Source organism: Periplaneta americana, chromosome 4 (genome assembly GCF_040183065.1).
Source record: "Periplaneta americana isolate PAMFEO1 chromosome 4, P.americana_PAMFEO1_priV1, whole genome shotgun sequence".
NCBI lineage: Eukaryota > Metazoa > Arthropoda > Insecta > Blattodea > Blattidae > Periplaneta > Periplaneta americana.
Window position 1 is genome coordinate 159,935,362 of NC_091120.1, and position 1,153,433 is coordinate 161,088,794.

The following is a 1,153,433-nucleotide window of genomic DNA, read 5'->3' on the forward strand; positions in this document are numbered from 1 at the left end:
TACGATTCCATCCAGATCTTCTATTTCCCTGGTCTTCTGCATTTTCTTCCTCATTTCTTCAGCCTTTTCTGCACTCAATCTGGATCTGTATTTTCTCATTCTTTCTGCAGGTGTCATTGGTTTCTTTTTAGTATTTTCTAAAGGCATGTGGTCCATCTGGGGGAAAGGAAGCTTATTTTGCATTTATAGGTTATGGGGCATATGTTGTTAGTGCTACAAATACAACATAAACTATGTTACGTCTGTTACATTAAGTATGTTACGTCTGTTACAGTTCGTAACTACCAAAGTAAATGAGTTACGAACAAATGACATACCATTCCATAATCATTACATAATCCATTAGAAATCTGGTAATTATCATACATATATCTAATCTTGAATGTTGAAATATAAAAAAAATTATCGAAAATCGTAACTGACGTAACATCAAATATGTGTTATTTTAATGCTTTCATAAATCCATAAACCACATGCCACACTACTTATTGACATAGAAATTCTGAAAGTACATTTCCTCAGCTTGACTTTAGTACCACATTAGTTTCAGTTCCGTACCTTTGTTTCCAGAAAAGAACAGAAGATATTCAGTGATAATAGTCAGTGTCCAACTGAAGCTTTGTTGTCATTAATGAAATGAAGCAATATGGCAGCATGTCATGTGACACATTATTGTCAACTCTTGTTTTAGAAACTACAGATCATCCCTTAATTGGAGGGTAATTTTTTGTTTTAATAACAGAACTTTTTTTTTTTCATCGATCATGTCCACTTTTCATTGGAATTGCCCATATACGAAACTGACACAGGTTAGGTTAGGATAGTTTAGGCTTTTGTTATGCCTTGTATAGGCGAATCTGTGACAAGTTAGGTTAGTTTAGGATTTTACTGACAGGTTAGGTTAGTTTAGTTTAGGTTAGGCTTTTATTATCGTCAAGATGAAGGTGAAAGTGATTGAGTGTGACGCTCTTGAACAGGTAGTGATTTTTTGTTTACTATGTTGGCAGTTCAAGTCAGTTGGTGTCTATTCCAAATTCGGCGGAAGTCACCCAGATTTCCTCAAAGAAGAAATAGGGTTCATTTTGTGAGCATATCTGTTGACACAAGTAATCATGATGCCACAGAAATGCACCATGTAATTGTATGTCACTACTGTACATTTGCAATTCAATTATAGGCCTAAATGTGAAAGTGCTGCATTTCGATTTTGTTATCCCTGAAACAGCAGAGGCACTTTGCATGAATTGCAACAAGTACTCAAGAAACATTACATAGTATAACGTAATTTGTTTATATGCTGATAGTAAATATCAACTCTGTGTTTGGAGTTGTTAAGTGAGGAGATTCAAACAATCTCTTTCGTAAACTTGAAGAAAAGTTAAACATCTCTTTGATAGGAATTGGCTACATGTCGCACATTATTCATAACACTGAGGAAATAGCTTGCAATCAACTTCCCTTGGATGTAGAAACACTTATTATCATGGTATTAAAATATTTTCGTATTTTGTCTGCACAGAACATCTCAAAGAAATGTGTGAATTTGTTAACATTCAGTATGAAAAAGTTCTTGGTTGCAGTAGCACTTACTGGCTAGAATTGAGAGAATTACAAAATTGTTTCCTGCATTAAAGGCATTTTTCTTATATGATGGACAAGTATAGTGGACAGTATCAACCCCTCAACGGTCCTATTTGTGGCTGGTAATTTCATTGAATGAATTTGAGAATTTGTGATAAGAGCTTTTATCAATACGCTAAAAGAGTTTTTTTTCTTCACTGGGACATTTTAACCTTTTTAAATCACAGCAGCTTCTTCCTTTGTGGAAGATGAACATTTTGACAAATGTTGGAAAACTATGTAAATATTTTCAGAATAAAGGTGACTCAGAGAAATCTCTACAAATACGGATGGTAGTTCGACCCATGTTTGCTTATCCTGCAAGCAATGCTTTTGTGGAGCGTGTATTCAATATCATGGAATGATGAGAAGATCGTTTGAGTGAAAATAGTAAAAGCTGAAATTTGTATCAGGGAAAACCTTGAATTTATTTGTGCAGAATTTTATTGCTTCATAACATAAGAAAAAGAAGTTCTTAAAGCTGCAGCATCAAGCTCCAAATACAAATTTAAAACGTGAATTTGGAACACTGAAGTAAGATTGTTGTGTCTCATTATTTTTTTTGGCTAATATCAGATATCATCAGTTCAATAAAAAGAAACTATTTCTTAGCAGATTCTATATTTTATTATATATATTCATCCAAACTTTATGTAAAATGTCCTGTAATTACATTTATCAGAGTTAGGAAAACTACAACCTAAGCATTTCAAGTTATAAGCTGCTGCAAACATAGCTTAGAAACTGAAAAGAAGCTAATTTTCTAACTTCTTTCTGTGAAATCTCTAAAAAAAAAAAAAAAAAATGTTTCAAGGAAATGGAAGTGGAACGAAACGATTTCGTTCATTTGTGTATACATTTTATGACTCTCTTTCACAGCTTTCATACTCGGATAGCCTATGTGGGATGTACAGTGTGAAAAATACGAAAATATCTGCTGGATTATGTTGAAAATTGCATTCTTGTGGCCCAACAGTTTTATAAGAAACCTGTAAGCTCTGAAGATGTTTTTGATAAATTTTGTATTGTGAAAGTGTAATGTTCTTGAGAATAGTGGGAAAACGGAATGACAAAAAAAAAAAAGTGAAATATATTAAACATGTATAGGCCTAATGTTAGTAGCAAGTCAAGCTGTAACTTACAAGTCTTTCCTTTCTTCACCGAATTTTCATTTTTGTTCCTATAGTTTAATGCAAATATAGAAAGGGTGTGTCAAATACCATATGGATCAATATTGGACGTCACTAAAGAGTAGGCTACCGTAACGTGAGGTGACTTTGAACGCCGAGGTGACTTTGAACAGTAATTTAGCGCCTTTCTAAATTAAATGCTGTACCCAATTGCGAAAAAACTGAACTAATTTATTGGCAAATTAAACAGTTTTTTCGCAATTGGGTACAGCATTTAATTTAGAAAGGCGCTAAGTTACTGTTCAAAGTCACCAGTAATATGTCAGCATCAACTGTTGCCAATGAACTAAGTGTGAAATGCAATGTAAACTATTCTTGCATAAAATGTATAAGCTTCATCAAGGAAACAGTTATTGAAAGGAAACCATAGCAGTGAAAAATATTTCTGAAAAGTAAAAAACTGAAACTATTTTTTAATATACCAGATGTCATTCATTCATAGTTTTCTAGGTCTTTCACTGCAAACACATCATTCCCCAATCATTCCTATTTTCTGCCTTCATCTTAGTTGCTGCATGTAATCCATATATCTTAATGTCGTCTATCATCTGATATCTTCTTCTGCCCTGAACTCTTCTCCCATTCACCATTCCTTCCAGTACATTCTTCAGTAGGCAGTTTCTCTTCCTTGCCAGTTTCAGCATCATTCTTTCTTCACCCACTCTTTCCAGCCAGCTTCATTTCTTATTCTATGTGTTACCGCAGACGGACTCACCATGACATGTTTGTAATTTTTCTTGGGAAAGATAAATGAGATAGCTTCCCTTTGCTTTCCGTACACCACTCTCTCTTTCGCAACTTAAAAGATATCAGGGGGCCCTACAGTGGAGATGAGGACAGTGGATTTGACTAATTAGACCCTCCAGACTTCATCAAAATTCACTGCAAGAGTTGAGTATCAATTCTGTAAGGGTTTTTGACTGGTCAGAGACCGAACTCATAATATTAGAGTTGCTTGGAAGGATAAAGAATACCTAAAGTGGTGGAAATCTGCCAAAAGCATGAGGCATGTTATATGAGTATCATTAATGGTAATGTCACAGTCTAGTATATACAGCCATGAAGCTTGAGTTGTGTCTGCAATGAGGCGACATTAGCGATCCTAGTGGTCAGCAACTAACCATGGATGCATATTTACTGTGTATTGAGCTTCGTGACTGTATACAGAGTGTTTCAAAAATACGGCGCATAATTTCAGGTATGCATTTCCCACATGTAGACAATCAAAATAGTTCATTGCAACATGTGTCCGGAAATGCTTCATTTCCGAGTTATGGCCTTCACAACATTGAAATTCACCGGAACGTTTTTCTTTCCGCAGGTCGTTGTCATTACAGATGATGTTCAAAATGTCCACCTCCTGCTTGAATACAGACCTCACATCGATGTCTCATTGACCTGCGAACACGATCCCAAACTCCAGGAGTATTGCGTATGCCCTCAGAACATGCCACAATTCGATTCCGAAGGGATTCCAAATCTGGCACCGGAGACGAATAGGCTAAACCAATGATTTTAAATGGCCCCACAAGTAGAAATCGAGAGGGTTCAGATCAGGTGAGTGTGGAGGCCAAGCAATTGGGCCACCTCTACCTATCCATCGATCAGGAAACCTTCGATCCAAGTACCGGCGAGCCGTACGACTGAAGTGTGCAGGAGCACCATCATGCAAGAAGTGAATGTGTTGACGATTGATCAGTGGAGTGTCTTCTAAAACATGAGCTATGGTGTTTTGTGTACGCCTGGCCCGTAAGTCTGTTTACAAGTACATGGGGTCCAACTAATCGATCACCAATGATACCAGCCAACATGTTGAGGGAGAACCGCACCTGGTGATGAGATGGAACAGTTGCACGTGGGTTTTCATACGCCCATACATGCTGCTGATTGTGGAAATTTGTTATGCCATCTCGTGTGAACTGTGCTTCATCTGTAAATAATACTAAGGCAGGAAAGTTCGGATTTACACCACACTGCTGCAAGAACCACTGACAGAACCTAACTCGTGCAGGGTAATCTGCTGGTGACAGGGCCTGTACACGCTGCAAATGATAAGGATACAATTGATATTCTTTCAACAGTCTCCAGACAGTCGTATGAGGAACAATGACTTTCAACGCTACCCTTCGTGTGCTGATAGGAGGAGTCATGTTCACAGCTGCCTCCAGAATCTCCTCCTGTACTTCTGGAGTTGTAGATCTTGGTCGTCCCCTTCCCAAACCAGGAGAGTTAAATTTTCCATACTCGCACAGACAGTAGGCCTAATGGAGACGTACAAATGTCTTCCGATCTGGACATTGTCGCTGTGGGTACCTCTCCTGGTACAAACGACGAGCCAGCGCAGCATTGCCATCCGCCTTACCGTACATGAAGTGTATCTCTGCCAGCTCTTGATTTGAATACATGTCGCACAGTCTAACGCCTACACAACACTGAATGTAACCTTCGCCTCGGAATGAACTGTCAGAGTGCCCTCTTGCCTTTGACGGCAACGACCTGCGGAAAGAAAAACGTTACGGTGAATTTCAATGTTGTGAAGGCCATAACTCGGAAATAAAGCATTTCCGGACACTGTTGTAATGAACTATTTTGATTGTCTACATGTGGGAAATACATACCTGAAATTATGCCCCGTATTTTTGAAACACTCTGTATAATAGACTGTGGCAACGTTTTGTTGGAAAATTAATCCATTTTGTTCTTGTCTTTTTGCATTTATAAATCATTGGCGAAAGTACGCTATATTCAGAATTTTTTTGCTAGCCTATATTTGTTATAATAGGTACCGGTACATATTCACAAAATACAGCAATTTGAACGTATTATTTACTAGCAAACGGCCCATGCCACTGTCTCTTAGATGTTAATATTGATCAATGATCAGTATCTGTCATGCCATTGGAATTCGGAAGCTCGCCATGGAAATCTCTACAGAAGATTTTATTTAAAGTATGTGCGAAGTAAAGTTGGGTAGAAATGTGATCCCCAATATCGTTATTTGTACGCTTAGCTCTTTTTTTTTTTTTCTAGATTGTAAAAAAATGGAACAAATCAAAGTAACAGCCTGAGTTTGGTAATGAATAACCTACAAATTATTATTTACTCAGTTATATCCAGTCAAAATATACAATCGCTTGCTTATGCATTTATGTTACTTTAGGGTATTAGGATTCACTGATGTAAAAGTTTTGTTTTTATTTTAGGAACCGCGAAAGGAGACTGACTTTCACTTGTATCAGTTTTGCGCGAAGTGACATTGAAGTTTGAACCTGTGATCTCACTGGCGGTGCACGAATGCTTCCGAAGTAACACGAACATTGAAGCCCGACCAAATCCAAACTGCTGCGAATGGTGCTGCTATCTAGACGACAGGGCGTGGCGAAAGCCGCAAAGCAAGTTGTAATGAGCTGTGTTGTATTTGTTGCTGGGGTTGTGAATACAGTTTTATTAATTACGTGTGAGTTAAAATGTCAGGATGTATATGTGCTGTTTATAACTGCTACAATTACAGCATTACAAATTGCTCCAAATCGTATTTTCGATTTCCGAGGGATCATGAAATGTGAGTCAACAAAATTCTTTAGTACGATAGTTATACTTAATGTCTTAGTCTTCGTGTTGCTAGAATAATAAAGTACTGGCTAAACTAGCGCTGAGGTAGTGCCCTTCGTACTAATACTAATTCTCTTTTAATATAATAAATGAATAAAAGTGAAAATGTATTGGAAATGTGGGGTGAGTTATGGTTAGTATATCTCACTTCATCTCGCCAAAAAATTGTGATCTTGTAAAATTTTGACTAGTCCCACGTCTTAAAGCTTCAATGCTAATGTAAGGTCTATGGAATACAATAAATAAATAAATAAATAAATAAATAAAAAACTGTGAAACGAGCGGCCCGCGTTCAAATCCTGGTAGGAACAAGTTACCTGGTAGGAGTTTCGGCTTCCTCCAACTAATTGAAGCAGAATTGCTGGGTAACTTTCGGCATTGGACTTCGGATTCATTTCGCCATCATTTATTTACATAATACGTCATTGTTACCATAGCCTGGGTTAAGTTCACTGTGCAGTGTGCTGTATAAGAGTGCGACCGTTGGCGACAAATATTCACAGAACAGGAATGACAAGCAGAATAAGCCTCTGGCTGCGATGCAAGCCTTTGGACCTCTCCTCCCGTAAAAGAAAAAAAAACATGTTTTATCAAATTAACCCAGATTTTCCCACCGTCCTTTTTTAAGGACAGTTGCAGAGCCTTCGGATATTATGTCATTGTTGGTGTTAGGGACATTTTATAAGTTGTGCGATAATGTTGGTAGTATTTGTTAGCTTTAGAAAATATACGTTCCTTGTTTCAGTTTATTTCAACATCATTTAACCGATTTTTGAGAGTAACTAATGTGCTACTGTTTTTTATCACAAAAAATGTTTGGGCTTATCTGGGTTAAGTTTTATTGTTGTCAACATGCCAAGTGTCACAAAATTGTTTTGTTTACTTATTATTCTTTATGAATTGATTAGTAGGCCGATCTTTCGAACCCTTATTTAGGGCGGCTTTTGTTTCTACAAATTATCTCATGCATCAGATTACTAACAGTTTTATCTTTGCAGCTGTCAGGAGTGGATACACAAATGTAAGCGACAGGATTTGGATGCATTATTTAAAACTCTTGGTGCCGAATACCTGAATAAAAACTATCGAGTATGTTCAGATCATTTTCTCAGAACAAATTTTAAAAACCAAAACTTACCAAGTCAGGGGTAAGTGTGATATAAATAATAATTATTTTATTGACGCACTTTAAATTTCCTGTATAAAAATAGTCATGATTTTATGAAATTATTTTTTTTTTCTTTCGTGCCAGGTTGAAGAAGGGAAGTGTACCAAGTCAAAATCTGTATAATGAAAAGGAAAGTTCTTATCGGCGCACTCCCAAAAAAAAGTTTCGTATTGAACAGATTTCTCAACAATGTGATGATTCTGAAAGAACTGATACTGAAAGTGAGTATAGAAATAGATTCCAACAGCCTAAATAACAATAATGGTATGTTATATACAGGGTGTTTCAAAAATACGGGGCATAATTTCAGGTATGTATTTCCCACATGTAGACAATCAAAATAGTTCATTACAACATGTGTCCGGAAATGCTTTATTTCCGAGTTATGGCCTTCACAACATTGAAATTCACCGGAACGTTTTTCTTTCCGCAGGTCGTTGTCATTACAGAAGATGTTCAAAATGTCCACCTCCTGCTTGAATACAGACCTCACATCAATGTTTCATTGACCTGCGAACACGATCCCAAACTCCAGGAGTATTGCGTATGTCCTCAGAACATGCCACAATTCGATTCCAAAGGGATTCCAAATCAGGCACCGAAGACGAATAAACCAATGATTTTAAATGGCCCCACAAGTAGAAATCAGATCAGGTGAGCGTGGAGGCCAATCAATTGGTCCACCTCTACCTATCCATCGATCAGGAAACCTTCGATCCAAGTACCTACACAACATTGAATGTAACCTTCGCCTCAGAATGAACTGTCAGAGCGCCCTCTTAATACCTCCTTTGACGGCAATGACCTGCGGAAAGAAAAACGTTCCGGTGAATTTCAATGTTGTGAAGGCCATAACTCGGAAATAAAGCATTTCCGGACACATGTTGTAATGAACTATTTTGATTGTCTACATGTGGGAAATACATACCTGAAATTATGCCCCGTATTTTTAAACACCCTGTATAATTTCTTCAGTCTCTCATATTAGTACCACACATTTTAAACAATAGTCCCATATTTACTTTGTTTGTATTTGTGGGCGTAATGCCATGCCACTTTGCTAATATCAACTCCACGAGATTTTGCACTCACTCGATGCTGCTAATATAGGCTACAGCTGACTGTTATTATTATAGTAAGTATTTGGCCCGAATTTGATTTTAGGCAGTTATTACTGTAAGACACGTACTGCGATAACATAAAAAATTCCACCATTTGATATCCTTTCATCTGAGAAGAGATGTAATGTATTGACTTTCTCATAAAATTTCACTGAAATAACCTATTGTGCTGTTAACTGTCCAAAAATAAAACTCTTTCTTTCATTTTCTTCAGTACAAAATAATCTAGAACTAATTTCCATTCCTTGCTTCAAAAGAGTATTTTGGAAACGGTACCATACAGGAGCACAAATGAATGTCATTCTAATTCTGTAGGCTACCACATTCAAGTATATATTTGCTATACAAAATGAGTGATATTGAAACGCAAGTTTGAGAATATCACTCGTAGGTATAGGATGTATGATAGAAACTTATATGATAGCGTTTGCACATTGCACTGAATGTATACTTTTCATGTTTACAGCAAAATTTCACACTCATATATTACGATTACAGCCAAAAAAAAAAAACTTTGTAATATATTAAATAATTCGTTCAAATGTTCTATTTATTTAAGTTAAATTGGTTATGTAGTTGAAATAAGTATAAAATCATAGAGATAAAATTATGTCGCCCTTTTGCAAATCATTTTGTAAAACTTCCATCAAATATTTATGCTGAAGTATTTCCTCAGTAAGTACCTTTCAGATGGTTGTCAGCAATAATATTCTTATGTAGGCTAACTGTTGTTATATTTCTGTGGCTATTTTCGTCGTATTTAATGTTGGTTTATTATTTATGTTTCATTTCTCGGAAGTAAAGTTGAACAATTGCTTGACTTCTCTGAATGAATTTGACAGTTTTTATATGTTCTTCCACTGTTGGTTGAGTATCCATTGCAATATTTGAGACAACAATTGGCCTCATCTAAATATGTCTAAAGACTTTAGACTACTACAGTTCAAGAAATATTTTTACAGAGGTACGAAAGTAAACAGACTTTTCACTATGTCATTTTGGCTCTGAAGTACCTGATGTTGAAGTAGGGTTACAGTGTGTTGCTTATGAGGTTGGAAACTGCTGCAAAAACAAACCTAAAATATATTTATTTTTTATTTCATTTTATTTTGTTCTAGTGGAGTTTCTCATATAGGCCTATTAATGTAAAATATACATAAATGAAGGGAGGAAATTTATGAAGAGCATATATTAGATAATCTTTTGTTTACGTAAGATATCTAGTTAATTGTGCAGTGTAATACAGAATAATGCAAATGAAATGGAATAATGTATAAATATAAGGAAATATTGAATGTTTCGTCATTCGGAAATATTCCAGAGAACATAATGACTGCAATAAAAGAAGAACAGGAATTGTTAGTTGACAGAGCTACAAAAGTGTGTGATGCTGACATTGAGATCAAACAGAGAGATGACGAGATGAAGCACGAGGTTAAGGTAAGTTGTATTCTGCAAAATTATGATATTTAATGTTATTTCTTATTACACCACAAATTGGAGCAAGAGAAATGTGTAGATAAAATTGCACAATATTTGTTCTACTTCTGGTTTTCCTTTTTATTTTTAGTAGGCTACCGGTAATAAAATTGTCTTGAAGTTGAGATCTTTTGTCCACACCTGTGGAGTAACTGTCAGCGCATCTGACTGCGAAATCAGGTGGCCCAGATTCGAATCCCGATTGCTGGCACGTTACTTGGTTGAGATTTTTTCCAGGGTGTTTTCACAACCCAATATGAGCAAATGCTGGGTAACTCGGTGCTGGACACCAGACTCATTTCACTGGTATTATCACCTTAATTTCATTAAAACGGTAAATAACCTGAGATGTTGATATAGTGTCATAAAATAACCCACTAAAAAACTAAGTATCATTTTCCTCCTAATTTCTTTGTGCAGGTTACAGATGAGATTTTGTTTTTTCGAGAGGAGGACATTTTGGACAGTTATTTTGATTGAAAAAAGAAATACTGTGTTGTTATTTTTAAATAATTTTCTCATTCATATCAAAAACCATATTCAGAAATTATTAGTCAAGTTATAGATGAAGTAGTTGAGTCTAAATAGGAAAGTGTGAAATTCTCTGATCCTAGAGTGCGCAAAAATTTCATTCGAGTGATAGATAGTATCATGGGTATTACCGCTAAGCGCTGCTGTTGCACAATGGATTTCGCAAAATGCAATCGAAATGTTCTTATGCTCAAATCATCGAGCGCTACCTCATCATCTTCATAGTTGCGACATTGGCTACACTGCTCTTCACGTCACATGACTCACATTTAAAATTGTAATAAGATTACGAAAACTTTTAGTATTTTTATGCTATTGTGTATTACTGTATTACTATAATTATGAACAGATGAATGTACATTACCGTATTCAGTACTAAAAATAAACACTGTACATATTTCAAAACTTTATTTTTAAATATATATGTGAAAATTACTAAATTTTTTTAACATGAAAAAAAATGTTTGTGTAGTACAGTGTTTTTTTTCTTAACCTGTAATAGTACATTATGCAACGAGCCTATAATGGTAATAATTAAGATGCGAGTATGTTTATGAAACGAGCGCGAGTTTCATAATTTTCATACGAGCGTCTTAATTACCATTATAGGTAAGTTTCATACGACTTTTTATGCTCGACCACATTTCTAACTTGAAATTATCCATAAGTATTCATGTTATTCTTATCTGACTGAAGAGCGGAACTGACCTTGTGCAATACCTCGTAAATTGTGAGATGTGCGCAGACGCGAAAGTATTGATTTTTTCCGAGAAACACATGTCGACATTGACCTTGATATAATTTAGAGAGTAAAATAAACATTAATCTTGATATACCTTGAAATTCGATTAGACATTGAAAAACGAGATCACAAATTGAATTTATTTGAATATTATTTACAATTAATGCTGACTTTATTGCAAATATAGGTGATTTATTGTGCAATTGGTGAAATGAATTTGCGGGAATGTACTTTGTGAAAGGCTGGAAGATGACGGTGAATTGATGTTAATTTGTGTGTTGTTTTCTTCGACTGAGTTTAATATTGTATTTGAGATTTCAATTTTATTTTGGATCGATTCTTCAACATAACCTTCTGCGACAGTATTGGATTTCTGCCTCTGTGACGTTTCGCTATTTGTCTTTCGATTGTATATCCGAGAATAATCGATACTTGCGCTTTCATATTGCTACAATGGCATTTTCTGATTGGTGGAACACCTGAACTTTAATGAATAGGTGTACTTTAATGAGGTCCATTAAAGGGCTGCTACCAGATGTATAATTACTACATTTCGGCATGGTCGAGCATAAACGTATTTTCCAATTATCTGGCACTGCCTTTGTCCCACAATTGCCGGATACAAGGAATTCTACTGTACTAAGTTTTACTGATATGACCCTGTGTGATTTTTATGTAGCCTGTTATGATACTGAACAGGTTTTACAATAGTATAGCTCACATATTTTTGAATGAGATATTATTGAAAGAGAGAGAGCACCAATCTCTGAAGATGAACTTTGCTATGTGAAGAACAACTTTTTTTTTATAAAAGTATCAAGAATGTATACGTCCAAGTGGCCAGCATTTGTGTCTGTATTTGTAGGCAAGTGTCGATGTTACATGTTATGTTTCCTCTATTAGTTTGACTGTAGTTAGCACTCTTAGGAGTGCTGTTCAACAGCTTTTGGTTGCAGGACACTAAGAAAATAACATAACTGCATTTACTTCACATGAAATTATTTCTTTTAAAGGTGGAGCCATGGGAAATTACAATAAAGGAGGAACCTGAGGACGAGATTACACTGGAAGACTACAAGATGTTAACACCCAGGTGGGAAAAAAAAAGCAATTGTGTATGATATAGTAGAACCTCACAATTTTTTTTTTTATTTATTGTGAAGTGACTAAACATAGTACAAAGTTGTTATTGGTTTGGTTTACTGAACTATGGCATGTGGACCAGTGGGCTCTAGTTCACCGTCTCTGCTTCCTGATTACCCTTCACGTTGGATGCTTCTTTGCATGTTGTGCATTTGTGGGATTGGTATGAGTGCAGTTTCATATAAGATAGAATGGCTCTAGAAGAAAGAGTGTTTGTGTGCAAGACATATTATAAGTATGAAAGTATGAATCGGCTTGCCAGGTCTATATGGAGTTCACTGCAAAATTTCCTAATATTTGGCCGCCGATGAGGCAGGTAGTACATAAGTTAATGAAGAAATTTGAGAATACTGGGGTCGGTGTTAAACAAAAAAAACGCCCTAGAAACAGAGGCCAGATTAGATGACATTGGCGCTATTCTCGAACATTCACCACAAAAAAAAAAATAAGCTCAGCAGACAGGTGTGTATGTATCAACTACAACAGGGTAGTCCAGCCTTTCATTACTTGAGGGCCAATTGGAACATTTTACGAGTGGAAGATGGCCATCACGTCAAAATTATCTATCTGAATGATACAGAAAGTAAAAAAAAAAGGAATATCACGTAGGTGTAACTTTACTGGAGGGGGCATTTAAAATTGTACCTGCCTATCATTTACTTTACATTTTCACCAGAAGTCATTCATGGAAACTTAAAAATAATGAATTATGTCTTATTTAACGATGCTCACAACTGCCGAGGTTATATCAGTGTCACTGGTGTGCCGGAATTTTGTCCCGCAAGAGTTCTTTTACATGCCAATAAATATACTGACATGATCCTGTCGCATTTAAGGACACTTAAATGCCATCGACCTGGGCTGGAATCGAACCCGTAACTCCTGGGGTAGAAAGTAGTACTTTACTGACTAGGCCACCCAGGCCGACTGGAAACTTAGATTTACCCATTTTACACACCTTACAAATTGTTAAAAAATAGATTAGAATTAGGTGTAAATACAGGTTACTTGTTTAATAAGCAAATAGGCAATTTAACAAAAAAACGTTAATTGAAATTTCATCTAATATACTACGTAAAGATTATTATTTTTTGGTCCTACAGAATACATCTGTTATGGTAACAATTAATATTAGAGAAGAAAAATTCGCACTGATGCTGGGGATCGAACCCGGGTCCTTGGTTCTACGTACCAAGCATTCTCACCATTGAGCTACACCAAAGTTCAATCCACAGCACTGGATCCACTGGAGGAGAAGGATTCGGTCCAGTGCTGTGGATTGAACTTTGGCGTAGCTCAATAGTGAGACCACTTGGTATGTAGAACCAAGGACCCGAGTTCGATCCCCAGCGTCGGAGCGAATTTTTCTCCTCTAATATTAATTTATCTAATATACTCAATTGACACACTTCAAAATTAGGAAAGTTAATGTGAAGATTGGGACTGCTTTTTTGACAAAAGTTTCTCAATGTCCACTTTAAGCTCTGTGAGGGAAAGTCCTAGGCTTGATTCCAGTGCAGCACTTTGAATGTAATCTCTAGTTTTTTATTTAGTTACTTTAGGACCCGAAAAAGTTCCTTCACACATATACATACTCCCAAATAAAGATAACATATTTTCAAGTTGGAAGTTGTACATTTTAGAAACACGTTCTGTTGATACAAGCTTCCAGAAATTCTGAATAACACATTTTTTTTTTCTGGAAGAATAGATAAGCTTGAAAATCTCAAAACTCCACTTGAAGGTTAGAGGGCACCTGGCTCACATAAGATTCCATGGGATTGTTGAAAAATGCAAGTGTTGGCTTTAGGCCATCAAGGTCTTGGAATCTGTTCTTGAACTACTTCTTGACGTCACTTATGATTTCCTGAAACTCGCTGAAATTTAGTTTCTTCTTCTTTCAACTGTTGGAAAGATGGGAAGTGTGCTGTATCATCTGCTTTTACATTACATTAAGTTTACTGCAGAACCCTTCAAATGTCTGTAGAACTGGGAGATATTTTGTTTCTACCTTCCAGTTTCAAATTTAAAGTATTTAGATGGGATTTTAAATCAATATGTATGAATTGATTATATTTCATATTATCTTGATATTCATACCCAGTATTTTAATTTTTCAGAAAGATAATTTTATTCCGTAACTCAAAAATTGTTTCAGACTTAACAATACAATGAAATGTCGTCATATTCAGTTTCCAAACTGTTTTAGAATGCAACAAATGTTCTGTGTCTTTCAGCTTTTTTGCTTCCTCTTATTAGGTTTACAATACATATTTACAACCGTTTTCACAGTGTTACTGAAAAATTGTAAGACTCAATAATGGTTCTATCATTTTCAACAACGTTACCACACGGCATGGATTACCAAGCTTGAAGAGTGAAGTTCTGTATCGGATGGCCGTGATTCAAGAACAGAAACATGGCAGTCATAGAATGTTGTCATCTCTAGAAGAGAAACAAATTGTTTTGACCATGTCCGCTTTTGACATAATTGAATAAACTGTCATCTAATGGAAACTACAAAACTTCAGTATAAAATTTCGTATTGAAATCAAACTTACAATTTCTCTTGTTGGTTTATACATAATGATTATAATTGTACTTAAAAAAAAAGTATAAAAGAATCGAGGGCCAACAAAATCAATATGAGGGCTGTGGGTTGGACACGCTGATCTACAAGAAACTCAACTCGTGTATTACATCTTAAATCTTATCAGTATACCCCAGTGCATGCTCTGAAAGAATGTGATCCACGTTTGCGAGTGAATTGTTGCAATTGGTTTCAGGAACTGAAAGATTGCATTGAGTTAGACTGGGGAGAGTGAACAAGAACATATTTACTCATTATTCCGCTTATGTGGGACAAGAGGATCGACTTTTTCAGCATTTATTATAAGGTAAGTGTATTCTAGTTTGATTGCACTTTTAAGGTACTAATTTTTGTGGCCTAAACTGCAATCCTTGCTGAAGACCTGCACACCAATATATCAGTATACCAAACCAATAACAACTCTGTATGAAAATATGTGCACTTAAACTTAAGAGTAATAATAATATAGAAATAATACACATAAGAAATTGTTTTGTGGTAGGAAAAGCAACAAAGTAATTTAAAAATCATGTTGGATCCGATAAGCTGTATGAATTAACAAAATTTTATTAATAAGGCCGTCAAACTTATCTAATTGTATTGCAATAACATAAATGTTCTATTTTAACATGTTGATGAACGTTTTCAGTTCAAGGAGCCATCATCAGGTCTCCAATTAACCTACAATATCTTATGAGTTATGAAATAGATTCGAATGCGTAATGAATTGTGATGATACATATAGAGTCACAAGTAAATGGATAAAATTTATAATCAGTAAGAATTGTACAGGGTGCGGCATTTAACGTTTCCCATTTTAAGTTGGCGATTCTGTTCACATTGTTGGTAAAACATGTTTGCAAACACAGGGATTCGGTGTAGTAAAGCCTTGGATTTAGTTAGCCACATCCCAACACAGGGATTCGGTGTAGCAAAGCCTTTAGTTAACCATGGAACGTTGGCCGGTGCAACAGCGCATTTTCTGTGTTGAACAGTTTGTTTCAACCAAGTCAATTGTTGCTGTCCAGCGCGAGTTTAGGCGGATTTTTGGTTATAATCAACGTGGAGTTGCACCATCACGAAAAATAATCAGTGTGTGGGTGCGTCAGTGGCGTGAAACGGGATCGGTTCAAAACAAAGCTCGAGTTCGTCAGAAAACAGCGCGGACTCCTGATAATGTCGAACATGTGAGAATGGCTCTGCAGAGAAGTCCGTATCGTTCCATGCAGCGTCATTCCTGGATCATGAATTTGTCAGAAAGAAGTGTGCGAAGAATATTACACAATGATTTGCACTTCCATCCATACAAACTCCAGGTCGCACAAAAATTAACAGTAGTAAACAAAGCCCTGCGCATCCAATGTTGTCAGAGAATGCTGCAATTGTTTAACACTCACAATGACTTTCACAGCTGCCTGATAATGAGTGACGAAGCAAATTTCTGTCTCAATGGTTATGTAAACAAGCAGAACTTTCGTTATTGGGCCCCACAAAATCCACGTGAAATCTTTGAACGACTACTACACAGTCCTAAGGTTGTAGTCTGGTGTGCAGTTGCAGCAGAGGGTATCATTGGTCCTTACTTTTTCGAGGACGATAATGGTGCTGCGGTGACTGTGAACTCAGAGCGTTACAACATAATGTTGACAACTTCTATCTTGCCTGAGTTGAGACGCCGTAACTGGAACATTCAGCGCCTGTGGTTTCAACAGGATGGAGCCACATCCCATACAGCACGTGTTTCAATGAACCCACTTCGTGCTGCTTTCCCTGGGCGACTTATCTCCAGATTAGGTGATATTCAGTGGCCCTCTGTTTCCCCTGAGCTCACTGCACCAGACCTCTTTTTGTGGGGGTATCTTAAGAGTAAGGTCTATGGTCGTATCTTCATGACATCGAGGACCTTAAAACCGCGATTCGTGAAGAAATTGCAGATGTTACACCTGAAACATTGCGGCGAGTAATGGCCGATGTGCAGGGAAGATTGCAACAATGCATTGACGCCAATGGAGGACATCTTAAAGACATTATTTTCAAAACATAAGATGTACTGTAATTCCAAGATTATAATGGTTGTAAACTGATTAATTTCTTGTAATTTATTTGTAAACTAAATAAGTTATGGGGTTTGAAAATAGGAAACGTTAAATGCCGCACCCTGTATATACAAGGATAAAAATTGTTAAAAAGTAAATGATGAATTCAGTTTTATGAGTATAAGATTAAGCTATATAAATAGCATAAGCACCATTCCATGTGGTTGTGTAACAGAATTAACATGAAGTCTGCATTTACAAATGTCAGATCGATGTGCTGATACAAATTGGCAGAGTAGTGAAGAGAGATTAATATGCAGCTTCATGCGTAGTAAAAATTTGACATATACCGAAAACATACCTCCACCAATCATTCTATATACAGCTTTTCTAACCACCCAGAAACTCATAAAATCAATAAATTTCGTTTCCTCATTGATAGGTATTAACCATCCCACTAAGTAAATATAATTAAAATAAAGAATATAATTATATTATCTCTTTAGCCCTAGATAATGGTTTTCAAAAACATATAATACACAACCTCCTCAAAAAACGTAAGAAAATTATTTAAAACTCAACACACCATTCTTGAACCGTTAACTCCAAAACCCAAAAAAACATGGACAAGCATGACCTACTTTGGACCACTGTCTAATCAGTTCAACAACATCTTCAAAAAACACAATATAAACATTGCCTTCTGCACTAATATTAAATTAAATAACGTCATACCTAATAAACATCATAATAGAGATCGATTTAAAAATAGTGGCACATATATGCTAAAATGTAAAAATTGTCCTAGAAAATACATAGGTCAAACTCGCAGAAATTACAGAACCCTGTTTAATGAGCATGTTTCTGATTTCAAATACAATAGACGAAAATCAAAATTTGCAACACATCTGATAGAACGAGGTCTTGAATTAACCAATATAATGATACACTACAGGTCATTCACCCTATGATTGACAATCCCCGTATACATATTGCTGAACAATTTTACATTTCACAAACATTAAAATATAATGGTTTATCACTTTTAAAGGAGCCACTCCCGAATATACACAGTCCATTTTATAATTTAAATTCTCCTTGCACACGTAATTTTCAGTACTCCTATATGCCTCCTTCCTCCCCCTCTACCTTTCAATTTGATATCACTTAATCATTTTATAAACGTAACGCACCTCAACATTTGTGGCTGAACTTTCTACAACAATGGATGTATATTCTTCTGCTCGTCAATTTCATTGGCACTTCTTCATGCCCAAAATATGAAAACACTTCTTTATCGGATATATTGTACACTGTGAAATTTTATAACAATAGCTTTGTTTTATAATATAAAAATATGTTATCTCCATACAGTATAGATAGACAATACAGATTGTGGATAAAAAAAATGCTACAGTGCTGTCTTGCGTGTCATGTGCCTGGTGTACATCACTCGTCTTCTACTGTCTTGAAAGGTGTTTTTTATTTAAATATTTCTGATATTTTGACTCCAGTTGGAGAATGCTGGGTTTGCGTTGAAGGACCTGCTCATGAGCAGAAAACTATGAATGTATAATTTTCTGAAAATATTTCGATACAAATATTGTTTTCCTTCTTGCATACATTTGATATATTGTTGCTATATTGAGACTATATATTGATAGTAAGTTAACATGGAGCAACCATTTGAAATATATTTCTGAAAAAGCTCGTAAAAGATTCTCCCTTCTAAAAAGACTAGCAGGAAAGAAATGAGGATGCTCTAGGAATACTTTGAACACTACATACAAAATGTTTATACAGCCAGTGCTGACATACTGCGGAGAAATTTTAATTACTTCACCTTTCATAAACGACATAGCATATGTTCAAAACCAAGCTCTCAGACTCATTACTGGTGGAATCAAAACAACTCCAATAGATTCTATGAGATTCCTCACTAATATTAACAGCATCAAAATGACAATAGAAGAAAAAGCACTGATTCAATATGAAAAACTTATCAGATTACCAGGAAACAATTGGCATTCATACAGTCCTCTCTGTAGATTGAAAACTCAAAAAAGTTTCATATCCATTTTTCAAGAATTAAAACAGAAAATCAATATCCCGAATTTAAAAGATAACTTACAAATTAAACCAAACCCTTTAACTCTATTAAATATAGAATATAATCTAAATTTAACAGAAGAAATACTGAAATCAGAAGTAAACACTGAAATACTGAAACAATTGTCTTTAGAGACAATTAATATTAGGTACCCTCCACAAAACTGGCTTCATTTATACACCGACGGATCCTTGATCTCCAGAGAACAAGGTGCCGGTGCAGGTGTTATGTGCTGTCTCTTCTCACTTTATAGATCTCTTGGATATGGAACAACAAGCTTTGATGGTGAAATCATTGCAATAAGGGAAAGTCTCAGGAATCTTCTATGCCACATCAATAAATTTAGGAATGCAGTTATATTGTCAGACTCCAAAGCAGCTATTCTATCAATAGTCTCTAAACACACACCTTCATCTCAAACAGCAGAAATAACTAAAATGCTCTCTCAATTAATATCACTCAATAAAAGAATTGTATTCCAACGGATACCATCCCTTTGTGGAATCCTGGGAAACGAGAATGCGGATGCTTTAGCAAAGAAGGGCAGCACTGCTACTTAAAGACCTGTTACTAAATCTACGTATTACTCTGTGAAAAGATTTATTAAATCTACATACTTAGACTTCAACAAACAAAATTTGATAACACAATCCCAAGGGAAAAAATGGATCTCTCGGCATCAAAATCCACAGTTAATTCCCGATTTACCACGAAAATCGTCTGTAGCTGCATTTAGATTGGCAACAGGCCATGATTGTTTGGCCAAACACCTGCATAGAATTGGAATATATCAGTCCCCTAACTGTCCATTGTGCAACTCAAACCAAGAAATGGATTCGGAACACCTCAAAATCTGTGCTTCAGTGGCTGGTCATGATAACATCTTTGAAAAATATTGGAGTGCAAGAGGTCAAATGACTTTATTGTCAGACGCCTGGCATTAGAAAATAACAACAACATATTGAGACTACCATCTTTGTAGAAGGCCAATGATAGGTAGGTAGGTAGATCGGTAGGTAGGTAGGTAGATAGGTAGGTAGATAGGTAGATAGATAGATAGATAGATAGATAGATAGATAGATAGATAGATAGATAGATAGATAGATAGATAGATAGATAGATAGATTTATTTTAATTAACTGTAAGAATGACAAGCATTCATGTGTCGTCAGTATACAGAAAATTGACATAATATAATATAATATAATACATCTAGTGCTAAATATGCTAGGATATAGAATTACAAATGTTTTATTTTATACACTGAAGGTGAGAACATTTTCGGCGACACAAGCAAATATATACAGTATTATACATAGAGCTTAATACTAATTTACATGTAAAAGCCAATCTTAATTGTACCAGGTATGGTAAAATTTAACACGAGAAAGTCATATAATACATATTCCGAAGTGATATAGTGTTAAAAGTTGTGTAATAAAGATGTATATGTAATTATTTGCTATTTTTTAAATTGGAGTACTGTTCTTCCTGATTATTTATCTTCTGATTCAGCAAATACCACTTGATCATTAGCAAACAAATGTATGTTTAAAATTAATTAATTTAAAATGTAGTCCTCAATTTAAATTCCCAGTCATCTTACAGTGACTTCTTTAGTATAATAATGAAACAGTAGGCTAGAGGTGAAAGTATCGTCTCTTTTTCATTCTCTTGTTGATAGTTTTGCTTTTAACACTTACAAGCCAGAAAACTTATGCTACAATTGCACGCGAATGTTTAACTCTTAACCTGGGGTTCGTATATCTGCATAATCGGGTAAATTCGTGTTGGGTTCATTAGATGTGCGGTTTTTAAGACGCACAAGATATATCTGGCCAGCACATTGCTTAAGATCGCAGGTTCGCATCCTGGCCACTGCAGTCAATTGAGCCTGTGGTAAAGGATGGGGAGGGCCCATGTAAAGCAATCGGTATAATGGTTTGCATGGAAACTGATGGGGTTTCAGTTGACTGCAGTTGAAATGATTTCACTCCTTTTGAAGAAAAGAAAAACATTACAAAAAATCAATCAAGTGCAGTGTCCTTAATGTTATATAAAATTAAAGAATATCAACATATTTTATATTATATGACATACAATTTATAACATATTATAACACGTCATGACAATAATATTAGCTGGCATGGCTCCTAAAGGTTAATACTATTTAATTTCATTTTAATTTGTATTTTTGTAAATGGACTTTGAATTGCTTTTACTGTATATTTAAGTATCCCTATCTTCAGTATCAGAAGGTAATATGTATCCGACAAAAGTTTTCTACTAACATTGTCAAACACCTTTATAATATCTATAAAAGCTATTTTAATAATGAAGATATTAAATTTTACACGTTTTTCTGTTAGCTTGTTCCATGTAAAATAGCACTTTATGCAATATCTTCCTTTGTAGAACTCTTTCTTTTCTAATATAATTGTTTTTTCCTAGTGATTTCAATCTTTTGGAGATTAACTTAGAAAAAATCTTACATCCACACTTTTAGAAGTCATCAGGCTTACATTTTTCATATTCTGTAGATTGACTATACTTTTTAACTCTGTGATTTCTCTTGACTTTTTCATATTGCAGTGATCTCATAGCAGATGTAACACCTCATATTAGTGAAGGATCATTTGAGTATGAAGTTGGTGGAACTATCTTCCCTCATTCAGAACACCTTGAAAATGACCGCAACAACCACACCAATGATGACTGTGGTGAGGAATGCTCAACAAATTCACCGTTGCATAGTCCAGCTGACACGTCGGATAAATCATTCAAATGCATCGAATGTTTTAAAGGATTTAGCACTCGAACAACCCTCTCGGTGCACATGCGTACCCACACCGGAGAGAAACCTTTTAAATGCATGGAATGTTGGAAAGCCTTTGGTAATCGTGCAAACCTTAGTATTCATATGCGAACTCATACTGGCGAGAAACCGTTTAAATGTGTGGAATGTTCAAAGGAATTCCGCAATAGTACAAATTTTGGTGCACATCGTCGAGTGCACACTGGTGAAAAGCCATACAAGTGTGAATTGTGTACAAAAGGATTTTCACAATCCTCTCATCTCGTCAGACATCTTCGTACTCACACAGGGGAAAAACCATTTAAATGTGATGTTTGTGAAAAAGGATTCTCACAGTCTACGAGTCTTGCAGTTCATCGTCGTATTCACACTGGTGAAAAACCGTTCGAATGCGATATCTGTTCGAAATCGTTTGCTCATCGTGAATCCCTTGTAGTTCATTGCCGTACCCATGCTGGGAAGAAGCTTTTTTATTGTGAACATTGTGGTAAACGTTTTGCTAAGCGCCAGACACTTCTGAAACATTGTGAGAGTCGAAAATATCTACAAAATGTCTGTGATACTACATGCTGTGGTCAGAATAATTAAGAGAGTTGGAAAGTCGTTTATTTCTAGTTATAAAACTTAAGATGAAATTTATAAAGTATAGATAAAGTGTTTCTAGTCTATCTTTAACTTTGTGAAACTAAGGCCCGTAACACACTTGAAGAGTTTTCGCTAGCGAGAAATGTGTTGCGAGAAAGAGGCGAAGAGCCTTCTCCACACACTTGGCGAGTTCTCGCTATCACAGATCACACCTCCCTATGATCATCTATGCACTGCCTTCGTGCAGAAAGTATTTTTCTGATTATAGTAACGACTCGTTGGGGGAAATATTATAGGTTATGTATTTACGTATATTGTCGTACTACTTTACAAATTACGTACGAACGCTATGTTGAATCTGAGTATTCAGATGATGAGGAAATGGAGTTACAGGAACATATTTTGTTAATGAAAAGAAAAAGTAGGCCTAAAATTAAAGCCAGAAATATCTGAAAATCACATTGTATCTTACGAAAATAAGAGCGAGTTTTGGACACTGGTTTCGATTTGAATGATGATACGTTTTAGGCGTTATTTCAGGTTGAATGGACCTCAGTTTTTTGCTATTCATGATATGATAGAGGATTCTTAGCTATGTTCTGATTAAAATTATGTAAACTGTTCAGACATATAGATACATTATTTCAAATGTTTAATTAATACTATTAAATCTCGTCAAAATAAAATATAACCCTATTTATTTTCAGATAATCTGATATTTATCTCCAGATTTCTTCTTTAAGTTCCGTGTTTTTATAGTTTTCATCCCCTGTATCATATAAATAGACCTATGGGTGACATCATTCAAGTTCGATAAGTTTCTGACTGCAATTATCAGCCATCTTTCTCATTTTCAAATAAAAACAATACAATTCATCGGCACCTGTGATATGTTTTTCTACATTCAATCGTCATAAAGAGTATAAATGTCAAACATCTTTGATAAATGTGTCAAGAAAATTCGCTGAGCTACCGATTCCAGCGAGAAACTCGCGCGAGGTTTTTGCCTCGAGCGAGAATCTCTTCCAGTGTGTGGACATCCATTTGAATCCATGTTATCAATTTTTTTAATTTTCTCGCAACACATTTCTCGCTGGTGAAAACTCTGCAAGTGTGTTACAGGCCTAACGTAGTGAATGGAGACCTGTGTGGAAGTTAGCACATTGCAGACGACAGTAGAGTTGTTCCAGGAAGCACTTCAGAACGCATTCCGAACTAATACCGAACTTCTTTCGACGCATGCGCCAGTTGCGAACAGTCTTTGAACTAATAGGGGTTTTGCGTTGTTGGAATGCTTCTTGAACTGTTCTTTCACGGCCTTCAGAGTTTCTTCTCATATCAAAATTATATTTATCTTCCGAACTTAATTTGTCGTAAAATATCACTATCACCTTTCAAATCACTCATGATGGACTTCTTTTTTTTTTATCTTAACCTGCCAAGTCTCGAAGCATTTTAACCATAACTTCAGATAAAACTATCTGCACATGCGTAAACAGTACAGAATTCCCAGTCAAGAACCAATTTCATTCATTCTGAACGAGTTCTAAAGGATATTGGAACAGGTAACTGGGAGTTCAGTATCAGTTCGAAATCAGTTCTAATCTTGCTGGAACACATATCGAACCACTGCGCATGAGCCAGCAGTTCAGAATCGATTCTGGACGTGCTGGAACAAACCTTGTACATATGTGCATGGAACTATGTTAATATCACTAGCGAATAGAAATTATAAAGAATGGACACTGAACAAACTTTCCTGGTCTGTTTTTCTGCAAACATGCGTTTCGTTAGTCTATAATTCTACTTTCAAACACTAAAGGTCATTGTAATCGAGCACCTGCTACAGTGACTCTATATTCATTAGAGTCACTATAGCACCCGCGAATGGTGGAACAGCAATCCTGATTTGCTGGCTAGTCTGCTGAAAAGTATTTCTGCTGTCGACTGCTGGTGCAATAAATTCCCTATTCTCTGGTGTCACTCTTGCTTACATTATTGCACTATAGCATGAAACCAACACTTCCATGTCGTTGACTATTCTCTTTTATACCAGGTAAAAGCCTTAACAATGTGACTATAATATGTAATTTTGCACTCTCCAACATAATAGATATAAATCTTTTAAAATTTGTACCTTTAAAAAAATTTAATAAGATTATTCATATAATTTATGCACTCTTATTTACGATATACGTTATTAGGGGGAAGCAGGTTAAGCATACTTAATTATAAAAGTGCAACCAGTTCGTGTATTGAAAAATACTTTCCGGTAATATTCACGCACATAACATATCTAATTAGTGACGAAAGTATAAGTTTGTTTGTTTGTTTTTTTCCCTAAATAAAGAGATTAATTTAATTGCTCATGTCTTTGTTATTTTCTCTACAATCTTAAAAATTCTAAAACTGACTTATTACACAAGAAATGGGACTTTTGGTGACACTTCGATACTTTGTCACAAAACACACTGATGAAAAAATTTACTTAAATCGTTGAAAATAACTTGTAAATTGTAGCAAACCACTCTAGATACACGATGTAATTACTCGAAAGATAGGCTATAAAGTCACCCAACGCGCCCTAAATCAAGGAGGCTTTACATATCTTTAATTTTTTATATTGTACTTCTCTTTCAATGATGTATTACTGTTCGAATTAATCCTTTGAAAATAGTTACTTCTAATGCAGAGGAGGGGTGTGTACTATAGTTTTGGCCTAAATACAAATAATACTATAGGTTTGAGCTGCTAGTACGATACTTTTGGCTGTGGGAGTCTGATAACACTGGTATTTTTTGAGCTATATCTAGCAGGTCCCTATAACGTGCAGATGTCACTGTACACCTAACAGGCCCCCAAAGTGTTCATGTGTTTGATCTTTTCTATCTTTTTTCTGCGCTTATACAATGTTTGCTGCTGATTGAGGTTCTGATTGATCCTACATCTATTATCAGGCAGTACATCTCACTTGACAATATGTATCAGAGGAAGAACAATATTGTTTGTATGCATCTGATTGAAGTGTATAATATGTAGCTAATCGGCGATGGACTGGAATTTGATCGCAATTACCCGTCGTGTTTTCTTTTCAATGTTCTTACTATTCATGAAATGTTTACACTACAATGTTTTCATTCCGTTAGTACAATGAACTGAATGCGTACTGCCCGTCCATTTTAAATTGACCGGTGTTGATTCCACGAAATAGCAGAGTACCTACGTCATTCCCCTCCACGAATGGTTTGATTTCCTAAATGCCCCGTGCTCCTTAATCGCCAACAATGTGTTGTATACGGTGACATCAGCGGTCATAATTCATGATTGAACGCGTATAGTACAGTTATCCACAGACTGCGCACGGAATCCAGTCGGACTCCGATTCCAAGTCCACTGCGCAGTGCGCATTGTGGTGACATTGTGTTTATCGTGCACAGACTGTTTGCATCCCAGATCACATATATGAGGGGTTCACAACCAGAGTGGACCAAGTCCATCTGGAGTAGTTCTGAGATATTGAGTCTTGAAGTTCCTGGCTCACTCTTAGCAACCTTCACCTTACATAAGAAATGCTGCCCTCTGTGGAGTAACAACTGAGCTGTGGACTTTATTTGTTATGGCAATGAATAAATCTAAGTTTTCTTCATCTGAAATTGTATTAATCCACAAACTGATCACTGGTGGACTTGATCCAGTCTTGTGAGCCCCTCATAATATGATAGGGTTTGTAAGTTTGGTATATTTCATGCAAAGTTTTAGCGCTTGTTCATTTTAGAGTTGGCGACACTGTTGTAAGACTAAAGGTGGCCGTGACAGACGTTTCATTTACTGCTTATCACGTTATTGCTATATAATTTTATTTTCAGTACGAGAGGCACTAGTTAAAATTCACTGATTTAAGACGTGTGTGTACTCCTTACAATTCAGTGGTGCCGATATATAAATACACTGTAGAGCAAAGAGTTTTTATCCTACGAGTCCTATGTAAAACTTGAGTATGCAGAGGAAGTTCCAAGACTGTTTTCATTGAAGTATCCAAGAGAATGTGCCCCTCATAGAGACCATAGATAAATAGAATAGAGATATTGTAAGAAAATTAGTTAATAAAGTTAGAGAAATTGAATCCATATTGAGCAAAAAGCCCAAGAAGAAGCGACGTGTTCACCGAGGAGAAACTCGATTAAATAGGTGTTAGGTTATGACAACCCTGACGAATGTTTCAGTTTTGCACAGTACGCAGACATTTCGTTTTCTTCTGTACGCACTGCAACGAAGTTTCTGAGTTTTCTATGCGTCCTCGGTGCAGCAACTGTTAATTGTAACTGTGTTTCAGCTAATCAAATGAAGTGCGTTGAAAATTCATGTGTGTTCGTATCAGTGGTTTATTTGGACCGGAACGCCGTTCCAATAAATAAACATGACAATGCCGAACTTGACATCCAGTACGAGTTCATTTGGTAATTGATAAGGTGAGTTCCTGTAAATATTTTTTCCAACTAAATCACTGTATTGAAGCAACATTGGATTAAACTAGCCCAGAATTTGTTCCAATGATTTCGGAAACACGTCTTCAGCTGTTTCGTATATAATACCAACATAACTTTGGTGACATTACGAGAGTTTCACGCAAGTGTACACTCACGCTATGCCTTGCATATATTTACTTATGACTTTTAAGGAACCTGGTGGTTCGTTGCCGTCCTCACATAAGCCTGCCATCGTCCTTATTCTGTGTAAGAGTAATCCAGTCTCTATCATCATATCCCACCTCCCTCAAATCCATTTTAATATTATTCTCCCATTTACGTCCCAACAGTCTTTTTTTCCCTCCGGCCTCCCAACTAACACACTATAAGTATGCATTTATGGATTCGTCCATACGTGCTACATGCCCTGCCCATCTCAAATGTCTGGATTTAATGTTCCTAATTATGTCAGGTGAAGAATACAATGCGTGCATTTCTACGTTGTGTAACTTTCTCAATTCTCCTGTAACTTCATCCCTCTTAGCCCCAATATTTTCCTAAGAACCTTATTCTCAAATACACCTTAATTTCTGTTCCTCTCTCAAAGTGAGAGTCCAAGTTTCACAATCATACAGAACTACCGCTAATATAACTGTTTTATAAATTCTAACTTCTAGATTTTTTGACAGCAGACTAGATGACAAAAGCTTCTCAACCGAATAATAACAGGCATATCCCATATTTATCCTGCGTTTAATTTTTCTCCCAAGTGTCATTTGTATTTGTTACTGTTGCTCCAAGATAAGCCTATTCGAATCTTTTCACCTCTTTGAAGGATAAATTTCCAATTTGTATATTTCCATTTCGTACAATATTCTCGTCACGACATAATCATGTACTTTGTCTTTCGGGATTTACTTCCAAACCTATCTCTTTACTTACTTCAAGTATGCCTTGCATATACCCGTACGAATCTGTGATAGCTTAGATTAGTTTAGGCTTTTATTATGCCCTGCCCATACGAATCTGTGAGGGTTAGATTAGGTTAGTTTAGGCTTTTATAATGCATTGCATATTGATATTTATTTGTCAGCTAACTTTACAATTCGTAGTTATGGTGGACCTTTACATTTCTGCTTTTCGATCTACTATCCCTTTAATATAATATACCACCTGCTGTTCGGTTCATTGCGATTTTCCCAAGGTATATATTAACATAAAAGAGTGTTATAGGCCTATATTAAACTTTTTTGGGCATGGTAATGTGTCGTGCTTCCACTGCATGCTGTGTCGCTTGCTCTACGGTTCAGAGTGCTTGCACCATGTTTCATCCACTGTCACAATATGTTCTAAGAAAGCCTCCCCCTCCTGTTCATAACACATCAGATGTTGCAAAGTTAGTCCCATTTGGTGTTGTTTCTGCTCACGTGTGAGACATTTTGGCACCCACTTTGCGCACACTTTTACATTAGGCCTACTTCATATACTCGAGTGCGCGACATGCAGTTATCCACATACACCTTCATACGGCGATGAATTTCAATTGGTAAAATGCCTTTGGCAGCTAGAAACTGCACCATACTACCACAGTCTAGTATATACAGTCGCGAAGCTCAATACGTAGTAAATATGCAAACATTAGATAGTTGCTCACCACTAGGATCGCTAATATCGCCTTATTACAGGCAATGCAAAATAGAATCGTCACAGTCTATTGTTTCTTACTTACTTACAAATGGCTTTTAAGGAACCCGAAGATTCATTGCCGCCCTTACATAAGCCCGCCAGCGGTCCCTATCCTGTGCAAGATTAATCCAGTCTCTATCATCATACCCCACCTCCCTCAGATCCATTTTAATATTATCCTCCCATCTACGTCTCGGCCTCCCTAAAGGTCTTTTTCCCTCCGGTCTCCCAACTAACACTCTATATGCATTTCTGGATTCGCCCATACGTGCTACATGTCCTGCCCATCTCAAACGTCTGGATTTAATGTTCCTAATTATGTCAGGTGAAGAATACAATGCGTGCAGTTCTGTGTTGTGTAACTTTCTCCATTCTCCTGTAACTTCATCCCGCTTAGCCCCAAATATTTTCCTTAGCACCTTATTCTCAAACACCCTGAACCTATGTTCCTCTCTCAGAGTGAGAGTCCAAGTTTCACAACCATACAAAAGAACCGGTAATATAACTGTTTTATAAATTCTAACTTTCAGATTTTTCGACAGCAGACTGGATAAGAGCTTCTCAACCGAATAATAACACGCATTTCCCATATTTATTCTGCGTTTAATTTCCTCCCGAGTGTCATTTATATTTGTTACTGTTGCTCCAAGATATTTGAATTTTTCCACCTCTTCGAAGGATAAATCTCCAATTTTTATATTTCCATTTCGTACAATATTCTGGTCACGAGACATAATCATATACTTTGTCTTTTCGGGATTTACTTCCAAACCGATCGCTCTACTTGCTTCAAGTAAAATTTCCGTGTTTTCCCTAATCGTTTGTGTATTTTCTCCTAACATATTCACGTCATCCGCATAGACAAGAAGCTGATGTAACCCGTTCAATTCCAAACCCTGCCTGTTATCCTGAACTTTCCTAATGGCATATTCTAGCGCGAAGTTAAAAAGTAAAGTGATAGTGCATCTCCCTGCTTTAGCCCGCTGTGAATTGGAAAAGCATCAGATAGAAACTGACCTATACGGACTCTGCTATATGTTTCACTGAGACACATTTTAATTAATCGAACTAGTTTCTTGGGAATACCAAATTCAATAAGAATATCATATAATACTTCCCTCTTAACCGAGTCATAAGCCTTTTTGAAATCTATGAATAACTGATGTACTGTACCCTTATACTCCCATTTTTTCTCCATTATCTGTCGAATACAAAAAATCTGATCAATAGTCGATCTATTACGCCGAAAACCGCACTGATGATCCCCAATAATTTCATCTACGTACGGAGTTAATCTTCTCAAAAGAATATTGGACAAAATTTTGTACGACGTCAACAAAAGTGATATTCCTCGAAAGTTACCACAGTTGGTTTTGTCCCCCTTTTTAAAAATAGGTACAATTATGGACTCCTTCCATTGTTCTGGTACAATTTCCTTTTCCCAAATAGCAAGTACAAGTTTATAAATTTCGCTATATAATGCACTCCCACCCTCTTGTATTAATTCTGCTGGAATTTGATCGATACCTGGAGACTTGTACTTTTTCAGATTTTCTATCGCAATTTCGACTTCTGAAAGCGTGGGTTGGGGTATAAATGGCTCAGCAGTTTGTATTTCAATTTCGTCCCGATCATTTCTATTTGGCCTATGTACATTTAGTAGTTGCGCAAAATAGTTTTTCCATCTGTTTAGGATTGATGGAGAGTCTGCAAGCAAGTCACCATTCTCATCCTTGATCACGTTTACCCTTGGCTGATATCCGTTCTTAAATTCCTTTATACCCTTATATAAATCTCGAATGTTTTTATTCTTACTATTTGTATCTACCTCAGTCAGTTTTCCCTTCAAGTAACCTCTCTTTTTATTCCTAAGTGTACGACTTGCTTCCCGTCTTTCATTGAAATAATTATCTCTCTTCTCCTCAACTGGATCCTGTAAGAATTTCAATCTTGCCTGTTTCCTTCTTTCTACTACCATGCAACAATCTTCATCAAACCACGGTTTCTTCTTCTTAGTTTCATAATAACCAGGGAACGGATTTATATGGACTAAAAATATATGAAATATGTAAATATATATGTAGTTATTTTTACCAAAATATGGAATTAAATATGGATTTTTACCAAAATATGGAATTAAATATGGACTTAAAATTATAAAAAAATGACTATGTACGTTAAATATTGGTACATTTTAATCAAACTAAACAAAAAATATAATGGACGTACCTTATCTTCCAATGTAGTTTCAACAAAACACAATTTTTATTGTCTGTTACCATAACAATAGGTTACAAACATTTCTTTCAAGTGCTGAAAAGTGAATCTTCTTCTATTGTCTCTGAGGATAGATTTATACTGACTAAAAGAGCGTTCGACGTCACAAGAAGTAACTGGTACATAATTCAATTTCACAATGTCTGCTGGGGATAAGTCCAAGTTAATCTTCACTGTTGATTCACCACTCATCACAGCAACAACCTTTTGTAGTTCTTCATATCCAGGGTTTTTTGAAAGTACAGTGTCCACCTTAGCTCTTACTGCATCTGCAACTTTACCTCTACCACGATTCAGTTGTTCCACAGTACTATTTATAATTTCAAAACTTTCAGATAGTGAAAGGTGCCTATTTTGGAGACTTTTGAGCGTTTTTATGATGCATGAAAATGTGTGCTGAATGTGAGCTAAGTCATTCTTCACACTTATGTCACAGGTAACTGTTTTCGCAGTATCAATTGAGACTGCATCTTCAGAGTCCAATGCAAGGAGAACATTGTTAATAGAGTCTATATGTTCGGCATAATATTCAACTGCTTCTAGCCATGTACCCCATCTAGTTAAAATTGGCTTTGGTGGCAATGGAATTTCAGGGTACATTTCTTTCAACACGTTAACTCTACTGGGAGCTTTGAGAAATACTTTTTTCACTGATGAAATCAACAAATCTACTTTAGGGAAATTGTCTCTGACCACTTCTGCCACACGATGAAATGCATGCGCCACACAAGTAAAATGAGTCAATTTAGGATATACAACAGATAATGCTTGTCCAGCTTTGACCATATAAGGGGCAGCATCGCTAATAAAGAATAACACATTATCGTACATAATACCCTTTGGCCACAGGATACCCATAGCTTCGTTGAACAGTTTAACTATAGTTTTGTTATTGCACTTTTCTAGAACATCACAATGTAAAAGAATTCGTTCAGAATATTGTTCACTTAACAAACCGATAACTACATTACCAACAAGTCTACCTTCTTTGTCGGGAGTCTCATCAATGGAAACCCAAATTGAACTATCTTTAATTTCATCTCTTATCTTCTGTATTGTCTCATCGTAGATGGATGGAGCATACGTCTTCCTAAGTGTTGACTCATCCGGGATTGTATGTTGAGTATATTTTTCAAGGAATTCCCTGAAGACCTTATTCTTTAGTTTGTAGAGAGGAATATCAGCAGAGATGAGAGAACGGCACAGGTCGATGTTAAACTCAGATCTTACATTCGATGTTGTTGGTTGTGTTAAAAACAATTGTCTCTGCTTGGAATTTAGTTGTTTGTTGGCCTGATGTTTACTAGTTGTAATGTGTTGTTGCACCAGGAACTTTTGTGTAGATGATACTGCACACTGACACAAATTACAAAATAATATTTTATTGTCAGTTGATAAACCATCTTCTTTAAATTCTGAAATGTAACTTGTTAGTTTTGATTTTAAATTGACTGAATGACGTACTTTTGGCATATTTACCGTCTTTATAGTATGATTTACAAAACTGAACCTATGTGTACTCTGACTGGCATTTAACTGTTGAGCTGCACAACTGAAGTCTGTTAAAAATTTTAAATTAAATTAATACAGTTTTGTAACTTACTTTCCCATTGTTGATAGGACTGCTAATTTTCAAATAACTCTGATGTTAAAGGGATTACTGAACATGTGTTTAAATCTCTATTGTTGAAATGTATTTTTAAAAGTTAATGGAATTTTGTTTTGTTTTATTGTTAAACCAAATATAATATGGACTGTTTTATATGAAATATGGAAAATATATGGAAATTAACGAAAATATGTACTAAACTCTAAAATATGGAAAAATATGGAAAATAAAAGTAGGATTTTTCAACCCTACACATTGTGAAACATAAAGATAATGCAAAATATAAATTATATTAGCTTTATAAGTAAATATGTATTTACATATAAATCCTTTCCCTGATAATAACCTATGCTCTGCTCAGCTGCAATTTTGATACTATCTCTGATATTTTCCCACACGCTATTAACATCTAATTCTTTCTCAACTTCGTCGGAACTTTCTAAAGTGGCAAACCTATTCGAAAGTTCGACCTGATAATTTTGCTTAGCTTCCTCGTCCTTTAATTTCAAAATATTGAATTTAGTAATATTAACTTGTTGCTCTACTCGCTTGGCTACTGATAATCTTTCTCTTAATTCTCCAATCACCAAATAATGGTCAGAATTACAGTCTGCACCCCTGAAAGTTCGAATATCTACTATACTAGTATGTCTCCGTTTATCTATCAAGATGTGATCTATTTGGTTGTGTGTCAATCCATCTGGAGAAGTCCAAGTATATTTATGTATATCCTTATGGGGGAATGTTGTACTTTTGACAATTAAATTTTTCGATGTGGCAAAGTTGACTAATCTAACTCCATTGTCACTACTAATTGCGTGTAGGCTCTCTTTTCCAATAGTTGGTCTAAAAATACCCTCCCGTCCTACTTTAGCATTGAAATCCCCCAATAAAATTTTCATGTGATATCTAGGGAACTGATCAAAAGTATGTTCCAATTCCTCATAGAAGCTATTCTTTATATGGTCGTCTTTCTCTTCTGTAGGGGCGTGAGCATTTATAACTATGATGTCGCACCATCTACCCTTAAGTACTAAATATGATAACCTGTCACTGATAAATTCGACCTTTTTTACTGCTGATTTTATTCTTTTATGAACAAAGAATCCTGTTCCTAATTGGTGATTATTGTTTCCTTCCCCATAATATAACAAGTAATCTCCTATTTGTGATATGCCATTCCCATCTAACCTAACCTCTTGTACTCCTACGAAGTCTATTCTATATCTAGCTAGTTCTTTTGCTACTAATGTTACCCCTCCTGTTCTATAAAGACTAGTTACATTCCAAGTGCCAAATCTCAAATCCTTATTCCTTTGCTGTGGTCGTGCCAGAGAATCAGTTCTATTCCGAGGCTTATTATAGGGATACGTAACAAGCTGTTTTTTTACGGTGATGGGTTGTTAGCCCTTCGCCCAACCCCCAAGCTGGAGGACCACCCCTTATCGGCTGTCCACGACTGCTTATTCAATATATTCGCAGCTACCCTCCATATCTGGAGGCCGTCTCCTCTATCCGCAACCTGAGGACGCGCCATGCCGTGGTGATAGGGACCCACAATACATGGGTCTATTGTTTCTAGCACCCTCAAAACTCAAGCTTCGTGACTGTATATAGTAGGCTGTGATACTACACTGCGAGAACTTGGATGCTCCATTACTGTGAACGTCATCTTTGTCTTGCTGCTGTGCATCACTCCCTGCTCATGCAGGTTGGCCAACCTCGGACAATACAGCTCTCAATCATTAGTATCAACGCCAAAACTTTCCTCCATTGCAGCACATAACCTAATTGTTGGTAGCCGATTTCTCGTTTTCATTTGACTGACTCTCATAGAAAGAGTGGGAGGATGTCTTCTAAGAAGACGCCTATAAATCCCCAATGGTATTTTCTGAACTCCAAACTTCTAGCATCATGATCAATTTGAATCAGTCGGAGCTAAAAGGAACTAAGTCAAAATATGCAGTTTTGGGTTATGCAACAATTTGAACAAATGATGTCATGTGCATCGAACGGTGGAAGAAGGAACTAAGACTTTTAAATATTCTTTTGTCTCCTATAACATGTTGTTGTTGTTGTCTAGTGCCTTGCATTTGGCAATGAAGCCATTAGCAGTCGTGCTTTCCAATACTTTGTCTTCTATAACATAAAATATATACATTTGTGTTATTAGTGGAAAGTTTTTTTGCTCCTCCTGAAAAGTTGTGAAAAATGACTTAGTTCCTTTTAGCTCCGACTGATTCATTTTTATGAGCTACAATAAGTGGAGAAATTTGGTTTCGTAAGTCAGCTGTATCAGCTGGGAGAATCATCATGCTGACTATATTTGACTCCCATACTGGTTGAATGACCATTCACTTCTTCTGAGGCGTTTGGAAGTGATGCTAAATATTTACTCTTAACTATGTATATGGCATAGGCTACATACATACAAGCATAGACACTTGTATGAAGCTTATTGTTTTTCCAGACAGCAGTTTCTGAATACTGGAGTTGCCGCCATGAATGTTTTTCATTATAGAGTTGCTAAGAGCTTGTTTGGATAAGTGATTCAGTGTAGTTTGTTCTACTAAAATTTGTCAGCCTGTGCATTTTACTACAGTTATGCGCATATGAATGAAATTCATAATGGTATTGTATTTTGTGTTTTCACAGGTAACATGAGTGTTATCAAGGTGGAACCGAACTTCACAGATGATATGAACGTCATTAAAGAAGACTCAAATTGCACAAGTGAAATGGATGTCATCAAGGTGGAACCAAACTCCACAGATGATATGAACTTCGTCAGAGTGGAACCAAACTCCACAGATGACATGAACTTCGTCAAAGTGGAACCAAACTCCACAGATGATATGAACTTCGTCAGAGTGGAACCAAATGCCACAGACGACATGAACTACTTCAAAGTGGAACCAAACTCCACAGGTGACATGGACGTCACGAAGATGAAACCAAACTCCACATTTGATGTGAACATCGTTAAGATGGAACCAAACTTTTGTGATGAAAATGAGGTCGAGTCAGTCTTCATCAAGGAGGAGGTACATGTAGCAGCTCCTCTGTCTGAATTAAAATCTGATACAGAGGTGAGTTCTGTGTTAATTTCAAATTTATACTTTTGAATAATTTATTTCTAAAACCCCATATGTGCAGAAAATAAAACTTTTGAAATACGTTAAAAAAAACCTATAATGTTGCTATACTGTTATTTTCTTAGACATTTATGTTTTCATTGTTTCTTGGCTTATGAAATACACACGTTACAATTTCTAATTTTATTTTTTATGCCAACATGATTGTCTAAAATAAAGAGTAGGAGTGTGCTTGTGGGGATTTAACAATAGACATACAATATTTTTCCAGTAAGGCTCAACTCACACAGCCAACAACTTTGCGATTATTTTGCAGTTTGTGTGTGGTTGTGCTGTTGGCAAAACTGACCACACATGGACTTCTTTTTTGTGATCGCTTGAAGTCCATATCGACCACAGACAACCACATCGCAAGCTTGCAATTTACCTAGAAAGTGTCTATCGTTTCCAAGGATACGGTGTAAAAGCGTCTGTCGTTTCCAAGTATATGGTGTCGGTGGCAAGTGGTTGTCATGTGGTCAGCATGTCGCATGTGTGAGTTGCGCTCGACCACCGACAGTGACAATTCTGCAGTTGTGCTGTGGGTGATACCAACGTCTCACGACCACAAACGTCTACAATGACTTCAGTTTGTGGTTCGTATGAATTAGCATCATCTGTTTCCATATAACTTACTTACTTACTTACTGGCTTTAAGGAACCCGGAGGTTCATTGCCACCCTCACATAAGCCCGCCATAGGTCCCTATCCTGAGCAAGATTAATCCAGTCTCTATCATCATATCCCACCTCCCTCAAATCCATTTTAATATTATCTTCCCATCTACGTCTCGGCTCCCCAAAGGTCTTTTTCTCTCCGGCCTCCCAACTAACACTCTATATGCATTTCTAGATTCGCCCATATGTGCTACATGTCTGGATTTAATGTTCCTAATTATGTCAGGTGAAGAATACAATGCGTGCAGTTGTGTTGTGTAACTTTCTCCATTCTCCTGTAACTTCATCCCTCTTAGCCCCAAATATTTTCCTAAACTCCTTATTCTCAAACACCCTTAACATATATTCCTCTCTTCCATAAAGAACAACCGGTAATATAACTGCTTTATAAATTCTAACTTTCAGATTTTTTGACAGCAGGCTGGATGATAAAAGCTTCTCAATCGAATAATAACAGGCTTTTCCCATATTTATTCTGTGTTTAATTTCCTGTGTATTGTTACTGTTGCTCTCAGGTATTTGAATTTTTTCACCTCTTCTTAAGATAAATTTCCAATTTTTATATTTCCATTTCGTACAATATTCTCATCATGAGACATAATCATATACTTTGTTTTTTCGGGATTTACTTCCAAACCTATCTCTTTACTTGCTTCAAGTAAAATTCCCATGTTTTCCCTAATCGTTTGTGGATTTTCTCCTAACATATTCACATCATCCACATAGACAAGCAGCTGATGTAACCCGTTCAATTCCAAACCCTCTCTGTTATCCTGGGCTTTCCTTAATGGCTTACTCTAGAGCAAAGTTAAAAAGTAAAGATGATAGTGCATCTCCTTGCTTTAGCCCACAGTGAATTGGAAACGCATCTGACAGAAATTGACCTATACGGACTCTGCTGTACATTTCACTGAGTCACATTTTAATTAATTGAACTAGTTTCTTGGGAATACCAAGTTCAATAAGAATATCATATAAAACTTCTCTCTTAACTGAGTCATATGCCTTTTTGAAATCTATGAATAACTTATGTACTGTACCCTTATAGTCCCATTTTTTCTCCATTATATGTCGAATACAAAATATCTGATCAATAGTTGATCTATTACGCCTAGTTTCCATATGATTCAATACTAATTCCTGACCACCCACAGCACAATCACACATAAATGCAAAATAATCACATAGTTGTCAGCCATGTGAGTTGAGCCTAAATAAAGGCCAATATGAGTACAAAATAATAAAGATAAAATGATAATTTAAACTTTTTCACATAGTCTTGTTTACTTTTCAAGTTAGCACCTCATATGTAACGAAAATTAATTTATACATAGCACATTTTTGTGTTCAGTTGTCAGCCATGAGTAAATATCTGTGGAGATGTATTGTACTCATCAGGAATATAGTGAATAATATTAATTTTCTTGATGTTGATGGGAATATGTCCACAATAAACTGAATCAGATGGCAGTGTTAGTGGTCTGAAATTTACAACACTTCATTGTGGTATGCATATTGTGAAAGTACCAGGTGGTACCAATTCTCCGATGATCTCGTTGCAAATAACTTTCCCTTTGTATGCACCACTGTGACAAAATTCATTGTATTGTAAAATTTTAAATTGTATTTTAGCGTTTTTTGGTATGTTTTGTCCATATGAACTGTTAGACATGAAACTTACTTTGCAAATCTATGCCATCAGTTTTTCACATTGATATCCTCTCTGTGAACCAGCTTGACTGCGAATTTTGGAGTTCATTTAATACAGTGGCATAGTCAGATTAATTATTTTGGGTGGGCCAGATATGCAGGGTTTAGAAAGTACCTGACCCATCTCCTGATAATGCTGCTGCCGTCAATTCTCTTGAAACTCATTCTCGGAAGTCTTATTCAATAACATGCAAAATTATGATAAACAATCATGCAAGGTATGCCTATAAAAACGCTTCATAAGGTGAACTAAGCAACAAATCTATCGCTGATGATGGGTCCTCTAACAAATCCCAACTTTTCTCCTTCTCAATGGATAGAATTGCTAGATTACAAAACCTTGTGCTTGACATGATTATCGAATTTTTCTTCGTTTCAGAGCTTTGAAAATTTTTACATCATTGCCTTAATGAAGGACGAACATTTACTAATATCCATTTTTGGAGACTGAGATGCTTCCGATAATGAATTTGCAAGAGCAAGAATATCGTCTAAACATACCGAACAAAATAAGGTGTCAAATTTTTCTAGTTGATGTAACAATCCAGTAGCCTCCACAGCTTCCTTCTTTTTATCGTTACCAGACAATTTTTTAGGTCCAGCCCAACACAGTTAAATTGACTCTTGAAGAAATGAACGTATTTTTTACTTCTTACCTTAATGCTATCGACTGTAACTATTGCTCTGGATCCATGGTTTAGTTGTAATGTTGAGTATTTTCCATAAAAAACGCAAATTTCGCATATTTTTTGAGTGGGCCTGGGCCAATTTTATTTTTTCCTCTTTTGTTAGTATCAATGACATGGTCACATGACCAAGAGCAGATAGAGGAGGAGATGTGTATTAAATGATCGTTGACAGTTACATGTAAAGTTGGTTTTTCAGAGGGTTGGCTGCTTAATAGGGTGATGCTTTTTTTTTACACAAATAAGTTAAATTAAATTAACCTACTGGACATACATAAAATATAAAATAACTAGGAATGTGTTCTTAGTTACAATAAGTTGTGTATAGAACTCTTTTAGAATTTTATCCTGAAATTCTTAACTTCCACTTTAGAAAATCGTAAATTGAACTCTACGTCACAATGTTTTTTTTTACATTATTAAATTCTCTAAACTAATTCATTTATATGCTCTTCAGTTCCACAGTCTTTAGTCTTTCAATGGAATTCCACTGGATTATAAATTTTTTCCTTCAATTTTGAAACTGAATCAATCAGGGTTTTGCCACATTTAAATTTTTCCGCTAATTTTCTTTGAGATAAACCACTTTCATTTTCGCTAATCACTTTCACTCGATCCTCCGATAATATGCTTCTTATTTTACTGAACATTACATTTTATTACTCCTAACAACTTTACACAATGCCAGAAGAAATGAAATCACTAAACAACAGAGAAAATACCGTACAGGTAATCCTGAAAGTCGTGTGTAGAAGTCACAACCCTTCACAACAATATCTTTCTCGCTAGAAATTCCCATATCCCTTTGAGGATTGAAGGATGGGATATTCAGTATGAATAGTTAAGAATGTTGTCAAATTAAATTTTCATCTTGGAAGATACAGTAAATTACTCTTATGAAGTTCTTAGAATTTATTTAATGCATTAAACTACTGTTTTATAAAATTATATACTATATTTAAATTTTGAAATTTGGTCTCTTAAAAGAGGTAAAATAAAAAAAAACTAGTGTTCAATGGTTGGTTGGTGGTCAGGGAGGGGGTGTTCCTTAAAGTAGAAGTAAAAATTAATTACATTTATTTTATGTGTTTTTCCATTGGTTCTAAGAGGGATGATCTCTGAATAGAAGTGATCTTTCATAGAGGTTTCATTCTAGAAAGAGACAAAACAATGGATAAACACTTGTTCTCGGAACAAACCCAAGAAATTCAAACACTTTCAAACTGAAAAAAATGATATTCAGCATGCTGCGACCACAAGGGAATTTTGATCACAGAATTATTGGCACCAGGTTCCACTGTAACATCAGAAGTCTATTATAAAATGCTGAAGAAGCTTCGAAGGTTAATCGAAAATAGTGGAGTGCTCACCATGGCCATCATTCTTTTGTATGGCAATGCATGGCATGGCTCACGCAAAGGTTTTTCTCAAGAAGTCCAACTGGGGGAGTTTGACCACTTTCCTTACAGACCACATTCTGTGCTAATGTCACTTTGAAACAAACAAGCAGTTCATAGATGAAGTTACCATTCTTTGGCAAAGGACTACAAAAGCTTTTGCTGTGGTGGCTCAATTTGTATAGAGAAGTAATGTCTATATGTAGGTAACTTTTGCTTGTAATAAATTATTTTCTTTTTTATTTTTGGTGTTTTCGACAAGCCTATGAGAGGTTCATTTCTGAATAGAGTCATAGTTTTAATCCTGAGTTATTAAGCCTTACTTTGTGAAGTTATTGGTCAATGAACCTGTGAAATATGTGCAAAATTGGGAATTCCCTGCTTTGAAACTATTTACCTTTCACTGTAATTATGACTGTAAGTTTGACATACTGGTAGATATTTAACTGTATGAAATTTGAGAGAATTGTATGTTGTTTTTGTTGAAAAGGACGAAGAATACTGGAATTTTCCTGAAGTAAAGGTAGAGCTGAAAGAAGAAGTAACAACAGAGGATAACGAAATTCCGCCTTCCAAGTAAGATTTTGAGATAGTCATTAATCATAATAGTGTAATATGTTTGCACGAAGCCAGTTCCGTTGTCACCTTAATTTTTTTTATTGTAGATCATACAATAAGTAAAGAGACGTCAGAATAATTAATGGGCATTTATTTTAGAAATGTGCAACTTCTTCACTTTTCACAAACATAGGTACATTTATTCTATTCTTCAACAAGCTTTTCAATTCCTGCAGAGAAGAATTCTTTATTCCAATGTCATAGCCGGTCATGGACTTTCGTTTTTGTTTCGGCAGAATCTCCCTCTACATCCTATGACATCTTTACAATAACACTGAAGTCAGTAGGTTTGTTCCAGCATGTTTCAGAATTGATTCTGAACTTCCAGTTTCCTGTTCCAACGTGGTTTGGAACTCATCCGGAACAAGTAAAATTGGTTCTCAATTAAGAGCGGAAACTGGGAATTCTGAACTGCTGACTCATGCGCAGATGGCTTAATCTGAAGTTGAGGTTAAAATGCTTTGAGACTGGGCAGGTTAAAATTGAAAAATAGTCATTATGAGTGATTTTGAAAGTGATAGTGGTATATTTTATGACGAATTAAGTTCGGAAGATGAATATAATTTTAATATGAGAAGAAACTATCAAGGCCATGAAAGAACAGTTCAAGAAGCATTCCAACAATATAAAATTCCGAACTAGTTCTAAGAATGTACTCAACTAGTGCATGTGTCGAAAGATGTTCGGAATTAGTTCGTAATGCATTCTGAATTGTGTGGTGGAACAAACCTAGTGTAATATTCGCTGTTCCGAGTATAGTGATCTTCTAATATGGGTCATATTAATAATAGTGAGATGCATCTCATAAAAAATCTATCTTCATAGTGTATCCAGCTATTTGCTGACAACACGTGTTACACTATATTTCACTATGAATTTCCTCTTCTTACAAATGATGGGTAAAAAGCACGATGCTGGTTCTCATAAAAATATGAAATGTGCAAAGTCAAAAGGCACAACTCATATGTTTGATGTTAATAATTTCCCCTTATCGTTGAGCCACATCAATTTGGAGACGTCGAACTTGGATCTTCAATTTAATGCATTTTTAATGTTGATTTAATATATTTTATGTCTACTATTAAGATAAATAATGGATATTGTGCAACAATGACCAGAGTTCCCAGTGTATATATACACTGGTATGATACACAGCCAACCATATTATTTTATGTTATAGCCTATTTACTTTTTGAATGGTCTGCATATAGGCTATTCCATATGAAATCGATCAGTAAAAAGCCTCGCATTTTTTTTATACTCAAATGTTTTCCCTATTTATACAAGGTGCTGAGGAGAGTGCATTTGCAAAAATATACCATCGAAAGTCAAATGGTTTTCATAATGTTGAGCGACAAATTTGGCGTATTTTAGAAAAACAAGTCTCTTTCAGAGCTCAGAACTCTGGAGCCATTTACTACAGAAATTGAACTGGAGCTCATTTTGAAGCTGACTTTTGGTAGGTTATATTAAGAAGTAATCCTTATTTTTATTGTATATAGAGAGACAGATAATCTGATTTTACTTACTTTTAGCTTTTTGCCCATTTGTAAAAATGTAAAAAAAATATTTAGAAGAAACCTTCCATTATTAAGAGGGATTCGGCATTGTTTGCTTAGTGGTACAGCTTTCGAGGGTATTAAATAAATTATTTTCACACGCCTAGACTTGAACGGCGCAGTACCACACGCACTGGCCAAGAGATGAAGATAAGCGAGCATTGGGAGGAGGAGTCATGCCACTCTCTGAGACAGTGGTGTGACATGTTTAGTCTCCAGTATGCGAGCAAAAGTAGCCAAGTTGCGTGTGCATTTTGTAAGTGCAAGTGTTTTGACCCGATATTTTTCAGGTTTATATTTATTATTATAAGTTGTTTGTTAAGGCATATTTGTGAACCATTACAGTAAGATAGAGTATTTCAAAACAATGTCGATCAAATTATTGAGTTAAATGCGTGTCTTTCGTGGGTGCCTCCATAATATAAACATTTTCTACATTGTAACAAAATTTATTTCACAGGTTGCTTAAAATGAAGGACAGATCTTACTCAGGTGACCGCTGCTTCAATCCCCTTCAACGTACGCCTCACAAAAGGGTCAATGTTAGAGGGCTTCGAAAAGTATCCCGTTTAATTGCAGAAAAATTTGGCATACCCAAAAAGTACCAAAATATAATTCGATTATGTACTTATTGCAGATTTAAAGTAAATAACATTCTTTATATAACGCATTCAACCAAGAGAAGTCATAGAAGGAAATGTTCAGCCAACTTGTAGTGTTCAAAGTGTTCAAGTTGAGAGTAGTGGTAATAACAGCAACAGTAGTGTTGGCAAGGCAACCCTCACTACTTTAAACGAAACTCTCACTGTGATTGGAGTGAGTCCGGTGAAAAAGAAGAAAATATATCAGAAGAAGTATCCCCAAACTAAACTAAAACAGATAGAGACGTCACTGAAAGAAAGGTTTTCCATCAGTGTGATACAAGTAGTGATTCTACAGATGAACCAGATAATGAAATCCTGGAGAACCTTAAAACAGCGTTCTGCCTGGTTGAGGACAGAAAAACCAAAATTAAAGTCCTCACCATTCTCCCTTCTTCGTGATCCATTAGGAAGATCCAGAGTAACTTAACAGCAACCAGGCTTATGATTTCCATCGCAAAGGACTTTAATACAAGAGGTCTAATTATGTGTACTCCAGGAAGCAAAAAAAGATCTTTCGGTTATGACAACAAAAATTAGTTCAAAAGTTTTACGAATCAGAAGAATTTAGTAGAACTATGCCTGGAAAAAGGGATTTTGTAACAGTTGGAGAACATGGCAAAAAGAAGCAGGTACAAAAACAATTGGTGTTTTGTAATCTTTCGGATCTCTACAGAAACTTCAAGGACAGACATTCTGGTGTTAAAATTGGATTTTCTAAATTCGCTGAATTAAGGACACAGCATTGTATTTTAGCCAGTTCGTGTGGTACACATACTGTTTGCATTTGCGTGCTGCATCAGAATGTAAAGTTAATGATAGATGGTGCAAAACTCCCAGAACTAACTAAAAGTGGAGAATTGGGCCTACCTATAAAATCCTACCAAGATTGAATTGCAAGAACCATTTGCAATCCACCACAACCATCATGTTATTTTGATAAGTGTGCTGAGTGTTCCGGAACATTGAATTTACAAACACAATTACAATCTGTTTTTGATGAAGCTTTGATAGACTCAATTTCATGTAGACAGTGGGTAGCTTATAGACAAAACAACATTAGAAAATCTGGAAAAGTCTACAGATGAATTTATAAATGTATTAATTGAAAAGTTAGAGGCACTCAAGAAACATTCATTTATTGTGAGGCAACAAAGAATGTTTTATGAAGAAACAAAAATTAATCTAAAGCATTGGGAATTCCTAGTGACACTAGACTTCTCTGAAAATTATGCTTTCATTATTCAAGATGAAGTACCTGGTTTCCATTGGAACAACAATCAGGCAACAGTACATTGATTTGTTGTTTATCATAGAAACAATGACACTGAGAAATGTGACTCTTTTGTAGTTATATCCGATTGCCTGACACATGATGCTGTTGCAGTCCACCTCTTTCAAAAACAATTAATTTTTTTAAATAAAAGTGTGACAAGGGGGAGAAAATATTCTATTTCAGTCATGGTGCTCCTTCTCAATATAAAAACAGAAAGTGTTACCATGAAGAGTTTGGCACTTTTTTGCTATTTCTCATGGAAAGGGATCATGTGACGGAATTGGAGGAACAATAAAACGGCTGAATTATTTCAGTGAACAGCAGTGAATTTGACCACAATAACATTCTGCTATGTTAGCAAAGAGGATTATGCAAGGGAGGCTAAGGAGTTGGTGCCCAGATTCGAACGCACATGCACAGTACAAGGGATTTTGTCAACACATGCCTGCATTCCTGTCTCCAAGTCAAAACTTGTGACGAAAACATATTCTTCTGCAGAAGGGGTAGTGGAAGTCCTCTGTAAAAAATAGCAACATTTGGTGAGTAAATGTTTGGATGCAGTCTTCTTTCTTTTGTCATTTTACTCCTGTGTTTATGGAAACCTGTGATAAAGCTAGCATACTCATGCGCTGCTAGACACTTCTTGTGTTTATGTCTCCTGGCCTTGCTTGCCTTGGCTAGCTCCCACCTCACAGTCAGCTGGTTAGTTCACGTGCATACTATTTATTTTCTTTATTTGATATTTTCAATACTTTCTTATCAACGTACCACCAGCAAAAAATATGTGTTTATTTTTACTTTCAATGCGGAATCTAACCATATATTTTAAAAATATTTTTTCATGGGCAAAGGCGTCTAAATGAGGAAAAAATCTAAATTTCTCCATTTCCGTAAAAAGTAAGAAAATCTGTTTATATGTCAATATAAACTTTAATTTCTCAGCATCAAAATAAACAATGATTTTGATCATTGGGTGAAAGGGTTTCAGAGCTACAACAGTTCCAATTTGCTAATTTTATGAAAATACGATGAATTTAAATATTTTTAATTTAAACACTATGAAGTTCTGATGCCACAAACTTTGCACAAAGCATTGTATCACAGTTGTCTACGGACAGACAAAGTTTCATTGTGTTTGAAAAGTGCAAGGTCAATTTTCTCTATATTTCAGTCGATTTGAGATGGAATAGCTCCTATATAGTGGGATTCACATAAGATTACTTCCTAAAAAGCTAATATTGCAGTCTTTTCAATGTTGTCAAAATATGTTACCAGATATCACCATCGTATTATATTTTTAATAAGAATTTTTCTTGTTACAGATTGTTTGGGAAGACTTATTATAAATGTGAAGTGTGTAATAAACAATTTTCTCACCGTTCAAGCCTTATAATACATCGTCGAAACCATACTGGCGACAAACCGTACAAGTGTGACCAATGTGGGAAAGAATTCACACATCGCGCAAATCTAGTGATTCACGGTCGTACTCACACCGGTTACAGACCTTTCAAATGTGATATTTGTGGAAAGGAATTTTCTCATCGCTCCAACCTCGTTAGGCATGGACTTACTCACACGGGAGGAAAACCTTTTAAATGTGAAGTTTGTGGTAAAGACTTCTCTGACCATTCAAATCTTTCAAAACATGATCTTACCCATACTGGAGAGAAGCCTTTCAAGTGCGATCACTGTGGCAGAATGTTTGCGAAGCGTGCGGTGCTTGCGAAACATTTTCGAACGCACACTGGTGAGAAACCTTTCACATGTAAAATATGTGGAAAAGAATTTTCACAGAGCTTCAATCTCGTGAGACATTCATATACTCACACGAGAGGCAAACTTTGATGTGTGAAATTTCATAGATTTATTTAGTTTACAGTATAAAAATGCTATTCTCATAGCATGTATGTGATTGAAGTTTTCAATGCATTATAGGAGCAAATAATGTGATGTAAATTCGTGTGTTTCAGTGATGAAATGAGCAAACATATTATCAAAATGCGATATATCGATTTTTGTAGACATTTTCAAAGCATTATACCTGAATAAATGATACTATGAAGTAATGTTTGTAAAATTATAATTAAACTACAATGCAGCTTAGGTTATGACCGTTAATTAGATCTAAAAAACTGATCGTTATCGAAACAACGATAATAGAATAATTTGAACTCTTGTTACAGTGGAAATTCACTTCGAAAATTAACCCTAGCTACATTTAAATACATTTCTTTTGAATTGTGACTTTAGTTGAGTTACGTATTAAAAGAAATTCTGCAGAAATATTATATGTATGCTGCACATACCCCCACTGCAAGTATTCGAACCGATGGGAGGAGGTGTATAGAGGAGAATGATACCAGCGAATAGGGGTTATAAAGAATGGACACTGAGCGAATTTTCCTGTGTTTTGTTTCTCTGTGCGCCAGCAGTTAGTTCCACTTTCAAGCACTAGAGGTAGTGTAATCGAGCATACGCTAAGATAATAATTGAGAATAGAGTTGAGGCACAGGATCCAAACATCGCCTACCTTATTGCATAATCCAGTAACGCTTTGCTTCAAATAAATTCAAGTTAACAGCTTTTCCTTATTTCTCAGTGACAAACTAGTTGTAATAATAATATTTTATATTTCAGATATAATACATTATATTATAAAATAATATAATACATTATAAAATGAAGTATCGAATTCGTTTAATATTTGTATAATAATATAATATAGGTATATGGTTTTACTTCTCGTAAGAGTTTTGTTTTTCCATTTTCAGTGCTGTCAAATCATTACATATTTTAATTGTTGTTGGGGTCAACGTCTCAACTCTCATTATAAAGGAACTCTAGAGTCTAGACATTGCAGTTAATGAAGGATTTATTATTTTATGGATCCAATTTATTTTATTTGAGTACATAATGTACCTAGATGTATTAATTATGTGTGTTATATTTCCGCTGTGTCGACTGCTATTTGGTGTGATGTCAGCGCCAACTCTAGGGAGAAAGCAGAATCTGACGCTTTAGCTGGCTTGAAGGTCATTGAATTCAGTCCGGCTACATCAAAGGTACCGACGCGAAGTGTCCATTCTTTATAATCCCTATTCGCTGATGATACGTTGTAGATAGAATGTTAGTTGTTGATTTAAGTAACAGTAAATGAAGCAGTATAACCCGTTAAAATTTTACCTCAAAGATGGCTCTTGAATCTTCTCCCACCCCTACCTCTCTCTCTCTCTCTCTGCTCTTCTCTTCTCTCGTCCCTCCACTGGCCTTACTCCTCTTCTTTTCTTGTCCTTACTCTTCTTCACGCCTCTCATGTCTATTTCTTCTGTATGACGTCATACACTTATAATATGTTATTAATGTTCAGCTTACCTTGTTAGTGGAATGGAGTTTTAATTTGGTGAGAAATGAGTATGTGAAAGGCCAACTAGTTTAACATGCTGTATAGTCCAGTGATATCCTATAATAAAAGAATTCCAGTTTCTTCGCGTACATTACTATGCTGCACATACTCCCACTGCAAGCATTCGAGCTGATGGAAGGAGGTGTATAGAGTGGGGAGAGTGATACCTTGTAGATAGCGAGAACGTTAGTGGTTGAGTTAAGTAACAGTAAATAGAGCAATATAACCTTTCAACAGCCGAACATGATGGTAGCCAATCAGAACACTTCAACCACCAGTGTGAACCTCAATGATAATGCCAAGCCACGATCCATCCAGTCCTTAAATACCGTCATGTAACCAGTTAGTCCCAGTCATTCTTGGCACTGTAAGGAGATCTTTGCGCTCCTGTGTGCCACATCCCTGAAGTCTACTGGAGTAGTAGACGATACATATGGTATCAACAGTTCCAACAAACCACGGCCCTTGAGCCTGGATAACACCAATCCCATTGATGCTGCCCATGAAAGGCCTACATTCTAAGATTAATGAACTAAGTTTGTTACAAACTTAGGAATCGAATTACAATGATGTATTGCCATTTTGACTATAGCATATGCATAGGCTATTTGAAGGGTTCAGAGCCATAATAGGCCAAGTGCCATTTATTAAAAACAGAGAAAGCAAGGATTAAAGTTAAGTGAATACCATAGTTTAATGAAGATTGACATATCATTTAGTTTGAATGGGTATACTTTATATTACTTGCTATATGTTTCCATTGAATTATGGTAATAACTTCATTTTAACCCTTTTTTTGTACGGTATTAGTAAATGGCGCTACCTACTATGGTTCTGAACCAGTGGCGGCTCCTGCGTATTTCTTAAAAGGAGGAAAGAAGTTAACAGCATGAAATGACACCTTCTTGAATGAAACATGCTACAAATTAGCCTACATGCATACATGTAAGACAAGGTAGTGCTGGGTTTGGCCTTCCATTCTGTATAGCAATAATCTGTTCTTGTAAACTGAGTTACCTAAATATTCCAAAATATATTATGTTTTCACTTCCATTCATTGTTGAATAATTGCACAAATTAACAATTACAAGGAAATTCACAACCTCGCAGCATGTTTCGAGCACACTACAGCATCACACATACTGGAAGGGATTATAGCTACTAACACGTAATCTGAACCGTTTTACGGAAATGGGAATGGGAAATAATCTGAGGAAAGCGAGAACACTGCACCCACCCACATGATCTGGGTTGCCACATGTACATTTTACAAGTTCAGTATCACATGCTTTTGAAGAATGTCAGTTCTTGTAAAGTCATACTACCATTATTGTTCAAAGCTGCCGGTGGCTGATTAATTCTTTATGTTAAAAATAATGCAGTTTGGAGTACCTACTTTCAATTTCAAATATATTTGTACAAAACAGACAATTTGGCTGTTGCCCTGTCTAGTAGACAATGAATGGAAGTGAATTTCAGGGGCCAAAAAGATGAACTAACTACTTCCTCTTAGTTTTATATAAACCCAACTTTAACTTTCAAATATTCTTGAAAGTTTCAAACCATGAATAGTAGCCTATATAAAGTGCAATGAATAATATTTTTGATTTATAATTTAAAAAAAAAAAGTTTATATGGTGTCTTTCATAGCTTTGCGTTAAAATTGTTTTTATTCTGCCTCCTCCTAGATGTGTTATAGTCTGGTTGAATGCAACATCGTTAGATGGCAGCGGTAGCGAGCTTGCTGAACGACCAGTCGGTTTCTATTTCCCGCCCATGTGCTGATTCAGAGGAGGATCTCCTCCCTCTCCGTTCATTTACTTGCTTTAAAACTCTGCTTCTTTCTCTGGCCGCTAGTGCGCTGTTGTCTATGTGTGTTAACTGCAGTAAAGGAGGAATGGATTGGCTTTCCTCCACACAAACAATCTCGCATCTTTCTCACAGTTTTCTAGCAGCACACGAGCGCACGTCGTTTAAAACTCGTTCAACCGAGGTTTTCTTATAGTTGTGAACTTAAAAATGATCGAATCTTCCTCGAATTTCAAGGCACATAGTTTATTTGGTATTTACTTTCAAAAGAAGAAAAATGTGAGGAGGACGTTCCTCCCTTCCCTCCCCCGAGAAACCACCACTCTTCTGAACCATTTATGAAATGTTTCTATTATAAGTACTGGGTCCTTAATATATATGGCTGCTGTAGCACAGAGTGACAGATTAAGCATCATCCTGTAAAATGCTGCCTATAGTAGCGGAAGCAGAGATGGATTATGAAATCTAACTTGCAGTAGGTATTGAAAGTGTTGTCCTACCATTCGTGTACAAACTTGATATCACGAGAATATGCTGTCAGTCATCAACTGAAATTCTTCTTATATAATGCTTAATATTAGCCTGGAATTTCTTTAATGTGTGTGTATTCATGCGAAACATTTTGTCCTTCCTTCATTAAAACTATTCGTGCTGAGGAATGTTTTTTGTCCAACATTGAACTTGTGGCTTCAGATATCGTAATTAGCCTTTGTATAGCACTTCTTAAAGAGAGAATGCATTGGGATAAGTTTTAATAAACTCTCTTCGAGCAGAACTAGTTTTAAAGGAACTTTTTACAAAGAAAAACACGGAACAGTTTTAATGGAAGAAAAAAATGTTTTGTCTCTGGAAATATAAAAATTTATGAAAAATTATGGAAATCATACATTCAGTTTTTAAACATTCTAGTCAGTACCACACTCAGCTCAAAATTTATGAAAGGCCATTACTAGTACATGGAAATGAGGCCTGAGCTGTAAAGAAACTGGATCAGCATCAACTCAAAACAGCAGAGCTGTGATATGAGAAAAATATTTGGTTATTCACTTTTGAGTCATAAAAGAAACTTAAATACATTGAAAGAATTACATACGTAGCAACTTTGGAATTATTTAGACTACCGATTGAATTTGATATAGCATGTGAAGAGTATAGGTAATGGCAGAATACTCAAAGAACTCCTACTCTACCAGTCTAAAAAGAAAAGAAGTTTGGGACGACTGATTGAGACTGAAAAAGGCCACGAGGCATAACATTGGAAAGGATGATGATGCTGATTACAAGAGAGTACATTAAATAAAGTCGTTGAAATTGTTACCTAACTCTATCACTGAATGAGTTAATTTGTTGTATATAACTGAATATATTTTAATACATTTTTGTTTTGACTGTGTGGACGTACCGGTATTTTCTGTAGTAATGTATGGACAGAAATTGTACTGGTTAATAGTAACTTGCAGTTCTATGCAGATTTATTCTTATTAGTTTGAGTGAATTTCTATTTGGTTAGTGTTTATTAAAGTTGTTTAAACAATATAAGGATTTAATTTACTTACCAACCATAAACTATTTGATTGAACGCGTTTAATGTTCAATGTTTGTATGCATTTCTCATTTTAAGTGTGATACCGGTATAGGTTCTTGAATTTATTTCTACAGACTGAAAATAAACTATGCTAATTTTTTTGATATATAATTTATATTAATGCAAAAAGTTCTCTTCTTTCTTTAATAAATGTTTCATATTAAACTGTTTATGAACTGGTAAACAGAAAATATAGTTTTATAAACCATTTTGTTATTTAATCAATTTAGTATTTCTGGCTATGAAGAATGGATGAAAAAGTACATTTGAAGGAGAGTTAAATTCTGTGTTATGGAGTAAAAATATTTTACATGAAATAAATTGATACATCAGGTTTCAGTTCAAAGTATTTTATTACAGTACATGGTGTAGAAACACGACTAGAGCTTTAGTAAAAAATCTATTTACAACAGAAATGTATCTATAGCAAAGATTGAGATTGTTTGAAAATGAAGAGTATGCGGGAAAAACGATGAATGTCACATTTCTGTTAAGGATTAGATAATGATCTAATTTAGTCTGTAACTGCAAGATGTAGTGCTGTTTCTATAGAAAATAAAGGAAAGGATTACTGTATTCCTGGTGATAATTCTCCTTTTTACCATTTTTCGTAAGAACAACATTAAATTTCGCAGTGATCCATTGAATTAGATAATGACATCAACCTTAAGAAAACTGTGACATTCATCGTTTTTCCTGCGAACTCTTCAAATGTTAAAACAGTGGTTCCCAATTTTTTCTAGCTGGCATCCCCTTTGTAAGCTCTGCAAATCGCAAATCCCATGCTCTGTTCCCCCCCTCCTCCACCTTTTCTTCTCAGAAACACTTATATTAGAGAATAATGTAGAATAAATGAAAGGGTTTCAAAGTTCACAATAGTACAGTAACTAATTTTAATAAAAAGGAGAGTATGGACGTGTAGCTGAAACAAGAATGTCTTCCTGTAATTAAATTATTTCCACTAACGTTAATTTACCTGAAAATATTATGCTGCATTGCACGACAGACAACTTAGGAATCACTGTGTTAAAAATTGTCGAATTAGAGGTTACCAAAGAATATTTTTGAATGGTGGTAGAGGAAGAAGGATTGACTGATGTGACAGAAGAGGATACAGTAGATAGAAATTAATGGAAAAATAAAATTCGTTTTGGGTGAAGAGAAACTATTACATAAATCATAAAATAGAACCCCATTTACTGTCCTTGAAGTCTGGTCACATAACATTTGGTGCTATAGTCACTTTTTTAGAACAATTGAAAACAATTCAGTTCTTACACAGAAAGTGTGTAAATGTCAGCATATGTCGACATGACTATTGTTATTCAAAATCTGTTCAAAGGCGCCCAGGGAATAGTGACTCAAATCTTAACAGCAGAAGGCTGCTTAAAGCTCTGATTTATCACATGAAACTTTCATTTGTTCAGACATGTAATAAAGAGCTCTAAAGAGGCACAGATTCCACACAGTTGAAGTAGAGGCTATAGTGCTGAAACAATTCAAGGAGCAGCCAAGGATTTTTGGTGATAATATTCCCACATAATGGGGCTGTGAATGCCTATGGAGACTTCTAAGGAAACCTATACAACATTCATGTATCTTGGCTCGTCTTTACGAGAGCTGAACGTGGGATGGATCTCTACACTTAGGCATGCTTTGTCCTATTATGCACTCTATATACGGGTATATGTGATTATTGTCCAAGTACAATAGGTGGCCTTGGTGAATCCGACGCTGACAGATGGGCATCCCGCCTCAGCCCCTGATAAAGCCAGTCCCATTTTTTCAGACGAGTAGCCTGATAAGTACCAAGCCCGGTTTTTTTATCAGCATCAGAAGTCCATACTATCCCCAAGACTTCACCCCAGCTCATTTGTACTATTGTAGACTATAGATGAAATGAGGGGGAGTTGGAGTGTGTTGGTGGAATGATAAAGAGAAACAGAAGTATCCCTAATAAAACCATCTGCACTGTTTGCTTTGTCCATCACAGCCTGGCTGGGGATCGAACCCGGGCCATCTACATGAAAAAAAAACAGTGTCTTAAGGTAAGCGTTCACTACATCGTATCACACGGATCGGAAAAAGACTATCTTTGCTGTAATTGTTATGTAACCGCGTTCACTACATCGTATCGGACGCATCGCCTGTCGGCAAATCCGTCCACGTTTCTCGGATGGGCAACTTTTCCGATGCGTGCGATCATGGCCTTCTTTAATAAATCAATTTTAATTGGTCAACTGTTACTATTATGTTGTGCCATGTTCAGTGTCGCGCCAAAATGGCAGACGGAAAACTTATTTCGAGTGTAGAAAATGGCGAAGAATTATATAATTTGAGGCATTCCCATTACAGTAATCTAGTCGTTTCTTGCAAATATATTATGTAACCAATATTTCTTTCGTTTCTTCCTCTTCAATTAAGACGCATGAAGCAATTACAAATTCTTATTCGCTAACAGACATAATTAATAGACCTAACCTCAATTCCTCTGCTTTCGGTAATGTCAATATCGTACGACGTCATGTTTTAAACAGCTGATAGGGGAATCCGATGAGGCGATGCCGTTACAGTGAACCAGAACCTTCTTTAGTTACAAGCCGGGGCCATACGTCGGCAACACTGTAATTATCTGTCACCCGGAGGCTGACCGTACAGTACACGTGTGTGTGCTAATGCCGATTTCCAATGTAAATTAATGTTACAATATAAGTGTGTGTCGATGGAATTATGTTTGCGGTCGTACCAAACGTTAATTGTTGATGTATTATAAACTAAATGCGTGTTGGTGATAAAAAAAAAACAAAATAATAAATGAAAATAAAATGGTTGCAGTCTTTGGGAATTTTTATGGTTATGGATGACAAAGTAATTGACTATTCTATTAAATATTGTATAACCACATTTTTATATTCTTATTTGTGATTTGTGTGTATCAGAATTCTAGTCAAATTGTTGGGTCTCGCCTGCTATATCAATAAAGTTACGCCGTTGGTTTTCAAAGTCATTGTAAACAGCTGTTTTGTGATCCCATAAATGTTGCAGTTTTGTTGAAGATTCGGAATGCCTGCTATACGTCAGAACTATCTATAATTTGTACATGCATATAATCACTTTGTTGGCTTGGTCAATGTTACTTATGTCCCGCCCACTATAGAGACATAGGCCAATTTTACACATATTTAGTATAACTTGTTGTTTCTTTGACAGGTTAGGTTTGGTTAGTTTAGGTTTTTGTTATAGCCTACCTTGCATATACGATTATAGCGCAACATGGGCAGTGATAAAAGTGAAATATTCGTTCAGTGGGCGTTGGATACTCTACATTCATCCACTTGGTATTTACAGGATTTAAAGTCCACTGAGTTTACGCTAATTGATACATGTACTTAATAGATAATGTTGCGTTTTGTTACGTATTATGTTGAAGGGATGTGTTTTCATTTTTTCATAGATTGTTTTACTTGGCTTAACTGTATTTACATCCTCATACTTTTATTATAATAGGAATGTCAATAGTTTCTTCTGTTTACATTTTATTTTAGGCCTATTTGCATAATTCACATTCTTAGCTTGTTTTCTGTAATTATATTTATTTAAAATTATATTTTAAAAAGTTTATAACAAATAATTTAGGATAACAGTATTGTTATGGTGACTGGCCAGGTTCAAACTAAAACTGGCTTCCTGGACATCTGAAATATTTATAGAAAAGCACGACATAATCACATGAAATTAAAATGCATATGATATCCTATCCTACACCTTTCATGTCAGAGGTGAAACAACATTAAGCGGCAAAATATTGTCAATTTACTAGCCACATAATGGTTAATTGATTGGAATAGGGTATTGCGAAAGTACGTCATTATTTTATTTATTTTTGGTACAAGTAACATTTCTTTAAGTGTTTATTTATTTTCCCTTGTACCATCAATAAAAAAACAAGTATGTTTTTATTTTTTTTTTTAATTATAAGTGTAGTTGCTACGACACATAGGCACACAGCACTTTCTAGGCATCTGAAATATTTGTAGATAAACACGATAGATAATCGCATAAGATAATATTAAAATATATCCTAAACCTTTCACAGATGAAACACCATTAAGTCTCAAAACATTGTCAATTTGCTAGCCACAAATTTGTTAACTGAATGGAACTTAAGAATTAGTGATGGGCCGCTCATGAGCGAGTCGTTTCGAATGAACGACTCCCGCTCTGGAGCGGCTCTCCGCTCCCTCCTTACAAAAGAGCGAGTCGTTCATTGCATTTCGCTCCCTACTCTTGGGAGAGCAAGGCAACTTCACCTCTCTCTCTTGCTTATGGCTCACTCCCAACGCTCCGCTCCCTCCACAACAGCACAGCGCTCCACAGCTCCTTTACAGCTGTATACAATCCCTGATCACAACGATACGCAGCACGTCTGTCAGTGTGGTCATGCGCTTCAATGCAGACACGTTTAAACGTTGCCTATTGTCGTGTTTCTGTTCTCCTTATTGCTAAATAGATCGTGTTTGCACATTAGCCGTTTTTATGTACCATTGTACACTTTCATAATTACTATTTATACTACTTTACCAACAGTAACGTCGCCAGGATCAGAGCAAGGGAGGTGCGGATGGGGTGCGAGATTTAAAAATGGGGTGCGAGCTGTAAAAATGTGGTACATAAAAAATTCAAAATGTTCTTTCATGCACTTGCGCGAATACTATATATCTGTTTATTATTATTATTATTATTATTATTATTATTATTATTATTATTATTATTATTATTCAATCCATTACGATACACTATGGGACGCAGTTTTTTCACATCCAAGAAATTGTTTGTTTGTTTTTGTTCTTCAAAATAATTTATGCCTAGTATTTTGTTAATAAGTTGCCCTTTGGAGTGTGGAAAGGGGTGCTCCGATTTTTATGGGGTGCTTGCGCACCCTTTCGCACCCCCCTAGCGACGTCCCCGTTTACCAACACTTTCATAACCGTTTTTAATTGATCTGTTTATACTACATACCGATACTTCACGATTGTTACTGGTTCGTAAAATAGCGTAAGTAATGTAAATGGGCTCTCTCCCTCTGGGATAACATGGAAACTTACCTTGTACACGTACAGTAGTACGTGTACAAGAAGCTTTTCTCCGCATTCACAGACCGATGCAAACCGATTCGAATGTCTATTGCAATGGCATCTATTGAGAAGCATGTGTATTATGTCATACAGTTAACAACCCGCTCAGCAGTTATAGTAGAAGAGTCGGAGCGGTGCGGTGGTGGAGCGTGGGATGAGTGATCACTAGGAGCGAGCTGGTTGAGAAAGAGGGAGGGCACTGTACCGCTCCGCTCTTTTGAACGACTCTCAATGAACGACTCCTCAAAAGAAGCGGGAGTCAAAGAGCTAGCTCGCATCAATGAACGACTCCGACCCATCTCTATTAAGAATACTGCGTAGGAACTTACGTCTTTATTGCATTATTGATTTTATTATTTTCGGTGCAAGGAATATCTTTTTTATTTATTTATTTACCTTCGTACTATCAATAAAAACATGTCTTTTTGTAATTATTTTAAGTGGCAGCCTTTGTATGTAAGTAGCCTAGTAGCCTACTTACGTCGTATTCTGAAGTATAGCTAATTGATTGCAATAAAACATTATTTTCGAACCCGTAATAATTTACATCACTACTCTGAATCTTGATCTTACCTTTGTGCATGAAGTAATATTGAAAAAATACGCGTTACGTATAACGAAAGCAATGAGCAAACACAATATCACTCTAAAATCTCCCGCCTCCACTCTGCGTTGCCAAACCTACCCATGCCCCGGCTTGTGTAACTAAAGAAGGCTTTGCAGTGAACGCATTGCACTTAAAATATACGTTGCATGCGATTCGTACGAGGAGTGCGATACGATGTAGTGAACGCTTACCTTTAGACGTTTGTTTGAACACTGTTACGTGAACTCGGCTCCCTTTTCAACCTGTCGTACAAATATACTCTCGTTAAAATACATATTTAAAATAGCATTTAAACCTCCCTCTTCTTCGTCCAGATGTGCCAATACCCCTGCAGTCCTGCCCTCCCTATTCATAAAGATTTTTCGCGATGTTTTCTGACAAAATCGCCGGATTTCTTATCCAATGTACGGATCAAGAGGTCTATATAGTAGGTATTCCTCCCTTCTGGTACGAATGTAAGGAAGTTTTAGCCTCATATGATCGGGTGTTTCTTTTAATAGGCACCTACGAATCTTTAGAGCCGTCTGGTTGGCTACTCTGTGATAGAAATACATGAAATATGAAATACAGCTCTGCCGGCGACGATGCATCACTGAGGTGCAGAAGGTTGAATGAACTCGCTGAACGTTGTTCAGAAGTACTGTGTCTAGTGTGATCTGCGTCTAATATTAAAGTACGATTTCAAATTCATTTCCTTTGAGACTTGTGCATTTCAGACAATTTAGTGATGTCGCAACATAAATACACTATAGAGCAAAGAGTTTTTATGTACGACTCTTATGTAAAAACGGAGTCTGCTAGGGAAGTAGTAAGGTTGTTTTCATTAAAGTATTCAGGTGAAACGGTTCCTCATAGAAACACAGTAAGGAAATTAGTCAATAAAGTTAAAGAAACAGGATCCTTATTGGACAAAAAGCCTAAGAAGAAGCGCCGTGTGCTCACCGAAGAGAAACTCAATGAAATAGGTGCTAGGTTACGCCAGAGCCCCAATGAATCCCTGCGCCGTCTTGCACAGCAGGCAGATGTTTCGTTGTCTTCTGCACGAACTGCAACGAAGCTTCTGGGGCTCCTAGGCGTCCGTGCTGCAGCAACTGTCAATCGCAACTGTACTTCAAATATTCGAAATTCGAGTCGAACTTAAGTTGAAAATAATGTCTGTTGGTATTGGAGCAGTGACAGCAGTATCGTCTGACGAGGTGGAACTCTTGCTCTTCTTCCGTGATTCTGTCTGCAGCCCCGGAAAGGATGATGGCACCATAAACTCAAGCACTATAGTGAGGGAAGGACAGCTATTACCATTCTGCTATTAGTGGGATAATGAAAACAGGTACTGCACTACTCTTGGACCTAAGATTCGCATCTCCAGTAACCCACTCCGAAGACTGACTTTTTACCACTAAAATTCCTCAAACCGCCAGGGCCGCAGAACGAGTCATGGGCAGTGGGCCTACATGTTCTTGAAGGGAAAGAAATGAAAGCGCAGAAAATGCTAGGTTCATACCAAGAGGGCTAGATAGAAGAGAGAGTATCAAACTTATATTTTCCCTGTTTGTCAATCTCTAGTAACTCTGAGCAGCCTCTACTGAGAGCGCGCCGCTAACATCGTTTCTTGCCAACATTCCATCACTGAATTTAGACTCATAGAAATTGAGAATTTACTTGCGTACTCTTGGTTTAAGTTAGACCTGAAAACACATTTTTTTTAAGAAGACGTTTTGAATTTTAGTTACAGAATTCTTGTTTAGTTCGGAATTAGCCCGTATTAAATGCGAGTACCCAGAATGCATAAAACAAAGGAAGTAGCCACCCTACAAAATGTTTCTTTAAAATACCGGGAGATAGTGAAAGATGAGTCTTCATCATTTATAAATAGGCTATATAGGAATATTATTACACAAAATTAATTTGATATATTTGTAAATTTTCGTAGACGACACGTGCATCATTTTAAGTCATAAAGGTTAGGTTACCAGATACACATACATAGCTATACAGTATAGGTCAAGCTTCATTTTCTTCTTGCCACTTCCAGCGGACTCCTAACGAATATTCACACGTTTATCACTGGGATTGTGGCGCTGGAAATCAATTTTGAACACTTTTATCACAGCCACGACACATTTCAATTTTTATTGTACAATATAGGCCTATATGCAATTATCACAATTGGGTGGGACCACAGCTCTCCCAGTGCTCATATCGAGTTTCTACTACTCCACACTACAAAACTAAGGTATTTTCAGTGTTTGTTTTTAATTCCCTATACTGGCAATACCAAAGTGAAGCTTCACCAATACAGTAATAGATCCTTTCCTTGAATATTCCCCACGTTGTATTGTTACTTGAGGCATTTACATATTATAATAAATTTCAGTAACAATAACAGCCTGTTTAAGATGTAATTAAATGTTATAGGCCTACTGTTTATGTATGAAATTTACCGTTAATGATAAGCACAGGAACGCCTCTTCGTGTTACTTTATAAAATGACTCGGATAGCCTATTAAATGAAAGGGAACTCTGCAGTGAGCCTTGATGATGTAGCTTATACTTAAACCATTTTACTACAAATTTTATCCACCTACATTTTATTTTATGTTTCGTCCACATAGGCCTATTTTTTTACAAATCTTGTATTAAAATACTAGTGTTTTTCCTGGACCACATCTGTGGAGTTACGATTAGTGTGTCTGACCGCGAAACCAGGTGGCCCGGGTTCGAATCCCGGTTGAAGGTTTTTTCCGGGGTTTTCCCTCAGTCCAATATGAACAAATGCTGGGTAACTATCGGTGCTGGACCCCGGACTCATTTCACCGGCATTATCACATTCATTTAATTCATACGCTAAATACTGAGATGTTGTTACAGCGTCGTAAAATAACCAATTAAAGAAAAAAATCCTGGACCAAAATTACAAAAGAAATTGAGAAATAATTAGTATTCTACCGTGAAGCCCACTGGAACAGTTTCTTTTAATTTTTCTAGGTTATCAGAGTGATTTTATTAAGTGCCATGAAATGGTGCTCCTGTCTCATCATTATATTTATTTTATATTTTATTTCCCTTTTTGATTTCAGATGCAAGGCATGGCTAGAAGCACTGGGCAGATACGACCTCATGGTAAAACTGCACAACAAACTGCATAGTCAGTTTCGGGTGTGTGTGGACCATTTTAAAGAAAAGTACTTCACAAGTACCCTCCGCACACGCCTGAATAAGGGAGCCATACCTTGCAAAGCTCAAGCTATCTCCATTGGTCAAGGTAACTTACTTACGTAACTGCATGCCTTTTATATTATGCAATTTCAGTGCTTCAGAACTATACCCATAAATTCTGTCGTAATTGATTTTTTTTTAAGTAGGTTATTTTCCGACGTTTTATCAACATCTTAGGTTATTTAGCGTCTGAATGAGATGAAGGTGATAATGCCGGTGAAATGAGTCCGGGGTCCAACACCGAAAGTTACCCTGCATTTGCTCATATTGGGTTGAGGGAAAACCCCAGAAAAAACCTCAACCAGGTAACTTGCCCCGACCGGAAATCGAACCCGGGCCACCTGGTTTCGCGGCTAGACATGCTAACCATTACTCCATGAATAGAAGGCAAACATGATTTTATAATGTAAACAAGTGGGATAAAATAAAACAACCAGGAAATGAGAGAACTTGTATGGAAGGAACATGTTTTGATTATATAGTTTTAAACATTGTTTATTATGAACAGAAAAATAAATAATAAACATTAAAAATCTTATATTTTTAAACGTGGTTAAAATGTTTTAATCAATTGATATTGTTCTAAACAATTTTGAACACTTTGTTTAAAATGTTTTGTTTTAAACATGCCAATCCTTCATGCCTTTCAATAAAATGAGTTAGCACTCTGCTAACAGTAAATTTTAGAGGGTCTACTTGTAAAGAATTTGATTTCCTAAGTGCTTTCCATGTTTGGAGTCCTCGCATCAGTAGACATATTTTAATGTGATATAAATCCAGCAGTTGTGGACAGCCGATAAGGGATTGTCCTCCAGCTTGGAGGTTGGACGAAGGGCTAACAACCCACCACCTTAAAACAGCTTGTTACGAAACCATGCAATAAGCCTCGGACTATCACTTTGAGAGAGAAAAACAGAGATTAAGGGTGTTTGAGAATAAGGTTCTTAGGAAAATATTTGGGGCTAAGAGGGATGAAGTTACAGGAGAATGGAGAAAGTCACACATGCATCATGGACAGCTGATAAAGGGGTGGTCCTCCATCTTGGGGGTTGGGCGAAGGGCTAACAACCCATCACCATAAAGCAGCTTGTTATGAAACCATACAATAAGCCTCGGACTCTCACTTTGAGAGAGAAACAGAGATTAAGTGTGTTTGAGAATAAGGTTCTTAGGAAAACATTTGGGGCTAAGAGGAATGAAGTGACAGGAGAATGGAGAAAGTTACACAAAGCAGAACTGCACGCATTGTATTCTTCACCTGACATAATTAGGAACATTAAATCCAGACATTTGAGATGGACAGGGCATGTAGCACATATGGGTGAATCCAGAAATCCATATAGATTGTTAGTTGAGAGGCCGGAGGGAAAAAGACTTTGGGGAAGGCTGAGACATAGATGGGAAGATAATGTTAAAATGGATTTGAGGGAGGTGGGATATGATGATACAGATTGGATTAATCTTGCACAGGATAGGGACCAATGGCAGGCTTATGTGAGGGCAGCAACGAACCTGCGGGTTCCTTAAAAGCCATTTGTAAGTAAGTAAGTATAAATTCAGCAGTAGTTAATTGATTCTAAACATAGGTCTAATGATTTACTTCTGGTAAGAATATGATAATGTGAGTTCAAAGTAAGAAATTACATCATTTGCACAAATATAATTTTTCATTTGTGCATTTTTGCGATAATTGTTTATTTCCTAATTTATATTGGTGCCCATGAATGTTTTTCATTATAGAGTTGAAGTGATTTAGTGTAGCCTTATCCTGTACTAGATCCTTAAATTTGTCAGTATGTGTGCTTTACTGTAGTGAGTGTTTATGTTTTATTACCAGGGCTTGGATTCAAATGCACTATAAACTAAAAATGACACAAACTGTATTTGGGTAGATGTAGTATACAATATGGTTGAGAGTGCGTGGTTCACAATATTTCGAAGTTTAAATCTTTCAGTCATATATTTAATAATATACAAATAAGGAAAGTAATCATCTGTTTGAACACATGCCAGTGGCGGTTCCTCGGGGGAGGGAAGGGAGGAACGTTCTCCTCACATTTTTCTTCTTTTGAAAGTAAATACCAAATGAAATATGTGCCTTGAAATTCGAGGAAGATCCGATAATTTTTAAGTTCACAGCCATAAGAAAACCTCGGTTGATCGAGTTTTAAACGACGCGCACTCATGTGCTGCTAGAAAACTATGAGAAAGATGTGAGGTTGTTTGTGTGGAGGAAAGTCAATCCATTCCTCCTTTACTGCAGTTAACACACATAGACAACAGCACACTAGTGGCCAGAGAAAGAAACAGAGTTTTAAGGCAAGTAAATGAAAGGATATGGAGGAGATCCTCCTCTGAATCAGTCATGGGCGGGAAATAGAAACCGACTGGTCTTGCAGCAAGCTCGCTACTGCTGCCATCTAACGATGGTGCATTCAACCAGATTATAACACATCTAGGAGGAAGCACAATAAAAACAGTTTTAACGCAAAGCTATGAAAGCACCATATAAACTTTTTAAAATTATAAATCAAAAATATTATTCATTGCACTTTATATAGGCTACTATTCATTGTTTGAAACTTTCAAGAATATTTGAAAGTTAAGTTGGGTTTATATAAAACAAAGAGGAAGTAGTTCTACATTAGTATCGCAGATCTTTTTGGCCCCTGAAATTCACTTCCATTCATTGTGTACTAGACAGGGCAACAGCCAAGTTGTCAGTTTTGTACAAATATATTTGAAATTAAAAGTAGATACGCCAAACTACATTATTTTTAACATAAATTAATCGGCCACCGGCAGCTTTGAACAATAATGGTAGTATGACTTTACAAGAACTGACATTCTTCAAAAGCATGTGATACTGAACTTGTAAAATGTACATGTGGCAACACAGACCACGTGGGTGGGTGCAGTGTTCTCGCTTTCTTCAGATTATTTCCCATTCCCATTTCCTAAAACAGTTCCGATTACATGTTAGTAGCTATAATCTCTTCCAACACATGTGATGCTGTAGTGTGCGCGAAAAATGCTGCGCGGTTGTGAATTTCCTTGTAATTGTTAATTTGTGCAATTATTCAACAATGAATGGAATTGAAAACATAATATATTTTTGAAAATTTAGAAAACTGAGTTTACAAGAACATATTATTGCTATACAGAAGGGAAGGCCAAACCCAACACTACCTGGTCTTACATATATGCATGTAGGCTAATTTGTAGCATGTTTCATTCAAGAAGGTGTTATTTCGTGCTGTTAACTTCTTTCCTCTTAAGAAATACGCAGGAGCCGCCACTGACACATGCCGAATGTATTGCATGTGGAAATTACCACTACAGTGGTTATTAAAAGATGCTGCTGTTTTGTCTCCTTAACGTTTGTACAGTATGTGCATTGCTTCTCATACCATGGTTAGATATCCAGAAGTAGCTGATATCAGATCTGTATGAGCACATGGTTAAATAAATACAAAGTGGCATTACTAATTAATAGTGCATTTAAGTCTGGGCTCTGCTTATTACGTTCTTAAGAATGAATGTCATGATGGCATTGTATATTCTATTGCCACAGGTGACATGAACGTCAAGATGGAACCGAACTCCTGTGGTGAAACTGAGATGGAGTCTGCCTCCATCAAGGTGGAGGAGGGAGTTGTAGCATCTCCTGTCTCAGAATTGATGTCTGTTACAGATGTGAGTTTCATGTATATTTCAAATTTACACTCTGATGATTTTGATATGTGAGTAGTTTAATATCAAAGACTGACATCTGTCGTCTCCATAGTTTTGATCTAGAGACAATTTTTTAATTCACAGTGTTCTTTGTAATATTTAACACAATTTATTTTATAAATGTAGTGTTAGAGTTTGCATATGGTTTCACTATAATTGGAAAGAGCATGAAAAACTGTATAAAAAACCACAGCTATCTAAATTTCGATTGAGGTCAGATGTCCGTCTTTGATATTAAGCTACTCTGCGTGGGTGGAGGAGGGTGGGATTGAAATAGTGGCATGGTTGCTGAATGGGTTTTATAAGGGTTTGGATATATTTTTCTTAAGGTAATGCTCGGGTATTATTATTATTATTATTATTATTATTATTATTATTATTATTATTATTATTAACGAAATTTATACAGGATGAAAGTGAAATAACCCTGCAGGTTTGCAGAGTGATTTGGTCATACTGAGTGTAACAAAAAAGTCTAATACCATGTCAGTGAGGATTTTATAGTTTTCGAAATAAAAAATATTTTGTCCAAAAACTTTGACATTGTCGTTATGGATAATTACTATCCATAGGATCTTAATTTCTGTCAATACCAATAGAGAATGTAATAAAGAATATTTTTTTCCTTTGTCGTATTTCAATAGAATGGACGGTTTTCGTATAAATTAAGTAAAAAGTACTGCATATTTGTTGTCTGACTAACATTTCTAGATGTGGCAACACTAATCAACTGCTCTTGACTCGATAGTAAAGGTCGTCTTGTCCCAGTATTATGTGGTCTCCGATTTTAAGTGAAGTTAGCATATTGTAAATTGGTGTGCTCTTCTACACGCGTATGCAGTGAGGTTTGTGGTAGGATATTAAATATTGTAAATAGTGAACTCGCGATCTTCAAAGTATTAGTTGAAAATAGCAAACATATATGTCAAAATTATTGTAAGTAGTAAAGTCATTGTTTGTGAAAGTGCTAGTTAAAATATTGTAAATAATAGTAAAGTCAATGTTCATGGAAGTGCTGTTAAAATATTGTAAATAGTAATCTTAGTGTTTGTCAAAGTACTAGTGTTAGTATTAGTAATACGTGGACAGTGCATAAAAGGAGCAAAGAACGAAGTGCTGAGCCACCCCTCTGGAGCTCCTACCCCAGCACAGGAGACCTTTGTCCAACACGGGACATTAAGGCTATATCATTCATTCATTACCCAGTGCAGAGATATTCATCGCTGTCTGTTAGCTGGTTTGTGACACAGGCAGCGTAATTCCAATGTTTCACAATCAGAGTTAATAACGACCTGATGAAATTGTTGACAGGGAAGAGGAGATTTTAAATTTGGTTGAGCAAAACATGGACCGAAGCGGTTGCTTGATTTTGCAATATGAAGCCTTTTGTTTATATCTCATGTCGGATGAGTTCAATGCCTCCATGTGGAATCTTTGGCCTGCGACATTGCCGAGTTTAAACTTTCGATGCAATTATTTAATTAACCATATACTTAATCTCAAAATGTATAATAGATTTTTTGTTTATTTTCATGTAATCTATCCCTCCTTTCAGTACGCAGGGTTATATCGCTTCCACCCTGTATATACTTTTTTAAACTAATGGTGGATACTTGATTGTTCGTCATTCACTCATATGAAGCCAGTTGTATAGACCAATTTTCCGACAGAATCATTGCTCAGAGTGTGCCATAGGAGAATGTTCTACGCTACAACTGCAGTGAGATGAGATGATGATTTGTTGAGATACCACAGGGGAACATGAAGTGCGAAATCTGTTAATGGACTTAATTACAAAATTAGGAATATCTCCCCCCTCCCCCAGATATTTTGTCTTTTTAAACTTTAATCATTACTGAATATTTTAAATAGGCACTAGAGTCGACAGCAATTCGGAAGGCGGTAGTCTGCTAGTGTTTGCGTCGAGAGAGACAGAGAGAGCAAGGCAGAGTGCAACATTGCCACATCGTACTTAATGCGCACGTGCAACACAAATAGTACAGGAGAGAATTTAAATTATCAAAAGACAATAATGACCTTAGCCGTTGATTACTGTAAGCATGACATCAAACAAGCCCTCTTTCCTTCACTAACAATATTCTTTGCACAGTTCTCAATCCCACACCACACGCTTCTACAGTTGTTTCTTGCACGTTGGCAATGTTGCAGCCAGCATCAAGATGGCCGGCAGCGTCCTGCTCGTCAACGTTTTTAAAATAATACACCTTAAACTATTTTCCGCGCCTACCTGTGCAATACTTGTCTTTTTACAGTCTTTTCTTCCATTTATTTATCTTAAACACACACAATAAATGTTAGTTTTACTTATTCAATGTATTGAAACACTCATACGTGAACAAACGAACTAGGGAAGTACTTGTTATAGACTGATTCCAATTGGTTCTACTGTACAAGCTTGTGATGTCACATGCCAGAAATGCTACGGCGCATATAGCAGCCGACCGCCTTCTGAACTGCCGTCTAGTCTAGTAGATTTTTATTTTATTTTATTGGGTTATTTTACGACGCTGTATCAACATCTAGGTTATAGTCTAGTAGATATTTAAATAAGACTCACATTATGTAATTTCATATTGAAAATTCTGTGCTTGTTGTTTTTGTTAAAAAGGCTGAGGAACACTGGAATTTTCTGAAGTGAAGGAGGTGGAGCTAAAGGAAGAACTAACAATAGAGGATCTCGAGGTCCTACCTTCCAAGTAAGACTATAAGATATTCACATACATATTGTAAGATCCTGTTTACACTGACTTGATTGTGGCCACAAAACCAGTTCTGCAGCAACATTAATTTAGGAGTTATTTTATTATAGGTCATTTAATAAATAAAGAGACTTGAAATTAATACAGTATACTGTACATTTATTTTAGAAACTTGTAACTTTTTTTCACTTTACGCTATATTACCCCAGCAACTAAAACTTACCCTAGTACAAACCCTAGTAATGCCGCACTTCGATTATTGTGACGTTTTGTTAAGTGACCTAAGTTCTGAACTGTCAGTCAAGTTACAGCGAGCTCAGAATATGTGCGTCAGATACGTATGCAACATCCGACGATATGATCACATATCACCATCCTTCGCAAGTCTCTCGTGGCTCCGACTTAAAGAATGCAGAACTTTACACTCTTTGTCTTTACTCTTTCGAATTCTGCACACCTCAACACCAAATTACCTTTCGTCTCGTTTCTCTTATCTATACTCTAACCACGACGTAAATACTAGATCACTTATCTGTGGCACGCTAAGTATACCTCTTCATAGAACATCTTGTTATTCATCATCTTTTACAATATCCACCTCGCGTCAATGGAATTCCTTGTCACAAATTATTAGGGGCTGCAAGACAACAAACACCTTTAAGAACAGCTTAAAAGATAACCTTATTAGCATTTCACGCCAATCATACTGATTTAAACTATCACTGACTACATTGTTACTTTTTTCTTTAGACATCATCCTCATTGTGCTGTATTTTCAAAATTGTCTCATAATAATCTCTTTCTATTATCTAATATTATTTGAAATATATTAACATTCTGTGTATTTTAGCTTAATTCTGCTACACAGTTTATTTGAGTGTTTAATTAATAGTTCATAGTATTTTGTTGTTTAATTCGTAAATAACTCTTGTATACATGTAACTCTCATCTAAATGAAATTGTTGAATTCTTTGTAAGTTCATGCATATGTATATACACTTTTTGCTGGTTGAATGGAAGAGAAGGCCTTACGACCTTAACTCTGCCAGCTAATGTAAATCATTATTATTATTATTATTATTATTATTATTATTATTATTATTATTATTATTATTATATTCTTCCCATCCCCACAAGCTTTGTTATTCGTGTAGAGAAGGAATCTTTATCTTGATGTAATAACCAGTTTTGCACTTTATTTTCACTTGATCATTAACATTGAATTTTATTTCTTTGAGAGCATCTCTATGTCATAGTCTGATGGTGCGAGATCTGGATTAGAAGGGGGTGTGTAGAATCTCCCAGCATAGTTGTACAATGCATTAGGCACAGCTGTATGAGCACAGTGAAGATGAACTTTATCCTGAAGGAAGGAATTCTCCCTTCTTTGTATTCTGTGACTTAAAAGTAACACTGGCTTCATTCTATTTTTCGCTTTTCATAGTATGTTATCTTCCAAAAAGTCGTAGTAAATTATTCTTTTAATATCCGAAATGGCTAATGGCTTCATTGTCAAATGCAAGGCGCTAGACAACAACATATCCGAACGAAAACAGTCATCAGTACTTCACCTGCAGACAGGGTGCAAATTAAGATTTCTGATAAGGGGGGGATAGAATTCTAGATAGAGAATACCATACATAAAATTATTATTATCCTCATTAGATACGGCTCAATGCTTGGTCGTACTGAGTTTCTTGTCTTGCATCTTGATCATATCATTTTATCCCTGAGCAGGCTTAAGATAAGATGTGTAACTCCTAAGTTATTGATTGTTGCCAGCTTGCTGGTGATGATAATACAGAAATTTTATTTCCTTTGCTTACTTTGTACTTTATAAAGTACATATACAGTAAAACCCAGATAGGATGCTGTTCAAGGGACCGGGTGTAAAACACATATTAACCGGGACCGCGTATTAGGCGGGTATACTAATTTTGACTTATATACAGTATCTATTAGCATTTTTCTTTATTGAAATACATTGTTTGAAATACATTATTGAAATAATAATTTTTTTCTCTCTCTCTCTCTTTGTTTCTTGTGTAGCTTTACTTTGTATATAGTGTATTTTTTTTCTGTTTATTTCTTTTATTGTATTTGTATTCTTGGTGTTGTGGAAGAGAAGGCCTGATGGCCTTAACTACACCAGAATAAATAAATAAATAAATAAATTATTCATGAAAGGTAATACAGTATTACTCCACTATGTAATTACTGTACTGTACGTCAAAGACATTTACAATATGTACTGTACTTAATTCTTTCGAAAAAAAAAAAGTCCTGTATAGTTGTTTGCCATGTGTGTGTTTTCCAAGTCCTCATGTTTACTACACTTCAGTTTCTTGCGATTACATCCTCCCGACATTGCAGCAGTAGTTATTGAGCCGCAATTTTTTATTATCATTCTTAATGTCTATGATGGGATTCCTAATGCATGAGGGAGTTGTTTCTGAGTAAGAGTACTGTTGTCGTCATACTTTCGTAAGATTTCCAATTTTTCTGACACAGAAAAGGCTTTTCGTTTAACACTCATTGTAATCACATTCACAGGCACTTCAATACACTAAAGGACAACAAACTGCCCAGCAAAAATTTCCAGAAATTTATTATGGCCGAGTGAGGAATGCTGTTTGAGAGAGAGGGTTAGCAAGAGGGTGGGGTATTGTAACTGTATGTAGGCTTTAACCACGCAGATAAGGAGTCAAATAAGAGAGCGTAACAAGAGGGTGGGGTATACTAAGGTATGAAGTATGAAAGTTTAAATGCGCAGATAAAGGGTCGAATACCAATACTTTTCAGGTTAATAACACCAGTGTGTTGAATGACCAGGATGTTTCATTGCTGTTACAGTACATTGCTGAAAATTACATCGAAAATATTCCACAAAAACAGCGTATTATGCGGGACTTGAGTGCAACAAACGGGATATTTTATAAAGGCGTTATATATGAAATGTGCAGGGACAGAACAAAAATAGCGTATTACACAGGATAGCATAATAACCTCTTATCGAGGTTTTTACTGTACTTGTATTGAAACAATTATATTTCGTGAGGGGGGGGATAGAAGTTATCCCTGGCAGGGATGTTAATTATGAATTTATGAGAGGGGGATAACTTTCCAATAGGAGGGGAAGTCTCCTCATCCCCCCATTAATTCGCACCCTGCCTGCAGATACAACAAAACTTCGTTAATACGCTCCCGCTTATAGCGCTATACCATTCATTACACTCTTTTTATATGGTCCCTGGACATTTCATATATAATCCTGCATCATTTTATTCTCTTACAATGCTTTGATACCCTGCTTGTAGCACTTTTTCCGGATCACAAAGGAGTAAAATTTTTGTATAAATTGCAAAAATGTTTTAAAAGCATGGTGAAGAATTATATTGCTGTTACTGTACTGATGGTCATTGCACCACGAGAACAAGTAAGAAATTTTACCCTCTACCTGAAAAATCCTTCCTGTCAGCACTGTTGGAAGTTGCACTTAATAGTACTTTCCTTTATATGATAGGATTTTAACATTCAACAGCCTCTCTGTCAATACATTCCTGTCCTTTCTATATAATTTAGTCATCCTTTGAATTCTGTAGTGTGTGCTTTAAGTTTTATAGTGCAAAATGACAGAGCAGAAATCTCTGTCTATAAGCGAGAAATTACAAATTCTCTGTAAGTATTATGACGAAAATTCTATGCTAAATCAAAAGAATTCTGCAGAATCTGTAAGAATCCCTTCATCCAGTCTAAGAACAATAATAAAAAAATAGGGCTGCTATTACTGATGCAGTGAATGGTGGTCGCAAATGTAAGAAAGTGAGATGCGGAAAATTTGAAGACAGCAAGGAAATTCTTATTTAATGGTTTCATCAATTCCGTGATGTGTCAATTCTGATAAGTGGCCCAATCATACAAGGTAATAGTAGGCAAGTTGAATACAAACTTTTCTGCTTCCAATGGTTGGCTTGATAGATTCAAGCAAAAGCATGGCTTGGTGTATCGGCAAATCAGCGGTGAATCAGAATCAGGTAGTGAGAGTGATGTAAATGACTTGCAGAGTGAAATGTTTCCTAGTCTTATTGTTGATTATGCTCCACGCGATGTTTTTAATGCAGATGAATTTGGCTTATTCTTTAAACAAATGCCTGACAAGTCATGTATTGTTGGACCATCGGATCTGTGCCCCCATAAGATATGCGAACTGAACCTTAATTCCTTCTCAACCTCGGTAATTCATTTCTCTCCCTGCATTCCTATCTCACTCTTTTCTATCTCTCTCCCTTTCTGTCTCCCACTACTCACAATTTGGGGCCTTCTTGCGGGACAGTTTATTTGCACTTGCAGTCCAGTGTTGTCAACTCAACATGAACACTGTAGCACGAGTGGCGAAAGAAATATTATTAAGCAAATAAGTAATAGCATTTTGCGATGAAGAGAAACTAACAGGTCAATATTTGTTTCTATAAATCAGGCAACGAAAAGAGCAGTTGCAATTACAGGTGATGCTTATTTTATTTCAATTGATTACGTATTAAAATTACTTACTTAACAAATACTAATAATACAACATTTTTATGTAGTTTATATAGGCAGGTCAGAGTGCCTAATAAAGAAAATCAGGTGAGAGGGAGTCTGTGCAGCAGATGAAAAGCTAGAATCACCAGGGAAAAACAGACTGAGGGAACCTTTAATTCTTGTAGATATGAGCTGATGTATTTTAAGAAGAAAGATACAAGAATTTTATACCATGCAGAAAAAGTTCCAACATTGAAGAAATTACTGAAGGTTGCGAGAGAAGCAATAATTTCCAAGGTTGGAGAGAAACAGTACGGAAAGTGATTCGAAACATGGGATTCAGGTTTAAAAATGTAGTAATACAAGATGTATTTTGATTGAAAGAAATGATATTGTAGCATGAAGGACCAGTTATTTATGACACCGTTTGACGGAAGTTTGGCAACATCCCTATTCAGCAAGGTTCGTGGCCTGCTGTTTGACGTGGTGGGAGGAAAGCGGGTGGAATGGAGTGAGTACAAGTGTTAACTTTTCCAAGAACGACGACAGCGCTGAAGGGGCATAGATCCGATGGTCCAACAGTATTGAAAGGGGAGAAATTTCACAGTGGCAAATTAGACATTTGCTGGATCTGAGAAACTGCCATTGTTAATGTTGGGTAAATCATCTAGACCACGATGTTTTAAACATATTAAAAAACTTCCTTGTGAATACAGGAATCACGCACGTGCCTGGTTGACTGGTGATTTGTTTGTTACTTTAGCTCCTGTCAAGAAACTTTTGCAACACTGGGAGTAGGAGATCTTGGAAGATCCTCCGTATTCACCTGATCTCAGTCCTTGTGACTTAGATCTCATTCCAGAATTGAAGAAGCTGCTGCGTGGGAAGCGGTTTACAAACAGGGAGGACATCTTAACAGCGTTTTGATGAGAGTTGGTACACATAGACGAATCACACACAGCCGATGGTGTTCAACGCCTGCATCATTGTTGGCAAATATGTCTGGAAGCCTTGGGGGATTATTTTGAAGTGTGTTAGTTGTGAGTAATGTACTTTGTATTTTGTGCATAATAAAATAATGATTTCCATTTACGCATCTTTCAATTTCTCTTACTCATGCCTCCTGTACCTGGACCAGATTTGGTAGACATTCCAATGACCTTCATTTGCATATACAGTAGTGAATTTCTATTTCTGCAGCTTTATTGGCTGATATAATATAGTTGTCATGACTTATGAAATGATACTCGTATGTTGCTTTATTATTTTAATGTACGTATTTTCTGTTACAGATTCTGCGAGAAATCTTATAAGTGTGAATTGTGTAATAAACTATTTTCTCATCGTTCAAATCTTATAATACATCGTACAAGTGTAACGAATGTGAGAAGGAATTCACAAACCGCACAGTTCTAGTGATACATAGTCGTATTGAAGTCTATCATTTGTGGGAAGGAATTTTCACATCGCTCTACCATTGTTAGGCATGGACACATTCACACTGGAAGAAAACCTTTTAAATGTAAGATCTGGGATAAAGAATTCTCAGGTAATACCAATCTTTCAATGCATCATCGAACTCACACTGGAGAAAAGCCTTTCACCTATAAGAGTTGTGGCAGTGTGTTTGGAAAGCGCTCTGCACTCGTAATATTTTCGCATGCACACAGGAGAAGCTCTTTGTGTAATATCTGTGGAAAAGAATTTTCACATAGCTATCGTCTCTTGAGACATTAATTTATACAAGTAAGAGACAAACTTTGATGTGAAAATTTTCATGTTTTTATTTTCTAGTCCAGGGCCGGGCATGAGAGCGGCTCAGTCTAGCTGGCCAGAGCTGCTCTCGCTCCGCAAGGTACTTCAATTCCAAGCAGGAGCAGAACGCTCACGCAGTGGCGGACTTGCATTACAGCTACCTTCCCTGCATTAATGTAACAAGAACCATGGTTGTTCTAGTCATTCAGTCTGTCAGTACATAATAGTTTATAAGGATATTACATCAATCCATTGTACATTACAGAATTTACATCAATCCATTGTACATTACAGAATTTATAACACTCTTATTAATTTAATGAAATAAACTTCGCTCTATCCACACACACAAATCATTAGGCTTATTTACATAACCCATACGCACATACTGCAACCTCCTCACCAAGGTTCTATGAGACAGGCGTATGGCTTCCACTTCCCCTACTTGCTGTGGACAGAGTTCATCTGCTAATATAATTAAACATCGCTTGATGAATTCACCTTCGTTGAATGTTTTCAATTCCTTTGCAATTTCGTGGCAAATTTTGTAGCTAATTCTCATAGCCGATTCACTATGTACATTATTGTCATCCTGTTAATATATAATATAATGTAATGTAATATAATATGATATAATATATGATGATATGATATGATACGATATAAGATATGATATGACCATAAATTAATACAACTTAAAGAAAATGTTTCTCAGCTACAATATATTAGAGTATCTATTCAATATTTATATTGCATTATAAGTTATTATAGTACATTTAGTAATATATAATTTTAAATTATACAAATATTATGATATATCATAGTATAGTATATTATAGTTCATGATATATAATATGATATATGATATATCATAATACTTGTATAATTTAAAATTAATTATTACTAAATGTATAATAACCTATAATGCAATGTAAATATCAAATAGATACTCTAATATAATGTACCTGAGAAACATTTTCTTTAAGTTATTGTATTAATTTGTGACGTTCATTACCAACATATTTGTCATATTCAGTAGCATGTTGAAAGAATAATGTCGTTGGATATTGAACTTCTTAATCAGTGGGAGTGTTTTATGACAAATTAAACACTTTGCTAATCCACTACTCTCTACGAAAAAGAACTCCTCCTCCCATGATCCATTAAAAGCATTGGGAATAGCGGGATGCTTTAGTGTATGAGCGGAAGCCATACAGCAGAGTCACCACTGCACCGACACTGAATGACGTAAAGTATGCATACGTCAGAGCGCTTGTAAGATCCGCACTTTAAAGCACACAGCGCTCATTTCTCAGAATCACGTAATGTGCCCAGCCCTGTTCTAGTCTCATAAAAATTTCATTCTCAATGCTTGGATGTGAACCAAGGATAATTCTCCATAAAAGCTACACTTTAGTGTAGGACGCACAATTTTTTTTTTCTGTTACTCTGGCTTTTGTGAAATGTGTACAGTAGTGGCAAAAAAACCGGACCGATCCTTGTAGCTGATTTCAGAGCCTTGTTCACTCCAGAGCACGATAGACTGGCAACTAACACATTCGTGGTTCGAATCTTGTCTGGGAAGGAAACTTTTTTTTGCTCCTTTTCAAATTTATTCCCAATACTTTTCGATTGCTGGTAAAATTCATATTCTGGGAATAATAAGTTAATTAAGTAGTAAAATATCGCTGCAATAGAAAAGTATTGGGAATACCGATTATGCATTTCCTGAAATTCTTTGAGCTGTTTTTTCTAATGACACCAATATGAATTTCATAAAACATATAGTGACAGAATTATAGCAGTTTATAACCCTGGAATGTTTCTGTGGACATACTGTATATCCAAAAGCACATGTAATGAAGAATAAATGATAAACGTAAATCATTTTTAGGCCAATTTCGAAAATCGAAATTTGTCATGAGAAACAATATGAACATTTCGAAATACTATACAACAGCGAAAGAAATACTTGCACGTTCTCTCCATCACATGCTGCTTCTCAGAAATGGTGCTTTGCAGGATACAAACTATGTAACAAATTTATTTTGATAGAAATGTATTTAAAAATAAAGTATACCAGATTTAACAATTATTAGTATACTGGTACAAATTTTGATCCATCTACCTATCCTTTCCATATTCATATCTTGATTCAGAAGAGCTTAGATAGAACATCAAGAAAGGAAAAATAATACACGTACAGTATTATAAACAAGAATTCTAATTCTGAAAAACTGTTACAAAAATATATTTTCTCATGAATATGTACGAATATATTAATTCAATTACAGTAACTATTCGTATAATTATACCACAGTCTAGTATATACAGTCACGAAGCTCAATACATAGTAGATATGCATCCATACATAATTGCTGATCACTAGGATCGCTACTATCGCCTCATTACAGACAATGCAAAATAGTACCTGTACAGTCTAGTGTTCCCAGTACCCTCATAAACTCAAGCTTCGTGAATGTATATACTAGACTGTGATTATACTGTAATTTTAATAATTAGATACTTTATAAAATATATACAGGAATTCAGTATAAACTGGTAAAATTTTGCAGACCGAACCCTGTGAATAGCTACAATGTTGGAGCAAGGAGGAAAATGCAGTCATTATAATATATTTGTTTTATACAAAAATGCAAACAAAATCTGTCCTGAACACAGTTCTATGAGATAATGATTTATTTTGATTTTTTTTTTTTTCGGGCATTTCTGTGCGACAATTGAGAGGTGCTCTGCAATAAGTTATGATTGGTGATATAAAATATTCCTTCGTAAAGTGACCAAATCAATGTGAAGAAAACGTTTTGGAAGCAATACTATAACAATACCCATAAGGTAATGCCATTGTTTTGGATTTATTTTGAGAAGTCACATTCCCCCCCCCCCCCCCCCCACTACCTAAAAGTACTGGGATGTACAGGAAAATACACAAATTCTATTTTCATATGTCATGTATTGTATATTATATTGTGAAAATAAAGTTCAACTCTTAAATTATTATATGTTCGTGTATTACATTTTAATCCTTATAACATTTAGCAACCTTAGAAAGAATCTGCAGTGTTCTCATGCATATGAGATAACAAGGCAAGTTGTATCATATGAATGCAATAACAAGACAAGTTGTATCGTATGAGTGTAATAAGTTAAGTTGTATCATATGACAGCAATAACAAGGCAAGTTGTATCATATGACTGCAATAACAAAGCAAGTTGTATTGTATGAATGCCATAACAAGACAAGTTGTATCGTATGACTGCAATAACAAGGCAAGTTGTATCATATGACTGCAATAACAAGGCAAGTTGTATCGTATGACTGCAATAACAAGGCAAGTTGTATCATATGACTGCAATAACAAGGCAAGTTGTATCGTATGACTGCAATAACAAGGCAAGTTGTATTGTATGAATGCAATAACAAGACAAGTTGTATCGTATGACTGCAAGAACAAGGCAAGTTGTATCGTATGACTGCAATAACAAGGCAAGTTGTATTGTATGACTGCAATAACAAGGCAAATTGTATCGTATGACTGCAATAACAAGGCAAGTTGTATTTATGAAAGCAATAACAGGACAAGTTGTATCGTATGACTGCAATAACAAGGCAAGTTGTATTGTATGACTGCAATAACAAGGCAAGTTGTACTGTATGAATGCAATAACAAGACAAGTTGTATCGTATGACTGCAATAACAAGGCAAGTTGTATTGTATGACTGCAGTAACAAGGCAAGTTGTATTGTATGAATGCAATAACAAGACAAGTTGTATCGTATGACTGCAATAACAAGGCAAGTTGTATTGTATGACTGCAGTAACAAGGCAAGTTGTATTGTATGAATGCAATAACAAGACAAGTTGTATCGTATGACTGCAATAACAAGGCAAGTTGTATCGTATGACTGCAATAACAAGGCAAGTTGTATCGTATGACTGCAATAACAAGGCAAGTTGTATTGTATGAATGCAATAACAAGACAAGTTGTATCGTATGACTGCAATAACAAGGCAAGTTGTATCGTATGACTGCAGTAACAAGGCAAGTTGTATTGTATGACTGCAATAACAAGGCAAGTTGTATCGTATGACTGCAATAACAAGACAAGTTGTATCATATGACTGCAATAACAAGGCAAGTTGTATCATATGAATGCAATAACAAGACAAGTTGTATCGTATGAGTGTAATAAGTTAAGTTGTATCGTATGACTTCAATAACAAGGCAAGTTGTATCATATGACTGCAATAACAAAGCAAGTTGTATTATATGAATGCCATAACAAGACAAGTTGTATCGTATGACTGCAATAACAAGGCAAATTGTGTCTTATGACTGCAATAACAAGACAAGTTGTATCATATGACTGCAATAACAAGGCAAGTTGTATCGTATGACTGCAATAACAAGGCAAGTTGTATTGTATGACTGCAGTAACAAGGCAAGTTGTATTGTATGACTGCAATAACAAGGCAAATTGTATCTTATGACTGCAATAACAAGACAAGTTGTATCATATGACTGCAATAACAAGGCAAGTTGTATCGTATGACTGCAATAACAAGGCAAGTTGTATCGTATGACTGCAATAACAAGGCAAGTTGTATTGTATGAGTGCAATAACAAGGCAAGTTGTATTGTATGACTGCAATAACAAGGCAAGTTGTATTGTATGAATGCAATAACAAGGCAAGTTGTATCGTATGACTGCAATAACAAGGCAAGTTGTATTGTATGAGTGCAATAACAAGGCAAGTTGTATCGTATGACTGCAATAACAAGGCAAGTTGTATTGTATGAATGCAATAACAAGACAAGTTGTATCGTATGACTGCAATAACAAGGCGAGTTGTATTGTATGACTGCAGTAACAAGGCAAGTTGTATTATATGACTGCAATAACAAGGCAAGTTGTATCGTATGACTGCAGTAACAAGGCAAGTTGTATTGTATGACTGCAATAACAAGGCAAGTTGTATCGTATGACTGCAGTAACAAGGCAAGTTCTATTGTATGACTGCAATAACAAGGCAAGTTGTATCGTATGACTGCAGTAACAAGGCAAGTTGTATTGTATGACTGCAATAACAAGGCAAGTTGTATTGTATGACTGCAGTAACAAGGCAAGTTGTATTGTATGAATGCAATAACAAGACAAGTTGTATCGTATGACTGCAATAACAAGGCAAGTTGTATTGTATGACTGCAATAACAAGGCAAGTTGTATTGTATGACTGCAATAACAAGGCAAGTTGTATTGTATGACTGCAATAACAAGGCAAGTTGTATCGTATGACTGCAATAACAAGACAAATTGTATTGTATGACTGCAATAACAAGGCAAGTTGTATTGTATGACTGCAATAACAAGGCAAGTTGTATTGTATGACTGCAATAACAAGGCAAGTTGTATTGTATGACTGCAATAACAAGGCAAGTTGTATTGTATGACTGCAATAACAAGGCAAGTTGTATTGTATGACTGCAATAACAAGGCAAATTGTATCTTATGACTGCAATAACAAGACAAGTTGTATTGTATGAGTATAATAACAAGTTAAGTTGTATCATATGACTGCAATAACAAGGCAAGTTGTATCGTATGACTGCAATAACAAAGCAAGTTGTATCATATGACTGCAATAACAAGGCAAATTGTATTGTATGACTGCAATAACAAAGCAAGTTGTATCATATGACTGCAATAACAAGGCAAGTTGTATCGTATGACTGCAATAACAAGGCAAGTTGTATCTTATGACTGCAATAACAAGGTAAGTTGGAGTACTTTACTGTTAATGTATTAAAATAACAAATTCAGTAACGAGATTTTGACAAATAATACATGAAACTTATCCATATAAATTACTGTATCGATAATAATAATTAAAAAACGCAGATTTGCAAAGGCTATTCTTTGTTAATGAAAACAATATCACTTTCAGTTACTGCCAAAACCCACTTCTTACACATACCTTGTTATTGCAGAGCACGCCTCAATTATCACTTGCACTGTTAGAATCTAACAGTTCTTATTTTTCTGTTATTACTTCATTATTGTTGCAAATGTGGAGCTGTTGCTCCAGCAATGCCATCTTTCAGAACTCTGTTTAATTATAGCGATTAATCGTATCCTGTTGGCAACATTATTATTAAAATGGCGCACTAAGTTTGATAGATATTGTCCGTGTATTGTCTAATGCTGGAATTATTGCGTTAGTCTTTCGTTATTGCGTTATTGAAGTTTAGTTTAGTACTGGTTATTGATTACTATTTGTATCTGTCACGACTTGAATACCAATTATTGGTGTTTTTTTCCTTCCTTCTGTTGAAAATAAGTATACCGGGATCAAGCATATTATTGCAGCTTTTGTAATACAACTGATTTTATTCGTTTTATGTATTTCAGCTAAATATGTAGGATGCCTTTTATCACCTACACTGTTTAACATCTAGTGAAGAATTGCTTTCAGAACATGGAGGAATGAAAGTAGTAGGAGGAAGAGGAATAAAATGCATAAGATTTGCTGATGATATGGCATTAGCAGAAGAGGAGATGATACTAAGGGATATGCTAGTGGACCTAGATGACAGTTGTGAGCAGTATGTAATGAAGATAAATGCCAACAAGACGAAAAGTAAAGAAGGTAAACTTGCGAATTCTAAATGTAGCAGTAGAGCAAGTGGGCAGCTTCAAATACTTGGGGTGCACTATAAACAGTAACATGAGCTGCTGCCAAGAAGTCAAAAGGAGAATAACAATGGCAAAGGAAGCTTTTAATAGAAAAAGGAGCATCTTCTGCGGACCTCTGGAGAAAGAACTAAGGAAGAGACTAGTGAAGTACTTTGTATGGAGTGTAGCATTGTATAGGGGCAGAAACATGGACATTTCGATGAAGTGAAGAGAAGTGGCTAGAAGCATTTGAAATGTGGTTATGAAGAAGAAGCGTGTGAAATGGACAGACAGAATAAGAAACTAAGCTGTATTGGAAAGAGTAGGTGAAGAAAGAATGATGCTGAAATTGATCAGGAAGAGGAAAAGGAATTGGCTGGGTCACTGGTTGAGAAGAAACTGCCTTCGAAAGGATGCATTGGAAGGAATGGTGAACGGAAGAAGAGTTTGGGGCAGAAGATGACGTTGAACATAGGTTGGACAAGGTCTTGAAAAAATTAATAAGGAATTTTAAAAATAATGCTTAGTAGTTAATAGACTATAACCCTCATCATCAACATCTTAGATGAGCTGTCTGAGCAAACCATTGCAGTTAAATACGTTATGAATTAGTAATAATTAATAAAGTTATACTGTTTTATGAATAATCTATTTTAAATTGTTAAATTATGATCCTTTCAGGCACTGAAATATTTTATTGCAGCAAGTTTATGGTGTATGGCATATAAGTAAAGTGTGATAAGTAGGCTATTATGTCATTGTCACATGATTGTCTACCACTGTGACCACTTTGGAAAATAGAGAAGCCACGTGGGCAATAGACTTAATAGTTGAGTCTTTAGTAGAATCTAATACTAAACTTCTAACGATCTGATACAATAATCTAAACATCAAGAGGAAAACGGGCTATTATCTGGCTCACTGACTATAACTTGAGGCAACGTAATTTAATAATTGTAACATGTTGCCCTGGGAAATCGATTTTGACAAAGATAGTGGATCCTTGCACCAAAATACATATTTTCTACAGGAAGCAAAACCTATGGCTCCTGGTACCAGTACTCGAATTTTTCGATCTCTGGTTACCTTAAATGTTCGGGTTTAACATACCTAACAAGTGAGGATAGTTAGCAAGGCAGAAACAACACTGGCTCTCATATTATGAATTTGGGGTTTTTCTCTTTGTTTATTGTGTGTTCCAGAACATTGAAAATGAGTAAAACAAACCCAAGGTATAACTTAGAGTGTAGGCTATTTTAATTTTGGATGCTAACAGTTTGTCTTGTGAGGCAGAGTGGGTGAAGAAAAAAGTGAGGGCATTATATTATACTGATACATTGTTCTAAATCCGAGTTTTCAGAGTACAGTTATTGCCACAATGTCTGTTGTGAAAATTTGAATCTTGGAAATTTAATGGAGAAAGCATTTCCAACGAAGTGATAATTCAAGAATAATTCTGCACGTTTTATGGTACCTGCTGCGAAAAAACAAGAAACAAGAGATTTGTTTAATTTTCCGATTTTCAGAAGTAGATCAGTAGCTCAATGGTATTTGTTCTAAGGTCTCAAACGTGGGATTGGAACTTACTTCCTGGATGAACCTCATTAACATGCCCTACTTGGCTGAATATTGTTGCAACCTACAGCAGCACAGCCAGGCATATTTACCTAAGAATATGAGTAAATAAACAATGTTTTTCACTACAACAATATGAACTATAGGAAGAATAAATCTTTTAAGTTCAAACAGCATAAGGAACAGCAGGAAATACTACGGTTTTATATCAGAAAAATAATCATAACAGCGCAGGAAAGGTAACTAATATCATGTATAGAAACTAGTGAACTCTACTGTAAGATCCGAAAGTCTTGTCCCCCCCCAACCCCTTCTTAGTATGTTGATGTGAATCAATTTTGAACATGTCATAGCAGATATGTGACAATGGTTGATACTTTACATTCCAGCTTGTTTAGTGATCCAGAACATCAGTATGGAACCATCGTAGCGACATAAAATGATGCAGCGCCATGTTCTGTGTGAAATTTTCCACAGCAAAGGCAGTGTGATTTCCCTAAATGCCTCCCTAACAGCTTGCTTCAAATCTTCATTTGGTATCGATGTTTCCGAGATATGATGCTTAATTATTCCCCAAAGGGAAATCACACCACCTTTGCTGCGGAAAATTTCACACAGGACATGGCGCCACATCATTTTGTGTCGCGACAATGATGGCCCCATACTGATGTTCTGGATCATTAAACAAGCTGGAACGTAAAGTATCAACCATTGTCACACATCTGCTATGACATGTTCAAAATGGATGCACATCAACATAGAAACACAGTCTAGTATATACAGTCGCAAAGTTCAATATGTAGTAAATATGCAAACATTAGATAGTTGCTCACCACTAGGATCGCTAATATCGCCTCATTACAGGCAATGCAAAATAGAACCGTCACAGTTTATTGTTTCTAGCACCCTCAAAACTCAAGCTTCGTGACTGTATATAGTAGACTGTGATACAAACAAGGAGGGTGACAAGACTTGCGGACCTTACTGTATCATAGAAACCAGTGAGCTGAATAGAGCTCACTGATAGAAACGCACTTTCCGTGGCGCTAAGCTCGTGAAGGGCCTAGATCGACCAGCCGGTTGCTGGCCTCACACCCACATGCCGAAGCAGAGGTGGACGATCATCTAACCAGAATGGAGGTATCGTGTGGTTAGCACGATGATCCCCCAGCCATTATAGCTGATATTCGCAACCGGATTTCGCTACCTATCGTAGCTCCCCAGGTGCATCACGATGCTGGGTGGACACTGGTCCCATACACTGGCCGAAATTTCATGAGAAAATTTCTTCCCCCCTTGAGGACTCGAACCAGCGCGCATTCCGCAACGCGAGTCCTAGGCAGGATGCCTTAGACCACAACGCCACGGCGCGGGACAAACGCACTGTAAGCAGCAAAATGGCCGCCGGTACCACGTGACCTCAACCAATAAAAATGATTGCACTCACTTGTCATTGTCATTCATGAATATTCTGTGACAGCAGCGTAGGCGTGGAGTACAGTACAAATTTGAAATGTAGCATTTTCAATTTGCGAAGAATGGACGAAGAAGTACGTGAACATGTGAAATATTTTAGTAAGTTGATGAATTACTCAGACGTGTGCTATGGAATAAGTTATGAAATTGTAATGTTACGTACTGTTATAGCTGTAATGCATGTTTTAACTTATTACTTTATCATGCATGATAGGCCTATGGCGGTTTATTTAAATTGTTTTCAGTTAAAGCTAATGTCAGGAGGATACAGATTGCGTTAGCACTTATTATAATTAAAACAAAACCAGAGGGTGTTACAAGTGTTCAACATGCTGCTAATATTCAAGCTCGTTGCAGACTTAAATACTCGGATTCTGTAAGTTTCGTAAGTAATTAATTGTATTAATATGAACCGGTAATAGGTTATTAATATTGGATATAGGCTATTTGATTAACGAACACTATTTTGTTTTAGGTTGCAGAACAACCAACAAGAAACACAATTTACTACAATCATAAGATTCTTCCTTTACAACAAAACCAGCTTGTATCGAATTTGTTGGGGGCCTTACCTCAATTGACAGTAAATCCGATTAATTATCAGTTTTATGCTTCAAAGAACAGTCCAGGTAAGATATTGAATAACGGTAATGTTATAAATTTGTAACACCAATATAAGGTTAGGTTCCTATTCGAATTAGCTGCTATACAAACTGTTCACAATATTTAAATGGAATATTATATTTTGTTTAGAAAGGCCCTGTTTCACAGTATAAATTACCATTGCTTTATATTAGATTGTGTTAGAGCTAAGGGTCAGTCCGTAACATAATGGTGCCACCAGCGTAGCTCAGTCGGCTAAGGCGCTTACCTGCCGATCCGGAGTTGCGTTCGGGCGCGGGTTCGATTCCCGCTTGGTCTGATTACCTGGTCGGGTTTTTTCCGAGGTTTTCCCTAACTATAAGGCAAATGTCAAGTAATCTATGGCGAATCCTGGGTCTCATCTCGCTATCACCAATCCCATCGACGTTAAATAACCTCGTAGTTGATACAGTGTCGTTAAATAACCAAGTAAAATAAAATAAAACATAATGGTGACACATACAAATGTCACGTACACATTAGGTTAGAAGTTAGATCATTGTCTTGTCCGTGTTATTGTAGTGAGTAAATATTTTCAGAACAGGTTAGATTAATGTTTGAATGTACGACACTTCATCCTCGTTGCGCATTTCAGTGTTTCTCTTTCCTACTACCAAGGAACGTTTTGATGTCATTCTCTTTTTGAGCAAGAAGTGCTCACCGTAGGCAAAAGAGCGAAATTTTTTAAATGTTGGTGATTATTTTGTCTTAGTACGGTGTCGATTTAAGTGTTGATTAATTTTTACAATTTTGTATTTTTAGTGCAAGGAAAATACTTGTTTAACCCTTCTCCGGGCAACCAGGGTCCATCAGGCCCTGGCACTACTATTTTTGTGACTAAAATTAAAGCTATAGTTTCTATCTACTTGAAATTTCATGACTTCGTTAATTTCTATGTTTTTATATGTAGGGAGAAGGAAAATAATGTAGTATTTTACATAAATGTTCTAGATCACATTACTTGTTTAAAGTCTCAACCAGGAATGCAGGGGCCATAGTATATTTTATTGGTTTTTCTCACTTTGTAACGAGGTTTCACTCTTTCAAGCCATTCAGTGAAAATCTGACGACAATGGAATGTTGGCTATTTATTTCCGAACCTCGACATCAATGACAGTTTTGAAATAATGGACCAATTATGCGTTATAATAAATAGAAGTGAGTCAGTGTAAGAAAGAGTGACTGACTCTCTTACCTTCACATTATTTTTATAAGGGAGTAATTATTATGGAAAAGCCAAAGGAAGCCAACTCACTCTCGTCGGCAACTCATGGTGTTATTTATTTACCACGAACATCTAGAATGTTCTGTGTCGCGAAGCTTCTGGACCTCCACAACAATCGGTCTTCAGATGCTTCCTTACTTCCGCCCAGTCACAATCGCTTTTTCTTCCGCCCCACTCCGCACCGCAGCTAGCATCAGGGGTTCGTGTTTCCATTTCCCCGCGCCTTCCCTCTCACTAGATGCATGCGCAACTCCCTGACGCTACCAGAATCTTCAGACATGGCGCCACATTATGTGTCAGAGAAAGAACTATTTTATTGTTTGTATACATATGAAGTCTGACTAGTGTAATATGTAGCTAGCTGGCGATGTATGCAATGGCGGAAGAAAGGAACTGGCCATCTACCCATCTTCTGGCTTATTTGTCTCATAAGTGGTGCTTGTTGGTATCACTTGTGAGGTTCAGACCTTTCTTCTGATACCTAGAACACATCCAGAAACAATACATTCAACTGTTAATTACGGTATGAACTATGTGTTTAGTGGAAAACGACTTGAGACTACAAACTAATAACTAAGGACTAGTTATTTGTTCTCTGTATAACGCCTTTTAATAATATTTGTAATATAACCTCTTGTTTTCAGACTATTCACAAGATATGTTTGATAGTCAAAATAAAATGAAAAGTAACTCAGTGATAGATGAGGATGGAAGCATTGATGATGAAGATACGCGCATGGAGCTGAATGAAAAGAACCTACAGTTTATTCAGGCAATGGTGCAGCTGAAATCTATTGTGAATTCTTGCTCCTATGTACCAGCTGCTGAGTTAGAGAATATTCTCTCATCTGTGTCTCCAAGTACAGAAGAACATTTTCCAGAATCCAGAAGCAACTTCCAGCTTCCGGACACATTGGGATCAGTGATCCCAAACAGTTCAACAAGCCAATGGAATACGTCAGACCCTGGGTCCAGTGGTATGGGCCTTAACTCAAAAAGAGACGGCAATGCCATTGTTTCTAGTGGAATACTGAGATATATAATTCATTCATCAGATGCAAATCGCCTTCTGGTTCATTCAGTAGAAGCTGTGCTTGATTATTTAGGTCATAGTATATCAATCAATGACGGTGATAAATTGGATTCCATTGTTAGGAACTGGAAAGGTTCCGTTTTGGAATATTCTCTGAATGTCATGCTTGAATTAGTAGAAAATATTGCTTGTCAAGGGAAAGAGCGAAATGAATGTCGAGATGCTTGCATTAAGTTTATTTCCAATTTTATCAAAGGAATTCTCTACAGTGATGCAATGAATATGGTAATTATGCTTATTAAAAGGAATTATATAAGGAAAATAGAAATAGTAATAATAATAATAATAATAATAATAATAATAATAATAATGATAGAACCAATCGTAAAAAATTAATTCTGCTTCGCTTCTTCTTCTTCTTCAATATAATCTAAGGCCTCATGCTTTGAACTAGGTAACGATATGGAATGAGTGTCGATTCGAATCCTCATGAGGAAAAGTAACTTCCTCATGAAATTTCAGCACCCAGCATCATGATGAATTTGGAGAGCTGTAGTGAGTAGAAAAATCTCATATCGTACTCCACTTGTACAGCTCATGTCAAGACACTCGTGATGTGCAGTACGGGAACAATGTTTCGGTGGAGGGGGTAGGAGTAGAAAGGTCGGGCGTGTGTCTACCAAGTTCAAGGCAAAGAGTAACCCATTCCCCTATAGTTCGTAAGTAGACTCATCCGATCTCGTGTGCAGCTCTGTAGGAAGAGTGGGGAGTGTCTTGACAAAATGCATGAGCTGTAACGATTGAGATGGGGGGGAGGAGAATTGTGCTGATCACATGTTACTCCCATACTTGTTGGATGATCTTTGACTTCTGCTGGAGCTTGTGGACGTAAGGTCTGTCACGCCACTGATTATTATTATTAGGCCTGTTATATTATTATTATTATTATTATTATTATTATTATTATTATTATTAGGCCTATTATTATGTCGTATGGTGAATATATCATGCTTCGCTAAGAACAGATAATATCATTATTACTTTTAAACTAAACTAAGAGACTAAAAAGTACTATGGTACAAGGAGGGTTGCCAACTTTTTTTTTTGAAGAAAATACGGGAGATTAAGGAATCGACAAAATTTCACATAGAAAATTGACAAATTGCTCCATTCAGTTACTAAAAAAAAAAAAAAAAACACAACTTTATTCTACACTTCGACAGCTAGGTTTAAATTAAGACTATTTTGAGACAGATTTTGTCTCGTGTAATAGTTGAAGTCGATTGCAGTTTGCAGCTCTGATTTCATTAGATGTGTCATGTTCCTGTTTCGAACATCTGTCATTATTCATGAGATAAAACATCCTCTTGGATTGAGCATTACTACTTGGTATGCTTAGAACAAAACTAGACAGTTTTTCTAAATTTATAATATTTATATTGTTTGATTTTAAACGAATGAGCACTAAAAGCCATTTCTGGCAAGCATTACTTTCTGCAAAGACTGCACATTTCAATGCATCTCTTTAACAACAAAATTCATCATATAAACAATCATCATTCACGGCAAAATCAAATGTTTAAAATAATGATTTTTACATTATGCATGAAAAGGGAGAAAAATGCTCGAAGAGAAGAAAAATACAGGAGCCGGGAGACTGTTAAAAATTAGGGGCAAATGTGGGAGATCCCAGAAAGTACAGGAGGATTGGCAACCCTAGGTACAAGTACTTATTTCTTTCTAACGGGGTTAAATCTGTGTTGAATAGTTTGAAGGCCGTATTCAGAATGTAACATTTATACATATAAGTTAGCTGAACCCACCTTATAAATTATACCAGAACCAATGCTGCTATAATGGCTACTGCGTTAAAATAACAGTATCGGAACTTTAGCAGTCAAGAACAAATTATTACAGCACTAACAAAATGAATACATATGCTATTATGTTGTAAGCAATATTAATGTTTGGGCTGTAAGTCTCCATATTAGCACTACATATAGGAGCACAGTCCACTTATTTGTCCACGTAGATCATGTAAAATGAAACATTTGGGAAATAGTGAACTGGAAAGAGAAAAATAGTAAGAAGAAGAAGAAGAAGAAGGGAAATGTTATGCACGATGAAAGGAAACTAACACACACGTTTTACTAACGTAAATTTATGTACAGGGATAAGAGAAATTGTAAAGTGATCTTAAAAGCTGGATGTAACAAAATAATGGGTAAATTTGTCTTGTAAATAATCTGAAACAAGTTTTACGTCTATTTTGAAAATGTGTGTGGAATGGAGGTAGATCAGAAGTGTGGATGCCAACCACTGAAGTCTCTCCCATTTCCCCTACTTTCTACCAGCGCCGTGCCAGCTAGTAAGTAAATATCTTAAAATTCTTTGCTAAATTAATTAATTAAAATGTAATATTAACACAGCAGCAATAGAGGAATTAAGCCGATGAATTTATGAATAATTATTCATAATTTAAGACATAGGCTTACCAAAAAAATTTTCTAACCACAGTTTTGTATTGTTTTTGTCACTGTATACCGAAATGCTTAATACTCATTAATTAACTGCTTTTTATGGTTATTGTAGTCTGATTGGATAGGACACATTTTAGATACACATAATCGTTATTTTTAGCTACCAGTACCTGGAATTGTATTTTTAGATGTCTAAAACTCTATTGTTAGTGCAAATTTTGATAATTTAAAAGTACTGACCACCCCTACACAGAACAAATCAATAATTGTCAAAAAATACTTGCAACTTTAAAAGGACATGCCAAACAGTTGTGTTACAGTGGATCCCAGGACATTGTAATCTACATGGGAATGAACAGGCTGACACATTAGCTAAGAAGGGTGCCAATCTCAAAATAAACCCACGGAAACCTTTGTCATTTAGCTCAGTAAAACAATATATCAAGCAACTACAAAAAAATAATCACCAACAAGAATTGGACATAAACATTTCGCAACAACGTAGGAAATTACTGAAGGATATACCTCCTGAACTCAGAAGACTAGCAGTTGCAAGCTTTCTCTTAACACTGAACATGGCATCCTGGGTAAACACCTCAATCGTCTTGGCATCCTTCCATCAGCATCTTGCATTTTGTGCCATCAACAGGAAGACATGGATAGACAACTTCTTGCAAAATGCCCTGCTCTGAAATCGTTCCAAGGAAGTCGACCGTTACTGGGAAGCCAGAGCCCGAATGTTTTTGATTACTTAATTCGTTGTTTTGTTCACCACTTTCTTGTTTTTCCCTCGGTCAGTATATTAAATATCATGTACTAGCCATTAGACAAACAAATAATTTAAAAGTCGACTTTTAAGGACCTAAAAATCTGAGATCTAGTGATGACAGACTACTGAAGCAAATCCTACCTAATTTGAATACGTCAAGGGAAAAGGTGCAGCAGAGTAAGTCCAAAGGAAGAGTTGGCAGAAGGGAATATAGGAGGAGGTGAGAGAGGAAGAGAGACAGAGAAAGATATACTGAAAGAACTGTGGAGCAACAGTGAGCAGTGATGTTTAGTAATTGGCATAGAACGTTATAAATAGAGCATAATGATTATTTTCATTTTATGCAGTGTGTGATCGTTTGTTTTCACTACAAAAGCGAAATGAAGTATTTTCAGAAAAAGTCCTCTCTCTCCAACAGCGAGTAGCTGCTTAACTTAATCATTCAGCTGGGTGACTTTCGGTGTTGGATCCCGGACTCATTTCACCGGCATTATCACCTTCATCTCATTCAGACGCTAAATAACCTAAGGTATTTATAAAGCGTCGTAAAATAACCTACTAAAATAAAAAAAAATAAATAAATAAATACATCATTCACCCAAGTATCTCCCTTTAGGGTGTATGTATGGTAATTGTAGACTATTTGCTGCCAGAATATTTCCCTTCGTGATGATTAATGGTCCAATGTTGGTAGGAGAAACAGGAATACTCGGTGAAAGCTAACCACTGAACATTTTATCCACCACAGATTCCACTTAGATCCAACAGGATGGAAATCTGTGGTAGCATGGAAAGGCACACACTGTCCTTTCTGCTAATGCACTTCCCAGAAAATAGGAATCACAGCATAGGTGGACCACTCAAATGTACCTAATTTCAATTGTATGTGACTGGTGAACAGTTGAAGAACCTTAGGGTAACGTTTATATGAAAGGAAAACTCAACAAGTTTCGAATCCTGTTGGTGGATGGTGCGCAGACACGGTTTCTTTTCGTAGATTGTATCGATTGTCAAAATGGCGACACTGCAGATGAAAGCACAAACTGTGTTGTGGTATGCAGAGTTTAAATCAATTGTTAGAGTTCAAAGGGCGTTTCGGTGGATGTTTAACCATGATGCTCCAACTGCTAAAAGCACTAAGAAGTGGCACGATACATTTTTAGCTACAGGATCGATGTTGAAGAAGCATTGTGGTGGTCATAGAACATCCGACGAAATGGTTGCAAATGTTCAAGCCACATATGAGCGAAGCCCGCGGAAGTCATCAAGAAGAGCTTCGTGGGAACTTCAAGTACCAAAATCAACATTGCAACAAATTGTCCACAAACCTCTCAAACTGTACGCATACAAAGTGCAGTTAATGCAACGTCTGGAACCAGATGACAACCCACACAAGTGGAATTCGACAATACGATACTAGACCGTCCGGATGTAACACCACTTGATTTCTTTCTCTGGGGCTATGTCAAAAATAAAGTGTACGCCATCCCAGTCAGAGACCTTCGTGATCTTTGGGAGCGCATCATAGAGGCTATTGAGAGCGTTCCAGAAGACATGCTCCAACGTGCTTGGCAAGAAATCATTCATCGCCTCGATATCGTCACAGTGACAGCTGGAGCTCACGTAGAGATATGGTGATGTGCATATCGAAACCTGTTGAGTTTTCCTTTCATATAAACGTTACTGTAGGTTTCTATCTTCAACCTTTTACCAGTCACATACAATTGAAATTAGGTACATTCGAGCGGTCCACCCTGTACATTAATCTTATTTTGATCATTATTGCATCACATTCCATACATTTTTATGTATGTATTGAACATCCAATATAACTGAGCAAGCCTTCATAGTAAACTCTAATTTCGTTGTTGTTATTTTGTGTATCATATTAATACATTATTTTATTTTTACAGCATCCAATATGGAGTCAACAATGCTGCATTTTATTGGAATTTGGAAACAGTAAATGCTTATGTATAGATTTTCTCAACTTTTTGATTGATAGCATACAGATTATATCCAAAAATCTGAAGTCAAACGTGACCAGAACTGGTACAGAAAACAAAGAAGAAGCTCTTGACTACAAACCAGGAGAGATAGAAAGGTGTTATTATTTATTCTACTTGACAGAAAATCTTTTAAAGAAATGGAAAAAATTTAATTTGACAGTAAAGAAGAATAAAGTGGCCAGTGCAACTTCATCACATTCTCGAAGAACAACTGTACTGGACCTGTGGAGACAGAACTTGTCAACGTCAATAAATTACACACATCCTGAAAAAGCTGCTGAAATAGAAGAGAATCCAGAATCCAGGTGGAAGGACGTTTTGGAAGAGCTGGTAACGAATTTTACGGATGAATATGTTCTTATTACGTTCTATGCCTTTGAGTGTCTCACATTACTTCAATCCCAAGCTTAAAATTGCAACTTAAAGAAGTTTATTGGTGAAATAGAAGAGAATCGAAATTATTTATAATTGTGACTAGTTGCAGGAAATGGGACCTAAAGTCGGATTTTTCATTTTTTTGTTTTTTGTTTTTTTTTTTTGTGGTTCCAAAAAGAGGATGAAATACTGAGCATTTAAAAAAAAAATCATGGTTCTACGTGCTATAGTTTTTAATATGTTACTTATTGAATGTTGATATTACATTATGTACTGTCTTCCTCTGACGAGTTTAGCACTGGGACGTGAGGTATTCTTGCCATCGGTGCGGGAGGGTTGCAGGTAGATTCTTTTGTTGCTACAGACAAGCCGAGCCTAGTGGAGTGGAGTGGGAAGTATTAATCGTCCAAAAATATGCAGTCTTCAGTTTGTAGTAGTGTGTGAATATTTCATATACATATTGTTTACCTAGGCCAATATGGTTTTGTTATTAATATATTAAATATATTTTTTCAATTTTTGCTCAAACATCTCCCTGATGTTAGCTACGAATTACTCATATTAAATATTTCACCGTTACAAGTCATTTTTAAGGAAACATGCTGTGGAAAAGTTTTTGGTTTTATTCTATTGGAATTTTAGAATATGTGTGACTGGTATCGTGAAAAACAGATTCCTAAAATGTCATGCGAAAATCATTTGTTGGTGATATCTTAAAATACAAATCAAGTAGTTTTACTTCTCAAGTGAGTTCAGCAGTACAGTATATTTAAATTGATTACTTTACACATTTAATTCAATTCTACTATTCACTAAATTTTATAGTATGATTCTTCTTTTCATTTATATTATTGTAGTTTTATTATGATTTTTATTTTTATTTATTTTATTGTATTTGTATTTCTGGTGGTGTGATGGCCTTAACTTCGCCAGAATAAATAATAAATAAATAAAATTTTCTACAATAATTTCCTTCTCTGAACACGTAAGTACGAATGGTTGTATCTCTATCTCGCCAAAAATACGTTAGAAAACTAATAGGCATACTGCTCTCGTAAATTGGGCGAATTTTTTCAGTATGATTGTACTTCCTTCCAGACTGGCGATGTCACTGTTCCCTCCCACTCCAGTACAGACTAGTCGGAACCGCATTCGTCTCAGCACTAAACTCCTCAGAGGATGACAGTACCTTTCAAGAAAAATGCAATTAAAGTTTTCACTTGTTTTCTTAGCAACTACTGTATAAGAAAGATTTAGGTATTTAAGAAGCACTGTGTAAAACTACGTCCTAGTTTAGTATGTAAAAATAACCTGTAGGTAGTGCAAGATGTCAAAACATAGAAATACAGTTTTTACACCGCAAATTCGTTACTTTGTTCTCCTGTAAAATTTCCTTTCACGACTTTAGGTCCCTTTTTGTGCAACGGGTCACAATTTATAACTTTATATACACTTTTCACCAGCAACTACTTTATAAATTTTGCAGTGGAAACTAGTGACAGATTTCACAGATGAATATATTCTGTTACATTTTGTGCTTTTGAATGTCTCACTTTGGTTCGATGCAGAGCTTGAAAATTAAATTTTATGTGAACTTTATACGAATGTAAAATAAAACACTTGAATTCCGAATTTCAATAATTATTGTTCTCTTACTTCCTACCCTGTATCATTTTGTTTCGGCCTAGCCATAGATCTTACGACTAGTGATATCTGACTAAAGGAATCAGAATTACAGTTTCAAAAGATTTGTGGAATTGTAATATTATTTATTTTACATCCATTTTAAACTAGAGGCTATTCAGAGACAGTGATTCGGTGACAGAGTGGTGGTAAAATGAAAATTATAGGAGCAAATACTTCGAGGAAGCCTGCTAAAAATCTCGCAATATCTGCTAGGAATCAAATTTTTTATTCATTCAGGAAGAAAGACAGCCAACTAAATTAATGTGACTGAGTCAATAATAATGGTGGTAGTGGTAGTAGTGGTGGTGGTAGTAGTTAGAGTAGCAGCAGCAGTAGCAGTATCCGTTGACAACATCTTAATCATGGACGTAAACACAGCTGATCAATATTCTGTTCAGAGTTCTATGAATTGTCACAGATCACAACTGTACATATATAAGTATTAAGGTAAGTGTGTGTATCGTAATTATTTTAATAAAGTAAAAGTTACCTTCAATTTGTAAATTATTATTATTATAATCGTCATCATCACTATCATTGTTGCTGTTATGTTATTTCAACTACCGGTATCTTTTTTTCCCCTTGTATTAGCTTAATAAGTGTTCTGTAGTGTTCTTTGACCCTGTTGACCCTCAATAGAGCTTTAATTTAATTTGTTTTATTTTTGTCACTGTGTTTTTTGTATTTACATGTTCTATTCGGTAGGATGGAAGACAAGATCCAATGACCTTAATCCTATCAGATTAAATAAATAATAAAATTAAAATTCCGCCATTTTTGGTACTACTGCATTAAGCTTACATAATGTTTTAGCAACTTCTTTGATTATTGAATAATTTCAAGGGAAAAATTGTTCCGGGGCCAGGTATCGAACCCGGGACCTTTGGCTAAAGGCATCAGGGCTCTACGAACTGAGCTACCCAGGAACTCTACCAGACTCCGAATCAATTTCTGCCTTATATCCACAGATCTCATAGTGGGCTGACAACCGTCAAGCAACCAATATTGAGTGCACACAAACTCTGTGTGACTTAGATCGTGAAACCAAATGCATTCGTGTGCTGTAGCATAAGAACCTTATGGTGGGGGTAAGCGAGCTAGCTAGCTTCCAAGTCTAAGTGTAGCTAGGGTCCCTCCCTTCTCAGTCCAATTTTTTCGTCCCCTCATGCGCAGGTAAGTTTCATGAGGTACTGAATGGCCTGTACATTAATTTCCTAAGGAAATTAGTAGTAGACTATACATTAGATAGGCCCAACTAAGATCAAGTAAAACAGTGGGGTTAAGTTTAACTAAATACATTAAATGGATTTATTATTGAGATTTTATGATTTCACTATACTTAGTGTTTTAAATAAATTATGTATAGTTATAAAATAAAATAACCATAATAATAAATGATAGTAATTTATTATTACTAATCTTATTTTTATTTTACTTGACTGTTCGTCATTACCCATGTAAAGGCAGTATTGTAGACCACACAGAGTTGTTGCCCAGACTCAAAATGAGATGACATTATGATGGAAATTTGCTGGGATGCTACAGAGGTCCCGGAGAAAACTTCTGCATTACCGGTACCTGGACTATGAGTTTGTTCAACAGAAGTCATTATTGGAGATACTTCTGGGATCAAACCCAAGTACACAGGATTATTAGTTCAGCGCTCCAGCTACAAAAATATCAATATTTCTTCTTAAACACTTATATCACATTAAAATGGAATAATAAAAATAGAATTTTCTTGTACGACAATAAACAAATTGTGACTGACAATAAATTATTGTATATGCATCGTGTTGCTCAATGCTTTAGTTTGAAAACATATGTGGGGGAAGTCACCTTTATTTCAATAGTGCCCTGTTGGTTGATATTGCAAGTCTTCCAAGATCTCCTCCCTCTGTTAATGGCTGTCATTTCTTTAACTCATGTACCCAACATTACTCTGGGTCCCAAGAAAGTTGGTTTATAAAAATAGTAAATAAAATTTAATATTTCCTGGAATGCAGCAGCAGTGACCTTTGGCCCAACTAAAGCATTGGTGTTGCCTCAATTTAGCAATAATCTTATTGCATGAAACTGAAGTATATTATATTTCACTAAACTTTAATAGTATTTCAGTTTGTGTACGTAAAGTGAACCCCATGACTGGCCAAATCGGCCCAGAGGGTGGCAAGAGGTTAAGGCTCCCAATAGGCAATTAATGCAGTAGGGATATCAGTCCTACGTGCCCGCCACCTTTACCACAAAGAAATGCCCCTGGTACTCATTTCTGTTAGAGGCTGAGTAGACCCCAAGGCCATAATGCTGCTGGAAGGATTACATCAATGGAAAAAAATCCATGATCCTCTCGGGAATCGAACCTGTGACCTTCCGGATCGCAGTGTTACATCTTAACTGTGATGCTACCACAAGCACCTCAGTTTTTGTACATAACTAGTACCGGTAAATTTAAATCTACAGCATTGATATAGGTTTCTGTATTTCCTCTTTTATTTTTTTCAAATTACATGTTTCTTATTTATATCTACAGTATACACGTTCGTAAGTATCTAATAATACATTTTGTCAGTCTTGGCAGCCTTTTAATAAAGAAAGTTTATAAAATTAAATGAATTATTTAATAATAAGTTATTTTAATTTACTCAAATTAACTCCACTTCTGACAGGGATCTGGGGACGTGCAAATGTTGGTATGTTTTGCAAATAATTTCTGCATAACAAACAGTCCATCTTATTTGACTCGCTATTTTCTATAAACATTTCTTCCTTCATTCCTCTTCACATAGAAGTCTGTACTGCTGTGCGCCATTGTGTATTTGTAATAACTATAATTAAATTTCCTCTCTCCTCCCTAATTGTCTTATATGTCTATTTGAGAAGGGACACTACGGCCTAGAAGATTTATTACGCTCGTCTTCTAGCCGGCGCAGTCCCAACCCACACTGGCTGACTACACTAAGATTCGAAGAATATCCAGGTTTTGAGCAGACAACACTTGTCTCTAGATATGCCCCCTCTATGTGTTGCCAACTGGCGTTTGGGGAATGTTACAGAATGCTAATAGAATAGATATTGGTTGGAATGATGTGGATGCCTAATATAGGGAACTGAGAGAACCTCGAGAAAAATTCCAGCTGCAACCTTCTCCGCCGTAAGTGTCACTATGGATTTTTCAAATTAAAAATCCTAGCCCTGACTGGAATCCAGGCCAAAAATCTGATCACTCAGCCACAGTAAGACACCCCTTACCACCAATTAATAGCCAGTAGCTGGTGTCCAAACCCAATACCTTTGACTTTGACATGTCTAGTTTATTTGAATAGTTACTTTACGATGCTTTATGAGCTGCTATGGTTATCCAGTGTTTGAATGAGATGAAGGCAGTAGCGGATGGTGGGTTTGAAAGTTGAGGAGGCCAAGACGTGATTGATGAGAATATAAAAATATAAGGCCTGTGACGTACCTCATTACCAAGCGCAGAATTTATAGATTTTAAGAAATTAAAATTAGGTTTTCCAATTTATGTTTCAGGATTTTAAATCTTATGTTTAGGAATTTATGTGATTTTACGGGAAAAAAATAAAAATAAACACACTGTTAATATATTACAACGGCTTGGTAAAGATTGGCTCTCTTTAGGACACTCTAAGTCCTAACCTACGAATTAGGTATTTTTAGGTCTTATTACATTTAAGAATGTTAATCTTTGCTACATAAAACGAACAAGAAAAACAATAGGCTATTTCGAGAGTAACGAGATAGCAACAAAATTGATTCGTACCTAATAATCCGGGGCTTGCTCATTATTATTACATAATCTAATTTTACAACAAATTAACTGGACGTTCCTCTTTCTTTGCAAACCGATCAAATAGGTCACAACATACTGAATAACTGCTACTAGAAGAAGCTAGAGACAAATCTGTATTTGTTTCTAAACTCTCGATATATTTAAAATACTGTATAAGTAAATACATCTCGTAACACAAAAGAATAAAATAACAAGAACACCCGCAAATAAGAGAAAATCTAACAACATAAATGAAAACTTTTACGCAGGGAGAGAAAACTAACACGTGACTCAAGTTTCTAAAACCAAGAAGAGAGAAAGAGAGAGACCTTCCCAATACAGCCGAAACCGGCCTTGACTACTAAGCAGTACAGTTGTCAGTGGTGGGTAGGACGTCTCCAAATCAGCTCCCCTCGCGCGTTCTAGTCAAGTTTAAACACTCTTCTAACCAACTATCTTATTGGTTGAATTGCTGTTGTCATGGTTACCGGGGAGTAGCGTCATGTAGCCGACTCCTCTCTCCTGCTCTCGCATAGACACTGCAGGCTGCTAGATGTCGACTATACAGATTACAGCGCTATCTGTTATTTTTCGGTGCGAATTATTTGTACTATCTACAGTATAGTGAGCGGGCACCACCAACTGAATGTGGTCAACTTTACATAACTTACATCTTAGTCGTAGTGAATAGTAAAATTAATATGAAAGGAAAACTGTTCGTTATTTGCTGTAACTTGTCTGTGATCTTAATTCAGCTGAAATTATTACTGCCATATTGTGTTCTGGTAAAATATTAGGGGAGGCTCGGCCTCCCTTGCCGCCCCTGAAAATCCGCCGCTGGTCATGAAGGTAATAATGCTAGCGAAAGTTATCCAGCATTTGCTCTTAATGGGTTGAGGGAAAACCTCGGAAAAAACCTCAACCAGGTAACTTGTCCCAACCAGGATTTGAATCTGGGCCCGCCTGTTTCACAGTCTGGCAGGCTAACCGTTAATCTACAGTGGTGGACCACATTCCTGTTCTAGGTAGATCTTAATATTGATATGTTATGTATATTCAGTCGGCAGTCTGAAGACTGCTTGGAATGTCATGAGTAAAACCATTAAGACCGGCATCACAAGGCAACTAGCTGAAAGCCTGGAGATAAGTCCTGGGAATAAGAGGGGAACTGAAAGGGACGGAGAAACCCCCGCCCATGTCCTTTTTGCTTATGCTGCCTTATAAACAAATGCGGAGTAAGACTGTGTGCATCAGTGATGGATTTTAGGTGGCCAGCGAAAGCTGAAAGTTCGTATAGCTTGATTCATGGAATTTGGCCCTTGCAAAAAGTAAGTAGATAGACTAAGAGCGAGTTACTCATCATTACTGGTGGGCTGGGTTGCACAGGTCAGGCCGCACAGTTATAACACCAAACAGTTCCTTCTTATCATGTCACTGTACACTCCATCTTAAAAAAAAAAAAAAAACAATGTTCTTCCACATGTCCCATTACTAACCACTTATCATCTGTTGACTAAACGATGTCATGATGACATTTTCTTGACATGGAGTGTCCCGTAGCTACGAGCATAGATATTATTTTCATTCTTCCTCTTCCCTTTTTCCCTCCTATGCACGTTTGTGATTAAATTTCTTTGTTATGACGCAACACATAGCTCGCTCAAGCAACGACAAGAGTCAAGATCGTTGAATCGAGCTGTAAAAGCTATATTGCCTGCCTTATACAACCCGTCACTGACCTTCCTGCCTGCTCATACCACACCAAAACATTAGTCTCAGCTGGGAAAGATGGAATGAGTTAAGGAGTGGTCTGCAGTGACTCAATCGAGTTAATAACGCCCAGGGCAAATAGCCATAGATGCTGACGCGCCCTTTTTAAACCCCACTAACCTAACCTAACGCCCAGGCCTGCTGCAGGTAATGGGGTAGAGTGGCCAGTTGCTTTCTCCCTCCTTTGCATACATCACTGACTACGAACATAGGTAACTAAACAGCAGTGAGATGTATCTAACAGTTGTTCTTCCTCTGATACATATTGTCAAATGAGATGTACTGTTTGGTAATAGCTGTATCAGCCAGGACCTCAACAATGTATGTTTAGTCAGCATCACTAATGAGGCAACTAAGTCAAGAGATAATATGATTGGTTGGTCAATTCCTCTCCTCCATTATAAATGTATATCACTGATAAGTAGCATACTGTAAGTTCACTAATCAGACGAGATGTGTGTAACAATAATTATTGTTTTTCCTCTGACACATCGTCAAAATCCGAAGTTGCGCTCGGGCGCGGGTTCGATTCCCGCTCTGATTACCTAGTTTGGTTTTCCGAGGTTTTTCTCAACCGTAAGGCGAATGTCAGGTAATCTATAGCGAGTCCTTTGCCTCACCTCGCCAAATACCTTTCGCTATCACCAATTCCATCGATGCTAAATAACCTAGTAGTCGATACAGCGTCATTGAATAACTCACTAAAAAAACATCGTCAATTGATATGTACCGTACTATCTGATAATGTATCAGCCAGAACTTCAATCATAGGTATTATATTATACGAGTATATTAAAATAATACATGTGTGAAAGATTGCCATCATAGTCTGGGGCCAGCGAGCGTGATTTGTGATCCGAGATTGATCTAGGACGTGAGTTGGAATCCTGCTTTGGTCAATTATCCGGTTGAATTTTTTCCGATGTTTTCCTTAACTGTCAGGTAATTCCATGGCGTAATCCTTGGACTAATCTCGCCAAATACAATTTTCTTCTCACCAATCCCACTGACAATAGATCCTGCGTAGTTAAATAACCGAGTCAAAATTAAAAAAGAAGAATTGTGAAATCACTAGTTTTCACTCCCAAATTGCGTAGGTATCGGTACGTTATGTAATCTGTATTCAGAAACGAGTCACGTGACGTCATCCAGACGACGTATCAGTGAACTATAGTGTGTCAGCTTCAAATTAGTTCACCTGTCAAACTGCTGTTTGAAACCAAATATTTTATCTATAGGAATGTGATTTTAAATCTGTAATTCGTTTGTACTTTATTTAGGAGTCTGTTGAAAAAAACTGACTTAGTTTAGAACACGTAAGACAAGTTAGTTCTGCTAAATAACATATTGTACATAGAACCCTTTTTTATATTTTGGGTTAAGTTGATGAGGGGCGTTGCACTACTATCAGAGAATTACTTCGATATAAAATATCGATCAAAGTTTAGTTGGCTAAATCTGTAATGCTATTACTTTGCTATAGTTTGATCTTGTACAGTGCAAAGCAAGCAAGACTCTTTTATTTTAATCTGTGCTGTTTGTGAAACCCTGAAGTTACGAAAGAACTAACTTGCATATTTCAAAACATTACATCTACATTCTGTGTTTATTGTGGTCACCAATCTTTATTTTGTGCTACAAGAATGTCGACTTTTTCAATGGGTGCAACAGGTGTCCGATTCAAATTTTACTCGACTACAAGCATCGATAAAGGTAAATGAAAAATGCTATATTTATTAATGATCGAATCAAAATTTTTGTTTGTGCTTGTGCTTTATCATCTTGATAATCGTGTTATATTTAATTTATATGGAATTTATTCATAATCTTTCTCGAACTATGTATTTACCATTTACCATATATACCCAATTTTGCATTGCGTAACAGTAATATACGAAATTAGATTGTACAGAGTGTAAAAAAAAAAAAATATATATGAATCATTCATTACCCGTACCAGTGACTTTATAATTTTTAGTTTTACCGCAAATTGTTACATACAACAATTATTGGGAATTAATTGAAAAATATTCTGGATCCGGTACCTACTGGTGTTTATACTGGTACCACAGTCTACTATATACAGTCACGAAGCTTGAGTTTTGAGGGTGCTATAAACAATAGACTGTGACGGTACTATTTTGCATTGCCTGTAATGAGGCGATATTAGCGATCCTAGTGGTGAGCAACTATCTAATGTTTGCATATTTACTACGTATTGAGCTTCGCGACTGTATATACTAGACTGTGCTGGTACTGTGACAAAAATGTATGGTCAGTGTTACTTATGTCCCGCCTACTATAGAGACATAGGCCAATTTTACACATATTTAGTATAACTTGTTGCTTCTTTGACAGGTTAGGTTTGGTTAGTTTAGGTTTTTGTTATAGCCTACCTTGCATATACGATTATAGCGCAACATTGGCAGTGATAAAAGTGAAATATTCGTTCAGTGGGCGTTGGATACTCTACATTCACCCCGACCACTATAGGAACTTGCTAAAATACCTTGGATTTATAGTATTCATTATTAGAAATTGTTGTGATCATTGGGAGAGCTGTAAGCCCACCCAACCTGCCACCCTAAATATGTACCTTACTTAGGCTATAAAAGAAATAGCAAAAAATAATGTGTCCATTAAAGTAATCACATTTGGTTTACAAGAGTATCTTCCAACTCCAAATTTAACAACAAATGTTTCCTTCCACAAGGGAACTTTGGACGTTTAATTTTTGACCCTACATGGTTTACCACCAAACAAAGTTCTGTTACCGGTTTGTGTGGCATAAGAGAATCTTTGGAAGCAGTGCAGAGATGTGATAGTAGGATATATCAGTAGGCCTAATCTTCCATCTCACATAAAATGTGAATTTATTTTTCAGTGATGCATGTGGTAGTCAAAATAGGAATAACCAAATGCTATGTTCACCATAACAATGCAAAAGTTTCAACACCTGGAAGCCATAGCCCATCTGAGTGTGACAATAATTCTGTAATAGAACGAAAAAAAGAACAGTACAAACCTAAACGTTTTCCACCCAAGAGATTGGTTCCAACTTGTGCATACTGCTCTTATTAAAAATTATTTTCAAATCATTTAAATGCAACAGATGGATTTACTGGACTTTGCTATAGTTTTAAAACAATCAATTGTGGCGAGAAAAGTACCGTAATTAAAAAAAGTCTTATGGATTAGTGCAAGATGTCTAAGATACACAAAGAGGTATGGAATATTCTTTACAAGCATTCTTATGAAGAAAATTATGTTTGCCCTGAGCTGAATTTAAAGTGTCGTCATGTTACATTTAGCGATAAATTAAGCTCTGTTTATAATAAGTCTAACTCTGCAATGAAAGCTCTACTTGCAGTAACTTGATTCAAAATTCCTCCATTTATACCAGAAATTGACTGCTACTGGCCCCTTAGTGTTCAGGATGTCGATTCAGATTTAGTTTCATCTGATGAAAATTAATACCACTGCATTATATGTCACCGGTATTCTATTCTGTTAAGGGGAGGCAGAGGTGAAATTTTCGAACAAAACTGAAGAAAAAATGAAAATTTGGTTTTTTCCATTTTTATTATCTTTATTTTCATATTCCGATGTTAGTTTTTGATTTTGTGCCCTTAAAAGTATGAAATTAAAACCAAGATAACTGTATTACTATATTATTCCCATAATAAACTAATACTTATCATTATTTATATACCTTCTCTGAACATACAAGTAAAAAGAAATATTGAAAATTTCTTACAATATGGTGCATGGAGCATTTTATATCAAACGATATAAAGTTTTATAAAATGATTAATATTTACAGAACTATTGTACTTAGAAAGTTGAAACTTGGTATGTCCATTACTAATAACATACTTAGTATCCATGATCAATTTCAAACAAATCAGATAAATTTTGTGGATTTTGAAATATTCACCTCTGCCTCCCCTTAAACTCAAATAATGAGTAACATTGTAACAAATATTTTTAAGCTGTCCACTGATGGATTTGTTCAAAACTCTACTAATATTTTATTTAAACTTACAACTATATTTTTGTACTTACCGGTACTGTACCTGTTCTACTGTAAGTAACCTGTTATGAGAATACTATGCTTTCATATTGAACATAGCAAAATAAAACACATTAAAAATTTTAAGTAAAAATCTCCTTTATTTTGTCAGTTAATATGAAATGCTACGGTATCTGCTTTAATGGTAATAGTATTTCTTGCAATAGTAATAATTCTGCAATATTTATTGAAAAGTTAACAGCAAATACAGTTAATATGATTCACAATTTTTTAAATGCTGGTTATGGTGCTTCCGAAGTGACTTAACGAAAGAAATGAATAAATAAACATGGAAAAATTAAAGAGTTTATGATATAGCTGATAACTAAATATAAATTACATATTAAACTCAGAATGGGGGAAACAAATTTATAAAGAATTCAATTAATTAGTCAATAAAACAAATAAATACAGATATCTATACAGAAAAATAATTTGATAAATCAAAATAGAATTAATTTAAATGGATAGAATATATGAACAAATAAAAATTCATAAGAAATGAATGACATAAGGTTCGCTGAAAGTCAAGTAAGCAGTTTCGTTTTTACAACCTCCATTTATTTATTGTAGGTTGTCTTTCTTCTTAAAAGCCAACAAAAATTCTTTGTGTAGATACAATAACAGAAACAATCTTGTATTTTCTTTGAGGAGATACATTTAAAATACCTTTTTATTTACATTTTCTTTTTTTTTCATTCAACTGCTGCAGGCTAAATGTTCCATCTCTAAATCCAATGCATGTCTCAGTGATATATTAGGCCGTGCAATGCTAGTCTTTTCACCTGTACCAGTTTTTACACAGTTAGCAGCACTGATTTTACAGGCAGCTCTCATTTACATGACAACAGGTGAAGCACAATTTTTTTATGTAGTATGTTTCATTAACAATTGATCTTGACCTTACATGACCTGTTTTCTTACCAGAAGCTGACTAGGAGCTTGCTAGCAACACTATATATCTGGTCATAGTGAAACTCATTCTCGATAAAACACTTTATATACCGGTACCGATACTGTAAATTAATTGCTTTAATTTTGCTCCAATTACATTAGTTAACAAATTTCAACTTCGAAAATTGTTCAGAAATGAAATATTGTGATTATCCATATATCTACAATGCTAAATCCGAAAATATAACCCATTTTTCATCAGCATCCTCTGATCTTTAGTTACCGATATCATACTTCAGAAAATTTTGATACGGCACTAAGTAGTTTCACATTATTAATGTCTAATGCAGAATGATTCAGCATTATAATTGTGTTAATACTGGAGATAAAGTATTCTTCATACTATATTATGTACCCAATGGTTACTTGCATTTAAGTAGTATAAAGCAGGAATTGCTTTAAAATTCTTTGTCTCTTACGCGTTGTATCCTCTCTTTGTACGAAACAGCAGTAATCATTCATCATAAATGGATTCCATCTCCCTTTATAGTGCTGTTCCACCTGCAAAACGTCTTGATGAAAGCATTTCCCATTTTGGTCAATCATTACTCATTTTTTCAGGAAAAAAATCGAATGAGAGTGCAGGAAGTGAATTTTGAGAGATATTCTACATTCAGAATTCTTGTAGCCTAATTTTGAAGGAGCGTCTGAACTAGTTCTTCACAAAGACACAGAATGATTGGATGAAAAATACTGTTCAATTTTCAGAACATTTTATGAGAATTGAGTTGAGGTTAGGGTTCTTCCGGATATTTTAATTTTCACTATACATCACGTTTTAAAATTGATTAATTTAACGAAATTATTTTTATTTACAGAAGTGCTTCTTATGAATCACCGAAATTAAAATTAATACAATTTCTTCAGAGAGAGAGAGAGAGAGACATCAGATGATATTTTTATTTTTACTGTTTACTGTGGGAAAGTCAAATCAAGAATCGATATATTTTATCTACTTATGCTCCTGTTTAATATAAAATATAGTCCATGCATAGTTATGAAAATCGTACTCTCAGATATACCGGTAATATAAACTTTTGTTGGAATGTTCCAAGTTTATGCTCTTCGAAACTGACGATTTTTACGGAAATACGCAAATGTAACGCATTAAAACAAGAAAACTAACGGACTTAAACAAGAACAGAGTCTACACAGTAAAGTTTCACTTATGCCCCCTACCTATATATATATATATATATATATATATATATATATATATATATATATATTTTCCGAGGAATTACACGTTTGTAAAGTTTTTTGATGTCCGATTTAACATATGTCCCATACATTAAATAATCTCTACATCCATTTTCATCTTGTCTTCATGTTCAGATTCTTCTAGTTCTCTGTTCGTCCTATTATTCCTTCATGGCATATTTCAAAATTACTGTCGGAACACTACTGGTAAACTTTCATAGTAACATTATTTTTAGAGTAGGTCTACTAGATTAGAATTGGTTTATTTATGAGTATTGAAATTAAATTTCGTCGTACCGGTAGAAAGGATGTTATAGATTAGAGGCATTCATTTGTCTAGAAACGACATGGTATTATTTATTCCTTCAGTTCTTGCGACCATGTGGCAGCCTTCTGATTTGGTGGGTTACTCATGTTTTGTCACCACTTACTGTGTATGTTAGGGAGCTTAGTAAGTTTATTAGCCCATTACAAATGGCAGTGGGTTTGATAAACGACAGTAGGCCCTATTGGTAAATGTTCAGCACATCACTGCCCCTTCATAGCAACATCATTTTGTATTTTTTGTCCAGAAAACGTACCCGTCTTTTACGAAAACACTAAACCTTGCTACTTTATAGCAATGCTGTTTTATATTTTGGTCCAGGGAAAATACTACGAAGACACTCATTTTTTACGAGTGTTTTTGTAAAGCATTCAGTGTAAGCCTGAAGCCCATAATCTTCGACTGTGCTGTTATTTTATACATTGTCACACATTTTCGAGGAAAATTGTTAAATTTAGATAGAGTTGTGAAATATTACAAATAACCTAATACCAGTACAAGGACTTGAACAGCTTTTCTTATGACATATTTAAAAAGAGCTAATTTTTGTAATTTTCGGGAAAACTGAATTATCACCAAATACGAAGTGATACAGGTACATTAATTTCAATAATTCTTTAAGGAATGTATTTAACTAATGAAATGGTTAATTGTTAAATTATGGTACCGGTACTACATTCATAGCAGAACTGTATTGTCACCAAAATATGTTGTTGTTTTCTAATGCCTAGCATTTGACAATAAAGTCATTTGGCCTCTTGTACTCCAATATTTTTCAAAGATATTATCATGGTCAGCCACTGAAGCACAGATTTTGAGATGTTCCGAATCCATTTCTTGATTTGAATTGCACAGTGGGCAGTTAGGGGACTGATATATTCCAATTCTATTAGTCATCAAAATATCGAGTACCATCAATGTGAAAAAGTATCATTTTTAAATAATTTATAATCCAAAAAGTTATGTAGTTTTTCAAATAAAATATTTTTCTAATAAAATTACTAATTCATTATAATTCATTGCTAGAACATGTAAAAGAAATTTTTTTCTCATCACCATCACCATAATGTAATGAAGAGTAATGAATTTATCTTTGTACTGAGGAGATATAGAGTGACTGTTGCACGTTGAGGGCTGCCTGTATACTGGTATTAAGTTTCTTATAGCGCCCTTTTTCCAGACTTAACGAGTTTCTGAGTACAGAATTATATCCTTAAGGAACAATCACATCTCTTCACTCCTGCTAATACTTGCAGATTTTTCAACACACCAAAATTCTTCTATGTCTTCCACGAATAACAGCTTCAGTAGAATCCAACTAAGAAGTGGAAAAATTGTTACAAATTGTAGTTCTTCATTCACGTTCAATATAAGCTAGTAAAATCTTTTTTCTCTTTTTAATAACACATTCTATGAAGCAATTTCTAGATATATATCTTCCTGCATTGTTGTACAATGCTGTTCACAAACATGCAACACCAGCTTTTCTTAAATCATTCTTATATAACTATAACTTTTTTTAAAAAAACCCGTTTATAACGTCCATATTTTACAGGTAAACGTCTGCATTATGCATCTGTATTTCATCGCTTTCATTATCACAGTAAAATCGTTCCAAGTTTTTCAAATTTGAGTCCTCCTTTGATTTGATTCTCATGGTGTAGTTCAAGGCTTCACAGCTAGTTGATTGCAACCGTCACTAGGTGTCAGGGTCGTAACTCAGGGATGATTTCTTCATCTCGATCATTGGAAGAATTCCCGTCTCCTAGAAAAGAGAAGTTGGGTCCAAGATAACTTTAAGCCTTGTCAAGTAGATTGTCAATTTTCATACAGTCATTATTGAGTAACTGCGTGCATGGATATATTAGAAAGAAAAAATTTGTTTGGAGAGCCGAGGATACTAACAACAAGTTGAGGTCAACTAAGGGCATTGGACGTTTTATATTAATATAGGTTACCATTGGATTTTGACGGACCATTAAAGTGCGTACATTTTCGACTTTGTATCAGCGGTGCAGCCAGAAATTTAAGATAGTGGGGACTAAGTTTTGATAACATCACTTGTCAACTCTACCCGTAACTTACGTGCAAGTATAATCATTGCTTAATACTATGAAATTTAAAATGAATTTAGGGTCCTCAAAACTTGTCTCTAGGGAAGTCTCCACTTAAAATCGTGAAACATTTCCAAAACAATTTTATTGGCTATTTCACTTCTTTAGAATGTATATTTTCATACCTCAATTGGATTTAGTTCAATTCTGATTACAAATATGTCCATTTTTTAAATTAAGGCTGTAAGGGTGTGTGACATTTAAGGAGCTGTGAAAATTATTTTTCCTTCAAAGAATTCTTTCTTACAAATTTCTGATTACAAATTTAGTAACTTTCTGTTTTAAAGTTGGCTCCCTGAAGTTACTAGATGAATGTAGCGGAGGAGAATTTTAATAGGTATGTGTTGCATAAATATTCATTTTGCTTTCAGATCCATTTTTCCTTAAGTTTCTTTTTCTTGATTCAACACCAACTTTTTGATGTCAAATATTAATTAATCTGGATGACAATGCTGCAAGTATTTATGAGGTAGCTTCATGTTGGAAGCTGAACGAAAAGCAGAGGAGAGTTGAAGGTTGCACGTTAAGATTGGAAATTCGCTCCAGTGTTTAGTGGAAAGAGATCTACTGTAAATATAGTTTGGCCCAGAATAATGTATACCGAAACTAAAGAACATGAAATTTAATTGAGAAACATACAATTGTTGTTTAGTCAACTGTCCGAAAACAGGTTTGAACCTCATAATTAACACCAATAAGGCAACTAGGCCAGAAGATAATGATGTAGGGTGGCCAGTTCCTTTCCCCCTCCAATGCATACTTCGCCGATTAGCTACATATTCCACTAATAAGACTTCAGATGCATACAAACAATTGTTCTTCCTCTGACGCATATCGTCAAGTGAGATGTACTGGCCTGATAATATATGTATCGGCCAGAACCTCAGTTAGAGGTAAAACACACAGTATCAACCAGTAATGTATACAGGTTGTAAAAATTCTCCATTATTCCTTAGACATGTTTCAAAACGCTCCTGAAGATTACTGAATATATATATTTTTTGTTACTGTTATAGAGTGAAGGACATGTCTGATGTTTTGTTTCAGCTCAGTGATGCTTGTGGGTATCGATCTTTCAGGATACCCCACAGTTATGCATCAGGGGGGTAAGGTCAGGAGAATTTACTCACAAAGAGTAGTAATTTGTCCACTTTGATGGGGGATCTTTATGAAACTCTTCTTCGTAAAGTTCACATATTGGTACCTACCTGAAGTTTCTCCTTCCATTCCCCCCTTCATTGTTCAGTAGTTCTACATATAAAAGCTTGTAGCATACCGTGCTATGCTCCGGAGTGTTTTTTTTAATCATATTCGTTGCATTAATGCTCCATCATTGTCATACCTTAGCGACTATGAATAGGCTAGCTTGCGTAATTTAAAGGAAGCATGGTAAAGGTCTCTTGAGGCAATACAAGGCAACAATACAATACTGTACTCCAACCACGAGAAAGTCTCCAGGGAATGAGACGGAGCTGGGTGATGCTGTGAATGAATGTTGATATCATAAGGTCACACACGTGGGTACTCGTATCTCTATTGGCTATCTCTCAAAGCACAAACAATAACACTGATATACACATTTTTATACTACCCTAGTTACAACCTAACGTGGAGTAGCTCATCGCGTTAGTGAAACAGAGCTACCCTCTAGCAGGAGGCCTTTGCCCTTCAAGGGACACATTAGGCTATTATTATTACTATTATTATTATTATTATTATTATTATTATTATTATTATTATTATTACTAGTTACAAAATTAGATTACGGCTAATTTCTGGTCTTTTAATCCCTCCATACAGGAAATAACATATGCTGGAGAGCGCATGATTTTTAAACTGACGTTATAACTCTAATATTTTCTATCTACTTCGCTCCGATAGATGACGCAATAGTAAGCACATTCCTTTCACGGTTTATCTCCTGGTTGAAGAACAGTACACAATGTCTGTATCATAAGGAAATGGAATTTTAGGTATTGCCGGGAAACAAACCTAGGACTGCTTTATTTGTGAGCACATGCGCTACCACTGTTTCACAGCGGCGGATCATCCCTACAGAGAGAGAGAGAGTAGGAGAGGGAGGGGAGTACTCACTGACCCCATTGATGTGCGGCATCTCCAGGGCGGCGGGCACGTATGTGGTGCCAGGAGAGCAGCGTGTACAAGAGCGCTTGAGAGCCGGCCTCTGCCGCGATCCGTGGCAGCGCACTGCGAACCGCAGCTCCTCCGCCATCTCTGAGCACAGCGATTGCTGCAACATATCACACAAAATCCGTGCTTGTGTTATACGCAGTGCTGTAGTTGGAAACAAATTTTAGGGGGTACTGTTGAAATCTCCTTGGTCAGACTAGATTCTGTATGGACTCGTACTGTACTTCTTTTCCAAAGTTAATGCATAAATCGATTCTCCGTAGTTTCTTTGTTATACCCACAAAGTTTCGTTGAGAAATGTTGAACAGTAATGCTAATAAACCTGTTTATTTTAATATGTTATAGGCCCTGCACTGTTTTTAAAAATTTCAACTCTATATATCTCAGAACAGCATTTTGGAGTATGGGCCCTTATTGCAGCTACGTCCTCAATTGCATATAAGGCAAGAAATTAAACACTGACTGGTGGCCCAACACTTTTTAGGAACAAACGCCTAAGAACTCTTTTACTGGAAGAGTACTGGGTGTTCATTTCAAAGTGTGTCATGACGTCACTGTTGTTGGGTCACCGATTTGAAGCGAGTTTCAGCTTATATGTCAGAGAAGTTGCCTATTATTTAAGGCGTTCTTCAATCTGAACTTGAGAACGTGTACGGACGGTATAACTTGAACGTCGTAGCAACATATGGCGGTCTGTATGGTCTGTGTGCTACCATAACCTCTTTCGAACTGTGTTTTGCGCCGGCAAGTCGTACGCAGGGTATTTGTTATCATCGGTTGCGTACGGTAACATTCCACAACACAAATCAAATGCTCCGTGTCCATGTTGACCGTCGAAGTTAATGTCAACAAATATGTAAGTAATCGTCTTAACCCTCTCCCCATATCCCGACAGTACGTATTTCCAAACAGTTCACATTCCTGCCACTACCGGCGTTACCGTACGTATCGGTACGTACTCTTCAGAATGAACGCCGTACTTGCTAGGCAACTTCTCTGCCTCATAGGTTATACACCTCTGCGGAAGTGTAGGAAGATTGAATTCTCTAGGCTCATCAGCTAGCCACATGACGGCATACAGCGAGCCAAGACACACTTTGAACTGAACACCCAGTATTACTTTTCTTAGTGCAGATATCGTTCATTACAGTAATGCTCATTCACATTCTTTAGTTGAAATTGGAATAGAATCTATAACATGTAACTGGACTCAAGATTCATGAACGCACGAAAAGTAACAATATTTCCCTCCTCTAGTAAACATTATGTCTGAGCGAGTTTTAAAATTAGTGAATCAGTGCAGTGGAATTATTGAGGCGCCACATTTATGCAAATTTTGAAATTAGCGAATCAGTGTAGCAGATTTCTTGAGGCGCTATGCCTTGAAGTTAGTGTTAATTACTTACGTATATAAATACGACGGCGGTATGCAAACTTGAAATTATTAACAAATCACAACTACTCCCGAAATGCCAGATCATGTTTTCCGATAAAACAACGAATGGACAAGCGTTTAAGAAAAGAATATGAGATGCCAGCCGCTAGTTTTATGCCATACCTACAGTATACTAGGCCTATATCAAAATCAAAATGTTTTTCAAATAGTTAACATCCTCCATTTAAAAGTCTATTAAAGATTATTTAAACATCTAGGGTTCTATTCATAGATATTTCGCTAGCCCGCGCTACGACAGTGCTAAACTAACCCAGGCTATCGACTGGTTACTTGTACAGGATTCATAGCATATCATATCGCTAACACTGATTTATGGATATGAAAAACGTTAGTTCGCTGATCATCCACCGGAAGCCCGGGTTAAGAATGTCTATGAATACGGTCCAATATGTTTTCAGTCTATTTTTTTCCGGTACGATAACAGCGAGTTTTTATTTTAGACGGTACGGCGTACCGGCCCAACTACAGCACTGGTTATACAAACGTATTTCACAAATTCTGTAATTAAAATGTATTAAAGATGATGATGATAATAATAATAATAATAGTAATAATAATAATAATAATAATAATAATAATAATAATAAGTGGCGCTATAGCCTATGAAGGGCCCAGACCGACCAGCCGGCTGTTGGCCTCACGCCCACATGCCGAAGCAGAGGCGGACCATCATCCAACCAGAATGGAGGTATCATGTGGTTAGCACGATGATCCACCCAGCCGTTATAGGTGGCTTTCGCAACCGGATTTCGCTACCTCCCGTACCTCCCCAAGTGCATCACGATGCTGGGTGGGCACCGGTCCCATACACTGGCCGAAATTTCATGAGAATTCGAACCAGCGCGCAATCCGTAACGCGAGTCCTAGGCAGGATGCCTTAGACCACGACGCCACGGTGCGGGACGTATTAGAGACAATCGGCCAATATAAGCACTGGTTCGCAAGTTTCATAGAGGCTAAAACTAATCTGAAAACTAATAAGAGGACCCAACCACTGGCGTGGTTCAGAGATTAGCCAGCGGGAATCATGCAGCGAAGTTGTGCTTGTGGATTCCAATATCAGGTAAACCATGTCGAATCCCAAGTCTTATCTCGCTAAAATGCAGAGGCATCGTTTAGACAGTAATGCCCCCCCCCTCCTCCGAGTTGAAGATTGAATGTTGAGTCTAGGGTATTCATCCGTCGCTTATACGCCCGCTCCCATTTGCGCTGCATACCTGTAGGTCTATGCCTCGACATTGTGAATTTTCCCTTCACTCAATTTCACTGTTGAATTTTTCCAATTTAACTTGTCGACTGATTGTTGTTCAATTGAGATTGTAGCCTGGTTCGTTACGAATCGTTTTACACCACTGCGAACGTTCTATCGCGTCGCATTCTCGAGTTACACTGTCTCCACTGCCACGCGACCCGCCAATTCGTGCCTAAACTTCCCCTCTAATGCGTATTTCTAGATGACATTACCCACTCAGAATCAAGGCCACATTAGTTACGTTGATCCTTTTCATTGGAATATGTCGTTTTAGATTAAAAATTATAGATATGAAAAAACTCTGTTGTGTTGTTAGATGTTCCTTTGAACATTCGTCAGAGCTTATAGTTTCAATATGAAAGAGCTTCGTCACATTTCAGCTTGCGAGTGCATCATCATCTGAACAACAGATACGGCGAGAAATAAATTGGTAATAGTGGCCCTATGCAATGGCCTCCGCGTTACCCAGATTTAAATCCGTTAGATTTCTTTGGGATTATCTGAAATCTGAAAATCGGATGGACCGTGTGGAACATCTCTTCCCACGAATTCAGACAGAATGTGACGTAATCAGTGCTATACTTGTCATCTGGTAGCGCTTGCGTAACTCAATGAGGCGTATGGATTCGATTCCGGCCCAGATCGATGTCATTTAAGTGTGCTTAAATGCGACAGGCTCATGTCAGTAGATTTAGTGGCATGTAAAAGAACTCCTGCGGGACAAAATTCCGGCACACCGGCGACGCTGATATAACCTCGGCAGTTGCGAGCGTCGTTAAATAAAACATAATATAAATTTAAATTTTCAATGAGGCGTCGTCGATGTGAAATGCGCTGCGAGGTCGGAGAAAGGCACCAATACGCTGACTCGTCACAAATAATGTTTATTTTATAACTGAAGAACTACTTGAGATAGAAATTGAAAACTATTGATTTTTTTTTTTTTTTTTGGAGTAAAGAACAGTCCAGGAAATTTTATTGGATTTCTTTTTTAAATTTCCTACAAATGTCAACAAGATCACTATCAAGTGTGTAATATGCTGGGTAACTTTCGGTATTGGACCCATTTCACCGGCATTATCACCTTCATCTCATTCAGACGCTAAATAACCTAAACTGTTGAGAAAGCATCGTAAAATAACCTACTAAAAAAAGTGTGTAGTCTAATATAACTTCATAAAATTAAATAAAACGATTTTTTTTATAGCTTTTAATATCCCATATTTTTAAATTACATCAGATTCCAAATTCAAATTCATTTTACTCTGTGTTTTTATACAGAAATAAATTTCTCGCCGCGCGCCTTTGGGTTTATATAGGTAGGGCGAACTTTGCTAACTATTAGTAACAAGAGAAACTGGGTATTTGCTACTTACCGCCGTATAAGCGTACATGTTCGACAGATGTTCCTACAGGACGTTAACGTTCTTTGTTGTCTACATTATTCTAGGTCTGCTTGTAACGTAGTTAAGTTCAATTTTTAAATACCTACATCATTTACAATTACTTTTCATTCAAGATGATGGATATAGTGATTGGTGTATTTTTGATGTTGGTGTATTTCTTGTTGTCCTCGTTTGTGCTGTAGCTTACTGGAATCCTAATAGCTTTTAGTCATTCAGTGCTTTCCGCAATGAAGAACGTGAAATTTTAATTTTAGTGTTTCGTATTTTCCGACCTTCCGACAAAATACCGTCTACACTTGTTATAAAGCCTACTTTATAATACATTATAGTATACAAATATTTAATTTCAAAATTTCCCAGTCCATATAACTATACAGGCTATACTGTATTTAAATACAAAAATATAGGGGTGCCATTTAAAATTTCAAAGTGGAGTGGCTGGGGGTGGGGGTGAAATCTAAAATGCAATTGAGCCTGATTTCAGACTTCCCCCTCAATATCTAAATTGACGTGTTTTTTGTTTAAATTGAATTCAATTTAAATAATTTGTTATTTAGACTGGAAAGTTTTGAAATCAAAGCCCTGTATAATTTAAATTGAATTTAATTAAACAAAATACACCTAAATATTTTAGATATTGAGGAAAAAGTTTAAAACCAGTCTTAATTGCATATTATATTTCAACCTCAGCCCCAGCCACCCCACTTTGAAATTTCATATGGCACCCCTATCTTATGATAAGTTACTTAAATTTGAAAGAGTATTCAATTGTTTATACTTCCGACTTATTTGAGGGGGTCAGAAGCAAAGAGGTAGGTTATAAGTGCACTTAAATTGTTGTGAGAAAATGTGGTTGAAAGTACTTAAGATTTCGTAAATTCAGTGAAATTTTTTATTTCAAATTTTAGTGTGTGATGTGGTTACCTTTGCCACTAAAATTTAAAAGTTTTAGCTTGCCTTAGATGCATTTAATTCATGTTCTTAGAAATGTCACTTGTACCCCTTTGCTTCTAACCCCCTCATTTGTTTTCGCGTCTTTTGTTTTATTTCGTCGTCTGGCAACCTGGATTATTATTGCACAGTATTATTGTGGTTATTGTCGATTAGAGCTGAAGAGAATAAAGCTACAAAGACTATTGAGACTCTATAGCAATTTTTTGACGTAATATGTATAGTCAAGTATAAATAGTTTATTTCAAGTGGTTTTCAAATTTTTGTTATAGATTTCTGCATGATTGTTTTGTAATTGTTAGTTTATTCTTTCTCAGCACTTAAGTCAGATAATCATTTTATTATTTTTTTTGCACCTTTGTCAGAATTACAGTGTTGCCGACGTATGGCTCCGGCTTGTAACTGAAGATGGCTCTGCCTTTGTCCATTATTCATTGTGTTTGCGGTAACTTCTCCTTTTAGAAGAAGAAAAAGAATATCAAATAAATATTTTGCACTTCATCTGTTTTTTACAAATCAGCAGTAGACGTTTATGTTGGTTAAATGTGATACTTTTAATTTCTATATTGATCTGCGGGAATAATTATTATTGACTTACCGTACTGGACACAGTTATTTATCTTTCTTTCTTTTTATACAAATGTAATTAATTAACGAAAGAATGAATATTCTTTCATATATACTTACCCTATCTGTCTGTGCATTTTTCTTAGAATTCCAACAGAATTCCAAAATGGCAACGATAATTGCAAGCGCAAGGCCACAGAGTAATACGACGAACACGCCTCCTGAAACATGGACGATATATTATGCAACAATGCAAATTACGAAGTTATCTACAATGTGTCTACTGAGGGATGATGAGTTGCGATGTCAGTAATTCAATTACAACAACTAAACCATTATAATCCTGCTTGTGACAAGAACTCTCGAATAAAATTATTCACATCCTTCATCGTGATATTCCTCGGTACCGATTCGAAGACATCAGTTACATTGGCGGTACCACTGTAACTTCTTGGAAAAAGTCAGTCATTCGTCTTTTATAGTTTGATACACTATTTCATTTACATTCCTCGTTACAATAGGCTACATGGGAGAGGACTTTTTTATCGCTCGCTGATTAACCCACCTACTTAGTCAATTTATCACAGTCAGTCAATTGGTCTCTATGAGCAAATTATCTCCCGGCCGGGAAGCGGCAACTTCGGCTATCGATGAGCGTGTTCCCATACGCTGATGACGAGACAGCACAATATATGTGATTAGACGGACCGCATACCTAGTCTTAAAGTGAAATATGATTAAATATAAGCAGTTAAAACGTCATTTACTCGCCAAAATTAAGAAAGAAGATTCTCAAATTATTTGCCTTCTAGTTGCAAATATGTACTTTTGTTTCTATATGAGAAATTATGCATCATTCAAGTTTTCTTTCAGAAATGGGCGCAATTTTGTTTCCGGATGCTATTTTTCAATTCTTACAGGATATATGGGTTGTTATTGTATATTTATGCTTTCAAAGTCACAAAAGGTTAGGTCGGATGATCCATGGGGTTACATGTTCTTAATGATCCTAATTCTACGGTACGAAGTTCACTCATATAATAGTCGACTGTATGTGCTGTCGCAGAATCCTGTTGGAGAAAGGCAAAAGTACGCTCACTGCCTGTTTGAACAAAAAGACTGAAAATGTTGCCGGTTTTCCGTCGGGAGATAACTTGTTCACCGGTACATTATAATATCCTACCTATATCTCTGGTTCTCTGCTACTCTATGTCATAAAAGTTGTATCACAACTTCATAAAATATTAAACATGAGAAGGAGTACAGTATTTTCAAGCATTAATAAAGTTTATTAATTCTACTTTGGGTTTAGTTTTGTTGTTTCAGCTTCAATTATTCTGTGTACTTACGGCTTTCAAGGAACCCGGAGGTTCATTGCCTCTCTAACATAAGCCCGCCATCGGTCCCTCTCCTGAGCAAGATTAATCCAGTCTCTTCTATCATATCCCACCTCCCTCAAGTCCAATTTAATATTATCCTCCCATCTATGTCTCGGCTTCCCCAAAGGTTTTATTCCCTCCGGCCTCTCAACTAACACTCTATATGCATTTCTGTATTCGCCCATACGTGCTACATGCCCTACCCATCCCAAACGTCTGGATTTAATATTCCTAATTATGTCAGGTGAAGAATAAAATGTAGGTCTATGCAGTTCTATGTTGTGTAACTTTCTCCATTCCCCTGTAACTTGATCCCTCTTAGCCCCAAATATTTTCCTAAGCACTTTATTCTCAAACACCCTCAACCTCTGTTCCTCTCTCAAAGTGAGGGTCCAAGTTTAACAACCATATAGAACAGGTAATATAATTATTTTTTAAATTCCAACTTTCAGGTTTTTTGGGAGTAGACTGGATGATAAAAGCATCTCAACCGAATAATAACACGCATTTCCCATGTTTATTCTGCGTTTAATTTCCTCCCGAGTATAATTTATATTTGTTACTGTTGCTCCAAGATGTATGAATTTTTCCACCTTTTCAAAGGATAAATTTCCAATTTCTATATTTCCATTTCGTACAATATTCTGGTCACGAGACATAATCATATACTTTGTCTTTTCTGGATTTACTTCGAAACCTATCTCTTTACTTGCTTTAAGTAAAATTCCCGTGTTTTCCCTAATAGTTTGTGGATTTTTTCCCAACATATTCACGTCATCCGCATAAACAAGCAGCTGATGTAACCCGTTCAATTTCAAACCCTCTCTGTTATCCTGGACTTTCCTAATGGCATATTTTAGAGCAAAGTTAAAAAGTAAAGGTGACAGTGCATCTTCTCGTTTTAGTCCGCAGTGAATTGGAAAAGCATTGACAGAAACTGGCCTATACGGACTCTGCTGTATGTTTTCTATGTACCCACCAATATTTTCGACTCCCAGAGCGTTGGCTTTGGACTCCTTGCTCTTGTCGTCCCTGTTGCACACGTCACCCGTGTTCTTCCACCACTTGTCATACAGAATCTGGATTACACCCTTTTCCTGCAGCTCCAGAATCGCTAGTGAGATCTTATCTCTCCACGGCGAACCTGCAAGAATTGTGTCTTGATTTAACTTAAAAGTTGCAATACTTCACTTAGCAGTTTCTTAAATTAACTGCAGATACTATAAATGATCTGACTGTCTAGGATTTATCTGTCCCTAGCGAGGTCTACAATAAACTTATACGTGAAATTTCTTCGACATATAAAATCGGATTCTAATTATGTAGTGTCGAATTGTCGATATCACTAGGAGCTACACTATCTACCAAAATGTAATTGGGCACTGCTTTGCCTCTTTAGAACCTCGTGGTACCATCTCTTGTTGCTATAACAGCAGCCACCCTGTCAGACATCCTCTCCACTAGTTTATGTAGGATATCCACTGGAATGCGTCGCCATTCCTGTTGCAACATGGCACTCAGTTGGACAATGGAAGTTGGCCGCATTTCCCGAGACCTCAATCGCCGGTCCAATTCGTCCCAAAGATGCTCAATGGGATTGAGATCAGGACTCTGTGAAGGCTAGTCCAACCGGTGAACATCATTGTCTGCATACCACTGCATAGTAGCCGCCGAAACATGGGGCCAACTTCCATTGTCCAACTGAGTGCCATGTTGCAAGAGGAATGGCGACGCATTCCAGTGAATATCCTACACAAAGTAGTGGAGAGCATGCCTGAAGGGTGGCTGCTGTTATAGCAACAAGAGATGGTACCACGAGGTTCTAAAGGGGCAAAAATAGTGCCCAATTATTTTTTGTAGAGAGTGTACTTCTAAGAAAACGGTGCATAATAGGCCTATATACATAGTTTTTCAAAAGATAATATCAACCTGCTTTTCCACCACTGTGGAGTAATGGTTAACAGGAACGAGTGGACCCGGGTTCAAATTATGGTTGGGACAAGTCACTCGGTTGAGGTTTTTCCGGGGTTTTCCCTCAACCTATTAAGATCAAATGCTGGGTAACGTTCGGCGCTGGATCATGGACTCATTTCGCCGGCATTATCACCTTCATCTCACTCAGACGCTAAATAACCATAGTAGCAGTTGATAAAGCGTCGTAAAATAACTAATTAAAAAACAAGAGCTTGAGTGGAACATGTAAAACTTTTCTTGTAGTCACTACGATGTGGTAATTACCGAAGACATGATAAGGTCACTTTATTGGGCAAGGAAAGATTTGAAGGATTCAGAGCCATAGTGGGTCAAGCGCCATATATTAAAAACAGAGAAACCGAGGGTTAAAATGAAGTGTGTACCATAATTCAGTGAAACATATAGCAAGTAGTATAAAGTATGCATATTAAAACTAAATGATATGTAAATCTTCATTAAACTGTGGTATTCACTTTAAGTCTTGCTTTCTCCGTTTTTAATACCGGTAAATGGGGCTTGGCCCACCATGGCTCTGAACCCTTCATTTATAACTTTCATTTGAATTAGTTGCGCATTCTATTGTATCTTATCTACATGCCAACGAAAGTGATGTAGTCGCCTCGTTCATTTATTAGACAAACGGCTTCCATTGCTATTTGAAAAGTATTTTTTGCATTGATAGTTATTCAGGTAAAGGTGACAAATACATGCCATTTGGAAATGCTGAAAGATTATTGGCGGACAACTAACGCCGCTTCCTTTTGATTGGAGCGATAAAGCAATTAGCAACACTGTTAGTTATCCACGTAGAGACAAATATATCCCATTTGGAAACGCCGAAATATTATTGACAGAGAAATGGTGCCGCTTTCTTTTGATTGAAGCGGTAAAAAATAGACAGCGTAGTATCACCTAACACAGCCTCAACAATGTCGTAATTGGTATTTCATAGATTGAATCAAATTTGTAAAGAATATAAGTTAAGTATCTCTATAGAAAAAAACAAAGTATGTTTTTTTTTTTAGGAAATAGTCCTCTAAGAACTAAAATTGCTCTAAATAAGAAGACAATAGAACAGGTACAACGTTTCAACTATTTAGGATGCGCTGCCAGTTTCAAATATGATCAGAATTTAGAGATAAAATTACAGTGATACCAATAATGATATGTGGAACAGTAACAGGAACTCTGAAAACTACACGAAGACACAATAACATTTTGTAAAGTAATGGTTCTACCAACTCTCTTGTGTGAAAGTGAATCATGGATTCACAGAAAAAGAGATGAAGACCGTATCCAAGCAGCAGAAATGAAATTCTTAGAAAGGGCCGTTAGAGGATGCACCGAAAGAGATCAAATACCAGATACATAAGAGATGAACCGAATATACAAGTGAACCGTAAGTAATGTCATTAATTTCAAGGGTTTATTCTTAGAGATATTTTAAACAAAAAATCTAATATAATGTTTCTCGTTTTTGCTTCATTTTCAATAAAATAGTAATATACGTTACAAGAGCGGTATGTTGACGTTTTCATGTTCCAGGAAAAGATTGAAAAAGCGAAATGTAGTTGAGCTTTTTTAATTTCCGAGAACATGAAAACAAACATACCGCTCGCGTATCGTACATTGTTTTGTGCGAAGATCGTTTATTACATACCTGAAAGACAAATTTCTAATTAGTTGCAATGAAATCTCCATGTTGGTTTCTGTTTAATGACGCCAACTTCGGAACACCAAAATATCTTTCTTCAACATTGTTGCTGTAAAATGTTTTCTGTGTTTACTATACTCCAGCAGGCCAGTCTATAAATGCGAACTTAAAACAAACGGTAAGGTTATATAATGATTTATTTTTCATTTTAATATTTTAACAATATTATTTATATAACATATTGCAGTAATAACATCGGCATCTGGAATCTCGTTTATTTTTTCACGGCTTCCTTAATGTTACTTGTATCAGGAATGCAATAAGTTTCGTGGAGTAGTAGACTTTACTTAATTTTTGCAAATATTTAAAAACAATAATTAACATTGCAATTTAGGTGAAATTGCAGTGGTAAGTTTCCAATTTATAATTATTACTATGTTAAACGTCTCTAAAAATAATATGTTAAAAGCCTAAAGCAGTAAAATGAATGTCGCGCTTAAGCGGTAAGAAGAGGGAAATTGTTATGTGTGTTACGTTGGGAATACTGAATGTGGTATTTCACACTTACCGCGTATTGGTTCTGTGCGGAAAACAAGCAAATACGCACGATCTCGCACAAAATTATTTTATGTTAAACATTTCATAGCGTGTTTTGGAAAAACTACTGAATTAACTCAATTTAAGAGAACAGTGTTTTATGATAATAAATGATTTAAAGAATTTTAGTTTTATCCTTTAAATTTTCAGAAATTGATCTGAACAAATGAAGACATTATTACAAAAACAACCCTAATCAAAATTGCTATTTTTCAGGAGAACAATAAAAATAAATAGAAACAACACATGTCAGCTGTTTCCGTACAACTGGTGTTTATCCTTGTGGCTATTGCACCTGACATATTATATCATTTTTGGAGTCTATAAACATTTGAAATAGTAGCAAATGTGTCCTTAACTCAATTTCATTAAAAATGACTAGGGCTGTTTTTTTTAACAATGTCTTCAAATGTAACTTTTCGTTCCGAAAAGGAATTTTAAAATGTTACATTTACTTGGATCAAATTTCTACGCTTTTAAAGGACAAAACTAAAATCTTTTCAATCATTCATAATACTCCTTTTAAATTAACTGAAAATACTGGAAATTAAATTAATGACTTTCCCAAAATACGCTACGAAATGTTTAATATTATAAAACAATTTTTACCTCTTAAAGGAAGCAAAAACGAGCAAAATTGTATGAAACTTTTTTGTTCGAAATATCTCAAAGAATAACCCCCGAAGTTAACGACATTACTTGCGGTTCACTCTGTATATGCAGTGAATGATAACATTTTACAATATTAACAAAATTGGAGACAACATTAGCATGGAATGGAAGAAACCCTTATCTCGACCTTCAGGTCAGCCATTTTCAACCTGAGTGCCGCGAGAAAATGAAAAGAATAAAGGTTGTAGCAAAAATTGGAAAAAATAAAAGTGAAAAGAGTAGTAAAAAAAGTGAGTCTACAAGAGTCAACACTCAGCAAACGCGGCAGAAGTCTCAAAATCCTCCCCATCAATTGGGAACCATTGGTTTAGGTTATATGAGTGTGCCGCAGGATTTTAAATTGCATGTATAGTGTGCTACATGTTGAAAACAGTTGAAAAACGCTGCTTTGGGTAGAAGTGACTTGGGAAAACGTAGAAGAATATGGCAATAGATGACAATGAGACCGTAACAGACCGTGGGGCTTAATACTTGACAGGATGATATTCTTTCATATAATCCAGCTTGCGTCTTTTCCCAAGGGTCTCCGATCTAAAAACATCAAACAAAACCTCTGAGCAATCTCATGAAGTTTGTAGGTAGAGTTCGGAAACTATAATAGGCTATGATTACTGTCGATCAGTGCCGTAAAAAACTAAAGCTTTAAACTAAACATTTCTTCCATCTTAGCCGATGCGTTAATTACCTTTTGGGGTGGCAATGCCATAACCCTTGGAGTCCAGTAGCCCACCGATTTGTGTGAGATTGCAGTCCCTCTGCACGGCGTAATCCAACATAGTGGACTCCATAAGGAAGGCATAGTTTCCTTCCAGGACTCTCTTCACTCCTTCTTCGTAGGTAGAGACGAACACAGACGGCCTCTTGCTCTCCATAAAGCGCCACATCTTTTGGTAGATTCCAATCTTTGAGTCCTGACAAATGACAAACACAGATACTAGATACGGGTCCATAATACACTTTCTTGATACCTATTTTTGAGCTTCCATACATATAATATAATATAATATAATATAATATAATATAATATAATATAATATAATATCTATACTAATAATAAATGTGTAGCCGAAATTTTTCTGGTAATTTTCTATTTTCCAAAAATAATTGGTCCTAACATATATAATTAACCACCCTGAAACCGAAAATCGCTTTTTTGAAATTTTTGTTTGTATGTCTGTCTGTCTGTCTGTATGTTTGTTACTTTTTCACGCGATAATGGATGAACGGATTTCGATGGAAATTGGAATATAAATTATGTTCGTTGTAACTTAGATTTTAGTCTATGTGGCATTCAAAATACATTATTTAAAAGGGGGGTTGTAAGGGGGTCTGAATTAAATAAATCGAAATATCTCGCTTATTATTGATTTTTGTGAAAAATGTTACATAACAAAAGTTTCTTTAAACATAATTTGCGATAAGTTTTATTCCTTGAAAAATGTTGATAGGACTGATATTTAATGAGATAAATGAGTTTTAAAATTAAAATAACTGCCATCTAAGGCCGTATAATGAAATAAAAAAACAAATGACTTCGTCTATAAGGGGCCTTGGACAGCAACAATCGAAAGCTATGAAAGATAGCCTACAGAGAATGTTTCTGTGTTTGTATGAAGTAATATCGGAAGTTAAATTAACCGATTTGTGTAATTAATTATTACCATTGGAAAGTGTAGTTTCTCTAGATGGACATAATGCTATAATGTTATTACAGTAACTTCTGATATAATATAATATAATATAATATAATATAATATAATATAATATAATATAATATAATATAATATAATATAATATAATATAATAAACAGTTATATTACCGGTTCTTCTGTATGGTTGTGAAACTTGGACTCTCACTCTGAGAGAGGAACATAGGTTCAGGGTGTTTGAGAATAAGGTGCTAAGGAAAATATTTGGGGCTAAGCGGGATGAAGTTACAGGAGAATGGAGAAAGTTACACAACACAGAACTGCACGCATTGTATTCTTCACCTGACATAATTAGGAACATTAAATCCAGACGTTTGAGATGGGCAGGGCATGTAGCACGTATGGGCGAATCCAGAAATGCATATAGAGTGTTAGTTGGGAGACCGGAGGGAAAAAGACCTTTAGGGAGGCCGAGACGTAGATGGGAGGATAATATTAAAATGGATCTGAGGGAGGTGGGGTATGATGATAGAGACTGGATTAATCTTGCACAGGATAGGGACCGCTGGCGGGCTTATGTGAGGGCGGCAATGAACCTTCGGGTTCCTTAAAAGCCATTTGTAAGTAAGTAAATATAATATAATATAATATAATATAACATATCATAACATAACATAACATAACATAACATAACATAACATAACATAACATAACATAACATTACATTACATTACATTACATTATATTATATTATATTATATTATATTATATTATATTATATTATATAATTATGTAATGTAATATTATATAATATAATTTAAGTTATTTGAAGGGTTCAGAACCATAGTGGGCCAAACGCCATTTACTGAATACGTAGAAAACAAGGGTTAAAATTAAGTTATTACCATAATTCAATGGAAACCTATAACAAGTAAAATAAAGTATATACATTAAATCTAAATGATGTCAATGTTCATTAAACTATGGTTGCATGTAATAAAAATTAGAAACATGTTAAAAGAATTGTCATTACACCAATGAGTGGTCTCTGGACCAAAATGATCGCATTTTAATTATTTGGATGCAATTTAAATTAAGTAACATATTAAACGATTTATCCTTCTATCAAACACGAATGTTCCCTGGATCAAATGTCCTATTTTAATTATGTAATTACTTTATATGTATTTCTAACGGTTGCAGCGGAGCGCACGGGTACGGCTAGTAACATAATATAATATAATACTTTATTGCCAGAACAAAGATACATACTGATTTTTTTTACATTTTGAATCTTGGGTACACTACTTTAAACACTTGAATATAATTAATTGATTAACTAGTGGACTTACTAGTATAATTATGTAAGATTTGTCCGGCTTACAGCTGTTTCAGTGCTTCACGCACCATCCTCAGAGCCTACTCAAAGCCTACTGCTCTGAGAATGGTGCGTGAAGCACTGAAACAGCTGTAAGCCGGACAAATCTTACATAATTAACACTAGTAAGTCCACTAGTTAATCAATTAATGATTTTTTTATATAAAAACACTGTAGCACCCCCAGGAAGAGTAAGTTACATACTCGTGCTCAGGGGGCATTCCACATAATGTTAAGACATTTTATTAAATAACAGAGTAAAAAAAAAGGAAGAAGAAAAAACACATATCACAATAATTGAACTGTAAATTTTCTCTGTTAACAGTAATTTTTTAATTGATTTTTTGAAATAAGGAGCATTAGCAAATTGTATGTTTGGGAATTTATCTATTATCATGTTATAAAGCCTTGGACCGAAGTTGCTACAATGATTATATGCTACATAAAAATACAACTTCGAGTTGACCACAAATGTTCTGCAGAAATGAACATTTAAATGTCTTAAGAAAAGTAAACTAGACTTTTATAGACATTTTAAGTATCTACAGATTTTTATTTTATTTCTCATTGCTGCGTTATTAAGTAATTCAGAGTGTTTTCATCTGTTGATTCCAAGGTCTTGCCTACATTAAATGTTGATACTTTTATTTATAAATACTTTTATTATTATGAATTGCTATTTAAAAATAAATACTATTAAACTATTGGGAATAAATATTGTATATAACTAATCCTCATTCCATACAAGAAGATTCCGCATATCAACAAACATTCTTCAAAATCCTTCTCACCCACCGTGATTGGCCCTATGTTCAAGCCGGAAATTGAGGCATTCATCGACACATGAGAAGCAATGACAGATGACGTGACATAACAGACAATTATTTTAAGCTGACAACCTAACATAAAGCTTTGAATGTATGCGGGATTTTTTACAAGAATATACTCATATTATGAAGCGTTCGTTTCAGGTAATGAATTGTTTGTAAAGTGTTTCTCCTTATCACCTTATGATGATTTAAGTCTGAATTATCGGCAACTGGCTAGTCATTATAGCTTGCACCATTACTGTAGGCCTACATATGTCGCAGGACGCAACAATATGCTGTTAGTAACACAGCACAACACAGACACAGTATTATAATGCAGCACAAGGAACGAACAGTAACAGAAACTGATTGACTGAGCACCGTTCCTTATCTATTTTTTTTGGATTAGAGTTTTAATTGATGAAGCACCATTACAGAATCTCAATACTTTTTGCAACGATTCGCAGTCGACCCCGCCCTACAAATCGCATTCTTTCGTGACAGCCGTAATTCGATTTCCAACTGCTACGAATATCGTATTTTCTTCTCGTGTTTAGAAAAACAGCAAGTTTGTCATTAATACTTAAATATAGCAGGTGTGTTTTCAAACACGGCACTAATTAAATTGCAGCCAGTACGAAGGGCTTCAGATACGTGCATTCGTTTACATGCGGAGTCTTCTTGTATAGCATGAAGATTAGGATGTGCATTATTATTGCCCGATGTGTTTTTGAAGAACAGTTGCATAACTTGATCTAAAGTGAATGAGGATATAGCTATGGATGAACGTAAATTAACATTACTGACATTACTTGACTTCAGTAACCCATTTGATACAGTGGACACGGACCTTCTATTATGCAAATTAAGACTTCTGAATCTTTCTGGAAGTTCCGTTACTTGGTTTGAATCCTACCTACGCGAACGTCAACAATGTGTCATTGCAAGCGATTATTCTTCAAAATGGCGTGTCGTGAAATCTGGAATTCAACAAGGATCGGTGCTCGGACCTTTACTCTTCATGATCTATATTAATGACGTGACTAAAACGATAAATCACTGCAGATATCATATGTATGCTGACGACTTGCAAATTTATTTGCATTTCTATCTGACGAGGCTAGTGACGCAGTAAATAAAATAAACGAAGACTTAAATTCGATTTCACTATGGCCACACAAATTTGGATTAAGGTTAAATCCAGAGAAATCGCAGACAATTGTAATGGGACATAATCGTCTACGTAGCACTCTTGACAGTAGTATTATACCACATATAATATTAAATGGGATTATTTTTAAATACAGTGAAACAGTTAAAAATCTTGACTTTTTATGGATAGCGATCTAAATTGGAACATTCAAGTAACACACACTTGCAAAAAAAAATATTTTCTCAACTTCACTCCTTGTTTCATATGAAAGAATTTCTACCACTTAGTCTAAAAATAATCTTATTCAGACGTTTGTAATGCCCCATTTTGATTATTGCGATTCCTTACTAACTAATGTAAGTTCACTCTTAGCTGAGAGACTACAACGTGTTCATAATGTATGCATACGATTCATCTGCAATACTCGTAAATTTGACCATATAACACCTTGCCTCCAGTTACTTTGATGGGTGCGTCTGAAGGAACGAAGAACAATACATTCACTGTCTCTTCTGTTTAGAATCATTCATACTTCTACTCCGAATTATCTGTTATCGCGCTTTCAATTTCTTACAACTCTTCGAAACCGGCATCAAACACTTCTTTCTATCCCTCATCACAGAATGTCTTTATACTCATCTTCCTATACTGTGGAAATACCTCGCCTCTGGAATTCGTCACCTAACCATGTCAGGGACTGCCGGTCTTTATCACAATTCAGAATTAAATTGGAAAATTTTGTCTTATTTAATGTTTTTTAGGTATTACTAGAAGTGTTGATTTGTGTTTTTTACTAAAAAAATTAAAATTGCAAATTTCTTATTTATGTTAGTTAATTAATTGGGATTATAATAAAATTGAGGAGCATAGCGTCAAAGTTAGACAATTACATTTTTTGCGATTGCGAGATATTGTTTCTCATAGAATTTTGTGTGCTGAATGCGATTCTGGAACTGTTTAGGTTCAAAAACTGACAGAACAAAGCGAAAATAACACTTAATTGTGCGTTTTAGAATCAAAATGTAGACAACTCCACTGTGGCTTGGTTTCAAATTAAGACAATTCCTTCAGTAGCCAATGAGAAGTCCACATTCGTACCATCTTTTCCCAACACGCATCTCGAATCCAACATGGCTGATTGTTTATATAATCGGTTTGTGCATAAGTAAGTACTGTTTTACGTAAATTTTCTTTGAAACCAAGTTAGAAGAGACTTAGATTCAAAAGCAGACAATTTCACTTTAAATATGGCTTCATTTGGTTTCAGACACAGACAACTCCGTGACTTAGTTTCAGATATGGTCTACTCTGCGTTTTAAACTTAAATTTCGACCTGAATATTAATTTTAATCAATTTTTGAGACTGAAAAAAATATTTCTGTGACCCATGAGAATGTTTAAAAAAATGTACGTATAACGGTGACATTGGTTTCCAAGGATCTAGTTCTAGTTTTTCGCCCCTCCTGTAAAAAAGAGCAAAAGTGGCATTGTCCAACTTTGATACCAAGCTCCTCAATTAATTATGATACTTGATGACTTATCTAAAGTTTGTGTGACTGAAATCTGTGTACATTTTTGTGTGGCTTTACTTTGTTTATAGTGCGATTTTTCTATTTATTTCTATTATTGTAGCCTATTAATTGTATTTGTGGTGGTGTGGAAGAGAAGGCATGGTAGCCTTAACTACACCAGAATAAATAAATAATTTTTTGTTATTTAACGACGCTGTATCAACTACTAGGTTATTTAGCGTCGATGAGATTGGTGATAGTGAAATGATATTTGGCGAGATGAGGCTGAGGATTCGCCATAGATTACCTGGCATTATGTTTAAAGAAACTTTTGTTATGTAACATTTTTCACAAAAATCAATAATAAGCGAGATATTTCGATTTATTTAATTCAGACCCCCTTACAACCCCCCAACGAAAACGGTTCGAGCCCAAGCGGGGATCGAACCCGCTCCCGAGCGCAACTTCAGACCGGCAGACAAGTGCCTTAACCGACTGAGCCACGCCGGTGGCTAATAAATATTAAATAAATAGATAAATAAATAAATAAATAAATAAACAAATAAATAAATAAACAAACTACTATACTTTCAATTTTAATACACATTATTGAGGGAAAAAATGTGTAAAACAGAAAATGTTTCGTTATTTTCACCAAAGAAATGCATATCCGTAAATTTTCCTTGAGAATATGTATTTTACTGTATAAGTATTACTTGAACTTATGCAACGGCTGAAAAGTAGGCCCTTATAGCAGAGCACTGCATTGATTTCAGAGGTCACTTGAGTCTTAAATTCGATGTAACTACGGTTCAACTATAGTCAAGGAAAAGCCCTTATCCTGCTTGAGAAAGCGTTACCGATTTTTTAAATTATGTTGCATAGCAACGGGAACACAGTTGTAAATTACACCTCCCGCACAACGCAGCGCCTCTAACGTTAAACTTGCTAACTACTTTCTGCCACTTCAAAAGGAACTCTGGAGTTAACCTTAATTAATTAACAATAATTGTTGCTGCAGGAGATGAGATAGATGTCTTTGTCTGGAGAGACGAAATCACGCAGACGAGTTAATGTTCTTTATGCAATTATTTTTGCGTCTTTTGTCTTTGAGCTCTGCCAGCGGAAAGAGGTGGAGGGAATGAAGGATAAGGCGTGCTGTGCTGCATAATCGGATTATTTGAGCGACGTCACAGAATCCGGCTGTGTTCTACATGTGTAGACACAACACACACTCTCAAACAGAACATGTAGGGAAGCAGACTGGCTTGGATCCATAAAATGTACAGATATTTTTTCTCGTATACGTGAAGTTACATAACAGTGTCGGTAAATCGACTCTAATCGAGCGAAGTGGCTCAATGAAAAAGCAATAGATTGGCATACGAGTGGTACCGGATTCAAGTCCCGACGAATCTGATCGTGGTTTTTAATAGTGCCTGCGATCATAAAAATCTAGAAATCTAGTTATTTCAAAGACAAGTGCCGGATTGGTTCTTATTTCCACCACAAAACCCGAATCCATGGTTGTACACAGTGGACATGTTTGCAGACTACTCGGACATGACCACTACATGAAAACATATGAAAAGGAGCTCGTGATACGTGCCGGTAGACTGCAACACATTGGAAGCACAGTTATCTGCGGGTTGGTCGGTACATGGCAACGAACATAGAAATCAAAGTAAGAGTTAACTTTGTTTCGTAATATTTTTCTAATTTTGTACACAATCTTAAAAATATTGTAACTAGCTTATTACACTAGCAATTAAATTTTTTGCATCACCATGACGAGTTTCTATCTTTGTTTCTAATTGTCCTTTTTTAATTGATTCATTTTACGACTCTTTATCAACTGCGATGTTTATCTAGCGTCTGAGTGAAATGAAGGTGATAGTACCAGTCAAATGATACGGGAAGCAAGTAAAGAGATAGGTTTGGAAGTAAATCCCGAAAAGACAAGGTATATTATTATGTCTCGTGACGAGAATATTGTACGAAATGGAAATATTAAAATTGGAAATTTATCCTTTGAAGAGGTGGAAAAATTCAAATACCTGGGCGCAACAGTAACAAATATAAATGACACTCGGGAGGAAATTAACACCGAATAAATATGGGAAATGCGTGTTATTATTCGGTTGAGAAGCTTTTATCATCCAGTCTGCTGTCAAAAAATCTGAAAGTTAGAATTTATAAAACAGTTATATTACCGGTTGTTCTTTATGGTTGTGAAACTTGGACTTTCACTTTGAGAAACATAGGTTAAGGGTGTTTGAGAATAAGGTGCTTAGGAAAATATTTGAGGCTAAGAGAGATGAAGTTACACAATACAGAACTGAACGCATTATATTCTTCACCTGGCATAATTAAGAACATTAAATCCAGACGTTTGAGATGGGCAGGGCATGTAGCAGATATGGGCAAATCCAGAAATGCATATAGAGTGTTAGTTGGGAGGCCGGAGGGAAAAAATCTTTTGGGGAGGCCGAGACATAGATGGGAAGATAATATTAAAATGGATTTGAGGGAGGTGGGATATGATGATAGAGACTGGATTAATCTTGCTCAGGATAGGGACCAATGGCGGGCTTATGTAAGGACGGCAATGAACCTCCGGGTTCCTTGAAAGCCAGTCAGTAAGTAAGTACTAGTCAAATGAGTCCAGGGTACAGTGCTGAAAGTTTCCCAGTATTTGCTCTTAATTGGCTGGGGGAAAACTCCGGAAAAATAATACTTTGACCTGTTACCCCGTATTATTTAGTTGATCGTTCACCTCTTCTAAGGCCATACAGCACTCCAATGGTTCTCATTCCACGGATTTAATTTAATTTTCAAATTTTAATTTTGAACTTTGCATTCAGTATGTATGTTGTTTAATTAACTATTTTTTTCTAATTTACGCTTTTTAAGTGGTTTGCTTTTTCATATTCTAAATTCTTAGACCTAGCTGTTTTCTGATAAGTTGAAGTTGAATAAAAATATTTATTTTATAATGCGTTGTTCGGAGATAAAATCTGCTTTCATACATTTACTACCTTTTGAGATTGAAAAGCAGTAGGTATTTAAAAGTAATATGCTTACTAGTATATCTCTTAATACGTATGGGCAAGGTGTGTAAGGCAGTAGGGCCACACGCTCGTAACTATTCCCGTTGGCGGTTATTGCCCTTGTATCGCCCTGGCTGAGAACACCCCATTAACACAGCTCGTAAAAGTTGGGTTCGGGGATGGGGCAGCAAGAAGCAGTGCAACGCCACTACTTGTCCTTTTTCTTCGTAAACTTAACTTCTTTTTGTTTTTTTTTTTAGTATATAAATTTTTATAATATAAACGCGAAAAAAATGTTTAAAGTTTATTATGCGAATCTCTTGGAGTCCTTCCGCATTGTTTATCCCTCGAGAGCAGCGCGTAAATCCTCGACACAGATTCAAGACAAAAGTTCCATCGCAGTATGAAAATTTAACTGCGCAGAACGAAACATAACATTTTATCTTGTGCGGTTAACAGGACTTTAGCAAGGACATTATTTCTTATATTTTTGTTTCTTTTTCTCTGTTTTATTCTTTCTTTTTTCCTTTTATTCTCTATCATCATTCTTCTCTTTTTCTTTCGTTCTCTCTCATCTTTTTTCCCTCTCTATTTCCATTCCTTTTGCATTTGTCTTTCCTTTTCCGTACGTCCGCCAGTCTGTCGGTACATTAATTATTGTTCTTCCTCCATTTTTTATTTCTAATACCTTTGTTTCTATTTTTTTCTTCCTTAATATGTTTCATATTATTTGTCTTTGTTTCTCATACATACGCCTATAGGCCTACGATGCGCACGCACACACACCACTATCACTTTCTCCTTCCTCTGTTTGTACCTTATTGTACAGACCAGAAACAAAATTTGGGCCGCCTGAATTTACTTACTGAGAATGTGCGGTATGTTATAACAGGAACTTGAAAAATTCAGGTGGCCCAAATTTTGTTTCTGGCCTGCATATTGCTTAAAAATTATTGGACCACAGTATCTTGGAATGGAATTGGAATTTTCAGGAGGGGGCACCATGACCCAGTACTGCGATCTTTTACGATCTATAGAGTGTCCAGAAATTAAGTATCGATTTTGTAGAAATAGGACTTTTACGAGTAAGATGTGTGTGTTAATGAATTGCAGGTACACTGTGTAGTTGCTGTTGGAGTCCGAGCATTGAGTTTGTGACAACAATGATTTTATTAGAGGAGAAAAATTCGCTCCGCCGTCGGGGATTGAACCCGGGTCCTTGGTTCTACATACCAAGTGTTCTAACCACTGAGCTACGGCAGAGCGAATTTTTCTCCTTTAATAATCATTGTTACCATAACAGATATATTCCATAGGGCCAAAAATTAATCTTTACGTAGATTCTTCGCCCAACAGTGCATATTACTGTGGAATCCCGGTCACCAAGTCACTCAATTGAGTGCACTTCTTGTATAATGGCAGTTGAATTATTATTAATATATATATATATATATATATATATATAATTACTATTTAATGTACCGAAGTACATATGATGTTTCCACGCAGATATTCTGCGTCATCGTACGATGAAAGAGTAGTGGAACGGAGAAAATTCTCTCCGGCACCGGGATTTGAACCCGGGTTTTCAGCTCTACGTGCTGATGCTTTATCCACTAAGCCACACCGGATTCTCATCCCGGTGTCGGATCGAATCGTCTGTTTACGTTCCACCTCTTGGGTTCCCTCTAGTGGCCTGCCCTCTGCACTACGTCATAGATACGTGTATCTATGAACGTAGGACAATGTCCACATATGTGCGGAGGTGCACTCGTTATGAGTGACTGATTGCCCGGGATCCGACGGAATAAGCGCCGTCTTAAATCACAAAGTGATTTACGCATATCATGCATATTATTTAATGTACCGAAATACATATATGATGTTTCCATGCAGATATATGTCGAACTTGGAGTCAGGCCACAAAGGGAAAAAAACACTAGAGGAGAGGGATTCGATCCGGTGCTATGGATTGAACTTCGGCGTAGCTCAGTGGTTAGAGCACTTGGTATGTAGAACCAAGGACTCGGGTTCGACCCCCGGTGCTGGAGCGAATTTTTCTTCTCTAATAATCATTGTTACCATAACAGATATATTCTGTAGGACCAAAAATTAATCTTTACGTAGATTTGTGACAACAGCTAAACTTGTGTTCTATCGTTACAAGTAATTGAACCTGCACGATCTTCAGCATACCAGAGACAGTTGCTCTGGTGATGAGGCTAGAAGGGTCGTCGTATGATGACATTTGAACGAAATTTCATAGTTGATTCCGTAAAGCTGGACCCATAGACAAAACACTTCAACGCTGGTGAAGAAGTTCAAGCTTGTGTACTCGGACAGTCACAAAGAAGCCCGTAAGAGGACGTCCATCATCCTCTGAAGCGCCATGAGGTTGTCCATCGAACTTAGTCCAAAATCAGTGCCACGCGGCGTTTGTTACGGGAATTGAACATTCCGCATTCGACGGTGCCATAGGTGTTGCTTTTCACGCTGAAGAAGAAGCCGTACCACCTGCATGAAGAGGACTTTGCACAGCGTGTGACTTCTTTGTGTGTGGATTTATCAAAGGACCTGTGCTCCCCCAATCCATTACAACACTCGTGGAGTGAGTGATGGCGATATACATGATAAATGTTTAAGCGCATATCTTCTTAAACTGACTTTGCAGACCCCTAGTTCCTTATCTTAAAATGATCTGTAGACAGTGCTGTAGTTGGGCCGGTACGCCGTACCGTTTAAAATAAAAACTCGCTGTTACCGTACCGGAAAAAAATATAGACTAAAAATATATTAACTATATTTAAATAGTCTTTAATATAGACCTACTTTGAAATGGAGGATGTCAGCTATTTGTAAACCATTTTTGATTTTGATATCTGGCATAAAAATAGCAGCTGATATCTCATATCCTTTGCTTAAACGCTTGCCCATTCATTGTTTTATCGAAAGGCATGGTCTGGCACTTCAGCAGTTGTGATTTGTTAGTTTAAAGCTTACATAACGCTGTGGTATTTCTATAAGTAATTAACACTAACTTTATTGCATGGCGCCCCAAGAAATCTGCTACACTGATTCGCTAATTTCAAAACTTGCGTAGATGCCTTTGCGTAACACTAATTTTATGATGTGGCGCCTCAAGAATTCTGCTGATTCACTAATTTTAAAACGCTCTCAGGCGTAATGCTAGCAGTTTGCTGGAGGAGAGAAATATTGTTACTTTTCGTGCGTTCATGAATGTTGAGTCCAGTTACATGTTATAGATTCTATTCCAATTCAACTGAATGTGAATGAGCATTACTGCAATGAACAATATTTGCACTCAGAAAGTAAGAGAGTTCCCAGGCTTTTGTTCCTAAAGAATGTTGGGCCACCAGTGGCACGTTAAATTTTTTACCTTGTATGCATTTGTGGCTGCGATCTGGAAGGAGGTCTGAAGAGGCGGATGCATGACGAAGAAGTAACTTTGGAAAAGAAGTGCAGTAAGAGTCCATACAGAGTCTAGTCTGACCAAGGAGATTTCAATAGTACCCTCAAAAATTTGTTTCCAACTACAGCACTGTCTGTAGAACATTCCCCAATTTCTTGTATAATTTTTGCACATTTTTACTGAATCACTCAGTTTTTTTTCTTAATTTTTATCTTCTCGTTAGCTTGCTTTCCTTCTCTTTTCCTTTTGTTTTCTTTCTATTTCTCTGTAAATTATCTTATATTCTCTCTTTCTTTTCTTTCTTTAGCCTATTTTGTCTTTTTTTCTCTTTTACATTCTATCTTCTATACTTCGCGTACTCTTTGCCTTCCTTACAGTTTTTTTTTTGCTATTTCTCGTTGTCCCTACGTGTTGTTTACCCCTCATACTCACCCTGAAGAAGGTCATGGTAGAGCCGCCCTCGAGAGTTCCGTACGAGATCTCCGTCTGCTCTGCCAGGTCAGCTGCGTTCTCGATGGGCGTGATCATGCGCTCCACCGTGAGGAAGGCGGCCAAGTTGGCCGTGTACGACGAGATGATGATGAGCGTGAAGAACCACCAGATACCGCCTACGATTCGCGTCGACGTTGCCTGCAACCAAGAGAGTTGAATATTGAAGCGTTTTAAACGAGATTTAGGCAGGAGGAGAACCTGTATTAGGAAGAAGAAACAGTGTGTGGTGATGAAGAGAAAAAAGAGTGAAGAGGAGAAATGGAAGGTCATACAGATGGGAAAGAGGAACAATATGAAGATAAATTATAAAGATAAGAGACGGAGAAATAGTCGGGGGTTTTGTACGTTAGACAACCGCAATGAATCCACGTAGAATACGTCTGAGATAGAGGCTCGGTGTTCACTTTTTACTAATTTTACTTTTCATTGCCAACAAGTATATAAGGAACCTAATATAGTAACTTCGATAAAAATTAGAAGACTTGACTGGGTAGGTCACTTAATTAGAATGGAGGACGAAAGATTGGCGAAGATAATCTTCACTGGAACACTGGAGGGGAAGAAAGATGGAGGTCGTCCCAGATTGAGATGGTTGGACTGTATTGAGGAATATTTGAGGAAAGTGGGAATAAGGAGATGGAGGAAGAGGGCAGAGGAGAGAAGTGATTGGGCTATTGTTTTAAAGGAGGCTTTAGCTGAACTACAAGAGCTGTATGCCAGAAGAAGAAGAAGAAGAAGAAGAAGATTTATCATTGCCATTAGAGATGAACAAAACTAACTGCCACTCTCGCTCGCTGTGTCCGTTGCATTTGTCTTTCGTCATTCTTGTGCGCTTCGAGTCTCGCTCATTATTCTCGAAATAGCATTTGGTCGGCGTGGAAAGATTTCGTAACTTTGAATAACATACATCATTGAAATAAATAACATTATAAATGTTTAAATCAGACAAAAAGACAAAACAGAACAGTATCTTAGTTATCAAAATGTTCTGGTTCTATTATATGATATTACCTATGATTATATAAATAGAAAAAAAAAACAATTCTCAAATAAATTTGCATTTCTAAGAAACATAAAACATAACTTTAATATCTTTTACTTGAGATTCCACAATTGATCTCAAACATATGAAAAGAAAATTCCTAGCCTTTTAATAAGGGCCTAGTAATTAAATAAAGAATGGGGAACGAATTATTAGGCCTATACACTGAAAGATAGAGATGATGTTTCAAATAAGCTACTTGATTGTTCATACAGCTGCCAAAATAGATAAAAGTTCAGTCAGATGTAAACAATTGTGGCGATTCAAGGTTGCTTGAAGTTCAGGACTTCGGGAGTGATCAATCTCGACATCTCGAAACACTCACAAGCAGTCTTTACGTCAACGACGCGACGTATACAACATTGTCGTGCGGGTTTTCGGCTTTGCGGGCGCTGTTAGTCTTGCTTTCTCGATCGTTGTTCATATCTAGTTACCGTTCTTTTTCTCTGTTAGGGAGGAGGGCCCGAAGACTTGTACTGCAGTCTGAGGCATTTTGTGCTGATCTCCTTACACAAGGATCATTGATTGAAGTCCGCAAGACTGGATTCCTGTAAATATCGTGATTCACTGTTTGGCGCCACCTATCGATTCAGCCACACAATTTCCGATCAAGCAGAGTCCACAATGAATACCCCTCCGTCTCTCTGAATGTTCTGCAACCTCCTCAGATCGGTGCCATCTGCATGCAAATCACTTTACTGCATTCCGCTGCATCCTATATTGACCTGAAGATCGCGTTACTGTAGGTATCGTGATTCACTATTTGGTGGCATCCATCGATTGAGCCACACAATACCCGGTCCGACAGAGTCTGCGATGAACGCCTCCTGGTATGGTAAAATTATTTTGTTTTTATTTTAACTTTTACTTAATTTATTAGTTTAAATGTGAAATGGCATTTGTTAACAAACTTCGTTATGCCTGCCTTGTAAAAATATTATTGCCCATCACCTGTGGGCTATTAATAGGTGAGACCTGGTCTGTATAAACAAAAATACTTGTTTCACATCCTAAAAAAACGGACGCATATCAAACACAAATAAATAATTAAATTAACAAAACCAAACAATTTGTTAATATATTAACAAAACAAGGCTGTGGTGGGGACTAGTATCTCGTCTACAAACCACCTGCGTCAACATCTGCCCTCATTCTGCGCGGCATGGAGTCCACAAGATTATGGAACAGGTCTAAATTCTTGGCCATCTTTTCCCACGCATTTAGAACTCTGTCCCACAATTCCTCAGGTGTCCGAACGGGTGGTTGTTCTGCCCAATTAGAGCGTAGGATCCTTTCGACTGCAGCCCACAAATTTTGAAACGGATTCATATCTGGTGAATTTGGAGGCTAGTCGACTGGGTCGACATCACGCCTCCTCGTAAACCATCTTTGAATCCCGTTGGCGGTGTGTACCGGATGATTATCCTGCTGGAAGAAAAGTGTTCCTTCTGTATATCGTTTTCGGGCGGAAGGGATCATTACATTTGCCAAAATGTGTTCGTAGACTTCTGCCGTTAACAGACCGTGGATGCGTTCCAGAAGTCCTGCCCCATCGTATGACATCCACACCCAACACGCGACCCTCACTCGAAGCGTATCGGTGGTCATTCATACAATAAACTAGGGCAGTACTATCATTGCTATTGGAGACAATTACCTCGTCGGAGAAAATTACATTTCTCCAATCAAAGTCCTGTTGGAGAGTAGCATACGCAGAATAACCTATGCGAACCAGGGCAATGAGTTATTGTTTCTGTGCCATTTTCAAGCGTAATGACGAGACAGAACGTTATATTAACAGATAGCAGTATTGCTTGAAAGAGAAAGGGAGGTTTATTATTTATTAGAGTTTGGGCATATTCTAAGAGATATCGCCACATAATTATAGCTTTGCGAGACACATATGATGGCAAATTTGTAATAAAAAAAAAGGAAGATTGGGGGAGATTCGAACCTTGAGCTAGTACTACTAACTTGTTCAACACACCAATGCCGTAACAACTTACGCTACTGTAACTGTTTATATCTGTTCGGCATAATACATGGTTTTCCTATTCATATTCGCTCCGGTTGATTTTGTATTTATCAATTTTATTATTATTTCACTCTTCAAGGGTCCTGGTGTATCTAGAATCAACCCGCCATTCGATTTTATTACATATTTTAGTCTCTTAAACAAAATACAGCAAATTTAAATGGTTTAATTATGTGTTACCTAGTGAACTACAGCGTTGACGAGACGAGCATGCGCAATGTAACTTATGTCTCTGGAACTTAGAAATTGTCGGCCGGCCCATTCTTTTTGCCGCTAAGTGTACGATAGGCCTAAATAATAATTTATACGCTTATAATTTGTATAAGTTGTAACCATTGCGTAATTTGAAAGACAGACACTGAAAGTTTCGCATACGGTAAAGATGTTGAATGTGAGCTCCATTTATGACCCGACAAAATGTACAGTCTGTAATCCAGCTGATCGCATAGCTTTTCTAACAAGTTCCTGTCACTTACATCTATAACTGCGGTAATTCTCAACTTTACTTCATCAATATCCAGTGGTAGAATGTGACATAAATAATTTGTCCTTCACTTAACCCAATTAAAAAATCAAATGGAATGAGTTGAGGGGAGCGAAGATACCACATCATCTACTGTTCATCTGAATCTCTTGGTCTCCTAATTCAACAGTTTGGTGGCGTGGCAGTCAGAAATTCATAAACTTCTGTTCAAAGATAAAAGTGTTGTCATGTTCTGTAAACTATGGCATTAATCAGTTCTCCGACATATCCAGGTATTTAATCTTATTGATTGTGTTATTATTGACAAAGAAAAATATCTTTGAGTCTCGAAAGAATGAACCCTCAAAGTGACGGAGCTTGGCGATATACAGGGTGTTAAAAAGTATCCAATATTTTAGGAGGTAATAGTATGCATCAAAACAAGAAAATAATGTCTAATAAACGTGAGTCCTACAACGAATACTTTCTGAGATCTGAACACTTGTTCATAGGAGGTGCTCAGTGTGACGTCCATTCATGGCAATGCATTTTTGTGCCCTACAATACAGTAGACTACCAGATAATCATATCGTAGTTGACACCCCTGGCATGGAATACTGAAAACAAAAGTCTGGTTCCGGATATGAGCGGGGTTCAGCAGAGATGGTGTTGTGAATTTTGGTAATCAGCATGTGTAGGCTGATGAAAATTCCCATGCAGTTGAAGAAACAAGGCATCAGCACCGATTCTCCGTCAACTTATGGACAGGTGTTCTTGGTGATAGATTAATAGGGCCATACGTGCTACCACAGAGGTTAACTCGGGATCGTTCTCAGGACTTTATTATTAACGTATTAAAATAAAGTTCAAAGGGTGCGTGAATGCATTGCCATGAATGGACGGGACATTGAGCACCTCCTATGAACAAGTATTCAGATCTCAGAAAGTATGTGTAGTAGGACTCATGTTTATTAGATCATTGTTTTCTTGTTTTGATGCATACTAGCACATCCTAAAATACTGAATGCTTTTTTTTAACACTCTGTATACAGGTAATGTGGGGATATACTATCAATTTTGAAATCTTTGAAAGCTTGACTTCCACTGCTAGTGGTTATTTGTAGTTGCCATCAGATGAAAGGAGACCTTTGGGAAGACCCAGATTCCTCTGAAATGAACAGGTGCAAAGGTATCTGGAACGAATAGGAAGAAATAAGACCTGGGCGGAAGATGGAAAAGTTAGAAGGAAAATTGTAATTGAGCCCAAAAACCTTCTGAGGTTTGATGCGCCACGGTGTTTGGTTGATCATATTTTATCCTCGAAAGTACGAGTATATCAATCATTTACGGACATGGTGTAGAAACAAATGATGAGACGAAGAAGAAAACTGAGAGATGATGATGATGTTGTATTGTAATAGTGTAGAAGAGGAAAGAAGCAGAAAAGCCGTAGTAGTAGTAGCAAAGGAGAAGATTACAGAAAAAAATGAAACAGAAAAGACAATTAAAAAAAAGAAAGAATGACAAAAAAGTTGGGTGGTGGTGGTGGTAGTGATGGTAATGAACATTTCTAAGAAGAAGAAGATTGAAGAGAAAATTTTATTCAGAAATGAGAAATACTCATAAAGGCACGGATATAATCTGAAATGAAAACCACACAAATACTGAAGTAAGTATCAACGTGAAATGAAAGTTGCGACTGTATTTTTTCCTGGAATATGAGAAAAAAGCTGACAACTTCACAGAAATTAAAACAATATTACATCAAGAAAGTCATAAAATTGGAAGAAAACTACATTTAATGAAAAGGAGCAATATATACAGTTTCTTCTTAACTTATTTTAAGAGAGGAAGTAATTTTTTAAAACTTGAAATGAACGTACAAAAAAAAATTAATAATAAAATAAAGTTATTTAATTTCCACTGAGAGAGGAACATGCAAGAAAAGGTAAGATGTAATATTCGTGGAGTAGAAACAGGCACAATGTTATGATAACAGCAAAAGAAATATACAGAAGTGTAGTATATATTCCATGAAACTCCAATGTAATTCATTAAAGAATTACAGTTTCGTCCTGAAAAGAAATATGCATAAACCAGTAGAAATATCAACTGTGCGTACACCTAGTATTTTTTTACCTTTAACATTTTATATTATAATATAAAGTTTTCTATAATTAAATTAATTTAATAAATAAATCAAAACTTATTTCTTACCTTTGTGTGATATAATATTTTAAGGTAAATAATGTTACAAACTTTAGGAATTAATTTAGACACTGAAGCTTTCAAAGCTCGGACAAATTTTGTAGACTTCTGTAATTACAGACCTATCCAGTTGCTAATATGACAGTGCAATTTCCAGTTTAATACTTGGGGGCATGACGTCTCTCATCAGTGTATCTTATCTCTACATATCATTTGTTATTGAATCATAGGCACCGGCGTGGCTCAGTCGGTTAAGGCGCTTATCTGCCGGTCTGAAGTTGCGTTCGGGCGCGGGTTCGATTCCCACTTGGGCTGATTACCTGGTTGGTTTTTTCCGAGGTTTTCCCCAACCGTAATGTGAATACAAGGTAATATATGGCGAATCCTCGGCCTTATCTCGCCAAATATCATCTCGCTATCACCAATCTCATCGACGCTAAATAACCTAGTAGTTGATACAGCGTCGTTAAATAACCAAGTAAAATTAAAAAAAATATTGAATCATGTAAAGTATGAAAACATTCAGGAGAAATTCTTAAACAAGTTCTGTATTCAGGCGGAACTACTGCATGCGTTCTTTTTAAGCCATTGCTGAACACCCATGTGTACTTCTTCCTGCCAACCATTTTTTCGCCGATAAATTCTTATCCCTCCCAGGATCTTTGTAAATTGTACAAGCAATAATTTTGACATTTGGACTCCTACTTGAATCTCCACTTGTTTGTAGTGTAAATGCTACTTGACGATATAAAGCAAGCTACTTGTTTTTAATTGGTTATTTTACGACACTTTATCAACTGCGATGGTTATCTAGCGTCTGAGTGAGATAAAAGTGATAATGCCAGGGTCGAGCGCCGAAAGTTACCCAGCATTTGCTCTTAATGGGTTGAGGGAAAATCCCGGAAAAATCAGAACCAATAACTTCTCCCAACCAGGATTTGAACCAGGGCCCGCTCGTTCACGGTTAGGCATGCTAACCGCTACTCTACAGCGTGGACTATTGCTTGTTTACTTGCCTTGCCTCTATACTTGACGCTTATAAACTAACCTTAGGGGAGAGTTGGGTAGTATCGGACAGTGAGTTTCTTTCATCTACCACCAGATGATAGTACCTGAATGACATGGTTACGTTTCTGTGATGTCGCATACAGAAACGTACAGATGCCTCAAACTAGCAAGCTCTCTCGTTCGCGCAGGCGCATAGAGCACTTCTCCCCTACCACTGTCCGCTTACTGCTGTGCACTGTGGACAGCTCAGTTCTAATAACAGTTGAGAAGGCTGCATAGGGAGGGTACATCTTGAATACATTGTCAAGAGGTCAACTTTTCAGATAATATGACTATACCTGGGTATCGGAGCCTAGGTGGGCCCCCTCCGTTAGCTCTACTACTTCCCCTATCCAGGCAGCTTCCTAGTTTGAGGCCTCTGTAACCATGTCATTCAGGTACTATCATCTGGTGGTAGATGAAAGAAACGCACTGTCCGATATTACCCGATGTCCGATACTACCCAACTCTCCCCTAATAGATATTTGCTATTTAGTGCCTTATCTGTAGACATGTCCCCCATGTACAAGCCTTACGGATTCAGATCTTGTATCTGTGTATTTATTTGTAGTGGAAATAGTAATAGTCGTTTAACTTTTTATATACGACATTCCTCGTTGGTTTATAATCGAAGGAGCCACTAGAAATCCCGATCAGTTGCGATACCCTGCGTTTTACCACTGACACATCTCGATCGGTTTCTCAGACTTCTTATTCACTTGAAGGTGAAGGTAGATGTAATTTCCGAAACATTGTGATTTTTATGTTCTTCACCAAAAATGAAAAAAATTCAAGTTACATATTTTCTGAATCATCGAATGCTGTCACTCTCATTTCGAAGATTAAAAAGAAATAAACCTTTTGTTTGTTTAAAAAAGAGATACCTTTCTCTTCAGGATTTCGAAAAATTTCTTACATTCTAGTAACTAGAAATGGTCATTTCTTCCATCGGACCAAAAGATTTATCTCTGTCTGCGGAATAATTAACACCATTAAAATACTTCCCTATAATCTCGAGTGGCGTGGGAAATGTTTTTACGATTCAAAAGCGTCTGGAGGAACAACAGACGCAGTTTCTCATTAGAAAACCTCAGCTACGCTTTGGTCGTGAACTGCAACTCCTCGCTAATTTTAGACAACGGAATCGTCTCTGCTTCAACCTCAGCATTAGTACTGTTACAGGAAACTTACTTCTCTTCATTTATTAGTGCATATTTATTAATATATTTGCATTCTTAAGGGCATATTTGTGTACATATTTAGTAGTTTTTAGGGCATGAACTTCCGAGCTCTACACAAAACATAATTTGGTATCAGAAGGATCATCTGAGGCCAATAGTTGCACTTCATGTCCACTAGGCACTGTCTTATATTTCAACAAGTTCTTCCAATTCTATTAGGTTTCCTTCAGCCTTCGCTTGGCATTCCAGCGTTGAATTTCTGCCATCAAGTATTGCTCGCTTGTTTGATATTAATTTAAGTTTCTTTGAAGTTAAGTTGTGTATGTTTATTTTGCATGTTATAAGAGAAGAAAATTAGAAAAAAATCACTTGTAAGTACGAAATAAAATGCCAATAATAATAATAATAATAATAATAATAATAATAATAATAATGTCCTAAGTATTACTACAAGTATAATTCAGTTCTGGCTCAAATTCACGACGATCGGTAGAGTTACTGCAAAGCTAAATAGAATGAAGCAAGCGACTGAATTGTAGAGAATCTCGCTAGAAATTCCATTCGGCGTAAGAGAACGAATTCTACTTGACAGGAAATGTGTTTTAGCAGAATTCATTCTCATTGTTACTTTAATGGAACTGCTTGTAAGGTTCAGGTCTTCAACCCAATTAAAAGATTTTGTACCACAGAGTCTTGTAAAAATAAGCACCTATAACCCCTTCTTTGGCATAGGTTAAATGGATCTTCTTGTGGCACCAGGAACAAAATATTTTCTAATAAAACAAACTACAAACACATAGACAACACAGATGTGGCAACAAATAGCACAAATGATCCATGCTTACGATACTGTCTCCAAGCCATGGCTACACGGACAACAAAAGCAAAAGCACGACAACATGAGTTAACCATTATATAACTTACTACTTTTCAGTTGCTAACACTACATTACGGCTTTTGATTGGTGTTCGCATGTCAATAAATTGAGACTGAATTCCACATAAATAAGAATTGGTCTTTTATGTACCCGTATGTTGAGGAGATGATTTTTGGATCACCGATTTTGATGATTTTACTCTAGGCTGAGTACAATGATGTAAAACGAAGTAGAGTAAATTACACAACACTGAAAGGCTCATGAGCTATTAGCAACGAAATATATGATTTCTCTCTCTCTTTTTTTTTACGAATACTAACCTTAATTCATATTCCGTTAGGTAGTTGCCGTATATAAGTTACTCGATAGGTTTTATAAGGGAGAGGTTTCAAGTTTGTCGAAATATTTCCCATTGTATATGATAGCCTATACAGTAGGGTGTTTTGAACCATCATAGAAATTTATGTATGAACGATTTCAAAATTTACACGGATATGTAAGTTTTGGGCATCACTGAAAAAAGAAATGGTTTAGATATGTCGTCTGTGTGCCTGCTGCTTCGTCATGTCTGTCAATGTTTTTCTATGTTTCTGTCTGTTTATATATACAGTGTAGGTCCTATTAACATATATCTTTTTTAAGAATACACATGTTTTTAGAATTCACTGGAATTAAAAAATTGGCTTTTGGGGTACTATCTGCTCAACATGTTTACCGTTCCGTCTGGCCCCTCCATCTGTCTGCACATAACTCGCCCGTTTTCGTCTCTTCGTTAATTTGTTATCTGTCCGTCCGAGTTTAGTGTGTTCCTTCACCCGATTTTTCGTCTATCCTTCCACCAGCCCGTCTGCCTCTTCGTCTGTCTGCTCGTTTGTATTATTGTCTGTCTTCTCGTTCCTATTTTCGTCTCTTTGCTTTGGTATTTTTGTGTGATCCCGTTGGTATTTTTGTCTGTCTTCCCGTTGGTATTTTTCTCTGTCTTCCCGTTGGTATTTCTGTCTATCTTCCCGTTGGTGTTTTTGTATGTCTTCCCGGTGGTATTTTTGTCTGTATTTCCGTTGGTAGCCCTATTTTTGTCTGTCTTCCCGTTAGTATTTTTGTCTGTCTTCCCGTTGGTATTTTTCTCTGTCTTCCCGTTGGTATTTCTTTTTATCTTCCCGTTGGTGTTTCTGTCTGTCTTCCCGTTGGTATTTTTGTCTGTATTTCCGTTGATATTTTTGTGTGTCTTCCCGTTGGTATTTTTGTCTGTCTTCCCGTTGGTATTTTTCTCTGTCTTCCCGTTGGTATTTCTGTCGATCTTCCCGTTGGTATTTCTGTCGATCTTCCCGTTGGTATTTCTGTCGATCTTCCCGTTGGTGTTTTTGTATGTCTTCCCGTTGGTATTTTTGTATGTCTTCCCGTTGGTATTTTTGTCTGGCTTCCCGTTGGTATTTTTGTATGTCTTCCCGTTGGTATTTTTGTCTGTCTTCCCGTTGGTATTTTTGTCTGTCTTCCCGTTGGTATTTTTCTCTTTCTTCCCGTTGGTATTTCTGTCTATCTTCCCGTTGGTATTTCTGTCTGTCTTCCCGTTGGTATTTTTGTCTGTATTTCCGTTGATATTTTTGATGTCTTCCCGTTGGTATTTTTCTCTGTCTTCCCGTTGGTATTTTTGTCTGTATTTCCGTTGATATTTTTGTATTTCTTCCCGTCGGTAATTTTGTCTGTCTTCCCGTAGGTATTTTTCTCTGTCTTCCCGTTGGTATTTCTGTCTATCTTCCCGTTGGTGTTTCTGTCTGTCTTCCCGTTGGTATTTTTGTCTATCTTTCCGTTGGTATTTTTTGTCTGTCTTTCCGTTGGTATTTCTATCTATCTTTCCGTTGGTATTTCTATCTATCTTTCCGTTGGTATTTCTGTCTGTCTTCCCGTTGGTATTTTTGTCTGTCTTCCCGTTGGTATTTTTGTCTGTCTTTCCGTTGGTATTTTTGTCTGTCTTTCCGTTGGTATTTTTGTCTGTCTTTCCGTTGGTATTTTTTGTCTGTCTTCCCGTTGTTATTCTTGTGTGTCTTCCCGTTGTTATTCTTGTCTGTCTTCCCGTTGGTATTTTTGTCTGTCTTCCCGTTGGTATTTTTGTCTGTCTTCCCGTTGGTATTTTTGTCTGTCTTCCCGTTGGTATTTTTGTCTGTCTTCCCGTTGTTATTCTTGTGTGTCTTCCCGTTGTTATTCTTGTGTGTCTTCCCGTTGTTATTCCTGTGTGTCTTCCCGTAGGTATTCTTGTGTGTCTTCCCGTTGTTATTCTTGTGTGTCTTCCCGTTGTTATTCTTGTGTGTCTTCCCGTTGTTATTCTTGTGTGTCTTCCCGTTGGTATTCTTGTGCGTCTTCTCGTTGGTATTCTTGTGTGTCTTTCCGTTGGTATTTTTGTCTGTCTTTCCGTTAGTATTTTTGTCTGTCTTCCCGTTGGTATTTTTTGTCTGTCTTCCCGTTGTTATTCTTGTGTGTCTTCCCGTTGTTATTCTTGTGTGTCTTCCCGTTGGTATTTTTGTCTGTCTTCCCGTTGGTATTCTTGTGTGTCTTCCCGTTGGTATTTTTGTCTGTCTTTCATTTGGTATTCTTGTCTGTCTTCCCGTTGTTATTCTTGTGTGTCTTCCCGTTGGTATTCTTGTGTGTCTTCCCGTTGGTATTTTGTCTGTCTTTCCGTTGGTATTTTTGTCTGTCTTTCCGTTGGTATTTTTTGTCTCTCTTCCCGTTGTTATTCTTGTGTGTCTTCCCGTTGGTATTTTTGTCTGTCTTTCATTTGGTATTCTTGTCTGTCTTCCCGTTGTTATTCTTGTGTGTCTTCCCGTTGGTATTCTTGTGTGTCTTCCCGTTGGTATTCTTGTGTGTCTTCCCGTTGGTATTTTTGTCTGTCTTTCCGTTGGTATTTTTGTCTGTCTTTCCGTTGGTATTTTTTGTCTCTCTTCCCGTTGGTATTTTTGTCTCTCTTCCCGTTGGTATTTTTGTCTGTCTTCCCGTTAGTATTTTTTCTGTGTTTCCGTTGGTATTTTTGTCTGTGTTTCCTTTGGTATTTTTGTCCGTTTTTCCCATTGGTATTTTTGTCCGTTGGTATTTATTTTTGTCTGTCTTCCCGTTCGTATTCTGGTCTATCATTTCGTTCGCATGCTTGTCTGTCTTCCCGTTCGTATTCTTCTCCATCTTCCCGTCCGGGTTTACCGTCCCCTCTTGCCGTCTGTCTTTCTGTCCCGATTATATACGAGTAGTTATGCACAGTTTTTTCTCCTGCACAATTACACTATTTTATTCATATTACTTTAATTGTTATCGACAAGTAAAAAAAACTGGAAATTTATGGAATAAAATGGAATGCAGAGCATGGCTAACGTATTATTGGTTTTCCAATTGCAATAATTTCAAAGGGATGTTGTGTACACTTAACGTATTTGAAGTGGAGGACGATGCTGAATAGATGTAAAGGGAACAGACAGCACTTCGGTTTTTGCTATGAAACAACAGTTTGGTTTAGACACACAAAACAGAATCGGTGCTTATTTCGTGCAAAACTCCATAGTACATACATGCTTACAAACATTGACAAAACAGTGTGCCAATTTAACAGTAGTCGGTCCCTGGGGTTTCAAGGGTGCTTATTTCCTTAACACTTAAAAACTATCCCCTTCACTCCTTCATTTGCTGTAAAGTACGATATCCACTTAGCGATCGCGTGAATTATGTAAAAAAGACACTAAAGGTTGGTTCACAATAATCCGAGAACGGAAACGACGAGAACGACAACGGTTATAATGTTAAAATATATGTATTTGAACAATATTTCCGTTCTCGTTGTCGTTTCCGTTCCCGGTTTATTGTGAACCAGCCTTAACTCAGTTATTTGTTTAGTTAATAAGTGACATATTTTTTAAGTTCTTTGTGAAGGAATATAATTATATCTTATCAGTTATATATTCGAGTGAAGGAAATACTTCTTTGCTCGATACCCATGCCTGCTTCTGGATGATGAATAAACAAATAAAATAAACAATGTTGAACGAAATGTTATTTCATCCATTACTGGCATCTAAACTGGTCTTTATTTCACCATTCTTAGCAACCTAAACAATGGCTTTATTCACAGCAGTGAATTAATAGTACATTATGCAACGAGCCTATAATGATAGTAATTAAGAAGCGAGTATGGATGTTTATGAAACGAGCGCAAGCGAGTTTCATAATTTTCATACGAGCTTCTTAATTACCATTATAGGCGAGTTTCATACGACTTTTTATGCTCGACCATGTTTCTAACTTGAAATTATTCAGATGTATACATTTTATTTGTATCTGACAAGATCGGAAGTGACCTTGTTCTAGGTCGTGAATTGTGAGATGTGCGCAGACGCGAAAGTATTGATTTTTTCCGAGGAACAATAATGTCATTGACCTTGTGTAATCCCGTTAAACTTGGTATAACTTTGATTATTGAATTCGACATTGAAAAACGAGATGACAAGTTGAATTTATTTGAATACTATTTACAATTAACGCTAATTATTATTGTAACAGAACATAATCTTCTGCGACAGTATTGGATTTCCAGCCTCCGTGACTTTTCGCTAATTCTCTTTCGATTGCATATCCGAGAATAATCGATACTTGCGGTTTTATAACGGTACAAAGCTGACTTGTCATTGGCTGAACACCTGTAAGCTGAGTTGTGATTGGCTGAAAACACCTGTACTTTAATGAGTAGGTGTACTTTAATGATATGCATTAAAGGACTGCTACCAGGTGTATAATTACTACATTTCGGCATGGTCGAGCATAAACAATTTTAACTCACGGCAGCACCAACACATTACAAAGAAAAGGTCTGAAATTTAAAATTAAATTTAGATACCAGTAATGCATAAAAATTGTGTATGTAACACACGAGAGTAAACAGATTTTATGCGCTCGTAGAAATTATAAATGTCTTCGCCTCGGGCGCTAAACTTCTACTGCGGATAAAATCTAATTTTACTCTCTTGTACTATGAATTACTATTATATTCATACGAAGAATTAAATCTCAGCTGATACTTAGTTGAAAATTAGGTGTGGAAAACACTAAAAATATGTCATTATACAGATATTGTTGATCATAATTGTCTGCCAAAACAAATATTATATTTGATAATGTATGTCATATTTTTAGGAGAGTTGTACGTGAATGCGTGGAAAAATATAAGTATGTTAGTATTTAAACTGCAGATGCAGAAGGAGGTATAATTCAACATAATTTTTACAGTGCTGATCAGTTAGTAATATTTTAAACAGGGACATCATTTTATTTTTACTAACATTTTTAATACTAACCTGGCTATATCTTTGGATTAAAGGTCTAGAACAGGAAACACCGCTTGCTCCCCCTTCCAAGACTGGAGTTCGATGATACTGGTGTAAAATACAAATCACTTTACTAGGTATAGGAGGGAAGAAAAGTAGTTCATCCATTTATGTAAACTAGGAAATATCGCAATTTTGAGTTCGATCATTTTCATTAGGTTTTTGTTTAATCAAATTACAGTACTGTATTAACAACAAGTGTTTTTACTCACGAATTGAGCTATCCATTCGGACGTATTAATTATGCAGTGTATATTGTACTGTTACAGCACATTAGCGTACATTATAGAGATTTAAGTTAAATTGAAAAATAATCATAATATGGATATTTAAGCACATTTTTGAAAAGTGACTTTTCATTTCGATACAGGCTTCAGTTCTTTTGTGCATATTATCGCACTATAGACTATTGTACCTAATTCCAATTACCAGTTTCGTCCTTCGTACTAGTAACTCATGTTGAAATAATTCTGTACCTACTCTATAAAAGAGCACCTTACGTACTGTAAATTTAATCTTCACTTCTGCCCGATCCGAAAAGATAAAATTACTCAGAAATGCTATCTACTGTCCGATGAAGTGGTTTTGTCGCAGGGTCGTAGAAGGGGGGGATCACGTAACAGTTAATTACTTAACGAGGCCCTTTTATTTAAGTTACGGTATATTAAACAGTTGTATAATATTACGTAGACGTCCAATTCCTAACAGAAATTGTTTCCTGAAAAGAGCTAAGACAGCCCAGCTACTAGACTTTACAGAGGGGCGAACAGAAGCAGGTGGGAGAAACCGGGATGCGACGTAGGGAAACGGATGACAGTACCTGTGCGAAAATATGATTCAATATTGAAAGCTTTTTCGTCACTGGAAAACGCGAACATATTTCTGGAACGTACTATACTCACTCAGTACTGCATACGCGGCCTTGGTTCTGTGTGGAGAACGGTTGGAAGTTTACTAGTAGAGGGGGTGGGAGTGAAGTACATTCGAAAACTCAGGTACAATAAAAATTGAAGTAAAAATAAAATGATGTCCCTGTACTTTTAAGTTTGCATACATGAGTACGAGTGCACACACTCAAAAACGAATTGCGTAAGGAACTTTATTTTATTCTAGTATTTGTGTGAGGATAATGACGGGGGATGTACTGGGCCTTCTGACACTTAGAACACATAGTGTGAAGTGGATGTATGTCTGCATTATGACCGGAATTATATTAATAATGTGTGTATTTGAGGTTATTTATAGGAGGTAACGGAACTTTGTGCCTACTCTGTAGAGAAGGATGCAAATGAGCACAAATATAATAATGTTAATAATGATAGTAATAATAATTGATAGATGAATACAATAAAAAAAATCACATAATTTTTATGCCGGCATTGGGTATCGTGCTTGCGACTCTGTGGCACTACCTTGGGGTTGAGGTCTGAGCCCTGCTGCATGAGCGTGCCGATGGTGAACCAGAAGCTGTTGGCCAACGTGAAGTCGTTCTCGACTACCAGCAGGGCCGCCGCCGCTGCCGCGTTAGAATGGGGGCAGTCGCATCCCCCGCCAGCGTCCACGCCCGCGCCCCCTTTACATGGGTTGGGCTCACACCACTCGTAAGGGGAGAAGCGTGCCACTACCCAAATAGTGAAGGACACCATGATGTAAGCCCCGAACATGTACAGCCAGATCTCCACAGCCAGCGGGTTCAGAAAGGAGAAGAGGCGGCTAGGCATGCTCTCCGAAACCTGCAACAAGGGAGGGGTTCAGGAGAAGGCTGGAAAACAGCTTCGTGCGGAGGGGTTCAGGAGAAGGCTGGAAAACAGCTTCGTGCGGAAGGATTCAGAAGGCTGAACATATAACCTTGAATGGAAGTTCAGAGAGAGATTAAATTTTGTATGGTAAAGGATAAGGAAGGGGAATAAAAAAAGCTCACGTAGGAAGTAAAAGTGGAGAAGGCTAAAATAACTACAGTATATGGACAAGTTCAGGAAAGGCTAAAATTAGTTCGTGTACAGATTGATTATGGAAAAAGGTGAACCAAGTTACATCTACGGATTGATTGAGAAAAGGGCTGAAGTATTAACAGTGCATGGGTTGATTCAGAAGAAGCGTGTACGGATTGATTCAGAAGAAGGGTGAAGCAAGATCCGTATACCGATTGATTTTGGAGAAGAGTGAAGCAAGTTCCGAGTACAAGTTACATGTGTGGATTGATTCAAAGGAAGGCTAAAATGAGTTCCATGTACAAATTGGTTGAAAAGGAAGCTGAAGTAAGTTCAGTGTACATATTGTTTAACAAGAAGGCTAAACATATTTTGTGTACTGTCCAGGTGTATTTGTAGATGTTGGCTAAAATAATATACTCCATACAGAGTGAAACGTGTAAGTAATGTCATTAATTTCAGGAGGTTATTCTTTGAGATATTTAAAAAATAGTAGAATTTTGCTCGGTTTTACTTCTTTTTCGAGATATTTTTTTGTGATGAAATATTTCATAACGTGTTTTGGAAAAACTATTGATTTATTCTTAATTCAGTCTATTTAAGAGAGCAGTGTATTATGATAAAGAATTACTGAAAGATTTTTAGTTTTCTCCTTCAAATGTACAGGAATTTGATCTGAACAAGTGTGACTTTTCATTCTGCAAATGAATTTTACAATGTTACATTCTTTCGGACCAAATTTCTGCACATTTAAAAGGCAAAACTAAAATTTTTTCAATCATTTATTATCGTACTACACTGTTCTCTTAAATAGACTGAAAATACTGAAAATTAAATAAATGGCTTTCCCAAAACAAGTTATGAAATGTGAAATGTTTAATATAAAACAGTTTTTATCTCGAAAAGGAAGGAAAAAACGAGCAAAATTGTATTAAACCCTTTTGTTTGAAATATCTCAAAGAATAATTCCTTGAAATCAATGACATTATTTACGATTCACTCTGGATATTAACTGATTAAAAAGAAAGCAACAGTAAGTTCGGCGTACTGATTGAAAAGGCTAAATAAGTTAATTAAAAATAGGGTAAAATAATGTTTATATGCAATTTTATTAAAATCAAGACTAATACGTTCGGCGTATGGATTGTTTGGGAAGAAGGCAAAATAATTTCAGTGCATAGATAAAGAATTAGGTTAAAATATTTTTCAAAATACGAATTGATTTTGAAGAAAGTTAAAACAAGTTCTGTCCCGCGCCGTAGAGTCGTGTAAGGCATCATGCCTGAACTTGTGTTACGGAATTCGCTCTAATTCGATACCTTATGGGGGAAAGAGATTTTCTCATGAAATTTCAGCGAATGTATTAAACCAGTGCCCACCCAACATAGTGATGAATTTAGGAAGCTGCGATAGATAGCGAAATCCGGTTTCAGAAACTCACAAAACGACTGGAGGAATCATTGTTCTAACAACACGTTACCCTCACCCCAGTACTGCTAGGATGATTGTTAACCTTCGCTGAGGCATTTGGACTTGAGGCTAGCAATCGGCCGGTCGGTTTTGGTCCTCTACGAGCTGTCGAGCCCAGGATTAAAAGCAGTTCGTGTGCGAATTGATTGAAACGTAGGAGTAACATTTCATGTATTTATTTATTGAAGAAACTGTTAAAATAAATTCAGTGTAAGAATTTATTGAAAGGAGACTGATAATGGTTCTGTATATGGATTGATTTTGGAGAATAAAACAAATTCCACGCAGGAATTGATTAAATAGAAGGTTAAAAGAAGTTCCGCATATGGCATAATTCATAAGAAGGCCGAAAGTTCCATGTGTGGATTGATACAGGAAAAGGCTGAAATGAATTCCATGTACGAATTGATTCAAAATAAGGCTAAAATAAGTTCGGTGTATTAATTGCATAAAAGGCTAAACAAGTTCCGTTTATAGGTTCATTAGGAGGAAGGCTAAAATGAGTTCCGTATGCGAACAGACTAAAACGAAAGGTAACGAACGGAAGATAAAGAAGTTCGTATACGGATTCATTCATAAGTTAGGATCAAATGTGCCTTGTGTACGAATTGATAAAAAGAAACACTAAATCAGTTCTGTCAATTGGTTGGTTGAAATGGAGGCCAAAGAAGCTCCGTGTACAGATTGATTCAGAAGAAAGCTATAATATGCTCCGTGTACTAAGTCCAAGCCAAGTTCCGCGTGCGGATTTTTGTGTATAAAATGATTTGAGAAGATTGAAATATTGCATTCTCTTTGTTCGAAACCTAAAACAAATTTCGTGTATAGATTGAAGAAGGCTAAATCAATTTCATGATGAATTTATTCAGGAAAGGTTAAATTCGTACATGGAACCTATTTTATCAAAAAGGAAATTTCAGGGTATGGATTGAATCGGAAGAAGGATAAAATAAGTTTCGTAAATTGAACAAAGTTAAAATAAGTTTATGTGCGGGTTGATTCAAAGAAAGACTAAAACAAGTTATTCGTGCAGATGAGTTAAGAGAAGGCTAAACTGAGTTCAGTGTAGTTACTGATTCGGAAGGAGGCAGAAACAAATTTCGTACACGGATGCGCCGAATAATTCAAGAGAAGTTTAAAAATAACTTCGGTATATGGATTGATTCAAGAGGAGGTTACAAATATCTTCAATGTGTGGGTTGATTGGGTAGAAGTTTGAAACGTGTTCTGGTAGGTTCGGGATAATTCTAAAACAAGCGCCACATATGGTAGGGTTGGAGGGGTTCAGAATGAAGCTGAAACAAGCGACAGTTCAGAAAAGTAAACAATCACATCGAAAGCGATTCAGGGGAAGACTCCCCGACACCTGCAACAAATACACAGATACTGTTTACACCCTGTGGCAAGGCTACCTTGGGGTTGAGGCCCGAGCCCTGCCTGAGGAAGGTACCGGTGATAAACCAGAAACTATTGGACACGGAGAACTGGTTCTCGACGACATCCGACTCGGCGAGGCAGGGGTGAGGGTTGTTCCACTCGTAGGGTGAGAAGCGCGCCATGACGAAGAGGGTGAAGCTGACGAGTAGGTACGCAGCCAGCACGTAGATCCATATCTCCGCGGCCAGCGGGTTCATGAAGCTGAACAGCCGCGTGGGTTGACTCGTCGGCATCTAAACAAGTGGCTGAACGTGTTAGACAGCCCGTCTTCAGTCTAATCTACAGCAGGGCTGGGCACCAAGAGCGGATTCTACTCCCTCACGGGGAGCCATATGATTCTCTTCAACCCCTTTCTTCCCCGCCGAACACCGCTCAGCGTTGATGTCATGCCCGATGAATATTAAGCTTCCCCGTTTAGAGTATGGATTTGCTCCCGGTGTCCAGCCCTGCTCTATAGTCACATTTTTAATAAACACAAACTTCAGTTATCAAATAATTGTAACCATTTATTCAGTGGCGGTGCGTCCTATGCGTTCAATGGTTCAGAGAACTCCAGGAAAAACAAAGAACAATTTAATTGTTTAAATAAATTTATTTATAATTTATACAGGGACATCATTTTATTTTTACTTAAATTTTTATTGTACCTGAGTTTTAGAATGTACTTCACTCCCACCCCTTCTACTAGTAAACTTCCACGACACAGCCGAGGGCGCGTAAGCAGTACTGAGTTACTGAGTATAGTACGTTTCAGAAATATGTTCGCGTTTTCCAGTGACGAAAAAGCTTTCAATATTGAATCATATTTTCGTACGGGTACTGTCGTCCGTTTCCCTATGTCGCATCCCGGTTTCCCCACCTGCTTCTGTTCGCCCCTTTGTAAAGTCTAGTAGCTGGGCTAGCTTAGCTCTTTTCTGAAAACATTAATTTCTGTTAGGAATTGGACGTTTACGTAATATTATACAACTGTTTAAAATAACTTACATAAAAGGGCCTCCTTAAGTAATTAACTATCACGTGATTTCCCCCCCCCTTTCTACAACCCTGCGACAAAACCACTTGAACGGACAGTAGATAGCATTTCTGAGTGATTTTATCTTTTCGGATCGGGCAGAAGTGAAGATTGAATTTACAGTACGTAAGGTACTCTTTTATAGAGTAGGTACAGAATTATTTCAATATGAGTTACTCGTACGAAGGTCGAAACTGGTAATTGGAATTAGGTACAATAGTCTATAGTGCGATAATATGGACAAAAGAACTGAAGCCTGTATCGAAATGAACGGCCACCATTTTCTAAAATGTGTTTAAAGATCCATATTATAATTATTTTTCAATTTAACTTAATTCTCTATATAGTACGCTAATGTGCTGTAACAGTACAATATACACTGCATAATTAATACTTCCGAATGGATAGCTCAATTCGTGTGTAAAACACTAAGTGTTAATACAGTACTGTATTTTGATTAAACAAAAACCTAATGAAAATTATCAAACTCAAAATTGCGATATTTCCTAGTTTACATAAATGGATGAACTACTTTTCTTCCCTCCTATACCTAGTAAAGTGATTTGTATTTTACGCCAGTATCATCGAACTCCGTCGTGGAAAGGGTAGCAAACGGTGTTTCCTGTTTCAATCGTTAATAGAAAGGTATAGCCAGGTTAATATTAAAAATGTTAGTAAAAATAAAATTATGTCCCTGTACTATCATCTTTGTTTCTTGCTCATCTTTAGTAAGTTTACTTGCGGCTCTGATGTATTTTTGTCGTATGAAAACCTTTGAACCGCAGAGATCGAATACATACATGATTGTAAGCTTTCGAGGTTCAATTTCTCCTCTGAACCTTGCCAAGCCAACTTCTGGACTTGCGTGCGGGGCGAGAGGCAAGGGGAAATGCTGCATGGAAAACTTGTGGTTGCGCTGGTGTCACGTGATCGTGAGACAGCCAACACGCGAAAGACTTCGTGATGCAAACCGGAAGTTAGCTCCAATCTGTAGCTGAGATCACGCTTTTAGCACGTGTGCGTGTGTGTTATTGATTGTTGTATTTATTAAATTATTGTTTCTTACAATTCTTTAAATGTCAATTTAGTTTTTCTTGGTGTTTTAGTCTTCATATAGCCTATTCATCTATGAATGTGACCAGTGTTCATTTCCAAAGAAAATTAATAGTGTTCAATATTTTTTACAAACAAATTCTTTAGTCACATATTCATTTTGTATGAGGTCTCGCCCACCTCATTGAATACTACACGGCTATTATGAAATAGCCAATTTTATTTTTCTCGTATTAAATAGTAATAATACATATTGGCTATTTCATCATAGCCGTGTAGTTTTCAATTAAGTGAACGAGACCTCATACAAAATGAATATGTAAAGCATTACGAGAGGGGTTCGGCCGGCGCCGTGGATCGTGTCCCGGCATAGCTCAGTTGAAAAGAGCGCTCAGCGCGCAGAGCTGAGAGGTCCTGGGTTCGATTCCGGTATGAATTTTTCTCGTATTAAATAGCAAAAATTCTTTAGTTTTAATCTTGGAAGATAAGCGTAAAATAAAGAACCTTGGAAGGCCGTTACCTCAACTAGATCTAAAGCAAGCACAAACAAGCCGAGGTAAAACATTTTGCAGGGCTTTTAATGTAAAAAATATGAAAGAAACATCTGGATTTGCGGTTGTGAATCTACGAATAAATTATTTTGTTTCCCGTGCCTGCTTATTTGCTAAGGGTAAGGATACGAGCTTGACATGCACTGGTGTGTCAGATTTAAGCCATTTGATACAGAAAATTAAGGAGGAGGAATCTATTGCTCATAAAAATGCTGGCCTAGATTTATCAGTCCTTGAAAAAGCAGAAATTAGGCAACAGCTTAGCTCAGCTTTCAGGCAGAATATTGAAAGAAGAATTATAATGTAAGGAAAAATCGCTATGTTCTTTCAAAGATATTTCATCATCATCATCAAGCTCATTTTAAGGCAATTGTCTAGTTTAAAGTACTGTAGTATTTATTATTATTTTTTTTCAGAGATGATATATTGTTTAAATCGTTGGAAAACTATGTAATATCATAAAAGTTGTGAACCTCTTGTCATTTTAGGCACGAACCGCCACTGCATTTATTTTATTGAACATGCATTTATTTATAGACTGAATCAAACCTAAGGTACTGGCACTGTTCCGTCTATCTCAGGCTTGCAGAACTGGGCGCCAATTGCGGCGTACGTCACAAGCCGAAATACGTCGCTCATCCCTTCCTTTTACCCCACGCGTCATTGCAACTTAACTTACACTTTAGTCGTAACTTAGTGGAAAGCTAGTAAGATTTAAGTTACGTGAAGACCAACATTATACTTCACTTAGCGCTATAATTTGCCTGAACAACAATTAATGAGACATTTATTTACTAAGATAAAGTTATATTTAAAAACTGAAATGGATTTACAAGAGGGTGATTTCTAAGAATTCTTGAATTATACGTTCTGTGTCTTGTTATTTGCTTCTTTATTCTGAAGTTACGCATATGTAATCATAACTTCAATTTTATCTCCAGTTTTATCACTTTATTCCGAAGTCATATAGGCTAGCCATAAAGAATATGTTACATTTCATTTTATTATTATTATTATTATTATTATTATTATTACTTCCATCTCAAAATCAATGAAGAAGGAAGGTCTCATTTTTTAAAATGGTTAAGCTTAACCTGTAAATATTAATAACATAGTAGAGTTTGTAAAATATTATCTACAATGGACTATGATTTTTTCTTAGAATAAAAATGACTTTTAATCTTATATTAATGTACCGATGCTGTTTAGGTAAGAGGGCTTATCCCACAAATGAAAGAGTTTTTTAGAAACAACACAAATTAAATTTTCACATTATTATTATTATTATTATTATTATTATTATTATTATTATTATTATTATTATTATTATAACTTTGACAGTAAAACTCTACAGCTTTTAAAATTATCAGGAACTATTAATATTTTCACACCCAACAAAGTGCGAAAGAACACAATAATACAATTATGTAACACTCTAGTCCTTAAATTGGGATTTCTCGGTCTCTGATCGAATTAAAAATCCTGATAGAACTGATATTTAACCCCTGCGGTGAATTTAGGTTAAGTCAAGAGAGCCTAATTAGTCAAACCCTCTCTCCTCACCTCCACTCTTGGGCCTCTTGGGATCTTTTAAGATACGAAGGAGAGAGTTGGTGTGCGGAAAGCAACGGGAAGTTACCTCTTTCTATCTTTTCCAAGTAAAATTGCAAACATGGGATGATGCACAGGAAGGAATGGTGAAGGTAGAAGAGTTGGGAGCAGAAGAAGAAGATGATAGACGACATTAAGATATATGTGCATTATGGATCTTATGTGGAGACAGAGGAAGGCAGAAAATAGAAAATATTGGAGAATGCTGAGTTTGCAATGAAAGAACTGCCCTTGGGCAGAAAACTATGAATAAGTGAATGAAATCTAGCCCTTCCTGTGCTGCATACTGTACAGTGTTTGTATTTAGACCTGAACCTGCTCTGCACAACTATTCCCTGGTATTACATTTTGATTCCATAAACTTCATATTTTCACTCCACCCTATTACGGGACCGCTGTTGTAGGATATTGAAAGCCATCCTAATTTTCTCAGAATTTTTAATCGGCCAGCTGAGATAATATTGTTCTGAGTCTAAATTTGTGAGTATTTCGTCTATCAGGGACGTATAACAACTTCAAAAAATCCAGGGGTTGCGGGCTGTGGTAAATGTAAAGAATTACTGCACCAGACATTCGGTTTATTGACGCTGCTATATGTAATCGGATACTCTTATTTTGCACTACCCTGTACCGAGTGACGTAATACAATTTCTCTTCTATATCAAAGCTTCATTTCTGCCCGACAGTTCGTTGTTTGTTGTAATTATCCACCTTTCTTTTATATAATTTCTGTTTACATGGAACTGTGAAACTGTGATGTTTACACCCACCCAGACTGGAATGATTCCGAGAACTGAATTTTTGATGTCTGTTCAATTGGCTACACCCGACATAGACAAAAGCCGTGTGATTCTCTTACTTTTTTATTTTATCCAGTTATGTTTCTGTAGAAGAGAAACCAGATGGCTCTGCAAGCAACTCAGAGAGTATAGACTACATTACCACAACCAGATTCAATTGCAAACTGATTATTATTATTATTTCCGCTTCGATGATGAAACCAATAGACTGTCTGAATGCTAGGGAAATTAGAAAGCGTGTATGTTTTTAACAAAGCAGTAAATGTTCCTACTTGGAACTCTGTGTGTTGGAAATTCAGACTGTTTAATCAACTGTCCCAAACCTCGTTTCCATGGTTTCCGTACTAGACAGTGAAATGGCAATGTTGCGTTTCTAAGAATGGTTTATTTCCTGAAGCAAAACAAAGCAATCTTCATTAATATTATAGATGTATAATTTTTTTTTTTTTTACATTTCGGAGTGGAGGCTTCAATTTTTTCGTAAAGTTTATACAGAAGCACACTTAATTTGAACATTAGTAACGTAAAGGTATCCCCTTTACACGCCATGGAGGTATATAAGGGACTTGGAGATGGCGTTACTTGCTGTTGTAACTATACTGCGTTTCATATTATTATCTGACAGGCGACGTAAACATTGCCGGCAGAAAAAGGGAGTAATAATAGCTACTGCTGATTCTAGAAATAATGGTGCAATTTGGGTTATAATTAATAGTCTTAATTTTATATAGCTTAAAAATGGGCCTGTATTCCCTAATAAAGTTAATAGGAAATGCAATTATATTAGCAGCTAATCGTACTGTCAATAATGTAGTGTTATTCAACCAATGGCAGAGGTCAATTGCAGGCTTATCTTGAAATTATAACACTTCAGACCGCTCAACTTCAAGATAAGCCTCGGAAGTGACCTCTGCCATTAGTTGAATAGCAATTAATTTTCTCCCTTCCTCTGCTGGCAATGTTTATGTCGCCTGTCAGACATTACGAAACGCAGTAATTTATAGAGACAAGCAATATACAAAATTTCTTATTCTAAAGCATTCCCGCAAGCAGTATGAGAACAAGGATTTTCACAATTCACGATGATTACAATGTAATTAAGGTCAATTAGTTTTATATTTCGTAATGTCCTGGTAAATTTTCGTATATAATAAAAATATTAATATTTTTTCCTTCATATTTTAAACGATCCCCCCCCCTTGTTTATACACACTGGGATATGAAATAATGATACATTTTTATTAACGTTCTTCTACAATACGGTAGTTATCCTTCACCCAAAGAAATTGTACTCCTCCACACTTCTGTCTCCTCAGCATCTTCTTCAGTAAGCTCTCTTCTAGTCATACTCCTTCTGACGTCATCGAACCATTGTTCTCTTGGTTTTTCTCTTCTTCTCCTTCCCTCCGCAGTCCACTCCATCGTCATCTTCGGTATTCTTTCATTTTTCACCCTCTTCATGTGTCCAAACCATTTTAATCTCCTTTTTTCAATTATTTCAATAATGTCCTTTTCTACTTCCATAATTTCTCTATTTATTTGATTTCCAAATTTCTTCTCTTCTTGATTTTCTCGCTGCTCTTCGCCTAAACTCCATTCGAGTAGCCAATAATTTCTTTTAATTTATTCTGTCTAATGTCCAAGATTGTGCCCCGTATAACATAACACTTTGCACCATTGACTTTTAAATAAGGGTTTTTGTTTTATTTAAAATATTTCTATTCCAAAGAACTGAGTTCAACATGCCAATTATACTCCTTCCTTCACTTATTCTTTTTCAATTTCAAGTGCATTATTCTTATTCTACCTCCGGATGGTTGCGTAAGATCATGGATGGGCAACTCGTGCTCACAAAGCACTAAAAAAAATCTTGAAAGAGAGAAAAACAGACGGAGCCAGCCGCAGCAGTTACAACCAACGAGTTAGATACTATAGAGAGGACAAAGATCTCAGAAAGTTGAAGACAATTGAACATTGGTCCGCCATGTTTCGGTTAGTCAAAACAAAGGGGCGTGGCTCGGATGTTGTAGGAAATGACTGTGATGAAGTTAGTATTATTGTGAATTGAGTTACATATTAAGACTATGTTAATAAGTAAAAAGTAAAATACACACAAAACTTTACGTTTTATAACAGCTGTAGGCCTATGTTTTATTAGTTTCACTAAATGTAGCCCAGATATTAAATTACAAGCTATACTCGATGCAACCAAAGCAAAGCACCTAAAGACGGATGAATTTAATCGGCAGAAGAAAAATAAATAATTTTTTGACTTCGTCACAAATTTAATTACCTTACAGCTAGTCTAACCTAATATGAAATCATGTAATTCAGTGCTCACCAGGTGATTTCAAGAGAGACGACGTATGTAACTAATAGGAGTAAAATATAGGAAAGGTAGTGGCGAAAATTTAAAAAAATATCCAGTAATTAAGTTATTGAGAAAAATTCATTTGAAATTGGAATTAACACAGAGAACTTTTGAAAACTGAAATTATTAAAACTACAAATAATCTCTTAGCATGCAACATAATAATTAAAGAATGACACTAATAGAAAGTTACTCATGATCATAACTCACCACATTTATTGAAACGATAAGATACTTACGATTAACATTGTTATCAGAAACAACAGGAGCCACAGCTAGGTACACTTCTTTTCGCGTGATGGAGACATCATGTAGTCTAATATAGTTTGAAACAAATATTGTCGCGTGATGGAGACATCGTGTAGTCTAATATAATTTGAAACAAGCATTGATCTCACACGTGTCTCGCAACTAAGGAGAGGCTTTTGCAGAATAAAACTGTTCTTACATTATTTTGAACAATAATGACAAATTGTGTGTGATGCAAGTGCTATCTTTCCTCTTTGGTAACAAAAAGAGCCCTAACGCATTAATAAAAAGAAAGTTGGAGTAGGCCCTATAAACACAATAAATACTAAACTCTTCATGGTACAAACTTATTAATACAGATATTTCGCTTATGCTCAGTCCGTCTTATCTTATAATTCTCTGCGGCAATGGTACCTGTATTGAGAGGGTTTAATTATCCAGCAACGAATATTATGATTTACGGTACATTTCATTTAAATCCGAGGGAATGAGACATTTTTGGAAATCTTAAAGTCTTAATTATTACTTTTTCATTTATAAATCAGCTTTTTACAAAACCTATAGCGAAATGTTTAAATTAAATATTGATGTATCTGAAAAATATAATACATGTACCAACTCGTTACAGTGTGCCTTTGATAAGCACTCCTTGCGGAGGCTGGCGGTACTATAGACGCCATGTTTTTTAGGGAACGATCCATAGTACTGATGTCCTCCGCAGGGAGCGCTTATCAGAGGTCTTTAGCCTCTCTATAGTATCTAACTCGTTGGTTACAACTTGTTCGTAGTTTCGCTGCAAAAGCAATTCACTGCCATGGTGCGCTCTGGCGGCTCGTGGAGGTGATCGTGATATATCTGCTCCATGATTTGAATTTCAGAATGACGCATGTTACAATAATTATTGTAATTTTAGACAGACTGCACCTAAACACGCACAACAAAATTATATTATTTAATAACTTTGTAAATTAGTTTAGTACTGGAAAAACAAACTGAATACAACAGCTTCAAGACACAACAAATATAGCTGCAACACTTACTATATTTATTATTACACTATTTGTTAATATTTATTATTATATGTCTTATTTGAAACATTGAACGCGAGAATTTACAAGTCTTCATACATTAAATAGTATTCCTCTGTTCTCAGAAAGGTAATAGACTGTATTCGCAAACAATCACAAATTCAAGGAACTAATTTTTACATGTCACGGCAGATGAAATACACTTCTAAGCTCTTTCTGTACATTGAGAGCTTTTACACTTATTTCTTGTATTAAACTCTGACTCAAGCACATACAGTATATATGGAAGCAAAGGGTATATTTCGAAATAATGACTTAGGCAGAATTACGAACATTTCGATTCCTGATTTCGCTGGAATCTGAGCGGTGCCGGCGTGCTGTTCTGTAGATTTATCAATTCAAGCTATAAACTTTCAGGATCTTCTATCGGCTGTAAGCCAAAAGGATTTCAAAAAAATCTCGATTCCTTGTCAATTGTCACTGTTTCTCCAACTTATCAGAGAATTCTGCGTAGGTCTTGAAGTAGTGTGTTATATTTGATACGATTTTCTTATCACTCTTCAAGATAGTTTATTGTCAAAGAAAGTGAAGTTGTCTATGTTCTACATGATACTGCCACATTTAAAATTTATCCAGAAATGCTCTTAGCTAGTCGATCATATGTCGTGCAATTCTGTAACTCGCACGCACAACGTGCTAACGATATTTGATATCAGTCTCATCTTGTTGATATTCAATTTTTATCTTTAGCTGTTCTAAAGCAGATGTAGACAGTATTTCTTTACTAAAACCTTCATTGTGTTTATTTGTAACAAAATGTCATGCGTGAGAAAGTGTAATAGAACATAATACAAGCTTTACTTCCCTTTTTAATAAAAAAATATTTCTCTTTCGACTTATCACTAAAGAGAAATGATCTGGGGATTATATTGTTTTTCACTTAAAACGAGCAGCCACTTACTGCAGACGCGAGCAAACTTGCGTCTTGCAAGAACCGCATACAGACACTACAGCTAGTACAGAGTCCGTTCTACCTGCACTGAGGTTGTGTTGACACTGAGAGCACGAGTTGCCCACCCATGGTAAGATGAACTTCGGTGAAGGGAAAGTATTGGTTTTGTAAAGGTGTTTGATTTGATATCATTGAATGGTAAGAACGTGGAAAAACAAATTACCTGTGAGAAGTTAAACCATAACTTTTATATGTAAATATTAAAAAGTTTAACACATAATTAATTATTATACAATGCATTTCTTGCTCATGTCACCCGCTTTACGGCGGCTGGCGAACGGACCAGTTACAGCGGTAACTTTCTGCGAAACGGATATAATATCCCCGCAACTGATTCAAATTCTCACAATCACAGCTAAAATTACAATGAAAATAAGCAAGCATCTTATGACAGGAGATGTTGAATATATTATTCTGCTACGTTAACATATTTCTGGCATCATCTTAGGAAATTGTCAATCACACGCATGAATTCATCTACCAAAATTGAGTCACTTTCTCGCCTGGTATTGTTTTCAGTTCTAATGTTCGGGGGTTTGCTCCAAACACTTCATTTTTCAAGTTCCCCAAAAATAAAAATCAAATACTGTGAAATCAGGGGACCGTGCGGGCCATAATCCCCTACTAATTACTCTATCTTCAAAATTTTCCTGAATTTAATGACCCATTAGCTATATGCGCAGTGGCAGAGCCTTGCTGGAAATATCCAGATCGACATTGTGTCAGTCAGTTGTTAAAAAAATGGCGCGGCTATGCCTTCCTGTACCGTTTTGCATTTGTAATATTCTAAAAAAATACAGGCCTTATTACTCTATATGCATTTATTGCGGATCATACTCCAATTTTCTCGTAATGCAAGGGAGTTTCGTGTATAAAATCGGGCTTATATGTATGTGCGACCATGTAAATGGAACCATGATTCGTTAGAAAAGATTATTAAGTGTGGATCAATTTATTACTCTATCATTAACGTTCAGCAACATCCAATTACAGAAATTTAACCGAATATCATAACCTGGCTGCAGTTTGTGGACAATAGTGATGTATGGTTTCAATTTTAAGAGTTTGGTAGCTCGCCGTGATGGGCTGTGTTACCTGTGCAAGCCGTCCCATTGAGTTCCCCCTGCCAATGCAAGAACGATACGCAGGAAAGTTACGTCGGGGTTCTGCTGCAATCTACTCGTAGTTTGCTCGTAAAATTAGAGCACTATATTATTGTATAATATAATTTATTGTAGCCTATATTAGTTTGCTTCTTCTCTTGTTTGCTTGTATTACAACTGGTCATATTACCTGGAAAGGTTGGAAGACGATCGGATTCCAAAAATAATGTTAAGCTACAAACCGATAGGACGAAGAAACGTGAGAAGGCCGAAACCTTCGATAGACAGATCAAGACTAGGACCACATAAGCTATTTCAAATTTCTATGGGAGCGGAACGGGTCGACCGTCCCACACCGTGATGATTTTGATGATGATAATGATGATGATGATGATAGGCCTATAATTTATTATATATAAATTACATATAATTTTTATTTTTATAGCTACTTTATCTTTTGCTCAGAATAGGGACCGATGGTGGGCTTATGTGAGGGCGGCAATGAACCTCCGGATTCTCTAAAAGCCATTGCAAGTATAACTACTTTATCACCGAGGAATAAGGAAAACCTATTACATTCTACTTACTAGAAGCAAAACCATTGTAAGTGCTTACTAGATACTATGCATTAAGACAGGTCCATCTCTGACGCCATTGTCTCAAGTCTTCTCTTAGATATTATACAGGGCGGGCCATGAGTCGCCGTACACTTTGATATATACAATGTAATGTGCTGTAGAATTACTAAACCTGGTGAAAAAAGGGTGTGCCAACAATGAAAAACAGTTGATAACAAATGACAAAAACATTTGGTAGCAGTGATAATAACAGTTGAATAACGATAGTGGAATTGTTGAGTAAGATGGCAGATACTAGTAATTATTCGCTTTAAGAGTTGTTGGTTGTGAGTGTTTGGGTCCACGAAAGGCAGCACACGGGGCAGATAATGCAACAAATTATGACACAGTTTGAAAGGAGGTTTGTAAGGCCACCCCCAAGGAAAGCAACATTGTTAGCTTGGGAAAAAAAGAGCTTTCATTGTTGGCAGCGTCAAAGACAGTCCCCGAAGTGGTCGACCAGTCGTGAGACTGGACACGTGATACAGTTGCTGGATCAATTGAACTGACTACCAGTACTATTACCATGGCTTCCACGAAGTCCTGATTTGACAACACCGGAAAACAGCCTGTGGGGGGTAAATAAAAGAAAAAAGGTTGCCAGACGGTATCAAACGACGAAATGAAAGACGCTGTGATAGCTGTCTTTAAGGACCTGGAGACGTATCCAGCTCTGCATAGAGAATGATGGAGCTCACACAGACCGATTAGATTAGATTAGATAAGGAAATAAGAAATATCTATGGATACGGTGACTTATGACCCGCCCTGTAGAGTATAGGAACTCTACACAATACAAAAGCGTGGCTAACGAGAAAGACAGGCTTCGGCGCGACGTCACATTCTTTCTTAGTCATAACATGGCCAACATTGAACAAGTTTATATATAAATGCACGTTTAACATGAGTTTAATATAGCAGTTCCTTTGTTTTTTAGAACTTTGAACATGTATTTATATTAGGCGATTGTCAAGATGGCCATGACTAGACCACGATAACCACGTGACTCCTAATCGTGCCGCAACTTGTCTTTCTCGTAGCCACGATACAAAAGTTTGTGACGTATGAAATCGACAATATTGCATCGGTAGATGTCTCTGCTTGAAATTCAAGGTATTCTTATTCTCAGCTGATGGATTGGTACATGAGTGAAATAGTCAAACGATTGTGATGGTTATTATTGTTATTATTATTATTATTATTATTATTATTATTATTATTATTATTATTATTATGTTACATGTTCAAAATAACTCTGGAGGCTCGTGGGTCAAAGACCATTGCTCTAACCAAATCTGTGTGACTGATAAACAGGCAGTGCATTTCTGTTCCCAAACGTACAGCGGATCGAGTAGTTTCTTCTGGTACATCTATTACGTCACGTGGATGCATAAGCAGGATAGAATTGCAAGCAGGTACTTGTGGGGTCATTAAATAAAAATGCTGTAATGTATTATAAATAAGCGCCTGGAACGTCATATGACGTAGAATGAACATTCTCTTAGTTTAAACAAATTTTATGTGATGTTCGTAAAAGATTTGCATTTCATAACTTCAGAATATATGTTTTCGTTCACTGCAACGGGATAAGTTTTGATACATGAATTATTTGTATATATTGTGAAAAATATAAATATTACTAATTTGTAGCCTATATTCACTTTTGTTAAATTATTATTATTTGTCCCTGTAACGTCATGTGACGTAGGAAGATCATTAAGCTTAAAGAAATTTTTACTGGCAGTTGTAGTAAAATATATGAATTTCATAAGCTCAGAATATATGTATTTGTTCACCGTAACGGAGTTGATTTTAGTAAATGAATTAGTTGTGTATATTATATATATATATATATATATATATATATATATATATATATATAATATTTACAGTTAATGTGTATCACGTTTACTATTATGTTCTATAATATATATTCTGGATACAGTGCGTTCGTAGCTCGGTCGGATTACTAAAACATTCAAATTTGAAAATTGTACTTTAAAAATGGTTACTTTTAAAATTATTCATGTTTATTTTTTATTTCATCAGCCTTAATTAATAGTTCTCTTGTTTATTTCATCATCCCTAATTAAAACTTTTCTAACACTTGCTTAGGCCTATATTATTTAGGTTATGTTATAACGGTCCGACCGAGCTTCGAACGCATTGTATTAGTTCAATATTATTATCGATCTAATTATATTTTCTTCATATGTAGCACTAATTTTTTGTACAGAGCTAGTTTCGCAGTGTTAGTGCATTTATATGGTTAAAAAGTAGCTGGACAAACCATTTCGATTTATGAGCAATCACACGTAAGGCTGGTTCACAATAAACCGGGAACGGAAACGACAACGAGAACGGAAATATTGTTAAAATAAATATATTTAAATGTGAGAATTCACAATTAACTATTGTGAAATACATTTATTTTAACTTTATTTCCGTTCTCGTTGTCGTTTCCGTTCCCGGTTTATTGTGATCCAGCCTTTACAGTTTTTATGCTCCATTATTATTATTATTATTATTATTATTATTATTATTATTATTATTATTATTTAACGAACTAGGTTATGCCTCTCGTAGCGTCCTGACGTAAGCATTTAGGGTCAGAGTTTGAACCCTAAAATTCCAGGATATATTAACCTAGCCGTGGCGAAAATGTGACTCGCGAGCACATTGTGGCTCGCAATGATAGCTATGCTTTTCTCTTGCTTCCTACCTCCCCCAACCCCCACCCTCTCACTCACTGGAGTCAAACTCCGTTCCATTTGTATTTGTCTTTGACCTGCGAGTGGCGTATCATCACAATGTCTCTCTCGAAATCATGTACCTCTTCAAAAACGAAAGTTTCAAGTAGGATGGGAGGACGCAATTTTTTTACTGCAAATATGATGAGAATATTAAATGTATGATTGTTCACAAGTATTACGAGGAAAACGGTTGTATAACATATAACACATGTTATTGTTGTTATTATTATTATTATTGCTATTATTATTATCGTTATCATTATCATTATCATCTCTGCACGTCGATCCTTTCTCATCATATGTACGAATAGTGCGGTTAGATCTTCAATTTAAACTCACAGATTTACAATGTGATGTTAAATGAAAGCTAGATGTAAGGACTTGACAAAATAATGTTGAACTTTTCAAATCTTTGCCAAAAAACAAATATCCGAAGCTTCGTTCTTTCGCTTGCTCTGTTGAAGCCATGTTTGCTACAACTTACGTTTGTGAAAAAATATTTTCAACAATGAAAATACTAAAAACCAAATTTAGATCACGACTGACAGATAAATATCTTCGTGATCAACTACGACTTGCAGTAAGTGACATAATTTCTGATTTTGAAACTCTGTCGTAGTGACATTCTGAAGACAGTTAATTTTAGGTTGTGATAATGTGTCCTATGTTTTCTTGTTCATTTCTTTCTTCGTTACACGTACTAAACATTAGTTTGTAGCCTTGTACTGTATAAAATTATATTTAAGTGCTTGACGTAAGGAAAATGAAAATCCGTTAATAAGTCAGACAGTTGCTTCACTTTCCCTTCGGGTGTCCGCCTCCCTCCATAGGTGCTATGCACGTTGCAGGTTACACAGTGGCTCGGCGCACGATCACATTTTCGCCACGGCTGTATTAACCGATAACTTTCCTAACTTGCTTGGGAACGAAAATGCTCTGCCTGCTGATAAAGAATGAGATTTCTGCGATTTCCGATATTCACGCAAGAACACACTGCGTTATCTGCAGCTACCTTGAACAAGATGCCAATGCCGAGGTTCATGAACGGCTTGGTGAAGTCGATGACGCTCTCCCGTGCGTAGTTGATGGTCATCGACGCCACAGCGAGGTCCGCTCTCTGCAAGAAAGACAGATCCAAGTAGTGCCACGTCCTGTTATTCGGGTATGATAGTACAATAAATATTATTGCTGCAAACATGTTTTAGTGGTACTTAAAATATTATCCAGTTGTGATCTAACATGGGAGCAAAACAGACAAGTTTACAATAAATTCGTAATTATAGAAAGTTTCATACAAGGTTGGCATTACTCACATACAGATGGATAAATAACAATAACATTTACGGAATATTCTCATGTCAGTGTATGTTAATAGGAGTAACTAAATTTTATAAATTATCATGCACAAGGGTAAGTGTAAAATAAAATAATGCGTTAACTGCAAATAAGTGCACAAAGTACAGAGTTCTTGATATATTTCATTGTTCTGCGTAGGCTTGTATTGTTGGGGACCGAAAGGGTGCGTTACGGTTGTTTCAAATTTACTATTCGTTCACCAGTCAGCATCTACTGTAGCATGCGTAAACAGTGTGTTGTACTCGCCAAACTTAGACGACCCCAGCTCAGGGGAAAGAAGTCGCATCAACATGCTCTCGATGTTTATGTTATGCAGTTGGCCTCGTCCGAGAACTGAATTGCTTTATATTGTCGGACCATCGGATCTGTGCCCCTTCAGCGCTGTCGTCGTTCTTGGAAAAGTTAATGCCTGTACTCACTCCATTCCACCCGCTTTCCTCCCACCACGTTAAACAGCAAGCCACGAACCTTGCCGAATAGGGATGTTGCCAAACTTCCGTCAAACGTTGCCATAAATAACTGGTCCTCCATGCTACAATATCATTTCTTTCAATCAAAATACATCTTGTATTTCTACATTTTTTAAACAAAATCGCATGTCTCGAATCACTTTCCGTAGCGTTTCTCTCCTACCTTGGAAATTATTGCTTCTCTCACAACCTTCAGTAATTTGAGTAATTTATTGAATGTCGGAACTTCTTTCTGCAAGGTATTACATTCTTGTGTGTTTTTTTTTTTTCTTAAAATATACATCGGTTCATATGATCTACAAGAATTAAAGGTTTCCTTGGTCTGTTCTTCCCTGGTGATTCTAACTTTTCATCTCCTGCACAGACTCCCTCTCTCCTGATTTTCTTTATTAGGCGCTATGACCTGCCTATATAAATTATATAACATATTGTATTAGTATTAGTGAAGTAAGTAATTTTAATACGTAATCAATTGAAATAAAATAAGCCTCACCAGTGATCGCAGCTGCTTTTATCGTTGCCTTATTTATGGGAAAGAGATGACCTGTTTCTCTTCATCGCAAAATGCTATTACTTGCTTAATAATATTTTTTTCACCACGCCGTCACAGTCTAATACATATTAGACTGTGATTCCATGCTGCAGTATTCATGTTGAGTTGACAACACTGGACTGTAAGTGCAAATAAACTGTCCCGCAAGAAGGCTCAAAATTGTGAGTAGTGGGGAAGAGAAAGGGGGAGAGATAGAAAAGAGAGAGATAGGAATGCAGGGAGAGAAATTAATTACCGAGGCTGAGAAGGAATTAGGGTTCAGTTCGCATATCTTACGGGGGCACAGATCCGATGGTCCCACAATAACAGCGTTGCCAAACGTAGACGGCCTCAGTCCTAGTAGAGAGGTCAGCTTATCTTCCCGCAAGAGATAAATAGCCACTGGCGTAGCTCGGTCGGTTAAGGCGCTTGCCTGCCGATCCGGAGTTGCGCTCGGCGCGGGTTCGATTTCCGCTTGAGCTGATTACCTGGTTGGGTTTTCCGAGGTTTTCCCAACCGTAAGGCAAATGTCAGGTAGTCTATGGCTAATCCTCGGCCTCATCTCGCCAAGTATCATCTCGCTACCACCAATCCCTTCGACGCTAAATAACCTTGTAGTTGATACAGCGTAGTTGATACAGCGTCGTTAATTAACGAAGTAAAAAAAAAGAGATAACTACTAACTTCTCTGTTAAAAAAAACATCGTACTTGCCTCAACCCAGTGGCTGGGGTAATTCAGAGTCATAATGTGACAACGCTGCATAACTAACAGGCATGCACCGTATGATTTATTATGTTTTGGGTAAGGCACGAGTCAGCAGAGTGGTGTGAGTGAGGTCGTCTAAGCTTCGCGAGAACAATACCTGCTGAATACTCCGTTCGCCAGTCACTACTGCAGCATGTGTAAACAGTGTACCTGCTGAATAATAATGTCGAAGGTTAAAGGCTCTCAGGCGCATATTTTTGCAGCGGAATTTGGTGAGTGTTTTGAAGTGAATGATGGGAACATTACGTGTAAATGATCAAATACAAACATATGAGGTGACAAGCGATATTATATACAGAGACAATGTAGCACAAGAAAAGAAAGGAGGAAACTCAAACCCACGAATAATGCTATGGTAATTCTTCTGCACAGAACGAAAGATACATAAAAATATATATTTGTAATGCTATGTAGCGTATATTTACTTTTAAAGTTGTTTATGTTCCGTAATTGATCGCAGAACTAAGTCAATGTCGGCGTGACCATGAAACTGTAATCTCAGTTGATTGGCGGTGTTGCCATACGCATTTCTTGTGAACTTATATCGGCTCTGAACCTAGATCACTTGATCGTAGGTAGTATTATACAACAGAATGTGTGTCTGAATTCGGTTAATTTTACGATCTTAGATCAAAGTTAATCTCTAGTCAGAGTTTTATACACTCGGGCCAAAATGAACATAGAATATGTTAAGATTTTTCGGATTGAAATTTGATTTAATCCACCAATAGATCCGATAATAACTGAAAATTGTTAGAAAATGGACATAAATACAACCTGAGCATTGTCAATAAGGACGTAGCATTTCGAAAGCCTGCTATAAAGAAAATTAAACGTGTTTTCAAGGTTTTAACATTTTAAATGTAAATAAAATATATTATTAGATAGTCTTGTTCAACGTTGAGAATTATTCATATCAACATGATCCTCCTCAAAAGGAGAAAATCATTTTCGTCCCATGCTTTCACCGATGACGTTCTCCTCGTAAACGGCACAATTGGTCCTAGCGTTCTCTGATGCCTTTAGTCCTCGGTTAAACTGGAGTAAAAGGACATGTCGTCCACACGTCCTGTGAAGTAACAGCACGTCTGGCCGCGAAACCAGGTGACCCGGGTTCGAATCCCGGTCGGGAGAGGTTACCTGATTGAGGTTTTTCCGAGGTTTTCCTTCAACCCAAAGTGAGCAAATGCTGGATAACTTTCGGTGCTGGACTCCGGACTCATTTCACCGACATTATCACCTTCATCGCATTCAGACGCTAAATAACCTAAGATGTTGATATGGCGTCGTAAAATAACCTAGTAAAAAAAAAAGAACATGTCAGAAATGTCCGTATTTTTCTACTCGACATTCCATTTTCTTTAGCCCATAATTAACATAAACGTTCTTAAAAATTGAAAAACTCAAGACGTATTCAGCAACATAATATTGAGACATTAAAATATTGCCACCACAGTGGTCTAGTGGCTAGAGTGCTGGACTTATAATCCTGCGGACCCGGGTTCGATCCTCGTTGTACCCCCGATTTGTAACTCTTTTGGGAAAGCCCGTGGTCAAGGTAACAGGAGTTTTTTTTCGAGAGCTCCGGTTCCCTTCTGGCATCCCATCAAAAATCTCCATCGCGCGTGGATGACGTACCCTGGGCACCGCCTCTGTCGGTAAATTGGTCTACAGAACTGTTTTCATATGGGTGAATGACGAAAAGTCAAGTACCCGCCATTAAAAAAAATACATTAAAATAACAAGTGACAAATCCGAAACAAAGCAGAAACGCTAGGAACTTACGCATCAACCTGTTAACACTAAATTACTTAAACCTACTTAGCTTTACTTTTACTATACAGAAATTAATAAAAATTCCTACTCTCAAAACAAAATGCTAATTTTAACATTTTTGTTTTGTAAATAACGATTAGACTATGTATGCAATGTGTTTGAGATAGGTGATTTTGTAGTCGTGGAAGAAATTAAAAGTTATGTAAATAATTATTTGGTTCAAATGCAAGGAAAAATAATCAAATTTCAATGAAGTAAACAGCAGTCGACAGAGTAAGGTATTTGGTGATATCTTAAAATACAGTTTTAACGATTTCATATGTAGATCATTATTTATCTCAACATTTTGTTGTTGGGAAAAGTTAAATAGTGTTCAGCATAAAGGAAAAAGAGTATCAGTTTTCCAAGATGAACCAAAAGTGAATTCTTGGATGAGTGATAGAAAAGGATTATCGTAATCAGAATGGACCATTGCCATTAAAATGTCATGCAATACTGCAGAAGTAAGATCAATACCAGAGCGATCAACGACTTCACGACAGTGTAGAACTCCAGGATGTGAGGCGACTGAGACTCTTGGTCATGTGCTAGGATTATGTCCTAAAGGAGATTTATTGCGCAATGTACGTCATCATAGTGTTCGCTCTTATATTGCCTCACATTTAAGGAAAAATAAAAATCTTGAAGTACATGAAGAAGTACATTGTATATATCTGATGATGGCAGTAACAGACGAGCGGATATATTTGACCTTAATAGACAGACGAAAAAGGCAGTAATATTGGACCCAACTGTACGGTTCAAAAATGATGTATCCCAGGCCTTAGCAGTTGATCAAGAAAAACAAGTCATTTACCACCCATGTGTTCCTCACTTGAGTGAGAGGTATAATGCAATTGATTACACATGGGAGGTGAGGGGTTTGCTTTTGGTGCCGGGGATCTGCGTATAAATATACTACTGACATTTTAACACAATATGATATGACATCCCAACATATTAAACATATTTGTTTAAATATCTTAAAGAAATCCATAGGCATTTTACATATACATTTATATAATGTTTACTTTTTATAACTTCCTAAATTGCACATTGAACTATGATTGCTACCTCTTGCATTGATTTTTCTCTCTATTCCATATATGCATATTTTTGAAATTGTTTTCCGGACCTATATGGTCATGTGTTATGACAGACGGATGTTATTTCTTCGTTGCGTGATAAAAATGAGCGTATCCGATATCTCGGAATATTTCACAGACAAAAATCTTCTTCAATAAAAACAAGGCTATCAAAAACCTATCTTCTGACTTAGATGGACTCGTCCAAACAAAATTATTAAAATCGGACCAAAAATTAAAAATCATAAACGAATATATGTGGCCAGGTTTGATTTACCCTCTGCTATGTGCTCCATTACCTCAGTTATCTGATACATTCTTACGAGATCTTGACAAAATTATTAGAAGTGCTGTGAAGGAAATTATGATGCTGCCCGACGATATGCCAAATTCAATATTATACGCAAGTAAAAAAGTCCGAGGTTTGGAAATTCTTTGTATAAAGTGGGAGGCCAGCATTCAACATTATAACATCTGTAATCGTCTTCACAGTATTAATGATATGCATCCTAACTTTGTAAAGAACCTGCACCTTGAACAGCAACTGAGTCTACGTAGACTAAACATCAATAAGTCTTCTATTGCTCCCAACACTAAAGGTCGACAATTGAGGGAGATCTTGCGGATCAGAAGTTTTGAATCATGGTGTAAATTACCCCATACGGGCAAAGGTGTTATCCTGTATTCTGAGTGCCCCAAGGCAAATTCCTGGATGTCATAAAACGCAAATGTATCAATATCAGAATACATTAATGTAATTGAAATGTCCAGCAGTCTATCTTGCGGTTAGATCTGTGCCCGTCAGACGTTTCAACACAACCCGCTGTCGCCATCCTGGCTGTAACGAGACGGAAACTCTTGGTCATGTATTGGGCTTCTGTCGAAAAAAGGAGCTGCTGCGCAACAATCGACACCATAAGACCGGGACCTGCATTGTTGATGTCCTCAAGCGTCGTGGATGGGAGGTACATGAGGAGATCCACTGCGTTTCATCCTTAGATTCGAAAGATGAGCGGATATTGTAGCCATCCACAGGACTCAATCTAAGGGAATAGTTCTTAATCCTACAATCCGGTTTGAGAGGGATGTCCTGCAGGCACAACACACTGATGAGGAAAAGAAATCCATATATGAGTTCTGCATCCCATACCAAAGTGAGAAATATAACATTCCCACTAGTCAGTGGAGTGTTTCTGGTCTTTTGTTTGGTGCACGTGGCACACTTCCTAAATTCACATGTAATATTTTAAAAGCACTCGGTCTCCGATTTTTTGAAATTCAAAAAATTTGATTGAATATTCTTAAGGATTTAATCCAAATATTACATTACCTTATATATTTTGGCCATTGATGATTCTATTGGGTTTGCATTTCTCTGGATTTTTTACTAAACAATAGGCCTACCTGTATTTAATATTTTTGTCTTTCTAAATTATTCTGTCGTGCTTTTATTCTGGATCTTTATGGTCACCCTCATTGAAGGCAGATTATTTTGTTAAAAATTAATATATAATAAAGAATTATGTTTAGATATTAGATAATCGTCTATGGGCGGGCCTATTTCGTAGTTGTGTTCCGGACCGTAAAGAAATCAACCAGCTCGTTGGGTTGGTGAAGATTTAATTACACACGTGTGGTTGGGTGCCCCACCATCTTCAATTTTACCAGAGTATTTTAATATCGAGACACTGGCAGTCTTGGGGGTGTGGGGTGAAGGGAGGAGTTGATACCACTCTTAGTTCCTGCATAAATGAACTATGGCATACGAACATGCATGATATGTTCTGTTGGACCTCATTGAGTAAGAAGTAATATTGGGATGAAATGCCTTGCAATTTTATATGCTCTTTCACATATGTAAAATTAAAACCTGTATTTCATTGTTTAATTAATAGTTCATAGTATTTTGCTGTTTAATTCATAAATAACTCTTGTATACATGTAACTCTTATCTAAATCAAATTGTTGAATTCTTCGTAGCTTGTAAGTTCATACATATGTATGTATACTTTTTGCTGGTTGAGTGGAAGAGAAGGCCTTACGGCCTTAACTCTGCCAGCTAAAATAAATAATTATTATTTCTGTCGACACAATCAAAAGCTTTTTCGAAGTCAACACTATGTACGTTTCTAAATTGACGTCTCGCTTTTTTTTTTCTAAAGTTATTTTAATGCTAAAAATGTTGTCACTGCATGAGCGACATTTAGAAAAAAAATGCAGTAAAATTTCAGAAGAGGCAACCCTGCTCAAGAGGATCGTATATTAGCAAACAAGTCTGGAGGCTTTGAGGAGGCAGCCCCTCCACCAGAATACTCAATGTTGGGTTAGTGTTCTTACTTGAAGAATTTTATCCTAGGTACTCAATTTCTTCACAATGTTGGGCTGGTTGGATTAGCAAGACGAAAAACATTTGTTTAAATATAAAATTGCATACAGATTTCAAGCCTGAATTACAAGTTTACAACCATTTTTCTATTAAGTAATTCGACACAATACTACGGAACTTTGTGTGAATTACGGATGTACCGATAGTTACGAGTATTAACTTCAAGAATTTTTTGAGAATATAATTATATAACTAGGCTACTATTAAAATGAGAGACGATAAATATTTTACTTTAATGTTATTTTACAAAAGTTATCATATAGGCCTACCTACCACAACAAACTACGAAGGAATAGGCTATCAGAGCCTACGTGTAGCTTTTCGGAGACCATCTGAGGGCAGTACTGTGAATATCATAAATGTACATCAAATCATTTTCAGTATTTTGAAATCGCACCTTTCAAATCCATTAAAAGAAACCTTTTAACGAGTTATTTTACAGAGTGTCACAAAGTATACAAGAAAATATGAAATAAATAATGTATTCCTCGTAGCAAATAACCTAAAATATAGAGATCCACAAATTTTCAACACTTAAATGGGTAGTGATTCACACTTAAATAGGCCAACACTAACTTCAAAATTTCTCCTTGTTCACCATCGTATTCAACACATCCTTTTCCATGTGCTGTGCAGAGTTTGGTTGCACATTTATTGTGGAATTGCTGCAATTACATCCATTATTCCAGGCGTCGGCAATATGTTCCCGCACGGGCACTGTATACACCACTCCTTTATTATATCTCTCTGCGTGTACGTACAGCAAGTAGACTTGGAATTCGGTACCATAGCGTTCTAATCAGGGGTCTGTAAAGTGGTGAAATATGGCAAATGAATTGAGGGGGGTCAGCGCAACAGTGGTCTAACCCTCTCCAATGCGAAAAATTAAATATTGACGCAATCTGTTGATTCTGACGTAAACTATCTTCCTACGAAGACCAATTCACCATTATATTGCTTGTTACGAAGCATTTAATCTTTCCCGTAAAAGAAGTTCCTCTGTGTTTAAGTGCAATGTTGGTCCAACTCCAAACAGCCAATGAGAAGTCAGTATCAAGTCACATGAATAGTTATGTAAATATTGTTAAAGGACTAAAGATAAAAGACAAACACACTCTTGATCTACAACATGGGAACTTGATACAAAAATATTGCAAACGAAGGCCAATAAATCCAAATAAAGCTAAGGGTATTTGTGACCTTTCGGAATATGTTTTGCTGTTCATCATCCATTATATAATAGTGTGATTTCTGAAAGTAGGACTGAGGAAGGTCAAATAGAAAATGTGGAGAATGAAGAAGACCTCTTTGGCTTACATGATTATGTATAGGATAATAATAATAATAATAATAATAATAATAATAATAATAATAATGAGCCTACTGTCAAAAGGCCTACTGTATCCCACAAGTGACAAAATCTGAGAAACATAATTTCACCCTACAGAAATGAATTTCTATAACTTCACTGAATGTAGATGACAGGTGGGATACTCCCCCTTATTTTTTTTTTTAGAAATTTTTAAAGCAGATAAAAATATAGCACGAGCTGCCTAAAAGCCACAAAAATTATGCAATGCATTTGGGATTAATCTCTCTGGTACTGAGCTCCTCAATAATTGAAAATTATTGTGAAAATCTCATTGTAAAACTTATACGAAACTATTAGAATTAAACAGTGTTTCATTATATGTAAAAAGCCAACATTTATTCCTACAAATTTATTATGCTTTCTTACACGCGAACAAATTTCAGAGTAACAGTGGTCGAACCGAGAAAAAGTGTTGTAGGATCATAATAAAATATATAATGTAGAATAATTCTTCTCGGGTTCTCAGTCAGGGAATGAAGTGATGTGGGAAGACATCACTTCATTCCCTGAAGAAGATGGCAGAGCTAGCCGTCGAAAGCTTGGAAGCAAATCTCCAACTCACCTGACTGAGAACCCGAGAAGAATTATTCTACATCAAAGCCTCAAGCCATACAAAATCTATAATATATCTAAAACTTCTTAATAAAAGGTTATGTAACATAGTAGTTAAGTTGACTAAGCATCACACAGTACACCACCACCAACAAAATTTGATTTTTCGAATTCTAGGAAAAACCAGAATTATATAATTTTAACTTCATTTTTCTACTTTTTTTTAAAAGTGGCTTAGACCACTGTTGCGTTGACCCCCTCAGTTGTTGGAAATAAAGATTTTTTTTTAGAATACAGTTTTAGTATGCCGAAAATGTATATGGCGTACAATTTTTCTTTCCCTATATATAACTGTTTCATTAATTTGTTTATCACATCAATTTCGTACCTTACTTTTCTTGCATGTTGTTTGCCTAGTTTCGGTTCCTGCTGGAATAAGCAACAACATTCATTTTCAAAGTTTCAAATGAAAATGACCGCAGAGTGTCGGAAAGTATAACCCTATATGCAGAAAAACTGCGTCCAACATCGACTGAAACCAAGGGCGCATGTAAAATATTTCACATCATCCATTTCTACATCAAGTTGATAACAATCGCACTTGTCATCTAGCAAAACTCTTGCAATTTTGCATAATGAATTGAAACCACCGGTTTTTTTGTATTACTGTGTTCATTTTCGCACACACCTTTCTGATTATATTATCACCTTGCAGACCATTCATTTTGGAGATGAGATTATTTACTATCGAAATTTGCTCCACCAATTTCACACCAGTCTTTTAGAGACATTCGATTGTAGAGGGGATAAATCCAAAATTAGATGAAATATATTCACACTGTTTTTTAATATTTGGGTTACCAAGAAGAGTTTAAGCATTACTTACGGAAACTGCATCGTTTCCGTGAAATATTTGTATGACTCCTTTTACGCTGGAAAATTATTTCGAAGAATTAATTCTGGTAGAAGAGCTATTTTTGGCGGCCGCTCTTTATGTACTGCAGCACCACACAGTTAATTTTCTGTCCCTAGCGTAAACTTATTTTGATCTTTCATTCGTTTTACACGCTCCAATATACGAAGAATCGGGAACTGCTATTATCTATATTCTATAGCTTGTGCGTCGTCTGCAAGTCCCAGTCGGTAATGTGTGCTGACTTCCTTATCGCAGTGAACAGCAGTGAAATGCAGCGAACCTTGCACATGCGCAAAGAGCTTACATTCTCTTGACGTATGACATAATCTATGATTTCCCATTATAAACAATGTGAGCTGCAAGAGCAAGCAGCGATTTGAAATGACTCGTTTTATAATATCTACAACTAATCAGGAGTGAGTGACTACTTGTAGATGAGTTACAATCTACAAACAACGCGGACGTCACGACATCTCTGAGGAGCAGTAGTGTACCATTTGAGAGTTTGTGTCTATTTTACAAGTCCTGATCACAGAATGTAGGGATGACTATTTTATTCTTATGTTAATTTTCCTGCTTATTTATATGTACTATATTTAATAAAATTTAATTAAATGATGCTGTACTCCTATTCTACTCCTTCAACTTCCGACAGATGGCCTGAATGCATCAGAATGCTATTCGAATTTAAAGTTTTGGTTGCCGACATGGAAGGGTTCAACTCCAAAGTAATTGGCAGCTTCTGTAGCAATAAAGAGCGCAGCATGGACTTCGCATTACACCACTAATGAGTAGATCAAGCAAATTTTAACGATTTCTTTTTAAGTGAATTTCCTATATTGTAGCACTCTTTCATTTTCAGCCACGAACCGCCACTGGTGATATCCAATGCACTAATTCATGTTGTTCCATTATTAATATTCCATTTCACTTTTACGACTTTAAGTACTACCTGCCTTCAAAACCCATACATCATGCAAACACGTCAGGTTCATGAGGAGAGCATTAGATGTGCCCAGTCTCTGAACATTGTTCCAGAAGATGCCTAATTTCATAAGAATGAACATTTCTTAAATGCTACAAAGAAGAGAACAGAGAGGAACAGAGAATTTGATATTTGGTGTCGTCATCCACAGAAAGGGAAAGGCGTAGTTTTATTTAAACAATATCCTAGTGCCAACAAATGGATTTGTAAACACGAAGGACTCTCCAACAGCGAATGGCGCGATGGCATTAAAATGGCTTGAAATGTTACTGCAGTACGTGCTGTGCCGGGAAGATCTCAGGACAACCGTTGTAGGCATTGCCACAACGAGGTTGAAACTCTTGCACACGTCCTGGGATCCTGTCCGCACGGCGAAGGTCTGCGAAACGCAAGACACCACCAGGTACGATCAATTATAGCCACTGCCCTTAAAGATTCCGATTACAACACCTTTGAAGAAGTACATGGTCTCTCCGTCACTGGCCGTACACGGCGCATAGATATAATAGCTTTCAAGGAATCTACAAGATCTGGATTCATAATTGATCCCACTGTGCGTTTCGAAACGAATGAGGAACAGCCAGCAGAAGTGGATAAGAAAAAAAAATAATATCTACAATCCTACCATTCCATATTAGCTCCAAAAGTACCAGCTAGAAGAGCTTGAAGTAATCGGAGCAAGAGGTACTGCTACTCACTTCATGAAAGATGTGTTTAAGAGGCTTGGAATACCTACATCTATTATTCCGATTGTAACTTTAGCTGCAATGAAAGGATCAATTGCTCTCCTGAAGCATCACCTATATTCGAAATGAAACCAAGTTCATTAGCATTCTTTACTTTTTTGTAACACTTGCCTCTCTAAAACTAGGTATATTTCCACCAATCACAAAATGTATTTGCAGCTATGTTCTTGTAGGAGTTTCATTGTCAAAACAAAATTAATGGTTCACTGAACTTGTAAACATTTATATGGTTAAGTACTCTTTGTCCCTTGTGGCAGCTCACGAATAGTGAGAAGATTTCTAAATTTCCACACGCACTTTCCACCCAATTGTCATCAAAAACAAGATTTATTCCACCAATAGTTTGTCTGAATCAAACAAAATTGCATTAGCGAAAAATTCGCAAATCTTTATTGATACAACCCGCCATATCTCAACAATAAAATATCATACCAACTTCATTTCTTTGCGTAAACAGGAAAATTTGCTTTATTCAGCTGTATACTAACAATGGATTCTCTGGACAAAACTAAAGCTTCAATAATCACTCAAACATGGTAGGGCGATGAGGAGATTCCGCCCAGCCTTTAGGACGCTGAAGAATTAATCTTTAAAGCGATGCGCTACTGAAAAAAAGTAGAATTTTTATAAATGTTACTATTTTTTTATTTTCACACTAAGAAGTGAACGGTTTCGTGAAAATTTAATCTCAGTATCTTAAGTATAAGTACACGTAACTTTCATATTTTAATGTACAAGTTATGTGTAATCAAAACTCTAAATTCAATTATCTAAAAAAATATATATATATTGTTTATGTTTTCAACGACAAGTATTCATTTTATTTCTCAGTAGTTAAAGGTAGAGTGATAAAACTTGGCATACTTATTCATTAATATTTCTGTTGTGAAATGGAGCATTTGATTGGTTGTATTCAGCATAGTTTTATTGCTAGAGAATTATACGTAAAATAATATTATTTTTATTAATGTTTGATCAATGAAGAAATAGTCTTTTTTTTTTTTTTTTTTTTACAAATTAGAGTAGTACGGCTCCATTGCACAATATGCAGTGTTATCTTCAAAAAGAAATTATATTAATATATATATATTTTTTTGGAAATAGGATTTTCAGTAAAAAATGAAAAAAAAAAAATAAATTTTTTGAAAAGTGTTCATGAGGTAATATTGAAATTTACAATGTGTGATTATGATATTGATATGCATATTCAGTAAAAATTTCAATTCTATAGCTAAAAAATTGTGTAATTTAGAAATTTGAGTAGCGCATCGCCTTAACGTCTGATACGCTGTATGTTTCTTATCTGTTGCGTCCTTCTATCTCTGTCGCTCACAGAAAGTAGATGGAAGTTGTCCTGATATATATGCGTCAATCGAAAATCGATATGTAACAGATTGCTTCTTTATTGGTCAGCCGATGTGTATCCGGCCAATATGCCGATTTCTAATTTCCTCTCTCTCTTTGCCTTTCTTCGGATCTCATCGATTTGCGTAACGCTGTTCACACAGTTTAAGGCCTTTTAGCCGGTAATGATATACAGGACCGGGGAATTGGATATCAATTCCGTAGCCTACTGAAACTTTCGTAACTTGTTGCTAGAAACTGAGTGATTTTTAATTCTATGGTGAAACTTTTATTTGATAGCTACCGAGTATGTTTAAGAATGATGAAAACTCACTGAAAATTAGTTTTATTGGGAAGGGTAGATCCGAATACCATGTTATATTCAGCTCAACAGTGTTTTATTCCACCATTTCAAATAGCTGTATGAACTATACAGTTATCTAGATTGTCTTTGAAATTGGTGATAACTACTTCGTATTTTAGGTTGATGAGTCCGAGGATTCGTCATAGAATTGCCCGACATTTGGCTTACAGTTGGTTAAAACTTAGAAAACAAAAGCGCGAGTGATGCGATAAGTCAACACACCCCAAATGTTACATAGAATTATGTGTGCTCAAAGTGATGGGATTGCGGTGTGCGGTATGTAGGCGTATGTATGTATGTATGTATGTATGTATGTATGTATGTATGTATGTAATCGGTCCTAAGATAGATTTTTTGGTAATTTAACGACGCTGTATCAACTACGAGGTTATTTAGCGTCGATGAGATTGGTAATAGCGAGATGGTATTTGGCGAGATGAGGCCGAGGATTCGCCATAGATTACCTGGCATTCACCTTATTGTTGGGGAAAATCTCGGAAAAAACCCAACCAGGTAATCAGCCCAAGCGGGGATCAAACCCGCGCCTGAGCGCAACTTCAGACCGGAAGACAAGCGCCTTAACCGACTGAGCCACGCCGGTGCTCCTAAGATAGATGTACGTAGTATATATAAATATATATACATTCTTATCGAAATGATCTGAGCCAACGGAAAATAAATAATACTAACTTACGGCTTTTACGGAACCCGGAGGTTCATTGCCGCCCTCACATAAGCCCGCCATCGGTCCCTATCCTGTGCAAGATTAATCCAGTCTCATGCAAATCAAGCTTTTAAGTATAACTCCCTGTAAAGTTGATTTGAATAATTTCGAGGGAAAAATTGTTCCCGGGACCTTTGGTCAAACGTACCAACGCTCTACCAACTGAGTTACCCGGGAACTCTACCAGACACCGATCCAATTTTTCCCTCTATATCCACAGACCTCAAAGTGGGCTGACAACCGTCAAGCAACCAACATTGAGTGCACACTAACTCTGTGTGACTTAAATTGTGGTTTTCTGTTAACGAACAGAGACATGTATTATGCAAATCAAGCTTTCAGGTATAACTTCCTGTAAAGTTGATTTGAATAACTTCGAGGGAAAAAATTGTTCCGGGGCCGGGCATCGAACCCGGGACCTTTGGTTAAACGTACCAACACTCTACCAACTCAGCTATTCGGGAACTCTACCGGAAACCGATCCAATTTTTCCCTCTATATCCACAGACCTCAAAGTTAGAGTGCACTCAATGTTGGTTGCTTGACGGTTGTCAGCCCACTTTGTGGGATATATAGGTCAGGTCTGTGGATATATAGGGAAAAATTGGATCGACGTCTGGTATATTTCCCGGATAGCTCAGTTGGTAGAGCGTTGGTACGTTTAATCAAGGGTCCCGGGTTCGATGCTCGGCCCCGGAACAATTTTTCCCTTGAAATTAATCTAATCCAGTCTCTATCATCATATCCCACCTCCCTCAAATCCATTTTAATATTATCCTCCTATCTACGTCTCGGCCTCCAAAGGTCTTTTTCCCTCTGGCCTTCCAACTAACACTCTATATGCATTTCTGGATTCGTCCATACGTGCTAAATGCCCTGCCCATCTCAAACGTCTGGATTTAATGTTCTTAATTATGTCAGGTAAAGAATACAATGTATGCAGTTCTGAATTGTGTACATTTCTTCTTTCTACTGTAACTTCATCCCTCTTAGCCCCAAATATTTTTCTGAGAACCTTATTCTCAAATACCCTTAATCTCTGTTTCTCTCAACATTTCATCACTGTAAAAAACAGCTTGTTACGAAACCACACAATAAGCTTCGGAATGGGATTGATTCTCTGGAAAATAAATAATAATAATAACAATAATAATAATAATTATTATTATTATTATCATCATCATTATCACCATTATCATCAACCAACATTTACTCTGTACATTCGGTATCTGTTAATTAGTTTTAGTAAAAAGAATTAAGTTGACGTTAAAATAATCTATTTAAATAAGGATGAATAGTTACGGAAGTATAGATAAATAAGCACCAGAATATGAATGGATAAAAGGCAAATCGTGTACACACACTCCATTGTTGCGCGAAGGAGCTATGAGCCAATTACAATATTATGTCACTTTGGTGACGCAGCAATATCCGGCGTCCCAGATGGCGCCCCAGCGCGCTCGCATCCATTAAAACAAAAGAGAGTCATCTCCCGCACTCCATTTTAATTCGCGGCCATTGTATTAGATTCATGTCGGCGAACACTTATGAATAATATTATTATACACGCTGGTTTAATGGCGTGTTTGAATTTTAAATACAAGGATAACTCCGAGCTGGTCCAAGTAATTTTCCCTCCGAGATTTCAGGTCCCTGGCTTCGTACAAGTCCACTTTATATTACAGTGCCTTTTCATACCTTAACAACAGAATAACGGTACCAAGACTTCCAATAAAATGTTGCTTTCATATGAATTGCAATGTTGTAGTTACGTGAATTACTTCAGTAAATATACATCTTATTTTCAGTGCAGTTTATCCTTTTAAAAGCAACGGCTGTCGGTATATAGCATCCCGAACTTCACTTTATTAGAACAAACACAGGTGCCAACTTTATAAAAAAAATAATGGGGAATGGGGAAGAGGCAACCGCCATCTAAATTCGGAAAATATGGGTATCGAAGCGACCTCTCAACATAAAGCTAACGATTTTATTGAGCGTTATATCATTTAAAAGAAAATTTTGTTGAAATTAATTAGGCCTACATTTTTGTGTAAATTAAATTTAAAAACTATGGTAAGGTAAAAAGTAGAAATTGACACAACATAAATGAAAAAACAACGTTCAAATATTTGACTGCAAACTCTACCCCTAGATTTTATTATAGAACCATAAGTCCCAAACGGGGGGAAAAGGCTTAATTGGGATTTCTCTGTCTCTGATCGAGTCAGAAACCCTAATAGAACTGGTATTTAATCCTTGCGGTGAATTTCGGTGAAGTCCGGAGGGCCCAATTAGTCAAATCCACTCTCCTCATTTCCACGCTGGGGCTCCCTGGGATCTATTAAGACGCGAAAGAGAGAGTGGTGCGCGGAAGGCAATGGGAAGGTACCGCATTTAACCTTCCCAAGAAAAACTGCAAACATTAAGATATGTGGATCATATGCGGAGACTAAGAAAAAGGTAGAAAATAGGAATGATTGGAGAATGCTGGGTTTGCAGTGAAAGACCTACTCATGGGCAGAACATGTATGTATGTATGTATGTACGTATGCATGTATGTATGTATGTATGTATGTCCCAAACTTGCAGATCAGTACATAGTAATTTAAGAAATAATAATTAAAAAACTGCCTATTTCGATGTGTTGTGTCAGTATCCTGAATAACTAGATACTGCAAAGAAAACAGTATTTCAATAATATCACCCTAGATTATTTCATCAGAAGTTCTTTTGCACCAGAATTCTGGTCAGACAAGTACCTCATTAGTAAATAAAAATATATAAGAATAATCATACAACATCTACGCCCTACGGAATGTCAATATACTGTAAGACTTCTGCTTCAAATCTGAAGAGATTCTAGACAGGCCTACTTTTTTGTTTCATAATATATTTTATGCTCGACCATGCCGAAATGTAGTAATTATACACCTGGTAGCAGCCCTTTAATGGACCTCATTAAAGTACACCTATTCATTAAAGTTCAGGTTTTCCACCAATCAGAAAGCACCATTGTAGGAATATGAAGGCGCAAGTATCGATTATTCTCGGATATGCAATCGAAAGACAACTAGAGAAACGTCACGGAGGCTGGAAATCAAATACTGTCGCAGAAGGTTATGTTCTGTTACTATAATAATTAGCGTTAATTGTAAATAATATTCAAATAAATTCAATTTGTCATCTCGTTTTTCAATGTCTAAATCAATTTCCAGGTTATATCAAGATTAATGTTCATTTTATTCTCTAGATTATATCAAGATCAATGACATTTGTTCCTCGGAAAAAATCAATACTTTCGCGTCTGCGCACATCTCACAATTTAGGAGATATTGCACAAGGTCACTTCCGCTCCCCAGTCAGATAAGAATAATATGAATACTTGCTGGGGCTCGTTTCATAAATATACTCGCGTCTTAATTACTACCATTATAGGCTCGTTGCATAATGTACTATTTCATCCAAAATGTAAAAACCAATGCTCATTACTTTTCTCCTATTAAAGAGTTTTGAATATTTAAATTGCGTTTTTTAAATAAGTATGTATATTTTATCTAAGTGAAAATTAGTTTAGAAGTAAATGGTATAAGTTATTGAAAGGTTTGAAATCTGAATATTCACAATTGAAGATGAGTTAATATCGAGATATATAAAATATATTTCGGACCGAATGCTTCCACTTTTGTTCATTTAGAAAGGTTTTCAGATTTTTTTGCCTTCATGTCTTTAATTCCTTTTCCTCTTCCTGATAATTTTCAGCATTATTCTTTCTTCGCCCATTCTTTTCAACACAGCTTAATTTCTTATTCTGTCTGTCCACTTCACACTTTTCATTCTTCTCCATATACACATTTCAAATGCTTCTAGTTGCTTCTCTTCACTTCGTCTTAATGTCTATGTTTCTGCCGCATACAATGCCACACTCATACAAAGCACTTCACTAGTCTCTTCCTTAGTTATTTTTCCAGAGGACCGCAGAAGATGCTCCTTTTTCTGTGAAAAGCTTCCTTTGCGATTGTTATCCTTCATTTGACTTCCTGGCAGCAGCTCATGTTAATGCTTATGGTTACATCCCACGTACATGAATTAACATTTTAAAATTCATCAATTGAATAAAAATAATGCTTTACCAACCATGTGTACATCAAGTTTTAAAAGCTTTATTATGTAATTATTTTAAATTTTGAGGTAACATAAAATTTAAGTCCAAGATACTTGCATCTTGTAACTTCTATGGCTCTTGTTTAATCTAAAATAAGGCACATTTGCATTTGATTTCGACCTGGCATTGTAATAGTGTATGTCATATTTTAAATAAAAGTTTGCTGAGGAATCGTGCACAAAAACTAAGAGATCTAGGTCTATGTAAATATTACAAATAGTGAAAATACGTAAATTGACAAACAAAGGTCTAGGGCTTTCGTGGGGTTTTATAATAGGCTAATTACGTTTTTTGATTGATTTGATTTTTATTTTGCATTAAACTTGCTAATATCTCCCCAGAGAATTAATCCATATCTTATAACCGATGCAAAAGAACTTTAGGAACTTGATTCTTTACAGTTTAACTATCCATCCTAATGTACAATCTTAAAGAATTTACAAGAGTGGCGTGATTTGTAACAATTCTTGTGATAAATGCGTAAGAAAAATGTAATTTTGTAGTTAAAAATCGAAAAAAAAAATTCTGTACGAAGTAACTATGGAGTTCACAACACATTTTTAGCTTCAGAATACTAGCTAATTAAAGAAATTATACTCCTGAATAGTTCATTCTTTATCTGTAATGTTCTTTTACTCATAAAACTAAAGAAAAATGTATTTTACAAACAACTTCGAATTAGTAAGTCTGAAAATATTCAGATTAGGACACATATTTATATGATATTTCTTGCTCAGAATGTCTTCGGAAATAAGCTCCGTATGTGGCGGTAAATTCTCATGAATCTCCCTGTATAAGCTTACGTTGTCGAAGAAAATTCCTTTTTCCTTACACTATGAGCTCTTCCCATTTCTCATATTCCACGCACTACTAATGGAGCCGAGTTTTTCATAAACATCTTGAAGATAATTTTTATAAGTCACATCCATTAATCCACTTAACCGTATCAAGTAGAAATATACTTAAAAATTCGAGGTGCCAGCAAAAAAGCAGCACAAAAGGAAGCGGGAAAAAAGATGCATAAGTTACATTAAACATGACATGTCAGGAAGAGTAGTATACGAGAAGAGAGATTAATAGACTGCAGTTTTTAAAAAGAAGTCGTTTCGCTTAACTTGCCAACAAATTAACGAGATTAATAATGTATTTGGAACTAATTTCAAGTAACTCCATTACAAGAGCTCTTACAATTTTCTTTTTAAACTAACCTTTACTGCTGTACGTACGGACGTAAGGTAGCGGTAGACAGTTTGAAGTCTGTATAAATAGGACGGAAAATTCGTGTACCTTTTGATATTATCTGAGGTGCGCTTATGATGTATTTTTTGTTTAGATTTTGTTGTTTTAGTTGAAATAAGGGTGTAATGCACTCTTTTGATGAATACTGCTAACGCCATGTGGAAGCAGGCGTTTGCCAGATTAATAAAACTATTGTTGCTAATGATTATTAGAGGCGAAAAATTCGCTCTGATGCCGAGGATCGAACCCGGGTCCTTGGTTCTATGTACGAACTTCGGTCTAGCTCAGTACTTGGTACGTAGAAGATGAAGATGTCATGAATGACTATGTGACAATAATAATTGCAGTAATATCCAAAGAAACATGTTGATATTACATGCTCCGTTAACTCTACCTAGGCGTTCATTGTTCTCGGAAATGTCTCACGACCTACCAGGGCCGCGATAACTGTTGGCTGCGAGACAGCAAGGAAATAACCTCACTGTGGGAGAAATTGGAAGGAACGTGGTAAATACATAGGAAATTCAAGAGATGCTAAAATATCTATGTATTATAATTCTGATCAAACAAATATGGCTAAGTCGACAAAAAAAAAATAACGAAAAGAATCTCGAGAAGTCGGAATTGTCAATGGCATTCAGATCGCGAAGATGATGTTTATGATGACGACGATGTTGATTATAAATAAATGAATCAATCAATTAAACAATGAATAAATCAATGAAAGAATTAATGTATTAATGAACGAATAGATCACTGGATCAATGAACGAATGACTCAATCAATGAACGAAAGAATCAATGTATGAACGAACGAATCAATATATGAACGAACAAATAATGAATGAACTAATGAATGAATCAATGATTGAACGAAGGAAGAAATGAAGGAATCAATGAATGAATCAACGAATGACTCAATGAATGAATCGATTAATAAGTGAACGAGAGAATTGGTTAATGAATGAATCAATGGATGTATGATCGAACGAATCATTGAACGAATGAACGAACAAACGAATCAATGAAGGGACGAACGTATGAATGAGCAAACAAACGAACTTATGAATGAGCAAACGAACGGATGAGTGAGCAAACAAACGAACGGATAAATGAGCAAACAAACGAACGTATGAATGAGCAAACAAACGAACGGATGAATGAGCAAACAAACGAACGTATGAATGAGCAAACAAACGAACTTACGAATGAGCAAACGAACGGATAAATGAGGAAACAAAGAAACGAGCGGATGAGTGAGCAAACAAACGAACGGATGAATGAGCAAGGAAACGAACGGATGAATGAGCAAGCAAACGAATGGATGAATGAGCAAACAAACGAACGGATGAATGAGCAAACAAAGAAACGAACGGATGAACGAGCAAACAAACGAACGGATGAATGAATTAATTAAAGAACGGAAGAATGAATGAACGCATGAACGGGTGAATGATGAATGAACGAACGGAAAAATGAATTGTTGAATGAACGAAAGAATGTATGCATGAGCAAATGAATGAACGAATGAATCAGTGGAATCAACGAATGAGTCAATGAAAAAATGAATAAATAAATATATATATATATATATATATATATATAGTCTGGTGAGTATTGATTAGAAATAAATAAAGATATAAGAGAATTATTAGTCTCAGTATTGAGTTTTAATGTAACTATTTTCCCAAGATACAAATTTTTAATGTGCTTTTCGTTTAAATATTCCTCTCCCCTGTATAACATTTGTGCCTACCTTTTCCATAAGCTCCCTGACAATGCCGTTCCATTCTTTGGTCTCTGGGTCGAAGACGCCGTACATGTGATCCGGCACGAGACGGATGGCGTAGCGGAAGCCCACCTGGTTGGCGATCCATTTGAGGAGGTCGATGCAGAAGCCCTCATAGCGCGCGTTGCCAGTCAGGTTGCTGTCCTCTTTCACCATCACGTACGGCTTCTCCTGTGGAAAAATGTTGTAGCAACTTCTGAACTCATAATTAAGGCCACAATTCCAACGTTCGAGTGTATTCTACTTGTATTGTTAATCTTGAAAATGTAATTTTTATTCAAGTTCACGTGGAACTTGGGTATGCCCTACTTGGAACTTGCAAGATCACAATTCTACGTTTCTATGTTCTTTATTTCTTACTCTTTTATAATGGGTTTGTGTAAATGGAAGAAACAATGATTACCTTGGTAGATTAAAAAGGACACCTCACTACGTCGTTATTAATAGAAGTAAATATAGTCTAACTCTCCCTCTCCTAACCTTAAATGACGGAAATGAATGAAATTGTGAACAAGAAAATAAAATATTTCATTTTTGTGGAATGGATTACACTGTATACTGTTACTCACAGTTGATTTACTTAAACTATGCTGTCGACCCACGTCCGCTTGCGAAAGACCACGTTCAGTGTCACTTAAAATATTCGCCTTATCTTACAAAGAAAACGCTTTACGCTTCGACATTTTTATGCGGTACATTCACTGTTGAAACACTGGATCATGTAGAAATGACAAACGCTGTTATGGTGTGGCTGCGTACTCAGCCTTGGAATTTCCCGGTCACTTCGTGGAAACTGGGAGAGGGTTGATGGAGTTTGGAAGTCATCGAAATCTTACTTTCATTTATGCTCTGGACATAATTCCGTCTCCTTTTAATAAAAGATGGCAATTTCATTTTCCGTTGTTTCGATGCTATCCGTCTTAATAGAAATGTTTCTGAGAACAAAAGGCAACCCTTTGACGGTGGAGGATTAGAAATAACAGTAGAGTAGTGTGCCTGAGAACAGAATGTCAACCCTTCGACGGTGGAGTGAGGCAAGTTCATCACGGGTTGCTTGGATTTACAGTACAGCTCATTGTCTAGGAATCACTAATCCTATCTTTGTCCTTTGACTAAAGGAGTAAGAAATTTAGAATGTTGTTCTCAAAACATTCTATCAATTTTATACAAGAAGATCTGACTTCAAATAGGAATTTGTCAGGATACAAGGTTCACTATAACCGAAGCGAGGGTTCACTATAAACGGAAATATTAATGTACTTTTTAATGTATGCGGTTCGGAACCAACGATTTAGGTTCACTATAGCCGAATGTTCACTATAACCGAGTTCACTATATCCAGAGTTGACTGTATTTCAAGATGAATTCGTGCTCTGAAGTTTTAAAATGTGTTTTTCGTGGCGCCTCTGTTTCTGAGCACCATACCAGTTGCCTCAGTCCGAAAGGCACTGCAGGCAAGCGAAATGATGATACTTCCTATTTCCCTACTTCAGACACATTCATATCATCCAACAATTTCGTTATTTTGAAGTAAGCAGCTTCCGTCTTGCAATGAACTTGCATTTCAGAAGTTCGAAACACCATATTGGCAATTTATTCTCGAATACATAAAACTTGTGTAAAGAGTTTTATGTCATACGAAGTGTTATTTAGTCTTGTAGCAGACAGTTGGATATTAGTTTCAGTTAATTAATCCTGATTATGAGAAGGTATAGTGTTTCTTTTTTCGAAAGTAGAATAAAAATAATGAAGAAACACATCAGAAAGTTTCCTCCGTCCCTCTGTGCTCATTTGCAGCTGTAATTTAAGAGAGACTGTAATTGCGATATACATCATCCGCTCCCGCTTTTAATAAGACATCAGACTGCGAGCTAGCTCCAGATTACAAACAATGAATTAAAGACGTCTTCATAATAAGGTAACGACATTTTTATGTCTTCTTTTACTGTTGAGGAAAATGCCTCATCTAACTTAACGCCCAGACAAGTGTTATTTTCAATCTTTGAAATCTTCGAGTGGATCAACTGTAATATAATCTGACGATTTCTTTCCAAGAGATCGAGATTCGATTTCGAAAGGATTCTGTGACGTAATAGAGCAAAGATGTAATGGCTGTGTCAGAGGAAAGACAACTGCTCGAAGAATGGCATTGATATTTCTTTATTTAATCATAATTTGATACTTGAAACACTACTAAAAGACGAGAAGTGAAAATATGTTGCTAATGAAACAACAATTAAATGGGAATTTCAGGGAAGGTGATGTACTCGGATCTGTTTTGTTCACCACAATTCTCACAGGATTTCTTCGGTATAGAATCATAGTCCACTTTTCTGATGAGAACTTTCTCAGCTACGGTTGGACTTAATGTTAATTAAGTTAAGTCCAACTTAATTAACATATTGATTTAGGTGTCATATTAATTAAACCTTCATTTTTTTCAAGTCTGTAATCTAGGCTATTATTATGAAATTATTTTATGTATGTATGTATTTATTTGCACTGCAAGTGGACAAGCACCCGGTGGCAGTGGTGTACACAATAAAATTACAATACACAATACAATAAGAATACACAATACAATTATACATAATAATTACAATTAATAATAATAATACATAAAATAACCTAATTAATAAGTGAACCTAATTTTACATTACAACCTACATATGTATAGGCCCTACATAAGTTTCACATTGGTACTGATAATAATCTTTCACTTTACTCTCATCTCACTCATTGTAGTGGCAATATGACACATTTCATTGACACTAAATAACATATTTCACTGACACTATAGAACATATTTCATTGACACTATAAATTATCACTGATCGGAACTATTCACTGCACTGTAAAACCATAACTTCACTGACTCACCTCGCTTCACTGATACAACAGTTTCAGTAAGAGAAATAATTACACCCTTATCCATACTTATAAACAGAACTACATTTAAACTAAACATAAAGGGTGCTATTCATAGACATTTCGCTAGCCCGCGCTACGAGCGTGCTAAACAGGATTCATATCATATCATATCGCTAACACTGGTTTATGAATACGAAAAACGTTAGTTCGCTGATCATCCACCGAAAGCCCGCGCTAAGAATGTGTATGAATAGGGCCCTTATAGTCTAAGACTCTCTTACACGCTATTTCTAAATAATTTACAATTAAAACCAAGGGAGTAACTCGTCAGGCTAAATAAATACATGCCACCTTAAAAAATAAATGTCACCTTAATTTTAATTTACACTTTATACACAATTTTCAAGTTATTCTTGAATCTCCTTAAGGAAGGACAGCCCTCAAAGACCGCTGCACGTAGGTCATTCCAATCATTTATAGTTCTATTTAAAAATGAGAATTTACCTACATCCGTTTCCTGTTTCCTACATTTGATTTTAAAATCATGATCGTTCCTACCATAATACGTTGGCTTCTCTAACCGAGCCGTTATGTCTACCCATGCTTTTTTTTATCTAGATGTGCTCTATACAATGATGTTATTCTAGTTTTTCTACGTCTGTTTTCCAATGTATGTTCTTTTATCGTATCATTTCCGTCTTCTCTTTTACCTTTAACAAATTTAGCTGCCCTATACTGGATTCTTTCTAAGAAATTTATCTGATATATTCTATAAGGATTCCAACATGTAGTTCCGTATTCCATTAACGGTCGCACTAACGTTAAATATGCTATTTCCCTCGATTTGGGGCTAGCCTTTTTCATAATAAAGTGAAGTGCCCTCCATGCTTTTACCCGTAATGATTGATAATTTTATTACACATGAGTAATTTATAAGTATGGCTATCTGACGTATATGCTACTCCAGTGATGTCAACTGATGCCCATAGGAGCAAGCGCGCGCTTTAGAGCCTAGGAGAGCCTGAGCGCTTTACAGAAGAAAGGAAAGAGACAGACGAAAGAGGTAGTATATGCCGCTTGGTCGAGCTATATACAGGGAGTTATAATGGATAAAGGGAAGAGAACTTATTAAAACTGTATCCATGTTAATTTTTAGATTTGCCTGAGAAGTTTAAGTACATTATAAGAATGTACGTTTTAATTTTAATGTTCATTTTTAACAAGTTTGCTTTTTTTTTATTGAAAAGGAATATTTTCTGAACTTTTTTACAGAAAAGTAAAATTTTCAGATGTTTGTTTAGTAGCCCTACAGGAACTAAAAAAATGCTTTCGTAAATCTAATATATCGTAAATACGTATTACTGAAGATAGTGTATTAAAATGTTTGAAAATATTAGCATGGAAAATGTTTGTAAGGAAATGAATTAACAAAGCAAATACTATTACATCACAAACAAAAGATATGTGCCTATATGTTGGTAAAACGTCAGCTCTATAGCTTGAACAGATTTCGAGATAATTTAATATTCTGATAACAGACAGTTGCGCACCAATATCACCTAAACGCATAATGCGATAAGAGTTTTATTATATAATATTAATTACAGTTAAAACATATACCTAGGCAACTTTGCTTTGTACTATAATATTGTTTTGATTACTTTTATAAGGCTAAAGATACCATCAATATCAATTTCAACTTATGTCATATTCAATGTCTTTCTTTGGGATAACACTTTCTTTATGAATGATATGTTTAATTCAATTAGTACAGTATAGTTGTAGTTATTATGGAATTTGTGTGAATATTCCTTCTTTACTCTTTATTATGTTATTAACGTTTAAAATACAACTCCAATATTAGGCTAAGAAATAGGTGTTAGTACTTTTGTTTTACAGACAATATAGAAAATAACAAACAGAAAGAAGCCATATAAAAATAACGACATAAAATTTCACGTTCAGTTTGAAGTTTGTGCATGACTGTTTTCTTAATCCAACAGGCTGCTTATTCCTCCTAGCATACCTAGCGCTTAATGCCCGCGCACGACGTCAAGGTCAGAAAAATGCGCTTGCTTTGACATCATTGTGCTACTCTATAGTATTTATATGCTTCATTCCGAAATTAATGCCTCCAATTTTTTGTGCTGACTTATAACGTCAAGCAGGATGTTAGTAATGTAGGCCTAATGAAGTTTGAACCTTCACGCTAATGTCCTATTAATTTGGTTGTCATGCGACAAATAGCGGCAGGAGGACAATCTACCAAAATGGTATCTGACATAGAGGTCCGTAAGAAACAGAGATGTGTTATTGAATTCCTCACTGCCGAATAAATTGCATCCATTGGCATCCAACGACGCTTGCTGAAGGTGTACGGAGACCATACAGTGGATGAGAGCACTGTGAGGCGGTGGGTAATGCGTTTCAACAGTGGCGAAAATGACAGTCCTTTGGGATAGGCGAGGTGTGATTCTTTTGGATGTCCTGGAGCCCGGAGAAACTGTCAAAACTGAGCGTTAAAAGAAGATGCTGGCTAAGCTGTAAGACCGAATTTCCAGAGTCAGGCCAGTGAAGAAAACCTTTCGCTTGCAATGAAAAAACGTGAGACCCTCTGCCAGTTTCGCGACAATTGAGCACGTTGCAAAATTTGGCTGGACTGTCCTACCACATCCACCGTTTAGTCCGGATTTAGAGCCTTTAGACTTCCATCTCTTTGAGCATATGAAGGATGGACTATGTGACTACGTGGACAACATTTTCCAGACAAGGAAGCTATAAGAAATTGGCTTGCCTCTGCTGATTCAAATTTTTACGAGCGCAGCATGCAGGCTGTTGTTCATCGCTGGCAAAAATGTGTAATGAATGGTGATGATTAGGCCTATGTGGAAAAATAACTGTATGTAGTTGAAACCTTGTTCTATTTAACTGTGTTACTATGCTCTCTCTATCTGTTGTAGTTTCCATGAAAATAAATAGGAGACATTACTTTCGGAATGACCCTATGCGAGTATCTGTCCACCACTATGGAGTAACGGTTAGCATGTCTAATTGCGAAAAAATCGGGTCCGAGTTCAAAACCTTATTGGGGGTTTTCCAACCAATTGAAGCAGAATTGCTGGATAAGTTTCGTCGTTGGACCTCGGATTCATTTCGCCATCATTTCTTCACGTGCCATTGTCATTATTACCATAGCCCGGATATAACGTAAAAGAGCGCGACCTTCCGGCGACAAACATCATTCACAGAACAGGAGTGATAAAGCACAATAAATCCTAGGATACCGTGCTAGCCTTTGGACCCCTCCTCTGGAAAGAAAAATGCGAGTGCATGATGTGAATTTTCAGCATGATACGATTCTCGGCGGATTCCAGTCAACTGTAATTACAATTAACTAATACCGTGAAATATTATTTAGGAAAGATGTCGCATATATATCTTGCATCTGCTGAATATGAATGTCTATCGTATGCACACTATTTAAAGGGTGTAATTGGTATTTTGTTATTTGAAGTGTTGTATCAGTGAGGAAGTGTGTTGTGTCAGTGAAGTGTGTAGTGTGAGTGAAGTGTGTTTGTGTCAATGAAGTTCTATAGTTCATAATGGCTGTGCAAAGTATTTGAACAGTGAAATGGTTTTGAAGTGTTAGTGAAATCAGGATAGAATCAATGCAATGAGTGAGTTGACAGCGAAATAAGTGTAGTGCCGAAATGTACTTGTGCAGGTGTGAACTTAGGGTTAAGATAGAAATTAGATTTACTTTAAATGTTATTTTAAGTGATCGTGATTCATTTTATTTAGGATGCTTATTATTATTATTATTATTAATATCATTATTATTATTTATCATTATTATTAATTATTAATGTTTTTTATTAATTGTGTTTATTATTAATTGTCATTATTGAGTGTAATTAGTTATTACTGCCACCGGGTATATACCCATATGCAGTGTGAATAAATACACATAGGGCTATATTATGTGAGTTTACTCTGTTCATAGTCGTATGTGTGATTTTCATTCATGATTTTTTATTATATTCGTATATATGAGGCTATTGCGTGTCTTCGAGCCTGTCGAGTGTGTTTCAGCCTGTCGAGTGTGCTCCAGAATATGACGTGTATTCGAGACTGTCAAATCTGCTCCAGACTGTCGCGTCTGTTCGATACTATTGCGTGTGCTGAAGACTGTGAAATGTGTTAGAAACAAACGTGTGTGCTCGAAACTATTGTGTATGCTCGAGACTGTTGTATGTGCTCGAGTCTGTCGCGTGTGCTTGAGACTGTCGCGTGTGCTCGAGACCGTCGCTTGTGTTCGAGACTGTCGATTATATTCGAGTTTACCGCTTGTGCTGTAGACTGTAGTGTGTGCTAGAGCTGTCACGTGTGCTCCAGACTGCCTTTAAGACTGTTGCGTGTTTTTCAGACTGTCGCGTGTGCTAGAGCCTGTTGCGTATGCTGGAATCTGTCGAGTGTTCTCGAGACCGTTGTCTGTGAGGAAGCCTACCAAATATGCGTGTCTGTCGAATGCGAGTCTGTCGTGCATGGGAACCGTTTGTATAGACGAATTTGTCGTACACATAAGTATGTCGTGACAAAGAATGCTCTTGTGGCACTGACCTCTCGCGTCATGACGACTAGCGTGATGTTGGTGACGCTGGTCTCGTAGAAGGCTGTGGAGTCAGTGATGTTGATACCAGAGGTTGGGCTCCACTGCCCCACCTTCCGCAGCTCCTCACGTTTCAGTTTCAGCAGGTCCAGTTTGAAGTTGCTTCGTTTACCCTCGTTGAACTCTATGTGGCCCGTGAGTCCGTGCAGACCCGCCTGCAACATCAATTCAATTGGTTTCATGAATTTGTGTATAATGTAGGCCTAATTCGAGTTCAAAACCTGGTAACACCAAATCAGTGACCTAGAAAAGTAAGCTGAAACTTTAGCCAATTTCTTTCACCATAGTTTTATTCTGGAAAATGATGAAATTCTAGACAGCTAGTCTCTTGTATTTTTAGACTGAGTAGATTGATGGATAATGAAGCAATGCTGGAATTCTGATGGAGAAATCCGAGTAATCCGTGAAATCCTACCACCAAACACCATATTTGTCGATCACAAATTCACCTACACCCACTTGAATTTTAATATAGGTCACCATGAATTATCTATGGGATTCAAAAGCGCAAGTAATCCTTTGAATCATATGGAAGTTTCAAAGATCTGAAAGGAACGTGAACGGGGAAAGTCGTGCTCGATAATTTTCACTAAGCTAAAGGTATCTTCAAGTTTCTCTGAATCTGATACGGTAAGGACGAGGACACACTATTCTGTGGCTGAACATGGTCCTGAAAATGCTCATTTTAAGAGTTAGTAAGGAGTTTCTCCTTACATTGTCTCCTGAAGAGTAGTCAACTCTATTTCTTTCATGTTGTAACTTTTTCTTTACAATAGGGCATGAGATTTGTTTTCCTTTGGTTATTTACATAGTAAGAAAAATGTGTTCAATGAGTGAAGTGACAGATATCGGTAGTTTCGCAGAAATTAATTGCATAATTTAATGGATGATGTATCTCTGGACATGATTCGCAGAATATGGTACCTGCGTGATGTCACTCCAGTTCACTTTAATTTTAGAGTTCGTCGTCATCTGAATCACAGTTTTTCGTAAAGATGGATTGGTCGAGGAGGATCTATTAAGTGGCCTGCCCGATCACCAGATTTAAGTCGAATGAATATTTGTGTCTGGGGACATTTAAAATCCATAGTTTGTGCAACTTTTGTACCTAATGTTGACGTTCTGAGAGAGCGATCCTAAATGAATGTGAACGACTACTAAACATTCCAAGCGTTTTCGACAGTGTACGCCAAAACATGAAATATAGGATCATAGGATGCGTCGATGTAGAAGGAGGGTATTTTAACAATGTTTATAACAAATTGTACTATTGCATTCCGTTTTAGCTATTCCCAAATTATATAGGAGGGCTAGGAAAATTTTTAAAACCTAGTAAGTGAATTTTTCGTTCAAAATCAAAGAATTTGTTTATTGACTGAAATATTAGTTGTATCTGTGTAAAATTTAATAACACTGTTATAATAGATTTTAAAATGTCAAATGCTGAAATAGATATCACTATTTTATGTGTACTAAAATTAAAAATGTTTTCATAAAAATATTATTTTGAAGATATAAGGTTTGACGTATCCCAGAGTCTTCTAAAAATATTCTGAGTTGCATCTCACTTAAAATAAATGCGTTATTTATTAAAGATCATAGTTACTTACTTACAAATGGCTTTTAGAGAACCTGCAGGTTCATTTCCGCCCTCACATAAGCCCGCTATCAGTCCCTATCCTGAGCAAGATTAATCCAGTCTCTGCAATTATATCCCACCTCCCTCAAATCCACTTTAATATTATCCTCCCATCTACGTCTCGGTCTTCCCAAATATATTTTCTCTCAGGTCTCCCAACTAACATTCTATACTCATTTATGGGTTCATCCATACGTACTACATGCCTTTCCCATCTCAAACGTCTGAATTTAATGTTCCTAATTATGTTTGGTGAAGAATACAATGCGTTCAGTTCTGCATTGTGTAACTTTCTCCATTCTTCTGTAACTACATCCCTCTTAACCCCAAATATTTTCTTAAGAACTTCATTCTCGAAGACTCTTAACCTCTGTTCTTTTCTCAAAGTGAGAGTCCATAAAGAACAACTGGTAATATAATTGTTTTATAAATTCTAAGTTTCAATTTTTTTGAAAGCAGACTCGATATTTTATTTAAATACCCATGCATTAAATTAGCAGTTTTACTTCCATTTCTATTATTGATGAGTATTGACAGCAATTTTTAACCTTAGTAAATAGTATTACTATTTACTATCCTTGTCTATGGGGTAGTCTCTGTGTTCTGGCGTCCAACCAAACGATCATCGTTGGCACACTTTGACACATTTGCCTCAAATCCTCAGGACCGTCGCAGCAATGATGAGATTGTCGAATGTTAGCGAATATGTCAATCTTAATATTTAATAGAAACAATTTAATCAGTCTGGGGGTGACGTGTGCGATAAACGAAATAATGAATGCATTTGGAATAATAAATATAAATTGGATTTAGGTCCGATGCATAAGTCGGAAATAAAATGAAAAGTATAGCTCTATTTTGCTTTTTCGACATTTATATGTCTTTCAAGTCATTATAAATGAAAATATTGATTTTTACCATAGAATTAATCAACCAGACACACGCCAGAATGAAATAGTAAATTGAGTATGTTAATTAAATTAGTTATAATAATTAGACCATATTAGTTCTTTCCTTAAATTTAATTTATTATTATTATTATTATTATTATTACTACTACTACTATTTTGCTGTTCAGGTGGATTAGCAAACGTTTAATTTGTATATAGTAATTAAATTATTTTGTTTTGCTGAGGCATTGATTCTTATTAGCATTCATTTTGTTATGATTATTAAATTATATATCAAATTAAAAATGTAATTTCATTAAAGAAATTCAATGAAATCAGATCGAATATTTTGTAGCCGTGCTAAATTACATTGTCACAGAGTTACAAGCTCGAAATCATTTCACACCATTCATAGAGGCACAGCGTGTAGATAATTAATGCGAAGGACACGCGAAATGAAAAATTATATTTATAAACTTATCAACCCTAACATATGTAAAAATTCGTTGTGGGTTTGACTTGAGGGTACAGTAACGAATAGAACTAAACAAAAGCACAAGTTCGTGTGCACTCTGCATCGTGCTCTAGCGCTATGTTCAGTTCAAGTTTGCCGAGATCGAAATTCGCTTTGCGGAAGTAGATATGTCACTACAAATACAGTAGAGCGTCTCGTTTAGGCACAGTGAAAACGTAAACATAGTGCAGGTAACATGTGGGGATGCACAAGGTTTTAGTTACAACATTTATGACGAAGCATTAATTGAAATCATATTTTAAAAATACACACAAAACAAAGAACACAAATTGCACAACGTTATCAAATACACATTTTAACGAAAAAGCCATTGTAACGTTGAAGTTAATGAATATAACCAGGGGCAGGTATTTATGAAGATGAATTTTATCATTTGTGTTTTTTTAATATTGGGGTCGGCGGAGATTGTTGGAGATAGATTTGTACTCTTGGCGAAGATTAATGGAAATTTTGGAAAATGCAATAATTATTTTGGATTTAGAGTATTAACTCAGTATGAATATTACTTCCCAAATAATTAGCATTAAAGATTCGTTGGATTCTGGTAAAGGTGCAGTATGGCCAATTGAGAATATTTGGATTTGGATTGAGACTGTATTTAACACATTCATTAAAAAAAAAAAAAAAAAAAAAAACCTGCAGCCCTCAAATTAAGGGAAGACTCCACTGAAAATCATGAAAATTTTTCCAAATTTTTTTAGCTATTTCACTTATTCAGAATTTATATTTTCATACGCCAAATGGATTCAGCTCAATTCTGATTAAAATACTCGTATGTTTACACTTTTTAAATTAAGGCTGGAAGGGGGCGTGGAATTTAAAGAGCTTTCAAAATTGTTTTTCATCGAAGAATTCTTTTTTAAAATTTCTGATTACAAATCTAGTAACTTTTTGTTGGCTTCCTGAAGTTACTAGATGAATGTAGCGGAGGAGAATATTAATTTACTTAAACATTCATTTTATTTTCAAATCTATTTTTCTGTGTTCATTTTTGTTGATTCAACACCAACTTTCTTATGCCAAATATTAATCAATCTGGATGAAATTTTTACTGCAAGTATTTATGAGGTAGCTGCATGTTTCTATGCATTTATTTTGTGAGAAATGCTGCTAGTTTATTTTATTAAGAAAATATTAATAAAATAAACTAGCAGCATTAAGAATAATATTAATAAAATAAACTAGCAGCATTTCTCACAAAATAAATGCATAGAAACATGCAGCTACCTCATAAATACTTGCAGTAAAAATTTCATCCAGATTGATTAATATTTGGCATAAGAAAGTTGGTGTTGAATCAACAAAAATGAACACAGAAAAATAGATTTGAAAATAAAATGAATATTTATGTAAATTAATATTCTCCTCCGCTACATTCATCTAGTAACTTCAGGGAGCCAATAAAAAGTTACTAGATTTGTAATCAGAAATTTTAAAAAAGAATTCTTCGATGAAAAACAATTTTGACAGCTCTTTAAATTCCATGCCCCCTTCCAGCTTTAATTTAAAAAGTGTAAACATACGAGTATTTTTAATCAGAATTGAGCTGAATCCATTTGGGGTATGAAAATATAAATTCTGAATAAGTGAAATAGCTAAAAAAAGTTGGAAAAATTTTCATGATTTTCAGTGGAGTCTTCCCTTAACACTTTCAATATTTCGCTATTAGAACTCTCTTTGGCGATTTTTTGTGATTGTTTTATCCGCATATTATTAATCAGAATCACTTAATTCGCAAAGATTAGTAAAAATCTATTGTATATTTATTATGTAGTGATTTTCGCGATCTCCATAAATACCCGGCCCTGAATATAACAAATCAAATTTTGCTACTTATATGATATTGCTTTCAAACAGCATTTTATACGGTCATGAATTTCATTCTCTGCATTACTAACAAAATATCACCCATTGGCTTATTGAGAAGGGACAATTATGTTTAGGAAATAGTGTTGTCATATCAGACCAATATACTGTAGTTTTGTTAATTCGGCCACGAAGACGGTGATATTATGTTAATCAATACAGAGAATGAAATTCATGACCGTAAAAAAATTCTGCTTGAAAGCAACATCATATAAGTAGCAAAATTTGATTTGTTATATTGAATTATTTCAATGTTATAATCGCTTGTTTGTTAAAATGTGTATATGATAACGTTATGAAATTTGTGTTCTTTTGTTTTGCGTGTTTTCGGAAAATATTATAATTTCAATTAATGCTCCGCTATAAATGTTGTAATTAAAACCTTGTGCATCCCTCGTGTTTATCGTACGGCTCGTCCTCCCCCCACACGTTACCTGAACTTTGTTTATGTTTTAACTGTGCCTAAACGAGACGCTCTACTGTACACATGATTGAATAATAGCTACTGCTGATTCCGTTCGTTGAAACTTCCCCCTTCAAGTTCGTTGACTTCTCCCTTCCTCTCCTTCCTCTCCCTCCATGCTTTATCTGCGTAAATATTTGGAACAAATCTTATGATGTTTTATATAGTTCCACTGTGGATTATTAATGAAGGCTTAAGTAGAATTGGTATAGGGTGGTTGCACCAATGAATGACCGGATCCAGTAAATGACCATCTTGTAAAAAAATCTGTTTAAAATAGGAGTCAGGGCTGCAAAAAACAATCTGAAACTCCGAATTACAGAAGATCAACTATGTTTTGAAATATTCTCTCTCAGTGGTCACTCAGAATCACGTAACTGTGTATAAAATATGACAGTTTTCTTCAGGTGTGCATCAAATGTGCAATCCTGCTTGCACTCCTAATAAGGTAATACTAATGACAACGATTCATATAGCAGCCTTTTAATGCAATTATTTGTTATTTTTCTTAGATATTAAGCAAGGAATTAATTATATATGTATTTAAATAATGATTTCAGTAAAAAGGTTAATTCTAACAACAAAGCTGTATAAATAACGTGGGTGGTTATTCACTGGATCTGAATAATGAATGACTACTTTGGTCATTTACTGGTGATATCGTCATATGCGTTATTTTTATTTCTAAGCACGAAATTCAAAATCTGTGACTGTTGTTTCATATGTATGTGGTAGTGAATGATCGAAAAACGAACTCGTACCAGTAAATGACCATGGTCCAAAGTTGGGTGGTCATTCACTGGAGGCTAGAGACATTTACTGGTTCGTATTCAAATGAGTTTAAATTAACAATTTAAATCCTTTAAATTTACTTTTCTGCAAATCAGCTCAAAATGCGCATGAAGGAAATAAAAAGAATAAAACATACAGATATTTTCAATATAGCGAAGGAGATCTCTATGCAGCTGTAGAATTAACACGTAGAAATCAAATCAGTAACAATACGGCTACCAAAGAATTTAACAATTCCAAAAGCTACTTTAATAAATAAATTACATGGAAAAGTACCATTGGAGCGAAAAATGGGTCCCACAGCTACATTAACGAAAGAAGAGGAAGGCCGGTTCGAAAACTGAAGCCAAATTGGGATTGCCATGCATCCCGACGAAGTTAAAGACTCAGTTCAGAAGGTTATGAAAGACATTAAACGAAATAACCCATTTAATGGTGGTCGCCCAGGGCAAAAATGGCAGGAATTTTTTCTAAAAAGACATCCTTTTGTGAAAATAAAGAACACAAAAGTTATATTCAGAGCTTTGGATATCATCCAGAGCAATCCTCTGGTTCCAAATAATCATAGATTTGTAAATATTCAGAGAAATGTTGCAATAGTAGAAGATACTCATGTCAATTTTTTGGTTCCTAATAATAGTGAATCTGTAGATTCTTATAGAAATGCTGCAATGGATTTTGAAGAATGTTGCGATGGAAATAATGTGGAGAATGGATGTGTTGAAACTAATAGAATTACTGTAAATGGAATCCAAAGTATTATTCCAAGTGATGACCTCGACTAAGAAGTATTATTAATGATATGATTGTTGCAGAACCATCTGAGATTGGAAGTGTTGAAAGTAATATGGAGATTGGAAATGGTATCCAAAGTATCAGTCCAAGCAATAATGTTGATGGAAGTTGTATTAATGAACTAAATACTACAGGACCATCAAATAATGTGACATCAGAAACTGTCTGAAAAAGTGATTTGCATTGGCCAAAAGTAGAAGATGATAATAATAATAATAATAATAATAATAATAATAATAATAATAATGAAATAATATAAAAAGAACCCTTCCTGATATTCCATTTGCAGTAACTTCTAAAGAGTGGAAAGAGTATCATGATAAAAGAAAAATAAAGGAAGAGAAGTAAAACGTGAAGAAACAGCGTAAAGAAGATGTATACGCAAAGAAAAAAAAAGAGAAAGAAACTACAAAGAAGAGAACTCTGAGACAAACAAAAAATAAAAGAAAAACTATCTGAGAGCGAAACAGAAATTGACTCAGGTGTAATGTCACTTGTATCTGACACTGATTCAGGAAACATAGACTGTTTGAAAGTAATGTATGGGCCTAGTTCTTAACCTAGTGCTATCACTACATTAGAAGAAGATATCTATCGCAAAAAGTAGTACGTTATTGTGAAATATAAAGAAACTTATTTTTCAGGGGTAGTGAAGAAAAACGGATAAAACAGAATCAGAAGTGAAAGTTATGGAAAGATGTGCACTGGATACTTGGAAGTGGCCAAATGAAATTGACCAAATATAGTAGAAACATCATAACATTGTCGCAAAAATTACTACGCTTAAATTAGCATAAAATATATATTATTTATTCAGTGCTAGAAATAAGTTTCTAAATTAAAACTAGGACTAACTGAACAGTTTAATTTTGAGCAATTACTTGCATACATTTTACTACATTATTCTTACAATGTAGCCCCTTGCGAGTAATTATAAAACAAATTTGTACCGATAATGAAAAATCAAACCGTTAACAAGACCTAGTTATACATTTATATAAAATATTCTTGAATATTAAAAAATTTCTCAAGAAATTTATATTTTTATTCCAGTTCTTAAATTTAATATTATTGGACCGAAAACCATAATAGTAACCACATAATATATAGTACACAATGCTATATCATTGCATAGAGCCCCAAAACATAGTCTGTTCCAATTATTCATCATTTGCCATTTGCGGTTATTCACTAGTGCTCATCTGGTCAACTACTGGAACAATATGGTCATTAACTAGTGATTTTTAAATCATAAAAATATGATGCCCATAAATTTAACCAATATGAGAGAAAAATTAAAATTCACTCATTGAATGAGTAGTGCGAGTCTTCAGGAACCAGCGAAACCTATTACTTATGTCGAATGCCTATTTTTATAAGTGGTTATATTCAAATATTCTTATCAAGGTGTTTAACTGGTCATTCACTAGTGCAACTACCCTAACACTCTGTGGCTTGTTGTCACTCGCGCAGTTCACAACAATGCAGTTCTTAAGAAAAAATCAAGACATTTCATTATTGATAAAGTAGTAGTGACTTGGGGTAAATATTTTATTTATAAATGGAAATTTGTTTTAGTAATTTTTATTTATACAGTTAAAATTTTAGGCATGTAATGAACTATTGACACAATTTTGATATTTCTATGACTTTTGAAGTAATATTTCATAAACCTAAAATAAATTAAAAATCATGGAACAGATGTGTCATAGGCGCCGCCCTTATAGTATGAATTTTACTGTCGATATACCCTGGAGTTGCAATCGACATAAAATACGTTGTCAATCTATAAATGTACAGTTTTCGTAGAAATACGGTACCATATTTTATTTGGTCGAGGAAAATTACAATACCTGTCTGAAGACAGGTCTGGACCCTACAAGTGATACCAATAAGCCATCACTCATGAGGCAACTAGGCCAGTGGATAATTGGGTAGGGTAGCCAGTTCCTTTCCCCCTGCATTGCTTACATAGCTGGCTAGATACATATTAGGCACACACTAATCAGACTTTAGAAATACAATACGAGGAATGAAAAAAATATATAATAGGGCCTATATATTATTATTTAATTTATTTATTTTTGGTATCATTTACAACCTATCGATAGTCGATTACAGCTTATCGAATATCGATTACTAGAAACGCTAATCAACCGTCACTTCCGCTGATTTTTTTGCGCAGTTCTGGCTCCTGCAATACATCTTTCAAACAGAATAAACAAACACGTTAACCACTTACGAAATTCATACACTGCAAAGACAGTTTAACGAATGATTCCAATTTTAGAAGAATCTAAATTCCTACTGGTACTGGAAAAGGGAGAGAATATTTACAACCTCCCTGAAAAAGGGTGTTTTTGTCCTAAATTATTTGTTGGCAGTTTTCTTGAACCATCCATTTTTCCTTTCTACTATTCTCCTCAAGTTCATCGTACTGGAGGGAACACTCAGCAAGAAACTCAGAGTAGAAATATTGGAGACCTGCGTAACTCCTGTACTGTTATATGGGTGCCAGACGTGGTCTCTTACTGCCAAACTTCGTAACAGTCTCCAAATATGCCAAAGAAAGATGCTGAGAAAGATACTAGGCTTATCACTGAGGGACAGAGTTCCAAACGAAGTGCTACAAAAGATGGCAGTAATTAAAGATCCAGCACTGCAAGCCACCAACACCAAATGGAAGTGGGGAGGCCATGTTGCACGACTTAGAGACGAAAGATGGACGCAGAAAGTCACACTATGGGATCCCCGCATTGGCAAGAGATCACCCGGAAGACCAAGACGAAGATGGGCCGACCTCTTCAGTGAACGAGTAGGAAGCCATTGATCAAGCAGAGCAAGACATAGGGAAGATTGGAAAAACATAAGAAGACAAGTGAACAGCGACTGAAACCAGTGCGACAGAAACAAGCGAACAATACCAAAGTGTGCAGAATGTGAACCAAGTGAACAATTCCACTCTTACGCGGAGTAGCTCACCGCGTGAGACAAATAGAGCTCTCCCTCTATAGGAGGAGGCCTTTGCCCTTAACGGGACATTTTTAGGCTAATCATTTCATTTCATTTCATTTCATCATTTCACTATTTTCAAGACATCCAACGTAATAAATCCATTTATGACACGCAGACTGTAGTGGGTCTTTGGTAAAGTGTTGTAAAAGTGAACTTCCGTCCTCGGTAAAGTGTTGAACTTCCGTCCATGGAAAGGTCCTCTAACATCTTTCTGTGCAAATCTTAACATTGTATTTCATTTTTCTGTTATTTAGCTTCTTTTTTTTCTTTTCCTTCGTCAATCCTGATTCATGAAACTAAAATAAGGGACATAAAAATAAAGAAACTGAGGTGTCCACTCAAAACCATTAAAACTTGCATTTAAAGTGAATATGTATATTATAGGAATTCGCTTGCATGTCTTGACCTCACGGGGAATAGAGAATGGGAACAAGACTGGATTGTTCCTCTTGAAGGCGAGACAGATTAGAACTCCAGCTGTTGAAGGTTGTGATGCGGACTAACGAAGGGATACTCAATTATACACTTTTATGCCTGTTTAGGTTAAGATATATTATATAATGTGTTTTGTTTATCCCATTTCTATTTTAATCTGTGTGTTCTTTTGGAGAGTGGTTGGATCTAACTATAGGTGAGGGGGTGAAACCTACAAAGTAGGACTTGTTTTAGGTACAAAGCACGTACAGTCAGAAGACACGTGCATTGGATTTAAGAGAAAATTATGATAATATAACATCTGTATTTTTTTTTCTAATTCAAATTCAAATTAAAATTTATTCACAATTTAGGCCTACATTTGAAATGAATACATATGAATAGATACCCGAAATGAGCACATGCTCGTGCTCGGGCACAGTCTAGTAGTCTACATAAATTTTACAGAGATTGAATAATAATGCTGATGATAGAAATAATAATAATAATAATAATAATAATAATAATAATAATAATAATAATAATAATCTTAGACTAATAATAATAGAATAATCGTGACGGAGATGATACAAAGATAGTAATACAAAATAATTCATTAATAATAATAATAATAATAATAATAATAATGATAAAAACAAAAATATTTACAATAATAAAATAAATACTAAGACGGATAAAATAAAATGTAAAACCACTAGCGAGAGTTAACACGACTTAAATAAGCATATAAATAACCCGAAAAAATGACGAACTCGAAAATCAACAGAAAAGTTCGTTGTATCGCAGACGACAGCAACCGCCGTATTGACATTGTGTTATGCATTAATATTAGTAGGGGGAAGCCGAAAGTCTACGTAACTGCCGTTCTCTTCGAATCTTCTCGTACAATCATGGGAAGTTAATGCTGCAAAAACAAAATGTCTACGAGTCAAACTGTTCATTATTACCAGGATAAATACAAATAATACTGAAATATATAATCAATAATATATAATATATAATATGTATAATATTACTCAATAAAACTAATATTATATGCATGATTAAGCTAAAAAATTGCTTAAATATGCATTATGCATGTTTTTATCCTCAAAAAGGCCAAAACATGCAAATATGCACGGAAAAAGTACACATGTTTGGAACCGGAAAGTAATGAAATGGATAAGTGCTAAGTTTGAGCTATGTCCTATGTTCCTATAAAAACATGTATTTGCATGGAATTCTCGTCTCTATTTATAACGATACAATAATAGTAAAGAGAACAGCAAAATGATTAAAAAATGTTGTGTAACATTCATTACAGATTGAAAGCAGTAGATATAAGAAATTAAAGAGTGTATTTTACATGCGATATCTTTATTTTATAAAACTAATATTGGTGTTCTTGTTGGCTTTGAATAAGAGGTACAAAAAGTTTCTCGACCTTTTCGAACTGTGTAAGTTTATCTTGGCGGATAAATAGGAAGTGAGCGAGAACGGATAAAAGCTTCTACTACTAGCAGTTGTTGCAAAACTCAATCAAAATTTTAATTGATGTAATTTTCACTCCTCTGGAATGAAGTGCGGAAATTGTATTAAGAAACAGATATAAAGTGCAGCACCGGAGGGAACTGAGAGAAAAAGTTGCGAAACGACAAAAAAAGGAGAAGAAGAACTGAAAAGAGAAAACAAATGAATAATGACAAGAAAATGATAAAAGGAACCCAAGTACGTTTCTGTCACTTTCTCTCTTTTTTTCTCCAACTTAGAACTAAGTTTAAAGCGATAGGATTCTTAGTCAACAAGTCTGAGCAAATATTTCTACATCCTTCAAAGCGAAGATTGCATTTCTTTCTTCCTCATTTTATATCTCTCTCCTCGTCTAGAGATTTAATGTAATATAAACACCCTTATCAAAAACTATTAATCCTTGTATCAGAGCACTTGTAACTGCTCTCTAACTTCTGTGTCAATTGTATGGAGTGACAGACTTCAAGTAATATTAAAATTTTATCTGTTTTAAACGTCGTGCGAGTTTCAACATGCTGGAGGGTAAAATGAATAAAATAAATAGGATGTTAGGGACGTTTCAACATCTGACTTTACTTGCTTAGCAACGGATCAGACTCTTGAATTGATAATATGGTGTTTGCTAGAACGACAGACTTACCTATTTTCTTGCATGAATTACGTACATTTCTTCTTTCTCTTATCATAGAAAAATGCATTGTAGAAAAAATGCTATTGTCAACAGTTAGGAACTCTCACATTTTTCAAACTTTTCCCCATGTAAAGACATTATTTGAGAAAATCAGTGGAATAGAATTAGCATTTTTTATTACCCAAACACGATGTGACAAATCCCCATACGTTTATTTTGTCACATAAAAATATGACGTCTCTCCACATTTTCACTTACTTACTTACTTACTTACTTACAAATGGCTTTTAAGGAACCCGAAGGTTCATTGCCGCCCTCACATAAGCCCGCCATCGGTCCCTATCCTGTGCAAGATTAAGCCAGTCTCTATCATCATACCCCACCTCCCTCAAATCCATTTTAATATTATCCTCCCATCTACGTCTCGGCCTCCCTAAAGGTCTTTTTCCCTCCGGTCTCCCAACTAACACTCTATATGCATTTCTGGATTCGCCCATATGTGCTACATGCCCTGCCCATCTCAAACGTCTGGATTTCAAGTTCCTAATTATGTCAGGTGAAGAATACAATGCGTGCAGTTCTGTGTTGTGTAACTTTCTCCATTCTCCTGTAACTTCATCCCGCTTAGCCCCAAATATTTTCCTAAGCACCTTATTCTCAAACACCCTTAACCTATGTTCCTCTCTCAGAGTGAGAGTCCAAGTTTCACAGCCATATAGAAGAACCGGTAATATAACTGTTTTATAAATTCTAACTACTCGAATTAAATATTTTAAAATAGTAATCCATTCATTTTGGAGAACTATATAGGTCTACTTGTAGTTTACATTAGGATACAAAATTTCATCCCTTTATCTTAAGTAGTTTCTGAGTAAATGGTTCCTGAATTTAGAAAAATAAAAATTATGTTTTTCAATACTCTTTCTTTCCGCCATTTCTAAATTAAAACAATGAAAGATAATTATTTGTTTCTGTGGCCAGCTCACAACTCATTAACATTTTTTATCACACGGTGCAAAGGACATTAGTATGTGTTTGATTTTTATATATTCATAATTATACGCGAATATACTCTTAACAGCTCTAACCAGTGCCCTTCGGCTATCCAACAAACAAATTCAGATGAGCCGCAATACTTAAATACATACATACATACATACATACATACATACATACATACATACATACATACATACATACATACATACATACATACATACATAGTGTTCTGTCCAATGGGAGGTCTTTGACTGCAATCTTTCCTATTTTCTGCTTTTCTCTTTTTTCCCCGCATATGATCCACATATCTTGATGTCGTCTATCATCCGATATCTTCTTCTGCCTCGAACTCTTCTCCCGTTCACCATTCTTTCCAGTGCATCCTTTAGTAGGCAATTTCTTCTCAGCCAGTGAACCAACCAATATTCCTTTTTCTCTTTCTGATCAGTTTCAGCGTCATTCTTTCTTCATCCACTCTCTCCAACACAATTTCATTTCTTATTCTGTCTGTGCACTTCACACGTTCCATTCTTCCCTATATCCACATTTCAAATGCTTCTAATCGCTTCTCTTCTTTTGTCGTATAATGACCATGTTTCTGCGCCATACAATACCACATCCACACAAAGCACTTCACTAGTCTCTTCCTTTTTTCCAGAAGTCCGCAAAAGATGCTCCTTGTTCTATTAAAAGCTTCCGTTGCCATTGCTATCCTCCTCCAACTGTGAGGCGAATGTCAGATCATTCTATGGCGAATCCTCGACTTAACTCTCCGAGTTCTATTTCGCTATTATCAATTTCACATCGACGCTGAGTAACTTAGTAGTATATACACTATGTCAGCAGTCATCGAAACACTGCACGCTCGGGCTTGCGTTTCTTACCCGCGTACAAGACACAGCCTAGCATGCAATCGTCGCTGCTGGCGAGTATGCTATCTCTCTATCCCTTTTGCACGACGGAGCAGAGTTCCTTACCCTCCATGCACTGTAGGCCTACCCATTTCAGCGAGTGCTAACGACAACTGCACTATGTGATCAAAAGCGTGGTGGGAATATAATGGTGTAGCAGACTGTTGACTCAAACTCGTTTTCTATTGCGCATGTCGTCACTTGGGAAGCAGCAGCGGCGCGCTAATTCGCACCGCAGTGCTCGAGGAACAAAACAAACAGCTGTTGTGTGTACGTGCACGGTGTTAATTCTTTGTTTATATATATATATATATATATATATATAATATATTATATTGAATGTTATTCTTGTATTAGTAATGCTATTAATGTGGCACATGCTATTAGTATACCTGGATGTGCAGTATCTGGTTGTTTTGAGTTATAATCGAAAAACAAAAGGAACTGACGTAAAATATTATAGGTTTCCGAAGAATGAAGACTTGGCAAGACAATGGTTGCAGGCTTGTAGAAGGGAGGATGAAGTCAATTTACAGTACGATGACTTTTCTCTCATGTTACTAAATTTTATTTGCTTCGCAACTCATTTGCAAAATATATTTTCATGTTAATCTTATTGTTTGACTTATTCCATAGATTGCTTTGAGGGAAAAGAAAGGGGGTAAAAATCCTAAGACTTAATGTTGTTTCAGCTCGAATATGTTCACTTCATTTTGAGGAGTCAAGTTACGAAGTACCTTTAAAGCAGAAACTCCTAAATTATGAACCAAAAAGCAGTCGCAATCTGAAAGTAGACGCTGTACCCACAAAAACTCTGGCGCAGTCTTGCTTGAAACGAAAATCAACAGATAATCTGAGATTGAACAGATGTGAAAAACGGAGAAGGAGAAAAGAAATTCATGACATCATTGCCAATAGTTCATGTACTCTTCAGGCCACTTCAAAACCAATTCAGACGAACATGTATCAGAGGATAGTGCATTAGACCTAAATAACGAAACGTGAGTAATTACAACATTATAATAACTATTAACTGGTATGTTCCTGTGTATCATATTGTTAACATTTTTCACATACGAGTCGCTCCGCAGAAGGGAATAATTTTCTCATAGTTCTTCAAAACTTTCTAAGCTAAAAGGACTTAATTACATGCCTCATAAAATGTTAAAGCTTTAGTATCTTTTAACAACTTCCAGACAGAAAAGGCTTCATTAAATGGAAGGATTCAATTGTCTCGAATGTCAATAGAGGAGCAAAAAAGGCGTCAATCAATGGGCATAAACTAATTATTTTCTCGCTTAACCCTAGCATTATCACGGTTGGGAAAAATTTGCCCGCCCTTTTTATTTTCTAATTTTTTTTTAATTAATGAAATCTGACAGCTTTCACCTTTACTCTATTTATCTCTAACATGATAAGTATGCACACATGTGTACTGTTTTAGATTTAAAATATAGCAGACTAATAATTTGAAGTATTTGTTAGTGGACAGATTTTACCCACCCTTGGCATTTCATATGACTTACACTTTTATAAACATTTTCTAGTTTGAATTCTGTGATTTTTGTCCATTGTTTGTAATGCCGTTAAAGTCGTTTACTGTTTCAATTCTCCACTTTACCATTTACTTGCAGTGTAGAAACTTGAGTTGGTAAATTTGTTCTTTCTTTATTGGTGTTTATTCAAATCTAGTTGTATTCAGGGATACAGAACATAGGCATGAGTTGTTTTGTGGATAATAGCAGTCTTAATATTTTGGGTGAAAGTGATATAATAATAATAATAATAATAATAATAATAATAATAATAATAATAATAATAGGTAATAATGTTTTATTTTCGCTTGCAGATTTAAGGCCATAAGGCCTTCTCTTCCACTCAACCAGCTTAATCAATACATACATATTTAAATTACAAATATTTACACTACATTTAAAAATCTTCTCCAGCAATATTCTTCAGTTTTAACGACTAGTAGACTTATAGTGCTATTGGAAATTGATTTACCGGCGGGGTTGAAGAAAGAAAGTGGTAGTGAGGAAGATAATACAGAAGTGGTTGGTGAGGGTGAATCAAGGTCTATTTCAAGTACTAGCTGCTAACAGGAAAGCCGTTCACATTACGAAAATTAATGTCAGATGTGGAAATTGTGGACTTAATTTGTGTAAAAAATATTCAGATATTAAAATTGTGTGCAGGAGCATTTTACTAAAAGAAATATGCAGAATCACTGGAATGAAAAACTGATGTGTGTTTTTTTAAGTAATGTAAAACTGTTGACGATGAAACTATTGAACGTATTTGAGGAGCTCGGAATCAAAACGCGTTAAGTCCACATTTTATCGAGAATGCGTTTTTTTTTTTTTTTTTTTTTTTTTTCGAATTTGCCTTCTTTTAGGGACACTTGACATTTGTTGCAATTCACATTTTCAGCCTCTTTAAAGCCAGCCTGAAATCGAAGGTCTGATTCAAAACGTATTCTGTCCATCACCCTGAATGGATCAAACCGAGTTGAGTCCATGAACTTAAGATATCTTCTAACGAAAGCAGTACACCAGAATAAACGTAATTAATTCGATATCTGCCTTTAACAAATGTTCATTATTGACTCTTTTCTAAAGTTTGCTTGTTGCTACCTTTAAGTTCATTGCAGTAAGATTTAAAAGGACGGGTTTATTGCCTGGAATCTCTATTTAAATCTCCACGCGCAGACAGTGAATTGGTGGTGTGCGGTAAGTGGCATTTAAAGGCAGGTGGAGGTCGTTTGCAATAAACATGGGTCTTTTACTACAAATTGTGATATTATACTCATAATTTGGTAACAGTTTGAACAGTATGTTAAGTTTCGAAAGACTCCAGTACAAAACATTGTTTGCACTCCCACTTTGTTTCGCTTCTTTCTTGTGAGATTTACAAACTTTGCAGGTTCTCCCTGGCTTCTTTTTCTGTGGGTGGTAGGTATATGACGGGAGGGGGGGGGGAAATAAGCCCAACAGCTTGTTTGTAATATTGTCGTTGTAACTCCAGCATCCCCTCCCCTTTCACTAACACTTCAGTTAGACAAGGTTAACCCTCTATAAAATGCCTGCTTCCAGGTCAAGTGTCCACACCTGTGGAGTAACGGTCAGCGCGTCTGGCTGCGAACCAGGTGGCCCGGGTTCGAATCCCGGTTGGAGCAAGTTACCTGGTTGAGGTTTTTTCCGGGGTTTTCCCTCAACCCAATAGGAGCAAATGCCGGGTAACTTTCGGTGCTGGACCCCGGACTCATTTCACCGGCATTATCACCTTCATATCATTCAGACGCTAAATAACCTAGATGTTGATACAGCGTCGTAAAATAACCCAATAAAATAAATCCAGGTCAAGTCGAAGATTTGTACAGATCTTTTCCTTCCTGGGCTTGTTCCCTTCACGGTCTTACATGCAATTACGCAGACATTGAAAAGCTCAAAAGTACCATAAACATTATATTGAAGAAACATTTCTGTAGTTTTTTTTACGTATTTCCCCATAATGGAGAAGGGATATAAGACCATTCTGACGCTGACCTGACAGTCAACCCACAGCATAACGTTATTGTACTCTATTACGCCCCTCAGTTTCACCACTGTTTATTCCCCTTCATTGTTACCCTTTTTCCTTTATGTTCACCATGTGAATGTTGTGCTTCGTAGACAGACCTTTTCTGTCATGTCACTATACTGCCAATAACTCTTACAAGACCTCGATTCTGACTCCCTTTCTTAAACTTTGTTCATTCCACTTGGAATGCAGGGCAGAACTTCAATGCACTTTTATTCAAACAGAATTCTGGAAAACATTTCGCGTATATTTAGAGGAAAATAACTCCTCTTCTTCATGATAGATCGTTTTACAACATACAACAACCCTCTATTTAGACCGCTTGAAAAAACTGCATTTGACATCTTGAATGAAAACTGTCAATAAAAGTCGCAGGGTCACAAAGACGTCATGTCTAGACGGCTATGCTTTGGGAGCGCATCACGTTCCTGACAAGACGTTAGTAGGGAAGGGATTAGTTAATACAGCTTCTTGGTATTTATAATCAATTAACCTGCCCCACTTCCAAACCTTACGGAGCTGAGCTGAGCTAAGCTAGCAAGCTGCGAGAGAGTCTGCAATGCTTCCCGCGTGACGTCATCACGTAGTAGGAGAACGGGCGAGGCTGCGCACTGCTTCACCATTATATTCCCACCACGATCAAAAGTATTCGGACACCCATCTCAAAATGAAGTACAAGTTTGGGCAGCCCTTCATTGGGGACACTCGCAGCCAATACGATGTTGGCCCAACCTTAGCTTTCGTGGCAGCCTTCACTCTCGCACTCGCAGACATACTCTCAATCAGGCAGCGAAAGATTTCCTGGGGGATGGCAGCCCATTCGTCTCAAGCGCCGAAATGAGAAGAGGTATCGATGTGGGTCGGTGTGGTCTAGCACGATGTTGGCGTTCCAAAACATTCCAGAGATGTTCTGTCGGATATAAATCAGGACTCTGCGCAGGTCAGTTCATTAGTGCGACGTTGTTGTCGTCAAACCACTCCCCGACAAGCCCTACAGTATGGACGGGTGCTCGGTTGAGTTGAAAAACACTAATATTATTATTATTATTATTATTATTATTATTATTATTATTATTATTATTATTATTATTATTATTATTATTATTAATAGTTTCACCGTAGCCAATCACTCATAGAGACTGGGCAAAAACTCTCTCGTTCTACATACTGCTAATGTAGTCACCGTATTCTGTTAAGGCTGGTTGACAATTAACCGGGAACGGAAACTACAACGAGAACGGAAATAATGTAAAAAAAAAAAGTATTTACATGTGAGAATTCACAATAGTTAATTGTGAATGCTCACATTTCAATACATTTATTTTAACAATATTTCCGTTCTCGTTGTCGTTTCCGTTTCCGGTTTATTGTGGTTAGCTACGTAACCGTTCGCAGTCGACCGGTTAGTATATTATCATGGATAGTGGTTTCGCTCGTAACCGAGCTTGGTGCCACAGTAAAACAACATAATATGTGGTTAACTAATAGCTATTACTTAAACGTTCCTAACCGAGATTGGTGCACTCGGCCATGATACTAGAAAGTAATTCGATTGCGCGATTACCCGAAGTTTATTTCATGCATTGGCGAAGAGTTTCTACAATGGAACAACTTGCGCGGTCTAACGGTCTAAAAGGTAATATCTCTGTATATAGGTTCCATACTCCCACGTGATCATATTTCAACAGTAAATAATCGAAGTAAGTATGTAGGGATTTCTGCATACCCCGATAAAGGCCCATCGGACGGTCCATAGCTACTGCAACACGTATTCAATTGTTAGTACACGTGTTTATGTGATCGCACTCTCTCCCCGAAGAGCCAGTTCTATCAGGTCTGTTTGTTCTAAGCCAGACGCCCCATTGTTCTTTACTGCCGTACGTGCAGTGGAATCCCTTTTCCTCGGGGAGCCCTTAGATCGCACCCAACAAGCCTCCCTCCCTTGTAACTCTTCGCGGCTTCTAATCATCCCAGCTGTAGCTCCGATAAATGACGGCTTCTCAGCAAGAGAGGAGTTCGATCCTCTTCAGATTTTGTGATGTGGATGGTGAAAAATTTACTGCGAAAAATAGATTTTCTTCATATGCCTATATATCGAAATGCTATGTCATTCCCAGTTGGGACATTCCATGCAAAAAGTATGTTTTTGAACCATGATGTCTCAAAAGTTAAAAATATTGTAGTAGGTTATTTTGTATGTTCTAAATATGAATTTCAAGCAATACTATATTTATATCTTTCACAGTTTGGCAACAATCAGCATTTAAAATATTGGTTTAACAAAGAACACGGTTTCATTCATTGAAGTTTTCTTACTATGTAAAAGAAGATGGAAAGTGATTTCAGCGCAATTCGAAAAGGGAGAGCTTTGTTTGTAAATGCCCTTAAAATGAAAAATATGTTGCAAATTATTGATCTATTTAGAATAACCTTCCAACACAAAGGAAAAGTACGGTAAGTAAATAAGTCATTCAGTACGTAGGATCGTGATTTTACTTCATATGGTGATATCTGGTAACAGTTGGCAACACTGACAAGACCGCAATATTTGCTGTTTAGGAACTGTTGTTACGTGACCCTCACTATACCAGTTGTACCAACTATACAATCTTCATTGAACTCTATGGACGATTACTGATCAAAAAGGTTTTGTTGGCTCAGTTTCATTTTTATTACAACAGTTACATTCCACTTCAATTATCAATATATATTAACAATTTCTGATACGCGACTATCTATAATCTCATACAGCAGAAGCTATAACATAACCTAAATGAGGGGCTCAGAACAAAAATCAGGTAAGTGACGGAAACCTAGTTTTGAGGAAATTACAGTTAAAGTTCTACATGCAATAGAATATTATACACTAGTTTGGTGAAATGATGCCCATATAGCAGCACTGCACAGTGTGATCACTTACCTGATTTTATCCCAAAGAAACATCCTTTTGGGCTATCACAACACGCACTTACCTCATTTTTTTAATAATGTCACTTACCTGCTTTTTGTTCTAAGCCCCTCAAATAATATACAAGATAAATGATAGGAAAGTTTTAATTAAGGATGATGGAATAAAAATAAATCATTTTAAAAGGTACAAAGAAACAAATGCTGGGAAAGTCATAAAAACAAATAAATGCAAGGGACGTGATAAAAATTACATGATAAACTGCTATAATTGGTTGAAACACGTCGTTCCATACCGTTTTATTTTATTGGCCAAAATTAGTACGACGTAGTAAAAGTGTAATATTCAATGGAAAAATCCCAACTTGACCGGGTCTCAAACCCGGAAAGCTTGCGTTACAGGCTAAATGTCTAACGACTCAGCCACCGCTGAGGGCAATGGATGTCAAAATGTTTTGATAACATCCATAGTAAAGCCGCGATATGACCTTTGAAGTTAAAGCCACCATAAATTTAGTACAAAAAATAATAGCCTAAAGTTGTTGTGAACTGCGTCTTAGTTTCTGTGTTGCTAGGTAACCTTTATAGCACGCGTGCCAAGAAGAGCCTGTTATTCACGGTTTTGGTCGTCATAACAACTTATCTACAATGGCAGTATTGCATAAAGATTACGCATATAACGTGTGCACCGTGCTTTTGAACTTCCTGTAAGCGGATGTCGATGTCCATGTAAAACAAAACTCAGGAATACAATTTTACAGAACATAATCCTTAGTTAGTAGAGGAAGGCGATATTATCCGTTAAATTTAATCCCTCTGCCGTATTTATTAGGCTCTTGCGACTGGAAATTCATTTCCGCTCTTCGTTGATAAAGCCGAATCAATTTCAATTTTCCATGAAATGAAATTGAAAAAAGAAAGATCCTTTAAATATTACTAATGGAAAAATGTAACCAATTATTTGTAAGATAGGTTCATGGCGTCTGATAAGAGAATGTTGACTTCTAAATATAGAATTGAGCCACATCCCTTCACCCTTTCGGTAATTCCAAGAACGTCTTCACGTTACTTTTCATACTATTAAGTGCTCGGTTGATAAAAACGCGTACCTATTCATGCAGAAAGTATTTCGGCGTCCTGTGATTTTCATCTTAATTATTCCATTATCATCCACTAGCGCTTCGATAAAAATGTATATGGGGGTAGAAGGGGCTAATAGTAATGACCGTCGGAATGAGTAACATTTGGGATAAAATTTTATAAGAATCCGTCTGATGGATTGAGATGAGGGTTGGAAGTTGTAGTAGCAACGAGGCAAAGTTTTTTTTAAGGGAGGGAGAGGGGGGTTGGTTCCTGGCTGAGGACCAAGTCTCTTTTGCATTTTGAGGGGGGTTGTTTGGGATGAGAAGGGGTAGGTTATCCAGGACTCTGCTCACAAGTTTGGCGAGAATTGCACATTCATGACCAATAGTCCACCCCGTCGCTTGAACGCATAGAAAGTGCGTGTGAAATGTTCCGGCGACAAGCGGAGTTCCACAAAAAAAGTATCCAGTGTCTATCGTCATGCTATAGCAGCGTGCTTCTAGACCGTATTTTTGCCTAAATTTCTGCGCGCGAATCAGTATTTAAGGATATAGTCTACATATAAAGGTAGCGTCGCAGTAATGGTGTGAAGCTGCAGAGTCGGAAGATAGCTGGTTCGAGTCTTGATTGGGTCATGGATTTTCTCAATTGATCTAATGCTTCCGGCCGCACTATAGCCCTGAGGTTTACTCAGTCTCTATCAGAAATGGTGATAAATGTGGCGGGCACATAGGACTGACATCGCTACCGCCATTAAAGACAATTTATCTGTGAAAGTGGGATCCTTAAACTCCCGCAATCTCTTAACCGGTTTGGCCTGTAATGGAGTTGATTTTACCTTTACGTATAATCTCATTTTGAAGTAGAAGTACGGGGAGTTCATCAGTTGAGCGCAAGAGAAAATTTTACTTGCACTGAAAGCATCAGTTGAGAGCGGCGATCTGTTTAACACGAGCCGCAGCAATTTCCCTTTTGTAGAGACGTAGGACTCTCTGTACATTGATAGGTATGGTTCAAAATGCTGCTGTCATAAAAATGCTCGTACCGATAAATTGGTACTTGTTAGAATTTAAAATGCTCTTACCGATAACTTGGTACTTGTCAGAGTTTAAAATATTTGTTTCAGTGCCAGTAATGGATTCTTTAATATCTGTCCTTTTCTTGGATAATACTGCGTGTTCAGTTCAAAGTGTGTCATCGCTCGCCGTATGCCGTTATGTGGCTAGCCGATGAGCCTAGAGAATTCAATCTTCCTACACTTCCGCAAAGGCCTATTACCTATGTACCAGAGAAGTTGCCTAGCAAGTACGGCGTTCATTCTGAAGAGTACGTACCCTTTACGTACGGTAACGCCGGTAGTGGCAGGAATGTGAACTGTTTGGAAACACGTATTGAGGTGAGTTTTTTTCTTACTGTCGGGATATGGCGAGAGGATTAAGACGATTACTTACGTATTTGTTGACATTAACTTAGACGGTCAACATGGACACGGAACATTTGATTTGTGTTGTGGAATGTTGCGGTACGCAACCAATGATAACAAATACCTTGCGTACGACTTGCCCGCGCAAAACAGTTCGAAAGAGGTTATGGTAGCACACAGACCGTACAGACCGCCATCTGTTGCTACGACGTTCAAGTTATACCGTACGCGTTCTCAAGTTCAGATTGAACGCCTTGAATAATAGGCAACTTCTCTGACATAAAAGCTGAAACTCGCTTCAAATCGCTGACTCACAACAGTGACGTCATGACACGCTTTGAAATGAACAGCTAGTAGTAGGCCACATTCTGTAAGAAACCAATTCTAGTAACATTTTCGAGTCTATATCTACAATAATTCTTCTATATACTGTTTCCTAATTTTATATGAAGATTTGCTCTAACAGTATTCTCGTTGTCATTAATTTTAATATATGTGCTAGTTTGTGTCACAATAATGATATATATATATATATATATATATATATGAGGAAACGCACTATTAAAATTCAGAGAGAACGCTTTGTGGAACGCCTCACACGCATTATTACTTCTGTCTGATGTAACAGTGTCCCTTATTTCAGCCCATATTTCAGGGCTCCGAAATATGAGGAAGCCCATATTTCAGGGGTAAATAACGAATCCGGTTTTATGAAATTTGATACCAAATAATCAGAAAAGGCTGTGATACTTTCATTAACAGCTTGGTTGCTAACTAAATCTTCAAGAAATGCATGTCTGACTTAATTTGGAGGCACAAATGAAAGACCGAATGCCCAGTGCAACCATTTACCGTTGTCAGTATTGTTATGTTTATACTCATTAGAAAGCCCCAAGGACTGAATTTTTCTCCACCAAGCCTCAACCTACATTGCACACAAATTTTCTCACACGCTACGTATCATCACTAAGCCTAAGGAAAACTAACCTTTACGCTCAACTGATGTATACCCAAAATTGACCCCGCGCTCAACTGATGCATTTTTAATCTTTTCGAGTTCCTTAAGAAGTGACATCTGTCCTCTATCCAACTGTAATAAATCATTAAAGTAGTTCTTATAGTTTCCGCGTAGCACGCGTTTCAAATTTCACACATTTTCCCCTTACATTTGGGAAGGACGTACGCAGTTCGAGCAGTTTTTCACATGTAAATATTATATCTTTTCACAAATTTGCCTTTCTCTCGAAACTAAGATTTTTTATGGCACAAAATACTCTATGTGCATGCAGTTTTCACCAAAACCAAATAAAAATATTCGTAGGTGTCCATGTAGCCTATATATTATCTGATATCTAACGTTGAGACATTTTAAGTATCTTGAAAATTGGGAGCTAAAAAATTATTATGTAAACAAAAAGTGTGAATAGATAAATGTCTGATTTTTTTAAATTTATTGTGCCCAAACTAGGCAGTTTCTTTTCAGCCAGCGATCCAATCAATTCCTTTTCCTCTTCCTGATCAGTTTCAGCATCATTCTTTCTTTACCCACTCTTTCCAACACACCATTTCTTATTCTATCTGTCCACTTCACACGTCCATTCTTCTCCATATCCACATTTCAAATGCTTCTCTTCACTTCGTCGTAATGTTCACGTGTCTGCCCCATACAAAGCATACTTCCTACAAAGCACTTCACTAGTCTCTTCCTTAGTTCTTTTCCAGATGTCCATAGAAGATGCTCCTTTTTCTATTAAAATCTTTCTTGGCCATTGCTATCCTCCATAATCAAAGTTATACAGGGTGATTCACGAGGATTTACCGTCCTTTACGGAGCTTATTTCTGAAGACATTTTGAGCAAAAAAGTCATATAAACATAGTTCCTATTCTCAATATTTTCAGAGTTACACTAATTTAAAGTTGTTTGTAAAATATGTTTTTTTCTTTAGTTTGAAGGTAAAAGAATAATGCAAATAGAGAATGAACCATTCAGAAGTATCATTTCTTTAATTGGCAAGTATTATGAAGCTAAAAATGTTCTGTGAACACCTTAGTTGCTTCGTACAGACATCTTTTTCTGTTTTAACTAGAAAATTAAATTATTCTTTCGCACTTATCACAACAATTATTACAAATCACACCACTTCCATCGACTTAATTATTTGCAGTTCAATTTTGTATCCTAATTTACAGTCTTAGAGAGTTTACAACACATTTTTAAAAATGTCGCCGTCCTCTTGATTACACTTGGCCGCACGCTTGTGAACGGCACTCGTTGCTCTACGTAACTGCATACGGCTATCTTTGATTTCCGTAGCGCTCGCGCTGGCTGCTGACTGCACGCTGACCAAGATCACGCGTTCACAGCAATGCGTTCCAATAACGAAACTACTCAGTAAATATTGAGAATAGGACCTATGTTTATATGACATTTTTGCTCGGAATGTCTTCGGAAATAAGCTCCGTAAAGGACGGTAAATTCTCGTGAATCACCCTTTATAAGTAAAAATACGCGGAAGGTTTCGATCGATAATGACGCAGTCTACACCGACCATGCAAGCATGTGTGATGTGCATGTTCCCGTTCGAGAGTGGAGGTGAACGCTGTGTATTTATTGATAAAATCCGTAATCATTTCCCTTTCATTATTAATACTGAGACGAGTTAGACATTGAGTTAGTGAGATGTAATTTCGTATAAATATTGAAGCTTTGGTATAGGCAAAAAATATATTTTACATCGTTTCTTGTAATAATAAAATGATGTAAATGTAGTTATTTCAAGTTAATTTTAACGTAAGGCAGAAATATATAAAATATTGAATTAATGGCGTTGACCTACTTACTGGGTAGTTTTAGCATGGACACTCAAACTAGAGAGTTGGAGGTGTTAAGAGGGTGTTTGTTTCCAGTAAACCATCCCTATTCCGGTGGTGGATGACTGTGGAAGGGTGCATACCAGGATGTAACTAGAGATCAGGGTGGGTGTGTTGCTCTCTCGAGAGATGTCGGAAATATGTCCTCCACAATATTCTTCTCACCCCCTACAAAGTTAGTTGTGAACTCCGCTTTAGGGATGAAAACTTCTGCGACAGGAAGGAAACAGGCTGTAAAAATTTACAAGATTTTTCTCCCCCTTTTTCCTCCTGCCTTTTCTTATTTTGGCTGTAGGAAAACATGTCATCTCGTCATGAATAGAAAACGAGGTCAACGAACTCTTCATGCCAGCTCCAAACCTATGGCCAGGGTTTCAGCAGCAACCGTCTACAGTCATGTAAACGACGTCAAACCACGGGCTTAAAATATCCGATTTGATAGCATAACATAAAATGAGGTTACCAGCTATTTATGTCGCTTTTAGTGTTAGGACTTCGTATCCTGGCAACCGCGTATGGCTAACTCATATTGTGCTAAAGTGACATAAGATTAACAGAATGAATTTTATTATACTTACTAATAGAGCATAATTCGTCGTTGATTTTATGAAACCTCCTATGTGACAGTACCGAGCATTACAGGGCATATCGAAAGTCCGGTAACACTTTCAATATTTTATTACACAAAAACTACTAATGATAGCACTTTCAACCACACGTCAGTTTAAAGTCAAACGCTCAAAGTTCGTTTTACACCTTAAAGAGATTCAATGTGTGAGCCACGAGTGACTCGGCAGATGCCCAAACGATAATCAAACTCTATCCACACACTTTTCAACATATCCTCTGTGACCGTTGCGGCAGCTTCTCGAATTCTGGTTTTTAGTTCCTCTAAATCACGTGGCTAAGGCGATATAAACACACGGTCCTTTAAATACCCCCATAGAAAAAAGTCACATGCAGTCATATCGGGTGACCTTGGTGGCCATGTCATGAAACATCTGTCCCTTACTCCAGCACGTCCTATCCAACGCTCAGACATCTCCGTATTCAGGTAAGCACGAACTGCATTGTGGAAATGTGGCGGAGCCCCATCTTGCTGAAAGATGAAATCGTCATCGAGATCTTGTCTAAGTTGAGGCACCAACCATTGCTCCAACATGTCCAGATATGAATGTCCAGTCACAGTAACCTCAATGAAGAAGAAAGGTGCGTACAGTTTTCGTTGTGACAACGAGCAGAAAACATTCACCTTTGGTGAATCACGCTCATGTTCAATGATTCTGTGAGGTTTCTGTGTACCCCAAACACGACAGTTGTGCTTGTTAATTTTCCCACTCGTATGGAATGTCTCTTTGTCGCTGAAAATTAAGCGGCTGAATAAGTCATCGTCGTCTGCTACGAGTTTTCTTGCCAGCTACAACAGGCAGCAAAGGTGAATGTTGGATAGGACAATTTATAATGCTAAGATTCCATGAAGTGTTGTATCCAACTCGTGGATAAGCTTATAACACTCGTGAAAATTGCTCATGACTATAATCATAAAGATAATCTACTTGTTGCATAAAGAACTATTATATGCGCTATTATGAGGCAGTGTTACCAACTAGGAAAATAGTGTTATCACAACTAAACTTTTTGAGTTTCTCTTTTCATTGGTGCTATTTTCATGCACCTCAGATTACATGTAAATTACATGTGCTCGAAACCGGAAAGGTTTTTTGTAGGAGCCCTGTATGTAAAATGTAATAATTATCAACAAGTATAATAAAATACATATATGTCAGCATTTTTACACACCTAAGTCGTTGGGATGTGTACCTCTCGAGACAACCCTTGGGGTTACGCGTATCATTCATTGAATACGACTGATTTAAAAAAGAGGCAGGTGTTTGCGTCTGTTTGCGCTGTTGTTCTTTATGTATTAAATCATGACGCATTTCGTTTAAGACAATGTGAAATTAATTCTTTTAGTTCGGATTGCAGTCCACAAATTCAATTAATGTAGCCTATCTAAATCGGGACTAGGAGAGATTGCGGTGCACAACTTCTAATCACTAGATTGTGTACCAATATGCCTGGAAGTGCATATGATGAGAAGGCATAATTATGTCACTGTTGATAGTGATTCGTCCGTCGGATGCGGACGTTAATTCTGGTGGCCCCCTTGGTGCTATTGGACAGGAGTAGGTTACGTGCCGGCACGGGTTTCCCCTTCTCTCTTCCTCACCATCATCATCCTCACCCATTCCCTACATTACACTTACACGAACACTTACACGAACACTTACACATACACTCACCTAGTACACGACGTAACTCTTCACAGATACACATCATGCATAACGTGGCCCGCTGAAGTGGTGTGCAACTTGAAAAATGGATCACAGTACTGGCATCTATCCGCATTATGTGGAACCCGAATCATTTTAAGTGAAGTGGGTAGGCATTAAATGCAAACACACACTAAATGAATATTACTTGAATTTATTGCCACATTTTTCACTCTTTGCAGCCACGTGTACCTCCTGTGTGTGGAGTATTAATGTCAAATTCTCTTGTGTAAAAAAAGAAGAAAAAAAGAGGATCTGTTCGAATTACTGTGACTTCACTACAGTATTTCCCTATTGCATTTGTGTTGAAAGAATTAGTTACAATTGTATACAGATGTAGACATTTTAAGGGCTTACAAATACTCCTATCTGTGGAGCGAAACTAACCCGAGAAGTGAATGATAATAATCTTCGCTTGTAGAGAAACGAACCCAGAAAAAAAGTTAATAAATTGGAGGAGGGCACAATTAAAGGAATTTAAGGAAGTGCGTGGAGAGAAGAGAGGAAGGGAATTGAGAACAAATTAGAACGAGGGAAGCATTGATAGAGTGGGGGCAGTAAACGAGAAGGATAATACGGGAGTAAGAATGGGAGAAATAAAGCGAACCCAAGAAAAATGACTCAATAAATTGGCAAAAGATATAATTAAGGAAAATAAAGAAAAGACCAAAAGGGGAAGCTGATATCGAGGGGAAATCAATTTTTCTGGAGGAGGGAATGAACCCAACCTTTCGCACGCAGCCAATCAGAATTGTTTTCTTTCTCTTTCTTCTTGTTTCCTTCATTTCTTGTGATGGATTCTGTCCTATGAGAACATGAATTATGCTGTAATGTGAAACAAAGTTGAAGAAATTTGATTGAGATCAGAAACTCTTAGTTAAAGGGGGTGGAAAGAGGGAGGGAAGTTGGAACTTTTCCGGCATTTCCATTTTTCAGTCTCCTATAAGAGAAGAAATAAGAAGAAGACAGGTCAATTAGAAGACCCTGCAACCCCTCCCGCGTGAACTAATTTATTCTTTGAATATACCCCAACTCCCAATCTCTTGCTCTGAGGGTGGTATGGGGAAAAGAAGACGTTTATGTATGAGGCGGCCGAATACTCGAGACGTTCTTTTTTTTCAGTTCTTCCGACACTAATAAAACCTGCTTGCATATTTTTATGAAACACGATTTTAAAATTTGAAAACTTTCTATTAAAAGTGTTATTACTCAAGCTGTAATGATCGTGATTTGTCATCGCAGTGTGAGATGAAAACACCGGCCGAGTTTACAGAAAAACAGGAGTAAACCGTTCCTCAGCTGAAAGCTTCTCACCAGGTGAACTGGTGTTTGAGGCCCGAAATATCCTATGATGCTTTCAGAGAAAATGTTCTGATGCAGCTTTTGTCCTACCACTTCTTTCTATAGGCTTATATAAGGTCATAAAAAAGTCGCTCCAAGCTTCAGAGAATTATACAAATTAAAATTTGATGTAAAAAAGACATCACTCTTTTGATGAAAGAGTGGGGTTTGATTTTTGCAAAATATTGGGAAAATGTCTCGTTGAAAACATATTCTTTCTGTGACACCATGCACGGTATTTTGCAGAAAATGTCTTGGAATAGCTATTCCGAGCTTCTTGCGAGATAGTATTTTTAAGCTGTTTTAGGTTTGTTGGGTGTGCCAAGAAAACTAGTTCTTTTAGGCAATGGTTCCCAACTTTTTTCTTGACTGACGACACACTTCACTGAACGCCCACGATATCGCGACACACTTATTTGATTTTATTAATAGTAATAATAATAATAATAATAATAATAATAATAATAATAATAATATAATAACTAGTACTCTGTGTAGAATATTTTATAACGGACGGGGAGATGATTACTGTTCACTGCACGAGAATTTTGTCGTTTTTAACCTCCTTTTCGTCCAACAAAGATTTTCAATGTTTAAGCGGAATTCAAAGAAAAATTATTTTAAAAACATAGTTATTCGGTTACATGATGAAAAATGAAACAAAAATGTGCCGGAACGCCGTTTCAGCGTGTTTCGCCAGAAAAAAGCATCGATAACAACTTCTATGTAGTGTTGTAGATAGGTAGATGTTAACACGCAATCAAAAATTCTAAAAGAACAAGCAGCAACTTGAATGGCATTAGAAAAAAAAAGTATGTGTTAAAAATCCAAACTTGTCTATGCTGGATGTCCGATCAAAGATTATAGTTTTTGAAAACTCGTTTATTTAAATTAATGTGAAGTCTGCGCTTGGTGGGTTGCACAGAGTTTCTGTATACGTGGTCTTATGGTTGAAAAACTGAACTGAGCATTGTTGCAGGTGTTCACGTTTAATTAGTAAAGTCTGTCTCAAAATAAAATGTTCCATATCAAAGACTTCGTTGCAAATAAAAAATGCGTTGTAAAGAGACTTTCTGAATGGCATAAAATTTATTTTTCAAATACAAAATTTCGCGACACGCTCCTTGGAACTGCGCGACACACCGGTTGGGAACCCCTGCATTAAGGTAACCCCACAACAAAAACTCGGTCGGATTGACTTCTAGAGATTGTGGAGGCCATATTGCTTGACAGTATTCATTGATGACACGATCGCCAAAATTTCGTGGAACTATTTGGAACACAACGCTGGAAGACAGAAGACAAGGTGGGCAGACTAACTTAGATCAAGATTCGACCATCTATGGTCAAGAACAGCGAAAGACCGGCAACAATGGAACCTCATCACAAAGTGACTAGCAACCCAAACAGTGACTAGTGAATAGTGGATCCTTCAGTGTTAACCCGGACAGCATCTTAAAATTATTACATTACAAAAGTGACAATCGTTCCCGGAGTGGCTAACCGGGAACTGCTTGACAAGCGACCCTGCATAGTCAGGAGGCCCTTGCCCTTCACGGAATTTCGTGGCTAATTCTTAATAATTCTTAATTTGTTTTTCATAGATGTGGGTGTAGGGTGGTGCACCATCTTGCATGAAGGTTATGTTTTCCAGGTCGTGATTCCTCAGGCTAGGGATGTCGAAGTTCTGTATCATATTGTATTAATGCTCCCTGTTTATTGCGACAGTCTATTATTTCATTGTTGTCATCTTGGAATAAATATTGACCAATGATGAATTGCGAAGTGAAGCCACACCATACAGTGACTTTAAAATCATGAAGACTTTATTGAATTAAAACCTGAGGGCCACTGCAATGTAGTGTGTTTACTTCTTTAAGAAAGAACAGAACGATCCTTTGCCTGTTCAGAAAACTTTTTTTCAGTAAATGAATATTAAGTTGAGTCTCTGCTAGCACAAATAAAGGAAAATAGTATAATTTCTGTTTGTCACTTCCTTTTAGTGCGAGCATTGGTTTTAGTTTATATGAATACAAAGATTTTTTTCTTTTAACTCCCCAGTAAGCCTATGTATTCTAACTCATTTGAAGAGACCTAGACACTTGACTGAAACTATAATTCCATATTATTATTTATCCTTATTTCATTACATATCTGAAGCAGCTCGAGGCTGGTCAACAATAAACCGGGAACGGAAACAACGAGAACGAGAACGGAAATATTGTTAAAATAAATGTATTTAAATGTGAGCATTCACAATTAACTCTTGTGAATGCTCACATATAAATATATTTGTTAACATTATTTTCGTTCTCGTTCTCGTTTCCGTTCCCGGTTTATTGTGAACCAGCCTTCAGCGGCATTGACATCGTTGATTATTTCTGATCTTTAGGACGGTAAGAAGACCATTTTCTCCAAATTTCGTGATTAAATTTCCATAATTATAACATGGGCTTTCTCTTAAATTGCTAAGAATTCAAAATTTTTTTCAGACCTTGAGAAAGACTCCTATTGCTTTCATAACAGCATTCGACCAGCTGTATCCTAAACATTCAATGATAGAACCATGACTGAAACTCCAACATTCTCCTACAGTAACTAATAAAATCATTGTTTTAATCAACAAAATAATAAATAGGGACATGCAAAAAGTAAGAAATAAGACAACCCATTGTTCACCCAAAACAGTGATGTTTTTCTACCTCAAATATTAACGATTTTATGTTTGAAGTGACGTTTGAATGATCTTACACTTTGTTTAATATTTTGCATTGTGCAACATGCTATGGGATCTTTGGGATTTTGCACTGTGCCATAGAATAATAATAATAATAATAATAATAATAATAATAATAATAATAATAATAATAATACCTGGCAGAGTTAAGTCCGTAGGGCCTTCTCTTATACTCTACCAGGATTAAAACTAGCTTACATAGTTGAACATACATCTGTATCCGATTTAAGTAATTACCTCTCCCCCATTAGTCTTAAAGCTAGACGGATACAATTTACAAAATGAAACCAAAAGAGGCAGTTAAATAAAATTTTACGTACTAAAATAAAGACAAACACAGTGGAAAGAAAATAAAACATTCAAACCAACACAACTGTAATTTCATTCCCGAAACTGAATGACGTATTTTACGTGCCGTTATATCTGTTAAACAGCGCAGAATATTTTTAGTTCGTTATTTGCCGATGCTGTATCATCGACTAGGTTATTTTGAGTCGATGGAATTTGTTATAGTGACATGGTATTTGGTGAGATGAGGCCAGGAATTCCCCATGGCTTATACGACATTCACAGCATAGTTGAAAAAACCTCGGATAAGCTCAACAAGGAATTAAACTCACGCCCGAGCGCAGCTCCGGATCAGCAGACAAATACGCTGTTGCCTGAGCTACTTTTAGAGCTTTATTGCAATACAGATTTGAGCATGACTGCATTTCTCTGAAGCTGATAAGTCCGAAAATGTTCACCATGCATTCATTTTTATGTTTATGTTTTTAATAATAATAATAATTATTATTATTATTGTTATTATTATTATTTATTTATTTATTTATTTATTTATTTATTTTTTCTGGCAGAGCTAAGGCCAGTAGGCCTTCTCTTCCGCCCAGCCAGACTCTAATTCTAATTGAATACAATTGCTTACATAGTTATTACATTAATATCTAGATCAGGCCTGCACAAACAGCGCTCAACGAGTGCTCGCGCTCCTTCGGAGCGGGAGAGCGGCGTTTACCGCTCGCCGAAACGGAGAGGAAGATACGTCAGAATGACATAGACTTGCTGAGGGTAAAGGAAAGGGAAACGACCACTCAGTTATCTAGTGGAGTGCAGTGTGTAGGCCTATTCTCAGTAACTGTTTCACTTTGCTTATCTACTGCTACAGTACAGTATGGTGGAATCTAAAAGACGGAACATAAAAGACGATTTTCAGCTCGAACTTATTGATCTTCAATGTGACCTAAGAGCTAAAGATCGTTTGAATAATACTACTTGCCTGGTTGAGTTTTACAAGACTAAACATTAGCAATAATATCCACGACTACACATGCTGGCTGTAAAAATGATTGTTATGTTTGGCTCAACATTTATATTTGTGAGCAACTGTTTTCTATAATTAACTTTAATAAAGGCAGACATCGAACATCTGTAACTGATGTTTCATTATGATCAGTAGGCTACTGTTCCTTTCAGCTGCCAACAGCATAAAACCTCGTTTTGATGTACTGATAAATGAAAATATAACTACAGTAAATGATATTGTACATTTAAGTAGCTATAGAATTTCTATTACTTCTGTAAAATAAATATTTCTTTATAAATTAATAATGGTCCAAGATAGTTTTGCAAACACTGTACGGGAATTCATTTCATAAACACTCGTACTAGTACTTCCTTTTGTGTTTATTTTGTACGAGATCACCCCTTCTTCCAGTCCACCCTATACTGAGCGCAGCTAATATCTGCATTCCGCTCATGAGTTGTGAGCCGGCTCGGAGAGCGCAAACCTTGTGCAGGCCTGATCTAGATCATAAAACAACATGCAAGTAAATAATGAAAGTTGGATAACTAATGTTAGTGCGACAATAATAATCATTGGTAAGAAATAGCTGAGTATGCTTCCGGATAGAAATATTATTCATGTTTTCTTCTTATTAATAAAAACCGATAGGTGTAAAAAAAGTAAAATGTTATACTTTCGTCAATATTAGCTTCCATTATGTCGAAGTTAATGTTTAAAAGAAAATTACGGTTTATTATTTTAGTAATGAATCGTCAATAAAATCATTATTATGATTACGGAAGGTAAAGAAATAGTTGTATAAATAAACTGAAAGCAGAAACTAGTAAAATTAGTGGACCGAGAAAAGTGACAACACCGAGAGAAAATAAGTAAAACATAGACTAATCAATAAATAATCCAGCATAAGATTTAAGACTTTCCGAAAAGATCATCACACTTCTGCAGATTCCTCCCGGAACCACGGAAAAATCCAACTATTAGACAAATTCTTCTTCCGACAATGGAAAACTCTTCACCGTTGACTTGTATTCCATCACGTATTGTACCTTAACATCTTTAACATTTCGGTAGAATACACAAAAGTCTGCTTCTGAAATAGTCCTGGGTAATTCTCCAGAAGAACTACACAAATGGAGGTACATTTCCCTTCCTCCTCTATTAATTCCTCCTAGCATAACTGCCAGAGGTCCAGGACGAATTACTAGGGAAATTACCCGTTTCCCTAGTAGGCTTATTGCGTCCTGAACCTCCCGCGTGTTAAGTTAATAAGAAGTGGTGAGGGTGGGAAAATGTCCTTCCTTTGGTGTAGTTCTTCTGGAGAATTATCTAGTCCAATTATCTTTAGAAATATTCTTGCAGTTACTCACCGCGTTGATATAGTTGTAGAGACTCAGACCGTCGTCCCAGGGTTGCTCCAATTCACAGGAGAGGTTAGCAGGTTTGAGGACGTGGCCTCGGTCTAGGGCTGCCAACCCTTTAGCAAATACATGTACGGAGTCGTACATTAGCGCTGGCTCGGCCTGCAATGAAATAAGATTACAAATAGCGATGAAGAGGTGCTATGTGAACGTTTGATTAAAATATTGCAAAAGCAACTTAATATTACTTGAACATTTGACTAATTATTATCAAACATTTTCCCTAAATAGGGATTGCCTAGAAGACAATATACCATTTACAAAACAAAATTTTGAATAGTACATATTACATGGATAATTTGTTATGCATTTAAAACCGATGCAAGAAAGAGAAAAAAATAAATTACAGTGAAATATCTTATCTGAGGTGATTTCTTAACAATGCAACCGAACCTTTCAACGCAAGTAAACAAACATTGGTAATTATAGATGAAGGCAAATGAAAAACCTTGCAAAAATTAACAAACTGCTTCGGGATGGATCCTCTTGCTCCGACCATCATGCCTATTACTTCTATCTGTTGTAATTGATATTTCTCTTGATAATACAGGATTGTTAGTTCATAGATGAATTGTTTCTCCTTATGGACATCTTGCGGTTGGCTCTTGCAAGTTTAGAAACGAACAGTAGAGTCAATTAAAAAATCTCTCTGATGGTCCCGGGAAGCGATCATATCTATCCTGCCGGTGGTTGATAGACCATGAACCTCTTCGAAAACAGTAAACCTCCTATTACGTATTGCTTGAGCAATGGCGCTTCTTACTTTGTGGTGTCTGATATTGCGCAAAGTCTCGCCATGCGGGCAAGAACCGAGGACGTGTGGGAGAGTTTCTATCTCGCTGCTGCAATGACGGCAGCGGTTGTTCATGATCCTTCCAGGTATGGCACGAACTGCTGCTACGCTACCAGCCATCTTCAGAGCGTCACCCCACTCGCTGCATGTTAGGCCTTTATGATGAGTTATCCAGCGATTAGCATGGGGATGTTCCGCGAAGAGTTCAACGCCCTTTCCTTTGTGGGGTAGTTCACACCATTTCTTGAATTCGAGATCTCGTAATCTTGATCTAACTTTCCGTACAGCGAGGAAACCCTCTTTAAGATTAAATAAGGTGTTGTCCGGTAGAAGGTGGAGTCTACTCAGGCAGTCTGCACTCTCTTGAATAAGATCTCTGTTAGTTATTATACTTTTGGAGAGTGCGTAGGAAATTGAGGTGTTGTAGTACAGATTCCCATCGAGCTCGGAAGAGTCCGAGACTGTTCGTTCACTGATGTTTCAGCCAGTGGGAAGGGATCGTATCTGTCGAGGTTGGAGCCAGAGAATAGTATCGGCACGAGAGCTACAAGAACACAAGCGCGGTTGCAACACATTACTAGAAGAAGAGACTAGTTAGTAGGCCTATCCTTTGCTTACGAGTTGAAACTAAGTTTTGTGTTGAGATTAGTTAAAGAGTAAACCATTCGTTATCTTTAGCGTCCTTGGGAGTCTCTGTCTCGAAATAATGATAGTGATGATGAAAATGGACGCAGTAAAATAATACATACACAGTAAGCTAAAATCATTCAAAATGTGTAAACATATTTTAAGAAGAGAGGACAATGCTTTGACCGACTTCTAACACTGCAAAATTTTTCTGAAATTCTACGTATACTCATCACAAGTTCTCTTTCATGATCATCTCCGTTTCGAAAAATAAGGCCTCAACTATGTTTACATGACGCCGAATCGATCGTCTGCCATGGTGGGTGGTCCTTGCGATTTGTCAAAAGATTGGTAGATGTCAGTGGTGATGGATTTTAGATGAGTCGTAGATCTGCATAAGAAGCACCAGAGCCCCCCCCCCTCCCCTCCAGGTTCTTACTTGCCGGGGACATGACTTTTCATGTAGATATGTGAGGTATGAGAAACCACCACGAAATGTATGGTATACTGGATTTTATAGTTTGGGAAGAAAGGGTAATATAGCGGATGGTGTGACCACCCGGATAGCACAGTTTGTACGCAACGCATTCCGTATCACGGGTTCACAGAAACCAATCTTACCTGGAATGCTTAAGGATACTACATGTCCACCCCAGTAAGTAAGTCATATACCTCCATATAAATTGCCTTTACTATGAATTATGTTCTTGTGTTACAGAAATCGGTGGTACGGACAACATCATTATAATACGAGATGAGGTATGTAAAACATAAAATTCAAGTACATAGTACTTTTTAGTACTAAGTAGTAAATTTTTGGACTGGAAGAGGTAACTTATAATTATGGTAGGCTATTCTACATGAGTTTTTAGAAATTTGGTAACTTTTTAGTAAGTCTCCTAAGAGTATTTACGGTACCTTAGAAAGAATATCTGAAAATGCTTAAGTTCCAGAATACGGGAAAATATTGGTGTTCTGTGAATAAATTAATTACATTTCTTTTAAATACAGGATTTTTCTTTAAAGTTTGGAACAACTAGAAATCCTTCCCTATTCACAATTTATTAAAAGCCTTGGTTTTCACGCTACATAAAGTTGCAATATATAGGTGCATTAAATCCAAAGTAGAATTTATCACATGTACCAAGAGTGTTGTTGAACTTATTGATGTTCACGAGTCGGTGAAGTTAGTGACGAGCTGATTTACCTTAAAAACTACGAGTTGTATTTGCTAGGGCTATTTCTCGAATAAAACGAACTAATAGAACTAATAAAAATCAATAAAATGAGATAGTATTTCAAATATTTAAAATAAATATCATGTTAACTTCACAAAATGATCACTGCAGCTTTGATCATTATGGCTTGCCAAATAGACAGTGGACCAAAAAAAGAAAAAAAGGCACAACATTTAAATGGTTATATTCCAGTAGCTAGTGATTTCACTTGAAAGTTTATTTCACAGTCCTTTTAGACCGGGAAAGTACTGTAATATTTTATTTTTTACCATTTATTAAACATTATTTTTTATTTTTTTGTAAGGCAGTGCAAAATCGATCGTTTATGCCGAACTAAGCATTATGGCCTTACGAGTTCAGCAGGCCAAGCCGTTTGTTGTGCTATCATCATTTGTTTTCTTCCGTTTTGAGTTCTCATTTTGTGAATAATGGGTCTCTTAACGAACGAAGACGAGATTTTCATTAAACATTTGCACCAATATAATAATTCATCTGCCCGTCAAATTGTAAGGAACTACGCTCAGCGAGAATGGTCTGTTTCAAGTGTACAACGATTGATTAGCAAGATACGGACATGATATCCCTCCTGAGAGATTATTGCGTGAAAGATCGCATTTCTCAGATTCTCTGATGATTTCCGCTAGAGTTTCAAACGAGATCTTAATCCTATCGACTATTTTGTATGGAGTCAAAAAAAAAAACACCAAGAATTCGTAATATTTAACATTTAAGACAACGCCTTCTTGTTGGGATCGGCTTGATCAAAGACATATCCAATGCTATTGGACGATGGAGAAGACGCCTACAAATGGTTGTGCGGGTGGCGGTCACATAGAGCATCATTTTTAATTTTGATTATTTGAAAAGTTATTAATTATTATTAATTTTGCCAACATTCAGTTTCTGCATTTTGAAGTAGCCTAATACAGTTTCTTCAAAAACCACATTTTTCGCATCATTGTGTATTGACCTCCATAAAATTTTAATTGAGCCTCAAAAAACATAATAAAAAGTCCTGCTCTTCTTTAAGTCTACTCTTCCCAACAGTGCATTCATTATGAATTAATGTTATCTATTTCCGAAAATAAAGTATTTCTAATTTTGTGCCTTTTTTTTTTTTTTTTTTTTTTTGCCCCCTGTGTACAAAATTAAAAATGGAGCTGGAGATTGTAATACATAAATAAATCATATATTAATGTATACTCTTTCTATTCATTTCGATGTTTTGAGGCTTAACCTGTCCAATTAATTTATTTCCTCGTTTGTTGTTGCTTGGCCATATATTTCAGACGCTATATTGTTTGTTTTCGCTGCACACTTGTTTGCTATATCTGACCTATGGAGAACATGAAATAAATAATTTCTGAACGATTGTGTAGTATGATCCACAATTATTATCGATGTAGAACAGAGATTTCAAGAAAAGAGCACTTGAATGATTTTGTGTGCTGCAACGTTCGGTATATGTTGTCTGGCTAGAGTGATCTGCTTCTGTCGGCCACATACAAAGCAAAACAGGGGTGAGCAAATTACGGTTTAATTTTCACGCTTGTAGTAAAACAGGTTTGACAGTATTTGAATTTTATTTTATTTATCGCATGGTCATACGTTGTGGTATAAAGAATGGAAAATTATATTTTCTAGAATAAAAAATTCATTTCACAATACGCAGTTAACATTTTTATAGAAGAATGCAATTTACAGAACTGCATATATAAAACTTGCGCTCTCTAATCCAGCAATGCACTGTCTGAAAATCACTTGTACTTAACGAACCCTCATCGAATTCAAAACGACATATTCCATTGGGCTCTGAAACGAACCTTGTTATGTCTGGTTTCCCCTTCTTCCTTCCTCACCTTCATCATCCTCCTCCTCACCCATCCCTACACGAACATTTAACATACACTCACCCTAGTACACGACATAACTCTTCACAGATGCACATCATACATACTGTACTCCAACCACGAGAAAGTCTCAGGGGAATGAGACTGAGCGGGGTGATGCTATGAATGAATGTTGATGTCGTAAGATGTCATAAGATCACACACATGGGTAGACGCATCTCCATTGGTTATCTCTCAGAGCACAAACAGTAACACTGATACATACTTATACTACCCATGTTACAAAATTAGATCACGGTTAATCTCCTGGTCTTTTAATCCCTCCATACAGGAAATAACATATTCAGGAAAGCGCATGTTTTTTAAACTGACGTTATAACGGTAATATTATCTATCTACTTCGCTTCAATAGATGACGCAATAGTACGCACATTCCTTTCACGGTTGATCTCCTGGTTGGAGAACAGTAACGTGATCCGCCGAAGTGGTATGCAATTTGAAAATGGGTCACTGTCCTGCCATCTATCCGCAGTATGCGGAACCCGAACTACGCAAAGTGAAATGGATAGACATTAGACACACACACATACACACATGTCTGGGAATACATTATTTCCAGCGGAAAAACGAAATATAGCCTACATATCATCGGATAATCTTGATCTTAAACGTGGTTTTGTGAGTTTCATTAATGAAAAGAACGGATCACTTACATATTGCCCAACAAAAATAAAGTCTAGCTGCAATTTTTGAAGTTCTGGATGCTTTGTAGGTTGTTTTTCTCGACTTCTCTATGTTTATAGGAATGAAATATTTCGTACTGTCGTTTGATACTAAGTTACTTCTATTAAAATGTTTTTGGCTCATTAAGTACATAACCTCTCCCCAGTATTCTATGCATCAGAAATCAACAGTTCATTCGGACTGGCACTTGTTGTACGAATTCTTGCTTGTCTCTGTCCTGACTCTATGTTTTACACAATTATGTCGCAACTTAGACTGTCTGTCTTCTGAATTTCTCTACCCACTACTGTAGTTTCGTACTTGTTTTAGGCACCTTTATTTCAACTAGTAGGTCTAGTGCATAATATCATAAACACTGCTAACCTGAAGTATACTGTACTTGTTTAGGAGTAAGGAACCTATTTAGAATGGCCCTGTAGTGTGCGTTACTTGTGTTAGTGAACAGGATCCCTTCCTTTTCTCGCTCTCCACTATAAACGGCGTGCTCCGTGTGCGAGGCGCGACATGAGGTCGGGCACGAATGCGAAGTTATAATAGGTGCACAAGATAAATGGGACACCCTGTATAGCAGGCGAAATTCTACAACTTGGTTGGAACAACATTTCTGCTGGGCCACAAGCCTCAATTAAAACTATAAAAATGTAATTAATATTTAAGAAGAAAAATAAATCCATAATAATATAAGCATGTAGTTTGTAAAATATTTAATATCTTAATAAATCAAAGAATTAACATTCACTTTGTCATCAATAACCTTAAAATTATTCAAAGACTACAGCCATTTTATTTCCATTTATTCTCTTGTTTTTATTGCCAATAGGCACATAATTAGTAATACATAATCAATGAACATTTGCTACGATTTTTTTTTCGTTGTTGGTAACTGTATAGCATCTATTAGATGCTTTATGGTTGTGCTAACAGATGGAGTTACTAGTCAACAATGTGCCTCTGAAACGTGTGTTCAGTTTTTCTGCCCAGCGACAGTCCTGATGTATTTTTATATTTGTGATGATTGGTTAATTAATATTAACCCGGCACACTCACAATCACACTCACATTCATACAAATTTCCAGACTCTAGACCAGGCTCCGCCAGGTCGAGTCAAGATCGCGAGAGGGCATACAGGCCTGCTTAGGGCTTCCACTGCGGGCAGTACAGTTGTACACTGCAGCCTATCAGTGGTGGAGTCTATAGAGGTCGCTTGGGGGCACCTGTGCACTGCATTTTGCACCAGGAAAATTGATGTGCTAAAAACATGAACCTTAGCAATGTAATGGATGTTGTTGTGCGAACAAATAATTTCATAAGGTCTAAAGGACTTCATCACATGGAGTTCAGGGCACTGCTGGATGATATTAACAGTGAGTATGGGGATTTACTGTGCCATACCGAGGTAAGGTGGTTAAGTCGAGGAAAAGTTCTGAAACGTTTTCTTGCACTTAGAAATGAAATTGCTTATGTGTGGATGTACATGGGAAACCTGTTAGAAGCCTTGGACATGAAAGGATATAGACTAGAAGAATAATGCAACAATTATGCGAAGACTTCGAACGTAGATTTCAGGATATTAGAAAACTTGAACAACAATTTAAGATATTTGCAACACCTTTTTCAGTGAGTGTCCTGGATATTTCTGCTGAACTAAAATTAGAAATACTTGATTTATAAAGCAATATTGAGCTAAAGGATATGTATCAAAACAGAAAATGTATTAATCATTTGTATACTTCTCGCTGCAAGAACGTTGAGCATGTTCGGGACAACCTACGTATGCGAAACACTGTTTTCTTTAACGAAATTTACAAAGTCACGTCACAGAAGCCAATTAAGTGATGAACACTTGAAAGCATGTTTGCGATTGGGTGGTACTAAAACAATAGCTCTGCGAATTGAAAAACTGTTTACTAACAGAAAACTGCAAAAATCGCCGCGGATCTCTGATGTATAAGAAAAAGTATTGTTATTAGAGAATTGTATTTGAATAATAACGGCTGTACTGTTGTTTTACTTTGTTAATTGAACTGTATAGCAATGAGAAGAAGACAAACAGCGAACAGTTTTATTTCGTAGTATGTTAATCTGTATAAAAGTGTATATTTTGTTTTGTTTCATTATTGTGCAAACATGCAAATATAGCTAATTGTACCAAATTGTGTAGAGTACTGTTTTCAGTACAGTGCAATTAACACTGAAGTGTACTTCAATTAAAAGTTGAAAGTAATGTATATTCTTATCACAAATTCGGTTCACATACAAGTTCTCAGCTCCGCCGCTGTGGAAGCAGCTACCCTTGCCCGCAGCCGTACGTCAGGGCTTGAGGGCTTGTACGTATGCACGAGAGTGTAGTCACTTGACGCTCCCTGCTCTAGACACCCAGATAATTCCTCTTCTTCAAGAAAAATTCACCTAGAGCCGAGCCCGGGAATCGAACCCGGGACCTCCTGATCTGGAAGCCAGCATGCTGACCAACAGACCACGGAGGCAGTCTTTGCTACGACTGCGAACGTAATTTCATCGACACACACGTATGTTATAAAATTCATTACATTGAACATCGACATTAATAGCTACAAACGCTTGATTTTGTATCATAGACTTCCGTTTGACAGTTCTTTACAGTGTTGTCGACCCAAGGCTCCGACTTTCTATGTAGGTGGCTCTGAATTGCAATTATTGTTATTTAGTTTTCATTCTTGTTCCGGTGGAACTGGCATAATGGAGTCAAACCTGGAAGACTTTCGCGCAGTCTTATCATGCGGCTACCGCTGTTGCTAGGGAACGAAGTTGACAGAGAATTGACCTACGAAGAAGATACATACGTCGCTCTGCTTCCGAGGATACGGGCCATTGTCTGGGGAACTGGCAGAACGCCAGAAGCAATCAATGGAAGTGAGAGCAGAAAACTATTTACGCCTCCACGGAATCGAACTGCGGTCAATTAATTTCATTCACTATTGTGTTTCTAGGAATCATTTCTTTTATTGAATTTACTTTTGAAGTTATGTCTGTTCGTGCCATAAAGCAGTGTGACAAATTAGAGCAAATCACAGAGTGAATTGTAACCATTTATTATATATATAAACGTGCTTACAGCCAATGACAGCTGAGAACTCAGTATTGAGTAATAGGCACATAAATTAATACATAAATACATCGAACATACCTACTGTACATGCTATTGTTACACAAGTAATTCGGAATAATTATACAGGATGGAAGTGAAATAACCCTGCAGATTTTCAGAGCGAATAGCTCATGTTGTGTATATTACGAAAAAAGTGTAATACTATGTTGGTGGAAAGTTGATAGTTTTTTTTAAGAAAAAAATGTTTTCCCCTAAATGTTTAACACCCTCTTGTTCAGTAACTGTTTCGAGTAGGATCGTGATTTTTGTCCATATCGATTGAAAATCTAATAAAGAATAATTTGGAAAACGTATATATATATATGTTTCACATGTTAAATTTTGTGCGAGATCGTGCGTATTTGCTTGGTTTCCGCACAAAACCAATCCGCGGAAAGTCTAAAATTCCACATTCAGTATTCCCAACCTAACACACATAACAATTTCCCTCTTCTTACCGCTTAAGTGACATATTGATTTTACTCCTTTAGGCTTTTAACATATTATTTTTAGAGACGTTCAATATAGTAATAATTATAAATTGGAAACTTCCCACTGCAATTTCACCTAAATTGCACTGTTAATTATTGTTTTTAAATATTTGCAAAAATTAAGTAAACTCTACAACTCCACTAAAGTTACTGCATTCGTGATGCATGTAACATTAAGGAAGCCGTGAAAAAATCAACAAGATTCCAGACTCATCATAGACTGGGTGAAAAAAAAGACAGACGTATATCACGGTCTGCTGGAGTATAGTAAACACAGAAAACATTTTAAAGCAACAATGTTGAAGATAGATATTTTTGTTTTGCAAATTTGCCGTCATTGAACAGAAACCAAGATGGAGATTTCATTGCAACTAATTAGAAATTCATCTTTCAGGTATGTACTCGTAATAAACGATCTTCGCACAACATAATGTACGATACACGAGCGGTATGTTTTCTTTCAATTCTCGGAAATTAAAAAAGCTCAACTACGTTTCGCTTTTTCAAACTTTTCCTCGAACATGAAAACTTCAACATACCGCTCTTGTAACGCATATTACTATTATGTTACTACGCGACCAAGGCGAGACTCGTCGTGGCTGAATGAGGAACTTGGTGCTCGCTGCGTATGTTTACTGCAGGAGTCGTCACATCCAATACCTAGCTTTTCGATCTGGTCCCAATAGTCTCTACAGAGAGCTTTCAACATTAGGAAAGTTGCATAAATTTTGTAAGAGAGAGATAGGTTTTAAAGGGTGCAAGGAAACTTTACGAAAACTCATACTATCAATAGGGTTTGCATTAAAAAACTGTACAGATAAAAGGAAATATCTAATAGAACGCTCTGATAAAGTAGCCCGTTATTTACCTGGACGAAATATGATTCCATACTCGTTACACTGTCCACAAATGTTGGCAAGACGTAAATATGTCAGGTGTTCATACAAATATCAGTGCAGGTCAACGACTTATAGTAGCCCATGCTGGTGGTAGTGATGGTTTTATACCGGGTGCTTTCCTCATATATGATGTCCGGAGTCCGACCACTTTAAAATGCTGAGGTAAGAAATGCGTATCAAATACAATATTGTATGAAATACAATACCTACTTTAGTTTACGTTACTTTCGATTCATGTTCCCTCCTTTACGAACACCGATGTTGTGGTGTGTTTTCTGAATAGATTCCTATGTGTAGGCTATAAATGTGATAAAATAAAACTAAACAATAAAGTTAACTATATATACGAACATATAACATATAAAGCGTGTTAATAATAATGAAACAAGAGCGCAGTTCAGCATGTGCTTCATTTTGCATCTGATGCGGACTTTACAACACGGCCTGTGTTATGAAGCGAATCGCAGCGCCACCAAAGAAAACGGTTCCCGCCTTGGTCGCGTAGTACCTTGTTGACATGTTTCGGCCTGCTATTGGCCATCATCAGAACTAGCTGTTGCTGGTCTTGGCGCCTTTTGTTTTGTTTCCTGTGGGGGTATGTTTATGTAGGTTAGGTTACACACTCACACAGGAAACAAAACAAAGGGCCCAAGACCAGCAACAACCAGTTCTGATGATGGCCAATAGCAGGTCGAAACATGTTAACAAGGTAACATAAAATTTAACACGTGAAAGATATATAATATGTTTTCCAAAGTGAAATAGTGTTAAAAGTTGTGTAATCAAGATGTATAAAGAATAATTTATTCCTCTGGCGTACTTCAATAGCGTGGACGGTTTTCGTGTAAATTTAATTTAAAACCACGAATTTGAAGCCACTGACCGATATGACCAGCTTGCAACATTGTAGCCAGAAAGAAAGATGGGAGGTAGTTCAGTAAGACAGACAGACCACAGTATAAGAAGAATCAGTAGGGACAATTCTTGTCGGCTCCTTTGATGTTGTTGGTACTAAATTCAAGCTCAGTAAGGTCTAGTTCTCAATGAATCCAACTATGTCGCTAGTATCAAATCACTATCAAAATATTAGTAAAATATTTATTTATTTATTTATTTATTTTATTGGTCAGTAATACGAATAATCTTGTATGTATATTATCTATCATTAATATGATGTCGCTAGGAAGTCAAAATACTTATATCCATTGTTGATGTTCTTGTTCGCACTTCACAGCAACGGACGCCATGATGTATTATGTTGTACTTGGATCAATTTTACCAACATAAGCCTCAAACAGTGACTTGAACGTTAGCGTCAATTATTGAATATTTTCATGATGATTGCATACGGAAGTAATTATTATCATGGTTATATTGTCATTCCTTTACCTCATGTCTTTAAAATTGTTAAATGATGAGTAATGAATATTTTCATTTAATATTAAATTATGCCAGCCTGTTGCAGATGGAGAGCCATCTGGTGGAGGTTCCAGATAATACACCCGGTTTCGTGACATGCGCACTCAGAATTTGTTCCCACGAAATGGCTTAGGTGTCCTTACTGTATGTTCTCTATACTGTGGACAGATCTGAGTTCGTTGACCTCTTACACCTGTATTACGAGAAGAAAGAGACGGCCACCTGTTCAATTTCATTACTTTTTCATGACTTTCATGACCAGTAGACACCCTGCTATAATGTTGCATTGTACTTGACGGTGTAATTTTAACTATTTTCCATTTTTACATTTACTATGAAAACTGACAGATAAAATATACAAACACTTTTACCTGTATCAATGCTATAGCTGGGCAAGAAAAGTTTCGAAGTGCGTAGAAATTAAGTTCTTCTAACGGTCAGACTGGAATGGGGAATAACATTTAGCTTGAATCTCTTGAAGAGTACGGATCTACTCAGTGAAGTATAGTTTACTCTATCTAATAGCATTTTTATGCCTGCTTCTGTTGGTGGTGGATTTAAATAAATCAATTATATTTCAATTACTTACAAATGGTTTTTAAAGAACCCGGAGGTTCATTGCCGCCATCACATAAGTCTGCCATCGGTCACTATCCTGATTAATCCAGTTTCTAGCATCATATCCCACATTCCTCAAATTCATTTTAATATTATCCTTCCATCTACGTCTCGACCTCCCCAAAGTCTTTTTCCTCTCAGGTCTTCCAACTGGCACTCTTTATGCATTTCTGGATTCACCCATACGTGCTACATGCCCTGCCCATCTCAAACGTCTGTCATTAAAGCAATGAAAAAGTAATGAAATTGAGTGGGTGGTTACGATTCTTTTTTGTTTCAGCACTGAATGAAGACACGTTAAACTCTGGTAACTAAATAATGATTTATTGATAGTTTTACTATATTTTATGCCATACTGTAATTGTTTCCAATGATGATAAATACTCGTACATTTTGACTGAGGAGACTGTTCGATGTTTCATGCTAAGTGGTGAAGAAATCTGATGAAGATGAAGCGTCCAATCATAAAAGGAGAACAGTTCAAGAAATTAGAGAACTCAAATATAAGGGAAGTAAGCTTATGCTTATAGAAAAGACAAAAGAAGAAGCTGAAATTTTAGATGTTGAGATTTCAAGTTTAGTTAAGATACTTAAACACTGAGGACCATATTCATAGACATTTTTAGCGCGGGCTTCCGGTGGATGATCAGCGAACTAACGTTTTTCGTATTCATAAACCAGTGTTGCGATATGATATATGAATCCTGTACAAGTAATCGCTCGATAGCCGGGGCTAGTTTAGCACGCTCGTAGCGCGGACTAGCGAAATGTCTATGCATAGAACCCTGAGTCTTTTACTGTGAAATTTAAAATTCTTCATACATTTGTACTTTCATAGTTTTTATATTGCCTTAATGAAACTTGTAAGATTTTGCAGCTTTGCCATGTTAAAATAATTTGTATCTTAACAGATATAATGATGATTATATAAAAATAATTACACCCCATCCTAGATGAGAATTGAACGTTTTTATTTCTTTAAACACATAGAATTTGATGAATGGCATAGTGCAAGTCATACACAATTACATTATTCATGTTGACAAGCAATTTTAGTGACATAAGAATTACATTTGAAGAGTCCACTGCAAGAATGATGGATGTCATTTGGAATACATTTTACAGGAGAAACAATTGAAAGTTTGAAATGTTTAGCACTCAAAGCTTAACTGTGATTTTCCGATCATTACTGGATAATGACTATTAGTGTTAATGCCATATAACTCTGTATGTACATTCTATATGGCTTAAGCTATGCATTGATAGTCTTGGTTCATTTTCGACAAGAAAGTGACATCCATCATTCTTGCAGTGGACTCTTCATTTAGTTTTAATCTCAACTGGCTTTCAGATAGGGATTCATTAAAAAAAGATCTTTGTCATTTTACCATGCACATTTCCAAGAGGTCTTGCATTTGACTAAAGAGGTAATGGAAAAGTCATGAGAAAGTTATGAATTTGATCCATTGGAAATCGGTAGACACCCTGTATAGGAAGTAGTAGGGCTACAATTTATATTTTGGATTGTAGAGGCCCTGTGAAATTTACCTCAGACGGTATCAATTGTTACAAGGTTGTTTATCTTTGTGCAAAATAGGTTATACGATGACATTCGCTTTACAGTTTGGGAAAGTCTTAGAAATCTCAGGAACTCCAAGAGAGATTCAAACCCATTCCCGAACGCAGCCCTGATTCGGAAGTCTATATTGATGACATAATTTAATATTCCTGTCAGAGTTACTACAATTCTGATAAACCTATAGAGGAAGAAAAAGAATTCTCAGAAATAAATCGAAATAAGTTTTTTTCCTTGAAATCTTCGTTATTTCCAAGTCTTATGCAATAACGCATGCTACGTTGAGGAGTCCTGTTTCCTACAGTCTTTTCCTCTTTACCTATCTTTTATTATTATTTTTGTCCTCTTCAAGCATCCTTCAGTTTTTTTTATTTCATCTGACTTCCATTTTATTATTTTTCTTCAACTTATCTCTGCCAGTAATTGCATGTCTTATGTGCCTTCCATTTCAAATCTCAATCCTCGGATATCTTCATTACTTTTCTCTGTTTTATAATCGTTTATAACTCGACTTAGCAGCAGCGCTCAATAAAACGGCTATACATGGCGTAACAACCGTCATTTGTTAAATTGACAATCGCCTTATCACAGATGCTATAAAGGTCAAAACAAAAGAACGACTCGCTTAACAAAATTAACAAATAAAACGCTCTTTGGAAGCGATAAACTTCCATTTTAGTTCAAAAAGGGGATCGTTAAAATGTAGGGAATGAGATATAAATCTACATGAATATTTCGCGAGAGGTGGCTTTCAGCAAAATAATATCAAGCTGGCGTTTATGCACATAGAAAATGTGTGCCCCAGCTGGCCATTATATCTAGACTTTGCATCGCTTCTGAAACATGTCGGACGTATTGTTACGGTAGCACAGCTTTGCGTCGAATGTTGACGTTACTCTGGCGTGATAACTATCTCTTATTTGTTTACTGACCTATTTTGAAAGAGTATCGGTAATTTATAAACAGGATGCATTGTGTCCCACACCGCAGATTTACGTGAAGAAAGAGAAGAATTTTTTCCCTGAATTAAAGGGTTCAAGGAAAGATCTTATTATTAGTGTTGTGGGATTTAATCGATTAATCAATCAGTTTCTGTTATAAGATTAATCGATCAAAAATATTTAATTGAATAATCGAATCAATTAAAATTAATCGGTTGTAGTTGATATTAATTATTATTTTGTTAATACAAATTCATACTAAAATTCCGACAATATTTCTCTCTCGGAAATTACTTGCTTAAAAGCACAATAGTACTGTTATTTTCTAACTGTAAACCAGGTAGCGTAGGGAAAATCTTTGCACAAACACTTCAGAAAAAGATGGAGATATGAGGACAGTGACCTAGTCTACCTCCATTGAAAGTTGAAACTCAATATGAAACCCTTATTAAGTTTTATGGTTTTACAAGAAAACTTCCACCTTGTTATCAGCTCATCTTCGTGGCATATGAAATACATACTTTTCTGGAATTCGACCCCCTCATCACTTATAAAATAGCCATGTCTACACTGTGAGAGCGTAACTATCTTATTCTCTTTCTAAAATCTGGTAATTCGATTACAATAGTGGCCAGTCTTCTGTTTCAACTGCTGTACTTTTGCAGTTGCAGTTTTTGTACTGAGTTTGTATATGAAAGTTGTGTGTTTAGTTTCATAAAGAAAAAAAAATAGTTTTCTGTGGTTTGTGAAACGTGTAAACTCCATTATGTCCTATGAAAATTTGAGAGATAAACTCGGTGAAACGTTTGGACTTAAATTGAACGATCGTGGAGAAGTGCTTCACAGAAAAAAAGTTTTTTCGTGTTTAGTGATGCGGGGAACATTGTTACTAAACGTAGAGCGGCACTTAATTCGGAGCATGCGAATGCACTCACATGTTTAAAATCATGGATGAAGCAGTATTAACTAGGTGAGTCTTCATATTTTTTGTTATTTATGTTTGTCTCAAAAATTCCTGGAGAAATTGACACCATAAATTATAAGCCTTATAATCAGGGAACGGATTTATATGGACTAAAAATATATGAAATATGTAAATATATATGTAGTTATTTTTACCAAAATATGGAATTAAATATGGATTTTTACCAAAATATGGAATTAAATATGGACTTAAAATTATAAAAAAATGACTATGTACGTTAAATATTGGTACATTTTAATCAAACTAAACAAAAAATATAATGGACGTACCTTATCTTCCAATGTAGTTTCAACAAAACACAATTTTTATTGTCTGTTACCATAACAATAGGTTACAAACATTTCTTTCAAGTGCTGAAAAGTGAATCTTCTTCTATTGTCTCTGAGGATAGATTTATACTGACTAAAAGAGCGTTCGACGTCACAAGAAGTAACTGGTACATAATTCAATTTCACAATGTCTGCTGGGGATAAGTCCAAGTTAATCTTCACTGTTGATTCACCACTCATCACAGCAACAACCTTTTGTAGTTCTTCATATCCAGGGTTTTTTGAAAGTACAGTGTCCACCTTAGCTCTTACTGCATCTGCAACTTTACCTCTACCACGATTCAGTTGTTCCACAGTACTATTTATAATTTCAAAACTTTCAGATAGTGAAAGGTGCCTATTTTGGAGACTTTTGAGCGTTTTTATGATGCATGAAAATGTATGCTGAATGTGAGCTAAGTCATTCTTCACACTTATGTCACAGGTAACTGTTTTCGCAGTATCAATTGAGACTGCATCTTCAGAGTCCAATGCAAGGAGAACATTGTTAATAGAGTCTATATGTTCGGCATAATATTCAACTGCTTCTAGCCATGTACCCCATCTAGTTAAAATTGGCTTTGGTGGCAATGGAATTTCAGGGTACATTTCTTTCAACACGTTAACTCTACTGGGAGCTTTGAGAAATACTTTTTTCACTGATGAAATCAACAAATCTACTTTAGGGAAATTGTCTCTGACCACTTCTGCCACACGATGAAATGCATGCGCCACACAAGTAAAATGAGTCAATTTAGGATATACAACAGATAATGCTTGTCCAGCTTTGACCATATAAGGGGCAGCATCGCTAATAAAGAATAACACATTATCGTACATAATACCCTTTGGCCACAGGATACCCATAGCTTCGTTGAACAGTTTAACTATAGTTTTGTTATTGCACTTTTCTAGAACATCACAATGTAAAAGAATTCGTTCAGAATATTGTTCACTTAACAAACCGATAACTACATTACCAACAAGTCTACCTTCTTTGTCGGGAGTCTCATCAATGGAAACCCAAATTGAACTATCTTTAATTTCATCTCTTATCTTCTGTATTGTCTCATCGTAGATGGATGGAGCATACGTCTTCCTAAGTGTTGACTCATCCGGGATTGTATGTTGAGTATATTTTTCAAGGAATTCCCTGAAGACCTTATTCTTTAGTTTGTAGAGAGGAATATCAGCAGAGATGAGAGAACGGCACAGGTCGATGTTAAACTCAGATCTTACATTCGATGTTGTTGGTTGTGTTAAAAACAATTGTCTCTGCTTGGAATTTAGTTGTTTGTTGGCCTGATGTTTACTAGTTGTAATGTGTTGTTGCACCAGGAACTTTTGTGTAGATGATACTGCACACTGACACAAATTACAAAATAATATTTTATTGTCAGTTGATAAACCATCTTCTTTAAATTCTGAAATGTAACTTGTTAGTTTTGATTTTAAATTGACTGAATGACGTACTTTTGGCATATTTACCGTCTTTATAGTATGATTTACAAAACTGAACCTATGTGTACTCTGACTGGCATTTAACTGTTGAGCTGCACAACTGAAGTCTGTTAAAAATTTTAAATTAAATTAATACAGTTTTGTAACTTACTTTCCCATTGTTGATAGGACTGCTAATTTTCAAATAACTCTGATGTTAAAGGGATTACTGAACATGTGTTTAAATCTCTATTGTTGAAATGTATTTTTAAAAGTTAATGGAATTTTGTTTTGTTTTATTGTTAAACCTAATATAATATGGACTGTTTTATATGAAATATGGAAAATATATGGAAATTAACGAAAATATGTACTAAACTCTAAAATATGGAAAAATATGGAAAATAAAAGTAGGATTTTTCAACCCTACACATTGTGAAACATAAAGATAATGCAAAATATAAATTATATTAGCTTTATAAGTAAATATGTATTTACATATAAATCCTTTCCCTGCTTATAATAAATATGTTACTAAGTAATTAAAAATAGTTTTGTAATATGATATAATATACACAGATATACAACATTTAATACTTATGCTTATCACCGAACACAAGTTAAATTTAACAATAATTGTGTATTACAGTATATTAAAACATTTTTTCAACTCGATCAAAACTCGAAGTTAATCGATTAAATATTTTGATCGATCAACAGCACTGCTGATTATGTTCATTTGTCTAGAGAACAAAGAATATTGTTCAGCGGTATTCCTTGATGTTAGACAGTTATTTGATGAAGTTTGGCACACCAAATAAAAAAGTCCTTGCCATATTCATTTTATAGTCTACTGAAATCATAATATAGAAGATAAATTCTTTCAAATGAAATTCCAAGTTCATGTTACAACATTCCATCCATAAAATCAGGAATTCCACAAGATAGTGTTCTTAGTCCAATATTGTATATCTTATACAGGGTGTATCTAAATTCAATTTTCAAGCTTCTAGGGATGATACAAGAGACCAAAACAAACGTTTTTTTGTTAAATGACCATGTGTCCGAAACTAATTATTGAATTACAAAACCAGAAACTGTACTAACTGTAAGGAATAAGTGGATATGCCACGGTGTATCCACTGGATGGCCTGCTCGTTCTCCCGACCTCACCCCACTTGACTTTTATGTGTGGGGATACTTGAAGAGCCTTGTGTACGAGACTAAAAGTCTGAATTGAAGGAAGAGCTCGTCGCCCAGGTTCTTGCAGCTCCTGAGGCTCTATAGCACATGCCTAGAGTCTTTGAACGTGTACGACAGACAATGACACGTCGTTGCAGAGTTTGTATTAATGCAGGAGGCACCACTTCTCTTGTATCATTTCTACGAGTTTGAGTATTGAATTTGTATATTGGTGAGCTGGTGGTCTAACCCTTACTCTTGTCCCTTCCGCCATCCAATTCAGTATCAATAATAATAATAATAATAATAATAATGATAATAATAATAATGATAATGATAATAATAATAATAATAATAATAATAATATTTAAGTTCCGTAATGATGGGAGTGTACAGTAGTGGTAAAAAAACCGGACCTGCCCTTATAGCTGTTTTCAGAGCCTTGTTCACTCCAGCGCACGATAGACTGGTAACTAAGACCTTCGTGGTTCGAATCCTGCCAGGGAAAGAAACTTTTTTTTCTTCCTTATTCAAATTTATTCCCAATACTTTTCGATTGCTGGTAAAATTCATGTTCTGGGAATAATAAGTTAATTAAGTAGTAAAATATCGCTGCAATCGAAAAGTGTTGGGAATAAATTTGAATAAGGAACAAAAAAAAAGTTTCCTTCCCAGGCAGGATTCGAACCACGAAAGTCTTAGTTACCAGTCTATCGTGCTCTGGAGTGAACAAGGCTCTGAAATCAGTTACAAGGATCGGTCCGGATTTTTTTGCCTCTACTGTACGTTATTTTAGTAAATGTTTGCTGTACAGCGGTAGTTACATGACATTTACTTCACTACCCTAATAACTGAGGTTATATTAATCAGATTTAATGCAGTATTTATTTTCTTCACTTTTGTTAAATTTAATTTAATTTCTACTAGTTCCACCGAAACTCTCAGTAGTCTTCAACATGTCCATAAATGCTTAGAGTACAAACTGACCCAGTACCAATGAATTACAATTAAGTCATATTATTCATGTTCATACAAAATTTCCACCCATTTTTTTTTTTCGATTTTCCTGAAGTCGTGTTTAGAGTCAACAACCTTTTTTTAACCCATCGAAATAATGTAACATCACAGACGTTTATTGATTAAAAAGTCAGATGGATATACCTAACGATGAAATAATAAAGGACCCCGCTCATATTGCAGCCTATATAACAATGCTATTTAACGATTATTATGGTTACAACAAATAGAAAAATTCTGTACTATACAGCATATACAACAGCAGTAACCTTATATTATATTTTATTCCAATAACGATTTGAGATGTTACAGTTATACAGGGAGATCCAATTACAAATTTCGAGTGAGTGATTTAGGATAAGTATTTGACAAAAAATCTCAAATGTTATTTTAACGCGCTCTAATAACAATAATAATAATAATAATAATAATAATAGAATCCTTAATCTCTTGTACAGGAGCATGCTACCTTGACGACAGACCATCTTGTTGCTTCATAAATGTGTGTCTTCTGCACGTCCATTTCCTTTCCTTATTTTCATTTGGGATTATTTGTTGTCTTGTAGCCTATAGTTCTGAACTAGTTATTGCCTTAGGCCAGTAGCCTATGCTTTGAATATTTTTCTTCGCCAGCGATTACAAATGCTTCTATCCTACGTGATACTGTTTCAGTCACTAGCCAGCTTTTAGCCTACATAGTTTTCATTCTCAAAGTAAGTTTTCACTAGAAAAGTTCTGTGCCTAATACTGTACCGAACCATTGCCGTAATGATGCCCTCTATCACCTACGCTGTTCAACATCTATTTGGAGGATTTAGTGAAAAACTGTTTTCAGAACATTGGAGGAGTGATAGTAGGAGGAAGAAGAATAAAGGGTATAAGATTTGCTGATATGGCGTTGTTAGCAGAAGAGGAGGTAATACTAAGGGATATGCTACTAGAGCTAAATAACCGCTGTGAGCAGTCTAGAATAGAGATAAATGCCAACAAGACGAAGACCATGGTCATAGGAAGAAAAGTAAGGAAGGTAAATTTGCGAATTCTAAATGAGGCAGTAGAGCAAGTGGACAGCTTCAGATACTTGGGATGTACTATAAGTAGCAATATGAACTGCTACCAAGAAGTCAAGAAGCAATGGCAAAGGAAGCTTTTAATAGAAAAAGGAGCATCTTCTGCGGCCCGCTGGAGAAAGAACTAAGGAGTAGACTAGTGAAGTGCTTTGTGTGGAGTGTGGCATTGTATGCGGCAAAAACATGGACATTACGACGAAGTGAGGAGAAACGTCTAGAAGCATTTGAAATGTGGATTTGGAAAAGGATGGAACGTGTGAAATGAACAGACAGAATAAGAAACGAAGCTGTGTTGGAAAGAGTTGGTGAAGAAAGAATGATGCTGAAACTGATCAGAAAGAAAAGGAATTGGTTGGATCACTGGTTGAGAAGAAACTGCCTTCTGAAGAATGCACTGGAAGGGAGGTGAATGGGAGAAGAGTTCGGGACAGAAGAAGATATCAGATGATAGACGACATTAAGATATATGGATCATTTGAGGAGACAAAGAGAAAGGCAGAAAATAGGAAAGACTGGAGAATGCTGGGTTTGCAGTGAGAGACCTGCCCTTGGGCAGAACACTATGAATGAATGATATAGTGCTTAAAAGTTGACTTAAACTAATCGAACTGTTAAGATAGTTTTAGCTAAGAACAGGGAGTAGTTTAATTGTGAAGAGTGCAGTAACTTCCTCGGAAAATGTGTTAAATACAACAAGACCTTGTGAATCACCAGTATCTTGTTCTGAGTTGACGCCTGGTTCCAGCAGAGGAATGTGCTAGAAACTGTTTGAGAAGAGCAGCAAGAAATCTAAGAGACGAAAAGTGGAGGCGTTATTAACAAGTACGCTTAGACACTAACTTACGCTGGTCAGATTGTTTAGGCTATGATCGGAATAACGTTAAAATGAAGTTTTGAAAAACGTTGTTTCTGTTTTCCTTTTTTAGAATTGAAAAAAGTGGATTCTAAACTGGCTTAAGTCCAAATGACAAGTTATAAGTACAATGACCAAAACTGATGAAATAAATTTGACATTATTAGTATCTGCATGTGTTTTATCAAACTGATCTACTACAAGACTTAGCAGAGTCTGTGAAATAAACTTACACAGTTATATATAGGCTTGAAAAAGCTAAATAATTAAAACTTGAATAAAAGAAGTTAAAATCATAGAAAAAGGACTTATGACACTTTGAAATTCACCTCTTCAATAGTGTTTGTTAATTCTCATTTTATTTGAGGAAGACGAACTATCTTCCAATTAGCTTAATATGTTTTTTTTTTTTTTTTTTTTTTTTTTTGGCCAGAGCAAACCAAATAATAAATGATAGGAATTGGCCGTAATTATTCCACTTTTTGTTAAACAAACCGAAACATCGGTCTCAAGACTGTAAAACTCTATTTTAAAGTTATTCAGGAAATAATAATTGCTTTCGGTCGAGTTTTAACTTTGAATTCGACGTTTTCTTAAAAGGATTGGGAAGATTTTGTGATAGCTCGTAAAGAAGATAATACGTTCCTTTATTAAAATGTTAAAATACTGTGATATTTTTTGTGGACAGTGTATACTTTTAACAATATTTTTTCGTAATATATCGGACGTCCTTTTTTTAATTAATTAACTTACTTGTATAATTCCGCTGCGGTTGAGGATGGCGTGGCCAATGGGCTGGAACCTCTCCATTTGTTCCAGCGTCTCCAAAACGCGCGAGTCCTCTACGTCAACCAGGCGAAACGCAGTGATGTTCACAGAATTGTACTTGAAGTCCTCCAGGTCGAATGTCTCTATGTCCTGTAAAACATGCAATGGAGTTACTATTAGTCAGAGGGTTAATTGCATGAAGAAACATAATAAAAATCTTTGGGGTTTTCCATTATTGCGAGAATTATGAATTGATGTTTGCTCGTAGATTAACCTAAAGTAGCGGATTTCTCGGTCATTTAGTCACCATCAAATGTCAGTGAAGATAGGCCTAGAAGAAACTTGAAAGGAAAAAGAAGTATTATTCGTGTAATGTGATAGATCTTCATTTCATTCTTAGAGGAAGATGGCTGCTGAAAGAATTATTTATAAGATTTTATAAATTTACTTCCATATGGTATGTAAAATATTTAAACTACAGAATCCGCTAAAAAAAATGTATACATTATTTAAGGAACGAAAACTACGGTATGAGCCAAAATATACAGTACTAGATTTCGCGCAGCCCGCATGCGCATGCCTGTGTGTCTGCGTGTTGTTGCATCAACGTTATGTATTGCTAGTTGTGTAACGAACGTTGTGTTGTGTGATTGGAATTGACAGTGGGTCTCGCGACGGAGGAAAAAGTGTTCATAGTGGAGTATTATTTTCGCTCGTACGGAAATGGTTATCAAGGCGGGCCGAGTTTAAAGTTAGTGGCGCAACAATATCGTGAACACTTTAATCAGCCGGCATCAAGCAACACAGTTATGCTGTCTATCGTTACAAAATTTCGTCGTACGGGTAGTGTATTGTGTCAACGGAAGTGAAGGTCTGGTAGGCCAGTAACTGTGTCCACAAATGACAATCATGGACGTGTTGTCAATCAGGTGTTGCAGTCACCAAAGCGAAGTCTTCGACGAACATCCCTGAAATTAAACATCAGCAATACCGTCACTTCGACGATTGTTTAAAGGAGAACATTTTCAACTGTAATGATCCACCCACAACTGCGCCTGCATTACATCAGAAGATCGTCTCGTTTTTCAGGACTCTGCAGCGACCTATGTTCCAGAATATGTTTCAAAATCTGTCTACAGTGCAATGGAGCACATTTTGAACATTTATATTATCATACTGATAACCAAAGGACGGATCAGAGTGACTGTTCTTACAAGTTTACTCACCATTTACTAAAGTCTGTTTATGTTGAAGCAGAGACGGTGACTGCAGAAGTACACAACGGGCGCGTACCTGCAATGTCCGTACAGTTGTATCAAAAGAATGCGTACACTATGCTGTACATGACGGCTGTGAATTTGTACTCCGTTATAAAACAGTAGATTGTACTTACGTGTAAAGTGAATACTACGTAGTCTGTGCATTGCAGTGGACAATAATGTACATGCGGAGATTATCGAAAGTGAACGTTTCTGCGTATCTTACTTAAACAAAAATTATATCGTGATAAACTCCCTTCGACATCGCAAGACGTAATAAGTGAATACGAATAATATACTAACTTATATCAATATCTGATATATTTCTTTCACGTTTCGATCTGCAGGGCTCTGTTTGTTTTTGCAGCAACACATCTCGCACACCACACATGACTGAAAAATCGTTATTATTATTATTTTTTTTTTTGCTAACACATTCTAAAGTTTCTCGTTCTCTTTTTTTCGTAACTTATCCGGCTTTGGTTTCCTTAAGCTTTACAGATACTTCTTCCACTGTTTATAGTCTTTGGCATGTGTAAATCATATGTTTGTAACAACGTTATGGCTTTCGGTAAGTGACAAAAGTTCTTCTGTATGAAATCTACACTAAAGATCGACTGAAATGAGGGATTTTGCTATTTCAATTGCATGTGCCTCTGTAGAATCTAAACTATTGATCACTTTCACAATTTGAACATAATATGTGGCATAATAGAAGACAGCGTCCAGCCAACTACCCCATCTTGTTATTATTGGGTTTGGTGCAAGGGGAACCCCGGGAGCGATTTCCTTGAATTTTTGTATTCGGGAAGGTGTTTTCAGAAACATTTTCTTAACATTACCTATAAAGCTATCGACGTCACTGTAAGAATAGTGAATTACTTCCGCCACCCTATGGAGTCCATGTGCTAATCAAGCTAGGTGAACCAACTTAGAATAAATTATTTTTGTGACCTTGGCCGTTTTTATCATGTAGGGATCAGCATCTGTGCTTAAAGAAATAGGCTACATTATTATACCTGATACCATTAGGCCACAAAATATCCATGGCATTAGAAAATACGGTTGCCATTGTTGTGTGGTTCACCTTTTCTATCGTCTCACACGTTAGTAAATATTTCTTTCCAGTAGGCCACTACTATGAGTAGTTCATCGGATAGTCGTATTCTCACATAATAACTTCGCATTTACTTTTACTAGCAGTAGCATACGCCACCTGTTTGCGAAGAGGAACATGATGTTCCTACTACGTACTGTATAATTCTTTACCCACTGTCTGTACCTAGGGAACACGTGCCGATACATTCTGCTCTCTGCATCAGTAACGTGAAGTCACGGAACCTGGTCACTCTGATCCGCCCTCTGCTGATAACTAACAACAACAAATAACAGTAACATATTGTTCCAGTATTGTATATTTTGGCGCATAATGTATTTACTATGTGTTTGTTTTATATTTAAATACTGATCACATATGTAGTACTGTCTTCAGTTAAGCACATGGTTACTTTAGATGTCCAAAATGTTCGCCGTTGGCAGCCAGACACACAACGCAACGACGAGCGGTCGCCGTAGCTACGTCGGTCAATGTTTCAATGTAGATCGCTGCGCATGCCGCTGTAATCTCCTGGCGAAGGTCCTCCAGCGTGCGCGGCTTACGTCGATAGACTTGATCTTTCACAGTTGCCCACAAGTAAAAATCCATAAGTGTTAGATCTGGCGACCGTGGGGGAACTCAAATGGGCCCTCGTCGTCCAATCCAATGTCCCTGCAGATTGTCATCAAGAAAAGCTCGTACGGCTAGGTGGTAGTGTGGTGGCGTTTAATTGTTAGTCGGGTTTGGGGTTCAGTTTCGTATTCGTGCCTCCACTGACGCTGCACTTCAACGGCATTATCAAACCTCATAAACCACTTCAGAATGGATTTTCGCTGCTCGAACGTCAAGCGTACTCCAGCCATTTTGTGTTCTCACTATCGTGAAGAAAGTACCGACATCTGTCGAGCGAAAGATCATACTACAACATACTCGTAATTCAAATCAATTGACGACATCAATATCCTGATACAGTCTGACAAAGAGTGTAGGCCTATACATTTTTTTTTGGCGGATTCTGTATAATAATACTAATCTTGGAACGTATATTTAAAAATTAGTGTCAAAAAGGTGGTGCATACTTTCTCATTACGTCTTTTATGAGTTTCCTTAATCATATTGCTAATGGTATCACTGTTTCTAGTTCTCTTTTTAATATTACACAAAAGACATATAGCCTACATCAGCGTTTCTCAAACTTTTTTGGAGTGGGGACCATTTTTTAAAGTTAGAACAGTTCCACGGACCATCTTACTCTTGTTCCCTTCGAAAGCAAATTTATCATTTTTGTAGCATATTTTAATACCAGTAGGCCTATAATATTTTGAAACAGAATTATGATTCGGTACTTTGGTCCTCTGTTATGAATTGAAGGGCTCAGAGCCAAAGGCGACTAACCCACAACTACAAGATGAATAAATAAGAGTTGATATTAAGAGGATCCTGACAAAAATGATTGGTTTCACAATTTATTTTAATTCGTCTACATTGAATAAATACAAAAAAATGTCATGAATCTATAACAACAATGTATATATTTAAAGATAAAACACACATGTTAGGTCAATTATACAGTGTTTATAGATTTGATAAGATACATTAAATATTATATATTACAGTTAATAGTGTTCATATAACTGTAATATATAATATTTAATGTGTCTCAACAATGTATAGTTTTGAAAAAAGGCCTAATAATGAACAATACAAAATTGTGGGTTGGTCGCCTTTGGCTCTGAGCCCTTCAATTAGGGTGGTCGCTGACTGGGTTACAAGCGCGGCGCCAGATGTGCAGGGAAAAGATGACGTGAAACACCACGTTCATAGTGCTTTAAATCCCTCTTTCGTTACTGAGAGTAGAGTGGGAAGTCGGTAGAGTAATAAATTTCATAAAATGTCAGTACTGGGAGAAAAAGTGAAATTGGATTGCCATGTGTCATTTCCAAACTCTGAGATTTTAAGCTATAGTGCGTTTCGCAGTTCGTATGAATTTTATTTTTTCTTCTGTCTTTTTTGAAGTACCACAAGGGCAGACCTAGAGGACCACAGGTGGTCCGCGGACCATAGTTTGAGAAACGCTGGCCTACATCGATGTAATTATTTACCATGCAGAAAAATAATATGAACTTTCATTTTTAGTATTACCTGCAAAAATGATCTTTTACTTCATTTGTATATTTTAGTACTTGAGTAGAGATACATACAGGATTTTCATTTCGAAACTTCCCAATCTAAATAATAATTTATTTCAATTAAATTTATTAATTTAAACAAAAAAAAGTCAATTTTCATATTGGAGGCAAAGTTAAAAAACTTAATCTTTTCATGCAGTGGTTATCACATGTTATGATACATCCTGCACATGTAGAAATATTTTGTTTTGCTTAGAAATACATTTCAAGAGTTGAGAACTTGAGATTGGTAGCTCTTTTCCGGTCTTGTTTGTATGCCCCTCTCGTCTTTTAACTTCCTGGAAACGAGCGCCTTTTCAGCAACTAATAATTCCGGGCCATTACGCTGGTACTTCAAGTATTAAAGACCAACGCCGAAGGGCGAAACAATAATTGTAACGGACCTTAACACCAGGAGCCAATGGCATTTAATGGCTCTTCTTCGTATAAAAGAGTCCATCTTGCTTGCATGGCCAGTCGGGATAAAAGTTTACATCGGCTGTCGGACGGAAGCTAGCTATAACTTTATATTTTGTTAAAACCACCCCTTCTAATAAACAGGGAAATAGTAATTTAGATTTATATCTCATCCACTACATTTTAACGGCCCCCTTTTCAGCTATAATGAAGTTTATCGGTTTCAAAGAACTTTTTTTTGTTAGTTTTGTCGAACGCATCGTTCTTTTGTTTCGACGTTTATAGCATCCGTGATAAGGCGATTGTCAATTTAACAAATGACGCTTGTAATGCGATGATTGCAATTTTATTCAGTCTGATATGAGGCATTGTTGTCATGAACCTCGTAGGATAATAAATTATAATGAATATAAATAAAAATGTAGTCGAATAGATAGTGGATGAAAGCGAAATTAGCAGGAAGAGGACAAAAAATTGATTGAAGAAGTCAGAAATAAAAGAAAAATACGAAAATGAATTAAAGTTGGGAATATTGTTACAGGCCGCCTGGTAAAAGAAGATACAATATAGTAATATACGTTACAAGAGCGGTATGTTGACGTTTTCATGTTCGAGGAAAAGATTGAAAAAGCGAAACGTAGTTGAGCATTTTTAATTTCCGAGAACAAGAAAACAAACATACCGCTCGTGTATCGTAGATTATTTTGTGCGAAGATCGTTTATTACATACCTGAAAGATGAATTTCTAATTAGTTGCAATGAAATCTCCATGTTGGCTTCTGTTTAATGACGGCAACTTCGGAAGACCAAATATCTTTCTTCAACATTGTTGTTATAAAATGTTCTCTGTATTTACTATACTCCAGCAGGCCGTGATATAAGTCTGTCTTCCCCCCCCCCCCGGTCTATAAATGCGAACTTAAAACAAACGGTAAGGTTATGTAATGATTTATTTTTCATTTTAATATTTTAACAATATTATTTATATAACATTTTGCAGTAATAACTTCGGCATCTGGAATCTTGTTGATTTTTTCACGGCTTCCTTAATGTTACTTGTATCAGGAATGCAATACGTTTCGTGGAGTAGTAGACTTTACTTAATTTTTGCAAATATTTAAAAACAATAATTAACATTGCAATTTAGGTGAAATTGCAGTGGTAAATTTCCAATTTATAATTATTACCATGTTAAACGTCTTTAAAAATAATATGTTAAAAGCCTAAAGCAGTAAAATGAATGTCGCGCTTAAGCGGTATGAAGAGAGAAATTGTTATGTGTGTTACGTTGGGAATACTGAATGTGGTATTTCACACTTACCGCGTATTGGTTCTGTGCGGAAAACAAGCAAATACGCACGATCTCGCACAAAATAATATGCAGACAAACATACTTTCACATATGTTATTTACGTTAAACATAAAAAATGAATACACATAATTTTAGTGCGAATGTCGTTTTGCTAGGCAAGTTACAGAAAAAAGAACACTCCAGAACGAAACAGAAAGTGACTTGCATGTCATGGAAATTAACTCGCAGTTTAAAAAATAATTCCGCATTGAATCTGGTTTAAAATAAATTAATGCAAACGAAAAGCCGGTAGTTTGTGTAACAATATACCAATCCTCATAACATTATCATACTAATGCAAATAATATTAATTGAACACACGGTTCTAAATTTTATTTCATGCATACAAATGGCACAGGACAAAGTTCATGCCGGTCTCAAAATTCGAGGGTTTCGTTAAATTCGAAACCAGTGTCATCTCCACTTCATTACTTTGTAACTTTGAGGACTGTAGGAAATTAATATTGAAAATCTTCTCTATAAGGAACTTAGCAGATCGCCGAGGGTATCCAGAATATTTTACAGAGGCCTTTTTTTTCTCATAACACCGAATAATTTTTTCTTTATACAAAGAGGCAGCACTAATTTACATTATTCCATACCTGTCTCCGAACAAAATCACATACAAGTGAGATTGGTTATACGGGCGATACAGCATAATTGTGAAACCGCTTCATTCCTATACTGCATATTTTTTGATCTGGCATAACATTTGAGGACTGGGCATGACTATAATATACAGTGCGTATACTACCTGGATCCGCAGGAGAAGTGTTAAGGAAAAACGCGGGAACTCGAGGAGTTGTGTTGGTATCGTGCAGGTAGAGTCAATGACCTTGGCCGCATTGTATGGTGGAGGGTGGGAGGAAACGAGAGACGAGATGTAATATTCCCACAGTTTAGTATATATAGTCACGAAGCTTGAGTTTATGAGGGTACTAGGAAAAATAGACTGTGCAGGTACTATTTCACATTATCTGTAATGAGGCGGTAGTAGCGATCCTAGTGGTTAGCAACTATATATGGATGCATATTTACAACCTATTGAGCTTCGTGACTGAATATACTAGACTGTGATATTCCTACGTGTTCAAACCATGCGCTACACAGTACCAACTTTACATCGCTGCCGGGTCGAATACTGCTGCTTGCTTCACTGCGGAGCCAGTTAGTATACGCATTGTAGTAGGCCTACGTTTCATATTTAAGGCAACCGCTCTAACAATAAAACATTCTCATGGGGGCAGATAAAAAAGTTATATTTTTTCTTCTATCATGTTAATATCAAAACAAGTGCTTATAAAAATTTTGGCTATTTGAACGCAATTACGAGGGCCGTCCAAGAAGTAAGTTTCCCTAGGGCCGTTTATAGAAAGAAAACACAGTTTTATGGAAAGATTTATTGGAATAGATGCAGCAATTGTTGAGCTATTTTTCAACATATTTCCCAACGGAATTGAGACATTTGCCATACCGAAGGACCAATTTTTGTATCCCTGTGTTGTAGAATTCTGCCGCCTGGAATCGGGATCAGTATTTGACAGCCGTCTGCACCTCTCTGTTGATTAGCCCTTGCAAGGACGCGCAATCGTGTACCTTTTAGCTTAGGCGTATTATTCATCCTTTATCCCTTACAGATTCATATTGATTGAGGTTTCTCACACCATTAATTAATTAATTAATTAATTAATTAATTCATTCATTCATTCATTCATTCATTCATTCATTCATTCATTCATTCATTCATTCATTCATTCATTCATTCATTCATTCCTTTCTGCTCACCCCAAACCCAATATTCTTCAGTCTTCTCTCTTTTCTGTCTTCCTCTTAGTCTCAGCATATGATCCATCTATCTTAATGTTGTTTATGCTCGACCATGCCGAAATATAGTAATTATACACCTGGTAGCAGACCTTTAATGCATGTCATTAAAGTACACCTACTCATTAAAGGTCAGGTCTTTCAGCCAATGACGACTCAGGTTACAACTGTTCAGCCAATGACAGGTCAGCTTTCTACCGTTATAAAACCGCAAGTATCGATTATTCTCGGATATGCAATCGAAAGAGAATTAGCGAAAAGTCACGGAGGCTGGAAATCCAATACTGTCGCAGAAGGTTATGTTCTGTTACTATAATAATTAGCGTTAATTGTAAATAATATTCAAATAAATTCAATTTGTCATCTCGTTTTTCAATGTCTAATTTAACTTTGATGTTATCTCTGTAGGTTCTTATGGCCTAGCAAGTTCAATGTGAACATCTGTTCCTCGGAAAAAATCAATACTTTCGCGTCTGCGCACATCTCACAACATACGGGACATTGGCCAAAGTCAGATACAAAGAAAATTAATAATATCAAGTTAGAAATATGGTCGAGCATAAAAAGTCGTATGAAACTCGCCTATAATGGTAATTAAGAAGCTCGTATGAAAATTATGAAACTCGCTTGCGCTCGTTTCATAAATATCCATACTCGCTTCTTAATTACCTTCATTATAGGCTCGTTGCATAATGTACTATTATCATTGATATTTTCTTCTGCCCCGAACTTTTCTCCCGTTGACCATTCCTTCCAGTGCATCCTTCAGGAGGCAGTTTATTCTTAGCTAGTGACCAAGCCAAATTATTTTTTTTCCTTTTGATCACCATTGAGCATTATTATTTTTTCATCTACTCTTGTTTACGCAACTTCAATTCTTTTTCTTTTTCTGTCGATTTCACACTATCATTCTTCCCCATATCCACGTTTCAAATGCTTTCAATCGTTTCTCTTCATTTCCTTGTAATGTCCATGTTTATGCCCCATACAATGCCACACTCCATAGAAAGCATTTTTCCACCGCTGTGGAGTAACGGTTAGCATGCTTGAATGTGATAGGCCCAAGTTCAAATCCTGGTTGGGGTAAGTTACCTGGTTGAAGTTTTTTTCCGGGGTTTTTCCTCAACCCATGAAGAGGAAATGCTGGGTAACTTTCGGCACCGAACCCTGGACTCATTTCGCTGTCATCACTTTCATATCATTCAGACACTAGATAACTGTAGATGTTGATAAAAGGTCGTAAAATAAACCCCTAAAAAACACTTCGCTAGTCTCTTCCTTACATATTTTTGAAAAAGTCCGCAGAAATTTCTCCTATTGTTTTCTTGTCAGAAAATCGTTGCTACTTATACTGCACCCCAAGCATTTGAAGCTATTCACTTGTTCTACTGCCTCATTTCGAATTCGCATGTTTTCCTTTATTTTTCTTCTGATAACATGGTCTTCGTATTGTTTGCACTCGTCTTCATCCCTTACTGCTAATAGCTCTCATTAAGCTCCAGTAGCATACCTCTTAGTGCCATCTCCTCTTCTGCTAACAACGCCGTATCATCAGAAAATCTTATGCACTTTATTCTTCCTAGTACAATCAACCCTTCCATGTTATGAAAACAGTTCTTCACTAAATCCTCCAAGGATTTCCACAGAATAGTCATGGAAATATTTTGTAGGCCATACGGGTTATGTATATACATGAATATAAAATGAAATAAACTACAGTGGCAAAGAAAGTGCATACAGGGATTGCATAAGTAGGTACACTGTTGTATAATAGGTATATTAGGTGGATTGAGATGAGTATTTTGATCAAGAATGGTGCATGGTTTAGCCTATTAGAGGATGAACCAGATCATCGTTTACAATTCTGCAAAATGATGTTGAAAGAATACCTGAAAGTAATGAAATTGTTCCAAAAATTGTGTGGTCCGACGAAACACACTTTAAACTGTCGGGTGCTGTAAATAGCTATAACTATGTCTACTACTCAATAGTAAACCCCCACTTAACAATTGAGGGAACAGCTGAATCAAACCAGCATTACAGTTTGGGCTGCCCTGTCGTGTAAAGGAGTCATTGGACCTATCATTATGAACACAAGTGTAGACCAACACATATCTCAACGGGTTGCAGTACCACAAATACGACTGCAACACGATTATGACTGTTCTTTCCAACAACATAGGACTCCTGTACACTATGCACTAATTGTGTGAGGCTTTCTAGACGAAGAATTTCCAAATAAGTGGATAGGACGACGAGAGTCATTTGACTGGCCTCCAAGATCTCCAGATCTTACTCCTATCGACTTCTTTTTCTGGGGTGTTGTTAAAGATAAGGTATTTGCAAGAAGTCCACGTACTTTAGATGATACGATTCTGTTCATAAGAGAGGCATGCCAAGAAATTGATGAAATTAAAGAAATGTGTCGTAAAGTGTGCTTGAGTGTCATATCTAGACTACAAGTGTGTGTAAATGCCGAAGGACAACAATTTGAACATTCAAGATATAGTTCAGGTCAGCTTACTTAATACTGTAAGGGTGGAACCTAACCATTTCCCCCCCTATTACTACATATGTTAGTGGATTATAGTGATTTTCTAGCTCTCTGGTTGAATTTTCTTTTACCAACTCCGTTTCGAATTTCGGATACTGACAAATACTATATCTGGCAATTATTTTCTGTTATATTGGTATCAATAACTTCGGTTTGCAGTAAAGTAAACAGATGAAAATGCAAGTACCTAGGCTTTTGAATTAATAATTAATTAGTAATACCGGTATTAATATTAATATCAATACACGATTCAGTTCTGTTTCGTTGTGATTCCAATTCAACTCTATATTCAGGTAAGTGTAATTAAATAAGAAATAACTTACAGACCTACTTCCTATGAAACATGCATGTAAATATATTGAAATTTTAATGAAATTCTTTCGTGTTTAGATTTTTATTAAAATATCCAAGAGAGGAAATAGCATTGTAGCGACTTCTACAAGAAAGAAAGTGCTTGAAAGTATTTTAAGCTATACATTTTAAAGTGGTGTTCTGTTTTCGGAATTCGTACTAATCATATGAAGTGATCAAACTACATTTTTAGGTTAGGTCTCGTGAATCGTAAACTGTTTAGTTAAAGCAATGTATTTCATGTTGCCAGACAAAATAAATTTTAATATTAGATCATACTAATCCTAATTACCAACATAATATGCGAGAATTCCAAAAGGAAAATATACTATTTCATAAATTATTGAATCACGTAGAAAACATAAAGATGATATATGGTAAATAAGTAAGATACGTAGTTATTGTTAATTACTGTATATTATTATTATTATTATTATTATTATTATTATTATTATTATTATTATTATTATTATTATAGGTCTCACAAGTACGGATTACCGACGGAAGGAATGCGAATCAAACACTGCTATAAGGAAGAGCGGGCGAGAGGAAAGGTCACGAGATAACTTGAATGATATTGAAGAGTACAGTCGGAAGAGAAATAACATCGATAGAATCAGTCTTGCGTTGTGTTAGTTACATTACGACTTTAGTTTGTTCCATTGCATGTGAATACGTGTCTTGTATCGCACGGTATTATTATTTCATTCGTAAACATATGTTGCGCGTTTAATTAGCTTCGAATGTTTCTTTTGCTACGTTCTTTATTTCCACAGCGATATCCCCATTTGTTCTTCTTCTTGGAAGAGACAGTACTTCCATCGGCTCGCACCTCTCCCCCCTCGGCGTGCCTACATACACACGTCAAAACAGACAGCAACGCCACCATTTGTTTTCGGTAATCGTTTCTTGCGCGAGGTATATTATTATTATTATTATTATTACTATTATTATTAGTATTATTATTATTATTATTATTATTATTATTATTATTATTATTATTATTATTATTATTATTTCAGTACGTAGCATTGTGATTTTTCCCTCTTTGGTGATAACTGGTATTAGCTGGCAACACTGAAGAGACGGCCAAATTAGTCTTTTAGGAACTACTCTTACGTGATCCTCAGTATAGTAACAGTAATATTCAGTGTTACGTGTTTCTTCATAAAACTAAACTAGAGTGGAATTTAATTCAGTTTTTCTTTGTCTCAATACTGTATACCTACATACGTGGTGTGTCTAAAAAGTTCGGTGAATGGTGTCATATCTGAACGGCAACTTGGCGCATGTGCTTGAGCATGCGCATGGTTCTTCAGAGACTTGGTGAGAATAGATATACAGCATGCAATGCATGTGACTGGCAGTGTAAACAGACTGCGACCAGTTGAACATAGTCAGTGTGAGAGGAAGTGTCACAGCGCAATGGAGCAAATTGTAAACATCAAGTTCTGCTACAAATTGGGGAAGAGTGCAACGGAGACACATGGAATGTTGGTACAGGTGTACGGGAGGAAAGCCGTGAGCAGAAAATGTGTTTACGAATGGTTTAAACGCTTCCGTGAAGGGAAGGAAACAATTGAGGATGAGCCACGTTCAGGTCGGTCATCGACAAGCAGAACCCCAGAAATGATTGAGAAAGTGCGACAAATGCTGGCACAAGATCGGCGACTGACTCTAAGATCGATTGCGGAGGAATTGGACATTAGCAAGGACACGGTGTACACCATCGTCCGCGATGATTTGGTTAAGCGGAAGATCTGCTCCCGATTTGTGCCGCACAAGCTCACAGACGAGCAGAAAGCAAAACGGATGGAAACTTCTGGTGATTTCATTTCCATGTGTGACCAGGATCCATTGCTTCTGAAAACCATGGTCACGGGAGATGAGACCTGGTGCTACCAGTTCGATCCGGAATCAAAACGGCAATCGATGTCATGGTGTTCACCGACTTCCCCGTGACCAAAGAAAAAGCCGTCTGCAAAAATCCAAGTTGAAAACACTGTTGATCGCCTTCTTCGACAACAACGGCATCATCCACAAGGAATTTGTTTCTGTAGGTCAAACCATTAATGCTGCACTTTACCAGTCCGTTTTGAACCGATTGCTACAGCGTATCCGGCGGGTTCGGCCTGACTTGCACAGAACTGGTAAATGGATGCTGCTCCATGACAATGCCCCTGCACACTGTGCGATCCGTGTGCGCCAATTTCTGGCTCAGAAGATGGTAACTGTTCTTGAACACCCTTCGTACTCCCTTGATCTGTCTCCTGCGGCCTTCTTCCTGTTTCCCCGCTTGAAAGGGGCCATGAAAGATGAACGTTTTGCGGACGTGAATGCCATCAAAGTTCGTGTGACAGCCGTTCTGCGATTGATTCCACAGGAGGCCTTTGCTGATAGTTTCCAGAAGCTGTACGAATGTTGTAAAAAGCGTGTTGTAGCGGGTGGCGACTATTTTTCTTGAAGGGCAATAAAGAAAATTTGTTTGTATCTTTGTTTTGTTTGTTTTCTGATAGCATTCACCGACCTTTTCCAATTCCTGGCTCAGAAGATGATAACTATTCTTGAACAACCTCCGTACTCCCCTGATCTGGCTCCTGCGGACTTCTTCCTGTTTCCCCGCTTGAAGGCTGCCATGAGAGGTGAACGTTTTGCGGACGTGAATGCCATCAAAGATCGTGTGACAGCCGTTCTGCGATCGATTCCACAGGAGGCCTTTGGTGATTGTTTCCAGAAGCTGTACGAACGTTGTCAAAAGTGTGTTGTAGCGGGTGGCGACTATTTTTTTTGAAGGGCAATAAAGAAAATTTGTTTGTATCTTTGTTTTCTGATAGTATTCACTGAACGTTTCCAATTCCTGGCTCAGAAGATGGTAACTGTTCTCCGTACTCCCCTGATCTGGCTCCTGCGGACTTCTTCCTGTTTCCTTGCTTGAAGGCGGCCATGAAAGGTAAACGTTTTGCGGACGTGAATGCCATCAAAGATCGTGTGACAGCCGTTCTGCGATCGATTCCACAGGAGGCCTTTGCTGATAGTTTCCAGAAGCTGAACGAACGTTGTCAAAAGTGTGTTTTAGCGGGTGGCGACTATTTTGAAGGACAATAAAGAAAATTTGTTTGTATCTTTATTTTGTTTGTTTTCTGACAGCATTCACCGAACTTTTAGTCAGGAATTGGCGCACACGGATCGATCATTTCTGGGGTTCTGCTTGTCGATGGCCGATCAGAACGTGCTCATCCTCAATTGTTTCCTTCCCTTCACGGAAGCGTTTAAACCATTCGTAAACACATTTTCTGCTCACGGCTTCCCTCCCGTACACCTGTACCAACATTCCATGTGTCTCCTTTGCACTCTTCCCCAATTTGTAGCAGAACCTGATGTTTACAATTTGCTCCATTGCGCTGTGACACTTCCTCTCACACTGACTACGTTCAACTGGTCGCAGTCTATTTACACTGTCAGTCACATGCATTGCATGCTGTGTGTCGATTCTCCCCAAGTCTCTGTAGAACCATGTGCATGCGCAAGCACATGCGCCAAGTTGCCGTTCAGATATGACACCATTCACCGAACTTTTTAGACACACCACGTATGCCCACCCATGTATAGAATGAACCGCTCGAATGTACCTAATTTCAAAATTGTATGTGACTGGTGAACGGTTGAAGATAATACCTTACGGTAACGTTTTTTATGAAAGGAAAACTCAACAAGTTTAGAATCCTGTCGATAGATGGTGCGCAGACACGGTTTCTTTTCGTAGATTGTATCGATTGTCAAAATGGGGACACCGCAGATGAAAGCGCAAACTGTGTTGTGGTATGCGTAGTTTAAATCAATTGTTAGAGTTCAAAGGGAGTATCGGCGAGTGTTTAATCATGATGCTCCAACTGCTAAAAGCATTAAGAAGTGGCATGATACATTTTTAGCTACAGGTGTTGAAGAAGCATGGTGGTGGTCGTAAAACATCCGACGAAATGGTTGCAAATGTTCAAGCCGCGTATGAGCGAAGCTCGCAAAAGTCATTACGAAGAGCTTCGCTAGAACTCCAAGTTCCAAAATCAACATTGCAACGAATTGGCCACAAACTGTACACATACAAAGTGCAATTAATGCAACATCTGGAGCCGGATGACAAACCAAAACGAGTGAAATTCGCCACTACGATGCTAGACCGTCTCGACGCTGATCCTGATTTTATGTCCGTTGGATTGGTAGCGGAGGACCGATCGTTTGGCCCCCGAGATCTCCGGATTTAACACCGCTCGATTTCTTTCTCTGGGGCTACGTCAAAGATAGAGTGTACGCCACCCAAGTCAGAGACCTTCGTGATCTTCGTGAGAGCATTCCAGAAGATATGCTCCAACGTGCTTGGCAAGAAATTGTTCATTGCCTCGATATCGTCACAGTGACAGCTGGAGCTCACGTAGATATATGGTGATGTGCATACCGAAACTTGTTGAGTTTTGCTTTCATATAAACGTTACTATAGGTTTCTATCTTCAACCTTTTACCAGTCACATACAATTGAAATTAGGTACAATCGAGCGGTCCACTCTGTATTATAATTTGGTTATTTAATTCGAGTATAGACGTTGAATTGAATCATTGGGATTTAAATTTGATTCATTTAGTATAATGGAAACGTAAAGTGCATGAAATAGAGAGAAAGACAGTTAATAAAAATAGAACATATAATTAATTTCTAACGAACAAAAATAAAGGAAATGCGAAAGGGAAGTATTTTATGTACATTTTGTTTTATTCCTTTTGCAAGGAACAACAGACGTCAATATATCTTTTTTTTTTAACTGGAAAAAATTGTCCCTACAGTGAAAAGAACTAAAATAAATTGAATCAATAACGGAGTCGGACAGTGGGGTTGACCATTTGAAAAAAGAAAAGAATATGAGTAGAATCACTTTACTCGTCTCTCCAGTTGTCCACTTTCGTCAATTGGTCGTTATTCTGATAGTAAATTACATGCGAGAGTCGCGACCTTGAACCCTCTCAAAGACAAAGAATTTTAAGGCCGTTATTTTTTTATGAGTATGCGAGCGGAGTTCGTATTCTGAAACTGCTGTTCACCGTGAGTCCGAATCCAGTCTGGGTAAGTTACTTTATTCGTGGATTTTCCCGGGCTGAATTTTTCCTTAGTCCGCATTAGTGAACTTCTATTGTAAGTTGGTAAGAAAGGAAATATATAATTTGAACTGGTTATGGAAATTACGGGAAAACGACTGAACGGATTTTAATAAATGACTCCTCATTTTGAAACTTGGAACCCAAAGTTTTTCAGAAAAATAGTAGTTTTCAGTGAAATGTCAATTTTCCTATTTTCCAAAATCCATCTGTCGTCAGTTTTGAGAAATGTAGCTTTTCAGAATAAAACAAAACACACACTACAATAAACAATATTACACGAAGGCCGTGATCTGCAGGATTGGTGTAGAGTTCAGATGGCATATAAAAATAATTTACAGGTCTGATTCTCTGGTGTGTATTGGATATTAAGAATTACAAAACTTAAGAATGTTTGATGAGATTATTACCATTAAAAATGAAATATTATTATAGTTAATGCCACTAATTACACACATTAATGCTATATTGATGATATGAAAGTGAAACCTTTTGAGGTTTTATATAAGTAGACGCAGAGAAAGAATATTTTAAATTAGATCTTTATTTCCATAATTTACTGAGTAACAGCTATATATATTGTTACTGAAAACTATAAAACTTACGTAAGGTAACAATATTGTTATTAAAAATGAAATATTTTTATAGTTATTAGTCAAGTGATGTGGGTTTTTTCATATATTTAATGGCAATGTGATGTAGATATTTATATGTGTGATTCTCTAATTTTCCTATGTAGTAATGAGTCATGCTTCCTATTTTATTGCGTCTTAAAACTAAATCAAAATTAATTTCATATTTCTTTGGTTTAATCGAACCTGACATTTTCTTAACTCTCACCTATAATCCGCAATGACCTGAAATAACTACTGCATTACTCCCACATGGAAAATTCCCTGATCGTCCTAACAAAGTTACTTGCGTTTTCGCATTGAAACTCAAGAACTGAAGATGGATAGGTTCAAGGAAATGTATTTGGCATAAAAAGCATTCAGAGGGAGTATGTTTCACTATTATGAAAGCAAATAACTTTCAAAATGTCTGCTATTCTTCATTGGAAATAAATTTGAAAAATTTTAATTTGAACTTCTAATGAATTTAGTTCGCAGCATTTGCTGCACAAACCACTAGTTTTACTTGAAATCGTGAAAGAAACTAAGAAAATGAAGTAAATATGATATTTAGAATCGAAGAAGTAGAGACTTGGCACGGAGTGAGATAGCTAGAAAGATGGAGAAACTTAGGAAGGCTAGATTAGAGAAATAGCACAATGGGGTAGATAGAACAAAAATATAAGAAATAATATAGAATGAGGTTGAGACACGTAAAATAAGAGTAAAAGAATTGAGAGAAACACAAGAGGAAAAGATGTAAGGGAATGAAACTTGAATGATGTTCATATGTGGTTATGAAGTGACGCAGATGTTGGTAAGACAGATGAAGGAACAGCCTTTGTAATGAAATGTTCGGGTGACAACACTCTTTCATAAAGGACAAAAATCGAAAACGTCACGAGAGAGAATTGTCTCACATGGAAACGCGATGTTCTGTTGTCACTGATCTACTGAAACAGTTGAAGTCACTTGATTAGAAGTGTGCCAAAATGCCATTTAAGATCCGAGACTGATATGGGAGCTGATTTTCTTGTGAAATGTGATTCTTTAATAAGATTATTTATCGACCAGCATTTTCAGTGTCACATCTCGGCAGTTCATCCGAGTTTCTAATTTAAATCTTTTGCCAGTTAAAATGTCAGAGTAAAGGAGGCATTTCAGTTTAATATCGCACCACAGTCTAGTATATATAGTCACGAAGGTCAATACGTAGTAAATATGCATCCATAGAGAGTTGCCGACCACTAGGATCGCTACTATCGCCTCATTACAGACAATGCGAAGTAGTACCGGCACAGTCTATTGTTGCTAGTACCCTCACAAACTCAAGCTTCGTGACTGCATATACTAGATTGTGATCGCATTGTGAGCGTTCCGTGAATTTGTCATACAAGGTCTGGCGATTTACGGGGAGTTGGTTATCAACAAGGTTTGAAATGGAAATGTTTGTATGCTTGTAATAGCGTTTTTTCTGAACAATTTTATATATAATTTATATATTCTAAGGCTATTTGCATTAAATGCACGTACTTATTCATATGTCCCGCGCCGTGGCGTCGCGGTCTAAAGCATTCCGCCTAGGACGCGCGTTACGGAATGCGCGCTGGTTCGAATCCTCGTGGGGGAAGAAATTTTCTCATGAAAATTCGGCCAGTGTATGGGACCGGTGCCCACCCAGCACTTGGGGAGCTACGATATGTAGCTACGATATGTAGCGAAATCCGGTTACGAATACCAGCTATAACGGCTGGGGGGATCATCGTGCTAACCACACGATACCTCCATTCTGGTTGGATGATCGTCCAACTCTGCTTCGGCATGTGGACGTGAGGCCAGCAGCCGGATGGTCGGTCTAGGCCCTTCACGGGCTGTAGCGCCACGGATTATTATTATTATTATTATTATTATTATTATTATTATTATCATCATAATCATCATCATCATCATCATTACTTATTCATATCGTGGCGCCATAATGATCAATAACATATATTTAAGGGGAGTTGGTCATTATCGCATGAAAAATAATGGTAAAAATAGCCTCTCTTCAAGCAGTCATAAATATAATACTATTTATCACAGCTCTTTCATTTTTTTAGTGATATATGTATACACATTAAGCTTTGAAATGAAAAAGAATGGTTACTCTAGAGTAAATCTTTATCCTTAAATTAATTTTTTTAATTAAGCACAATTTTTTTTATAAATCCACTACATGTCTGTGATTAGGTACATTCTATTCACTTATTATAGCACATATTGAATTGAAAATTTGACCACTTACTGCTAATAGATACTAAAACATACCGTACTAAAATTATTCATGTATCTATAATATTATGGGCATAGGGCTTATAGCAATCATCACCGTCAATAAATTAAAAAGGAATTGAAGATTAGTATAAGCCGTATGCCCATAATATTACAGATATTTTAATAATTTTAGTAGGGTATGTTTTAGTATCTATTAGCAGTAAGTGGCCAAAATTTTAATTCAATGTGTGCTATGATAAGTGAATAGTGTGTACCTAATCACAGGTATGTAGTGAATTTAAATAAACAATATGATTAAATTCAAAAATTAATTTAAGGGTACGATTTACACTAGATTAACCATTCCTTTTTCATTTTAAAGCTTAATATGTATACATATATCACTAAAAGAAATGAAAGAGCTGTGATAAATAGTATTACAATTCTGACCGCTTGAAGATAGGCTACTTTTACCATTACTTTGAATGCGATAACGTCCATTTCCCCTTAAGCGCTTTTTCCGAAATCTACATTTTTCAAAGCCATTAGCACACTTCGTAGAAAAACTGTTTGAGCTAGACTTAAGGAATTTTCAGGCTGTCTTACCAAATGTGTAGCAATGCGACCCTTTCAGATTTATTTAAATATATTAAAATTATTCTGATCTACAATTAAATTATTGACAAATCAAATGTGCCTCCAAACCATAATATTTAAAGGAACCCTATTTTTTTTTCAAGTAAGAGTGCCTTCTACTACTTCTAAGTGTATGCGATTAAAATGTATTTAAAATCTGAAATGTAGGAAAAGAGGGAATTGTACCACTGCATGTGCATGTACTGTAATCATTAATGAAAACTCACTAATACTTTCTTTTTTTTTCTCTTTTTTTTTTTCAAGAAGTATAAAGCAATGTATCAGAAATTCTAGTACATATTTGAAGAAAGATGATGTAATAAGCAACAAATCATGGAGTTGGAAGCTAAGCTATGTTAAAATAAAATGTAGTTATACTTTCACAATTTTCGCATGGCTTAACAAACAGCTCCTTTCGGAATATGTATTATATGTCTTTCTCGTGTTAGATTTTACCGTACCTGTTAACATGTTTCGGCCTGTTATTGGCCTTCTTCAGAACTGGTTGTTGCTGGTCTTGGCGTCTTTTGCTTCCTGTGGGGGTATGTTTGTGTAGTGTAATGTGGAGTCAAAGAATGTATTTGTTCTAAAATTGAGTTGTGTGTTGAGAATTTCATTCCCAAATCAAGTCTTCACAGAAAATCAAAATTTGGGGACAATTTTGACCCCTGTGGCCCCAAAAGTTTAAATTTGATTTTTAATTCAGGTACAGAAAAGTTTCAAAAATAATATTCTCCATTTCTATCACACTGAATTTTTCAAAATATTTAAAAATATCGAAGCCATTCCAAAAAAGAAAAAAAGAAACAATGTACACTATAATGTACACCATGCCTGAAGGGGTTAATTTAAGTTTGTGCTGACATTTATATTAATTCCAAATCTTAATTAAACCTAAAGTATATTAATGCGTCTTGCTAATTGTAAAAATTAGGGATAAATTCCGGGCAGCATGTAGCCAAAGCGACTAAACATTTTTATGTGGTGCCTGAATTGTATATCGAGTTAAACATTTTTTAAAACTTTGATTTCTTTCATGTCACTACTACTGATACATAATGTTAACAAAGGCGGTTGTAGGAAGAAATTATTATGTGCTTTTCAGATTAATGTTTTTACGTTTCGTCGTTGATTTTACGAAACCCACTATGTGACAACACAGAGCATAATGTTTGAGGAGGAAGAAAAAATTAATTAAACAACGATAGATCTACACTGATCCTCGATGATGTCATTGTTGTCCATCATATTCAGCAACGTTTCCTACCGAATTATATAACATTTTTATCTATGTCTATTGACATTTAATTACTTTTTTCTTTCTCTTAAAAAATTATGTTATGTACTGTCACATGGGAGGTTCCATAAAATCAACGACGATTTGTTGTGCAGCTCAAGATTTTCGCACTACATAGCTTCAGTGAAGAGCACAGAGCGTCTCTGAGAACGTGTGTTTGCATTGGATATACAGGGACATCATTTTATTTTTACTAACATTTTTAATATTAACCTGGCTATACCTTTGGTTTAATGGTTGAGACCCGGAAACACCATTTGCTACCCCCTTCCACGACTGGAGTTCGGTGATACTGGCGTAAAATACAAACAAATAACTTTACTAGGTATAGAAGGGAAGAAAAGTAGTTCATCCATTTACGTAAAGTAGGAAATATCGCAATTTTGAGTTTGATAATTTTCATTAGGTTTTTGTTTAATCAAAATAGTTATAGTACAGTGTTAACAATAAGTGTTTTTACTCACGAACTGAGTTATCCATGCGAACGTATTCATTATGCAGTGTATATTATACTGTCTACAGCACATTAGCGTACAATATGGAGAATTAAGTTAAAATGAAAATAATCATAATATGGATATTTAAACACATTTTTGAAAATGGTGACCGTTCATTTCGATACAGGCTTAAGTTCTTTTGTGCATATTATCGCACTATAGACCATTGTACCTAATTCCAATTACCAGTATCTCCTTCGTACTCATGTTGAAATAATTCTATACCTCCTCTATAAAAGAGTACCTTACGTACTGTAAATTTAATCTTCATTTATGCCCGATCCGAAAAGATAAAATTACTCAAACATGCTATCTACTGTCCGTCCAAGTGGTTATGTCTCAGGATCGTAGAAAGGGGGGAAATCACGTGACAGTTAATTACTTAACGAGGCCCTTTTAAGTTATTTTAAAGAGTTGCATGACCTGAGATGTTGATAGAGCATCGTAAAATAACCCAATAAAAAATAAATAAATAAAAGAGTTGCATAATATTACGTAGACGTCCAATTAACTCCTAACAGAAATTAATGTTTTCAGAAAACAGCTAAGAAAGCCCAGTCACTAGTCTTTACAATGGAGCGAGCAGAAGCAGGTGGGGGAAATCGGGATGCGACGTGGACAAACGGACGACGGTACCTGTGCGAAAATATGATTCAGTATTGGAAGTTTTCGTCACTAGAAAACACGAACATATTTCTGAAACGTACTATACTCACTAACTCAGTACTGCTTACTCGTATATGCGGCCTTGGTTCTGTGTGGAGGACAGTTGGAACTTCGTTAGTAGAAGGGGTGGGAGTGAAGTACATTCAACAACTCAGATACAATAAAAATTGAAGTAAAAATAAAATGATGTTCCTGTATATTTCATATTGCTTAGTATACTTCAGTAAATGTATCTTCATCTTAGCTCGAATGGTCTTCTCATTGCGTGTGTGGGCTAAATGTGCTGGCTCCCGAAAATAAAGGGGCTGGCTCTTGAAAATGTTTAGCTTTGTCTAACCGTGGTCAAAAAATATCTTTTATTGCATATAAGCCGCTTTTAAATATCGTCGTTGTTCCTGCAATAACTCCTATCTGCAAAATATAACATTTTTCAGGAGGAAGAAAAAACACATTTATTCATCCTATGACAGCCGTACATAGGAGACTGTGAATTCTTACATTTTCGAAACAAATATAATTGTATAACTTATAGGAGATTTTATTATTTGCTGTATCACTATTTAAGTTATTTAATAGAGCAAAAATCTGAAAATCTATATGTCACATAGGAGTTAGCCTATTGCAGGAACGATAACGATGTCTATAATGAAATAAAAACAAATGACTCCGTCTATTTGAGGCGGCCGTGACGTTTATCAATATTAATATATTAATTTGTAGTTTCTCTAGATGGATGTAATGTTACATATGAGGACTGAGGTAAGATGAAAATAGATCTTTACGTACAGAAAATTTGATATTGTCGAAATATTTTATAACTTGATTATTGCAACTTTATTTGGTCCACATAAAATACTCTAATTTTATACACTTAAGTTTCTTTTTGTTCACAGAACATAATAATTAAGAGTTTTGTCGTTAAGATGAGTATTTTTATTTGACCAAAAATACAGCTCATAACAAATAAGCATTTTACCATAGAGCTCACTGGAGCTGAGTTATTTTAAAAGGTGTCACGAAATGGCGTTCCTGCGCTCAAAATTTACCCATACGGTAGCGTTTAAGACAAGTCCCGGGTTCAAACCCCGTGGCCGACCAATCTGACTGAGGTTTTTCATGATTTCCCTTAGTCATAAAGGCAAATGCCGGGTTGGAAAAATACATGTCATGATTCATCACCGCCTCAATTACCAATACCAAAAACATTAATCAAAGTCTGTAATCAGTTACATGAACACAAGCCATCTACAACACACAATAGGAACAGGAACTCAACTAGAATAAAAACGGCCTAAATAAACTTAACAAAAAAAAAAGATGCTCAATAAGGTTAACATAAAAAATTATCTTCGTACACAATCAACTCTATTAATTTTGAGTGATTTATTAAAGGATGCATTCAAAACTAATTTAGAAAAATGTTAAACGAATTATCCTTGCACCAAATACGGGTGTTCTCTGAACCAAATGACCATATTTTAATTATTTGCATGTAATAACAATTAAGAAACATGTTAAAGGAATTATCATTGCACTAAATGAGTGGTCTCTGGACCAGAATGATCGCATTTTAATTATTTAAATACAATTTAAATTAAGTGACATATTAAATGATTTATCCTTCTATCAAACATGAATGTTCGCTGGACCAGATGTCCTATTTTAATAATGTAATTACTTTATATTTATTTCTAACAAGTACAACAGAGCGCAAGGGTACGGCTAGTCAGAAATAAGGAGATCACGGAACAAATTGTGGAAGGAATTTGAAGAAGACGCAGTTCGGTCCATTAGTTCAATAATATTCTGTACCTTATGGTAGAGTGCAAACTCTACATCAGTTATGAAACCATTATTCCGAACAAATTTTCTATTCATTATTTACTGAATTCCAGCCACAGAACGAAGGTAATGTGTTTTTAAACACCGCCCATTACCGCTGTGTGCATATAAGATATTCCAAGAATTTTTTTTTAATATTATGGTATCATTAAAAATGGAGTTGGAAATTATCGTATACCCCGAGAAACCTCTCGAGCTTTGAGAGGGAAAGAGAGCAGTGTATGTTTGGTCTGTGATCTCGTTATCAGCGAGGTACACCAATTAGCGAGTTGCATTGAAGTTAGATCGCGCGACGGCCATATTTCAAGCTGAAATAACATGGAAATTAAATACTGTAAATAAAATTATACAATCTCTGAACAACACAACTTGTAATATAACAAATAAAAACAATATGAATTCTAGAAAAAGTAAATACTGTTTATTGCTAGAAAATAAACAATATGTTGTTTTTCTAGAAATCATGAATAGAAGAACTAGGACGAATATAGGCCTATTCAACATAGAAAGAGAAAAAGACGTAGTATTGAACCATAACAGGACTTAGAGCAAATATTATAAAACATAATATACAATAACAAATAAATAATTAATAATAATAATAATAATTAATAATAATATTGTTATTATTATTACTGTTATTATGACTATTATTATTATTATTATTATTATTATTATTATTATTATTATTATTATAAAATATGCCAATTTGGATGGGAACAATTAAGATCCTTTTAAAGAATAGGTTCGTTTATTAGTATTTACTGTCCTTGTTCTCAATTTTATTTATGTATGTTTTGTTGGTTTTTATAATAATCCGAGCCACCGGCGTGGCTCAGTCGGTTGAGGCGCTTGCCTGCCGGTCTGAAGTTGCGCTCGGGCGCGGGTTCGATCTCCGCTTGGGCTGATTACCTGGTTGGGTTCTTTCTGAGGTTTTCCCCAACCGTAAGGTGAATGCCAGGTAATCTATGGCGAATCCTCGACCTCATCTCGCCAAATACCATCTCGCTATCACCAACCTCATCGACGCTAAATAACCTCGTGGTTGATACAGCGTCGTTAAACAAACTAACTAAAAAAAACTATAATAATCCGTGGCGCTACAGCCCATGAAGGGCTGACCAGCCGGCTGCTGGCCTCACGTCCATATGCCGAAGCAGAGGTAGACGATCATCCAACCAGAATGTAGGTACCGTGTGGTTAGCACTATGATCCTCCCAGCCGTTATAGCTGGCTTTCGCAACCGGATTTCGTTACCTATCGTAGTTCCCCAAGGTGCGGCGAGGGGAAAGACTGCTGTCCTGGCGCAGAGTTGGCGACGGAAGTAAGGAAACGTCTGGAGACCGATTGTTGCGGGTTCCAGAGGCTTCGCGACACAGTACATTCGAGAACGTGTAATTAAATGAATAAAAGCGCGAGCAGCCTTCGAGTGAGTCAGATTATCAGCTGTGAGAGAGCTAGCTAATCTTCAAGCAAGGTGAACCTGAGTTCGATGTGTAGTGAACTTGAGTAGGTCCGCAACTGTGGCAGCGTCCGGGCGAGTGCGGCGTATCCGGAAGTCTTGGGTTCGAAGTGCAGTGAACTGTAACTGGAAGTCTTTGGTTCGAGGTGCAGTGAACTGTATCTGGAAGGCTTGGGGTTCGATGTACCGTGAACCTGAGTGGGTGAGCTAGAAGAACTAGCCAAGGCGAATGAACTATGGACTGAGAACTGACAGTTCTGTTTTGTACATAGTGCTTTGTGAACATTAGTTGAGATTAGGAGTACATTGTTGTTCTTCTCAACAATTCACATGAGTTGTCATTGTCGTTCTGTAGAGTGCAATAGCGACTACTGTGTTCCTGTGTTGAGTGGAATACCCATTGTTGACGGGTGTGTGATTAAAGTCAGGAATAAAAACCACATTATTGTTGAAAATTAATGTTACAATATTATTGTATTTATTCTCGCACCTTTGTATCTTCTGTCTGTGTATTGTGCTGAACAATAATTAGCCTCTGGCTGTTGATCAGGACACAAATATAAATAAATAAATTACTATTATTATTATTTTATTATTATTATTATTATTATTATTATTATTATTATTATTTAATATCATTCGCAACCTGAAGATTAAATAAAATGTTATCTACAACTGGATAGTTTAGGAAACTTACATGCTTCATGGTGCCACATTTTTCTTGCATCAAATATTCGGGCAAATTGCAATATAGCGAACGGAGAAGCTCCCCTCACGACCCCTTCCACTTTTCCCCTACTACTGATCTCCAACCAGGAGATTAACCGTGAAAAAATGTTCTTACTATTGCGTCATCTTTTGGAGCGAAGTAGATAGATAATAATACCGTTATAACGTCAGTTTAAAAACCATGCGCTCTCCTGCATATGTTATTTCCTGTATGGAGAGATTAAAAGACCAGGAGATTAACTGTGATCTAATTTTTTAACTAGGGTAGTATAAATATGTGTGTATCAGTGTTATCGTTTGTGCTGTGAGAGCTAGCCAATAGAGATACGAGTACCCACGTGTGTGACCTTATGACATCTTATGACATCATTCATTCATAGCATTACCCCGCTCCGTCTCATTCCGCAGAGACGTTCTCGTGGTTGGAGTACAGTAGCTCATCAGACACTTTGCATGATAGGCGAGTGTTGTGTCGAATGCACATTCCATGTGGGTGGGGATAACTTCCCCTACTGGCGTTCGCTATATTGCGATTTATCCAAATATTCTTATATCCTCAGAGAGTTAATTAAAAAGGTCATTAAATAACACACACACGTGCACGCACGTACACGCACGACAGAAATGTTGAGGAACGAATATAACTTGTTGTGAGAAAGTGTCATCCTCGTTGCACTCATTATGTACTTCACTGCACAGGATTTTGCTATAAATATTGAATAAAATTTACATCTTATATGTTCGGAAAAGAATTTCGTTTAAGGAAGTTATGTCTTCCCCAGACTCGATTTCAACTGGGATTTTATTACTTTCTTTATTGCTCCATTTCCTGCGAATAATCACAAAATTAAGTCTTAATGCTCTCAGTGCTTGAAGAAGAGTCGTTAAATAAATATTATGAAATACCATAAATGTTCGTTGGTTGATGTGTTGCTATTCTTATTGCCAGGCCTGTACTCTTGTTGGGAAATTTTGAAGCTGCTGAGTCTGCCGAATATTGACGTAGACAAAATGATACCTCGAAACAAAACAACATCGAACTTCATAGCGACCCGCAGCCATGGAAACCTGAATGACCCACTGATCCATATTATACGAAGAGGGTCTTCTGTTGTGAAATAGATTTTATGAGATAATAAAATTAATGAGCGATTATTGTTTCATTATCTTCATTTTATCTTTAACTAAAGTTGCCCTAAATCCTTTCCCCCGAGCTTCTTTTAATATTGGAATTAACTTCTTTCGTTTCTCTCTAATTTCTTTTGCAAAGTCATTTTGTATGAATATATTTGTGCCTTTGAGTTGATGCGTATTGGCAATGATGTGTTCTTTGATAAAGTAACTGTTCAATTTCACAATAATTGGTCTTTTATTTCCCTTACCTACTCTATACGCGTTATTTATCGCACTTATGTCCAAGTTTAGACTGAAATACTTAGTTAATAATTCTAACACCACGTAACCAGTATCAGTTCCTTTTTCATGATTGCACTCTTCAACACCATAAATTACAATGTTATTAATTCTACTATCATCTTCCCATTTTTTAACTATCGATTTTAACACCACCTGCTCTTGGATAACCTCCTTTAACTTCTTTTCCACTTCAGTGTACCTGTTTACTAATGTATCTATATCACTTGCTACTTTGTTTAGTAGAACACTTGCCTTTAGTCTGTCTTCTCTCGTTTCTTTCATATAGTCTATCCATTCTCTTTGAAACACTTCATCACTGAAGACTCTTCCTTCTGTATCTCCAGGACCAGGGTTTAACTCCACATTTCCAATAATCAGTAGAACTGATAAAACAGCCGCGGCCACAAATGTGTTGATTCTATCCGACACTATAGCATATTCACCTTTTGAACATCTGCAACACTGCCCTGCATTGAAGCACCCGATTCGCGCCCTGTAAGAATTTAGGTCGTCGCCCATACCTTCTTCACACGCTAACCTACTTGCATATGCTGCTTACTACACAACCGTTCTCTATGACTGCACTTTGTGAACTGATGATTATTGTTTCATTAAATGAACATTTACGTGCATAACGATGGTTATTCAAATCTCAATTGAATTTTGAAGTTTTTATAACTTCTATTTTAAAACGTGTACATAAAATAAAAAATATAATATATTCAAACACTGTAAATTATCTCAGTTTAAATTCTAAGCATATCTCGCCGAGTTTATGGTTACAGTGATAGCGCGCTGGCCTTCTATCTAGGTGACCCGGGTTCTATCTACGGTCAGGTCTGGATGGAAATGTGTGGTGGAGAAAACAGACGTTGTAAAGGATTTTTCTCGGGGTATTCCCATTTTCTTCTTTCATTATACGAACACACTCCATTTTCCTTTCATTTCATCTATCATCTGTAATAGTAAATATTGGCTGGAGTGACGTGTACGGGTTTCCGATGCTGATATAGTTCTAAGGGTTTGGAGATATCATTCGGACCATTTGTCGGAATTAGACAGTCATCGAATATAGACGATAGGCTTAAACCTAAGTGGACGGATACATCTTGGATCCAGCCCGTGAAATCAGTCAATCATATCTTCCATGTTAAATTAAAATGTTTAATTAAGGCTCATTCACAATGAAAATCAAACATAACGTAAGCGTTAACTTAAGAATATAAACGTTACGGTAAAATCAAGAAGTCATACCATCATTCACGATGGGAACATAAACATAACAGTAAACGTACTTGGTAAACCATGGAAACATAACAACGACGCCATTTCCTCATATTCTGTCGTATACTTCAGCGCTCCACGATTGTGTTCTGTTTGAAAATCACGTAAGTATAAGCATGAAAGTTTGGAGTTTGTAAACTTTCATGTTAACGTCTTACGGTAATGTTTATGTCAATGCTTATGTGAATCATTGTGAATGATCCCATTTGGTAGCCTTGGCGCAAACTTCTGTGTTTATAATACGGTTGTGTTTAATTTTCATTGTGAATGGGCCTTTACACTGCAATTGAAATGAGACGTTAGCACCACAATAAAAGGAATGACATATAAGTTATGCCAGCGGTCACCAACCTATAGAGTGATTTTGAAGGGGTCCGTGGAACCAAGGTGTGTTTTCAAACGGTATTTTAACCAAGCTTCACTTTGTCACGTTATCTAATCTTTATCACTTTGCTAGAATATTTTTTTCTTTCCTTATCTTAAGATTTTTGAGACAGAGTTTAACAGGAATGAGTTCGCCTGAGGAACTTTTCTGGGCTTGCAAGTCTTGCGTACATATCCGATATTACTATTAACTTGTGGTTTCGCTGAGTTATCAGTCGTGAATTCAGTGACTTTTTAGCATTACATGGTGATGAAATCTCGTCCGTTATCTTTGGAAATATAAAAAAACATCAATGATTGACATTATAATGAAGAGAATATTACCCATTGTGTAACGGAAAAAATAATTGTATGATAAATCTCTTCTTGATGACAAATAATAGATTGACTATCGAAAAAGAATAGGGACTGTTAGAATTATTATTAGAATAATTATCTTCTGATTTGAGTTTAAAATACGTTTTTCCTACTACGTATCTGTTGCAGTCATGATGTTTCGAAAATTGTAGTAAAACAAACACAGTAGAACCTCGTTAATCCGGACTGATTGGGGGATAAGTTGACCGGTTTCAGTGGCTGTACTGGAATTGGTTCCCAAATCTGTGAATTAGTTCCCAGTTCGTCCCAGAGCTATACTCGAGTTGGTTCCAGGTTGATTTCTCCTGTGTACTGCAATTGGTTTCCGCGCTAGATCAAGACAGGAAACATTTCCCTTCCCGTTTTATACAGACCTAGGATTGTCAACTATTGTCTACAGTAGTAGGTAGTTTAAAAATTTTTGTGGTTGGCGGACACACTGCGTCGAATAACTTCACAGTTTTATTTCTGTACTGGTAAAAATTTGAAACAAACGTGTCGCAGGAATGCATATCTACTTACACTGCCATCAGAAAGCTTTTCCATCCAATCTTTCACAAAAGTTTCCTTTTGTTGCATTATCTTAGGCCTAGATTTACTTTTATTCCTAAGCTTAATGTAAGTATCGCACTGAACCTCCTTCAGAGCATCTGCAAGTGCAAATATATTTGGGCGTGGAGCACAAAAGTGCGCATTAAGTTTACTGTGAAAAGATTCACAACAGTTGGTTGTTCGCTCTAAGGAAAAAGTAAACTCAGCCCATACAAAATCACAGCCTTGGATATTTGAACATGGGGAACTAACTCACGTTGTTGATATTTTGTTTGGGAACCAACTGCAGAACAGCGGTTTCAGTACATACGTGATTACCATAATCATGATGATGTGTCAGACGGACCTGACTCTGCATCACTCAAAACTCATGCTTCAGAAATTCGTTTGAAGTAGTACATGCCCATATTTTTTGGGGGCAGTTTGGAATGTATTTTCTTCACTAATAATTCGCGGAGGTGTCTCAAGTGGACAAATATTCTTAGCCATTACGGAGCTACTGTTTGTGAAAAGTGCAACACCCAGAAAGAACGGCCCGAACGACTCCAAACTCGAGAGATGTGTAGAACAGTACCACCAATAATTGATTACGTTTCCAGAGAGATGACTACACATAGGCCCAACAGTGACATCTCTTCTTGGTCACCAGCAAGGTCAGTGTTATGCCTTGCTCAGTCAGTGCAGAGCTTCCAAACGAAGTGGAAACGTGAAAGCTAGTGCAGGTATGCCTCGTCGACGCGAAAGGGCGCAATATCAGCACGTGAGTGAGTTCGAACGGGGCAGAATGGTTGGTCTCCGGGAAGCAGGTTTGTCACACCGTGACATTTCGGCTCGTACAGGGCATGCTGCTACGACAGTGATGCGTGTGTGGAACCAGTGGATAGAAGAGGGTCGTACGCAGAGACGAGCGGGTACTGGACCACGTAATGTGACCACAGCACGGGATGACCGTCATCTTGTCCCCATGGACGTGGCGGACCGTACCAGCTTCATCCACAGTGTTTAGTCGACGTTGGAGTACGGGTGTGGACCTGTCTGCGTCGCCATCTTTTGAGGGCTGTACTAGTGGCTCGCATGCCGTTGCGTCGCTTCCATTGACAAGAAACCACCACGCCTCAGACTGCAATGGGCACATGAACGCCGTCACTGGCGTGCTGAGTGGCAAAATGTAGGCCCAATTGTATAAAACTCCCTGACTAAAGATCAACTTTGATCGAAGATCGAAAAGTGAACCGAGTTCAGACACTTCTTCTATTGTATAAAACTTTTCTGCGATCAAATTACCTCGGTTCAAATGCAATCTAGTTCACGTGAAAAGGATTTGGCAACATCGCATAAACAGGCGAAATACGTGATGCGCGGACAGGTTTGTTCAGTGTTGCCAATCTAGCGACTTTAACTCTTTTTCAACAACAATTTCTTTTAACTTTTATATTGCTTAAATATGGATTTAGTGACCTTTTTAGCACCCCATAGTGACAAAATTTAATCTTTCTTTGTTGAAAATGAGAAATCTAGCGACTTTACAACTACTTTTTGGCGACTTTCCGTACACTCTGTTGGAGACACTAGTTTTTTGTGCAATGTAAATAATGGCGGACAATAAGAAGAAGGTTGACTGTTCTCCGAGTTTTCATGTTATGGTGTTTGATACTGCTAAACATAATAAAGCTTTATAAAACGACCATTTTCGTTTAGTGATACAGTTAATTGAAAATTTATGAATGTACCTATCATATCCATTAATAATTAATGGTTGTTATAAACATAATATAATTATAGGTTATGTTATTTGATACTGCTGAACACGATAGAGCCTTATAAAATATAAGAATGTTTGTGTATTAAGGCAAGAAATTGAAAGAAATATATATATAAATGTACCTATCATATCTATTAATATTAATAATAATGGATATTTTATTTGCACAATCTGTCACTCGTATATTTCAAACAGAAAAGAAATAACTGAACTTGGATCATCTAACTTAATCGGAGAAATTTCTTCAGTCAAAGTTGACTTTAGTTTGAGACAAATTAATCTCAGATTAGACTTTATACAACACAAAATTCCAAGATCAGCAGAAACAAGGATCAATTTAACCTCTAATCTAAGATTAAATGGTTTATACAATCGGGCCGTAGTGTTTTCGGTCGAGTCCCGCTTCAACTTGTCCTTCAGTGATGGCCGCATACGTGTTAGACGCTACCGTGGTGAACGCAATCTAAGAGCCTGCATTGTTGAGCGGCATAGCGGACAAACGCCTAGTGTGATGGTTTGGGGCGCCATTGGATAGAATATGCGATCTCGCCTCCTAAGTATCCAGAGCAATCTGAACAACAGCTGATGAGATGTTCTCTTGTTACCAGTTGTGCCAACTTTATAATCTTCATTGAACTCTATGGACGATTACTGGTCAAGAAGGCTTTGTTGATTCAGCTTAATTTTTATTAAAACAGTTGCATTCCATTCCAATTATCAATATATGTTACACAATTTCTGATACGTAACTATCCATAATCTCATACAGCAGACGCTATAATATAACCTAAATAATATAAACAACATAAAGGATAAAAAAAGTTTTAATTAAGGATGATGAAATAAACATGAATCATTTTAAAATATAATTATTGAAAGTACAATGTTGGCAAACAAAGAAAGAAATGCTAGGGAGGTGATACAAATTGTAGGATAAGCATCCACGATGGGTTGAAACATCGTTCCATACCGTTTTATTGGTCAAAAGTACAGGGACATCATTTTATTTTTACTTCAATTTTTATTGTACCTGAGTTTTTGAATGTACTTCACTCCCACCCCTTCTACTAATGAAGTTCCAACTCCACACAGAGACAAGACAGCAGATAGTAAGCAGTACTGAGTTACTGTGTATAGTACATTCCAGAAATATGTTCGCGTTTTCCAGTGACGAAAGATATTTCAATATTGAATCATATTTTCGCACAGGTATTGTCCGTTTGCCTAAGTCGCATCCCGATTTCCCCCACCTGCTTCTGCTCGCCCCTCTTTAAAAGCTGGGCTGTCTTAGCTCTTTTCTGAAAACATTAATTTCTCTTAGGAATTGGGCGTTTACGTAATATTATATAGCTGTTTAATTTAACTTAAATAAAAGGGCCTCGTTAAGTAATTAACTGTCACGTGATTTCCTCCCTTTCTACAATCCTGCGGCATAACCACTTGGACGGACAGTAGATAGCATGTCTGAGTAATTTTATCTGTGCGGGTCGGGCAGAAGTGAAGACTGAATTTACAGTACCTAAGGTACTCTTTTATAGAGTAGGTACAGAATTATTTCAACATGAGTTACTAATACGAAGGACGAAACTGGCAATTGGAATTAGATGCAATAGTCTATAGTGCGATAATATGCACAAAAGAACTGAAGCCTGTATCGAAATGAACGGCCACCATTTTCAAAATTGTGTTTAAATATTCATATTATGATTATTTTTCAATTTAACTTCTTTCTCTGTATTGTACGCTAATGTGCTGTAGACAGTATAATATACACTGCATAATGAATACGTTCGCATGGATAACTTACTTCGTGAGTAAAAACACTTATTCTTAATACAGTACTGTACTTTCATTAAAGAAAAACCTAATGAAAATTATCGAACTCAAAATCGCGATATTTCCTAGTTTACGTAAATGGATGAACTACTTTTCTTCCTTCCTATACCTAGTAGAGTGATTTGTGTTTTACGCCAGTATCATCGAACTCCAGTCTTGGAGGGGGGAGCAAGCGGTGTTTCCGGTTCTTTAAAGGTATAGACAGGTTAATATTAAAAATGTTAGTAAAAATAAAATGATGTCCCTGTAGTATGAGGTAGTAAAATTATAATAGTCGTTATAATATACGTCGTAGTCGACCGGGATGAAGTTCACTATAATGCAAAATATGACAACTACAAACCAACCGAGGATCATTCCTCAAAAAAGGTTCTGATAAGAAAATTGTCTTAAATCTGGAATTGAACTCTGGAATTCTGTAGGCTCTCATTGTACTTTACTGAGTTATCTCTAGGCTGTCGGATATTTTAAATATAGGGTTGCAATGCAGAGGGTGGTACTGACCATGTGGGCAGCTATTTTGTTCTCCTATGCAGGCTTTTATTGATTTTTAGAGGAAACGTGTATGTGACACAAAGCTATGTCCTACTTCTTTCCATAAGTTGTATGCGATTCCCTTCCCCCCCCTTTTTCCCATTTTGTCTGCGGGAACCAATTCACAACTAACTGAGTTATGTCTATCGGACGGCTTTATAGCAGGCGCTATGTACACTCTTTTCAAACGACTTAATCCTTTTGTTCGATTCCCTTTTTGAAAACAATTTTATATTTCTCTTTGGTAATATCCGACTATAGCCCTGTCAGCTGACGGCTTCCCACTAAACGTTGATCCTATGAAATTTATGGTGGACAATGTGGTTGTAGTGCAGAGTTTTCCTAGTCTTTCGAATTTTACTGTGTTTATTATTCTATCCTTGCCACATTTTAGCTACGGCTGCACAATTATCCGAAAGGCTACAACATCACCTTCCTATGTCATCCTCAATCCTGCCAGGACTCTGGAATTCGCTGCCTGTTAGCATCAGGGACTTCGATATAAAATTGAATTCAAACGCAAACTTACTTGGCACTCGGTCAGTAACTTAGACTCGTTCAGACATTGCTTTTTGTAAATTATTATGTTATTCTAGCATAAAATATTTAAATATCCCATAATTTAATCACTATATAACTTTATCCTAGATTTAATTTGTACATCAGTAAAAAAAATCTTCCTTTGTTCTTAAGTTGTGTAATAAATTGTCTAGCTTTTATTAATCAGGTAATCTTTTAGTGTTTTGACTTTTATAATAATTGTAAATTAATATTAATTGTAATTATAATGTAATTGTATTCTTAATATTGTAGTTGTAATCCCCTGGTAGAGGGAAAGAGAAGGCCTGATGGCCTTATCTCTACCAAGTTGAATAAATATACAGGTTGTTAAGAAAAAAAAATCCAATATTTTAAGATGTTATAGTATGCATCAAAACAAGAAAAAAATGTCTAACATGGGTCCTACAACACATACTTTCTGAAATCTGAACACTTGTTCATAGGAGGTGCTGAATGTGACATCCATTTATGGCAATGCATTTTTCTGCCCTACAATACAGCAAGCTACCAGATAATCATACCGTAGTTGACACCTCTGCCACGTAATACTGATACGTATACTGAAAAGAAAAGTTTTTTTGCGGATATGAGCGGGGTTCAACAGAGATGGTGTTGTGAATTTTCGTAATCAGCATATGTGAGCTGATGAAAATTCCCATGCACTTGAAGAAATAAGGCATCAGCACCGATTCTCAATCAACGTATGGGCAGGCATTCTTGGCGATAGATTAAGGGCCATACGTGCTACCACAGAGATTAACTGGGGCTCGTTATCAGGACTTTCTTATTAACGTATTGCCTACCTAGCTGGATTATGTGCCATGTCAGCAAAGACTACAGATGTGGTTCATGCTTGATGGCACACCAGCACATTTTCTCCGCAATGTGCGTGAATACCTGATGCTGACATTTCAGGACCGCTGGATTGATCGCGGAGGCCCCACACCTTGGCCTGCTCGTTGCTCAAATCTAAATCCCCTAGACTTTTGGTTATCAAGAACAACCAGGTCAACTTCAAAGAGTGCGTGATTTCTTACACCGAAGGCAGAGGAATGTATTGCTATGAATGGACGTCACATTGAGTACCTCCTATGAACAAGTGTTCAGATCTCAGAAAGTATGTATTGTAGGACCTATGTTTATTGGATATTTTTTTCTTGTTTTGATGCATACTAGCACCTCCTAAAATATTGGATACTTACTTTTTAACTCCCTGTATACTATACTATACCATTATAGGCTACTATGTCAACGTTTCGGGTTCTAATCACGGACAATCGTGTGAAAAGTACGGTACAAGGCGCACAATTTTATTGGATACTCCCCTTTCTGCTGCCAATGCCATGTTTCCAAATAATGACATGTTTAATCACAATAATCAAATAATAATCATAGTAAAATTCTCAGTCGTTAATAATAATAATAATAATAATAATAATAATAATAATAATAATAATAATAATAATAATAATAATAAATCATTTTTACTTCATGGTTTAATCTTTAAAGCCTATTCGTCTTCAAATTGAATTCAACTCCATCTCTTCCTAGGACGTCCCACTATTTATTATTATTACATATTATTATTATTATTATTATTATTATTATTATTATTATTATTATTATCATTATTATTATTATTATTACTACTACTACTCGTATTATATGAAATTTTTAATAATCTGTGTAACTTTACAATCATTAGAGGGAACGTAATTATCTAATCGTATAAATTACACTAATTTGTTGTACTAATAGCAGTCATAACTGTCAAACTAAATCAAAATAGGTAATCGCAACAATCAGAATCATCGTAATAGCCAAAATCTTCATGATGAGTTGCCATCGTTACAGCAAATTAGCATAATCATAATCGACATAAGAGTACTAATTTGTGTAATAATAATAATAATAATAATAATAATAATAATAATAATAATAATAGTTATAGTTATGAGCATCATAATATTACTCGTAATATATCCATGACCGTCATAACATATCGTTGGTGTTTAGGTAAAAGGGCTTAACCCTCATTCTTTAATAATCTTTACGTAGATCTAAAGAAGGTTACGAAATTTTCTGCGGGTATACTGACCACCATATACCTGCTGTACTGTGGAGTAACTGAAATATCTCAGTGTATATTTAACACTAACCACAACTAAAAATAATTTTTCGCGTTTATCGCTAATACTAGAAGAAGAAAAGAAGAACATGGCTCTGGGTAGCAGGGATCGTAAAAATATGTTACCTCTATGAAAATCTTGAAATCGATATCTTGAAGTATCACAATATTTCCTCAATGTTAAAGTGAAAAATTTATATTAAAACATTTAATACAATGTAAGGACAAACGGATGGAAAGAAAAACAAATTTCTTTAAAAATCATATGGACAAATTAATTCAAAGAGAGTCTATTCAAGTAAAAAGCAAATCCTCCACTGCTATAAGCTTACTGCCTGGAAAGAAGAAGTGAGGAAGTCCATGACCAACTTGCAAGTATGGAATAAGGGACAGTTTGCAGAAAAAGAAGATGGAAGACCTCTGAAGAAACAAGAGTGTATATTTTGGTTGAGGAAACCTGTGAAGAGCACAAGAATATTCGTACCAGAGGTCTGCATCGGACGTTTTCGCTCGAGCGCCAAGTAGTTCATAGCATAATCCGATAGATAGCGCACATGCATGATGGGTAAAATTGTCGCGAGCGATAAATCCTCGAACGGTATAAGCCGAGCGTTAGATATTCGTTCTTGCTACAATGATGAACTGTGTAGTAACATCATAGATGTTTATCATTTCAAAACTTGGCAGTGTTTAACTAACCTCTCCATAGCACAACTACAAAACTTGCTTTAAAATGTAATATAAATGGTGTAGTTAAATGTTTTTTTTTTTTTTCCCACACAGGAGTGATTTTGTTTTTGCCACATCTGATAGATGTTATTGGATGTAAATGTAATTATTATAAACGGAGAACTCAATTACGATAATGCAAGAACCGTATCAAGTTTTCTAGTAATAATAATAATAATAATAATAATAATAATAATAATAATAATAATAATAATCTCTAATAATTAGTGAATCGATCTTTGCGTCTGTAACAGTTGTGCAGCATGATTATTCGTTTTATTGTATTTTCTGTGACGTTATCTCTGTACTAATATTGTTATTAACCTAGGCTACTGCTATATCAATAATATTTTGTAAAACGTTTCTACATTGTCGCAGTATATAGGCGGAACACTATGTATGGACCTAACACATATTGTATATGTGGTAAATCAAACATTGAATAATTATTAATTAGCAATAATAACGGTATATCGAAGTTTTTCATACTATTTTATTTATAACTTCATGTTACTGTTTTGGTACGTTCCATTAAACGTTTGTCATAAACGCAGAAAATAAAGCCTTATTTTTACCGTGTGAGCAAAACATATGTGTATCTTATCTGTCGCCTTCCATGCAAGATAAGATATGTCGGTGAGATGACCTTGTACTGTGCTTCTATTTATTACGAGCGTATCACGACCGATCTTATTTCACTCGAGGGTGCGACACTCGACCGAGTTCAAGCGAGCGATTTAACTCCAATGCAGCACTCTGATTCCTACGAAATGAAATTAAATATTCCAAGAAAAATGTTTAACTGTAGTTATTATTAGAATTCTGTGAACTGTTTATTAGTGACTTTCTTACAGAATGTGACCACAAAATAAACTGTATTGTATTAAATATCGTGTCGCAATTTGAACTTCGACCTGCGGCTTGGAAACGGCGACACATTTGTCACACAATAACATGTACAGTTTGAGGTGGAAAGTTGTGTTGTCTTGTCTGGTGCCACATGAGAGTTTCTCACACGGATTCCCCAGTGCCGTGTTTTCACAAGACAGTCTTGTTTGTTTCTCCGGTCTGTTGCTCCGCTTTTAAGGGCGGGAGTTGGGGGACGTCAGCTCTCTTCCAGGCAAGCGCCGAGGCCCGGCTGTAAGGTGTCACGGGCATCTGCCTGGAAGAGCACCTCTAGACTATTCTTCTTCATTATTGTCATCACGCATTAGGCCAGTTGTTTCTGAATATTTAGTTGTCCGATAGCCATAGGATGGCGTAGGTCAGCGGTGACCAAAGCAAGTGTCGTGATTACATCGTGTAATCATAGACATTCAAACGGGTAAGAGGAGTTTCCTGTACATTGCTGTGTGTTTCATTCACGTACTGAAGGCAAGCAGTGGCGGTGTCATGTCGCTCTACAAACACTTCTCTACAAGCAGTAAGAGGTGGTTTCGTAAAGAATGAGAAGGAGAACTTTTTTTTTTTTGTTGTTCTGTCGGACAAAATGTAATACTGTATGTTTGCTTTGCTCAACGGTTCAATTAGGAGTATATATAGAAACATTAATTGCCACGCTGAATAATGTATTATTATTATTATTATTATTATTATTATTATTATTATTGATCACTAAGTATGTGTTTCTATAATTCTTCTGTACGTGTATGAATATTGATATTTTTAGATCTTCTCCCTAGAACAGGTATGCTCAAAATTGTAGAAGCGCCGATTACACGGATGATGCTGCACTGCATAACACACACAGTGTACGGACTGGGCTCCGCAACTACATTGCAACTCCGCCCGTGCCATAGCTCTCACACTGTTACAAATACGGATAATAAACTGAATTTGGAAAAGGAAAGAGTACACATTGTAATATTAAGTTATTACATTATTTATTATATTTAATATAGTTATGATATTATTATATCATAAGTAATGTTATTTTCATATTCCACCATACATTGCGGTCTATTCAACATGTGCATTCTTTTCTGCAAGTAATCGGAAATCTATTTTCAACGAATTTAGTGAAATTTACAGCTGGCTCAGAAGGTGCTCATCTGTTAATCGGGACCTATGTTTGGATTTAGCAATCTTAATTTTCGAAAATAGTTCGCACACGTAATGTCGAGGCAAAGATAGTTAACATAGTGGCAGCGAATAAGCTCATCTTGCGATATTTCGTTTTGTTCATTTTTTAAATACTTCTATGCTTGTCAAGTCATACTCTCTGCATTTAGTTATGAATTCTACGTCGTCTTGGAACTAAACTCTCACGGATTGTACTAAATTTACTATGAAGGGATTAAAAAAAAAATATTAATATCACTCTCCATACGTCTAAAATCACTAAATCTATGTTTTGTGAATTCACATTTGAATCATTCCAGTACAGAGGTATAATTAACTATATTTTGTTCAGGCTCCATACATCTCTCTACAAGTTTACCATCCGTGAAGGGTTTTAGTGCCTTTGCCAATTCCAAACATATTACATAACTTACTCCTAAACTTAGACTCTGAATTGTTTGACTCTCTTCAATGTTCGGTCTTTCATGAAGTGCTTTCAATTCTTGAAACTGTAGTGCCTCTGAAAAGTTATTTTATCATAACATGTATTTCTGTTGGAATAAAATCACAACAATAACACTAATAATAATAATAATAATAATAATAATAATAATAATAATAATAATAATTGTAATAGACCTAATAATAGTAGTAGTAATAATAATAATAATAATAATAATAATAACAACAGCATTGGTATAAGAATACATATTACAGAAAACAGCTTCCCTGTCACTTCGCCATGTTCTGGATGGCAGAGTTTATAATGTCGTTTAATGTTGCTCAGTAGTATTCCTGACAGTACCTTACAACATAGTAAACATTTTACGTTTTTACCGAACGCACAACAAAAATAGTCTTCCTCCCACTGTACGGAATGATCGTTTGCTTACAGAAGGTTTTGACTTGTCATTGTCCCGCACTGTTCGTACGTTACTAAGTACTTGAACTGCCTTCCGCAGTGATCCGTCGAGCTTCGAACGAGGAACAGCACGCTCTACATTCGAAGGTTGTGATTACAGAACGTAATCGGGAGTCAGAGAATGAGCATACCTGCCCTAAAAGGATAAAATTATTAGGTTTTATCTCAATTTTAATCTTCTTAATCTTTAGATGAGGGTAACTATTTATTAGATATTCATTTAATAATAATAATAATAATAATAATAATAATAATAATAATAATAATAATAATAATAATATTGTAGAAAACTGATTCAATATTATGTGCCAACGAACTGTTAAACGCGATGAATTGACATGTGTATTAAATTATAGCCAGGAAGAGAAAGATGAGATAAATAAATGTTTGGGGTTTGAAATATCTCGTGCTCTAAAGCCTTTTTTTTAACAGAACAGTATTTCTCAAAAGAGTAATGATTAAAATAGTTTAAATAACTTGTCATAACAAGTTTTTAATTTTGAAAAACTACGAATTTCTCGACCAGATATCGAGAGAAGAATTTAGAAAATTCCTGATTATATTCAAGAGGAAGGTTAAAAAAGAAGCAATAAAAAATTGTATATTATTCACTGGCTCTTGATGACAGCAGTGAAGCCACCGGCGTGTCTCAGTCGGTTAAGACGCTTGCCTGCCGGTTTGAAGTTGCGTTCGGGCGCGGGTTCGATCCCCACTTGGGCTGATTATCTGATTGGGTTTTTTCCGAGGTTTTCCCCAACCGTAATGTGAATGCAAGGTAATCTATGGCGAATCCTCGGCCTCATTTCGCCAGATATCATCTCGCTATCACCAATCTCATCGACGCTAAATAACCTAGTAGTTGATACAGCGTCGTTAAATAACCAACTAAAGTAAAAAAAAATGACAGCAGTGACATTACTGATACAGCAAAGCTTGAGACTTTTATCCGCGGGATTGATCAAGATGTTAGTACAGGAACCACCATTGGTTGTAGTTTTCACGCCAAGTACCTTTCCTCCGTCTCCTTACTTAATAGGCTGTCTGTCGCATGTAATCGCTGCAGCTCGAGTTTTGGTCACCGCTGCCGTAAGTTGATCCGGTTGTGAAACAGTGGTTTGTAAGCTCTTTCAAATTATTATACCTAGGAAGACAACCTTCGAAAATTATTATTGCAAAATTTACTTGAAAAATCCCAGATATTACCGTTAACGGGTGTATAATGTGTTCCTCAGTAACTATTGCTCAAAATTTGGGATTAAAGAAGTCGGGTAGGTAGTAGTGAATATAGTGAAAAAGCAGTCGCAGACAAGCGACAGCTTGGGGATTGGGCGAAGGGCTAATAACCCATCAATGTAAAAAAAAAAACAGCTTGTTACGAAACCACAACATAAACCTCGGAGCGGATGACGTGAATATGTTAGGGGAAAATCCACAAACTATTAGGGAAAACAAGGGAATTTTACTTGAAGCAAGTAAAGAGATAGGTTTGGAAGTAAATCCAGGAAAGACAAAGTATATGATTATGTCTCGTGACCAGAACATAGTAAGAAATGAAAATATAAAAGTTGGAAATTTATCCTTCGAAAAGGTGGAAAAGTTCAGTCGACCTCGGTAGCGTACTTGGTATAGCGCTGGCCTTCTATGCTCGAGGTTGCGGGTTCGATCCCGGGACAAAATTCTGGCACACCGGCAACGCTGATATAACCTCTGCAGTTGCGAGCGTCGTTAAAAAAACATAATTTAATTTCAAGTGTTCACCCTCAAATCCAATTTAATATTATCCTCCGACCTATGTCTCGGCCTCTCAACTAACACCCTATATGCAGTTCTGAATTCGTCCATACGTGCTACATGCCCTGCCCATTTCAAACGTCTGGATTTAATGTTCCTAATTATGTCAGGTGGAGAATACAATGCGTGCAGTTCTGCGTTTTGTAATTTTCCCCATTTTCTCCTGTAACTTCATCCCTCCTTTTTTTTTTTACTTGGTTATTTAACGACGCTGTATGAACTACGGGGCTATTTAGCGTAGATTGGATTGGTGATCGCCAGATGGTATTTGGCGAGGTGAGGCCGAGGATTCGCCATAGATTACCTGACATTTGCCTTACGATTGGGGAAAACCTCGGAAAAACCCAAGCTGGAATCGAAGCCGCGCCCGAACGCAACTCCGGATCGGCATTCATCCCTCTTAGACCCAAATATTTTCCTAAGCACTTATTCTCAAATACCGTTAACCTCTGTTCCTCTCTCAAAGTGAGAGTTCAAGTTTCATAACCACACAAAACAACTTGTAATACGAAGGGTTCAGAGCCATAGTGGGCCAAGCGCCATTTATTAAAAGCGGAGAAAGCAAGGGTTAAAGTTAAGTGAATACCATAGTTTAATGAAGATTGACATATCATTTAGTTTGAATGTGTACACCTTATATTACTTGCTATAAGCTATGTTTCCATTGAATTACGGTGATAACTTCATTTTAACCCTTGTTTTCTACGGTTCTGTAAATGGCACTTGGCCCACTATGATTCTGAACCCTTCATATAACTGTTTTATAAATTCTTACTTTCAGCTTTTTAGAGAGCAGATTGGATGACAAAAGTTTCTGAACTGAATAATAACAGGCATTTCTCATATTTATTCTGCGTTTAATTTCCTACCGAGTGTAATTTCTGTTTTTTAGTGTTGCTCGAAGATTTGAATTTTTCCACCTCTTCAAAGGATAAATTTACAATTTTTATATTTCCATTTCGCACAATGTTCTGATCACGACACGTAATCATATATTTTGTTTTGTTTTTTTTTTCAGGATTTACTTCCAAACCTATCTCTTTCTTTGTTTCAAGTAAAATTTCTGTGTTTTCCCTAATCGTTTGTGGATTTTTTCCTAACATATTCACGTCATCTGCATAAACAAGCATCTAACGTAACCCGTTCATTTCCAAACCCTTTGTTGTCACCTACACTCCAAGAAATGATATTTTCTGCTTTTTTTGAATCACTCTGTTTATGAATATGTAGATGTGAAGGTAGGCTTTTGTAGCCATGCCGATTGACATTTGGAACAGGGAGATATACGGAGACATAGACAGTGAGGTATTCAGAATTCATTGTTTTTCTTGAAGCAACTGTTTCGATGTTTGTCACTCAGGAATTAACGCACTCGCTCACTCGTTACCATAACGGTTCCCGCTTTGGCGTGACGCTTAGAGTTATGTATGTATAGGAGGGAATATTGAACGCAGGGAAATTGCTTGTTTACTTTGCGAGATCGTTAATTTCTCTGGGAAATTTGCATGTTATTAAAAAGTGGAGTGAATAGTTGGTTCGAGAGAGAAAAATCCCCCATCCCTTCCCGACACTACGATCTCCCTCCCACCTTTTCACTTGCCCATGTACGTGCATAGGGATGGCCCAAGTACTATGACGGTGAAATTATTTGACTTCGAAACGTTGACGGCCGGATAGGTTTCATGCGCCGCTGAAGCGGGAAACTTTTGTTGAATTGCTGGCTGTCGTCCCTCTCTATACGGCCGTCTATCTCTTCATCACTGTAATATACAGGGCACTAAAATGCTAGAATTCAGATATTTGTAACAGAAAATTGATTCGCCTTGTCTTCATTATACATCTTGATTACAGAAATTTTAACACTATATCACTTCGGAAAACGTATTATGTCTCTTTCTTGTGTTAAATTTTACATTACCTTGTTAACAGGTTGAAACATGTTAACGAGGTAATGTAAAATTTAACACAAGAAAGACACATAATACGTTTTCCGAAGAAAATTTATATTTATTCTACTGTGAAAAATTTTAATAACAACGTTTTTTTTTTTTAATTATGTATTTTGAATTACAGTTAAGTGCATTCTTAGAGGAATTATGGTATATATTTTATTCGTTTGGGGTTTATAAATTTTTATGCTCGACCATGCCGAAATGTAGTAATTATACACCTGGTAGCAGTCCTTTAATGCATGTCATTAAAGTATACCTACTCATTAAAGTACAGATGTTTTCAGCCAATGACAACTCAGCTTACAGGTGTTCAGCCAATGACAAGTCAGCTTTGTACCGTTATAAAACCGCAAGTATCGATTATTCTCGGATATGCAATCGAAAGACAATTAGCGAAAAGTCACGGAGGCTGGAAATCCAATACTGTCGCAGAAGATTATGTTCTGTTACTATGATAATTAGCTAATTAGCGTTAATTGTAAATAATATTCAAATAAATTCAATTTGTCATCTCGTTTTTCAATGTCGAACTCAATAATCAAGGTTATACCAAGTTTAACGGGATTACACAAGGTCAATGACATTATTGTTCCTCGGAAAAAATCAATACTTTCGCGTCTGCGCACATCTCACAATTCACGACCTAGAACAAGGTCATTTCCGATCTTGTCAGATACAAATAAAATGTATACATATGAATAATTTCAAGTTAGAAATATGGTCGAGCATAAAAAGTCGTATGAAACTCGCCTATAATGGTAATTAAGAAGCTCGTATTAAAATTATGAAACTCGCTTGCGCTCGTTTCATAAACATCCATACTCGCTTCTTAATTACTATCATTATAGGCTCGTTGCATAATGTACTATTAAACTGTATATTTTGAATTACAGATAAATGCTAAGGTGGAGAAATTTGGAAGTAGATTATTTTGTTTGATGAGAATTACATATTTTGTAAGTTGTGTCAACACAAAAAAAATTATACTCATTGTAGAACACTAACATAAAAAAGCATCGTAAATATACAAGGTAATTCTCGAGAATTTACTGTCCTTTATGGAACTTATTTCTGAAGACATTTTGAGCAAAAATCTAAACAACATTCTTCATTTTCCAATAACATTTCAGTATCCACTTACGTTCATCGAACGATAATTAATTGCACTTCCATGTTTGTTTTTAAACAGATGAATATGTTCCTATGCTTTCCACTGCGTTCTGAATCATAAATCACAATAAATGTATTTCTATCTCATTTCTTTGCTGCAAAATAGTATTTCAAAGAGTGTATATATCAATTTGGGACACTTACTGTATTTAGTAAACTGTCCTTGTAAATTTTATGTTATATTATTGGCTAAGACCACACCGTACACGAACCTGGCTCTTACGGTAGTGGCTAGGAACATTTTTGTTTTATAATTTTAATTTGTACTCGCTAGCTAGCTAGTTAAATAAAATAAAAATTAATAAAACAAAATAAAAAACTCTGTATAATAAAATTAATGATGATGTTAGTGGTAATAGTAGAATTTTTTTGTAGACGTAAAAGCAGAAAAGATACAAAGCTGTTGTCTTAATGTTTCGTTTATCTTGTTGTTGATGATAAAATATTATCGGAGACTGATAACTAAAACTATGACTTCCGTGTATTGTACTGCAATTTTCCTGAACATTACAGATTTTCTATATGCACTACATCCAACATAATTATGTTCACCCCATAACTAGCAGAGTCTATTAAGAATAATTACATGAACAGAGGGACGCTCTGTTTTTACTGACACTGCCCCAGTATTTCTACCAGCGCTGCGGCCGAGTGTGACGCAACAATTAAATCTACCCGTCTTTGTCACTTGTTTGCGTGGGCGTATAGCTCTTGTGTCTCTTGGCGACGCTGGAACTGCAATTGACAGGTTCGTTTGACAAGACCCTGCAGTCTCGTCCCTCTCTCTCTCTCGTTCTCTCTCTCTTTTTGTGTCCCACATCTGCCACCACTTTGTGGAGCGCGGTTGTCATAATCGCCAGGGGTTTTTAATTCTTTGCTGTATAATAACAGTGATAGGTGAATTGTTTTCTACTCTTTGTACTTCACGCTATGAAAACGCTGCAGATGTTTTTCTCATAAATCATTCGAACTCGAGTTCGTCTTTATCTACAGAGCGCAAACTGTCTGCTGGGGTTGTATACGACTTAATTGAGCCCTCAGTGGCAGAGTGAACTGACTACAATATTATAAGATTTTCTTTTTCATTCCTGCATTATAGTGAAACGTGTTAAAGTAAACTCCAGTAATTACAATATTTTTAATTGTTTATTTTACGACGTTTTTTTTCAACTGCTATTGTTATATAGCTTCTGAATGAAATGAAGGTGATAATATGAGGGAAATGAGCCCAGAGTGCAGCGCCGAAAGTTAGCTAGCATTTGCTCATAATGGGTCGAGGGAAAATTCCGGGAAATTCTCGACCAGGTAACTTGTCCCAACCAAGTATGTTCCGTGAAAAAACATTGAGCGTATTCCGAATCTCACCAGTGAGCAATCCGATGGCATCACGGTGTTCCGATTTCCGCCGATGACGTCATTGATGCTCCACCGGTGTCGCACCGGTGCCATCAACTTGCAGAGGTGATGGCAGTCTCCATTAGCCGCCATCAGTGAATCTGATTGGTTCTTGTATAGGAACGGGAATTAGCAGACGAATAACATCGTGCACTGCAGTAGCGGCTGATGGTCAAAGTAATGAGTGTGCTACAATCTCTATATCGGCCTACTTTAGAGGCCTACACTTATGTATTTATCTTAATTTGGAGTCTCCTTTAGTGATGAAATATGAAGTCCATACGACGTTCTTTCGTACTGCAGAACTTGTCATTTGGTGTTAAACCCCTCCATCTTGGACATCATACACTTTTCTATTGACAATATTGCAAGAGCAGTGAGACGATCCTGGGACATAGTGTTCCTTAAAAACGTCTTTACGCGTTTCAAGGAAGAAAAACATATTTCTGGCTCAGCAGTGGTCATTGGTGTTGTAACCAAAATATTTAACAACTTCGATACTTCACAGAATGGATCCTGTAAATTGTTGGATACTATGTATTGTGACAATTGAACAGCCATCTATATTTTGGAAGTCAGATTTTCCGTATAGAAATCCAACTTTTATCTGGAACACTCTTTTGTTCAGTATAGTATAGCTGTTGACAGCAACTTTAACTGGTAGATGGCAGCAGCAGTCGGACACTTGAATTACCAAATACATTGTACATAGTTCCGAATTCTTCCACAAACAAGCATTCTTTCGTTACGCTTTACTTTTGCAATCTCCAAGCTGTGTTGTGCTGAAGCTGACTACAGCACTTTCCCGCGTAAAAATAGCCAATCAGAGCAGTGATTTCAGCTTCGCACATGCGCATAACTGTCTACATTTTTCATGTGGAGCTTTGAGTAGCATAACGAACCCCCTGAGGCACCAAAGAAGGCACGAAGACTAAACACTTTATAACGCGTCATGAACATAACCACGGGAAATTGTCAAATGACAGATCAAATACTATGGTGGTATTACAAATACATTATTTGAGCCAAAATTATCATTGTACTGTAGCACTGTAGCACATAAGGACGGGCCGCCCCTGGTGCACTGTTGTGTCATGGCGGTGTGTTCTGCTTTAGTTCTACTGTATTGTTTGTAATGAGCACAACGTAAAAACAATATGTTAATGGCTTATGAGCGAACATGTCAACGGACCCGTATTACTACCGGTTCAAGAAATAAATTGTTTATGCTATCTTTTCTTTGAACGAGATGGGAGTACGAAAATTTCGCAAAATTTTGCTAGCGCAGCATAGACAACAACTTGTACAGTCGCCGTGACAGCCATCGATCCTTCCAGCAGTTTCGTTCCTTATTTAGCTGCAACGTGACGTCATTGATGCCACCGGACCGGTGAGATTCGGAATACGCTGATTGACTGAACTCACCGCACTGACCGCCGTCATGCAAATAGCGGCACCGTTTCTTTTGCCTGAGAATGACGGTCAACGCTTTCTAGGAAACAACGTTCTTTTACTTCGTTTTAGTGACCGTCATTTACCGTCCGCTAGATTACGGTACCGCAGTTAGAGGAAACTCTAACTTAACCGTTACTAGAGGTGGAACTACGATATTATAAGTAGACATAGGATTTTTTAGGAAAATGCCTATTTTATTTGAATGTTCATATTTAAAGGCTTTTAGTAAATCTGCATGAATCATTAGAAATGAAGCATTCCGACGAAGTTTCATCTTGCCTTTTTTTTCATTTACGCCTTTTTTACTTTAATATTTACTTTTTTGCCCTTTTCTTGCTTTCATAATGGTCCTTTTTTGCCTTATTTCTTTATATGACTACTCACTGAACAATAATGCATTTATTTCTGCGTTCGAAACTAAGTAAATTGCAGTTCTTATAGTAGCCATAGATATGGGACACCCTGTTGCAATGCAGTGTTGTTTCGCTTACTCCAGAATGCACCTTGTCCTTATCTAGCACTGCTACCTGACTCCAGCACTGACCTACCCTATTAATTTCTGGCTTAGTTGCCTCATAAGTGATGCTTTATTGGTTTCACTTGTGAGGTTCAAACCTGTCCTTATTCAGTTGACTAAACAACAAACATCAATTATTAGTCGAATACATGAAGCGTTGGATTTCCACGCTGATAACCCAGTTTAGAATCCCGGTGAGTCCAACTATTATTTTTGGTGGACAAAGACGGTGCTTGCTGGTAGGACTTCGCGGCTGTACCGACGTTTCATTATTGTTACATTAATCATCGTCACTGACGTTGTCCAATAAACGTGACAGAAAGTTGTGCGTTAATCTTGAAAAGTTGCTTGTTGTTTATTGTAACTCAAATTATGGACGTGAAGTTATGGATGAATAAGTACAAGTGAAACAAGTCTATAGAACAGACAAACTACTTTTCCATTGTACTTTGTTAAGTTACATAAGGTCTTATAGATGTTTACTTTAAGAATTATGGGTGATTCCATATAATTTCAATGCCTTTTATTGCCCAATTTTTGTTGTTTTTAGAGCATTTTAGGCGCCTAGAATATCTATTTTCAGTTTCTTAACTTTCGATGTCTAATTATAAGATATTTTTTCATTATGTCTTACGCTCTTCGCAAAAATTCGACCGTTAGCATTCATGACCAAGCATTACTAGCATACATTACTTATTTAAAAATCGCTTTTAGAGAACCCGGAGGTTCATTGCCGTCCTCACATGAGCCCGCCATCAGTCCCTGTCCTGAGCAAGATTAATCGAGTCCCTAGCATCATATTTCACCTTCCTCAAATCCATTTTAATATTACCCTTCCATCTACGTCTCCGCCTCCTCAAAGGTATTCCTTCTCCAGGCCTCCCAACTAACAATCTATGCGCATTTCTTGATTCACCCACACGTGCTATAGGCTATGCCCTGCCCATCTCAAACGTCTATATTTAATGTTCCTAATTATGTTAGTTGAAGAATACAATGGGTACAGTTCTGCGTTGTGAAACTTTCTCCATTCTCCTGTAACTTCATCTCTCTTAGCCCCAAATATTTTCCTAAGCACCTTATTCTCGAATACCCTTAACCTCCGTTCCTCTCTCAAAGTGAGAGTCCGAGTTTCACAACCATAACAACCGGTAATATAACTGTTTTATAAATTATAACTTCCAGTTGTTTTTAAAGGAGACTGGTTGACAAAAGCTTCTCAACCGAATAATAGCAGACATTTCCATAATTGAATCGCCCCATGCAGAAAGAGCTTCAGTCACAAATGTTGAAAAAACGAGATATCGATGGACATAATATCTTTATGAGTGGCTCCATCGGCCTGTGCAGAAAGGTATTCAGTCCAATGCTAGGAAAGATAGAAACTGAAGCGTCAGGCTCAGAGTTCTATGCAGAAAGGAATATAGTGTACAGAATGTTTTTTTTATAGTCTTTTCAAAACTAGATCTAATGGACTGAAGCCCTTTGTGCGATTCATTTATTCTGCGTTTAGTTTCCTCTCGAGTGTCGTTTCAATTTGTTACTGTTGCTCCAAGGTATTTGAATTTTCGTACCTCTTCAAAGAATAAATTTCCAATTTTTATATTTCCATTTCGTACCATGTTCTGGTTACGAGACTTTTTCTTCGGAACCTTTTTAAAATAATGTAAACATCTCTCTATATTAATAGACTCGTCCACGTAGCTTGTACATAATATGCTTGCAATCCTGTGGTTCTTCCGAGCAATTGCACTTTGTGTGACGTAACTACTTCCTGTGAGTGTAAGCGATCTCGTGCATAACGAGAAAAGCAGGTTACGGCGCGACGTCACATTCTTAGTAATAACATGGCCAACATTGAACAAGTTTATATATAAATGCACGTTTAACATGAGTTTAATATAGCAATTCCTTTGTTTTTTAGAACTTTGAACATGTATTTACATTAGGCGATTGTCAAGATGACCATGACTAGACCATGATAACCACGTGACTCCGATCCGTGCCGCAGCCTGTCTTCCTCGTTAGCCATGAAGCGACCCTCGTGTACTTCAAAGTTAACTGCTAATATTATGCTATGTATTAAGTACGAAGATGACAGTAGTCTTTTGTTTCCATGTTGTGGCAAGTTACGTAAGCGTCTACAGGAAAAAGTTCCCTGTCAAAACGTTACAATTTTTCTTTCCTTGTATGTTGAGTATATACTTTTCACTTCTAAAAGAATGAATCTAAAGATAACCTACTATATAAACATTCGCTCTACAGTTTTACCCGAGCAAAACCAAAGAAACCTACTAAAAGATCGTCTTTAACATCGACAGCTCACAAAACCTGAAGACGGAACACACCTAATGGTGTAATAAATGACTATGCTAATTAGAGATGAACAACGATCGAGAAAGCAAGACTAACAGCGCCCGCAAAGTCGAAAACCCGCACGACAATGTTTTATACGTCGCGTCGTTAACATAAAGACTGCTTTTGAGTGTTTCGAGACTTCGAGATTGATCACTTCCGAAGTCCCGAACGTCAAGCAGCCTTGAATCGCCACATAAGTTTATACCTGACTGAACTTTTATCTGCTTTGGCAACTGTTGCACTAAAACAATCAAGTAGCCTATTTGAAACATTATGTCTACCTTTCAGCGTATAATAATCCGTTCTCCAGTCTTTATTTAATTACTAGGCCCTTATTAAAAGGCTAGGAATTTTGTTTTCGTATGTTTGAGGTCAAGTGTGCAATCTGAAGTAAAATGAAATTAACGTTATGTTTTATGTTTCTTAGAAATGCAAATTTATTTCAGAATTATTTTTTCTATTTATATTACCATAGGTAATATCATATAATAGAACTATAACATTTTGATAACTAAGATTTGTCTTGTTTTGTCTTTTTGTCTCATTTAAACATTTATAATGTTATTTATTTCGGTGATGTATGTTATTCAAAGTTACGAAATCTTTCCACGCCGACCAAATGGTATTTCGAGAATGATGAGCGAGACTCGAAGCGCACGAAAATAACGGGACAGACTCAAAAGACAAATGCAACGAACACAGCGAGCGAGAACGGCAGTTAGCTTTGTTCATCTCTAATGTTAATGTTTAAATTTTTGTGGAAACTAAATACAGCATCTCCATTTTTTTTTTCGAAATCTAGTTTGAGAGCTTCATTGCTTATTGAACTAGTCGGAACATTTTCAACATATTGTAAGTCAAGATAATTAATTATTTCTATACAGGGAGTTTAAATTATTGGTCCTTTTAACATGACGCTAAATTATATACTATAGAACAATTTCTACGGCTGTATCAATCTTCGTCTTCAGCTGAAGAAAGTAAGAAAAGAAAATACACCAATTTTGTAGTACAATTTTGTAACCACTTGAATCATTTCACTTGTCGGAATTGTAGACGTATACAATTATAATGATCCAGAATGCTGGAACCATTTATTTCTCTCCATGTTTCACTGAGACGAAGGTAGATCCGTTCTTCAAGCGTCTCAGAAGCAGAGAAAGTTCTAGTTAAATATTTTATAGCTTATTTATTCACAAGGTAGCAGAAATTACAATAGTTCTACTATTGATACTTACAAATGTGGTGAACATGTAGTGGTATCTGTAGTCGTTCATCTGAAGCTGTAGGATCTGAAACAAATGAAAGTAGACTGTTAGAAAGGTTTCATTATACAATATTTTACTTGCTGTAATAGAATTATTGTGAATGGGATCGAAGTTATTAGACTGGTATATTATTTTTCATGTACTGAAATATATTTTCAAATTTAGAGTAAAAATAGATCTCCTATTTCTTGTGCAATGCCAGGAACCTTAACTTGTCGTCATTCGCCTCAGCACTATGAGCGGCTCATAGATGTCGCTAGTACCGAGAGACTTAGATCACTTAGTTCTTCAGAGACTGTTCAGAGTGCACCACAATCGGAGTATCCCGAGAAAGCCGCTGTGTCACCTACATCACGGGCTTAAATGTAGACCAAGATTTGAACCCTGGCCTCCTGACTTATACATTCAGCGCTCTAGGACTGAACCACCGTGACGGGACGGTGTAAAATATACTATTGGTCGTGAAAAATAAGAGGACTACAAATATTTACACGAATAATTTTTAAAACTTGTAAATGTCAGATGTTTATATGGGACAGCTTATTTAAAATGATTTGAAATTTTGAAACATACAGTGTGATTACTTTCTAGAAAAAAAAAAAAACATAATAAAATTTCTTCTTAAGTCATAAGTCATAATTATTTCGTCAGTTTGATAGAATGAAATATTTCTGGCATTTTTTAGGACTTTGTTACTTTCATTGTCAAGAACTTATTATTAACCGAAATGGAATACTTAAAACTGCAGTTTGATTTAGCAATCAAGGAAGGTTAAGAAATAATAATTACAATAAATTTTATTCACTTCAATTTCCTATGTGCTTCTGAAAATGAAAGAGTTCATGAACGTTGAATATATTAGGGTTATTCAAAGATCACCAATGACTTCAACATCCTACAAAAAACATTAATACAGTTTTTTTTTAAAGAAAAGTGGTTTATTAAGGTATAAACCAATCCATGAGAAACACCACAGTCTAAAACTGAATCCAAAAAAGCATTTTACGAACAATTTCAAATTAGTGTTACTCTGAAAATATTGAGAGTAGGTCCCATGACTGTTTATATGATATTTTTTGCTCAGAATGTCTTCGGAAATAAGCTCCGTAAATGACGGTAATTCCTCGTGACTCACCTTATACAGGGACATCATTTTATTTTAACTAACATTTCTAATATTAACCTGGCTATACCTTTGGATTAACGGTTGAGGACCAGAAATACTGTTTGTTACTCCCTTCCATGACCGGAGTTTGATGATACTGGCGTAAAATAAAAACAAATCATTTTACTAGGTATAGGAGGGAAGAAAAGTAGTTCATCCATTTACGTAAACTAGGAAATATCATGATTTTGAGTTTGATAATTTTCTTTAGATTGTTCTTTAATCAAAATACAGTACAGTATTAACAATAAGTGTTTTTACTCACGAACAGAGGTATCCATGCGGACGTATTCATTATACAGTCTACAGTACATTAGGTTAGCCTACAATATACAGAGTTAATTTAAATTGAAAAATAATCATAATATGAATATTTAAACACATTTTTGAAAATGGTGGCCGTTTATTTCGATACAGGGTTCAGTTTTTTTGTGCGTATTATCGCACTGTAGCCTATTGTACCTAATTCCAATTACCAGTTTAGTCCTTGGTACCAGTAACTCATGTTGAAATATTTCTGAACCTACTCTATAAAAGAGTACGTTACGTACTGTAAATTCAATCTTCACTTCTGCCCGATCGGAAAAGATAAAATTACTCAGACATGCTACCTGCTGTCCACTCAAGTGGTTATGTTTCAGCATCGTAGAAAGGGGAGAAATCACGTGACCATTAATTAACGAGGCCCTTTTATTTAAGTTATTTTAAATAGTTGTATAATATTACGTAGACGTCCAATTCCTAACAGAAAATGTTTTCAGAAAAGTGCTAAGACATCCCACCCATTAGCCTTTACAGAGGGGCGAGCAGAAGCGGGTGGGGGAAACCGGGATTCGACATAAGCAAACGAACGCACAGTATCTGTGCGAAAAATATGATTCACTATTGAAAGCTCTTTCTTCACTGCAAAACGCAACCATATTTCTGGAACGTACTATATTCACTAACTCAATATTGTTTACTATGACCGTAAGGCGATTTTGACTGCATATGCGACCTTGGTTCTGTGTGGAGGATGGTTGGAACTTCATTAGTAGAAGGGGTGGGAGTGAAGTACATTAAAAAACTGAGGTACCGGTACAATAAAAATTGAAGTAAAAATAAAATTATATACCTGTATATGTATAAACAGAAAATAACTACGTGTATCTACATATGATCTTACTAATAAAAACCCTATATATAGACGTTTAACTGTCTTATACTTATACAATGAGTAGCTCGTTTATAAGTCGTGTGTAAATTCCTTACTAATAATCACTACATACGTCGTGTATAACAGTACAACTGTTACACAGCTACGTCATAGTTTCGTCATTACTTCGTTACGAAAGGTAATAGAATATCTGAGGTTCTCTATTGCATCCGGTAGAGCGCTCTAGTGTGGCGTGTTAAATATCGATAGTACAACTGGCTCTAATCGATTACCACACTACATTTTGATCAAAGAGTACAAGCTAAAGCAATATTATTCTAATAATTCTATGATCTTTGGTTTGTGCTTCTGTGGTTACACGGTAACCATCATCATAAAATGACAGTCGATACGAACAGCTGTTACAGGGGCGGCCATTTTTTCTCTATATACAACGCTTAAACAAGGGATTTCGTGTATATAACTACTGCAAAGCAATTACCATTGTATAGTTAGAGCCTGTTTATACGTCCATAGCTTATTCACGGTTTATTAGTAACGTTTTCTGTCTTAACTCTGCATAAGTCTCGTATAAAAACTATACACTGTTTATTAGTAAGACTGATAATGTATAGAAATTGTTTGTGTAAAGGGTTATATTAAGATAAATATAGATACACACAGGTATGCAGGTAACAAGGCTCATTACTTATTGCGTATGTATTGATAAATGAATAGCTGGGTAAATGTATAATGTCGCTAATATATAAAACTCTGGATATTTATAGTTTTTTATTCAACCGCTATGGATGAAACATAAATGTTATCACTTCACTTCACAACTATTCACACTTGAGCATAGTGTACTTTTTGTTTCATAATGCCTAAGAAGGAATCGGACTTCCTTTCTGACTGGATACACAATGTGAGTTTTTGCTCTGTACTTATTGAAAGTCTCCGCACTGGAATAACAGCAATCCATTAACTTCGAAATGAGCCATTTCTGTCTCTTTCTTCCTGACGATTTCTTACATTGCTGTATCCTTTCATTCTTCAGATAGGAACTTCGTGTAAATGTATGCAGTGTGTTTCATATTTAATGTTCAGGAATTAATTAATTACTTTTCGATTGCAGCGATATTTTACTACTTAATTAACTTATTCTTCCCAGAACATGAATTTTACCAGCAATCGAAAAGTATTGGGAATAAATTTGAATAAGGAACAAAAAAAAAGTTTCCTTCACAGGCAGGATTCGAACCACGAAAGTCTTAGTTACCAGTCTATCGTGCTCTGGAGTGAACAAGGCTCTGAAATCAGCTACAAGGGTCGGTCCGGTTTTTTTGCCACTACTGTACACATTTAACAAATTTTTACTTTATGTTCGGAATTGAAATAAATTAGAGCAAAAACCATAAAAAGGATTAAAATATGTATTTATAAAGAAAATTCCGAAAATATTCATTTTACCTAATTTTTTCTAAAATTATGTTTTTTATTTTTAGTATTTAGTATTTATTTATTTAACCTGGTAGAGATAAGGCCGTCAGGCCTTCTCTGCCCCTCTACCAGGAGATTCCAACTACAATATGAACAACATGTGAAATAAGATTTCATATTTATGATCAGGCTTCGCATTATGATACATACACTTTATTTACCCATAGATTAAATTTTTAATAATTTGTTCGAACGGCTTGAAGCTAAAACCAGAATGGAAAAGGACTATTTATAGACAACTGTGCAGTCAGTGACATTGGTTTTAATTTAGACTTGACTATCTTGTAAAGAATTTTATCCATTTCGAACTAGAAATGCAATTAAAATATTTTTAACTGCGGTTTCAACGTTTCGAGCATCCTGACAGCTGTATTTTTCCGGGTACGGGCTGTGACTTCTGTGTGACTTTTTTCAATTACAAGAATTTAGTGTAAAATTTTTACTTTCTTCTGGTTAGTATTTTATTTTCTTGGACTACATTATACAAAGTGAAAGGTGTTCAGTGACAGCAATTTCACAGAGTAAATTCTTAAGATAAAAGGAACAGAAATTTACTTTTAAATTTTGCGTTATTTCTTTTTATTTAATGGGAAATCGACTTTATTTCCATTTTAAAATGACAAAATCGCAGTAAATTCTGTAGTTCTTAACAACACATGGAAATACCACCTCTCCCCAGGAGTAAGGGCGCTTATATAGCCAAAGTCAACATCAGAGCTGTTTAACCAGGAGATTGCCCTTGATAAGTAGACATTACGACTAACGAAATGTATCCAATTTTTACGTGGTTTTTAGTGACTTATTTTATGCTCGACCATGCCGAAATGTAGTAATTATACACCTGGTAGTAGCCCTTTAATGCACCTCATTAAAGTACACCTATTCATTATAGTTCAGTTGTTCAGCCAATGAGAAATCACCATTGTACCATTATAAAAGCGCAAGTATAGATTATTCTCGGATATGCAATCGAAAGACAACTAGCGAAAAGTCACGGAGGCTGGAAATCCAATACTGTCGCAGAAGATTATGTTCTGTTACTATAATAATTAGCGTTAATTGTAAATAATATTCAAATCAATTCAATTTGTCATCTCGTTTTTCAATTCTAAATCAATTTCCAGGTTATATCAAGACTAATGTTCATGTTATTCTCTAGATTATATTAAGGTCAATGATATTCGTTCCTCGGAAAAAATCAATACTTTCACGTCTGCGCACATCTCACAATTTAGAAGATCAGTTCCGCTCCTCACATAATCATAACATGAATACTCATGAATAATTTTAAGTTAGACATACGGTCGAGCATAAAAAGTCGTATGAAACTTGCCTATAATGGTAATTAAGACGCTCGTATGAAAATTATGAAACTCGCGCGCGTCTTAATTACTACCATTATAGGCTCGTTGCATAATGTACTATTACAGTTGCATATAAAGTAATAACGTAATTATGTTGACAGTTCAGAAACAAGGTTAGTTCTCAATTTAGTTCATGCAAAGCGCGCGTTCTTTTATTTTATTTTTTTAATTTAAAGTAATCCCTAAATTTTGTAACTCAGAAGTTTAGAATATAAATTGAAATTTTCATTTAAAATGTGAAGGTAAATAAAGAAAGTTCTCTTCATGACATTTTATATTCGTGTCTTTTTATTAACTAGAAAAAAAATTCAGATTGTTTCATCAAACAGTTTTCATAAAATAATGGCCTATAATAATAATAATAATAATAATAATAATAATAATAATAATAATAATAATAATAATAATAATAATGTATTATTAAAAAGAACAAAACAAATAGATGCATATAAATCTAAAAAAATCACAAAGTATTGTCATGCAACATGCAAAATTACATAGTTCTAGACGAAGTACTTCAGGAGAAATTAATAATTTTCTGAAACATTGCGTTTCGAACTATATCTATGCTAAGTGGAATTGAAATGTATCTACGAATAGAAATAACCTAGTCTAATATTAAGAACTCGGTCAGCAGAAATTTTAAACTTTCTAATTGTGCTAATTAGAAACTGGCAAAATATGAAGAACATTTCTACCAACATATTACATTTTTATTTTCGACAAATATGACAATATGAAATGAATATTTATATGCTAAAATATTTTCGTTCCTTAGTCATTTTCAGCAGGTATACATCATTATTTATAAAATAAGTCTTTATAGGTTCATAGTTTTGTCTGTGTGGCAATATGCTACCAATTAAATAACACTAAATCTGCATTATTAAAAGATTTTCAGCATCACCAAACTCTTATTGAATGCAAGAATTATGTAAGCCTATCTCAAGAAGAGAGAGAGAGAGAGAGAGAGAGAGAGAGAGAGAGAGAGAGAGAGAGAAAATGTTCTTGCATTGGCTGGACTCAACACTGGTTACAATATAACACAAGTAACTTTTCTATATTTTCTGACAAAAATTGTCTCTTCTGTCAATCAATAATTTTGTACGATGAAAAATCCATAATGGTGCAAAAAAAGAGGAGAAATTATCCAGACAACAAAATTTATGGTTAAAACCAGTTTAAAGCGTCATTTAACATGCATATAAGTAGACATTGCAACACTGAAAACACTGTTACCGGATTCGAGAGAAGGAGTGGAGGTAGAATAGAAAACACTTTTTTATATATCGACGCTAAGAGTTCATTGGCTTTAAAGGCGAATTTGGAGGTTTTATTTCCCCTTCGAAATCCTGGAATGTTAGTGGAATGAGTGGTTTGCGGTGGATTACATTTGCGCCAAGCATTGTCTTATCATGGTTACAAAAGCGCCAAATGGCCACATAACGAAAGCGCCATTTCCAACGCAGCAAAAGCGCCACCATCGGTGTACCTTCATACTTTGGTAACGCTGATTAACGGTTTATTAATATATGCTCAGTTGTATCTCAGTGTATCAGTCTTGTGCTTACCGCGAACTTCACTGTGATTACCACTAATAAAGGCGTGCCTTGTATAATACGTGGTGCTTTTAAGTGTAGAAAAATACGAGTGATGAGCTGTGAAGAAATATCAAGGAGGTGTACTTTTAAAGCTTGTTCAAGTAGAATTGTAACCAACGATACAAGGATCTATATTTTAAGTGAATCTGAAAACCATTCACATGAAACATCTACCTCTTACATATTGGACAGCCATGTTTTAAGAAAATATAGTTGTAAGCGTAAAGCAGGGGAGCAGTTATATGAGAAATTCAGCAAAATAATACGACGGGAGTTATGTGCAGTAGAAAATACTTCATTGAACTCGATAGCCATTTTGAATGTTCGAATGGCTATGTATAAAAAAGGGAGAAAATCATTCCCTGTTGCTTCTAAAGACTTTATTACAATTGAAAACTAATAAAAATGAACAATTTGTTTATGTCGATATTGAAAGAGATATTGAAGGGTTCAGAGCCATAGTGGGCCAAGCGCCATTTATTAAAAACGGAGAAAGCAAGGGTTAAAGTTAAGTAAATACCATAGTTTAATGAGGATTGATGTACCATTTAGTTTTAATGTGTATACTTTATATTACTTGCTATATGTTTCCATTGAATTATGGTAATAACTTCATTCTAACCCTTGTTTTCTACGGTTTCAGTAAGTGGCGCTTGGCCCACTATTGTTCTAAACCCTTCAATTATTATGTTAAGAACTCAAATTAATTTACAATTTTTATGCACTGATGAAGCCAATATTTTAGCCGATGGAACTTTATATGTATGTCCCAAATTTCTTTCGCAATTGTACACAGTGCACGGAATAAGAAATGGTGTCTACTTTCAGTTAGTATTTTGCTTCCTACCCTGTAAGTCAGCGCAGTGCTATGAAGCGATGTGGACTCTAATACGTAGAACATGCAATACGTTCGGTTTGCACTTTCCACCTGTGACAGTAATACTTGACTTTGAAAAATTTGCACATGTAGACTTATTAGAGATGAAATATATTCTTGTGACGCGAAATCAGACGAAACCAATTCATGGACGATGACGAAGATGACGAGCGCCAGATGAAATATATTCTTGTAACGTGAAATCAGACGAAATCAAGTCATGGACATTTTGGTAAGAATTTCTGGTGTGGGCGCTTTTGTTACACAGTGATTTGTGCATATACTGTATAATACGTCTGCGATTTCTTCCAATGGCGTTGATGCCATCTTTCCCCCCAAAAATTGGCGCTTATGATCGCCAGCCAAGTCTGGACTTTTCAAGCGTTTTCTGGAAAACAGCTTCGTTGTCTCCTTATAATATCTGGAAGAACCGGTTCAGTTTTATTTATGTATAGAAATATTAACGAAGGGAAAAATCGTACAAAACATTAAGATTTGTATGAAATAAGACAACTTACCAAAAGGATTATAAGATATGAAATTTGTTTGCGTTAATTGCTTTCTACATATCTTGAATCCTAAAAATCCTTGTTCCCATACCGCTAACAGGCATGCTTTAGAGTACAAAAAATTTCATATTTTACCTATCACTAGCCTTTACATGAAACTATTACCACTCTCTAACATTTACTATGACAGATGTTCGGAAAAGTCCTCAGTACATTTACTATCAGATCTCATGCTTAACTGGGGGAGGTGTGGCTACATAAATTCTTGTAACAAAGACAGCAGAGCAGGTTCAGCGTGGGTAAGGTTGGGGGCATGGAAGGGTAATAAAATTGTGAACGAAGGAGAGCGCCTTTGTCCCCTGTGCGGAGAAAAGGACTCCTGGACACATATTTTATTACAGTGTGTCGAATTGGAAAATATCCGGGAAAAATATCTACCACCCTCGATGCTAAGTCAGAAAAGGAGTTCGCTTGCATGTCTTGACCTCATGGACAATAGAGAATGGGAACAAAAGACTGGATTGCTCCTCTTGAAGGCGAGACAGATTAGAACTCCACAAGTTTGTGATGCGAACTGACGAAGGAATACTCAATTATACACTTTTATGCCTGTTTAGATTAGGATATATTATATAATGTGTTTTGTTTGTGCCATTTTCATTTTAATCTGTGTGTTCTTTTGGAGAGTGGTTGGATATAATCATAGGTGAGGGGGTGAAACCTACAAAGTAGGACTTGTTTTAGGTACAAAGCACGTACGGTCAGAAGATCCGTGCATTGGATTTAAGAGAAAATTATGATAATATAACATCCGTATGTATAATATTACTCAATAAATCCATCTATCTACTATGACAGCCAGTGGCGGAATATCACCAGTGTTGAAAGAAATACTCAATTTAAATAAAATTGAAATGCATGAACAAAAAGTAGTAGTCTAATATTAAGAACAACTTCAGTCAGCTTTAAATCTGCAACATTCTGCAAAACATAAAGCGTATTGATACGAATATGATGACCTTATATTCATAGTATTTTCTATAAACACCCATTGTTTAACATACGGAAATATTACAAAGCGACGCGATATTTTAAAATGCAAACATTTTTTCATACGTTGCTCCTATATGAATAACTTTGGTGTTATGCAACGTCATAGACATGGAAATTTTTTGTGTAGATTGTAACTTTAGCGAAGTATTCAAAAGTTTTGATAAACAAAATGGCGTACACTGTCGAACAGAGGGAGTTTTATGTGAAACGTTTTTTATCAATCTGATAGTATTGTCATAGTGCGACGTGAGTTAAAAGTTCAGTTTCAGTAAAAGGAAGTTTCACGACAATTTTATTGAAAGATTGTCCGCCTTAAGCAAAATAATAATAATAATAATAATAATAATAATAATAATAATAATAATAATAATAGGCCTACAGGTATTCATAGAATCCCAATGATTGCGCGAAAAGTCTGCACTAGAAATTTTTTTAAGTTGGTTATTAAACGACGCTGTATCAACTACTTGGCTATTCAGTATCGATGAGATTGATGATAGGAGATGGTGAAAAATCACGTAGCACACCCCGGAATTTTTCTCTGTTCTGTAATTCTTGCACGGAAATATCATATGTACTTCGATACATCATAACAATATGATATGCGTAAGTAATCACTTAGAGATTCAAGACGGCTCTCATCCCGTCGGATGCCGGCCACTTAGTAATTCGTAATGAGTGCATCTCTGCACATAGTACGTTGGACATTGTGTCACTGCACTGTCACATATTCTGTGACACAGTACATGAGGGTAGGCTACCAGAGGGAAAATTGAGAGGTAGAACTTAAACTGAGGGGATTCGATCCGGCATCGGAACTGGAATCCGGTGTGGCTTAGTGGATAAAGCATCAGCACGTAGAGCTGAAAACCCGGTTTCGCATCCCGGTGCCGGAAAAATTTTTTCTCTGTTCTATCCATCCTTCATCATATGGTAACGCAGAATTCCTGCACGGAAATATATTATGTACTTCGGTACATCATAATAATCTGTATATATTGCATATACGATATCCGACGATATGATCACATATCACCGTCCTTCGCAAGTCTTTCGTACCTCCGACTTAAAGAACGTAGAACTTTACACTCTTTGTCTTTACTCTTTCGAATTCTGCACACTTCAACACCAAATTACCTTTCGTCTCGTTTCTCTTATCTATACTCTAATCACGACGTAAATAACAGAGCACTTATCTGTGGGCGCGTTAAGTATACCTCTTCATAGAACATCTCGTTATTCATCATCTTTTACAGTATCCATCTCGCGACAATGGAATTTCCTGTCACAAAGTATTAGGGGCTGCAAGACAATAAACACTATTAAAAATAGCTTAAAAGATAACCTTCTTAGCATTTCACTCCAATCATAGTGACTTAAACTATCACTGTCTACATTGTTACTCCTTCCTTTAGACATCATCCTGCTAGTTCTGTATTTTCAAAATTGTCTCATAATAATTTCTTTCTATTATCTAATATTATTTGAAATATATTAACATTCTATATATTTTAGCTTAATTCTGCTACATAGTTTGTATTTCAGTGTTTAATTAATAGTTCGTAGTATTTTGTTGTTTAATTCGTAAATAACTCTTGTATACATGTAGCTCTTATCTAAATCAAATTGTTGAATTCTTTGTAAGTTGATACATATGTATGTATACTTTTTGCTGGTTGAGTGGGAGAGAAGGCCTTACGGCCTTAACTCTGCCAGCTAAAATAAATCATTATTATTGATATTGTTATTATTATTATTATTATTATTATTATTATTATTATTATTATTATTATTATACCGAGTACGCTTCTTTCAAGGGGTAAATTTAGCGATAAGTGAATAAAATTCCTCTTATCACTATTCTGCTGTACAAAGAACCGTTTAATTGCAAAATAAAACTTTAAGGCCCAATTGTATAAAACTCCCTGACTAAAGATCAACTTTGATCGAAGATCGAAAAGTGAACCGAGTTCAGACACTTCTTCTATTGTATAAAACTTTTCTGCGATCAAATTACCTTGGTTCAAATGCAATCTAAGTTCACGTGAAAAGGATTTGGCAACATCGCATAAACACGTGAAATACGTGATGCGCGGACAGGTTTGTTCAGTGTTGCCAATCCAGCGACTTTAACTCTTTTTCAACAACAATTTCTTTTAACTTTTATATTGCTTAAATAGGGATTTAGTGACCTTTTTAGCACCCCATAGTGACAAAATTTAATCTTTCTTTGTTGATAATGAGAAATCTAGCGACTTTACAACTACTTTTTGGCGACTTTCCGTACACTCTGTTGGAGACACTAGTTTTTTGTGCAATGTAAATAATGGAGGACAATAAGAAGAAGGTTGACTGTTCTCCGAGTTATCATGTTATGGTGTTTGATACTGCTAAACATAATAAAGCTTTATAAAACGACAATTTTCGTTTAGTAATACAGTTAATTGAAAATTTATGAATGTACCTATCATATCCATTAATAATTAATGGTTGTTATAAACATAATATAATTATAGGTTATGTTATTTGATACTGTTGAACACGATAGAGCCTTATAACATATAAGAATGTTTGTGTATTAAGGCAAGAAATTGAAAGAAATATATATAAATGTACCTATCATATCTATTAATATTAATAATAATGGATATTTTATTTGCACAATCTGTCACTCGTATATTTCAAACAGAAAAGAAATAACTGAACTTGGATCATCTAACTTAATCGGAGAAATTTCTTCAGTCAAAGTTGACTTTAGTTTGAGACAAATTAATCTCAGATTACACATATATAAACACTAAATATAAACATTTACATAGAGATAAGATTAAATGGTTTATACAATCGGGCCTAAGTCTGAGATATTTAACTTACATTCATAGTACAGAAACGCGCAGTACAAACGCATGGAGTACTGTCTTTACATTAGTTTACAGTAGGCTTAACAAATTCATAGTAACTCATTTGTTCACCTATTTTTACTATTACTTGACAAATTTACATCAAAGAGCACAGTAATTGTGACATGATGCAGTAATGTACGAATGGCAAAACTGTGTGTGACAAGAGGTTGAATTCATTCCATCATACCTGCCTGCAGGAGGTAGTATTCGTGTAGAGCCACAACACATACAACCTCCTGGCGCGTGGAAAATCAGTGGCGGTTAATTATTATCATGGGAATCTTCACAATTCGTGGTTATCTAGATATAATTTAGCTTTATGGGAAGTGTCAACACAACGACAATGAAGCTGCTCGCCAATATGAAATACATTTTCCCATCAGAAGAGTTCCTAATCCCCGCGCAATAGTAAATACAGTTCAGCGCTTTGCTGAAACGGGAAAGGTAATGCCCGACATGAAGGAGAGGAGCGAATTGTTGAATGTGTGAAGAACATCCAGAAAGCAGTAGTTGCGCAGTAGAGAGAATAATAGTTGCCTCAGTATTAAATACCGTTTTCTTAGTCCAACAACATTGGAATGAGTATGAGTGTGCATGGGATATACTGTACATTACGTCACGTGTCCTTCAGTAGACACCCTACTCACAAACGCAAGTAACGCGCAATACAGAGTCACTCTGCAACATATTAATTCCTCTTAAACAGTACAGCATTCTTCAGTTTAGCAATGCTTATAAAATTAACTTTACAATTCATTTTTATATTTCAATATGCCTAGTGAATTATTAAATAAGTATATAATAAATTTTCAATCTTAAGACATATCAACTTGCAAATGTTTATTTGCTATTTAATAAGATATATGAACGTTTTCGCCGTTTGGGGCATCTTCAGATATAACAAAAACATATAATCTGAACCTATAATAATATTAAATTATGCAAATAACAAGAATAAAGAACAATGTATGTATGCAATGCATGAGATTCATGAGCAAAGCCCGGGACTCAGCAGGTAAACAATACGTACAGGTTAAGTATGAAAGGAGGTTTATTGAACCCTGACGCTCTTTACACAGTGAGCATATGATACGTACGGGTGTTCCAGTACAGACTACGACAAAAGTATTTCTCGCCCAAACTTTAGCGTAATAATAAAAAGATTACGTTACGTTCGACAAAGTGAACTGCAAAATAGTACAGAAATATAATATTAATTGCAAAAACAAATCTTACACATTCATATGTTAGAAATTAGTTATTCCTCATACTATTTTGTTTACAAACACGAACCATATGATTTGTTGCAATGAAGCACAACATAAATTCTTAAATTATCAAATGAAAAGCTTCTATTTTCTGACAAACAGTTTTTTAACTGAGAAAAGGTTCTTTCAACATCACATGATGTGGTGGTGGCAAACTTTAACCATGCACCACACACTATCACAGTGACTGTTAATACTGTTCAAAGCTTTGTGTATTCGATTTGTTGTTTTATTTCGAATTTCACAAAGTTTGGAAAATCCAACGTTTTTCTTGAGAATGTTTTTAAACTTGTGTTGCACCGACACTCTTTTTTCATCTTCATTTTGAGGGATTATCTACTACAAACAATCAAAGTAACATGACATTAAATATTCTTTACGTAGAGTTGTTTCAGACGGGGCAATTCTGCCCGTATACATCTCTATAAAATTCTTGAAGTGGGGGTTTTCCAACTTGTTAAAGGGAATGTTGGAGCTCACCATCATTTCACACAAATCCCGGAAAAAATCATTGTGTCTATCAGAATTTGAAACAGAAGGCTTCCTTCTCGTTACGTATGAATAACTTTAAATGAGCTTCATGTCTCTGAGTTTTGATATGCTATTCTATGTATTTGGGACTCTCGCCCTTTATTACAGTGTGGCACGCATTACATGTGATATTAATGTTATCTGTACAAAAGTACTTACTTTCGTGTACTTCCACAAGTTTCTTTAATTTATCCTCTTTTTTTCAGTGAAACTTCCGGCATAGTAATTGAGCACGTAGATTTTAGTCGCCTCTACTCTTGGAATGCTAGCTATCAACTATCAGACAACCGATCACTAGTATGAAGTCGAATGGGCAGTCTTTCGGGACTAGGCGAAGGAAGTTTCTTTACAAACACAACCAGCAATGTATACTTTGTGTATCATTAACCTGTTTTTAAACTGCTGAACTCCCTAGGCTTGTTCATGAGCTTTATGTAAAATGTGAAATAATACAGGATAATTGTTGATATAATCTTTAGATTTGAAATTGAATTGGACGGATATTTTATACATATAGCTCATGTTACAAATAAAATATACAATTATGATTAAAATTTGTCAATAATGTTAAAATTTATAATGATGATTGATAAAATAGATTTTAAGAATAGTCATTAATTGAGGATTGTCGTAGGGTATACGATAATTTGCGTAGATGATGTTCGTGTGTTATGTAGGCTATGTATTTCATCTGAAAATTGAGATGGAGAAATAATAATAATACATTTTAACATTATTGACAAATTTTAATCATAAATGTATATTTTATTTGTAACATGAGCTATATGTTTAAAATATCCGTCCAATTCAATTTCAAATCTAAAGATTATATCAACAATTATCCTGTATTATTTCACATTTTACATAAAGCTCATGAATCTCATGCATTGCATACATACATTGTTCTTTATTCTTGTTATTTGCATAATTTAATATTATTATAGGTTCAGATTATACGTTTTTGTTATATCTGAAGATGCCCCAAACGGCGAAAACGTTCATATATCTTATTAAATAGCAAATAAACATTTGCAAGTTGATATGTCTTGAGATTGAAAATTTATTATATAAGTTACTTATTTAATATTTATAAAATTAAATTTTACAGCAAAGGTTACTGTAATATGGTTTAAGGCCCGCAACACACTATACCGAGAACTATGAACTATGTAATATGTGTGGAGACAGCTAGCAATGCTTAAGTCTTCACGCTACAGTACAGGGCTACTACAAAAGAACCATTCGTATTCAAACTGCTATATTTTCCAAAGTATTACTCGTACAACAATGAGTGATACATCAAAAGAACCGTACACGCAACACATTTATTCACACTCTACAAATGTTCTATGTGTGCCCCTCGGGTGACACGACATACGTCCAGGCGGTAGTCCAGTTCGTTCCACACTTTGTGTAGTGTTGTCCTGTCAATGGCCATTACTGCATTATTGATGCGCTCCCTCAGCTGTACCAGTGTTTGTGGGAGTGGAGGTACGTAGATGCGGTCCTTAATGTACTCCCAAAGGTAGAAGTCACATGGCGTTAGGTCTGGTGACCTGGGAGGCCAAAGGAACAGAGCTTGGTCATCTGCACCAACACGCCCAATCCAGCGATTCGGCAGTTCATGGTTCAGGTATTCACGAACATCAAGCATCCAATGAGGGGGTGCTCCTTCTTGTTGGAAAAAAAAAATTGTCTCGCATATTGCAACACACAAAAACACTTTTCTTGTTTTGTCACCATTTTGTGCAGGCACTACACTCGTGCTGCCAACTGGTATACATAATGCAAACCAGGTGCGTTTCCGGTTCTTTTGCTGTATCACTCATTGTCGTACGAGTAATACTTTGGAGAATATAGCAGTTTGAAAACGAATTATTCTTTTGTAGTAGCCCTGTATATTGCTACATAGTGGAGCCATCTCTGTATAGGTAATTAAAACACGAACTTTATTACTCCGCGCCGTAAGGAAGATAGTTTGACCAAAGACCTTATAATATAATATTATACAATGTCTTTGGGTTTGATATGCGCTGTTAGAAATAAGGTTACATAAATTTGAGCAGAAGTCAGGATAGGAGGGAAGAAATGTCTGAAAGAAGTGAAATAAGGAGAGGAGTACGACAAGGATGCCCTTTATCATCTATCCTGTTCAACATCTACTTGGAGAATTTGGTGAAGAACTGTTTTCAGAAGGTGGGAGGGGTAAAAATAGGAGGAAGAAGAACAAAGTGCATGAGATTTGCTGATGATATGGCGATATTAGCAGAAGAGGAGATAATACTAAGGGATATGGTACTGGAGCTAAATGACAGCTGTGAGCAGTATGGAATGAAGATAAATGTCAACAAGACGAAGACCATGGCCATAGGAAGAAAACCAAAGGAAGCTAAACTTGCGAATTGTAAATGAGGCACTAGAGCAAGTGGACAGCTTCAAATACTTGGGGTATATTATAAGCAGAAACATGAGCTCCTGCCAAAAAGTCAAGAGGAGAATAGCACTGGCAAAGGAAGCTTTTAATAGAAAAATGAGCATCTTCTGCGGACGTCTGGAGAAAGAACTAAGAAAGAGACTAGTGGAGTGCTTTGTGTAGAGTGTAGCATTGTATGGGGGCAGAAACATGGAAATTACGACGAAGTGAAGAGAAACGACTAGAAGCATTTGAAATGTGGATATCGAGAAGGATGGAGTGTGTGAAATGGACAGATAGAATAAGAAACGAAGCTTTGTTGAGTTGTTGCTTCTTGGCGAATTCTGCCTCAATAAATCGTAGGTACTGTAAGTCGTAAGTCTACCTAAAAATTAAGTTTGTTCTTCAAGAAGACCAGACCAGAATATGTACTCTCAAACAAGAATGCTGAAGCAAATGGCATTGAATGTTGTATAGCAATTTAGGAAACAAGGTATGGCACACATAACCAATATTACAACAATGTCATTGTAGGAAATACTATTTTTAAGCTCGAATCAGAAGGTTATTGTAACAGCTCTTCTTTTTTGACCAGAAAACTATTATTTGTCACCAAAACGGGATTTTTCAGAAATTGCTTTTTCTGGTGTAGAAAGCGTAACATTATCTTAATTTTTGAAGTTAATAAATGAAGTTTTTTTTATATTTCCAAAGTTATCGGACGAGAGTTCATCATCATATGTTGCTAGAAAGCCACTGAGAGTCGGAAATGAATCGAACTTTAGATTGATAATTCAGCGAGAGTTAAAATCGGACAGATACGCAAGACTTGAAAGCCAAAAGAAGTCCTTCGGGGGAACACATCCTTTTTAAACTGTGTGTCTCAAAAGTCTAAGATAAAAATATTCCAATAAGTTTATAAAAATCAGAGAACGTGATAAAGTTAAGTTTAGTTGAAATACCATTTGAAAACACACCTGTCCAGTAACTGTTAGCGCGTCTGGCCGCGAAACCAGGTGGCCCGGGTTCGATTCCCGATCGGGACAAGTTACCTGGTTGAGTTTTTTTTCGGGGTTTTCCCTCAACCCAAATGCTGGGTAACTTTCGGTGCTGGACCTCCGACTCATTTCATCGGCATTATCAACTTCATCTCATTCAGATGCTAAATGACCTAAGTTGTTGATAAAGCGTCGTAAAAAAAACCTACTAAAAACACACCTTGATTCAGCGAACCCCTTTCTAATTAATCACGGGTCACCTGGGGTTCACGGACCACAGGTTAGGAACCGCCAGCCTACAGTATTAATTATTTCTTCTGAGGTACACATCTAATTTGTTTGATTTGAAAATTTACTTTTAGAGCTTGGTAAACAGTTATTATCTCAAAATTTCTGATGTTCTCTGAGACTCAATTGACAGCAAAATAAATAGGCACTATTAGTTAAGACAGCCACCTTTCAGGCCAACTCGCCGTGCCCGCCCGAGTGAAGTGATGGAGACACAAAGCAACTTGCACGACTTCCTTCCTCGGCGAGTCACTTCATTGATTTCACTTAACTGACTTTCCTTTCTTATTTTAGACGGGTAGGCTGGGAAGGGAAGCATTTCTACTCAGGCGTGAGACATGACGAGTCAATGGGGTGGACCGAGGGTAAGACATCATCGCCGTTGTGAAAAGTACTGGCAGATAAAGGAACGACGATAAAAAATGTCACCAGTCCATCCTACCGCCCAAAACGTGGCAGTGCTGACATCTACAGTTATTTGCGTTCGCCTGTCTGCAGGAAAGCATAGAAGTAGTGCGAATTTAAAATGTTTTATGACTCAGTCGCAGTTAATGTCAAATATGTGTACAGCAGTTGTTATGGTATGAAAATATCACAACATACAGAATGAAAAGTGTTCAATGAGAGTAATTTCACAGAGTAAATCCTTAATGTGAAAAGAACAGAATTTGTCCACACGTGTGGAGTAACGGTTAGCGCGTCTGGCCGTGAAACCAGCGTATAGGTAATTAAGTATGGACACTTCGCGTCGGTACCTTTGATGTAGCCGGACTGATTTCAATGACCTTCAAGCCAGCTAGAGCGTGAGATTCTGCTTTCTCCCTAGAGTTGGCGCTGACATCACACCAGCTAGCAGTCGACACAGCGGAAATATAACACATATAATTAATACATCTAGGCACATTATGTACTCAAATAAAATAAATTGGATCCATAAAATAATAAATCCGTCATTAACTGTAATGTCTAGACTCTAGAAATCCTTTATAATGAGAGTTGAGACGTTGACCCCAACAACAATTAAAATATGTAATGATTTGATTGCACTGAAAATGGAAAAACAAAACTCTTACGAGAAGTAAAACCATATACCTATATTATATTATATACAAATATTAAACGAATTTGATACATAATTTTATAATGTATTATATTATTTTATAATATAATTTATTATATCTGATATATAAAAAATTATTATTACAATTAGTTTGTCACTGAGAAATAAGGAAAAGCTATTAACTTGAATTTATTTTAAGCAAAGCGTTACTGGATTATGCAATAAGGTAGGCAATGTTTGGATCCTGTGTCTCAACTCTATAGTCAGTTATTATCTTAGCGTATGCTCAATTACACTAGCCTCTAGCGCTTGAAAGTGGAACTAAACGCCGGCGCACAGAGAAACAAAACACAGGAAAATTCGCTGTGTCCATTCTTTATAATCCCTATTCGCTGGTGAAACCAGGTGGCCCGGGTTCGAATTCCGGTCGGGACAAGTTACCTGGTTGAGTTCCGGGGTTTTCCCTCAACCCAATATGAGGAAATATTGGGTAACTATCGCTGCTGGACCCCGGACTCCTTTCACCGGCATTATCACCTTCATCTTATTCAGACGCTAAATAACCAAAGATTTTGATACAGCGTCTTAAAATAACCTATTAAAAAAAAAAGAATAGAATTTTCCTTTGACATTTTGAGTTAACTTACTTCTTTATATAAGGTTATTCAAAAGTATGTTCCCATTTTGAAATAGTAATAAGTTCGTCAAATTTTTAGATTCCAGAAAAATAAAAACACCTATTTATTCGTAAAGAAATGAGATTTTATTAAAATATTAATCAATTAAATATGAGCATCACCGTGTTGTGTAATAAGAAATACCGTCATTTCCCATAACTATGGCCCTGGAATACAACTATGGTCCACGATACAACCATTCAAATTTTGTACTCCATAACGTAGTACCTCGTTTATCTATATTTTTGCTGTTCTATAGTTTGAAGTAAAAGTCACTGCAGCTATCTACGAACGGTCTATGTTACTTCTACGATGTAATAGCCTATTGTTTATTGTAGTGTGTTTTTTGTTTTATTCTGAAATTCAATTAGTTCTCAAAACTGACGAAAGATGAATTTTGAAAAATAGGAAAATTATGTAGGAAAATTAACGCTTCACTAAAAGTTACTATTTCTCTGAAAATCCTTGGATGCCAAGCTTCAAAATGACGGGTCATTCATTAAATCCGTTCAGCCGTTTTCCCGTAATTACCATTATCGTTTCAAATGACATATATAGATAGTTATGCTACATTTAATAATAATAATAATAATAATAATAATAATAATAATAATAATAATAATAATAATTCTTCATTTATACTGGCAGAGTTAAGGCCACAGGGCCTTCTCTTACACTCTACCAGGTCACAAAGTATACAAGCAATTAAAATTTAACAAAAAAAATAAAGAACAGAATATTAACATATTACAAAAAAATAATAACATAATAAAATCGACACTGAACAACATGAAAATAATATCATAATAGAAAAAAGAAAGTAAAATACATTGTAATATAGTAAAAGCAACTGATTTAGTACAAATGGTTAATATGGAAAACATAAGGAAGAATATAATGGAATGTAATAAAATAATAATAAAAAAGAAAAGAAATATGAATATTAAATAAAATTCACAATAAAAAGGCTATGATAATAAATTCATTGGCTGATAAAGAGAACAAAAAAGGGGAAAGGAAGGAAAGAAATACCTATATAGCCTATATTTTTACAAAACTATCGCAGAGAAAAGGGCTTAGGGTAGGGGGCCCAATTTTCGGACAGTCCCTGTTTCCGGACACTCGTAACTTTTTTACATTTTATGTTTAAACTATGCTCGCTGAGTAGTTTCCGAATAAGCCAACAGATAGCAGCAGCAGTAAGGAGTTGAAGCCACTTATTAGACGAAAGACAGTGTGTGAAACTTGAGCTCCAGACAGCAACAATCTATTAGAGGTAATGTGAGATCTGTTAATTTTTCCTCTGTTATAAAATACATACTTATTTGAGACCTTGTTAATAGGATAGTAAACAACCTAAAATCCTGATTACATTTGCTCAATAAAGTACATTTCTTTGCCAGTGTTACTAGTGCGGAGGAATGTCTCCATGTTGTCGCCAAGACATTCTCGCGAAATTCAAACAGTAATACGAATTTTTCATATTTCCGGACACGTAAATGTTCCCGATTCCGGACACATATTTTGTGTAATGAAGCTTGTCATTGTTTAAATGAATTAAATAACCTTAAACAATCGTTCATACGAATTGTAATTGCGTTTATAAAAGCATCAATTTTATTTTATCAACAAAAAAATAACCAGAATTAACTTTAATTATTCCAATGAATCATGTTCTCAAGTAAATTGAAACGTAGGCTTGGTATTATATTTGAAGCTGTAAACTTACCGATAATAATATTTTCCCGAGTTTTTAAATATATTAATTTCTTAATAAATTATCCTGTACTGTAGCAACAATCAAACTTTAATTTAGCTAAACTCGTTTTAGGTATATGAGGGTCATTGTTGTTACACATGCCAAGGAAACAGATGAGCAAGTCTTTCAAATCATTTTCATGGGATGAGGACGATTTAAATCACGCAATAGCAGATTACAGGAATGTAATGTCCGTCAGAGCTACGGCACAAAAACATGGCGTTCCAAAATCTACTCTATATGAACATATCACGGGGGCTGCCAAATCTTGTAAAAGGGGACCGAAAAAACAATGTTTTCAGAATACGAGGAAGACGAGCTGACCTTCCTTCTCATAAATGCATCTAGAAAAGGATTCCCTGTAACTACATCCGATGCAAGGAAGGCAGAATTTGACTATCCAGGGATGTGTGGGAGCCCGGGGAAGTCTCCTTATTCTAGAATAAACCTACACGAATTAGACATCCCCTATTTAAAACTGCTAACAATGGTGTCAATGCAAAAGTACCAGACACTGTAAAAGTATCCATGTGCTGGACTTCTGCGAGAAGAATATTATTCTTCTCTGTTTACCGGCACATTGTACTCGCAAACTGCAGCCGCTTGACAGGAGTTTTTCAAGCCATTAAAGGCAAATTATTTTCTGAAGGCACGAAATGGTTAATAAATAATCTTAGTCGCAATTTCAACAAAATACAACTTCCAAAAGTGTTTTCAGGTGCATGGTCCAAGAAAGCTACGGTTTGTGTTGCAGTTAATGGGTTCCGGTCATGTGGGATTTTTCCTTGGAATCCACTTGTCATTCCCGATCATGTTTTTGCACCATCAGAAGTTCTTGGTGCTAAACGCAAAATGTCCCCGCCAACACACTCTTCTCAGATAACAGGAACATGTACAGGTAGTCAACCAATTACCAGTCTGTCACCATCTACATCATTTCAAAGTAGTGAAACTCCCCAACAGCACAAACACATCCACAGTTCTACACCAAAAAAGAGAACCTTTTCGACAGTGATTCCCATCCCTCAGCTGGATACACCTCCCAAGAAACAAAGACTAACTCAGAATGCTGCTGTGTTGACCACAGCACAGTACAGAAATAATTTAGTAGCAAGAAAAATGGGAACAAACCCAACTCGAGACAGTACAAGGCACTTCAGCAGGCACCAGAAAAGACCTTGTGTACGAAATATACGCCAACAATGCTCAGAAAAAGACTGTGTGTAGTTTCTGTGGTGTTGGCTACTACAGCGAAGCATCTGGAAGATTGGGAGAATGGATTCAATGCGGAGTATGTTCGGCACGGTTTCGTGAAGTTTGTGTTGGATCTGCTGGTAAAAAACAGTTCACATGCGGGAACTTTTTGGCAAAAAAGTACCAAATTTGATATAAATATCTTTGCAATATCTGTTGTTAATTTCTTGTTAATTCTATCTATAAGAATAAACAATTAAAATATTAGAAACTCAATGTCCGGAAATAGGAGCCACGGTCAAGAATGTATGTCCGGAAACAGGAACGATGGTTCCTATTTCCGGACAAAAGTACTGGAGTTTTCAAATATTTATCTTTGGTGTAATTTATAAAATGCAGTCATTTTAGCGTATGAGTAATGATACTTAAACTATAAGGTACGTAATCATCATTTTAGTCGCTACCAAAAGCTTACCTAGTATGAGAAATATCAAGAAATATTTGAAACGTCCGGAATTAGGGCCCCCTACCCTATAACTGAAAGGAATCTGAATTGAAAAATTGCAATTTTAATTTATTTTTGAAACTAGACAATGTCCGACAGTCTGGTTCTGTCAAGCAAATGTTGTCTGATCTTTTGGTTTTATATTTATGTGAATATAAATTAAATATTATATTTCAGTTTTTATGTACGAAATTCAATAAGACATTGCTATAAATTTGACGGAAGTCAGATACTTTAAATTCTGAGTACAACAGTTCTGAAGGATAATCAAGAGGTTCATTAAGACATATTTTTATTATTTTTTTCTGTAGCACAGTTATTGGCATGAGGGATGTACTATGCGTTTGAATAGCAAAGCAAAATTTATAACATCCTGCATAAGACCACTCATGATGTATGCAAGGTAGAAAATAGACGAGACATCTCCGACACAATATATATATATATATATATATATATATATATATAATTTGAAATGGTAATGGAAATTATGGGAAAACGGCTGAACGGATTTTAATAAATGACCCCTCATTTTCAAGCTTGAAACCCAAGGTTTTTCAGAAAAATAGTAGTTTTCAGTGAAATGTTAATTTTCCTACATAATTTTCCTATTTTCCAAAATCCATCTTTCGTCAGTTTGAGAACTAATTGCATTTCAGAAAAAAACAAAACACACTACAATAATCAATACGCTATTACACGAAGGCCATGACCTGCAGGATTGCCGACATATTTAGAGCTCAAATTCAATGGGTTATTAAAAACTTTAAGACTTACTAAAAATAATTCACAGGTCTGATTCTGCGGTTTGTAATTTTCTGAGTACAGCTGTGTATTAGACATTAAAATCTACAAAACTTGAGGTGGTTTGATGACATTATTACCATTAGATATGAAATAATATTATTGTTAATGCCATGATGTGACTATTTTTCATTAATTATACATATTAATGCTATATTGATGATATGAAAGTGAAACGTTTTAGGGTTATATAGGCCTAAGTAGATGTAGAGAATATCTTAAATTAGATCTTCATTTCTAGAATTTACTGAGTGTCGGCTGTATAGTATATACATCTACAAAACTTACGTAAGATAATAATATTGTTATTAAAATTAAAATATTTTTATAGTTATTAATCAAGTGGGGTTGGGTCTTTTTCATATAGGCCTACTTAATGGCGGTGTGGTGTAAATATTTATATGCGTCATTCTCTTCAGTATTGGGTCGAGCGAGCGCAAAAATTTCAGTTCCTAAGGAAAGACCAAAAGGTATTACTTACTGATAAAATAAGAGGCCTACAAAATTTTGTAGTCTCCCGATCATTTCAGAAAGATCTCTTAGCAGGATAAAATAACTTTACCTTCTACATTTCAAGCTCTACATGCAGCAGCTATACCAAAATGCTATGTCTATTGTTCGAAAGCATAGTAAACCTGTCATTTTTTTTAACTTTCGCCTACAATCCACAATGACCTAAAATGGCTATTGCTTTACACCCACATGAAAAACCCACTGATAGTCCTATCATTGTTACTTGCGTTTTTGCGTTGAAACTCAAAAAGTGAAGGTGGATAGGTTCAAGAAAAAGTATTTGGCATAAAGAAAACATTCAGAGAGTATGTTTCATTATTATGGAAGCAAATAACTTTCAAAATGTCTGGTATTCTTCGTTGAAAATAAATATGCAAAATTTTTATTTGAACATCTAATGAACTTAGTTTGCAGCATTTGCTGTACAAGCCACTAGTATATATATTAAGAAGAGCAAAAATGAAAAACGGGTAAATCATTAAAAGATAGCTCATGTAGGTACTCACCGCTCGGAAGAACTGGTACATATGTCGTGGGTTCGTGTCCACGATGAGCTTGTAGATCTCCTTCTGTCGGATCTCTCTGAGGACTTGGCGGTAGGTTCCTGGAGTGGCCTGTCTGATGTACATCTCAGTACGCATTGCGGGCGGCACTTTTACTAGGTCCTGCAGTTTGAACAAGCCTGCAATGTCCCCAGACAAGTGAGTCAGTTGCTGCTATAGCAACAGTAAAATGCTTGCAATATTAGCAAACTAGAGACATTAGCGATCACTTTTAATTTATGAAAGTTTAGTAATTAATGTATTTATATAGGTCTATTTATTTATTTTAAATGCAGTAGCAATATTATTTAAGGTGATAGAGTTAAACGCCGATATATATATCTAAAATTAATATTGAATCTCAAATGATGTGAAATTCAAAACGATTAGTGCTTCAGAATATACTACAGACTGTGGTATTAAATTAAAAAGTTTTTATTTTTTTATTTTGGACAGAATTATAAAACCTTACTACAGAAAGAATGATAAATATTTCATTATTGTGGGCCTGGATAGCGCAGTTGGTATAGCGCTGGTCTTCTGTGCTGGAGGTTGCGGGTTCGATCCCAGCCCAAGTCGATGGCATTTAAGTGTACTTAAATGGGATAGGCTCATGTCAGTAGATTTACTGGCATGTAAACGAACTACGGGACAAAATTCCGGCACACCGGTGACGCTGATATGACCTCGGCAGTTGCAACCGTCGTTAAATAAACCATTTTTATTTATTTACTTCGTTATTAATCTGAAATTTATAGTCATAATTCTATATGCCTGACATAAGTATAATAAAAGAATATTGGAAGGATTGTGTATAGATTTCGTTGTTTCTTCAAAAGATACTATTATGTGTGTCGTCTTATCCTGTCTTTTGACTAACCAATATTTTAAGTAGGAATTCGATGGTGTTTGGGTAAAGGGGGAGAACGCATAAAAACGAGTTTCGAGTTAAATGAAAATTAAACATCGGAGCCTTATTGCAAATAATTTTCTACATTAATTTTTAGTAGATTATTTTATGACACTTTATCAACATCTTAGATTATTTAGCGTCTGAATAAGATGAAGGTGATAATGACGGTGAAATGAGTCCGGGATCCAGCATTTGCTCATATTGGGTTGAGGGAAAACCCTGGAAAAAACCTCAACCAGGTAACTTGCCTCTACCGGGAGTCGAACCCGGGGTATCTGGTTTCGCGGCCAGACGCGCTAACCGTTACTCCACACACTGTGGACTTCTGCACAGATAAAACACATTAAAAGCTACAATTCTTTTGTTTTTTTTGCACATCCACTTGTAGAATTTAACTTGTGTATTCCCCTGGAGAATAAAACTCCATACAAAAAATTACTTAACCCCCTTTACCCGAACACCATCGGATTACTGCATATCTCTTTGATGAAAGGGTATAAGTTAGGTTGCAAAGAAGTTATAATATTGAGTCTGTTTTCAATAAAACATAAGAATTTCAGTTCAATGTGAAAATGACAAAATAAATACATAAGTGAATAAAAATAAATAAATAAATAAATAAAATATATTCGGTTCAAAGATACATCTACATATAAAATATAATAACACAAATTCACAGTTAGTACATAAAACAAAAATATATGACTGCACTAATATTAGATATTTCGAGATCGCTCTCTTTCAGGATAGTACTAGAATTTTTGTGTATTTACAATTACGTAAATATTTAAAATAATAATGTAAGTATTATGGCTGGATGGCGAGCTTATATGAGAACCTCCGGGTTCTCTAAAAACCATTTGTAAGTAAGTATATAATTTTTAAAATTACTTGAACAAATTATCAAGTCTGTAAGCAAATAAATTAGAGACAAGTTTATAGGCTGCTATGGGAACAGTGCAAATATTTATTTGAACTATAGAGGCCAATAAAATGAATAAAATATATTTAATTTAATTTGACATATTCGGAGTACTTTTATCAATTACAAAAATTCGATCATTTTCTTAGCTTAATTATGTTATTTTGCAGGTAAAACAACTCACAGTTTTGACGTGTTTATTGGAGGTACAAAAATGGGAAAAATGCCACATTTTATGTGAAATAGTAATGTCGAGCAGTAATGGGATGACAGCGTATCCATATCGGATTATGTAACAGGAGACAGTGACGTCATGTACTGAACAAACAGAGCATAAGACGAGTCCATATCGTATAAGGGGAGTACCGTCAAAACAAATGAAAACATGACGAGTACGATGAGCGAAGTCTCAAGTCAGCTAATAACGAAAGTATAAACTAACCAACACAGTCCATGCACACCGATCAACTACCAAATTCGGCTATAAATGCCCATGCACATGGATCGACCGAGCTAGCAGTTCATATAATATACTGTACAGTGAGGTTAGTTGAGGACGCTCTGGTTTTGCAGGATGGCATTATCACCGGGAATAATGCGTCCGTAATTTCGGATTCTCGGCGCGCAAGCAACGAGTGACACTGCAGTTTCGCTTTAGTTGGGTTGTGTTGTGAGTTGGCGGTGAAAGTTGTAATCTTAAAGATTTAAATTAAGTTTAAAATGCTCCGTGTAGGCTATTGTTGTAATGACTTACTCATTACGTGAACGTACTTATCTATACAATACATATGTACATACGGAAACGAAAATCTTGTGCGTCTCCAGAGAGACCTGTTCTAGCTGCCAGTACAATAAAAAGACTTTATATAAAGTTCATACGAACAGGTTCGGTAAACGATGAAAAACCGAAAAGAGAACGCCATGTTCTGTCGGAAGAGAAATGAGACGAGATTGGTGAAAGAGTGAAGAACTTGCGAGAGTGACTGAAAATTTCATGAACAGATGTCATATGAGGGTTGCAGTAAATGGAGGACATTTTGAGCAACGAATGTGAGCTTGGCAAGTTCTGTAACATTTAAGCATTGTAAGATTGTAGGCCTAAAAGTGCCGGAGACGCGTGTATGTATCTGGCGGAAACCAACACATTGATAGCGGGGTCGGCTCCGGACAAAATCCCGAGCGTCCCCAACTAATCTCACTGTACTATATATTCACTGCAACTTTAAATACGGTAGGCCTATTGTAAATTTAGGAAGTCATACTTGCTAAAACGTATAAGACGTATTGTAATACATAACTGTTTTCATCATTAGTTATTAACTCATGTGTTGCATATAAGATTAAACATCTGTTTATAATTGTATATTGTTGACAATGCTAAGAATTTTAATCAGTTGTTAATTTTAACTAAATTTAATTTTCAATTTAAACCATTAACGTTTCTTGACAGCAAATATGTCAAAATATCTCAGGAATTGCGTTCACTATGTAACTATGTAACCTGCTTAGACTTGATGATGACTACTATGTGGTCAAAAAGATTAGTCAGAGTTTGATCAACCAAATAATGGCCTCTAAGTCCATTAATAAGAAATAAAAGATAAGTTCATAGACTGGTGTTATCCAATTATTTACTTATTGTAGTACGTACAAAGAATCACAACTTATCTCAAAAATGTCATTAACCACACTTAAATGCCATCGACCTGGACAGAACCCGCAACCAGGGTTGCCAGATTGATTTTACCTAAAGTCTCCAAATCTTGGTGCTATGTAGCCCAATGTCGCCATTTTTCTACTTTAAAAATAAGCAATCTCAATGTATGTGTTTTTATACTTTATGTCATGTTTATGTAATAGATTCTATAAATTTAGTATTTATGGCATATGCTTTGCATTGGTTTTTGTGCCGATCTTCTCAAATTTTCCTCACTTCTGCAATTTTGCACAGCACACGTTACTGTTATATCTCCCTACAAATTAAACCAATCTCAGTATTAACACCTTTGAAAGAATAATTAAATATTTATGGAGCTGGATTAGAAACTACGGTTAGATTTGTATTTTTCACGTTGTTAAAAGATTCTACAATGCTTCGTTTGTAAGTTTCAGTATTGATCAACTTACTGGTCCTCAGATTAAGAAAAAATAGCCCAGTAGGCCTACTTCATGGGGCGAGGAAGATACGTTTTTTTAAACAAGTGTCAAAGAGCGGTGACAAGTTCCGGCCCTCAACTAAAATGTTGAGAATAAACAACTATAATAAAGTTTTCTTGGCGTGTCAACAATGATAAGTCTAATATTTCATGTCAGTCATTGAATTGGATTAGCGATGTATCACGATGTATCAGCAATGGACTACTCAATAAAATAAAATTAATAAACGATTAAGTGATTTTTCCTATGTCTACTACTCAATAATAGTACATTATGCAACGAGCCTATAATGAAGGTAATTAAGAAGTGAGTATGGATATTTATGAAACGAGCGCAAGCGAGTTTCATAATTTTCATACGAGCTTCTTAATTACCATTATAGGCGAGTTTCATACGACTTTTTATGCTCGACCATATTTCTAACTTGATATTATTTTTTTAGCAATGTCCCGTATGTTGTGAGATGTGCGCAGACGCGAAAGTATTGATTTTTTCCGAGGAACAGATGTCCACATTGACCTTGCTAGGTCATAAGAACCTACAGAGATAACATTGAAATTAAATTAGACATTGAAAAACGAGATGACAAATTGAATTTATTTGAATATTATTTACAATTAACGCTAATTATTATAGTAACAGAACATAACCTTCTGCGACAGTATTGGATTTCCAGCCTACGTGACTTTTCGCTAATTCTCTTTCGATTGCATATCCGAGAATAATCGATACTTGCGGTTTTATAACGGTAGAAAGCTGACCTGTCATTGGCTGAACAGTTGTAACCTAAGTCGCCATTGGCTGAAAGACCTGACCTTTAATGAGTAGGTGTACTTTAATGACATGCATTAAAGGTCTGCTACCAGGTGTATAATTACTACATGTCGGCATGGTAGAGCATAAAATTAATAAACGATTAAGTGATTTTTCTTATGTCGACTACTCAATAAATTAAAATTAATAAACTATTAAGTGATTTTTCCTATGTAGCCCAAATTTCGCAAGATTTCGGGCGAAAGTCGCCCAAATGACGTTAGTCTCAATTCTTTAAAAATAGGTCGCAAAATTTCTGTTTATGTAGCTCAAACAGCGAAATATCGCCCAATCTGACAATCCTGCTCGCAACCTCAGGCATAGAAGGCCAGGACTGCTGCCGACTGTATGGTGCATATACATAATCTGAATAGTAATATACATATGAAGAGTCCACTGCAAGAAAAAAAATGTTATGTTTTATTTAACGACGCTCGCAACTGCAGAGGTTATATCAGCGTCGCCGGATGTGCCGGAATTTTGTCCCGCAGGAGTTCTTTTACATGCCAGTAAATCTACTGACATGAGCCTGTCGCATTTAAGCACACTTAAATGCCATCGACCTGGCCCGGGATCGAACCCGCAACCTTGGGCATAGAAGGCCAGCGCTATACCAACCAGGTCGACCACTGCAAGAATGATGGATGTCATTTGGAATACATTTTGCAGGAGAAGCAATTGAAAGTTTGAAATGCTTAGCGCTCAAAGCTTAACTGTGATTTTCCGATCATTACTGGACAATGACTATCATTGTTAATGCCATATAACTCTCTATGTACATTCTATATGTCTTAAGCTATGCATTGACAGTATTGGTTCATTTTCGACAAGAAAGTGACATCCACCGTTCTAAAAAGAATTACATCACTTTACTTGAATACCGAACTTTGCGTTTCCCTTCGCTTTAAACAAATCTGTACATTTCTTTGTAAGTGAGATATATTACTTTAAAGTTCGATAATAATTCAAAGTAATTTATCGGCGTTCAACTCTGTATAAAATATTGATGCATGTTTTATTAGTTAAGTATTAAAGAAGCGTTTATACAGTACGAAAGCTTTCATATTACAGCAAAAGCAAAGGTAGTGAAATAAGCTTTGCAAGTTAATAAGGACAGGTTACCAAGGTGATGGGTTATATAATTTGGAATACAGAAGGGAAATTTAATTAGGTGAAAACAAAGGGAAGAACGGCGCTAGAATTCACTTCTCTAAACCGAACGACGTTTGAATTGCAATTATCAAATGGTGCTGCTCTCTGGTGCTGAGCATTTTGTTTGGTTTTGGATAATCATGGCCGACTCTAATAGTATGTAGATGATGATGATGATCTGTGGTAATGCAGCAGGCTTTGCTAATTACTCGCTGGTGCCGCTGATCGATGGAGTGTTTACACAGCACGCAAGATTAACTGAACGAAGCGACACGGATCCACGTTGTTGTGGTGACGTAATGCGCTTGTCTATTGTCAAATCGGATCTGTTCAGAAACTAATCCTTGCGCCGTTAAGGGACGATTTCCAAAAACGTATCGCTTACGCCAATTTATATCGATGTTCTGCGTGGTACGTGGGACATTACAAAACAGTATTTAGACATAGCATCTGTTTCAGTCCTTTAGAAACGTCTTTTTAGAGAGAAAAAAATACGTTCGTGAGGTCCTAAAGTGGGGCAATGGGAACTAAATTTGATTAAAAGGAATTTTAGCAATTAGTGAAATTCAAGTGTAACCTGAAACACTTTCTAAGTGCTTTCATCTAGCTATATCAGTGATTTAGAAGGAAAAATATTTACAAGAACTCGCTCTATCAATTTAGCAATCGCCAAATTGACAAGTACCGGGTGTCAAGTTTGGCATCCTAATGTTTCCGACATGCATAAATTGTAATTTTCAGGAACGACATTACGTTCCAACTAAACCACTGACATACAGAATGTAAATGATATTAGGTTCCAAATTTTATCAGGTGCCGCAGAAGAGTCAAATGAACGAAAAAAACGTCAGAAGCTTTGTATGTTGACATAAAGCAATGTTTCCACGTAGAATACGTCTGAGGAGATAGCTGATATACTCGTAGATATTCATTGTTCGTATTTATAGGATTTTATTCATCTTTAACAAGCTTCAAATTATTCATCTGATTGAGGTTTTGGCTGATATGTACATATATTATCAGGCAGTACATCTCACTTGACGATTGTGTCAGAAGAACAATTGTTTGTATACATCTGAAGCAGGGTTTAATCTAGAAAATAAATAATTGTCGCAAAAATGCACAAATGAAAAATTATATATGTGCAAATTGCAAGAAGCTTGTGCAGTATTCTAAACAACTGCACACAAAAGATAAAATTAACAAGTTTTGCAGAAACAAAAAGTTATGTAATTTTTTTCTTGGAGTTTTATTACTTTCAGTTCATCTTACCACGCTCTAGATAAAACTTATGTAACTAAATCATTAGACGTAGGTATGTTTATAATCAATTACTGCTGAATTTATACCACATTAAAATATGTTATTCTTTGGGCACCCTAAACACTGAAATAATTTACGAGCAAGCCCTTCAAGATTTATTGTTAGCAGAGTGCTAACCCTTTTTACTGAAAGGCGGTTTGTAATTACAGTTTTTACAAGATTCATGCAGCTAAATCCTAGCTCACAATTTGCAATATGCGATGGAATTGTATAAATCAATTATAATAAATTGTTCACTTAGCTTGTTAACTTCCATGAATTGTACCAACTCTTTGAAATCCATTCCTGAACATCTATTGCTCATTATCTTCTTGAACACTGCCTATGCCATTAGCATTCCATTTAAATTCAGATTCTCCAGAACTGATTAGTTCATATGCATCTTTGGTTTCAGTTTCTCCATTACCATCTTCGTTTCTGAAGTTCAATGTGGTTGTCGCATTTTTGCACATTTACATTGAAAGTTTGTTGCATTCTAAGCAGTCGAGTAGCAAAATGCGACTGTGGCTTAAACCCTGGTCTGAAGTCTGATTAGTCTAACATGTAGCTAGTCAGCGATGTATGCAATGGAGGGGGAAAGGAAATGGCCATCCTACCCCATTATCTTCTGACTTTGTCTCATGAGTGATACCTTATGATGTCACTTATGAGGTTCAGACCTGTCTTCGGACAGTTGACTAAACAATTGCTTATAAACGTAAAAAGAAATGGGGAAAATCTTAACAGGAGGTAAGAGTAGGTCGAAAACGAATCGAATAAGCGCTAAATCACCAGCACTGAGCTGTTTAAACGGTTTTAACAACGCATGAAAGAAGAGCCTCCGAATAATCCTTTGGACTCAGCTATCGAATGTTTTTCTTTCGGAATTTTATGTATTTTGTGTAATAAAATAAGCTGACTGCGGGCACTGCGGCTGCAGTATTTGTTCTGTTGAGTTTAATGGGGCGAAGCATGTAACATAAGTGATCAGAAATCAAGGCAGATGCAAACGAAAATCCTTGTAAGACGCAATCGAATTGCGTAAGCAATCTGCAGTAGGTCTCGAATATAGACGAGTTATACAGTAAAAAGAAAATGTCCGTTCGTAAGCAGAAAAGGGCAAAAATGCAACAAAAAGTAGAATATTTCCTAAAATATGAACAATAGACAATGAAATATCGAGAAATGCAAAATTAAAGTAGGCTATAGGCTATATTCGTGTTGAAGTGAAACGAGTTTATATTGCGTTCTGCATTGTCTGTGATGTCTCAGAAAAAAGATGATATTTCATCAACATAAGTGAAATAGACTCTGGCAATTCGAATAAAATTATCGACCAGAAGATATGCAGGAGACAGCAAGCGACTCTGTGGTGAATCGAAGTATTGTGCTGTATTTACATGGTTTCGCGTACTGTTAGAAGTTTCGCTCTGTTATTGTCAGATATTCGCCGTTGACCCTATGGCAGCGTTGGGGAAAAAGGGGCGAAACGAACATAATCAGCAACTTACTCCACATCTAAAACAGCAAGTTCAGGCGTATTTCGTAGTTTCCGGGTTTGATTGTTTACAAGGCGCGTCCAAAGCTGTGCAGTGGCGTAACCCAGTAGAAACGCGATGTAATAGTTGTGTTGTTATACTCCTGACCTAAACTAATAGGGTGCTGGTAAATGTTAATAGAATGAAACAAGCGTTTACGTAATTAAAATGTATTTACATAAATAGAACAAAAATAATAATTGTGTTAATTCATTCGGTAAATAGATTGAGTAATGAACAAAGTAAATAGAATGCAAATACTTTTCTTGCAACAAATGAACTGATAGCACGAATAATTAACAAATTTATAAATAATGTTACAAAAGAAATAATATAATAATAATAATAATAATAATAATAATAATAATAATAATAATAATAATAATTTATTTGCTAGAACAAAGATACATATAAAACTTCTCTAGCACCTCCAGAATTGATTATCTAGTTAGATTTTTCCGAAGTACCTCAAATTGTAAGGCGAATGTCTCGTAATCTATGGAGAATCCTACACCCCTTCTCTCCAAATACCATCTCATTATCACCAATTCCAATCACGCTAACGTAATAGTTGATACAGCATCGGTAAATAATCTATTAAAAGTAATCACGTCTATAAGTTTTATTTAGTAAGCCTGCAGTAAGTTTTTATTTTTTGCTTAATGTAGGCCCTATTTATGGGGAAGTGACTGTCGTTTAACGCTGTCTTTTATTTTATTACCTTGCAACATGTAATTCTTGGCATGATATTGTCTATAGTATGGTGGCTGTTTCCAAAGAGAAGTGAGCAAGTTGTGTGAATGTAAATGATTGATAGAATTTCCTTCAAATGAATAATTTTAGTAATTAAAATAAATGATAATACTATTTTTAATTCCTATGGATTCACTTTTATTAATTAACTCTTTTAACATTCGATCACAGATGAACGTCAGTTTTAGAATATCATGCAAATTTAATGATGAGATTTTCTGAGCAGATACTGAAAATTTCTAGCGCGTACATTTTATCAGTATTGGCAATTGCTGTTTAGAATTTACACTATTGGGTTTAAAAATTGATAGCGTGGGTGGTTACTGTAGGCTACCACACAAAATTCAGTTTGTAGAGAGAGGGATGTGATCGCTGTTAATATAAATAATTATTGAATTTAAAACTGTTGAAGTGTGGAATTTAGCCACAAAGTTTGCTATTTGCCTATACTGTTTGAACATTTTTCCCGAACTGAAACATTCCTTTTTTAAATATATGATTTACACATTTACTCCCACTCTCTCTCTCTCTCTCTTTTTTTTTTTTTTTTTTTTTTTTTTTGCATTCGGTTACCCTCATGAGTATGTACGCATAAACTCTCTGATTTCCGACGTAATGGGTAATGACAATAAAAAAAACTATTCGGAGATTATTGATGGGTGTAGTGTCAGTGTTGTTTTGATTAATTAAACATGGTCCAAGTTTTAATAGACAGACATTAGTATGTAGATTATAGCGGGAAATGTTATGAAACTGTGCAGATTTAGTAACATTATCATGTTGACTAGCTAATTCAACAAGTATTTGAAAGCTGTCAAAATGTTTCACATGATTTGAAAGCATTTTGATGTTTGTTAAGTTGATGACGAATTATATCGAAAGCAGAGAATTAGAGAAAATGTTTGGGTCTCTACACCAGTCCATAATTAACAGTTTAATGGACGAATAAACGAGTAAAGGGACGCATAAATAAATGAATGAGAATAGGAAGATGGATTGGAATGTGCAAAGCATGAGCGATATACTGATAGTGACTGTTGTCACCAATGTGAACTAACGCCAAACTGCATTGTAGACCAGTCATTTCCAACTGGATGCTCTGTGACGTCATAGCAGGTTTCTCTCGTTCTCCGTAGCAATCCAGGTAGATACTACAGAGCAAATCACAACGCAAAGCAGTGTCGTATGGCAAACCAGTACAACGTAGTGTTAACAGTGATAATATCGCAGTAGATACATGCTATTATAGTTGAACAAATTCTGGTATCCTTCTGCGAGATTTAATGCACACCGAGATCATGTGGGACCTACAAATCATGTTAAAACGATAAATAATCAGTAAACTACTCACTCGTACAGAAATGAAAATTGATAAATTACGACTTTCTTGCTAATAACAAATAGAAATAGCTTGAAAATATGAAAAGCAACAATTTAAAACAATGTATCAATGAACTTCTTGTATAGAAGTGAAAAACAACTTATGTTATTGTGATGTACTGAATTATATATGATACAATAGAACCCCGATTATCCGTCACCTTATTAACCGATCGGCGGATTATCCCATTGTTTTACGGTTTCTCCTTTCTTTCTTTCTTTCTTTCTTTCTTTCTTTCTTTCTTTCTTTCTTTCTTTCTTTCTTTCTTTCTTTCTTTCTTCTTTCTTCTTTCTTTCTTTCTTTCTTCCTTTCTTTCTTTCTTTCTTTCTTCTTTGTTTCTTTCTTCTTTCTTTCCTCCTTTCTTTCTTTCTTTCTTTCTTTCTTTCTTTCTTTCTTTCTTTCTTTCTTTCCTCCTTTCTTTCTTCCTTTCTTTCTTTCCTCCTTTCTTTCTTTCTTTCTTTCCTCCTTTCTTCCTTTCTTTATTTCCTCCTTTCTTTTCTCCTTTCTTTATTTCCTCCTTTCTTTCTTTCTTTATTTCCTCCTTTCTTTCTTTCTTTCCTACTTTCTTTCTTTCTTCTTTCTTTCCTCCTTTCTTTCTTTCTTTCTTCCTCCTTTCTTTCTTTCTTCCTCCTTTCTTTCTTTCCTCCTTTCTTCTTTCTTTCTTCTTTCCTTTCTCATTTCTTTCCTCCTTTCTTTCTTTCTTTCCTCCTTTCTTTCTTTCTTTCCTCCTTTCTTTCTTTCTTTCTTTCCTCCTTTCTTTCTTTCTTTCCTCCTTTCTTTCTTTTTTCTTTCTTTCTTTTTTCTTTCCTCCTTTCTTTCTTTTTCTTTCTTTCTTTTTCTTTCTTTCTTTCTTTCTTTCTTTCTTTCTTTCTTTCTTTCTTTCTTTCTTTACTACGAAAATAAACATGTAAGAAACTTAGTACTATATCTTATATTATAATCCTTTTTTTTCTAGAGTGTTTCATTAAAAGCTTTTACCTTTACATAGTACTAATGCAAGCAATAAGAACGTTACTTGAAGGTGTTTTCCTAACTTGTAAAATAGTCCCAAGAACTTCCGCACAATATATAGCAAAGTTGTGCAGCATTCAGTCCTTGTCCTACTGCTCGAATGCCCGTACTTCATAACTTCTATGCAAAATATATTCCACTGGTGTGGTGTCAAAAGTGTCGTGCTAAGTATTGAAATAAAAATGCAAATAATTGAGAGGTTTGGGAAAAGAAAAACCGCGGCTCATTTCGCATCAGAATACGTGATTGACGTTACAACTGTGCGCCATTTAATGAAAAATAAGAGTAAGGTGTATAACGTCGATCTACAACAGGAGTCCTCTACTATTCCTATCCTTCCGCAAACAACCATCATAAGGAAATTCCTTGACCCTTATAAACCCGTCGTTGACAACCAGAATTAAATTAGTGAACTTCTGATTCACTATCTAGCATGCTAAACACAGCACTACGGAGGAATATTATGAGACTGTAGTATAGACTTATGCAAATATTTTATGTACGGATTACGGATTATCCGATTTTTTCGATTAACCATCCAGTCCACTCCCTTCATAGAGGTTGTACTGTATTTCCATGCAGGAATTTTGCATTAACATGTTATGAAGGATGGGTTGAGCGTAATGAGTGCACCTCTGCACATAGTGTGTTGGACATTGTGCCACTGTCACACATCTGTGACACAGTGCATGAGGGTTGGCCACTAAAGGGGAACTAAGAGGTGGAACTTAAACTGAGATGATTCAATCCGGCATCGGAAGTCGAATCGGGCGTGGCTTAGTGGATAGAGCGTCAGCACGTAGAGCTGAAAACCAGGGTTCGAGTTCCGGTGCCGAAGATAATTTTTCTCCTCACCACTCATCCTTCATGCTATGAAATGTTTCATATAAAATAATTTTTATCTCGGAAAGGAAGCAAAAAATGGGCAAACGTTTTGTTTGAAATATCTCGAAGAATAACCCCTGAAATTAATGGCATTCCTTATTGTTCACTTGAAATGGTATACTATTACTAGTCGGCCTTGATGTGTGTAAAGGCTCGTCTCCGCTATTAAACATTTAAGAACAACATGTTAAATATAACATGTTGAATTTAACATGTAAATGGATATTTCAAGTCTCAATTGACTTAACATGTTAACTGAGTATGTTGAAGCTAACACTTTTAACATGTTGGCGTGTTTTCCAGCAGCAATGGAAAACATGTCAAGTCAATTCACTTGCTCGTGCAATGTAGGTACAGTTCGGCAAAGTTCGTACAGTTTACATAGCAACTAACATTTTTGATTTTGTGGCGCCTTCTTTGTGGGATGTGGCTGCAAAATAATACAGAGACAAACCAAAGAAGGCCGACTGTTTTAGAGAACTGAAATTATTCTTATTTAACTGTTCTCGAGAATACAATACAGAGTTTTCGCAACCTCGTCATACGCTAAACGTTAATGCTACGTTGACGTCAGTAATGGTCGTATTATTTGGTGATGTATGTTAACATTCGTAAAACTTCTGAAAGAATCACACGATATTAGCTTCCTTTAACATTTATCATATCGTAGCTCCTATGATCAATCAATCAATCAATCAATCGCGCTGTAATTTTTTTAATTGAGGTGAAATGACTGCTCTTAATTATTGTGTGTCTTCCTTTGATATGACAGGAAGTATGTTTTGCAGCACTGCATCATTAAAATCGTGTTCTGGCATTTTCAGAAAGTTTTTGATTCCAAATCGATTTTGAACTTTAAGCTCGTTTAGAATGTCTTCTGCATTGTGTCTTGTACTAAGATATTGCCGCATCCACATTCTCATTTTCTTCCTTTTCAAGGCCTTCTAACAAGCTATAGAGACAATTACAAAAGCCAAACCATCTTCATCTGAGTCCATTGTCCAAGGTTTGAAAATAAGACACTATCTACATTCAAATCTCATGAACTGTTTGTGGTGAACTGCGCAAAGAAAGTAAAGTTTAACATGTTTAACAGTGTGGACAAAGTGTTAAATGAAATTAGCATTAAATGAAATTAGCATTAACATGTTCAATCAATAAGTTGTGATGTTAACAGTAAACAGTTTAACATTTAACATGTTGTTGCTAAGTGTTTATTAGTGGAGACGAGCCTTAACGATTAAGCGCGATCTGGAGTTCAAATCTCGCAATGTTTTGTTTTATGTTAAACGAAAACCCGGTGTCGTATCGTCCTCACGTTACGGGAGTCCACCGTGTGTAAAATTCCTTATACTGATAGGCGGAGGCAAGTATAGCGAATTTCGAGGTTCTTTAAGGACTGTGAATGCCAAGGTGCTGTATAAAGTGTAAGGAAAAGAGTTGTTATTTTTTGGAGAAAGAGGTTGGATGATGGGTGTTATGCCATTATAGAGAAGGTATACAGGGTGCATAGGAGCTACTTAAACATACAGAAGAATATTTACATGTAAACAAGCCTGTTGAGAGAAACAACATATGAAAATGTGACAGCTTCCATAGGCAAATGGTGAGGTTAGAGAATACGCCAGTGTGTTGGCATCCTCGTCATGCTCTTAGGGAAAGATACGAAGTATCAGCCAAGCTACGAGATGGAACATAAATATCCCGTTTATAACGTTCTTATAATATGCATATCACATTCAGACAAACGCGAAATAAATGTCGGAGTTTAATATTTAAACATTAGTCATGACTCAAGAAAAAGTTTACCATATTTTTGATATGGAAGGTATTTTTGTACATCCTGACATCACTCGTGGTACCATAAAAACCATATATACAGGGTGATTTCATTCAAAGTGTACAAACTGCAGGAGATGATTCCTGAAAGGATAAGGAACAAAAATTGTATAATGAACATACGTCCTGAAATGCATAGGTTCTGTGCTATAAGCTTTTATTTATTCATTCCTTCAACAATACTACAATGCAATGCACGACGCAGTGTCATGAGGCCACAGTTAGAGGGGGTGTTCGAAGGTCTCCCACGGGCCTCAAGGCATGCGTGTACGTGCCGTAGCAGAGACTGTCGCACACGTTCAAATATTCCAGGCTGCATCCGGATGGCGTCACAGGCAGCGCGAATGTGTTGCTTCAGTGTACTGTACACGACTGCTTTGAGATGCCCCACAGGTAGAAATCTAACGGGTTGAGGTCAGGTGACCGAGGAGGTCATGGAATTGGCTCTCCTCGACCGATCCATCGAGCGGAGAAGATGTTGTTGAGATGCCTCCGCACGGTAATACGGAAATGGGGGTAGTTTTCCCGATACAGCCGTGCAGCCGCCCGCCCATTGCCATGTGCTTGTCCGTATGTAAATACCATATCAGCCTGTTCGCGATTGGTGTATCTGACCATCGTAACTTAGCGCTGCACTACCTACACAAACACGTCCACGTTAGGTTTAGTCGGCACTACCACTGAAGCGGATGTCTACGTAATTTACCGATACAAATGCTCGTTACAGTCATGGGGAACAGTACCGCTCTCTAGTGAGGAAAGCATGCATTCCCCGACCTACGTTCATTATACAACTTTTGTTCCTTATCCTTTCAGGAATCATCTCCTGCAGTTTGTACACTTTGAACAAAATCACTCTGTATGTATATGGATGTAAACTAAAGTAGTCTAAATTTTCAAACAAAGTACATTTTGTATTTTCGTTTTACTTTAATGGGAATATTTATTTTTCACCCAATAATTGAAATTTTCTTAAAGTCCCTGTCTATTTTTCTTTATATTTTGTAGAGCATACAACATAAAACTTTCTTTCAAAGATATTCTACGTCAGTTAAGAGTTTAGTGAATATTATGCGCGGAAATTTACACTTGAATATTTTTTGTAAGGTATAAGGTATATAAAGTTACCAACTGTATTGGGATTTTAACTAAGTATCAAAAAATATATATTCTTGTTTTATTTTTTCGTACATTTATATATTGCATTCTTCGGTCAAATTATTACATTCATCCATACATCCATCCATCCACACACACTTCTACTCATTAACAAATTGTTTGTTTCTTCTCATTCACTCACTGACTTACTAACTGAAGGAATGACTCAGTCATTGATTCATTCACACAGTCATTCACTGCCTCAATTACTCAGTGATTTATTGTCACTCACACACTCACTCACTCATTCACTGACTGTTACACAGTCACCACTCACTGATTCACTCAGTCACTCACTGACTCAGTCATTCATTGACTCGGTCACTCACTGACTGAGCCACACAGCCACTCACTGACTCACTCAGCCACACAGCCACTCATTGACTCACTCAGTCACTCTCTGACTCACTCGTTCACTTACTGACTCATACACTCACTCACTCACTCACTCACTCAAAGTTTGACTTTTCGAGGACCGGACCTGGGATACACTTAAGTTTGCTTTAGCTCATTGTGTGCTCTACACAGTATATCCGAAGATTGAAGCCTGGTGACAGGAAGGCCGTTCTGCATCAACCCTGACAGAGCCAGGTCCAATCCTGAGACAAGTATTTGACAAACCTCAGGGTCCGAAGTCCCAAGTCCTTAAATTTTATATCGGCATCGGAAACCCGTACCACCCCCAAGACTTCATCCCAGCCTATTTTAAACTATTGCAGATGATAGATGAAATGAGAGAGAAGGCGGAGAATATTGGCGGAATATTCAAACATCTATTTGTCATTATTATTAATTAATTCATCCCTTCAATTAACAGTTCATTGTTCATTTATAATTTCAGTTTTTTTCCTTTATTTACTTTTATTTATCTTCATTTTCTTTTTTTTTTGTCCATAACTCTCATTTTTTTTATTCCATTTTTTCTTTCGTTCCTTCTAAACCTGTTTATTAATTACTTTTCCCGTTCTTTCATTCTACCTATCTCTTTATGTTAAATCTTTCTATCTCTTCATGTAATAATTTTGTTGAATTTTATTTTTATTATACACCGCGATTCTAAAAGATGGACCCAATTTCATATGACTATATTTCCTGAACTATACGTTGTATTTGAATCACCTACAGAATATTTGAAACAGGATGTCCTAAAGTTTCGAATACTACCGTTACATCTCTTCTAAGCGCAGAGAAGCGTCAGTTGTAAGCAAGATAGATCGCATGGGGAATGAAGACCTGGTGCTTCAGTTCTGGCCACCGAGGTCTCCCGACTTTTTGATGTGATATTTTACTGAGAGGCTTCGTGAAAGATACAGTTTATGTCCACCTCTTCCCACAAATCTGAATGACCTAAGAAACCGTATCACAGCTGTGGTGAATTCAGTGATGCAAGACATTCTTCATAGATTGTAGGATGAATTCAGCTACCGTCTAGATGTTATCCGTGAAGCCAGAAGGAGGCACATTGAACATCTATAAACTTGAATTTGTGTACAATCAAATATGATTTACATAATTAAAATACAATATATTGTTAAGGAAATATAGCCATATGAAATTGAATCCATCTTTTAGAATCACGCTATATGTTGTTCACAGAAAATTATACTGTTATTCCTTCACTTTATATCGAGCCTTTTCCCACTTGGGTATTGGGTGAATTTGAAAATTAATTGTAAAACCGTGTATAATAGTACCTGTACTTAAATATGTCAGTTTAACGTGTTTTATTAAATTTTATCCTCTTAAATGTTGATACTGCCATGGAGGTAATTTTTCAGATCGTGACGGATGTTGTCTCAATCAAGTAAAACAATACCCGTCGCTTGCCGCGGAATTAAATTGCAGGCCTCAAAGTCTAACCCCCACATTTCCGTGAACCGATATTTCCAATTAATTTACTTTCCGTCAAAGTCGTTAGCGCCATGCGTGAGTTATTGTTGCTCACACGGTGCCAAGTATAATATAAACATTAATTTAGCTTAAGCGATAAAGCCATGCCACATGATCGTTGTGGCAAGGGTACGGTTATGTTCGGAAGCGTTATAAACGGGCTGTCATTGTTTGCTGCTAATGAGAGAGACTCGCCAGGCAAAAGAGGAAACTCTATTAGGCTTAGAGTGATAAATACCAACATCTACAAATAGAAAATTAATTGGCTTCTATGTTAGAAGAATTTCTATTGCATCAACTTCCAATTTGCGTTTTGGAACTGAAAGAAAAACTCTAACCTTTAGCACCCACAAGTTCCGCTGTAAAAGAAGAACATAGTTAATAGAATATATGTAAAAAAAGAAAACTCAGTATGTGTGTGATGGAATGACCATGTGTGTTTTATGACCTAAAAGCTTCAGTCTCTTAGAAGGACGTGGAATGGGGAACTGACATCATCCACGTCTCTAGTAACAATCCACCTGAATAACGTAGTGAAATTGACCGGAGATCTCGGTGTTTACTACACTGCCTTTGAACAAATGAAGCTAGTGCATCCTTCAACATTGCCATGTCCATTATCTATCTCTTTCTCTCTCAAAAGAGGTTCCATTAAGCCTTGCCACAAAGAGCGAGCGTCGCTTAGCAACAGACAACTAAATACGTAGCCTGTTTCTGGTTGGTTAGGATAAAATGCAACTATGTTGCTATTTTGAAAAATTCTTTCAACTTTTTGTATACAACAGCAGCTTACGAACTCACGGGCGAACACACATTCTTATAAAATAATGAAATAGTACTTCAATTCTCGTAAAAGCCATGAACTATTTTTCATTGAATATTCATATTTCATATTTCTCATGATTGGTAGCCTACATTTAAGTGAAAAAATAACATCTTTCTTTCTTTCTTTCTTTCTTTCTTTCTTTCTTTCTTTCTTTCTTTCTTTCTTTCGTTTCAAATGTCAAAGAGTCGCGTAGGCTATTCAAAACGTTACAAATTATATGGCTGTGATTTTTTTAGTCCATTATTAGGTATTTAAACTTGCTCAGAACTAGTGAGACCAGATTCACACCGATAAAAGAACAGGACACAAAGCTTCAAAAAGGAGGACATTGTTCGAAAAAAGAGGACAAAAAAATATGTATTTAGATTTAGGCTTATTATGCTTTAAATTACGTCAATATCTATTTTATTACAAAATATTTACAGTACAGGTTTAGGCTTATATCATATTTAAAAGTATATTAATATCTATTTTATTACAAAATAATTATGAAAAAACGTAATAATAATAATAATAATAATAATAATAATAATAATAATAATAATAATGATGATTTTACAGTTAGCTACATACATGATAGTTAAGGGAACTATAATTGAATTATTTCGAAAACGTAACTTGGGACATTTTCGCGCATGTTACTTTTTTTAAGCAAAGTGCTCTTTACTCTTTCCTATAACATATTAGCCTATTGTTAAAAATCACGAAATAAATCACATATTTCATCTATAGAAATGAATAAGGAATGGACTTTTAGTTTGGTTAATGTAATAAATGCTACTGAAGTAGTTTGCGCAGAACAGTACATGTTTTGTTTTCGAAATAACAGATTCAATTATTTAAGAGGACAGATAATATCTATTTAGAATTAGGCTTAGGCCTATATTATACTTAAAATTATGTCAATATCTATTTTATTACAGGATACTTTTAACAAAATTTAATAATATAAAATGATTCTACAGTTAGCTAAATATCAAAGCAACGACCATAACAAATAGAAGCAAAGAGAGTTATGATCGTTGACAAAGAGTTATATTCCGTCGTTGCTGGTGCCACCTATAGAGAAATTACTTGAGAAAGGCATCAAATCAGATAATTTTGAAATGTCAGGCATACAAGTTACGAAAAGGAGGACATTTCTTTATTTTTTTTAATTCGTCCGGACCCCGGACAAAGACCTAAAAGGAGGATATTTCCGGACAGAAGAGGACGTCTGGTCACCCTACTCTGAACACAAGCAGTATATGAGCCGTTCAGAGTAAAAGTGGTGTAAGTCAGAATTGGGTAATGATGTTTAAAGCAAAAAATTTTGTAAAATACAGCGCAAAGTAGCAGTTAATATGTCCTCCTTGCTATCCACTGACTACTAATAATTTAAATAAATTGAATATTAATTGCTATTTTGCGCTGTATTTTACAGAATGTTTACTTTAACCCTCATTACCCATTTTTGACTTACACCACTTCTGCTCTCAACGGCTCATATATTCTTACTCGTAAAGCAGTGCTTTTTTGTAGTTTAAACATTTTAATTTTGGTTACCATGCTGATAATGTGGTTAATGCATGTTTAAAAGTCAGTACTCTGTATGAGAACACAATTTGTTACTCTATAAAAGTGATTTTAACTTTCAGAATTCAAATAAAAATTTAGTCCCCGTAAACAGGGTGGAAGTGATGTAACTGCGCAGATTGAAGGGGACAATAGGACACACTAAAATGAAAAAAAATATATATGCTTTGCAATTAAGTCCATGATTAATTAGAAAATTAGATCGAAAGTGCCAACAGCGCATCGTCGGCTCATCTACGAATACATACATGAACTGAGGTCTTAATAGGAGCATTCCGTCACTTAGCCACTGCATCAGGGTTGCCAGGTTTCCTAATGGCAGGAAATAAAGATGCGTGTTAATCTTTTTATTTACTATGACGAAAGCCGTCCATTTTATTGAAATATTATAAAGGGCTAAAATTCAGTGGTCAACACTCGCTGAAATGTGTAAAGGGTAAGCGAAGCCGTCCCGTGTGCCCCGTCGTGCAGCAGGAAGAGGTAGAGAGCATACTCACTAGCAGCTACGAGTGCACCATGGTGCAGTGTGTTCTCCGCGGGTAAGAGACGCTAGCCACAGGGTGCTCTGTGCTGACGACCGCTGGGCTAAATCATTATTTATCAGTTTTCCCAATGATAAGAGCAAAAACCAGAATCGTACGGACAGTGTTTATCGAGTAACACAGTGTTAACTTTTAAAGGAAATTTACATTTTTCTGAGGAAATTATTCATTTGAGATTTATTTGGTATTATAATTTTTTGTTGTATTGTATCGAATATAACTATATCAGGCCTACATGTTCGCTATTTACAAATGCCATTTCCTAGTTCTTTCCATAAAACTCTGTCCTTTGCTTTCCTCAACAATTGTTTGCCTGCCTCTTTCGCAAACATGTCAGACCATCTGAACCGTGATATTTCCTGTCCTCTCTTCCCGTCGTGGGGGTCCCACATGGTGACCTACTACTACTACTACCCTATTATTATTATTATTATTATTATTATTATTATTATTATTATTATTATTATTATTATTATTATTATTATTATTATTATTATTATTTTCTACGTTTTAAATCGACTTGAATTTGTATTCGTTTTTATGCATTTCTTTCCTTTCTTAACGATATATAGCATAAAACTACTTTAACCGCCATAGTGACTCAGTGATAGCGCGTTGGCCTTATAAACAAGGAGGTCCGCGTTCAAATCCCGTTGCACTCTCAATTTATAATTTTTTTTGGCACGCCCGTGGTCCAGGCAACACAGGAGTTTTCTCCGGGTACTCCAGTTCTTCTAAAACATCCCAACAATTTATTTTACATCATTATCATCATCATTCATTACCAGTGCAATGTAGATCCATCACCTATCGTGCACTCTTGATAATTTCTGGCGAACTATGTGGTCTTTGCTTCTCGGCACTAGCGATATCATTGAGTCCGTTCGTAGAATAGGCAAGTTAAGGGCATGGCATTGAACATGAACATGTATCGTTACGCTTTACTATTTGGGAAATTGTGTTGAACTTTATTTTAATTTATTGAATTCAGGTATTTTAAGTTTCTGAATTACGTTTTCTTGATCCTTTTTCTGAAACGCCTGATAAATTTCATTCACTACAGTGTACAGTAGAGCAGGCAAGACCTGTCCTGTGACCTTATGCCATGGCTATATCACCAATGAGTATGGAGTGGGAAGAACGGTTTTAGTCTGATATGAGTCGGTACCGGTAGAGTCGTATAATATTAATCATGAAACAAACTCTCTTTCTAATGGCTCATTCTTTCCCCTCTCGCGCACTTCACATGCCAGGTCTCGCCTCCTCATCTATACTTTAATTTTGCCTTTTGAAATTTCTTCGCGATTAATTAATGTAAAAAGATGAAGTAACACTGAAAGGCCTAAATAATTTATGTAATTTTCTTTTGTATTTAAGGCGCATTATTATGATAATTATTTATGTTGTCTTTTAATGAAAGTAAACATTTATTTTCATACATTACGAAGCAAAATGAAACTTCATGTGATTTTCCTACCATTTTGTGGCAGCTGATAGACAACGGGATGGAGAGGGTGTTAAATTCATCTCTCTCTCACTTGTGATGTAATTTCGACGCTGGTTCAACATGGTCATTCCATAATCCTCCAAGTATATGAAGCTACAGAGTTATTAGTACACACAGTGATAATCAAGTTTACATTGTCATGTCGTTACAAATTATAAAACTCTAGAATCGAAACAGTTCTCACAGGATGCTTAGAAAATAGCTCACGAAACCAGAGATATTATGAGTGTGCCACTTCTGTTGGTTACTGTGTCATATCACTACCGTATACCACGTTTATATTCATTGCCAATTTTATTATCATTGTTTATGTAAATTTTGTTAACCTCGTCTTTACTTTCTTTCACTTTATTGTATTTTCTAAGTCATTAAACCTGTACAAATTATGCCTCTGTTTGCCCATTTTGTGTCAGTGCATATCAGATATCTTTTTGTGTATAAAGTTATTGTTAGGCCTATATTGTTTCAGCCAATATCTTGTTGCTGTGTGTCAAATCCTTATCATAACTGACTGTAGATTTCTGTAAGCATTTGCAGTCTTCGTTATTCTAATCGAAACATTTGTTACTGTCTGTCAAATAATTATTACTTTATCATAAGATTTTGTTATTGAATGCGAAGATAGTTTTATTTTATATAACTCATATTTTATGCATCTTGATTACACATCTTCTAACACTATATTAAATAGAATATGTATTATATATATTTCTCGTGTTAAATTTTACAGTATCTGGTTAATAAGTTTCAGCCTGTTGTGGGCCTTCTTCAGAACTGATTGGTGCTGGTCTTGGCGCCTTTTGTTTGTCTTTCCTGTGGGGGTGTGTTTGTGTAGTGTAATGTGGAGTCAAAGAGCGTGTGTGTTCTGAAATTGAGTTGTGTGTTGAGAATTTCATTAGGATGTGTTTCGTATTGTTCTAGTGTGTTTAGTTTCTGTCTTTCTGGTTGAATAATTAGAATTTCCATGTCTGTGTTGATGTCTATGTAGATGTGGTTAGCATTTGTGATGTGTTCTGCATATGTGAAAGTGTTTTGACTCCACATTACACTACACAAACACACCCCCACAGGAAACATAAACAAAGGCGCTAAGGCCAGCAGAAATCAGTTCTGAAACATGTTAACCAAGTACGGTAAAATTTAACACGAGAAAGACATATAATACATATTCCGTGTCACATATTTTATTAATTTATGTACATTTTTCGTTATTTTGTGCAAATATTGCGCTATTTTGTGATAAGTTTATTTTATTCTGTAGGAATTTTCTTGTCCCCGTACATCTCTACCTTTTCAATCTCAGCTTCGAAAAATTTTCAGTTATATTCGAAAGAAGTGTATACAATTTCGGAGAAAGTAATTTCAATTTCGAAAATAGTAATATAAAGTTCGAAGGTAAAGTTAATTTCAGAAAAAGGAAATTATATTTCGGAAATGATAATTCTAATTTCGGAAAGCTTGAGTATTATTTAAATTATATCATTTAATTGTTATTTTGAATAATATTATGTTAAATTAGTTGTAGTTGCACTGAATTAATATGAATTGTGAATATTGTCAATAAACGTTTGGCTGTATAGCTACAATATTTCTGTACTCTTTAGAAAATATGAACAGTCAATTTTATTTTAACATGTATTTATATTGTTACTATATAGCTGAACAAATGAGAAAAACCTTAAAATCCTAAATTGACTTCATTATTTTCTGAGTTTGATATGATTTTCGATATTGAATTTATATTTTCCAAAATTGAGGATAGTTTTTTTTCTAAATTGTTACTTTTTCTGAATATGAATGTCCATTTCCGAAACTGATGTTAGTTTTCCCAAAATTAAACAGGCTTTCTAAAATTGAGATTAGTTTTCCCGAAATTTAGGGGTTACTCAGTGACAAGTTCATTATGTATCCCTATATCTATATATCTGTATGAGAAGCTCATTATTAGAGGAAGTGTTACAAATATGAAATAGAGTGATATGCGACCTGAGACGTGTTTTATTCTAGCGGAAGCCTTCTCAATTACTACGCACTGATACTCTCTTTCGTGGGAATGTGTTAGTTTGCAGTTAGAAGCTAAACTATTGAAACGTTTATCATTATTGCGTGTTCGAGGAAAGTGAAAATTTTGGCGCCAAGTTACTTTTTGAATATACATTAGTATTCCTCAGTGTTAGAAATATTAATGATATCTATATTCTTAAAGAGAAATAATCTACATTTATAGCAATGTTTGTTTAATTCATTTCGTTTTTAAATTATGATATGTTTTGAGGTTATGACTTACAACATCAGTGTGCCACAAATATGAAATACTAGTGTTATTAGTATTCCATCTTTATACCCTCGTTTTTTGCTTCGTTGCTAGTGTTGCCACATGTAGGAGGAGGGAAAACCTCACCTTCCAACAAACTTAGAAAAACAATGGAATGAAAACAAGTTCGAGAAAAGACGTGAGAGACGATTCATTTGTATTCAGTATTACGGTTAACAAAACACCTAATGGAGATACTGAATGTTTGTTCTATGCTTTTCTTAGTAGAGATCATTTTGACTTTCAATTTTGTTAATCTTGTAACTTGTTAATCGTATTCCATATTTGTACCTCCATCTTTATGAAGAAAATATTTTAGATTTTGAGGAAATTATTTTTCTTTAAACATTTTATAACATCTTACGAACTTCTAAGTCCGGTGTACAATTCACAGGGATATTCAGCAATAAACAGGACGATACTTTACGTTCAATATTCAAAACATGTAGGATACAAAACGAAAAAAAATGGTATTCCATATTTGTAACACTTCCTCTATTATATTTAAAATTTATTATTTTGTGACAAAATTACTATACCGTGAGTGAAGTTCTTTCTTTAAGTCATTTTTTTATTATTTGCAATTTTGTTTCATGGCAACATTTTTTAATGTGTGTATTTTTCTATAACTGTGTTATCCCTTAATAACAAGTACAGTCTTGTTAATGTATGTCAATTCTAAATTACGGCAAACACAGTAATGAATTCAAGATTCTGATAGCATAATAGATCTGTTAGTGGCTACTTTCGTTAAGGGGAAGGACATATACGAAATATATTTCATCATATTATTTTAAGTAGAGCTTCTGTTCCCTAACATAGTAGTTTCATATCAATGTATGAAGCCTTTTAAATACAACATTTTAACTTTTACTCTTTATTTTACAGTTACAGACATAAAAAATGAAAAAAATGCAGTATTATATAGAGAATTATATTTTTGCTCTCGAGTATCACAGAATCATAAATCTCATCTTAAATGAAAGCTAATAGACAGCTGCTAATCAATTTTGTTTGATGATTTTTTAGAAATTTTAATTTTTATATTTTTATTTTGCAGTTTTATGAACAGAAATATAAATTGGATGTATATTTTTAACTTATTCTTTAAATTGCAATTTGAAAATTTCCTCTTATAGAATTATTCATATATAATGTGACAATATGCCCTGAAAATGTTATTAAATTACCTCTGTTATTGTCTGAGATATTACTATTAAATGTTGAAAAATGTACAATTAACAAATTCCGGATATTCAACGGAGTTTGAAGACATATTTTAAAATGACGTAAAAGCAATTGTTTTCTTCCTAACGACTTTGAAATTTCGCTCAAATGAAGTCAATACTATGAAGTATTTTTAGGTTAAAATAAAAATATATATACATATATAATAATAATATATTTATTTAATCTGGCAGAGCTAAGGCCAGTAGGCCTTCTCTTCCGCCCAGCCAGACTCTAATTCTAATTGAATACAATATATATATATATATATATATATATATATATATATATATATATATATATATATATTAATTTTGGCACACATTTATTCATTCCTGTAGGTCCTTCCCCTAAAAATATACAGATATTCTGTAGCGTGATTCGTATCGCATCCAATGACTTACTCTTTCAATTCCTAAAAAAAATAATTACATTTCAAAATAATTAACCTGAAAAAAATGGTTATGCAGTAATACACAATATTTAGAACTAAAGATTATACCTCAGTTAAGCTTAGTTTAATAATAATGAACAATATACACGTGATTCCTGGTACCGAATCATTGGTTGTTGTTTCAGCACATTAGCTTCCGAATGACATACGACAAATTTCTCCACTTTATTCAAGATTAAAAGAGAGTGGGATCAAACGAAGGCCAATCATATGATCCCATCATCACGTGCATTTGTTCACGTTAGAAGCAGGTTGACATGGGAATATAAAATCCTTTATTCTGATAGATGTACAGGTTGGCTTTAAAGTCTGAAACTATAAGGCTATATATTGGAAGAAAGAGCCTTATGGAATGGACTGCACGATCAATCGACCTGAATCCCATGCACTTCGTCATATTGGGGATTTTGAAAGCTTTGATATATGCTGTAAAAATTATGAATGTTGATCATATCCGAGAAAGTGTACCGCAACGGATTCTCTTGATCCTCGCATTTTGTAGAGACTCCAAGGAAACATAGTAAAACGTTCAAGAAAATGAGTTGAAATTATTGATGAACATGAGAAGCACGTTGAAATGCGCTGTTTATTATTTCTGTTATGGTTTCAGACTTTATAGCTACTTTGTAGTAAAATCTGATAGCATTTTGTAATAGAAAATTAGTCACAAGCTGACATATTGAGTTCCTCAGGGTAAAGATTTCAAAATTTAGTAGTTACAATTATGAACCTGGTTCAACCAAACTTGAATGATATTTTACTCTTGAGTAAAACTGCGCTTAATCTGAAAACATTGTGATCTCAGACTCAACACCTCTGTCAACGAAATTGTGTTATTTTTATGTAAATCTGTATTTAACAAAGTGGTAACAACTTAAAAAAATCTGATTTGCAAGACTGTATGCACATACAGCCATATTTCTGATTGAAATGCTCCTTCTGGTACTTAAGCTAGTGACGAAAGTGAAATCACATTATTACCACAACAAGATATCTATATACTGTAGTATGATTTTAAAGCTGAATTTCTCAGTGAATATTATTCGACAGTTACAGTAGATCAGTGCTAAATTATGAAACGTAAGTGATCATAGTTGCAGGGGTGTTGCCTTGCAAACATATAAAATAGGTGGCATTTGAAAACATTTTATGTAGTTCAAAAGATGCACCGATTGAGATACATTATTTTGAGCCTCTTTAACACTGTCCACGAAAGTACTTTTAAGAAAACACTTAACACAATGCCATTGTCTGAAATATTCAGTTACTGTTACTATAACAGACCATTGGATTTGTAATTTAAACACTACGTTTAAAAACATGAACTATACATTTAATTTTAAAATAAATTCTACGTTCATGAATTTAAATTTATTTTACACATACATATTCAGTTTTTGGGAATAATAACTTTGAAAGCAAATGAACATATACATATTGATGAGCTTCGGAGTTTGCAGTGGTCATTTACCGCACTTCTGGATGTCATTTCTGTATTAAGATTGACAAACACTACCACGAACTGACTTACCTCTATGTTCAGTTTCGCAGCGTGGTTTTCTAAGTGTAAATGTGTAATTGTTAGTACACTTGTCACTATATTTATTGAACTGAGTTTCATTACAAATTGTAATTCATTATTTCATCTTCACTTTCAACTATAAAGTATATTAATATGAATTGCGTAGGCCCTAATAATGACCAACATTGGAATAAAAATAACAGACGTATTGAAATAAAGCCTGCTATGGCGTCAGCTTAAACATTACTAATTGGTAGTATTACTGAACATCTATTTCTCGTTCATTTGACGGGAAATCTGATTACAACAGTTCCATACTCAGTCCTTGAGACAGCTTGTAGTATTAAAGTACGGTACATCTGTTTCTAGTTTATTTGACGGGAAATCTCAATGGAATAACTCTGGAGTTAGTGATGGTAAGTCTATCAGACAACTCGCAGTGTTAAAGTACAGGAACATCATTTTATTTTTATTTCAATTTTTATTGTACCTGAGGTTTTTAATGTCCACCCCTTCTACTAGTGAACTTCCACCCATCTTCCGCATAGAACCAAGGCCGTATATGCAAAGTAAACAGTACTGAGTGAGTATAGTACGTTCCAGAAATATAGTCGCGTTTTCCAGTGAAAAAAGAGGATTAATTATTTAATCATATTTTCGTACAGGTACTGTGTGTCCTTTTGGTTACGTTTCATCCCGATTTTCCTCACTCGCTTCTGCTGGGCTGTCCTAGCCCTGTTTTGAAAATATTTGCTGTTAGGAATTGGACGTCTACGTAATATTATACAACCTGTTTAAAATAACATAAATAAAAGGGTCTCGTAAGTAATTAACTGTCACGTCATTTCCCCCTTTTTACAATCCTGCGACATAACCACTTGGATCCACACCTATGGAGTAACGGTTAGCGCGTCTGGCCGCGAAACCAGGTGGCCCGGGTTCGATTCCCGGTTGGGGCAAGTTACCTGGTTGAGGTTTTTTCCGGGGTTTTCCCTCAACCCAATATGAGCAAATGCTGGGTAACTTTCGGTGTTGGACCCCGGACTCATTTCACCGGAATTATCACCTTAATCTCATTCGGACGCTAAATAACCTAAGATGTTGATAAAGCGTCGTAGAATAACCTACTAAAATAAAATAAAAAATAACCACTTGAACGGACAGCAAATAGTATGTCTGAGTAAATTTATCTGTGCGGATCGGGCAGAAGTGAAGACTGAATTTACTGTACGTAAGGTACTTTGTTACAGAGTACGTACATGTTTAAATATCCAGATTTTGATTATTTTTAAATTTTAATGCACTCTCTATAATGTATTGTAATGTTCTACAAGACAGTATAATATACACTGCATAATTAATACGTCCGCATGGATAGCTCAGTTCGTGAGTAAAAACACGTATTGTTAATACTGTATTGTATTTTTATTATATAAAAACCTAACGAAAATTATCAAACACAAAAACGTAATATTTCCAAGTTTAGGTACGTAAATGGATGCAATGATTTTCTTCCCTCCCATACCTAGTAAAGTGATTTGTTTTTGTTTTACACCGTATCATCAAACTCCGGTCGTGGGAGGGGGTAATAAACAGCGTTTCCGGTTCTCAGCCGTTAATCCAAAGGTATAGTCAGGTTAATATTAGAAATGTTAGTAAAAACAAAATGATGTCCCTGTACTTGTATATCTCTTTGTGGTTCCATTGACGGGAAATTTCAATAGAACAGTTCCATACTCAGTCTTTGAGACAGCACGTAGTATTAAAGTACATCTATTTCTGGTTTATTTGACGGGAAATCTCAATATTTGTACATCTATTTCTGGTTCTTTGACGAGACATCTCAATAAAATAATCCTGGAGTTATTGACGGTAAGTCTTTCAGACAGCTCGCAGTTTTGAAGCACTTATATTTGTGATTTCTTTGGTGGGAAATCAGAGTGGAATAATTTTGTACTTAGCGATGGTACGTCTTTCATACAAATCGCAGTATTAAAGTTCAATGACGGACATAATACTTGAGCGGCTCGAGTATTTCCTAAATCAAAGAATGCCACATTGTGCATGCTCGGTACCGAAGGTTTTGGTTTATATGATGGAGAGATATTTGCTTCGCTTTTCTGTTAAAGTATTACAGTCTATGCTGAGAAGGAATTAAAACTGTAACCTCTTTTGAACCGCGCTACAGATCTTGAAACATTTTCGCCCGCTCAAAAATTACGTTCCTTACCGTATCAGTGGCGGTTCCTCGGGGGAGGGAAGGAGGATCGTTCTCCTCACATTTTTCTTCTTTTGAAAGTAAATACCAAATAAAATAAGTGCCTTGAAATTCGAGGAAGATTCGATAATTTTTAAGTTCACAGCTATAAGAAAACCTTAGTTGATCGAATTTTAAACAACGCGCGCTCATATGCTGCTAGAAAACTGTGAGAAAGATGGGAGATTGTTTGTGTGGAGGAAAGTCAATCCATTCCTCCTTTACTGCAGTTAACAGACATAGACAACAGCGCACTAACGGCCAGAGAAAGAAGCAGAGTTTTAAAGCAAGTAAATGAAGGGCTAGGGAGGAGATCCTCCTCTGAATTAGCGCAAGGGCGGGAAATAGAAACCGACTGGTCGTGCAGCAAGCTTGCTACCGCTGCCATCGAACGATGTTGCATTCAACCAGACTATAACACATCTAGGAGGAGGCACAATAAAAATAGTTTTAACGCAAAGCTATGAAAGACACCATATAAACTTTTTTTAAAATTATAAATCAAAATATATTATTCATTCCACTTTCTATAGGCTACTATTCATGGTTTGAAACTTTCGCGGATGTCTGAGAGTTGAAGTTTGATCTATATAAAACAAAGAGGAAGTAGTTCTACATTAGTATCGCAGATTTGTTTGCCTCCTAAAATTCACTTCCATTCATTGTCTACTAGACAGGGTAACAGCCAAGTTGTCAGTTTTGTACTAATATATTTGAAATTGAAAGTACTCGAAACTACATTATTTGCAACATAAAAAAATTAATCGGCCACCGACAGCTTTGAACAATAATGGTAGTATGACTTTACAAGAACTGACATTCTTCAAAAGCATGTGATACTGAACTTGTAAAATATACATTTGATAATGTACATGTGGCAACAAAGACCACGTGGGTGGGTGCAGTGTTCTCGCCTTCCTAACAGATTATTTCCCGTTTCCATTTCCGTAAAACGGTTCCGGTTACGTGTTAGTAGCTGGTCTCTTCCAACACGTGTGATGTTGTAGTGTGCGCGAAAAATGTTGCGAGGTTGTGAATTTCCTTGTAATTGTTAATTTGTGCAATTATTCAACAATGAATGGAAGTGAAAACATATTATATTTTGGACAATTTAGAGGACTCAGTTTACAAGAACAGATTATTGCTATACAAAAGGGAAGGCCAACCCCAACACTACCTGGTCTTACATACATGCATGTAGGCCAATATGTAGCATGTTTCATTCAAGAAGGTGTCATTTTATGTCATAACTTCTTTCCTCCTCTTAAGAAATATGCAGGAGCCGCCACTATTTCTAGTACATTTCACGGGAAATGTCAGTAGAATAATATCTGTATTCAGAGAGAGAAGAATCCATAAAGGATAGATGCCCTTGAAAAAGGAGTACCGAGCGGTAACAGCACCTAAATTAACTGTAGATCAACAATATTCTATTTTTATTTTTATTTCATTTTTATTTATTTGGGGGGGGGGCAGCTATCCTCGACAGGAATAATTTATTTTTTATATATAGAACAGTACAGATGGTTATTTACAATTAACAAGGAATGTCTTAAAACATTAATGGCTGAGCTCTATATCTTGAAGTTCCAAAAGATCAATATGGAAACGATGAAAGAAACTGGTACAAAATCTTGAGATAATGCCCCTTGTACCAAAGAGCAAGCCAATTATTTCCCAGCGAAATGGCAAATCTTTGACACACTTTGCAGTACTATAGTCCCGTCGCTCTAATTTCCGGCAGCCAATCGCGTTGAAGGTCTGCTACATTTAAACGTGTGCGTCTTGTGATTCGCTGAGGAAGACGTTATTAATTTCTTAAGGCTCGAAGAATACTTAATATAATCGCCCGCTATTTTGGCTCTTTCGTTGGCGTTCGCAGAAAGCAGTCGAAGACATTATTTGCCGCGCAATTATTTGGTGAATTACAGTGCGTTTGATTTATTATCATAGGAGCTACGACATGATAATGTTTAACGGTGTGGCAAATAGATTCCTCGTATGGTAGCTCGGCAACGAAAGAACAAAAATGGCGAACGATACTACCTACTTAGACTTTATAGAGCCTTCACTTCCTAAGACGTAAGCAAAGAGGAGGAGTCACGCCGGGAATAACAGCGTCGCGACTATAAAACATGTCTATTTATATTTTCCATGGCGAGAAATCTCAGTGGAATAATCTGTTTTCAGTTGGTTAAGTCTTTGAGACAACTTGCAGTACTGAACACATTTATTTCAATTTATTTTGACGGGAAACATAAGTACAAAAATTATGTACTCAGTGATGGTCTTCGGGACAACTTGCAATATTAATGGACGTCTATCTCACAAGTTTCTAGTTACCTGGAGAGAATATGACGACCCGTACATAGCCTACATAGATAAATGAAGAAAGCAGATCGCCAACAGAATCGTAATATACGGATTATAAGAATGGAGAGGAATGCTTAGTGTGGTGCGGCCGGCTTAGCCAGGCAGCACAGTCTGTCGTCACGCAACTCATTCCATCATGGGTGCACTAAAAGGCTCTTAAGACTGTAATGCATAGAGATACACCACTTCCCACCAGATAAATATATTTATACGTTCCTTTTTTACTTTTATGGACCTAAGAAGCAAGACGTTTGGAGTTGCAATGTCTATGATTGATGCCGTATTACGACCAAATTTACTTAAAATCTGTTAACGTTTAAATAATATGTTGCTAGGAGGAACCGCCCTATACAAGATGTGATGTCATAACATATGTTTCTTTTAATAAAACTAGAGATAGTAGAAAAACATGTAAAGGAAAAATAAGGAATAGGAGTCAGCAGACTTGATTTATTGTTGTGTTACATTCTGTAAGGCAACCGTAATTTATAGAGTACACAGACTGTACTCCTTTCAGGGTCGGGAACAGGACTAACACATGTGTCTACGTCAGCAGAACAGTTTTACTTACAATGAGACAAAACTACATCATTCATGCGGAAAATATGTTCGCTAGCTTCGATCCAGTTTTTGACTTTTTGCGTTGTGTTTCGTTATTGTAAACTTACTGTTCCAAGACAGGGCTATCCAACTTGATATGAGAGTTGATGGAATTGTAAATATAACTCAATGTAGCGGTGATACACATGTAAGGTTTTATTATTATTATTATTATTATTATTATTATTATTATTATTATTATTATTAATTGGAAAATAAATTATATTCATTTACAAAGAACCTATTAATGATTCATGTCAAATTCTACCACAAACTGCGCGGTTGAAATATTGCCTGCCCATAATAACTGTAAGGCTGTAAAACTTACTTCGACGATTGTATTTTACTTCGGCTTATGTTCTCGAGGAATGTATTGGGTTCTCTCACTCGTGTTGTAACTATTAGATTACATCCATTTTTAGCTTTCCCTCTTCAAGATTTCCTGAAGTTCCTTGAAACGAATGATGAAAAACTGAGTGACACAAGTGGTTAATGGGCTTAGAGCTCACGTAGAGGCGTCCTCCAAACTGCAAATTCTCTTTCAAGGACGCGTTATTGCGTATCTTAAATTATTTCTCCTCCAATTTCCCTTCTTTCATTGATTAATTTCACACGGTCCATTCCGCTTCATTATCTAATTTTGGGATAGGGTATACTCATCCTGCCTGTGGTAGCATTTATTTTATTCTTTTATTAAGCCTTACCTAACCCAAAATTTACGTATCAAGAACCAAAACGTTTCACGCAATCTAAAGAATTTCATAAATCTCCCGTCACTTTTCTTCTGTTTATTGTGGGTAATACAAAAACCAGGGAGAAAAGTGATAGCATTGCTTTAGTTTGGAGTTTATGTTTTTAATTTGAAATAAAGAAATATTTATATTTTTCTGTCTTATCTTAGGTTAGTTTAGGTCACGATGCTACGGGCAGGTTAGAACGACCTTTGCACGTCGGCCATACTGAGTCCTATTGTACACCGTAGAGTGTATGGGATGAATGAGGATGAGGGTGTACCAGCCCACCGGCCGCATGTGACCCCCTCATCCGCTCACCCATTGGGGGCCTTCTACCCTCCCCCGCTCTAAGTTCATACCGCCAAGGTGACTAAGCAGCACAGAATTCACTCCAAGGTGTCGAAGCGACCTTGAAAGTGCTCTTAAGGAATGAATCCTGGCAGAGATATTGCGGAAGGCTTGGAACTCAGGAACGGTTGTAGAGAGGTTGCCTTCTCCCGTAAGCGGATGAAGACATGCGTATTGAACTAAATATGGCTATTGAATGAGATGAGAAAGATGAATGATCTGATATGAAAATCTAAATTCTTTTTCTACACGGGAGGAAGGGAAGGGTTTTTTTTTTCAAATTCAAATTCAAATTTATTCATAATTTACATTTGAAATGGTAAATTTGAATAGATACCCGAAATGAGCATATGCTCGTGTTCGGGTACAGTCCAGTAGAGTCTACATAAATTTTAGAGACATCAATAATAATGTTGATGGTAGAAATAATAGTAACAATAATAATAATAATAATAATAATAATAATAATAATAATAATAGAATAAGTGACGGAGATAATACAAAGATAGTAATACAAATTAATAAATAATAATAATAATAATAATAATAATAATAATAATAATAATACATAAATATTATTGAACGGGTTACATCAGCTGCTTGTCTATGCGGATGACATGAATATGTTAGGAGAAAATGCACAAACAATTAGGGAAAACGCGGAAATTCTACTTGAAGCAAGTAAAGAGATAGGGTTGGAAGTAAATCCCGAAAAGACTAGGTATATGATTATGTCTCGTGATCAGAATATTGTATGAAATGGAACTACAAAAGTTGGAGATATATCCTTCGAAGAGGTAGAAAAATTCAAATATCTTGGAGCAACAGTAACAAATATAAATGACACTCGGGAGGAAATTAAACGCAGAATAAATATGGGAAATGCCTGTTATTATTCGGTTGAGAAGCTTTTGTCATCTAGTCTGCTGTCAAAAAATCTGAAAGTTAGAATTTATAAAACAGTTATATTACCTGTTGTTCTGTATAGTTGTGAAACTTGGACTCTCACTTTGAGAGAGGAACAGAGATTGAGGGTTTTTGAGAATAAGGTTCTTAGGAAAATATTTGGGGCTAAAAGGGATGAAGTTACAGGAGAATGGAGAAAGTTACACAACACAGAGCTGCAAGCATTGTATCCTTCACCTGACATAATTAGGAACATTAAATCCAGACGTTTGAGATGAGCAGGGCATGTAGCACGTATGGGCGAATCCAGAAATGCATACAGAGTGTTAGTTGGGAGGCCAGAGGGGAAAAGACCTTTGGGGAGGCCGAGACGTAGATGGGAAGATAATATTAAAATGGATTTGAGGGAGGTGGGATATGATGGTAGAGACTGGATTAATCTTGCTCAGGATAGGGACCAATGGCGGGCTTATGGGAGGGCGGCAATGAACCTCCGGGTTCCTTAAAAGCCAGTAAATAATTAAGTAATACATAAATATTAACAATAATAAAAATAATAACTAAGACTGATAAGATAAAATATAAAACCACTTAGCGAGAGTTAACATAACTTATGTAAGCATGTAATAATCAGGAAAAAAATAAATAAATAACGAACTCGAAAATCAACAAAAAAGTTCGTTGTATCGCAGACGACAGCAATCGCCGTATTGATGTTGTGTTATGCATTATTGGTAGGAGGGGGAGCCGAAGGTCTACATCCTGCCGTTCTCTTCGAATCTTCTCATATAATCATGGGAAGTTAATGCTGAAAAACAAAGTGTCTACGAGTCAAACTGTACATTATTACCAGGATAAATACAAATAATACTGAAATATATTAATCATGTTTCAGTTGTAGATCTCCTCAAACGTGGCAATGAAAATTCCAACCCGGCATTCGTCTAAGTAAATGTGGAAAACCGTGGAAAACCATAGTCAGATTGGTCGGTCCGGGAATCGAACCACAGACCACCTGAATGCGAGTCTTATGCCATACGATATGAGAAAAATCCGAGAGGAGAAATCGCAGTACACAGATGGGCATACAGACAGACTGACATACGTCATGACCAAAATCAGTTTTTAGTATCCGGAATACTAAAGAGTGTATTTGGAGAAAATATCGACATAGATCTTTTGCAGCATCAGGGTACTCTTTAATGTGAAAGTAAAAGAAGAAAATGAAAGATGATGATGATTATGATAATTAAGAACTTGAATTATTTTACCGTACAACAGAAATGAACACCATGTAACCGCAAAGATTCCCGTATTAAGCCTATTGGATAACCCTGTTCTAAGATCTTGAATTCTGTTCCTTTCTAAAGGATGACTTTTTTATATCTACAAGGCAATATATTAAGGACCACCCACAACATGCAAGTTATTGTGTTTTTAAGAAAGGAAAGTTTCTTGGCAGCTTTTCGTACTGTGATAAAACAAAGTTAGACCTTGCATTTGTTGTATGATGTAATTAAAAAAAACAGATGAAAATTACTTCCAAGAATAATTGAACTCTTAGCTGTGAGATGTATTGGATTAAAGAAGCAGAAGATGCGATGAAATGTTGCCAATTCCTGTAGTCTGTCGACGGTATGTTGGCGAAAACAATTCCATTAATTGTGCACAGTGTAAGATTTGCCTGTCCATTATTAAGAGAGATGACATATTCGTTCCAACTTGTAATAAGTAAACAGCGTCACGTAAACGACATATTCATTTATATATGTAAGGGAAACATAGGTACTCCCTTGAACATACGATATAACCGAATTTTTAGAAAAATATTTGGCAGATAACTGTTAAAATGAGGGCTTATTGTTTCGAAACACATTACATCTCTAGATAGTTTTCCCTTCAAATTTTTTTCTCAGAAACTGTAAAAGGTTGTTTCATGGAATTTAAGTGAAGTATTTCTATATCTTTTATAAATATCCTCTAATTTTTCTGTGAAATCGCCGTCATTTTCAACACACGTAGTCCACACCTGTGAAGTAATGGAGTAATGGCCAGCGCGTCTGGCCGCGAAACCAGGTGGCCCGGATTCGAATCCCGGTCGAGGCAAGTTGCCTGGTTGAGGTTTTTTCCGGGGTTTTCCCTCAACCCAATACGAGCAAATGATGGGTAACTTTCGGTGCTGGACCCCGAACTCATTTCACCGGCTTTATCACCTTCATTTCATTCAGACGCTAAATAACCTAGATGTTGATACAGCGTTGTAAAATAACCTAATAAAAAAATAAATCAATACACGTGTGCCATCTGTGAACAAGACTCTGTATTCTATCACTGTTAAAATCCTTACTGGGATTCCGGAGATCAGCAGGAACACTGTGTTTCAACTTATAATGATGGCCCCGGGTTTCATCTCCTGTGACAGAAAAGTAGCCCCCTTGCTTGCATAACGCTTCAGAAGCGCCGAAAAAATGTCTTTTCAGGATTGTTTTTTCTTGTGTCAACATTTTCGGTACCACTTGAAGCAGATTTTACTGTAACAGAGCTCCATTATGATGGCTGTCAAAGCTGGTTTTCCGATGCTTACTGTAGTACATAATTCATGTGTTGTGGTGCTGCTGTTTTCTTTGATGAATGCGTAGGTTCGATCCTTGTTGCATTCTGTCATTGCCATTGCTGGCCGGCCGCTTCTACATTTGTCAATGATGTTCGTTTCTCCGCTCTCGTTTCTCCGCTCTCGAAGTTTTTCAACGAGGGTCTAGCTGTACTGATGTCTACAGTACTGTCACGATACACATTTCTTAGACGACTTTGGATTTTAGTTGGACTAATTTTCTCCACAGTGAGGAATTCAATTACAGTCCTTTGTTTTATACGGATAGCGCAAACATTAGTTTTATTATTTAATATCGCATTGACATAGTGGGGATGTTTTTATTTTATTTTATTGGGTTATTTTACGACGCTGTATCAACATCTAGGTCATTTAGCGTCTGAATGAAATGAAGGTGATAATGCCGGTGAAATGAGTCCGGGGTCCAGCACCTAAAGTTACCCAGCATTTGCTCGTATTGGGTTGAGGGAAAACCCCGGAAAAAACCTCAACCAGGCAACTTGCCCCGACCGGGATTCGAACCCGGGCCACCTGGTTTCGCAGCCAGACGCACTGACCGTTACTCCAAGGTGTGGACAGGGGGGTGTATAATATCAGATTCGAGTATTTTAAACTTCCCGCATCTTGCATAAATTTCTTACGTAAACTTGACAACATGCGTTCACGTACAAACCGTGCTCTTTTCAAGAATGTTACAGGAATTTCACGCATACGCGGGAAATAATTGTCTTTCGCTGGACGCTTATGACTCGTCAAGAGCACAAAGCCTTAAGTGAACAGTGAATCTATCCTACAGATGTTGGGTGCATCGATGTCTGTCGTTCAAGTGTTATATCTCCAGGAGCAAATTTAATAGTCTGTGTTTTAGCCTGTAGGTGTCAGCATTTCTCACTGTCGGAACGTTTACTTTATGTGGGTGTGTGTGTACAGTGCTGCTACGGGAGTATAGTTTGTGAATTACTATACTTTAGTGTTAGCATAATAGCATAGTTTGATAAATATTTATCCATGGTTTGGCTTTCAAACACGTGCTGGCCAAATGTGATTGTGATATGAATTTAAGTATCTGTATGGTAGTGTATATTATTTAAGAATAATATTTACTGGCATGTATTTATAGTAATCAATCTATGCGAATGGGGTTACATACTGGTATAGGCTATAGTGTATCAGTGTGTTGTGAACCAAAATATTACTGAACGCACGCTTTTGTAAATAATGGCACTGTGGTAGCCTATGTATTAATTTTTAACAAACGTAAACAATGAATTCTGTTCAAGCAATTTTGAACAGTGAAGAACTGGGTAAACTGACTTACCAAGAAAAATTGGACATAAAAAGACTGGGTTTCATTATTAGCCTATTATTATTATTATTATTATTATTATTATTATTATTATTATTATTATTATTATTATTATTATTACATGTTTTGAATTTGTATTTTCGATAGTGGAACACTGGAATCATTACATTTCATATTAGGCTAAACGTACGATTTCAAATTCTTTTCGGTTTTGGAAGACAAAATTGTGAACAAACGTTAATATTTTATCACGAGCCGCCACTGCTTATGGTCACTAAATGAAATTCGCAACATTATGGGACGCCAGGTTTGAAAGAAAAAGCATTACTTTCGTACCAACTTGACGTGTGAATTATTATACTTTTATTGTGATTTTAATCTTAAGTAGAATTTCGGGTATCGTGTCCTCGAAATTAATATTTCCAACGTCTCGTAGCTATATACAGATTCCATCATCAGGACAAATTCGTACGATCACTTACTATCTTTGGTGTTCATGTTGTACCATTTTGTCCTACTGATGGAAATTATAAGCAGTTCTGAAACGTTCGAAATATTAATTTCCAATACACAATAAAATGCTCAAAAGTCTACTTCTGAATATTAGACATTAGTCTAGCGGAAATCGCAAATTCCTTCGAAAACTAGGAAATGATAAGTGGCAATAGCCATAATTAAATAAAAGATTGGAAGTTGCAGCGATGCTAATATGAATACAAGCACTCAAATGAAGTACGAGATAGTAAATTAGTTAACCTCAGACCTTTGTAATAAACAAGAATGAAAGCGATTGCAATGTAATTCAGCATGCTTTTTTTTTATAAATAATTACTGCGTATTTTGGTGACAGCGTACTATTCTTTATTATCAACTAAACTTCTGGTAAAGACTGTTGAAAAACTTAGAGGTAAAATTTCCGAAGTTGTGCTGTTCTTGCAAGACAAATGCACGTGCTCGCAAATATCTGATTGCGTTGTAGAACATTATGAAGTTCGCTTTGATTTGAACATCCCTCATATTTTCCAGATTTATCACCCTCGTTCATCAAATTAGGCAGTAAAACATTGTGGAGACCAATAAAATAGTACATTATGCAACGAGCCTATAATTGTAGTAATTAAGACGCGAGTATGTTTGTTTATGAAACGAGCGCAAGCGAGTTTCATAATTTTCATATAGGCAAGTTTCATACGACTTTTTATGCTCGACCATATTTCTAACTTGAAATTATTCATAAGTATTCATGTTATGGTTATCTAAGTGAAGACCGGAACTGACCTTCTAAATTGTGAGATGTGCGCAGACGGGAAAGTATTGATTTTTTCCGAGGGACGAATGTCATTGACCTTGATATTATCTAGGGAATAACATGAACATTAATATTGATATAACCTGGAAATTGATATAGAATTGAAAAACGAGATGACAAATTGAATTTATTTGAATATTATTTACAATTAACGCTAATTATTACAGTAAGAGAATATAATCTTCTGCGAAAGTATTGGATTTACAGCCTCCGTGACGTTTCGCTAATTGTCTTTCGATTGCATATCCGTGAATAATCGATACTTGCGGTTTTATAATGGTACAATGGTGATTTCACATTGGCTGAACAACTGAACTATAATGAGTAGATGTACTTTAATGAGGTGCATTAAAGGGCTACTACCAGGTGTATAATTACTACATTTCGGCATGGTCGAGCATAAATATATTTTAAGGCTTACAATTGCTTCATAACCGTTGCGATAAATGTATAGAGTTGAAACGTGTTAAAGAAATATAATAATTTGAGATACAGTAACTTGTTCCATATTAGGCTAAACATTATCAGTAGCGCCTTTTACTTCGATGATAAGTACGATGTGGTAGTGAAGTATATTTATTTAAAAGTAGAATGCATTGCAAGCACTGTTGGGGAAAGTAACAGACGGCGCAGACGGTTTTGCAGAAACAGAACGATATGCTGAAGGGTCAGTTATCCCAGAAAACGTTCATGGTGAGGCCACTTTCTGCTGTAGACATGCCTTATCCCGACATGCAACATCTTGCGTTTGCTAATGGGTTCAACGACATACTGCAGTCTAGCGTCCGGTTTTCAAATCTTGGTGCGCGACCGATATTTTCTACGTTGTGTATGCTAGTTGGAATGACAAGAAAGTAATGTGAAAGAGTTGACGATAATTTGCGAAAAGTATTTTAAAATTATGCAAACAGTAGTGCTATTCGCAGAATTATAGTTCTCATATTTAACTCGCAACAAAAACTTCCCGCGTTCCAGGATGTAGAATTTGTTTGTTGAAGCGATGCTGTGGCGTTCGCAGGTATAATAAGTATAAATGCATTATAAGAATGTAAGTTTTAATTTTAATGCTCATTTTTCACAAGTTTGCTTTTTTATTCAAAATGAATATTTTCTGAACATTTTTTACAAAAATGTAAAATTTTCAGATATGTTTATTTAGTAGCCTTACAGGTACTGAAACAATGTTTTCTTAAATCTGATATATCGTAAATATTGTGAATTTTATTAGTAACAACAATGTAATTTATTCGCCACAACAATAATTCCTTTCTACAATTCGCCTTAAACGCTCTCGTCAACAATTGGATTTTCACTCAACACAGTATTCGTTATAGCACTCCACTGATGACAATGACAATTTACTTGGACTAGTACGAACAACAATGAACTGTTAATCTTAACTAATATTTACAAAGCACTATTTACAAATCAGAACTATCAGTTCTCAGTTCACAGTTCTTCTATCTCAGTCACTCGAGTTCACAGTATCTCGAACCACAGACCTTCAGAGACAGTTCACTGTACTCGAACTCAGGTCCCTCCAACTGCGGTCCACTGCACTCGAACTCAGGTCCCTCCAACTGCGGTCCACTGCACTCGAACTCAGGCCTTCGGATGCTGACGCAGATGCGGACGCACACTCGAGTCGAACTCCGGTACACAAGACTGGCTTGCTTGCTCTGGCTTTCTCACTGACTGGCTGACTAATCAACTGAAAACTGCTGTCGTTCCTTCGCGTCCTTAATTTATAACCACAGCGACGTAGCCTCGAAAGTTCCACGCGTCTCTAGAGATGGCACTCCAGAAAAATCCAGAGCCCTCTCCTCTCTACCAGTACCAGATGCGCGCGCACTCTCTCTCCACTCTCTCGCCGCGTTGGCCCTTTCCCCTCTCCGCCGCGCGCCATCCCAAAGTGCTCCGCGCGATCTTCTCTCTTGCTGGTCGTGAGTTCGAATCTCACGTCGCTGTCACAATATGATTGAAATTTTTAAAAATATTCGCATGGAAATTGTTTGAAAGGAAATGAATTAACAAAGCAACTACTGTTACATCATAAGCAAAAGATATGTGCCTATGTGTTATAAAAACGTCAGCTGTATAGCTTCAGCAGATTTCTAGAAAATAATTTAATATTTTGATAATAGGAAGTTGCGCACCAATATCACCTTAAAAACATAATCCGATAAGAGTTTTGTTATGTAATATTAGTTACAGTTAAAACATATACCTAGGTAACTTTGCTTTGTACTGTAATATTGTTTTGATTAGTTTATTGATTATTTTTATCAGGTTAAAGATATCATCAATGTCAATTCCAACTTACCATGTCATACTCAATCTCTTTCTTTGGAATATCAGTTTCATTATGAATGATGTGTTTCATTCGCTTAGTATAGTATAATTGTACTACTATGGAATTTTTGTGAATATTCCTTCTTAACTCTTTATTAAAACACAACTGCAATATTAAGAAATTGGTGTTATTACTTTGTTTTACAGACAATATAGAAAATATTAAACAGAAAGAAGCCATATAAAAGTAACGACATAAAATTACATATTCCGTTTGAAGTTTGTGCACCACTGTTTTCTTAATCCAACAGGCTGCTTATTCATATATGTTTGTACGTAATTCTTCCTCCTTCCATACCTAGCGCTTGATGCCCGCAAACGACGTCAAAGTCAGAAAAATGTGCTTGCTTTGACATCACTGCCATAGTATGACAAATGTCTCAATTCCAGTGGGGAATGTGTTGAAAAATAGCTCAAAAATTATCTGTTGCAATAAATCTTTCCATGAAATTGTGGTTTGTTTCAGTAAACGGCCCTGGTAAAACTTACTTTCAGGGCGGCCCTCGTAATTGCGATCAAGTGGGGAATTTGTTTAACCTCTTGTCTTGACATTATTAACATGGTGGAAGAAAAGAGAACTTTTTCTGCCCCATGAGAATGTTTGCTTGTAAGCCAAGCCAACCTACTAAACTTACTCTTCGTACAGCGGACTATTGACACACCCACCACTTCACATGTTTTGTTACGTTTCAACTGTCTGGGCCGAGAAAAAAGTGAATGTCGAATGAAGAATTGTAATTGCAATTGGATCCATTCCTTCGGTACGGAAAGCACATTTTGTAATGGGTACGCTTTTGACTATATAACGTTACACAAAAGACTCCGTTGAGGTACAGTGACCCGAAATAAAGGGAAAGGATTGCGATCTCAGGCATCTGACACTATTTTTGCTGGGTTATGGTATGAGCATACCCGTTGCCCGGGCAACACATGTATCACTCATCAGTAGCGCAGCTATGTAAAGCCCTGCTCTTTGAAACCGCGCTACCAGACTCCCTAATCTCATATCTTTCGTGATAGATTACTAAAAACGATTGAATTGGTGACCTAACTTTGAGGAATCTGCATTTATTTCTATCCTGACTTCTCTGTTTTTATACACTACTCTTTGTGAAAAGTGCAACACTCAGAAAGAATGGCCCGAACGATTCCAAACGGGGAGATCTGTAGAACAGTGTACTTACTTATTTACTGGCTTTTAAGGAACCCGGAGGTTCATTGCCGCCCTCACGTAAGCCCGCCATTGCTCCCTATCCTGAGCAAGATTAATCCAGTCTCTATCATCATATCCCACCTCCCTCAAATCCATTTTAATATTATCTTCCCATCTACGTCTCGGCCTCCCCAAAGGTCTTTTTCCCTCTGGCCTCCCAACTAACATTCTATATGCATTTCTGGATTCGCCCATATGTGCTACATACCCTGCCCATCTCAAACGTCTGCATTTAATGTTCCTAATTATGTCAGGTGAAGAATACAATGCGTGTAGTTCTGTGTTGTGTAACTTTCTCCATTTTCCTGTAACTTCATCCCTCTTAGCCCCAAATATTTTCCTAAGCACCTTATTCTCAAACACCCTTATCCTATGTTCCTCTCTCAAATTGAGAGTCCAAGTTTCACAACCATTAAAAACAACCGGTAATATAACTGTTTTATGAATTCTTTCAGATTTTTTCACAGCAGACTGGATGATAAAAGCTTCTCAACCGAATAATAACAGGCATTTCCCATATTTATTCTATGTTTAAGTTCCTCCCGAGTATCATATATTTGTTACTGTTGCTCCCAGGTATTTGAATTTTTCCACCTCTGCAAAAGAAAAATCTCCCATTTTTATATTTCCATGTTGTACAATATTCTCGTCACGAAACATAATCATATACTTCGTCTTTTCGGGATTTACTTCCAACCCTATCTCTTTACTTGCTTCAAGTAAAATTCTGTGTTTTCCCTAATCGTTTGTAACCCGTTCAATTCCAAACCTTCTCTGTTATCCTGGACTTTCCCAATGACATACTCTAGAGCAAAGTTAAAAAGTAAAGGTGATAGTGCATCTTCTTGCTTTAGCCCCCAGTAAATCGGAAACTCATGTGACAGAAATTGACCTATACGGACTTTGCTGTACGTTTCACTGAGACACATTTTAATTAATCGAACTAGTTACTTGGGAATACCAAATTCAATAAGAATGTCATATAAAGCTTCTCTCTTAACCGAATCATATATCTTTTTGAAATCTATTAATAACTGATGCACTGTACCCTTATACTCCCATTTTTTCTCCATTGTGTAGAACAGTGTACCACCAATAATTGATTACGTTTCCAGAGAGATGGCGTACACATAGGCTTAGCAGTGAAGTCTCTTGTGTCATCAGCAAGGTCAGTGTTGTGCTTTGCTCAGTCAGTGCAGAGCTTCCAAACGAAGTGGAAACGTGAAAGCAGGTATGCCTCGTCGACGTGGAAGGACGCAATATCAGCACGTGAGTGAGTTCGAACGGGGCAGAATGGTTGGTCTCCGGGAAGCAGGTTTGTCATACCGTGACATTTCGGCTCGTACAGGGCATGCTGCTACGACAGTGATGCGTGTGTGGAACCAGTGGATAGAAGAGGGTCATACGCAGAGACGAACGGGTACTGGACCACGTAATGTGACCACAGCACGGGAACATACTTAGGAACATTAAATCCAGACGTTTGAGATGGGCAAGGCACGTAGCACATATGGGCGAATCCAGAAATGCATATAGAGTGTTAGTTGGGAGGCCGGAGGGAAAAGACCTTTGGAGATGTCGAGACGTAGATGGGAGGATAGTATAAAATGGATTTGAGAGAGGTGGGATATTATGATAGATATTGGATTAATCTTGCACAGGATAGGGACCGATGGCGGGGTAATGTTAGGGCGGCAATGAACCTGAGGGTTCCTTGAAAGACATTTGTAAATAAGTAAGTAATGTTTTTATTCTTACTATTTGTTTCTACCACATTCAGTTTTTCTTTCAAGTTTTATTATCATAGTTGTATGTATGTGTAGCATGTATTTATTCACACTGTAAATGGGTATATACCCGGTGGTAGTGGTAACTAATTACACTCAATAATGACAATTAATAATAAACACAACTAATAAAAATACAATTAAATATAAATAATAATAATATAATAATAATCATCATCATCATATCCTTGCATGTATTGGGACTAGTGGCCCGTTACGGTCTCTTGTCAACGCTTGAACGATCTGCCCAAGGATCTCTTGCCCACAGGATGGCAATTTAAAATTTGGCGTGGAATTCTAGAACGAGGCATTCTGATGTCATGTGATCTCCAGTTTTGTCTGTATTTCTGTAGGTATTCCGTAATAGGTTCAATCTGCAGTTCTTTTATAATGTCAAAATTTCTAATGTGATCCATTCTCGTGTATCCCGCTGTACGACGCATAAATCTCATTTCTGCCGCCGTTAGTATTTGTAAATCAATATTACGAATCGTCCAAGCTTCACTACCAAAACAGAGTATAGGTCTGGCCAATGTTTTATAAATTCTGGTGAGTGTGTGTTTTTGTACAGGGACATCATTTTATTTTTACTAACATTTTTAATATTAACTTGCCTATACCTCTGGATAAACGCCGTTTGCTATCCCCTTCCACGACTGGAGTTCGATGATACTGACGTAATATACAAACAAATCACTTCACTAGGTACAGGAGGGAAGAAAAGTAGTTCATCCATTTACGTAAACTAGGAAATATTGCGCTTTTGAGTTTAATCATTTTCATTAGGTTTTTGTTTAATCAAAATACAGTACAGTATTAACAATGAGTGTTTTTACTCACGAACTGAGCTGTCCATGTGGACGTATTCATTATGCAGTGTATATTATACTGTCTACAACACATTAGCGTACAATATAGAGAATGAAGTTAAATTGAAAAATAATCACAATATGGATATTTAAACAAATTTCGATACAGGCTTCAGTTCTAATGTGCATATTGTCGCACTATAGCATATTGTACTTAATTCCAATTACCAGTTCTTCGTAATCCCCGGCCTCATCTCGCCAAATATCATCTCGCTATCACCAATTCCATCGACGCTAAATAACCTCGTAGTTGGTACAGCGTCATTAAATAAGCAAATAAAAAATAAAAAAAAACAGTTCTTCGTACTAGTAACTCATGTTGAAATAATTCTATACCTAGCCTATAAAAGAGCACCTTACGTACTGTAAATTCAATCTTCACTTCTGCCAGAAAAGATAAAATTACTCAGACATACTATCTACTGTCCGTCCAAGTGGTTATGTCGTAGGGTCGTAGAAAGGAGGGAAATCACTTGACAGTTAATTACTTAACGAGGCCCTTTTGTTTAATTTATTTTAAACAGTTGTATAATATTACGTAGACGTCCAATTCCTAACAGAAATTAATGTTCCCAGAAAAGAGCTAAGACAGCCCAGCCACTAGCTGGCGAATAAAAGCTGGTTGGGGAAACCGGGATACGACGTAGGCAAATGGACGACAGTACCTGTGCGAAAATGATTCAATATTGAAAGCTCTTTCGTCACTGGAAAATGCGAACATATTTTTGGAACGTACTGTGGCTACTATGAGTGTATATGCGGTCTTGGATCTGTGTGGAAGACGGTTGAAGGGGTGGGAGTGAAGTACATTCAAAAACTCAGGTACAATAAAAATTGAAGTAAAAATAAAATGATGTCCCTGTACTATGGATGGTTTGAATATCTGGTTAATTATCCCTATTGCTCTGTTGAATTTAATAATTTTCTCATTCAAATCTGTTCCTTCTTCATATGAAATTTGGTAACCGAGATAACTAAAATTTTTAACTTGTTCGATGATATTATTGATGCAAATTTTGCTACGGACTGGTTCCTTTCTTAAAAAAGCCATCACTCTAGATTTGTCAGTTGAAATTTCCATAGACCTATTGAAACTTTCTGCCATTTGATTAAAGTTGTAAACCAAACGTTGTAAATTATCTTCTGAAGTTGCCATAAACACAATATCATCAGCAAATAATAAGGTATCTATCTGGGACAAATGACTTATTGGTATACTTCCATGTGGTTTCAATCTCCATTCCTTAATAATGTGACTCATGTATATTATAAATAATAGAGGAGATAAACTACAACCCTGTCTCACTCCTAGAATAATAATAATAATAATAATAATAATAATAATAATAATAATAATAATAATAATTAGGAGCATCCTAAATTAAATGAAGCACTATCACTTCAAATAACATTTAAAGTAAATCTAATTTGTACCTTAACCCTAAGTTCGAACTAAAACCCATGAGTATGATAAGTTCATACCTGCACAAGTACCTTTCAGCACTACACTTATTTCGCTGTCAACTCAATCACTGCACTGGAACTACGACACATTTCACTGATTCTATCCTGATTTCACTAACACTTCAAAAACGTGTCACTGTTCAAATACTTTACACTTCACTTACACAACACACTTCACACTTCACTGATAAAGCACACTTCTTCACTGGTACAATACTTCAAATAACAAAATAACAGTTACACCCTTTAAATATTATTATTATTATTATTATTATTATTATTATTATTATTATTATTATTATTATTATTATTATTATTATTATTAAAGAGTGGAAGCAAACTAGCCATAAATACATACAAATTAACAGATACCTTAAATTGGATTCAATTCTCTTTGCAGATGATTTGGTATTATTAGCACTTTCAGAAGACGACCTCCAAAGGTCAATATATAATTTGCAGCAAGTAGCAGCCACATACAATATGGACATTTCAACAGATAAAACAAAAATTATGGCATTCTGTGGGAAATACCTAATACAAAGTAAAATTTGGCTCGATAATAAAATATTAGAAAGATGTAATAGTTTCCCATATTTAGGTTACAATCTTTCCATTTTTTAAGAATTGGACATATCACAGAAAATTAATAAATACACAAGAGCTATGGGCATTATAAATAGTTTGATGAAACCATCCTTGGTTCAGAAACACACCCGCATACGTCTCTACAACACATTGGCACGACCGATGCTCAGCTATGGCAGCGAAGCATGGACACTGAGGAAAGCAGATAAAAGCAGAATAACGGCTTGTGAAATGCGATTCATGCGAAGAACAGCGGGCTATACTAAATGGGATCAGAAAATAAATTGTGAAATTTTAAAGGAACTAAAAACTCAACCAGTTTTAGATTACATTGTTCAATATCAGTCTAATTGGAAACATCATTTGGAAAGAATGAGTAATAGTAGACTCCCAAAGGCAATTTATGATTATGTAGGCTACCACATGGCCAAAGATCTGTGGGTCGTCCTGCTAAGAGATGGCGTGAAAATTTTATGTGAGACCGTAACAGGCCTTGTGGCCTAACACTTGTCAGGCAGAATTATTATTATTATTATTATTATTATTATTATTATTATTATCATTATTATTATTATTATTATTATTATTAAATAAATAATTGTGACTCCAGAGCCTATGTGATCGGTACTTCGAGCATACTTACTTACTTACTGGCTTTTAAGGAACCCGGAGGTTCATTGCCGCCCTCACATAAGCCCGCCATTGGTCCCTATCCTGAGCAAGATTAATCCAGTCTCTATCATCATATCCCACCTCCCTCAAATCTATTTTAATATTATTCTCCCATCTACGTCTCGGCCTCCCCAAAGGTCTTTTCCCCTCTGGCCTCCAACTAACACCATTCCCAGGCTTATTGTTAGGTTTCGTAACAAGCTGTTTTTTACGGTGATGGGTTGTTAGCCCTTCGCCCAACCCCCAAGCTGGAGGACCACCCCTTATCGGCTGTCCACGACTGCTTATTCAATATATTCGCAGCTACCCTCCATATCTGGAGGCCGTCTCCTCTATCCGCAAACTTCGAGCATAGCGGATCAAATAGCTTGTGATTAGGCAGTGCGAGCGAACTCGAGTATAAAGCAGGTCAGGGCTCTGTAGTGTCTGATTTAACCTGCCTTTATTGGGTTACTGGCGACAACCACCCACGCTCCCTTTATTGCATTAAATAAATTTAGGACCGTGCTTTGTAATACAGCGCCCCGGCCATTAACCCGCCGTGTGTATGCTCTCGAGTGTAAGATGCCTCTTGTTTCTGCGGCTGCGTGATGGATGAGACTAATGGACCATCGACGCGCCTTGGCCAGCCCGTTATCTTTCATCAGAACAAATCAGGCACGTTCAGAGGGTTAAAGTGTTGCTGTCTTTGAAGACAGGTTTTCTTCCATCATCTCATTCTGTTTTGGCTGTCAATATACATTTCTGCTACTTCCCTTGCTTCTTTGCAGTTGTCTTTCTTCTGAATCTTCATTTTATAATTACCTTGCTCTACTTCATCGTCCTTGCCATTCTTCTTCTTTACGCTTCGTAATCATCTCCTTTTTTGCTTCATCATGCACCTTTTTCACCCACCATTTCTCATTATTAACATTATTACCAGCGGCAGATATTTATAGAGATTAATTTAATCATTTGTGTTTTTTAATTGGTGTCATCGGAAACTGTTGGACATTGATTTATACTCTTGGCAGAGATTAATGGAAATTTTGGAAAATAACCTACAATTATTTTGGAATTGGAATGCTAACTCAGTATGAATATTACTTTCCAAATAATTCACATTAAAAGTTCGTTGGATTCTGGTAAAGGTACGGTATGACAATATTTGTTGGATTGAGACTGTATTTAACACACATTTATTAAAAAAGGAAAAAATTTGCAGCCCTCAAATTAACACTTTCAAATTATTAGTGAAATGTTGAATTCTCCGACTCGGTCATTTCCGGACCAGGGTTCCTTATCTCAAATTGATACATGTGCCCTTCGCCATCATCCCTGAAAGTTTGTAACATCACCTCGGAAACACCCTGGAGATGTAAATAGTAAATGTTGGTGGTAGTCAATTCGAGGACTTGCTGTGAGGTAAAAATGGTAAGTTACGCTGTTGACTCAGATTTGTGAATTAAATGTAAATTATTTTAAAATGTATATAATAATTGTAAATAAATGTAATTAAAAAGTGTCACCGTTGTAGCTGAGCGGTTAGCGAGTCTGACTCCGAACTCAGCGGCCCCGAGTTCGATTTCCGGTCAGGAAGAGTTGCCTGGGTTGCGTTTTTTCGGGGTTTTTCCCTCACTCCTATGGATGAATATCAGGTAACTTTATCAGGCGATTGGAACCCCACTCAACTTCGCCACTTTCTTTCCTCCCCCATTATCCTTTCCTCTCCCATAATCCTTTCCTAATCATCCCGTTTCTGGTTTTTCAGATCACTCTACCGGCGGCCTCCCGAAGCTGCTGACTTTCCCGACCGGCCTCCGTGGAATGTAGTTCAGCGACGTTGATGGCTTCTGCAATGGCACCCGAGGCGGACCTACTCGGGGGAAGAGTTTCGCCTCGGACCGACAGGGGGGCCATGGGGGAATTTTCCGAAGCAGGAATGGTATATGGATTCTATCGGCTGTAGGGACCGGTCGTTAAGGGAGTCATGTGGTTAGGGCGGTGTGTGTACGGGATCTGTGGCATGCAACTCATTCCATATCGAGGGTTAGCGCAATATATCTCAATAGGTCGCACTGCTGGGCCATCCGTATCCCCCTCAGTTAATTTAAAAAAAAAATTAAAACTGTAAATGTAGGTAATGCGAAATACAGTAAGTGATACTTAATTACTGGCTTTTAAGGAACCCGGAGGTTCATTGCCGCCCCCACATAAGCCCGCCATTGCTCCCTATCCTGAGCAAGATTAATCCAGTCTCTACCATCATATCCCACCTCCCTCAAATCCATTTTAATATTATCTTCCCATCTACGTCTCGGCCTCCCCAAAGATCTTTTTCCCTCCGGCCTCCCGACTAACACTCTATATGCATTTCTGGAATCGGTCATACGTGCTACATGCCTTGCCCATCTCAAACGTCTGGATTCTATGTTCCTAATTATGTCAGGTGAAGTATACAATGCGTGCAGCTTTGCTTTGTGTAACTTTCTCCATTCTCCTGTAACTTCATCCCTCTAAGCCCCAAATATTCTCCTGAGAACCTTATTCTCAAACACCCTTAATGTCTGTTCCTCTCATAAAGTGAGAGTCCAAGTTTCACAACCATACAGAACAACCGGTAATATAACTGTTTTATAAATTCTAACTTTCAGATTTTTTGACAGCAGACTAGATGACAAAAGCTTCTCAACCGAACAATAACAGGCATTTCCCATATTTATTCTGCGTTTAATTTACTCCCGAGTGTCATTTATATTTGTTACTGTTGCTCCAAGATAATACAGTAAGTGATAGCGGTAAATATGTTTAAGTTCATATTGATGGGCTAGTTCAAAAGGGAAACAACTCAAAATCTAAAATTTTGTGTAAGTTTTATTTATTTCATGTTGCTGTGAAAAATCCAATTAACATCACTGTCGTTGAAACGTGTGTGTGTGTGCGTGTGCGTGTGCGTGCGCGTGTGCGTGCGTAACAAAGTTAACAGAATTTGGAGTTATGTCCATGACTCTTTAACTTTTCACAGCAACATAAAGCTTCAAAATGCAAGTTTCTCACAACTTTAAATTTTGAGTTGTTTCCCTTTTGAACTCGATATCTCCTTAATCTGATTTCGCGGACACCAAGTTCCCGACCTCAAAATGTTTTGTAGCATCCCCTATTTCCTGTTCAATTTTTGCACGCTTTTACTGAATCACCCTGTAGACGTTTCAGTCAAAAATTACCCGGCCGTACTAACTGCAAGAGTGTGAACACCTACTATGAATATTGCATTAAGAAACAGTGGCGCGTACACACAGAGAGGGTAGCTGAATTACCATCCTCTGTGAACGAAAACCCACCCGGTTACGTGACGTGTCACATAAAGCCGTACTCTCAACATATCTCGATAGCTGAGTGACCACTACCTACTCAACACATGGGGCTAATCAATCTTTAATAGTCTTTTATTCATGCTTTAATTTTACGATCTTAAAGTTGATATGAGGAGCTTTTTTTATATTTGCACATATGATATGGCGATCTTAATGACGTATGAAATTTGACGGGAGCTTTCGACATAACTTCATTAACAGTTATCAGTGCTAGTTTCATTATTTGTCATTCATTCATTCATTCATTCATTCATTCATTCATTCATTCATTCATTCATTCATTCATTCATTCATTCATTCATTCGTAGTGTTACCACAGTGTAGTATATACAGTCACGAAACTTGAGTTGTGAGGGTGCTAAGAACAATTGACTGTGCCGGTACTATTTCGCATTGTCTGTAATGAGGCGATATTAGCGATCATAGTGGTTAGCAACTATCTATGGATGCATATTTAATACGTATTGAGCTTCGTGACTGTATATACTCGACTGTGGTGCTACGTCCAAAGACAGACCTTTCATTGCAAATCCAGCATTCTTCAATCTTTCCTATTTTCCGCCTTCCTCGTAGTCTCCGCATATGATCTATGTATTTTAGTCCCAATTGTACGAATACGGAAAGAAGTGCTATTAAAATTAATTCCAAGGTTACGAGAGAAATGTGTTGTACGAACTCGGAATAGTTTATTATTCTTCCGAATAAGCTATTCCATGCTTTCAGTCGCTGTTAAATTATTATCTATAGAATAAATTATAAAATGGCAACAGCATTAGACATGAATCTCTGATACTGATTAAGAATTACTATATAGGCCTAATAATGATTTTTGAGAACGTGGAAACAAAATAAAATAAGGCATAATAGACCTGATATATGAAATGTGTATGACGATGAAGAATTCTGGCAAGATTTAGACTAAAAAAGGACACAGTTTTAAGCGTGCTGGAATTAATCAATGATGATTTGGACACATGACAGACAGGTAAAAATAGTTCACGTTATCACCATTGTAAATAAATGCTATTTTTTTTAAATTCATTAATTCATATTGTTCTGCCCAAAGGCAAGTCTTTCACTACAAACCCAGCATTCTCTAGTCTTTCCAATTTTCTGCCTTCCTCATTGTCTCCTCATATTATCCATATATCTTAATGTCGTCTATCATCTGATATCTTCTTCTGCCCCGAACTCTTCTCCCGTTCACCATTCCTTCCAGTGCATCCTTCAGAAGGCAGTTTCTTCTCAACAGTTTACGTCCGGAATCTTTTACCATGGAAAGATTCTTCATGCCATGTTTTCAGTTTTTCTTAGAAAAGGTAAATGCTGTAGCTTCCCGTTCACCACTCTCTCTTTCGAATCGTAAAAGATCCCAGGGGGCTCCAGCGTGGAGGTGAGGAGAGTAATTAGGCCCTCCGGACTTCACCGAAATTCACCGCAAGGGTTAAATATCAGTTCCAACAGGGTTTTTGACCCGATCAGAGACCGGGAAATCCCAATTAGCATTTGCTCCCCAGTTTTTTAATTAAAATTAAATTTTAAACAAATTCATAAGACAATATTGTAATATATAACATCAATATTATGTTCTACATTCCTATAGTTATTAGTCTGAGCATTAAATAACCTAGTTACAGACTCCCTTGCTCTTGCAATTTAATAGACGTTATAACTTATGACATTAGTTTTTTTTTCTAGCACAATATTATAGTCATTCACTTCTCAATTAGCTTAAATGTATCTTTTGATTATATTGATGTTTTTATAATAAACTTCGCAGACAAAATATATTATACTAAGTTGAGAATTATTAAAAAAAATAATAGTATTGCGAATGCACTTTATAAAGAAAACAATATAAAATATTTCCAACCTCTGTTCCAATTCTGCTAACTATGGAATAGATAACGAACGCCATACAACACGGAGCTCCATCTGTTCTGTAGTTAGGCTATCCCAAGATTTATTCCGCAATGGTACAACCGGGCCTTACTCTTATTCATCATCTGATATCTTCTTCTGCCCCGAACTTTTCTCCCGTTCATCATTCCTTCTGGTACTTCCTTCAGTAGGCAGTCTCTTCTGAGTTAGTGACCCCGCCAATTTCTTTTCTCTTCCCGATCAGTCTGACTATTATTCTTTCTTCACCCACTTTTACTAGCACAGATTCATTTCTTATTCTGCCTGTCCATTTCACACACTCCATTCTTCTCCATATCCATATTTCAAATGCTTCTAGTCATTTTATTTGTCATAATAATAATAATAATAATAATAATAATTCTCAATTATCGTTTTTATATTTTCCATTCATAATCTCCTTATTTTCTGCTACTGTGCTTCTTCTGTTGCTTCGTTTCCCGTTTTTCTTCTATTTTATCTATCAGTATCCAAATCAGGAAATTTAAGCTATGTCATTTTCATATTTAAGTAGAAAAGTGTAATTGTGTGAAGTGTCCAGCATCATTCAAGCTTTGACGCTAATTTTGTCACTTCCGTTTATTATTTCACAATGCATTTCACGGTAGAATAGACTGGTGGCGATATGTGTTAGAGTTAATATTATTTATTTATTTATTTATTTAATCTGACAGGATTAAGGCCATAACGTCTTCGCTTCCATCTTACCAGAAAGCACGTATAAATACAAAAAAGAAATACAAACACTAATGAAAATAATACAAATTAAGGGTCAACAGGATCAAAAGAACACTATAGAGCTCTCATCGAGCTAATACAAGAAAAAAGGAAAGAAAAACAGAGATAGCAATGATGATAGTCATAACTGATAATAATAGTAATAATAATAATAATAATAATCATAATCATAATAATAGTAATAATAATAATCATAAATACATTACATATTGTGACTCACAAAGAAATTTTTATCCTCTGATTGAGATTCTGGCTGATATGTACATCTATTATCAGACAGTATATCTCACTTGACGATATGTGTCAGAGGAAGAACAATTGTTTGTATGCGTCTGAAGTCTCACTAGTGTAATATGTAGCTAGTCAGCGATGAGTCATCAGACGACTGAAATCAAGTAATGGTCTCTTAAACCAAATTATAGTAATTTAGCAATTACTTCTGATGATGTATGTAATGGAGGGGGGAAAGGAACTGGCCATCCTACCCAATTATCTCCTGGCCTAGTTGCCTCATAAGTGGTGACTTGTTGGTATCATTTATGAGGTTCAGACCTGTCTTGGGACAGTTGACTAAACAACGACAAAGAAATTTTGAGATGGCTGCAGAAGAAGCCGTATCCAGAGTTACTTTATTCCAAAATATTATTTATGCTCCATTTTTATTATCCAAAACAGTGAATTAAATCAGAGTCCAAAAGAGTCTAAGAGTCACTCTTTTATCTCCATTCTGCTAATGTTTCAGAAGGTAAGATCATTATTAAAGTTACTCTTAAGAAATTTAACATACTGTACATACTTTAGCAGAACTGTATTAATGCCCTGAAATTCAGAAAGAAATATTTCGTATTGTTGGTATCACGAAACCTATTTTTCCATTGAAATTTGTGGTGCGTCCACGTCGACTTCGCCCCGGATTTTACAATAAAAATGCCTACTGCGAAGGTATGGAAGGAAAATACTAGAACCCGGACGGGAGGAACGGAACAGTGTGGAAGGTTATGGAGCGTGACAGGAATCCAAGCTCGATGCCTCCTCCGCCCACCGGGACTTCTCGTGACCTCTTAATACTCCAGCGCCCCAATTCCGATCTCCTGCAGACCACATCACATAGACTGACATAGCAGAATGCAGTTCCATGACACTCTATGGCAACAGTAGCCAAACTTTATTTCGGTGTCCTAGTAATGACTTTCAGATCTGAAAGTTGTGTGCCAGTGACGACTCTCCACGACAGTGAAAACTAGGTTGAATATCGTGTGCTAATGGCGACTCTCGACTACATTGATAACTAGGTTGAGTATCTTGTGCTAATAGCGACTCTCCACTACATTGATAACTAGGTTGAGTGTCGTGTGCTAATGGCGACTCTCGACGACATTGATAACTAGGTTGAGTATCTTGTGCTAATAGCGACTCTCCACTACATTGATAACTAGGTTGAGTGTCGTAGTTACTACCGACTCTTCACGATTGAGTGTCGTGTGTTAATAGTGGCTCTCCACGACAATGGTAACTAAGTTGAATTTTGTGTTCAATAGGCACTCCTCACGAGAGAGGCGACTAGATTGAGTGTCATGTATTATTAGCGACACTCCACGACAATGATAATTACGTTGAGTGTCGTGGTTAATACCGACTCGTCACGATTGAGTGTCGTGTGTTATTAACGACTCTCCACGACAGTAATTGCCTGAGTGTCGTATTTAAGCAGAGAGACTTTACCACAATAGTAACTAGGTTGAGAATCGTGTTTAATAGCGACTCTTTACGACAATGGTAACCAGGTTGAGTGTCAGTTTAAAAGCGACTTTTCATGACAATGACAACCAGGTTCAATGTCGTGTTTAATAGTGACTCTTCAGGACAATGGTAACTGAGTTACGTGTCGTTGTTTAATACCGAGTATTCACGACAATAATAATGAGGTTGAGTGTCGTAGTTAATAGCGACTCGTTACGATTTAGTTTCGTGTGTTAATAGCGACTTTATGCGACAGTGATAATTGGTTGAGTGTCTTGTTTAATAACGACTCCACGACAATGGTAACCAGATTGAGTGTCGTGTATAATAGTGACTCTTCATGGCAATGGTAACCAGGTTGTGTCGTGTTTAATAGTGACTCTTCAGGACAATGATAATGAGGTTGAGTGTCGTAGTTAATAGCGACTCGTCACGATTTAGTTTCGTGTGTTAATAGCGACTTTACGCGACAGTGATAATTGGTTGAGTGTCTTGTTTAATAACGACTCTACGACAATGGTAACCAGGTTGAGTGTCGTGTATAATAGTGACTCTTCATGGCAATAGTAACCAGGTTGTGTCGTGTTTAATAGTGACTCTTCAGGACAATGGTAACTGAGTTACGTGTCGTTGTTTAATACCGAGTATTCACGACAATGATAATGAGGTTGAGTGTCGTAGTCAATAGCGACTCGTCACGATTTAGTGTCGTGTGTTAATAGCGACTTTCCGCGACAGTGATAACTGGTTGAGTGTCTTGTTTAATAACGACTCCACGACAATGGTAACCAGATTGAGTGTCGTGTATAATAGTGACTCTTCATGGCAATGGTAACCAGGTTGTGTCGTGTTTAATAGTGACTCTTCAGGACAATGATAATGAGGTTGAGTGCCGTAGTTAATAGCGACTCGTCACGATTTAGTTTCGTGTGTTAATAGCGACTTTACGCGACAGTGATAATTGGTTGAGTGTCTTGTTTAATAACGACTCTACGACAATGGTAACCAGGTTGAGTGTCGTGTATAATAGTGACTCTTCATGGCAATAGTAACCAGGTTGTGTCGTGTTTAATAGTGACTCTTCAGGACAATGGTAACTGAGTTACGTGTCGTTGTTTAATACCGAGTATTCACGACAATGATAATGAGGTTGAGTGTCGTAGTCAATAGCGACTCGTCACGATTTAGTGTCGTGTGTTAATAGCGACTTTCCGCGACAGTGATAACTGGTTGAGTGTCTTGTTTAATAACGACTCCACGACAATGGTAACCAGATTGAGTGTCGTGTATAATAGTGACTCTTCATGGCAATGGTAACCAGGTTGTGTCGTGTTTAATAGTGACTCTTCAGGACAATGATAATGAGGTTGAGTGTCGTAGTTAATAGCGACTCGTCACGATTTAGTTTCGTGTGTTAATAGCGACTTTACGCGACAGTGATAATTGGTTGAGTGTCTTGTTTAATAACGACTCTACGACAATGGTAACCAGGTTGAGTGTCGTGTATAATAGTGACTCTTCATGGCAATAGTAACCAGGTTGTGTCGTGTTTAATAGTGACTCTTCAGGACAATGGTAACTGAGTTACGTGTCGTTGTTTAATACCGAGTATTCACGACAATGATAATGAGGTTGAGTGTCGTAGTCAATAGCGACTCGTCACGATTTAGTGTCGTGTGTTAATAGCGACTTTCCGCGACAGTGATAACTGGTTGAGTGTCTTGTTTAATAACGACTCCACGACAATGGTAACCAGATTGAGTGTCGTGTATAATAGTGACTCTTCATGGCAATGGTAACCAGGTTGTGTCGTGTTTAATAGTGACTCTTCAGGACAATGGTAACTGAGTTACGTGTCGTGTTTAATACCGAGTATTCACGACAATGATAATGAGGTTGAGTGTCGTAGTTAATAGCGACTCGTCACGATTTAGTGTCGGGTGTTAATAGCGACTTTCCGCGACAGTGATAACTGGTTGAGTGTCTTGTTTAATAACGACTCCACGACAATGGTAACCAGATTGAGTGTCGTGTATAATAGTGACTCTTCATGGCAAAGTAACCAGGTTGTGTCGTGTTTAATAGTGACTCTTCATGACAATGGTAACTGGGTTAAGTGTCGGTTTAATAGCGACTATCCACGGCAATGATAACTTACTATGTAGATTGAGTATATTATGCTAATAACGATTCTCAAACGCCAATGGTAAACAGACTTGAGTTGCATATCTTAATAATAGCTCTTATGCAATAAATAATACAATAGCAACTATACTTGGATATTGTTTCCTAATAGTGACTGATATTTGTTAATATTTGATACCAATTTAGGAGCATTTGGCAATGATTGGTACCGAAGATGCCACTGTTCAAACTCTGCTCATCAATATGTGCTCAACTTGTGCAAGATAAATACATCTCATCTGGAAACTCAGGCTACGAACTCATGTTGTATATCAGGCACAACTCACCGTAGTCTTCCTCGTAGACGATAGCAACCTTCGTCCAGTTGAGGAAGGTCATGAGGTCCTTGAAGGCGTGGTTCATATGCTCCTGCGAAGGATGTAGGTTGATAGAGAACTCCTTAAAGGCGGGTTCAAAATCGATGCGAGCCTCCACGTGGGGGACGTCCAGCGCCTCACAGATGGACTGGATGTGCGCCCCTAGCAGCGGGTCCGAGGGGCCGAAGATCGCTTGGATGCCGAACTCCATCTGGCGACAAGCTGCAACACACGAAGAATGGGATTCAGAGTAGAACGCTTTACATGTGAACATGATAAAGGGATAGAAGCCAGATACAGTGAGGAAGAAAAAAAAATAGGACAGAAGGTAAGTAGTGAGACAGAAGGGTGTGAAAGGCCAGGAAGATAGAAGAAAAATATAAATAAAAGAAAGAGGCAATAAAACAGGAAATTTAAGAGTGAAGCGGAGAGAAAGAGATAAATACGTAAATAAATAGAGGACAGAATAGTACTTACTTACTTACTTACTTACTTACTGGCTTTTAAGGAACCCGAAGGTTCATTGCCGCCCTCAAATAAGCCCGCCATCGGTCCCTATCCTGAGCAAGATTAATCCATTCTCTATCATATCTCACCTCCCTCAATATTATACTCCCATCTACGTCTCGGCCTCCCCAAAGGTCTTTTTCCCTCCGGCCTCCCAACTAACACTCTATATGCATTTGTGGATTCGCTCATACGTGCTACATGTCCTGCCCATCTCAAACGTCTAGATTTATTGTTCCTAATTATGTCAGGCGAAGAATACAATGCGTGCAGTTCTGTGTTGTGTAACTTTCCCCATTCTCCTGTGACTTCATCCCTCTTAGCCTCAAATATTTTCCTAAGCACCTTATTCTCAAACACCCTTAACCTATGTTCCTCTCTCAAAGTGAGAGTCCAAGTTTCACAAACATAAAGAACAACTGGTAATATAACTGTTTTATAAATTCTAACTTTCAGATTTTTTGACAGCAGACTAGATGACAAAATCTTCTCAACCGAATAATAACAGACATTTCCCATTTTTATTCTGTGTTTAATTTCCTCCCGAGTATCATTGATATTTGTTACCGTTGCTCCAAGATATTTGAACTTCTCCACCCCTTCAAAAGATAAATTTCCAATTTTTATATTTCCATTTCGTACAATATTCTCGTCACGAGACATAATCATATACTTTGTCTTTTCGGGATTTACTTCCAAACCTATCTCTTTACTTGCTTCCAGTAAAATTCCCGTTTTTTTTCCTAATCGTTTGTGGATTTTCTCCTAACATATTCACGTCATCCGCATAGACAAGCAGCTGATGTAACCCGTTCAATTCCAAACCCTCACTGTTATCCTGGACTTTCCTAATGGCATACTCTAGAGCAAAGTTAAAAGTAAAGGTGATAGTGCATCTCCTTGCTTTAGCCCACAGTGAATTGGAAACGCATCTGACAGAAACTGACCTATACGAACTCTGCTGTACGTTTTACTGAGACACATTTTAATTAATCGAACTAGTTTCTTGGGAATACCAAATTCAATTAGAATATCATATAAAACTTCTCTCTTAACCGAGTCACATGCCTTTTTGAAACCTATGAATAACCGATGCACTGTACCCTTATACTCCCACTTTTTCTCCATTATCTGTCGAATACATAATATCTGGTCAATAGCTGATCTATTATGCCTAAAACCACACTGATGATCCCCAATGATTTCATCTACATATGGAGTTAATCTTCTCAAAAGAATATTGGACAAAATTTTGTACGACGTCAACAAAAGTGATATTCCTCGAAAGTTACTAAAAATAAATGTGAGTGTTGTAAAATAGAGATAAGGGAAATGTAAGCAATTAATTCATGAGAAAATAGCTGGAAAAGAATGACTGAAAGTACTGTAGGTTGATTTGAGAGTAGAGAAGAAAATGAATAAATAATGTGAATTATTAAGTGGAGTGAGAATGATCTGGAAAGGATGGGAGTAAAGAGATGGAGAAGCCAATAAAGGACAGAAGTAGCTGGAAGAACAATATGTAGGGTGGCCAAGATTCTACAAGAACTGTAACGCCACAGAGTGTGAGTTTGTGAGATCAAAAATAATTAATCACTTAAAGTAACTATATTTGGGAAATTTACGCGTAAAGGAATAAAATAGTACCGGACATTTCATACTACGCTAAGGATTCGTCCCATAAAGGGATTGTCATTAAACACCTTCGAACCTGTATAATATGAAGTGTTCAGAGCCATAGTGGACCAAGCGCCATTTATTAAAAACGGAGAAAGCAAGGCTTAAAGTTACGTGAATACCATAGTTTAATGAAGATTTACATATCATTTAGTTTTAATGTCTACAATTTATATTACTTGCTATATGTTTCCTTTGAATTATAGTAATAACTTCATTTTAACCCTTGTTTTCTACGGTTTTAGTAAATGGCGCTTGGCCCACTATGGTTCTGAACCCTTCATATATTCAGTGGTCATGTTATTTTGGTGTTTCATTTGACTCCAATAGTCAATAATTTTAGTGCTCTCATTTTATGCTGTATGATACTGAGAAAAATATAACCCAAAATTGGTCAAATAAGTAGATAAGTACCTAATAAATTAAAACAAAAATGTCACTTAAAACTCTAAGGTTTATTAAATGGATTTATTTTGCACTGATTCTGATGTTAAAAGCGAGAAACACTTGTTCTTGTGAGACATATTTATTGTCACACTTTTGTGACGCCTATTAATTGAAATATTTGTTTTTGTCAATTTCGCTTATACAGTAAAATATATCTCGTTGGAATTTGTAATGGCAAAAAGTTTACCGGAACGCGTTCCCGCCCGTTCCGGCTGAAAAAAGCGCTGGATATATCTATAGGTATGCAAAAAAAAAAAAAAAAAAAAAAGAAGAACAACAACCCCATGCGCAGAACGTGGAACGAACGAGAACAGAATGAACAGGACAAAAATGAACAATAAAACTGACCTTCATGGACATTTTATTACATCAGTATTGTCGGATTCTTTTTTGGAGGCACAATTCATAATGATATACAGAATGTTTTCGAGGTGGTATTACAAACTTTCAGGGATGATGGCGAAGGGTACACGTATCAATTTGAGATAAGGAACCATGGTCCGGAAATTGCCGAGTCGAAAGTTATAAGCAAAAATAGTTGTGTGGAAATGGAATTGTAATTTGGCACCACGTGCCCTCCTTCCCTTAACCTTTGGAACAGTCGTGGAAAAATAGTTTGGGCCGGATGTCTCCTACGTGGTTATGTGCCCCAATATAATCTGTGAGCTTGTCTACTGTTCCCATTGGCTCATTCGTATTCGAAAATCAGGTCTGCTTATTCCGCTCTCGTGTACTCCTCCATTTCACTAGGACTGGTCGACTGGACACTGCAACTTGTACACATACACTGCTGCCTACAGACGCGCCTATAGGACCTACCATGTCCGTTACACATTATATAGCTGCACTGCCTTAGTGTAGTTTCCTGTCCCCATCCCTCAGACAGTGCACTGAATGGAATACTGTAAGTAGACAACGTAAACAACGTCAGATGAATACAATATGTGTAAGATGTACAGATAAATACACATAAATAAGGTGTACAGAGGAATAAAATTATTTCATTTCCACACAACTATTTTTGTTTGTAACTTTCGACTCGGTCATTTCCGGACCATGGTTCCTTATCTCAAATTGATACACGTGCCCTTCCCCATCATGCCTGAAAGTTTGTAACACCACTTCGGAAACACCCTGTATATATTTAAGTAGCAATATAGTAACTCTAACGTGGCACCCACCATTTGCAATTTGGTTTTGATTCTTACAAAAAAAGAACATTATTTACAGCTAGGCCTAGTATGGTGCTAACCTTTGGAGTCTAGCTCCGTACAAAAAACTCTGTATATCACGCAGGTGGTTAGAGAGGAATAATGAATTATAAAAAATGTCGGGAAAAAATCATACAAATTATGATTATAGGGAAGAATAGGGAATGAACATAAATGAATGTAGCTACGTGAAGAAAAGGTAAGAAAAAAAATAGGACAGAAGAAAACAAAACGTACATAAGAAGCATAAAAGAATACGATATACTGCTCCGTCGATTTATGAGAAAGCCAATGTTTACCTACTTAGATAAAATACGAGGAGCAAGTCCCCTGCAATCGACAAGCATCATGTTTAGGTAGAACACGAAAGTGAAGGAATATTACGGATAGTAAAAAATCGATCATACGGGAATGGGTATTTAAGAATTCATTAAAAAACTGAATCTGATACAATGTTAATAAAATTTAATTTTATTTCCTAGAATACATCTATCTATAAAGTACAATAATAAATAAATATATACTATTATCTTAAATTCTCCAGCAATATCCTTAATATTTGAGCCGTTTTCATAATACTTGAGCCGTTTTCAAGGCGTTGAATAATATTTACTTTGTCAGAAATACTCTGACATGAACATGTCACATGGATAATGATCTCAACTGGGACATGCAAATCACAGAAACCTGCAGAAAAGTATATTATATTATCCATGTGCTAAAAAGGGTAAATGTTCATCTTTCCTCTTGCTTAAAAAAGTCCCTTGTGCAGACGCTTGTATTTCCCTATTTTGACTATGCTGACATTTTACTGACTGACCTTTCCAGCGACAACAAAACGAAACTTCAACGTGCTCATAATTTGTGTGTACGTTTTGTAAGCAATTTTCGTAAATATGATCATATTGCTCCATCCCTGCAAACAATAGGTTGGCTTAAACTAGATAGGAAAAGAAATTTACATTCACTTCTCCTTCTCTTCGAAATCTTGAACTCTTCTATTCCTTCGTACCTGTCGTCTCGCTTCACTTACCTTTCTTCCCACCACAATCTGAACACACGCTCTCGCCATGAAACAATACTAACAATACCATCCCATCGCACCTCCTCATACTCATCCTCTTTCACAATACCTTGCCAAGACTCTGGAATTCGTTACCTGCTAGCATCAGGGACTGTCGAAATAAAATTGAATTCAAATGCAAACTTACTAGGCACTTGGTCAGTAATTGAGACTCGTTCAGACATGGTTTCTTGTAAATAGTTCCCTTAATCTATCACAAAATATCTCAATATATGGTAATTTCATCACTATAGAATTTAGTTCTCTTAATCTATCACAAAATATCTGAATATATAGTAATTTCATCACTATAGAGTTTAATTTATAATTCAGTAAATACAAAAATATTCTTTGTTCTTAACTTCTATGATAAATTGTCTAGCTTTCATTAATCAGGTAATTTTGTCGTACTTTAATTTTTATTGTAATTGTAATTGTAAATTTAATATTAATTGTAATTTTATTCTTCATATTATAGTTGTAATCCCCTGGCAGAGGGGCAGAGAAGGCCTGATGGCCTTATATCTACCAGGTTAAATAAATAAATAAATACTAAATACTATCTGTGACATGATGCCTTACCGGTATGCGGGGGCTTAGATTTACGTTACAACAGACAACATTGTACTGTTTTGCTGCTTTCTTTAGACTCAAACGCATTATACTAAATCGGCGGAGAAATGTAGTAAGAAATAAATATGTAGGAAAGAATGGAAAGGTAAGATCAATGAAAAAGGTTGGACTATCAAATGGAGGAAGCAAGAAAAGGAAGAAAGATTATGGAGGAAGATAAGAGTGGAGAAATAAATGTGAAAGGACATCTGATGTTGTAAGTACTGCTTATCTCCAACACACGTGCTACCAGAAAAACGGTCTGCCCTCTACATCCCCTGCTGATTTTATTGTATCATCCCCTACAACCTCCTTATTAAAAAGGCTCACCCCAGCCACTGGGTTGTGTTCCATGAACGAATTTGTGGGTTCTTGAATAAATATGGTATCAGCCCTTGCGTCCGACCACTGCAAATTTGCGTTTTATATTTTCGTTAAGCAAGACAGGAAAGAGGGTGAAGAGGGGAGTAGTTGAGACAAGAAGAGTGGGGAAAACTAAGAAGCTTTTCGTTTAAATTTTACCTCAGGGAAAGCTTGTTATCCTATTTGCTAAAACATGCTTCTTGAATGCACTATTATTTTCTTTGGGATGGCTTCCATTGTGTCTAACCCACCTGTTTTTCAGTCTGTTATAAAATAGTAGATCATTTTCATACGGAATAATTTTAAAACATAATGTTTTTTTACCTGTACTGTATCGACTGCACTGTTACCTCGCGTCGATGGAATTGGTAATAGCGTAATGTTATTTTGATGAGATTGGTCCAAGGATTCCCTATAAGATTACATGACGTTCGGTTTAAGGTTGAGAAAAACCTCGGAATAATCTACAAAGTAATCAACCCATCCTCGATTTGATCTTTCGTCATAATTAGTTTTATATTTTTAATTAACATATTTCTTTCATAAATAAATAATATATAATTACAGAAATAAATGCCGGTACTTAATAAATTTAGGGGAAGAAAACCCCAACAGAAAATAACCTGGTCCTTCAGGTTGAGGGTTGTAGCGACGGACCTGCACTCCGTCCTTCGTAAAAAAATTTTTTCTTGCAAAAGTTCTCAAATTAGCCTCGGAAACGGATGGTCCAAATCGAAGACGGAATGATTACTGGCGCCGTAGTTGTCAAATTTCGAGGATGGACCACATTAGGAATCAGGATGTCCGTAATATAATGCAGGTATCAGGAGATATCTTACAATCAGTGGAAATTAAACGCCTGATATGGTATGGGCATCTCCAGAAAATGTCAGCCGACCGCTGGCCTAATAAGGTCTTCAACTGGACTCCCCCGGAAAAAAAAGAGAAGAGGAAGGCCAATGAAAAAATGGAGCAAGGAGGTTCAGGAGGATATGGTCTGCAGGGGTCTACAAATGGGCGATTGGCAAAACCGGAGTACCTGGAAGTTGAGAAGCGGGAGACGGCGACAGCCGTAAAATTACTCGCAACACATACATACATAAATAAATAAAAATATAATTAAAAAAATAAGTAAATCTAAAGTAAGTAAATGAGTGAGTAAATAAATAAATAAACGAGTAAATGAATAAATGAGTACGTTAGAAAATAAATAAATGAGTACGTTAGAAAATAAATAAATGAGATAGTAAATAAATAAATAAATGAGAAAATGAATAATAAATGAATATGATGTGATATTTATTATATTATAGATCACAGACAAAGTACATACAAGTAATCAATTGAACCCTTACATTACACACTTTATAATATTTTTTTACACAAAGATATACTATTATTTAAATACAATTTATACAATTTACATATTTAATAAACACTTTTTTTTGTTTTATCTTGCACTTGCTTTTAGTTTTGTGCAAGACTCAACTCATTCTAGTATGTAGTTACAATCAGTATTTGTTCACCTTCCTATTTATTTATTTATTTATTTATTTATTTATTTATTTTCTTTTTTTTCATTCAATTCTATTTCATTTATTTTTTCCATTCTAATTTTTTTTAGTCAAAAAAATATATAAACCTAATAGCTTTTGCAATTTTGTGTTATTATTATTCATCAGTTTTTTATAGCTATTTCTTTATTTATTTGTAGGAAGTTTTCATTCATAAATTTCATCCGTATATCTTTTGTATTTTGTCATTCAAGAACGATGTGAATGTCATCTTCTCTCTGTCCACATAATGAGCATGTGCCTTGAGGTATATTGCCTCTATTACTTCTTAATTTCCAAATCCCCAGTCTGAACCAGGCTAGTCCAAATCTTTCTTTCATATTCATATTTTCTATATATGTACTCCTTCCCAATATTTTTTTATATTCATTAAAAAATATTATGGATCGCATTAGTTACTACTAAAATCATTTTTTCTAGTTATAATTATACATCTTGATTTAATTAGATTTAGGCTTGCTGACATATTTCTTGTAGCTAAGCTATTCCATAACCACCCTAGCCCAATATTAAAGATGTTATTTTTAATATTCACGATTGCTTTATTTGTCGTATAGCAATTTGATTTAATAAATATTGTTTCATAAACTTAGTTTGGTCACTTGGATTCTTTAATAAATGAATAAATAAATAAGTACATAAGTGAGTAAATAAGTAAATAAGAAAAAAATGAATAAACAGTTACGTTGATTTCTTATTCTACTTGACCTTGTATTTGATATGACTTGCACGTTACTGCTGGTCTTGCATCGGAAGGCAAAAGGAAGTAAGTGCCAAAGGATAAAGTTTCAGGTTGTGGTTGATTCATATGGGATTTTATGCTTGTTTTCATGTTGGTACTCCCGAATTGCATGAGCAGTTACGTTCTGTATATTTTTCGATATTCAAAGGAAGTAAGTCATAAAGCTGTATGCAAAGTGGAACATTCATCCAACCATATCTCAAAATGGAGGCTCTTGACTTCTTTCTTCAAGCTTGTGGTCGACCTGGTTGGCGAGTTGGTATAGCGCTGGCCTTCTATGCCCAAGGTTGCGGGTTCGATCCCGGGCCAGGTCGATGGCATTTAAGTGTGCTTAAATGCGACAGGCTCATGTCAGTAGATTTACTGGCATGTAAAAGAACTCCTGCGGGACAAAATTCCGGCACATCCGGCGACGCTGATATAACCTCTGCAGTTGCGAGCGTCGTTAAATAAAACATAACATTTTTAACATTCAAGCTTGTGAAGTAAGTGGTTCCTAGGAAAGGGAAATCCATTAGATTGTACAGGATGTGGTATCATATTCTATTTCGAAAAGATGATTGATGATGCTTCTTGAAATATAGAAAATTTGAAAACTACTTTTGAATAATTTCAGTTTAATTTTTCTGATTTTTACTTACTGGATACCAAATTATACAAGTATATATTCAAATTAACTGCGTACAAAACATTTATTGTGAAGTATGGTCAATAAGAAATATTTTTCAAACGTTTAGAACTACGAATTATAAATCCAAAATTTCTATAAGCTTTTTATTGTGTTTAAAATATGTTCAGTACACGTTCTTTCCTGTCTTAGTTACTACTGCTTTTATTTTCTTTCCATTCCTGTATCTTCCTTTCCTTAACTTCAATTTATTAGGTTATTTTTGCCTTTTAATTAATGTCACATTATTTCATGCTTTAGTTTCTTACATACATCTTTGTTCGAGGTAGGCCTACTTATTGATGAGGAAATCTAACATTTTTAGTGTAATACGAAGTTGAGCCAATCTCCGCTAGATGTTGCATGTGCCAAACCGTACGCGCTGTCATCTGTCGAGTATTACGTAATACGTAAAAAGTATGTATTTATTTTCACTGCAAGTGGGCAAGCACCCGGTGGCAGTGGTATACACAATATAAACAATACACAATAAAATGATAAACAATACACAATAAAATTATATACACAATACAATAAGAATACACAATACAATTTAACACAATAATTACAATTAATAATACAACATAAAACACCTAATTTTATAACATAACCTACATATGTATAGGCCCTACATAAGTTTCAATAGTCTTTCACTTTACTCTCATCTCACTCACTGTAGTGGCACTATGACGCATTTCACTGACACTTTAGAACACATTTCACTGACACTCTATAACACATTTCACTGACACTATAAATTATCACTGATCGGAACTATTCACTGCACTGTAAAACCGTAACTTCACTGACTCACCTCGCTTCACTGATACAACAGTTCAAATAAGTCAAATAATTACACCCTTATGCATACTTTACTACATTTAAGCTAAACATTTCTAGTATAAGGCCCTCTTACACGCTATTTTTAAATAATTTACAATTCAAAACAAGGGAGTAACTCGTCAGGCTAAATAAATACATGTCACCTTAAAAAAATTAAATGTTAAATGTCACCTTAATTTTAATTTGCACTTTATACACAAATTTTTAAGTTATTCTTGAATCTCCTTAAGGAAGGACAGCCCTCAAAGACCGCTGCAAAGTATAAGTGAATAAAAGACAAGCATTATCGAAAAAATCAAGTAGTGGTAATCTGCATATTATAATCGGACACTCTCGAGAAAATTGTGTCACAGGAGGAATCCAGGTAATAAAGGAGTATTTATTATTCACCTGCAAAGGGATAGGTTGAAAATACATTAGTTTCATTAGTTAGTATTGCCTTTTCATGGACACAAAACAGTCAAGAGCAACGTACATGCGTGAGTATCGTAAAGACGTATTCACTCAATCACCAAAATTCTGTGAATCCCGTGTTACTTTCTATCCATTCTTTTAACTCTGTAAGTGCTCGCTTTACGCCACTCTTCCACCACACGTCGCGGTTGCCGATCTGGAATACGTCAAGTGTTGAACTCTGGCTGTTGGTTATTGTGTGGTTGTACATGCGAAGTCTGTTCATTTTAAATCCGTCTGTGAATGGAAGCGCTTTGCATAATAGAGGAATGTCCAGCCTGCAGAAACTAAAGTTCCAGGATGCCAGGATTACGCTAAAAAGGTTGTGCTCCACCCTCGAACCCCTATCATGGCTCTCAACTGATTCTCTCCACGAGGAAAAGAAACAAACAGCAAAAAAATGCAAAACATAAAATCCTTTCAGAAGTGAAAGTCTTGTAGAAGCAAGCAAGGCCTGAAATATCAGGCCACATCCCGTCCTCATATATAGCTCTAGTCAAGAGCCCACTTCCCGCCCTCCCCATTCCCCACGTGCCCCTGTTTTCCACGGCTCTTACATAAACACATATTACAAAACTACCGTGTGCAAGAACGGCTCATATTACCCTTCCAGACGAGTGTAACTTAAAGGGTTAAAGCAACTAACACTTCATAATAACTGTCGTCATCATTTGCCCATTACAGTAGAACCCCTATTATCCGTGGTAATGAAGGCGGTTGACTGAACGGTTAATCGAAAAAATCGGATAATCCGTACCATAAAATATTTTATGCTCGACCATGCCGAAATATAGTAATTATACACCTGGTAGCAGCCCTTTAATGCATGTCATTAAAGTACACCTACTCATTAAAGTACAGGTGTTTTCAGCCAATGACAACTCAGCTTACAGGTGTTCAGCCAATGACAAGTCAGCTTTGTACCGTTATAAAACCGCAAGTATCGATTATTCTCGGATATGCACTCGAAAGAGAATTAGTGAAAAGTCACGGAGGCTGGAAATCCAATACTGTCGCAGAAGGTTATGTTCTGTTACTATAATAATTAGTGTTAATTGTAAATAATATTCAAATAAATTCAATTTGTCATCTTGTTTTTCAATGTCGAATTCAATAATCAAGGTTATACCAAGTTTAACGGGATTATATTAAGGTCAATGACATTATTGTTCCTCGGAAAAAATCAATATTTTCGCGTCTGCGCACATCTCACAATTCACGACCTAGAACAAGGTCACTTCCGATCTTGTCAGATACAAATAAAATGTATACATCTGAATAATTTCAAGTTAGAAATATGGTCGAGCATAAAAAGTCGTATGAAACTCGCCTATAATGGTAATTAAGAAGCTCGTATGAAAATTATGATATTCATAAATATCCATACTCGCTTCTTAATTACTATCATTATAGGCTCGTTGCATAATGTACTATTCGTAAATTAAGTGAATAATACTGAACTTTCGCCATTTTCTCCGTTGTCTTGTGTTTAATACGTTTGGTTGTGAATCAGAAGTTCATTAATTTAAGTTCGGTTGTCAACGACGTGTTTTTAAGGGATAAGAAAATTTCTTTTAATGGCTGTCAGCAGAAAGATAGGAATAGTAAAGGTCTCATGTTGTAGATTTACATACTGTACACACTTTATCCTTGATTTTTATTAAGTCGCGCACAGTTGTAACATCAGTCTCGTATTGTGATGCGAGATGACCCACAATTTCTCTTTCCCCAAACCATTTAATTATTTGCATTTTACGATGAAAGAGTAATGGAACGGAGAAAAATTCTCTCCGGCGCCGGGATTTGAACCCGGGTTTTCAGCTCTACGTGCTGATGCTTTATCCACTAAGCCACACCGGATACCCACCCCGGCGTCGGACAGAATCGTCTCGGTTTAAGTTCCAACTCTTGGGTTCCCTCTAGTGGACGCCCTCTGCACTACGTCATAGATGTCTATGAACGTAGGACTGAAGTCCACACATGTACTGAGGTGCACTCGTTATGAGTGACTAGTTGACCGGGATCCGACGGAATAAGCGCCGTCTTAAATCACGAAGTGATTTACGCATATCAAATATATTATTTTAATGTACCGAAGTACATATGATATTTCCATGCAGATATTCTGCGTCATCATACGATGAAAGAGTAATGGAACGGAGAAAAATTCTCTCCGGCGCCGGGATTTGAACCCGGGTTTTCAGCTCTACGTGCTGATGCGTTATCCACTAAGCCACACCGGATATCCACCCCGGCGTGGGACAGAATCGTCTCAGTTTAAGTTCCAAATCTTGGGTTCCCTCTAGTGGCCGCCCTCTGCACTACATCATAGATGTCTATGAACGTAGGACTGAAGTCCACACATGTGCTGAGGTGCACTCGTTATGAGTGACTAGTTGGCCGGGATCCGACGGAATAAGCGCCGTCTTAAATCACGAAGGGTGCTATTCATAGACATTTCGCTAGCCCGCGCTACGAGCGTGCTAAACAGGATTCATATCATATCATATTGCTAACACTGTTTTATGAATACGAAAAATGTTAGTTCGCTGATCATCCACCGAAAGCCCGCGCTAAGTATATCTATGAATAGGGCCCGAAGTGATTAACGCATATCATATATATTATTTTAATGTACCGAAGTACATATGATATTTCCATGCAGATATTCTGCGTCATCATATGATTAAAAAGAGTAATGGAACGGAGAAAAATTCTCTCCGGCGCCGGGATTTGAACCCGGGTTTTCATCGTATGATGACGCAGAATATCTGCATGGAAATATCATATGTACTTCGGTACATTAAAATAATATATATTTGCATTTTGTTCGATACTTAGCACAACACTTTTTCTTTTGATACTCATGGAATACATCATTTTATATAGAAGTTATAGAGTACGGCAACACGAACAGTAGACCAAAACTGTGTAAGTGTAATTTTTATTTTATTTTAGTAGGTTATTTTACGACGCTTTATCAACATCTCTGGTTATTTAGCGTCTGAATGAGATGAAGATGATAATGCCAGTGAAATGAGTCCGGGGTCCAACACCGAAAGTTACCCAGCATTTGCTCATATTGGGTTGAGGGAAAACCCCGGAAAAAACCTCAACCATGTAACTTGCCCCGACCGGGAATCGAACCCGGGACACCTGGTTTCGCGACCAGACGCTAACCGTTACTCCACAGGTGTGGACTGTAAATGTAAATGATTTAAATGCTTGTAATAACACTCTCTAGAAAAAATACGTATACTAATATAATGTACAATAGTATCTACTTCACATGTTTATGTAGCAAAAAAAAAAAAAAAGGAGTGAGAGAAAGACAGTCGGATAATCCGCCAATCGGTTAATAGGGTGACGGGATTCTACTGTACTTAGCCTACTCAATTTAGGTGTCCACCGCAGCAAAGATCGAAGATTTCGTATAGCCTTCTGAGTTCTGGGAGTATAGTCTACTATACTATACTTCATACATGATTATGATATAAGATGTATGTGCAGAGACCCGAAGTATAGTATAATATACCTGTATTTATGTTTAATTGGTTATTTAACGACGCTGTACCAACTACGAAGTTATTTAGCGTCGATGAAATTGGTGATAGCGAGATGAGGCAGAGGATTCGCCATAGATTACCTGGCATTCATCTTACGGTTGGGGAAAACCTCTGAAAAAACCCAACCAGATAATCAGCCCAAGCGGGGATCGAACCCACGCGCGAGCGCAACTTTAACCGGCAGGCAAGCGCCTTAACCGACTGAGCCACGCCGGTGGCACCTGTATTTATGTTCTAACTATAACCCGCAGAGTTTTTTATAGCATTTTCCTCATATCAGTGACTTTTTTTGTTGAAGTTTAGAATTATATTGAACTTTAAAAATAAAACAACAAAAATATTGTAAGACTCAGGAGGACAGGTCACTGGATGTAGGTATTCACTTTCACTGGCATTTGCATTTCATTAACTCTCAGTTATATGTGTATCTTTGTGTTATTGTGTAACTTTTATTCTTAAAATGGCCACTAAATTAAACTGGCAACCAACCAATGTACCTACCTACCAATACACTAACTTACCAATCTACGTCCCTACCTAACAACCCAAAAAACGTTCCAACCTACATACCTATTACATATCATACAACGTACCTATATATGTGGAGGTTGTGAACAAAAACGGTCATGTCCACCGAAAACAAAAATGAGTTTTTTTTTTTTACGGTTTCGATAAGTTTAGAGAAGCATATCTCTGAATATGTCACTGTTTTTATTCTAATTCGATCATTTCCATAAGAAACAGTATTGTGAAATCAGTATTTTCAATCAAAACCAGATAATTCCATATCATACTAATGCCAATATTTTCATAGTCTTTTTTTGTATCAAAAACGGACATTTTTCCAACTCTCTGTATGTGTTGTTATTACCAATCCATTCAAAATCGGCCATTTTCACTTCTATGTGCAAGAGTGGTAATATCGTATTGCTAATTGAAATTATTCTAAAAGTGTTATAATCACGCCTGAGAAATATAGGTCTATGCCGTTATACTACCAGCGCGCTTCGTGCGCCTGTAACTTTGGGTACGTCTCAGAGTTGGGGAGAGTTAACGCAGTGTCTTTCGTTCGTTTGAACTCATGCTTATCATCACGGTAAGTTAGTCCTCAGCATTTGGGTGGTTAAAAGCCACTCCTTTGACTTCGAAACACAACTATCTGCTAAAGAAAAATTTAAAACATCATTTTCTTTGTTAAAGAAAAATTTCACTATTTTAAAGACATTTTCTTTTCTGTCTGTAGAAAATACACATAATATAACATTGATAAGTATCAGCCTTATTATTTCACTATGTTAATATGATGGTGTATTACGTTTTTGTTTTACATAATTTTTCATTTTATATATTGTTGCAGTGAAGAACAAACCACAACTTAAAATTTTCAAAGGAGAATGATTGCCTGTTACTAGGAAAAACTTTGATATATAACCAGGCTTCGAGACTTTGGACCCGATACAATAAGTTTACTGTGCATGCACTATAGGTTTCTGACTCGCTGCAGGTAGATAGAGATGTGTTGAGGTAATAATGTTGCTATTTAGAGTAGAGTACGGTAGTATGGGGCAACACACACATATGTACATTCTGAAAGTACAGTAAATATACATTACACAATGATAATGTCAAAAGAATGTGAAAAGCATTTATTTTCCTGTCTTTTATAAGCATTTGTGTTTAATTGTACACAGTGTTAATGGTGGAAATAAGCATGTAGCAATCTTAATTTTTTCATTTATCCTATTGGTCGTCTTTAAGAAGTGCAGTTACAGTACCGAATTGCAATGTACCTACTACAAAATACATTCTCAATGTCTCAAACGTAAATCTTTTTCCGTTATCTGCCAACGTTTGTACTGTAGAAAGCTGCGCTCTACGTCGCAAGATGTGATAGGAGCAAAACGAAAAAACCTAACATCATTGCATAAGAGACAGTCTTTCATTCTCGGGTGACTCTATGTCCACTAATTTGCTGTTTATGTTACACAATGTTCCATATCCGTTATTTTTACATAAACTTGATTTACACTCCTGTTTTACACGTTCAGTACCGGTGTACTTGATGTCTCATTAATTCTCTGCATCATTTTCTAAATTAATTTGGGGGCTTCCGAGATCTCTTGCTCTGACTTTTCTAACCGTGTAATAGTTTCAGACACAGTTTGTATGAAAACCAAATTATTCGTCAGAACCTTCAAATCCAGAGCGTTTTCCTTTGTGTATTTGTTGGCATCCATTCTACAGTAGTACCCCAACCCACTGTACGCTTTACCACTATACTCAGTACGCCGTTATGCGGATTTCCCACTGAACTGCTCTATTGGGTCCGAAGTCTCGAAGCCTGTATATAACATTAGAAAAACTTCGTTCCACTTCTGCAGAAACAATGACATATTTTAAATATTTTATACAAGCATTATCTATCTCAAAATCTGTATATCATGATTATAAATTTCCTCATTTGAAATTGTCACAAATTTTACATAGAGCTAAATATCCATAATGTTTATCCAGTATTTTTTCATCTTGTTCGCTACATTTTTTCTTATTTCGTGTTCCAACTATTCGGTTCGTCACAATATCATTGACTACATGCCATTTTCTGTCTGTAGAAAATACACCTAATACGACACTGACAAGTATCAGCCTTATTATTTCACTATGTTAATATGATGGTGTATTACGTTTTTGTTTCACATAATTTTTCATTTCATATATTGTTGCAGTGAATAACAAATCACAGTTTCAAATTTTCAAAGGAGGAGATTGCTGTTGCTAGAAAACAGAGCCTTATAGCTAGAGAAACTTCGTTCCACTTCTGCAGATATAATGGGGATATATTTGAAATATTTTGCACAAGCATTATTTATCTCAAAATGTGTATCATTATTACAAATTCCCTCATTTGAAATTAAGTCACAAATTTCGTCCTCGGCATCTTGCTGTTATTCTTCTTTACAAGACGTCGAATGTTGCCTGTTCAGTATTCGGTCGTAATGTAACCGATCAACTAAAGTTCACTGCTGAACGAAACACACTGAAATCCCCCACCCCAACGCAATTACGTACCGGTACCTGAAGTCAGAGGCGCATGAAGCGCTATGTAACGGCATACAGTTCTTAGCCCTGCTCATATATATATATATATATATATATATATATATATACACACAGACACACACATATATATATATATATATATATATATATATATATATATACCCATTTTCCCATAATACAGTAGAATGAAAGTGAAGAATATCTAGAGAGATAAGCTATTCAATTCATATTTTTATTTTCATGTAACGTGCATTCACATAGTTGAGCTAAATGTATTTTAATTGAAATTATTGTAAAAATTTTACGATACGGGTGATTATGTAGTAAGATTATTCATTAAATTATATTATATTATACATAACATATTCATTATATGAGATCTCGCCATCCTCATTCAATATTATCACGACTACTATGAAGTAGTCAATGTGTATTATCACCATTAAATCGAGAAAAATTACAATGAGAAGAGTTCGACCGGCACCGTGAATCGTGTCCCGGCATAGCTCAGTTGGAAAGAGCGCTCAGCGCGCAGAGCTGAGAGGTCCCGGGTTCGATTCCCGGTGCCGGAACGAATTTTTCTCGAATTAATGGGTCGACCTGGTTGGCGAGTTGGTATAGCGCTGGCCTTCTATGCCCAAGGTTGCGGGTTCGATCCCGGGCCAGGTCGATGGCATTTAAGTGTGCTTAAATGAGACAGGCTTATGTCAGTAGATTTACTGGCATGTAAAAGAACTCCTGCGGGACAAAATTCCGGCACATCCGGCGACAACCTCTGCAGTTGCGAGCGTCGTTAAATAAAACATAACATTTTCGAATTAATGGTGATAATATATTATATTATATTATATTATATTATATTATATTATATTATATTATACTATATTATATTATATTATATTTATTTTAAATTTCTGAATGTATAAGAATTTCTAAACCTCATTTGAGGAATGGGAGTACTGTATTTTTTTAACAGCTTGTACTCATGTGTTAGAAGTCTGCAGGTGTTCAGGCCGCCACTTGGAGAAATATGAATAACAATGCAGAAAAATAAAAGTGATCGCAGTATAATGGGTGAACTTAAAGGCGAGATTAAATAAAATGATGTAGGGCCATTGTATAAACCATTTAATCTTAGATCAGAGATTAAATTGATCCTCGTTCTAGCTGAACTTGGAATTTTGTGTTGTATAAAGTCTAATCTGACATTAATTTGTCTCAAACTAAAGTCAACTTTGACTGAAGAAATTTCTCCGATTAAGTTACATGATCCAAGTTCAGTTAGGCCTATTTCTTTTCTGTTTGAAATATACGAATGGCAGACTGTGCAAATAGAATAACCATTGTTATTAATATTAATAGAGATGGCAGTTACACATATATATTTTTTTCAATTTCTTGCCTTAATACACAAACAATCTTATATTTTATAAGGCTCTATCGTGTTCAGCAGTATCAAATAACATAACCTATAATTACACTATGTTTATAACAACCATGAATTATTAATGGATGTGATAGGTACATTCATAAATTTTCAATTTGTCGTTTTATAAAGCGTTATTAGCCTATGTTTAGCAGTATCAAACACCGTAACATGATAACAATTTGGAGAACAGTCAACCTTCTTCTTATTGTCCGCCATTATTTACATTACACAAATAAACCAGTGTCTCCAACAGTGTGTACGGAAAGTCGCCGAAAAGTAGTTGTAAAGTCGCTAGATTTCTCATTATCAACAAAGAAAGATTAAATTTCGTCACTATGGGGTGCTGAAAAGTTCGCTAAACCCCTATGTAAGCCATACAAAAGTTAAAAGAAATTGTTATTGAAAATGAGTTAAAGTCGCTAGATTGGCAACACTGAACAAACCTATATCACGTATTTCACCTGTTCATGCGATGTTGCCAAATCCTTTTCACGTGAACTTAGATTGCATTTGAAACTAGGTAATTTGATCGCAGAAAAGTTTCATACAATAGAAGAAGTGTCTGAACTCGGTTCACTTTTCGATCTTCGATCAAAGTTGATCTTTAATCAGGGAGTTTTATACAATTGGGCCGTAGAGTTTACATTTCGTATGATACCTCCAGGAAGGTAAACTTCATATAAAAAAATTTCTGTAGTACTGTTACGTAGTTTTATTGATGTAGGTATGCTTGTGTTTCTGCACGAGAGAGAAAAAGACTGAGATTGTTTTAAGTTATGCCCTATTATAATTTGTAGTAGACCTACAGGTCAAGCCCTATACAACTCGGTCCGAAACATCGCGGATGTGGATGTAACACTGAAGAAACATGTCCTCGACAATACCTTTATTAAATAATCATATTCCGATATACTGTACCACGGTCAAGCTATAACGGGGGGAGGAGGTAAATGATTTCCCCCATACCCCGTTATATGGGGATTCTATGGTTTTGCATTACCCCCTCCCCCAAGGAAACGGTTCTCTCTCCGCCTATGTAATGCACCCTCGAGTTGTAAATACCAGTAATAGTAATATACGTTACAAGAGCGGTATATTGACGTTTTCATGTTCGAGGAAAAGATTGAAAAAGCGAAACGTAGTTGAGCTTTTTTAATTTCCGAGAACATGAAAACAAACATACCGCTCGTGTATCGTGCATTATTTTGTGCGAAGATCGTTTATTACGTACCTGAAAGACGAATTTCTAATTAGTTGCAATGAAATCTCCATGTTGGTTTCTGTTTAATGACGGCAACTTTAGAAAACAAAAATATCTATACTGCAGCAGGCCGTGATATACGTCTGTCTCTTTTTTCCCCCAGTCTATAAATGCGAACTTAAAACAAACGGTAAGGTTATGTAATGATTTATTTTTCATTTTAATATTTTAACAATATTATTTATATAACATATTGCAGTAATAACATCGGCATCTGGAATCTCGTTGATTTTTTCACGGCTTCCTTAATGTTACTTGCATCAGGAATGCAATAAGTTTCGTGGAGTAGTAGACTTTACTTAATTTTTGCAAATATTTAAAAACAATAATTAACATTGCAATTTAGGTGAAATTGCAGTGGTAAGTTTCCAATTTATAATTATTACTATGTTAAACGCCTTTAAAAATAATACGTTAAAAGCCTAAAGCAGTAAAATGAATGTCGCGCTTAAGCGATAAGAAGAGGGAAATTGTTACATGTGTTACGTTGGGAATACTGAATGTGGTATTTCACACTTACCGCGTATTGGTTCTATGCGGAAAACAAGCAAATACGCACGATCTCGCACAAAACAAGTTACATTACTGCCTACAGATATTTTAACAGAGAGACAGTATGCAGAATTTATATCCGAGATCTAAACGTAGTGTACAGTTGCTATTACAAAATGGATAAATGGATACACTTTACCAGGTCATGTGCTTTAAGTACAGATTTCCGCTCGCAATAAAACGAAAGATGAAAGGACCAAACAAAGGAAATGACCTTACGGGAGATGGAGTCATCACCGCATTCAACTCTCTTGAAAGACTATTGAGCAACAATTACAAGTTTTGGGCTATTCCAGCTGGCTGGTTTCGTAATGGCGCACTGTTATCTTCCCGGCAATGACTTGTTTTTCAGTTGCCGGTGCGCGCGGGCCGTTATGGTCAGTTCATTTGAGCCCTAATGGAGCGTGACGACGGGTAATCAGTGTTTATTGCACGTAGGATGAGGAAGAAACGAGGTGCCCCTGCGCGGGCGTCGATCCAGTGCCTGCATTGTACAAACCTAGCTTGTCCTTCATACAATGGGAGTCACATTTTAGTTTTGTATGTGATTAAGGGGAACATCCGAAAATTTTCGTGATGTTGAAAAGTTATAGTAGGCTATTTGTATGTTTCTAGATTTCTTGACGTAAATATGGCTTCGGCATTTTTAATTACAAAGCAAGTTTTTTTTTTTTTTTTTTTTTTTTCGTATGTATTGTTACAGTTATTATTAACAATTTAACGATAGTATAGTTGTTCATATTGCTTATGTCAGCATTTCTCAAAATGTGTTCTGCACTAGCAAATCTCGCGGGTTACGCAACTACTGAATGATTTATGAATTTTATTTTATACGTAAGGGATACTATAAAACGTGCACAAAAATCACGAATATACGGATCAATTGGACGGAGTTACGCAATAATAGACCAAGCGCCAAAAACCTGTTTCGAGATATTGGTTATTGAAATAAATGTTTCTTTTTTATAAAACATTTTATGCAAGAAGTATAATAACATTCATACTATTACAAAAATAGCACAAATAATACCAAAAAAGGCTAACCGATTTTTGATAAGAGACCAGCAGTTTAATTAATATTTCAAAGCAAAATAAAAAAAAATAATTTTATGCAATAAACAAATTTTTGGCTTATAAATAGCAGCAAAATTCAGATATCTCATTCTTGATTTTTTCCGAATTAAATTAGCCTGCAATCAAGAGATTTGTGAAAATATTTCTTTTTTTTTTTTTAAATTGCTAGTTGGTTTATTATTATTATTATTATTATTATTATTATTATTACTAACGATGATGATAATAATAATAATAATAATAATAATAATAATACTTCTAAATCAAACGGATTCACAAGGATTTATTCCTTCGCTTACTCTTAAGTGTATCCGTGATTTGAGGTCGTTTTTCTCTCTTGAAGCGACAATTATGACGGCATTGTTTCGTAGCTTGGAAGACTCGCTTGCTGCAAGTTCAGTGCCGACCTCATAAATACGAATAGTACAATAATCTTAAGAGGCATTAACTACGACGAGAAAGTTTGCAGGTAACTTCTGAATACACCGTAATGCTTACACAGACCTTCCAGGTACAGTGTGATTCAAACAACACAGTCTTTACGATTCCTGCAATTCTTATCGTATTTTATATCCGATTTTCGGAAATGAAGCAAGCCTTGCGGTATATAATTTTGTCAATGTCTCAAGATTCCTTAGGATATTTCACATCATCAGGTCGAATGTACACAGAAATAGATATTCTGATTGATAAGATTGCAGCTTTCAGTTCAGTGTGTAAGCCTACATGGACAGTAAAAAATTAGAACACGGAAGGCTATAATGGTATCCTCGGCGGTCTTGTGGTTATCAAGCTGGAATTAATTTTTATTTACACTTACGTACTTATTTATTGCAGTCCAATAATGTATAAATTGTCATTTCATAATTTACATTATAATGACGATTTTTTTTCGCCATTTATGGCATCTCCAGGTAGTAATGTAAGACAGAATTTAACATGTTGTTACACACTTAAATAATACTTTAAAATATCTCAAGATCTAATTATTATTACATTATTACTGTACTACACTGCCAATCAATGTTTGTGTATACCAGACTGTATTTGAATTGAATTGCAATTTCTTGTAAGTTAAGTGTTCTATAATGCCTTGTTAACGCGACAGCTAATATGCAATGAAATTCACCTGAAAAGGGTCATAGATTCGTACATTATAAAATACTTAGAAGATATTTTAATTCGTATTTTCAATTTTTAATTAAATAAACAAATATTGGTTTAAAATTAATTTGTGATTGAGATATTTTAAAATGCTATTTAATTGGGTAAAATTATTTTCAATTTTATCTTAACTACATATCTACTGAAAGTATTTACATGAGCTGCTGCTAGGAAGTCAAAAGAAGAATAGCATGGAAAAGGAGCTCGTAATAGCATAAGAAACATCTTCTGCGGACCCCTGAAAATAGAACTGAGGAAGAGACTAGTGAAGTGCTTTATGTGGAGTGTGGCATTGTATGGTGTAGAAACGTGGACATTACGACTAGAAGCATGTGAATTGTGGATATGTAGAAGAATGGAGCGTGTGAAATGGACAGACAATAAAAAATGAAGCTCTGTTGGAAAGAGTGGGCGAAGAAAGAATAATGCTGAAGCTGAAGAGAAAGAGAAAAGAGGTCACTGGATCACTAGCGAAGAAGAAACTGCTTACTGAAAGGTGCACTGGAAGGAAGAATGGTGAACGGGAGAAAAGTTCGGGGCAGAAGAAGATAGCAGATGATAACAACACTGAGATATATGGATCGTATGCGGAGACTAAAAGGAAAGCGGAATATAGGGAAGATTGGAGAATGCTGGGTTTGCAGTGAAATACCTGTCCTTTGGTAGGAAACAATGAATGACTTATCTTTTTTTTGTGGAGTTCATGCAAGCATCCATTTTACTTAGGAAAGGAGGGAATGTATCCTAAATTATTAATTCTTTGTGAAGTGAAACTTATTTAGGCAGGCTACGAATCGGGCACTTGAAACAAAATTATATGAAAAACATACGAATATGTTAAAAGTTCTCTGTGTACCCAAGTTACGTGTAGACAAACCCACACGCCCCCTTCGTTCGTCGTCAGCTGGCAGTCGGAGAATGTTATGGAATGAGAACGATTTGGAGAGGTGGCGAATAGGCGTAATATCCGAGTAAATTCCTATACATATATCGGGGAAACAGGAGAACGACGGAAAATCTTGTCTGTCACAAGTATCAGTATGGATTTTTTACTTGAAGACTTCCAGGCTAGACCGGGACTCGAACTCGGGCTCCTACGTAATATGCCGAATGTCTGACAACTCGGCCACCACAGAGCAAGGACTACATGAGGAATCTATTAAGACTAGCGGTGACCAAAGCGGGTGTCGTGATTACATCGTGTAATCACAGACATTCAAACGGATACGAGGAGTTTCCTGTACATTGCTGTGTGTTTCATTCACGTACTGAAGTCAAGCAGTGGCGGTATCATGTTGCTCTACAAACTCTGTCTCTGCAAGCAGGAAGAGGTGGTTTCATAAAGAACAACAAGGATAACTTTTTTTGGAGTGTATAGAAACATTAATTGCCACGCTGAAGAATGTATTATTATTATTATTATTATTATTATTATTATTATTATTATTATTATTATTATTATTACTGATCACTAAGTATGTGTTTCTATAATTCTTCTGTACGTGCATGAATATTGATATTTTTAGATCTTCTCCCTAGAAGGAGAAAATTATTAGGTTTTATCTCAGTTTTAATCTTATTAATCTTTAGATGAGGGTGACTATTTATTAGTTATTCATTTAATAATAATAATAATAATATTGTAGAAAAACTGATTCATTATTATGTGCCAACGAACTGTTAAACGCCAGGAATTTACATGTCTTCAATCATAGAGAAAGATGAGATAAATAAATGTAAGGAAGTCAGCTACCTAATGGGGTTTGGAATATCTCGTCATCTAAAGGCATTTAATATAACAGAATTTCTCGAAAGAGTAATGATTAAAATAGCTTAAATAACTTGTCCATAAGAAGTTTTTAATTTTTAAAAACTACGAATTTCTCGACCAGGTATCGAGAGAAGAATTTAGAAAATTCCTGATTATATTCAAGAGGAAGGTTGAAAAAAGAAGCAAGAAAAATCGTATATTATTCACTGGCTCTTGATGACAGCAGTGACATTACTGATACAGCAAAGCTTGAGATTTTTATCCGCGGGTTGATCAAGATGTTAGTACAGGAACCGCCACTGGTTGTAGTTTTCATGCCAACTAACTTTCCTCAGTCTCCTTACTTCATAGACTGTCTGTCGCATGTAATCACTGCAGCTCGAGTTTTGGTCACCGTTGATTTGGATGTTATGTGGTAGACATGATTTGAACAGACTTCGTCTGTAAACTTGGATAGTTCCAGAGTTCCATCATGACCTATTCTGTAATTTATCTCCCAATAGTCCGTGTAGTTTAATAATGTAAAATTATTAGCATCATTACCATTATAAAAGTTACCATAATTATCATTATCATAATTGTTTTCATTGTTATTATTTCTATCAATATTACAGTTACTATTATTATTATCATTATTCATATGATTAAAATAACCATTGTTCTTCTTATTAGAAACATTATATTATCACATGTGTTATGATCATTATAACCATTATTATTATTATTATTATTATTATTATTATTATTATTGTTATTATTATTGTTATTGTTGTTGTCAAGGAAGAGATTAGTGAAGTGTTTTGTATGGAGTGTGGAACTGTATGGGGCAGAAACATGGACATGACGACGAAGTGAAGAGAAGCGACTAGAAGCATTTGAAATGTGGATATGGAGAAGAATGGAACGTGTGAAGTGGACAGACAGAATAAGAAATGAAGCTGTGTTGGAAAGAGTGTGTGAAGAAGGAATGATGCTGAATCTGATCAGGAAGAGGAAAAGGAATATTGGTTGGGTCACTTGTCGGGGTAGAAGGAGATATCAGATGATAGACGACATTAAGATATGTGGATTATATGAGGAAACAAAGAGGAAGGCAGAAAATAGGAAAGATTGGAGAAAGCTGGGTTTGCAATGAAAGACCTGCCCTTGCGTAAAACATTAAATGAATGAATGTCATAATTATTATTTTTATTAAGTTAATTGTGTTTATTATTACCCTTATTATTTTTTTAAGATCAGTATAGCTTGTTAGTAAGAGAATTTACATTCATTCTCTAAAGAAAAATTTGTGGTAGTGAACTAATTGAAAATTTGCTTACAATACTTTGGTGCTCCTTTCAGTCCACTTTCTACTATTGCTACATTATCGCCATATTAAAATGTAATCTTCTCTGAACGCCTTTGTACTTTAATATTGTTTCCATTTGATTTGCATGTACAGGCACTAGTAACTATTCAACGGACGCTAGCGGGTTGTAAATTCCTGCGATCCAATTGAATATACAGTACATAGTCACTTTGTCTCTGTAATCCGTAGAGTGAGGTGGAAAGCAGCAGACGTTGTGTTCAAGAGCGCGTCTTAAGTAAGTACAGTAACGAATTTAGAAGCTGACCTGGGGTATATTTATCTCTAGAACTCATAATTTCCACCCTGGTATTTTAGATGTATCTGTAATGCTTAATTTAACTTAATTTTAAGTTGCCTGTGACAAGTTTGTCAACAGATCTGAATTAAAAATTTAGGAATCTGTTTTCAATCGCATTTGTGAAAATAATAATGAAGTTTTCTACTCATATTAAAGCATAATTACAACATTTTTTTCGGTGTCTAAGACCTGTCTTTATACCTTAAAAACAAGACTGAATTGTACATCCATTTTACACAACGAAGATTTCCGTCGTAGTAATATTCTGATTTATTTTACATTTGTTATTGTTTTAAATTTATTATTCCATATTAAGATGTAATCTTCTCTAAATACCTTTGTACTTTACTGTTGTTTACATTCGATTCGCAAGTACAGGCACTAGTACCTAGGTGGTTGTAAACTCTTGTGATCCAATTGAATATACAGTACGAGTACATAGTCACTTGATCTCTGTAATCCGTAGAGTGAGGTGAAAAGCAGCAGACGTTGTGTTCAAGAGCGCGTCTTAAGTAAATACAGTAATGAATTTATTAGCTAACCTGGGGGTATATTTATCTCTACAACTCGTAATTTCTACCCTGGTATTTTATATGTATCTATAATGCTTAATTTAACTTAATTTTAAGTTGCCTGTGACAAGTTTAATTCATCAGATCTGAATTAAAAATTTAGGAATCCAATGTTTTCAATCGCACTGAGAACAAGTTAAACCTTAAACCGTGGCACAGTGGCTGTCTCCCACAAATGATTATTCTGCTCAAAAAAATTGTAGAGTTAACATAAAATGTAGTCCATGGCAATAATGTTGTCTAATTTACAGACTTTGAAAATAGTAAAGAAGTTTTATACTCTTATCAAAGCATAATTACAACATTTTTCGGTGTCTAAGACATGTCTTTATACCTCAAAAACAAGACTTCGTTTTGCATAACGAAGATTTCTGTTGCAATAATATTCTGATTTATTTTCAATTTCCGTTATTGTTTTCAATTTATTGTTCCGTCAGTTTTTTTCTTTAACTTTAACATCATCTAACAAATCAAATATAAATCAAATCGGTAATTCCAAAGAAAGCATTTAACAAAGAAGACACCATATTTTCTCTAATATTTGCGTATTATCAATAGTAAGAACTTTCCACAGAATAACCGAAATTAATCACCTGTTGTACAGCTGTCAAAAAAAAAGTGGCCGCACTCGTGAACAGCGAATATTTTTGAAGTCCACTTCGGGTCGCGGCGATGTTACACGATGCATGTGCTTGTACAAGCAGTTCCGGAACTATGAAAGTGTTCCATATCTGCGCCTCGTAGACCAGTGGTGGAGTGCTTGTTTAATGATTCAAAGGTCGTGGGTTCGGGCCTTCTTCAAGTTTTCATTTCATTTTTTAATCGTTCTTTAGCGATGTAAATGATATTCAAATTATCATTTATATCCAGTTATCGTTCTTTATGGATATCAAGTTATTTATATTTTGTTATCGTTCTTTAGAGATATGAATAAAATTCAGGTCATCATTTGTATTCTGTTATCGTATTATAACGATATGAATAATAATTATTATTGTATCTCCAATGGGGGTTAGCCCTATTTTACATATGTATGTTAGGGCTATAGTTTTATACACAAAAAAGATAAGCATAAAGAGAAATGGAAAAGAAAATTAAATTAGCTTACGCGATGTAAACAAAACATAAACAATCCGTAAATTAGGCATTGCGATTGCAAAACAAATATCAGGTATCAATTTCAATGCAAAAACATTAACAACACACATACGTAACACTTCTATAACACAAATATGCAGCTTTCCGTACCATACATCATAAATTAATACACAATAGTCACACAAACACAATCAAACTATAAATACGACATTGCGACGACATCAAGCATCCCATAACTGACTCACATACATAACAAATCAACCATCCGTTACAACACATACACTTCAGCATAGTAACTACACTTTTAAAAGTTACAAATTTGGCTCCAAGAAGAATAAACAGGACACTGTTATTAATTACTATTCTTCTACAATTTCTTAAATACATCTGTAATAAATCTGTGAAATTCCGATATGAATAATATTCACGTTTTTTATATTGTTATCGTTCTTTAGCGATTTAAATAATATTCTAGTTATCATTTATATTCTGTTTTCCTTCATTAGCATTATAAAACAATATTCAAGTTATTTATATTGTTATTGTTCTTTCGAAATATATTAATTAAACAAACCGATATTTATCACTTATATTCTATTATCGTTCTTCAGTGATACTGTATAAATAATATTCAAGTTATTTATATTGTAATCGTTCTTTAGCGATATAAATAACATAAATTTAATATTAGGTTTTGTAACAGTCGTCGTCGTCGTTGTTGGTCGTCGTCGTTGCCCACGACGCCTTTCCTTGCCCTCGGCTGCCAGCTCCGAAATATGCGGAAAGTATCTCGAGGATGGCACGTCGATGTCAATAATTAACTACGTACACTGATTAATTTGGGCGCCAGCCTCCTCGAGATTACTCCGGTAGAGGTATGAGGTTCCCAGGTCAGCTGCAAAACGGTCGGGACATGGGGTTTGGGAGACGTGCTCGTAGGTTGTAATGATGTAGGCGCACACCAGAAGTTGTTGGTAAGAACTATGAAAACGTTTATTATTACTATTAAGTGTTCGTTTCAGATTAGCAGAAATGCGCGTCCAAGTGTATAATATCTCGCTCTCACTTCCCACAAGTTGGTATACTAATTTCTGAGTTCACGTAATTATATCTTTTGTACTATAAAACACCAGTAATATAACGGACAGTTGATAACGTGATGAGAGGAAAGAATTCAGACTTATAATAATAATGCAACACACGACTTCTTACTACACCCACTAAAAAATTCTAAGTCCGTAAATTGTTATACTTCCGAGTTAGGTTTGCCGAGAATATGTGGAGTGCAACCTCTCCGTACGCGTTGTATATGCCTTCTTTCTATCTGCCAAATCTATCCCCTACTTTCAACCACCAAACATAGAATTTCGCCCTCCTATCTATATATCACGTGTCTCTATTAAGAATCCTGATTGGCCATGATTACACTTACGTCACTTAAGACGCGTTCTTCAAAAATTGTTCGTTAACTAGAACATTTCCTTACTTCCGGCGTCCTGACAATTCTCTGACATATACCAGATCATCTCTTTTGGAACCTGGCTTGGCGTCATCTTACTGACCACCCGCAGGCAAAGTCCATACATTCCCTCATCAGTCAACTCCACGCCTGGACACATGTTTCCTGTCAGCCTGGCTTCCCTTCGGCCTTCCTGTCCACCTGTTACTTCCGTCTCACATTCTGTAACTTACACGTCCATGCTTCTTACTATCCATATGAGAATATTAACACGAAATACTAATCTAATCAAAACCTCCTTATCCTATACGAGGAACCGTCTCAGTTTGGAAAAATCCAGTTGCATAATACTGGTATTAGTTTTTCTTTTTGTATTATTAGTTTATTACATTATACTATCTTGAACCACAATAAAATGAAAAGGAGTAACGAGGAATTGAACCTGAGACGTTGACATCTAAATTCCGACGTTCGTCCGCTGAGCTACGAGGGCAAAAGTGTGGAAACATTTTCGGAAAAATTGGCCCAATCACACTCTAAGATTTTCTGATGATTCGTAGAAGCTAGTCCAGGATGCGGGGGGGCAAAGGCTAATTGAGATTTCCCGGTCTCTGATCGGGTCAAACATCCTGATAGAATTAATATTTAACCCTTGCCGTGACTTTCGGTGAAGTCCGGAGGGCCCAATTAGTCAAATCCACTCTCCTCATCTCCACGCTTGGGCCCCCTGGAATTTAATAAGATGCGAAAGAGATAGTGGTGTGCGGAAGGCAACGGGATGTTACCGCATTTAGGCCTATCCTTCCCAAGAAAAACTGCAAACATGAACAAAGGAAGCTTTTAATAGAAGAAGAAAGATATTCTGCGGACCTCTGGAAAAAGAACTAAGTAAGAGACTAGTGAAGTGCTTTGTGTGGAGTGTGACATTGTATGGGGAAGGAACATGGACATTACGACGAAATGAAGAGAAACAAATTGAAGCATTTGAAATGTGGATGTGGAGAAGAACGGTGCGTGTGAAGTGGACAGACAGAATAAGAAATAAAATTGTGTTTGAAAAAGTGAGTGAAGAAAGAATGATGCTGAAACTGATTATAAAGAGAAAAAGGAATTGGTTTGGTCTCTGGTTGAAAAGAATAATAGACGACATTAGGATATGTGGATCATATGCGGAGACTAAGAGGAAGGCAGAAAATAGGAAAGATTGGAGATTGCTAGGTTTGCAATGAAAGACCTGACCATGGACAGAACATTTATGTGTGTATGTTCAGAATGCCTGGAATATCGTGTCTAAGAACAGTCGCTATTTGCAAAGACTAGTCAATTCCATGCCCACTCGACTGCAAGATGATCGAGATAAGAGGAAGATAGACTAAATATTGAATTGTGGCTTTTTGTTTTGTTTTTTGAACGCTTAATTGTTTGAATGTTTTAAGGCCGACGCCAGTAAATTTGTTATGTTTATGCCACGAAAGATATTTTATTGAGAATAAAATCTTTTTTCTTTCAATTTGCAGCCACAATATCATAATGATAATGATAAAGTCATGGCATAATATATTAATGAACCCGATGTTAATTACTAAAATAATCATAAAAGAGAAAGGAGCCATTATGTCTAGTTTGTCTCTCTCAAAAACAGAACAAAAAAGGACATAAAAAGCACGAGGTTGTAGTCGAACGCAGGATCTCATGAATAAGAGGCCTGAACGCTACCATTATGCTATCGAATAACACACAGTATACTTCAATTATAACTGTAGATATCAGGCAACGTGGTCCAACAACATGTAACATCGCCTGTCTCCGAATTGTAGCGAAGATACCCGAAGGGAACTTTGTTTCAGGAGAGCGGCCACTTTTTCTTTTGACAGCTGTACGTAGTAATTACTGAATGTATCATCACCATATAGTCCACATCAGACGTCACGAACGAATGGTTTGCTAATTATTTATCTTCAATTGTACTAAAAATGCTTTCTTGCTTTTGGAGCCCAGGCCCTCAACACCCACTGTCCAAAAATTTCTTCTTTCTCAACGCAGTGGTGGTAAAGCAAATTTGTACTATTAACATTCTTATTATATTATCACTGTTATGATTAATATCATTATTATCTCTTGTAAAATGGCCGGTGTTGATTCCGCGAACTAGCAATGCTTTGATTCCCTCAATGCCCCGCTCTCTGTAATTGCCTACGATGTCTTGTATACAATGACATTAGCAACATCAGCGCTCAGCGGTCGTGTAAGATGGGACGCGGAATTATTAGACTATCAGAGCCCAGAAGTTGATGAAATATTATATTTTTTTCTGAGACATCATAGACAATGTATGATGCAATATAAACTCGTTTCACTTCAACACGAACCAATATAGCCTACTTTTGTTTTATATTTTATTTTTGCATTTTTCTGTTTTTAATTATCTATTGGACATATTTTAGTAAAACAATGTTCTATATTTTGCTGCATTTTTGCCCTTTTCTCTTTTTGAGCGGACTTTTTTTTAAGGTGTAGTCGTAGTCTATAGTGAGGATCAAGTAAGAACAGTTCTCAAATGTTGCCGTCTTGTCAGTGTTGCCAACTGTTACCAGATATCACCATATGAAGTAAAATTACGATCCTGCGTACTGAATTACTTATTTACTTACCGTACTTTACCATTATGTTGGAAAGTTATTCTAAATAATTAAATAATTTGTAACATATTTTCGTAGGAAAACTATACCTACGAGAAAGGGACCAACATGTTAGGTATTTTGTCTGACAATGTGAAATTCGTTGGTTTGACGAGACCTAACCTAAAAACGTATTTTGTTTGACCACATGAAATTATTAGTACTAATTCCGAAAACCGAATCCCACCATGAAATGTATGCTTATGAATACTTATTCCTAATCATTTTGCTATTCTAGTTATAATTGCTGTCTCCATGAGCATAATTCCTTCTTCATTATCTTCTTTCGGTTAATTCTGAAAGAATGGAGCGCCAGTAGGGGAAGTTATCCCCACTCTCGCAGCAAGATTTATGCCTTCTTGGTGGAGTCGCCGTCATGCTTTTTCCTCTTTTTGACATTGTGATAAAAATCTAAACACGAAAGAAATTCATTGAAATGTGAAATGGTATTTCTATCGATTGCCCACCTGCATTATCACACCCAAGTATGTTATATTTATTTAAACTTACCTGACTCTAGTTTTGAATTGTAACCACAACACAACACATAAAATAATTATTATGTATTAATATTAATACTGATGTTAATTAATTATTAGTATGTTCAATAACCGGCTCAGAAATCTATTACAATTTTAATTCTAGGGAACTCCAGTACCGACAACTTGTGTCTGAGCTGCCAACATAACAGGTACGAAATCACTATCATTTGTAATATTTGTCAGTATCGAAATTCGAAACGAAGTTGGTAAAAGAAAATTCAACTTGCAAACTAGAAAATCACCACAATCCACTAGCATATGTAGTAATGGGGGGAAAAATGGTTAGGTTTCACCCTTCGGTTATGAAGTAAGTTGACCCGGACTAGATATTCGAGAACCTACTGCAGATTGCTTATGCAATTCGATTGCGTCATGCAGGAATTTTCCTTATGGTTGTATCAATCTTGACTCCAGTAAGTTACGTGCTTCCCACAATTCAACGCAGCAGAACAAGTACTGTAGCCGCAGTGCCCGCAGTCAGTACATTGTATCTCACAAGTGAAGATGTGAAAATGCCAAAGAACAGAGCAACTGACGGACGAAATTTGCATTCAACGAAAAGAGTTGGACGAAATGTCCTGAAACCAAGTTCACAAACACTTTCACAATGGTTGTATACAAAAAACGCACTAAGATTGACTCCAAATGAATCCAATTCTCTGTAATAACTAGGGAACGAAGTTTGGACACCAAAACATTAGTTAGACGCGACTACGGGTTTAAGGAACACTGGCTATGTAATGACGTCAGTTATTTACTTCACTGATGTACTTTAAGGTTCGTATGCAAAATGAAAGAAGTCGCGTGGTGCTATTAGCCTACATCTAATTTGCTGTTCATACGCGTCATAATATCCTCTGATTGAGATCCTGACTGATTTGTACACTTAGCGGCAAAAAGAATGGGCCGACTCTTGATCGATAGAAATGCTAAGTTCTATCGCGCGGTTCACTCGTGTAAACGCACCCCACTGCAAGGCATTGCTGTGGTGACTCTTCATTGAAAGTCGTCCGTCTATAATGTAGTAAACCTTACGAGCAATGTGTGGCCCAGTGGTAAGAAGTCTGACATCCGTACCAGAGATTGTGAGTTCGCCTCCCGGTACGGTAAAATTATTATTATTTTTTATTTTAACTTTTACTTAATTTATTAGTTTAAATGCGAAATGACATTTGTTAACAAACTTCGTTATGCCTCCCTTGTAAAAATATTGTGGGTTATTAATAGGTGAGACCTGGTCTGTATAAACAAAAATACTTGTTTCACATCTTAAAAAACCGGACGCATATCAAACACAAATAAATAATTAAATTAAAAAAACAAACAATTTTTTGTATTAACAAAACAAGGCCTGTGGTGGGGACTAGTATCTCGTCCACAAACCACCTATGTCAACAACTGCCCTCATTCTGCGCGGCATGGAGTCCACAAGATTATGGAACAGGTCTAAATTCTTGGCCATCTCCTCCCACGCATCTAGAACTCTTTCCCACAATTCCTCAGGTGTCCGAACGGGTGGATGTTCTGCCCAATTATAGCGTAGGATCCTTTTGACTCCAGCCCAAAAATTTTGAATCGGATTCATATCTGGTGAATTTGGAGGCCAGTCGACTGGGTCGACATCATGCCTCCTCGTAAACCATCTTTGAATCCGGTTGGGGGTGTGTACCGGATGATTATCCTGCTGGAAGAAAAGTGTTCCTTCTGGATATCGTTTTCCGTTGTATTAACAGATAGCAGTATTGCTTGAAAGAGAGAGGGAGGGTTATTATTCTAAAAGATATTGCCACATAATTATAGCTTTGCGAGACACATATGATGGCAAATTTGTAATTAAAAAAAGAAGATTAGGGGAATTTCGAACCTTGAGCTACTACTATCAACTTGTTCAATAGACCAATGCCGTAACGACTTACGCTACTGTGACTGTTAATATTGGTTCGGCATAATACGTGGTTTTCCTGTTCATATTCTTCGCTCCGGTTGATTTTGTATTTATCAATTTTATTATTATTTCACTCCTCAAGGGCCCTGGTGTATCTAGAATCAACCCGCCATTCGATTTTATTACATATTTTAGACTCTTAAACGAAATACAGCAAATTTAAATGGTTTAATTATGTTTTACCTGGTGAACTACGGCTTTGACGAGACGAGCATGCGCAATGTATGTCTCTGGAACTTAGAAATTGTCGGCCGGCCCATTTTTTTTGCCGCTAAGTGTACATATATTATCAGGCAGTACATCTCACTTGACGATATGTGTCAGAGGAAGAACAATTGTTTGTATGCATCTGCAGTCTGACTAGTGTAATAATATGTAGCTAGTCGGTAGTGTAGGCTATGCAATGGAGGGGGAAAGGAACTGGCCACCCTACCCCATTATCTCCTGCCTAGTTGCATCGTAAGTGTGCCTTCTTGGTGTCACTTGTGGAGTTCAGGCCTGTCATCGGACAGTTGAATAAACAACAACATATAAAACTAAGTTATACAAACTCCCTGCTTTAAACAAGGTCGGAACGATGACGCAGTACTTGTTACATTGTTGCCCGCAGACGCGTTTTATTTCATTCATCTTATGAGGCTGACTTTAAGGAATTTTAAAGCGCGTTTCTTTGTGGGCTCAGTGGAGTGTCTGATATTGTAAGTCGCGAGTAGTTGGACTCGTCAAATGAATATATAATTTTATGAGCGAAGCATAAACAACGGTACAGTCGAGGAATGAGCGAACGTGGCATTCATTGCGTTACTCATTCAGCCTATCACTTACTCCAGTGATGTCAGACAGGGACTAAACGGAGCGGAACGCTCCACTAGACTCGTTGCGTGCTCCGGTGTTTCCACAGACATAAGCAAGTTCAAGCTCCGATCTAGCTCCACAACCGGTATTGGAGCTTACAACTCTGACGCTGCTGAGGAAGTGATGGAGTAAGTCTTACTCAATCACTTACTCACTCACTCACTCACTCACTCACTCACTCACTCACTCACTCACTCACTCACTCACTCACTCACTCACTCACTCACTCAATTGTAGATTTATTAACTCTGAATTTTGTATCATCAGCGAACTAATGTTTTTCGTATTCATAAACCAGTGTTAGCGATATGATATGAATCCTGTACAAGTAATCAGTCGATAGCCGGGGCTAAGTTTAGCACGCTCGTAGCACGGGCTAGCGAAATGTCTATGAATAACACCCTAGGTAGTTAGTAACTATGATGTGGAACTAGGGTTACCAGATTTTAGATATACCAAAGAGGGACATCTTTTTTTCCATCATATAATACAGCACTTCTTACTTTTGTCTTAAAAAAAAGGAATAAAAATTATCCCTCTACGTGTATGCAATTAGTGACTAATATGAATCTTAATATTGCAATTTTAATTAAATTCAAAATGTAGGTACAGGTTTCAAAGTACAAAACAATATTTATCTGGCTGTAAGTTACATCACGTTTCTCTGGCGTTTTTCTGAAGGGTTTGTGGTAATAATATGTTATACCAAATTATTAACTTAATAGCTTAGTAAAGCACAAATTCCAAAAGATGCATCAATGTTTATTAATTGATTGCAGTGACATAAATTTATTGATATCGAAATTCATAAGTTATTTATTTTTTGACTTAGCGTATTAGTCTCAAAACCCATCTTTTAACATACAGTATATATTTACAGAGTTTATATACATAGTTTAGACGCTTGCCTGTCGATCCGGAGTTGCGGTGCGTTCGGGCGCGGTTCGATTCCCGCTTTGGGTAATTACCTGTTTGGGTCTTTTCCGAGGTTTTCCCCAACCGTAAGACAAATTTCAGGTAATATAGGGCGAATCCTCGGCCTCATCTCGCCAAATGCCATCTCGCTATCACCAATCCCATCGACGCTAAATAACCTCGTAGTTGATACAGCGTCGTTAAATAACCAAATTAAAAAAGTATACATATTTATCACTGGAATTTAGCATTTTCAACAAGCTTTTTCCATTTTCTCTAACATGCATTTCTGATGAACGTCTAATGTTTAGAAATATCATGTTCATCACTGAATTCTCGCTGTTACAAACCTTAACACTTACCAAAATATTCGTTTTTTTTTTTTTTTTCCAATGTGCAAACCTATAACGCTAAAAAAAAAAATTTTAAATGTAATGTAATTATTTAGGCCTAGAAGAAAATAGTTACTAGATAACGATAAAATCATACGAGTGATGTTAATTTTCTGAAGGAGGGACTTTTTGCGTCCCGCCTCGAATCGAAGCGGGACTCGCGATTTTTATATAAAAATCGGGACATCTGACAACCCTGTGTGGAACCCACGGCTTTAATTCGTCCCGGAAGAAGCTATGTTAAGGCTTTTGTCACCCTCGGCGAGTTTGAACCAGAAGCTCGCATCTAAGCCTTGGTCAAACAGAACGCGGACTGTCCGCGCGGACGGGAGGATCGCAGTCCGCCACGGACTGGGGTAGTCAAACAACGCGAACAGAGCAGGACGAACAAATTGTTGCCAAATGGAGTACGCGTCATATTTTCTCGATTTTTTCTAAATTTGTTTGCGATTGCACTTTTGCTTTCGTTTGTTTTCGCCTGGATTAATTAACATGTCCAGAAGCTCCTCAGATGAAGAAAAATTGCTTCCTCTGTTCGCTTTGAGCCATTCATCAAACGGAAAAGGAAGTGGATGCATGAAATAAATGAAAAAAGAGAAAAATCAGGCAAATTTCACAGACTGTGTAATGAACTAAATTTCCAAGATTCACCTTTTTTCGCCACATTTTTATAGTATGGATGCCGTGTATCATATAAAATATAAATGGACATATTCCCTCATAAGTTCAGTTGATTTCTTTACGAGAGGTCCGCCGCGAACTTTATGGAAAAACACAACTCGCTACCAGTCCGCCGCGAACCAAACTAGTTCGCGGCGTTAGGCCGCATGCTGTTTGTCTAGGACAGCCGTGGCGAAAATATGACTCACGAGCACATTGTAGCTCGTAATGATAGCTTGCATTTCTCTTGCTTCCTACCTCCCCCAACCCCCACCCTCTCACTCACTGGAGTCAAACTCCGTTCCATTTGTATTTGTCTCTGACCTGCGAGTGGCGTATCGTCGCAATGTCTTTCTCGAAACCATGTACCTCTACAAAATCGAAAGTTTCAAGTAGAATGGGAGGACCCTTTTTTTTGCTGCCAATATGATAAGAATATTATATGTATGATTTATTCATAAGTATTTACGAGGAAAACGGTTGTATAACATAAAACGGTATTATATTACATGTCACTCATGAAACATTAAAAGGTTCTGTTATTATATTATTATCATCATCATCATCATCATCTCTGTACGCCGATCCTTTTTCAGCAGATGTACGAATAATGCGGTTAAATCTTCCAATTTAAACTCACAGATTTACAATGTGATGTTAAATGAAAGCTAGATGTAAGGACTTGACCAATGTTGAACTATTCAAATCTTTGCCAAAAAATAAATACCCAACGCTTCGTTCTTTCGCTTGCTCTTTAGAAGCCATGTTCGCTACAACTTAAGTTTGTGAAAAATTATTTTCAACAATCATCATAATCATATCTCTCACGTATTAGACCCTACAGGATCTATTACGGTCTCATGCCAGCGCTTGCGTGGTCGTCCCATTTTCCTCTTTCCTCTTGATACATAAGTAAGAATCTGTTTAGGCCATCTTGTGCGTATTTTCAACAATGTAAATAGTAAAAACCTAATTTAGATCACGATGACAAATACCTTCGTGATCAACTACGACTGGCAGTAAGTGACATAACTCCTGATTTTGAAACTCTGTTGCAGAGACATTCTGCAGACAGTTAATTTTAGGTTGTGATATTGTGTGCTATGTTTTCTTATTCATTTCTTTCTTCGTTACACGTACTAAACATTACTTTATAACCTTATACTGTATAAAATTGTATTTAAGTGCTTGACGTAAGGAACATGAAAATCCGTTAATAAGTCAGACAGTGCTTCACTTCCCCTTTGGGTGTCCGCCCCCCTCCATAGGTGCTATGCACGTTGCAGGTTACACAGTGGCTCGGCGCACGATTACATTTTCGCTACGGCTGGACTAGGATGATGCAATCTAACGTAATACAGAGTTCACGACGCAAGGGCCGCTGGGTCCGCGTTCTGTTTGACCAGGCTGTTCATCAGTTCAGTTATTCACTTAGTCACGAACAAGTAGTATCATTAGATTATCCTATACTATGTATCAGTGGTATTTAATCTATGGTACACGTACCCTTAAGTGGGGTTGCCTCAAGGGATATGCATCCCACTGACTAGATATATAAAAATGCTGATATTTATTTTATTATACTTCTTGATAATTTTCGCAGTTCACATATTTTCTTTTACAATACCAACTCTTTGTTTTTCCTTGCTTCAATAACACTTAACATAGGCCTAATTCATTACTATTATAAATTGCATCATTAACTACTAGACCTATAGCTATGTACAATAATAATAATAATAATAATAATAATAATAATAATAATAATAATAATAATTTATTTTGCATAACGTCAATCATAGTCTTTTGTTATTTCTTATATAATTTCAATACAGTATGAGGATACGAAGGTAAAAAAAAATGGGGGGTACGCTAGTAAAAATGACTGAATACCACTGCTGTAATATTACATTACATCGACTTAATACGAAAGTAAGAGAGACAACAGCCGTCACTGAAAAGCAGTTGTAGCATTTTGAAAAATAGATAGACGGACATACTCGTACACTGACGTTCAAAGATATCTGACCCCTACTAATCGATAGTGATCGATACTTTGTTCGTGTAAGTGTGGTTTCTGTAGTTATTACTTCTATGAATAAATGACGAAGATGATAATCAGGATCGCCAATCGTGCATAAATAGGCTATACTCGCATTATAGAATTCAAAATTTCTTCCCCGTCTGCTGATTATAAAATAACACTGGGTTTAGCGGGAAATCAATTCAATTCAAATTTGTTCATAATTTTAATTTAAATGATATGATATTTACCCGAAATGAGCATGTACTCGGGTACAGTCCAGTAGAGCCTATATAAATTTCACAAACATCAATAATAATAATAATAATAATAATAATAATAATAATAATGATGGTAATAATAATAATAATAATAATAATAATAATAATAATAATAATAATAATAATAATAATAACCGCTGATATCAATTACATGAGAATAATTTATGCTTAATTTACATCATCCTTTTTTCCCCCCCCCCAACACATTTTAACCTTCCCAATAATTAGGACAGAACTTCATAGAACAGAATAATACACCATAGCATAGAATAGAATAGGATAGCATAGTGCAGAATATAATACGTAGCATAACATTTCATAGGATAGTGTAGAATAGGATAGGATCGGATAGGATAGAATAGGGTAGGGTGGGGTGGGATGGAATGGAATAGGATTAATAGGTAGGATAGAGTATTATAGAGTAGGATGGAATGGAATAGGATTGATAGGGTAGGATAGAGTATTGTAGGGTAGGGTGAAGTAGGATGGAATGGGACGGGTCGAATAGGATAGGATCTACATGTCTGGAAAAATTAGGATTTTGTACAAAAAACTAAAAATACAGGAGAAATGCTAAACTAATTACAACTAATCTCAACACAATAAAACTAGCAAATGCTGGGTAACTTTCAGTGCTGGACCCCGGACTCATTTCACCGGCATTATCACCTTAATTTCATTCAGACGCTAAATAACCTAGATGTTGATATAGCGTCGTAAAATAACCCAATAAAATAAAATAAATCAACACAATAAATTCGCTCTTCAGTTGTTAATTGTCTTTATTGATTACAATTTGATCTTATTGAGCCTTGTGTCGTGTAAACATAATATGTCTTACAAGCAAACGTCCTAATGGGGGCAGATAAAGTTATTTTTTTTCTTCCACCATGTTAATAAAGTCAAAAGAAATGCTTATACAAATTTTGGCCACTTTACCGCAATTACTAGACCGTCCAGAAAGTGATTTTCCCTGTGGCGGTTTATAGAAAAAAGCAATAATTGCATGGAAATATTTATTGAAGCAGATACAGCAATTGTTGCGCTGTTTGTCAACATATCTCCCACTGGAATTGAAACATTTGTCATACCGTGAGATCAGTTTTTGTGTCGTAGAAGTCAGCCGCCTCAGATCGGAACCAGCGTTTGACTGCGTCTGCAACTCTCTCTGTCGATCCCATAATATGAGAAATGTCTCAATTCCGATGGAAAATATGTTGCAAAACAGCTCAACAATTGCTTTGTCTGTTTCCATAAATTTGTCCCATGAAATTGTATTTTTTTTCTGTTAAGGGCTCCTGGCGAACTTATTTTTTACGGCCCTCATAATTGCGGTCGAGTGGCCAAAATTTGTATAAGCACTTTTTCTGACATGATTAACATGGTGGGAGAAAAAAAATTTAACTTTTTTTTATCTGCCCCCATCAGAACGTTTGCTTGTTAGCTGTATATCTTATGAAATGTCGGCCAGTGCACGTGACTTGTGCCCATCCAGCATCGTGATAAATTTAGGAAACAACAGTGAGAAACGAAATTCAGTTTCGAAAGTCAGCTACAACGGCCGGTATGGCATAGTTGCGCCCCGAAGAAATCAGGTAGCAGAATGGACATGGCATAGTTGCGCCCCGATGGGGATAATACACACGAACGTGATTGTCATAAAATAAATAAATTACTTAAAAATATTACATTGAAATCAGGTAGGCCTAGCATATGATCAATTTTGCTGTTTAAAATAACCCTTTTTTATCGATCACACACAACAAATGAACTGCATTTTTTGTTTGTACATCAATATCTTAACCCTACGGTACAGGATTGCGAAAATTGAAACTTAGAACCATTGTGAATTATTAACTCTTTACCCTTTTCACTAAACTTAACATTCATTTTAAATTAACCTCACTATACGCCACAGACGGTGTGAAGATCACTAATAAAATGTCAAGGCAGCTAAGGCTCCATATTCCAACTGCTCACTCATTTGAATATGTCAGTTAATAAAGTACTGCCAACTTCATGGTGTTCATTTTAACGGTAGGCTATCGATAATCACTGCATAAACAGTAGAAAAACAGTAAATAAAGTACTGCCAACTTCATGGTGTTCATTTTAACGGTATCATAATGAATATTAAATCGATAAAAAATCAATAAGTTTGGTTGATTACGAGGCTCGAGTTTCCGTAATGTCTTTTTCTTTAAATAATTGATTAAATGGCGATTTTACTCGTGTTAATTATGTAAGCATGTGCGACTTACAGCTGTTTCGGTGCTATTCGACACCATCCTCAGCGACACCTCTTTTTCTCTACCTATTTCGTCGGGGCGCAACTATGCCATGCCCCTTTCTCTACCTGATGGGAACGGGGCGCAACTATGCCCACAAAACAGGGACACTTTTTTATCTGCTGCATCTTACCCGACCGTGGGGCGGAACTATGCCCTGCCCACAACGGCTGGGGGATCATCGTACCAACCACCCGTTACCTCTAATTGCTTACCTCTGTTTAGGCATGTGGACGTGCGACTGTCGTGTCACGGATTCTTTATTATGTGATAGATAAGATGAAAGATCGTACTAGTACTAAAAGTGACATAATGAACTCTGAGGAAATGTTATGCACGATTAATTGTACATCATTTGTCATAAGTAGACTTCGTTGAATTGCCACACGCAGCATGCAATCAGGTTGCCGATGTACAGTAGTATAGAACAGGTGAGCGACCGCCCGGTCTCGTAGTATAAGCAGTTCATGTTTAGAGTTGTGACCAGTCCAAATAGATAGAGCAGCTACAGCTAATGTATACCTATGTAAGCACTTGTTTTTGCATTACTGTGGTTGGAATAGTCAAAGCTTAACATTTGTTCAGTTCAGACAAGAATTCAATCAAATATACTACAATGAGAGTGTTGCTGTTCCAAACAAGTACCTCTGGATACCCTTACCCCCGCAGCCAGTCTTGACCCGTTGAAAAACGTGATTGGATGCTGTTAATTATTATGCATAATATTACGGCAAAATAATGGAGGTAATTGATGCATTAGATAGCACAGACAGTTCCGCTGTTGCAGCTGTAAAATCATTGCCTTCTGAACAGTTATTGGAAGATATTCTGTGCATTGATTCTAATTTTAAAATCGCGTCCAAAAGCATCACCCTGTTAGAATCGTCTAAACTACAACTCTCAAAAGCCCTTAATATAGTGGCTAAAGTATTACAAATCGTTATCCAAAATATCACTAATTTCAGAAAAATTGAAATGTAAGTTGAGAAACATTATTGCTAAAAATTCTGCCTATTCACAACTACGTACTATAAATGATGTACTATCACGTCACGACAAGACGTCTGAAGTTGGTGTACTAAAAAGAAGTGACTTTCCGTTCTTCAAATATGTATGTATTACATCGTGTGATGTTGAACGTATATTTTCCCAACATAATAACTGTTTGAGTGACCATCGGAGGAGGTTCACTTTGCAGTCGCTCAAAACGTACGTAACTCCTATCTGCAATACACATATTCAAGGATGATGTGAAAATATTACATTAAATTTTAAGGGTTAATATATCTCACTACAAAATAATTGTGTATTTATATGTTTAGACATTTCCTATTTCAATGATCATTCATTATATTTCTTGAATGCAGGATACAGGTTTTATTGTAACCGCAGTATACTGCTCAGTGTTTATATCAGAGGCATCCATCCGTTGCACATCCCCTTCTCATACAGTCTATACTGCGAACGTAGTAAACTTACGATTCTCGTGGCAATTCCACGAAGTCTAGTCATAAGCCTTTGTCAGCCTGCTTGGCGCAGTTGGTATAGCGCTAGCCTTCTATGCTTAAATGCGGCAGGCTCATGTCAGTAGATTTACTGGCATGTAAAAGTACTGCGGGATAAAATTCCTCTACACCGGCGACGCTATATAACCTCGGCAGTTGCGAGCGTCGTTAAAGAAAACATCATTTTTCGTAAGCTTTTTTCTGAATTGTCGTTGGTCTGTAGTAATGTCTTGAAATTAGGAGCTAATGTTTTAGCATGACTCATTAAGCGTGCATAAGAAATGTCGTGTCACGAATTTAGCGCTGTAAATCAATCACTGTAATACTACTATACTAACACTTCGAAATCACGGCTTATACACCCGTCCTGTGTTCCCGTAATCCAGCAGTGATACATATAACAGTTCTGCAATGTATCTTCACCTCTCAGGAGAGAATTTTGTGCCTTATCGACATGATTTACGACTATGTACAGCAAGTTAAACGACCTGTGCGGCGTATCAGAACATCTGTCTCGATGATTATAGTGATTAACACAGGAAAGAAAAGAGGATTAAGTCATTGACAAAGTGCACACAATATCTGCGAATGATATATTAAGTTTACAATATATCGAAGGAAAACCTGTCAGTACTTCACTCTAACGAGGTCTTCGTAAAAAATTTTAGTTTTTATATGAAACTAATTTGTGGCGGGTTTCTCGCAAGACGAGGTAATGACTCATTTGTTACCATTCTTTAAAATTAATTGAAGGAGTGCTCTGCAATAACAAGGTATGTACACATACTTCGGTATAGTCGCCATAATTAATGTATCAAAATAAATTCAATAACGAGACTTTGACGAATAATACATGAAACTTACAATAATAATAATAATAATAATAATAATAATAATAATAATAATAATAATAATAATGTCAATATTTCCAATATATCTAAAATATCTTACAATTCACTTTTGATTTTACAGATAAATCAGTTCAAGATTATAATTTTGAACTCAATAGCTTTTTAATAAATTGTATTGTTCTTTTTTCATAATAACCACCGCATTATTCTTATCTGCTTTTACGTATGACATTGTTTTGTTTTAGTTTTTGATTTAGGTTGTTAATTTTGCGTTTATCTATTTTTTTCCTTTTTGAACTGCTCTTTAGTTTTGGGATTTGATTTATAATCTTTAATGATTTTTTAGGAAATGTATCGTAAGTAGTTTTTGTTATCATGATTGCTATTTTGTATAACAGTTTCTGTTTCAAAAATTAAATTTCTAAAGTTTTGAATAGATTTATTTGTGAATAATTTTGTTTGTATTCTCTGTTCAGTATTTCAATACCTTTATTTGAAAATTGTACATTAGTTAAATTAATGAATCTATTAGCATTTTTTTGGTTGTTGAGTTTTGTTGTCTTGTAACTTTGTTGAAATAGATCTTAAATCGTCTAATTTCTTGTTCAATGTATTGTATTTGTTTTCCATTAGGATCTTTATTTTATTGTTTTACTATGTAATCTATAAGGGGCCATGCGATACTTAATGTTTTAGAAGCTTGCAAATGAAGTACATACAATTGTGTGTTTATGTGATCTCTTTTTTATGTAGGAATTTGATCTCATTTTTTATCCATGTTGTTTCGGCTAAAGTTTATGCTTTTTTGGCTGATGAGGTTTTGCTTTTGATTTTGATTTTTGCATAGTTTGGTGTTAATTTGTCCTTTAAACACTTTTGATTAAACCAAATGTTTGCATTCGTGATATGTAGTTTGATTTTAAAGTGTAGATATCGTTTGTATATTATTATTATTGTCTGATTCACATGAAATATCTTACAATTCATTTTTTATTTTTCAGATAAATCACAAATGATAAATCATATGTTGAGAAATTTTAAATAAATTTATCAAATGATAAATCATGTGATTGAGAAACTTTAAATACATTTAACAAATGATAAATCATATGATTGAGAAACTTTAAATAAATTTATACTATCTAAAATAGTTCGGGTCGTCTTAGTTTTCACCGTAAAGATGAAAGATAAAAATGTTCTCCCTATTACTGCATGTGCTAGTGGATTATAGTGATTTTCTAGCTGTTAGGTTGATTTTTTTTTCAACTTTGTTTCGAATTTCGTATTGAGAAATGCTATAACTGACAGTTCCTAACTGTTACGTTGATAGCATTATTTGTCTTCGAAGAAGCTGCCAACGTTCATGAAACGAAACTTACTAGCCGAATGTTACTTTAAATTTGAACGTAATTAATAATAAATATTAATAAATAATACAGTAATAATTAATAAATAAAACAACAATAGGCCTACACGTTTTGAAGTGTTGTTCGGTTTTCGAAATTCATACTAATCTTTTCTTTAAACAAAATAAATTTTAGGTCAGGTTTCATGAATCTTGCCGATTTACTCAAACCGGTGAATTTCATGTCACCAGACAAAATAATTTTTAATCAGTAAATAAAAAAATAAATAAGTAGAAACTGAATAATATTTATTATTATTATTGTTGTTTAAATACAGAGCATTGTGATTTAACTGATTACTGATATCTGGTAATGGTTGGCAACATTGATAAGACGGCCATATTAGCTTTTAGGAACTAATCTTACGTGAACTCCGCAACAGTCTTTGTTATTGTAATGATGGCAGCTGAAAATTGAAGGTCAATATTGTCTGTCGATAGTTCTGCGCATGTAGCAAGAGTTACGTAATAGATCAACCGAAACCTAATACACAGAGTTCAAGTGCCCTGTATTCGTAAAGAGAACAAACTCCCGTGTAGTAACTCCCGATACGATGTAAACAACTGGATACGCTAGAAGTGATAGTGACATAGACCATTGTTTTAATCAAGAAATTCATGGTTGTAACTCGTGTAGAAGCGCCTCTGGTACAGATATTGAAAAACAATTTTTGTGACAGTTGTGTAAGACTATACAGAGAATTGAGGGGTTTGCCGGAAGAAAGGCGGATAGACCTCTACGCCCTTCTTCGGGAAAACGGTTTAAAATGTAGTGAATAATTCGCTAATTATAGTAGCGAAATTTTGTTTTAATTGTACTGTACATACCTGCAGGACACGGCTGCTTGCGTGCGTGCGTGATTTAGTCAGTCAGTCTACAAGTGGAGCTAGTGCTGCGCGTTACCGCATACTGTACTGTGTGTGTTTTCTCTTGGTACAGACTAAGCAAATATATATAGTTCAATTTAGTCAGTCCAGTTGTTTCGTTTGACTACTTTTTATGTACATTATTGTCCTTGCTTTAAGAGTAAACAAACTTATGAAACTCACAGATTCAGACGGAAATATTTTATGTTTCTATGAAGAGATTTATTACAACATTCAGATTTTTGGGCTTATTGTTATCAGGATTATACAAAGAATAAATGTTATTTATTTATGTTCACACAAAATGAAGATTTTCTTTTTCTGTTATAATCAGAGATTTTGCTTTGCGTACTTAATGTCTACTCAGTATATCTGAAATAATGTAAATTACTTTAGAAGTAGATAATAAATGTCATAAAATGTATCTTTGTTTCAATTTCGTGTGAAATTTATATCTGAAATCTACATTAAATCCCCTAAGCAAATCATTAAATGGATAAAGGGCGTATAGACCGAAGTTTTATATGGTACAAATATAAGGAAATTTAATAATATAAATTGCCTAAATGCTACAAAGCATTTATACTCGCTAAGATTTTTAATTTAATGTATAATTTTGTTCAATATTATAACATTTTATTCCGGTGCTTTTTAAAATCTTAGATTGCCTGTATCTCAATTCACCATATTGACGTATACGCCCTTTTTCCGGCAAACCCCTCAATTATTCCATTAAAAATTCGGTTTTGAAAAATTGTAACATAGACCGTTATTCGGCCCAACGCTTCAATTAAAGATGTACGCATTACGAAATAATACTTCTGTACTTTATTTTCGTATAGACCTACGCATATTTAACAAACTTTGTTGAAAGTTACGTCATCTCAAGACAGTCTTCGAGACGTATTAAAGAAACTATCTCACTACGTCAATTTCTTGTCCATTATTTTTCCTTCGGTATTATTTTTAGGGTCGTGTGAAGTGTTCTTCTAAGAAGTGGGGTCAGGTCTTCGCCCTGGATACAGTTTTAGGAGACTAACAAAAAGCGAGGAAGAGGAATTGAAAAACTCTTACTTGTCAAGAGGTTCGACGTGGAGGGCTCTTATTGGAAGTGCGTTGGACCACGTGACGTCGATGACGTGATTGTCAAGTGGCTTCTAAATCTTGGTTGGATATCACAGGAAATGGCGGGCTTCACACGTGCTGAACCGCTGCATTTGGCTAGAGTGAATTCAGTTTTGTGGATCAGTGCGCGTTCTAAAGGTGGCACTCTAGAGCTGAGAAATGCGAAAAAGTTTGAGAATACAGAATAAAGAAATCACAACGGCCAGATTCATTTAGCTTCATTTTTCTAGGATCACATCCTGAACGGATTATTACATTTAGATTGTGCGCCCTATACAGGGTGATTCACGAGGAAAGGTAAAAAATTTAGGATACGATATCTTCATTTTGAGTGAAAAAGTTCATATGAACATAGGTCCATTTTCGAACGATGGCGGAGCTAGATGCATTTTTTGGTAAAACGTCTCGCCCCAATGTGAATCAGACGTTACCTTATGCTGCTGACGTGAGACAAGATCACCGTTGAATGACGTAACATTGGAATCTGCATTGTGAGCGATGTAGATAAGAGAAGAGAAACAAACCGGGTGGTGGGGCATTACAAATGTCGCAACAAATACGCTATCACTTATCGATTCACAGGAGTTCAGTCAGCTACCTACAGTACAATAGCTATACAGGTACAGTTATCGGAAGTGTTAAGTTGTGTTTTTCAATATGCCTTATAAATTTTCGACTGCAGAATACGCCGATATTGTGTATGTTTATGGTTTGTGCGATGGAATTACCTTGCATGCCGTCGCTCAATATGAACGACGCTTTCCGAACAGAAGGGTACCATATCAAAGAGTATTTACTGTCTATGGGGTTGGGTGAAAGACTTGGTATAGCAAAGGAAGGGGGAAACGAGAGAGGCGCTAATCGACCGTATTTTGGATGCGGCATAAAGACAGCCACGTGCAACTCTCCCGAGCGACCAGCGCGATTCACGCCCGAGCGCAACAGTGCATTGAAGCAGGAGGAGGTAACTTTGAAAACGCGCGAAAACATCGACCCCGACTTCTAGAATATTAGGTATGTATGTAAACGTGAATATAATCTTTAGATTTGTCCGTTATCTGTCTCTAAATGCGAGTTAGTAAAATAGAATCTCAGAAGTTTTTGTGAAATCAAAGAGCCATATCTCCGTAACCGTTCGAAAACGGACCTATATTCATATGAACTTTTTGACTCAGAATGACTTCAGAATTCACATCCTAAATTTTTTACCTTTCCTCGTGAATCACTCTGTATATACGATGATTGTCGATGTCAGATGGGTGGTATCGTGAATCCAATGTTAACAGGTGGGCCATCCTACCTGAGTCCTAACAGAGTAATGTCCCATCTCCAAACGAGTATTATCGTCACTCATTTGATTAACGTCGGCAACTCTTTGATATTAATGCATACACTGCTCGCCTCGGGTTTGTTACTCACGGCGCCAAGTAAGTCAAAGTTACAATATCTCATATCCAGGGCCGGATTTTGGTATAGTGCCACCCCTAGGCAGAGCTAAATTTTCCGCCCCCACCCCCAATTTCCACAAACAGTTTATCAGCAGGTATTATACAGGTCATGTTTAGTTTAAATTAGTTTTAAATTAACTGTTACAATTCAGAAAATAATAAATTATTGGAATCAGAATACATGCAATCTTATTTGTGAATTACAAATATTTTCTTCGCACTTTTTTCACAGAGAAATCATTGATGATGTCATCAAAGTCGATCTGATGGAGCATATTCAGATTCGATGCAAAGAAATATATTCAAACTTACTTACTTACTTACAAATGGCTTTTAAGGAACCCGAAGGTTCATTGCCGCCCTCACATAAGCCCCTATCCTGTGCAAGATTAATCCAGTCCCTATCATCATATCCCACCTCCCTCAAATCCATTTTAATATTATCCGCCAATCTACGTCTCGGCCTCCCCAAAGGTCTTTTTCCCTCCGGTCTCCCAACCAACACTCTATACGCATTCCTGGATTCTCCCATACGTGTTACATGCCCTGCCCATCGCAAACGTCTGGATTTAATGTTCCTAATTACGTCAGGTGAAGAATACAATGCGTGCAGTTCTGCGTTGTGTAACTTTCTCCATTCTCCTGTAACTTCATCCCTCTTAGCCCCAAATATTTTCCTAAGCACCTTATTCTCAAATACCCTTAACCTATGTTCCTCTCTCAGAGTAAGAGTCCAAGTTTCACAACCATACAAAACAACCGGTAATATAACTGTTTTATAAATTCTAACTTTCAGATTTTTTGAGAGCAGACTAGATGATAAAAGCTTCTCAACCGAATAATAACACGCATTTCCCATATTTATTCTGCGTTTAATTTCCTCCCGAGTGTCATTTATATTTGTTACTGTTGCTCCAAGATATTTGAATTTTTCCACCCCTTCGAAGGATAAATCTCCAATTTTTATATTTCCATTTCGTACAATATTCTGATCACGAGACATAATCATATACTTTGTCTTTTCGGGATTTACTTCCAAACCGATCGCTTTACTTGCTTCAAGTAAAATTTCCGTGTTTTCCCTAATCGTTTGTGGATTTTCTCCTAACATATTCACGTCATCCGCATAGACAAGAAGCTGATGTAACCTGTTCAATTCCAAACCCTTCCTGTTATCCTGAACTTTCCTAATGGCATATTCTAAAGCGAAGTTAAAAAGTAAAGGTGATAGTGCATCCATCGCCTTGCTTTAGCCCACAATGAATTGGAAAAGCATCAGATAGAAACTGACCTAATAGGGACTGTGCTGTATGTTTCACTGAGACACATTTTAATTAATCGAACTTATTATTGAAACAAAATTGATTTGTGAAAGACAGGCTGTGATTTATTTTAAGCATTGATTTTGTTGATTGGTATTAATACTACAGTGCGTTCGCTTCCCCCTGCGGCCGGGCGATGAACAGCAAGCACGCGGAGCAGCAATAATATAGCCTACCAACGTGCTGCCACCCATGCTTAAGAATCACTCACCAGCTGGCCATCATTTTGCAGTCAGCTGGCCTAATTGCGTTCTGTTTCAACAATCAGTTTGCTTTACTGAAGCGCTTAAAAAAACGCGTCAAGGCCACGCGTGGTGGTTTCCGTGAGCAGTCAGTTTACTCTTGTACGCTTGAAGAAGAACTTCAGCGTGTGAATGGAAATTTTATAAGAAGAAGTCAAGAATACATCAATGCAGATGGACACCACTTTCAGCATCTTTTGTAACAAGATTAGTACTCAAGTGATAACAATAAATGAGTAGGATAAGCTTGAGGCTTGAGGATTGATACACGTGGTCCACGCCTGTGGAGTAACGGTTAGCACGTCTAGCCGCGAAACCAGGTGGCCCGGGTTTGATTCCCGGTCGGGACAAGTTACCTGGTTGAGGTTTTTTCCGGGGTTTTCCCACAATCCAATATGAGCAAATGCTGGGTAATTTACGGTGTTGGACCCCGGACTCATTTCACCGGCATTATCACCTTCATCTCATTCAGACACTAAATAACCGAAGCTGTTGATAAAGCGTCGTAAAATAACATACTTGATACACGTCTCTACTAATACTCCGCGCTTGCTGGCCGGTCGCAGGGGGAAGCGAACGCACTGTAGTATTTCTTACTTTGATAGGAAGTATAAAGTAATTGAAAAATAAACTCCAACTCTTTGCGGAATAAACTTTTCATATCGAATTATATACGTTAGTGCATATGCTGGAAAGTTATTAAATAGTATTGTTGACGATATAATTATATTGGAAATGTAACAGAGTTGTGGTTACTATCCATAGCGATAAATAGCTAATAAACACACGTCCAATTTGATTTTCAACAATGCATTCTTGTTTATAAAAGTAGTTAAATTTAGTTTCTTAGTATAATAACGTAATGCCGGCATTACATAGGCGGAGTTATGGGGGAACTTGGCCGAACTCTCTTTTTCTATTAACGTTAGAAAATATTGAATTAAAAAGATTCTTCTTGCTTTTGTTAATGATTAAGTTTCTGTGCTTAAATTGACGAATTACTGTCTTCAGACCATGTGTCTGAACTATAATATGTATTTTAAAATTTCTGAATGTGTAAGAATTTCTATACCTCATTTGAGGAATGGAAGCACTGTTATGTTTTTTTGTAACAGCCTGTACTGATGTGTTAGAACTCTGTAGGTGTTCAAGCAACCACTTGGAGAAATACGAGTAACATACTGCACAACAATGCAGAAAAAAGAAAAGTGATCCCGATATAATGTGTAAACTTAGGGACGAGATTAAATATAAAATAATTAGAATTCACATTTCATATGATACCTTGCTTTTTAAATAAACAGATAAAGTAAATGTAAAATTGGTCCACCGCTGTGGAGTAATGGTTAGCACGTCTGGCTTTGAAAGGAGCGGGCTCAGATTGAAATTCTGGTTGGGACAAGTTACTTGGTTGGGGTTTTTCCTCAACTAATTGAAGCAGAATTGCTGGGTAATTTTCAATGTTGAACCTCGGACTCATTTCGCCATCATTAATTCACATATCACCATCATCATCATCATCATCATCATCATCCATACAATAGTCCGGGTTAAGTTCACGGTGCGACATGATATACTTGTACAAGAGCACGGCCGTTCGGCTACCCAATCATTCACAAAATAGGAGTGGTAAGCATAATAACCTCAGGCTGCAGTGCAAGCCTTCGGGTCCCTCAGTTCTGTACAAGAGGAAAAAAAAAGTAAAATTGTCTGTATACTCGTATTTTGTTACAATATTACTTCATTTTACAATACCTTTATTAAATGATAATATTCCGTTATACTGTGCCAAGGTCAAGCTGTAACACGGGAAGGAGATAAATGATGTCCCCCATAATCTCGTTATATTGGGATTCTATAGTTTTCCTCCCCCCCCCCCCAAGGAAACGGTTCTCTCTTCGCCTTTGCCGGCATTACAATATAACTATGCAGCTACACACTTTCCTTTTACTCTCGCCGTGACTGCAACAATGCGATAAAAAAACAATATCCGACTTTCACAAGGCGTTCAAGAACAAAGTGCAGAAAAGATTTACCAACAAGTGTTTTAAAAACAAATTACACTGTAAAAAAAAGAAAGACAAAGAGACAGAAAATGCTGCCCCCCTGGAAATAGCTGTCCTAGGCAACTGCATAGGTTCCCTAGGCCTAAATCCGGCACTACTCATATAGCTGTATTTCGAGTTCAGTTCAGAAAGTATTGTTCGCTAGGTTAGATCTACGAAATCCGTGTTGCAGTATTAGTATCATTATTAATATAACTAGGCCTATTTATCTATTTTCTTTGATTTACTTATTATTTATTCATGTTACTTAAACAATAAGGGTATTGTACTCGTATATTGTATCGATATGTGGTGACCCGGGAGAAAATAACATTTTTGCACAATAGTGTGTTTTCTCGTCGCTACAGCAAACGGCAGCCACGATTAAAAATTGATTTTACTGAATTCAGAGTTGCCAACCTAGAGAAGTATGTTGAAATACTACAAATAACTTCTCTAGAGTTGTAATGAAAACCACTGCCTTCTACAGGGACATCATTTTATTTTTACTTCAATTTTTATTGTACCTGAGTTTTTGAATGTACTTCACTCCCACCCCTTCTACTAGTAAACTTCCAACACAACCAAGGCCGCGTACATGCAGTCAAGCAGTACTGAGTATAGTACGTTCCAGAAATATGTTCGCGTTTTCTAGTTACGAAACAGCTTCCAATATTGAATCATATTTTCGCACAGGTGCTGTCGTCCGTTTACTTACGTCGCATCCCGATTTTCCCCACCTGCTTCTGCTCACGCCGCTGAAAAGGCTAGTGGCTGGTCTGTCTTAGTCTTTTCTGAAAACATTAATTTCTGTTAGGAATTGGACGTCTACGTAATATTATACCCATACAACTGTTTAAAATAACTTAAATAAAAGGGCCTCGTTAAATAATTGTCACGTGATTTCCCCCCTTTCTACGATCCTCCGACATAACTACTTGGACGGAAAGTAGATAGCATGTCTGAGTAATTTTATTTTTTCGGATCGGACAGAAGTGAAGATTGAATTTACAGTACGTAAGGTTCGTTTTTACAGAGTAGGTACAGAATTATTTCAACATGAGTTAGTGGTACGAAGGACGAAACTGGTAATTGGAATTAGGTACAATAGTCTATAGTGCGATAATATGCACAAAAGGACTGAACCCTGTATCGAAATGAACGGTCACCATTTTCAAAAATGTGTTTAAACATCCATATTTTGATTATTTTTCATTTTAACTTCATTCTCTATATCGTACGCTAATGTGCTGTAGACAGTATAATATACACTGCATAATGAATACGTCCGCATGGACAGCTCATTTAGTGAGTAAAAACACTTATTGTTAATACTGTACTGTATTTTGATTAAACAAAAACTTAATGAAAATTATAAAACTCGAAATTGCGATATTTTCTAGTTTACGTAAATGGATTAACTACTTTTCTTCCCTCCTATACCTAGTAAAGTGATTTGTTTTTATTTTACGCAGTATCTTCGAACTCCAGTTGTGGGAAGGGGTAGCAAAAGGTATAGCCAGGTTAATATTAAAAATGTTAGTAAAAATAAAATGATGTCCCTGTATGTATGCTACAATCCTACAATGCATGTAAAATTCATACGCAAAAGATAGTATTAATTAATTTACATTATACGAAACAAATCACCGCATTTGAAATGTACTGAACTTTATTTAAACTATTCAGACTTCACTTAACGAAAAGAAATAAAAATTATTCCAATTGAACACGAAGTATGTATTACAAGTACCTGAATCATTTTTACTCCTTTACATTGAAGTTGGTGAACTTTGTACGTTGGTCAGACTGCTAACATCAGTCAGCTGTTCATAGTGTAACGTTCGTACTGTATATTAAAAAATTCAAACTTCACTTAACAAAAGAAATAAAAACTATTCCAATTGAACACGAAATATTACAAGTACCCGACTCATTTTTATTCCTTCACATTAAAGTTGATGATGAAGTTTGTAAGTTGGCTATCTGCTTATTATTATTTATATTATATATTATTTCCAAAACATGCTATCGTGCAAAAAATACTGTAAAATACACGTTTGTGAAGTACATTATAAAATCTCGGAAATTGAAAAACTCGCTCTGTTCGTTTTTCAAACTTTTCCTCGGTTTTGTAGAAGCACTTTGCCAACCTTGTATCGTAATTTTCTATTGTAGGATTACCAATGTTTGAGAGACAAGTATAATATTTCATGTTTATACTGCACAGAACTGTGGTACAGACAAATGGGAAAATATTACTGATTATCGAATTTCCGTCGCTTCTGACACAATATAACGACCTGTAACACTGGAACTCAGGTTTTACAGATTTTAAAGAGCAAATAATCTCTCCACAAGTCCTCTGCGATGACACTGAAACACAGCATGTTGCTACCATAATATGCCTGCCATGCAATATGATATTCAGTTGCTTTTCCGACCACAACTGTAATGTTATACTCCGACTCTCGAAAAAACAAATATAACTACAGCCATTCACTCTATTTAGGGACTGCCATGTTGTGTTTTCAGAAATGCTTTGTATTGTTACTCCGACCTAGTGTGCCATAGATATTTTTGCCCTCATATTTAATTAGGGTTATCAGATTTTGAGAAAGAAAATACGGAAGATTTTGAAATCGTGCCCAGTTTGTCACAACATGAAATGCTAAATTATATTTTGCAAATATTGAAATAACTTTTATATTTACTAGATTTAATTGTTTCTAATGAATAGTATGATGATATGACGTTGTTAGGCAGAAGAGAGAAGATACTAAGGGATATGCTACTGGAGCTAAATGACTGAGCGAGTTGACTCAGGCTATAGCGTTTGAGACTCTCATTCGGGAGGTCCTGGGTTCAAGCTAACTTGACTGCAGTTTTTCAATATTCTTCACCTTCCACACAAATCAAATATTTAGGAATTATTGTAGATCAGCATTTACGTTGGGATAAAAAAATTGATTTTATGTGTACAAGTTTAAGACAATTTATAAATTCATAATACTTCGAAATTTTATCACTAAGGAGGCCATTGAGAATAATATTTTTAGCTTTAGTACAATCATTAATACAATATGGTATAAATTGCGGTGGAGTAGCATCATCTGTACTTAATCCATTAATTTTATTACACAGAAGATTAATAAAAATTTGTCTAACCAAAAATATGGGTTACCTAACAAATTTAATTTATAGAGATTTTAAAGTATTAACTATCGAAGAAATTTATAAATATAGTTTACTAACTTACTACCACAGAAATCAAATAAAACATAAATCTAATCGACATGAATATCGTACTTGAAGACAAAAGTCTATTTTCTCATTAATTGAGCCTAAATGTCATACAAGAGCAGCTCTTAAGCATGGTGCTAATTTCGGCTCAAGACTTTATAATACAATTACAAGCCATTTTCCAAATTTGAAATATTTTAAAATTGAAGCTTTTAAAAAATAAATTTATAAAATTATTCATGATATACAGGGTGTTTCAAAAATACGGGGCATAATTTCAGGTATGTATTTCCCACATGTAGGCAATCAAAATAGTTCATTACAACATGTGTCCGGAAATGCTTCATTTCCGAGTTATGGCTTTCACAACATTAAAATTCACCGGAACGTTTTTCTTTCCGCAGGTCATTGTCATTACAGAAGATGTTCAAAATGTCCACCTCCTGCTTGAATACAGACCTCACATCGATGTCTCATTGACCTGCGAACACGATCCCATTCTCCAGGAGTATTGCGTATGTCCTCAGAACATGCCACAATTCGATTCCGAAGGGATTCCAAATCAGGCACCGGAGACGAATAAACCAATGATTTTAAATGGCCCTACAAGTAGATATCGAGAGGGTTCAGAGCAGGTGAGCGTGGAGGCCATGCAATTGGGCCACCTCTACCTATCCATCGATCAGGAAACCTTCGATCCAAGTACCGACGAGCCGTACGACTGAAGTGTGCAGGAGCGCCATCATGCAAGAAGTGAATGTGTTGACGATTGATCAGTGGAGTGTCTTCTAAAACATGAGGTATGGTGTTTTCCAGGAAGTTTGTGTACGCCTGCCCCGTAAGTCTGTTTACAAGTACATGGGGTCCAACTAATCGATCACCAATGATACCGGCCCACATGTTCAGGGAGAACCGCACCTGGTGATGAGATGGAACAGTTGCACGTGGGTTTTCATACGCCCATACATGCTGATTGTGGAAATTTGTTATGCCATCTCGTGTGAACTGTGCTTCATCTGTAAATAATACTAAGGCAGGAAAGTTCGGATTTACACCACACTGCTGCAAGAACCACTGACAGAACCTAACTCGTGCAGGGTAATCTGCTGGTGACAGGGCCTGTACACGTTGCAAATGATAAGGATACAATTGATACTCTTTCAACAGTCTCCAGACAGTCGTATGAGGAACATTGACTTGCAACTGCAACGCTACCCTTCGTGTGCTGATAGAAGGAGTCATGTTCACAGCCTCCAGAATCTCCTCCTGTACTCCTGGAGTTGTAGATTTTGGTCGTTCCCTTCCCAAACCAGGAGAGTTAAATTTTCCATACTCGCACAGACGGTAATGGAGACGTACAAATGTCTTCCGATCTGGACATTGTCGCTGTGGGTACCTCTCCTGGTACAAACGACGAGCCAGTGCAGCATTGCCGTCCGCCTTACCGTACATGAAGTGTATCTCTGGCAGCTCTTGATTTGAATACATGTCGCACAGTCTAAAGCCTACACAACACTGAATGTAACCTTCGCCTCGGAATGAACTGTCAGAGTGCCCTCTTAATGTCTCCTTTGACGGCAACGACCTGCGGAATGAAAAACGTTCCGGTGAATTTCAATGTTGTGAAGGCCATAACTCGGAAATAAAGCATTTCCGGACACATGTTGTAATGAACTATTTTGATTGTCTACATGTGGGAAATACATACCTGAAATTATGCCTCGTATTTTTGAAACAACCTGTATAATACTAAGAAATTGTGTATTTTTTTAACTTTTTATTTCTGTCTACTATATCCATGTTTTTATTGAATATCACTGGCTTCTTTCTGATTGCCAATTTATATTAAATCTGTTTTTTCTCTCTTTTCCTCTTCCTTTTTTTTTTTTTTTTTTTTTTTTTTTTTTTTTTTTTTTTGCTCTTGTGTGTTAGTTATCGGTTTGAATTAAGTTAATTAGTGTATTTAGTAAACTGTCTTTGTAAATTTTATGTTATACTATTGGCTAAGACCACACCGTACATGAGCCTGGCTCTTACGGTAGTGGCTAGAAACAATTTTGTTTTATAGATTAAATTAGTACTCACTTTGATAGCTAAGTAAATAAATAAAATAAATAAATGTCAATTTTAGTATTGATCCAAAACGGTTCGGCGTGATGTATTGTGACAGGCATACAGACGGCATTAGTATGAGGCGGCGTAGATCGTTTTCGGGGGAATTAAAGGGTACTGTAATGGGCTTCGAGGGACATGCAAAGAGGATGAGAAGTTATAAAATGCCACAGATGATGCTGGAACGGGAAGCGGAGGTCAACAAAAGACGGGGAAGACATAAGAAACGATGGATGGATGGATGGTTGGTTGGATGGGATCTATAGTAGGTATGGATTATAGAAGGTTGACCAAAGAAGACACGGAGGATAGGAGCTTATAGAGAAACAGATTTGCTAGTAGAGAAACTACTCTATCATAGAATACCCCTGAATAAAAACTCTTAGAGAATTAATCGAATCCATACAATTGCTTGAAACTCTATGCTGTTTGTGATTTTTCTTTATATTTTAATTGTTTTATTTTACGATGCTTTAACGACTGCTATAGAATGGAATAGACTGGAATGAAATGAAATGTAACTGAGGGAGGCACGGATGGTCCTGCATTGCGACCTGTTGAGATCTATTGCGCTAACCCTCGATATGGAATGAGTTACGTGCCACAGATTTCCTACGCGCACCGCCCTAACCAAATGACTCCCTTAACGACCGGTCCCTACATCCGTCAGAAATCCATACACCATCTGATTCGGCAACTTCTCCCAAGGCCCCCTGTCGGTCCGAGGCGAAACTCCTCCCCGAGTAGGTCCCCCTCGGGTGCTCGTTGCAGAAGCCATCCATCGTCGCTTAACTACATTCCACGGAGGCCGGTCGAGAGAGTCAGTAGCTTCGGTTGGCCGCCTGTAGCCATTGTTCTCTAATTCCTGACATCTAGTAGGTTCGTTGCACCTTCTGTACTATCTCTTCCTATTGGATCCGGGGCCTTACCACCATCCTTCTTCCTCCAAAATGTCTCTCCAATACTTTCCTTGGGATTCTCTTCACTTCCATCCTGATAGTACAGTATGTCCGGTCCATTACAGTCTTCTAAGGCGTATGACTGTTGATAAAGGAATGTCGCCATATAATGTATATAGGTAGTTCTTCATTATATCTGATTCTCCATATCCCATTATGCTCTACTGGTCCGAAAATCCTTCGCAATACTATCCTTTCGAACCTATCCACCATGGATTCCACCTTTTTTTTTGTTATAATCCAGTTTTCACATCCATACATTATTATACTACGTATAAGGGTTTTATGCAGTCTGATTCTTGAGTTGCAGCCGATTTCTCTGTCTTTGATTAATGGTAAATAATTGATACAACATCCTTAAATAACTAAAAAAAAGGGTAATGAATACATTGTCTGTGGCATCGGCACAACTCTCATGAGAGGCAATGTTGTAAGTTTTTGCAATGTAAACAGGTTATTTGAGAAACCCATCATGTCCAAAATCTTAAAAATTTCAGGAGAGACACAAAAACTAAATATTTTCCATACGAAAATAATTTTATGGAAATATAGGCCTATATTTTTACTTCGTTTTACGTTGTAACTACATGTTTCAAGTTCATAATTGAGATTTTAACACATCAGTTTCTCATAAAATTATTTAAATATTTGGAACATAGGGCTTTCTCAAATGAAAGATTAAATGTGGGAAGTCATGTTATTATTAATGAAGCAGAATGCGATAGAAGGTATTGTATTGTTATAAAGTATTAATACACGTATTATATTTTGATGTCTACAAAAATTATTGGTATCAGTCAGTAATACTGTGAAAAAAAAAGTCGGTTGATAAGAATTTTCTATTAACTCATCCTTAGGTAATGTTACATACTATAGCACTGTCCAGTTATATTAAATCATACAAATGCTACCAACATATAAATATATCACTTTTTAACATTACTTACTTATGGCTTTTAAGAAAAATCGGAGGTTCATTGCTGTCCTCACATAAGCCCGCCATCGGTCCCTATCCTGAGCAAGATTAATCCAGTCTCTACCATCATATCCTACCTCCCTCAAATCCATTTTAATATTATCCTCCCACCTACATCTCGGGCTCCCCAAAGGTCTTTTTCCCTCCGACGTCCCAACTAACACACTATATGCATTTCTAGATTCGTCCATTCGTGCTACATGTCCTTTCCATCTCAAACTTTTTAATTTAATGTTACTAATTATGTCGAACGAAGAATATAATGCATGCAGTTCTGCGTTGTGTAACTTTCTCCATTCTTCTGTAACTTCATCCCTCTTAGCCCCAAATGTTTTCCTAAGCACCTTAACCTCTGTTTCTCAAAGTGAGAGTCCAAGTAACCGGTAATATAACTGTTTTATAAATTCTAACTTTCAGGTTTTTTGAAAGCAGATTGGATGATAAAAGCTTCTCAACCGAATAACAACAGGCATTTCCCATATTTATTCTGTTTTTAATTTCTTCCCGAGATTTTTTAACATTACCAACATATAAATATGAAACTTCGTAACATTTTCAAAGCTATTCCAAAATCATAGAAAGTGATTTAGCCCTAATTGAGAAACCGTTCTTGCCCTGTACTTGAGGGTCTTCCCAAATATATGCATTTTTCAACTGACTCTGTATGCTATAAAAATGACTAAACTTGAATGGTTTCTTCATAAAACGTTGTATCGGCCAGTGGTGCCATACCTACTGATTAAGCAGGAGATTTCCTGTTTTTCCATTGCATCTACTGCTCTGCTTCTTTTTTTGTCAAAAGTCCGAATTTCTCCTTCGTTTTTGGCATGTTGCAGTCACCTGGTTCTATGTCTGGATTTGCAATTTATTACATTTATATCATGTCACCATGTCTTACTATTACATCTTATACATAAGTCAAACAATGTTTTCATTTGTCTCCCCAACGAGCTATAAGCACAGTCTACTATATACAGTCGCGAAGCTCAATATATAGTAAAAATGCAAACATGGGTAGTTGCCCACCACTAGGATCGCTACTATCGCCTCATCATCGCAGATCTCTCTCCTAGTAGACGACAAAATATGTTACACTTTCGTTGTCGTGTTCTTTTAGAAATATTAACACCTTCCTTCCATTATTGAAATATTAAATGCATAAAGTTAATTTATTATTTTAGTGAAGTATATTAAATTCCACCATAAACTCGAAGATACCTCCAAGAAATAGGTTAATATTATTTTGGTTTGTGCAAAACGAACTGAAATTTACTATAATCGCTTCACTCATTCAAGATTATAGCGATAATTAACTATGAAACCAATAAATATTAATTTGCATTTCCCTTTACAACAATAATAATGGAAATATGAATTAATGAAGTAACTTACGTGTACCGGTACTTGTAGTGTATGCTTACGTAGTTAACAAAGTGGGATAAGGTTAAGCCATAATAATCACACCAGAATTGGAAATAAAACGTGATCAATAAATTTTATTGTAACAGACTTTTTCTACGTCTCTAGTAAAGTAACAAATAAAAATAACAACAAAATTAACAGCTATAATTAAAAACATATCCTTTGAAAAAAAAAGTAGGCCTAAGCAATAATAATCCCACCAGAATTGAAAATAAAACGTGATCAATAAATTTCATTAAAAAAAACTTAAATTTTCTACGTCTCTAGTAAAATATTATTATTCCAATTATTGTATTTTAGCCATTAACATTTTCATTACAACCAATAACGAACATTTCACAAGCATCAATGTGAAATACGCAACGAGCTAGCACTCGATAGAAATACGACACAGTCCAAAGTCGACCGTGACAGTCTATTGTTTCTAGTTGCTAACCGCTTGGAGCGCTTTATCACGAGATTTGCAAAAAATCACCTCAAGCTTCGCGACTGTATATAGTAGACTGTGCTATAAGTAAGAATATTCTTCTAGCTCATTGCGTCATCCTGCTCATAACGCGTCCCCACAATGACGCTTAAAGACGCAAGAACACGTGAAATAGTGAGAGAGTGAAGTGTAGCTAATGGTATTTTTGTGTTACATATCGTGCACAGTGATCTTTTAAAATGATTGAAAGTGCCCCAGCAAGAAAGAAGAGTAAATACTCCTTCCCAGAATTATAAATCAGAGTGGGAAAATTATGAACAGTTTAAAGGGTAGTTATGCAAAAACAGGAAGAGAGATAATTTTTCGTCTGTTATAATAGCAGCTAATGCAGTACTGTCTTTAATATTAGCTTTAAAATAAATCTCGTTCTATCGGAAATCGTTTGTCGATATACGAAAAACTCCTGATTAATGCATTTTAATTTGAAACATTGTCAATGAGACATTACTGTGTAAAAACAAAATTGTGTGACTTATTTACATACGCTGAGGATGACAGTAGTAATATTTTGCAAAATTGTTCCATTTCAATGGTTGGGGATGTGCTATATACAGAGACATCACTTTATTTTTACCAACATTTTTAACATTAACCTGGCTATACTCGGAAACACTGTTACCCCCTTCCATTACAGGAGTTTGATGTTACTAGTGCAATATGTAAACAAATCATTTTATTACCTATAGGAGGAGAGAAAAGTAGTGTATCCATTTATGTTGTAGGGAAATACGATATTACCATTTTCACTTTGATCATCACTTTTATGGAATTTATCAAAATACAGTAGATTAGTAACATTTTTTTTTTTCAAAAACTCAACTTTTCAGGCGGCTATGTTCGTTATGTAATGTCTACTTTATTTAGCATATTAATTATTTATGTTAACATACAATATAGAGAGTGCATTTAAATTGAGGGGCTCATAAGTAAAGGACTGTAAGTTACTTTTGAGAAAATGGGGTTTAAATATTTAGGCTTTCGTAAAATCGATGAAATTTTTATTTAAATTTTAATGTGTTATGAGATTAAAATATCCCTTTGCCACTAAAATTTGTGATACTTTAGCTTACACTGGATGCACTTAACTCATGTTATTACAAATGTCACTAGCATTCCTTTGCTTCTAGCCACCTCAATGCAAAATAAGCTAATCTGAATTTTTAAACAAGTTGCTGAAAATGGTTGCCGTTCATTACAATGCAGACTTCAATTCTTTACGCATATTATTAAAAACATTTTGAAGCATATTCTCTGAAATTGAATTTATCGTTTCTTGAATATAATTTTTTAGTACGATATTATTAATATAGGTTCTTTCTTCTATAGAAAACGCAACCATATTTCTGAAACACACTATACGCTGCAGTGTTTACTTCACTGCTTGAAGACTTTGAATGCAACAGCGGCCGTAAGTTTGTGTGTCTGACGGGAGCAAGGACATTAGTGAAGGGTCGGGGTGAAGTACATTCAGAAATGCAGGTACAATAAAAATGTAAGTAAAAATAAAATGGTGTCCCAGTACTAATACAACAGTACCATCTTTCTTACAGTATACACTGTTTTGTAATCAATATTATAGTACGAAGAGAAAATTCATGTTTAATTAATCTACTGAAATCTCCTGTTTTTTTCGATGCTTTTCTTCTGATTTTCGTGAGTGGGTCGTGGCAACACTGGTACCGGCCCTAAAGACGTTATAAAATGTCTTTATCTCAATTTTGACAAAAAATGGACATGCGGGGTATTTAAAATAACCTGTTCATTTATTCTCTCGTGGTATGTAGAAGAACGTTTCACTCAAAAAAAAATTATGAGTGAGAGAAACGAGCGTTTGTATGATGAATTTTTATTTATTTTTTTTTTTTACATTAAATACTTCTTCAAATGAACTATTACCTTAAACATTTCTGTCTTAACCCTTATAGCCTAATCTTATGATCTTGCGGAAACATTCAATTAACATTCCTGCTGTAGTTCATGAAGTATCATTCCTGTTATCGAACCGAAGTTTGCTGCATGGTAAACCACCGCTTTAGCGCGGATCTGTCAGAGGGCCATTCTCGCTGTGTGACTTATGACGTCTGTATAATGGTACATTAACCTGATGGGGCGTCGAACTAAACGTTTCTCGCTACAATCGTTCCGTTATCATGCGAACATTTTTAGCATGTCCAAATTCCACGCATCACGTAATAGCTCAGTAGAGCGCGGCATTAAGCTTACATCCACTTGTGTGTGCACGATCGGTTTTGATTTTTTCAGTGAGAACGAGATTCACGTGGTCTTGCATTGCACAAAAAAAAAAAAAAAAAAAAAAAACAAGCTACAGTTCTGCATTTTGTTAGTCCTCGATCTTGTCTTACACATAGATATGCTAGTAGTATAACAGAACTTGAGTATGTCTTTAACGTACTTTTTAAAATGTCGCTATTAGAATTCATCCAATGTGTGGGACCGCTGTATCCTGAGGTAAGAGATGAGCTACAATGAGTAGCGTAATCCGACTTTTAAAACCAGTATCAACCGCTGAAGAAAGAAAAGAAAGAAGGAAAGAGAAGAAGATGGGGCGAAGTAAAGAGGAGGAAGATGAGGAGGGAAGGAAAGACGAAGAGGATGAGAATGAGGAGGGAAGGAAAGAGGAGGAGATGGAACGAAGAGGAGGAGGATGAGGAGTGAAATAAAGAGGAGGAGAATGAGGGGTGAAGTGAAGAGGAAGAGGAGGATGAGGAGAATGGAAGGAAAGAGGACGATGAGAATGAGGAGGGAAGGAAAGAGGAGGACGATGAGAATGAGGAGAGAAGGAAAGCGGAGGAGATGGGACGACTTGAAGAGGAGGAGGATGAGGAGGGAAGGAAAGAGGAGGAGACGGGACGAAGTAAAAAGGAGGAGGATGAGGGGTGAAGTGAAGAGGAAGAGGATGAGGGGTGAAGTAAAGAGGAAGAGGATGAGGGGTGAAGTAAAGAGGAGAAAGATGGCGCGAAGGAAGGAAGGAAAGAGGAGATGGGATGAAGTAAAGAGGAGGAGAATGAAGGGTTAAGTAAAGATGAGGATGAAGAGGGAAGGAAAGAGGAGCTGGGACCAAGTAAACAGGAGGATGAGGAGTGAAGTAAAGAGGAGGAGGATGAAGGGTTAAGTAAAGATGAAGATGAAGAGGGAAGGAAAGAGGAGGAGCTGGGACCAAGTAAACAAGAGGATGAGGAGTGAAATAAAGAGGAGGAGAATGAAGGGTTAAGTAAAGATGAGGATGAAGAGGGAAGAAAGAGGAGGAGCTGGGACCAAGTAAACAGGAGGATGAGGAGTGAAGTAAAGAGGAGGAGGATGAAGGGTTAAGTAAAGATGAAGATGAAGAGGGAAGGAAAGAGGAGGAGCTGGGACCAAGTAAACAAGAGGATGGGGAGTGAAATAAAGAGGAGAATGAAGGGTTAAGTAAAGATGAGGATGAAGAGGGAAGGAAAGAGGAGGAGCTGGGACCAAGTAAACAGGAGGATGAGGAGTGGAGTAAAGAGGAGGAGGATGAAAATCAGGAAGGAAGGAAAGAGGAGGAGATGGGACGAAGTGAAGAGGATGATGAGGAGTGAAGTAAAGAGGAGGAGAGAAGAGGAGGATGAGGAGGGAAGGAAAGAAGATGAGGATGAGGAGGGAAGGAAAGAAGATGAGGATGAGGAGGGAAGGAAAGAAGATAAGGATGAGGAGGAAAGGAAAGAAGATAAGGATGAGGAGGAAAGGAAAGAAGAAAAGGATGAGGGGTGAAATAAAGAGGATGAGGATGAGGAGGGGAGGAAAGAGGAGGGTCAGAATGAGGGAAGGAAAGAGGAGGAGGAGGATGAAGGGATGAAATAGAGACAAGTTCATCGCTGTGGAGTAACGGTTAGGATGTCTGTGAAACAAGTGATTCCGGGTTCAAGTCCTAATTGGGACAAGTTACCTGGTTGAGGTTTTTTCGGGGTTTTCTCTCAACCCATTAACAGCAAATACTGGATAACTTTAGACGCTGGATTTTGTACTCATTTCACTAACATTATCAGTTATCACTTTCATTTCACTCAACCACAGCAGTTGATAAAGCGTCGTAAAATCATTTAAAAAGAGGTGAAGAAGGAGGAGGAGAAGGTGAAGTGAAGGGGAGAACTAGGAAGTTGGAGTGTAGAAAAGAGGAGAACTAGAAAAATGAAGGACTCTAGAAAAAAGGAGGATTAAAAAGAATTGAAGGAAAGAGAAGGATGACAACGAGGGGGCAATGGAAAGGGGAGGAGAATCAATATTGATGAAAAGAGGATGATGGGTGGTGATGGAAAGAGGAGGATGAGGAGTGAAGGAAATAAAAGGAGGAGGACGATGATGAGTAAGAAGTGGTGAAAAGTGAAGGATGAGGATTAGGAATGATGGAAAGAAGAAGAGGAGTGAAGGAAAGAGGAGAAGTATAAGAATGAGTGTAAAGGAAAGAGGAGAAAGATGAAGATGAGTGGTGAAGGAAAGAAGAGGATGATGAAGGATTGGTGGAAAAAGGAGGATGAGGGGTGAAGGAAAGATGAGTAGAATGAGGAGGTGAAGGAAAGCGAAGGATGAAGATGAGGGCTGATGAAAAAAGGAGGATGAGGATGAAGGGTTGGTGGAAAGAGAAGGATGAGGGGTGAAGGAAAGATGAGGAGAATGAGGGGTGAAGGAAAGAGAAGGATGGCGATGAGGGGTGACGAAAAGAGGAGAATGAGGAGTGAAGGAAAGAGGAGGAGGATGACGGGATGAAGGAAAAATGAGGAGGGAGGGAAATTTAAGTTGAGAGAAGAAGAGGATGAAAAGAGTGAGCAGTAGATGAAGTGAAGGCGAAAGAGGACGATACAAAATTTGGATGATGGAGAAGATATAAATTGAAAGTATGTGAAAGATCATAACAATGAAGTAAGAGAATTAAGAAACAAATCAAATCGGAAGCGAAGGCCAGAGATGGAAAGGAAATGGGAAGTATGGTAGAAGTGAGGAAAGAGAAATTAGAAATAGATGAAGATAAATAAAAAGGAAGATAGGAGTAACAAATAGAGGCGATGGGGGAAGAAGTTTATCCAGGAGAGAAAGTAGAAGAATGAGAAATATTTGACTCAGAGTATTACACAATGAAAGGGGACTTGGAAGAGGAGAGAGAGAGAGATGGCAAAGGGGAGCGAAAGGATAGAAGAAAGGAAAGCTTAGAAGATACTAATATATCCTTCATCATTATGAGTATGTTACTATGTTTTATAGCTTTGAAGCGTGCATGTATGTGACGGCCAGGAACCAGTTACATGGAGGACTGGAAGCCTCTCATATTGCGAGGTACAGAAAGGCTTCCTGAGCAACAGAGCGTGTGCTATCTTTGTGAGAGGACGCCTTACAAAATCTAATTTGTTGCACTCAAACTCGTTTTATAATATCTACAGACAGAAGCCTGACATATTCCAGTTTAGCCCCCAAAACACACATAGACATGCATCGTGTATCAGAGTTTTGAACTAGCAGCCCAGCCTGGAAGGAAGTGCTACTTTCCAAACTGATGGTTTGGGAAAATCGTGGTCAAATTCTCCTCTTGTATTCAGTTTATATAACTGGTGAAAAATAAAGCGTCTTTTGTGTGCCTAAGGATAAAAGTACAGGGACATCATTTTATTTTTACTTACATTTTTATTGTACTTGAGTTTTTGAATGTACTTCACTCCCACCCCTTCAACCGACTTCCACACAGATCCAAGACTGCATATACAGTCATAGTAGCCACAGTACGTTCCAAAAATATGTTCGCATTTTCCAGTGACGAAAGAGCTTTCAATATTGAATCATTTTCGCACAGGTACTGTCGTCCATTTGCGTACGTCGTACCCCGGTTTCCCCAACGAGCTTTTATTCGCCAGCTAATGCCTGGGCTGTCTTAGCTCTTTTCTGAGAACATTAATTTCTGTTAGGAATTGGACGTCTACGTAATATTATACAACTGTTTAAAATAACTTAAATAAAAGGGCCTCGTTAAGTAATTAACTGTCACGTGATTTCCCTCCTTTCTACGACCCTACGACATAACCACTTGGACGGACAGTAGATAGTATGTCTGAGTAATTTTATCTTTTCGGGCAGAAGTGAAGTTTGAATTTACACTGCGTAAGGTACTCTTTTATAGATTAGGTACAGAATTATTTCAACATGAGTTACTAGTACGAAGAACTGGTAATTGGAATTAAGTACAATAGTCTATAGTGCGATAATATGCACATTAAAACTGAAGCCTGTATCGAAATGTGTTTAATATCCATATTATGATTATTTTTCAATTTAACTTCATTCTCTATATTGTACGCTAATATGTTGTAGACAGTATAATATATACTGCATAATGAATACGTCCACATGGACAGCTCAGTTCGTGAGTAAAAACACTCATTGTTAATACTGTACTATATTTTGATTAAACAAAAACCTAATGAAAACGATGAAACTCAAAAGCGCAATATTTCCTAGTTTACATAAATGGATGAACTACTTTTCTTCCCTCCTATACCTAGTAAAGTGATTTGTTTGTATATTACGTCAGTATCATCGAACTCCAGTCGTGGAAGGGGATAGCAAACGGCGTTGATCCAGAGGTATAGGCAAGTTAATATTAAAAATGTTAGTAAAAATAAAATGATGTCCCTGTACATGCCTTTGTAAACGTTACTACAGCACGAATAAAGTCTTGGATTATAATAATAATAATAATAATAATAATAATAATAATAATAATAATAATGATTTATTTTAGCTGGCAGAGTTAAGGCCGTAAGGCTTTCTCTTCCACTCAACCAGCAAAAAGTGTATATACATATGCATGAACTTACAAAGAATCCAACAATTTGATTTAGATGAGAGTTACATGTATACAAAAGTTATTTACAAATTAAACAACAAAATACTATGAACTATTAATTAAACACTGAAATAAACTGTGTAGCAGAATTAAACTAAAATACATAGAATGTTAATATATTTCAAATAGTATTAGATAATAGAAAGAGATTATTACGAGACAATTAAAATACAGCACAATCAAGATGATGTCTAAAGAAAAAAGTAACAATGTAGTCAGTGATAGTTTAAATCAGTATGATTGGAGTGAAATGCTAATAAGGTTATCTTTTAAGCTGTTCTTAAAGGTGTTTATTGTCTTGCAGCCCCTAATACTTTGTGACAAGGAATTCCATTGACGCGAGGTGGATATTGTAAAAGATGATGAATAACAAGATGTTCTATGAAGAGGTATACTTAGCGTGCCACAGATAAGTGATCTGGTATTTACGTCGTGGTTAGAGTATAGATAAGAGAAACGAGACGAAAGGTAATTTGGTGTTGAAGTGTGCAGAATTCGAAAGAGTAAAGACAAAGAGTGTAAAGTTCTACGTTCTTTAAGTCGGAGCCACGAGAGACTTGCGAAGGACGGTGATATGTGATCATACCGTCGGATGTTGCACACGTATCTGACGCACATATTCTGAGATCGCTGTAACTTGACTGACAATTCAGAACTTAGGTCACTTAACAAAACGTCACAATAATCGAAGTGCAGCGTTACTAGGGTTTGCACAAGGGTAAGTTTTAGTTGCTGGGGCAAGAAGTTTCTCAAGCGACTCAAACAGTGAATGGAGGAACAGATTTTTTTTATCGTTTCTTTAACTTGAAAATTCCAACTTAGATTATTATCAAAAAAGAAGCCAAGATTTTTTACGACAGATGAATAAGGGATTAGCGTGGGGGAAGTGGAGGTGAAAGTGATGATAAATTGATGAAACAAAATGCATTTTTGGTTTTTTAATTAAAATTCTATGATACTACCTATGTACAAATGTTTATGGCCATATGACACTTTAAACTGCTAATAATGAAGTAATTATAATTATTAATAGGGATCGGAAGTTTAGGGAAATGCCTATTTTGTTTGAATGTACGTATTACAAGGCTGTTAATTTATGTATGCGAATCAGGAAAAATCAAATGTTGTGGTGAAGTTTTATATTGCCTATATTTGCCTTTTTTTACAGTTTGTGCCGTTTTTGTTTTTATTTGTTCTTTTTTTCCATTTTCTGTATAGGCATATATATTCAACAGCACTCATTATTAACTTTTTTGCTTGAAACTGAAAAAAATTGATAGTTCTTATAGTATACAAATATTTCGGAAATCCTATTGTAATGGATTTATTAAGACTCTACCTAACTAGTCCCATCGTTCATACCGACCAGTCACCGTCTTGAGTTCAGATAACTTACTTACTTACTTACAAATGGCTTTTAAGGAACCCGAAGGTTCATTGCCGCCCTCACATAAGCCCACCATCGGTCCCTATCCTGTGCAAGATTAATCCAGTCTCTATCATCATATCCCACCTCCCTCAAATCCATTTTAATATTATCCTCCCATCTACGTCTCGGCCTCCCCAAAGGTCTTTTTCCCTCCGGTCTCCCAACTAACACTCTATATGCGTTTCTGGTTTCGCCCATACGTGCTACATGTCCTGCCCATCTCAAACGTCTGGATTTAATGCTCCTAATTATGTCAGGTGAAGAACACAATGCGTGCAGTTCTGCGTTGTGTAATTTTCTCCACTCTCCTGTAACTTCATAGTTCAGATAACGATTTACTTTATTATCTACCTTTCTCCTGCATAACATACACGACGTATCTGCTTGAAGCACACAGTCTAGGATTATCTTTGTATTTAGAGAGAAGTTACCTGACACTCCCTTACCTCCTGAGCCTATTGTTACAAGGTGGGGGACATGGTTGAGAGTAGTAAAATACTATGCGAATAACTTTGAACAAATAACACTAATTGTTAAGGAATTTTCAGAGAATGATTCTCTGTCAATCAAAGAAGATCAGTGTGTGTTTCAAGAAAAAGGACTTAAAGAAGAAGGCTTTGCAAATATCGATGCGCATTTCACTTTTATAGCAGATACCATTCAACAACTGGAATCCAGCAATCTGTCATTTTGTGAATCCATGTCCCTGTTTTTGAATGAAAAGAAGCATGTGTAGCTCCTGGCAAGTATGATGCTCAAATATATGAGAAGCTAAAAAGTGTTATTTCAAGAAATCCTGGATATGAAACCATTAATTCTGTGTATAAAGTTCTAAGTGGGACCGGTAGTGAGCTTCCTGAGGGGTTTAAGGTAGCCAGGATGGTATTGTATAAGCACGTTCCAGTCACATCAGTGCATGTTGAGAGATCCTTTTCGGCATATAAACAGATTTTATGCTCAAACCATGCCAAAATGTAGTAATTACACACCTGGTAGCAGTCCTTTAATGCATGTCATTAAAGTACACCTATTCATTAAAGTTCAGGTTTTCGATTATTCTAGGATATGTAATCGAAAGACAACGAGGGAAACGTCACGGAGGCTGGAAATCCAATACTGTCGCAGAAGGTTATGTTCTGTTACTATAATAATTAGCGTTAATTGTAAATAATATTCAAATAGATTCAATTTGTCATCTCGTTTTTCAATTCTAAATCAATTTCCAGGTTATAACAAAATTAGTTCATGTTATTCTATAGATTATAACAAGGTCATTGACATTATTGTTCATCGGAAAAAATCAATACTTTCGCGTCTGCGCACATCTCACAATTTACGAACGATGCATAAGGTCACTTCCACTCTTCAGTTATATACTAATAAAATTAATACTTCTGAATAATTTTAAGTTAGAAATATGGTCGAGCATAAAAAGTCGTATGAAACTTGCCTATAATGGTAATTAAGACTCTCGTATGAAAATTATGAAACTCGCTTGCGCTCGTTTCATAAACAAACATACTCGCGTCTTAATTACTACCATTATAGGCTCGTTGCATAATGTATTATTGTCCAATAGACGTCACAAGAGCGAGTGTTTTAATCTTGAAAAGTTGCTTGTAGTGTACTGTCATTCAAATTATGAATATGGAGACGAATAAGTGCACACTAAATTAAACATTCTGTAGGACAAATACCACTTATCTAATTTTTTTTAAGTGGCCATGCAGTGTTACGTTACTTTGCTGTGTATACATAATGAACAAAAAAGCGAATACTGGCATTTAATTAAAACATCGTGTAAGGAAATACCCCTTATTAATCATTGTTTGTGAAATACATTTTCAGTCGTTAATTTTCCCTAAATGGTTATTTTTAGTGCCTTTTAGGTGCCTGGAATACAATTTTTAGTGTCTATTTAGAAGCCCAAAATACCATTTTCAGTGCCTTTTTAAGAGCCTAACACACCATTTTTAATGCCTTAACTTACGATCCCTAATTATTAAATACCAACACTCCGGATTGATGGAGGACTGACGTGATCCCCTAAACCGCAGCTGAAAGTTTTCAAAAAAAAATGTTTAGTTCCAGGCATAATTACAAACTAAGGGCATAACAATCCGCACAGTATGAGGAGAAACCTATAAATCTGGAAATCCATTATGATTTTAGCTCTTATTATATCCATTCCTTAAACGTTAATGTTTTCGATTTCTTAGTATGTATTTTTTAAATTTTATTCATTACTTAATGTACTATTAAGTTTAAAAATGGATTTTTGCAAGTCATCCTCTGAACTCATGATTCAATGCTGATGTTTTCTCATTCATAATGTTGTGCCCTAGGGCAGGATTCACTGCAAACCCAGCATTTTCCAATCTTTCCTATTTTCTGCCTTCCTCTTAGTCTCCGCGTATGATCCATATATTTTAATGTCGTGTATCGTCTGATATCTCCTTCTGCCCCGAACTCTCTTCCCATTTACCATTCCTTCCAGTGCATCCTTCAGTAGGCAGTTTATTCTGGATTAAGATTTAATTTGGGTGTAGAATTTCAATTTGTTTTGGCTTGTTAAAATCTTAGCCAGAGACCCAACCAATTCCTTTTTCTCTTCGTGATCAGTTTCAGCATCTTTCTTTCTTCACCCACTCTTTCCAACACAGCTTCATTTCTTATTCTGACTTGTCCACTTCACACGCTTCATTCTCGTGCACATCAACATTTCAAATTCTTCTAGTCTAGTCGTTTCTCTTCACTTCGTCCTCTTACATTTTTCACTATATTGCAATAAAACAGTTGAGTCGGTTTTCATTTTCTTATTCTTATTTCTGAAACAACCGAATTCAATTAATTGTTTCCAATTCACCAAACGCTTCTACAGTTTGAAATAAATTGAATTATTAAATAGTATTTGTCATAGGCTATAGTTACATTACCGGTTGTTTCATGTGGTTGTGAAACTTGGACTCTCACTTTGAGAGAGGAACATAGGTTAAGGGTATTTGAGAATAAGGTGCTTAGGAAAATATTTGGTGCTAAGAGGGATGAAGTTACAGGAGAATGGAGAAAGTTACACAACACAGAACTGCACGCATTGTATTCTTCACCTGACATAATTAGGAACATTAAATCCAGACGTTTGAGATGGGCAGGGCATGTAGCAGATATGGGCGAATCCAGAAATGCATATAGAGTGTTAGTTGGGAGGCCGGAGTGAAGAAGACCTTTGGGGAGGCCGAGACGTAGATGGGAAGATAATATTAAAATGGATTTGAGGAAGGTGGGATATGATAATAGAGACTGGATTAATCTTGCTCTACTAGTCGTTAAAAATTAACTGAAGAATATTGCTGGAGAACCTTCTAAGTGTAGTGTAAATATTCGTAATTTAAATTTATATTGTATTGATTAAGGCTGGTTGAGTGGAAGAGAAGGCCTTATGGACTTCACTCTGCCAGCGAAAATAAAACATTATTATTATTATTATTATTATTATTATTATTATTATTATTACTATTATTATTATTATTATTACTATTATTATTATTATTATTATTATTATTATTATTATTATTATTATTATTATTATTATTATTATGTGAGGGAGGAAATGAACCTTCGGGTTCCTTAAAATCCAAAAGCCAGTAAGTTTGTTATAAGCTTTAGTAGACTAGTAAACGAAAATTTTATCATATTACAAATTCATTAATTTTTAGAAAGTTACAAAGAAACGTGAGAGATCCAAATTAATATTTTGGTGAAGGCAAGTGAAATTTAAATAGGAAAGGCCTACTTTTTGTGCAGCTGCAATTTAAATAGTGGCAAACATATAATTATTTTCTCACGTATTATAAGGTCCCTTAAATCTGTTACGATGGTAATTTAATATTAGAAATTATACAGAATGTTTCGCTGAAAGTGACAAATGGTTGTGAATAAACTATTACATATTGCATTTTCAGAGTGGTGGGGCACACGGCTAACTGGGTGTCCCGTGGCGTCACCTGATGGAGGTGAGAACAATAATCAACTTAACATTAGCTAATGTAATAATGCATAAACATGTTAGGGCAATTATACGCTGATTAGCCAAACGGCTGTCTGCTTAATTGAGGTAGTCCATAACTTCATTGCCGAGCTGAGGGGTACGGGGACACGGGTCACAGAGCCGGGCGTCGACTCCTGACCTCGTGTTATGCCATTCTGTAGCCAGAATAACACATGGCAGCTGATAAGAAAACTTTACGGTATTGCAATGTAATTTCTGTGGATTTAACATATTGTATTGTATTCTATTTTCGGGACATTCTATTTTATTCATACAGTAGAAACCCGATTATCCGTCGCCCTATTAACCGATTGTTGGATTATCCGTCTGCCATTCTCTCCTATTTTTGTTGCAGAAAAAATATTGAGTACTGCACAGTACATTAGTACGTATTTTTATAGAGAGTGATATTACAAGCCTTTGCCGTTACACATTATGATCTACTGTTCGAGTGACCTGTTTAATTTCTGTGCAAAACGTCTTCCAGAAGTGCCAAAAGAATACATGTTGTGCTGAGTATCGAAGAGAAGTGCATATAATTCAGTGGTTTTGGAAAAGAGGAACTGTAGTTCATCTTACATCGGAATATGAGACTGGAGTTAACTGTGCGAGATTTAATAAAAAAGAAGGATAAAGTGTATAAATTACTTAAATCTACAATATGAGACCTATACTTTTCCTATCTTTCTACAGAAATCCATCATAGTAAGTTTCCTTGACCCTTAGAAACCCGTTATTGACATTCATTCATTCATTCATTCATTCATAGTGTTCTGCCACTGCAAACCCAGCATTCTCCAATCTTCCCTATTTTCTGCCTTCCTCTTAGTCTCCGCATATGATCCATATATCTTAATGCCGTCTATTATTTGATATCTTCTTCTGTCCCGAAATTTTCTCCCGTTCATCATTCCTTCCAGTGAATCCTTCAGTAGACACTTTCTTCTCAGTCAGTGATCCAGCCAATTCCTTTTTCTCTTCCTGATCAGTTTCAGCATCATTCTTTCTTCACCAACTCTTTCCAATACAGTTATTATACTTAAAACTTCTGATCCACTAACTAATGTATTAAAACACATGACCACAGAGAAAATTACGAAACTGCATTATGCAACACTTAATTTATGGAAGTCTTGTATGGTACGGATTATCCGATTTTTTCGATTAACCGTTCAGCCCACCCCCTTCATTACCACGGATAATAGAGGTTCTACTGTATTACATACAGTAACTTTAAAGTAGCTTCATGACAGAGCCCAAATGGGTGATAAATCGCAATATTCATATTAAATTGTTCCAAAAATTGCCTAATAAAGAAAATTGTATGAAAATTGCAGTTAGTTCTAGACGGTGATTTTGTGACTGTTAGAAACTTTCAGGAATGACAAGGAGATCATTATGAAGGACTTTTATTTAGGAATCCGTGTTCGAATGCATTTCGTTTTTTAATAGCAGAATATGATTCGTTTGCTAACCGTCTAACTAAAGGCTATACAGGGTGGAAGTGAAATAGCCTTGCAGATTTTCACTGCGAATAGCTCATGTAGTATGTAACAGAAAATTATAATATCATGTTGGTGGAAAGTTCATAGTATTCTCAGAATAAACTATTTTTTCCCAAGTGGAAAACACGGAAATTTTACTTGAAGCAAGTAAAGCGATAGGTTTGGAAGTAAATCCAGAAAAGACAAAATTGGCTATAGATTATGTCTCGGGACCAGAATATTGTACGAAATGGAAATATAAAAATTGGAGATTTATCCTTCGAAGAGGTGGAATATTTCAAATATCTTGGAGCAACAGTAACAAATATAAATGACACTCGGGAGGAAATTAAACGCAGAATAAATATGGGAAATGCTTGTTATTATTCGGTTGAGAAACTTTTGTTATCTAGCCTGCTGTCAAAAAATCTGAAAGTTGGAATTTATAAAACAGTTATATTACTGGTTGTTCTGTATGGTTGTGAAACTTGGACTTTGAGAGAGGAACAGAGATTAAGGGTGTTTGAGAATAAGGTGCTTAGAAAAATATTTGGGGCTAAGAGGGATGAAGTTACAGGAGAATGGAGAAAGTTTCACAACGCAGAACTGCACACATTGTATTCTTCACCTGACATACCGTAATTAGGAACATTAAATCCAGACGTTTGAGATGGGCAGGGCATGTAGCACGTATGGGTCAATCCAGAAATCATATGGAATGTTAGTTGGGAGACCGGAGGGAAAAATACCTTTGGGGAGGTCGAGACTTAGATGGGAGGATAATATTAAAATGGATTTGAGGGAGGTGGGATATGATGATAGAGAGTGGATTAATCTTGCTCAGGATAGGGACCGATGGCGGTCTTATGTAAGGGCGGCAATGAACCTGCTGGTTCCTCAAGAGCCATTTTTAAGTAATCAAGTTAAATAACCTCTTATTCGGTAACTATTGCGAGGAGAATCGTGATTTTTGTCCATGTCGATAGAAAATGTAATAAAGAATAATTTACCTCTCTGGCGTATTTCAATAGCGTGGACGGTTTTCGTGTAAATTTAATTTTAAAAAATCCCTCATTTCAAGCCACTGCACGATGCGAGTTGGTTGCAACGTCGAGGCAGAGAACATTTCATCTAGAGAGACACACACAGAGTTCGTTGACCTCTCACATTTGTATCACGAGTAGTGTGTGTTAGCGACGATGTTGCTGGACTGTTCAAACTTCGAACTTAATTTGCTAATTAAGCTTGCATTAATCACAAAACGTAATATAGGTTTTCTTTTCATTACGTGTACCCTATCGTCCCTTTCAAACTTCAAAGTTATTTCACTTCCACCCTGTATATATAATATGGGGAAGTAGTGAGTGTGTAAAGCGTGCTAGGAGTGCGAAAAGAGGGGGCAATAGCGGAGAAAAACCTGTCTATAATCTGAGGAAATGATGCAGCAGTGGGTTGAAATAATAGTAGGTTAGCTAGGTAATGGATAAATGGAAGTGAACTGTTGTACTTTTTTCAGTGTTAAATAGTGTTATAAATAAAGTGAAAGCAATGTTGCTAGGATACGAGCGCTAATGAATGGTGTGAGAAGAGTTTAGACAGTGAATATAATAATAGTTCAAGTTTTTAGTGAAATAGTCAACAAGGGTTAGGTCTTATATATTAAATAAGTTATATGTATTGTTATTTAAAGTACTAAGTTAGTTATGAAGAATTTAAGGTTTATTAAGGGAACTGAGAATAAGAGAAGGGAAGTAGAATAGTATTGGATAAAGTAAAAGGATGGTCAAGTGAAAGTGAAGGGACATGAAAGACATAGCCAGAACAGGCTTCAAGTCTCAAAATACGTCTTGTTTAAAGTTGTAAATAGTGCAAGTAAGGGAATGCTGGCCCGAATACAGAAATGTGAAGGGCCAGCAGGACCGAAGATTTTGAGAAATATATATCATATCATACACACAGTGTTAAAAAAGTATCCAATATTTTAGGAGATGATAGTATGCATCAAAACAAGAAAATGATGTCTCATAAACATGGAAACTACAACACATACTTTCTGAGATCTGAACACTTGTTCATAGGAGGTGCTCAATTTGACGTTCTCATTCTCGTTTCCGTTCACGGTTTATTATGGACCAGCCTTTACTCCTAGCTCACGGAATACATATGAATAGTACATAAAAGTCTGCATTATAATAATATGACACAATTTACCCTACCCGTCTAAAGCAAGGTAAAGGATTAAGTCAGGCTGACTCTACCCACTGTTCTTCTCTACATTCCACACTGAAGGCATGGAAGATGATTTTCTTTGGAGGGGAAAAACAAGCTGGGAAGAAATATGTAATTGTGATGTTAGGACTGAATTAGTGACGTTACAAAACTTTTCGACTTCAGATCTGCACTCATTCCATAAATCGAAGGGAGATCATTGGGCCCCTCCTTTGGCGATATTTATTTCTGGCACCACGCCATGCCTGAAGCTCATTTAGCTCTTGTTTGTACGAGCATCATGTCCAGAAGTCTAGAAACAAGCGCCGTCTTGTGTATTCTGCTGGTGAGTGCATGAACTTTTGAGTAGCTTCCACCCCAGGCGAGATTTAACTTTAAGCTGATCGACACAGGGGTTTAATCCCCATGATAACACCTCCAAAGAGGAGGTGAGGCCTCCAGACAAGACGATTTTCTCAAACGACTTAACGCTTCGATTTTTTTTTCTCTCGCTCACTGAGGGAATTCGGGGGTGGGAAGAACTTTACGTTCCATTTTCGACTTCATTCTCTTGTTTTTGTCGACGTCTTTATATCGCCGTTTCCATCTCGATCTCTCTCTTTGCTATCATCTGCAAGCCTTGGAAATAAGCTATGTCATTGTTCTTTATGCGTACAGGAAGTTCGTTCTAATGGGATGCAGGACTTCTACTGTAGTCCGACTAGAGAATTTACACACTGATAATCTTCTAATTGTTTGAAGAGTAAAATTATTGATCCTGAAAAGTTAGGATATGTTCACCATATAATAATACTGATAATAATAATAATAATAACAATAATAATAATATAATAATAGCAATAATAATAATAATAATAGTAATAATAATAATAGCCTGTCCCATATTGATGTAATAGGTGTGATGGTGGGAGCACGAGGCACCATTCCCTCCTTCTTTGCCAACAAAAGTAAAAACCTAGGCCTAATACAGCATTGTGAAGGAAATAGCCATTAGTGCCGTCAAAGGATCGTTTCAGATATTGAGAAATTACTTGTATGGAAGTGATAATGGAAATTTCAAGTTATCTTAATCGATGGCTGTTGATTGGTTTAGATACCAATATCAATAAATCCTTAACTATTATTTTTCTCGTGGTATATGACATTCATATCATTCTAACATATCTGATGATACTACTATCCCTTTCTTAACTGCAAACGAGCACAGACTTAGGTGTAAATTTTTCTGACGTTTTGTATATTCGATTGCCTAACAGTTTCAAATGTGAATAATTTTACCTTTTAGGTGTGTTTCCAAATTATAATATTCATAACATATATAACCAACTAAAATAGCAATTAAACAAGATGATAAGCTATCATCTTGGACACCCATCAATACTGGTGTAAGACAAGGTTGTGGATTATCACCCATTCTCTTTATTATTTATATGAACCGAATAATTAAAGAGTGGAAGCAAACTCGCCATGAATATATACAAATTAACAGACACCTTAAATTGGGTTCAATTCTCTTTGCAGATGATTTGGTATTATTAGCACTTTCAGAAGACAACCTCCAAAGGTCAATATATAATTTGCAGCAAGTAGCAGCCACATACAATATGGAAATTTCAACAGATAAAACAAAAATTATGGCATTCTGTGGGAAATACCGTATACAAAGTAAAATTTGGCTCGATAATAAAATATTAGAAAGATGTAATAGTTTCCCATATTTAGGTTACAATCTTTCCAGTTTTTAAGAATTGGACATGTCACAGAAAATTAATAAATACACAAGAGCTATGGGCATTATAAATAGTGTGATGAAGCCATTCTTGGTTCAGAAACACACCCACATACGTCTCTACAACACATTGGCACGACCGATGCTCAGCTATGGCAGCGAAGCACGGACACTGAGGAAAGCAGATAAAAGCAGAATAACGGCTTGTGAAATGCGATTCATGCGAAGAACAGCGGGCTAGACTAAATGGAATCTGAAAAGAAATTGTGCAATTTTAAAGGAACTAAAACTCAACCAGTTTTAGATTACATTGTTCAATATCAGTCTAATTGGAAACATCATTTCGAAAGAATGAGTAATAGTAGACTCGCAAAGGCAATTTATGATTATGTACCACGTGGCCAAAGATCTGTGGGTCGTCCTGCTAAGAGATGGCGTGAAAATTTTATGTGAGACCGTAACATAATGATAATAATAATAATAATAATAATAATAATAATAATAATAATAATAATAACACGAAAGTGGCGGTGGGTTCATGAAATCCTAATGATTGCATGAAACGTTGGAATGTTTGGGCTTCCGAATAAAAGTTTGACTTTTTTTTTTCATTTCTGTCTTCATAACCCCATCATTTAAATTTAATAAGGCTAGGCCTTCTCATTAACTACTTCATAATCACTTCCACTCTATGAGGCCTAGTCGCGAGACAACAATACAATTTACTGTTGAAACGATTCCTACATCAATATGACGAGGTCGTATTTTTTTTTATAGGAGATAGAGTAAGCCTATTTTCCATGATAAAGAGAATAGCAAAAGGTGACATGTTTTGACTCTGGGGACCATAAACGATGTAACACTTGGTGCAAAACATTTTGGGGTCAAGGTAGCCTAGCCTACTCAGAATCATCTGAGAAATGAATTTTTTGTTTTTAACGGAAATAAATTCTCTGAATCTTCCTGGTCAAGAATATATATATATATATATATAGTTTTATAATGTTGTATCTAATCTACAAAGAACAGTTTTTAATTGAAGTGGGCACCTCATTAAATCAGTAGTGCCACGCCTCTTCAAAGAAATGTGAATTTCTCTGTTTAGTATGATAGAATTTTCGGGAAAATTTGTTTCTTTGTAGCACAGCTATTGCCAGCCCTGTTGTTCTACTTGAAATTAACGTAATGGCTTCTTGTGTTTACATTTTGAAGTAAATAACAGTTTATTTGGTGTTCGAGCTAGTTCTTCAGTGTTACTGTGTTATATAATTCGTGTTTTTGATCACAATAAACGTTTAAAATGGGTAGAAGTAACAGCTATTCTAAGAAACGTAAATTTCGTGGTAATCAGTACATAAAGAAGAATAATGAACATAACCTCAAAATTCCATGTGCTAATCCACATGGAGAGAAATAACTCTATCCTTCAGTGTTCAGTTTCTTCAAGAGAAAACTCTCCTTCTTACATGACAGTGAAAACGTTGTGCAGGATGTAAATACCAGTAGTGATGGTGTTGTAAATAACAGTAACGATGTAGGCCTAAATAGTAGGATGGTAATATTATAAATAGTGTAGATTTGTAAGCAAGTCAGAAATTGATGTTAATTTTTAAACGCGGGTTTCTTAAAATATCTTTTTTTTTTTTTTTTTTTTTTTTAGGAATACAGGGTGTTTCAGGAGGAATAGTAAATATTTTATGGAATGATAGTATGGACTGTTCTGAGTAAAAACGTTCATATAAACATGTGTCCAATTTTTATTGGGTACAGAGATACAACTGTTAGAATGTAATATATTATATTATATTATATTATATTATATTATATTATATTATATTATATTATATTATATTATATTATATTACACTAATCATAACATTTATTACTTAATGATTGATGTACAAAATTATGTAAATTCTTGTCTAGGTTAATATTATATTACATGACAAATTACAGGTAATGTAATTACCATTAACAACACAATATTGTAACAATAATAATTCACAGAGTGGTTTAATCCTACTTAACAAATTTACCTAATGCTTTAATTTAGAACAGTATTATCTAAGAAACATGTCAAACTGTCTTGTACAAAATAACATTTAATTCAATCTTGAAGTTTAAATTAAACAATTGAGTAAGAGACAAACTAGAAATTATATAAAAAAAAAACTAAAGGATGTCTACAGCTCTACACGAAATAAAATATTTCTTCCAACGATTTAGATTCTGGAAAAGTCCCCATAACACTTATAGCGTTCCCTCGTTGAATGGCAACACTAATTCTTTGGCGGAGGAAAGCCGTAGAGCGAGAGTCACCGTTAAGTGCTGATAAATACTTGCAGATATCAGAAGTTAACAACTTCGCTCGGAACACCATGGGCCCATAGATTCTACGGCGAAAAAGACAAGATTATTTCGATCCAGAAGATCGAGATACTCATTGCGTTTAATTGTCACAGCAGATGCAGCGGCTGATCTAGCGAGTTTATATATTATATTATATTATATTATATTATATTATATTATATTATATTATAATGTTTGATCAGTGTAAATCTACATACTTTATTATTGTGTACATAGTAAAAATAATCCTACATTGTAGTGTACAAAGTGTAACTAATTTAAATTGTAAATATTAGTGTAATTGTTGAAATGGTTTTGTTCTGCCCCACTTTACGAAACAAGAGTAGCATGAGCCGTCAGTCAAGTACTTCGCTTGCTAGACACGGACTTCATTCACTTAAAAACTCTAGTAATACTTAATCTTGTAACCTCTTGGGACAAAGTACAGTCCCTAATCACCAACACCATCATCATCATCATCATCATAATCACCTCCCGCCGTATCCCGATTAAGGGGAGAGGATGGTATTTTTTGGTGAAAAATGAGTAAATTAAAAAAAAAAATCTTTAAAATGCTCTGTGATATGTGTGGAATGCATAGCATAATATTTTGTGAGTATTTGTGCCCTTGTCAGATGTTGAGACGCTATTTTTGAACTTCCTGCGTTATGGATTTTTAAATCACTCGACCCCTTTTATTGTTGTTTCTGGTAAATTGAATTTTCAATTTTTTTTTTCTTTAAAATACCCTTTGATATGTGTGGAATGCATTGTATAACATTTCGTGGATATTTGTGCCCTTATCGGATATTGAGACGCGATTTTTAAACATCCTGCACTATGGATTTTTAAATCACTTGTCCCCTTTTATCGGTTTATGGTAACTTCATTTTTTTGCTATATTGCCAAACAAAAATGGATATAATTTCTGAACTATTAAAGATACATGCATGAAATTTAGAACACACATTCTTTAGACTATTGGGAAACTTTTCTCTGTAACAGAATTTTGTTAATTGATTTCATTTTAAAACTACGTCCGTTTGTTTGCAAGAAAGGAATTCAGAAAAGTGTTATTAAATTTTAATTGTTTAATTTACGAACGTAGAGACTAATATCAAAATTATGTTACAGCCAGTTTCTAGAGCATGCTTTTGCAAGAACATTGCAAAAACGGGATGAATCTACCTTTAAAAATGGTTTAGATATATCGATTTTAGTAAAATCCTGCAATGGATATATATTTTTTTCAAATCTGGGCCCCCAAATAATTTGTTTTTCAAAATATTTATTTTTGGTTGAGTTTCTACAGGTATGAGCTCTCTACATACAAAAAATTAATATTTTACATCAAATAGGAAAAACGTTTTAAAAAATACCATCCTCTCCCCTTAAATTCTCTTAATCCTTGAATGAAATTGTGAAACCTGATTGAGATAAATGACCAACGTTTTTGAAGCTCGCGTGAATACTGCTATCAGCTTCAAGATGCCTTGCAAAGACGCAGTATTATTCCTCAAGTTTCCCACCTAAATATATCTCTTCAAATCAGGTTCATAATAGCATGAAGTGCTTTTCACGTGGTCACAATGAGTCTTGAGGCCTAAAGAATAAAAATGAAGAATGGCAACTGAAATAAGTGAGGATTGCGTTTTCAACGAAGTTCGACCTTTGAAGTTAAATCAGAAAGCAGCGAGAAATCAGATTCTGGCAGAATAATTGCATGTGAAATGTACACTAATAAGTAACAGAGGCGCGGTACATGCTGGGTACTCGCTTCAGGCCGGGACGTTTACGTCATTAAAATAATTTACTAATCGCGTTATCCGGGATGTGATGCGGTTAGCAATACATCAAGAGGATATGCAAATTGATGGCGGAATGCGAAATTGACAAGGAACATAAATATTCAACAAGTTACACAGGAAAAACTTGACATCATCATAGTAGTTCGAACATCGCGTTCGTCTGCTGTTAAAATTTTGATTCTCAAAGGGGATTCCTGGATGTGGCCTCGGAAGTACGACAGCTCTGATATATACAGGTCATCACTGCCGGACTGTATCTCTTATGCAACATTCATGTCCATTCTACATACATCACAGTTTTGCTGTGCCTTGTTTCTGTGTTGCAGCTCTCCTGTGCGTTTCGTAACCACAATTATTCAAAAACAGATATCTCTTATATAAAACGTAGCCATGGTAACAGTGTTAGTTTTTCCATATTCCACACCGCTTACTGTCTCGAGGAATCCCTTACCTAAATCGACCGGGTGTTTCACAATTATGGATTCAAACAGAAACAATGACTAATGGATACTAAAACAAGGCAAAAAGGTCCGGAAACCAACCGTTTTTGAGATACGATGTCACCACTGTGGCCACCAACTCGTACATTTGCAACCTCATTTCGAACCTGACAGACTTAATAGTCGTGCGTACAGTACAGAAGGCGAGACCTGTCCTGTGACCATATCACGCGCAGTGCCTATATCACCAGTGGGTATGGAGGGGAATAATTAAGTTTTAGTCTGAAATGAATTTGCGTGTAAGTAGATTCGTCTAATATTAACCAACCCCCCCCCCCCAAAAATTGGTTTCTGATCTCCCATTATTTCCCCTCTCGCGTAGCTCACTGCCAGGTCTCGCCTCTCGATCTGTACCTCCATATTTTGCAATATGAGCTGAGACCTGTGTGTGTATTTGAGAAAGGAGACTTCTGTGGTATATGCATAACGGAGCACTGGCTATAATTTATTTCAACGTTAGAGAATTCTTATGAGTAACCTTTCACAAAAGGTGTATCGGGAATAGCTTACAAACACCATAGCCTCCCAGGTCCCCAGACTTCAATCCTTTGATTTTTTTGTTTGGGGATATTTGAAATGTTTCATGTATTTCACCCTTGTTGATAATGTTAACGAACTTCACGAACACATTGTCCATAGTTGTCAACAAATTAGAGACACGCCAGAGAAATTCGAATGTGTACAATTGTCAATGAGGAAACTTGCTTATCATAAACGGTGGCCAAATTGAGCGCATGTGTTAACGCTCTCTTTCTCCAGTACATATCTAATATTATGTTACCCCAGAGCACCTGTACTGACGGGACACAATAAAATCCCCATAGATTTAGGAAAAAGCTGGTTTCCGAGTTTATGTTTATTAGGACTTTTTATCTTGTTTCATTGTCCTCTACTCATCCCTGCATTTTGTACCTGTAATTGTGAAACACCCTTTATGCCAGGATTTATCTATTATTGAGCACGATGCCATATCCAAGAAATAAGAGTACCGTACGTAACTCATCCTGAAATGAAGAAATGTCACGTACCGAACATTATTCAGCACTCTGACAGTTCTTTCCACTCAACATTAACACAGTGAGCTATAGATAATTGTAATAACTAAAGAGATCTTTAATCTATTCAAGCCAATACTCGCATTGACCGCAGATATCCATGGGAACATTATAATGGTAACTTAATAATAGAGAGTTTCCGCTCCCTCCCGTTGCGCTAAACGGTTGATGCTATGTTGACGTCACTGATGAAAAGGCCAATCAGAGCCATTCACTTGACGCTATTTCAATAGTGTACCCGCTATCTCTAGACCAGCAGTGACCAAAACTCGAACGACAGTGATCACATACGAAGGACAGTCTATGAAGTAAGGAGACGGGGGAGAGGTATATGGCATGAAAACTGCAATCAGTGGTGGTTCGTGCATTAACATTGAGTTCTTCTTCAACCCGCTAATAAAAATCGCAAGCTTTGCTGTATCAGTAATGTCACTACTGTCATCAAAAACCGATAAAAAAATATACAATTTTTCTTGCTTTTTAAAATATCCCTCAATGAACACAATCAGAAATTTCCTAATTAGTCGAGAAATGCGCAGTTTTTCAAAATTAAATAACAACTTTCAATGGACAAATTATTTCAGCCATCATTACGCTTTTATAAAACTCTCCTGCGTTGGAAGGCTTAAGAGAACGAGCTATTTCGTTCGCTATTAGATACCTGGCTTCCTTACATTTAGGCCTATTTATGTAATCTTTCTCTTTATGACGATGATAGAAGGCTAATATCACTTCTTGGAGTTTAATAGTTCACTTCATTAGTACACTAGCACGTAATATTCAATCAGTTTCTCTATATTATTATTATTATTATTATTATTATTATTATTATTATTATTATTATTATTATTATTATTATTATTATTATTATTACTGCTGTTGATACTGATAAAGCTATCAGTATTGTCATTATTATTAAATCAGTAACTAGTAAATAACTGATAATAGTCATCAAAAGATTAAAAAAGGAAATTAAATTGGAGTAAATTGGAGATACAGCATAGTAATTATTTTATTATTCAAGGGAAGATGTAGGCCTATATATTGAGGCACGTATATGTAAGAATTATAACACTTGCTGATAAATAATAATAATAATAATAATAATAATAATATAATAATAATAATATAATAATAATAATACCTGTTATGGCTGTGATTTCAGCGTAATGCTCTGTAATGTCGCTTCTATATACTACTACTAATTGAACCGTTGAGCAAAGCAACATATTACATTTTCTCCGACAGAACAGCGAATAAATTCCTCTTCCCATTCTGTACGAAACCTTCTGTTCCTGCTCGTAGAGACAGAGGGTTTGTAGAGCGACACGATACCGACACTGCTTACCTTCAGTACGTGAGCGAGACAGAGAGCAATGTACAGGAAACTCCCCTTACTAGTATGAATGTCTTTGATTACACGATGTAATCATGATACCCAGTTTGGTCACCGCTGTTCTAGACGGATAACGAGCGAAGATTACAGTAGGCCTAACTCAGTGTTATAGCATCTCGTTTGAGATTTACCACTGTGGATGATAATTATCTACTTAGAACAACACAAGATGAATAAATTATTCAGGTCGAAGTACAAGAAGACTCTGGAAAGAATTTTTCGTTTAGATTCCTACAGACAAAAGGTTGAATCGTGAGTACTCCGCCAAGAAAAAAACGGTCCTTTATTAAACTCGCTGTAACTCGGAAACAGGTAAAGAGTTTGAGTAGCGACTATTTTTAAAAGTAATTTCCATTCTTTCTCAACATTTCTTTCGCTTTGATCACTTTCCATCTAAAGTGAAAAACAAAAAAGTGTGCTACTTGGCAACTTTTGAAAGTGTAAATGTCTATTCTGAACAGACAGCATGGAATTAGTATTTTTTCTCACTTTTCAAAAAAAGATTTTCATTTCGAATTCTTTTCTATGCTTTCTTTAGACATTGAGTTATCGATTAAAATAATTACAGCGCGATTGATTGACTATCATAGGAGCTAGAACAAGATACATAATTCAACGAAACGGGAAAAATTGTATAATATAGCTTTACGGAATACATGCACCGATTCCATACGATTCATTCCGAAGTTTTACGAACTGCTGATGTTAACATTGCGTTAACAGTTTGGACTTCAGAAGAACAAGAAGGTGAGAAAACTCTCTAATATCATGTAGTTTAACGTTCTTTACTTTCCATATTGGTGCATATTCTTTTTGCAAGTCTTTTATACACGCTTTAACATCTGGGTCATATCGCGTATGTAGGATCTTAGGGTACTTATCAGTATGCAATGGACTATTGTGATTCTGTTTCTATTGTCATATTATATCATATAGGACTTGAATTCATTTTAACTGATTTTCGTTTGTAATTATTATATTAATGGTGATGAATCACAGAATATAAATTTATAATCCAGCATTTGGCGTTGTGACTGATGAAAACCATGAAAACCCTCATTTTGTCCGATCACGGAATTTGAACACGGGATCTTCCGAATGAGAGTCTAATGCATTACCACTGAGCCACCTCGCTTGGTGGCACCATTTGGTAGCACAATGATTAATATATTTTATTTTTAAACTACTGTTGTTTAGTCAACTATTCGAAGACAGTTTGAACCTAACAAGTGATACCAAGGAGACACCACTTATGAGGCAACTAGATCAGGAGATAATGGGTGGGGTGGCCAGTTCCTTTCCCCCTCCATTGCATATATCGCCGACTAGCTACATTTTACACTAATCAGACTTCAGATACAAACAATTGTTCTTCCTCTGACACATATCGTCAAGTGACATGTACTGCTGATAATAGATCAGGACTGCAGAACTGTAGCTCTTGAGAGCGACTGCTATACTCCCCTTTCTTACCCCACCCACCTTTTCTACCAGTGCGATCATGACGTTCTAGTTACGTTCGGCTGCATTAACATTCATTCGCGGCGGCAGGTATACAATAAGCTATCAAGAATTACAAATGAACAGATAATAAAATTTTTAGGAACATAACTTTAGAAAATAAGAGAAAAATGAATGAGAGAAATAAATTCATTTAAAGACTTGTAAAATAACTTTTAAAATGTATGTGTGCATATAATGTAAAAAAGTCTCCCTATGTATATATCGTCCTATTACTAGTAAAGCCGATTAAATCCACTTTTTGTGTAAAATAAGTTAGGTACAGTCCCCGACTTGTCTTTCCGTGCTCTGTATTTTACTAAAATTAAATAAGTCCGAAATGTTGCTTGCAGGTAACAAACCAATTACTTTATTTCAAAAATTTATTATGATTTTTCGTGCATTGATAAAGTTTTAATTCCTGTTTTTACAAAACTTGTATTACTGGTCTTAACTAGGTTTACTAGTAATAGGACGATAAATAAATTGTACGTTGATAAGTGAGTGATAGCTATATGACCGGATGTCAATGCTGTCATTCAACATTGTAACGCACTCCAGCCAAATAAATAAATAATAAATAATAAATGAATACATAAGTAAACATATAAGTAAATAAGTAAGTAAGAAAGCAAATAAATAAATAAGTGAAAAAGTACATAAGTAAGTAAATACGTAGGCCTAAATAAGTAAGTAAATAAGAAAATAAGTAAATAAGTAAACAAACAAATAATACGCGTACTGCAGTTTAAAGAGAACTGGAACATGGAAAAATCTAAACCCGTGAAGGAATACTACTTCCAAAGGAAATGAGAATATGATTATTTTGTTCTTGAAGACGAAAGAATTGCTTATTTATTGTAACCCATCCAATTTATTTCCACTCATCATTTCTGTATTAAACCACATTTCAACAAAGTCCATATCAAGAATTATGGAATGCACAAACTTTCGGGTAAGTTCATACTTTCAAACTTTATATTGATTATATATTTATACACTGTAAAATTAAGGACGTCACTCGTTGTGTTCATTTTGAATTGAAATTAATAGTGACTTTCAAGGTTCATTACCTAAATGCTATAAATTTATGTTTCCGTCGGTGATGATAGGAGGAGAGCTTTCGAAAATGTAAAACAGGTTAGGTGCAAAGAAATCTCAAAGAAACTACCGACAGGAAATCTAGCATAATTGTAAACCTTGAAACGAGATAACGCATTATAAAAACAATGCATTTATTGCAATCCTTTTTGAAAATTATATACCGCCACTGATGGAGCTTTGACGACAAGAGAAGGTAAATAACCCTACGCGGAAGTCTATCATCCCCAATAGAAGTGGAGTGAGGCTGACGTCATATTTCCCCTCCTTACGAGTTCTGCAGGCCTGTAATAGATGTACAGCTGTCAAAAAAAAAAAAAAAAAAAAAGTGGCCGCACTCGTGAACAGCGAATATTTTCTAAGTCCACTTCGGGTCGCGGCGATGTTACACGATGCATGTGCTTGTACAAGCAGTTCCGGAACTATGGAAGTGTTCCATATCTGCTCCTCGCAGACCAGCGGTAGAGTGCTTGTTTAATGATTCAAAGGTTGTGGGTTCGCGCCTTCTTCAAGTTTTCATTTTATTTTTTAATCGTCCTTTAGCGATGTAAATGATATTCAAATTATCATTTATATCCAGTTATCGTTCTTGATGGATATTACGTTATTTATATTTTGTTATCGTTCTTTAGGGATATGAATAAAATTCAAGTCATCATTTGTATTCTGTTATCGTTTTATAACGATATGAATAATAATAATAATAATAATAATAATAATTATTATTATTATTATTATTACTATTATTATTATTGTATCTCCAGTGGGGGTTAGCCCTATTTTACATATGTATGTTAGGGCTATAGTTTTATACACAAAACAGATAAGCATAAAGAGAAATGGAAAAGAAAATTAAATTAGCTTACGCGATGTAAACAAAACATAAACAATCCGTAAATTACGCATTGCGATTGCAAAACAAATATCAGTTATCAATTTGAAACATACAAAAACATTAACGACACACATACGTAACACTTCTATAACACAAATATGCGGCTTTCCATACCATACATCATAAATTAATACACAATAGTCATAGAAACACAATCAAACTATAATTACGACATTGCGACGACATCAAGCATCCCATAACTGACTCACATACATAACAAATCAAGCATCCGTTGCAACACATACACTTCAACATAGTAACCACACTTTTAAAAGTTACAAATTTGGCTCCAAGAAGAATAAATAGGACATTGTTACTAATTGCTATTCTTCTACAATTTCTTAAATACATCTGTAATAAATCTGTGAAATTCCGATATGAATAATATTCACGTTTTTTATATTGTTATCGTTCTTTAGCGATATAGCTAATATTCAAGTTATAATTTATATTCTGTTTTCCTTCATTAGCATTATAAAATAATATTCAAGTTATTTATATTGTTATTGTTCTTTCGCAATATAAATAATCTGTATTTTATGTAGGTAATTATTATAACACAAATAAACATCTTTCTTTGTAAAATAGGTTACTTTATTTAGATAATTAAACACGTATTATATAATATCTTATATTAATTAAACAAACCGATATTTATCATTTATATTGTGTTATCGTTCTTTAATGATACTGTATAAATAATATTCAAGTTATTTATATTGTAATCGTTCTTTAGCGATATAAATAACATAAATTTAATATTAGGTTTGGAAAAATCCAGTTGCATAATACTGCTATTAGTTTTTCTTTTTGTATTATTACATTATACTATCTTGAACCACAATAAAATGAAAAGGAGTAACGAGGAATTGAACCTGAGACGATGACATCTAAATTCCGACGTTCGTCGGCTGAGCTACGAGGGCAAAAGTGTGGAAACATTTTCGGAAAAATTGGCCCAATCACACTCTAAGATTTTCTGATGATTCGTAGAAGCTAGTCCAGGATGCGGGGGGCAAAGGCTAATTGAGATTTCCCGATCTCTGATAGGGTCAAACATCCTGATAGAATTAATATTTAACCCTTGCCGTGACTTTCGGTGAAGTCCGGAGGGCCCAATTAGTCAAATCCACTCTCCTCATCTCCACGCTTGGGTCCCCTGGAATTTAATAAGATGCGAAAGAGATAGTGGTGTGCGGAAAGCAACGGGATATTACCGCATTTAGGCCTATCCTTCCCAAGAAAAACTGCAAACATGAAGAAAGGAAGCTTTTAATAGAATAAGAAAGATATTCTGCGGACCTCTGGAAAAAGAACTAAGGAAGAGACTAGTGAAGTGCTTTGTGTGGAGTGTGGCATTGTATGGGGAAGGGACATGGACATTACGACGAAATGAAGAGAAACGAATTGAAGCATTTGAAATGTGGATGTGGTGAAGAACTGTGCGTGTGAAGTGGACAGACAGAATAAGAAATAAAATTGTGTTTGAAAAAGTGAGTGAAGAAAGAATGATGCTGAAACTGATTAGAAAGAGAAAAAGGAATTTGTTGGGTCTCTGGTTGAAAAGAATAATAGACGACATTAGGATATGTGGATCATATGCGGAGACTAAGAGGAAGGCAGAAAATAGGAAAGATTGGAGATTGCTGGGTTTGCAATGAAAGACCTGCCCATGGACAGAACGCTTATGTATGTTCAGAATGCCTGGAATATCGTGTCTAAAAACAGTCGCTATTTGCATAGACTAGTCAATTCCATGCCCACTCGACTGCAAGATGATCGAGATAAGAGGAAGATGGACTAAATATTGAATTATGGCTTTTTGTTTTGTTTTTTGAACGCTTAATTGTTTGAATGTTTTAAGGCCGACGCCAGTAAATTTGTTTTGTTTATGCCACGAAAGATATTTTTATTGACAATAAAATCTTTTTTCTTTCCATTTGCAGCCACAATATCATAATGATAAAGTCATGGCATAATATATTAATGAACCTGATATTAATTACTAAAATAATCGTAAAAGAAAAAGGAGCCATTATGTATAGTTTGTCTCTCTCAAAAACAGAACAAAAAAGAACATAAAAAGCACGTGGTTGTAGTCGAACGCAGGACCTCATGAATAAGAGGCCTGAACGCTACCATTATGCTATCGATAACACACAGAATACTTCAATTATAACTGTAGATATCAGGCAACGTGGTCCAACAACATGTAACATCGCCTGTCTCCGAATTGTAGCGAAGATACCCGAAGGGAACTTTGTTCCATGAGAGCGGCCACTTTTTCTTTTGACAGCTGTACATATAAGCCAGAACTTCAATCAGAGGATATTTAAACTTTTAAAGTAAATTAATTTTCCCTTGATGGATAGTTATCTATTATTTTGGAGTTGTATCCATTTTGTTGTGCTATGTATTTGGTGGTTTTTATTTTATGTAATTTCAAACGGATCACCCTGTAGTACTGCAGGGTAAAAATGTTGGCATAATTAGATCTCTGTTGTAATGGCCTTGAATAACACCACGCACTGACAATTTGATGGTCTATTAGAGATTGCCATGATGACATTCTGGATATAATTCAGCTCGATTGAAAGTTGCGAGAAATTGTGGAATACAAATTTCGGCTTTCATGTTCTTGCGCTACAATTGTGTTTGGATGGCCAATAGCCAGTACGAATGAAATCAATTCGCGTGTGAGGACTTGCGGGTAATGCAAACAGAAAAATTCTACCGATCCAATAGGCTATACGCATTAGTTTTAAAAATACGACTGAAATAAATCCATCTTTTTGATGCTGTTGCCATTTCCGATAGCGCCCAACATTTCTCTCCATAGAGCCTACCTGAAACTTTAATTGCTTTGCTGTTTTTTGATTCGAACGTGAGATATTTGAATATCTCCTAGATTTTCGTTGGTTGCCGGTGATTAATGGTTTTCGGTTATACAAATACTTTACGCAAACGTTCTATTCATACAGTATATTGGCCGTTATAGTATAGGGATGGAGGTTTGTGGTTAGAAGCCTGATAGACTGGGATTCGATTCGTGGCGAAAGAAGTGAAGAAATGAGCTAGATACCTATATGCTATCCTTTTTGAGATCTCTTTGAATGATCCATGAAAATGTCCAGTCGCGTAAGGTAGGTGTAAACAAACTGCTTTGTAAAGACTCGGAGAGTAGAGATGTGAAGAAAATGTGGCTAGCTTTAACCTGAATCTTACCAACCCACATTTTCTACACTAACATTTGTCCAGTAACGTCATGCGATGTCGAACTACCATTTTCAGAATTTAAAAATATCCTTGTAGATAAAAAAAAAGTAAAACAAAGGAATCTGAAAATTAGTTAGATGTGTTTTCCAACGAGAAAAATAAGATGAACAAATAAGAAAAGTGTATGTATTGAATCTTAAAGTGAAATGAAAAACATTTATACCTACTTTACATATCGGGTTTGGATCAGTTCCCTCCAGCGGTCAATTTCCATAGCCCAATTCCGGGCGTCGAAACTGCACACCAAAATTTGCTACCTGTATTCCGGTCGTATAGGAACTGCACATCAACATTTTCTACCTGGATTACGGTCATATCACAGTCTACTATATACGTCACGAAGCTTGGGATGATTTTTTGCATTTCTCGCGATAGTTGCTAGCCGCTTGGAGCGCTGTGAGTACTAGGAACAATAGACTGTGTCACTGCCATCGTGATCTAATACAGGCCGTAAGGCAGGCCATGTGACTCGTTTAACCCGATCACGAAGGGCGGCGTTTCAACCATATAAATTAATTGGAATGCATAAAGAGTAGCATATATTTCTCTAAAATGTAGTGTAATTGCATTACTAAAATTTAAAACAATGATTAGGAGACACCTCAGACATAATTCCTTGTGAGTTAAGGTGTAATATTATTTTTGGTGTGAAAATTACGTTATTCGTATGTGTAATACCTGCCTTTATTTCGATTAAATATTGCGAAATTCTTGTACATTCATTTTTGCACGATTCAATAATTTTCAGTTGCACCGTACGAATATTTAGATATGTTGAAATTAAAGGTTATGTTTACAGTACCAGTTGCCCCTTTCTGTCTAATTTTAGTGGTCTCCAATGCCCTGCCGCTACATATGTATGTTATGTCATATGGAAATTATAGGTTATGTTTACTATATTTAACTTATATTTCTATATTTGCAATATTATACAGTATAATTAAACATAATGCCATGTATGACACCCGTCTCATTCTATTTGTCTGTATTTTAATACTAAAATTGAGTACTGAATTATTGTATTTATCTACTACCGTACCTAAGATACGAAGTAACACAATCGTACGTACACTAATTTCATAGGAGTGGTATGGTAAATTTTCTGTCTACAATTAAGGAAGGTAGATGTGCTAAATTAAAATCAAAATATAAATTCGTTTTTACTGAACCTCAAAATAGCTTCCATCTAAACTTAAAATGTTGACGCGAACAGATTATGTTAACATGTAAAATTCTCTTCACATTAACATAACACAGTTTTGTAATTATTTCTGCAACATATTATGCAACAAGAAGTAAACGGACCTTATGGACACATTACACTAAATGAAGCTTAGCAATAATACGCAATAAAGTTATAATATAATATTTCACTGAGCTCCATACACTGAAATAGAAAACTCGAACATATATTACGGCCTGGTCTAGACCGAAAAGGCATTGACTGTGCTGTATTTTGCATTTTTGTGAAAAGTTGTGTAAACTGTGAAATGTTCATTATCGGTTGTAATAACTGTAAATGGCTAAAATACAATAATTTGAATAATAATATGGGACAAGGAGACGTTTGTGGTACTATAAAAATTGTAAGAAAAAGAGGTCAGAGTTATCCTTCTTCCGAAAGATCCAGGAAGGTGAGTTTATAAAATATAATATATGCTTTATGAAAATAATATATAAACCTTATGTATTTCATATTTCAATAGTGGAAGGAAGGTGTTAATTTTTTCAAAAGAATACGATATCGAAAGTACAATACATTTTATCGTCTGCTGGGGAAAGGGTCTGTGATGAGGCGATAGTAACGATCCTGGTGGTTAGCAACGATGTATGCATATTTCAACTGTCTATGTTTGCATATTTAGTAAGTATTGAGCTTCGTGACTGTATATATTAGACTGTGGTCATATGGAAACTGCACACCAAAATGCTTTCTACCTGCTTTGCCGATACTACACATAGTTTTAATTTATCAGAGTCTTTTAATTTTGTTCGAAATGGAGGTTTGTTTACATTTGAAAATGAATGGGGAAATTTAGTGCTGGTGTATGAGGATTGTACATTTTATAAAACCAAGGAATTGAAAAACTTCACTCCATCTAATGTAGTAATAGACTTTGAACTAGCTATGCATGCTACAGTGGTGAAACTTGGGAATACGTTACTATTATACTCGTAGGCTGCCGCTTCCATCTTGCGCAAGCATGGTGGCGTGAAATACAGCGTGTAGGACTGGCGAAGGAGTACAAAGAAGACAGTGAGATAGGACTGTGGCTCAGGATTGTTTTTGGCATAACGTATTTGAATCCAGAGGAAGTCGGGAATTTCTTCGCTATGGAACTGGTTGAGGTAAAACTGATAGATAGCCTATTAGACTTGAGAAATTTGCAGATTATTTACTAGAAACGTACATCTCCGAAGATGCAATTTTCCCCCTTACTGTATGGGCAGCCATGTCTGCATAGAGCTCTCGCACAACAAACAGCTGTGAATCATTTCACAAGCATTTTATTGTCAGTTTTTATAGCAGTCATCCTTCATTGTATAAATTCGTGAATCAACTTTTGGACATACAAACTGAGACATATTGAACTGCAAAGCAATGAAGGAAGGAAGTAAGCGAAGTTTCAATGTAAAGTCAGCCAAATACAAAAGAAATATATTATGTAAATTGTGCAGTTTCCGGGTAGGATTAATAAAACCCTTCTGAATCAGTGTGCAGTTTCCGGATAGGATTAGCGGGTCACTCGAAAAGCGGTGTGCAGTTTCCGGATCAAAGTGTGCAGTTTCCGCCTACCCCCCAATTCTCTCCCGGTCGATTAAAGTCCTAAGATAATATATCCATTCCCTCCCTGCTAAATTTTATTTATAAATACACGTAGCCCTCTTCCCTCCTGGTTACTGTACATGAAGTAATATTATTTCGTGGACGCACTGTGAATGATTTTCTTTCTGCATGTGCTGTTCACTTCTTGCGCAATAGTTCTACGCTTGCTTTGTAGCAGTGTTCACATGTAGTGTAACAGTTATACATACAGCAGCGGTGGCGAAAATGTAATCGTGCGCCGAGCCACTGTGTAACCTGCAACGTGCATAGCATATATGGAGGGAGGCGGACAGTCGAAGGGGAAGTGAAGCAACTGTCTGACTTATTAACGGATTTTCATTTTCCTTACGTCAAGCACTTAAATATAATTTTATACAGTACAAGGCTACAAACTAATGTTTAGTACGTGTAACGAAGAATGGAATTAACAATAAATTAACAATATCACAACCCTAAAATTAACTGTCTTCAGAATGTCTCTGCGACAAAGTTTCAAAATCATTTACTGCCAGTCGTAGTTGATTACGAAGGTATTCGTCTGTCAGTCGTGATATAAATTTCGTTTTTACTATTTTAATTGTCGAAAATAATTTTTCACAAACGTAAGTTGTAGCGAACATAGCTTCAACAGAGCAAGCGAAAGAACGAAGCTTCGGATATTTATTTTTTGGCAAAGATTTGAAAGTTCAACATTTGTCAAGTCCTTACATCTAGCTTTCATTTAACATCACATAGTAAATCAGTGAGTTCAAATTGAAGAGCTAACCGCATTATTCGTACATCTGCTGAAAAAGGGTCGACGTACAGAGATGATGATGATGATGATGATGATGATGATAACAACAGCAACAATAACACTTAACCTTTTAATGTTTCTTCAGTAACATGTAGTATAATGCTGTTTTATGTTATACAACCGTTTTCCTCGTAATACTTGTGAACAAATCATATATTTAATATTCTCATCATATTGACAGCAAAAAAATGCGTCCTCCCATCCTACTTGGAACTTTCGTACATGGTTTCGAGAGAGAGATATGCCACTCGCAGGTCAGAGACAAATACAAATGGAACGGAGTTTAACTGCAGCGAGTGAGAGGGTGGGGGTTGGCGGAGGTTAGAAGCAAGCGAATGCACAGCTATCACTGCGAGCCACAATGTCTCGCGAGTCACGTTCTCGCCACGGCTGACATACAGTAACAAGATCCAGAATCCAGTGAAAAAAATTATTTTACATTTTATTTATTTTATAATTTGTAGTTGTAGAGCATTTTGTTTCAGTCGCTACTGTAACACTGTAGACATTGGAAATATTTGTAAACATAAAGTATGTAAGAATGAATCATTTCTCCGCAACGAATAAAAGGGGTAAATCCACCCCGTGTTCTTCTGTTTGATGTTAGACTTGCTTAATTATGATGAAGAATTATTTCTTTCCTGTTAGCAATTCTTTTCATTTCCGTAATGTAACAGAGTTGTATCTAGATATTTCAAGGTGGATTTTTGCCAAAGAAAGTGGGGTTCGAATCTTGCAAGATGTTTTCCACAGTATTATTGAGGTCATGTTCCTTTTGAAGTACTGTTAACATCTGTAGTTGAATGTGGCTGTTAAATAAAGAAGTGTCACGTTATGGAAAGCACGTATACGTTCCTCTTCTCCGTCTATTCACCGTAACGGTTTGTCGCACGATTTTTTCTTTCGCTGCGGGCCACATTTCTTACCCCGGAGGTGTTCACCTTATCGTTCACTGTCATAGCAGAACTTGCAGCAATAGAGTTACGGAGAAGAGGTCTCAGCCCCCAAGGGAAAGCTTCTGATGCACTAGCTGGTGTCACAACATTTTCAGCAGCTTCTTATAAACTTATTAACTTAAGTAGGCGACAAGAGTGGGAGGGAGGGGGGAGTTGTAGTTAACACCTCCATCCACAGTTAATACAGCGCAGACAGGTCGGAAGACTCCCCCTCTCGCCCCTTCAACCTCTTGTTGTTTGCACCGCCAGACGACAGGTAGGCTGTAGCGAAAGAAAACAAAACAGGTCTCTCATAATTTTGAGGGCATTACCGAGCGACCTAAAAAAGATGAATGAGCTTAAAACTCTCCACAGTAGTCACAATCGTACTTCTTTTGTTTCTCGGTCTTTATTGAACTTTGAATAGATTAGACAACTTTGAAATGAATGACAACATAAAATATTTACGGTCTTACTAATAAAAACTCTATATACAGACGTTTAACTGTCTTATACTTATACAATAACAGTCTTACTAATAAACCGTGTATAGTTTTTATATGAGACTTATGCAGAGTTGAGACAGAAAACGTTACTAATAAACCGTGAATAAGCGCTGGACGTATAAACAGGCTGTAACTATACATGGGAATTGCTTTGCAGTAGTTATATACACGAAATCCCTTGTTTAAGCGTTGTATATAGGGAAAAAATGGCCGCCCCTCTAACAGCTGTTCGTATCGACTGTCATTTTATGATGATGGTTGCCTTGTAACCACAGAAGAACAAACCAAAGAGCATAGAATAATTAGAATAATATTGCTGTAGCTTGTATTCTTTGACCAAAATGTAGTGTGGTAATCGATTAGAGCCAGTTGTACTATCGATATTTAACACGCCACACTAGAGCGCTCTACCGGATCCAATAGAAAACCTCAGATATTCTATTACCTTTCGTAACGAAGTAATGACGAAACTATGACGTAGCTGTGTAACAGTCATACTGTTATACACGACGTATGTTGTGATTATTAGTAAGGAATTTACACACGACTTATAAACGAGCTACTCATTGTATAAGTATAAGACAGTTAAACGTCTGCATATAGAGTTTTTATTAGTAAGACCGTAAGTAGCTCGTTTATAAGTCGTGTGTAAATTCCTTATTAATAATCACTGCATACGTCGTGTATAACAGTATAACTGTTACACAGCTACGTCATAGTTTCGTCATTACTTCATTACGAAAGGTAATAGAATCTCTGAGGTTCTCTATTGCATCCGGTAGAGTGCTCTAGTGTGTCGTGTTATGTATCGATAGTACAACTGGCTCTAATCGATTATCACATATTTTGGTCAAAGAGTACAAGGCACAGCAATATTATTCTAATTATTCTATGCTCTTTAGTTTGTTCTTCTGTGGTTACAAGGCAACCATTATAATAAAATGACAGTCGATACGAACAGCTGTTAGAGGGGCGGCCATTTTTCTCTACATACAACGTTTAAACAAGGGATTTCGTGTATACAACTACTACAAAGCAATTCCCATTGTATAGGTTACAGACTGTTTATACATCAATCGCTTATGCATGGTTTATTAGTAACGTTTCCTGTCTCAACTATGCATAAGTCTAGTATAAAAACTATACAAGGTTTATTAGTAAGATCGTTAGTTTTTAGTTACACAGATATAAAAAGAACGAGTCATTTCGACAGCTGCCATTGTATAGGGTTACCATGAGAAGAAATTCTATAGGAGGACATGGAATCTAAAATAAGAGGACATTGCTGAAAAAAGGAGGACTTTTTAAAAATTGGTGTGAACAAAATTAAAGATAAACACAATGGCTCATCTTAGTTAGTTTTGGACCAGTATTACACCTGTACTCTACTTATCGGTGGAGCCAACTTTGTGCACAAGAGCCTGAAGAGACAAACTTATATCTTGTAATAAATAACTATGGAACTGTTCACAGAACATGTCTTTGAAATTATGGGATATGACGCCAGGAACCTACTGGTAGGTCATGGTTCTTCATGGGCTGTGGTACCTATTATTATTATTATTATTATTATTATTATTATTATTATTATTATTATTATTATTATTATTATCATCATCATCATCATCGTCATCATAATACACTGCTATCTTAAACTGACTGAGCATACTTACTTAGTTACTTACTGGTTTTTAAGGAACCCGGAGGTTTATTGCCTCCCTCACATAAGCCCGCCATTGGTCCCTATCCTGAGCAAGATTAATCCAGTCTCTATCATCATATCCCACCTCCCTCAAATCTATTTTAATATTATCTTCCCATCTACGTCTCGGCCTCCCCAAAGGTCTTTTTCCCTCCGGCCTCCCAACTAACACTCTATAATGCATTTCTGGATTCGCCCATACGAGCTACATGCCCTGCCCATCTCAAACGTCTGGATTTAATGTTCCTAATTATGTCAGGTGAAGAATACAATGCGTGCAGTTTTGTGTTGTGTAACTTTCTCCATTCTCCTGTAACTTCATCCCTCTTAGCCCAAAATATTTTCCTAAGCGCCTTATTCTCAAACACCCTTAACCTATATTCCTCTCTCAAAGTGAGAGTCCAAGTTTCACAACGATAAAGAACAACTGACTGAGCATATTGGGAATTAATTAAATCACAGGTTTTCCCAAAACACACTAAGGAATGTTTAATATAAAACTATTTTTACCTCTAAAAAGAAACAGAAACGAGTAGAATCGTATAAAACAATTATATGCACGGAATTAGATGTATAGGTCGTCACTGTAGAGTTCAGTATTGCAGTTTATCAGCTATTCTTCGCCGTTCAGAGCTCTGGAGCCGAAGTTCTTAAAAGAGAGCACGACTGCTCTGAGGGATGACGTCACAGAACACTGATTCTGTCGATCACTGGTTTAGAGTGAGAAAGCATGCGTCATTATCGTGACACTGTTTATTAAATTCTTTTATCATTGTGAATTCTGACATGTTAAATTAAAACGTATAATGAAAGGTTGTTATTTAACAAACCTGGCAACTTTCCAGGCGCACAAGTATTATTTTGATTCACCTTGCTTATCATTTTTATTTTTTATTTGTAGGGGTGAGCGAGTTCCAAGTTTATGCATGCAAATATGGATCAGCCATGTTGACTGCGTTATTGTCTTTTTAATCAGGTCTACATATTTGTGCAGACATAAATATACTTGATTTAGCACCAGCATTTATACAAAGGATTTTATGCTGAACTAAACATTGCTTCGAAATGTAAACAAAGGGACAGACAAATGTGAATGCTATTCCATCTGATAAATTAAATCATAGCGAAATATTTGATTAACATGTCATTATATGGCTAAACATTTTCATATAAAACCAGTTGTGATTATGTATTCATAGTCAGGATGTAAATCAGAGAGCGATGGGATGGTTGAAACTTGGCACGGAATTTACATGTAACGCTGGCAAGATGGAACCAGGTATCCCGTCAACGCCTGTACACACGCTGTAACTGTGATTCTGTCTTTATTAATGTCATTTTCAAATACTGAGCTATCATATAGGACAAAGTGATAATAATTTTATTGTAACTGTTAATCGTTACTTTTAAACTATAGTGGTTATTCACAGAAACTAACATGGTAAAGATAAATACTTGTTTAACGTTTCTTTTACGCTACCGACTTTAGTGAGAGATGATGAATTGTGGATCTAATATTTTTGTAGCTTGCAAATATTTGGGCATTTCGTAGATTTTAGATTTCTTGTTTATTTTGCAAACCTCTGAATTTTTTTGGAACCTCGTAGGCCCTAAACCTTAGGGTTTATCGTAAATCTTAGGGCGTATTACAAGTCTTTGGCCGTATTGCAGATCTATGGGTGTAGTATAAATCTTTGTCCGTTCTGTAAATCTTTTAATAATAATAATAATAATAATAATTATTATTATTATTATTATTATTATTATTATTATTATTATCATTTATTTATTTATACTGGCAGAGTTACGGCCATAGGGCCTTCTCTTACACTCTACCAGGTCACAAAGTATACAACCAGTTAAAATTTAACAAAAAGTTAAATCTTTGGGCTTATCGTAAATCTTAGTAATTAGTAATTTATTTAATCTGGCAGACCTAAGCCCGGTAGGGCTTCTCTTCTCCTCAGCCAGACTTTTAATTCATTATCATTTGGGTAGTATTACATGTTGCAGTAATAATTACAGTAATATCTAGAACGTACAGCCTTAGAAAAAAGTTTTGTCGCACAGATACTTTCTAAGTCCCAGAAAGGAGGCAGTGCGCATGATCACACATATAACAAAATAAAACTAATTTTATTACCTCAACTAGTCCTCTCGTCCTCTGATCATGCGCATTGCCTCATTTATGGGACAAAACTTTTTTCTAAGCCTGTACAAGTCCACACCTGTGGAGTAACGGTCAGCGCGTCTGCCCGCGAAACCAGGTGGCCCGGGTTCAAATCCCGGTCGGGGCAAGTTATCTGGTTGAGGTTTTTTCCGGGGTTTTCCCTCAACCCAATACGAGCAAATACTGGGTAACTTTCGGTGCTGGACCCCGGACTCATTTCACCGGCATTATCACCTTCATTTCATTCGGACGCTAAATAACCTAGATGTTGATAAAGCGTCGTAAAATAACCCAATAAAATAAAATAATAAGACTGTACAACAATAAAATGACTATCTTAGAGCGTACCTTATATTTTTTTGAGTATTGTAAGTCTTTGAAAATATTGTAAATCTTTAGGAAACTTAAATCTTTCGGCACCTGTAAAATTTCTTGGTGCCTGTTAAATTTCTCGGTGTCTTAAATTTTTCGGTGTCTGTTGAATTTCTCGGTGTCTGTTAAACTTCTCGGTGTCTGTTAAATCTCTCGGTATCTGTTAAATATCTCGGTGTGTTAAATCTATCGGTGTCTGTTAAATCTCTCGGTGCCTGTTAAATTTCTCGGTGTCTGTTGAATTTCTCGGTATCTCTTAAATCTCTCGGTGTCTGTTAAGTCTTTCGGTATCTGTTACATCTCTCGGTGTCTATTAAATCTCTCGGTGTCTGTTAAATCTCTCGGTGTGTTAAATCTATCGGTGTCTGTTAAATCTCTCGATGTCTGTTAAATCTCTCTGTATCTGTTAAGTCTTTCGGTGTCTGTTAAACCTCTCGGTGTCTTTTAAGCCTCTCGGTGTCTGTTAAATCTCTCGGTGTCTTTTAAACCTCTCGGTGTCTTTTAAACCTCTCGGTGTCTTTTAAACCTCTCGGTGTCTGTTAAATCTCTCGGTGTCTGTTAAATCTCTCGGTGTCTTTTAAATCTCTCGGTATAAGTATATTAAATGTCTCGGTGTCTTAAATCTGCCGGTATCTGTTAAATCTATCGATGTCTGTTAAATCTCTCAATGTCTGTTAAATCTCTCGGTATCTGTTAAATCTCTCGGTGTCTGTTAAGTCTTTCGGTGTCTGTTAAATCTCTCGGTGTCTGTTAAATCTCTCGGTGTCTGTTAAATCTCTCGGTGTCTTTTAAACCTCTCGGTGTCTTTTAAACCTCTCGGTGTCTTTTAAACCTCTCGGTGTCTTTTAAACCTCTCGGTGTCTATTAAATCTCTCGGTGTCTTTTAAATCTCTCGGTATCTGTTAAATATCTCGGTGTCTTTAATCTGCCGGTATCTGTTAAATCTCTCGGTGTCTGTTAAATCTTTCGGTGTCTTAAATCTCTCGCTGTCTGCTAAATCTCTCGGTGTCTGTTAAATCTCTCAATATCTGTTAAATCTCTCGGTGTCTTAAATCTCTCGCTGTCTGTTAAATCTCTCGGTGTCTGTAAAAATACTGTGTCCGTTAAGTCACTTGATGTCTATTAAGTCACTCGATGTCTATTAAGTCACCCGATGTCTGTTAAATCACTCAGCGTTTGTTAAATCATTCGGTATCTGTTAAATGTTTCGATATCTGTGGTATTTGTTAAAACTTTCGGCACCTTATATCCTTAGACTTCTCGTAAATCCTTAGGCTTCTAATAAATCGTAATGTTTGTGTTAACTCTTGGAAAATCATTACTTCGTAAATTTTCGGACATTCCCTGAATCTTTCAGAATCTCGTAATATTTAACATTATTATAAATAATTGTACACAATAATAATAATATATTTATTTTTGTAATTTATAATTATATTTATACATAATTATATTTATAATACAAAAATAATTATTACAAATAAATACAATTACAATTAATTACAATAATGACGATGAATGGATAAATAATGGATGGCTTTAAAATACATAACTAAGTATACTATGAGACAATGATAATTGAGTATAATGCCTAAAATAATACATAATTGATAAATCATTGCCAAGAGCAAACTAAGTCTATACATTGAAGGGATCGAACTCGCAGCCATGCATGTTGGCATTTTTAATGCATCTGGAGACTGGCGAAAGAAATTTCGAATTTCTAACATAGAAAAGTTTATGGGCTCTTATATCTTTTGTTGGAATACGTAAGATAATATTGTTTAAGAAAGAGTCACAGGATATATCACCTTTGAGGACTTTACAAAAGAACAGATAATCTAGCTCATGGCGCCTAGCACATAGATTTTGACAATTAAAATATTCACATTTTCTCTCATAACTGTACCCGGAATTAATGGGAGAAATCTGAATGAACATAAAGATACAAATTTTCTTTGTATATTTTCTAATTTAACCGAATCTGTAGTTGTAATCGAGTTCTAAGCTGCAGATGCATATTCGAGTGTCGATCGCACCAATGTAGGCTATAGTAGAGTATTAAAAGAGAATCGGGCGTGGAAAAAGAATAAGTTATTGACCGTATTATTCGTAACAATCTGATTGCGTGATTGTAAATGTAATCAACGTGACTATGAAGATACAATTTACTGTCAATGAATATTCTCAAATCTTTTACGCAATCCGTTCTGTTAATTAGAACATTATTTAGATAATAATTAAATTTCAGCGAATAAGTTTTTCTAGAAAAGGTTATTACATTAGTTTTGGATACGTTAATTTTCATACCATTGTCTTCCGACCATTTAGCGACTGAATTAATGTCACATTGAAGTGATTGACAGTCAGTACTACTTTTGATTGTACGAAAAATGTTACGTGTCGGCAAATAATAAACAGTCAGAAGTTATTCTTTTACATATATCATCTATGAATATAATAAATATGAGAGGTCCTAAAGTAGATCCCTATGGGACTCCACAATTTATATTAGGCCTATAAGAATAAGAGTGTAAGGGAAGGTTGCCTATATCGTACCACTTTTCAGTCTTTCTTTATTTATTTCGAAATGGGAAGGAATTTTAATTGAATATATTGTTAGACATTCGGGCAGTGCCATGGGACACAAAATATATATATATATATATATATATATATATATATATATATATATATATATATATATTTTACAGAATTTTTAAATAAGTAGCAAATGTTTTTAAAAGGCATTATTTAAAACTCTGTGAGCGGTACGATTTATGCGCCCTGTTTCCTAAATCGTTCCTAGAGGTTGCTTAAATCGTACCTATTTGTAAAATATACATATAATTTTCAAAATAAGAACTACAACAGAGGCAAGCTACCTGACGTCTGCTATAATAAGTTCAGAAAGAATATGTTGAACCAATTCCTCTTCTATTTCCCGTGGAAAAGCTGTATCCCTCCCGCTGACGGATCCATTTACAGGACGTTCCAGACCTTTCTTCGCCTTGCCCATCAAATGTCGCTTGAAAGTCTGTTTTGGAATGTCGTATTTACGACAACACTCATTCAATCCCACTGCTCCGGATCGAAACTCCTTCAGTGCCTTTAGTAAATCACTTGGTTCCCATTTTCTGTATTCTCATTTGCCCATTATCCAGAGCTGTCAAGGGTCCCCATGGTAACTGAGTGAGATCACTGGTCAGAAAGAGTGAAATTCAAGGAAAATGAGTGAGACAACAAATTTCTTCCATACGCTATATCCATTTATTTCATAATTAATTAATAGTGAAACACAATTTTTTACAATGAAAATTATTTTTATGCAATATTAATCATTTTTGTGGAAACCAACACAGCACAAAATAAGTTAATACATTCCAAATGTTGCACTTAATTGTAAACGGTACAAATCTCACTCTTTATTGCAATGTGTTTTATTAAACTGATGCGTTGCGTTCTTAGCATTAGCCACCAATTCCTTTGGTGGTTCGAATGTGTGGCATAGGTCTGAGATGGCCATTTTCATGGTCAAGACAGATGATAACGTACAATCCACGTTCAATGAAGGTCTAAATGCTGTTTTACTTTCCTTATCATAGAAAAAACACGTTCTTCGTCAGAATTAGAATGTGGAATTGTCAAAACAAATTTTGCAACTTTAGATAGCTTCTTGTACCTTACTTCTCCATTTGCTAGTTTCATCTGAGATAAATATGCCCCAATTACATCCATTCGGTAAATGTACCAACTTACTTACACCTCATCTTGAACTTCAGCACTTTCCCATACATGTTCAGGGATACTGTCTTGTTTTAAAATTTTATAATCCACATATGCGTGAGATTTCAGCTCGCGTACGTGTAAGCGTGAGATCAGCCTCAGATCCGTGTCTCACGCACAATGCTTGAGACTTAGCAGTTCTGAATTATCTATTCTAAAATTTAAAAATATTATGCACGTAACGTTAATTGTTCACGTTGCCAAAATCGTACTGGTACGATATGAGCAACCTTTTAAAGGTACGATTTAGGAAACTAGCACCCCTAGCAAAACATTCAGATTATAACCTAAAGAAAGCTGTTAAAGTGACTATTTTTACCGTTTAAATAATGCAAACAATCTTATATGTTAGGTGTAATAAAAGAATGCATTAAATTAACTCAATGTTTCAATTAAAGCTTACGAAAGAGTAACAAAATCTTATATGAGAAATAGAACTTAATGTTAATTACGATTTAATACAGCTGTTATCTTCGGTGAAAGGTGGGAAACTGAACGAGTGTCAGTTTCTCTTTTTATTCATGAAAAATTTCCCAGATGGTCCCTGCATGCAATACTTTCCTCAATATTGAAGCAGTAATTAGGAGAGGGAGAGACCGATTTATTAGCGAAGTGATATCTCCATATTTTTATTACATGTATTCGCGGGGATGTTCTGGCGACTTCGTTAGAATTAGCTTCCCACACAGGTGTTTCGTCACTTGTCAGCATCGGACAGATTTACAGCCACCTTAAGCGGGGTTTCGTACATAGACACTCGTCGAAGCGTAAAAGCCAAAGTTGGACTAGACCCGTGGGAGAGCAACATGCCAAGCTTGGGTTTTCCAAAGAACGGGTATTCTTGTGAGATATACAAACTAATTAGATGTTATGGGAAATCCAAAGTTTAAATTTAGAGATGACATATTTCGCGCCCAATAAGGAGAGATCTTGGTTTAGCTTATGAGGTCACTTTGGACCAATAGAGAATAGATTTTAGGCCGGTTAAGTGACGTAGTTTTTAACCAATAGGATAGTTAGTTTTAGCGTAGGATAGGTTTTTATAAATAAGGATGACGGGGAGCGGAGAGGATCACAATATCTCATCGTGTCGGCGGCCCTACATACAGGGCACAATCACAACATCTCATCGTGTCGGCGGCCCTACATACAGGGCACAATCACTACTCCTTTTCGCGTCGACGGCCCTACATACAGGGCAGAATAACTACTTCGTTTCGTGTCGACAGGATAACTACTTTTCTTCGTGTAGACGGCGCGACATCTTTTTTTTTTCGTGTCGGCGGCCCAACTTAATAGTCTTTCTTCCGGCGAAGACTCGATAGATAGAACTTTGTCATCGGCGAGACCACTCGTCAACGTTTAGGAGCTTCGATCATAGTGTACTGGGCAGAGTATTGAATTTATAGTATCGGATAGAGCTTATTCAGAGTTGCCATAGAGTCGATACAGAGGTGCGACCAACGATTGAATTATAAGTCAGCCGGAAATACATACTCTAGGGTTTACCAAGTGAATACGACAATAAACTTATAGTTTTGGAGTTTACACTGCCTTTTATATAAGTAGCCGGCTTGGTATTATTCCCGACATCATCCTATACCACAACAGTACCTCGGCTACCCTGAGTGAATCTCACGCAACACCGAGACGCACCACCCCCCTCAATATTAATAGTGGTACGATTTCGGCGCCGGTGCGATCTAGACTACTTTCCCCTATATTAAACAGTCTTACACATGAAACTCTATTACTTAAATAATTTTCGAACCAGTTTACCAGCGATCGACGAGCCCTGCATTCTCTTGTTCTCTTATTTCAAATTCTGCGCACAGCTACCCCAATCTATTTGGCTTCTCGTTTTCAAAATTTATCCGCATATCATCAGCTAAGTACAAGATCTCATCAGAACAATTTACTCATTATACCCTACCACAAGACATCTTTATATTCTTCATCTTATACAGTTTCAGTTGCTAGAAATTGGAACTCGCTACCGAGTGATGTAAGGGGTTGTTGGACAATAACTTCATTTAGGTCAAAATTACATAAATTCTTACTTAACAAATTAATTCCTGATTAATATTTATTACATATTATAATGAAACTAACATCTGTCCATTCCTATTATTATCATTAATGTCTCTAAATAGATTTACAAAACCTCTAATGGCAATTACATTAATATTCTCATTATAGAAATATATTTTAGATTTATATATATATATTTTTTTTTCTCCCTGTAACATAGTTCGAGTAAGCTTATATTAAATTAATTTTCATCATTTTACTAGCTATCTAAAACCTCAAAGTAATTATAATTGATTGAATTAAATTAGCTTATAAATTAAGTTACTACTCTACCTTATAGGTTTATCTAAATTTAAATAAATATGTAGTCTACTAGTCGTTAACTTAACTGAAGAATATTGCTGGAGAACCTTTTAAGTGTAGTGTAAATATTCGTAATATAAATATTTATTGTATTGATTAAGGGTGATTGAGTGGAAGAGAAGGCCTTATGGCCTTAACTCTGCCAGCGAAAATAAAACATTATTATTATTACGTAGTTTACAGAAAGGCCAATATTTCCTAACTTATGAAGAAGGATATAGTGCGGAACTACATCAAAAGCTTTACTGAAATCGAAATATATTGAATCAGTTTGTCCCTGCGTTTCAATTATTGGTACAATTTGATTTAGATGTGTGACTAGGTTAGTGACAGTGGATTTAGTTTTGCTAAATCCATGTTGAGAAGAATTGAGCTTGTTTTTCACATAAAAGGATAATAATAATAATAATAATAATAATAATAATAATAATAATAATAAATAATTTTAATTTTAGAATTCTTTTGTTCTCCTTAAAATTATATGACTCTGAAATACCCCGCATGTTTGCATGAAATTTCGCGAGCTGACTTCATTGCTCAGACAACGACATGCTTGGTCCCTACCATATAAATCCTACTCACAAATTGTTAAGGCCTTTCCTAATAAAAGATTCTTTCATTTCTTTCCATCCCCTTTTGCAGTCCTTACTCGTGCTACAGACTCTCGAACCTCTTGCATTGCCTGCTTCTTTTCAGTCTCCAGGGAAGTAAAGGAGTGGTAGGGCCTACGTTTTCAGTCAGATTCGTAACTAAGGGGTTAGAAGTAGGGGGGGGGGGGGTTGCTACGGGTGGACGGAGCACTATAATAGGGCTCCTTTGGAAGAGAATTGACTGACCGGAGAGATCTTGCCATCAATGAGGTTAGAGCAGGACGACGCCAATTGACTTTGAACATAAAACTACCCCTATCAAAGGGGTAACAGCAACTCACCCCTCTCTGTAAAATGGGATGAATGGGAACAAGAGGACGGCATGGTTTTCGGACTCGAGCGATTCTTCTTTCTAGGAGTAGTGTAATTTATTTCCCGATAGCTCTCAGTGCTGCCAACCTACCAGCGGCAGAATCATAATAATGAAGAATAGAGGATGGAGGAATGGCTAAGAAAAATTGAGGGGAAAGTTATCCAATCTGCATAAAATCTACATTAATTTTACCCCCTCCAAGCCGAGCAATTCTCTCTCCCTCTCTTTTCTTAACGCTTGTATCTTTGTAACAGAAGACTGATAACTGTCGCACTCTGAATTAAAATCCGTTATACTGTAGAAGATATTAATATTCCCAATTTCAGTGCGAACGACTGAATTTTCTGATGGTTCCCTCCATCTTATTCAAGGCCTAAGCCATATTGGAAGGAAAGACACAAATTAGCTGATTCAATTTGGTCCCCCCCCTCGAAGAACAATTTATTGATCTAGAAGCTCTGCCAGGGATGACAAAGTTAAGAGAATGAGGGAGGGCATTCAATTGTTTGTGTCTTTCTTTGTTGTTAGAGGCATCTATCAAGACTTCAAGGAAATAACCGTAAATGCTGTTACTATGGGATTCTAGCTTCCATTTTGTCGTCCCAAGTTGCCTAGGGGATACCACGTTTGTCATTAGATCCGCAGTTCGAAGATTCAAGCCTGACTAAAGGGCGATAAACTTATATGTATGTATTTATTCACACTGCAAATGGGTAAATACCCGGTGGCAATGGTAACTAATTACACTCAGTAATGACAATTAATAATAAATTAATAATACTACTACTAATAATAATTAATAGTAATAATAATAATAATAATAATAATAATAATAATAATAATGAGCATCATAAATTAAATGAAGCACGACCACTTAAAAACATATAAAGTAAATCTAATTTGTATCTTAACAGTAAGTTCGAACAAAAACCCACGAGTATGATATACCTGCACAAGTACTTTTCAGCACTACACTCATTTCTCTGTCAACTCACTCACTGCACTGGAACTTCGACACATTTCACTGATACTATCCTGATTTCACTAACACTTCAAAAACGTTTCACTGTTCAAATACTTCGCAATGCCACTATAAACTATAAAACTTCACTGACACAAACACACTTCACTGACACAACACACTTCCTCACTGATACAACACTTCAAATAACAAAACATCAATTACACTCTTTAAATAGTTTGTATTATATACTACCGTCTATTAGTAAAGTCCTTAAGCCTATTTTTAAATACATTTTTGGTTATTGGTAAAGCCTTTAGTAAATCTGCAGGTAAAGCATTCCAGTTCCTGATAGTACGATTGAGAAAAGAAAACTTTCCAGTCTCCGTCCTCTGCTTTTTTCATGTAATGGAATGAAAAGAATAATTTGAGACGTGTAATGAGTGCCGTATGTTCAGTTCCCGCATGGATTGATTACTTGGTTGCGTTTAGTCCGAGGTTTTTTTTATCAACTGTAAGGCGAATGTTAGGTAGTGAGATTATGAATTCTCAGACTCATCTCGCAAAATATTATCTCACTATCGCAATTCAATAGGTGAAGGATGGATAGAACAGAGAAAAATTCTCTCCGGCACCGGGACTCGAACCTGGGTTTTCAGCTCTGCGTTAAAAAAAATGTTGTTTTATTTAACGACGCTCGCAACTGCCGAGGTTATATCAGCTCGCCGGTGTTATACAACGATACAGTATATACATATGTACTACATTTTATACTTATACTTATCACCAAATACAAATTAAATTTAACAATAATCATATATTAAAGTATATTAAAACTTCTTTCAAATCGATTAAGTCCAAATTGTTAATAGATTAAATATTTTGATCGATCGAGAGCACTAATAAAACACATTTTAGATGCATTAAAATTATATTTTTATCAACAGTAATCTCACTAGAGGTTTTGATTTATGTAGAGAAAATCAAAACTCGAGTGGGATTTAATTGACTATTACACGATTAGAAAAAAAACTATATAAAGATTATAAGTAACAAAATACTCCAATACAATAAAATATTGACTTACGAAAATAAACCTGTCTTCAAATGTATTATTGCACCATTACGCTAGATGGCAGTTGTGCCAACTATGGAATCTTCATTGAACTCTGTAGACGGTTACTAGTCAAGAAGGCTTTGTTGATTCAGTTTCGTTTTTATTAAAACATTTGTATTCCACTTCAATCATCCGGATCCCAGTAATCAACGTCACTTGACAAATGATTTTCAATAAATCTCAGTATTAAACAATCTCTGATACATGACTATCCATAATATCATATAGCAGAAGCTATACCATAACCTAAATAATATACACGTGTTAGAAAAGTTTTAATTAACGACGATGACATAAAAAAATAAACATGAATAATTTTAAAAGGAATAATTATTAAATGTAAAATTTTCAAATTTGAATGTGGTTGGTGGTTCAATTGATGTTATATTGGACGTGTGCGTAATAGAAGTGGAACTCGTTGATTTAGGCCTACATGGTGTATTCAACCTATTCAAGATTTCCGAATGGTGCTCTTCATTTATTTGTGAATAGGATTTCAGAAGATGCATAGGTATGATCAGTGATTTTTATTAATTCTTGTTCTTGAATGCCAATGCGAGTCATATTTGAAACTGCTGTGCATCGACTGGAGTGGTTTGTAATTATATATATATATATATATATATATATATATATATATATATATATATATATATATATATAATTTTTTGACGTCCAGACCAGCGCAGTTTCAAATGTTGGCAAACAAAGAAACAAATGCTAGGGACGCGATAAAATTAAACAAATGCTAGGGACGCGATAAAATTGTGCGATAAGCAGCCATGATTGGTTGAAATACGTCCTTTCGTATCGTTTTATTGGTCAAAAGTAGTATGACGTACTAAGAGTGTAATAGTCTACCTAAAATTGTGTTTTAAGTGCCTAAAACTATATTTTATACCTATTTTGATCATTTTATAGTCTATTTTAGTACCATAAATGTTTATTTGTAAGGACTTAAAATTCGAAGTGTAATAATGTGTAAGTAAATAAATATTCAGTTACCGGTATAGTATATGAAATGTATTATAGGTGGAAAACTTCGTCTTTAGTAAATGTTTGTGAGACAGCCGTTGTTGTCCGTCGTATGGTTTCTCCACTCCGCAGACATAACCACGCGAGTAAATAAAAATAACCACTGTAAAACATTGAGCCCGTATGCTGCTCACGCCATATCCCAAAGAGCTATTTCTCGAATATCGTGAGCCAGGTACCATCTTACTGAGTTACAGCACCCAATGTTATGTCCAATCCGTGTGATTGTGTCACGCTATTCACTTCCAGAAATTGGTAACCCTGAAACTACGTCTGATTTCTTCAGTTACTTTCATTGTACGAAATATATATTGTATCGTATTTTTTATACAATTTGTATAGCCTATTTAGGGCCTGTTTCACCAAACAGAATTAATTATTTTATTGTCGCGATTAACTTAATCTCAGTAAATAGTTAATCTCATTTGTTAATCGAGATTATTTTGTGTGCGTTTCACGAATTTTATTCATGCAGAAACTAATCTGTTACTTTAATTCAGATATATTTATATTTTTCAGACATGATATGAAGTAGCACAGAAAACAAATGAAACTCGGAAAGGATTTACGCAATACTCGTAGAAAGCGCCTGATTCTCTATTACTTCTTTTGTTTCTAACCTAAAATATGTTAACTTCGAAATGTCATCAGTAGAAAAGAGGTCACGAAGCTCAAATTTAACAGCAGAAGAAAAAAAAAATCATCGGTCGATCTCGTTACAAAGCATTCAAACAGAATTAATTATTTTATTGACGCGATTAACTTAATCTCGGTAAATAGTTAATCTCATTTGTGAATCGAGATTATTTTGTGTGCGTTTCACGAATTTTATTTATGCAGAAACTAATCTCAGTTACTTTAATCCAGATATATTTATATTTTCCAGAGATGATATGAAGTAGCATAGAAAACGAAACTCGGAAAGGATTTAAGTAATACCACAGTCTACTATATACAGTCACGAAGCTTGAGTTTTGAGGGTGCTAGAAACAATAGACTATGACGGTACTATTTTGCATTGCCTGTAATGAGGCGATATTAGCGATCCTAGTGGTGAGCAACTACCTAATGTTTGCATATTTACTACGTATTGAGCTTCGCGACTGTATATACTAGACTGTGGTAATACTCGTAGAAAGCGCCTGATTCTCTATTACTTCTTTTGTTTCTAACCTAAAATATGTTAACTTCGAAATGTCATCAGTAGAAAAGAGATCACGAAGCTCAAATTTAACAGCAGAAGAAAAAATGAATCGGTCGATCTCATTACAAAGCATTCAGACAGAATTAATTATTTTATTGGCGCGATTAACTTAATCTCAGTAAATAGTTAATCTCATTTGTGAATCGAGATTATTTTGTGTGCGTTTCACGAATTTTATTCATGCAGAAACTAATCTCAGCTACTTTAATCCAGATATATTTATATTTTCCAGAGATGATATGAAGTAGCACAGAAAACAAATGAAACTCGGAAAGGATGTATGTAATACTCGTAGAAAGCGCCTGATTCTTTATTACTTCTTTTGTTTCTAACCTAAAATCTGTTAACTTCGAAATGTCATCAGTAGAAAAGAGCTCACGAAGCTCAAATTTAACAGCAGAAGGAAAAAATGCATCGGTCGATCTCGTTACAAAGCATTTCGAAAGCGTAGAAAATAAAAGAACAGATGCTGTGACACAACAGACCAGTTTTATCAAAGTATGAAAAAAAAGCAATAGAATTCTGCAGTTACATCATTTGGTAACCATAACATTGTTATGGTCTCTCTTACATCTTTAATATTTTTCCTCCATGTAATAAAAACTTATTTCTGAAAAGTAAACTACTCTCAGACATGTAGAGTTGTTTATTTTAATACAATTAATTTTTTTATTTTTCCTATATAAAATATATTAAAATTTACATAATGTTTTGGGACCTAATTTTTCTATTTTCAAAGATATGGACATTATTGTAGCCTGTCGTTTGCATAAATACATGTGAAATCAGTGTACAAAATTTCAGAATTCTATCTCTAATGGTTGTGGAGTTATGAAATAATATGTGTGAAAATATTAAAATGTTAGAAAATTTAATTTAAAGTAAAAAAAAAAATAAAAATATTATTAGTAACTTTTTTATACTTTTATCACATATTTAAGTTCTAATAAGTCTTGATGTGGTACATTGTAATTTTTATCCAATTGTGAGTTCATTTCCTTATAAAATTTTAGAAATGTAAAGCCTGCATTTTCTGATAATATTTGTGGTCTTTTACGTACATATACCTTTAAGGAGTGGGATATAATTGGACAAGAATTTAATTCCACATGCATCTATCATCGCACAGCCGAGAAACTTAAACTAGCTTGGGAAAATATGAAGAAAATCACAAGAAAGACATATGCAGATGAAAAAATACGGTGTGTAACTGGCACAGGTGGAGGTTATTCCTGGGGAAAGGAAAAATTACGTCATTGTCTTGTTAAAAAAAAGTCGTATGATATTAGCCTGTGTACTGTGCCGGCACGTAGAAATTATTTTTTTATTTATTGCCAGCCGTAACCTTAAACCCCAACCTGAAATAATACAACAATTATCCAGTCACTCTATTGTTGCCATGCCTATTTCGAGTAAGTTATTTTCAATAAAATATTAATATATAACTTACCTATTCGATGGGAATTCCAGTTACTCCTCTGTCTGTTCCAATACGGAAAGAGTTGTTTCTGTAGACATTCTGAATCTTGTTTGAAAGTCAGAATCATCATACTCATCAAAATACGATCGTCGCTCTCTTATCCATCTAGGTCGAGGAATCGGATCTTCGTTTAGGCATACATAATCATCTTACAAAATTTCATGGACAATATTATTCATTTGAGCAGCCATGATAATCATTAATCTAGATTAATGCTGTAAACCAGAGAGATTTGCACAGAAAGGGTGCTATTCATAGACATTTCGCAGCACGCGCTACGAGCGTACTAAGCTAGCCCCGGCTATCCACTGCTTACTAGTACAGAATTCAAATCATATCCTATCGCTAACACTGGTTTATGAATACGATAAACGCTGATAATCCACTGAAAGCCCGCGCAAAAATGTCTATGAATACGGCCCTTAATATTTCATCTCGATGTTGTCTTATTAATGTGGATTATATCAGAAAAACACAATGGTGAAACACAATAACAGAAAATCTTAAATTAAATAATCGAGTGTTGGTGAAACCGGGTCTTAGACATATATTTCCCCTATGAAGAGAAGATATTGTAATGGTACACAAATATATAGTTTTAGAGTTTCTCATAAATACACGTTTCCAGAGTCAACCGTTACTCCAAAGCGGTGGACCTCACACTGTTCTTCTATTGCTTCATATATTGGTTTTCTTAATGATAACCTAATGTTTTTTATAATAATAATGATGGTTATGATGATGATGATGGCAATTCTGAAAAATCATTATACGGAATATCATAATTCCCCTCTCCCTTTTTTATCCGTTAGTGCGTGATTGTTACAAATATATGTACAATTTTATTATTTCTTAAATTTAAGCTCTAAGTTCATATTTAATTTGACTCCTTTATTTACTGAAATCGTTATTATTCTTGTATGTGTATTATTCTGTGTTTTTGGCTACCCAGCATGCCTGGGAGACTATTTCTTGGAAATAAAGTGTATATAATAATAATAATAATAATAATAATAATAATAATAATAATACCTTATTGTACTCGCGTACTATTTCGTTTCTGAATTTCCAAGCAAGTCTTATGCGAATGATTTTGACTCAGGATCTTCACATAAAAAGGAGATCAACCTGATTTTTACTACTGTATTACGTATGTGGGCGTCTACTATTTATTAACCATTGTAATAAATCGTCCTTATCTGAAGTTACATTCACGCCTAGAACCAAAATGAGAAATGTGAGCCCGAAAGACACTTGAATACATTTCCCATATTGTCCAACTGGTCAGCCTGCTGCCCTGAACTGCTGCAGCCCGGGACGCGCGTGCAGTTGGCGGGTCTGTATGAGTTACGGGCGCAGAAATGTGTGTGTGCGGTGGCTCTCCACCTTTGCTCTCGGGTTTGTAAAATTCAGCGAGGGGGATGTGAAGACAGTTGCAGGGTTATGTTAGAGGACATCCCCCAGGGCGCGATGTAAGAGTGTCTGATTGAGACGTATGGTAATGCCTCCCTGCAGGGACAAACTCTGAACCGTTAACATAGGCACACGGCAGAATTTATATGGACGTATAGAGGTTCCTTCTGCAGTTACTCATTGATTAATATTGAACAGTAGAATCCTCGCTACGATGGCGTTGAATTGGTGCCCGTTGCTACGCACGCCTTCGCTAGAAATTGTATTGATTACAATTTTTGCTCACGTAGGTAGATGGCTTTGTAAGTTACGAGTTGTTATGAACACCTTTTGTTATAACTTGAGAAGTATTTTTCTCTGCAACCTAGATGGCCATGAAAATGACCCGTGGGTGTACTTATATTCTAGAGAATCTTGTGCTTATATACAGGATGTTTCAGTGACTACGTTACAAATTCCTGGAACAGATATAATGGATAATAAGCATTTTGGGTAAAGAAAAAGCTCGTAATGTTACACAAAGTGTTCCAGTGACTATGTACCGAACTCTAAGCTAGTTATTCTGAGAATAGGACAGACTTCTAACTACATAAAACAGGGATGTCAAGGTCAGAGCACGTGAAAGACTCTACGTGCTACCAAGTGCTCACGGGTTCCAATGAATCTATTTTGCAGGAAGTAGCGGTGAAAAGGAAGGGGTTAGCAAAATGAACTCCATTGCCTACCACTGCAAGATGAACTAAACCGGTCTTCAGTAATAGATAATATGTTACGCTTATACATGACAACAAGAAATAAAAGCATGTTTTGCAGCATGTACCTATCTAATAAATGCAATTAATTATAAAATAGTAGGAAATAACAAATAATAAACATAGCTTCTCTTTAACTTAAGCAGTTTTACATACTGAGACCCATAATTAGCCTAATTATTGTTAATAACTGTTACATAATCTTGTACTACTTATATGAGCATCATCACACTTCTAGCAACAAATTTAAATTCCTGACTTCTCACGTAATTCAGAAGTGCTTTTTCTGATTTTTGTCGACACCACCCTTCTTATGTCCAGTGAAATGTTGTTTTTTGCAGCAAAATAATTTCTAATGGAAGACCTGAATTGGCTAATGTTCCAAGTCCGTTTGAAGTAAATTTTTCAGGACTGCAAATGTACTATATAGGCTTGCATTATGAGTATTGAAATAAATATTTGTATGATCCAAAAACACAGGCTTAGAATCGGACTTAGAATATTATTTTTTACAGAATGATAGTCTATGTAAAACACAACTTGCTAGGTAAAAAATCGAATTCGGTAAATTTTGGACTTGTGATGTTTGTCAATTCAGGTATTCAATTGTAACTGTGTTGGTATATTTTCTGGGTTTCATGAGTAAGGATCACAAAACAAATCCAACTTGGGCTGGAGTAGGTCAATATCTTTAAATCGTCTATGAAACTTTTCTCAGAAATTTTTTAAAAGCATTGCATTATTTTACACTGTTGAACAGGAGTTCAATGACTGAAGGGGCTGAAATTATAAAAATTATAAAATCTGTGACATTCACAATGAAATCTTCATCTGAAAGCTTTTAACATATCTGTCGATACAAATTAATTGATTCTTTCCTTGCGATCTCAAATTCAAAACGTTAAGAAGCTCGAATATATCCTTGAGAAAGTTAAGTTCCTCAATCCATGTAGAGTCAACTAGTTCTGGACTGTCTCTGTTTTTCTAGTATCAGTTCTGATAAATATTCACGCAATTCAAATTACCTGGATATAACTCTTCCTGGGCTTAACTAAAGGACATTGCAATGGTAAGAAACATCTTCAAACTAAGAATACATATACGAAAATCTGGACAATTTATAGACACAACTCGTAACTGACATGTAACGAGTTTACGCCATTAGCACACACTTCACTTTTGTTTGTACTTTTTTCTGGAAACATAAATATAGTGCTGTGAGGAAGAAGCTCTACAATACATCTTCACATACATTTACTACTGTTTAATTTCAATAAAAACAAACTAATTTGAATATTATATCATTCTGTAGATGAACTAATAATTTCTGGCGTTCGACACTGCTTGTCTTAGTAACCAAATAATTTCCATAAACCAACAGAGAGCATCACCTCATCTTTCATTTACAGAAGAAGTCGAGAGTCTAGTCAGCCTGAAACTTACTGAACGAATTCTTCGTCAATCGTCAATGTGTGATGTACAACCCTTGTGTTCACCAGTGACTTGTACCTGGGTGCCTTACGTCCTCTGGTCAACGCATACGGGCTGTGAGCACGTTAGCGCTCTCGTTGACATCACTGACATAAAATATATTTCAGTAACCATCTCTCAGAATAATAAATGCTTTTTTAAATGAGAACCATATTGAACATCACCTGTGATGTTGATGAACAAGTACTCAAATCTCAGAAGGTATTAATCTTAGGACTCATGTTCAATAGACTTTTCTTGTTGTTTTGATTAATACTACCATCTCTCAGAATAATAAATGCTTTTACAATGGAAACCATATTGAACATCGCCTGTCATATTGATGAACAAGTACTAAAATCTCAGAAGGTATTAATCTTAGGACTCATGTTTATTAGACTTTTCTTTTTGTTTTGATGAACACTACCATCACTCAAAATGTTAAGTACTTTTAAACACCCTGTATAATTCTGTAGCCGAAGTAAACACCTCACTGTATAGTTAGCAGTCACTGAATAAAGCGTATTTTGAACTTGGTATACTGTAGTTCACTATCGCTGAACGAAACGAAACCTTTCTATAGTTCCTAGGAACTCAGATCTCGTAATATTCATTTGAAAGGCGGTCCCCTTCTTTATTGGCATCCCTCATATCGCAGTCCGTGGGCGCCACGGCCCAGAGTTTGAAGCTGGCTCAGCAAGTGCCACATATTAACTATACGGCGCCCCGCGTCTTGAATAGTAAAGCGGCGGCCACATGCGACTCACCTCAGAGCAAAACCAGAATGTGGGAATCACGACTGCGAAGCGGGAGTTCAATTGGATAGGTGATTCATTTCTCTAATACGTAGGCCTACACACATTTTATAGCTTGAAGTTTGTCTCCTAAAAGCAGAGGATCGGTTCGCCTCATATTTCCTATGACATATGTTACACGAAAATATAATTGAGAACGTTTTATGCGTGTAATAAAATTAATAGTCATTCATTAAACGGGTGGATTTTAACAGAAAGTGTAAGGATTTTTGTTCTATGCATATAGCATAATACATTTCTATTAGAAAACCATACTGGGTGTTCATTTCAAAGTGTGTCATGACGTCACTGTTGCGAGCCAGCGATTTGAAGCGAGTTTCAGCTTTTATGTCAGAAAAGTTGCCTATTATTCAAGGCGTTCAATCTGAACTTGAGAACGTGTACGATATAACTTGAACGTCGTAGCAACAGATGGCGGTCTGTACGGTCTGTGTGCTACCATAACCTCTTTCGAACTGTGTTTTGCGCGGGCAAGTCGTACGCAGGGTATTTGTTATCGGTTGCGTACTGCAACATTCCACAACACAAATCAAATGCTCCGTGTCCATGTTGACCGTCGAAGTTAATGTCAACAAATACGGAAGTAATCGTCTTAACCCTCTCCCCGTATCCCGACAGTAAGAAAAAAACTCACCTCAGAACGTGTTTGCAAACAGTTCACATTCCTGTCACTACCGGCGTTACTGTACGTATCGGTAAGTACTCTTCAAAATGAACGCCGTACTTGCCAGGCAACTTCTTTGGCACTTAGGTAATACGCCTCTGCGGAAGTGTAGGAAGATTGAATTCTCTAGGCTCATCGGCTAGCCACATGACGGCATACAGCGAGCCATGACACACTTTGAATTGAACACGCAGTATAAGGTTAGATTTTCACCGAATAGGTCAGTGATTTTTGTCAATTTTATTAAATATTTGCGATTATGTACTGACGTATACATTAATACCAAACATACTGATTTTTTTTTTATTTTTATTGTATGTATGTGTGAATTCAAATATCTTGGAGCAACAGTAACAAATATAAATTATACTAGGGAGTAAATTAAACGCAGAATAAATATGGGAAATGCGTGTTATTATTCGGTTGAGAAGCTTTTGTCATCCAGTCTGCTGTCAAAAAATCTGAAAGTTAGAATTTATGAAACAGTTATATTACCGGTTGTTCTGCATGGTTATAAAACTTGGACTCTGTCGTTGAAAGAGGAACAGAGATCAAGGGTGTTTGAGAATAATGTTCTTAGGAAAATATTTGGGGCTAGAAATATGAAGTTACAGGAGAATGGAGAAAGTTACACAACGCAGAACTGCATGCATTGTACTCTTCACCAGAAATTATTAGAAACATTAAATCCAGACGTTTGAGATGAGCAGGGCTTGTAGCACGTATGGGTGAATCCAGAAATGCATATAGAGTTTTAGTTGGGAGGCCGGAGGGAGAAAGACCTTTGGGGAGGCTGAGAGGTAGATGGGAGGATAATATTAAAATGGATTTGAAGGAGGTGGGATATGATGATAGAGACTGGATTAATCTTGCACAGGATAGGGACCGATGGCGGACCTATGTGAGGGCAGCAATGAACCTTCCTTAAAAGCCTTTTGTAAGTAAATATGTATATGTGTATGTATTTATTCACACTGAAAATGGATAAATATCCGATGGCAGTGGTAACTAATTATACTCAATAATGACAATTAATAAAAAAATACAGTTAATAATAATAATAATAATAATAATAATAATAATGAGCATCCTAAATTAAATGAAGCACGATCACTTAAAATAACATTTAAAGTAAATCTAATTTGTATCTTAACCCTAAGTTTGAACTAAAACTCACGAGTATGGTATGTTGATACAAGCACAAGTCAAAGACATAAAAATGCATGGACAAGGTCAAAAAGTATACATACATTAAAATATAAAAGAAGAGTCAAGGGAATATTATTTCATTATTTGGAATTTAAAAGGCTCATACGTGCGTCCTCTAAACTGCAAGGACAAAATTGTATTAACATCTTGTCAATGTATTTCCTAAATTTAATAATGATAATACCAGACAGATTCCGATAGATTTATGGCGAACAGAAATAGATACATTTATATGAATATGTTGTTGTTTAGTCAACTGTCCAACGACAGGTTTGAACCTCATAAGTAACATCAATAAGGCATCACTCATGAGCAACTAGGCCAGGAGATAACGGGTAGGGTGGCCAGGTCCTTTTCTCCTCCAATGCACACATCGCCGATTAGCTACATGTTTCACTAATCAGACTCCAGATGCATACAAACGATTGTTCTTCCTCTGAGATTATTTAATATCCGACAATACTTATTTGTATGCTTTCACTATTCAACTTGATCAAATCCACATCACCTTTACCACCTGACCTAGTAGCTGCACCCAATATGTGGGGTGAGGCGTTCACACATCCATTTCCTTTTCTTAACGTAGTCTAAGCTTTATGTATGTTATGTCAGTTTTTACAATACTATGTTAAGTAAGTTGTAATAATAGGCTGATATAGTTCAAATAATTTTCTTAGGCAACGTTTTATAAATGCTTGTATCCTATTTGCTATTGCTTCAGTCACTGGCAGGTTCAGTACTGTTTATTCCACTTGAATTTTCGGTATTAAAGCTTTATGGTAGGTTTGATGAAGGATGGGTGGAGCGGAAAAAAAGTCTCTCTGGCACTGGAATTCGAACTCGGGTTTTCAACTCTACGTGCTGACGCTTTATCCACTAAGCCACACCGGATTCCAGTTCCGATGCCGTATTGAATCCCTCTCAGTTTAAGTTCCACCTCTTGGTTTCCCTTTAATGGCCAACCCTCATGCACAGTGGCACAATGTCCAACACACTATGTGCAGAGGTGCACTCATTACGAGTGACTAAGTGGTCGGGATCCGACGGAATGAGCGCCGTCTTAAATCACTAAGTGATTGAATAATTTCAAGGGAAAAATTGTTCCGGAACCGGGTATAGATCCCGGGTCCTCTGGTTGAACGTACCAGCGCTCTACCGGCTGAGCTACCCAGGAACTCCACCCGACACCGTCTCAATTTTTCCCTTTGTATCCACACAACTCGCGCGGGCTGAGGAGACGCCAGAGACCCACATCGAGTGTACACAATCCAGTGGTCCCCGGATCGATACCCGGCTCCGGAACAATTCTTCCCTTGAAATTATTCAAATCCACTTTACAGGGAGCTTTACATGAAAAACTATATTTGCATCACTAAGTGATTATTTATGCATATCATACTAAAGGTAAACTGAGAGGATTCAATCTGGCAAAGGAACTGGAATCCGGTGTAGCTTGGTGGATAAAGCATCAGCACGTAGAGCTGGAAACCCAGGTTCGAGTCCCGGTGCCGGAGAGAATTTTTCTCCGCTCCACCTATCCTTCAACATGTGATAGCACAGACTTCCTGCATGGAAATATCATAATATGTACTTCGGTACATCAGAATAATATTTCTGGTAGACACTCGTACATTAAATACAAACATGTCCTTTCCACCCAGTCTGCGAGGCATAACCAGCAAGTGAGCGTAGAAATCTCATCCATTCAGCCTTAGTTTTGCGGTTTTCTTTTCTCTTCAATATCAGGTCCTCCGCTCCGAATGGTAAAAACTAGAACTATCTTTGTTTCATGAAACTTGAAGTGACTGTGTTGTTTTGTTCAGTGAAACTTTTCCCATTCGTATAATCCAAAAATAACTATATAAACTCAATATCAAAATCAAAAGATTTGGCTAGATTCAAATCCAGAGAGATTCAGCATAGGTTATGTGTTAATATCAGATATTACCAGGCTTCGAGACTTCGGACACGATAGAGCAGTTCAGTGGGAAATCCGCATAACGGCGTACTGAGTATAGTGGTAGAGCGTACAGTGGGTGGGGGTACTGTAGAATGAATGACAACAAATATGCAAAGGAAAACGCTCTGGATTTGAAGGTTCTGATGAATAATTAGGTTTTCATACCAACCTATTTTCAAACTGTGTCTGAAACTATTACACGGTTAGAAAAGTCAGAGCAAGAGATGCCGGAAGCCCTCAAATTAATTGAGGAAATCACGCAGAGAATTAATGATATACCAAGTACACCGGTTACTGAACGTGTAAAACAGAAGTGGAAATCAATTTTATGTAAAAATAACGGATGTGGAACATTGTGTAATATAAACAGCAAATTAGTGGACATAGAGTCACCCGAGAATAAAGGACTGTCTCTTAGAGATTGCAATGATGTTAGGTTTTTTTCGTTTTGCATCTATAAAGTCATGCGACGTTGAGCGCATGTTTTCACAGTACAAACTGTGTTTGGTAGACAACTGAAAAAGATTTACGTTTGAGACACTGAAAATGTATTTTGTAGTACATTGCAATTCGGTACTGTAACTACACTTCCTAAAGACGACCAATAGGATAAATGAAGAAATTAAAATTGCTACATGTTTATTTCCACCATTAACACTGCGTATAATTAAACACAAATACTTATAAAAGACAGGAGAATAAATGCTTTTCACATTCTTTTGATATTGTCATTGTGTAATGTATATTTACTTTCAGAATGTCCATATGTGTGCGTTTCCCCATACTACCATACTCTAATCTAAATAGCAACGTTGTTACCTCAACACATCTCTACCTTTCACTACCTGCAGCTAGTCAACAACCTATAGTACAAGCACAGTAAGCTTATTGTATCGGGTCCAAAGTCTCGAAGCCTGGATATTACATACTGTATTCGTGCTGTAACCAACCTGAAAAACACATTACCGAATCACTAAATTTGTAGCGCTGCTGTTAAAGGAATAGTTAATGTCATATCTAAATAATAAAACACAAACTACTAGTAACCGTTTTTTAAAGGCAGACAATCAAATCGCAACTAATATGGTTTCAGCTTTGTGGTTTTGTTTTGGCTCCCTTGGAATTGTCTCGATGTGGAAGTTACGTCGTTCTTGCCCCCACAGATGGATCGCGCACTTGTGGGAAGAGATTGATTGATCACTGGCGATCAGAGGGAGATGTGTTGTAAGGGCTGGACAATCCACGCGATCCATCATAGCGTTACGGCCCCCGCAGTCCTACTGGAGTCACGTCCTCAACTGCCGTACTTCACATGCAAAGTGTCAGTACAGGGTGTTCAACAACTTGCTCAACATGGCAACTCAGTAAGCATTTTTATTTACAAGAGAATTGTAATATTATGTACAATTCTTGTCTGATGTATCTTTTCGAGCAAAGAAGCCTTACGAAGACAGTGAGATGTTGGTAGGTTGGCTAGTGGAATAAAAATAAAGTTAACTCAACTATTCAGCTAAAATATTCTATACAAGTGTCCTTTTAACCTAAATGCTCATAGAAACTTGATTCCATAGTTACTCAATTAAATGTTTTTATTATTTTCAGTCAGTGACATCATATAATATTCAAGGAAGTTACCCTATTACTTGTTTTGTGACTAGTATTAACGCTTTCGTTGCCATTGCGATATCATCAAATACATACATTTTCAAATATGTTAACCTCAATTTTAAGTTTGATGTAATAAGCATAGTGAATATTAAATATTAATAAAAGTAAATACTAAAGAAGTTAAAAGTAAAAATAAAACATTTGACATACGGGGCATTAAAAAAAAGTATTCAATATTTTAGGAGATGCTAATATGTATTAAAACAAGAAAATAATGTCTAATAAACATGGGTCCTACAACACATACTTTCTCAGATCAGAACACTTGTTCATAGGAGGTGCTCAATGTGACGTTCATTTATAGCAATGCATTCCTTTATCCTTCGGCGTAATGAATCAAGTAGTCTTTGAAACTGATCTGTTCCTTCATGTGTCCCCATAACCAAAAGTATAGGAGATTCCCGGCGCCGGAGAGAGTTTTTCTCCGTTCCATTACTCTTTCATGATATGATGACGCAGAATATCTGCATAGAAATATCACTTTGGTACATTAAAATAATATATATGATATGCGTAAATCACCTCGTGATTTAAGACGGCGCTTATTCCGTCGGATCCCGGCCAACTAGTCACTCATAACGAGTGCACCTCAGCACATGTGTGGACTTCAGTCCTACGTTCATAGACATCTATGACGTAGTGCAGAGGGCGGCCACTAGAGGGAACCCAAGAGTTGGAACTTAATCTGAGACGATTCTGTCCGACGCCGGGGTGGGTATCCGGTGTGGCTTAGTGGATAAAGCATCAGAACGTAGAGCTGAAAACCTGGGTTCAAATCCCGGCGCCGGAGAGAATTTTTCTCCGTTCCATTACTCTTTCATCATATTATTTTTACAAGTTTTTTCTTTAATATGTGTGTGTGATTAATCATGCAAATTATTGTATAAGTTGTTAATTTTTATTTTGTGTGAGTGAAAACTCGTTTACAATTATTTACATAATATAAAATTGTTTGTGTTCCATATAAGCTATATTACATGCCGCCTTTTAACAGCTGTTCGTATCGATTGTCATTTTATGACGACGGTTACTTTGTAACCACAGAAGAAAAAAACAAAGAGCACAGAATAATTAGAATAATGCTACTGTATCTGTACTCTTTAATAAAAATGTAGCGTCGTAATCGATCAGGTCCAGTTGTAAATCGATACTTACCGCGGAACACGCGCACATTATCGGTTGCAATAGAGAAAATCTCAGTTATTCTATTACCTTTCGTAAGAAAATAATGACGAAACTATGACGTAGCTGTGTAACAGTTGTAGTGTTATACACGAGGTATGTAGTGATTACACTGAACAACAAGAATTTTGCTCCAACTTAAAACAATGTGTCACTTATGATTTGATGTGCACTGAATCCGAAAATGCTTTCACTTTTCGACAAGCGCTCCCCCAGGAGATTTGGGGGTTGTAATGCAAACGGTAATGCATTTTATGAGTCTATGACTTATGTCTGGTTTCTTATGATTGTTGGCATGTTCTTTTGTACTTCTAACAAATAAACAGATTAGTCTCTTCTATTAAGTAAATTTCAAAACAGTTCAAAGTGAGGTCTATGCAATGAACAAACAAGGGTGTGGTTTTCAGTATTTAAAAGAAAAGTTCACCAGTTTGAGTGAAGAAAAATTAAAAGAGGGCATTTTCATCGGTCCACAAATTCAAAAAGTTATGGCTGACTCTTTGTTTGAGAAAAAAAAAACTTTCCGTTACAGAAAGAATGGCATGGCGCGTTATCAAAGATGTTTGCTCAAATTTCCTTGGAAATTCTAGTGCAGACAACTACATAGAACTTGTTGTGAAAACCATGTTAAGTGCATATGTGAAAATGGGGTGTATATTATATACATTTTACATTGTCATTTGGATTTCTTTTCTCCTAACCTTGAAGCGGTAAGCGACGAGCATGAGGAAAGAAATGTCTGAAATGGAAAGGCGATATAAAGGAAGATTATGTTCCAGCATGCTTGTAGACTATTGTTGATTCCTTGTAAAAGATAGTCCGGAGTACAATTATAAACAGAAGTCATCCAGAAAATTCTTTTAAGTGGTAAATTCAAATTCCGAGATGTTTCTCATTATACGCATGAGAATATTTTTATTGTTGTGTTTTAAACTACGTAACATCATTTTTGTATCCAGTACACATTTTGCAAGTATTATGAGGCATTTTGAATCCCTAGTGTGTTGTAATATTTTTTATGCTCGACCATGCCGAAATGTAGTAATTATACACCTGGTAGTAGCCCTTTAATGCACCTCATTAAAGTACACCTATTCATTATAGTTCACTTGTTCAGCCAATGAGAAATCACCATCGTACCATTATAAAAGCGCAAGTATCGATTATTCTCGGATATGCAGTCGAAAGACAACTAGCGAAAAGTCACGGAGGCTGGAAATCCAATACTGTCGCAGAAGGTTATGTTCTGTTACTATAATAATTAGCGTTAATTGTAAATAATATTCAAATAAATTCAATTTGTCATCTCGTTTTTCAATTCTAAATCAATTTCCAGGTTATATCAAGACTAATATTCATGTTATTTTCTAGATTATATCAAGGGCAATGACATTCGTTCCTCGGAAAAAATCAGTACTTTCGCGTCTGCGTACATCTCACAATTTAGAAGGTCAGTTTCGCTCTGCACTTAGATAACTATAACATGAATACTTATGAATAATTTCAAGTTAGAAATATGATCGAGCATAAAAAGTCGTATGAAACTTGCCATTAATGGTAATTAAGACGCTCGTATGAAAATTATGAAACTCGCTTGCGCTCGTTTCATAAACAGAGATACTCGCGTCTTAACTACTACCATTATAGGCTCGTTGCATAATATACTAATCAGCAGCAGTAAAAAATTAAAAATTAGCTTTCTCATAAAAAATTCAACCCATTTTCCCGGGAAAATGGTATGTTATGGGGCAATTTGGATACTAAATTCAGATTTAGGGCACAAGTATTAGTAATATTCATCTCTTTTTATTTCGAAGCAAGACAAAAAGCAAAAATTTGTTGTTCAGTGTTATTATTAGTTAGGAATTTCCATACCACTTGTAAACATGTTATTAGCTGTGTAAGTAGGCCTACAAGACACTATTCTGTATAAGAGTTATTAGTAAGATCTTTAATGTAATGAACATTGAATGTACCTAAGATGTCTTTGAAATATAACGCTTAATTTTTGCTATTTTGATACATAGACCGTTCTTAATTTATAGTCTCCAATTCTACATTTAATAGCAATTGTGGTAGCGTTGCGATCTTGGTAGTGACGGTGTTGGAAGCAGTCTACAAACACGTATGGGGCTTACTGCAAGCGAAGGCATACACTTGACAGGTCTGTACCATTTTGATTCCTGACAGGTGTGCTCGCTGTGAGAGAGCGGTGCCTGCAGCGCGCTGCTTAGGCTTTCCGTCGTACACACGCCTCCAGCAATTTGCTCGTTCTCAGTGACGACACGCACGCCTGTGCATTCGTACTGAAAAGGTGTGATGCAAACATTGCTAAAGGCCTGTTTTACTCGAACCCAGGCCCCGAGGTCTGTGGGTTTTACGAATAAGGGAATTTGTGTTTGATCATCTCGAGGGTATTTTCATGTTGTTAATAATTATTAATAGGATTCTTCTAATGTTGAGTTTCTCTGGTATATTTAGTGCAGAACTTTGTGTACAAGAACAGAGATGTCACTGTTACGGATATCTCCCTACTCTTGAGTCATTGTGGGCAAAATGAAAATATAGGCCTATAGACCTGTACAGTAGAGTGGAGTGAATCTATGCATGACATTGTTTTTTATCTGTTTTCTAAATGTAATAGTTGCAAAAATCTGTGTTTTCACCTAACATAGAAATGTTAAAAATATGGAGTTCCTGTATTTAATTTTTGAGGTGCCCCAAGGGCCTTGAAGTTTCTTAAAATTGTAACTTTTTTGCCTCTTTGTATATTTGTTGTATTATTTTGTTTTTGATTACATAGCTAATGAATTGTTGTAAAATCACATTTTAAACTTTATTTGGAAGGCTCTAAATTAAGGTTGCAGTATACAGTATTTTTGAGGGAATCAAAAGGAACAAAATATATAGTACATAAGATATGACAAAAATTCCATTTCAGCCCATTTATTTTATTAGTTAGAAAATATATAGGTCTGCTCAGTAGAGTGAAGTGAATCTATGCATGAAATTGTTTTTCATCTGTTTTCTAAATGTAATAGTTGCAATAATCTGTATTTTCACCTAACATAGGAATGTTAAAAAATGGAATTTCTGTATTTAATTTTTGAGGTGTCCCAAGGGCCTTGAAGTTCTTAAAATTATAATTTTTTTGCCTCTTTGTATATTTGTTGTATTATTTTGTTTTTGATTACATAGCTAATGAATTGCTGTAAAATCACATATTTAAACTTTATTTGGAAGACTCTAAATTCGGGTTGCAGTATACAGTATTTTTGAGGGGATCCAAAGGGACAAAATATATAGTATTGTACATAAAATATGACAAAAATTCCATTTCAGCCCATTTATTTTTTTAGTTATAAAATATATAGGTCTGTACAGTAGAGTGAAGTGAATCTATGCATGAAATTGTCTTTCATCTGTTTCCTAAATGTAATAGTTGCAAAAATCTGTATTTTCACCTAACATAGAATGTTAAAAATATGGAGTTCATGTATTTAATTTTTTAGGTGCCCCAAGGGCTTAGATGTTTCTTAAAATTATAATTTTCTTGCCTCTTTGTATATTTGTTGCATCATTTTGTTTTTGATTACATAGCTAATGAATTTCTGTAAAATCACATATTTAAACTTTATTTGGAAGACTCTAAATTAAGGTTGCAGTATACAGTATTTTTGAGGGGATCAAAAGGGATAAAATATATAATATTGTACATAAAATATGACAAAAATTCCATTTCAGCCCATTTATTTTTTTAGTTAGAAAATATATAGGTCTGTACAGTAGGGTGGAGTAAATATATGCATTCAATTGTTTTTATCTCTTTCTTAAATGTAATAGTTGCAAAAATCTGTATTTTTATCTAACATAGAAATGTTAAAAATATGAAGTTTCTGTATCTAATTTTTGAGGTGTCCCAAGGGCCTTGAAGTTTCTTAAAATTATATATTTTTTTGCCTTTTTTGTATATTTGCTGTATTATTTTGTTTTTAATTACATAGCTAATGAATTGTTGTAAAATCACATATTTAAACTTTATTTGGAAGACTCTAAATTCAGGTTGCAGTATACAGTATTTTTTAGGGATTCCAAAGGGACAAAATATATAGTATTTTACATAAAATATCACAAAAATTCCATTTGAGCCCATTTATTTTTTTTTAGTTAGAAAATATATAGGTCTGTACAGTAGAATGGAGTGAATCTATGCATGAAATCGTTTTTCATCTGTTTTCCAAATATAATAGTTGCAAAAATCTGTATTTTCACCTAACATAAGAATGTCAAAAATATGGAGTTTCTATATTTAATTTTTAAGGTGCCCAAAGGGCTTTGATGTTTGTTAAAATTATAATTTTTTTGCCTCTTTGTATATTTGTTGCATTATTTTGTTTTTGTTTACATAGCTAATGAATTGCAGCAAAATCACACATTTAAACTTCATTTGGAAGACTCTAAATTGGGGTTGCAGTATACAGTAATTTTGAAGGGATCCAAAGAGACAAAATATATAGTATTTTACATAAAATATGACAAAAATTCAATTTCAGCCCATTTACTTTTTTTTAGTTAGAATTTATCCTTGTTTTCTTTTTCACTTCTTTCTGAGTGGTAACTAAATCAACAGGTTCAATAATTATCATCCTTCTTTCTGTTCTTTGCTCTAGTAAAACATTCTTTCTTGTTTTGGAACACGGCGGTCTTTATCACAATTAGGCCTACAGTATTAATTTATTTTTGCATTTGCAACTGCATATATCAAATAGTTTGTTTCCTTCTTCTTTGAATTTTGCAATGTTGTCATTTTAGTTGTCGTAACTTTGTCGTTTCTTACAAGGCTACATTAAGTTTGTGTATTGGTCATGGTAAGCACGAATCAGTTGTAATATTCTTGTATGACTGACTTTCGGAATTTATGCCTTTACCTGGATTCCATAGTTTTGATAGCAACTCTTTCTGAAATCCCTCAAATAGTAGATTCTTTTGTTCTGATGTCAGATTTTAATTCATTTTTGACCCATAGCTAATATTTCATTACGTCATGATAGGTAGGTAATTGTGATGGGTTCAGCCACCCTGGCATTGTGAATACAGAGTAGAAGGTCAGATTTCTTGTATTAATTAGAGATATTCTGATTTAAATACCCTGCAACATAAGAATGAATTTCCATTAATTTTATTATATTAATTTTATCATACCTAAGAGTTTTGTGATTATTCCCAATTCTCTTATAAATTGATGTTTTTGTGACACTACAAAATCAAACAACAGGGGACCAAAAATATGCCGAGTCTTTTAACATGTATTTTTTAATATTACGTTCCTGTATCCTGTTCAGATTAAATCAAAGGAGAATGTTCTCTCGCTAAAAAATCTGAATCTCAAAATTTTGTGAAAATTTCAAAATATGATGCTCTTGGGGCACCTCTAAATATTAATCTAGAGAAAATATATTTTGCATTGTTGTTTATGATATCATCCCAAAACTATTCTCTGGTATTACATTTTGATTCCATGAACTTGATATTTTCACTCCACCCTACTGTACAGTGTGTGTCATAAAAATGTTAACACATATAGGTAGTGAATCACACTTACATAGCTACCCTAACTTCAACATTTCTCCTCTTGTTCATCATCGTGTTCAAAAGATTTAAGGAACTTTTCCCTTGTTACTCAGAGCTTGGATGCACATTTCTAGTAGAATTGCTGCAGTTACATCCGTTATTCTCTCTCGCAGATCGTCAGCATTAAGTGGCTCGGTTCTCACACGGTCTTTCAGCATAACCTACAGCCAAAAATCGCAGGGAGTAAGATCTGGCGAACGTGGTCATTGCATTGGTCTCCTCTACCAATCGATCTTGTTTGAAACGTTTCGTTAAGACACGTTCGGACATTCCGAACAAAGTGTAGTATCCATTTTACAGAATTTGTAGTGGTAGTTGGTCTGCATCGTCTTATTGATTTGCTTGGACTGCGTAAGAAAGCCTCTTGTACAGCCAGTGTACTTTCAAGGGATCGCCCTTACGTGGTAGACCTCTATTCGCTTTGTATAGTGAGGGTACATAAGAACAGTTCTTAAACTATAAATATTGCCGTGTTGTCAGTATTGACAACTATTACCTGATATGACATATGAAGTAAAATCACGATCCTACGTACTGAATGACTTATTTACTTACCGTACTTTACCTATATGTTGGAAGATTATTCTAAATAGTTAAGTAATTTGTAACATATTTTGTAGGCAAACTGTACGAGAAAGGGATCAACATGTTAGGTATTTTGTCTGGCAATATGAAATTCATTGGTTTGACTAGACTATTGATCCACGAGACCTAACCTAAAAATGTATTTTGTTTGACCACATGAAATTATTAGTACTAACTCCGAAAACCGAATATCACCATGAAATGTATGCTTAAGAATACGCTACTTATTCCTAATAATTTTCCTATTGTAGTTATAATTGCTGACTCCGTGAGCATAATTCCTTCTTCATTATCTTCTTTCGGTTAAATCTGAAAGAACAGAACGCCAGTCAGGGAAATTATCCCCACTCTCGCAGCACGCTTTACTCTTTCTTGGTGGAGTCGCTGCCATGCTTTTTCCTCTGTTTGACATTATTGTAATAAAAATATAAACACGAAAGAAATAATTAAAATGTGGAATAGTATTTCCATCGATTGCCCACCTGCATTATCAACACCCAAGTACTGTATGTTATATTTATTTACAAATACCTGACTATAGTCTTGAATTGTAACCACAACGCAACACATGAAATAAGTATTATGTATTAATATTAATACCGATATTAATTAATTATTAGTAAGTTCAAATTTTACTAGCTTCCAGTAACCGGCTCAGAAATCTAGTAAAACTAGTGGCTTGTGCAGCAAATGCTGCTGCAAACTAAGTTCGTTAAACGTTCAAATAAAAATTTTTCAGATTTATTTTCAATGAAGCATACTTGTCTTTTTGATAGTTATTTGCTTCCATAAGAATGAAACATACTCCCTCTGAATGGATTTTTTAGGCCAAATACTTTTTCTTGAACCTATCCAACTTCAGTTTTTGAGTTTCAACGCGAAAACGCAAGTATCAATGTCAGGACGATAGCAGTAGCTATTTCTGGTCATTGTGGATTGTAGGCAAAAATTTAAAAAGTCAGGTTTACTAAGCTTTCGAACAATAGCATTATCGTATAGCTGCTGCATGTAGAACTTGAAATGTAGAGCGTAAAATCAGTTTATCCTACTAAGAGATCTTACTGAAATGATCTGGAGACTACAACATTTTCTAGGCCTCTTATTTTATCAGTAAGTAATACCTTTTTAACTTTCCTTAGGAACTGTAATTTTTGCGCTCTCTCGAGCCAATACTGAAGACAATGACACATATCAATATCTACACCACACCGCCATTAAGTATATGAAAAAGACCCAACCCCTCTGGGTTAATAAGTATAAAAATATTTGATTTTTAATAACAATATTATTATCTTACTTAATTTTTGTAGTTATATATAGCAGCCACTCAGTAAATTATAGAAATGAAGATCTAAATTAAGATATTCTCTACATTTACTTAAATAACCTCAAAACGTTTCACTTTCATGTCATCAATATAGCATCCATATTATGTGAAAAATAGACGCATCATGATATTAACTATAATAATATTTAATTTCTAATGATAATAATGTCATCAAACCACCTCAAGTTTCGTAGATTTGAATATCCAATACAGAGCTGTACTCAGAAAATTATTATACACTGCAGAATCAGTTTTTAATAACAAATTGTGAGCTCTAAATATGTCGGCAATCCTGCAGGTCATGGCCTTCGTGTAATAGCCTATTGTTTATTGTAGTGTGCGTTTTGTTATGAAATTCAATCAAGTCGGCCGTGATTCGATAAATTAGTTCTCAAAACTGACAACAGATGGATTTTGGAAAATAGGAAAATTATGTAGGAAAATTGACATTTCACTGAAAACTACTACTTTTCCGAAAAACGTTGGATGCCAGGCATGAAAATGAGGGGTCACTCATTAAAATCCGTTCAGCCGTTTTCCCGTAATTTCCATTACCAGTTCAAATTATATATATATATATATATATATATATATATATATATATATAGATTTTAATTTCATGGAACTCCAGTACAGACAGCGTCTCAGCTGCCATCATAACAGTTACACAATCACCACCATTTGTAGTATTTGTCAGTATCGAAATTCGAAACGAAGTTGGCAAAAGGAAATTCAACCTGCAGACTATAAAATCACCAAAATCCACTAGCATATGTAGTAATGGAGTGGAAAATGGTTGGGGTATGAAATAAGCTGACCCGGACTATAATTGTCAACAACTGAGCCGTTTTCGACGAACTTGTCATAAATACAGTCTACACTGTCCGTTCCCTGCAGCGAGTGCGTCAGTAGCGAACAGTGAAAACTACACCTTCCACACCTCATCTGGGCGCTCTGTACTAAAAACCATGTAAGGTCTGCTAATATTAGTAAATGACATAAGTATAAAAATCACTGTTTAGTAACGGTCAGAAAAGTTAATATAAATTAATTCCAATAATTCAAGCAGTGGCGTAACTTACACCCGCGCAAATCCCGCATTGCGGGGGGGGGGGGGTGCCGAGGCCAGATGGGTCCGAAAACGTTCAATGGTTATTGACGCATATTTGGAAATGAGTTCGAATTAGTACAGTTCAAGGCCCACATTATGTATTTTTCATAACGCATACCCACTCTTTTTACTTTCTGGCATATGGAAATCTGTGGTAATGACCGCCAGTACTGGACCTGAGGATGCGCATACAATCAGCGTATTCCGAATCTCACCGGACCGGTGGATAACAATGACGTCATGCTGCAGCGAAATAGGAACAAAACTGCTGGAAGGTTCGATGGCTGTCATGGCAGCTGTACAAGTTTTGTCTGTGCTACGCTAGCAAGATTTTGCGAAATTTCCGTACTGTCATCTCGTTCAAAGAAAAGAGAGCATAAACAATTTTTTTTTTGAACCGGTAGTAATAACTGGTCCGTTGACATGTTCGCTCATAAGCCATTAACATATTGTTTTTACGTTGTGCTCATTACAAACAATACAGCAGAACTAAAGCAGAACACACCGCCATGACACAACAGTGCACGATGTCATTCGTCTGCTAATTCCCGCCCTATACAAGAACCAATCAGATTCACTGATGGTGGCTGATGGAGACTGCCACTACCTCTGCAAGCTGATGGCACCGGTGCGACACCGGTGGAGAATCGTGACGTCATCATTGAAATTCGGAACACCGTGATGCCATCAGATTGCTCAGCGCTGAGATTCGGAATACGTCAATGATCCAACTGGCCTTACTTCGCATCATACACCCCGTCGATTGCTTCAGTAGACTCGCCCACAGCTATACTGCAGTGATGCCAATGTTGAAAATATGACAGAGTGATTTTTATGCATGAAGACATTGTTTCTCATGGTGTATTTTCATGTCTTCAGGTTGCCAGCCGTAGTCGCCGCATATAAACAGTAAACACATTGAAATAAAGAAGTTTTGTGTGGCAACATTCTGCTTGTTACTAGATTTAATTAATCATTTTGCTAGTGTTTTGTGACAATGAAACCCTTTAATAGTAATATGCGTTACAAGGGCGGTATGTTGAAGTTTTCATGTTCGAGGAAAAGTCTGAAAAAGCGAAACGTAGTTGAGCTTTTTTAATTTCCGAGAATTGAAAGAAAACATACCGCTCGTGTATCGTACATTATTTTGTGCGAAGATCGTTTATTACATACCTGAAAGAGGAATTTCTAATTAGTTGCAGTGAAATCTCCATCTTGGTTTCTGTTCAATGACGGCAAATTTGCAAAACAAAAATATCTATCTTCAACATTGTTGCTTTAAAATGTTTTCTGAGTTTACTATACTCCAGCAGGCCGTGATATACGTCTGTCTTTTTCTTGTTGATTTTTTCGCGGCTTCCTTAATGTTACTTGCATCACGAATGCAGTAAATTTAGTGGAGTTGTAGAGTTTACTTAATTTTTGCAAATACTTAAAAACAATAATTAACAGTGCAATTTAGGTGAAATTGCAGTGGTAAGTTTCCAATTTATAATTGTTACTATATTGAACGTCTCTAAAAATAATATGTTAAAAGCCTAAAGCAGTACAATCAATATGTCACTTAAGCGGTAAGAAGAGGGTTATTGTTATGTGTGTTAGGTTGGGAATACTGAATGTGGAATTTTAGATCTTCCGCGGATTGGTTTTGTGCGGAAACCAAGCAAATACGCACTATTGTATTGTGTGTAAAATTGTATATGTGTTGTAAAACTGTATTGTGTGTTGTAAAACTGTATTGTGTATTGTAAATTTTATTGTGTATTGGTTATCATTTTATTGTGTATTGTTAATATTGTATATACCACTGCCACCGGGTGCTTGCCCACTTGCAGTGTAAATAAATATACATACATCTAGCACAAAAGTAATTATGAACATTTAAGTGGCACAAAAAAACGCAAAAGGAAAGGAGAACTTGAAAAATCTGTTTTGAAATTGACAAAAATAGACTCAGTATTTCGACCAAACACAAACTACCTGCTGTGGAACGAATCCCAGTGTTCCAGTACCGTGACTCAAAGACTTAGTGCTCTTAGTGTATTAAGTATTGAATGTGAAAAGGCCCAAAGATTTGATCTACACGATCTGATTGAGTCATTTGCTTCTCAAAAGGCCAGAAGGGAAAAGCGCTTGTTGAATTAAGCTTCACGTTAAATTTATCTTAGGTATTATTGTGTAATTATAGCCTTAGTAAAATAGTAGTTATAACATTTAAATTTTTTTCAGTCTGCTCACTTAATTTTGTTTAAAAATGGAGTATTTTGCTTGCTAGATTGTTTTATTCAAATTAGATGTAAAAATAAAATTATGGCAATATGAAAAAATGGCAGTAAGGAAAGGGACCCAGATATTCTTTCTGGGGGAGGGGGCAGCTATAAAAAGTTATGCCACTGAATTCCAGCATTTATATTCGTATAATTGAATAAACCAAAAATAGGAAGAAGATTACAGTGAAGAAAATAATTCTTCCAACACCTGTTAAGTTTGGAAATTAAACTTACGCAATGGGATCCCCAAGACATACGATCATACATCCTCCATGTAAAAGTTTGTATGTTGCAAGACTGCAGATTCCCCTTAACGCCACACGCAACCGCAGTGCGAATTAGCTATAACAACATTAGGTGAAGGGGGTATAATTGTCTATTAGCATTAATTATTTTTGACATCCTCGTCATGCGTTTCATATTTGCCTATAGTCAACATTGATCAACTCGCGTTACGAAACGCAATTCCTCTTCCCCAGAGATTGCAGTGAGAAGTCCAACAGTCAGCACGCCTGTCAGAGGGAATTATTAGCAGTGAAACTGTAACCACGTTTCGAAACACTTCGGCGATTGTCATTGTATTTAACGATTCGCATTTATAATGGCGATCAAACGCGGGCTGCGATTTCCTCAGGCTCTTTCCGTTTTGATTACTCCCTCGAATTTGTTAATTACTAGCACGGACGATTATTACTTCCTCAGGTAGTTAAATCGATTTCCACAGCTGGTGTTCTGTTAAGATTATTATTCTTCTGGTCTCTCGATTTCAGCAAAAAAAAAAAAAAAAAAATACAGGATGATTCAAAGTAACCAGACTACCACAAATTTATAAAATATGATGTTGAAGAATGAATACCTCTTATGTCAAATTTTGCCATTTCTGGGTTATGGTACCAAATGATTGATAAAATATTCACGGATCGGATGCGGTAATTTCCTATGTCATAGCATTCTCCCTAAATTATTCATTTTTAAAATAACTTATTATAATTAATTTTATTGATATATTGTGCATATTTAGAAAATGTTTTTTCGCTCTCCTGAAAACTAACGATTTTTGACATAGGAGGTTTCCATTCTTCATCAAATAATAATAATAATAATAATAATAATAATAATAATAATAATAATAATAATAATAACAATAATAATAATAACAATAACAATACTTGCTTACAAATGGCTTTTAAGGAACCCGAAGGTTCATTGCCGCCCTCACATAAGCCTGCCATCGGTCCCTAGCCTGTGCAAGATTAATCCAGTCTCTATCATCATATCCCACCTCCCTCAAATCCATTTTAATTTTATCCTCCCATCTACGTCTCGGCCTCCCTAAAGGTCTTTTTCCCTCCGGTCTCCTAACTAACACTCTATATGCATTTCTGGATTCGCCCATACGTCCTACATGCCCTGCCCATCTCAAACGTCTGGATTTAGTGTTCCTGATTATGTCAGGTGAAGAATACAATGCGTGCAGTTCTGCGTTGTGTAACTTTCTCCATTCTCCTGTAACTTCATCCCGCTTAGCCCCAAATATTTTCCTAAGCACCTTATTCTCAAACACCCTTAACCTATGTTCCTCTCTCAGAGTGAGAGTCCAAGTTTCACAACCATACAGAACAACCGGTAATATAACTGTTTTATAAATTCTAACTTTCAGATTTTTTGACAGCAGACTAGATGATAAAAGCTTCTCAACCGAATAATAACACGCATTTCCCATATTTATTCTGAGTTTAATTTCCTCCCGAGTGTCATTTATATTTGTTACTGTTGCTCCAAGATATTTGAATTTTTCCACCCCTTCGAAGGATAAATCTCCAATTTTTATATTTCCATTTCGTACAATATTCTGGTCACGAGAAATAATAATAATAATAATAATAATAATAATAATAATAATAATAATAACAATAGAAATAATAATAGTAATAACAATAATAATACATTAATTAACATTAACTACATGTCTTACTTATCTACCACATCTCATCTTTATGTTGCGAGGTGTACATATTCTACATGATTCAATAATTTATGAAATAGTATATTTTCCTTCAGGAATTCTCGCATATTATGTTGGCAATTAGGATTAGTATGATCCAATATTAAAATTTATTTTTTCTGGCAACATGAAATTAATTGCTTTAACTAAACAGTTCACGATTCACGAGACCTAACCTAAAAATGTAGTTTGATCACGTGAAATGATTAGTACGAATTCAGAAAACAGAACATCACTTTAAATGCATAGCTTACTTAAAATACTTTCAAGGACTTCCTTTCTTGGAGAAGTAGCTACCACTCTGTTTCCTCTCTGGGACATTTTAATAAAAATCTAAATACGAAAGAATTTTATTAAAATGTCAATATATTTACATGCATATTTCATACAAAGTAGGTCTATACGTTATTTATTATTTAATTACACTTACCTGAATATAGAGTTGAAATGGAAACACAACAGAACAAAACTGAATTGTGTACTGATATTAATATTAATACCGGTATTAGCATTTAATTATTCATTCACAAGCCTAGGTACTTACATTTACATCAGTTTCCTTTACTGCAAACCGAAGTTATTGATGTCAACATAACAGTTAGAAAATAACTGTCAGATGTAGTATTTGTCAGTAGACGAAATTCGAAACGAAGTTGCTAAAAGAAAATTCAACCTGAGAGCTAGAAAATCACTATAATCCACTAGCATATGTAGTAATAGAGGAAAATGGTTAGGTTTCACCCTTAGGGTATTAAGTAAGCTGACCCAGACTATATGTGCATGAAATTCTTACCATACATTTCAGATAACACTGTCATGATGTGATATTCCTTTGATTGAATTTGCTGTAATAATTTGTTAAAAAATAAAATGTCTAATATATATTTTTTTAATTTTAGAAGTTGATAAAAATATATACTTTTTATATGACATATTTTATCATCAAAACGAATCAATGCACTCAGAGGGAATGCATAAACTTCCTGTAAAAATATCACATTTCTGTACTTACAAGGAGAGGACACGCTCTGTATATCACCGAATGGAATAAAATTGTATGAGATGAAAGTACAAGACGTACTGTTTAAAGTGATACCTGATATGGGTGGCCAATGACCCCTCGTTTTGAAAATATTGGCTATTGTTTGTGACATACTTCCGTTAGGTGCTCAACACGGAAGCATTAGACTGTGTAACAGCGTAGCCCATATGGTTGGATGCTAAGTTGTTATTCAGGCAACCTGATTTCGAATCTTAACTGGTCCTATATTTTTTTCTTTTAATAATAATTAATAGTGTGATCACAGTAATCTATTTACATATATCATATTTCTCAATTTATTGAACGCTTCATCATGTTTTAAACAAATTACTAATTAAGTAACATTGCATTGTAAAGGAAAAAAAATTAAATATTGCTCATGTAGGCAGGCCACTGGTGTCTGTTCTGTTTCTGTAGCAGCTATTCCACTTCATTTTGTACATGATTCGTTATGATAAATGCCATAAAACACACAAAACATAAAAATTTCCTGCACCATGCATAGCAAATGAAAGAAGGTTGTCCAAGTCACACATATTTTTCTGCACTTCTGCTGCGAAACAGACATCCTTCACATTCACAAACACTTCTCGTTCGTTTATTAATTTTGATGCATACCAGCATGTTTCAACATGGCTTTGAATATAGGAGCTGACAACTGAAAGTGAATTAAGGAGTGAATTTTGAGGGCATCCTCCTGTGAAGCAATTTGTCGTTGGTAAAAGGAAAGAGCTATTTTGCAAATTTTTGATAAAATCTTCACCTGTCTAAAAAAATAAACATAACAGGGTTGGCATAATTCAGTACATTTTCATGGAATCACTTTAAGGCTGCACGTTACTTCATTTTCTTCATTTGTAAATATTTCATCATACAAAGAAGGATTTACTTGCCCTCCCCAAGGGGTCGAGAATTAGAAGAAATGGCTGCTCTTTCACATGTCTTTGTTACTATTGGTTATAGAGTTGAGATGTCAGCTTTCCTGATGAAGAACATAGAGACCAATGCGCTCAGTAGAAGGTAATTTATCATATACAAACAAAAACAGAAATATTGCAACATGAATGAAAATATAATAATAATAATAATAATAATAATAATAGACTATCAAGCTTTAAAAAATGAGAAGGCATTACCATTCGAACTCAGGTTGCCTGGATGATAACTCAGCATCCAACCATATGAGCTACACCGTTACACAGTCTGACGCTTACCTATTAGGCACGCAACGGAAGTATGTCACAAACAATAGCCACTATTTCCAAAACAAGGGGTCATTGGCCACCCATACCAGGTATGACTTTAAACAGTACGTCTTGTACTTTCATCTCTCACAATCTTATTTAATTCGGTGATATACAGAGCGTGTCCTCTCCTTGTTAGTATATTCTGAGGTAAGGGGCTATTAATATTGCTATTTTAACATTAGTGAGATAGGGGTTAACGACTCCCCTTAATAAAAATTGTGCATCAACCACCTATATATAATATTACAACATATTTGTGTTGAATAAATGACCGTATTCGAAGTTTGGACTTGTAAACGAATATCTCGTTATATGGAATACTTGTTTCATCGGATCTGCACTTTTCCTCGGTTTTCTGCTGATCCTCGCCACATTGCCGTAACCACTGGCATAATTTAGCTTCAAATGCACATCAGCATTACCCTGGGACTGGCGCGACGAACTGACCATAGTTAGACGAGCCCCACTGTATTTAAATTGCGGTGCCAGCCCTCTGGAGGGGGCTAGGAAATCAAGAGCACGAACAAGTCAATTACCAACACAATAACTAACAGCTTCCCTCCCCGGCCACAACTATCGATCATTGGAAGCGAGTCAGTGGACCGAGATAATCGACCGTTGCTTGCAGTCGATTCATTGCGTTGCTTAGTAACAGAAACAACAAATGAACTGCGACTGAGGGGGTAATCTCTGTTATGATTTAACGCTTGATTCTGGGAAGGACTTGGTGTTACTCACCGGATCTGTGACAATTGACTGGCCTGCCCGCGTTGCCAAGGGAAACAAATGAAATCTGTTTCTTTGTAAGCTTTTTATGGGCGAGCGGACAAATGAAGGTCGAATATCGATGTTCATCTGCTAGCGTTGAACTGCAGCCTGTCATAAAGAAATAAATAGTCGCATTTTAAACGTGGCTCGCCCCATTCGTTAGCAAAACTCCATTTTGTATGCTTATGATGCCTTGGACTTCCATAAACTTGACCGCAGTTTCATAGTTATAAAAGGTCGGAATTACGGTGTTGTGTAAAAATACCTGTACATTAACATTGTGGCACTACAGTCGTGGAAGAGATGTAAGTCTTGTTATATTTGTATTGAGTCATACCTGAGTTTCGTCAAGCAAGGCTCCCATTTTCAGAAAAAAAATGTATATGTGATGTTCTGCAGGAAAAGGGACCTTAGTGCGAAGAACATCCAAATTATTTTTTTGACAATATTCTCAAATACGATTTCAAGCTGAATCTACTGTAATTTATAGAAAAATTACATATTAGACCAATAACAATTTATTGAACTTTGACTAGGCCTATATAGTTATAAAATCACTCGTTTCGAATAAACAGAGGTTTAAGTTTAGTAGTGGTGGTTTGAGATGGACAGGGCATGTAGCACGTATGGGCGAATCCAGAAATGCATATAGAGTATTAGTTGGGGGGCTGGAGGGGAAAAGACCTTTGGGGAGGCCGAGACGTAGATGGGAGGATAATATTAAAATAGATTTGAGGGAAGTGGGATATGATGATAGAGACTGGATTAATCTTGCTCAGGATAGGTACCAATGGCGGGCTTATGTGAGGGCAGCAATGAACCTCCGGGTTCCTTAAAAGCCAGTAAGTAAGTGATGGTAGTAGCGAGGAGCGAATTAAGAACAAGTCTTCAGCACATCGGCTCGACAGTGACCTATTGTGCACCCCGAATTACGGGATGAATGAGAATGAGGTGTACCAGCCCACCGGCTGCATGATATCCCTTACCCGCTTACACAATGGGCTTCCTACACATCTCTGTCTTAAGTTCATACCGCCAAGCAGCATAGGATCCATTCCGACAGCCCTTCTAAGATGTCGAAGCGCCCTCGGAAGTGGTCTTGGCAGATATATTAATTATTTGTGAATAATGTTTAAGAAAAAGGAATAAAATGGTAAAAAAAATGCCATAAGAATCAAGTGACAATGATGAAATGATTGTGGACTATAGAAGACAGAGAAGATTTAGGGCAAAGTTAGACAGAATGATCCACACCTGTGGAGTAACGGTTAGCGCGTCTGGCCGCGAAACCAGGTGGCCCGGGTTCGAATCCCGGTCGGGGCAAGTTACCTGATTGGGGTTTTTTCCGGGGTTTTCCCTCAACCCAATATGAGCAAATGCTGGATAACTATCGGTGCTGGACCCCGGACTCCTTTCACCGGCATTATCACCTCCATATCATCCAGACGCTAAATAACCTGAGATGTTGATACAGCGTCGTAAAATAACCGAATAAAATAAAAAAAATAAAATAGACGGAATAGGAAAAGAAGTTGTGTTGGAAAGAGTGGATGAAGAAAGAATGATGCTGAAACTGATCAGGAAGAGGAAAATAATTGACTGGGTCACTGATTGAGAAGAAACTGCCTTCTGAAGAATGCACTGGAAGTAATGGTGAACGGGAGAAGAGTTCGGGGAAAAAGAAGATATCAGATGATAGACGACGTTAAGATATATCGACGATATGAGGAAACGAAGAAGGCAGAAAATAGGAAAGAATAGAGAATACTAGGTTTGCAGTGAAAGACCTCCCCTTGGGCAGAATACTATGAATGAAATGAATTGCACGTTTTAGGTTAAGTTTTCAGCCATTTAAAATTGCGCTATTCTATTTACATGTCATCCTACATGTTTGGAACGATCAGAAGTAGTCGGCGGATTGAGGCAAGTAATGGTGAGGGCGTCTACTCGACGATATGATCGACTGTTCACAGCATTGAAGTTAAGATGGAAAATGACAGTGCAGACGAATAGGCGTAATAAAACTAGAGAATTAATTTAAATTTTCACCAAAAAGAAAGAATGAAAATTATTTGGGTATTGAAATAGTTAATTACAATTTCAACATGCAACTTTGATTAAAAGTACAATAAATAAAGTAGCCTACATAAATTAATAATTAAAAAGAAAAAGTACTTTTTTCTTTTTAGATGAAAGAGTCATCCAGTAAACGACATCGAATTAGCGGAATTCTTAGCTTTCATATTTTTGTTATTTTTATTATTTTTTTTGTAGATTATCGAAATTGTATTTTCTGAAATCTTAATTAACTGCGAAACGATTATAATTAAGCAGCCCGTGCTCGGGAAAAGATGATGACAGTTATAGCATCTCTGGATTTAGTACACGATGACCCGAAAAAACGTTCCAACATCATCCAGTTCTGTTTCAATCCCGTAGCACAGCGTTTCTCAAACTTTTTTGAAGTGGGGACCATTTTTTTAAGTCAGAACAGTTCCGCGGACCAACTTACTCTTGTTCCCTTCGAAAGCAAATTTATCATTTTTGTAGCATATTTTAATACCAGTATACGTATATTTTAAAATAGAATTAATTAATTATAATACTTTTGTAATTATATTTTGTAACCAATCACAAGTAACGTATAACAAATTCTGTGCATTGTTGATTCATCGCTTGCCTGTTAGCAGTTAGACGTTTGAAATCCTTCTTATGTGGTACACGCTAGTAGTTGTCCATGTCTCTGTTAAATAGTGCCCATTATAAATAATGGAAAACTGGCTTTAATCGGGATCTTTGAAAAGAAAGGAACGTGATGATACGCTTCATTTAGACAGTGCTAATAGTTCAGAAGCTGTGTGTGAAGAAATATATTAATTATAGTGTCATTAAAGAAATACCTAGCCCTACTAGTAGCTATTCAAAGAAAAACTACTTTCGTAAATATGACAAGAGTTATTTGGAACTTGGAGTTACTTGGTGTGGCAATGAGAGTGAACCAAAACCTCGGTGCGTTGTTTGTTACGAAGTGCTTTCAAACGAGTGTATGAAACCCGCGAAATTGAAACGGCACTTAGAGACGAAACACGCAAGTGTAAAAAGTAAATCTGTCGGATTTCAAAATAGGTGGAGTCTAAAATTTCTTATATCGGCATCTGGAAAAAGAAATAAAAAAATTAATGCAGATACATGCCCGATTTTCAACAAGTAAAGATGCAACTTGGCACGTTCTATTATTGGTGTACGACGTACAGTACGTGACCATTTCAATGTGCAGACTGGGTGTCGGCAAAACTATTAAGAAAGTTATCAATACAGGAAAAGGTTCGGTACTTTGGTCCTCTGTTATGAATTCGGGTGGTGCCTGGCTGGGTTACAGGTTCAGCACCAGATATGCAGGGATAAGATGGCGAAAAACGCCACGTTCATAGTGCTTTAAATCCTTCTTCTGCTGTTGAGAGTAGAGTGGGAAGCGGGTATACGGGTAGGGTAAGAAATTTCATAAAACATTACCAGGAAAAAAGTGAAAGGTGATTATCATGTGTCATTTCCAAATTCTGAGATTTTCAGCTCTAGTCTGATACGGAATTCGTTTGAATTTTATTTTTTCTTCTGTCTCTTTTGAAGGACCACAAGGACAGAACTCGAGGACCACAGGTGGTCCGTGGACCATAGTTAGAGATACGCTGCCGTAGCAGATACCCAACCGGCGCATGCGCATGAGATGATCCATGGTTCGTACAACATGAACTGATACATGAACCGCTTGTTGGAACGAACCTGTTGTATTGCCGGCGACAAGCGCCTCAACATTTCAGTTGGGGGTGGGTAGGATCCTAGATCATATCATCCTAGATCATATATATATATATATATATATATATATATATATATATATATATATATATATATATTGCTCATCTCTATGTTAAAATCGGTAGCACTTTGAAGAGAACAATCTCCAGGATCGCTACCCGTCCGCCGTAAACGAACACGAGATGGCAGTACAGTCGCTAATGCAATTCAAATGGGGAGTTATGATGTAACTCCTTATGTAACAACTAGATGACAGCATAGTAAACCTGACAAGTTGTTACCGTCAAAGTCTATAAGGCCGAGCAGTCTAGGTATATATGATCTAGGGTAGGATCTTAAGACTTCAAAGAAGAAAGACCAACCAGCATAGATATTACCCCCATACTTCTCTTTTAGACGATTAAAGATGTTTCATCCCTTATGTTAATACAGTAATTTAGTTTCTGCTTTTGCATTGCAAAGTTCTCAACCGTCAGAGAATGCTGAAATGTGGCAGGCATTAGATGTTTGGGACGTGGTGTTCAGTACAGGTCAGTGAACTTTAAAAAACATTGAGTATGAAAGATTCATTAATGAACTCCTGCAGAAATATAAAAAACAAACAATAATTAATGGCCATTTTAAATGATGGAAAGAATTAACTATCAGTGATGCTGGGTTATAACTTAATTATATTGTAAATTTATTTCAACTCAACAATAATAATTCCTTTCTACAATTCACCTTAAACGCTCTCGGCAACAATGGGATTTGCTCTCCACTGACGACAATAACAATTTACTTGGACTATTACGAACAACAATGAACTGTTAATCTTAACTAATATTTACAAAACACTATTTACAAATCAGAACTGTCAGTTCTCAGTTCACAGTTCTTCTAGCTCAGTCACTCGAGTTCACAGTATCTCGAACCACAGACCTTCAGAGACAGTCCACTGTACTCGAACTCAGGTCCCTCCAACTGCGGTCCACTGCACTCGAACTCAGGTCCCTCCAACTGCGGTCCACTGCACTCGAACTCAGGCCTTCGGATGCTGACACAGTTGCGGACGCACACTCAAGTCGAACTCCGGTACACAAGACTGGCTAGCTTGCTCTGTTCACTGGCTTACTGACTGAACTAATCATGAATCACACACACACACTGTCCGAGTTCCCTCGCGCTTCTTCTTTTATAACCACAGCAACGTAGCCTGGAAAGTTCGAATTCCCGATTTTTCCACCTCGACGGACTTCTCGAAGAGTCGGGAGGGTCCCCCCCCCCCTTCACTCCGCACGCAGCAGTTGCGCGCGCACCCTCCCCTCGTCGCGTTGACGTAATACACCCCCTCTGTCCATCAGCATGCAGATGCTCCCCGTACCAGCGTTTCGTCTGCCGCGCGCCCTGTCGGACGCGTGTTTGAACCCCGTTGCAGCTGTCACAATATTTAAGATTGTAATATAATTATAGGATATGAATATGTAGTAACTACAGCAACTTTCAATTTGAATTTTTCGAATGCGGTTATCAATCGGTTAATGTTATCAGCAGACAGTGTATGCGGGATGACTTAAGAAAAAGTGAAGTTGTTTCGTATCGGAGTATATGGCACGTGCCGCGCCGTCCGTCTTTTGTGTACCTGGCGAGTACAGCAACGTACATAACGAAGGAACCCCGGTCCACATTGCAACGCAATGTGTGCGGTTGTGTTATCCTGCTCAAGTATTTAGTACGACTTGAATAGTGTAGTGCTGATCCACTCATAATGTCGAAGTCAAAACGTTAAATTCGCTCAGAGATACGAAATGCACTTAAGAAGTATGAGAGTGACATTTTATGTATTAACGAAGACAATATCGTGTGTAATCTATGTAAAATTGAAATAAAAACCAGAACAACTCAGGCTATAGAGAAACATTGCAACAGTACATCTCACAGGAAATGCGTTGAAATGATATCTGAGGAACCATCTACATCATCATCATTTAGTTGTGCGGGTCTAACGACACGTGCAACATGATGCTCAGTGCAAATATTCCTCTAAAGAAATTGAATGATCGCCATTTTAGAGTTTTTCTTCAGAAATTCTCTCGAAACAAAAACTGTTTAAGCGACAGGCGAAGACGATTCAGCTTCGACAACTTGCGAGAATATATCGTCGTTTACTGCAACGCTGGTAATTGCATCAATGATGACGAGGACTGAACTTGCAACGTATGTACTACAGTACGTTATTTTTCTTTTCCTTCTGACTGTACGGAGATACAGTAGTATGTTGACGTCGTCTGTTTACGTTTAAAACCTGTTGAGCCAATGGTCTGAATGAAAAAAATGTAACATATAGTAAATGTGCACCTACATTCAACGATAAGTCATCCCGCATCCATTGTACAGTTGTCAGATTATTTGGATCACAGAGTGATCAGTGATCATAATAAGCGGTGTTCAATGTGTCTAGAGTTCGATTATAATCCTTATAGAAGATAGGCTGGAATGAATAGAGGACCTTACTCTTGATTGCGGGTATAATAATAATAATCTATACTAATAATAAATCTGCAGCCGAAATTTTTCTGGTAATTTTCGATTCTCCAAAAATAATTGGTCCTAACATATATAATTAACCACACTGAAACCGAAAATCGCTTTTTTGAAATTTTTGTTTGTATATCTGTCTGTCTGCCTGTATGTTTGTTACCTTTTCACGCGATAATGGCTGAACGGATTTCGATGAAAATTGGAATATAAATTAAGTTCGTTGTAACTTAGATTATAGCCTATATGGCATTCAAAATACATTATTTAAAAGAGGGGTTATAAGGGGGCCTGAATTAAATAAATCGAAATATCTCGCTTATTATTGATTTTTATGAAAAATGTTACATAACACCAATTTCTTTAAAAATCATTTCCGATAAGTTTTATTCTTTCAAAAATTTTGATAGGACTGATATTTAATGAGATAAATGAGTTTTAAAATTAAAATAACTGCCATCTAAGGCCATGTAATGAAATAAACAAATGACATCGTCTATAAGGGGCCTTGGTCAACAACAATCGAAAGCTATGAATCATAGCCTACAGAAAATGTTTCTGTGTTTGTATGAAGCAATATCGGAAGCTAAATCAACCGATTTGTATAATTAATTATTATTTCACCATTGGAAAGTGTAGGTTCTCTGTATGGACATAATGCTATAATGTTATTACAGTAACTTCTGAGTGAATTGAGGACAGGTAAGATTAAAATAGCTTCTTATGCACAGAAAACTTGATAGGCTATTCTGTGTATTCGTTTCCTGTATTTCTTAAAATAATGTTTATCTCAGAGAATTAACGAACAGCGAGAGAGTATTGATTTAGTATGCAGTAATAATATGTTAGCTTAGCATTTCATTATTTTATAATCCAAATTTTAACTATGCTCAATTGAATCGAGTTAAAATACATATCCATTAAATGCAATGCAAAAAATTTGGGTAATGAGCCAAGCAGATTATGTTGCCCTGTTGTAAAATAAAATTTGTTCCTCCTGAGATTCAAGAGCCCCCATAACAAATTGAAAACTTACTTATCGGGGTACATCCGTTATCAACACACTTTTTATATAATAATAATATAATATAATATAACATAATTTAAGTTAAAGTTATTTGAAGGGTTCAGAACCATAGTGGGCCAAGCGCCATTTACTGAATACGTAGAAAACAAGAGTTAAAATTAAGTTATTACCATAATTCAATGGAAACATATAACAAGTAAAATAAAGTATACACATTAAATGTAAATGATGTCAATGTTCATTGAACTATGGATGCATGTAATAAAAATTAGGAAACATGTTAAAGGAATTGTCATTGCACCAAATGAGTGCTCTCTGGACCAAAATGATTCCATTTTAATTATTTAAATATAATTTAAATTAAGTAACATATTAAACGATTTATCCTTCTATCAAACACGAATATTCCCTGGATGAAATGTCCTATTTTAATTATGTAATTACTTTATATTTATTTCTAACGGGTGCAGCGGAGCGCACGGGTACGGCTAGTAATAATAATAATAATAATAATAATAATAATAATAATAATAATAATAATAATAATAATAATAATAGGAACAGAAGTAATGATAGTAATAATAACTGTAAGAAGACTAGCAATACTAGGATCAGTAAGATTTACAATTTAATAAATAAATTTTGTCGTACTATCAGATGATTTTTGAACGTCCTGTATATTGAGCAGGGAGAAAAAAGTAATTTTAAACTTCATTTCTACAAAATGCGTTCTGGTGTTTGGCAGAACCCTCCCTGTTAATCAATGAAATGGATTGTGATATAAAGTAATACACATCGAAGGGGAATATATATATATATATATATATATATATATATATATATATTATCATGAACACGCTGCTGTCGATACATTTGCTCGGTCGCAACTGTCACTTCGGTGGTTAAGCTCTGCACACACAAAGACACTTAGGCCGAACAATTCTGTCTCCGCATTTTGATATTTCGAACGTCTTTCAAGTCGGAAGGCAAAGACATTCCTTGCATTTTTTTTTTCTGTCTCAGAATTTTGTCTGTTTTATCGTCCACTCTGACCCATTTGTAAGTACATGGCGTTCATTTGAAAAGAATTTCGAATCCCAGAGGCAGAGTGAAGTTTATATTTAATTTAAATTAAACGGAGATTAAATGGGATAGACACATGACGATCGCGTCAAAAGAAAGGAAAACAAAGCTAGTTCACGAAGGAGAACATTCCACTGGCGTAGCTCAGGCGACAGACGCGTTCACCTTCTGATTTGAAGGTGCCCTTGGGCAGGGTTCAATTCCCCCTTAAGCCGATTATATGCTTGGGGTTTTTTGACGTTTTTCTAACTGTAAGAAGAATGTCAAGTAATCACATAGCGAATACTTGGCCTCATTTTGCCAAACACTATCTCGCTATCACCAATTCCATAGCTGTTAAGTCGCTTAGTAGTTGATACAGCATCGTTGAAAGATCTACTAAATATCTTAGGACCTATAGAAAATATATTACGATTGAGATACATTCCATTGATAAGGATTGAAATTGTAATATCTTTTAAAAGTTCAGACAGTGTGAGAAATAAATGGTGGTGACATTAATTAATAATACCTACATTAATTTGGAGTCATATGTTTCTTCAGCAACGAAAAATGTGTATTGCATCATACTAAAATGTATAATATAATATAATATAATATAATATAATATAAACACCAGTCAGCATTTTAATACTTTTTTCTGTTATTTCGCATCTGATATGCGATTCTTAGCGGATTTTTTGCGCCACTTCGAAAATAATCTCCAATTTTTTTTAATACGCTAGGGTTTCATACAAATAAAAATGTGAATAAATGCTAATTAATTAATCGCTACGTAGAAATGAAGTTTTAGATCTGTGAAACGTCACGAAAATTATATAATAATAATAATAATAATAATAATAATAATAATAATAATAATAATAATAATATAATGATAATTACAATGGTGGCCATAATTCTGGAAACTTTTTGTGTTTGTACTGAATTATCATAACATCTATTTTTATTCACATATTATTACAATTTAAAATGTTACTCGTGACTGAAAGCATCAAACAAACATTGTCCATTCCATTTTTAAAGAAAATACATAACTTTATAGCATAATGTGTATGAGAAAACAGATATTTACACATTAAAACTTAGAAAAATTTTCGTGTTATTTTCTCATTCATTCTGTAAAAGTTAGTACTCTGTGGGATAACATTTATTTTTAATGACAGCATCAATTCTGCGGGGCATTGAGTCCACTAGACGTTGCAGTTCTTCCTTGCTGATGATCCGAAACCAGCTGTGGATAATGGTTTCAATCAATTGAGTTTTGTTAGTGGGATTTTTTTAGACACCAAACTTTTTAACATTGACCACAAGTTTTCAATTAGATTAAGGTCAGAACTATTCCCAGGCAACTTTATCACCTTGATATTTTTCTGTTGAAATCATCGCATAACACTCTTGGCAGTATGGCATGGAGCACCATCCAGTGGAAATACAAAGTCATCACAATTTGGGTGTAAGTCGAAATTGGATGGTATCAATTTCGCTTCCAGAATATCTTTTATGTATTTTTCCGCATTGAAGTTCCCTTGAACAATCTGAAGTCTTCCTACTCCATTCTTGGACATGCATCCCCAGATCATGACAGCAACAGGATGTTTCATAATTGCGATGAGGCACTCAGAATTCAAAGCTTCTCCATCTCGGTGACGAACGTATTTGACTCTGTCACTTCCAAATACAGGAATTCTTGTTTTATCACTCCATATCACGATCGCCCAGTTCATTGGTCCATGATTGATGATTTTTGCACCCATTTACACTATTTTCTCGTTGCCTTTTGTTGAGAAATGGTTTTTTTCTGAGTGCTCTTGCTTCCAATCCATTGTCAAATAACTTCCTTCGAACAGTCCTCGCAGAAATACAAAGTCCACTGCAGTGTAGAACTTCCTGTATCTCTTTAGAAGATTTCTTTCGATCTTTCAATGCTAATCCACAAATCTGCCTCACATCTCTTGGACTTACTTTAGGTTTTCTACCAGTCCTAGATGTTCTTTTACAAGACTTTGTGGATTTGTACCTCTGCCATACCTTCTGGACGCCAGACACTGTAGCACCATTACCAAGTTTTCTTGCAATTTCCTTGAATGTGTAGCCTTCTTCTCAAAGTGTGACTGCCCTACTTCGTTTAGAAGGTGTCCATTCCTTTCTTGGAGTAATTGTGATAAAATTATCAATAGAGTTTGTGGTAAAATAATCAGGTGTTAACCAAACGAAATCTTAAGTCAGACTAATAATAGAAACACACTCATAATGCCCATATTTTATGCTAAAATTGGTCAACATTGTTCCTACTGATCAACAATAATCTTAAAATCAACAATGGACCAATTTTTATTTCAGTAAATAATCAGAAATTATAGACTACTGAAATCTGAAATAAATATTTAGATCTTAAATGACAAGAACATAATTCCCCATATAGTAATGATTATTTATTGTTAAATATTAAGGTTTTAATACAATACCTTTATTATTACCCCATAATTAACGAATCAGTCACGAGTAACATTTTAAATTGTATAAATCTGTGAATAAATACGGATGTTATAATAGTTCAGAACAAAAACAAAAAGTTTCCAGAATTATGGCCACCAGTGTATAATAAAACAGTTGCCAAAGTAGATGAAAGTTCAGTCTGGAATAAACAACTGTGGCGATTCAAGGCTGCTTGACATTCGGAACTTCGGGAGTGATCAACTCTCGAAGTCTTGAAACACTCACAGGCAGTCTTTAGTCCCTATTTACACTTGCTATTTGTCGTTCGACTTGCAGCGCGGGCGCATGCGCAGTACGGATTTCGTTCCTTTCCTATCCTTTCGACATCTGCTGAGTAGAAGCTGTTTCTATTTCTGTGCGACATTTCCTAGGTGGGCCAGCCGAATTGACGCGACAGGACCCGAACATGGTTCGGAAAAGCAGTAGCAGACAACTTTTAATCAGCTGTTTCTCTCTTTCCGCGTGCTTTGTAGCATCATGTCAGAGTGGAACAAACACCAAGTAATGAAATTAATCAAGCTTTACGAGGAATTTCCATACTTTTATGACATCAGAAATAAGGACTATCACAATAGGATTTGGAGGGAAAATGCACTGGAGTTTATTTGTAAAAATTTGGAGTCTGTTCGTCCCAATACTATTCCCTCCGACATCAAAACAAAAATAAAGAACATCAGGAGTCAATATGCAAGAAAAAAAATTGAACTTTCAATTCATTTTAATATAATAAATATCTATTGGACAATTTTGTTCCAGTTTGAAATCTTTACTAAGAACATGGAATAACCCTTTCTCCTGCCTTCTGGACCTCCATCTCCTTTCCCAGTCTCTCTCTCTCTCTCTTTTTTTTTTTTTTTTTTTTTTTTTTTTTTTTTTTTTTGACTTCTCATTAGACGAGAAATCTGCCAAGAGTGAACGGTGATACTACATTTAGCCGACAGAAAGCGCATCAACTTGCGTCGACTTGTGGACGAAAAATCTGCCAAGTGTAAACGGTGATGCTACATATAGCCAACAGAAAGCGCTTGATGTTGCGCGACAAATAGCAAGTGTAAATAGGGACTTACGTCAACGACGCGACGTTTACAACATTGTCGTGCGAGTTTTCGGTTTTGCGGGCGCTGTTAGTCTTGGTTTCTCGATCGTTGTTCAATTCTAATGAACACCATATGAATGCAAAGGTCTGATTCGTTGCTAAACTAGCGACGTCAGAACATACTGACGTAACTCAATGTCATTGCTAAGTAATATGAGGTATTGTTACTTCCGTAACGTTTTACCCATTTGACTTTCGAGCTTAAAATATTACGGCTTTTGATGTCACTTGTGACATTGTCAGACATTTTGAAAAGTAGCCACCAGTCTCTGAAACAGCAGCTACAATCTCTATATTGATGTCGGGGATGGTAATTTGAGTAGCTCTAGGGAATGCTTCCATAGAATGTAAAAAATTCAAAGTTGTGTGATTTATAGTGGATTTTGATTCATTAGTTTAGTAATCCACAGCGAAGTATTAGAGCAGCCATGGTGAAAATGTGGCTCGCAATGATAGCTATGCATTTCTCTTGCTTCCTATCTCCCACAACCCCCACCCTCTCACTCACTGGAGTCAAACTCCGTTCCATTTGTATTTGTCTCTCACCTGCGAGTGGCATATCGTCGCAATGTCTCTCTCGAAACCATGTACCTCTACAAAAATGAAAGTTTCAAGTAAGATGGGAGGACGCATTTTTTTGCTACCAATGTGATGAGAATATTAAATGTAGGCCTATGATTTGTTCACAGATATTACGAGGAAAACGGTTGTATAACATAAAACGGCCATGTACTACATGTCACTCATGAAACATTGAAAGGTTAAGTGTTATTATTATTATTATTATTATTATTATTATTATTATTATTATTATTATTATTATTATTAGTATTATCATCATCATCATCTCTGCATGTCGATCCTTTTTTAGCAGATGTACGAATAATGCGGTTAGCTCTTCAATTTAAACTCACAGATTTACAATGTGATGTTAAATGAAAACTAGATGTAAGGACTTGACAAATGTTAAACTTTTCAAATCTTTGCCAAAAAAATAAATATCCGTTCTTTCGCTTGCTCTGTTGAAGCCATGTTCGCTACAACTTACGTTTGTGAAAAATTATTTTCAACATTGAAAATAGTAAAAATCAAATGTAGATCACGACTGGCAGACAAATACCTTCGTGATTAACTACGACTGGCAATAAGTGACATAATTCCTGATTTTGAAACTCTGTCGCAGAGACATTCTGAAGGCAGTTAATTTTAGGTTGTGATAATGTGTCCTATGTTTTATTGTTCATTTCTTCCTTCGTTACACATACCTAAACATTAGCTTGTAGCCTTGTACTGTATAAAATTATATGTAAGTGCTTGACGTAAGGAAAGTGAAAATCCGTTAATAAGTCAGACAGTTGCTTCACTTCCCCTTCGGGTGTCCGCCTCCCTCCATAGGTGCTATGCACGTTGCAGGTCACACAGTGACTCGGCGTACGATCCCATTTTCGCCACGGTTCTGTTGGAGTATATAGGATCCTTCTTTCAGAATCTATTGATACGGTCCTTGTTTTCGTTTTTTATTGAATTATCGGATATTAGTGTAGCTAAAATACTTTTTGTAAGTAAGATTTTCGTTTCTATATTTCTAATTATTTTTCCATCATTCACAATGAAGTTTAGACATAAAAATAACGTAACCATAAAATTAGAATGCATGTCTCCACTTACAATGGTGCACATAAACATAAATCAAAACTAATTATAGAAAATAACAAGTAAACGAAGCAAAAACAAATAAATGCGCGTACACGGCCTTCTCTTGTAGTGAAAATGGATGCCCACAGTTTGTAATGAGAACTGACGATGCAGACGTGAAATTTTTACGGAGTAATATAGTTCGTATGCTAGGTGGTCTCTATGTGGCAGATAAAATCCTCCAACAATACTCAGAGTCTGGAGAGAGAAATGCCCACGTAACATAAAACCATGCTTTAAATGTTATTACTTAGTATTAACATATAAGTATTTGAAGATTTCCGTCTAAATAAAATGAAATTTGTAGCAATTACTGGAGCGTATTTTGCTCAATAAACGTATTTGAATAATACGTTCACGACACATGGATCAAATGTTGGACACTGAATAAAGATGTGGTCACAAGGATAGAGATACACCGGCACGTGTGACTACGGATTTCTTTCAGTGGAATATCCTGGCCTCACTGGACTCGAAACCGGATCGCTTGCGTGAGAGGCCGAAGATCTACACCACACAGCCACCGCAAGGATATTATTTTGGCATACTATGGACTGAAAGAGTATCTGAAAGAGTCTACGCAGAAAATGGTTTGACATCTAGCCATGACAATGACTCTGGAACGCTTTTAAAATGGACTAAGGTAAAGTCAACTCTATTAAACGTCATGAAGACCTAGAGAGTAGAGGGAGTTTAAGGCTCCCACCTTAATAGCAGTAGGGATGTCAGTCCTACGTGTCCGAGCCTTTATCTCCAAGGAAATACCCCTAGTACTCATTTCTGTTAGAGGCTGAGTGACAGAACGTAGTACAAAATTGAAATATAAAAACCGGAAAAATTGGAAAGGTGGATAAATTCAAATACCTCGGACTTGAAGCAACATTAACAAAAATAAATGACAGTCGAAAGTAAAATTAAACGCAGTATAAATACAGGAAATGCGTGCTATTATTCGGTTGAGAAGCTTTTGTCACCCAGTCTGCTTTAAAAATAACTGAAAGTCAGAATTTATAAAACAGTTATATATAACCTGTTGTTCTGTATGGTTGTGAAACTTGGACTTTCGCTTTAAGAGAGTAACAGAGGTTAAGGGTATTTGATAATAATGTGATTAGGAAAATATTAGGGTCTAGAGGGATGAAGTGACAGAAGAATGGGGAAAGTTACACAGCGCAGAACTGAACGCATTGTATTTTTCATCTAACATAATTATTAGGAACGTTAAATCCAGACGTTTGGGATGGACAGGGCATGTAGTACGTATGATCAATATAGAAACGCATATACTGTGGGGAGCTCACGAGATCAGCCCTGGTAGGAATGCGGAGTAATGCCAATCCTTGACGCAGGCTACAGCCAGCGTAACGCCACTCTTGCTCGCAGAAAACGACATAATGACACACTACTAACTACATTACAGTAACTAACCAATGTGAAACATTCGATCAACTTTTAAAATATAAACTAACAGTTTCAACGTATACAACACACCGACACAGAACTGTCTCAAACTATCTGATATTTTCAGCCAAGGTATAATTAAACATCATGTGGTGACAGTGATGTCATCTGTTTAGTGTCATAAGCAGGGACGACATTTTGTCCCAGCGTGGACGGATTTTAGGTTGGTTGTTGCTCGCCTATACTGACGTCACGGAGGCCATGGGTTCGAAGGTACTGCACTGTGACAGGAAAGGGCAACCTGTGTGTGCTGCACTGGAGAACTAACGTACGTACGTTTGATTTGTTTAGGATTCGAACCTATGCTACTCTCTGCCGCTGCCTGCTTGTTTTTCATTGTAGTGGCTTACCTTTAGTTCCTAAGTACTACTGGTGCTGTTATCACTTAATGGCAAGGTGGTTGTGATCATGACTGTGTGCAGTAGTGTAAACATAATGCAATGCAGTCAGACAAGAGTCTAAACTGAATGCAATTGCGTTTGGAAGTGAGTATTTTAGTGTGGAGGGCGACAACATACGCTGTAAAGTGTGCAGGTAAACGTTCGTAAAGATTAGCGAAAGTATTGTGAAACAAAAAAGCACAGGGTTTACAAACTGAGCTTTATAATGATTTGTGCGAGATGATGGTATCGGCTCAGTAATCCACATTTTCAGCGGATTATGGAAAAGATACACGTCTAGAAAACTGCCTAGTATAACATTAATGCATACAACCTATTTATCGTCTATATACGAAAAAACTTTGAACCCATTCGAACAGCTATACGTAGTAACAAAATACTTGTATCTATAGATGAGACATCGGATGCTGTGGGACGATAAGTAGCTCACGTTGTTGTACTCTCGGTGACTCAGGAGAAGACGAGAGCGGACTGAGGAGGAAGGGATGTGAACAGATAACGTTCGACAACACGTGCAATATTTGTACTGCAGTAAGCGGAAACATTAGGTCTCCTTCTGTTCAACTTAGCTTTAATTTCCATACGCATTGTTACTCATGTTTCCTGCACGAGTAATAACCTGGCTACTGGGATGCTTATCTGAGCGATGTTTATAATAATCAGCAGCGATAGTCAAGAAGGTCACATTCTTTCCGCTCGTCTTCTCCTGAGTAACGGACAGTAGGAGTGATGTCCTCTAATGAACCAGGAAATAATTTTTTGTTGACATCAGAAATACTAGAAAAAGCAAACAGTATAACTATTGTTAATCTGTTTGACATGCACCTATGTATAACATCGTGCGATGTCGAGCGAACTTTCTCGCACTACAAGCATATTTTTAGTGAAAACAGAAGAAATTTTACTTTTTTTACATTGTTATATATTGTAACGGACTACAGTTTGTATGAGAATAATGTACATAACTCTATTGTAAATACTTGTATGTAATTTGACTAACTCGTAGTTGTTGTATATGGTGTTGTAAATATGTGTAAGTAATAATGTAAACATGTAACTAATCAAGGCATATGCTAGGCGCACACATACTATACGGCAGTGGTAACCTGTAGAAACGTTGCATTTTTGTTCCGCCGATCTATACCAGCAAACAGTCGCGTGTGTCGCTGGACTGCTCCTACCAACTAGTACACACAGGTTCTCTATACACCAGTACCAGTGAACCTCTTAGCGAACTGGGACAAAGTGTCGTCCCTAGTCATAAGACTCTAACTCATAACAACTTATTTTATCTCTAGTCAGTTCTAGGAAGAGCGGTGCTCCATTCATCAATACCTCCCCGCACCGCACCTAATTAAAATGGATCTCGCAAAGACACTCTCGTCAGCTCCATACAGTACAGTACTCCAACCAGGAGAAAGTCTCAGGGGAATGAGACGCAGCGGGGTGATGCTGTGAATGAATATTGATGTCATAAGGTCACACACGTGGGTACACGCATTTCCATTGGCTAAATCTCAAAGCACAAACGATAGCACTGATACACATATATTTATACTACCCTAGTTACAAAATTAGATCACGGTTAATTTCCTGATCTTTTAATCCCTCCAGACAAGAAATAACATATGCAAGAGAGCGCATGGTTTTTTTAAACTGACGTTATAACGGTAATATTATCTATGTACTTCGCTCCAATAGATGACGCAATAGTAAGCACATTCCCTTCACGGTTAATCTCCTGGTTGGAGATATTCTAATATTATGTTTTATTTAACGACGCTAGCAACTGCAGAGTTATGTCAGCGTCGCCGGATGTGCCGGAATTTTGTCCCGCAGGAGTTCTTTTACATCCCAGTAAATCTACTGACATGAAACTGTCGCATTTAAGCACACTTAAATGCCATCGACCTGGCCCGGGATCGAACCCGCAACCTTGGGCATAGAAGGCCAGCGCTATACCAACTCGCCAACCAGGTCGACTGGTTGGAGAACAGTAGAGTATCAGTTGGAAGACCTGAGGGGGAAAAAAGACCTTTGGGGAGCCGACAGACGTAGATGGGAGGGTAATATTAAAATGGATTTGAGGGAGGTGGGATATGATGCTAGAGGCTGGATTAATCTTGCTCAGGATAGGAACCGATGGCGGGGTTATGTGAGGGCGGCAATGAACCTCCGGGTTGTCTAAAAAGCCATTTGTAAGTATAATTATTTGCTTCCAATGTCCAGACAGACACAGGGACAACGGACGCTCCTACTCTCTGCTTCCTGTACTCTTCTTGCTGTTATTTCATCCGTCAGTAAGCCTGATGTGACGTAGTCGGTTTCTGCCCGCGAGTCCCGTAGCTGATGGAGTTGTTTTCGTTGTCGTCTGCCTTGTGTAAACATTTGTTTGCTCTACCCGAACTTGGAAAAGCTTGCGTTATAATGGGTTGCGGGCTTCACGGCGCATCAACATCGCGAGAAAACGTGTCTGTGTGTAGAAGGCAGATGTGTTTCACCAACTTCATTCTTCATTTGTTGTTAACTAACTCCAAAATAAAATGTCATTCATTCATTCATTCATTGTTCTGCCCAACTGCAGGTCTTACATTACAAACTCAACATTCTCCAATCTTCCCTGTTTTTCGCCTTCCTCTTAGTCTCGGCATATTTACTTACAGATGGTATGGCTGCATACTTCACAGATTTCTGCAAATGAGAATCAATGACTCTAAACATTTTTAGTGTTTCAAATGAACAATTTTCCTTCTCTCTGATAAAATAAATTTTCTTCTTTCCTAACGACATGCTAGCTACCAAACTCTCTTATTGTAGCACTCATTTGCAACCGCCTAACGTTGTTTTTTTTTTTTCGTATGTGCACTGAACAATAGCCCTGAACTAAGTAGCGTTGGATGCCGACGATCTACACTCCATACATATTACCCTAGATCATATATGTAATAGATAACTCCTCGCTACGTTAAAATCGGCAGCACTTTGAAGAGAACAACCGCCAGGATCGCCACCCGTCCGCAGTAAACGAACACGAGATGGCAGCACAGTCGCTAATGCAATTCAAATGGGAATTATGACGTAACTCCTTATGTAAAAACTAGATGGCAGCGTAGTAAACCTGACGAAAGTTATATATTATTTTATATATTATTTTAATGTACCGAAGTACATATGATATTTCCATGCAGATATTCTGCGTCATCATATGATGAAAGAGTAATGGAACGGAGAAAAAATCATCATATGATGACGCAGAATATCTGCATGGAAATATCATATGTACTTCGGTACATTAAAATAATATATATGATATGCGAGTGCACCTCAGCACATGTGTGGACTTCAGTCCTACGTTCATAGACATCTATCACGTAGTGTAGAGGGCGGCCACTAGAGGGAACCCAAGAGTTGGAACTTAATCTGAGACGATTCTGTCCGGCGCCAGGGTGGGTATCCGGTGTGGCTTAGTGGATAAAGCATCAGCACGTAGAGCTGAAAACCCGGGTTCAAATCCCGGCGCCGGAGGGAATTTTTCTCCGTTCCATTACTCTTTCATCATCTGACAAAAGTTGTTAACCTCAAAGCCTATAAGCCCGACATATCTGTTACATATATGATCTAGGATATTACCTATAAAGTAGGATCTTTCTATGCATCCCCAGTTTAAAGACAGAGGTTACCGCACGATGTGCGGTTGCCTTTTGAAGTAAGTCGGTCCCCCAACCTTTTCTGCCCACTCGGGGGATGGGGTAGTCTCTATTTCCGCTTTCTGAGGCAAACATAAATGTTGCCAATTCTTCCCTGAATGCTAACACTAACTGCAGTCTTTCTTAACATGTTCAAACAATTCACAAGTGTTTTTATTCGCTGTTTGAAAGTCTTCTGCAATTTTATTATTATTATTATTATTATTACAATTGTTTTGTGGAGTATATTGTAAATTACTTGTGTTTTTTACAACTCCAAGATAGCAATGATAGATGAACAGCAATGTTAAAGACATAATTAACTTTATGAGGCACAATAATATTACTGTGCCCAACCCCATACCCAGCAAGACAGTTATGTTGCAGAAAATCAAATCAGCCAATATTAGTAAGAAAAATGCAGTGGAGGAGCTCGCAGCCTCATACAGAAACGAACCGTTACGACTTCCTCCGTACCACTGTATTCTGAATTCTTTGGAAATGATCTGGACCAAACTAAAGTCTTATGTTAGGAAAAAATAATATTACCCCGACTTGAGTTTAGTGTGTTAACTTCTGCGTGATGGAGCTGCAACAATCGGTCGTCCTGTGTTCAACATGCAATTAAAACGGAAGAGAATTACATGAAGCACAACAGGGACAGTAACCAAGAGAGATTTGTGATTCATTTAGGAGAGAGTGACGACGAATAGAGGGGTAAGAGAAGCAAAATGCTGTCATATTTTATTACGCACCACCTAAGTTTCGCTGTGGATTTAGACACGAAACACAAATTGACATTATCTTCTTTCGATGTTAATTTTTATTATTCTTTTTGTTATTTTTATTATCGTTATTATTATTATTGATATAAGTCTGAAAATAGGCGGCCGGGTAGCTCAGTTGGTAGAGCAGCTGGCTACGGACTGGAAGGTTCGGGGTTCGATCCCAGGTGGTGACAGGATTTTTTCTTGTTGCCAAACTTTCAGAACGGCCCCAAGGTTCACTCAGCCTTCTATAAAATTGAGTACCGGGTCTTTCCCGGGGGTAAAAGGCGGTCAGAGCGTGGTACCGACCACACCACCTCATTCTAGTGCCGAGGTCATGGAAAGCATGGGGCTCTACCTCCATGCCCCCCAAGTGCCTTCATGGCATGTTACGGGGATACCTTTACCTTTTTACCTTTTATAAGTCTGAAAATATATTAGTTTGAAGAAGTTGACCGTGCAATGGTATCATCCTGCCTAAGGTTTTTCCGTGGTTTTCCTAAGGCGCTAAGACAAATGTCGGGATGAGCCCTAAAAGAAATGGGCCTCGGACCTGCACTCATATCCCCATGAATCTCTCTAATTACTCTAAATTAATTAACAATTACATCTCTCCCCCCTCTTCGTAATTGAGCCATCATATAGCCAAATGGCTGGTCTCTAAATTGAGACGATTCAACAAGGCTCATGACAACAATCACCTCCTACATAATAGCCAAATTGGCTAGTCTCTTATATGGGACAACTCATCCTGCCTAAGGTATTCCGTGGTTTTCCTCAGGCGCAAGACAAATGTCGGGAGTAGCCCTATAAGAAATGGGCCACGGACCTATATGCCCTTCCCCATATATATTCCCCCTTTATTATAAACGACGTATGCCCTAGTTCAGAACCTATAAATTGTCTATTAAATATACGAGGTCACTCAATTAGTCGCAAATTGAAAGGACAGGGACCTCTCAAATTGCAGATTTAGATTTCACGGCCCTTCTTCCGACGGCCTTCACATGCTTTGTCATCGAACAACAGATGACAGCGTCTTGCCATCCTAACGGCAAACACCAGCCAGCTCTTCCTCTTCCCGTTCCGTGATCACTTGATCAAATCTCAGTCCCCCTCGCGTATGTGGTACCTAAGAGGTTACGTCCAATTTCGGCTTCCCCTTCAAAATTTTCTAGAGTTCCTTCAGTGGAGCAGCGTAACCCGGAGTGAGACTAGTGGCCAACAGGCTTGGAGCTCACATATTTAGTTTTTTACAGCCCCCAATCCCTTGCAAGGACGCGTTTTGCATACCTTTTAAAATTTTTCCTCCCAATTCTCTTTCAATTTTTCGATTTCGTACAATGGTTCTATAACGGATCTTTATACACACAGTAACTCAAAATTAATCATTCATTAATTCGTGATTAATAGAATGAAAGTACAATTTGTTGTATAGAAATAAATATACGATTGTTTCATACCCACGTGGCGGAGTCAATGTAAAACGTGACAACTGCGCGCCTAGGAATTTCCGCACGCGTCCCTTAATGACCGAGGTGGACCGTGCGGCTAAGTTCTTCTAGCGACAAAAGAGACCTACTGTTGCAGGTTACTTGGAGGCTTTAGGGAACCAAACGCAAGACTCTAGTTATGTTATGTTATGTTATGTTATGTTATGTTATGTTATGTTATGTTATGTTATGTTATGTTATGTATGCTGACTTCTCTTGTTTATAGGCATGGACTCGTTCACACTGTTAAGTTTATCGCTTATGACGTAACCATTTTTGCAAGGCGACCAAAATTGAATAACCTAAGCGTAACGAAAACTTTCGTCAAGTACAATACCGTGTCCCGCTTAGAAGAATCGTGAAATAAGTGCTAATTTAAGGTATAAATAATGGTTTTATAACATAACTTTTTCTATAACTTGATGTAAAAACTCTCCGAGTTTCGGAGAATGGTCAGTGCAACTCGATGTGTGCTCCTCGAGCTACCCTGAAGACATCCAAAAGGTACTCAACCTTCTGCCAAGTGTTCCATAACATTTGTGGAGTGATTAGCGCAGCTGCATTTATAAAGCGTTGTCCCAGTTTTTCCAAAGTGTTAACTGTATCACGTTGGTACACAACACTCTCTATAAAGCCTCAGAAAAAGTTCAATGGGTGTCAAGTCCGGTGACCTAGTTGGCCAGGCAAGGGGTCTCCTCTTCCGATCAAGCTATTGGGAAAGTTTGCATTCAAGAAGCCACGCACTGCTCCATAGTAATGGAGTGGAGCCCCATGTTGCTGAAAAACCGATCCTGGGGGGGGGGGGAGTTGATCAGCAACAAAAGTTCTGCAACATATCCAGATATACATTCCCTTTGATTGTCGCCTCGATGAGGAAGAATGGTCCAATGACGGAATGCTCTACTGAATGGCGCCAAGCTTGTTTTCACGATAAACGTTAGTGCGCATGCGCATGAACATGCAACTGTTTTTAAACCATTGGTGCATAAACTTGGATGATCTTATGTTAAATGGTGAGCATTTATTTCTCGATACCTCTAAGCAGGAGCAGTCGGAGTCTAAAATCTTTTAAGTACACTCTACTTAGAAATGTCTTTAATGAACAGAACTAGACTCTTGCGGAAGTTTCTAAATAGTCTTAAATGACCAAGTTGTTATTTTTTTTCTCCTCTCTCTTCTTCTTTTTTTTCTCTTTTTTTTTTATTATCTTCATATATTACTTAATCATTTGTGTTTGTGTGCCATTTAGTAGGACTTTGCTAATCAACATTTTATGTCTTGTCACCCATATGTATTCTCCAATTAGTATATTAACTGAATAATATATCTCAAGTAAATTAATCGTCCAATTTGTCTCGGGCATTTTAGATCTTATAAATTGTGTGTTTGTGTTTGTGTTTGTGTGTGTGTGTGTGTGTGTGTGTATTCCCCTTATGTTATATAACTGATTTTGATTATGTGTAATTTTCTACTTTATTTTATATATTATGTAACTGATCTTGTCTATTGTAATTTCCTACTATCTTTTATGTAATTTCTAAGTTCTTTTCTTTTGTGTTGTTTTGTAATCAAATTTTGTATCTCATGTATTTGTATTATTGAAACCTGGTTGAGTGGAAGAGAAGGCCTCATGGCCTTAACTCTGCCAGGCAAAATAAACCTACTACTACTAAGCGGGACACGGTAGATATTCATTTGTAAACTATAATTAATTATTTTGAATATAGTCGTTACACGTCAAGATGTTCAGAATTTCATAAATTCTTGGCAAATGTAAAATAAAAATTGCGACAGATCTCTCACAGACATTTTGCTTTGTGTTATGAAATCCATTTTGAGGTTACTTTTCCGAGGTTCAGAAACGAGATTCCAGTATAAAAATACGTCATCTTTTGCAGGGATTTCTTTAATCTCGACCGAAATGACCAAATATAAAAAATGATCTTACATTTCTTACTGCTACTCCTAACAGTTCTTTCCTGTAGGATTTTCTATTAATGAGACAAACAGTGGTTATATATAACGAGATGAAATCTTTTTTTTTTAAACTGGGAAATAGTTTTTAATCTCTAATTTTTTTTTGTCTCGCAAAGGACATAAAAACACGTCACTTACGTGGAATGGGGGCTTCAGCACAAAGGAGGCTGATTTGATGCAAGTCTGTTCCATACGCTTTTTTTGCAAGTAGATAAAATGGAAAAGCTTCGTGCCAGAGAAAATGAGTTTTTAAATCATTGGAATATGGAAAAAAAGAGAGACGGCCGGGAGGCAGGCAGGAAGGCAGGTAGGAAGGCAGGCATAGAATCCACTGTACGGTAACGAACTTTGTGAGAGAGTGAGACGCACAGACAGTCGGACGGACAGACATCAGAGCGTTATTGGCACTTCGTTCCGCCACAGGGACAACAACGCTTCCGTCGACTTCTCGCCGGAAGAGGGACATATCACATCAGAATATCTTTTCTGACTTACGTCTTCGCTGTCCAAATATCTTATTGAACAAATCGCATTCGAATATCTTTTAGATTTAATATCTTCGTTTACTGAATTCACTAATGCCTGCATCGAGGGATATCCATTTCCCATTTAATTTGTTTTCAAAAGCTACAAACATTAACATTGAGTTGGGATCTACTACTACTACTACTACTGCTACTACTACTACTACTACTACCACCACCACCACCACCACCACCACCACCTACCTACTACTTACTGCCTACTACTAATACTACTACTACCTACTAACTACTACCACCTACTACTACTACCTACTACCACCTACTACCTACTACCACCTACTACTTACTACCTACTACTACTACTTCTACTACTACTACTACTACTACTACTACTTCTACTTTCTACTACTACTACTACTTTCTAATACTATACTGCTACTACTTTATACTACTAGTACTACTTTCTACTACTACTACTACTACTACTTTCTACTACTAGTACTACCACCTACTACCTACTACTACCACCTACTACTACTACCTACTACTTACTACCTACTACTACCACCTACTACTACTACTACTACTACTACTTTTACTACCTTCTACTACTACTACCTTCTGCTACTACTACTACTACTACTACCTTCTACTACTACTACTACTTCTACTTTCTACTACTACTACTTTCGAATACTAGTACTAGTACTACTTTCTACTACTAGTACTACTACTACTACTTTCTATTACTAGTACTACTACTACTTTCTACTAGTACTACTACTACTACTACTACTACTACTACTACTACTACTACTACACTGTTAAGAGGGAAGATACACCATTGGCCTGCAAAAATTTAGTGAAATTCATTTTTTTATCTCAGTTACTATAAAAGATAAATAAAAAAAAAACTTTTCATGCTTAATATAAATACATTACACTTTATAAAACACTATTCAGAATATTAAAATAGCTAATAATTATCTGGAAAATAACATCAAATTTGCATAATATTTTATAACCATAAAGCATTTACACATATTCAAAAAGAAGGAGCAGATTTCAAATATTTATTTCTTCCAAACTACAAAAGATAGAAACACAAGTCCAACGTTCCTGGACAGACGAAAGTTTAAATTTTGAACAGTCCGGGTAGAAGTTCCAATCACGGCCGCATTGGCGCTGTTGCTTGTCGTGTGCGGCGATTAACTTTACCGGAAAGATTAAAAGTGGATTCATCGGAAAAGATTAATCGTTCAGAAAAATTGTCTTGTTCCATAATATCATCAAGCATGCTAATGCAAAATTCGTACCTTTTGTTGTGGTCGTCAGGATGCAATGCTTGCAATAACTGCGGTTTGTACGGCTTCATGTACAGACGGTGTTTCAGAACTCGCCATACCGTTGGTTGAGGAATGTTCAGTTCTCTGCTTGCTCGAGTTGTGGCTCCTTTCGTAAACTATACGAATACGCTCGACAGTTTCATTCGATGTGCGTGGACGTTCCGTGCTTTTCTGTTTGCAGATGCAACCATCTTCTACGAATTTTCGATGCCGCTGGTAAATCTGCTTATGACGAGCCGGTTGTTTATTAAACTGACGGCGAAAAGCACGTTGAACTTCAATAATGGACTCTAGTTTTGCTAATTGCAGCACACAAAATGTTTTTTCCTGTTGTGTCGCCATTTTACTACAGACAATCAACAGCGCCAATGCGGCCAATGTGTCTTTACCGCTTCACACGTTTGTGTCATCTTCGTGATTTTCGTTTTATTTTCCACATTTGTGTCAAACTTTGAATTAGACTTCTCCTCGCCGCTCTTCTTCATGTTCTCCTAATTTCATTATCGTTTCCTGCAATATTTCTTTTTCACTTTCATATTTCCTCTTTCTTCATAAACGTATTCCTATACGCACATAGAATTATTCAAATTCAGGAGTGACTAAGTAAATTAAAAAAAAACTACAAAAGGAAATAACATTTCAATGGATACCTAGTCATTGTGACATAGCTGGAAACGAGACAGTCGATAACACTGCAAAACAGACAACATATTTGCAACCAAGACCTCTTCAAGTGATATTCTATCCACTGCCTTTGCTTCAGTAAGGTCTCATTATATAAACCTATGGATCAACAATTAGCTCTCTTCTGATAAAGGAAAAATTTTACAGTCCGTTCAAAAGAAACCAAATGACCTGGAAATGTACAAAAACTTGCCCAGACATGTTCAAACATTTTTAACAAGAGCCAGAACAGGTCACATTGTCACACAATTGTACCTACACCGATTTCACATTTCTGATACTCCTACTTGTCTGTGGTGTAATAATCATGATGAAGATCTGGAACACATTCTTCTATATTGTCCGTCCATAAACCACAAAAGAAGTAAATTAAAATCATCAGTAACAGTTGCAGAAGACACAGCTCTGCAGTAGGCTATAAATGATTATACCCCAACTCTGGCTACTAGCAACAGACATTTATAATGAACACCGATTAAAATATCCCTAATTTCTCATGAAAAAAAAACTGAAAATACAGTGGACTAGTGGACTTATGTTGTCAGCAAACAGCTGGATACATTAAGAAGATTTATTTATTTATTTATTTATTTATTTATTTATTTATTTATTTATTCATTCATAAACGTATTATTCACTGCTTTAATATTTTGTTTTTTTCATTCCCGCTTTTCTTCCGTCTTCTTCATCATAATCTTTGTCTCCTCCTTCGTCTTTCTTTACATTATCTTCTCTGCTCTTTTATTATTATCCTCTCCGTCTCTTTTTGTACTTCTTCGTAATTTCTTCTCCGTCTTTGTTCTTTCGTTACTCCTAGTACTACCACTACAATCAACACTATTACTACTACTATTGTCACTGCCACTACTGTTACTACTACTATTACTACTTCTATTGCTGTTACTATCACTTCTGACACCATTGATGTTACTCTTGTACGCCCTACTACTGCTGTTACTACATTTGCTATCATTACTATGCTACTGCTGCTATTCTATCAATACTAGTGGCTTGTGCAGCAAATGCTGCAAACTGAGTTCATTAAAAGTTCAAATAAAACTTTTTCAGATTTATTTTCAATTAAGAATACCAGACATTTTGAAAGTTATTTGCTTCCATAATAATGAAATATACTCCCTCTGAATGTTTTATTTTTATGCCAAATACTTTTTCTTGAACTTATCCACCTTCAGTTTTTGAGTTTCAACGCGAAAACGCAAGTAATAATGTCAGGACGATCAGCGAGTTTTTCATGTGGGAGTAAAGCAGTAGCTACTTCAGGTCATTGTGGATTGTAGGTGAACGTTAAAAAAAAGTCAGGTTTGTTATGTTTTCGAACAATAGCCATAGCATCTTGGTATAGCTGCTGCATGTAGAGCTTGAAATGTAGAGGATAAAATCATTTTATCCTGCTAAGAGATCTTGCCGAAATGATCCGGAGACTACACATTTTGTAGGCCTTTTATTTTATCAGTAAGTAATACCTTTTGACCTTTCCTTAGGAACTGTAATTTTTGCGCTCTCTCGAGCCAATACTGAAGAGAATGACGCATATAAATATTTACACCACATCGCCAATAAGTTTATGAAAAAGACCCAACTGCATTTGATTAATAACTATGAAAATATTTTATTTTTAATAACAATATTGTTCTCTTACGTAAGTTTTGTAAGTTCATTTGTAAAATTGCCGCCACTCAGTAAATTATAGAAATGAAGATCTAATTTAATATTATTCTCTACATCTACTTATATAACACAAAAACATTTCACTTTCATATCATTAATATAGCATTAATATGTACTGTATAATTAATGAAAGATAGTCACATCATGGCATTAACTATAAGAATACATAATTTCTAATGTAATAATGTTATCAAACCACCTCAAGTTTTGTAGATTTTAATATCCAATACACAGCTGTACCCAGAAAATTACACACCGCAGAATCAGACCTGTAAATTATTTTAGCAAGTCTTGAAGTTTTTAATAACCAATTGAATTTGAACTCTAAATAATGTCTGCAATCTTGCAGGTCATGGCCTTCGTGTAATAGCCTATTGTTTATTGTAGTGTGTGTTTTGTTTTATTCTGAAATCACGGCCGACTGCTGAAATGAAATTAGTTCTCAAAACTGACGAAAGATGGATTTTTGGAAAATAGAAAAATTATGTACGAAAACTAACGCTTCACTGAAAGTTACTATTTTTTTTTTAAATCCTTGAATGCCAAGCTTCAAAATGACGGGTCATTCATTAAAATCTGTTCAGCCGTTTTCCCGTAATTTCCATTACCAGTTCAAATTATATATATACTAGTGGCTTGTGCAGCAAATACTGCTGCAAACTAAGTTCGTTAGACGTTCAAATAAACATTTTTCAGATTTATTTTCAATGAAGAATACTTGTCTTTTTGATAGTTATTTGTTTCCATAATAATGAAACATACTCCCTCTGAATGGATTTTTTAGGCCAAATGCTTTTTCTTGAACCTATCCAACTTCAGTTTTTGAGTTTCAACGCAAAAACGCAAGTATCAATGTCAGGACGATAGCAGTAGCTATTTCAGGTCATTGTGGATTGTAGGCAAAAGTTTAAAAAATGTCAGGTCTGCTAAGCTATCGAACAATAGCATTTTCTTATAGCTGCTGCATGTAGAACTTGAAATGTAGAGCGTAAAATCATTTTATGCTATTAAGAGATCTTGCTGAAATAATCTGGAGACTACAAAATTTTCTAGGCCTCTTATTTTATCAGTAAGTAATACCTTTTCATCTTTCCTTAGGAACTGTAATTTTTGCGCTCTGTCGAGCCAATACTGAAGACAATGACACATATCAATATCTACACTACACCGCCATTAAGTATATGAAAAAGACCCAACCCCACTGGGTTAATAAGTATAAAAATATTTGATTTTTAATAACAATATTATTATCTTACTTAAGTTTTGTTGTTATATATAGCAGAAACTCAGTAAATTATAGAAATGAAGACCTAAATTAAGATATTCTCTACATTTACTTACATAACCACAAAACGTTTCACTTTCATGTCATGAATATAGCATCAGTATTATGTACAATTAATGAAAAATAGATGCATCATGATATTAACTACAATAATATTTAATTTCTAATGGTAATAATGTCATCAAACGACCTCAAGTTTCGTAGATTTGAATATCCAATACACAGCTGTACTCAGAAAATTATACACGTACACTGCAGAATCAGTTTTTAATAACAAATTGAATTGAGCTCTAAATATGTCGGCAATCCTGCAGGTCATGGCCTTCGTGTAATAGCCTATTGTTTATTGTAGTGTGTGTTTTGTTCTGAAATTCAATCAAGTCGGCCGTGATTGAATAAACTTAGTTCTCAAAACTGACAACAGGTGGATTTTGGAAAATAGGAAAATTATGTAGGAAAATTGACATTTCACTGAAAACTACTACTTTTCCGAAAAACTTTGGATACCAGGCATGAAAATGAGGGGTCTCTCATTAAAATCCGTTCAGCCGTTTTCCCGTAATTTCCATTACCAGTTCAAATTTATATATATAGTATATAGATATATATATATATACATATATATGTATATATATATATAGATTGCTAACACTATTACCATAACTACAACTACTATGACTATTATTATTTCTGTTCCTTCTACTATCAGTACTTCACTGCTACCACTCGTATATTATTATTGTCAATACTACTGCTCCACATAAAAATTAGATATCAGCCCTTTGTCACAGCGAAAAAGCGCTGAGATAACACTGAGATACAGATTGAGGATGGTTACTGAAGCGATTGATAGAAGAAAAACGAAATTGTGAAGCTAAAGAGAGAAGCATTTGAGTTAGAAAATGAAGAGTGTTACATCCCGAAACTGTTAATGTATTTTGCCAGTAGTACTTTCCTCACAATTTCTTAAACGTCGTAAGTGCAGGCACAGAATTGCCTCCCACGCACGTTGCCATGGCGACAAGCCTCACTCTTGCACTAGCTGGAGCAGCTTGTTCTTGCAGGAGCTAGACGCAGGCCCGCATGTCTCTATGCATATTAATGTTGCCGCTACACTGAAAGAACATGATTACCTCACATACCTGCCATCTGGTGGCAACTTGAGGAATGCTTTTGTTTCGGTATGACGTAATCAACACGTTACGCCGGGTATACCTGTCTGTTTGATATGCATGCTAATACCAGCTGAATAACAGGTGATTCTGTCCTCTTAACGCACGCACACACAAACACACCTACACAGACACCCTGTTTTAAAATATATTACACCTTCCATCCAAGCTTCTGCTCACTTTTTTATATCGGTTTCCTGATATGAAAACAACACTTAAAGTGCTATTCACAGACATTTCACTAGTCCGCGCTACGAGCGTGCTAAACTAGCCCCGACTATCGACTGATTACTTGTACGGGATTCATATCATACTATATCGCTAACACTGGTTTATGAATACGAAAATCGTTAGTTCGCTGATCATCCACCGGAAGCCCGCGCTAAGAATGTCTATGAATACGGCCCTTAGAGTGTTATTGACAAAAAGAGAAGTACTCTGAAGCTCAAATGCTGTATTTTCACGAAGCATGTTGTTACCCTTGAAGGTACCCTACTGTAATACCTGGACTGGATGAATCTATGAATGAATCAACTAATGAATCTATGAATCAATTAGTGAATCAATGAATCAATCAGTCAATCAATGAATGAATCAATCACTCAATCCATACATGAATGAATCAGTGAACGAATGAATCAATGAGTCGATGTTTAAAATGTTATGTTTTATTTAACGATGCTCGCAACTACAGAGGTTATACCAGCGTCGCCGGATGTGCCGGAATTTTGTCCCGCAGGAGTTCTTTTACATGCCAGTAAATCTACTGACATGAGCCTGTCGCATTTAAGCACACTTAAATGCCATCGACCTGGCCCGGGATCGAACCCGTAATCTTGGACATAGAAGGCTAGCACTATACCAACTAGCCAACCAGATCGACCAATGAGTCGATGGATGGATGAATGGATGATGGATAAATCTATGGATGGTTGATTGATTGATTGATTGATTGAGGAAGAATTTCAATTAAATGGTAGGCCTACACGATAATAAACGCTCCCTTGCAAGGGCTCTTGTAACTCCTGTATGGCTCAATGTGGTCTGCCTTTGCCGTCCATCCACAAAGAATGAGAAACAACTCGAATATTCGATAAACTGACCCTGAGACACTCCGCGAGAAATGGGAGAACTTTGCATACTGACTATAGCGCCAGGCATTCAATAGCAATATTTAATTTCTATTTTTCGTAACCAGTTGTGCAAGACTCTAATTCATATTAGTCTATATCTTAAATATTCTGGAATCATATTATTTTTCTATGAGATTGAACATTAAAACTATGTTTTTTCTTTATAATTATAATAAAGACGCATCATTATCTGTTCTCAGATTTTAACCTATGGCTCCTAACATGTGCGAAAAATATATATTTCTGCTTACGTTAGTTTTTGAGAAAGGTTACAATGAAAATCAATATTTTGAATTATAGCCTATTAATGGAAACAAAAAAGTAGTTTCAAAGAACTAATCAATATAGCTAAACTATTCATCTAATCAAAATGAGATTCATGTGACTATATGCAAGATATACATACTCGTATATGCAAGAGCGCATATTTAAATGACTACTCAGTTGGAAAGAGCGCTCAGCGCGCAGAGCTGTGAGGTCCTGGGTTCGATTCCCGGTGCCGGTACGAATTTTTCTCGTATTAAATAGTAATAATACATATTGGCTACTTCATAGTAGACGTGTAGTATTCAATGAGGTGGGCGAGACCTCATACAAAATGAATATGTGATGTAAAACCTAACGTGTTACAGCCTCAGTCTTTCGAAACTAAGAAAACTGAAAAGACAATTACTTTAATCAAACCTATACACAGCAATTCATAGCATAGGAGAAGGAACAACTGAAGAAGTGAAACAGGAAGAGCAGTACGACAAGGATGCCATTTTTCACCTACACTGTTCTACATCTACTTGAAGGATATAGTGAAGAATTGTTTTCAGAAAATGGGAGGAGTGATAGTAGCAGGATGAAGAATGATGTGTATAAGATTTGCTGATGATATGGCGTTGTTAGCAGAAGAGAAGATGATACTAAGGGATGTGCTACTAGAGCTAAATGATGGCTGTCGTCAGTATGTAAAATTTTATGTTACGGTTTATTTAAGGACGCTCGCAACTGCCGAGGATACATCAGCTCGTCGGTGTGCCGGAATTTTGTCCCGCAGGAGTTCTTTTACATGCCAGTAAATCTACTGACATGATCCTGTCGCATTTAAGCACAGATTGGGCCGGGATCGAAACCTTAACCTCGAGTACAGAAGGCCAGCGCTATACCAACTGCGCTACCGAGGCCGACGGCGGTATGGAATAAATATAAATGCCAACAAGACGAAGACCATGGCCAGAGGAAGAAAAGTAAAGAAGGTAAACTTCCGAATTCTAAATGAGGCAATACAGCAAGTTGGCAGCTTCAAATACTTTGGGTGTACTATAAGCAGTACATTAGGGGCTGCCAAGAACTCAAAAGGAGTACAGCAATGGCAAAAGAAGTTTTAATAGAAAAAAGAGATCTTCTGCGGATCTCTGGAGAGAGAAATAAGAATGAGGACTGCTTTGCGTGGATTGTAGCATAGTATAGGACATTACGACGAAGTGAAGGGAAGCGAATAGAAGCATCTGAAATGTGAGTATGGAGAAGGATGGAGCATGTCAAATGTACAGTCACAATTAGAAACGAAGCTGTGCTGGAAAGAGTGGATGAAGAACGGATGATGCTGAAACTGAGCAGAAAGAGGAAAAGAAACACTGCCTTCTGAAGGATGCACTGGAAGGAATGGTGAACGGGAGAAGAGTTCGGGGCAGAAGAAGATACCAGATGGCAGACGACATTAAGATATATGGATCAAATGGGGAGACACAGAGGATGGCAGAAAATAGGAAAACTGGAGAATGCTGGGTTTGCAGTGAAAGACAGACCTGCCCATGTGCACAACACTATGAATGAACGAATTATTTTTCTTTATTATTAGGTTTAAAGAGATAGACAAATGAGTTACAATTCGTAAAGTGCTCACATTTAAATATAGGTACAGCAGTGGTCGGCGTTACTTGACTCGCGTGTCAACCCCACATTACGTCAACAGGGCGGAGGGGTAAGACATGATCTCCGTCCCCTTAGCAGTCACTTGTTCATTCAATGTTACGCAGTTTGGGTATACTCTCCCACCTATCTTCCCCTTTGCTGTGTATGCGGGCTGCACTTTATATGACGTAATCTTCGCTGACCACTGGTTTATAGTAACCATCGAAGTCATAAAATTTCACACACAACAGTTATCTGAACGTATTCAGTTAAAATAAAGTTAATCTTCAGGTTCTATACATGTTTTAACGCTATTTCCGCCTAATTTTCGGTAACAAATTCTGTACTTGTAGCCTACATTCTAATAAAATTGTCTTGTATTTCTAAATTTTAAATAAATATATGGGGATATTGTTACATGACAAATATATTTCATAGTCAGGTCCATACTTCACTTTTCGTCCAATAAAATTAAACATTTCACAATATTCTATCATATATTACTCTTTTATTTAACATAAAAATATTTTTTTTTACATTATTACTTACCACAACATAAACAATTTTCAGCGAATTAGTAATAAAATTGTGAATTAAACTGGTTAATGAATTTATACCAATCAATTGTTTACCACGAATGAATATTCCATAATTAAGCTATCAGTCACATTTGTCAGTTTATTCTGCACGACACAACAAATTCACGAAGAAAATCCTCCGAAATTAAGGTCTATAATTTGTTAGGTGTGATGACTTTTAAAGTCAATTTACAAAGGCAAAACAGTGGTAAGTTTCTAACAAAGCAATGCTGATATAAGAACCAGCTATTTTTCACTTTATCAAAACTGTCACTTCGAACTGTAACAAACTAAAAGTAAGTCAAACTATACGGATTTGTGTGTGTCGTGTGTGTAAAGAATGACTAATGTTTCCATGTCTATCATTCGTAATAATAAATATCTCACAATGTCGCCTGTTTCTATGGAAACTTCAAGACAAACGTAGACCTGAGGCGTGATGTTCATGGAAGACAAACAAGGAAGATCGCTAATTTCGTATTATTGAAGGTGAGTTACCCGTCATCCCACTCAACTCTCTCCATGGGGCTACTTTAGAGATCCTCACATTATTAAATTCTAGTTACGAACGGGTATCTGTAAACCACTGCCGCCATCTTGACTTAGACCACGCGGCCTACTCCGGTCCAACATTCTTCACCTTCCTAAATTATTTTTAGGCTGATACTTCCAGTACTGCTTTCGGAAGGCTATGACTGTCCAATCTCTATCCGTTACTTTTAAATTTGAAGGATCCACGCAAAAAACATGCTAATTCACTAATCTCAAATTTTACAAGGTAGCTTTTCCAATTCACTGCGGACTGAAGCAGGCAGATGCATTGTCACCTCTACTTTTTAACTTTGCTCTTTAATATGCCATTAGGAAAGTTCAGGATAACACCATGGGTTTGGAATTGAACGGGTTACATCAGCTTCTTGTCTATGCGGATGACGTGAATATGTTAGGAGAAAATCCACAAACGATTAGAGAAAACACAGAAATTCTACATGAAGCAAGTAAAGCGATAGGGTAGGAAGTAAGTCCCGAAAAGACTAATTATATGATTATGTCTCGTGACCAGAATATTGTACGGAATGGAAATATAAAAATTGGAGATTTATCCTTCGAAGAGGTGGAAAAATTCAAATATCTTAGAGCAACAGTAACATATATAAATGACACTTAGGAGGAAATTAAACGCAGAATAAATATGGGAAATGCCTGTTATTATTTGGTTGAGAAGATTTTGTCATCTAGTCTGCTGTCAAAAAATCTGAAAGTTAGAATTTATAAAAATTCTATTACCGGTTGTTCTATATGGTTATGAAGCTTGGACTCCTACTTTGAGAGAGGAACAGAGATTAAGAGTGTTTGAGAATAAGGTTCTTAGGAAAATATTTGGGGCTAAGAGGGATGAAGTTACAGGAGAATGGAGAAAGTTACACAACGCAGATCTGCACGCATTGTATTCTTCACCTGACATAATTAGGAACATTAAATCCAGACGCTCGAGATGGGCAGGGCATGTAGCACGTATGGGCGAATCCAGAAATGCTTAAAGAGTGTTAGTTGGGAGGCCGGCGGGAAAAAGATCTTTGGGGAGGCCGAGACGTAGATGGGAAGATAATATTAAAATGGATTTGATGGAGGCGGGATATGATGGTAGAGACTGGATTAATCTTGCTCAGGATAGTTGTACTTAGGGATGTATTTCAGACTTGGCTGGCCCAGGCAGCGTCAAGATATATTTTTCGAGGACAGTTATCGCCAGGACACATTTTTTTCTTTCTATTTTTTTTTCCTTTGCCTGAAGTTGTATTTTATTCACATTTAAACATTTTCACAGTGAAATGTACTCCGCAGACCCAACAACCTAGATTTGATTCCATATATTTTCGTCTTACATTACGTAAGTATTCCTGCGTAAATCGTAGTCTGAAGTTAATAAATATTAAGAAATTCAATAGGCCTATCAAATAAAATAATAAATATTCTCGTAAATGTCGCAAAAATAACAATAGATACTATAAAAGTACATTCAAATTTGTCTACAATAATAAAAATGTGAATTAAGCCTGCACTAAAAAAGATTTAAAAAAATTGGTGGTGGTGGTGACGACATAAACAAAAACTACCGATACTACCGAAATTCCAGAACCAGGGCACATTTTGCTTACAAATACATCACTCGCTCTGCTTTGCCCCAGGAGGGCGCAGTGGTGACTCGACGGTCATCCAATACCAAGACGATAAATGTTTCTAAATCAAAAAATGCCGCAATGGTGACAAGAACTTGATAAAAATAAAAAAGCCTTCCGAATATATTTATACTGTTACGATATTTTTGGACTATAGTCAATCACTTGTTCACATCTAGGCACTTGAATTCAAATCTCTACAAGAATTCCTTCTGAGTCAACATATGACCACAGTCTACTATATACAGTCGCGAAGCTTGAGGTGATTTTTTGCAAATCTCGTGATAAAGCGCTCCAAGCGGTTAGCAACTAGAAACAATAGACTGTCCACGGTCGACTTTGGACTGTGTCGTATTTCCATCGAGTGCTAGCTCGTTGCGTGTTTTACATTGATGCTTGTGAAATGTTCGTTATTGGTTGTAATGAAAATGTTAATGGCTAAAATACAATAATTGGAATAATAATATTTTACTAGCGACGTAGAAAAATTAAGTTTGTTTTAATGAAATTTATTGATCACGTTTTATTTTCAATTCTGGTGGGATTATTATTGCTTAGGCCTACTTTTTCCTTTTCAAAGGATATGTTTTTATTTATAGCTGTTAATTTTGTTGTTATTTTTATTTGTTACTTTACCAGAGACGTAGAAAAAGTCTGTTACAATAAAATTTATTGATCGCGTTTTATTTCCAATTCTGGTGTGATTATTATTGCTTAACCTCATCCCACTTTGTTAACTACGTAAGCCTACACTACAAGTACCGGTACACGTAAGTTACTCCATTAATTCATATTTCCATTATTATTGTTGTAAAGGGAAATGCAAATTAATATTTATTGGTTTCATAGTTAATTATCGCAATAATCTTGAATGAGTGAAGCGATTATAATAAATTTCAGTTCGTTTTGCACAAACAAAAATATTAACCTATTTCTTGCAGGTATCTTCGAGTTTATGGTGGAATTTAATATACTTCATTAAAATAATAAATTAACTTTATGCATTTAATATTTCAATAATGGACGGAAGGTGTTAATTTTTCCAAAAGAACATGACGAAATTGTAACATATTTTGTCGTCTACTAGGAGAGAGATCTGAGATGATGAGGCGATAGTAGCGATCCTAGTGGTGGGCAACTACCCATGTTTGCATTTTTACTACATATTGAGCTTCGCGACTGTATATAGTAGACTGTGATATGACCATTACCTCCCTAATGGAACAAACACACCACGGAACAGATGCATTAGAGGACCCATCCCGAGTATTCCATAGTATCGATTATATATTATATAGTTTCGATTATTATATCAAGTATGCCATCTTAACAACATAAAGCATACTACAAACATGTATCATTTAATAAAACCAACAACAATGAAATTAAGCGCATATTAGTGACCTTTGTTATACAATATATTATATTTTATTCAAAATAAAGTTAAAGAAAGAAACCAAAGCTAAATTTAAAACATTTTACCACAAATTTAATATGGGCCACGTAAAGTACTAATTTTACTCCATTAATGCTGCATTTTTAGCACTGAGAAAATACTAGTCTTTACAAAAACATATTTTGTCTGGAGCAAAAAATGTAAATAAAAAATTGTTTTAAAAATTATCATTTTACCATGGACCTCAGTGGAGATGTTCCGTTTCATTTCTCCATTATCCAAGTGATTTCACAAAGTACTACGATACGGTGTTTCTTTGTTTATCATTTAATACCTTGTAATTTCCGATCATATCTCCACATGAGTGCATCTCGCTTACTTTTACATTTCTTCAAACTCATCCCGGAATTACATGTTTCACAGAACATTCACTCTTAAATAAACCACAATCATATAAAAAAACATAGAACATATTTATATTCATGGATAAACCACGTAAAAAGGTTCTCTTTATAATTCCATAATTTCAAATTCTAGGTTACATTTTATGCCAACAGGAAGAATTTGATCCACTTCTTTTTGATATTCAACTATAGCATTCGAAATTACTGCCATGATTAAAATCAAACTAATTACAACAATATTCATTGGTTGGCAACATAATAAAAACGATATATATCGATAATTTAATTGATCGAAACATTCTTCCGTTGACCTTTTTTGTGCCTTTGCATATTCTTATATTTAGGGTGGGTCCTATAATGCATCTGTCCCCACAACACTTCTTGACACTTATTTTACAGAATAAAAGATTGGTTAAATAATAAGTTGTCCTAATATGATTCCAGAGTAATTTTAAGCGCGTAAAACTTGCAGCTCAAATAAAATAACATTTAGTTCAGACTCTACAAGATTGAGGTGTATTTATTTCTAGTGGCTACTTTCAATATTTCTGGTAGGTCTAATGTCTTTGTTCGATCTTCTGCAACAGCAAACAGAGAGCTGTTGAAGCAGCAACAACAGAGATCTTGTGTTTCGAGTCAGCAACGACACATGTTCCACTTAGAGTCAGTAAAGACAGATATTTCAATTCAAGTCACCAACGACAAAGATGTTTCAATTAAGTTCACATGAATAATGACACACGTTTCAATAAGAGATAGTGACGACATATGTTTCAATTCAATTCCAGTCAGCAGCGAAACCTTTACACCAAACAACGTTTGTGCAGTTGCCAGAGATAGCGGTGTCGCATTTGAAAGACGCAGCAGTGTCAGAGTTGGCAGAGGAAGTGGTGTCGGTGTTCCCATAGGCTAGTGTCAACGATGTCGTCAGAGGCATCTGTTTCGGTATTGCTACCTGAAGCTGTTACGATATTGCTAGCTGAAGCTGTTACGATACTGCTAGCTGAAGCTGTTACGATACTGCTAGCTGAAGTTGCTACAATATTGCTAGATGAAGGTGTTACGGTATTGCTAGCTGAGGCTGTTACGGTATTGCTAGCTGAGGCTGTTACGATATTGCTAGCTGAGGCTGTTACGATATTGCTAGCTGAAGCTGTTACGATACTGCTAGCTGAAGCTGTTACGATACTGCTAGCTGAAGTTGCTACAATATTGCTAGATGAAGGTGTTACGGTATTGCTTGCTGAGGCTGTTACGGTATTGCTAGCTGAGGCTGTTACGATATTGCTAGCTGAAGCTGTTACGATACTGCTAGCTGAAGCTGTTACGATACTGCTAGCTGAAGTTGCTACAATATTGCTAGATGAAGGTGTTACGGTAATGCTAGCTGAGGCTGTTACGGTATTGCTAGCTGAGGCTGTTACGATATTGCTAGCAGAAGCTGTTACGATACTGCTAGCTGAAGCTGTTACGATACTCCTAGCTGAAGTTGCTACACTATTGCTAGATGAAGGTGTTACGGTATTGCTAGCTGAGGCTGTTACGGTATTGCTAGCTGAGGCTGTTACGGTATTGCTAGCTGAGGCTGTTACGATATTGCTAGCTGAAGCTGTTACGATACTGCTAGCTGAAGCTGTTACGATACTGCTAGCTGAAGTTGCTACAGTATTGCTAGATGAAGGTGTTACGGTATTGCTAGCTGAGGCTGTTACGGTATTGCTAGCTGAGGCTGTTACGGTATTGCTAGCTGAAGTTGTTACGGTATTGCTAGCTGAAGGTGTTACGGTTTGCTAGCTGAAGTTGTAACAGCGGGTAAAAGTTCAGAGATGCGGCGGTGTAAAAGCTGTGAGAAACGGCAGAGTGACAGTTGAGACATGGGGCGGTGTAAAAGCTGAGAGAAGCGGAAGAGTAACAGTTGAAATATGCGGCGGAGTAACAGTTCAGACATGCGGCGGTGTAAAAGCTGTGACAAACGGCAGAGAAACATTTGAGACTTGGGGCGGAGTAAAACCTGTGAAAAGCGGCGGAGTAACAGTTGAAACATGCGGCGGTGTAAAAGCTGTGAGAAGTGGCAGAGTAACAGTTGAGATATGTGGCGATGTAAAGGCTGTGAGAAACGGCTTAGTAACAGTTGAGACATGCGGCGGAGTAAAAGCTGTGAGAAGCGGCGGAGTAACAGTTGAGACATGCGGCGGTGTAAACGCTGTGAGAAGCGGCGGAGTTACAGTTGAGACATGCTTCGGAGTAAAACCTGTGAGAAGCGGCGAAGTAACAATTGATACATCGGGCGGTGTAAAAACTGCGAGAAGCGACAGAGTAACAGTGGAGAAATGCGGCGGTGTAAAAGCTGTGAGAAGCGGCGGAGTAACAGTTGAGACATGCGGCGGAGTAAAAGTTGAGACATGCGGCGGAGTAAAACCCGTTAGAAGCGGCGGAGTAATAGTTGAGACATGCGGCAGGGTAAAACCTGTGAGAAGCGGCGAAGTAACAGTTGATACATAGGGCGGTGTAAAAGCTGTGAGAAGCGGCGGAGTAAAAGTTGAGACATGCGGCGGAGTAAAATCTGTGAGAAGCGGCGGAGTAACAGTTGAGACATGCGGCGGAGTGAAACCTGTGAGAAGCGGCGAAGTAACAGTTGATACATAGGGCGATGTAAAAGTTGTGAAAAGCGGCGGAGTAACAGTTGAGACATGCTGCGGAGTAAAACCTGTGAGAAGCGGCGAAGTAACAGTTGATACATAGGGCGATGTAAAAGCTGTGAAATGCGGCGGATTAACAGTTGAGACATGCGGCGGAGTGAAACCTGTCAGAAGCGGCGAAGAAACAGTTGAGACATAGGGCGTTGTAAAAGCTGTGAAAAGCGTCGGATTAGGAGTTGAGACATGCGGCGGAGTGAAACCTGTGAGAAGCGGCGAAGTAACAGTTGATACATAGAGCGATGTAAAAGCTGTGAAAAGCGGCGGATTAACAGTTGAGACGTGCGGCGGAGTGAAGCCTGTGAGAAGCGGCGAAGAAACAGTTGATACATAGGGCGATGTAAAAGCTGTGAGAAGCGGCGGATTAACAGTTGAGACATGCGGCGGAGTGAAACCTGTGAGGAGCGGCGAAGTAACAGTTGATATATAGGGCGATGTAAAAGCTGTGAAAAGCGGCGGATTAACAGTTGAGACATGCGGCGGAGTGAAACCTGTCAGAAGCGGCGAAGTAACAGTTGATACATAGGGCGATGTAAAAGCTGTGAAAAGCGGCGGATTAGGAGTTGAGACATGCGGCGGAGTGAAACCTGTGAGAAGCGGCGAAGTAACAGTTGATACATAGGGCGATGTAAAAGCTGTGAAAAGCGGCGGATTAACAGTTGAGACATGCGGCGGAGTGAAACCTGTGAGAAGCGGCGAAGTAACAGTTGATACATAGGGCGATGTAAAAGCTGTGAAAAGCGGCGGAGTAACAGTTGAGACATGCGTCGGGGTGAAACCTGTGAGAAACGGCGAAGTAACAGTTGATACATAGGGCGATGTAAAAGCTGTGAGAAGCGGCGGAGTATCAGTTGAGAAATGCGGCGGAGTGAAACCTGTGAGAAGCGGCGAAGTAACAGTTGATACATAGGGCGATGTAAAAGCTGTGAAAAGCGGCGGATTAACAGTTGAGACATGCGGCGGAGTGAAACCTGTGAGAAGCGGCGAAGTAACAGTTGATACATAGGGCGATGTAAAAGCTGTGAAAAGCGGCGGATTAACAGTTGAGACATGCGGCGAAGTGAAACCTGTGAGAAGCGGCGAAGTAACAGTTGATACATAGGGCGATGTAAAAGCTGTGAAAAGCGGCGGATTAGCAGTTGAGACATGCGGCGGAGTGAAACCTCTGACTAGCGGCGAAGTAACAATTGATACATAGGGCGGTGTAAAAGCTACGAGAAGCGACAGAGTAACATTTGAGACATGCGGCGCAGTAAAAGCTGTGAGAAGCGGCGGAATAACAGTTGAGACATGCGGCGGAGTAAAAGCTGTGAGAAGCGGCGGAGTAACAGTTGAGACATGCGGCGGAGTAAAAGCTGTGAGAAGCGGCGGAGTAAGGGTTGAGACATGCGGCGGAGTAAAAGCTGTGAGAAGCGGCGGAGTAACAGTTGAGACACGCGGCGGAGTAAAAGCTGTGAGAAGCGGCGGAGTAAGCGTTGAGACATGCGGCGGAGTAAAAGCTGTGAGAAGCGGCGGAGTAACAGTTGAGACATGCGGCGGAGTAAAAGCTGTGAGAAGCGGCGGAGTAACTGTTGAGACATGCGGCGTAGTAAAAGCTGTGAGAAGCGGCGTAGTAACAGTTGAGACATGCGGCGGAGTAAAAGCTGTGAGAAGCGGCGGAGTAAGAGTTGAGACATGCGGCGGAGTAAAAGCTGTGAGAAGCGGCGGAGTAACAGTTGAGACATGCGGCGGAGTAAAAGCTGCGAGAAGCGGCTTAGTATCAGTTGAGACATGCTGCGGAGTAAAACCTGTGAGAAGCGGCGTTGTATCAGTTGAGACATGCGGCGGAGTAAAAGCTGTGAGAAGCGGCGGAGTAACAGTTGAGACATGCGACGGAGTAAAACCTGTGAGAAGCGGCTGAGTAACAATTGAGACATGCGGCGGAGTAAAACCTGTGAGAAGCAGTTCAGAGATGCGACGGTGTAACACATTCAAGAAAGTAACGAGTTATTGGCAAACTTAAAGTTCGCTATGTATTAATTAAATATTGATTCTTAAATTAAATTTTGCAGTGACTGTAATAATATACTAATCTAATTAATTTACATGTTTATTAAACAATTATTTTGTTGAAAACTTCTTATTCCTCAATTCCAGGTTCACTTAGAATTACACAGATGGCAGACTTCGTCTTGGACACTTGACACATTCTTTAACATATGAATAAAATTACACGAATTATCAATATTATAAAACAGTTTCAATCCGAGATCATGAGTGCTTTATATGCATGCTTTAAATTCTGTAAACATTGATTAGTCCAAAGCCAATATCAGGATGAGTCCGTGCAATTTCCGCAAATGTCTTGTGAGCTGTGTGATTTTAATTGAATCGGTCATTGCAGAAAGGGGATGTCATGAAAAACGCGAAAATGAGTTAAGAGTGTTATTGCTTTCTCCAGACCTAGACACAAATTTCCATACAGAAATGGGACAAATTTGCCCATTCTCAACGCAAAGCAGTGTACCATAAGCAGTGCAGTCATTGCAGAAAGGGTCAAGTCAGCGACTTACCTTCTTTCTGCACTGACTGACGACGTGACGCAACTGAGTATCGTGGATCTAATAAGTTACGCGCCCATCAGCTGATAAGGAAAATGACGGATAAGCTAGAAGTAGTAAGTGACCCAGGGGAAGAAAACTGTGTTATTAATGGTAAATGTAAACGAAATGAAATTAACTACTGCAGAAATGTAAATAAGAAAAGTAAACTGAAGGCATTGGAAAGTCAATTCCATTGGGAAGACTGTAGCAGCCCGTACGACAGGAGAACAATGTGGGTAAGAAACTACTCTTTGTTAGTTTAGATGCAACTTTGGGTCATCAATTTTCAACATTCACAATTTCAAAAACCATACGGCGCATTTCTATTCCTATCATGAAGGTATAGGCCACAAATCTTCAAATGAAGTGTGTTCCTTCTGAACCACATTGAAAATGTCCCTTCTTCAGTCAAGGAATTGTATCTTTTCTCTGATAACTGTGCAGGGCAAAATAAAAATCATATCTTATTTCGATTGTTGCTTGCACTGACCCAAATGGGGAGATTTAACAAAATCATTCATTATTTTCCACAACAGGCCATTCATTTCTTCCCTTGCACCCCAACTTTGGTGTAGTGAAGCACAAACTAAGGAAGATAGGGTATATGTGCCAGACCAATACAATACCTTGATCCACCAGGCAGTCCACACCTGTGAAGTAACGGCCAGAGCGTCTGGCCGCGAAACCAGGTGGCCCGGGTTTGAATCCCGGTCGGGGCAAGTTACCTAGATGAGGTTTTTTCCGGTTTTCCCTCAACCCAATACGAGCAAATGCTGGTAACTTTGGGTGCTGGACCCCGGACTCATTTCACCGGCATTACCACCTTCACTTCATTCAGACACTAAATAACCTAGATGTCGATACAGCGTCGTAAAATAAAACAGTAAAGTAAAATAAATCCACCAGGCAAACACAAACAACAGATTTTCTGTACAATCAGTTACTACTGATGATATTTTGAATTTTAAACACTGGTGGCCAGAGCTTTAGAGGAAAACCACCTGCTCATTAGACACACTGAGAAAGAAAGGGAAAGATAAGAATATGTTTTCTTCAGCACAATTCAGCGAATTTGTTCATTCTGAAGATGATCCAGGATGTGTGAGTGAATTGAGGAAACACAGATTCCGTATGAAAAAACCAGGTTCTGGACGCATATTAATGCCTACACAAAAGCATACAATAGGAAAATTCCCATTAATATGAAAAAAAAAAAAAAACTTGGAGATGTATCGAAAGTGAGGCAATAAATTCCATTGGAACACACTTTCTTTTACGAAGAGATCCTGAACTGGCCACCTTGTGACAAGGATTCTACAAATGACGTGGCTTCCAACGTCTAACAATACACTCTATAACAATTGAAACAAATGATTTTGTGTAGTGATTTAGTGTATTTTTATTGTGCTCTCCTATATGCAGTTTTTAAGTATTAGTTTAAAAGTAGAGTTTTGATTTAAAACTGTTATATAAAATCACATTTCTGTAGTAGGAATAATGATTAAAATGCAAAAATAATGATGTAAATGGTGACAGTAATGTAGTAATTACACACAAAATCGTTATCATTGTAATTATTAACATTTAGTTTGTTTTCAAATATTACATTAGCCCAAAATTGTAAATTATATATATATATATATATATATATATATATATATATATATATATATATATATATATATATATTATATTTAACAATTCATTGCGGAAAGGTGATAAGTCATGGTTCGATAAACAACTTTAAACAAAAGTGTTTGAGATGTCAGATGTCTAACATGATGTATTATACTTCACTATTCACAAAGAAAGTAAGAAAAATTATTTATAATGATTACTGCAGTATTGGAAGAAGAAAACAGTTTTCATTCATTATCTTAAAAGTAAGATTATATGACTTATCCCCTTTCTGCAATGACCGATTCAATTAAAGTTACGGTTAAACATCAATGTTTACCGTCTGCTAATGTAGTATCATTCATTCTCAATAACGGGTTTCTGATATTTCATAATCCTTGCGGAACTTGGAGCGACAAAAATTTACAGAGAATGACATTTTCGGTAGGGAAACAAAATGGAAAAACAAGTATTCAAATCTGTTTTTCTGTGTATGATTTGGGTTACACCTAAGAGACCAAACTCATGAATATCTCTTATGAACGAACCCAGCCTGTAGAACTCAACGAGTTTCCCCATTGTGAGTATTTTTTGTACTTCCTGCTACTAATTTCAAACGTAACGGATACCAAACATTCCGTGGATACCCTGAGAATAGTTTAATTCTGCCTACAGTACTGTGGATTGTCAATATTGGCACCGAAAGTATTCAAGTGTCTCCAGCAACGGGACATGACGATAGATAAGTGCAGTATGTAATGGGATGCAATTGATAGCAAATATTTGTTGAAAATTTTTTATGTTACATAGTAACCAAAGATCTAATTTTTTCGAATGGGTGTACAAGTACGTTTTGGACACCCTATTTCTTTTTTCACGAAGCTGAACTGTTTTACACTTTTCCCAATAATCCACTTTCTTATTTAGCGAATTATACATATTCCTTTCAGAGTTTATTTTCCATTAAAATTTAACAGTCTTATTTCAAATAAAACTTTACAACCGAATAATAAGATATGTTTTCTTTGTTGCATTACATACAAAACAAATATATATGACACTCGGGAGGAAATTAATCGCAGAATAAATATAGGAAATGCCTATTATTATTCGGTTGAGAATCTTTTGTCATCTAGTCTGCTGTCAAAAAATCTGAAAGTTAGAATTTATAAAACACTTATATTACTGGTTGTTCTGTTTGGTTGTGAAACATTCAGAGAGAAACAGAGATTAAGGGTATTTGAGAATAAGGTTCTTAGGAAAATATTTGTGGCTAAGAGGGATGAAGTAACAAGAGAATGGAGAAAGTTACACATCGCAGAACTGCACACATTGTTTTCTTCGCCTGATATAATTAGGAACATTAAATCCAGACGTTTGAGATGAGGAGGGCATGTAGCACGTATGGGTGAATCCAGAAATGCATATAGAGTGTCAGTTGGGAGACCGGAGAGAAGAAGACCTTTGTGGAGGCCGAGACGTAGATGAGAGGATAATATTAAAATGAATTTGAGGGAGGTAGGATTTGATGACAGAGACTGGATTAATCTTGCACAGGATAGGGACCGACGGCGGGCTTATGTGAGGGCGACAATGAACCACCGGGTTCCGTAAAAGCCACTTGTATATAAGTATGCATTAAATACAAAATATCATATATTTATTTAAATTATATTTGTTACATTTTCTTTAGTTAAAATACTATTTTATTTGCTGGACAATGTGCTCACTCTAATCTGTTATAGAGTATACAAAACCTACCGTTATTACCATTTAATACGAGAAAAGTTCGTACCGGCCCCGTGAATCGAACCCAGGACCTCTCAGCTCTGCGCGCTGAGCGCTCTTTCCAACTGAGATATGCCGGACACGATACACGGCGCCGGCCGTACCCCTCTCGTAATGCTTTACGGCCTTACTACCTGCTTTTGACACGATAATAATAATAATAATAATAATAATAATAATAATAATAATAATAAACGAATATTCTAGAATCCTCAAAATGTTCCAGTTTTTTTTTTCCTGATCGGTAATTTAATATCTGTAGAGGAATTCTATTATATTTTTAGTAGTTTATAATGATTTTTTATTCAGTTTAATTTGTAATTTTTTATTATTTTTAAAATACATGTCGTTTCTAATCATTCTCAATGTTTTTCATGTCTTTCATGACGCAACAAAGTCTATCCAGCAGTTTTCCCTAAAATAAAGAGGGAGAGAGAGAGAGAGAGAGAGAGAGAGAGAGACAGACAGACAGACAGAAGATTTGTGGAAATCTCTATATGATTGTCTGTAACGTCCTATACAGGCCGCATATGAGCGCACTAGTCTTCCATTCAGGTTGCCTGCATTCGATCCTCGGATGGAATTTGTGCTTTACAAAGCAGATGTTTCAGAGAGTTTTTCTCTAGGTACTCCCGTTCCCCTCTCTCTTTCCACCTGCCCCTCATTTCATCCATCATCCGCAATACTAAAATAGATTGGAGTGAAGTCCTGAGGGTAGTACGGGTTTCCAAAGCTGATATAGGAAGGACTTGGGACTCCGGGCGCACGGTTTCCGACACTGACAGATGGACCATCCTGCCTCAGCTCCTGGTAGATTCTTTCTTCGTTCTTAGCTTCTACAATATATTGTCTAGCTTTAATTAATCAGGTAACCTTTCGTACTTTGATTTTTATTGTAATTGTAAATTTAATATTAATTGTAATAATACAATTTTAATTGTATTCTTAATATTGTAGTTGTTATTCCCTGGTAGAGGGGAAGAGAAGGTTTGATGGTTAAATAAATAAATACTAAATAGAGCCAGGTTCCGCTTCGCGACGAGTAGGACCAAATAAAATGTAGTATATTTCTAAGGTATGTCGATTACAAGTAGCCAACATAACTAGCCTAAGATCGCAGATTCAAAACTCGGTTCCTGCAGTCAGTTGAGACATCTGGGGCAGTCAAGGAAGCTGACGGGGTTTCAGTTGACTTCACTAGAAATATTTTGTTGCTTTCTTATGAAAACATTCAGTAGAATTTAATTTTTTTCAGACATCTTTAATGATCTCAGTACCACATAAAATTAACGAATACGTTACGCAAATGCATCAGATGAGCGATATTGCCGTCACACAGAAAAAATAAATAAAAACTGGAGTGTTTGCTTAGACAACACTATGAAGTAGTGAATGATCGAAATGTATTCGTTTGTGATGTTTCATTGTTATTTGAAAATGGAATTAAAAACCTTAATAGCATACTTCAAGTATAGTCAAAGAAATTATTTCTCCTTATATATATTTTTTGATATTCATAAAATCTACATTCTGGTTATCTTCATATATATATATATATATATATATATATATATATATATATATATATAGATAGATAGATATATATATTCCTCTAAAATATTACACTTTCTAGACTATTTTAATTTCCCACTACTTGGAGGATTTAGTGAAGAACCGTTTTCAGAACATGGGAGGAATGATAGTAGGAGGAAGAGGAATAAAGTGTGTAAGATTTGCTGCTGGTATGACGTTGTTAGCAGAAGAGATGATACTAAGGGATATGATGCAGGAGCTAAATAAGAGCTCTGAGCAGTATGGAATGAAGATAAATGCCAACAAGAAAAGTAAAGAAGGTAAACTTGCGAATTCTAAATAAGGCAGTAGAGCAAGTTGACAGCTTCAAATACTTGGGGTGTATACCTTATTTTATTTCAAGGAGTGCAGTTCGGTGGTTCCTTTGAACACCCACTTACAGATTTATGACTTTCTACATAATCACCTCTGACAATTCCACCCTGTCCCCTCGTCCCAAGATTGCACAGTTGCCACAATCCTGCCACAATCCTCGTGACCCTCGGCGGCATTCTTGGAATTCGGAAAAGACGCGGCAACTCTGCCTCCACGTGGATTAGGCGGGAGTCTGTCAATTCTTCTGAACGAGGGTTGTGATTGGTTACTTACAGGAGAAGACAAGATTTCCGTCACAGTAAGGAAGACATTTATTTATGACAACCAATTAGTAGGGGGCAGTAGAAGGTCTGTCGGCAAAGTCCTTTCTATGAAACTGCACTCCATGAAAAAAAATACAGTATACTATAAGCAGTACAATAGGTGCTGCCAAGAACTCAAAAGGAGTACAGCAATGGCAAATGAAGTTTTTAATAGAAAAAAGAGATCTTCTGTGGATCTCTGGAGAAAGAAATAAGAATGAGAAGTGCTTTGTGTGGATTGTAGCATTGCATAGGACAAAAACATGGACATTACGACGAAGTGAAGGGAAGCGACTAGAAGCATTTGAAATGTGAGTTTGGAGAAAGATGAAGCATGTGAAATGTATAGTCACAATAAGAAAAGAAGCTGTGTTGGAAAGAGTAGATGAAGAACGAATGATGCTGAAACTGAGCACAAAGAGGAAAAGGAATTGGTTGAGAAGAAACTGCCTTCTGAAGGATGCACTGGAAAGAATGGTGAACGGGAGAAGAGTTCGGGGCAGAAGAAAATACAAAATGGTAAACGACATTCAGATATATAGATCAAATGAGGAGACAAAGAGGATGGCAGAAAATAGGAAAAACTGGAGAATGCTGGGTTTGCAGTGAATGAACTAATTATTTTTCCTTATTATTAGGTTAAAAGAGATAGACAAATGAATTACAATTCGTAAAGTGCTCACATTTAAATATAGGTACAGCAGTGGTCGGCATTACTTGACTCGCGTGTCAATCCCACATTACGCCAGAAGGGCGGAGGGGTAAGACATGATCTCCGTCCCATTACTAATCACTTGTTCATTCAATGTTACGCAGCTTGAGTATACTCTCCCGTCAATATCCCCCTTTGCTGTTTATGTGGGCTGCACTTTATATGACGTAATCTTCGCTGACCACTGGTTTATAGTAACCATCGAAATCATAAAATTTCACACACAACAGTTGTCTGAACGTATTCAGTTAAAATGAAGTTAATCTTCAGGTTCTATACATGTTTTGACGCTATTTCCGCCTAATTTTCGGTAACAAATTCTGTACTTGTAGCCTACATTCTAATAAAATTGTCTTGTATTTCTAAATTTTAAATAAATATTTGGGGATATTGTTACATGACAAATATATTTCATAGTCAGGTCCATACTTCACTTTTCATCCAATAAAATTAAACAATTCACTATATTCTATCATATATTACTCTTTTATTTAACATAAAATTAATTCTTTTTTATATTATTACTTACCACAACATAAACAATTTTTAGCGAATTAGTAATCAAAATTGTGAATTAAACTGATTCATGAATTTATACCAATCAATTGTTTGCCACGAATGAATATTCCATAATTAAGCTATCAGTCACATTTGTCAGTTTATTCTGCACGACACAACAAATTCACGAAGAAAATCCTCCGAAATTAAGGTCTATAATTTGTTAGGTGTGATGACATTTAAAGTCAATTTACAAAGGCAAAACAGTGGTAAGTTTCTAACAAAGCAATGCTGATATAAGAACTAGCTATTTTTCACTTTATCAAAACTGTCACTTCGAACTGTAACAAACTAAAAGTAACTCAAACTACACGGATTTGTGTGTGTCGTGTGTGTAAAGAATAACTAATGTTTCCATATCTATCATTCTTAATAATAAATATCTCACAATGCCGCCTGTTTCTATGGAAACTTCAAGACAAACGTAAGCTGAGGCATGATGTTCATAGAAGACAAAATATAAGGACGATCGCTAATTTCGTATTAATGAAGGTGAGTTACCCGTCATCCCACTCAACTCTCTCCATGGGGCTACATTAGAGTTCCTCACATTATTAAATGCTAGTTACGATCGGGTATCGGTAAACCACCGCCGCCATCTTGACTTAGACCACGCGGCTTACCTCGGTCCAACATTTTTCACCTTCCTAAACTACTTTTAGGCTGATACTTCCAGTACTGCTTTCGGAAGGCTATGACTGTCCAGTCTCTATCCGTTACTTTTAAATTTGAAGGATCCACGCAAAAAACATGCTAATTCACTAATCTTAAATTTTACAAGGTAGCTTTTCCAATTCACTGCGGACTGAAGCAGGGAGATGCATTGTCACCTCTACTTTTTAACTTTGCTCTAGAATATGCCATTAGGAAAGTTCAGGATAACACCATGGGTTTGGAATTGAACGGGTTACATCAGCTTCTTGTCTATGCGGATGACGTGAATATGTTAGGAGAAAATCCACAAACGATTAGGGAAAACACGCAAATTCTACTTGAAGCAAGTAAAGCGATAGGGTAGGAAGTAAATCCCGAAAAGACTAAGTATATGATTATGTCTCGTGACCAGAATATTGTACGAAATGGAAATATAAAAATTGGAGATTTATCCTTCGAAGAGGTGGAAAAGTTCAAATATCTTAGAGCAACAGTAACAAATATAAATGACACTCAGGAGGAAATTAAACGCAGAATAAATATGGGAAATGCCTGTTATTATTCGGTTGAGAAGCTTTTGTCATCTAGTCTGCTGTCAAAAAATCTGAAAGTTACAATTTATAAAACAGTTATATTACCAGCTGTTCTCTATGGTTGTGAAGCTTGGACTCTCACTTTGAGAGAGGAACAGAGATTAAGAGTTTTTGAGAATAAGGTTCTTAGGAAAATATTTGGGGCTAAGAGGGATGAAGTTACAGGGGAATGGAGAAAGTTACACAACGCAGAGCTGCACGCATTGTATTCTTCATCTGACATAATTAGGAATATTAAATCCAGACGTTTGAGATAGGCAGGACATATAGCACGTATGGGCGAATCCAGAAATGCATATAGAGTGTTAGTTGGGAGGCCGGAGGGAAAAATACCTTTGGGGAGGCCGAGACATAGATGGGAAGATAATATTAAAATGGATTTGATGGAGGCGGGATATGATGGTAGAGACTGGATTAATCTTGCTCAGGATAGTTGTACTTAGGGATGTATTTCAGACCTGGCTGGCCCAGGCAGCGTCAAGGTATATTTTTCGAGGAGAGTTGTCGCCAGGACACATTTTTTTCTTTCTATTTTTTTTTCTTTTGCCTAAAGTTGTATTTTATTCACATTTAAACATTTTCACAGTGAAATGTACTCCGCAGACCCAACAACCTAGATTTGATTCAATATATTTTCGTCTCACATTACGTAAGTATTCCTGCGTAAATCGTAGTCTGAAGTTAATAAATATTAAGAAAATCAATATCAAATAAAATAATAAATATTCTCGTAAATATCGCAAAAATAACAATAGATACTATAACAGTACATTCAAATTTGTCTATAATAATAAAAATGTAAAGTAAACCTGCACTAAAAAAGATTTTAAAAAATTGGTGGTGGTGGTGGTGGTGACGACATAAACAACAACACCGATACTACCGAAATTCCAGAACCAGGGCACGTTTTGCTTACAAATACATCACTCGCTCTGCTTTGCCCCAGGAGTGGTGACTCGACGGTCATCCAATACCAAGACGATAAATGTTTCTAAATCAAAAAATGCCGCAATGGTGACAAGAACTTGATAAAAATAAAAAAGCCTTCCGAATATATTTATACAGTTACGATATTTTTGGACTATTAATAGTCAATCACTTGTTCACATCTAGGCACTTGAATTCAAATCTCTACAAGAATTCCTTCTGAGTCAACATATGACCACAGTCTACTATATACAGTCGCGAAGCTTGAGGTGATTTTTTGCAAATCTCGTGATAAAGCGCTCCAAGGGTTAGCAACTAGAAACAATAGACTGTCCACGGTCGACTTTGGACTGTGTCGTATTTCCATCGAGTGCTAGCTCGTTGCGTAATTCACATTGATGCTTGTGAAATGTTCGTTATTGGTTGTAATGAAAATGTTAATGGCTAAAATACAATAATTGGAATAATATTTTACTAGCGACGTAGAAAAATTAAGTTTGTTTTAATGAAATTTATTAATCACGTTTTATTTTCAATTCTGGTGGAATTATTATTGCTTAGGCCTACTTTTTTTTTTCAAAGGATATGTTTTTAATTATAGCTGTTAATTTTGTTGTTATTTTTATTAGTTACTTTACTAGAGACGTAGAAAAAGTCTGTTACAATAAAATTTATTGATCGCGTTTTATTTCCAATTCTGGTGTGATTATTATTGCTTAACCTCATCCCACTTTGTTAACTACGTAAGCCTACACTAAAAGTACCGGTACAAGTAAGTTACTCCATTAATTCATATTTCCATTATTATTGTCGTAAAGGGAAATGAAAATTTATATTTATTGGTTTCATAGTTAATTATCGCTATAATCTTGAATGAGTGAAGCGATTATAGTAAATTTGAGTTCATTTTGCACAAACAAAAATAATATTAACCTATTTCTTGCAGGTATCTTCGAGTTTATGGTGGAATTTAATATACTTCATTAAAATAATAAATTAACTTTATGCATTTAATATTTCAATAATGGACGGAAGGTGTTAATTTTTCCAAAAGAACACAACGAAACTGTAACATATTTTTTCGTCTACTAGGAGAGAGATCTGCGATGATGAGGCGATAGTAGCCATCCTAGTGGTGGGCAACTACCCATGTTTGCATTTTTACTACATATTGAGCTTCGCGACTGTATATAGTACACTGTGATATGACCATTACCTCCCTAATGGAACAAACACAACACGGAACAGATGCATTAGAGGACCCACCCCGAGTATTCCATAGTATCGATTATATATTGTACAGTTTCGATTATTATATCAAGTATGCCATCTTAACAACACTAAAGCATACTACAAACATGTATCATTTAATAAAACCAACAATGAAATTAAGCGCATATTAGTCACCTTTGTTATACAATATATTATATTTTATTCAAAATAAAGTTAAAGAAAGAAACCAAAGCTAAATTTAAAACATTTTACCACAAATTTAATATGGGCCACGTAAAATACTAATTTTACTCCATTAATGCTGCATTTTTAGCCCTTAGAAAATACTAGTCTTTCCAAAAACATATTTTCCCTGGACCAAAAAATGTAAATAAAAAGTTGTTTTAAAAATTATTTTCCCTGGACCAAAAAATTTAAATAAAAAATTGTTTTAAAAATTATCATTTTACCATGGACCTCAGTGGAGATGTTCCGTTTCATTTCTCCATTATCCAAGTGATTTCACAAAGTACTACGATACGGTGTTTCTTTGTTTATCATTTAATACCTTGTAATTTCCGATCACATCTCCACATGAGTGCATCTCGCTTACTTTTACATTTCTTCAAACTCATCCCGGAATTACATGTTTCACAGAAAATTCACTCTTAAATAAACCACAATCATATAAAAAAAAACATAGAACATATTACATTCATGGATAAACCACGTAAAAAGGTTCTCTTTATAATTCCATAATTTCAAATTCTAGGTTACATTTTATGCCAACAGGAAGAATTTGATCCACTTCTTTTTGATATTCAACTATAGCATTCGAAATTACTGCCATGATTAAAATCAAACTAATTACAACAATATTCATTGGTTGGCAACATAATAAAAACGATATATATCGATAATTTAATTGATCGAAACATTCTTCCGTTGACCTTTTTTTGTGGCTTTGCATATTCTTATATTTAGGGTGGGTCCTATAATGCATCTGTCCCCACAACACTTCTTGACACTTATTTTACAGAATAAAAGATTGTTTAAATAATAAGTTGTCCTAATATGATTCCAGAGTAATTTTAAGCGCGTAAAACTTGCAGCTCAAATAAAATAACATTTATTTCAGACTCTACAAGATTGAGGTGTATTTATTTCTAGTGGCTACTTTCAATATTTCTGGTAGGTCTAATGTCTTTGTTCGATCTTCTGCAACAGCAAACAGAGAGCTGTTGAAACAGCAACAACAGAGATCTTGTGTTTCGAGTCAGCAACGACACATGTTCCACTTAGAGTCAGTAAAGACAGATATTTCAATTCAAGTCACGAACGACAAAGATGTTTCAATTAAGTTCAAATGAATAATGACACACGTTTCAATAAGAGATAGTGACGACACATGTTTCAATTCAATTCCAGCCAGCAGCGAAACCTTTACACCAAACAACGTTTGTGCAGTTGCCAGAGATAGCGGTGTCGCATTTGCAAGACGCAGCAGTGTCAGAGTTGGCAGAGGAAGTGGTGTCGGTGTTCCCGTAGGCTAGTGTCAACGATGTCGTCAGAGGCATCTGTTTCGGTATTGCTACCTGAAGCTGTTACGATATTGCTAGCTGAAGCTGTTACGATACTGCTAGCTGAAGCTGTTACGATACTGCTAGCTGAAGTTGCTACAATATTGCTAGATGAAGGTGTTACGGTACTGCTAGCTGAGGCTGTTACGGTATTGCTAGCTGAGGCTGTTACGGTATTGCTAGCTGAAGCTGTTACGATACTGCTAGCTGAAGCTGTTACGATACTGCTAGCTGAAGTTGCTACAGTATTGCTAGATGAAGGTGTTACGGTATTGCTAGCTGAGGCTGTTACGGTATTGCTAGCTGAGGCTGTTACGATATTGCTAGCTGAAGCTGTTACGATACTGCTAGCTCACGCTGTTACGATACTGCTAGCTGAAGTTGCTACAGTATTGCTAGATGAAGGTGTTACGGTATTGCTAGCTGAGGCTGTTACGGTATTGCTAGCTGAAGCTGTTACGATACTGCTAGCTGAAGCTGTTACGATACTGCTAGCTGAAGTTGCTACAATATTGCTAGATGAAGGTGTTACGGTATTGCTAGCTGAGGCTGTTACGGTATTGCTAGCTGAGGCTGTTACGGTATTGCTAGCTGAAGTTGTTACGGTATTGCTAGCTGAAGGTGTTACGGTTTGCTAGCTGAAGTTGTAACAGGAGTAACACCTGTGAGAAGCAGCGGGTAAAAGTTCAGAGATGCGGCGGTGTAATAGCTGTGAGATACGGCAGAGTGACAGTTGAGACATGGGGCAGTGTAAAAGCTGTGAGAAGCGGAAGAGTAACAGTTGAAATATGCGGCGGAGTAACAGTTCACACATGCGGCGGTGTAAAAGCTGTGACAAACGGCAGAGAAACATTTGAGACTTGGGGCGGAGTAAAACCTGTGAAAAGCGGCGAAGTAACAGTTGAAACATGCGGCGGTGTAAAAGCTGTGAGAAGTGGCAGAGTAACAGTTGAGATATGTGGCGATGTAAAGGCTGTGAGAAACGGCTTAGTAACAGTTAAGACATGCGGCGGAGTAAAAGCTGTGAGAAGCGGCGGAGTAACAGTTGAGACATGCGGCGGTGTAAACGCTGTGAGAAGCGGCGGAGTAACAGTTGAGACATGCGGCGTAGTAAAACCTGTGACAAGCGGCTGAGTAACAGTTGAGACATGGGGCGGAGTAAAACCTGTGAGAAGCGGCGGATTAACAGTTGATATATAGGTCGGAGTAAAAGCTGTGAGAAGCGGCGGAGTAACAGTTGAGACATGCTTCGGAGTAAAACCTGTGAGAAGAGGCGAAGTAACAATTGATACATAGAGCGGTGTAAAAACTGCGAGAAGCGACAGAGTAAGAGTGGAGACATGCGGCGGAGTGAAATCTGTGAGAAGCGGCGAAGTAACAGTTGATACATAGGGCGATGTAAAAGCTGTGAAAAGCGGCGGAGTAACAGTTGAGACATGCGTCGGAGTGAAACCTGTGAGAAGCGGCGAAGTAACAGTTGATACACAGGGCGATGTAAAATCTGTGAAAAGCGGCGTATTAGCAGTTGAGACATGCGGCGGAGTGAAACCTGTGAGAAGCGGCGAAGTAACAATTGATACATAGGGCGGTGTAAAAGCTACGAGAAGCGATAGAGTAACATTTGAGACATGCGGCGTAGTAAAACCTGCCAGAAGCGGTGGAGTAACAGTTGAGACATGCGGCGGATTGAAACCTGTGAGAAGCGGCGAAGTAACAGTTGATACATAGGGCGATGTAAAAGCTGTGAAAAGCGGCGGAGTCAAAGTTGAGACATGCGGCGGAGTAAAACCTGTGAGAAGTGGCGAAGTAACAGTTGATACATAGGGCGATGTAAAAGCTGTGAAAAGCGACGGATTAACAGTTGAGACATGCGGCGGAGTGAAACCTGTGAGAAGCGGCGAAGTAACAGTTGATACATAGGGCGATGTAAAAGCTGGGAAAAGCGGCGGATTAACTGTTGAGACATGCGGCGGAGTGAAACCTGTGAGAAGCGGCGAAGTAACAGTTGATACATAGGGCGATGTAAAAGCTGTGAAAAGCGGCGGATTAACAGTTGAGACATGCGTCGCAGTGAAACCTGTGAGAAGCGGCGAAGTAACAGTTGATACATAGGGCGATGTAAAAGCTGTGAAAAGCGGCGGATTAACAGTTGAGATATGCGGCGGAGTGAAACCTGTGAGAAGCGGAGAAGTAACAGTTGATACATAGGGCGATGTAAAAGCTGTGAAAAGCGGCGGAGTAACAGTTGAGACATGCGGCGGAGTAAAAGCTGTGAGAAGCGGCGGAGTAAGCGTTGAGACATGCGGCGGAGTAAAAGCTGTGAGAAGCGGCGGAGTAACAGTTGAGACATGCGGCGGAGTAAAAGCTGTGAGAAGCGGCGGAGTAAGAGTTGAGATATGCGGCGGAGTAAAAGCTGTGAGAAGCGGCGGAGTAACAGTTGAGACATGCGGCGGAGTAAAAGCTGTGAGAAGCGGCGGAGTATCAGTTGAGATATGCGGCGGAGTAAAACCTGTGAGAAGCGGCGGAGTAAGAGTTGAGACATGCGGCGGAGTAAAAGCTGTGAGAAGCGGCGGAGTAACAGTTGAGACATGCAGCGGAGTAAAAGCTGTGAGAAGCGGCGGATTAACAGTTGAGACATGCGGCGTAGTAAAAGCTGTGAGAAGCGGCGGAGTAACAGTTGAGACATGAGGCGGAGTAAAAGCTGTGAGAAGCGGCGTAGTAACAGTTGAGACATGCGGCGGAGTAAAAGCTGTGAGAAGCGGCGGAGTATCAGTTGAGATATGCGGCGGAGTAAAACCTGTGAGAAGCGGCGGAGTAAGAGTTGAGACATGCGGCGGAGTAAAAGCTGTGAGAAGCGGCGGAGTAACAGTTGAGACATGCAGCGTAGTAAAAGCTGTGAGAAGCGGCGGATTAACAGTTGAGACATGCGGCGTAGTAAAAGCTGTGAGAAGCGGCGGAGTAACAGTTGAGACATGAGGCGGAGTAAAAGCTGTGAGAAGCGGGGGAGTAAGAGTTGAGACATGCGGCGGAGTAAAAGCTGTGAGAAGCGGCGGAGTAACAGTTGAGACATGCGGCGGACTAAAAGCTGTGAGAAGCGACGGAGTATCAGTTGAGACATGCGGCGGAGTAAAACCTGTGAGAAGCGGCGGAGTAACAGTTGAGACATGCGGCGGAGTAAAACCTGTGAGAAGCGGCGGAGTAACAGTTCAGAGATGCGGCGGTGTAACACATTCAAGAAAGTAACGAGTTATTGGCAAACTTAAAGTTCGCTATGTATTAATTAAATATTGATTTTTAAATTAAATTTTGCAGTGACTGTAATAATAAACTAATCTAATTAATTTACATGTTTATTAAACAATTATTTTGTTGAAAACTTCTTATTCCTCAATTCCGGGTTCACTTAGAATTACACAGATGGCAGACTTCGTCTTGGACACTTGACACATTCTTTAACATATGAATAAAATTACACGAATTATCAATATTATAAAACAGTTTCAATCCGAGATCATGAGTGCTTTATATGCATGCTTTAAATTCTGTAAACATTGATTAGTCCAAAGCCAATATCAGGATGAGTCCGTGCAATTTCCGCAAATGTCTTGTGAGCTGTGTGATTTTAATTGAATCGGTCATTGCAGAAAGGGGATGTCATGAAAAACGCGAAAATGAGTTAAGAGTGTTATTGCTTTCTCCAGACCTAGACACAAATTTCCATACAGAAATGGGACAAATTTGCCCATTCTCAACGCAAAGCAGTGTACCATAAGCAGTGCAGTCATTGCAGAAAGGGTCAAGTCAGCGACTTACCTTCTTTCTGCACTGACTGACGACGTGACGCAACTGAGTATCGTGGATCTAATAAGTTACGCGCCCATCAGCTGATAAGGAAAATGACAGATAAGCTAGAAGTAGTAAGTGACCCAGGGTAAGAAAACTGTGTTATTAATGGCAAATGTAAACGAAATGATATTAACTACTGCAGAAATGTAAATAAGAAAAGTAAACTGAAGGCATTGGAAAGTCAATTCCATTGGGAAGACTGTAGCAGCCCGTACGACAGGAGAACAATGTGGGTAAGAACCTACTCTTTGTTAGTTTAGATGCAACTTTGGGTCATCAATTTTCAACATTCACAATTTCAAAAACCATACGGCGCATTTCTATTCCTATCATGAAGGTATAGGCCACAAATCTTCAAATGAAGTGTGTTCCTTCTGAACCACATTGAAAATGTCCCTTCTTCAGTCAAGGAATTGTATCTTTTCTCTGATAACTGTGCAGGGCAAAATAAAAATCATATCTTATTTCGATTGTTGCTTGCACTGACCCAAATGGGGAGATTTAACAAAATCATTCATTATTTTCCACAACAGGCCATTCATTTCTTCCCTTGCACCCCAACTTTGGTGTAGTGAAGCACAAACTAAGGAAGATAGGGTATATGTGCCAGACCAATACAATACCTTGATCCACCAGGCAGTCCACACCTGTGAAGTAACGGCCAGAGCGTCTGGCCGCGAAACCAGGTGGCCCGGGTTTGAATCCCGGTCGGGGCAAGTTACCTAGATGAGGTTTTTTCCGGTTTTCCCTCAACCCAATATGAGCAAATGCTGGTAACTTTGGGTGCTGGACCCCGGACTCATTTCACCGGCATTACCACCTTCACTTCATTCAGACACTAAATAACCTAGATGTTGATACAGCGTCGTAAAATAAAACAGTAAAGTAAAATAAATCCACCAGGCAAACACAAACAACAGATTTTCTGTACAATCAGTTACTACTGATGATATTTTGAATTTTAAACACTGGTGGCCAGAGCTTTAGAGGAAAACCACCTGCTCATTAGACACACTGAGAAAGAAAGGGAAAGATAAGAATATGTTTTCTTCAGCACAATTCAGCGAATTTGTTCACTCTGAAGATGATCCAGGATGTGTGAGTGAATTGAGGAAACACAGATTCCGTATGAAAAAACCAGGTTCTGGACGCATATTAATGCCTACACAAAAGCATACAATAGGAAAATTCCCATTAATATGAAAAAAAAAAAACTTGGAGATGTATCGAAAGTGAGGCAATAAATTCCATTGGAACACACTTTCTTTTACGAAGAGATCCTGAACTGGCCACCTTGTGACAAGGATTCTACAAATGACGTGGCTTCCAACGTCTAACAATACACTCTATAACAATTGAAACAAATGATTTTGTGTAGTGATTTAGTGTATTTTTATTGTGCTCTCCTATATGCAGTTTTTAAGTATTAGTTTAAAAGTAGAGTTTTGATTTAAAACTGTTATATAAAATCACATTTCTGTAGTAGGAATAATGATTAAAATGCAAAAATAATGATGTAAATGGTGACAGTAATGTAGTAATTACACACAAAATCGTTATCATTGTAATTATTAACATTTAGTTTGTTTTCAAATATTACATTAGCCCAAAATTGTAAATTATATATATATATATATATATATATATTTAACAATTCATTGCGGAAAGGTGATAAGTCATGGTTCGATAAACAACTTTAAACAAAAGTGTTTGAGATGTCAGATGTCTAACATGATGTATTATACTTCACTATTCACAAAGAAAGTAAGAAAAATTATTTATAATGATTACTGCAGTATTGGAAGAAGAAAACAGTTTTCATTCATTATCTTAAAAGTAAGATTATATGACTTATCCCCTTTCTGCAATGACCGATTCAATTAAAGTTACGCTTAAACATCAATGTTTACCGTCTGCTAATGTAGTATCATTCATTCTCAATAACGGGTTTCTGATATTTCATAATCCTTGCGGAACTTGGAGCGACAAAAATTTACAGAGAATGACATTTTCGGTAGGGAAACAAAATGGAAAAACAAGTATTCAAATCTGTTTTTCTGTGTATGATTTGGGTTACACCTAAGAGACCAAACTCATGAATATCTCTTATGAACGAACCCAGCCTGTAGAACTCAACGAGTTTCCCCATTGTGAGTATTTTTTGTACTTCCTGCTACTAATTTCAAACGTAACGGATACCAAACATTCCGTGGATACCCTGAGAATAGTTTAATTCTGCCTACAGTACTGTGGATTGTCAATATTGGCACCGAAAGTATTCAAGTGTCTCCAGCAACGGGACATAACGATAGATAAGTGCAGTATGTAATGGGATGCAATTGATAGCAAATATTTGTTGAAAATTTTTTATGTTACATAGTAACCAAAGATCTAATTTTTTCGAATGGGTGTACAAGTACGTTTTGGACACCCTATTTCTTTTTTCACGAAGCTGAACTGTTTTACACTTTTCCCAACAATCCACTTTCTTATTTAGCGAATTATACATATTCCTTTCAGAGTTTATTTTCCATTAAAATTTAACAGTCTTATTTCAAATAAAACTTTACAACCGAATAATAAGATATGTTTTCTTTGTTGCATTACATACAAAACAAATATATATGTCACTCGGGAGGAAATTAATCGCAGAATAAATATAGGAAATGGCTGTTATTATTCGGTTGAGAATCTTTTGTCATCTAGTCTGCTGCCAAAAAATCTGAAAGTTAGAATTTATAAAACACTTATATTACTGGTTGTTCTGTTTGGTTGTGAAACATTCAGAGAGAAACAGAGATTAAGGGTATTTGAGAATAAGGTTCTTAGGAAAATATTTGTGGCTAAGAGCGATGAAGTAACAGGAGAATGGAGAAAGTTACACATCGCAGAACTGCACACATTGTTTTCTTCGCCTGACTTTATTAGGAACATTAAATCCAGACGTTTGAGATGAGGAGGGCATGTAGCACGTATGGGTGAATCCAGAAATGCATATAGAGTGTCAGTTGAGAGACCGGAGAGAAGAAGACCTTTGTGGAGGCCGAGACGTAGATGAGAGGATAATATTAAAATGAATTTGAGGGAAGTAGGATTTGATGACAGAGACTGGATTAATCTTGCACAGGATAGGGACCGACGGCGGGCTTATGTGAGGGCGGCAATGAACCACCGGGTTCCGTAAAAACCACTTGTATGTAAGTATGCATTACATACAAAATATCATACATTTATTTAAATTATATTTGTTACATTTTCTTTAGTTCTAATAGTATTTTATTTGCTCTACAATGTGCTCACTCTAATCTGTTATAGAGTATACAAAACCTACCGTTATTACTATTTAATACGAGAAAAGTTCGTACCGGCGCCGGGAATCGAACCCAGGACCTCTCAGCTCTGCGCGCTGAGCGCTCTTTCCAACTGAGATATGTCGGGACACGATACACGGCGCCGGCCGAACCCCTCTCGTAATGCTTTACGGCCTTACTACCTGCATTTGAGACGATACAAGTCATACGTGGTACAGTCATTAAGTTCTAATACTGAGCGCATAGTGGCGTTGTGGTGCACTATAGCACATAGGTGGCGCCATGGTATGATACCTTGTGAGTTAGTCTCTCGACCCAACAAGAGACAGTTGAGTGCATGCACCGTAAGCAGAACTACGGTCTTTGTTGTGACGGTGATTTGAATACGCACGTCGGAACCCGAGATGTCACAGTTTGAGCAACGGGAAAACATCAAGTTCTGCCAGAAATTAGGCAAAACTGCTGCCGAAACGTTTCAAATGATGCAGCAAGTTTACGGTGAGGACGCAGTGAGTCGCAGTGTTGTGTTTAGGTGGCACCGACGTTTTTTGCAATGAAGAGACAGTTTGGAAGATGATGTGCTTACTGGTCGGCAACAAACAATTCGAACTGAACGCAAGATCCAAGAAGTTGCAACGTTGGTGCGTGCTAACCGCTCCCAATCGGTAGACAGCAGTAGGGGTAAGCCATGGTACTTGCTACAAAATTCTGTCTGATGACCTGAACATGTCTCGTGTTACCCAGCACAGTGTGCCACGAATCTTGTCGCAAGACGAACGTGATGATCGCATGACGATTTGTGGTGACCTCATCAGTAGTGCTGACGATGATCCGACGTTTCTCAACCGGATAATAACTGGAGACGAAACTTGGTGTTTCCTTTACGATCCGCAACAGAAACGGCAATCCGCCACCTGGAAAACGCCGTTATCACCACAACAGAAAAAACCGCGACAAGACAGGTCAAAAGGCAAGGTGTTGCTTGAACTGTTTTTTTATTCAAATGGAATTGTTCACATGGAATTCATCCCATAAGGTGCAACTGTGAACAAAACCCGCTACAAAGAGATCCTTGGCTGTTTACGAGATTCAATTCGCCGTAAGCGACCTGAGCTATGGCGTACATAGAATTGGCTATTGCTACATGACAACGCCCATGCACATCGCTCTGTCCTTGTCCAAGAGGAACTTGCAAGACAACAGGTGACAGTTCTTCCACACCCTCCGTACTCACCTGATCTCGCACCATGCAATTTTTTTCTCTTTCCTCGCATGAAAGCAACCCTACGTGGGCGTAGATTTCATTCTTCCGAAGAGGTCATGACTGCCACAAGAGAAGCCATACGGGACCTTCCTGCCAACATCTTTCAACGGTGCTTCCAGCAGCGGAAAACGTGCATAACGGCCAACGGAGACTATTTTGAGGGAGCATGTTCTGTTTAAATGTACGCCGTGTTATGCGGCATCTTGTGATACATCCAGATTCTTGTGGGAGCCTACCCTCCAGACGTCAAGTCTTAGAACTTAATGACTGTACCACGTATACAGACTTTTTGAAAATATGGTCCTTATTGTTTGAATAGTTTAAAAAATAAAAAGAATTAAGTTGTAACTTGTCAGTTTTGGTTACCTCAGTCTTCAATCTCCTTCAATATATATATATATATATATATATATATATATATATATATATATATATATATAAACTAGCTCTACCCGTGCGCTCCACTGCACTTGTTAGAAATAAATATGAAGTAATTACAATTACGTAATTAAATTAGGACATTTGGTCCAGGGAACATTTGTGTTTGATATGTTATGTTACTTATGTTACTTAATATGTTACATAATTTAAATTATATTTAAATAATTAAATGTGATCATTTTGATCCTGAGATCACTCAATTGGTGCAATGATAAATCATATAACATGTTTCCTAATTGTTATTACATGAAAATAATTAAAATATGATCATTTGGTTCAGAAAATATTCATTTTTGATGCAAGGATAATTTGTTTAACATTTTTTAAAAATGAGTCTTGAATGCATACTTTAATAAATCACTCCAAATTAATAGAGTGGATTGCATATGAAGATAATTTTTATGTTAGCCTTACTGTGCATCTTTTTTTGTTAAGTTTATTTTATTCACGCCTTAACATCTGTGGTCATGTCGCGTGTTTAGAATGTGTGGGTATAACAGTAGGCCGTTTTTACTTTTGTTAAGTTCCTGTTTCTATTGTATGTTGTAGATGGCTTGTGTTCATGTAACTGATTATAGACTTTGATTAATGTTTTTGGTATTGGTAATTGATGAGTCATGGCATGTATCTTTCCAATCCGGCATTTGCCTTTATGACTAAGGGAAATTATGAAAAACCCCAGATTGGTCGGCCATGGGGTTTGAACTCGGGACCTCCCGGATGCGTGTCTCAAATGCTACCGTCTGAGCCAACTCGCTCGGTTGTATATCATTGTTTATGCAAATAAAAAAATGAGGTACCCTACATAAATATTATTTTAAGAAACACAGGAAACGAATATGGGTAAATTATGAGCGCAGGAACGCTATTTCGTGACACATTTTAAAATAACTCAGCTCCAATGAGCTCTATGGTAAAATGCTTATGTATTATGAGCTGTATTTTTGATCAAGTAAAAATATTCATCTTTAAGACAAAACTCTTAACTATTATGTTCCGTGAACAGAAAGAAACTTGAGTGTATAAAATTAGAGTATATTATGTGGATCAAATAAAGTTACAATAATCAAGTTATACAATATTTCGACAGAATATCAAGTTTTCTGTGCGTAAAGATCTATTTTAATCTTACCTCAGTTCTCAAATGTAGCATTACATCCATCTAGAGAAACTACAAATTTCAAATAGTGAAGAAATTATGGAAATAGGTTAATTAGCTTCAATATTGTCATAAGAAACAAATAGTCCCAAAGAGTTCACATAAGTTACTTGAGTGAATAATTCTGTGTACTAGATAGTAATAACACCTGTTAGCTTACCGAACTCGAATATTGATTTCTTATTTTGCAGTTCTCATATTGGATATCTGAGTTCTTATAGCTGATGTTCCGGTCTTTAAAAGTTGTATGTGTAAACGTTCAGGTTACCATCTGCAGCCAGGGGCTGGATAGCTTTTTTGTGTTAGCTGAAGTCCGGTTTCGTATAGAGTATTCCGCAACTGTATAGTAAAAGCTTTCCTTTTTACGCTTTCTTCTGGTAAATGTAAACATTTATTTTAACTCTTACGTTCGAAGGGATATAGAATTGTCTTTCTTACAGACAACATGGAATCTCCTTGTCTAACTATGGAGATTAATGTCGTGCCGAAAGCCTAACAGCTAGAGTCTCAGAATTTCATTCTATGAACCGCAATTTGAATCACGATCTTATTGTATGAAATTCCTTCGGATTTTCTTCTCGAAAAATTTACTGAATTGTCACTGTTCTAGCGTTGCCCACAGTAAACAATGGGACACGAACAACATAGTACCACATGATCAATAATGGAACATTGTCGTAACTGAATGTCGGTAGTGGAAACGGGAGTATCCGCGGAAACGTACCAGCAAGCACAAGCAATAGTTTTGTCCACTTCAACCCTCTGGGATTCGAACCCGAGTACCAGAATGGAAAGCTGACACTCTAGCACAGCGATCATCAGCACAGTGCACCCTCGGGCTAGCGTCTCTTACCCGCGGATATGATACATTTTTGAACTCTCTTAATGTGTGTAATCAATGTAACATGATTTAAATATGTAGTTCTATTTGAAAAATTGATGACGTCACATGTATCTTGTACAGATGCCTCAAACTAGCAAGCTATCTCGTTCGCGCAGGCGCATAGAGCTCATCTCCCCTACCACTGTCCGCCTACTGCTGTGCACTGTGGACTAGAACGGTACAGTTCAGTTCTAATAACAATTATTGCTCAGGCTGTATTATGTGTGACAACGTTTCTATGTGTGGCTGTCGTTTGTGATAGAAGTATTTCTTCTATTATGATGAGTAGTACATTATCGGGCAAAATTCTCCATAGTTGAACGCTATAATCTACGGTATGATTTAGGCACATATAACTAGACTAATGATGGAACATTTAGGTCAGTTATATATTATACTAATGAATTTTCAATTTGCAATTACAAAATAAATCATTAACACCAATAACATTGAAAGAATTATTATGTATTACAACACTGCACAATATACACCGTGTTCCGCTTATAAGTATAATAAAAGAAATAGTTATAATTTCATAACAATGCATGCAAATGGGTTAAGATTGGTACCATTGTAAAGAGGAAATTGGGAAGTTTTAATCCATTGTTGTTACTTATTTTTAGAAGACTCACGCATGCGCAGATCATTAAATAAGAGAATTCGTATCGTATCTTTAGTCAGTCAGCATGTGGACGCCACAGCATAAAAGATTGCGTTTGCGAGCGTACAAGCTGCAATTTCATCAGATGATTACGCCGAATGATAAACTGGAACGAAAACGCTTTGCAGAAACAATGTTGGATAAAGTGGACGATGACGACACATTTCTAACTCGAGTCTGTTTCTCAGATGAGGCAACCTTCCACGTCAGTGGAAAAGTAAACCGACACAATTGTCGCATCTGGGGGTCGGAAAATCCAAGTGTCGTAATTGAACACCAACGGGATTCCCCTAAATGGAATGTTTGGTGTGGGATCATGCGTGACAGAATCATTGGTCCCTATTTCTTTGCTGAAAAGACAGTCACTGCAAACACGTACCTGGATATGTTGCAACTGTATGCTGTGCCACAACTCCCAGATGGAGCAATTTTCCAGCAAGATGGGGCTCCACCACACTTTGCCAACATGGTTCGCACATTCTTAGACGAACAATTCCCTGCAAGATGGATCGGAAGAGGATCACCGTACATCACATGGCCTGCCAGATCACCAGATCTAACACCACCTGATTTTTTCCTGTGGGGGTTTGTTAAGGACCAGGTCTACAGGACGCCAGTACGTGATTTGGCAGACTTACAAGAAAGAATTTATGCTGCTGTCAACAATGTTACACCACAGATGCTTCATAACACTTGGGTCGAGGTTGAATACCGGTTGGATATTTCCCGTGCCACCAATGGAAGCCATGTTGAGGTTTATGGAACATAAGGTAACAAAAATTCCCAGTTTTCATTCTTTGTAGCAGTTGGTTTCAACTATATACTTGTATTAATTCAGAAGTTATAGCTATTTCTTTTGTTATACTTATAAGCGGAACACGGTGTATTATAGGGAGGATGTAACATGAATACATTGCCAGGAAGTCAACTTTTCAGATAATATGACTCTACTGGGTGTTCATTTCAAAGTGTGTCATGACGTCACTCTTGTTGGGTCACCTATTTGAAGCGAGTTTCAGCTTATACGTTAGAGAAGTTGCCTATTATTTAAGGCGTTCTTCAATCTGAACTTGAGAACGTGTACGGTATAACTTGAACGTCGTAACAACAGATGGCGGTCTGTACGGTCTGTGTGCAGAGTCCGTGGATATCCAGAGTACCGCAATCGTTTGAACCGGCAAATGCCGACAAATCCGCCATTGTTAGTCCAGCGCGCGCTATGCAGTATACAGTTGCATAGGGAAAGAATGTAATTTAAGTGCGAAAAAATGCAATGCTGCTGTGTTCAGAACTGTTCACAGAGTACTGAAAAAAGCGCACATTTGTTTTCTCTGTGACAAGGTGAAAGAAATAAGGAAAAAGGAAAGAAGTGACTATAAATATAAAAAGGAACGATCCGCTACCTAAGCGAGCATATATTGTGAGGTTAATGAATGACTGTATTTTGATATTTATTTTTTCAAAAATTGGGCCCCAAAATATTTTTATAAAACTAATCTAGAAGTTAAGTTGTTTCAGCAATGATATTTCTACATAAAACAAATGAAAATCACGTACCAATTAGGATCAGTGTCAAATTTTTACCGTCTTCTCCCTTTCAATTCAAGCATTTCTGAATTTTATCCTATTTGCTATTTGCAAGAATGACATAATATATTTGTGAAGTTCTGAATTCATTCTTGAGACAAGATGGTATTGTTTGGCTCGATTGGATAATGCAGAGACCGTAGAAACTAGAAACCCTATTGAAGTTAGACTGATGTGAAATTTCAGTTTTCTAAATTATTCTAGGTAGATCTCTGAAATTTTGTACTTTTAATTTGTATTTTTAAATTGTGTAAATTTAGGTTTTCAAAAATTGCTACTATTATGGCCAAATTTTTTCTACATACTTGTTAGACCTTCAGAAACAAAACTTACTATACAATTTTCCTTTCAATGTATTAAAAAATAATTAAAAATATTTAAGGCACTAAAAGTATAAAAACGGAAAAAAAAATTCAACTCGAGCGTAAAAATAATAGTATTAAAATACCTTTTATTGATATTCTGGCTGATATGCATATATATTATCAGGCAGTACATCTCACTTGACGATATGTGTCAGAGGAAGAACAATTGTTTGTATGCATATGAAGTCTAATTAGTAGAATATGTAGCTAATCGGCGAAGTATGCATTGGAGGGAGAAAGCAACTGGCCACCCTACTCCATTATCTCCTGGCCTAGTTGTCTCATGAATGATGCCTTATTGGTGGTACTTATGAGATTCAAACAGGTCTTCGGACATTTGACTAAGCAACAGCAACAACAAAAAATATGAGTGTTAGGTATAATCCTGATAGTAAGTTTTGTTAAGAACATATTCAAAAACTCCTCTAATGATTATTGTAATACAGTAAACTCTATGTAAACTGTAAGAATTGTTTATGTATTTTTGCGATATGACTTCCTAAGCTAAAACGACATCAAATAAATAAATTAAAAAAAAACTCTACAAAAAATCATTCACGTAGTACAAAATCCATAGAAAGAGTAAAATTTTTAGCAATGCAAAATTTACAGTAAATTAAAGTGGAGACAATTCACTTCAAATTTCTGGATGATAATAATGAACCAGGTCTCTGTCTTTTTTTATTTTCTAGGCATTTTGAAACATATAGACCTAGCCTTATATACACTACCACGCTGTGCACACCTAACCTACACTAGTAAACTATGTAAACTTATGAAAACACTATAATAGATAAATATTATTCACAAATCACTATAGACTGTAGACACTATTATAACACTAACAATAAAACTGTTAGAAACTTTCAAATATTTCTTGTATCACAAACATAAACCAAGCATGGAAAACACGTTGCTATGGCTACTAGCAACAAGTGGAATTTCCCTTTAGACAAGAGTTGTGCTCTCCTTTGCAACTGAATATCTTTTAAAGAAAAGCAGCCTTTGAAGTAGGCCTAACACGTGTTGGATTCTATGAAGAAATATTTCGAGAAGTCGAGAAGCTACACTGGCTCAATCGGAAATCTAATATAATAAATAATGTATGAAATAGAGCGTAATTTCCAAAATGGTCGCAGAATTCAGAGTGGAGGGCGTGGACGGAGCATTTAAATTAACAGTCAGAGCCCGCAGCCTTTTAAAAATGTGACCCTAAATAGCTGATAGACCGGTCGTATGGTCATGAAAATTGGCAGAGGGCATCTTTAGACCAAAAATAAATTTTTAAAGGTAAAAACAAAGAAACGATTTTTTGACCAAAAATGACAAAACCTCACGTCAATTATCCTTGGGGACATTATACTGAAATTACTAACTTCTATATTTTTAAAGCTAAATTCTCAAAATGTTTATCAGTACTATATCTGGTTGATAATAACACATGTACAAAATTTCGTCTCTCTTTAATAAGTGGTGTGCATTTTATTAATAACTTAATAGAATAATATTGTATTGCTTTATACAAAAAGTCCCTTGCGTCACAATTTACATTATTTTTAATTTATATTCACTTGTATGATTCTTTATATACATTGGAACAAACATTACTATTGGGATTTTCTGTACAGGGAATGGGTAAATTATTAGGAAATTTTATGGCTATTAATTTGTTATTTTTTATAATAAAAAATACTAGTAATTTACTGATTAATTTTACAGCCAAACCTTATAGTAAGCTTTGATTCCATGTATGTAAGGATCCATATAAGTGAAAATCACTTAAGAATAATGTCAATTGTAGTGCAAGCGACTTTTTATAAAGCGGTTCAATATTTTAATAAAATAATTAATAAAATGCAAACCACGTATCGTAGGCGGATGCAATTTTGTACACTTGTCACTATTAAGCAGATATATCAGTGATAAAAGTTTGATGAATCTAGCTTCGTAAGTATGGTAGTTATGGATTTCACTGTTGTGAACTCTTAATACTAATAAACTTCGCGAAGTTTCAGTATAGTGTCCCCTTATATGCGGAAGCCGGAGAGTTCGCACGAGGAATGTAGTTGTAAATATTTAGATTTATTGTTATTTTATTTGAAACATTGTTGTTTTAATTTGTTACTTATAATTTATTAAGTTCTTGTTGCTGTAATACCTACAACTGTGACGTTTATGAAGGAGTGTATACTTAAATGTATATTTATACTATTATAATTATCAAATTAAGTTTTTTTACATTAGTATGGTGACTGACAATAATGTTCTATAATGTGAGAAGATCCTTTAGACGTTTTTGCCCTTCAAATTAAAAATATCTGAGTTTTACTTCAAATATTGCTATCCCTAGCGTGTTGAAAAGGACTAACAATGGCGGCCGACTCGGTGATTGCGCTACTCTGGATATCCACGGACTCTGTCTGTGTGCTACCATAACCTCTTTCGAACTGTGTTTTGCGCCGGCAATTCGTACGCAGGGTATTTGTTATCATCGGTTGCGTACGGTAACATTCCACAACACAAATCAAATGCTCCGTGTCCATGTTGACCGTCGAAGTTAATGTCAACAAATACGTAAGTAATCGTCTTAACCCTCTCCCCATATCCCGACAGTACGTATTTCCAAACAGTTCACATTCCTGCCACTACCGGCGTTACCGTACGTATCGGTACGTACTCTTCAGAATGAACGCCGTACTTGCTATACTAAAAGCCAGGTTATGAACCGACGAAACAGGAAGTAGTTGGATGGGCGAGAGGAAAGTGCGGGTTAGAGGGGTAGCCTGTGCAGTGATGACACGTTGAGTGTGGGGGATGGAGGGGAGAACGAGAACGGAGCTTTTCATTGGACCTCGTGTGAAAATGTCGTCTGCTAACGAAAATCTGGCAACGGAATCACGGAGACAGTTCATTTGCAGTACCACGTGCATTACGAGTCGCATTTCGTACCAGCGTCATTAGCTCGTGCTTTCTTAAAAACAGTAATTTTAATTACTAATATTGTTGATAGTGTTATCGAGAACTATAGACAGTAGTTATTTTAAACATATCGGTGACAAACGCTGAACACGCTTTGAATATCGCGTCACTATGTGGCAACAGAGCTCAGAAAGAGACCAACAGAACGTTGCTTCCGGTTTAGTTGGTTCATAACCTGGCTTTTAGTATAGGCAACTTCTCTGCCTCATAGGTTATACACCTCTACGGAAGTGTAGGAAGATTGAATTCTCTAGGCTCATCGGCTAGCCACATGACGGCATACAGCGAGCCATGACACACTTTGAACTGAACACTCAGTATATGGGTATCGGAGCATAGGTGGGCCCCCTTCTTTAGCTGTACTACCTCTCCTCTCCAGGAAGTTTCCTAGCTTGAGTTATCTGTACCATAATGTAGTTACATGCTCCAAATCTCCACATTCATGTTAACCCCTCGTTCTAACACAGGGCCGGGCATGAGAGCGGCTCAGTCTAGTCGGCCAGAGCTGCTCTCGCTCCGCAAGGCACTTCAATTCCAAGCCAGAGCAGTGGCGGACTCACATTACAGCTACCTTCCCTGCATTAATGTAACAAGAGCCACGGTTGTTCTAGTCATTCAGTTTGTCAGTACATAATAGTTTATAAGGATATTACATCAATCCATTGTACATTACAGAATTTATAACACTCTTATTAATTTAATGAAATAAACTTCGCTCTATGCACACACACAAATCATTACGCTTATTTACATAACCCATACGCACATACTGCAAACTCCTCACCACGGTTCTACGAGACAGGCATATGGCTTCCACTTCCCCTACTTGCTGTGGACAGAGTTCATCTGCCAATATAATTAAACATTGCTTGATGAATTCACCTTCATTGAATGCTTTCAATTCCTTTGCAATTTCGTGGCAAATTTTTTAGCCAATTCTCATGGCCGATTCACTAAGTGCATTATTGTCATCCTGTCAATATATAATATAATACAATATATAATATAATATGTGATGCGATATATGATATATGATATGATATGATATGATATGATATGATATGATATGATATGATATGATATGATATGATATGATATGATATGATATGATATGATATGATATGATATGATACGATATAAGATATGATATGACAATAAATTAATACAACTTAAAGGAAATGTTTCTCAGGTACATTATATTAGAATATCTGTTCGATATTTATATTGCATTATAAGTTACAGTATTATAGTACATTTAGTAATATATAACTTTAAATTATACAAATATTATGATATATCATAGTATAGTATATTACAGTTAATGATATATAATATTATATATTATATATCATAATACTTGTATAATTTAAAATTATATATTACTAAGTGTATAATAACTTATAATGCAATGCAAATATCAAATAGATACTCTAATATAATGTACCTGAGAAACATTTTCTTTAAGTTGTATTGATTTATGGCGTTCATCACCACCATATTTGTCATATTCAGTAGCATGTTGTAAAGAATAATGTCGTTGGATATTGAACTTCTTAATCAGTTGGAGTGTTTTATGCCAAATTAAACACTTTGCTAATCCACTGTTCTCTACTAAAAAGAACTCCTCCAATGATACATTAAAAGCATTGGGAGTAGCGGGACGCTTTAATGTATGAGCGGAAGCTCCGTCTTCAAAGTTCGCCTTCATACTGCAGAGTCACCACTGCACCGACACTGAATGACGTACAGTATGCATACGTCACACCTCTCGCGAGACCCGCTCTTTAAAGCACACAGCGCTCATTTCTCAGAATCACGTAATGTGCCCAGCCCTGTTCTAACATAACGCTCAAAAACAAAAATTCCAATACCTATCCAAGCAAAAAAGTTATAATAGGTGTACAAGATAAATAGGACACCCTGTATATACCTTGTCTTATGAGAAAGTGGATGCAGCACATGAAGGAATATAAGAAAGATGTCTGCAAGAATATCAATGACTGGAAAGAAGAGTTCGGTCATTGTATTAAGAATTGGAAGATGTCAATGACATTAAAGACCGATATCTATACTAATAATAAATCTGTAGCCGAAATTTTTCTGGTAATTTTCGATTTTCCAAAAATAATTGGTCCTAACATATATAATTAACCACCCTGAAACCGAAAATCGCTTTTTTGAAATTTTTGTTTGTATGTATGTCTGTCTGTCTCTCTGTCTGTATGTTTGTTACCTTTTCACGCGATAATGGCTGAACGGATTTCGATGAAAATTGGAATATAAATTAAGTTTGTTGTAACTTAGATTGTAGGCTATATGGCATTCAAAATACATTATTTAAAAGGGGGGTTATAAGGGGGCCTGAATTAAATAAATCGAAATATCACGCTTATTATTGATTTTTGTTAAAAATGTTACATAACAAAAATTTCTTTGCAAATCATTTCCGATAAGTTTTATTCTTTGAAAAAGTTTGATAGGACTGATATTTAATGAGATAAATGAGTTTTAAAATTAAAATAACTGTCATCTAAGGCCGTGTAATGAAATAAACAAATGATTTCGTCTATAAGGGGCCTTGGTAAACAACAATCGAAAGCTATGAATAATAGCCTACAGAAAATGTTTCTGTGTTTGTATGAAGCAATATCGGAAGCTAAATTAACCGATTTGTATAATTAATTATTATTTCACCATTGGAAAGTGTAGTTTCTCTGTATGTACAGTAACTTGTGAGTGAATTGAGGACAGGTAAGATTAAAATAGCTTCTTATGCACAGAAAACTTGATAGGCTATTCTGTGTATTCGTTTCCTGTATTTCTTAAAATAATGTTTATCTCAGAGAATTAACGAACAACGAGAGTGTGTTGATTTAGTATGCAGTAATAATATGTTAGCTTAGCATTTCATTATTTTATAATCCAAATTTTAACTATGCTCAATTGAATCGAGTTAAAATACATAAAATACATATGCATTAAATGCAATGCAAAAAATTTGGGTAATGAGCCAAGCAGTTTATGTTGCTCTGTTGTAAAATAAAATTTGTTCCTCCTGAGATTCAAGAGCCCCCATAACAAATTGAAAACTTACTTATCGGGGTACATCCGTTATCAACACACTTTTTATATAATATAATATAATATAATATAATATAATATAATATAATATAATATAATATAATATAATATAATATAATATAATATAATATAATATAATATAATATAATATGATTTAAGTTATTTAACTTATTTGAAGGGTTCAGAACCATAGTGGACCAAGCGCCATTTACTGAATACGTAGAAAACAAGAGTTAAAATTAAGTTATTACCATAATTCAATGGAAACATATAACAAGTAAAATAAAGTATACACATTAAATGTAAATGATGTCAATGTTCATTGAACTATGGATGCATGTAATAAAAATTAAGAAACATGTTAAAGGAATTGTCATTGTACCAAATGAGTGCTCTCTGGACCAAAATTATTCCATTGTAATTATTTAAATATAATTTAAATTAAGTAACATATTAAACGATTTATCCTTCTATCAAACACGAATATTTCCTTGATCAAATGTCCTATTTTAATTATGTAATTACTTTATATTTATTTCTAACGGGTGCAGCGGAGCGCACGGGTACGGCTAGTATAAAATACAGAAGAATTAGACGCCAACTTCATGAATATAATATAGAAGAGGTCACGACGCGTAACGTTTAACAATAAACACACGTTCGGAAATGCATTCATCGTCGCTAAAGGTAGCGAAGACGTCGAGACGGCGCCCCTTTAAATACGTTTCAGTGCATGAGGCGTGAGATAATGCGAATGTTAGACACACGTTATTCATGACGAATCAAGTTACAATGAGAAGGGACTTCAGATACTCTCATTAAGCCTGAACCAGTAGATTGAAACAAATAGTGCTTAATATGTTGTTTAAAAAACTTCAATAAAACGTGTTCCATAGAACATTGTAAAAATCATTAAAAAATAGTTGCACTTGAAATCCCACAACATAATTTTATTGAATCTATAACCTGCGTAACATTTATTGGCGGATTTTCTCAAATATATTGGAATTTTCACAATGGAGTCTGCGGAGACAGCAACATTCCGACCAGATATTCTCATACTGCTGCGTATGTATAGGTGTTCCTTTAGGCGTAGAATAGGAAGGGAACAATACTGAGTAAGTTTATTTTGGATAGGGATAAAAAAAAGTTTCAAAATGTCGTCGTACTGAAGCACACGAAAATTTATTTGCATAGAATACATCTAAAGGATCACTGTGACATCTTCAGCCGTGGATATTAGTTACTTTTACCCCATCCTCACCTAAGAAAAATTGTGAGTCTAATTATTTCTTTACACTGTATGCATACATGTATAAAGAAAAATCGATAGGTGCATATCTTTTCTATGCTGCATATTTTTATGCTGAACTACGTGTGAGTGTGATCACCAGTCGAAAAGGAGAGCAAGGGGAATACAAGGAGAATAAGGGAAGATCAAGGAAAATAAGGGGAGGAAAAAAAGAACCTTACGTGCCCTAGCACTTGATTTCTTCTTCTTCTACAGGCACATCATTTTATTTTTACTTCAATTTTTATTGTACCAGAATTTCACTCCCATCCCCTGTACTAGTAAACTTCCAACCGTTCTCAACACAAAACCAAGGCCGCGTATGCAGTTAAAGTCGCCATACGGTCATAGTAAATAGTAGTATAGTCAAAAAAGGAAAAAGGTATCCCCTTAACATGCCATGAAGGCACTTGGGGAGGGCATGGAGGTAGAGCCCCATACTTTCCATGACCTCGGCACTAGAATGAGGTGTGGCCGGCACCATCAATTTTATAGGATGTTAAGTGAACTTCGGGGCCGTTCTGAAAGTTTGGCAACGAGAAAAAATCCTGTCACCACCTGGGATCGAACCCCGGACCTTCCAGTCCGTAGCCAGCTGCTCTACCAACTGAGCTACCCGGCCACCCATCTTAGTAGTATAGTACCTTCCAGAAATATGTTTACGTTTTGCAGTGACGAAAGAGCTTTCAATATTGAATCATATTTTGGCACAAGTACTGCACTGTCGTCCGTTTGCCTACGTCGCATCCCGGTTTCCCCCACCCGCTTCTGCTCGTCCCTCTATAAAGGCTAGTGTCTGGGCTGATTTAGCTATTTTCTGAAAACATTAATTTCTGTTACGAATTGGACGTCTACGACAATATACAACTGTTTAACATAACTTAAATAAAAGGGCCTAGTTAAGTAATTAACTGTTATGTGATTTACTTCCTTTCTACGACCCTGGGATAAAACCACTTCGACGGACAGTAGATAGCATGTCTGAGTAATTTTATCTTTTCGGATCGGGCAGAAGTGAAGATTGAATTTACAGTACGTAAGGTACTCTTTTATAGAGTAGATACAGAAATATTTCAACATGAGTTACTAGTACGAAGAACGAAACTGGTAATTGGAATTAGATGCAATAGTTTATAGTACGATAATATGCACAAAAGATCTGAAGCCTGTATCGAAATGAACGGCCACCATTTTCAAAAACGTGTTTAAATATACATATTATGATTATTTTTCAATTTAACTTCATTCTTTATATTGTACGCTAATGTGCTGTAGACAGTATAATATATACTGCATAATGATTTCGTTCCCATAGATAACTCACTTCGTGAGTAAGAAAACTTATTGTTAATACAGTACTGTATTTTGATTAAACAAAAACCTAATAAAATTATCAAACTCAAAATTGCGACATCTCCTGGTTTACGTAAATGGATGAACTATTTTTCTTCCCTCCTGTATCTAGTAAAGTGATTTGTTTGTATTTTACGCCAGTATCATCGAATTCCATCGTGGAAGGGGATAGCAAACTGTGTTTCCGGTTCTCAGCCGTTAATCCAAAGGTATAGCCAGGTTAATATTAGAAATGTTAGTAAAAATAAAAATATGTCCGTGTACTGCTGCTGCTGTTACTGCTGTATAGAAAATTTTCCACAAAATAATTAGTGGTATAAAATATATGTGCTGTAGAGATTAGATTTATTTATTTATTTAGTATTTATTCATTTAACCTGGTAGAGATAAGGCCGTCAGGCCTTCTCTGCCCCTCTACCAGGGGATTACAACTATAATATGAAGAATAAAATTACAATTAATATTAAATTTACAACTACAATTACAATAAAAATTAAGGTACGACAAGATTACCTGATTAATTAAAACTAGACATTTTATCATAAAAGTTAAGAACAAAGAATATTTTTGTATTTACTGAATTACAAATTGAACCTAGAATAACAAAATTCTACAAGTGATGAAATTACCGGATATTAAAATATTTTGTGATATATTAAGAGAACTATTTACAAGAAACCATGTCTGAACGAGTCTCAATTACTGACCAAGTGCCTAGTAAGTTTGTGTTTGAATTGAGTTTCATTTCAACAGTCCCTGATGCTAGCAGGTAACGAATTCCACAGTCTTGGCAGGGCTATTGTGAAAGAGGATGAGTATGAGGAGGTGCGATGGGATGGTATTGTTAGTATTGTTTCATGGTAGAGCGCGTGTTCAGATTGTGGTGGGAAGAAAGGTAAGTGAAGCGAGAAGACAAGTACGAAGGAATAGAAGAGTTCAAGATTTCGAAGAGAAGGAGAAGTGAATGTAAATTTCTTTCCTTACCTATTTTAAGCCAACCTATTGTTTCCAGGTATGGGGTAATATGATCACATTTACGAACATTGCTTACAAAACGTACACACAAGTTATGAGCACGTTGAAGTTTCGTTTTCTTGTCGCTGGAAAGGTCAGTCAGTAAAATGTCAGCATAGTCCAAATAGGGAAATACAAGCATCTGCACAAGGGACTTTTTTAAGCAAGAGGGAAGATGAACACTTATCCTTTTTAGCACATGGATAATATAATATATACTTTTCTGCAGGTTTCTGTGATTTACATGTCCCAGTTGAGATTATTATCCACGTGAATGCCAAGATTTTTTACCGAAGAACTGAAAGGGATATGCACTGTACTTACTTTAACGGGGGAAATGTCGAGGTGGTTTACAGCGTCGGTTTGCCGTTTGTGTCCTAATATAATTGCTTGTGTCTTTCCAGGATTGATATTAAGATGGAATTTCTTTGTCCATGTCACAATCGAGTCAATGTCTTCGTTCAGTTTGTCTATAGCGTCATTTACTCGGTCTACGCGGGAAGAGATGTAGCATTGAAGGTCGTCAGCAAGTGATAGTTCCAATGCCTTACAAAAGATGTAATATCATTGACATATATTGTGAACAACAATGGTCCGAGTACCGACCCCTGTGGTATGCCTGATGTTATGTTAAGCCAGGAAGAGCTTCGATTCCCGGATACAACACATTGTTGTCTTTCCCGTAAGTAGGATTCGAACCAATTCACAGCAGTCTCTGACAAATACAGATTTCTCAGTTTATGGGTGAGCAGGTCAAAATTGACAGAGTTGAAAGCTTTGCTAAGGTCAAGAAGTGTTAGTATTGTTACTTTATTAGAGTCGATTGCTTCACGAATGTCTTCGGTCACTTTAAGTAGAGCAGTGCTTGTGTTGTGTCCAGCTCTGAAACCTGACTGATACTTGTCGAATAGTTTGTGTTCGTTCATGTAGTTAGTAATTTGTCTGTGTACGATTCTTTCCAGTGCTTTTGATATGGCTGGCAGGATGCTTATTGGTCTATAGTCGTTCGGGTCGGTGGGAACTTTGACTTTTGGAAGAGGAAGAACGAAAGCTTGCTTCCATATTTTAGGGAAAGTTGAAGTGATTAAGGAACTATTGAATATGTGTGCAATTGTAGGTATTACTATGTCTTGTATTTTCTGTACGAGTAATATGCTAATGTTGTCCGGCCCTTGAGCTTTCGTCTTGATGCGTCGGATGGCTTTGATTACGTCCATAGGAATGACGTCGGTATATTATATGAACAACGATCGAGAAAACGAGACTAACAGCGCCCGGAAAGCCGAAAACTCGCACGACAATGTTGTATTACGTCGCGTCCTTGACGTAAAGACTGGTTGTGAGTGTTCCGAGACTCGATATTGATCATCTCCCGAAGTCAGCAGTTGTTAATACCTGACTGAACTTTTATCTACTTTGGCAACTGTTTTATAAGTATAAACAATCAAGTAGCCTATTTGAAACATCATCTCTACTTTTCAGTGTATAATAATCCGTTCTCCAGTCTTTATTTAATTACTAGGCCCTTATTAAAAGGCTAAGAATTTTATTTTCATATGTTTAAGATCAAGTGTGCAATCTCAAGTAAAAAGATATTAATGTCATGTTTTATGTTTCTTAGAAATGTAAATTTATTTGAGAATATTTTTTTTATTTATATAACCATAGGTAATATCATATAATAGAACCAGAATATTTTGATAACTAAGATACTGTTCTTGTCTTTTTGTCTCATTTAAACATTTATAATGTTCAATGAAAGAGTAGTGGAACGGAGAAAAATTCTCTCCGGCATCGGGATTTGAACCCGGGTTTTCAGCTCTATGTGCTGATGCTTTATCCGCTAAGCCACACCGGATTCCCATCCCGGTGTCGGATCGAATCCTCTCAGTTTAAGTTCCACCTCTTAGGCTCCCTCTGGTGGCCGCCCTCTGCACTACGTCGTAGATGTCTATGAACGTGGGACTAATGTTCACACATGTGCTGAGGTGCACTCGTTATGAGTGACTGGTTGGCCGGGATCCGACGGCATAAGCGCCGTCTTAAATCACAAGTGATTTACGTATATCGTATACATTATTTTAATGTACCGAAGTGTGGCTTAGTGGATAAAGCATCAGCACGTAGAACGGAAAACCCGGGTTCAAATCCCGGTGCCGGAGAGAATTTTTCTCCGTTCCACTACTCTTTCATCGTACGATGACGCAGAATATCTGCATAGAAACATCATATGTACTTCGGTACATTAAAATAATATTATAAATATATATTTATTTTAATGATGTATGGTATTCAAAGTTACGAAATCTTTCAACGCCGACCAAATGCTATTTCGAGAATGATGAGCGAGACTTGAAGCGCACGAGAATGACGAGACGAGACTTGAAAGACAAATATAGCCAGCGAGAGCGGCAATTAGTTCTGTTCATCTCTAGTAGAGATGATTGTGTATATACACTCGAAATGTGTAATAAAATCTGTCAACAACATAGAACTAAGCATATTTGTTATTAATTTGTCGATGAACCATGATAAATATACATCTCTAAGTTCAAACACTTCCGTTAGTAGACTGGCATAAACGAACAAAGAAGTGCGTTAGAGTAGATGGTTCTCGTATTATTAAGGACAGACTGAGATAAGGAGATACCTCCCGTCTTACACAGTTTGTATCACCCCCAGGGGGATGTTGTCGTGTGAACTACCACTTTCCCCCACGCCACACAGAGCTGAAAGCAATGCCGCTCGTCCTCGCAAACCGGGCTGCAGACCGTGGTTTTGTAACCCAGAACATCCAAATTTATTATACTCTTGTCGGACCATAAGTCATAACACCCCCCGCGCATCGCCTATCCTGCTGCTAACAAAAGTCGTCCACCCCGTGCACGAAATGCAATAAACCTGACGTACACAAGCAACGCAAAAAGTCCTCCTCTTTTAAAAAAATTTGAATGTTATTGGGGCCATTTCCTTCTGGACGAATTGGACTAGATTCCGTGCTAGAATGGCATAAATGCAAGTCCTCGCCCTCATACAACCGTCATTTATTATGTTTTTGTATTGTAGACAGAGGATTTATATGCACTAAAAACTGTCAAAATATGCATGCAACTTTTCACTGAAAACCTTAGAAATATGCACTAAACATTTAAAAATAAATTGATTATGGAACTCTTCAGTTCACTTTTAATGAGACATTCAAATAACTTGTAACTATACGTTTACTCAAAAAAAATTGATGCCACAAAAGAATTTCACTTGTGTAAATGTAACTACTTTTGCCGTAGTTTAAATCGTAATAAACTATTAGGGTTTTTCCCAGGTTTTCTTTCGTGAAAGTAGGCCTTTTATCAGTTTATAGAAGTCTGTATGCTGAAAATGAAGTTCAACATGACGGGATGCAACTCATACCCTTGTATAATCCTCAATACTTAGCCCCATCTGTCCCTTCAACACAGATGCCACTTTCTGCAAATTAGAGCCTTATTTTTCTTGCACACTGTGATAGATTTTGAGAGAATTTCTCTATGCTTCTTTCAGCCTAGTCTTTGCATCTTCAACTACCATCAAAGAGTCAAGGAGTGATAGACCCCTAGTCTCCAGTTTTTCGATGGAGTTAGGCAAGAAGGAGTAGTGTGTTGCTAGGGATTCCAGACCAGTTCCCTGCTATCCGTAGGTATTCGCTGGAACTTAAGAGCCGTCTATCCATAGTCGTCCGTTTCTGAACAGTAAATATGCCATTTATTTTCTTCTTCTTGGGTGCTTGCTTGCTCAAACCAAGCGGATAAGGAACCAAATATATTGAAATATTTTGTCATCCAAATAAATCACGAATCCTTGAACCTAGTTGTCATTAACATCCCTCGTTAATTTTGGAAAACGCAAAAAAAGGGGAGAATAAACAATTAAATGCAATATTAAATTAAAAATGCATTATTCATCAAAACTGTTTAAATATGTACAATATGCAAAATAAAATTAGTCTTATTCGATTATTTTTTGTTCGAAACGCAAAAATACGTGAACACTTCTTAAATATAATGTATCAATAAAAACATGCATTTTCATGAAATTTCTCGACAAAGCTAATCTGGATTACGAAAATGGCTAATTCGTATTCAGAAAAAAATAAATTTAATTTCGAAAAAGCTGACCTCAATTTCGGAAAATGTAATTCAGTATCAGAAATGAAGCCAAACTTAGAAATGAATGAAATCAATTCATAATTTGGATGTTTTCTAATTTTTAAGGTATATGGGCTATTAACACTTCATAATTATATAATTTTATTATGTAGGCCTACATGTTAAAGTAAAATTAATTCTTCATATTGTCTCAAGAGAACAGAAATACTGTAGCCACATAGCTATTCAATGAACAACGTTTATTGACAATATTAGTTTTTGCATGAACGTGTTTTTGTTGTAACCCTGTTGACAGCCATTGTTATAATTTGAAAGTTATAATATCCATAGAGAATCTTGTTGCTACGGAAACCATTCTTCATAACATAAAATTATACTGAAAGAGACCCATTACAGTGCACTTATTGTTATTTAGTTACCATTACAGCGCATTTTAATGTTAATGTTATGTTTTATTTAACGACGCTCGCAACTGCCGGTGTGCAGGAATTTTGTCTCGCAAGAGTTTTTTTACATGCCAGTAAATTTACTGACATGAGCCTGTCGCACCACCAACCTGGCCCAGGATCGAACCACAACCTCGGGCATAGAAGGCCAGCGCTATACCAACTGCGCCAACCAGGCCGACCAGCGAGTTTTTGCGAAGGCTTTGGAATAATATTGCTCTAAATTTTCAATGCAAAATATATTGTATTTGCAATTTTAAAAATTTGATCGTGCAAAAAATGGTGTACAATATACGTTTGTGAAATGCATTACAAAATATCGGTAATTGAAAAATTCATAATGCTCGTTTTTTAAACCTTTTCTGGAATTTGTGAAAGCACTTCCCAACCTTGTATCTTATTATACTATTACATAGCAATAATTGTTGCGATCATCAAAATTTACTCGTACATTAATTTAGTGCAACTACATCTAAGTCGGTCCCGCGCCGTGGCGTCGCGGTCTAAGGCATCCCGCCTAGGACTCGCGTTACGGAATGCGCGCTGGTTCGAGTCCTCATGGGGGAAGAAATTTTCTCATGAAATTTCGGCCAGTGTATGGGACCGGTGCCCAGCATCGTGATGCACTTGGGGAGCTACAATAGGTAGCGAAATCCGGTTGCGAATACCAGCTATAACGGTTGGGGGGATCATCGTGCTAACTACACGATACCTCCATTCTGGTTGGATGATCGTCCACCTCTGCTTCGGCATGTGGGCGTGAGGCCAGCTGCCGGCTGGTCGGTCTAGGCCCTTCATGGGCTCTAGCGCCACGGATTATTATTATTATTACATCTAAGTTGATACAATATGATTGAAAAGAAAAAATAATTTAAATAATAATTAAGCTTTCCGAATTTAGTTACCTTTTACGAAATTGACTATCCTCTTTCTTGAATTAACTTCCTCCGAAATAAAATTGTATACACCTTTCCCGAATATAACTGAACATTTTCCGGAATTGAGATTGCGTCTTTCTCCTCGAGAGAATTGGTCGTCACATAAAAACACAACCCCCTTCCGTGCTTCCCCTTATTTTCCTTATATTTCCCTTTTTCTGCTCGTTGTCTCCCTGTTCCTCTCATATTAGCACGCGGTTATGTACAGTTAGTGGCGAAGTGTTCGGTGTATAACCGCAATCATGTTCAGATTGCGTGGTTCTTAGTAATGCTAATAATTGACTGCTAACAGTGAAATTGCATAGCCGACTATAATGTGGTTAAAATTATTACCATAGGTCACGGAGAACCTCGGGTATGTTGGAGCTAAGCTGGAAGTGGAAACTTTGTATTGCCGTAACCTCAGCAGCGATCTACCAGATTCTCGTGGTAGATTGCTGGAAACGGAATAGAAGAGACAAGCTTCTAAAAGAATCTTACGTTATAAGAAGTCGATTCCTTCTTTTTGTCTAATCACGAGATAAGTTGGACGGAGTTATGCAATAAGAGACAAACCAGAAAAACCTGTTTTCAAGATATTGACAATTGAAGTAAATCTGGTTATCTGTTGAAAAGAAGTATTGTAACATTCATACTTATTTACAAATTGTTTTTAAGGAGCCCGAAAGTTCATTGCCGCCCTCACATAAGCCCGCCATCGGTCTCTATCCTGTACAAGATTAATCCAATCTCTGTTATCAGATCCCACCTCCCTCAAATCCATTCTAATATTATCCTCCCATCTACGTCTCGGCCTCCCTAAAGGTCTTTTTCCCTCTGGTCTCCCAAATAACATTCTATATGCATTTCTGGATTCGCCCATACGTGCTACATGCCCTGCCCATCTCAAATGTCTGGATTTAATGTTCCTAATTATGCCAGGTGCAGAATACAATGCGTGCAATTCTGCGGTGTGTAACTTTCTCCAGTCTCCTGTAACTTCATCCCTCTTAACCTCAAATATTTTCCTAAGAACCTTAATCTCAAACACCCTTAATCTCTGTTCCTCAAAGTGAGAGTCCAAGTTTCACAACCATAAAGACAACCGGTAATATAACTGTTTCATAAATTCTAACCTTCAGATTTTTTGACAGCAGATTAGATGACTAAAGCATCTCAACCGAATAATAACAGATATTTCCGATATTGATTCAGCGTTTAATTTCCTCCCGAGTGTCATTTATATTTGTTACTGTTGCTCTAAGAAGGATAAATCTCCAATTTTTATGTTTCCATTTCGTACAATGTTCTGGTCACGAGACATAATCATATACTTTGTCTTTTCGGGATTCATATCTCTGTTTATCCTCAGCTGGTTTAAAAGGGAGTTAACGTTTCATGTACTACGGTCTTCAATATCTGTCTAATTTTCTTAAAGTTTTGAAGCGCCAAGAGAAATATTTAGATCAAGATTAACAAAAATTCTCCACATTCACATCTCGTATTCAGCTGTTTGTAAATTAAGTTGTTCTGCTTGCTAAGTAGTGTATATTTTGTGTAACGTTTGACTTATTCTACATCTTAAAGCTGCAATACTGATGTCATATGCATCGAATACAGTAAATGAAAAGGAAACCACATAGGGGAAAGTATTAATCATTGGACCATCTAAAGATTTCTTATTATTTATCTAACAAAAGCAATGTCTTAAAATTCTGTTCATAGACTTGAAAAATTACATTAATAATTAGGAGTGATAAAATAAATTTTCAGGGCTACGTTCTATTTATATCTGTTTAAATTTGGCCCATTTAAAATTCGGCTATTGGTTCAGTGAAGGCGACAGGGTTCTATGAATGGACCACAATGTTCCTATGAATGGACCAAAAGAAAATTTTAAAATATACATCAAAATACTGTCTACATATGACTAATCATAACAAGAAAGAAGCATAGATTCGATTATTGGATGTCGAACTTACTTTTAATCTAATTGTAACAGTATTTTGAAACTGAAAATAACGAAAAACACAATCCTTGTCATGTCAAAATTTTAAAGTTCTAGGCTATTTCAAATTAGCTAATACAGTAGTTAAAAATGTTAGCAGACAACTTTAAATTACAAGACAGCAACATAATGATGTGATTTTACATATAAAATTATTTTGTGGAGTCTGCTATTATTCTTATACTGTAGATAAAACAGTCTTCCTTTTCAAGATATACTCGTACATGCCACACAATGTATTTCTTTTGACTCCGCCTAACATTTGCACAAGCTTCATGTACCCATTTCCTGCAAGTCATACACTGAATCATATTTTCCTTGATGCTTTCTTCACACATGAAACAAAACCAGGAGTGTTGATTTTGATTGCTTCCTGAAGGGTTCTTCATTGTCCCCTTTTTCGGCTCGCTTCTTTAATTTTCTTCTCCAGTGGAAGAAAGCGGCATCGAGAGGCTGAGATGGGATGAAATTGTTAAGTTCATTTCGACTGGAATTGGTTTCCATGAATAATCCATTTTAAAATCAGTCCATTCATGGGAAGTCTAGCTGGGCCATTTATAGCGACTTCGCCATATTATAATTACACTTTAAGACCGCTGAAAAGGTTACAAAAATATTTTAATAACAACTAAATAGAAAGCAGAGAGAACACTGCTTCCAGCTATATGTCATTCCATAACTTAATATCATTAAGCCGATGTGCTCTGTACTTAAATTTACTTTAAAATTATACTAAAAAAAAAAAACAAAAACATGTTTGACCTTCTTGTTCAGCCTACGTGTTTGCTGCCGCTATTCAAGAGTGACATACACAATGAGGAAGCCTTGAGGTAACGTTTATGCATACGCAGGTAATATGATCAAGAATATGGCAACGGTCCATTGAAAGCAATGGTTCATCAGTGGCTACTCTCCCTTAATTTGCCTTGATAGCTTAGTTAGCGGGGCATGGCTTACGATGATTATAAACCGGGGTTCGACTCCCAGAGATACCGAAATTGTATTTGTGGTAGACAAAGCTAAGGTTACTGAGGGTTTTTTTTTTTTTGAGAGGCGGTGCTCTATTTTCCCTCCATCATTTCACCTTCACACTCTAGTAGGCAAGTGCGTTACCGTCTGAACTACACCGGTGGTAGTAGTGATAATGATGACTAAGAGATTCCCCCGAAAATAATCAGAGTGATAAACATAACGCTAACAAATACAACAGCGGTAGTCAAAATAAATAACAAACTAAGTGACAGTTTTCAAATTAATAGAGGAGTTAAACAAGGAGATCCGCTTTCTGCAACACTTTTCATACTACTGGTGGACTTGATAATCAAACAACTAGAGATTAGAGGTAATATAAGCACAAGATTGGTACAATGCACAGCATATGCAGACGATATACAACTAACAGCAAGATCAAAGAAAGCATTAATTGAAAAGCTCGGAACGTTAATGGAAGAATCAGCACAATATGGATTAATCATAAATGCAAAGAAACAACATTTTTTAAATGTTCAACCAAAAATAATGAACCGAAAACTTACAGATGGATAATACTATTTTTGAAGGAGTAAAATCCTTCAAATACTTGGGATCAATAGTAAACGACGAAGACAATATCGAGGAAGAAATAAACAATAGATGGCAAATAAAGCATACTTTGCAAATCTCAACCTATTCAAAAGCAAGTACGCATCAAGCAAAATTAAGACTATATTTAACAGTAATAAAACCAATTACAACATATGCAAGTGAAACCTGGACCCTAACTGAATTGTCTAAGCAAAAGCTCCTGGTCTTTGAAAGGAAAATACTAAGAAGGATATTTGGCCCAATAAAAGATGCAAACGATGAATGGAATAATAAAGAGTTAAATATTTTAATACAAAACCAACACATAGTAAACTATATTAAAGCGCAAAGGATGGCAAGGTTTGGCCATATCAATCGTATGGATGAAGGTAAAACAGTTAAGAAAATATATAAATGGAACCCCATCAGCAAAAGAGCAAAAGGAAGACCAAAAAGTAGATGGAAGGAAAACACAACCAACGATTTGAAAACACTGAATGTAAAGAATTGGCCAAATCTTGTTCATAACAGAAAGGAATGGCGTAAATTAATTGAGACGAAGTTGTAGCACCTACTGAAGAAGAAGAAGAAGAAGAAGAAGAAGAAGAAGAAGAAGAAGAAGAAGAAGAAGAAGAAGAAGAAGAAGAAGAAGAAGAAGAAGAAGATGATGATGATGATGATGATGAAGTTGACTTAGAGATTAGGCTATACGACGGTATGTGACAAACACAGTCACCAAGAATCAGCCGAACAGAATCACATTGTGACAAAATCGCCAAAATCTACAGTGATTTTTCCGGAGCTGTCACAGTTCGGACTAGACGCTAAACGCTGTCACACGCCGTCACTAATTTGGGCATTATTGTATAAATTTCTCATTGAGAAGCAATTGTGATTCTACGACTGTCTACTACGGAAATGTAATGTTAAAAAAAGCAGAGGTTAACTAATTACGATCGGCCTGTTCATAAGTCACGCCGCATGGCGCATTATTTCCGAACTGCAGAGGTGGGGATGGAATGCGTGCAGCGATCCGTTCATGACACGGTGCAAATACTGTATTATATTATAGAATTTGTTTGCTGAAATTCTGAACCTGCGAAACGTCAGAATCTAACCAGTCAACTGTCATATTGTGCAACAGTCTTTCCTTTCTCAATTTATTTGAAAAGTGCAAACAATTCCAAACAATGTTGTCACTGACAAAATGGAAATGTCGATATTTTTGACAGGACATAAAGTGGCTCTCTTTGCGATTGATCATTTAATCGAATGATTGAAAGAAGCACATTGTGCAGTTATTAGGAGCATACGTTATTTATTAAAATTCGATATGTAAACTATTGTCACTCTGCTTTCTTTTTTTAGCTTTAATTACACATGCTTTAACATCAGATCGTACTGCATGTGTAGGATTATTGGTCATGCCAGTAGGTCATGGGCTATTATTGTGATTCTGTTTCTATTGCCTTATGTTGTAATGGATTGTATTCATTTTAACTGATTTCAGTTTTTAATTAATACTAGAGCATCGTTTCTCAAACTATGGTCCGCGGACCACCTGTGGTCCTCGAGGTCTGCCTTTGTGGTCCTTCAAAAAATGTCAGAAGAAAAGATAAAATTCAAACGAATTGCGTATCACACTATAACGTAGAATCTCAGAGTTTGGAAATGACACATGGCAATCGAATTTCACTTCTTCTCCAAGTACTGCATTTTATGAAGTTTATTACCCTACCCATCTATCGACTTCCCATTCTACTCTCAGCAGCAAAAGAGGGATTTAAAACACGTGGTGTTTCTCGCATCTTTCCCCTGCACATCTGGCGCCGCGCCTGTAACGCAGCCAGGGACCACCCGAATTCATAACAGAGGACCAAAGTACCTAACCTTAATTCAATTTTAAAATATAAGTATACTGGCATTAAAATATGTTACGAAAATGATACATTTTTTTTTCGAAGGGAACAAGAATAAGGTGGTCCGCGGAACTGTTCTGACTTTAAAAAGTGGTCCCCATTTCAAAAAAGTTTGAGAAACGCTGTACTAGAGAAATGCTACAGAGTAAGTTCATTAGAAGTTTAAATAAAGATTTTTTCATATTTATTTTCCAGGCAGAATACGAGATATTTTGAAAGTTATTTGCTTCCATAACAATGCAATGTACTCCACGAAAGATGTAAGATTGAAAGCAACATAATAACTCAATGAAGTGTAACCTTGCCAAAAATATCTCTTTTTAAAAAGCTTCCTCTGACGGGATTTTATGCCACATGCATTTTCTTGGACATACCCATCTTCATTCCTTTTAGTTTCAATGCGAAAACCAAGTAATAATGTCAGGACAACCACCGGTTTTTTCATGTGGGATTAGAGTAGTAGCTATTTCGGGTCATTGCGGATTGTTGGCAAGAATATGACATTTTGGAGTGTATTAGATACCAGTAAATGCTGGACATCATTTTGGCCACGTTAAAATGTTAGCATAATAATTGTTCAATCAATGACGTATTTATTGGCCATAAGTTCGTACTGAACTACTACCTAGAATAATTAGAGAATCACACATAAATATCTACACCACACCGCCATTAATATCTGAAAAAGATTCACACCACTTGATTTATAACTATGAGTATAAAAATATTTAATTTTTATAACAATGATATCTTACGTAAGTTTTGTAGCTTTCAGTAACATACAGTATATGTATAGTCGTTACTCAGAAAGTTATAGAAATGAAAATTCTAATCTAAGATATCCTTTACGTTTACATAAATAACCCCAAAAGGTTTCACTTTCATATCATTAATAATAGTATTAAGGAATATCAATAGTGACAAGTATGCACACCATGGAATTACCTGAAATATTACAATTTTAATGGTGATAATGTCAACACAACTTCTTGAGTTTTGTAGTTTTTAATAACCTATATACAGCTATACTAATAAAATTACACAAACGAGAATCAGATCTGTAAATTCATGATAATACAACCTTTATAATAAGTTTTTTATTTTTTTTCAGAAAATCGGCCTATTGGCATTATGATGTCAGAGAATCTATTGACAATCCTGGTGTCATGGCCTCCATTATAATGTTTATTTTATTCTTTTGTCTTATTCTGAAAAACAATTAGTTTTCAAAAGAACGCCAGATGGATTTTGGAAAATAGGAAAATTACGTAGGAAAATGGGTATTTCACTGAAAACTACTATTTTTCTGTATATCTTTCGTTGTCAAGCTTCAAAATGAGGGGTCATTAATTAAAATCCGTTCAACCGTTTTCTCGTAATTTCCATTACCAGTTCAAATATATATATATATATATATATATATATATATATATATATATATATATATATATATAATATTAGAGAGAGATGATGATGGTATTGGTAATGGTGATGAATAATGGTATGTAAATTTCCAATTAGACAATTTGCCTTGTGACTAAGGGAAACCATGAAAAACCTTAGTCATTGGCCGACCAAGTGGTTTGAATCCGAGACCTCCCGAATGCGAGTCTAGTGGGATATCACTGAGTCACGTCTAGAAATCTAGATTTCTAGGTGTTTGGTCTTCCTTCGGAGCAACACAAGACTCTCTCACATGGCCTATAAGTTTTTATCACAAATTTAAATCAAACGAAGCTATTGATTTACTGCAACGAAATTTTTAACCAGACCTACCTAATGTAGACAGTCCTAAGTTTGGGAAGGAAAATGCTGATGCACTTCAGCCGCTTTGGAGTCAATTCGGATGTAACCGGGAGCCAATTCGGATTTTAGAACTTTATAATCTAGGAGCCAATCCGGAAAATGGGAGCCAATTCGGATGCAGCCATAAATGCAGTGTAGGTATTCTTCGGAAACAGAAAAAAATCATTCTCTTCTCTCCCCTAAACAGACACGTGCATTCGTATTTAAGTTATGGGTTAGTGTGTCTCAGTGCGGAATTTACCCAACAATAAATGGGTGCAAGCCAGTCCATGATGGGGCGCGGTGTAACAAGTGTGTTTTAAAAGTGCATTATTGGAGGCTTTGGAGCAAATTCACGCGGTTTCATTACTGTTGTGACATGGGGTTGCACTCGCCCCCGGTCAGACAGCAGCAAATCGCGTGGGAGGGGTTGATGAAAGCAGGGGCGTGATATTTGGTGGATCTGGAGTTATGGTTGACGGGGTGACATTAACGTGTATAGAGTTTTATTCTGCGGCACCCCCATCCCCTCGGAGTAAATTTTATCCCCATTTGATATATATAAAACACTTTAAATTGATCTCGTTTAATTAATTTCAGCTAGGAGTCCATTTCTGTTTTTTATGCTTTAATTGATAAATCGCTCAAGTTTTCAGGAATTTTGTAATTTAACTCTTGTGCATAAAAATTCGTACGTGCTATATTTCTAATTCCGTGCTGTCACATTGCTAACCCGAGTACGATATTAAACTCATTGCAACCCACAAAAATCCCTCCCATTTCAAGTTGTGACTTATCTTCCTTGTAACGACAGGGTATCACAGTAACGTTTCGCAGCACGTGGTTCGCGAACCTCAGTGACTTTAACTGTCAATTATTATGTTATTTAACGATGCTGTATAATTTACGAGGCTTGTATTCGACAGATAATGAAGAAAAAATGGCAGTATAAGGGTACAGTGCATTAGTTATTCATAGATTTCAAAAAGGCATATGACTCGGTTAAGAGAGAAGTTTTATATGATATTCTTATTGAATTTGGTATTCCCAAGAAACTAGTTCGATTAATTAAAATGTGTCTCAGTGAAACGTACAGCAGAGTTCGTATAGGTCAGTTTTTGACAGATACGTTTCCAATTTACTGTGGGCTAAAGCAAGGAGATGAACTATCACCTTTACTTTTTAACTTTGCTCTAGAGTATGCCATTAGGAAAGTCCAGGATAACAGAGAGGGTTTGGAATTGAACGGGTTACATCAGCTGCTTGTCTATGTGGATGACGTGAATATGTTAGGAGAAAATCCACAAAGGATTAGAGAAAACACGAGAATTTTACTGGAAGCAAGTAAAGAGATAGGTTTGGCAGTAAATCCCGAAAAGACAAAGTATATGATTATGTCTCGTATAAAATTTGGAAATTTATCTTTTGAAGAGGTGGAGAAGTTCAAATATCTTGGAGCAACAGTAACAACTATAAATGACACTCGGGAGAAAATTAAACACAGAATAAATATCGGAAATGCCTGCTATTATTCGGTTGAGAAGCTTTTGTCATCTAGTCTGCTGTCAAAAAATCTGAAAGTTAGAATTTATAAAACAGTTATATTACCGATTATTCTTTATGGTTGTGAAACTTGGACTCTCACTTTGAGAGAGGAACAGAGATTAAGGGTGTTTGAGAATAAGGTGCTTAGGAAAATATTTGGGGCTAAGAGGGATGAAGTTACAGGAGAATGGAGAAAGTTACACAACACAGAACTGCACGCATTGTATTCTTCACCTGACATAATTAGGAACATTAAATTCAGACGTTTGAGATGGGCAGGACATGTAGCACGTATGGACGAATCCAGAAATGCATATAGAGTGTTAGTTGGGAGGCCGGAGGGAAAAAGACCTTTGGGGAGGCCGAGACGTAGATGGGAAGATAATATTAAAATGGATTTGAGGGAGGTGGGATATGATGATAGAGACTGAATTAATCTTGCTCAGGATAGGTACCGATGGCGGGCTTATGTGAGGGCGGCAATGAACCTACCGGTTCCTTAAAAGCCAATAAGTAAGTAAGTATTTATCTTTGATGGAGTTTGTGATAGAGAGGTGATATCTCGCGAGATGAGTCGGAGATATTGTCGTATATATTTTTGTATTAGAAACTTTACTTATTAGAGCAAGTATATTACCAGAAAAATAAAATACAGAGAAATTGTAAATTTATAAAATCATAACACTCCCTATATTACATATTTCACTTGGTATTAAATGTTTAATGTAATGGCATGCCGCATTAGTTTTGTACATCCCTAAGCTGAATACCCGTTGATGTAAACATATCAGCTACGTTCGAAATATTTTGGAAGGAGTAAATTTGATCATTTTTACCTTCCCTCTCTTAAGCCCATGCATGTTCTAAGCCTTATAGTCACTTCAGAACAGCATGCTGATGTTCGTCAGAATCAATCGCCGATGGCGGGGAGACATTCAATGAATTTCTATTTATTTATTTGTTTGTTTATTTGTTTATTTATTTGTATATTTATTTATGTATTTATTTATTTATTTATGTATATATGTATTTATTTATGTACTTATTTATGTATTTATGTACTTATTTATGTATTTATTTACTTATTTATGTATTTAGTCTACTTATTTATGTATTTATGTTTATTTATTTATTTTTTATTTATGTATTTATTTATGTATAATTTATTTATTTATTCATTCATTTATTCATTCATTTATTCATTCATTTATTCATTCATTCATTCGTTCATTCATTCATTCATTCATTTATTCATTCATTCATTCATTCGTTCATTCATTCATTCATTCATTCATTCATTCAGCTACAGTGCGTTACAATGTTTAATAACAGCATTCACCTCTGGTCATACAGCTATCACATCACATCAAATCACTTACTTATCAACATACATTTGCTATTTACGGAACTCCTTATATTCGGACACTTAAACAAATGGACACTGATCTTATTTAATATTGGGTCGTAGAGTATATAGAACTCCATGGATAATTTTATCATTCTTAGTATGAAAATTTTAATATTGAACATTTCAGAAAATTCACCCTTAGATGTAGTGGTACATACCACACAGATGATTGAATTATTTTTATATTTGACCTTTTGTCATGGAACATGTGTCTCACAATCTTGATTTTCTGTACCGAGAATTACTGTCCATTTCGAAGCTAGTGGGCTAATAGAACTTGGGCTTAGTTAACATATCTCTTCACCCCTGAAGTATATCCATTCGCCTTGTAATCTCATTTTTCTTAGCAATCCCTTCTGCCTCCTCGAACTCGGCCTCTGCCACGCTTCAGTGATTCAAATAATTGATAGAAAGCACTTTCTGATTAAGCTTAATTTGCATGTTTGTATTCCTGAACTGTTGAAGTCCAAAGCTGCAGACATAATTACAGACCCCATAACATTAATTCCAAGTTGCTATGGAAACTACAGAATTGTTCCGTTTCTAGCCTGCATAGCGATCTCCACACCGTAGAGCGGTGGGCCGTTTCCAGACAAATTTCCGGTCTGTTGTTTGGAAACCTGGGAAACTAGCTTAAAGTGACGACCATTTCTTCATTCCAAGCCTCACATATTTGTTTAATATTACTTGCAATAGAAATAGGAGTTTTATTCGAAATATCGTTGTTGATTTTATGAAACCTCCTACGTGGCAGTCAGGGTTGGGACTTTAATTCCACAGCTGCTCTTTCCTCGCATGTGGGATATAATCGCTTATTGTTGCTTACGTAGCCATGCAAACCTCTTAAAACTCAGATACTCTTTTGTGTGCACCCCGTATATTTAGGAAGTCATATATTATGAAGATAAATGTAAATAAGAAGAAGAGGAAGAAAAATACAGAAGATAAACTTGAGAATTCTAAATGAGGCAGTAGAGCAAGTGGACAGCTTCAAATACAAGGTGGGCCAGTCAAACGGAAAGATTTGATGGGAGTTCACTGTTCATATGGAGAGGGTGAGAATGCATATAACCGTCTATTCTCTACCTATTTACTTTACAATTTATGCCTCCTTAGGCGGTAACGTCACTATCTCCGCGTTCCCTAGTAACCAAGTTGTTTGTCTCTACCATGTTTTGTTCAATGGTGCTCATCGTTACTGCAAACCAGAGGTCTGCATCGGACGTTTTCGCTCGAGCGCCAAGTATTTCATAGCATAATCCGATAGGCAGCGCACATGCATGATGGGTAAAATTGTCATGAGCGATAAATCCTCGAACGGTATAAGCCGAGCATTAGACATTCGTTCTTGTTACAGTGATGAACTGTGTGGTAACATCATAGATGTTTATCATTTTAAAACTTGGCAGTGTTTAACTAACCTCTCCATAGTACAACTACAAAACTTGCTTTAAAATGTAATATAAATGTTGTAGGTAATTTCCCCCCCCCCCACACAGGAGTGATTTTGTTTTTGCCACATCTGATAGATGTTATTGGATGTAAATGTAATTATTATAAACAGAGAACACAATCACGATAATGCAAGAACTGTATCAAGTTTTCTAGTAGTAGTAGTAGTAGTAGTAGTAGTAGTAATAATAATAATAATAATAATAATAATAATAATATTAATCTCTAATAATTAGTGTATCAATCTTTGCGTCTGCAACAGTTGTGCAGCATGATTATTCGTTTTATTATATTTTCTGTGACGTTATCTCTGTACTAATATTGTTATTAATCTACTGCTATATCAATAATATTTTGTAAAACGTTTCTACATTGTCGCAGTATATAGGCGGAACACTATGTATGGACCTATCATATTATATATGTGGTAAATCAAATGCTGAATAATTATTCACTAGGAATAATAACTGTGTATCGAAGTTTTTCATATTATTTTATTTATAACTTCATGTTCCTGTTTTGGTACGTTCCATTGACTGTTCCATTAAACGTTTGGTATAAACGCAGAAAATAAAGCCTTATTTTTACCGTGTGAGCGAAACATATGTGTATCTTATCTGTCGCCTTCCATACAAGATAAGACATGTCGGTGAGATGACCTTGTACTGTGCTTCTATTTATTACGAGCGTATCACGACCGATCGAATCTCACTCGAGGGTGCGACACTCGACCGAGTTCAAGCGAGCGATTTAACTCCAATGCAGCACTCAGCTGCAAACTGCAATGAATTGATTTCATTGGAGCGTTGGACCGGGGAACAGCGCGGCTACGCACTTAAAGCGTATTATCTTCATAACGAAAGTTTGGTGCAAACCCGACGAGCTTTCTGTGTGCATTTCAACATACTGCGCAACCAGCCTGTACCGTCGGATAAAGCTATTCGAACTTGAGTGACTCGTAGGCAACTGGATCAACGACAAAAAAAGGGGCGGTAGTGTTAAAACATTTCTAACCCCAGAGAACATTGAAAGAGTTCTACAGGGGGTTTTAAGAAGTCCACAACGATCGAACAATAACTATTGGGATATCGCTTGGCCGCCTAGGTCACCTGATTTAACGGTAGGTGATTTCTTGCTATGGGGACATGTCAAAACGAAGGTGTTTGGGAGCAATCCACCCAGAATAATTCCAGCCCTAAAACAACGGATACTAGAAGAGGTCGCTGCGATACCTGTCAATATGCTGAGAGGGGTATGCAACAGTTCGTGGCCAGACTCGAAGAATGTGTGCGTTTCAATGGAGGTCACTTGGCTGACGTAATTTTTAAGAAATATTTTTTTCTTGTTGCATATCTAATGGTTATGCATGTACTTGTCACTTCTACTCATTACATTGATATAATAGTAACTTTTCATCCTTTTTCTGCGCCTTGATATCTTTCTGTTTGACTGACCCACCTTGTACTTGGGTGTACTATAAGCAGTAACATGAAGTGCTGCCAGGAAGTCAAAAGGAGGATAGCAATGGCAAAGGAAATTTTAATAGAGAAAGGAGCATCTTCTGGGGACATCTGGAAAAAGAACTAAAGAAGACACTAGTGAAGTGCTTTGTGTGGCGTATGGCATTGCATGGGACAGAAACATGGGCATTACTACGAAGTGAAGAGTAGCGAATAGAACCATTTGAAACGTGGATATGAAGAAGGATGGAACATGTGAAGTGGACAGACAGAATAAGAAATAAAGCTGTGTTGGAAAGAGTGGATGAAGAAAGAATGATGCTGAAACTGATCAGGAAGAGGAAAAGGAATTGGTTGGGTCACTTGCTAAGAAGAAACCGCCTACTGAAGGATGCACTGAAAGGAATGGTGAACGCGAGAAGCGTTCGGGGGCAGAAGAAGATATCAGTTGATAGACGACATTAAGATATATGGATTTTATGAGGAGACAAAGAGGAAGGCAGAAAATAGGAAAGATTGGAGAAAGCTGGGTTTGCAGTGAAAGACCTGCCCTTGGATAGAACACTAAATGAATTTTCTATTCTGTTTCACAAGACTTGGTATGCATAGCAACGCCACAAAATCGAATCGCACTTCAAGTGTTAAATGTCACGAGAACATTGCCGGTATGGAATTCCACAGGACGACGGTGGCGACATCTTGTCTGTCATTAAGTGGTAATGAAAGTGGCCGCTAGAGCGCGGTGATTGATGCATCGGGCTGAATATGACAGAGCTCTTGAGGGCCGTGACGTCTTCCGCAAGGACGAGCGCCAATTTCCAGCTAATGATGGAGAGTCATAACTTTCAACCTCTGCAAACTTGCCTTGTACTTTGAGGCTCTGCTGGAAGAACGATTTATATGCCTCGGTAGAGATACGTTGGGGTTTTATAGCAATTACGGAATTAATTGTATTGATGCACTCTGGTAAGTATCTACATTATATAAGGGTATGTAAAATATTTACAGAGAGTTTAAGGAAATTCAATGTTTGGGTGAAAGATCTATACTCGGATTAAGTACTTACTGGTAAAGTGATGAATACAATATTATGTCTGTGGCCGGAAGGAAAAAGGTCTTAAGTAAAAATTTTATACTTTTCAGGAAAGCAGTAGAAAGATTGAAATTGGTGTCAATTATAGAGTTTTTTTTTTAATTAAGATGTTTTTCCTGGAAATTATTTGTTTATATTTCTTCTACAATAGATAATGTTGCTCATTTAACAATTTTCTTGATTATTTCCAAAAATAGCCGCACTTAAGCCCTTTTAAGACTAGAAGCCAAACTGAGTAGAAGGGACTATTAAACATAAGACCTTTTTCATGTCAAAATAAATGAGAAATGTAAATTATTAGGAATGCAAAATGGATCTTAAACAATTATAGGACTGTTTACCCTGGTACTTAAAGTTTTAAAAGGAAAGGGCATCAGTATGTGATAAAATGGCTAAAATACAAGTTACACTTTTTTAATAGGGAAGCATGGAAAGTAAACATGTGATGGTTTGTAAGGAATAAAGTATTAAATATATTTAAGTCCTTTATTCTGTGTGTGCTCGATTCAAAAAAGTACTTAGGACATTTGGTAACGCTCTATAAATCCAGTCAGGAGTCTTATTTGACTTTAGCCGTTTTACCAGATTGTAGAGAATTGTTTCCGCTTTCAGAATATATAAAAATCTCATTTTCACAAAAAATTGACTTAAAAAGACCTTTTCCCTCCCGGCCACAGATGTACTTCCTTTTAACCTACATTTACAAGGTGTCAGAGAATGGTATCCGATAAAAGAAAAATAAATATGGCAGCAGCTCATGTTACTGCTTATAGTTCATCCCAAGTATTTGAAGCTGTACACTTGTTCTACTGCCTCATTTAGAATTCTCAAGTTTATCTTCCTTAATTTTCTTCCTATGACCATGCTCTTCGTCTTATTTGCATTCATCTTCATTCCATACTGCTCACAGCTGTCATTTATCTCTAGTAGCATATCCCTTAGTATCATCTCCTCTTCTGATAACAACGCAATATCATCAGCAAATCTTATACACTTTATTCTTCTTCCTCCTATTATCACTCCTACCATGTTCTGAAAACAGTTCTTCACTAAATTCTCTAAGTAATGTTTAACAGGGTAGGTGATAGAGGGCATCTTTGTCGTACTCCTCTCCCTATTTCACTTCCTTCTGACATTTCTCCTCCTATTCTGACTGACTCGTTGTGTCATATAAAGGTTACTGAACAGCCTCCTCTCTTTCCAATCCACGCCAATTTTCTTCAGTATCCCCATCAGTTTACTCCAATCCACTCTGTCAAACGCCTTTTCTAGGACCACAAATACCACATATTCTTCTTCTTCTGGCATACAGCTCTTATAGTTTAGCTAAAGCCTCCTTTAAAACAACAGCCCAATCACTTCTGTCCTCTGCCCTCTTCCTCCATCTCCTTATTCCCACTTTCCTCAAATCTTCCTCAATACAGTCTAACCATCTCAATCTGGGACGACCCCTATCTCTCTTTCCCTCCAGAGTTCCAGTGAAGATCATCTTCGCCATTCTTTCGTTCTCCATTCTAATTAAGTGACCTACCCATTCAAGTCTTCTTATTTTTATCGAAGTTACTATATTAGGTTCCTTATATACTCTTATTCTATTTCCAAGTTACTACGGATTCTCCAATTATTTTGTTCTTTGACAGGACCATAAATCTTTCTCAGAATTTTTCTTTCCCATCTAAAAACAATAATTAAACCCATAGTGGTTTGTGGGTGTGAATCATGGACCATGACTGAACAGCAACAACAAATACCACATACACTTCTTTATTCTTCTCTAGGTATCTTTCGCCGATTGTTCGTAGCTGTCTAATTGCCTCTCGTTTTCCCTTCCTGAAGTCACACTGCTCTTCATCCAACTGTTCTTCCATCTTAGACTATATCTGATATGGTTAGAAAAGTATTAAGTATCCAGGATATTAAATTTACACCTATAAATGGAGAGAATTTCAAAAGTAATTAAATTTCATTAGATATTTTGTTGAGCAAATCGATATGTACTGCCTAAATACTTTTGGCAGTTCATATTGTTTACACCCTGTACAGTTTCAACCAAACGCAGAATTAGGCGCTGCTAGATCTTAGATCAATCTCAGATGGCCGTCACAAGGTGACGAGGGTGTGTGGAGCAGGTGTCGCGCCTGGACAGAACTGGCGTCTTTTAATTGAAGACTGGGGTGAGGCGTCGGACCCGTAACGACGCTTGTCCGGCGCTAACGAGCACCAGCGTCGCGGACAGTAATGGAGCCGATTAGTGAAACTAGACAAAAAGCTGCGTCGTCTTGTAGCCATGGAAACATCTCAACATATCGCATTTTTTTCTCCTTCCTTTACAATGTGTCACTATATCAATAAGACAGTCGTCATGGAAATATCTCGACACATCGAGTTTTTCCACTTTCTTAAGAATGTGTTACTACATTAGACGTCAAGAAGGCGAAGAGAAGCGACTAGAATCATTTGAAATGTGGATATGGAGAAGGATAGAGTGTGTAAAATGGACAGAGAGAATAAAAAACGAAGTTGTGTTGGAAAGAGTGGGTGAAGATAGAATGATGCTGAAACTGATCAGAAAGACAGAAAGGAATTGGCTGGGCCACTGGTTGAGAAGAAATTGCCTTCTGAAGGATGCACTAGAAGGAATGCTGAACGGGAGAAGAGTTCGGGGCAGAAGAAGATATCAGATGATAGACGACATTAAGATATATGGATCATATGAGGAGACAAAGAGGAAGGCAGAAAATAGAAAAAATTGGAGAATGCTGGGTTTGCAGTGAAATACTTGCCCTTGGGCAGAACACTATGAATGAATGTATCAGAGATTTAAAAATACAGTCGTGCGTGGAACTTAAATATTGTAAGATGAGATCGGTTTTAAAAATACACCATTTTTTTTATGAATGTCAAGAACTATTAATCTGGCCATAATGAAATTTATATGCAAGAGTACTTATAGGAAGGCGATGAAATGTAGGGCAGACTCGGCTAATTCCACAATATTAAGAAGTAAATCTCTCATATTTTTATCAAAATGTTTATTGAAAAAAAATTATCAAGGTATATAGACATGGACGAAATCTTTCATTGCTAAATGAGATAAAGAGACCTATTAAAATGCGAATATACTTAGTTGTACATACATTACAGTTGAAAAAGAACTCGGGTAATTCCGCAACAGTGCGGATAAATCCGAAATAGGGCTGGCTAATTCCGCAGTAGTAAATAATATGAAATACATTATGAAAGTAACACAAAAGGAACAATTTATATGTAACATTGCTCACTTTCTTCACAGCTATGTAGCAAAGCACGAAAAACAGCCAACTTTCGATGTTTCACTATATTGGCGACAGACGTGTCGACCAATATCCTTGATTTTTTTCTATAGTACTGCAGAGGACATGCCTCCTGTTGACAGCCTCTCAAAACTTATGTTCAAGCTATTGTAAAGCCGCAGTAAAATCATATATGCACTACTATGGAATTACCCGTACTGCAGAATTAGCCGAGTTTCCACTATGCATTATTTGTCTCTATTTTAAAAATTGTAGAAAATATATATTTTTATCATTCCCCCTAACTAACTTTTGGGACAAATTATTTATTTCGAATCGGAAGCATAAAATGACAATAAACTGAAAATCAACCCTAACAGTTTTATGTTAATTTTGTTTCCTGCACAACATAAAGTGATATATGAAATGAGAAGCCCCATATTTCACACAGACCCTATGGTTATGGGAAATTAATCATTATATGCAGAATTATTTATACATTTTATTGGGAAATATTTTAAAATTCAGAGGTGACTAGATATGGAAAATCCGGAAGACCCTATTGTTAAGATAAATGTTCGTTCGATTATGAAAGCATTTATTACGCGTGGGTGAGCCATTGAATGGACATTCGAAAGGTTTTATCACCAACCCTATTTAATATCTACATGAATGGATTTCCACATGGAATCAAATGTATTCACAAGGCATTCATTCCCTTCGAATTCTACAAAACTCAATATCCTACCTTTTGTGGAAGATTAAGTGATCACTGCTAATTCGGAGGACACTTAACAGAGAAAGGTATTTGCATTACAGAATATATGGAAGGGTTGTGGGATGGAAATATAGAGAAAGAAATCCAAAACAAAGACATTTTTAGGACAGAATTCAATAAAAAAATCATTATTAATAACAAATGTTTAGAGAAGGTTCCCCAAACAGATTTAGTCTTTACCCACTAATGAGAACTGGACGTTGACTATCGTTCCCGGAAGTTAGTGACACCACCTACCATTTAATATCCATCCCAGACCATCAAAATGTAGTTAAAGTATTAACAACAGCGTTTTTTTATCTTTAAATTTGCTTTAGCGTATTTATTTTACATACTGTTGGCAACACTGACTCGTCTGTGCCTTCTATTCATACAAGTAATAAATAATGAAGCCACAGTTCACGAACATATTATCCATCATTATCTATTAGTAGGGGTCAGGTGCTCATGAACGCCAGTGTATATTTTTAAAAATTAATTACAAATGAACAACAAGAAATAAATAGGAATATTACAATTTCATTTGTCATTTACTTATTCCTCAATACAGAGTGTCCCAAATTGATGTATACACATTTTGAAGCACTATTTCTCAGCAACGAGTTGAGACAGAAATACGATTTTTGTAGTTTTGTAATCCTTAAGCCCGTACATTTTCAAAATGGCCCCCTTCCGACACAGTACACTCCCAACAACGACGTACAACAGAGCGACATACCAACTGGATTGCTGCTAATGGAATATCATTACAGCCATGTTCAATCTGAACTCTCAATTCCTCCAGTGTTTGTGGTTTTGTGGCGTACACTGTGTCCTTCAGAGCTCCCCATAGGTAGAAGTCTGGAGGAGTTAAATCCGGAGATCGAGGCGGGAACTCTGCAGCACTTCCTCTTCGTCCTACCCATCTCTGGGTCGTCCTCATTTAGTGCGTGAACAAGTATCGGAATGTAAGGCTTCCATTTTTGAGCTCGTAAAATTCGATGAATACTGGATTTACTGATGCCAATATCACGAGAACATTGCCTCATTGACTTCTTTCGGGATTGTGCAAAAGCCTGCATGACTGTATCAACACTCCCGTTATTGGTGGAACTTCTCTTTCTTCCGCACCGCTCTTTGAACACATCTCCGCCGACTTCAAACTTGTCTCGGATTTTTGTGATAGTTGTGGTTGGTGTTGGTGCTCCAAATTCAACTTTCCAACCTCAACAACATTCTCCACTTTCCAATCACATTTCAGTATTCATTTAGTTCATCGAACGATAATTGCGCCGCCATGTTTGTTTATAAACAGATGAACTTGTTTCCATGCTTTCCACTGCCTTATTTAATTTTAATTTGTTTATTTCTTTTATTTAAATCCACCACCAACAGAAGCAGGCTTCCAATTACAGGTGGCTTACACAGATACATACACAAAATACATAATAAGAAAAAAACAAAACAAACAACACAAACGAAAGAAAGAAAATACATAACGGTAGTAGATGCTAGAATATAATATTGCAGTTAATATAGTGCCAAATGTCAATATAATGATACAAAATTATTTAAAAACTAGAGTAAAAATATTATAATACACTTCTTCATAATTTAAATATCTAAGGAAATACAATAATTCTTTTTAATATTGTATGAAAATTTTTGACTGATAAACTGAAATCTAATTGAGAATCACAGTTTAAATACAGAGAGTTGTAAGTATTAGACATAACAAACAATGGAGTGTTCTTGAAGAAAACAATTCTAGGAATGGGAATAACAAAAGGTTGCCTATGACGTAATTCTGTTTTTTTTTACTTTGAATTCCAGGAATTTAAGAAAATCGCAGTTATTCAATATACCGTTAACAGTCTTATGGAGTAAAATTTGACTATTTATTAATCGTCGAGATTTTAAAGTTTTATAATTGAATTCAAAAAGTAACTGATTATATTAAATTTTCTTGTCATGAATCATAAACCGCAAAAATCGTATTTCTATCTCATTTCTTTCTGTGAAGTAGTATTTCATAGAGTGAATACATCAATTTGGAACACTCTGTATTATTCGCAACATAAGAGACTTGAATTGTGATGAAACCAGTGAAAATTATAATAAGAAAATCTATCTCACCTTCGTGACAAATTTTTAGTTGGAGCTTAGGCTTCTGTTCTTACGTTCTACTTGTGTTGTGAGTCTTTCAGTGGACAGAGGATCAAATGTTAACACTCCACTCCATAGGTAGCTAAAGTTGTACAAGGTTCTGGAGAAAGGGGTTCTCAAGTTTCGGAAATGGTTACCCCTTCATCAATCATTAACAGCCTACACACGCACACCAACTTCTCGTACCAGATTCAAATTCTCGGCTCGGTGACCTCACAGGAAGTTCGGATTACGTCACTTCCGTAGTACATGTTACATCTTCAAGATCTGGGAGTTTCCGTCTTAAAGAATCTTCATACTCTGGGAAAAATTTTGTTTTTACATGATCAAATGGAGCGGGAATTCACCTAACTTGAAGTAATGAAGGAAATAATACTTCCTATTATTTTTAGAAAGTAAAAATAGTACAATTATAAAATATATTTACTTTCATTTTTCTGTTTTCTTCTTTTTTCTCTCTTTCCTTCTTTGTACCTAAGTTTTTCTTCAAATTTTTCTATAACAGCCTTTACTTCTTCTCTTACTTTTGTATATAGCCGTTCTATCAATTTTTGTATGTAGCTATCCAGTCATACATTTCTCTTCATGTTTACATATCTCATTTGTCATTTCCTATAATTGTGATCTTTTTCTTATCTTCGTAATTTTGTTTTATCACTTTTTATGTTTTTTCTTATATTCCTTTCTTAACTTTTGATACATTTCTTCTTTCTACTATTCTTCTATTTATTTTATCTACTTCTCTACTCTATCATTTATTTCATTCTTCTTTCTAATTTGGTTACACTTGCGTTCCATTCTTTCAATCCTTTCATTATTAATTCAGACTTTATTTCTTTCGGTCCTTCCATTCCTTTGAGTTCTTTTTTATTTTTCCCAATCTTAATGCCATTTATTTCATTTTTTCACTCACTCACCTTCCCATTGATCCATTTTTTATTTTTCCATATTTCCACCATTTCATTTTTTATCGCCAGATTTTACTTTTCTATTCAACTGTTTGGTTTAATTCTGGTACGATTTCCTTCTCCCTCTGCTTCCTACTACTTTCTTCAAATTTTCTCTCGTCTACTTCTACCTTTCTGTATTTGTACTCTCGTCATTTTGTATCTTCCTCTGTCTCTAATTTATTTCGTTTCTCTTTTCCTTTGTGTATATCTTTCTCTTATCTACATCCCTATGCTTCTACATTCCTGTGTATGTACCATGCTCTATTTCTACCTACCTCTGTTTCTACCATCATGTGTCTCTAATGTTCTGTTTCTACTTTCTACTTTAATTTTTCTTCTGTCTCTACATTTCTCTGTATTTATCACTCTCTGTTTCTACTTTTCTATGTTTTTACCTTCTTACATTTCTACCTACTTATATTTACACCTTCTTGTATTTCTACCTACCTTTGTATCTACCATGATGTGTCTATAATGTCCTGTTTCTACTTTATACTTTAATTTTTCTTCTGTCTCTACATTCCTCTGTATTTACCACTCTCTGTTTCTACTTTTCTATGTTTTTACCTTCTTACGTTTCTACCTTCTTATAATTACCCTTCTTGTATTTCTACCTACCTATGTTTCTACAATCATGTGTCTCTAATGTCCTGTTTCTACTTTAATTTTTCTTCTGTCTTTACATTCCTCTGTATTTATCACTCTCTGTATCTACTTTTCTATGTTTTTACCTTCTTAAGTTTCTACCTACTTATATTTACACCTTCTTGTATTTCTACCTACCTTTGTTTCTACCATCATGTGTCTCTAATGTCCTGTTTCTACTTTCTACTTTAATTTTTCTTCTGTCTCTACATTCCTCTGTATTTACCACTCTCTGTTTCTACTTTTCTATGTTTTTACCTTCTTACGTTTCTAACTTCTTATATTTACATCTTCTTGTATTTCTACCTACCTCTGTTTCTACCATCATGTGTCTCTAATGTCCTGTTTCTACTTTATACCTTAATTTTTCTTCTGTCTCTACATTCCTCTGTATTTACCACCCTCTGTTTCTACTTTTCTATGTTTTTACCTTCTTACGTTTCTACCTTCTTATATTTACACCTTCTTGTATTTCTACCTACCTCTGTTTCTACCATTATGTGTCTCTAATGTTCTGTTTCTACTTTCTACTTTAATTTTTCTTCTGTCTCTACATTCCTCTGTATTTATCACTCTCTGTTTCTACTTTTCTATGTTTTTACTTTCTTATGTTTCTACTTTCTTATATTTATACCTTCCTATATTTCTACTTTCCTCCGTATCTAACTTCCTCCCTTTCTAACTTTCAGTATTTCTCTTTTTTTGTCTTTCTTCCTTCCTCCGTCTCTTCCTTCCTCTGTCTCTCTTCTGCTCTGTGCCTTCCTTCCTCTGTGTCTACTTTTCTCTGCTTCTTGCGTGCTTCTTAAAATGGAACTGCTTTCATTACATCAGTTCATATTTCAAAGGAAAAGGATTGAGGTTCAGTTCCAGGAAAATTCTGTAGTTTATATGGGGAAAAGTCTGTTTTGGTTTCTGTTTGCTAGTAGCATTCTGACTTCATCTCTTAAGTTCGTCATTACTTCATTATCATGTCACCTTCTCAAAGTGGTCTCTGTAAATCACAATGGATTAACATGTTTTATATCCAGATCTTTGAACGATGGACTTTCTAGGTGAGATTAGGCAGTAGAGAAGTTTCACGATGTTCGTGAATCTGAGCCCAGTACTTGGGCAAAGTACTAGGAACTTGTACAGTAGTTGACCAGCAAGTTACTTGCAAAGTGGACGACTTGAGCCGGTTACGTAAGCAACCCGCACAACTTTGATTTATGTAGTCGTGAGATATATAGCGCCCTGCTCCCAGCGCGCCGCCACTGTCACTTGTTTTGTGTGCTCCTCAGCTGATTTCGCGCCGGGCTGCAGCAACGCTGTCTTGTGGAAATCTTCACAAGCACCCGTTGTTGCAAAAATTGTGTTTTAATAACTTACTTGAAATCATTATGAAAGTATGTTTGTAAAAGCTTAATAGAGAACTGGCTACGGACTGCAAGGTCCCGCGTTTAATCCAAGGTGGTGGCAGGAATTTTCTCATTTCCAAAATTTCCAGAACGGCCCTGGGGGACACTCAGCCTTCTATGGAATTGAGTACTGAGTCTTTCACGGGGGTTAAAGATGGTCGGAATGTGATACCGACCATACCACCTCACGCTACTGCAGAGGTCATGAAAACTTCATGATCCGAAAGGGGATTCAAAGAGAACGAAGGTAATATACAGGGTAATTCACGAGGATTTACCATCAAGCAGCTTATTTCAGAAGTCATTTTGAGCAAAAAATGTCATATAAACATAGTTCCTATTCTCAATATTGTCAGAGTTACACTAATTTAAAGTTGTTTGTAAAATATGTTTTTTCTTTAGTTTGAAGGTAAAAGAATAATACAAATAGAGAATGAAACATTCAGAAGTATCATTTCTTTAATTAGTAAGTATTATGAAGCTAAAAATGTGCTGTGAACTCCTTAGTTGCTTCATACAGACATCTTTTTCTATTTTTAACTAGAAAATTGCATTATTCTTATGCACTTATCACAACAATTATTACAAATCACACCACTTCCACCGACTTAATTATTTGCAGTTAATTTTCCATCCTAATTTACAATCTTGGAGAGTTTACAACAAATTTTAAAAAATGTCGCCGTCCGCTTGAGTACACTTGGCCGCACGCTTGTGAACGGGACTCGTCGCTCTACGTAACTGCATACGGCTATCTTTGATTTCCGTAGCGCTCGCGCTGGCTGCTGACTGCATGCTGACCAAGATCACGCGTTCACAGCAATGCGTTCCAATAACGAAACGTAACTCTGTAAATATTGAGAATAGGACCCATGTTTATATGACATTTTTTGCTCAGAATGTCTTCGGAAATAAGCTCCGTAAAGGACGGTAAATTTTCGTGAATCACCCTGTATAAAGAACAACGAGACTACAAGCAGTAACGACGAAAGGGGGTTGCATTTTTATGTGACGATCAATTTCCAAGTTAGCCTCCCCATACCTAGTGAGGGTAAAGACGTAGTTCTGTATCGAAATTGGCCGTCTATACTGCCTGTAAATATGTGGAAACTTGATTAGAATGCTGCATTAAGGAACAACAACTCTTTCTTTGAGGGTATAGTTTACATGCCATCATCTATTAATCGTTATCCTGTCACGTGACATGCGAAATAAGATCGTGAACTCATAACAATTCTTTGTATTTCCCTTGTTCTCCTTGTATTGCTTTAGATCTCCTTGTATTACCACAACATGCCCATCGTTATCTCCGGCAATTTCAGAAGCGAGAGCGCAGTCTTCCTGGAGTTCATGTGGTCCACACCTGTGGAGTAACGGCTAGCGCGTCTGGCCGGGAAACCAGGTGGCCCGGATTCGATTCCCGGTCGGGGCAAGTTACCTGGTTGAGGTTTTTTCCGGGGTTTTCCCTCAACCCAATATGAGCAAATGCTGGGTAACTTTCGGTGCTGGACTCCGGACTCATTTCACCGGCATTATCACCTTCATCTCATTCAGACACTAAATAACCTGAGCTGTTGATAAAGCGTCGTAAAATAACCTACTAAAAAAAGTTCATGTGTGACACGTTTGGTTAGGGGCTCGCATCGACAATGGCGCCTGCCACACTCGGCGGCTCTTCATCTTGCATCGATATGGCATTCATAAGAAATTTGGACGGCTTGCGATGCAACCATAGATATCATACTCATATCATCGCCATGTTATAATACCATTGAATCTGTAAAGTATAATAATAATAATAATCATCATCATCATCCTTCACTAATTAGGCCTCTGTAGACCTGTTTCGGCCCCATCTAGCAGTCTTCTTAAAGGTCTTCCTGGTCGACGATGTCCTCTAGGTTTCTACTGCAACATAAGTTTTGGGATTCTTGAATTTTCCATTCTTCTTACATGATCTAGCCAATTGAATTTGTATATGCTGATTTTTTTCTTCTACTGACTCTACTTCTAATTGTTCTAAAATTTCTTCTTTTGGGATGGAAATTTCAGCACAAAAATCAAAAGTAATGGCATTTTTAGGACAAGACCCAGTCAGAAGTAAGATAATACACAATAACCAATGCCTCGAACAAGTGCAAAATTTCAATTATCTGGGTTGTGAAATATCATATCAAAATGAAAAAGATGTAATAATAATAATAATAATAATAATAATAATAATAATAATAATAATAATAACAATAATAAATTGAATGGTGATAAAAATTTGTAAAAAGATTACAGATGAAAGGATATGATATAATATGATGAATATATTGATAAAAGAATAGCTATAATGTGATAAAAATTTGTAAAAGGATAACAAGTGAAAAGCATGATATAATATGATGCATATATTGATAAAAGAATAGGTTATAATATGATAAAAATTTGTAAAAGGATAACAGATGAAAGGCATGTATAATATGATGGATATACTGTATTGATAAAAGAATAGGTTATAATATAATAAAACTTTGTAAAAGAGATAACAAATGAAAGGCATGATATAATATTAAGATGAATATATTGACTAGTACACTCTTACTACGTCATACTACTTTTGACCAATAAAACGGTACGAAAGGACGTATTTCAACCAATCATGGCTGCTTATCGCACAATTTTATCGCGTCCCTAGCATTTGTTTAATTTTATCACGTCCCTAGCATTTGTTTCTTTGTTTGCCAACATTCGAAACTGCGCTGGTCTGGACGTCAAAAATATATATAAATTTACAAACCACTCCAGTCGATGCACAGCAGTTTCAAATATGACTCGCATTGGCATTCAAGAACAAGAATTAATAAAAATCACTGATCATACCTATGCATCTTCTGAAATCCGATTTATAAATAAATGAAGAGCACCATTCGGAAATCCTGAATAAGTTGAATACACCATGTAGGCCTAAATCAACAAGTTCCACTTCTATTATGCACACGTCCAATATAACATCAATTGAACCACCAACCACATTCAAATTTGAAAATTGTACATTCAATAATTATTCCTTTTAAAATTATTCATTCGGAAATCCTGAATAAGTTGAATATACCATGTAGGCCTAAATCAACGAGTTCCACTTCTATTACGCACACGTGCAATATAACATCAATTGAACCACCAACCACATTCAAATTTGAAAATTGTACATTCAATAATTATTCCTTTTAAAATTATTCATGTTTATTTTTTATGTCATCGTCGTTAATTAAAACTTTTCTAACACTTGTGTATATTAGTTAGGTTATGTTATAGCTTCTGCTCTGAGAGGATAAAAAGAACTTCTGCTATATGATATTACGGATAGTCACGTATCAGAGATTGTTTAAAATTAAGATTTATTGAATAGTAATCATTACAGTGTCTGTATAAAGACACTACTGCCATCTAGCATGCATCTAGCGTAATATTTGTAATGTTGAGATGGTACAATAATACATTTGAAGACAGTTGTATTTTCGTAAGTCAATTAATATTTTATTGTATTGGAGTACTTCGTTACTTCTAATCTTTATATACTTTCTTCTAATCGTGTAATAGTCAATTAAATCCCACTCGAGTTTTGATTTTCTCTAGATAAATCAAAACGTCTAGTGAGATTACTGTTGATAAAAGAGTAGGTTATAATATGATAAAAATTTGTAAAACGATAAGAGACGAAAGGATATGATATAATATGATAAATGTATTGATAAGAGAATAGGTTATAATATGATAAAAATTTGTAAAAGGATGAAAGGCATGATATAATATGATGAATATATTGATAAAAGAATAGGTTATAATATGATAAAAAGGATAACAGATGAAAGTATATGATATAACGTGATAGTATGTGGATAAAAGAACAGGTTAGATACTCGTAGATGGATAGATGAGTCGGCCTGAGTAACGCAGTCGGTATAGCGCTGACCTTTGCTCGAGGTTGCGGGTCTGATCCCGGCCCAGGTAGATGGCATTTAAGTGTGCTTAAATGCGACAGGCTCATGTCAGTAGATTTATTGGCATGTAAAAGAACTCCTGCTGGACAAAATTCCGGCACACGATGACATAACCTCTGCAGTTGCGAGCGTCGTTAAATAAACCATAATTTAATTTTTTTGGATAGATGAATGGAGAAAAGGATATGATATAATATGGTAAATATACGAATAAAAGAATAAAGTTGGTTCTAATATTATAAATATTTAGACATGGACGAATGGATGGATGGATGGATGGATGGATGAACGAATGGATGGATAGAGAGATAACATGATAGCATATGACAAATATATGAATGGATATACGAATAATTAAATGTAAAGACACATAAATGTATTGATATATTGACGGATGGACGGATAAAATAGGTTTAAAGAAACTTCGAGATTTTCTGAACTAGATGTTGCGTGATACCAGGTTGGACAACCCTGCATTAAGGTGTACTATAGTAAATGTTCCATGCTAGACGTTAAAGCTACCTAAGACGAGATCCGATGGCCTGTACACAAATATAAAGCTTAAAGGGATAGCTTCTTTCCGAGTTAATGCCCTGATCTGTTTTAATTTCCATTGTTCTTTTCTTTGCAATCTAATTTCCTTTATCCCCCTCTTTGCATTTTGCTACGGTTCCTTATACCAAGCTTATAATCGCAGGGTTTTAACTTCTACCCGTAATCTAGTCACATCTTTATGAAATCCACTATGTATATTCATTTTTACTACAAAGAGGGATTCTGGAACTAAAGCAACGCCAGGGGAACTGGCTTTATAACAACAGATATATCGAAATGGTCATCTTCGGTCTACAGGGTGGGCACAAAGTCCCGTTACCCCTATAAATACCTCAAATATACACACATTATTTATGTAATTTCGGTCATAATGCAGACATACATCCACTTTACACTAAGTGTCCAAAAGGTCAGTATGTACCCCGTCATTCTCCTCACACAAAATAATGCGTCGCCAGGATCGGTGTGATATTCGCCTCAGCATTGCTGGTGTAATGTGTTTCAAAGCGCGTCGCACCGCGTCCTTCAAGTCATCAATGGTGCCGTACCGTTCCTGTGCAACAATGCTCTTGATGAAACTCCACAGCGCATTGTTACAGGTTTCCACAACGATGGATTGGCTATGTGTCACCTATCTTACCAGCTCCTCTTGGCTGGCCACCTCGCAGCCCTGACCTCACAATCTGTGACATTGCGCTGTGGGTTTGCATCAAGAGTATGTTGCACAAGAACGGTACGACACCATTGATGGATTGAAGGACGTCTTGCGACGCGCCCTAGCCACTAGACCACCGTAGTGGTGAAAAAAAAAAACTATGTCGTTCGATGTATACGTATTTGGCCGAATAATATATTGAAATAAACATATTTAATTTATTTACTGTAATTTCTCAACATGCAGCTCAGTGTGTTATCTAATATTTTTATCTAAGTTTATGTAACTATAAAGTGAAAAAGCTTCGCTACACCGCTATGCAGTAACTTTTGTATTCGCTGACGCACCAACACAACGACACACGTTCTTTATTCACTTCGAGAATTCTACTGTCCGCTTTCCTTGGCCGTAACAACGCGTGTCTTTATGAACGCGGTAAAGCGAAGATTTTCTCATACTGCACAGTGAAACAAAGAAAGAAAGGAAAATGAAGGAAAGAAACAAAGAAGGAAACGAAGGAAAGAATCGAAAAAGGATAGAAACGAAGAATGAAAGAAAGATGGAAAGAAACGGAGAAGGAACGAAACGGAGAAGGAAGGAAGCGGAGAAGGAACGAAACGGAGAAGGAAGGAAGGAAGCGGAGAAGGAAGGAAACCAAAAAGGAAAGAAACGGAGAAGGAAGGAAACAGAGAGGAAAAGAAACGGAGTAGGAAGGAAACGGAGAAGGAAGGAAACAAAGAAACAAAGAAGGAAACGAAGAGGGAAAGAAACAAAGATGGAAAGAAACATAGAAGAAAACAAAGAAGGAAGGAAACAAATACGGAAAGAAACAAAGAAGGAAACGAAGAAGGAAAGAAGCGGAGAAGGAAGAAAACGAAGAAGGAAAGAAGCGGAGAAGGAAGAAAACTAAGAAGGAATGAAACAAAAAAAGGAAACGAAGAGGGAAAGAAACAAAGAAGGAAAGAAACGGAGAAGGAAGGAAACAGAGAGGAAAAGAAACGGAGTAGGAAGGAAACGGAGAAGGAAGGAAACAAAGAAACAAAGAAGGAAACGAAGAGGGAAAGAAACAAAGATGGAAAGAAACATAGAAGAAAACAAAGAAGGAAAGAAACAAATACGGAAAGAAACAAAGAAGGAAACGAAGAAGGAAAGAAGCGGAGAAGGAAGAAAACGAAGAAGGAAGAAGCGGAGAAGGAAGAGAACTAAGAAGGAATGAAACAAAAAAGGAAACGAAGAGGGAAAGAAACAAAGAAGGAAAGAAACAAAGAAGAAAACGAAGAAGGAAAGAAACGGAGAAGGAAGGAAACGAAGAAGGAAAGAAACAAAGAAGGAAACGAAGAGGGAAAGAAAAAAAGAAGGAAAGAAACAAAGAAGAAAACGGAGAAGGAAGGAAACGAGGAGGGAAAGAAACAAAGAAGGAAAGAAACAAAGAAGAAAACGAAGAAGGAAAGAAACGGAGAAGGAAGGAAACGATGAAGGAAAGAAACAAAAAAGGAAACGAAGAGGGAAAGAAACAAAGAAGGAAAGAAAGAGGGAAAGAAACGGAGAAGGAAGGAAACGAAGAAGGAAAGAAACGGAGAAGGAAGGAAACAAAGAAGAAAGGAAACGGAGAAGGAAACGAAGGAAAGAAGAAGAAAAGAAACAAAGAAGGAAACGAAAAAGGAAGAAACAAAGAAATGGAAAAAATAAAGTAACAAATTTAAAAAAAAATAAATGAAAGAAAGGAAGAAAGAAAGAAACTAAAGAAATTAATAAAGAAAAAAAGAAAGAAATATAGAGAAACAAAATTAAAGAAAGAAATATTTGAAATAAATAAAGAAAAGGAGAAAATTAAAGAAATAAATTAAAGAAACAAAGGAGGAAAGAAATTAAAGGGACAGAGAAAGAAAGAAAGGAATAAATGAAAAAAGAAAGAAATATAAATGATAAAGAAAGGGATATAGAAAGAAATAAGTACACAAGTAAACAATTAATTTATTACTCTGATCCACATTATATGCACGTTATAATTAATGTATACAATTTGTAGGTAGGCCTATTAATAACGAATGTCCTTATTACTTAGAAGCGGCACGCTCTGCTAAGTTAGCTAACATCTCATGAAGGACAGAAACAAGGGTCCATTACCCGGTCTGTCTTCTGAGACTCTGAAGATCAAATGACTCTGGGATAGATTTTCCATCAGTATTTCGCTTTCGTCTGCAATGCTGCAATAACGTATTTCATTATTGCTTTTTAGTCGCTTTGTCGGTAACTCATCCTCAATGGTCTCCTCTGTTTTAAGGGTTCATTAATATAAAAATTTGTTACTACCAGCACATTCAAAACACACCATGCTCTCGTTCCGTTAACACTTGCGTATAACGTATTTCATTATTGCTTTTTAGTCGCTTTGTCGGTAACTCATCCTCAATGGTCTCCTCTGTTTTAAGGGTTCATTAATATAAAAATTTGTTACTACCAGCACATTCAAAACACACCATGCTCTCGTTCCGTTAACACTTGCAGCTCAAATCTTACCTTTCTTAGAAGTTCTGAAGCTGTCGTCCCGCGGAACGTACTGGATGTCGTAGACCAGCGTAGTGTTGGGAAGCAGGTCCTTGTCCTTGTTGATGCGGTACACCGCGTACTTGAAGGCCAGCTCAGAGCTGCTGTCCTTTTGGTCCTCTGTGAAGATGGCCCCTGCAATCACACAACCACCAATACATCAGTTTCATTGCAAATTATAAATTAAGCAAAATTATACGCTATTGTTTTCACAGTAATTGAACAGATTCTGTTTCGTGAACTGAGTTGGTAGTTAAAGTTGCCTTCTTTCCGTGGAGTATACAGACTGATTCACGACTAACAACCCGCGATTTAGGAATCAATTCTATAGGCCATTTTGAGCATAAAATATTATATAAACATGACTCCGATTATTATTTATCATTAGTTTGAAAGTTATTCACAAAAATCAAAGCGTCTTATTGTGAATCAGGCTTTGGAGTTGTTTGCATCGTAATATAAACATTGGAACGTAAATTAAAAGGCGGGTTGGTCTGTCACATGAAGTACCGGAGTGAAGGGGAAGATAGATCCAGTGATTGTCGGCTGCGCTTATCAGGGATGGCCGTGATTAGGTACGGAACGCTACGAGCGCCATTCACATCCGTTGGGTCAAGTGCATTGAAGTGGAAGGAGGGATATTTGAAAATCTGCTTCGAAACTGAGGTACGTTTATTTTATGATTAATACAGTATTTTAAATTAATATTTTCCTGTATTTTAAGTGAATAATTCGTAGTTCTGTTCAGGACCACTGCTACTTTCATAAAAGTTCAATCAGCTTAAATGTCGTTAATCAGAGCCATGTTCATATGACATTTATGCTCAAAATAGCCTATAGAACTGATTCCTGAAGCGCGGGATGTTAGCCGTGAATCACTCTGTATATTTTTATTAATACGAGAGAGAGTATGAGCACAGTCTAATATATACAGTCACGAAGCTTGAGTTTATGAGGGTACTAGAAACAACAGACTGTGCAGGTATTATTTCGCATTGCCTGTAATGAGGCGATAGTAGCGATCCTAGTGCTTAGCAACTATCTATGGATGCATATTTACTATATATTGAGCTTCGTGACTGTATAGACTGGACTGTGGTATGGGCGTATTCAGAATCTCAGCGCTGAGCAATCTGATGGCATCACGGTGTTCCGAATTTCAACGATGACGTCACTGATGCTCCACCGGTGTCGCACCGGTTCCATCAGCTTGCAGAGGTGGTGGCAGTATCCATAGTGAATCTGATTGGTTCTTGTACAGGGCGGGAATTAGCAGACATCGTGCACTGTTGTGTCATGGCGGTGTGTTCTGGTGTATTGTTTGTAATGAGCACAATGTAAAAAAAAAAAAAAATGTTAATGGCTTATGAATGAATATGTCAACGGACCAGATATTACTACCGGTTCAAGAACTAAATTGTTTATGCTCTTTTTTCTTTGAACGAGATGGCAGTACGGAAATTTCGCAAAATCTTGCTAGAGTAGTACATACAACAACTTGACCGAAACATTGTTACCATAACAGATATATTCTATAGGACCAATATTTGATCTTTACGTGGATTCTTCGCCCAACAGTGCATATTACTGTGGAATCCCGGCCACCAAGTCAGTCAGTTGAGTGCGCTTCTTGTATAATGGCAGCTGACTTAATATACGTCAACATATATGTCGAACTTGGAGTCAGGCCACAAAGGAAAAAACACTAGAGGAGAGGGATTCGATGCGGTGCTGTGGATTGAGCTTCGGCGTAGCCCAATGGTTAGAGCACTTGATACGTGGAACCAAGGACCCGGTTCGATCCCTGGCGCCGGAGCAAATTTTTCTCCTTTAATAACTGGAAGCAAATAAAGAGATAGATTGGAAGTAAATCACCGAAAAGACAAAATATATGCTTATGTCTCGTGACGTGAATATTGTACGAAATGGAAATATAAAAATTGGAAATTATCTTTTGAAGAGGTGGAGAAGTTCAAATATCTGGGAGCAACAGTAACAAATATAAATGATACTCGGGAGGAAATTAAACACAGAATAAATATGGGAAATACTTGTTATTATTCGGTTGAGAAACTTTTATCATCCAGTCTGCTGTCGAAAAATCTGAAAGTTAGAATTTATAAAACAGTTATATTACCGGTTGTTCTGTATGGTTGTGAAACTTGGACTCTCACTTTGAGAGAGGAAAATAGGTTAAGGGTGTTTGAAAATAAGGTGCTTAGGAAAATATTTCGGGCTAAGAGGGATGAAGTTACAGGAGAATGGAGAAAGTTACACAACACAGAACTGCACGCATTGTATTCTTCACCTGGCATAATTAGGAACATTAAATCCAGACGTTTGAGATGGGAAGGGCATGTAGCACGTATGGGCGAATCCAGAAATGCATATAGAGTGTTAGTTGGGAGGCCGGAGGGAAAAAGACCTTTAGGGAGGCCGAGACGTAGATGGAAAGGTAATATTAAAATTGATTTGAGGGAGGTGGGATATGATGATAGAGAATGGATTAATCTTGCTCAGAATAGGGACCGATGGCGGGCTTATGTGAGGGCGGCAGTGAACCTCCGGGTTCCTTAAAAGCCAGTAAGTAAGTAATAATCAAGGAAAGATAAGATCTGTTTAAGCCTACCAAGACCTCTCCTGGACTGTACCAAGATTCTAGAACTTCGAAGATGTGATCTGTGACTATTTGTACGTCCCGAGGTTTTGAAAATTGATCTACGAAATTAAATTAGTAGCAGCACACTAAAGCCCTTATAGTTTATTAATCTTGAATCCCAGTCCTTTTTAGATGATCAATAAATCATTTTAAATAGCAATAAATATTTAAAATATTATACTTAAGCTTTTAAATCTCCCGTTACCATCATATTGAACGTCTATTTGTAAATGAACTTTTTAAAATTTCACTAGTCTGCAGGTTACCGTCAAAACTCACGTCATTTTGTCGGCAGATATTACACGCATCATGTGAACGAAATGAGTACGCATTTTTTTTTTCGTAATTCATACAGGAATGTGTCAATAACACATGCAGAGGAAAAAATGTGTAATATATTTCCCTGTCCATGAATCTAAATCAGGACTTCAGCTGACGGATGGCACTGCACAGACTCTCTGGTTGTACTTTAATTCCCTGCAACCCTTCAATCCAACCCCTCCCCTCACTGTAAAACCAGTAAATTGTAAGTTTTATTGACAGCTTGTTTTCTATTTTGTTCTGACGCATTGAACACTTTTCGAGCTATACAGGTACTATTTTACTGCAAAAATGATGTAAATCCTAATAGATTGAGGAAAAAGCAAAGTAACGTTTCATAATTATATTATTTCTTCAGTTTCTTTAATTTTATCGATTTGAATTAATGAATGCATGGATGAATGAATTATGAATAAATAAATAAATGGACAAATTAATAAGCAAACAAATAAGTAAATAAACAAATAAGTAAATTAATAAATAAGAAAATAAATAATGAAAGGAATATCAACAATGTCTTCACATACGGATATTAATTGATCTTATCAGAGTTGTCCTTTATTTACAGTCGTGAGTTAGAATTACTACGTAAGATTTGCTGTGTTGAAGGATGTGACGTAGTTGCGGCATGCCAGGGTTGTGTAATAAAAATTTAAATAACAGCTGTCAAGTCATCGAATCTGAATAGTCTCCATAGTTGATAAGGATCCATATAGAGCTACGTTACGTTTATTTCATCGCTTCTGTATGGTTTTAGAAGTTGGAAAAGGACGTTAAACTGTAAGTTAACACTTGCCTTGTGATTTCTGAATAGTCTTTGTATCTAAATAGGGACGTTGAATAGAAAACTACAACAATTATCTCCCATTGTCTGTGAATAGTATCTGTAGTTCAAAGAGGAAATTACAGAAAAAACTGCAAATATAATAATAATAATAATAATAATAATAATCCATCATCATCATAATCTTCAAGGTTTAGGCACAGTCTACTATATACAGTCGCGAAGCTTGAGGTGATTTTTTGCAAATCTCGCGATAAAGTGCTCCAAGCGGTTAGCAACTAGAAATAATAGAATGTCCACGGTCGACTTTGGATTTAGAGTGGACTGAGTCGCATTTCCATAGAGTGCTAGGTCGTTGCGTATTTCGCATTGATGCTCGTGAAGAAAAATCCTAACATCTATTTCTTATTTTACTTCTAGATGCAAAAAGTGGTTAATAAACAGCAGGAGGGAAGATCTTATGACAAAGAATGAAGCATGTCTTTATAATAATATAAAGTTTTGCTCTCTTCATTTCGAAAACACACAATTTATGAATGATAACAAAAATAAATTAATCTGGAATGCAGTTCCAACTTGATTTGATATTTCAAATAAACCTGTTCTGTTATTACCTGCAGCTGAGAAACAAAAGCTTTGCACTAATTCTACGTCTGTATCAGCTGATTCCTTGAATAATTGTACATTTTCAGACAACTTAGGCCTACTTTTTTTTTCAAAGGATATGTTTTAATTATAGCTGTTAATTTTGTTGTTATTTTTATTTGTTACTTTACTAGAGACGTAGAAAAAGTAAGTCTGTTACAATAAAATTTATTGATCACGTTTTATTTCCAATTCTGGTGTGGTTATTATTATTATTATTATTATTGCTTAACCTCATCCCACGTTGTTAACTACGTAAGCCTACACTACAAGTACCGGTACACTTAAGTTACTCCCATTAATTCATATTTCCATTATTATTGTTATTATATTATTGTTGTAAAGGGAAATTTAAATTCATATTTATTGGTTTCATAGTTCATTATCGCTATACTCTTCAATAAGTGAAGCGATTATAGTAAATTTCAGTTCGTTTTGCACAAACAAAAATAATATTAACCTATTTCTTGCAGGTATCTTCGAGTTTATGGTGGAATTTAATATACTTCATTAAAATAATAAATGAACTTTATCCATTTAATATTTCAATAATGGAAGGAAGGTGCTAATTTTTCCAAAAGAACACGACAACGAAAGTGTAACATATTTTGTCATCTGCCAGGAGAGATCTGTGATAATCTGTGATGATGAGAGATCTGTGAGCGATCCTAGTGGTGGGCAACTACCCATGTTTGCATTTTTACTACATATTGAGCTTCGCGACTGTATATAGTAGACTGGGTTTAGGCCTGATGACCTCTTCCTTCTTCTTGGAAAGTGTCCTCCCATCTATTGCGGGATCTTCCGAAATTCCTCCTTCCTTCCGGTCTGTAGTTTAATATATATTTGGGGGGGGGGGGGAATCTGTCTTCATTTATCCTTAAAATATGTTCTTTCCAGTTTTTCTTTTGTCTTACTAATCTGTCGTTTAAGTTGATAATTCCCAGTTCCGTCCTAATGTCTGTGCTTCTTTTCTGGTCCAATAGAGTGTAACCTGCCAATGATCTCAGAAATCTCATCTCTGCAGCCTCTATCCTTCTTCTCTCTGATCGCGTCAATGCCCAGTTTTCACTGCCATACATAAAAACAGGGACTACCATTACTTTATAGAATTTTAGTTGGGTATCTTTTAGTGTTTTCCGGGATAAAGTTCTTTTTATTGTACCGCACATTCTCTGGAATTTATTTATTTTGTTGTTAACATCGCTATTTTCGCAATACGATACGTTGCAACCCAAATAATTGAAACTACTCACTTGCTGAATTATTTTATCCTCTATTACTATTTTGGTCCTTAGATGCCTACTCCCCAGAAAGCCCATTGCTTTAGTTTTTGTTACAGATATTTTAAGATTATAATCTTTAATAACTTTCAATAACTTATTTGTTGCTATTTGCAAACCGTCTTCTGAATTACTGAAAATCGCTTGATCATCGGCAAACAAAAGAGTACAAATATAATAATCTCGCATGTACATAGTTCCTGTATTTGAAAATAGACGACAAATAAATAAATAAATAGACAGCGAAATAAATACATAAATTCAATTACAGTAATCAATCGTTTCTGAATTGTCTCATTTTGTTGAAAAGTGTCTCTAAATATTCACCTTCATCATATTTGATCCTTGAATAGTTTCTTTAGTTTAAAATGTAAGATAAAAAAAAAAGTCGGAATCATCGTGTAGCATCTAAATGGTATTTGCATTTTAAAAGACAATAAAAAGCACTCCTTCTTGTCTTCAAATGGACTTGTAGTATGAAATGGATATTAAACGACTTATAGTCACGATAATCTTGTTCTCTCTGAATAGAGTATGTAGTAGTAATAATAATAATAATAATAATAATAATAATAATAATAATAATAATAGTTTTATTTAACCTGGTAGAGTTAAGGCAGAGCTTTAAGTTAAGTTAAGGCCTTCTCTAACATTCAGAGTAGAATTGGATACAGAAAACACTATTTAATATGCCAAATAAAGTACTTTAACCTCTTCAGGCCTGATGTACATTATAATGTACATTGTTTCTTTTTTTTCTTTTTTGGAATGTCTTCGAAACTTTTAAATATTTTGAAAAATTCAATGTGGTAGAAATGGAGAATATTATTTTTGAAACATATCTATACCTAAACTAAAAATAAAATTTAAAAATTTGGGACCCCAGGAGTCCAAATTGTGCCCAAATTTTGATTTTATGTGAAGGCTTGATATGGGAATTTTGGATTCCCAGAATGATTATTTGACCAGTTTTTTTTTTCAATTTTTTTAAATATAAATTCAGGTCTGAAAGGGTAAAAAAATTGAAAGAGATGGTCATAGTACAGTGTAAACAATAAGCCTATGGAAATGGGACATATAAAACATATTATAGAAAGAAAGAAAGAAAGAAAGAAGCACAATGAAGCGTAATTAGTAAGTCAAAATGAATGAGACATATACAGAGTGAACCGTAAGTCATTAATTTCAGGGGGTTATTGCTTGAGATATTTCAAACAAAAAAGTGTAATACAATTTTCTCGTTTTTGCTTCCTTTTCGTGATAAAAATTGTTTTATATAAAACATTTCATAGCATGTTTGGAGAAAGCCATTGATTTAATACCCAATATGCTCAGTCAGTTTAAGAGAGTACGTATTATGATAATAAATGATTGAAAGAATTTTAGTTTTGTTCTTTAAATATGCAGAAATTTGACCGGAATAAATGTAACATTTTAAAATTCCTTGCCAGTACGAGAAGTTACATTTTGTTCAGATCTAATTTCTGCACGTTTATAATAATAATAATAATAATAATAATAATAATAATAATAATAATGGTTTATTTTAACTGGCAGAGTTAAGGCCATTCGGCCTTCTCTTCCACAAAACTAAAATTCTTTCAATAATTTATTATCATACGAATAATACACTGCTCTCTTAAATTGATTGAGCGTATTGGGAAATGGTTTTTCCAAAACACTCCATGAAATGTTTAATATAAAACAGTTTTTATCTCGAAAATCAAGCAAAATCGAGCAAAATTGTATTAAAAACCTTTTGTTTGAATTATCTCAAAGAATAACTCCATGAAATTAATGGCATTACTTACTGCTCAGCCTATATAATGTATAAAAAATATGATAATTGATAATAGGAGTACGGAGCATACAATAAAGTTAATTTTTGTACACTAAGGAAAAAAATTAAGAGAATAAGAAGCACGTGTTCTGACATGACAGACGTTATAGGGAAAAATAATGAGAGACAACAAATAAATTAAATTGAGCAAAAAGTTACTAAAATATCTGGTCAAGCTTTATTTTCCCCTTGCCATTTCCAACGGACTCCTAACGAATATTCACACGTTTATCACAGGGATTGTGGCGCTGGAAATCAATTTTGAACACTTTCATCACAGCCACGACACATTTGAATTTTTATTGTGCAATATATATGAAATTATCACTGCAATGACACAAATAACACAGAATTAACTTAGAAAATGTAATTAAGAGAGTTGCCGTATGTCTCTTCCGCCATGACGAACCACACACTTTCACTTTACTGCCACTAGATGACTCTCGATTTCCAGCAGACGACATAACAGGGATGCCAATATCGGCAAACGAAATGAAACTAATGTGAGGAATGTTATAACAGATGTGCTAAACGTGAGGAATGTTGCAATAGGTGTGTAGTACGTTAGGTTAGGTTAGGTTAGGTTTGGTTAGATTAGGTGTGTAAGATTGTATGAACGGTTATCACAGTTAGCGATATTGCAATCATTCTCCCACTCCACCTCAAATTACGTCACAACGACGAAATATGACCGCCTTTTCTATTCAAGCAGGACGATTTTCCTATATAAGTAAGGAACCTATTTTGGGCGGGTTGGGTGAGACCACAGCTCTCCCAGTGATCAAATGGAGTTTCTACTAATTCAGCTTGTTTTGCTATTAGATCTATGCAAAAGATTGTAAATATCAATACCTTAAAAACAATATACTTTGCATACTTCCACTTGGTAATGAGTTTTGGAATAATATTCTGGGGAAATTCCACAGATAGTAACAATATATTTCTATTACAAAAAAGAGTAATTAGAATAATAGTAGGTGCCAAATCTAGGGAATCGTGTAGGACTATTTAAAAAAACTACAAATAATGCCCATGGCTTGTCAATATATCTTTTCATTAATAGTCTTCCTCGTATGTAATCGTGAAAACTTTGTAACTAATTCAACAGTTCATAGCATAATAAAAATGACTTTCATACTTCATCGGCAAGTCTATCGTGCTATCAAAAAGGAGTGCGTTATATGGCAGTAAAAATTTTTAATAGCCTCCCTATCGATATAAAAAATGAAACTAAAACATAAAATTATTTAGGGCCAAATTAAAGAAATACCTAATTTCTCACGCCTTCTATTCTATAGGTGAATTCATGACATTCAATAACACTTCATGAAATTGATACTAAAACTATGTGTTGTACTAGTAGACTATATTGTAAATCTCGTCTGTATATATTTCATCTAGACTGTGACTATAAATTAAGATTTTATAATAGTATTAAGTTTTTTGACTTGTTCCATATTCTAGCTGTAAGCATGTATGAATACCATGGAATGTTAATAAATACAATACAATACAATACTACTCCACACTAGAAAACTAAGGTATTTTCAGTGTTTGTTTTTAATTCCCTATACTGGCAATACTAAAATAAAGCTTCACCAAATATCTAAATTTGGAGAATATATGGAAACTACAATACGCTTCTTATACGTCATGAGATAATTTTATAACTTGTATTTGAAGGATTTCAATACTCCGCAGCCCTTGACTTCAGGCGGTAGAGAATTCCAATGGAGAGAAATAGCAATGGTGAATGTTGAGGATTGCAGAGGAGTTTCTAGCCGAGTTGTCATCCGAGTATTGAAGTTATGATAGTGAGAAAGAATATAGAAACGAATAAACAACAGAGGGTTGTAGTGTGTTTACGAGTAGTTCGATATGAGAGAAAAAGCGAATACCCTTTCATACAACCTAAGCCATGATAACTTCTCGAAAGGTGAGTTATGATCATAGTATCGAACGTTACAAATGAAGCTGCGTTCTCGTTATGAACACGCTATAGTTTTTGGGAGGGATCAACCCTGAGATCACTGAACAAAACGTCGCGGTAACCGAAGTGGCATAGAATGAAACCCTGTACAAGAGTCCGTTTTAATTTAGGTGGATATTATTAAAAAATAAAACTCTGTGCCTTCACTAAGGGTGACCACAAGGATCCAGAAAACAAATACAGTGGACTCTCCTAAGTTCGACAGAACAGAATTGAAAGTTCAGTCCAATAAGGGTAGTGGGTGTGGCAGGTGAAATAATACAAATTCGTATTGGTTATCCATCAACGAATACAGTACTGTACTTGCATTTCCTGCCTCCCCGAGACTTGTGTATGCGCTTCTAGTACCACAGTGGGTTTCGACAGTTCCGTCTCAGAAAGGGCACAATTCCCAAAAAGAAAAAGAAGAGTTCATTAATTTAAAATCAGTGATTACATATGGATGTCCTCATCAATAAAATAGCCTGTTTTCCTTTAACAAAAGTATCGCTACAAGACACACAACCAATTCCCATTCAGATGGTAAACCCATTTCTTAGTGTCCATATAGGGGCGTATCTAATTCTCCTACGTAAGCAGTCTAAGTATTGTTTTCTGTCGAACGTAAGAGCTTCCACTGTACAAATATAAAAGTTTACAATGAAAATACATACAACAAATTTCAAAAGAAAGTAAAAGTTAATCATATTACTTGAAACAGACATGAAATTGCAAAATTTTAATTGAGTCTTTTAGAATTTCTCTAAGGATTTTCTCAACATTGTAAAATATGAATCCCTTTGATTATGAAAGATTACAGGTGTATTTAGAGATGGTACCACGGGGCAAATAGCAATATAGCGAACGTAGAAGCTCCGCCCACGACCCTTTCCACTTTTCCCCTACTAGCTCATCAGACACTCTACGTGATAGGCGAGTGTTGTGTCGAATACACATTTCATGTGGGTGGGGATAACTTCCCCTACTGGCGTTCGCTATATTGCGATTTATCCGTACCACGAACTCCAAAAAGAAGTCCGTGTACTGACCAACGATCAGCCATGATGTTGTACTGTTCGCTAAAATAAGGAATGCAAGGTTCATAGATGATTCTCTTTTTATCATCAGTACGTTTTGGCTGTTGTGCATCTCTTTCAAACCTGATAGTCGGATCTAGTATTGTTCGTGTGTTCCTTTTTCTATCAATGACAACAATATTTGCTCGTCCAACATTCTACGATGAAATTTTTTGTGTGTATTTATGCATGTCATATCTACAATTTGTTGCAAAATCACTTCTCTACCTTGGATAGATTGTCTGATAAGAAATAAATTAATTTAAAAAAATGGTCAAATATCAGTATTTTCTTCTAACATGAAATAAAAAAATATATATATTACTTATTAAGGATTGTAGTTGAAAGAGCATTATATTGTACACATGAGTTTCAGCAATAAAATAAAATAGAGAGAACATGAAAAAGTTAACAAGTTTATGAGTTATGGTGGAAACGCTTCATCACTGCACAGTGAACTGCCACCATTTTGAATTATGAAAAAGAAAAATCACTTCTCTACTTTTGATAGATTGTCTAATAAAAAATAAATTCATTTAAAAATGGTCAAATATCAGTATTTTCTTCTAACACAGAATAAAAAAATATTACTTTTTAAGGAATGTAGTTGAAAGAGCATTATATTGTAAACATGAGTTTCAGCAATAAAATAAAAGAGAGAGAACATGAAAAAGTTAACAAGTTTATGAGTTACGAGAGAAACGCTTCATCACTGCATAGTGAGCTGCCACCATTTTGAATTATGAAAAAGAAAAACCACTTCTCTACTTTTGATAGATTGTCTGATAAAAAATAAATTTATTTAAAAAAAATGGTCAAATATCAGTATTTTCTTCTAACACTGTATAAAAAATATTATTTATTAAGGAATGTAGTTGAAAGAGCATGATATTTTAAACATGAGTTTCAGCAATAAAATAAAAGAGAAAGAACATGAAAAAGTTAACACGTTTATGAGTTATGAGGAAAACGCTTCATCACTGCACTGTGAACTGCCACCATTTTCAATTATCAACAAGAAAAATCTAGTTTTGACAGATTGTCTTATAAAAAATAATTTCATATAAAAAATGCTCAATTATCAATATTTTCTTCTAACACAGAATTTAAAAAAAAAAAAAAAAATATTATTTAATAAGGAATGTAGTTGAAAGAGCATTATATTGTAAACATGAGTTTCAACAATAAAATAAAAAGGGAGAGAACATGAAAAAGCTAACAAGTTTATGAGTTGTGAGGGAAACGCTTCATCACTGCACAGTGAACTGCCATCATTTTGCATTTTGAAAAAGAAAAATATAAATAATTTTTATGCTCGACCATGCCGAAATGTACTAATTATACATCTGGTAGCAGTCCTTTAATGCATGTCATTAAAGTACACCTACTCATTAAAGTACAGGTCTTCAGCCAATGATAACTCAGCTTACATGTGTTCAGCCAATGACAAGTTAGCTTTGTACCGTTATAAAACCGCAAGTATCGATTATTCTCGGATATGCAATCGAAAGAGAATTAGCGAAAAGTCACGGAGGCTGGAAATCCAATACTGTCGCAGAAGGTTATGTTCTGTTACTATAATAATTAGCGTTAATTGTAAATAATATTCAAATAAATTCAATTTGTCACCTCGCTTTTCAATGTCGAATTCAATAATCAAGGTTATAATATTATAATATTATCAAGTTTAACGGGACTACGTCAAGGTCAATGACATTATTGTTCCTCGGAAAAAATCAATACTTTCGCGTCTGCGCACATCTCACAATTCACGACCTAGAACAAGGTCACTTCCGATCTTGTCAGTTACAAATAAAATGTATACATCTGAATACCGGTAATTTCAAGTTAGAAATATGGTCGAGCATAAAAAGTCGTATGAAACTCGCCTATAATGGTAATTAAGAAGCTCGTATGAAAATTATGAAACTCGCTTGCGCTCGTTTCATAAATATCCATACTCGATTCTTAATTACTATCATTATAGGCTCGTTGCATAATGTACTATTTTAATCGTACATTTTTTTTTTCATATAGCAGAAGGACAGTGTTTTAGACACACCAATTTTCATTATTGTACAAGATACAGTAATGGAGGAAAAAAATGTTGAATATTTCCAAACATTTTACTGCTGTACGCTGTACCTAACCCCGATTAGATTCCAAATAAAAATGAATTACAATTTAAAAGGCAGTCTTATCAAGTCCGACTATTCTACATTGTTCAGGAAGGGCATGAAATAAAGCATTAGATTGAGTAACACGTGATTTATCATACACGACAGAACATTTTAAAGGACTAATTTGCTACTTTGTGACGCAGCCAATAGCTGGAACTGCTAATCATAAGCCATTCAATAGAGGGCAGCACAGTAGCTCATATTTCAAGCAACATCGGAGAAACAGAAAGTAAAGGAAGGGGACATGTGTTAGGCCCGGAAACAGGTGTGAAGGGTATTCAACCGTGACCCTTTGAATTCGAGGCTGGAGTTCGAAGCCCATCCAGCGGATGTAGGGTTCAATCACACGATCCATTGAGCTCACAGCAGCAACACTGGAGGGCGATAAATTGGCCGCCGTCCAGTGCAGGTGAAAAGGATTCTGCCATATGTTCGTTTCAGAGATGAGAGTTCAATTCTAACGCACTGTAGCACGTCAGAATTCGTGTTGCATGTGAAAAATTATATCAATTGAGCTCGTGGATTAATGATATTGTAGACGACTCTACTGTGATTCAAGCAGATCGGATTTAGAATCACGATAGAAAATTTCAGATTCAAATCAAACGAATTTCAGGAATTAAAGTTACTGCCGTAGAAACAGCGATCGATTTCGCGGTAATTGTCGGAAGCGTACAATAGAAAAATGCCGCTGAGTTAGCAGTGTGAGGGAAGCGTCATATATATACAGGGTGTTTCCGAAGTTGTGTTACAAAATTTCAGGGATGATAGCGAAGGGCACATGTATCAATTTGAGATAAGGAATCCTGGTCCGGAAATGACCGAGTCGAAAGTTACAAACAAAAATAGTTGTGTGGAAATAAAATAATTTTATTCCTCTGTACACCTTATTTATGTGTATTTATCTGTACATCTTACACATACTGTATTCATATGACGCTGTTTACGTTGTCTACTTAATGTATTCCATTCAGAGCGCTGTCTGAGGGATGGGGACAGGAAACTACACTAAAGCAATGCAGATAGCGTAATGTGTAACGGACGTGGTCGGTCCTAATATGCACGTCTGTCTACAGCAGTGTATGTGTACAAGTTGCAGTGTCCAGTCGATCAGTCCTAGTGAAATAGAGGAGTACATGAGAGCGGAATAAGCAGACCTGATTTTCGAATACGGATGAGCCAATGGGAACAGTGGACAAGCTCACAGATTGTATCGGGACAAGTATCCACGTAGGAGACATCCGGCCCATACCATCTTTCCACGACTGTTCCAAAGGTTAAGGAAAGGACGGCACGTGGTGCCAAATTACAATTCCATTTCCACACAACTATTTTTGCTTATAACTTTCGACTCAGTCATTTCCGGACCAGGGTTCCTTATCTCAAATGATACATGTGCCCTTCCCCAACATCCTTGAAAGTTTGTAACACCACCTCGGAAACACTCTGTATATTTATGAAGGATCCTGTCTTATGTGAATCCACTCTGATTCCCATAAAAATGAAAATATTATTGAAAGAAAGCTAGTCACTGGTATACAGATAAAGGGGCTTGTGCTCCGAGAATGCGCTTGGACGTAGGTCTTTTTCGATATTTTCTTCAATTGCAAGCCGAATATTAGGGAATCTCATGGCGAAGAATCATAGTCATTTCTGCGAACATCATTTCGTTATTACCAACAATATCAACGCCGGAAAATCGTGTAATACCCGATATGTTAATTTTAGATGCGGAGAGTATGCGAACTACTAGGGCAGCCCTGGGCGTAGGAGGGGAAGTGAAAGAGAGTGAGAAACCCCTGCCCATGTCCTTTTCGCTTACACCGACTTATGAACAAACGCACAGTGCATCAGTGGTGGATTTTAGGGACCAGCAAGAGTCGAAAGTTCGAAAAAAAAATCTGTGATGCCCGCCTGATACAATTCGTCACTGACCTTCCTGGCTGAACGTATCTCACCAAAACCGGAATTCCATCCGGTGCTGTGGATTGAACTTCGGCGTAGCTGAGTGGTTAGAGCACTTAGTGCGTAGAACCAAGGACCCGGGTTCGATCCCTGGCGTCGGAGCGAATTTTTCTCCTCTAATAATCATTGTCACCATAACATTTATATTCTGTAGGACCAAAAATTAATCTTTACGTAGCTAAGTACTAGTGCTGATGTACGTACCTCCTCTCACCGGCTTCGATGTTAATCTGGTAGGGTAGTGGTTGATACAGCGTCGTTAAAGAAAGCTGCCTAAAAATGTGGCTTTTATTAGTCGTGCAATGTGAAATAGTATAAATAAATTATTTCAGAATTCATTTCCCCAGCTACATCAATGACCATCGGCGTCCAAAACTTAAGTAATAAAAGAAACATTTGAAAGTTTAAGCAGAAAGTGAAATCTTCGACTACATAAAGATTTTTCTTTCCGTCCTGGTCGTTTGTAAGTTCACTTGAAGCTGATAGTTTGCTTTCTTCCTTTATACGTCTGGCTGTCTGTGAAAGAGAGCGCACGTTACATCGTCATGAACTTTCTGCTACAAATCAGACAATTGCCTGTCGACTTGCGGAAAAAGGATTACACAGCAGACCTAGCCAAGAAATGCGCAGAACGTCCTGCCTCCACAACTGCACACGATTGATTCGTCACTGGAACATGTTTCCCAGTTCTCCTTCCTTTCTACCACTTTTTCACTCCCTTACCTTCCTTCTTTCCCTTTACCTTATTTTTCTTTGCTTTCTCATTCTTCTATTCTTTAGCTTTCCTACCTTTTCCGTCTCCACCTCTCATTTTTTTTTTTTGCATTTTTTTTTACATCTGTTCATTTCATTCTTTCATTCTTCCATAAATTTTCCTTTTTATATATTATTTGTTTTTTCTTTTCTCTTTCTTTCTATCTTCTGTTCTAACTACTTTTTCCTTCCTCTCTTTTTCTTTTCTTCTCTTTTAATTTTATCCTTCTTTTTCTATTTATTTTCTCTTCCTTTTTCTCTTTATTTTTTTCCTTTGCCTCACTTTTTATATTTTCTTTCTTTCTCTCTTCCTTTTCTTTGTCTCTCGACATTTGTACACGACGTGAAAAAGAGTTCCACGTGTAAGCTTCGGAAACGCATTATTCCCTTGCCACAGCCCTCTTTATACAGGGACATCATTTTATTTTTACTAACATTTTAATATTAACCTGGCTATACCTTTGGATTAATGGTTCAGAGCCGGAAACACCGTTTGCTACCCCCTTCCACGATTGAAGTTCGATGATACTGGCGTAAAATACAAACAAATCACTTTACTAGGTATAGGAGGGAAGAAAAGTAGTTCATCCATTTACGTAAACTAGAAGATATCATAATTTTGAATTTGATAATTTTCATTAGGTTTTTGTTTAATCAAAATACAATACAGTATTAACAATGAATGTTTTTACTCACGAACTGAGTTAGCCATGCGAACGTACTCATTATGCAGTGTATATTATACTGTCTACAACACATTAGCGTACAATATAGAGAATGAAGTTAAATAGAAAATTAATCATAATATGGATATTTAAACATTTTTTAAAAATGGTGGCTGTTCATTTAGATACAGGCTTCAGTTCTTTTGTGCATATTATCGCACTATAGACTATTGCATCTAATTCCAATTACCAGTTTCGTCCTTCGTACTAGTAACTTATGTGGAAATAATTCTATAGCTATTATATAAAAGAGTACCCTACGTATTGTAAATTCAATCTTCACCTCTGCCCGACCCGCACAGATAACATTACTCAGACATGCTATCTACTGTCCGTCCAAGTGGTTATGTAGCAGGGTCGTAGAAAGGGGGGAAATCACGTGACAGTTAATTACTTTTATTTAAGTTATTTTAAACAGTTGCGGGTGGGGGAAATAGGGATGCGACGTAAGCAAACGGACGACAGTACCTGTGCGAAAATATGATTCAATATTGAAAGATCTTTCGTCACTGGAAAACGCGAACATATTTCTGGAACGTACTATACTCACTAACTCAATACTGTTTGTGTTTACTACGACCTTAAGGCGACTTTGACTGTATACGCTTGGTTCTGTGAGGAGAATAGTTGGAAGTTCACTAGTAGAGGTTGTGGGAGTGAAGTACATTCAGAAACTCAGGTACAATAAAAATTGAAGTAAAAATAAAATGATGTCCCTGTACAACATTGCTTACATTGATGCGGTATATTATGAAATAAAAATAGCATACCACATGGAAATATCAATGTTTGGGTCGGCATTATTGGTCACGTTCTGGTGGGATCTCATTTTCTTCCACCCAGGCTCAACGGAGAAAAATAGAAAGAGTTCTTTGATAACACCTTACCTGTTCTGTTACACCATGTGCCGTTAGCAATACGACGAAACATATATCTCATGTACGATGGAACATCTATTTATTTCGATGTCAATGTTCATTGATTTCTATATCAAGGGTTGTCCACCGCTGTGGAGTAACGGTTAGCACGGCTGATCGTGAAACGAGCGGGCTCGGGTTCAAATCCTGATTCAGACAGGTTACCTGGTTGGGGTGTTTTCCGGGGCTTTCCCTCAACCAATTGAAGCAGCATTGCTGACTCATTTCGCCATTATTAATTCACATATCATCGTCATCCATACCATAGTCCGGGTTATGTTCACGGTGCGGCCGTTCGGCTACTCAATCATTCACAGAATAAGAGTGGTAAGCACAATAAGCCCCAGGTTGCAATGTAAGCCTTCGGGTCCCTTCTCCGTACAAGAGAAAAACTCAAAAGTTCCGTGACAGACGGATAGGTAGAGGTGGGCCAATACCTTGACCCCTGCGCTCTCCAGACCTTAAATTCACTAGACTTTTATTTGTGACTAGCCGTACCCGTGCGCTCCGCTGCACCCGTTAGAGATAAATATAAAGTAATTACATAATTAAAATGGGACATTTGATCCAGGGAATATTCGTGTTTGATAGAAGGATAAATCGTTTAATATGTTACTTAATTTAAATTATATTTAAATAATTAAAATTGAATCATTTTGGTCCACAGAGCACTCATTTGGTGCAATGACAATTCCTTTAAAATGTTTCTTAATTTTTATTACATGCATCCATAGTTCAATGAACATTGACATCATTTACATTTAATGTGTATACTTTATTTTACTTGCTATATGTTTCCATTGAATTATGGTAATAACTTAATTTTAACCCTTGTTTTCTACGTATTCAGTAAATGGCGCTTGGCCCACTATGGTTCTGAACCCTTCAAATAACTTAAATAATTTTATATTATATTATATTGTATTATATTATATTGTATTATATTATATTATATTATATTATATTATATTATATTATATTATATTATATTATATTATATTATATTATATTATATTATATTATATAAAAAGTGTGTTGATAACGGATGTACCCCGATAAGTAAGTTTTCAATTTGTTATGGGGGTTCTTGAATCTCAGGAGCAACAAATTTTATTTTACAACAGGGTAACATAATCTGCTTGGCTCATTATCCAAATTTTTTGCATTGCATTTAATGCATATGTATTTTATGTATTTTAACTCGATTCAATTGAGCATAGTTAAAATTTGGATTATAAAATAATGAAACGAATACACAGAATAAACTATCAAGTTTTCTGTGCTTAAGAAGCTATTTTAATCTTACCTGTCCTCAATTCACTCAGAAGTTACTGTAATAACATTATAGCATTATGTCCATACAGAGAAACTACACTTTCCAGTGGTGAAATAATAATTAATTATACAAATCGGTTAATTTAGCTTCCGTTATTGCTTCATACGAACACAGAAACATTTTCTGTAGGCTATGATTCATAGCTTTCGATTGTTGTTGACCAAGGCCCCTTATAGGCACCGTGCATGGGTCTCAAAATCGTACTGGTGGCGCCGCGCAGTGTCTCAATTCCTAATTAACTACAGGCTCGCAGTCATTCACTAGTCATGTGTGATATAGAAATTACATGCGGCTTTCTGCCGATAAAAAGTTATAATATTAGTAAGAATGGGTTCATTGATTCATAGTGTTCTGCCCAAGGGCAGGTCTTTCACTGCAAACCCAGCAATCTCCAGTCTTTAATTATTTTATAGACTTAGTGGAAAGTTCAGTACTGCTAGAGGAGTGTAAAAATGTAACTACAAAGTTCCTGAAATATCAGTGAAGTAGTTTGGCATTTAAATCATATTTCAGACCATTGAATGAGGGTGAACAGTCATATTACGAAAACATTGATATACTTATATTTGATGTCATGATGTGTGTAACATTTGTGTGTATAATGTCTCTATAAATTACTTATTTTAATGTGATTTAATTCTAAAAGTAGTCTCAATTACACTTCCTGAATAATGGGCGACTGCAAATTCACTAAAACACAACACGTAATGAACAATATCATCAACATACTACCTCTGATTGAGGTTCTGGCTGATGCGTACATCTGTTATCAGGCTGTACATCTCACTTGACGATATGTGTCAGAGGAAGAACAATATTGTTTGTATGCATACGAAGTCTGACTAGTGTAATTTGTAGCTAGTCGGCGATGTATGCAATGGAAGGGAAAATGAACTGGCCACTCTACCCCATGATATTCTGGCCTAGTTTCCTCATAAGAGTTGCCTTGTTGGTATCACTTATGAGGTTCAGACTTCTCTTTGGACAGTTGAATAAACAACAAGATCAACATGCGGAAGCAGTTCAATTGATAGTTTGTGTAAAATGTTATACTGTATCTTTTAATTCGCTGAATGCACCTTTCAACATGAATTCGAACACTGGCAACGCTGTAAGTAGTTTCGACTTCTTCAGCTGTTAATTTACCATCGTGCAGATACGGTGGAGTAACAACAATGATCCCTTTATCGGAGAGGTTTGTTATTATTCCGGGAAAACCTGACTTCATCACCACCTTCTAATAAAGTCAATAATCCGCAATCACTTGTTATGAATGTGTCACTCGATCTGCCTCGGTAGCATTTAGATTTCAAGGCCACCATCTGATCCACATTGGTTGGCTGATCCACTTCTGAACAATTAATTGTCTGTCACTCTACATTTTTCAATATTGCAGGCATTGTATCCTGAATACTTTCTCTGCTAGGCCAAAACCCAAAATTACAGTGCTGTACTACTGTATCTCCTTCTTTATATTGATTGTATTATTTTATTTCTATTTCTCTTGTTTGTAATTATATTCTTTATTCTGTATATTTAAATTTTAATAAATGAATTTAATAATTTAATTAATTTAAATTTAACAGTAACCATTGTGGATGTCAACAACATTAAAGTGGCGGTAAAAATACATTATAATTATAATTGTACGATTAACTCCGAACATCACCCTCATAGCAGAATACGACAATCCAGTTTTCATTTTAATTGGAAAATATGAGTAGACGATTTTCTTTACTAATCTTACTCTTGGACAGAATTTTTCGAAAGCTTTCGATGTGAAATTCACTAATAAAAATGGCAAAAATAGTATGTGTGGTCTACATCTTGGGGCGTTTCGACTATATATGGTAGCTATTTTTGGGTTAAATGATAGGATTGGAAATATTTCTTATTATGATTCTACGGGTATGATTGTGTTTCAATTGGCAGCAATTTTAACAATATATTCGAATAATTTCGGAAACCTTGCATTTCATTAAACATATAATCTGTTCCTAAACGCTTGTCATAACATTTCTTACGCGACTTCAGTTCGGCATGTAATGGAATAGACACTTGAGTACACTAATTCACACAATTCAATTGTGAAAGAAAAAACAAAATCACTAAGAATGGTTTCATTTACTTCTGCCTGTATGGCTACTTCATTTTTCGAAATAACACTTGTTGAGCATTCGCCTTCCATAAAACTTAAATTTTCACCTTTTCTTCTTCTTTATGCGTCTCTTTCGTACCTTTCCGGAGCTAGTTGAGATGAGGCAGTCTTTTCTTGTAATCTTTTATAAACATATGGGAACGGTATGCTAGTTTTGGGGGTGTTCTGATCTCGTTCCCAATAAAATGAATACCACAAATTCTTGCTGCGGGTGTTGGTTTCCAAGGTGAACCATCAGCACTTGAAATCAAGAAATAAATATCGATATGAATACATTTAAAAATAAGTATATTATTATTTATTGTTGCTAATATTATACATAATAGGCCTATATATGTAAAGAACTAGGTAATTATGTACTTTTTGAAATTTAAATTATAAATTCCTGTCGTTGTTAACTTAATGGTTATTTATAAACTTAATACTATATACATTCTATTTTTTATATCAGGCTTAGTATATAATAATACTATGATTACAAGCAATGTAGCCTTATTTACTTTCGTCTGCGTACTGCATGGATTCACAATTAGCGTCGTCGCGCTTCAGTTTTCTGTTTTGGGAATGAATAAACACAATATCGGTTGGTGTGTTCCTATAAGCATTACTACACTCAAGAACAAAGCAATTTGCGTTACCTTTCCGCTTTTTAGGATCATCCATATTTCTAATCATTTAACCTGAGATGTTAAGTATATTCATACGCTTCAAGCACAACTCTATCGCTGCTGTCCCGCAGTTAGTAACAACAGTCGCCACCAGAGGAGCTTGCACGGTGCCTATAGACGAAGTCATTTGTTTATTTCATTACACGGCCTTAGATGGCAGTTATTTTAGTTTTAAAATTCATTTATCTCGTTAAATATCAGTCCTATCAAAATTTTTCAAAGAATAAAACTTCTGAGCCCTTATTTTAGACGGACGCGAGACAAAACGATATTCTTTAGGGATTTATCAGCGCATCCGAGATTGAATGCGACGATGGGTTGATGGATGTATTCAGGCTAATGGGGACTATCTTCTACACTTCCTGTAAGACAGGTTTTCATGTGATATGCTATTTTTATTTCATGTTGTACCTTATCATACAATGTAAGCAGAGTTGTAAGAAAAGGGCTTTAACAAGGAAATAAAGCGTTTACGAACCAAGGTTCATATGCCATTTTTTCATCCTCCATACAGGGTGTAAGGGGTATAAGTGCCATTGTTTTAACTGATGATTGTTCATGTCATAAGGAAGAAAAAAATGTCCTCACAATTTTTTTCTAATTCCAATATCTAACTAATTATTAAAATTTACAATATTAGGCGTTTGGCAACGTAATTGGATGGGGAGGAGGGAGTTTACAAGTACACAGTACAGCTCAACAGACATACCGGTACAAAACAGATGCTCTGTTCTAATGCAGGGGCGGACCGTTGTTTACATAAAACGAACAGCAAATACAAACTATCAATCTCATTAATAAAGCTTTATGGTAAATTTCCATTTTATTTAACAATATTGGTAATATTGGTCCATTTTTTGTACTTCTAAAAATAAACAATAATTGTTTACAACACAAAATCACACGAACTTTTTTTAAAGCAACATTTTAATCTCTCCCGCTTCTATAAAGTAAGACTCAAGCTATAATTATTGGACATAAGCGTTTAGTTAACTCCCTTAATAACAGTAATCTTTCAGTTGTTACCCTTAACAACACGCTAATCCCTTATTCATCTGTCGTAAAAAAATCTTGGCTTCTTTTTTGATAATAATTTAAGTTGGAGTTTTCAAGTTAAAGAAACGATAAAAAAAATCTGTTCCTGCATTCACTGTTTGAGTCGCTTGAGAAACTTCTTGCCCCAGCAACTAAAACTTACCCTAGTACAAACCCTAGTAATGCCGCACTTCGATTATTGTGACGTTTTGTTAAGTGACCTAAGTTCTGAACTGTCAGTCAAGTTACAGCGAGCTCAGAATATGTGCGTCAGATACGTGTGCAACATCCGACGATATGACCACATATCACCGTCCTTCGCAAGTCTTTCGTGGCTCCGACTTAAAGAACGCAGAACTTTACACTCTTTGTCTTTACTCTTTCGAATTCTGCACACCTTAACACCAAAGTACCTTTCGTCTCGTTTCTCTTATCTATACTCTAACCACGACGTAAATACCAGATCACTTATCTGTGGCACGCTAAGTATACCTCTTCATAGAACATCTTGTTATTCATCATCTTTTACAGTATCCACCTCGCGTCAATGGAATTCCTTGTCACAAAGTATTAGGGGCTGCAAGACAATAAACACCTTTAAGAACAGCTTAAAAGATAACCTTATTAGCATTTCATACTGATTTAAACTATCACAGACTACATTGTTACTTCTTTCTTTTAGACATCATCCTGATTGTGCTGTATTTTCAAAATTGTCTCATAATAATCTCTTTCTATTATCTAATATTATTTGAAATATATTAACATTCTATGTATTTTAGCTTAATTCTGCTACACAGTTTATTTCAGTATTTAATTAATAGTTCATAGTATTTTGTTGTTTAATTCGTAAACAACTCTTGTATACATGTAACTCTCATCTAAATCAAATTGTTGAATTCTTTGTAAGTTCATGCATATGTATATACTCTTTTTGCTGGTTGAGTGGAAGAGAAGGCCTTACGGCCTTAACTCTGACAGCTAAAATAAATTATTATTATTATTATTATTATTATTATTATTATTATTATTATTATTATTATTATAAAGCACTACCATTTTTAAAGAAATTTCTGTTTGTGTGAATTTTGAAATGAGGTAAGAGGCTCCTAGGGTGCTATTCATAGACATTTCGCTAGCCCGCGCTACAAGCGTGCTAAACTAGCCCCGGCTATCGACTGGTTACTTGTACAGGATTCATAAGCTATCATATCATATAATATCGCTAACACTGGTTTATGAATACGAAAAATGTTGGTTCGCTGATTATCCACCGGAAGCCCGCGCTAAGAATGTCTATGAATACGGCCCCTAGTTTCTAATAATCGTTGAGAAACCGCTACAAAAGTTCGCCGATTAGATAACCTACATTGCGGAAAACATTGACGGTACTTCATCTTGCCTCATTTGAATTACGACGTCTTTCTCCGTAAATTAATAACATATGAGCCGTTCAGAGCAGAAGTGGTGTAAGTCAGAAATGGGTAATGAAGGTTAAAGTAAACATACTGTAAAATGCAGAGGGAAATAGCAATTAATATTCAATTTATTTAAACTATTAGTAGTCAGTGGATAGCAAGAAGGACATATTAATCGCTACTTTGCGCTGTATATTCCAGAATTTTTACTTTAAACCTCATTATCCAATTTTGACTTACACCACTTTTGCTCTGAATGGCTCATATGACATTCCTAAACTGTGAATGACATTGCAAGTTGTTTATCGAATACCTGGCACGGAACTGTCATCCGCTCGGCAGTAGACCTATGGACAGGGAGCTCGAACTCAGCTGACGTGCTGTACGTACGTCTGTGCAGAGTACTGCCTGCTGAATACGTTGCCACATCTCTCACGCCAGATTATTAACAAATTTAAGCATGCAATTTTATTTAATTTCACGAAAACGTAATAGAACACACAAATATAATATTTAAACTAATATTAACTCTCTGCTAGATATACCTACTGATGTAATTGTTTTCGTAATTTTACTAACCATATAAGCAATATAATGCGAATAAAATAAGAGAAGAAATATTTTTATCAAGTTTTGACCCTATGTTACATGGACATTTTTTGATCCTGTAGACCAGGCATGTCACTTGATGCCCACAGGAGCAAGCGCGCGCTTTAGAGCCCAGGAGAGCCTGAGCGCTTTACAGCGGAAAGGAAAGAGACAGACGAAAGAGGTGCTATATGCCGCTTGGTCGAGCTATATTCAGGGATGGCCAGCACTGATTCAATAGATAAAGGGAAGAGAACTTATTAAAACTGTATCCATGTTAATTTCTAAATTGCCTGAGAAGTATAAGTGCATTACAAGAATGTAAGTTTTAATTATAATGCTCATTTTTCACAAGTTTGATTTTTTCATTCAAAAGAAATATTTTCTCAGCTTTTCGTATAGAAAAGTGAAATTTTCAGGTATAGCCCTATTTATTTAGTAGCCTTACAGAATGTTTTCGTAAATCTAATATACCGGATATACGTATTACTGAAGATAGTGTATTGAAAAATTTGAAAATATTCGCATGGAAATTGTTTGTAAGGAAATGAATTAACAAAGCAACTACTGTTACATCATAAGCAAAGGATACGTGCCCATGTGTTGTAAATATGTCAGCTCTGTAGCTTCAGCAGATTTCGAGAAAATAATTTAATATTCTGATGATAGGAAGTTGCTCACAAATATCACCTTAAAGCATAACGCGATAAGAGTTTTGTTATGTAATATTATTTACACTTAAAACAGATACAGTACCTAGGCAACTTTGCTTTGTACTGTAATATTGTTTTGATTAGTTTATTGATTACTTTTGTAAGGCTAAAGATACCATCAATATAAATTCCAACTTATCATGTCATAATCAATCTCTTTTTTTGGAATATCACTTTCTTTATGAATGATGTGTTTCATCCACTTAATACAGTATAATATTGTACTATTATGGAATTTAAGTGAATATTCCTTCTTAACTCTCTATTATGTTATTAAGATTTAAAATACAAGTGCAATATTAAGAAATCAGTGTTAGTACTTTTGTTTTACAGACAATATAGATAATATTAAACAGAAAGAAGCCATATAAAAATAACGACATAAAATTTCATGTTCCGTTTGAAGTTTGTGCACCACTGTTTTCTTAATCCAACAGGTTGCTTATTCATATACACAACTCTTCCTCTTTCCATGCTTAGCGCTTGCTGCCCGCGCACGACGTCAAGGTCAGAAAAATGAGCTTGATTTGACATCACTGCCTGTGGTAAAGGAAAACTATATTCTGGCATACATCACTCCAACTGTGCCTGGAAGGAAATAAAATTGACATTTGCGCAAGAGCCACAAGATCATAACCTGGCTGTACTCCCTTGACTTGATATCAAAATTCAGATGTATCCCAGCAACCAGGGATGCTGGACGTTCCCTATAACTACTGCAGAGTAATCTATGAACTCTGAGGTATATGTTACAAGGGAATTAGTCGGCTCAGAAAACATGGCAGCTTTGTTGACCGTGATTAGCGGTTGGATGAATTATGCACAAGTTGACTGATTTCTACGTGTAACGAGGGCGCGGAACCTACATATTCATGCGTGCAACCACCCACCGCAGCGGGGGTTGGGACACAGAAGTAGCAGAATTTTCTTTGTTGAGAATAGCACTGGACTCTGGTCAGTAACGACACCTTGGTTAATGAATGAATGGCTCGTCCTCGGTGGCTTGTAATTACTGCACCCAAGTACCGCGGGTTCAAATCTGCCGAGGTGATGGCTTCCTACACGAGAGGAGTAAAGTTTCCAGTCCTATATCGCCCGTAGATTCTGTCTTATGAAGGAAGGATACATTTTATTTATTAATATGTAAAGAAAAAAATAATAAACTATAAACGACCGTTAAATCATTGACCACAGTACCTACCTTCAGCTTCGGAATGTATCCAAACCCTGATGCCACTGTATGGTATTCTAAAGGCCCATTTCACCACACCAAACTCATTTAACTTTAGTAAGATTTTAAATGTACCTTAGATACTAGATAAAGAATTCAATAATTTTACCAACACCATATGAGGCGTTCCGTAAGAGAAGGGAGAGTCAGCCAAGGGTTGAATTTTGTGTCTTTTACTCCTCCGAATATTTAAGACACATATCTGTAACATAAGCCTGGCAGACGTTGGCGGGGCTCGCTCTTACTACATCGAAATTATTATTGTTTGTAAGGTTGGAGAAACTGCGTAGTCTGTGACAGGTTCATAATATTCATATTACTTCGTACGAGAAGAGCGAATACGCCACTCCGCCTGAAGGCGTGCGCCATTCATTGTCTCAGTGTTGTTGTAACCACCCAGCCGAGTACAACCGTGTTACGTGTATTTATGGACATTGTAACAGCTTATTATGAGTAATAGTGTCAGTGATAATCAACCAGGCATATCTGGTCATTGTAGGAAACGTCAGGGGCATGTCGAAAAAATGGAAAAACGTACAAGCTAAGATTAAAAGGAACAAAGGTGAATCGTACATTAGTACGAAAACTAGCAGTGACCGACTCAGAGGAACATCTTCATGAAGATGATGTAATGGATTATTAGCGCCTCTGTTCCCAGAACAAGTGAGATCTTTTTGATAGTAAGGTTAATAACATGGCAGGCATCTACTTATTTTTTGTTTAGTCTATTAATAATTTCAAACACTTGTAATCATCATATCACAGTGTGATTAAGTGTTTTTATTTATTATTATTATTATTATTATTATTATTATTATTATTATTATTATTATTATTATTATTATTATTAATGTCAGCCACTATTGAGTTCATTCTACGCTCTTTGCTTTTTCTAATATACTGTTTTCAAATTATTCCCATAATATTGATGAATTCATAATGTCATCTATGATCACTATTAAGTTGGAATATTAAATTGGACATTTAATTGCAATTTTCAATAAAGGTATTCGTTTTTCAGTGTACAAAATAATTAAATTATTTACAGACGTGTCCTTGGCGGCTTCGCCCTTATCGCGTTTTCAGATAAAATACTTTGAACATCGATTATTTCTACAGGTACATTTGGCGGGTTTTCCCTTCTCTTACGGAACGCCTCATATGTATTTAATCATTCTTTAACCTGTATTTATCTTAATCACTCAATATTTTGTAATTTAAATTCTTAAAGTTTCTTTAAGGTTAGAAATTCATCATGGCAGGAAGACTGTTGAACATAATCTCCCAATAAGATGATGATTCAATTCCAAGACATAGGAGACAGTTCCAGAAAGTACAGATTTCTGCGGCACAATGGGTGACAAGGCTTTTTTTAATTAAATTTCTATTACATAAAATATCAGCAGTCGATTGATTATAAAATAATGAAGATGATTTGGAGTTTCCGTCTGGTAATACAGGTTGAACCATAAGTATTACCATCAATTTCAGGGGGTTATTCTTTGAGATTAATTCACATTAACTTTGCCGTCGGTGTAACAGTAACAGTAAGTTACAGATCGTGTCATCATGTTACGAAACAAACTCTATGAGGCCGAAACATCAACAATGATAAAGGAAATTTATTTGCTAACTTTGAAGAGTTCTCTGCAGATTTTACGGCGGCACTTGTACTTCAATTTAACTACAATTGAATTTTTTTGTCATTTTATTTTTCTTTTAGTTAAAAAAAATGTTCTTGCTTCACTGAAAATTTTCATGAACTTAATAATTGTAAGTCATTTAATAGCTATAATGTAAATTTCAACTTACGTAACTACTTTCTTGTGAAGAATTTAAGTGTCACATCTTAAATGTTACTGTTTAACATTCTTTGTCTTTGGCAACCTCACCAAGTTGAGGAAGATTAAATATTGTAAGAGTTAGTGTTACAAATATGAAATAGAAGTACACATATGAAATAGTGTGATATACGACGTGACACAAAATTCTATTCTAGCCCAAACGTTCCTAATTACTTTGCACTGATATTCTCTTTCGGGGGAATGTGTTAGTTTGCAGTTAGAAACTGAACTGTTGAAACATTTATCATTATTGGGTTTTCGAGGAAACTGAAAAACTTGGCGGTAAGTTCTTTCTTGAACATACATTGTTATTTCTCAATGTTAGAAATATTAATGATATATACGTACAGGGACATCATTTTATTTTTACTAACATTTTTAATATTAACCTGTCTATACCTTTAGAGAACCGGAAACACCGTTTGCTCCTCCCCTCCAAGACTGGAGTTCGATGATACTGGCGTAAAACACAAATCACTCTACTAGGTATAGGATGGAAGAAAAGTAGTTCATCCATTTACGTAAACTAGGAAATATCGCGATTTTGAGTTTGATAATTTTCATTAGGTTTTTCTTTAATCAAAGTACAGTACTGTATTAAGAATAAGTGTTTTTACTCACGAAGTGAGTTATCCATGCGAACGTATTCATTATGCAGTGAATATTATACTGTCTACAGCATATTAGCGTACAATATAGAGAAAGAAGTTAAATTGAAAAATAATCATAATACGAGTATGAATATTTAAACACAATTTTGAAAATGGTGGCCGTTCATTTCGATACAGGCTTCAGTTCTTTTGTGCATATTATCGCACTATAGACTATTGCATCTAATTCCAATTGCCAGTTTCGTCCTTCGTACTAGTAACTCATTTTGAAATAATTCTGTACCTACTTTACGCACTGTGAATTCAATCTTCACTTCTGCCCGACCCGCACAGATAAAATTACTCAGACATGCTATCTACTGTCGGTCCAAGTGGTTATGCCGCGTGATTGTAGATAGGGAGGAAATCACGTGACAGTTAATTACTTAACGAGGCCCTTTTATTTAAGTTAAATTAAACAGCTGTATAATATTACGTAAGCGTCCAATTCCTAAGAGAAATTAATGTTTTCAGAAAAGAGCTAAGACAGCCCAGCTTTTACAGAGGGGCGAGCAGAAGCAGGTGGGGGAAATCGGGATGCGACGTAGGCAAACGGATAGTACCTGTGCAAAAATATGATTCAATATTGAAAGCTCTTTCGTCACTGGAAAACGCGAACATATTTCTGGAACGTACTATACTCAGTAACTCAGTACTGCTTACTATTTGCGGTCTTGGTTCTGTGTGGAGTTGGAACTTCCTTAGTAGAAGGGGTGGGAGTGAAGTACATTCAAAAACTCAGGTACAATAAAAATTGAAGTAAAAATAAAATGATGTCCCTGTATATTCTTAAGGAGAAATAATCTACTTTTTATAGCAATGTATGTTTAATTGATTTCGTTTTTAAATTATATGTTTTGAGGTTATGAATAACATCAGTGTGTCACAAATATGAAACACTGATATTATTAGTATTCCATCTTTATACCCTGCCTTTCTGTTTCGTTACTAGTGTTGGCACCTGGAGGAGGGGGAAAATCCTCACTTTTCAACAAACTAAAAAAAACAGTGGAATGAAAAGGCAATGTAAGAAGCCATAAAACAAGTTAGAGAAAATACGTGAGAGACGATTCATCTGGATTCAGTATTACGATTGGGAAAACGCCTTTTAATGGAGATGCTGAACGCTTGTTCTGTGCTTTCTTTAGTAGACGCCATTTTGACTTTCCAATTTTGTTAATTTTGTAACATGTTAATAATATTCCATATTTGTTACTCCATTTTTATGAAGAAAATATGTTAGATTTTGAGGAAATTATATTTTTCAATCATTTTATGACATCTACGAACTTCTAAGTCCGGTGTACCATTCACAGGGACATTCAGCAATAAACAGGACGATACTCTATGTTCAGTATTCAAACTATGTAGGTTCCAAAACGAAAAAACAAAATGGTATTCCATATTTGTACCTCTTACTCTATTACGGGCAATGTTCTACGGAACAAGAAATAGCAGTAGACTTTACTGTTTGTCACAACGCTTTGGTCTTCGATTGTGACAGATTCTAACAAGCAAATTTTTTTGATCACCCTGTCCCGAATGGATCAGAGTCCGAAAATAGATTTTGCAGAGTAAAACTAAACAATTGAAGAGCTGCAAAGATTGGTAATGGCGCAGCGGTATCGCCCATGGAGTAATCTCTCTGGAAACGCACTCATTGCAAAGCTTCCATCGACGATGTGGTGGACTTTTTTGGTGGAATCGACGATTGTTTCCCAGTACAAGGGCCCTTGACTGTGACGGGTGCAGAGTGTTTTGTCTGCCAACAGTTCGACAGCCACTTTACAATTGTGCGAGAGATTTTCCATGGCTGCCAGCGCTCCTACAGAGAATCTCCCGAACTAAACAAGCGGATTAAAAAGCGGTGAGAGTATTTTTACAACGCTAGGAGATATTTGTAAACATGCATCAAAACAAGTGTGTGTATGTGTGTGTATATCTGTGTTACAACTGTATTTTGCAGTTTAAATTTCAATAGAAATTCGAGCATTGTAAAAAAAAAAGTACATTGTATATACTACAAACACGTTTGTGCCAAGTTGATAGATATTTAAATGGGATTTGGAGCTCTAGAAGTGATTAAATTTAGTTCAATTCAGCTGACAATATGTTTCAGTCATAGCTTGACCAATTACCAGCCACTTTCTTACAAATATGACTTGGGTTCAATTTCCGACAGACACATGGCGAAAAATATGTGACTTCAGATTGCCTTGGCATGTTAATCCCTCGATGTAATACACTTATGGACTTCATTTTTCCTTACTTACTTACAAATGTTTTTTAAGGAACCCGCAAGTTCATTGCCGTCCTCACATAAGCCCGCCATCGGTCCCTATCCTTTGCAAGATTAATCCAGTCTCTATCATCATATCCCACGTCCCTCAAATCCTTTTAATATTATCCTCCCACCTGTGTCTCGGCCTCCCCAAAGGTCTTTTCCCCTCCGGTCTCCCAACTAACACTCTATATGCATTTCTTGATTCGCCCATACGTGCTACAGGCCCTGCCCATCTCAAACGTCTGGATTTAATGTTCCTAATTATGTCAGGTGAAGAATACAATGCGTGCAGTTCTGCGTTGTGTAACTTTCTCCATTCTCCTGTAACTTCATCCCTCGTAGCCCCAAATATTTTCCTAAGAACCTTATTCTCAAACACACTTAATCTCTGTTTCTCTCTCAAAGTGAGAGTCCAAGTTTCACAACCATACAGAACAACCGGTAATATAACTGTTCTATAAATACTAACTTTCACATTTTTTGACACCAGACTAGATGACAAAAGCTTCTCAACCGAATAACAGGCATTTCCCATATTTATTCTGCGTTTAATTTCCTCTCGAGTGTCATTTACAGTATGTTTGTTACTGTTGCTCCAAGATATTTGAATTTTTCCACCTCTTCGAAGGATAAATCTCCAATTTTTATGTTTCCATTTCGTACAATATAAATATTCAGTTTTCCTTAAAATACACAATTTCAGTGAAAAAGTGTTTAATTTTATAAGCCCTCCGAGAGCATTATAAAATTATAATCTTTATGGAAGTGTGTTCTAAATTGGACCAATACCAATATTTTTTAATTTTTTGTCAAAACAGAAATAGTTAAACCACAGTCTAATATATACAGCCACGAAGCTTGGGATGATTTCTTGCATTTCTCACGATAGTTGCTAGCCGCTTGGAGCGCTGTGAGTACTAGGAACAATAGACTGTGTCACTGTCATCGTGATCTAATACAGGCCGTAAGTCAGACCATGTAACTCGCTTATCCTGATCACGAAGGGCGGCGTTTCAACCATATAAATTAGTTGGTATGCATAAAGAGTAACATATATTTGTCTAAAATGTAGTGTAATTGCAATAATAAAATTTAAAACAATGATTATGGGACACTTCAGACAATTCACTTATAAGTTAAGGTGTAATATTATTTTTGGTGTGAAAATTACGATGTTCGTATGTGTAATACCTGCCTTTATTTCGATTAAATATTGCGAAATTCTTATACATTCATTTATGCACGATTCAATAATTTTCAGTTGCACCGCACGGATATTTAGATGCGTTCAAACTATAGGTTATGTTTACTGTCCCAATTGCCCCTTTCTGTCTAATTTTAGTGGTCTCCAATGCCCTGCCATTCATATGGTAATTATAGGTTAGGTTTACTATATCTTATATTCCTAAATTCGAAATTATACATTATAATTAAGCATGTCATGTAGGCTATGATACCGGCACATTCAATTTTTCTGTATTTTAATACTACAATTGAGTACCGGTACTGAATTATTGTATTTATCTACTACCTAAGATACGAAGTAACACAATCGTACGTACACTAATTTCATAGGGGTGGTATGATAAAATTTCTTTCTACAATTAAGGAAGGTGGATGTGCTAAATTAAAATCACAATATAAAATCTTTTTTATTAAACCTCAAAATAGCTTCCATTCTAAATTTAAAACGTTGATGCGAACAGATTATGTTAACATGTAAAATTCTCTTCACATTAAAATAACACAGTTTTGTAATTATTTCTACAACAAATTATGCAATAAGAAGTAAACGGAACTTATGGACACATTACACTAAATAAAGCTTAGCAATGATACAAAATAAAGTTATAATATAATATTTCACTGAGCTCCATACACTGCCTGTTCTAGATCGACTGACTGTGCCGTATTTTGCTTTGTTGTGAAAAGTTGTGTAAACTGTGAAATGTTCGTTATCGGTTGTAATAACTGTAAATGGCTAAAAATACAATAATCTGAATAACAATATGGGACAAGGAGACGTTTGTAGTACTATAAATTGTAAGAAAAATAGGTTGAAGTTTCCTTCTTCCGAAAGATCCAGGAAGGTGATTTTATAAAATATAATATATACTTTATGAAAATAATATATAAACCTTATGTATTTCATATTTCGATAGTGGAAGGAAGGTGTAATTTTTTTTCAAAAGAACACGATATCGAAAGTAGGTACAATACATTCTATCGTCTGCTAAGGAAAGGTCTGTGATGAGGCGATAGTAGCGATCCTGGTGGTTAGCAACTATCTATGTTTGCATAGTTAGTAAGTATTGAGCTTCGTGACTATATATAGTAGACTGTGGTTAAACTATTGACTTTATTATGAAATTACATACTGCTCTTTCACATACATATAAAACTTTGACACGTTATAACTATGTCTATAGATGAGAATGAGCACACTGTGTTGAGACACATTCGTTTATACACACAGCACAAATTATTTATTTGCGAAAAATGCAAGTAGAAGCGTGTGAAAACCACAGTGTAACAAATTTAGGCTCTGAGCCGCTAGCCTAGTGCCTTGTTTAGCTTGCAGTGATACTTCGGGAGGCCCGGGAGTGGGAAATCAGGTTACGTTGGTTACCTGGAAAGCCACAAGCTGATACAAATGTCCCACCAGGAATCCCATCTCCTAGCAACGACTTTCCTGCATTAATTTGGTGGTGTTGCGTTGGCAAAGAGGCTATTGATGAAAAATTCGGCGAAGAGCGTTATTTGAAAAAATTCTGAGTATTTCCTTTAATACTAACTTGTAAACAAATAGTGATGGAAGCCCATACTTCGTGAAAATGCCCAGTCCTTTTGATTAAGAGTTAAAAAGAGCCTCTTACTGCACAAATAATTCAATACTGAACCACATTAAGCCGAACGGTACATCAACTTAAATGACGTCATCTAATGGAAGTGCACGCATAATTAAGAGACCTGAATAGGGAAGCTTTCGTTTAATTACGACAGGGGTGTACAAACCACGGTTTGATTTCAAAGCCAGAATTTTCGTCAGGATAACGCATTGTTTGGGTGGCTTTCTTTAGTTATTAAAATGTCGTATAAACTTCTTGCTAATAGAACAATTAGATTTATATTAATAATGTACAATGTGATACAAATCGTATTTCTTGGAAATTGTTGTTTTGTGTTAGGATGGGTATAGAAAATAGGTTAACTTCATTATAACTAGGGCGCGATTTCATATGCACTAAAAAAACGGGAAAATATGCCTGCACTTATGTACTTAAAAACCACAATATACGAACTAAAAATAACAAAATATGCACTCTTAAAATAGAATAAATATGGCAATTTACTATTATTGATGGTTTTTCTGTTATAGTCCTGCATAAGAATATTGAGACATCATCAATAAAGTGCTAAACGTGCGTGTTCTTCAACCCACTGCCTAAGCAGTACACTTCTAGCATATTTTTCGTTAGGCATCGTTGATAAAACTAATTCAAAATGAATAAATTTTCTTGCAGCTAACAAGCAAACATTCTCACGGGAGCAGATAAAAAGTTAATTTTTTTTCTTCCACCATGTTAATAATGTCAAAAGAAGTGCTTATACAAATTTTTACCACTCGACCGCAATTACGAGGCCTTCCAGGAAGTGATTTTCCCTGGGGACGTTTACAGAAAAAAAGCACAAATACATGCTTGATACAGTAATTGTTGCGCTATTTGTCTACGTTTTCTCCACTGAAATTGAGACATTTGTCATACCATGGCATCAATTTTGTATTCTTATTTCGTAGAAGTCAGCCGTCTGGGATCGGAACCAGCGTTTGACAGCCGTCTGCACCTCTCTGTCGGTCTCATGATATGACAAATGTCACAATTCCGGTGGGGAATATGTTGAAAATTAGCTCGAAAATTGCTGTGTCTGTTCCAATAATTTTTTCAATGAAATTGTGTTTTCTTTCTGTTAACGGTCCCGGTGAACTTATTTTTTTTACGGCCCTCGTAATTGAGGTCGAGTGGCCAAATTTTGTATAAGCACTTCTTTTGACATTATTAACATGGTGAAAGAAAAAAATTAACTTTTTTTATCTGCCTCAATCAGAATGTTTGCTTGTAAGCTGTTCTAAAATATAATGCATTCTATACACAGAAGATGTTCTGAGAACTGTCACTATAATAAAATGAAATATTTTGATTTGCCACGTTGTTACATAAAAGAACAGAAAATGGCATTATCGTGCCTATTTTATTGTTGACATGGCGAAATTCGAGGTTAGAGAGTGCAAAGAAGCCTACAAAGACTTTTTATAACTTCTGCTCCAATCGTAATGCAGCGTTCTAGTAAGAAAATCTTATGCACATGGGGCGTAGACAATAAGATGGCCTCTTGTTTTGAATAACTGTTATTTTAATCACAACTTTCATCCATCATAACATTCCAATATTGTAAATTTGAACAGAGTCTGAGAGTACAGTAGTCTATACTATATTATAATTCAAACATGATTATGATATAAAATGTATGCGCAGAGATCCAAGGTATAGTATAACATATTTGCATTTGCGCCCTAACTGTAGCCTGCACAATTTTTTCAACATTTTTCCTCATGCCAGTGACTTTTTTTTAAGTGTTTGCTTGCAGACTTTCATTCCATCCTGAACAGACGGAAAAAAACTATTTTGGGCAACTACGAAATGTGAATTGGCCAAATAGAAATGATCGGGACGATATTCATATACAAATTGCTGAGCCATTTATGTCCGAGCCCACACTTTTTGAAATAGAAATTGCGATAGAAAATCTGAAAAAGTACGTCTCAAGATATCGATCAAATTCCAGCAGAATTAATACAAGAGGGTGGAAACGCATTAGCTAGAGAAATTTAAAAGCTTATACATGCTATTTTGGAAAAGGAAATTGTACCGACCAGTGGAAGGAGTCCATAACTGTACCTATCTTCAAAAGAGAGAAAAGACTAACTGTAGTAACTTTCAAGGAATATCGCTTTTATTGACACACAAAATTTTGGCCAATATTCTTTTGAGAAGATTAACTCCTTATGTAGATGAAATTATTGAGGATCATGAATGTGGTTTTAGGCGTAATAGATCGACTATTGACCTAATTTCTGTATTCGACAAATATTGGAGAAAAACTGGGAGTATAAGGGTACAGTACATCAGTTATTCATAGATTTCAAAAAAGGCATATGACTCGGTTAATAGAGAAATTTTATATAATATCCGTATTGAGTTTGGTATTCCCAAAAAACTAGTTCAATTAATTAAATGTGTCTTAGTGAAACTTACAGCGGAGTCCGTATAGGCCTGTTTCTGTCAGATGCTTTTCCAATTCACTGTGGGCTAAAGCAAGGAGATCCACCATCACCTTCATTTTTTAACTTTGCTCTAGAATATGATATTAGAAAATCCAGGGAAACAGGGAGGGTTTTGAATTAAAAAGGTTACATCAGCTGCTTGTTTATGCGGACGATGTGTATACCTATGCTAGGAGAAAATCCACAAATGATTAGGGAAAACACGGGAATTCTACTTCAAGAAATTAAGGAGATAGGTTTGGAAGTAAACCCCGAAAAAACAATCCATATGATTATGTCTCGTGACCAGAACATAGTACGAAATGGAAATAAAAAATTGGAAATTTATTTTTTGAAATGGTAGAGCAACAGTAACAAATATAAATGACACTCGAGAGGTAATTAAACGCAAAATAAATGTAGGAAATGCCTGTTATTATTCCGTTGAGAAGCTTTTATCATCCAGTCCGCTCTCGAAAAATCTGGAAGTTATAATTTATATATATAATATATATAAAGTTATACGGTATTACCGGTTGTTGTGCATGGTTGTGAAACTTGGACTCTAATTTTGAGAGATGAAAGAAGGTTAAGGTTATTCGAGAATAAGGTGCTTAGGAAAATATTTGGGGCTGAGAGAGATAAAGTTACAGGAGAATGGAGAAAGTTACACAACGCAGAACTGCACGCATTGTTTTCTTCACCTGATATAATTAGGAACATTAAATCCAGACGTTTGAGATGGGCAGGGCATGTAGCACGTATGGGTGAATTCAGCAGAAATGCATATAGAGTGTTAGTTGGGAGACCGGAGGGAAAAAGACCTTTTGGGAGGCTGAGACGTAGATGGGAGGATAATATTCAAATGAATTTGAGGAAGTTGCGATATGACGTCAGAGACTGGATTAATCTTGGTCAGGATAGGGACCGATGGCGGGCCATAGGTCTCAGGAGGTTAGGATAATTGTCTTACAATTGAGTTCATATCCTTTTTGATGATAAAATTCATGATATTTTTTTAAAGAAATCTTGAGTCGTCGGTCTCCGGATCACGATAGTAGTGATGACGACGATGACGACGAAGACGACGCCGACGGAGATGATGATAATGATGATAGGTATGTGTATGGGCTTTTTTTTTTTTTAACTCTTCGTATTGGCATTGTAAAAAAAGCTATTAGCCCGCTGCAAGGATTTTACGCAGAAAAGAATATCTATGCTTTTGTGTTTTATTAACACGATATAAAACCAATTCAGAACTGTTAGATTTTCCAATACTGATGTTATTTTATTTCTTTTTGTAATTTTGTTACTATGGAAATTATTCAATTCAAATACGAATAAAAATAAAGTGATTCCTAAATCTACATTTTCTATATATAAAATCTACATAATTAATATTCCTAGTTTCGAAATTGGATTTTAAAATTTTAAATCAACTTCGCAATTACATGTAACGGTCGTGATCCGTTGTTTCGTAAATAAGTCAGACTTACCACATATGCAAGCTAACAGAATTGTTCAGACAAATCAATGATTGACTCCGAACTTTTATTTCATTACACAACTTTACATTTCTCTACATCTAGTAAATTTATTATCAATATCCAAACGTTTGTTATTGTCCGCACAATTATTGGAAATACTCGAAACTCATAAACTTTAAAAGATTTTTTAATTACTTCTCCATGATTTTCTCGAAAGCAGAATCAGCTCAATTTGTTGCTAGAAATACAGTGTGTACGCAGAAACATTCCGGAGTTATAAACTGCTATAGCGTCGCTGCCAGTTGCCGGATTTATACGAAACTGGTATCATTAGAAAGAGAAACTCAAAAAATTCTCGTACCTGCCTCAAAGACACTGATGTGTGCTCCACGTGTCACGCTGCAGACATCAAGGCGATATTCCCACTCATGCCACACATGTTCCAACATATCTACAGGGATGGACTCGATGGCGGCAGTGATACTAAGTTGGAGCTATTGCAGATTTTGAGTTAGTGCAGGTATATAGACAAGATTTTTTATGTGACCCCATAAAAAAGTCACAGGCGGTCAAGTGAGGGGACCTCGGAGGCTAGCTGCAGAAGACATTATCTTGGTTCCCAGCGCGCTCATTCCATCTTTCTGCAAGTTGTTGATTTAGAACATTCCGTACATCAAAATTCCAGTGAGGAGGTGCTCCATCTTGTTGGAAAAGAAATTCATTGTCTTCTTCCAATTGTGGAAACAGCCATTCAGTAAGCATATCAAGATAATTCATACCGGTGACAGTGTTCTCTTGAAAGAAAAATGGGCCATACACTTTCAGTTTTGAAACGGCACAAAACACATTTAGCTTAGGGGAGTCACGTTCAACCTCCAAAATGAAATGTGGATTCTCGCTCTCCCAAATCCTAACATTGTGCTTGTTTACTTTTTCATTGATGTGGAACGTTATCTCGTCACTAAAAATGACTTTGCTAAATGTCTTCATCATCCGACATTAGTGTCAATAAATGTTCAAAGAAAAGACGTCGTTTTGCATTGTCATCAGGTTTCAACTTGAAAATTCGTCATTCAAATGATTTAACACAATTTGCTGATATCCAACAATGTCTTAATGGCAAGCGAAATGGGGGAAACGGAATTTGTTTTCTTTCTTCTTGTGCTGCCATCTGTTGTTTCGGTCAACAATTATCAATTACGCATTTCCTGAAATTCTTTGAGCTGTTCTTTCTAATGAAACCGATATTAATTTCGTAAAACACATAGTAACAGAATTATAGCGGTTTGTAACCCCGAAATGTTTCTGCGGACACACTGTATTTGTAGCTACGTGAAATTTTTCAATGTCCTCATATTAAATGGGGAACACTGGAAAACAGACGTAGAAAAACTAGAATTACATCACTGTATAGAGCACATCTAGGTCAAAAAGCATGGGTAGGCATAATGGCTCGGTTAGAGAAGCCAACGTACTAGGGTAGGAACGATCATGATTTTAAAATCAAATGTAAGAAACAGAAAACGGATGGAAGTAAATTCTCATTTTGAAATAGAACTACAAATGATTGCAATGACCTACCTGTAGCGGTCTTTGAGAGCTGTCCTTCGTCAAGGAAATTCAAGAATAACTTGAAACGTTGTGTATAAAGTGTAAATTAAAATTAAGGTGACATTTATTTTTTAAGGTGACATGTATTCATTTAGCCTGACGAGTTACTCCCTTGGTTTGAATTGTAAATCATTTAAAAATAGCTTTTGTAAGAGGGTCTTAGACTAGGAATGTTTAGTTTAATGTAGTTCTGTTTATAAGTATGAATAAGGATGTAATTGTTGTCTTATTTGAACCATATGAACATAGGATCATTTTGGGACAAATTGTATTTCATGTATATCATTCGCGGGTAAATTGACTTGTGGCTACCTAATTATTTCGTACAACAATATACTTGCTTAATTTCATTTAATGTCACTTGCCAGTCGTAGATTACTACAGAGCAACTTTTATTATATAAAATATTCAACGGTCTACTGGATAATAGCGAAATATTGGCACAAATCCACCTTAACGCTAGAACATCACATTTAAGAAATCGTCAATTGTTACATTATAAAAAACCAAAGACTTCAGCACATAAAAATTCACCAGAGTTAAAAATGTGTTGTAAATTCAATGAAATATGTAAAACATGGGATCTAGATTTCAGCATTTCTTACATGAAATATAAACATTTTCATATTAATATATGCCTACTGAAGGTAGTTGATTTTAAATAATATTGTTATCTATTTGTTACTCTGTAATTTGCCATTTATAGCTACATTTTACATATTTTGGTTATTATATCTATATTTATCTATTTTTCATGTATTTTTATTTTGTATCTTTCATTTATATCTACATCTGTGTCTTTTATGTATGTAGTATCTATTTGTCTCTTTTTTCATTTTTCATTTGTATTTAAACTTGTATCTGTTCTATCTCTTTTTTCATATTATCTCCAATTTTACGTTCTAAGCAAATATTTGTACTGTCTATTGTAATTGGGGCTTTGCCCTGTTATAGACATTAATCTATACTAATAATAAATCTGTAGCCGAAATTTTTCTGGTAATTTTCGATTTTCCAAAAATAATTGGTCCTAACATATATAATTAACCACCCTGAAACCGAAAATCGGTTTTTTTGAAATTTTTGTTTGTATGTATGTCTGTCTGTCTCTCTGTATGTTTGTTACCTTTTCACGCGATGAAAATTGGAATATAAATTAAGTTCGTTGTAACTTAGATTTTAGGCTATATGGCATTCAAAATATATTATTTAAAAGGGGGGTTATAAGGGGGCCTGAATTAAATAAATCGAAATATCTCGCTTATTATTATTTTTGTGAAATATGTTACATAACAAACGTTTCTTTAAAAATAATTTGCGATAAGTTTTATTCCTTGAAAAAGTTTGATAGGACTGATATTTAATGAGATGAATGAGTTTTAAAATTAAAATAACTGCCATCTAAGGCCGTGTAATGAATTAAAAAACAAATGACTTCGTCTATAAGGGGCCTTGGACAGCAACAATCGAAAGCTATGAAAGATAGCCTACAGAGAATGTTTCTGTGTTTGTATGAAGCAATATCGGAAGCTAAATTAACCGATTTGTATAATTAATTATTTCACCATTGGAAAGTGTAGTTTCTCTAGATGGACATAATGCTATAATGTTATTACAGTAACTTCTGATATGATATGATATGACATGACATGACATGATATATGATATGATATGATATGATATGATATGATATGATATGATATATGATATGATATAGTATGATATGATATTATATTATATTATATTATATTATATTATATTATATTATATTATATTATATTATGCAGTCCTATATATATAATATATATATTATACAGTATAATATATTATAATATGTAATATTATATAATATCATTTAAGTTATTTGAAGGGTTCAGAACCATAGTGGGCCAAGCGCCATTTACTGAATACGTAGAAAACAAGGGTTAAAATTAAGTTATTACCATAATTCAATGGAAACCTATAACAAGTAAAATACAATATACACATTAAATCTAAATGATGTCAACCTTCATTAAACTATGGTTGCATGTAATAAAAATTAAGAAACATGTTAAAGGAATTGTCATTGCACCAAATAAGTGTCTCTGGACCAAAATGATCGCATTTTAATTATTTGGATGCAATTTAAATTAAGTAACATATTAAACGATTTATCCTTATATCAAACACGAATTTTCCCTGGATCAAACGTCCTATTTTAATTATGTAATTACTTTATATTTATTTCTAACGGGTGCAGCGGAGCGCACGGGTACGGCTAGTAAGTAAATAAATAAATAAACAAATAAATAAAGAGATAAATAAATAGGTAGGTAGGTAGGTAGGTGAATAGATAGGTAAATAGGTGGGTGGGTGGGTGGATGGCTGGATGGATGGATAATTTGAGTATCTTGCAGCCTTTGCTTCAAGGAATCATGTCACAGAGACAAAATTGAATTCTTATTTGTTGCGTATAATGAAAGCGTACATTTCTCTAAAAATTATAACATTATACCTTGCCATACCATCATCTACTATATACGGAATGTAATGAGAAGTGAAAAACAAAACGATTCCTTACGCTAAGTGTGTACTACCCGCGTTATTTGTAAGCAATTGTTGGCAGCCCTGAGTTAGAGATAGGCGCAAGACAGAGACCAGTGGAGGGCAGGTAGATCGAACTCGGGGCTTCGCTCCTGCTTAATTGAACTAATAAATTAGTGGGTACGCGCGCACCGTGATATTAACAGCAGGTTTGCCACCATGACGATGTCTCATTTCTCCTCCGCGAGCAGGTTACTTGCTCTGGTTTGCCGTAGATTGTTTATTTCTGTCTTGTCTGAAAAATCGCACTTCTGTCTGTAGATAGGAGTCGTTTAGCTCTTCAAAGATCAGCCGCTAAGGTTGCCATGGAAACGGAACAAAAGAAGTGTTAGTCTTGTTGAAATGTACGACTTTCATAGTGCAAGACATTTTATGCACAAAACATCATTCAGTCCAATCATTCAGCTCTGGCCACTTGCGTCCTTAATTTTTCAAATATAGTTTAAGTATGATTTGGAATCTTCACGGAAAAGAGAATGTAGTTTCTTTCTTTATTTTTTTATTATTATTGTGCTGTGCTTTTATGTTATATTTTATATTAATCAGTTTACAATGACTTTTGACATTTTCTGACAGCCAAATATTAATTTACAGTCACTGATAAATGTATCGCACTGCAAGATACCACTCCCCTCTATCCCTCCATAGGTATTCTCCTAATTGTCTTCTTTCCATAGCTTCCAGAATGCCCTTTTTCCATGTTGTCATAGGTCTTCCTCTTTTTCTTCTTCTTGATGGGGTCCAATCATATGCCAACCTTGGTAATCTTTCCGTATTCATTCCCATCATATGCCCATACCATATTAGTTGTTTTGTGAAAATATCCTCTACAATATCATCCTTAACTTGAATTTTCTCTCTGATTATATCGTTTCTAATTTTATCACTTCTTGAAATGCCTGCTGATCGTCTCCAATAATCCATTTCTAAGGCCAAAAATGTATTTTTGAATGCGTTTTGAAATTGCCAAGTTTCTGCCCCATATAAAGTCGTACTTCTCACAATTGATCTATAAATGTATTATATATTTGTATTTCAATAAATCTAAAATCTTGATACGAAACATGATACAATGACTCGATCTGTAACTGAGATATACATTTATTATAATAGATCTACAAAATAGTGCATATATAAGGTCATTAATTCATTATAAATTAACTGTTATAATTTAAATTAATATAATTTCTAATTTAATTGAGCAATCAAAATGAACTAAGCAGCTATTTAATGATTTAACGGGATTTAGCTATTCCGTGTTACGACAAATGCTGCCACTTTTACGATGCTACAATTAATGGGTTAGCTACAGCTTACAGCAGTAAAATGTTGGAAATATTCAACATTTTTTTTCCTCTATTACTGTACCTTGTACAATAATGAAAATTATTATGTGTAAAACTCTGTCCTTGTGCTATATAAAAATATTTTTACGATTTAAAAAATTATTTACATTTTTTTTTTTTTTTTTTTCAAAATTCAGAATGGTGACAGTTCACTGTGCAGTGATGAAGCGTTTCCCTCATAACTCAAAAACTATCCAATATTCTTTGATGAAATTGTTTGTGTGTATTTATGCATGTCATATTTACAATATGATGTAAACTCACTCTTCTACCTTTGATAGATTGTCTGATGAAATATTCATTTAAAAAAATGGTCAAATATCAATATTTTTTCTAACACAAAATAAAAATATATATATTATTTATTAAGGAATGTAGTTGATAGAGCATGGTATTGCAAACTTGAGTATCAGCAATAAAATAAAAGAGAGAGAACATGAAAAAGTTAACGAGTTTATGATTTATAAGGGAAACGATTTATCACTGCACAGTGAACTGCCACCATTTTGAATTTTGAAAAAAAAAACATAGCAGAAGGACAGTGTTTTACACATACCAGTTTTCATTATTGTACAAGATACAGTAATGGAGGAAAAAAATGTTGAATATTTTCAAAACTTTTACTGCTGTAAGCTGTACCTAACCCATTAAGCTCTGAAAAATAAACATACATTTGTTAGCCACTTGGTTTGTGTGCTATAAGTCATTCGTTATCTCGTGAAACCAAGTGCAAGCGTGCGCCGTAGCTTATAGTACGACACTTACGGTGGGGTTAAATGAGTTAGCTAGCTACAAGTGGAATCAAAGAGAGGGAGGGAAGCTTCTTAGTTCACTTTCTGCTCCCCCTCACGCACAGGTAGGTTTCATGAGACAACGAGTTGTCTATACACACAGTTTCCAGGTTTCAGAAAATGTTTTTAAATCTTCAAATAAGAATTGGTTTGGTACAATGTTATTATGGATGTAATAGGAATCCACTGCCGGATTAAAAAGATTTCAGACAAAAATTACTTCGAGAGCGGTCCTTATACTCGTATCGTGCTTTCTGTTTTTGTTGTAGGCCTATTAATTAAGAAGTTTGTAGAACTTGGTCAGTTCATGATCAAATGAAATCGGGAAGACCAAGAATTAGTGATTTTGGTGTTGGAGAGGTTCTTCATGAAAACCTAAAACCAACCTAGAGAAAACCCGTTATAAGTCAGGAGTGGTGATCGTCTGTCCACAGTATTCGACATTAAGAGATAATCATTGCAGTTCAATTTACATCTGAGATAATACATATCTTTAAAAATTGTATCTCTTTTCATAATCAGCTTTCTTCAATTCAGATATTACTAATGCAGTTTATAAGGATACATATCCCAATCATTACAGTAAATAATGTCACTATTCCGTACCGTTCTGTCGTCAGAAACTTCGGAATTTACTTAGACAAAAATTTAAATTGAAAATGCCAAATAAAGGAAATATCCAAGAGAGTGTGCTATACCATGCATTCTCTTAACCCATTCAGAAACTTCTTCCCGCTAGAATTGAAACAGACTTTAGTGCAAACCCTCGTATTACCGCTATTTGATTATTGCGACGTAAGACTTGACAACTGAACTTTCGAACAAGCTGCAGCATGTGCACAATATGTGTGTCAGATTCAACAGAAATGCTCTCAGGTTTGACTACATTACACCCTCTTTCAAATATTTATCCTGGCTGCAACTCAACAACCGTAGAATACTTCATTCGCTGTATTTTCTGTTTCAAGTTCCCCACACTTCTATCACAGTCTAGTATATACAGTCACGAAACTCAATACGTAGTAAATATGCATCCATAGATAGTTGTTAACCACGGGGATCGCTAATATCGCCTCAATACAGACAATGCGAAATAGTACCGGCACAGTCAATATTGTTCCTGGCACCCTCACAACCCAAGCTTCGTGAATGTATATACTGTACTGTGCTTCTATTCCGAATTATCTTCGTTTCCGGTTTAACTACTTATCCTCCACTCACAATCTAAACACCAGGTCACAGGAGAGCCAAATCCTAGCAGTTCCTCTCCATAGAACACCCTCCTATTCATCCTCTTTTACTATCTCAGGCCCCAGTGAATGGAATTCTCTACCTCAGAAGATTAGGGGCTGCCAGACAGTAACTACTTTCAAGAACAGTCTAAACGATTTCTTACGGGTACTGTCAAATTGAAGTTATAATGATAATCATGATTGAGTTTAATAATTTAATTATATTTAGGTATGACTATTATTATTATTATTATTATTATTATTATTAATATTATATTATTATTACATAATTATTTTATTGGTGTGTTGGGAAGATAAAAAGAATTGTCATTGTATTATATTAATTATACAGGATGTCCCATTTATCTTGTGCACTTCATATAACTTTTTTGTTTGGATAGGTATTGTAATTTTTGTTTTTGAGAGTTATGTTAGAACGAGGGGCTAACATCAGTGTAGAGATTTGGTGCATGTAACTACATTATGGTACAAGATACACGTGACGTCATCAATTTTTAAAATAGCACTACATGCTTTAATCGTATTACTTGAATACACACATTAAGACGAGTTTAAAAATGTATCACAATGTCACCTTCCCAATCAATAACAACAAAATGCAAAATTAATGCCATCAGAATGTGCCGTTTGTTGTGGTGCCCCATTCAACTTGTGCATTAACTTACACAAAACGAAAGACGACTGACGTCCGTACACGTCGTGTGTTGTGTGTTTGCTGTCTTAACATGTAAACAAACCACAAAAACTGTCGACGCCACAATCCACGTACATTGGCCTGCACGTTCTCCGGACCTGTCGCCACTCGACTTCTTCCTATGGGGAACTGTGAAGGACAGTGTGTACCAGAACATTCTGACAAGACCAGACGACATGCAGCAACGCATTCGACAGGCTTTTGTGTACATTGAGCCAGCAACATGCCGGGCAGTCATACGGTCTTTCGGGGAACGCCTTCGAATTTGCATTAATGTGAATGGTCACAATTTGGAACATCTTGTGTGACTCTCAAAGCATAACATTATCACATTGGAAGTACGTTTTTGTTTTTGTTTTGTTTTCTTGTTATTGATTAGGAAGGTGACATTGTGACACTTTTTTGAACTCGTCTTAATGTGTGCAATCAATGTAACATGATAAAATATGTAGTGATATTTGAAAAATTGATGACGTCACATGTATCTTGTACCATAATGTAGTTACATTCACCAAATCTCCACACTCATGTTAGCCCCTCGTTCTAACACAACGCTCAAAAACAAAAATTCCAATGCCTACCCAAACAAAAAAGTTATATAGGTGGACAAGATAAATGGGACACCCTGTATATTGCATTGTATTGTATTAAATATGTTTTGTTTATAGCAATGTAGTAATTTTGTATCATACTGGTTGATTGGAAGAGAAGGTCGAATGGCCTTAATCCTGCCAGTTAAAGTAAACCATTATTATTACTATTATTATTATTATTATTATTATTATTATTATTATTTCTAGAAGTTCTGAAGGCAATAACAAGCATATTAGCACTGCTGTCTGATAATGGGGTTTCTCTAGGTAGGTTTTAGCTTTCATGAAGAATCTCTGCAACGTGAATACCACTAATTATTCTTTCTCTTTCCAATTTAATTTTATCATGAACTGAACCACTTCCTCCAAACTTCTTAATTAATCCTCGATAAGAAAACGTGATACGTGTGTAGTCTCTCAGATGCATTTTGTCCTGAACTTTCTTAATCCAGCAGTGAAGTTCCTACTATATTCATAAGAAAATTGCATCAAATTTGAAGATTTAAAACCATCTTCTGAAGCTTAGAAAATATGTGTGCCACGGATGGAGCCTAACGAGCCACTGTCAGGCATCATTTAAAAGCGAGCCACTTTCCGAATTTTGGACTCAGATAGGGAAAGATCTTTCGATATTAAGTTCAAAAGCTAAATTTCTCTTACTGCTTTTGGTACTACGTACCTCTGTTAAACAGTCTTTTCGAGGTACATGGCTTTAAAAAAAGTGTGTATATATATATATATATATATATATATATATATATATATATATATATATATATCCAGCTCGTTTGGGCACAGAAGACGATATGCGTCTTCAATTAACTTCTGTGACACCGGACATTGACAGACTCTGCCGCAAGAAACAGGCACATTCTTCACATTAACTTCGGGTGTACATGTAACATTGTAACATTTTTTAAATATCGTAAGGGGTAAGTACAGCTTACAGCAGTAAAATTTGTGAAAATATTCAACATTTTTTTCCTCCATTACTGTACAGTATCTTGTACTATAATGAAAATTGGTACGTGTAAAACACTGTCTTTCCGCTTTATGAAAAAAATAGTACATTATGCAACGAGCCTATAATGGCAGTAATTAAGACGCGTGTATGTTTATGAAACGAGCGCAAGCGAGTTTAATAATTTTCATACGAGCGTCTTAATTACCATTATAGGCAAGTTTCATACGACTTTTTATGCTCGACCATATTTCTAACTTGAAATTATTCATAAGTATTCATGTTATTGTTATCTAAGTGAGGAGCGGAACTGACCTTGTGCAATAGCCTACCTCGTAAATTGTGAGATGTGCGCAGACGCGAAAGTATTGATTTTTTTCCGAGAAACAAATGTCATTGACCTTGATATAATCTAGAGAGTAAAATATACATTAACCTTGATATAACCTTGAAATTGGTTTAGACATTGAAAAACGAGATGGAAAATTGAATTTATTTGAATATTATTTACAATTAACGATAATTATTATAGTAACAGAACATAACCTTCTGCGACAGTATTGCATTTCCAGCCTCCGTGACGTTTCGCTAGTTGTCTTTCGATTGCATATCCGAGAATAATCGATACTTGCGCTTTCATATTGCTTTCTGATTGCTGGCAAACCTGAACTTTAATGAATAAGTGTTCTTTAATGAGGTCCATTAAAGGGCTGCTACCAGGTGTATAATTACTACATTTTGGCATGGTCGAGCTTAAAAATATGTTTACGATTTAAAAAAAATTATATATGTATATTTTTTTTTTCAAAATTCAAACTGGTGTCAGTTCACTGTGCAGTGATGAAGCATTTCCCTCATAACTCATAAACTAGTTAACTTTTTCATGTTCTCTCTCTTTTATTTTATTGATGAAACTCGTGTTTACAATATCATACTCTTTCAACTACATTCCTTAATAAATAATATATATTTTTTATTTTGTGTTAGAAGAAAACACTGACACTTGACAATTTTTAAAATGAATTTATTTTTTGTCAAACAATTTATCAAAGGTAGGGAAGTAATCTTGCATCATATTGTAGATATGACATGCATAAATACACACAAAAAATTTCATCACAGGATGTTAGATAGTTTTTGAGTTATGTGGGACATGTTTATCACTGCACAGGGAACTGAATTTTGAAAAAAGAAATATAAATAATTTTTTTTAAATATTAAAAATATTTTTTTATATAGCAAAAGGACAGTGTTTTACACATACTAATTTTCATTATTGTACAATGGAGGAGAAAAATGTTGAATATTTTCAAAATTTTACTGCTGTAAGCTGTAGGGGAGAGTTGGGTAGTATCGGACATCGGGTAATATCGGACAGTGAGTTTCTTTCATCTGCAACCAGATGATAGTACCTGAATGACATGGTTACGTTTCTGTGATGTCGCATACAGTTACGTAACCACGTCATTCAGGTACTACCAACTGTGGTAGATGAAAGAAACGAACTGTCCGATATTACCCGATGTCCGATACTACCCAGCTCTCCCCTACCTAACCCCTTAACTAGTTGTTATATCATATTGTAAATTTAAATAATATTGTCCCCACTTCTTTTTTACTATTGCTCTCTTTATTAATATTATTATTAATATTTCCATATATGTTTCGTGTGTTGTATGCTTCATAGACCATAGACAGATGAACTAGACACTGAACATTTCTTGGGGCTCCACGAGAAACTTTTACTTCAGAAAGGATTCCGTGACTGAAAAAGTTTGGGAATCGCTGCTGTAAACGAGACCATAATACTTAGAACGGTCAGTTGAATTTCGAATGTTACAATAGCCACGTGGTAACCGAAGTAGTTAATTATAGACATCCTAGTATTAGAAAATTTGCTTACTATAATTTGTTTTGAACAAATCTAGTTATAAATAATTACACACATCACTCGAGTTGTCTAACATGTAATTTCTGAGCACTACATTGAGCCTGGTATTAGTCTGTCGGACTTTGCATTTTGAGAACTTACAGCCACTCGCTCCAAAACGCGGAACGGGAAAGCAGAGTTCGTTACACGCGTTTAACCATTAATAAAATCCCACATAAATCAAAGGTTAGTCCCTGCGTTGTCAAATGAACGGTGCGTTAGCATAGAGATATCATTTACGGCTGTGACGTGTAAGGCCAAACTGACAAAAATACGATTCCATGGTAACAGTAAGCGAAAGAAATATATGAAACGCTTCGGGCGTTGAAATTGTGATATCTACATGTGGTAAAGGAAGTTAAATAATATGAGAACTAAATAAATAATAGTATTTACTTTTAACGAGTGTTTATAATGAAGATTATACACGTGCTGCATACAACGTTTTATGCTATTCTAGCATTAAAATATGTAAAGAAAATCTATTATAAATTTATAAAATGTAATGTTATGACGTAGTAGAGATATCAGTACTGGATATGACGTAATATATTGCACGATTGCTGAGTAACTGTTACTAAGACAATGTCTTATTATCCAGTCTGCTGTCAAAAAATCTGAAAGTTAGAATTTATAAAACAGTTATATTAACTTACCGGTTGTTCTTTATGGTTGTGAAACTTGGACTCTCATTTTGAGAGAGGAACAGAGATTAAGGGTGTCTGAGAATAAGATGCTTAGGAAAATATTTGAGGTTAAGAGGGATGAAGTTACAGGAGAATGGAGAAAGTTACACAAAACAGAACTGCACGCAGTGTATTCTTCACCTGACATAATTAAGAACATTAAATCCAGACGTTTGAGATGGGCAGGGCATGTAGCACGTATGGACGAATCCAGAAATGCATATAGAGTTTTAGTTGGCAGGCCGGAGGGAAAAAGACCTTCGGGAGGCCGAGACGTAGATGGGAAGATAATATTAAAATGGATTTGAGGGAAGTGGGATTTGATGATAGAGACTGGATTAATCTTAGTCAGGATAGGGACGAATGACGGCTTATGTGAGGGCGGCAATGAACCTCCGGGTTCCTTAATAGCCAATAAGCAAGTAAGACAATGTTATTTTGTTGTTGTTGTTTTGAAGCTTTTTCTCACAGGTACGTTGTATAAACTTGTGTTGTAAGGCGGTGATTACGTCATGGAATACTAGTTACTAGGTAACCTTTTCTGGCACCAGTGCCAGAATTAGGTCAATTGTTTAGGATTTATAGCGTCATAACAAGCGTGTTTTAATGCTAGAATTGCATAAATGAATATTATAAATAAGTGTAGGAATGAAATTACTGAAAATGTAAAATAAATAAATAAGTCTATAAACGCAATTAATAAGTAGGAAACGAGTACAGGATAAAAACAAATTATTTAAAGAATAAATAAACAATAAAGAAAATAATGGTACGATAGCTGAAGCGTTGGGTCGAATAATATGTTACAATCTGCTAATTGTGCAGGAGGAATAAAAATGTTACATCGTAATTCTGCTCACAAAATTTACTATCGGACGGGCAACATAGACAGTTATTCCAGCAATATGTTTTGTACACTAAGCGAAGTATATGATTGTATGTTATTGAAAGTCATATTACACATCATAGACGTTTGTAACATTAGCCTAATTCCACAGAAATGCTACTGGGGAATACAGACAATAAACAGTTTTATACGATCAGAATATTATGAAATATACAAAATCAATAAAAAAAGGTTAAATTATGAACAAAATGATTACGACATTTATTTTTAAATGCTATATATTAATATGAATTAACACAATGTAATTTATTAAAGTTACACTCAAGGTCATATTATGAATGAACTTACAATATTGATCAAGTAATAACACTATTATTAGAAAATAACTGCAGTATTGAAATGTAGAGACACCATTAAATTAATTAAAGTTGTAACAATAACAAATGAATAAAGAAAATTAAATATTACAGTTGAGAAATTGTTGGGAGATGGAATTTGAACCCCTTTCCCGAATATTCACTACCCACCCCAACAGATGACTTATCTGTTAAGTATAAATTTTATTAATAATGAAGACAATAACAGTCACAGTTTTTGAATGCTGACTGTAAAAGAGTAATACATTTTAAACAGCTCCTTTCTGACATCAAGAACAAACTGTGAGCACATCTCCTTACAAGAATTTCCACAATTCTATTCCTGAAACGAAATATCTTGATAAAATTATAAGATAAACTATAGTGGAAAAACACAACATACGTAGACCAAGTAACAGTAGGTAAAGTGTAAATTAAAATACAAGTAATAAAATACTGCAAAAATAACATACAGGAACTTACATTACTCGGAGATCTTTCGCGCTAACTTGCGACTTTGTCTTCCTTGTTATATTCTCAAGACCACTATCTCTCAGCGGTTTTCATGACACATCATTCTACTTATTAATATTAATTTGTCTGAATCTTTTTTTTTAGACTTATTTAGCCTGTCAATATCTACCGTAGAAATTGTCACTGTCTTCAAGTCGTCCATTTTACGTAATAGATCAACCGAAACCTGATATACAGATATATATATATATATATATATATATTACTATTATTATTATTATTATTATTATTATTATTATTATTATTATTATTATGTACCGAAGTACATATGATATTTCCATGCAGATATTCTGCGTCGTCATACGATGAAAGAGTAATGGAACGAGAAAAATTCTCTCCGGCGCCGGGATTTGAACCCGGATTTTCAGCTCTACGTGCTGACGCTTTATCCACTAAGCCACACCGGATTCCACCCCGGCGTCGGAAGAATCGTCTCAGTTTTAAGTTCCAGCTCTTGGGTTCCCTCTAGTGGCCGCCCTCTGCACTAAGTCATAGATATCTATGAACCTAGGACCGAAGTCCATACATGTGCTGAGGTGCACTCCGGTGTGGCTTAGTGGATAAAGCGTCGGCAAGTAGAGCTGAAAACCCGGGTTTAAATCCCGGCGCCGGAGAGAATTTTTCTCCGTTCCATTACTCTTTCACTGATATACAGAGTTCAAGTCCCCAGTATTCGTAAAGAGAACAAACTCCCGTGCAATAACTCCCGATACGATGTAAACAACTGGATACGCTAGAAGTGACTAGTGACATAGACCGTTGTTCCAACCAAGAAATTCACGGTTGTAACTCGGGTAGAAGCTTATTCCATTAAAAACTCGATTTTGGAAAGTTGTAACATAGACCGTTATTCGGCCCAACGCTTCAATTAAGGAAACAAATACCCCTGCGGTTACTCAGTGGGCAGATCTTCAGTCTGTCTCACATGCGGTTCGAGTTCAAGTCTTTATCAGGCCTGAAGAATTTATTTTAAAAATTCCTAGTGGCACATGTGAAAATGGTCGTAGTTGTGGTTTTTTTCTCGCCTTTCTGCCGTTTCCTTACCTTAACCATCAACATCTTTCCGTTCGTTCCCCATTTCATTATTATTCCATGGCATTCCCCGATCACCGGATGGCGACGCACGGAGCGTGTGATCTAGGGAAGAATAAGGTTGCCTGCTCTGAACCTGAATACCTAGCAACCTTAGTGTAGTCAGGTAGGGCTATTTGGGAATGCGGCTAGCTGGGTGTCAGTATTAAAATTTCTCAGAGAAGGTCGTAGCTTCAGAGTTCGGGATATGTAGTATAGTGAATGAAGTGAATTGCATTGTCGCCCTCGGTAGCGCAGTTGATATAGCGCTGCCCTTTATGTTCGAGGTTGCGGGTTCGATCCCGGCCGAGATCGATAACATTTAAGTGTGTTTAAATGCGAGAGGCTCATGTCAGTATATTTACTGGCATGTAAAAGAATTCCTGCGGGACAAAAATTCCGGCACACGGGCGACGCTGATATAACCTCTGCAGTTGCGAGCGTCGTTAAATAAACGGTAATTTTTTTTAATTGCATTTCAGGAGGGGACACTTCGAACCATTACTACGACATAGAAGAACTATTGCTGCACTCTTCTTGATCTTAAAAACATTTGTAATCCATTTCTGTTTCTATTATTCTCGTAGCCATAAGAGACATAAAGGACAAAGACTTTTGCACTGAAGTAAGCAGGCTTATAAATACGATTCTAAAGGACTTCTCGTCTTTGTACTTTTTCTATTATTCACTCTTTCTTTTTATTGACCACTGGCTTCAGTTCGTCAGCTCACTGCACATTTTTTATTTTGCCTGCTTACGAGCAAATATTCTCATAATGGCAGATAAAGTTAATTTTTTTCTTCCACCATATTAATAATATCAAAACAAGTTCGTATACAAATTTTGACCACTCGACCGCAATTACGAGGGTTCCCAAGAAAGTAAGTTTCCCTGGCTCCGTTTACAGAAAGGAAACACAGTTGCATGGAAAGATTTATTGGAGAAGATACAGATATTGTTGAACTATGGGTATTTTTCAATTATTCTCCACCGGAAGTGAGACATTTGTCTTATCGCAGGATCAACTTTTGTATCCCTGTGTCGTAGAAGTCTGCCGTCTGAGATCGAAACCAGTGTGACAGCCGTCTGTACCTATTTATTGATCGCACGATATGAGAAATATCTCAATTTGAGTGGGAAGTATATTGAAAAATACCTCAACAAAATTGCTGTATCCGTTCCAATACATCTTTCAATGAAATTGTGTTTTCTTTTCGTAAACGGTGCCAGGAAATCTTATTTCCTGTGAGGCCCTCGTGATTGCATTCGAGTGACCAAAATTTGTATAAGCACTTGTTTTGAAATTGTTAACATGTTGGAAAAAAAAATGTTCTTTATCTGTCCCCATGAAAATTTTCTCTTGTCAGTAAAGAAAGTTTTATTTTACTTATTTATTTATTTAATCTGACAGGATTTAGGCCATAAGGCCTTCTCTACCATCCTACCAGATAGCACATACAAATACAAAAAAAAAAATACAAACACTGATGAAAATAATACAAATTAAATTGAAGCCCTATAGAGGGTCAAAAGGACACTATAGAGCTCTCATCGAGCTAATACAAGGAAAAAAAGAAATAAAAATAAAGATAGCAATGATGATAGTGACAACTGATAATAATAATAATAATAATAATAATAATAATAATAATAATACATTACATATTAATTGTCAATTTTACAACAGCATAGTTACAATATTTACTATATTAAACCGAAGTTGCGCAACCTGACAGGTGTTCGACAAGCAATTGCATGAACTAGAATGTGATTCTTTATTTAAATTTGAATTTCGATATTGTCCGACAGTCTCTGACATGGTCAGGGAGAGAATTCCAGAGGCGTGGAATCGATATGCTGAAAGATGATGAGTAGAAGGATGTTCTGTGCAGAGGAACAGAGAGAAGGTAAATGTTCCGGGTTCGAGGTAGTGAAAGGTAAACAAAACGAGATGCTAGGTAAGAGGGTGTGGAGGTGTGGATGATTTTAAATAGTAATAAGAGAGCGTTGAAGTGTCTTCTTTCTTTAAGTGGGTTCCAAGACAACAATTCTAATGACGCGAGAAAGATTAGAACTTCAGCTGTTGAAGTTTGTGACGCGAACTGAGGAAGGGATAATAGTATCTGCCCAACTGTACATTTTTATGTCTTTTAGGTTAGGATATATTATATAATGTGTTTATTGTGCCATTTCCATGTTAATGTGTGTGTTCTTTTAGAGAGTAGTTGGATATAGTCATAGATGGGGGGGGGGGAACCTACAAAAGAGGACTTGTTTTGGGTACAAAGCACTTACGGTCAGAAGACCCGTGCATTGGATTTTAGAGAAAATTATGAAAATATAAAATCTGTATGTATAATATTACTCAATAAATTCATCTATCTATCTGTCTATCTGCATGATCGAATTTTCTAATGTTACAAACGAAACGAACGCAGATATTGTGAACACGCTGTAGTCTGAGGGCAAGATCAGTATTTAGATTAGTGAATAGAGAATTGCAATAATCGAAGTGGGGCATCACTGAAGTTTGGATCAGGTTGTTTTTAAGGCTGAGAGGTAAAACGTTAGTTAAGTGTCTGAGGAAATGAATTATGGAAAAAGTTTTCTTACACATATAGGTCACTTGACTTTGAAAATTTAAATTTGAATCTAAATATACTCCTAAATTTTTTACTGTCTTACTGTATGTAATTGTGGTATTATTTATTTTTGTGTTTGCTGCAGTGACTAGATCTAGAAAATGCTGCTATCTTAAAAATTCTGTCTCTAGGTCTTCGTGGAAATACATGTTTATATTACCACTGATACCGAAAAATGATTGTACGTATGCAATCTGTCTACTTCCCTATCTCTGTATTCACGGTGATTTCTTCTGAACTCATGGACGAATTTTTCCCATAGTCAACATCTGTTAGTCAAGTTATCCAAGAATTATGTGCAGGAAAGTAGTAATTTTAGTAAAAGAAATTAATGTTCCTTTGCTAGAAGTAAACAATTGACAGGAGATAATTGACAGCCCTTGGATTTCGTGAAACGACTTTATTCTTGGTTTCCAATTTTTAGATTAAATACGGACGGATTTGAGGACTATTACAGACAGGATGACTACAAACTATCGTAGCTGTCGCCCTCGAACTGCCTCCACGGAACGCAGCAAGGAAAGAGTTGATGAGTTCTGGGATGTATTTTGGTTGAATTTCTTAAATATGAACAGACCAAAAAATGCTGTCCGCTAAATTCAGACAGTTTTGAAGCTCCATCGTGCATTGCGCGAGAAACGCCCTAGAAAGAAGATCATCCTGCAACACGATAACGCGTGGCCTCACACTGATCGTGTCACCGTGGAGAAAAACAGAACATTTGGGTGGAAAACTCTTCCGCAACTCCCTACAGTCCCGACTTGACACCCTTTGACTACAATCTTTTCGGTTCTGTAAACGAGCAGCTGCGAGGCCAACGCTATGAGACGCTGGAGGACACCCGGAAAGCAGTGCATCAGTGTCTTCGGGAAGATGAAGGGAGTTTTAAAACTTACAGAACGGCGGGAAAAATGTGTGTAAAGAAATGGAGACTATTTTGAAAAGTGACAGAAAAGTCTGTAGATTAAGATGATATACCTGGTTTGTACAAAAAATAAAAATTAGGATTTATAACAATGGGTTGCTCATGACTTACAGTATGACCCTCGTACATAATGTTTTCCCTTCATTCTGGAACAATTGTGCAGCGAATTTCATCAGAGCACTGTTTCTGGCTGCAGTTCTCTGTATTACCGACGCGTGAGTTATTTCTGTGCCTTGTAAATGAGTTAATAAATCACGTGCTATCTGACGGCGTAACCACCCGCTGTGATTTAGCATCTGCGCATGCGCATTCCAGTCAGGTAAGCTCACCGCTGAATGTTGTTCTATCATCACAGTCCCCATCATCAAGATCATAGAACTGTTGACATAAATGGATACAACTTAAAATACATTAAGTACCGTCTAAATATTCGAATTCGTACACAACAAAGCCCTATAATAAAATTACCATAAACGAAATGATTGGCAATTATTATGATAATCATTGACTACTAACATCATTGTAATCAATTGAATACTGTCATAAGCAACTGACTACTGCCATTATTCTAAACAGTTTGGATTACAATACCTATTGTGATTTGATTACTATCATTTTAATGAACATATGCTATCCACATAGCCATGCGGCGAAATACCAGTAATAACTAGGGAGCGGCTTTTTATGTGCTAAAAAATTTAAATATATTTATTTTTATGTGCTAAAAAGTACGAAAATATTTGCTAAAAATAAAAAAATATTTCTTTTAAATATGACAAAAATACCTTACTTAGCTTGGAAAAAAAAAAAATGTTACTAGGTACTCACCCACCACACTTGAGTGCTAGTAGTTGGCCGAGAATTGCAGTGAACAACAAAAGTCATCCCCAAATTCTCCATCACAAATGTATGCCGATTATTTCTGAACAACGACTTACATATACTGTGAAAACGATCTTTCCACATCACAGGACGTCAGACGTGCATATTTTAAGAGAGGAATGTCACAAACACATACACCGTCAATTTCACCTACAGGCACACCCTCCAATACTTGAGCAACTTTACACATTTTTTTATATCCACTGTTTTTCCCAAACACATGCTGGAATTTGTCCCTTAGTACTTGTACTTCTGAACCTGGTAGCGAGTCTAGTTTAATTTTCACGGCACGCACCTCCTTGTTTCAGACAACATGTTTTTGGATGTTTCGAGTTTTTTATGATGTCTCACAAAAAGCTTAGATTTGCTAATAGGAAAGCCAAATCGTTTTTTGAACAACCATCTTTCAGTATATCTTGAAGGATATCGATTGACGAAGCCCGGTAACTGGAAATCACAACAAGACGTATTGCCTCACTTGATGGACATTAGCGAGAGGCGAGAGATTTGTTTAAATTTAATAATGTTCATACCCGAGCTCTTATCTGTTGTGTTTCACAAACAAAGCGTGGAATGAAATCATCTTCAGCAACAATAAACGTTCCTAATTATGTGTTGCAAGATCTCTCCTCCTTGTCCATGTTAATTTATTCTCTAATAACAACACTGATATGCTGCCTAGCAGTTCTCAGAACTTGAGGCGATACTATTACAAAAATGGATCACGGATACACCACACAGCGCTTAGGAACTCGAAGCAACCAAGAATTCTTAAAAAGATAACGTACTTCTGAGTGACATAATTGCTTTAGTTTTAAAATGTTTAAAAGTTCTTGTAAAAATTATTTAAGTAAAAAAACTCCAAGATTTATGTGTTTATAATAGATTTCCTGAAAATATGTATTTACATAATTTTTTGTGAAAATATGTGTTTTATGTGAAATAAAATTCGGGTTTTAAACTTGAAACTTCATGTACGGAATTTGTTACTTTGTTAATTGCGTTTTATCATACGCAAAAATAATATTTAATTACATAGGAATCCGCTCCTTAGTAATAACTCTTATTCAAGATATTTTAAAATTATGCTAATTGAAGTTTATAAATAAATTGATCAAATTTATTCCTGTACATGTTGGCAGTTGAAATTCATCAGAAGAAAATGGAGAGATACAGAATTTCTGTTATGGAAAATGTCGTGACTTTTCATGTCCTCACAGCTAGGACCCAGTTCAAGAGGGAAACAGCTCAAAATTTAAAGTTTTCCGAAACCTGTATTTTAAAGCTTCATGTTGCTGTGAAAAATTAAAGGATCGTTGAAATTACTCCAAATTCTGTTAATGATGTTTATATATACTATTATAAGTTTCAAATTACTATGTGTTAATAAGATATTTCAGAGCAACATGAAGCTTTAAAATACAGGCATCTCAAAACTTCAAATTTTGAGTTGTTTCCCTTTTAAACTGGGTGGTCGATAGTTACACGAAAACTTATGTTGTTACGAAAGAATCATGAGAGAGTCCGGCATAATATGAAGAAAACTTTGCCAAAATTTGAAATTTATTTTGGAAAAATTAGAAAATATGAAATAAACATTTCAATGCTAAAATACCTCCGTTCCTAAACCATTTCGAGCAAGTTTACATCATTATTTACACAATTTCAAGTCACACAGAGTTTGTATGCACTCGATGTAAGTTTCTGGCGTCTTGTCAGCCCACTCGAGTTATATGGATATAAAGGGAAAAATTAAGACGTGTCGGCTGAAGTTCCTGGGTAGCTCAGTCGTTAGAGCGTTGATGCGTTCAGCCAAAGGTCCCGGGATCGATACCCGTCTCCGGAACAATCTTTCCCTTGAAATTATTCAAATCTGCTTCACAGGGAGCTTTACCTGAAAGCTAGATTTGCAAGAAAGAATCCAGTTTGAACCAAGTCCTCGTTTCTCTCCATTTTCGAAACAGAGTTATTTGCAGCATGGATAATATAACCGTTTATACTTGCAATATCCAGAAACCTGAAAAAAATTACTACCCAGGGTAGTATTATTCGCTGCTTTACTATACAACAATTACTAGAGAATAATATAATATATTGTATGTATAAACCTCTTATAAAACATTCCAAATTCAAATACTATACATTAGCACAATATAAACACAAATAAAACGTGGGGTCTACAGACACCCCATAGCCTACACTAAACGAACCGCTTCACTACTGAGGAGTACAACAATTGAACTGTAATTTATTATTTGGTAAGCAGGAACAACAATGGAAAGCTATCAAAAAGATTGAAAGTGTAGCCCATATACCATCGGAAGTATTCCAGGAAATAAGCATGTGGAGGTCTGGTGGACACCCACGTTACCATTCCAGAGTTAAGGTCCCTGTCTCACTTTCATAAGAGAGAGAGAACTGGTCTTGCAAGAATATTCTTATACAGGCGTAAACGGGTGTATTTTTGAACAATTGCAAGCTTATGCTCATAGTTATATGCCCGGTTTCTGGAAAGACAGTTACCTGTACATACAGAGTTATCTACGACTTAACACGCTGATATGTTTGAAACGAGTTTCTGAAACAACAGTTATCGTAATCTTTACAGTTATCTGTGCTTCAACTGGTAACTGTGCCTCGGCCTGTAGTTACCTGGCTGTTAATGCTGATTCGAACAAATACAGATATGCGGCGCTACTGAATTTCTGTTTCGTAACATATAACAACTGATATTAAATGATATTATAAAATGGAATTAATTAATTTACTATACACCGTGTTCCGCTTATAAGTATAATAAAAGAAATAGTTATAATTTCATAACAATGCATGCAAATGGGTTAAGATTGGTACCATTGTAAAGAGGAAATTGGGAAGTTTTAATCCATTGTTGTTACTTATTTTTAGAAGACTCACGCATGCGCAGATCATTAAATAAGAGAATTCGTATCGTATCTTTAGACAGTCAGCATGTGGACGCCACAGCAGAAAGCCTTTTGTGTGCTGTCATTAGCAGAACATAGATCCATAATTCGTGTACAGCGCTTGTTTCGCCGTCAGTACAATCTTAGACCGAGGGAAACTGTACCGACGTACGTCTCAATAATGAAATGGGATAGGCAGCTCAGAGAAACAGGAAGTAAACCGACACAATTGTCGCATCTGGGGGTCGGAAAATCCAAGTGTCGTAATTGAACACCAACGGGATTCCCCTAAATGGAATGTTTGGTGTGGGATCATGCGTGACAGAATCATTGGTCCCTACTTCTTTGCTGAAAAGACAGTCACTGCAAACACGTACCTGGATATGTTGCAACTGTATGCTGTGCCACAACTCCCAGATGGAGCAATTTTCCAGCAAGATGGGACTCCACCACACTTTACCAACATGGTTCGCACATTCTTAGACGAACAATTCCCTGCAAGATGGATCGGAAGAAGATCACCGTACATCACATGGCCTGCCAGATCACCAGATCTAACACCACCTGATTTTTTCCTCTGGGGGTTTGTTAAGGACCAGGTCTACAGGACGCCAGTACGTGATTTGGCAGACTTACAAGAAAGAATTTATGCTGCTGTCAACAATGTTACACCACAGATGCTTCATAACACTTGGGTCGAGGTTGAATACCGGTTGGATATTTCCCGTGCCACCAATGGAAGCCATGTTGAGGTTTATGGAACATAAGGTAACAAAAATTCCCAGTTTTCATTCTTTGTAGCAGTTGGTTTCAACTATATACTTGTATTAATTCAGAAGTTATAGCTATTTCTTTTGTTATACTTATAAGCGGAACACTCTGTATTATCGGTATAGTTTAAAAAAAAATTGGCGTTTTATTTACGTAACTTATGGTAAATGTTCTACTTTCTATGATATATTAGGACAATAATGTGTGTTTGTAAAGACAATTTCGAATATCTTAAGCTTAATTTTCATCATAAACTTCAGATTCTACGTCAACAGTCAAGGAATATTTTATTATTGGGTGCTCTACCAATGCCAATGGTATTTCGGTCTCCGAAAAGTGCATTTGAACACATGAAAGCATACATATGGACGAATGTAACATATTTTTATATTACCAATATGGCTGCCATAACCACCACAGGTGACTGCGGTTGCAGTTTTGAAGTAGTTCTCTCTCCACTAGTATTATTTACCTCGATGATCACGCCAAATACCAACAATTATTGCATTTTTAATCATAATACGACTGAGATGGAAGTGTACATTATCGTTTATCACACGGTTCCTTAATTAAAAACCCTTGCTGCTACTATTACAGAGCTTACTGTCATATTACTACTGAAAACTTCTGCAAATAAAAATAACTATAAATAACTAAAAAAAATCACTTACAAAATACTTGTGGAGACATCTATGGACAACAAGAGATATTGAACTTGAAGTTATCTCAACTGTTAGTTACAAGATCTGATAAATCTACCTTTAACTTTTCAGAAACTCATTAAAGTTATCAGTGCAGTTAAATTTATAAGTGCAGTTAAGTAACTGAGAGCTAACTGAGGTGTACCAGAAACCGGGCATTAGTGTATTTGTTGATTTTCTGGGAGATATCCCTTTCAGATTGAAAAGATGGATTGTACTTTGATTTGTTTGAATATCCCACCATTTTCACGGTCATTTACTTCATGTCTCTTTTTCATTTTCGTTGGTACTCATTTTTGGAAGTCGAACTCTTCAACGTTTCGTTTGAAACTGAATTAACATTATGTATATCCGAGTCACACGATATGAATGGAAACCCGGACTTCACATAGTGATCTTACTCGCCTTTCCTTGTAATAACATAAGGGGAGTGGACTTACGTAGAGGTGAGGGGAGGGCGGCCTAATGTCATCTATAAAGCATACAAGCGATTTAATTTGCCGCATTAAACCAGCGAGAGGCGCAGAGGAGGGAGAGAGAGGGTTTAACCCGGGATTACCAGCGTAATCCGGCCGACAACAGGTAGCGCCCGCGTTGCTGTTGAACACGTCTTCAATATGGCGGCAGGGGCCCAGACGAGCGACATGTGTATGTGGGATCTTAACAAGGCTGTACTACACGGTGGGAGCTCGAGTTTTATTCTGTGTTCGTGTATACTTCGCAGGGAATACGAATGCAGTCAATCAAAATTTATTGCCATTATTTTCACTATTTATATAACATTCTTATTGAATTTGGTATTCCCAAGAAACTAGTTCGATTAATTAAAATGTGTCTCAAAGAAACTTACAGCAGATTCCGTATAGGCCAGCTTCTGTCTGATGCTTTTCCAAGGGCTAAAGCAAGGAGATGCACTATCACCTTTACTTTTTAACTTTGCTCTAAAATATGTCATTAGGAAAGTCCAGGATAACAGAGAGGGTTAGGAATTGAATGGGTTACATCAGCTTCTTGTCTATGCGGATGACGTGAATATGTTAGGAGAAAGTCCACAAACCATTAGGGAAAACACGGAAATTTTACTTTTTTTTATTGGGTTATTTTACGACGCTGTATCAACATCTAGGTTATTTAGCGTCTGAATGAAATGAAGGTGATAATGCCGGTGAAATGAGTCCGGGGTCCAGCACCGAAAGTCACCCAGCATTTGCTCGTATTGGGTTGAGGGAAAACCCCGGAAAAAAACCTCAACCAGGTAACTTGCCCCGACCGGGAATCGAACCCGGGCCACCTGGTTTCGCAGCCAGACGCGCTGACTATTACTCCACAGGTGTGGAAGAAATTCTACTTGAGGCAAGTAAAGCGATAGGTTTGGAAGTAAACCCCGAAAAGACTGAGTATATGATTATGTCTCGTGATCAGAATATTGTAACAAATGGATATATAAAAATGAGAGATTTATCCTTCGAAGGTAAAAGGTAAAGGTATCCCCGTAACATGCCATGAAGGCACTTGGGGGGCATGGAGGTAGAGCCCCATGCTTTCCATGACCTCGGCACTAGAATGAGGTGGTGTGGTCGGCACCACGCTCTAACCGCCTTTTACCCCCGGGAAAGACCCGATACTCAATTTTATAGAAAGCTGAGTGAACCTTGGGACCGTTCTGAATGTTTGGCAACGAGAAAAAATCTTGTCACCACCTGGGATCGAACTCCGGACCTTCCAGTCCGTAGCCAGAAAAATTAAAATATCTTGGAGCAACAGTAACAAATATAAATGACACTCGGGAGGAAATTAAACGCAGAATAAATATCGAAAATACCTGTTATTATTCGGTTGAGAAGCTTTTGTCATCTAGTCTGCTGTCAAAAAATCTGAATGTTAGAATTTATAAAACAGTTATGTTACCGGTTCTTCTTTATGGTTGTGGAACTTGGACTCTCACTTTGAGAGAGGAACGGAGATTAAGAGTGTTTGAGAATAAGGTTCTAAGGAAAATATTTGGGTCTAAAAGGGATGAAGTTACAGGAGAATGCAGAATGTTACACAACGCAGAACTGCACGCATTGTGTTCTTCACCTGACATAATTAGAAACATTAAATCCAGACGTTTGAGATGGGCAGGGCATGTAGCACGTATGGACGAATCCAGAAATGCATATAGAGTGTTAGTTGGAAGGCCGGAGGGAAAAACACCTTTGGGGAGTCCGAGATGTAGATGGGAGGATAATATTAAAATGGACTTGTGGGAGTTGGTATATGATGATAGAGACTGGATTAATGTTGCACAGGATAGGGACCGATGGCGGGCTTATGTGAGGGCGGCAATGAACCTTCGTGTTCTTTAAAAGCCATTTGTAAGTAAGTATTTTCACTATTGTCACCCCCAAAGTAAGCTGTTTGTGTATGTATACATACAAAATAAATTGTTGAGCATATTTCACAAAAGTTATAAGCAATTCAATAACACTGTTTCCCGGTACATAGAGTGCTGTAAATTCTCATTAGGATCTATTCTAATGGTAAATTCTATTATTGAGGACTCTGGATTATCCGGGAACAGGCTGTTTAACCGAAATCATTCAATAAAAGATATTAGTCGAGAGCGTTTGCAGCCATGGTATCTTTGATTAGAAGCACGATAGAATTTATTGAGCGATACAATACTTAAATATCACTTCCCAGCCAGAGACGTAAAGCTATGGATCCTGTATACTTGATTTTCGGAAAAAAATAAATACAACTCCATAGGTTGATAACTTTAATGTACTACATATCTTTATACAGGGTGATTCAGACCACCCGTAACAGTAATTTATTTCGGAAACTAGTGCATGAAAATTTCGAGACAAAAATATTTATAACTAAACCACATGTGAATTTTCACTTAAGTTTTATTTCATCAATCAGCTCTAACAGGAAGTAGGGTCAGTGGCGTATCACTTTAAAATTTCAAATGGGAGTCGGGGTCAAATAAGGCACCATTTGATAGAGCTCTTCAAAACAAACAACTTTCATAGGAAACGTTTTTATTATTTCCTACTTTTTCAATGAGAAAACGTACGAAAAGACAATGGGTAATTCGGACCACCCGTAAGTCATTTATTTCGGAAACTAGTGCATGAAAATTTTCGAGACAAAAATATTTATAACTAAAGCACATGTCAACTTTCACTAAAACTTGATTTCATCAATCAGCTCTAACAGGAAGTAGGGTCAGTGGCGTATCACTTTAAAATTTCAAATGGGAGTCGGGGTCAAATAAGGTATCATTTGATAGAGCTCTTCAAAACAAACAACTTTCATAGGAAATGTTTTTATTAATTCCTACTCTTTCAATGAGAAAACGTACGAAAAGACAATGGGTAATTCGGACCACCCGTAAGTCATTTATTTCGGAAACTAATGCATGAAAATTTTCGAGACAAAAATATTTATAACTAAACCACATGTGAACTTTCACTTAAGCTTTATTTCATCAATCAGCTCTAACAGGAAGTAGGGTCAGTGGCGCATCACTTTAAAATTTCAAATGGGAGTCGGGGTCAAATAAGGTATCATTTGATAGAGCTCTTCAAAACAAACAACTTTCATAGGAAACGTTTTTATTAATTCCTACACTTTCAATGAGAAAACGTACGAAAAAACAATGGGTGATTCGGACCACCCGGAATTCATTTATTTCGGAAACTAGTGCATGAAAATTTTCGAGACAAAAATATTTATAACTAAACCACATGTGAACTTTCACTAAAACTTGATTTCATCAATCAGCTCTAACAGGAAGTAGGGTCAGTGGCGTATCACTTTAAAATTTCGAATGGGAGTCTGGTCAAATAGGGTACCATTTGATAGAGTTTCTCAAAACAAACAGCTTTCATAGAAAACGTTTTTATTAATTCCTACTCTGCCAGTCACTTGACCACGCCGAAGTATCAGGAGTCACTCACAGTGTTAGAAGAAGAGTACAGGTGTGTGCTGCTCAGAACGGCAGATAGTTTAAAAATTAAAAAAAAAAAAATTAATGGAATTGTCAAGCCTTTCAGTAACATGTCAACATTAATTGTCTTGTTTACATTTTCGTCTTGTAACATTTCTCAATATTGATGACATTGTCTTTTTGTACGTTTTCTCATTCAAAGAGTAGGAATTAATAAAAACGTTTCCTATGAAAGTTGTTTGTTTTGAAGAGCTCTATCAAATGGTACCTTATTTGACCCGACTCCCATTTGAAATTTTAAAGTGATACGCCACTGACCCTACTTCCTGTTAGAGCTGATTGATGAAATCAATCTCAAGTGAAAGTTCACATGTGGTTTTGTTATAAATATTTTTTTCTCGAAAATTTTCATGCATTAGTTTCCGAAATAAATTACTGTTACGGGTGGTCTGAATCACCCTGTATAGAAGTGTTGTCCGCGAAATTATATGGGCAGTTAAAAGAGATTTGCGCGGGGAGCAGAGAGGTAGCTTCTAGCGGTGGCAAGGCAGGAGAGGGAAGGACGGTCTATGAGACAGGTAGAATACATTTGCTTGCTTATTGCTTATTGTGATCGAAGTGTTCGTTGTATTTACAGCAGTTTTGCATTCATGCAATGGTTGGTAGTAATACGAGATCCAACAAGGTTATACATAGTAAGCAGAGGGAGATAAGATCAGTGGTTGCTTGTTGTGATGGAGAGGCGAAAGTGGAATGTTTAACAATAAACATTAATAAGGCGATCGAGAAAGCTGCCAGATATACAGGTGTCGGTCCATACTAAGAATAAGGAAAGATGCGCAACATCCGAACGAGAAAACCCCGACATGGCCCGGGATCGAACCCGCAACCTCGGGCTTAGAAGGCCAGCGGAGTTGATATCTCTGCCAACCACGCCGACTAAATGCCAACAAGACGAAGACCACGGTCATAGGAAGAAAAATAAAGAAGGTAAACTTGCGAAGCAGTAGAGCAAGTGGACAGCTTAAATACTTGGGAGGTGTACTATAAGCAGTAACATGAGCTGCTGTCAAGAAGTCAAAAGGAGAATGGCAATGGCAAAGGAAGCTTTTAATAGAAAAAAGAGCATCTTCTGCGGACCTCTGAAAAAAGAACTAAGAAAGAGACTAGGGAAGTGCTATATGTGGAGTATAGGATTGTATGGGGGCAGAAATATTGTCATTACAACGAAGTGAAGGGAAGCAACTAGAAGCATTTGAAATGTGGATATGGATAAGGATGGTGTGAGAAGTGGACAGACAGGGTAAAAAACGAAGCTGTGTTGGAAAGAGTGGATGAAGAAAGAATGATGTAGAAAGAGGAAAAAGAATTTGCTGGGTCACTGGTTCAGAAGAAACTGTCTTCTGAAAGATTACTGGAAGGAATGGTGAACGGGAGAAGAGTTCGGGGCAAAGAAGATATCAGATGATAGACGACATTAAGATATATGGATCATATGAGGAGACAAACAGAAAGGCAGAAAATAGGAAAGACTGGAGAATGCTGGGTTTACAGTGAAAGACCTCCACTTGGGCAGAACACTATGAATGAATGCACACAGACGAAGAAAAATGCGATTTATTTATATTCTTGAGAATCCATACACTTTCACCTATCATATCCAATGGAATGCACTGAAAATAAATACCGAACGATGTTTTTGTAACTACGTACAACTGCAGCATCACGGTCAGGTAGCTAGCAGTTGGCTACGGGGCAGCGAGAGAGCACTAGGGACCCAGCTGCCTAGATAAGTTGCGCGAACAGTAGGTGTGGGTGTGATCACCTGCCGACAGGTGCATAGCTGCATGCTGAATATAGGCCTATTTACGTAGGACTACGTGTGGGTGTTGTGAGAAATGAAACGAGGAAAATACAAGAATAATGGGAAGACAAGAAATGGAGAATATAAGGAGAAGAAGAGGAAGACAAGTAGAAAAGGGGGAAGAGAAGGAGAAGGCGGGGAGACAAACAGAAGGAGGGTGAGACAAGGCGGAGAAGGAGGTGACAAGGAAAACGAAAGAAACAGGGGAAAGACTAGGAGCATAAGGGAATGACTAGGATAACTACGGAAGTATTAGGAGAGCAAGGGGAAGACTAGGAAAGCAAGTGGAAATCAAAGAAAATCTATATTAATAATAAATCTGTAGCCGAAATTTTTCTGGTAATTTTCGATTTTCCAAAAATAATTGGTCCTAACATATATAATTAACCACCCTGAAACCGAAAATCGCTTTTTTTTTTATTTTTGTTTGTATGTCTGTCTATATGTTTGTTACCTTTTCACGCGATAATGGATGAACGGATTTCAATGAAAATTGGAATATGAATTATGTTCGTTGTAACTTAGATTTTAGGCTATATGGCATTCAAAATACATTATTTAAAAGGGGGGTTATAAGGGGGTCTGAATTAAATAAATCGAAATATCTCGCTTATTATTGATTTTTGTGAAAAATGTTACATAACAAAGAATTCTTTAAAAATAATTTTCGATAAGTTTTATTCCTTGAAAAATTTTGATAGGACTGATATTTAATGAGATAAATGAGTTTTAATATGAAAATAACTGCCATCTAAGGCCGTGTAATGAATTAAAAAACAAATGACTTCGTCTATAAGGGGCCTTGGACAGCAACAATCGAAAGCTATGAAAGATAGCCCACAGAGAATGTTTCTGTGTTTGTATGAAGTAATATCGGAAGCTAAATTAACCGATTTGTATAATTCATTATTATTTCACCATTGGAAAGTGTAGTTTCTCTAGATGGACATGATGCTATAATGTTATTACAGTAACTTCTGATATAATATAATATATAATATATAATATAATATAATATAATATAATATAATATAATATAATATGTTATTTGAAGGGTTCAGAACCATAGTGGGCCAAGCGCCATTTACTGAATACGTAGAAAACAAGGGTTAAAATTAAGTTATTACCATAATTCAATGGAAACCTGTAACAAGTAAAATAAAATATACACATTAAATCTAAATGATGTCAATCTTCATTAAACTATGGTTGCATGTAATAAAAATTAAGAAACATGTTAAAGTAATTGTCATTGCACCAAATGAGTGTCTCTGGACCAAAATGATCGCATTTTAATTATTTGGATGCAATTTAAATTAAGTAACATATTAAACGATTTATCCTTCTATCAAGCACGAATGTTCCCTGGATCAAATGTCTTATTTTAATTATGCAATTACTTTATATTAATTTCTAACGGGTGCAGCGGAGCGCACGGGTACGGCTAGTAATATAATATGATATAATATAATATAATATAATATAATATAATATAATATAATATAATATAATATAATTTAAATTATTTAAGTTATTTGAAGGGTTCAGAACCATAGTGGCCCAAGCGCCATTTACTGAATACGTGGAAAACAAGGGTTAAAATTAAGTTATTATCATAATTCAATGGAAACATATAGCAAGTAAAATAAAGTATGCACATTAAATCTAAATGATATGTCAATGTTCATTAAAGTATGGATGCATGTAATAAAAATTAAGAAACATGTTAAAGGAATTGTCATTGCACCAAATGAGTGGTCTCTGGACCAAAATGATCGCAATTTAATTATTTAAATACAATTTAAATTAAGTAACATATTAAACGATTTATTCTTCTATCAAACACGAATCTTCCCTGGATTAAATGTCCTATTTTAATTATGTAATTACTTTATATTTATTTCTAATGGGTGCAGCGGAGCGCACGGGTACGGCTATTAAGGGGAATATAAGGAGAAGACAATGAGACAGAGGAATAAGCCTCTTGAACTCTTCTTACAAAGTTTATGCAAAAATGGTAACAAAAAGAATAAATACAATGTCTGAGACTATATTATTAGAACAACAAGGAAGGGGCGTTCATGCATCGATTGTATTGCAGTCTCACAGATGATGGAAAAGAGAAGAGAACATAATCTTCCTCTGTACATTGCTTTCATAGACGATAATGTACGAAGAAACTTATTATGGGATGTACTGAAGGACAAAGGATTTCCATTACATCTCGTTAGAGCCATTCAGAGCCTTTACACAGAAACTAAAATACTAATATAAAGTTGTGAAAAAAGAAGCAAGGAAAATATCTTAATTAACTTAAGTGTACAAGGGTGCCCATTATCACCCATGTTGTTTAATTTATACATTGACCAAGTCATTATTGAATGGCTAGATTCTGTTAGGAAAGTTTATAAAACTAATTTAACAACTCTCTTATTCGCCGACCATCAAATAGTATTAGCTGCATCAGAAGACAGTCTCCAGAAATTAGTACATGAACTACAAAACATAGCCTCAAGTTATAATCTAACTATATCTCCAACAAAAACAAAAGTTTTAGCTTTCCAGAGTAAAACTCAACTACGATGTAAAATTTTAATCAATAATAGTACAATAGAACAAGTTACAAAATTCAAATATTTAGGGTGTGAAATCGGCACCATAAATGGACTAGACCTACCAAAGAAATTACAGAGTTTTAATCAAATATGCGGAACAATTAGAAGGGCATTTTAAAACAAAACACGAAAAGATACGATTTTGAAATTTTATAAAGTCTTAGCGGTCCCAACTCTTCTTTATGGCTCAGAATGCTGGCCTCTTACAAAAAGTAAAAAACATAAAATAGAAGTATCAGTAATGAGATTCTTGAGGGCAGTTGCTGGATATAGAAAGTCAGGTAAACAATCTAATGAGGCAATGAGAGAGAAGAATTGAACGTATTTAATTAAATAATGAAATAAAAGAATATCAAGAAAATTATTATGATCATGTGCCACGGATGCCAGATTCCCGTATTTCCAAAAAGATCATACAGTATAAGCCTAAAGGGAGAAGAGAGAGAGGAAGACTTGAGAAGAGATGGATGGACCAGTTTCTTTGAGAGGACGGAACAGATCGATAGACCTAATCCCTGAAGTTGATGATGATGATGACGACAGTGAGAGCATGAGAAAGACAATGAGAGCAACAGAAAAACGAGGAGAAACATGGGAACACAAGAATGGTCAGGGGAACACAAGGAGAGCCAGGGCAACACAAAAATAACAAGGAGAACAGGGGAAGAACAAGGAGAACAGAGAGGGAATAAGGAGAAGAAGGGGAACAAATAAGAATAAGGGAAGACAAGAGAAAAAGAGGAAAGGACAAGGGGAAGACAAGAAAAACGAAGGAAATGCAAGGAGAACTAGAGGAATATAAGGATAACAGGGAGGGCAAGGAGAACAAAGAAAGGGGGTTGCAGTTTTATGTTATGGTCAATGTACAACACTCACTGATAGTAGCCCCAGGAAAAATTTATTGACTATTACTCGCCTTCGTTGAATAATGTTTGCATTTAAAATCGTCGTTAAATAAACTACTATTACAGTATAGCTCGCGCAAAGAACGATTACCGAAAAGCAATGGTGGCGTTGCTGTCTGTTTTAACTTGTGTATGTAGGCACGCCGACGAGGCGAGAGGTGTGGGCCGATGGAAGAACTGCCTCTTCCAAGCAGATGAACAAATGAGGACATCGCTGTGGAAATAAGCAACGTAGCAAGAGAAAAATTCGAAGCTAATTAAACCCACAACATATGTTTACGAATGGAATAATAATACCGTGCGATACAAGACACGTGTTCACATGCAATGGAACAAGCTAAAGTCGTAATGTAACTATCACAACGCAAGACAGATTATCTCATGACCTTTCCTATCGCCCGCTCTTCCTTATTGCATTGTTTCATTCGCATTCCTTCCGTCGGTATTCCCTGCTTGCAAGACCTATACCACCACAACTATGTGTGTATATATATATATATATATACACATCTATGTGCAGAGCAATTGCGGGATATTTATGACCTGAAAACTTAAATTTTCTCATCTTTTGAAAAAAAAATAATTACCTCGAGATATAAGGTTACGCATCGGAGAAATAGCCTCAAGATGTGAAATGCTTTTGTGTACACAATGCTGGGCACGTTGAGGTCTAATGTGGTAAAAAAATCCCACAGTTTTCCAGGTCAGGCCTGGAATTTTTTTATCGAAGAATTCATAGTAACACTTGTGACGGACAAGTTGTAGTTGCTGTTTTTTTTTTTCAGGGTTCTCCAGTTTCCCCATACATCGTTCTGTCAACATTTCTCCATTCCGTCATCATTCATAGCATTACCCGATCGTCGACAGGCGACGCAAGGAGGGGCTAATCTAGTGAGGAGGGGAAGTTGCCTGCTCGAAACCTGCGTAAGCAGCAAACCTTAGTAGAGTCAGCCCGTGTGGATTTGTAAATGCGCTTAGCTTTAGAGTTAGAGCAATTGATCATAAAAGGTCGCAGTGCCGTGTCGTAGTGATCTCCTTCAGAAATTGAATTCAGTTCCATTCCCAAGGTAAAACTTGTTCAGTACATTCAATGTGGTAAATATTGTACAACTATCTAGAATGTCATCTAGGCCTCCGGGATAGCTCAGGCGGCAGGAATGTTTGCTTGCTAATCCGGAGCTATCTAGTAGTTGACACAGCATCGTTCAATAAACAAGAAAAAAAATCATTTAAAAATCTACCGCTAATAATGAAACGTATTCTAACATTAAGCGATGGATTCGTATAAGAAAATTTATGAAACGGTTCTACGAAAAACTAGAATTGTGTCGAAATAATCTGTTATACCATTCTTTTGCAAATTACAAATTACCGGATTCGAACTCGATATAGGAAGCCAGCGATCAGGCAGTTCAGATGATAAAAATGCGAGAGACATATATATATATAGATAAATTAGTATTTATTGCATTTGAATACTTTTGTTTATAATGTAGGGTGGGAAGAACAAACATTAAAAACCAATGAATATAATAGATGAAATATGTAACAATTTGTAACATGTTTCATCAAGCACTATAAAGTGTGACCCCACTTCATACGGTGCATTATAAAAATTACTAGCTTAACGCTATCAACATTTATAATGGCCTCTGCCCTGCATCATGCTCCTAGCATCAGCTGTGGCTGCATTCAGCAAGCATAACCAGCAACAATGGCATAAGGAGCATAATACGATCACAGCAACGGAGAGGGAAAGCAGTTGAAGTCAATAGAATTACCTATAGTCCCGTCGCTCTAATTTCCGGCAGCCAATCGCGTTGCAGGTCGGCTACATTTAAACGTGTGCGTCTTCTGATTCGCTGATGAAGACGTTATTCATTTCTTAAGGCTCGATAAATATTTAATATAATCGCCCGCCATTTTGGTTCTTTCGTTGGCGTTCGCAGAAAGCACACGAAGACGTTATTTCCCGCTCAATTATTTGCTGAATTACAGTGCGTTTGATTTATTATCATAGGAGCTACGACATGATAATGTTTAACGGCGTGGCAAATACAGAGATATCATTTTATTTTTACTAACATTTTTAATATTAACCTGTCTATACCTTTAGAGAACCGGAAACACCGCTTGCTCCCCCCTCCAAGACTGGAGTTCGATGATACTGACGTAAAACACAAATCACTCTACTAGGTATAGGAAGGAAGAAAAGTAGTTCATCCATTTACGTAAACTAGGAAATATCGCGATTTTGAGTTTGATAATTTTCATTAGGTTTTTCTTTAATCAAAGTACAGTACTGTATTAAGAATAAGTGTTTTTACTCACGAAGTGAGTTATCCATGCGAACGTATTCATTATGCGGTGTATATTATACTGTCTACAGCACATTAGCGTACAATATAGAGAAAGAAGTTAAATTGAAAAATAATCATAATACGAATATTTAAACACAATTTTGAAAATGGTGGCCGTTCATTTCGATACAGGCTTCAGTTCTTTTGTGCATATTATCGCACTATAGACTACCGGTATTGCATCTAATTCCAATTGCCAGTTTCGTCCTTCGTACTAGTAACTCATGTTGAAATAATTCTGTACCTACTCTACGTACTGTGAATTCAATCTTCACTTCTGCCCGACCCGAAAATATAAAATTACTCAGACATGCTATCTACTGTCCGTCCAAGTGGTTATGCCGCAGGATTGTAGAAAGGGAGGAAATCACGTGACAGTTAATTACTTAACGAGGCCCTTTTATTTAAGTTAAATTAAACAGCTGTATAATATTACGTAAACGTCCAATTCCTAAGAGAAATTAACGTTTTCAGAAAAGAGCTAAGACAGCCCAGCTTTTACAGAGGGGCGAGCAGAAGCAGGTGGGGGAAATCGGGATGCGACGTAGGCAAACGGACGACAGTGCAGTACTTGTGCGAAAATATGATTCAATATTGAAAGCTCTTTCGTCACTGGAAAACGCGAACATATTTCTGGAACGTACTATACTCAGTAACTCAGTACTGCTTACTATCTGCGGTCTTGGTTCTGTTGGAATTGGAACTTCATTAGTAGAAGGGGTGGGAGTGAAGTACATTCAAAGACTCAGGTACAATAAAAATTGAAGTAAAAATAAAATGATGTCCCTGTATATTCTTCATATGGTAGCTCGGCAACGAAAGAACAAAAATGGCTAACGATACTACCTACCTGGACTTTATAGAGCCTTCACTTCCTAAGACGTAAGCAAACAGGAGGAGTCACACTGGGAATAACAGCGTCGCGACTATAAAATTTGTTTTTGTGTACATTTTAAGAACAGTAATGTGTATTACATTTTACAGGAACATCATTTTATTTTTACTTCACTTTTTATTTTACCTGAGTTTTTGAATGTACTTCACTCCCACCCCTTCTACTAATGAAGTTCAACCGTCCTCCACACAGATCCAAGACCGCATATACAGTCATAGTAGCCTTAGGGTCATAGTAAACAGTACGTTCCAAAAATATGTTCGCGTTTTCCAGTGACGAAAGAGCTTTCAATATTGAATCATTTTCGCACAGGTACTGTCGTCCATTTGCCTACGTCGCATCCCGGTTTCCCCCACCTGCTTCTATTCGCCTCTCTGTAAAGGCTAGTGGCTGGGCTGTCTTACCTCTTTTCTGAGAACATTAATTTCTGTTAGGAATTGGACGTCTACGTAATATTATACCCATAACATTGTTTAAAATAACTTAAATAAAAGAATTTTACTAAATATGTTACTAAATAAAAGGGCCTCGTCAAGTAATTAACTGTCATGTGATTTCCTCCCTTTCTACGACCCTGCGACATAACCACTTGGACGGACAGTGGATAGCATGTCTGAGTAATTTTATCTTTTCGGATCGGGCAGAAGTGAAGACTGAATTTACAGTACGTAAGGTACTCTATTATAGAGTAGGTACAGAATTATTTCAACATGAGTTACTGATACGAAGTACGAACCTGGTAATTGGAATTACACACAATAGTCTATAGTGCGATAATATGCACATTAGAACTGAAGTCTGTATCGAAATGAACGGCTACCATTTTCAAAAATGTGTTCAAATATCCATATTATGATTATTTTTCAATTTAACTTCATTCTCTATAGTGTACGCTAATGTGCTGTAGACAGTAGGATACACTGCATAATGAATACGTGAGTAAAAGCACTCATTGTTAATACTGTACTTTATTTTGATTAAGTACCTAATGCAAATTATCAAACTCAAAATCGCGATATTTCCTAGTTTACGTAAATGGATGAACTACTTCTCTTCCCTCCTATACCTAGTAAAGTGATTAGTTTGTATTTTACGCCAGTATCATCGAACTCCAGTCGTGGAAGGGGGTAGCAAACGGTGTTTCCGGTTCTCAATCATAGATCCAAAGGTATAGCCAAGTTAATATTAGAAATGTTACTAAAAATAAAATGATGTCCCTGTATATTCTTTGAATAGATTCTGTGACCTTCAATTAGAGGGAAATATTACATATTTGTTTATCGAAATATATCTTTATTGTACAAATGACATTTCTTTGTTATTCATTTTGTTAAACAATTAAAAAAGAATGTGGCGTTATAGCAAAAGATATTGCCCAGACGATCTTGTTTTACTTGTTAGTGCTTCAGATTATGCTCGCTTTGTCACTACATTGTTATTTACATACATGTACATCATACACGTACATAGCGATTGTTTCTTTTTGTCACGTCTAATATTTGACGAAGATTTCAGGAAGCTGCAGTCCGATAATCTATCACGTCTAAATTTATATACAGTATCTACTTTTTAGAAGAAAACATGACTATTTGATTTCAGTCAAAATTCGAGGTTCCAAGACTAGGGCTATTAGTCAAGTAGTACTGGTATGGGTTATTCATGAACCATTCATTTTGGTTATTTATATATCATGAAAGTTTCTTTTTAATTTTTACTTCCGTACAATACAGAGAGATTCATTTATAATAATATCGAGATTGCGGGTTTGATCTCGGTCCAGGTCGATGGCATTTAAGTGTGCTTAAATGCGACAGGCTCATGTCAGTTGATTCACTGATATGTAAAAGAACTTCTGCGGGAGAAAATTCCGGCACACAGGCAACGCTGATATAATCTCGACTGTTGTGAGAGTCATTAAATAAATCATAGCCTATATATATATATATATATATATATATATATATATATATATATATATATATTCATTTATAATTTGAGAGCGGAAATGGCGCACATCTATACAGTGACTTATCGGCAATTACGTCACCACCTCTCTCATGCACTGAGTCACCTTTACGGAGAATTTGCGTGTGACGGTCAGTGTTGCCAGGTTGAGGGATTTATCCCTCGGCGTAGGGATTTTTTGATCGAAAAGGGATTGAGGGATTTTTTGACAGAACGACACAAAATGTAGGGATTTTCACACCTTTCCAATTTTTCTATATATTTTTAAAATATTTTTCAAAATATTTTTATTTTTCAGATATGAAATAAGTTTCTTAATATTTTATTAAAAGCACATAAAAGTGATTTAACACTGAAAACTCTATTATATGCTTAATATCTGGTTTGTCAACAATGGGTTGTTATAACATATAATAAATTTAATTCAAAGAGTTGAGTGATTCACATAGAAACGACCAATGAGATTTAATTTTACTGCTTGTTGGCTGCCATTTACCATTGTCGTTTGCGTCTTCCCGCTTTATATTCAAATCGATTCAGTACTTCAATAGACAGATTGTTGTGAACATGAGTATGTTAGGAATATACCGTAGTTTGAGTTCACGTCTTATGTTAAGAGCCGGAATAAATGTACATATTGTACATTATGACCATAGTTTTAAGTTGATATTTTTTAAGTGTCTGTTTATTTTCTTAGTTTTAAATTAATGATATTTTTAAGCGAGTGTTTATTTTATTGGTACAATGAGTGATACTCAAGAAGGGCCGTCCACTCCGAAAAAAAAAAGTGATATCAGGGAAGAGTTATCTAAAAGTGAGAAATCTTGGCGGAAACAATCATTCGTTGAATCATGGTTGGAGGAACCTCATTTTAAAGGTTGGTTGGCTAAATCTAATGATCCCTGTAAAGTGATATGTTTGTGTTGCAAAAAGGAACTATCGGCCGGTAAGAGTGAATTAGATAGACACAGCTCCAGGCCCTCGCATAAAAAAATGCATTACAGTTAAAAAATGTCCCCAGAATTACCAGTGTTTTTACAAGAAAGCCATCTGATGACAAAGTAAAAGTTCAGATTACGATGTTTGGAGTTATATCAAGTAGCTTTCAATGAGTCCTTGAAAAGATTGCCCCTTCAACAAGATGTTATAAGTAATTTGGCATTTCTAGATCCATTAGGTGTCAGTAAGATTGTTGAAAGGTCTAGTAACCCACTTACTTTACTAGTTGATAAATATAAGACAAAAGTAAACCAAGAATCAGTATTAAATGAATGGAGTCTTTTACCCAATTACTTTTCTTCTGAAGAGAAAACTGCTTATCTAAATTTTCCTGTACTAGAAATTTGGAAGCGAATAGAAGAATGTCAAAATTTCAATTCTGAATTTGTGTTAAAAAGTTGAGGAAAACTAGCCAAAATTTTCTTTTCTTTGCTCCATTCTAATTGAGCTGTAGAGCGCATATTTTCAATGGTAAGTGATATAAAAACGAAGAAAAGAAATAAACTATCAGCAAAAACAGTGTCGTCTCTAGTGCGGGTGAAACTTGACATGAGCAACATGAACAAAAAGTGTTACAACTATCCAATCACCGACGAAATGATGAAAATATGGATTCAAGAGACAACAAAATAGCTGGCTCCTGGTTGCAGAAGAAGAACGTGAACAGGATCATCAATAATATGCCGATCTGAGGGTGAGTACTCTGTTGCACTGTGATATTTATTAGGAACATTGTCTTGTTCTAATTTATTATTTTAATTCGTTTTTAAAATTTGTACTTATTTTGGAGTTTAGACCACCCCAAGAGCAATTTTTTCTAAATTTGAGAGATTTTTCAACCCATCTGAGGGATTTTCTTTCGTAAAAACCTGGCAACACTGGTGACAGTCCAGTAGTGTGTGTCATTCTAGCGCATTGTTTCAGAGAGTACTTGGTAGAAAGCTAATGTCATGCACTTTCAAGTTATAAATTGATCTCTCTGAAGTAAAGAGTAGGTAGAGAGCATTATGAGGATATTGCTGTTGGATACGTATAAGTCAGACACGAAAATGACAAGTGGTAAGTGTATTCTGAAGTTCAAAATTCGTTTGTAGCACAGGCGATGAGAGCGATGTGTTATTACACGTTGAGAAATGAAACACATTTTATCATGTGCAACCCTTCCGTAAAAAAAATGTATATTAAATTTTCTACAACAAATGATGAACAGTTAATTGGTGGGAATGAAGAAAACTGAGCAGGGAATTTTACAATTCATTTTGAATTCATTATTAAATTTATTGAGTAGGGAAGATTGATTCATTGCGTATAAGGATGCATACACGTTGAAGCGACGATAAACGATAAAAGAAGCAGCGATGCTATATCAGAGAGAATTGAAGCAAGCATTGCCATTGAGGTGTGCATATTGAAGTAACGATAAAAGCGAAGATATACGATAAAATCGAAGAAAAGAACTCCATTTTATTCGCTCTTATCGTTCACATGCTCTTTGATTAAGATCATATTAAACTGCATAGGCTAATGATCCTTGGTTATCAATATACAGGGCGTTCGCTTCCCCCTGCGGCTTGGCGATGAACAGCAAGCACGCGGAGCAGCAATAATATAGCATACCAACGTGCTGCCACCCGTGCTTAAGAATCACTCAACAGCTGGCCATCATTTTGCAGTCAGCTGACCTAATTTCGTTCTGTTTCAACAATCAGTTTGCTTTACTGAAGCGCTTAAAAAAACGCCTGAAGGCCACGCGTGGTGGTTTCCGTGAGCAGTCAGTTTACGCTTGTCAGTGTAGAAGACACAGTCAAGAATGTATCAATGCAGATGGACACCACTTTCGGCATCTTTTGTAACAAGGTTAGTACTCAAGTGATAACAATAAATGAGTAGGATAAGCTTGAGGATTGATACACGTCGCTAACTAATGCTCCGCGCTTGCTGGCCGGCCGCAGGGGGAAGCGAACGCACTGTGTCAGAGTATAAATGGATTTATGCTTATTTCGGCATATTTTAATGGTCATGGATATGACAAATTGATCAGTTTTGTATTTTATCGTGATCCGTAAAGCTGCATCTACACGATTCAATTTTCCATGCGCTTACGAATGCAATCTGGGAAGAATTTTGAAAGAATGAAATTTAAAACGCACGTTCAATTAAGATACATTAAGATTTTGTGTCTACATGGTGCGCCGTTTTGAACGTCTGGTAATTTTCGGAACTCGCATTTCGATCTTGTATAACATTCCGGGTCTGAATTACTTTTTACTATTTTCGCGTCAGTACTTCAGTCAAGTACTCCAATTGCTAAATGCACGTACGTCGTTCAGTTAAAAACCCCAGGAACACTTTTAGTCGTGTAGCCTCCTGGGACAAAGTACGGTCCCTAGTTATAAGAATAGCTGTATACAGTGAAAGATAAACATGTAATTAGCACTGCAATAACAGTGACTTTAATATCAGATAGGGAAGAAATTAACAACGAAATAGCGGACTGAAAAGTACTCGTCACTACCGCTATATAAAAAATATAAATTTGGTTAACTCTTAACATTGAATAAATGGTTAAACATGTACTGCAACCCAATTGCAGTGACTTAAATAAATGAGATGGAGGAAATATCAACTATGCGATACAGGATTATACACTTTTTTTCATTGTTGCGAGGGGGGGGGAGGGAACATCTGACGCACTACGACCTGAGGTCTATTTTACACTCCCCTATATGAGATGAGTTGCGTGCCCACCGATCCTTTACGCGCACCGACCTAACCACTTAACGATCTGTCCCTACAGCCAACAGAGTCCATGTACCACTCCTACTTCGGCAACCCTCCCAAGGCTCCCTTAAGGGTTCGAGGCGTAAGTCCTCCCCAGAGAAGGTCTGCCCCGGGTTCAGTTGCAGAAGCTATCCATCATCGCATGAATACAATCCACGGAGGCCGGTCGAGAGAGCCAGCAGCTTCGGAGGGCCGCCTGTAGAGCGATCTGAAAACCAGAAGTAGTAAAAGGATGACGAATGAAAGGATGATAGGGGAGGAAAGGAAGTGGCGAAGATGAGTGAGGTTCCAATCGCCTGATAAAGTTACCTAATATTCATCCATAGGAGTGAGGGAAAACCCCTGAAAAAACCTCACCCAGGCAACTCGTCCCAACCGGGGATCGAACCCGGGCTCGCTAGGTTCGGAGTTAGACTCGCTAACCCCTCAGCCATAACGGTGGACGGATTACAAATTTACTGAGGTAATTAATTAGCTGTGGCGTCACGATTAATGTGTGACACTGCAAAGCCGGAAAGTCGCGAGTTCGATTCCCGATCGGGCCATGAATTTTCTCCATTGATCACATCCTTCCGGTCGCACTATGGCCCTGGGATTTACTCAGTCTTTAACACAAAATGAGTACCAGGGACATTTCCTTATTGATAAAGACGGCGAGGTTCATTACCGTCATCACATAAGCACGCCATCGGTCCCTATCCTGAGCAAGATTAATCCAGTCCCTACCATTTTATCTCAACTCCCTCAAATCCATTTTAATATTATTATCTTCCCATCTACGTCTCGGCCTCCCGAAAGTCTTTTTTCCCTCAGGTCTCCCAAGTAACACCTTGTACGCATTTCTGGATTCACTCATACGTGCTTCATGCCCTGTCCATTTCAAACGTTTGGATTTAATGTTTCTCTACTGTCATTAATGCCGGTAACTTAAACATGTGTTGGAAGAACAAAAACAGTATCTACATGGTCATACAACACAATTTACATAGGCCAATAATATTATGTAGAAACTAGAGATGAACAAAACTAACTGCCGCTCTCGCTCGCTGTGTTCGTTGCATTTGTCTTTCGAGTCTCGCTCATCATTCTCGAAATAGCATTTAGTCGGCGTGGAAAGATTTCGTAACTTTGAATAACATACATAATTAAAATAAATGAGCCGTTCAGAGCAGAAGTGGTGTAAGTCGAAATTGGGTAATGAGGCTTAAAGTAAAAATTCTGTGAAATACAGCGCAAAGTAGCAATTAGTATGTTTTCTTCGTGCTATCCACTGACTACTAATAGTTTAAATAAAATGAATATTAATTGCTACTTTACGCTGTATTTTACAGAATGTTTACTTTAACCCTCATTATCCATTTTTGCCTTACACCACTTCTGCTCTCAACGGCTCAGATAGCATTATAAATGTTTAAATGGGACAAAAAGACAAAACAGAACAGTATCATTAGTTATCAAAATATCGATCGTCCAGTTGAAAAGTGCGACAACTCAAAAATTGCCATATTTTAGTTATTTATACTACTGAAAGCCCCTTTCGGAGCTCTTTCCGATTCAGTATTGAGATAAGTCATATTTACAACCAAAAAGAACAAAAAAAAAACTAAATAAACTGCTTTAGAGGTAATTATAACTATGGACTTTACTAATTCATTATTAGTACATTTCGAAATGTGTTAATAATGAACTGGAAGATTGTGATAAACTCGTCCTGAATACTGACTCATTTCTAATTGTCGTGGTTATGAACCAGAACTCTGTTCCTTTCTAAGTGTTTTATTTGAAACTTTCAACTGATGATATCTCAAAACTGTTTTCTTTGAGTTGTCACACTTTTGAACTAGACGATCGATATTCTGGTTCTATTATGTGATATTACCTGTGGTTATATAAATAGAAAAAAAATTGTCATATGGATTTGCATTTCTAAGAAACAAAACATAACGTTAATATCTTTTTTACTTGAAATTGCACACTTGATCTCAAACATATGAAAAGAAAATTCCTAGCCTTTTAATAAGGTTCTAATAATTAAATAACATCCTACAAAAACATCTCAACACACAAACAACACAAACATACAAATACAACCACATAGGCGTATACAAACTCAAATGTAACACCTGCAACAACTTCTACAGAGGACAGACAGGCAGATCATTTCAAACACGTTACAAAGAACATATCAACCATAACAAAATTACAAAACACCTCCACATATGCAGAACACATCACAAGTGCTAACCACACCCACAGAGACATCAACACAGAGATGGAAATACTACACATCCAACCAAAAAGCCAGAAACTAAACACACTAGAATAATATGAAATATACAGACACACGAAAACACACCCCAACGAAATTCTCAACACACAACTCAATTTAAAAACACACACACTGTTTGACTCTACACTGTACCACACGAACGCACCCTCATAGGAAACAGAACAAGAGGCGCCAAGACCAACAACGACCAGTTCTGAAGATGGCCCGTAAATAGGTCGAAACATGTAAACAAGGTACGTTAGAATTTACACGGAAAGGTAGAGATGATGTTTCAAATAGGCTACTTGATTCTTTACACATATATAGTAGTTGCCAAAATAGATAAAAGTTCAGTCAGATATAAACAACTGTGGCGATTCAAGGCTGCTTGACGTTCGGGACTTTGGGAGTAATCAATCTCGACTCTTCAAACACTCAGAAGCAGTCTTTAAGTCAGCAGTGACCAAAGCTGGTGTCGTGATTACATCGTGTAATCACAGACATTCAAACGGGTACGAGGAGTTTCCTGTGCATTGCTGTGTTTTTCATTCACGTACTGAATGCAAGCAGAGGTGGTATCATGTTGCTCTACAAACTCTGTCTCTACAAGCAGTAAGAGGTGGTTTCATAAAGAACGAGAACTTTTTTGTTGTTCTGTCGGACAAAATAATAATAATAATAATAATAATAATAATAATAATAATAATAATTTATTTTAGCTGGCAGAGTTAATGTAATATGTTTATTTTGCTCAACGGTTCAATTAGGAGTATATAGAAACATTAATTTCCACGCTGAATAATGTATTATTATTATTATTATTATTATTATTATTATTATTATTATTATTATTATTATTATTGCTGATCACTAAGTATGTGTTTCTATAATTTTTCTGTACGTGCATGAATATTCATATTTTTAGATCTTCTCCCTAGAAGGATAAAATTATTAAGTTTTATTTCAATCTTAATCCTATTAATCTTTATATGAGGGTAACTATTTATTAGTTATTCATTTAATAATAATATTGTAGAAAAACTGATTCATTATTATGTGCCAACGAACTGCTAAACGCCAGGAATTGACTTTTCCTAAACCATCGCCAGAAAGAGAAAGCTGAGATAAATAAATGTAAGAAAGTCAGCTACCTACCTAATGGGGTTTGAAATATTTCGTATTCCAGAGCCTTTTAATAGAACAGAACTTCTGAAAAAAGTAATGATTAAAATAGCTTAAATAACTTGTCCATAAAAAGTTTTTTTATTTAAAAAAACTACGAATTTCTCGAGCAAGTATCATGAGAAGAATTTAGAAAATTCCTGATTATATTCAAGAGGAAGGTTAAAAGAGAAGCAAGAAAAATCGTATATTATTCACTGGTTCTTGAAGGCAGCAGTGACATTACTGATGCAGCAAAGCTTGAGATTTATATCCCCGGGATTGATCAAGATGTTAGTACAGGAACCACCACTGGTTGTAGTTTTCATGCCAAGTACCTTTCCTTCGTCTCCTTACTTCATAGGCTGTCTGTCGCATGTAATCACTGCAGCTCGAGTTTTGGTCACCGCTGCTTTAAGTCAACGACGCGACTTACAGAACATTGTCGTGCAGGTATTCGGCTTTGAGGGCGCCGTTATTCTTGCTTCCTCGATCGTTGTTCATCTCTAATAGGAACTATTAACACAGGAACACTATAGGATAAAGATTTAGTCTAAACAGCAGAAAAAGTATTTAAAGTCTAAAGAGCAATATTCGCCTTTTGAAATAAGTGTAAGAGGGAGGATGATGTAGATGTACTATGATAACGTGATACGAGAAGAATTAATATAATGTTCAGATGTGTATGTAATGAATGTAACACGACTGTAAATTGTGCTGGCTGGGCTAAGTTGAAATAATTTTAACCATTAATATAAACTACGCGAGACACATTCGCTATAATATCTACTCTCTCCATAAAGTGTAAACATGTCACAATTTTAAACAAATTCTGAGTATAGTTTTAGTACAATTTTGTCACGTAGATTATGCCAGTTTAAACTTCGTTTATTTATTTAGCTAAATAATACATGTAACACTTGTTGTATTTTATTAATTCATTCAACAAAAAAGCCATACTTATACGTGGATCTAAATGTAAAGCCAAAAAAATCTCTTTTACTCTCTAAATATTTCCATCGTGTTTAAATGCTCTTAAATGTTTTCGCTCCGTCGTTTGAGCAAAAAAAAATTGGAACAAATATACAGCTTAAAATAGTTAACGAATCAATTTCCAGTAGTTAGTACAAAAACAATCGCATTTGGAGGGAAATTGTTACGGACAGTTTGTAGCCCTTAATATGAAGTCTCGTTTAATAACTTGCATGCTTTTAGTGGTGGATGTTTGCATAAAGTTTTGTGCCGCTGCTCGCTGACTAAAACAGATCACGTAATTTGCTCGTGATTGGAATTGCTCATTGGGTGGGGGCTGCAATGTTCAAGTTACACTTGTCCGCCACCCTCGACCCCACCTCTCCCGCGGCATGGCAAAACCACGGCACTGACCACTGAGGGCTGGCCAAACTTAACAGATCCCTTCAAATCAACAAACATAGAATATACATAGCATTCCATATGCAATTCAGATAGCATTGCTATATTCAAGATCTCTTTCACGTGTGGAGCTTACAAGCAACCCCTGTGCTGGAAAAGCAAATGTTTGCCTTGTAAGTGAGAACTTATTTCTTCTTCCTTGCTTGTAGGTACAAAAGCATTATGGTATACAGTACTTATATACAACGCTCTCATTTTACGAGGAATCTTCGCATAATTTCGCCGCTGGCCGACTTCCTGCTCCCCCGATCGCAGCGTGGGAAGCCAGTTCTACAAAACATCCCAGCAATTAGTTGCTTCTGGGAATTGAAGGAGTGAGAATAATATAGTCTTATAATAATTCATGAATATTTCATTCAACTTTGCCTTAGTACAGCCATATTAATTGATGTCCGTAGGCGCAAGCGCGCACTTTAGAGCTCAAGAGAGCCTGAGCGCTTTACAGTGGAAAGGAAAGAGCCAGACGAGATAGGTAATATATGTCGCTTGGTCGAGCTATATACAGGGATGGCCAGCACTGTTAATTTTTAGATTTGTTTGGGAAGTAAGTAGTAAGTTTTAATTTTATTGCTAATTTTTCACAAGATTGCATTTTATTCTAAAAGGAATATTTTCTCAACTTTTTTTTTTTTTTTTTTACAGAAAAGTGAAATTTTCAGATATGTTTATTTTGTAGCCTTACAGGTACTGAAAAAATGTTTTCGTAAATCTAATATATCGTAAATACGTATCACTGTAGATAATGTATTGAGAAATTCTATGGTCAAAATTCTTACAGTGACCATACTGAAGATAGTATATGAAGAGTTCACTGCAAGAATGATGGATGTCACTTTCTTGTCGAAAATGAACCAAGACTGTCAATGCATAGCTTAAGACATATAGAATGTACAGAGAGAGTTATATGGCATTAACACTGATAGTCATGTCTAGTAATGATCGGAAAATCACAGTTAAGCTTTGAGCGCTAAGCATTTCAAACTTTCAATTGCTTCTCCTGCAAAAATGTATTCCAAATGACATCCATCATTCTTGCAGTGGACTCTTCATATTAAAAATTTTGAAAATATTTGCATGGAAAATGTTTGTAAGGAAATGAATTAACAAAGCAACTACTGTTTCATCATAAACAAAACATGTGTGTCCATATGTTGTAAAAACGTCAGCTCTAGAGCTTCAGCACATTTCGAGAAAACAATTTAATATTCTGATGATAAGAAGTCGTGCACCAATATCATCTTAAAAATAAAGCGATAAGAGTTTTGTTATGTAATATTAGTTATACTTAAAACATATACCTAGGTAACTTTGCTTTGCACTATAATATTGTTTTGATTATTTTATTGATTACTTTTATAAAGCTAAAGATACCATCAAGATCAATTCCAAGTTATCATGTCATATTCAATCTCTTTCTTTGGGATATCACTTTTTTTATGAATGATATGTTCATTCACTTAGTTTTTTATTTTAGTTGGTTATTTAACGACGTTGTATCAACTACTAGGTTATTTAGCGTCGATGAGATTGGTGATAGCGAGATGATATTTGGCGAGATGAGGCCGAGGATTCGCCATAGATTACCTTGCATTCACATTATGGTTGGGGAAAACCTCGGAAAAAGCCCAACCAGGTAATCAGCCCAAGCGGGGATCGAACCCGCGCCCGAACGCAACTTCAGACCGGCAGGCAAGCGCCTTAACCGACTGAACCACGGCGGTGGCCATTCACTTAGTACAGTATAGTTGTACTACTATGGAATTTATATGAATATTCCTTCTTAACTACTTATTAACGTTTAAAACACAACTGCAATATTAAGAAATAAAAACTGGTGTTAGTACTTTTGTTTTACAGACAATATAGAACATGAATAATTTCGAGGGAAAAATTGTTCCGGAGCCGGGTATCGAACCCGGGACCTTTGGTTTAACGTACCAACGCTCTACCACTGAGCTACTCGGGAACTCTAACCGACACCGATCCAATTTTTCCCTCTATATCCACAGACCTCAAAGTGGGCTGACAACCGTCAAGCAACCAACTTCGAGTGCACACTAACTCCGTGTGACTTAATTGTGGTTTTCTGTTAACGAACACTAACGTGTATTATGCAAATCAAGATTTTCAGGTATAACTCCCTGTAAAGTTGATTTGAATAATTTCGAGGGAAAAATTGTTCCGGAGCCGGGTTCGATACCTGAAAATCTTGATTTGCATAATACACGTTACTGTTCGTTAACAGAAAACCACAATTTAAGTCACACGGAGTTAGTGTGCACTCGAAGTTGGTTGCTTGACGGTTGTCAGCCCACTTTGAGGTCTGTGGATATAGAGGGAAAAATTGGATCGATGTCGGTTAGAGTTCCCGAGTAGCTCAGTGGTAGAGCGTTGGTACGTTAAACCAAAGGTCCCGGGTTCGATACCCGGCTCCGGAACAATTTTTCCCTCGAAATTATTCAAATCAACTTTACAGGGAGTTATACCTGAAAATCTTGATTTGCAATATAGAACATATAAAATAGAAAGAAGTCTTAAAAAATAATGATATACAATTACACGTTCTGTTTGAAGTTTGTACACCACTGTTTTCTTAATCCAACTGCCTGCTTATTCATATACGTAATCCTTCCTCCTTCCATACCTAGCGCTTAATGCCCGTGCACGACGTCAAGGTCAGAAAAATGTGCTTGCTTAGACATCACTGCCTTAGTATAAAGAATCATTAAAAGCGAACTTAGTTTTTTTAACCAAGGTGTATACCACCCAGCTAAATTAGCCTTTCTATTGGAATTACATGTCACAGCTTTAGGTACAATAGGACAACATTCATTAAACACCCCAAGTATAGAATCCAAAAATATATTAAAAGCAATCTCTACAGTCGTTTGTCCAGATAATAACAAATTACAATCAATACCATCTAAGACAATTCTTAATCTACTCATTGATTCATTATTTAGTTTTCTGTAATACTTGGTTTCAATATCTGATTGTCCAGTTTTAGTTACAGTATGTTAATTGGCAGGGCCGGGTATTTATGGAGATCGCGAAAATCACGACATAATAGATATGCAATAGAATTTTACTAATCTTTACGAATTGAGTGATTCTGATTAATAATATGTGGATAAAAAAATCGCGACAAATCGAGAAATAGAGTTCTAATAGCGAAATATGAACACATTCGCGAATTATTACTATTGCGTCGTTTTATAGCAAATTTCATATTCTGAGTTTTTTTACTTGAATTTGTTACATATTCAAGTAGGCTACATTACATGGTGTTCCAAGTGTTCTAATTATATTAGTGAACTCAAACGACGGAGAATTCAACATTTCACTAATAATTTGAAAGTGTTAATTTAGGGCTGCAAGTTTTATTTCTCATTTTTAATGTATGTGTGTTAAATACAGTCTCAATTCAACAAGTATTGTCTATTGACCATACTTTACCTTTACAAGAATCCAACGAACCTTTAATGTGAATTCCAAAATAATTGTATTTTCCAGAATTTCCATTAATCTCCGTCAAGAGTACAAATCAATCTCCAACAATGCAATGAGAATTGTGATACAAATATTGCTCTAACAAATTACATATAATTTATACAGGGTGAGCCATGAGTAATGTCATTAATTTCAGGGGGTTATTCTTTCAGATATTTCAAGAAAAAAATAATTGTAATATAATTTTGCTCGCTGTTGTTACCTTTACGAGATTAAAACTGTTGTATAGTAAATGTTTCATAGCGTGTTTTTGGAAAACCATTGATTGAATTCCCAATATGCTCAGTCAATTTAAGAGAGCAGCGATTGAAATAATTTTATGCTCGACCATGCCGAAATGTACTAATTTATACATCTGGTAGCAGTCCTTCAATGCATGTCATTAAAGTACACCTACTCATTAAAGTACAGGTCTTCAGCCAATGATAACTCAGCTTACATGTGTTCAGCCAGTGACAAGTCAGCTTTGTACCGTTATAAAACCGCAAGTATCGATTATTCTCGGATATGCAATTGAAAGAGAATTAGCGAAAAGTCACGGAGGCTGGAAATCCAATACTGTCGCAGAAGGTTATGTTCTGTTACTATAATAATTAGCGTTAATTGTAAATAATATTCAAATAAATTCAATTTGTCATCTCGTTTTTCAATGTCGAATTCAATAATCAAGGTTATAATATTATAATATTATCAAGTTTAACGGGACTACGTCAAGGTCAATGACATTATTGTTCCTCGGAAAAAAATCAATACTTTCGCGTCTGCGCACATCTCACAATTCACGACCTAAAACAAGGTCACTTCCGATCGTGTCAGTTACATATAAAATGTATACATCTGAATACCGGTACCGGTAATTTCAAGTTAGAAATATGGTCGAGCATAAAAAGTCGTATGAAACTCGCCTATAATGGTAATTAAGAAGCTCGTATGAAAATTATGAAACTCGCTTGCGCTCGTTTCATAAATATCCATACTCGATTCTTAATTACTGTCATTATAGGCTCGTTGCATAATGTACTATTAATGTTGTCCTTTAAATATGCAGAAATTTGATCCGAACAAATGGAACATTGTAAAATTTCTTAGCAGAACGAAAAGTTACTTTATTTGTTCCAATCATATTTCTGCACATTTAAGGGGTGAAACTAAAATTCTTTCAACTATTTATTATCATAATACAATCTGATCTGTTTGGGTATGGATAATATCATGAAACTATTATGATAGTAGGAAAAATTTCTTGCTAATTATATTATGATTAAAAAATGGGAGTTTCCATACATGAAAATCAACGACGTATAATCTGAAAGGACAAATGAAAATCGTAGATAATTAAAATGACTACTACAAATCAACAACGGGCACAATGTATTCTTTGGTATGCTAAATTTAAGAGTTTTTAAAGAGTTGAAAGGGAATTTTGACGTGAGTTGGTGTGTAATGTACCTAAATACGATTCCATAATGTTGTGGTGTCGAACATTTGTAGAAACAGGTTCTGTGTTAAAACAACATGCAGGAGGTCGTAGGCGAAACCCAGTACGAGAAGCAGCTATCTCTTGGCTTGGTCCCCAAACTCCCCAGATCTAGTCCCTCTTGACTTCTTCGTGTAGGGTTTTTGTTAAAGACATTGTCTATTCACAGAAACCCAGGAACATTGATGATCTGAGAGTAAAAATTACTCAAGCTTTTCAACAAATCACTCCTCTTATGTTACAACGGACATGAGTTGAATTGCATCACCGTTATGAGTTGTGCAGGGTGCGCAATGTGGGTCATGTTGAGCTCTGAGGAATCTCCCATCTTCTTAGTGTTGTATACACAAAGTTTCAATAAATAAAGTTCAGTAGTAAATGTTTTATGGTGTTTTTATTTTATCCGTGCCCAAAAGGATCACCCTGTACAGTGTTCTCTTGAATTCACTGAGAATATTGGGAATTAAATCAATGGCTTTCCCAAAACATCCTATGAAATGTTTCATATAAAACAATTTTATCTCGAAAAGGAAGCTAAAACGAGCAAAATTGTATTAAACTTCTTAGCTCGAGGTATTTCGAAGAATAACCCACTGAAATTAATGACATTACTGTACTTACGATTCAACTTGTATGCGGTTCAGAAGCGGAGAGTAAGAAGAAAGCGGAAAATAGGAAAGATTGGAGAACGCTGGGTTTGCAGTGAAAGACCTGTCCTTGGGCAGAAAACTAGGAATAATAATAATAATAATAATAATAATAATAATAATAATAATAATAATAATAATAATCTGTAGCCGAAATTTTTCTGGTAATTTTCGACTTTCCAAAAATAATTGGTCCTAACATATACAATTAACCTCCCTGAAACCGAAAATCGCTTTTTTGAAATTTTTGTTTGTATGTATGTCTGTCTGTCTCTCTGTATGTTTGTTACCTTTTCACGCGATAATGGCTGAACGGATTTCGATGAAAATTGGAATTTAAATTAAGTTCGTTGTAACTTAGATTTTAGGCTATATGGCATTCAAAATACATTATTTAAAAAGGGGGGTTATAAGGGGGGCTGAATTAAATAAATCGAAATATCTCGCTTATTATTGATTTTTGTGAAAAATGTTACATAACAAAAGATTCTTTAAAAATAATTTCCGATAAGTTTTATTCCTCAAAAAATTTTGATAGGACTGATATTTAATGAGATAAATGAATTTTAAAATTAAAATAACTGCCATCTAAGGCCATGTAATGAATTAAAAAACAAATGACTTCGTCTATAAGGGGCCTTGGACAGCAACAATCGAAAGCTATGAAAGATAGCCTACAGATAATGTTTCTGTGTTTGTATGAAGTAATATCAGAAGCTAAATTAACCGATTTGTATAATTAATTATTATTTTTCACCATTGAAAGTGTATTTTCTCTAGATGGACATAATGCTATGATGTTATTACAGTAACTTCTGAGTGAATCGAGGACAGGTAAGATTAAAATAGCTTCTTATGCACAGAAAATTTGATAGGCTATTCTGTACATTCGTTTCCTGTATTTCCTAAAATAATTTTTATGACCAAATGAGTGGTCTCTGGATCAAAATGATCGCATTTTAATTATGCAAATGCAATTTAAATTAAGTAACATAATAAACGATTTATCCTTATATCAAAGACGAATGTTCCCTGGATCAAACGTCCTATTTTAATTATGTAATTACTTTATATTTATTTATAACGGGTGCAGCGGAGCGCACGGGTACGGCTAGTAATAATAATAATAATAATAATAATAATAATAGTAATAAAGTGTACACGCAGCCTTACTGACCCCATTTCTACGGACTCCTACCCAATATGTGTCTAATATCTCGTCGAATCCCACAAGTGAGTTTAAAGATGAACACGGCAGATAATTTTGATGCAGTGAAATTCACTGACTAAATACAGTTTCGTGGAGTTGGGGTGAAACATTGGGAGAGGAAGAGGGATTGGACAGGGTTATGTTTAATCAATTATTCATGAAGCATGAAATATTGAAATGTACAGGAAGGGGACATGGCAATGTTTAATAACTTCTAAACAGACAACATTGGCAGATTTATGCCTTTTATATGGCAGTCGATATGGAGGGGGCGAAATTATGTCCCATTATTATTTTGTATACATACGCCGACAAAAAACTGTCATAAAAATAGACGACTATGAGAATAAAAACATTTGAATGCTACATGATAAACATAAATTGATAGTTTAGTGGAAACATTACCGCAGTCTGCCTTCATTATTTCAGTGAACTTTGTGAGTAGGTACGAAGATCTTTTGTGAGTATGAGAATGGCATCTAGTACTGTTTTTCTAACTATTCAATTGCTGAGAGTTTTTTTTTTTTTACGATATAGGATCTAGATTCAATTCCGGAGAAATGTCATGATATTCACTATCTCTCATGCCATTGTGTAATGTCATCCTATAATGTGTAAGATAATTGAGGGTAACACCTTATAACAGTGATGTCAAAGCAAGCGCATTTTTCTGACCTTGACGTCGTGCGCGGGCATCAAGCGCTAAGTATGGAAAGAAGAAGGGTTGTGTGTATGAATAAGCAGCCTGTTGGATTAAGAAAACACTGGTGGACAAACTTCAAACGGAACTTGAAATTTTATGTCGTTATTTTTATATGACTTCTTTCCGTTTGATATTATCTATATTGTACTAGTACCAATTTCTTAATATTGCAGCTGTCTTTTAAATGTTAATAACATGAGTTAAGGAGGAATATTCACTTAAATTCCATAGTAGTACAACTACACTGTACTAAATGGATGAAACACATCATTCATAAAGAAAGTGATATCCCCTAAAAAAGAGATTGAGTATGACAAGATAAGTTGGAATTGATATTGATGGTACCTTTAGCCTTATAAAAGTAATCAATATACTAATCGTCCACACCTGTGGAGTAACGGTTAGCGCGTCTGGCCGCGAAACCAGGTGGCCCGGGTTCGAATCCCGGTCGGGGCAAGTTATCTGGTTGAGGTTTTTTCAGGGGTTTTCCCTCAGCCCAATATGAGCAAATGCTGGATAACTTTCGGTGTTGGACCCCAGACTCATTTCACCGGCATTATCACCTTCACATCATTCAGACGCTAAATAACCTAGATGTTGATACAGCGTCGTAAAATAACCCAAAAAAATAAATAAAATATACTAATCAAAACAATATTACTGTACAAAGCAAAGTTTCCTAGGTGCTGTATATGTTTTAAGTGTAACTAATACTCCATAACAAAACTCTCATCGCATTATGCTTTTAAGGTGATATTGTTGAGCAACTTCCTATCATCAGAATATTAAATTATATTCTCGAAATGTGCTGAAGCTATAGAGCTGACATTTTTACAACACATGGGCACCTATCTTTTGCTTATGATGTAACAGTAGTTGCTTTGTTAATTCATTTCCTTACAAATATTTTCCATGAGAATAATTTCAAAATTTTCAATACACTATCTTCAGTAATACGTATTAATAAATAAATGAATAAATAAATAAATAAATAAATAAATAAATAAATAAATAAATAAATAAATAAATAAATAAATAAATAAATAAATAAATATTTACGGCATATTAGATTTACGAAAACATTCTGTAAGGCTACTAAATAAAGAGGCCTATATCTGAAAATTTCACTTTTCTATAAAAAAAAAGTTGAGAATATTTAAAATTTCTTTTGAATAAAAAAATCAAACTTGTGAAAAATGAGCATTAAAATTAATACTTACATTCTAATAATGCAGTTATACTTCTCAGACAAATCTAAAAATTAGCATGGATACAGTTTTAATAACTCTTGTCTTTATCTATTGAGTCGATGCTGGTCATCCCTGAATATAGCTTGACCAAACGGTATATACCATCTCTTTCTTCTGTCTCTTTCCTTTTCGCTGTAAAGCGCTCAGGCTCTCCTGAGCTCTAAAGCGCGCGCTTGCTCCTATGGGCATCAATTGACATGACTGCCTTATAAGATGGAGAATAATCTCTACTAACAGCAATGAAATAATCGACTCTGATGTTTCAAGTGAAGCACATGGAAGGTAAAAAGCCATAGCACGGATTGGCGGGTAGCAGTATTTCCCCTGCCCTCACCCTGGTGACAGGAAGCAGGCAGACGGGCGGGCAGGCAGAGATTTTGTGTTTATTACTTATAAGCGTTAAAGTGTTTACAGTATAACTGAGCTACGAAGAATCGATTTTTGATTACTCACGAGACGACTGCTGTGCTCTGGCTGCTGATGTTAAATAAATAACACTTGGATAAGCATCCCAGTAGCCAGATATCATGACGCAAATGCCACATGTTTAGAAAACAAAGTAATAACAAAATATGCAAAAAATAACATTAGAAATAAAAGTTTGTCAGCCGTTAAAACCAAAACCAGTTGAATTAACTTAGAAACGAAATAATTCTTTTGTACAGAAAGAAAGACAACCTTAATAGTAAACTATATGAGATTCGCGAAGGAAGTGAAGTAGGGAGAGGAGCACGACAAGGATGCCCTTTATCACCTACTCTGTTCAACATCTTCTTAGGGGATTTAGTGAAAAACTGTTTGCAGAATATGGGGGGGGGGAAGAAGAATAAAGTGTATAAGTTTTGCGGATGATTATGGCGTTGTTACCAGAGTCCGTATAGGTCAGTTTCTGTCAGATGCGTTTCCAATTCACTGCGGGCTAAAGAAAGGCGATGCACTATTACCTTTACATTTTAACTTTGCTCTAGAGTATGCCATTAGGAAAGTTCAGGATAACAGAGAGGGTTTGGAATTGAACGGGTTGCTTGTCTATGCGGATGACGTGAATATGTTAGGAGGAAATTCACAAACGATTAGGAAAAACAAGGGAATTTTACTTGAAGCAAGTAAAGTAATAGGTTTGGAAGTAAATTCCGAGAAGACTAAGTATATGATTATGTCTCGTGACCAGAATATTGTACGAAATGGAAATATAAAAATTGGAGATTTATCTTTTGAAGAGGTGGAAAAATTCAAATATCTGGGAGCAACAGTTACAAATATAAATGATACTCGGGAGAAAATTAAACACAGAATAAGTATGGGAAATGCACGTTATCATTCGGTTGAGAAGCTTTTATCATCCAGTCTGCTGTCAAAAAATCTGAAAGTTAGAATTTATAAAACAGTTGTATTACCAGTTGTTCTTATGGTTGTTAAACTTGGACTCCCAGTTTGAGAACTAACATAGGTTAAGTGTGTTTGAGAATAGGGTGCTTGGAAAAATATTTGGGGCTTAGAGGGATGAAGTTACAGGATAATGGAGAAAGTTATACAATGCAGAACTGCACGCATTGTATTCTTCACCTGACATAATTAGGAACATTAAATCCAGATGTTTGAGACGGGCAGGGCATGTAGCACGCATGGGCGAATCCAGATATGCATATAGGGTGTTAGTTGGGAGACCGGAGGGGAAAAGACCTTTGGGGAGACCGAGACGTAGATGGGAAGATAATATTAAAATGGATTTGAGGTAGGTGGGACATGATGGTAGAGACTGGATTAATCTTGCTCAGGATAGGGACCAATGTCTGGCTTATGTGAGAGCGGCAATGAACCTCCGGGTTCCTTAAAAGCCAGTAAGTAAGTAAGTAGAAGAGGAGACAATACTAAGGGATATGCTACTGGAGCTAAATTACAGCTGTGAGCAATATGGAATGAAGATAAATGCAACAAGACGAAGACCATAGTGATCGGAAGAAAAATAAAGAAAGTAAATGTGTGGAGTCTAAATAAGGCAGAGCAAGTGGACAGCTTCTAATGCCTGGGGTGTACTATAACCAGTAACATGAAGTCAAAAGTAGGATAGGAATGGCCAAGGACGCTTTTAATAAAAAAAAGGAGCATCTTCTGTGTACTTCTGGCAAAAGAAGTAAAAAAGAGGCTAGTGAAGTGCTTTGTGTGGAGTGTGGCATTATATGGGGCAGAAACAGGGATATTAGGACAAAATGAAGAGAAGCGACTAGAAGCATTTTAAATGTGAATATGGAGAAGAATGAAACGTGTGAAATGAACAGATAGAATAAGAAACGAAGCTGTATTCATGAAGAAAAAATTGAATTGGTTGGGTCATTGACTGAGAAGAAACTGCTTACTGAAGAACGATCTGGATGGTTTAGTACATTATAAATTGTTAGAAACGCTGTTGAGAGCTTTCCTCCTTCAGATCTGGATACTGAAAGTGAGATGGTCGGAAGAATTGAAAACAATTCACTTTGTTTTGCACAATAATTTCTTTGTTTTATTTTGTATTTATTGTCAAATGAAGTAAGTCACATATATATAGTATAAATAAAAATTGACTTCTACATCCATTCAGTGTCCTACAAAGTTGAAAATTCTGTTCTTTCAGGAGATAGCAGAAAGTCAGGCCATCTCTTTCTGCTTCCATGACCAACGAACCATGGGAACTCTACCTTCTTGATTCCCAAGCGCATCGGCAGCATGTAAGCAAGCATCTTTATCTGTGAGTTTATATTAAATTTACTTTACTGCATGTTTTATTGCATTCTGAGAATATTTCATTTTGTTAAATACTAAATGAAGAGTCCAATACTACATAATGGTAAGTCAAATATATTTATAAATCGGGATATTATGACTACGATTACAGGAATAGTGTAGCAGACTTATTCAAAGATTTTATACGAGCAACATATTTACCCAAATTCATCAGTGAACTTCAATATCACCAATATATTTGTTATTAGTATTAGCCTAGTCAAACAATGCAAACTATAAAAACATTTAGTGAATACAAATATATTGATATAGGTGTACCGCAAGGAACAATTTTGGGACCTATTTTATTTCTAATATATGTTAATGATCTGCTAAATATAAATTTAGAAAAATTTAATGGCTCTATATATTCATATGCGGATGCTACAGTAGTTATTTTCAGTGGTTTTTCTTGGCAGGAAGCATATAAAAATGCTAATATAGGTGCTAACATTGTTAAAAAATGGCTTAATTCCAACTTCCTTTCTTTAAATATATCTAAATCAACTTTAGTTCCTTTTTCGTTAACAGCTGCCTGTGTTCAAAATTTAAAATTTAGCGATAAATATAGACTAATAATACACAGTGAAAATTGTTTAGATCCCAAAAGTTGTAAATGTCCACCATTGAAAGAAGCCACGTATGTCAAATATCTGGGTATCATTATTGATCAGAATTTAAAATGGCCTCATCACATTACTTATCTTTGTAAGAGGCTTCGTAAAACAATTTATAAATTTGTTAATCTTCGATGCTACTTATCTATTAGAGTTCTACGAAATGTTTATTTGGCCATTATTCAGTCTATCATTCAATATGGTATAATTGTTTGGGGTGGAAGTACAATAATTAATCTTAGTCCGTTAAATTTACTACAAAAACGAATAATTAAAATTTGTTTGAAGAAACGTTTCGATTATCCAACTAAATTAATTTATTCTGAATTTAATGTATTTAATATTGAACAAATTTATAAGTATACGTTGTTAAAATTTTATCATAAAAATCGTAATAAGTTTGTATTACAGACACACAATTATGACACAAGACAAAATATTAATTCAACATTAGTAGAACCTAAATGTCTCACATCTGCTGATCTAAAGCATAGCATAAATTTTGGCCCTCGGTTGTACAATGCTTTAACTGAATTACACCCAGAACTTCTAACATGTAACCCACTAACATATAACAAGAAAATTAGAAACGTGTTAATATCTTCAATTTGATTAAATAAATGTATAGCCTATGTGTATGAATTAATCAACCTATATTATATTTGTATTCTATAATTCTGAAATATATATTAGTCCTACTTTTCACGTGCGATATTATTCTTCTCTAGTGTTAATATTATATTATATAATTCCATTGACGCTGTAATTATATTTTAGTTCCTATTTTATTTTACTTATTTATTTTTATTATTATTTTTTATTTTAATATTATATCTGAACTGCGACCGAGCACGAGCGCTGCTCATTCGGTCTCAAATTTTGTTAATACTACTGTATCTTCTTTTATATTGCTTGTATTATTTTATTTCTATTTCTCTTGTTTGTTTTGTAATTATATTCTTTATTCTGTATATTTAAATTTAAATACAAAAATAAATAAAAATAAATTTTAGTTATTATTAGAGTACGGATTTTTAGGTCATTAAAATATAATTTTAGGTGCCTAAAATAGCTTAAAAGTGTAGGAAATAGCCTCTAAAGAATTGGAAATAGGCTCTAACAAAAAATAATATTTTTTAACATGTTTCAAATCATCAGGAATTCACTTTTAGAAGTGAATAATTTTAAATGTTTATATACCGTTACCACCACTACTACTACTAGAACTACAAGAACAACGAACATATAACTCGTTATACATAAACTAAACAATGAAATGTGAAAAATGTTTTAGACGTAAATTCAGTATACAACAAGTCATATAAAATCAATTTTTACCAAGCCTTGTCCATTAATGTCCATAATTAGCTTCACAATAAATTACCGATACTTTTTTCTAAATTATCAATTAAAAACAATGCCGTCTGTCACTCAATACAAATTTGTATGCTGAAAATGAACGCTCCACATCCACTGAAGTAACAGGATCGTATTTCAATTTTGACATTAGTTGGACAGGAATGTTGCATTGTAAATCCGTGTTCTTCCCTGCTAGGATATCTGAAGCAGTACGCAGGTCCTTCAGCCCTACATTTCTCTGGAGAACTTGCTCCACTTTATCCCGTACCGGTACTTTATTTCCAGTAGAACCAGGAACACTTTTGATCCTTTCTTGCATATCATGAAATATTTTCATTTGTTCATACAGTGGTTTTCCTGCTGCTTCCAGTGATGCAATAACGTGCACTAGGAAAGTGAAGTGTGACTTAAAAATGCTACATCCCTCTCAATACCAGAATCTTCCATCACTTCCTCTGCAGAAACAATGCTTGCAGACTCGTCTTCTAGACTTGAAACAACATCTTTCGCTTCATTAATGTGATCGTTGTAGTATACAGCTTTCCGTATGAGTGCTGTATCATTTAACAGAGTTATGGAGAACTCATAGGAATGTAGTTGGTATGTATTGGAATACCATAGCACACGGAGTGTAGTGAGATTTCAGCGCACCTTCAGATGGGAGTTTCAGCATGTGGCACCAATTGACAAGATGATTCTGAGATGGTACAATACACACCAACTACGTTCCTGTGGGTTCGCCATAACTCACTAAATGCTGCAAAATTCTCACTGAGTTGAAATGTAAACACTGACAACATTTAACACAATTTGCTTCTATCCAACAACGCCACAATGACAAGCGAAAGGCCGGGAACTGCATTTTTTTCTTATGATGTATATTTATTTAGTGTATATTCATTTAATTAAATTTAAATATACAGAATACAGAATAGAATACAGAATATAATTGCAAACAAGAGAAATAGAGATAAAATAATACAATCAATATAAAAAAAGAGATACGGTAATATTAACAAAATTTGAGGACCGAATGAGCAGCGCTCCTGTTCAGTCGCAGTTCAGATATATTATTAACAGGGTTTTCCACCAACAATTACAATTACACATCCCCTGAAATTCTTTGAGCCGTTCTGTCTAATGGGACAGTTATGAATTTCGTAATACTCATACTTTAGGGTTCCCATAATGTAATTTAAAAAAACTGGGACATTTCCTTTTTTTTACTTAAAAATCTGGGACATTTTGTAGAAACAAGGGACACAATAAAAACTGCAAATTTTTAAATAAATCCATCACATACGTCACAATCACATTTTAATCAAATTATAAAAATACATCCTAATGCCTATTCGGCAAATCTTGACATTGTTATTATTATTATTATTGTTATTATTATTATTATTATTATTATTATTATTATTATTATACAACTTCATGATAGGCACTGTAAACAAAGGTGAAGATAATATTTTAACATGCATTCAAGTATTTCTCAGATTTATGAACATCATTGACTATGTCTGACCGACCACCATGTAAAATGCAAAATCTAGAATTGCACAATGTACATTCCACATTTTTATCGGTACCTTTGACGAATGGGAATTCTCTTCTGATGCTATCGTTTATACTGCACTTACGTTTCGGCTTGATGAAAAACGATACAAAATTATAATGCACTATACAACCTCAACTTTCGGCTATGATGCTATCACAGAGTCTAGTATATACAGTCACGAAGCTCAATACGTAGTAAATATGCAAACATTAGGTAGTTGTTCACCACTATGATCGCTAATATCGGCTCATTACAGGCAATGCAAAATAGTACCGGCACAGTCTATTGTTTCTAGCACGCTCAAAACTCAAGCTTCGTGACTGTATATAGTGTTGATGTTTATTGACTTTACTGGCTTTGAGCCAGAGGCCGTTTTAGGGTCTTATACGCGCAGGATGCCCTCTCCAGCCATTGTACATAAATAACAATAAATATATATTTACATACTTATACACTATTTCTGGCTTAAGTGCCAGTAGGTGTGTGGGTGCGGTGATTGGCTTTTTATTTATTTTATTTTATTTTATTTTTTACTTTATTTTTTTGTTTTAATTATTTTGGTGTAGGCCTAATTTGTTAATTTGGAATGCTTAAGGAATGGTGAACGGGACAAGAGTTCGGGGTAAAAGATATCAGTTGATAGACAGCATTAAAGTATTATATGGGGAGATTAAGAGGAAAGCAAGAAAGGGAAATGCTGGGTTTGCAGTTAAAGACCTGCTCTTGGGCAGAACACTGTGCATACATACATACATTTTTGAGTTTCCCCTTCCGGTGGCAGAAGCGTCTGAATCGTTCTGGAGACTTTCATGGTGTGGTGTTATGTATATAGTAGACTGTGATGCTATGATACTGAATGTAATCGGAAACGGAAATTATAACTAATACTGCCAACATAAGCATGGAGAGAGAAGAAAAGAGCATCGCTCTAAGTATCACCAACATTCACCAGGAGCGCTACTTATTGAAGAGAGAACAACTTTCGTAATCCATTTTTTAGAAAGGCTATTCAAAAGCGGGACATTTGAAAAAAAAAAAAAAAAAAAAGAAAAAAAAAAGTCGGGACACCGGGAAATATTGTGACAGCTGCAACGGGGTTCGAACACGCGTCCGACAGGGCGCGCGACAGACGAAACGCTGGTACGGGGAGCATCTGCATGCTGAAGGGCAGAGGGAGGGTGTATTACGTCAACGCGGCGAGGGGAGGCTGCGCGCGCAGCTGCTACTTGCGGAGTGAAGGGGGGACGGACCCTCCCGAATCTTCTAGAGAAGTCCGTCCGAAGTGGAGATATCCAGCTAATTCGAGAGGACACCCCGTAGAAATTTCTCGTAACTATGATTTTGCTATAAAAGAAGAAACGCGAGCGCACTTGAGCAGTTTTTCAGTTTATTCAGCCATTCAGTGAGTAAGCCAGAGCAAGCAAGCCAGTTCGACTCGAGTGTGCGTCCGCAACTGTGTCAGCATCCGAAGGCCTGAGTTCGAGTGCAGTGGACCGCAGTTGGAGGGACCTGAGTTCGAGTGCAGTGGACCGCAGTTGGAGGGACCTGAGTTCGAGTACAGTGGACTGTCTGTCAAGGTCTGTGGTTCGAGATTCTGTGAACTCGAGTGACTGAGCTAGAAGAACTGTGAACTGAGAACTGACTGTTCTGATTTGTAAATAGTGCTTTGTAAATATTAGTTAAGATTAACAGTTCATTGTTGTTCGTAATAGTCCAAGTAAATTGTCATTGTCGTTTGTGGAGTGCAATAACGAACGCTGTGTTGCTGTGCGGAGAGCAAATCCCATTGTTGACGGGAGTGAAGTTAAATTGTAGAGAGTGAATAGTTATTGTTGTGACAATAAATTACATTGTTGTCTAGAAATAAATTTACAATATCATCAGAAAACGGGACGAATGGGAATCCTACATATTTACAAAATTATAGCAGTTTATATTCAGGATATGTTTCTGTAGACACAGTGTATTTGTACTGATTTCTAAGATTCAGAAGTTTGGAGACGTGAAATGGATTCTTTTGGGGAAGACATTATGCGTTAGTTTTAGCTAAACCTTCATAAATTTGAAAAGTATTCTGACTTCTAAATAATTTAGAGTTTTAGCATAAGTTGCAATAACTTGATTGAAGTCTGCAATACAAATAAAATAAAAAGGTACAAGAATATAGAAAGTTACAAAAAAATAATAAAATGGATGAACGATATTCGTGGAACGATTTATTATCTGTTTTTCTACCGTTATTCGATTATACATCGGCATATTGTAAAAGTGACTTTTAAGGACGCTGACAACAGCCTCGGGCGCAAAGCCACGGTTCGCCGAAGAGAACACAAATAACATACTCCAATACCCCCTTTGTTTGATTGTGTGTAAGAAATTGCTTTATTTTTAATTAACCCCATTTTTTGTCATTTGAAAAGCGGAAATTTCATCCTTTAATGATGAGCGAATCCATTTATATTCTCACAAAACGTACTTCCAAGCTGCATGATCACAAAAATGTGATAACATATTTTATTAAATCACTGCATGAAAGCTGAACGGTTTGTTTATAATGTTACGGTTGAAACCTCTAAAGGAGAGAAGTTGCTATAGCAACATCCTCCCATAGGGGAATGAATGGCCGTTACCATATTAAATTAGGTTTCCCTTGTTTTTAAGCAATCCTCGTTAATTGTCATTTGTTTCCAGTGCAATAAAAATCATTTGGGATATGCGTCGTTGCTACGGGGACCTGTTTGATGTGTTTATGCGTCTCCACGGTTTGCTGCGCCCTTTGTTGGAGGAAAAATAGGATGTTCCCACAAAAGAGTAAAAATACGTGCCAGAAAGTTTAATGGCAATAATTAAAAAAAAGAAAACATGACAGGCCTATACTAATTGAGCATAAACAATTCAATTTACTGGAATACAGAAGAAAAAACTAATGAAATTTTAAGGGGTTAGGTACAGCTTACAGCATTAACATTTTTTAAATATTCAACATTATGTTCCTCCATTACTGTATCTTGTATAATAATGGAAATTAGTATGTGTAAAACACTGTCTTTCTGCTATATGAAAAAAATAATTTTACGATTTAAAAACGAATTATATATAGTCGGACCATCGGATCTGTGCCCCCGTAAGATATGCGAACTGAACTCTAATTCCTTCTCAGCCTCGGTAATTCATTTCTCTCCCTGCATTCCTATCTCTCTCTTTTCCATCTCTCCCCCTTTCTGTCCCCTACTACTCACAATTTTGGCCTTCTTGCGGCACAGTTTATTTGCACTTGCAGTCCAGTGTTGTCAACTCAACATGAATACTGTAGACGGAGTGGCGAAAGAAATATTATTAATCGAGTACGTAATAGCATTTTGCGATGAAGAGAAACAAACAGGTCAATATCTGTTTCCTATAAATCAGGCAACGAAAAGAGCAACTGATATCACAGGTGAGGCTTATTTTATTTCAATTGATTATGTATTAAAATTACTTACTTAACTAATACTAATAATACAGCATTTTATGTAATTTATATAGACAGGTCAGAACTCCTAATAAAGAAAATCAGGAGAGAGGGAGTCTGTGCAGGAGATGAAAAGCTAGAATCACCAGAGAACAACAGACCAAGGGAACTTTTAATTATTCTAGATGATTTGAACCGATGTAATTTCAGAAGAAAGATACAAGAATTTTATACCGTTCAGAAAGAAGTTTCAACATTAAAGAAATTACTGAAGAGAAGTAATAATTTCCAAAGTTGGAGAGAAAAACTACGGAAAGTGATTCGAGACATGGGATTTACGTTTAAAAAATGTAGAAATACAAGATGTATTTTGATTGAAAGAAATAATATTGTACCATGGAGGACCATTTATTTATGACACCGTTTGACGGAAGTTTGGCAACATCCCTATTCGGCAAGTTTCGTGGCCTGCTGTTTAACGAGGTGGGAGGAAAGCGGGTGGAATGGAGTGAGTACAGGCGTTAACTTTTCCAAGAACGACGACAGCGCTGAAGGGGCACAGATCCGATGGTCCGACAATATATATATATTTTTTTCAAAATTCAAAATGGTGGCAGTCCACTGTGCAGTGATGAAGCGTTTCCCTTATAACTCAAGAATTATCCAACATTATGTGATGAATTTTTTTGTGTATTTGTGCATGTCATACCTTTGGGGAGGCCGAGACGTAGATGGAAGGATAATATTAAAATAGATTTGAGGGAGATGGGATATGATGATAGAGACTGGATTAATCTTGCACAGAATAGGGACCGATGGCGGGATTATGTGAGGGCGGCAGTGAATCTGTGGGTTCCTTAAAAGCCATTTGTATGTAAGTAGAAGTAATTTGTGTATATCATATCTACAATATGATGCAAAATCACTTCTCTAACTTTGATAGATTGTCTGATAAAAAATAAATTCATTTAAAAAAATGGTTAAATAACAGTATTTTCTCCTAAGACAAAATAAAAAAAAATATTATTTGTTAAGGAATGTAGTTGAAAGAGCATGATATTGTAAATAGGTGTTTCAGCAATAAAATAAAAGAGAGAGAAAATGAAAAAGTTAACAAGTTTATGAGTTATGATGTAAACGCTTCATCACTGCACAGTGAACTGCCACCATTTTGAATTGTGAAAAAAATACATAAATAATTTTTTTTTAAATCGTAAAAATATTTTCTTCCTATAGCAGAAGAACAGTGTTTTACACATACCAATTTTTATTATTTTACAAGATACAGTAACTTATGGAGGAAGGAAATGTTGAATATTTCCAAAACTTTTACTGCTCTACGCTGTACCTGACCCCTTAAAGACTATTACACCTTTACTGGGTCATACTACTTTTGACCAATAGAACGGTACGAAAGGACCTGTTTCAACCAATCACGGCTGTTTATCGCTACAATTTTATCACTTCCCTAGCATTTGTTTATTTTTATCACTCCCCTAGCATTTTTTCTTTGTTTTCCAATATTTCGAACTGCAAATTCCTTACGGTACTAAAAAACATGTTCTGCGATCGTCGTTTATTTCCCGCGTAGATAGTCGACTGAAAATGATGTCTCCGTTCAAACGTTTTGGTGAAATTAACATTAGTGAAATAGAATTTTGGTAAGTCAATTAATATCTATTTTGTTATATCTGAGTACTTTATTTATTATAATCTTTATATACTTTCTTTCGTTTTTATCACCTCCTTGCCATTTGTTTCTTTGGTTGCCAACATTTCAAAAAGAAAATTCTTTACGGTACTATAAAACATGTTTTGCGGTCGTCATTTGTTTACCGCGTAGATAGTCAACTGAAAATGGTGCTCCGTTCAAACATTTCAGTGAAGATAACATTAGTGAAATAGAATTTTAGTATGATAAGTCAATTAATATTTTTTTGTATTAGAGTACTTTATTTCTTCTAATCGTGTAATAGTCAATTAAATCCCACTGTAGTTTTGATTTTTTCTAGATAAATCGAAACCTCTAGCCAGATTACTGTTGACTATTACACTCTTACTACGTCTTACTACTTTTGACCAATAAAACGGTGCGAAAGGACGTATTTCAACCAATCATGGCTGCTTATCGCACAATTTTATCGCGTCCCTAGCATTTGTTTAATTTTATCGCGTCCCTAGCATTTGTTTAATTTTATCGCGTCCCTAGCATTTGTTTCTTTCTTTGCCAACATTTGAAACTGCGCTGGTCTGGACGTCAAAAAAAAAAAAAATATATATATATATATAATTACATATATAATTACAAACCACTCCAGTTGATGCACAGCAGTTTCAAATATGACTCGCATTGGCATTCAAGAACAAGAATTAATAAAAATCACTGATCATACCTATGCATCTTCTGAAATCCGATTTACAAATAAATGAAGAGCACCATTCGGAAATCCTGAATAAGTTGAATACACCATGTAGGCCTAAATCAACGAGTTCCACTTCTATTACGCACACGTCCAATATAACATCAATTGAACCACCAACCACATTCAAATTTGAAAATTGTACATTCAATAATTATTCCTTTTAAAATTATTCATGTTTATTTTTTATGTCATCGTCGTTAATTAAAACTTTTCTAACACTTGTGTACAGTATATTAGTTAGGTTATGTTATAGCATTATGATATTATGGATAGTCACGTATCAGAGATGGTTTAATATTAAGATTTATTGAAAATCATCTGTCAAGTGACGTTGATTACTGGGATTCGGATAATTGAAGTGGAATGCAACTGTTTTAATAATAAAAATGAAACTGAATCAACAAAGCCTTCTTGACTAGTAACATTGCCATCGTGTATAGATCTAGAACTTCTCGACGAGAAGGCATTGTTCACTACTGCCATCTAGCATGCATCTAGCGTAATATTTGTAATGTTGAGATGATACAATAATACATTTGAAGACAGTTCTATTTTCGTAAGTCAATTAATATTTTATTGTATTGGAGTACTTCGTTATTTCTAATCTTTATATACTTTCTTCTAATCGTGTAATAGTCAATTAAATCCCACTCGAGTTTTGATTTTCTCTAGATAAATCAAAACGTCTAGTGAGATTACTGTTGATAAATACATTTTACCTGTATATTCTTAAGAAATATTTCTCATACGTGAAGCAATGATTAATTATTACACCAGATGAACTATGGAAGTCCCAGTGAGCCACTTGTATAGTACATGTAGTCTAACCATTTTTCTTGGTACTGTTCACTAGTGGAATCAAGTTTGTGTTCCTTCTTTGATCCTTCTAGGAGACACCCGGCATTTCGCGTAAAGAAGTCTGCTATGCATATGATCTGTTGTAATCTAATATAAAAATAAATAATGGATCCACTCACCACAATAAGTATAGTTCGCTCATTCCATTTGATGAATGTTATAGTAGGAACATAACCTGGGCCATGAATGAACAAATTAAGTTAATTAACTGACGAATGTTTTGCTGGTGGTATTGACACATCTATCATGAAAGGCAGCATTTTAATCCTTGTTACTAGTTTTTCTCGACTGGTACGCAGAAAAACGCTCCACGTTCAAAAGATAATTGAAGGTTAAGTGAAAATCACAGTTGATACTACCTCAGAGTAAACTGCAGCAAATTTCTTTATCCACAGCAATTTTCTTTAAAATCTTTCCGAACGAACGAGATCTGAATACCTGTTTGAGAATAATTTAAGAAGATTTGCAGTGCTAAATTAGAGGCACCATTTCGTGTAAATTTGAAGAAAATGTTAAAGTGTTTGTATGTATAAAAATATTCACTGTTCCCCCGATGGGTCATCAAAGCTGGCGCGGCCACTGCTCCACCCCTCATTCCCACACTTGTAGCGCCACCAGCTCGGAGTTTACTTACTAATTATGATGCGCAACTCGTTACTAAAGCGACTGCACAATTAATAGATTAATCCGATCTAGATTAACTAATTAACCATCGGTTCTAATTGAGTAAACATAATCACTCCATCAAAAATTACTGTTACATGTTGAAAGAAAACAATGATGTACAGCATGGTAAATGAGTGGAACACGATAAACTATGTATAGTCTGTTCTTTATTATTTAGTAATCTCTGTTCGAAAGTGTTGCTGTAAGTATTGTTAGATACGTCATCATTTTATTTTAATCGGCCATTTAATGCCGCCGTATCAAATCCGAGGTTGCTAGCCTCTGTGCAATACGATGAAAGAGTAATGCAACGGAGAAAAATTCTCTCCGGCGCCGGGATTTGAACCCGGGTTTTAAGCTCTACGTGCTGATGTTTTATCCACTAAGCCACACCGGATACCCACCCCGGCGTCGGACAGAATCGTCTCAGATTCCGTCGGATCCCGGCCAACTAGTCACTCAAAACGAGTGTACCTCAGCACATGTGGACTTCAGTCCTACGTTCATAGACATCTATGACGTAGTGCAGAGGGCGGCCACTAAAGGGAACCTAAGAGTTGGAACTTAATCTGAGACGATTCTCTCAGACGCCGGGGTGGGTATCCGGTGTGGCTTAGTGGATAAAGCATCAGCACGTAGAGCTGAAAACCCGGGTTCAAATCCCGGCGCCGGAGAGAATTTTTCTCCGTTCCATTACTCTTTCATCGTATGATGACGCAGAATATCTGCATGGAAATATCATATGTACTTCGATACATTAAAATAATATCTCTGTGGAATAGGTAATGGTGATGAAGAGGGATGAGTCCGAAAATTTGTCATACATAGGAGGATCGAAAAGTAACGCACAACAATTTTTATGCTCGACCATGCCGAAATGTAGTAATTATACACCTAGTAGCAGCCCTTTAATGGATCTCATTAAAGTACACCTATTCATTAAAGTTCAGATGTTCCACTAATCAGAAAATACCATTGCAGCAATATGAAAGCGCAAGTCTCGATTATTCTCGGATGTGCAATCGAAAGTCAACTAGTTCTGTTACTATAATAATTAGCGTTAATTGTAAATAATATTCAAATAAATTCAATTTGCCATTTCGTTTTTCAATGTCTAATTCAATTTCAAGGTTATATCAAGATTAATGTTTATTTTATTCTCTAGATTATATCAAGGTCAATGTCGATATTTGTTTTTCGGAAAAAATCAATACTTTCGCGTCTGCGCACAACTCACAATTTACGAGGTATTGCACAAGGTCAGTTCCGCTCCTCAGTTAGATAACAATAACTAGAATACTTATGAATAATTTCAAGTTAGAAATATGGTCGAGCATAAAAAGTCGTATGAAACTTGACTATAATGGTAATTAAGACGCTCATATGAAAATTTTGAAACTCGCTTGCGCTCGTTTCATGAACATACTCGCGTCTTAATTACTACCATTATAGGCTCGTTGCATAAGGTACTGTTTTGTGGCAACGGTTTTAATAGATAAGCAAAACGAAATAATACACAAGAAAGCTACAGGTTTTACCTATTCTTCGACATTGGAACCAAGTCTCTCAACACATTTCTCCCATCGTGACACCATCATTTATTCATTCATTGTCTTCTGTCCAAGAGCAAGTCTTTCACTGCAAACTCAGCATTCTCCAGTCTTTCCTATTTTCTGCCTTCCTCTTTGTCCCCTCATATGATCCATATATCTTAATGTCGTTTATCATCTGATATCGTCTTCTGTCCCAAACTCTACTCCCGTTCACCATTCCTTATAGTGCTTCCTTCAGAAGGCAGTTTCTTCTCAACCAGTGTCCCAGCCAATTCCTTTTCCTCTTTCTGATCAGTTTCAGCATCATTCTTTCTTCACCCACTCTTTCCAACACAGCTTCGTTTCTTATTCTGTCTGTCCATTTCACACGTTCTATCCTTCTTCATATCCACATTTCAAATGCTTCTATTCGCTTCTCTTCATTTCGTCGTAATATTGTTGTAAACAACTGAAGAATCCACTGCAAGATGATGGATGTCATTTGGAATACATTTTGCAGGAGAAGCAATTGAAAGTTTGAAATGCTTAGCGCTCAAAGCTTAACTGTGATTTTCCGATTATTACTGGACAATGACTATCGGTGTTAATGCCATATAACTCTATATGTACATTCTGTATGTCTTAAGCTATGCATTGACAGTCTTGGTTCATTTTCGACAAGAAAGTGACATCCATCATTCTTGCAGTGGACTCTTCAATTAGAACAAAATTTGCAAAATAATTTAGGCTGTAACTAGCCTATGTTAATTTCAAGGTTATGCAACTACGAAACAATTTTAACATCGCTATACATTGTTATATGAAAGGAAAAAATATGCAGTGTATATGACAACCTTACTCTACTTTAGAGTAACTAGCTTTCCACAGTTTTTCATTCAATAGTGCTTAAATTTGATGATTTTGAAAGGTTTCTTGTTAGTAATTAACATTTTACTTCGTTTGTACGAGTATAGTTTTTTTTTATCCGTGGCGCTACAGCCCGTGAAGGGCCTAGACCGACCAGCCGGCTGCTGGCCTCACGCCCACATGCCGAAGCAGAGGTGGACGATCATCCAACCAGAATGGCGGTATCGTGTGGTTAGCACGATCATCCCCCCAGCCGTTATAGCTGGTATTCGCAACCGGATTTCGCTACCTATCGTAGCTCCCCAAGTGCATCACGATGCTGGGTGGGCACCGGTCTCATATACTGGCCGATATTTCATGAGAAAATTTCTTCCCCCATGAGGACTCGAACCAGCGCGCATTCCGGAACGCGAATCCTAGACAGGATGCCTTAGACCGCGACGCCACGGCGCGGGACGAGTATAGTTTAACATAATTATTAATTTACATTGCTACTGGTTATCCTGTGTTTATGTTACGTACATTTGTGTGCTCACTACCCAAACAGCTGGAAGTGCTGTCTGCTACAGTCGGTGACTCATGTAAAATGCTTATTTTTTCTTCGATACATAATCAAACAGTAATTATAACATTAAACCTATAATCCCGTTAGTATATAATTAACAACTGAAATGAACATTGATAATGGTTAATGCGCCATGAAGCATTAAACAGGCCATTTTCCGGTCTCTAATCAGAGCATTTATATCTTCGCACTCAAATCAACATAAATATTGTGCTTTTTGCAGCATTTCTGACTGATGTTTGCAGTTCATTTGCAAATTAGTATTAGGGAGAGCTGAAAATAAATTCTTGTTTTTTTACTCCCCCCACCATTACTGGCCTGTAAAAGCATGTATAGTACCTATTAATTTTATCATAACATTGCAAGTTAATTTTATCAAACCATTGAAAGTTAAATAGATTCAGATATCCATTTTTAAACGGCCGTCTTGATATTTAAAAATTTAACAGTTTGATAAATGTATGAACGGAATATTAACGCGATTAAAACGTCATAATTATCGACAGCCCTCTTCCTAGTGCAACGCTTGTAATTTCGTTTTTAAACGTTTTTTTTTTTCATGTTTTTATTCTCGCAAAAGTGTAGTTAGTTGGAAATGAATAATTCTGAAAATCAAATAAATTTCATGTCATACTTAATAAAAGAAATGGTATTACTTTCACTACACAGCGAGTTTTTTCAATATACGGTACAGGGAATTTATAGTCTCTGTTTTTCCATTTTCTACCTACTTCAAACAGATACATCAGCATGGCGCCGTACATAAAACAAAACATGAAATTCAATACAATTGAAACTAAATGTATGATTGTTTTGCAAGAGCCAGTATGATGAAAATTATAAATAGAAGGAAAAATAAACAGAACGGTTATCATAATTTTATTATTGACTTGCCCCATGGATATAATAATAATAACAATAATAATAATAATAATAATAATAATAATAATAATGATTTATTTTAGCTGGCAGAGTTAAGGCCGTAAGGCCTTCTCTTCCACTCAACCAGCAAAAAGTGTATATACATATGCATGAACTTACAAAGAATTCAACAATTTGATTTAGATGAGAGTTACATGTATACAAGAGTTATTTACGAATTAAACAACAAAATACTATGAACTATTAATTAAACACTGAAATAAACTGTGTAGCAGCATTAAACTAAAATACATAGAATGTTAATATATTACAAATAATATTAGATAATAGAAAGAGATTATTATGAGACAATTTTGAAAATACAGCACAATCAGGATGATGTCTAAAGAAAAAAGTAACAATGTAGTCAGTGATAGTTTAAATCAGTATGATTGGAGTGAAATGCTAATAAGGTTATCTTTTAAGCTGTTCTTAAAGGTGTTTGTTGTCTTGCAGCCCCTAATACTTTGTGACAAGGAATTCCATTGGCGCGAGGTGGATATTGTAAAAGATGATGAATAACAAGATGTTCTATGAAGAGGTATACTTAGCGTGCCACAGATAAGTGATCTGGTATTTACGTCGTGATTAGAGTGTAGATAAGAGAAACGAGAAGAAAGGTATATACAACTCAATAGATATTTACAACTAGATTCATTACTTTTTGCAGACGATTTAGCTCTGGTGGCATCCTCAGAAGTTGAATTACAACGTTCAATTTTTAATTTTAACAAAATTGGATTTAAATATGATATGAAAATCAATAAAGAAAAAACTAAAATTACAGCCTTCTGCGGAAAATACCCTGTGCCTACCAAAATATGTTAGGATTCAAAAATATTAGAAAGGATAAATTATTTTACATATCTCGGATACACGTTATCTTTTTTCAATGAAGTAGACATTTCACAGAAAATTTCTAAATACACCAAAACAATGGGAATAATTAACACCATTATGAAACCTTCCCTAGAACAAAGGCATACTCGAATTTGCCTTTACAAGACCTTGGCGAGACCTGCACTTCGTTACGGCAGTGAGGCATGGACATTGAGGAAGAAAGACGAAAGCAGAATAACGGCTAATGAAATGAAATTTATGAGATATACAGCGGGATATACGAAATGGGATCACAAACGCAATGAAGATGTAATGGAAGAATTACAATTAGAACCTGTAATTAATCACGTAAAACATTATCGGAACAACTGGATAAATCATCTGCTTCGCATGTATAGAGATAGAATCCCAAAAGTCATGCTCCACTATCGTCCAAACGGGAAGAGATCTTTCGGTTGTCCAAAGAAGCGCTGGATTGAAAATTCAACTGTGAGATCGTAACAGGCCATTTGGTCTAATACTTGAAGGGAAGAAGAAGAAGACTAATTCAAGTAATAAACAAGAACTTAGAACAAGAAGTAAAGTAACAAAATGATAAAGCAGCGCAAATATCAGGTTGTATGAAGGATATCATGTGCCTTAACAAACATACACGTGACAGCTGAAAGTAAATTTGGTATATGTTGTATAGTCAACAGTTCGAAGACAGGTCTGAACCTCACAAGTGGTACCAAGAAGGCAAACTTATAAGGCAACTAGACCAGGAGATAATGGGTAGGGTGGCCAGTTCGTTTCTCCCTCCATTGCATACATTGCTGACTAGCTACCAGTAGCGGCCGGTTATCGAAACTCTCGGTGAGGCCAGATGCATCTAGTTTAAGTGCCTCCGATAGGAAATGCTTATTTATGATATTAATTATTATTGTTATTATATTATTAATACTATTATTACTGTATTATTATTAATGAAAAATAATAATTTCACTCACCAAATAAGCTGTTATGCTACGAGTTTGAGTGATTGTTTCAATGTAATGAAGCAACCTATATTATGTGTTGAAATTCCCCTTTCTTTCTTTTCTTTTAATTTTTTTCCCTTTGGCAACAACAAACAAGACCAACAGAGGAGTTTATTTTGCACTACATTACCACTTAACCATTTATGTTGCCCATACCAGGATGCAATAGAAACTCGCTTTTTAAGATTATCCGTCAGAAAAATTGCCAGCGATGTCGTAGGTATCTCGGTAGGCTTCTCTTTATTTAAAATTTCCTTTCTTTCAATATTATTTCTTCTCGAAAAAGGACACTCTAACAGTGAATTAACCACACCAGCATTATTTCTCGCATTTGTTCCTGTTTATATTTTCCCGAAACACGTAACAATATTGGCCCAGATTCACTAGTGTAGTACTACGAAGTACAATAGTACAACACCCTCGCTTAAGTCATAAACTAAGACATAAGAGGAGAGAATAGTGTGGGTCTCTGCCTACCAAAGAGCTGAAATTTTTGTTATTTATGGCCTATTTAGGAAGACAAGTCACCATTGCTATTCCCACCCCACTCTACCCTTGAGGCCGGCCCATGGATGGGAGGAGTGAAACATGACCAGGCCACGAGGCCAGACGAATTATGCCTCAGCGACGTTTTAAGCGCAACCTCAAAGCCCGCGAAAACACACGAAATGCAGAAGCCAGACCCAGCACGAGCGATCCTGGCCTCAGGAACAAATTTTACTGCAAAACAGGTCTATATACATCAAAAGTTTTCAAATGCTTCTACAGCGATATATGCTTCATTCAAATAACTAATGAACTAATACATTATATAAAAACACAAAATTTGATTTCAGTTAAGCCAAGTGACTGAGGCCCGGCCTCACTTGCCCCAGGCAATCAGCCGCCACTGCTAGCTACATATTACACTAGTCAGACTTAGATGAATAAAAACAATTGTTCTTCCTCTGACGTATCGTCAAGTGAGATGTACTATTATCCAGAATTTGCTTTTAATGGATTGAGGGAAAAACCCAGAAAAACTCAACTAGGTAACTTGTCCCAACCAGGTAATGAATCCGGGTCCGCTAGTGTCACGGTTAGACGTGCTAACCGTTACTCCATGTTACTCCACAGTGAGGGACATGAAATATCCTTGAGGAGATTATAGAAGCTCAAATTAAAACAATAAGCAATTAACTGTAATGTAATTTTTTTATTTTGTTGTTCACTCTTTATTGAAAAATCCAATACACTTATTTAATATGTTAACTTTTCATATGACTTTTCCTCATTTATGTGCAGTAAGAGAAGGGTTTGATTTTGACAAACGAATATTCAGTTGCTATCATAAAAACCGTTACAGTTCGAATCGTGGCCTGTACTAGGAACATCAATAGCCTATTCCAGAAGCAAGAGAAACCTCTCATACGGCAGTGAGAGTGCTATAAAACCATTTAGATGTCCTTTGCTGTAGTCCCCAAGTAGCAATAGTGGAACGAGTTAGGACAGCAATGAAACCTCACATCTCTGTACAAAAACGAAGCGAAATTACACACAAAACTTGGCGATAAATGCTCAAGAGTGGAGCCAAATGTCGCTCCAAACTTTTTGAAACAGGAATTATTTCAATGAGATTGTAAAAGCCTGTATGATTTTATGTTGGTTTTCTTATACTCTTATATTAGTAATAATATTCAACTACTGTTTTAATTCAGATATAATCTGAGTGTTAGGTTATACTTACTTACTTACTGGCTGTTAAGGAACCCGGAGTTTCATTGCCACCCTCACATAAGCCCGCCATTGCACCCTATCCTGAGCAAGATTAATCCAGTCTCTATCATCATATCCCACCTACCTCAAATCCATTTTAATATTATCTTCCCATCTATAATAATCTCGGCCTTCCCAAAGGTCTTTTTCTCTCCGGCCTCCCAACTAACACTCTATATGCATTTCTGGATTCGCCCATACGTGCTACATGCCCAGTCCATCTCAAACGTCTGGATTTAATGTTCCTAATTATGTCAGGTGAAGAATACAATGCATGCAGTTCTCTGTTGTGTAACTTTCTCCATTCTCATGTAACTTCATCCCTCTTAGCCCCAAATATTTTCCTAAGCACCTTATTTTCAAACATCCTTAACCTATGTTCCTCTCTCAAAGTGAGAGTCCAAGTTTCACAACCATACAGAACAACCGGTAATATAACTGTTTTATAAATTCTAATTTTCAGATTTTTTGACAACAGACTTGATGATAAAAGCTTCTCAACCGAATAATAACAGGCATTTCCCATATTTATTCTGTGTTTAATTTCCTCCCGAGTATTATTTATATTTGTTACTGTTTCTCCAGGTATTTTAATTTTGCCACCTCTTCAAAGGATAAATTTCCAATTTTTATATTTCCATTTCGTGCAATATTATCGTCACGAGACATAATCTTATACTTTCTCTTTTCGGGATTTACTTCCAAACCTATTTCTTTACTTGCTTCAAGTAAAATTCCCGTGTTTTCCCTAATCGTTTGTGGATTTTCTCCTAACATTTTCACTTCATCCGCATAGACAAGCAGCTGATGTAACCCGTTCACTTCCAAACCTTCTCTGTTATCCTGGACTTTCATAATGGCATAGACCTACTCTAGAGCAAAGTTAAAAAGTAAAGGTGATAGAGCATCTCCTTGCTTTAGCCCACAGTGAATTGGAAACGCATCTGACAGAAACTGACCTATACGGAGTCTGCTGTACGTTTCACTGAGACACATTTAAATTAATCGAACTTGTTAGGTTATGGGAGTTAGAATAATTTTATTAAATGTAAGACAGTTTTCTTTTCTACTATGAACCAAGTAAAAGGGTTTGGACTACAAAATGTGTGGAATAGAATTCATTCCCAACAAGTTGTTACCGGTTCATCGATACAGGCGGTAAACGATAGCACATCCCTGAAAGGAGTTTAATGCATAGGTAATCTTTTAAAACTATCGGTTCGCAATCCAGCCGCTTACCGGTGCGACCCCCTCCCACAGCTGGGCAATAACCAAAAATGTATTTGAGGCTTAAGGATTTTACTAATAGACGATAGTATATTATGCACCTATTTAAAGGACGATGTTTTGTTATTTGAAGTGTTGTATCAGTGAAGAAGTTTATTATGACTGTGAAGTGTATTTATGTCAGTGAAGTTTTATAGTTTACAGCGGTCATTTGGCGGCAAAGTTAGCGATTTTTATGTTTTTGCCATTTTACATGTTTTTAATAAGATGTATTTGGAAATATTAATTTTATATTTTGAAATTTTTAAAAAATATTGTTAGAGAGAAAATATTTTTCTTCGTACATTTTGGAAACTATATAAGAAGAACTCTGCACGATGAATCATGACGTCATGTGTACTCCCCTGCATGATAATCCCCCTGACGAATTCTTTGTTTAGTTAAATCAACATCAACAATACATTTTTTGGATGAGGTGTACCAGTATAAATATTCCGCTGGAGTTAACTCTAATAGCTTTGTAGGTTTGCTACGCCGTACTTCCTCTTTTCTATTCCAATGTTAAGGTAGAATGCCTGTTCAGCCAAAACTATGCAACAGAATTCATATCAAAGCAGCTACTGCCAAAAACACCTTGTGGATTTCGGGAAAAACGAGTTACAAATACCATATTTCCTGAAAGTGTTCTGCGTAAGACTGGAAATACTGAATACCGCTTCCCGACTATATGAATCCTTGTCTTCCACGTTAGCAATTACAGTAGCAGTGGGGGATGTGGATGATTTAAATCTCTAAAAGTTATTATATATTTTTGGTATTGTTTTTAGATGCGATTTTATTTTTACTTTTAAATTGAATTAACGACTTTTTAACGATATTTTATATCTTATTTTGCGACTTTGAGGTGATAATTGTTGGAAGCACTGCTGGAAAGGGATTTTCGTCAAATGAAGAAGTTATCTCAGCAGCAGAAGGCTTTGTTCCAGATCTCGCGGAATCTGTGTAGAAGAAGGGTATAGCAGCATTGCAGCACCGGTGGACCAAGTGTGGCAACCTCAGGGCAGATACATGTTGAAAATATACATTGTTTCAGAATAATCCTCATGGGAGGAATTTGTTGAGAAATAAACATTGCTTCAGAATAATCCTCGGGGAGGAATATGTTGAGAAATAAACATTGTTTCAGAATAATCCTCAGGAGACAAATATGTTGAGAAATAAACATTGTTTCACAATAATCCTCAGGAGACGAATATGTTGAGAAATAAACATTGTTTCAGAATAATCCTCGGGGAGGAATTTGTTGAGAAATAAACATTGTTTCAGAATAATCCTCAGGAGACGAATATGGTGAGAAATAAACATTGTTTCAGAATAATCCTCGGGGAGGAATTTGTTGATAAATAAACATTGTTTCAGAATAATTCTCAGGAGACGAATATGTTGAGAAATAAACAATGTTTCAGAATAATCCTCAGGGGACGAATATGTTGAGAAATAAACATTGTTTCAGAATAATCCTCGGGGAGGAATGTGTTGAGAAATAAACATTGTTTCAGAATAATCCTCAGGGGACGGATATGTTAAGAAATAAACATTGTTTCAGAATAATCGTCAGGGGAAGAATATGTTGAGAAATAAGCAATGTTTCAGAATAATCCTCAGGGGAGGAATATGTTGAGAAATAAACATTGTTTCAGAATAATCCTCAGGGGAGGAATATGTTGAGAAATAAACATTGTTTCAGAATAATCCTCAGGGGAGGAATATGTTGAGAAATAAACATTGTTTCAGAATAATTCTCAGGGGAGGAATATGTTGAGAAATAAACATTGTTTCAGAATAATCCTCAGGGGACGAATATGTTGAGAAATAAATATTGTTTCAGAATAATCCTCAGGGGACAAATATTTTGTGAAATAAATATTGTTTCAGAATAATCCTCAGGGGACAAATATTTTGTGAAATAAATATTGTTTCAGAATAATCCTCGGGGAGGAATATGTTGAGAAATAAACATTGTTTCAGAATAATCCTCAGGGGACGGATATGTTAAGAAATAAACAATGTTTCAGAATAATCGTCAGGGGAAGAATATGTTGAGAAATAAACATTGTTTCAGAATTATCCTCAGGGGAGGAATATGTTGAGAAATAAACATTGTTTCAGAATAATCCTCAGGGGAGGAATATGTTGAGAAATAAACATTGTTTCAGAATAATCCTCAGGGGAGGAATATGTTGAGAAATAAACATTGTTTCATAATAATTCTCAGGGGAGGAATATGTTGAGAAATAAACATTGTTTCAGAATAACCCTCAGGGGACGAATATGTTGAGAAATAAATATTGTTTCAGAATAATCCTCAGGGGACAAATATTTTGTGAAATAAATATTGTTTCAGAATAATCCTAGTTTAGTTTCCATGTCAGTGAATGAAGTTTTGAAATAACCCTAGTACTACCACGAGAAATGGTATTTCAATAGAAAACAAACACATCCTTTTTTTCGTAGAATGTTCTCCGCTTCCTGGTGTATAGTAAAATCTTGGTTTACTGGCCCAGCTTATCGGCTACACGAGCCAAGTACTTTGTGCTGAAAATTAATGGATCTTCAGTTGCAATCCTTGAATATTTATTGGAAACAAAAAAAAAAGTTCTACGCTGGTGGGAGGGGTGAGAGTGTTTTGGGTGGCAGTCCTGTTGGAATACGCTTGCCGAGTTTCAACTGTCATTCTGGATCATTTCCAAATTCCAAATGAATCTCTGTGAACCGTTAGAGCTTCCCCCCCTCCACGCAACTTCGTCGGTTTTTATTGACCTAACAAAGCACGTTGCAACCTCCCGGCGTTACGAACCATTTCTACAGCGTATTAGCCAATCCCCTGTTCCATCACGGCTGTCAGCGTCCTTGCAGCTGAGATCTTATAACGGTATTTTGATTTTCGTTAATTGTCAGAACACAGTTTAGTTACAAATCACAGCTACGCGGGCGCGCTGCGGTCGCTAAACGACTCTAACGCGGTGTAAAACAGGTGAAAATGTTCGTGTTGAAATGTTGGCTTGCAAAATCTGTCAAGGGAGAGTACTATATACTTTTTTTTTAGTCAGAGGGACAGTTCCTAATTTTCCTGTCAGAAAAAAAAACCTTTAAATGTGAACTACTAATAACTGTAGCCTATAGATTTAATGGTGTATTGTACGCCTATATTATGAGGATCGTAAATGCTAATATGCTCTCTAATTGGTAAATAATAAGTATAGGAACTCCACTTCCTAGTACTTCTAATATTACTCGTATAATCTGGAAAATTAAGGAGCACATTTTAAAAACACGCTGTGGACGAATTTATGATGGCTGTACAGTTTAAAAGTGTTCAATAACAGCTCGTTTAAGGGACGAATCTTGAGCATATAGGGTAAAGGTTGGTAATATTGTAATATGAGTAATATTGCGATAGTTGTTGTTGAGAGTTTATTAAATATTTTCCTGAGTGAGAGGAAGATCAGTTTATTGCGTCAACGTATTAAGGGAATGTTCGTGAACAAATGTCTGCACAAAACCTGTCCTTCTGCAGCTCAGTAAAATTGTAATGAATTCTCAAAAAGGACTATCACAATTTTATCAACCTTTACCCTATTCTCAATGGAAAAATTCTGTACCATTTTCTTCAAAATCGCTCAGATTTTCCAGAAATAATTGTTTCATAACAGCGATTCTCTACCTATGATACGCGTACCACTGGTGGTACGTGAGTCACTCACAAATGTCTTTTAAAGACATCGCAGGTTCATTGCCGCCCTCACATAAGCCAGCCATCGCACCCTATCCTGTGCAAGATTAATCCAATCTCTATCATATCCCATCTCCCTCAAATTCATTTTAATATTATCCTCCCATCTACGTCTCGGCCTCCCCAAAGGTCTTTTTACCTCCGGCCTCCCAACTAACACTCTATATGCATTTCTGGATTCACCCATACGTGCTACATGCCCTGCCCATCTCAAACGTCTAGATTTAATGTTCCTAATTATGTCAGGTGAAGAATACAATGCGTGCAGTTCTTCGTTGTGTAACTTTCTCCATTCTCCTGTAACTTCATCCCTCTTAGCTCCAAATATTTTCCTAAACACCATATTCTCAAACACCCTTAATCTCTGTTCCTCTCTCAAAGTGAGAGTCCAAGTTTCACAACCATACAGAACAACCAGTAATGTAACTGTTTAATAAATTCTAACTTTCAGATTTTTTGACAGCAGACTGGATGACAAAAGCTTCTCAACCGAATAATAACAGGCATTTCCCATATTTATTCTGCGTTTAATTTCCTCCCGAGTGTAATTCATATTTGTTACTGTTGCTCCAAGATATTTGAATTTTTCCGCCTCTTCGAAGAATAAAATCTCCAGTTTTTATATTTCCATTTCGTACAATAATCTGGTCACGAGATATAATCATATACTTTGTCTTTTCGGGGTTCACTTCCAAATCTATTGCTTTACTTGCTTCAAGTAAATTTCTGTGTTTTCCCTAATCGTTCGACAGTCACTGCTGGATGATACTTAAAGTATGAAATAAAAATATAAATTACCATCAAATAAAAAAATGTGTTATTCTTTATATTTTATGCAACACTCCATTGAATAAATTCGAATAGTCACTGTTTATTAAACACGCGTAAAGAAAGCAATCAATTCATTGAAACGTTTATTCTGACCCTTGAAGAGCCACACGTGATGTTTTTTCATAATAATTTCATTAATGGTGCAGCTAATGACCTAAATTAAAAGCGGTGATACGTCATTGAAAAAGGTTGAGAACCGCTGTTCCGTATGTTAAGTTTTGATCCCATTATCTTTTAACACATATAGAAATGCACATTTTATAAACGTCTTTACATTACAGTTCTCTGTTACAACAAATTTTTATTTAATGTTTACCTTAAGTTTATGTTTTAGGAGTATTTTCGTGCTTCAGTTGTTTGTAAATAATTTTAAGGAGCGAGGATGGTTTTCATATAGTGGAAAACCAGTGTATTTTCCCCACGCAAAAAATGTTTGCTTTAAAATAGCTACACTTTGATATGTGAAAATATATTACATCAAATTTAATGTGCATTGATGTTCTTGTCAGCTGCTGCGACGCGATTTTTAAAGCTCTGATGCACAGGATTTTGAAGAGGAAAGGATGTTAAACATGGTGAAAAACCAGTACATTTTCAAAAAGGAACAAACATTGCTCTAAAATAATCTTTGTTATTTGTGAAAAATATTCATTCATTCATAGTTTTCAGCCCAAGGGAAGGTTTTCCAATGCAAACACAGCATTCTTCACTCTTCTCTATTTTCTGCCTTCATCTTAGTCTCTACATAAATGACCCATACATCTTTATGTATGTATTTATTTACACTGCAAGTGGGCAAGCACCTGGTGGCAGTGGTATATACAATATTAACAATACACAATAAAATGATAAGCAATACACAATAAAATTTACAATACACAATACAATTTTACAACACATATACAATTTTATACACAATACAATTTAACACAATAATAATAAAACATAGCCTAAATAAAATACCTAATTTTACAATACAACCTACATAATTATGTATAGGTCCTATATGTCGTCAATCATCTGATATCTTCTTCTGCTCCGAATATTGTTCTCCCGTTCACCATTCCTTCCAGTGCATCCTTCAGGAGTCAGTTTCTTCTCAACCAGTGATCCAACCAATTCCTTTTCCTCTTCCTGATCAGTTTCAGCGTCATTCTTCCTTCACCCACTCTTTCAAACACAGCTTTGTTTCTTATTCTGTCTATCTATTTCGCATGTTCCTTCCTTCTCCATATCTACATTTGAAATGCTTCTAGTCGCTTCTCTTCACTTCGTCGTATTGTCCATGTTTCTGCCACATATAATGATACACTCCATACAAAGCACTTCACTAGTCTCTTTTTTAGTTATTTTTCCCGAGATCTGCAGAAGTTGCTACTTTTCCTATTAGAAGCTTCCTTTGCCATTCCTATTCTCCTTTTGACTTCTTGGCAGCATCTCATGTTACTGCTTATAATAGTACATCCCCAAGTATTTGAAGTTGTCCACATGCTCTACTGCCTCATTTAGAATTCGGAAGTTTACCTTCTTTACTTTTCTTGCTATGACCATGGTCTTCGTCTTGATGGCATTTATCTTAATTCCATACTGCTCACATCTGTCATTTACCTCCAGTAACATATCCCTTAGTATCATTTCCTCTTCTGCTAACAACATCAGCAAATCTTATGCACTTAATTCCTCCTACTATCACCCCTCCCATGTTCTGAAAACAGTTCTTCTCTAAATCCTCCAAGTAGATATTGAAAAGGATAGGTGCTAAAGGGCATTCTTGACGTACTCTTCTCCCTATTTCGCTTCCTTCTAACATTTCTTGTGCTATCCTGACTTTCACCTGTTGTTTCATATAAAGATTACTGAACAACCTCCTCTGTTTCCAATCCACACATATTTTCTTTAGGATCTCCATCAGTTTATTCCAATCCACTCTGTCAAACGCCTTTTCTAGGTCCACAAATATTATATGCACTTATTTATCCTTCTCTAGGTATCTTCCGCCGATTGTTCTTAGCAGTCCAATTGAATCTCTCGTACCTTGTCCCTTTCTGAAGCCAAACTGCTCTTCTTCCAACTGTTCTTCCATCTCAAAATATAAACGTCGATTCAGTATTCGTGGAATAATTTTCGCCGAGTGTGATATCAGGCTGATAGTCCTGAACTCGTTACATTTTTCTTCGGTATTGGAATCAACACTTCTCCGTAAAATCTTCAGACCAGTCGCCTTTCTTACATATTGTTTTGAAATGACACTAAATTTTGATTGAAATTTACTGTAACTTTAATTTGTTGCTTTATTCTTATACAGAAAGTCTTATGTCTTCGGAACATACATGATATTTGGAACACACGTTCTTTAGGATATTAGAAAACTTTTCTCCGTAAAAAAAAAAATTTGTTATTTTGTTGCATTTGAAAAATATCCTTTCATGTTTCCATAAATGTACCTTTAAAATTAATTCTAAAAATGTAGTCGTTTATCTTAAAATTTTGAAAGCCAATATAAAAATTTATGCTGTAGACAGTTTAAAGAATATGTTTTTAATAGTAAAGTGTGAAAGGAATTTCGAATATATCTCCAAAAGTGACTTGAATATATCCATTTTAGTGAATTACTGTATGCTGGTACTTTTCTTTTTTCAAAATTTGAGACTCAATTTTTTTAAACTAATCTCGAATTTAAGTTGTTGCAGCAATGATATTTTAACATACAAAAAAATATGAAAATATGCATCAACAGAAAAAAAAGTAGCAAATTATATCATCTTCTCCTCTTAGTGTAAGTAATGGATCTTTGGCAGTCTTTTCAATAGGATTGACGTGTGTTTAAGAACAGAGGGTGAGACTTTGATCGTTTTTAAATTAAGTAAGTACCGTACGTCAGTAAAGTAAGTTATTAAACAATAACTAACATCCGACCGGTGTACAACATTGCAGGATTAACTTAATTGGTGGGCATTTGTTACTTTGATGAATTCACTATTTAACTACCCGATAATTTTCCGTAATTTTTGTGGAATTTGTATGAAGAGATGAAAATACAGGTTTCCTATTTCAGTTTTCTGTAGACATGAATGCAAATTTTAATATTTCCAACAACTAAAATTTCGCAATATGTGATAGGATTCTATTGCGGAGAGTAGGTATACAGTGAGAATGTATTATTTGTTACAATTTTCACATTATGTTAATTCCTTGGTACTATTATCATTATTATTATTATTATTATTATTATTATGGTGATGATGATTATTATTAGGCCTATTATTATTGTTATTATTATTGTTACTATTATTATTGTTATTATTATTACTATTATTATTATTATTATTATTATTATTATTATTATTATTATTATTATTATTATTATTATTATCAGGGGCTATTTCTGAGGGCATGCTATGCTTGCTACGCAAGCCCAATATTTTCGTAGAATGTGCATTTCTCAAAATGGGATTACGTACATTAAAATTTATTTTGATTTTTGGAACATTGTATAGGCGTAATACCATCCGCAGGTTGCACACCGCAAGTATCGCAACACTAGCTCGTTTCTCGGAGCTACAGGAAGACGTAGAAATAGCGAGAATATGATGCGCGCGCAAGTGCCTTCCTCCTTAGTCCGTCCTAGGCGCACATGCTTCTGTTATGTGTTGTTTGAAGCTCTGGTCCGAGAGCTACACCAACGACTATTTAACGTTACACAGAATAGTATTGACAGCGAGAATGTGCTGTGCAATGTAATTGTATGAGCGGAATGTGTATGTTAGCTGCTGCGTGTATTATTAATTCTTAAACATTAATTTGAAGTAGTACTGCAATGAATTCGGAATTGTGTGTTATTGAAACCTTATTATTAAATCCGTTTTCCCGAAGGACTGTTCAAGAGAAGACAGACATTATAGAGAATATGTGCGCTCTTTCAGTGCAACTCAATACAACATTGTGCGTTGGTTGGCAGGGTCGAAAAAAACTAAATAAACTGTTTTGTTGGCCATGTTTGTTATATTATATCGAAATTCTACATTTGATAAGCGAATGTGATCCATGACTCATAATGATTTCATAATTATAAAATAAATTATTTAGGCTATGTGGTCTAATTATTTTTATTAATTATGAATTATTATATCCTCCCATCTTCCCCTATGAATAAAAGAGCAAGCCTAACTTTTGTGACTAGCATTCGCCCCTGATGATGATGATGATGATGATGATGATTATTATTATTATTATTATTATTATTATTATTATTATTATTATTATTATTATTATTATTAGGAAAGGCTGATATAAAAGAAATGTAAATTATTCATGAACTGTAACGCAAGCTTACACAGACGGATATGACATGTGACGGGCGCAAGTAACAAATGATTGTCGGAGGATGACGCGCGCGTGCCGACTCTCAACTGTTTTCCCATCTGGACAAATTAAGATTCAGCTCGCAACGCCTCCTTTGTTCGCAGCACTATCATCTCTGCCCATTCTTTGAGATTGTGTTTTGTTTTCTTTTCTAAATTTAACGAAATTAATGGGAACAAGGAAGTTTACATAATTAATGGAGGCGAAAATAAAACGTAACAGAAAATAAATCACAGCCTAAAATAAAAAGTGCAGTGATGGATATGAATTTTTTTTTTATGTCCTCCGTTGATTCTTAATTTTGTGTCGACGTTCTTTTCTCCTCAAGCAGACTCCTTGCCCTGCTCTCTCTTTTGTTTTGATAAAAATAAAACAAGAGAATGCGTAGTTTCGTACAATGGCTGTGCTGAAATCCCTTCTCTGCATATTTCACTAAAAGTGAATTGAAATACCCGGATCAAGAACGGCTCATCTCCAATTCCTATAGAAGATTTCCCAAATATGGCGTTTGCGAAAAAAATAATACTGGTATTGTATAAGTTATTTATTTTAAAAGCAAAAGAATTACAGGGAAACGGATTATTTCACTTTATAAAAACTTCTGTTTTCTCTATTAAATTATATTACACTTCATTACAAGTTGTATAATTCTCTGTGCTGCTCTGCAACCGATTATGTACAGTAAGTTACTGTCCCAACATCCACTTTCATATTATCTCGAGTAAGTGCTAAAATTCTCGTAGCGGCTGTATTTTTCAAGTAATACAGCTATACCGGCATAAGTAACTAGATGAATTATACACCGTGTCCCGCTTAGAGGAATGGAGAAATAAATGCTCACCACTTAAAACCAGATAAAGATATCGTTGAGATTTACATCTGGCAAGATAGAGAAACTGTCCAAGTTTACTCAACAAAATCTGAAAACAGCTGCATGCGTAACTTTCGTTTGTTTGTTGCTAAAACAAGCCTGGCGCCATTTTGTAGGAGAACACGCCATGGTCAACATGTGGACATCACAACAGAAAGTTCAGTGTGTGCTATGGCTAACAGAAGAAAAATCTGTTGCGCGAGTACAACGCCGTGTTCGTCGTACACGGATAGGTGGATCGGAAGACGAGGACAAGTTGCCTTGCCAATCAGGTCACCCGATCTGACTACCTTGGATTTTTTTTTCTGAGTCTTTGTGAAGGATTCTGTGTACCAAAAAGGCAGAGCTAACACTTTGAAGGAACTGAGGCAACGCATCACAAATGCAGCTGCGCTAGTGACTACAAATGTCACAGAACAATTGGCGGAAGGTTGAATACCGTCGTTTAGATATATGCAGGGCAACTCAGGGCGTATACATTGAGTTTCATTCTCGGAGAGTTTTTACATCGAGTTATGTAAAAATTTATGTTAATAAACCACGATTTATACTTCAAATTATCACTTATTTCTCGAACCCTCTAAGCGGGACACAATGTATTTTGCATTTCTTATAAATAAAAAACACAAATTATTAGCTTAATCATAATTTTCACAAAGTACTTTTAAGAATTGAAATATTAGCTCCTTATCTCAAATAGAAATTTTCTAAAATACTAGCAATAATATTCTCACTAATATTTCCCGAAAAAATAGAAACATATTAGTGATGTGTTGTTCAGCATTTCGGATGACAACCATCTTCTCCTCTGCTGCGATGTTTCCCGAATGCGTGCAAAGGTTTCTTCATTTGACGTGTCCAACCTCTCTGTGGATTTTCTCTTCTCTACATTGCCTGTTTATTTAAACTTCTCAAACCATCTTTTGAAACTACCACAGTCTAGTATATACAGTCGCGAAGCTCAATACGTAGTAAATATGCAAACATTAGATAGTTGCTCACCACTAGGATCGCTAATATCGCCTCATTACAGACAATGCAAAAAGTACCGTCACATTCTATTGTTTCTAGCACCCTCAAAAATCAACTGTATATAGTAGACTGTGATACTACTGTATTTCTGGCAGGTATTGCAGCTCAATTTAGCACGCCTAAATTCACGCTGTACTTTAATAACATAAATTCAAACTTTGTACGTCACAACAGAGTATCTGCGTTTTCTGCATGGAAACAATCATGTCAAAATCCAATGTGTCATTGTCACATATTGAATGTAACTGCTTAAATGGGGGATTCAGAAAGGTGCAAAAGAATGTAGTCTCGAAGTTTATGAAAGCATGAGTATGAGAATTAAAATGTTTTTTTTAACGATTTGTGATTTTATATAATAATAAACGTTCATACTTCCAGAGCTATATCGTCCACAAATATTGTTTTATTTGATTTTCAAACTGTTATTTTAAAAAGGAATTGGGAACATTGCGAAATAAATACCGTTATAAAATAAAAATGTAAGCAAAAATAACAGAAAGATTTGTTGATTGGTTTGTTTATTGATTTATTGAGTAGTTTGTTGGTTGGTTGTTTCGTTTGTATATTGCTAGATTTGTTGGTAAATTGATTGGTTTTTGTGTTCGTTTGTTGGTTGGTTATTTGGTTCATTTGTTCATTGATTGGTTTTTTATTTCGTTAATTAGTCCATGTGTTCGTTGATTTATTGATTGGTTTGTTCGTTGATTGATTGCTCAGTTTTTTCGTTGACTTACTGGCTAGTTTGTTTATTGATTGATTGGTAGGTTTGTTGGTAGACTGATTGGTTTGTTAGATGATTGGTTGATTTGTTGTTTTGTTGGTTGATTAATTTATTTATTGGTTGTTTCTGACTGGTTTGTTTGAAGGTTGATTGGTTGATTTGCTTGTTAGTTGACTGATTGGTTGGTTCATTGGTTGATTGATTAGTTCCTTTCTTGAGTGATTGAATCGTTTCTTGAAAAACTGGTTAATTTATGCCTTGATTGATTTTTAATTCGTTCCATGATTGGTGTTATTAAGGTTTCAATATATGCTGAAAACTGAAAAAAAAAAAATACGTAAAGTACGTTACGTTGTTATTCCTGGGAACGCCTCAGTTACAGACAAAAATGAAAACAGCTAGTAGACAAGATACAACATTCTCCATTTTAAAAAGCAGCAATGTCATACAAGCCACCGGGGAAGCAGAAGAGACCAAGGAAGGCCACTCAAAAGATGACTGGATCAGTGAAAATCGGAACAAGCAAGTAGAGTTTAATCCGGAAGACCAGAAGAAAAATGAACTTTGGATATTATTAATCTGCTTCATTTCTAGTTTAAACCATAGAAAAATGTTCTCAAATTAAAACTTAATACTCTGATGTGTTTTATAATTATGTGTTCCAAAGTTAGTAGCACTATTAATTTAAGAACGATGGAATTCAATTTATTAAAACTATGAAACATCTGTTTTTACAGTCTCTTCTCTTAAAGCTTCTTCATTTAATTTATTTCTTTGTGGTTTCGTCTTGTATTATATTTTTTCACAGTAATTTCAATTCCTGGATATGGATCCTTTTTGATCCAAATTGAATCAATTCGCCAGGGCCCTATCCAAACGTACACACAGTATACAAAAACTGAACCTCCTTCCCTACGAACACTCCCACACCCTCCCTCTTCCTCTTCCTAAAAGAGAAGAAAAGTTAGGAAAACTTGGCTCAAAGCCTTGGCTGGGCAAGAATGCTAACTTGTCTTTGTTTCTTCTATCCAAGACACTAAATATTGAAATATAGCAAGCGATCACTGACGTCACACATATGTAAGGCGTGAGGATGAGACCATAATTCTCCATTTGGTGTCTTTCCGCCCTTCAATCCTTTTTTGTATTCATCTTCTTCCCCCTCTCAGCAGAAAAGTTCTAAGGCCTTCTTGGTGGGGTAATGGGAAAAACATTTCCAGCAGAGAAAAGAGAGATCTTAAGGGCATGGAATGATGCGGGCTTACCCAGCCACTTCATGCTTCTTGATACATAAAATTGTGTATATGTGTGGGATATACTTACAAAAGGCATCACACGCTTCAACAAATCCATGTTTGTTCACTAAGAAGTGGAGGAATCAATAGAAAGCAGCAAATGTAATGTATTTTCACAACCTCTGTACCATGCAGTCGAACATAACAATAACTGCTGTGCAAGAATATCGGTATAAACTCACTTGCTAGCATATTTATAAGTAAGGTTGGGAAGTTGATGACCTAAAAATCACAGAAAAATAACCCATAAAATGACTTACATTTCTGAAAACATGATATTGACTTATAAAAACATGATTTTAATAATGATATATACAAATAAAATACTATACTTCCATCTACGGAAAATACACCGTGTTCCACTTGGGTATCGAGAAATAAATGCTCACCATTTAATAGTAATATACGTTACAAGAGCGGTATGTTGACGTTTTCACGGTCGAGGAAAAGATTGAAAAAGCGAAACGTAGTTGAGCTTTTTTAATTTCCGAAAACATGAAAACAAACATACCGCTCGTGTATCTTACATTATTTTGTGCGAAGATCGTTTATTACATACCTGAAAGACGAATTTCTAATTAGTTGCAATGAAATCTCCATCTTGGTTTCTGTTTAATGACGCCAACTTCGGAACACCAAAATATCTTTCTTCAACATTGTTGCTGTAAAATGTTTTCTGTGTTTACTATACTCCAGCAGGCCGTGATATACGTCTGTCTTTTTTTCCCCCCAGTCTATAAATGCGAACATAAAACAAACGGTAAGGTTATGTAATGATTTATTTTTCATTTTAATATCTTAACAATATTATTTATATAACATATTGCAGTAATAACATCGGCATCTGGAATCTTGTTGATTTTTTCACGGCTTCCTTAATGTTACTTGTATCAGGAATGCAATAAGTTTCGTGGAGTAGTAGACTTTACTTAATTTTTGCAAATATTTAAAAACAATAATAATTAACATTGCAATTTAGGTGAAATTGCTGTGGTAAGTTTCCAATTTATAATTACTACTATGTTAAACGTCTCTAAAAATAATATGTTAAAAGCCTAAAGCAGTAAAATGAATGTCGCGCTTAACCGGTAAGAAGAGGGAAATTGTTATGTGTGTTACATTGGGAATACTGAATGTGGTATTTCACACTTACCGCGTATTGGTTCTGTGCGGAAAACAAGCAAATACGCACGATCTCGCACAAAATCAGATGAAGATATCGTTTTAATTTACATCTGACAAGAAGCAGAAACTGTCCAAGTTTATGCACCAATGGTTTAAAAACAGTTGCATGTTCATACGGATGCGCACTAACGTTTATCGTGGAAACAAGCCTGCGCCATTGAGTAGAACATTCTCCTTCATCGAGACGACAATCAAAGGGAATGCATATCTGGACATGTGCAGACCTTTTGTTGTTGATACAACTCCCCCAAGATGGGTTTTTCAGCAACATGGGGCTCCACCCCATTACTATGGAGCAGTGCATGGTTTCTTGAATGTAAACTTTCACAATAGTTTGATCGGAAAAGGGGAACCTTTTTTTAGTTGGTTATTTAACGACGCTGTGTCAACTACTAGGTTATTTAGCGTCGATAAGATTGGTGATAGCGAGATGGTATTTGGCGAGATGAGGCCGAGGATTTTCCATGGATTACCTGGCATTCACCTTACGGTTGGGAAAAATCTTGGAGAAAAACCCAACTACGTAATCAGCCCAAGCGGGAATCGAACCCGCGCCCGAACATAACTTCAGACCGGCAGGCAAGCGCCTTAACTGATTGACCGACGCAGGTGGCGGAGAACCGTTGCCTGGCCACCTAGGTCACCCGACTTGACACCCATTAACCTTTTTCTGGGGCTTTATGACGAATGTTGTGTACCAACATAGTACAGTTTACATTTTGGAAAAACTGAGACAACGCATTATAAATGCAGCTTCGCTAATCACTCCACAAATGTTATGGCACACTTGGCAGAAGGTTGAGTACCTTTTGGATATCTTCAGGGTAGCTCGAGGCGCACACATCGAGTTGCACTGACCATTCTCCGAAACTCGGAGAGTTTTTACATCAAGTTGTACAAAAAGTTATGTTATAAAACTATTATTTATACTTTAAACTAGCCGTACCCGTGCGCTCCGCTGCACCCGTTAGAAATAAATATAAAGTAATTATATAATTAAAATAGGACATTTGATCCATGGAACATTCAGTTTGATATAGGATAAATCGTTTATTATGTTACTTAATTTAAATTGTATTTGCATAATTAAAATGCGATCATTTTGATCCAGAGACCACTCATTTGGTCATAAAAATTATTTTAGGAAATACAGGAAACGAATGTACAGAATAGCCTATCAAGTTTTCTGTGCATAAGAAGCTATTTTAATCTTACCTGTCCTTGATTCACTCAGAAGTTACTGTAATAACATCATAGCATTATGTCCATCTAGAGAAACTACACTTTCCAATGGTGCATTAATAATTAATTATACAAATCGGTTAATTTTGCTTCCGATATTACTTCATACAAACACAGAAACATTATCTGTAGGCTATCTTTCATAGCTTTCGATTGTTGCTGTCCAAGGTCCCTTATAGACGAAGTCATTTGTTTTTTACTTCATTACACGGCCTTAGATGGCAGTTATTTTAATTTTAAAACTCATTTATCTCATTAAATATCAGTCCTATCAAAATGTTTCAAGGAATAAAACTTATCGGAAATTATTTTTAAAGAAACGTTTGTTATGTAATAGTTTTCACAAAAATCAATAATAAGCGAGATATTTCGATTTATTTAATTCAGACCCCCTTATAACCCCCCTTTTAAATAATGTATTTTGAATGCCATATAGCCTAAAATCTAAGTTACAACGAACTTAATTTATATTCCAATTTTCATCGAAATCCGTTCAGCCATTATCGCGTGAAAAGGTAACAAACATACAGACAGACAGACAGACAGACAGACATGCAAACAAAAATTTCAAAAAAGCGATTTTCGGTTTCAGGGTGGTTAATTATGTATGTTAGGACCAATTATTTTTGGAAAATCGAAAATTACCAGAAAAATTTCGGCTGCAGATTTATTATTAGTATAGATTAGCACTTATTTCTCTATCCCTCTAAGCGGGACACTGTGTATATTGTTACCAAACTCAGGCACTAACTGTGGCAAAAAACTTCGTCTGCTTTATTTTACTTTGGCATTTTTTTTTTCATTTTTTTTTTTCGTATTCACGTGTATTATACAATATGCTGACTGCGGGCACTTCGGCTGCAGTATTTGTTCTGTTGCGTTGAACGAGGAGAAGTACTAACACACTTGGTCGGGACTCAAGGCTGATGCAACCATAAGAAAAATTCTTGTAAGACGCAATCGAATTGCTTAAGCAATCTGTAGTAGTTTCTCGAATATAGATTGCTACTACATCGTAAAAAATGTCCGTTCATAAGCAGAAAAGGGCAAAAATGCAGCAGAAAATAGATGTCCTAAGAAATGATCAATAGATAATAATAGAAGACCGAAAAAAGAAAGATAGAAGTAGACTATATTAGTTCGTATTGAAGAGAAAGGAGTGAGTTTGTATTGCATCCTGCATTGTCTTTGATGTCTCAGAAAAAAAGATTATACAGTACGGTACGACTCCAGCTCTGTAAATGGTTGTAAGCTTACACTGGCTTAGTAAACAATGATGATGCCAGTTCAGTTCAGTTCAGTTCAGTTCAGTTCAGGCACTGGCATCAAGCACATCACAGACGGTAAGAGATGTCTGTCAGAAATGAGATTTATGCGTCGTACAGCGGGATACACGAGAATTGATCACATTAGAAATGTTGACATTATGAAAGAACTGCAAATTGAACCGATTATGGAATACCTACAGAAATACAGACAAAACTGGAGATCACATGTCATCAGAATGCCACCAAATTTTAAATTACCATCCTGTGGGCAAGAGATCCTTGGGCAGACCGTTCAAGCGTTGGCAAGAGACCGTAACGGGCCACTAGGCCCAATACATGCAAGGATGATGATGATGATGATGATGATGATGATGATCTAACAAAAACAATGCCTTAAAATTCCGTTCATAGGCTTGAACAATTGCATTACTAGTAAGGAATGATAAAATGAAGTTTCAGGACTACATCCTATTTAGCCTATATCTGTTTAAAGATTAGCTCATGTAAAATTCGACTATTGGTTCAATGAAAGCGACAGGGATCTATGAATGCACCACTACGTTCCCATGAATGGACCAAAAGAAATATTTTTAAAATATTTCAAAATAATGTCTACAAATGACAAATCATAACAATTAAGAAACATAGCTTCGATTAATGGACGTTGAACTTACTTTTAATCCAATTGTAGTCGTATTTTGAAACTGAAAATCACGAAAAACTCAGTCCTTGTCATTTCAATATTTTAAAGTTCTAGGCTATTTCAAATTAGCTAATACAGTAGTTAAAATGTTAGCCGACAACTTTAAATTAGAAGACAGCAACATAATGATGTGATTGTACATATAAAATTATTTTCTGGAGTCTGAGATTTATTGTAGACTATTACACTCTTACTACGTTATACTACTTTTGACCAATAAAACGGTACGAAAGGACGTATTTAAACCAATCCTGGCTGCTTATCCCACAATTTTATCGCGTCTCTAGCATTTGTTTAATTTTATCGCGTCCCTAGCATTTGTTTAATTTTGTCGCGTCCCTAGCATTTGTTTAATTTTATCGCGTCCCTAGCATTTGTTTCTTTGTTTGCCAACATATGAAACTGCGCTGGTCTGGACGTCAAAAATATATATAAAATTACAAACCACTCCAGTCGATGCACAGCAGTTTCAAATATGACTCGCATTGGCATTCAAGAACAAGAATTAATAAAAATCACTGATCATACCTATGCATCTTCTGAAATCCGATTTACAAATAAATGAAGAGCACCATTCGGAAATCCTGAATAAGTTGAATACACCATGTAGGCCTAAATCAACGAGTTCCACTTCTATTATGCACACGTCCAATATAACATCAATTGAACCACCAACCACATTCAAATTTGAAAATTGTACATTCAATAATTATTCCTTTTAAAATTATTCATGTTTATTTTTTATGTCATCGTCGTTAATTAAAACTTTTCTAACACTTGTGTATATTAGTTAGGTTATGTTATAGCTTCTGCTCTGAGAGGATAAAAAGAACTTCTGCTATATGATATTATCGATAGTCACGTATCAGAGATTGTTTAATATTAAGATTTATTGAATAGTAATCATTACAGCGTCTGTATAAAGACACTACTGCCATCTAGCATGCATCTAGCGTAATATTTGTAATGTTGAGATGGTACAATAATACCTTTGAAGACAGTTGTATTTTCGTAAGTCAATTAATATTTTATTGTATTGGAGTACTTCGTTACTTCTAATCTTTATATACTTTCTTCTAATCGTGTAATAGTCAATTAAATCCCACTCGAGTTTTGATTTTCTCTAGATAAATCAAAACGTCTAGTGGGATTACTGTTGATAAAACAGTCTTTTTTTTTTTTCAAGACACACATGCCACACAAACTATTTCTTTTGACTCCTTTTCACAACTTCATGTACCCATTTCCTGCAATTCATATACTGAATCATATTTTCATCGATGGTTTCTTCACACATGAAACAAAACCAGCAGTCTTGATTTTGATTGCTTCCTGAAGGTTTCTTCATTGTCTTCTTTTTCGGCTCGCTTTTTTAATCTTCTTCTCCAGTGGAAGAAAGCAACATAGAGAGGCTGAGATGGAATGAAATTGTCAAGTTCATTTCGACTGGAATTGGTTTCTATAAATGATCCATTTTAAAATGCAGTCCATTCATGGGAACTCCAGCTGGTTCATCTATAGCAACTTCGCCATTTTCTAATCACACTTCAAGAGCGCTGACGATGTTACACAAAATTTATGAATGTACAACTAAAAGGAAGCAGACAGAACACTGCTTCCAGCAATATATGCCAGTTGATAACTTAATATAATTAATGTCATTAAAGTTACTTTAAAATTACAGTGAAAATAAAAATAAATGTATCTGAGATTCTTGTTCATCCCACGTGTTTTCTGCCGCCATCAAAGACAACTCAGGAGTGACATACACAAGGGGGAAATTTTGAGGTGACATTTCACGCATACGCAGTCAATATGACCAAGAATATGGCAACGGTCCATTGAAAGCAACAGTTCATCCATGGCTACTTTCCCCTATTAGTAAGAAATTAGTGCTCCCACGCGATTTATTATGTCACTGTTGTTGGGCTAAAATTTCCACTGAAACTCTAAAGACAAGCTGGAACAAATTACTTGCACATGAAGTCGAAAGCGCGACTTCTGAATAAAGAAATCTTATGTAAAATCCACCAGTCATTATGCTTCAGGCACGACTCTTATAAGAGCCGTTTGTGAAATACTATTAATTTTTCTTTAAAAACAGTGTAAAACTATACGAGTAAGTTTGTTAGGAACTCTTTCAGTTCTAAAAATATTACAGCTCATAAAAGGGGAAAGAAAAGCTGTATATTTGTATGGAGATGTAATTTGCGATCAGTATTAAAGCAAATCGATGGTGTTGAGCAGTAACCTCGTATACGTAGGTCTATTCGTCTATAAAAAGAATCAATTTTACAGGGGAGCGAAGAAACATTTGTATCTTGAAAACGAACAAATGTCAGACATAAGAGGGTTTTAAATCTCTTCTTGTGAAGTTTGTATCCATGCCTTGACTTAAGATGTGTTTGCTGAAGTTTCGGGGAAATTTCTTTATAGGGTGTCAAGTGAAATCTGTGTTGTACATACGAGGTTACTGTTCAACATCATCGAAATGTTAAATTATACAGAGTAGCCAACTTAACTCTATTTCAGCTCCAACCTGTTGGCCTCTTGTCACTTCCGATTTTCGCCGTTCCATGTGAAGCAACATTAGAGAATACTGGATATTTATTATAATACCCTTTTTATTGTGAATTTTATTAAAATGTCGTATTTTTTATTTTTTTTTTAATTTTATTATATTCCATTTGTTATATTCTTCCTTACTTTTCCCTGTTAACTATTTGTACTAACTGAGTTCCTTTATTATATTCTAATCTTTAGATCTGTTATTTTACTTCATTTTTTCTATTATGGTATTATTTTCATATTGTTCAGTATCAATTTTGTTATGCTATTATTTTTTGTAATATTTTAGTATTCTGTTCTGTAACTTTTTGTTAAATTTCCATGCTTGTATACTTTGTGACCTGGTAGAGTGTAAGATGCGAATTAAAATATTTGATGAGAGGGGGATAGAATCCTAGATAGACAAAACTTTACATAAAATTATTATTATCCTCATTCGATACGGCTCAACGCTTGGTTGCACTGAGTTGCTTGTCTTGTATCTTGATCATAATAACAACTATATCTATGAGCAGGCTAAAGATAAGATGTGTATTACTCGACCAAGGCCAGTGGAGTCCTGCAGCCCGGAGCCGTGGCGCTGCTGATCCAGCGTTCGTAATACCGCATCGCGATAGTTCGCATTACGTCCGCGGCTCCACTCGCCTTCGTCGAGTAATAATTCCTAAGTTATTGATTGTTGTCAGCTTGTTGGTGATGATAATACATCATTATTATTTTCTTTGCTTACTTTATGCTTTATGAAGTACATATACTTGTATTAAAACAATTATATTTTGTGAGGGGGGGGGGATAGAAGTTATCCCTGATAGTGATATTATTTCAATGTACCGAAGTACATATGATATTTCCATGCAGATATTCTGCGTCATCATACGATGAAAGAGTAATGGAACGGAGAAAAATTCTCTCCGGCGCCGGGACTTGAACCCGGGTTTTCAGCTCTACGTACTGATGCTTTATCCACTAAGCCACACCGGATACAACCCCGGCGTCGAACAGAATTGTCTCTGATTGAGTTCCAACTCTTGGGTTCCCTCTAGTGGCCAGCTGAAAACCCGGGTTCAAGTCCCGGCGCCGGAGAGAATTTTTCTCCGTTCCATTACTCTTTCATCGCCTGATAGGAATGTTAATATGAATTTATGAAGGGGGGAATAACTTTCAAACAGGCGGAAACCCCCCATCCCTCCGTTAATTCGCACCCTGGAAGGCCCTATGGCCTTAACTCTGCCAGTATAAATAAATAAATAATTATTAAATTTATTATTATTATTATTATTATTATTATTATTATTATTATTATTATTATTATTATTATTATTATTAAGGAAAATTCTGAAAATGGACGTAACGTAATAGCCACTAGCTCGTGTATTACAGGAGCTATGTTCGGTTCAAGTTTGTCGACTATGATGAAGTTCGATATTCACCGATGTTCGCTCTGCAGAAGAAGACCTGTCTTGTTTGTTCGGTGTTGTTATGACAATATTCGCTGTCCTCCACTCCCACACCTTCATGTCTCAACAACTAAAAGATTTTAGCACATCTTGCGATTAGTTTTTTATATGGATAAGACGGATTTTGTAATATCTTGGTTACCTCTCTCACATTCGAACATTGCAAGTCACTAATACGGGTAGCTACCACATGAAGGGTACGAGAAGCACTACAAAACAGCAAGAGGATAGGATCGCCGAAGGGGTTAAAAGCTTGCACAGCGAGCGCAGAGTGCCGGAATCCTACCGCACAACTTTCAATATGGAGGACTAGGAGATGTTATTTCCATGTTTTCTGGAAATCTTACGTTATCCATATATTATATACAGAGTGGAAGTGAAATAACCCTGCAGATTGAAAGGGACGATGGGCTTCATGAACAGAAAACTTATATTACTTTTTGTGATTAAATACACGGTTAATTAGAAAATTAAGTCTGACAACCTAGCTGCTAACACAGTCGTCTTTCTTCTCGTAATAAACATGTAAGATGTCAACGAACTCAGATCTGTCTTTGTACGCCAGCCGTGGCGAGAACGTGACACGCGAGACATTGTGGCTCGCAGTGATAGCTGAACATTTCGCTTGCTTCTACCTTCGCCAAGCCCCACTTTCTCACTCACTGGAGTCAAACTCCGTTCCATTTGTATTTGTCACTGACCTGCGAGTGGCATATGTCTCTCTCGAAACCATGTACGAAAGTTCCAAGTAGGATGGGAGGACGCATTTTTTTGCTGTTAATATGATGAGAATATTAAATGTATGATTTGTTCACAAGTATTACGAGGAAATGGTTGTATAACATAAAACGGCATTATACTACATGTTACTGATGAAACATTAAAAGGTTAAGTGTTACTGTTATCATCATCATCATCATCATCATCATCATCATCATCATCATCATCATCATCATCTCTGTACGTCGACCCTTTTCCAGCAGATGTACGAATAATACGGTTAGCTCTTCAATTTGAACTCACTGATTTACTATGTGATATCAAATGAAAGCTAGATGTAAGGACTTGACAAATGTTGAACTTTCAAATCTTTGCCAAAAAATAAATATCCGAAACTTCGTTCTTTCGCTTGCTCTGTTGAAGTCATGTTCGCTACAACTTACGTTTGTGAACAATTATTTTCAACAATTTAAATAGTAACAATCAAATCTAGATCACGACTGACAGACAAATACCTTCATGATCAACTACGACTGGCAGTAAGTGACATAATTCCTGATTTTGAAACTCTGTCGCAGAGACATTCTGAATACAGTTAATTTTAGGTTGTGATATTATTCATTTCTTTCTTAGTTACACGTACTAAACATTAGTTTGTAGCCTTGTACTATATAAAATTATATGTACTAAGTTCTTGACGTAAGCAAAATGAAAATCCGTTAATAAGTCAGACAGATGCTTCACTTCCCCTTCGGGTGTCCGCCTCCTTCCATAGGTGCTATGCACGTTGCAGGTTACACAGTGGCTCGGCGCACGATTACATTTTCGCCACCGCTGCTGTACGCGATCATTCCTTTCCTTGTTACGACATTGCAATCTGCTTGCATCGTTCAATGGTTTGAAATTAGTGGTTTCTAAATTAAATTTACACGAAAACCTTCTACGCTATTGAAATACGGATAGGGATAAACGATTCTTTGTTAGATTTTCTGTCGATATGGACAAAAATCACGATCCTACTCGCAATAGTTACAGTATAAGGGGGTGTTAAACATTTGTGAAATTTTTTTTCTGAGAAAACTACGAACTTTCCACCAATATTGCATTACACTGTTTTGTTACATACAACATAAACTATTCGCTCTGAAAATCTGCAGGTTTGTTTCTTAACCAAACTCTTCAACCAGATCATAGAGGGTGATACTATTCCACCAGAATGGACCTTATCATATATAAGTGCAAAATACAAAAAGGGAGACAAGAGGAACCCAATGAATTGCAGTGGTACGAACATACGCAAAGAATGAAGGAAGAGAGATGGCCCAGACGGATAATTCATTGGTCCCCCACAGGAAGAAGGAAAAGAGGAAGGGCTCGTTTAAGTTGGTGTGGTAGTGTGAAAAAAGTTATGATTAAATTCGACTTAGAAGATGGACAGTGGAATGATAGATCCTTTATGTCGGCCAGGAATTAGAAGCAACCGCTGAAAAGTGGATAGCTGAATTAATAAGAATTTCACTTCCGCCTCCGAACTCCGGCTACATGATCTCTTCACCTCTCCGCGTAGGTCTCACCACTGTTCCTCATCCCCTGTTTCACTAGTTACCATGAGCCCAATTGAGAGTCCACGTTGCATAACACTACCACCAACAACGAATGACCACATGTCCACGAGTCCAAGTACGGTGCCGCCCCGCAGCCGACTCTAAATCGGAGCAAGCCCGAAACCTAGGAAAAAAAGAGAGATGATAATGATAGAGGGGCAATTGTAATTATGATGACGAAATGAATCTGAGATCCAACGCCGAAAGTTATTCAATAATTCTGCTTCAATTGGACGAGGGATAACCTCGGAAAAATCCCAACCAGGTAACTTGTCCAAACCAGGATTTGAACTCGGGGCCGCTCGTTTCGAAAAAAAATCGAAAAATCGAAAGAGAATTGGGAGGACAAATTCAAAAGGTACGCAAAACGCGTCCTTGCAAGGGGTTGGGGGCTGTACAAAACTAAATATGTGAGCTCCAAGCCTGTTGGCCACTAGTCTCACTCCGGGTTACGCTGCTCCACTGAAGGAGCTCTAGAAAATTTTGAAGGGGAAGCCGAAATTGGACGTAACCTCTTAGGTACCACATACGCGAGGGGGGCTGAGATTTGATCAAGTGATCACGGAACGGGGCGGGGAGGAGATGGCTGGTGTTTGTCGTTAGGATGGCAAGACGCTGTCACCTGTTATTCGCTGACAAAGCATGTGAAGGCCGTCGGAAGAAGCGCCGTGAAATCTAAATCTGCAATTTGAGAGGTCCCTGTCCTTTCAGATTGCGACTAATTGAGTGACCTCGTACATTTAATATACAATTTATAGGTTCTGAACTAGGGCAAACGTCGTTTACAAGAAAGGGGGAATATACTGTATATGGGGAAGGGCATGGTCAAACGTGCTATATAAATGTCGATTGGTCTTTTTCTAGATTCATTTTAGAAATTGTCGTATCTTATTGTTATTCAGCAAAGAAACCGAACAGTCTGCTTCCTTATCACGAACTATGCAACTTTGGAAGGTACGAAACTGTTATCTCAAGGATGAAATGTTAATCCTACCAGAGGCAGGACGACTGAAATTTTGCACATTTATAACACTCATGGCCGGTTTCTGGAAAGACTATTCACTGTACATACAGAGTTATCTACGATTTAACGTGCTGATATGTTTAAAATGAGTTTAAGAAAAAAACAGTTATCGTCATCTTTACAGTTATCTGTTCTTCAACTGGTAACTGTGCCTCGGCCTGTAGTTACCTGGCTGTTAGTACTGATTCGAACAAATACCGACATGAGGCGCTACTGCATTATTGTTTCGTAACTGATATAAAAATAAGAATATAGACACAATAAATTAATTTTGTGCGAGATCGTGTATTTGCTTGGTTTCCGCACAAAACCAACACGCGGTAAGTCTAAAATTCCACATTCAGTATTCCCAACCTAACACACACGAACAATTTCCCTCTTCTTACCGCTTAAGTGACATATTGATTTTACTGCTTCAGGCTTCTAACATATTATTTTTAGAGACGTTCAATATAGTAATAATTATAAATTGGAAACTTACCACTGCAATTTCACCTAAATTGCACTGTTAATTATTGTTTTTAAATATTTGCAAAAATTAAGTAAACTCTACAATTCCACTATAAAAAGTTACAAAGTTACTGGATTCGTGATGCAAGTAACATTAAGAAAGCCGTGAAAAAATTAACAAGATTCCAGATGCTGATGTTATTACTGCAATATGTTATATAAATAATATTGTTAAAATATTAAAATGCAAAAATAAATCATTACATAACCTTACCGTTTGTTTTAAGTTCGCATTTATGGACTGGGGGGGGGGGGAAGACACGTATATCACGGCTTGCTGGGGTATAGTAAACACAGAAAACATTTTAAAGCAACAATGTTTAAGATAGATATTTTTTTTTTACAAATTTGCCGTCATTGAACAGAAACCAAGATGGAGATTTCATTGCAACTAATTAGAAATTCTTCTTTCAGGTATGTAATAAACGATATTCGCACAAAATAATGTACGATACACGAGCGGTATGTTTTCTTTCAATTCTCGGAAATTAAAAAAAGCTCAACTACGTTTCGCTTTTTCAAACTTTTCCTCGAACATGAAAACTTTAACATACCGCTCTTGTAACGCATATTACTGTACTATATTATCGGTATAGTTTAAAAATGTGGAGTTTACTTATGTAACTTACCGTAAATGTTCTCTTTAATTCGACAGATTAGGATAATAATGTGTGTTTGTAAAGATAATTTCGAATATCTCAAGCTTAATTATTTTCGCTATCAACTTCAGATTTTATGCCGTTAGTCAAGGAATATTTTATTCTTGGATGCTCTACCAATGCCAATGGTATTTCGGGCTCAGTGTTTACCTGTCAGCCATATTACTACTGAAAACATCTGCAAACAAAATTAACTATAAATGATTTAAAAAAAATCAGTAACAAAATACTAGTGGAGAGATCTATACTGACAATAGATACTGAATTTGAAGTTACCTCAACTGTTAGCTACTCGTACAAACGCCGATAAATCTACATTTAACTTTCCGGAAACTCATGTAAGTTATCAGTGTAGCAACATTTATAAGAGCAGTTACGTAACTGAGAGATAACTGCGATGTACCAGAAACCGGGTGTTAATAATACTGTATCCAGACGATTAGATGAGTCGAGCTATTTCATTTATGACGACTTAATTCGGAAGCGGTTTTTGCTCTCATTCGCTAAAACTCTCATCTTCATTTGCGTCTTGGTGGCCTCTTACTAAGAAGAGATCACTGTTCACTTAGTTCTTCCCATCATCGGAACCATGGCCTGTCAATTTGCCTTCTACTTCTTGGACAATAATTTTCCATCGCTCTTGGAAAGATATTTGCATGATCTCTGTGTTGAACATGACCAAACAACCGTAGTCTTCGGCTTTTCACCAGCTCTTGAAAGGATATTTGCATGATCGCGGTGTAGAACATGACCGAACAACCGTAGTCATCGGCTTTTCACCAACTCTTGGAAGAATATTTGCATGATCTCGTGTAGAATATGACCGAACAACCGTAGTCATCGGCTTTTCACCAACCTCAATATATCTGGTTCTCTATAAGGTGTTCTTAGTTATCCATATTTTAGAATTTCCCAGGAATCATTTTCTAGAATGATGGCAAAAATATATTTCAAAATTTCATTTTGGAAAGTGAAAGCTCATTTTGCAAAAATCCATATTTATGACGAATGTAGCAGAACAGCTAAAATTATTGTTCATCATAGCATTTCAATTTTGTTGTTCTGGAGAGGAGTTTGGAACTTTGAATTTTTAATATCAATGAAATTTGTGAAGCTATTTTAGCAAATCAAATTTCAGTCACCCTATAGTGACGCTGCAATCTTCTAATCGAGCTCGTCATTGATGCTACATTTTGGGCCTTAGTTTTCGACTTTTCATTGTAACAATGACTTTAATGTCTCTCTTTTGGCTTGTGAGTTAGGTAGTTTTCTCAGGGAAGCATGCAATTGCTAGGCTAATGTATATAGTTCCCATCTAGTTTTTTGAATTTCACAGATGCGTCTTCTTGAAAAAGTCGTAAAAAATCTCGGCACTGCGTGTGTGTTAAAGAAAGACAGACTTTATAATGCAAGATGTGGAAACTTCCATCTGATGACACCACCCAACCTCCCACGGGACTTGGCAATGCAGTTCCGTAGTTCTGCAAGTCTCCGCCAGGCGCGATATATACTTGGGGAATAAAACAAAAGACACGAGAAAGCGTGGGAGATGAGAAAAAAAGAGTCTCAAAATAGGATCTTCGAAAATAGAAGTGGATTGAAACCTGAAGTGAGACGCTTTCAACGATTCAGTAGTTTATGTGTGTGTGGAAGGAGGCCGATTCTTCTGCGGATGTTGGTGGCCATGTTGTGTGAAGTGATTGGCTGTCTTCCAATTACCAGACCAAGCGCATGAACCCGCGGCCATTCTCGGAGTCGTATATCTGTGGTCCAGAACTTGATACGCATCTAGTTTCAAGTGATTAATGTCTCCAATATTCAGCCGCTACGGTGTAGAGGAATCCACAAACACGAGGAATTATGATTACAAAATTTCTGACTCTTAACTAACCAGCAAACTAAACAAACAAAACCAACGTAGGAGTACTAACCACGAAACAAAACAAATCAGCAAACAAACGAATTAACATGAATCAATATAATTCAACCAATCTTAATGTACCGGCTAATCAGTCAAATAACCAAACAAATCACTCAACCAAGTTTTCATCAAATTGCTTAGGCAAACGTTAATCCAATTAATATATCATTAATCTAATTAGTCAGCCATGTACTGAAGCCAATAAGTCTAGCAATCTAGTAATCAGTCAAACATTGAAGCAGCTAAACCATCAATCGCTCACTCAGGCAATATATGAACCAATAAGTGAGATAATAAACAAATTATCCATTCAATTAAACAATAAAAAAGCTTTAACGACAAAAGAACGAGTCATATAATTAACCAAACATCGTGCAGTTAACAAATTAACTATCTGTGCAACCAACAAACCATCAAGTAATCAAAATAAATAACCAACAACTTTAATAAATGCAACAGTTTAACCAGTGAGTAAGAAATAAACCAGTTAATCAACTAATTAACAAATAAAGTAGCAATCGAATCATCCAACCAATAATCAATCGAACAAAGAAACAAAAAAAAAGACTAGACAAAAAACCAGTAACATGCAAAAACAACACTCAACTAACAACCAAACAACTAACAAATTAATTTGAGGAAATGTCAACCAATGAAGTAACTAACCTTACGAATAACCAGGCAACAACTGACAAAGAAAACAGTCAACTGCAACAGTTCACTATTTCATGAAGGAAATCAAACTACCAGCCGATGAAGGAAAAAAAACAACATACAAACGAATTAAAATGTCGACTAACCACGTATCTAATCAATAAACCGATCGGGTAAACAACCAACATATTTGCAGAGGAAAAATCAGTCAATTAACATATTTAGTCAAACAACCAACCGTTGAAGAAAACGGTCAACGTATTAAGGAGGTAAAAAACATTATTATGAAAATTAATTATTCAGACAACGAATCGATTAAGCAGTCAACCAAATTACTGACGTAAATATCAACAAACCAACGTAACTAATTAAACAACTAAACAATCAAGCAAACAACCAACATATTAAGAGAGTAAAAACTCAACGAATGAAAGTAACTAATAAAATTAATAACCGATTAAGAGAACAGCGATTGCAGAAATAAGAACTCAACTAGCCACCGTAACTAATCAAGCAACCAACCGATTAAGCAAGCAACCGACATATTAACAGAGTAAAAACTCAGTCAAGTAACGTAACTAATAAAATAAGCAACCGTTCAAGCGAACAACCAAGATATTGCAAAAATAAGAAGTCAACCAGACAACGCAACTAATCAAGCAACCACAGATTAAGCAAATAGTCCAGATATTGACAGAGTAAAAAAATCAATCAAGCAATATAACTAGTAAAATATGAAACCGTTCAAGCGAACAACTAACATATTGCAGGAATAAGAAATCAATTAACAAATTTAACTAATCAAACAACCTACCGACCATGCAAACAGCCAACATATTGACAGAGTAAAAACTCAATCAAGCAACGTAACTAATCGAACAACCAACCGATCAAGCAAACAGCTAACATATTGACAGAGTAAAAACTCAATCAAGCAACGTAACTAACCGAACAACCAACCGATTAAGCAAACAGTCTTCATATTGACAGAGTAAAAACTCACTCAAGCAACGTAACTAACCGAACAACCAACCGATCAAGCAAACAGCCAACATATTGACAGATTAAAAACTCAATCAATCAAGCAACGTAACTAATCAAAGAACCAACCGATTAAGCAAACAGCCAACATTTTGACAGAATAAAAACTCAATCAATCAAGCAACGTAACTAATCAAAGAACCAACCGATGAAACAAACAGCCAAAATTTTGACAGAATGAAAACTCAATCAATCAAGCAACGTAACTAATCAAAGAACGAACCGATTAAGCAAACAGACAACATATTGACAGAGTAAAAACTCACTCAAGCAACGTAACTAACCGAACAACCAACTGATCAAGCAAACAGCCAACATATTGACAGATTAAAAGCTCAATCAATCAATCAAGCAACGTAACTAATCAAAGAACCAACCGATTAAGCAAACAGCCAACATTTTGACAGAATAAAAACTCAATCAATCAAGCAACGTAACTAATCAAAGAACCAACCGATGAAACAAACAGCCAAAATTTTGACAGAATGAAAACTCAATCAATCAAGCAACGTAACTAATCAAAGAACCAACCGATGAAACAAACAGCCAAAATTTTGACAGAATGAAAACTCAATCAATCAAGCAACGTAACTAATCAAAGAACCAACCGATGAAACAAACAGCCAAAATTTTGACAGAATGAAAACTCAATCAATCAAGCAACGTAACTAATCAAAGAACCAACCGATGAAGCAAACAGCCAACATATTGACAGAGTAAAAACTCAATCAATCAAGCAACGTAATTAATCAAAGAACCAACCGATGAAGCAAAAAGCCAACATTTTGACAGAATGAAAACTCAATCAATCAAGCAACGTAACTAATCAAAGAACCAACCGATGAAACAAACAGACAACATATTGACAGAGTAAAAACTCAATCAATCAAGCAACGTAACTAATCAAAGAACCAACCGATGAAGCAAACAGCCAACATATTGACAGAATAAAAACTCAATCAATCAAGCAACGTAACTAATCAAAGAATCAACCGATGAAGCAAACAGCCAACATATTGACAGAGTAAAAACTCAATCAATCAAGCAACGTAACTAATCAAAGAACCAACCGATGAAGCAAACAGCTAACATATTGATAGAATAAAAACTCAATCAATCAAGCAACGTAATTAATCAAAGAACCAACCGATGAAGCAAAAAGCCAACATTTTGACAGAATGAAAACTCAATCAATCAAGCAACGTAATTAATCAAAGAACCAACCGATGAAACAAACAGACAACATTTTGACAAAATAAAAACTCAATCAAGCGACGTAATTAGTTAAATGTGCAACCGTTCAAGCGAACAACTAACATATTGCAGGAATAAGAACTCAATCAACAAACGTAACTACAGAATACGAAATAAGAGACAATGATGACGATGAAGATGAAGAGGAGAACTCCGAATAGAAGAAAACGATATGGGAGAAAAAAAACAAAAGGACAAACATGAGGAAGATGCAAATAGGGAAGAGGGAGATGATACAATATATTTCCCAATTCGTGGTAGCCTACACATTAGTAAGTATGGAGAACAATGGGATGCGACGTGAACGGACACCAGGCTTATCAAGTGGAATAAATCGAGCCTGACATTCGCTTGACAGCTTGACGGATAGCTCCTGTAGCCTGTGGGAATGGCCTCTCTCACCTGCTCGTTCCCACAATTAAATGGGCGCCACTTGTTCAGTTGCGACAATTGAAAACCGCTGTCCACTTTCACTGCGAAAGAGCAGCAGATTTCAGCATCACTATTTTTAACACCGTCCATTGAGTAATATATGAGGCACGTACAATATTGTTAAATATTACCATCACATTAATTTTATTGAGAGCATTTAACATCGATAGAAATAATGTTTTTTGTGTAAGTGATTGCTAGTGATATTTTCATTTCATTTAGTGGTCTGCACAAGGGCAGGTCTTTCGTTTTGTCTTATGATCCATATATTTTAATGTCGTCTTTCATTTGATACATTCTTCTACCCTGAAACCTTCTTCCGTTCACCATTCCTTCCAGTGCATCCTTCAGTACGCAATTTCTTCTCGGCCAGTGGCTCAATTAATTCCTTTTCCTCTTCCTGATCAGTTTCAGCATCATTCTTTCTTCACTCACTCTTTCCAACACAGCTTCATTTGTTATTCTGTCTGTTCACTTTACACATTCCATTCTTCTCCATATCCACATTTCAAATGCTTCTATTCGCTTCATCGTATTGTCTATGTTTCTGCCCCGTACAATGTCACACTCCATACAAAGCACTTCACTAGTCTCAAAGTTTTGAGTTCATTTTGGCAAAGTTCCAGAAGTCGAGTGCTGAATCAAAATAAAAATGTTATTCAATCACATGACTTATTTTAATGTAAATTATACAATTATAAATTTACAGTCGACCTGGTTGGCGAGTTGGTATAGCGCTGGCCTTCTATGCCCAAGGTTGCGGGTTCGATCCCGGGCCAGGTCGATGGCATTTAAGTGTGCTTAAATGCGACAGGCTCATGTCAGTAGATTTACTGACATGTAAAAGAACTCCTGCGGGACAAAATTCCGGCACATACGGCGATGCTGATATAACCTCTGCAGTTGCGAGCGTCGTTAAATAAAACATAACATTAACATTAAATTTACATTTTATTTATTAAAACTGTTAATGTTTTCGCCATGTAATATGGCATCTTCAGACATTGATTAGAGATATCTTATGAAAAATAAAATATTGCAATAAAATTGTGAAGGCGATGCATCCCGAAGTGCAGTTAATGGATATCAAAGTTAAAAATATTAAAATAATGAAACACTTAAGCGTACCAATTACAATAAAATTTTTTTAACTATATGTATTTAATCAATATAACAATGTCAAATTACGTTAAAGATATTTCGGAATATTTATTATGTCTTTCTCGTGTTAAAATCTATCGTACCTAGTTAACATGTTTCGGTCTGTTATCGACCTCCTTCAGAACTGGCTGTTGCTGATCTTGGCGCCTTTTGTTTTGTTTCCTGTGGGGGTGTGATTGTGTAGTTGTAATGTGGAGTCAAAGAGTGTGTGTGTTCTGAAATTGAGTTGTGTGTTGAGAACTTCTACATAGGACAGACAGGCAGATCACTTCAAACACGTTACAAAGAACACATCACAGCCATAACAAAATTACAAAACACTTCCACATATGCAGAACACATCACAAATGCTAACCACACCAACAGAGACATCAACGCAGACATGGAAATTCTACACATCCAACCAAAAAGCCAGAAACTGAACACACTAGCACAATACGAAATATACAGACACACAAAAACTCGCCCAAATGAAGTTCTCAACACACAACTCAATTTCAGAACACATACACTCTTTGACTTCACATTGCACTACACAAACACACCCCCACAGTAAACAAAACAAAAGGCGCCAAGACCAGCAAAGCCAGTTATGAACAAGGTAGATAACAGACCGAAACATGTTAATCGGGTACGATGGATTTTAACATGAGAAAGACATATAATACATATTCCGAAGTGATATAGTGTTAAAAGTTGTTTAATCAAGATATATTAAAATATATATACATGAATACTAGTTGTCAAATGGGTGTATCATAAGTGACTACCAAATCGAAAGGTTTTTTGAACAAATATGCAGTGGTTTTTTGTTGGGAAATATAAGTGTAGTTATAAGCTAGTATAGTTATTAAAAATACGTATTTTTAACAAATATGATAAAACTGAATGACAATTAATATTAGAAAAAACATGTATGCCCAAATTATTTTGATGCTAGTACAATGAGAATGGAGAAGGATTTGTTGAATTGCTTGAATATGTTATAGGGTACGAAATGATTAAATGAATCATAAGTTTGAATGTACAGAGACACCATTGTACCTGAGTTTTTAAATGTACTTCACTCCCACCCCTTCTACTAATGAAGTTCCAACTGTCTTCCTCACAGAACCAAGGCCACATAATTATAGTAAGCAGTACTTAGTGAGTATAGGCCTAGTACGTTCCAGAAAAATGTTCGCATTTTCCAGTGACGAAAGAGCTTTCAATATTGAATCATATTTTCGCACAAGTACTGTCGTCCGTTTGCCTACGTCGCAAACCGATTTCCCCCGCCTGCTTCTGCTCGCCCCTCTGTAAAGACTAGTGGCTGGGCTGTCTTAGCTCTATTCTGAAAACATTAATTTCTGTTAGGAATTGTACGTCTACATAATATTATACAATTGTTTAAAATAAATAAAAGGGCCTCGTTAAGTAATTAACTGTCACGTGATTTCCCCCCTTTCTACGATGCTGCGGCATAACCACTTGGCCGGACAGTAGATAGCATGTTTGAGCAATTTTATCTGTGGGGGTCGGGCAGAAATGAAGATTGAATTTACAGTACATTTACACTTTTATAGAGTAAATACAGAATATTATTTCAGCATGAGTTACTAGTACGAAGGACGAAACTGGTAATTGGAATTAGGTACAATAGTCTATAGTGCGATAATATGCACAAAAGAACTGAAGCCTGTATCGAAATGAACGGTCAGCATTTTAAAACATTTGTTTAAACATCCATATTATGATTATTTTTCAATTTAACTTCATTCTCTATATTGTACGCTAATGTGCTGTAGACAATATAATATACTCTGCATAATGAATACGTTCGCATGGATAACTCAGTTCGTGGGTAAAAGCACTCATTGTTAATACTGTACTATATTTTGATTAAACAAAAACCTAATGAAAATGATCAAACTCAAAATTGCGATATTTCCTAGTTTATGTAAATGGATGAACTACTTTTCTTCCCCCCTATAGCTAGTAAAGTGATTTGTTTGTATTTTACGCCATTATCATCGGACTCCAGTCGTGGAAGGGGGTAGCAAACGGTATTTCCTGTTCTCAACCGTTAATCCAAAGGTATAGCCAGTTTAATATTAAAAATGTTAGTAAAAATAAAATGATGTCCCTGTATATTGTATGATTCAATATGGTTGTTACTTTGTGCTGAGTTGTATTATACTGAAGACAAAACAAAAATATAAAGGCACAAAATATTTATATGTAATATACCTATTTTACTTGTTGTTATATGTGTGTTAAAAATGTAATAGGCCTATGTATGTTGACGTGTTTTTTAATAGCCTATGATACATATTCTAAAATATCATACTTTGTATGAGTTATTATATAAAGTAATGAATACACTGACTTATTTTTGTATTAACATCAAATTATAAGTAAAGCGTGATAGAATTTTTATATGCTTAGAGACTTTGAAAGTGTCCGTTTTTTCTATTATGGTGTGTTTAACTGGCACATTCAAAGTCTCTAAGCATTTAAAAATTGTACCAGGCTCAATCAGATAACTTTTCCCAACTAGGATTTGAACCCAATACTGTTCGTTTCACGGTCAGACATGATAGCCGTCAGTTCACAGCGGCGGACAAGCAGATTCAGTTACCATCATATCGAACCATGGGTTGTAGAGAGCACATGGTGGCTGTGGGTGTGGCGTTCGAATCGCAATATAGTATCCATAGCAACTGTTTAATTTTCGCAGACCATTTGACATGAATCTCGCTTCCTGTTTGCCAGACTTTTATCTGACTCGGTCGTTAAGGTGTTTGACGGTCATTTGTTTCAATTACCAGGGTGACGGCTGAGGTGGTAATGGCCCATTGCTGTATTGTTCCTGTGATTGCATAGCCGGACAGTAATTCCATTGAACCAGTGATGTCATTTATGCACACGAATAATTGATGGAAATATGAAACCACGATCGCGGTTTGATTAACGCTTAAACCTGCCGACTCTGACATTTGCGATTCCCGTACCTGGATTTGCGGTTATTCGCGATGATTAGCAGCGGCCCACATTTTCCAGGGACTCGGCCGTGATTAATTAATTAACTTTAACACGTACAACAACAAATGAATATCGGCCCGTCCGTAATTTAGTCCACTGAAAATTTCTCGGTAAAAAAAGCAGGAGTACTCTTAGGGACAGATTCCATTAGGTTTTTGTATAAAAAGAGCTTCTTTGTGACAGGTTTCCAGTAAGTACGAGTAATTCCGATTCCCACGATACCACGTCATCATCTCTGTACTCAAGTTCTTTTTCAATAGCCATGGCCCGCTCCTGTAATTCGCTGCCGATGGAAATCAGGGGTAGTCTTAATCCTCAGTTGTTTAAAATTAGGTTGTTTAGAAATATTTTAAATGCACAGAATTAGTTTTTTTAGGTATAATTTTTATTTATTATTATTATTATTATTATTATTATTATTATTATTATTATTATACAGTCATTACTTTATTTTTCCATTAACACTAATATCTAGGTAATTGTCATTGTCTCAATGTAACCCGTGCTGTGCTGATCACACTAATTGCACTATTCCTTTAGTTGTGAGATTATATTCATATGTATTAATTCTTTTTTTTTAAGTTAATGCTTGTATACTAGAATGTATTTTCCTGTTTGTGATTATATATTCAGTCTTTTTTTTTATTATATACTAGCTGAAAGTACCCGGCGTTGCCCGGGTTTTCCTTTCTGCTTCTATTTTTAATTAAACTGGTTATTAAATTTTCGAAAATCTTGGAAACCTAACTATACACAACCAAAACGAATTGTCTTTACTAAGCTTTCTTCGCCCATAAAGATGATTCTTTACTTAACGTCACTTACATGAATTAATGAACTCCTTAGCCAAATGCCTGCCAGGGTTAACTCAATTTAAAACAGTTGTAAATCAGGCACCGAAAAGAAAACATTTTATCATGTGCCTGACGTTAAACTGTTGTTTTAAATTTATTTATTTATTTATTTGTTTTTATTTATTTATTTAATTTATTTATTCGGGTGTAGTTAAGGCCATTAGGCCTTCTCTTCCGCATCACCAGAAATACAAATAAAGTAATAGAAAAATCAAACTATAAACAAAGTAAAACCCAACGAAAATATAATTCCTTCTCCTCTTTCTGACCCGTTTCAGCATTGAATCAATATATACATATATAATTTAATTTATATTGGAAGATTTTTTACCTCTTGAACGCTGTACACCCACTTATATCATACCCAGTTTTTTAAATATAACTTGAAACTATATCTCATAAATTCAGAACATATATTAATTCTAATTTTACACATAGAGTACAGATACAATATAAACTCGCAATAAGTCATTTTTAACATAAAGACTAATATTCTGAAAAACGTATAGGCCTACCGGTATTTTAGAAATTAAGAGATTTTTATTTCCACAACGCTTAACACTAAATTTGCAACGTGAACAACAATATTTTGAGAATTAATACAATGTTATTTTCAGTAGGCTTATGTACATTCACATACCACATTAGCAACATGACAAAAGTATCATTGAATTGCTTATTGATATGCGTAAATTTTTTTTTTTTCACTTCTTTGTATAAAATATAGTTGAGGATGTGAAAAACACGCAGTTTTTAAGTTAATGTCTGCAACTTTGAGCGACTGTACTTGAGCTTATTTTTAATATAGCCATTACAAATGCTTGTGGCATTGATATTGCAGTTGAATGAGTATCCTAGCAATACGTGGAATAAAAACACCTCTTTTTATTTTTGCAGTTAATATTGCCAATTCTATTACGTTTCGTATGAGTTTTTCACACCAATTCTTATTCGTGCATAATTTTGGTGGGTCAATATTTCACAATAGTACTATTGGTTATTCAATATTAAGTAAATTATGTGGTAGCAATCCTTGTAGTTTCAAAGAATTCTAGAATTCAGTTGTATTAAAACAGTTTGCTCACTATCTACAAAACTGCATCGAGGAATTCATAATACGGTCCTGGACTGCGTAAAGATACTTATTGCATGAATTATCTAGTTTTAGACTTCATGATCTGTAACAACAATGTAATTTAATTTCGTGTTAAAATTTCCATGGCCTCGTGAAAGTCGATGTTGAATATAACAGACAATAATAAAAAACAATTGACTGTAGAAGATATTGCGTTTTAATATTATACATGAAGATTTGATCTATTTATTTTTATTTTTTATAATTTTAATGAATTTAACTTCCATTTGCACAATTTTAATGTAGCCTATGTTCTTCTGGTTATGAAGATTAAATGTGCAAACTTTGGCACATATCAGTCAAAGCGTGTAGATTTGTATAGAGAACATACACACATACATACATACATACATACATACATACATACATACATACATACATACATACATACATACATACATACATACCCACATTCAATTTTATATATTAAGATATACATTTTTATTATTATTTTTAAGTTAATACTGATTGTGTATATGTATTCAATCTCTCTTTTTTACTTTATTATTATTATTATTATTATTATTATTATTATTATTATTATTTTATACAGTCATTACTTTATTTTTCCATTAACACTAATATCTAGGTAATTGTCATTGTCTCAATGTACCCGTGCTGTGCTGATCATACTAATTGTACTAGGCTATTCCTTTAGTTATGAGATTATATTCATATGTATTAATTCTTTTTTTTTTTAAGTTAAAACTCGTATACTAGAATGTATTTTCTTGTTTGTGATTATGTATTCAGTCTATTTTTTTATTATATATTTTTTATTATTATTATTTTTCAGTTAATACTGATTGTGTATATGTATTCAATCTCTCTTTTTTACTTTATTATTATTATTATTATTATTATTATTATTATTATTATTATTATTATTATTTTATACAGTCATTACTTTATTTTTCCATTAACACTAATATCTAGGTAATTGTCATTGTCTCAATGTAACCCGTGCTGTGCTGATCATACTAATTGTACTATTTCTTTAGTAGTGAGATTATATTCATATGCATTAATTCTTTTTTTTTAAGTTAAAAATTGTCTACTAGAATGTATTTTCCTGTTTGTGATTATGTATTCAGTCTCTTTTTTTTATTATATATATTTTTTTTATTATCATTATTTTTAAGTTAATACTGATTGTTTATATGTATTCAATCACCCTTTTTACTTTATTATTTTTATTATTATTGTTATTATTATTATTATTATTATTATTATTTTAAGTTAATATTTGTATACCGGTATGTATTTTTCTGTCTGTGATTTGATCCTGCTTGAGTGGAAGAGAAGGCCTGATGGCCTTAACTCTGCCAGGGATAATAAAACTATTGTTATTATTATTATTATTATTATTATTATTATTCCCTTCAAATTTCGTAACTTAATTATTGCAAAGACAGCTGTGAGCAGTACGGGATGAAGACAAATTCAAACAAGACAAAAGCCATGGAAATAGAAAAAAAAAAAACAAAGAAGGTAATCGTGCGAATTCTATAAATAAGGATCACGTAAGATCAGTTCCTGAAAGTCTAATTTGGCCGTCTCTTCAGTGTTGCTAACTAATACCAGATGTCACTAAAAAGGTAAGATCACAATGCCATGTATAATAATAATAATAATAATAATAATAATAATAATAATAATAATAATAATATTTTTTATTTTAGTTTAGTAGGTTATTTTACGACGCTTTATCAACATCTTAGGTTATTTAGCGTCTGAATGAGATGAAGATGATAATGCCGGTGAAATGAGTCCGGGGTCCAGGATGGAAAGTTACCCAGCATTTGCTCATATTGGGTTGAGGAAAAATTTCGGAAAAAACCTCAAGCAGGTAACATGCCCCGACCGGGATTCGAACCCGAGCCACCTGGTTTTACGGCTAGACGCGCTAACCGTTACTCCACAGGTGTGGACTAATAATAATAATAATAATAATAATAATAATAATAATAATAATTTTTTATTTTAGTTTGGTAGGTTATTTTACGACGCTTTATCAACATGTTAGGTTATTTAGCGTCTGAATGAGATGAAGATGATAATGCCGGTGAAATGAGTCCGGGATCCAGGATGGAAAGTTACCCAGCATTTGCTCATATTGGATTGAGGAAAAATTTCGGAAAAAACCTCAAGCAGGTAACTTGCCTCGACCGGAAATCGAACCCGAGCCACCTGGTTGCAAGGCTAGACGCGCTAATCGTTACTCCACAGGTGTGGACTAATAATAATAATAATAATAATAATAATAAATCATCATCATCATCATCATCATATAGACTACTATTAACAGTAACGATATCTGCTTATTTACTATCTACATCTCATCTTCATGTTGGGAGGTGTTTTCTGAATGGTTCAATAATTTGTGAAAGAGTAGGCCTATATTTTCCTCCTGGACCTCTCGCACTTTATGTTGGAAATTTGTAGATTAATATGATACAATATTAAAACGTATTTTGTCTGATATGAAATTCACTGCTTTGACTAAACAGTTTACGATTCACAAGACCTAACCTAAAAATATATTTTGTTGGTCACGTGAAATGATTACTACGAACTCCGAAAAGCGAATGGCACTTTGAAATGTATGCTTAAGAACAGTTAAGTACTTACTACAATTAATTTTGCTATTCTAGTTATAATTGCTATCTGCGTGCGAATTTTATATGGATCACCCAAGTGCATGTACCACACCATATGTTATATTTATTTACACTAATCTGATTATAATCACAACGCAACGCAACACATAAAATAACTATTATGTATTAATATACCTAATACTATTAATTAATTATTAGTACGTTCGAATTTCACTAGCTTTCAGTAATCGGCTCAGAAAACTAGAACAATTTGAATTTTCAGAATTTGCACTTCAGACAACAGCTATTCCTACTGCTAACATAACAGTTAGAAAACCACTACCAGTTGTATTTCTCAGTATCGAAATTCGAAACGAAGTTGGAAAAGAAAATTCAACTTTCAAACTAGAAAATCACCATAATCCATTAGCATATGTAGTAATGGGGGGAAAAATAGTTAGGTTTCATTCTTAGGGTATTAAGTAAGCTGATCCGGACTATACAGGATGATTCACTAGGATATACCGTCCCTTACGGAGCTTATTTCCGAAGACATTCTGAGCAAAATGTCATATAAACATTGTCCTAATCTCAGTATTTTCAGAGTTACACTAATTTGAAGTTGTTTGTAAAAATGCCATTACGCTTGATTTTTAAGGGTAAAATAATATTACAGATAAAGAATGAACTATTCAGGAATATCATTTACTTAATTGGCTAATATTCTGCAGCTAAAAATGTGTTGTGAATTCCATAGTTGCTTCGTACGGATTTTTTTTTTTTTTCGATTTTTAACTACAAAATTAGCCTAAATTTTCTTTCGCATTTTATCTCAACACTTGTTACAAATCACGCCACTCTTGTAAATTCTTGAAGATTGCACATAAGGATGCATAATTAAACTGTAAAGAATCAAGTTCCTAAAGTTGTATGATTTGTAACAATTTTTGTGATAATTGCGTAAGAATGGTACCATTTTTGGTTAATAAAATTGAAAAACAAAATCTGTATAAAGCAATTAACAACACATTTTTAGCTTCAGAACACTCGCCACTTAAAGAAATGACACTTCTGAATAGTTCATTCTCTATTTGTAATATTCTTTTACCCTTAAAACTAAAGAAATAAGGTATTTTACAAACAACTTCAAATTAATGTAACTTCGAAAATATTGAGATTAAGACAAATGTTTATATGACATTTTTTGCTCAGAATTTCTTCGGAAATAAACTCCGTAAGTGACGGTAAATTCTTGTGAATCACCCTGTATATGAGCTAAAGAGCAAGTGAACAGCTTCAAATACTTGGGGTGTACTACAGACAGTAACATGAGCTGCTGCCAGGAAGTCAAAAGGAGGATAGAAATGGAAAAGGAAGCTTTTAATGAAAAAAGAAGCACCTTCTGCGAACCTCTGGAAAAAGAAGGAAGGAAGAGATGTAGTAAAGTTTGGTTAGTGGTAGTGTTTTGTTTAGTTTTATGTTCTACTCAACATTATTTTAGATACGTATTTGTCTCAAGTTTGAAGTCTACGAAACAAGTTTAATAAATAGTTAAAAGACGTGAAATAAGTGAATAGGATAAATTTCTACGCATTCATACGTAAAATTTAATGGATATTAGGAATATGTAAATTTTAATATAAGGTGCCACACCCTGTAGGCTTGAATAACTATTTTTTTTTTTTTTTCGAAAACTGATATCATATTTATTGTTTATCTCCAACAGCTTTTGTTAAAACTTTTCTAACACTTGTTTATATTATTTAGGTTATGTTATAGTTTCTGCTATATGATATTATGGATAGTCACGTATTAGAGATTGTTTAATATTAAGATTTACTGAAAATCATCTGTCAAGTGACGTTGATTACTGAGATCCGGATAATTGAAGTGGAATGCAACTGTTTTAATAAAAATGAAACTGGATCAACAAAGCCTTCTTGACTAGTAAACCATCCACAGAGTTAGTCTAATGAAAATTCCATAGTTGGCACAACTGATAACAAAAAACGGATAATCATAACACACTATTGCCATGTAGTGTAATATTTGTAATGTTGAGATGGTAACTAATACATTTGAAGACACTTGTATTTTCGTAAGTCAATATTTTATTGTACTGGAGTACTTCGTTACTTCTAATCTTTATATACTTTCTTCTAATCATGTAATAGTCAATTAAACCCCACTCGAGTTTTGATTTTCTCTATATAAATCAAAACCTCTAGTGAGATTACTCTGCCCTCCCAAGCCAAAAGGGCGTATCTCAAGGATTTTCTGAAAATCAGTTTTTCAAATAATTGGAGAGCTCAGATGATAATCCATTTATTTACTTAAGGAAATGGCCGTTTCTCAATGAATTGTGGCTTCAAAAGGTGATTCAATGAAAGTCGTATCTCAAAATTAATATAAATTCCTAAGCGAATTTGGCGGAAGTTCATTTTTCTAAACAAAAAGGCCGTTTCTCAGAGATGCGTCCTTTTCGCTTAGTATTTCCTATTTGCCATTCTAGTCAAACTAGACGTAACTACATTAGTAACAAATCCTTCGTGTTTTAATCCGTTCTCAGCAATGTAATCGCCACTACCCGAATGTTTATTTCCCATTGTTTAAACATAGTTCTTATAATTAATTCATTGTTGATCATGAAAATTAATATACAAGGAGTGTTCCGATTATTTTTTCTAGCGTAGTATTGAAAACATGTCACAATCTTCATTTCGTAGTTAATTTTAATATAGTCACGACGCAGAATATTGAGTCTACTCAACCTTATTTTAGAAACGCCATTAAAATGAGCACGTAAGTAAAATAATATTTATTTTTATCAGTATTGCGCTGATAGTCCATATGCACAAATATTATAGAGACTTCTTTTTTAAAGGTTTCATCATGGAACCATCCTCATCCTCTGTTGATTATATTTATGTACTGTGAAAGGAAGTTAAATGACAATTTAAAATATTGGTCAGTATTGCGCTGATAGTCCATATGCACAAATATTATAGAGACTTCTTTTTTTAAGGTTTCATCATGGAACCATCCTCATCCTCTGTTGATTATATTTATGTACTGTGAAAGGAAGTTAAATGACAATTTAAAATATTGGTCAGTATTGCGCTGATAGTCCATATGCACAAATATTATAGAGACTTCTTTTTTTAAGGTTTCATCATGGAACCATCCTCATCCTCTGTTGATTATATTTATGTACTGTGAAAGGAAGTTAAATGACAATTTAAAATATTGGTCAGGAAATGGCAGGAAAAACCAGGTATTATGAGAAAACCTAACCAAACATCATCTTCACACAGTAATTCCCTTTATGGTTTGCTGGAATCAAAATCCGGAATTTCGTCATGGAAACTAGTAAATTCTAACGAGATTGCATTCACATTGCTTCCATTTCGTACGAAAACAGCAATCGAATTGTTTGTCCATACAAGGATTCCTTGTTTATGTTACAGTAAAAACATTTCGAGGTCTGAACTGAGCTCGTTCTTGCCTTGCGAGGCGCGTTGCTCTTTTGTTTGCAGTCTGTTAGTTATGTACACAAATCAATTACCCGAGTCACGTGGTGCGCTCTGTTTTTTGATAATAGAGTACAGCAGGGTGGCGGCCGACGCATCTGTTGATATGCTGACGATTTGAAATGGCACAAGTGGGCCCTGCCAGCTGGTGACAGCCTGACAGTGTTTGTTGACGTTATGCTTTTGAAAAAACACACTCCGGAAGAAAGGGCTGGCCAAAAAATTGTTCCCCAAACAAATGATCTTTCGATCTCTCACACAGAGCGAAATTTTTATTTATATTTAATGTGTGTGTGTGTGTGTCCAATGCCTACCCACTTCACTTGCGTGATTGGGGTTCCGCATATTGCGGATAGATGGCAGAACTATGACCCATTTTCTAGTTGTACACCACTTCGGCGGGTCACACTGTACATGACGTGTATCTGTGGAGAGTTATGTCCTGTACTAGGGTGAGTGTATGTGTAATTGTAGTGTCTGGAATGAGTGATGATTTCTTATTTATTTTATTGGGTTATTTTACAACGCTGTATCAACATCTCAACATCTCAGGTTATTTAGCGTCTCAATGAAATGAAGGTGATAATGCCGGTGAAATGAGTCCGGGGTCCAGCACCGAAAGTTACCAGCATTTGCTCGTACTGGGTTGAGGGAAACCCCCGGAAAAAACCTCAACCAGGTAACTTGCCCCGACCGGGATTGAAACCCGGGTCACCTGGTTTCGCGGCCAGACGCGCTGACCGTAACTCCACAGGTGTGGACATGAGTGATGATGATGAGGAAGGGAGAAGGGGGAAATCCGGTGCCGGCACGTAGCCTACTCCTGTCGAATAGCACCAAGGGGGCCGCCAGGCTTAACGTCCCCATCCAACGGACGAATCACTATTAACAATGACATATGAAGAGTCCACTGCAAGAATGATGGATGTCACTTTCTTGTCGAAAATGAATCAAGACTGTCAATGCATAGCTTAAGACATATAGAATGTACATAGAGAGTTAAATGGCATTAACACTGATAGTCATTGTCCAGTAATGATCGGAAAATCACAGTTAAGCTTTGAGCGCTAAGCATTTCACACTTTCAATTGCTTCTCCTGCAAAATGTATTCCAAATGACATCCATCATTCTCGCAGTGGACTCTTCATATGCCTTCTCTTCATATGCACTGCGGAAAGATTTGGGATTTCACGCAGCCATATTGGTGCACAATCTAGTGATTAGAAGTTGTGCACCGCCATCTCTCCTAGTCCCGTGGTAGAAATTTTACATGAAAATCTCTGACCCTCGCCGGGAATCGAACCCGGGCCGTCTAGTCTGCAGGCAGACACGCTACCACAGAGCTAACTCGGCGAACATTTATATTTAATGTAGATTCCACTGTTTTGCTTTCACTCATGAAAATATAAACACTTTCTGTAGAAAACAACGACCAACAAAGTTTTAAGTTGAAATTCGCAAAACTAGATAAAATACGATCTAAATTGAATATGAAATAAAACATTTTTGATATAATAGTCGCCATGTACGTAATACAAAGTTTTATGTATGAACAACTGTACTTGAAATTACGACGTTTACGAGAAAAGCACTGAAGATAAGAGAAAAATGGGAAAGTAAGAATAGATTAAAGAGGCGATAGAAAGTAATAAAGACAGGAAAGAAAGGGAAAATAAAATCAAGAAAATACAAGGGGTAAAACGGTTTAAAGGATGGACAAAAAGTTATATTTTTGAAGTGAAATGCTGAAAATGAACATAACCTAAACTAATAGCTACCATAAGAGGGAGACGAAGAATGACAGAACAACAACAGAGCAGGATCGCCGAAGCTGTTAAAGTCGGAGCAGAAAGTGGGCAGAGGAGAACATCCTGGCAAGGGGAAGGATCCGAGCCCTTACGCTGTGCGAGTGATACTCGAATAATTACGTAAGCGAGTAAGCCTGACCTAGAGTATTGTAACGGTATGAGTGTGAATGTATTGTTTCGTTGTAATCCGACAATGTTACATCACAGTCTAGTATATACAGTCACGAAGCTTGAGTTTTGAGGTTGCTAGAAACAATAGACTGTGCCGGTACTATTTCGCATTGCTCGTAATGAGGCGATATTAGCGATCCTAGTGGTTAGCAACTATCTATGTCTGCATATTTGCTACGTATTGAGCTTCGTGACTGTAAGTACTAGACTGTGGTTATATCGAGAGTTTGTGTTTCCGATGCGGTGATTTAGTGTCTTGATTTTGCGCGCATGCGTGGGACTGCCGATGACCTATACCTGTGATTGAAGGTTGGGCTGGTAGGGCACCATTCTCTCAAGCTCAGACCTGTATGTTGGAGCTGTAGTAACCTCCGTCTGCCGTCGACAGCATGGACGTGCACTCATGTAAGGTAACAGGCGTTGATCTTTGGAGAGTTAGTAATTTCTAAGTACGGCAGAAATTTTGGTTTAATCTTTGGGTTGATTTATCTAAATTAAAAAATCAACAATCTTGCGATTTCTACCGAGGTAACTAATATTGATTTCGGTTATAAGTACACATCGGAAACTATACTTGCCAAGAATGAATAACTCATATTGTTTAAATACTTCTGAACTTGGTGATATCAATATTTAAATGGATTTGACATTAGCTGAGTTTATATGAATGAAGGGATGGTAAAGAACTTTGATGTTTAAACTACTGTTGAATTTAAATGTGAATTATATTGTTGAGTTATTCTAATGGTAGGTTATTTCTTTACTTAAATATAAATGTTTCTTCTTTGTTACGTTGGCTGTTAAATTCATTCCTGAACCGACCTGGTGAAAATTGCAATTAGCACCTTTCCGGCTTGTAACATAATCCATGACACGTTCCAATTAGAGATGAACAACGATCGAGAAAGCGAGACTAACAGCGCCTGCAAAGCAGAAAACCCGCACGACAATGTTGTATTACGTCGCGTCCTAGACGTAAAGACTGGTTGTGAGTGTTCCGAGAATCGAGATTGATCACTCCCGAAGTCCCGAAGTCAAACAGCCTTAAATCGCCACAATTGTTTATACCTGACTGAACTTTTATCTACTTTAACAACTATTATATATGTATAAACAATCAAGTAGCCTATTTGAAACATCATCTCTATCTTTCAGTGTATAATAATCTGTTCCCCAATCTTTATTTAATTACTAGGCCCTTATTAAAAGGCTAGGAATTTTCTTTTCATGTGTGTAAGATCAAGTGTGCAATCTCAAGTAAAAAGATATTAATGTGATGTCTCTTATGTTTCTTAGAAATGCAAATTTATTTGAGATTTTTTTTTTCTATTTATATAACCATAAGTAATATCTGATAATAGAATCATAACGCTTTGATAACTAAGATACTGTTCTGTTTTGTCTTTTTTTTCTCATTTAAACATTTATAATGTTATTTATTTCAATGATGTATATTATTCAAAGTTATGAAATCTTTCCACGCTGACTAAATGCTGTTTCGAGAATGATGAGCGAGACTCGAAAGACAAATGCAACGAACACAGCGAGCGAGAGCGGCAGTTAGTTTTGTTCATCTCTAGTTTCAATACTTAGGAATAATGAGACGGGTATTTAAAGAAAGGAGGAGAAGTAGTATAACAAAAAGGAGCAATAGATACAAAATAGAATGAATTAAACGAGGGTGATAGTGAGGGAAATAAAATGTGCAAGAAATAATAAAAATACAATATTTAAGGAAAATTCATTAGGAAGTATTCGAAGAAAGCAAAGAAAGGAAAAAAAAGAGTGGAAGACACCGAAAATATATTGAGAAAATTTGGATGGCAATGTGGAAAGACGAAAAAGGAAGCAAGAATAACAAAAAAATATAAATTTTTAGGAATAATATAGGAAAGGGGAAAGTAAGCTAGAAAGAAGTAAAGAAGGTACAAAGAAGAAAAGAAGAGAAAAGAATAATGCTGAAAATGAGAAAGTACAGTATGGAAAATGGCAATAAATTATCCATCTAAATTAAAACAGACGCTGGTACAGACGCTCATTCTACCTCACTTCGATTATTGCGACGTTTTGTTCATTGATCTCAGGATTGATTCCGCACAGAAACTACAGCGTGTTCATAACCCGTGCGTCCGCTTCATTTGTAATGTTCGATACTACGATCATATCTCACCTTCTTTCGAGAAGTTATCATGGCTTAGGTTACATGAGAGGAGAAATCTGCACTCACTTTCTCTCTTATATCGAATTATGCACACTTCATCCCCCTATTATTTATTCGCTTGTTTTCATACTCTCTCTCGCTATCATAATATTAATACTCGATCACAACGCGATAACACGCTAGAAATTCCACTTCACACATCATCTCTGTATTCCTCATCTTTCACTGTTGCTACCTCTCGTCACTGGAACTCTCTGCCGCCTGAAGTCAAGGGCTGCCAAACACTGAAATCTTTCAAATCCAAGTTAGAAAATTATCTTATGACGAGTTGCCAAACTAACTTAATATTTTGACAAGTGTTGTATTGCATGTTTCCACGTATTCACTTTTTTATGTTCTAGTGATATTTATCTTATTTTATATTTTTGTTTTCATATTTTCCGATAATGGTATATCTATAATGTGATAAGTTGAGCTATATATAATCATAATTTTCCTTACTGTGTGTACTTAAAAATATTGTATTCATTGTATGCTTTGTACTGCACTATTTTTGTTATTACTATTAGTATTATTATTATTATCATTATTATTATTACTATTCGTATTTTTTGTCATTATTATTATTATTATTATTATTATTATTATTATTATCATCAATAATTGTCGTATTTTTTTATACTTTATACTTTGTATGTCTCATTTATTTTGACCTGCTGTTCACATTTTATTATGCTTTTTTCATTTTTTCTGTATGTTATATATTATGTCTGATTTCTACTTACTTGATGTTTACATTTTATTATTATTATCTTATTCAGTTCTTCTTCTTCTTCTTTGGCACTACGGCCCTTGTAGTCTAGCCTTGGCCTCCCTTAGGATTTTGGTCCATTCCTGTCCAACCAGAGCCTTCTGCCTCCATCTTCTCACGCCTAGAGTCCTTAAATCTTCCTCCACTCCATCCAACCATCTTAGTTTCTGTCTGCCAATATTGCGCCTGCCTTCTGGTTTTGTGTTTAGAATCTTTTTTGGTATTCTCTGATCATTCATCCTGATTACATGTCCTAACCATTCCAACCTACGGGCTTTGATTTCAGCAACAATATCTGGAGATTTATATTGAGTTTTCAGTTCTGTTCAGTTTCGTGTGTAAAATTGTAGTGTACTTTGTAAATTTGTAGTGTTTTTTGTAACGCAGTCTTACTCCTGGTTGAGTGTTAGAGAAGGCCGTATGGCCTTAACTCTGCCAGGTTAAATAAATTATTATTATTATTATTATTATTATTATTATTATTATTATTATTATTATTGTTAAGTAAAAGAATCAAATAACATCAAGGAAAAGTAAAAGGGAGAAAAGAAGAAAATGTTTACATTAATATGTTGAAGAAATGAATCAGAGGTGAAAAGAAAGAATAACAGAGAACTTAGCAAAAATGAAGTGTATCAAAATAACAGGAACAGGAAGGAAAGAAGATAGGATGTGAAATAAGAGGTGACTATTATGGGAGAAACTGGAGGAAAATATAATAAACTATCAGATTAAAATGAATGATATGAAGACGAAAGGAATCATTTCTAGGTAAATAAGTACGCAAAAGAATAAAATGATATCCTTTCAGCAACAAAATAAAAAGGAATATTGCGATAAAACAGAAAAGAACGAAGGCAAGAGAACAGTTAAGTATAGAGTGAGATATTAGCCACGGAAGAATAAAAAATAGAACACAAGTGCTTCAGCTGTGAAACAAATGACGATCTTATCTTGTTGATTTGTTGATGCTCTTGGCAGCAACCTGCAGTAAACGACCCATTGAATTATGCGCTGCACTATACAATTACCAGGGTTTTATTTCAGCCCCATCGCTACAAAGTGGAGGTTTTGCGCTCAAAGTTGGAACGATGCAATTTCTGTTCAGGGTAAACTGCAGTCCCAGGATAGTGGATGTGAAAACCTGGTTGTCACCTCTCCACGTTTCATCCTGTGGAGCTTTTCTCCCCCCACCATGATCTCAGGGATAACATTGAATAAAGCCACCGGCGTAGCTCAGTCGGCTGAGACGCTTGTCTGCCGATCCGAAGTTGCGCTTGGATGTGGGTTCGATCACCGCTTGAGCTGATTACCTGGTTTGATTTTTTCCGAGGTTTCTCCCCAATCGCGTCCACACCTGTGGAGTAACGGTCAGCGCGTCTGGCCGCGAAACCAGGTGGCCCGGGTTCGATTCCCGGTCGGGGCAAGTTACCTGATTGAGGTTTTTCCGGGGTTTTCCCTCAATCCAATATGAGCAAATGCTGGGTAACTTTCGGTGCTGGACCCCAGATTCATTTCACCGGCATTATCACCTTCATCTCATTCAGACGCTAAATAACCGAAGATGTTGATACAGCGTCGTAAAATAACCCACTAAAAAAAATTTCCCCAATCGTAAGGCTAATTTTATGTAATCTATGGCGAATCCTCGGCCTCATCTTGCCAAATACCATCTCTCTATCACCAGTCCCATTGACGCTAAATAACCTCGTAGTTGTTACAGCGTCGTTAAATAACCAAACAAAGAAGAAACATTGAATAACGCTTCATATTTCATCACTCAGACAACATCAAACATAGTAACGCCAATAAGTAATACGTTCCATGGTGAAAATGGCAAATGCATTCTAAAGGTATGTGCTGATAAAATTTTATTGTGTTGTGTGTACTAATACTAGTGCATCCTGTTGTATAAAACAGGCAGGCTGCCACAAGACTGACTTTTATGAGAAGTATACAGATATTTAAGGTAAAATATTTGCTCTTCTTTTCCTCCCCATTGTTTTCTAGAAAACTGATTCCGTTCTCCATCTTGCTTTCCTTGTATTCTTATTTCCTCCTTTGCTCTATTTCTCGTGCGTATTCTTTCTCTTGCTCAACTCTCAGCTCCTATTGTCCTTAATACTCCTCTACCTGTTCATATTCTCCCTATTACTTTTCTGCCTGTTCCTATGCTCCTTTTTTACTACTCTTTCCTGTTCGAATTCTCCCTATTACTTTTCTGTCTGTTTTTATTCTCCATATTACTTTCCTGCCTGTTCCTATTGTATCTCTTCTTCCTGTTTCTGTTCTCCCTCTTGCTCTTTTTTCTGTTCCCATTCTCCCCCTTGCTCTTCCCCCTGTTCCTATTCTTCATCTTGCTCTTCTCCCTATTCTTATTCTCCCTCTTGCTCTTCTCCCTATTCCTATTCTCTCTCTTGCTCTTCTCCTAGTCTCTATAATCTCCCTCTTCCTCTTCTCCCTATTCTTACTCTCCCTCTTGCTCTTCTCCCTATTTCTGTTCTCCCTCTTGTTCTTCTTCCTGTTCATATTCTTCCTCTTGCTCTTCTCCCTATTCTTATTCTCCCTCTTGCTCTTCTCCCTATTCTTATTCTCCCTCTTGCTCTTCTTCCTGTTCCTATCCTCCCTCTTGCTCTTCTCTCTATTCTTATTCTCCCTCTTGCTCTTCTCCCTATTCTTATTCTCCCTCTTGCTCTTCTCCCTATTCTTATTCTCCCTCTTGCTCTTCTCCCTATTCTTATTCTCCCTCTTGCTCTTTTTCCTGTTCCTATTCTTCCCCTTGCTCTTCTTCCTGTTCCTATTCTCCCTCTTGCTCTTCTTCCTGTTCCTATTCTTCCTCTTGCTCTTCTCCCTATTCTTATTCTCCCTCTTGCTCTTCTTCCTGTTCCTATTCTTCCTCTTGCTCTTCTCCCTATTCTTATTCTCCCTCTTGCTCTTCTTCCTGTTCCTATTCTTCCTCTTGCTCTTCTTCCTGTTCCTATTCTTCCTCTTGCTCTTCTCCCTATTCTTATTCTCCCTCTTGCTCTTCTTCCTGTTCCTATTCTTCCTCTTGCTCTTCTTCCTGTTCCTATTCTTCCTCTTGCTCTTCTCCCTATTCTTATTCACCCTCTTGCTCTTCTTCCTGTTCCTATTCTTCCTCTTGCTCTTCTCCCTATTCTTATTCTCCCTCTTGCTCTTCTTCCTGTTCCTATTCTCGCTCTTGCTCTTCTCCCTATTCTTATTCTCCCTCTTGCTCTTCTTCCTGTTCCTATTCTTCCTCTTGCTCTTCTCCCTATTGTTATTCTCCCTCTTGCTCTTCTTCCTGTTCCTATTCTCGCTCTTGCTCTTCTCCCTATTCTTATTCTCCCTCTTATTCTTCTCCCTATTTTCCCTCTTGCTCTTGTCCCTGTTCCTATTCTCCCTCTTGCTCTTCTCCTTATTTTTATTCTCCCTCTTGCTCTTCTCCCTATTCCTGTTCTCCCCCTTGCCTTTCTCCCTATTCTTATTCTCCCTCTTATTCTTCTCCCTATTTTCCCTCTTGCTCTTGTCCCTGTTCCTATTCTCCCTCTTGCTCTTCTCCTTATTTTTATTCTCCCTCTTGCTCTTCTCCCTATTCCTGTTCTCCCCCTTGCCTTTCTCCCTATTCTTATTCTCCCTCTTATTCTTCTCCCTATTTTCCCTCTTGCTCTTGTCCGTGTTCCTATTCTCCCTCTTGCTCTTCTCCCTATTCCTGTTCTCCCCCTTGCCTTTCTCCGTATTCTTATTCTTCCTCTTACTCTTCTTCCTGTTCCTGTTCTCCCTCTTGATTTTCCACCTATTCCTAATCTCCCTCTTGCTCTTCTTCCTATTCCTGTTCTCCCCCTTGCTCTTCTCCCTATTCTTATTCTCCCTTTTACTCTTCTCCCTGTTCCTATTCTCCCTCTTCCTTTTCTCCCTATTCTTATTCTCCATCTTACTCTTTTCCCTATTCTTATTCTCCCTCTTGCTCTTCTACCTATTCCTGTTCTCCCTCTTTCTCTTCTCCCTGTTTTTTATTCTCCACCTTGCTATTCTCCCTATTCCTGTTCTCTCTTTTGCACTTCTCCCTGTTCCTATTCTTCCTCTTGCTCTTTTCCCTGTTCGCATTCTCACTCTTGCTCTTCTGCCTGTTCCTCTTCTCCGCCTACTGATTCGCAGAATATTTTTCTCTATTGTGGTACAGTGAATTTGTAGTGATGGGAATGTTAACCCCATGTATTGTGGGTCCCTATCACCACGGCATGGCGCGTCCTCAGGTTGCGGATAGAGGAGACGGCCTCCAGATATGGAGGGTAGCTGCGAATATATTGAATAAGCAGTCGTGGACAGCCGATAAGGGGTGGTCCTCCAGCTTGGGGGTTGGGCGAAGGGCTAACAACCCATCACCGTAAAAAACAGCTTGTTACGTATCCCTATAATAAGCCTCGGAATAGGACTGATTCTCTGGCACGACCACAGCAAAGGAATAAGGTTTTGAGATTTGGCACTTGGAACGTAACTAGTCTTTATAGAACAGGAGGGGTAACATTAGTAGCAAAAGAACTAGCTAGATATAGAATAGACTTTGTGGGAGTACAAGAGGTTAGGTTAGATGGGAATGGCATATCACAAATAGGAGATTACTTGTTGTATTATGGGGAAGGAAACAATAATCACCAATTAGGAACAGGATTCTTTGTTCATAAAAGAATAAAATCAGCAGTAAAAAAGGTCGAATTTATCAGTGACAGGTTATCATATTTAGTACTTAAGGGTAGATGGTGCGACATCATAGTTATAAATGCTCACGCCCCTACAGAAGAGAAAGACGACCATATAAAGAATAGCTTCTATGAGGAATTGGAACATACTTTTGATCAGTTCCCTAGATATCACATGAAAATTTTATTGGGGGATTTCAATGCTAAAGTAGGACGGGAGGATATTTTTAGACCAACTATTGGAAAAGAGAGCCTACACGCAATTAGTACTGACAATGGAGTTAGATTAGTCAACTTTGCCACATCGAAAAATTTAATTGTCAAAAGTACAACATTCCCCCATAAGGATATACATAAATATACTTGGACTTCTCCAGATGGATTGACACACAACCAAATAGATCACATCTTGATAGATAAACGGAGACATACTAGTATAGTAGATATTCGAACTTTCAGGGGTGCAGACTGTAATTCTGACCATTATTTGGTGATTGGAGAATTAAGAGAAAGATTATCAGTAGCCAAGCGAGTAGAGCAGCAAGTTAATATTACTAAATTCAATATTTTGAAATTAAAGGACGAGGAAGCTAAGCAAAATTATCAGGTCGAAATTTCGAATAGGTTTGCCACTTTAGAAAGTTCCGACGAAGTTGAGAAAGAATTAGATGTTAATAGCGTGTGGGAAAATATCAGAGATAGTATCAAAATTGCAGCTGAGCAGAGCATAGGTTATTATGAAACTAAGAAAAAGAAACCGTGGTTTGATGAAGATTGTTGCATGGTAGTAGAAAGAAGGAAACAGGCAAAATTGAAATTCTTACAGGATCCAGTTGAGGAGAAGAGAGATAATTATTTCAATGAAAGACGGGAAGCAAGTCGTACACTTAGGAATAAAAAGAGAGGTTACTTGAAGGAAAAACTGAATGAGGTAGAAACAAATAGTAAGAATAAAAACATTCGAGATTTATATAAGGGTATAAAGGAATTTAAGAACGGATATCAGCCAAGGGTAAACGTGATCAAGGATGAGAATGGTGACTTGCTTGCAGACTCTCCATTAATCCTAAACAGATGGAAAAACTATTTTGCGCAACTACTAAATGTACATAGGCCAAATAGAAATGATCGGGACGAAATTGAAATACAAACTGCTGAGCCATTTATACCCGAACCCACACTTTCAGAAGTCAAAATTGCGATAGAAAATCTGAAAAAGTACAAGTCTCCAGGTATCGATCAAATTCCAGCAGAATTAATACAAGAGGGTGGAAGTGCATTATATAGCGAAATTTATAAACTTGTACTTGCTATTTGGGAAAAGGAAATTGTACCAGAACAATGGAAGGAGTCCATAATTGTACCTATTTTTAAAAAGGGGGACAAAACCAACTGTGGTAACTTTCGAGGAATATCACTTTTGTTGACGTCGTACAAAATTTTGTCCAATATTCTTTTGAGAAGATTAACTCCGTACGTAGATGAAATTATTGGGGATCATCAGTGCGGTTTTCGGCGTAATAGATCGACTATTGATCAGATTTTTTGTATTCGACAGATAATGGAGAAAAAATGGGAGTATAAGGGTACAGTACATCAGTTATTCATAGATTTCAAAAAGGCATATGACTCGGTTAAGAGGAAGTATTATATGATATTCTTATTGAATTTGGTATTCCCAAGAAATTAGTTCGATTAATTAAAATGTGTCTCAGTGAAACATACAGCAGAGTCCGTATAGGTCAGTTTCTATCTGATGCTTTTCCAATTCACTGCGGGCTAAAGCAGGGAGATGCACTATCACCTTTACTTTTTAACTTCGCGCTTGAATATGCCATTAGGAAAGTTCAGGATAACAGGCAGGGTTTGGAATTGAACGGGTTACATCAGCTTCTTGTCTATGCGGATGACGTGAATATGTTAGGAGAAAATACACAAACGATTAGGGAAAACACGGAAATTTTATTTGAAGCAAGTAGAGCGATCGGTTTGGAAGTAAATCCCGAAAAGACAAAGTATATGATTATGTCTCGTGACCAGAATATTGTACGAAATAGAAATATAAAAATTGGAGATTTATCCTTCGAAGAGGTGGAAAAATTCAAATATCTTGGAGCAACAGTAACAAATATAAATGACACTCGGGAGGAAATTAAACGCAGAATAAATATGGGAAATGCGTGTTATTATTCGGTTGAGAAGCTCTTATCATCCAGTCTGCTGTCCAAAAATCTGAAAGTTAGAATTTATAAAACAGTTATATTACCGGTTCTTCTGTATGGTTGTGAAACTTGGACTCTTACTCTGAGAGAGGAACATAGGTTCAGGGTGTTTGAGAATAAGGTGCTTAGGAAAATATTTGGGGCTAAGCGGGATGAAGTTACAGAAGAATGGAGAAAGTTACACAACACAGAACTGCACGCATTGTATTCTTCACCTGACATAATTAGGAACATTAAATCCAGACGTTTGAGATGGGCAGGGCATGTAGCACGTATGGGCGAATCCAGAAATGCATATAGAATGTTAGTTGGGAGACCGGAGGGAAAAAGACCTTTAGGGAGGCCGAGACGTAGATGGGAGGATAATATTAAAATGGATTTGAGGGAGGTGGGGTATGATGATAGAGACTGGATTAATCTTGCACAGGATAGGGACCGCTGGCGGGCTTATGTGAGGGCGGCAATGAACCTTCGGGTTCCTTAAAAGCCATTTGTAAGTAAGTAAGTAAGGGAATGTTAACCTACGTTTGTGTTCAATATGTTATTCTCGTCTTGGCAGTCAAAACGCTAAATCGAAGTACATCACAGACACTCAATGTGGTCCGAGGCAGCCCGCAGGTACCATTGTAATTGGATCTGCAGCGATCCTTCCTATTCGTAGCCTCCCTTTGCTTCCGGCGCGGCGGTCTCTTTACTTTTTATCTTTGCATTCGCTTAGTCGCAGGAGACTCCTGCATTTAGACCTCCGCACCAGGTATGATAGAGGCCTGCTTTAACTTCTTGGTGATTATGCGAATTATCATCCACTAATGAATGCCACTAGAGTTAGAGTTGCGACTCAGGTAGGCCGTTCCCTCTAATGCGGGGATTATTATTGGTCGTGGTTGGAACTGGCCTCATAGGGCTGGCTCTTCGGTTGAATATCTTTGCGTCGCTAAGTGTGGTCAGTGCAAAAGCTGTGGAAATCTGCACCTTTTTACGGGACAATCTTATAAATTGAAGGAAAGAGAAATAGCACAATAAAAGTGATATGAGCTGAGGAATCCGTCCAGCAGCTCAGTGTTACATTACGAGATTGTCTGAGTAATCAGCTTTGATCCCCGACTTTGAAATAAGTGTTGTGGTCAATACTGATTTGGGACAAGAAAATGGCTGCGTGTTTGTTTCTTTCCCGTAGCTTAAAAGTTTAATTTTATTACCTGACACCCTATCGTAAGCTTAAATCTTTTGCAGTATTTGACGTGGTGCCCTTTCTTTTTTTTTTTTAGGTTCTTGCACCGTGCTATAGACGCTATATTTAGGCTCTATCAGTCGTTATACACCGTGTTCCGCTTAGAGGGATCGAGAAATAAATGCTCACCATTTAAAATCAGACGAAGATATTGTTTTTATTTAGGGTAAGGTTGCCTAATTCCGTGACATTTAAGAAAGTCTATATTTGTGCCAAAATTGTACTAAAAATTTTCAAATAGCATCTAAATGACGTTATTTGGACTTTTAGCTACAGTTTTTACAATATTCAGTGTCAAAAGTTTCACAAGTTTGGTATATAATATATGATTCTTCATTGTTATACAGTGGCTCCTAAATCCGTGACAGGAATTCAAATTCCGTGATAGTGGTTTCCTAATTCCGTGAGTGATATCCTAATTCCGTGATACTAAAATAATCCTCATTAACTGCTCAGAAAACAAACGTGTATTTGAAAAAAACACTTAAAAGTCATGGTATATTGTTTTAATATGAATTTAGCAAGAAATTACAACATAGAAAAAGGGCCTAAATGACAAATTTCACAGAAAATACTTGCGTAACTACAGGAATACATATTACATATTAATATATTATAAAGAAAATAAACTGAAAGTGAAATTCAATACAAAATTAAATTTGAATAAATTGAATTATAACACAATTATTTCTCATTATTTATATTCCTAACAACAGCAGTAATTATGTTATATATGCCCTATTATTTTATTATAATTATAATTGATGTTTTCTGTAACTTACACACATTATTTCCACGAACTATTTTCTTCCATAGACATAATTTTCACAATTTAGAGTTGGCATCACTGGTCGAGTGAGCCAGGAAGGAGAAATATGAAAATAAATTCGAAAATGGGAAAGCTCCTGTAGAATAGTTATTGTCTCACAATATTTAAATAATCATACACATTGATTTAGCTGACTATAATCTACAGTAATATATCATTTTTATAATGCTATATTATTAATTCTTACCTCAAATATAAAATGTTTCTTCAGGAGCGGTCACAAGAGAAAGAAAAACTTACTGGTCAACCACCTTTCATTAAACAAAAACTTCTTCAGTCGAGTGCTGCTATTCAAAAGGTGGATAGTCAGTAGAATTGAAAAGAAGACATCTCTTGGCATCTGTTAGGTATTTAAAAAACTTAAAAGTCAGAGTCCACAACTCCATGGCAGTAGATTAAAATTTTATAACGGGATTAGGGATATCACGGAATTAGGGACCTTTACCCTACATCTGACAAGATGCAGAAACTGTCCAAGTTTATGCACCAATGGTTTAAGGACAGTTGCATGTTCATATTCGTGCCCACTAACGTTTATCGTGGAAACAAGCCTGGCACCATTCAGTAGAACATTCAGTCATTGGACCATTCTCCTTCATCGAGGCGACAATCAAAGGGAATGCGTATCTGAACATGTGCAGAACTTTTGTTGTTGATCAACTACACCAGGATCGATTTTTCTGAAACAAGGATAACCATTGCCTGGCCACCTAAGTCACCCAACTTGACGCCCATTGACCTTCCTCTGGGGCTTTATGACGAATGCTGTGTACCAACGTGGTACAGTTGACACTTTGGAAAAATTGAGACAACGCATTACCGTATAAGCGCAGCTGCGCTAATCCACATATGTTATGGAACATTTGGCAGATGGTTGAGTATCTTTTGGATGTCTTCAGGGTAGCTCGAGGCGCACACATCGAGTTGCACTGACCATTCTCCGAAACTCTGAGAGTTTTTACATCAAGTTGTACAAAAAGTTATGTTATAGAACCATTATTTATATTTAAATTAGCATTTATTTTCTAATGGATGACCAAAGATAATTTTTCTTTCTAATAGCTCCGCTCTTCTTCAACACTATGAAGGTTAATCAGAACAACAACGAAAATATTCCAGAAGCGTCTTTTCATTGTGACGGTTGTGACATCTGTAGGGGAGATTGTTGTACCTTTAGCATACTGTACCTTTGAACATTTTTTGTTTTTTATTTTTTGCTACTACCTAGAGGACTCAAACTGAAGTAGATTGTAGGGAAAGCCGCTAAGTAGCTCTGGTCGTAGTTTTGGTTTGATTTATTGCAAAGTGTGAGTTCTGTGAACGAAAGAATCTTTTTTAGTACCAAAAGTAAATATTTCGTTCATTGGTACATGTTATCTAACATAAAACCAGATTGTATTTGTTACCATCCATTAAGTACAATGTGTTCCGTATTATCTGGGAGTAATAACATATTTTAATTTCCATCATTTATTCGAATCTATAGTTTTGGTAGCCACATTTGTTTAAACGTGCACCCACTTGTACCTTTGAACACAGAACATCTTGTACCATGGAACATGTTCCAAGGTACATAATACTCTTGGTTTTTGTTTTTATTTTATTTTAAGATCATGCCACGACCTAAATCTGGAGTTAAGAGGCCCCCAATTGATCCGGATTCCTTGAAGAAAGCTGTTGAAGCAGTTATTGCTCCTCCAGGAAATAAAATCTCAATCAGAGCAGCCTTCTCTGGTTTATGATTGCAAATACATTTTAAATATCATTGTCAGTTCTTACAACTATATTCCCACCTACATTACATGTGTTCCAACTTACAAGAGGGTATGTTCTAAGGTACATGAACCTGTTGTACCTTTGAACATATTACATTTTATTTTTTCCATCCTTAATAGATGTGTAGAACAATAAAATATATACACGAAGTTGTAAAGGAATCTTCAATAATTATTTAAAGTATTTTTTAATTTAAAACTATCATTTCCCAAAATTAAAAAAAAATAAAATGTGGAAAGTGTTTAAAGGTACAACAGTCTCCACTACTATAATACACGAAAGAAAAAATATTTTAATAATAAAACTACTTGTTAAAATTTGTTAAAAATGTATTTCTACAGTGTTTATAGAAGTACTTCAAAATATTTAATAGAACATTATTATAGATTCTGTAGATTCTACAAAACATACTTTTCTCTTGTGTGACGATTGTGGCCATTTCATGACATGAAGTTCCCACTAGACTTCTTTAAGATAAGATTTCCCTGAAATTTTGGAATAAGTAATATCAACTTCTTTTTTCCTGATAGATTAGATAACATCGCATAAAGGTTCATATATATGATGTTCTAGCTTTGTGTATTAAGTAATTTTTAATGTATGTGACGCTTGTGACCGCTTTGTGACAGTTGTGACATTGTGTGAGATTTTAATTACATACCATGATATCTGAATATACACAACCATATAATGCTTTTCACGTGACTTATGAACTAATATTTAAATTATCACCACTAACAGCGACTGAGTCTTAATATTACAACTAGGCAACGTTGCTTAAGCGAAAATAGCTCATGTTGTTTTGGACGGACAGACATGTTACAGCGGTGGACTCGGAACATTGTTCGAAGAACATCTGTGAACAATACAATTAAAGTACCGTATATTAAATTAAATTAATAAGATATTACAATATTGTGAGAGAAAACTGGCTTTTGAGCCATTCTGTGCATAAGAAGATATCTGCAAAATAAGATAATGACAACGGAAGGCAAAAGAAATAGAAACACATTTAAAGATTTGAGTAATAATAACAAAGGAGATATAGATACATGAAAGAAGGGAGAATAAAAAGGAAATTAAAGATGTACAAGATACACAAATTGGAGGAAAATTGTACAGGGAAAGACCAGAAACTGATGAAAGAGGTGAAACGCTTCCAGGTTAAATTGTCCACTTCAAAACAACCAGAGGAAAAATGGCCACAAACAAAAATGTCCAGAGCAAAATGCCCAAGGGAAAAAGTCCAGTAAGAAATATCCACATACAAAAATGTCCGCAACAAAATGTTCAGTATAAAAATGTACACTAGCAAAATGTCCAGTATAAAAAGAAACCAAAACAACGATAGAGACAATCGTCAGGAGATGTCATGAATGTAAAGACAGGAATGATATAAAACGCTATCTTCGTGCAATATCTTAGCATTTAGAAATACATGGACAGCCAGAAGAAAAAGGTCAAGATCAAGAGATGTAATAAAAAATTCATTGTAAATTGGAGATTTCTGTGTGTTTATACATTGAAAATTATGATCTCATATATAAGATATTTTACATAAAAAATTCATTGTAAATCGGAGATTTCTGTGTGCTTAACACCTTCCACACAAATTAAATATTTAAGAATTATTATAGACCAACATTTACGATGGGATAAACAAATTGATTTCATGTGTACAAGTATAAGAGAGACAATTTACAAATTCATAATACTTCGAAATATCACTAAGGAGGCATTGAGAATAATATTTTTAGCTTTGGTACAATCATTAATACAATATGGTATAATAAATTGGGGTGGAGTAGCATCATCTGTACTTAATCCATTAATTTTATTACACAGAAGATTAATAAAAATCAGTCTGACGAAAAATATGGATTACCCACCATATTTAATTTATACAGATTCTACAGTATTGCCTATTGAAGAAATTTATAAATAGCCTACAGATTACTAACTTACTACCACAGAAATCAAATAAAACATAAATCTAATCGACATGAATATCGTAATCGAAGACAAAGTCTACTTTCCCATTAATTGAGCCTAAATGTCATACAAGTGCAGCTCTTAAACATGGTGCTAGTTTCGGCCCAAGACTTTATAATAAAATTACAAACCATTTTCCAAATTTGAAATATTTTAAAATGTTGTTTTCTAATGCCAGGCATTTGACAAAGTCATTTGACCTCTTGCACTCCAATATTTTTCAAAGATACTGCCATGGTTAGCCACTGACGCACAGATTTTGAGATGTTCTGAATCCATTTCTTGATTTGAGTTGCTCAATGGACAGTTAGGAGAGCTTTTAAAAAAGAAATTTGTAAAATTATCCATGATATATAATATTAACAAATGTATTTTTTTACCTTTTATTTCTGTCGACTATATTCATGTTTTTATTGAATATCACTGACTTCTGTCGGATTGTCAATTTATATTAAATGTGTGTAGGCAATACATTAAAATCTTGTGTTGTATTTATTGGTTTGAATTAAGTTACTTGCTGTATTTAGTAAACTGTTCTTGTAAATTTTATGTTATATTATTGACTAAGACCACATCTTATGGTAGTGGCTAGAAACATTTTTGTTTCATAAATGTAATTTATACTTACTAGCTAGCTAGTTAAATAAATAAATAAATAAATACATACATAAATACATAAATAAATAAATAAATAAATAAGCAAGCAAGCAAATAAGTAACTAAGTAACTAAGTAAGTAAATAAGTAAGTAAATAAGTAAGTAAATAAAAAATGATCTCATGTATAGGAAATTTTACATTTGTGGACATTTAGTTTTATGGACATTTATATAAGTGAACATTGTATTTGTGAACATTTAATTTTTATGGACATTTTGCTAGTGGACATTTCTGTTTGCAGACGTATTGAAATAGACATTTTAACCTCAAACCGGTGAAACAATATGTCAAGAAATTGTTGTTAGCGAAAATGAGGCAGCGAGAGAGAGAAAGAAATAAATGATAATAATAATAATGGTGAAGAACAAATATGCAATAAATAATGTGAATGGATGGTTAAAAGCACACGGTGTGTTGATTATTCTCTAATATAATCCAAAACATAAAAGAGTAACTTATTTCCTTGCATAATACACAGACTTAAACATTTCAAAAGCTTTACAGCAGAAAATCTGTCTAGTTTGATACTGGAAGCTGATGTCAGCATATTATACAGTAGAGAAGCTTACTTTGAGAGGACTAGTGTGGAAGGTGATTAATTCAATTTCAGTAAAACACGAATTGAATCTCACGTTCGTCTCACAACTTCAGAGGAATATCGGTACTAATGTCGCAACCAGCCACCCGGTCCGAGTCTCATTAAATGAATGCTAAACTAATTAGTGTATCTAACTGTTGTTATGGTAACTCATAATTACAAACGGAATTTTGTTCTTGCCAGTCCGAAAACATTTACAGATCAATAAAGAAACACAGAAAGGGAATACAGGAAAAGACAGGAAAAGAAAGAAAAGGTCGACAATGAATAAATTGGAAGGAAAATGGAGAAAGAGAAAGAAAAATAGGTGAACAAAATAATGAAGAACAAAGAATGATTACAAGAAAGGCTTTCTCTTTCCTAATATTTCCCTTTTCTAACATTTCCCTTCGTAACGTTTCTTTTTTAATCTCTACCATTTAAACATTTCTTTCTCAAACTTTTATTTCTTTTCCGTTTCTAATGTTTTATCTCTTTTTCTTTTCATTTCCTCGCTTTCATGAGGATGAAAAGAAAAAGATTAACGAAGTAATGTTTAGAAAAGAGAAGAGCAGAAAATAAAAGGCTAGAAAGAAAGAGTGGGTCATGCAAAGTTTGGAAGAAGGGAACTGAAGGATTAGAAATTGAAAGTTTCGGAAAGAATAGGTTAGGAGATGGAAGGATGTTGTCATCCAGGATGCAGCGAAGTAGAAACCCTTGGGCATGTTTTGGGTTATTGCCTTAAAGCCTAGATCATATATGTAACAGATAACTCCTCGCTACGTTAAAATCGGCAGCACTTTGAAGAGAACAACCGCCAGGATCGCCACCCGTCCGCCGTAAACGAACACGAGATGGCAGCACAGTCGCTAATGCAATTCAAATGAGTATTAGGACGTGACTCCTTATGTAACAACTAGATGGCAGCGTAGTAAACCTGACAAAAGTTGTTAACTCAAAGCCTATAACCCCGACATATCTGTTACATATATGATCTAGGCCTAAAGGAGAACTACTGAGGAACAGTCGTCACCATAAAGTGGGAAGCTCCATCGCAACCACTCTTCGGAAGGCAAAGTGAGAGGTTTACGAAGAAGTGCACTGCTTGGCTGAGAATGGGTCAACGAGAAGAGCAGACATTATAGACATCGGTCGCCGGAATCAAAGAAGCCTCATTCTTGGCACCACCGTCCGTTTTGGGAAGGATGATCAACAAAACAATAACGTTAACGATGAAAAGAAGTCTATTTACAATTCATGTATTCCTCACTTCAGAGCAATGAAGGTTTCAAACTAGCACCACACTCACAACTCAGCTACTTAGGAAACCGGTTGAGAATCTCGGCGGCCTTGAGTAGGCCGAGAATATAGTTCGATCAGTTTCTACTGTTTCTCATAAACATAATCGGCGCCGCGCACCCAATATAATACATCATTTGCTGGGGTTGAAGTTCTAAGAGATTATCAAATATATGATCTTATCCATTTCCACTTCAGAAAGTTCAACTGACCACCTCGTCATTCGATGCAGTTGCATGCAATATTTGATACCGCCAATTCAGACTCACTCCAGAATTCTTCACGTGATTTTTTAGTGCCTACGTGTGTTAAGCAATCATATCCAATGTAATGGAAAAAAATCTTAACTAACGTAAGTTAAAGGATCTATTCAAAGAAAAAAATCCAATATTGTGGGACACAAAAATCTGAAGTTAACAAGACTAAAGTGGGAAACACGATATATGGAATGAAATTTCAATAGAGATTAATTTACCCAGTACCTACACAAGGAGTGTAGGAAATGAGAAGTTTGATAGAGTTTCAAAGTGAAAAGAGGGAACAAGAGTGTGTAACGGGAGTAAGTGGTGTGAAGAATCAAAGTGGCTAGTTCTTAAGTTACTGACCTTCCTGGAAAAAAAACATACTATTGCGTTCACGGGGTATTGGATTCGATGGAAATTAATTCTACAGAACAAAATTTTTAAGTAAGAGAACCTTTTAACACTTAAATATCACAAAAATATTGTTTCTACTTGGTTATTTAACGACGTTGTATCAACTAATAGATTATTTAGCGTCGATGGAATTGGAATTTATGATAGCGAAATGGTATTTGGCGAGATGAAACCGGGGATTCGCCATAGATTACCTAACATTTGCCTTATGGTTGGGGAAAACCTCGGAAAAATCCAACCAGTTATCAGCCCGAGCGAGAATCGAACCCGTGTCAGAGCGCAACTCCGGATCGGCAGGTAAACATCTCTGTCGACTGAGCTTCGTCGGTGACCAAAAATATTAATCATGTACAGTATATAGAGGAATATATTATAACAATACTCGTATATCTAAAAAGCTTTATTCTAGAAGACCTTAAAAAAATAATAACTTTAAGATATTTTAACATAAAGCGGAAGGAATCTGGTATAGTAATATTGTATTTTATTTACAATCCTCTTATTTAACAAGGCTCTATCATCTATTAGGCTATTTAGCGTCGTTCGAATTGTTAATAGGGAGATGTTATTTGATTGACAATTTATCATGGTATTAGGCCTACGAGTTATGGCCTTGCCTACCTTGTAAAAGTTATCATGTCTGGCCGTGAAGCGTCCGGGAATATTTTATTATTTTGTTAATAATTAGATTTTTTGTAATATTCCGGGTTGAAATCTTGGTTGAGACAAATTACCTGGTTGTGTTTCTTTCCGAGGTTTTCCCCCTCAATCATTTGAAACATAATTGCTGGTTAATTTTCGTTATTGCACCTCGGACTCATTTCGCTTTCATTCACTTCAACTTCATCTATCATCTTCAATAGATTCGGGTCGACCAGGATATACAGGTACCGTGATTAGCCTACAGATGTCATGTGTCTGCATATCCCTATGGAGGCGGAGTGGCTTTCATAGCGGACTACGGCAGACCAGGAAGCTACACAGTTAGTAGGATGGATCACAGTGTCTACGATCATAATTAAATATAGGATGCAGCGGGACGTAGAACGTGACTTACGAACAGATGCAGTCGATCTGAGGAGGCTGCAGAATATCAACAGGAAGAAGACGGAAGGGCGTTCCTGTTCGCGTGAACTCCGTCGGACATGAATGATACTAACACTGAATCACGTACTCGCAGAAATGCGGTCCTAAGAACTTCAACAATAATCTCATAATAAGGAGGTTGGTACAATAAGCTTCTGGCTGCGGTTGCAGCTTTCGGATCCTCCTTAACAAAGAAATGAAGGGAGAAATTAAGCAAGGGAGGAAGGAATTAAGGGAGAAAGTAAGGAAAGGAGGAAGGAATGAAGGGAGAAAGTAAAGAAGGGAGGTAGGAATTAAGGGAGAAAGTAAGGAAAGGAGGAAGGAATGAAGGGATAAAGGAATGTAGGGAGAGACGAATGAAGGGAGAAAGGAATGAAGGGAGAGAGGAATGAAGGGAGGAAGGAATGAAGAGAAAGGAATTAATGAAGGAAGGAATGAAGGGAGAGAGGAATGGAGAGCGGAATGAAGGGAGGAAGAAATGAAGGGAGGAACATATGAAGAGAGAGAGGAATGAAGGGAGAAAAGAATTAAGGGAGAGAAGAATGAAGGAGAAAGGAATGAAGGGAGAAAGGAATAAAGGGAGAGGAATGAATGGAGGAAGGAATGAATGGAGGAAGGAATGAAGGGAGAGAGGAATGAAGGCAGGGGGGAATGAAGGGAGAAAAGAATGAAGGGAGGACGAAATGAAGGGAGAGAGGAATGAAGGGAAAAAGGAATAAAGGGAGAGCAATGAATGGAGGAAAGAATGAAGGGAGAGAGGAATTAAGGGACAAAAGAATAAAGGGAGAGCAATGAATGGAGGAAAGAATGAAGGGAGAGAGGAATGAAGGGTAATGAAGGGAGAAAGGGTTGAAAGGAGAGAGAAATGAAGGGATAAAGGAATGAAGGGCGTAAGGGATGAAGGGAGAGGGAAATGAAGGGAGAGAGGAATGAAGGGAAGAAGGAATGAAGGGAGAGGAATGAAGGGAGAAAGGAATGAAGGGAGAGAGAAATGAAGGGAGAGAGGAATGAAGGGAAAAAGGAATGAAGGGAGAGAGAAATGGAGAAAGGAATGAAGGGAGAGGGAAATGAAGGGAAGAAGGAATGAAGGGAGAGAAGAATGAAGGGAGAAAGGAATGAAGGGAGAGAGAAATGGAGAGAGGAATGAAGGAAAGAAGAAATGAAGGGAGAGAGGAATGAAGGGAAGAAGGACTGAAGGGAGGAAGGAATGAAGGAAGAAAGGAATAAAGGGAGAAAGGAATGAAGGAAGAAAAGAATAAAGGGAGGGAGGAATGAAGGGAGAAAGGAATGAAGGGAGAAAAGAATGAAGGGAGAAAGGTATGTAGGGAGTAGGGAATGAAAGGAGGAGGGAATGAAGGGAGGAAGGAATTAATGGAGAGAAGAATGAAGGAGAAAGGAATGAAGGGAGAAAAGAATGAAGGGAGAAAGGTATGTAGGGAGTAGGGAATGAAAGGAGGAGGGAATGAAGGGAGGAAGGAATTAATGGAGAGAAGAATGCAGGAGAAAGGAATGAAGGGAGAAAGGAATTAAGGGAGAGAAGAATGAAGGGAGAAAGGAATTAAGGGAGAGAAGAATGAAGGAGAAAGGAATGAAGGGAGAGAGAAATGAAGGGAGAGAGGAATGAAGGGAAAAAGGAATGAAGGGAGAGAGAAATGAAGGGAGAAAGGATCGAAGGGAGAGGGAAATGAAGGGAAGAAGGAATGAAGGGAGAGAGGAATGAAGGGAGAAAGGAATGGAGAGAGAAATGGAGAGAGGAATGAAGGAAGGAAGAAATGAAGGGAGAGAGGAATGAAGGGAAGAAGGAATGAAGGGAGGAAGGAATGAAGGAAGAAAGGAATAAAGGGAGAAAGGAATGAAGGAAGAAAAGAATAAAGGGAGGGAGGAATGAAGGGAGAAAGGAATGAAGGGAGAAAAGAATGAAGGGAGAAAGGTATGTAGGGAGTAGGGAATGAAGGGAGGAAGGAATTAATGGAGAGAAGAATGAAGGAGAAAGGAATGAAGGGAGAAAAGAATGAAGGGAGAAAGGTATGTAGGGAGTAGGGAATGAAAGGAGGAGGGAATGAAGGGAGGAAGGAATTAATGGAGAGAAGAATGCAGGAGAAAGGAATGAAGGGAGAAAGGAATTAAGGGAGAGAAGAATGAAGGAGAAAGGAATGAAGGGAGAAAGGAATTAAGGGAGAGAAGAATGAAGGAGAAAGGAATGAAAGGAGAAAGGAATAAAGGGAGAGGAATGAATGGAGGAAGGAATGAAGGGAGGGAGGAATGAAGGCAGGGGGGAATGAAGGGAGAGAAGAATGAAGGGAGAAATGTATGATGGGAGGGAGGAATGAAGGAGAAAGGAATGAAGGGAGACAGGAATGAAGGGAGGGAAGAATGAAGGGAGAAAGAAATGAAAGGAGAGAGGAAAGAAGGGAGAAAGGAATGAAGGTAGGGAGAAATGAAGGGAGGGAGGGAGGAATGAAGGGAGAGAAGAATGAAGGGAGAAAGGAATGAAGGGAGAGATGAATGAAGGGGTAGAAGAATGAATGGAGAAAGGAATGAAGGGAGAGAGGAATGAAGGGCGAAAGGAATGAAGGGCGAAAGGAATGAAGGGCGAAAGGAATGAAGGGAGGGAGGAATGAAGGAAGAGAAGAATAAAGGGAAAAAGGAATGAAGGGAGAAAAGAATGAAGGGAGAAAAGAATGAAGGGAGAAAGGAATGAAGGGAGAAAAGAATAAAGGGAGGGAGGAATGAAGGGAGAGAAGAATGAAGGGAGAATGGAATGAAGGGAGAGAAGAATGAAGGGAGAAAGGAATGAAAGGAGAAAAGAATAAAGGGAGGGAGGAATGAAGGGAGAGAGAAATGAAGGGAGAAAAGAATGAAGGGAGAAAGGAATGAAGGAAGAAAGGAATGAATGGAGGGAGGACTGAAGGGAGAAAGGAATGAAGGGAGAAAAGAATGAAGGGAGAAAGGAAAGAATGGAGGGAGGAATGAAGGGAGAGAAGAATAAATGGTGGGCGGAATGAAGGGTGAGAAGAATGAAGAGAGAAAGAAATGAACAGAGAAAGTTGCGGAAAACCTTGTTAAATGCCTAACCAGACAATCAGCCCAAACGGTTGTCGAACCCATTCCCAATGGCAGCTCAGGATTGGATTGACAAACGGGCTATCGCCTGAGCCTTGCAGGTGGCTTAAACGTCTTATTTTTCTACTCGTACTTATTTTGTCACAACCGTGCTGTGTGTAATGGCTATGATCAAGGTCTGAGATAACAATAGTAGAACACACAAGACAACTTACTTAGACTTCAGGAAGTTTCCTGCTGGGTTTGACAGTCACTACGAAGGAGAATGTCTTTTGTGGTGACACTGTGATTGGACTGGATGTTTGTTGGTTTACTATACAACAGCGAATATTTATGTTACTCATGTACTCAGTAGCTCTTCTCCACAAGTGCAAACAATGTTTGCAGAGAATTTACTAGGTGTCAAAATCGATAGTCGTCTTATAGTGCATAATGTTGTTAGAAAATAATGAAGATGGAAGGCAGAGTACAAGGAATATAACGTTCCATGTAGAAAGTTTTCAGTAAATCTGTGTACTTCACTTTCATTTTTAATCTAATAACAGTTAATGGTAACGGTTATTGGCTACAGTATAAGAGATTCTTTCGCGATCACTTTCAGAGCCATAAAACGGAAACTAATAATGCAGCTGTGGACAGTGTACATACAGCTCATGCATTTTGTCAAGATACTCGCGATGTGCAGTACGGGAACAACTTTTCCGTCGAGGGGGTAGGAGCAGAAGGGAAGGTCGGGCGTGTGTCTACCAAGTTCAAGGCAAAGATTATCCCATTCCCCTATAATTCGTAAGTAGGCCCATCCGATCTTGTGCGCAGCTGTTTAGGAAGAGTGGGGGAGTGTCTGGACATAATGCATGAGCTGTAAGTATCGCTTACCGGTAAAAAAAATAAAACGGGCACAGCGTAGAACAGCGATAACAAATTGGAGGCCATTCATTAGCTTATATTTACTTTTGGCCCGCGGACCAAACATTACTGAACATAAAAAGAAGTTTATTTTCAAAAATATGAAATGAGCTGGAAGTCGTCGATAATTTTCCAAACACATTTCATCGGCACAAGTGTTCTGTCTGACATTTTAACGCTGTCACAGACAAATAATACCTCTAACGAATTAAATTCGCATAGTGTGAAAGACCACTATCTTGCTGAAAGATCACATTGTTATCACATTTTATGCACCAATACTGCAAACAATTCAAACATGTCATCACTAGTGGATAGACTTCCTGGACGGTTTCTATCCAGTAAGCTTCTCCCCTTATTTTCGTGTGATTCTTCGTTAAACACAGACGGTACTCACACGAGTCACAGATTCAAATTTTGCTAGCTAAAAAACACATCGCACTTTTCTTTGAACATACAATGCGTGGCATAAGTCTCTCCGCAGCGAGGGCGATGCGCTAGCACACTCAGTTATACTCAGTTACGTTAGCAACGAATTCCGCTCACAAGCATAACGTACGCACTCAGCTATAATTACGTAGGATGCTATTCTGCTCTAGCTCAAGGCCGCATAGCTGCTTCCTCGCCTTATCTTAGTGCTGCCAACTTGAGCGTTCCCAAGCGCCTCTGAGTTCACTGCGGAGAGATTTTTAACACGCAGTGTACATCTTCCGTACCTGCACAATCATTATCACGGAATAGATATTATCGAATTTGTTCGATTGTGGCCTATCTTTTGTTTTTAATACCAACCTCGAGAAAACATAGTGGGTTATTCTTTTATTTGACGCCTATTTCATGTGCTTGTTGTGTTTCATTCTAATAACACTGAACAAAAAATTTTTACTTTTTGTCTTGGTCCCAAATAAAAATAGGTGAATATTACTAATATGTGTGTCCTAAATCTAAATTTAAAATCCAAATTGCCCCATCTCGTACCATTTTCCGGAGAAAATGGATTGAATTTATAATGAAAAAAACCTATTGTTTTTTAATGTTTTACTGCCACTGATAAAATTACAACACACTAGGAATTCAAAATGCCCCATAATACTTGCAAAATGTGTACTGGATGCAAAAATGATGTTACATAATTCAAAACACGACAACAATAAAAATATTTCATGCGTATAATGAGAAAAATTTCGGAATTTGAACTTACCACTTTAAAGAATTTTCTGGATGACTTCTGTTTATAACTAAACTCGGGACTGTCTTTTAAAAGGAATTAACAATAGTCTGCAAGCATGCTGGATGGTGATCTTCCTTCATATCGCCTTTCCATTTGAGATATTTCTTGATGAAATCTTTCCCATCCTCGTTTATCTCTCCAAAGTTAGGAGGAAAGAAATCCAAATGAGAATGTAAAAAGTACATAATATTACACCTCATTTTCTCATATTCACTTAATATCGTTTCCACAACAAGGTCCAAGTAGTTGTCTGCCCTAGAATTCCCAAGGAAATATGAGTAAACATTTTTGAAAGAACGCTATGCCATTCTTTCTGTAACGGAAAGCTTTTCCTCAAACAAAGAGTCAGCCATAACTTTGTGAATTTGTGGACCGATGAAAGTGCCCTCTTTTAATTTCCCTTCACTCAAACTGGTAAACTTTTCTTTTAAATACTGAAAACCACGCCCTTGTTTGTTCATTGAATAGACCTTACTTTGAACTGTTATGAAATTTACATAATAGAAGAGAGCAATATCGGTTCATCTATTAAAAGTACAAAAGAACATGCCAAAACCATAAGAAACCGGAAATAAGTAATAAAATCATAAAATGCATTAGCGTTTGTTTTGGTTTACAACCCCCAACTCGCGCCATATGTTTCCTGGGGGAGCGCTTATCTAAAAGTGAAATCACAGTATATCTTAAAAACTTTACGCGATACGAAGAAAAGAGATGCATTTTCGGATTCAGCGCACATCAAACCATAAGTGACACATTGTTTTAAGTCGGAGCAAAATTCTTGTTGTTCAGTGTAATATAATCGTTTGGAAACTTCACTATGTCTTTAGGCACACAGCCTATTGTAACTTAAAAAAAATATTCAAAGAATGTCATGTATACTGTATATTTTTTCATGGAGTGCAGTTTCATAGAAAGGACTTTGCCGACAGACCTTCTACTGCCCCCAACTAATTCGTTGTCATAAATAAATGTCTTCCTTACTGTGACGGAAATCTTGTCTTCTCCTGTCAGTAACCAATCACAACCCTTGTTCAGAAGAATTGACAGGTTCCCGTCAAATCCACTTGGAGGCAGAGTTATTGCATCTTTTCCGAATTCCAAGAATCCCGTCAGTCTCGTTTGGAGAGTCACCAGGATTATGGCAACTGTGCAATGTTGGGACGAGGGGACAGGATGGAATTGTTAGAGGTGTTTGTGTAGGAAGTCATAAATCTGTAAGTGGGTGTTCAAAGTAGCCACCGAACTGCACTCCTTGTAATAAAATAAGGTATACGTTGTGACGTCACAAAGAATTACAGCAAAGCTTTCTATGCACTGATGACATTTTATAATACGATTTGCTATTGAATTCTACTACAGCTGCACTTGTAGTAAAATATGTGATAATAGAGTGAAGTACTGTATTTGTTATGGTAACAGTTACCATATACTCTTTATAAATGACAGATTGTAAAGAGCTGAAATGTCAATTTTGCCAGTTATCCGATAGTGAGCGAATGCGTCCGCTTTATCCGAAACCAATACCAAACATCAAACAACAATCCGAATTAGTCTTTTCTACTTAAAACCGGATTTGAATAGCAAAAAAGGAAAGATAAAAACAAACAATTAAACGTGTCAATTTAAACGTACGCATAGTTTGGTACAATGGGAAATCAGTAATGCACAGACATCACAGGGATTTACAAATCATATGTCACCTGGGACATACAGTGTGTTCCAGTTATTAGGCTACTATGCAATTCATGCATTTAATACTGGAAACTATGCAACACGTTCATTTCCTCTCATAAAATAACAAAGCTGACTGAAAAAGTATTTAGGTTTCTGGGATATTAAGTCTTCCACCTGACTTACATACAAATGGCTTTAAGGAACCCGGAAGTTCATTTCCGCTCTCACATAAGTCCACCATCGGTTCCTATCTTGAGCAAGATTAATCCAGTCCCTACCATCATATCCCATCTCCCTCAAATCCATTTTATATGACCTCCCATCTACGTCTCGGTTTTCCAAAAGGTCTTTTTCCCTTAGGCCTCCCAACTAACACTCTATATGCATTTCTGGGTTCGCCCATACGTGCTACATGCCCTACTAATCTCAAACGTCTGGATTTAATGTTCCTAATTATGTCAGGTGAAGAATACAATGCGTGCAGTTCTGCGATGTGTAACTTTCTCCATTCTCTTGTAATTTCATCCCTCTTAGCCCCAGATATTTTCTTAAGAGCCTTATTCTCAAACACCCTTGATCTCTGTTCCTCTCTCAAAGTGAGAGTCCAAGGTTCACAACTGTATAGAACAACCGGTAATATAACTGTTTTATAAATTCTAACTTTCAGCTTTTTTGAGAGCTGACTGGATGACAAAAGCATCTCAATCGAATAATAACAGGCATTTCCCATATTTATTCTGCGTTTAATTTTCTCTTGAGTGTCATTTATATTTGTTACAGTTTATGCAAATATTTGAATTTTTCTACCTTTTCAAACGATAAATTTCCAATTGTTATATTTCCATTTCGTACTATTTTCTGGTCACGAGACATAATCATACACTTTGTCGGGATTTACTTCCAAACCTATGTCTTTACTTGCTTCAAGTAAAATGCCTGTGTTTTCCCTGATCCTTTTTGGATTTAAGAATATTAATTTATTAATTTATTCAATCGTGTATTTATTCTGACGGTCATGTGACCTTTTGTTTTTTTCAGTCGGAAACAAGAGAATGTAGTAATGTACAAATTACTAATTACACAATATGATATTAAAAGTTGACGATCACAAATTGCAATATGAAAATAGGTAATTTTAATTAAACAACTCTCTAAGAACAGTATCAATAATAAATAAGAAAACAAGACAATTATATATGAGTTTGTAATAAATCCTCTTCAGGGAAGAAATTTTCTCGTGACATTCGTCAATGTATGGGACCAGTGCCCACTGATAATCGTGATGCATTTTGGAAGATAAGATAGGCAGCGAAATCCGGTTATGAAAACCATCTATAACGGCTGGGGGAACATCGTGCTAACCACAGATACCTCCATTCTGGTTGGAAAATAGTCCATCTCTGCTTCGGCATGTGAACGTGAGACCAGCTGCTGGATGGTTGGTCTGGGCCCTTAAAGGCTGTGACGCCTGGATTATTATTTATTATATGTATAGTAATGTTTTAATGTTTTGATAAACAACTCTACCGCAGCAATGTGGTGTTCAGTAGACCAACGTTCCATCTCAACTAAACTCCAAAACGTACACAACACAAGGACACCCACTACAGCAGCGATATTCAGTGAGTACGATTTCTATTGCATTGCAAAAACCGTAAAAAAAACGCACCTTCTATAACAAATACGTATGTTCCTACTCTGGAACATTCGAACCGCTGTCCACCTCTCCTCGCTTACCTATGTACGCGTGCTACTGTAACGTAACGAAAAGAAAGGATATTCCTGAACCATGCTGATGAATGTGAGCCGGCATAAACGGCTCAAACTTAAGTCCAGCAGTTAAAAAAAATTATGAATATATCACGGCTACAACAGAAAAAAAAGCAATTGAAAAGAATTGCTACATTTACAACGACTTTCTATTGTTGCACGACACATAGGTTGTTAGAAATATTTTTTTTTTCACTAATGTTAGTTTAGCTTTTATTAATGTTCTGTGTAGTAAACATTTAAAAAACATGAGAAACTTCTAAGGTGATATTTAAATGTCAAGCCATACCTTAAGTTACATACAGAGTGTCCCAAAGTGATGTATACACATTTTGAAACATTATTTCTCAGCAATGAGATGAGACAGAAATACGATTTTTGCGGTTTTGTATTCCTTAAGCCTGTACATGTTTAAAATTGGCCCTCTTTCGCCACAGTACACTCACCAACAACGACGTACAACAGAGTGACATACCAACTGGATTGTAGCTAATGAAATATCGTTACAGGCATGTTCAATCTGAATCTCAGTTCCTCCAGTGTCTGTAGTTTTGTGGCGTACACTGTGTCTAGAGCTCCCCATAGGTAGATGTCTGAAGGGTTAAATCCGGAGATCGAGGCGGGAACTCCGCAGCACTTCCTCTTCGTCCTATCCATCTCTGGGTCGTCCTCATTTAGAGCGTGGACAAGTCTCGGAATGTAAGGCTTCCATTTTTGAGCTTGCAAAATTCGATGAACACTGGATTTGCTGATACCAATCTCACGAGAACATTGCTTCATTGACTTCTTTGGAGATTGTGCAAAAGCCTGCATGACTGCATCAACACACTCGTTATCGGTGAAACTTCTCTTTCTTCCGTACCGCACTTTCAACACAACTTTCACCGTTTTCGACTTCAAATTTGTCTCGGATTCTTGTGATAGTTAACCTTGTTAGTGGTTGTGTTCCAAATTCAAACCCCCAACGTCGTTGAACCTCAACAACATTCTCCACTTTCAAATAACATTTCAGTATCCACTTACATTCATCGAACGATAATTGCACCGCCATGATTATTTATAAACAGATGAACATGTTCCTTTGCTTTCCACTGCATTCTGAATCATAAACCGCAAAAATTGTATTTATATCTCATTTTTTTGCTGTTGAATGGTATTTATAAGAGTGTGTACATCAATTTGAGACACTCTGTATAATTGACTATGACAAGGTACATTATTTCATGAGATCTGATGTGGCAATGATCTATTGACCATAATTATTGATCTGTATGCAAATATACCTCTTACACACACTTCGCTGATTGTAAAATCTGCCCAATTTCCTTGCAGGGTAACTGTCATTTCATTAGGTCGTGCAATTTGCTTGTGGCATCCACCATATCGACTTGGGTTATCGATCATTGTTCAGTTCAGGGCGTACTAGCGCACGGGGGAGGGTGGAAGAGGGTAAATTATGGATAATTTCGCGCTCAACTCCGTCCTCGAGTAAACGTGCCCAATTTTTCGACTCGCTTACTCCAACGGCACACAGTACGCTGACAACTAATTCCACGCTCTTCATATAACTTTTAAACTCTTAATATCGCTGTATCGTCATTAGATATTAAGATATAAATATATCAAAACAGTTACAGACAGATGGAAAGACAGCGATATTTTATCCCAAAACTTGAAAATTCAATAGATGCTTCTTTAGAATTTAGTTTAAAAGTAATAGCGATAATGTTATAGAGCACAAATTTTGATATAAAAAGAAGTTACAAATACGTATTTAAATGTAATGAAGAAAACATGAAACCTTTGCTATATTCTCGCTAAGGTATTGGTTTTCATAATAATAATAATAATAATAATAATAATAATAATAATAATAATAATAATAATAATAAATCTGTAGCCGAAATTTTTCTGGTAATTTTTTATTTTCCAAAAATAATTGGTCCTAACATATATAATTAACCGCCCTGAAACCGAAAATAGCTTTTTTGAAACTTTTGTTTGTCTGTCTGTCTGTCTGTCTGGATGTTTGTTACCTTTTCACGCGATAATGGCTGAACCGATTTATATGAAAATTGGAATATAAATTAAGTTCGTTGTAACTTAGAATTTAGGCTATATGGCATTCAAAATATTTTATTTAAAAGGGGATTATAAGGGGGCTTGAATTAAATAAATCGAAATATCTCCCTTATTATTAATTTTCATGAAAAATATTACATAACAAAAGATTCTTTAAAAATAATTTCGGATAAGTTTCATTCTATGCAAAATTTGGTAGGACTGATATTAATGAGATAAATGAGTTTCAAAATTACAATAACACCATCTAAGGCGGTGTAATGAAATAAAAAACAAATGACTTCATCTATAAGGGGCCTTGGACAACAACAATCGAAAGCTATGGAACATAGCCTACAGAGAATGTTTCTGTGTTTGTATGAAGTAATATCGGAAGCTAATTTAACCGATTTGTATAATTAATTATTAATTCACCATTGGAAAGTGTAATTTCTCTAGATGGACATAATGCTATAATGTTATTACAGTAACTTCTGAGTGAATCGAGGACAGGTAAGATTAAAATAGCTTCTTATGCGCAGAAAACTTGATAGGCTATCCTGTACATTCGTTTCCTGTATTTCCTAAAATAAATTTTATGACCAAATGAGTGGTCTCTGGATCGAAATGATAGCATTTTAATTTTTTTAATACAATTTAAATTAAGTAACATAATAAACAGTTATCCTTCTATCAAACACGAATGTTCCCTGGAACAAATGTCCTATTTTAATTATGTAATTACTTTATATTTATTTCTATCGGGTGCAGCGGGTAATAATAATCGATCAAATTCCAGCAGAATTAATACAAGAGTGTGGAAGTGCATTATATAGCGAAATTTATAAACTTGTACTTGCTATTTGGGAAAAGGAAATTGTACCAGAACAATGGAAGGAGTCCATAATTGTACCTATTTTTAAAAAGGGGGACAAAACCAACTGTGGTAACTTTCGAGGAATATCACTTTTGTTGACGTCGTACAAAATTTTGTCCAATATCCTTTTGAGAAGATTAACTCCGTACGTAGATGAAATTATTGGGGATCATCAGTGCGGTTTTCGGCGTAATAGATCGACTATTGATCAGATTTTTGTATTCGACAGATAATGGAGAAAAAATGGGAGTATAAGGGTACAGTACATCAGTTATTCATAGATTTCAAAAAGGCATATGACTCGGTTAAGAGGGAAGTATTATATGATATTCTTATTGAATTTGGTATTCCCAAGAAACTAGTTCCATTAATTAAAATGTGTCTCAGTGAAACATACAGCAGAGTCCGTATAGGTCAGTTTCTAGCTGATGTTTTTCCAATTCACTGCGGGCTAAAGCAGGGAGATGCACTATCACCTTTATTTCTTAACTTCGCTTTAGAATATGCCATTAGGAAAGTTCAGGATAACAGGCAGGGTTTGGAATTGAACGGGTTACATCAGCTTCTTGTCTATGAGGATGACGTGAATATGTTAGGAGAAAATACACAAACGATTAGGGAAAACACGGAAATTTTACTTGAAGCAAGTAGAGCGATCGGTTTGGAAGTAAATCCCGAAAAGACAAAGTATATGATTATGTCTCGTGACGAGAATATTGTACGGAATGGAGATATAAAAATTGGAGATTTATCCTTCGAAGAGCTGGAAAAATTCAAATATCTTGGAGCAACAGTAACAAATATAAATGACACTCGGGAGGAAATTAAACGCAGAATAAATATGGGAAATGCGTGTTATTATTCGGTTGAGAAGCTCTTATCATCCAGTCTGCTGTCTATAAATCTGAAAGTTAGAATTTATAAAACAGATATATTACCGGTTGTTCTGTATGGTTGTGAAACTTGGAGTCTCACTCTGAGAGAGGAACATAGGTTAAGGGTGTTTGAGAATAAGGTGCTTAGGAAAATATTTGGGGCTAAGCGGGATGAAGTTACAGGAGAATGGAGAAAGTTACACAACGCAGAACTGCACGCATTGTATTCTTCACCTGACATAATTATTAACATTAAATTCGGACGTTTGAGATGGGGAGGGCATGTAGCACGTATGGGCGAATCCAGAAATGCATATAGAGTGTTAGTTGGGAGACCGGAGGGGAAAAAGACCTTTGGGGAGGCCGAGACGTAGATGGGAGGATAATATTAAAATGGATTTGAGGGAGGTGGGATATGATGATAGAGACTGGATTAATCTTGCACACGATAGGGACCGATGGCGGGCTTATGTGAGGGCGGCAATGAACCTTCGGGTTCCTTAAAAGCCATTTGTAAGTAAGTAAGTAATAATAATGTTCAGTCTTGGTTTATTTTCAACCGCATCTTTTATAGTGGTTTATTCTCTGTCATCTGATACACTTTTTTTGTACAGAAGGAAACTTCGCGTTGTTCAGTTTAAACTTTACGGCGAACCTCGCCAATCATTGACAAGTGGACTTGGGGGTGTGCTACTTACTAACATGTACTTGTGTGCTAGGATAATTCTACAATACGTTAACGTTCTTTGTTATCCTACCTCAGTCTAAACCTGCTTGTAGCCTAGTTCAGTTTTAAAAGACGTCAATTTTACGATCTTAGAACATATTTGAATCTTTTAAATGTTTGTCTCGTATAATGAAATATATTGGGCAGAATATTCTTAATATATCTCAATAAATATAGTAGGGTAGCATTTTTTATGTCCTGTAAGATAGCCTCAAAGTGTGACAAGTCTAGGTCAAATAGTTTTTCTACAAAGTGTACTAATAATTTAGAAAATCTCCATTTTGTAAACAGCGTTTGAAGTTATATGTATATTATTGATCATTATGGTGCCACCATTTGAATAAAGACTTATTTATTGATAGAAATATTCTCTTAATATATGTTATACATTATACAGGGTGAATCGTAAGTAATGTAATTAATTTCAAGGGGTTGAGCGGTATGTAATAAAGATAAATGCCAACAAGACGAAGACCATGGTCATAAGAAGGAAAGCAAAGAAGGTAGACTTGTGAATTCTAAATGAGGCAGTAGAGTAAGTGGACAGCTTCAAATACTTGTAACATGTGCTGCTGCCAAGAAGTCAAAAGGAGAATAGCAATTGCAAAGGAAGCTTTTAATAGAAAAAGGAGCACCTTCTACGGATCTCTAGAGAAATGCGTAAGGAAGAGGCTAGTCAAGTGCTTTGTGTGGAGTGTATCATTATATGGGTCAGAAAATGGACATAACGACGAAGTGAAGAGAAGCGACTAGAAGAATTTAAAATGTGAATATGGAGAAGGATGGAGCGTGTGAAATGGACAGACAGAACAAGAAACGAAGCTGTGTTGGAAAGAGTGGATGAAGAAAGAATGATGCTGAAACTGATCACAAAGAGGAAAAACAATTGGCTGGGTCACTGGTTGGGAGAAAACTGCCTTCTGAAGGATGCACTGGAAGGAATGGTGAACGGGAGAAGAATTCGGGGCAGAAGAAGGTATCAGATGATAGACGACATTATTAAGATACATGATTATTAAAGAGTCCTCTGAAGTTAAGTATTTAGGCATAATTTTCGATTATCATTTAAAATGGAAGCAACACATTAATTACCTTTGTAATAAATTACGCAAAATAGTATATTATTTTGTTTTATTGAGGAATTACTTGTCAATAAGTTTATTGCGCACAGTATATTTAACTTTATTTCAATCGGTAATTATGTATGGAATTATAGGATGGGGTAGCTCATTTAAATCCAATTTTAATCCACTTTATTTATTACAGAAGAAAATAATTAAAATATGTCTTCATAAACCTATTGATTTTCCATCTCAAAATTTGTTTTTAGACTTTAATGTACTTAACGTAAGACAATTTTATTATATTGCATTAATAAAATTCATACATAAAAATCGAAATAATTTTGAATTGTATTCTCATAGTTATGAAACTAAAGGTATGAATTCTTTAAGATTGTTTGAACCGAAATGCAACACTGTTACAGTATTTAATCATAGTAGTAATTTAGGCCCAAGAATCTATAACAAATGTATATTTAAATATCCTAATCTTGTCAATTCTAGTAGTTCTAGTATTAAATTTAAAAAGTTATGTATGGATTTGATCAAAATTGAAAAATTGTAAATTTAAATTTATAAATTATAATTGCATAGTAGACATAGGACAAATTGTATTGTATAATTATTAATTTCAATTCAGGAATCCGCTCCTGGGCACGAGTTCTACCCTTTCAGGGGCGAGCTAAAGTTTTTCTGTATATATTAAATTTTATGTTACAATTATTAGCAAAATAATAAATAAATAAATAAATATGATGAGACAAAGACGAAGGCAGAAAATAGGAAAGACTAGAGAATGCTAGGTTTGCAGTGGAAGACCTGCCCTTGGGCAGAACACTATGAATGAATGGTTTGAAATATTTACAACAAAAAATTTAATACAATTTTGCTTTATTTTCTTCCCTTTTAGAGAAAAAAAATTGTTTATATCAATAATTTCGTAACGTTTTTTGGGAAAGTCATTGATTTAATTACCAATATGCTCAGTCAATTTAAGAGAGCAGTGTATTATGATAATAAATTATTGAAATAATAAATTTATTTTTTTTCTTTAAATTACATTTGTCGCTGGTATAATTTTGTGGTAACTTTAAAAGGAAATATCCCGAAATTAGCCGAGTTTGCCCTATGGTAACGAAATCCGCTTTGGAAACAGTATTAGGTTCGTATTCGTTAATTCCAGCTTCCATTCATTAGTAGCATATAATTCCACTACACTTAGGAGAAAAGCTTTAAATTTTTCATAGAGCTACTATAGTCTAATTTAAGATTACTTCTGATCTCACCAGCAATGACACAAGAGTGCAGTCATCGTTATCTTTCAAAGGTTTCTTAAGGGTCGTGTCTGTAGTTCATACAGGTCAGTGATGTCGATGCCCATAGGAGCAAGCGCGCGCTTTAGAGCTCAGGAGAGCCTGACCGCTTTACAGCTGAAAGGAAAGAGACAGACGAATGAGGTAGTATATGCCGCTTGGTCGAGCTATATACAGGGATGGCCAGCACTGATTCAATGGATAAAGGGAAGAGAACTTATTAAAACTGTATCCATTTTAATTTTTAAATATGTCTGAGAAGTATAAGTGCATTATAAGAATGTAAGTTTGTAAGTTTTAATTTCAATGCTCATTTTTCACAAGTTTGATTTTTCTATTCAAAAGGATTTTTTTTTTCATTTTTTTTATACAAAAGTTAAATTTTCAGATATAGGTCTATTTATTTAGTAGCTAGCCTTACATGTATTGAATCAATGTTGTCGTAAATCTAATATACCGTAAATACGTATTACTGAAGATAGTGTATTACAAATTTAAAAATATTCGCATGGAAAATTAATGCTTGTAAGAAAATGAATTAACAAAGCAACTACTGTTATATCATAAGCAAAATATATGTGGCATGTGTTATAAAAATATCAGCTCTATAGCTTCAACAGGTTTCGATAAAATAATTTAATTTTCTGATGATAGGAAGTTGCTCACCAATATCACCTTAAAAGCATAATTCGATAAGAGTTTAGTTATGTAATATTAGTTACACTTAAAACATATACAGTATCTAGGTAACTTTGCTTTGTACTATAATATTGTTTTGGTTCCTTCATTGATTACTTGTATAAGGCTAAAGATACCACCAAGATCAATTCCAACTTGTCATGGCATATTCAGTCTTTTTTTTTTTTATATATATATAACTTTCTTTATGAATAATATGTTTTATTCACTTAGTATAGTATAGTTTTTGGTACTATGGAATTTATGTGAATATTCCTTCTTAACTCTTTATTATGTTATTAACGTTTAAAACACAACTGTAATATCAAGAAGTTGGTGTAAATACTTTTATTTTGCAGACAATATAGATAATATCAAATAGAAAGGAGCCATATAAAAATGACATAAAATTTCACGTTCCGTTTGAAGTTTGTGCACCACTGTTTTCTTAATCCAACAGGCTGCATATTCCTCCTCCTATACATAGCGCTTGATGCCCGCTCACTACGTCAAGGTCAGAAAAATGCGCTTGGTTTGACATCACTGATATAGGTTATGTTCACGTCAGCGAGAATCTCATTCGGATTACATTCCTTGTGTTTCTTAAACATTTCATGCACAGTACCTTCATTTTTAATCGTGTTATTTTCTTTCCGAATAAACAGCTGTTTACAGAGTCGTCTGAATGGTGTTCATTAATTTTCGTGCGCTCTCACAGTCTGTGATGCATTTAATATAGATCATAAATCTCGTGAACTTGGTAATATGGAACACTTTTTATGAAGACTTTCCTTTTTTAATTATTAAAAGAGCTTCTTCCCAAATTAGTTGGACCTTCTCAGGAGTCTCCCATAATTCAAGACGTCTCATAAGAAAGATAAGTCTAATTTACATTACGTATGCCGTGAAAAAAAAAATTATTTGCTTCCTATACAGAATGTAGAAATGTAATTTCAAGAAATTCTTAAATTAACGGCTATCTTTTCGCAACTTCATGCATGTATGTTTTTGCATTTTCTGACACTCTACACAAGAAATTATCTAAATTTGATGCTGTTACTTGTGACATCTGTAAGTGTAATCTACAGGAGAGCTTTAATCATCATTAGTTCATTCCATAAAACAGCGACGGTTTTCAAAATGACATTCGAATCACTTAAACCAATGTTATAGCGACTATTACACTTTTACTATGCCATTCTAGTTTTGACCAAATAAAACGGTGCGAGAGAACGTGTTCCAACCAATCATGGCTGTTTATCCTACAATTTTATCATTTCTCTAGCATTTGTTTATTTTTATCACTTCCCTAGCATTTGTTTCTTTATTTGCCAACATTACAAACTGCATATTCTTTACGGTACTATAAAACATGCTTTGCGATCGTCATTTGTTTGCCGCATAGATAGTCAACTGAAAATGGCGGCTCAGTTCGAACGTTTTGGTGAAGCTAACATTAGTGAAATAGAAATTTAGTACGTCAATTAATATTTTAGTGTATTAGAGTACTTTATTTCTTTCAGTCTTTATGTATTTTCTTCTAATCGTGTAATAATCAATTAAATCCCACTCGAGCTTTGATTTTCTCTAGATCAGCGTTTCTCAAATAAACCTTCAGTTTAACATAATTTTTAAACTATTTTAATCTTACAACTTTGGCACATTGCCTGCCATTTTTACATACTGTTGACATTATAACTATATTTACTTTAATGTTTGTTATCTGAATGTTATTTTAATACTATATACGCTATTGAACCCTTTAAAAAGCAAGCAAGGTAACACTTTTACTTGTGTTTCATATGTGTTTTGTACCTTTATATTTTCACCTACGTTCAATTGTACTTGTCTGTTAGTAATACATCACCTGACGATGACTTGCATAAAAAAGTCGACAATATTCGTGATACTTATTAATAAATTGTAATTTGATGTAACAGAATCTATTTCTGCTGCCTTAACCTGATAAGTGATTGACTGAAAATAAAAACCAATCATTTGATATTATTAATCTTTATTAGTTTTCCGATCGATATGGACAAAAATCACGATCCTACTCGCAATTGTTACCAAACAAGAGGTTGTTAAACATTTGAGAAAAGGAAAGCCTTTTTTTTTTTTTCTGAAAAAAAAAACTATTAACGTATTAAATTTCCACCAATATGATATAATTTTTCCATTTTGAATCTTGCGTACACTACTTTTAACACTTGAATATAAGTAATTGGTTAACTAGAGGACTTACTCGTGTTAAATATGTAAGTTTGTGCGGCTTACAGCTGTTTCGGTGCTTCATCACACCATCCTCAGAGCCTACTAGATCTCGGCGACATCTCGAACTTCTCTGTCTGTTATGTGGGTGCGTTTGATTGTTGAAAGGTGTTGAAAAGTGGAGTCAAATAGTGTGTGTGTACTGAAATTGATCTTTACATAATTAACATGAGTAAGTCCGCTAGTTTACCAATTACTTATAATTTTTGTTACATACAACATGAGCTATTCGTATGATAATCTGCAAGGCTATTTCACTTCCACACGTATATTGAGTAGGATCTAAAAGTTTTACTGCAATCAAGGTGATGCAGGTTTCCAAGCACTATAGACATGAGCAAGGAGTCTAATTTGGATGAGGCACCTTGTGGAGCGCGGCTTAGAGAGCGTAACTACGCGGAGGGGGGGGACGAGTCGGAAACAAAAGCCTGGAGACGCAGCGGTTACAAGAGAAATAATTAAAGGGCTCTAACAGAACCAACCATCTCGTTTCACCCCAGTATAAAATAAGGGTTCATCTCCCTCCCACGACAAAGAATTGATCAATGTTTGATATGTACAATTTCTCTTAATTTGGAATTCTTCTCACGATCGCGGAGTGTTCTTCCTTTTGTGTTGGTCCACATATCGCCCACCAGTGACTTCTGATGTAACTCAAGTTGATGTGGGAGAAGGAAGATTTACTCCCCCGCAGACTCGGGGCACAATCGAACCAGTCAGTGGGGAAAGGTTAACCCGCAGGAAGACGAAAATTGTCATTTCCGGTTATAGGGATCGTTCTGTCAGCTCCTGACAATATCTAACAACGTAAAACTTGATTATACACGGTATTCACCAGCCTCCTCCAGCTCATACTAACTTCTGGATTGACTTCATGGAATGATGACATAAATTCCTGATGTTCATCAGCAAATCTTTTTAATTTGAACCAGTAGCTGCCGATGACCGAAATCCTCGGTGAAGCCAGATGCAACTAGTTTAAGTGCCTAAATAATTAAACTCATTAACTTTTTTCCAAAATTGTGTTATTTAAACAAATTTTGCTTGGTATTGGGTATTTACCACAAAAGGCCATGATTTTTGTTTTGTTAATGGATATTTCCATTGCATATTTTTGAGCTATTACATTTAAATTATGTACTAACGATTGCAAATCATCTTCAGATGTTGCTAGTAAAACAAGATCATCTACAAACGTAATAGTGATATATCCGTGTTTTGTTTCCTTAAAACAGGGCTGGACACATTACTTGATTCTGCGAAATGAGTGCTGTGTGCTTTAAAGAGCGGGTCTTGCGAGCGCTGCGACGTATGCATACTGTACGCCATTCAGTGTCGGTGCAGTGGTGACTCTGCAGTATGATGGCGAACTTTGAAGACGGAGCTTCCGCTCATACACTAAAGCGGTCCGCTACTCCCAATGCTTTTAATGTATCATGGGAGGAGGAGTTCTTTTTGGTAGAGCGCAGTGGATTAACAAAGTGTTTAATTTGGCATAAAACACTCCGACTGATTAAGAAGTTCAATATCCAACGGCATTATTCTTTTCAACTTGCTACTGAATATGACAAATATGTTGGTAATGAACACCATAAATTAATACGACTTAAAGAAAATGTTTCTCAGGTACATTATATTAGAGTATCTATTTGATATTTATATTGTATTATAAGTTATTATACATTTAGTAATATACAATTTTAAATTATACAAGTATTGTGATATATCATAGTATAGTATATTACAGTTCATGATATATCATATCATATCATATCATATATCATATCATCATATCATAACATATCATATCATATCATATCATATATCATATCATATCATATCATATCATATCATATCATATCATATCATATCATAAATCATATCATATCATATCATATATCATATCATCATATCATAACATATATCATATCATATCATATCATATATCATATCATATCATATCATATCATATCATATCATGTCATATATATCATATCATATATTATGCATTAACAGGATGACAATAATGCACTTAGTGAATCGGCTATGAGAATTAGCTACAAAAATTTCACACGAAATTGCAAAGGAATTCAACATTCAACGAAGGTGAATTCATCAAGCGATGTTTAATTACATTTGCAGATGAACTCTGTCCACAGCAAGTAGGGGAAGTGGAAGCCATACGCCTGTCTCGTAGAACCGTGGTGAGGAGATTGCAGTATGTGCGTATAGAATTATGTAAATAAGCCTAATGATTTGTGTGTACGCATAGAGCGAAGTTTATTTCATTAAATTAATAAGAGTGTTATAAATTCTGTAATGTACATTGGATTGATGTAATATCCTTATAAACCATTATGTACCGACAGACTGAATGACTAGAACAACCGTGGCTCTTGTTATATTAATGCAGGGAAGGTAGCTGTAATGCGAGTCCGCCACTGCGTGAGCGTTCTGCTCTGGCTTGCCTTGCGGAGCGAGAGCAGCTCTGGCAAGCTAAATGGAGCCGCTCTCATGCCCGGCCCTGCTCTAAAATCTTTCACACTGGCATTCATATAAGCGTTAAAAAGCAAAGGAGAGAGGCCACAACCTTGTCTCTGTCATTATTCCTCGATTGAAGTTGTGTATATTAACAGATTTTTGGAACACACTGTATAGTACTGTCTTGACACTTGTATAGCTGAAAGCAAATAAGTAAAATATATTCATAGATATTAAATTTTGTTTCAAACTCTATGCTTTGAGTGCAAGTAATGTAGTGTTCAGAAGACAGACAGGCGGAAGGACGGGAGGACATACAGACTCTAGACACGACTGGAATTCTGCTGGCACACAAACAAGTGAAAAGCAGTTAGCGATGCTCGACGACAATTAGAAACAAAAGAGTAGAGAACTCATTTGCGCCTGAGCGTTGCTAGGAAACGAAGCGATGCCGATATATACATGTATAGGACTGTTGGAAACAAAGAGGATATTTGGTGCCACTTCCCAAATCCATGCTAATATATAGTACTTACTTTCTGGAAATGGAAGGAGAAGCTAAGTAGGGTAATGATACCAGAATTATGTCTGTTTGGACGTAAGTCTCAAATTTTGGTACGATAATTAGAGTTTAAAATTGATACAAATATTCTGTCGTAAATAACTGGCATGGATAGCTGAAATTTTCTTAGTCTTGCTACGTGCAGTTGAAAATCACAACCTTCCATTAAAAGCAACCTCCAAATCGGAATGGTCTAATACCAGAATGATAGTGTACCTTTTTTTACTTGGTTATATAACGAAGCTGTATCAGCTACGGGATTATTTAGCGTCGGTTGAATTGGTGATAGCGGGATGGTATTTGCCAAGATGAGGCTAAGGATTCGCTATAGATTACCTGACATTTGCCTTGCGATTGAGAAAACTCGGAAAATGGAACCAAGTAATCAACCCAAGCGGCAATCGAACCCACACCCGAGTGCAACTCAGGATGAGCAGACAAACGCGTTATCGTCTGTGTTACGCCGGTGGCTTAGTATGTCATATAGTGTGATGCACATGAAATTATATCCTTAAATATGTCCTATACTATTACCGATATCTACGAACTATTTTCGCCACATTTAAAGGCACATAAGAGCTCACAAATATGGTCTATAGAGTGAACATTAATACGAGAAAGGAGCATTTTCAGCACAAGGTTTTATTTCCTTTGGAACTTTAGTCATAATGTAGCAGAAAACGACTAAATAAAATTAGAATAATAATAGCGTTTAGCACATGTTCCTAATGCAAATAGTCAACGAAAACCACTAAGAAAAATTTTAAACTTCAGATGAAATGCCTGTATGATAGAAGAAAAGCAATCCTAAGTAGTACTGAAGTTTTTTCTCAATGCAATTACGGTAACAATAGGTAATGAGTGATGAATGTAAGAAAGAAGGAAACATGGAAGAATACATGAATGGAAGAAAGGAATGTGAAAGAATGGATGAATGAAAGAATAAACACTGAATAATGTCTCAAAGAATCGATCACGGAAGAATGTTCGAAAGACGGAAAGAATCACGGAAGAATATATTCATGAAAGAAGGAATATCGGAAGACTAAATGAAAGAAAGAATTTAGGAAGAACATCTGGATGAAAGAAAGAAACACGGAAGAATTTATGAGTAAAAAAATCACGGAAAAAAGGAATGTGGAAGAATGGACGAAATGAAAGAAAAACACTGAATAATGTATGAAAGGCTGTTTGAAAGACGGAAATAATCACGAATTTGTGAAAGAAATAATCTCGGAAGAACATCTGAATAAAATAAATAATCTCGGAAGGACATCTGAATGAAAGAAACAGGATGGGCATCTGAATGAAAGAAAGAATCTCGGAAGGGCATCCGAATGAAAAAAGAATCTCGGAAGGACATCTGAATGAAAGAAACAATCTCGGAAGGACACCTGAATGAAAGAAAGAACCTCGGAAGAACATCTGAATGAAAGAAAGAGGAAGCGCTTCTGAATGAAAGAAAGAATTTCAGAAGGGCATCCGAATGAAAGAAACAATCTCATAAGGACATACGAATGAAGGAAACACGGAAGGACATCTGAATGAAAGAAAGAGGAAGCGCATCTGAATTAAAGAAAGAATTTCAGAAGGGCATCCGAATGAAAGAAACAATCTCATAAGGACATACGAATGAAGGAAACACGGAAGGACATCTGAATGAAAGAAAGAGGAAGCGCATCTGAATGAAAGAAAGAATTTCAGAAGGGCATCCGAATGAAAGAAACAATCTCATAAGGACATACGAATGAAGGAAACACGGAAGGACATCTGAATGAAAGAAAGAGGAAGCGCATCTGAATGAAAGAAAGAATTTCAGAAGGGCATCCGAATGAAAGAAACAATCTCATAAGGACATACGAATGAAGGAAACACGGAAGGACATCTGAATGAAAGAAAGAATCTCGGAAGGGCGTCTGAATGAAAGAAAGCATCTCGAAAGGAAATTTGAATGGAATAAAGAATCTCGGAAGGACATCTTAATGGAATAAAGAATCTCGGAAGGACATCTGAATGAAAGAAAGTATCTCGGAAAGACATCTGAATGGAATAAAAAATCTCGGAAGGACATCTGAATGGAATAAAGAATCTCGGAAGGACATCTGAATGAAAGAAAGAATCTCGGAAGGACATCTGAATGGAATAAAGAATCTCGGAAGGACATCTGAATGAAAGAAACAGGAAGGGCATCTGAATGAAAGAAAGAATTTCGGAAGGACATCTGAATGAAAGAAAGAATCTCGGAAGGACATCTGAATGGAATAAAGAATCTCGGAAGGACATCTGAATGAAAGAAACAGGAAGGGCATCTGAATGAAAGAAAGAATCTCGAAAGGACATCTGATTGAAAGAAACAGGAAGGGCATCTGAATGAAAGAAAGAATCTCGGAAGGGCATCCGAATAAAAGAAAGAATCTCGGAAGGACATCTGAATGAAAGAAAGAAACACGGAAAAGAAAGGAATGTGGAAAAATAGATGAATGAAAGAAAAAATACTGAATAATGTATGCAAGAAAGAATCACGGAAGAATGTTTGAAATACGTAAAGAATCACGGAAGAATATATTTGTAAAAGAAAGAATCTCGGAAGAATGAATGAAATAAAGAATCTCAGAAGGACAGCTGAATGAAAGGACATTTCAATGAAAGAGAGAAACACGGAAGAATGTATGAATGAAAGAAAGAATCTCGAAAGAATATCTGAATGAAAGAAACAAGGAAGAATGTAGGCCTATGAGTAAAAGAAATGTGTGAATGAAAGCGAGCTCTAGAAAGTTCATCTATGAATGAAACAACGAATCACGGAATACTGTCTTAATGAAAGAAACACGAAAAGTGTATGAATGAAAGAAAGAATGAAACGATGTAGGAAGGAAATATGGCTTAATGAAAGAAAGAAACACGGAATAATATGTGAGTGAAAACAGAAATGTGAAAGATTATCGGAAAATCGTGATCGAATGAATTACTGAGTATCGGAAGAATGTCTGAGAGGAAGAAAGAAAGAAAAAAGAAAGAAGAAAGAAAAAAAAGAAAAGACAAAAGGAAAGAAAGACAGATAGAAGGAAAGAAATGTGGAAGAATGAGTGAAAAAATAATCACTGAAGATTGTCTGAATGAAAGAAAAATTCTCGGAAATACGTATATAAATGAAATAATGGATCCCGGAGCGGTAGATGAATGGAAGAAAATTCACAGAAGAATGGATGAATGAAAGCATAGTGGAAGAATGGGGTAATAATGAATGAATTAATTAGGACCATGGAAGTGAGAAAATGAGAAGGATGAATTAATTGAAGGTAGAAAGAACGTTAAAAAACATATGGATATGAAAAAGAAATGGAAGAGTGAAAAATTGTGAAAGGATGAGGGGAAAATAAAAGAAAAGTGAATTAAAGTAATAGGAGAGAGAAAATGAAAGATTAAAGTAGACACATAATAGAAAAAAAATGATTGCTCACAAGAAATAAATATTATTTCAATAGAGACAAAAGCAATAAGAAAAGACAATGAAAGTACGATTGAGAAAAATAGCGGGACGAAGATCTGAAGAAAGGAAGAAAGAAGAGAAATAACTAAGATATATGGATAAAACGAAGGAAGATCGGAAGGAAAGGAAAGATAAAAAGGAAACATGGCCAGCACATGCTAGCTGATTGGACTGCGGAGCCTGCTATATATCCTTGTCTGTGCTGCAGCATAATTTAGGTGCTTAGCCAGCTCTTATCTTCATATAAGAATAGGATTTATATGCAAATGTGGGGGATTCATTATCCCTCAGTTTCCTTAATTAGGAATTTATTCTGTGTGGCTCGTGCAGTCTTGATTAATCGGCAGTTTTTTGTGTTTCTCACTTTTTCCTTCTCTCGTTTCCTTCCCGTCTCTCTAGCTGTGATACTGGACAGATCCTTGTGATTTGTCACCACTGCGCAAGAGAACATCGGAGTCTGTAGAAACAAACGACAATTAGATTACACAGTCTTATTTGTCAAAAATTTGGCCTGTTTATCCAAATGACCGCACTCTTGGAAGACGAAGAAGAAGAAGAAGAAAAGAAGAAGAAGAAGAAGACGCATGATCATTATGACGTTGGTTGTACCAGATGTTTCAGAATTTAATACACAAACAGGGAATAGTAGTTGTGGCGGCCAAGTCCAATGGGCCAGTAGACCTTCTCTTTCACACCACCAGGAATATAAAATAAATAAAAAAAGATAAAAAAAAAATTACAAATTAATCTACAACAGTAATGACAGAATTTAAGTGACTCAATGTACAATAAAAATAATTACAGCTTAATCATAACTGTTATATTTATATTCTAATTTATTAGAGATACCAAGAGAAACGATAATATACAACGCAATTAAATGTCGGAATATCTATCTATCTATCTATCTATCTATCTATCTATCTATCTATCTATCTATCTATCTATCTATCTATCTATCTATCTATCTATCTATCTATCTATCTATCTATCTATCTATCTATCTATCTATCTATCTATCTATCTATCTATCTATCTATCTATCTATCTATCTATCTATCTATCTATCTATCTATCTATCTATCTATCTATCTATCTATCTATCTATCTATCTATCTATCTATCTATCTATCTATCTATCTATCTATCTATCTATCTATCTATCTATCTATCTATCTATCTATCTATCTATCTATCTATCTATCTATCTATCTATCTATCTATCTATCTATCTATCTATCTATCTATCTATCTATCTATCTATCTATCTATCTATCTATCTATCTATCTATCTATCTATCTATCTATCTATCTATCTATCTCTCTGTCTGTCTGTCTGTCTGTCTGTCTACCTACCTACCTACCTACCTACCTACCTACCTACCTACCTACCTACCTACCTACCTACCTACCTACCTACCTACCTACCTACCTACCTATCTATCTATCTATCTATCTATCTATCTATCTATCTATCTATCTATCTATCTATCTATCTATCTATCTATCTATCTATCTATCTATCCATCGATCCATCCATCCATCTATCATTTGAACTGGTAATGGAAATTACGGGAAAACGACTGAACGGATTTTAATAAATGACCCGTCATTTTGAAGCTTGGCAGCCAAGGACTTTCAGAAAAATAGTAACTTTCAGTGAAGCGTTAGTTTTCCTACATAATTTTCCAATTTTCCAAAATCCATCTTTCGTCAGTTTTGAGAACTAATTGCATTTCAGAATAAAACAAAACACACATTACAATAAACAATAGGCTATTACACGTAGGCTATGACCTGCAGGATTACTGACATATTTAGAGTTCAAATTCAATTGGTTGTTGAAAACTTCAAGACTTACTAAAAATAATTTACAGGTCTGATTCGGCGGTGTGTAATTTTCTGAGTACAGCTGTGTATTGGATATTAAAATCTACAAAACTTGAGGTGGTTTGATGACATTATTACCATTAGAAATGAAATATTATTATAATTAATGCCATAATGTGACTATTTTTCATTAATTATACATATTAATGCTATATTGATGATATGAAAGTGAAAAGTTTTGGGGTTATGTAAGTAGATGTGGAGAATGTCTTAAATTAGATCTTCATTTCTATAATTTACTGATGGCGCCTATACAGGTTGTTTAAAAAATACGGGGCATAATTTGAGGTATGTATTTCCCACATGTAGACAGTCAAAATAGTTCATTACAACATGTGTCCGGAAATGCTTTATTTCAGAGTTATGGCCTTCACAACATTGAAATTCACCGGAACGTTTTTCTTTCCGCAGGTCGTTGCCGTCAAAGGAGACATTAAGAGGGCACTCTGACAGTTCATTCCGAGGCGAAGGTTACATTCAGTATTGTGTAGGCGTTAAACTGTGCGACATGTATTCAAATCAAGAGCTGGCAGAGATAGAGATACACTTCATGTACGGTAAGGCGGACGGCAATGCTGCGCTGGCTCGTCGTTTGTACCAGGAGAGGTACCCACAGCGACAATGTCCAGATCGGAAGACATTTGTACGTCTCCATTACCGTCTGTGCGAGTATGGAAAATTTAACTCTCCTGGTTTGGGAAGGGGACGACCAAGATCTACAACTCCAGAAGTACAGGAGGAGATTCTGGAGGCTTTGAACATGACTCCTTCTATTAGCACACGAAGGGTAGCGTTGCAAGTCAATGTTCCTCATACAACTGTCTGGAGACTATTGAAAGAGTACGTATCAATTGTATCCTTATCATTTGCAACGTGTACAGGCCCTGTCACCAGCAGATTACCCTGCACGAGTTAGGTTCTGTCAGTGGTTCTTGCAGCAGTGTGCTGTAAATCCGAACTTTCCTGCCTTAGTATTATTTACAGATGAAGCACAGTTCACACGAGATGGCATAACAAATTTCCACAATCAGCATGTATGGGCGTATGAAAACCCACGTGCAACTGTTCCATCTCATCACCAGGTGCGGTTCTCCCTCAACATGTGGGCCGGTATCATTGGTGATCGATTAGTTGGACCCCATGTACTTGTAAACAGACTTACGGGGCAGGCGTACACAAACTTCCTGAAAAACACCATACCTCATGTTTTAGAAGACATTCCACTGATCAATCGTCAACACATTCACTTCTTGCATGATGGCGCTCCTGCACACTTCAGTCGTACGGCTCGCCGGTACTTGGATCGAAGGTTTCCTGATCGATGGATAGGTAGAGGTGGCCCAATTGCTTGGCCTCCACGCTCACCTGATCTGAACCCTCTCGATTTCTACTTGTGGGGCCATTTAAAATCATTGGTTTATTCGTCTCCGGTGCCTGACTTGGAATCCCTTCAGAATCGAATTGTGGCATGTTCTGAGGACATACGCAATACTCCTGGAGTTTGGGATCGTGTTCGCAGGTCAATGAGACATCGATGTGAGGTCTGTATTCAAGCAGGAGGTGGACATTTTGAACATCTTCTGTAATGACAATGACCTGCGGAAAGAAAAACGTTCCGGTGAATTTCAATGTTGTGAAGGCCATAACTCGGAAATGATGCATTTCCGGACACATGTTGTAATGAACTATTTTGATTGTCTACATGTGGGAAATACATACCTGAAATTATGTCCCGTATTTTTTAAACACCCTGTATAGTATATAACTACAAAACTTACGTAAGATAATAATATTATTAAAAATCAAATATTTTTATAGTTATTAATCAAGTGGGGTTGGGTCTTTTTCATATAGTTAATGGCGGTGTGGTGTAGATATTTATATGCGTCATTCTCTTCAGTATTGGCTCGATAGAGCGCAAAAATTACAGTTCCTAAGAAAAGACCAAAAGGTATTACTTACTGATAAAATATGAGGCCTACAATATTTTGTAGTCTCCCGATCATTTTAAAAAATGATTTTACCCTCTACATTTGAAGTTCTACATGCAGCAGCTATACCAAGATGCTATGTCTATTGTTCGAAAGCATAGAAAACTTGACATTTTTTAACTTTCACCTATAATCCACAATGACCTGAAATAGCTATTGCTTAACTCCCACATGAAAAACCCACTGATGGTCCTGACATTGTTACTTGCGTTTTCGCGTTGAAACTCAAAAACTGAAGGTGGATAGGTTCAAGAAAAGTATTTGGCATAAAAAACCATTCAGAGGGAGTATGTTTCATTATTAAGGAAGCAAAGACGCAAACTTTCAAAATGTTTGATATTCTTCATTCAAAATAAATCTGAAACATTTTTATTTGAAAGTCTAATGAACTTAGTTTGCAGCATTTTCTGCACAAGTCACTAGTAAAGTATATAATATGCTTTCACATATTAATTAACTAGGTTGCCTTGTTGATTAGTTCAAACCTGTGGGCTATCTTCAGAACTAGATGGTCTTCGTGCCTTCTGATTGCTTTTCCTGCGGGGTTACGTTTGTGTAGTGTAATGTGGAATCAAAAAGTGTGTGTTCTGGAATTATTATTATTATTGTTACTATTATTATTATTATTATTATTATTATTATTATTATTATTATTATTGTGTACTAGCACGTTGTCCCCAATATGTAAGAGTCGGATGTCTGGATAAATAATTTCATTCTTTCACGCTTGTAAGTGTAGCTAAGTGAAGGACACGGCTTCGACTCCAGATCAATCAGTGTAGTGTACTTAAGGATCCTTCCTACAGAACACGTGGCGGGTCAGACACGTGCCTCGTGTCTACCGTAACGAGGGGACGCCCACGGATCGCGGTATTCATATCTCAAGACTTGCACAGCATTATATTCCATTTCTTTCCTCTGTTCCTTGCTTCCTTTAGTTCGTTATCCATTACTAGTTCAAGTCTTCCTTAAATCTTCATTAACGTTATTTTATAAATGTTATTAATATTTATTTTTTATTTGTCTCTCTTAATTTATCTTATTTCGTTTCAATACTCCACTCACTCAAATATTGGTGTCTCATTTTCCCCCTCACCGCGTTCTTATTTCATATTCTTATAATTATTTAATCATTAACTTCATCATTCATTTCTTCACATTTTCTGTTCAGCATTACTTTTATCTGTTTTGTTTCTTACAATTCTCATAACCCACTTTCTCTTATGTTAATGCACTTTATCCTGTTTTTCGGTATATAATTCCTGTACGTCTCTCTGTCTTTCTTTCCATCCCTCTGTCTATCCGTCCATCTATCTATTAACATCTATCCGTATTTCGCCTGCCTATCCGTCCATCTGTCTATGCACATCTATCCATATCCCGTTTGTCTGTCCATCTATATATACACATCTATCCGTATCCTCTCTATCTATCCGTGCATCTATCTATGCACATCTATTCCTATTTCGCCTGTCTATCCGTCCATCTCTCTATGCACATCTATCCGTATCCCCTTCCTCTATCCCAGTGATGCGATTTACTTATTGTTCCGAGCGCGAGCTTTTTTAAGCTCTCTCCATAAGCGCGGAGATTTTCTGCCTGAGACACAAGGGTGTACAGCACATACAACGTTGCAGACCGTGACAGATCGCAAGCGAGATTACAATACAGATATTAATGATAAGTAGAAAGTTTAGTTTTATATATTGAACATGGCGGTAAAGTAATTTATGTGTGTTGGTATAATAATTCATGTTATAAAGGATCAAACCAGAAATAAGTAAAATAAAATCAGTCACTAAAAACAACTCTAAAATGAATTAACAAAAAACTCCCGCAGTAACTAAAGTCAGTGGTTAATAAGTAAAAAATATGTACTATATTATTTGTAAAAAAAATCTCAAACGACAGTACGAAACACAACACAACACAGATGTAGATATTATTCTGGAGAAGAGAGATTGATTTCAGACAAGAAATAATGCTGAAAAATTAAGAAAATCCACGTTTTTTGTTTTTATAATCGTAATTATGTATATTTGAGATTGTTTAAAATGATCGAACCATATAAATCATATATGGCCAAACATGCGTGAGTTTGAGAGAATTTTTTTTTCTCTCTTACTGTTGTTTTTTCGACTTAAAAATTTTAAGCAGTTTACAGAATAAAAAGCTCCTTGCACAACAGTCATTGTCATATTGGTCTGAAACTTCTCACAGAGGTTAATTAAATGTTGATAAATAAAATTTAATTAGCATTTGTATGAAATATTAATATGAAGTTTCTTCAGGGAATATTCAAATTGCAATTAGATTAAATATGCTGTAATGGTAAATTCATACAGTTTAAAAATTTATTGTGTCTCTCTATTTAGACTGAGCTCAAAAATCTAATTAATTTTTATTCCCATAACTATTTTCAAGATTTTGAGCAAATGTGAATTAAACATTTTGAAAACTTTGACGCAAGGTGCCTTGTTAGTGATGTCAATATAAAATATATTAAAAAAAGTACAATTTCAAAATCATTAGACATAATGGCACCAAATTGTGGGCAGATTATAGTATTGTAGATCAGTTTATATAGTTTAAATTTCACAAATTTTGGCTGAAAATTGTGGAAGTTTTAAAAATCATACATATCCCCTTAAAAGATTGACCCAAAAATTACGATGACTAATTGCTTTTAACAAGAAAATGGTTTACAAACAATTAACTTTTCCTATTTCTCTTTTTGTTCTTAAAACCCCTTTCCTTTGCGATTTGTTTATATATATATATATATATATATATATATATATATATATATATATATATACATATGCATGTATATTAAATAATTGAATAATTAGCCCTATTATATAGCCAGAAAATTACTAACGCAAGTTATTGTAATTGCTGCCTTTATTCGATGTATGTGCATGTATATTCCTGTGTCTACGTTGGGAAGCTATGTAGTGGATGCGCTATGCGCTCGTGATCAAGGACGAGCTCTTCTGTCGTAATTGAGAGCTAATATCGTCTCATCCCTGCTCTATCCGTTCATCTATCTATGCACATCTATCCGTATTTCGCCTGTGTATCCGTCCATCTATCTATTAACATCTATCCGCATTTCGCCTGTCTATCCGTCCATATATCCATGCGCATCTATCCGTATTCCGTCTATCCGTCCATTCAGCTAGGCATATCTATTCTTCTTCCGTCTGTCTCAAAGAAAGAATTAGAGCAGACTATGTGTCTCACTGTCAGCTTTGCTGAAGTCCTTCGAGCAACCCAGGACATGAGCTGGAGATCACAGCGTTGTTAAACAAGGACTGGTAGATATGTTGAGAACTTATGAATAGTACTATGTGAGAATGAGTATTTCCAGAACTTATTGTTCTTCATCACTGCACTTCTAATAACCAAACCAGAGATACCATATTAACCATTTTTTTGTCATTAATTGTGGAAAAGAATGCAAGTTAGAAAGAAAAAGTTTACCATGTAGTTGCTTTTTAAAAGTCCCATCCAAAAATGCCTTACACGATCTAGGTCTTAATTTGAAAATTAAAAATTAATTAAACTCCTGTTTATCCCGGGAAATGGAAGTACCATGAATCGATTTTTTGTTATTTTTTATTTTCTTGGGTTATTTTACGACGCTGTATCAACATCTAGGTTATTTAGCGTCTGAATGATATGAAGGTGATAATGCCGCTGAAATGAGTCCGGGGTCCAGCACCGAAAGTTACCCAGCATTTGCTCGTATTGGGTTGAGGGAAAACCCCGGAAAAAACCTCAACCAGGTAACTTGCCCCGACCGGGATTCGAACCCGGACCACCTGATTTCGCGGCCAGACGCGCTGACCGTTACTCCACAGGTGTGGACTCTTATTCTTTGTAAAGAGTTTTAGTTAAGAATTTTTTTTTCGCGAACTTCCGGTCTCATGTAGTTTTTTGAGAGAAAATGGCGTTGCGGATGCTTTGAAGCACCCGGTAGCCATATGCATATTTCTTTATTTAACACCACACTTACTCCTGCCGCACCCACATCTGGCATGTCTGCTGTTATATTCCAATGCACAATGTCTCTCCGCTATTCTCTTTTCTATTGTGTTGTACTTTCCCTTGACAAGAGTATGTCAACGAAGTGCGAAATCAATATAACCGCCTGTCAATAAAATATTGACTATAAAAGGAGGGAATTGACTTCCCAGCTGAATGGAGTCACTTTTGTGCTCGTGCTGCGCGAGGTGCATCAAAGCTGCAGCCAACTTTTCTCCATATTTTTATTTTGTTTCAGATGTATTAAAACGCGCTCTGACGTTAATTTGGAGTAAGGGGATGAGAGTGGGCGGCAATCCGCTTATAACCCTCTGATGTTGCGGACTTCACCGTGATGCCCATTTGACCGGAGGGATGTTTAATGACTGACCCTGCTTTTCATTAAAACTATTAGTTAAAACAAATATTAATTAATTTCACGAGTTAGTTTTACGAAACCGTGCGGGGCTTACATTTGCATCGTGGTATGCAAACAGTGGCTCTCGGACCAGTTAAAGAACTCTGTACACCGTAGTGGTGATTCCTGTTACTTTTACACGTAAATAATGATCGGGCAGCGCATTTTTGTTCCCAAACGTACAGCGGATCGAGTAGTTTCTTCTGGTATATCTATTACGTCACGTCGATTCATAACTTGGCTCGTTAGCCACAGATGCATAAGCAGGGTAGTATTGTAGGCAAGTTCGAATAGACTATGAATCATAGTACAAAACAGGCGCTTAATCGTCGATGTTATATAGGGTGTTAAAAAAAGGTATCCAGTATTTTGGGAGGTGATAGTATGCATCAAAACAAGGAAATAATGTCTATTAAACACATACTTTCTGAGATTTGAACACTTGTTCATAAGAAGTGCTCAATATGACGTCCATTCATGGCAATGCATTTTTCTGACCTACAGTACACCAGACTACCAGATAATCATACCGTAGTTGACATGGAATAATGATACGTTGCAAGGAATACTGAAAACAAAAGTTTGGTTGCGGATATGAGAGGGGTTCAGCAGAGTTGGTGTTGTGAATTTTGCTAGTCACCATGTTTGGGCTGATGAAAATTCCCATGCACTTGAAGAAATAAGGCATCAGCACCGATTCTCAATCAACGTATGGGCAGGAATTCTTGGGGATAGATTAAGGACCATACGTGCTATCACAGAGATTAACTGGCGCTCATTATCAGGACTTTCTTATTAACATATTGCCTACCTTGTTGGAGTATGTGCTATGTCAGCAAAGACTGCAGATGTGGTTCATGCATGATAACACACCAGCACATTTTTTCCGCAATGAGAGTGAACACCTGACGCTGACATTTCAGGACCGCTGGATTGATTGGGGAGGCCCCACACCTTGGCCTGCTCGTTCCCCAAACCTAAATCCCCTAGACTTTTGGTTATCAAGAACAACCAGGTCAATTTAAAAGAGTGCGTGATCACTTACGTCGAAGGGCAGAGGAACTACCATAAATGGAGGTCACATTGAGCACCTCCTACGAACAAGTGTTCAGATCTCAGAAGGTATGTTGTAGGACCCAAATCTAATAAAGACTTTTTTCTTGTTTTGATGCATACTATCACCTCCTAAAATATTGGATATTTTTTTAACACTCTGTATATGTAGAACACCAAGTTACGACTACATTGTGATCTGATTCTAATACTGAGTAAGTTGCATTTTAAATCAGACTTGTGCGTTAATATAATTTCTATTTATCAATCTATGTTTAATTGTATTTCATTTTGATCACCATGTTGTATATATTGTGTAAAATTTAATATTGTTAATTTGTATGTTGATTTTTGTTATTATATTATTGTGTCACTGTAACATCTTGTGACGTAGGAAGAACATTTTCTTAGCTTAAACAAACTTTTACTGACAGTTATGGTAAAAGATATGAATTTCATAATCTCAGAATATATATTTTTGTTTGCCGTAACGGAGCTGATTTTGTTAAATGAATTAATTGTATATATTGTATTTATAGAACATATACAGTTAATGCGTATCATGTTTACTATTATCTTGTATAATATATATTATATTATATTATATTATATTATATTATATTATATTATATTATATTATATTATATTATATTAGTTCAGTAGTATCATCGATCTAATTATACAGGTACATCATTTTATTTTTACTTCAATTTATATTGTTCCTGAGTTTTTCAATGTACTTCACCCCACCCCTTCTACTAGTAAACTTCCAACCGTTCTCCACCAAGACTATAGTCAAAATTGTCTTACTATCATAGTAAACACAAACAGTACTGAGTTAGTGAGTATAGTACGTTCCAGAAATATGTTCGCATTTTCCATTGACAAAAGAGCTTTCAACATTGAATCATATTCTCGCACAGGTACTGTCGTCCGTTTGTCTATGTCGCATCCCGGTTTCCCCCACCCGCTTCTTATCGCCCCCTCTGTAAAGGCTAGTGGGTGAGCTGTCTTAGCTCTTTTCTGAAAACATTAATTTCTGTTAGGAATTGGACGTCTACGTAATATTAGAGAACTGTTCAAAACAACTTAAATAAAAGGACCTTGTTAATTAATTGTCACGTGATTTCTATCCTTTCTACGACCCTGCGACAAAACTACTTGGACGGACAGTAGATAGCGTGTCTGAGTAATTTTATCTTTTCGGATCGGGCAGAAGTGAAGATTGAATTTACAGTACGTAAGGTACTCTTTTATAGAGTAGGTACAGAATTATTTCAACATGAGTTACTAATACGAAGGAAGAAACTGGTAATTAGTCTATAGTGCGATAATATGCACAAAAGAACTGAAGCCTGTATCGAAATGAAGGGCCACCATTTTCAAAATTGTATTTAAATATCCATATTATAATTATTTTTCAATTTAACTTCATTCTCTATACTGTACGCTAATGTGCTGTAGACAGTATAATGTACACTGCATAATGAATACATCGGAATGGATAGCTCAGTTAACTTTCCCTACGCTAGCGTTCCTGCGGTGTGTCCTTGAGTACAGTGTCCAGTCAGTGAGTTTGTGTTGCCACTGCAGCTGAGAACGGTACCTCTTCCTAAATACACGTCACATCAACAATCTGCCAATCACAATTGTCAGCTTTATCGCCCACAGACTGATACAAAGGTAAGACGCACTTAAGGTTCCCATTACTTATTTCACATGCCAAAAACGGTGGCGCGGCCTATAATGACATGACATACGATTCAATACGTTTCAGGTCAAAAGTTTGAGTAAGATTATTGTGTTGAAATGGATATGGAAACGTCTTCCGCAAACCTTAGTAGGCCTGTATACTAAAAAAAAAGGCTTTAACATTATTGGAACATAGATGGAAGAAGAGTGTTGCAGTCCAAGGGTTTTATTTTAAAAGATAATGTCAATTTATATGTGAGATAAACTAAACATTGTGGGCTAAATTCCGCATATATTCTACATACATTGTGCCGAACTTTTGTGTATTAAGACAGGTAATTGGATTGCATGCTTACAGTCGAGGAGATTCTGTGGAAGAAAGACAATATGGGAAAAAAGAGTGAAGTTAGCTTGGGAAAGAAGAAGAAACGTGAAAAAATATCGTAGATGGAAACACAAGTTTATGTAGAGTGGAAGTAGATGTAGTCAGAATTGAATAAGAAGAGAGAAGATAGCCGAGAACTGAGATATGAGAGAAGGAGCGCTTCAAAGGAGGAAAGAGAGAGAAAAAGTGTCAAGAGATGAAGAAGAAATGGAGGTAGAATGCAAATCAGGACTCTAGTTTTGTCTTTCTTAGGAAGACGAGCAGCAGGGAAGATAAACGTCACAGGAAGAGGAAGACAGAAATGGTAAAGTTGTGAAGATGTAGAGGGCGCAGTGAGATATCTTGGATAAAGAACTGGATTATGATATTAATGCAGTCTACTAAAATACCATTTCGGTGTGTTCTGTATTTAAATGTCCTCAGAAGTACATAGTTATGAAATAAGAGAGCCGTTTCTGCATGTGAAAGTATTCAATACAAACTCTTGTATAAATATGATAAAATCTGTAGTAATGATTCTTAGGTAACGTGCTTCTTCTTTCCTCAATTAATGCTTAGGCTCGTGGGATCAAACCTGATCGAACACCTGTCTTTTAAAGATGATAATATTTTCAGCCTGGATTTATTTGAAACAGAAATAAAACTGGGATGCTATGTCATATATTTACGGTGTATAAGAGAACCCTTTTCCTGAATGAGGGAACTCCAAGCGAAAATAACATGCCATTTCTCACATAGATCAAAATTCAATCAGGAATTAGCGTATAGAATCCTTATTAATGACTTGAATGCATGGAGATTTCATTCAAGCTCTCTACATTCATCTGTTTATTCATAATTGTTGGAGATGGTGTAACTCGGTATGGTAATTCAAAATTCACTTCGAATTTTAAAGCGTTATAAATATCATAATATTTTAAGTAGATACGCGTAGATAGATAGATGGATTTATTGAGTAATATTATACATACAGATGTGATATTATCATTATTTTCTCTAAAATCCAATCCACGGGTCTTCTGACCGTATGTGCTTTGTATCTAAAACAAGTCCTACTTTGTAGGTTTCACCCCTCTCACCTATAATTATATCCAACTACTTTCTAAAAGAACACATATTAAAATGAAAATGGCACAACAAAACACATTATATAATATATCCTAACCTAAAACAGACATAAAAGTGTATAATTGAGTTGATACCATATAAAAACAAATAATGGGTAAACAATGTTTTTATTTTTCTTTCGAGTGATGACCCGTTGGCAATCACCGCAGCCTTGGGCTTATTGTGTAACCTCCTTTTATTGGGATGATTATTTTTTGAAGTTCTCAGGACCGCTCATGAAGCACGTGATTCATTGCTTGGTGCTATTTTACCTATTCAGCCACAACATCCATGTCTGACAGAGTCCGCGTGAATAGTAACGCCCTTTCGCCTCTATGTGATATACCTCTGCAGCCTCGTAAGATCGATAGCATCTGTTAGCAATTCACGTGCTGTATCCTTAACCAGAGGGCCACGCCGCCGTCGATTCCGCGACTCACAAGGCGCCATCCATCCGAGGGAGCTACACTCCCTCTGTCTGCTGCAGTACGCTGATTGAAACCCCTGCAGCTTCTGTGGGATATGTGCAGCTCCCGCAGGCAGATGCCACCTGTAGGCACATCCCAGAACAACGACCGCCATGTCCTCCTGGTCAACCAGTAACTATTAAAGATGATTAATGAAGTGGTGCTAATGAAGACGAAATAAATCCGAGGTCCAACGCCGATAGTTACTCATCAATTCTGCTTCAGTGATCGAGGGAAAATCTCGGAAAAATCCAATCAGGTTTTGAACCCGGGTCCGCTCGTTTCACGGTCAAGCAGACCAACCGTTACTCCACAGCGGTGGACTGCTACAAAATGTTTGAAATATTTCCGTTGTTCTCTTGTTCACAAAAACCATTTTTTTCTGTAACACCATGCATAGCATTGTGCAGATTATGTCTTACAATATTCCCAATTTCCTCAGATAAAGTATCTTTCTGTTAATGTAATGTTGCTGAGTGTACCATTAAAGCTCGTTCTTCAAGTTATCTCCACAATCAAAAGTCCGTCAGGTTGAAATCCGGAGATTTTGGGGGTCATACATTTGGAAAGTACTTACTGAGATACAACCGGCAAAGATGCGTGTAATTCTTTTGCAAGGATGTAGATGTGGGACGGTGCGCTGTCTTGTATGGAGTTATGTTTTGCAGGTCGTCGTTCCTCTATCTAGGAGTGACGAAGTTCTATAGCATACTGTAGTAACGCTTCCCGTTACTTTCACAATATCTATGATTGCATTGTTATATTTTTTGGAAGAAATATGGACAAATAATTATGAAATGCGATGTAAAGTAACACCATATAGCGACTTTCAAATCCTTATTAAATTAAAACCTGGGGGTCATTTGAACCCAAAATCTACAATTGCGTGGGTTAACTCCATCATTAAGAAAAGAGTGTTCTTCGTCTTTCCAGAAAGCTTTGATCGTCCAACGATTGTTACGTTAAATCTCTGCTAGTACAAATAAAGCAAAATTATATATATCTTCTGTTTTGTATTTTTTTTTGAGTGCGAACACTGGTCTTTTTTTTTAGTAGGTTATTTTACGACGCTTTATCAACATCTTCGGTTATTTAGCGTCTGAATGAGATGAAGGTGATAATGCAGGTAAAATGAGTCCGGGGTCCAACACCGAAAGTTACCCAACATTTGCTCATATTGGGTTGAGGGGAAAACCCCGGAAAAAACCTTAACCAGGTAACTTGCCCCAACCGGGAATCGAACCCGGGCCACCTGGTTTCGCGGCCAGACGCGCTGACCGTTACTTTACAGGTGTGGACAACACTGGTCTTAGTTCATACGGGCACAGACTACAAATTTTTCTTAGAATAATTCTCCAAACTGTGCCACAACTCAGGACACATGACTAACACTACTAATTCGAAAATAATTTATTTCTACTTATTTCGTTACTCTCTAAAGCACCCAAGCTGTAGTGACATCACTGGTTACCATTGGTCTATCGCATTTTTTCTTAATAGCAACAGAATCACTCTTGATTAAACCCGCGATTTTAAATGATACATGGACTTTCTCTTAAATTGTTAAGTGTTCTAAATGTTCTTAGAGCTTCAGAAATACTTCTTTTACTTTCAGAATAGCGTTGGAACAGATGTATTCTAACTTCGAAGCATGGCTTGAATAATATAGCAATATTAATAAGATCAGGGTGCGAATTACCCCGGGAAATGGGGGATTTCCTCCCTGTTGAAAAGTTATCCCCCTCTCATAAATTCATATTAACATCCCTGCCAGGGATAACTTCTATCTCCTCCTCACAAAATATAATTGTTTTAATACGAGTATATGTACTTTATAACATGTAAAATAAGCAAAGAAAATAATATTTATGTATCATCATCACGGGCAAGCTGACAACAATCAATAACTTAGGAATTACACATCTTATCTTAAGCCTGCTCATGGATATAATTATTATTATGATCAAGATGCAAGACAAGCAACTCAGTGCGACCAAGCGTTGAGCCGTATCGAATGAGGGTAATAATAATTTTATGATGGTTCTGTATCTAGGATTCTATCCCCCTCATCAGAAATCTTAATTCACTCCCTGGATAAAATCATTAAGTTTTAATCAACAAAATAGAAACTATAGAAATTAAAATAATAAACAGTGACAAACACCATTGTTTAACCAAGATAGACTTGTTTCTTTATCTCAAATATGATAATATTTGTCACACATTACAGTTTGAAGTGACTTTTGAATTATCTTACACTTTTTACACTTTAATATCTCGTATAATGTGAGAAGTACGATAGAGCTTCTTACAGTGATTTCAACTCAGTTTTCTGCTGAATAGTTTGGACAAGTTTCAAAATGTATAATCTTAACAGAATGTACTGTACGTACAACGAAATTATCGACATATCTTAAAAATTCATAGACAAGTTTCTTTAACAAGGAACTGCGCTACTGAGAAGTAATAAAGTTAGGCCAAGAAGTCTGAAATCTATAATGAAATTCCTTAAGTTTGTGTTTATCACATTTTATATAGTTGTTCAAGAAATGATTGGACGGTCTCTTGCGTCTGAAATATTTTGAAGTTCTTTCGGTTGAGAGTTCGGTTAACAAAATAAATTTAGAGCAATTCGTGCATTAACACTGTCTTTGTCTCCCACTGATCCCATTTGAACTTTTTAATATATTTATTTCTAGTGTCGAACTAGGAAAGGAGGCATATTAAAAGTTCTAACAAACTGCTAGAGGAATTGTGGCCTTATATATACAGGGTGATTCAAAAGTCGCGCGACATAGGACATCTCATTTATTAGTGAAAGTACAAAAAATAGTTTCAAATACATGTTTTAGATATTGGTAGGTGTAGTTCATGTGCAAAATTTAAACAAAATTGTAAGAGCCATTTTTGAGAAAATTGCAACAAACATGTTCGCATTTCAAGTAAAGTGCCAGTTTGGTTAGGGAAAACGCATCCAAAACTGAGATGTCACATCTCTGGAGCATACGAAACTTAAATTAGAAATGTGGTTTGGGTCGTGCGCCGTAATTGATAAATTGTGTTTTTTTGTGTAGACAAGTGAGTAAGTGCTAGTTTCACCAGTGAACCTTGTAGCAACAGACAATGTACACAATTCCTTCGAGGGTAGAAATGGTTCTCATCCATGCGGGAGGCCTGAGTCTACGGGAAGCAGCAGAAGAATATCACAGACGGCATCCAGATCACGGAAGCATTGGTCATTGAATGGAACGGTTCAAGACAGCAGGCAGTATCCACGACAAAAAAAATTCAGGGCGGCCTCGTACAGCAAAGGGGATGCAAACGCAGCTAGTGTACTAGTCAGTCCATCACGGTCAACCAGGGAAGTGGCGCAAGAATGTGGCACCAGTCAAGCGTCCGTGTCCAGGATACTATCCGTCAATCATTTCCATCCCTATCGTATGCACTTTGTGCAGGAACTGCATGGGGATGACACAGATATGCTGGTACAGTTCTGTGAGTGGTTTCTTGAACGACGAACGCACCACCCAAACCTTGAAGCTGATATCTGCTGGAGCGATGAGGCCTGTTTCCATTTGAAAGGAACAGTTCTGTGTACTGGGCAACCGAGAACCCCCACATGGCTGTAGAGGCTCATAATCAGTTTGACCCAAGATTAAATGTGTGGTGTGGCATACACGGGGATGTTGTCATCGGTCCCGTGTTTCTGAACAACAAGCTCACTGCTCCACTGTACAGATAGCATCTCGAGGCTACACTGCTGCCCTACTTGGATGATCTGCCCCTAGAAAGAAGACGTGGGTTTTTCTTTCAGCAGGATGGAACACCACCGCATTTCAGATTGACAGTCCGCGAATTCCTGAATGAAGTTATCCCTGGGCATTGTATCGGTCGCAGGGATCCAGTGGAATGGCTGCCTAAGTCGCCAGATTTAACGCCACTTGACTTTTTTCTCTGGGGACATTTCAAGTCTGAAGTTTACAGCAACAGGCCCCGAAAACTGGATGAACTGCAGGAAAATATCAGGAGAGAATGTGCATAAATAACATCTGCAGTGTTACGTATGTGCAGAGCAGTTATCTCAACCGTGTATGGATGTGCCGTCAACAAAATGGCCACCAATTTGAACGCTTACTCCATCAGTGTGCATGTGGAACAATTACACAAGGCGTGAAAGCTCAAGTGCTAAAATGTTTCAGTTTGCCAATGTGACTCTCAACTTACTCACCTGTCAACACAAAAAACACAATTTATTAATTACGGCGCACGACCCAAACCACATTTCTAATTTAAGTTTCGTACCCTTCAGAGATGCGGCACCTAAGTTTTTGATGCGTTTTCCCTAACCAAACTGGTACTTTACTTGAAACGCGAACATGTTTGTTGCAATTTTCTCAAAAATGGCTCTTACGATTTTCTTTAAACTTTGCACATGAGCTACATGTATCAATATCTAAAACATTTATTTGAAACTATTTTTTGTACTTACACTAATAACGGAGATGTCCTATGTCACGCGACTTTTGAATCACCCTGTATAACGATTCCATCCGTCACGACACCAAATGCTGGTCAGCTGACTGCCGATTCATGTCCACAAGCCTCTGCAGATGTGAATGGTTAGGGTGACCAGATTCACATCGATAAAAAAGAGGACACAAAGCTTCAAAAAGGACAGTGTTCGAAAAAAGAGGACAAAAAATATGTACTTAGATTTAGGCTTAGGCCTATATTATATTTTCATTTACGTCAATATCTATTTTATTACAAAATATTTACAGTACATATTTGGACTTATATTTAAAAGTGTGTTAATATGTATGTATGTATGTAGGTATTTATTCACTGCAAATGGGTATATACCCGGTGGCAGTGGTAACTAATTACACTCAATAATGACAATTAATAATAAACACAACTAATAAAAAACAATAATTAATAATAACAATAATAATAATAACAATAATAATAATAACAAGGAGCATCCTAAATTAAATGAAGCATGGTCACTTAAAATAACATTTAAAGTAAATCTAATTTATATCTTAACCCTAAGTTCGAACTAAGACCCACGAGTGTGACAGGTTCATACCTACACAAGTACCTTTCGGCACTACACTTATTTCGCTGTCAACTCACTCACTGCACTGATTCTACCTGATTTCACTAACACTTCTAACCATTTCACTGTTCAAATACTTTGCACAGCCACTTCACTGACACCAACACACTTCACTGACACTACACACTTCACTGCCACAACACACTTCCTCACTGATGGAATATTTCAAATAGCAAGATATCAATTACACCCTTTAAATAGTTACTGCCGTCTATTAGTAAAGTCCTTAAGCCTATTTTAAATACATTTTTGGATATTGGTAAAGCCTTTAGTAAGTCTGCAGGTAAAGCATTCCAGTCCCTGATAGTACGAGTGAGAAAAGAAAACTTTCCAGTGTCCGTCCTCTGTCTTCTTTCCCGCAATTTATATGAGTGGTCGTTCCTTGAAGAGTAATTTGACGGCTGCAACCTATTTTTCATTTTTCTCCAGGCAGGAATATCTATTTCATTATAAAATAATTATGATTAAATTTTATAATAACGATTTTACAGTTAGCTACATATGAAAGTCAAGGGAACTATAATTATTAAAGAGGACAGAAAATATCTATATAGATTTACATTAACACTTCGATCTCTCGATTTACAAGCTACCTGTGAGCAACGACCATAACAAGGAGGAGCAAAGAGAGTTATGATCGTTGGCAAAAAATATATTCCGTCGATGCTGCTGCCACCTACAGGCAAATTACTTGAAAAAGGCGACAAATCAGATAATTTCAAAATATCAGGCATACAAGTTACGAAAAGGAGGATATTTCTTCGTTTTTTAAAAATCCGCCCGGACTCCTGACAGAGGCCTAAAAAGGAGGACATGTCCGAACAAAAGAGGACGTCTGGCCACCCTATCAATGGTAATGCATTCAGTACGGGAGTAAGGTGTGGTTACCACGACCATTTCTCTAGTTGCTGTCACTGGTTTACGAAACCCGATTTCTCTAGCCACTGTACCTTGTCAAATTCATCACGATGGTTATGTCACCGATCCCCTATACTAATGGTCTAGATTTCACGAGAAAACTTATTTCTACATAGGGACTCGTATAAGCTCTCATTCGGTGTCACAAGTCCAAAGCATGACGCCTTAAACGTCGGAGTTACGGCGAAGAACACCTTAAACCTCCAGCGAACGTTAGCACTTATTTTTCATCAGCAGGCGCGAGAACTACGTTACATCCCATGTAAGTATCTCAGTTTTTTATTTATATTTTATCGATGTGAATTTTCTTACATATATTGACACGGTGAACCGTAAATAATGTAATTAATTTAAGGGGGTTATTCTTTGAGATATTTCAAACGAAAAAATTTAATACAATTTTTCTCGTTTTTGCTTACTTTCAAGATAAAAATTGTTTTATATGAAACATTTTATACGGTGTTTTGGAAAAGCCAATTATTCAATTTCCAATATACTCGGTCAATTTAAGAGAGACAGTGTATTATGATAGTAAGTAGTTGAACGAATTTTGGATTTCTCCTTTAAATGTGCATAAATTTGATCCGAACAAATGTAACCTCCAAAGGTCAATATATAATTTGCAGCAAGTAGCAGCCACATACAATATGGAAATTTCAACAGCTAAAACAAAAATGATGGCATTCTTGGGAAATACCCAATAGAAAGTAAAATTTGTCTCGATAATAAAATATTAGAAAGATGTAATAGTTTCCCATATTTAGGTTACAATCTTTCCATTTTTGAAGAATTGGACATATCACAGAAAATTAATAAATACACAAGAGCTATGGGCATTATAAATACTGGATGTTCATTTCAAAGTGTGTCATGACGTCACTGTTGTGAGTCAGCGATTTGAAGCGAGTTTCAGCTTTTATGTCAGAGAAGTTGCCTATTAATCAAGGCGTTCAATCTGAACTTGAGAACGTGTACGGTATAACTTGAACGTCGTAGCAACAGATGGCGGTCTGTCAAGTCTGTGTGCTACCATAACCCCTTTCGAACTGTGTTTTGCGTGGTCAAGTCGTACGCAGGGTATTTGTTATCATCGGTTGCGTACGGCAACATTCCACAATACAAATCAAATGCTCCATGTCCATGTTGACCGTCGACGTTAATGTCAACAAATACGTAAGTAATCGTCTTAACCCTCTCCACATATCCCGACAATAAGAAAAAAACTCACCTCAGTACGTGTTTCCAAACAGTTAACATTCCTGCCACTACAGGTCTTACCGTACGTATCGGTAAGTATTCTTCAGAATGAACGCCGTATTTGCTAGGCAACTTCTCTGGCACATACGTAATACGCCTCTGTGGAAGTGTAGGAAGATTGAATTCTCTAGGCTCAACGACTAGTCACATGACGGCATACAGCGAGCCATGACACACTTTGAACTGAACACCCAGTAGTGTGATGAAACCATCCTTGGTTCAGAAACACACCCGCATACGTCTCTACAACACATTGGCACGACCGATGCTCAGCTATGGCAGCGAAGCATGGACACTGAGGAAAGCAGATAAAAGCAGAATAACGGCTTGTGAAATGCGATTCATGCGAAGAACAGCGGGCTATACTAAATGCGATCTGAAAAAAAATTGTAAAATTTTAAAGGAACTAAAAACTCAACCAGTTTTAGATTACATTGTTCAATATCAGTCTAATTGGAAACATCATTTGGAAAGAATGAGTAATAGTAGACTCCCAAAGGCAATTTATAATTATGTACCACATGGCCAAAGATCTGTAGGTCGTCCTGCTAAGAGATGGCGTGAAAATTTTATGTGAGACCGTAACAGGCCTTGTGGACTAACACTTGTCAAATTTCTGCATATTTAAAGATAAAACTAAAATTCTTTCAATTATTTAATATCATAATACACTGCTCTCTTCAATTCCCTGAGCATATTGTGAATTAATTCAATATATATATATATATATATATATATATATATATATATATATATATATATATTAATTTTAAGCGAATATAGTGCGAGTTACTTATAGTCCTCCTTCAGCGGAAGGACACTGGCTGGGAACGGTCCTCACACGTAGGCCGCTCATTTGGGCTCATTGTGCTACTCGGAATGGAGTCTTGTGCATGTCCTAAGGCCACCCATGCTATAGATTTCCCTTCGGGCCTACCCCCAACTCCCCTACAATCTGAAGAACCCCTTTTACCTTTCCACATAGGCATCATCGCGGTCCCTTAAACCCTGTCCCACGAACTACCATGACTCTGTGGTGGGTTCAGAGCCACGGTTCATAGCACTACCACCAACAACTAATGACCTCATACCACGGGGTCTAAGTTCGGTGGCGAAGCGCGTTGAGTGCAAAACCTTATCTTACATGTCATGTGACAGAGTAAGCATTCACACAATTCCTCTGACAAAGTACGCGCCGTAATTCCTTAATGCAACATTCTAAGTAAGTTTTAACACAATTACAGTTACTACCGACAGCTATTTGTTTTATATTTATCTGCTTTGAGATCTGTGTGAGTTGTTTCAGGTTTCTATACAAGCTCTTTAAGATTTATCTTGTGTGTAAATTGTTTACATAATATTAAGGAAATTAGAAGTAGAATTCACGATTTCAGAGTATTTATACGATTAGTGAAATTTACCATTATACAAAATATGGACCTGAACTAAACACGGAGATCTATCAGTAGAGGAGAAGGTGGAAATATGGGCTACCATTTTGTTTTCCTCATAATAATGAAAAGTGGTGTGGCATATTGCTTGGAAATCTTTATCGACATACAGAGTAATTATTCATATACAATTTTTCTAGTCTTAAAGGTTAATAATTGCAATAGGTATTTGCATATAATTGCTTTTTCAAAGAAAGATGAACTGGTCCTCTATAGGTAGTGGGGTCTAAATATGGGCTACCACAAAAATTTTAAAATAAAATTGAAAAAAAAAAAAACAAAGAAACATAAGCAGGAAACCTGTATCACATGAATGGCAACATTCTGTAACAAATAACGCAAATCACGATAGTGAAAATACGGGACGTGTTAATATGCTGGTAATATGGGCTATCTATCCCATATTTGACACATAGCGGTAGCCCATATTAGCAGCATCGACTCATGAAGGTTTGTAAGATTATGTATGGCAATTGTTCTAAATAAATATTACTCTTATGCCATGTGATAGAGCTATTCTTAACCAGTGGGACACATCAAGCGTGATTTCTAAACACGAAATATATTTCTTTCAATAAAATTAAAACTACATACCAGCAAAAACTTAAAAATTGATGAAAAACACAAAACACACCACATCCACACCACAAAGGCAACTGGTTTCTGTCTTTGTGCACGCAGACTGATGGACACGGCATGTACTTTTAGAGCTTTTTCGCTAGGTAACAACACCATGTATAGTAAAAAACGAGGTAGCTCATATTACCACTCCTAGCCCATATTTCCACCTTCTCCTCTATGTATTTAAAAATGAGAATTTGAATTTTAGTAGTATATAGTTTAATTAAATCATGCAATGATGGGATCTCAGCGTATGAAAACATTATTACATATAAATAGTTTCAATTTGTAACATGAATAGTTTTTGTTCTACTGTTGACAGCTAATGAATTTCATCCTCTCCATCGAGTTGCTGTCATAATGTATAAATCTCTTCCACATGGACTGATATGCCATAGAAAAAATAGAAATACAATACTTCCTGAGATTATTGGACACGTGCAGTTACCATGTGAAACGCCCACATAGATAAAAGAGAGCATAGGAGACCGAGGTTCAAATGAGTAGACGTGTTTGCTAAAGGCGCGAGCATACAGTGATCAAGGACAGCGAAAGACAGAAAGAAGTGGAAAGAACTAGGAAAGGAACAACATAATTAAGTGAAAGAGTGACAAAATACCAATACGTGGACTGCAGAATTTTGTGCTACACGTGTTTATTATTGTAGGAGAAAGAAATTTAAGTGAGGAACAGTCAGTTATTGTCGCGTGACAGAAGGGTAGCTAGAATGCCTAAATTCAGTAAACAATTGAAAGGTAAACTTCATTCTTACGTTAGTAAATTTTGTGCCCATGTGTTTTCAACTGATGGAACAGTTTTGTTATGTAAGGTTTGTGAAAAGACAGTTAATCACGAAAAAAAAGTATTTTATAAGTCAACAGGTGTTAACCAGAAACAGGCAAAATGTCTATCAGGCTTGCCCATGACTGTTTACGTCCGTGAGCGGGCTTAAGCTTCGTATCGTTCGCCTGCCTGCAACCTTCCCTTACAAGCAGGCAGGCAGTGTGGTTGCACGTGACTCCTAAAGAGTCCTAAGAGTGTCCCGAAAGGACTGTTGGATTCCGCCGACCTGCGCCAGACTGTGCTGCTTTCACATGCATGATAAATATGAACCAAGTCATTCAAACCTGACAAGAAGCCTACAGATATAGACAAACTACTGAAAACGTAATTTGTTGTCTTCTGAAACGTACCGTTAATAAAGATAAAGAAAAATATTTCTCGTCAATATAATATCCATTAAATGCCAACAGTTATTATAAATTACTTGCACTTTCCTTTTCATCGTAGTAATATAAATTTAATTCAAACCATTCAAACTTTCAGCTTCATAAATAAAAAGAAATCTGTCCCTCAGAAGTTAAATAGCAAATCAATATTCTGAAGAACGAAAAACTTTTATACATGTTACAGGTATTCATGAGGCTTTTAATTGTTGATAAGGAAAAAGTTAAAATGAAATATTTTTCTATAATAGTTGTTGATATTCATAATAATTGTTACCAATATCTTTTCAACATCTTCCCTTCCCTTCCCTTCCCTTCCCTTCCCTTCCCTTCCCTTCCCTTCCCTTCCCTTCCCTTCCCTTCCCTTCTAGTCACAAGTTACTAAATATTACTATTTTGTTGAATCAGATACACTTTACAGAAATATGAAATGCATAATATTGTCTTATTATTTTATGAATTCTGTAGCTCAATAAATCGTAAAACTGTGTTTCTTTAATCAAGAATTATCTTCCGTGTTGGACCATAAGATAAAGATTTTTTGAAGTGACTAAACAGTCAACGAACTTAGATTTCAAACTAGTACTGTTTCTTAACCAGCGCAGACTGGCTTCCGTGAATGCAAGTCACTCTGCCTTATAATACGAGCAAACAGGCAGGCTTGGGTCCCGCCTGGTCTGAACCTATAAAACTCGGGCTCAATAGGTTCAGTCTTAGAAGTTAACTTGCTTTGTAGCATCACCGGAACCCAAGCCTGACGGCAAGCATGTACGGGCGTGAATCTTGTCTGATTTGCCGGTCTCTAGTGTCAACTATGAAGTAAAAATGAGAGTTATGTTGATATAATTCAAATTTATTGCTAAAATATATTATGCCTTTTCCAACATTGATTGTGCCTTTTTTTTACGATTTTACTGTCTTTTTGCCTGCCTATTTTAACTGTTATAAATGCCTAAACATCCTGGCTCTAGGCCGAAGATTATCCAAGTCCAATAGATGGCTCGAGTAGCAATCGTGAATCCGATGCTGAAAGGTGGACCATTCTGCCTCAGTCCCTGATAGAGCCAAGTCCCTTTTCGCGGACGAGTCGTGTTTAAATACTAGAGATGAACAGCGAGCGAGAAAGCAAGACTAACAGCGCCCGCAAAGCCGAAAACCCGCACGACAATGTTGTATACGTCGCGTCGTTGACGTAGAGACTGCTTGTGAGTGTTTCTAGATATCGAGATTGATCACTCCCGAAGTTCCGAACGTCAAGCAGTCTTGAATCGCCACAGCTGTTTATACCTGACTGAACTTTTATCTACTTTGGCAACTGTTATAAATATGTGTAAACAATCAAGTAGCCTATTTGAAACATCATCTCTACCTTTCAGTGTATAATAATCCGTTCCCCAGCCTTTAAATAATTACTAGGCCCTTATTAGAAGGACAGGAATTTTCTTTTCATATGTTTGAGATCAAGTGTGCAATCTCAAGTAAAATATATTAACGTTAAGTTTTATGTTTCTAGAAATGCAAATTTATTTGAGAATTGCTTTTTTTCTGTTTATATAACCATAGGTAATATCATATACTTAACAATCAGTGGCTATGCAGTACAAAGGGTTCAGTTACGAGAGAAATCTTCTTTCCCAGCGTCGACACCCGCTTAAATAGCAACCAAATTATACCAGATTTTATAGTAACGCAATTTTTATCAGGTCATGGGAAATTTGGGTCTTACCTAGAACGACTTAAATTGCATAAGAACAATGGCTATTTATGTATCTGTGAGGAAGAGCAAACTGTGGATCACCTTTGGTTTCATTGTCCAGTGTTCGAAAACAAAATATTTATTTTGGTCGGACATTTACATTTTTGTAATATAATATATGACAAACCACTATTCAATTTGTTCACAAAAACGTGCTGTTAGAAAGAGTTTTGTAATTTTATATGTAATATATTTAAGAACTTGTAAATAATTCAAATTATTGTAGTAGATATAAGTGTTAATTTTACTAGCAAGACTGGGTTACCCACGTCAATGTAATTTTATATGTAATTAATTAAGAACTTGTAAATAATTTAAATTATTGTAGTAGATATAAGAGTTAATTTCAAGTAGCAAGACTGGGTTACCCACGTCAAATGAATTCTCATTATAATAATATACACTCAGGCTACAACTATAACCGTAATGTACTTTCGAGTAAAATAGGGTTCAAGAAATTGTATATTCAAATAATAAATAATGTTATTTATTTCAATGCTGTATGTTATTCAAAGTTACGAAATCTTTCCACGCCGACCAAATGCTATTTCGAGAAAGATGAGCGAGACTCGAAGCGCACGAGAATGACGAGACGAGACGAGACGAGACGAGACGAGACGAGACGAGACGAGACTCGAAAAACAAATGCAACGAACACAGCGAGCGAGAGCGGCAGTTAGTTTTGTTCATCTCTATTATATACCTATGAGCACGGACATCTTTAAATGGCTACCAATCAGCTGTTTTGAAGGCCATGATATCGAAACTTCACAAAATTATTCACAAGACATCAATCAATAAAAGGAGCCCAAAAAAGTTTTAACTTTTTGACCTAAGTTGACTATTCTTATAGATCCCCCGCCTTAAAGCAAACGTAGTCATTTTAAACGTCTTAAAGGCGCTGAGGGTATGGAGGTGGAGTTCCAGATTTTGAAGACTTCAGTATATTCGGCACCACGCTCCGACCGCCTTTTAACCTACGCACAGTGTGCAATAATGCAAATCTAACTGGACAAAATTAATAACTTCTCTACATTCCAACGGATTGTTATGAAACTTTGTACAGACCTTACAGGTAGCACATATTCTTTGTGTACAAACTCTGACTAAGATTGTCTAAGAAGAACTACCCCATACGGGGTGGTTTTAGAAAAAAATAGTAACTTCTTTCCTATCTAACAGATTTTATGAAAAATTGTACGAAAGTCACAGGTAGGATATATATATATATATATATATATATATATATATATGGTATATAAACTATATTTACAGTTCCAAAAGAGTAAGTATCCCTTTACAGGGGGTGCATATACACAACATTAACTTCTCTCCTACATAACAGATCTTATGAAACTTTATACAGGAGTTACAGGTAGCATATATTTTTTGTGTACAAATAATTCTGATTACATCTGTATGCTACCTGTAGACCTAGTAGTTGTACAAAGTTGCATAAAGATATATTATATAGGGGAGAAGTTGTTAATTTTGTCTAAATGTACCACTATAAAGAGGAAATTCCTCTTATAAAATATAATCAAACTTTGTAGACAAAACAATATATTCCACCTGAAACTTCTGTATTTAGTTTCATAAAAATTTGTTAGATAGGAGAGAATTTATTAATTTTGTTTAAATACATCCCTAAAAGGAGTAGTTCCGCTTATTGAACCGTAATTATAGTTTGTGCACAAAAAATATATGCTACGTATAACTTCCATACAATGTATCATAAAAATATTTTAGATACAAGAGAAGTTATTAATTCTGTCTAAATGCTCCCACTGTAAAGGGGTAGTTTTTCTTGTGTACATATAGTCAGAGTTTGTACACAAATCATATGTGCCACCTGTAAGTCATGTACAAAGTTTCATAACAATGCGTTAGACTGCAGAGAAGTTATTAATTTTGTCCAGCTAATGATTTGCGTTCTCATTCACTGTGCGTTTGTTAAGGTCAGGTAAAAATGTGTCCAATGTATTTGTAAACTGATATTCCATAATATCATGTGAATAATATTGTAGGCCTAAAACACCCTCACAGTGGTTAAAAACTTCTTAGTCAATGATTCTTTTCTGCTGTTAAGCCAAACATGGAACAGTTACCGTACGGCCCACCACTAAAAAAAATTAATTACTGATAAATACGCAAGAACGCGCAAATTTTAAAACAAGGATTCAACACTCTAAATGATGCTGTACTAAATGGTGAAGGAATTGTTGTAACCGGACGTGACCGGATATACTAAAAATCACATTATATCTGGAGAACTTTAAAAACATAAGTTTTTCAATTGTAATATTTAAACCCTACTGTAAAAATGAAAATAATTTATAAACTTGTAATTGAAGTTACATTAGTAAGAACTTACCTATATGAACAAATTCCATGTTTCAGAACACAATAAATCGCTAACAATTGGCTCTTTTTCACCCACATAGTAAACCTCTCTCTCTACGACTGAACCGGAGCTAGAAGTGTTAGCAAGAACTCAAAGTTTATACCCTTCTAAATATCATTTTCCGCTGACTATTACACTTTTACTACGTCATTCTACTTTTGACCAATAAAACTGTACGAAAGGACGTATTTCAACCAATTATGGCTGCTTATCGCACAATTTTATCGCGTCACTAGCATTTGTTTAATTTTATCGCGTCCCTAGCATTTGTTTCTTTGTTTGCCAACATTTCAAACTGCGCTGGTCTGAACGTCAAAAAAAAAAAAAAAAAAAAAAAATAGAAAATTACAAACCACTCCAATCGATGCACAGCAGTTTCAAATATGACTCGCATTGGAATTCAAGAACAAGAATTAATAAAAATCACTGGTCATACCTATGCACCTTCCCTGAAATCATATTTAAAAATAAATGAAGAGCACTATTCGGAAATCCTGAATAAGTTGAGGAATACACCATGTAGGCCTACATCAACGAGTTCCACCTCTTTTACGCACACGTCCAATATAACATCAATTGAACCACCAACCACATTCAAATTTGAAAATTGTACATTCAATAATTATTCCTTTTAAAATTATTCATGTTTATTTTTATATCATCGTCGTTAATTAAAACTTTTCTAACACTTGTATATATTATTTAGGTTAGGCTATGTTATAGCTTCTGCTGTATGATATTATGGATAGTCACGTATCAGAGATTGTTTAATATTAAGATTTATTGAAAATAATCTGTCAAGTGACGTTAATTACTGGGATTCGGACAATTGAAGTGGAATGCAACTGTTTTAATAAAAGTGAAACTGAATCAACAAAGCCTTCTTGACTAGTAACACTGCCATCGTGATATATTAATAAGTATTTAATGAATTTCAATCTTAAGACATATCAACTTGCAAATGTTTATTTGCTATTTAATAACAATATATGAACGTTTTCGCCGTTTAGGGCATCTTCAGATATAACAAAACATATAATCTTGACCTATAATAGTAAATTATGCAAATAAGAAGGAATAGAGAACAATATATGTGATACATGAAATTCATGAGCTTTATGTAAAATATGACATAATACAGGATGAATATTGAGATAAGTTCAAAATCCAAAGATTATCTCAATATTCATCCTGTATTGTGTCATATTTTACATAAAGCTCATGAATTTCATGTATCACATATATTGTTCTCTATTCCTTGTTATTTGCATAATTTACTATTATAGGTCCAGATTATATGTTTTGTTATATCTGAAGATGCCATAAACGGCGAAAACGTTCATATATTGTTATTAAATAGCAAATAAACATTTGTAAGTTGATATGTCTTAAGATTGAAATTCATTAAATACTTATTAATAATTTACCAGGCATATTGATATATAAAATCAATTGTAAATTCATCTTGATATAGATCGAGAAGGCATTGCTAGTAATCATAACTCACTACTGCATCTAGCGTAATATTTGTAATGTTGAGATGGTACAATAATACATTTGAAGACAGTTGTATTTTCGTAAGTCAATTAATATTTTATTGTATTGGAGAACTTCGTTACTTCTAATATTTATATACTTTCTTCTAATCGTGTAATAGTCAATTAAATCCCACTCGAGTTTTGATATTCTCTAGATAAATCAAAACCTCTAGTGAGATTACTGTCGATAAATCAGTAAAAGCTATTACTCATAACCAGAAAACGGATTTATATGGACTAAAAATATATGAAATATGTAAATATATATGTAGTTATTTTTACCAAAATATGGAATTAAATATGGATTTTTACCAAAATATGGAATTAAATATGGACTTAAAATTATAAAAAAATGACTATGTACGTTAAATATTGGTACATTTTAATCAAACTAAACAAAAAATATAATGGACGTACCTTATCTTCCAATGTAGTTTCAACAAAACACAATTTTTATTGTCTGTTACCATAACAATAGGTTACAAACATTTCTTTCAAGTGCTGAAAAGTGAATCTTCTTCTATTGTCTCTGAGGATAGATTTATACTGACTAAAAGAGCGTTCGACGTCACAAGAAGTAACTGGTACATAATTCAATTTCACAATGTCTGCTGGGGATAAGTCCAAGTTAATCTTCACTGTTGATTCACCACTCATCACAGCAACAACCTTTTGTAGTTCTTCATATCCAGGGTTTTTTGAAAGTACAGTGTCCACCTTAGCTCTTACTGCATCTGCAACTTTACCTCTACCACGATTCAGTTGTTCCACAGTACTATTTATAATTTCAAAACTTTCAGATAGTGAAAGGTGCCTATTTTGGAGACTTTTGAGCGTTTTTATGATGCATGAAAATGTATGCTGAATGTGAGCTAAGTCATTCTTCACACTTATGTCACAGGTAACTGTTTTCGCAGTATCAATTGAGACTGCATCTTCAGAGTCCAATGCAAGGAGAACATTGTTAATAGAGTCTATATGTTCGGCATAATATTCAACTGCTTCTAGCCATGTACCCCATCTAGTTAAAATTGGCTTTGGTGGCAATGGAATTTCAGGGTACATTTCTTTCAACACGTTAACTCTACTGGGAGCTTTGAGAAATACTTTTTTCACTGATGAAATCAACAAATCTACTTTAGGGAAATTGTCTCTGACCACTTCTGCCACACGATGAAATGCATGCGCCACACAAGTAAAATGAGTCAATTTAGGATATACAACAGATAATGCTTGTCCAGCTTTGACCATATAAGGGGCAGCATCGCTAATAAAGAATAACACATTATCGTACATAATACCCTTTGGCCACAGGATACCCATAGCTTCGTTGAACAGTTTAACTATAGTTTTGTTATTGCACTTTTCTAGAACATCACAATGTAAAAGAATTCGTTCAGAATATTGTTCACTTAACAAACCGATAACTACATTACCAACAAGTCTACCTTCTTTGTCGGGAGTCTCATCAATGGAAACCCAAATTGAACTATCTTTAATTTCATCTCTTATCTTCTGTATTGTCTCATCGTAGATGGATGGAGCATACGTCTTCCTAAGTGTTGACTCATCCGGGATTGTATGTTGAGTATATTTTTCAAGGAATTCCCTGAAGACCTTATTCTTTAGTTTGTAGAGAGGAATATCAGCAGAGATGAGAGAACGGCACAGGTCGATGTTAAACTCAGATCTTACATTCGATGTTGTTGGTTGTGTTAAAAACAATTGTCTCTGCTTGGAATTTAGTTGTTTGTTGGCCTGATGTTTACTAGTTGTAATGTGTTGTTGCACCAGGAACTTTTGTGTAGATGATACTGCACACTGACACAAATTACAAAATAATATTTTATTGTCAGTTGATAAACCATCTTCTTTAAATTCTGAAATGTAACTTGTTAGTTTTGATTTTAAATTGACTGAATGACGTACTTTTGGCATATTTACCGTCTTTATAGTATGATTTACAAAACTGAACCTATGTGTACTCTGACTGGCATTTAACTGTTGAGCTGCACAACTGAAGTCTGTTAAAAATTTTAAATTAAATTAATACAGTTTTGTAACTTACTTTCCCATTGTTGATAGGACTGCTAATTTTCAAATAACTCTGATGTTAAAGGGATTACTGAACATGTGTTTAAATCTCTATTGTTGAAATGTATTTTTAAAAGTTAATGGAATTTTGTTTTGTTTTATTGTTAAACCTAATATAATATGGACTGTTTTATATGAAATATGGAAAATATATGGAAATTAACGAAAATATGTACTAAACTCTAAAATATGGAAAAATATGGAAAATAAAAGTAGGATTTTTCAACCCTACACATTGTGAAACATAAAGATAATGCAAAATATAAATTATATTAGCTTTATAAGTAAATATGATTTACATATAAATCCTTTCCCTGCTCATAACATTCTTCAAATATTAAAGGACACGAATTCATATTCACCTACGCATAACTAAACAAGTCGAAATTTGATTTTTGTCCACCTAGATCGGGAAAATTGCACACTGCTACGTAGGAAAGACTCAGAACTCAATTTGATATGAGAAGTGCTGGAAGTTTTGTCAAGAGAAAAATGTCGCCACCACGCGGGATTGAACAGGGAACCTTCCAGGCCATAGTCAGTTGCTGTACCAACTGAGGAATTCGGCTGTCATAACTTTTAATAGAATTAAATTTCTGATAATTCGTGGCAATTTAAAAATGTAACTGTCTTTTTATAATCTTCCATTTTATGAACAGACTATTGTCCAATAATTACAGACATTAAACCCTTTGGGGTTTAAGTAAACAGAAGTCAAACAGAGGGTCGAACAGGAATTCCTGTGAAAGAGAATAGGGTATAATTTGAGAGTTTGTGTTGACTCATGTATGAAATCAGAACTTGTTTATACGATCTGCTGATCCTTGCTGCGGCGCAATTCGTGCGTGAAGTTGTTGTAACTGTAGGTACGCCTGTCCAGATACTTCGGAGCGGAGTTTGGTACGAAAGCATATTAATGAGGCGATGTGCATACAAACTGTGGGTCAAGTGGCAGTGTTTTCCAACGAGAACTGATTTGTCCCGGGTTCATTTTCCGGCGCAGAAGTGGAAATATACGTACAGAATGCAGAAAACTTCGACATAAGAACTTCGTGGAGTATTGGATGGCATTAAAACAGGTAATTCTTCACCAACTTACAAACCCACTTACAAAAGCGTACTTGAGAACGTGAACTTCATCTATACTTTGAAGTATTTGCTGGAATCAGTATATTTTGACCTAATTTCTATTTTTAGAGCATGATCTGTGGATTCACATTTGGTTGGTTGGTTGGTTGGGCGTCTGGCCGGTACGCTGATTGATCGCTTGGTTCTTCGATTAATTAGATTGATTGATTCATTGGCTGAGTTTATTGATTAATTCGATTAACTATTTACATCAAATTATGGTTTTTTTAGTAGGTTATTTTACGACGCTTTATCATCAGCTTTGGTTATTTATCGTCTGAATGAGTCCTGGGTCCAACACCGTAAGTTACCCAGCATTTGCTCATATTGGGTTGAGGGAAAACCCCGGAAAAACCTCAACCAGGTAACTTGTCCCAACCGGGAATCGAACCCGGGCCAACTGGTTTCGCGACTAGACGTGCTAACCGTTACGCCACAGGAGTGGACTCAAATTATGGTATGGTTGATTTTATTAATTTCCTTGTTTGGTTGGTTATTTCATTCATTGTTTGCATTGACTAAATGTTTGGATTGACTAATTGAATTGTCTGCCTGATTCTTTTGATTCATAGGATTGACTAATGGTTTAGATTGACTAATTCAATTGTCTGCCTGATTCTTTTGATTCATAGGATTGACTGATGATTTAGATTGACTAATTGAATTGTCTGCCTGATTCTTTTGATTAATAGGATTGACTAATTGTTTAGATTGACTAATTGAATTGTCTGCCTGATTCTTTTGATTCATAGGATTGACTAATGGTTTAGCTTGACTAATTGAATTGTCTGCCTGATTCTTTTGATTAATAGGATTGACTGTTTATATTGACTATTTGAATTGTTTGCCCGATTCTTTTGATTCATAGGATTGACTAATTGAATTGTCTGCCTGATTCTTTTGATTCATAGGATTGACTAATGGTTTAGATTGACTAATTGAATTGTCTGCCTGATTCTTTTGATTAATAGGATTGACTAATTGTTTAGATTGACTAATTGAATTGTCTGCCTGATTCTTTTTATTCATAGGATTGACTAATGGTTTAGCTTGACTAATTGAATTGTCTGCCTGATTCTTTTGATTAATAGGATTGACTAATTGTTTATATTGACTATTTGAATTGTTTGCCCGATTCTTTTGATTCATAGGATTGACTAATTGAATTGTCTGCCTGATTCTTTTGATTCATAGGATTGACTAATGGTTTAGATTGACTAATTGAATTGTCTGCCTGATTCTTTTGATTAATAAGATTGACTAATTGTTTAGATTGACTAATTGAATTGTCTGCCTGATTCTTTTGATTCATAGGATTGACTAATGGTTTAGATTGACTAATTGAATTGTCTGCCTGATTCTTTTGATTAATAGGATTGACTAATTGTTTAGATTAACTAATTGAATTGTTTGCCTGATTCTTTTGATTCATAGCATTGACTAATTGAATTGTCTGCCTGATTCTTTTGATTCATAGGATTGACTAATGGTTTAGATTGACTAATTGAATTGTCTGCCTGATTCTTTTGATTAATAGGATTAACTAATTGTTTAGATTGACTAATTGAATTGTCTGCCTGATTCTTTTGATTCATAGGATTGACTAATGGTTTAGATTGACTAATTGAATTGTCTGCCTGATTCTTTTGATTAATAGGATTGACTAATTGTTTAGATTGACGAATTGAATTGTCTACCTAATTCTTTTGATTCATAGGATTGACTAATGGTTTAGATTGACTAATTGAATTGTCTGCCTGATTCTTTTGATTAATAGGATTGACTAATTTGTTTAGATTCATTAATTGAATTGTCTGCCTGATTCTTTTGATTCATAGGATTTACTAATTGTTTAGATTCACTAATTGAATTGTCTGCCTGATTCTTTTGATTACTAGGATTGACTAATTGTTTAGATTGACTAATTGAATTGTCTCCCTGATTCGTTTGATTCATAGAATTGACTAATTGTTTAGATTCACTAATTGAATTGTCTGCCTGATTCTTTTGATTCATTGGATTGACTAATTGTTTAGATTGACTAATTGAATTGTCTGCCTGGTTCTTTTGATTCATAGGATTGACTAATTGTTTAGATTGACTAATTGAATTGTCTGTCTGATTCTTTTGATTACTAGGATTGACTAATTGTTTAGATTGACTAAATGAATTGTCTGCCTCATTCTTTTGAATCATAGGATTTTGTTTATTGAGTAATTGAGTCCACACCAGTGAAGTAACGGTCAGCGCCTCTGGCTGCGAAACCAGGTGGCCCGGGTGCGAATCCCGGTCGGGCAAGTTACTTGGTTGAGGTTTTCTCCGGGGTTTTCCCTCAACCCAATGCGAGCAAATGTTGGGTAACTTTCGGTGCTGGACCCCGAACTCATTTTACCGGCATTACCACCTTCATATCATTCAGACGCTAAATAACGTAGATGTTGATACAACGTCGTAAAATAACTCAATAAAATAAAAAAATTGACTAATTAAATTGTCTGCCTGATTCTTTTGATTCATAGGATTGATTAATTGTTTAGATTGACTAATTGAATTGCTTGCCTGATTCTTTTGATTCATAGGATTGACTAATTGTTTAGATTGACTAATTGAATTTTCTGCCTGATTCTTTTGATTCATTGGATTGACTAATTGTTTAGATTGACTAATTGAATTGTCTGCCTGATTCTTTTGATTAATAGGATAGACTAATTGTTTAGATTGACTAATTGAATTGTCTGCCTGATTCTTTTGATTCATAGGATTGACTAATTGTTTAGATTGACTAATTGAATTGTCTGCCTGTTTCTTTTGATTCATAGGATTGACTAATTGTTTAGATTGACTAATTGAATTGTCTGCCTGATTCTTTTGATTAATAGGGTTAGCCTAATTGTTTAGATTGACTAAATGAATTGCCTGCCTGATTCTTTTGATTCATAGGATTGACTAATTGTTTAGATTGATTAATTGAATTGTCTGGCTGTTTCTTTTGATTCATAGGATTGAATAATTGTTTAGATTGACTAATTGTTTAGATTGACTAATTGAATTGTATGCCTGATTGTTTTGATTCATAGCATTGACTAATTGTTTAGATTGACTAATTGAATTATCTGCCCGATTCTTTTGATTCATAGGATTGACTAATTGAATTGTCTGCCTGATTCTTTTGGTTCATAGCATTGACTAATTGTTTAGATTGACTAATTGAATTATCTGCCCGATTCTTTTGATTCATAGGATTGACTAATTGAATTGTCTGCCTGATTCTTTTGATTCATAGGATTGACTAATTGTTTAGATTCACTAATTGAATTGTCTGCCTGTTTCTTTTGATTCATAAGATTGTCTAATTGTTTAGATTGACTAATTGAATTGTCTTGCTGATTATTTTGATTCATAAGATTGACTAATTGTTTAGATTGACTAATTGAATTGTCTGCCTGTTTCTTTTGATTCATAGGATTGACTAATTGTTTAGATTGACTAATTGAATTGTCTGCCTGATTATTTTGATTCATAAGATTCACTAATTGAATTGTCTGCCTGATGCTTTTGATTCATAGGATTGACTAATTAGATTAATTAGACTTTTATAGATTAATTGGATTGACTAATGCCTTTGATTGATTTATTTAATGATTTATTAGATGAATCGATTAATTGAATTGATATATTGATTGAATTGGTCGATTGGATTGATTGATTCTAATGATTAATTGGATTCGTAAATTAATCGCATTCAGAGGAATAGTTAGACCATCCTTTTTTCCTTTTTTTACAGAACTTAAATACATTATATAATTGGGGTTACCAGATGAAAAAAATTAAAAGCGGAGTATTTTATCAGAAAAAAAAAAAAAAGGATTTTTCACATAAAAGCAGAATACAATAGACTAACTAGATACTTGACACGAAGCTTTTTCAGTATGTTATATAGAAAGGTAATTAGTTAGTCTTCGTACAATAAAATTGATACAGTGGTATTATCATGAATTTAATTAATTAACTAAATTATATGGATTGTAAATAAGCTTTTACTTTGTTTAATTTTCTCATTCTTAATACTTCTCTGATGACCCAACTTGTTTGAGTAAGAAATATTTGTTTTAATTCAGTAAATACTTGTGAAAATCCATACACCATAATTGTCTTGAATTAAATTTTACAAACATAATTTCTCTAATGGACCCCAAATTAATACGGATTCTATCTTTGGTCCACTGAGAATTGGCGAGAAAGAAAAGCAGGACAATTTCTGATTTTCGACAATGCCTGGCCGGACGTAAGACACATTCCTAAAAGCAGGCCATGTCCCGCAAAACCCGGACGTCTGGTAACCCTAATACATTACCTTCTACTTTGCGAACGTATTTTTTCCCACGCTAACTTCCTAGGCGGAGTTTCCATGTTTCAAAATTACACATAAAGCCATAACCATAGTCTAGTATATACAGTCACGAAGCTTGAGTTGTTGAGGGTACTAGGAACAATAGACTGTGCCTGTACTATTTCGCATTGTCTGTGATGAGGCGATAGTAGCGATCCTAATGTTTAGCAACTATCTATGGATGCATATTCCCTACGTATTGAGCTTCGTGACTGCATATACTAGACTGTGCTATAACTATTTATAGAATACTTACTTATTTACTTACTTACTTACTTACTTACTGGCTTTTAAGGAACCCGGAGGTTCATTGCCGCCCTCACATAAGCCCGCCATTGGTGCCTATCCTGAGCAAGATTAATCAAGTCTCTACCATCATATCCCACATTTCTCAAATCCATTTTAATATTATCTTCCCATCTACGTTTCGACCCCCCCCCAAAGGTCTTTTTCCCTCCGGCCTCCAACTAACACTCTATATGCATTTCTGGATTTGTCCATACGTGCTACATGCTCTGCCCATCTCATACGTAATTACTGTATGTCAGGTGAAGAATACAATGCGTGCAGCTGTGCGTTGTGTAACTTTCTCCATTCTCCTGTAACTTCATCCCTCTTAGTCCCAAATATTTTCCTAAGCACCTTATTCTCAAACACCCTTAACCTATATTCCTCTCTCAAAGTGAGAGTCCAAGTTTCACAACCGATAATATAACTGTTTTATAAATTCTAACTTTCAGATTTTTTCACGGCAGACTAGATGACAAAAGCTTCTCAACCGAATAATAACAGGCATATCCAATATTTATTCTGCGTTTAATTTCCTCCCGAGTGTCATTTATATTTGTTACTGTTGCTCCAAGATATCTGAATTGTATAGAATACTTTCGAAGTAATTTACTTTTCGTACAGTGACAGAGCTGCAACTGATTGCATCAATTTTCTGTTGAGTGTATTCCCGATATCGGAGCGCAGTCGAGTTGATTTATAAACACGCCGCCGGTAAAGATAGCTGCCCCAGTAGCAACACTGCCATCGTGATCTAATACAGGCCGTAAGGCAGAGCACGTGACTCGCTTAACAGCTGATCGCGAAGGACGGTCTTTCAACCATATGAATTAGAGTGCATAAAGAATAACATTGTATATTTCTCTGAAATGCAGTGTAATTGCATCAGTAAAATTTGAAACAGTGATTGTGAGACACTTGAGACACAATTCACTTGCAATTTAAGATATAATGTTATTTTTGGTGTGAAAATTACGTTTTTGCAGGCAAAGTTCGTATGTGTAATACCTGCCTTTATTTCGAATATGTATTGCGCCCTTTATGTGGTTAAGTGAATTTTTGGTGTTATAAACAGTAAATATGTGTAATAATATACACGTGAAAGTGAAACATTGACTGGCATGTAAAGTAAGTTGTGATTAGGCCTAAGTGCAGCGTTACTGATGTTACTCTTGTCTAATCCATTATTGTTAGTTTACCGTATTTGTTTTATTAAATTTAAATCATTGCGCCCTTTTTATTTGTGAATAACCTACATTATACGAGTAAATAATACGACGTTTGATAATATACACAATTTGAACTAAAAACGAGATACATATAGCATATTACGAAAAATTATACCTTATAGTTTTCATTACTGTTGCAGTATCTAGCATTGTAATTAGTTGAAATAAAGCACGCACGCTTCATTACGAAATTCTTGCACATTCATTTAAGCACGTTTCAGCAATTTTCAGTTGCATCGCACGCATATTTTGATGTGTTGAAATTATAGATTATGTTTACTCTATAAGTACTTGCCTTATTTCTATATTCGCAATTATGCATTATAATTAAGTATAACGCTACGTATATCTTGTAAATGCAATTTGTCTACACTTCAATTGTATTTATTTGTTTCAGACGGTACTCCAGTCTGAAGTCTGTTTAGTTTAATATGTTACTAGGGCTAAACTAGTGCTGAGCTTCGTTTTTTTTTTAAGTTGGTTATTTAACGACGCTGTATCAACTACTAGGTTATTTAGCGTCGATGAGGTTGGTGATAGCGAGATGATGTTTGGCGAGATGAGGCCGAGGATTCGCCAGAGATTACCTTGCATTCACATTACGGTTGGGGAAAACCCAACCAGGTAATCAGCCCAAGCGGGGATCGAACCCGCGCCCGAACGCAACTTCAGACCGGTAGGCAAGCGCCTTAACCGACTGAGCCACGCCGGTGGCTATGAGCTTCGTATTCATACTTCTTGCATATACAAATTAGTTCGGTTCGTTTAGGCTTTTATTATGCCTTGCTTATAGGATCAAATGCATCTCCACAAAAAATAAATTCAACTGTTTTCAGTTCAGAAATTACCGGAACTATACCTCAGCGCTAGTAAGTAATATAACCGTATGTACATTTCATAGGAGGGACTGTGGTGAATTTTCTACCTACGAGTAAGGACGGTAACCGTGTTATGAAGTTTATTCTAATATATTCTTTACTAAATCTCAAAACAGTTTTCGTTCCCAACTTAAAATGTTGACGCAGATAGATTATGTTAACATGGTGAATTCTCTTCACATAAAAATAACACAGTTTTATTTATTATTCCTGCCACATTATGCAACAAATAAATGGAACTTATGCACACATTACATTGAATAAAAATGTAATTGTATTATTTATCTGTTCCCTACTATACTGGGCTGTAACGAATTGTATTTATCTAACCTACCAGAGGAAGTAACACACAACAGTACGTACACTAATTCCATAGGAGGGACTGTGATAAATTTTCTACCTATAAGTAAGGAAGGTAGATGTGCTAAATTAAAATCACAATATAAATATTTCTTCTTTATTAAATCTCAAAATAGCTTCCATTCCAAACTTAAAATGTTGATGCAAACAGGTTATGTTAACATGTAAAACTCCGTTCACATTAAAATAACACAGTTTTGTAATTATTTCTGCAACATGTTATGCAATAAGAAGTGAACGTGTCTTATACACACATTACACTAAATAAAATTGAGCACCGACACGCAATAAAGTAATATATTTCACTTAGCTCCGTATACTCAAATACAAAAGCCCGACTCTTCGAGTGACGTCACACAACCTGCATTACGGCCTGGTCTAGATCGAGAAGGCATTGGCAGCAACCGTTTGTCACTACGTATTAGTTTCATTATCTGTTGAATAGGAGCATGTTTGTTTTTCTTGGCAAAGAGCTCACAGTAGAAGATATGTTGCTCTCACAGTGATGGGAAACATTTTGCTCATTTCTCAGAAGAAATTAATTTTAGGACCCATGTTACTGTTACAGCAAAACATGGTCCGATTCAACAGATACGAAACTAACTTATCCGACTGTTATAGTAATAGTTATTGCAGTATAGAGTCAATTTACATACAATAGTACGATTACGAACTGTAATGTTCTGTCGTCTGTTTAAGCGTCCTCTTTATACAAACACGAACAAAGGTATGCTGTGTAATACACAGTGACAAACGGTTGTATTCTGCTTCCTCAATTGTTTATTGCCTCAGAGCTCGCAGTATAGGAGATATACTGCTCTTGCAGTGTTGGTAAACATTTGTTCAGTTCTCAGAAAATATTAATTTTAGGCTCTATGTTTGTAGGACTTTTATTTCTTGCTTTGATACTACCTCCTCTCTAAATACTGGAACCTGTTTTCAGAACTATCTATCTATCTATCTATCTATCTATCTATCTATCTATCTATCTATCTATCTATCTATCTATCTATCTATCTATCTATCTATCTATCTATCTATCTATCTATCTATCTATCTATCTATCTGTCTGTCTGTCTGTCTGTCTGTCTGTCTGTCTGTCTGTCTGTCTGTCTGTCTGTCTGTCTACCTATCTCCCTATCTATGTCTGTCTGTCTGTCTAGCTACCTACCTACCTACCTCCCTATCTATATCTGTCTGTCTGTCTAGGTACCTACCTACCTCCCTATCTATATATGTCTGTCTGTCTAGCTACCTACCTATCTCCCTATCTATATCTGTCTCTCTGTCTGTCTGTCTGTCTGTCTGTATCTGAGTGTCTATCTATCTATCTATCTATCTATCTATCTATCTATCTATCTATCTATCTATCTATCTATCTATCTATCTATCTATCTATCTATCTATCTATCTATCTATCTATCTATCTATCTATCTATCTATCTATCTATCTATCTATCTACATCTAATCTAATCTATTCTAATCTATCTAATCTAATCTTATCTGTCTGTCTGTCTGTCTGTCTATCTATCTATCTATCTATCTATCTATTTATCTATCTATCTATCTATCTATCTATCTATCTATCTATCTATCTATCTATCTATCTGTCTGTCTGTCTGTCTGTCTGTCTATCTATCTACATCTAATCTAATCTAATCTATTCTAATCTATCTAATCTAATCTTATCTATCTATATCTATATCTATATCTATATCTATATTTATCTACCCATCCATCCATCCAACTACCTACCTACCTACCTAACTACCTATCCAGTCAGGTACTTATTTGGAGAGATAGAGAGAGAGAGTGTGTGAGAGAGTTGGATTTCATTTCATATATTTTTCTAAATAAATTTTGTGAGATAAGGAATAATCATTTTGACGAACATATAAATTCATATAAATGCATTAGTTCACCTTTTATCACTGAATTGTGACGAATTCTTCCACTGCCTGTAGTCTACATATATTTGCATAATCTGCAACACAGACACGAGGCAAGGAAGCAAAGAAGGGAAGTTTGTAACACACAAATTCCCTCTTCGCTTTGTCATAGGTGTTGTAAGAAAACCTGACTCCTAGTTCCCCACAGTTGCGGGAAGAATATCCCTGCACGCACGCACACGACAGACATAATCCTCTTTGCCTCGCCGAGGTGTTCGCTTGCGTCGCCGAGGTGACACAATAAGACTGTCAGCTGTTTCACAGCCTCCAGATTGGACCTGGCTGCCGGACGGTAAGGCGATATGCTTGCTATTCTCTGTGTTCAGATCTGGCGCTTCAGAGCCCACACTAATCTTTGTTATATACTGATGAAAGAGCCTCGGGTTTATGTGAAAATATATGAGTTGAGTATAACATTCTTCACCCTTGGCCAAATTCAACTTTGTTGGCCACGATTTTATTTGTATTTCACTGTGTACCGTAGAAGAGGGTAAAGTCGATCAAAATTTTGCAATTTTTAAATGATATTGAGGTTATGCAATGGCGCGAAACTCCTCAGAAAATAGCATTTTGTCGTCATATCCTTCACTTATGAAGACACGTTACAAGAATTGAATTACAATATATAAAAAACTTTTTTTATTTGACTTGTGATCGAAGTTACCTGCTTAAATAGGATAAAGTCGATCACCATTGAATTTTTAGTTTAAGATCGATTTTAAAATATTGCGGAGTAAAGTCGATCACTGTTTATGTTTAAAAAAAAACAAATTAAGTGTATTACATATATTTTATTTGTTATAAGGGGTGTAAAAACAATAATAATCTTCAATATATGCCTATAGCATTATATAGTCTATCTTTTGTTACTGTGATCATACTATTCGATACAATTAGGCCTATAGGTCTCCACTGTACAATCGTGACTATGATTACCAACTTATAAAACATAAAAACACATTTTAATATTTCACATACAAACAAACAAAGATTTAAGAATTCAAAATTTACATTGAAATACCACCCTTCAATTTAAATCTAAAATGCAATTCAACATTGCTTAGGTTTATATCAGATGTTATTTGAAATCTTCCCCTCCTCATGTCACTTTATAAACTACGTTGTTCCCATAGTCAGGTACAAAGGGGTGTACAAAATACGTTCCTTTGGCAGTGCTTCTCTTACGCAAGAAATTCACCATAATTTCGTCTTCCTCTTTCCCCACTATCTCATCAATATAAGCTATGCTATAACACTTTTTTGTTTATAAATGTTAGTTGGAGGTATTCCGGTTAACAATTTATTCTTCCTGCTGGTCATATCTGCTTCGAGTAGGTCGATGACATGATCGACTTAACCCTACAAAGGAACAAGTTTTCTTAAAATAATAAATTTCAATACTAACATTTACGAACTGCAAAACTATTATTTCAGGATACAATCTCAACGAAAAGTACTTATATATACGTCCTGTCTCCTTTCACTGCTGACTTTAATTTAGAGTTTGTAAGACTTTGTTTTCATTTAGGAGAAAAAGTTGAAAATAACAATTTTCACTTCAACGGTAATTACACAGTGTTACCATTGTTGGCATTCGGAGGCTTTCAGTTGTTCCGCTCGCTTACATTTTACAATGTAAGGCAATGAAGTCAGCATAACAAAATTTTAGCAAGTAACTGAGAAAATATATAATTTTGAATAAAAATCGCAAATGATCGATTTTACACCCACTGATTGACTTTACCCACTTCTACGGTATTTACTCAAAATTCTAGTTTCGATAGAAGGAAACGAAAAAAGTCGACAACTACATAATTATCTTAACTAACAGCAAATCTTTACGTAAAACTGTGAATAGGTACAATCACCTAGGTACTATTTCTCTTGTTCTACTTGTCTTCCCCTTATTCTTCTTCTATTCCCCTTGAATTTCTTCTACGAGTATTCTCCTTGTCTCCCTAGCATTTCCGTTCTTCTTCTATTCCCCTTATTCTTTTTCTATTTCCCTAGTTCTTCTTGTATTCTTCTTATTCGCCTTATCTTCCCCTTGTTCTCCTCACGTTCCCCTTTTACTTCCTTTCTTCCCTTTGTTGTGCTGCTTTTCCACTTGATTTACTTCTGTTACGATTTTTTCTTTCGTCGTCCCATTTTTTCCTTTGTTCTCCTTGTACTTTCCTCGTTTTTTTTTTGCATTACCATTTTTCTCTTATTCCCCGTGTTCTCCTTGTATTCCTCTGCTTCTCCATATATTTCTCTTTTTTTCTTGTATTACCTTTTATCTCCTTGTCTTCCATGCCTTTTAAGTAGGCTGCAGAAGTATTTTTTGTTCGTTTTCTTATGGTTTAATTTCTATTATGGATTGTCAGACTCCAAAGCACCTATTCTATCAATAGTGTCTAAACACACACCTTCATCTCAAACAGCAGAAATAACTAAAATGCTGTCTCAATTAGGCCTAATATCACTCAATAAAAGAATTGTATTCCAATGGATACCATTCCATTGTGGAATCCTGGGAAAGAATGCGGATGCTTTGGCAAAGAAAGGCAGCACTGCTACTTTCAGACCTGTTACTAAATCTACGTATTACTCTGTGAAAAGATTTATTAAATCTACATACTTAGACTTCAACAAATAAAATTTGATAACACAATCTCGAGGGAAAAAATGAAATTCTCTGTATCATAATCCACAGTTAATTCCCGATTTACCACGAAAATCGTCTGTAGCTGCATTTAGATTGGCAACAGGCCATGACTGTTTGGCCAAACACCTGCATAGAATTGGAATATATCAGTCCCCTAACTGCCCATTGTGCAACTCAAACCAAGAAATGGATTCGGAACACCTCAAAATCTGTGCTTCAGTGGCTGGCCATGATAATATCTTTGAAAAATATTGGAGTGCAAGAGGTCAAATGACTTTATTGTCAAACGCCTGGCATTAGAAAACAACAACAATTTTTATTATGGTTTCGATGTTTGCGGATTCATATAAAATTTTGGAGTAAACATTAATTTTGGTACTATATTGCAATTTTTTATTATTATACATGAAACCTCAGTTCGAGGATTATTATTATTATTATTATTATTATTATTATTATTATTATTACTTAATTACAAATGGCTTTTAAGGAACCCGCAGGTTCATTGCCGCCCTCACATAAACCCGCCAACGGTCCCTATCCTGTGCAAGATTAATTCAGTCTCTATCATTATATCCCACCTCCCTCAAATCCATTTTAATATTATCCTCCCAGATATATGGATCATTTGAGGAGACTAAGAGGAAGACAGAAAATAGAAAAAGATTGGAGAATGCTGTGTTTGCAATGAAAGACTTTCCCTTTCCCTGAGGCAGGAAACTATGAATGAATGAATGAATAATAAATCCGATATTTTAAAACATTTCATATATTAAATATGTGATAATGAAAAGTCGAATGATGATTAATAGCTACACCTAGGGCTCTCACACAATATATTCGTTATAATGATTAATAGTTAATTGTATAATTAGCTCTAAAATAAATGTACCCCTTGCATAATTCATATTTGTGTTAATTTTAAAGGCGCGACTCTCGAAGAAATCCTGCAACATGACTTTCTGCAGTAACATGGGGATATTTTCGACAATTAGCGACCTATCCCATCGCAAAGGAAAGAATATTCCGCGATGTGTTTTAAATAGGGAACGCAATTTGCGTGCAAAAGCTGTTCATTTCCAGAAATTCTAAACCCAGGCCTCGGCTATAGCAATAATCAACGCAATTCCGTTGCCATGGTTTCCACAACTTTTAAAATGAAAATGTCGGTCCTTTCAAAACTTCGAACACGATGCCGCAAAGTACTTTACGAAATAACCCAATCTTGTTTGCCGAGTTCCATATTTCGAGTTGAATCTGGAGCATACAGTGAAGTGTCCTGAAATGAGGACCATTTCTCTTTCTTTTTAACATTTCACGTTGTTCCTTAACTGCGAAATGAGATAGGATTTTGGTATTAATGTATAAACACCATTATGTTTTAATAAATGGTTTCCTCTTTTAAAGCATTTCTTGAACTGGAATCTTATTAACAGACTCACCATTTCTATCAGTAGCGGATTCCTTAGACAGAAAAAAATAATCTTAGAAAAAAAATTGAAGTATTGCCTCTCTTAACAATTTTAACTTACATAAATTTAGGTGCACTCTTTTTAGAAACCATAAAATATAATCTGAAACGTTTTTAAGGGTTTAATTCACTTTTCTTTTTGTATTAAACTAAATTATATATCATTTTAGTGGTCTATTACAGAGAAATATTTTTTTAACGGTTATAAATCTTCAGTCTTAGAATTTCATTTTTCGAAAGTTACGGTGCACTTTTTTCAGAAACTATTTGAGATATAAAACTCAGGGTATGCTTCGATTAAGACTTAAACCTTCAGTGAAAAAATAGTTAATATTAAAAATAAAAATTTTAATTCACACTCGAAAAAACGTAAAACCGATAAGGACTTATTTCTCTAAAATAGATAATTAAAATGATATATAATTTAGTTTAACATAAAAAAATAGTGAATTAAGCCCTAAAAATGTTTTAGGTTATTATATTGCATAGTTTCTAACAAAAAAAGCATCTGAATTTAGATAAATTAACATTGTTGAGATTGAATAATTTCAAGGGAAAAATTGTTCCGAGGCCCTTCACTTAGCGCACGAATGCTCTGTCGACTGAACTACCCGGGAACTAAATCCGACACCGTCCCAATTTTTCTCTTTATATCCACACACCTCAAGTGGGCTGACAAGCCGCCACAACTTTGAGTCCACTTTGATTCACTGGGAGTTTGTTCCAAAGGAGTGTGCAGTCGATGCGGATCTTTATTCTCAACAGCTAGGAGGAGTTCATGAAGTTTAATCATACACGCAGAACATACAGGACGGATACAGTACACAGTCTCAAGAGGTATCAGTCACGTTCTGCGTGTATGGTTTGATTATGACTTCAATAATGTTCTGTTTTGTAAAAAAAAGAGCACAGGACTGCTTCTAATGCGCACGGAGTAAACCATACAATGTTACATTGACGTCAGTGGCGGCTTCATAATTTTCTCGTAAACGGCTCTTTTGCGGACCCATGTTTACTGGGACTTTTTTGCTTCTATTATCGTGTACTTTCAATATACATCCTATATATGTATTGTATTCCATTCCATTCCATTTATTAACATTCCATCGTATTCATATATAGCTTCACAGATAGAATATGGAACAAGTCAAAAAACTTAATAATACCTACTACAGAGTCTATAGTTACAGCCTAGTTGAATACATGCAGAAGAGGTTTACAATATGGTCTACTAATACAACACAAAGATTTAGTATCACTTTCATGAAGCGTTGTTGAATGTCATGAATTCACCTACAAAATAGAAGGCGTGAGAAATTAGTTACTTCTTTAATTTGGCCCTAAATAATCTTATGTTTTGAGTTTCATTTTTTATATCAATAGGGAGGCTATTAAAAATTTTTACTGCCATATAACGCACTCCTTTTTGATAGCACGATAGACTTGCCGATGGAGTATGAAAGTCATTTTTGACGCGTATTTAGGCTATGAATTGTTGAATTAGTTACAAAGTTTTCACGATTACATACGAGGGAGATCATTAATGAAAAAATATACTGACCAGTCATGGGCATTATTTATAGTTTTTTTTAAATAGTCCTACACGATTTCCTAGATTTGGCACCTACGATTATTCTAATTACTCTTTCTTGTACAGTAGTAGGAATATACTGTTACTATCTGTGGAATATCCCCAGAATAATATTCCAAAACTCATTACCGAGTAGAAGTATGCAAAATATGTTGCTTTTAAGGTATTGATATTTACTATCTTTTGCATAGATCTAGTAGCAAAACATGTGGAATTTAGTTTGGGGGTAATTTCTGTAATATTATTTTTCCAATTTAAGACATTATCGATTTTTAAGCCAAGAAATTTGGTTGTTGTTGTTTCTAATAGGGATCTATTGTTAATTATTGCGCTTGAAATTTGCGAGGTTGAATTTAGACAAGATTTAAATTGAATTATGTTAGTTTTGTTACAATTTAATACTAATTTATTGACTGACAACCAATCACATATTTTGAAGAGAATTTCTTCTGTTGAAGATTGGAATGTGTTGGAGTTATTGGCTGTAATTACTATACTTGTGTCATCTGCAAATAATAATATGGTATGACCTACATCGTTTATTAGGGGGAAAGATCATTTATGAACATTAGAAAAAGTAGGGGACCTAATATTGATCCTTGAGGAATTCCATTATTAATAGTTCCCCATGTCGAGGTAGATTTCATGTAATGATTGTAACAATAAGATTGTTACCTATCTGCAATGTCCAAATGTCAAAAAGTTGTATTGAAGAGGAGGACCAACATCTTTATTGTTTATGATCATGAAGTGTATTAATGACTCATTCTGTTCCAATTGGAATGCATATTACAGTCACTATGTGAAATATCATTTATGATCATCAATGCGCCGGAATTGCCGGAATCTCTTTAATACCCATCTCACTGTGCGTCAGATGATGCTCGTTGTAACTTATCTGCAAAAGTGGTTAATATACTAAACAGGTAGAAGTGGGAAATTCTAGAGTATCCTTCACATTCTCTCAGTGTAATTCCTGTGACTACGACCTTTCCCCGAGATGAAAGAACCACTGAGACGGGTACTCTTCGCTGTACAGCAGTCAATTAGAAGCCTTGAGCAAAGTGACGGTGTGGCTGACATTCGTCGCCTTCCAAGGGTTTGTTACTGAAAGAGAGTAATTTTAAGAAGTGTAATTATATCAATTTTGTTTGTTCTTATTTAAAGTGTTGCAACTAATTTTCGAATGACCCATGTGTAATACTCGTCAGAGTTTATTTCTTAATCAATACAGTAGAACTCCACAAATAGACGCTCACTCTCGCAAACTTCACGATACAAGGTAAGTCAACGCATCCTGTCCCGCGCTGCACAGGGCTAACCAGTTGATCCAGTGCAGTTGTGTGCAGATACTCGTACACGTTGGCACCAAGGCAGGGAACAAAAAATGTGTACTTATGTTGAAGCAGAAGTTACAAATATTGGAAAGGTTTAAAAAAGGTGAATCAATCAGAGCCATCCCTCAAGAATTTGACAATTCGATCAGAAGAGTGCATGGGATAAAACAAATTTCATCTAATTACGAGGCATCCTGTAGTGATTATCAGAAGCTTTGTTATTATCAGTTGATTGTAGGATGAGAAAACAGCTTATTTTGTGTATTTCCTAAATTTAATCAATAGGGATAATTTATGTTCTCTCTTGAAGGGTATACATCATTTTAAAATAATTTAATACACAAACACAACTATTTCAAGAAATGCTCAATAAGTTTTTGTAGCTTTATTCTCTTCGGCTCTAATCAACAATAACAAAAATGCAGGTTGCCAGGCGACGATAGAAAAGAAAAGATGCGAAAACAAATGAATGTGGTGTAACTCATAAATAATTGAATGCTCTTTCATATTAAAGTATAAAAATATAGGGGTGCCATTTGAAATTTCAAAGTGGGAGTGGCTGGGGGTGGGAAGTGAAATCTAAAATGCAGTTAAACCTTGTTTAAGACTTCCCCCTTGATATCTAAATTTACGTGTTTTTTTTTTTTTGGTTTAAATTGAATTCAATTAATTAGCTAGTTATGTAGAGTGGGAAGTTTTGAAATGAAAGCCCCGTATGTAGATATATTTAGAGAGTTTTTTCCTCTAGAAGTTTGTTTTATGTTTCAGATGTATCACGTATATTATACTTAATCACGGATTTGTTTTGTTATATATTTTGAATATACTACAATATATATTATTTAAAATTATATACGTCAATTATTTATGTTTCGGTCCGCACGCCATAAAAAACATTGTACAGCCCTTATGTTTACCAATGTCCGCAGTACTCCATAGAAAGACAGCGTTCGTACCTCGTCTCGCACACGGACCATTGCTGTGTCTATTTGTGGAGTTCCACTGTATTAATGTTATGGGAAAGCAAACATGATCCATGGCGCTGTTTTGAATTCAGGACTGACACAGCCATCAAAGGTTAGACGATTTACGACATACATATTTGATAAACTGGTCGCTAATGAGCAGGGAAAGGATTTATATGTAAATACATATTTACTTATAAAGCTAATATAATTTATATTTTGCATTATCTTTATGTTTCACAATGTGTAGGGTTGAAAAATCCTACTTTTATTTTCCATATTTTTCCATATTTTAGAGTTTAGTACATATTTTCGTTAATTTCCATATATTTTCCATATTTCATATAAAACAGTCCATATTATATTAGGTTTAACAATAAAACAAAACAAAATTCCATTAACTTTTAAAAATACATTTCAACAATAGAGATTTAAACACATGTTCAGTAATCCCTTTAACATCAGAGTTATTTGAAAATTAGCAGTCCTATCAACAATGGGAAAGTAAGTTACAAAACTGTATTAATTTAATTTAAAATTTTTAACAGACTTCAGTTGTGCAGCTCAACAGTTAAATGCCAGTCAGAGTACACATAGGTTCAGTTTTGTAAATCATACTATAAAGACGGTAAATATGCCAAAAGTACGTCATTCAGTCAATTTAAAATCAAAACTAACAAGTTACATTTCAGAATTTAAAGAAGATGGTTTATCAACTGACAATAAAATATTATTTTGTAATTTGTGTCAGTGTGCAGTATCATCTACACAAAAGTTCCTGGTGCAACAACACATTACAACTAGTAAACATCAGGCCAACAAACAACTAAATTCCAAGCAGAGACAATTGTTTTTAACACAACCAACAACATCGAATGTAAGATCTGAGTTTAACATCGACCTGTGCCGTTCTCTCATCTCTGCTGATATTCCTCTCTACAAACTAAAGAATAAGGTCTTCAGGGAATTCCTTGAAAAATATACTCAACATACAATCCCGGATGAGTCAACACTTAGGAAGACGTATGCTCCATCCATCTACGATGAGACAATACAGAAGATAAGAGATGAAATTAAAGATAGTTCAATTTGGGTTTCCATTGATGAGACTCCCGACAAAGAAGGTAGACTTGTTGGTAATGTAGTTATCGGTTTGTTAAGTGAACAATATTCTGAACGAATTCTTTTACATTGTGATGTTCTAGAAAAGTGCAATAACAAAACTATAGTTAAACTGTTCAACGAAGCTATGGGTATCCTGTGGCCAAAGGGTATTATGTACGATAATGTGTTATTCTTTATTAGCGATGCTGCCCCTTATATGGTCAAAGCTGGACAAGCATTATCTGTTGTATATCCTAAATTGACTCATTTTACTTGTGTGGCGCATGCATTTCATCGTGTGGCAGAAGTGGTCAGAGACAATTTCCCTAAAGTAGATTTGTTGATTTCATCAGTGAAAAAAGTATTTCTCAAAGCTCCCAGTAGAGTTAACGTGTTGAAAGAAATGTACCCTGAAATTCCATTGCCACCAAAGCCAATTTTAACTAGATGGGGTACATGGCTAGAAGCAGTTGAATATTATGCCGAACATATAGACTCTATTAACAATGTTCTCCTTGCATTGGACTCTGAAGATGCAGTCTCAATTGATACTGCGAAAACAGTTACCTGTGACATAAGTGTGAAGAATGACTTAGCTCACATTCAGCATACATTTTCATGCATCATAAAAACGCTCAAAAGTCTCCAAAATAGGCACCTTTCACTATCTGAAAGTTTTGAAATTATAAATAGTACTGTGGAACAACTGAATCGTGGTAGAGGTAAAGTTGCAGATGCAGTAAGAGCTAAGGTGGACACTGTACTTTCAAAAAACCCTGGATATGAAGAACTACAAAAGGTTGTTGCTGTGATGAGTGATGAATCAACAGTGAAGATTAACTTGGACTTATCCCCAGCAGACATTGTGAAATTGAATTATGTACCAGTTACTTCTTGTGACGTCGAACGCTCTTTTAGTCAGTATAAATCTATCCTCAGAGACAATAGAAGAAGATTCACTTTTCAGCACTTGAAAGAAATGTTTGTAACCTATTGTTATGGTAACAGACAATAAAAATTGTGTTTTGTTGAAACTACATTGGAAGATAAGGTACGTCCATTATATTTTTTGTTTAGTTTGATTAAAATGTACCAATATTTAACGTACATAGTCATTTTTTTATAATTTTAAGTCCATATTTAATTCCATATTTTGGTAAAAATCCATATTTAATTCCATATTTTGGTAAAAATAACTACATATATATTTACATATTTCATATATTTTTAGTCCATATAAATCCGTTCCCTGCTAATGAGAATACTGAATAAGCAATACATGTGAAAATTCTGACGTAATAAGTAAGGGACCAAAGAAAGCAACAATTTGATCAGGAGGAAAATTTTCCTTCTCACATCACTACCAGTACTTACCTCATATTCATTTCGGAACTGCTTTATACTATAATTCCCGTTTACGGAATGGATTCACCGACATCACATTTAGCAGAAGAAAAACCATTTCAAGTCTGTAGTCCATCTTGTAACCAATTGCCGTTTATTTTCCTAAGATTATAATTTCACATTGCTTAAATAATTATGTGTTTGCGTTTCTGCAGTGCAAAGAGGTCCGTGTTACGTATTGATGACAGAGAGTTCGTATTTTGAGTGAAGTTTTTAATTAAAATCCATGTATATATCGTTTTAATTTTATGTGTGTTTCTGATGCTTAGAATTTAACAATGAAGTCGATATCTTCCTTGTTTTCCGATATTTAATAATGAAATATTTAAGAATTTTGCAGTTTTTCCGCGATGGACAGAGAGAAAGGGAAAACGCCAGAGAGAATAGAGAGCGAGCCAGCAGCGTCCTTTTGGGAAAATAACACGTCGTACATTTCTATTCAAACCCCAACCTCATTACAAAACGCTTTAATAGAAATAATTAATGGTAACTAAAAACCATAATGGTTCTGTAGGACCAAAAAAATAAATCTTCACCTAAAAACCATATTCTCGCGCTGTTGATAGAATACGGGTCTTCATTAAATTTTGGAGTTTGTGACCACGGAAGTTAAAAAAATGGAGTTATTGAGATAAAATAGAGAAAACTGATATTCAGCAAGTGTCTTCCCATCAGTGTCCGTAAAACCATTGTTTCTAAACTACTATACGGTAAGGCAGAAGTCAGGTTACATAGGAAAATTATCAGTTTTCTTCCTTCCATTCTGTTCAGGGATGAAGCCAAGTTTTACATGAATGGTGAAGTCAATAAGCAAAATTGTTGGTATTGAAGTGACATTAATCCTAATATGGATGAATATGTCCAAAATTCAAGGAGCAGGAATGTTGTTAGTTTGGTGTGATATAGGCTATGGGAAAAGCCACCGGCGTGGCTCAGTCGGTTAAGGCGCTTGCCTGCCGATCTGAAGTTGCGTTCGGGCGCGGGTTCGATCCCCGCTTGGACTGATTACATGGTTGGGTTTTTTCCGGGGTTTTCCCCAACCGTAATGTGAATGCAAGGTAATCTATGGCGAATCCTCGGCCACATATCGCCAAATATCATCTCGCTATCACCAATCTCATCGACGCTAAATAACCTAGTAGTTGATACAGCGTCGTTAAATAACCAACTAAAAAAATATATGTGGGGAACAACAATTGTTAGATTTTTTTACATGAATATGTCTGTAAATTCGGTTCAGTATTAGGGAGCCATCCTACATATCCTATCGTCGCTCTGGTCCTGACATCTCAATTCAGCAGGAGGATCGTCATACGGTTAAAACCGAGAGGCATACCGTCATTTGTTTACCGACAGCCAAGGAAAAAATATGCGCAGAAAGACCTCTAAGCCGTATCATCTTCCACCATGATAAAGCAACGTCTCACACTGCTGAACAGACAGTGTGGTTTTTTGTCATTTCAGGTATGATATTAATAACACACTCGTCCTACAGTCCTGATCTAGCAATATGTGATTGAAACCTTCAACGAGTCTGAAGTGTTTCTAGAAAACCCCGGTGCCACGAGACGAAAAACCCACGGTATATAGCACCACCATCAGCAACTAGTGACCACATATCACGCGGTCCAATTTCGGTGACGATCCCCCGCCGACTCTACATCGAAGCAAGTCCGAAATATGGAGAAAAAAAGAATATGAAAGAGCGGAAATGTAATTAAGGCTGGTTCATAATAAACCGGGAACGGAAACGACATCAAGAACGAGAACGGAAATATTGTTGAAATAAATGTATTTAAATGTGAGCATTCAGAATTAACTTATACGTTCCCGTTCCCGGGCTCCGGCAAGCATTCTCGTTAATTGTGAATGCTCATATGTAAGTACATTTATTTTAACAGTATTTCCGTTCTCGTTCTCGTTTCTGTTCCCGGTTTATTGTTGACCAGCCTTTATGACGGCGAAATGAGTCCGAGGTCCAACGTTAATAGTTACTCAGCAATTTGCTTCAGTTGGTTGAGGGAAAACCTCGGGAAAATCTCAATCAGGTAACTAGCCGAACAAGGTTTCGAACCCGGACCCGTTTGTTTTACGATCAGAAATATAGTGCGTAGTAGGAAAGTTCTAGAGCATTCCAGGAACCAAAGACGTTGTAGTTATATATCTAGACACACAATTGGCGCTGGTGTCGTGTACAAATTTGAAACCTCTCGGGCAGGTTCGCGCGACGCCATGTTTGGGGAGCATTCGGAGTTTAGAAAATACCATTGAGTATATAGGCGTTTTCTTAATGGATTTCCTCCTTCACTGTAATATAACTAAACTTATTTACGTATTTTCTAACGTATAAAATAACAGAAGTAAATCTAAATATTGTAACTAAGCATTGTTTTAAATATAAACGCCTTATATTGCTCATAAATAGACTTATTAGTTTATTTCTATTTCCCATGACCGAATACATGGGATATTTTTACTTATGTTATTATATACGTTAGAAAATACGTAAATAATTTATTTAAATTATATTACAAAGAGAGGAATGTCCGTTAAAAATGTCTATATACCCAACGGTATTATCTAAACACTTAACGCACTGTAATAATAATCCTCGGTGTTTTGAGAATCAGAGGCGATATGACTCTTCTACTGCAGACATTGATTGCAATTCCCTCATTCTTACATCATTCTCAATGACTCAATATTGTTAAAATGTGATTGTATTCATTGCTGGCTTAGTTGTTAAATCATTAAGAAAAATATGGTATAATAAATCTAAAGACTCAATTTATGGTACGTAGCCTACCAGCAGTAAACAAAATCTCTTTTATTTTTTAACGAAAGAATAATGGGAGTCTTGTCATACCATCATCTGAGATTATAGAAATATGTCGCTTAAGTGAAAGAGCGAATATACAGATGTTGACAGTTCAATTGCATATTACCACCCACTCTTACATTGTGTGAAAGCAATGTGCTCTAGAAGTAGAATACTTGTGCAATCTTTCTGTACTTATAGGAACATATTTTATAAAATGGATCCCAGATTCCTCCCGAGAACCATATTTTAAACTTGTTAAACTGACCATAAAAGTGCATAAAGATCTACTGACGTAGCTCAGTGGGCTAAGGACTGTCAGTCCGGAGTCGCGCTCGGTCGCAGGTTCGATTCCCGCTGATTTCCTGGTTGGGTTTTTTCTTATATCCCCAACCGTAAGGTGAATGTCAGGTAATCTATGGCGGATCCTTGGCCTCGTCGCGCCAAATATCATCTCGCTATCATCAATACCATCGATGCTAAATAATCTAGTAGTTGATACAGCATCATTAAATAACCAAATAAAAGAAAGTACTACATCAAGAGCAGATCTTAGCACACACTTAAGGTTACCAGTACAACACGACTTTACATAAAAATGTTGTAAGACAATATTTAACGGAGTCAATAATAATAATAATAATAATAATAATAATGATAATGATGATAATAATAATAATAATAATAATAATAATAATAATAATAATGTATCAATAGGCAAGAAGTTCTGTACACTAGGCCTGATTTTATTACATGACTAATTGACTAATTCATGCATGTGACGTTTATTTCATACTACAGCTGTGATAATAAGCTATTGCACGGTAGGCCTACTTATATTTCTAACTAAAACATTAGGTACGTGTTTCTATTTTATAGGTGTAGGCCTATATTATGTGATATGGAAGCGAATAAATAATAATTGTTTATTTCTCGTCCATATCAAAGCAAACGTGTTTATAATATAGGCCTAATGTAACGTCTTACACAGGCAGTGTTTTATTAATAATAGTTAATACTAACAATCTTCTTTTCATCTAAACTATTACTACAATATGCATTTGTATTTCTGTTCGCTCTAGTATATGTTGTCAAAAAACTATAAAACATCTTTAGTTACGGTATCAAATTGTTGCAGTTTTCTTTCGTTTCATGTCAAACTAACGGTAACTAAGCTTGATTATATCTTTAACGTGGTCGCTTTAAATGTTAATTTTCATTTCTCCATTCAGATTGATTTATAAGAGACACCAAACATATATATTAAACATTCAGCATTGTGTAGTGCATCCGTCTGCTACCCGGTGCTTCTCCCAAAGCATGGCGGCGGACACAAGCTTCAATTTGTCCCTACTCTGAACTTCTGCGCAGCCTCGGCTGTAGGGGCTCGCTAGGAACAATGAATTTTTCGAATTCACAAAACGAGATATTAAAGAGTATTAAGGGTATACATGTTCGTCAGCGTTGTCAGACACAGCCTAAACGGAGCGGAGCGCTCCACTATAACTCGTTGCGTGCTCCGGTGCTTCCACAGACATAAGCAAGTTCACGCTCCAACTGGACGTCTCTAGCACCACAACCGGTTTCGGAGCTTACAACTCTGACACTACTGATGTACGTGAACGACCACAAATATTATCAGAAAATGCAGGCTTTATATTTCTAAAATTTGTCAAGGAAATGAACTCACAATTGGACAAAAATTGCAAGGTACCACAATAAGACTTATTAGAACTTAAATATCTGATAAAAGTATAAAAAAGTTTACTAATAATATTTTTCAGACAAGTTTTATCTGAGTATTAAAAAAATTCTGCAGTTACATCATTTTGTAACCATAACATTGTTATGGTCTCTCTGACATCTTTAATATTTTTCCTGCATGTAATAAACACTTATTTCTGAAAAGTAGACTACTCTCAGACATGTAGAGTTGTTTATTTTAATTCAGTTAATTCTTTATTTGTTCTATATAAAATATATTAAAATTTACATAATGTTTTGTGACCTAATGTTTGTATTTTCAAAGAAATAGGCATTATTGTATTCTACCTTCTTCATAAATGCATGTTAAATCAGTGTACAAAATTTCAGAATTCTGTCTCTAATGGTTGTGAAGTTATGAAATAATATGTGTGAAAATTTTCCAATTTTGAAAAATTTAATATAAAGTAAAAACTGAATTTTTAAAAATATTATTAGTAACATTGTTTATATTTTTATCAGATATTTAAGTTCTAATAAGTCTTGTTGTGGTACCTTGTAATTTTTGTTCAAATGCGAGTTAATTTCCTTATAAAATTTTAGAAATTTAGAGCCTGCATTTTCTGACAATATTTGTGGTCGTTCACGTACATATGCCCTTAATATGTGATATAACCACAAACTTTTGATTAGTTTTATTTGCTGTTTAATACGCAAAATGAAAAATATCATATGGGTCATTTAGTGATACTGATACTTTATTTTCCGGTGTATTATTCGCATAGATTTTTTTTTCTGCCAATTGATAAAATAATGAGTTGAAAATTATTTGATGCATTTTTTAATTAAATTGCATTAAACGTCATTTCCACACTAAATCGAGGTATATCAACGGACCGAATCTGCACGTGTCTGCGATCCCATGCGGAATATGTTGTTTTTCATTAAAAGCCTCTCAGGCACAGAAGTGCGTTAAACCAATTAAAATATCTCTGATGAATAGGAACACCGCAAAAATCTAAAGTAAACTCGAAATATATATGTAAATTTTTTAATGAAATAATGTTGAAAGATTCATTCGGGCAACCAATTTTATATCACTAACATTTGGTGTAGACATTTATTTGATTTTATCCGCATGTTTTGTTTGTTTGAACAGAACTGATACGTTAATTACATTTCTGCTCAACTTTTATCTCTGATGTTTTAATCAAATGATTTTTAAGTTTTATATTTTGTTTATCAAATTCAGTATATAGATGTACGGCATCCTAGGTTATATTGAAACAGATAGTTTATGGTATGTTAACAATATTGCTAAATGACATCATTTACTTCACTTTTATTTTCACTAGTAAACATTACAGAATGGACCTTTACTATTAATAATTACCAAATTGAATTAATATATTTATATAGTAGCCAACTAAAAATTACAGAATCCTCCTATGTTGATAATATTTGCAAAGAACCAAATTACAGGGTGTATTTACACTGATATTTTCCAATTAACAAATTAGGCAATACTTTTATCTATTCCTACAGAAATTAAGTGACAGTTTTAAAGTTCCCCATTATTCCTCATATTTTCAAAGTTACACGTGCATTGTTAATAATGGACCAAATAACCAATTATAATAAGCATGTATATATAGGTATTAAGTAAAAGTGCTTCTATATTGCTAATATTTTCAAAGAAACATGCTATAGAATGATCCTATATTGTTATTATATTCAAAGTGAGAAATTACAAAATGTTCTTATATTCTTAATATTTCCAAAGTGGCAATTTAAAAAATGGTTATACATGTTAAATGTTTTTAAAGTAACAAATAGCAAAATTCCCCCATAATGTTAACATTTTCAAAATAGCAAATTATAAAATGTTGCTACACTTTCATATTCACGAAATGCTCTTATATTGTTAATAATTTCAAAGTAAAGAATTACTAAAAGTTCCTATTTTGTTATTATCTTCAAAGAAACAAATTACAATATTATATTATTGTTAATATTTTTAAACTAACATAGCACAAAATGCTCATGTATTGCGGGTGCTTTCAAAGTAACAAATTACAGATTGTTGTCATTCATTGATTCATTCATTCATTGATTCATTCATTCATTCATTCATTTTATTCCATAGATCTTACACGAGCAATGAAGCTTTAAGATGTGGAACAAGTCAAAATTTTACAATATTATAATTACAATTTGTACAAATTTTTACAGTTTTACAATTTAGTAATTTTCTATAATTTTTACAATTTGTGCAATTTTTTACAATATGTTGGCGAGATGTAGTGAGATGAGGTGAGGTCTCATTTTCAAAATAGTAAAGTATAAATTTCTCTCATAGACTACTATTATCTTCAACTTAACAAGTTAAAAAATGCTAATATGTTGTTCATATTTTCAAAGTAACAAATTACGAAACGTTCCTATTAGTATGTTCAAAATTGTCTAACACGTTACAAAATGCCTTTATGTTACAATGTTTTCAACGTAGCGTAGGAAGTTACATAATGCCCATACATTGTTAATATTTGCAGTATAACAAATTACAAAGTTTTCTGTGTTCGTAATATTTTTAAAGTAACAAATTGAAAATAGCTCTTATATTGTTAATATTTTTTTAGTAACAATTTACAAAATGCTTCCATGATTTTAATGTTTTCGGAGTAACAAATTATGTAATGCTCCCATGTTGTTAACATTTTCAAAGTAAGAAATCACTATTTTCTGCTATTTCGCACATTTTTTTCAACACAACACTTTACAAAATTCAATTATATTGCTAATTGTTATAAGTGTTAACGTATAATGTGCAGTTATATAGTTAATACTTTGCATAGTGAAACTGCGCATTCAGTTTCACTTCTAATGTTAAACAACGAGGAGAGAAATATTACTTGGCCGTTTACAATTCCTGAATTAAAAAACGATTTTTACACTTAATATTTGGTAAGTAAAGAATGATTAAAGTAATTTTTAATTATTGGTTTACAAACAACAAATTATAGCATTCATATTTCAGCTTTACTTCACAAATACCGATAGTAAAAGATGTGATGACGGAATTGAGAGATGTTGACAATGATTCATTCATTCATAGTGTTCTTCCCAAGGGCAGGTCTTCGCTGAGAACCCAGTATTCTCAAATATTTCCTATTTTTAGCCTTCCTCTTAATTTCCGCATATGACCCATGTATCTTAATGTTGCCCATCATCTGATACCTTCTTCTGCACCGAACCTTTCTTCCGTTCACCTTTCCTTCCAGTGCATTCTTCAGTGGGCAGTTTCTTCTTAGCCAGTGACTCAGGTAATTCCTTTTTATCTTTCTGATCATTTTCAGCATTATTATTTTGTTACCCGCTCTTTCTTACACAGCTTCGTTTCTTATTTTAGGAGCAATTAATCGAATAGTAATATGTCCACCTCCGGTACAAAATGAGTTTGTTGTGGTTTCCTACAGTTTTCCGCCTCGTCTACTAGTCTGCACTGTCGAAATGCTCCACTACTATTGTGCAATACAATACGCCACCATACTGATAGCGAACACAAATAACACAAATAATATTCAATAACAAGTGTACTAATGCAATACTACGTAGAACGTGCGCTCAACAAACATGTGAACTAAACACTCCGTACGCTTCCCGCTGTCCGCGCACTCCATCCCCACCACTCGGGAATTTTAGGCGTACCGTAAAGAAACTGAATGCCCGCCCGCGCTGCTACAGCTTACCGGTGAGTCGAGCAATGGATTGCGGGCAACCTGTTCCCCGACGTCCCCTGCACAGTGCGGTAACTTTTCGCTGCATCTCTCTATACAAGTACATGCAAATTAAATTAAGATTTATCGAAATTTTACAATGGACTAATTTATTTTGGATGAAATGTCATATTGGACTAAACAGAATTGGATGAGTTTTTGCTTAGGACAAACATGACAGTGAACCAGAAATCTTGCGCGAACTGCCTTCAAATCTTCCAGATTCTTATGTGTTCCACAGATCTTCATAATAGTGTTCCCAATCTGTAAAGGTAATGGAATTAATACTTACTTCGTCCTTTGTATCCTTTCTAATTTTATTTAAAAACCTTACATTCGAAGCTCTGTGCATCAGTGAACTCTCTTTCAAGTCTATTAAGGAAACTTTCCTGGTCATTCTTTTATTTTTATAACTATTTTTGTTACCTTAGCAGCACTATGTCTGTATTCCAGTTCATATCCTATCTTATGTGTTTGGAGAAATTAAAAAGAAATACAGGGTGATTCACGAGGAAAAGCCAAAAATTTAGGATACGATATCTTAGGCCATTTTGAGTGAAAAAGTTCATATGAACATAGGTCCGTTTTCGAACGATGGCGGAGCTAGATGCATTTTTAGGTAAAACGTCTCGCCCCAATGTGAATCAGACGTTACCGTATGCTGCTGACGTGAGAGGAGGCATGAGACGAAGTCAAGGTCGCAATGAATGACGTAACATTGGAATCTGCATTGTGAACGATGTAGATAAGAGGAAGAAACCGGGTGGTGGGGCATTACAAATGTCCAATCGCCTGCCCTTGTCTGATGTAATGACACAGAACCCGCAGATAACACAAATAGCCTACACTATCATCAATTCACAGCAGTCTAGTCAGCTACCAACAGTACAGTAGTTATACAGGTACAGTTTCGGAAGTGTTAAGTTGTGTTTTTCAAGATGCCTTATAAATTTTCGACTACAGAATACGCCGATATTGTGTATGCTTATGGTTTGTGCGATGGAAGTTCCTTGTTTGCCGTCGCTGAATATGAACGACGGTTTCCGAACAGAAGGGTACCATATCGAAGAGTATTTACTGTCTATGGGGTTGGATGAAAGACTTGGTATAGCAAAGGAAGGGGGAAACGAGAGAGGCGCTAATCGACCGTATTTTGGATGCGGCATAGAGAACAGTTATGTGCAACTCTTCCGAGCGATGAGCGCGATTCACTCCCGAGCGCAACAGTGCATTGAAGCAGAAGAAGGTACTTTTGAAAATGTGCGAAAACATCGACCCCGACATCTAGAATATTAGCTATGTATGCATACGTGAATATAAACTTTAAATTTGTCCGTTATCTGTCTCTAAATGCGAGTTAGTACAATGGAATCTTAGAAGTGTCTGTGAAATGAAAGAGCCATATCTCCGTAACCGTTCGAAAACGGACCTATTCACATGAACTTTTTGACTCAGAATGACTTCAGAATTTACATCCTAATTTTTTTACCTTTCCTCATGAATCATCCTGTATAGACGTACTTTTATTATGGATTTTTTTTACGGAAATGCCCACAGAGACGTAACATTCTGTAACACGTAGACATACAGTACGTATATTTTAGGTTATCTGCATTTTGTAATAGATTTTTACAGACAATGACGAACGTTGCAAAATATTTCATTTGGCATGAGGTGAGGGCAGAGTATAAAAAGACCCTGATCAATGAAGCAGGTAACATTGCCACAGAGGTAAACTACAAACAGGGAGTGGTCTTTGTGTTTCATTTGTTTTCGGACCGCAGGCCACAGTTAGAGGGCACGAAATTAAAAACTATTCGGAATTTATTTTGAATACTATTCGTAAAAAACGATAAATATTTCAGAGGAATATATGAATATATTCCGGTAAAAGGGTATGTCAGAAAAATATACAACGTTTTCAAAAATGTACATCAAAGTAGATTAACGTGATGAACCTCATGCAGGCGGAAACGCACGTAATAAAACAAACAAATGAATAGAGAGAGAGAAGCGGTGCTTTTCAATCCCCGCGTTTCCATAGCAACGAAATTGTAAATTGTACCTATCATACGTGACAATTGAAGAGCGTTTGCGTTGCAATATCGTTTATTCAGTTCATTTGTTCATTTAAATTGGGGTATTTCGGATATACGCCATTTTTATATTACCTTCTCGCAATAAACATAGCGATAAAATGATGCAGATTTCCTAAATTTTACATTACGAAGCAATTAAACTAACAGCTATATTACACGCTAGTTTTTCATTACATATAATTTTCTTTCAGATCCCTTTAGAGTCTCATAGAACTTTCTGTGCTCGAGTTACCTACTTGCTTTATGGTTTTATGAAACAATGCACGATATATAATTTGCGACAATGCCAGCACAGATAGTAGATAATATATGAAGTTTGTAATGTTTCCTTCCAAACCACAACCTTGTTAGCCTAAAGCTTGCTGATGGGTAACGTAGAGCTGAAAAAGCTTGTTGACATATACAGGGTGTATTTTAATTAGACCGACAACATATTGGATCGGCTAGAGAATTTATTTTTAGAGATTGTTTCGTTAAAGAACCCACGGGTTGTGATTTTTCGTTTTAGCACAACAGGGTGCCATATGAATGGATGGCTGGAAGCACGTGGTATGTTGCTTTTCATAAGTTTACAGGAGAAGCGTTTGTCATACGGACACCAGGAGAGCTGCACTAAATAGGCTACATACTACGTTATTGCACTCAACGCTATTAATACGTTCTTAAATTCGGGGAGGAAGTTTTTATCGATAAGGATCACATTATGACATTTTTCTGCATCGCTAAAATATATAGATACATAAAATAATAGAGTGGACAAAATAATATATAATTGCTTTCTTTATTCATTCATATCATAATATAATCTACATTTTCTCCTGCATTTTTTTATCATTATAAAACGTATCTACGTCATAATTTCAGCCAGTTTCACGTGTTCATTTTCTTTTAAATGTTCTTATTATTTCAAAATTTAAAATGGAAATGTAGAGTAAATATAAATTATTCTCATAATTGAATATCAACAATTCATGTTGCACAACTGAATGCAACTGCTTGAATGCTAAACACTGACTGATGCAATGTATGTATGTATTTATTTACACTGCAAGTGGGCAAACACCCGGTGGCAGTAGTAACTTAATTACACACAATAAAAATAATATACAATCAATAAAATTAATACACAAACAGTAAAATTAATACATACGACAATAAAAGTAATACCAGACCAGAGCTCGACAACATACCACGTTCTTCCACTGTGTCAGCGCCACAATTATACAGGATGGATGGTAATCTCTGCACCAAAATGTGGAGAGATTTGAAAATCTAAATACGTTTTTCCTCAACATTCACAGTTTTAGAGGAAATTGTTTTGTTTATGTGAAGCATTTGGAAACAATACGGCTGCTGCAATAACTCTAAGCAAGCGCGGCCTGCACTCCTTACCTTCCCCTCCCCCTCTACTGTACTCAGTCGGACACATGCGCCGTGCGCTACGTTGCGACGATTTTCGCTATTATCAATTTAATTAAATTCATGGCTAAACAGTTCAGTTTGCAAAAAAAAAAAAAAAAAAGTTCAAAACATTAGGCGTAACTGTTCAGATTATTTTCACCTATCTGCTTGTATAGCAATTAGCCAATTCTCTCAGGCCATTACCGCAATAGAGCGCTGCAAACATTAGGAAAAAAAACTATTTTTTTTTTCCAGCTTAACGGTGCTTCATCGAAAAAAAAGTATAATAAAAGTTTTATTATATTTAACATATTTTAGAATCACCTCTTAAATTTTGGTGCAGAGGTTACCATCCACTCTGTATATTACTGTTCTCATCTCATTGTTCCACGCAAAAACTGACATTTTGAGAAAATGTAACATATCACGCTGATGCTTTTCCAATTCACTGCGGGATAAAGCAAGGAGAGGCACTATTACCTTTACTTTTTAACTTCGCTCTAGAATATGCTATTAGGAAAGTCCAGGATAACACAGAGGGTTAGGAATTGAACGGGTTACATCAGCTTCTTGTCTATGCGGATGACATGAATATGTTAAGGGAAAATCCACAAACGATTAGGGAAAACACGCAAATTTTACTTGAAGCAAGTAAAGCGAAAGGTTTAGAAGTAAATCCCGAAAAGACAAAGTATATGATTATGTCTCATGACCAGAATATTGTACGAAATGGAAATATAAAAACTGGAGATTTATCCTTCGATGAAGTGGAAAAATTCAAAATCTTGGAGCAACAGTAACAAATATAAATGACACTCGGGAGGAAATTAAACGCAGAATAAATATGGGAAATGTCTGTTGTTCTTCAGTTAAGATGCTTTTGTCATCTAGTCTGCTGTCAAAAAATCTGAAAATTAGAATTTATAAAACAGTTATATTACCGATTGTTCTGTATGGTTGTAAAACTCGGACTCTCACTTTGAGAGAGGAACAGTGATTAAGGGTGTTTGAAAATAAGGTTCTTAGGAAAATATTTGGGGCTAAGAGGGATGAAGTTACAGGAGAATGGAGAAAGTTACACAACCCAGAACTGCACGCATTGTATTCTTCACCTGACATGATTAGGAACATTAAATCCAGACGTTTGAGATGGGCACGGCATGTAGCGCGTATGAGCGAATCCAGAAATGCATATAGAGTGTTAGTTAGGGGGCCGGAGGGAAAAAGCCTTTGAGGAGGCCGAGACGTAGATGGGGGGATAATATTAAAATGGATTTGAGGGAGGTGGGATATGATGATAGAGTCTGGATTAATCTCGCATAGGATAGGGACTGATGGGGGGCATATGTGAGGGCGGCAATGAACCTGCGGGTTCCTTAAAAGCCATTTGTAAATAAGTAACATATCACGTTCTTCCAACCACTTATTCACATATAATTATTTATGTTGTCAAATTGACAGGAAGTGATTAAGGTAACCAGTTATTTGGACGTTAATGACCGAGATCCCGTTGTCTATGATCAATGTTGGAAAACGTGGTGTGTTGAATTCATCAGTTGTTAATGGTTCCTGGTAAATCCTGTGAGCCCCTCAACCAGATGCTGCTTTATATGTCGTATATATGTCTATTAACTAGTCTCATCCGAAAAGTTTCATCGTGTACTTTTGTATTGGAAGTCATTGAACTGCATGATACTAATCAAAGAGAGTGCAGTCACAGGGGGGGGGGCATAATGCCTCACGTTCAAAGTATGCCTCGTAACACAGAAGTGACCAGCCAGCGTCTATTCGTTGAGTACAAAAAATGTGTAAAATATTCTCTATCTCACCCCAAAGTTTGTCTATCTAATTAAGATACACCCTGTATTAAATAGTCACAGATAATTGACGGACTTGACCATATAGATGATGTTTGTCAGTTCAAACGAGGGCAAGGATCTGAAATTTTTATTGCAATAAGAATTTCTTACATGGCTTTCTTCGGAAGGGTATTAAAGCTGAAAAGCCCAGAACGAAAATACTCGTCTCGTCTGTAGGCCTATAACTTTGTTACTTATCATTTTAGGGTCAGTATTAAAAGTCGGAGTGTTTATTTGTTTAATAAAAGACTTCATTTAATTGTACTTATTGGAACATGTCAACTTAGGTGATTATCAGGGAACGGATTTATATGGACTAAAAATATATGAAATATGTAAATATATATGTAGTTATTTTTACCAAAATATGGAATTAAATATGGATTTTTACCAAAATATGGAATTAAATATGGACTTAAAATTATAAAAAAATGACTATGTACGTTAAATATTGGTACATTTTAATCAAACTAAACAAAAAATATAATGGACGTACCTTATCTTCCAATGTAGTTTCAACAAAACACAATTTTTATTGTCTGTTACCATAACAATAGGTTACAGACATTTCTTTCAAGTGCTGAAAAGTGAATCTTCTTCTATTGTCTCTGAGGATAGATTTATACTGACTAAAAGAGCGTTCGACGTCACAAGAAGTAACTGGTACATAATTCAATTTCACAATGTCTGCTGGGGATAAGTCCAAGTTAATCTTCACTGTTGATTCACCACTCATCACAGCAACAACCTTTTGTAGTTCTTCATATCCAGGGTTTTTTGAAAGTACAGTGTCCACCTTAGCTCTTACTGCATCTGCAACTTTACCTCTACCACGATTCAGTTGTTCCACAGTACTATTTATAATTTCAAAACTTTCAGATAGTGAAAGGTGCCTATTTTGGAGACTTTTGAGCGTTTTTATGATGCATGAAAATGTATGCTGAATGTGAGCTAAGTCATTCTTCACACTTATGTCACAGGTAACTGTTTTCGCAGTATCAATTGAGACTGCATCTTCAGAGTCCAATGCAAGGAGAACATTGTTAATAGAGTCTATATGTTCGGCATAATATTCAACTGCTTCTAGCCATGTACCCCATCTAGTTAAAATTGGCTTTGGTGGCAATGGAATTTCAGGGTACATTTCTTTCAACACGTTAACTCTACTGGGAGCTTTGAGAAATACTTTTTTCACTGATGAAATCAACAAATCTACTTTAGGGAAATTGTCTCTGACCACTTCTGCCACACGATGAAATGCATGCGCCACACAAGTAAAATGAGTCAATTTAGGATATACAACAGATAATGCTTGTCCAGCTTTGACCATATAAGGGGCAGCATAGCTAATAAAGAATAACACATTATCGTACATAATACCCTTTGGCCACAGGATACCCATAGCTTCGTTGAACAGTTTAACTATAGTTTTGTTATTGCACTTTTCTAGAACATCACAATGTAAAAGAATTCGTTCAGAATATTGTTCACTTAACAAACCGATAACTACATTACCAACAAGTCTACCTTCTTTGTCGGGAGTCTCATCAATGGAAACCCAAATTGAACTATCTTTAATTTCATCTCTTATCTTCTGTATTGTCTCATCGTAGATGGATGGAGCATACGTCTTCCTAAGTGTTGACTCATCCGGGATTGTATGTTGAGTATATTTTTCAAGGAATTCCCTGAAGACCTTATTCTTTAGTTTGTAGAGAGGAATATCAGCAGAGATGAGAGAACGGCACAGGTCGATGTTAAACTCAGATCTTACATTCGATGTTGTTGGTTGTGTTAAAAACAATTGTCTCTGCTTGGAATTTAGTTGTTTGTTGGCCTGATGTTTACTAGTTGTAATGTGTTGTTGCACCAGGAACTTTTGTGTAGATGATACTGCACACTGACACAAATTACAAAATAATATTTTATTGTCAGTTGATAAACCATCTTCTTTAAATTCTGAAATGTAACTTGTTAGTTTTGATTTTAAATTGACTGAATGACGTACTTTTGGCATATTTACCGTCTTTATAGTATGATTTACAAAACTGAACCTATGTGTACTCTGACTGGCATTTAACTGTTGAGCTGCACAACTGAAGTCTGTTAAAAATTTTAAATTAAATTAATACAGTTTTGTAACTTACTTTCCCATTGTTGATAGGACTGCTAATTTTCAAATAACTCTGATGTTAAAGGGATTACTGAACATGTGTTTAAATCTCTATTGTTGAAATGTATTTTTAAAAGTTAATGGAATTTTGTTTTGTTTTATTGTTAAACCTAATATAATATGGACTGTTTTATATGAAATATGGAAAATATATGGAAATTAACGAAAATATGTACTAAACTCTAAAATATGGAAAAATATGGAAAATAAAAGTAGGATTTTTCAACCCTACACATTGTGAAACATAAAGATAATGCAAAATATAAATTATATTAGCTTTATAAGTAAATATGTATTTACATATAAATCCTTTCCCTGGTGATTATATAGTGAAGAACGGGGTAGAACGGCACAATAAAGCTAGTGCCTGGTGCTATTGTGCTATATCATTACGGTACAGATTTCTGCCTGTAGTGATTGACGGGTGTAGATTAACTCATGAGTTGAAACCTGGAGACGAACACTTTCAAAGTAAAGAAAATAATATAGATGAACAAAACTAACTGCCGCTCTCGCTCGCTGTGTTCGTTGCACTTGTCTTTCGAGTCTCGGCTCGTCATTCTCGTGCGCTTCGAGTCTCACTCGTCATTCTCTAAACTGCATTTGGTCGGCGTGGAAAGATGTCGTAACTTTGAATGACATACATCATTGAAATAAATAACATTATAAATGTTTAAATGAGACAAAAAGACAAAACAGAACAGTATCTTAGTTATTAAAATGTTCTGGTTCTATTATATGACATTAGTTATGGTTATATAAATAGAAAAAAAATATAATTCTCAAATAAATTTGCATTTCTAAGAAACACAAAATATGACTTTAATATCTTTTCACTTCAGATTGCACACTTGATCTCAAACATATGAAAAGAAAATTCCTAGTCTTTTAATAAGGGCCTAGTAATTAAATAAAGACTGAGGAACGGATTTTTATACACTGAAAGGTAGAGATGATGTTTTAAATAGGCTACTTGATTGTTTATACATATATAACAGTTGCCAAAGTAGATAAAAGTTCAGTCAGGTATACACAACTGTGGCAATTCAAGACTGCTTAACGTTCGGGACTTCGGGAGTGATCAATCTCGGCGTCTCGAAACACTCACAAGCAGTCTTTACGTCAACGACGCGACGTATGGAACATTGTCGTGCGGGATTTCGGCTTTGGGGGCGCTGTTAGACTTGCTTTCTCGATCGTTGTTCATCTCTAGAAAATACTAATGCTCATTGCTTGTTAAAGTAATGGTATTTCATCACATTCGTTCAATTTTACTTACATATGTGTACATAACTTTCATTTTCACCTTAAAATCTAGTTAAAGAATGTGTATTTCCTACTGGGACTAGATAAATATTAATCGAGATATCAAAGAAAAATCGAGCATTAGTACTTCGAAATACAGAAAAATGTTACATATAAATTGAAGAGTGATTTTCCAAACGGTGCTACGTCATTTATAAACGATTTTTTATTTTGTAGGTTAATCTTATTATTTTCCTTACATCTATACAGGAATACATTTGAAACCTTTCAAACGGTGTTATGTTCCGTGTTGTTCTTATTATAATCTCACAGTTTTTTTTTTCGAAATGTGCTAAGTGAGAGTATGAATGTTCCAAACTGTACTAAGTCCTGGTGATGTGATATTAAAATGATTATTATTAACACAATGTCTACTTTAAGTTTTAAATATAATGCAAAATATTCGAATAAACATACATAATTACAAAACTACAAGTTTTCAAAGTTATCATTGGTAATATTATAGATTATGTTATTTGAAACTCTAATATGTAGCATCAGGTATAAACCTATTTCTTTCTGATGCGATATTAAAATGATTATTATTAAGACACTGTCAGCTTTACATGTAATGCAAAATATTCAAATAAACATACATAATTACTACTAACAGGTTCACAACATTTTTTCTAAGACGTACTAAGTCAAATGACTCTGTAAAATTGTAAAAAATTCTCAAAAAAGTATTGTCATAATATTATTAGTATCACAATTTTACCAACCTATATATGATTCCGCCAGGAAATTAAAATTACTTCGAGATATCGAAAAATCGAGTTATAGGAGTTCGACTGTATTGTTATCTTTAAACTTTTAGGGTGCTATTCATAGACATTTCGCAGCACGCGCTACGAGCGTACTAAGTTAGCCCCGGCTATCCACTGGTTACTAGTACAGAATTCAAATCATATCATATCGCTAACACTGGTTTATGAATACGAAAAACGCTGATCATCCACCGGAAACCCGCGCTAAAAATGTCTATGAATACGGCCCTTAGAGTTCCGAAATAAGAAGCATGTAACCTGACTTCTGCCTCAGCCTATATAACCCTAGCACAGTCTACTATATACAGTCGCGAAGGTTGAGGTGATTTTTTGCAAATCTCGTGATAAAGCGCTCCAAGCGGTTAGCAACTAGAAACAATAGACTGTCCACGGTCGACTTTGGACTGTGTCGTATTTCCATCGAGTGCTAGCTCGTCGCGTATTTCACATTGATGCTTGTGAAATGTTCGTTATTGGTTGTAATGAAAATGTTAATGGCTAAAATACAATAATTGGAATAATAATATTTTACTAGAGACGTAGAAAAATTAAGTTTGTTTTAACGAAATTTATTGATCACGTTTTATTTTCAGATCTGGTGGGATTATTATTGCTTAGGCCTACTTTTTTTTCAAAGGATATGTTTTTAATTATAGCTGTTAATTTTGTTGTTATTTTTATTTGTTGCTTTACTAGAGACGTAGAAAAAGTCTGTTACAATAACATTTATTGATCACGTTTTATTTCCAATTCTGGTGTGATTATTATTGCTTAACCTCACCCCACTTTGTTAACTACGTAAGCCTACACTACAAGTACCGGTACACGTAAGTTACTCCATTAATTCATATTTCCATTATTATTGTTGTAAAGGGAAATGCAAATTAATATTTATTGGTTTCATAGTTAATTATCGCTATAACCTTGAATGAGTGAAGCGATTATAGTAAATTTCAGTTCGTTTTGCACAAACAAAAATTATATTAACCTATTTCTTGCAGGTATCTTCGAGTTTATGGTGGAATTTAATATACTTCATTAAAATAATAAATTAACTTTATGCATTTAATATTTCAATAATGGAAGGAAGGTGTCAATTTTTCCAAAAGAACACAACGAAAGTGTAACATATTTTGTCATCTACAAGGAGAGAGATCTGCGATGATGAGGCGATAGTAGCGATCCTAGTGGTGGGCAACTACCCATGTTTGCATTTTTAGTACATATTGAGCTTTCGACTGTATATAGTAGACTGGGACCCTAGTGAAAACCATTGTGATAGTCGATCCTTGTACATATCTCAACGTTTTAGATTTGATTCACTATGTAGACGAGGCTGAATTCACATGATTTTGTGTTTTAAGTCTTGAATGAAGACTATAAATAGTATCATTTACAACTTGTACGTTTTATGGAGAATTCTGACTCACAGTATGAACATAGCGGCTTTAAAGGAACAAGGGTTTCTTTTCGTACCCCTGCAATATTAGTGTACTGCAACATAGAGCGGGCGTTAGAGAACTGTATGTCCTTACTGATTATAAGAAGGAGATAGAAGCACGGAGTTGGTGACTGGGTTAAGTGGGGTTTGGAGGGAGGACAACCCTTGTACGCCAGACAAGCCCCGAGCTTCATCAAACTTTCAGGATCGCGGAATTGGTACCAGTTCTACAGGGACAGAAAGGATTTCATTTTATTGGTTCGTCGTTTCCACAAATGACTTGCTCCCTTAACCCATCTCCCCACCTACCTATCTCACTTCTAAAAATAAGACTTCGCCCCTTTCGAGTTGAAAACATTATTCCCCACACGTGTCAAAAAAGAATTTAGTTTATTTGTTGCTCGACTAACTGACGAGCTAGATTTATGAATATCCCAGATAGCATCGTTTTAAGTTGTAATCACACCTGTTTTTATAACAGAGGTTCGCGGGATAAAATTGGACCGAAAGGTAATAAATATCCAATTTAGGTTAAAATTTCTAGTAGTTTTTTTTTTTTTTTTTTTTTTTTTTTTGAAGGAAAATGAACTTCAAAGTTCTTTGTCATATACAATGTAATACAAAATTTTGTCCAATATTCTTTTGAGAAGATTAACTTCATATGTACATGAAATTATTGGGGATCATCAGTGTGGTTTTAGGCGTAATAGATCAACTATTGATCAGATATTTTGTATTCGAAAGATAATGGAGAAAAATGAGAGTATACGGGTACAGTACATCAGTTATTCATAGATTTCAAAAAGGCATATGACTCAGTTATTGAATTTGGTATTCCCAAGAAACTAGTTCGATTAATTGCAATGTGTCTCAGTGAAATGTACGGCAGAGTCCGTATAGGTCAGTTTCTGTCTGATACGTTTCCAATTCACTGTGAGCTAAAGCAAGGAGATGCACTATCACCTTTACTTTTTAACTTTGCTCTAGAATATGCCATTAGGAACGTCCAGGATAACAGAGAGGGTTTGGAATTGAACGGGTTACATCAGCTGTTTGTCTATGCGGATGACGTGAATATGTTAGGAGAAAATCCACAAACGATTAGGGACAATAACGGAATTTTACTTGAAGCAAGTAAACACATAGGTTTTGAAGTAAATCCCGAAAAGACAAAGTATATGATTATGTCTCGTGACGACAATATTGTACGAAATAGAACTATAAAAATTAGGGATTTATCATTCGAAGAGGTGGAAAAATTCAAATACCTTGGAGCAACAGTAACCAATATAAATGACACTCTAGAGGAAATTAAACGCAGAATAAATATGGGAAATACCTGTTATTATTCGGTTGAGAAGCTTTTATCAACCAGTCTGTTGTCAAAAAATCTGAAAGTTATAATTTATAAAACAGTTATATTACCGGTTGTTCTATATGGTTGTGAAAATTGGACTCTTCACTTGAGAGAGGAACATAGGTTAAGGGTGTTTGAGAATAAGGTGCTAAAAGGGATGAAGTTACAGGAGAATGGAGAAAGTTACACAACACAGAACTGCACGCATTGCAGTCTTCACCTGACATAATTAGGAACATTAAATCCAGACGTTTGAGATGGGCAGGGCACTATGGGCAAATCCAGAAATGCCTATAGAGTGTTAGTTGGGAGGCCGAAGGGAAAAAGACCTTTGGGGATGCCGAGACGTAGGTGGGAAGATAATATTAAAATGGATTTGAGGGAGGTGGGATATGATGATAGAGACTGGATTAATCTTGCTCAGGATAGGGACCAATGGCGGGCTTATGTGAGGGCGGCAATGAACCTCCGGATTCCTTAAAAGCCAGTATGTATACAACGTAATTGTTACTTTTTAAGTGTACTAACTTATTTGTGGGTCCTATGCAGTTTAACCGCCTTCGAGGTGGCACCCGCACCTAAAAAGTTTGAGAACCACTATATTAGGGTATCAGACAAGCAGATTGTTTATTTGGATGTGAAACGTGGACTTTTTGAACAGCAACATTAAAAAATAATTCGAGCTGTAGAAATGCTCTTCATGAAAACTGCAGCATACACTTAATGGGATGGAAAAGAAACTGTAGAGATATTACACAATTTGAAAGTTACTTGAAACTTAGATAACAAAATAGCCTATACTGAACATATTAATAGAACAGAAAATTAAAGATTACCGAAACAATACCAACTCACCAGTCACGTGGGAAAAGATAGGGAAGATATAAAAGGAGATGGCGTGAGAACGGAAAGACCACTCGGCCTATTTCCCTGACAGAAAGTCGACGAAAATAATGTTAAATCAGACAAGAAATAACTTTAATATTTTACATTATTTTTAATATGATTATTTTACTACTTTTACGAACTCCTATGCTTATTTAGAGTCTGAGTGAGATGAAAGTGAAAATGCCTGCGAAATGAGTCCAGGGTCCAGCGCCGAAAGTTGCCCAGTATTTGCTCTTAATGGGTTGAGGGAAAACTCCTGAAAAACCTCAACCAGGTAACTTGTCCCATCCAGGATTTGAACCCGGGCCCGCTCGTTCCACAGTCAGGCATGCTAACCGTTACTCCATAACGGTGGACTGTAACGTTAATGATTTGTTTTTTAAATCCATTAAATAATTTTCAAATAACTGATGTACCTCAATCTCGTCCTGTAAGGTCGCTCAATTAATGACATAAAACCTTCTTGCACTGAAGCGAAACGTCACAGCCCATTTTGTTTCTTAACAAAAAGCGTTTGAAAAGGTTATCTCTTCCGTCCCAAATTAGTCCCTTTAATTTAGACACACCCTGTAGGTTCAAAATAGTTCCAAACATACAAGGTACACACCGTGGAAACTTGAAAACAGAGACAGTTTCTGAAATATGTTGACTCTTACCGGAAGCTTCTTGACGTCTTGTCGCTGTATTTACGTCACAATAGACCCAGAGTTTATATAGGTACAATTCCGCCGTTATATAGTAATAGTCTGATTTGTATTATGAAAATGAGAAGGGAGCTGGCAGAGCAAACATAACCTCACAATCAGGATATGTGTAGCGGTGCGTGGAGATGATAATTATGGTGCACGCTGCGAGGACCGCGGGGGGGATCGATGTGGTGACGCACTCTGCCACGTGGCGGCCGCGCCTATATGCAACAGTGACCTAAGTCTCACAAATCTGTCTTCAAAAATATACTAGTAGCTATAAACCAGTTTCGATTGGAGTTATGAGACTCGCTTCCAAAAGATTTACCTCCCTAATTGAAATTAAAAGCACTAAATCACATAATACCACATAAGTATATTAAATTTCTTAATATTTCAATCGATCGGAATAATAATAATAATAATAATAATAATAATAATAATAATAATAATACTTACTGGCTTTCAAGGAACCCGGAAGTTCATTGCCGCCCTCACAAAAGCCCGCCATTGGTCCCTATCCTGAGCAAGATTAATCCAGTCTCTATCATCATATCCCATCTCCCTCAAATCCATTTTAATATTAGCTTCCCATCTACGACTCGGCCTCCCCAAAGGTGTTTTCCCCTCTGGCCTCCCAAGTAACACTCTATATGCATTTCTGGATTCGTCCATACGTGCTACATGCCCTGCCCATCTCAAACGTCTGGATTTAATGTTCCTAATTATGTCAGGTGAAGGATACAATTCGTGCACCTCTGCGTTGTGTAACTTTCTCCATTCTCCTGTAACTTCATCCATCTTAGCCCCAAATATTTTCCTAAGAACCTTATTCTCAAAAACCCTCAATCGCTGTTCCTCTCTCAAAGTGAGAGTCCAAGTTTCACAGCCATACAGAACAACCGGTAATATAACCGTTTTATAAATTCTAACTTTCAGATTTTTTGACAGCAGACTAGATGACAAAAGCTTCTCAACCGAATTATAACACGCGTTTCCCATATTTATTCTGCGTTTAATTTCCTCCCGAGTGTCATTTATATTTGGTACTGTTGCTCCAAGATATTTGAATTTTTCCACCTCTTCGAAGTATAAATCCCCAACTTTTATAGTTCCATTTCGTACAATATTCTAATCACGAGACATAATCATATACTTTGTCTTTTCGGGATTTACTTCCAATAATAATAATAATGATAATAATAATAATAATAATAATAATAATAATAATAATAATAACCCTAGAGGAGAATAAGGAAGTGTATAGAGTATTTGTGGACCTAGAAATGCGTTTGACAAAGTGAATTGAAATAAACTGATGGGGATCCTAAAGAAAATTGGTGTGGATTAGCGTAACAAATTATATGAAACAATTAAGAAAATTTGGAATAATTTCAATGATCCTTGGATGTTCACAGCAACATCAAACTTTCAAGTGCAGTTTTCTAGGAATTTTAAATTTTGAATTGCTTTTCTTTTAAAGTGGGCAGTAGAAATTAATCTGATCAATTGCGCATCTTTCAAAATCAGTAGGCCTGAACCCTTGTTCGCTAATAATAATGCTTCTCACATAATGAGGAGTCCAACTCGTTTGGGAGATAGCCGGTTTTAATCCCGAACTCCAACTCATTGAACTGTCTTCGGGGCTTCCCCTTCTCCTGTTGCTGACAGCTTCACTCTGTGATGGCGTGGGTCTCCTTCCATTGTCGCTTTGCTCTCAATAGGAAGAACAGTCCTGCGTCGCTTGGCTGGATGCATGGAGAAGTGTTGATCCGTGTGTATCATTGCCAGACCACTAAATATATCTCAGATATAATACCCATCCTTGGACATGCGTTCTGCATCATTTAAGACACAAGCATTTAAAAAAAATGAACCCGAGTTGGGCCTTGGAAATTATCTACAGTAATCTCACTAGAGGTTTTGATTTATCTAGAGAAAATCAAAACTCGACTGGAATTTAATTGACTATTACACGATTAGAAGAAAGTATATAAAGATGAGAAGAAACAAAATACTCTAATATATTAAAATATTAATTGACTTACGAAAATTCTATTTTACTAATGTTAGCTTCACCAAAACGTTTGAATGGAGCCGTCATTTTCAGTTTACTATGCGAGAAACAAATTACGATCTCAAAGCGTGTTTTTATATTCGTAGTACCTACGGTAAAGAATTTTCAGTTTGAAATTTTGGCAACAAAGAAACAAATGCTAGGGACGTGATAAAATCAGAAGAAAGTATATAGAGATTAGAAGAAATAAAGCACTCTGATACAGTAAAATATTAATTGCCTTACTAAAATTCTGTTTCACTAATGTTAGCTTCACCAAAACGTTTAAACGGAGCCACCATTTTCAGTTAACTATCTATACGGGAAACAAATGACGATCGCAAAGCATGTTTTATAGTAAAGTAAAGAATTTGTAGTTTCAAATGTTGAAAAACAAAGAAACAAATGCTAGAGAAGTGATGAAAACAAACAAATGCTAGGGAAGTGATAAATTTGTAGCGATAAACAGCCATGATTGGTTCAAAGATGTCCTTTTGTACCGTTTATTGGTCAAAAGTAGTATGACGTAGTAAAAGTGTAATAGTCTGTATAAAAAATCTGTAGAATGTTTTCGAATTCAATTGACTCATAAAACACATGTCCGAAGTGACATTATACTGTACGTTAGTAAAATCCAAAATATATAATATATAAACAATCTTACACATACATACATACATACATACGTACATACATACATACAATCCACACCTGTTGAGTAACGGTTAGCGCGTCTGGCCGCGAAAGCAGGTGGCCCGGGTTCGATTCCCGGTCGGGGAAAGTTACCTGGTTGAGGTTTTTCCTGGAGTATTCCCTTAATCCAATATGAGTAAATACTGGGTAACTTTCGATGCTGGATCCCGAACTCATTTTACCGACATTATCACCTTCATTTCGTTCTGAGGCTAAACAACCTAAGATGTTGATAAAGCGTCGTAAAATAACCTACTAAAATAGAAAATACATACATGCATGCATGTAATGCAGAAATGCATATAGAGTGTCAGTTGGGAGGCCGGAAGGAAAAAGACCTTGAAGAGGCCGAGACGTAGATGGGAGGATGATATTAAAATGGATTCGAGGGAGGTGGAATATGATGATAGAGACTGGATTAATCTTGCACAGGATAAGGACCGATGGCGGGCTTATGTGAGGGCGGCAATGAACCTGCGGGTTCCTTAAAAGCCATTTGTAAGTAAGTAAGTTTATATTAATTGATTATAACTTGAAGAAAAACTTCCACCATTGTTTTGCCTCGGTTCCCATTTCTTCTCGAGCAAAAATTTCTCCAGTCTACCGTGTTACTTGCTTCCGCCACTGATGCAAACAGTTGTTTTAAATGATAACTACTTCTCGCGTAGTACAGGTATGTGACCTAACTAAATGGTTTATAGTCGTGAAACAAGGACGGGCGGGAGAGCGTACATTGAGGAAGTTTTCCTCATATCTGATACAAATCGATAGTTACTTAAATAATATGTTTTCTTACATTGTCTATCGGAGAATTGGTGTATGCAAAACACATGCCTAGGCCTATGTATTGTTTGAGTTTATTCCATACATAGATGGCTGGAGGCGCATATACTGTTATCAATGTGATGTATAGAGTTGAAGCTATGAATAATGGAAAATGTCAATAGGGAATCAGTTTTGTGGTACAACCTGTATGGAATATAAAAAGAAAGAGTCGAAGAACGGCAGCAGAGTTGGGAAAGAAAGTTACAACAATTGTTACTAAGTACATAAAAAGCAAAGAATGCGCACTTGGTATCGGCACGGAAAACTTTCATCTGTTGAATTTCTTATGAAATAAAGTTTGAATTTCATTATCAGCGACATCTCGCTCTCTGTCCCTCCCCCTTCCGTCTGTCCGATATCTGTAGCAATCAGACGCACTCTTCTCAATTTTCCACGCGGCCAGGCAAGCTGCGTTAGTGTCTCATGAAATGTCTTGCTGCACTTGGAATGCTTGATTGTAATTGCTTGCGTTAAGAATACCACCTGAACACCCTGCGTACGACCAGTGGCGGAATTCTACATTAAGCCAATCGTACATGGAACTTAAGGCACCCACTTGAAGTCGAGGAGGGGTAGAACCGCAACACACAGCTTCTCACTAGAGAGACCGGAGTTCGACCACTGAATTATCCTCTGAGATTTGCGATGGGAACTCTAATGTTTATTTATTTATTTATTTATTTATTTATTTAAATTTAAATATAGAGAATAAAGAATATAATTACAAACAAACAAGAGAAATAGAAATAAAATAATACAAACAATATAAAACAGGAGATACAGTAGTATTAACAAAATTTGAGACCGAATGAGCAGCGCTCGTGTTCGGTCGCAGTTCAGATATAATATTAATAGGCCTATAAGAGAATATAAAATAAAATAAAATAGGAAATAGAATTAAAATTACAGTTACAGAAATTATATAATACAATATTAATATAAGAGAAATATAGAACATAAAATAATAATAATAATAATAATAATAATAATAATAATAATAATAATAATAATAATAATAAATGAGTAAAATAAAATAGGAACTAAAATTTAAATTACAGCGGCAATGGAATTATATAATATAATATTAACACTAGAGAAGAATAATATCGCACGTGAAAAGTAAGAATATATATATATATATATATATATATATATATATATATATATATATATATATAATAATCCGTGGCGCTACAGCCAGTGAAGGGCCTAGACCGACCAGCCGGCTGCTGGCCTCACGGCCACATGCCGAAGCAGAGGTGGACGATCATCCAACCAGAATGGAGGTATCGTGTGGTTAGCACGATAATCCCCCCAGCCGTTATAGCTGGTATTCGCAACCGGATTTCGCTACCTATCGTAGCTCTCCAAGTGCATCACGATGCTGGGTGGGCACAGGTCCCATACACTGGCCGAAATTTCAGGCCTCGAACCAGCGCGCATTCCATAACGCGAGTCCTAGGCGGGATGCCTTAGACCGCGACGCCACGGCGCGGGACACACATATATATATATTTTTTTTTTTGTTTTTTTCAAAATTATAGAATACAAATATAACATAGGTTGATTAATTCATACACATAGGCTATAAATTTATTTAATCAAATTGAAGATATTAACACGTTTCTAATTTTCTTGTTATATGTTAGTCAGTTACATGTTAGAAGTTCTGGGTGTAATTTAGTTAAAGCATTGTACAACCGAGGGCCAAAATTAATGCTATGCTTTTTGACCAGCAGATGTGAGACATTTAGGTTCTACTAATGTTAAATTAATATTTTGTCTTGTGTCATAATTATGTGTCTGTAATACAAACTTATTACGATTTTTATGATAAAATTTTAACAGCGTATACTTATAAATTTGTTCAATATTAAATACATTAAATTCAGAATAAATTAATTTAGTTGGATAATCGAAACGTTTCTTCAAACAAATTTTAATTATTCGTTTTTGTATTAAATTTAACGGAGTAATCTATTGTATTCTACACTATGTTGTTACAGTCTCTTTTATTCAATTCCTATTTATTTCTGGCTACTTCTGTAGCATTTCAGCCTCATCGGTGTTTCTGGTATTTTACTCTTCCACGATATTCTAAATTTTATCCCACCACAGTCCATCATTTATTGCAGAGGTGGACATTCATGTGCATTTGTACCTGGAGCATTTAGTGTGGCTGTCGTGTGCATTATGCTGAAGATTGCCTGACCTCTAGGCGCCTACCTATCCACCAGTCAATCTATTACCTACCTACCTGTTCACAACCACTCTATTGCCTACATACCTGTCCACCAGTCAATCTATTACCTACCTACCTGTCCACAGTCAGTCTATTGCCTACATACCTGTCCAGCAGTCAATCTATTACCTACCTACCTGTCTACCAGTCAATCTATTACCTACCTACCTGTCTACCAGTCAGTCTATTGCCTACATGCCTGTCCAGCAGTCACTCTATTACCTACCTACTTGTCCACAGTCAGTCTATTGCCTACATACCTGTCCACCAGTCAATCTATTACCTACCTACCTGTCCACAGTCAATCTATTACCTACCTACCTGTCCACAGTCAGTCTATTGCCTACATACCTGTCCACCAGTCAATCTATTACCTACCTACCTGTCCACAGTCAGTCTATTGCCTACATACCTGTCCACCAGTCAATCTATTACCTACCTAACTGTCCAGCAGTCAATCTATTACCTACCTACCTGTCTACCAGTCAATCTATTACCTACCTACCTGTCTACCAGTCAATCTATTGCCTACATGCCTGTCCAGCAGTCACTCTATTACCTACATACTTGTCCACAGTCAGTCTATTGCCTACATACCTGTCCACCAGTCAATCTATTACCTACCTACCTGTCCACAGTCAGTCTATTGCCTACATACCTGTCCACCAGTCAATCTATTACCTACCTACCTGTCCACAGTCAGTCTATTGCCTACATACCTGTCCACCAGTCAACCTATTACCTACCTACCTGTCCACAGTCAGTCTATTGCCTACATACCTGTCCAGCAGTCAATCTATTACCTACCTACCTGTCCACAGTCAATCTATTGCCTACATACCTGTCCACCAGTCAATCTATTACCTACCTGTCCACAGTCAGTCTATTGCCTACATACCTGTCCACCAGTCAATCTATTACCTACCTACCTGTCCACCAGTCAATCTATTACCTTCCTATCTGTCCAACCAATATACTACCTATCCACCAACCCAAATGCCTACCTATTTTCCTATAAATCAATCTGTCTACCTACTTTTGACAAACCAACTGAGCTACCTGCTTGTCCACCAGTTACCTACAACCTACCCACCAACCAAACCACTTAAGAATCTCTCCACCTATCATCTGCCTCCCTATTTGTCCACCTATCTACCGAATTGCATACCTGTCCACTTAACTCCTTACCTGTCCATCAACTTATATACCTGCCTATCTGTCCGCCAGCTATTTGGGCTACTACCTCTCCACAACCAACTGTTTGTTCACCAATTAGTCTTCCTACGTACATGAGCTAGCTACTTGCCCACCAGGAAGTGGAGCTAAGTATTTGTCTACCTATCTGTCCACAAACCAACCGAACTAGGTACCTGTCTACCAACCATTCGAGCTCACCACTTGTCAACCAATCAATCTAATTATAATTCAAATAATAACTGAACTACTATTTATCCACAAAGTAACCTACTTACTTGTCCACCACCCACTCGAGCTGCCTATATGTGCACCAAACAACTGAACTATTTACCTGTGACCAACCAATCTGTCTGGCTAATTTTTAACCGAAGAAAGTGCGTATCTACCTGTCCGCCAACCAACCGAGCTAATTAATTGTCCACAACCAAGTTACCTACCTGTCCCTACCTACGCATTCACCTGTCTACATGCAATTTATACAGGCTGTTAAAAAAGTATCCAATGTTTTAGGAGGTGGTAGTATGCATCAAAACAAGAAAATAATGTCTAATAAGCCACCGGCGTGGCTCAGTCGGTTAGGGCGCTTGTCTCCCGGTCTGAAGTTGCACTCGGGCGCGGGTTCGATCCCCGCTTGGGCTGATTGCCTGGTGGGGTTTTTTCTGAGGTTTTCCTCAACCGCAAGGTGAATGCCAGGTAATCTGTGGCGAATCCTCGACCTCATCTCGCCAAATATCATCTCGCTATCACCAATATCATCGACGCTAAATTACTTCGTAGTTGATACAGCGTCGTTAAATAACCAACTTAAAAAAATAAAATGTCTAATAAACATGGGTCAAACAACACATACTCTCTGAGATCTGAACACTTGTTCATAGGAGGTGCTTAATGCGACGTCAATTTACGGCAATGCATTTCTTTGCCCTATAGTACAACAGACTACCATATAATCATGCTGTAATTGACACCCCTGGCATGGAATAATGATACGTCGCAAGGAATACTGAAAACAAAAGTCTGGTTGCGGATATGAGCGGGGTTCAGCAGAGATGGTGTTGTGAATTTTCGTAATCAGCATGTGTAGACTGATGAAAATCCTAATGCAGTTGAAGAAACAAGGACCAGCACCGATTCTCAATCAACTTCTTGGTGATAGATTAATAGGGCCATACGTGCTGCCACAGAGATTAACTGGGGATCGTGTGGATCGTTGTCAGGACTTTATTAACATATTAAAACAAATTTCAAGGAGTGTGTGATTCCTTACGCCGAAGGGCAGAGAAATGCATTGCCATGATTTGACGTCTCATTGAGCACCTCCTATGAACAAGTGTTCAGATCTCAGACAGTATGTGTTGTAGGACCCATGTTTATTCGACATTATTTTCTTGTTTTGATGCATACTAGCACCTCCTAAAATATTGTATACTTTTTAAATACCCTATATATGTATCAACCAATATAGGCTACTTATTTACCTGTGTACCAACTAAAGATCTCTTTTCTGCTTACAAGCAATCGTTCTCATGGGGGGCAGATAAAAAAGTTATTTTTTTTTCTTCTGCCATATTAATAATGTCAAAAGAAGCGCTTATACAAATTTTGGCCACTCGAGCGCAATTACGAGGCCGTCCAGAGAGTGATTTTCCCTGGGGCCGTTTATAGAAAAAGCACAATTGCATAGAAATATTTATTGAAACAGATACAGCAATTGTTGCGCTATCTCTCAACATATCCCCCACTGGAATTGAGACAATTGTCATACCATGGGATCAATTTTTGTGTCGTAGAAGTCAGCCGCCTCAGATCGAACCAGTGTTTGACTGCGTCTGCACCTATCTCTGTCGATCCTATGATATGAGAAATGTCTCAATTTCGATGGAGAATACGTTGAAAAATAGCTCAACAATTGCTGTGTCCGTTCCAATAAATGTGTCCAATGAAATTGTGTTTTTTTTTCTGTTAGCGGCCCCTGGTGAATTTATTTTTTACGGCCCTCGTAATTGCGGTCGAGTGGCCAAAATTTGTATAAGCACTTCTTTTGACATTATTAACATGGTGAAAGAAAAAAAATTAACTTTTTTATCTGGCCCCATCAGAACGTTTGCTTGTTAACTATCAACTGTCTATAATGTAATCTACCTACCTTCCAATCAGCTCATCTGACTACAATTAGACCTACTTGTCGTAGTTTTAGTTCTAGAATTCTCCAGATCCATCACTGCAAACTCTTCCCCTGGAAGCAGTTCAACTTCTTTACAATTTTATGAGCGCAATCATTTCATTCTTTCACCGAGCTTCTTGCCTCCCCTTCCCCATTCCTCTCTTCACTTCTTCTTATGATTCTTCCTTTGTATGTCTCACTCGATTCCAGAATCCTTAATCTCACAAATTTTCTCGCGCCGACCTAATTTCCTGCTGGAGCCGTTCGTGAGGCCGATAAGGGTTGGTTAATTCATCAACCCCTCTCCCGCCAGCCCGCGCACCCCGGTGTTAAGTGGCTGCACGACTTGTGTTGAGATGAGAGCACCCTCCCAGCAGTTACTCTATATTTTACAGCTTCTGCCCTCGTGATCCGGGACATCGGTCTTGGGAGAGAGTAGCCTACATCAGTTGGAAAGGTGACTCCACTCTACCTCGCTTGTCTTCATCTCCAGGTCAGGGGTGAACAAAACCTTTCACTAACGTTACATTACATGTGTACCAGACAGAACATCAAGACAGTCAGAACTTCGATCTACGGACCCTGCCGTGGTTGAGTGGTCATAGTTTCAGCTTGTCATGCAGACAAATCCAGGTTCGAGTTCCGGTCAGAGCTGGGGTTTTTCATGACACTTTTGCTGGACGAGGTAGCAGTCGGCTTTCTCTCCGCGTTTCTGTTTTTAGTTCATTTTTGAAAATTCCAATAAGTCGAGTACGAATTAAAAAAGAGTGGTATTCAGTCATATCCTAAAGCAAGGAGATGCACTATCACCTTTACTTTTTAACTTTGCTCTAGAGTATGCCATTAGGAAAATTCAGGATAACAGAACTGAACGAGTTACATCAGCTGCATGTCTATGCGGATGACGTGAATATGTTAGGAGAAAATCCACAAACGATTAGGGAAAACACGGGAATTTTACTGGAAGCAAGTAAAGAGATAGATTTGGAAATAAATCCCGAAAAGACTAAGTATATGATTATGTCTCGTGACGAGAATATTGTACGAAATGGAAATATAAAAGTTGAAAATTTATCTTTTGAAGAGCTGCAGAAGTTCAAATATCTTGGAGCAACAGTAACAAATATAAATGATACTCGGGAGGAAATTAAACACAGAATAAATATGGGAAATGCTTGTTATTATTCGGTTGAGAAGCTTTTATCATCCAGTCTGCTGTCAAAAAATGTGAAAGTTAGAATTCATAAAACAGTTATATTACCGGTTGTTCTGTAGGGCTGTGAAACTTGGACTCTCACTTTGAGAAAGTAACGTAGGTTAAGGGTGTTTCAGAATAAGGTGCTTAGGAAAATATTTGGGACTAAGAGGGATGAAGTTACCGGATAATGGAGAAAGTTACACAACATAGAACTGCACGCATTGTATTCTTCACCTGACATAATTAGGAATATAAATCCAGACGTTTGAGATGGGCAGGGCATGTAGCACATATGGGCGAATCCAGAAATGCATATAGAGTGTTAGTTGGGAGGCTGGAGGGAAAAAAGACCTTTAGGGAGGCCGAGACGTAGATGGGAAGATAATATTAAAATGGATTTGAGGGAGGTGATAGAGAATGGATTAATTTTGCTCTGGATAGGGACCGATGGCGGGCTTATGTGAGGGCGGCAATGAACCTCCGGGTTCCTTAAAAGCCAGTAAGTAAGTAAGTATTCAATCATATGACTTATTTTAATGTAAATTATCCAATTATAAATTTATATTATATTTTTAAATTGTTGACGTTTTCGCCATCCAGTATGGCATCTTCAGACATTGATAATAATTAGAGATATCTTGTGAAAAAATACATTGCATTAAAATTGTAGTGAAGATTTTTACATAATATTAAAGTATAGATTGTTAATGTCAATATTAAGAAAGCATTAAAACGGTAAAACACTTTAAGTGTACCAATTAAAATCAAAATGTCAAATATGCACATTTAATCGGAATTAAGTTAAGTAACCATATCGTATTACGCTAAAATAAATGTACAGTAATGGCAAAAAAAAACCGGACCGACCCTTGTAGCTGATTTCAGAACCTTGTTCACTCCAGAGCACAATAGACTGGTAACTAAGACTTTCGTGGTTCGAATCCTGCCTGGGAAGGAAACTTTTTTTTGTTCCTTATTCAAATTTATTCCCAATACTTTTCGATTGCAGCGATATGTTACTACTTAATTAACTTATTATTCCCAGAACATGAATTTTACCAGCAATCGTCGCGTCGTTGACGTAAAGACTGCTTGTGAACGTTTCAAGACATCGGGACTTCAACTCTCGAACGTCAAGCAGCCTTGAATCGCCACAGTTGTTTGTACCAGACTGAAAGTTTATCTACTTTGACAACTTTATATATGTATAAACAATCAAGTAGCCTATTTGAAACATCATCTCTACCTTTCAGCGTATAATAATCCGTTCCAAAATCTTTATTTAATTACTAGATACTTATTAAAAGGCTAGGAATTTTCTTTTCGTATGTTTGAGGTCAATAGTGTACAATCTCAAGTAAAAAAAATGTTAATGCTTTATTTAACGTTATGTTTTATGTTTCTTAGAAATGCAAATTTATTTGAGAATTTTTTTTCTATTTATATAACCATATGTAATATCTGTAGTGCTCGGGAAAAGTGGCACAAGTCAAAAATGTTAATTTTACAGGAGAAGGAAAAACACTGTCTTCACACTGGTTTATGTCGATTTGACTTTCTTCTGTATGAATTATTGTAATTGGAGAAATACTTATGTCTATTTCCCCAAGCGAGCAGATGTTCCGTAAGTTCTCAATAAACTATCAAAAAATGTTTGTGGAAACTGACTTATGCCACTTTTCCCAAGCATTGCAGATATCATATAATAGAACCAGAACATTTTGATAACTAAATACTGTTCTGTTTTGTGTTTTTGTCTCATTTAAACATTTATACTGTTATTTATTTCAATTATGTATGTTATTCAAAGTTACGAAATCTTTCCACGCCGACCAAATGCTATTTCGAGAATGATGAGCGAGACTCGAAGCGCACGAGAGTTACGAGACGAGACTCGAAAGACAAATGCAATGAACACAGCGAGCGAGAGCGGCAGTTACTTTTGTTCATCTCTAATTTCTATCTATTTCAAAAATGATTTTCGTAAATAGAAAAGTTTCGTTTACCTGCAGTTACGCGTTTGCTTCACTGTTGCATGAAGTGCAGGAGTGTGCGTTGAACCACTGCGCACGCGGACCAATTGGCTTGTAACTTGAGGGAGTTTGTGTTTAAGCCCCTGCCTGATATACTGCGCCGCACAGCAAATCCCTGGACCGCCCGTCCCTCTTCTTTAATTGCAACACGCGAGAGGCTCGCATCCACTTTCCAGCTAGGAGATCCGAGTTTAAATCCCACTCAAACATTCTTTGAATTTCTTCTCATTGTAGACGGTGTGATACGGTTTTCTTGGGATATACCCGTTTCCCCTTCCACTATTTCATGGCGAAATCGAGGAACATTGAGGTGATACTTCTTGCCAGAAGACTCAGGGTTACATTTTCAATAAGCTGTCTTGGTATTTCGGCTGTCAAATCCCTCGCGGATCAGAGTTCAAATCCCGGCAATGACGAGGTAGTATTTGTAGTGAGCAAGGCCAAGAGAATTAGATAATTATTTTTTTTGTCCATATTTTCGGATATAGTACCTATTTTCTGTCAGATACTTTCCCAATTCATTGCGCGCTAATGCAAGGAGTTGCATTATCACCTTTACTTTATAACTTCGCTCTAGAATATGTCATTAGAAAATTTCAGGATAACAGAGAGCGTTTGGAATTGAACGGGTTACATCAGCTCCTTGTCTATGCGGATGACGTGAATATGTTGGGAGAAAATCCACAAACGATTAGGAAAAACACGGAAATTCTACGTGAAGCAAGTAAAGTGATAGGTTTGGAAGTAAATTCCGAAAAGACAAAGTACATGACTATATCTCGTGACCAGAATATTGTACGAAATGGAAATGATAAAAAAAATTGGAAATTTATCTTTCGAAAAGGTGGAAAAATTTAAATATCTTCGATCAACAGTAACAAATATAAATGATACTTGGGAGGAAAATAAACTCAGAATAAATATGAGAAATGTCTGTTATTATTCGGTTGAGAAGATTTTGTCTTCTAGTCTGCTGCCAAAAAATCTGAAAATTAGAATTTATAAAACAGTTATATTACCGGTTATTCTGTATGGTTGTGAAACTCGGACGCTCACTTTGAGAGAGGAACAGAGATTAAGGGCCTTTGAGAATAAGGTGCTTAGGAAAATATTTGGGTCTAAGAGGGATGAAGTTATAGGAGAATGAAGAAAGTCACGCAACGCAGAACTGCCCACATTGTATTCTTCACCTGACATAATTAGGAACTCTAAATCCAGACGTTTGAGGTGGGCAGGGCGTGTAGCACGTATAGGCGATTCCAGAAATGCATACAGAGTGTTAGTTGGAAGGCAGGACGGAAAATACCTTTGGGGAGGCCGAGACGCAGATGGAAAGATAATATTAAAATGGGTTTGAGAGAGGTGGAATATGATGATAGAGACTGGATTAATTTTGCACAGGATAGGGATCGATGGCGGGCTTATGCGAGGCAGGCAATGATCGTCCGGGTTCCTTAAAAACTATAAGTAAGTAAGTAAATACTTTATGTATTTGATGAACACTTAAATAGATTTATGGATGCCTAATTTCTTATTTTATTTTAAATATGTTTCATATTTTATGGTTTCAAATTTATTCTTGTCAGAAAATAATTTAAAATTTATTTTACTGGCAGACGTTTGACGTTTATTTTTAGATAAAACATTCGCTATATCAGATAACATTACATTAGCAATTGCAATCCTTAAAAATGAATATAAGTGATTGTCTATGAATCCACTTCTTAGCCTAGGTTTGTAAAGTTTCATGAAAGAAAAACTATTTAGATCCTTTACGTACTCCGGAACATTAGTATTATTTTTAGAGATTTTTTTTACTTCATTATTCGAAATAAAAATGTAAAAATAGAAGTAATTGAGGATATTGTGATAGCGATTTCAATGCTCTTTAGTATAAAGTCGAGTGATGAACTATATTAAATTTGTACTTCCCTATGATGTCAAGCATAAGACTGCAGCTAGGAGAGAGATATCAGAGGAGGTAAGGTTTGAACGCGTGCTGTTGCTCGAACGAAATTGAAGCACAAGCAACTTTAGGCTAATCTATAGGTTTAAACTTTGCCACGGCTCCCAAAGTACTATTAGAAAAAATGTCAGTTGTGTAGAGACAGCCATTAAAGGTCTCCCAGAAGAAACAGTGGACGACATGAGAGAGAGAAAACTGTTAGAATTTTGAAAACTTCCAAATAACCAAAAATCAATTTATCTGTTTCAGGAAAACGTACCCATATTTTCTTAATAAAGAATATATCATCACAGTCTTCCCGGCAGACAAAGGTAAAGGTGTGGTTGATCATAACACCAATTCTTATTTCGAAAAAAGTATTAAATCTTTTATCAGACTCCACTTACAAACAATTAAACCAAGGTGATTGTAATTAATTAAGATGATATGTAATTAATTAAGGTGATATGTAATTACTTAAGTTGGTAATAGCTGGGTGAAATAGAAGTACTTATAAGTTAGGTTTACTTTTGCTTATTGTAGGCGTTATTATAGCATAGTTTTTATTTATAGTCCTAGGTTTATTGCATCTATTTATTTGTAGTTAGAAGTAAATTTACGTTTCTATTTTTATTTTTTTATTGCTGTAATTATTGTATTATTGTAATGGCATTATTGTATATTATACATATATCGCTGTCACTGGGTGTATACCCAATTGTAGTGTTAATACATACATACATACATACATACATACATACATACATACATACATACACACATACATACATACATACATACATACATACATACATACATACATACATACATACATACATACATACATACATACATACATACATACATACATACATACATACATGCTGGGTAACTTTCGGTGCTGGACCCCGGACTCATTTCACCGGCATTATCACCTCCATATCATTCAGACGCTAAATAACCTAGATGTTGATACAGCGTCGTAAAATAACCCAATTTAAAAAATGCATACATACATACATACATACAAACTAGAGAGGAAAACTAACTCACTCATAAAACATTCCAAGCTACAAGAAAACAAAAGTGTAGAATGCCCAAAAGCCTAATTTTTGGCGTCACAAGCGCTTCAGCTTAATTAAAATGGCGTTCATTTACTCAGGAAATGAATTTAATAAAAAAAAATAATAATTATCTCCCTTATGCATAATTTGTCTCACTTGGGAACTTTACACAAATAAGGATGATTGTAGAAACTATGCTATTTTCACAAGTAAAGTCTACACAGTTGTAAAATCACTCCATTGTAATGCAAAAGACACTCACAAAATATGCAAAATGTCATTTCTAAGATTTAACTCTCTTTGTAAAGTTTAAGTTTGCAAACTCAGATTGTAAAACAGAAGTTTATAACATACAAGCAAATTTTACAATATTTGTAAACATAGTAAAACGGGTCCTAGGTCAATTTATACAGAACAAGACTATACCCTTCCCTGCGTGCGGTAGAGTGGCTTCAGCGTTGAAGTTTCAAGTTCCGCCGCGAATCTACTGGCCTTTGCCGGATTATAACTCCAAGCTATTGTAAACAAACACAAGAGCGCCGGTAATCAAATACACTCCCTGGTCAATCGACCTTCATTATGCGGCCAAGCGTTCAGCTGAACCGGCGAAATAATGAACTAAACGTCTTATGTCATTCATGGCAATCGTAGAGCTCGTGTAACTTCAGACCTGCCAACCTACAAGAAATAGTACGTGGTAGACGGGTATTTGATATGCGATTTTTAGTAATATGACGTAATAATAATAATAATAATAATAATAATAATAATAATAATAATAATAATAGTGATGATAATAGCTATAATAATATAATAATAGCATGATACTAATAATGCTAATAATAATAATAGTAATATCAAGACGAAAACACGCCATCATGTCTAAATCGGGGAGATTACCATGTCAGTGCTGTTCAGTGGAATTCAAGAATTAATTGCGAGTGGCTGGCACATTATGCAGGAGTGTCGGGAAGCCTGTAATATAATTACACACTGATCATAACAAGCCGACAGCAGCGACGTATTTGCGATATGGTTCGTCCCTTGAAAGCATTGTATAATTTAATAATTTTATACACAGCGGTTAATAGCGTCTGGGGCCGTCAGAGCGCTACTCTTTACTGTGAGAGTTCAGGCGTAATCGCGGAGTAAAATAGACAACGAGAGGTGCTAAGTCATGCCAGTTAGTTTGGCATAGAGGTTTTACTGAATTAACATTTTACTCAAATTTGTGTTAAAAATTGTTATTGTTGTAGGTTTAGTTTAGAATTTATTAGGGACTTGATGTGTTAGTGAGTTCTGTCTTCAAATGATCATCGTGCGGTTGGTTTACAATTTGTTAGCGAGTTGACTTGTTACTCAGTTTTGTGTTGAAATTGTTATCATTGTGCATTTGATTAAAGTTTCTTAGGGACTTGATGTGCTACTCAGTGTTAGTGCATTTGGTTTACAATTTGTTAGTGAGTTGAAATGTTACACATTTTGCGATTGATTTAGAGTTTGCTAGGATTTTAATGTGTTACTCAGTTCTGTGTTAATATTGTTACACATTTTGCGATTGATTTAGAGTTTGCTAGGATCTTAATGTGTTACTCAGTTCTGTGTTAATATTGTTACACATTTTGCGATTGATTTAGAGTTTGCTACGATCTTAATGTGTTACTCAGTTCTGTGTTAATATTGTTACAATTTTGCGATTGATTTAGAGTTTGCTAGGATCTTAATGTGTTACTCAGTTCTGTGTTAATATTATTATCATTGTGCATTTAGTTTACAATTTGTTAGTGAGTTGAAATGTTACACATTTTGCGATTGATTTAGAGTTTGCTAGGATTTTAATGTGTTACTCAGTTCTGTGTTAATATTGTTACACATTTTGCGATTGATTTAGAGTTTGCTAGGATCTTAATGTGTTACTCAGTTCTGTGTTAATATTGTTACACATTTTGCGATTGATTTAGAGTTTGCTAGGATCTTAATGTGTTACTCAGTTCTGTGTTAATATTGTTACACATTTTGCGATTGATTTAGAGTTTGCTACGATCTTAATGTGTTACTCAGTTCTGTGTTAATATTATTATCATTGTGCATTTAGTTTACAATTTGTTAGTGAGTTGAAATGTTACACATTTTGCGATTGATTTAGAGTTTGCTACGATCTTAATGTGTTACTCAGTTCTGTGTTAATATTATTATCATTGTGCATTTAGTTTACAATTTGTTAGTGAGTTGAAATGTTACACATTTTGCGATTGATTTAGAGTTTGCTACGATCTTAATGTGTTACTCAGTTCTGTGTTAATATTATTATCATTGTGCATTTAGTTTACAATTTGTTAGTGAGTTGAAATGTTACACATTTTGCGATTGATTTAGAGTTTGCTAGGATCTTAATGTGTTACTCAGTTCTGTGTTAATATTATTATCATTGTGCATTTGGTTTACAATTTGTTAGTGAGTTGAAATGTTACACATTTTGCGATTGATTTAGAGTTTGCTAGGATCTTAATGTGTTACTCAGTTCTGTGTTAATATTATTATCATTGTGCATTTGGTTTACAATTTGTTAGTGAGTTGAAATGTTACACATTTTGCGATTGATTTAGAGTTTGCTAGGATCTTAATGTGTTACTCAGTTCTGTGTTAATATTATTATCATTGTGCATTTGGTTTACAATTTGTTAGTGAGTTGAAATGTTACACATTTTGCGATTGATTTAGAGTTTGCTAGGATCTTAATGTGTTACTCAGTTCTGTGTTAATATTATTATCATTGTGCATTTAGTTTACAATTTGTTAGTGAGTTGAAATGTTACACATTTTGCGATTGATTTAGAGTTTGCTAGGATCTTAATGTGTTACTCAGTTCTGTGTTAATATTATTATCATTGTGCATTTAGTTTACAATTTGTTAGTGAGTTGAAATGTTACACATTTTGCGATTGATTTAGAGTTTGCTAGGATCTTAATGTGTTACTCAGTTCTGTGTTAATATTATCATCATTGTGCATTTAGTTTACAATTTGTTAGTGAGTTGAAATGTTACACATTTTGCGATTGATTTAGAGTTTGCTAGGATCTTAATGTGTTACTCAGTTCTGTGTTAATATTATTATCATTGTGCATTTAGTTTACAATTTGTTAGTGAGTTGAAATGTTACACATTTTGCGATTGATTTAGAGTTTGCTAGGATCTTAATGTGTTACTCAGTTCTGTGTTAATATTATTATCATTGTGCATTTAGTTTACAATTTGTTAGTGAGTTGAAATGTTACACATTTTGCGATTGATTTAGAGTTTGCTAGGATCTTAATGTGTTACTCAGTTCTGTGTTAATATTATTATCATTGTGCATTTAGTTTACAATTTGTTAGTGAGTTGAAATGTTACACATTTTGCGATTGATTTAGAGTTTGCTACGATCTTAATGTGTTACTCAGTTCTGTGTTAATATTATCATAATTGTGCATTTAGTTTACAATTTGTTAGTGAGTTGAAATGTTACACATTTTGCGATTGATTTAGAGTTTGCTAGGATCTTAATGTGTTACTCAGTTCTGTGTTAATATTATTATCATTGTGCATTTAGTTTACAATTTGTTAGTGAGTTGAAATGTTACACATTTTGCGATTGATTTAGAGTTTGCTAGGATCTTAATGTGTTACTCAGTTCTGTGTTAATATTATTATCATTGTGCATTTAGTTTACAATTTGTTAGTGAGTTGAAATGTTACACATTTTGCGATTGATTTAGAGTTTGCTAGGATCTTAATGTGTTACTCAGTTCTGTGTTAATATTATTATCATTGTGCATTTAGTTTACAATTTGTTAGTGAGTTGAAATGTTACACATTTTGCGATTGATTTAGAGTTTGCTAGGATCTTAATGTGTTACTCAGTTCTGTGTTAATATTATTATCATTGTGCATTTAGTTTACAATTTGTTAGTGAGTTGAAATGTTACACATTTTGCGATTGATTTAGAGTTTGCTAGGATTTTAATGTGTTACTCAGTTCTGTGTTAATATTGTTACACATTTTGCGATTGATTTAGAGTTTGCTAGGATTTTAATGTGTTACTCAGTTCTGTGTTAATATTGTTACACATTTTGCGATTGATTTAGAGTTTGCTAGGATCTTAATGTGTTACTCAGTTCTGTGTTAATATTGTTACACATTTTGCGATTGATTTAGAGTTTGCTACGATCTTAATGTGTTACTCAGTTCTGTGTTAATATTGTTACACATTTTGCGATTGATTTAGAGTTTGCTACGATCTTAATGTGTTACTCAGTTCTGTGTTAATATTATTATCATTGTGCATTTAGTTTACAATTTGTTAGTGAGTTGACGTGTTAGTCAGTTCTGTATTGAGCTGTGTTTGAGTATAGTCGTATGAACTCTCACTTGCGGCCGTCCTTTTGCGAATAAAACTCAATAAAGAGTTCCTTCTTATTCAGTTACTCAGGTCTGCGTGGGTAACTGGCTTGTAAGTGAGGTCTGACGCGTTTTTACACGAATTATACATGGAGTTGAACCCCCTCGCCATGTTTGTGTCATTAACTCGCTAGCTTAAGTAGGCAATCCAGCCAACTACTCTCTTCCGTACAAGTTTTATCATTAAATGGACGATAACCCTCTTCATTTCTGCTACATCTTTCCCCCTCCCCTGACCTCTTACCTTCCCTTTTTTATGTACCACATAGAGGGAAGGAAAATTGCTTCCATTAACTCCTTGATTACGTTATCGTAGTTCAAACAGATCGCTAACCTCAAAGAAGATTCCAACGCCACCTACATGTCTGCTAAATTATTTTCCCTCCATTTAAAAGGCCTCAGACCTCCTCTCGTTTCCCAACTTTTAATTCGTTGCTTTGTGGGCGTCGGTTTGTTTACAAGGAATTCCGAGAACCGTTCTGTTGACACAAACCCAGGCTGATTTCTTCTCTCTACCCCTCTACCTCCTCTCTCTCATCACAATATTCTACATCCATATTAGGATGAGAATTGTTTGCTCTCCTAGATTCATAATTACACTCAATTGTCACTCAGTTCTCAGAAAACGTGGTTCTTCCACTTGCGTATTTCCATGGTGGGAACGCTTTGTGCTGTATACATTATTCACGGTGGATATTGCACAGTTTCGTAACATTTCAAACGTATTTCAGTTTGTAACAATTTTGAAAGAAGTTTCTGTCTTGAAAACATCAATTCACTTGTTTGAAAACAAATACAAAGTCTTTCAAAATCTTCTGTATTGATATCAAAGCCAAGAAAGGAAATTACGTATATGCGTTAAATTTAAAACAAAGTTCCTTCTTCATTTGTTTCTGAAGAGCTGGATATACGTATTGTGATGCTAAACTGGATGTTCATTTCAAAGTGTGTCATGACGTCACTGTTGTGAGTCAGCGATTTGAAGCGAGTTTCAGCTTTTATGTCAGAGAATTTGCCTATTAATCAAGGCGTTCAATCTGAACTTGAGAACGTGTACGGTATAACTTGAACGTCGTAGCAACAGATGGCGGTCTGTCAAGTCTGTGTGCTACCATAACCTCTTTCGAACTGTGTTTTGCGCGGGAAAATCGTAGCCAGGGTATTTGTTATCATCGATTGCGTACGGCAACATTCCACAATACAAATCAAATGCTCCGTGTCCATGTTGACCGTCGAAGTTAATGTCAACAAAGACGTAAGTAATCGTCTTAACCATCTCCCCAGTTCCCGTCAGTAAGGAAAAAACTCATCTCAGTACGTGTTTCCAAACAGTTCACATTCCTGCCACTACTGGCGTTACCGTACGTATCGGTAAGTAATCTTCAGAATGAACGCCGTACTTGCTAGGCAACTTCTCTGGCACATACGTAATACGCATCTGTGGAAATGTAGGAAGAATGAATTCTCTTGGCTCATTGGCTAGCCACATGACGGCATACAGGGAGCCATGACACACTTTGAACTGAACACGCAGTATATACAGGTGTTAGGGGTTTGAGTGCAAAATTTTTAGGAGAAAATTCTTTGTATGGAATAGAACCAATACTTCTAAGGAAATATTTTTCTACAACGCATAGTTCAACCAATAAAAAAATTGATTATTTACTTGTCCAATGGCTAGTACATGATATTTAATATCATTGACTGAGGGAAAAACACGAAAGTGGTGAACAAAACCACGAATTAAGTAATCAAAAACATTCGGGCTCTGGCTTCCCAGTAGCGGTCGACTTCCTTGGAGGATTTCAGAGCAGGGCATTGTGCAAGATGTTGTCTGTCCATGTCTTCCTGTTGATGGCACGAAATGCAGGCTGGTGATGGCAGAATGCCAAGACGATTGAGGTGTTTGTCATGTTCAGTGTTAAGGCGAAAGCTTGCAACTGCCAGTCTTCTGGGTTCAGGAGGTATATCCTTTAGTAATTTCCTACGTTGTTGTGAAATGTTTATGTCCAATTCTTGTTGGTGATTATTTGTTTCGTAGTTGATTGATATATTGTTTTACTGAGCTAAATGACAAAGGTTTACGTGGATTTATTTTGAGATTGGCACCCTTTATGTTTATAAGTTCCGTTTTCTTCGCCTGAGATAATGCTCCTGCATTCCACTGAAGGATCGTAAGTTGTTCAGAGTAATCCTTAAAAGGACAGTTGGTTGGCTTTCTTATTTTCTTTGCCTTATTATAGATCATTTTGCAGCAAAGCGTGGTCCAGGGTGCACCACGTGGAGGTAGATCTTTGTCGCACCCCCCAATAAAAAAATAAATTGTGTGGAAAGTTTCGTTGCCGATGTTTTCATATCTCTTTAATATTTCTAGGGTGCTATGCTTAGACATTTCGCTATCCCGCGCTACGAGCGTGCTAAACTAGCCCCGACTATCGACTGATTACTTGTACAGGATTCATATATCATATTGCTGACACTGGTTTATGAATACGAAAAACGTTAGTTCGCTGATCATCCACCGGAAGCCCGCGCTATGAATGTCTATGAATATGGCCCCTAAGGTTTACTATGAATGTCGCGATAGATATTAAAAATATGAACAATTTATGTCTTTGTCTTTTTTGCATAAAGGAAACAGTTTATTCACAAATTAATGCCAGCTACAATACTAATGGTTTAGTTACACGGAACGTACAGATAATAAAATTTGAACTTAATTTGTGCTCGCTTACTTAATACTACACTTGGGCGGTGCTTACAATCTTGAAAAGGTTGGGAACCCCTGATTTAGACGGTAATCTGTTTTCATTTCACTTGAACTGAATTGAACCATATTACCTAGTTTCCTCTTGAATATAGGGACATAAACATAAAAGTGAATTATATTTTAATGTAAAATAACGTTAATTTAACACCTCGAGTTACATGAGTTTTCGCCTACTTTTGAAGTTTCGTTTTTCATGCTGTACTTTTTCCGAACTCTCTACACTGTAACATAATTAATTAGTAATGTTAACTGAATTTTGTATTTAATTATGTTTAACGGACTAAAACAGCATTAAAAGCAGGAATATAATAACGCGTTATGAGTTTTTCCGAAGGCAACAAAACATTTTAATTGAATTAAACCTTTTTACCGTCCTTGTAACAGGAATATATTTAAAAAGAAGAGTGGTTTATGAACATAAAATGTTAAATGCAAGGAGAGACTTTATTAACCCAGATAGTGGATTGCTAGTCAGGCATATTTTTTATTGCTTTTCAAGTAAGATTAACAAATATGAGGATATTCAAAATAAGCTTATAATTTTACACTTCTATAAGTTTTTAATAATTTAAATATCCATACATTAAAATATTGTGACTATTTTATGCAGTGCAGTCTACTTTAATTCAACTAAATTGTTCAATATGTGAGTTTTGTTCTTATATAAATAATTATCTTTATTATAATTATTATAACATGGACAGAATTTAGTAGTTAACATGGTGGAATTTTTAATTTTCTCATAAAATTTAACTTAGGAAGTCCTAGAATGGCACTCTCTTCTTTTATGTAGTTGCTTTGATATTTGACCAGTATTATTGTGAACTTTCAGCGATGCAACGAAGCTAAACTTCAATTTAAAATACTCAGAAATGAGTAAACACTTCAAAATATTGTAAAAATATTTCTTCCCCAAAATTTTCACAGTTTCAGGCCTATTTGTAACCTGTAGAATTTAATAATGTTATATTAAAATCTGAGATTCACTTCTTAAATAAAAATACTGCGTAGGTCTACGTATGTACAATATAATAAAATCGTAGAATTAATACCCCACAAATAGGCTTTAAGTTGGATAAATCATTTTTGCACGAGTACAATTATTTTCCAGCCCTGTGAAATTAATACAGCAGCTAGTCGCTCCATTGGCTGTGGGTGAATCGTCTACTCAAAAAGTCACATTTCATTGAAATCTATCCACTTGTAGCTAAATTCTTTCATACGAGCTATTCCATCTCAAATCGACCGAAATATAGAGAAAATTGACCTTAAAATGTCTAAATACAATGAAATTTTTTTTGTACGTGGAGAACTGTGATACAATGCTTTGTGCAAAGTTTGAGGCATCAGAACTTCATAGTGTTTAAATTAAAAATATTTAAATTTATAGTATTTTCATAAAATTAGCAAATTTAAACTGTTGTAGCTCCGAAACCCTTTCACCCAATGATCAAAATCATGGTTTCTTTTGATGCTGAGAAATTAAAGTTTATATTGACATATAAACAGATTTTCTTACTTTTTATGGAAATGGAGAAATTTAGATTTTTCCTCATTAAGACGCCTTTGGCTAGGAAAAAATATTTTAAAAATATATAGTTAGATTCCGCATTGAAAGTACAAATAAACACATATTTTTACTGATGTTATGTTGATAAGAAAGTATTGAAAATAGCAAATAAAGAAAATAAATAGTACGCGCGTGAACTAAAAAGCTGACTGTGAGACGGGAGCTTGCCGAAGACAAGCAAGGCCAGGAGACAAACACGTGATGTGTCGTCTAACAGTCATGGCTGTGCTAGCTTTATCATAGGTTTTCATAAACACAGGAGTAAAATGACGCCCAACGCTCGCTTATCTTCAGCTGTCGGCCAGTGCGTGCGATACTGCGCCGTTCAAGTCTAGGCGTGAGAAAATAATCTATTTAGTACCCTCGAAACTTATTGCCGTGCCACTAAGCAAACAATGCCGAATACCTCTTAATAATGCAAGGTTTTTTTCTCAATATTTTTTTTACATTTTTTACAAATTGGCAAAAAGCCTAAAAGCAAGTAAAATCAGATTATCTGTCTCTCTGTGTACAATAAAAATAAGGATTACTTCTTAACATAACCTACCAAATGTCAGCTTCAAAATAAGCTCTCGTTCAATGTTCTGCAGTAAATGGTTCCTGAGTTCTGAGCGCTGAAAGAGGCTTGTTTTTATAAAATGCGCTAAATTTGTCGCTCAACAACACGAAAACCGTTTGACTTTCGATAGTATATTTTTTAAAATGCACTGTCCTCAGCACCTTGTATAAATAGGGAAAAAATTAGAGTATTAAAAAAATGCGAGGTTTTTTACTGATCGATTTCATATGGAATAGCCCATACAGACTGCTGTACTATGAAATCTATCGCACCAAGTTCTGTTTCTGTATAAACCAACGCATCTGTTCATCGTTGCCGTGGTAACGCCACTTCTTGTTTATTGTCCACTCTGCCTAAAGACATAGATCACCACAATTGCATCATGGAACAGTTTCAGACAGTATCTGTGCGTGTCTCCATAGATTTAGGAGAAACGGACTGCGAAATTGATACGAATGTGCGAAATTGTTACAGCGACCTTCCGAATAACCATTTCATACCCACGTGTCACTCCAAACATATCCTTGAAGCATTTACTCCGGAATAATGTATGTGTTAGACGCAGGTGCCATCAATGTTCTGCCTTCAATATTGTATGTGGAAACCAGCTAGATGGTGTTGTTTTCAGTGAATTTAACTGGCGCTTGTATCATAAAGTTCCTTTGATAAATGAATGTGTCCCTATACTCTAATATTTATTTTTATACTAAAAGAGATAGGGGATTCACAGAATCGCGATGATTGCATTGCACAAATGCGTTTTGTTTCATTGTTTTATGTTTCATTTTTATCTTTTCATCATTAGCGATATGGCTTTCCAGCGATAAAATACTTTATTGTCCTTGATTTTTGGTTATTAAGGGCTGATCATACTATGAAGTTTAAATGCAGAAAACAAAGAACACACGTGGAAAAATTCCATTGTGTTTGGGTAAAGGGAGCTAAGTCATTCAAATGAGTTTTGAGAGAAAAGAAAATTAAACTTCGAACCCTTATTGCAAATAAATTTCTATACAAATTAAACAAATAAAATATCATCATTTTGTTTTTTTTCTTTTGCACACCAACTTGTAGAATTTAACTTGTGTATTCACCTGGGGAGCAAACCTACATTTGCACAAAAATGACTTAACCCCTTACCCGAACACCACCGAATTTTCCTTTGTAAACCGCACAATAGCAGATTCGCATAGCTTGTCCGCAGCTCTCAACAACGACACTCTATCACAGATGGCTTTATGGTTTGAATCTAATGGTTTCTTGCTTAATCAAGAAAAAACAATCAACATAACTTTCAGCCTAAATTATCTAATAAATAAGAACAACAGACTCAACTACACAAAATTTCTAGGACTTTTTATAGACTCCAGTTTAACATGGGTTAAGCACATCGAATACATATGCACAAAGCTATCAACAGTTTTATATTTGTTAAAGAAATTAACGACTTAAGTTTCTCAAAATTACTTAAGATGTGCCTACTTTTATTTCTTTCAGTCGATAATCCGATATGCCCTAATTTTCTGGGGAAATGGAACCAAAATTTGAAGCGTCTTGATTTTACAAAGAAACCCATTAGAATTTTATGTAAATCAAACTATCTGGAACATTGCCGGCCACTTTTCAGACAATCACGGATTTTAACAATCATAAATTTGTATATACTCGTATATGATCTAGTACTTTACACTCAAACAAAATATCGACAATTACTCATTAGTGGGCAATATACATGATCATGAAATTATAAATAGTGAACAAATTAATATTCCATATTGTAGATTACACAAGAGCAACACAAACATTTTAATTATGGGGATGAAATTATATAATAAGCTCCCAACTCAAAATTATAAATTACCAATCAATACCTTCAAAACTAGATTTTACAATTGATTATTAAAAAATCCTTTTTATTCTGTTGCTGAGTTTTTCGACACAAATTTGTATGAAATTGTATTTTAATAAATAAGTTTAATTGCAATTTAGTTAGTTTTCTTTAATTTAAAAGTTTCAATTATTTGATGTTTTCATTGTATTATTTAAATTTTACTGTTTCTTTTATTAGTGTTTTTTTTTAATGTATTTATATGTTTTTCAATGTATTCTGACGAAGTCTAAAACTGTATGTTTAATGGCCAAATAAACTGAATAGAATTGAATTGAATTGAATTGAATTGAATTGAATTGAATTGAATTGAATTGAATTGATGAACAAAACTGTCTCGCTCATCATTCTCGAAATAGCATTTGGTCGGCGTGGAAAGATTTCGTAACTTTGAATAACATACATAATTGAAATAAATAACATTATAAATGTTTAAATGAGACAAAAAGACGAAGCAGAACAGTATCATATTTATCAAAATGTTCTGGTTTCTATTATATGATATTACCTATGGTTATATAAATAAAAAAAAAAAAAAACAATTCTCGAATAAATTTGCGTTTCTAAGAAACATAAAAAATAACATTAATATATTTTTAATTCAGATTGCACACTTGATCTCAAACAAATGGAAAGAAAATTTTTAGCCTTTTAATTAGGGCGTAGTAATTAAATAAAGACTAGGGAACGGATTATTATACACTGAAAGGTAGAGATGATGTTTCAAATAGGCTACTTGGTTGCTTATAAATATATAACAGTTGTCAAAGTAGATAAAAGTTCAGTCTGGTATAAAGAATTGTGGCGATTCAAGGCTATTTGACGTTCGGGACTTCGGGAGTGATCAATCTCGACGTCTCGAAACACTCACAAGCAGTCTTTACGTCAACGACGCGAAGAATACAACATTGTCGTGCGGGTTTTAGGTTTGCGGGCGCTGCTAGTCTTGCTTTCTCGGTCGTTGTTCATCTCTAAGAGTGCTATTCATAGACATTTCGCAGCACGCGCTACGAGCGTACTAAGCTAGCCCCGGCTATCCACTGGTTACTTGTACAGAATTCAAATCATATCCTAAAGCTAACGCTGGTTTATGAATACGAAAAACGCTGATCATCCACCGGAAACCCGCGCTAAAAATGTCTATGAATACGGCCCTAGGACACTTGGCAGGACGTTTCATGACGTAAGATAATCTAAGGCTACTTATGTTAACGTACAAAATTTGTACGGGTTTAGAACCCAGAACAGTGGCATATACTCAAAATTAAAGTTGCGTGCCTTAGTCCTTACGTATGAAACAATTTAAAACGTTTACTCCGAGCATAATCTGCATGTAGACACAGGTGTCATCTATGTTTTGTTCTTATTATACAAACGTGGAAACCAGCTGGATTGAGTTGTTACAGGGAATGAATGTCGTTTGTTTTGTGTGGTAAAACAATTAACTGTCCACAAAGCCTCAGAGTTATAAACACGCGGAATGAAGTCTGGAAATCGCTGAACTTAAAATGATATACTACATTACGGCGATAATACATCACTTCTTGTCAATAAATATATCATTGTTCTCTATATAATACGTAGCAGGACGATATATTGCGGTCTATAAATTTTAAACTTACTATTAGCTTTGTATATATTGCTAATTTTGTGGAACAGTCGCCGAAATACATTTACACAGAAGAGATTTTCACGATTTGTCAATGTAAACTTCTATATCTCTGAGTAGTGACACCACAACTCCAGTCAGTTCGTCTGAGTTACACATGTTCTTTTAAATGAGTATGAGTCTTCTATTAAAGAAATTCTATAGATAAAATGTACAGTATACATTTTTAAATGACCCTCTGAGTGTTAAAATAACTGTAGAGGGTGAACTGGAAATAATGTCATTCATTTCAGGGGATAATTCTTTGAGATATTTCAAAACAGAAGAGTTGAATACAACTTTTCTCGTGTTTGCTTCCTTTTCGATATAAAATTGTTTTACATGAAACATTTCATATCGTGTTTTGGGAAAGTCATTGATTTAATTCCCAATATGCTTTTTGAATGTAAGAGAACAGTGTATTATGACGATAAATTATTGAAAGAATTTTATGTTTGTCCTTTAAGTATGCAGTAATTTGATTCGAACAAATGTAACATTATAAAATTCCTTTGTAGAACGAATAGTTTTATTTGATCGGATCAAATTTTTGTACATTTAAGGGACAAAACTAAAATTCATCACTATCATCATCTCTTCATGGATTAGGAGATTTCTCCTCTTCCGGCCTCATCTCTTCATCGGTCTTTCAATGTTTCTTCCCCCATGTGATTGATAATCATAGGTCATTTTAGGATAACGAGTTTTATCCATCCTCTGCAAGTGATTTCTCCGTCTACCTCTATATTGTTTTATTTTATCATTTATTGGATAAATGCCTAATTCTTCTCTTATTTCTTCATTTTTTTATTTTATCCACTATTGTACATCCTTTAATAGCTCTTAGGTGTCTCATTTCTGCCGCCAATAGCCGGTCTTCTAAAACTAAAATTATTTCAATAATTTATTATCATTATACACTGCTCTCTTAAATTTACTAAGCACATTGGGAATTAAATCACACGCTATGAAATATTTCATATAAAACAATTTTTATCTCGAAAAAGAACAAATAAATAAATAAATAAGCCCACTACATCCCATTAGGACAAGGGCCTCCTGCATCAAGCAGGGTGAGCTCTCCTTATATTCGCCTGGGGAGCTATTCCTGAAGAGCCTATTGTACTGGTTAAAAAGTTATTACCCTGATGCTTAATGATTTTTCATTTACTGTCTCTAATGTTTGTCCATTTTCAGTCACTAGAGGTTATGCACTGATAAATAATTACTGCAGATGTTTGATGTCAGTACACTTTCTGTTACTTAGGGTCTGTCCATGTTCTTTCGAGCATCTGCCATGTTGTCCTGCATGTCGCCGTTCTTGTCCACTGTCTACCAGCTTCCCTCTGAAGAAGTTGCTCCATCGGGCCCTCGGTCTTCCCGCTGTCCTCTTCCCCGTTCCTGGGTCCCACATGGTTGTCACATACGCCCATCTCGACGTGTTCAGTCTGCTCACGTGGCCTCCTCACTTCCACTTCAGTCGCTGAGCTGCCATCACGATGTCTTGTAGGCCTGCCATCTTCCTTATTGTTGTGACTGGCACTTTGTCTCTGAGAGATATTTTGGTGATCCTACGTTCCATTTTCCGCAGGTATCTTTGTAGTTTTAGTTTTTTTCTTTCTGTGAGTGGTACCCATAAACTAGCGTAGCACCCAACGAGGAAAATTGTATTAAACCTTTTTGTTTCAAATATCTCAAAGAATAATAATCCGTGACACAACAGCCCATGAAGGACCATGTCTGTCCAGTCGGCTGCTGACCTCACGTCCACATGCACCTATCGTAGCTCCCCAAGTGCATCATGATGCTGGGTAGGCACGGTCCCATACATTGGCCGAAATTTCATGAGAAAATTTCTCCCCCCATGAGGCCTCGAACCAGCGCGCATTCCGTAATGCGAGTCCTAGGCAGGATGCCTTAGACCATGACGTCACGGCGCGGGACTCTCAAAGAATAACCCTTCTGAAATTAATGGCATTACTTACTGTTCATCCTCTATATGCAGAACCAAATTAAGGGTAATATCGCAAAGATTTGTTTCATGAATGTGCTTGTTTTATCTGTTCAAGTATGTCAAAGTAATGAATGTGGCACATTCATGTTTTCTTTTATTAGGATTATGTAATTTAAAATGTGTTAAAAGGCCAGTGAAGCACATTCGTAATTTTGGCAAGTTCCATTAATAACATTAAGAGTGTTCTAAAAGTTTCTATATATCTAAGATACTTGCCTACCGATTCAGAGTTCCGCTTGAGCGCAGGTTCGATTCCCACTTGGATTGATTGCCTCATTGGATTTTTTTTCGAGGAATTTCCTAACCGTAATGCGAATGTCAGGTAATCTCTGGCAAATCCTCGGCCTAATATCGCCAAATACCATATCGCTATCACCAATCCCATCGGCGTTATATGACCGAGTAGTTTATTTATTTAAGTTGGTCATTTAACGACGCTGTATCAACTACTAGGTTATTTAGTGTCGATGAGATTGGTGATAGCGAGATGGTATTTCGTGAGATGAGGCCGAGGATTCGCCATAGATTACCTGACATGCACCTTACGGTTGGGAAAAACCTCGGAAAGAACACAACCAGGTAATCAGAGCAAGCGGGGATCGAACCCGCGCCCGAGCGCAACTTCAGATCGGCAGACAAGCGCCTTAACCGAATAAGCCACGCCGGTGGCCCGAGTAGTTGATGCAGCGTCGTTAAATAACCAAGTAAAGAGAATAAAAAATGAAATCTCAGCAATATATAAGTTGTTATAAATAATAAAATAAGATTCCAGTAAGATGTTGCGGATAAAACCATTTCCTGAATTTTAAACGAGGTTCGAATATTTAACTTCGTTCTTCTAGAAACTCTAAATTTTCACATTCATGGCTTTGGTATGCATAGGATGATATGTGAAAGTAGTGGAGTTAGATATATCTTGCATTAAAGCCTTCAATTACAACTAAACTTCCATTATCTCTAGAAAGCTTTTATAAATAAAGAATTTACTTTTTCGCCCTGAAATAGCACACACAAACAGAAAAAAAAGTGTTTACACCTTAAAAGCTAGGGTTAGTTTTGGAAGATAAATAGCACAGAGCTCTTAAAGCGTTGCAGCCGCGACCGATACTATCAGAACAGTTGCCGGCTATTCTATACACATGCATAGAGATATAAAGGACTGAGTAGGACAAAGGACACAAATAATATGTGCGTTGTGTGTTTACACAAGTAGTCACCCCCCCTCCATCCCTGCCCCGTCCTGACTCGGACGCGATTTATCACCTTGTTTTCCCCCTCTCACTCCACTTTGCGGTCAGTAGGTAGGCTTGGCAAAACCAAAATTGCACGTTACTTTGCCACCATCTGCAAAATAAATGTCCCTATACTAAACCTGTACGGTGATGGAACGGAAAACAGAGAATTTTTTTCCTACTAGGTCAGGAAAATGTTTGAGATTTTTTATGCCTGGGTCAAGCAAAATCTTATCTTTGTATGCAATTTTTATTCGTGATAAAATATGTGTATGCAATTGAATTGTTCTTAAGAGGAACCTAGAAATATTTCATAAGTTTTGAGAAGACAAATGTTATGAACGCATGATAAAATGTCCCACCTTCTAATAGCTTAATACGGAGTGTCCCAAATTGATGTATACACTCTTTGAAATACTATTTCACAGCAAAGAAATGAGATAGAATTACGATTTTTTGCGGTTTATGATTCACAAGGCAGTGTAAAGCATGGAAACATGTTCATCTCTCTATAAACAAACGTGACGGTGCGATTATCGTTCCATGAATGTAAGTGGATATTGAAATGTTATTGGAAAGTGGAGAATGTTGTTGAGGTTCAACGACGTTGGAGGGTTGAATTTGGAACACAACCACCAACAAGGTTAACTATCACAAAAATCCGAGATATGTTTGAATTCGACGTAACGGTGCAAGAGGGTGGTGCGGAAGAAAGAGAAGTTCCACCGATTACGAGAGTGTTGATGCAGTCATGCAGGCTTTTGCACAATCCTCAAAGAAGTCAATGAGGCAATATTTTCGTGAGATTGGTATCGGCAAATCCAGTGTTCATCGAATTTTCCAGCTCGAAAATGGAAGTCTTACATTCCGAGACTTGTCCACGCACTAAATGAGGATGACCCAGATAGACGACTGGAATTTTGTGAGTGGTTCTTGAACATCTGTGATGAAAGGGAAGGTTTTCAAGACTCAATTGTGTGGTCAGATGAAGCCATATTTAAACATAATGGCACAATTAACAGGCACAATTGTGTGTATTGGGCTAACGAAAACCCACACATCTTTCATGAAAAGGCCGTCAATCTTCCAGGAGTAACAATATGGTATGGAATAATTGGACCGTACTTCTTCGAAGGGACTGTCACGGGTGAGAAATACCTGCAAATGTTGGAAACCACGATTTCACGTCTTAATGACCTCTTTGAGAATGAAAATGGGATATACTTTCAACAAGATGGGGCTCCAGCTAACCTTTATGTCTATGTGAGGAATTTTCTCGATCGCACACTCAATCAGAGATGGATAGAACGAAGAGGAAGTGCTGCGGAGTTCCCGCTTCGATCTCCGGATTTAACCGCTCCAGACTTCTACCTATGGGGAGCTCTAAAGGACATAGTGCACGCCACAAAACCACGAAAACTGGAGGAACTGAGAGTTCAGATTGGATTTACCTGTAATGATATTCCATTAGCAACAATTCAATTAGTATGTCGCTCTGTTGTACGTCGTTGTTGGAAGTGCACTGTGGCGGAAGGGGGCAATTTTGAACATGTACGGGCTTAAGGAATACAAAACCGTAAAAATAGTATTTCTGTCTCACATCGTTGCTGAGAAATAGTGTTGTATTTACGGCGCTTACTGGAGTGATCATTTCATCCTACTCTTCATTTCGGTCATAAAAAATTGACAGTAGATTTAAGTAAATCTCTCTGATTACGTCAAACGACTGGACTGGAAAATCAAGTAATGAAATTCTACACGTACTTTCTTTCATACTGCAGTATATTTCATTTTATATGTCCTTTTAGCCTGCATGATGAAGAATTACGACACTACCCTATCAAAATAATGTAAACACCCCTCCATATTAATGGACTTGTCCTGTATCTTATACATAAACATGCATCCCTCTGTAAAAATATCATCCCTGAAGCGCTACTATAGGCCTAAGTTCACAATATGCGTACAAATATTTCTGAGAAATGAAACAAGCATCCATTCACAATGTTCTTAGGTAGAACGTCTTGTACAGAGCTAATTGCTCTTATTTCGGAGTCCATCGCAATAAACTGAGGAGACATATCCATATTTATTGTTTGAGCTGCATCTGTAAGGTGCTGGAACATTGCTATGTAAGTTCTATCCTAGATCATATATGCTCCAGACAGGTCGGCTTTATAGGCTTTGACGTTAACAACTTTTGTCAGGTTTACTACGCTGCCATCTAGTTTTTACATAAGGAGTCACGTCATAATTGTCATTTGAATTGCATTAGCAACTGTACTGCCATCTCGTGTTCGTTTACGGCGGACGTGTGACGATCCTGGCGGTTGTTCTCTTCAAAGTGCAAACGATTTTAACATAGCGATGACCTATCTGTTAAATATATGATCTAAGGTTCTATCTTTTCTACACACAAGCTCCTACCAGGAAGCCAAAAGAAGGATAGCAATGGCAGAGGAAGCTTTAAATAGAAAAAAGAGCATCTTCTGCGGACCTTTGGAAAAAGAACTAAGGAAGAGACTAGTGAAGTGCGTCATTGTATGAGGCAGAAACATGCACATTAAGACGAAGTAAAGAAAATGACTAGAAGCACTTGAATTTTTTTACTTGGTTATTTAACGACGCTGTATCAACTACAAGGTTGTTTAGCGTCGATGGAATTGATGATAGCGAGATGATATTTGGCGAGATGAGACCGAGGATTCGCCATAGATTACCTGGCATTTGCCTTACGGTTGGGGGAAACCTCGGGAAAAACCCAACCAGGTAAGCAGCCCAAGCGGTAATCGAACCCGCGCCCGAGCGCAACTCCGGATCGGTAGGCAAGCGCCTTAACCGACCGAGCTACGCCGGTGGCTTAGCACTTGAAATGTGGATATGGAGAACACTGGAGTGTGTCAGATGGACAGACAAAATAAGAAATAAATATGTGTTAGAATGAGTGGGTGAAGAAAGAATGATACTGGAACTGATCAGGATGAGAAAGAGAAATTGGTTGGGTCACTGGCTGAGAAGAAACTGCCTACTGAAGGATGCACTGGAAGGAATTGTGAACGGAAGAGAAGTTAAAGGCGGGTCCACACCTATGGAGTAACGGTCAGCGTGTCTGGCAGCGAAATCAGGTGGCCCGGGTTCGATTCCCGGTCGGGGCAAGTTACCTGGTTGAGGTTTTTTCCGGGGATTTCCCTCAACCCAATATGAGAAAATGCTGGGTAACTTTCGGTGCTGGACCCCGGACTTATTTCACCGCCATTATCACCTTCATCTCATTCAGACGCTAAATAACCTAAGCTGTTGATAAAGTGTCGTAAAATAACCCAATAAAATTAAAAAAAAATAGTTATAGGCGGTGACTAAGAGGAAAGCGGAACAGAGGGGAGATTGGAGACTGCTGGGTTTGTAGTAAAGGACTTGCCCTTGGGCAGAAAACTATGAATGAATGAAGCGATAAATAAGCGAAAAACGTGAGTGATTAATTTGTTATCCATTTACGGTCAGTATGTTTTCAGTTAGTTAAAAATAATTGTGGACAAATCTTTAATGGGGTTTAGAAAATATATTGATCAAAGAAACTGGACAAAATAGGAATATTTGTAGACCTATGAAGTCCATGGACAGTTTTCATAACGAGCGGATTTTCTCTCTGGACAAAAAAGAGTGGACGAAATGTCTGTGGGACAAATAAAGTTGAACTATTTGTGGACAAAGTAAAGAGAAATATCTGACCTGGAAGAGTAACGCCGACGACGACGGAACATGCTGCGTAACTCTAGGCAGTCAGGAGGTGAAGTCGGATTTTAATTAGTAGAACAGCAAGAGTGTTTACTCACTTCAAAGCAGTCGGCGGAAATGTTTTCTACCTTCACCTTGTATAATTGTCACCTCAAAAAATGAATGTCACATAGATGAATAATATTTGCTCATTATACGTGCGATTTATATGTATCACAAATTATTCATTTTTATCACGCCGAGAATGATATTAAGTTTTATAATTGATTTTCGTAATCTGTTACTCAACGACATAAATAAAGTAGCTAATTCATTTTATACTAAATAAGATAATACGGTATTTTTTTATTATAAATAGCACACATTTTCCTACACTTATACTTTAAAGTATAGTATAAATATTTGTGGGTCGGGAACGCGCCTAACTTGAAGGTCAGTGCAATAGATTTAAATTAATATTCAGTTCAATTCAATATTGGTACGATATTCTTACTTTACTGAATTGGCAACCCTGGCTGCGCGTCAGTCATTCTCTTCTCTTGCGCTCGAACATCTACACTGTGTTTACTTAATGTTGTTTTGTGCCGCTTTCGTTGAAAGTTGACTCTTGTGGATTCACTTTTTTTTTACTAATATTTTCACTTTTGATTTTCCAATTTTTACTACGACTATTTCGTTTATATGACGTCATTCCATTTTCGACCAATGAAGTGTAATGAAATTTTGAATTCCAACCAATCTCAGTCAGACTTTGCGATAATTTCTGCAGCTAGATTTATCGCTATCAATTTATCGCATGGTCGTTCTTTTGTTTAGTCGTTGTCGCCAACTGTTTCCCCGTAAATTGATGATCATGAATACATTAAGGTGCAACTACACGGTTAAACTTTTCTTTCAACTTTAAAGCAATGAATGCAAGATTGATATTTAATATTAATTAATATATTTACGCAGTGAAGACCACTTTCAAAACGGCGCACCATGTAGACACAAAATCTTTATGCATCTTAATTGAACGTACCTTTTAAACTTGATTCTTTCAATATTCATCCCAGATTGCACGCATACGCGATTGGAATATTGAACTGTATAGATGCAGCTTTATTTCCGTTACACACTATAGCGAGAATGCGTTTGTCGAGCTATAAAAAAAATGCTTTCGTGTAGCACTCATTGTAAGTAACGGTCGAAACAAGGCACAGCTGACATTGGTCCTGCTTCCACAGGTAGGCCTAACGTAACCTATAAAATTGTAGCCTATAACATTTGTTTTGAAATTAAACAATTAATAGACGTTCAAATTTATGTAACATTATCACATATCAAACCCAAAGACCTTGCATAGTAATAATGTCTTTGATCAAACTGCCTTTCGTATGGCGTAATAAAATTCGTATTTTAATTAGGCCTATCTATACAGAGATGGCTTCACTGTGTAGCAACATGTCTCGCTGTGAATACATAAGCATTGGTATGTAGCTGTCCCCACTGTCACTGTTAAATTAAATTATGATTTCAGCAGATAATGAAAATGTATTTATGTTATAATAATAATAATAATAATAAGAGAAAAGTGCAGTACATGTAACTAACATTGTTAAACCTGCATTTCGCTTTTCGCAATTGGCATTACTGAATAATAACATCGAATATCTTTATTGCAATAATCGACATTAATCTACGAGTATTTTAACTTCACAATGTCTGAATACGTTAGGTATTCGTTAATATACAATTATTAACATTTTGTATCGAATTTTAGTGATATATTATTTAAATTTTTATTTTATTCACGAAATAGTCCTAATAAATGTCACTCGAGGCCTGAGATTTCCCAGATAAATCCACTCCCTTCGCTCGTGGATTTATCGGCAGATCTCGGACCTCTCGTGACATTACTACAGATAATTTTACTACGATAATTTTCTCGCGGCTCATCAGCTATCTTTCGCGGCACATCGGTTGAAAATGATTGCTCTAGACCAGCGGTGACCAAAGCGGGTGTCGTGATTACATCGTGAATCACGGACATTCAGACAGGCACGGGGAGTTTCCTGTACACTGCTGTGTGTTTCATTCACGTACTGAAGGCAAGCAGTGGCGGTATCATGTCTTTCTACAAACTCTATCTCTACAAGCAGTAAGAGGTAGCTAGTTTCGTAAAGAATGAAGAAAACTTTTTTGTTTTTCTGTCGGACAAAATGTAATATGTTTACTTTGCTCAACGCTTCAATTAGGAGTATATAAAAACATGAATTGCCACGCAGAAAAAATTATTATTATTATTATTATTATTATTATTATTATTATTATTATTATTATTACTGATCACTAAGTATGTGTTTCTATAATTCTTCTGTCCGTGCATGAATATTTATATTTTTAGATCTTCTCCCTAGAAGGATAAAATTATTAGGTTTTACCTCAATTTGAATCTTCTTAATCTTTAGATGAGGGTAACTATTTGTTAGTTATTCATTTAATAATAATACTGTAGAAAAACTGATTCAATATTATGTGCCAACGAACTGTTAAACGCCAGGAATTGACATGTCTTAAATCATAGCCAGGAAGAGAAAGATGAGATAAATAAATGTAAGGAAATCAGCTACCTAATGGGGTTTGAAATATCTCGTGCTCTAAAAGCCTTTTAATAGGACAGAATTTCTCAAAAGAGTGATGATTAAAATAGCTTAAATAACTTGGCCATAAGATGTTTTTAATTTTTAAAAACTACGAATTTCTCGACCAAGTATCGAGAGAAGAATTTAGAAAATTCCTGATTATATTCAAGAGGAAGTTTAAAAAAGAAGCAAGAAAAATTATATATTATTCACTGGCTCCTGATGACAGCAGTGACATTACTGATGCAGCAAAGCTTGAGAATTTTATCCGCGGGATTGATCAAGATGTTAGTACAGGAACCACCACTGGTTGTAGTTTTCATGCCAAGTACCTTTCCTCTGTCTCCTTACTTCATAGGCTGTCTGTCGCATGTAATCATTGCGGCTCGCATTTTGGTCACCGCTGCTCTAGAAAGTTGGTTAACATGTTCAAACCTTTTATTTTAATATTTACTTATGTATGTATTCGTGTTTCAATTAGTTTTCTAGTTTAGTTTTGAATTGGGATAATGTCCGACAATCCCTGATGTCACTATGTAAAGAATTCCACAGGTCAGGTAATGAAACGGTATGATAATATGAATATAGATACGTTCTACGATGAGGAACAGAATAAAGTGGTGAATTCGTTAGGTTTCAAATACCGAACGAGGAATAGAAAGAAGTGTTTGATGCTGATTCAGGAAAATAACCACAGATTCAGTGAAATATGGGATAGTTAGCAGCACTAGTGATAGAAATCGCTGCTTTTGCCAAAAAATTAATTGCATTTACGAAAATTGTCATGTTAGCAGTTCGGATTTGAGTCACGTTCGAACCTGGGATCTTTTCGTTGAAAGCTTAGTGTAGTCAGCTGGTATCGGCTGGGAATAATCCTACACTGTTTTCGCTGTAAGAAAAATCCTAATGTAAACATAAGCAGGTTGCTGTCATACCCGTGATTGGCTTCCAGTCGAAACACTCACATGACGCAGGAAAATATAGTCCGTATTTGGAAACCATAATCTTGTATTATTTTAAATTAAAAAATTGAATTCTAGTTGCTAAATATGATGAAACATATAACTTCACTCATATGTAAAACGCTATGTAAAAGAAAAGCTACATCTATATTTTGTTATGTATTATGAACGCGGATGAATACGAACAGTAATACCGAGATAATCTGTTCTTGTAACAAGCTGGCGTCACTTGAGCTCCTAGTTGTTCACGTGGCACGTGGTACTTAAGAATGGCTTCTGCATCCTCGGTGTGTGTGGTTATTAAACATGAGTGGAAACTCTCTCAAAAGCGGCGAAAAACAAATAGTCTTCCTATATAATAAGTGAGTTGAATCCAACGTTATCTATTCAGAGCAAGTCAATCAGACCGCATGTTCCAGCTGGAAGAGATAACTGATGCTGTTGTGGACCGTCTCGCCATAAATCCTGCCGACGATAGTTCTGACGACTCCGATTTGGAAGGAATAACTCCTTCGTCCGGCAGCGATTGACCTTAAGTTTAAAATAATTAATTATAAAGTGAATGTTTTCTAAGCAAACGAATGATAGTAGTGAGGTTAGGCCTACATGATGAGTAACGGGAAATGTATAACATGAAACAGAAGGTACAACAGTAGGCCGGAACACGTACTGAGAATCTATGGCGCCTAACAGCGGCCAATGAAGCCTCACTTCAGTCACGTGCTATTGTTTACATTAGGATTTTTCTTACAGCGAAAAGATTATAGCTAGGGGTCAGACAGATGTAGCTGTAGGTTTCATCCTCCGAATTCATGATGATAAAATAATAACAATACGAAAATGTACGCTTTGCGTAAGAGAGAACAAGCGAAAACAGTGAAGCGGGCGCTGTAGCGAGACGTAATGCAATTTGGAACCCTACTCTTTGACTTAATTTCTGACTTCTTACTCAGAGTGAAAGACCAGCTTTGCCTCCACAGAGTTCTGAAGTCTTGCGCTAGGACGGACTCACCTCGAATGTTCCTTTGTTTTCATCTCCTTAGTGACCCGGACAGGAATGTGTGTATTGGAACATAGACTCGCCCTTTCGGTCTATTGTGCTGCCGCCTGCAAACACTGATCGCCAAACTGCAATACTTGGTCGCCTTTGTGGTTGCCTGATTACTAGGCGCTCCGCGCTGATTACTGCCTCAATATGCAGGTATCAATTATGCGTGTTTCACGCCCCACTCCCTTCGTGATTTATGGCTGTATTACTACTGACAACGCAATGACAATAGTTGTAATAATAGCAATAATAAATGCTATTATTTTATTCAATTCCTCTAATTTACATTAATTTTGATTTCGTATAACTCATGGAACATAAAGTCTTTTTTTTAGTGGTCTCTTCAATTCACTGGATAATGGATAAATACTGTTATAGAGCCATAACATCTCAACTTTTACATAAAAACTAAAATTTTGAAGTCAATTTTTTGTTAATTTTGACAAGTAATAATTAATTTTATGATCATTGGCGTATGACAATCAAATACTGATTTTGTGTGTTATATAATACCGGGAATTCAGATTTTGTAATTAAAAAATATAAAGACTGCCTCCGTGATCTGTTGGTCAGCATGCTGGCTTCCAGATCAGGAGGTCCCGGGTTCGATTCCCGGGCTAGGCTCTCGGTAAATTTTTCTTGAAAAAGAGGAATTCCCTGAGTGTCTAGAGTCTGGAAATTTGTAGGAATGTGAGTGTGATTGTGAGTGTGCCGGGTTAATATAAATTAACCAATCATCACAATATAAAAAAATACGTCAGGACTATCGCTGGGCAGTAACCTGAACACACGTTTCAGCGTCACATTGTTGACAAGTAACTCCATCTGTTAGCACAACCATAAAGCATCTAATAGATGCTATAGAGTTACCAACAACGAAATATATATATATATATATATATATATATATATATATATATATATATAAAGAATTAAATATCTTGAATCTGTCATTTCTGTTGCTGACTAAACTGTGTTGTGCAACTCACCATTCTTTTGTTTTGAAGGCAGCCATTGTTCTCCAGTTTTTATGTTAAATACGATCAAGAAAGACTGAAACTGATTTTTTCACAGATGTTTATTGCTCTGCTTCAATGTTTACATCATGATATTTTTCAGAGTAGTTCCCTTCTACTTTAAAAGCACTTGTTATAGCGTTCCTTCTTTTGTTTTCCGATAGAGGGAAGTATCTTCGAAAAATGCGCTAGTTACAGGAGAGATGTCTGTCTGCCGCGAGAGGTATTTGGTGACATACGAAGCTTCATTATCAAGAGTTCTAGGATTGAGTAGGAAGAGGGTCGTGGCCTGTAACATATATTAATAATTGTATAAAAATTAAATTTTTGTCTGATATTTCTTTAAAACCTCACATAATAGAATCAACTGAACTTTTTGTCACTGTATATGGAGCAATTATTTATCAAAGAGCATATTCTTTCCATGTTAACCGATAGAGATGAACAACGATCTAGCCTCTAGCAGCGCCCGCAAAGCCGAAAACCCGCACGACAATGTTGTATTACGTCGTGTCCTTGACGTAAAGACTGCTTGTGAGTGTTCCGAGACTTGAGATTGATCACTGCCGAAGTCCCGAAGTCAAGCAACCTTGCAGTCGCCACAGTTGTTTATACCTGACTGGACTTTTATCTACTTTGGCAACTGTTATATAACTTATGTATAAACAATCAAATAGCCTATTTGAAACATAATCTTTACCTTTCAGTGTATAATAATTCGTTCCCCAGTCTTTATTTAATTACTAGGCCCGTATTAAAAGTCTAGGAATTTTCTTTTCATATGTTTGAGATCAAGTGTGCAATCTCAAGTAAAAAGATATTAATGTTATGTTTTATGTTTCTTAGAAATGCTAATTTATTTGAGAATTGTTTTTTTTTTTTTTGCTATTTATATAACCATAGGTAATCTATATAATTATATAATTTGAACTGGTAATGGAAATTACGGGAAAACGGCTGAACGGATTTCCATGAATGAACCGACATTTTGAAGCCTGGCATCCAAGGATTTTCAGAAAAATAGTAACTTTTAGTGCAGCGTTAGTTTTCTTACATAATTATCATATTTTCCAAAACCCATCTTTCGTCAGTTTTGAGAACTAATTGCATTTCAGAATAAAAGAAAACACACACTACAATAAACAATATGTTATTACACGAAGGCCATGACCTGCAGGATTGCTAACATATTTAGAGCTCAAATTCAATTGGTTATTAAAAACTTCAAGACTTACTAAAAATACTTTATAGGTCTGATTCTGTGGTGTGTAATTTTTTGAGTACAGCTGTGTATAAGATATTAAAATCTACAAAACGTGATGTGGTTTGATGACATTATTACCATTAGAAATGAAATATTATAGTTAATGGTCTGTGTGACTATTTTTCATTAATTATACATATTAATGCTATATTGATGATATGAAATTGAAACGTTTTTGGGGTTATATAAGTAGACGTAGAGAATATCTTAAATTAGGTCTTCATTTCTATAATTTACTGAGTGACAGTTATATATATTGTTATTAAACTCAAATATTTTTATAGTTATTAATAAAGTGTGGTTGGGTCTTTTTCATATACTTAATGGCGGTGTGGTGTAGATATTTATATGCGTCATTTTCTTCAGTATTAGCTCGAGAGAGCGCAAAAATTACACTTCCTAAAGAAAGACCAAAAGGCATTACATACTTACTGATAAAATAAGAGGCCTAGAAAATTTTGTAGTCTCCCAATCATTTCAGCAAGATCTCTTAGCAGGATAAAATGATTTTACCCTCTACATTTCAAGCACTATATGTAGAAGCTATACCAAAATGCTATATCTGTTGTTTGAAAGCATAGCAAACCTGACTTTTTTTAACTTTCACTTACAATCCACAATGACTTGATATAGCTACTGTTTTACTCCCTCATGAAAAACCCACATCGTCCTGACATTGTTACTTTCGTTTTCGCGTTGAAACCCAAAAACTGAAGGTGGGTAGGTTCAAGAAAAAGTATTTGACATTAAAAAAAACATTCAGAGGGAGTATGTTTCATTATTACGTAAGAAAATAACTTTCAAAATGTCTGGTATTCTTCATTGAAAATAAATCATGAAAAATGTTTAATTCATTAACTTTGTTTGCAGCATTTGCTATACAAGCCCTTAGTATCATATAATAGAACCAAAACATTTTGATAGCTAAGATACTGTTCTGTTTTGTCTTTTTGTCTCATTTAAACATTTATAGTGTTATTTATTTCAGTGATGTATGTCATTCAAAGTTACGAAATCTTTCCACGCCGACCATATGTTATTTCGAGAATGATGAGCGAGACTCTAAGCGCACGAGAATGACGAGACAAGATTTGAAAGGCAAATGCAACGAACACAGAGAGCGAGAGCGGCAGTTAGTTTTGTTCATCTCTAGTAACCGATGTTGCTTTTCTTTATAACGAGGATCCAAGCCTATGTATCATTATCCCTTATTACTTAATTGCCGATATATGTAGGTCTATTAATACGCGTATAATGTTGAACACAAGGTACAGACATATTTGTGAATATCACAGTGTGAAGTGTTGATCAAAACATGTTATTGAATTGATATATGGAATTTTTATTTTATTTCGTAGTCTCTTTCCTCATATATGCACTTATATTTCCAATGTAGAAATTTCCATATAAACCCCTATTATGCATTGCGTCCACAAGTTTGAAAATCCGTCAAGAATATCACGTAGATAAATGGAGTTATATTGCATTTGTCGGTCGCAGAATTCCTCAATTCTCTCCATTTTTTGTGATGGAACTCCATATGAGTTGTTTAAACATTCCTTAGTGACTTTTAGGCTCGCCAGGTATCTCAGTTGGTATCCCTGCTTCTCAAAATATGTGGAGAAGGCCACTGCTTTGCATTCCACTCGTTCTTCGGCTTTTATTGCCGGGCCCACGACACGTAGCTTAACAATAATGATGATTGTATTAATAAAAATAATAATATCACTTGCGTTCTTTGTGAAGGCGACACCAGTGTTGTTTCTTGTCGAAATTAAATCGACGCTGACATTTTGTAAAAAGAATTCTAGTTCTTTGTTGTCACTCATTTTTAAATGCAACATTGAATATCTAATTTAAAGTTATATAATTTACAAATTGAACCTAGAGCTCTGGCTTCAGACATAATTTATGTTTATATTATAAGCTTTCCGTTTTCATAACTTGATGGTTATGGATGATGGATGGTTATTAACCTCTACATTCATGGTACACGAGTTTTAACTTGGCAAAAAGAAATCAAAGTATTTATTTCTCCTGGTTAAGAAATAATTTCATATTGTTAAAAACATCAGGTTATTTGAGATAAATAATGTTAGCAAACTTATTCAGACGTTTTAATAAACGTGAAGGCGACACTAGTGTTGTTTCTTGTCGAAATTAAATTGACGCTGACATTTTGTAAAAATAATTCTAGTTCTTTGTTGTTACTCATTTTTAAATGCAACGCTGAATATCTAATTTAAAGTTATATAATATACAAATTGAACCTAGAGCTCTGGCTTCAAACATAATTTATGTTTATATTATAAGCTTTCCGTTTTCATAACTTGATGGTTATGGATGATGGATGGTTAGGCCTATTAACCTCTACGTTCATGGTACACGAGTTTTAACTTCGCAAAAAGAAATCAAAGTATTTATTTCTCCTGATTAAGAAATAATTTCATACTGTTAAAAACATCAGATTATTCGGGACAAATAATGTTAGCAATTTTATCCAGACATGTTTTAATGAAGTGTCCTTCATTATATCATTTCAATGATTTTGCGATTTCCAAAGCAATAACATAACTTACATGGAGTTCTCTTTGACTCATAGCTTGTTTCATCATATTTTAGTACCGGAACTCTTATTTGAATTTAGCGTTTTTTCTTTATAATGTTTTAATTGCTTCACCTCGTCCAGCCCTACGAAAAGAAAATTCTGTTTATACGTATTTTCTACTGAATACATTTCCGTTTACAATTACATTGGATATGTTCATGTTTACCTATGATTTTGTGATAACCATTATGACATGTGTCGCAATGTCGCTAGATGTTTGATTTATAAGTGTCTATTATAATTTTAGAACACAAGAGGCGTCTACATTGTCACCATATGCACAACAAACACTGTTCCTCTAATTCTTCCTTAAACACACGTTTCCGAACAGACGTTAAAGGTTTTGAGAAAGAAACAATCTAAATCTTATGATGTAACCCGCCACGAATTATGTTGTGTCAGTGAAGTGTGTTGTGTAAGTGAAACGTGTTCCTCTCAGTGAAGCTTTATAGTTTATGGTGGCAGTGCAAAGTATTTGAACAGTGAAATGTTTTTGAAGTGTTAGTGAAATCAGGATAGAATCAGTGAAATGTGTGGTAGTTCCAGTGCAGTGAGTGAGTTGACAGCGAAATGAGTGTAATGTTGAAAGGTACTTGTGCAGATATGAACATATCATACTCGTGGGTTTTAGTTCGAACTTAGGTTTAAGATAGAAATTAGATTTATTTTAATTGTTATTTTAAGTGATCGTGCTTCATTTAATTTAGTATATTCCCTGTTATTATTATTATTATTATTATTATTATTATTATTATTATTATTATTATTACTTACTTACTTACTGGCTTTTTAGGAACCCGGAGGTTCATTGCCGCCCTCACATAAGCCCGCCATTGGTCCCTATCCTGAGCAAGATTAATCCAGTCTCTATCATCATATCACACATCCCCCAAATCCATTTTAATATTATCTTCCCATCTACGTCTCGGCCTCCCTAAAGGTCTTTTCCCCTCTGGCCTCCCAACTAACACTCTATATGCATTTCTGGATTCGCCCATACGTGCTACATGCCCTGCCCATCTTAAACGTCTGGATTTATTGTTCCTAATTATGTCAGGTGAAGGATATAATGCGTGCAGCTCTGCGTTGTGTAACTTTCTCCATTCTCCTGTAACTTCATCCCTTTTAATTATTATTATTATTATTATTATTATTATTATTATTATTATTATTATTATTGTTATTATTAATTATTAGTATTATTATTAATTGTATTTTTAATTAATAAGTATATTATTGTCATTATTGAGTGTAATTAGTTACCACTGCCACCGGGTATATACCCATTGCAGTGTGAATCAATAAATACATACATACGTAACATTCAATAGTTTTCCGACTTGTAGATGAATATATCTTTCTAGATTGAATAGATGCCTGTGTACTGAAATTGTGGAGGAGTTGGACGGAAGGGAAAAAGTGAAGCAAAGACAGTTTACTGCGCTGCCTCTGCAACGTGACTATTGCTAGTGATCACGATGACATTTTTGCCAATCCTTGGACTACAGCAAGAGTTGTAACAACTGATAAATACAGGGACATCATTTTATTTTTACTAACATTTTTAATATCAACCTGGCTATATCTTTGAATTAAAGGTCTAGAACCGGAAACACCACTTGCTCCCCCTTCCAAGACTGGAGTTCGATGATACTGGCGTAAAATACAAACAGATCGCTTTACTAGCTATAGGAGGGAAGAAAAGTAGTTCATCCCTTATGTAAACTATGAAATATCACGATTTCGAGTTTGATAATTTTCATTAGGTTTTGTTTAATCAAAATACAGTACTGTATTAACACTTAGGGTGCTATTCATAGACATTTCGCAGCATGCGCTACGAGCGTACTAAGCTAACCCCGGCTATCGACTGGTTACTAGTACAGAATTCAAATCATATCCTATCGCTAGCACTGGTTTATGAATACGAAAAACGCTGATCATCCACCGGAAACCCGCACTAAAAATGTCTATGAATACGGCCCTTAGTGTTTTTACTCACGAATTGAGCTATCCATTCGGACGTATTAATTATGCAGTGTATATTGTACTGTTACAGCAAATTAGCGTACAATATAGAGAATAAAGTTAAATTGAAAAATAATCATAATATGGATATTTAAACACATTTTTTTAAAATGGTGGCCGTTAATTTCGATACAGGGTTCAGTTCTTTTGTGCATATTACTGCATTATAGACTTTTGTACCCAATTCCAATTACCAGTTTCGTCCTTCGTACTATTAACCCATGTTGAAATAATTCTGTACCTACTCTATAAAAGAGTACTCTACGTACTGTAAATTTAATCTTCACTTCTGCCCGATCCGAAAAGATAAAATTACCCAGAAATGCTATCTATTGTCCGTCCAAGTGGTTATGTCGTAGGGTCGTAGAAGGGGGGGGATCACGTGACAGTTAATTACTTAACGAAGCCCTTTTACTTAAGTTATTTTAAACAGTTGTATAATATTACGTAGACGTCCAATTCCTAACCTAAAATTAATGTTTTCAGAAAAGAGCTAAGACAGCCCAGCTACTAGACTTTACAGAGGGCGAACAGAAGCAGGTGGGGGAAACCAGGATGCGACGTAGGAAAACGGACGATAGTCCTGTGCGAAAATATGATTCAATATTGAAAGCTCTTTCGTCACTGGAAAACGCGAACATATTTCTGGAACGTGCTATACTCACTAATTCAGTACTGCATACGCTTCCTTGGCTCTGTGTGGCGAACGATTGTAAGTTTACTAGTAGAAGGGATGGGAGTGAAGTACATTCAAAAACTCAGGTACAATAAAAATTGAAGTAAAAATAAAATGATGTCCCTGTATAATTTATTACAACTTCGCATCTAACGTCTTTTCTTTTTAAATCCTTCATAATATTACTTAGTAAGTAGATCATTTCACATTAAGTTCAAGGCATTCTTTCTTCGACTACCTACAAGCCTACCTGATGAAAGAAGGTGACTCCTTATACTGAAACTTGTCAAGAACTGGTATAAACAGCATAACAAAAAGGCTACTGAAGAACAGCTTTTAAGTTAGTAGATAAAATTAGATGACCGCGAAAACGCAGCGCGGCCACCCGGCTCTCAACCAAACCTATTACAGATTCCAATTACGCATACAGCTCGACGTTAGCCATACGTCACTCAATGTCAGTAATTCGATATATCACACAATATTAATATCAATATAACCGAAATATAACTAGTTAAAAAATCATTAACTCACTGAAATTAAGATGCTGAAATTACCTATATTCTTATTCCAAACTTTACTTCCATCTGTTTAAAAGGTGACGTAACACTCCATTGGAGAAATAGAGGTGATGTTTCATTTCTTCCGGGGTATGAGAATTAGTTTAGTACATTTTGCCTTTTACAGTTCGCGAGATATAAGAGTTACAAGATGTTATGTCGGGAGATTGAGAGGGCCACATATTTGTACCGACTATTTCGTTTATATGACGTCATTCCATTTTTGACCAATGAAGTGTAATGAAATTTTGAATTACAACCAATCACAGTGACACTTTCCGATAATTTTTGCAGCTAGATTTATCGCTATCAATTTATCGCATGGTCGTTTTTTTTGTTTAGTCGTTGTCGCCAACTGTTTCCCCGTGAATTGATGATCATGAATACAATAAGATGCATCTACACGGTTAAAATTTTCTTTCAACTTTAAAGCAATGAATGCAAGATTGATATATAATATTAATTAATATATTTACACAGTGAAGACGACGTTCAAAACGGCGCACCATGTAGACACAAAATCTTCATGCATCTTAATTGAACATACCTTTTAAACTTGATTCTTTCAATATTCTTCCCAGATTGCACGCATACGCGATTGGAATATTGAACTGTGTAGATGCAGTTCCGTTACACACTACAGCGAGAATGCGTTTGTCGAGCTATAAAAAATGCTTTCGTGTAGCACTGATTGTAACATCATCGCATATCAAACCCAATGACCTTGCATAGTAATAATAAGGTCTTTTCATCAAACTGCCTTCCATATGGCGTAATAAAATTCGTGTTTTAATTAGGCCTATCTATACAGAAATGGCTTCACTTTGTAGCAACATGTCTCGCTGTGAATACATAAGCATTGGTATATAGCCTAGCTGTCCCCACTGTTACTGTTAAATTAAATTATGATTTCAGCAGATAATGAAAATGTATTTATGTTATAATAATAAGAGAAAAGTGCAGTACATGTAATTAACATTGTTAAACTTGTATTTCGCAATTGGCATTACTGAATAATAACATCGAATTTCTTTATTGCAGTAATCGATATTCATCTACGAATGTTTCAACTTCACAATGTCTGAATAGGTTAAGTATTCGTTAATAAACAATTATTAACATTTTTTGATAGAATTTTAGGGATATATTATTTACATTTTTATCGCTTCGCCCGTGGATTGATCGGCAAATCTCAGACCTCTCGTGACATTACTATAGATAATTATTGTATCTCGAATACTGTGTGAAGTTTATCCATAGAATGTGTTGTTGCAGAATCCTATTGGATAGGTCAAGTGATTTTGCTTTTCCCTTTGACTTTCACCTCTGGTTAACTCTAAAACACAAAGCAAACAAAAAAATGGCTGTATGTTTTCTAGCACAAAACAATTGAATCGTTGATTATTGCTAATTAAAGGAAACGTCGGTAAATTGTCGGTATAATATTCCGATAACTAAAATATTTTCTGTAAGTATGTTTACCAATAGCATTAACTCATATCTTATAATAAAACCTAATAAAATTGAAGTGTTTCGCTTTCTGTGCCTGCTATTGTATTTTAATATGTACCAAAATCAAGAAGCTAAAGAGAATTGCTTAATAAATGGGAAAGAGTTTCTGTAAAATGTACAATTATATCAGTACAACAATAAATCTTAGCAAAATTAATAAGTTAAAATAATTACACAATAACGGGTAAAATTTTCAGGAAAATGTTTGTTATACCAGTACAGTAAATTATAAAACTTAGCAGAATTAAGAAGAAGAAATAATGCTTAATAGATCTATGGAAAATATTTTGAAGGAAATAATAAGCGGTAATTATATCAGTGCAATTATTTTTCTTTTACTAGTGGCGGGTAGGGACCAATGTCGGGCTTATGTGAGGGCGGCAATGAACCTCCGGGTTCCTTAAAAGCCAGTAAGTAAGTGGCGGGTACTTTACTGTTCGAAATTCAGCCATATGAAGCCAGTTATGGAAACCAATTTACCAAAAGAATCGTTGCGCCGTAGGAGGCTGGTCTACGCTACATCCACGATGAGATGAGGTGATGATGGAGATTTGTTGAGATGCCGCAGTGGAACGGGCTTCCGGAGAAAAACTCAGCAAAATAATACTCGTTTAATAAGAAACATTTTTCGATTTAAAATTTTCCGGGAAATTTTCATCACTAGTTGCGTTACAATTTGGGACAAGAAGAGATACAGTTTCAGCATCTCCTTTGTTATTATGGATTAGTAAATGAATCATCTATTTCTAAAACCCCACAAGTGACAAAAATAAAACTTTCGGGAAACCAATACGAAACTGTTTAGTTTCATTAATTTTATTTTAATTGTCAAATTATATTTAACAAGTGATATTAGTTGCTAAATATGAGGTTTATTCACCATTAGTTGTGTTTTATAATACATATAACGTCCCCAAAAAATTAAATTAATTAGAATGTTATGGGGTTTTTCCAACAAACAAACTGAAACTAAGCAAAGCATTGCCTTTTTCCAAGCATTAGAGTGAATGAAAGTAAGCATGAACAAACTTTATAATCTCTGAAAAAACTATATATAAAATCACAAATAATTGAAGTTTTTTCCCCTGCAACAGCCATTTTTCTTATCAGGACTTATTACTTTTTTTAGTCTTCACTTTCAATGTCATTACCAGAGGGCGGATCAGAGTGACCAAGTTCCGTGGCTTCATGTTACTGATGCACAGAGCAGAATGTCTCGGCACGTGTTCCCTAGGTATAGACAGTGGGTAAAGAATTATACAGTATGTAGTAGGAACATCACGTTCCGCTTCCCAAACAGGTGGCGTATGCTACTACTAGTGAAAGCAAATGCGAAGTTATTATTTGGGAATACTACGCATAGTAGTGGGCCTACAGTTAAACAGAGCAGTTAGGAACAAGCGTGTGCTATTGGTGGTGTTATTTATAAACTGTCAGATATGCCTAAGGAAAAACGTCTACAAAGTGAAAAAGTGAACGCTTGTATTCAGTTCGGAGGTAATATCTTCAGCAGTGAAGGAGAAATAATTACGTGTAATATATGTAAAGTGACGTTAAGAGCTACGAAAAAATGGCACTTAGAAAGGCATTGCAACAGCAGACATCACAGGGAATACATATAAGAGAATCCGTCAACATCGGATGCAAATGTAATTGTAGGAACATTTTATAACTACCTCTACTGGAAAGAAATATGTACTAACGTGTGAGACGATAGAAAATGTGAACCACAGAACAATGGCAACTGTATTTTCTAATGCAATGAGTATTTTGTGTCCTACTGGTATCAGGTATAATAATGTACTTCTTTTAGTCACAGATGCTGCGCCCTATAAGATAAAGGGGCCAAGGACATAAAAAAATAACATATCCTAAGTTGGTTCACCTTACTTGCATAGCACATTGACTCCATAGGGTGGCGGAAGTAATTCGCTCTTCTTATAGTGACGTCAATAGCTTTATAGGCAATGTTAATTTTTCTGAAAGAACCTTCCCGAATACAAAAATTCAAGGAAATCGCTCCCAGGGTTCCCCTTCCACCAAACCCCATAATAACAAGATGGGGTAGTTAGCTGGAGGCTGCCTTCTATTATGCCATATATTATGTTCAAATTGTGAAAGTGATCAATAGTTTAGATTCTACAAAGGCATATGTAATTGAAATAGCAAAATTCCTCATTTCAGATGATCTTGCGAGCACTTTAGATTTCATACAGAATAACTTTTATCAATTACCGAAAGCCATAACGTTGTTACAAACATCTGATTTACACATGCCAAAGGCAATAAACATATAGAAGAATTATCTGTAAAACTTAAGGAAACCAAAGCCTGAAGTTACGAAAAAAGTGGAGGAGAAACTTCAGAATGTGTTAGCAAAAAATAATGGTTTTTCAATCATGTGTGGCGTGCGAGATGTGTTGCTGCAAAAAAACAAATAGAGGCCTCGAGATCAAACAGTGAAAGAAATATATCAGATATTGATACTGATATTCCTGATATAGTCTATTATTCGTATACACCTATTACATCTTGCAATGTCGAAAGGAGTTTCTCACGATATAATTGTTGTTTAAGTGAGAGACGCAGAGCGTTCACTTTCGACAATCTCCGCAGTACATTATTATCCACTGCAATGCACAGACTACGTAGTATTCACTTTACACGTAAATACAAGTAGTGTTTTATAACGGAGTACAAATTCACAGCAGTCATGTACAACACAGTGTACGCATTCTTTTGACACAACTGTACGGACATTGCAGGTACGCGCCCGTTGTGTACTTCTGCAGTCACCGTCTCTGCTTCAACATAAACAGACTTTAGTAAATGGTTAGTAAACTTGTAAGAACAGTCACTCTGATCCGTCCTTTGGTCATTACTATCTTTGCTGGTGGTAAGTCATGTGTACAGTTCTGTGTAGAATCCTTTCACTTCATCCGGTATGTACCGCAAAATCTTCTTAAGGTCCTCCATTTTTTTAACATTGATTGGTACCCTCGAGCTGTTATAAGCTAGGTCTTTTGGCAGTTCAAACAGTAAATTTTCAGCACAAATATTTTTCTCAGGAATTCGTATGGTGAATACTTCTGCCGGCACAATGCTGTCAATTAACTCTTTACAAAGAACTTTACCTTTTTATTCATTTCAGTGAAAAAAATCATTCACCTTCGACTAGTTTATTTGAAAAACACCATATGTGATGCTAGTTGCGTTTTTTTACAATAAATGCATATATCTTGTCCAATTTTTTTACATATTACAGTTATGCTAGACATAATAATAATAATATTATTATTATTATTATTATTATTATTATTATTATTATTATTTATTTATTTATTTATTTAATCTGACAGAGCTAAGGCCAGTAGGCCTTCTCTTCCGCCCAGCCAGACTCTAATTCTAATTGAATACAATTGTTTACATAATTATTACATTAATATCTAGACCATAAGACAACATGAAAGATGAAAGTAAATAATGAAAGTTGGATAAGTAATGTTAGTGTGACAATAATAAACATTGGTAAGAAATAGTTAATAATAATAATAATAATAATAATAATAATAATAATAATAATAATAATAATATTAATCATAATAATAATGAGATAATTTAGATTTTTATCTGTGATATATATAACCATTAAACACTGAGAAACCTGAAACACCTATTATTGTTAACAAGAATTGTTCGAAAAATATTTCGTTAGCCTATTCTTAAATTGGTTTGATGTCTGTCAGTCCCTGACATTACTCGGTAGGGAATTCCAAAGCCGAGGAACAGCCACAGTAAAAGAAGATGAATATGAGGATCTTCGGTGGGAGGGAATGGATAATATTGAGGAGTGTTGTGATCGTGTGTCTAGGTTATGATGCGTGGATAAATTTTGAAAACGAGACGCAAGATAGACAGGAGTGGAGAAATGTAATATGTGAAAGAGAAGGGAAAGACAGTGGGTTTTCCCACGATCTTCTAGACGGAGCCAGGACAACATTTCGAGGGATTGTGTTACGTGATCAGCCCGGCGAATATTGCAGACGAAACGGACGCATATATTATGAACACGTTGCAGTCTCTGCGCCGAAGTAAGCAGAATATCACAGTAATCGAAGTGGGGCATCACGAGTGTTTGCACTAACATTTTTTTTCATGGAAAAGGGTAGAAAATTCTTCAATCGCCTAAACGAGTGGATTAATGATAATACTTTTTTGCAGGCTTCTGCAACTTATATGAAAAGATGCGCATTAATGCTGGCAATAAAAAAAAAACATATTTTGTAAAAAAAAAAATATCGGTTGTGGTGTTTTACAATGAACGATTCAAATTAAGTTTTAACCGCAGGTACATGTTTTATGCTAAGTACTTTTAGCCTCGTGGTTCATATTTGTAATTATATTATTTCACATTTAACCTACTAATAATTTCGGAATTTTGCAAAGAAAGTATTAAAAGGTACAATATTTTGAAAGCGACTGTACTCTGATGACGTGGGCGGTCGAGGTTCGCGCTCGGCTGCGCGCGGGCACGACCAAGGCGCCTGTGTTATAAAATGCACAACTTTAATTTTGTGGAGTGCGCATACGTTACGCTGTGCATTTAATTATTTCACTTCAAACACGGCCATCTTGAAGTGGGATAATGAAGCAAAACTCTCTTCATGAAGGAGATTCGCATTTTGAATGCCTGATAAGTCCACATATTTAAATTTGTTTAAAAAACGGAGAACAGCTTCTACTGCAGCAGTTAGTCTGTATAACACTATTTATACCAGGTGTACCGTAGGTTTTGACACTGCATATACAAAGTGTTCCAAAAGTCCCCATCAGTAGCAGATCTGGGCCGTATCCGTCATGTGGAAATCATTTTTAAATATTTGTTTCAGTATTCTTTCAATGCAAATAATAATAAAGCATATTTATACAATGAGTTCCAGCGGACGGCCCAGTCTTTGTGTCGGCCGATCACCAGAAGATCTCTCTCACGTTGCACCGTCGCTTGCTCCCGCAAACTCACTGCACTTCGCTTCATTATAACTTATGTACAGTGCTATTATTTAGTTCTGACAGTCGCCGGAGATGTGCGCGTGGGACAGGCGAGTCCATTTAGTTACGCCAAGGGGTGTTTGGGTTATTCACGCGCTTACCTTTACCGACCGCTCGCCCTTATCTCTACGCCGGAACTCTCCCCACTTCTCCTATTACTTCCCCTCTTTCGCGTCGCTGAGCTGTCAGGACTAAATAATCGGTCTGTACTGTGTTACGTTAATAAATTTAACGAATTCTCAAAATTGAACATCCCTGTCTTATGACTTAGGGGAGACTGTTGTATGTTTAAACAATTTTAAAATTTTATTTTATTTTTTATTTTAGGAAACGAAATTTTTTAAAAGAAAAAATCTTGAAATAATTATTGAAGATTCCTTTACAACTTCCTATATATATTTTCCTGTTTTACAGATCTATTAAGGATGGAAAAAATAAAATGAAGGGATATATAATGTGTTCAAACGTACAACAGGTTCATGTACCTTGAAACATATCCTCTTGTAAGTTGGAACACATGAAATATAGGTGGGAATATAGCTGTAAAAACTGACAATCATATTTAAAATGTATTTCATCATAAACCAGAGCAGGTTTCTCTGATCGAGATTTTATTTCCTGGAGGAGCAATAACTGCTTCAACAACTTTCTTCAAGACATCCGTATCAATTGGGGTTCTCTTTAACTTCAGACTTACTTCATGGCATGATCTTAAAATAAAAGAGAAACAAAAACCGATAGTATCATGTACCTTGGAACATGTTCCATGGTACAAGATGTTTTGTGTTCAAAGGTACAAGAGGGTGCAGTTTTAAACAAATATGGCTCCCAAAACTAGAGACTCGAATAAATCATGGAAATTAAAATATGTTATGACTAAGCTTCGTATTTCAGCTACGTCTCAGCTGGAATACAGTTGCCTACTTTCATACTGTACCTGACGTCACAGCCCAGGGATACGTCCCGTCTGATACAACATAGAACCGCATCTTACTCATGCTCACTCTAGTTTGTGTTGAAGCGGAACACGGTCATAGTGAGTGCTTATTTACTTAACGTAACATTTGTATTTGTGACGAGGTAAAATGCCGAAGACAAAAAGTTCCAAGTACGAAAGGCTGGAGGACTTAATTCAGGAGTTCGGAGCCAATAATAATTTACATTACATGTAAGTTGTGCAAAGTAGATATAAAAGTTACAAGAAAACAGTGCATTGAAAGACACTGCAATACAAAAAGGCATAGAAATATGGTTGTACATAACTGAAAACAAGCAGTACCATCAAACTCTGAGAGAGAGTACGATAAGGAATCCATGTTTTGCAGGGATCTACAGTATGTGCCATGATGGTCAATGACAATATACCGCTCAATAAATTGAATAATAAACACTTTAGAGAATTTTTAGAAAAGTACACGAAGGAACATATTCCAAGTGGGCCCCAACTCCGTCAGCACTTGTACCCATACTTTATGAAGAAAAAATGTTTGTCACGCAGGTAGACCCTGGCTAACTTCGGGCTGTTGCGCCGTTAGATTATAAAGTCAGTAGTTGCTCTACTTTTATTTCAGGTTGGATGTACTGTAGGAAAATGCAGTAAGAACATGTTTGTCTGTCTCTTTCTCTGCTGCTTCACCTGGGTTCCACCTACTATATAGACTATTTACCCGCAACTTGAGTCTTTTGGTAGCAGGAATACTAAGCTTAGTTATTACTCACCACATGATAGGGAAAGCACTGTACTTGAAAGATATTAACAAATACAGTCTGATTTTGTGTTAGAAAACATATAACAATGAACGAAATGTTTACTTTTGGTACTAAAACAACTTCTTTTGTCCACGGAACTCACACTTTGCAGTAAATCAAAGTGAAACTATGACCAGAGCTACTTAGTGGCTTTCCCTACAATCTACTTCAGTTTGAGTCCTCTAGGTAGTACCAAAAATTAAAAAACAAAAAATGTTCAAAGGTACACTATGCTAAAGGTCTCCCCTACCATCAAAAGTGCCTGTTTAAATTTTAGACAAATTTTAATTTAAATTTAGCAAGTTATTAAATGTTGAAGTTGAAGTATTGAATATTTTTTGATTCCGCTTAGCCCTGTTTACCTTACACTTTTTTTATGAAAGATATATGTTGGCTTTCGTATTATGTAATTAATTTTCGTATTTAGATAACGTCTTGTTAATTATATCTTACTCCCATTCACTATTTTAATATCAATATTGTTATTTGTTTTTGTTACTCGAGAATTTGTATTAATAGACGCATTATTACAATGAAGATTCTATTATAAGTTATCGCCAATAAACAAAAAAGAATATTAAAATATCGTCAAGATAGGTAATTCCGTATCCCTTTAACCTCTTCCCTTACTATTTATTTTACCAGTTTTGTGAAAAAAAAAAGTGTCATATTTTTTTATTTTCGTAAAGAGGTCATTTAATATTGCAGAATCACTGTACATCACTAATTTTCTTACATACTTAAAAAATCACTATGAAGTAGACAATGGGACTCAAACGAGTTAACTCGGGTTAATAAATTTTGACACATGTTAGCAACCCGAGTTAACTCGGAATAATAAGGGAAGTGGTTAAGCTGCAGTTAGTTTACGGCAGCGGTGATCAAAACTCGAGCTGCTGTGATTACATGCGACAGACAGCCTATGAAGTAAGGAGACGGACGAAAGGTACTTGGTATGAAAACTACAACCAGTGCTGGTTCCTGTACTAACATCTTGATCAATCCCGCGGATAAAAATCTCAAGCTTTGCTGTATCAGTAATGTCACTGCTGTAATCAAGAGTCAATATATGATTTTTCTTGCTTCTTTTTTTAACCTTCCTCTTGGACATAATAGGGAATTTTCTAAATTCTTCTCTCGATACTTGGTCGAGAAATTCGTAGTTTTCTTTTAGTTGGTTATTTAACGACGCTGTATTAACTACGAGGGAGAAATTCGTAGTTTGTCAAAATTAAAAACTTCTTATGGACAAGTTATTTAAGCTATTTTAATCATTACTCTTTTGAGAAACTCTATTCTGTTAAAAGGCTATAGAGCACGAGATATTTCAAACTCCATTAGGTAGCTGACTTCCTTACATTTATTTATTAAAGCTGTGATTTAAGACGTGTCAATTCCTGGCGTTTAACGGTTCGTTGGCACATAATATTGAATCAGTTTTTCTACAATATTAGAATTAAATGAGTAACTAATAAATAGTTACCCTCAACTAAACATTAAGAAGATTGAAATTGAGATAAAACTTAATAATTTTATCCTTCTCTAGGGTGAAGATCTAAAAAATATCAATATTATGCACGCACAGAAGAATTATAGAAACACATACTTAGTGGTCAGTAGTAGTAGTAATAATAATAATAATAATAATAATAATAATAATAATACATTATTCAGCGTGGCAATTAATATTTCTATATACTTCTAATTGAACCGTTGAGCAAAGTAAACATATCACATTTTGTCCGGCAGAACAATAAAAAAGTTCTCCTCATTCTTTACGAAACCACCTCTTTGCTTGTAGAGACAGGGTTTGTATAGCGACATGATACAGCAACTACTTGCCTTCAGTACGTGAATGAAACACACAGCAATGTACAATAGTGGCAAAAACAACCGGACTGACGGAATAATCAGTCCCCGAAATGAGCCACTGCGCATGCCACGCCCGCATTCACAAGATAGCGAGTAATCTATTGAAATTGTTGTAGTTTCGACTGCTGACGTAGGCATTAGAAAATAAGCTGGTAAAATTCATGTTCTGGGAATAATAAGTTAATTAAGTAGTATAATATCGCTGCAATCGAAAAGTATTGGGAATCAATTTGAATAAGGAACCAAAAAAAAAGTTTCGTTCCCAGGCAGGATTCGAACCACGAAAGTCTTAGCTACCAGTCTATCGTGCTGTCACTGTGAACAAGGCTCTGAAATCAGCTACAAGGGTCGGTCCGGTTTTTTTGCCACTACTGTACAGGAAACTCCCCGTACCCGTTTGAATGTCTGTGATTACATGATGTAATCACGACACCCGTTTTGGTCACCGCTGGTTTACGGCGATCATCGCCGGGCGCACATCGCTGGAGATTGTCGTCTGGAGTTGCTAGGAGTTAAAATAATGCGCACGGTCTCTTTACACCGATGATCGCCAACGTAGATCGTTGGACGCGACGCAGATCGCTGGAGGTTACTGCTGAAGAAAAATTCAGGACGCACATCGCCGCATACATGTTCAATAATCGATATTTAGAGAAGGCCAAGTAGATATATTGAATCGAGGTATGGTAGCAAAACAAATGAGATTTGACAGCGATGTACGCTGATAAAGAAACCACTTCCTGACGATCATCGTCAGCGTTTATATTCGCCGACGATGTGCGTCTAAACAAACCGTAGCTTTAATCTAGTGCAGTTCCATACATCCACTTCATAGGCTTCATAATGTCTCTATGATGAGAAAGTATACATATGTTATGTTTAGGCTTCGTAATTCAGCTACCTATAAGCTGGAATGAAGTTGCTTGATTCGAAGTATATGTGACGTCACAGCGCAGGTATATGTATGTTGGTATGCACGCTCTGCCTTTCTCTATAATAAGTCGAAGTCGGGACACAGTCATGTGGGTAGTCTTATCGATCACTGCTCTTACTAGTCATATTATTTAAATAACTACATCTTTGTGGCTAATTGAAGGGCCATTGAAGAGGTAAAATGCCTTAGGTAAGACGCTCAAGCGTGCAATATTGCAGAGCATAGTTGAGGATATCTGAACTAATATTTTCACTGTCAATATAGACAACATTACATATAAAAGTGTAAAATAAACGTAAAAGGGACAAAAGCAGTGCACTGAAAGACACTGCAATTATATCAAAAGGTACGAAAGTGTGTTTAACATAATACAAAAGAACCAGGAGGCCCTACCATCAAAATCTGAAAAGTATTAGGATTTTAACTCGACGTTTAGAGTGGATTTCTGTAGCCAACATCCCAATTAATAAATTATATAGTCTACATATCAGGAGATTTCTAGAAAATTACATAGTAAATTAGTGGGTTTTCAGTGATGAGCGACATATGCAATACCGTAGAAGTGGGTAAAGTCAATTAGTGGATGTATAATCGATCATTTGCGATGTTTATTGAAAATTATATATTTTCTGTTACTTGTTAATATTTTGTTATGCTGACTTCATTGCCTGACATTGCAAATGTAAGCGAGAGGGACAACAAAAAGCCTGGTATGCCAACAATGGGAACGCAGTGTAATTACCGTTTAAGTAAAAATTGTTATTTTCAACTTTTTCTCTTAAATAAAAACAAAGTCTTACACACTCTAAATTATCGTCAACAGTGAAAGGAGGCAGGAAGTATACGTAAGTACTTTTCGTTGAGATTGTATCCCCAGGTAATAGTTTTGCAGTTCGTAAATGTTAGTATTGAAACTTATTATTTTAAGAAAACTTGTTCCTTTGTAGGGTTAAGTCGATCATGTCATCGACCTACTCGAAGCAGATATGACCAGCAGGAAGAATAAATTGTTCACCGGAATACCTCCAACTAACACTTATAAACAGAAAAGTGTCATAGCATAGCTTATATTGATGAGATAGTGGGGAAAGAGGAAGACGAATTCATGGTCAATTGTGAATTTCTTGAGTAAGAGAAGCACTGCCAAAGGAATATATATTGTACACCCCTCTGTACCTGACTATGGGAACAACGTAGTTTCTAAAGTGACATGAGGAGGAGAAGATTTCAAATAACATTTGATATAAACCTAAGCAATGTTGAATTGCATTTTATGTTATAATTGAAGTGTGGTATTTCAATGTAAATTCTGAATTCTTACATCTTTGTTTGTTGGTGTGTGAAGTATTAAAATGTGTTTTTATGGTTTATAAGTTGGCAGTCATAGTCACGTTTGTACAGTGGAGACCTAATTGTATCCAATAGTATGATCACAGTAACAAAAAAATACACTATAGGCCTATAATGCTGCAGGCATATATTCTAGATTATTATTGTTTCTACGCCCCTTATAACAAATAAAATATATGTAATACACTTAATTTGTTTTTTAAAAACATAAACAGTGATCGACTTTACTCCGAAATATTTTAAAATCGATCTTAAACTAAAAATCCAATGGTGATCGACTTTACCCTATTTAAGCAGGTAACTTCGATCACAAGTCAAATAAAATAATCAGTTTTTGATAGATTGTAATTCAGTTCTTGTAACGTGCCTTCATAAGTGAAGGATATGACGACAAAATGCTATATTCTGAGGAACTTCGCTCCATTGCATAACCTCAATATCATTAAAAAATTGCAAAGTTTTGATCGACTTTACCCTCTTCTACGGTATCCTAATGAAACACGAAAAAATATCAGACAATAGGAATATGTTGTACTACATCATACACCAATAACGTCTTGTGTTATTGAAAGAATTTCTTGCAATATGAAATTATTTCAAGTGACATCCGCATATGTTCAAATTCCGTAACTTACGAATGCACATATATTATTATAATGTACCGAAGTACATATGATATTTCCATGCAGATATTCTGCGTCATCATACGATGAAAGAGTAATGGAACGGAGAAAAATTCTTTCCGGCGCCGGGATTTGAACCCAGGTTTTCAGCTCTACGTGCTGACGCTTTATCCACTAAGCCACACCGGATTCCACCCCGGCGTCGGAAGAATCGTCTCAGTTTTAAGTTCCAACTCCTGGGTTCCCTCTAGTGGCCACCCTCTGCACTACGTCCGTTCCATTACTCTTTCATCGTATGATGACGCAGAATATCTGCATGGAAATATCATATGTACTTCGGTACATTATAATATATATGTATATATATATATATATATATATATATATATATATATATATATATATATATATATATGATATGCGTAAATCACTTCGTGATTTAAGACGGCGCTTATTCCGTCGGATCCCGGCCAACTAGTTACTCATTACGAGTGCACCTCAGCACATAAGTGGACTTCGGTCCTAGGTTCATAGATATTTTTGACGTAGTGCAGAGGGCGGCCATTAGAGGGAACCCAGGAGTTGGAACTTAAAACTGAGACGATTCTTCCGACGCCGGGGTGGAATCCGGTGTGGCTTAGTGGATCACGTAGAGCTGAAAACCCGGGTTCAAATCCCGGCGCCGGAAAGAATTTTTCTCCGTTCCATTACTCTTTCATCTTACGAATGCACGTTATTATTCACTGCAAAGATCACGACGAAAATGAACATCACAGCTGAAACATGTGTTTACTAGTAGGCCTATATCTTCAGAATGTCGGGAGTTGACTGTACTAAATGAACACGCAGCGACGACCTGTTTGTTTATATCCTTATCCGTTGCATCACCTGTGTTCGGAGTACTATATACCCAATGTGTCTTTAACTTCAGTCTTTAGGTAGCTGGAATACGAAGCCTAGTTATGTTATATGCATCAGTGGTCAAGCGTTTCGATTGGATCTATCACGTACCACTTAAGAATGTCACTTTATCAAGAAGCGAAGTAGCCAGTTCTCTTGAATACTTCTAAGGTCGGGTCCCGCAAGGAACTTGGCTTTGTGCGTCTGTTTGCCCACCGCCTTCTGCACTGGGATATTTTGTTAGTGTAACTTGATTTTCCCGCCACTACTCCGTTTTACTGCCGCTCGGCGACTACAGAGGACGTGATGAGACCCATGTCTGATGATCAAGTGAGGGCTGTATACTGTAAAACATGTTGAATATTAAAGCACTCCGCAGTGCAAGTGTGTCATACGGCGTGTCGCACAAGTACTCTCCAAAAGCTAATTTTATACCACAACACAATTTAATTTCTTTACATCGAATTCTTTCTGTTGTACAGTACAGGATGTTTAGAAATGATGCAGGGATCTTTTCACCTTATACAAAACAAAATAACACCAAAATATGCTAAAATAAACATTTGAAATAAACCTTTATCAGCTAATAGAACAAAGATTGATTATAATCTAATTCTATAAATGATGAAATTAAACTTTTATACAAAGAGAAAGAAACATTAAATAATAATGCACATCTCATACATTTACAAGCCATTGAAATTATATATACCACATGCAGCAGCAATTATATAAATCAGGGATGTCGAACAGCGCTCTCGAGCTGTGAACTGCAGAGCCTTCACTCCTCCCCTACCGTGCAACGGTTGAACACAGATAGCAGACAGACCGGCCGAACGATCGAAACAAAAGTGAAACTACTAATGCGGCGGCTGGTACTTTGATAACGTTTATACATCTTACCAATTGATTAGGAGCTAATTTTAGATTTACACTTGATAAACGCTGATGAACAAAAAATATAAGCTTACATGAGGATGAATGTTAATGATGATATTATTATTATTATTATTATTATTATTATTATTATTATTATTATTATTATTATTAACAATAGCGTTTTATCTACTGAGTCATTCCATGAATATTGTTCGTTAGTGACAGATATAAATCATAATAATAATGTTGTTAATATCATGTTTAAAATATAAACTTAGTGTGTACGTGTTGCAGCAGTGTAACTTCAAGTTCAGAAACGTAAACTGTTTTGATGTATAAAATTAACTACTTTTGGCGTGACTTGAAATTTGTTCATAGTTTTTGTTGTAGATTAAAAAATATCTTCTCTTCGAGTTCGATCTTTAGTGAAATGACATCCACAAGATTTCCATGAACATTGAAATCTGAATCGACATTCCTTATGAATATAGCTAGCTGCGCCGTATCTTTGCGGTCAAGAGCTAGTGAGAAACAAGTAAAAGTTTTCATTCTTGCTATCAGTTGTCCCTCCAAGTTATCTCTCAATTCTGATATGCGCTCCGCAATAATATTACGAGACAAACTTACAGATTAACGTGTACCGGACATATCTTTTTTGCAACAGCTAAGAGCCAGTCTTCCACAAATTCTCCGTCAGTGAATAGCTTTGAAGCCGTTGCAGTAACTTCTGAATTAAATCTCGATTTTAGTTCCTCTACAGCCTTTTCACGAGCGAAACCGGATAACTTTTCTGGTCCATAAGCTTCAGAATGTGTTGAACTAAAATGCCTTTTAATATTATGATGATTTAGGTATTCAAGTTCCTTTCTACATATTAAGCAATGTGGTTTTCCGTCGTTTAAGGTAAAGAAATATTTATCTATATACTTACTATTGAATCGTTGTTCCATATCCATACCAGCCGCCAGAGTTGATAAACACACTACGTACAGAACACTGCTACAGCGAGCTCAGATTGACCGTACGGACTGTCGTTTCAGCTCAGCTACGGTAAGAAATAGTATTAATCGTTTCACAATTTGAGAGCGCTGTTCGACATCCCTGATATAAATGATTGGAATGACCTACCTGCAGCGGTCTTTGAGGGCTGTCCTTCCTTAAGGAGATTCAAGAATAACTTAAAAAGTTGTGTATAAAGTGCAAATTAAAATTAAGGTGACATTTAACATATAATCTTTTAAAGTGACATGTATTTATTTAGCCTGACGAGTTACTCCCTTGGTTTGAATTGTAAATTATTTAAAAATAGCGTGTAAGAGGGCCTTAGACTAGAAATGTTTAGCTTAAATGTAGTTTTGTTTATAAGTATGCATAAGGGTGTAATTATTTGTCTTATTTTAACTGTTGTATCAGTGAAGCGAGGTGAGTCAGTGAAGTTGTGGTTTTACAGTGCAGTGAATAGTTCCGATCAGTGATAATTTATAGCGTCAATGAAATGTGTTCTATAGTGTCAGTGAAATGTGTTATAGAGTGTCAGTGAATTGCGTCATAGTGCCACTACAGTGAGTGAGATGAGAGTAAAGTGAAAGACTACTGAAACTTATGTAGGGCCTATACATATGTAGGTTGTATTGTAAAATTAGGTTATTTTATGTTTTATTATTATTGTGTTAAATTGTATTGTGTATTCTTATTGTATTGTGTATATAATTGTATTGTGTATTGTAATTTTATTGTGTATTGTTTATATTGTATATACCTCTGCCACCGGGTGCTTGCCCACTTGCAGTGTAAATAAATACAATACATATATATAAATTATAAGAAAAACGTGAAATGCAATAGATAGTAATGTGAATGAAAAAGATAGAAACTTCAATGCAGACCAAGTACCAAAAATAGAAGGAAAACTAAATGAATTAGTTAATGAAAAGAAAAACAAACCCATCAATAACAAACAAAATATAAAAGATAGAGTAGTAAATGTATATCAGATACAATTTAAAAGAAATGTAAAGAAAATAAAAGTAAGTTATTAGACGAAGTTTGTATCAATAGACATGTTAGTGTAAAATAAAGAATATCTTTAAAATGTTAATTATAATTTAATTATGTATAACATAAAGAACATTTTCTCTAACTGTTTAAAATAAACCGCTGAATTTTTACAGCTAATTCACAATTAACCCGACTTTATGCTCAAACACGAGAATTTTACTTGAAGCAAGTAAAGAGATAGGTTTGGAAGTAAATCCCGAAAATACAAAGTATATGATTATGTCTCGTGACGAGAATATTGTACGAAATGGAAATATAAAAATTGGAAATTTATCTTTTGAATAGGTGGAAAAATTCAAATACCCGGGAGCAACAGTAACAAACATAAATGATACTCGGAAGGAAATTAAACACAGAATAAATATGTAAAATGCCTGTTATTATTCGGTTGAGAAGCTTTTATCATTCAGTCTGCTGTCAAAAAATCTGAAAGTTAGAATTAATAAAACAGTTATATTACCGGTTGTTCTTTATAGTTGTGAAACTTGGACTCTCACTTTGAGAGAGGAACAAAGATTACGGGTGTTTGAGAATAAGGTGCTTAGGAAAACATTTGGGGCTAAGAGGGATGAGGTTACAGGAGAATGGAGAAAGTTACACAACACAGAACTGCGCGCATTGTATTCTTCACCTGACATAATTAGGAACATTAAATCCAGACGTTTGAGATGGGCAGGGCATGTAGCACGTATGGGCGAATCCAGAAATGCATATAGAGTGTTAGTTTGGAGGCCGGAGGGAAAAAGACCTTTGGGGATGCCGAGACGCAGATGGGAAGATAATATAAAAATGGATTTGAGGGAGGTGGTATATGATGATAGAGACTGGATTAATCTTGCTCAGGATAGGAACCAATGGCGGGCTTATGTGAGAACGGCAATGAACCTCTGGGTTCCTTAAAAGCCAGTAAGTAAGTAATCTTGTAAATTCTGATAGTTCTAGTATAAAATTTAAAAAGTTATGTATGGATTTGATAAATAATGAAAAATTGCAAATTAAATTTATATAGGGTACATATAATTATTGTGCAGTAGATATAAAACAAATTGTATTTATAGTTCTTAATTTAAAATCAGCAATCCGCCCCTGAGCATGAGTTCTACTCTTTCAGGGGTGAGCTAAAATTGTATCTGTGTATACTATACTTATGCTAAAAGCAGTAGCAAAATAAAATTTGTAATTAAAAAAAAATAACCAAATAAAAAAGAAAACAAAAAATGACGTTTGAGACAGTGGAAAACAAAAGAATGTAACTGATTCTTATTTGCAGTTCCTGAAGGTACGAAAAGAAATAAATAAATTTATTTATTTATTTATTTATTTATTTATTTATTTATTTATTTATTTATTTATTTATTTATTTATTTATTTATTTATTTACTTACTTACTTATTTATTTATTTATTTATTATTTTGCTAATAATCGTAACATAAAATATAATATATACAGAAAAACTTTAGCTCGCCCCTGAAAGAACAGAACTCGTGCTCAGGGGCGGATTCCTGAATTGAAATTAATAATTATACAATACAATTTGTCTTATGTCTACTGTGCAATTATAGTATACAAATTTAAATTCACAATTTTTCAATTTCTATAAAATCCATACATAACTTTTTAAATTTAATACTAGAACTATTATAATTGACAAGATTAGGATATTTAAATATAAATTTGTTATATATTCTTGGCCCTAAATTATTACTATGATTAAATACTGTAACAGTGTTGCATTTTGGTTCAAACAATCTTAAAGAATTCATACCTTTTGTTTCATAACTATGAGAATACAATTCAAAATTATTTCGATTTTCATGTATGAATTTTATTAATACAATATAATAAATTTGTATTACGTTAAGTATATTAAAGTCTAGAAACAAATTTTGAGATGGAAAAATGAAATAACACTTCCTTTTTTAAGTTTTAACGTTAACTGAAATATAAAAATTATTGAATAATGTCTGATTCAAGCAATTTTAATTGAGTTTACTACACTTTTGCAGTTTTATTAAAGCATTTAATATTTCTGATTTTATAATAAGCATTAATCGTATACAAAACAAGTAACTGCTTGCTTAGGCGTTTGTCAAATTTATTTCCTCAGCCTGTACTTGAAATACGTCGATTACATTCTGTCCGGCATCGTTTGTTCACCTTCAATCTAATACAAATATACCGACGTCACGGCCCTATCACAGTCTAGTATATACAGTCATGAAGCTTGAGTTGTGAGGGTGCTAGGAACAATTGACTGTGCCGGTACTATTTCGTATTGTCTGTAATGAGGCGATATTAGCGATCTTAGTGCTTAGCAACTATCTATGGATGCATATTTACTACGTATTGAGCTTCGTGACTGTATATGGGCTATTACATATGAAATCGATCAGTAAAAAACCTCGCATTTTTTTATACTCTAATTTTTTCCCTATTTATACAAGGTGCTGAGGATAGTGGATTTGTAAAAATATACTATCGAAAGTCAAACGGTTTTCGTGTGTTGAGCGACAAATTTAGCGTATTTTATAAAAACAAGCCTCTTTCAGCGCTCAGAACTCTGGAACCATTTACTGCAGAACATTGAACGAGAGCCCATTTTGAAGCTGACATTTGGTAGATTATGGTAAGATGTAATCCTTATTTTTATTGTACACAGAGAAACAGATAATCTGATTTTACTTACTTTTAGGCTTTTTGGCCATTTGTAAATATATAAAAAATTATTGAGAAAAAACCTTGCATTATTAAGAGGGAGTCGGCATTGTTTGTTTAGTGTCACGGCAATAAGTTTCGGGGGTATTAAATAAATTATTTTCACACGCTAGACTTGAACGGTGCAACACAGCACACACTGGCCGAGAGATGAAGATAAGCGAGCATTGGGCGTCATTTTACTCCTATGTTTATGAAAACCTGTGATAAAGCTAGCCCAGCTATGAGCTACTAGACGAAACATCACGCGTTTATGTCTTCTGGCCTTGTTTGCCTCGGCTAGCTCCCTCCACACAGTCAGCTGGTTAGCTCACGCGCGTACTATTTATTTTCTTTATTTGATTTTTCAATACTTTTTATTAACGTTGCACCAGTAAGAAATACGTGTTTATTTGTACTTTCAATGCGGAATCTAACCATATATTTTAAAAATATTTTTTCGTGGGCAAAGGTGTCATAATTAAGAAAAATCTAAATTTCTCCATTTCCATAAAAAGTAAGAAAAACGGTTTACATGTCAATATAAACTATAACTTCTCAGCATCAAAATAAACCATGATTTTGATCATTGGGTGAAAGGGTTTCGGAGCCACAACAGTTTAAAGTTGGTAATTTTATGAAAATACGATAAATTAATGCATTTTTAATTTAAAAACTATGAAGTTATGATGATTCAAACTTTGCACAAAGCATTGTATCATAGTTGTCTACGGACAGAAAAAGTTTCATTGTATTTAAAAATTACAAGGTCAATTTTCTCTATATTTCGGTCGATTTGAGATGGAATAGCCCATATACTAGACTGTGGCCCTACTATAACACAACCGGATGTTAATAGACTGAGAATAGATATTTGTGTACATAGTGGGATTCGAACTTAAAATCGCACCTTTCTAGTAACGTGAATTGTGCTAATTAAGCATTGAATACATAATTGGTACTGAAAATTATATGGTAACTAATCTATATTTTCTTTTCTATTCGTCTACCCCAAGGGTGGAATTTCTGTAAAATGGTAGCATGTGGGGGAGAATGTGATTGGAGATCTTTTATGTGGTACATCCCTACATATCTGTTAGCCATGGTCATATTTTAGAACTAGCGATGCTGTGGGTTGTGAATCTGCGAAACACGGAATCTCCATCCAGTCACCGTTGTTTTTGGATGCATCACGCCCTCCGCTCGGCATTTGTTTCCTGTAACGGTTGCGTTGTCTTGTGTCAGCCTCTGTTTGCGTATTTGATGAATGAGTGCCTCAGAGATTTGTTAAAAAAATGTTCACCGCCTATTTCTTATTTGTTTCGCTGTAATACATTTCAGAGTCGCAACCCCTACCGCCCTAAAATGTCGATATTTTTGCCTTCAAAATTGAACCACTTTGTTCAGGGATCTTGTCAAGAGTTTAATTTTATTTTTTTTTCTACCCCTACTGCCTATATCTTCCCTTGACAAGCATGAGCTTTGCGTTCACTGAACAGGAAATAAGATAAATTTGTCAAAGAAAGTATTTTACATAGGCTACAAACTCTGTAAGTTCTCATATTTCTCATATATACATACATAGTTAATTGATAATTTCTTTGCCTGGCGTTCCTTTGAAAATACACAACTATTCAGAGATGATGAGATAATATAAGGCGGTTATAGTGCAGTGGTGATGTAAAATGACAGGGGAAACTGAAACAATCGAAGATAGTCACATTTTTCAGATGTTGAAGGTTTGATATTCTTTGATGGAATACTTTCGACTGCCTGAACTGCAGTTTGCACAACTCGGTAATTATTGAAAAGAAACATCGTCATCATCACCATACAAGTATTAAGCCATAGGCTCGTTCCGGTTTCATGAAAACTAGAATTGTTCAGATCATCTTCTGTGTGGGCATCCAATATTTCTCCTTCCATAAGGTCTATAATTTAACAACAGTTTTGGAAATCTTTCTTCTGGCATGCTATCAATATGTTGTTTCCAGGCGTTCCTATATTTATCTATTCGATCAGTGAGTTTGAAAATAATTAGTTCTTTCCTTATATCTTCATTTCATTTTTTATCTAGTAGAGTATATCCTGCTATATTTCTTAGAAATCTCATCTCTATTGCTTCCAATCTTTGTTCTTGTCTCTTGGTGATCATCCAACATTCCGATCCATACATTAATATAGGAACAGCCATTACTTTATAAAATTTCATTTTTGTTTCTTTTCTCGTATTTTTAAGGGTTCTTTTAATAGTGCCACACATCAGATTAAATTTATTTATATTGTCATTAATATCTTCAGTTTTAATATAGGATAAGTTAAAACCTAAATATTTAAAACTATTCACTTGCTCTAAAATTGTATTATCAATGGCTATTTTTGGTCTTAAGATATCATGTCCTTAAAATGCTAAAATTTTAGTTTTATTATTTGATACTTTAAAATTATAATTGGCACTCATTTCTTCCAATGTAAAAATGGCTCTTTGTAGATCAACATCTGAACTGGAAATCATAACTTGATCATCGGCAAATAATATTGTATCTAACAATTTATTATTTATTTTAAAATGTTTATTTAAATTGATCTGCCATTTTAAAATGACTTCGTCTATGTATAAATTAAATAAAGAAGGTGATAGAGGACACTCTTGTCTGACACTACGACTTATTATTATCTTTTTTTGCTCTTTTGATTTAAAACCCATTTCAATTGCAATGTTATTGTCTACATATAAACTTTTAATAGCCCTGATCAAATGTGAAAGGAAACATGCATTTCCAAATTGTCTTAACATCTTTACACGTATAATTAACTACTCAATATTGAATTTAATTATTAGCAACTGCCTTCCAAAGAAATTTTCCCCAAAGAACTCAATGCATGTGTGTATGTATTTATTCACACTGCAAATGGGTAAATACCCGGTGGCAGTGGTAACTAATTACACTTAATAATGACAATTAATAATAAACACAATTAATAATAAACACAATTAATAATAAATACAATTAATAATAAATTAATATTAATAAATAATAACAATGGTACAATAAAATTAACAAGGAGCATCCTAGGCTAAATTAAATGAAGCACAATCATTTAAAATAACATTTAAAGTAAATCTAATTCGTATCTTAACCCTAAGTTCGAACTAAAACCCACGAGTATGATATGTTAATACATGCACAAGTAGCTACCTTTCAGCACTACACTCATTTCGCTGTCAATTCACTCACTGCACTGGAACTACGACATATTTCACTGATACTATCCTGATTTCACTAACACTTCAAAAACATTTCACTGTTCAAATACTTTACTCTACTACTATAAACTATAAAACTTCACTGACATAAACACACTTTACTGACACAACACACTTCTTCACTGATACAACACTTCAGATAATAAAACATCAATTACACCTTTTAAATAGTGTGCATAATGTACTACCGTAGTAAAGTCCTTGAGCCTGTCTCACTACCATATAAGAGGGATGGAACTGCTATAGCCTTACAGAATTTTAATTGTGTTTCCTTTTTTGTTTTATTTCCTAAAACTCTTCTGATTGTACCACACATATATTGGTACTTGGAAAGTTTTATTTGTACATCTCTATCATAGCTATAGAATATATAATTTCCCAATTAATTAAAGTGTGACACTTGTTTAAGACTAATATCATCTACTACAATTTTTGATCTCACAGGGTCTTTCCCTTTGAATGCCATTATTTCGGTTTTAGATTTTGATATCTCAAAATTATAAGCTTTTGCTACTGTATTTAGCTTTTATAATGATTAATAATAATAATAATAATAATAATAATAATAATAATAATAATAATAATAATAATAATAATGAGCATTCTAAATTAAATGAAGCACAATCACTTAAAATAACATTTAAAGTAAATCTAATTTGTATCTTAATCCTAAGTTCGAATTAAAACCCACGAGTATGATATGTTTATGCCTGCACAAGACCTTTCAGCACTACACTCATTTCGCTTTCAACTCAGTCACTTCACTGGAACTACGACACATTTGACTGATTCTGTCTTGATTTCACTAACACTTCAAAACCATTTCACTGTTCAAATAATTTGCACTTCACTTACACAACACACTTCACTGACACAATACACTTCACTGACACAACACACTTCACTTACACAACACATTTCACTGACACAACACACTTCACACTTCACTGATACAATACTTCAAATAACAAAATATCAATTACACCTGTTAAATATTGTGTATAATATAGGCCTACTACCGTCTATTAGTAAAGTCCTTAAGTCTATGTTTAAATACAAAGCCTATTTTTAAATACATTATTATGTGTCCAGGATATTCCTGAAGAGAGGTTTTCATCAACAGCCTACGACAAATACATTATTAAATCTGTCAACGAATTTTTCATTAAAATGCAGAATATTTTATAAGAAAACTCAGAAAATGTTGGAAAGCGTCCCCGTATCCTAGCAACAACTAGGAGGTACACTCGCTCATGTTTTGTTTCTGGCAGGCTTAACAGCCCGCCAATTACATCGATCGAAGGATTTCGCATTCTACACTGTGTATTCGCCGCAGTTTATACAGCGTCGTTAAATAAACCAAGAAACGCAAACGACAAATACGGAGCGGAAACAAACAGTGCCCAGTCCTTCCTCCCCTCCTAGCTACCGGCCACTCTGTTTAGCCGGATTACGCGGCACAGCAGTTTGCCTTGAGAAAGAGGACCGGGTCAGCTCACAGCTCCAGTATGAATTTCAAATTTCAAAATTACCAGCAAAGTGTGGAGATTACCTAGCTTATACCGCGCGTTCCAGAGATTCCTATGAATGTTTGCTATGGAAATTTATAAAACTGAACAACCCTGATAAGTTAAATAATTAATGCAGATAATAACGTTGGTTTTTATATACAGAGTGGACCGCTTGAATGTACCTAATTTCAATTGTATGTGACTAGTAAACGGTTGAAGATACAAACCTACAGTAACGTTTATATGGAAAGAAAACTCAACAAGTTTCGATATGCACATCACCATATCTCTACGTGAGCTCACTGTGACGATATCGAGGCGATGAACGATTTCTTACCAAGCACGTTGGAGCATGTCTTCTGGAATGCTCTCAATAGCCTCTATGATGAACTCCCGAAGATCACGAAGGTCTCTGACTGGGGTGGCGTACATTTTATCTTTGACATAACCCCAGAGAAAGAAATCGAGCGGTGTTAAATCCGGAGATCTCGGGGGCCAAGCGATTGGTCCTCCCCTACCAATCCAACGGCCAGGAACCACGTTGTCTAAAGTCGTACGAACGTCATTAAACCAGTGTGGAGGAGCGCTATCTTGTAATAACTGCACTTTGTATGCGTACAGTTTGAGACGTTTGTGGACAATTCGTTGCAATGTTGATTTTGGTACTTGAAGTTCTCGCAAAGTTCTTCTTAATGACTTCCGCGGGCTTCACTCATACGCGGCTTGAACATTTGCAACCATTTCGTCGGATGTTCTACGACCACCACCATGCTTTTTCAACACCGATCCTGTAGCTAAAAATGTATCGTGCCACTTCTTAGTGCTTTTCGCCGATACTACCTTTGAACTCTAACAATTGATTTGATTTAAACTCCGCATACCACAACACAGTTTGCGCTTTCATCTGCGGTGTCGCCATTTTAACAATCGATGCAATCTACGAAAAGAAACCGTGTCTGCGCATCATCTACCGACAGGATTTGAAACTTGTTGAGTTTTCCTTTCATATAAACGTTACCGTAAGGTTCTATCTTCAACCGTTCACCAGTCACATACAATTGAAATTAGGTACATTCGAGCGGTCCACCATATATTTGTAAGGAATCCCTGATAGTGGGAATACTTAGTCTATTTATTTAAAATAGATATTGGCATGGAGATAGAGTTCCAAAACTTTGGAAGAAAACCCGGAATTGTTCCACTAAGAACATTTCTATATCTTCCAGTTCATGGTTCTCTTTATAATATGGGATGGTAGACATACAGGGAGAAAGGAGTATAACTGTATTGATTTTAAGAACAAAATTTTTAGGTTGTAAGTAACCAAAACATTAAATGTAATTTTGGTATTTTAATAACGGTTACCTGAAAAAAAAATAATTTGTGTCTGAAGTTTGATACCCATTTATGGCAAAACTATTGGGTATGGAGATGTATGAGTGGTAGGATATTAAAGCGAAGAACAAGCCGAAAAAATATCCCTTTGTGATTTCTTCGAAAAATGCTTTGTGTACTAACCAGGCAGTCCATTTTCGTTCCCAGACAAGTTAGGAAAGTTATCGGTTAGTATATCCTGGCCTAAATGCTTACGTCAGGACGCTACGAACGGTATAATATAGCTTCGGTACATAATAATAATAATAATAATAATAATAATAATGGAGCTTGACAACTGTAAGTGGGATTGCTACTAAATTGAAATGGTATGTCCAGCTATGTTTAAACCATATAAACGCCCTAATACTGCGAAACTAGCTCTGTACAAAATATTAGTGCTACACATTACAGAAAATATAATTAGATCGATAATAATACTGAACTAGTATATACAATATAATATATTATAGAACATAATATAGGCGTCCTACAAGCAAAACTCAGCTCGGATTCCTCGCGGCGCGCATGTTATACCCCTCTTATTCCCCTGCAGTAGGCGTGAGAGCATGCTGGGAACGGGAGCATACGTCATCTGCGCGGAACAGTCACGCCCGCTGGTTTCTGCGCACTGAGTTTTCCTTGTTGGATGCCTATAGTAAACATGATACACATTAACTTTAAATACTCTATATAAAATAAATACAATTCAACTCCGTTACGGTGAACAAAAACATGTATTCTGAGATTATGAAATTAAAATCTTTTACTATAATTGCCAGTAAAATTTGTTTAAACTAAGAAAATGTTCTTTCTACTTCACATAACGTTACAGGGACAAAATAATACGAGTAGTAACAAATTCTCAATATTTACATTTTATACAATATATACAAATAATTTGTTTATCAAAACATATCCCGTTCCAGTGAAAGAAAACATATATTCTGAGGTTATGAAAAGTAAATATTTTACGAACATCGCATACATTTTTTTAAACTAAGAGAATGTTCTTTCTACGTCATATGACCACAGTCTACTATACACAGTCACGAAGCTTGAGTTTTGAGGGTACTAGAAACAATAGACTGTGACGGTTCTATTTTGTACTGCTTGTAATGAGCCGATATTAGCGAACCTAATGGTGAGCAACTACCTAATGTTTGCATATTTACTACATATTGGGCTTCGCGACTGTATATACTAGACTGTGATATGACGTTACAGGGGCATATTTATAATACATTACATCATTATAATTTAATGACCCTATGCGTACCTGCTTGTAATTTTTCATTGTTTATGCATCCACGTGACATAAATAGATGTAGCTACCAGAAGAAACTACTCGATCAGCTGTACGTTTGGGAACGAAAATGCGCTGCCTGGTAATAACGTATAAAATGAACTGATTAAATTTCCGTCACGCTGTAAATGCGTTTTTAACCAGTCAATTTTGTATGTTATTACACAAATGAAGGGTTTTTCGAAGAAATGAAAAAAGAATATTTTATTCAGCTTGTTCTTCGCGTTGATATTTTACCACTCATACGTCTCAATACTTTTACATTATTGGAATTCAAACTTAAGACACATTTTTTTTTCAGGTAAACCTATATTCAAATACTTAAAAAATATTTGACTTTTTAGTTACTTACAACCGAAATATTCTGTTCTTAAAATTGACGAAGTTATACCCATTTCATTCTGTATAAACGTTCTGCTTTTTCTGATGGATTTGGGGTTCGATGGCTTTCAAACCTGATCTTTGCATCAATAATGTAGCCTTTGCTTTTGTTTTTAAAGGCAATTATGTCAATTTTTCTGTAGTTTCCAGTTTCTACTAAGCCGTGTACTTCCTCCCCACTCCATCATGCTTTAGCTGCGTTAGGATTTAGAACAAATCTGGTGAAGTTTTATAACGATGTAAGTACAGATAGAGTAAAGAGGGGTAATTTGAATAATTTCAGACATTTTAACATTTCTCTTGGAATATACCCACATTATCGCTAATATTAATGTGAACTATCGTACTTACATGTTTAAAGAAGTAATAGAAATTTTATAGAATGAAAATAACTGTACCTAAAGTCACAATTGAGCTATCCGATTTACCCGCGAAGTTGTAGAGGATTTAAAAATGTGGGGTAATTTGGATTTATTGTGGGGGAAATATGAATAATACGAAATAAAATTAGAAAATGTTATTTTGAAAATAAATTTTATTTCAATATTGGATAATTACGTTCAAATAATTAATCAGGCCTAATCATACACAATTCATTCATTTATTCATTCATTCATTCATTCGTTCATTCATTCAGTGTTCTGCCCAAGGGCAGGTCTTCACTGCAAACCCAGCTTTCTCCAATATTTCCTATTTTCTGCCTTCCTCTTTGTCTCTTCATAGGATCCATATTTGAAAATTTGGAAGTCATTGCCTCTTGAATGTTTTGATGGCACGCATTCCTTGATAAATCACCGTGAAAGCAAGATTCCAAAACTGATCTATCACTATGTTAGAATGCTAAACATATTTCGATTATGGTAGTAATATTTATTTGACAACTATTTTCAAATATAGAGGTTATTTAAAGATTAAGAAGTTATATTCAGAAGTCACTTGTCTTCAAGAAAATATTTGAGCTGAAATGGTAGCTCCATTACGAATATAAACATTTCAAAATTATGAGCAAAATTTAAAGATTTCGTAGCGCTACTGTGTGGTGTAAATGTGACATGAACCAAGTATTTTGTGCGATATGAATCCAGAATATTCTAATATTTTGAATTTAGAAATATTTAAACTAGACTACCATAAGAAGCCAGACGCTATTGACTTTACCTGTGACCCCAGCTCGTTAGTTAAACACAAACAATGATAGACTATGTCTAGTTCCTATATAACTCATCTCCAACTTTAGTGGACAATACAAACACTCATGGTTGCCGTACAAATAATCAGGATCCGTGTCAGTACCACTTGTTTACACCACGCCTGCAGCCAATGCCTAAAGAAAATATACAGAGTGTTTCCGCGGTGGTGTTACAAACTTTCAGGGATGATGGGGAAGGGCACATGTATCAATTTGAGATAAGGAACCCTGGTCCGGAAATGACTGAGTCGAAAGTTATAAGCAAAAATAGTTGTGTGGAAATGGAATTGTAATTTCGCACCACGTGCCCTCCTTCCCTTAACCTTTGCAACAGTCGTGGAAAGATGGTATGGGCCGGATGTCTCTTACGTGGGTACTAGCCCGATACAATCTGTGAGCTTGTCTACTGTTCCCATTGGCTCATCCGTATTCGAAAATCAGGTCTGCTTATTCCGCTCTCGTGTACTCCTCCATTTCACTAGGACTGATCGACTGCACACTACAACTTGTACACATACACTGCTGTCTACAGACGTGCATATCAGGACCGACCATGTCCGTTACACATTACGCTATCTGCATTGCTTTAGTGTAGTTTCCTGTCCCCATCCCTCAGACAGCGTACTGAATGGAATACTGTAAGTAGACAACGTCAGATGAATACAGTATGTGTAAGATGTACAGATAAATACACATAAATAAGGAGTACAGAGGAATAAAATTATGTCATTTCCACACATCTATTTTCGTTTGTAACTTTCGACTCAGTCATTTCCCGACCAGGGTTCCTTATCTCAAATTGATACATGTGTCCTTCGCCATCATCCCTGAAAGTTTTTAACACCACCTCGGAAACACTCTGTATAAATATTTATGATTTAAGTTACAATGGCTCTTTTTTATTTCGTTATCGCGTTTTGATCATCGTTTGCACACATGTAAAGGCACGTACACGTTGGAGCGACGATAAACGATAAAAGAAGGAGCGATGCTATATCAGAAAGAATTGACGCATGCATTGTCACTGAAGTGTGCATACTGGAGTAACGATAAAAGCGAAAATACACGATAAAAGCGATGAAAAAGAAAAATTCCATTTTCTTCGCTCTTGTCGTTCATATGATCTCTGATTAAGATAATATTAATTTGTATAATGACCGGTGGTTATCAATATATCCGAGTATTAATCGATTTATGATTATTTTGGCATATTAAATTAAAGTTTATTGTACACTTCTTTTTCCATGGTGCCACAAGTGACGTCAGAGTAAACCTTTGATGTCAAATCGTTGTAATTTTTCTTACTTTGCCTCACACTCAGATGTTACACGTCAAAATTAATACAATAAAATATGTGGTATATGAAGGGTTCAGAGTCATAGTGGGCCAAGCGCCATTTATTAAAAACGGAGAAAGCAAAGGTTAAAGTTAAGTGAATACCATAGTTTATTAGTATTAGTATTTATTTATTTAACCTGGTAGAGATAATGCCGTCAGGCCTTCTCAGCCCCTCTACCAGGGGATTACAACTATAATATGATCAATAAAATTACAATTAATATTACATTTACAGTTACATTTACAATAAAAATTAAAGTACTACAAGATTACCTGATTAATGAAAGCTAGACATTTTATCATAGAAGTTAAGAACACAGAATATTTTTGTATTTACTGAATTACAAATTCAACCTAGAATAACAAAATTCTATAATGATGAAATTACCGGATATTGAAATATTTTGTGATAGATTAAGAGAACTATTTACAAGAAACCATGTCTGAACGAGTCTCAATTACTGACCAAATGCCTAGTAAGTTTGCGTTTGAATTCAATTTTATTTCGACAGTCCCTGATGCTAGCAGGTAACGAATTCCAGAGTCTTGGCAAGGCTATTGTGAAAGAGGATGAGTATGAGGAGGTGTGATGGGATGGTATTGTTAGTATTGTTTCATGGCGAGAGCGTGTGTTCAGATTGTTGTAGGAAGAAAGGTAAGTGAAGCGAGACGACAGGTACGATGTAATAGAAGAATTCAAGATTTCGAATGACATATCATTTAGTTTTAATGTGTATACGTTATATTATTTGCTATATGTTTCCATTGAATTATGGTAATAACTTCATTTTAACCCTTGTTTTCTGCGGTTTTAGTAAATGGCGCTTGGTCCACTATGGTTCTGAACCCTTCATATATTTCTGACATGCCATACTCGTAAACCAGATTAAATTTTTTGGTTAGGCCTAATTTAATTAAGAGAGCAAATAATTTGGTAACAATCTGTTCCTTTTAATTCAGTATTTAGGGTAAGAATATAGAATCAGTAATATTATAAGGTAGAAAAAAATTGGCGGTAAATTTTATTGCGGAGTAGTGATTAGGTTGGTATGAACGTGGCTTTCTGTAGTAAACCATCTGGAAGAAGGAACGTGAACGTACATAACAATTTGAGACATCGAAGATGTTATGGTACGATTATTGGAGGTAAATTCGGGGGAGTTGCAGAATGGGTTGGTAGCAGTGTGGGACGGTCGTCAGGGCAACTCGGGCCGTGCGTTTTGAAGACTTTTTATTTTAATAGCGCTGTCCCCCTCTGTCACTTTACATTCCACGTTCCTTTACTCACCCTCCCTCTAGCTTTACGTATTCTTGCTACCATCTTTATTTTCCCCCGAGTAGCGCGTGTCCACCTCATCCCTCTTCCAACCCTTGTAGAGCTCCATCTCTCCACCCTGATTGCGTCCAACCCCGCCGCCTCGATGCATCCTGCAACCCTCGCCGGGGGCGCAGACACTGCCTAATCGCCACTTCTAATTCTAATGTAATAATAATAATAATAATCATCATCATCATCATCATCATCATTAGAGACGAGAATTTCATGCACTATAAAATCCCAAAATATGCATGCATTCATGCACTATCAAACTATGAAACATGCACGATTAAGCGAAAAATACATTAAAATATGCACTTTCATTTTTGTTCCAAATTTCCTATTTCACCTTTTTTTTTTTTCTTTTTGCACAGTTAACGACTAACAACATTTCTAAATTGGTTTCTATGAGGTTCCTGCGCTTGTCAGGCAATATGTTTTTGTACATCTCTCTACATCGCAAGAAGTTATGGGTGCAAACTTAAATGAACATATTTGTGACAGTGTCAGGTCAAATTCTTCATTCAAGTTTTCTCCACAAATAACCTTCTTCACTGAACAAAAGAATCCGTAGTCCGGGTTCGCGTTTATGACCCTGTCCAGTTTGTTTTAAAGAAGTTTTGTAATGTTTTAGAAAGAACAACTGATGTAGGAAATATTCGGAAACAGACTAGCAGTGCTTACCTCTTTACTGTAACAATCGCAGAATGCGACATCCCCATAAATGATCTAATAAAATCTTTTCCTTTAATCCACTGTGCAAAGAGTACACTTTTGGAACCTTCAATTGAAGGCATATTAGAACCACATTAACACACGCAAACAGAATAAAGACCCATTCACAATGAAAATTAAACATAACCGTAATATAAACAAAGAAGTTTGCGCCCAGGCTATCAAATGGGATCATTCACAATGATTCACATAAGCATTGACATAAACATTACCGTAAGACGTTAACATGAAAGTTTGCAAACTCCAAACTTTCATGCTTATGCTTACGTGATTTGCAAACAGAATACAATCGTGGAGCGCTGAAGTATACGACAGAATATGAGAAAATGGCGTCGTTGTTATGTTTCCATGGTTACCAAGTATGTTTGCTGTTATGTTTATGTTCCCATTGTGAATGATAGTATGACTTCTTGATTTTACCGTAACGTTTACATTCTTAAGTTAACGCTTACGTTATGTTTAATTTTCATTGTGAATGAGCCTTGAACAAGCAACTTACGAGGTTCACACACTGCAAAGACAGTTTAGCGAATGATTCCAATTTTAGAAGATTTTGAATTTCTACTGGTATTGGAAAAGAAAGAGAGAGAGAGTTTTTACAACTACCTGAAAGAGGATGCTTTTGACCTAAATTATTTGTCGGCAGTTTCCTTGAACCTTCTATATTTTCTCTCTACTATTCTCAAAATATTCAACGCAATAAATCTATTTATGACACGCAGTCTGTAGAGGGTCGTTGGTAAAGTGTTGTAAAAGTGAACTTCCGTCAAGGAATACCTTATTGTGAAAATCTTAACGTTTCATTTAATTTTTCTGTTACTTAGTTTTTTTTTTCCTTCGCCAATCCTGATTCTTGAAGCTAAAATAAGGGACATAAAAATCGAGAAACTGTGGTGTCCACTCAAAACATTAAAACATGCATTTAAACTGAATATGATTTATATTATATGTATGATTAAGCTAAATATTGCTTAAATATGCATTATGCATGTTTTTATCTCCAAAAAAAGGCCAAAACATGCAAATATGCACGGAAACAGTACACGCATTTGGAACCGGAAAGTAATGAAATGGATAAGTACCAAGTTTGAGCTATGTCCTATGTTGCTATAAAAACATGCATTTGCATGGAATTCTCGTCTCTAATCATCGTCATTATCTAGCTGTCATGGAATTAAGGCATTTGTTGACCTATTCTAGTATCACTGTCCAGACTCGTAAGCGTCAATATTATTATTATTATTATTATTATTATTATTATTATTATTATTATTAATTGAAAATGTATAAGATATATCTTACATGAGAGTGGACTACGAAGTACGTACCTTTCCACGTAATAGCTACGATTTCAGTGTTTGTGAAACATTTGTTAGCTGTGCGCAAATAAGAAAGAAACAGAAATTAATTTCAGAATATTTTAAAATTTCGAAGCACTGAAGAAACGCGTTAAAACACAAACATTCTTCAAATTTAAACATCGTAGAAAAGTTTCTTAGATACTGTAATAAACACTGGATATTAAAGGGATCTACTTACAATGGAAGTGAAGGATTCAGTATTCTTCTAGTACGCTAAGAAGTTATCAAGCTTCTAGAGTCTTGAATTGCAACTCTCAAGGATCCTTTAATCATAACTCAGGGCTTACCTGAAACAAAGAATTAAAGAAAGAAGTTAATTTTCTTTAGTATATTATCACTGTGGTATACAATGTTCCTATGTCTATAGTTTCCATCCACACCAAAACATGTATGTACTTCTGGCCAGGTTTGTACAATTACGTGTAATTTACATAAAAACTTTAACAAGTATAAATTTACTTTCCAACCTTTATCGTGCTTACATTTTACAAATTCCTTATAAAAATCGCTTAAATTTGGACTGTTGTGAGTGAATAATACGATATTTTATAATCTCCATTTATTATACAAGGTGGTGCATAAGTACATACGTATACAGCAATACAATATAGTTTTATTAAGGAGACATTTCACAAAACTGAAAACTATTTTTGTAATCATTTTTATTCAACCAAATTTTGAGAGCACGTTTATTATGTAAAGGACTAACAAAATCCAAATTTTGAACTCTAAAATGTTTTTGGCTTTTGATTTTTTATTTTTTCAATTTTTTAGAGATATTTTCAAACCCAAGTCTTTAATAGAAGATCTCAATTTTTAAGCTTTCTTTTTTAATTACATTCACAAGACATAAAAAACATTCCTATGCATTCATTTTATGAAATATCTTATTTATTCACTCTGAATTTTTTTTTTTTTTTTTTTTTGAAAATTTGAAAATGTTATTGTTACTATAATTCATAAAAAATATTAATAAAATACACTAGTAGCATTCCTTAGAAAATAAATGCGTAGAAACATGAAGCTGTTTCGTGAATACTTCCAGTAAAAAATTCATCCATATTAATTAAATATTTCCCATAAGTTAGTGTTGAATCAAGAAAAATAAACTTCGGAAAAATGGATTCGAAAGTAAAATGAATATTTATGTACCATATTCCTATTAAGTCCACACCTGTGGAGTAACGGTTAGCGCGTCTAGCCGCGAAACCAGGTGGCCCGGGTTCTATTCCCGGTCGGGGCAAGTTACCTGGTTGAGGTTTTTTCCGGGGTTTTTCCTTAATCCAATATGAGCAAATGCTGGGTAACTTTCGGTGCTGGACCCCGGACTCATTTCACCGGCATTATCACCTTCATCTCATTCAGACGCTAAATAACCTGTACTGTTGATAAAGCTTACTAAAATAAAAAAAGTATATATACCTATTAAAATTCTCTTCCGCTACATTCATCTAGTAACTTCAGGGAGCCAACTTTAGAACAAAAAGTTACTAGATTTGCAATCAGAAATTTGTAAAAAAGAGTTCTTTGATTAAAAAATAATTTTGACAGCTCTTTAAATGCCACGCCTCCTTACAGCCTTAATTTATAACCATTTTTAGACATATTTGTAATCAGAATTGAGCTGAATCCATTTGGGGTATGAAAATATACATTCTAAATAAATGGAATAGCGAATAAAAATATTTTGGAAAATTTTCATGATTTTCAGTGGAGTCTCCCTTTAAGTACAAGTGAGGATTGCAGTAGATTGGTGTCGTGTGATTGGTTTTGGTATATGATCCTCATTTTTTACTTAATAAAGTTATATTCTATTACTGTATACCTACTGTATAATTATTTAATTATTGCATTCACCCTTATAAAGTACTATAACTCACTAACATAATTATTTCAGCTTTTTGCATTTCTAAGTCTGAAGCACCTCAACAACAGTGACGTCATTTATTACCTTCAGTCCTTCCAAATATAGACATTTAATTTTAAAATATACTTTCTTGTTTTGGCATCTCACGAAATTAACACGACGGTGTTTGAGTAAATGGAGATAAGTTATAAAAATGAGTGTTAAGATAAATGAAAATTCAACTTAGAACTCTTATTGCGAAAAAAATATACACAAATAAAACACATTAAATACTAGTATCCTTTTGTTTTTTGCACACGCACTTGTAGAATTCACCTTGTGTGTTCACCTGAGGAACAAAACTACATTTGCAAAAAAAAAAAAACTTAAACCCATTTATCCGAACACCATCGAACTACTCTTTAAACTAAATTTATAACACATCGCGTTTTTTGTTCAAATAACTACAATACTTCTAGAAAGAAATGTACCAGAAATATGAAAAATTAGTTGAAAACCTTACAAAAAAGAACAATAAACATTACAGTTTCTTACTAAAGCATTAATTCTAAAGCCAGAAAGGACTATGAACAATTTTTTTAATCTGCCACATATCAATCAGTTCATATTTCAGTGTGTGTGTGTGTGTGTGTATATATATTTTTTTTTTCGTTGTTGGTAAGTCTATAGCATCTATTAGATGCTTTATGGTTGTGCTAACAGATGGAGTTACTTGTCAACAATGTGACTCTGAAACGTGTGTTCAGGTTACTGCCCAACGACAGTCCTGATATATTTTTATATTTGTGATGATTGGTTAAATAATATTAACCCGGCACACTCACAATCATACAAATTTCCACTCTAGACACCCAGGGAATTCCTCTTCTTAAAGAAAAATTCACCGAGAGCCAAACCCGGGAATCGAACCCGGACTTCCTGATCTGGAAGCCAGCATGCTGACCAACAGATCACGGAGGCAGTCAATGTGCATATTTGTGTACAAAAATCTTAAAAAATATATATATTTGATCTTTTAACATTCAAGTTCGTTTTATGTACATACATTTTTTTTTCACTTCTTTACGAAGAGTGTACACCCCTGAAACTTTTGTTTCAAAACAGAAGTATTAATCGATGTTTAATGTCAGATTAGCGGAGTAGAGGTGAATACTAATATTGTAACAAAAGTAAGCCATGTCTTCAGCCGTTGGCTTCTCGCTCACAGCCATTAGCGTGCTACGTGATTTATCTCCATGGAAACTTCTACACTTCTGTTGTCAAGTTTGTTTGTGTAGGTTTTTAGAATTAGTAAAGTTGGAAAAAAGAGTGCACTTGGCGTCCAACGAAAGTGCTATCCAAATATTTTAGCAATTAGAGTATGTGCTACATCAACGTCAGCGCAACTGTATTGTTTACTATTATTATTATTATTATTATTATTATTATTATTATTATTATTATTATTAAACGGTAAAAAAGACAATTCAAAATGGTTTAGGAATAATTTTAAAGCATTTAAAAATGTATTGATCATTGAAATTGTAAATTAAAAGTCGTTTTGTACTAGTATTAAAAAGCCATTTTAAAATTATTAAAAAGAGATATAAGGGTCTGTGTGCGTTGATAAAGCCGCAATACGCCTGAGAGTTTCACTGAGATAAAATGAGACTACAGTGTTTGTTTTTACATAATTTCTTTTGTAACTGACAAGCTGTAGGTCTACATTCGCCAAGATGGACATATGATATGAGACTTAAATGAAAGGCAATACAGTTAACGTTGATATTTCTGATAAACACCCAATCTAGAGGTGAACAACGATCGAGAAAGCAAGACTAACAGCGCCCGCAAAGCCGAAAACCCGCACGACAATGTTGTATACGTCGCGTTGTTGACGTAAAGACTGCTTGTGAGTGTTTCGAGACTTCGAGATTGATCACTCCCGAAGTCCCGAACGTCAAGCAGCCTTGAATCGCCACAGTTGTTTATAACAGACTGAACGTTTTTCTACTTTGGCAACTGTTATATATGTATAAACAATCAAGTAGCCTATTTGAAACATCATCTCTACATTTCATTGTATAATAATCCGTTCTCAAGTCTTTATTTAACTACTAGGCCCTTATTAAAAGGCTAGGAATTTCCTTTTCATATGTTTGTGTCTCAGTGAAACTTAAGCAGAGTCCGTATAGGTCAGTTTCTATCTGATACTTTTAAAATTCACTGCGGGCTAAAGCAAGGAGATGCACTATCACCTTTACTTTTTAACTTCGTTCTAGAATATGCCATTAGGAAAGTTCAGGATAACAGACAGGGTTTGGAATTCAACAGGTTACATCAGCTTCTTGTCTATGCGGATGACCTGAATATGTTAGGAGAAAATCCACAAACGATTAGGAAAAACACGGAAATTTTACCTGAAGAAAGTAAAGCGATAGGTTTGGAAGTAAATCCCGAAAAGACAAAGTATATGATTATGCCTGTAACCAGAATATTGTACGAAATGAGAACTATAAAAATTGGAGATTTATCCTACAAAGAGGTGGGAAAATTAAAATATCTTGGAGCAATAGTAACAAATATATATGGCACTCGGGAGGAAATTAAACGCGGAATAAATAAGAGAAATGTGTGTTATTATTCGGTTGAGAAGCTTTTGTCATCTAGTCTGCTATAAAAAAAACTGAAAGTTAGAATTTATAAAACAGTTATAGTTGTGTATAGTTGTGGAACTTGGACTCTCACTTTGAGAGAGGAACAGAGATTAAGGGTGTTTGAGAATAAGGTTCCTAGGAAAATATTTGGTGCTAAGAGGGATGAAATTACAGGAGAATGGAGAAAGATACACAACGCAGAACTGCACACATGGTATTCATCACCTGGCATAATTAGGAACATTAAATCCAGACGTTTGAGATGGGCAGGGCATGTAGCACATATGGGCGAACCCATAAATGCATATAGTGTGTTAGTTGGGAGACCGGAGGGAAAAAGACCTTTGGGGAGGCCGAGACGTAGGTGGGAGGATAATATTAAAATGTGTTTGAGAGAGGTGGGATATGATGATAGAAACTGGATTAATCTTGCACAGGATAGGGACAGATGTGGGGCTTATGTGAGGGCGGCAATGAACCTCCAGGTTCCTTAAAAGCCATTTGTATGTATGTTTGAGATCAAGTGTGCAATCTCAAGTAAAAAGATATTAACGTTATGTTTTATGTTTCTTAGAAATGAAAATTTATTTGAGAATTGTTTTTCTTCTGTTTATATAACCATAGGCACTATCATGTAACAGAACCAGAACATTTTGATAACCAAGATACTGCTCTGTTTTGTCTCTTGGTCTCATTTAAACATTTATAATGTTATTTATTTTAATGATGTATGTTATTCAAAGTTACGAATTCTTTCCACGTCGACCAAATGCTATTTCGAGAATGATGAGCGAGACTCGAAGCGCACGAGAATGACGAGACGAGACTCGAAAGACAAATGCAACGAACACAGCGAGCGAGAGCGGCAGTTACTTTTGTTCATCTCTAGTTTTATAAGGTTTAGTTTGAATATAGCTTGGATTGAACTGATCGCTGAGAAACTAAATTAGAGGCATATGTTTAGCTTTAAGGGCATTCAGATAATTCTTGAAGCAGAGACGATTGCAGACGTTGCACTTGTAATCTCTTTTATTTCAAATATTCTCTCGAGCTGCCTATCAGCTAAATTCAATGTGTGATCAATATCATACACTATAACATCTAGTTCCTGCTTCTAGAACTTGTCAACCAGTTCTGCAATGATGAGCTTGATGCTGATGAATTCGAAGTAGAAGGCAACGTGTCAATCAATGAAAGCTTCACCGTCATCGTCCAGACCCGGAAACTTGGCACTGGAGCGCGTTTCGCCCATGTTCATCTTTCAACGTTTTCTGCTCAACCGCTGTTGCTCTGGTTTTTCCTGTTTTGTCTGTTGTCTTCATTTTGAAGCGTTCCCGATATGCCTGCTAGTATTTTCGCGTCATTCTTCGACATTTCACTCTAAGTAGCTCCTGAGCAAAAATATTTTGGTTAAAATTCTTACAATTTTTAAAAGTGATATTATTACAGACGTGGAAAAATTATTAGCAAAATTGAAGATTTTTACAATATATTTTTACAAAATATGATTCTTCAATTTAGACTACAGTTGACATTTTTGCGTATTTCCAAATTATTAGCAAAACTGAAGATTTGTATTGTATATTTTTAGAAAATTTAACTCTTCAATTTGGACTACATTGGATATTTTTTCATATTTACAAATTATTAGCAAAACTGAAGGTTTTTATTGTATATTTTTACAAAATTCGATTCTTCAATTTGGAATACAGTTGACATTTTGGATATTTTCAAATTACTAGCAAAACTGAAGATTTTTATTTTATAGTTTTATAAAATTTGACTCTTCAATTTAGACTGTAGTTGACATTTTTGCTAATTTATAAATTATTAGCAAAATTGAAGATTTTTTATTATATATTTTTACAAAATTTAACTCTTCAATTTAAAACTAAAGTTGACATTTTTGCATATTTCTGTCTATTGTAATGAAAAAAATGTGCAAAATTATCAACCGTAATCTAAATTAAAAAGTCAAATTTTGTGAACAGAATTATCATAAAAATCGTCAATTTTGTTAATAATTTGTCCACGTCTGTATAGCATAACTTGTAATTCTGAACCGAATGGCACCAAAACGAACGCTGTTCGACATCTCTCTCCCGACTTGGCAGTTTATTGACGCGTCACACACACAGTTTTCTCCCTCTCTATTGTCTCCACGCTCGCCAATCGCATAGCAGTGACTAAAGCTGCGATTTGTTTACGGCGATCATCGCTCGCGATTGTCACCTGGAGTTGCTAGAAAATGAATGCGCACGGTTTCTTTACAGCGATGATCGCCAACGCAGATCGTTGGACGCGACACAGATCGCTGGAGATTGCTTCTGAAGCAAATTCAGGACGCACATCGCCACATACATGTTCAATAATCGATATTTAGAGAAGGCCATGTAGAAATATTGAATCGAGTTATGGCAGCAAAACAAATGAGAATTGACAGCGCTGATAAAGAAACCACTTCCTGACGATCATCGCCAGCGTTTATAATCGCCGTAAACAAACCGTAGCTTTAGGGTAGAGTTAGGCGCTCACTTATCAGAAAAAAAAATAGTTGGTCGCGTTCGGATTCTGTTATAGTATCGCTCACTTGTAGGCATTTTAGAATAATAATTGACCATGAAATAATGTTGTAATGTACCGCTACAGCTCATTATTTCTGGACTGAACATGGAAATAAAATGAAAAGCTCTGTAACTTAAATTAACTACGAAGAACATACATGGTTGATTCATTATTTTTCCAATCGCATCCCATTGTTCTTTTTGCACATTACACCGCTACAATCCTAATTTGGTAAACTGTGAAGCTCTTCATACTGTTGGACTAACAAAATAAGCTCCACGTCATCCATTTAATTTAGCCTACCATCCGATTTTTGTCATTTCTTAAAAAAAAAAATGTTAAATTCGTGTGTACGCACGTATTTCTATCAAAAGTTTCAAGATCGCATCAGGAGAAATGTGTGTTTGTTAGTGTAAATCGTAAAAAGTGAAAAAATCGTCGTTTTTCGTGCTAGAAAGACGTTTTTATATAAACGTTAATAAAACCTACAAATTCCAACCGATTATGCCAATCCTCTCAGAAAGTGTATAATATGCGCTATTAAACAGTATTCTATCACTCGTTTCGATTTTCCACTCAAACAATATTTTTCTAAAAATTTAGTTTTTGCGAGATTTTAAGCTTTATAAACATGAATAAAAACTACAAATACCATCCGATTTTTCTGATTTCTTAAAAAAAAAAAAAAAAAAGTTAAATTCGTGTGTACGCACATATTTCTTTCAAAAGTTTCATGATCGCGTCAGGAGAAATGTGTGTTTGTTAGTGTAAATCGTAAAAAGTGGCAAAATCGTCGTTTCTCGAACTAGAAAAGCGTCTTTTATATAAACGTTAATAAAATCTACAAATTCCAACCGATTATGCTAATTCTTTCACTCGTTTCGATTTTCCACTCAAACAATATTTTTCTAAAAATTTAGTTTTTGCGAGATTTTAAGCTTTGTAAACATGAATAAAAACTACAAATAGGCTATGCCTTCGATATTACCGCGATTGGAGACCTTGCAATCAATAATTGCCATGGAATTCTTTACTTTAAAAATTTTGGCAGCCACAAAACACATTGCACTTTTCTCTGGACATCCAGCTTGTATAATTAATTGTAACAATTAAAATTAGTGCATTTGTTCGATTGTTATAGTCTTTTGTTGCTTTCAGTGCCTCGAACTTACAGATGAAAAACTTTGAGAGTTTTGTTTTCATCTGGCACCAATATTACATTTCTACCTCTATTCATTCAAAAAATATAATCCTCTGAAAATCCACCAGGACTTTTGGGACACATTGAATGTGGTGTGTGATTCAATGCTCGAATGAATAGTTATCATTTTCTATTTTCAAAAGGCGGTAAAAATGTGAAATATACATACATACATACATACATACATACATACATACATACATACATACATACATACATACATACATACAAGCCACCGGCGTAGCTCGGTCGGTTAAGGCGCTTACTTGCCGATCCGAAGTTGCGCTCGGGCGCGGGTTCGATTCCCGCTTAGGCTGATTACCTGGTTGGGTTATTTCCGAGGTTTTCTTGAATTGTAAGGCAAATGTCAGGTAATCTATGGCGAATCCTTGGCCTCATCTTGCCAAATATCATCTCGCTATCACCAATTCCATCGACGCTAAATAACCTCGTAGTTGATACAGCATCGTTAAATAACCAAGTAAAAAGTACATACATACATACATACATACATACATACATACATACATACATACATAGTTTTCTGTCCAAGGGCAGGTGTTTCACAGCAAATCCAGCACTCTTCAATCTTTCCTATTTTCTGCCTTACCATTTTATTTTATTTTATTTTTATTTTAGTAGGTTATTTTACGACGCTTTATCAACATGTTAGGTTATTTAGCGTCTGAATGAGGCGAAGGTGATAATGTCGGTGAAATGAGTCCGGTCCAACACCGAAAATTACCCAGCATTTGCTCATAGCCTACTTGATTGAGGGAAAACCCCGGTAACCGAACCCGGGCCACCTGGTTTCACGGCCAGACGCGCTAACTGTTACTCCAATGTGTGAACGCCTTCCTCTTAGTCCCAGCATATGAACTATATAAATATGTAAAAATATGTAATTTACGAGTAGAGGTTCGGAATAAGGATCTTTTTAGCATGATTCGCAGATATTTTTGTGCGAGATCGTACGTATTTGCTTGGTTTCCGCACAAAACCAATCCACGGTAAGTCTAAAATTCCACATTCAGTATTCCCAACCTAACACACATAACAATTTCCCTCTTCTTACCGCTTAAGTGACATATTGATTTTACTGCTTTAGGCTTCTAACATACGGTATTATTTTTAGAGGCGTTCAATATAGTAATAATTATCAATTGGAAACTTACCACTGCAATTTCACCTAAATTGCACTGTTAATTATTGTTTTTAAATATTTGCAAAAATTAAGTAAACTCCACTAAAGTTACTGGATTCGTGATGCAAGTAACACTAAGGAAGCCGTGAAAAAATCAACAAGATTCCAGATGCCGATGTTATTACTGCAATATGTTATATAAATAATATTGTTAAAATATTAAAATGCAAAATAAACCATTACATAACCTTACCGTTTGTTTTAAGTTCGCATTTATGTACTGGGAAAAAAAAAGACAGACGTACAGTATATCACGGCTTGCTGGAGTATAGTAAACACAGAAAACATTTTAAAGCAACAATGTTGAAGATAGATATTTTTGTTTTACAAATTTGCCGTCATTGAACAGAAACCAAGATGGAGATTTCATTGCAACTAATTAGACATTCCTCTTTCAGGTATGTAATAAACGATCTTCACAAAATAATGTACGATACACGAGCGGTATGTTTTCTTTCAATTCTCGGAAATTAAAAAAGCTCAACTACGTTTCGCTTTTTCAAACTTTTCCTCGAACATGAAAACTTCAACATACCGCTCTTGTAACGCATATTACTATTGTTTGTCGCTTAGCTACATAATATATAGGATTACAATATGTAATTACATGAAATCCGGACTCTACTTATTAAATTTCTCTGCAGTAAAATCGAGAAAAATACAGTCGGAATTGAAGTGGTAGCCTATATCTTTCCGTTTTGCCATGTTTGCAGTTTTTCTTGCGAAGGATAAATGCGGTAGCTTCGCGTTGCTTTCCGCACACCACCCTCTCTTTCGCATCTTAAAAGATCCCAGAAATAAAGTTTGCTAATGCTCCGCCAATTTGATCAATGTAACTATTATTTACATTCAAGGGAGTTTTATTTTGTTAAAAGGATTAGTAAATGTTGGTGTTACAATGCATTCGGTACATCCTAGCAACTAAGATGACTGAAAGCAATAATATACCATGTTCGTGGATATAAATATTGAAGAGTTATGGAAAATTGTCTCTAATTCATTGGTACTGTTATGTTCAGAGACCGGAACTTTGGCAGAATGCCTTTTTAAATGTGTTAAATCTATCTTCATTTTGAAAGTAAATCTGTACGAATTATACCTTTGCGATTGAAACGTCACAGTTTTATGTTGCCCTTTTCTGCCTTTTTTGTAATATAAATACCTAATTTACAAAATAAATGCTTTTTTGCCTTTATTTGATTATCTATCTATTATTTATTAATTTATTATTAAAAATTGCCTACATATTTTAATTTATTTCTATAACCGCTACAATGAAAGTGACTTCACCGAATGTATATTATTGTCTTTCAGTCAGTTCTTATTCTCTTTGCAACAATGAGTGCTGCAGTGCAAAAATGTATAACAGTAGGCGTTTTAATTATCGCTTGTGTTTATTTGACAAGGCAACAATGAGTGCGGGTCTAACGTTATTTTTAACGTTTATTTTTCTTTCAGTTTTCATTGCGACGTTGTTGTAGCTAGCAGCAAGATGCCGAAATTCAGTGTTCCCTTACGCAGTAAATTGCAAAGTTACGTTAATACTTTTGGATCCGACGTATTTTGTACTGACGGTAATGTACTTACATGCAAAATATGTGAGCAGTCAGTGAATTACGAAAAGAAATATTTCATATCGCAACATATCAGTACAACCAAACTCAAAAATGCACTTTCCAAGGCTACTGAGAAGAAGATTTCTTTGCTTCCAACAGGAATTGCAACATCGAGTCGAAAATCTCAATTTGCATTTGACTTATATAAGTTTTTCTTGCTGCCGAAATTCCTTTGTGGAAAGTGAAGGTTGTGGATCTAGTGCAAGGTTTTCGTAATTACCTTTTATTGCGTATTTTAGCTATTTATGATGCCTTTTTACCTGTCTATTTTAATTATTCATAATGCCTAAACTTCCGGTTTCTGGTTATGTTCTATAACAGCACTAATACTGTTGAGAATTCTAACAATGATTTCTTTTTCCAGCAACCAGTCCGCGTGTTATAAATTCAACCTACAACGTCTGTCAGCAATAGCGGTAAGTAGGCTACATAAAAAACCCAAGCATGCAAAAAAAAATATTTTACATATTTTGAAGTTAATAGCCTAATTAAAAAAAATAACAAATGTATATGTTTTTATCTTTTTAATTTCGATCTCCTCAATTCATATACTGTACGTTCGGGAATATTGTTTACACGGTCTGCTTTCTATATCTCTCGTGCATGCAGCAATCAAACGTGTATTGGTTTTGCTCCAGAATGTATTCAGATTCTGACAAAGAATAATATTGTCCTAGTTGATAGTTCGTATGTCCCTTACAGAGTAACGGTAAAATATGTTTTTGTTAGGAACGATGGTTTTCATTGTATAGATACTGTACTGCTACTTGAATGCATTTGATTAATTAATTTGCCTCCAAGAACCAGTCGATTATTTGATGTACTAATAATAAAAGTTGCATGGAGGAAAATTTTATTAGTCATTCTTGTCCTGTTCATTTTATTTCCTTTTGTCCCATTTTGTGGGCATAGAGTTCTGTTTTTCTTTTCCTTGCATACCTATAGATTTGTAACTAATGTAAGGACAGATAGAAACAAAACAATACATATTACATTGAGATGAATGTGACAAACAATAAGTCTCTCAAAATCAAGTTTTTTAAGCTCTGTTTGTTCCTTGAGAATCAGTGTAAAATGAATCCATTAAATCAAGGTTAGATTTATAATTTACAATTTTTTATTTATTACATATTTATCGACATATTTTGCAAATTTTGACTACATATTTGTGTACATATTTGTCACCTTCCTATCACAAAAAATCGAGGCTCTATTAATGATATATAATGAAAATTGTATTCCTTACAGCTAGGGATGAAACTTCGGACACCGAACATATGAAGTTACCTACAGACCGATTATTTAGTCCAGACAGCTCAGCGACGCGAAAGAGGGGAAGTAATAGGAGTAGTGGGGAGAGTTCCGGAGTAGAGATAAGGGCGAGCGATCAGTAAAGAAACGTAGTACAGCTTAAGTGTACTGGAAACACAGCGCTATACCGCATGCATGACATCCGATCGCTCTGACTGCATGTGACAGACTAACCTGAACACCCCTTGGCGTAATTTAATGGACTCGCCTGACGCAGGCGCACATTATCGGCGACTGTCAGAACTAAATAATCGTACTGTACTTCGCGTGTTATGCAAATCGTGTTGTTTACATCAACTCAGGGTAGTACAGGGACTTCTACCGAGCATTGCTGTGCTTGAATCAAAATATCGCTCTGTATAGTTGGGTGACTAAAACAAATAGATTGTAACATAAATTTACGAAAGCGACTTACCTCATTCTCTTCGTCGTGGGAAATGGTGATAGATTTTAAATAAAAATAAATTTTATACCGTACTTCAAGTACACTCATTCATTAGCCAAGACCGAGTATGTACTACATTATTGAACAATTAAACATTGTTGCTACTTCTTTTCTGACTTATTATAGGTTTTTATATTTTGCTGGCATATTACTGCTGTACGTACTGTATAAACATTAGAAGAAAAATCCCTCTTCACTCCCTCTCCACAAATATTGTATTGTAAATACTGCACGTACTGTATTTCTGGTACTTTTTTTTTTTTTTTTTTTTTTTTTTTTTGAAGTTTTAACTCTATTCTGTTCATTAGCCATGTAAGTGTGCAGCCTAAAATTTACACATATGAAATTTTTTACATTAAAAAGAAAAACAAAAACCAGGTTTGTGCGACTATCTGCTAAAACGACCGTAAATTGGCGGTCCCTTCGGAGTCGTCATAACCGGTTTCGACTGTATATTTTCGTCTTTGTCTGAAAAGTAATCATATCCGGACTATCTTAGAAGCACATACAAAGTTATAGATTTTATTGACTGCACTATCTTCGCAACTGAACTCCTGACGAAATGTTTATTTTTTAAACAGAAAATAGGCATGCTCTGTCGAAGCAACATATTAGAATGCAGTAAACAATACAAAACCCGTACCCATTAAACTCCGAATGAGCAGAGCTCCCTTCACATGGCGTATTTCATTTTACATACGAACCTGAAGGTACATCAGCTAAGTAAACACCTAACGTTTTCCTTAAAACTATAGCCGCCTCTAGGCAATGTTTTGGTATCTCAACTTCGTCCCCTACTTATAACTTCATTGCATGCACAATGCCGAAAATTCAGTGATAGCAATTCATACTCTCATTGGACGCTGAATTTTAATTCGTGATTTGTGGCCCTCGAGATTTACTGATCAGAATCCGTGCCACTTTCTGCGGTAATTCTTCAAATTTCACATGAACATTGAACCCAGTTTCTAAGGATATATTCAGGATATGCGAGGTAGGTGATAATTGGAACACTAACAGATTGTCACTTCTACATGCGTTGCCGCCTTCACCCGCAGTGAAAGACCCTGTTAATTAATTCTTAAAGGCTCAGTGGAGTCCAGGGCCATAGTGAGGCTGACATGATTACGAATGGTACCGAAAATGTCTTAGAAGTTGCTCGTAAAAACATGAATAGGAATACTACTTACTTTTTATATACAGTGCGTTCAATTTAAAAGAGAACCGCACTTTGAAGGGTACATTTTGTTTGTAGTAGTGATATAATAGACCTACTTCTACGGCACACACCTCATAAATAGTAATCAAGGGACATTTAAATTGTGGACAAGTGCATTGAAACCCAAGGACATCATCTCCAGCATATTATGCTCTAGTGACCTTTGGCGGGTCCTCTTCTAAATTGAACGCTCTGTGTGTAATGTAATTTAGGATGTAGCCTATATTGTATGTATGTATGTATGTATGTATGTATGTATGTATGTATGCATGCATGCATTTTATTTTATTGGGTTAGGCTATTTTAAGACGCTGCAGCTGTATATACTATTCTTAGTTCACTCAAACAATTTCTTAAGTGAACTCTTCTGGATGTGATTGAAAGGTATACAGATGCACAGAGTACACACTAGCTCCATCTCTTAGATTTTCGTTGAAATATACGCACCAGGGTTTACCACACCCCACCTGAGTAATGCAGGGTTAACAGAAATGTGACATTTATAGTTTTTTTTTGTCCACACCTGTGGAGTAACGGTCAGCGCGCCTGGCCGCTAAACCAGGTGGCCCGGGTTCGAATCCCGGTCGGGCCACGTTACCTGGTTGAGGTTTTTTCCGGGATTTTCCCTCAACCCAACAAGAGCAAATGCTGGGTAACATTCGGTGCTGGACCTCGGACTCATTTCACCGACATTATCACCATTTCATTCAGACGCTAAATAACCTAGATGTTGATACAGCTGACTTTTCGAACAAGCTGCAGCGTGTGCACAATATGTGTGTCAGATTCATCAGTAATGCTCACAAATTTGACCACATTACACCCTTGTTCAAATCTTTATCCTGGCTGCAACTTAGTAACCGTAGAACACTTCATTCGCTCTCTCTTCTGTTTCGAGTTCTCCACACTTCTACTCCAAATTATCTTCGTTCCCGATTTAACTACTTATCCTCCAATCACAATCTAAACACCAGGTCACAGGAGAGCCAAATCCTAGCAATTCCTGCCCATAGAACATCCCACTATTCATCCTCTTTTACTGTCTCAGTCCCCCGTGAATGGAATTCTCTACCTCTGAAGATTAGGGGCTGCCAGACAATAACCACTTTCAAGAAAAGGCTAAACGATTTCTTACGGGCGCAGTCAAATTGAAGTCATAATTGTGATCGAGTTTAATAATTTAATTTAATTTAGGTATGACTATCATTACTATTATTATTATTATTGTTATTATTATTATTATTACATAATTATTTTATTGGTGTTGTGAAGATGAAAAGAATTGTCATTGTATTATATTAATTATGTATTATATTGTTTTGTAGTATTGTATTGCTTTGAATTGTATTGTATCGTATTGTATTAATTATGATATATTCATAGCATTGTAGTATCTTCTATCATACTGGTTGAGTGGAAGAGAAGGCCGAATGGCCTTAACTCTGCCAGTTAAAATAAACTATTATTATTATTATTATTATTATTATTATTATTATTATTATTATTATTAAAATAATCCAATAAAATAAAAATTCATCGTTTTTCCCGCGACCTCTTCATATGACAGTTGACGTTCCGTTGCGAAGTATACTGGTCTGTTTCACTGTTAATACAATGGGGGAAAGTGACGACGTCATGCAAAGAGTGGCAGTTTATGTTTCGTGGCAAGCTACACTGGTCTATTTCGCACTGTTAACATAAGGAAAGAAAGTGTTGTCATACAACGAATGACAGTTGAAGTCTTGTTGCCAAGCTACGCCGTGTCGCTCGTATATCACGCTGTAAAACATCTGACGAGCGTTTTTGCTGGCTGGAGATTGTGCAGCAGTGGTGGGAGCTGGCCGGGCCGGGCCGGCACGCCGTGTAAAGGCCCCCTGATACCGCCGCCGCCGCACAAAACGCCAGTCGTCTTCATCTTCGTCATCTTTATCTTCTGCTTTCTCTTCTTTTTCATCCTTCTTTCTTCTCTAGCTTGGCACCGCTCTAGAATGAAGACGCTGACCGTACTAGTGGTACACTCACGTTTTTTAACAGGAGAACACAAGCCGATGGCATACGGAAATCTTTTTAATATTCTCTTTTCCGGATTTGGATAAAAATAATAATAGTAACACAGTAGAATCGATTATCCGTCTATTAACCGATCTGACGATTATCAGTCGTATATACACCACAATTTTTAAGCAGTCTGAATCAGTGCAGTTACCATTTTTTGCGGACTGTACATATAGTTTAAAATGTGTCTCAGTGAAACTTACAACAGAGTCCGTATAGGCCAGTTTCTATCTGATACTTTTCCAATTCACTGAGGGCTAAAGCAAGGAGATGCACTATCACCTTTACTTTTTAACTTCGTTCTAGAATATGCCATTAGGAAAGTTCAGGATAACAGACAGGGTTTGGAATTGAACGGGTTACATCAGATTCTTGTCTATGCGGATGACGTGAATATGTTAGGAGAAAATACACAAACGATTAGGGAAAATACGGAAATTTTACTTGAAGCAAGTAAAGAGATAGGTTTGGAAGTAAATCCCGAAAAGACAAAGTATAAGTTCATATCTCGTGACCAGAATATTGTACGATATGGAAACATAAAAATTGGAGATTTATCCTTCGAAGAGGTGGAAAAATTCAAATATCTTCGAGCAACAGTAACAGATATAAATGACACTCGGGAGGAAATTAAACACAGAATAAATATGGGGAGTGCGTGTTGTTATTCGGTTGAGAAACTTTTGTCATCTAGTCTGCTGTCAAAAAATCTGAAAGTTGGAATTTATAAAACAGTTATATAACCTTTTGTTCTGTATGGTTGTGAAACTTGGATTATCATTTTGTGAGAGGAACAGAGATTAAGGGTCTTAAGAAAATATTTGTGGCTAAGAGGGATGAAGTTACAGGAGAATGGAGAAGGTTACACAACGCAAAACTGCATGCATTGTATTCTTCACCTGACATAATTAGGAACATTAAATCTAGACGTTTGAGATGGGCAGGGCATGTAGCACGTATGGGCGAATCCAGAAATGCATATGGAGTGTTAGTTGGGACACCGGAGGGAAAAAAGACCTTTGGGGAGACCGAGACATAGATGGGAGTATAATATTAAAATGGCTTTGAAGGAGGTGTCATATGATGATAGAGACTGGATTAATCTTGCACAGGATTGGGACAGATGGCGGGCTATGTGAGAGCGGCAATGAAACTGCGGGTTCCTTAAAAGCCATTTGTAATTAAGTAAGTAAGTATAATATAGTAGTATTAGTAGCAGTATTTATTTATTTAACCTGGTAGAGGTAAGGCCGTCAGGCCTTCTCTGCCCCTTTACCACGGGATTACAACTACAATATGAAGCATCAAATTACAATTAATATTAGATTTACAATTACAATAAAAATCAAAGTACGAAAAGATTATCTGATTAATAAAAGCTAGGCCTAGACATTTATCATAGAAGTAAAGAACAAAGAATATTTTTTTGTATTTACTGAATTACAAACTAAACCTAGAATAAACAAATTCTATAGTGATGAAATTACCGGATATTGAAATATATTGTGATAGATTAAGAGATTTACTTACAAGAAACCATGCCTGAACGAGTCTCGATTCCTGGCCAAGTGCCTTGTAAGTTTGCGTTTGAATTCAATTTTATTTCGACAGTCCCTGACGTCAGTCCATCATAATGATACTGGTCATCATTTCAAACTTTGTTTTTGCTCTGCTGAAAACTTGCAATTTATTACTTAAGCCCTTTTTACTACGTGCCATAGAAATTTGTAATGTTCTATTGTAACATTCATTTCGCCCTTAAGAGATATTTTTAAAAATTAAATGAAGTTTGTTTGTAATAATAACATGGATGACATTTATTTCTTGCTTTTATTACACGCCTCAATTTATTTGTTGATAAAACAGTACTCAATGTCAACAACAGACAAGACCTACGTTATTTATTTTTGCCTTGAGGATTAAAACTCGCTCATTGATGATAACGTCATAGATATATAAAGTGCAGGAAGCTACAAATTCAAGATTGAACTCGGTGTATAAACTTACTTTTACTTCTGAACAATGAGGAATTTGAGATTTTTTTGCTTATATATTGTAATATTATGTTTTTAATTTAATCAGTAAAGGTAACTGTTTTCTTACATTTTTATATTATACGAAATTTTATATTTTATATGCATATACAGAATGTTTAAGGAGGAATGTAAAATACTTCTGGATAATATAGATAGTATGGGCTAATCTACTTTGATTTAAACTGATGTACCTATATCCGAAGTCTAGAGGTTGAGGAGAAATACTGGAATGTCTTGCAGTTCCAAGTACTTTGCTTGACGTTTTGCGTCAGATCTTTTGCACACGGCACAATGTGGATACTACAACGCCTGCGCAACACACACAACTGGATACACGTTCACTTGACACTTCACTATTCGCATACGGATTTTGTGTTGGCAATGCAGTGACTGTTGTTCAGGAGTGCAGACGACGTTTTCCCAATCTAAGGGTTCCATCCAGCTGTGTGTTTTCCCATGTTTACCAGATATTATCTGAAACTGGCACGCTACCAAGTACTTCATTGAGATCGGAAAGAGAACCAGTATCCATTTCTTATATGAATTTACAATTCATGGAATCCGTAAGAGGGGCAATCTTAGTAATTTGTCTTGTGTAATTGTTTTATTTTCTTATTAAATTTATAGTGTCCGCGAAACTTATCTGGGCAGTTAAAAGAAAGACGCACGGGGTAGAGAGGTAGCTACTGCTTCACTTCCACATGAAAAACCGACTGATCGTCCTGATATTGTTACTTGCGTTTTCGCATTGAAACTCAAGAATTGAAGATGTATTAGGTTCAATAAAAAGTATTTAGCATAAAGAAAACCATTCAGAGGGGTATGTTTCATTATTATGGAAGCAAATAACTTCCAAAATATCTGGTATTCTTCATTGGAAATAAATTTGAAAAATTTTAATTTGAACTTCTAATGAACTTAGTTTGCAGCATTTGCTGCTCAAGCCACTAGTAACGCTATAACATTGATAAGCAAATTGACGAGCATTACCATTTTAATTAATGAAAATGTTTGCTAAGTTTCTTTATATACCCGAGATTACCCTACTTCCGACTAAAATGCTATTTTCGGTCAAAAGTAGAATCCATGCATATTAGTCTCTGGACGAGCTCAGAGTCGAATACCAGTTTCTCAGTGTAGAGAATCGATCTACAACTTTAGATATCTTGACTAATACCAGAATAGAGCATTCTTCAGGGTAATATCTCTTCGGGGAACTGAACCCAATAACCGCTGGGAGGTTTATTCATGCAGTCCACATTCTCTCGTTTCAGTGGTATTGGGAAATGTAACATAAATTATAAGGCAAATCCTTTACAGACAGAATGAAAATAAAAAAGGTGTTAGAACGGTTTGGAAGCCTGCACTATATAATCAATTATAGATGGCGACCCAGACAATAATGGCTTCCTCTACCCGATATATTACAATGTTGATGACGCAACGCGATGCTGGCGAAATCTAGTTTTATGTTCGATAAGTAAATGCGATGCTAGCGAAATCTAGTTTTATGTTCGACAGGTGAATATGTTAGCAAATATCTGTCCGATCATCTCAGGTTAGATTTCAAAACGTGTTGTTCTTTTTTCAGATTATTTCAGCTATAATGCACCTTTAATTCAAGCGTTTAGATTGTTTTATTCTTTTTTTTTAAAGCTTATCGCAATTTGCAAGTATATTAATATTACGATTCTCATAGTTTTAGTAATGTTATGGAAACAGTAATTACAGAATTCTAATAAATATTAGAGTAATGTTTCATGTTTTATCAGTTGGCTTCGGGGGGACAATATGTAAAGACTATCATATTCATATGTATACGTACAGATTGTTCCAAAACTCTAGTAAACTTTTTTATGTAATTTAATAAAATCAAATAAATTGGACTTACGTCAGAGGTTATTTTGAATAATGTTATTAGTTTCATACAGGGTGGTCTCTCACACTTCATTTATTTTATCTATGAAAGGAAGACCAAAAGTGCAGAGATATTATTATCGTTTTTATTTGGAAATTCAAGTAAAATGTTTTCACCACTGATGTGGAGGCACTGGTGATTGTTATCTCTCGATGCGGAATTTACCCAACAGAAGAATTATCCCTTTAACCTCCTGAGTTCTGAGAGTATAGTATACTATACAATAGTTCATATATTATTATGATATAAGATGTATGTGCAGAGACAGGAAGTATAGTATAAAATTTCTGCATTTGTGCCCCAACTGTAAACTGCAGAAATTTTTAAGCATTTTTCCTCATGTCAGTGACTTCTTTTTTTGAAGTGTAGAATTATATTGAACTTTAAAATAAAACAACAAATGTCTCAGGACTCAGGAGGATAAAATACAAATTTGTTCAAGAAATCAAGCCAATCTAAAATCCCCAGCGACAAGAATTTGCAAATGAGATCGTAGAGCTCATTAACGAAAACAAAGTTATTGTTAGACATGTTATGTTTTCTAATGAGACATTTCCTCCCGAGTGTCATTTATATTTGTTACTGTTGCTCCAAGATATTTGAACTTCTCCACCTCTTCAAAAGATAAATTTCCAATTTTTATATTTCCATTTCGTACAATACTCTCGTCACGACACATAATCATATACTTTGTCTTTTCGGGATTTACTTCCAAACATATCTCTTTACTTGCTTCCAGTAAAATTCCCGTATTTTCCCTAATCGTTTGTGGATTTTCTCCTGACATATTCACGTCATCCGCATAGACAAGCAGCTGATGTAACCCGTTCAATTCCAAACCCTCTCTGTTATCTTTCCTAACTTTCCCAATGGCATACTCTAGACTCTAGAGTAAAGTTAAAAAGTAAAGGTGATAGTGCATCTCCTTGCTTTAGCCCACAGTGAATTGGAAACGCATCTGACAGAAACTGACCTATATGAACTCTGCTGTACGTTTCACTGAGACACATTTTAATTAATCGAACTAGTTTCTTGGGAATACCAAAATCAATAAGAATATCATATGAAACTTTTCTCTTAACCGAGTCATATGCCTTTTTGAAGTCTATGAGTAACCGATGCACTGTACCCTTATACTCCCATTTTGTCTCCATTATCTGTCGAATACAAAATATCTGGTCAGTAGTTGATCTATTACGCCTAAAACCACATTGATGATCCCTAATAATTTCATGTACATATGGAGTTAATCTTCTCAAAAGAATATTCGACAAAATTTAAATATCAAAAAGCCAGTGGCGTTCTGAAGGTCTTGTTGTAATAAACAATTGAATTAGGCTTCAAATTCTTGTTGCTATGCAACATTCAGTTGTTTTCATATCCAGGAAGACAACACCACAATTAATATTTGAAGAAAATATTTGGAAGTAATTGTTACTGCAATATCCCTATTCATTTTTTAGTAGTTTAAATGAATGATATGGTCTTATACAGAATAATTATGATAACTGAATATTTCTCTTTCATTGAGCCTACTGTTACTACACCTCCATATATATACATGCTAGAAGCATACGTGTTTCCATAGACTGCATACAAACTGTCCAACATAATCATTCAACAAGATGGAACACCGCCTCACTGGTGCATCACTGTGATCACAACATTGGACAACAGTTTCCTGGGCTGTTCGGGGGGACGTGGAGATACTGTATATGGCCTCCTCGTTCTCCCGACTTTACTCAGATTTTTGTTTTGGGCTATGTCAAGAACATTGTGAACGTAGTGAATTACCTCAACAACTTAACGTGATCGTATTGTGGAGGCAGTAGCAACTATCACACCAGTTATGCTACAGAGAACTTGGATTGGAGTTATGTGTCGTTTGGATATTGTTCGTGCTACAGCGGCGCTTATGTAGAAACGTGCTACCGATTGTTTCTATGAAATTGTTTGAGTTGTAGTTTCTAATGAAGGTGACAGAAATGTACTCGCATTTTTTCTTCTTATTTTGAGAGGCGATTGAAATCAGGAGAGTTCCAAAGTGCCACATGCTATTATCACATGCAGATAGTCAGATGTCAAGGAATAAGTAACATATTTTTTTATCCGAATAATAGTTTAGGAGAAACCTTCGTACGGAGAGAGACAAGATGAAATGTTTTAATTCTTACTGATAATATTATGGAGGTTATTTTGACTACTTAGCAAATTGGGGCAAACTAATAGCCTAATTTAATTGCTATTATTTATTTATTTATTTTTGATTCTAGTTCATGTTAACACTTGTTTAAGAACTTAAAATTATATTAGTCCATACGGCCCATTTCGACGCCGGTGCTGCGTCATCTTAAGTGTCCTACGAACCAGGACACATTCAAGAAGGCGTTGTTTTAAATGTTCAATATTACGAATTCTTGTTTTATAGTAAACAACTTTTTGTAGTTGACTCCATACAAAATAGTCCATAGGATTAAAATCTCGTTTGAAACTATAGCGGAAACCATCAGAGAATCTGAGAAATGCGATCTTTCACGCAATCTCTCATGAGGGATATCACGTCCGTATCTTGCTAATCAATCGTTGTACACTTGAAACAGACCATTCTCGCTGAGCGTAGTTCCTTACAATTTGACGGGCAGATGAATTATTATATTGGTGCAAATGTTTAATGAAAATCTCGTCTTCGTTTGTTAAGCGACCCATTATTCACAAAATGAGAACTGAAAAGGAAGAAAACAACACAACAAACGGCTTGGCCTGAACTCGTAAGACCATAATGCTCAGTTTGGCATAAACGATCGATTTTGTACTGTCTCACAAAAACTAAAGAAAAATGTTTAATAAATGGTAAAAAAATTAATAGTAGGCCTACATTATGCAACGAACCTATAATGGTAGTAATTAAGACGCGAGGAGCGTCTTAATTACCATTATAGGTAAGTTTCATACGACTTTTTATGCTCGACCATATTCCTAACTTGAAATTATTCATAAGTATTCATGTTATTGTTATGTGTGTGAGTGCAATACCCTACCTCATAAATTGTGAGATGTGCGCAGACGCGAAAGTATTGATTTTTTCCGGGAAACGAATGTCGACGACCTTGATATAATCTAGAGAGTAAGATAAACGTTAATCTTGATATAACCTTGAAATTGAATTCGATATTGAAAAGCGAGATGACAAATTGAATTTATTTGAATATTATTTACAATTAACGCTAATTATTATAGTAACAGAACATAACCTTCTGCGAGAGTACTGGATTTCCAGCCTCCGTGGCCTTTCGATAGTTGTCTTTCGATTGCATATCCGAGAATAATCGAAAACCTGAACTTTAATGAATAGGTGTACTTTAATGACATGCATTAAAGGACTGCTACCAGATGTATAATTACTACATTTCGGCATGGTCGAGCATAAATATAATTACAGTACTTTTCCGGTCTACAAGGACTGAAATTTGCCTGTGAAATAAATTTTCAAGTGAAATCATTAGCTACTGGAATATAACCATTTAAATTTTGTGCCGTTTTTTCTGGTCCACGTGTGCGTGCGTGTGTGCGCGTGTGTGTGTGTATGTGTGATCCCGAAAACTTAGGACAACTTTGCGTAATTCCTTGAGTTGTCTTTATTCATTCATTATTGAGCTGAACTGTATATTCAAGAATTGCTTAAAATAAAATATAAGCTTTGGATTATTCTTATTAAATGATCTGGAAAGAGTTTGTTATACAAAACTTTGCAGAGTTTCTTTTGCGGCAGCCTATCGAAAGCCTCTTATCTGTGCTTGTTAATTTGTTTTAAATTCTCTATCCCTATTTTGCTCATATTCTTCTCCAACCCATCTCTTCTATTCTTGTTTCTTTTTCATGATCTCTCTCTCTCTCTTTCTCCTCTTCTTTTCTGCTTCTAAATATTTCCCTCTGTCTTCGTCTCACTTTGTTTAACATTTTTATTGTGTTAATAATATCTCTCTCCATTTCTTCTGAGAATGCAAACAGTTTCAAACTGTTAATTTAACTTCAAAACAGTAAATAACACCAGCGTATCGTGACGACACAAGCCGTTGATTGGTCCAGTTCTTATACACTGATGTGCATTACCTTGGTGTGAAGCTATTTACATAACTCCAAGGAAAAATACTTTCTCGGTTTCATCTTTCTGAACATTTCACAGTCAACACTTTGTGCGAAGTAGCAAAACTTAATCAAAACTCATAATACAGAAATGGGTTTGAAAACATGAAGATGATGAAGCTATACATTTGCTCCTTGGAAACATTTATTTTATTAGGAGGCAGAAAGATATTTTTAGTGAAGGTGTGAGTATACCATAGAAAGAAAGAAGATCTAACCTCGTAACCCCTTTCACCCTCTTCCATACACGCCCTCTCTAAAGCAACGTCTACGCGTTTTAAAATTCTTGCCGCGTTCCATTTTGCTGGTCGATGATGAAATTGCCATGGCTGTCGGGCCGGGTCTCACTGTTGTTAACTTTCTAATGTTCCTGGATATACTGTCTAACTCCACCCCAACCCCCATACTAACATCACCCTACCGCCAGTTTTTCTTGTCTGTTACTGCCGGCAACTCAGTCCCCAAATTACAAATGAGCAAACAGCAGGATTAAGGCTCTGTTCACACCGCTGCGCTGCGTCGCTAAAATATGCAGCCTCCACTACATGGAATACGATACTCTATGTTAGAATTTCAGACTAAATTACTGGGATCTTTGTTCGATTCTCGGCAAATAGGTCAAGCCGTGTCTCCATTCTATAGGCACTGTATCGTTAATTTTCGTCTCCTTTCTTTGCATTTTTTCTTTGTTCCTTCCTTGTATTCTTCCATTCTTCCTTTCCTTTATTTCACTCTACCTTCCTTCTTTCCTCTTCTGCCTTCATTTTTTCTTTATTTCTTTCTTCTTTTCTTCTTTATTTCCTTGATTCTTTCTTCCTTCCTGCCCTTCCTTCTGTTATTACATCGTTCTTTCTTTTCCTTTCTTATTTCCTCTCTTTATATATTTCTTTGTTCCTTTCCTCCTTCTTTCCTTTCTTTCTAGCTTTCTACCTATCCATCTTTCTTCCTTTCTTCCTACTTCCCTTCCGACCTTCCTGTCTTTTTATTTCTTATTTTCTTCCTTTCTCCCAATTTTCTTCCTTCCATGCTTCCTTCCTTTTTCTTTCTTTCTTCTTTCCTTCCTTTCTTTCTTCTTTTCTTTCTTCCTTGTCTTTTTTTCCTTTCCTACCATCCTTCCTTCCTTTTCATCCTTCGTTTCCATTCTTTCTTTCACTTTCCGATTTATTACTTTCTTCTTCCTTCGCTCTTTCCTTCCTTTTTCCTTCGGCTTCTTTCTTTTTCTTTCGTCCTTTCTTCCTTACTGTTTTCCTTCGTTTTCTTCCTTTCTTCTCTTATTTCTTCATTTCTCACCCTTTTCTTTCTCTCTTTTCTTCTTCCGTTCTTTCTTCATCCTTCTTCCTCCTATCCTCCCTTGCTTCCTTCCTTTCTTCCCTCTTTCTTTCTTTCTTTCTTTCTTTCTTTCTTTCTTTCTTTCTTTCTTTCTGTTTTTGACATGTTTTGTTTCCTCCTTTCATACCCTTTTACAGTTCATGGCGGTGTAGAGAAAGGTAAAAGTTACGTCTTCGGAATAACACTAGACAGGCACACATTGCGAGGCTAGATGATGCAGGAGTGGAAGTGCAAGAAACTAAAATCGTAATCTAATGACAAAATACTACACAGTGCAATTTGAACAATTATTGGTTTATAAGAAATTGTTTTATTTTATCTATTTTATTTTGTAGAATTCTACAGAAAACATGAGCACTTTTATTTTCTTTTTATTAACCATTAATCTCAAATGATGATGACAATAATAATACTTACTTACTTACTTACAAATGACTTTTAAGGAACCCGGAGCTTCATTGCCGCCCTCACATAAGCCTGCCATCGCTCCCTATCCTGTGCAAGATCAATCAAGTCTCTACAGTGTCAACATATCTCACCTCCCTCAAATCCATTTCAATATTATCCTCCCATCTACGTCTCGGCCTCCCCTAAGGTCTTTTTCCCTCCGGCCTCCCAACTAACACTCTATATGCATTTCTGGATACGCCCATACGTGCTACATGCGCTGCCCATCTCAAACGTCTGGACTTAATGTTCGTAATTATGTCAGGTGAAGAAAACAATGAGTGCAGTTCTGCGTTGTGTAACTTTCTCAATTCTCCTGTAACTTCATCCCTCTTAGCCCCAAATATTTTCCTAAGAATCTTATTCTCAAACACCCTTAATCTCTGTTCCTCTCTCAAAGTAAGAGTCCAAGTTTCACAACCATAAAGAACAACCGGTAATATAACTGTTTTATAAATTCTAACTTTCAGATTTTTTGACAGCAGACTGGATGATAAAAGCTTCTCAACCGAATACTAACAGGCATTTCCCATATTTATCCTGCGTTTAATTTCCTCCCGAGTATAATTTATATTAATTGTTTTTGTTAATCCCAAGTATTTGAATTTTTCCACCTCTTCAAAGGGTAAATTTTCAATTTTTATATTTCCATTTCGTATAATATTTTGTCTTTTCAGGATTTACTTCCAAACCTATCTCTTTACTTGCTACAAGTAAAATTTCCGAAGGGCTAACAACTCATCACAGTAAAAAACCGCTTGTTACGAAACTTCAAATAATAATAATAATAATAATAATAATAATAATAATAATAATAATAATAATAATAATTTATGTGGCAAAAGAAAGATCATGGAATGTTTTTCTGATCTCTGTAAAATATTTCCACAGATATTGTTACTTAAGAAAAATACATGCTGGAGCTCAGGCATATTTATCCTATTAAGTTTAAAATAGACCTTTGATTGAGGTTCTGGCTGATACGGAATTTCGCACGACTGTCCACAAGTAACATATATACAGGGGCTCTTGTTTATTGCACATGGGCAGTGTGTTGTAAGCGAAACTTACACAATTAGGAGCTCCAATTTTTATTTCCGTATCTGTACATCTGCAATACATCTCACTTGACGATTTATTCGAGAAAGAACAATTGTTTGTATACGTCTGAACCCTGATTAGTGTAATATGTAACTTGTCAGCGAAACATGCATTGGAGGGGGGAAAAAACTGGCCTCAATGCCCCATTATCTCTTGGCTTAGTTGCCTCATGTGTGATGCCTTATTAGTGTCACTTATGAATTTCAAACCTGTCTTTGCATAGTTAACTAAACAGCAAGTAAAATGTGTTACTTCCACTATCACTGTCCAGGCTCAAACCACAGGCATTTCTGCTGAAATGCCGTGGACTAATCTAATGAGATATTACGCCTAGATCGGTAAATTGAAGTGGTATGATGGCAACGTAAACGTGAAAATGTAAGAGAAACTATTGATAAGGCGTCTTTAACAACTACAAATTTGCTTTGCACTAGTAGAGACGTGAACTTTGTTACCTTGGATGGAAAATATTGTCAAGTGACATTCCATCAGTAGACTCTCCGTAACTCACGCACATTCCGACAGCTCGACGCTTGCGAATAGCTTGGTGCTGGGAGATGAAGCTTTTGGTTTCCATGGCAACTGACGTGATTTATCGAACACTTGAATAACATCCCACCCAAGAACAGTTTACACGGATTAGTGTAGTTACTCTGATTGGATTCGCAGGTTTCTGTGGCATGGATATTTGATTACAACACAAAACGATCACTATTAGTCGGTGCATGTTATTTGTAGAAATAATATTGTGAATGCTACAACGGCTTGCGGAGTACATACAAGGAAATAATAACTCATAGGTTTGTGCCAAAAGGTAGATCTTTCGTTGAAAACCTAATATTACTACGTTTTATTGTTTCAATGTATATTTCACTTCTGATAATGTGAAAGAGAAGGCCTCATGGCCTTAACTCTACCAGAATAAATAAATTATACTGTATTCTTCTTTGCACTTCATTCTTCAGTTGACAGTTACTTCTTAGCCAATGACCCATTCAATTTCTTTTTCTCTTCCTGATCAGTTTCAGCATTCTTCCTTTTTCACTCACTCTCTCTATCACGGCTTCAGAAATAATAATAATAATAATAATAATAATAATAATAATAATAATAATAATAATAATAATAATACTAACGGCTCTTAGAGAACCCAGAGGTTCATTGTCGTCCTCACATAAGCCCGTCATCGGTCCCTATCCAGAGCAAGATTAATCCAGTCCCTAATATCATAACCCATATACCTCAAATCCATTTTAATATTATCTTCCCATCTACGTCTCGGCCTCCCCAAAGGTATTTTTGCCTCAGGTCTTCCAGCTAACACACTATATGCGTTTTCGGATGCACCCATACTTGCCACATGCCCTGCCCATCTCAAACGTCAGGATTCAATGTTCCTAATTAGATGCAATTCTGAGTTGTGTAACTTTCTCCATTCTCCTGTAACTTCATCCCTCTTACCCCAAATATTTTCCTAAGCAACTTATTCTCGAACACCCTTAATCTCTGTTCCTCTCTCAGAATGAGAGTTCAAGTTTCACAACCATACAGAACAACTAGTAATATAACTCTTTCAAAAATTATAACTTTCAGTTTTTTAAAGCAGACTAGATGACAAAAGCTTCTCAACCGAAGTAGGCATTTCCCATATTTATTCCTCGTTTCATTTCCTCTAGAGTGTCATTTATATTTGTTACTGTTGCTCCAAGATATTTGAATTTTTCTACCTTTTCAAAGGATAAATTTCCAATAATAATAATAATAATAATAATAATAATAATAATAATAATAATAATAATAATATAATAACACCAATAATAATAATTACTTACAAATGGTTTTTAAGGAACCCGCAAGTTCGTTGCCGCACTCACATAAGCCCGCCATGCTCCCTATCCTGTGCAAGATTAATCCACTCTATCATAATATCCCACCTTCCTCAAATCCATTTTAATATTATCCTCCCACCTACGTCTCGGCCTTCCCAATGGTCTCTTTCCCTCCTGTCTCCCAACTAACACTCTATATGCATTTCTGGTTCGCCCATGCGTGCTACATGCCCTGCCCATCTCAGACGTCTGGATTTATGTTCCTAATTATTTCAGGTGAAGAATACAATGCGTGCAGTTCTGCGTTGTGTATCTTTCTCCATTCTCCTGTAATTTTATCCCTCTTAGTCCCAAATATTTTCGTAAGAACCTTATTCTCAAACAATCTTAATCTCTGTTCCTCTCTCAAAGTGTGAGTCCAAGTTTCACAATCACACAGAGCAACCGGTAATATAACTGTTTTATAAATTATAAATAATAATAATAATAATAATAATAATAATAATAACAATAATAGCCAAAAAAGATCCCATAAAAGACAATGGGGCATCTCTTTTGCACTTATCCCACATCTGAACTGGGTTTGTGGGTTTTCCTGACTCTACATTTCAGACATTGAACTGTAACACTAATGCCATTTTACACTAATATTTAGCTTATGGTTTTTTAGTTGGTTATTTAACGACGCTGTATCAACTATTAGGTTATTTGTGATTGGTGATAGCGAGATGGTATTTGGCGAGATTAGACTCATTCGTCATAGATTACCTGGCATTCACCTTACAGTTGGGGAAAACCTCAGAAAAAAACCAACCAGGTAATCAGCCCAAGCAGGGATCGAACCCGCGCCCGTGCGAAAATTCAGACCGGCAGGTAAACGCCTTAACCGACTGAGCCACGCCGGTGGTTAGCTTATTGTTTCAAGACTCTTTGTAAAGTCATTTCGCTGATATTTACTCTAGACTTAGTATTTACATTAGTCCAACGTTCTTTGCAAAGTTACAATATAAGTACTTGGTGAGTCTTCTACCCTACAAACTTCCTCAAATCTCCTCCGTATAGCACTGCTCTGTGATGCTCGAGACCACAGTCTGTTAGTCTCAATGTCGTCTGCTCATCTTGTCCTCGATCTTCCCGAAGTTGGAAAAAGTTTGTGAAAACAACTGTAATGGCTAACAAACTTCTATTTAGCATTATTTCAATCTATATTTATGTATGGTATCATAGGTTGGAGTGAAACGTATAAATCCAACCTTTATCCGTTAATTTTACTACAGAAAAAAGTATTAAAAATTTGTTTAAAAAAGCAGAAAGCTTACCCAACTGAATTGTTGTTTAAATACTTCAAAGTTTTCAATATTAAACAAATGTATTATTTTATTTTATTAAAATATTTTCAAAGAAATTTTAATAACTTTGAAAGGTATATACATAGATATAGAACTAAAAATATGAATTTATTTATTTTATTTATTTAATACTTTACACTTGAGCTACATTAGGCATTGCAGCCCGAAAGAGCAGAAGTTCGTGCTCGGGCGCAGTTAGTTATACAAAATATATCACAAAATTAAGAGAGTTCATTGAGCACAATATCATTAATAAATGGTAAAATAATACAGCATGGAACAATAGGGTCTGTATACAAATATAAAATACAAAAGTACATAAATATTAGAGTATTAATTTTTAACTCAATTAGCTGAAACAATGAAATAATTAATCTGATTTGTTCCTTAAATCTATGTGTGTTAAGTGTACTTAGCTCTGGGTAAGCTCTAATTAATTCGTGATATATTTTGGGTCCAAAATTACTGCGTTTGTGTGAACCAAAATGTAAAACCAATGCATGAGTCAAGGTTCCAGATTATTAAACAAATTTTATGCCAATATTATTTTAACCACGAATCTTCTCCAAATTAATAATAACAAAAAAAATTGTATTGGATTTATAGTTTGGGTTTAAACATATTAAACACTTTTTAATCTGTATTCACTCTCAATTTTAATTTTATTTTTGTCTGTATTGGAATCCCCTCCTGAGCACGAGTCTTACTCATTCAGGAGTGGGCTAGTTTATCTTTTATTATATTTATTAACTTGTATTCATTTCAAACTTACTAGCAATAAAATAAATAAATAAATTTATTTTTCAAGTCTTAAATTGTTGCATCCGAACAATGAAAGCAAATTTATAAATAGCCTATATATATATTTTTTTAAATTACGTACTCTGTAATATTTTGATAATTACACAGACTTGAAAATGAATTGTCTAATAGGATGTAGGCGCCAGAAACATTTTTTGTAACCAGCTTGTAGTGCAGGGCATTAGAAAACATGGGCGTCTAAAAGCCCGGGCTGTAATGTGTGTCATCCACAATAAAGTCCTCCACTCCTTAAAAAATAAGTGCTTACTTATCCAGAAGCCTGAATTTGCAATAAAACGCACGTAATGTTTGCCAAAAGTCCCGCGAGGCGGCGTTTTCTTATCGCTGTTGTGACCATGCGCCGCATTCACACGATAGCGCCGTCGGAGAGCTGCGTAATGAGACGTCGTCCTCCACAGCATGTTCCGTAACAATTGCATGATTCGTACTGTTTGTATCAGTATTTAGTACAGGGTTGAAACTGAGCGCCAGTTGTGGTATACGTCACAAGCCGGGTTATATCATTCATCCCTTCCATCAACCCCATGGATCATTCACATGATAAAGTAGAACGGATTTGTATTCACTGTCTAGTAGTGGAATTCGGAAAATACCAGTTTAAGGGTAGCCATGAGTACGAAATTATAAACTACTAGTGGCTTATGCTGCAAACTAAGTTCATTAAACGTTCAAATAAACACTTTTCAGATTAATTTTCAATTAAGAATACCAGACATTCGGAAAGTTATTTGCTTTCATAACAATCAAACATACTCTCTCTCGAGCAAATACTGAAGAGAACCACGCATACAAATATCTACATCACACCGTCATTAAATATATGAAAAAGACCCAACCCCACTTGATTAATAATTATAAAAATATTTGATTTTTAATAATGTTAGTATCTTACGTAAGTTTTATAGCTTTCAGTAATATATACTATATATACTATATAGCCGCCACTCAGTAAAATATAGAAATCAAAATCTAATTTAAGTTTTTCTCTACATCTACTTATATAACCCCAAAACGTTTCACTTTCATATCATCAACATAGCATTAATATGTATCATTAATGAAAAATAGTCACATCATGGCATTAACTACAATAATATTTCATTTCTAATGGTAATAATGTCATCAAACCACTTCAAGTTTTGTAGTTTTTAATATCCAATACACAGCTGTACCCAGAAAATTACACACCACAGAATCGAACCTGTAAATTATTTTTAGTAAGTTAAGTTTTTAATAACCAATTTAATTTGAGCTCTAAATATGTCAGCATTCTTGCAGATCACAGCCTTCGTGTAATATTGTTTATGTAATATGTGTTTTGTTTTATTCTGAAATGCAACACTGCCGACTTGATGCTCGCTTCGCTTCTCCTTTACAAAAAAAGCGAAGGGAATATCAAGTCGGCCGTGAATGCTATTAGCTAGTTCTCAAAACTGACGACAGATGGATTTTGGAAAATAGGAAAATTATGTTTAAAAATTGACATTTCACTGAAAACTACTATTTTTCCGAAAAACTTCGAGTTCCAAACTTCAAAATGAGGGGTCATTTATTAAAATCCGTCCAACCGTTTTCCCGTAATTTCCATTGCCAGTTCAAATTATATATATAGATGAAAGCTAGATTATTCAATTTGTACCGTAGGTGTATACTAATATAACTAAAGAAGTCATAAAAGTTTGTCCTTATAGCTCACATGGTTCAAAAATTAGGAAAAAGTTTACATTTGGGGGGGGGGCAGTAACTCAAAGTCTTTTGCATAAAAATTTTCTTATTTCTGGTCACATAATTTATGGATAGCCTCACCACACATATACAGGGTGCGTCAGAAAGAACGGATGGATTTCACATGGCAAGAAAATTGTAAGGATTCATCAAATCAAAAATTTATTATCAACATATTCACCAATACATGCAGTTTATTTATGGAAAACAACATCATCCATATTATGTCCTTGGCTTTCAATATAGGCATCGAGGCGTTTTCTGATGTTCGCCATCACTTTCACAGTCATAGCTGGTGCAACTGCCACGAGTTCTTCACGAATCGCTGTCTTCAGTTCGTCCAGTGTATGTAATCGATGTTTACAAACTTACGCCTTCAAATGGTCCCAAAGAAAGAACTCGCAGTGCAATAGCATGTATGTGGGCTGATCTTTGAGGTGGCCGGACAACATAGTGTCTGTCTCCACATTTGCTGTTAGCTCCGTGTTCGTCCAGGTGATTTCTTCTTTAATGTTGAACCTGTGATACGAAATGAAGCCACCCACCGCAAAATTGTATTCCGAGTTGGAATCCTAGTGTGGCATCCGATGTCGAAATGAGTCCTGAGTGGCGATCACAGACTCTTCATTTTTTCAAAAATGTCTCTACGATGAAAGCACGTTGTACACCAGACTAACACCATGTTCTCAACTGAAACTGCATTCTATGGCTGACCCAACAGTCGTGGTCCCCCTCACTATATCTCTCTCCTCGTTGCATATCGATAGTTTGAAATCCATCCGTTCTTTCTGACGCACTCTTTACTTCTTTAAATAGCCCTGAGTTTCAATGTAGATTCATTAGATAAGCCTCTATAATTTTTTTAATATTGTTATTTTTTTTCTGAAAAAAATAATGAAATTATTAAAGAAAAAACTGAAAGAAAAATGTATATTCAAATTGTATTCACCAAAAAACCCAGAGCTATTTTTATTCGTTACATATGAGCCGTTCAGAGCAGAAGTGGTGTATGTAAAAATGGGTAATGAGGGTTAAAGTAAACATTCTGTAAAATACAGCGGAAAGCAGCAATTAATATTAAATTTATTTAAACTATTAGTAGTCAGTGGATAGCAAGAAGGACATATTAATTACTACTTTGCGCTGTGCTTTACAGAATTTTTACTTTACACCTCATTACCCAATTTTGACTTACACCGCTTTAGCTCTGAACCGCTTATATGTGTGAACTTATATAACAAGTTTGAACTCTCTGTCACAAAATCTGCTTCGCAAGGAGAATTTTATAGTAATAAATGCTGAAAATTTTAAGTGTGAGAAAACAGCAATTAAAGATTTGAATATATTATATTACTCACATTAAAATCATCCTGGTTCTCCAGTGAACCTATGGGAACATCTAACAATCAAAGCAGCGCAATATATTCAAACAGAAGTCAATAAAATTGTAAATAAATCAGAATTACTCAGTACAGTGCAAAACTGAGCGTGTCGCAGCTGGAAATTTAAAGCACCACAGGACATTTAAATTGACGTATGGGCTGTAAATAAAAATGGCGGACCGTATCAGTGGTGCTACTTTTTTAATAGAGGGAGATATGTAGTTTTTTTATAATGTCAAAAAAACAAAATTGCGATTTTTGAGAGATTTTTTTCAAAATTCACTCATGGGTACCCTTAAAGAGGAGGTGCTCGCGACAGGAGCAGTTTGGCTGTGGCGCATGCGCGGACCTCTCGTGCAGTGCTAGCGTGATTCTTACCTGGATTTATTTTCCCGTGTACATTCCAGATCAAATCAAGGAGTTCCCTTCGTGCTCCGGTTACACATCTTGCATATACGAAGGTTAGGTTTGGTTAGTTTAGGTTTTTATTAACCAAGTACGCGCATTCCGCGCATGCACAGTTATCTCACAGCCAAACTGTTCCTGTCGCGAGCCACACGTGTTTAAAGAACAATGGGAAAATGAATACTCATGTATTAAAAAACAATCACAATGCGTGTATGAGTTCTGTGTTTGGTTCTACATACGTATGTGAGCAAACATTCTCGAAATGTACTTCGCGACGATCACTCTAAATTTACAGATGCACATCTGATTTTTCTCCTCAGGCAGTATTGTATTGTATTGTATTGTATTGTATTTATTAACATTCCATGGTATTCATACATGCTTAGGCTACAGCTAGAATATGGAACAAGTCAAAAAACTTAATACTATTATAAAGTCTTAATTTATAGTCACAGTCTGGATGAAATATATATATACACGAGATTTACAATATAGTCTGTTAGTACAACACAAACTTTTAGTATCAATTTCAGGAAGTGTTATTGAATGTCATGAATAAAAGGCGTGAGAAATTAAGTACTTCTTTAATTTGGCCCTAAATAATTTTATGTTTTGAGTTTCATTTTTTATATCGATAGGGAGGCTATTAAAAATTTTTACTGCCATATAACGCACTCCTTTTTGATAGCACGGTAGTCTTGTCGATGGAGTATGAAAGTCATTTTTTTGGGGTGTATTTATGCTATGAACTGTTGAATTAGTTACAAAGTTTTCTCGGTTACATACGAGGAAGATTATTAATGAAAAGATATACTGACAAGCCATGGGCATTATTTGTAGTTTTTTGAAAATAGCCCTACACGATTCCCTAGATTTGGCACCTACTATTATCTAATTACTCTTTCTTGTAATAGAAATATATTGTTACTATCTGTGGAATTTCCCCAGAATATTATTCCAAAACTCATTACCGAGTGGAAATATGCAAAGTATATTGTTTTTAAGGTATTGATATTTACTATCTTTTGCATAGATCTAATAGCAAAACAAGCTGAATTTAATTTGGGGGCAATTTCTTTAATGTGATTTTTCCAATTTAACACATGATCGATTTTTAAGCCAAGAAATTTGGCTGTTGTTGTTACTAATAGAGATCTGTTATTAATTATTGCGCTAGAAATTTGCGACGTTGAATTTAACCAAAATTTCACAATACAATAATATTGTACAACATATAAAATATGGACATTGCGATAGTTTTCTTTACAGTCCGACACGGTTTAATAAACTAGTGTGAGAAATGAAGTTTTGCCAATTTAAGGGTTAATGCACCTTTTTTCAAACATAACATAAAGTCAATGAGTGGATGTAAAATCGATCATTTGCGATTGTTATTGAAAATTATATATTTTCTCAGTTACTTGCTAAAATTTTGTTATCCTGACTTCATTGCCTTACATTGTAAATGTAAGCGAGCTGAACAACAAAAAGCCTGCGAATGCCAACAATGCGAACGCTGTGTAATTACCGTTGAAGTGAAAATTATTATTTTCAACTTTTTCTCTTAAATGAAAACAAAGTCTTACAAACTAAATTATAGTCAGCAGTGAAAGGAGACAGGAAGTATACGTAAGTACTTTTCGTTGAGATTGTATCCCCAAATAATAGTTTTGCAGTTCGTAAATGTTAGTATTGAAACTTATTATTTTAAGAAAACTTGTACCTTTGTAGGGTTAAGTCGATCATGACATCGACCTACTCGAAACAGATAGGACCAGCAGGAAGAATAAATTGTTCACCGAAATACCTCCAACTAACACTTATAAACAGAAAAGTGTCATAGCATAGCTTATATTGATGGGATAGTGGGGAAAGAGGAAGACGAAATTATGGTAAATTTCTTGCGTAAGAGCACTGCCAAAGGAACATATTTTGTACACCCCTTGTACCTGACTATGGGAACAACGTAGTTTCTAAAGTGACATGAGGAGGGGAAGATTTCAAATAACATCTGATATAAACCTAAGCAATGTTGAATTGCATTTTAGATTATAATTGAAGGGTGGTTTTTCAATGTATATTTTGAATTCTTAAATCTTTGTTTGTTGGTATGTGAAGTATTAAAGTGCGTTTTTATGTTTTATAAGTTGGCAATCATAGTACCGATTGTACAGTGGAGACCTATAGGCCTAATTGTATCGAATAGTATGATCACAGTAACAAAGGATAGACTGTATAATGCGATAGGCATATATTGAAGATTATTATTGTTTTTACACCCCTTGTAACAAATAAAATATATGTAATACACTTAATTTGTTTTTTAAAAACATAAACAGTGATCGACTCTACTCCGCAATATTTTAAAATCGATCTTAAACTAAAAATTCAATGGTGATCGACTTTAACCTATTTAAGCAGGTAACTTCGATCACAAGTCAAATAAAAAAAAACAGTTTTTTATAGATTGTAATTCAGTTCTTGTAACGTGTCTGCATAAGTGAAGGATATGACGACAAAATGATATTTTCTGAGGAACTTCGCTCCATTGCATAACCTCACTATCATTAAAAAATTGTAAAATTTTGATCGACTTTACCCTCGTCTACGGTACAATTGCAAGTGCAGTAATGGCATTTTTATAGTTTATTCCTGGCACTTTTTGCGTTAATTGGAGAGGATTTTTTTAAAATATGGTTTAATCACCAAGTAATGAAATGTTTCATATATAATACTAATTTGAATATTATTTTTGCTACATTTTTAGGGTTAACTCCTTTGTAAAATTAAATTTCATAAAATGACAATGTTACGTCATACACTAATCTGCAATGAATGTTCCCTGAAAGTTTGAAGTAAATATGAAAGATAAAAACTGAGAAAAAGTGCATTTTGTACATAAAATATGAACTTACGGAAAATATCTTCAAAATTCATAGTACATTCCAACTGCATAGGACGGATTACTATAAAGAAGTAAATTTTTAGCTTTTTAGAAGTAAGTAGTGTATATGTTTGATATAATTGGAAATGAGATATTTCAGAGAATGCAGTAAAAACCAAAAACGATCATTTTCATTATTTTTAAGGTTACTTTTAAATTTTTAGTACATCCCAGCTGCATATCTCAGATTGTTACAAAAATATATTTTTTTAGCTCTTTAGAAGTAAGTAGCATAGGCCTGTATGTTTAATATACCTGAAAAGAGGCCATTTCAAAGAATGCAATGTAGTAAAAATCAAAAACTATAATTTTCATTATTTTTCAAAGTGGCTTCAAAATTTTTAGTAGGCTACATCTACATATGGCAGATTGTTACAAAACGAAATTGTTTATCAGTTTAGAAGTGAGTAGTCTATATGTGCCATAAGTCGTTGGAAAGAGGACATTTTAGAGAATATAATGCAATTAAAAAAATTTACTTTCGCTCCAAGGTGACCTTCAAGTTTTTAGTACATCTCGGCTGTATATGGCGGATTGTTACAAAAAGAAATGTTTTTTTTAGAAGTGAGTTGTGTATATGTTTCATATAACGTTAGAAAGAGGAAATTTCAGAGGAATAATGCAGTAAAAAACAAAAAAGTGATATTTTTTATTATCTTACAAGGTTCGGGTTCCGTCATAAGTTTATTTTAACCAATTGAACTTCAATGAGAAATTGTGCATTTTAGTATTTCCAAATCTTTTTTTCTTACATATAAACGTATTGTATTCTTTTACATACCATTTGATATGTATTGGGCATTCGTTATGTCGTGAAACCAAATGCTTGTGTGGACCGTAGCTTATAATAAAAATCCTATGGTGAAGGTAAGTGAGCTAGCTACCTGCAAGTGGAAGTGTAGGAAAGGAGAGAAACTTCCCAATCCACTTCTTCTTTCCACTTATACAGAGTGAAAGTGAAATAACCTTGAAGATTGAAAGGGGCGATAGGGTACACTTAAAATGAATAGAAAACCTATATTACGTTTTGTGATTAAATGCACGGTTAATTAGAAAATTAAGTTTGAAATTTCAACAGTCCGGAAACATCGCCGCTAACACACTCTTCTCGTGATACAGATGTAAGAGGTCAACGAACTCGGTGTGTCTCGCTAGATGAGCTGTTCTCTGGGGCTGTGTTGCAAACAACTCGCATCGTGCAGTGGTCTGAAATTAGAGGTTTTTAAAATTAAATTTACACGAAAACCTTCCACACCATTGAAATACTCCAGAGGGGTAAATTATTTTTTATTAGTTTTCCTATCGATATGGACAAAAATCACGATTCTACTCGCAATAGTTATCGAATAAGAGGTTGTTAAACATTTGAGAATTTTTTTCTGAAGAAACCATTAAATTTACACGAATATGAGATTTTAGTTTCTTGTTACATACAACATGAGCTATTCGCTCTGAAAATCTGCAAGAAATTTTCACTTCCATCTTGTATATTTTCATCTAATAGTAATAATCCTATTTGCGAACATTTATTGTTTAAAACTGCTAGAACTATAGTCCCGTCGCTCTAATTTCCGGCAGCCAATCGCGTTGCAGGTCGGCTACATTTAAACGTGTGCGTCTTGTGATTCGCTGATTCATTTCTTAAGGCTCGATAAATACTTAATGTAATCGCCCGCCATTTTAGCTCTTTTTTTTTTTGCTTTCGCAGAAAGCACACGAAGACGTTATTTGCCGCCCAATTATTTGCTGAATTACATTGCGTTTGATTTATTATCATAGGAGCTACGTAATGATAATGTTTAACGGTGTGGCAAATAGATTCCTCGTATGGTAGCTCGGCAATGTGAGAACAAAAATGGCGAACGATACTACCTACCTAGAATTTATAGAGCCTTTACTTTTTAAGACGTAAGCAAAGGGGCGGAGTCACGCCGGAAATAACAGCGTCGGGACTATAGAAAAACATATGAGAAGGTCCGTTCCAAACCATATTAAGTCCACTAATATAATTTTTTCAGAAGAGACCCAAACTGCTTATGTGCCAACTATGAGAGATAAATTAAAATACTGAAAGTATTAATTACTGGAAGAACTTCATTTACCAAAATCAATTATATTTGAAATCACTTTTACATCAGACTGTTCTGAAATTCAGCAAATATCAAGGACATAATACAGTTTGACGTGAACATAAAAAGAAAAGTCATTTCTTCCTCTATATTTGTAAAAAATTCAACCAAAGTAATGTGTAAGTAATAGGTAACACTCCTTGATTTACTCCTATGTAATATTCAATCACAAAGATAACGTTCATTAATGATAACGATCTTGATCAGCTTTCTTTTTTGTTGAGAAAACCCATTCCTTGACCCTGCTTACTTCATATCATGTGCGGGATTTGCACAACAGTGGAACCGACTTTCCCTATGCTGTCATGGTGGATCGAACAGTGTTAAATCAGGATCCTTGTCAATTTTTTTAATTAGGTTATTTTACGACGCTGTATCAACAATCTGAATGAGATGAAGGTGATAATGCTGGTGAAATGAGTCCGGGGTCCAGCACCGATAGTTACACAGCATTTGCTCTTATTGGGTTGAGGGAAAACCCCGGAAAAAAACTTAAACCAGGTAACTTTCCCCGACCGTGATTCGAACCCGGACTACCTGGTTTTGCGGCCAGACGCGCTTACCGTTACTCCACAGGTGTGGACTCTTATCAGTTCTCTACAACCTGTAAATGCCCTTGCCTGAAAGAATCTGTAGATGTGAAATACCTGGGAATTATTGTTGATCAGCACTTGAAATGAGATAGACAAATCACCTTTTTATGTAACAGGATACGTAAAACAATTTACAAATTTGTAAACCTTCGCCATTACTTGCCTACTCATGTATTACGTTTGGTTTATTTGGCTATAGTTGAATCTGTTATCCAATATGGTATAACTGGATTGGGAGGCATTACAAAAACTGCTCTTTTTCCTCTAATTATGTTGCAAAAACGTATAATCAAAGTTTGTTTGAAAAGGCGACTGGATTATCCAACAAATTTGGTCCATTCCGAATTGAATGTTTTTAGAATTCACCAAATTTATAAATACTCTTTAATGAAATTTTATCATAAAAATAGAATGAAATTTGTAGCTCAGCCACATGCTCATAATACAAGACGAAATTAAATTCTTAAATTAGTTGAACCTAAATATTTCACATCTGCTGCTTTACTACACAGTACAAATTATGGTCCACGTCTATATAATTCAATAATAAAATTTCATCCAGAATTGACTACTTTAAGCAATGAAATTTTCAGATCTAGAATTAAAAAATTTATATGACAGACTTCCCTGTATATATATTATGTACCATGTATTGTAAAACAAGTTTATTACTATTCTAAGTGTATTTTTCTATTTTATCTTGGTTACTATATCAACATGACCTGCACTAATTATACTACTAATAATAATTTAATATTAATCCATCAATCTCAACATCGTCTCTTTTTTCACTCAGTTATTACTAGTATTATTATTTACTAATTTTATTATCATCTTTATGTGAGCTTTTTTCTTAACTATTTTGTCTACAAAGTATGTATATCTATGTAACGGAACTGTCCCCGAACACGAGCTTTGCTCTTTCGGGGTATTTTAATGTAACGTTTTTATGTATATGTTATTATTAAATAAAATCTAAATCTAAAATGTCCCTGCAGATTGAAACAAGAATACCTTCTTGTACATTACATGATTATTGTAGAAAACAGTTTTTTAATGAGAATAAGTATCGTAACATCTATTAATTATTTAAAAAATATAGTAAACATATTATACTGAAGTTCACTTTGTTGCTGTCGTGCTGTTTTATTCTTCAGTCTTTTCCTGCTTCCTCTGCTATTCTAACCTATAGGCACTTCTCCCTCCATTTTCACGGATATCACATGCATAACTGGACTGCAGCGACACTGAACTGATATAAAAGTCGACAATGAGTCAATACTGAAAATTGGCGCTAGTTTCTCTCAGTGCAGGAAACTTGACACGCATCCTTAAAATGAAAAATATTAATTGGTTTTGGACATAATACGGTTTTTGTCACGAACACCCAGTTTCATGCAGTCTTTTGGAGGGGTTTTAATACAATTAGACCCAAATAGACTTCACAGCATGATAGAGCATGTTCAGAACTATACGAAATCATATAAAACTCAATTTCGTCCGTGGGTGGACTTAATACGGTTTGCCACGAACACCCAGTTTCATGCAGACTTTTGAAGAGGTTTTAATACAATTAGACCCAAATAGACTTCACAGCATGATAAAGCATGTTCAGAACTATACGAAATCATATAAAACCCAATTTCATCAGTGGGTGGACTTAATACGTTTTGTCACGAACACCCAGTTTCATGCAGTCTTTTGAAGGGGTTTTAATACAGTTACATCCAAACAAACTTCAAAGCATGATAGAGCATGTTCAGAACTATACGAAATCATATAAAACTCAATTTCATCAGTGGGTGGACTTAATACGGTTTGCCACGAACACCCAGTTTCATGCAGTCTTTTGAAGGGGTTTTAATACAGTTACATCCAAACAGACTTCACAGCATGATAGAGCATGTTCAGAACTATACGAAATCATATAAAACTCAATTTCGTCCGCGGGTGGACTTAATACGGTTTGCCACGAACACCCAGTTTCATGCAGTCTGTTGAAGGGGTTTTAATACAGTTACATCCAAACAGACTTCACAGCATGATAGAGCATGTTCAGAACTATACGATATCATATAAAACTCAATTTCGTCCGCGGGTGGACTTAATACGGTTTGTCACGAACACCCAGTTTCATGCAGTCTTTTGAAGGGGCTTTAATACAGTTACATCCAAACAGACTTCACAGCATGATAGAGCATGTTCAGAACTATACGAAATCATATAAAACTCAATTTCGTCCGCGGGTGGACTTAATACGGTTTGGAACCTACTCATATTATGGATTATATCACATTTCCTTTTGAGAGAGCTAATTTTCGAAGGAAAAACCGTGAATGTACTATTATTGTACGAGAGATATTGAAAAAAAAAAAAAAAAAGATGACGTGGTAGTAAGCAGTAGGCCTAAACATTATGGGTGCTATTCATAGACATTTCGCAGCACGCGCTACGAGCGTACTAAGCTAGCCCCGGCTATCCACTGGTTACTAGTACAGAATTCAAATCATATCCTATCGCTAACACTGGTTTATGAATACGAAAAACGCTGATCATCCACCGGAAGCCCGCGCTAAAAATGTATATGAATACTATGAAACTTCAGAACGATGGTGTTTATGAGGGGCTTAAACGAAGGATCTTTAGAGCAGTGAACAGCTGTATCTATGACAAAATGTGAAAAATAAAACTGTTCGCACCATTTGTCATGCATGAGATGTGCGCCGGACAGTAACTTATAGTTTTCTTGCTGGCCATGAAATTCCAACCGGACAATAACTATAATGTATTGCTTGCTTATTTCCGCCACAGGTTACTGTGAGCCGTTAGGACGACAGAAGAAGCTCGACACATGACAAATGAGTACTTGTTGTGCGGGTTGCCATATAGAGCAGGGGCGATCAGCTGTGTGTGACAAATTGCAAGGCTCCCTGCGACGCTTCCATCTGTCTTATCCCACACGCATGCTAACCTGAATGCTGAGGTTATCAATGCAGCATCTCAGATATCCAGGACACACCATGTGGAAGGTAGTACATTGTTAAAATTTCAAGGATCTTCTAATTATTTTCCCTTTTCATTTCACTGTCAGCAGTTAGGAAAAATAAAAAAGTCATAAAACAAAAGTGATATTACATTTTACACTTAAATCAAATAAAACGTTTATTTCATGCCGATTCCTTCGGGGGAGTTGGTTTTTAACAGAGTAAATAATTATACAGTTTATTTATTTGCTCATTTTAAAGAGCGATTTTTATTGAATAATTATATATATATATATATATATATATATATATATATATATTTATTTATTTATTTATACAGGGACATCATTTTATTTTTACTTCAATTTTTATTGTACCTGAGTTTTTGAATGTACTTCACTCCCACCCCTTCTACTAATGAAGTTCAACCGTTCTCTACACAGAATCAAGACCGATAATAGTAAACGGCACTAAGTTAGTGAGTAATAATAATAATAATAATGATAATAATAATAATAATAATAATAATAATAATAATAATAATAATAATTTATTTATTTAATCTAGCAGAGCTAAGGCCAGTAGGCCTTCTCTTCCGCCCAGCCAGACTCTAATTCTAATTAAATACATTTGCTTACATAGTTATTACATTAATATCTAGATCATAAAACAACATGAAAGTAAATAATGAAAGTTGGATAACTAATATTAGTGTGACAGTAATAAACACTGGTAAGAAATAGTTATAATAATAATGATAATAATAATACTAATAGGGTAATAATAATAATAGTAATAATAATAATAATAATAATAATAATAATAATAATAATGAGATAATTTAGATATTTATCTGTGATATATATATATAACCATTAAACATTGAGAAACCTGAAACAGCTATTATTGTTGACAATAATTGTTAGAAAAATATCTCGTTAGCCTATTCTTAAATTGATTTGATGTCTGACAGTCCCTGACATTACTCGGTAGGGAATTCCAAAGTCGAGGAACAGCCACACTGAAAGAAGATGAATATGAGGATGTTCGGTGGGAGGGAATGGATAATATTGAGGAGTTGAATCATATTTTCGCATAGGTACTGTCCGTTTACCTACGTCGCATCCCGATTTCCCCCACCTGCTTCTGCTTCCTCCTCTGTAAAAGCTGGGCTTTCTTAGCTCTTTTCTGAAAACATTAATATCTGTTAGGAATTGGACGTTTACGTAATATTATACAGCTGTTTAAAGTAACTCAAATAAAAGGGCCTCGTTAAGTAATTAACTGTCACGTGATTTCCCCTCTTTCTATGATCCTGCGGCATAACCACTTGGACGGACAGTAGATAGCATGTCTGAGTAATTTTATCTGTGCGGGTCGCGCAGAAGTGAAGATTGAATTTACAGTACGTAAGGTACTCTTTTATAGAATAGGTACAGAATTATTTCAACATGAGTTAAGAGTCCGAAGGACGAAACTGCTAATTGGAATTAGATGCAATAGTCTATAGTGCGATAATATGAACAAAAGAACTGAAGCCTGTATCGAAATGAACGGCCACCATTTTCAAAAATGTGTTTAAATATTCATATTATGATTATTTTTTAATTTAACTTCTTTCTCTATGCTGTAACAGTACAATATACACTGCATAATGAGTACGTTCGCATGGATAATTCAGTTCGTGAGTAAAAACACTTATTCTTAATACAGTACTGTATTTTGATTAAACAAAAACCTAATGAAAATTATCAAACTCAAAATCGCGATATTTCCTAGTTTACGTAAATGGATGGACTACCTTTTTTCCCTCCTATACCTAGTAGAGTGATTTGTTTGTGTTTTACGCCATTATCATCGAACTTCAGTCATGGAAGGGGATAGCAAACTGTGTTTCCGGTTCTGTAAAGGTATAGCCAGGTTAATATTAAAAATGTTAGTAAAAATAAAATGATGTCCCTGTACAAGGGGTTCAAGTTATATAATGTGCAGATTGTAGAGAGCAATTAAATAATACAATATAATAAATAAAAAATCGTCTTATACATTTTGTAATTATGTGCATGTACTTTTGTCATCAGAATTATGTACAATTTGTATATCATTTGTTAATGATTGTCCCGTTACATTTGTTTTCCAGGAACCCACCCTTAACTACATTTTACTACTAATAACTATTACTATATATTCCATACTACTTATAATCAATCTAGTTATTTCTTAACAAAAACTCTTTCCATTCAATTACTATTTCATATATATATATATATATATATATATATTTATGCTCGACCATGCCGAAATGTAGTAATTATACACCTGGTAGCAGCCCTTTAATGGACCTCATTAAAGTACACCTATTCATTAAAGTTCAGGTGTTTCACCAATCAGAAAATACCATTGTAGCAATATGAAAGCGCAGGTATCGATTATTCTCGGATATGCAATCGAAAGACAACTAGCGCGAGATTAGACAAAGTAGTGTCTAATTCAATTTCAAGGTTAAATCAAGATTAATGTTTATTTTACTCTCTAGATTATATCAAGATCAATGTTGACTTTTGTTTCTCGGAAAAAAAAATCAATACTTTCGTGTCTGCGCACATCTCACAATTTACGAGGTATTGCACAAGGTCAGTTCCGCTCCTCAGTCAGATAAGAATAACATGAATACTTATGAAAAATTTCAAGTTAGAAATATAGTCGAGCATAAAAAGTCGTATGAAACTTGACTATAATGGTAATTAAGACGCTCGTATGAAAATTATGAAACTCACTTGCGCTCGCTTCATAAACATACTCTCGTCTTAATTACTACCATTATAGGCTCGTTGCATAATGTACTATTGTTATTTTTTCACTGTAACAACAATGTTTCATTAAGCCTCAAGGCATTTAATCTACTTAAATTTATTGTATCATGGTACTCTTTGTCAATGGCTACCTGTAGTGGTTATAGGAAGAATTTCGACTCAATCATTTGCGGACCAGGGTTTCCTATCTCAAATTCATACATGTGCCCTTCCCCATCATCCCTGAAAGTTTGTAACACTAGCCCGGCAATACCTGTATATTATATGGAGACAGTAAACTATAAACAACGATATTATTCGCTTTCGTTTGGAAAAATTCGAAATCTAGGCCTAAATGGAAAATTTTACAGCCTATAATATATAACCTAACATCTTCATTCATTCATCTTCAAAGCATATAGCCTATCAGGCGTTTCTAAATCTAGAGTCAAGTTAGCTAAATAGAGAAGTTGATACATAACCTATCAATAAAGCACTCCTAGTCAAGAGCAGGCATAAAGTTCATTTCTACGTCATCAAAGGGTCACCTCAGTACAGTTACGCATGTTTGACATTCATGGTTTCGTAATTAAGTGGGAATCGAACCTACGAACCGACGGATATGATTATCAATTAACAAGGGATGGAGAGCGCTTTCCGTTTCCACGGTACAGCAACTTAGAAACAAAAGAAGAGAGACGATCGTGCTGAATGCTGCTTTGATGTGCCGCCCAGCATAATTATCCAAATTCCCAGGCTCTCTGTAGATGTCACAGTTGTCGACCCGAAGTACACTCGAAGTACATTAATCGCTATCCATCTGCATCAGATATGGCAATGTTGACTGTTCTCTTCTTCTAGATTGGAATTAATTTATGGGGATCTCGAAGAAAATTGATAGGGATTGAAAAAAAGAGTAGGTTATTCAATAGTCTATACAGAATGAAAGGGCTATAACTGCATTAATTTTAAGAATAGAATCTTTCGGTTGTATTTAAGTAACCAAAAATTCAAATGTCATTTTGGTGTCTAAATAACTGTTTGGTCAAAAAAAAATATTTGTGTCTGAAGTTTGAATCCCATTTATGGTAAAACTATTGGGTATTGAGTCATATGAGTGGTAAGATATTAACGCGAAGAACAAGCTGAAAAAATATTTCTTTGTTATTTCTCCGAAAAACACTTCATTTGTGTAATAACTAGAGGGCGGAAAAATGTGCGTTACCACGCGATACAGGTTAGTTTGGTCTGGAGTATGGATGACGTCAGAGGTACAAGCTCAGTAACATAAATGCTCTACGAGAGGGCGGAGTACAAGTAGGAACCAACAAATGACCTTCAGTGTCAACTTCTAGTTATATGGGAAAGAAAGCCAGGTGTTTACAATATTGTTTATTGTCTTTGTTCAGGTGGTAGTTTTGTGTAAAAGTGATATAAAATGCCTAAGTCGAAGGGTTTGGAATTAAACAGTCTAAGAAATAAATACGGAAGAGAGATTTTGATTTCGCAAGGGGAAAATATTTTCTTTGCCGTGCGCAAATGTGAAATTAAAATACGTAGGAAATATTACGTATTATAACAGCAAGAAACATACCGAAAACGTACAAAGTCTTTGACATCAAATAATGAAAAACATACACACTCTCAATTTAATGCTGATTTATGTAATATGATGATTTCAGCAAATATTCCGTTCAATAAACTTGATAATACACATTTTAGAGTTAAAAAGGTGAAAGAAAAATTCCACAAATTCTGCAAATAAAATACTCGTTATAGGTCTACAGTTATGTGCAACATTTTGAGTGGAGGGAAGAACTACGATACTGCGGAGCTTTTTTCATTTGCGCCTCTAACATCTTGTGACACGGAAAGTAGCTTTTTGATGTTGAAAAATTGTTTGAGCGAGAGACGTCGAACTTTCTCTTTCGATAATTTACGAATGTATATTGTGGTTCAGTATAATGCATCCTTTAATCATCAGGCGGTGGCAGATAACATTTGAGGTAAGTTTTTAAATCATAATAACTATATTACAACTTCATTCCAGTATTTACAGATCGATTGGAGTGATGAGGTTCTCATTACCAGACTGTACTCTCTTGCCGCTGTTTACGTGAGTGAATGACAACAGTATAGTCCGTTGATACTGAACTTAAATCTTAACGCACATCTTTCCGCCCTTTAGTAATAACGTACAAAATTAACTGGTTAAAAACGTATTTACAGTGTGACGGGGTCTTCGGGGAAATCTGGCATCGTTGCATTTCAGAGTTGCTCAGCAAGTGTGCACTGCTCATCTGAGTTCTTACGTTGTACCTCGGCAATAACAAGTCTTATGCCAGTTTTTGAACATGTTTTATTAACGACGCTCGCAACTCCTGAGGTTATATCAGCGTCGCCGGTGTGCTGCAATTTTGTCCCGCAGGAATTCTTTTACATGCCAGTAAAATATACTGACATGAGCCTGTCAAATTTAAGCAAACTTAAATATCATCGAAGCCACCGGCGTGGCTTAGTCGGTTAAGGCGCTTGCCTGCCGGTCTGAAGTTGCGTTCGGGCGCGGGTTCGATCCACGCTTGGGCTGATTACCTGGTTGGGTTTTTTCCACGTTTTCTCCAACCGTAAGATGAATGTCAGGTAATCTATGGCGAATGCTCTGCCTCATCTCGCCAAATATCATCTCGCTGTCACCAATATCATCGACGCTAAATAACCTAGTAGTTGATACAGCGTCGTTAAATAACCAACTAAAATAAATAATAAAAAAAATAAATACCATCGACTTGGGCCGGGATCGAACCCGCAACCTTGGGCACAGAAGGCCAGCACTCTACCGAATATGCCACCCAGGCCGATCTTATGTTAATCTGTTTGTAGAATTCTAAAGGTGAAGTCAATTATGGACAATGCCAAAATTTACTAATCGTCAGTACCTAGACATGATTTCAATTTATGGGAAATCAACCATTGCGCTGTTGCAGCGTATTCATTTTCAGGCTCTTAATAGAAACTCCATTTTTTTCCATAACCATTGTAGATGGAGGAACAGTTATTCGAACTTATCTACCTGTTTTATTGATATCTATTACTAGTTCAAATTAATGCAGTTATACAACTTTCATTCTGTATATGAAACGAATCAAAGTAAGAATAGGAGAAGACATGTCAGAGGGAAGTGGAATAGGAAGTGGATGTCCTTTATTACGTACCCTGTTCAACATCTAATTGCAGGATTTAGTGAAGAACTGTTTTCAAAAGCATGGGAGGAGTGACAGTAGAAGGAAGAAGAATAAAGTACATAAGATTTGCTGATAATATGGTGGCGTTTTTTTAATTGGTTATTTTACAACACTTTATCAACTGCTACGATTATCTAGCGTCTGAGTGAGATGAAGGTGATAATGCCAGCGAAATGAGTCCAGGGTCCAGCGCCGAAAGTGACCTAGCATTTGCCCTTAATTGGTTGAGGGAAAACCCCGACAAAAAACCTCAAGCAGAGGTAACTTGTCCCAACCAGGATTGGAACACGATCAGCTCGTTTTACGGTCAGACCGTTACTCCACAGCGATGGACGATATGGTGGTGTTAGCAGAAAAGGAGATGATTGTAACAAATTAAAAATAGAGAATGGAACGAAACGCACCACATCGCATGGAAAATTTGTACACTTCTGTTATCATGAGTATGTCAGAGTTTACAGAAAAAAAAACTTACACGTCAAAACGTTACAAATTTTCTGTCCTTGCATTTTGAGTATAATTGTTTCATGTCCAAAAATTACGAAACTGCAGTAGAACAACCAGTAGTATACTTATAACTTATGAATAAGGGCCCTTACACACTAGCGACTTTCAGCTGCCAAGGTCGACTGCAAAAAGCAGTCGGTCTGCCGCCGACATGAGCGGTTCTTCGACGGCAGAAGCAGTCGACATGAGCGACTTCTGCAGTCGATACGAGCGTTGTGTGTCGTCGGTTCCGGCGGCAGTCCAACTGCAAAAGGTGTGTCATTATACACTCGCTTTATAATAATGCACGTCTAGAAAGAACTACTTGTATTATTTCTTCTCCGTCCTAGACAAAGACGCGTTAAACATATAAAATATTGGATACATTGGATTCTCATTCAATGATCGCAGTATGGCAGTTTCACTGCCTTTTTTACGACCTTCGGGTAGTTCCCCTTGCACCAACGTAATCCGTTTGTATACAAAACAAATGCAATACCCGAAACTATTGTACAAAGTTTTATGAAAATCTGTTACATAGGAGAAAAGTTGTTAATTTTCTCTAGATGCAACGTTATCAAAGTTAGTATACAAAACAAATATACTACCTGTAACTACGTTATAAAAACGTTATCAGAGTTTGTATTCAAAACAAATATACTACCTGTAACTACTGTACAAAGTTTCATGAATATCTGTTAAATCGGAGAAAAGTTATTAATTTTCTCTAAACGCATCCCCTATAGCGGGAAGTTTCGATACAAACGCAATCATAGTTTGTATACAAAATGTACTACTTGTAACTACTGTACAAAGTTACATGGAAATTTGTTAAATAGGAGAAAAGATATTAATTATATCCAGCTACATTTACGTTTTGGACCACTCCGTGTCGCCGACCTTGACGGCTAAATGTCGTCCTGTGTAAGCAGAAAACGCTGCCGCGCCGGTCGCGGGAATCGACTGCAAGACAGCGGCTGCAACAGTGTGTAAAGCAACCGGCGTTTTCCATTTAAATACGTTACCGACTGCATCCCCGCGAAAAGCCGCTACGGTCGACTGCTTTTTGCAGCCCTAAGGTCCCTTACACACGAGCGACTTTGGCGGCTAAAAGTCGCTCGTGTGTAAGGGCCCTAAGGCCCGATGCAGACTAGCGTTAAAAGGACGCTGTGACGCAGCGTCCCATTGATGCGCGGTTTAGAAGTACATTGTTCTAAAGTGACCCATACACACGTGGTCCCCGGGACGCAGCGTCAGGTAAAGATAGACGGCGGTGACGCAGCGTTAATTTTCTAGTTGCGGGTTCTGCCAAAACGCAGCGTCACCGCTGGCTGCTGCGTTCTGGCACTTCATTGTTGACTGTTGTTCAATTCACACGTGCGTCTATCGGCTTAGTATGGACAGCGAAATCGACGTAGAATTATTTATTGAAGCGATTAAAAAATTCCCAGATGTTTCAAGTGAGGAATGCCTCAGCTAACCCACCTTTCCTCTCTGAGCGTCCAGCAAAGCGACGAAGGGATTTGGAGGATACTATGATATATTTCATGAAGACTCCAATCCCTAATGTTCCTGCTCCTAAGCCTAACGATGATAGGTATTTTTTTTAGTCTCTGATTGCGATCGTTAGTACTTTTAATGTTGAACAAAAATTGGATTTTAGGAGTGGAGTTTTGGACTTTGCCAAGAAAATAAGACTGTCTGTTATTCATACCGCAACCATACACAGCACAATGTTCCTCAGGAGCAGCATTTTCCTTCCCAAAACCAGCCACGTGTACCCTGGCAGTATCCTCTCTGTTCAATGTTCTCCTGCGATGAGCAACATTTCAACACACTCACTAGAAGACTCCACCGAGTCTGTAGACTTGTTTCAGTTTCCTTAGACCTAATTGTTGTTCATGTAAGTGCAGTGTAATTGTATTAATTTTTGTAATGTTTCAGTGATAGATTATGTATTCAAATGCTAGATAGCTAATCAACATCGTTGTTTGTCAGTTATTTAAGTCTTCCCTAAAGTTCACTTTTATACTTTTCAAACTTATACTTTAAAACTTAGAAAATATAACCTAATAATACCAAACTAAACATATTTCATTTTCAATATCAATATACTTTGAATGAGTGAACTTGCCTTAAAATTTACATTTCTAAGGGAGGGATTGCTAGTCTCATCACAGTATCTTCACTTTTGATCAGGTCACTTATCTTACATGCCAGTTCATCAAATGATTTAATACTCATTCGAAAATAATTGAAGAATTTTGTATCATCTTCTCTCAATTCTGCGAACATTGTCGTAAAAGTACCTTGAAGGAATCGTTTGGCAACCAATGGATGTTCCCAAAACCGCCTCTCTGTGCGCTTCAACTAGTTTTTGTAAACTAAATACGCAAAAACAGCACGTTTTCTTCTGTACACTTCCATCATGGATCTCTGAAAGATTCCAAAAGTCGGAACAATATGCGTCATTATGACGCTACGTGTGGACGGGTGGACACAGGGACGCAGCGTCAACCAATGGACGCGCGTCTTTATGACGCTAGTCTGCATCGGGCCTAAGAGTTTGGTTACTCTGAATACAAGTCAGGTGTACCTCGCTCATACTAGCTTCACGCTGCGATCTCTCTCCGCACGCTCCGGTACTTTGTGTTTACAGTAAGTCGATGAACAACAGGAGTAGTATTCATGTACGAAATACCACTTGGATTAAATAACAATAATAACAAAGTATTTATTTAAAGACTGCTTATATGCAATAAAAAGATAAATTTTTACCACGGTTAGACAATAGTAATATGCGTTACAAAAGCGGTATGTTGACGTTTTCATGTTCGAGGAAAAAATTGAAAAAGCGAAATGTAGTTGAGCTTTTTTAATTTCCGAGAACATGAAAACAAACATACCGCTCGTGTATCGTACATTATTTTGTGCGAAGATCGTTTATTACATACCTGAAAGACGAATTTCTAATTAGTTGCAATGAAATCTCCATGTTGGTTTCTGTTTAATGACGGCAACTTCGGAAAACCAAAATATCTTTCTTCAACATTGTTGCTTTAAAATGTTTTCTGTGTTTACTATACTCCAGCAGGCCGTGATATACGTCTGTCTTTTTTTTCCCCCCAGTCTATAAATGCGAACTTAAAACAAACGGTAAGGTTATGTAATGATTTATTTTTCATTTTAATATTTTAACAATATTATTTATATAACATATTGCAGTAATAACATCGGCATCTGGAATCTTGTTGATTTTTTCACGGCTTCCTTAATGTTACTTGTATCAGAAATGCAATAAGTTTCGTGGAGTAGTAGACTTTACTTAATTTTTGCAAATATTTAAAAGCAATAATTAACATTGCAATTTAGGTGAAATTGCAGTGGTAAGTTTCCAATTTATAATTATTACTATGTTAAACGTCTCTAAAAATAATATGTTAAAAGCCTAAAGCAGTAAAATGAATGTCGCGCTTAAGCGGTAAGAAGAGGGAAATTGTTATGTGTGTTACGTTGGGAATACTGAATGTGGTATTTCTCACTTACCGCGTATTGGTTCTGTGCGGAAAACAAGCAAATACGCACGATCTCGCACAAAATTAAATAATTTCAGGAGTCAGCCCCTTTATTTTCGGGAACAATCACATTCTTCCCACACATGGAATGAGAAAACCATGCCAGCTAAGATAAAGATACATTTTCTGAAATGAATCTAACCAACAAAGCCGAAGTCCTTAAATAAAAACGTAAACAAATTTATTATAAAGGAGTGGAGAAGTATCTCAACTTGTATTTATAATATATTTTTGTTGGTTAAAGTTGAGAAAATAAATGATAATAAGTTAATTTCTAGCCAAATTCATGCCCCTAATCGTCACAGCTTTTGATACTCGAAATGGAGGAAGAAAGTACGAATGAGAATAAAATTGTAATAATATATTTGCATGTGATCCTTCACTTATTAAGATGCCTCATTTATAAGGTAGGACATGATTTTTATCACACATGTAACAACGCTGCTTGCTTGGAACTCTTGGCTCTCTCCATGATTATGTGACTTGGGAAAACTATTTAGAGAACGTAGAAAAGCAATAAATTTTCATTAAATACATCTAAAAGCGGGTATTCTGGAAAACTTCCATTTTTATGTGAATTTCCTGTTCTTTTGCCTAGTACATGACTCCTTAATTTATCAGAAAATAAGTATTCTTAATTACTCACGAACGGTTTTGAACATTTGTAAGATATTAGTACAAGGCTAACATTTTTTTCGATGAATTTATTGTAATTTATTGGTATTGATGCTAAGTTTCTGCGCACGACTTCATGTACGTTTACATTTTTCAATTGCAGTGTTGCCAGACTTAAAATAATTTTAACTGTGGTATTCATAAAATAGTTCTGTGCGAGATCGTGCGTATTTGCTTGGTTTCCGCACAAAACCAATCCGCGGAAAGTGTAAAATTCCACATTCACTATTCCCAACCTAACACATAACAATTTCCTTCTTCTTACCGCTTAAGAGACATATTGATTTTACTGCTTTAGGCTTTTAACATATTATTTTTAGAGGCGTTCAATATAGTAATAATTATAAATTGGCAACTTACCACTGTAATTTCACCTAAATTGCACTGTTAATTATTGTTTTTAAATATTTGCAAAAATTAAGTAAACTCTACAACTCCACTAAAGTTACTGCATTCGTGATGCAAGTAACATTAAGGAAGCCGTGAAAAAATCAACAAGCTTCCAGACTCATCATAGACTAGGGGAAAAAAACAGACGTATATCACGGCCTGCTGGAGTATAGCAAACACAGAAAACATTTTAAAGCAACAATGTTGAAGATAGATATTTTTGTTTTGCAAATTTGCCGTCATTGAACAGAAACCAAGGTGGAGACTTCATTGCAACTAATTAGAAATTCCTCTTTCAGCTATGTAATAAACGATCTTCGCACAAAATAATGTACGATACACTAGCGGTATGTTTTCTTTCAATTCTCGGAAATTAAAAAAGCTCAACTGCGTTTCGCTTTTTCAAACTTTTCCTCGAACATGAAAACTTCAACATACCGCTCTTGTAACGCATATTACTATTGCCATTGGTAAAATGTATCACTGAGCCATACATAATAAAAACCTCAAGTTTAAAGGGAATGCAGGGAAAGACATGTTATCGTTTTTTTCTATTATCAAGGTACATTGCTATTGGAATATCTGGGGCGTGGACAAATATAATTAATCAATGCCCAGCGCTATACAAACACTTTCGGACATGAAAACACCAAGAACAAACGCTCAAGCCTTTTGACAATAAGGGTGATTTTTACTCCATGATAATGCTAAAGTTCACGTTGCCAGATCAACAAGAAAAGGGTTAGAAAGGTTCCGCTGGGAAACACTACCTCACTCCCCTTACAGCCCAGACATATCTTGATGCGATTTTCATACTTTTTTAGATTTGAAGATAAGCCTGAAGGGGACATTTCCATTGGACGAAACGGTGCAAAATGCTATTTAACATTGGTTCACCTCTAGATCATATGGATTCTAAGAGGTCGGTATCCGTCATCTGGTGTCACAGTGAGAGAAGTGTGTTATTACTCGACCAAGGCGAGTGGAGCCGCGGGCGTAATGTGAACTATCACGATGCGGTATTACGAACGCAGGAGCAGTAGCGCCACGGCTCCGGGCTGCAGGACTCCACTGACCTTGGTCGAGTAATAACAACCGTGGCGAGTATTAAGCAGGAAGTTAAATTTCACCCTTTCTTTCTTTCTTTCTTTCTTTCTTTCTTTCTTTCTTTCTTTCTTTAAGCGATAGCCGGCTTTCATTTGATCGACCTAATATTATGAAGGCATTTAATTGTTTCATTACATGTAAAAAAATGAATAATTATTGTATCATCCACAAAAATCCTGTATTTATTTAATTTCAATGTGTTAGGTATACGGATGCAGCTGGAAAGTAAAAAGGCTTGCTAGAAACCTTCAAGTCAGTGAAATAGGCTTTCTTGCATAATTATCGAAATATTTTGGAAGCTAAATTTAATTTCTCTTTGTAGAAATCATTTGCGTTTGAGGTAAGACAATTGTTCCTCTTTTTTTTAGAACCATGCTTGAGATCATAGTTACATTTTTATAATGTAATTAAATCAGAAGCAACCTTTGATCTTTCGCTAGGTCTTTAATCAATATATTGGCCCAATCAGCTTATAATGAGCCAGGTATCGTATTGGACAGATTCTCCCTTTCTCTTTTAGAGGATTCCAGTATCATATAGCTTGCCCATTTGATATATGCATTTTTTTTAAATCACTGCTTTTATAGCAGGATATATCCTGTGATAAATTACTAATGACTGCCTTTGATATGAACACGTAACTGATACCTTTAGCTTTTGCGTTGTAATTCGATTATTGACAGAGCGGAGACGCCGATCGCGTCCATTAAACTGCTCTCTGTTTTAATGCCAACACTTCGCAGTCGTACCTCTTGAGCTGAGGGCAGTGTAAAAAAATACCAAACAAACCGAAGGAGTATTACACATCTACACTATTCCAACGCAGATAAAACCACCATTACCTTTTTATTCATCTTCTACCCATACTTCTCAAACTGTTACATTATTTATATTATTGTTGTCCTTGCTGTTGTAGTAGTTGTAGTGTTCAGGGTCTGATTTACAATTTCAGAGGCCCGGAGCTTATTTTTCTTTATGAGGCCCCTTCTTTTCATTTATGATAAATAGGCCTAACTTATTTTATTTAAATTCTGTCACCTATCTGCTTTTACCATGTATTTATTTCACAGAGGTTATTATTAATTTTCTATTTTGCGGAGGACTAAAATAAGATATTTGAAAAATAAAGCAAGAAAAGACACAATATTAAAGTTTTATAAAGTAATGTCAGTGCCAAAACTATTGTATGGGAGCGAAACTTGGATCATGACAGAGAAAAATAAAAGCAAACTTGAAGCAAATGAAATGAGATTTCTAAAAGCAGTAGCTGGCTATAAGAAAATAGACCATAAAAGAAGTGAAGATATAAGAAAGGAATTAGATATATATAATCTGAATGATAAAACTAAAGAGTCTAAAACCAAGTGGATGAACCACGTACAAAGAAAGAACATAGACAGACTACCATTTCATTTTAAGAATTATAAACCGGTAGGGAAAAGAAATGTAGGAAGACCCAGAAAACGGTGGCATGAACAAGATATGTAGATTGCTACAGTCAATAATGTCTAACGCGTGAAGGAAGAAGAAGAAGAAGAAGAAGAAGACTAAAAATAAAGTGGTCCCGTAAGGTATCAATGATTATGTGTGGCCTCAAGACAGGTCAGAGCTGATTGCATTGATTGTACAGGGACATCATTTTATTTTTACTAACATTTATAATATTAACGTGGCTATATCTTTGGATTAAAGGTCTAGAACCGGAAACACCGTTTGCTACCCCCTTCCACGACTGGAGTTCGATTATACTGACGTAATATACAAACAAATCACTTTACTAGGTATAGGAGGGAAGAAAAGTAGTTCATCCATTTACGTAAACTAGGAAATATCACGCTTTTGAGTTTTATAATTTTCATTAGGTTTTTGTTTAATAAAAATACAGTACAATATTAACAATGAGTGTTTTTACTCATGAACTGAGCTATCCATGCGGATGTATTCATTAATATGCAGTGTACATTATACTGTCTTCAGCACATTAGCGTACATACAATATAGAGAATGAAGTTAAATTGAAAAATAATCATAATATGGATATTTAAACACATTTTTGAAAATGGTGGCCGTTCATTTCGATACAGACTTCAGTTTTTTTTATACATATTATCGCACTATAGACTATTGTACGTAATTCCAATTACCAGGTTCGTCCTTCGTAAGAGTAACTCATGTTGAAATAATTCTGTACCTACTCTATAAAAGATTACCTTACGTACTGTAAATTAAATCTTCACCTCTGTCCGACCTGAAAAGATAAAATTACTCAGATATGCTATCTACTGTCCGTCCAAGTGGTTACGTCGCAGGGTCGTAGAAAGGGAGGAAATCACACGACAGTTAATTACTTAACGAGGCCCTTTTATTTAAGTTATTTTAAACAATTGTATGAGTATAATATTACGTAGACGTCCAATTTCTAACAGAAATTAATGTTCTCAGAAAAGAGCTAAGACAGCCCAGCCACTAGCCTTTACAGAGAGGTGAATAGAAGCAGGTGGGGGAAATCGAGATGCGACGTAGGCAAATGGACGACAGTACCTGTGCGAAAATGATTCAATATTGAAAGCTCTTTCATCACTGGAAAACGCGAACATTTTTGGAACGTACTGTTTACTATGACCGTAAGGCTACTGTGACTGTATATGCGGTCTTGGATCTATGTGGAGAACGGTTGAACTTCATTAGTAGAAGGGGTGGGAGTGAAGTACATTCAAAAACTCAGGTACAATAAAAATTGAAGTAAAAATAAAATGATGTCCCTGTAGTATCGGTACTGTCTCTTGTTTCCTCTGCAGTAATTCAGGAGTTTGAAAGCAATGTTCATTTTTCCTAAATTCTGACTTAGGCTTATACAAAAAAAAAAAAAAGAAAGAAATGCCTTGGCTCTCCACAATTTTGTAGCTGTGGTTGTCTCTGTATGACAAAATATTTATTAGTTTGTGTTAAAACATTCTTAACTTTTTGAAACTGGAGATATATGTGGATAAATGAGTTATTGATAGTAACATATGAACGAACCAGCGTTGTTTTTCCTGTTGCTGAATTTCAATAGCTTTCCATTTTCTTTTATTGGCTCCTAACTCAAATTGGCTTGGGAATTCTATTTTTTATTATGGGCCAAGAGGAGTAGAACTATTATGTTGTTAATTATATATATATATATATATATATATATATATATATATATATATATATATAGTACCAATCGTGAACTCAGAATCTTTTCTCTATTACAGTAAAACATCAAACAGTTAATTGCAATAAAGATCTTTGTGTTTATGTACAAAATGAAATATTGTTACTAAATAAATCTGATACATTCCAACATCACAGATTTGCTTGGTCATGTCTAAATCATTTCAAATTTCACAGTCCATTTCCTACCTCTACTACTCTACTCACGTAGAGTGGGATATCACGTTCTGAAAACATTGATGGTATTGTAATTAAAAAAAAAACGTTTTTGGCTAAAGATCTTAAAAAAAATTGTAATAGGGATGGTTACATTTCAAACATTCATGTTAATATTAATATAACGGGGATGTGTAAAGAAGTATTTTGAAATTCCCGCTATTTCCTGTGCAGGAAGTCGTTTGAAAATCCCGCCATTTTTGTGCATGTGGCGCTCCACTGCTGGAAGAAAGAAGCTTCTTGACAGATTACACTTAATCCGCCTTTTGAGCCCCTCTCTTCTATTCTACTCCTCTTGTTATGGGCATTCGTACAAAAACACTTCAACACTACCACTACACACCGATAATGGTCCTATGCCAACAGAAATTAGATAAGCTGCAAGCACTAGGCACTTGGTTTAACACTCATTGTTTTGAGAACTGACACTGTTGTAGACTTTGGCTGTTGAATTCATTATTAATTATTTAAATAGGCCTACTGTTACAATTTGAATAAACTGTACGATAGCCAACTTTTACAAGTTGAACACATTCAACTCTACAATCAACTCATGACTCTAAACTTAAAAAAAATAGAGTGATTTTAATGATTTTTTAACTTAATAATTCATTGCGTAATTACTTGAGGGTGTCAAGTACAAAACTCGCCTTATCCAAAATTAAAAAGAAATGAGTTATATATGGGATGCAATATTTCTTGTAGCTCTCTATCTCCTGATATAGTTGTTTTGTGAAAATTTTGTCTAGTCCTACTTCCAGAGAGCTCAGAAAACTACTATCAAATGCATAAATCTTCATATCCATTATGGTGGTTGGTGCAAAGACAAGTTTGTTCCACCTTACAGTTTAAAGCAAAACTCTTCTTATCCAATACATACTGTACTGCTATTAAAAAATGTGAAGAGCAGAATTCGCCTTATCCAACGTAAAGTAAAACAAGAGTTTTTGTGCTCAGTAATATTACCTTCATTTGTAGTTTATCCACTTTAAAATTGAAACTTGTGATGAAGGAGTCCTCTGATTTTCCGAATATCACTGAAAGGGACAGAAGAAGGAAGAGGTCGTCACATGAAATTAAACATGAGAAAAGAGGGAAGAGTATGTACTCATAAATATAACAATTAATTACAGATTGATTGACAACTAAGAGAATGAATGAGGGGTCAGAGGTGAGGAGGCTGACTGTTTCTTCTTGCGTACTCCCTTACCAAACAATAAGTCTTATTTCCTCAATTCTGATTTTTTGTTGGCAGAGTTGTTGTCTATTTCATTTTGCATAATTCATTTAAAAAGACTTGTTCCTGGATTTTGAAGCCCCCAGAATCACGAGGCCCTGAGCAGAGGCACCATAGGCTCCTGCCTAAATCAGGCACTAGTAGGGTTGGTCGTTGCACGCAAGGTTTGTTTCTTCAAACCCGGCCCAGAGCGGTGGTTCACATATAAACTTCAAACGGCTCAGTTTGCACGATTGAAAGACTTCAGGAACTTGATTCTTTAGTTTAATTATGCATCCTAATGTACAGTCTTAAAAAATTTACAAAGTGGCGTGATTTGTAACAATTGTGATAAATGCGTTATAAAATGTAATTTTGTAGTTACAAGTCGAAAAAAAAATCTGTACGAAGCAACTATGGAATTCACAACACATTTTTAGTTTCAGAATAATAGCTAATTAAAGAAATGATACTTCTGAATAGTTCATTCTTTATGTGTAATATTCTTTTACCATTAAAACGAAAGAACAAAGGTATTTTACAAACAACTTCAAATTAATGTAACTCTGAAAATATTTAAATTAGGGTATATGTTTGTATGGCATTTTTTGCTCAGAGTATCTTCGAAAATAAGCTCCGTAAGTAACAGTAAATCCTCCTCGCGAATCACCTTGTATACGCCTCTTTCTCTGAATTAATATTTTGACATAATGTGTTTTGCTTGTAAACCGACGAACTGTTCTTAAGGAAACCTACGAAATTTGATGAGTTGAAGGACTTCATCGGATACACCAGTCATGTCAACTGATGCCCATATAGGCAAGCGTGCGCAAGGAGATCCTGAGCCCTTTACAGCGGAAAGGAAAGAGACAGACGAGAGAGGTAGTATATGCCGCTTGGTCGAGCTGTATACAGGGACGGCCAGCACTGATTCAATTGATAAAGGGAAGAGAACTTATTAAAACCCATGTTAATTTTTAGATTTGTCTGAGAAGTATAAGTGCATTATAAGAATGCAAGGTTTAATGCTCATTTTTCACAAGTTTGTTTTTTTTTTATACGAAAGGAATATTAATTTCTCAACTCTTCTTTTATAGAAAAAAATATAGATATGTTTATTTAGTAGTCCTAAAGGTACTGGAACAATTTTTTCGTAAATCTAATATACCTACCGTAAATACGTAGGCCTATTACTGAAGATAGTGTACTACAAATTTTGAAAATATTCTCATGGAAAATGTTTGTAATGAAATGAATTAACAAAGTAACTACTGTTACATCATAAGCAAAAGATATGTGCCCATGTGTTGTAAAAATGTCAGTTCTATAGCTTCAGCAGGTTTCGAGAAAATAATTTAATATTCTGGTGATAAGAAGTTGCTCACCAATATGACGTTAAAAGCATAATGCGATAAGAGTTTTGTTATGGAATATTAGTTACACTTAAAACATATACAGTACCTAGGTAACTTTCCTCTGTACTATAATATTGTTTTGATTACTTTATTGTTTACTTTAATAAGGCTAAAGATACTATCAATATCAATTCCAGCTTATCATGTCATACTCAGTCTCTTTTTTGGGGATATCACTTTCTTTATGAATGATGTGTTTCATCCACTTAGTACAGTATAGTTGTACTGCTTAGGAATTTATGTGAATATTACTTCTTAACTCTGTATTATGTTATTAACGTTTAAAACATAACTGCAATATTAATTTATTTTTTTTATTTTATTGGGTTATTTTACGACGCTGTATCAACATCTAGGTTATTTAGCGTCTGAATGATATAAAGGTGATAATGACGGTGAAATGAGTCCGGGGTCCAGCACCGAAAGTTACCCAGCATTTGCTCATATTGGGTTGAGGGAAAACCCCGGAAAAAACCTCAACCAGGTAACTTGCCCCGACCGGGATACGAATCCAGGCCACCTGATTTCGCAGCCAGACGCGCTGACCGTTACTCCACAGGTGTGGACTGCAATATTAAGAAATTGGTTTTAGTACTTTTGTTTTATACACAATATAGATAATATCAAACAGAAAGAAGCCATATAAAAATAACTACATAAAATTTCACGTTTCATTTGAAGTTTGTGCACCACTGTTTCCTTAATCCAACAGGCTGCTTATTTCTCCTTCCATACCTACTAGCGCTTGATGCCCGCGCGAGACGTCAAGGTCAGAAAAATGCGTTTGCTTTGACATCACTGAGTTAAGGCACTGAAAGGTGATGCAAAAATAGGAGAAATTAAATTTAACTGTAAAAAAAACCATATAAAAACATTTTCTTTAGTTGTAATAAGATTATTAAGGTAACTTGAGGAGGCTGGTCGGCTCTGTAAAGAAATGAAGCTTAAATGTGAATTTTCTAACGAAACTACTACCATTTTAATCCAATAGAGTTCATTGCAAAGGGAGCTTAATAGCATACCATAACGTCTATATTTGGACATCTTATTTTTATGGTTTAAAAGCAACATACACGATGTGTTGTGCGTGTTGCCTCTTAATTCAGGGGAAGCAGAAGCCATCCTACAGCGGCACAATACGATTTTATTGAATCACTCACTCAGAAGACACTGGACACAGTGGTGACGTCACGAAGAGAGTCTACAAGCGACCGGAACAAATGCAATTAGAGGCCGTCGTCTTGCGGCCGCCACCGCCACCGGCTCCCCTCACCCCGCACTCTCTCACTCTTCTTCTCTTAATACATCGGATTTCATTACTGGAAGAACCAGACAACGCCTGGAAAGAAACTTTGTTTAACAGCGATCAATACGTTATTCGATTTTAACTCCCAGATTTGTGTCTATGGCAAAATTTATTTTCGTCTAGTTAAGGAAGAGGGTCCTAGATGACACTTGTTGCATAGCTTTATCGGTTATAAAAAAGGATCAATTATATAGCCTATTGCTAGCAGTGCTCGTGAAATTCGCAAACTAATACATAATATGACATCCAGCGTTAAAGATATTTCATGAAATAAAACATTAACGAATTCCCTCATTACAGCTCCTTTGGTTAGAGGATCTTTGATGTAAGAACAAGAAATGAACACGTGCGTAATGTGAGGAACATTTGAAAGAAAAGTCGTGTCTCTCTTCACGGCCTGCTACTATACAGTATTATCATAATATCGGTCTTACTAATAAACCGTGCATAGTTTTTATACGAGACTTATGCAGATTTGAGACAGAAAACGTTACTAATAAATGATGCATAAGCGATGGATGTATAAACAGTCTGTAAGTATACAATGGGAATTGCTTTGCAGTAGTTATATACAAGAAACCCCTTGTTTAAGCGTTGTATATAGAGAAAAAATGGCCGCCCCTCTAACAGCTGTTCGTATCGACTGTCATTTTATGATGATGGTTGCCTTGTAACCACAGAAGAACAAACCAAAGAGCACAGAATAATTCGAATAATATTGCTGTAGTTTGTGCTCTTTGACAAAATATAGTGTTGTAATCGATTAGAGCCAGTTGTACTATCGATACTTAACACGACACACACTAGAGCGCTCTACCGGATGCAATAGAGAACCTCAGATATTCTATTACCTTTCGTAATGAAGTAATGACGAAACTATGACGTAGCTGTGTAACAGTTATACCATAACGAATAGAATGAAGTAGTGGTCGCACTCTGTTAATTCAAACGGCCGATACCACGCGGCGCTAGTGCAGAGTTCGCTCAGTCTGTTCCGTGTGTAAGTACGTAAATACATGTAACGTAAGTTGCACTGTTCACCTTTCGCTCCATATACGTACGTAACTGGCATTGTACTTACAACATTAAGACTATTTGAAAGAAAAACACATTCATATACATCACACTGTAAAACAAATAATAGTTTAATATGTAAAACTTAACTTAGGGCTGCTTGTAGGCATGCAATATGTACTCACCAACAGTTACTTGTCCGACACTTTGGAGAATTTACGAGATGATTTGGCGGCTCTCGGAGCTTGGAGTTCTCGTCGGATTTGTTTCGTCCGGAAGAAGAACCGACATTTCATATAGTGAAAAATTAGTTTCGGTATGGTATCCATGGCATGATCCAAGCAGCATCCTGTTCCCGGTGGCTGAATTACAATTGAGGTAATACTGTCTATGCACTCGTGAAATATGTCGCCCCACATTCCATCGCTCAATTTTTCTTTTATTGTCTGTTCTGTTTGCATAAGCGAATGAAACACGCACGCCCTACAACCCGGAACAAAACACGAAGGTATTGCTTCAAATATAACACGACAAAAACATAATAGTCTCGTCCTTTAATAAATAAATCGTGAGAGCTACTCACTTGTCACTCGTGTACGAATAATTGCAGATTAGTGTATTGGCACTTAAAGTATTTAACGCACTTAATTACACTAAAAAAGCAAACGAAATGAACGAACACTCTACTGCTTCTTTTATGGATATTCGCTTCCAACTGAGCAATACCGATCGCAGCGCCACTAATTCTCTTGGTCACCGTCGACAATGCTGAACAGATAGGAGTGCGCACACTTCTTCTTTCTATTCGTTATGGTTATACTGTTATACACGACGTATGTAGTGATTATTAGTAAGAAATTTACACATGACATATAAACGAGCTACTCATTGTATAAGTATAACACAGTTAAATGTCTGTATATAGAGTTTTCATTAGTAAGACCGTTAGTGGATATCCCCGTCATTGTAATATAATTAAAATAAGTTATTTACGTATTTTCTAACACATATAGTACAAGAAAAGTAAATATGAATACACTGTAAAGCATTGCTTCAAATATAAACGCTCTGTATTACTTTTAAATAGACTTAAGCTAGTTTATTTGTATTTCCAATAACCGAATAAATGGAGTAGATTTACTTCTGTTATTTTATATACGTTAGAAAATACGCAAAATAATTTATTTAAATTATAGTACAAAGAGGGAAACTTCCGCTAAGAAAACGCGTATATACTCAATGGTATTTTCTAACTTCGATCGCACTAATACCACAGTCTAGTATATACAGTCACGAAGCTCGAGTTGTGAGGGTACTAGGAGCAATAGACCCTGCAGGTACTATTTCGCACTGTCTGTAATGAGGCGTTAGTAGCGATCCTAGTGGGTAGCAACTATCTATGGATGCATATTTACTACGTATTGAGCTTCGTGACTGTACATACTAGACTGTGCTAATACTATGAATTCGAATAATGCAGATTGGAGAGGAGGCACGCATGTTCCTTTACCCAGAATTTAGAATGCAAAAAAAAAATATATATATTTCTTCAAGTACGTAGATGAACAATCGAAATGCTTGATATGTGGTACTTTCGTCGTCAATATAATGTAGAGCGCCACTATAAAAATAAACATGCTAATACCTATGATTTGGTTGTAGAAGAGAGTCGTACAAAAATGACTGGGGAACGTTTTCTTTAAAATGATTTTTTACGACGCTTTATCGACTATGATTACTAGCATCTGAGTGAGATGAAGATAACAATCCCAGAAAATGAGTCCAGGATCCAGCGCCGAAAGTTACCTAGGATTTGTTTCTTAACAAGTTGAGGAAAACTCCGGAAAAAATCTCATCCAGGTAAATTTACCAACCAAGATTTGAACCTGGGGCCCTCTCGTTTCGCGGTCAGATATGCTAATCATTACTCCACAGAGGGGGGCTTGAAGATCTTGAGAAAGCCTCCTTAAACGAGTCAAGTTTAATTCTGAGTAGTAGTAACAGTAGCAGTAGCAGCAGCAGCAACAGTAGCAGTAGTAGTTCGTTATTGTAATAACTTAATTGCAATGAAAATAATGTTTAGCAAGTCTCACGACTTAGTTATTAAAGATGCCGGCGTACTGTAATCTTGTCGTGTTCGCATTGTTTCGGTGATTATTATTCTCTATTTTGTAAGTCTGCATGTCCATATATTTCACGTCTCAGAGCACAGATACACACATAGTGTAATCTCATGGAATTTTATTGCATTTAAGAGAAATGGTCTTTATATGTTAAATTAAATCAAATAATTATATTTATTTCAAATCACATTTTACTGAAAAACACGTATATTTTACAGTTAGGAAACACCCGACAAACACGCATCTGCAAAATACGAAACAACTACATACACAAGAAGTTTTAACTTGCATCAAAACATAATTGGACGGAGTTACGCAATAATAGACCAACCGAGAAAAAAAAAAAAAGAGAGAGAGAGAGAGACATTTGCACAAATCTGTTGATGGCAGACTAATTTAACTCAGGGAAAAAATCAAGAATGCGATATCTGAATTTTGCTGCTATTTATAAGCAAATATTCGTTTATTACATAAAATTTATTTATTTATTTTGCTTTTAAATATTAATTCAACTGCTGGTCTGTTATTAAAAATCGGTTAGCCTTTTTTGGTATTATTTGTGCTATTTTTTGTAATAGTATGAGTGCTATACTACTTCTTGCATAAAATCTTTTGTAAAAAAAAAAAAATTATTTCAATGGCCAATATCTAGAAACAGGTTTTTGGCGCTTGGTCTATTATTGAGTAACTCCGTCCAATTGTATTATATGTATACACAAACACATGTCATCATAACATCACAAATATTCATGTACAATTAATAACAACGTCAATTTTCCATATGAAACTTAAATTTTAACATATATGTGTAAGTACGACGGTATTTTATATTTTATCAATTTTAATTTTTAACAGTGTTTATTTTTGTAGGTTATTTTACGACGCTTTATCAACAGTTTAGGTTATTTAGCGTCTGAATGAGATGAAGGTGATAATGCCGGTGAAATGAGCCCGGGGTCCAGCACCGAAAGTTACCCAGCATTTGTTCATATTGGGTTGAGGGAAAACCCCGGAAAAAAACCCTCAACCAGGTAACTTGCCCCGACCGGGAATCGAACCCGGGCCACCTGGTTTCGCGGCCAGACGTGCTAACCGTTACTCCACAGGTGTGGACTTTAACAGTGTTAAGCAATACATATAACACATATGAGTTCTATTACACACATACCAAGTCACGTACAGTTTTAGCACATTAGCAAATCAAATGCAAATTAATTGAAAGCAAAACATTCCCTATAAATATATTGAACTATTACTAAATATAATTCATGACTTCATCTTTTATTGTTATACAATATACAAATCAATATTTCATTATAAATAATACATGCTACATTGTACTTAAGTTAGATATCGTTAAACAATTATGTATCTGATGATGACGTACACGCGAAAACGTTTATACTTTTCTTTTAGTAACATGTTGTAGCAAATATTAATTTGCAATAAGAATGTTAAGTCATGTGACTGAGAATTTTAAATAAATATATTTCATAACTTTATATGTTAAGTATACTGTAAACTCTGAATTAAACTAATCTTATTATTTTGTTTATTTTGGTACATGCAAGGGCACGTATTCTTCGGGCATAATATCAATAGCCTTATTAGATAAATGTTTAGAGCAATTCCTGTACATATACTTAAACTGACAATTGTTATTTGAGAAGCATTTATTTAAAATTATAAATACAAGCCGCTCCACTGTGCAAAACACGACTAAAGCTTGCGTCCGCCACTGCACTCATCCTCGCGCTCTAGACCACTTGCTCTCTGCACCAGTGCCTCGGGAGCCAGTTCGGAGCAGCTCCCTTGGACAGACCTCGTCTATCTGATATCTTCTTCAGCCCCGAACTCTTCTCCCGGCCACCATTTCTTCCAATGCATCCTTCAGTACGCAGTTTCTTCTCAGCCAGTGATCCAACCAATTCCTTTTCATCTTTCTGATCAATTTCAGCATCATTTTTCTTCATCCACTCTTTCCAAGACAACTTGATTTTTTATTCTGTCTGTCCATTTCACTTGTTTCGTTCTTCTCCATATCCACATCCAAATGCTTCTAGTCGCTTCTCGTCACTTCGTCGTAATGTCTATGTTTCTATCCCATACAATGCAACACTCCACACAGAGCACTTCACTAGTCTCTTCCTTCTTTTTCCAGAGGTACGCTGAAGATGCTTCTTTTTTTTTCTATTAAAAGCTTCGTTGGCCATTGCTATTCTTCTTTTGACTTCTTGCAGCAGCTCATGTTACTGCTTATAGAACACCCCAAGTATTTGAAGCTGTCCACTTGCTCTAGTGCCTCATTCAGAAATCGCAAGTTTACCCTCTTTATTGTTCTTCCTATGAACAAGATCTTCGTCTTATTTGCATTTATATTTATTCCATACTCCTCACAGCTATTTAGCTACAATAGCATATCACTTAGTATCATCTCCTCTTCTGCTAACAACGCCATATCATCAGAAAATCTTATACACTTCATTCTTCTTCCTCCTATTATCTGTCCTTCCATGTTCTGAAAACAGTTCTTTAGTAAATCCTCCAAGTAGATGTTGAACAGGTTTGTTGATGAAGGGCATCCTTAACGTACTCCTCTCCCTATTTCACTTCTTTCTGACATTTCTTCTCCTATCTTCACTTTGACTCGTTTCATATAAAGATTATTATTATTATTATTATTATTATTATTATTATTATTATTATTATTATATGCTGGACTTTTATTGGCCAATGGCTGTTGTCCAGCACGTAAATATCAATAAATAAATTATTCAAATCAAGATTTCAGGTATAACTTCCTCTAAAGTTGATTTGAATAATTTCGAGGGAAAAATTGTTCCGGAGCCGGGTATCGAACCCGGGACGTTATACCTGAAATCTTGATTTGCATAATACACGTCACTGTTCGTTAACAGAAAACCACAATTTAAGTCACACGGAGTTAGTGTGCACTCGAAGTTGGTTGCTTGACGGTTGTCAGCCCACTTTGAGGTCTGTGGATATAGAGGGAAAAATTGGATCGGTGTCGGTTAGAGTTCCCGAGTAGCTCAGTGGTAGAGCGTTGGTACGTTAAACCAAAGGTCCCGGGTTCGATACCCGGCTCCGGAACAATTTTTCCCTCGAAATTATTCAAATTATTCAAATAAATTATTATTATTTACTTACAGTTCACCTAATCTAACAAAAATTTAATAATGAATTGAAGTGTGCTACAATAACAAATTTTTGTAAATCTTAGTGCAGTAACACTTGTAGTGTGTACATTCATAATACTACAACAAATTTTGCATGTAATTCATTAACAAATAGCTTTTGCTGGTTATTTTCTTAATATCTTGAACATTTCAAGCAAACATTAAATACTAACATATGGTCATGAAGTTAGAGGCTGTGGTTCTGTAATAGTTGGCAAGTTTCTTGTGATATAAGTTGTGATACAACAACCTCATCTTAATGAAAAATTGCAGTTTGTTCCTATAGTCAGGGGCAGTTAGAATATGAAAGAACAGTACCGTAATTACAAATGTATTACTTAGGGATATGGTATAATGACAGTTTTTATGTGTTAAAATGAAAAACAAAGTCGAAAGTAGTCAGGTAGGTAATTTTCAACTTTGTTTTTCATTTTAACAAATGCAAGTTTCATTATAACCATATTCATAGTCAGTGCTGTATTTCTAAACAAAAAAGTACCGGTACTCTGGCTCTGTGATTTTGGTAGTACCGGTAGTAGTTGTCTTCGTTGTCGCCACCACCACCACCACCACCACCACCACCAGATTACTTATGGAATGTCAGACGAAAATACATGGGTTCGAATGTAAATATAGAGGCTGTTAGGTCTGCGAGTAGAAAAATCCCACTATGAAATTGTTGTAATATCAATGAAATATGACTTCTTATAAATGCAAAATTTGGCGATGGTCTTGAAATCATAATAGTGCCCTGGCGCCGCCGGCCTCGAAAAATAGTACCACCAGCGAATAGGGATTATAAAGAATGGACACTTTGCGTCGGTACCTTTGATGTAGCCGGACTGATTTCAATGACCTTCAAGCCAGCTAAAGCGTGAGATTCTGCTTTCTCCCTAGAGTTGGCGCTGACATCGCACCAGCTAGCAGTCGACACAGTGGAAATATAACACATAATTAATACATCTAGGTACATTATGTACTCAAATAAAACAAAGTGGATCCATAAAATAATAAATCCGCCATTAACTGTAATGTCTAGACTCTAGAGTTCCTTTATAATGAGAGTTGAGACGTTGACCCCAACAACAATTAAAATATGTAATGATTTGATAGCGCTGAAAATGGAAAAACAAACCTCTTACGAGAAGTAAAACCATATACCTATATTATATTATATACAAATATTAAACGAATTCGATACTTAATTTTATAATGTATTATATTATTTTATAATATAATTTATTATATCTGAAATATAAAATATTATTATTACAACTAGTTTGTCACTGAGAATTAAGGAAAAGCTGTTAACTTGAATTTATTTGAAGCAAAGCGTTACTGGATTATGCAATAAGGTAGGCGATGTTTGGATCCTGTGTCTCAACTCTATACTCAATTATTATCTTAGCGTATGCTCGATTACACTAATCTCTAACGCTTGAAAGTGAAACTAAACGCTGGCTCACAGAGAAACAAAACACAGGAAAGTTCGCTCAGTGTATATTCTTTATAATCCCTATTCGCTGGTACATACAGTTACGAAACTTAATACTTGGACAATATGCAGCCAATGACAGTTTAACTTTAGTTGCTAGCCACTAGGATCGCTACTGTCGCACAGCCTATTGTTTGTAGTATTCTGTTGCTAACCGCTTGGAGCATTGTATCGCGAGAAATGCAAAAAAAATCACCTCAAGCTTCGTGACTATGTACTAGAACTAGACTGTGATAGTACTCTGCCACCGCTAGGCCTGAAATACACCTCTGCAAATATATTGTTAAAAATAGTCTCATGTTCTAGATGCCTTAAGATGGGACAGTTACGTTGCTTCTGCTAAGAAGAGGAAGTAGACCGCATTGTAGTCATGTGGTCTGATAATTGGGACAGAAAGATATAGTGATTATATTTCAGGCCTAATTGCAACTCCCGGATCGCGTTCTCAAATTTCATCAACCGTCACGCCTCATTACGAAACCTGATACCAAACCAATTATTCTTAAAGGCCTGGAGCAAGGACATACGGAAATTTGACAAGAAACATATAATAATAATAATAATAATAATAATAATAATAATAATAATAATAATATGTTGTACAGTCAGAATAGATTGAATCTCGCCTATGCTATCGACGTTTTTTTTTTACAATCGCTTCCATTCCTAGCTCTATTATTTCTGATTTCCGATTCTTTTCCCTATAGGGAAATTTATGTTCATAAGGAGAAATGAAGTATTTTTGAGTCATAGAAAACTAATGCTTACAGAACTCACCCAGCAACCTTCAACTGTTTGGTTCAGTAAGGTTATTGCATCCCCTTTGCTCGCCATGTATGCGAGGTCGGGTTGTTACGGATAGTATTTTTTATCATTCGTGTGATTTTCTTGTGTTTTATTTTGTTTGAAGACAGTATATAGAGTGTTGTTATTTACATAGTGATATTGTATTATATAAATAACTAATTTGTACTTTATTACTGTGAATGAATTAAGCATTTTTGGGAAGGTAGGGATTGTGAATTCCAAGCGTAAGTTATATTGCGTGTGTCTGCACAGCTACATGTAGACTTTACATTGTAGAGCTTCCAAGGCCGTTTAAATTTAGAACATGGTGGAGTGGCAGTAGGTGCATCCATGATTTCAAACGTCGTATGTCAAGTAAGTAACAATTAATGAAGTTTAAAATGTCGGTTTTAATTTGTAAAGTTCTACTAATGAAGTGCAGTCGTAATTTTAGAAAAATATCCTATTGAAATTCAGAATTTTCTTGTACTTTCCACTATTTATTTTGTAATAGAATATATTATGCCGTCGCTAAGGTATAAACATCATCAACTTGCTTTCGTTTCCGTTTTATTGTTTAAATGTACTACTTTTTTAATTTACTTAAATCAGCAGTAATGAAATGGTTTACGTAATTATACTTTTTGAGGTAATACATTCTACGTAATTTAAGTGAAACTCTAGCACAGATTAAAGACATACGATATTGTAATATTGATTGTACGAGAATCGTGCCTTTGTGGCAGTTACCACGTGAACATGAAAACAATCTGCAATATGCTACTAAGTAAATGTTATAAAGTAAAAACTGAGTTTGTTGAAACGTATGAAGACAAAACAAACATTTATTATTGTAGTATAAAATATTAATTAAATATTTCATATTTTTGTTTTATTATTAGCAGGGAACGGATTTATATGGACTAAAAATATATGAAATATGTAAATATATATGTAGTTATTTTTACCAAAATATGGAATTAAATATGGATTTTTACCAAAATATGGAATTAAATATGGACTTAAAATTATAAAAAAATGACTATGTACGTTAAATATTGGTACATTTTAATCAAACTAAACAAAAAATATAATGGACGTACCTTATCTTCCAATGTAGTTTCAACAAAACACAATTTTTATTGTCTGTTACCATAACAATAGGTTACAAACATTTCTTTCAAGTGCTGAAAAGTGAATCTTCTTCTATTGTCTCTGAGGATAGATTTATACTGACTAAAAGAGCGTTCGACGTCACAAGAAGTAACTGGTACATAATTCAATTTCACAATGTCTGCTGGGGATAAGTCCAAGTTAATCTTCACTGTTGATTCACCACTCATCACAGCAACAACCTTTTGTAGTTCTTCATATCCAGGGTTTTTTGAAAGTACAGTGTCCACCTTAGCTCTTACTGCATCTGCAACTTTACCTCTACCACGATTCAGTTGTTCCACAGTACTATTTATAATTTCAAAACTTTCAGATAGTGAAAGGTGCCTATTTTGGAGACTTTTGAGCGTTTTTATGATGCATGAAAATGTATGCTGAATGTGAGCTAAGTCATTCTTCACACTTATGTCACAGGTAACTGTTTTCGCAGTATCAATTGAGACTGCATCTTCAGAGTCCAATGCAAGGAGAACATTGTTAATAGAGTCTATATGTTCGGCATAATATTCAACTGCTTCTAGCCATGTACCCCATCTAGTTAAAATTGGCTTTGGTGGCAATGGAATTTCAGGGTACATTTCTTTCAACACGTTAACTCTACTGGGAGCTTTGAGAAATACTTTTTTCACTGATGAAATCAACAAATCTACTTTAGGGAAATTGTCTCTGACCACTTCTGCCACACGATGAAATGCATGCGCCACACAAGTAAAATGAGTCAATTTAGGATATACAACAGATAATGCTTGTCCAGCTTTGACCATATAAGGGGCAGCATCGCTAATAAAGAATAACACATTATCGTACATAATACCCTTTGGCCACAGGATACCCATAGCTTCGTTGAACAGTTTAACTATAGTTTTGTTATTGCACTTTTCTAGAACATCACAATGTAAAAGAATTCGTTCAGAATATTGTTCACTTAACAAACCGATAACTACATTACCAACAAGTCTACCTTCTTTGTCGGGAGTCTCATCAATGGAAACCCAAATTGAACTATCTTTAATTTCATCTCTTATCTTCTGTATTGTCTCATCGTAGATGGATGGAGCATACGTCTTCCTAAGTGTTGACTCATCCGGGATTGTATGTTGAGTATATTTTTCAAGGAATTCCCTGAAGACCTTATTCTTTAGTTTGTAGAGAGGAATATCAGCAGAGATGAGAGAACGGCACAGGTCGATGTTAAACTCAGATCTTACATTCGATGTTGTTGGTTGTGTTAAAAACAATTGTCTCTGCTTGGAATTTAGTTGTTTGTTGGCCTGATGTTTACTAGTTGTAATGTGTTGTTGCACCAGGAACTTTTGTGTAGATGATACTGCACACTGACACAAATTACAAAATAATATTTTATTGTCAGTTGATAAACCATCTTCTTTAAATTCTGAAATGTAACTTGTTAGTTTTGATTTTAAATTGACTGAATGACGTACTTTTGGCATATTTACCGTCTTTATAGTATGATTTACAAAACTGAACCTATGTGTACTCTGACTGGCATTTAACTGTTGAGCTGCACAACTGAAGTCTGTTAAAAATTTTAAATTAAATTAATACAGTTTTGTAACTTACTTTCCCATTGTTTATAGGACTGCTAATTTTCAAATAACTCTGATGTTAAAGGGATTACTGAACATGTGTTTAAATCTCTATTGTTGAAATGTATTTTTAAAAGTTAATGGAATTTTGTTTTGTTTTATTGTTAAACCTAATATAATATGGACTGTTTTATATGAAATATGGAAAATATATGGAAATTAACGAAAATATGTACTAAACTCTAAAATATGGAAAAATATGGAAAATAAAAGTAGGATTTTTCAACCCTACACATTGTGAAACATAAAGATAATGCAAAATATAAATTATATTAGCTTTATAAGTAAATATGTATTTACATATAAATCCTTTCCCTGATTATTAGTAATTTTGCTTAGGAATAAAGTGAATATTAAAATATAATGTTCATTTAAAATTAATTACAAGATGTGCCTGCATTATTGATTTAATTAAATAAACATAGAGAATAGGTTAATGTAAGAACACTACATTCTGTTTATCAATACACATTCCATGTTATGTTATAACATTCCATGTTATAGAGTGCGGTTCTTCACTCTTTCTCAATACCTCAGGCTTCCGCAAAAGCGACGTTGCCGGTTCGAACGCCGCGGTCTTACTGTTGCAGTGATGACGGTCTGATGATTATTGCATGTCAGTTTCTAAGCTGTTGTGCAAACTAGATGTTGGTGCTAGTTGATTTTGTTGTCTACATCCTGGAGATTGAGGTTTAATGCAGCTGTTGTCAAACTTTTCCATTCAAGTCCTCCTTGAGCTGCACAAAAAATGACCCTCTGTACAAATCTTAATCAAAGAATTATTTCATGTTTACAAGAAACCATTAGTATTATTATTTTTGTTGAAACTAGCGCTGAAGTCGTTCGGTTGATTTCGGAAGTTAAAATCGTTGAATTTATAAGGACTTTTTTTTTGAGATGCAGTTTATGTGCAAGGCATAATATAACAAAAGCCTAAACTAACCAACCTAATGATTGGAAGAGAAGGCTATACGGGCTTAACTCTGCCAGTAGAAATAAATCTGCTGCTGCTTCATATATGCAAGGTGTATAAGCGGAGTACGAAGGGAACTACCCCAATGCTAGTTTAGCATTGCGTTTATTGCCAAACAATAATAAAATGCAATGATTTCGTTATATACATACACTTTAATTACTTATATACTTACATGTTTTATTATATTCTTACTGTTATGCAATTTATATTTTATGGTTATTTTATTGTTATTTTCTAACCAAGCTCATTAAAAACGATTAATGTTAATCGTGTTTGTATCCTCTAATTCTTAAAATAATGTTTACGTGCAATGTTAGTTTTCATTTGTCTTTATGTACATAAACCAATTATGGTAATTAACTATAATACGCCGTTGACCCACAACAGGATATGCTTATAGCCTACTGTAAATGTGGGGGTTAAGTGCTAACACTAGTACAGCTATGTTATGATTTATGTTGGTTTTTGACGGTTTAGGAATAATTTAGAGCGTTATGGCGAAAGTATGCAGAGCAAGTATTAGTCTAATAAACAAAAATGTACAGTATATAACTTAATATGTCAAATTAGTGCCCACCTTATATCTTATTCACTGTCTTCACTCGTACTGTTGTTCATTGGAAGGCACTACTAATACCTATATATATATATATATATATATATATATATATATATATATATATATATATATTTTAAACCCGTTGTAGCAACGGTTCGTCCATTTTACTGTACTGTACACGCATAATTATAACGAATGACATGTTATGAAGTACCGGTAATAACCTATATCAGTGTCGTTCGTAAAATTTGGATTGAAATCATTTTAGTACGTTAATCGATTAATTTGTATCGAGAGTTGAAAGACATCAAAGGCATGTCTTCTAAACAATTTTAAGTCGAGTTTTTATCGATTGTGGTCTCAAAATTAAGATATATGTAGGCCTATACATATATAGGATGAGTAAAAAGTGTGGAACAATATTTGTAACTTTATTTCTAATTTTATGAAGAAACTACTTATACAAAAGTTTTAAGGTACCAAAGAAGGAATATTTGAACATGTTTTCAAATACTATGCTTTTCATTTATAAAGTATGTGCCAAGGAGTCTGTTTTTTTTAATGGCACCATGTACTTCCCCATTTTTTGGATTCTTCAGGTCTCAATACGTACAAAATCGTTTTTTTTTTGCCGTTTATAAAATATTGTTTTTTTATTATCTCTTTTTATGACAGTGTATGCGTACTGAATAAAAGGAAATTTGAATGCTTCAGGCTTTGGATTAAAAAATTGCAGACAAAAGCTAATCAGAACAAGTGATTTTATATGCCGACTTTACTTGTGTGTACAAATGGAGTGTGAGTGTGAGTGTGAGAGTGTGTGTGTGTGTGTTCAAAGTGCAAATGGGTAAATACCCGGTGGCAATGGTAACTAATTACACTCAATAATGACATTTTTTTTTGTTCATTTCATTTATTGTATTTCATAGATCATACATTAGCAATGAAGCTTTAAGATGTGGAACAAGTCAAAATTTTACAATATTACAATTACAATTTTTACAAATTTTTATAGTTTTACAATTTAGTAATTTTCTACAATTTTTACAATTTTGTGCAATTTTTTTACAATATTTTGGCGAGATGAAGTGAGATGAGGTAAGGTCCGAGGATTCGCCAAAATATTACCCGGCATTTGCCTTTTGATTTGGGGAAAACCTTGGAAAAACCCAACACAATTAATAAATTAATATTAATACTAATAATAATTAATAGTAATAATAGGATATTATTATATTATTATTATTATTATTATTATTATTATTATTATTACTATTATAACAAGAAGCATCCTACAGTAAATGAAGCACGATCACTTAAAATAACATCTATACAAATAATAAATCTGTAGCCGAAATTTTTCTGGTAATTTTCGATTTTCCAAAAATAATTGGTCCTAACATATATAATTAACCACCCTGAAACCGAAAATCGCTTTTTTGAAATGTTTGTCTGTCTGTCTGTCTGTCTGTCTGTCTGTATGTATGTTTGTTACCTTTTCACGCGGTAATGGATGAACCGATTTCGATGAAAATTGGAATATAAATTAAGTTCGTTGTAACGTAGATTTTAGGCTATATGGCATTCAAAATACATTATTTAAAAGGGGGGTTATAAGGGGGTCTCAATTAAATAAATCGAAATATTTCGCTTATTATTGATTTTTGTGAAAAATGTTACATAACAAACATTTCTTTACAAATCATTTACGATAAGTTTTATTCTTTGAAAAATTTTGATAGGACTGATATTTAATGAGATAAATGAGTTTCAAAATTAAAATAACTGCCATCTAAGGCCGTGTAATGAAATAAATAAATGAATTCGTCAATGAATTTTGGTCAACAATAATCGAAAGCTATGAATCATAGCCTACAGAGAATCTTTCTGTGTTTGTATGAAGTAATACCGGAAGCTAAATTAACCGATTTGTGTAATTAATTATTATTTCACCATTGGAAAGTGTAGTTTCTCTAGATGGACATAATGCTATAATGTTATTACAGTAACGTCGGAGTGAATTGAGGACAGGTAAGATTAAAATAGCTTCTTATGCACAAATAACTTGATAGGTTATTCTTTGTATTCGTTTCCTGTATTTCTTAAAATAATGTTTATCTCAGAGAATTAACGAACCACAAGAGTGTATTGATTTAGTATGCAGTAATAATATGTTAGCTTAGCATTCCATTATTTTATAATTCAAATTTTAACTATGCTCAATTGAATCGTGTTAAAATACATAAAATACATATGCATTAAATGCAATGCAAAAAAATTGGGTAATGAGCCAAGCAGATTATGTTGCGCTGTTGTAAAATAAAATTTGTTCCTCCTGAGATTCAAGAGCCCCCATAACAAATTAAAAACTTACTTATCGGTGTACATCCGTTATCAACATATTTTTTATATAATATAATATAATTTAAGTTATTTGAAGGATTCAGAACCATAGTGGCCCAAGCGCTATTTACTGAATACGTAGAAAACAAGGGTTAAAATTAAGTTATTACCATAATTCAATGGAAACATATAACAAGTAAAATAAAGCATACACATTAAATGTAAATGATGTCAATGTTCATTGAACTATGGATGCATGTAATAAAAATTAAGAAACATGTTAAAGGAATTGTCATTGCACCAAATGAATGGTCTCTGGACCAAAATGATCGCATTTTAATTATTTAAATACAATTTCAATTAAGTAACATATTAAACGATTTATCCTTCTATCAAACACGAATGTTCCCTGGATCAAATGTCCTATTTTAATTATGTAATTACTTTGTATTTATTTCTAACGGGTGCAGCGGAGCGCACGGGTACGGCTAGTTTAAAATAAATCTAATTTGTATCTTAACTGTAAGTTCACATTGATGAGTTTATCAGATATGTCGTAAGCATTTCCATGGCGACCGAAGTCGGATGGCGTCAGTGTAATGCGAGTTTCACCAAATCCATTCATTTTTTCTGTTAATGTAATTGGAATATAGACGTTACACATAAAAAATTGGAATATCATTGTATTAAAATAAAGAACTTAATTTTTTTAAACATTCTCTGAAGTGTTAAGGTAAAGAATGTGCAGTTATCGTGACATTTTTAATCTGCCAAATATTTTAGAAAGATATATTATATAATCAGTTTTATATTACGTCATTGTTTACGTAAATTAGTGTTTGTTTGCGACTAGTTGAAGTAGATAACGTTATTACATCTACATCACAAATTTGATTCCGAAGTTCGATCTTTTGTATTAAGTCCTTATTCAATAAGCTCTACATTTCAAGAGGTTAATTGCACAGAAAGTGAGGTTATGTAGGGAACTCTGCAGCATGTATACCTGGGATAACTTAATCCAAAAGCAAACTCGGGTCTGATAGTGAACTATTGGGCAGGTATCTATCAGTATCTATGTGTGTGTGCATGCAGTCTCTGAACTAAACACTGAATGTGCCTCCAATCCGCCCCTCCCCCAAGCTAATTCAATTAATTTACTGAAACATATCGTTCCGGAGAGGCCGACAGAGGGAGGTGCCGCGTAATACACGAATGAGTATATTCTGATTTATCAATGATGGCGGACAAGAGTAAAGCTGGGAACATTTGAGAGCGTTTTATACAATTATTAGCAGACAGCATGGCCGTTGATCGCAAACAGTGGCGGGATTTCAATTTTGTTTTTAAATGCTGTGTTTGCATTGCTCCGCTAATGGCACTAGATAACATATGATGATAGAAATGAGTGTGGAGAGGGAGGGAGAGGAGACTTTTGATGATTTGTGAAGCGCTCCTGTATGTTTTTGCTTAAACAGGACGCTCGCAAATCCAAATCGCTCGCCCATTTCTGAATTTTGGAAACCGGTAAACAATGTTATGTGTCGTTATGCTGCTGCGAGTTATCGGATTGACTGCACGTCGTGCGGATTTATTATTCCTACGTTTCTGTGAGCCATGTGCATTTAGATCATCGAGCCAGTAATCAGTTTTCATCAGCACTTCGACCAATGCTGTCGATCCTAGATGAGTGCCTGTCTCTGGAATGAAGGACATGAAGTTTCTACGTTATTGTGCGCCTCTGTTTAATTGATTCATTCTATCGATTCCGTTTTTCTCTTCAGATCTCCTCAGTTCGTTCACATATTCAGTTTACTTCCTCTCTCTCTCTCTCTCTCTCTCTCTGTCATTAATCGATTGCATTGTTCTTTTTTCTACCCATCAATCGATACATCGACTCATCAATCCAATGCATCAATAGATTCAACGATCAAGTAATTTATAAATCCACCTTTTTTCCATTAATACGCATATTGACCATCCATCAAGAGATTGATCCATACATCTGTCCGTCCATCCATCTAGCCATCCATCCAATCGTCCATCCATTGGCCTAGCTCTTCATGAAGTGATCAATCGAGCCGTCCGTCCGTTCACCGATCGATGCATTCATTTCTCGATGCAGCTATTCATTGACTCGTACATGAAGCGATCGTTCTATTTATTGATCCGCTTAATGATCAAGTGAACGATTCTTCGATCCATTCGTCTATCAATTCATTAACCCATTCATCCATCCATCGAATGAACGATTCATCCATTCATTAAGCTGTTGATGCATTTAGCCATTGAACTACAGATCCAACAATCCATCCATCGACTTGTCCATTATCCATCGAAAGATTAATTTATAAGCCGTTGATGCATATAGCCATCGAACGATAGCGTCCATCATCCATCGACTCAAGCATTAAACCATCTATCCATCGCACAATCGATCCATTCATTTATTAAGCCGTTGATGCATTGAGCCATCGAACGATAGATTCCATCATCCATCAACTCAAGCATTAAACCATCTATCCATCGCACAATCGATCCATCCATTTATTAAGCCGTTGATGCATTGAGCCATCGAACGATAGATTCCATCATCCATCGACTCAAGCAATAAACCATCTAGCCATCGCACAATCGATCCATCCATTTATTAAGCCGTTGATGCATATAGCCATTGAACGATAGATTCCATCATCCATCGACTCGTGCATTAAACTATCTGTCCATCATACGATCGATCTATTCATTCATTAAGCTTTTGATGCTTGTGGCCGTCGAACAACAGAACTAGCAAATTCATACATCGAATCGTCTATTAAGTCGTCTTCACATCGAACGATCGATCCATCTATTTATTAAGATGTTGATACATCTAGTCATTGAACGATACATCCAATCATACAACTATCGACTCAGTCATTAAATCTGTTCATCGAACGGTCGATTAAGCCATCGATTCACTTTCATCAGGTACCGGTAATCGATCAATCCATTCACCTATTCATTCCTCGAATCATTCATCCATCCATCCATCAAGCGATCAATTCATCTATCCACCGGTCCAGCTGTCCATCCATCCATACACGCACTCACCCATCCATTCACCTGCCCACCCAATCACCGATCCAACTATTCATCAATTGATCGACCAATCGATCCAACCATCCATCGAAAGAATGATCCTTCCATCTCAACTCATCCAATTGTCCATTCATTCGTCAAAGGGTCGATCCATCCATCGATACAGCTATTCATTAAGTGATCGACCAATCGATGCATCTATACCCCTCTACCTATTCAACAGGCGAATCGTTAAATCCATCCAGCTATCCATCAAGTGATATATGTATTGATCCATCCATTTATCGAAATATCCATCGATCAGTTCATCAAAAGATAGATCGATCCATGCATCCAGATATTCAAATGAATGACCAATCGATCAATCCACCAACCCACCATCGATCGAATGAAAAACTCATTAATTCTTCGATTTATTCATACGTTCATTCATCGAGACATTCCTCCAATGATCGATCCATTCATCGATCCAGCTATTCAAGTGATCGACCAATCAAGTCATCGAACAATACATTCATACATCGATTCATTCAACCGTACATCAAACCAGTTATTTATCGGTCCATTTATCAAGCGAATGAATTCATCTGTACATCGAATCAATCCGTTCATTCATCTATCTAGCTATTCACCAAGTGATCGATTAATCCATCCAGGCCATCGAAAGTTCCATCGATACCTCCATCACCCAATCATCGACCAGTTCATCGAGCGATAGATTCAGCCATACACAGTCGGCCTCGGTAGCGTAGTCGGTATAGCGCTGGCCTTCTGTGCTTGAGGTTGCGGATTCGATCCCGGCCCAGGTCGATGGCATTTAAGTGTGCTTAAATGCGACAAGCTCATGTCAGTAGATTTACTGGCATGTAAAAGAACTGCGGGACAAAATTCCGGCACACCGGCGACGCTGATATAACCTTTCTAACCATAATTTAAAATTTTTCATCCATACATCCAGCTATTCAAATGATCTACCGATCGATAAGTCCACCCACCTATCCATCGGATGTTGGATCCGTCCATTCCTCGACCTATTCATGCATCCATTCTTCGGCTCATTCATCAAGAGATCGATTCGTCTATCGATCCAGTTATTCATTAATTGATCAATCTAATCTATTCACCCGTCGGGTAATAGATCCATCCATCGATCTAGCTATTCATCGAACGATGGATTCATCTGTTAATCGAATCATCCCCTTATCTGGCCATCGGTTCAGACACACAATCATATATTCTCACTCATTGTAATTATTTCCTATTCATTAATTCACTCATTTTTCTGATTCACTATGCCATCCACCTATTCACTCAATACTCATTAATCCATTAATCGTCTCATTCACTCAGTTTTAAGTTTTCGACTCCATCCATTCATTATCAAACTTTCTCGGTTTCCTCCTCTCACCTGCCGTATCCGGTACAACGTCCTCGGGGAACAGCAGTGCTCGCTTGTCTCTTTATTGCCTGTTACGTAAATAGCTGTTGCCTTGACGCATGCGTTTTCAAGTCTCGTCAAGTTTCCGCTCTTTGATCGCTCCGTGAACTGATTGTTGCCCGGATCTTGGAAACGTCCGAATGTGTGAGCTGAAGCGTTGATCTGTTTGCTTTTCCCAGGCACCGCTCTGTGACGTCACATGGTGCTGCAAGCTCTGTTGTAATTACCTCCTCTGGCGGTGATTGTGCGAATCACAAAGTGCCGACGTAACACTCGTAAGAAGCATTTTAGTGCTCTTCACAGGTCTGCATTACTTAGGCCTACACTTACAGCGGGAGACAAATTTAAGAATAGTGGATTATTTTGGCAGTTGAAAATTGTTTTGTGGCAAATTAGTGCAAACCTGAAGATTGGCTTCTTCATTAGCTCTGTTCTGTTTTGGAGCTTTATCACTAGGCTAATTCGTATTAGATCTACTTTAATTTATTATAATAGTATTTTCATTTATTTAACGACGCTCTACCTGCTAACAGATTACTTAGCGTTGATGGGATTAGTGAGATTGGCGAGATGAGTCCGAGGATTTTCCATGGAATTAGTGTATATATTCGCCTTACATTTAGAGAGAACGGAACCTCAGAGAAAAACTAATCACTTAATGATCCCAAGCGGGTTTCGAACCCATGTCCAAACGCACCCTCAGATCCATAAGGAAATATGCTACTGTCTGAGCTGGATGCTTCTATACCACGAAAAAATACGTACTGTCACGTAACAGCACAGTCTAGTATATACAGTCACGAAGCTCAATACGTAGTAAATATGCATCCATAGATAGTTGCTAACCACTAGGATCGCTAATAGCGCCTCATTTCAGACAATGCGAAATAGTACCGGCATAGGCTATTGTTCCTAGCACCCTCACAACTCAAGCTTCGTGACTGTATATACTGAACTGTGGTAACAGTCTGACATAACAAATGAAAGACAATCTGATCACAAATGTCAGATTGCAGGAGATTTTGCGTACCTTTCAGGAAATGCTTTTTGGTAAGAATCTAAGATTGGCTGACTGGCTTTACTAGGGCTGTACACTTAGGCACGTTTTGGCCCATTGTGCGCCCTTTACATGCGATGATTATCCAAGTTCGAAAAGTGGCCTGGGTGTAGGGTTACCATCCGTCCGGAAAAAGGAGAGCATGTCCTCTTTTTTATCATTTTATTCTGTCCGGCAGGCATTAAAAAAAAATAAAGTGTCCGGCATTTCGCATTTCAACTAGAATTAATATGAATAATGAATAATGTGCGATATTATGCATAGAATATTTAAACAAATGGTCAAAACCCATGAAAGAATTTAACTGCTTTCAATGGTTGGAGATGGAGCACATAAAAAACATAAAATATGATGACCATTTAACATGCATTGAATTCTTACACTCTAAAAAACGGCAGAATTCATGATTCTAAGCTATTTTATCAATATTATTCTGCAATGTACAGTAATGGCAAAAAAAAAAACCGGACCGACCCTTGGAGCTGATTTCAGAGCATTGTGCACAGTGACAGCACGATAGACTGGTAACTAAGACTTTCGTGGTTCGAATCCTGTCTGGGAAGGAAACTTTTTTTTTGTTCCTTATTCAAATTTATTCTCAATACTTTTTGATTACAGCGATATTTTACTACTTAATTAACTTATTATTCCCAGAACATGAATTTTACCAGCTTATTTTCTAATGGCTTTCGAAATGGGCTACGTCAGCAGTCGAAACTAGAACAATTTCAATAGATTACTCGCATCTTGTGAATGCGGGCGTGGCATGCGCAGTGGCTCATTTCGGGGACTTTGATTTTTCCGTCGGTCCGGTTATTTTTGCCACTTCTATACAAAGCTATGCCACAGTCCTCACACAACCACCACATAATCAACATCTAAGAAGGCACGTCTACACTGATTAATTCTGATACTTGACTTGCACCATATCACACGTTCATTACAATTACAGTATTGGATATCGACAATACATCGCCATATTGGAGGAACAGCATTATCGACAAAATCAAATATACATCATTAATCAACATCAAACAACCCAACGTATAATACATTGGCATTTATAATAAAACCATATAAACTTGAAAAACATTCAAATAATCACGTGACACAAACCATGATACATACGTTTTTGAGTGGTGGAAGTATATATATTATTGTGAAACAGAAATAGGAATATAATAAATGTAATTACTGTAATTTTGCAACTCTTCACATTCATAATACTTTTTATCTTAGTTATATATTTTATTATTTTTATCACTTTTAAATCATGTCATTTTATTATCTCATATGTAAAAACTTGCATTTATATATATATGTAAATCAATATTTTTTGTAATCTATACGTGTATTTTAAGTAAGTGACAATCAAGGCAGTCATATAAAATGTCAATGTGTATCACAGCAATGTTGGTTTTTAATATGTCTCATTTTGCATGCCACTAAATATATTTTGTATTTGTAGATATTATGTAGAGAGCACTGATATTGCTGAAATGTACTTCGTATCTGATGATGTTGGAGACCAACGAAAACGTTCATACGTCTTTTAAATATGTAATGTAAAGGTGTAGCACCTTAAACATATGCTGTGAAGTCAGTGACTGAAATAAATACTTTTAAGATATGCCAATCAAGTTAATTCGGACAAAGATTTAAGTTTAGATGAACAATGGTGTAAATTCTTCAATTACAATATCGTAGTTCTGCGAGCACTGAAACTTTCTCAGAACTCTTAAAAATATGTCCATTCTATTTATTTATCCCAAGTCACAATGGAAGTGTTGAGAGAGTATTTTCCCTAATATCTGCTCAGTGAACAAAAGAATGAAATCGCATGCTAACGGAGTCAGTCAGAGGTATCATCTTGGTGAAATATAATTTCAAGGACATGCCCTGTGAACAGTTCCATAGTTATTTGTTACAAGATATAAGCTTGTCCCTTCAGATTCTTGTGTACAAAGTGGGCTCCACCGATAAGTAGGGTACAGATGTAATACTGATCCAGCAACTAGTGAGAAAACTAATGTGAGCCATTGTTTTAATCTTTAATTTTGTTCATACCAATTTTTAAAAAGTCCTTCTTTTTTCAGCAATGTCGTCTTATTTTAGATTCCATGTCCTATAGAATTTCTTCTCATGGTAACCCTACCTGGGTGGCATTCGTGAATCCGACGCTGACAGGTCGCCTTCCTGCCTCAGCCCCTGATAGGTCCCGTCCGCATACGATTGCCTGATGAGCCCCAGGGGCCCGGAGCCCAAAGCTCTTCCTACATCAGCATCGAAAACCCGTACTATCCCCAGACTTCAACTCGGCCTATTTTTACTATTGCAGATGATAGAAGAAATGAGGGGGAGGTAGAGTGTGTTGGTGGAATGATAGAGGAAACGGGAGTACCCCGAGTACCCCACAAATTCCATGACGACGATCTGGCCGGTAATCGAACCCGGACAGTCTGGAGGGAAGATCAGCGCGCTAGCGCTTGAGCCACAGACCCGGCAAGAACCTAAGGGCCGTATTCATAGATATTTTTAGCGCGGGCTTCCGGTGGATGATCAGCGTTTTTCGTATTCATAAACCAGTGTTAGCGATAGAATATGATTTGAATTCTGTCCAAGTAACCAGTGGATAGCCGGGGCTAGCTTAGTACGCTCGTAGCGCGTGCAGCGAAATGTCTATGAATACCACCCGTAGTTTACGCGAACCGCCTATTTTCCATCTCAACTATTACGTAGATATTACTATGTTATAATAAAATGTTTAATAGTTTTTTAATCACCCTGTACATTATTTGTCTGTTCGTTCATTTATTTATTTAGTCATTGACATATATTTCATGAATTTGTATTACATAATATATTATTATTATTATTATTATTATTATTAACGACTTTATATTTAGATTTTAGATTTAGATTTATTTAATAATAACATATACATAAAAACGTTACATTAAAGTACCCCGAAAAAGCAAAGCTCGTGTTCGGGGACAGTTCCGTTACATAAATATACGGCAAAATACTTAAGAAAAAAGGTCACATAAAGATGATGATAACGTTAGTAATAATAATACTAGTAATAACTGAGTGAAAAAATAGACGACGTTGAGATTGGAGATAGATTAATATTAGCTTATTATCAGTAGTATAATTAGTACAGGTCATGTTGTTATAGTAACCAAGATAAGATAGAAAAAATATAGTTAGATAGAAATCAACTTGTTTTACAATACATGATACATAATATAATTATAGGGAAGTCTGTCATATAAATTTTTTAATTCTGGATCTGAAAATTTCATTGCTTAAAGTAGTCTATTCTGAATGAAATTTTATTATTGAATTATATAGACGTGGACCAAAATTTGTACTGTGTAGTAAAGCAGCAGATGTGAAACATTTAGGTTCAATTAAATTAAGAATTTCATTTCGTCTTGTACTATGATCATGTGGCTGAGCTACAAATTTCATTCTATTTTTAGGATAGAATTTCATTAAAGAGTATTTATAAATTTGGTCAATTCTAAAAACATTCAATTCGGAATGGATCAAATTTGTTAGATAATCCAGTCGCCTTTCCAAACAAATTTTGATTATACGTTTTTGCAACATAATTAGAGGAAAAAGAGCAGTTTTTGTAATGCCTCCCCATCCAGTTATACCATATTGGATAACAGATTCAACTATAGCCAAATAAATCAAACGTAATACATGAGTAGGCAAGTAATGGCGAAGGTTTACAAATTTGTAAATTGTTTTACGGATCCTGTTACATAAAAAGGTGATTTGTCTATCTCATTTCAAGTGCTGATCAACAATAATTCCCAGGTATTTCACATCTACAGATTCTTTCAGGCAAGGGCATTTACAGGTTGTAGAGAGTTTACAAAATGAATTGTAATGCTATCATAATGTTTTTGATGCAACAACAATATGGAGTTCTAATATTTAGACAGGAACACGTAGGACTCCGGACCAGTCTTGTACGCAACAAACACTCATATCGTAGACAAACCTCGAAACTTTGGTATTTTGAACTTAACATCTACTAGTAATCAATTGTGTTGAAAATAACATAAGCGGGGAAGTTCGTACGCCTACATAAATGATTTAGAATAGTTGAAAAGCATACTAAATGAAATTGACTGGCATGACCCAGAGACGTATACAAGAAACAGTCTTGTTTGGAATAATAGCATTAAAACAAAGCAATGTACGGCGTGCAGTCGGCTTCACAATGCCTGGATTTGTAAAATAATACAAGACTGTCGTCGCTCAAAGCAACTACGGTATAGCGCAGCCCTTTGATCGCTAAATTCGTAACGTGCAGAAGTAAATAGTCCCTTTGCATGAAAACAGAATGCTCCTTTGTTCCTTATACTACTATTATTATGGGCAAGTTAGTATGCTAAATAAGATAAAAATAACCATCCAAGTACAGGGGAATTTTTTCATACATATACAATAAATTGCAGCAGAAGTTTTATGAAATTTTCACTGCTGCGTCATCATTCGAGTATGTAAAAATAAATAAATAAATTCCGAAGAAATACATCAAATCTAGTCATATTCATTATAAATATACAAGGTATGGGAAGAGTTATTACCCATTTTAATAACAGTTGAGGACTTGAAAGAATGCAATAAAAAGCTTTTGAGTAAATCTACTTGGATGAGATACTGAGCGAAAGTTTGTGTTTAAATTGTCATGGAGGAATAAACATGTTTGGACACAGTATTGTACGCCGATGACCAGGTAATTATAGCCAAATCTTAAGATTAATTGCAGAGAGCAGTGTGCAATTTGCAGAGAACAGCAGAAGATTTTGACATGAAAATATTCCCGATTAAACAAAAACTGTGCCATTTCAAGGAAGTGTATTAGTCAGAAGTAAAAGCTACATTACCATAATTGAGCAAGTCAATACACTCAAAAGGAGAGGACATGCTCTGTATATCATCGAATGGAATAAGATTGTGTGAGATGAAAGTACAAGACGTACTGTTTAAAGTCACACCTGATATGGGTGGCCAATGACCCCTCGTTTTGAAAATATTAGCTATTGTTTGTGACATACTTCCGTTAGGTGCTCAACAGGGAAACATTAGACTGTGTAACAGCGTAGCCCAGATGGTTGGATACTGAGTTGTTATCCAGCCAACCTGAGTTCGAATCTTAACTGGTCCTATATTTTTTTCTTTTAATAATTAATATTGTGATCACAGTTATCTATTTACATACCTATATCATATTTCTCAATGTATTTAATGCTTCATCATGTTTTAAACAAATTACTAATTAACATTGTATTGTAAAGGATAAACAATGAAATATTGCTCACGTAGGAAGGTAAGATATGTCACTGGTGTTTGTTCTATTTCCTGTAGCAGCTATTCCATTTCATTTTGTACCCGATTCATTATGATGTCATAAAAACACACAAAACATGCGAGGCGTGTTCTTAAAGTAAGTTCCAAAAGGGTGTAGAAAGTAAACGGGAAAATATTTACAAACCATTTTTGTAGCATTGTATTTCCCACACTTCAATTACTTCTCACCATAATCTCCACCTTTATTGAGGCATTTATCGAGTCGTGGCACAAGTCTTTCTATCCCCTCATTGTAGAATTCACCCGCCTGCGATGCGAACCACTCCGCAACATTTGTGGAAAATTCAAGGAAAGCGAAGAAATTGTGAACCTCCTGTCCTCATGAATTTTTTCATCGACAGCACGCACCAAATCGTCATTGATCAAAGATGGCCGACCGGTATGCTGCTCGTCATGCACAGAGATGCGGCCCTCGTTGAACTTTCTAACCAATTTCCTGACCATTCCATCACTAATGGCATCATTACCATACGCCTCACAAAGTTGCCGATGAATGTCAACTGGTTTGATGTTTCTCGCATTCAAAAAAACGGATAACAGACCGCATCTCACAGTCGGCGGGGTGCTCGATCACTTTAATCATTTCAACTGATCACAACTAACCACACACACGGACTGAAGCTCTGAAACTGCATGCACAGCTTGCCTGAGGACTGAAGAAGAAAACACGCATGCGCAAAATAACGATTGCAGCGATGCGACGGCTACAATTGAAAACGGAACTTACTTTAAGAACACGCCTCGTACATATTTCCTGCACCATGCACAGCAAATGAAAGAAGGTTGTCCACAGTCACACACATTTTTTCGCACTTCTGCTGCGAAACAGATATCCTTCACATTCACAAACACTTCTCGTTCGTTTATCAATTTTGATGCATACCACGCATATTTCAACATGGCTTTGAATATAGAAATTGACAACTGAAAGTGAACAATAATAATAATAATAATAATAATAATAATAATAATAATATCAAACTTTAAAAAATTAGAAGGCATTAGGATTCGAACTCGGGTTGCCTAGATGACATCTCAGCATCCAACCACACGAGTTACGCCGTCACACAGTCTAATGCTTCCCTATTAGGCACCTAACGGAAGTGTGTCACAAACAATAGCCAATATTTCCAAAACGAGGGGCCATTGACCACCCATACCAGGTATGACTTTAAACAGTGTGTCTTGTACTTTCATGTCACAAAATCTGATTTAATTCGGTGATATACAGAGCGTGTCCCCTCCTTGTCAGTTATTTAGACTAACAGTAACATATCTAGAAGAGAAAGACGTGTCACTAAAGATTTCAAAATTTATTAAAATGATTGGTGTAATAAATCAAGTACCGTATTCAAACCATCAAAAGTTCAACGACATACCAGGCTTAATATTTACAAAATTTTAGCTCGCTCAGTCTTTTTTTATGGTAGTGAAGCGTTGACACTTCGAAAAATAGATCAAGGATGATTGAAATCTGCTGAAATGCGTTTCTTGAGACTGACAGCAGGATATACACTTCTAGACCAGCGAAGAAATGAAGACATCCTCCACGAGCTGAAAGTTGAACCAATTTTGCAGTACATTCATAGTTATCCAGTGGAAATATTATGTGGACAGAATGAACGACCTTAGGTTTCCCAAATTAATCTCATCATATACACCAGAAGGACTTCTTGGATGGCTAGAGACCTTAACGGACCAGTGGGACCCAATACTTGCACATCGATGATGATGGTCGCCTTTAGTGATGGTAGACGTAGAAGAAAAAACAATGAAAAGCAATGGATAGTGACTTTTGGTCCTCCATGCATAATTATAGTTAATATAATTTAACAGTAAACATATCTTGCCAAAAAAATGTACCTCTTGCTATACTGATAAAGTACAGTATGTTAGGAATGTTAATTACTGAGAAATTTAATGAGTTAACGTTCATGGAAAATATTTCGTGTGGCACCCGTACAAACTATTTTCCCCTCCAAGTAGGAAAGCGGCAAAGACGAATGGCTTAAATCTATAGCTTAGCTTTGTGTATAGAGCTGCTTGTATACGATCAGATTTTCGTCATATTCAACGCTATACAAGACTTACAATTACTTTACAAGTTACTGTCAAATCACTTACTTACTGGCTTTTAAGGAACCCACAGGTTCATTGCCGCCCTCACATAAGCCCGCCATTGGTCTCTATCCTGAGCAAGATTAATCCAGTCTTTACCATCATATCCCACCTCCCTCAAATCCATTTTAATATTATGTTTCCATCTACGTCTCGGCCTCCCCAAAGGTCTTTTTCCCTCTGGCCTCCCAACTAACACTCTATATGCATTTCTGAATTCGCCCATACGTGCTACATGCCCTGCCCATCTCAAACGTCTGGATTTAATCTTCATAATTATGTCAGGTGAAGGATACAATGCGTGCAGCTCTGCGTTGTGTAACTTCCTCCATTCTCCTGTAACTTCATCCCTCTTAGCCCCAAATATTTTCCTAAGAACCTTAGTCTCAAAAACCGTCAATCTCTGTTCCTCTCTCAAAGTGAGAGTCCAAGTTTCACAGCCATACAGAACAACCGGTAATATAACTGTTTTATAAATTCTAACTTTCAGATTTTTTGACAGCAGACACAATACTTTATAAATATTTTGTTTTGAAATTAAATAAGAATATGCTCTAATCGATCAAATAATTGACTTTTTTTTAAGAAATTGACTAATTGGATTCGAAAATATTATGGTGCCAAGATTCTATAAAAACATGGTGTCCTGCCCCAGAGAAATTAATTACAAATACATTCAATTAAATGAATCAAATTCACTCCCCTACTCTTGATTACGGTAAATACTACAGTAAAATGGAGAAGAGAAATACGTATAAGGCTGATATCTCGAGTTAAATATTAATTCATTTTTAAATGATTCTAACCTATAACCGTAAATGTTTTGTTTTAAAATGTTATGCAGTCGTAATATACTTCGTTTTAAGGTTCTGTACAGTTAACTAATACAGATATATTGTTTTGTATATCCATGTTATTCTCCAAAGGATTTGCAGGTAGGCCTACATAAGGTACAATGAAAGTGAAGCAGATGTTACAAAATCTTGTCAATTCTTTAACAATAGCTACCAAACAGTCTTTGACAAATCTTTTTTTTTATATTCATCGATCTTTGATAAGGTTTCTTGTAAAGTATTGAATTGGAAGAAAAACTGATTGTGGAGAAATAGCTTAAGAATGAATGTGATAATCAAGTATAAGTGAACTCAAGGCACAGGAAAACCTATTACAGGTTAAATTCTGAACGTTGTGACACCATTTTATGAAGTGACCATGGAGTGATAGTCATTTTTTAAAGCATAATAAAACACATTCTTTTTTAAAAGGTTATGTGACATTTACTAATGAAGAGACTAGTGAAATGCTTTGTATGGAGTGTGGCATTGTATGGGCCAGAAACATGGACATTACGACGATGTGAAGAGAAACGAATAGAAGCATTTGAAATGTGGATATGGAGAAGAATGGAACGTGTGAAGTGGACAGACAAAATAAGAAATGCATCTGCCTGTATTTGAAGATTGTTATGCTTTTATTTTACTTCTTTGTACACTTGTCGATTAGTACAGTGTTAATTGCCTATGCTATGTTCTTCATGGTGTTAATTTCATGCTACATGTATATTTTTTAATGGCATATGTTCAAAGTGCCTACCATACCAGTTTTTTTTAACTTTTTACGATTGTTTTCTTCTTCTTCTTCTTTGGTTCTACAGCTGGGTTCCAGCCTTGACAGCCCCAACGATGCTTTTCCGTGTCCTTCGATCTAACACCTTTGTTTTCCATCCTCTAACACCTGCTGCTATTATATCCTTCTCCACTTCATCCAACCATGTTAGCTGAGGTCTCCCTACTTTTCTGGTATCACAAGGTATAGTGAGAGTCAATTTCTTGCAAGGATCATGTTCATCCTTCCTACAGATATGGCCCAGCCACCTGACTCTCCTAGCTTTAATTTTTCTGCAAACATATGGTTCTTTAAAAAGTTGGTATAATTCATAGTTACATCTTTTCCTCCAACTGCCCTCATCATTTACTGGCCTGTATATCGTCCTCAGAACTTTTCTCTCAAATATACTCAGCCTACAATTGTCGGCACTGCCAACTGCCCAGGTTTTAGATCCATAAAGCAAGACTGGTCTTATTAATGTTTTATATAATTTGCACTTAGTGTTGAGATTGATATCATGTGATCTTAACTGTTTTTGAAGTCCATGATAGCATCTATTTGCTGTGAGGAGTCTATGTTGGATTTCAACGATTGTTTTAACCTGAATATTTTAAGTGTTCATCATGTGTTATTGTGTTCTCCTTTAATATGACCTGAAGATGCCATGGTTATGGCGAAAACGTTTGTCAAAAATTTTTATATGCCATTTCATGTAATATCATAATGGTTCAACGTGTGTACTATTGATAAGTAATTTGACTGTAATAAACCTAACATATTTGATACTTATAAGAAACTAGCCGTACCCGTGCGCTCCGCTGCACCCGTTAGAAATACATATAAAGTAATTACATAATTAAAATAGGACGTTTGATCCACGGAACATTCGTGTTTAATAGAAGGATAAATCGTTTAATATATTACTTAATTTAAATTGTATTTAAATAATTAAAATGCGGTCATTTTGGTCCAGAGAGCAATCATTTGGTGCAATAACAATTTCTTTAACATGTTTCTTAATTGTTATTACATGTAACCATAGCTTAATGAAGATTGACATATTTAGTTTTAATGTGTATACTTTATATTACTTGCTATATGTTTCACAAGTTACTGTAATAACATTGTAGAATTATGTCCATCTAGAGACACTACACTTTCCAATGGTGAAATAATAATTAAACAATTAATTAGCTTCCAATATTACTTCATACAAACACAGAAAGATTCTCTTAGGCTACGTTTAATAGCTTTCGATTGTTGTTGTCCAAGGCCCCTTATAGATGATGTCATTTGTTTTTATTTCAGTACAGCGCCTTAGATGGCGTTGTTATTGTAATTTTAAAACTCATTTATCTCATTAAATATCAGTCCTATCAAAATTTTGTATAGAATAAAACGTATCGGAAATTATTTTTAAAGAAACGTTTGTTATGTAACATTTTTCATGGAAATCAATAATAAGCGAGGTATTTCGGTTTATTTAATTCAAGCCCCCTTTTAAATAAAGTATTTTGAATGCCATATAGCCTAAAATCTAAGTTACAACGAACTTAATTTATATTTCAATTTTCATATAAATCGGTTCAGCCATTATCGCGTGAAAAGGTAACAAACATCCAGACAGACAGACAGACAGACAGACAGACAGACAGACAGACAGACATACATACAAACAGAAATTTAAAAAAAATACGATTTTCGGTTTCAGAATGGTTAATTATACATGTTAACACCAATTATTTTAGAAAATCGAAAATTACCAGAAAAATTTTGGCTACAGATTTATTATTAGTATAGATGAAGCTGTGTTGAAAGGAGTGGGTGAAGAAAGAATGATGCTGAAACTGATAAGGAAGAGAAAGGAATTGGTTGGGTCACTGGCTGAGAAGAAACTGCCACTGAAGGATGCACTGGAAGGAATGGTGAACGGGAGAAGATTTCGGGGCAGAATAAGGTATCAGATTATAGACGACATTGAGATATATGGATCATATGCGGAGATTAAGAGGAAGGCAGAAAGATTGGAGAATGCTGTGTTTGTAGTGAAAGACCTATCACTGGGCAGAACACTATGTTTGTTGGGAAGTACAACAGTTTCGATTGAACTTGAAATCCTGCATTGATATGCATCGTGGATTATCCCACTCCCATGTACCACTTTCGCTCACATTGAATGCTGATCGAGAGCTGCCTTCCAGTTGCTAATTATAATCTCTTTGATGACGACTTGTGCCGTGCGTAGTTGTATATTCCGTTAGATCTCTCACAGACGCGGTGAGAAACTCTATGCCCGCGAACCGCAAGAGGCTTGTGGCTCGGGAAGGTGTAACGTATCACAAAGAAACTGGAGTCTTCTCTCTCGGAACAAAGCGAGGCTTCTCTTGCACACGGCTTTAATCAAGAAAATGACAAGTCTGTAAGTCGACTTCCTCTCTACAGACACTCATTTGGATCTTGTCGTCAAATATCCCACACAAGTTACATTTCTTATATGAAAAACTTTAGTTAGTAATATCACAAGCCAATAGTTTGCCATTCAATTGAGCTTACCTCTTGAGAGGAGACATAAGTTTAATAGAAAAGTTAAATTATCTGTGAAAACTATTTTGCACTTGCGAAATCCAGCTATAGGTACTCTTGGAATACGCTTTTAGAAGGCAATACCCTAGATCAGTGTTTCTCAAACTTTTTTGAACTGCGGACCACTTTTTTAAGTCAGAGCAGTTCTGCGGACCACCTTACTCTTGTTCCCTTCGAAAGCAAATTTATAATTTTTGTAGCATATTTTAATACCGTATATTTATATTTTTAAAAATAGTTAATTAATTAAAATTAATTTAATTCAATTAATTTTATATTAGTATTAACTAATTAAGTTAATGTTAATAGAAGAAAATTCATTTTGTTTTTTTTTTTATAATTCAAGATATTAGAGTTTGGATAATATTTAACTAATTAACTAAAAAAATAAATAAATATTGGTACTCGCATTAATGAGATGGATGAGCCTTCCGATTCTTTCACAGTTGTTCTATGTTTGGATGTATGCTGGTAAGCTTAAGTCGGAGATCGTCACATAATCGAGTCGATTTCGGTACTTTGTTTTTATTAGAGTTAGTGATGAAAACCCTTTCTCACACAGATACGTAGAACCAAACTAAATTTTATTCTCTAAAGCACCATTGTACAGTTCACTATATTCTCTTTTCACTTGTGATGAGGTCCAGAAATTAACCTACCTTCCGCTTCGAATTTAATTTTAAGTCCGGTCTCATTCGAGACTTCAATTAACTGTTCTCTTTCACTCAATGAAAGTTTGTTAGTTTCAATATCGCAATGAAAGTGATCAGGAACCCATGAAAATTCGTCATATTTACTTCGAAAATAAGTTTAAAATTGTGACTTCAGAGTTGTATTATTGGTGTACGACATATTGTACGGCACGTGCCCATTTCAATGTGCAGACTGGGTATCGGCAAAACTATTAAGAAAGTCATAAATATATGAAAAGGTTCGGTACTTTGGTCCTCTGTTATGAATTCGGGTGGTCCCTGGCTGGGTTACAGGCGCCAGATGAGCTATAGCGTGATGCGCAATTCGTTTGAATTTTTTAATGTTTTCTTCTGTCTTTTTTGAAGGACCACAAGGGCAGACTTCGAGGACCACAGGTGGTCCGCGGACCATAGTTTGAGAAACGCTGCCCTAGATCATTATATGTAACATATAGGTCGGCCTTATAGGGTTTGACGTTAACAACTTTTGTCAGGTTTACTACGCTGCCATCTAGTTGTTACATAAGGAGTCACGTCATAATTCCCATTTGAATTGCATTAGCGACTATACTGCCATCTCGTGTTCGTTTACGGCGGACGGGTGGAGATCATGGCGGTTGTTCTCTTCAAAGTGCTGCCAATTTTAACATAGCGATGAGTTATCTGTTACATATATGATCTATAGCAATACTCATCCAGCATTACTGCGCTGTTGCCAAACTGATAGCGGGAGAGAGAGAAAAAGAGAGAGATAATTCGTTTCGTGTCGCATTTACAATTACGGTATTATAATATACAGACCGATTATTAGTCCTGACAGCTCAGCGACGCGAAAGAGAGGAAGTAATAGGAGGAGTGGGGAGAGTCCCGGAGTAGAGATAAGGACGAGCGGTCGGTAAAGGAATGTAGTACAGCTTAATTGTACTGGAAACAGACCGCTCTACCGCACGCATGACATCCGATCGCTCCGAAGGCAAGCGAGTGACTAAACCAAACACCCCTTGGCGTAACTAAATGGACTCGCCTGACCCAAGCTCCTATCTCCGGCGACTGTCAGTTCTAAATAATCGTACTGTTCAGTGTATGATTTTTACAAGCTGCAGTGTTGGGAGAGAAAACATTAAGGTTGAGGATGTCAGCCTGAACGTCTTGCAGCTGGTATTTATTTATTACTTTACTAGACATACCCGTGCACTTTGCTGCACTTGATAGAAACAAATATAAAGTAATTACATAATTAAAATAGGACATTTGGTTCAGGGAACATCCGTGTTTGATAGAAGGATAAATCGTTTAATATGGTACTTAATTGAAATTGTATTTAAATAATTAAAACACGATTATTTTGGTCCAGAGACCACTCATTTGGTGCAAGGATTATTCCTTTAACATATTTCTTAATTGTTACTATTTGCAAATAATTAAAATAGGTTCATTTGCAAATTGAGCTTTCAGGTATAACTCCCTGTAAAGTTGATTTGAATAATTTCGAGGGAAAAATTGTTCCAGGGCCGGATATCGAACCCGGGACCTTTGGTTAAACGTACTAACTCTCTACCATCTGAGCTACCCAGGAACTTTCCTAGACTTTATACCTGAAAGTTCGATTTGCATAATACACGTCACTGTTCGTTAACAGAAAACCACAATTCAAGTCACACAGAGTTTGTGTGCACTCAATGTTGGTTGCTTGACGGTTGTCAGCCCACTTTGAGGTCTGTGGATATAGAGGGAAAAATTGGCCGGGTGTCTGGAAGAATTCCTGGGCAGCTCAGTTAGTAGAGCCTTAGGATCATTCAGTTCAGAGAACATTCGTATTTGGTGCATGGATAATACGTTTAACAGTTTTCTAAATTAGTCTTGAATGCATCTTTTAATAAATTACTCCAAATTGATGTCAATATAGAGTGGATTGTGTACGACAATATTTTTTTATGTTTTATGTTACACCACGCAGAATTGCACATTTTGTATTCTTCACCTGACATAGTCTAATTAGGAACATTAAATCCAAACGTTTAAGCTGGGCAGGGCATGTAGCGCGTATGGGCGAATCCAAAAATGCATATAGAATGTTAGTTGGGAGGCCATAGAGAAAAGGACCTTTGGGAAGGCCGACACGTAGATGAGAGGGTATTAAAATGGATTTGAGGGAGATGGGATATGATAGAGACTGGATTAATCTTGCCCAGGATAAAGACCGATGGCGGGATTATGTGAGGGCGGCAGTGAACCTCCGGGTTCTCTATAAGCCATAAGTAATCTCTTGTGCTGTAGATGGTTTGTGCTCATGTAACTGATCTATATTTTGTTTTCTATATTTATGATATTGGTGATTAAAGCGGTGATGTACCATGGTATGTAAATTTCCGTGACTGACGGAAACTATTAAGAAACCCCAGTCAGATTGGCCGGTCACAGGAATTGTATCAGGGACCTTCCGAATGTTGCTCGCAAAGGTAATGTCTTTTACCCATGACTGGTATCTAAACTAGGTAGTTTTTCTTTCACCGTCCTTAACAACCTATACAATGGCTTTATTCACAATTAAAAGTTATTAACTCACAGCAGTGAATTAAGTATTTTTAAATCACTCTCCCCATAACAGCTAACACATTAATAACAAAAAATCCATACATTAATTCATTTTTAATGTCACAAACAACAAATTACAAAGAAAAGGCCTAGAATTTAAAATTAAATTTAGGTACTAGTAATAAAATTTATATAACATTAATGAATAAGGTAATGTACTCTATAACACAGAGAGTAAACAGTTTTTATGCGCTCTTGGAAATTAGCAACTTCGGCTTCACCTCCGGCGCCAAACTTTCCACTGGCTAATAAAATCTAATTTTACTCTTTTATATTATAAATTACTATTCTTGCTGCATGCATCAAATACTCATGATAATGGCTTAGTAATAAATTACTGCATAGGCCTACCACAGTTTATTAGTTTGTTCCTTGCCACCTAGTAGAATCCACGTGAAAAGTCAAGATAGACGAGTCTCGCACCCCGAATCTCCCGATCGCCCGCCTGAGTATGCAAGGGACGTTGTCGGTGTCTCCGTGGTCGTAACGAGGGGAGGAAATGATCGTCTTTAGCGACGAAAAATGAGAGCGCAGGCAGGTGCCGTGTCTTCATATTGGAATCTCTATTATTCTCCAGCAAGCCCAGAGGGCGGACCGTTCTGAAAACATCAGACTATAAAATAAAGGCCTATTTGAAGAAGTTTCGTCTTGTCAGAGGTCTGTCTCATAAAAGTTAGAACACTTAGGGCGGAATTCATAGTCGTCACTTATAAATGAGTGAACCCTTAAGTGGTTACTTATACTCATTTCTAATTCATAGTTGTCCCTCATTCACATAATGAGTGATTACTTAAGTGATTACTTAAGTGAGCTGATCTGTACCCTTAAGTGACCACTCATTTTCAAAATGTATACTGAGAATGATTTTGAGGATTTTGTGGAGTTTGTTGAACGAAATGAGGAAAATATGTGTCCCAAAAAGGTATATTAGAGACATGGAGAATCCTCTGGAAATGTATAGTGAACTGAAATTTAAGAAGCGATATCGTTTTCAAATCAATTCGAAGTCCTTGCTCTAGCCAAATTGATCGTTATTTATTTATTTATTTATTTATTTATTTATTTATTCATTTATTTATTTATATAACAGGGCAATGCCCCAATTACAATAGACAGTACAGATATTTGTTAAAAAAAACATAGAATTGCATATAACATGAAAAGAAGAGATAAAGCAGATGCAAGGTTAATTACAAATTAAAAATTAAAAAAAAAAACAAGTAGATACTACCTAAATAAAAGACACGGATCTAGATATAAATGAAAAATACTAAATAAAAATAAATTAAAAGGGGTTAAGTATAGATATCATAGCCAAAAATGTAAAATGTAGCTATAATTGGCAAATTATAGAGTAAATATAACACTATGTTAATAAATTCAATATACAGTATTATATAGTAGGCCTAATAGGCTTAATTAATTTATTTAAGAAATTCACTACTACAGAACACGTGTTCCAGTTAGTAGGATATCTGATTATAACTATGACTAACACGCAACTAGAATTTAACATATCATGAAACTATTGCTGTATATAACTTATTCAGTACAATAATATTGATAACTCGTTGTTATAGCAACTCCACATGCAGAGCTGCTTTCGATTAGTTCAATGAGAATCAGCTTTTGTTATGACGTCATGTCCGGCAGCTATAAGTGAGCACTCATTACGTGAAAATAAGTGTTGTCTATGAATTCGGAATTGACATAAGGGTTGCCTTATTATAAGCAAACACTTATTACTTAAGGGTTCACTCATTTTTTAAGTGACGACTCTGAATTCCACCCTTAGGCCCAGTTTCATCAACCTTTGTTAACTCTTTAACATGTCGTTAAGGCAGTTTAACAGTAAACTTAATGGAAGATATGTTTCATCAACTGTTGTTACTACTAACATCATGTTAAACCGACTGTTAAATTAACATATAGTATACTCCCACAGCGTGAATCATGGATGCCAAGGATATTACAAGCTGTATTATTATATCGAGATATATTTGCAGTGAAAACAATTAGTTGCAATGGTTACTTCAGCATTTTTAATTATTTAGAAATGTGTATAAATACTAAAATGATTGATATTAATATTAGCATTGCATCCGCAATAAAGAAAAGATGTCTCCTTATTAACGTAGCATTTATGTGATTAATTATTATTCCGTGTTAAGGGAAGAGGATGGTATTTTTGATGAAAAATGACTAAATTTAAAAAATATATATATATATTCTTTAAAATACTCTGTGATAAGTGTGGATCGCCATTTTTAAACTTCCTGCAGTATGGATTTTTAAATCACTCGCCCACTTTTATTGTTGTTTCCGTTAAATTAAATTTTCAAAAAATTGTTTTTTTTTCTTTAAAATACCCTTTGATATGTGTGGAATACATTGCATAACATTTTTTGGGTATTGTGTCCTTATCGGATGAGACGTCATTTTTAAACTTCCTGCGCTATGGATTTTTAAATCACACGCCCGCTTTTATCGGTTTCCAGTAACTTTATTTTTTTTTTTTGCTACATTGCAAGACAAAATGAATATAATTTCTGAACTATTAAAGATACATGCATGAAATTTAGAACACACATTCTTCAGACTATTAGGAAACTTTTCTCTGTAACAGAATTTTGTTAATTGATTTCATTTTAAAAATACGTCCGTTTGTTTGCAAGAAAGGAAATCAGAAAATCGTTACTAAATTTTAATTGTTTATTTTACAAACGTAAGGACTAAAATGAAAATTCTGTTACAGACAGTATGTAGAACATACTTTTGCAAATACATTGCAAAAACTGTTTGAATATATCTTTAAAAACGGTTTAGATATATCGGTTTTAGTACCATCCTGCACTGGGTATATTTTTTTTCAAATTTGGGCCCCAAATAATTTTTTTTCAAAATATTTTTATTTGGTTGAGTTGCCACAGCTATGAGCTCTCTACATACAAAAAATTAATAATTTACACCAAATACAGTGGGTGATCAAATTATTAGGGACACTTGGTAAAAGTAGGAATTTTATCTTCAAATCCACATAAAACACAAGTAATTAGGATTTTCTCAACTGGAAAAGCTTTATTACTCTAAATAGTGTTTTATAAACAATATTATTACATATTTAATTGTGTAATAATGAATATGGAATGAAATAAACAAGAAAAGTAATATTTTGTCACACATCCCTTTGCAGCAATTACAGCTTTAACTCTATTTGGCATACTAGAAATGCATTGGATATAATTGTTTTTAATTTCTTGGCCGTGATGCCACACATTGGTCAGTTTTTCTATTAAAGACAGTTTATTTATAATAATTTCTGAATGAACTTACCTCTTCATTAGCCCCCAAATATTTTCAATCGGATTAAGGTCTGGAGAGTTACCAGGCCAATCTAGAACCCTAATTTTGTTGTCAAACAGGAATTTTGTCACCTTATTTGCCTTGTGACAGGGCGCAGAGTCGTGCATGAACACAAAATAATCGTCTGGAAACCATTCACGGACTTGTGTAAGAAGCCGTTCCTTCAGAACATTTATGTATTGATATTGTCTCATCCCTTGAACAAAATACAGGCGACGAGTTCCATGACCACTAATCACAGACCACACCATGATGCTTAGAGAATGTTTAACACAATGCAGTCATTATTGTACTTTACGCCTTCTAACGAACAGAAATTTGTCAGAAAGTATCTGTATGGTAGATTGATCTGAAAAACACACCTGAAAAAAGAAAGTAACAGTACATAAAACACATTTGCACAAAATAAAAAATTGTGACTAATAAAGAAATCATGTGAATGACAAACAACTCACTTTTTTCCAATCATCCACAGTCCAAGATTGATGCTGCTTTGCCCAAGAGAGACGTTTCTTCACTATGTATGGCTTCAGGAATGGTTTCTTGGTTGGAGTGCGACATGAAAACCCTAACTCTTTGATCCTCCGACGGGTTGTCATAGAAGATATGTTGATTCCAGCATCTCTCATTGGCGCCTTTCTATGTAGAAGACTGTTAAATATCCTCTAAGCATCATGGTGTGGTCTGTGATTAGTGGTCATGGAACTGGTCGGCTGTATTTTGTTCCAGGAATGAAGAGACAGGATCAATACATAAAGGTTCTGAAGGAACGGCTTCTTTCACAAGTCCGTGAATGGCTTCCAGATGGTGATTTTGCGTTCATGCACGACTCTGCGCCCTGTCACAAGGCAAATAACGCGACAAAATTCCTGTCTGACAACAAAATTAGGGTTCTGGTTTGGCCTGGTAACTCTCCGGACCTTAATCCGATTGAAAATATTTGGGGGCTAATGAAGAGGCAAGTTCATTCAGAAATTATTACAAATAAACAATATTTAATAGAAAAACTGATGAAAGTGTGGCATCACAACCAAGAAATTAAAAACAATTGTCTTCAATGCATTTCTAGTATGCCAAAGAGAGTTAAAACTGTAATTGCTGAAAAGGGATGTGTGACAAAATATTGGTTTTCTTGTTTATTTCATTCCATATTCATTATTACACAATTAAATATGTAATAATATTGTTTATAAAACACTATTTACAGCAATAAAGCTTTTCCAGCTGAGAAAATCCGAATTACTTGTGTTTTATGTGAATTTGAAGATAAAATTCCTACTTTTACCAAGTGTCCCTAATAATTTGATCACCCACTGTAGGAAAAAAGTTTTAAAAAATACCATCCTCTCCCCTTAATACTCAGATATCATTGCAGATTTTCAAAACGATATTATTTTACTTTACTGATTTAACAGTTCACATGTAATTGTGACTAATTACGTGTGAAAATATGTTAGGTATCTAAGATATGAAAATAATGTTAACGCTTACCATTGTATTCAGCACCACAATTATCATTATTTTCTATTGGTTCTCCTTGATATTGGATAATAGAATCTTCGCACCCATATCATCTACTTTGAGAGTGAAGGTATCACCGCCAGTTTTTAGACGTTCCACTGTATCTTGTTTGATCCTCCTTAGCATTTCTCTTAATACTTTCATAACTTTGTTTGATTTTTTCATTGTTCGCGTTTTCATATCCAAATGGCGATTGAAATCTTGGGCTAAAGAAACCTATGCTTGTTTTTTTTTTTCTCATGGAAGTTCCATCACTATGTTCGTCTTCAATTACATTCTTATAATTACAGTTGTCCCTAGATGTACTAAAAATAATTATATTTCTCATACGAAGTAAAATTATTGCTCCTCGCACAGTTCCTTTTCTCGATTTACGTTATAATATTATATTAGTCTCTAATATTTGTACAATGTAAAAATACAATTTTCCGCTAAAACAAATTACTACACCACAACCATAGGCACATTCAGTAAACTTTCATACAATTACTGCCTTTTATTATTCCTGTTGCATTACTCTTAACAACATGTTACATAACCAAAGTACCTCAAATGTTTGCTGAAACACTATTACACTAACATGATGTTTAATTTTTAACAACACGTTAATTAACATGCTATTAGCGTTATTTTAACGAAGCTTGGTGAAACTGGGCCTTATACACTTATAATTATAACATATCACTAAGAAAGCCAGCTGCTAATTTTATATCCTGTTTCATAAAACTAGCAGTCTGAAATAGTAGTTAGAAACACGAATGAACAGGAGCAAGGGGAATCGCCGAAGATATTAAACATATTACATGCGGGTTCGAGCGGGGGACCGTCGCTGTTCTCCTTAGACAAAGGATCCGAGGTCTTGCACTGGGTGAATGACGCTCGAATAAGCTCACCCTAGAGTACCCAATTCGACACGTGAAAACTAAGGCTCCGATTTGTGAAAGTGCCGAAATTTGTTTATCCCGACAGTTGTCTTAACGTCTTAGGAAAATCACTGAGCCAAAGGCATGATAAATGAAACCTCAAGGCATGAATGAATGAATGAATGAATGAATGAATGAATGAATGAATGGGAGGAGAAACGTTTGAAAGATACGGGAAAACGCGTCCTTGCAAGGGAAGTGAGGGTGAGAGGAAGTGTTTATGTGAGCTCCAAGCCTGTTGGTCACTTGTCTCACTGCGATTTTCGATGTTCCATATGAAGTAACATTAGAGAATTTCGAAGGGGAAAGCCGAAAATAGACGTAACCTAATAGCCGCCACATGAGTGGGGGGAGGGGAACGAAGCACGACAGACCAGCAACAGGGCAAGTTTGTCGAAGTTGTTAAAAGCCTGGGAGACAGTTGAGAGGGCGCCGCAGTCCTTGCAAGGGAAGGGATCAAAATCCTTGTCTTGTGCTAGTGACACTCGACGAAACTCGCCCTAGATTACCGAAGACTACTTGGGAAAGCCAAGGCTCCCATTTCAGAAGGCTTTAATTTAGAAAATGTCGAAATTTTTACGTCCGTGGGTTATTTCTTAGCTCCTTATAAGAACAACAGGCAGGATTAGTTGTCTCAGTTCAAGAAACTGGCCAATTTCATCGCAAGATGAAAAAGGGTGACATGTAACATTTTTTGCCATTTTCACTTTTTACTGGTTTTTTAGTTCTACAGAGATAGACACAATTATGTGCAAAAAGGTGGAAGTGGCATAGCATGTAAACGAAACAGTAGTTAGAAAAGATGCAGAAACGGTACATGTGCAACTTATATCACCTTTTTGCAAAGTATGAATAATGTTAGTACTCTGTGATCAGCTGGTATTGGTGTCTAGTTTGTATGTTATGTTGTATGTATTCAAAATCAGCACATAGTATTTGCCCATTCGTGAACATTTGTTTTTGCACTGCAATAGGGACTTTAGCGAATGTCGGATACGTTATAAAGAAGAAATCAATCAACTGATTGGAGGACAAGATATTGTTAAATTTGTAAAATCCCAGAGGTTGAGATGGCTGGGACACATACAGAGAATGAACGAAAACAGAATTCCCAAGAGAATATTACAAGGGAAAGTCCACAACAGAAGAAGGAAAGGAAGACCTAAGAAGAGATGGCTGGATGGGGTCATCAGGGACCTTGAAATAATGAGAGTGATGGGTTGGAGAAAGAAGACTGAAGATAGGACAGAATGGAGGACTGTTGTACGAGCGGCCAAAACCCACTCAGGGTTGTAGTGCCAGATGATGATGATGATGATGATGATGAATAGGGACTTTAGCCCAGTAAAACTACTTGTTTAGCCAACTGACCATAAATTACGGTTGAACAATATGGAGAATTAATGCTAAAATCATCAACATCTGGCAGGTTTTCTGTAACTACTTCAACTCTGAAATAACCCATAGCTTTAAGTCTTGGTGGAAAACATACTATAAAAGCAGCTGTCTTTCAGGCGAGCCCTCTGGAAGACATGTTCGAAAAAATGAAAAAGTGGTCTATCTATTAAAATTAATGAATTTAATTATATCTTTTGATAAGAATGTGAAGGGAAAGATGACAGCAAGATCTTTCATTGATGGATTCGAAAAGCATATATTCATGCTCCTTAAGTCCAATGTTCAAATGAAGACTTCCAACTGAAAACGCATACAATTGAAATATTTCAATTCATGAGGGAAAATGTGTGATTTGAAAAAGGTGTTAAAATATGATCCTGACGGATATGAACTTTATACTGAACTTTTACAATGGCTTCTAACATCAACAGGGAAAAGCAACATTCTGACATAAGCGACAGTAAGTGAAGAAGAAGAAAACACTAAAAACATAGTAAGAAAATTAAGTAAATCACGAAGATAACTGTATTACAATGCATACCATTTAATAGAGCAATGGCACTGAGTTATAATTCGTGACAAGAAAGATGTCTAACAGATCCTCAGAAAGTCCATAATTTGCAAAAATGTGACATGTGGGTCAATCATTTACGTTTTATTCCCTAGTCCAAGACCTTACAGATTTCAGACTTTGTAAAATCAAAATATATAGACTGACACATATTACTTAATTTTTATATATGTACAGAAGATGGTTTGCAGGAATTAGGAAGTTTTTATCGTCTCCTGTAAAATTTGGTTTTTGTCACATGTCACCTTTTTGCATCCTCTGATTCAATTGACTGAGAGATGACTCTAATAAAATATGGCCTGATTGGTCCACAGCACATAATATGGGGAAGGTTATGTATTCTTTTTACCAAATGGATAAGAAACGTGTGCCTCTTTTTTAGAAACTGGTTGAGGGTGGGATGTGTGTTTTCCATTCTCATTCTGAATATAAGTGATTGAGTTCCTAATAGCAACATCTGTCGCGCTGGATGCCGGACTAGCCAGGAAACCAAGTCCAGCCCCGTCAACCAATCTCAGAATTTGTGGATTGTATATTCTCACTTTGAGACAGAATTAGAGATTAAGGGTATTTGAGAGTAATATTCTTAGGTAAATATTTGGGGCTAAGAGGAATGAAGTTACAGGAGAATGGAGAAAGTTATACAACGTAGAGCTGCACGCATTGCTTCCTTTACTTAACATAATTAGGAACATTAAATCCAGACGTTTGAGATGGGCAGGGCATGTAGCACGTATGGGCGAATTCAGAAGTACAAATAGAGTCTTAGTTGGGAGACCGGAGGGAAAAAGACCTTTGGGGAGGCCGAGACGTAGATGAGAGGATAATATTAAAATGGATTTGAAGGAGGTGGGATGTGATGGTAGAGACTGGATTAATCTTGCTCAGGATAGGGACCGATGGCAGTCTCATGTGAGGGCTGCAATGAACCTTCGGATTCCTTAAAAGTTGTAAGTAAGGTATGAAGAATAGGATCCTTGGTGTGCATGTTACAGCCCGATTTTTAGTTCGTCATGAGACAACGGCAATCATTTATTGCCTGTTAGAGACTCAGGGTCATGACATTCCCAGCCCATCTTATACCAGAAACACCCCGATAGCAATTTTTGCAGGAATCTCATTTACTTGTCTTGTTTAGTTTTTCATTTTCAGTCAGCATTCCGAAGACAGGTTGAAACCCCATAAGTGGCATCAATAGGGCATCACTAATGAGGCAACTGAGCCAGGAGATAATAGATGGGGTTGAGTAATCATTTCCTTCCCCTATTTATTGCACAAATCGCTGAACAGTAACATAGTTCACTAATCGGACTTTGAGATGTGTGCAACAATTGGGGCGTTCCTTGGAATAACAACTTAATTTACGTTACATTGTTTTTCCATTTCCGGCATATATTGAATGCTTAGTAACACATCTCCCTCCTGACAAATAGTATTTCTCCCCTCTGATTGAGATTCTGGCTGATACGTAGACCTATTGTGAAGCAGTATATCCCACTGATTAGTGAACTATGATACTAGCTGGCGATGTATGCAATAGAGGGAGAAAGAACTGACCATCCTACCCCATTATCTCGTAGCTTAATTGCCTCATAAGTGATTCGTTATTCATGTCACTTATGAGGTTCAAATCTTTCTTCGGACAATAGACTAAATAACAATAACAACAAACACAGCGCCCTCTAGAAATATTTGAATATCGTTCTGCACAATGCTGTTATACACAGACCTAACAAGTTTGATGCTCTGTACTAGAGATGGACAAAACTGCTGCCTCGCTCGCTGTATTCGTTGCATTTGTCTTTCGAGTCTCGTCTCGTAACTTTGAATAACATATGTCATTGAAATAAACAACATTATAAATGTTTAAATGAGACAAAAAGACAAAACAGAACAGTATCTAAGTTATCAAAATGTTCTGTACCTATGATTATATAAATAGAAAAAAAAAGAACTTCTTAAATAAATATGTATTTCTAAGAAACATAAAACATAACGTTAATAGACTATCTCTTTACTTGACATTGCACACTTGATCTCAATCATATCAAAAGAAAATTCCTAGCCTTTTAATAAGGGCCTAGTAATTAAATAAAGATTGAGGAACGGATTATTATACGCTGAAAGATAGAGATGGTTTCAAATAGGCTACTTGATTGTATCTATACTAATAATAAATATGAAGCCAACATTTTTCTGGATATTTTCGATTTTCCAAAAATAATTGGTGTTAACATGTAACCATCCTGAAACCGAAAATCGCTTTTTTGAAATTTTTGTTTGTCTGTCTGTCTGGATGTTTGTTACCTTTTCACGCGATAATGGCTGAACCGATTTATACGAAAATTGGAATATAAATTAAGTTTGTTGTAACTTAGATTTTAGGCTATATGGCATTCAAAATACTTTATTTAAAAGGGGGGTTATAAGAGGGCTTGAATTAAATAAATCGAAATATCTCCCTTATTATTAATTTTCATGAAAAATGTTACATAACAAACGTTTCTTTAAAAATAATTTTCGATAAGTTTTATTCTATACAAAAGTTTGATAGGACTGATATTTAATGAGATAAATGAGTTTTAAAATTACAATAACAACGCCATCTAAGGCGCTGTACTGAAATAAAAACAAATAACTTCGTCTATAAGGGGCCTTGGACAACAACAATCGAAAGCTATTAAACATAGCCTACAGAGAATGTTTCTGTGTTTGTATGAAGTAATATCGGAAGCTAATTAATTGTTTAATTATTATTTTACCTTTGGAAATTGTAGTTTCTCTAGATGAACATAATTCTACAATTTTATTACAGTAACTTCTGAAACATATAGCAAGTAATATAAAATATACACATTAAAACTAAATGATATGTCAATCTTCATTAAACTATGGTTGCATGTAATAACAATTAAGAAACAAATGATTGCTCTCTGGACCAAAATGATCGAATTTTAATTATTTAAATACAATTTAAATTAAGTATCATATTAAACGATTTATCTTTCTATCAAACACTAATGTTCGCTGGATCAAATGTCCTATTTTAATTATGTAATTACTTTATATTTACAGGTATTTCTAACAGTTGCAGCGGAGCGCACGGGTACGGCTAGTATACATATATAACAGTTGCCGAAGTTCAGTCAGGCATAAACAACTGTGGGACTTCGGGAGTGATCAATCTCGGCGTCTCGAAACACTCACAAGCAGTCTTTACGTCAACGACGCGACGTATAGAACATTGTCGTGCGGGTTTTCGGCTTTTCGGGTGCTATTAGTCTTACTTTCTCGATCGTTGTTCATCTCTACTCTGTACCTATCTCAAATTCAAGATTTTGTAGCTAAGTAAAGCCTCAATTATTCTTCCTCTGACACATATCAAGTGAGATGTACTGCCTGATAACTGATCTGTTAGCGAAAACCTGTTAGAGGCAATACCTGAGTTTATGATAAAAATAATTGATAATTTAGTTCTATTTATCTCATAATATTGAAACTATGTTTTCCCCTTCGGAACGTGGTGAACTATCCATTCATGTAAAGGTACGACCCCCCAGTTGATACATTGTTATTGGTAACCTGTAAGTAATTTCATGTAAACATCAGTTTAACTAGTAGTCTCAGCTTCTCTGCTACAAACTTAAAACTGGGAAGTTTGTGCAAGAATCGTCTCCTAGCAACGGTCACAAAAACACGTGGTGGTCATTAAACGCTTTAACGTGGTGATGTGATTTATTGGGGTCCGAGAAGACTTTCTCCGGTCATAAAGTATAAAGGGGTGGCTTGCCCTCTTGTTATCAGAGGGCGTGAGCCCACGCTCGACCGAGGGATGGGCGTAGCTCTCAGTTTGCTATTATCAGCGCTCTCTGGTTTTACAGCTCCTCTGCAAATACAACCCGCAACACACGACACTTTCCGCTTCTAAATCTATTTTTGTATTACAATTTGATACAGATAGAATTTAAAGTGTGCAGGAATGCTGCGGAACTGAAAGAAATGCGATAACATAGTCAATAAGAGAATGGACTTTTTATTGGGATTCACAGAGAAATGTTCACATTTTCATGGCACTTCCACTGCACATGCCCTAAATCTCTAACTTATTTGTACTTACAATGGAACCACAGTCTACTATATACAGTCACGAAGCTTGAGTTTTGAGGGTGCTAGAAACAATAGACTGTGACGGTACTATTTTGCATTGCCTGTAATGAGGCGATATTAGCGATCCTAGTGGTGAGCAACTATCTAATGTTTGCATATTTACTACGTATTGAGCTTCGAGACTGTATATACTAGACTGTGATGGAACTCTGTCAGATTCCCGCCTCCAATTACCATAACACTTTCACAGAAGGTAACATTTCGTAGGAAAAGACCATACGTTGCGTATTACGTTTCGCAATCGTTAAGACATTAATTTGTTTTAATTGTTCACGTTTTGTGTACTATTAATGCCCGTTGCATATGCAACTCGTCAATCAGCAGTGTACGGCGTTACGCCTGTATATACGGATTCTCTTGAACTTCCAACACTAGAATGCTCTGGTGCCGTTGGAATTGTGGTAGGTCACGGTAGGTTTACAGATAACAGTGTTTACATAAATGTGCAGTATAGCTATGGCTCACAGACCGCAATGGTTACAATCCCTACGCTATTGTGAAAATTCTGAAGGAGAAAATTTCGCGTGATTTTCAATTCGTTGTTATACAGCAGCCGTGGCGAGAACGTGACTCGCGAGACATTGTGGCTCGCAGTGATAGCTGTGCATTTCGTTTGCTTCTAACCTCCGCCAACCCCCACCCTCTCACTCACTGGAGTCAAATTCCGTTCCATTTGTATTTGTCTCTGACCTGCGAGTGGCATATGCCTCTTTTGAAACCATGTACGAAAGTTCCAAGTAGGATGGGAGGACGCATTTTTTTGCTGTCAATATGATGAGAATATTAAATGTATGATTTGTTCACAAGTATTACGAGGAAAACGGTTGTATAACATAAAACGGCATTATACTACATGTTACTGATGAAACATTAAAAGGTTAAGTGTTACTGTTATCATCATCATCATCATCATCATCATCATCTCTGTATGTCGACCCTTTTTCAGCAGATGTACGAATAATGCGGTTAGCTCTTCAATTTGAACTCACTGATTTACTATGTGATGTCAAATGAAAGCTAAATGTAAGGACTTGACAAATGTTGAACTTTCAAATCTTTGCCAAAAAATACATATCCGAAGCTTCATTCTTTCGCTTGCTCTGTTGAAGCTATGTTCGCTACAACTTACGTTTGTGAAAAATTATTTTCAACAATTAAAATAGTAAGAACCAAATTTAGATCACGACTGACAGACAAATACCTTCGTGATCAACTACGACTGGCAGTAAGTGACACAATTCCTGATTTTGAAACTTTGTCGCAGAGACATTCTGAAGACAGTTAATTTTAGGTTGTGATATTGTTCATTTCTTTCTTCGTTACACGTACTAAACATTAGTTTGTAGCCTTGTACTGTATAAAATTATATTTAAGTGCTTGACGTAAGGAAAATGAAAATCCGTTAATAAGTCAGACAGTTGCTTCACTTCCCCTTCGGGTGTCCGCCTCCCTCCATAAGTGCTATGCACGTTGCAGGTTCACAGTGGCTCGGCGCACGATTACATTTTCGCCACCACTGTTACACAGTCATCCAGTTTTGACAGACGCATTGCTGAACAGATGTATGACATCTTTTTGCATTACGTACAAATGGACGGGAAAAGAAACTGGCCACCCTGCGCGATTACCTCATGGCCTAGTTGTCTCATAAGTGGTGCCTTCTTGGTGTCACTTGTGAGTTTCAGACTTTATAAATGCATGCTTTGACGTTTATAAGTCCCACTCGCATAGCGCCTTCTTTTGCCCATATTCCTAAATGCCAATAATGGACCGTTCCACCGGCATCACGTACCTCCTTGAACTTCGAAAACAACAATGTTTTTATTTGTTTATTTACTTGTTTCCACATTTATTCATAAAGTCTATAATCTGACGCACCTTTTCTCGCGAAATTTTATATTTCCTTGCAGTCGCATTTATAGTCTTCTTCTTTCACAGCTATGTATACGGAATTCAATGTTTTCTGAAAACTGCTCACTTATACTTCGCTATGAATGTTTAGAAGGAGACATATGGTAAGAGCTTGAACTATCTGGGCACACTTCTCCGGAATTGTTTCTCTGCATGTTTCTTCTGTATTTGACGAGCCGTTCTCTGTTGCACTACTGTTACACCAAAGGTTCTGTTCCTCATTCACAGCGCAATTTATCTTGTTGTTTAGTCATCACTTATGAAGCAACTAGGCCAGGAGATAGTGGCCAGTTCCTTTCCCCCTCCATTGCATACATCGCTGACTAGTAACATATTACAATAATCATCCTTAAGATTACTAACTCCGTGACAGATCTTCTCCGCCGCTGGCGATGGGAAGTAGTGGGACATCCGCCATACTCACCTGATATGAGTCCGTGCGATTATGATCTCTTCCCTAAAATGAAAGAGCCACGTAGAGGGAAGCATTACAAAACAAGGGACGCTATTATTCATCCCATAAGGCGGTCAGTTCGGGACATAACAGAAATGAACGCGCTGATAGTGAACGACGCTTTCCACAAGTTTTGCTGAAGTTCTTAAGTATGGGGAAGCGATTACGTTGAAGGAATGTGAGTGGTGTTTCCTCTGATAATGAAGCCATTTCAAAATTAAAGAACTGTTGCCATTAATTTTTATCCAACCCTCACAAATTTTCCCTTTTCATGTTCTTTTCTAATGGACATAGGCCTAAATTAACTTCTTGTCCACTGGTTAGTTTGATAGAAAAAAAAGCCGAAACTGATCGAACTGTGTTCCCGGCGCGGTCATGATTGGCCGTCGTCAATCGTGCTAGCTAATTGGTTGCGTACGCAGTTGAGTTGCTGAGTGTGGCCTATTTTGATAAGTTTATTACTTTGTGCATGGTTAATTGTGTGGTATTATATAATATAACAAGATTATTTAGAACAAAGAATAATAATTTATGACAGGGGTTCTTAATCTATGGGTCGCGATCCAAACAAGGGTTGCAGTGGCTTTCGGGCTGGATCGCCGTGGCTTCCCGAAAAAATAAAATTAAAGAAATGTTAATTCAAGTACTTTTGAAATTATAAAACATTTCAGAACTATGTTTTTTCTAACAATAATGAAAACAAGATATTGTGTGTTAATTAAAGAGATCTAGTAGCAATTTGTTTTTATTGTTTTTAGTGAACAGGGATGAGGTGATGTGTTCATTACAAAGTATTTGTCCAACGATATGTTATTACTCATACCGTGCCACTATTTGACTATTGGGGTTATCATTATATTTTATAATTATTGTCTATTATGAAATATTACAACTCTATATTAATAAATAATAAAATTGCTACCCTTATTTACTTGTTTTTATTACAATAGCACTGTTTAACTTCAAAATAGGCCCATGGGTCGCGCAAGTTTATCGCCCAGTTAACTTTGGGTCTTGGTCGAAAAAGGTTAAGAATCCCTGATTTATGATATGTGAAAGAAATAATTCGGGACGAACACTCACTACATACATACATACATACATACGTGTCTGCCCATGGGCAGGTCTTTCACTACAAATCCAGCTTTCTCCAATCTTCTCTATTTTCTGCCTTCCTCTTAATCTCCGCATATGATCCATATATCTTAATGCCGTGTATCATCTGATATCTTCTTCTGCCCCAAACTCTTCTCCCGTTCACCATTCCTTTCAGTACACTCACTACATACATACATACATACATACATACGTGTTCTCCCCATGGGCAGGTCTTTCACTGCAAATCCAGCTTTCTCCAATCTTCCCTATTTTCTGCCTTCCTCTTAGTCTCCACATATGACCCATATATCTTAATGTCGTCTATCATCTGATATCTTCTTCTGCCCCGAATTCTTCTCCCGTTCACCATTCCTTTCAGTACATCCTTCATTAGTTAGTTTCTTCTCAACCAGTTACTCAACCAATCCCTTTTTCTCTTTCTGATTGGTTTCAGCATCACTCTTTCTTCACCCACTCTTTCCAACACAGCTTCATTTCTTATTCTGTCCACTTCACATGCTCCATTCTTCTCCATATTCACATTTCAAATACTTCTATTCACTTCTCTTCACTTCGTCGTAATGCCCATGTTTCTGCCCCATACAATGCCACACTCCACACAAAGCACTTCACTAGTCTCTTCCTCAGTTCTTTTTCCAGAGGTCCGCAGAAGATGCTCCTTTTTCTCTTAAAAGATTCCTTTGCAATTGCTATCCTCCTTTTGACTTTCTGGCTTCCAGCTCTTGGTACTGCTTATAGTACACCCCAAGTATTTGAAGCCGTCCACTTGCTCTACTGCCTCATTTAGAATTTGCAACTTTATCTTATTTATTTTTCTTGCGACAACCATGGTCTTCGTCTTGTTTGCATTTTGATAGGTAAATCCTCCACTTACGTAGCGAAATTCAACTTAGGTTAGCTGCATTTAGAGGCAAAAACGATGACGTTTGACCCTTAAGGCTGGGATTACGATTAACGTTCGTTTGCGTTACGTTACGTTGCATTCATCCGTACGTTCGACTTCTATCGAACGTTCAGAGGCTGTGTATTATGATCGACGTTCGTGACAACTATAATACTCTGCCGGCCATAATGAGTACTCAAATGCACACACCAGTCAGCTGTTTATGATAAACATTGAATTTATGGTAACTTTGTTTGAGAAAACATAAATAAAATACCGGTATTACAAAAATATTTTACGGCAGAATAATGTAGAATGACGATAATGATAAAGCAATAATAATAATAATAATAATAATAATAATAATAATAATAATAATTGAACGGGTTACATCAGCTTCTTGTCTATGCGGATGACGTGAATATGTTAGGAGAAAATCCACAAACGATTAGGGAAAACGCGGAAATTCTACTTGAAGCAAGTAAAGAGATAGGGTTGGAAGTAAATCCCGAAAAGACTAAGTATATGATTATGTCTCTTGATCAGACTATTGTACGAAATGGAACTATAAAAGTTTGAGATTTATATTTCGAAGAGATGGAAAAATTCAAATATCCTGGAGCAAAAGTAACAAATAGAAATGGCACTCGGGAGGAAATTAAACGCAGAATAAACATGGGAAATGCCTGTTATTATTCGGTTGAGAAGCTTTTGTCATCTAGTCTGCTGTCAAAAAATCTGAAAGTTAGAATTTATAAAACAGTTATATTACCGGTTGTTCTGTATGGCTGTGAAACTTGGACTCTCACTTTGAGAGAGGAACAGCGATTGAGGGTTTTTGAGAATAAGGTTCTTAGGAAAATATTTGGGGCTAAAAGGGATGAAGTTACAGGAGAATGGAGAAAGTTACACAACGCAGAGCTGCACGCATTATATTCTTCACCTGGCATAATTAGGAACATTAAATCCAGACATTTGAGATGGGCAGGGCATGTAGCACGTATGGACGAATCCAGAAATGCATATAGAGTGTTAGTTGGGAGGCCAGAGGGGAAAAGATCTTTGGGGAGGCCGATACGTAGATGGGAAGATAATATTAAAATGGATTTGAGGGAGGTGGGATATGATGATAGAGACTCGATTAATCTTGCTCAGGATAGGAACCAATGGCGGACTTATGTGAGGGCGGCAATGAACCTCCTGGTTCCTTAAAAGCTAGTAAGTAAGAAATAATAATAATAATAATAATAATAATAATAATAATATTATTAATAATAAAACCATATACTATTATATAGCTGGACTAGTGTGAATTGCAAAGGTGTTATTTACATAGTAAAAACCCGTTTATTTCAGGTTAAAATAAAATAACGCATGTAAAATAATGTAAATAAATAATCAAAAAGATAAAAAAATAATAAGTTAATCCCAAGTTCGAATCTGGGTCGAATTACACCACAACTTTTCACTTTACGAAAACGCTACAGAGAACCGTTGTCCAGGAAATCGAATAAAAAACTGAAAATCTAAATTGGTGCTGTTCACAACAGTGATGCTTTCGTCGATGGTAGTAGAAGCTCATGAATAGGGCGAGGATGGGCCCGACGGAGTCAGGGGTCGAGGAATCTCGGGAATTTGAAAATGTGGGGCGCTAATGGGTGTAACGTGAGACGCATTCCTTGTCTAGGAGCAACGCGAGGGGTGAGAAGAGAGGTTTTGTCACCCCCTTGCCACCTCTCATCCTCTTCCCAGCGTCTGACTTCATCGGGCAGAACAATCTGCATGAAGTGCGACCCAAACATTCCACCAGGGAGTGGGTTTTCATCCCTCACCTGGGTATAGCGACGAGAGAGTGAGATATTTAAAAAAAGAACGGAGTAATTGAAGGCTTGAGGAGGGTGTTGTAAAGGCAGGACATTTTTTTGTGTGTCTTCGATTCTAAAGCGTGGAAATATTTGATTTCAAGTTAGAGGGGTCTGCGAATTGCTGATTGTAGAGATGAAACGTTCAAATGTTTTCAACCTTTGGATTCTGACAGAGAAGTTTCATCAGTTTTCTGTCTCCATAGCGATTTAGCTAATTCAAAAACTTTCCGTGTTTCTTTGCGTCAATGCCCATACTGTATTTTCTGACGTAGCGATGTCAAACTTCTCTTTATAATTTACATGCGTTTGAGACAGAGAGCGTGCTTACAACGCAATATGTGCGAAAAATTCTCGGCATAGATTCATTTCATATATTACTCATTAACTGTCTTACTAATAAACCGTGTATATAATTTTTAAACAAGACTTATGCTCAAAACATTACTAATAAACCATGCATTTGTATAATCTGAAGTCTGATTAGTGTAACATGTAGCTAATCAGCGGTGTATGCAGTGGAGGGGGAAAGGAACTGGCCACCCTACACCATTATCTCCTGGGCTAGTTGTCTCATGATTGGTTCCTTATTGGTATCACGTATGAGGTTCAGACCTGTCTTGGATAATTGACTAAATATGAAACAAGCAATAGTGTATAATTTTACATGAGAAGAGTTCGGGGCAGAAGAAGATATCATGTGATAGACGACATCAAGATATATGGATCATATGAGGAGACAAAGAGGAAGGCATAAAGTAGAAAAAATTAGAGAAAGCTGGTTTTGCAGTGAAAGACCTGCCTATGTGCAGAACACTAAATGAACACAGGTGGACTCTCATCAAGACTCGCTACAAATTTTAATTCCTTATCTGCCTATATAGGGGACAGCAGCGCAAACACATGCAGATAACACCTCGTAGTTTGAATTGGGCTGAATTGACAGACCCATTCTTTTTTTTAATTAATGTTTTCTGTTCGATGATTTCCTAAAACTAGTTACAGCACAGTATAAAGAAGATACAGTAAGGTCAACTAGCCCATTTCGTGGGAACAAATTCTGAGAGCGCATGTCTCGAAACCGGGTGTATTGTCTGGAACCTCCACCAGATGGCTCTCCATCTACGACAGGCTGGCATAATTTAATATTAACTGAGAAGATTTATTACACATCTTTTAACAATTTGAAAGACATGAGGCAAAGGAATGGCAACATAATCATAATAATAACTACTTCCGTATGTATACATCATGAACATATTCACTAATTGACGCTAATTTTAGTCACTGGTAGATGCTTATGTTGGGAACGTAATATTGAATCATTAGCTACATAGATCATGACATTCGTTTCGATGAAGTTACGTCAACAATGGATATAATAAAATTTTGTTGACTAGCTAATAACATTATATTAGTGATGGATATTATTTCATACCAGTAACGTTATACTTAGACCTACATGAGTGTTCTATTATTGACAGTAATATTTTGTACATTGATATTGATTTTGGTTTCCAAATTGGAATTAACATACACATTAAAATTTCTAACTGTATCGGTTGAATATAATGTCGGAACAACTGGATAATACGCACGGCAGACCAATATCGATAGTCGACTCTACTCGCTGGCCACTAGTCACCGGGCCGTACCGAGCCGTATCAAACAAAATATAATCGAAATGGTGGTAGTCAAATTCGCGACTATATTCTTAAATAATTCACTCCATTAGTCAAGTTCAAGGTTTTATGTAGTACAACGGCGGTTTTTTTAATGCATTAAAAGAAAATGAAGATATAATAAGATAATAAACTAGATTATCACAAGGAAATTAACAGGAAAAAAGGTGTGTTTCACGGAATACAATTAAAATGACGGAAAGTAAATTTCCGGTTAATGTTCGCCAAAGCGTAAAGTACGTAATTATGACGGCGTTGCTGTTTTATTTCTAGCCTATAGAAAAATACCTAGCCTTTTACGAAAAAAAAATTTAAGGACCATGAAATTATTCACCGCTTTCATTATAGGCCTATAATTTTTTAACAATATTACGAATCAAAAACTGTCATATTATATAATTTTAACTACTACATGGACGAATCAAATCAAGCTAACCTAACCAAAGCTAACCTAACCTAACCAAAGCTAACCTAACCTAACCTAACCTAACCAAAGCTAAGCTAACCTAACCAAAACTAATCTAACCTAACCAAAGCTAAGCTAATCTAAGCTAACCTAACATAACATAACCTTCGTAAATGCAAGGCCTGTAACCGGAGCAAGAAGGGATCTCAATCATTTAATCTGCAAGCACACGCAAAAATAAATTCAAGTAAGGATCACGCTCCCACTGCATGAGAGGTCCGCGCATGCGCTACAGCAAAACTGTTTCTGTCCCGAGCCTCTCATCTAAGGCACTCGTCATAATTTACTCGCAATATTTACGCAAATACACATTGTCGCTAACAGTGGTGCTATCTCTCAATAATGTTCAGAACGAAGGAGGTAGACAGAGAGAGAAAAAATTTCTCCCGCCAACTACGCCACACACCAACGTCATGTTCTTATGTTGGTGACATTGTGTATTTACTTAAATTTGGTGGTAAACGTAACGGCACGGTTCAAAGTGACCGTGCTAATTCTCCACTATAGCGGTAATGTCTCTAAATAAGTGAAAGAAAACATAACCTCGGCTACATAATAATTACCCGATTACATTGGTGTACAGCTAGCTCTTGGATCTAGCTACGAAAGAGCGATTGAAAAGGTATAAAAATTCATATGAGCAATGACCCTTGCCCGTGTAGTAACATGCCATAGTTTGGATTCCGTGAATGCATTATTTCCTGATTCGAGGCTTGTATAGAGATAAGTAATTAGTATACGTATGAAGGAGTTAAAAAGTGTCAAAATTTACATACATAATGATTTTTGCCCATAGTAATAACCCAACTTTGCAAGAGAATTATTTTCTGAGTTCGACTATTACAAAATTACAAGACGTAATTAGGGTTTGGTGTAGGCTCTTGTGTCTAGCAGTGGAGTTAAGAATTTGTATTACTGACTACAAAAAATCCTTTACGAGAATGGAAGAAGGTAAGAATTTGTTAATTCAAATGTGTTGTTACTGCAATATATCTTTTACGAAAATGGAAGAAGGTAAGAATATTGTAATTCAAACGTAGCCTAATATTGTAAAGGAAAAGTGAAAGAAGTTACCGGGATTTAACTGTTGCCAGTTAAGCATTGTCCACCAAGTGCAGCAATCCATAATTATTTAAGGATTACGTACGTAGTTATGTGATAAAAGTTGCAGTAGATAATTATTAGGCCCTCTTTGTACACCTAGGTAGTTAGGCCTACAATTAGTAGCCTACATCGGATATATAGTGAACACACATTTTTAATTATAACAGGTTACCTAGAATTCTTGTTTATTTATTAAATGTTTCCCTGATGTATGTATTTTACAACATATTGTGATCCAAGATGAAATGCAATGGATATGAAGAAACAGAATAAAACGGTAGCACTTCGCTAATAGTATGTTTTACTTCAATCATGAACACTGCAATTTTATATGTATTTTGAAAAGAAAAAGTGAATTTTCATTAGACCTACAAAATAAGACACAAATATCACTACAGAACAAAGGAATAATTACAACAGTTGATACAAAGTTTCATCTGAAGGTTTAGCATGTCTGAACAGCTGATCGCTAAAATCAGCTGTTAGCTCTGCCGTTACTAGCGACATGGTTGGATTCATTGAGAACTAGACTTCCCTGAGCTTGATTTTAGTACCAACAACATGAAAGTGCCGACAAGAGTTGTCTCTACTGTATCTTCTTTATACTGTGGTTATAGTATGTAGGCCTGCTTCCTGTGCACTAATTGACTTGGACTAAAGAAATGCATACCCCTTCTTTTTAAATTAATATTTTGTGTTTCATATGTTTGTAAAATAAGTTAGTAATTAAGCAATTATAAGATATCATTATCTCTTTCAGTTGTCGAAATCATCTTATGCATGTAAATTCTCTGTAATTCCGACTTTTACTAATTCAGACTGGATCCCCCGCCCAATAGTACAAATTACTGAGGTTCTACTGTATTTTACATTTCAGATATAGTAGTACTAGACTATGTGATTTAGTTCCCAGTTAGAAATATATATGATTTTTACATTATTTTTCGTTGTGTTGCTTTAGCGGAAATAGCGAATCACATCGACTCAAAATACGTATTTAAAAAATACAAGAATCTTCCATTTTTCCTGATAAAATGTACATAATATAGAGTAAAAATTTAAATTATTTATCATACAATTGTTAGAAATGACATTTTATTTTTTGAGTAGGGAGTTAGTGAATTGAGGCCATATACCGAGTGTAGCAAACCTTATGAACAAAAGATAATCATTTTTAACATGTGTATCGTACACTGTTTTTTTAGACAGCCGTTCGTGCGTGCTGGTAAAGGAAGAATTCTCACAGCTTCTCTAATGCGCTCAATGTAATAGTGAAACTTCAAAACATTACAACCAAGCTGCCTGAATGAATTAACAGTTGTGGCTCCCTTGGTGCTATTCGACAGGAGTAGGCTATGTGCCAGCACCGGGTTTCCCCTTCTTCCTTCCTCATCTTCATCATCACCCCCACCCATTCCCTACATTACACTTACACGAACACTTCCATATACACTCACTCTAGTACACGACATCGAAACACATCATGCATAGCTTGGCCCGCCGAAGTGGTGTGCAACTTGAAAATAGGTCACAGTCCTGCCATCTATCCGAAATATTCGGAACCCGAATCACGCAAGTGAAGTGGGTAGGCATTAGATACATATACATATTTCATTTCCAAGTTTCGTCGGCTAAATGAGATAGTCTGAGTTTTATTGAAACTCAAGCTTAGCCTTTAGCATTAAATTATTCATCCAAATAATTTAAAAGGATTGTCATTGAAGACATTTACTTAATTTGTGTACATTCTTAACTAAAACTAGTCATTTTCTAAAGGAAAGTAGCCCTGTAATTATTTGAACCGCTTTATTGATTGGTTAAAAATGCTCCTGTATGACATCTGGCGGAAAACAATTGACAATCAACACAAACAAATGAAAATGGATGTTGAAAATACTATAGTCTGATTTCGTGATCGACGCGAGGAATTTTAAATTAAAAAAAATATGTAATAGGCTTATAGAATATTCCAACATTAAATTGCAGTAGAGCAAAGAATGGAAACTATTCGTCTCTTTCCTTCTAATGAATTTTACCAACCATAAGCGCTATCATTTTCTAATCTGACAAGGTTGCCACATTTCCGTAAAGTATATAGTAATCGATTAAAACACATGAATATATAGTTACTTAGAGAATTTGAAGCTGCGTCTGTTGGCGTTAATGAAACATGTGTTACGAAGTAATTAAGGGTTAAAATGTCAATATAATGAAAATTCACCCCAAATGCAAAATCTTCGCTACACGAAACGTAATATGTCATAAATCCTATATAAAATCCGTTAGAAACTTTTCCTTTTTACTTTTGGCAAAGAAACATTCACTCTCCACGTACGTAAGTTTAAATCTACAATTGAATGATGAGAAAATGCAGAATATCTTCTTCTTTTTAGCCATAGTCAGAAATTTTTACACGAAAACACGAAAAAGTTAGCCAGCGGTGTTGTCTATACATGGGGTCAAAGCGGGAAAAATGTCTTTCGAAGATGGAAGTTATTTTTCAAACAAAACCCAAGTCTGTAGCTCATTTAGTTCCAGATTTATGATTTAGGAAAGGGTGGATATTTGTTCTGTTTCGCTTTGACGCGCCGAGATTGCTCTTGCAGCTATCGTACAACATACGAGTACATTCTAATTTTGCCTCATGGAGATCACGGAGTTATATACATTTCAATCTTGAGACTGTCACGTGCATTGATGATCATAAGTAATTTTATAGTGTAATATATCCAATTATATACAGGGACATCATTTTATTTTACTAACATTTTTAATATTAACCTGGCTATACCTTTAGAGAACCGGAAACACCGTTCGCTACCTCCTTCCACGACTGGAGTTCGATGATACCGGCGTAAAACACAAACAAATCACTTTACTAGGTATAGGAGGGAAGAAAAGTAGTTCATCCATTTACGTAAATTAGGAAATATCGCGATTTTGAGTTCTATAATTTTCATTAGGTTTTGTTTAATCAAAATGCAGTACTGTATTAAGAATAAGTGTTTTTACTCACGAACTGAGCTATTCATGCGAACGTATTCATTATGCAGTGTATATTATACTGTCTACAGCACATTAGCGTACAATATAGAGAATGAAGTTCAATTGAAAAATAATCATAATATGGATATTTAAGCACATTTTTGAAAATGGTGGCCGTTCATTTCGATACAGGCTTCAGTTCTTTTGTGCATATTATCGGACTATAGACTATTGCATCTAATTCCAATTGCCAGTTTCGTCCTTCGTACTAGTAACTCATGTTGAAATAATTCTGTACCTACTCTATAAAAGAGTACCTTACGTACTGTAAATTCCATCTTCACTTCTGCCCGACCCGCACAGATAAAATTACTCAGACATGCTATCTACTGTCCGTCCAAGTGGTTATGCCGCAGGATCGTAGAAAGGGGGAACTCACGTGACAGTTAATTACTTAACGAGGCCCTTTTATTTAAGTTATTTTAAACAGTTGTATAATATTACGTAAACGTCCAATTCCTAACAGAAATTAATGTTTTCAGAAAAGAGCTAAGACAGCCCTGCTTTTACAGAGGGGCGTGCAGAAGCAGGTGGGGGAAATCGGGATGCGACGTAGGCAAACGGACTGTACCTGTGCGAAAATATGATTCAATATTGAAAGTTCTTTCGTCACTGGAAAACGCGAACATATTTCTGGAACGTACTATACTCAATAACTCGGTGCTGTTTACTATATGCGGCCTTGATTCTGTCTGGAGAAAAGTTGAAACTTCATTAGTAGGAGGGGTGGGAGTGAAGTACATTAAAAAACTCAGGTACAATAAAAATTGAAGTAAAAATAAAATGATGTCCCTGTACAAGTAAGGATAGTAATTTTATGATTGTGTTTGTGTTTGTGCGTAGAGTTTCTTAAAGTAAAACTTGTGCAAGATAAAATAAGATACAGGCCTGTAAGGTATCAAAGTGTAAAATGGATTCTCAAATTAAGAAGAAACGTTTCATAGATAAGCTTATGTAGTTGTGACGTTTCGCTTAAGCCACTCTTGCGCGCATTCTACTGCAGTTGACGTCGCAACAACGCATTCCATACGCGCTGTACTGCACCGAATACGCTATAGATTATCGGTCTTACTAATAAAAACTCTATATACAGACGTTTAACTGTCTTATACTTATACAATGAGTAGCTCATTTATACGTCGTGTGTAAATTCCTTACAAATAATCACTACATACGTCGTGTATAACAGTACAACTGTTACACAGCTACGTCATAGTTTCGTCATTACTTCGTTACGAAAGATAATAGAATATCTGAGGTTCTCTATTGCATCCGGTAGAGCGCTCTAATGTGGCGTGTTAAGTATCGATAGTACAACTGGCTCTAATCGATTACCATTCTATATTTTGGTCAAAGAGTACAAGCTACAGTAATATCATAACGAATAGAAAGAAGTAGTGGTCGCACTCTGTTAATTCAAACGGCCGATACCACTCGGCGCTAGTGCAGAGTTCGCTCAGTCTCTTCCGTGTGTAAGTACGTAAATACATTTGACGTAAGTTGCACTGTTTACCTTTCGCTCCATATACGTACGTAACTGGCATTGTACTTACAACATTAAGACTATTTTAAAGAAAAACACATTCATATACATCACACTGTAAAACAAATAATAGTTTAATATGTAAAACTTAACTTAGGGCTGCTTGTAGGCATGCAATATGTACTCACCAACAGTTACTTGTCCGACACTTTGGAGAATTTACGAGATGATTTGGCGGCTCTCGGAGCTTGGAGTTCTCGTCGGATTTGTTTCGTCCGGAAGAAGAACCGACATTTCATATAGTGAAAAATTTGTTTCGGTATGATATCCATGGCATGATCCAAGCATCATCCTGTTCCCGGTGGCTGAATTACAATTGAGGTAATACTGTCTATGCACTCGTGAAATATGTCGCCCCACATTCCATCGCTCAATTTTTCTTTTATTGTCTGTTCTGTTTGCATAAGCAAATGAAACACGCACGCCCTAAAACCCGGAACAAAACACGAAGGCATTGCTTCAAATATAACACGACAAAAACATAATAATCTCGTCCTTTAATAAATAAATCGTGAGAGCTACTCACTTGTCACTCGTGTACGAATAATTGCAGATTAGTTTATTGGCACTTAAAGTATTTAACGCACTTAATTACACTAAAAAAGCAAACGAAATGAACGAACACACTACTGCTTCTTTTATGGATATTCGCTTCCAACTGAGCAATACCGATCGCAGCGCCACTAATTCTCTTGGTCACCGTCGACAATGCTGAACAGATAGGAGTGCGCACACTTCTTTCTATTCGTTATGGTAATATTATTCTAATTATTCTGTGCTCTTTGGTTTGTTCTTCTTTGGTTACTAGGCAACCATCATCATAAAATGACAGTCGATACGAACAGCTGTTAGAGGGGCGGCCATTTTTTCTCTATATAAAACGCTTAAACAAGGGGTTTCGTGTATATAACTGCTGCAAAGCAATTCCCATTGTATAGTTACAGGCTGTTTATACGTCCATCGCTTCTGCATGATTTATTAGTAAAGTTTTCTGTCTCAACTCTGCATAAGTCTAGTATAAAAACTATACACGGTTTATTAGTAAGACTGTATAAAATTTGTAATTTGTATCCATTAAGTAGATTTAATGACCATTAGATTCGGCATGAGACCAAATTTGGTAACGCTGGAATTCTGTACAAATTTTATAACACAAAGTGGTGCAATATGTAATTTTTTATTTAGAGTGTCTTATTTAAAAGAATGACTCCTAGCATGCGATATCTGAAAGGAGTGTTACGCAACTTGAAACCTCTACTTATTGGTGTTACGCAAAAAAACTTATATGATGTTTTCGAATCAGACGCGTTATATCTTCCTTCCTTCTCCCCATTACTGAGGAGAGCCCTTAGACTTGCACAGCAGCCTGAGGCTTATTGTGCCGACCTCCTTGTTGCTCTTACTTTGGTCACCGCTCCACGTTGTGTCCAAACGGAGGAAAAAAAAGCTTGCCAGACACTAGCGCTGTACCGTTATGATGGGTTTACACGTGCATGGATTTACTGGCGCCAATAAAGGCACTTCACTAGTCCCTTCCCTAGTTCTTTTTCCTTAGCTCAGCAGAAGGTGCTATTTATTTCTGTTCAAAGCTCCCTATGCCTTTTGACTTCCTGGCAGAAGCTCATTTACTGCTTATAGTACAACCCGAGTATTTTAAGCTGTCCGCTTGTTCTACTTAGTGCATCATTTAGGTAGCAGTCTCACTTGAAAATGGCACTGACGAGGCAAAATACAGAAATCTGTGTAAACGTTTAAGGAGTACGACTGGCGTGTTAATTGGCGCTAATAAATCCATGCACGTCTAAACCCACCATTAGACACATTCAAGGTTTGGTTGCATTATACAAGACTGTTATTCAAGTGTACAGCATTGTTTAGTCACCAAGAGTGAATCTCATCGTTTTAAGAACGTGTATACTGTATATTATGTTTTTAATACAACGAAGGGAAGTTTTCCAATGAGGTGTGACCACGTCAGAATTGTGTATTGAGGATCAAGGGCGTTTCCGCTTTTGAGAATGAGACAAAACCTTGATCTGAAGTCTGTCTGCCAGTAGTAATCCAATATAATGAAGAAGATCGATGACATTGTTTATATGTGGTCTACGGGTCTAGCTGACAATAAATGAAGGATGATGGAAATTTCTGTCAAGCACGAGTGTTTCTATAGTCTGACTAAAATAGTACTAAATACAGGTCTTAACATCAGTTGTGGAAGTTCAAGTTTCATCCGTTACAGTTCCTATACTGGCACCCATTTTTTATTTAATTTGTTCGTCATAATATCTTTATGGTCCTCCAGCTTGGGGGTTGGGCGAAGGGCTAACAACCCATCACCGTAAAAAAACAGCTTGTTATGAAACCTAACAATAAGCCTGGGAAACAGTTCTTGTTCTTTATGGCTGTGAATCTTGGACTTTCACTTTGAGAGAGGAACAGAAATTAAGGGTGTTTGAGAATAATGTTCTTAGGAAAATATTTGGGGCTAAGACGGATGAAGTTACAGGAGAATAGAGAAAGTTACACAACGCAGAGCTGCGCGCATTGTATTCTTCACCTGACATAATTAGGAACATTATATCCAGACATTTGAGATGGGCAGGGCATGTAGCACGTATGGGCGAATCCAGAAATGTATATAGAGTGTTAGTTGGGAGGCCGGAGGGAAAAAGACCTTTGGGGAGGCCGAGACGTAGATGGGAAGATAATATTAAAATGGATTTGAGGGAGGTGGGATATGATGGTAGAGATTGGATTAATCTTGCTCAGGATAGGGACCAATGGCTGGCTTATGTGAGGGCGGCAATGAACCTCCGTGTTCCTTAAAAGCCAATAAGTTATAATATCTACCAGTACGAATTCTGAGATAGAAGTGGTTTCGACTTCGACGATTTTTACATAGAATACGTCTTTGTTCGCACTGCATGTAGGGAGCCAAATTTACCCGGTGTGTGACACGAAATTAGACGAGATTAGAAACTCCCTATTGTGAGAAATTAATAGAGATATCCAAATAAACAAAGTTGCACTATAGAGTATAGGGACGAACATTCAGGAGATTTGGACGTTCACGGCACCCCACTGGTTGTAAATGGTGTTCCAGAAAGTAAACTGTACTACGCATTATTCCACGATTTCCGGCAGGAACTGAAAGAGTGAGGGGGATTCCATCAAAATCATAACCAACAATAGTGTTCTCGCAGCAGCTCTCTTACAGTGTTCACTTGCCGATTATAGTCTGCCACTTCCATATTTTTTATGAACATCTTCCCTCCCGCTGCGAAATTCATGCGCCACGTAGCCACGGTACGATATGATGAAGTCTCTCTACCACAAGCTTCCAGTAATGCTGTATGACATTGTCGAGCATTCTTGCCTCTTACTGTCTGAATTTCAATGAAACACCTTTGAACATATTTGATAAACATTTTAGAGCGCTATGGATAAGTCTACAAATTAAACTCGCTACAAATATCTTATAAATGAGATTATTGTCTTCAAACTCACAGATAACACACATCAGATGCTCTTCTTTCTCATTGTCATCAGCTTGCATCATTTACCGCTGATAGCGCCACATAGAAACATTGTTGCCACTAATTTATTGAATGACCAGAGCCTTCTTCAGTTACAAGCCGGAGTCACACGTCAGCAACACTGTAATTAACTGTCAAACGGAGGCCTACTATCCAGAACACGTGTTTGTGCTAATGCCGATTTTCAATGTAAATTAATGTTACAATATAAGTGTGTGTCGATTGAATTATGTACGCGGTCGTTCCAAACGTTAGTTGTTGATGTGTTACAAACTAACTGCATCTTAGCGATAAAAACAAGACAATAAATGAAAATATGGCTGCAGTCTTTGGCAATTCTTACGGTTATTATTGACAAAATGATTGAACAATTCTTCTAAATATTAAATATTGTATAAACTACATTTTTATAGCCTTACTTGTGGTTTGTGGTGTATCAGAATTCTAGCCAAATCGTTGGGTCTCGCCGTTGATTTTCAAGTTCATTGTAAACAGCTGTTCTGTGATCCCATAAATGTTGCAGTTTTGTTGAAGATTCGGAATGCCTGCTATACGCCAGAACTGTCTATATTTGTAGATGCATACACTCACTTTGTTGGTTTTCAAGGTTTGTTTACTAATTTCTTTTGTAATAAATTAGTTATTAACATGTTTCTTTTCACTTCGCATTTACAGGATTTTAAGTTCACCGAGTTTACGCTAATTGGCACATACTTAATAGATAATGATGTGTTTTGTTACATATTACGTTGAAGGTATATTTCTTCATTTTTTCATAGAGCTTTATAATTGGCCTTGGCCTATTTAAAATTATATTTTATAAAATTTGTAACAAATAATTTAGGATAACAGTACCGGTATTGTTATTGTGACTGGCGAGGTTCAAACTAAAACTGGCTTCCTGGGCACCTGAAGTATTTAGGCCTATAGAAAAGCACGATAGATAATCACATGAAATTAAAATGTATATGATATCCTACACCTTTCACATCAGAGATGAAACAACATAAAGCGGCAAAATATTGTCAATTTACTACCCACATGATGGTTAATTGATTGGAATAGGGTACTGCGAAAGTACGTCGTTATTTTATTTATTTTTGGTAGGCCTACAAGGAACATTTCTTTAAGTATTTATTTATTTTCCCTTGCAGCATCAATAAAAACCACGTATCCTTTTAGTTTTTTAAAGTTATAAGTGGCTGTATGCAAGTACTTACGCGGTATTCTGAAACTCAAATAAAATATCATTTCGGATTTCGTAATAAATTACGTACATCAATACACTGAATCTTGATCATATGCACTTAGTTTTGTATCAATTAATGTCGAAAATGTACATGTGACAACGAAATCAAAGCACTAAAACTTCAAACATCGCTTTATTTCGTCTCCGCCCGCCTCCACTCTGCGTTGCCAAACCTACTCTTGCTCCGGCTTGTATGTATGTATTTATTTACACTGCAAGTGGGGAAGCACCCGGTGGCAATGGTATGCACAATATAAACAATACACAAAAAAAATGATAAGCAATACACAATACAATAAGAATACTCAATACAATTTAACACAATAATTACATAGGCCTATGTATAGGCCCTACAATAGTCTTTCACTTTACTCTCATCTCACTCACTGGCACTATGACGCATTTCACTGACACTTTAGTACACATTTCATTGGCACTATAGAACACATTTCATTGATGCTATAAATTATCACAATCGGAACTATTCACTGCACTGTAAAAATCATAACTTCACTGACTCACCTCCCTTCACTGATACAACAGTTCAAATAAGTCAAATAATTACACCGTTATGCATACTTATAAACAGAACTACATTTAAGCTAAACATTTCTAGTCTAAGTCCTTTTATACACTCTATTTTTAAATAATTTACAATTCAAACCAAGGGAGTAACTCGTCAGGCTAAATAAATACATGTCACCTTAAAAGATTACATGTTAAATGTCACCTTAATTTTAATTTGCACTTTATACACAACTTTTTAAGTTATTCTTGAATCTCCTTAAGGAAGGACAGCCCTCAAAGACCGCTGCAGGTAGGTCATTCCAATCATTTATAGTTCTATTTAAAAATGAGAATTTACCTACATCCGTTTTCTGTTTCCTACATTTGATTTTAAAATCATGATCATTCCTACCATAGTACGTTGGCTTTTCTAATCGAGCCGTTATGTCTACCAATGCTTTCTGACCTAGATGTGCTCTATACAATGATGTTATTCTAGTTTTCCTATGTCTGTTTTCCAAAGTTTCCCATTTAAGTTCTTTTATCGTATCGGTTCCATCTTCTCTTTTACCTTAAACAAATTTCGCTGCCCTATACTGGATTCTTTCTAACGAATTTACCTGATATATTCTATAGGGATCCCAACATGTAGTTCCGTATTCCATTAACGGTCGCACTAACGTTAGATATGCTATTTCCCTCGATTTGGGGCTAGCCTTTCTCAAGATTCTCATAATAAAGTGAAGTGCCCTTGTAACTGAAGATGGCTCTGGAATGACCCATGTTGTTATATCCTCCAGGAAAAAGTATGCAAGCCACCGGCGTAGCTCAGTCGGTTAAGGCACTTGCCTGCCCGTCTGAAGTTACGTTCGGGCGCGGGTTCGATCCCCGCTTGGGCTGATTATCTGGTTGGGTTTCTTCCGAGGTTTTCCCCAACCGTAATGTGAATGCAAGATAATCTATGGCGAATCCTCGGCCTCATCTCGCCAAATACCATCTCGCTATCACCAATCTCATCGACGCTAAATAACCTAGTAGTTGATACAGCGTCGTTAAATAACCAACTAAAATAAAAAAAAAGTATGCAAATGCATGAACTTCCGGGCCAGGTTTATCACGTCGCAATCACACAGTCTTACAACACGATTGTATGATACGTCATTCTGCTAAAGAAGAAATCATGTTCAGTATTTAGTTGTTTAGTCAGATATTTTTGTGCACTTAGTAGAGAAGAAAGCAGTAAATTAGGTTGCCAAATGATGACAATAACATTTCATGAAGTCGCTTGATTGTGTTCGCTTTGTGATTAACATTTCGACCTCTGCACATGATTACAATAGCTGAGTAGAACACACATAGCAATATTTTTCAATTTACATAATATTTATACCAATCGTCGATGCGTCATATCCGGTGTAAACAAAACATTCGCAATTTCAATAAACTCCATTCACCGAGGGTGTGAGTTTTGGTTGGGAGTTTGGGGTGGATAGCTCCAATAATAAAACTGTAACTAACATTCATCATTCAGAAAGACATATCATTCGCGGCATATATGAAATTGGTCGGTCTGTTATTAACTAAATGCTTTTCTCCGCCAGTAACACGGGATCTGTGTCTTCTTTTGTTTTTGAAATAACAAAAGAGCAACGCAGTAATTAAGATGATTAATGAAGCCGCGTCGCGAGACAAAAGAATGCAGCGTCCCGTCACCATCAAAAGCAATAAAACGTTATTAAATTACATTTGTTATCTCCCGGAGTCCTAAGGAATCCTCTTAAAATCGGAAATATTAATTCCGCCCACACTCTCTAGAATTTCACTCTTATTTATGACTGCACGACGGGTCACTTGCAAGCAGTGTGCAGCCGTGTGGAAAGTCATATGTGAGTATTGTGCAAGAGTGGAATAGGCTAAATCAGATCATTTTCGCTGAGATAATATTAAGATGTGAACGAATAAAAAGGAACAGTAATATTCAAATTCAATATAATACGGTATATAAGTTTTAAATTTAATCCACAGATACAATGAAAGATACTGTTTTGTTCATCACAGCAATTTACGATTTCATGAGACATTTGTAGAGCTATGTAGGAACTAAGAACACTGTTAAAGCCAGTGCATTTTCCTACCTTTGGAGGAGAAGTTGTAAAACAATATACTATTACATACATTCGTCCCTGCGTAGCCTTTATAGCCCTTTTCAGTATCACATTATAAAAATAGACTTCAAAAGGTACTACATGTACAGCTGCCAAAGAAAAAGTGGCCGCTCTCCTGAAACGAAGTTCCCTTCGGGTATCTTCGCTACAATTCGGAGACAGGCGATGTTACATGTTGTTGGACCACGTTGCCTGATATCTACAGTTATAATTGAAGTATACTGTGTGTTATTCGATAGCATAATGGTAGCGTTCAGGCCTCTTATTCATGAGGTCCTGGGTTCGACTACAACCTCGTGCTTTTTATGTCCTTTTTTGTTCTGTTTTTGAGAGAGACAAACTAGACATAATGGCTCCTTTCTCTCTTATGATTATTTTAGTAATTAACATCAGGTTCATTAATATATTATGCTATGACTTTATCATTATCATAATGATATTGTGGCTGCAAATGGAAAGAAAAAAGATTTTATTCTCAATAAAATATCTTTCGTGGCATAAACAAAACAAATTTACTGGCGTCGGCGTTCAAAAAACAAAACAAAAAGCCACAATTCAATATTTAGTCTATCTTCCTCTTATCTCGATCATCTTGCAGTCGAGTGGGCATGGAATTGACTAGTCCTTGCAAATAGCGACTGTTCTTAGACACGATATTCCAGGCATTCTGAACATACACACATAAATGTTCTGTCCATGGGCAGGTCTTTCATTGCAAACCTAGCAATCTCCAATCTTTCCTATTTTCTGCCTTCCTCTTAGTCTCCGCATATGATCCACATATCCTAATGTCGTCTATTATTCTTTTCAACCAGAGACCCAACCAATTCCTTTTTCTCTTTATAATCAGTTTCAGCATTATTCTTTCTTCACTCGCTTTTTCAAACATAATTTTATTTCTTATTCTGTCTCTCCACTTTACACGCACCGTTCTTCTCCACATCCACATTTCAAATGCTTCAATTCGTTTCTCTTCATTTCGTCGTAATGTCCATGTTCTTTCCCCATACAATGCCACACTCCACATAAAGCACTTCACTAGTCTCTTCCTTAGTTCTTTTTCCAGAGGTCCGCAGAAGATCCTTCTTCTTCTATTAAAAGCTTCCTTTGTTCATGTTTGCAGTTTTCTTGGGAAGGATAAGCCTAAATGCGGTAACATCCCGTTGCTTTCCGCATACCACTATCTCTTTCGCATCTTATTAAATTCCAGGGGGCCCAAGCGTGGAGATGAGGAGAGTGGATTTGACTAATTGGGCCCTCCGGACTTCACCGAAAGTCACGGAAAGGGTTAAATATTAATTCTATCAGGATGTTTGACCCGGTCAGAGACCGGGAAATCTCAATTAGCCTTTGCCCCCCGCATCCTGGACTAGCTTCTACGAATCATCAGAAAATCTTAGAGTGTGATGGGACCAATTTTTCCGAAAATGTTTCCACACTTTTGCTCTCGTAGCTCAGCGGACGAACGTCGGAATTTAGATGTCAACGTCTCAGGTTCAATTCCTCGTTACTCCTTTTCATTTTATTGTGGTTCAAGATAGTATAATGTAATAATACAAAAAGAAAAACTAATACCAGTATTATGCAACTGGATATTTTCAAACCTAATATTAAATTTATGTTATTTATATCGCTAAAGAACGATTACAATATAAATAACTTGAATATTATTTATACAGTATCACTATAGAACGATAACAGAATATAAATGATACATATCGGTTTGTTTAATTAATATATTGCGAAAGAACAATAACAATATAAATAACTTGAATATTGTTTTATAATGCTAATGAAGGAAAACTGAATATAAACGATGACTAGAATATTATTTAAATCGCTGAAGAACGATAACAATATAAAAAACGTGAATATTATTCATATCGGAATTTCACAGATTTATTACAGATGTATTTAAGAAATTGTAGAAGAATAGTAATTAATAACAGTGTCCTATTTATTCTTCTTGGAGCCAAATTTGTAACTTTTAAAAGTGTGGTTACTATGTTGAAGTGTATGTGTTGTAACGGATGCTTGATTTGTTATGTATGTGAGTCAGTTATGGGATGCTTGATGTCATCGCAATGTCGTAATTATAGTTTGATTGTGTTTTTGTGACTATTGTGTATTAATTTTATTTATGATGTATGGTACGGAAAGCTGCATATTTGTGTTATAGAAGTGTTACTTATATGTGTTGTTAATGTTTTTGTATGTTTCAAATTGATACCTGATATTTGTTTTGCAATCGCAATGCCTAATTTACGGATTGTTTATGTTTTGTTTACATCGCGTAAGCTAATTTTAATTTTCTTTTCCATTTCTCTTTATGCTTATCTTTTTTGTGTATAAAACTATAGCCCTAACATACATATGTAAAATAGGGCTAACCCCCATTGGAGATACAATAATAATTATTATTCATATCGTTATAATACGATAACAGAATACAAATGATGACCTGAATTTTATTCATATCTCTAAAGAACGATAACAAAATATAAATAACGTGATATCCATAAAGAACGATAACTGGATATAAATGATAATTTGAATATCATTTACATCGCTAAAGAACGATTAAAAAATAAAATGAAAACTTGAAGAAGGCCCGAACCCACGACCTTTGAATCGTTAAACAAGCACTCTACCGCTGGTCTACGAGGCGCAGATATGGAACACTTTCATAGTTCCGGAACTACTTGTACAAGCACATGCATCGTGTAACATCGCCGCGACCCGAAGTGGACTTTGAAAATATTCGCTGTTCACGAGTGCGGCCACTTTTTTTTTTTTTTGACAGCTGTACATGAGTTTTGAATTATTTCCGAACAAAGGCACAACAAATCCGCCGATTTAGCAGAATGCGTTTGAGTCTAAAGAAAGCAGCAAAACAGTACAACGTTGTCTGTTGTGACGAGAATCCAAGGCCCCGCATACCGGTAAAGCATCATGTCACAAACACGTTCACGTCTGAGTATTTCTGACACAGTAAATATTATTCAACGTGTTGAAAATGACGTAAATTTTAAGCATATTGCTGGAGAGTTTAAGGTAATATATATTTGTGTGTTTATTTATTTGTTTATTTGTGTAAATATTTATTTATTTACTCACCTGTTTATTTATTTAATTATTTATTATTGTATTTTATATATAGATATATTCTAGAAAATAAAATTAATTTGTATTAACGTTATATCAGATTCCCTTTTTATAATGAATTCACAACGCTTAAATATACAATCTTGTATGGTCAATTTTTTATTTTCATAATATTCATTGACTTTCATGCTCTACCTAAACATGATGCTTGCTGATTCCAGGAGACTTGCTCCGTGTGTTATATCTAATTCAGCAAACATTACACACACACGCACGCCCACACACACACACACACACACACACACACACACACACACACACACACACACACACACACAAAAAGATATGAGGCCTCGCTGTCCTCATTGGATAATCAAAACAACATGTAAACATGGAGAAGAATTCCTTCCGGCATCGCGAATCGAACCCAGGACCTCTCAGCTTTGCACGCTGAACGCCTCTTTCCATCTAAGCTACGCCGAGACCTGACTAAGATGGTAAGAGCGCTCAGCGCGCAAAGCTGAGACGTCCTGGGTTCGATTCCCAGTGCTGGAATGATTTTTTCTCCAATAATAGGTATCTAGGTAAACATTATCTTTCTATTATATCGACGGAGCAGTGTATTAGAAGAATGGGGTTACTCTGCGACTTCTTTTACAGACAAATAGTTTTAAAATAAAGTTTTATCTTTTTCTTTCAGAGCTCTCTGCGTTAGGTTAATTTTGGAAAGAAATTAGTGCATATATTTTTCAGCTCTAAAATTTTTACTTTTGCTTTTCCCTAACTCCGCTCATGCTGATGTGTAGCCATTTGAACTTCTTCCTACTTCTTGGCGACTGTGATGAATCCTGTTCTGAGGTTGGAGCACCAATTAGGCAAAATGAATGAAGATGGTGATAGTGACGGAGAAATGAGCCCCAAGTCCGGCGCAGAAAGTTACCCAGCATTTTCTTGTAATGGTTTGAGGGAACTCGTAGCCCCCCCTCCCCCGATAAACCTCAACCAAGCAATTTGTCTGAACCAGGATTCGATCCTGAATCCACTAGTTCCGCAGTCAGACACCCTGAGCACTCATCCTGTAGATGAACTTCCACACTCCATATTATTTTTATCTCCTGTTATGAAAAAATATAGTTGAAGAAGAAAGTTGTTAGAACCAATTTGATTAATGACGTTTTAAGATTATTTTTTTTTAATTAAGACACATGGCCACGGAAATTCCGTTTTAAACTAAATCCAGAAAAATCACAGTCAATCATTGTGGGCCATTCACGTTTGTTAAGCACTATTACCATACCAAATTTGTCCCTGATTAAAATACACGGCACCGAAATTCCGTTCAGTGAATCATTAAAGAATCTAGGTATTTATATGGATAAAAGTTTAAATTGGAACATTCAAGTTGCAGAAACCTGCAAAAAGGTATTTTCATTAATCCACTCGTTTAGACGATTGAAGAATTTTCTACCCTTTTCCATGAAAAAAATGTTAGTGCAAACACTCGTGATGCCCCACTTCGATTACTGTGATATTCTGCTTACTGACCTAAGCGTTACTTCGGCGCACAGACTACAACGTGTTCATAATATGTGCGTCCGTTTCGTCTGCAATATTCGCCGGGCTGATCACGTAACACCATCCCTCGAAATGTTGTCCTGGCTCCGTCTAGAACATCGTAGGAAAATCCACTGTCTTTCCCTTCTCTTTCACATATTGCATTTCTCCACTCCTGTCTATCTTGCGTCTCGTTTTCAAAATTTATCCACCCATCATAACCTAGACACACGATCACAACACTCCTCAATATTATCCATTCCCTCCCACCGAAGATCCTCATATTCATCTTCTTTCACTGTGGCTGTTCCTCGACTTTGGAATTCCCTACCGAGTAATGTCAGGGACTGTCAGACATCAAATCAATTTAAGAATAGGCTAACGAGATATTTTTCTAACAATTATTGTCAACAATAATAGCTGTTTCAGGTTTCTCAATGTTTAATGGTTATATATATATATATATATATATATATATATATATATATCACAGATAAATATCAAAATTATCTCATTATTATTATTATTATTATTAGTAGTAGTAGTAGTAGTATTATTATTATTATTATTACCATTATTATTATTATTATTATTATTATTATTATTATAACTATTTCTTACCAATGTTTATTATTGTCACACTAACATTAGTTATCCAATTTTCATTATTTACTTTCATGTTGTTTTTTTATCTAGATATTAATGTAATAACTATGTAAGCAAATGTATTTAATTAGAATTAGAGTCTGGCTGGGCGGAAGAGAAGGCCTACTGGCCTTAGCTCTGCCAGATTAAATAAATAAATTATTATTAATTTATTTGAGTGAAACTACTGGGTGTTCAGTTCAAAATGTGTCATGGCTCGCTGTATGTCGTCATGTGGCTAGCCGATGAGCCTAGAGAATTCAATCTTCCTACACTTCCGCAGAGGCGTATTACCTAAATGCGAGAGAAGTTGCCTAGCAAGCACGGCGTTCATTCTGAAGATTACTTACCGATACGTAGGGTAACGCCAGTAGTGGCAAGAATGTGAACTGTTTGGAAACATGTACTAAAGTGAGTTTTTTTCTTACTGTCGGGATATGGGGAGAGGGTTAAGACGATTACTTACGTATTTGTTAACTTGGACGGTCACCATGGACACGGAGCATTTTGATTTGTGTTGTGGAATGTTGCCGTACGCAATCGATGATAACAAATACCCTGCGTACGACTTGCCCGCGCAAAACACAGTTCGAAAGAGGTTATGGTAGCACACAGACTTTACAGACCGCCATCTGTTGCTACGACATTCAAGTTATACCGTACACGTTCTCAAGTTCAGATTGAACGCCTTGATTAATAGGCAACTTCTCTGACATAAAAGCTGAAACTCGCTTCAAATCGCTGACTCATAACAGTGACGTCATGACACACTTTGAAATGAACACCCAGTATTATATGGCATGTTAAACTTTACGACGTGAATAACTAAATATCAACAAAATCCGTCCAATAATATTGATGAGAAATCACTGTACACACAAACGCATTACGTTACATTTCCGGCTTCAGATAATCTCGAAAGAAAATCGTACTGTACTTCTTTGTAAATTTTGAAAATATATTTCTGTAGCATCATAATTATTCATTATTCATACGTAGGCCTACATGCATGTATTCTGAAAACACAGAGTGGTTCAGAAGGAATAGTAAATATTTTAGGAGGTGGCGTCGCGGTCTAAGGCATCCCGCCCAGGATCCGCGTTACGGAATGCGCGCTGGTTCGAGTCCTCATTGGAGGAAGAAATTTTCTCATGAAATTTCGGCCAGTGTTTGGGACCGGTGCCCACCCAGCATCGTGATGCACTTGGGGAGCTACAATAGGTAGCGAAATACGGTTGCGAATACCAGCCATAACGGCTGGGGGGATCATAGTGCTAACCACACGATACCTCCATTCTGGTTGGATGATCGTCCACCTCTGCTTCGGCATGCTGGTCGGTCTAGGCCCTTCACGGGCTGTAGCGCCACGGATTATTATTATTATTATTATTATTATTATTATTATTATTATTCTGAATAAAAACATTATAGAAACGTGTGCCAATTTAAGATTGATCAGCGACTTATCTGTACAGATTCACCTCTGGAAGGTAACTATGAATTAGATTATTTTTCATTCACGCTCAGAAATACAGTTCATAAAGGAGTCGCAAGAGATCATCGAATTCAATAATACATAGTTGTAAAACGGTACAGTATTTTTCGTAGCGTCAGTGTTTCTTCCATTCCGTCATTTAGAAATAATGAAATATTATCGTCATACTTTGTCGCCTTCCAGCAGTTTCCTACTCATTATATCTCCTTAATTCCTTTTCTTTTTCTTTCCCCCTTCCTTGTTGCGTATAAATTTGTCTTGATCTTGTGTTTTGCCGAAGTCATCCTTTTTTATTTCAACTCGCATCTTCGTCTGTTTATTGTAACTATTTTTTGTTTGTCCTGCCTTTCTTCACTATTTCCCATTGTGTTTTGTACAGTCTTACTTTTTCACTGTGTGCTGAATACCTATTTAAAAATCCATTTTATAATTCTGCCACTTAAGGGGTTAGGTACAGCTTATAATTAGCAGTAAAATTTTTGGAAATATTCAACATTTTTTTCCTTCATTACAGTATCTTGTACAATAAAGAAAATTGGTATGCGTAAAACACTGTCCAGCTATATGAAAAATGTATTTTTACGATTTAAAAATTATATATATATATATATATATATATATATATATATATTTTTTTTTTTTTTTTTTTCAAAATTCAAAACGGTGGCAGTTCATTGTGCAGTGATGAAGCGTTTCCCTCATAACTCATAACCTTGTTAACTTTTTCATGTTCTCTCTCGTTTATTTTATTTCTGAAACACATGTTTACAATATCATGGTCTTTCAACTACATTCATTACTTAATAAATAATTCTTTTTATTTTGTGTTAGAAGAAAATACTGATATTTGACCATTTTTTTTAAATGAATTTATTTTTTACCAGACAATCTAACAAATTTAGAGAAGTGATCTTGCATCATATTGTTGGTATGACATGCATAAATACACAAAAAAAATATTTAATCACAGAATGTCGGATAGTTTTAGAGTTATGTGGGAAAAGCTTCATCATTGCACAGTGAACTGAGTTTTGAAAAAAAAAATGTAAATAATTTTTTTTATCGTAAAAATATTTTCTTCATATAGCAGAAGGACAGTGTTTTACACATACTAATTTTCATTATTGTACAAGATACAGTAATGGAGGAAAAAAATGTTGAATATTTCCAAAATGTTACTGCTGTAAGCTGTACCTAACCCCTTAAAGCACATTAATGCCTTCCATTCTAACGTAGTTATTCGGTACGGTATTAGGCAGAGGATTTTTCGACTATTAATTGAGTCATTCCATCTCAAATCAACAAATTTCGCCGAAAACCTGTGGCGGTCAAATTCCAAATTTGAGTGAAACTTAGTCTGAACAATTATTGATGTATCATAAGAAGGGATACAGAGTATTTTTTTCTATGAGACTGTAGTTTTCGAGAAATGTTCAATTGAGTATGCGGGGGTGTACATACTTTTGGCGCTCTGTCTGAAAGGAAAAAAATTAATTACAGATATGCTACTGCAGAGAAATTCATGAAACTTCTTCCAGTTATAGTGGTGTTTTATTGCCTCATTCTGACATGTGAGACATCTTGATCTACTGTTTGACCTTAGCTGAAATTAAAATAAAATGTATTTTTTCAAGTATATTTTCTTAAATTTATTGTGTGAAAGGGCACATGGAAAACATAATGCAATTTTTACAGAAGATTATTCATTATCTGTACTTTCAGTACAAATAAAACTGTCTTGTATTTTCCATTCTTGGAAGAGATACAACATTTTTATCATTGACATGAATCACTGACAATGAATTTTACTGACTCTGATCCATGATATTTTTATTGCATATTTGGGCTTATTTCCTTAGTATACTTCATGCCTATTTTATTCCAGGTATATCAACGAATTTACATGGCAATGAAACTCTGGAAACTCGCAAATGTCCGTCATCTAACCGTACATATGAGTAGTTTTTTCTTGTACCAGGAATTCGTACAGAATTATTAAATAGTTCCATAATTTCCTCTTCCGTGAGACAAATATCTTCTTTATTGACATAAAAATATTTCACTCCAGCAATATGTTCATTTGCAAATTTCTATAGATTTCTGACTGTCAAAATTTGGTCCATATATGAACGCTGGAAGCTGGCTTTTGTTGCGAGTCTTTTCGTTGTTTCACCAATAGCATCACAAGGGCTTTCCCATGGCTTGTGGCAAAAAATTACATTTTGCATCTATTCCAAAATCATTTTATGATGAAATAAATTAACAAAATTCTTCCTGTTTTTATACTGAGATGCGGCTCCGTCACTGAAGAAATGTTTTTACATTTCTTCACATTCTCGTCTAATGTTTTGAAGTGTTAAAATTTTCTGAAAATGGAAAAACAGTCGTTTACTATACATAGGCTTGGGAACAGTTGATCTTTCATCCTGGTGCATAGAAATAA

General features: G+C 35.9%; 3 protein-coding genes and 1 non-coding gene across 12 annotated transcripts; 3 read left to right on the plus strand and 1 right to left on the minus strand.

The window, feature by feature from the left end:
- Positions 1-5,677: 5,677 nt before the first annotated feature.
- Positions 5,678-50,027, plus strand: LOC138698371 (zinc finger protein 664-like). 6 transcript variants are annotated; one of them, XR_011331848.1, is made up of 8 exons: positions 5,728-5,883; positions 6,014-6,372; positions 7,421-7,570; positions 7,675-7,811; positions 10,033-10,151; positions 12,477-12,556; positions 15,393-15,503; positions 21,935-22,068. XR_011331848.1 is itself a non-coding variant. In XM_069824239.1 (7 exons), exons 2-7 carry the CDS (start codon positions 6,278-6,280, stop codon positions 22,743-22,745), a joined length of 1,392 nt encoding a protein of 463 aa, XP_069680340.1. In that variant the 5' UTR covers positions 5,678-5,759; positions 6,014-6,277; the 3' UTR covers positions 22,746-22,815. The 6 variants fall into 6 exon arrangements, 5 of the variants coding, with proteins under 5 accessions (XP_069680340.1, XP_069680341.1, XP_069680339.1 ...); XM_069824239.1 differs by lacking the exon at positions 15,393-15,503 and having other exon boundaries at positions 5,678-5,759; positions 21,935-22,815; XM_069824238.1 differs by lacking the exon at positions 15,393-15,503 and having other exon boundaries at positions 21,935-22,815.
- A 32,645-nt stretch (positions 50,028-82,672) lies between these two features.
- LOC138698372 (uncharacterized) lies at positions 82,673-92,876 on the plus strand. Of its 2 annotated transcripts, none has more exons than XM_069824243.1 (5): positions 82,673-82,814; positions 82,961-83,100; positions 83,191-83,344; positions 85,227-85,900; positions 90,778-92,876. In XM_069824243.1, exons 1-5 carry the CDS (start codon positions 82,778-82,780, stop codon positions 91,282-91,284), a joined length of 1,512 nt encoding a protein of 503 aa, XP_069680344.1. In that variant the 5' UTR covers positions 82,673-82,777; the 3' UTR covers positions 91,285-92,876. The 2 variants fall into 2 exon arrangements, with proteins under 2 accessions (XP_069680344.1, XP_069680345.1); XM_069824244.1 differs by having other exon boundaries at positions 82,961-83,091.
- Positions 92,877-102,676: 9,800 nt separating this feature from the next.
- On the minus strand, positions 102,677-649,411 carry LOC138698374 (glutamate receptor ionotropic, kainate 2). 3 transcript variants are annotated; one of them, XM_069824245.1, is made up of 17 exons: positions 649,255-649,411; positions 392,009-392,260; positions 350,769-350,789; positions 332,681-332,856; positions 308,028-308,081; positions 255,453-255,617; positions 233,470-233,622; positions 197,993-198,196; positions 190,469-190,672; positions 168,908-169,012; positions 153,711-153,968; positions 134,631-134,828; positions 121,904-122,129; positions 117,301-117,465; positions 115,063-115,163; positions 109,258-109,410; positions 102,677-106,810 (listed from the first exon to the last, which is right to left on the minus strand). In XM_069824245.1, the coding sequence occupies exons 2-17, from the start codon at positions 392,247-392,249 to the stop codon at positions 106,745-106,747; spliced, it is 2,490 nt and encodes an 829-aa protein (XP_069680346.1). In that variant the 5' UTR covers positions 392,250-392,260; positions 649,255-649,411; the 3' UTR covers positions 102,677-106,744. The 3 variants fall into 3 exon arrangements, with proteins under 3 accessions (XP_069680346.1, XP_069680347.1, XP_069680348.1); XM_069824246.1 differs by having other exon boundaries at positions 109,254-109,410; XM_069824247.1 differs by lacking the exon at positions 350,769-350,789.
- Positions 409,319-409,395, plus strand: TRNAC-GCA (transfer RNA cysteine (anticodon GCA)). The gene has a single exon. It is a non-coding gene; the product is annotated as a tRNA-Cys (tRNA).
- Positions 649,412-1,153,433: the final 504,022 nt, after the last annotated feature.

What these genes read in the sequence shown, in the direction of transcription:
- LOC138698371 (XM_069824239.1), top strand. Translation starts at nt 6,278, where the DNA reads ATGTCAGGATGTATATGTGCTGTTTATAACTGCTACAATTACAGCATT. An exon ending in TGAAAGAACTGATACTGAAA is followed by an intron (nt 7,812 to 10,032) that starts GTGAGTATAGAA and finishes GAAATATTCCAG; the next exon opens with AGAACATAATGACTGCAATA. An exon ending in TACAAGATGTTAACACCCAG is followed by an intron (nt 12,557 to 21,934) that starts GTGGGAAAAAAA and finishes TTCATATTGCAG; the next exon opens with TGATCTCATAGCAGATGTAA.
- LOC138698372 (XM_069824243.1), top strand. Translation starts at nt 82,778, where the DNA reads ATGGACGAAGAAGTACGTGAACATGTGAAATATTTTA. An exon ending in ACTCGGATTCTGTAAGTTTC is followed by an intron (nt 83,101 to 83,190) that starts GTAAGTAATTAA and finishes ATTTTGTTTTAG; the next exon opens with GTTGCAGAACAACCAACAAG. An exon ending in ACAGTGATGCAATGAATATG is followed by an intron (nt 85,901 to 90,777) that starts GTAATTATGCTT and finishes TTATTTTTACAG; the next exon opens with CATCCAATATGGAGTCAACA.
- LOC138698374 (XM_069824245.1), bottom strand. Translation starts at nt 392,249, where the DNA reads ATGGAGTTCGGCATCCAAGCGATCTTCGGCCCCTCGGACCCGCTGCTA. An exon ending in GCTCGGGCCTCAACCCCAAG is followed by an intron (nt 134,829 to 153,710) that starts GTAGCCTTGCCA and finishes TCTTGGTTGCAG; the next exon opens with GCAACGTCGACGCGAATCGT. An exon ending in TCTGGGAGTCGAAAATATTG is followed by an intron (nt 115,164 to 117,300) that starts GTGGGTACATAG and finishes TCCATGTTTCAG; the next exon opens with GAGGCGTGTTCGTCGTATTA.